A 981,951-nucleotide genomic window follows, 5' to 3' on the forward strand; every position below is an offset into this window, starting at 1 on the left:
AACTTATGACCTCAGGTGATCCGCCTGCCTCTGCCTCCCAAAGTGCTGGGATTATAAGCGTGAGCCACCACGCCTGGCCTGAGCATTTTTTCTAAATAATCTTGAAAGGCCTGGTGCTGGGTTAATAGCAGGAACTAGGCTAGTAGCGTAATTAAACATCCCCATATTGCAACACTTAAACATATGGGAATCCCAATGAGTTCCTAATGTATAATTCCTAAATTTAATCCTAAATTGTTCCAATGAATCCTTTTATATGACCTTGGCTAATTATGTAATATCTTAATCTCCAGTGGTAATGATAAATGTGAAAATGATGGCGTGAGTTGATTCATTTCTCCTTGCAGATATTCTATCAGGACCAATGATAAGGGCTTCTAGAAATAAAACCTCAGCAGACAGGAAACTGCCTTCAAACTTCAGCAATCAAGAATATTACTTACTTTAGTCCCTGGAATGCATGAGACAATGGAAATGCACTGAATTAGATTTTTACAAAATTTTTATCAGCTAGAACTTTGGTTCAGATCACTCCTATAATATTCAGGAAGACCATACAGACTTATCATGAAAATGAATAGTTCAGTTTACTTGGGGTATGATTAGTTAGGAAGGAATTAAGAAATCCGTAGCAGAAATATCCATACATTTAAAAGTTAATTCTGGCCAGGCACAGTGGCTCACACCTGTAGCCCCAGGACTTTGGCAGGCTGAGGTGAGTAGATCACCAGAGGTCAGGGGTTCAAGCCAGCTTGGCCAACATAGTGAAACCCGTCTCTACTAAAAATACAAAAAAAATTAGCCAGGCGTGGTGGCGTGTGCCTGTAGTCCCAGCTACTCAAGGGGCTGAGGTGGGAGAATAGCTTGAACCCGGGAGGTGGAGGTTGTAGTGAGCTGAGATCATGCCACTGCACTCCAGCCTGGGCAACAGAGCGAGACTCCATCTCAAAAAAAAACAACTTAATTATGTTACACAGAAAAGTTACAACTCTAATGCTGCATTTGCTTTGGAAATTATAAGCTACCAAGAAGAAAGAAAAGAAAAAAGACGGCTAGGTGGGTGCAGTGGCTCTGACCTCAGCACTTTGGGATGCCAGGGCAGGTGGATTGCTTGAGCCCAGTAGTTTAAGACCAGCCTGGGCAACAGGGCAAAACCCCATCTCTACAAAAAATACAAAAACTAGCAGGGCAGCGTGGTGTGTGCCTCTAGTCCCAGCTACGTGGGAGGCTGAGGGGGGAAGATGGCTTGAGCTCAGGAGGTGAAGAGGTTGCAATGAGCTATGATCATGCCACTGTACTCCAGCCTGGGTGAGAGAGTGAGATCCTGTCTAAAAAAAAAAAGATAAAAATAAAAAGATGTAATATAACACTCACGTGCCCAGCATTATAAATGTAATTCGGGATTTAATTTATGACATAAAGCTAATTGACTTCACAGCTTTGTATGCTGTCTTTTTTGAACTCCTGGCCTCAAGCGATCCCCCCACTTTGGCCTCCCAAAGTGCTGGGGTGACAGGCATGAGCCACTGATCCTGGCCTTTTTATGCTTTTAACAGTTCTATAGGGCCAGGTGCAGTGGCTCACGCCTGTAATCCCAGCACTTTGGGAGGCCGAGAGGGGAGGATCATTTGAGGTCAGGAGTTTAAGACCAGCCTGGCCAAAATGGTTAAACCCTGTCTCTACTAAAAATACAAAAAAAATGAGCCGGGCGTGGTGGCGCACACCTGTAATCCCAGCTACTCAGGAGGGTGAGGCAGGAGAATCACTTGAACCCAGGAGGTGGAGGTTGCAGTGAGCCGAGATTGTGTCACTGTGCTCCAGCTTGGGTGACAGAGTGAGACTTTATCTCAAAAAACAAACAAACAAAAAAACAACACAGACAGTTCTGTAATACTATATGGTTTTATAGGGCAAAACTATTTTGTAAAATATTATTATACTCCATCCATGAATTTCAAAGCAGTTGACAGAATCATTAGAGTCTTGGTGTATTCCTCTATGCTTTTAAAAAAATCCATTTAAGAAATAAAAAAGCCGGGCATGGTGGCTCACGCCTGTAATCCCAGCACTTTGGGAGGCCGAGGCATGTGGATCACAAGGTCAGGAGATTGAGACCATCATGGCTAACACGGTGAAACCCCATCTCTACTAAAAATACAAAACATTAGCTGGGCATGGTGGTGGGCGCCTGTAGTCCCAGCTACTCGGGAGGCTGAGGCAGGAGAATGGTGTGAACCCGGGAGGCGGAGCTTGCAGTGAGCCAAGATTGTGCCACTGCACTCCAGCCTGGGCGACAGAGCGAGACTCTGTCTCAAAAACAAAAAAAAGAAAAGAAGTAAAAAAAGCCGGGCGTGGTGGCTCATGCCTGTAATCCCAGCACTTTGGGAGGCCGAGGCGAGCAGATCACGAGGTCAGGAGTTTGAGACCAGCCTGGCCAAGATAGTGAAACCCCATCTCTACTAAAAATACAAAAAATTAGCTGGGCGTGGTGGGGGGCATCTGTAATCCCAGCTACTTGGGAGGCTGAGGCAGAAGAATCGTTTGAATCCGGGAGGTGGAGGTTGCAGTGAGCTGAGATCACGCCACTGCACTCCAGCGCTGGCGACAGTGCGAGACTCTGTCACAAAAAAAAAAAAAAGAAGTAAAAAAACTCAGTGGACTTTATCCTCATATTAACATAAACAGTTTAAATAGTATTTCTCAGATTATAAAGCACGTTTACATCTATTATCTGATTTGATTGAATGTTCAAAACAATCCTGTGGGGTAGATGTGTTATATATACTTAATAGATTTAATAAATTTCTAAAATTAACTCAATGAATATTTGTCGAGCAACTACTGTTTGCCAGGCACTAGTCTAGAAGATGACCATTCAGACAAAAAGAAAACACACCAAGACCCTACAAAAATGTTTATGTAACTTGCCCAAGAACACAGAAGGTGAATCCAATCATTTTGACTGGTGTATTCTATCATTTTTTCTATCTTAATTTGGAAAAATGAAGCATAGATTTTTTTTTTTTTTTTGAGACGGAGTCTCGCTCTGTCGCCAAGGCTGGACTGCAATGGCGTGATCTCGGCTTACTGCGACCTCCACCTCCCAGGTTCAAGCAATTCTCCTTCCTCAGCCTCCTGAGTAGCTGAGACTACAGGCATGCGCCACCACGCCCAGCTAATTTTTGTATTTTTTTTTTTTTTTTGGTAGAGATGGGGTTTCACCATGTTGGCCAGGCTGGTCTTGAACTCCTGACCTCAGGTGATCCACCTGCTTTGGCCTCCCAAAGTGTTGGGATTACAGGCGTGAACCATGGTGCCCAGCCAGCATAGATAATTATCTTGACTCTGTCTCTTGGTAAATTTGTGGCATTTCTGGCATGGACTTGCTCAACCACATTTGCTTGCCAGCATCTGCCCCCATACATTCCATCCTCCAGTCCTCTACTAGCTGAACTATCGAAAGCCAGTTCCTTTGCTTATGCAGCCCTTCCCTCCTACTTCAGGGCTCAGGTCATCCTGTCAATTCTTTCCACTCTCCAACCCACATCCATTCCCTACTCCCAGACTGGGCAACACAGTGAGACCCTGTCTCTACAAAAAATTTTAAAATTAGCCGGGGGTGGTGGCATGCTCTTGTATTCACAGACACCTGGGAGGCTGAGGCAGAGAGGGGAGGATCCCTTGTACCCAGGAGTTAAAAGCTGCAGTGAGCCATGATCACATCACTGCTGGGTGACAGAGCAAGACCCTGTCTCAAAAAAAAAAAAAAAAAAAACTGAAAACATCCAGCATATTTGTACACAGGGTTTCAATGTCCCCAATATAATGGATACTGTACTTACTTGTTTATCTTCTTTTGAAAGGAGAGAGAAATCTTTCTTAAGGCCAGACACAGTGACTCACGCCTATAATTCCAGCACTTTGGGAGGATGAGGTGGGCAGATCACTTGAGGCCAGGAGTTCGAGACCAGCCGGGCCAACATGGCGAAACCCTGTCTCTACTAAAAATACAAAAATTAGCCAGGCATCCTGGCATGTGCCTGTAGTCCCAGCTACTCGGGAGACTGAGGCAGGAGAGTCACTTGAAAGCAGGAGGCACGGGACACGGTGGCTCATGCCTGTAATCCCAGCACTTTGGGAGGCCGAGGCAGGTGGATCATGAGGTCAAGAGATCGAGACCATCCTGGACAACATGGTGAAACCCGTCTCTACTAAAAATACAAAAATTAGCTGGGCGTAGTGGTGTGCACTTGTAGTCCCAGCTACTTAGGAGGCTGAGGCAGGAGAATCGCTTGAACTTGGGAGGCGGAGGTTGCAGTGGACCAAGATCGTGCCACTGCACTCCAGCTTGGTGACAGAGGGAGACTCCATCTCAAAAAAAAAAAAAAGAAAGAAACTAGGAAGCAGAGGTTGAAGTGAGCTGAGATTGTGCCACTGCACTCCAGACTGAGCGACAGAGCGAGACTCCATCTCAAAAAAACCCCAAAACTAACTTTCTTTTTCTTTTTCTTTTTTCTGAGACAGAGTCTCGCTCTGGCGCCCAGGCTGGAGTGCAGTGGTGCGATCTCGGCTCACTGCAAGCTCCGCCTCCCGGGTTCACGCCATTCTCCCTCCTCAGCCTCCCGAGTAGCTGGGACTACAGGGGCCCGCCACCACGCCCAGCTAATTTTTTGTATTTTTAGTAGAGACGGGGTTTCACCATTCACAGAATGGTCTCAATCTCCTGACCTCGTGATCTGCCCACCTCGGCCTCCCAAAGTGCTGGGATTACAGGCGTGAGCCACCGCGCCCGGCCAAAACTTTCTTAAAATTTAATACTCTCCAGGAAGTAGAATTTTCATGACATATACTCTACATGTAACTAATGCATTAATACCATCAGAAATACATCTAAACTAGTTTGTTAAAGAAATGATCTTTTCCGGGCCGGGCGTGGTGGCTCACGCCTGTAATCCCAGCACTTTGGAAGGCCGAGGCGGGTGGATCACGAGGTCAGGAGATCGAGACTATCCTGGGTAACACGGTGAAACCCCGTCTCTACTAAAAATACAAAAAAATTAGCCGGGCCTAGTGGCGGGCGCCTGTAATCCCAGCTACTCCGGAGGCTGAGGCAGGAGAATGGCGTGGACCCGGGAGGCGGAGCTTGCAGTGAGCCGAGATCACACCACTGCACTCTGTGACCTGGGCGACAGAGCGAGACTCCGTCTCAAAAAAAAAAAAAGAAAAGAAATGATTTTTCCTCAGCTGTATTTTAAGTTCCACATCAGTGATTCTTAGGAGGAGTGAGAAAGGTCCCACGAAGTAGGTAATTCAAGGGATATCTCAGAATCCCTCGAAATCCTGATATTCCATTTCAGAAGACAGCTTTCCTCAACCACCCCCAATTTCTCCCTGTCCCCCAGGCTGGAGTGCAGTGGTGTGATCTTAGCTCACTGCAACATCTGCCTCCCAATGCCCCAAAATTGAATCCAATCCCTCAATCACTACCAGTATAAATCAATGTAAATGACAGAAGTATAGTGTGTGCTAGGACAAAGGAAAAACAGGTGAAGACCTTATTCTACATAAGCTGGAGAGCAACATTTCATAAATAATTAGAAAATGTACACTTAACCATATACTACTGCTAGGCTTCATCCAAAGTGACAAATATCAAAAAATAAAAAATTGTGGGCTGGGCGCAGTGGCTCACGCCAGTAATTCCAGCACTTTAGGAGGCCAAGGCGGGCAGATCACCTGAGGTCAGGAGTTCCAGACCAGCCTGGCCAACATGGTGAAACCCCACCTCTACCAAAAATACAAAAATTAGCTGGGTGTGGTGGCACATGCTTATAGTCCAAGCTACTTGGGAGGCTGAGGCAGGAGAATGGCTTGAACCCTAGAGGTTGAGGCTGCAGTGAGCCAAGATCACACCATCACCCTCCGGCCTGGGCGACAGAGTGACAAGACTCCATCTCAAAAAAAAAAAAAAAAAAAAAATTGTTGGCTGGGCACGGTGGCTCACATCTGTAATCCCTACACTTTGGGAGGCTGAGGCAGGGGGATCACCTGAGGTCAGGAGTTCGAGACCAGCCTGACCAACATGGAGAAACCCCATCTCTACTAAAAATACAAAATTAGCCCAGCGTGATGGCGCATGCCTGTAATCCCAGCTATTCAGGAAGCTGAGGCAGGAGAATTGCTTGAATCCTGGAGGTGGAGGTTTCAGTTAGCAGAGATCGTGCCATTGCACTCCTGCCTGGTCAACAAGAGTGAAACTCCATCTCAAAAAAAAAAAAAAAAAAAAAAGCTTCAATAGCTATTAGGCATAAATGTTGCAGGATAAAATATACATGATACTTTATATCTGTATTTAATCACATGTTCCAATAAAGAATGATAAAGTAATACATTGAAAATACAAATTGGCCAAGCACAGTGACTCACGCCTGTAATCCTAGCACTTTGGGAGGCCCAGGTGAGTGGATCATCTGATCTCAGAAGTTGGAGACCAGCCTGGGCAACATGGAGAAGCCCCATCTCTATCAAAAATACAAAATATTAGCCGGGTGTAGTGGCATCACCTGTAGTCCCAGCTACTCAGGAGGCTGAGCCGGATGATTAAAAAAAGAAAATACACATTTTGACTTGTTTTTTTTTTTTTTTTTTTTTTTGAGTGGGAGTTTCACTTTTGTTTTCCAAGCTGGAGTGCAATGGTGTGGTCTCTGTTCATTGCAACCTCTGCCTCCTGGGTTCAAGCAATTCTCCTGCCTTAGCCTCCGGAGCAGCTGGGATTACAGGGGCGTGCCACCATACCCAGGAAATTTTTTGTGTTTTTAGTAGAGATGGGGTTTCACTATGTTGGCCAGGCTGGCCCTGAACTCCTGACCTCAGGTTATCCACCTGCCTTGGCCTCCCAAAGTGCTGGGATTACAGGGGTAAGCCACCGAGCCTGGACTTGACTTTTGATTATATTTATCAGTACATAGAATTCTGAAGGTGAGCTGGGTTGGGTGGCTCATGCCTCTAATTCCAGCACTTTGGAAGCCCGAGGCAGGCAGATCACTGGAGGTCAGAAGCTCGAGACCAGCCTGGCCAACATGGCAAAACCCCTTCTCTACTAAAAAACACAAAAATGAGGCTGGACGCGGTGGCTCACGCCTATAATCCCAGCACTTTGGAGGCTGAGGTGGGCGGATCACGAGGTCAGGAGATAGAGACCATCTTGGCCGACATGGTGAAACCCTGTCTCTACTAAAAATACAAAAATTACTTGGGCGCAGTGGCACGTGCTGGTAATCCCAGCTACTCAGAAGACTGAGGCAGGAGAATCGCTTGAACCTGGGAGGTGGAGGTGGCAGTGGGCCGAGATCACGCCACTGCACTCCAGCCTGGTGACAGAGCTAGACTGTGTCTCAAAAAAAAAAAAAAAAAATTAGCCGCCTGTGGTGGCGCATGCCTGTAATCCCAGCTACTTGGGAGGCTGAGGCAGAAGATTGCTTGAACCTGGGAGGCTGCAGCTATAATAAGCCGAGATTGCACCACTGCACTCCAGCCTGGGTGACAGAGGAAGACTCCGTCTCAAAAAAAAAAAATTTATGAAATTCTGAAGGTGGAGCTTGACCCCAAAGTGATATATCTGTTTTCCTTTTTTTCTTTTTTTTTTGAGACGGAGTCTCACTCTGTCACCCAGGCTGGAGTGCAGTGGCACGATTTCAGCTCACTGCAACCTCCACCTCCTGGGTTCAAGTGATTCTCCTGCCTTAGCCCCACGAGTAGCTGGGATTACAGGCATGAGCTACCACGCCCAGCTAATTTTGTATTTTTAGTAGAGACGGGGTTTCTCCATGTTGGTCAGGCTAGTCTTGAATTCCAGACCTCAGGTGATCTGCCTGCCTCAGCCTCCCAAAGTGCTAGGATTACAGGCATGAGCCACCGCGACCAACCTTAATATTTGTATTTTATTAGAGATGGGGTTTCACCGGGTTGGCCAAGCTGGTCTTGAACTCCTGACCTCAGGCAATCCACCCATCTCGGCCTCCCAAAGTGCTGGGATTACAGGTGTGAGCCACCGTGCCCAACCCACGTTTTCAAATTAAGCACGTAGACAATCTTTTTATTTCACTGTTGTTCACTGGGATGTGGTAGAACTAGAGCAGGGTCCAATATGGGGGAAGAAAGTCTTTTAAAAAGAAAATTATGGCTGGGTGCGGTGGCTCACGCCTGTAATCCCAGCACTTTGGAAGGCCAAGGCAGGTGGGTCATGAGGTCAGGAATTCGAGACCAGCCTGGACAACATGGTGAAACCCCGTCTCTACTAAAAATACAACAATTAAGCGGGTGTGGTGGCACATGCCTGTAATCCCAGCTACTCAGGAGGCTGAGGCAGGGGAACCACTTGAACCTGGGAGGCAGAGGTTGCAGTGAGCAGAGATCAGGCCACTGCACTCCAGCCTGGGTGACAGAGCGTGACTCTGTCTCAAAAAAAAAAAAAAAAAGTAAAGAAAAATACAGCCGGGCACAGTGGCTCACGCCTGTAATCCTAGTACTTTGGGAGACAGAGGCAGCAGGATCTTTTGAGCTGGAGTTCTCCCAGCCAAGAAATAATTTATTATTCATGTTATCATGGAGCAGATATGAGGGTAGAAGGAGACCACATCCTGGGAGTGTAACAATTCCTCCAGAAGCCCTAAGGTTTTGAGTTCCCTCTTGCTGCACTGACCCAGGAACTTCCTAAAACAGAAGGTACTTTCCAACATCACAGTCTCTGGCATCTTCCCCTCTAAGCCTCACTGTCAGACTTTTCCAAAGGTCATACTTACTGTTTTTTTTTTTTTTTTCTTCAATCCATTCCAATCAAGCTTTTGCCTCCTACTCCACCCAGACAGCTTGTGTCAAGGTCACCCATGACTTCCACTTATTCATACAACACTCAATTTTCATGCCTCAGCTTAATCTCTCAGCAGCATTTCATAGTTGACCATTCCCTTCACTTTTTTTTTTTTTTTTTTTTGAGACCGAGTCTTACTCTGTCATCCAGGCTGGAGTGAAGTGGTGCGATCTCGGCTCACTGCAACCTCCGCCTCCCGGGTTCAAGCAATTCTCCTGCTTCAGCCTGTCGAGCCAGCATTCCTGTGCGTCACCATTCCCGGCTAATTTTTGTATTTTTACTAGAGACGGGGTTTCACTATGTTAGTCAGGCTGGTCTCGAACTCTTGACCTCGTGATCTGCCCGCCTCGGCCTCCCAAAGTGCTGGGATTACAGGCGTTAGCCACCGAGCCCTGCCCAAGCCGAGCTAATTTTTTTTTTTTTTTTTTTGAGATGGAGTTTCACTCTTGTTGCACAGGCTGGAGTGCAATGGCACAATCTCAGCTCACCGCAACCTCTGCCTTCCAGGTTCAAGCGATTCTCCTGCCTCAGCCTCCCAAGTAGCTGGGATTACAGGCATGCGCCACCACAACCAGCTAATTTTGTATTTTCAGTAGAGAGGGGTTTCTCCATGTTGGTCAGGCTGGTCTCGAACTCCCAGCCTCAGGTGATCTGCCCGCCTGAGCCTCCAAAAGTGCCGGGATTACAGGCATGAGCCATCACACCTGGCCAATTTTTGTGTTTTTTTAGTAGAGTTAGGGTTTCATCACATTGGCCAGCTGGTCTCGAACTCCTGACCTCAAGTGATATGCCTGCCTCGGCTTCCCACAGTGCTGGGATTACAGGTGTGAGCCACCCTGCCAGGCCACCTGCTCCACTTTCTTGACTTCCTGGACACCACCCTTTCCTGGTTATCCTCCGACCTAACTGGTTGTTCCTTCTCATCCTGCTTTGCAAACCTTCTTCTCAGACCTTTTAACAGTGGAGTGCTTCAGGGCTTCCTTTATCCTATTTCCTTCTATATTTATGTTAGTGATCTCATCCGGTTTGAGGCTTTTAAATGCTAGCTATATATAGGATAACTCTCTCACACACAAATATACATAATATACAAAAAGGGCATATATAAAAATATACATCTCCAGAACTTCCTCCTAAATCAAGACCCATATATCCAATAGCCCACCAGCGTCTCCCTTTGATATCTAATAAACACCTCAAATTGAACATGCCCAAACTGAACTTCTGCTCTTCCCCTGCAGAACTGCTCTATCCAGTCCTCCTTCATTACAACTCTTTTAGTTGCCCAGGTCAAAAAATGTTTTGGCTCATCCTTGCCTCCTCTTTTTATCAATCCCAGGTTCAACCTACCAGAAAGTCTGCTTGGATTTACTGTTAAAATATATCCAGGGCCCGGTGGCTCACACCTGTAATCCCAGCACTTTGGGAGGTCAGGAATTTGAGACCTGCTTGACCAACACGGTGAAACCCCATCTCTACTAAAAAATACAAAAAATTAGCCAGGCGTGGCGGCACATGCCTGTAATCACAGCTACTTGGGAGGCTGAGACAGGAGAATCGCTTGAACCCGGGAGGTGGAGGTTGCAGTGAGCCATGATGTCGCCCACACTGGGCGACAAGAGTGACACGCCATCTCAAAAAAAAAAAAATTAGCCAGGCAGTAGTAGCACACACCTGTTGTCCCAGCTACTCAGGAGGCTGAGGCACCTGGAAGGCGGAGGTTGCAGTGAGCCGAGATTGCACTACTGCACTCCAGTCTCGGCGACAGAGTGAGACCCTGTTTCAAACAAACAAACAAACAAAAAAAACGGCCAGGCGCGGTGGCTCATGCCTGTAATCCCTGTACTTTGGGAGGCTGAGACAGGCAGATCACGTGAGGTCAGGAGTTCGAGACCAGCCTGGCCAATATGGTGAAACCCCGTCTCTACTAAAAATACAAAAATTAGCTAGGCGTGGTGGTAGATGCCTGTAATCCCAGCTACTTGGGAGTCTGGGGCAGAATAGCTTGAACCTGGGAGGCGGAGGTTGCAGTGAGCCGAGATCGCACCACTGCACTCCAGCCTGGGCGACAGAGTGTGACTCCGTCTCAAACAAAAAAACAAAACAAAACAAACAAAAAAACACACTCACTCTAGTCCACGCCCGCAGCCATGCCGACCAAGGGCCCGCTGCAGTCGGTGCAGGTCTTCGGACGCAAGAAGACAGCCACAGCTGTGGCGCACTGCAAACGCGGCAATGGTCTCATCAAGGTGAACGGGTGGCCCCTGGAGATGATTGAGCTGCGCATGCTACAATACAAGCTGCTGGAGCCAGTTCTGCTTCTCGGCAAGGAGCGGTTTGCTGGTGTGGACATCTGTGTCCGTATGAAGGGTGGTGGTCACGTGGCCCAGATTTATGCTATCCATCAGTCCATCTCCAAAGCCCTGGTGGCCTACTACCAGAAATATGTGGATGAGGCTTCCAAGAAGGAGATCAAAGACATCCTCATCCAGTATGACCAGACCCTGCTGGTAGCTGATCCTCGTTGCCGGGAGTCCAAAAAGTTTGGAGGCCCTGGTGCCCATGCTCGCTACCAGAAATCCTACCGATAAGCCCATCATGACTATCAAAATTCACCTGTATAATAAACAGTTTTTGAGGGATTTTAAAGTTAAAAAACAAAACAAAACAAAAAACACAAAAATTAGCCAGGTGTGGTGGCATGTGCCTGTAATCCTAGTTACCCAGGAGGCTGAAGCAGGAGAATCGCTGGAACCCAGGAGGCAGAGGCTGCAGTGAGCCGAGATCATGCCACTGCACTCCAGCCTGGGTGACAGAGCAAGACTCCATCTGAAAAAAAAAAATCTCTCTCTCTCTCTATATGTATCTCCAGGATATATTTTGGTCATTAAAGCCACCCTCCCCTTCACTTGGATTACTGATATGGCCGATTCATTTGGCTCCTGCTTCTACCCTGGGCCTCTTTTTTTTTTTTTTTTTTTTTTGAGACGGACTTTCGCTCTGTTGCCCAGGCTGGAGTGCAATGGCGCAATCTCGGCTCATCGCAAGCTCTGCCTCCAGGGTTCACCCATTCTCCCACCTCAGCCTCCGGAGTAGCTGGGACTACAGGCCCCCTCCACCACGCCCGGCTAATTTTGTTTTTGTATTTTTAGTAGAGACGGGGTTTCACCCTGTTAGCCAGGAGGGTCTCGATCTCCTGACCTCGTGATCCGCCCACCTCGGCCTCTCAAAGTGTTGGTATTACAGGGCCCAGGGCCTCTTATTTTCAATACTTTGGGCAATCCTTCTAAAACCTGTCATATCATTAAAAGCCATAAAAACCTATTACAGTTTACCAGGTTCTACAGATCTGCCCCACACACTCCTCTGACTCTTTGACATTCATCCTATACCCCCGTCTTGACCATTCTATTTTTTTTGAGACAGGGTCTCACTGTCACCCAGGCTGGAGTGCAGTGGCTCAATCAAGGCTCACTGCAGCCTCGACTCACTTCCCAGGCTCAGGCAATTCTCCCACCCAAGTAGTTGGGACCACAGGTGCACGCCACCATGCCTGGATAACTTTTATATTTTTTGTAGAGACGAGGTTTCACCATGTTCCCAGGTGGGAGTGCAGTGGTGCAATCATAGCTCACTGTAACCTCAAACTCCCAGGCACAAGCAATCCTCCTGCCTCAGCATCCCAAGTAGCTGGGACTAAAGGCGCACAACACCACGCCCAGGTAATTGTAACATGCTGTAGAGACCAGTCTCGCTATGTTGCACAGGTTGACCTGGAACTCCTAGCCTCAAGCAATCTTCTCACCTCTGCCTCCCAAAGTGCTGGGATTACAGGCATGAGCCACCACGCCCAGCTATGACCATCCTATTTCAACCACACTGATTTCCTTCCTCTATTTCATATGTGCCAGTCATGCTTGCTCCTCCCTGAAGGTGTTTTCATTTACGATTCCCTTTGCAGTCTCTTCCCTAGATATCCACGATTTGCTCCCTTAGCTCCTGCAAATCTTCATTCATAAATTATCTCTTTGTTGGGGCGCCATGTCACACACCTGTAATCCTAGCACTTTGGGGAGATGAAGCGGGAAGATAACTTGAGCCAAAGAGTTAGAGGCTGCAGTGAACTAGCATTACACCACTGCATTTCAGTCTGGGTGACGGCGAGACCCTTTCTCTAAAAAAGTACAAATAAAAGTAAAACCATCTCCTTCTTGAGGCCTATCCTAACCACCTCATTTAAAATTGCAAGACTTGCTTCATCTCTATTATCCTTCACTGTATTTTCACTATAGCACTTGCCACTTTTATTATTTAATTTCCTTATTGTCTGTCTCCCTTCTCCTCCACCAGGGGTAAGCTCCATGAGAACAGGGATCTTTGCTTTGTTTTTATTCAGTGATGTACCTAAACACCGGTGACAGGCTCTGGCACATTGTTTGATGCTCAAAAATTGTTAAACAAGTAAATTAAAATCCTGAGTTTTCAGAGTCTTTTTGATATATTGTCTAACTAGGCCACTATACCATGATGCCAACATGATAAATCTACAGGTTTCATATAATCTGCACACTTGTCAGGATAGAATTTTGCTTTGGGGATGACCATTTTGTACTCTGGCAGGACAAACAAATGTTGGATGTCTCAGGGGCTTTGTTTACTTTTATAGATGTGTTTCTATTTTTCTTCTTCTTTTGAGACGGCGTCTCGCTCTGTCGCCCAGGCTGGAGTGCAGTGGCATCATCTTGGTTCACTGCAATCTCCGCCCTCCCTGGTTCAAGCGATTCTCCTGCCTCAGCCTCCGGGACTATAGGCGCGTGCCAGCACGCCTGACTAATTTTTATGTTTTTTAGTAGAGACGGGGTTTCACCATGTTGGTCAGACTGGTCTGGATTTCCTGACTTCGTGATCTGCCCGCCTCGGCCTCCCAAAGTGCCGGGATTACAGGCATGTGCCAGCGTGCCTGGCCATGTTTCTATTTTTCTAAGTATACTGTTGCTGCAAGGATTTGTTCCTTGAACTCCAATACTTCTGAAGTACAGGGAAGCATTTTATAACCAACTCTCTGAACGTTTTGCCTCAAAGGAGAAAAAATTATTACACCGTGTGGGAGTGCTAACTGCAGCCAAAAATATTTTGAAGGACTTCCCATATTACTAAAGTCTCTAAAGAACCTCATTTATCTTTACTAGGAAAAAGTTATTGCTGTTTTAAATTCTCTTCTATTCCAGAATTTGCCTTGAGAAGCTGTTCTTTCCTTGAACAATGGATTAAAAAAAAAAAAAAAAAGAACAAATCCAAAGGCATGGGCAAAAGGGGCCTAGTCCACACCATTTACTTTTTTTTTTTTTTTTTTTTTTGAGACAGAGTCTCGCTCTGTCGCCCAGGCTGGAGTGCAGTGGCACGATCTCGGCTCACTGCAAGCTCCGGCTCCCAGGTTCACGCCATTCTCCTGCCTTAGCCTCCCGAGTAGCTGGGACTACAGGCGCCCACCACCACACCCGGCTAATTTTTTTTTTTAATTTTTAGTAGAGACGGGGTTTCACCGTGTTAGCCAGGATGGTCTCGATCTCTGACCTCGAGATCTGCCTGCCTCGGCCTCCCAAAGTGCTGGGATTACAGGCGTTGAGCCACTGCACCCAGCCCAGCCCACACCATTTCTATACTGCCTTGACTGTCTTAAGAATCTGGGTGTAATCAAAGTTTTGGTTAACATCTACCCTCTTTTAGGGAACACAAATGTGGTACAAATTAATTCAGACACCTCAGTTTTAGAGTAAGAAAGAAAAACTACATGAACAATGAATTGGCAATTCTGGAATTCACTAGTCTGGTCTAGCTTGACAAACACAAATGAGATACAGGACTACATAAACAAAGGCCTTTTCACCTCTAGGGCAGATCATGAAATTGTGGTGATTCAAAATCTGTTTATTTGAACATGGTTCTCTGCATATTTAAAGTTCACTAGTTCCAACAGTGTTTGGGTTTTTTCGGTTTAGGAAGCTGGAAAAAGTCTTAAGGTCGATATGAGGATGGGGGAGGAGGTTAGCTCTGGATTTCTGTTTAACTGTTTTGCAAATGTACGCCATTGGTCATAAGGGAGATGTTAACTGTGCAAACACCACCCACTCTTTTTTTTTTTTTTTTTTTTGAGACAAGAGTTTCGCTCTTCTTGCCCAGACTGGAGTACAATGGCGCGACCTCGGCTTACCGCAACCTCTGCCTCCCAGGGTCAAGAAATTCTCCTGCCTCAGGCTCCGGAGTAGCTGGGATTACAGGCATGCACCACCACGCCTGGCTAATTTTCTATTTTTAGTAGAGACGGGTTTCTCCATGTTGAGGCTGGTCTCCAACTCCTGACCTCAGGTGATCCGCCTGCCTCGGCCTCCCAAAGTGCTGGGATTACAGTCGTGAGCCACCGCGCCCAGCCACCACCCACTCTTTAAGAAAATACAAATCAACGCCATTTTTTGTACAATAAAAGTATGTGCTTTCTGTGTTAAATGTAATGGTTAAAGGTATAAAGCATCTGTTTTGGGCTCTGTCGCCCAGGCTGGAGTGCAGTGGCACGATCTCGGCTCACTGCAAGCACCGCCTCCCGGGGTTCATGCCATTCTCCTGCCTCAGCCTCCCGAGTAGCTGGGACTACAGGCGCCCGCCCCCAAGCCCGGCTAATTTTTGTATTTTTTTTTTTAGTAGAGACAGGGTTTCACCGTGTTAGCCAGGATGGGCTCGATCTCCTGACCTCGTGATCCGCCCGCCTTGGCTTCCCAAAGGGCTGGGATTACAGGCGTGAGCCACTGCGCCTGGCCCAAAGTATGTGTTTTATAAATAAAAATGAACCCCAGGAATTAGGAGTGTTTAAACAGACCCTTCTAGTCTGTTCAAGTGCTGGGCAATCATTCTTCGAATCTAAACTGCCCAGCTAATTAGAGCCATAATAATTTACCTGAGTTATCAGGCTACTGTAACAGATTCCAAATTTCCACTAAAACTAATAGTTTTACACTATTTCATTTTCATTGTGCAGACAAAAAAGAAAAAAAACACAGCATTTAAAAAAAAATTCTGTAAGCTCTCACCGCCAAAAGGAAGGATAGGCCAGGCGCGGTGACTCACGCCTGTAAGCTCAACACTTTGAGAGGATCTCTTGAGCCTAGACGCTCAAGACCAGCCGGGGCAACATGGTGAAACCGTCACTACAAAAGGTTAACTTAGCCCAGCGCCAGGCACGGTGGCTTATGCCTGAAATCCCAGCACTTTGGGAGGTCGAGGCGGACGGATCACTTGGTCAGGAGATGGAGACCATGCTGGCCAACATGGTGAAACCCCATCTCTACTAAAAATACAAAAATTCGCCGGGCGTGCTGAGGCGTGCCTGTAGTCCCAGCTACTCCCCGAGGCGGAAGTTGCAGTGAGCCAAGATCCACTGCACTCAAGCCTGGGTGACAGAGCGAGCCTCCTTCAAAAAAAAAAAAAAAAAAAAAAAAAAAAGCCCAGCGTGGTGATTCGCGCCTATTCTCAGCTATTCAGGAGGCTGAGGTGGGAGGATAACCTGAGTCCAGGGAGGTCGAGGCTGCAGTGAGCTGTGATTTCGTTACTGCAAAAAACAGAGACCTTGTCTTAAAAAAAAAAAAAAAAAAAGGATAGTTGATGTCAAAAGATACGGTATAAAAATTTAAAGCTCTATGCAGTGCTTTTGGTCATAATGAAACTAAATTATTTGGAATCCAAAAGCCTCTTCTCAGATATTTCTTTCATCTGGAAGCCATCAAATCCTGATCGATTCCTTCAACAGATGTTCTTTTACCTTTTCATCCTATCATTATGAGCTTTACCTCCTGTTACTGAAATAACTCCCTATAATTATACATAGTAAGAATATAAAGGGCTGGCTCTTCTATGTACTCACGCTGTGAAGAAAAACTTAAAAAAAATTAAACAAAAAAACCTTGTACGAAAGCAAAGGAAGAAGACAAATTTAGCAGCAGTTCTCTTGAATTTCCTGGCTTTGTTGATTTCGAACCACAAGGTTAACATTAAAACACAAAGACTCACATTTAAATATTTCTTTTGAAATCAGAAAAACAATAGCTCTTTGAAATGACGCTGGAACGCACACAATAGATTCTACTGGGTCAATGTATTATTTATATACTCATCTGAACTTTCAAAAGAAGTTAAATGGGAGATATTCTCAACAGGCAAAAATAAGATATTCCAATCTATTGTTCAAGTTTATGGCTCCGATATAAATAATGGGCTATAAACCCGTATCTGGAAAACAGTTGCGCAGTGCGTGCTTAATGGCCAGCCAATGAAAACCAACGTCTCATTCTACTCCGTCTTTCAGCACGTCAAGGACATCCCACTCCGCCTTTTTTTTTTTTTCTTTTTAAAGAGGCCAACCGCTGGGGACACCTGGTTTTGGCACCTTTATGAGGCCTCCCAGCAGCACAGGAGCTCTAAGGGGCACGCTCTGCAGTTGAGCTATTTGCAGAGCTCCATGATCGCTCAAAGCCGAGCACGCGCACGGGTTTGCTACTGGCACCAGCACAAGGCTTTAGACAGGCACTTCCCACGGCTGAGTTCTAGGCATCCCCTTTTTGAAACGTGTTCTCTCCACCCTGCAAGGGTGGGGTGAGAAATCTCACTTTCGAAGGGCTTGCAAGGAGGAAGAGAGTCGGCGCCTTGCGGATTCCCCGGCCGCGCTTCAAGGTTCACACGCCGCGTGGCAGCTCGGATGCAGCCCGGTTCCGAGGCGGTCGGCGGTCGAGACTGGGGCCTCGAGCCGAGAAGCGAAGAACAAAGCGGCCGCGTTAGCCCGCCGCCCCGAGGGACAGCCCGGGCGCGCCCGCCGCTCCGCCCACACCCCGCCCCTCGGCCGCGCGAAATGGCGGCGGCCGCACCACAAAATGGCAGTCGCTCGGTCGCGGAGAAGCACCTGCTAAATCCCGTGACTCCCTCCCCCTGCCCTGCCCCGCTAGCGCCAACGTCGTTCTCCCCGCCCAGGCGCCCCGGTCTTCCCACGCCGCCCCGCCCAGGGGCAACAGGGTCCGGAGCCCGCCAACAACGCGGCGCCTTTGTGCGGGCGCACGCCACCTTTACTCAGCCACACGGGCCCCTCTCCGGGGGGCTTTTTCTTAAAGGGGCAACCGCTGGAAGAAACGGAGCACCGCCGCCCGGGACGCCCCTCAGGCCCGGGGTTACTACGGTTTCCCCAACTCGCAGCGTTAGCGTCAGGCCACCAAAGTGAAGATGGGTGGTGAAAGGACCACAGAGCCCGATAGAAGAGAAAACCTAGGAAAAATTAGTGAAAGACGCCCCCAACCAATGCTTTGGCGGCCACGCTGAGTCCTAACGTACTGAGCCCACTCGACGGGGCCCGTGCGCACAGGCGGCTCCAAAGGGCGGGTTTCGGCTTTCCTTCCACCTCGCAAAAGTCCAGTGAGCGCTCTAGGTTTCTCATGGCTACCCCCTGCCCTCTCCCCGTGCTGGGGAGTCTCGGGGGCTGAGCAGTGGCAGAGGGAGGAGCGGCTGCCGCGGTCCCTGTGCTTTTTCTCTGGCGTGAGGGTCTCAGTGGCCTTGGGCTCTGCTTGGGCCGTGGCTTGAAGGTTGGAGGTGTCGCGGTGCGCTTGGGTTTTTTCGCTTTCTTTCAAACGCTTGCTTCCTGGCGCTCCCCACCCCCCAGCGTCCCTTTGGCTCCATCTTTCCAGAAACTTCTCTGAGAAACTCAGCAAAAAGCATCCAATTTCGCCACTGCTTCCCCCTCCGCGCATGCGCGAGACGCCAAGCGGAAAGCCTTTGGCGCGCCGGAGTGTGAGAGTGGTGCGTGAGCGCGCGCGCGCTCGCCGTGCGGGGGCGGTTCTCTCTGACAATGAAGGGAAAGAATTCCCCCTCCCCTCAACATTCCGTCCTCGCGCAAGCGCGTCGGAGCCACTTCCTTGGCCTTTGAGGGAAGGGGGAGGGGTCGTCCCGAAGCGCGCTAGTCGTGTTTCCGCGCGCCTGCGCACGGGGCCGTTTTCGTCTCGCTGTGTTGTCCGCGAGTCTTTGCTGTGAAGTGCGTCTGAACAGCTCGCTTGTGCCCGACCTACTTTTTCCTTAAGGCCCACTCGCGGAAACTAGTTTCTTGTGGGGTTATCGATTCTGTACCCCGAGTTTCCTGGAGATTAGTCTCCCCTTTGTGCCCCGGGGATGAGGCTGGACGGCGTCGCGCTGGCTTGTCTTCCACCCCTTCCCGCGCCATGTTTGGAACGGCTGTTGACTGGATCCCGTGTGGAGTGTGATGGAGCCTTCTCGAAACGGGAAAACAGTCCTGGCCGAAGGCTTGGGTGGTGCCTGGGCCGGCTTATATTAGGCACTGCGTAGAATGTTTGCTCACTAAGCCCAAAGAAAGGTGTCTTTTTTTTTTTTTTTTTGAGACGGGAGTCTCTTGTCATCCAGGCTGTAGTGCAGTGGCGCAGTCTCGGCTCACTGCAACCTTCGCCTCCCGGGTTCAAGCGATTCTCCTGCCTCAGCCTCCCATGTAGCTGGGACTACAGGCGCCCGCCAATACGCTCGGGTAATTTTTGTATGTTTAGTAGAGATGGGTTTCACCATGTTGGTCAGGCTGGTCTCGAACTCCTGAGCTCAGGTGATCCGCCCACCTCGGCCTCCCAAAGTGCTGGAATTACAGGCGTGAGCCACCGAGCCCGGCTTTGCCCCCAGCCTGGGAACGGGGTCTTGCTGTGTTGCCCAACTGTTTTGGAAGTCCTGACGTCAAGAGATCCTTCCGCCAGGGCCTTCCAAAGTGCTGAGATTACAGGTGTGAGCCGCCACGCCCGGCCTTTAAAAAAAAAAAAAAAATCAAAATGGTTTTAAAAGGTGTCATTTTCATTGGAACGGGGTGGGGCTCCTAGTGCCCGCCACAGTCCTCCACTCAGGCCGGCGGGGCGGGCCCTGGCCTCGGCCTCGGTGCGTGGGTGCAGAGGGCCTAGGCCGCAGCTGCTTCTCCCTCTGCCGAATTGAGCTGGGCGGTGGTAACCATAGTGGACCGCACTTCCTCTTCGTTCAGTGCCTCCCCTCATTCTTGTCCTTTAGGGGTGTGGTGGAAATTATTACCAGGGTTATGGGTTCTTCAAAATACAAAAAGCCAAACCAAAACGAAAAAAAACCCTCTTGTGTAATGAACTTCCCCCGCGTGCAAAATTCGGGGAACCCGGGCGGCTTGCCTCTGCCTCCCGCCTGCGCGGTCTCCCTAGACGAATTGCCTCCCGCCTAGCCGCCTCCCTAGACGTATTGTCTTGTGACGCACCCCCGAGTCCCTGTAGGTGCAAGGCTTTAAAAAGGGAGCTTTTTCGAGAAGAAAGCACATCGGGGGCTCTTAGAGGCCAGCGTGGACGCCGCAATCGCGGGGTGAGCCGCGCGACGACCCTATGGCTCTCGGAAGGTGCTGACTTGGGGCGGGTGCGCGTGCACCACTGACCGCGCCAGCCCGGGGTCGGGCCGGGGCAGCGCGCTGGGCGGAGCCGCTCCGTGGCCCCTAACAAAGGGCGAGCTCATTGCCCGGTGGGAACTGTGAGTTGGTGTCAGAGTCCTCCTAGGAACTCAGTATATGAAACTTATCTAGAGGGTGTTGAAGTACCAGCAAGCAATAGAATTCTGACAAGGCTGTAATTTGAGGCTTGGAAATGACCAGGTTAACTGTCTCTTGAATTCGTAGAATTTGTTATAGATTCTGTCTTAACATAATTTATGCTTAATAGAGTCTTTAAAATCGGCGTTCCTACGGTAATGATACCACTGACTACTAAATAAGAGGAAGAAAATTTGTGGCGTGTATGTTTTATAATTTGAAATAGGCATATCAAAGTTCTTTTGTGCTGTCTAATAGGATCCTGGAGATGGATTTATTTATTTATTTATTTAGAGACAGAGTCTCTCTGTGTCGTCTAGGCTGGAGTACAGTGGCACGAACAGAACTCACTGTAGCCTCGACCTCCTGGGCTCAATGGATTCGCCCACCTGCAGGCGCACCGCCACACCCGGCTAATTTTTAAATTTTTTGTAGAGACAAGGGTCTTGCCTTGTTGTCCAAGCTGGTCTGGAACTCCTGGGCTCAAGTGATCCTCCCACCTCAGCCTCCCAAAGTGTTGGGGTTACAGGTGTGACCCACTGGTCCAGGCCTGTTTGAATTATTTACTTCAAACTACAGCTAGGTGTCTGAGAGGAGCAGCAGAAGAGCTTCAAACAAATCTGCTGAAAATTTCCATCCATATGTAAAAGCTACTAAACACAATTTATTTGGTATTGTTTTTGAGATTTCATCAAATGCAGTTTGATAGCCTTCTCTGAATTAATCAGAAGTCTTGGCCGGTTTTGGTGGCTCACGCCTGTAATCCCAGCACTTTGGGAGGCTGAGGCAGGGGATCACTTGAGGTCAGGAGTTTGAGACCAGCCTGGCCAACACGGTGAAAACCCGTCTCTGCTAAAAATACAAAATTTAGCCAGGCGTGGTGGCCGGTGCCTGTAATCCCAGCTACTCGGGAGGCTGAGGCACGAGAATTGGTTGAACCCAGGAGGGGGAGGTTGCAGGGAGCCGAGATCGCGACGCTGTACGCCAGACAGGGCGACGGGGGGGAGACTCCGTCAAAAAAAGAAAAAAGAAGTTTTGATTTGCGTTATTTACGTTCTGCTTGTGTCTTGATGTTACAGAAGTTACAATCTCCTAGGCCTGGGTGTTTTGGCTAATGTGATTATCACTTATGGTGAAACAGTTAAGCTTTTTAATAATGGAGATTACCAGTAGGGTCTTAAAAGGTTGAGTGAGGGCCTGGCACCATGGCATTCGCCTGTAGTCCGGTGGTTGGAGGGGGAGGATCCCTTGAGCCCAGGAGTTTGAGGTTGCAGTGAGCTATGATCCTACCCCTGCACTCTAGCAGGAGTGAAAGAATGACACTCTCTCAAAAAGAAAAAAAAAGTTAAATAAAATATCTGAGTTAACATAGAGAGTAATAACATTTTGTTCATGTGGGATTTGTTAATATATATGTAATTTAATGCAGTTAACTATCAACATTTCAGGGGAACCCTTAGCTAAAGTGACCCAGATGCTGACTTCCAAAAGTCATTTATTTTATTTTTTATTGTTTTGAGACGCAGTTTTGCTCTTCTTGCCTAGGCTAGAGTACAATGGTGCAATTTTGGCTCACTGCAATCTCTGCCTCCGAAGTTCAAGCGATTCTCCTGCCTCAGCCTACTGAGTAGCTGGGATTATAGGCATGCACCACTAGGCCTGGCTAATTTTATATTTTTAGTAGAGATGGAGTTTCTCCATGTTGGTCAGGCTGGTCTTGAACTCCCTACCTCAGGTGATCCACCTGCCTTCGCCTCCCAAAGTGCTAGGATTACAGGTGTGGGCCACCGAGAGCGGCCCAAGTCATTTTATTATAACTTTTTAATTTCAGATTATAAAAGCAATACCTGACAGGGCTTGGTGGCTCACTTCTATAATCCCAGCACTTTGGGAGGCTGAGTCTGGAGGATTGCTTGAGACCAGGAGTTTCAGACCAGCCTGGGCAATATGGTCAGACACCATCTCTTTTAAAAAAGACAAAAACTTAGGGGGCCGCACCCAGTGGCTCACGCCTGTAATCCCAGCACTTTGGGAGGCCGAGGCGGGAGGATCACAAGGTCAGGAGATTGAGACCATCCTGGCCAACATGGCGAAACCCCGTCTCTACTAAAAATACAAAAATTAGCTGGGTGTGGTGGTGTGCGCCTGTAGTCCCAGCTACTTAGGAGGCTGAGGCAGGAGAATCCCTTGAACCCAGGAGGCGGAGATTGCAGTGAGCCAAGATTGCACCACTGTACTCCAGCCTGGGTGACAGAGTGAGACCTGGTCTCAAAAAAAAAAAAGCCGGGTGTGGTGGCATGGGCCTGTGGTCCCAGCTACTCAGGAGGCTAAGGCTGGAGGATTGCTTAAGCCCAGGAGGTTGAGGCTGCAGTAAGGTGATCACACCACTGCACTCCAGCCTGGGAAACAGAGCAACCCGATCTCAAAGAATAATAAAATAAAAGTAATACCTGTTAACCAAAGAAAAACTTAGAAAATATAGAGGAATAATTTTTTTTTTGATGGAGTCTTACTCTTTTGCCCAGGCTGGAGTGCAGTAGCTTGATCTCGGCTCACTGCAACCTCTGCCTGCCGGGTTCAAGTGATTCTCCTGCCTTAGCCTCCCAAGTAGCTGTGATCACAGGTGGCCACCACCATGCCCGGCTAATTTTTTTTTTTGTTTGAGATGGAGTCTTACTCTGTTGCCCAGGCTGGAGTGCAGTGGCGCGATCTCGGCTCATGGCAACCTCCACCTCCCAGGTTCAAGCAATTCTCCTGCCTCACCCTCCTGAGTAGCTGAGACTACAGGAACTCGCCACCAAGCCCGGCTAATTTTTTGTATTTTTAGTAGAGACGGGGTTTCACCGTGTTAGCCAGGATGGTCTCTGTCTCCTGACCTCATGATCCGCTCGTCTCGGCCTCCCAAAGTGCTGGGATTACAGGTGTGAGCCACCGTGCCAGGCACTTGTATTCTTTTTTTTTTTCGAGATGGAGTCTTGCTCTGTCACCCAGGCTGGAGTGCAGTGGCATGATCTCAGCTCACTGCAACCTCTGCCTCCCGGGTTCAAGCGATTCTCCTGCCTAAGCCTCCCAAGTAGCTGGGATTAGAGGTACACGCCACCCTGCCCAGATAATTTTTTTTTTTTTTTAGAGACAGAGTCTTGCTCTGTTGCCCAGGCTGCAGTGCAGTGGTGTGATCTTGGCTCACTGCCACCTCTGCCTCCTGGGTTCAAGCAGTTCTCCTGCCTCAGCCGCCCGAGTAGCTGGGATTACAGGTGTGAATCACTGTGCCCGGCCTTAATTTTTGTATTCTTATTAGAGACGGGGTTTCCCCATATTGGCCAGGCTGGTCTCAAACTCTTGACCTTGTGTTCTATCCACCTTGGCCTCCCAAAGTGTTGGGATTACAGGCGTGAGCCACCGCGCCCGGCCCTAATTTTTGTATTTTTAGTAGAGACGGGGTTTCACCATGTTGGCCAGGCTGGTCTCGAACTCCTGACCTCAGGTGATCCACTGGCCTCAGCCTCCCAAAGTACTGTGATTACAGGCATGCGCCATTGCTCCCAGCCAGGAATAAAATTTTTTTAAAAAATTCAAATTCTACCACATAGGCATTAACCATGATTAACATTTGCAAATATCTTTCCAGTCTATTTTCCACTCAATTACACAAATATTGGTAAACTGCATTAGTAATTCTTAGTATTAAGTATATTGCCAGTATTTCCTCACAGGGGGAAAAATGTTACTTTTAGCAACTTTCCAGAAATAAACAATGGTAGAAACTTAAGAACTGATTTAAAAATATATCAGCCAGTATATTCATTTCTGAAAAACTAAAAATAACACGGAATAAATTATTTAGCTTTCTTAGAGGGTTGAACAGTAAAGTACCATATGAAGTGTTTTTTTTTTTTATCGGAGTCCACTCTGTTGCCCAGGCTCACTGCAACTTCTTCCTCCCAGGTTCAAGTGATTCTCCTGCCTAAGACTCCTGAGTAGCTGGGATTACAGGTGCATGCCACCATGCCCAGCTAATTTTTGTATTTTTAGTAGAGACGGGGTTTCACTATATTGGCCAGGCTAGTCTGGAACTCCTGACCTCAGGTGATCCACCTGTCTGGGCCTCCCAGAGTGCTGGGGTTACAGGCGTGAGCCAACCGTGCCTGGCTCTGTTATAAAGTATTAGCTTGCTTAAAGAATGGATCTGCGCTGGGTGCAGTGGCTCACACCTATAACCCCAGCACTTTGGGAGGCCAAGGCTGGCAGATCCCTTGAGTTCGGGAGTTCAAGACCAGCCTGGGCAATATGGAGACGCCTCTACAAAAAAATACCAAAAACAATTAACTGGGCCTGGTGGTGTGCGCCTGTAGACTCTGCTACTAGGTGGGAGGATGGCTTGAGCCTGGGAGGCAGAGGTTGCAGTGAGCTAAGATTGCACCACTATACTCCAGCCTGGGCGACAGAGGGAGACCCTGTCTCAAAAAAAAAAAAAAAAAAAAAAAAAAGAACTAGAGGACTAGCTAGCTAATATTTTCAATTCTTTGGAGTTCTGATAATTTATTTATTTATTTATTTATTTAGAGATGGAGTTTCGCTCGTTGCCCAGGCTGGAGTGCAATGGCGCGATCTTGGCTCACTGCCGAGATCAAACACCCTTTAATAATATTACAGTGGTGTTGCGTTTTATTTTCTGTTATTTTGGGGAAAAAATTTGGTTCTAATAGTACGAGTTTGTTGGTATTGTCAAATTCTCATGTGGTTGGGGCTTTGTTCATTTTATAGCTAGTTAATATTATATTATTTTATTTTATTTTATTTACTTATTTTTTGAGATGCAGTCTCACTGTCGTCCAGGCTGGAATGCACTGGCACGATCTTGGCTCACTGCAACCTCTGCCTCCTGGGTTCAAGCAATTGTCTGTCTCAGTCTCCCGAGTAGCTGGGATTCTAAGCGCCCGCCACCACACCTGGCTAATTTTTTTGTATGTTTAGTAGAGATGGGGTTTCACCATCTTGACCAAGCTGGTCTTGAACTCCTGACCTTGTGATCCACCCGCCTCGGCCTCCCAAAGTGCTAGGATTACAGACATGAGTCACTGTGCCTGGCCAGTTATATGATTTTATATGATGCCTTTTATATATTTTATATGATGCCTTTAAGAAGAAATACGCAGGTGGATCTCCTGTGGTCAGGAGTTCCAGACCAGCCTGGCCAACATGGTGAAATCCTGTGTCTACTAAAAATACAAAAATTAGCTGGGTGTGGTGGTGTGCACCTTAGTCCTAGCTACTAGGGAGTCTGAGGTGGGAGGATCGTGTGGACCTGGGAGGTGGAGGTTGCAGTGAGCTGAGGTGGCACCATTGTACTCCAGCCTGGGCGACAGAGCAAGACTCCATCTCAAAAGAAAAAAAGAAGAATTTTTTTTATATTTTATATATATTTTATTTTATTTTTATATTTTGGGCTGGGCGCAGTGGCTCACACTTGTAATCCCAGCACTTTGGAAGGCCTAGGCAGGTGGATCACTTGAGGTCAGTGTTTCGAGATCAGCCTGGCCAACATGGTGAAAACCCATCTCTACTAAAAACACAAAAATTAGCCGGGCGTGGTAGCAGGCACCTGTAGTCCCAGCTACTCAGGAGGCTGAAGCACAAGAATCTCTTGAACCTGGAAGGTGGAGGTTGTAGTGACCCCAGATCACGCCACTGCACTCCAGCCTGGGCAACAGAGCAAGACTGTCTCAAAATAAAAAAAGAAGAAATGCATATATATATATTTTTTTCTTTTTTTTTTTTTTGAGACAGAGTCTCGCTCTGTTGCCCAGGCTGGAGTGCAGTGGCGTGATCTGGGCTCACTGCAACCTCTGCTTCCCGGGTTCAAGCGATTCTCCTGCCTCAGCCTCCCGAGTAGCTGAGACTACAGGTGCATACCACCATGCCCGGCTAATTTTTTGTATTTTTAGTAGAGATGGGTTTTCACTGTGTTAGCCAGGATGGTCTTGATCTCCTGACCTTATGATCGGCCTCCCAGAGTGCTGGGATTACAGGCGTGAGCCACCAGGCCCGGCCAAAATGCTTATATTTTAAGTGCATGTTTTCTCCTGAAACAGCTTAATTTTAATAGCTTGGGACCTGACTTGTAACCAAATTCTTGTTAAAATCTGATAACTATCCTGTCCTGTTTAAATGGAGATATTATTTTACTACTCTACTGGCTGGGTTAGCATTCAAAGCCTGAGTTGGAGGCTCAGACGCTTTTTCCATCTGAGCTTTCATTACGCATGACTGAACTCTTTGAGCATGTCTAGCATGCTAAATACAGCAGCTCCTCACAGTGTGAAAATAAAACCTGATTAAAAACAAATCTATTTTAATTCCACTTTGCAAATGGCTCTGCTTTAATGTCAGCTTTCTGAATTATCTTTAGTAATCAAATGAGGAAATTCACTTCACCATCCGTTTATCATAGATAAATCACAACCTACTTTTTGATCTTTTTCAGTGAGCATCAATTATTGTTAAATAAAAAAACATCAGAGAATAACAGAGTGGGTTGCCTTTCTATTGAAAACATAACAAAGATACATGCTTTAAAGAAGTTCTGCCCCTGTAAAGCTTTGTAACAGGAATACAAATGGAGAAAAGCTTTTCTGGTGTTTTTTGATGCATTGTCAGCAAAAATGAAAAGCACTGAGAAAATCAAAAACTTGATTTGGGGCTGAGCAAAGGGCATGTACTTATCAGTTTTGTTATTAAGAGCTTTTGCAATAGAAACAGTCAACCAAAAAAAAAAAAAAGCAAGAAACTTCATACTTGACATGCAATCACTATATCCTGATTTGACTACAGGACCTGGCTATAATGGTGAAAATGGTTTTTTTTTTTTTTTTTTTTTTTTGAGACTGAGTCTCACTCTGTCGCTCAGGCTGGAGTGCAGTGGCACGATCTCGGCTCACTGTAACCTCTGCCTCCCGGGTTCAAGTGATTCTCCTGCCTCAGCCTCTCGAGTAGCTGGGATTACAGGTGAGCACCACCACGCCAGGCTAATTTTTGTATTTTTAGTAGAGGCCAGGTTTCACCACGTTGGCCAGGCTGGTCTTGATCCCCTGGCCTTAGGTGATCCGTCCATCTCAGCCTCCCAAAGTGCTGGGATTATAGGCGTGAGCCACCGCACCCGGCTCTTTTTTTTTTTTTTTTAAAATCATGATTTTAACAGAAGCCTCCATTCAAGGCGAGACATGCCTTTTATTTCTCTAATTGCGAGACACTTTTCTGAATCCTCTTGTCAGTTGCACCTTTTAATACAATTGAGGTGACACTGTTCTTCATGGTGACACTGGTCTTTCCCAAGAGGTTTCAGCTAATTCAGTCTATCAGATTTTACATCAGATTTTAAAATTTGCTTCAAACTTGGGTGCTTGTATTCAAATTCATGCTTCATAGAAAAATGCATATCAGTTCAACAGTTGACTAACTGCAGCCACGTTCACAGTACTGAATAGTTCATGAGTTTCGTTAGTAGGGTGTTAGCTTGACTTTCCTTATGTGATAATTGTGACAGAGAAATGGCCAGATGTAAATAGCCAATTTTACTTTTTTTTTTCTTTTTTTAAGAGAGGGGTTTCTCCTATGTTGCTGAGGCTGGAGTGCTGGGGCTTTTCAAGGCACAATCATAGTGCACTACAGCTTGGAACTCCTGGACTCAGATGATGCTTCTGCCTTAGCCTCTCCAGTAGCTGAGACTACAAAGAAACAATTTAGTTATGCATAGGTGACCTGAGATATTAGTGCCATTGGTTTTGGTGACAATATTTTCGAATTCAAATAGTGTCGTTTGTAAGTTAGTTTGTATTTAAGGAGATAATCGATGAGGCCAAGTATTTAAAATTGGCTGGGCTGGTGGTTCATGCCTGTAATACCAGCACTTTGGAAGGCTGAGGTGGGCAGATCACCAGGTCAAGAGATCGAAACCATCCTGGATAGCATGGTGAAACCCCGCCTCTACTAAACGTAAAAAAATTACCTGGGCGTGGTGGTTTGCGCCTGTAGTCCCAGCTACTTGGGAGGCTGAGGCAGGAGAATTGCTTGAACCCGGGAGACGGAGGATGCAGTAAGCAGAGATGGTACCACTTCACTCCAGCCTGGTGACAGAGTGAGACTGCGTCTCCAAAAAAAAAAAAAAAAAAAAAAAAAAAATCTGGCTTGCACCTGAAGCAGCACACCTCTGGTATTTCTGTGTATTTTTATTATAAATAATTTTATTTTTCTCTCGATATAGTTACCTTAATTTTATGGGTTTTCCTTGAATTTCTGTAAATTGGCCTTTATATAAAAGTTCAACTGGCCGGGCATGGTGGCTCACGCCTGTAATCCCAGCACTTTGGGAGGCCAAGGTGGGCAGATCACCTGAGGTCAGGAGTTCAAGACCAGCCTGGCCAACATGGTGAAACCCCGTCTTTACTAAGAATACAAAAAACTAGCCTGGTGTGGTGGTGCGCGCCTGTAATTCCAGCTACTCGGAAGGCTGACGCAGGAGAATCGCTTGAACCTGGGAGGCGGAGGTTGCAGTGAGCTGAGACAGCGCCATTGTGCCCCAGCTTGGCTAACAAGAGTGAAACTTGGTCTCAGGAAAAAAAAAAAAAAAGAGGCTGGGCGTGGTGGCTCAAGCCTGTAATCCCAGCACTTTGGGAGGCTTGAGGCGGGTGGATTACCTGAGGTTGTGAGTTCGAGGCCAGCTTGACCAACACAGAGAAACTGTCTCTACTAAAAATACAAAAATTAGCCGGGCATGGTGGCGCATGCCTGTAATCCCAGCTACTCAGGAGGCTGAAGCAGGAGAATCGCTTGAACCCAGGAGACAGAGGTTGCAGTAAGCCGAGAACACACCATTGCACTCCAGCCTGGGCAACAAAAGCAAAACTCCGTCTCAAAGGAAAAAAAAAAAAAAAGAAAGTTCAACTGTAGGTTTCAAAAGCTCTTAGGCCTGGAAAGGCCAGAGGTCTAATTCCTTTCTCTGTTTAAATATTAAATTATGGTCTGAGGGGAACAATATTGGATTCCTGTCTCATTTCCGTTTTATTCCTTCTATACCACAGCGATCAGCAAGGGTATCTTGCAAACGGTTTCGCAAGATTCTATATAAAAAAGTTGCTTAGGCCAGGTGCAGTGACTCCCGCCTGTACTCCCAGTACTTTAGGAGGCCGAGGCGGGCGGATCACCTGAGGTCAGGAGTTCAAGACCAGCCTGGCCTACATGGTGAAACCCTGTCTCTAATAAAAATACAAAAATTAGCCAGGTGTGGTTGCGGGTGCTTGTAATCCCAGCTACTTGGGAGGCTGAGGCAGGAGAATCGCTTGAGTCTGGGAGGCGGAGATTGCAGTGAGCCGAGACCGTGCCACTGCACTCCAGCAGCCTGGGCAACAGAGCGAGACCCCGTATTAAAAAAAAAAAAGTTGCTTCATGTTACAAGCCAGTGACTCTTGGATGGGATGCGTTTCTGAAGCCGTCGCTGTTCAGCAGAGCGGTGAGAAGGGCAACCTTTTTCTGATCGCTTTCCCAAGCAGGCAGGAATCTAAGTGTCCGGAAACGCCAGGAGCTGGCCGCCAGGTGAGCGGAGGACGAAGGGGTCCTGACTTCTAGGGGACAGGCCTTGGCAGCCGCTTTGACCCGTAGCCCTGTGGAAACCAATTGCATTTCTCTTCATATCTTCCACCAGGCCGGGGCCTGGGGTTGCCGCTGGAGGGGCTAAAGACCGCTCCTGCTTCCTCAGCCGCCCCTTGCCCGGCGCGGGAACCCGACCGAGAGCCCGCCAAGCAGCGGGACTCCACTAGCAGCTGCGCGCCTGCGCACCGGGGCCGAGCGCGCGAGCGTTCCTTCCCCGCCTGTAGTCCCTCACTTCGTCGCCCGGTCCGCGCGCCTGCGCGCCGGCTGGGAGGAACTCAGCTTCTCCGCCTTGGCAGGCGGGAGGACGCGCGCGCGCCCGCGGCGAGGGGGAGGCAGTGCGGCGGCGGGAGTCGGGCCGCGCGCGCCAGTGGGAAGCGTCCGGCTGCCACAGCGCCAGCTCCGTCGTAGTCGCTGCCGCCCGTGTCCCGCTCGCCCCTCCTCCCGCTCCCCCGCCCGCCCCTGCCCGGGCGCATGCGCTGCCGGAGCGCGAGGGTCGGCTTCGGGTGTGTGGTGGCGGCAGAGCTGAGCTGCGAGGCCCGAGAGTCAGAACCTGGGGGAGAGGGATGGTCTCTGCACGGGGGGGAGCCGGAGGAGCCGCCGCCGCTGCCGACGCCACCGCCGCAGCCGCCGCCGCCGCCGCCCCGGCACCCGCCTCCCGGCGCTGACGGTCTCGTACGAAGCCGGCGAGGGGGAGCCAGCAGCGGCGGTCGCCGGCACGCCGCCCAGCATGGTCCGGGAAACCAGGCATCTCTGGGTGGGCAACTTACCCGAGAACGTGCGGGAAGAGAAGATCATCGAGCATTTCAAACGGTGAGTGACACGAGGCCCGCGGCCGCGCTCGCTCCTCGGGCGCCGCTTCCCGCCCCGGCCCGTTGCCGGCCCCTCCCGGAGCGCGGAGCTGGTGAGGAGGACTCCGGCCCGGACCCACGGGCGCTGTGGGACCTCGTCAGCCGCTCGGCCCGCGTCGCGGCGTTGGGCCTCGGGTGTCGGCGGTGCGGGCGGCCAAGCCGCGCCGCCTTCGAAGAGCCCGCGGGGCCCCGGCGGCCGCGTCCGTGACGAGGGAGGTGACCGAGGCTCGGCCTCCACGCAGCCGGCGCCCCGGGGCTGCCCTCGCGTCAGCCCGGGAGTCGGTGGGAGATGCGCTGGGCGGCGGGGTCGCGTCCTTGCGCGCAGTGCCCGGCCCGGAGCAGCCGGGACCCGAGCCCGCCCGACAGCCGGGTCCGGCGCCGCCACTCCAAGCTGCTCTGCGGGCGCTCGGCAATGTCTGACTTCGGGAGGGTTCCGTGCGAAGGGAAAGGCGGTGCGAAAACAGAAGTCGCAGTAGGTACTGTGGTCGCGTCGCGGACCCGGAGAGACCATCTAGGACCTCTCCGGAGGATTTGCAGCCTTGAAACTCACTGGGAATGGCAAACGTTTCTCGTTTTTGCGGGGCTGGGTGGAGAGTGGTGTGAAATAAGTTGGTGCGCCCGTTTGGGCTTCCTCGTCCCCGGCGGAGGAGACCGCGTCTGACAGGAGGTTGCTAGCCCCGGCGCCCGTAGCCTCGGGTCGCACTCCCAGGCCGCCCTAAGACCCTGGTGCCCCCCACCCCTGAATTCCCGAATCAAACGGTAAAACATTCCAAACCTTTTACGATGAGAAGATGTAGCTTAAAAAAAAAACCTCCCCTGAATATTTTTGTGAATTATAAGAATAAATGTTGTCGTTGATACATCTTATTGAGTAGCGTGTAGTGCGTTTTCTTTGTGAAATGCCTGTGTACCGTAACAGATAGGCCTCCGCATAAAACACTTATTAAAATGACGATTGGCTTGGACTTGGTGCAGATTCAGAGGGACCATAGCAAATCTGTGGTTGTCCTCGAAAATGACAGTTTATTCCGATATTTAAGACCCTGGAAGGTTTTAAGTTTGGCTTTTAATTTCCCTTACTATGTAGTGAGTGAAGGAAATTATGGAGCGTCCTCATTAATGAGTCACCATGGGAAAAATAGATTGCGTCGCTCGCTTTGAGCCGCTTGGATAAGGAAATGGAAGCAGCGGCGGCGGAGCTCCTGTCTTTTAAATGGAGGATCATTGATTGTGTTGGTGGTTGCTGTTACTGGGGCATTAAACCCTCGCCGCTGGAGCGCGCGTCTGCGCGTGTCCGCGTGTGAAAAGGAGCCGGGAATCGTGGGGCCATTCATAACCTGCTTGAGCTGTCCTCGGCAGGCCGGGGGGAGGTGCGCGCTTCCAGGGACTCTCCCGGTGTTTACTACGTCGTGCCTGAGAAACCAGGCGGGGGCGGGGGGAGGCAGGGAGCAAAAATTCACCTCTGTGCCCTAGGATGAAGGGGAGACCACGGGCTGGATTGGGAAGCAGATGGGAACTTTCTCTTCCTGGCGCTGCTCCACCCCTTACCCGCCCCCCACCTCCTGGCTTCTCCTCGAGTATCGTCAGTGTTTTGATGGAAAAATCATTTAGGTGTACATTATTGGAGTGGAAAAACCACTTAGATGTGCTCACTTTAATCCCCTGTGGACTTTCTCTGTAGGTCTCTGCCTGGGAAATTCGTATGCACCGATGTACAAGCACGTGCATTGCAGCATTCGCTCGCTCCTCAGTGTTATGTGCCTAGACGTGTCATTTCTCATTATGCAGATTCCAGAGACATTGCATGCTTATGGCTGGGAGTTTGGCCCCTCTGCAAGATGAGGGGGCAGAGAGAAGAAAGAGGAAATCGTCCCAGGCAGCTTTGGAAGGGTTCTTAGTGGACGGTGCTGCGGTCTGGCTTGTGTGAATGACTTTCTAAAATGGCGGCCAGGACCCACTTTATGTGGGAATCAGCAGAGCCGATCTCAGAATGCACAGAGGGAGGAGGGGGCGGAGGATTCGAGCTGCCTTGGAAAGCGGCAGTCTGGAGGAACATTACTGTATTAAAAACGGCTTAGCTGGCAGTTTGCTCACGACTGCATTCAAAGGAGTATCTTACCTATTGCAGAGTAAAAGCAGATGCTACTGATAAAAGCAGGTTATTTTAAAACTAAGCAGATCATGTGTCCCTGAAATTCTTTTATTTTAAAGGTTTTTTTTTTTCATTTTTAAACAAATCTATTTAGTTGTTTAAATAGACAGTACATTTTTATGGGTTCAAAGCATGTGAAAGGTATACAGAGAAAAATCTCCACCCCTGACCCTGGAATTCCCAGTTGCCACACTTCCTCCCCTCACCCCCCAAAATCCAGGTAATGTCTATTTCTGGTTTCTTGTTTATCTTTCTGCATGTACAAGAAATGTTCCTGCTGATCCAGCTGTGGAGCTAAGTGGACCTTGTTTGGAGGAACTCAAGGCCTTTTATCCCTATTGTGGGATATATTTTGTAAAATGTGTGATTGCTACTAGGAGTAAAAGTGAAATCTGAATAATTTAAGTGAAAGGAATAAAAAGGTAGTTGTACCAGAACGATGGCTCTGCAAGAAAATGAAATGGTATTCACTTCTGGTGTCTTGTACAAATCAGAATGAGAAAAACCATGCAATACCTATATTAAAACTGAACTTTAAGTGCCTACTCTTATCCTTTTCCCTAGCTGATTACATTAATAACTGTTTTACAGGATTAAGAGGTGTACACTGGGAATACATTATATAAAACGTTTTCAAGATGAATGTTCTCTTAACAGTGATTAGGCTTTTGTAGTAAGTGTTTGCATTTTACAAAAAGATTAAACCAGACAGCTTTGGGGACAGCTTAGAGACATTTTAACAGAAAAAAGAGGTCAGTCAGTTCTTTAAAAATTTTTATATTTATTTTTAAATTTACATTCTGATTAGTTTTGTTTGTTTGTTTGTTTTTAAATGGACAGTAGATTGAGGGGTGGATGGCGATTTGGCTTTTTCCTCCCCAGTGCCAAAGAAAGACCAAATCCTTAAAACATAATCAGAACATTTACAAAAATTGGCTTTTCTTTTCTTGCAATAATAATAAATCTGTTGTTATTTTTACAGTTTTCAGTTTGCGGATTTAAAAAAATTAAATGAGAACTATTTCTGAATCGGGTTTTAGTTAACAAAGATTCATTACAGGGACACAATAGAGAAAGTCCTTTCCTTTGTATGTTAGCTGGGTTGAAGGGGGAAGGGAGGAGTTATACAATTGGTTCCTGTCTTTTAGTTATGAGAGGGAGAGAGGTGTCTGCAAAGGCGACTCCTTGAATTAGAATGAGCAAATGAATAAAACCCTTAAAATATTTAACATCTTTATCTTTTCAGATTTTAAGTAAGTTGCGAATTTAGTTCTTCCCATCCATCTCCAGTTTTAGAGACTAGGTTAAAGATTATGCGGAGGTAAACTGAGGTAGCCCCTCGTGTAAAAATATTGTTAAAGAGGCTGGGTGCGGTGGCTCACGCTTATAATCCCAGCACTTTGGGAGGCCGAGGCGGGCGGGTCACGAAGTCAAGAGTTCAAGACCAGCTTGGTGAACATGGTAAAACCCCGTCTCTACTAAAATACAAAAAATTAGCCAGGTGTGGTGGTGTGCATCTGTAGATCCAGCTACTTGGGAGGCTGAGGCAGGGGAATTGCTTGAACCTGGGAGGCGGAGGTTTCAGTGAGCTGAGATCGTGCCACTGCACTCTAGCCTGGGGGACAGAGCAAGACTCCGTCTGGGGAAAAAAAAAGAATGAGACCCATTTAAAAATGTAATTTGTTTTTGCTGATTTAAAATGTTTGATCACAGTGGTTTTCCTGAGTTAAATAGATGGAATAGCTATTACATTTTATGTATATTCAGATATCTTTACCTCTGGGACACAATATAAAATATTGAATTTCCTTTTCCTGACTACTAGGGATATTTTTAGACTTAAACAAATTTGACTCACTGTAGCCTGTATCATTGTTACGTCGCTTCTTCATTTGAGACCAGAAGGTTTCTATGAAACCACTTCTTGTCTATGGCCATACCACCCATACCACCCCCATCCCGTCTATGAAACCACCTCTGGTTTTGAATATTCTGATTTCCAATATCTATTTGCATGATAGGCTTTTGCACATTTTAAAAATAAAACAAAAAATTCAGAGTTATCTTAAAACATTAAAAATTACACAGAATAATTATAAAGCAATACAGAATAATACAGAAAAATTATACAGAATAATTATACAAAATAATAAAAAATAATAAAATGGGTTTTATTTCCCAAAAGGAACGCCCCTGGCAGATTGGAGGAAAATATAGGGCTCACTGCCAGGAAGAATGATAGTGTTTCGCTTGTGTGGAGGGCACCTTTTTCTAACTACCTTTGTTGCAGACTCGTGATTGCTGGGATTGTATTGTGTGGTATACTTATGAAGAGGTTTCAGGCTTGATTTATGGGACATTTTAAATCCTGTAAACACTAATCCTTTGGGAAAATTTATGTAGGAGGTTTTTCCAAATAGTCTTTCAAGTTTCCCTTTCCCCCTAGTTTGAAATTTTACTGAAATTTTTAAAAAATTGAAAATATTCCATGAAAACCAGCATATCCAATTGGAGACTATATATTTCTTTGCTTTTATTAATCGACTGACTGATTGATTGAGACAGAGTCACCCAAGATGGATCACGGCTCAATGCAGCCTTGACCTCCCAAGCTCAAGTGATCCTCCCACCTCAGCCTGCAAAGTAGCTAGAACCACAGGTATGTGCCACCACACTCGACTAATTTTTTATAGGGATGGAAGGTCTCCCTATGTTGCCCAGCCCTGGTCTTGAACTCCTGGGCTCAAGTGATCCTCCCACCTTGGCCTCCCAGAGTGCTGGGATTATAGGCATGAGCCAGCTTGCCCAGCCTTTGCTTTTATTTTTATTTTCATTATTTTTTTATTTTTATTTTTATTCATTTTTTTGAGATGGAGTCTCACTCTGTCACCCAGGCTAGAGTGCAGTGGCAGGATCCTGGCTCACTGCAACCTCCTCCTGGGTTCAAGCACTTCTTGTGCCATAGCCTCCTGAGTAGCTGGGACTACAGGCCCGTGCCACCATGCCTGGCTAATTTTTGTATTTTTAGTAGAGACAGGGTGTCACTGTGTTGGCCAGGCTGGTCTTGAACTCCTGACCTCAGGCGACCCACCTGCCTTAGCCTCCCAAAGTGCTGGGATTACAGGTGTGAGCCACTGTGCTGGCCTATTTTTATTTTTATTTTTATTTTTTGAGGTAGAGTCTTGCTCTGTCACCCAGGCTGGAGTGCAGTGGCTTGATCTCAGCTCACTGCAACCTCCTCCTCCTGGGTTCAAGCGATTCTCCTGCCTCAGCCTCCTGAATAGCTGGGATTATAGGCGCACACCACCATGTCTGGCTAATTTTTGTATTTTTTTTTTTTTGAGACGGAGTCTCACTCTGTCACCCAGGCTGGGCTGGAGTGCAGTGGCATGGTCTCAGCTCACTGCAACCTCTGCCTTCCCGGTTCAAGTGATTCTCCCGCTTTAGCCTCCCGAGTAGCTGGGATTACAGGCACTTGCCACCACACCAGGCTAATTTTTGTATTTTTAGTAGAGACGGGGTTTCACTATGTCGGCCAGGCTGGTCTCACTCCTGATCTCGTGATTTGTGCGCCTCGGCCTCCCAAAGTGCTGGGATTACAAGCATGAGGCACTGCGCCTGGCCTAATTTTTGTATTTTTATTAGAGTTGGGGTTTCACCATGTTGGCCAGGCTGGTCTTGAACTCCTGACCTCGAGTGATCTGCCTGCCTCTGCCTCCCAAAGTGCTGGGATTACAGGCGCCAGCCACCATGCCCGGCCTGCTTGCTTTTATTTTTAAAACATTTTTAGTGTTAGTTTGAGCTGTAGTTAACCATCCACAGTATTTAGAGTAAATAATGTAGTCTGAAAATACCTTGAGTGTATATATTCATTAAATTGGGCTCCTGAATTGTGTTATTAGATGATTTGAAATAAGTGCTGTTCAGCCCCTTGAAACACATATATTAGCCTGCTGAACAAGGAGACTAAATAAAGTACATTTATCTGTAGTTAAATTAACAATCTTCTTTACTATTTGGTTTAAATTTTTCTTTAAACTTATTATTTTTACTTGCCTTACAGCTACACATATTTTGAATGAAAATAGTGTACTCCTCTGTGGAAACCAATTAGAATGTTAATCATTTTATTAGAAAGCATGTAGTTTTTTTTTGTTTGTTTTTGAGACGGAGTTTCGCTCCTGTTGCCCAGGCTGGAGTGCAATGGTGCTATCTCGGCTCACCGCGACCTCTGCCTCCCAGGTTCAAGCAATTCTGCCTCAGCCTCCCAAGTAGCTGGGATTACAGGCATGCACCACCACACCCAGCTAATTTTGTGTTTTTAGTAGAGACGGGGTTTCTCTGTGTTGAGGCTGGTCTCGAACTCTTAACCTCAGGTGATCTGCCCACCTCGGCCTCCCAAAGTGCTGGGATTATAGGTGTGAGCCACCGCGACCGGCCAAAACCATGTAATTTTTATGTGATATCTAGCTGGTTTTTAGTGTGTGGAAATATGCTTTGCAGTGAGTGAAAAGATTTTTTGGATATAATTTTAAAGTATCTCAATATTCAGATTGTTCTCCCTACATGTATTCCTGTCTGCCAAGTTGAAGATTACAAGCATCTAAAAAAACCATAGTGGAATGGCTCTATAAAATCCTAACTTAAATTTAGTGAATTCTTGGATTTAATTACTTATGATTTCATTTTGAGTATAGAAATGAAATGAACTCTAGCATATTTAAAGATTTGTATTATATAGTTTAAGGAACTGCTCCAATCCTTAGAATTAAGGAAGATTTGTGGGAAAATTCAAATGAGAAACACTATTTCTTATCCTGTGTACCTGGTGCTAGATTTTTAGTCCAGCCTTAAATGCAAGGGTTGCATGTGCCTGTCTTTGTATTAGATGCTGTTTGGGTCACTAGGGAACATTGCCAAATGATATGAAGATTCTTTTAATTATACATTGTATTGACTTTGATTGTTATATTCCCATTATGTTACACATAACGTATGTACTTTTACATATAATACATTTATAGTTTCTTTGATTCTTAAAATTGACTAAAAGTGATTTTTTTTTTACACATCATTTATTTTTCCTTTGATTTAAAAACTGGGGCTTATGTACTCAAAAAACATTTTGCAGTTTACAAAACTATATTTAACATATAGCGATTTGTCTTTTACCAATCAAATTGGTAGGTAGAAGTATTTTGTCTGAACCAGTAATTTTTTTAAATTACACTGTTTGCAGCTGGGTGCGGTGGCTCATGCCTGTAATCCCAGCACTTTGGGAGGCTGAGGCGGGCGGGCGGATCATGAGGTCAGGAGTTTGAGACGAGCCTGGCCAACATGGTGAAACCCTATCTCTACTAAAAATACAAAAAATTAGCCTGGCATGGTGGCAAGCACCTATAATCCCAGCTACTCGGGAGGCTGAGGCAGGAGAATCGCTTGAACCCAGGAGGTGGAGGGTGCAGTGAGCCAAGATCATGCCATTGCACTCCAGCCTGGGTGACAGAGCAAGACTCTGTCTCGAGAAAAAAAAAAAATTATGCTGTTTGCAGTGAAGGCTCATTTGCATTCAAGATTATTTAAAAGTGTCCTTGGATTAAAAGATAAAAGAGTAATTTATTACTTTATTGTGTGAAAAGGATGCTAGAACTTTTTTTTTTTTTTTTTTTTGAGACGGAGTTTCTCTCTCTTGCCCAGGCTGGAGTGCAGTGGTGTGATCTCGGCTCACTGCAAGCTCCACCTCCTGGGTTCACACCATTCTGCGTCAGCCTCCCAAATAGCTGGGATTACAGGCACCTGCCACCACACCCGGCTAATTTTTTTGTATTTTTAGTAGAGACGGGGTTTCACCATGTTAGCCAGCATGGTCTCGATCTCCTGACCTCAGGATCCGCCCGCCTCGGCCTCCCAAAGTGCTGGGATTACAGGTGTGAGCCACCGTGCCCGGCCAGATGTTAGAATCTTTAATGAAGACCTCATCGATCAGAATTCAGGAGGAAGTACTAAACTTGGGTGGGAAAATACCTCTTTATTTTTAGTAACTTCTTACTGGGATCTAATATTTCCTTCAACTATAATATAGAGAAAACTAATAGTAGTTGTGATTTTCGTCACCAATACAAATCATATATATTTTCATATTTTATATTACAGTTTTTGCAAATACTTCATTATTGTCATCACAACTTGGAAATTACAGTGGCTGTTAGATCTGCTGCCAGATACTTTTTTTTTTTTTTTTTTTTGAGACAGAGTCTTGCTGTGTCACCCAGGCTGGAGTGCAATGGCATGATCTCGGCTCACTGCAACCTCTGCCTCCCAGGTTCCAGCAATTCTCCTGCCTCAGTTTCTCGAGTAACTGGAATTACAGGCGCCCACCACCATGCCCAGCTAATTTTTGTGTTTTTAATAGAGACGGGGTTTCACCATGTTGGCTAGGCTGGTCTTGAACTCCTGATCTTAGGTGATCCGCCCACCTCGACTTTACAATGTGCTGGGATTACAGTCATAAGCCACTGCGCCTGGCCTAGATACTTTTATTTGGTGTGTTAGTAAAGAAGCATATATATTACTATATGATCAATTTGTGTTATATATCTTAAAAATTCTATCTCAGGAATTTTGAACATACACAAAAGTGGACACAATAGTCAGTGAATCCCAAGTTCCTCTCGTTCATCTCCAACAACCATCAGTTATGGCCTATCTGCTTTTCTCCTTCCTGTATTTTTTTTTTTCTTGAGACAGGATCTCACTTTGTCACCCATGCTGGAGTGCAGTGGTGTGATCACTGCTTACTGTGTCCCTTCAACCTCCCGGGCTCAAGAGATCCTCCCATCTTAGCTTTCCAAGTAGCTAGGACTACAGGCGCACACCACCATACTCGGCTAATTTTTGTATTTTCTGTAGAGACAAGGTCTCACTCTGTTGCCCAGGCTGGTCTCGAACTCCTGGGCTCAAGTGATCTGTCTGCCTCGGCCTCTCAAAGTGCTGGGATTACAGGTGTGAGCCACTGCACCCAGCCTTTTTTTTTTGAGACGGAGTCTCGTTCTGTTGCCCAGGCTGGAGTGCAGTGGCGTGATCTCAGCTCACTGCAACCTCTGCCTCCCGGGTTCAAGCTATTCTTGTGCTTCAGCCTCCTGAGTAGCTGGGATTACAGGCGTGTGCTACCACGCCCAGCTAGTTTTTGTATTTTTAGTAGAGACAAGGTTTCACCATGTTGGCCAGGCTGGTCTTGAACTCCTGACCTCAAGTGATCTGCCTGCCTCAGCCTCCCAAAGTGCTGGTATTACAGGCGTGAGCCACCGTGCCCGGCCCCTATTTATTTATTTATTTTCATAAAAAAATTGTTTTTTTTCTACCCAGGTTGGAGTGTAATGGCATAATTATGGTTCACTGCAGCCTCGACCTCCTGGGCTTGAGGTATCCTCCCACCTTAGCCTTCTCAGTATCTGGGACTATAGGCATGAGCCATAATGTCCAGCTAATTAAAAAAATTTGTTTTAGAGACAAGGTCCAGTGGCTCACACCTGTAATCCCAGCACTTTGGGAGGCCGAGGTGGGTGGATCATGAGGTCAGGAGATCGAGACCATCCTGGCCAACATAGTGAAATCCTGTGTCTATTAAAAATACAAAAATTAGCTGGGTGTGGTGGCACATGCCTGTAATCCCAGCTACTTGGGAAGCTGAAGCAGGAGAATCACTTGAACCTTGTAGTTGGAGGTTGCAGTGAGCCGAGATCGTGCCACTGTACTCCAGCCTGGTGACAGAGCAAGACTCCGTCTCAAAAAGAAAGAGAAACAAGGTCTCACTATGTTGCCTAGGCTGGTCTTGAACTCCTGGGCTCAAGTGATCCTCCTGCCTTGTCCTACCAAAGTGCTGGGATTACAGGCATGAGTCACTGGGCCCAGCAAAAAAAAAAAAAGTTCAGGATCAGACTACACCTCCCACATCCCCTTTTCCCAAATTCACCAGTTAACATTTTGTCACATTTGCTCCATTACCCTCTGTTGTCTTTATGGCATGATGTCCTTCCACTCTAAATTCTCTAGTGTGTACCTCCCTGAAACAAGGACACTTTCCTGTATTGCCACCGTGTAGTCCTCCTAGTTAGGAAATCAGAATTGATACAACACTACCACCCAATGCATAGCCTAGGTGTATAGTAGGCTCTACCATTGAGGTTTGCATAAGTACGCCCTGTTGTTTTCACAATGATGAAATCACGTAAAGATGCATTTCTCAGAATGTATCCCTGTTCTTAAGTGATGCATGACTATATTTGGATGATCAGTTGGATTTTAAAAGAGCTTGGCCAGGTGCAGTGGCTCTTGCCTGTATTCCAGCACTTTGGAAGGCTGAGGCAGGTGGATCACCTGAGTTCAGGAGTTCCAGACCAGTCTGGGCAACATGGTAAAACCCAGGCTGTAAAAACAAAAACAAACAAACAAAAAAAACCCGGGCACGATGGCGCACACCAGTAGTCCCAGCTGTTCAGGAGGCTGAGGTGGGAGGATCACTTGGGCCCATGAGGCAGAGGCAGCAGTGAGCCGATACTGCGCTGCCGCACTCTACCCTGGGCAATAGAGAAAAACCCTGTCTCAAAAAACAAACAAACAAAAAACTTAATGTTTTGAAATAGTGTATAGCTATTATATGTGACATTGGTGTATCAGTTACTTTGAAATGAATCCTTCTGCTAACCAGCTATGTTCTTCAGTCAAACATATCTCTCCTTAATTAGTATTTTTAAAGTTTGAAATAGTTTTAAATTATATTGCAGTCGGTTTTCTTTTTTAGTTTTTTTTTTTTTTTTAATTAAGAGATGGGGTCTGACTATGTTGCCCAGGCTGCAGTGCAGTGGCTATACACAGGTGAGATCATAGCTCACTGCAGCCTCCAACTTTTGGCTTCAAGCAATATTTCCGCCTCAACCTGCCAAGTATGTAGGATTACAGGTATGTGCCACTGCACTCTATTTATAGTTCATTTTCTTTTTCTGTTTTCTTTTTCTTTTCTTTTTTTTTTTTTTTTTGAGAGGGAGTCTTGCTCTGTCGCCCAGGCTGGAGTGCAGTGGCGGGATCTCGGCTCACTGCAAGCTCCGCCTCCTGGGTTCACACCATTCTCCTGCCTCAGCCTCCCGAGTAGCTGGGACCACAGGTGCCCGCCACAGCCCCCGCCACCACGCCCGGCTAATTTTTTGTATTTTTAGTAGAGACAGGGTTTCACCGTGTTAGCCAGGATGGTCTCTATCTCCTGACCTTGTGATCCGCCCGCCTCGGCCTCCCAAAGTGCTGGGATTACAGGCTTGAGCCACTGTGCCCGGCCTGAAAAGGAACTTTCATCACAGCTTTGTGTCTCAAAGAGTTGTAGCATTTTATTTCCTGTATATTGGATTGATTTGAAATTTGTTTTAAAAATGATTTTCGAGAGGACTTTTCCTAAAAAGACTTCTTATTTCTGGAGAAAGCTTTTAGTTCTAGAGATGCTATAATTCAGAAGATTAAAATGTTGACTGGAGAGGCTCAGGTATTTAATAAGTATAAAGAATGATCAGTTAACATCTTTTTTTTTTTTTTTTTTTTTTTTGAGACGGAGTCTTGCTCTGTCACCCAGGCTGGAGTGCAGTGGTGCGATCTCAGCTCACTGCAAGCTCCACCTCCCGGGTTCATGCCATTCGCCTGCCTCAGCCTCCTGAGTAGCTGGGATTACAGGCGCCCGCCACCACACCCGGCTAATTTTTTGTATTTTTAGTAGAGACGGGGTTTCACTGTGTTAGCCAGGATGGTCTCGATCTCCTGACCTCGTGATCCGCCCGCCTCGGCCTCCCAAAGTGCTGGGATTACAGGCGTGAGCCACCGTGCCTGGCGTAGTTAACATCTTAAGGCATAGACTTCAGTGACTGTTTTTCTTTTTGAGACAGCCTTGTTCTGTTACCCAGGTTGGAGGGGAGTGGTATAATCCCAGCTCACTGCAGCCTCAACCTCCCAGGCTCATCAAGTGACCCTCTCATCTCAGCCTCCCAAGTAGCTTCAGAGGTGTGTGTGTGTGTGTGTGTGTGTGTGTGTGTGTGTGTGTATGTGTAGCTAAGGTCCCACTGTAGTGTGTGTGTGTGTGTGTGTGTGTGTGTGTGTGTAGATAAGGTCCCACTGTATTGCCCAGGATGGTCTCAAACTCCTGGTCTCAGGATATCCTCCCGCCTCAGCCTCCCGAAGTGCTGGGATTACAGGTGTGACCATTACAGGTGTGTGAGTCTGGCTATTAGTGACTTTTTTTTTTTTGAGATGGAGTCTTGCTCTGTCTCCAGGCTGGAGTGCAGTGGCACAATCTTGGCTCATTGCAACCTCCACCTCCCGGATTCAAGCGATTCCCCTGCCTCAGCCTCCTGAGTAGCTGGACTACAGGCACATGCCACGATGCCTGGCTAATTTTTTGTATTTTAGTAGAGACGGGGTTTCACCATGTTGGCCAGGATGGTCTCGATAACCTGACCTTGTCATCCGCCTGCCTCGGCCTCCCAAAGTGCCAGGATTACAGGAGTGAGCCACTGTGCCCGGACTTTTGTTTTGTTTTGTTTTGTTTCTGAGACAGTCTTACTCTGTGGCCCAGGCTGGAGAGCAGTGGCACGGTCTTGGCTCACTGCAATCTCTGCCTCCTGGGTTCAATTGATTCTGCCACCTCAGCCTCCCAAGTAGCTTGGACTACAGTTGCGTGCCACCATGTCCAGCTAATTTTTTTAAAAAATTGCTTTTTGGTAGAGATGGGGTTTCATCACATTGGTCAGGCTGAGTGACTTTTTTTTTTTTTTTTGAGACGGAATCTCACTCTGTCACCTAGGCTGGAGTGCAGATGGTGTGGTCTCGGCTCACTGCATTCCACCTCCCGGGTTCAAGCGATTCTCCCGCCTCAGCCTCCCAAGTACCTAGGACTATAGGCACATGCCACCACACCTGGCTAATTTTTGTATTTTTAGTAGTAACGGGGTTTCAGTATGTTGGCCAGGCTCGTCTCGAACTCCTGACCTCATGATCCACCTACCTCGGCTTCCCAAAATGCTGGGATTACAGGTGTGAGCCAGCGTGCCTGGCCCAGATACTTTTTTATGGAGTAAGGATAAAAGTCACTAGTTAAGTGAAATATTAGAAATATTTGTATATTTCCCATAGTTTTAAAAAATTATTATTTTACTGAAAAGTAAGTCCTAAGGATAGAAGCTGATTTCCTTCTCAGCAGTTGTACTGTAAATAACAGTATTAGTAAGCACCTTTTTAGAGTCCTTTCCATTCCCAGCAAGGACTCTCTTTTTTTTGTGGGGGGAGTAGTGACAGGGTCTTGCTGTGTTTCCAGGCTGGTCTCAAAACTCCTTGCTTTAAACATCCTCTCACCTTGGCCTCCCAGAATGCTGAAATAACAGGACTGGGCCGGGTGCGGTGGCTCACTCCTGTAATCCCAGCACTTTGGGAAACTGAAGCGGGTGGATCACAAGGTCAGGAGTTTGAGACCAGCCTGGTCAATATGGTGAAACCCCGTCTCTACTAAAAATATGAAAAAATTAGCTGGGCGTGGTAGCACATGCCTGTAATCACAGCTACTCAGGAGGCTGAGGCAGGAGAATCGCTTGAACCTGGGAGGCCGAGGTTGCAGTGAGCTGAGATTGCGCCACTTTACTCCAGCCTGGGTGACAGAGTGAGACTCCGTCTCAAAAAATAAAAAAACAAAAAACAAAAATTGCGGGAGTTAGCCACCATTCTTGGCCTTTTGAGGGACTCTTGATGTGGATTTTTGCTAATTTATGATTTAGTCTCTTGGCTTCTGCTAACTTCAGCTTTGTGTTTTGTAGCCTTCGTGTTTGGATCAGCTTGCCTTGCACCTTTTTTCTTAATCTAAGTGCTTTGTTTACTGTCATTACTTTAATAAATGTTTTATTTTGGTTATTAGCAGTTCTATTTACAATTATACTTCAGTTCTTCCTAGAAAAGTACTATGTAAATCAGATACATTTATGAAAGCTACTCATTAATTATTGTGAGAATAGTGTCCGAATGTTAGCTTAATGGTCATCGTGATTATTTATATTCCTGCACTTTACTTTTTGATTCTTGCAGTATAAACTCCTGTCTTGTTCTCTGGGGAGGAAGCACACTGTGAATTTTTTCCAAGATTGTCTAAAATATTCAGGCTTTTTATTTGCTCTAACCAGTAGAATCTAAAGATTACAGAAACTTTGGAATTTTTCTCCTCATAATTTGACAATCTTTTGAGAGGTTTGTCAGTTGAACACTGTCCCTTTGTTAAAAGTTAATTTTACTTAATAAATAATTTTTCATTAGATTGGAGTAAAATATAATGTGAGTATGTATGTGCATAAATAATTTTTTTTCGGTGAAGTGCGGGTAGCTCATGCCTGTAATCCCAGCACTTTCTGCTTTTTTTTTTTTTGAGACGGAGTCTCGCTCTGTCGCCCAGGCTAGAGTGCAGTGATGCAATCTCAGCTTACTGTAAGCTCCGCCTCCCAGGTTCACGCCATTCTCCTGCCTCAGCCTCCTGAGTAGCTGGGACTACAGGTGCCCACCACCATTCCTGGCTAACTTTTTGTATTTTTAGTAGAGATGGGGTTTCACTGTGTTAGCCAGGATGGCTTCGATCTCCTGACCTTGTGGTCTGCCTACCTCAGCCTCCCAAAGTGGTAGGATTACAGGTGTGAGCCACCGCTCCCGGCCGAATCCCAGCACTTTTCCCATTCTCAGTGGGTAATAAAAGGTAGTTGGGCATGGTGGTATGTACCTATAGTCCAGCTACTTGGAAGGCTTAGGCGGGCAGATCACTTGAACCTGGGAGGTTGAGGCTGCAGTGAGCCAAGATTGTGCCATTGGACTCCAGCCTGGGTGACAGTGACGCTGTCTCAGAAAAACAAAACAAAACTGCACATGCACACACACACAGACACATATAATTTTTTTCCTTACTGGAGTAATGAAGCCTGCAATAGTTCTGAAGAATGTCTGCATTCAGAGCTTTACTGGAAACAGATGCCTTTTCCCAGGAGTTGTAATTATCAAGTTTTCTATGTTCAGGAATCTAGGCACTCACCCTGGATTCAGTAAACAGATAGGGGTATAGTTTTATTGGTTGAATTAAGCTTATTCTTGGTCTTAACATTTTCTTAAAGCCTTTCTACTTAGAACCAATAAATAGTTTCTAATATAAAAAAGTAATCTGGCTGGGTGCAGTGGCTCATACCTGTAATCCCAGCACTTTGGGAGACCGAGACTAGAGGACTGCTTGAGTCCAGGAATTGGAGACCAGCCTAGGCAACATGTTGAGACCTCATCTCTATGGAAAACAAAAACATCAGCTGGGTGTGGTGGTGCCTGCCTGTAGTCCCAGCTGCTTAGGAGGCTGAGATAGGAGGATTGCTTGAGCCTGGGAGGTTGAGGCTGCAGTGAGCCATGATTGCACCACTGCACTCCAGCCTGGGCAACAGAGCAAACCCTTGTCTTAGAACAAAACAAACAAAAAAACTAATCTATTATGTTTTCAGCAATACTATTCACAATAGCCAAAAGGTGAATGCATCTCTAATGTCGATGACCAATGAATAGATAAACAGAATGCACTTATCAGATGTGTAATAAACAGAATTCATACAGTGGAGTATTCAGCCTTAGAAAGGAAGTTTTGACACATGCTACAACATTTGAAGACACTATGTAAGTGAAATAAGCCAGTTAACAAAAGAAGGAAAAGTGGACTGTATGATATACATATATGAGGTACCTAGCTACGGTAGTCAACTCCATAAAGACAGCAAGTAGAATAGTGGTTGCTTTTTTTTTTTTTTTTTTTGAAACAATGTCTCACTCTGTTGCCCAGGCTGGAGTGCAGTGGCTCGATCTTGGCTCACTGCAACCTCCTCTTCTTGGGTTCAAGTGATTCTCGTGTCTCAGCCTCCCAAGCAGCTGGGACTACAGGCGCTTGCCACCACGCCTGGCTAAGTTTTGTACTTTTAGTAAAGGTGGTGGTTTTGCCATGTTGGCAAGGCTGTTCTCAAACTCCTGACCTCAAGTGATCTGCCTGCCTTGGCTTCCCAAAGTGTTGGGATTATAGGCGTGAGCCTCTGTGCCGGCCGGTTTTTTTTTTTTTTTTTTTAATATTGTAAGCAGTGTTGTAGTAAGCAATTTTGTACTCTTGCAGACAAGTGCAGTTATACATGTATGATAAATTTTTGTGAATGGAATTTCTAGGTGTGTGAACTTAGGTTTGTGGGTTTTTTTTTTTTTTTTTTTTTGAGACAAGGTCTCGCTCTGTCACCCAGTCTGGAGTTCAGTGGTGTGATCATGCCCACTGCAGCCTGGAACTACTGGGCTCGAGCTCCCGTCTCAGCCTACCGAGTAGCTAGGGCTCAAGCTCCCGTCTCAGCCTACCGAGTAGCTAGGACTCAAACTCCCATCTTAACCTCTTGAGTAGCTAGGACTACTACTAAGTGCCAACACACCTGGCTAATGTTTTTATTTTTAGTAGAGAAGGGGGTAGGGTGGGGAGGTGGGGAGGGGTCTTGCTTTGTTCCCCAGGTTGGTCTTGATGTCCTGACCTCAAATCGTCCTCGCGCCTTGGCTTCCCAAAGTGGTGGGATTATAGATGTTAGCCATCATTCCTGCCCATTTTTAAGATTTTGAGTGAAATTGAGCAGCTTTGAGTGTGTTTTTAATCTTAATTTTAATTTTTTTTTGAGATGGAGTCTCACTCTGTCGCCCGGGCTGGAGTGCAGTGGTGAGATCTCAGCTTACCGCAACCTCCGCCTCCTGGGTTCAAGCAATTCTCTTGCCTCAGCCTCCCGAGTAGCTGGGACTACAGGCGCACGCTGCCATGCCTGGCTAAATTTTGTATTTTAGTAGAGACGGGATTTCACCGTCTTGCTCCCAGACTGGTCTCAAACTCCTGACCTCAGGTGATCTGCCGGCCTCGGCCTCCCAGAGTGCTAGGATTACAGGTGTGAGCCACCACGCCTGGCGAGTGTGTTTGTTTTAATTACCATTTGTGAGTGTGTTTTAGAAAATCTTCCTATGCAGGTATATGCCTGTTTTTTTTTTTTTTTTTTTCTGAGACGGTGTCTCACTCTGTTGCCAGGCTGGAGTGCAGTGTCTGGATCTCAGCTCACTGCAGCCTCCACCTCCTGGGTTCAAACGATTCTCCTGCCTCAACCTCCTGAGTAGCTGGGACTACAGGCACGCACCGCCACATCCGGCTAATTTTTTTGTATTTTAGTAGAGACGGGGTTTCACCGTATTGCCCCCAGGCTGGTCTCAAACTCCTCACCTCAGGTGATCCACCCATTTTGTCCTCCCAAAGTGCTGGGATTACAGGTGTGAGCCACCGCACCCAGCCACATTTGCCTGTTTTTTGTTGGGGCGTCTCTTTCCCTTGATTTCTAATAACTCTGTATAGTTAGGAAATCATTTATTTCTCAAGTGTTGCAAGTATTTTTTTTCTCCATTTGTCTTTTGACTTTATATCTTGCTATATAGGAGTTGTAATTTTTTTTTTTTTTTGGAGATGGAATCTCACTCTTGCCCAAACTGTAGTGCAGTGGCATGATCTCAGCTCACTGCAGCCTCAGCCTCCTGAGTTCAAGTGATTCAGGAGTTGTAATTTTTATGTGGTTTGATTTATGTAGTCTTTTCCTTTATGGTTTAGGGATTTTATATCATGCCAGTTCCAAAATTATATGACAGCTCAATTATTATTATTATTTTTGGCATAAGCTAATACATATCTTCAAACTATGAAAAATCTTGCTCACCTCTTTTTCCTTCCCTCCTCCCATCCCTCCTAGTAGAGAAATACTTCAGGGTATGAGCTTTTTCTAAAAATGAAATTAGGGCTTTGTAGTTAACTTTCTTTTGCTGGCTTTAGGGATTCTCCGTATCTTTTGCCATCTTTAGTAATTATTTGTTACTAAATATTTGTTACTGAAAAGAGTGATTAAAGGAGGAATACATTAGTTTTTTTGTTTTGTTTTGTTTTGTTTTTTGAGACACAGTCTCACTCTGTTTCCCAGGCTGGAGTGCAGTGGTGCGATCTTGGCTCACTGCAAGCTCTGCCTCCCGGGTTCACGCCATTCTCCTGCCTCAGCCTCCCAAGTAGCTGGGACTACAGGCGCCTGCCACCACACCTGACTAATTTTTTGTATTTTTAGTAGAGACGGGGTTTCACTATGTTAGCCAGGATAGTCTCGATCTACTGACCTCGTGATCTGCCTGCCTGGGCCTCCCAAAGTGGTGGGATTACAGGCGTGAGCCACCGCGCCCGGCTGGAATACATTAGTTATTTAAGAACAGCTCATATATCCATTATATATATAAAATCATTTCATAATAAATTTCTTGAAAGAGTTCTGTATTACCATGAAATGAAGCTAGCAGATTTTGACTATCATCAGCACCTCATCATATATAACGTTCCTAGTTAGGCGTGCTTGAAATAGAAAAATGCCTTCCATGGTTGCCTATTTATAGTAGGATGTGGCATACAGTTGATTTATAGTGAGATAACATAGAAACTTGTGACTAAAGGAGATATAAAATCTTTTGTGTTGAAGGACAGGGACAGGTATTTTTTGTATTTTTGAAAGATAACAGTTTTATTAAGCTGTAACTCATAAACCATAAAATTTACCCATTTAAAGTATACAATTCAGCTGTTTTTAATATATTCACAGAGTTGCGCAACCATTATCACTATCTAATTGTAGAATAGTTTCATCACCCCAGAATGAAACCCACATCCATTAGCAGTCATTCTCCATTCTCCTTTGTCTTCAGCCCCTGGCAATCTCTAATTTACTTTCTGTTTGCATGGATTTGCCTATTTTGGACCTTTTGTGTATTATGGAATCATACAGTATGTGACTGGCTTCTTTCATTATGCATGTTCTCAAGGTTCATCCATATTTTAGAATATATCAGAACATCATTCTTTTTTGTTGCTGAACAATATTCCATTGAATGGGCATGCCCTCCCCCCTTTTATTTTTATTTTTAAGAGACAGGGTTTCACCATGTTGCGCAGGCTGGTCTCCAATTCCTGAGCTCAAGCAATCTGCCCACCTTGGCTTCCTACAGTGCTGGGGTTATAGGCCTGAGCCACCACGCCTGGCTCATGCCACGTTTTTTATCCATTCATCAGTTGATGGCCATTTAGATTGTTTCTCATTTTTGGCTGTTATGAAAAATGCTGCTATGAAAATATCTGTATATTTGTTGTTGTTTTTTGAGGCAGGGTCTTGCTCTTTCACCCAGGCTGGGTGGCTATCTCACCAGCAATGTATGAGGGTTCAGATTTCTCTTCATCCTCATTATTAGTTGTCATTGCCTTTTTTTTTTTTTTAGCTGCCCTAGTGGGTATGAAATGGTATATAATTGTGATTTTGATTTTGATTTCCCTAATGACTAATGATGACTAAATTTACCATCTTTTCATGTGTTTATTGGCCATTTATGTATCTCTCTCTGTATCCGTATATGTGCTCTGCCACCCAGGCTGGTGTGCAATGGCGTGATCTCAGCCCACCGCAACTTCCGCCTCCTGGGATCAAGCAATCCTCCTGCTTCAGCCTCCTGAGTAGCTGGGACTACAGGCATGTGCCACCACACTTAGCTAATTTTTGTGTATTTTGTAGAGTTGGGATTTTGCCACGTTGCCCAGGCTGGTCTCAAACTCCCAGGCTAAAATGATCCACCTCCCTTGGTCTCCCAAAGCGTTGGGATTCAGGAGTGAGCCACTGCATCCGGCCCCAGCTAATTAAAAAAAAAATTATATATATTTATTTATTTATATACATATATATTTATAGAGATGAGGTCTTGCTGTGTTGTGTAGGTGGGTCTGGAACTCATGGTTTCAAGTGATCCTCCCACCTGGCCTCCCAAAGCTTTGGGATTACAGACTTGAGCCACTGTGTCCAGTCTCATTTTAGAAAATTGGATTGTGCTTTTCATTGAGTTTTAGGAGTTCCCTATCAGAGATATAATCTGTAATTATTTTCTCCTATTCCATAGGTTTATGTATATTTTTGATATGTCTTTAGATAGAATAAAACTTTTTTTTTTTTTTGAGATGGAGTCTTGCTCTGTTGCCCAGGCTGGAGTGCAGTGGTGCGATCTTGGCTCACTGCAAGCTCCGCCTCCCGGGTTCACGCCATTCTCCTGCCTCAGCCTCCCAAGTAGCTGGGACTACAGGTGCCCGCCACCATGCCCAGCTAATTTTTTGTATTTTTAGTAGAGATGGGGTTTCACCATGTTAGCCAGGATGGTCTCGATCTCCTGACCTCGTGATCCGCCTGCCTTGGCCTCCCAAAGTGCTGGGATTACAGGCGTGAGCCACCGTGCCCAGCCAGAATTAAACTATTAACTGTTTTAATTTGTCATTGTCATTTAGCTATTTAGATTTATCATTGACTTGCTGGATATTTGTTAAGTTTTACTTTGGTTTTAATTTATTTTAACTGACATGAGGTATATGACATATTACAAATTTTACTGTCTTACTTGGTTATGTTCAAATTGTAGGAGTCTTGTAATCTGAGTATATGATTTCAAGTTACATGCTACATTTAGTGTGTTGAAATATGGGGATATCAGTAATTGTGAATGGAGTAGTCTTAATATCTACTTCAGTTATGTTGATGACAAGTAACAGCTTTTATTAAATTAATTATTTATTAATTTATTTTCGAGATGGAGTTTTGGCTCTTGTTGCCTAGGCTGGAGTGCAGTGGCGCGATCTCGGCTCACTGTAGTCTCTGCCTCCCAGGTTCAAGCGATTCCCCTGCCTCAGCCTCCTGAGTGGCTGGGACTGCAGGCGGGCACCACCACACTCGGCTAATTTTTTGCGTTTTAGTAGAGATGAGGTTTTACCATGTTGGCCAGGATGGTCTCCATCTCCTGACCTGGTCATCTGCCTGCCTTGGCCCTCCCAAAGTGCTGGGATTACAGGTGTGAGCCACCGTGCCCGGCCCTTTTGGTCTAAATATAAACTCACGTGGGTTGAATTATAAATTAGTAATTCATTTATAAAATTTTGTTACAAAAAAGGTAATATAAGTATTAATGTTACTACATTAGTGCCCATAATTTGGTGGTTGTAATGGATACATTTATGATTTAACTGAGTTCAAAAGAGGAATGATTTTAATCTTTTTATAATGTAAAAAACCAGCACAAACATTTATTGTCTCTACTGTATTTATTTATTTATTTATTTATTTATTTATTTATGAGACAGGGTCTTGCTCTATTGCCCAGGCTGGAGGTGAGTGGCATGGCCATGACTCACTCATGGCCATTTTCACTGATGCTCCTGCCTCAACCTCCCAAATTACTGGGATTACAGGTGTGTGCCACCACGTGGCGTGTTGTCTCTACTGTTACAGGTAGCCTAGCCAAACTTGAATATATTCATCTCTCATGACTTTTTCTTATCCCTTATGGTGTGTTTATTTGCTCTTTGCTTTTTGTCTGTCTATAGTTATTGATTTTTTTTTTTTGGGACAGAGTCTCACTCTGTTGCCCAGGCTGGAGTGCAGTGGCGTGGTCTTGTCTCACTGCAACCTCACTGCCTTCTGGGTTCAAGCGATTCTCCCGCTTTAGCCTCCTGAGTAGCTGGGATTACAGGCGGGCACCACCATGCCTGGCTAATTTTTGTATTTTTAGTAGAGACGGGGTTTCACCATGTTGGTCAGGCTGGGTCTTGAACACATGACCTCAGGTGATCCACCTGCCTCGGCCTCCCAAAGTGCTGCGATTACAGGTGTGAGCCACCATGCCCAGCCGATCATTTGCTTTTGAATAAGGCACAGCTGTGGTGATGATGGGATGGAAAGGTGGAAAAGTAGGCAGTACACAAAGCCATGGGTAGTTTGATAAAAATGTGATCTTTTGGAAGTTATATATTGGGTTTTAGTTGGGTGGGTGGCTATGTAATTTGCCTGCATCTTCAAAAGGCTTGACACTCGTCCTCATTTACAATTCTATAATAACTTTTTCTCCCATAGCAGGATTTCAAAACTTTGAGAGCTAGTAAAGATGGGATCTCATTCCCTGGAAATAGAACAGTAATGTTAATGATCATAAAACGACTCAGATGTGATTTTTTAGCTCTAGAAATTAACTGGGCAAAGAGGGATTAGATGCAAAATTTGAATGTGTTATTTTCATTGGTGTTCTGTTGTCTTGCTTCAAGAATGACTCAGAGAGAATTGTTTTCTATAGTAGCATGACTTGTGTGAGAATGAAGTGTGTGGCAGTTCTTTCCTATTGCTTATTAGGTCAGTTGCAAAAGCTAAGATTAAAATTAATCATTGCATTCCTATTGATAGCCTAGCCAATAAAGGTTGAATGTAGTCACTTCTAGAAAGGAGTATTGAGAGAATTCCTTGGATTTTAGCATACTAAGGATTTTAAAGCTTTGTGTAATTGATGCTTTGGAAGTTATGGAGTGAGTTTCTTATGCAGTTGATGAAAACAATTTTAGAATGGGAGGGGTCTTCTTTTCACATACCAACGAACTGAAAATTGTAAATAAATGTCATGAGGCTAGGGATCTATGTTTTGTTCCCAGGATGTGTTAAGCTCCTAGAACAATGCCTTTTTTTCTTTTTTGAGATGGAGTCTGACTCTGTTGCCCAGGGTGGATCTCGGCCCACTGCGTCCTCACCGCCTCCTGGGTTCAAGTGATTCTCCTGCCTCAGCCTCCTGAGTAGCTGGGATTATAGGCGTGTGCCACCACACCTTGCTAATTTTTGTATTTTTAGTAGAGGTGGGGTTTCACCATGTTGGTCAGGCTGGGTCTCAAAATCCTGACCTCATGGTCTGCCTGCCTCAGCCTCCCAAAGTGCTGGGATTTCAGGCTTGAGCCACCACGCCTGGCCTCAACAGTGCCTTTTAAAACCATATAGTTAATAACCTAATCGGGATTAGAACCCTAGTCACTTTTCTCATGTATTTTCTATTTTCTTTTTTGAGACTGAGTCTCGCTCTGTCACCCAGGCTGGAGTGCAGTGGCACGATCTTGGCACACTGCAATCTCCACCTCCTGAGCTCAAGCAATTCTCATGCCTTAGCCTCCCAAGTAGCTGGGATTACAGATGTGTACTACCATGCCCAGCTAATTTTTTTGGATTTTTAGTAGAGGTGATCCACCTGCCTGGGCCTCCCAAAGTGCTGGGATTACAGGTGTGAGCCACTGCACCCAGCCTGTATAAATAATTTTAATTGTACCTATATTATAAAGTTTAACAGTTTTAACTCCCTGGAGAAAGAAAATTAAGTAGCAAAAAAATTACATTAAAAAAATTAGACTGTCACTTGCAAATGGACACAAAAATATTTGGATTTACTTTTGCCTTTAAGTAAGGAGTGTTTGAGTACTTCAGTTTTCCAGTACGATTGTCACTTAATGAATTAAGTTAAAATGAAATCTGTAAAATAGCTATGTATAGTTTTTATTTTAATATAAGTTTTACAGATTTTTAAATTACTTTGATTCTATCTTAGGTTCAGTAGTCGTTTTTAGACTATAAATATTTGTAAAAACTTCTGAGAAGTGTATTTCAAGGCCGGGTGCTGTGGCTCATACCTGTAATCCCAGCACTTTGGGAAGCCAAGGCAGGCAGATCACCTGAGGTCAGGAGTGCAAGACCAGCCTGGGCAACATGGCGAAACCCCATCTCTACTAAAAATACAAAAAACATTAGTTGGGTGTGGTGGCATATGCCTGTAATCCCGGCTTCTTGGGAGGCTGAGACACGAGAATCACTTGAACCTGGGAGTTGGAGGTTACAGTAAGTGCACTCCAGTCTGGGTGACAGAGTGAGACTCTGTCTCAAAAAAAAAAAAAAAAAAAAAAGTGCATTTCAGCTAAGGGTTCTAGAAAGGTGAAGGGGAGTTTTGTAAATATTATATTTAAGGAATGGGCCGGGCGCGGTGGCTCATGCCTGTAATCCCAGCACTTTGGGAGGCTAAGGCGGGCGGATCACGAGGTCAGGAGATCGAGACCATCCTGGCTAACACGGTGAAACCCCGTCTCTACTAAAAATACAAAAATACAAAAAATTAGCCTGTCGTTGTGGCAGGTGCCTGTAGTCCCAGCTACTCGGGAGGCTGAGGCAGGAGAATGGCGTGAACCCCAGAGGTGGAGCTTGCAGTGAGCTGAGATTGTGCCACTGCACTCCAGCCTGGGCAACAGAGCGAGACTCCATCTCAAAAAAAAAAAAAAAAGAAATGAGAGTAATGTAATAATGCGATACAGATATTTTCCCCAGAGAGAAAAACGTTAAGTGTAAAAGAGAGCCATTTAAAAAGTCATTTTGCAGGTCGTCCCTCCTACATACATAACGCAAATTGTCCAAAAAAAATCTAAAAACTCATTTTGGAAAATTATTGATATGCAGCAATAACGTTGACTTTATTTTTTCCAGATATGGCCGCGTGGAAAGTGTCAAAATTCTTCCCAAGAGGGGATCTGAAGGAGGAGTGGCTGCCTTTGTGGATTTTGTGGACATCAAAAGTGCACAGAAAGCTCACAACTCGGTCAACAAAATGGGTGACAGAGACCTACGCACGGATTATAATGAACCAGGCACCATCCCGAGTGCTGCTCGGGGATTGGATGATACAGTTTCCATAGCATCTCGTAGTAGAGAGGTTTCTGGGTTCAGAGGAGGTGGTGGAGGGCCTGCTTATGGTCCCCCACCGTCACTTCATGCACGAGAAGGACGTTATGAGCGGAGACTTGATGGGTAAGTTCCAAGGTTTCTGTAGGCAGGTATTTTGTATTTGATATGGTGAGAAACAGAAACTCATATTTAGGGGCCCCAGATGGATTTAAAGTTTTGGGCATTCTCAATGTTTCCTATTTTGGGTTGGAAACGGAAGTGATTTATATCCCAATGGCTGGTATCTTATGGAATCGTAGAGGATATTTCCTGCAGCTGATTGGATATCTGTTCCTGAGATATAATGTGATGGAAGATTTCCTATGGAAGCTTCATTTTTGGAGTTACCTGTCTTCTAGAATTACTTATTCCTTCTCTTGGATAATGTTAAGTCCTTCCTTGGATATATCCCTTCTACCTGATGGAGCTATTTGGCTTTTGTGTTCATACTATATGGAATATTTCTGGAATATTAGAGCCTACAGATTCTTTTAGAAGTTGATATCTGCCTCTCCATTTTCACTACATAAAGTGTACAAACAAATTGGATTGTAACAAAAAATCTGGCAGACCATAATGATTCAACCACTTGGATTCTACAAACAATACTTTAACATGGAAATGTGTACTTGGATGAAGAAGAGAGAAGGCAATGCCTGATTTTTCCATTTTGGATCTACACAATTTCTGTATTGTTGGAATTACACTCTTTGATGGAATGGGGAAAAATTAAAATGATGGATGTTTCCTAAATCCTGGAATATAGCCATTCTTTTCTAATTGCTGGGATATATGGGATGTCTTGCTGTCAAGATTCCACTAGCCCAGGGAAAGAGGATTACTATATCATTTCTTAAGCAAGTTGCTGTCCAATCAAAGGTACTTTAGCTTTGAACACATGGTGATGATCAGTTGTGGATACAGCAATCAAAATTGACTGGGCTGGATGGCTACAAAAGTGAACTATTGGCGAGCAACTGTGCCTTCCTCATTCGTTGGAATTGTAGAGGATATTTCCTCTTCTGCCAGCTACCTGATTCATACTTAGGGCTGGAAATATTTATGAATGTGGATAAATTTCTAATTGTCTGCTATCTCAAGAAAGAAGTCTGGGGGTTTGAGAGTTACAGTTTGTCTGGGACTACTTGCTTCCAGTGGAATTATTTTGTCTGGTCACTAAGATTTTTTTTTTCTTGTGGTTCATCTAAATATCATTTGACACCCTTGCCCATTAAGAAGGTGGATTACCCCCATAAGAGGGGCCAAAATTGGGGAAGTTATGTTCACAATTCTCTCCCTAGATTTAATTGGGATTATAGGTCGTGTTTCCACACTTGGAAAAGGTTGGTATGTCCTGACCTGTGTATATTAGCCCCTCTCCTAACCCAAGTCAAACTCTCTTTTTTTCCCCACTAACTCTAGAAGTATTTAGTACTAATAGTGAATCAGAGAATAGCCATTAGATTTCAGCTCTGCTAGCTCTTGTGCCTGCCTTCTGTATCTTCTTAATGGATAAGAACTTTGCATATTTATAAAATAGCAGCTGTAGCAGTAATCGTCCTAGAACTTTTTTGCCTGTTGCTTCTGTTAAATCATTAATAATGGCTTTCACTGATTAACATTTGATAGGGTGCTAAAGTAATTATTTATGGCATTTTAAGTCTCAAAGGAAACCCTCTTATTTGTTAGACATTGAAATATAAAAATCTCAGAACTGTAGTAAATAAAAGAGAAACTCATTTAATACATTTAAGTAGGAAAGATATAGAATGTTTATCATGCCAGTTGTTTTTCACAATAGCAGCAAAAAAAGCTAAACTAAGCCTAGGAAGGTGGGGTTGCTACTAAGTGAAATGATGGGTGAAAAGAATATTAGTGGAGAGACCTGGAATCTAAGCATGTACTGGGGATCTGGTATTAATTGTTATAAGATTTTGCCAGATATTCTTCATTGGAGAGATTCTAATTCTTTATGTTTCATGATTCCTTAATCCCTTTTGATAGAAGATAGATCCAGAGATGGGTTGAAGAGAAACTCCAGTGAAATGGTCTTTTAGGAACTCAGGAGCTGAGTTCTAGTTCTCTACAAAAGTAGAGAACTTACGATTTCTTTATAGGATTATAACTAGTTTTTAATATTAACACATAATTGCATGTGTGTAATCGTACATGCAACGTGTTTTGTACTTTTTAGGTTGACAGGTATTCACATCCTACTAAATGATTGTTTAAGTTAAGCTATTTTGCTAATAGCGACCTTAGAATATCTTATAGTTCCTAATGTTACCTAATTTCATCACAGGCAATTTGAGTATAGCTAAAAGCCAAAAGAACATATTTCCTACAACCATTGAGTTTATACATTAAGAAATTGAATCATGGAATAGGCATTTTTAAAGTCATTTGGAATTTGATAGCACAGGAGTAAATAATTTTTATTTTTATTTAAATTCACATAGAGTAGCATGTGGTAACCCAATATTTTGATACTTGAAGTGGTTTTTTTTTGAGATTCTATTTTTATTATTAAATGTAATTGGGTACCGCTGTGCAGTCTATGTAGTCTAGTTTATGTAGTCCAGTAATTTTTTATAACTATCCAAGCAGTCAAAACTTAATGAAAAAAAGTTAAACTTAGAAAATTTTTTCTGGACTTCTTGAAAGTCCTTCCTATTGTTGAGACATGCGCTGCAGCAGGGCTTTCATGTCTAAGTTAAAACATAGCATGGAAATGTGGCCTAAAAGAAATTTGTGAGTAAATAAAATTTGGTATATACTTTAATCAGATGAAAGTGTAAAAACTTTCATATTATTAAAATAGTCTCTTGTTCCGTTAACATGAAAAGGAGATTGTATATTTATGTATGCAAGTCAGAAAATCTCTAATAAAGTAAGCAAGTGAGCTGCAGAACACTAGTCATGAAAGCCCAATATACAATGAAAACAATGATTGCTCAGCTGTGAAAATAATTTTTGGAGTCAAGTAAAATGTTAAGCTTGTTAGCGTTTGCTTATTAAGTAGGTTAATGCTGTTTAGAAAATGACCAGTTGCAAAGACAAAGACAATGCTGAAGTGAATGTTTGCATGACTTGCTTTTAGTTTTGCTTGCTCCTTTCTGATTAAATATTTTTCCCCCTCCTAAATGCAGGGCTTCAGATAACAGGGAGCGTGCTTATGAACATAGTGCCTATGGACACCATGAACGGGGGACGGGAGGATTTGATCGGACAAGACATTACGATCAGGATTACTATAGAGATCCTCGAGAGCGGACTTTACAACATGGGCTCTATTACGCTTCTCGGAGTCGAAGTCCAAATCGCTTTGATGCTCATGACCCCCGATATGAACCTAGGGCTCGCGAGCAGTTTACACTGCCCAGTGTGGTACACAGGGATATCTACAGGGATGATATTACCCGGGAGGTACGAGGCAGAAGGCCAGAGCGGAATTACCAGCACAGCAGGAGTCGGTCACCACATTCATCCCAGTCTAGAAATCAGTCTCCTCAGAGACTGGCTAGCCAAGCATCTAGACCCACAAGGTCCCCTAGCGGCAGCGGCTCTAGAAGTAGATCCTCCAGTAGTGATTCAATCAGCAGCAGCAGTAGTACCAGCAGTGACAGGTAGGTTAACAGCCTTTTGTTATAACAGATGAGCTAGCTTTAAACAAATTCTCAACAATCAGTGGGAATGGTTTCAGCATAGTATTATTTTTTAAAGTAATCTTGGATCATATATGTATGTAATCAGTAAAGAAACTGGCATGTGGCCATTGAATTAACTGTTCTAAGTACTCGAAGTTAAGTGATGATTTGCAAAGTTCTGTTTCATCCTCCAGATGCACAGTATTAAAATTAAATGATCAAAGTGGAAGGGAGGTGGTGACTCTAGCTGTGCAAGGCAAATCTTGTGACACTGAAAATATGGTATCTCTTTAACATTTTTAATTTTGTAGGTGTATAATACCAATTTATTTCTATTATTTTGATTGAAGATTTGTAAAAGCTGTTTGGTTAAATATGTATTGGTGAAATATAATATTGTTGACACATTTATTATCAATGACTAGATCAACTTATGAACAAATTTTAGCTAATTTTAACATCAGGGTGGTAGCCAATTTATAAACTCAAGTAGAAAAGCTTCCTTTGAATGCAGGTTGTAACTTTACTGTTCTGTAAACTGATCTCACTAGTTGAGAATTTCTTTCTACAAATATATATATATATTTTAAAGACAGTCTCACTGTGTCACCAAGGCTGGAGTGCAGTGGTGTAGCCTTGGCTCACGGCAACCTCTGCCTTCTGGGTTCCAGCAGTCCTCCTGCCTCAGCCTCCCAAGTAGCTGGGATTACAAACGTGCGCAACCACGCCTGGCTAATTTTGTATTTAGTAAAGATGAGGTTTTGCCATGTTGGCCAGGCTGTTCTTGAACTCCTGACCTCAAGTGATTTGCCCACCTCATCCTCCCAAATTGCTGGGATTACAGGCATGAGCCAGAGTGCCCAGCCAAAAAGTTTTATTTGAAAAGCGAAAATAGTAAGTTGAGGGTAATCTTAATAAGAAACTTAGCTTCAAACCTAGTTATATGGATTTTGAAATCACAGATCTGGGTATGTGGTATAGATTATCCTTTAAGTAATCTAGGATAAGTTATTTATGTTCTTCAGGTCTCAGCTTTCCCTTTTTTTTTTTTTTTTTTTTTTTGAGATGGAGTCTCGCTCTTGTCACCTAGGCTGGAGTGCAATGGCGTGATCTTGGCTCACAGCACCCTCCACCTCCTGGGTTCAAGTGAGTCTTCTGCCTCAGCTTCCCATGTAGCTGAGATTACAGGCACCCATCACCATGCCAGGCCAATTTTTGTATTTTTAGTAGAAACGGGGTTTTACCGTGTTGGCCAGGCTGGTCTCTAACTCCTGACCTCAGGTGATTCACCTGCCTTGGCCTCCCAGAGTGTTGGGATTACCAGTGTGAGCTACTGCGCCTGGCCAAGCTTTCTCATTTTTAATAAGGACCTTAATAAAGTTATTGTGAAAATTAAAATGAACACTTAATGTAAAATGCTTACTTTGATACCTAGTATATGTTAAAAAAAATGCTGCTATTCAATTTGTTAATCCCACATGTCCTGCTTTTCAATTTAGGTGGTATATATTTAAAATTTACAGTCAAATTCTTTGACCTGATTAAAAGGCTCAGATTACTTTTCTTTTGCCTGCTTAAAATTAATTTAAGCAAATGGTCATGTAGTTGAATGTCTGTTTTTAGGCTTCCTGAATTTTCTTATTCAAAATAATACATGAAAACATTTTGTTTATCCCTCTGCCTATCTAGATATAATTCAAACATTCTGGAAGATTTGCATATTAAAATGAAACAAGCACCTAGTTTAGAAAGTCATGAAAGTTACGTTCTATGCCCAGCTTTCAAGCCGTGTGACATGGATGAAAACTCTTAACTTCTTTTGATTTTATTTGGTGTGCTGTCTAGATAAATGATTGATGAAATTCATTTGAACCCTATAAACTAATTATAAAATCTTGTTCCACTTTTTTTTCTGCATAGAATTGTCTAAAATGCTCAAGTTTTAGTCATTTTCCATAAACCTACCTCATTAAAAAGCTGCATCTGCATTCCACTGGATCAAAACTTATTGAAAAGGTGTTGAGGCACTGGGCGTGTGGCTCACTCACGCCTGTAATCCCAGCACTTTGGGAGGCTGAGGCAGGTGGATCACCTGAGGCAAGGAGTTCGAGACCAGCCTGGCCAACATGGTGAAACCCTGTCTCTACTAAAAATACAAAAATTAGCCAGGCATGGTGGCACATGCCTGTAATCGCAGTTACTCAGGAGGCTGAGACAGGAGAATTGCTTGAATTCGGGAGGTGGAGGTTGCAGTGAGCAAGCCACTGCACTCCAGCCTGGGTGACAGATGATGAGACTCTGTCTCAAAAAAAAAAAAAAAAAAAAGAAAAGAAAAGAAAAAAAAGAAAAAGTGCTGAGGCTGGGCAAAGTGGCTCACACCTGTAATTCCAGCACACTATGAGGCTGAGGTGGGTAGATCACTTGAGGTCGGTCAGGAGTTCGAGACCAGCCTGGTCAATGGTGAAACCCTGTCTCTACTAAAAATACAAAAATTATCTGGAGGTGGTGGTGGGTGCTTGTAATTCCAGCTACTCAGGAGGCTGAGGCAGAAGAATAGCTTGAGCCCAGGAGGTGGAGGTTGCAGTGAGCTGAGATAGCTAGAGGAGAATGATGCCTTCAGAGTAGCATTATACTTTGATGGGAGTATAATGGATCCGCCCTCAGAACTGTAGGCTCAGAAGCTTGAACCTAGAGGTGATCTGATGAATTTGATGGAGCTTAGTCCCTGCTCATGTAATTAAAAAAAAATAAAAAGCAGCTGTATGCTTCTAAATGTTTGCACTCAGAAAGATAACTGCTAGAAGGGTAGGATGCACTTAGAAAATCTGCCTGGGGAGTAAATTACAATAAAAAAGTTAGTGAGAAAGAGGATTTTTGATGATTATTTTATCAAGTTAGGGTAGCTAGATGTATTCATTTATATACCAAAGGCTACAACCTAGAAGTCTGGAGGGTGACATCTGACCAGCAGACAAATTTTTTTTTTTTTGAGGCGGAGTCTCGCTCTGTCACCCAGGCTGGAATGCAGTGGCACGATCTCGGCTCACTGCAAGCTCCACCTCCCGGGTTCACGCCATTCTTCTGCCTCAGCCTCTCGAGTAGCTGGGACTACAGGCTCCCGCTACCACGCCCAGCTAATTTTTTGTATTTTTAGTAGAGATGGGGTTTCACCGTGTTAGCCAGGATGGTCTTGATCTCCTGACCTCGCCATCCGCCCGCCTCGACCTCCCAAAGTGCTGGGATTACAGGCGTGAGCCACCGCGCCTGGCCCAGCAGACAAATTTAATTCACCTTGTATAGTGTTTTAAATTTAAATTATTGCCAGTGTTTAAAAAATTGGAATTTCCACCTAAAAGGCCAGATTTGGGCTCTTGTATGTTTTTTTCCCTCTGATTTGCACTGTAGGACCATACCTGACAAGGAAGTAAGGCATACTGAAATCTGCTGGTTGAAGGCACCTTCTTACCGTGGGCTTGGGGAAGAATCACTGAGAGATTCTTGCTCTGTTACCACTGTCTTATGTCTGTGTAGATTCTTCCTTTTTATAAATCACTATTTTTTTTTCCCTTCTGAGAGGTTATAGAGCATTTACTTAGGTTATTGGTTTCATTTCATATATAGTCATATTTTCTAGAGCTAACAGATTTCAACCCTATATTTACATGTTGCTTTTAGTGAGTTACTTGAACCTCATTCATTAACTTATTGATTCCTTCTAGTTTCACTGATGTGACAAATTTTATGTAATTATAGCTTTTTTTTTTTTTTTTTTTTTTGAGACAGGGTCTCACTCTCGCCCAGGCTGGAGTGCGGTGGCGCAATCTTGGCTCACTGCAACCTCTGCCTCTCGGGTTCAAGCGATTCTCTTGACTCAGCCTCCTGAGGAGCTGGGATTACAGGCACTGCCACCATGCCCGGCTAATTTTTGTATTTTTTAGTAGAGACAGGGGTTTCACTACATTGGCTAGGCTGGTCTCGAACTCCTGACCTCAAGTGATCCACCCACCTCAGCCTCCCAGAGTGCTGGGATTACAGGCATGAGCCACTGTGCCCGGCCAATGATAGCTTTTGTATCTATACATAAAAAGAACAGTGAGATAAATCTTTTGACTGCTGGGAAGACCTGATAGGTAGCATTTGGTTAGGCTATGAAGGATATGCAGGACTTCAACAAGAAGAGAGGAGGTTTAGGCTAGACAGGGAACACTGTGGGCAGAAGGAACAACCTGAGGTGGAAGGATGTTTTGAGCATAGCAGATAATTTAGAATGATTTAACTGTGGTAATGATTTTTTTTTTATTTTGAAGAGACAGAATCCTGCTCTGTTGCCCAGGCTGCTGGAGTGCAGTGGTCATAGCTCCTGGGCTCAAACCATCCTCCTGTTTCAGTCTCCTGAGTAGCTGGGATTATAGGTGCACATCACTTACACCTTGCTAATTTTTAAATTTTTCGTAGAGACAAAGTCTCACTTTGTTGTCCAGGCTGGTCTTGAGCTCCTGGCTTCAAGCGATCTTCCCTCCTCTGCCTCCCAAGTGCTAGGATTACAGGTGTGAGCCATCACGCCCAACTTTTGGGTTTTATTCTGTATGCAGAGAGGGCCATTAAAAGATTTAAGAAAGGAGATAGCTTGTTGAGATCTCTGCTTTAGAAAGGCAACTGGTGACTTATCCATAATCTCTGTTTTTCCTACTCTTGGTACCTCAGAGAAGGAAAATTTGGAACAGGTGGGAGAGACATTGTATTAAGAATCAGATTATCCTGATGTGTAAAAAGCAGAATGAACTTTCTGGTGATATGAAAGAACAAGACTGAGTGGCCTGAATGCATATCACAGAACCTAGTATATTGCCTTTCTCAGAATACATGTCCAATAAGTAGTTGAAATACTTAGATACAGTTCTTAGTTAACATGAAGGATAAAGCAAAATTGATGTAGATAGCTAAAAGTTTTTGTCATTTAAATTGTGATTGAAGCAAGTGTACAGAAATAATCCTCTGGTGTTCAGTTTACATTATTCCCTTTTATCAGATGTTCTCTTTTCCTCTTTAATTATATTGAATTCAAAGTGTAATATTTTGAGATGTTATGAAATTCAGAATGTTCAGTTTTCCTTTTGGAAGAAATAAGTTATTTCTTGTGATCTTTACAACTTGTGAAACTGTGACATTCCTGAAAGTCCTTTAAAGATGTTTAAAGTTAGCACTCGTATAGTGGACAAAATATAGCTTGGTTTTACCTATGGAAACAAGTTTGTCTTCTGTCTCCATGACTGATGGGGAAATTAATCACCCTCCATCCTTATTAATAGTTACACTTTTGATGAAGAGATTGCTAGTGGGGTATTTCAGATGAGTAAACATGGGATTAATGGCAGTCTAGTTGTGAAGTCCTTATAAATAACACATCTATTGTTTCTGCAAAACCATTTACAGTATTTTACTGGTGAGAACTGGGCCTTCATGGCTCCATGTGCTGCTATGTACTGCTCGACGTCTTTTTGTTTCTCTGTCATGGCCGTTTATTGAGCCACATTTCCTTTCAACAGAACATTTTAAATGCGTAAATTCCACAGAAGCATTTATTTTAAAATCCCTTGATTGAAGTTGAACATACTTTATTTCTATAGTTCCCTATTATTGGATTCCCGCCCCCCCAATCAAGTTGTAAGAATTTCCTTTAGGCCAGGTGCAGTGGCTCACACCTGTAATCCCAGCACGTTGGGAGGTTGAGGCGGGTAGATCATGAGGTCAGGAATTCAAGATCAGCCTGGCCAAGATGGTGAAACCCCATCTCTACTAAAAATACAAAAATTAGCCAGGTGTAGTGGTGGGCGCCTGTAATCCCAGCTACTATGGTGGCTGAGGTGCGAGAATCGCTTGAACCTGGGAGATGGAGGTTGCAGTGAGCCAAGATCGTACCACTGCACTCCAGCCTGGGCAACAGAACAAGACTCCATTTCAAAAAAAGAAAATTCTTATTTGCCATGAGCCGAGGAATGCACAGGTACTAACTAGATGGTGTGGACAGCTGACGCAAACTGGGCATATACAATGGGACACACCTGTACTAGGATGAAAGGCACAGCCTAGAGGGCTGGCAGGTGTTGGGTAATGCTCAAGTTTCAGAGTGATGGCAGAAGAGTAGGTTGGTAGGCCCTCATGGCTCTGCTTGGCAGCATCACAGGCCACAGCCCCCCTGGGGCTCTTGGTTCCCCCAGGGTCCAACCAAGTCTGAGTCATGGGGCTAGGATGAAGTTTCCCTTCCCTCCTCAGCAGGAAACCCCCTTCTTCCCAGAAGAGAGAGGGGAAAGGAGGCAATGGGTGACAGGGTCACTGCACCCACCAGAGATTGGAATTTTAGAGCAAGCTTTCTTCTTAAATAGATTTTAAAAATTAGAATGAGCTGATTTTTAAAAAATGTATTTCTCACATTTTCATTATATAGTTGTTACATTATTAAAATTTACTTTGCATTGTCATAAGCTAGAAGATATAAGGGAGAAGCTTGGGAACAGGAATGGGGGAAAGAAAGACACACACACAGTTCCTGGGCGGGGAAGCAGACATGTGAAACCCTTTGTGGTGTTTGCTTAAAGTAACAAGGAAAGCATATAGAAGAACTTCAAGTAACCAAACTTTTCAGCTCTTCTGCCATGTTAAGATATGGAAAGTCTTATGTCTCTCTCTTCTCCAGTGTGTTAGCTTTGCATTAGAACGATGTACTTTTTTTCTTTTTTTTTGAGACAGAGTCTTGTGTTGTTGCCCAGGCTAGAGTGCAGTGGTGTGATCTCGCCTCACTGCAACCTCCACCTCCCGGGTGGAGCAACTCTCACGCCTCAGCCTCCTGAGTAGCTGGGACTATAGGCATGCGCCACCACATCTGGCTAATTTTTTGGCTAAATGGATTACATGTGTGAGCCACTGTGCCCGGCCTAAAACAATTTACTTTTTAATTGAAAGGGAAATGAAAGTATTTCTTATTACTGATGGTATTCTTTGCACAACCTGTCTGTATATTTTTTTTTAATTACATATGCTGAGTAAAGTATATCAAAAGTTATCTATAACCCTATTACTTTTTTTCCTAATGTTAGACAATTTAAGATTCTTTTTTTTTTTTTTTTTTTTGAGACAGAGTCTTGTTCTGTCGCCCAGGCTGGAGTGCAGTGGTGTGATCTCGACTCACTGCAAGCTCCGCCTCCTGGGTTCACGCCATTTTCTTGCCTCAGCCTCCCGAGTAGCTGGGCCTACAGGCGCCCGCCACCCCGCCCGGATAATTTTTTGTATTTTTAGTAGAGATGGGGGTTTCATCATGTTAGCCAGGATGGTCTCGATCTCCTGACCTTGTGATCTGCCCGCTTTGGCCTCCCAAAGTGCTGGGATTACAGGCATGAGCCACAGCGCTCGGCTTGTTTTATGGGTTAACAGTAATTAGAATATTTAATGAATTCTGGATTTTAACAACAGATATAAGGTAATAAAAAGGAATATGACCCTTTTAACTTAAAAAAGCATGAAAGTCTGCAGTCTAATAAGAAGCATTTTTTTTCTGTAAAGACCAAATCTGCAAATCATGAACAATTTAGATATTATAGTTTCTTTCCTAGAGGGGGAATTTTACTCACATATCCTTTTGTCTTTTCTTGAGGAGATTTTGCAGTTAACTTATTTTAGTTAGGAGAAATTATTTTCTTCCAAGTTCAAGTAGAAAATTTTTCAAAAATGCTGTCATTTTTGTAGTCTTGTGAAAGAATGTGGATGAGGCTATAAAGGTGAGGAAAACCATTAAGAATGGTGGCATTGTATGTATCAAAGTGACAATGTACCTTCCATTTCTCTCTCTCTTTTTTTAAAAACAGGTATGTGCATTCAGGTGTCAATTGGGAGAAGGAATGCTAATTTTATTACCTGGCTGTACAGTTTCTTATGATACGTGGCATGTGCTGGGAACTGCCAGACATAGCAGCAGTTTTAAAATATATATGAAGTAAAAGTCAATTCCTTTCCTTTTCCTTTTCCTTTTGTTTTTCTTTTTCTTTCTTTTTTTTTTTTAAAGGCAGAGTCTTACTTCGTCACCGGGCTAGAGTGCAGTGGTGCAATCTAAACTGACTGCAACCTCTGCCTCCCAGGTTCAAGCGATTCTCCTGCCTTAGCCTCCCTAGTAGGTGGATTACAGGTTGTGCCACCAGCTAATTTTTGTATTTTTTAATAAAGATGGGTTTTCGCCATGTTGACCACCCAGGCTAGTTTCAAATTCCTGGCCTCAAGTGATCCACCTGCCTCCGCCTCCCAAAGTGCTGGGATTTCAGGCATGAGCCACTGAGCCTGGCCTAAAAGTCAGTGTTTTAAAGTATTAAACAAATTAATAATTAGTGATCATTTTTCGGTGATGATCATAGAAACAAATTTGTCTGATTTATTATCCAAAGTTACCTATAATAATGAATAGGCAAATAATTTCTGGATTCAGTGGTAGATATAATTTTGTTTTGTAGCTTTGTGATTCTTTATTTTTTTTTTGAGATGGAGTCTCGCTCTGTTGCCCAGGCATGAGCCACCACGCCCAGCCCATTCTTTGATTTTAATTAGTTTGTTCTGCTTCGTTATTACTTTTTTAGATCGTCTAGAGGTTTCAAAAGGGAGAATTTCTTGCTGAAAATTAGTGTTATGATTAAAACATATTCATTGCTTTGGACCTTTCCAACTGTTACATGAAGTTTCTTTTTAAGCATACAAGAGGAAGTGTACGTGGAGTTTCTATCTTGACGTTTATAATTATTCTTTGTGATGGACTCCTGTAAGAGCCAATTAATGGTTTTATTGACTGTGTATGATTAAGTATGCTCTTTCCTTAAAATATGTGTATCTAAATTCTTTAAAAAGTTACCTACTTGGAAGGGTTAGGGAAGAAAAAGAACAGCAGGCATATTAGTGTCTGTAATACTTGAGAAACATTAGGTCGTGCCTCATTTTGAGCGGCTCTCTTAAATACTTTACAAAAGAATAAGCATTTGCTTGTTCCCTGCTTAATGCTATTTTGGTACTGTTTAGCAGCATGGAATAAATGTTCAGCAGTGTGTGCTTTGGACAAGAAATACACCAAAAAAACCCTTTTTTTCCCATCAGTGGCAGACAAACTGCAGAGGTCACTGAAGAGCCCACAGTTTGGAAACACATTATTTTTTTTGGCTCCTGTATTGCTTGCATCGTTTGTTATTGTGCAATAAGCAACACACAACCTTCTGTTTTAGGGGGTCATATTAGCCAACCAAGCCTTTTTTGTGCTAAATATGGAAATGGAAGAGTACTTACTTAATTGTTCTGGTAGGCATAGCTCTCATAATGGATACCTGTAAATAGGTCTGTTTCCTTTCTGGATTTCCTTTTTTGGTCAAATACAGCATTTTAGTAAAGTTTTGTTTTTTTGTTTTTGTTTTAGATGTGTAGGTGTTGTCAGCTGCAGGGTCTTGTACAGAATAGGCATTCCATTTTGGAAACAAGTACTGGGCTGACCCATATTGCTGAAGTGGGAACCTTGCTTTTAGTTAGGATGCTCGACTGCAGAGGAATGAGAACCAGGTAGCCTTAGCTCTGGAAGCAGATGAGAAGCGCTCATCTGGGCAGCCCCTGCGTCTGAATATTGTGGGGGAAAATAGGAACTGTTGTTTGTGACTCGAACCAGCCTAAACTGGAACCATCCAGTTTGAGTTGGCTGCTTGCCACCTCCCGGAGGCTTCCTTGTTTTGCCAGAGTTTCTCCACAGCCCTCAGTCCAGGGGCGGGGCGCAGGGACCCGGCTGCTGCGTGGTGACTGGGCCAGGCGGTGGGAGGGGCAGGACGGCTGTGCCTTAGTGTTCCTGGAGAGGAGGATTTCAGATCTAGCCAGGGTGAACGCCCGACTGCAAGCTGGTACAAACTCTATTTTTAATACATCTTTCTGTTATTAACCCTTGCTTTAATGGTAACTTTTAGTCTTCTACCTTTTAGAAGCTACGGCTTCTGTAAAACTGCTTCTGCACTGCCAGTGCTTGGCCACATCACAACATGGTCAGCATTTGGTGACAAGGAGTTTATTACCAAAGTCCCCAGGAGCGTTGCTTTTAGTTAGGTTAGTCCATTTGAAATAAAGAACTGTCCCTCTCACCCCTTCTCATTCTTACCAATTAGGTTGTACTGAGGTTTTTTATTTTGGTTTCTTAGGTGGAAGGAATTAAAATAGGTTTTGGTGGCAAAGTTGTGACATGACATGATGTCTTGTGGGTTTTAATTTACTCTGGATGATTGATTGGTTGATTTTTGAGATAGGTTCTTGCTCTGTCGCCCAGGCTGGAGTGCAGTGGTAATTTGCACATTTGCAGCCTTGACTTCCTGGGCTCAAGCTATCATTGCACCTGAGCCTCCCAAGTAGCTGGGATTACAGCCACACACCACCACGCTGGGCTAATTTTTGTATTTTTTGTAGAGATGGAGTCTCACTGTGTTGTCCAGGCTGGTCTTGAACTCCTAGGCTCAAGCTATCCGCTTGCCTTTGCCTCCCAAAGTGCTGGGATTACAGGTGTGAGCTGTGCCTGGCCTGAATTTTTTTTTTTTTTTTTTTTTTGAGACGGAGTCTTGCTCTGTCACCCAGGCTGGAGTGCAGTGGCACGATCTCAGCTCACTGCAAGCTCCGCCTCCCGGGTTCACGCCATTGTCCTGCCTCAGTCTCCCGAGTAGCTTGGGACCACAAGCGCCCGCCACCACGCCCAGCTAATTTTTTGTATTTTTAGTAGAGACTGGGTTTCACCATGTTAGCCAGGATGGTCTCGATCTTCTGGTCTTGATCTCCTGACCTCATGATCTGCCTGCCTCAGCCTCCCAAAGTGCTGGGATTACAGGCGTGAGCCACTGTGCCTGGCCGAAAAAAATTTTTAATGTTGCTAAAAATCAGAAAGTCAAGCCTGGTCTGATGGTATGTTCCTGTAGCTTCTCTGGAAGTTGATGTGGGAGGCCTGGTGTTTGAGACATAGCAAGACCTCATCTCTTAAAAAAAAAAAAACAAGTCCTTCAGGTACGGTGGCTCACACCTGTAATCCCAGCAGTTTGGGAGGCTGAGGCGGGTGGATCACTTGAGGTCAGGAGTTCGAGACCAACCTGGCCAACATGGTGAAACCAGTCTCTACGAAAAAAATACAAAAATTAACTGGGCATGGTGGTATGGTGGACGCCTATAATCCCAGCTGCTCGGGAGGCGGAGGCAGGAGAATCGCTTGAGCCCTGGAGGCAGAGGTTGCAGTGAGCCAAGATTGCACCACTGCACTCCAGCTTGGGTGACCGAGGGACACTCCGTCTCAATAAAAACCCCAAAATTAAAAATAATAACAAGTAATTACGCAGATTAAAGTTTTAAATAACAAATTTTATTTTATTTTATTTATTTGTCTTTTTTTTTGAGACGGGGTCTCACTCTGTCACCCAGGCTGGAGTGCAGTGGTGCTGTCTCAGCTCACTGCAACCTCCACCTCCTGGGTTCAAGCGATTCTCTTGTCTCAGCCTCCTGAAAACAACAAATTTAAAAATAAAAACTGCCATGTCAAATTGTATTTGTTTGACTTGGAAGCAAACTATGTAAACTCTTTTTTTTTTTTAATTTTATTATTTTTTTTGAGGCAAGAGTCTTGCTCTGTTGCCCAGGCGGAAGTGCAGTAGCATGATCTCGGTTCACTGCAGCCTCCACCTCCCAGGTTCAAGTGGTTCTCCTGCCTTAGCCTCCCTAGTAGCTGGGATTACAGGCACACGTCACCACGCCTGGCTAATTTTTGTATTTTTAGTAGAGACAGGGTTTCGCCATATTGGTCAGGCTGGTCTCGAACTCCTGACCTCAGGTGATCCGCCCAGCTTTGCCTCCCAAAGTGCTGGGATTATAGGCATGAGCTACCACACCCAGCCAAAGTATGTAAACTCTTTTTTTTTTTGAGACAGTGTTTTGCTCTTGCTGCCCAGGCTGGAGTACAATGGCGCGATCTCGGCTCACCGCGACCTCCACCTTCTGGGTTCAAGTGATTCTCCTGCCTCAGTCTTCGGAATAGCTGGATTACAGACATGCGCCACCATGCCCAGCTAATTTTGTATTTTTAGTAGAGACAGGGTTTTGCCATGTTGGTTGGCTGGTCTTGAACTCCTGACCTTAGGTGATCCACCTGCCTCGGCCTCCCAAAGTGCTGGGATTACAGGCATGAACCACTGCGCCCGGCCAATCATTTTTACTTATGGTAAAACTTTACTCATTGCAGTTTAGGTGATCTTGTTCTTTCCTTATATCTCTTTTGGGGTGTTTGTACTTGGAAGTTCTCTATGGTCATTCTTAGAAGCCAAGGCACAAATTTACCTTGCCCCAAACAAGGAATCATGCGTGTCCAGAAATTAAGGAAAATGTAGGAATTCTCATTTTAAAATAAACATTAGCATTTTCTTTCTTTCTTTTCTTTTCTTTTTTTTTTTTTTTTGAGACGGGGTTTTTTGCTTTTATCACGCAGGCTGGAGTGCAATGGCTTGATTTCGCCTTGCTGCAACCTCCGCCTCCCAGGTTCAAGCAGTTCTCCTGCCTCAGCCTCCTGAGTAGCTGGGATTGCAGGCATGTGCCACCACGCCCAACTAATTTTAGTATTTTTAGTAGAGATGGGGTTTCACCATGTTGGTCAGACCGGTGTCAAACTCCTGACCTCCAGTGATCTGCCCACCTCAACCTCCCAAAGTGCTGGGATTACAGGCATGAGCCACCGTGCCTGGCCAACATTAGCATTTCCTGGAGTTCAGAATTAGCTGAGGTTTTATTCTTTATACAAGCACCCCTCTATCAATCTGTGTCTTAGAGTACAAACTGAATTGGCTTCAAAGGGTAGTCTTGCTGTCCATTCCTGTGTGAGAAAATGGAAAGAGCACTCTCTGGTCATTTACTTACTTATTAGTTATTCATTAAGTTATATGCTACTGGAGTTTACTGGTGCTAGAAATTATGATATCTCTATAGAACACCTTTTTTTTTTCCCCATTATTTGAGATGGAGTCTCACTCTGTTGCCCAGGCTGAAGAGCAATGGCGCCATCTTGGCTCACTACAATCTCCATCTCCCGGGTTCAAGTGATTCTTCTGCCTCAGTTTCCCAAGTAGCTGGGATTACACGTGCCTGCCACCATGCCCAGCTAATTTCTGTATTTTTCAGTAGAGTTGGGGTTTCACCATGCTGGCCAGGCTGGTCTCGAACTCCCAACCTCAGGTGATCCACCCGCCTCGGCCTCCCAAAGTGCTGGGATTACAGGCATGAGCCACCGCACCCGGCCTATAGAACATCTTTCCAAATCCACTTTGTACTATAAATAAACTTCCTATGTCCAGGTAGACAAAACAGTAAGTGAAATAGCTTTAAAAATGTCTTTGCAGAGTTCGTTTCTAAGAATTTCACTCATCCTCTAAAAACTTTCATTTGGTATGGAAGAGAGATGTAGATTAGAAATATATGCTAAGATGAGGGCAGTAAAACATTTTCTTACAAATAGGTGGGAACACATTATATACAGTTCAATAACATCAGGTTGACATTTTTATTTTTATTTTTCATGTGATCTAGGCTCACTGCAACCTCTGCCTCCCGGGTTCAAGCGATTTTCCTGCCTCAGCCTCCCGAGTAGCTGGGATTACAGGCACGCACCACCACACCCAGCTAATTTTTGTATTCTTAGTAGAGACTGAGTTTCACCATGTTGGCCAGGCTGGTCTCGAACTCTTGACCTTATGATCCGCCCACCCCGACCTCCCAAAGTGCTGGGATTATAGGCATGAGCCACCGTGCCCGGCCTGGTTGATATTTTTAGATTTTGACTCAGGTTTTTTTTTTTTTTTTTTTTTTAAGACTGGGTCTTGCTCTGCTTCCCAGGCTGGAGTGCAATCTCTGCTCACTGCAACTTCCACTGTAAAATTCACCCATTTAAGTGGACAGTTAATGCTTTTTAATACATTTACAGCATTTTGCAACCATCACCATAATGAAACTAGTGCATTTTCATGACCCCGAAAAGAAACCTCATACCCGTTAGCAGTTGCTCTCCATTCTTTTTCTCCCCCAGCCCAAGGCAACTGCTAATCTATCTCTATAGCCTATTCTGGCCATTTAATAGAAGGAAAATCATACCATATTGCGGTCTTTTGTGACTGGTTTCTTTCACTTAATATGTTTTTGCAGTTCATCCGTGTTATAGCATTGATCAGTACTGGTGCACTGAATAGCCACATTTCAAGTGCTCAATAGCCACATGTGACTAGTGGCTGCAGTACTGGATATCCTAGCTAGAAACAAAAACCTCCCTAATAAACCAGCATATCATCCTTCAGGAGAAAATGGTAGGCCTTTGTAATGCTTAAGCGTAGCCCAGAAATATATGTGTGTGGGTTTTAACAAAGAAATTCCGTTTACAGGAGCTAACACTTAGAGGTTTAGCACATTTGGAAATAATTGCTATGAAAAAAATTTTTTTTTAGAGGCAGTCTTGCTCTGTCACCCTGGCTGGAGTGGTGGTGCAATCATGGCTCACTGCAACCTTGAACTCCTGGGCTCAAGGGATCCCCTCACCTCAGCCTCCTAAGTAGCCGAGACTATAGACATGCCACCACACTTAGCTAAATTTTTTTTTTTTTTTTTGAGATGGAGTCTGGCTCTGTCGCCCAGGCTGGAGTGTAATGGCACCATCTCGGCTCAGTGCAAGGTCCGCCTCCTGGGTTCACGCCATTCTCCTGCCTCAGCCTCCCGAGTAGCTGGGACTACAGGCACCCGCCACCACGCCCGGCTAATTTTTGTATTTTTGGTAGAGATGGGGTTTCACCATGTTAGCCAGGATGGTCTTGATCTCCTGACCTCGTGATCTGCCCACCTCAGCCTCCCAAAGTGCTGGGATTACAGGCTTGAGCCACCGCGCCCGGCCTTGTTTTTTGTTTTTTGTTTTTAAGCGATAGGGTCTCGCTATGTTGCCCAGGCTGGTCTAGGTCTCATGACCTCAAGTGATCCTCCTGCCTTGGACTCCCAAAGCACTGGGATTACATGCATGAGCCGCTGTACCTGGGCTAATATAAAAACCATTAAGAAAAACTAATGTCATGGTGTCATGTTAATAAATTCACATATATCTCAGTAGAACTGTTTAAAAATATACACATCAAGTTCTGGAGACCTGGTTTTTTTAAAAAAAAAAAACTTATTTATGTTGGCTACATGTTCAAATGATATTTTGAATATATTAGGTTAAATAAAGCATATTACTACATTAATTACATCTGTTTCTTTTTACTTTTTTTTTTTTTTTTTTTTTTTTTGGAGATGGAGTCTCGCTCTGTCGCCCAGGCTGGAGTGCAGTGGCGTAATCTTGGCTCACTGTAAGCTCCGCCTCCCCGGTTCACGTCATTCTCCTGCCTCAGCCTCCCGAGTAGCTGGGACTATAGGCACCTTCCACCATGCCTGGCTAATTTTCTTTTTGTATTTTTAGTAGAGATGGGGTTTCACCTTGTTAGCCAGGGTGGTCTCGATCTCCTGACCTCGTGATCCGCCCACCTCTGCCTCTCAGAGTGCTGGGATTACAGGCGTGAGCCACTGCTCCCAGCTCTTCGTTTTACTTTTTAAAATATGACTATTTGAAAATTAAAATTTTGTGGCTTATATTTCTACTGGACAGTGCTCTTCTAGAAGCAAGCTCTATTAAGCTGTAATGTCACAAAATAATTTGTGTATCAATTTAGTGCTTTTCATTTTGTTTAAAGACAAATAGAGTTTGTTATTTTTCTTTTTTTAAATTCCCTAAACCCTTCTATTCTCTTGGAAATGATGGGTTAATAGAAAAGCCTCTTGGGACTGTTATGCCTAAAATATAAACTGAACTACTTCCAGATTCCATCTTCAACACTTCAAGTGTTGGTCAGGCTAAAATGCCTGTTTCCAGGGTGGCTGAGGGAATGGCTCAACCGAAATATTTATTTCAAAGTCCAGGTTCCAGGCTTAGAAATATGTTAATATCAAAGCCCCTAAATAAATTAATTTCCCAAGGAGAAAATCAAATAACCAGAGTAAATTTATTTTTAAAATTTAAAAAACAACTTTGGGCGGGGCACGGTGGCTCACGTCTGTAATCCCAGCACTTTAGGAGGCTGAGGCAGGCAGATCACCTGAGGTCAGGAGTTCAAGACCAGGCTGGTCAGCATGGCAAAACCCCATCTCTATTAAAAATACAAAATTAGCTGGGCGTGGTGGCATGCACCTGTAATCCCAGCTAATCAGGAGGCTGAGGCAGGAGAATCGTTTGAACCCAGGAGGTGGAGGTTGCAGTGAGCTGAGATTGCGCCATTGCACTCCAGCCTGGGCAACAAGAGTGAAACTCTGTCTCAAACAACAACAACAACAACAAAAACACTTTCATCTGATGATCATTTTTAAGTGATGGCTAGTACTTTTGATAGAGGTTTAAAATATGTCTGTTTACATACTGGTGCTAATAGACTGGAATTCAGTTGTTGGAATTAGAAGACAGAAATAATACACATCTGTGTTGCTTCTAGGCATCATTTGTATAACCCAAACTGGAGGAGTTCTGTGATTCTTTATATGTTATTTTCGATGGTGGTAGGGAGGGGCAGATTAGCTTCCTGAATATGCTGTGTCATGGTGTGTGGAGCCATCTTGGACTGTAGCTTTGTATCTGTCACTGGAAGAAACTGCAGAGAAGTAATTATATTTAAGCAGAAGAATTTTAGCCTGAGGTTTCTTACTGAGTAATTCGTAGTCATTTATAAATAAACAAAAAAGTATACCAAATAGCGGATGGCTTAGGCTTTCTGGTAGGGAGTTAGGTGCCTTTCTAACTCCTTGTCCCTGCAACTGCCCTAATGGAGAGTTCAGAAGCAGGAAAGAGCAAACTTCTTTTTCATTCTGGATAGAGAGGAGATGTCATTAGTATCAAAGTTAAATTGAAAAAAGGCCAGTACACTCAAGCCTGGGCAACAGAGCGAGACCCTGTCTCTTAAAAAAAAACAAAAAAAAGCAAGCCAATTGCAGTGGCTCCCGCCGTAATCCCAGCACTTTGGGGGAGGCTAAGGCTTGAGGATCACTTGAGGCCAGGAGTTTGAGATCAGCCTTGGTCAACATGGCAAAACCCTGTCTCTACTAAAAATACAAAAATTAGCCGGGTGTGGTGGCGTGTGCCTGTAATCCTAGCTACTTGTGGCTGAAGCTTAAGAATCACTTGAACCCAGGAAATGGAGGTTGCAATGAGCCAAGATTGCACTACTGCACTCCAGCCTGGGCGACAGAAAAGGCAAAAACCTCAAACTTCAAATTTGCTTATGGGTTTGGTAAGGCTACATCAGTTGTATGTGACCACTTGGAATTAAAACACACACACACTCACTTGATCTGTGTGCTTTCTTGGCCTGTGCCTTCTGAAACATTTTAGTTTTTTCATACAAGAAATATCAGATTCTATATACCGTGTGACTAAGGGAATGAGAAAATCCCATTGTATTTGACAGTTTAAATTTTCTCATCTTTTTTGTCTCTTAAATAAAGACTGCTGCCACGTTGGAAGGATTTCTTGTTCTTAGGCAGACATGTTACATCTGCTTACTGCTTTCAGGGAGCATGCATGTTTGATGCTTTTTGCTTTGAGTTACTTGAGTACAAGGTTTTCTGAGTGTGAAGGGTCCAGTAAAGCCCACCCAAAAAGAAGTCACATGATTCTTAATAATAGATTAACAAAAACGTAGCCTCTTTCCATTTTTGCTACTGTTATTAGGACAGTAGATCCTAAAACTACCATATTATGGTTGTTTTTTTTTTTTTTTTTTTTTTTGAGACGGAGTCTCGCTCTTTCGCCAGGCTGGAGTGCAGTGATGTGACCCTGGCTCACTGCAACCTCCGCCTCCTGGGTTCAAATGATTCTCGTGCCTCAGCCTCCAGAATAGCTGGGATTACAGACACGCGCCACCACACCAGCTAATTTTTGTATTTTTAGTAGAGACGGGGTTTCACCATGTTGGCCAGGTTGGGCTCGATCTGACCTCCTGATCTGCCTGCCTTGGCCTCCCAAATGCTGGATTACAAGCGTGAGCCACCGCGCCCGGCCCATATTGTATTTTTAATGCCAAAGCTTATAAGTCTTCAAAAAAGTTTTTTTAAATTGTAGTAAAATATACACAGCATAATATTTACCTTTTTATTTTTATTTTTATTGAGACAGAGTTTCGCTCTTGTTGCCCAGGCTGGAGTGCAGTGGCGCGATCTTGGCTCACCGCAAACTCTGCCTCCCGGGTTCAAGCAATTCTCCTGTCTCAGCCTCCTGAGTAGCTGGGAATATAGGTATGTGCCACCACGCCTGGCTAATTTTGTATTTTTAGTAGAGACAGGGTTTCTCCATGTTGGTCAGGCTGATCTCGAGCTCCCGACCTCAGGTGATCCGCCCGCCTCGGCCTCCCAAAGTGCTGGGATTACAGGTGTGAACCACCCATTCCTGGCCTCATTTTAACCATTTTTAAGTGTATAGTTCTGTGCCATTAAGTACATTAATATTGTGTGACCATCACCACTATCCATTATCATTAAACAATAACTCCCATTCCTCCCTCTCTTAGCCTCTGCTGACTACTGTTCTGCTTTCTGTCCTCATGAATTCTTGACAGCTCTAGGTACCCATATATGTGGAACCACACAGCATTTGTCCTTTTGTGTCTGGCTTATTTCACTTAGCATAATATTTTCAAGGCTCATCTGTCTTGTCACATGTATCATAATTTCATTCCTTTATAAAGGTGAATAATATTCCTTTATTCTTTTTGGGTAAGCTTTAATTATCTACCAGATACCCTGTTGATCAACATAATCCTTTTGCTTAACTCTACCAAAAGATAGTAGTAAACTTTAAAACATTAACTACTGCTGTAATTGGATCCCAAATAATTACTTATACTTAACCTTTTTTTTTTTTTTTTTTTGGAGACAGAATATCACTCTGTTGCCCAGGGTGGAGTGCAGTGGCATGATCTCGGCTCACTGCAACCTCTGCCTCCCAGGTTCAAGCGATTCTCCCACTCAGTCTCCTGAGTAGCTGGGACTACAGGCATGCGCCACTGTGCCCAGCTAATTTTTTTTTATATTTTTATTAGAGTTGGGGTTTCTCCATGTTGGCCAGGCTAGTCTTGAACTCCTGACCTCAGGTGATCCACCTGTCTCGGCCTCCCAAAGTGCTGGGATTACAGGCGTGAGCCACCATGCCCGGCCTATACTTAATCTTTTGTGAGCATGCTAACCACATAAAGCATATTTAAACACAATTTTAAACAGCATTTTCTGCCAAAATAAGGCACTTTTATAAAATGCAGTATTTTAATGATTTTTTTCCTCTCATTTATGTAAACTATTGGACTTGAGAATAGATGAGGAATAATAAAACTGATTAATTATTGTGTTTGATTTTACCATCACTTTTTTTTTTTTTTTTTTTTTTTTTTTTGAGACAGTCTCACTCTGTCACCCAGGCTGGAGTGCAGTGGCGGGATCTTGGCTCACTGCAATCTCCGCCTCCCAGATTCAAGCAATTCTCCTGTCTCAGCCTCCCACGTAGCTGGGACTGCAGGCGTGTGCCACCACTCTTGGCAAATTTTTGTATTATTTGTAGAGACGTGGTTTCACTATATTGGTCAGGCTGGTCTCAAACTCCTGACCTCAGGTTATCCACCCTCCTCGGCCTCCCAAAGTGCTGGGGTTACAGGATTGAGCCACTATGCCCAGCCTTTACCATCACTTTAGTGACCATCAACACTAAATCTAGTTAAGCCTAAATCTTACCTATTGATTAATTTATTACTTAAGTGGAGCCAGTACCTGCCTAAGGTTTAGATTTGTTTGATGTTTATAAATATTCAGAGGTGAAGTCTAGATGGATAGTAGGAGAGCTTTAAGAAGTTAATTTCTGAGGTCCAGATTTTGTACTAAGTAATCTTTAGGAAGTGTTATTAGTTGTTTATATCAGCAATAAAGGGTCATTGTAATCAGAGGAAAAATTACTAGCTTGGGCAACATAGTGAGATCCTGTCTCTACAAGTAATTTTAAGTGTTAGCCTGGTGTGGTGGCGCATGCCTGTTGTCCTAGCTACTTAGGAGGCTGAGGTGGGAGGATTGCTTGAGCCCAGGAGGTTGAGGCTGCAGTGAGCCATGAGTGCACCTCTGCACTCCAGCCTGGATGACAGAGCGAGACCTTGTCGTGAAAGAAAAGAAACATTAGTGTTGGTGGTTGGTTATGGTTCTCTTTCCACCTCCAGCTTTGTCTAGTAAGAGAAAGCTTTCTTCCTTTGTCAGTTTCACTCTACTAATTCAGTTAATCATTATCATATCAGCTCTTTTCCCGTTAGAAATCTTTGTAGTTTCTGATGACCGGAGAAATCTGATAGACCAAACAAAGTTGAAATTAAAATATTGGTTACATAATAAAAACTTTGTTTTTTGGAGATGGAGTCTCGCTTTGTCGCCCAGGCTGGAGTGCAGTGGTTCAATCTCGGCTCACTGCAACCTCCACTTCTGGGTTCAAGCGATTCTCCTGTCTCAGCCACCCGAGTAGCTGGGACTACAGGCGTACGCCATCATGCCTGGCTAATTTTTCTTTCTTTTTTTTTTTTTTGAGACGGAGTTTCGCTCTTGTTGCCCAGGGTGGAGTGCAGTGGCGTAGTCTCGGCTAACCGCAACCTCCGCCTTCTGGGTTCAAGCGATTCTCCTGCTTGTAATCCTGAGTAGCTGGGATTATAGGCACCAGCCACCACACCCAGCTAATATTGTATTTTTAGTAGAGGCGGAGTTTCTCCAAGTTGGTCAGGCTGGTCTTCAAACTTCCAACCTCAGGTGATCCCCCCGCCTCGGCCTCTCAAAGTGCTGGGATTACAGGCGTGGGCCACCACGCCTGGCCTAATTTTTGTATTTTTTAGTAGAGATGGAGTTTCACCATATTGGTCAGGATGGTCTCAAACTCCTGACCTTAGGTGATCCACCTGCCTCGGCCTCCCAAAGTGCTGGGATTACAGGCTTGAGCCACTGCACCTGGCCGCATTTTTGCTTTTTAATGTATCAACACAGCATTTTCTTAATACTATCCTAAATTTAAAGAGTTTAGATCGCTTTTCAATAACTTTGGCTCTAAAGGGCTTCATTGATGATTTATACAGTTGAGTCCTGCAATGCTTTCCCCGTTTCTTTTGTAATAGTTGCACAGTCACCAGTTAGGTCTGACTCATTGCCCTGATGTCATCTCTGAGGAAGTTTACCTGGGAAAGACAGGCTGTGAGACCCCTTGATTGAGCAGAGCATTGTGGGCAAAAAGCAGCAGGTAGCTTACTTTGACTGGTTTGGAATCGCTTATCTTTTTCTAAGGAACAAAGGAGAGTGACCACTAACTTTGTATTTTACTTCTTAATTTATCTTTGTGTGTGTGTGTGTGTGTGTGTGTGTGTGTGTGTGTAAAATAAAATTTACCATTTTAACGACTTTTAAGTGTTCAGTTCAGTGGCACTTAAATACATTGACATTATTTTGCAACCATCACCACCATCTATCTCCAGAACTTTTTCATCTTCCTCAACTGAAACTCTATACCCATTAAATAATAACTCCCAATTCTCCCTTTCCCCCAGCCCCTGGCAACCACCATTCTACTTTCTGCCTTTATGAAGTTGACTACTCCAGGTACCTCCTATAAATGGAATCATACAATCTTTTTTGGGTATGGCTGGTTTATTTCATTTAGCATAATATCTTCAAGGTTCATTCATGATGTAGCATTTGTCAAAATTTTTTTTTTCTTTTTTTCTTTTTTTTTTTTTTTGTTTGAGACAGAGTCTCACTCTGTTGCCCAGGCTAGAGTGCAGTGTCTCAGTCTTGGCTCACTGCAACCTCCACCTCCCAGGCTCAAGCGATTCTCCTGCCTCAGCCTCCCGAGTAGCTGGGATTACAGGCATGTGCAACTACCGCCTGGCTAATTTTTTTGTGTTTTTAGTAGAGATGGGGTTTCACCATGTTGGCCACGCTGGTCTTGAATTCCTGATCTCAGGTGATCCGTCCACCTTGGCTTCCCAAAGTGCTGGGGTTACAGGCGTGAGCCACTGCACCCAGCCAAAATTTCCTTTCTTTAAAAGGCTGAATAATATTCTATTTTGTGTGTATACCATATTTTGTTGACTCACTCATCTGTCGATAGACACTTGGGTTGCTTCCACCTTTTGGGTGTTGAACATGCTATGAATGTGAGTGTACAAATATCTAGTTGAGTTCCCGTCTTCATTTCTCTTGGGTATATAACCATAGTGGAATCGCTGGTTCAGTGGTAAGTTAGCGTTTGGGGAACCCCATGGCTGTACCATTTTACTTTCCCGTCAGTAATGCACAAGGGTTCCAATTTCTTCACATCCTTGCATTTGTTATTTTGTTTGCTTGTTTTTTTGAGACAGGATCTCACTTTGTCATCTAGGCTGCAGTGTAGTGGTGCGATTTTGGCCCACTGCAACCTTGACTTCCCAGGTTCAAGCCATCTTCCTGACTCAGCACCCCCGCCAAGTAGCTGGGACTACAGGCACATACCACCATGCCTGGCTAATCGTTTTTGGTAATTTTTTGTAGAGACGGGGTTTCGCCATGTTGGCCAGGCTGGTCTTGAACTCCTGAGCTCAAGTGATCTGCCTGCCTCGCCCTTCCAAAGTGCTAGGATTACAGGCGTGAGCCACTGCGCTCGGCAGTTTGTTTTTAATAATAGCCATCCTAGTGGGTGTGAAGTGATGTATCATGTGGCAGAGTTTTTTTTTTTTTTTTTTTTTTTTTTAAGATCCTGTGTTGTTTATGCTGAACTCGAACTCCTGGGCTCATGCTGTCCTTCTGCCTCAGGCTCCCAAGTAGTGTCAACTACAAGTATGAGCCCAGTTTCACATGGTTATGATTTGCGTTTCCCTAATTATTAGATGTTGCGCATTTTTTCTTGTGCTTATTTGCCATTTATATATCTTTGGAGAAATGTCTTTGAAGTCTTTGACCAGTTTTGAATCAGGTTGCTTTTTGTTGTTGAGTTGTAGTGTGGTTTCTATGGTTGTTGTTTTATTTTTTTATTTTATTTATTTATTTATTTTTGAGAGAGAGTGTCACTGTCACCCAGGCTGGAGTGTAATGGCGCTATCTCGGCTCACTGCAACCTCTGCCTCCCAGGTTCAAGCAGTTCTCCTGCCTCAGCCTCCTGAGTAGCTGGGACTACAGCTGCATGCCACCATGCCTGGCTAATTTTTGTATTGTTAGTAGAGACTGGGTTTCAGCATATTGGTCAGGGTGGTCTTGAACTCCTGACCTCAGGCGGTCCACCGTCCTCGGCCTACCAAAGTGCTGGGATTACAGGCATGAGCCACCACCACTGGCCTGTAGTGTGCTTTTTAAACGAAATTAAAAATGTCTTAAAATTATAAAGCAAAATACCCTATTAACCTTATTGTGTAAAATAGACCTTTTTCTAATTTCTTCTGAGCATTGTACTTTGGTGAGGAAAAATCTAATTGTGATATTAAACTACCACCTTCAGGCCCTAGGTTGACGGTAAGGAAAGCTGTTGCGGTAAAAACCATTTCAATATGAATGGAATCGTTTTCATTGATGTAAACCTTACACTAGAGTATGAGTAAGCAATATTGTATATATTTTACTTACTACTTGTTTAAAAATTATAAAATGGTTTTGTCTATAAAGTAGTGACCTTGGTTTTGAATGGTGAAGTTAATATTGTAAAAAAGTTGTTTATACTTTACCTTTTTATCAGGTTGTCCAAAATCAAGTGACACCAGAGTGTTTTAGATCTCAGCTTCTTCTTGAGGAAGTTTGATTTTCAGAAGTTTACATTTTTTTCTTACAATTCAAAGATTTTTATGAAATGATACATTAGTAATGAGGAAGAATAATCAATGTTAAGGATCCTGCGTTTGGATTGCAGCTTGAAATTAGCATGTTGGTTTTTCAAAAGATGGGAAAGCAGTCCAAGAAATAATACAGGCCAGGGTTTCTCAGTCTTGGCACTATTCACATTTGAGACCAGAGAACTCTTTGTTGGGACTTTCCTGTGCACTGTAGGGTACTTGGTAGATGCCAGTAACCCTACCCCACCCCACCCCCACTGTGACAACAAAAATGTTGTAGAACCCTGCTAAAACTAGTAGGGTCCTTGAAAGATCATGAGGTCTGCTAACCGCTAGGGAAATTCAAGTTAAGAGAGGCAAAATGAAGTGTCTTGGCAGGTCACTCAGTTGATTATTTCCTTGTTATTTTTTGGAGTAAAAAAAAAATAGAGGCTTGAGTCAGGTGTGGTGGTGTATGCATGTAGTTCCAGCTTCTTCTAGGGTGACTGAGACGGGAGGACGTTTGAGCCCAGGAGTTTGAGGCCAGCCTGGGCAACATAGTAATACCTCGTCCCTTAAAAAAAAAAAAGGTGTAGGGGCGGCTGAGGCAGCAGAATTGCTAGAACCTGGGAGGCAGGGGTTTCAGTGAGCCAAGATTGCGCCGCTGTACTCCAGCCTGAGCGAAAGAGTAGAGACTCTGTCTGGTAAAAAAAAATAAAAAAATAAAAAATAAAAATAAAAAAAAAATAGGCTGGGCGTGGTGGCTCATGCCTGTAATGAGCCAGGAGGCCGAGGTCAGCAGATTGCTTGAGCTCAGAAGTTCGAGACCACCCTAGACAACATGGCAAGACCCTGTCTCTACTAAAAATGCAAACAAAAAAAATAGCTGGGCGTGGTGGTTCATACGTGTGGTCTGTGGTCCCAGCTACCCAGAAGGCTGAGTTGGGGGGATCATTTGAACCTGGGGATCGGAAGTTGCAGTGAGCCGAGATCACGCCACTGCACTCCAGCCTGGGTGACAAAGTGAGACTCCATCTCAAAAAAAAAAAAAAAAAAAACACCAACAAAAGAGGCTTAAATTCAGATTACATCAGAAGTGGTGGAGTTGAAAATGGTAATGGTGTCACATCAGACTGCTGAACTGTTTTTAAAACTTTCTAGGCTTGACTTTACATTTTAAAATTATTGGGCTTTCATTTATTGTGGACAGTATCTATTGACATTTGCCGTATTGAAATTTAAACTTTAAAATTTTTATTTTAGTGAGAATGACGTTTTATTTTTTGAAAACCTTTTATTTTTTACTTATTTATTTAGTTTTTTTTTTTTTTTTTTTTGAGACAGTCTTACTCTGTCACCCAGGCTAGAATGCAGTGGCATGATTTCGGCTCGCTGCAACCTCCACTTCCCAGGTTCAAACGATTCTCATGCCTTAGCCTCCCAAGTAGCTGGGACTACAGGCATGTGCCACCACGCCCCGCTAATATTTGTATTTTTAGCAGAGTTAGGGTTTCGCCATGTTGGCCAGGCTGATCTCAAACTCCTGACCTCAAGTGATCTTCCTGCCTCAGCCTCCCAAAGTGCTGGGATTACAGGCGTGAGCCACTGTGCCCGGCCTGAAAATCTTTTAAACGTCTGGTTTAGTAAGATAGTTAGATTCTCATAACCAATTCTGTATTCAAACTGTGATTATAAGGTTTTTTGGGTGAAGTATATGAAGAAAATTTGGCCTCACACAGATACACAGTTGAAATAGGGAAGGTCTCACAGATCTCCTAAAAGGATTTTGGGTCCTCACAGGTCCTCTTACACTTAGATAACTGCTGCACTAGAAAGATACAATTTGGACTTATAAAAAAAATGAGATGTGGAAGTATTATTACTTGCTGTGGTGATGCATTCTGTTTAAGAGATTATGGGCCAGGAATGGTGGCTCACGCCTATAATCTGCACTTTTGGAGGCCGAGGTGGGAAGGTCGTTTGAGCCCAGGAATTGGAGATCAGCCTGGGCAACAAAGTAAGACCCCGTCTCTACAAAAAATAAAATAAATAAAAGTTAAAATAAAATAGATGATTATTCTAATAGAAATTAGATAAGGACCAGTGGGCACCCAAACCTGATTGAAAATCTTTTCTTTTGACCCCAAATTATATATTGATTATATGGAGAGAAAAATTATTAGCTACCTGATGGTTAGGGAGATACCTGGTTATGACAAATGGGCCCTCTAACTATGTTAGTTGCAGTGTTTTCTAATTGCCCTAATCGCTCCTTTCTGAAAATATTGGTTTATGCCAGAGTTTTGTTTCTCAACTTAATTTGGTTAAATGTCTTTTAGTCTTCCAGCTTTAAAAAAAAAACCAGTATAGATGCATATTTGCCGTAAGTGAATGTTTACAAATAATAGAGGGATACAGAAGTCAGTAACTGGATGTCACTCTTGTACGTTAACAAATATATCCCTGAGTCATCTTATAAATAGCATACTCAGTGCCTTGGCATTTTCAGTGGTAAGAGTCAAATGCTCATGTAGTTCTGTTTGTAAAATGGCTGCAGGAATAGGATTAGTTGATGGCATGATATCATTATTTGGTTTATGAGAATCCTAGCATCCTATATTCTGTTCGTTTATTAAGAATTGTTATGTAACCAGTTGCCTACTCTTATATTTCTTCATAAGGAAATACTGGTCAGATCTGGTTCTTCATTTTTTCAATAATCTTAATTACAAATTATAAGAAATAATTTGTCCTTAATTGTCTTTGGAAATGTGGTTAGGAAAAGTGGAACTAGGTTTCTTTTAAATTGTGTTCCAGCCCAGGCTGGAGTGCAGTGGCACCATCACACCTCACTACGCCTCAACCTCCTGGGCTTAGATAATCCTCCCACCTTAGACTCCTAGGGAGCTGGGACCACAGGCGCATGCCACCATGCCTAATTTTTTGTAGAGATGGGGTTTTGTCCTGTTGCGCAGGCTGGTCTCAAACTCCTGGGCTCAAGTGATCTGCCTGCCTTGGCCTCCCAAAGTATTGTGCCTGGCCTCAAATTGTTGTTGTTTATGAAAAGACTGGGGTCTTGCCATGTCATGTGCATGCTGGTCTCAAACTCCTGAGCTCAAGGGATCCTCCTGCCTCAGCCTCCAGAGTAGCTGGGACTATGCACTGTGCCCGGCTTCCAATTCTTTATTTAGAATGATACTTTTAATTGATATTGAACATGTAATATTGTTGTGCTTGGGTAAATTCCACTTTCTTAAAACAATTAGTCAATATACCATTATTACTACTTCTTTAAGACAACTTAGATTAGCTTCTGATGAACTATTTTTGGCTTTTAAGAAACAACTGAATACTATATCATGCATTTTGATGAACTGTTGTGATTCTTTAGCTCTAACAAAATTGAGAACATAAAAAATTTTTAAAAATTAAAATGGACAAGAATTCCAGGCATTTGGGCCTTCTGTCAATTTAGTAAGACTGAAAGTATTTAGGGGCCTACATTCATGCCCTCATTTTGATTCAAGATCTTGAAATCCATGGTACATTGTAGTTTAGGTTAGCATATCACAATGTGAACTCGAGGCCGAGCGCGGTGGCTTATGCCTGTAATCCCAGCACTTTGGGAGGCCAAGGCGGGTGGATTACTTGAGGTCAGGAGTTCGAGACCAGCCTCACCAACATGGTGAAACCCTGTCTCTACTAAAAATACAAAATCACCTGGGCCTGGCGGCCAACAAACTACTTGGGAGGCTGAGGCAGGAGAATCACTTGAACCTGGAAGGTGGAGGTTGCAGTGAGCAGCACTCCAGCCTGGGCAATAAGAGCGAAACTCCATCTCAAAAAAAAAAAAAAAAAAAAAAAAAGTGAACTAAAAACTTGTACCATTTTTATTGTTTCATAATTAATTTTAAAACCAGTCTCCCCTTCTAGTTGCCACTTCACATTATTCAGCAGATGATTCTGAAAGTTAAATTCTATATCTTGTTTCAGAATTGGTGTGGTAGCAGGGGATTCACCCAAAAAGAGTGTGATAATTTTTTTTTTTTTTTTGAGGTCTCAAACTTCTGAGCTCAGGTGATTCACCTGACTCGGCCTCCCAAAGTGCTGGGATTACAGGCATGAGCCACCGTGCCTGTAATAATGTTTATAATAATGGCCTGTGATAATGTTTATAATAAATCTGTTTAAATGTTTACAATAAATCTGATTTCTGCCATTATTTTTATACTTTATTTTAAAGGCATTATCACCATTGATTGATTATCTTTGTCTCTCTCTTTTTTTTTTTTTTGAGACGGAGTTTCGCCCTTATTGCCCAGGCTGGAGTGCAATGGCGCAACCTTGGCTCACTGCGACCTCTGCCTCTTGGGTTCAAGTGATTCTCCTGCTTCAGCCTCCGGAGTAGCTGGGATTACACACACACACCACCACACCTGGCTAATTTTCTATTTTTAGTACAGATGGTATTTCACCATGTTGGCCAGGCTGGTCTCAGACTCCTGACCTCAGGTAATCTACCTGCTTCAGCCTCCCAAAGTGCTGGGCTTACAGGTGTGAGCCACTGCGTCCAGCCATCTCCATTTTTATTTTTATTTTTATTTTTATTTTATTTTATTTATTTTTCAAGATGGAGTTTTGCTGTTGTTGCCCAGGCTGGAGTGCAATGGCATGATCTCGGCTCACTGCAACCTCCGCCTCCCGGGTTCAAGCGATTCTCCTGCCTCAGCCTCCTGAGTAGCTGGGATTACAGGCATGAGCTGCCACGCCCAGCTAACTTTTGTATTTTTAGCAGAGATGGGGTTTCACCATGTTGGCCAGGCTGGTCTCAAACTCCTGACCTCAGGTGATCCATCTGCCTTGGCCTCCCAAAGTGCTGGGATTACAGGTGTTAGCTACCATGCCTGGCCTTCATTTTTATAATACAAACTTGTGTAGAACTTTTTGTTGCCTTATTAATGATTTCTTTTTTCTTTTTTTGAGATGGAGTCTTGCTCTGTCCCCAGGCTGGAGTGGAGTAGTGCAATCTTGGCTCACTGCAACCTCCACCTCCCGGGTTCAAGCAGTTCTCCTGCCTCAGCCTCCCGAGTAGCTGGGACTACAGACGCACGCCACCATGCCCAGCCAATTTTTTTGTATTTTTAGTAGAGACCGGGTTTCACCATGTTGGCCAGGATGGTCTTGATCTCTTGACCTCGTGATCTGCCTGCCTCAGCCTCCCAAAGTGCTGGGATTACAGGCATGAGCTACCGTGCTCGGCCCTTGTTAATGATTTCAATAGCCGTAAATTTTGCTTTTGCTCGTGATTGTTTACTTCTGTAACCACTGTTGCTAAGGAAATTTGGTGTATATAATATTGGTAGTATTGTAATTAAAATATTTTCCTTAATGTTTACTTTATGATTATTGCCATTGACTAAGTTGATAAGTCACATAACATATTCTATACTGTCATCTGGTGGCCTTGTGAATAATCTTGTATTAATATTACTTGGAGTATTTAACATGTATAACAAGTATCTTTTTCCTTCTGTGCTAAAAACAGAAGATTGATTTCATTAAACCCTAATGTCAATGACAATATCGTATTCAGGATAGTATTTACTTAATACTTGTAACACTGCTTTTGCTGGATGATCAGCAAACATTTTTTCTTCTTATAGATGGGAAAGCTAAACCTAATTCATTGATAAGGGGCCTAGCAATGACAGCTTATGATTTTATCTCAAGGCCTTTATCCTTAGTAGTTTGCACTGACAGAGGTTTATTTTCCTACATTTCAAACCACTATCAGAAAGTGCTGATAACCTTATTAAGCTTTCTTTTTCTTTTCTTTCTTTCCTTTTTTTTTTTTTTTTTTTTTTTTTGAGACAGTCTCGCTCTGTTGTCCAGGCTGGAGTGCAGTGGTGTGATCAGAGTTTAATGCAGCTTCTGCCTCCCTGGTTCAAGTGATTCTCATGCCTCAGCTTCCAGAGTAGCTTGGATTACAGGCACGTCATGTGCCACCAAGCCTGGCTAATTTTTGTATTTCTAGTAGAGATGAGGTTTCACCATGTTGGCCAGGCTAGCCTCGAACTCCTGGCCGCAAGTGATTCACCTGCCTTGGCCTCCCAGAGTGCTGGGATTACGGTCGTGAGCCACTGCACTCGGCATGTTTTCATCTTTTTTTTTTTTTTTTTTTTTGAGACAGAGTCTCTCTCTGTTGCCTAGGCTGGAGTGTAGTGGTATGACCATGGCTCACTGCAACCTCAAACTCCTAGGCTCGTGATCCTCTGCCTCAGCCTCCCCAGTAGCTGGGATTACAGGTACGTGCCACCATGCCCAGCTAATTTTTTAATTTTTCTTTTGTAGGGGATGGGGTGTTGCTATGTTGACCAGGCTGGTTTTGAACTCCTGGCCTCAAGCAGTCCTCCTGCCTCAAAGTAGTGGGATTACAGGAACTAAGCCACTGCACCCAGTCAAGTTTTCATCTATTGCTTTAACATGTGAGAGCTAAAAATGGTGTGTAAATTATTAGTTTTCTAGAAACATCTTTAGTTTTCTATAAGAAAACATAGAACTTATTTAGTTTTAAAAAAATGCTGTAGCGGCTGGATGTGTTGGCTCATGCCTGTATTCCCAGCACATTGGGAGGCTGAGGTGGGCGGATCACTTGAGGTCAGGAGTTTGAGACCAACCTGGGCAACATGGTGAAACCCTGTCTCCACTAAAAATATAAAAAATAGCTGGGCATGGTGGTGCGTGCCTGTAATCCCAGCTACTCGGGAGGCACGAGAATCACTTGAACCCAAGAGGTGGAGGTTGCAGTGAGCCACGATCGCACCACTGCACTCCAGCCTGGACAACAGAGCGAGACTGTGTCTCAAAAGAAAAAAAAAGGTCTGTAGCAAATTTTTTTCAACCTAAACTTGGACTCATTTGTCTGAATGGATTAGTGATTGTCCTGAATATGAGAGCTGTAGTTCTAGTGCAAAGACAGAAACTACCCTGGGTCTTTTCCTGTAGCTAGTGTGCTTAAGATGGATTCACCACTCAAAATGATTTGCTTGAAAAGTGAGGCCTCTATAACATGGGGGAGAATATGAAGCAAAATTTCAGAAAGATAGCAAAATCTGTAAATAACTTTTTATTAACCTATTTGAGAATGCCATAAAAGCAAGCCACAAAAGTCTTGCATGTCCAGTACTGAAAAGAGAATTTTATGTTTCTCACATAGTTCTTAGGCATAATAAAGTTTTTTTCTATGAACTTGCATAGAGAAGTAAGGCATAATAAACTTATTTAAATGTATTTTTTTCTTAATTTGACTGTGTAAGTAGCATTTCCTTCTTGTCCTTCAGTTGACTCTCTTTCTGTTTGAGGATTTTATTAAACTGAAGAGATTAGTTTCATTAACTCTCACCTTTCCATGTTATCACAGTGAAGAAAGCCTAAAGTAACATGATCTAGTAACTTACATAATATTTATTCATTAGTCCTTCAGTAATTTAAAAATTGCACCTACCTGGAAAATTATTTTGGGTATTGTTTTCCTAAAAATTACCCATGAGGTAGTAGTGCTACTACTACTACTACTAACAGTAACTGAGCAGTGCTGCTTCATTTATTTATTTATTTGTTTGTTTTGTTTGTTTTAAAGACAAGGCCTGACTCTGTTACCCAGGCTGGTCTCAAACTCCTGGCTTCGAGCGATCCTGCCACTTCTGCCTCCCAAAGTGCTGGGATTATAGGTGTGAGCCACCACACCCGGCCCTGTTTTATTTATTGGATACCTGTCATATTCCAAACTCTCTAAACTTTTGCGTTTCTTTAATTCTTTTTTTTTTTCTAAGATGGAGTCTTGCTCTGTCACCCAGGCGGGAGTGCAGTGATGCGATCTTGGCTCACTGCAACGTCTGCCTCCCAGGTTCACGCCATTCTCCTGCCTCAGCCTCCCGAGTGGCTGGGACTGCAGGCGCACGCCACCACACCCAGCTAATTTTTATATTTTTAGTAGAGACGGGTTTTCACCATGTTGGCCAGGATGATCTCAGTTTCTTGACCTCACCCGCCTTGGCCTCCTAAAGTGCTGGCATTACAGGCGTGAGCCACTGAGCCCCATCTGTTTTATTTAATTCTTAACCCTGTGATATAGGTACTATTATAATTATTTTCATTTTACACACTTGATATTGGGGGAAATTGGGTATGATGCAATTTTAGAAATACTATTTTCATTTAGTTTCATTATGTTGGCTGATAGTCCTGTGTTCCATGTGGTAACTTTAGGCATAAAATTATGATAGGAAACCCATTTCAAAGGTGTTAAGTGATTTGTCCACGGACATGTGCTATATGTCTGATCCAAGATTTGAATCTAGACCTCTGAATCCCAAACCCATATACGCACTATTATTATTATTACACTAAGTGAATTGAATTCACTAGTCTTACTTCATTTGAAAAAAAAAAGTTCAAGTTATTAATAGAATGCAACACTTGCATTGGTGGTATGTGGTGGTAAATGAAGATTATACTTTTGTGCTCCTGCATATTTATTGTCTTCTGCCACCTCTGAAGGTAGAGTACGAGATAGATGTGTAGAATGCAGGGCCTCCAGAAATTCCAGTCTGAAAATTTAGACCTATTAGTTATTTTAAGAAGTTTTCTAATGCTGCTCATTTTCTGTTTGTCTTTTCACTAAAGTTTGTTGTTGTTGCCTTTTTGCAGCAGTGATTCCAGCAGTAGTTCAAGTGATGATTCTCCAGCTCGATCAGTTCAGTCTGCAGCAGTCCCTGCACCCACTTCCCAGTTGCTTTCATCTCTGGAAAAAGATGAGCCCCGTAAAAGTTTTGGCATCAAGGTCCAGAATCTTCCAGTACGCTCTACAGGTAAAATTTTGTGTGAATGTCCTTTCCTCTGTGCTACTACTGAGGAATGAGGTATGATACTGCATTACATTGAAATAACTTTGGGCATAAAATTATAATGGAAAACCCATTTCGAAATATTAACGTTTTAAATGAGGAAAGCCATGAATAATGGAAAAGTCTGCTTAAGCTATTCTGTGGTCTCTACTGGTAATATTTTTAATTGACAGCTGACCGTAATATACTGTTACTCCTACATTGGTCATGTTGAGCATGTAAACAAGTTAAAACTATTAGTAGATAGTCATGCCAACAAAGACCAAATTAAGTATTTTTTAGCTAAGTGTATTTCAGTGATTGCTTAAATTATTTACTAAAATAGGGGCCAGGCGCGGTGGCTCATGCCTGTAATCCCAGCACTTTGGGAGGCCGAGGCGGGCGGATCACGAGGTCAGGAGATCGAGACCATCCTGGCTAACATGGTGAAACCCCGTCTCTACTAAAAATACAAAAATTAGCTGGGCGTGGTGGCGGGCGTCTGTAGTCCCAGCTACTCGGGAGGCTGAGGCAGGAGAATGGCGTGAACCCAGGAGGCGGAGTTTGCAGTGAGCTGAGGTCAGGCCACTGCACTCCAGCCTGGGCGACAGAGCGAGACTCTGTCTCTAAAAAAAAAAAAAAAAAAAAAAAAAAATTATTTACTAAAATAGCCTAAAAACTTATGTATCAGGTTTGTGAATAGAGTTATTGAGATACTAATGTTGATGAGCTTTTGATTTAGAGTACTTGGTAATTTAGAAATGGACAAGGGAGTAAAATTGGCTTGCCTTTCTATACACCTTTTATATTTCTAATAAAGCAAATTAACACAAGACCCCCAGATGGTATGATTCATCTGTAAAGGATACTAAAATTGTTTAGCATGCTACATGACACTTCTCACACAATTTTATCATTGAGATGATCCTTGGAAAGATAGACGATGCCTTTCCATTTCAAGTCTTTAACACTTTATAAACAGACATGTAAAAGTTTTATTATGAAACCTACCCCAAAGTAGAAGGAATAGCAAAATGAACTCCCCTTATATAATATCCAAGATTCAGAAATCATCATTTTGCATTTTTGCTTTATCTGTTTCCTGTCTTCCTGCTTTCCTACTGTTTTTTGTTTTTTTTTTTACCTTTAAGGTGAATCCTTGATGTTGTTTTATTTCATACCTATTTACACACGTATATTTATGTATATATCTATAATATATAAGGGCATTTTTCTGGATAACCACAGTATCATTCTTACCTAACAAAATAACCAATACTATCATCTAACAGTTTATTTTCAGAATTGTACAATAATCTCGAAACCGTGTTTTTAGAGCTTTTTTGTTTGAAAAAGTAATGTTTTAATGACAATAAAATTTAAGTCAAATCTCAAGCTAGATCCTTTTGTGGTTCATAAGCATGATGATTGGGTTTTCATGCTGTGTGAGGTGTGCCTCCCTCAGACCTTGTTATGACATTAGTATATTACCTGTCTGACATGAACAAAAAAATGAGAAAATCAGGCTAAAGATTTAGTAGGTTGCTTATTTAGTTATAATTAAATTAGAAGAATTAATAACTTGGTTTTTTTTGGGAATTTAGATACAAGCCTTAAAGATGGCCTTTTCCATGAATTTAAGAAATTTGGAAAAGTAACTTCAGTGCAGATACATGGAACTTCAGAAGAGAGGTATGGTCTGGTATTCTTTCGGCAGCAAGAGGACCAAGAAAAAGCCTTGACTGCATCAAAAGGAAAACTTTTCTTTGGCATGCAGATTGAAGTAACAGCATGGATAGGTCCAGGTAAGACACAAGCAAGCTGAGTTTGAGTTACTCATCACACACACTGTTTGTGTTGCAGTGTATGAGAGGGCAGCATATGATCCTGAATGAGGACACTATTCTGGCTTTATTTATTGACATATTTCCATTGTCTTCTGTTTTAAAAGATGGTTCTATTTATTGTTCAACTTAATAAAAAACATTGTTTTGGTTAGGGAGGATAGATTTTTCTGTTGCTGTAATGGAGCCTTGCTGACTGTTAAGAGTCTGAAAGGCAGAACTGTGTAGACCCTTATTGAGTCCAGCCTTCCCAAAAGGATTGAATTTATCAAAACTAGGAGGTAGCTCCTAGGAGTGTGACAACAGAATTACCTTGAATTGGAAAGGAAACTACTTCTGGTTGGGCGCAGTGGCTCATGCCTGTAATCCCAGCACTTTGGGAGGCTGAGGTGGGTGGATCATCTGAGGTCAGGAGTTCAAGACCAGCCTGGCCAACATGGTGAAACCCTGTTTCTACTAGAAATACAAAAATTAGCTGGGCGTGGTGGCGCACGCCTGTAATCCCAGCTACTTGGGAGGCTGAGGCGGGAGAATCGTGTGAACCCGGGAGGTCAAGGTTGTAGTGAGCTGAGATTGCACCACTGCACTCCAGCCTGGGCAACAGAGCAAGACTGCATCTCAATAAATAAATAAAAAGAAAAAAGAAACAAATTACTTAATATTGATGTGGGGGACTTGTTAGACCAGTTTTATTTCTATTATGTCCAATACAAGTTGGGTCTGTTTTTCCAGCTTGCATGACCTTGAAGACAGAGTAACAGGAATAAGCCTTATGGGTGCAACCCACTGAGAATTTCCAGGGAACATTTATTATCTTGAACCTACCTGTGGAACCTGTTATAAGGCAGGAAATCTTCTCACACGTGGCTTGCATTGGCATTTCTCCTGTTTCAGGACCGCCTGCAGTACTTGTTTAAAAATGCAGGCTCTTTAACCCTGCCCCAGCTTACTGATTCAGAGTTTATACACTTAAGTTTGGGAACCCCTGATTTAACAGAACTTGTGAATAAATTTGTAAAGGAATCAATAGAAACATTAAAAATTTATAGTCACTTTATGAAGCTGAGACACTTGAACTTTAAGACTTTAAGTGGAATTTATAGGGTAAACATGGCCTGTTATAGGATAAATATGAATATTCTTGTAATATTCATTTATTAGATAATTAAAAAGAAAAAAATGTAGTTCCCCTGGTGAGGATGCACAAATATGTTATTTGTATGGTAAAACTGGCACGGAATTGTTAGGGTGACCACTGCAAAATGGTCACTCTGTGATGTTACAATGAAACATAACAATTCAAAGGAATATTATCTTTTCAAAGGATAATAGGTTAAGCCTTCACAGTCCTTCTTCCATCAAGTTTGAGATGGATTGCCCTAAATTTTACTAAGCTAAGAGCAACTCCAGGAGTTCTTTAAAATTTAACACATTTGGAACAGGTCAGAACGGCTTGAGAAACATTTAGAATGTCATATATGTTTCTAGAGCCAATTATAATTATTAAGTAAGGAGGATCTCATCCAGGGGCATTCAGTATGTAACTTTTATCTCTAGATGGTAGGGCTAGCTTGAGATTTTTACTGTAAAAAGCTTTTAACCTAGTTATTTAGCACCTAGGAAATAGGCTTTACCTACTTGCCAGTGAAAATTTTGAGAAGTTTGGTTGGTTCAAGTATAGAAAAGCTAACTACTTTTCCCAGATAGGACAACATTAAAACCAGTTAAATGGGATATGTGAAAGCAGTTGAATTTTGAGTATGGAGACTAGGTTGGAATTATGCTCTCAGATGGTTAAATCATTAATGTTATATTGAAATGTATTGAGCTGATTGCTTAGGTCAAGGATTATTTTCAAAGATCCAAATCCAAGAAACCTAACTTTGCATATAGACCCATTGGTGGCTTCTAAGATTTCTTTTCCCATACATTGCATTACAATCCCCTAAACATGAAATTACAAGTTCAAGAAGTTTTTTCCCAAAGGTGTGTAGGCATTAAGACTTTGACTGGTTGTGAAGGTTAAGTGGACTACACGTGGAAAACTTTTTTTTTTGCTAACTGAATTTCCGATCTTGAAAATTTACTGCTGAGCGTGGTGGCTCACACCTTGATTGATTGATTGATTGATTGGAGACAGGGTCTCACTCTGTTGCCACCCAGGCTAGAGTGTAGTGTCATAATCATGGCTCACCAAAACCTCGACCTCCTGGGCTCAAGCGATCCTCCTGCCTTGGCCTCCCAAAGTGCTAGGATTATAGGCATGAGCCACCATGCCTGACCAAGCTCATGCCTGTAAACAGTTTGGGAGGCTGAGGCAGGAGGATCGCTTGAGCCCAGGAGTTTGAGATGTGCCTGGGCAACAAAGGGAGACCCCATCTCTACAAAAAATAAAAAATCAGCCAGGTAGCCAGGCTGAGGTGGGAGGATTGCTTAAGCCCAGGAGTTTGAGGCTGCAGTAAGCTATGATCCCACCACTGCACTCCAGCCTGGGCAACAGAGCAAGACCCTGTCTCCAAGGGGGAGAAAAAAAGAAAGAAAGAAAATGCACCAGGCAGGCCATTTGGTGGGAATGAAGCCGTTACAGATTTTAATAGTTGCAAATCATGCTTTCTTCTTGTGTTTCTGCCTTTCGGAGCACAAACCTCAATATTCTATCTGAATTTTTTGAAATATTATTAAATGTCTGTGCACATTTAAATTAAGACCAAATTGAGCTTAAAATGAGATATGTTCCTTTGAGATATGCAGAATATATGGAGACAGCTATTATGAGTCCTGGGTAGTTTCTGAGTCCACCTGAGTTTCATGTGAAAGTACATCATAGTCTGATTGATCGAAAGGGGTAACATTAGTTGAGCTACCATTGGAGCCATCAGTCTGGACTCAGAAGTGAGATGTATTCTGACTTAACTCAAGGTCCCTGAAATTGAGTTTTTAAAAATACCAGTGTTGTTGACATTATCAGTAATGTTCAATGGCTGGCTCTAAATGCTTCATTTCAGTAAAGTTGATTAAATATTAATTTTTTGGATGGCTTTGTTTTACATTAAGAAAAAAGAACACACAGTAGTTTCCTATAATTGTTATCAACAAAACCTTGAGCGTTCCTGCCCTAGACCAAGTTTATAAATGGAGCTTCAGAGAAAGGCTATGATAAATTAGAAATTAAGCCATTGCTTTTGACCATAAAAAATAGAGGCTGGACGTCGTGGCTCACACCTGTAATCTCAGCACTTTGGGAGGTTGAGGCGGGCGGATCACCTGAGGTCAGGAGTTCGAGAGTAGCCTGCCCAACATGGCGAAACCCCGTCTCTACTAAAAATACAAAAATTTGGCCAGGCATGATGGCGGGCACCTGTAATCCCAGCCACTTGGGAGGCTGAGGCAGGAGAATTGCTTGAACCCAGGAGGCAGAGGTTGCAGTGAGCCGAGATTGCTCCGCTGCACTCCAGCCTGGGTGACAAGAGTGAAACTCCATCTCAAAGAAAAAAAAGAAGAAGAAGAAGCCGTAACAATCATTTCTGTTTGTCACTGGGGACCATGCAATATCAAAAGATAATTTAAAACATATTGCTTTAATCTGTTTTCATAGTTACTCTTATATCTAAAATTTCCGTATTTAGACAGTTGATTTATTGTGTTAGTATGAGAGGGGCGAAATGCTAAATATCTTATAAAATGTTGAAAAGTAAATGAAATTAAACAATGAAGGTGGACTATTTTCAGCTGAGTTTTTATGTCTATTTCAGAGTATAGTTTTATACGCCAAATTGAGAGCCTGCTACGTAATTTTGGAAACTAGGATTAGGCTCAAATAATTAATTACCATTTTTGCTGGGGTTTAAAATCTATTTCTGTGTCAGTGATTATTTTTAAAACAAATCAGGCCAAGTGCAGTGGCTCACGCCTGTCATCCCAGCACTTTGGGAGGCTGAGGCAGGAGGATTGCTTGAGCCCAGAGACCAGCCTGGGCAACAGGCTGGGGGGGTGGAAAAACTAGCTAGGCATGGTGGCATGCACTGGTGGTCCCAGCTACTTAGGAGGCTGAGGTTGGAGGATTGCTTGAGCCTGGGAGGTTGAGGCTCCAGTGAGCCATGATCCTGCCAGTACACTCCAGTCTGGGTGGCAGAGCGAGACTCTGTCCCAAAAACAACAGATCACCTTAGCAAAGATATCTATCTATTTTATTTTTTCTATTTTATTTTTGAGACAGGTTCTCTCACTGCCATCACCCAGCCTGGAGTGCAGTGGCGTGATCACAGTTCACTGCAGCCTCAACTTCCCATTCTCATGCTATTCTCCCACCTCCGCTTCCCAAATAGCTGAGAATACAGGCGTGCGCCACCATACTTGGCTAATTTTTTGTATTTTTTTTGGTAGAGATGGGGTTTCAACATGTTGCCCAGGCTAGTCTCAAACTCTGGGGCTCCAGCGATCCTCCCACCTTGACATCTTAAAGTGCTGGAATTACAGGCATGAGCCACCCTTCCCAGCTAATTTAGCAGATTTAAATCAGTTTATTTTTAATTTTAAAGGTTAAACAAAGTGTTACTTTAGCCTTAATTTTTTTTTGAAACGTTTATTTAGCCTTTGTATTCCTTTTTTGCTTTAGAGTTAATAAGGGGTGGCTATTTCTGAAGGTGTTTATGATATTTCAGTTTATGTGAGTATTCAAGCCCATTATTTCAGACATTTTGTTTTTTAAATGTAGATTTTTCCATGATATATAAATATGCATTAAAATACTGTCTTCTCTTTTTACTCGGCCCCCATTCCACTTACAGAAACAGAAAGTGAAAATGAATTTCGCCCCTTGGATGAAAGGATAGATGAATTTCACCCCAAAGCAACAAGAACTCTCTTTATTGGCAACCTTGAAAAAACCACTACTTACCATGACCTTCGCAACATCTTCCAGCGCTTTGGAGAAATTGTGGTATGTTGCTTTTACTATGTAAACAATTTTAGGTCTTTGTCATAACACATAAAGCATAGTACAGATTATATTTGGAAAGGTGATATTTAATGGTGTAATGAATGAACATTGTTGTGTGCTTTTAGCTCTTGCTAAAAGATAATCCAGAGAATCCCATTGGGTATGGTTCTATATACGTGTGTAAAAATGTAATATATGTCCTTTGTTTACACATATATATTTTCTTACCTCTTTTTTTTTTTTTTTTTTGAGACAGAGTATCACTCTGTCTCCGAGCCTGGAGTGCAGTGTCATGATCACGACTCACTGCAGCCTCAACCTCCTGGGCTCAAGTGATCCTCCCATCTCTCAGTCTCCTGAGTAGCTGGGACTGCAGACATGTCCCACCACGCCCAGCTAACTCTTGTGTTTTTTGTAGAGGTGGTGTTTTGCCATGTTGCCCAGGCTGGCTCTTACCCATTTTTATCTTTCTTTGTTCATTGGGTTCTGTTTTAATGCCATCTCTAGTCCTGTGGATTGAAAGGAAAATCTGGAAGAGAAAAATGTTTGTAAAAATGAAGCAGCAGGCTGAGCATGGTGGCTCACACCTATAATCTCAGCACTTTGGGAGGGTGAGGTGGGCAGATCACTTTGAGCTCAGAAGTTTAAGCCCAGCCTGGGCAACATGGTGAAACCCTGTCTCTATAAAAATACAAAAATTAGCTGGGCGTTGGTGGCTTGCTCCAGTAGTCCCAGCTACTCAGGCGGCTGAGGCTGGAGAACCACTTGAGCCCAGGAAGCAGAGGCTGCGGTGAGCCGAGATCACGCCACTGTACTCCAGCGTGGGTGACAGAGTGAGACCCTGTCTCCAAAAATAGAAGCAGCAAATTAGTGTATGATTGTTTTGTGATCACAGTGCACATCAGAAATACCTTGGGGATTACTAGAATATGGATGTCGTCTGCTAGCAGTTTAATTCTATTAGGAAGTCTTAATTTGAATCACTTTTTATATTATGCAAGTCATTGTTAGATTAAGGGGTACAAGAAGTTTTCTGTTCCTTTATGACTTAAAATTAGAGTCAGTTTAAAAATGAAAATATTTTGGTCACAGCTTTGTAATCTTGGGATATACTATTATTATTTTTTTAGACAGAGTTTCACTCTTGTCACCCAGGCTGGAGTGCAGTGGTGCGATCTTGGCTCACTGCAGCCTCCGCCTCCTGGGTTCAAGCGATTCTCCTGCCTCAGTCTCCTGAGTAGCTGGGATTACAGGCGCCCGCCACCATGCCCAGCTAATTTTGTATTTTTTAGTAGAGGCGGGGTTTCACCGTGTTGGCCAGGCTGGTCTTAAACTCCTGACCTCAGGTGATCTACCTGCCGTGGCCTCCTAAAGTGGTGGGATTACATGTGTGAGCCACCATGCCCAGGCTGGGAGATAACATTTTGTAAGATATCAGCCTTTCTCATCTCCTCAAAATCTTTCATAGAATCGTAACTTCTGTAGAAATCTGCACATGCCTTCTTTCTTGGTTCAGCCACAGCAAACTTATAGAGAACCACAACCCCCAATTAATGCTCCAGCAATATGATATTACAGATTCTTGGCCAGAAAGTCACACATCTGAGGTTTCATCAAAGCACTGGAAGCCCTGGTAGTTAGTTATTGTCCTTGATAGGTATGACAGCCCCACCCCAATGTCCTTCCTTGCTGATGGAGAAATGGATGACCTCATTTTCAATTATTTTGATTTGTCAAATTATTTTGGTTTTGTGGGAGTAGCATATACTCTAATTGCAGTTCTACTGCCTACCTAGATGGGTGGTATGGAATTCAGTAACCTATCTGGGCTCCAGCTTCTTTTGTCTTTAGACAGTTATCTGTTATTTATTTATTTATTTATTGATCTTTTAATTTTAAAGGTTAAAGAACAAAGATTTATTAATCTTCTCAGATATCATATTTTATTTTATTTATTTATTTTTAAGACGGAGTTTCACTTTTGTCACCTGCGCAATGGCGCGATCTTGGCTTACCGCAACCTCTGCCTCCCGGGTTCAAGCGATTCTCTTGCCTCAGCCTTCAGAATAACTAGGATTACAGGCATGTGCCGCCATGCCTGGCTAATTTTTGTATTTTTAGTAGAGACAGGTTTTCACCGTGTTGGCCAGGCTGGTGTCGAACTCCTGACCTCAAGTGATCCGCCCGCCTCCACCTCCCAAAGTGCTAGGATTACAGGCGTGAGCCACGGTGCGCAGCCAGATATCATATTTTAAATGGCCTGGCCCCTAATAACGATTTTAGATATTGCAGAAGGGAATTATTTCTTAGGATTTCATTAAATAGCCTGCCTTTTCTTTATTATCGTTAAGTTTCTCTTAATGCTGTTAGTATGGATTTTAAATTTTGAATTTTGAATTGCAATGCTGTTGCTCCTCTGCAGAGAGCTTCACATGAGAAGGATTTCATGGTTTGTGACAATAAATGCTATATGTTTTATAGCAAACTAGTAACTTACCATTGTATTAAGGTGTACAGTTTTTTTAACTAAGTAAATGATGATTGAGAACATGACTTTTTTGAGAAATAAATACCCTATATGGACTTGGTTCATTCTAATTTATTTTCTTGGGCATATTGCTAAGTTGTATTCATTGGTTTTTTCAGGATATTGACATTAAGAAAGTAAATGGAGTTCCTCAGTATGCGTTTCTGCAATACTGTGATATTGCTAGCGTTTGTAAAGCTATTAAGAAGATGGATGGGGAATATCTTGGAAATAATCGCCTCAAGGTAAATGAATTTGCATAAATTATTGTGCTGTTATGATTTGCTTTGTTTTTTAAGACTTGAAGGGTTTTTTTTTTGCATATGCCTTATTATTTAAGATCCTACTAAGACAGATAACCATAAAAGTGATATACTTCTTTGCATTCCTATCCTATTATATACTGTAATCTGATTAATATTCGATTAGCCAGGCAGGATTTTTTTTGTATATTCCTATTTAATTTTAACCAGATGTTTCCCACTTGAGATGTTGATTTGATAAGATTACTATAGAAAACCAGTTTTCTGAGAATTCTGTTGTAGTTGAATAGTAATTGTGAACTTTACTAATAGAAATTTTGCCTTTTATATTCAGCTGGGTTTTGGAAAGAGCATGCCTACAAACTGCGTGTGGCTAGATGGGCTTTCTTCGAATGTGTCAGATCAGTATTTAACACGACATTTCTGCCGATATGGGCCTGTGGTAAAGGTAGGCGGGAGGTTTTGGTATGTGGTTCAGACTTCTGACTCACTCGTCTTGGTATTCTCTCCTTTCAGTCTCAGTTGGCTAGCATTGCCTATTTCTTTAATAACGAGCACATTAAAATTATGTTTGCTAAGATTTGGTCAATAAGGGCATTTGCATCTGTTGCCTTAAGTTATGAGTATTTTGAAGAAACTATTTTGAACTAGCCAAGGTGATTAATTTTGAAACTATTCTCATAGTATAAATAGAATGAAATAGAAATGTTGCTTAGGGATTTTTATAATTTTATCTTACATTAAAATTAGATAGTCTGACTATATAGTTATTCACATTTACACTAAATATGTAATTAGACTTTTTTAAATGAGGGGAAGTTCACACAACAGAATATTCATCTAACCAATGATTTTTATGTAATACATCCATAAGCAACAGGAAAAGGGTCTCCAGACCCAATTCAGTGTGTGAAGGTAAAGCTTTGGTTCCTTAAAACTATGTTTACTCTGTGGTAGGTATATTGTATACCCTTGACAATGCTTTTTTTTTTTTAAATTTATTTATTTATTTTTAATTGAGACAGAGTCTCACTCTGTCACCCAGGCTGGAGTGCAGCGGCGGGATCTCAGCTCACTGCAACCTCCGCCTCCCAGGTTCAAGCGATTCTCTAGCCTCAGCCTCTTGAATAGCTGGGATTACAGGTGTGTGCCACCACGCCTGGCTAGTTTTGTATTTTTAGTACAGATGGGGTTTTGCCATGTTGGCCAGGCTGGTCTCAAACTCCTGACCTCAAGTGATCCACCTGCCTCGGCCTCCTAAAGTGCTGAGATTACAGGCACTGCGCCTGGCAGACAATACTTTAAATGTAGCTTTTGTTGTTTAGAGAAATACACATCTTAAAGATTGCCTGTATAAAAAAATCCACAGCCTTAAGACAGTTATGCTACTTGTAGCCAAAGTTCACAGAAATTCTTTGTTGTTCTTAATTTTTCCTTCCTTTCAAGGGTGTTTTTTGCTGTTGTTGGTTTTGCTTTTTTGTTTTGAGCCAAAACAAGACGAATACTTTACTGAAATACAATATAGTGGTCAGTAAACATGGAAAACAAAGTAAAATACAGAAGAACAAAATAAAGGCATAATATCTCAAGCCATAATGTCTATGATTCTAAACAGTCCCTGCACATTTTCATTTTATTGTGTTCACTACAGTGTGCATCACACTTTTTTTTTTAATAGAATAAAATATATAAAAATATATTTTTTCTCATCCGTGTCCTTGTGGCTTAGGATTTTGTTGGGACTGACACTAAGTCCAGTGGATGAGGCTCTTACTTGTTTTTTGTTTGTTTGTTTTACAGGTGGTGTTTGACCGCTTAAAAGGCATGGCCCTGGTTCTCTACAATGAAATTGAATATGCACAAGCAGCTGTAAAAGAGACCAAAGGGAGGAAAATCGGTGGGAATAAAATTAAGGTGTGCAGAATGACTTTAAACAGAAGCAAAACAAAGTCCTATTCAAATCTCACCCTCTTGGGCTGGGCGTGGTGGCTCACGCCTGTAATCCCAGCACTTTGGGAGGCCAAGGCAGGTGGATCACCTGAGGTCAGGAGTTCGAGACCAGCCTGATGAACATGGTGAAACCACGTCTCTACTAAAAATACAAGAAAAATTAGCCGGGCTTGGTGGCGCGTGCCTGTTAATCCCAGCTACTTGGGAGGCTGAGGCAGGAGAATTGCTTGAACCCAGGAGGCGGAGGTTGCAGTGTGCTGAGATCATGCCGTTGCACTCCAGCCTGGGTGACAGAGTAAGACTCCATCTCCAAAAAAAAGAAATCACCCCGTTAATAACTAGCATTTTGTAGGCTGCCAGCCAGGGGAGTGGTTTACAAGACACGTATGCTGTATCATTAGTGTTTAAGGGGAATATTACAATTTTATGCTCAGCTACTTGTGGGCACAGCATCTTTAAACCATTAGCCACAGATCCTTCCCTAAAAATCTTCTCATTCAAAGAAGTGTGCTTCTCAGTGTTCGGGTGCTGATGCTCACACAGACACTCTCATCGCAGGCTTGACCACAGTTATGGGTATCTGACACCCAGGGCCTCATAGTATCAGTCCAGCATCCTGAATGATATGTCTTTCTTTCCTTTCCTACTCTCCTGAAGAGTGGGTAGCCACTTAAAGCATAACTTTATGTCCAGTGTATGTTTTTAAAAACTTGTATTCATGGTAGTTTGAAGGAATTTATGCACTTAACTATGAAATAACTATGATTGTTAGGTTGAAAAAAGTATTTTAAAAATAAGATGATAAGCTATTTGATAGCTGATGAGCATCATATGCTTTAGTAACTTTGAGGCCCAGCTGTGAATAAAGTTTAAAATGTTCATCCATATTTTGTTTTATATTCTAACTGTAGTTTTGGCAACAGAGATTGCTGGATTTAGTTGATCTGATTACTTAATTGCCATTTCAGTTTTCCATTTTGCTTTTTTCACTCCTTCACAATTGGGTTTGAAACTTTATAAATTTCATTCTTTTATCACGGTTTATACAGAATTTGAGAGATTTCAGGTTAATATAGTTTCAGTGATGAGGACTGTTTTACTTGAGATACATTGCTGTTTCCTGAAATTTTCTCAGAAGGGCTATGTTGTGAAGAATTTACAAATCTGATAACATTTTTCCATCATTAAAATTTGAAACTTGCATCAAACACCTCTTTTTTTTTTTAAAGGTGGATTTTGCAAATCGGGAAAGTCAGCTGGCTTTTTATCACTGCATGGAGAAATCTGGTCAAGACATCAGAGACTTTTATGAAATGTTAGCCGAAAGAAGGTATGTATTTTAAACTTACCAGTGTAGCTTGAGTTTTAATAGTTTTAATACAGAAACTTAAGATGGCATTAAATTTTATTTTTCACTCTTTACCCCTACTTTCATCTTCTAGAATAGAGAATGCTTCTCTTTTATCACTTCATATGGAAACACAGGTTTATTTTTTTGAATCTAGTTTCCAGGTAATTCCTATGGGTTTGGAGCAACCTGTCTGGATTTCTCACTGAATGCTCCTAGAACTTGAAAGAGTTACTGTTTTGCCAGGTGATAACTTTATGTACTTTTTTTTTTGAGACAGGGTCTCACTCTGTCACCCAGACTGGAGTGCAGTGGCATGATCATGGCTCACTGCAGTCTCTGCCTTATAGGCTCAAGTGATCCTCACACATCATCTTCTTGATTAGCTGGGACTACAGACACTTGCCACCACGCTGGAGTAATTTTTGTAAAGATGGGTTTTCTCCATGTTGTCTAGGCTGGTCTTGAACTCCTGGGCTCAAGCATTCTGCCCGCTTTGGCCTCCCAAAGCGCTGGGATTACAGGTGTGAGCCACCACACCTGGTCTGCTTTATGTACCATTAATCATAAATACAAATCATCTTGCTTACAGTTACTTCTTAAAGTAAATGTATTAATATATGTTAGAGTGCATTATAAACTTTTAAATGGCTACATATTTAGTAATGACAACAACCAGGTTGTATGTGCTCATACATTTAACTTAAAAAATAAATAAATAAATAAAAACTTCCAAAAGAATATCAAGAGCTTTATTTTAAAGTTGAATCTCTTAAATAGTCAAAGTGAATCAATAAGCCAAAGCATATGTAAACTGGCAACTTTGGCAATGTGCAGGGCAAACCTGATTTCCTCTTGTTAATACTTTCAGTCATGGTTATGTAGTATTTAATATTTTTTCTGCTGAACAGACCGAAATATAGTAAAACATCTTAAGATAATGCCACCAGATTCTTCAATAGCTGATTACTTTTGAAAATGGAAATTTGGTCCATATTATCAAGCTGTTTTTCCAGACATACCTCTGATTAAGTTTCCTGGAATGTTCCCACTAGGTCTCCACCCCTATATGTGTTAGACAAAAGGTTTGTGTGAAAAACGCCTTTAGACACTTGAGTTCAAAGTATGAAAAGGGCTCCATGGCAAGATGAGCCAAGTCAGGGTTGTGCTGCCACAAGCCCTGTTGAATGCATTCCCTTTCTACTGCCTCTTCTTGCCAATTCATTTTTGTTTAAATGATAGCAAGTATTAATATATATTAATTTCTTAGTGGAATATTGTACAACAGTCGTTGAATACTTTGTGCTTTTTTTTTTTTTTGAGATGAAGTCTTGCTCTGTGGTCTAGGCTAGAGTGCAGTGATGCGATATTGGCTTACTGCAACCTCTGCCTTGCTGGTTCAAGCGATTCTCCTGCCTCAGCCTCCCGAGTAGCTGGGACTACAGGCGCATGCCACCATGCCCGGCTAATTTTTGTATTTTTAGTAGAGACGGGGTTTCACCATATTGGTCAGGCTGGTCTTGAACTCCTGACCTCGTGATCCGCCCGCCTTGGCCTCTCAAAGTGCTGGGATTACAGGCGTGAGCCACCGCACCCGGCCTACCTGGTGTTTTTAAATGAAAAATGCTCCCTACGGCCAAATTCTCAAAAGCTCAAACTTGTCAGGTTTTGATGGTTTCTCACCAGATCAGAATCCAAATCACAAAGCTTCAAAGATCAATACTCCTTTAGCTAGAAAGTCAGGCTCGATAGACTGTTTTCTCAGTTGTGTGAGTGTAAGAGAGTGAAAGTGAGCGTAAAATTATGTGGCCACATGCAGGAGAATGTGTGTGTCTCATGTCAAGAGAGAAAAAAATTCTCTATCCTGGCTTCCCAAGTAGCAGTTTGAAGTCATTGTTAATACAGTAAATGCTTACAAGGAATTCTTATCTATATGTGAGTGGAAAGTGTCCCGGAGGCCTACTTGCACCTAAAACATACAAAATCCATTAAAATCCTCTGTGTACATTAAATATTTTAAAACAGCAGTTTTGTGTGAGGGTTGAATAATGTAATGTGGGTGTTACTTTTTGTATATTACTACTTAAAATCTATTTTTTTTTTGTTTTTTGAGACAGAGTTTCCCTTTCGTTGCCCAGGCTGGAGTGCAATGGTGCAATCTTGGCTTACCGCAACCTCTGCCTCCTGGGTTCAAGCGATTCTCCTGCCTCGGGCTCCAGAGTAGCTGGAATTACAGGCACGCACCACCAGGCCTGGCTAATTTTGCATTTTTAGTGGAGACAGGGTTTCTCCATGTTGGTCAGGCTGGTCTCAAATTCCTGACCTCAGGTGATCCGCCTGCCTCGGCCTCCCAAAGTGCTGGGATTACAGATGTGAGCCACCACGCTTGGCCAAAAGTCATTGTTTGTTTTAGTGATGAACTAACTGGCTTTGGGTTTGTTCTGTGTTTTTTCTCATGGTTATTTATCCCTCTCAAATGGCAGTTATCTCCTCATGAGGACGCAGGAGGGTGTGGGACTTCACTGTGACCCAGGTTTGCCCCATGTGGTTTCAGTTGGCAGTGCTTATGGAATGCATTCCTTGCAGTAGACCTTGAGGATCTTTGCCTCTTCCATAGAATGGAAGTTATCTCACTGAATAGTTGATGCATGAATGAAAAAAAATGCTTTAATGCTAATGATAAGCTCAGGAATGCAAATGACAACTCTATTTGCACAGGGCTTTCCCATTTTCCAATAGTATTTCATTTGATCCCTCTAATACTCTGTCAGGTAACCCTTTTTATGGAAGGAACTTTTGCTAATAAGATCACAGGCCACTAAGGGGCTGGGCTGGGGATAAACCTAGGGTTCCTACCTGCTAGTGCATTGAGCTTACCCTTTACCGGAGTGGTTCTCGAGATGAATTTACAGGGTCACATTGTGATTCAGATGACATCTACTTATGGCACTTTGGATACTCTGTGGTTTTGTGAACAGAGTTCTCTCCGAACCTGACTTTCTGCAGTTCCTCAGAGTCCCCGTACATGGTCCAAGTGCCAGTTGTGTTGTCCCTGCTTAAATTGTTGAATTCTTTGAGGGCAGAACTGCTTATTTCTTTTGTTGTCATGGGGCCCAGCAAAATAAGTATTTGTTAAGCTGAACAGTGCTCCAGCATGAATGCTTATACATATATTTCTGCCTTCCAAAACTTTTTTTAATATTACTACTTAATAAATTTTTATTAAATTTTTTTTTTTTTTTGTAGAGATGGGGTCTTGCTGTGTTGATCCTGCCAGTCTTGAACTCCTGGCCTCAAGCAGGCCTCCCAAAGTGCTAGGATTACAAGCCTAAGCTACCATGCCCAGCTCGTATTTTTAGATATAGTTTTAGTTTGCTTAATTAAAAAGATACCTTGATACTGTGTTTTTAAATATGACTCAAGCCTACCATTAATATGGGCAGTAAACTAATGACCATTCTAGGTGTCTTACTCACTTTATAATATTAGAAGGTATATAATGTGTTCACCTTCATGTGGAAAATACATCCTCAAAGTATGTATTTATGGTGGTAATGAGTTAAATTAGCCTAATTCCATGCCTAGTAACAGTTATTTATGAGCTGCCTCGTCACTATTTAGACAAGGAATCTGATTTCCATGGAGCTATGGAAGGATCATCTTGAATCCAATTAAACCAAATATCATAGATACACAATAAAATATTTTCTTTGAACTGAGGAAGTTCAATATAAGTACATATAATAGGCCAGGCACAGTGGCTCATGCCTGTAATCCCAGAACTTTGAGAGACTGAGGCGGGCAGATCACCAGAGGTCAGGAGTTTGAGTTCGGCCTGGCCAACACAGTGAAACCTGTCTCTACTAAAAATACAAAAAAATTGGCCAAGCGTGGTGGCGCATGCCTGTATTCCCAGCTACTTGTGGTGGTGGTGAGGTAGGAGAATCGCTTGAACCCCAGAGGTGGAGAGCAGTGAGCCGAGATTGTGCCACTGCACTCCAGCTCAGATATATACATACACACACACACACACACACACACACACATTTATAAATATATTTACAAAATATACATATTTATAAATATGTATATTTATAAAATAATGTGTTATCGATGCTTCCAGTGTTGGAATGTTCAGTCTAGATGCTTCGTTTGCTGTTCAAAGGAGTTGGAACATCATTTAGTAGCAGCTTTGATATATTTTTCTAAAGTTCATTCTTTCAACAAATAGTTGAGTGCTATGAGCCAAGTGCTGTTGTAAGAGCTAGAGAAATTTTGGCCAAGAAGACAAAGCCTGTGCCTTTATGGGGCTTAAGTTCTAGTGTTCTTTTTTTTTTTTTTTTGAGATGGAGTCTCGCTGTGTCGCCCAAGCTGGAGTGCAGCGGCACAATCTTGACTCACTGCAAGCTCCGCCTCCCAGGTTCATGCCATTCTCCTTCCTCAGCCTCCCGAGTACCTGGGACTACAGGCGCCTGCCACCATGCCCGCCTAATTTTTTCTATTTTTAGTAGAGATGGGGTTTCACCATGTTAGCCAGGATGGTCTTGATCTCCTAACCTCGTGATCCGCCTGCCTTGGCCTCCCAAAGTGCTGGGATTACAGGCATGAGCCACCGTGTCCGGCCAAGTTCTAGTGTTCTTTCAGCGAGCTACTAATGGCAGTGTTACCTAGAATGAGCCAGGTGTATCTACATGAGAGAACAAACATTGCGGAGAATGAATGAGTGAAGGAAGTAATTGGTCTCTGTTACAGGTGTATTTAATTTCATATAATATATGTTCTTGTGTGTAAATTTAATCCTATTTTGAATGCACCAGACAGGTCCCTGTGGGAGAAAACCTGTGGTGAGTTCCTTAAAACTGGAGGAGTTCTCTCATGGTGCTTGCAGTCATCCCTGGTTTGTTAGTTGGCAGCCTGGGGGAAAGTGACAACATTTACTGAGGCCAAGTACCTGCCTAGGATTATGTAGGAAAGTTTTTACAGATATTATCTTAATCTTTTTAACAGCTTTATGAGGAAAAGCTGCCATTTTATGAGTGAGGAGACTGAGTTCAGAGAGTTTAACCAGGTTCCAGTATTTTTTAAAAATTGTGAATTAGATAGAAGTGTTACCAGTATCATACAGGTCATATAGATGGCAAAATTTTAGTTAAAATTTTTATCTGTTTTTCTAAACAGTGGATTTATTTCCCAAGTTGTAAGAATATCTTTTTATAGAATAGTAATTTTGTGGGAGACTTAGGTAGGAGTGTGGGGATATTGTCCAGTAACTAGTGTCTGCTTTGTCACAACGCCGGAGTTACCAGAAACATTAAAAAAGGGTTGAATCACCACTGCCCAATAGAAGCATAATGTAAGTTATATAAATTCTGTATATGTAATTTTAAATTTTCTAGTAGCCACATTAAAAAGACAAAGTGAAATTTTCTTTAATATATCTAAAACGTTGTTTCAACATATAATCAGTCTAAATTGTTGTTTTTCTATAAACTAGGTCTACAAAATTGGCTGTGTATTTTACACATCTCAATTTAGCTAGATTTCAAGTGCCTAGTAGCTACTTGAAGCTATAGTGGATAGCTACTACAAACTAATCATTTCACAAATGATTAAATAATGTCAAAAGATTTTTTAGAAGCAGGAATTTCTGATTTCATATGTATGATTTTATGCATAAGTGATGAGGAAACAAAAGAACTAATATCTTTGTTATTTTTTGGCAGAGAGGAACGAAGGGCATCCTACGACTATAACCAAGATCGTACATATTATGAGAGTGTTCGAACTCCAGGCACTTATCCTGAGGATTCCAGGCGGGACTATCCAGCTCGAGGGAGAGAGTTTTATTCAGAATGGGAAACTTACCAAGGAGACTACTATGAATCACGATACTACGATGATCCTCGGGAATACAGGGATTACAGGAATGATCCTTATGAACAAGATATTAGGGAATATAGTTACAGGCAAAGGGAACGAGAAAGAGAACGTGAAAGATTTGAGTCTGACCGGGACAGAGACCATGAGAGGAGGCCGATTGAACGAAGTCAAAGTCCTGTTCACTTGCGACGTCCACAGAGTCCTGGAGCGTCTCCCTCTCAGGCAGAGAGGTTGCCGAGTGATTCTGAGAGGAGGCTTTACAGCCGATCCTCAGACCGGAGTGGAAGCTGTAGCTCACTCTCCCCTCCAAGATATGAGAAACTGGACAAGTCTCGTTTGGAGCGCTATACAAAAAATGAAAAGACAGATAAAGAACGAACTTTTGATCCGGAGAGAGTGGAGAGAGAGAGACGCTTAATACGGAAGGAAAAAGTGGAAAAGGACAAAACTGACAAGCAGAAACGCAAAGGAAAGGTTCACTCCCCTAGTTCTCAGTCTTCAGAAACGGACCAAGAAAATGAGCGAGAGCAAAGCCCTGAAAAGCCCAGGAGTTGTAATAAACTGAGCAGAGAGAAAGCTGACAAAGAGGGAATAGCGAAAAACCGCCTGGAACTCATGCCTTGCGTGGTTTTGACTCGAGTGAAAGAGAAAGAGGGAAAGGTCATTGACCACACTCCTGTGGAAAAGTTGAAAGCCAAGCTTGATAATGACACTGTCAAATCTTCTGCCCTGGACCAGAAACTTCAGGTCTCTCAGACGGAGCCTGCAAAATCTGACTTGTCTAAACTGGAATCAGTTAGAATGAAAGTACCAAAGGAAAAGGGGCTTTCAAGCCATGTTGAAGTGGTGGAGAAGGAAGGCAGGCTTAAAGCCAGGAAGCACCTCAAGCCTGAGCAGCCTGCAGATGGGGTAAGTGCTGTGGATCTGGAGAAGCTGGAAGCCAGGAAAAGGCGCTTTGCAGATTCCAATTTAAAAGCAGAAAAGCAAAAACCAGAGGTCAAGAAAAGCAGTCCAGAGATGGAGGATGCTCGCGTGCTTTCAAAAAAGCAGCCTGACGTGTCCTCTAGAGAGGTCATTCTGCTGAGGGAAGGAGAGGCTGAAAGAAAGCCTGTGAGGAAAGAAATTCTTAAAAGAGAATCTAAAAAAATCAAACTGGACAGACTTAATACTGTTGCCAGCCCCAAAGACTGTCAGGAGCTTGCCAGTATTTCTGTTGGGTCTGGCTCAAGGCCCAGCTCAGACCTACAAGCAAGACTGGGAGAACTAGCAGGTGAATCTGTGGAAAATCAAGAAGTCCAATCAAAAAAGCCCATTCCCTCAAAACCACAGCTCAAACAGCTGCAGGTATTAGATGATCAAGGACCAGAGAGAGAAGACGTTAGGAAAAACTATTGCAGTCTTCGTGATGAAACACCTGAACGTAAATCAGGCCAAGAGAAATCACATTCAGTAAATACTGAAGAAAAAATTGGCATTGACATCGATCACACGCAGAGTTACCGAAAACAAATGGAACAGAGTCGTAGGAAACAGCAGATGGAAATGGAAATAGCCAAGTCTGAGAAGTTTGGCAGTCCTAAAAAAGATGTAGATGAATATGAAAGACGTAGCCTCGTTCACGAGGTAGGCAAACCCCCTCAAGATGTCACTGATGACTCTCCTCCTAGCAAAAAGAAAAGGATGGATCATGTCGATTTTGATATCTGCACCAAGCGAGAACGGAATTACAGAAGTTCACGCCAAATCAGCGAAGATTCTGAAAGGACTGGTGGTTCTCCCAGTGTCCGACATGGTTCCTTCCATGAAGATGAGGATCCCATAGGCTCCCCTAGGCTACTGTCAGTAAAAGGGTCTCCTAAAGTAGATGAAAAAGTCCTCCCCTATTCTAACATAACAGTCAGGGAAGAGTCTTTAAAATTTAATCCTTATGATTCTAGCAGGAGAGAACAGATGGCAGATATGGCCAAAATAAAACTATCTGTCTTGAATTCTGAAGATGAACTAAATCGTTGGGACTCTCAGATGAAACAGGATGCTGGCAGATTTGATGTGAGTTTCCCAAACAGCATAATTAAGAGAGATAGCCTTCGAAAAAGGTCTGTACGAGATCTGGAACCTGGTGAGGTGCCTTCTGATTCTGACGAAGATGGTGAACACAAATCCCACTCACCCAGAGCCTCTGCATTATATGAAAGTTCTCGATTGTCTTTTTTATTGAGGGACAGAGAAGACAAGCTACGTGAGCGAGATGAAAGACTCTCTAGTTCTTTAGAAAGGAACAAATTTTACTCTTTTGCATTGGATAAGACAATCACACCAGACACTAAAGCTTTGCTTGAAAGAGCTAAATCCCTCTCTTCATCTCGTGAAGAAAATTGGTCTTTTCTTGATTGGGACTCCCGATTTGCAAATTTTCGAAACAACAAAGATAAAGAAAAGGTTGACTCTGCTCCAAGACCTATTCCATCCTGGTACATGAAAAAGAAGAAAATTAGGACTGATTCAGAAGGGAAAATGGATGATAAGAAAGAGGACCATAAAGAAGAAGAGCAAGAGAGGCAGGAATTGTTTGCTTCTCGTTTTTTACACAGCTCAATCTTTGAACAAGATTCCAAGCGATTGCAGCATCTAGAGAGAAAAGAGGAAGATTCTGACTTCATTTCTGGTAGGATCTATGGGAAGCAGACATCTGAGGGAGCAAACAGCACAACTGATTCCATTCAAGAACCAGTAGTTCTGTTCCATAGCAGATTTATGGAGCTCACACGGATGCAACAGAAAGAAAAAGAAAAAGACCAGAAACCCAAAGAGGTTGAGAAACAGGAAGATACAGAGAATCATCCCAAGACCCCAGAATCTGCTCCTGAGAATAAAGATTCAGAACTGAAAACTCCACCTTCCGTTGGGCCTCCAAGTGTCACAGTCGTAACTCTAGAATCAGCCCCATCAGCACTAGAGAAGACCACTGGTGACAAAACGGTAGAGGCGCCTTTGGTAACAGAAGAGAAGACTGTGGAGCCAGCTACCGTCTCAGAAGAAGCAAAGCCTGCATCTGAACCTGCTCCTGCCCCTGTGGAACAGCTGGAACAAGTAGACCTGCCCCCAGGAGCAGACCCCGATAAAGAAGCTGCCATGATGCCTGCGGGTGTTGAGGAAGGTTCATCAGGTGACCAGCCGCCTTATCTGGATGCCAAGCCTCCAACTCCCGGGGCCTCGTTTTCCCAGGCAGAGAGCAACGTAGATCCAGAGCCTGACAGTACCCAGCCACTTTCAAAACCAGCTCAGAAGTCTGAGGAAGCCAATGAGCCAAAGGCCGAAAAGCCAGACGCCACTGCAGATGCTGAGCCTGATGCAAACCAGAAAGCCGAAGCTGCTCCTGAGTCTCAGCCCCCAGCTTCTGAAGATTTAGAGGTTGATCCTCCAGTTGCTGCAAAGGATAAAAAGCCAAACAAAAGCAAGCGTTCAAAGACCCCTGTTCAGGCAGCTGCAGTGAGTATCGTGGAGAAGCCCGTCACAAGGAAGAGTGAGAGGATAGACCGGGAAAAACTCAAGCGGTCCAATTCTCCTCGGGGAGAAGCACAGAAGCTTTTGGAATTGAAGATGGAGGCAGAGAAGATTACAAGGACTGCTTCTAAAAACTCTGCTGCAGACCTTGAACATCCCGAACCAAGTTTGCCTCTCAGCCGAACAAGGCGCCGGAATGTAAGGAGCGTCTATGCAACCATGGGTGACCATGAAAACCGCTCTCCTGTCAAAGAGCCCGTTGAGCAACCAAGAGTGACCAGAAAGAGATTGGAGCGAGAGCTTCAGGAGGCTGCAGCGGTTCCCACCACCCCTCGGAGGGGAAGGCCTCCAAAGACACGCCGGCGAGCCGATGAAGAGGAGGAGAACGAGGCCAAGGAACCTGCAGAAACACTCAAGCCACCTGAGGGATGGCGGTCGCCAAGGTCCCAGAAAACTGCAGCTGGTGGTGGACCCCAAGGGAAAAAGGGAAAAAATGAACCGAAGGTGGATGCTACACGTCCTGAGGCCACCACTGAGGTGGGCCCCCAAATAGGCGTGAAAGAGAGCTCCATGGAACCCAAGGCTGCTGAGGAGGAGGCAGGGAGTGAACAGAAACGTGACAGAAAAGATGCTGGCACAGACAAAAACCCCCCTGAAACCGCCCCTGTTGAAGTTGTAGAGAAAAAACCGGCCCCTGAAAAAAACTCCAAATCAAAGAGAGGAAGATCTCGAAACTCCAGGTTAGCAGTGGACAAATCTGCAAGTCTGAAAAATGTGGATGCTGCTGTCAGTCCCAGGGGGGCTGCAGCACAGGCAGGGGAGAGGGAATCTGGGGTGGTGGCAGTCTCCCCTGAGAAAAGTGAGAGTCCCCAAAAGGAGGATGGTTTATCATCCCAGTTGAAAAGTGATCCAGTTGATCCAGACAAGGAACCAGAGAAAGAAGACGTGTCTGCCTCTGGGCCGTCCCCAGAAGCCACCCAGTTAGCCAAGCAGATGGAGCTGGAGCAGGCCGTGGAACACATCGCAAAGCTCGCTGAGGCCTCTGCCTCTGCTGCCTATAAGGCAGATGCACCAGAGGGCCTTGCCCCAGAGGACAGGGACAAGCCTGCACACCAAGCAAGTGAAACAGAGCTGGCTGCGGCCATCGGCTCCATCATCAATGACATTTCTGGGGAGCCAGAAAACTTCCCAGCACCTCCACCTTATCCTGGAGAATCCCAGACAGATCTGCAACCCCCCGCAGGTGCACAGGCGCTGCAGCCTTCTGAGGAAGGAATGGAGACAGATGAGGCTGTATCTGGCATCCTGGAAACTGAGGCTGCTACAGAATCTTCTAGGCCTCCAGTCAATGCTCCTGACCCCTCAGCCGGCCCAACAGATACCAAGGAAGCCAGAGGAAATAGCAGTGAAACCTCACACTCAGTGCCAGAAGCCAAAGGGTCTAAAGAAGTGGAAGTCACTCTTGTTCGGAAAGACAAAGGGCGCCAGAAAACAACCCGATCACGCCGCAAGCGAAACACAAACAAGAAAGTGGTGGCTCCTGTAGAGAGCCATGTCCCTGAATCCAACCAAGCTCAAGGTGAGAGTCCTGCTGCAAATGAGGGGACAACAGTACAGCACCCCGAAGCCCCACAGGAAGAAAAGCAGAGTGAGAAACCCCATTCCACTCCTCCTCAGTCATGTACTTCTGACCTAAGCAAGATTCCCTCCACAGAGAATTCGTCCCAAGAAATCAGTGTTGAGGAAAGGACTCCAACCAAAGCATCTGTGCCCCCAGACCTTCCCCCACCTCCCCAGCCAGCACCGGTGGATGAGGAGCCTCAAGCCAGGTTCAGGGTGCATTCCATCATTGAAAGTGACCCGGTGACCCCACCCAGCGATCCAAGCATCCCCATACCCACACTGCCTTCTGTAACTGCAGCAAAGCTCTCACCTCCTGTCGCCTCTGGGGGGATCCCACACCAGAGCCCCCCTACTAAGGTGACAGAGTGGATCACAAGGCAGGAGGAGCCACGGGCTCAGTCTACTCCATCTCCAGCTCTTCCCCCAGACACAAAGGCCTCTGATGTTGACACCAGCTCCAGCACCCTGAGGAAGATTCTCATGGACCCCAAGTATGTGTCTGCCACAAGTGTCACTTCCACAAGTGTCACCACAGCCATTGCAGAGCCTGTCAGTGCTGCCCCTTGCCTACATGAGGCCCCGCCCCCGCCAGTTGACTCTAAAAAGCCTTTAGAAGAAAAAACAGCACCTCCAGTGACAAACAACTCTGAGATACAAGCCTCGGAGGTGCTGGTAGCTGCTGACAAGGAAAAGGTGGCTCCAGTCATTGCTCCCAAAATTACCTCTGTTATTAGCCGGATGCCTGTCAGCATTGACCTGGAAAATTCACAGAAGATAACCTTGGCAAAACCAGCTCCTCAAACCCTCACTGGTCTGGTGAGCGCACTCACTGGCCTGGTGAACGTCTCCCTGGTCCCGGTGAATGCCCTGAAAGGCCCCGTGAAGGGCTCAGTGACCACACTGAAAAGTTTGGTGAGCACCCCTGCTGGGCCCGTGAACGTCCTGAAAGGGCCTGTGAATGTTCTTACGGGGCCAGTGAATGTTCTCACCACTCCAGTGAACGCCACGGTGGGCACAGTGAATGCCGCCCCAGGCACAGTCAATGCCGCTGCGAGTGCAGTGAATGCCACAGCAAGTGCAGTGACCGTCACAGCGGGTGCGGTTACTGCTGCATCTGGTGGTGTAACGGCCACAACAGGCACGGTGACAATGGCAGGGGCAGTGATTGCGCCGTCAACAAAGTGCAAACAGAGAGCGAGTGCTAATGAAAACAGTCGGTTCCACCCAGGGTCCATGCCTGTGATCGACGATCGTCCGGCAGACGCGGGCTCAGGGGCGGGGCTGCGTGTGAACACTTCTGAAGGGGTTGTGCTCCTGAGTTACTCAGGGCAGAAGACCGAAGGCCCACAGCGGATCAGCGCCAAGATCAGCCAGATCCCCCCGGCCAGTGCAATGGACATTGAATTTCAGCAGTCAGTGTCCAAGTCCCAGGTCAAACCTGATTCTGTCACAGCATCGCAGCCTCCATCCAAAGGCCCTCAAGCTCCTGCAGGCTATGCGAACGTGGCCACCCATTCCACGTTGGTACTGACCGCCCAGACATATAATGCCTCTCCTGTGATTTCGTCTGTGAAGGCCGATAGGCCATCCTTGGAGAAGCCCGAGCCCATTCACCTCTCGGTGTCCACGCCTGTCACCCAGGGAGGCACAGTGAAGGTTCTCACCCAGGGGATCAACACACCCCCTGTGCTGGTTCACAACCAGCTGGTCCTCACCCCAAGCATTGTCACCACAAACAAGAAGCTTGCTGACCCCGTCACCCTTAAAATCGAGACCAAGGTCCTTCAGCCGGCCAACCTGGGGTCCACGCTCACGCCCCACCACCCTCCTGCTCTGCCCAGCAAACTGCCTACAGAAGTCAACCATGTCCCCTCGGGGCCCAGCATCCCAGCAGATCGAACTGTCTCCCATTTGGCAGCTGCAAAGCTAGATGCTCATTCTCCTCGACCAAGTGGACCCGGGCCATCCTCATTCCCAAGGGCAAGCCACCCCAGCAGTACTGCATCTACGGCGCTCTCCACCAACGCCACAGTCATGCTGGCTGCAGGCATCCCAGTGCCCCAGTTCATCTCCAGCATCCACCCAGAGCAGTCTGTCATCATGCCACCCCACAGCATCACCCAGACTGTGTCCCTGAGCCACCTCTCCCAGGGCGAGGTGAGAATGAACACTCCCACGCTGCCCAGTATCACCTACAGCATCCGGCCAGAAGCGCTTCACTCTCCTCGGGCTCCGCTGCAGCCCCAGCAAATAGAGGTCAGGGCCCCACAGCGTGCCAGCACCCCGCAGCCAGCCCCAGCTGGTGTGCCTGCACTGGCCTCCCAGCACCCTCCCGAGGAGGAAGTGCATTATCACCTTCCTGTCGCTCGAGCCACAGCCCCTGTGCAGTCAGAGGTACTAGTCATGCAGTCTGAGTACCGACTGCACCCCTATACTGTGCCACGGGATGTGAGGATCATGGTGCATCCACATGTGACGGCAGTCAGCGAGCAGCCCAGGGCCGCGGATGGGGTGGTGAAGGTGCCACCAGCCAGCAAGGCCCCTCAGCAGCCAGGGAAGGAAGCTGCCAAGACACCAGATGCCAAAGCTGCCCCCACCCCCACCCCTGCCCCCGTCCCTGTCCCTGTCCCCCTTCCTGCCCCTGCTCCTGCCCCTCATGGTGAGGCCCGTATCCTCACAGTTACCCCCAGTAACCAACTCCAGGGGCTGCCTCTGACCCCTCCTGTGGTGGTGACCCATGGGGTGCAGATTGTGCACTCCAGCGGGGAGCTGTTTCAAGAGTACCGGTACGGCGACATCCGCACCTACCACCCCCCGGCCCAGCTCACACACACTCAGTTTCCCGCCGCTTCCTCTGTTGGCCTGCCTTCCCGGACCAAGACAGCTGCTCAGGTGAGCCAGCCAGGTATCTCCCCACTGTCTGTTGGGCATGTGCTTGTGGGGCTCAGCAGGCTTTTAAGCCAAGATGTGTGAAAGAAATCAGGGGCCAGGTGTGGTGGCTTATGCCTGTAATCCCAGCACTGTGGGAGGCCCAGATGGGAGGACTGCTTAAGCCCGGGAGTTCGAGACCAGCCTGGGCAACATGGCAAAACCCCATCTCGTACAAAAAAAAAAAATTACAAAAATTAGCCAGGTGTGGTGGCACACACCTGTGGTTTCAGCTACCTGGGAGGCTGAGGTGGGAAAATTGCTTGAGCCCTGGAGGCAGAGGTTGCATTGAACCAAGGTCGTGCCACTAGGCTCCAGTGACAGAGCGAGACCCAGTCTCAAAAAAAAAAAAAGCCGGGCATAGTGGCTCACGCCTGTAATCCCAACACTTTGGGAGGCCAGGGCTGGCAGATCACTTGAGGTCAGGAGTTCAAGACCAGCTTGGCCAACATGGTGAAACTCTGTCCCTACTTAAAGAAAAAGAAATCCGCCTTTTGGTAAAGATAGTGGTTGAGTACAAGTGAACTGGTCAGCTAGTCCCTAAAGATGTTGATCTTTTCATGAGTTTAAAGAGCTTTCTTAGTTCTGAGATGAAAGTATTAGATCACATCATGGGGAGTTCTGCATATGGGGAGGGAGCTCTTGCTGGGTAGCATCAGCAGGAGGCAGGTAATAGGGGATCTCTCCTTACCTGGAACCCCGAAAGCAGCTCCGTTGATTCAGGCTCCTTCTGTGGGCCTGACTTAACGGGAGATGCCACATCTTATCCTTTCCCTGTGGCCCTTTGGGTCATTTGTTGGTCTCAGGGGCTTGTGCACAACAGACTGACTCTGTCCCTTTGCCTTCCTTCCCTACACCAGGGCCCTCCTCCTGAAGGTGAGCCCCTGCAGCCTCCTCAGCCTGTGCAGTCCACACAGCCTGCCCAGCCTGCACCACCCTGCCCGCCCTCCCAGCTCGGTCAGCCCGGCCAGCCACCAAGCAGCAAGATGCCTCAAGTGTCCCAGGAGGCAAAGGGGACCCAGACGGGAGTAGAGCAGCCTCGCCTCCCAGCTGGACCTGCAAACAGGCCACCTGAGCCTCACACCCAGGTTCAGAGGGCACAAGCAGAAACAGGCCCGACTTCCTTCCCCTCCCCTGTGTCTGTCTCCATGAAGCCTGACCTTCCAGTCTCTCTTCCCACTCAGACTGCCCCAAAACAGCCGTTGTTTGTCCCAACAACCTCTGGCCCCAGCACCCCACCAGGACTGGTTCTGCCACACACTGAATTCCAGCCAGCCCCCAAACAAGATTCCTCTCCACACCTGACTTCCCAGAGACCCGTGGATATGGTTCAACTTCTGAAGGTAAGCATGAGCAGGGGCTGCCCTTCCTGGCCCCCAAGTTTTATGCCATGTCAAATGTCCTAAGATTCCCTAGTTAACAGACCCACAAGCTACAGCCTCTGGCTGTGTCCAGCATGGCTCAGCGAGGGGCCATGAGCTCACTTCCTGTTTGTTTCCCTGTGAGCAGAAGTACCCCATCGTGTGGCAGGGCCTGCTGGCCCTCAAGAATGACACAGCTGCTGTGCAGCTCCACTTCGTCTCTGGCAACAACGTCCTGGCCCATCGGTCCCTGCCCCTTTCTGAAGGAGGGCCCCCACTAAGGATCGCCCAGAGGATGCGGCTGGAGGCAACGCAGCTGGAAGGGGTTGCCCGAAGGATGACGGTAAGACTCTCAGGCCCAGGTGAGCAACTGCCCCACCTACAGGGAGGAAGACGTAGGTAGTCCCTGCCAGCCCATCTCCCTGGCCTGTCATGGAAGCATTAACTGTATTCTTGTTGTTGTTGAAACAGTCTCTGTCGCCTGGGCTGGAGTGCAGCGGTGCGATCTCTGTTCATTATAGCCTCTGCCTCCCGGGTTCAAGCCATTCTCTTGCCTCAGCCTCCTGAGTAGCTGGGATTATAGGCACGCACCACCATGGCACCACCATGCCCAGCTAATTTTTTGTATTTTTAGTAGAGATGGGGTTTCACCATGTTGGCCAGGCCAGCCTTGAACTCCTGACCTCAAGTGATCTGGCTGCCTTGGCCTCCCAAAGTGCTGGGATTACAGGCCTGAGCCACTGTGCCTGGCCAGTAACGGTATTCTTGAAGTGAGCAATGAAGGGTCCACTATGCTTCTACTTGGTGGGGGGATGTAAAGTACCTCTAGACCCAGAAACAAGGCTTTACAGTTTTTAAAAATTATTATTTTTTAAATCAGCTTTCTCAGGTTGAAAAAAAGCTTTTTTTTTTTTTTTTTTTCATTCAAATATCAGGGTAGCCTTTAAAGTCATCTCAGAGGTGGGGGTTTTTGTGGACCTGATACTGTGGGTTGGATGTGGGCTGCTGTTTGACTAGGAGGCCCCTGCTCACTGGCAGCTGGCCTCTGCCTCAGGTGGAGACAGATTACTGTCTGCTGCTGGCTCTGCCCTGTGGCCGTGACCAAGAGGATGTTGTGAGCCAGACCGAGTCCCTCAAGGCTGCCTTCATCACTTACCTGCAGGCCAAGCAGGCGGCAGGGATCATCAACGTTCCCAACCCTGGCTCCAATCAGGTCGGTTGTCCTGTGTCCTTCCTTCACATGTACACCCACAGGTGGGGCTGATCAGGGTAGGTGGGCCTACTCATCTGGTGCCCACTAGATCTGGCCCCAGAGGTGGGCAAAGGGGCATTTTGGACAGAAGTCAGTAGAGCACATGGGGCGGGGCGCCATCACCCATCCTGAAGAGAACCCAGGGAACCGCTGAGAACACAGGTTTTCCATGAGTTTAAAGATAGGGCCCCAGGGGGTTCCTGTTTATAGTTTTCTGACACCTGCTAGGTCTTCCAGTAGACATAGTCCTGGCACATTTGCTGGTTGGGGACTGATTTGGCCTGGCTCTTAGCATTGGGCCTCTTCAGGGCTCCCCAATGGAAGTGGAGTTGTGGGGGTGAAGACAGACGGTCCCACTTTGCTCTCTATCCTGTCTCCAGCCTGCCTACGTGCTGCAGATCTTCCCGCCCTGTGAGTTCTCTGAGAGTCACCTGTCCCGCCTGGCCCCTGACCTCCTTGCCAGCATCTCCAACATCTCTCCCCACCTCATGATTGTCATTGCCTCCGTGTGAGCCACTGAGTGGTTATCACCTCAGTGAATCTTCCCAGGGCTCTGCAGTAAAAACAAAGGACAACCCAGCCAAGCAGAGGAAGAAGCTGCCGAAGGGGACAGACTCCACTGCCAGACGGCCAGCCGTTTGCTGTCCTGCCGCCCGGCTCAGTCGGCCAGACTTCCTCTAGGAGTGGTGCTGCTACCTTGTATGTTTACATAATGCTTTAGCCCAAGGACACATCACCAACCCATGGACTCGCAGACACCGGGGCTGGGTTTCTCTTTCCTCTTTTTGGAGAAAAGGAACAGGGCAGTGGAATGAAAATTTTTTGTTTGTTTGTTTTTAAGAAACAAGAAAACAGAACTGCCTTTGCACTAAATTAGTGACTTGGACTTTTGCCCAGTGAAGACAGGCTGTGACACTCTGGATGTCTTGGTGTGTGTAGACACACATTGCAGACTCTTAACGCAGGAAGGACTTCAAACTTCTGCTGAGACCTTGGGGTCAAGGAACATTTCATTGGTTTTTTTTGTCCACCCCCATCTCCCTTGCTCATTTGGATGCGTCACCTTAATTCTCCTGCTGCCACCGTCTTTGATTCACCGGGATGTACAGTTTACAGTTGAAGAGCAAACAGAAAGGTTTTCTCTTGGTGGGATATGCAGAACTTGGGATGTGTGTATATATAAATATATAATATATATAAATATATATAATACTGACTTAAAAAATCAAATCCCCCGACATACGTTTTTTTTAATCTGTGCCAAAAATGTGTTTTCAGAGGAAATCTTATTTTCATATTCAGACTTTGTATTGCCCACTCATTTGTATAAGTGCGCTTCGGTACAGCACGGGTCCTGCTCCCGCGATGTGGAAGTGTCACACGGCACCTGTACAAAAAGACTGGCTAACCCCTCTTCCTATTACCTTGATCTCTTCCCCCAACTTCCTAACACTTATTAATTTATGAAACTGTTTTTCTCAGCGCAGTTTTGTTTTGTGTGTCCATTGGATTACAAACTTTATTAAAAAATATAAAACACACCAAGTGTGAGTGTGATTGTCACTTGGGTGGGAGGACGAACCATGGGTCCTTGGCTTATGGGAACAGTCAGCCCTCATCCCGCTTTTGATCCCCATGCCAAGTCTGTACATGGGAACTGTTTCCCTTCTGCCTCCTAGTCAGTCAGTCCTCCTCCCCAAGGATAATTTTATCTTGTACAAAGGAGATTTTTGTCACGGACACTGAACTTAACCATTTCTCACTCTTGTGGTGTCTTCAGAGTCCTAACTGGTTCTTAGGTAATGTGGAAGGAAGGCACTTCCAATTTTGATACAGAATATAACCACACCCCATGCCATCTCAGAAACATTTTAGCAAGCTTTGGTTTCTTGTCTCTCTCTTGCCCCCTCTTCCCTTCTCCCAGTGTGAAGCAGGCTGACTCCTGCAGAGGCAGTGGCCTCCTGGGGCCCCTGGGGGCTCATTTGATCCCGTCTCTGCCTCCAGACAGGAGAATGGGAGTTGGGGACAGGCTTCCCCTGCAGCTGGATTCTCTAGAAGCTGTGGAGTTGGGACAGGGACATGGGGACTATAAAGTTGGTGGTCTCACTTGGAATACCAATGGGCTCCTACAAATGGGCCTGTCCTGGTGTGAGAAGATAGCATCCCCCTCTGAACGGTGGGCCATAGATGCCGGGGCCACTGTGGGGGGACGAGATGGTACCTCCTGACTCCTTGCTGACAGGAGTGAGAAAGCTGTTCCACCAGCTCCCTACCTCCCCATCAAAGCCCCTGGCTGCTCCTTCCTGTCCCTCTGGGCCCCCAGCCTGGTGGCAGAGATGCCATCTTTTGAACCTTCCCAAAAGATGATGGCACCGGCTTGGCCTTAGTCCTCGGGCCAGGTAACCCTGAAGCAAGTGTGGCTTCCATCTGCTCCCTTAGGCCCATCAGAGCCAGGGCAGTGGCCTGGGCCTGGCACTCTCCTTGGCCTACCTTGCCACTCTGGCTGGAAGGACCCCTGAGCCAGGCCTGGCAGCAGTGGCCTGTGAGCCAGGCTCGCTCTGGGTTGCCTGTACCCTGGTAAGCAGTTGGTGGCCGCCCCTGCTGGTCCCTTCCCCAACTTCCCAACCTCTCCCCAACCTGGGCCGAGGGGGAGCAGGGTCATAGCTGTGGGGCGAGGGGAGGCCAGGCCCTAAAGATGAACAGGTGAGAAGCCTCCAAACAAGATGGGATGAGGGCATGGGGCACGTGGTGCCGAGGTCTCTCCAGCCTGAGTGTACTGCCCACTCCTCAACTTGGGGCAAAGCAGCCAGCCTGGCTCTGATTCTAGTCGCATTCAGCAAGAGGGACGGGCTGACCTTCCCAGGAAGGCTGGTTCCTGGGTGGTACAGCCTTTCTGTGGCATCAGTTGTAGCTGCCAGCTCCCCACCCACCCCACAGGGACCTATAGGCAGCATTAGAAAATAATCCAATTTATTCTCTCTAGGGAACAGGCCACCCTTCCCGGTTCCAGGGTGCCATCCATCCTTAAATAAACAGTCAGAAGGGCCGCCAGCTCACTCGGCAGGCGGGGGACATTCAGGAGCTGTAGGGGAGGTCTCTGCCAGTGCGGGCTGGCCCTCAGCCCCGTCGCGAGGGCGGAAGACCAGCTCCCCAGCCTGCAGCACCTGCCCGGCAGGCCACGTGCCACCTGGCCCATACTGCTGATAGAAGTCCGCGTCTGTCTGGAACATGACCAGTGCCTGGGCTGTGTGGATTCGCACATGCTGAGCCAGGCTGTTGGCATCCAGAAACTTGTCCCCACAGGAGTCACAGGCGTAGAGGATGTGAGTGTTGGGGTCTGTGGAGGTGGGGCAGCAGTCAGAGTGGGAAGGACCCCGGGCTCTGCCCACATTCACACCCGGGTGGCCCCCCTCACCTTCTTCCTGCACTTGCTTCACAGCTTTGCTGATCTCGGCCTTCAGGACTTCCGTCTCATCGGCTGTCACTGCAGCTCCCACCGGCACCACTGCGGGCAGAGTCGCAGGGCCTAAGGTGAAGGCACGGGCACTGCCCCATCATCGCCACCCTGGCAGCAAGCTGCCTGTGACTTCCCTCTGCTGCCCACAGCCCGCACCTGTGAGCTGAGTGACGGCTGTCGCTGCCAGTGCCTCGGTAGCCAGCGTGACCATGTCATCCACAGTGACCACGCTGACCTCACTGCCCTCCTCGGGCTCCAGGATCTTGATGCCTGCCTTGCCCTGGTGCACGGTCTTCACGTGGGAGCGCAGGTTGTCTACCCGGTTGAAGCCACGCCCACACTTATCACACAGGTAAGGCTTCTCTCCTGGGGGAGCAAGGTTCTCTCTTGCCTTTGTGGGAAGGGGCCGCAGGGATGGGGTGGGAGGCCCTCAATGACTCGTTTGCCCAGCAACCCTGTCTTTTACAGCAGGAGGTGCTCTGGGGTGGCTGCACGGGTGCCTCTGGTGACACTGGCACCTCTGGAAGCTCTAGGAAAATGGGGTCCTCATTTGAACAGAACTGCCTTCAAGGCCACCTGCAGCAAGAGCTAGCACCCGAGGCTGGGGTCTGGGGGGTCCCTTCCTTCCCCCTGCTCCCCACCTGGCAGCAGGGCCTGGGAAGGAACAGGCATGGTAGGGGCCACAGCTCACCAGTGTGAATGATGATGTGCTTGGACAGGTCCCCCACGTTCACGAAGGCCTTGCTGCACACGCTGCACTTGTGTGGGCGGATGTTGTCGTGGTGGCGAATATGATTGGCCAACTGGCTGGACTGGACGAATCTGTGGGGCCACAGGAAGGGACTCGCATGGAACTGCCCCAACCTGGGCCTCCTGCCTCACCCTCTAGACTGAAAAGGACCCCTAGGACCAGAGCCTGGGGCGTGGGCAGCAGTCAGCTCAGTCCCCAGCCAAGCCCCCAGTTTGTCTTCTGAGCCCCCTCACTGTGGGGTGTCTGGCCAGTGGGTGTGGGGGAGGGGGCAGGACCTCTTGCCGCAGCGCTCGCAGACGTAGGGCTTCTCCCCGGTGTGCTGGCGCACGTGGGCGATGAGGGAGCTGGCCTGGGTGAAGGCCTTACCGCACATCACACACTGGCATGGCTTCTCACCTGGGGACCGGGCAGAAGGTGTTGGTGCCTGCTCCTCTCCGTGCCCTCCCAGTCCTGGGCATGGCCGCTCACCACCCACCTGTGTGAATGCGGACGTGCCGCTGCAGAGCGCCGGGGTCTGCAAACTGTCGCTGGCAGTGGATGCACACGTAGGGCTTCTCCCCGCTGTGGATCCGAAGGTGCCGCTTCAGGTTCCCTGTGGCGAGACCGAGGGCGAACCTGGCGTGGGGCACCACCGGTGGCCGAGGAGCAGGGGTGTGAGGGCAGCCAGGGCAGCCCTGGCCCTACCTGAGGTGGTGAACTGCTTCCCACACTCTCGGCACTTGAGGGGCCCGTCAGCGATGTGGATCTTCAGGTGGGCCTTCAGGTTCCCTACCTGTGCCCAGGGAGGGGTCAGGGGGGCCACCCCACAGAGCTCGGCCCCGGGCCCCCTCACCTGCCCCTCCCACAAAGGAACAATTGACTCTCAGGCTTGCCAGGGTCCGTGAAGGGCTCTATCTCTCCTGGGTCAGGAGAGGTCCCAGGTCCCAGCGGTGAGAGGTAAGCCGCCCCACCCCATTTTTTCAGGACCAAACCCCGCCCTGAGTCGGCCTGCCCTCCGCAGAGCAACCGGGAGCTCCCCCGCGGAAGTGGCTCTCGCTGCGCCTGTTTCCTGGGTGAACAAGCTGATGAGCTCCTGGAGGCCGGGGCTGTGCTCCCCGCCCGCCCCACCACGTGGCATGCATGCGGCTGCGGCCACCGGCGGCTGCCAGGCGCTGGTTCCGGGAGGGGTCCGCACACCTGGTTGAACTTCTTGTCGCAGTGTGGGCACTTGTGCTCCTTGTCCGTGTCGTGGGTCTCCAGGTGGCGCATCTTGGAAGTGGGGTCGGAGAAGGAGCGGCCGCAGTAGTCGCACTGGTAGGGCTTCTCGCCGCTGTGCACCAGCTGGTGGCGCTTGAGGTTGCCCGAGGTGGTGAAGAGCTTGCCGCAGTCCTCGCAGCGGTAGCGCGCCTCGCCCGAGTGCCGCTTCTTGTGCAGGTTCAGCAGGCTGATGAGGCGGTAGCTCTTCCCGCACTCCTCGCAGCCGTAGGGCTTCAGAGGGCTGCAGGGCCAGAAGGCGACAGGAGGCAGGGCTCGCTGGGGCGTGAAAGGCCGGGCCTGGCAGGGGCCGGGGTAGGAGGCCGGCTTGGGGCAGTACCTGTGCGTCTTCTCATGGGCCTTGCACGCGGCCGGGTCGGAAAAGGCCTTGCTGCACTCCCGGCACGAGAAGGGCTTCTCCCCCGTGTGGATGCGGATGTGCCGCTTGAAGTTCCCCGTGTGCGTGAACTCCTTCCCACAGTCCTGTGGGTGCAGCGGGGAAGCGGGGTGTGAGGAGCAGCCGGTGGGAGGCCGGAGGGGAGGGACGCTGGCTGGGAGGGCTGGCCATAGTCTCCCTCACCTCGCACTTGTGGATGACGGAGCCGTAGGCCTTGGACTCCGTGCGGTCGCCGTAGGTGCCTGAGCGCAGGCCCCGGGCCTCGGAGCCGAGCTCCTGCCCCGAGTCTGTGCCCGCTGACTCCTCATTCTCGTTCTCCTCGGGGGCCTCTCCGTTCTCCAGCTGGGAACCCTCCTCCTTGACCTCAGCTGGCCCTGCGCCCTCCTCCTCTTGCTCCTCTTGCTCCTTTTGCTCCTCTTCCCCTTTCCGGGCGGGCTCCACCTCCATTTCTGCGGAGAAAAGGGCAAGCATGGAGGCGGCAGCCCTCTCTGCCTGAGCGCACGTGAGGGGCGCCGGCAACATGTGGAAGGGACAGTAAATGGCCCCAGCACTGGCCAAGGAAAGCCCCCGGGGGGGCCTGTGAACTGGGTATTTGCTGCTTGCGGGATGCAGGTAGGGGGCTTAGCCAGCTGGGGTGGGCGCTGTCGGCCAGCAGGCACTGGAGGGTTGCCGTGGGTGGCAAGGCACCCCTGCACGGTGCTGAAAGCCGGGAAGCAGCAGAAGCTCCAGGGCTTTGAAGGACGTGCCTGTGCTCACAGACACACGGCTAGCATGGTCAACCAAGGAACGACCTCGAGACTCAAGAACATGCGAAGACCAAGGTGTCCCAAAGCTGAAGTGCATGGTGACTCCAGGTGGGACTAGCTGGAGGCAGGAGGAGAGGGAGGCCCCAGTGCGCAGTGGAGGCAGGGCCCTGGGAGGATGCACCAGGTAGGGCCTGGTCCTGGCTGGGCGGGGCTACCTTGCTCCGAGCTCTCGGACAAAGCGGCCTCAGCTTCTGCAGCAGCCATGCCACTCGTGGGGTCTGGCTTGAGCTCCACAGGCGGCGGCTCCCGGGGCGCATCGGCTTTCTCTGTCTGCTCTGCACCTGGGTGGGGGAAGCACCGGAGGCTGGATTGCTACCCTCTGCCCAGGGGTCGGATACCTCTCCTGGACCAGCGCGCTGGTGGTGGCTGCGTGTGACCCAGGAGGGGAGGCCCCAGCACACCCCTAGCCAAGGCTGTTGTGTCTGCTCTGGTTGAAACAGACCCCCTGGAACACACAATAGGTCATTCTGGGTAACACAGGCTCAAGAGGTGCAGGTGCCCGTGCTACCTGCCCCAAGGCAGCCCTCACTACCCTGTGCCCAGGCTGCTGGGAGGTGACAGGACAGCCGGCTGGGTCCTTGGCATCTGACTCACCGCTGGCCGCACTCTGGGCCTGACCGCCGCGCTCCTCCTTGAGGTCCCTGCTGGGGCCTATGGGTGTGCTGCGTCCTGCCTGCTCCAGCCTGCTCAGCGTGCTGGTGGCCACCTTCTCCTCTTTGGCTCTCTTGTCCCCTCCTGGAGATGGAACAGGGCAGACCTGCCGTTTCCCATCAAGTGCCCGCCATCTGGAGGTGTGAGGTGGCCCAGAACTTGCTAGGTCTTCCTCGTCCTCCCTAGGGTACCTCTAAGTAGTGGTTTGCTGATTTGTTCATTCACCAAATTATTCACAGGGCACCCACTCCATGCCAGGCTGATGGCTGGGCACTGGGAATACAACAGTGATGGTTCCTGCTTGTGTGGGACATGCAGACCCCATGTGTGCACTAAGGGAGCTGATCAGAGGTCAGCACTAGGAAAGGGAGGAACGCAGCCTCTGGAAGTCTACAGCAAGGCACCTGGCCCATAGTGGGCATCTGAGGGCTTTTATCTTAGCAGCTAAGGGAAGTGGAAGGAGGGGCTCAGGAGAACAGACCCGCAGGAGGGTTTAGGAGCCTGCCCGTGTGCAAAGGCACTGAACCAGGCACGGCTCCCGGGTGCTCTGTAGGGGAAAGGCAGGCAGAGAGGCCACCCTCAGACCTGAGGCTAACCCTTGCCAGCACCCACAACCGAGGCAGGGCCAGATGAGGAAACTGAGACCCAGAAAGTCAGAGGCAGAGCCCACATCAAAAGCCAAGGTCTCTGGCCATCTGCTTGGGAGCAGCTGCCAATAACCTACCTTCTGTGGCCAAGGCCTCCGCATTTCCCCCAGGGCTGGTAGCCGGCTCAGCAAGTGACTTGAGGGCATGGCAGGCCGTGATGATGTCCTGCATTTGGAGGAAAGTGGCCACGGCCAGCACATCATCCACGTTCTCAGGGCTCAGGCTCAGCTTGGCCGTGTACATAAACTCCAGCACCTGCCCCAGGCCTACCAAGGACAGGACAGCTGTCACAGACCCACCTCAAGATCCGGCACCGGCAGCCTGCCCCACCACTCCACTCAGCAGCAGGACGCAGGGATTTAGGAACAGCTGAGTGGCAAGCCTGCATCGCCCCATCTCCTCTGTGGAGAGGAGGCAGGTAACCTGGGGGATCTCAGCACTACCAACAGCCCTTGAAAAGAAGTGCTCGCTGAGGGTCTGAATGCCTGCCCTGCACAGAGAACAAAAGGTGTGAACGCCCACCCTGCACAGAGGACAGGAGGTGTGAATGCCCACACTGCACAGGGAACAGAAGGTGCAACTGTCCGCCCTGCATGGAGGAGGATGGGCTGTGAATGCCGCCCATGCATGGAGAAAAGGAGGTGTGAATATGCACCCTGCACAGAGGACGGGGGTATAAATGCCCATCCTGCAGGGAGGACAGAGTGTGAATGCCTGCCCTGGATGAGGACAGAGGTGTGAATGCCCACCCTGCATTGAGGACGGATGTTGTGAACACCTGCCCTCCACACCCTCTTATTTGGCCGCTACACTTCACCAGTGGAGGACACTCCAACCTGACTTTCATCAGGGCTCTGCTACCAACTCTCTATCTGACTGACCTCCAGGCCAGTCACTGACCTCTTTGGGTCTCAGTTTCCACATCTATAAAATGGGAGAATAATACCTTCTCATGGCATGTCACGTCAGTCTGGGTTGGGAGTCTGAATCCAGGACCAGTTCCTTCCACAACCCCAAGGTCTTCCTGACACTGCTCCCAGCCCCTAGGCCTTCCCCATCACCTCTCCCCACGCTTCTAGTTAGCACTGGGGTAGATGCTTCAGGACTGACTCTGCCACGGAAAGGGGCCAGAGGGCATAGAGCCTGCCTACTCTCTGCCCCTCCCAATGAGGCCTTTCCTGTGTTCACTGCGGCCTAGAGCTCATCATGAGCCCTTCCTGCCCGTTCTCCCCTTACCACTCCACTACCAATCAAAACAGGCCCCCAAAAGGTGGGAGGAACTTAGTACTGAATTGCTCATGGCCTGAAGCCTGTGCGGGAGGCCTGTTGCATCCCACAGCCTGCAGGTGCTGCCCCTGGAGGGCCTAGCATGGCACAGGGCCGGCCATAGCTTCTGGCTATCAGCAAGCTCAGCCCCAGCCCTGACGGGGTACCTGCCGCGTTACTGATGTCCAGGTGCACCACGTCCTTCTGGTCCACGAAGAGCATCTTGAAGTACTCGCTGCAGGCCGCCAGCACTGCTTTATGAGCCTTAAAGTGAACACCGTCCACCACAAAGGTGCAGTCACAGAGAAGCCCCAGCTGCCGCTGCTGGTTCAGCTGTTCCAAGACATGCTGGCTGTGCTGGGGAAAGTCCATGGCTGAAGAAAGCCAAAGGGCGTTGGGGTTAGCACGGAGAAAGGACGTCAGACACGCTCAACAGTCACTCCTAAAGTCCCAGGCGAGCACCATGGAGAAGACAGAATTAAAACAAGTGAGGGCATTTCTGCCACAAAAGGGCAGTTCAGTCCAGATACCCCCTGCAAGCCAAACTCAACCAACTGGTGGCTCCTGTATTCCTGGGTTTACTGTCCAGGAAAAGTGGCCCAAACCAAAAAGCACTGGGGCACCAACACGAGGCAGCCGCCTCCGTATTCAGCCTGATAATAACATGAAAAAGCCAAAAAAGGGAACAAATACAGAACACTGAAATGTGTCATCATTTCAAAAATGAAACGACATGGTCACTTTAACATTTGTTACAAAAAGAATGCATGACAATCTCAGAATAAAGGACAGATGTTTCAATTGGACATGTTGGTCTTTAAGAAAACTTTCCTATTTTCTCATTCTCTCATGGACAGGTGAAGACAAGACGGTGTTTCATCAGCCAGTGTTGCAGAACTCGGCCCCTCTCAGGCTCTGCACGTACCCCATCCCCCGACAAAGCCTAGCTCTCCCTCTCTTTCTGATTCATGGGAACTACCTAGAGTTGCGGAGTCTTCTGACTCCAGAAACCTGTGTCCTGGTGGCCATCCCAGGAGAAACAACTTTGATCCTGACCCCAAGAGCTGCTGACCTGGCCACAACTTCTCTGTCAAGGGCCTCACTTAATGCCTGGAAATCCCACAAGTGAAAATGCTCAGGAAAATTCCATGGCCCAGTGCCGAGCAGTCTTGAACCGCACAAGCCGTGACTAAGTAACTATCTAAAACAGCTCTCCCTCCCGCCCCAACACCACCCAGAGTGGGCGTCAACATCAGCAATTGTCTAGGGAAAATAAGCGGGCCCTCTTTTCTAGAAAGAACCCATTTCAGAATGTTTGAAGAGAAAAATCAACACCCACTGTCTGGGGCCACATTAGACAGATTCAACTGGGCACGGCTGTCACGCCCTGGCCCAGGATCTGCTAAGGGGTAGTGAGTTCTCTGCCTACTCCTCCTCTTCTCTGAGGCCTGAGTCTGCACGGGGCTGGCTCCCCGGCTTCTGGGCAGGTGAGAGGGACACTTTGGGGCTCTCCGCCCCCAGTTTCGGCAGCTCTGCCCCGGCTCAGGCACTCCCCTGTGACATCAGCATCTTGGGGGGTGAATCACTGCCGCAGCTCTGAAGCTGCTGTGGCCATGCATGGCTGTCGGGCTGTGATGAGTCCGGAGGAAGCCACGCCCCTCACACCAGCACAGGTCGGCCTTGAAGGGCGCCAAGGCCTCCCACCACGTGATGTCTGGAAACTTTTCACAAGTGGGGGTATCTGCTGAGCGGGGGGAAGTGACGCAACAAATAACGGGGAGCATGGCAGTGGCAACAGGCATGAGCCACAGCGCACCAGCCTCCGAGCCACAAGTTCAGCGTTGCTGCTGCTGCCAGAGGCCCAGAAACAGCTGTTCCCTCCCCCTACACATCCCCGCGCAGGCTTTGGCTCTCTCAATGACATTCCTAAATGGCTGTGGCTAGAGCCCTAAGTGTAAGCACTGGAGAGCCAGGGCCAGCCCCGAAATCAGGAGGTAAGGCCCTGGGGCAGCTGGCCCCGCACCAAGTGCACCAAGTGGCTGGCAGCAGCACACGGCCACCTGGAGCAAAGCACAGAGGCCTTTCTCTCCTGTCCTCAGTCCCTGGAAGCAGCAGGTTCCTATCTGTGACCTGAAGGAACGCAAGGGAGAATCGTGGCTGCGCTGCTCCTATGCACTGGACATGGGGAGGCACCAATGTCCAGCTTGTGGATCAAGACCTGAAGGGCACAAAGGGCAAGGTGGGTGCAGAAGGAACCAAAGGCAGGGGCGAGGTGGGCCCAGGCCACGGCAACCCTAGAGCTGTCTTCTCCTGGCTGTGGAAAAGGTCACGTGAGCACACAGGTGTGTGGGTGGCAAGCCCTGGGCCTCAATTGCTAGTCACCCCCTACATACCCAGGAGCCCCAAGTGCAGAAGAGGGGAATACCAGGGCCCACACAGGGCAAAATCCTCAACTGGCTTCAGAAGCAGCCCATCTGGAACTTGCAAGTGAGGCCCAACCCTTCTCTCCAGGCTGTGTGCCTGGCTTCCTCACCTTCCCCAGGAGCCAACCCGAAACTTGAGCCACCCAGGTGCTAAAACAACCTGGGGAGCATCAGCTGAACCCCCAGAGGTACAAAGAACCCTCTAGCAGGAAAACCATCTGACTTGCCGGGAAGAGACATGTGAGGAGACTCCTAGCCAAGGGGAGGGACAGGATCAATCCCCTTGTGTGGGCCCAAGGCTGGGATGAGCCTCCCTGTGGCCATGTGCCCTGGGGCTTCCTGGCAAGCGCAGCCCCGCCCAGCCATACAGCTGTCCTGGGACTGGATGGATGGATGGATGGGTAAGCTAGATAGATTAGATAAGACACATTCGCTAGATAATAAAATAGTAAAGGCCCCAAGGACAGGGTGGGTGGTGGCCCAGCCCCCCACATACCACCACCCGCCAAGAGAGCAGCTGTGTGCCCATGAGCAACATTTTCCACCGTGCTGACTGCACTTTTCCAATGCAAGATGCCCGCCCAGAAGTGGGCTCCTCCCACACACGGGTGTTAGGAGGAGAAACAGAGGCGTCTATAATCCTCTGAGGCTGCCCCAGCAGAGAAACGCACCAAAAGGGAAGAAAACAGGAGAAATGATAAGAAGGGGGGAGGAAGAAGTGAAGATGGGCAAAGTAAGGGAAGGAAAGGAGAGAGAAGAAGGAAGGAAGGAAGGGAGAGAGGGAGGGAGGGAGGGGCCCTGTACCCACAGAGAGATCAGCAGCAGCTGAAATGCGCTTACCAGTACAATCTGGGACTGGCCTCCCAGGGGTGCAAGAGCAGCTCGAGGGGGCCAGGAGGGGGCGGACTAAGTGCTAAATGGTGTTACCCGCAGAACTGTGTCACTGTGGACTTTACAACCGAAGCCCCACCCTCACAGGGCAAGTGGAGCTCAGGGTCCCCCAGGCTGTTCCCCAGCCGGGAAGCTTTAACAGCCCCTCTCTCAAGGCCCGTGGCGAGACGGAGGCATGGCCGGCTGGGTCCTTCCCTCTGAGGGGCTGAGCTAGAACTAGGCAGTCCCCCACCTCCAACCCACGTGAACTGCTCTGGAGGGATCACCAGCCTGTATCCTAGTTCCCCTCTTATCTATTCCTCAGCGACAGGAACCCAGCAGGACGGCCAGGCTTGGAGGGACATAGGAAAAGGGTTTGGGAGCGAAGGGGTGTGCAGGTCCTAGGAACATATCCCCTCCTAAGTACGTGCTAGGAGGTGCTGTCTGGGGAGACGTTAACCACAGTAATCAGATCAACAGCCAGCTGCTCCCCATCGCCCCCAGATGTGCGGGAACACAGGGTGAAGAAATACTGTTCCCACCAGGCAGCCTGCCCCACCCCACCCTTGGAATACGGTGCCCATCGCTCAAGCACAAGTGTCAAGGTCTGTGGTCTTGTCTTCACCTTGCGTGATGGGCGATAAATATGTGCACTAGTTAAAGCAACTTCTAAGGAAGATCCTAAAACCTTAGAACCATAGAAAATGCCAACAGAACGAGACCACAGAGCCCAGCAGCCCAGAGTCCTCATTTTAGATGCAGACTGACCTGACCCCCACTCACAAAGTCTTAGCTGCAATCGGGCACCTTTTCCCAACACCTCTAGTCACTCAGTTTTTCTCCCTCACCTCAGGTGTCAGAGCTGGGATGCTGTCCTGATGACCAAAAGCTTAGGTGGACACAGAGCCCTGGGCTCCCTCACGAGGAATTCACTGGGGAACAAAAAAGTGAGGCACTGAGGACACCTGCAGTGTGAGTCCGGACAGGCACACTGACACAGCGGAACAGACGCGGCAGAACCGACACGGCGGAACGGACGCGGATGATGCAGAGCCCCTCTCAGGATGGCCAGCCATTCCTCCCCTGCCAGGGCCCACCACGCCTCCCATGGAGAGACGGTGTCTGTTTCCCTCCTGTCGGAATCTGGATGGCCCAGAGACGACTCTGACATCAGGATGCTGGGACTGTGCCAATTCCAGACCTAAACCTAAAGAAGCCTGGAAGATTCTGCTGTGGCTCCTGGGAATCCAGTCACCGAGCTGGAGGAAAGTCCAAGCTCCCGTGTGAGTGGGAGACACATGGAGGGGCTCTGGGGAGAGGGCACATGGAGAAGAGCAGAGAGGCCACTGACAGCACCAATGCTCTGTGGCGAGGGACACACTTTCCTGGACCTCCCAGCCCAGCTGTGCGCTGCTGCACGCACGGCCTCAACCAACACCTCGGGGAGCAAGCGACTGCCTGTCCACCCATCCAACTAAGAAAGACTGACTCACCGATGACTTATGCCACTGGGTTTTGGGGTGCTGTGCTGTGCAGCAGGAGATAACTGAGACGGACGGTAAAACCAGGAAGAAAAGGAAGTGATTCAGCCAAAGGTTCAGGATGACGGTTCTCTCTGGATGGGGGAGGGTAAGCAGGGGACTTCTGAGATCCTAGAAGAGTTCTCTTTCTTTACTTGGAGTCCCCTGGATTTATTACTTAAACTAAATGTGTATATTTCATATACATTTACATGAAAACATTCCAATTATTTAAAAAAATGTATTTTTTTTTTTTTGTAGAAGCAGGATTTCACCATGTTGCCCAGGCTGGTCTCAAACTCCTGGGCTCAAGCAATCTGCCTACCTTGGCCTTCTAAAGTGCTGGGATTACAGGCGTGTGCTACTGCACCCAGCCATTTTTCAAAAATTTTAATAAGAAAAAAGTGAGGTTCAGTTGCCAGACTTGATCCAGTCATGGCACAGAGTGTGCTGGCCAAGGCTGGGTTGCTCCCAACCACACTCCCGGCCATGCTCACCAGGGCTGCCTTGAGGCCCAGCGTGGCAGCGAGGGTCAGAGGAGCTAAGAGAGCCGCCAAGGCTCCTGCGGGTGGGATTTGGAAGGGCTGGCCCCAGAAAGCACAACCCATTGCATCTGTCTTGCAGTCCCAAAGCACCACAGACTGCTGAGTAAGCCAGGTTTCTGTTTGGGCCGTGAAATCCACTCTGGTGCCAAGTTCCATACTGCTGCCTCCACGACGCAGGGATTCCAGTGGCGGCTGAGCCCCATGGAAGCAGCAGAGCCTCCCGGGACAGGCCAAGCAGGACCTGGATCTGGGTTCCACCAGCCACCCGCAGGTGATCTCCAGCAAAGCTTCTCCAATGGCCAACAGGGCTAATGGTATGACTTCCTTTGTGACAGGATTAAATTAAGTAACATAGGTCAAGACCCTGTACAGAGCCTGGCATATCGTGAGCATGCAACAAACTACTGTTGCCAGGAAGCAGAGATGCAGATGATAGTTTCATTTTTTTAGGCCAAAGTCTTTATCAGATGGTTTCTATATACCCCTTTGCACTGGGCACATGGGGTACTTGACCTTGTTAAGAGGTGTAATCATAACCCATCACTCCTAAATGCAATCTGGAAGAATTCCAGAGCACAATTAGCATGAAGACAGGGAGGAAGTGATGGGAGGGGCACTGAGTGGAGAGACATCTAGAGCTATTGTCTCTGCCAGGAGGCACTTTATATTGAACAACTGTTCTGTTAAACCCCAAGAGTGCTCCCAGACAAAGGCTGGAGTGCATGCCCAGAGTGCTAAGTGGCCCCAGAGAGCACAGCTCCATGTCAGAGTCAAATGGGCACCTGTCAAACATGAAATGTTACCCAGGTTATTAGTATGCACTAAACTACCTGCAGGGTTTCCAAACTGCCACAAAGGGAAGCCATTAAGCCAGGAAGCAACTGGCCTACCATAGGGAGACACTGATCTTTACAAACAACAGTCCCCGGCTCCCAGAACAAGCTGCTCCCAGCTCTGAGCCTTGACATGAGCCATCTTGTGTCCAGGTGCTTGAGGAACCTAAGGGCAGGTGAGAAGGATCACCATTTGGCTTCCAGTTGCTCAGCATTCTTGATTTTCTAGAAATACAGGTGGATCAACATAAACTTCCAAAGGAGCCAGGCACGGTGGCTCACACCTGTAATCCCAGCACTTTAGGAGGCCGAGGCAGGACTGTGGGAGGTCTGAGACAAGCCTAGGCAACATGGTGAAACCCTGTCTCTACAAAAGAAATTTTAAAATTACCTGAGTGTGGTGGCACACACCTGTGGTTCCAGCCACTCGGGAGGCTGAGACAGGAGGACAGATTAAGCCAGGAGGTCGAGGCTGCAGTTAGCTGTGATTGTGCCACTGCACTCCAGCCTGGGCAATGGAGCAAGACCCTATCTCAAAAAAACAAATAAAAAACTTCTGGCCAGGTGCGGTGGCTCACGCCTATAATCCCAGCACTTTGGGAGGCCGAGGCTGGCGGATCACTTGAGGTCAGGAGTTTGAGGCCAGCCTGGCCAACATGGCAAAGCCCATTTCTACTAAAAATACAAAAATTAGCTGGGTGTGGTGGTGCGCACCTGTAGTCCCGGCTACTCGGGAGGCTGAGGCAGGAGAATCACTTGAACCCGGGAGGCGGAGGTAACAGTGAGCCAAGATCACACCACTGCACTCCAGCCTGGGCCACAGAGTGAGACTCTGTCTCCAAAAACAAACAAACAAACAAACAAATGAAAACTTCCAAGGAAATGGAAGTTCACACCAGGCCAGGCTTGTGAGCATGAAACCTACCTGCCCAACCCCACCAACCACCCCAGTTTGACAACATATCCCTTTGAGTGCAAGACATGGCAGAGAAGCAAAAATGAACAAAACCAACCCTGCTGGCACTTTCCTCCTCACCCAGCAAACACTCTTCTTGTATTAAGATTGGATTTCTCAAACTTTTAAAATCACTTTCTCCTTTAGATAAACATATAAATCTTGGCTCCTCCCGACAACCTGATTCTGATATTTCCACTGGAGAGTACCCATTCCCAGCATAAGAATCACTGCTATCTCTACACAGTCCCACCAGCCAAGGTTCAGCAGTATTTTCGGAAGTTTGTATTATAAAAAAACAGATTTTTTTAAATCTTAAAAATGTCTAAATATAAAATGCAGTTATGATGCTGACTTTGCTTTTCAAACTATACAACTACCGCTATCTTTCAGATTTAGGCCAAGTGCAATGGCTCACACCTGTAATCCTAGTACTTTGGGAGGCCAAGGCTGGAGGATCACTTTAAAGAGGCCAGAAACTTGAGACCAGCCTGGGCAACATAGTGAGACCCCATGTCTACAAAATAAAAATTAGAATATTAGCTGGGCGTGAGCTATGACTGCACCACTGCACTCCAGCCTAGGTGACAGAGGGAGACCCTATCAACATCCACAACTAAAGTTTAGCCACACTTTTGAGGGGGCAGACACCCCTCTGCCTGATCCCTGATGGACCCCACTGCTCTAGGACTATGCACAAAAGGGAAGGCTGGCAGGCCCTGAAAAAGAGCTGTCCAGGATTCCAGCAGCCCAGGCCAGCTTAGAATCCACTGTGCTAGTACGCATACCAGGGACTTGTAAAGCTCAACACAGGGTAAATTAAGGGGCCTTCCTGCCAAAAAGACAAAATCACGACATCTGGGACTTGGGCAGTACCTGATCATTCCCCAAGGCACACACACCCATCAGCCACAAATACTTCCCAAGTGTCAAGCAATGGCACTGACACCACCTTAAATGACACAGTGTGTCACCTCCTCTCTCCTACCAGTTTAATAAACTCACTGCAAGGTGGGGCTACTTCTTATTTCTTCCTTACAGCTGTTTATAGCACATTACCCAGAACCCTGCTTTCAAGTGGTTACAGATCAAGTAGGGAACAGGCCTGTTGAGAGCAGAGATCCCTGGCTTTTTTGAGAATGACTAACACAATGTCAAAGTATTTCCTAGACCCTTATGAAATGACAGTTGTACTTCTGGTGCTTGTTAACTGATAAAATAATAGAAAAAAGCCACTATGAAAAAGTGAATGTCCATTCCATTAATCACAAAGGCATTTAAGCAACAATTCTATGTACATGGATGAGAAATTTCCCCAATATAGAGAAAATCAGTGGGGTGATACAGCTGCTCATCTACTCATAATTATTGCATTGCCCTTTAGGGGTGCTCAGCCTATAAATTAGGAAACAGATACATAGAGAGAGAGGACTAATGAATTTCACAAATGTCTAATGAGAGTCTACCTTGTGTTTGTCCTAGGTACTATGTTAGAACTTCAAACTGAGTGGGGAAGACAGGTAATAAATGGGTATAATAAACAATGGCAGCTACCAAGTGCTGTGGAGAAACTAAAGCAAGCTGAGCAGATCGAGAGGCAGGGGCTATTTACTATTTAAGAAAGGAGGCGGCCGGGCACAGTGGCTCACGCCTGTAATCCCAGCACTTTGGGACGCTGAGGCGGGTGGATCACGAGGTCAGGAGTTCAAGACCAGCCTGGCCGACATAGTGAAACCCCATCTCTACTAAAAATATAAAAAATTAGCCGGGCATGGTGGTGGGTGCCTGTAATCCCAGCTACTCAAGAGGCTGAGGCAGGAGAATGCTTGAACCTGGGAGGCAGAGGTTGCAGTGAGCCAAGATCGTGCCACTGCACTCCAGCCTGGGTGACAGTGAGAGACTCCATCTCAAAAAAAAAAAAAAAAAGTAAAAATAAAGGAGGCAAGGGGGACCTCAGAGGAGGTGGCATTTAAGCAAAGACCTGAATGAGGTTTAAGAGGGAGCTAGGCCACTGTATGCCCAGGGACCATCACAGACATGAGAAGAGCAGATGCAAAAACCCTGAGGCGGGCATGACTTTGGCACAGGGGCCGGTGTGTGTGGAGAGGAGGAGGTGTGTGGCACAGGGGCCGGTGTGTGTGGAGAGGAGGAGGTGTGTGGCACAGGGGCCGGTGTATCTGGAGAGGAGCAGGTGTGCATGAGAATGACAGCAGCAGGGGCTGAGCTCGCCCAGGGTCTCAGGGACACAGCGGACTTTGGATTTCTTCTAAGTGCACTGGGATGCCTTGGGAGTGACGAAGAGTGACAGAAAAGAGCAGAAGAGTGAGGTTCCTAAAAGGCCCCTCTGACTGCAGTGCAAAGACAGACCGCAAGGAGGCTTAGTAGGGGCCCCAGTTAGGCTACTACAGTAGAGAAGAGACAGCAGTGGCCTCACCAAGGAGGTAGAAAACAGGCGAGAAGAGGTTATATTAGGAATATGTTTTGGCAGAGCCAACACCATTAGCTGATCAAGCAGATGTGCGTTGTGACAGAAGGAAAGGAGTCAAGGATGACACTAAGATCTGTGCCCGGAGACACTGGCCCAGTGGCGGTGCCGCTTCCTGAGAGGAGGAGGAGTGGCAGGAGGAGACTCCGTGGGGGGAATCAGAGTTCTGTTCTGGCCAATTACAGCTGAGATGTCTGCTTGTAGAGACGGTAATTAAAGCCACAAGGTGGAACAAGATATCCATGGAAGCAGGTATTGGATAAACAAGAGAAGAAACCAATGGACTCAGAATCCCAGCTCCAAACTTAACACAGTGACCTCAGGCAAGCATCTCTGAGTTTTAGATTGCTCACCTGTAAAATAGGAAAACCACCATAAATACGAGTGTGCAATGAGACAACTAGCAGATAGGAAGTGTTGCCCAAATATTGGCAAAAGTAGAACTAGATATTACTTCTCTAACACAGCTCTGTGACTGAAACACAGTTAAAACAAAAGGGAAATGATGAACTAATAAAACAAAAACAAACCAGATGATCCCAAGTGACCTCCCTGCACCAGGGGAGCACAGGGCCCCTGTCAAACAGGACAGCAGCTGGCCAAAGCCTTGGGAAGGCGGCTGACGGAAGCTAACAGAGCCACAGCCTGGTCCAATACGACCAAAAAAAAAAAAAAAAAAACACACAGGTGTTGCTTCTCTCTGGCTGCAGCCTTCCACCGTCAGGCCTTTGTTATGGAGCAACTCAGGGCAGAAGGCCTGGGAACTCAATTTCAATATAGAGGGATTCGGGGGTCCAATCTCCATAACTGGTGGGCTGAGGGGATGGTGGAGTGGAGGTTTACTTCAAAGTCCACTGCAAAGTGCCAGGGGCCCTGGGATAAGGCTGGGTCTGAGCCCCAGCCCCTTGACCTTCACTGGGGCAGAAGGACAGTGTGATGAGTGCTGAATGGGGGCTGCCGAAGCGCCAGCCTGGGACGACGTGACCACACCTAAAGACAGACGAAGGCAAGAAAGACCTTTGGGCAGGGGACAGCATAAGCAATGATGGCTGAGGGGCCAGGTGGAGAAGGGGGATCATGCCCCAGCACACAGGAGGGAGGGGACAAAGTGATGGGAAACACAGCTGGAGGGCCAGGCTGGGGCTAGGCACTTGGGCTGGGACCACCACACCAGGCCTCAGTGACAACCTTGGCAGTCAGGAGTCACACTGGGACTTGAAAGGGGGAGATGAAGTCCCACTGGGCTGGACCCTTGGGATAGGAAAAATGGGATGATGTCACCCCCAGGTGGCCCTAGAAGGGTTTAGCTGGTGCCAAGAATCCAACACACACTTACATGATTCTTTCTGGCAGCCTGAACCAGTGGCCTTCCCACTAAATACTATTAAATCCTCTAAAAGTTTTAAGCACCTCTTCTTGGAGTAGCTCAAAGTCTCTTAAAATTTAGTACCTGACCCTTCCCAGTGGAAGGTGGGCCATGCCATTTGTCCAAAACTATGAGCCCAGGCTAAGAATGTACACATTTTACTTATTTTTAAAAGACAACGTCCACATTTCTGTAGGGTATACACAAAACTGGTAAAGAGAAGCCCCTCAGGGGAGCAGGGGAAGTGGGGAAGGAGCTCAACTTTTCACTATATATCCTTTCTGTGCTGTTTCACCACTTGTAAACACTATCTATTAAAAAATTAAAACTGAGAAAGCTAAAGAACAATGGAGAGAAAAAGAGGAGGGAAGGGAAGGAAGAGGGAGGAGAGGGAGGGAGGGAGGGAGGGAGGAAGGGAGGGAGGAGAGGGAGGGAGGAAAGGAGGAAGCAACAGGGAAGAGAAGGAGGAGAGGGAGAGAGTAGACAGAGGGAAGGAGGGAGGAGAGGGAGGAGAGGAAGGGAGGGAGGGAGGTCCCAGCTATCTGGGAGGCTGAGGTGGGAGGATCACTTAAGCCCAGGAGTTTTGAGGCTGCAGCAAGCTATGATCACACCACTGCACTCCAGCATAGGCAACAGAGCAAAACTCTGTCAAAAAATAAAAATAAAAAAGACAGAAAAGAAAGAAAGAAAATAAATGCCTGCAAAGTCAGAGACCTAAGTCCTTTATTTCTATCTATCATAAAATCTTTAAGACATTTTCTACAAGACCTAGTGACTGAAAACTTCTCAAAGGAAAAAATTTCTCATGAGGGAAATGGAAAATTGTGGTAATGTGCACAGAGAATCAATGTATCACTCAGGAAAACAATATGAGCAGAAATTCCTTGAGGGGACGCCCCGAGCACCACAGCTGGTGTCCTCGTGCTCAAACAGAGGAAGCCCCCTGACACTGCGACGACACTGAAGTCCTTCTCCCAGGGACACATGCACACGCAATTCAACACGCAACTGTGGGGGGCTTGCTGCTCCCAGGACCCAGTTAAAACACTCCTACCTCCAAATCCAGCCGAAGCTAGTTAAGTGCCTCAGGCAGGCACTTAACTCTGCACAATCTCTGCAGGCACAATCTCTGCACCTCAATTCCTCTTCTGTAAAATGGAGATGATGACAAAAGTTTCTTCTTCATAAAGCTACTGCTGGCCATCATCATTCTATCATTACATATAAACCCAAGCCAGCAAGGCTGATAAATTATAGAAAACATTTGGCTTGAACTTGTTCTTAATTTTTTAAAAAAGAAAAAAACTATATAGAAAGAAGAGAGCCCAATGCTGTCATCCTTATCCTATCTTCTGAAAACGGATGTAAAAATCTCATCAGTAATCAGGGCACCCATCAAGTTTCAACCTGAAAAAAGACCAGGAAAAGGCCCCCCACACTGCAGTGCTTACTCCACTCGACAGGAATCAGAATCAAAGGCATAAATGCTTAATACTTGATGGTAACCGCCACCTTCTTTCTACAAAGGACACAAGGACTGCAGGAGCAAAGAGGCTCTCACTGAGGAAGAAGAACAATCACAAAGGAAGGGCCGGATGGCCCATGATGCTCTTGAAGATCAAGAATTCAAGCCAAAAGAAAAAAGCAGGTTAAGTAAGAACTGGAAATGGATGTAGCTGGACTTCCATGTGTGCACAGGCTCTTCAAGTGTGACTGACTTTTTCTGGGTTTGTATCCTCATTAGGATTAGGTAACTGCCAAGGTCCCTTGTAGTGTTAAGATGTAATACATGCTCCAGCCTGGGCAACATGGTGAGACCCCATCTCCAGAAAAAAATACAAAAATTAGCCAGGCGTGCTGGTGCATGCCTGTGGTCCCAGCTACTTGGGAGGCAGAGGCGGGAGGATCACTTAAGCCCACAAGGTCAACGCTGCAGTGAGCAGTGATTGCACCACTGCACTCCAGCCTGGGCAACAGAGTGAGACCCCGTCTCAAAAAAAGAAAAAAGATTTAAGAAATGTTGAATAAATGAATGAATGATTTCATTAATGAGGCTGCCATGCATTCGAAGTATAACAGATACAGTGTGACAATTAAAATGAGGCATTTACCTAGCAGTTAGCAGACTTTTTTCCATTTAAAACTTTCCCTACAGTATTATCTTTAAGATTTCCAACTATGAACATTAACTGTATAGGATATAAACACCAACTATGAAATACATATGGCAGAAGCCAACATCAGATTTTATATTTCCTATTCCAAATAGGATTAAGCTAAGATTCTGTAAAACTTCACTGGGAAAAAACTAAACGAGTAAGAATATTTTAGAGTAATATTTTGGGGATCCTGAAGCTGTAAGTTGGGCCTGGATAATCAGTGGTCAAGACTCAATGTCTCAGTTTCCAGTGAGTTTTAAAAACGGATGCGGAAGTGCTGTCCTACAGCAGAGTTTTTAGAAGCAGCCCAGTGAGGATTAGGAGAGGCTCAGGGGCCCAGGGCTCGCCCTTCAACAAACAGCGCTGCTGACCTCCAGCCCCTCAAATCCCTACCACCTGCGGCAGCGATCAATCAGCAAAGCTGCTCCCACCCGCCAGCCGCTTTGAAGTGCAAACTTCTGAGAGAAACCTGGAGACCACCCCCAAGTGTGACCTGGCTCCTGGTCCTAGTAAGACCAGGGAGGTGGGGGGAATGGGATGGAGACGGAGGCACAGCTAGTGACGACATGGGGTGACGACATGGGGTGGGGGTCCCAGTGGAGAAGTATATTTTACGATGTTAATATATATGCTTTATCAGTAAACCGGGAGAGGTGGCGCGTGCCTGTAATCTCAGCACTTTGGGAGACTGAGGCAGGAGGATTGCCTAAGTTCAGGAGTTGGAGACCAGCCTGGGCAACATGGTGAGATCCCGTCTCTACAAAAAATCCAAAATAATTTAGCCGGGTGTGGTGGCAGGTGTCTATGGTCCCAGCCACTCGGGAGGCTGAGGTGGAAGGATCACTTGAGCCTGGGAGGTTGAGGCTGCAGTGAGCTGAGATTGTGGCACTGCTGCTCCAGCTCGGGTGACAGTGCGAGACCTTATCTTGAATAAAATAAAAAATAAAATAAAATGAAATAAAAATTGTGATTCCTGATAAGGGACTGTGGGTGGAACTGTGCCCTGTGCAGAGAGGAAACTCAGCCTTGCTACTAACAGCTCCATCTGCTGAGACTCCAGAGGAGGTTACTGGCAAGAGAAACTCACGGGCTGGTTGCTTCCCTTGCAAATAGACCATAACCCACAGCAGCCATGAAGGGAGTCAGGGCCAGAGCTGCTGTGGTGCCGCACGCACAGTGTTTCATGCCGCCTCACCAGTGCTCACAATGATCCTGGGAGGGGGGACTAATACAGTCACCCCCATTGAGCAGATGAGCAAATCACAGTTTAAGAAGTTGTTGCTGACCTAGGTTGCACAGCCCTGCCCACATTCAAGGCCAAATCCATCACACTCTAAAAACTGTGCCCTTTCCGCTATAGAAAAGGACAAAACTTCTGTGGACAAACAGAATACCGGGTTCAACAGATCCTGAGCCTGTACCAAATGGACAAATTCTCTGTCATCACAGGCACATAACAATCTCTCTTCCTTATACTAATGAGTGCGATAAAACATCGTATAAAACCCAGCAGTGGTTGGCTACGGTGGCACATGACTGTAGTCCCAGCTACTCGAAAGGCTGAAGCAGGAGGATCACTTGAGGCCGGGAGTTCAAGGCTGTAGTGAGCTTTGATTGCACCTATGAGTAACCACTGCACTCCAGCCTGAGCAACAGCGAGACCCTGTTTCTAAAAAAAATAAAAAAATAAAGCAAATCCAAGGCTGGGCACAGTGGCTCACACTTGTAATCCCAACACTGTGGGAGGCCAAGGCAGGCAGATTGCTTGAGCCCCAGAGTTTGAGACTACCCTGGGCAAGATAGTGAGAACCCATCTCTAAAGAATATATAAATTAATTAATTTTAAAAGACTCACACAATCCAGAAGTGAACATTACTAAGCATTAATATATTCACAGTTTGCTGCTGCCAGATGAACTGCAAAATGAAAACTATGAAACAACTCCATTTCTGGCAAAGGTGCCCTGGCCAATTCTCCCACCGCAAACAGCCACAAATGCTGACTAAAAATGATAAGACATCTTTTAAAATGCATTAAAGATTGGGAATGATAGTAAGAGGAGTTAAAAATAAAATAAAATGTATCAAAGAACTGATAGGTCAGTAAGTAATACTGAGAGGTCAAAACACATCTAAACAAGGGTTGAAATCCAGAGAGCAAGTGGAGCTTTGAAACCAGGTTTCAAGAAAAGACATTTGCAGAACTGGGCAAGCTTGAGCCCCACCCTCCACCCCATCCCCAGAGGGAGGTCTCACTGAACCTTGGTGGAAAGAAGACAATACAGAAACTGCCTATATCAAATCTTGGTGCTGAACAGAGGAGGGAAAAATCTTCCCTGAGAATGTATAATGATTAGCAGTCCCCCAAAAGGACTACAGCCCAAATTTACACCTTATGAAACACATATTTCAGGCAGATGAAAGTGATCCCAGAAAGAAAAGTATTAAATGCAAGAAGGAAGGAAGAACAATGAAAGTAGTATATATATAAGTGAGCAAACCTAAACAAATGCTGAACTAATGATGCTCATAAAAGTTGTAAAAGGACTGGCACAGTGGCTCACACCTCTAATCCTAGCACTTTGGGAGGCCAAAGCAGGAGGAGTGCTTGAGCCCAGGAGTTCAAGACCAGCCTGTCTTTACCAAAAGAGACCCTGTCTTTACCAAAAAAAAAAAAGTAAAAAGTAAAAATTAGCAGGGTGTGGTGGCGAGTGCCTGTGATCCCAGCTACTCGAGAAGCTGAGGCAGGAGGATTGCATAATCCTAGAAGGTCCAGGCTGCAGTAAGCTGCGATTGTGCCACGGCACTCCAGCCTGGACAACAGCGAGACCCTGTCTCTAGAGAGAAAAAAAAAAAAAGGTTTAAAAAGAACTAAAATGCACACCCACAGAATAAAAGTGGAAGAGAAAGTGATAGCAATTAAAGTGTTCTCAGGTCCTCACTGTTTGAGAGTAAGGTATAAAGACACTGACTAAATTTAGACTTTGATAAGTTATGTAAATTGAAAGCTATACCACATTTATGGATCAGATGACTCAACATCATAAAAATGTCAGCTCTACCCAAATTTATATATTATAAACTCAATGCAAATTCTAATAAAACATACCAACAATTTTTATGGCATTTGACAAATGTAATCTAACATGACAATGGGGCCAGGCAAGATGGCTCACGCCTGTAATCCCAACACGTTGGGAGGCTGAGGTGGGAGGATTGCTTGAGCCCAGGAATTCAAGACTAGCTTGGGCTACATGGTGAAACCCTGTCTCTACAAAAAAGACAAAAATAGCTGAGCGTGGTGGCGTGTGCCTCTAGTCTCAGCTACTTGGGAGGCTGAGGCGGAAGGATAGCTTAAGCCTGGGAGGTCAAGGCTGTAGTGAGCCAAGATCACACCACTGCACTACAGCCTGGGTGACAGAGCGAGACCCTGTCTCAGAAAAAAATAAAATGAAAATGGAAGAGCAATGGGCCAAGGATTTACTAGACACCAGTTCACCAGTTTTCTAAAATGATGTATTTTACAAGTCAGTGTGGTATTTAAACAGAGAACAGGCCGGGCACGGTGGCTCACGCCTATAATCCCAGCACTTTGGGAGGCCGAGATGGGTGGATCATGAGGTCAGGAGTTCAAGACCAGCCTGGCCAAGATGCTGAAACCCCGTCTACTAAAAATAAAAAAAAATTAGCCAGGCGTGGTGGCACGCATCTGTAATCCCAGCTACTCAGGAGGCTGAGGCAGGAGAATCGCTTGAACCTGGGAGGCGGAGTTTGCAGTGAGCTGAGATCGCGCCACTGCACTCCAGCCGGGGCAACAGAGTGAGACTCCGTATCAAAAAAAAAAAAAAAAGAATTTCTGCTCATCAAAAACAAAAAACAATATCCTACAGTGAAAAGACAAGCCACAAACTGGAAGTAGGTAGTTATAACACATATAACTGACAAAGAATTAGTATCCAAAATAAGAAATAAAAAACAAAAAACTAACAAAATGTCTACAAACCACCCAATAGAAAAATGAGCAAGACAATCTGTTGTTTCCGAGAAGATGAAATCTGAATGATCAGTAAGCAACGAAAAGATGCCCAACTCAGAACCAGGAAAATGCAAATCAAAACCACATGAGATGTCATTGTACGCCCACCAGATTAGTAAAAATGTTGAAGTCTGAAAATACCATTGTTGAGAGGATATGAGGCAAACGGAATTGTTGAAGGGTAAACTGGGGAAACAGTTTTGGCAACAACTTGGCATTATTTGTTAAGTTGAAGACGCACATACCCTGTGACTCCACTCCCAGCTGCAGTCCCTGGAGAGGCTGTGCATACATGTCCCGGGAATGTGAACAGTGGCACTGTTTGTCTCAGCAAAATACTGGAAACAACCCAAATGTCCACCAGTAATAGAAAGGATAAATAAATTCTCATACAATGGAACATTATTCATCTGTGAAAATGAAATACCACTCTATGCAACGTGGATTAATGTCAAGGCACTGAAGAAAACAATATGATTATATTAAGTTCAAAAACCTGCAGAATTAAACGGTACATTGTTTAGCAATACAAACACATGGTAAAACTATAAAGAAAAGCAAGAGTGATAAAAGCAAAACTCAGGGATGACTTGGGCCGGGTGAGATCAGGGAGGGGACACAGGGGACTCCAAAGGTAACAGTAAGTTCTTTTTGGAAACTGGGTAATGGGTACATGGAAGATGTTTCTTGTATCCTTATTCTTTACACTGAACACATTCTTTTGTATGGAGTCAACATTTAACAAAAACGATTTACAAAATTAAACAAGTTCTTTCTTACTTTAAATCATTTGCCAAGCATTAATTTGGGCTGCTGACTGAGTCACAGTAACGGGGGAAAATCCCTGAGGGGCCCACATGGCCCCGAGACTACAGAAATGAGAAGTGCTTTGCTCTCTGAGCTCTGGTGATACAGCTTCCCATGGGGCAGGCTGGCGAAATTCGAGTGGAGCCTGCCACTCGGGACAGGAAAGTGACTGCTTAGGTTAATAAGTTCCAGTATAGGAAGTGGTGCGGCTGGGGTGGGGAGAACAGATTCTACTGCCAGACCTTTCAAGACCAGAAGCTGAGTAGATTTTTGATGTTACAATGAACCCACTAAGCCTGCTTTCTGGCCCGCTCTCCACTCGCAGCGGGAATTCCCACCTCTGAGCCTCTGTCCACACTGCTGTTTAGATATGAGTGAACAACTCTCAGTTCTAACCATGCCCTTTGCTTCCTTCCTTTGAAGCCCAGCCCTACGAACCATCTCTCTTCAATTCATAACAAGCACGTTTGAATCCAAGAGCCTAAGCCCCAGTTTTCTACACGTATCTGTGCTGACTGCATTACTGAGGTCAACCTTAATCACCCTGGGACTGTCAAACTATTGATGTCCATAAGGATTCTCTGTGCTGGCATTCCACACACACGCAGCAAGGTTCAATGAGCCACAGTACTTACTCTCTGACCTCTATTATTTCAACCATTTAAAAATTGTGGCCACGGGAGGCTGAGGTGGGAGGATCGCTTGAGCCCTGGAGGTCGAGGCTGCAGTGAGCTATAATCCCAGCACTGCACTCCAACCTGGGCGAAAGAGCGAGACCCTGTCTCAAAAATTAAATTAATTAATTAATTAATTAAAAAACAAAAAAAAAAGCCGTGGCCAGCAAAAGAAGTAGATTATGATCTCCAGGACAATATGTTTTGTACATAAAATGTATTTGGAGTTTTTTGTTTTCATTAAAGTTGAGGTCCCTCCCTACTGTGATGTCAAACCCAACAATGGGTCACCCCACAGGACACCACCCCTGCTCGCACCTGTAATCCCAGTCCTTTGGGATGGCGCAGGTAGGTGGATCACTTGAGCCCAGGAGTTCAAGACCAGCCTGGGCAACGTGGCGAAACCCTATCTCCACAAAAAACAGAAAAATTAGCTAGGTGTGGTGGTGTGTGCTAGTAGTCCCAGCTACTTGGGGGGCTGAGTCAGGAAGATCGCTTGAGCCAGGGAGGTCGAGGCTGCAGTGAGCTATGACAGCTCCACTGCTCTCTAGCCTTGGCCACAGAGCAAGGCCCTAATTAAAAAAAAAAAGTGTTATATGAGGCTGGGTTTGGTGGTTCAAGCCTATAATACCAGCACTTTGGAAGGCTGAGATAGATGGATTGCTTGCGCCCAGGAGTTTGGGACCAGCCTGGGCAACACGGCGAGATTCTGTCTCTACCAAAAAAAAAAAAAGTTTCCTGGGAGGAGAGGGGGGTAACTTACTTTCCACAGGTACACGCTTGAGAACCTTCTGATTTTTCTACCTTGTGCATGCATTCCCATAGTAAATGTTGTTTTCTTCCTAAACTCTGCATATTTTCTTTTTTGACCCTCAAGAGTCTTCTATCAAATAACAGTAATTATGGAGCCAGGGACTCGACTAAGCACTTTACATGCATGACCTTATTAATAATTCCACCCAATAAAGTTATATTCAAGGTAACTATTATCCACATTTTACAACTGAGGAAACTGAGGGTTAGAAAGGTCAAGTACTTTGCCCAAGGGCATACAGCTAGTAATTATAAGAAGCAAACATAAGCCCACATACGCCTGGCTTAGGAGTTTGTGTTCCTAACTGCTACCCTATACTGCAGGGGTTTCTTAACTGGGGGTGATTTTGTGCCAGGAGATATTTGGCAATATCTGGAGACATTCTGGGGTGTCACCACTGGAGAAGAGTTACCACTGGCATCTATGGGGAGAGGCCAGAGACGCTACAGAAACCCACCCCCCACAACAAAGACTTATCTGGCCCCAAATGTCAGAAGTGTCAAGGTTGAGAAACCCTGCTATACTGGAACAAGACAAAAAGACAGAGAAACCATCTTCTGACCAAAACTCTCACAGTTAAGGTCAGAGTTCACCATGTCTATTTCCCATATGACAGCCAAATGCCCAATAAACAAGAAGCATGCTCAGCCCTCAATTACATGGAGTTTTCTCCAGCCCCAAATGCCAGTTCCTCCTCAGCCAATCAAGGCTGATCATCCACTCATCCGACACTTGCTGAGCGCCAGCTGTGTGCCAGGAAACAAGCTACACAGTGGCAGTACCAGGATAAATAAGACCCTGTCCTGCATCCAAGATGCTGGCGGTCTCATGGGAAGGCAGGCAAGGAAGCCTCGGATCATAATTGAGGTGAAAATGTGTTAATAGAGATCAAAAACAGGATGCTAAGAAGTCGCAGGGGAGGGGCTCCAAACTCACTTGGGTTGGGGGAACTGGGAATGGCTCAGAAAAGGCTTCCCAGAAGCATCTGAACTTGAAGGAATTAAACAGGCAGAGAGAATCCTCAAAACACCCCTTACCAGATCTCTCAGGATATGGTCTCTGAGTAGCCAAGGTTTGATGACTTTAATTAGAAAGCTTGGGGGAACTCTCCCAGAAAACAGAAGGGGCACAGAGTAGTCCTTGACTGTCCATGCACAACCTGGATAGCCCCTGCCACAGGGCAGGATGGCAACCTGGCGTCCCCACAGGTTTGGGCCTTCCTCAACTTCAAACCTGACTGGCCTCCAGCTTCCAACCAGCCTGTACCTTGCAGCAGGAGGTAAGTAACATTTCATAAATGTCCACTATACCAGGGGTTCCCAACCCCTGGGCCACAAACCACTGCTGGTCCGTGGCCTGTTAGGAAGTGGGCTACATGGCAGGTGAGTGGCGGGCGAGTGAGCACGCAAGTGAGCGAAGCTTCAACCTGTATTTACAGCCGCTCCCCATCACTTGCCATTACCACCTAAGCTCCGCTTCCTGTCAGATCAGCAGCAGCATTAGATACTCACAGGAGCTCAATCCCTATTGTGAGCTGCACATGTGAAGGATCTAGGTTGTGAGCTTCTCATGAAAATCTAATGCCTGATGATCTGTCACTGTCTTCCATCAACCCCAGATGGGATCGTCTAGTTGCAGGAAAAGCAGCTCAGGACTCCCACTGACTCTACATGATGGTGAGTTGTACAATTATTTCATTATATATTACAATGTAATAGTAATAGAAATAAAGTACATAATAAATGTAAGGTGTTTAAGTCAACCTGAAACCACCTCCCACCCCCCACCCCTCAGCCCCCTTTCTGTGATAAAATTGTCTCCTACAAAACCGGTCCCTGGTGCCAAAAAGGTTGGGGGCTGCGGGCCATGCCACGGCTGGTGGTCCTAGGTGCACGGGGGCCGAGGGGGCACGAGGCAGTAGTGTGGGGACTCCAGGTCCCAGAGGCCGCTCATGGGGTGGGAAGTGTGAGGCCGCTGCCTGCCTGGGCCTCGGAGGGTGGGGGGAGCAGGGCAGGGAGATGATAAATTGACCATTATCTCAGGATGTCTCTTTCTGACTGCCAATATCTTCGCCATCGCCAGCATCACCAACCCAGACTGGCTCAACACCAGGGAGTCTGTGGGAGCACTCACTGTGGGCCTCATGGGACAGTGTCAAACAATGCGTGGACGAGAGGGGATGTGCATCCCTCCCCAGCTTCCCCTGGAGTGGGTCACCATGCTGTTTTTTATCATCATGGGAATCATTTCATTGACTGTAAAATTCCCCTTAGACAGACGGAGGCAGCTAGGACTCTGGAGTCAGGTGTGAATCTGCCCTCCCATTGATTGTCACATGTGGTTTGCTGGTGGCTTCCCACTGGGGAAGAGAAGCTACAAAATATGTTCGATGGATAGCATTCACTGGGATGATGCTTTTCTGTATGGCTGCCGTCATATTTCCAATAGGATTTTACATCAATGAAGTCAGAGGTCAACCTTATAAATTACCCAACACCACAGTAGTTGGGTCATCATATGTACCTTTTGTCTTATCAATTTCTTTACAATAGTAGGACTTCTATTTGCTGCCAAGTTTATTTGCCAAGCTGATAAATGTCTAAATTGCTTGACTCTCACTTATTTTTGAAGGGTGAGGAGGACAAAGGCGAGACATCTGAGCAGCCCTCATGGGAAGATGCTCACATGAAACTGATGCTGAGAAGGAAAAATAAAAAAAGTTTTGATTTGCTCTCACTATGCACTTTGGACTTAAAGAAGAAAAAAAAAAAAAAGGAAGAGCCTTTTTGTTTTATTTTTGAGACAGAGTCTCACTCTGTCACCTAAGCTAGAATGCAGTGGCGTGATCTCAGCTCACTGCAACCTCCGCCTCCCGGGTTCTCCTGCCTCAGCCTCCCGAGTAGCTGGGACTACAGGCACCCACCACCACACCCAGCTAATTTTTTTTTTTTCTCTTGAGATGGAGTCTCGTTCTGTCACCCAGGCTGGAGTGCAGTGGCGTGATCTCGGCTCACTGCAACCTCCGCTTCCCAGGTTCAAGTGATTCTCTTGCCTCAGACTCCTGAGTAGCTGGGATTACAGGCGCCTGCCACTGCGCCCAGCTAATTTTTGTATTTTTAGTAGAGACGGAGTTTCACCATGTTAGCCAGGATGGTCTCGATCTCCTGACCTCGTGATCCACCCACCTCAGCCTCCCAAAGTGCTGGGATTACAGGCGTAAGCCACCGCGCCCAGCCAGGAGAGCCTTTTCCATAACCAAATACAGACAATACTGACTAAATCTCCTGAGCATATTCAGGCAGTCAGGTCTGCACTGTGATAGCAACCTAGAGAAGGAGAATGCTTTCTACTGAAAAGCATGTGGCCCTTTGTGACTCTGTTGTTCCATTTTTAATATCTAATGATTCAATAGAGGGAAAAAAAAAGTCTAAGTAGTTATGTATCATGGTGGACCAGAGGGATGCAAGAGAAGTTCATGTGGGGCTGGCCTCACCTCCTGAGAAATCAGTGTTCACAACTTCCTTGTAATAGTATGAGCCTTTGGCACCATTACTGCACCAAGAAGCCAATAGATCAAAACTTGTTTGCTAAAATGTATGTAAAAATTCTGAAATTCCCTATTCTGTGTGTATGAAAAAAAAAAATCAAACACTAAGACACATGTTTTGGGTAGGTAGGTGGGTGGGTGGGGGAAATCTCTCTCTCTCTCTGTATGTGTGTATGTATATATATATATGTACATACACACACAATATATATATATACACACACTATATATATATACACACTATATATATACACACACACTATATATATATACACACACACTATATATATACACACACACTATATATACACACACACTATATATATACACACACTATATATATATACACACACACTATATATATACACACACACTATATATATACACACACACTATATATATACACACACACTATATATATATACACACACACTATATATATACACTATATATATAAAATATATATTTTGCTGACAGAAAAAAAAAAACGAAAAGGTTGGGGAGTGCTGCACTATGCAGCAAACCCTGTGAATTACCTGCCTGACCTCATGTAATTCTCCAGACAATTCTGTGAATTACCTGCCTGTCCTCATGTAATTCTCCAAACAATTCTGTCATCCCTATTTTACAGATGAGGAAACTGAGGCTCAGCAATGAAACTGAGTAAAAGGCTTGCTGTCTGATGTGTCAGAAGACAATCTTGTGATTAGGAAAATTAATAGTCATTACTTTTTTTTTTTTTAACTCTTTGGGACACAGTTTCAGAAGGAACTGACTGTCAGGACACAGAGCCACTCAACGGGAGGGCAGATTCACACCTGACCCCAGAGTCCTAGCTGCCTCTACCTGTCCAAGGGGAATTTTACAGTGATCAGTCCAAAATGCGCGGTTTGCAACATCTTCACCCCCTCAGGAAAGCCTTCCAGCGCCAGTGCATCCTCCCTGTGTGCGCACACCCTCCACCAGCCCTCCAAGGTATTTCCTGCATTGCATTGTGAGGATACACATGGCTGGGAGCACCTGCTCCCGGGATTCAGTCTTACTTGTGCCAGCATCCCTAGCACCCAGCACAATGCCTGACACATGTTGGGCACAGAAACAATGAATGGATAAACAAGCCTGGCCTCCCTGGGCCCAAGCCCTGTAAACCTACCCAAAGCCAGAGCAGCCTGCCTTGGGGACTCAGTGGACCTCCCCTCAGGCTGGGATCACACCCCCAAGAGAGTAATCCAGACAGACTGAGGACAGAGCAGGTTCTCTCAGCCAGCTTTTTCTCCAGCACTGAAACAGTCACAATCTGTTCTTTAGCTGTGCACCAGATGCAGGAACTGGCTTATGTTTGGGAACCATGTTGCACAAAAATCCCACCTTAAACATTAGAACTTTAAAAGGAATGAGTGTGTGCTCGCTGCTCTGTGTCCCTTTTTGCCCTAGGGAGATCATACATGATGGCAGGAGCTACAGCAGCCAGCTTGGACCATGAGATGGAAGCCTAAGTTTGAGCAAGAAAAGCCACATTATCAAAGGAATCCTGCTCCCAGATGATCTCACAGAACACAGCAAGCTGTGCTACCAGCTCTGGACTGTGTACTTCCAGAATGTTAAGGAGCAAGGAATAAACTTCTGTTTCCACCACTGTAGATTTCACCTAACTAAAGGCGTGAGCATTGCCCAGTGATCATCCACTCTGGCCTCTCTCTGCAGGTAAAACAATAATAGTAAGATCAACAATTTCCCAACCAAACTGTAACTGGGATTTTGTCATTACTATATAATTTTGAAGAAAAGGCTATCAGGAAAGAATCATTTGAATCATGTTGAACCTAGAGAAAAAGGACAAACTGATCTGATTTGTTTCATCCTTGAGTATTACAGACATACCTCAGATTTCCAGACAGCCCAGGCTACTCTTTTCTGACAGTTTGCCTGTGTAAACTCCAGCTTGGCTCCCCTCGTCCGGCTCATTACCTGAATCAATGACACACAAGTGGAAAATCTGATGAGAACCTAAAGGGTACCTGCTCCCTCAGAGCTGCCTTTTCATGCATCCATCAAACATAGACAAATACAGAGTGCTTAGCACAGAGCCTGGCCCAAGGAAGTGCTGAATAAATGGCCTGCTCTGTGCCAGATAGCATGCTGACACTGGGACACAAAGATGCACAGACTCAGCCTCAGGCCCTGCTCTCAAGAACTCCAGCTCAATAAGAGACAGGACACAATGTTAAGAAGGAAAAACGACAAGGTTTGTATCCAAGCATTACTGCAGCATTGGCACTGCTCTGGGATATCCTGGACACTTTGTTTCTCATTGCATACCCTACCCTAGGTGAGCTCATCCCCTCCCATGACTTCAGTGACCTTTGATGGTGATAACTACTAGCTGAACAGGTGCACTTGAATGTTTTACAGGCATCCAACTCCAACATGTTCAAAACTAAACATATCTGCCCTCCCCCAGATCTGCTCCCCGTACTGCTCCCTATCACATGGAGCAGCATCCAACACCCATCAGTCAAAAACTGGGGTGATCCTGACTCCTCCCTGCCCCTAACTCTCATCAAACTAATCACCAAATTGTGTCAATTCTATCGCTAAAACCATCTCTCCTCACTCTCTGCCTTTAACTCACACCTTTATTTCTCACTTGGATTATTCTAGCAGGCTCTTAATTGGCCTACAGGCCCACTCCCTTTGATACATTCTTCACTTAGCCAGAGTGATCTTCCTAATCCACAAATCTGATTCGTGGCCAGGCATGGTTGCACATGCCTATAATCCCAGTACTTTGGGAGGCTGAGGCGGGAGGATCATTTGAGGCCAAGAGTTCGAGACCAGTCTGGGCAACATAGTGAGACCCCATCTCTACTAAAAATTTAAAAAATTAGCCAGGTGTTATGGTGCACGCCTGTAGTCCCAGCTAGTTGGGAGGCTGAGGCAGAAGGATCACTTGAGTTCAGATCAAGGCTGCAGTGAACTATGATTATGCTGCCACTGCACTCCAGCCTGGGTGACAGAGCAAGACGTAGTCTCAAAAAAAAAAAACAAAAACAAAAACAAAAAAAACCTGATTCTTTTATTTCAGGCTGGAAATAAAAGAATCCTCCCACCTCAGCCTTCCAAGAAGCTGGGACCACCAGAGGTGTACTCCACCATGCCCGGCTATTTTTTTTTTCCTTTTTTTTTTTTTTTCTTTTAATAAAGATGGGGTCTTGCCATGTTGCCCAGGCTTGTCTCAAACTCCTGGGCTCAAATGATCATCCCACGTTGGCCTCCCAAAGTGCTAGAATTACAGAGTAAGCCACCGCACCTGGCCACAGATCTGATTCTTAAATGGCTTCCCATTAACCTAAAGTTTAAAGTCCTTAACTAGGTTTACAACGTCCCCTAAGACCAGACCACAGCTTGCTGCTGCTTTTTTTTTTTTTCTTTTTTGAGACGGAATCTCGCTCTGTCGCCCAGGCTGGAGTGCAGTGGCGCCGTTTCGGCTCACTGCAACCTCCGCCTCCTGCGTTCGAGCGATTCTCATACCTCAGCCTCCTGAGCAGCTGGGACTACAGGCGCGCGCAAGCACGACCGGCTAATTTTTGTATTTTTAGTAGAGACGGGGGTTTCACCATATTGGCCAGGCTGGTCTCGAACTCCTGACCTCAAGTGATCTGCCCGCCTGGGCCTCCCAAAGTGCTGAGATTACAAGCGTGAGACAACGAGCCCGGCCCAGTCTGCTTCTTTATTTAGCCTGATCTCTCTCTCCTCTCTCTACGAAGATGAGTTTTCTCACAAACTACACCCTTAACTGGGAATACCCGTTTTCCTGCCTCACTCCGCTGAGCTTCCCTTAGATCTTAGCTTTCTGGGGGACAGAAGCCTCCCGGGATTCCCCCTAGGCTGAGTGATGTGTCTCTACTCCGTGCTTCAGAGGAAGGAGGGCTTTCTGCCCTCGCAGCAGTATCAGAATTGCTGATTTACCTGTATGTCTCCCACATGGGTCTCTGAGCTCTGGGTGACAATGGTGATACAATTAATAACAGCAACAAACACACAGCATTTACTTTGTACCCATAAGTGTTCTAGGAGCCTCATTTCCCCTTTATTACAATCTTAGGAGGCTGATTTTATTATCATCTCTGCTTAAAGGATGAATAAACCCAGGCAGAGAGAAAAAGCCAAAAGTGCCTAAGGTCACAGCAGGGAATGGGGATTCAAACCCCGCTGCTGGGCTCCACGGTTCACACTCCTAACTCCAGGATCGAGGATCCTGGAGGATCGAGTCCGCCCGCATCACTCGCTCTAGCTTCACCATCTATCAGGTGCTGAACCACCGTCCGCAGTACGAATGAATGAATGAAATGCTTTTATACAGGGACAGCGTCGGCCTCCTCTGTCAGCTCCTCCTAGGCCCGGGCAGCCCCGCTCCCTCCCGCCCCGGCCGGCCGACAGGAGCTGCCCCGGCACTGCGCTCCCTCGCGGCCGCAGAACGCCCACCCTCGACAGCGCGCGGGGTCAAGGGGCGGTGACAGCCGTGCGGCGGGGGCGGAGATGCTACCAGCTGGGGTGTCATCCAGCCCGGGAGGTGACACGCGCCCCCTCGCCCGGGCGGTCGCCTGGCCGCCCACTCCCCGCCAGCACGCCCGGCGACGCCCCCCGCCCCGCCACCCCACAATCTCCCGCCCAGCGGTGTCCCCTCAGCCCCGGTTGGCGTCCCATTCCACTTCCCTCCCCTCCCCCACACAACCGTCACCGGCGTCCCACCGCGCCCCATCCTCCGCCGCCTCCGCCCCGGCTCCCGGGACTTCCCCGGCCCCGGGCGATTGTTGACACTCACCTGCCATGTCCCGGACCCCACCGCAGAGGGAGGTGCATCACGGCCGCGAGAAGGCCGGGGACGGCACTCCAGAGCAGACAAAGGGCGCCGCCATGTTAGAGTCGGGCGGAACCGACCTCGCAGGCTTCCCGGCTGCAACTTCCGGCGCATGCGCAGCGTCCTCGCTAGGAGAGCGCCCATAGACAGACGCATGCGCCTAGCTATCCAAAAGTTCCACCTTACAGTACTTCGGCGCTCAGAGTTGTCCTCATTGTACCCCTGCCTTGGTTTCTCTTCCAAATATAACAGTAACATCATGTGTTCAGCTCTTACTGTGTGCCAGGCACTGTGTTAAGCGCTTTACATGCATTATCTCTTTAAATCCTCACACCAATTATAAGATAGTATTATTCTCCTAATTTTAAAAAAGGGAAAACAGACTCAAAAAGTGTAAATCAATGTCCATGGTCACATATCTTGTAAGTGGTGGACCGGAGATATGAATCTACTTGTGGCTTCAAAGCTGCAGATCCCAGTTGTGTTTTTCTACCTTCTAAACCGAACATTATCCCCTTCCCTGATTGTCTTGGACGTGAATAAAGGTGTCTGAAAACAAAAGTGTCTGCAGACTTGCATGGCCCCTCCGTGGCCCCTCTTCTACCTTTTTGGTAGCTCTAGGCCACTGACTTCTCCACTTTCTCACAGTCTGAGGGCTTTCTCCTTTGTTTACTTCTAGGCCTGCATATTTTCCATAATCTATAATTTTAACAACACTCTTGCCACTACTGTAAGCTCTTTTGCCCCCTTGCCTTTTTGTCACATGGATTTGGTAAGAATACCAACGCTGTGTGAATCCAAATGCACCTTTTCTCTTTGTTAGCTCCCAAACAGCCAAGCACAGCTGAAGAAAGTATGCAGTGGGGAGACTGTTCCCTAGAGATTCATGTCCACTAGCCTTCAGTGGGATGCAACATATGCCAATCTGGCAACTCACTCCTGTCTTCACAATGGCTAGAGAAACAAAAAAGCCCAGCAGTTGACTTCACCCCTTCTTGTCTTTAGGTTTTTTTTTTTTTTTTGGAGACAGAGTCTCACTCTGTCTTCCAGGCTGGAGTGCAGTGGCGCTGTCTCGGTTCACTGCAAGCTCCGCCTCCCGGGTTCACGCCATTCTCCTGTCTCAGCCTCCAGAGTAGCTGGGACTACAGGCGCCCGCCACAACACCTGGCTAATTTTTTGTATTTTTAGTAGAGACGGGGTTTCACCATGTTAGCCAGGATGGTCTCGATCTTCTGACCTCGTGATCCACCTGCCTCAGCCTCCCAAAGTGCTGGGATTACAGGCGTGAGCCGCCGTGCCCGGCCGTCTTTCTTTTCTTTCTTTTTTTTTTTTTTAGATGGGGTCTCGCTATGTTGCCCGGCTGGACTGAAACCCCTAGGCTTAAGCATCCCATTTCAACCTCCCCAGTAGCTGAGACTACAGGCATGTGCACCCACAACTGGCTAACTTCACCCGTTCTTTTTAACTATATTTTTAATTTTTATTTCAGTAGTTTTTGGGGAACACATGGTGTTTGGTTACATGGATAAGTTCTTTAGTGATGATTTCTGTGATTTTGGGGGACCCATGACCTGAACAGTGTACATTCTACCCAAGGTGTAGTCTTTTTTTTTTTTTTTTTTTTTTTTTGAGATGGAGTCTTGCTCTGTTGCCCAGGCTGGAGTGCAGTGGCGCCATCTGGGCTCACTGCAAGTTCCGCCTCCCAGGTTCACGCCATTCTCCTGACTCAGCCTCCCGAGTAGCTGGGACTACAGGCGCCCGCCACCATGCCCGGCTAATTTTTTGTATTTTTAGTAGAGACGGGGTTTCACCGTGTTAGCCAGGATGGTCTGGATGTCCTGACCTCGTGATCCGCCCGCCTCGGCCTCCCAAAGTGCTGGGATTGCAGGCGTGAGCCACTGCGCCCAGCCAACCCAAAGTGTAGTCTTTTATCCCTCACCCCTCCCACCTTTCCCCCTGAGTTCCCAAAGTCCATTGTGTCATTCTTATGCCTTTGCGTCCTCATAGCTTAGCTCCCACCTAAAAGTGAGAGCATATGATATTTGGTTTTCCATTCCTGAGTTACTTCATTTAGAATAATGGTCTCTAGCTCCATCCATGTTGCTGCAAATGCCATTATTTCATTCCTTTTTATGGCTGAGTAGTATTCCATGTTATATATATATACCACATTTTCTTTATCCACTCGTGCATTGATGGGCATTTGAGATGGTTCTATATGTTTGCAATTGTGAACTGTGCTGCTACAAACATGCGTGTGGAAGTGTATTTTTCATATAATGACTTATTTTCCTCTCTGTAGATACCCGCTAGTGGGATTGCTGGATCTAATGGCAGATTTACTTTTAGTTCTTTAAGGAACATCCATATTGTTTTCCATAGTGGTTGTGCTAGTTTACATTCCCACCAGCAGTGCAAAAGTGTTCCCTTTTCACCACAACCATGTCAACATCTATCATTTTTTCATTTTTGATTGTGGCCATTCATGCAGGAGTAGGTATGGCATTATGGTTTTGATTTGCATTTGCCTGATGATTAGTGATATTGAGCATTTTTTCACGTTTGTTGGCCATTTGTGTATCTTCTTTTAAGAACTGTCGGGCCGGGCGCGGTGGCTCACGCCTGTAATCCCAGCACTTTGGGAGGCCGAAGTGGGCAGATAGCCTGAGGTCAGGAGTTCGAGACCAGCCTGGTCAACATGGCGAAACCTCGTCTCTACTAAAAAATCAAAAAAATAAAAATAAAAAAAATAGCCAGCATCGTGGTGGGCACCTGTAGTACCAAGCTACTCAAGAGGCTGAGGCAGGGAGAATTGCTTGATCCTGAGGCTGCAGTGAGCTAAGATTGTGCCACTGCACTCCAGCCTGGGCGACAGTGTGAGACTCTGTCTCAAAAAAAAAAAAATAAGAATTGTCTGTTCATGTCCTTAGCATGTGACTTTTTAATAGGATTATTTGCTTTTTTCTTGCTGATTTGTTTGAGTTCCTTGTAGATTCTGGGTATTAGTTCTTTGTTGGATGCATAGTTTGTGAAAATTTTCTCCCACTCTGTGGGTTGTCTGTTTACTCTGCTGATTATTTATTTTGCTGTGCAGAAACTTTTTAGTTTAATTAGGTCCCATTTATTTATATTCATTTTTGTTGCATTTGCTTTTGGGTTCTTAGTCATAAAGTCTTCGCCTAAGCCAATGTCCAGAAGAGTTTTTCCAATGTTGTCTTCTAGAATTTTTGTGGTTTCAGGTCTTAGATTTCAGTCTTTGATCTATCTTGAGTTGATATTTGTATAAGGTGAGAGATGAGGATACAGTTTCATTCTTCTACGTGTGGCTTGCCAATTATCCCAGTACCATTTACTGAATAGGGTGCCCCTCCCCCCTTTATATTTTTGTTTGCTTTGTTGAAGATCCATTGGATATAAGTATTTGGCTTTATTTCTGGGTTCTCTATTCTGTTCGTTTGGTCTATGTACCTATTTTATTCCAGTACCGTGCTGTTTTGGGGACTATAGCCTTGTAGTATAGTTTGAAGTTGGGTAATGTGATGCTCCCAGATTTGTTCTTTTTGCTTAGTTTTGCTTTGGATATGCAGGCCCCTTTTTGGTTCCATACTTCCCCATTTCTTAAAAAAATTTTTTTTAAATCATAGTAAGAAAACTTAATATGAGAGCTGTCCTCTTAAGAATTTGTTCTTTCTCTTCAACTTTTATTTTAAGTTCAAAGGTACATGTGCAGGAGGTGCAGGTTTGTTACATAGGTGGTAATATATGACCCATGTTTACTTTAGGTTGAACTAATGTTTGGACTTAACATTTAAATGTATTACAGGCCAGGTGTGGTGGCTCATGCCTGTAATCCCAGCACTTTGGGAGGCCAAGGCAGGAGGATCGCTTGAGACTGGGAATTGGAGACAAGCCTGGGCAACATAATGAGACTCCCCCTCATCTCTACTAAAAATAAAAGCTTAGCTGGGTATAGTAATGCATACCTGTAATCCCAGCTACTTGGGAGGCTGAGGCAGGAGGATCACTTCAGCCCAGGAGTTCGGGGCTGCAGTGAGCTATGATTGTGCCACTGCATTCCAGCCTGGGTGACAAACCAAGACCCTGTCTCTAAAAAAAATTTTAAATAAATGTATTACAATTAGGCCCTATATGTCAAAAGGTCTTTTCAGGGCACAAAAGCATTCAAGTGCACAGCCTCTGTAAACTGTCCAGGACCAGTCCCTGGTTGGTGGTCTTCTTAGCTGGAGAAAGTTATCGAAATCACCTTCTTTGTCCAAAGCTGTAGTTACGGCTGGTGGAACAGGAGTTCCAGTTGGCCTCTGTGAGCTGAATGAGTCGTAATTGTCTTAATACTGTTTATCTCGAGGCAAGTAGTCGTTTAGCTGCTAGAGAAAAAGAAAAACCTTGTGGCAATTGAACATAGTTTATTTTTTAAGGTAGGAGTGCACGGCTGAACCCTTGCGTGGCACAGCCTTAGGTCCTGTCTATAATTTGGGATGTTATTGCCACAGTCTGTTCTGTCAGTCTTATTGTCTCTATTTTAACTTTAATGCTCATCAGTTGTTATGTCTAAAATACAAATAGGGCCGGGCATGGTGGCTCACACATGTAATCCCAGCACTTTGGGAGGCTGAGGCGGATGGATCGCTTGAGGTCAGGAGTTCGAGATCAGCCTGGCCAACATGGTGAAACTCTGTCTCTACTAAAAATACAAAAATTAGCTGGGCGTGGTGGTGTGTGTCTGTAATCCCAGCTACTCGGGAGGCTGAGGCAGGAGAATCTCTTGAACCCGGGAGGTGGAGGTTGCAGTGAGCCAAGATTGCGGCACTGCACTTCAGCCTGGGCGACAGAGCAAGATGCTGTCTCAAAATAAATAAATAAATAAATAAATAAATAAATAAATAAATAAATAGATAGATAGATAGATAAAAGTAATAAGTATATCAAGGTGTGTTGTTTTAGTCTGTTCTCACGCTGCTAATAAAGGCATACCCAAGACTGGGTAATGTGTAAAGGAAAGAGGTTTAGTTGACTCACAATTCAGCATGACTGGGGAGGCCTCAGGCAACTTCCAATCATGGTGGAAGGGGAAGCAAACACATCCTTCTTCACATGGCAGCAGCAAGAAGGAGAATGAGCAAAAGGAGGAAAAGCCCCTTATAAAACCATCAGAAAGGCTGGGAGTTGTGGTTCATGCCTGTAATCCCAGAAATTTGGGAGGCCAAAGCAGGTGGATCACTTGAGGTCAGGAGTTCCAGGCCAACATACTGAAACTCCATCTCTAGTAAAAATAGTGAGTCTCCGTCTAAAACAAAAACAAAAACAAAACAAAACATCAGATATCCTGAGAACTTACTCTCACTCACTATCCTGAGAACAGCAGCATGGGGGTAATCACCCCCATGATTCAATCACCTCCCACCGGGTCCCTCCCACAACACGTGGGGTTTATGGAAACTACAATTCAAGATGAGATTTGGGTGGGGACACAACCAAATCATATCACGTGTCTAACCTCCCACCCTGTTGTAGCTGGGAACTCAGTCTCTAAGGTTTTTCTGGGGTCCCCTTAGCCAAAAGGAGGTCCGTTCAGTCGGTGGGGGACTTGGGATTTTATTTTTAGTTTACAGTGGAATCATGCTGGATTTGTCCTTCTGTACTGGCTTATTTCACATAGCACAATGTCCTTAAGGTTTATCACTGTTGTCAAATTTTGCAGAATTTCTTTTTTAAAGGCTGAATAATATTCTATCTTATGTATATACCGTATTTGGTTTAACCATTTGTCTGTCAGTGGACCCTTGGTTGGGTTGTTTCCACATTTTGGCTATTGTGAATAAATGCTACAATGAACAGTGGAGCACGAATATCTCTCCAAGGTCCTGATTTCAATTCTTTAGATAAAGACCCAGAAGTGGGATTTCTGGATCCTATGGTGGTTCTATTTTTAATTTTTTGAGGAATCCCCATATACCGTTCTTCATAGTGGCTGCACCATTTTGCATTCCACCAACAGTACACAAAGGTTCCAATTTTTCCACATCCTTACCAACACTTGTATTTCACCTCTTCTTTTACAGGGAGAATAATAGCAGATCTGTTAGGAACCTTCTTGTCTTCCCAATATTAAGCATACAAATCTATCCCCGGGTCTATCTGTGTTAGATGTGATCAATCAGGACTCAGCATCCATTCTTTCCAGAATCTAAAACGCTAAAAATGTATTTCCGCCTGGCGTGGTGGCTCACGCCTGTAATCCCAGCACTTTGGGAGGCCGAGGCAGGTGGATCACCTGAGGTCGGGAGTTTGAGACCAGCCTGACCAACATGGAGAAACACTGTCTCTACTAAAAATTAAAAATTAGCTGAGTGTGGTGGCGCATGCCTGTAATCCTAGCTACTCAGGAGGCTGAGGCAGGAGAATCGCTTGAACCCGGGAGGCGGAGGTTGCAGTGAGCCAAGATTGTGCCATTGCACTACAGCCTGGGTAACAAGAGTGAAACTCCATCTCAAAAAAAAAAATGTATTTCCCAGACTCAGCTGCAATTAGAATCCCACATATGGATGGGTTCTGCCAGTTAGTGGGATTTGGAAGAAGGAAGTGAGGCTGTAGCCATAGTCCTGCTGCTTTTGGCTGATATCTGCTGGCAAACAAGGTCATGGCTGTTTATAATTGCACCATAGAGCTTCAAATAAGAAAAGATTTGGGGTTTAAATTCTTGGCTCAAGGCAGGGTCAGATAACCTGGGGTCATTCCTGACTACTGCAATAGATGTATCATCTCTTATAGCCATGGGGCTTATGTAGCCAAAAATTGAAGAGAGTTCATCCCATGGGTTGCTGATTTGTAATGTAATTGTTATGTATGCTGTATTCACAGCCTGACCAGGTGCATGGAACAGGAAAAAGTGGCTCTCAGGAACTGAAATAGGGATGTTTGGGTGGATGCAGATGATTTTGTGTTCCCTGACTACCCATATCCAAAGTCCAGTGAGATTCCTTTGCTGATAGAAGCAGCCCCTCCTTCCATCTGACCAGGCTGATTCTGCTTTCTCTGGGGAGTGTGTAATGACCTCACCCGGGGAAGTTATTTTGCAAGAGGAATCTAATTCTCGTGAACACTCCACTGCCCATTGTTTGTTTCCAGATCTATAATGAAAGCCAGATTCCAGGATGAGCCAGGAGACAGGCACAGAGTCTGACCAAGGAGGATATGGCTTCTACAACAAAATAAAACAATCAAACAAACAAACAAGCCTTAGCTAAGTAAGTGAGCTGAAGCCTAGGGAATATGGGTGCTACCTCAGAAAGGAAAGAATATAACATTTGGCTGAATTTATCAACATAATATGTTACAGAGATTTGGGGTTTTAAAGTTCCAGCTGGAAATGGTTCTAACAAGTCAACTGGTTGATTAAACTCTGGATCAACAGTGGCCTTTATAAAACGAAGTTGAGTGGAGATGCCAGAAACTGCTTAGAATATTACAGAAGAGGAATCCAAGAATTTGCACTTGATGGCTGAGACAGGACAGGAGTTAAGTATACATGTGTTGATTGAGTGAGTGAATGATTACAACTTGCCTGGTTTCTCATTAGGTGCCACTGATTCAATTATATGACTAACCAGGTCCCTCAACCCCAAGCTTCTCCCCTCCAATATTCTTGCCCCACCCCACCCTCAGTCAGTCGCCAAAGTGACACACAGCACCCCTCACCATCTCCAGAGTCTCCAGCCTAAACCTCATCCACTTTCTACTCTAACGCCCCCTCAAAGCTCAGTTACTATTCACATGTGGGCAACCCTGCATTTTCCCTATAAGGATAACTTTTTAAGCAGTTGGCCACCCTGTAGACATAAACTTGAAGAAGTGTAGATAAACCTTGTAGACTTAAACTTGAAGAGCTGTTGATAGACGAATGGCTGTTTATACAATTTAATTTACCAACTTGATTGCACAAATCTTAAAAATCACAAATTATATAACACGGCAGCGTACTAATTCATAAATATTGCTTTTCTTCCTCTGTTTACTTGTCATGAAATGATTTTCTTAACTCTTCCCAGAAATCCTTGGCATATACTTTTTAGTTCCCATCCATTTTGAAAATGTTATAAATTACACAAAAGTGAAAGTAATAAGACATTTTCTCTATTTCCATCATCCAGATTCAATAGTTAAGTTTTGCTACACATTCTTAATATATTCTTCCTTTCTTTCTTCCTTTTTTTTTTTTTTTTGAGATGGAGTCTCACTCTGTTGCCCAGGCTGGAGTGCAGTGGTGTGATCTCGGCTCACTGCAATCTCCACCTCCCACGTTCAAGTGATTCTCCTGCCTCAGCCTCCTGAGTACCTGGGACCACAGGCATGTGCCACCATGCCTGGCTAGTTTTTGTATTTTTAGTAGAGACAGTGTTTTGCCATGTTGGCCAGGCTGGTCTCAAACTCTTGACCTCAGGTGATCTGCCCGCTTCAGCCTTCCAAAGTGCTGGGATTACAGGCGTGAGCCATTGCGCCCAGCCTGAAGAAGTACTTTAAAGCAAATCCCAGATCCTGTCATTCCACCGTGCATGATGATGATACCTCAGTGTGCAACTGTAAAAAAAATTCCACAATGCCCTGATCAGGCCTAACAATAAGAAGAATTATTCTTTGGAATAATTTAATATTCAGCCATAATCAAATTTTGCTAATTGTCTCCAAGTGTCTTTTTATGATTGCTTTGTTCAAATCAGGATCCATACAAAGTCCTCCCAACCACAGTCACAATTGTGTGGTGGTGTTTTTAAAATTGTCTTTTGAGTCACTTTTATTCCAAAGTCATTCCTTTCCTTGTTTTTTGTTTGTTCCCTCTTGTTGCCTTGATGCAGAAATAGGGACTGTTGTCCCACAGAATTCCCACATTCTGGAATTCTGTTTGCTTCTTTATACTGTCATTTAACTAGCTTCTCTGTCTCCCTGTTTCCTGTAAATAAGCCCTCAAGGCCTGAGTAGATTCAGGTCTAACTTTTTATTATTTATTTGAGACAGAGTCTCACTCTGTCACCCAGGCTGGAGTGCAGTGGTGCAATCTTCTCTCACTGCAACCTGCGCCTCCCAAGTGCAAGCGATTCTCATGCCCCAGCCTCCTGAGTAGCTGGATTACAGGCACGCGCTACCACGCCCGACTAATTTTTGTATTTTTAGTAGAGGTGGGGCTTCACCATGTTGGCCAGGCTAGTCTTGAACTTCTGACCTCAAGTGATCCATCTGCCTTGGCCTCCCAAAGTGCTGGGATTATGGGCATGAACCACCACACCCAGGCCTGGGTCTAATTTTTTAAAATTTATTATTGTTATTATTATTTTTTAGAGGCAGGATCCCATTCTGTCACCCAGGCTGGAGTGTGGTGGTGTGATCATGGCTCACTGCAGCCTCAAACTCCTGGGCTCAAGCAATCCTCCTGCCTCAGCCTCCCAGGTAGTTGGAACTACAGGTATGCACCACCGTGCCTGGCTAATTTTTTAATTATTTTTTTTATAGAGACATGTCTTGCTATGTTGCCCAGGCTGAGCACGAACTCCTGGGCTCAAGCAGTCCTTGAACTTTGGCCTCCTAAAATGCTGGGATTCTAGGCATGAGCCATCAGGTCCGGCCCAGATCCAACTTTTTTTGGTAGAAGCATTTCACAGGTTTTGCTGAGTGCTTCCGGGAAGTCACATCATGGGCCCCCTTGGTGGGTCTGCGTGGCAGCAATCTGACTTTCCCTTTGGGAATTTCCCCATCAACCTTCCAAGCAATGGGTTTTTCTTTTGAAGATCTCTGAGTCATTGATTTCATTAGGGGTTGTAAAATAATGCATTTCTATCGTTCTTTCCACATCTATGAGCTGGAATTCTTCTGTAAACAGGAATTTCCCCACATCAATCAGGGTTACCTGGTTACCTGAAAACATAGTTCATTGAGGAAAGGCAGGATACAGCTTATTTCCTTTCTTAAAATACAACAACTTTATTGAGATATAATTCACATACATACAATTAATTCTTATAGAGTGTACAGATCAGTGGTTTTTGGTATATTCAGAGTTGTGCAACCATCACCACTAATTTCAGAACAGTTTCATTACCCCCAGAAGCATCTCCATGCCCATTAACAGACACTTCCCATTCCTTCCTCCCCTCTCAGCTCCTGACAACCACTGATCTGCTTTATCTCTATGAATTTGCCTATTCTAGGAACTTCCTATAAATGGAATCATACAACATGTGGTCTTTTGTGACTCGACTCCTCTCCCCTCCCTTCCCTTCCCCTCCCCTCCCCTCCCCTCTCTTCCCTTCCCTTCTCTTTTGAGACAGGGTCTCACTCTATCCCCCAGGCAGGAGTGCCACTGGCACGATCTCAGCTCACTGCAACCTCCCCATCCTGTGTTCAAGCAATTCTCCTACCTCAGCCTCCCGAGTAGCTGGGATTACAGGTGCACGCCATCACACCCGGCTAATTTTTGTATTTTTAGTAGAGATGGAGTTCACCATGTTGACTGGGCTGGACTCGAACTCCTAACCTTAAGTGATCCACCAGCCTCGGCCTCCCAAAGTGCTGGGATTCCAGGTGTGAGGCACTGCTCCCGGCCACTTGATTTTCAAGGTTCATTCACGCTGTGGCATGCGTCAGTACTTCAGCATTTTTTTATTGTCAAATATATTCTAATGTATGAATACACCACAGTTGATTTTTCAGCTGATGAACATTTGGGTTCTTTTCACTTTTGCTGTTATTAAAAATGCTCCAATGAACATTCATATAAAGGTTTTGATTTTGTTTTGTTTTTGAAACAGGGTCTCACTCTGCCACCCAGGCTGGAGTGCAGTGGCGCAATCTCGGCTCACTGCCACCTCTGCCCCCTGGGTTCAAGCAATTCTTGTGCCTCAGCCTCCTGAGTAGCTGAGACCACAGGCATGCACTGCCACAGCCCAGCTAACGTTTTGTATTTTTAGTAGAGTCGGGGTTTCTCCATGTTGGTCAGGCTGGTCTGGAACTCCTGACCTCAGGTGATCCGCCCACCTCGGCCTCCCAAAGTGCTAGGATTACAGGCGTGAACCACCGCGCCCAGCCAGGAAATATGTTTTTACATATACAAGTTTATCTATTATTTCTTTCACTTTGCCAGATAAATCATACTATACATTCTGATGTTCACCCTGCTTTTTGTAGTTTATAAAGTATCAAGCAATCTTTCCATATTAGCAAATAGAAATCTACATCATTCCTTTTAATAGCTGAATAGAATATTAGCTTATGACTATCACAATTTTATAAATTCCCTACTGATAAACACTTTAGTTGCTTTCTTTTTTTGCTATTAAAAATATTGTAATAAGCATTAATATATACAGGCATCTGCCACTACACCAGGCTAATTTTTGTATTTTTAGCAGAGACAGGGTTTTGCCATGTTGGCCAGGCTGGTCTCAAACTCCTGACCTCAAGTGATCCGCCCATCTCCGCCTCCCAAAGTACTGGGTTTACAGGAGTGAGCCACCGCACCCTGCCACCCATATACCCTGATGGAAGACAAGTGAATTCAAATTCCAGGAGACATGTGAGTATCCACTACAAGAACTAACTTTGTCTTGAAGTCATATACTTAATCTTAAAAACCCAGGCCGAGCACAGTGGCTCACGCATATAATCCCAGCACTTTGGGAGGCTGAGGCGGGTGGACCACTTGAGGTTGGGAGTTCAAGACCAGCCTGGCCAACATGGTAAAAACCCCATCTCTATTAAAAATACAATAATTAGCCAGGTGTGGTGGTGGGCGCCTGTAATCCCAGGTACTCGGGAGGCTGAGGCAGGAGAATCACTCAAATCCAGGAGGCGGAGGTTGCAGTGAGCTGAGATCACACCACTGCACTCCAGCCTGGGCAATGGGGAGAGACTCCATCTCAAAAAGAAAAAAATATTAAAAAAAAAACTGTTCATATTTTGTAGTATATCCATGTCTGTTCTTTGTTAATCAATGTATTAAAAAATAATAAATTACTCAACATTAAAATTTCATCTCTTTAGGAAGATGCGCCACATTTATCCCAACGATCCACACATTCTGTACGTACCTGTTTTCCCAGGGCTTGGGTACCCCAGCTAAAGGAGTGTGGTTCTGATCTATCTCCTTTATTATAGGTATAATCCAGTTACTGAGAATGTGACTATCAAGAGCGAAGGCGCTATTCAGTTCAACTTCACGCTTGTTTGATCCTCAAAAGATTCAAACAATGAATCAAAGAAAGGAAAGGGAGCTAGCATCAGCACCGATGATGCCAGTGATCCAACTACTAAAGAGTTTAAAACTTTAATTTAAAAACTTTTAGCTGAGAATGGTTTGGAAAGCCTCATGTTACACTCCTTCTCAAATCTGGCTCTTTATCGATACCATTCCTACAAAGAGACATCATCATGGTTTATCAGAAGACACAACCAAAATCCAGTGAGGAAGGGCAGCCGTCAAAGGTTTTATTCATCCGGGCATGGTAGCTCACTCCTAATCCCAGCACTTTGGGAGGCCGAGGTGGGTGGATCACCTGAGGCCAGGAGTTCGAGACCAGCCTGGCCAACATGATGAAACCTCTCTCTACTAAAAATACAAAAACTAGCTGGGCGCGGTGGCAGGCGCCTGTAATCCCAGCTACTCGGGAGGCTGAGGCAGGAGAATCGCTTGAGCCTGGGAGGCGGAGCTTTCAGTGAGCCAAGATCTCACCACTGCACTCCACCCTGGGCAACAGAGCGAGACTCTGTCTCAAAAAAAAAAAAAAAAAAAAGATTTTATTCTCCAGGAGAAGGGGTTCTTGGGGGCTATAAGCAGCAGGCAGAAGACTTTATTGCATGTGTGGTTAGGTGATAGCAACCTAAGTTTGCATTGGGAACTGGCATCAAGAGTGACCCGAACTCCTACTCATGAACCTCTCTCTCCCTGTCTCTCTCTTTGCCTTTTGTGTCTCTCTCTCCCTCGTCCTCTCAGCCTCCTCTGTCTCTGTCCCCATCTCTCTTCCTCTCTCTCGATCTCACTCCCTTCTTCCCATCTCTCTTTCTCTCTCCTTCTTCTCCACTTCTCTCTCCCTCCTTTTCTCCCTCCCTGCCACTGTTCAGGCTTCTGGGCCCCCCTGGACAGGTGCACACAGGACTCCTAGACCACCTTTCAGGACACATGCACAGGGCTGCAGGACCTTGGTCCCCCACCTCCCTGTGCCCTCAAGGTCAGGGGTGTGGGGTGTGCCTGGGCTTTCCTGGGCGGGTGCCCCACGCTCCATGAAGTAGAAGTTGTAGGTCACCATTGGCTCGAGTGGTGCACCCACCGGGCTGCTGGCTTCCTCCTTGTGATCTGCTGAGGCCAAAGCAGAGGACACCTTCCCAGGCCCGACCCTGCGCCAGGGTGGGGTAGGGGTGGGTTTGGAGGTCAGCATGGGGATGGGAGCAGTCACTGCAAACGGGTCCCTGGCTGGCTTCCTGCCCTGCACTATGCCATGCAAGGCCTCCTCTCCCGCCCTTCCCCCTACCCCACCGCCTCCACCTCTAGAAAGCCCCAGGCACAGGCTCCATAAGTCTCTGTGGATCCAGGAACTAAGGGCATCCACTGGGCTCCAAAGCTTGGCAGTGTCGCACACAGGACAAGTGCTCTCAGGAGACATTTTGGACAAATTGCTGAAATGCCTGATGGACATGGCTCTTGTCACAAAATGAATTTGCATCCTGAGGAAGCCTCTTCTTCAAAGGAAGTTTCCCCAGTCACCTCTGCCCTCTCCGATGACATGAATCGTCCCAGGTGACCTCAGCCCTCCCAGGTGATGTCTTTCCACCATAACTCTGGCTCTCTCAGGAGGTAGACTACTGCAGGGACCTGAGCCACGTCGCCGCCTTGTTCCTCCTTTATCTGCCTGAGGAGGACATATTCTGGGCACTGGCCCAGATGCTGGCTGGTGAGAGGCACTCCCTGCAGGGTGGGTGGACAGCTGCCCCCAGGGCCTCATGCAGCCAGACCCGGGGACGGCCACCCTGGGCAGGTGATCTCAACTTTCCGTGAAGGCACCTTCCTTGTGTTGCCAGCTTGTTTGGAGCCTTTAGGATGTCTCTGTTGAGGGTCCTGGGGCTGAACCGGGACCCCCAGATCCTGAGTCAGATGCCTCTCACCCCCATCAGCAGAGGGCATCTCATCATCCCCGTGGCCACCCTCTGTGTCCTGGAGCAACGCCCTCTGGCTCTGAATGCTGTACAGTTGACTCTCCCCTCCCTGAGGGTCCTGCCCTCCAGCTGCCCTTGGTACCCACAGATGGGCCGAAAAAGCCCTGATGGCAACATCTCCCCATCCCGTGTCCCCTGGCCCGACCCCACTTCTAGGAGACCACCATGAAGCCCAGCACCCGCCCTCTGTCGTGGCCTCAAAGTCAGGCTTGCCCTCCCAGCACCCTGGCCCAGGAGGCCTCCAGGAGCACCTCCAGCCAGGCTCCAGGGGATATTCCCACCCCTCCTCCCCAGGGCCAAGGCCGCATGGTGGGGTCCCCAGATGAGAGGGTGGGAGACCTCAGGGTTCAGGGGCCTCTGCAGCTGTCCAGCTCTTCCAGCTGATGGTCCCACATCTTGGGAGCAGGCTGATTTCATGATGGGCTGGGGGCTTCTCAGGATTCCACAGCCCAAATAGCGCAAGGGTCCAGGGCCTCCAAGACCACCAGGAGCATGTGGCACCCAGGCCATACCCCAAGACCATGAGGCACGCAGTGAGTTTATGGTCCCCCCAGCTCTTCCCCAGTGGCCCTGCATCCTGTGGGGCCGGAGGAGCCAGGGGCTGCCAGACCCTCATGGGGCTGGTGAGAGGGTGAGTTCTAGCCAGGGCCTGACCTGGGACGTGGGGTTCTCCATGGATTTGGAGTTGGGTTTCCTTTCCTGCCCTGGAGGAGACAGAGGCACAGGGACTGGGGCCAGTTCCCACAGAGCAGGGCTAAGGACAGTGTGTCCACCAGGAGTGCAGGGAGGGGAAGGTGTAAGGAGCCCTGGACACCGCCCAGTGTTCTGCACTTGGGGAAGGGTCTTCAGAGGGCCCTGGAAGAGGGAGGTTTTTAGGGCAGCCCAGAGGGACCTGAGCACCTCTGTTCCTCCCATCAGGACAAGGAAGGGCTATGCATTCAGGGTTCCTCATTAGGTTGGTTGCTTTGGAGCTTGATCAATGGGGTAAGGAGGCACAGGGAGACCCTGGCTCAGGGACCCTCCTTGCCCTACAGGGCCCTGCTCTTCGCCCAGGGGTCCGGTTCACCCCCAGCACATAGGAGGCACAGGCAGATATCTGCAGGACACACAAGCAAAGCCCTCTGCCCAAGAGGGGTCATCCCACGGCAGAGGCTGGGACTCAGGCCCAGCCTCATGGGCAGACTGGGCCAGGACCCACTTGGGAGGGCTCAAGGAAGCCTCAAGTCCTGGGGAAGCCCCTCTCTCCAGAAGCCACATCCCCACTGAAATGAGTGCTCCCCCATGAGGAGCTGCAAGACCTTGTCTGACCCAGCCTCCTGAAGGGGTCTGATGACCCTCATGGGAAGGGTCAGTGACTGGGGGACTGAAGCCCCAGTGGGCCCGGCTCGAGCCACCAGCCCCCAGCCTGGAAGGGCCAGGTCCTCCCACACCTGCTGTCCCCACAGATCTCTCTCGGGCTCACCCTGAGCCTTTGGGACGTGTATTTGCTAGAAGGGGAACAGGTGTTGACGCCAATGGCACGCACTGCCTTTAAGGTTCAGAGGAGTAAGTCCACGTGTGCCCAATGGGGACTGGGGAGCACAGGGGTCAGACCCTGACTGGCCCGGTGGCAGCTTCCTCACACTGTCCCCATGATCCTCTTCTCTGGCCCAGAGGGAGGTCTGGCTGGGTAGGCTGGGCAGGGAACAGTGACATACCCCCTCCTGTGGGAGCCCATCCCCTACATGACCCAGATGAAAGTCAGGAGTGTGGTGAGCACTTCCCTGCTCAGGCTGCCCCCTAGCCACAGCCTCCTGTGCACATCTGGACCCCTGGGGTGGCCACAAAGGGATCCGGCACTCCCCAGTGGGAGATGCTGAGGTAGTAACGGGGTATGGGCTCTGACCCCTCCCAGGGAACACTCCTAGCCTGATGCCTACCCTGTCCCTAGAGCACCTCGTGAAGATATCCAGGTGTGGCCGTGGGCATGTTTTCAGGACCAGTTTTCCCATACCTGGGCCCTGGATGATGATGCAGTTCTCAGACACCCTTGGGCCTCTATGAGGAAACAAGGAAGCCTGGGGACCTGCCACCCCCAGGTGGCCTGCAGCACCAGGTACCCTCCCGAGTCACCCCCTGGGGCAGTCAGTAGTTGGGGAGTGCCCAGGACCTCCAACACTACTACTTGGGCCTTCCTCTTCGCCTTTTCTTCCTCCTCTTCCTCCGGACTCTAAGAAAGTACAATAGGCCCCCAGGTCCTCAGGGCAGGTGGTCAGTTTGTGTGTACCGGACGTGCTGTGCAAGCAGGAGGGGGATGTGCGCAAGACTCTCCAACAAGCCCCCTCCCACTTTCCACCATGTCCCACTCTCCCCTTCAAAGGGCCCTCAGGGTCATTGGAGGAACCAGATCCATCTATGGGACTCCCCACCCCTCCCTGCGAGCACTGACAGCCTCAGAGAGCAGCAGAGGCTCCTCACTCCTGAACACCCCTCCAAGGGTGCCAGGACAACAAGCCTTGAGCCAGAGAGACAAGGGAATCTATGTCCCTGATCCCCGACCAGGGCGTTTAGTGGGTGGGCACAGGGGGGACCCCTGGCCCAGAGCCAGAGCCAAGAGTTCAGCCAGGTGTGGGAACGGTCAGTCCTGGCATGGACTGGGCAGCCCAGGAGGGCAGAGGGGGCTCTGTATCTGGGCTCTCTCACCCACCGTGGAAACAGGTCTCCATGTGAGGTGGCGAGGGGACTGGGTGACAGCCAAGGCCCCTCCCACCTGAGTTCTGACTGGAGGCTGTATCCCAGGCTCAACAGTCCTGGGATGACGGCATGGGGCAGGAAGCCCCCAGCCAGCCTGAACTCTGGGGGAGGGCAGTCCCAGGAGCCACCTGCTGCACCCCGACAGCTTCCCACCACAGGAGGCACAGACCCCTCCGTCTGCGATCAGCAGCCTGCAGGTGTGTCCTCAGTGTCAGACCACAGGGGCTACACAGAGACCCTGAGGACTCCAGAGACCCAGGCAGGTGGAGCCCGGCCAAGAAAGGACTGCGTGGGCTCACTGGAGATGCTGACCACGTCTGTTTCTTTCAGCCAAACCTGAGCAAGGGTCCTTGGCACCCAGGCCTGGGCTGGCTTCACCTGGCAGGAAGACCCTCTGGCAGGGGGACAGGCAGGCCCCTCCTGGCCCAACAACTCGGTTCCAGTGGCCCATTTGGCCAGCTTCCCCGCCATGGGTGGCCCGTTTGGTCAGCTTCCCCTCCATGGGTGCCTCGTCCTTTCATACCCTGTCCTGATGGGACTATCTGTGAGGCCAAGGCCCAGTGGCACGAGGGGGCTTCCATGGAACCTAGGGCAGCAGGCCATTCTCTGGGGGCACCGGGGACTGAGGGTGTGCCCAGCCTGGCCCTGGCTCAGGGGGAACCTCAGGTTTCCTGGAGGTTCCTCCAGTGGAACTCCATGCCACGGCTCCATCCCTATGAACCTGGATGTGGGGGGCCCTCGTTGCCCCCCGTTATGATTTTGAACAGAGCTGCTGGGTCCAAGTCCCTTCCAAATGTGTCCTGGACAGCCCCAGGACCATGGGACAGCCTAGCCCAGGAAGCCCATGGGGACCCCGAAACCAGGCCCTGCCCAGGCCCATCAGGACTAAAAGGGAGGTCGGGAGATACCCCGACTGCAGCGTGGCACCTGTGTCTGGCCCGCTCGGTGGTCAGTGACTGGCAAGTCTGGAAGGGGTCAGGGTGGCACCCCGCAAGCTGCACCACAGCCCCAGACACCTCGGAAAATCCCGTTCAATGGGGAAGCCAGTCCCATCAAGGCCACGAGAGAGAAAGGTGAGCATGGCATCCCCGCAGCCCCGGCCAGCCAGCAGCATGCCTGGGGCCTCTGTCCCAACCTGTGGGACAGTGTCCCCCTCCCAAGGCACAATTCCCAAGCCAAGAGGGGTCTGGACTAGACCCCAGCCCTGGGAAGTGAGGGGCACCAGGGGTGTGGTGGGCTCCCAGCTGCAGTGAGCATGACCATGCAGGGGACCCTGGCACTGCGGAGCTCTGCACTGTCACAATTCACCTCGCAGAAGCTGGGTGAGATCCCGAAGCCTCGCAGCCACTGCTGGAGCCACAGCAGGCGCCCCCACCACGTGCCTTCCAGCTGCTGGTGCAGGCTTTCCTGACAGCAGGGCGCCCTGCAGCCCTCGCCTCAGCAGCTCAGACTTGGAAGGTATCTGTGGCTCAAGTTCCCAGTGCTCCCACCGAAGAGAATTACTACGGAGGATGCTCTGGGTCCTGAGTCGAGCAAAATGGCACGCCCTATGGATGCAGCCTGCTTCTTTCCCGGCCACCACGCCTGCTGGATGCGCCCACCGAGCAAGTGGTCTTGAGACGGTCATGGGGACGGAAGAGGTTCAGCATCCTGCACGGGCCCTTACCAAGGCTCACTAGGCTGACACCATGGCTGAGCGCCCTCTCTATTGACAAGAGACTTGCACCCAGTCCCTGGGATGGACCAGCTGGCCACCTGCTGGCAGGCTGGTCACACTGCGGAGGGGGCTGAGATTGGCTTTCACTGCACTGACCCATAATGTGGACATGGACCTGCTGGCCCTGCAGGGCACACAGCACTGCTTCCGACTAGGGGACCCCATTCACAGCTAGAGACATGCAGCAGTGTGTTCCCACCTCAGGGCCTTGGCTCTGCCACCTCTACTTGGAATGTTCTCAGTTCCCTCCAGGCTTCTAGAAGCATCTAGGCCAGGGCTCATGACTGGATAAACAACCGAATCCCCACAACCCAAACAAGCTTTTCATTCTCATTTTATTTGGTGTTAAACTTAAGAAAATGTATTAAGACATGACTTACATCCCTGGTAAGTGTGCAGCTCGAAAGACATTCACAGATGGAACACACCAGCCCCCAGATCACAAAGCCAACCATGGCCAGCCCCTCCAGCGCCCCCGGCCCCACAACCAGTGTCCTGACTTCCGTTGACACCATGAGCCTGTCTTTTGTACTTTACACTCATGGAAGGATAAACACTTTCACGTTTTAAAATAAATGTTTACTTTTGAAATGATTCTAGATACACAGAAAAATTGAAAAGACACTGTAGTGTACTCTACACCTTATACCCAGCTGCCCCTAGTAATGACATTTTGCATTACCATGGCACATTTGTCCAAACTAAGAAATGTGGGCTGGCTGTAGTGGCTCACACCTGTAATCCCAGCAATTTGAGAGGTTGAGGCAGGTTCACTTGAGCCCAGGAGTTTGAGACCAGCCTGCGCAACACAGGTAGGCCTTGCCTCTAGAGAAAAGTAAAAAAAAATAGCCAGGCATGATGGCGTGTGCCTATAGTCCCACCTAATCAGGAGGCTGAGGCAGGAGGATTGCTCGAGCCCAAGAGTTCCAGGAAGCAGTGAGCTATGATCGCACCACTGCACTCCAGCCTAGGTGACAGAATGAGAATTTATCTCTTTAAAAAAATTAATTTATCTTGGGTGCAATCCTGTTAACTAAATAATAATGTTAACTATTATCTAAAGTTATTAACGCAGTAATTATATTAACATAGTGAAATTTTTTCAGATTTCATCCTCTTTTGCCTAACTTCTTGTACCTGTCCTGGGATCCCACCTCAGACTCACCCTCTGCCTTTAGGTCACTTCTCCTTAGCTTCCTCCAGAGGCTACAGCCAAACACACACCTGGGCTGAATAGTAGAGCTGGTTGCTGCTGGGTTCCAAACCTCTGCAACATGTTACTGTACTAAGTACTATAGGCAATGGTAACATAATGGCGGCTATTTGTGGGCCGGGCATGGTGGCTCATGCCTGTAATCCCAGCACTTTGGGAGGCCGAGGCGGCTGGATCACCTGAGGTTAAGAGATTGAGACCAGCCTGGCCAACGCGGTGAAACCCCGTCTCTACTAAAAATACAAAAAATGGCTGCCCAGATATCTGCTGGGCATGGTGACGGGCACCTGTAATCCCAAATACTCAGGAGGCTGAGGCAGGAGAATCGCTTGAACCTGGGAGGCGGAGATTGCAGTGAGCTGAGATCGCATCATTGCACTCCAACCTGGGCAACAAGAGTGAAACTCTGTCTCAAACAAACAAGCAAACAAACAAAAACAATGGTGGCTATTTGTGTATTTAAACACAGAAAAGGATCATAAAAATACAGTATAAATGATAAAAAATGGTACACCTGGCCAAGTATGGTGGTTCATACCTACAATCCCAGCACTTTGGGAGGCCATGCTGGGAGGATCACTTGAGCCCAGGACTTCTAGACTAGTCTGGGCAATATAAAAAGACCCCATCTCTTTTGAGATATCAATTTTTAGAGATGGTGCACCTGTATAGGGCAGTTCCATTATAATCTTATGGGACCACCATCCTATGTGCATTCTGGCATGGACTGAAATATCATTATCTGACATGTGATTGCATAAGTAATCTAGAGATGATTTAAAGTCTACGGGAAGATGTACTTAGGCTATATGCAAATACTGCACCATTTTATATCAGGACTTGAACATCTGTGGATTTTGGTATTTGTGGAAGGTGGTGAAACTGATTCCCCTACACACACCGAGGGACAACTGTAAATCTTCCGGGCCCCATAGAAGGCTCAATTCCCTGCACCCCCACCCCCAGATAAGCATTCTAAAGTGTTTGTTCACTTTACCTGCTCATCCGTGAGCCAGAGGGTTCCATCAACAGCTTGGGCTGTCTCAGAGAGACCTGGATTCAATCCCATTCAGCCACTTAGTGTGTCACTTTGGACAAACCATGTAACTTCTCTGAGCCTCAGTGTCCTCATCTGTAAACTGGGTTGATCATGGTCCTTACCTCACAGGGCCACTGTGAGATGAAAGCTGACACCGCGAGTGACACCACTTCTCTCTCCCTCAGACTCAACAGGAAGATGCCTTTGCTGCCCAATGCGAAGGTTATGGGGAGGACGCGAGGCCCCAAGGTTCCCCTGTCCCAGGAGCATAAACCCTGGATTTTTGCTTCCAGAAACAACCACCTCTAGGATGAGGATGGCTCTCAACTCCCCAAAGCCTGTGCTACCACCCCACAAAGGCAGCGTCTTCAGCAGTGGGGAAGGGGCTGCACTGCGCCAGCCTCACCCTGGCCACTGTCTGCCCTCATGAGTCAGAGCCCAGCTAGGTCCTCAAGCAGAGCAGTGCAGAGTCCGGCCCCAGTCCCAGGCTCCAGGCATCCCTGCCACCCCCACCTGCCCCCACCAGCTGCCTCCATCCCTTAGCCCCTGCTTCCCTCCTTCCCAGCTCAGGATGTCTTAGCTCCTTACATGTCCCCATCATCTGTCTCCTCAAGGGGAGTGCAGCACAAGGGCAGGGAACTCGGCCAGTCTATGGCTGAGTCTCCGGTGTCTGGGAGAGATTAGAAGCTCAACACATACTTGCCCAGTGTCTGTGTGCATTTCATCAAGCAGAAGACAGCTTTGGAAATGAGAAGAGACCCTCCTGAGGCGACAGTCCTTAGCTGCCATTTCTCAAGTATTCTTGGCGTGCCACGCACTAAGCTGGACCATGGACATGCGAGCTCTGGAACCCGTGAGGTGCTGTCACTCATGCACAGGTGGGTTGGCTCAGCCCTGGTGCAGTCACATAGCTCCCTGCTAGCTGAGCTGAAATTGGAACCCATTCAGTTTGGCTCTTGCACTGCACAATGGCTCCCCAGCTCCTCTGAGTGAGAACTAAAGCCTTGCAATGCCCTCAGGTCATTGAACCTGGGACTTCTCTTCCTGAGCTGCCTGCCGCTCTTCCCTGCTCACACCAGGTCAGATGCAGACCTCCCCTCTGGGCCTGAAGCATATCAATCATGCTCCTGCCTCAGGGCCTTTGCACAAGCCATTCCCACTGCCCGGAATGCTCCCTGCCCAGATATCTGCTTGGCTGACCCATCACCTCCTACAAACCTTGCTCAGATCTTGCCTCATCAATGAGGACAACCCTGGCCATGCGTCTAGAGGGCGTCCAGCACAGAGTATGTGCTCAATACACAGGTGAAGAAGGAAGAAGGAAGGGATGGAGAAGAGAGAGGTGAAGGAAGGGCAGAATGCCTATGGCCATTTTTATTCCAGTGATAACTAGTTGCAGTGAATACCTAAGGGCAATGCAGACAGGGCAGAAACAAAGTTCACAAAAGGCCAACATGAGCAGGGTGGAAAAATGCAGCTCTACTCATCTGTCCTGGTGCAGATTTGAAGACTCCAGATGTGTCACATCTGGGCAGTCCCTTCTCTGCCCCCTCCCCTCTGAGCTCTCCTTCTACCTCCAAGCCTGGCCCATCTTCTAGGGATCCAGGACAACACAGGAAACAGCTGTGCATCTCCCAGGACACTGGGAAAGACTGCCAGTGGGGAAGATGCTCAGTGGCCCTTAAAACTCATCTCGGTTTTGCTCCAACTGTGCAGCCCATCCACTCCTGTGAACAGGAAGAGCACTCAAATGAGAGCCCAGACACTAGACCCTATTCCTCTTGACATCTGAACATCTTCCCCATCCCCAGCATTTCCCAGGGTCCTGGGAGAGGGACAGCTGTCTCGTGGATTGTCCTTCTTCACCTGTGTATTGAGCACATACTCTGTGCTGGACGCCCTCTAGATGCATGGCCAAGAGACAAGAGCGACAAGAGCAAAACTCTGTCTCAAAGAAAAAAGAAAAAAAAATGTGGGCCAGGCACAGTGGCTCATACCTATAATCTCAGCACTTTGAGAGGTCGAGACGGGAGGATCACTTGAAGCCAAGAGTTCAAGGCAAGGTCTGAGCAAGGTTTGTAGGAGGTGATGGGTCAGCCAAGCAGCTATCTGGCCAGAGAGCATTCCGGGCAGCGGGAATGGCTCGTGCAAAGGCCCTGAGGCAGGAGCGTGATCGGTACGCTTGAGACCCAGAGAAGAAGTTTGCATCCAGCCTGGTGTGAGCAGGGGAGAGCAGCAGGCAGTTCAGGGAGAGAAGTCCCAGCTTCAAAGGCCTGCGGCTGCTGCAAAGCTCTAGCTATTACTCAGAGCAGCTGGGGAGCCAGCAGAGGGTCCTGGGCAGAGAAGGGTTCAGCTGTGGCTCGGGCGTTAATAGGCCACATCACACCTTTGGGGAGAAGAGGGGGACCAGTTGGTTAGTCCAGGTAAGTGATGAAGGGTGCTCAAACTAGGTGGGAGAAGGCAGGTGGTGAGAAGTGTCACCTCAGGATCATTGTGAAGGTGCCACCTGCATGATTTGCTCGTGGACTGAATTTGCTCAGATGGGGGTGTGGAGGGAAAAGGAGAGTCCAGTCCACAGGCCCGATGAGCCACGCAGGAGTCAGACTGAATGGGTTTTATTTATTTATTTATTTATTTTTGAACAGAGTTTTGCTCTTGTTGCCCAGGCTGGAGTGCAATTGTGCGATCTTGGCTCACTGCAACCTGTGCCTCCCGGGTTCAAGTGATTCTCCTGCCTCAGCCTCCCGAGTAGCTGGGATTACAGGCATGTGCCACCACACCCGGCTAATTTTGTATTTTTAGTAGAGACGGGGTTTCTCCATGTTGGTCAGGCTGGTCTCGAACTCCTGACCTCAGGTGATCCACCTGGCTTGGCCTCCCAAAGTGTTGGGATTACAGGTATGAGCCACTGCGCCCTGCCCTGAATGGGTTTTAATTTCAGCTCAGCTAGCAGGGACCTATGTGACTGCACCAGGGCCAAGCCACTCAGTCTTTGTGAAGACTGGGTCTTGCCATGTTGCCCAGGCTGGCAAGGAACTTCTGACTTCAAGTGCTCCTCCTGCCTCGGCCTCCCAATGTGCTGGGACTGCAGGCATGAGCCACTATGTGCAGTTTAAAAAATAATTTTTGACTGGGTGCGATGGCTCATGCCTGTAATCCCAGCACTTTGGGAGGCAAAGGCAGACTAAGCACAAGGTCAGGAGTTCGAGACCAGCCTGACCAACATGGTGAAACCCTGTCTCTACTAAAAATAAACAAAAATTAGTCAGGCGTAGTGGCGTGCGCCCATAATCCCAGCTACTGAGGAGGCTGAGGCAGGAGAATCGCTTGAACCCAGGAGGCAGAGGTTGCAGTGAGCCGAGATTGCGCCACTGCACTCCAGCCTGGGTGAGAGAGTGTGACTCCATCTCAAAAAATAATAATAATAATAATAATTTTTAAGCCGGGGCAACATAGTGAGACCCTATCTCTACAAAAACTTTTAAAATTAGCTGGACATAGTTGCATGAACCTGTATTCCTAGCTACTTGGGAGGCTGAGGCAGGAGGATGGCTTGAGCTCAGGAGTTTGAGGCTCCAGTGAGCTATGGCTGTGCGCTGTGCACTGTGGCACGCACCACCAAGCCTGGCTAATTTTTGTATGTTTAGTAGAGATGGAGTTTCACCATGTTGCCCAGGCTCACCTAGAACTCCTGGGCTCAAGTGACCCACCTGCCTCGGCCTCCCAAAGTGCTGGGATTACAGGCGTGAACTACCGTGCCTGGCCAATAATAATTTGTAAATTTTAGAACAATTTCCAATGTATTGAAAAGCTGCAACGGTTGTACAGAGCTGTATACACCACATCCAATTTCCCCTATTGTCAACACGTTACATGACCATAGAATGTTTGTCGAAACTAAGAAAGCAACATCAGTACATTATTAGCGTCTAAACTCCAGGCTTTATTCAGATTTCACCAGTATTTCTGCAGTGCCCTTTTCAAGATGCAATTCAGGATACCTCCACTGTAGCAAGTTTTCATGTCTGTTTAGTCTCTTCTGGTCTGTGACAGTTTTTGTCTCCCATTGTTTTTCATGATCTTGAGAGTTTGGGGATTGTACATGTATTTTATGGAATGTTCCTCAGTTTGGATTTATCCAATGTTTTTCTCATATTTAGACTGGCGTTAGGAATTTTGGGGTAGGAGACCACAGACATAAAGTACCCTTCTTGTCCTATGGTATCAGAGGTGCCTGCTATCACGCGTGTCCAGTTACTTCTTTAAAAAAATTGTGGGGCCAGGCTCAGCGGCTTACGCCTGTAATTCCAGCACTTTGGGAGGTCAAGGCAGGAGTATCTCCTGAAGTCAGGAGTTGGAGACCAGCCTGGCCGGCATGGTGAAACTCCATCTCTACTAAACATACAAAAATTAGCTGGGCGTGGTGGCAGGCACCTGTAATCCCAGCTACTCGGGAGGCTGAGTCAGGAGAATCGCTTGAACCTGGGAATCGGAGGTTGCAGGTTGGAGTGAGCCGAGATTGCACCATTGCACTCCAGCCTGAGCGACAAGAGCAAAACTCCGTCTCAAAGAAAAAAAAAAACTGTAGGCCAGGCATGGTGGCTCACACCTATAATCTCAGCACTTTGAGAGGCCGAGATGGGAGGATTGCTTGAAGCCAAGAGTTCGAGACCAGCCTGGGCAGCACAGTGAGACCCTCCATCTCTACAAAAGGTTTTTTAAAAAATTAACCAGGTGAGGTGGCATGAGCCTGTAGTCCCAGCTAATCAGGAGGCTGAGGTGGGAGGATTGCATGAGGCCGGGAGGTCGAGGCTGCAATGAGCCATGACTGTGCCACTGTACTCCAGCCTGGGCAACAGTGAGACCCTGAAGGAAGCAAGACATTGTAGTAAGATATAAATAACCCAGTTACTTTTTAAGTCATGTAACACAGGCAACAAAATTTAGCTAAAATTTAATTTTTAAAATTTTCTTTGTTATTTGCATAGTGTATTAGTATTTTATTGATACTAAATAAATTATCAGAATTTAGGAGTTTAAAGCAACACAAATTTTTTCTCTATAGGTCAGAAGTTCAACGTGGGTCTCACTGCGTTAAAATCAAGGTGTTGGCAGGAAGGTTTCTTCTTGGAATTTCCAGGGAAGGATCCCTTTCTTTGCCTTTCGCAGCTTCTAGAGGCTACTGGCATACCTTGGCTCAGGACCCCGTCCTCCGCCTCCAAAGCCAGCAAGGGAGGGTTGAGTCCTCACTTCATATCTCTCTGGCCTTCTTCCGTTATCACATCTCTCTAATCCAGCCAGAAAAGGTTCTCCGATTTTTTTTTTTTTTTTTGAGATGGAGTCTCGCTCCCATCACACAGGCTGGAGTGCAGGGGTGCAATCTTGGCTCATTGCAACATCCACCTCCCAGGTTCAAGCGATTCTCCTTCCTCAGCCTCCTGAGTAGCTGGGATTACAGGCGTGTGCCGCCACGCCCAGCTAATTTTTGTATTTTTAGTAGAGACGGGGTTTTGCCATGTTGGCCAGGCTGGTCTCGAACTCCTGACCTCAGGTGATCCACCCTCCTCGGCCTCCCAAAGTGCTAGGATTACAGGCGTGAGCCACCACGCCCGGCGAGGTTCTCCGATTTTAAGGACTCATGTGATTAGATTGAGCTCACCCACGTAATCCAGAATAATTTCCTTTTCTCAAAATTCAAACTCTTAATCACATCTGCAAAGTCCCTTTTGCCAAATAAGGTAATATATTCACAGGCTTTGGGGATTAAGGCGTGGACATCTTTGGCGGCCAACTTGGCTACCAGGCATAGGTACCTCTTATTTCTGGAAGTGATACTGTTTCTATTTAATATAGCAATACCAAATTTCCTTTTAAAGTGCATTTCTTTCATCTGGGCCAGTAGCAGATATAAAATAAAATAGGTTAGGTGCGGAGGCTCACACCTGTAATCCCAGTACTTTGAGAGGGTGAGGCAAGCAGATCACTTGAGGTCAGGAGTTTGAGACCAGCCTGGCCAACATGATGAAACCTTATCTCTACTAAAAAAAAAAAAAAAAAAAAAAAAATACAAAAATTAGCCAGGTGTGGTGGCACACGCCTGTAGTTCCAGCTACTTAGGTGGTTTACACAGGAGAATCACTGGAACCCAGGAGGCAGAGGTTGCAGTGAGCTGAGATCACACCACTGCGCTTCAGCCTGGGCAACAGAGCAAGACTCCATCTCAAAATATAATAATAATAATAAAATTAAAATAAAGTGCACTTCTGGCCAGGCGCAGTGGCTCACACCTGTAATCCCAGCACTTTGGGAGGCCAAGGCAAGCAGATCACCTGAGGTCAGGAGTTCGAGACCAGCCTGACCAACACGGAGAAACCCTGTGTCTATTAAAAATACAAAATTAGCCGGGTGTGGTGGTGCATGCCTGTAATCCCAGCTACTCGGGAGGTTGAGGCAGGAGAATCACTTGAACCTGGGAGGTGGAGGTTTCAGTGAGCTGAGATTGTGCCATTGCACTCCAGCCTGGGCAAGAAGAGCGAAACTCAGTCTCAAAATAAATAAACAAATAAATAAATAAAGTGCACTTCTCTCTCTCTCTTTCTTTCTTTCTTTTTTTTTCTTTTTTCTTTTGAGATGGAATCTCGTTCTGTCACTCAGGCTGGAGTGCAGTGGCGCAAACTCGGCTCACTGCAAGCTCCACCTCCCGTGTTCACGCCATTCTCCTGCCTCAACCTCCGGAGTAGCTGGGAGTACAGGTGCCCGCCACCTCGCCCGGCTAATTTTTTGTATTTTTAGTAGAGACGGGGTTTCACCGTGTTAGCCAGGATGGTCTTGATCTTCTGACCTTGTGATCCACCCGTCTTGGCATCCCAAAGTGCTGGGATTACAGGCATGAGCCACCGCGCCCGGCCAAGTGCACTTCTTTTTCAGTAAAAACAGTTGGCTGACTTCAAGGACATGTGAATTAAGTAGCATTACGTATAGTTCCTAGACAGGGGAAAAAGCCAAACTGGTGGAACCACTGGATAATGACTGAGGTTTGGGAAACTGAGGCTGGATGAGAAGGTTCCAGAGGCCTACCCTAAATCAGGAAGCAGCTGCGCTTGGTAGAAATAGTGTCTGTTTGGTCTGTTTGGTAGGAGGCCTGCCTCCCATTGAGCCAACAATAATCCTGTTGACATAACCCTGTTGATCAAAGCGATCCCCTGACTGCTCTGGGCCAGTTCCTTTGGCTCCTGGTGGAATGCACTCAGAGAATCCGGATCCGGTCAGTATAAAAGGTCTGGTCCCGCAGTGGGGGAGCCACATCCTGGAAGAGTGGCCTAGGACAGCTCCTCTCCTGCCAGAGCTAGGCAGGCGCCGAAGTAGCCGCATGGCCCCGTCAGAAGACCCCAGGGACTGGAGAGCCAACCTCAAAGGCACCATCCGTGAGACAGGCCTGGAGACCAGCTCCGGTAAGAGGCGGCAAAGGGACCCCAGCCCCACAGAAACACCAGCTGGGGGCCAGGTGCGGTGCCTCATGCCTGTAATCCCAGCACTTTGGGAGGCCGAAGCGGGCAGATCATGAGGTCAGGAGTTCGAGACCAGCTTGGCCAACATAGTGAAACCCCATATCTGCTAAAAATACAAAAAATTAGCTGGGTGTGGTGGCGGGTGCCTATAATCCCAGCTACTCAGGAGGTTGAGGCAGGAGAATCGCTTGAACCCAGGAGGCGGAGGTTGCAGTGAGCTGAGATCGCACCACTGCACTCCAGCCTGAGCAACAGTGTGAGACTCCATCTCAAAAAAAAAAAAAAAAAAAAAAAAGCAAGACCAGCTGGGGGTGGGTGGGGGTCTGATGGCAAACATGCTACCTCCCTTGGGTTGCTGGGATTCTCCAGCCAAGGGCGGGCTCGTTTTATTTCCTGTGCTAGCCAACCTACTAGAACATAAGCTTCCTTCTGAGCCCACGTCGTGTTTCACAGCACGTAGCTAAGAGAATGGATGTGTATGTTATTTGGGTAACTCAAAAAGTTACCTTTTTAAGAGCACAGGCTTTGGATTCAGATACAATTGCTCAGACACCTGCTTCATTGATAAGTCTATTGGCTGGTTTGTCCATCCCTCTACCCTGTGCTGGGCTCTGAGCGGGGGGATTGCCAGGGCAAATGCCACCAGGTACTGATGGGATTCTCTGAGGCTGTGGACAAGATTATCTGGGGAGGGGGAGAGTAGCAAGATGCTCCCTGAGACCCACCAACACTTGTGCAGGCTGAGCCTCAGTTTCCTCACCTGGAAAGATGGCCAGGGCTTTCCTCTCTGGGGTTGAGGACTGTGCTTTTCATAATATGGTCCATGGACCAGCAGAATTGGCATCCCCTGGGGACTTGTTAGAAACGCGAGTCTCAGGCCCCACCCCAGCCCCACTGCACCAGACTCTGCATTTTAACAAGCTCCCCAGGCAGCTCATGGGAACAGCAAAGTTGGGAGGCACTGACATGTTGGACTCTGTGTTCCTGGAAGGCAGATGGATGGATGGTAAGTGGAGACTTGAACTCAGGTCTCTCTGATGCTGAAGTCCATACACTTAAACCCTGACTGTCCTCCTCTGTTGGTGTATCAACCAATCCAGTTGAACCCTATCGAATGAATAAACAAATGAATTCAGGAAACCATGTCCCAGTCGGGTGCAGTGGCTCACGCCTGCAATTCCAGTACTGATTGGGCTGAGGCAGAAGGATTTCTTGAGTCCAGGAGTTTGAGACCAGCCTGGGCAACATAGGGAAACCTCATCTCTACAAAAAATTTTAAAATTCACCAGGCATGGTGGCATGAGCCTGTAGTCCCAGCTACTTAGGGGGCTGAGATGGGAGGATTGGTTGAGCCCCCTGAGGCTGAGGCTGCAGTGAGCCATGACCTCCAGCCTGGGCGACAGAGTGAGACCCTGTCTCAGGGGAAAAGAAAAGTCCCCTGCTTGTGCTAACTTTTGGTCTTTTCCTCTCTTCTAGGTGGGAAGCTGGCTGGCCATCAGAAGACCGTCCCCACGGCTCACCTGACTTTTGTTATTGACTGCACCCACGGGAAGCAGCTCTCCCTGGCAGCAACCGCATCACCACCCCAAGCCCCCAGTCCCAATCGAGGGCTTGTCACCCCACCAATGAAGACCTACATCGTGTTCTGTGGGGAAAACTGGCCCCATCTGACTCGGGTGACCCCCATGGGTGGGGGATGCCTTGCCCAGGCCAGGGCCACCCTGCCGCTCTGCAGAGGGTCTGTGGCCTCAGCTTCCTTCCCAGTCAGCCCGCTCTGCCCCCAGGAGGTTCCCGAGGCTAAGGGGAAACCCGTGAAGGCTGCGCCTGTGAGGTCTTCAACTTGGGGAACAGTCAAGGACTCACTGAAAGCCCTCTCCTCTTGTGTCTGTGGGCAGGCCGATTAGCTGGAAGGGCCGGGCTCTGATGCCCAGAGGCTGCAATTCCCAGGGCCTGGCCCTGCTTCCCCAGCTAAGCAGGAGTCTTTTGTGCTTGAGCCAAGGAAACATCATTAGATCCGCTAAGGGGCATCTGAAACATCCGTCGAGTGGCAGAGGCAGGATAAGTCACCTGCACATGAAGAGACTCATTCATTCATACAGCAAATATTACTGGTACATCTTCCACATGCCAGGCCCTGCAAAGTGCTGGGGAGATACCATGGTTTTCCTGGAGCTGGTATTTTTGGGGTGGAGGGAACCCACCCTGAATAAATAAAGTAACCCAATAAATAAAGAAGATGATTTTGAACAGCGATGAATGCTCTGCAGGAACTGAAACAGGATGCTAGAGGGAGAGTGATTGGGGTGAAGACCTTTCCTGATGCAGTGCTTGGTAAGGGCCTCTCTGCGCAGGCAACAAAGTGTGATCTAAAAGATGAGAAGGGGCCAGCCCTGAGAAAATCCACCCTCCCCAGGGCCACCTGCTGTCATCTTACCCCAGGGCAGGCCAGAGCAGTGGTCAGAATGCCCCAGCATGACGGGGAGGGGCAACGGGTTTCTTGCTGCCATCTTGGCTCAGAGGCGAGTGTGTAGGTCACTGCAAAGGCAGGGGATACCACGTGGGGAGACTCGAGGGCCATGCCAGTTGGGGCTGGGAGGCTCAGGGAAGTTGGCTCCAGGAGACTCCATCCCATAAGGCAGCCCAGGTGGGACCTGGGGATCTGAGATGGGAAATAAGGGGATCTGGCTTCTCAAAAGGGAGGGAGGTACTCAAAAATAGAGTATCATGTTTGAACGAATGAAAACAAGACATGTTATTTATTGAGCATCTACTGCATACCAGGCTCATGCTGCCCTCTAGGGATAGCAAAAAAAAAAAAAAAAGGTGGGGGGAGGAGGTTCACCCCTCAGGGCAATCGTGTTCCCTGAGCAGGAGGTGGAGTTACTGGTGTGGGTGTGAAGGTGTCTGTGAGTCTAAGGCATGCACAGCACTGTGAGAAACCCTAAAGCAACCTATTTAAGGAAGTCAGTCTCAAAGCTCCCAGATAAAAATCACTGGGTTTTTCTGTATTTATTTTAGAGACAGAGTCTCACTCTATCACCCAGGCTGGAGTGCAGTGGAACAATCACAGCTCACTGCAGCCTCAAACTCCTGGGCTCAAGTGATCCTCCTGCCTCAGCCTCCCGAGTAGCTGAGACTATAGGTGCACCACTACGCCCAGCTTGACTTCTTTTAGTAGAGAAGAGGTCTCACTGTGCTGCCCAGGCTGGTCTTGAACTCCTGGCCTCAAGCTATCCTCCCGCTTCAGCTTCCCTAAGTGCTTGGATTATAGGTGTGAGCCACCGTATCTGGTCATTAATTTATTCAATGACTATTTTACTAGGTTCCTACAAATACTAGCTGCTAACATTTAACATGTAATTGACCATTTACTCTGTGTCAGAGAAACAACATGGGCACTGTATTTGTGACCATTTTATAGATTAGAGAGCTGAGGCACAGAGAGGTTGAAGAATGGACTCAAAGTTCCATAGACTGGTACCATTGAGATTAGAACTCAGGCAAGTCTGGTGCCCATATTCTTGCTTGTAACTGTAAGGTATATACCCTCTCATCCTGGTAGCGTCTCTTCTAGGCAGAGGGGACACACAGAGGATAAATGTAACCCTGTCCTCAAGGAGCTCACAGCCAGGTGGGGGAGGCCAGAAAGAAAGCACACAATTGCCATAGCTTCTGAGAAGTGCAACAGTAAGGGCAACACAGAATGATGCTGGAGGACAACCAGCCCACTCTAGAGAGAGGAGATCAGGGAGGACTTCCTGCAGGAAGTGATGCCGAAAATGAGATCTGACCGGTGACTAAGCTATACAAAAGGGTGGGGTGGGGGAGCAAGTGGGGAGTGCTCTGGGCAGAAGGACCAGTCGTTCAGTCTGGCTAGGGTAATTGTCATTCATTCATTTATTCACCAAGTATTTATTGGGCATCCACTGAATGCCAGGCTTTGGGCTAAACCATGAGATGGAGCAATGAATAAGACAATGAGGCCCAGCCACAAAATAGTTTATCCTCTAGTTGGGGGAGACAGGCAATGCACACACACAAAACAAACAGATCAGAAAGGTGGCAGGAGGCCAGGCGCGGTGGCTCATGCCTGTAATCCCAGCACTTTGGGAGGCCAAGGAGGGGGAGGCGGGGGGAGATCACCTGAGGTCAGGAGTTCGAGACCAGCCTGGCCAACTTGGCGAAAACCCGTCTCTACTAAAAATATAAAAATTAGCTGGGCGTGGTGGTGGGCACCTATAATCCCAGCTACTTGGGAAGCTGAGGTGAGAGAATTGCTTGAACCTAGAAGGCAGAGGTTGCAGTGAGCCGAGATCTCGCCACTGCACTCCGGCCTGGGTGACAGAGCAAGAGCAAGACTGTCTCAAAAAAAAACCAAAAAAGTAAAAAGAAAAGAAAAGTGGCAGAAGCTGCATCAGGTGAGGCCTGGCAGGCTGCAACAAGACCTTTAGATCTTAGATCTTATTCCCAGATGGCAGCACTGGAAATTGTGAGCAGACAGCGTCATGGCCAGACGTACCTTTGGAAAGGATCCCTCCGGGCCTTCTGACTGCAGGGAGGAGGCACCGGAGGCTGAGTCTTAATCCTGAGAAAGGAGAGCAATGGTTTGGACTAGAGAGGAGGACGCAGTACAATCTGGTCGACATATGCCCATTCTACTCTCCTGAAGGCCCCAAGGACAAGGCTGCAGAGGGAGTTTGAGACCCTCAAGGAGAAAGGAGACCTGTGGCTGCACATCCGGCTTTTCACCAGCAGGTGTCGCCCTCTCATCAGACTAGAGGACACTGGGTCCAGGCCTGGACAGGGAAGGTGTGGACCTGCTGGGTCTGGGACTAAAGCCTTGGGGCCAGCCAACCAGTGGGTCTGTTTTTCAGAAGCCAGACTCATTCTAACCAATACTCCTTTCATCCAGAATAATGAATGTTTACTTTATGCCAGGCACCCAGCAAAGTGACATTTCAGAATTGAACCCTGGGGGGTCTTGGTGAGGATTCAGAGGAACCAGGCACTTATACCACTTATACTTGCTCCGTAAAGGGAGCTGTCATCATTACTATTGATGTCGTCAGTTACTATAGCTGTCGTCATTACGGGGCAATTGAATATACACCCCACACCCCATCAGTTCACCTGACCCCAGTCATGTGAGGTCGGCATGATTTCTCTTGCCATTTTACAGAGGAAACTGAGGCACAGAAAGGTCGAATACTTTGCCCAAGGTCACTAACTGGAAACCGGTAGAGCCCAAATCCAAACCTCAGGCAATGTGACTGCGCACTGCGCTTGCAGCCCCATACTGTGCTGTGAACACACTGGTCACAGCGGTTCAATAAGTGAGTGAAGAATGATCCAGCCTGGCACCCGGCAGCATGTGGGGAGTGTCCGGAGACTGAATGGGTGGTAGGGCCCTCGCTGAGATGGAGCACACAGGCGGAGTAGCCAGTGGGGACATGGGGAGATGACAGGTTCAGGAGGCGGATGTCGTGTGAGGGACTGTGGGACATGCCGGAGGGGATGTGGGCAGGTGGTGACCCATTCCCCATTGGAGCTCTGGTCAGAGGTTGAGGCTGGCAATGGGGCTGCATTGGTATATAGGTTGGTGATGAAGTTGCTCTGGGAAGGTGAGGTGTGAGACCAGGTCATCAGGCCTGTGAGAAACCAACTTACCTGTCCAAACCCAAAGAATGGGCTCAGAGGCACATAGAACAGTGGAAGAGAGACTTTTAATGATGGTCTTACGAGATCGGGTGTCTGGTGGGCAGGCACACCCAGCACAGTTACAACAAGCAATTTATCCCCTAGTGCGCAGGTCCCTCCCCTGGTTCCTCATAGGCTGAGTACTGTAGGATCACAATCTTCCTGGATGTCGCCTATTGGTTGTTGGGTAGGAGCTTTTAGGTGTTTTCTTTAGGATTTTCTTGTTGCATTTTGTTGCAGCCCACAATACATTGCAATCATAGCCAGCTTAGGGTTTTCTTAAGTATCTGACTTATGACCTAGGTAGTCAGGCAAGCTGATAAGAATAGACAAAGCGAGCTATTTTGCAGGCTAGTGAACTTTCATTCTAGACTCAACTTTTTTGGTTTGGGTGAGGGCAACTAAGCGGGCCCCGACAAGCAGGCGCCGGCTATCAAAGCAGGGGCCTAGTATATTCTGTTCTTCTGTAGTTTGCGGACTCAAACCTATTCAAGCCACTTTGTTTTGGAAATGGACCACTGTATACATTATTTCCTTTAGGCCCAAGGTGACAGAGGTGTGAAAAACTTGGAATATGCAAAAAAGATCACAAAACATATCCAATACCATCTACGCATCGTCTGATTCTCAAGGGGGTGAGCATTTTTCTTTGCCTTTGAGCTATTTTACAACTCTGTCTATTGTAAGTAGCCCGTAGGAATGCAACATACTTCTTGTCTACAGACAAGCAGATTCTGTCCTGTCCTGTTCAAGTCCAGTGGACTCTCCTTCCCAACTGTGGAAGAAGCCAGTGTTACCTCTGTGCACATTCATTTCAATATTCCCTGACCTACAGATATCATCTGTTCTTTGCCTCCTTCTTTGAACTGCTTGTGACATCTTACTGGTTCCTTCATTAACCATGAATTAAGTAAAATCATCAGTGAGAATGTAAAATGGTACAGCCACTTTGGGAAACAGTCTGGCAGTTCCTCAAACAAACATGGAGCTTTCAGAGGACCCAGCAATTCTGCTCCTAGATATATACTCAAGAGAAGTGAAAACATTCGTCCATGTGAAAATCTGCACAAATGGCCAGGCGTGCAGTGGCCGGTGTAATCCCAGCACTTTGGGAGGCCAAGGTGGGTGGATCACCTGAGGTCAGGAGTTCCAGACCAGCCTGGCCAACATGGTGAAACCCCGTCTCTACTAAAAATATAAAATTAGCCAGGCATGGTGGTGCACGCCTGTAATCCCATCTACTCAGGAGGCTAAGGCAGGAGAATCGCTTGAACCCAGGAGACGGAGGTTGTAGTGAGCCGAGATCGCGCCATTGCACTCCAGCCTGGGTGACAAGAGTGAAACTCTGTCTCAAAAAGAAAAAAAAGAAAATCTGCACGAGTGCACAGAGCAGCACTAGTCACCAAAACCAAAGGGTGGAACCAAACCCAAGCATCCATCAACTGATGAAAAGGTAAGCAAATTGTGACCTAGCCATGCAACAGAATATGTTTCAGCCTTAAAAAGGAAAAGATTATTGGTCCATGCTACAATATAGATGAATCTCGAAAACATTATGCGAGGTGAAAGATGTCAAATACAAAAGGTCACTTTTTTTTTCTTTTTCTTTTTTTTTTGAGACAGGTTCTCACTCTATTGCCCAGGCTGAAGTGTAGTGGCTCAAACATGGCTCACTGCAGCCTCAACCACCAGTGCTCAAGCAAGTCCTCCAGCCTCAACCCCCAAGTAGCTGGAACTACAGGCATGTGCTACCATACCCTGTTAATTTTTGCATTTTTTGTGGAGATGCAGTTTTGCCATGTTGTCCAGGCTGATTTCAAATAAATACTTTGTATTTATTGAGCTCAGGCAATCCACCCTCTTCAGCCTCCCAAAGTGCTGGGAATGCAGGAGTGAGCCACCACACCCGGTCATTTTTTATTTTATTTGAGTCAGGGTCTCACTGTGTCACCCAAGATAGAGTGCGGTGGTGCGATCACGGCTCGCTGAAGCCTCCATCTCCTGGACTCCAGCCATCCTCCCACTTCAGCCTCCCGACTAGCTGGGACCACAGGTGCACGTCACCATACCAGCTAATTTTCGTATTTTGTGTAGAGACGGGTTCTTGCCATGTTGCCCAGGCTGGTCTCTAAACCTTGGGCTCAAGAGATCCTCTCACCTCAGGCTCCTGAGCATGCGCTACTTCCATCTGACTTTGAAGACAGGGTTTGGGAAGGGGCTCTGAACATCTGCCTGGGCTCTTTGTGCTCTGGCTCTGGAGGGCTTCCTGGAGGAGGAGGCCTTTGGCCTCTGCTAGGCCTTCAAAGTGAGGAAACCTTCTAGGTCCTCTCTGCCCCTCCCAGTCTCTGGTACTACCTGACCTGGACTTTCTCACAGGTCTCCAGCCCCAGAGAGCTGCGTCTTTTCAATTTCCCCTACCTGCTGCCCAGGCCCACCCCCAAAGCTACAAGACGCGAGAGCCCCCTTTCCCTGTGGGGGCTGCCAGGGTGGGAGGAGGGAAGCTGCCTCAGCCCATTGGTGGTGGCGACTGATCCAGGTTGACCCAGCAGATGGCCTTCCAGAGCCATAGCAAGGATTCACATCCCAACCGTGCCACTTCCAGGCTGGGTGACCTTGGGCCAGTTGCCTGACCTCGCTGATCCTCCGTGTCCTTCTAGGCACACCGTTAATCATAGTACCTGCTTTGCAGGACTCTTGTGGGAATCAGCGGCGCGCCTGGCACACACTAGTTGCTCAATGAATGGGGCGGCTATAATTACTCTTCCGGGTGGGGGCGGGGCGCAGGGCCTGCAGCCAGGCCTATATTTAGCCTGGAAGGGGGTTGGGGGCGCTGGGAGACAAAGCGCCGCGGCCAGTCTGGGCGCCCAGGGGGCGGAGCCGGCGAAAGCCCCGCGGCCGACCCGCCCTCCCCTACCGCAGGGTCACCTTGGCCGGGCTGGCGGCCAAGGGCTCCTTCAGACCCGACGTGCCCCAGCGGCCCAGCGGCCGCTTGGTCCCCTGAGCAGTCCTCATCCTCGCAAACTGCTGTCTGGGGAGGGGGCTGCTGGGGGCTGGGGGTGGTTTTCGGCCCCACTGACCACTTGGGAAGCTGCCCCCTTTCCCAGCACCGGCCGGCCGAGGGAGGGCTCGCTGAGATCCGTACGCCAAGGTGAGCCTGACCCCGGGTGGGGGGCGTGGGAGGGGGAGCCAGGCTGGCTCCTCCCCCAACCTCGCGCCAATGAGTGTCGGGGCTGCAAATAGCCCAGTGGAATCAGTGAGTCATGGAGGCTGGAAATACCGCGCCCCCTCTGATCCCCTCCCCTCCTCCTGACCGCAGCCGGTGGAGCTGCACTGGGGAGCAAGCCTGGGGGTGTGAGGGGTGGGGGACCCCTCCGGAGAGCTCCCCTCCCCAGGCTCCCTGAACCAACCCGGACACCCCCGCCCCCAAGTTCCAGCTGGCTTTGCCTCTGGGGCTGTGTGACCCTGGGCCAGTCACTCAGACTCTCTGGGCCGCAGAATCCCCATTAGGTACAAGAAGGGCTTCAAGAGGGCAGGCGACCCGGTGCAGCCTGCCCACCTTTGCGTCCCTGCGCCTGGGACTGAAACAGTGCCCGCCACATAGCAGGACAGTAAATATCTCTGGAAGGAAAGAAATAATAAAAAGGGAAGGGCAGGCAGTTGGACGAGAAGGTGTTGCAAGGGTTTTCCAGAAACAATCCTGGGGTTCCTGCCCAGGGGGGTCTGGGGAGCCCACGGAGGAGGCCGAGGAACGCCCACATTTTGTGAGGTCTTCAGCTTTAACTTGAGCTACAACCCCCATCCCCAAATCTCAAAGAAGGTGTGTCTGTTTCTCTCAGGGTTTCCAGCCCTGCCCTAAGTTTGAGAACTCCAGGCAGGCGGCCTCCAGAAGTCTGTGAGACTGTCCTTTATTGTGTATACAGGTTCCAGCGTCAGGGCTCTCCCACGGCCCCCTCCCCAGTCCTCCCCCAAGGGGCCCAGAGTGGTGGGAGTGAGAGGCCACCCTAAGGCACACTGACCAGAGAGGCATGGAGGGAGGAGGCTGACTTGCCCTGGGGACCCCTGCTAACTGAGACCCACCCTTCCCCTCCACCCTGCTTCTGTATGTGGGAGACGAAACCAAGAGTCATTGGGGGCAGCAGGCATTTCCCAGGGTTAAGGCTGATGGAAGGTCCCTATCCCAGATGGGAGATGGGGGCTTTTCCTATGACTCCCCCCCATCCCCCAGCTGGAAGACGTGGGGAGGGTTGCATAGCCTTAGAGAGGTAGAATGAGGGGAAATACTCCTCAGTGCCCAGAGGTGGGGAGTTGAGAGCAGCAGTTGACACCCTGGGTTCAGATCTAACCTTCAGTGACAAAGCACAGCACTCAGTGGCTCGGGGATGTTTCCCCGTTAATGAAAATGGAGATTGTAAATCTGATTTGAGAAAGCTCTGAATTTGGCCTCAACCAATGGTAATGCTGAGTATTTGAAGGACAACGATAGGGGTGTGTGTGTTACACACACCGAGCCTATAGATTCATAGATTAAAGAGGGGGATGGATGGAGAGCTGACTGCCCGGAGGGGAAGGTGGCAAGAAGCTGGGGTCCAACCTCGAGGACCCAAAGCCCCATCCATGCCCTGGCTTCCATCTCTGTTAGGTGATCCTGTCTGCATGGGAGCAGCCCCAAGAACACAGGCCTGTGGGAGGGAGAAGGACCAGCCCCACCCCCAACCCCACTTGGCCTTGCCTGGAGGCCCCAGCAGGCGCAGGACGGCAGGAGTTTCATGCAGTTTATCACGAACCAGCTGTATTGGAAAAACCCCATCTATATACAGATGTGGCATGGCTCTGCCCTGGCACAGCCAGCTGGCTGGGGGCACGGGGTGGGCAGGCAGCCTGCTCGCTGGCGTGGGGCTTGGAGGCTGGTAGAGGGGAAGTTTACCGTCACGGCTGTCTCCTCTTGGCCTTGCTGAGCCCTCGGGCAATTAGTTCCACTTAGATAGGCACCCTTGCCTGTGACCTTCCCTCTGTCCCTCCCACTCCCCTTGGCCAAGAGGGTTCCAGGTCCCTGGTCCCCTTGCCCTGCAGAGACTTCATAGATCAGAGGGTTTGTCTGTCTGTCTGTCCTGCAGAGCTTGCCCATATGTCCTGCTGGTCCCATTCCCCTGACCCACAGTGGGTTCTTTAGATCTTCCTTCCCTGACCCCAGCCCCTGTACTCTGGATTAAGTGACGGAGGCCAAATCTGAAATCTGGGCATCATGTGTCAGGCCAGGGAGTCCCTGGCCTGCCCTGGATAGAGTGGAGGGCCCTAGTTTGGGAGGATGGTCCACCTGGGGTCTGGGGTGCGTGGGGGCTAGAACCTGGGCTGAGATGTCCTGGAGCTGTTGTAATGGGGTTAGCGAGGCTTTGCTGGCAGGCGTGGGGCGGGGGGACAGGGAAAGGGAAGGGAGAGGCACTCAGATTTTGATCTCCGTCCGGAAGGTCTGCTGGACGTGTTCTGTATGCGGGTGACGCCGTGCCCGGATAGTGAGGCTGCCGTCCTCCCGCAGAGCCGAGGTCACCGACGTCGGGTCCACGTCCTCCGGCAGCTGGCACTTGTGAGCGAAGGTGTTCATGACAGTGCCGTCAGCCGCCAGCTGGGGAAGGGGTGACCCGTCAGGCAGGCTGCCCCGACCCCTGTCCTGCTTGTGACAAGCCAGAGCCCTCTTCTCCCCATTCTAACCCCAGCCAGACCCCACATGCCGAGGGGCTCTGCCCTCAGGTGCCGAGGGGCTGCCCAGGGTGGTGATGGCCACAGGCCAAAGGCTCTGCAGGGACAGCGCAGGGGTGCTTCGCAGAGCTCCAGTAGCTCCAAGGAACAGGCCAGGGACATGGGGAAGAGGTGGGGCTTGGAGAGAGAGGAGGCTCCGTGGCAGTGGCTCCGAATCTGGGGCTCCTGGGGAACGTGGAGGTGACAGAGGAGAGCCGTGCCTTCCTGGATCCCCGGGCACATTGGGCATCTGCCCGCCAGGGCTGAGCGCCGGCCCCTCCCCCGCAACTCAGCCAGCACATAGTGTCCAGGGGAGTTTGGGGCGGCTGAGTCACTGTTGGGGGTGGCAGGGCTGGCACATGCTGCCTGTGGGTTTTGGTGCCCCCAGTCCATGGCATCCCTGGCAGGGACGCCCAGAAATCCACCCTTGAATGTGGAGGGGAAGAAGCCAGTCCTTGGGGGCTTAGGAGGAGGCTTGGGTCAGGTCCTCTCCTCTCTCCTGGCAGCCGTGGCTGTCCCTGGGCAACGCCCCTGTTCAGGCCTGGCCATACCCTCTCCAGGGTGGAGGCCCCAGTGCCTCCTAGAAGTTCGGACTCAGACACGCTAGAGACCCAGTGACCCTGAGACCTGTGGGCGGGCGCTGTGTGTGGTTTGGAGTGTGTGTGACCCGAAACTGCAGGGCCCCTGCCCAGCCTCGGGCCTAATTTAGGGGTCCCAAGATGGGGGATGGGTCTCCAGCTGTGGGAGGGAAGAGGGCTTGAGGTGGGTCACATGGAGAAACCCCTCCCCCCACTGCCCAGGTGAGTTCCCCACCTACCCGCATCCGCCCCCCTATAGCTACCAGAGGAGCTGTCCTCACTCTGCCATCACCATCTCACACCTGTCATCTCCCACCCTCAAGCCCCACCCCCTCAGGCTCCCTCTGCCCACATCCCTCCATCCCTCTCCCATTCCTCGGAGGCTCCCTCAGCTGCTCAGGCCCTGGAAGAAAGGATCTGGGAACCTCGGTGCAAAGAGAGGCAGTGAGGGGGCCCCATGGCCATGGGTTGCAGGGACAAGGCCTTCAGTTAGCCCTGGGGGAGTTTGGGTGGGGAAGGGACACTGGCCAGGGTCTGGGGTCCCAGGATGGTAAGGGGGAGTAGGAGACATTGGAGGCAGGAGCAGAATTTGGGATGCGGTGAGTAGGGGGTGGGGGGCTCACCTTCTCAGCCCGCACCTCGATGTGGTTGTTGGAGGTGGTGACAATGATGTCTTCAGGTGAGAAGTCTCTCACGTCCACCGCAAACTCATAGGCGTCTCCTAGGGTCTTGATGTTGCCTGCCCCACCGGGGCGGGCTGTGGGATGGGCTGCTGTGAGCGAGGCATGGAGCAGGCCTTGCATGCAGATCCGGGGGTTCTGGCTCCTTCTCTTGGGGCAAGGGGCGGCTCCCCCAGGCCCTACCTCCCCCCTAGCTGTTTCTCCCTAAGCTCCTCCTCATTCCTACAGCCCACCTTTTCTGGGGTGGGGGTGGGGCCTCACCCAGCACAGTGTGTGTGTATATGAGGCTAGGTCTGTAACAACCCCACCCCAGGCCTGGAGCCTGGGGGCTGCCCCCCACCGCTCACCCATCCAGCCCTCCAGGGCTCCAGCTGGGATTGGCTGTGGTTACAGAGCATGGGTGGCCATGGAACCATGTCCAACCCCCAGGGCCACAACTGTTCCTTAGAGGCCCACCTGTTTTCATGGCCACATCTGTCCCTGTGGCCACATCTGTCTTGGTGGCCACACATGGCTGCAGGCTGTGCAGCACCTGTTCCAGGCCGACCGGCAGCCACAGCGCCTTCGGTGGCGCCCTGGAGCAGACGTCCCCTCCCTGTGCACCTCCCCTCCCCTCAGGGCCCGGATCACTTGCCTGGGAAGGCCAGGGGCTCCGAGTGGGGCCGCATGAAGCTGCCAAAGTCATCGGAAAACATGCTCAGGGCCTTCTCCATGGGCGGGTCCTGGGCCGGGAGAGCACGGGAGGCCGAGGAGGAGGTGGAAGAGGAGGAGGAAGAGGAAGAGGAATGGAAACTTCTCTCCGCTCGGAAGGTGGAAGAGGTTCTGTGGCTCATCCACGGACGGCGCCGGGCCCTGCCCAGGCGGGCGAGGGCTGGACAGGAGAGGGTGTGGGCGCAGGCCTCTGGGCGAGCGTGCCAGGCTCCGACTGCGGCCGCTTTATAAGGCCGACTGTCCCTGGGCTTGGGGCCAGCCCCTTGTCTACTAGCTAAATTTAGGCCTCTCCATGGCCCAGAGGGGGCTGGAAATCTTCTCCCGTGCGCCGGCCCTGCTGACAGCCCGACACGCAGGCCGAGAGGGCTGAGCTCACAGCCTGACATTCCAGGCTGATCACAGCAGCCCCAGGGGCCTCCTCACCACTGCACAGGGCTGGATCCTGTCTCCTTGCCACTCGGACCTCGGTGCCTGCCCCAGAACCTTGCAAGTTTGGGGTTTATTGTGTGTTTTGTTTCCCCCGTCAGCCTGGGGGCTCCTGAGGACTGTGCCTCCCCTCCAGACTCTGGTTCTCCTCCACGGCTGTACCTCCTCCATCAGTGTGCAGGCTCCTTGGGGACAGGGTAGGTGGAAGCACCACCGCTCTGTGACGTCAGGAGCTCCTTCCCTCAAGGCAGACAACCTTCACAGCCCATCTCTAAGGAAAGGTTGAGCCCTGCCAGGGGGTGTAAAATGTGCAGCTGTCCCCTGCCAGCCCCCATGGGGACCTGGATTCTGTGCCTGCACTCCCTCTGACTCTCAGAACATTCAGCAGCCCCAAGAGGACAAAGTTGGCAGCTTTCTCCTTAAAGGTCTAGAAGGTTGTGTTCCCGGCAACTGTCTGCTCCATCTCTGTGTCAGAGGTGATGCCTGCGAGCGCCTTAGGTGGGATTTCAGTCAGAGGTAAAAGAGAATTCCGGAAGACAATTATTCTAGCCCTGAGTTCTAGAATGCCTTCTGGGCATGGGCTCCTGGCTGCAAGCTGTCCAGCACGGCCCCGTTTGATCCCCACACAGCTGGGAGGGTGGAGGGGCTCTTCCCATGTTACGGACGGGGAAGCGAAGCCTCTTGGAAAGGGCGGGGCTCGCAGTTGCGTAAGTGGCAGAGCTGGGATTCGAACCTAGATGTGTTGGACCCAAAGCCCTTCAGAGGCCGAGGTGGTTTGAACATGTGCCTATGGAGACAGGCTGGCCCGGAAGAGCCAGAGAAGCCCCTCCCTACCCACCTGCTTGCTCAGCAAAGCTGGGACTGACCTTGCCCTGGGCCAGGGTGGAGGCCATTCTGAGAGGCGGCCAGGCCCTCTGCTCTGCCCAGGTTGCAGTTAAGGGCCTCTGCTGTCCTCTCCAAATCCGTCCCTTCCGTCCCAGATCAGCTCCAATGCCTCCTCCCCCAGGGAGGCCTCTCTGACTGCTCCTGCTCACATGGGCCCACACCCAGTCCAGATGCCCCCAGCACTGACTGTCTTTGTCCTCCCACAGCACCTGGCAGTGTGACATAGTCTTCCTGTGTGCTGTGACTCTCTGCTGTGTCCCTTCTTCCCTATCCAACTGGCAGTTCCCACGGGGGCGAGGGTTCACCTGTCTCCCCATTAGATTGAAGGTTCTTGAAGACGGGCAGTTTCTCTTTTGTCTGAGCCCCCTACAACCCAGTCTGGAGCTTCATCCTGGAGAGCTCCTTCTACAGGGGTATTAGCGGTGCTGGTGGTATGTGGAGTGGAAGCAGAGCAGGGCACAGGGCACAGCGGCGGGCCAGGCTGTTGCCTGGAGCAACAGGGCCTGTTGCCTCTGGCAGAGTTTCCTGCCCGTGTCGGGGCCTGTGACACCCAGCCTGGCTGAGGGGTTTCTAGGGCAGCTGGGAAGCCACCAGCACTGAGGTGAGATGGAGAGAGGGTGGGGCGGGGTGGGGGGCCCAGAGCCTGCCGCTCGCCAGGGAAACAGGAGCCGGTGGCTAAATGCAGACACACTGTCATGGTGCTGAGGGCCTGAGTCACTGCCCCTGGATGTCAGATCCCGTTACCCACCCCCGCCCACCATTCCTCCTCCCCTTTTTCCCCCTTCCCGAGGCATCACCCACACAAATACTGGATCCTCTGGCTTCACTGACCCAGAGGGACCTCAAAAGGTCATCAAGGACATTCCCCTGCCTCTACCTTCAGATCACAGAGACAGAAGGAGCTACAAAGATGATGCAGTCCTTTGAATCCCAGTCACCCAGGAGAGCTTTTCACAAACACAGACCCTTTCCTTGGACCCCAGGATTTTGATTTGGGATCTGGGGAAGGGACCTCACATCTCTTCCCATCAGCTCCCCACACAGCCAGCTCATAGGCCAGTGATGAAGCCCTCATCACTCAGTAGGTATTCATTGAAACCTTGCTATAAATAGGTGCTGGGCACTGTTCTAGGCTCTGAAGGACTCAGAGATGAATAAGGCAGAGACAGGCCCCTGCTTCCAGGCTCACCTCATCATACAGAAGAGGAAACTGAGGCTCTAGTTGATGAAAGAGTTAGGGTCAGCAGAGCTGTGCTGGCTTCAAACCGGTCATCCTGCTGAGCCACCCTGGCTGCCCTCTTCTCAGCCTCCTGGTGCACACAGGGCTGGGGGGTGAGGGTAGATGTGGACGTGCAGTGCTGGCTGTGGGACAGTAGCCAGCAGCTGCCCCAGACCAGACACTGGAAATCGGGATGTTGACAGGGCAGCCAGTTCTGGTGCTGTGCAGAGTCAACAGGTCGGGGTGGCCAAGGTGAAGGTGGGCTCGAGTCCATACAGAGCGGCAACTCCCATCCCACCTCCCACAACACACATCTTTGATTTTGATTTGACTTGCCTGGCATCTAGGGGCAAAGGGTGGCCCAGGGTCCCAGATTTTAACAATCATCCAAGGGCTATCATAAGCTTCAGAGGGTGGCTTTGTCTGGGTGGGAGTGGAGGCAATTGTCCCCAACCTCTTGCCCAAAAGTGGCATCAGACACAACTCTTCTGTTCTGTGCCCAAACCATTGCCCTGGTTCAGCCTCAGGAGCTGGAGGAGCTTTGGGCAGGGGAAGAGCTGCACAGTGTGGGGCTGGGTTCAGCCTCTGCTGTGTGACCTTGGATGAGTGACTCACCTCTCTGACCATCTACAAAATGGCGAGGCTCTCCCCATTCACAGGGTGTGGGAAGGAGGACTTGAGCTGCAGATGTGACGCTCCTGACACGTCGCAGGCACACGGCAGGTGCTTGTTCCTCGCCATGTCCCCTCACACCTGTGCTGCCATCCTCTGTTGGGGTGGGACAAACTCTGTGGAATTACCCAGAAGTCCCCACCAGAGCCGCTGGCCCTTGGACGTGTGCTTTGAGAAGCATTTCCTGAGCCTGGAGGGTCTGGACACAGGATCAAGTCCGAGTTCCTGACCCCAATTCACTGCCTTGCCCCAGGTGTCGGCCTCCTCGCCAGCCCTGGACAAGATGGGTCATCAGGATGGGACCGTGTGGCACAGCCTGCGGGCTTTGGAGCCAGGCAAACCTGGGCTGGGAATCCTGGCTCTGCCTCGGCCTCCGTGATCTTAGACAGGCAGCCCCAGCTCCCTGAGACACCATTTCTCTACAACGGGATCACGCTGCCTGCCTCGTGGGATTTCCGTGGGCACTCAGGGTAATTAATCTGGGAGAAGGCTGACTCTCTACCTGACACACAGGGAGGCTGTGGTCATGCTGGCCCCACTCACCATTGCCCCCCTGCCTTCTCCTTCCCTTCCCAGCCTCCTCCCCTCTCCCTCTGTGCTTTTTCAAACCTTCCATGTCCAGCTCTGAGACCCCTGGACCCTGAGTCTCAGCCTTGGCAGATGACCCCTCTCTGTCCTGCTGTGTGCATGAGCTCCCCCTTCCCAGCCCTCGTCCAGCAGCACCCAGGAGCCTGAGTACAGCTGGGCACCACCCTCTGTGCAGCTGTGATGGGTGGGGAGGCTCCTGCTCCCCTTCTCTCTTGGCAGTTCTGCCCTGCACAGCTCTGGCCTCCACAGTTCTGGTTGGTTTGTCAAGGACGTTTTTAATCTCCATGGTAAACCCCGGCCGGCGGGGAAGGGGGGTGGCAGGGAGAGAGTGATGATTGGTAGAGCATATACCTGTCCAGGTGCACTGGAGCTGGGAGCAAAGGAGGCTCTGTGAGAGGAGGGCCAGTTCAGCCGCAGCAGGAGGACTGACAGGTGAGGGGTCTCTGGGCGTGGACTGGAGTATGAACCTGGAAGGGCCAGGCAGGCAGGGCATAGGGGATGGTAGGGGCAGTAGCCAGCACCTCACTTTGGCTTTGCAGAGGCCTTCTGGTCCTGGGGTTTTCCTGCCTCTGTGACCTGAGCTGTCGGGGAGAAAGGAGGGTGCTCCGAGATTGGCAGGGAGAGTCGGAGCCATCCATGGGACTCTGCAGTGAGAGAGTCACAGCCCTGGGCAGAGACTGCTCCCAGTAGTGGAAGCACCAAGCGACCCAGGAGGGTGGGAGCGGTGTCCACAGTCTGCTGCTGGACACAGGGGGACACCTAGGAATCCCACCCTCATCCCACAAAATGACACACACAGGCACACACCCTCAGTGACGGAACCTCAGGGATGAGGGCACACACAGACCTAGTGTGATAACACACACACACACGCACAATCCTTCCTCTTCATTTGGGTGGGGAGAGCACTGGAAGGGCCCAGAGGCAGCGCGAGGACGTGCAGCAGCTCACCCGGGTCCTTCCCTCCATCTGCTTCTCCAGGGGCCTGATGGAGGAGTTGGTGGGGCTGCGTGAGGGCTTCTCAGGGGACCCTGTGACTCTGCAGGAGCTGTGGGGCCCCTGTCCCCACATCCGCCGAGCCATCCAAGGTGAGAGCCAGGTCCTCTTCCCTACCCGCGGGGGACCACTCAGGACATCATTCCTGCCTGGCTCCCACCCCACCTCTCTGCCCAGGAACCACCCTCCTGTCATTTGTCCAGGACATGACTGCCCAAAGTCTCCTGGGTGGCAGGGAGGGAAGGGGTCTGTCTGTCCAGCTGTCTGTGGGTCAGATGGGCCAGGCATCTGCCCTCTGCCTTTCAGGAGATACAGCCCAAGGCCTGGTCACTGTGCCTATCTTCCACCCAGGCCTCTCCCTCACCTACCTGTGCCAATGAGGGGACGTGGGGGTTAGCTGCTGGGACAGCTGGGGGCACAGCAAGGGGCTGGGGCAGCCTGCACTTGGCACCCTTCCTTGGAGCCCCATGTGCCTTGTTCACTTTGAGACCTGACTGTCCCCTCAGCTACGGGGCAGAGCAAGTAGGGACCACAGAAGGAGACTAAGTGCAGTGCCAGTGGCTGGTGCCCACAGCCAGTGAGGGCCAGCTCCCAGGCTGGGCTGCAGCCAGCGGGCCAGGGGCATTGCTGGGGACCCAGAGGATACCTGGCGCCACAGGCCCTGGGACACGCAGAAGTCTGCTAGACCCTGGTGCTCTCTAAGCTATGGATCCTGCAGGGATACAGGTGAAAGCTATAGCTGCCAGCCCCCTTCACACTCCCTGTCCCCCAGGAACCTCCCAGTACAGGCACGGGTGGGGAGAGTGGACAGGTCAAAGGCCTTCTGGCAGGGGCAGCAGTCCTGGCATCCACTGTGCCACCACTGTCACCTGCCACAAATCCTGCCCAGCCCCCAGTGTGAGGCAAGCCAGCAGAGGGTAGCTCCAGGCTCACTCAGTGGTGGCCTGAGGTTCTGTTCAGGGCTCCTCCATCCTGACACAGCCATCTGCCAGTCCCAGTGCGAGGAACGTGGACAACTTGCATTCCTCTCTGACTCAGGCGGGGCCCCCTCAGGACTACCCCAGACTCAACTACCAGGGTCCTCCCTGCCTGGAGCCAAGCAGACCTCCAGGGAAGGGGCTGTCTGTGCCCCTTGCCCCAACATAAGCTGGGACTCCGATACCCTGCCCCAGGTGGCCTGGAGTGGCTAAAGCAGAAGGTGTTCCGCCTGGGAGAAGACTGGTACTTCCTGATGACCCTCGGGGTGCTCATGGCCCTGGTCAGCTATGCCATGAACTTTGCCATCGGGTGTGTGGTCCGAGGTAACTCTTCCCTGGCAGGTGCTGCTCTGGGCCAAGGGATTCTAGGCACGCTCTGGGGATACCAGATGGGCCACCAAGTGCAGCGGTGCAGGGACGGACCTGGGTGCGGGGAGGGCTCTGGCTCTACTCCTGATTTGCTCTGTGATCCTGGGCAGGCTCCTGCCCCTCTCTGGGCCTCAGTCTCCTCAGCCGCACAAGGAAGAGAGACCTGAATATTCCCAAGAGCCCTTCCTCCTCTGAGCTCTCTGGCTCCTCTTCCAGCCACCCCGTTCCTTCTCCTTCCCTCCTCCGTGCCTTGGGGCAGGAGTGGGGACACTTGCCTAGATCACCAAACTTGGAGTCTTCCCCCTGCTCCCTCAGCAGCCTGCCTCCACCCTGAGGCCTCCCTGGAAGAGGGGGTGTGGGCAGGAAGGGTCTAAGACACTTTCTCTGGAGACCCTCAGCTGCCAGAAGCAGCACCTACTATGGTGTTACGGTGTTTGGTGCTTCACACCTGTGTCATGTAGTTCTCAGTGGCCCTTTAGTCTTTAATGTCTTTAGTCTTCAATGAGCCTGTGAGGAAGAGCCAATCACTAGCCCACTTGGCAGATGGGGAAACTGAGGCTCAGAGAGGCTGAGTGGCTTGCCCAAGGTCACTCAGCTAGGCAGTGGTAAACCTGGGATATGGACCCAGGGTCGTACTCCTGCCTTTTCTTGGGGGTCTGCACCTCACTCTGTGGCCTGGTCCTCCCCTCTTCGTGACTCCATTTCCTGGTCAGTAAGTGGGCACCACAGTGTCTGGCCCTGAGGGCTGCAGAGGCTGTGGGTGCCTCCCTGATACGCGGCTGTCCCCAGCACACCAGTGGCTGTACAGGGAGATTGGGGACAGCCACCTGCTCCGGTATCTTTCCTGGACTGTGTACCCTGTGGCCCTCGTCTCTTTCTCCTCAGGCTTCTCCCAGAGCATCACGCCCTCCTCTGGAGGTGAGTCCACGGTCGCCATGCCAGTCCCCAGTGCCAAAACCTTCTCAGATCCCAGGGGGCTTCTGATGGGGGGAATCGGGAAGCTGCAGCCTCATTTCTCAAGCCCAGAAGAGTTATGTGGCTTGCCTGAAGGCACACAGCAAGAAGGCCAGATCTTGACTCTTGGGTCACTGCTGGCCCTACTCGCTTTCCAAGGGCTCCTTGGAAGGAGATTGCCCTGTGGGGCCTGTGCTGGTGCCAGGAAGGGGCCCATGGAGGAGGTGCCGCTCCCTCAGGCCACTCAGCCCTTCCTCCAGCTCCAGGCCAGCAGAGGGGAGCTCCAGGCTCACTCAGTGGTGGCCTGAGGTTCTGTTCAGAGCTCCCCCATCCTGACACAGCCATCTGCCAGTCCCAGTGGGAGGAACGTGGACAACTCGCATTCCTCTCTGACTCTAGCATCCAAATCTGCAAAATGAGTTTATGCATCCTAACCTCTGAGGGTTCTGCGTGATCATAATAGGACTAGGTGCAGTGACTCAGTCTATAATCCCAGCACTTTGGGAGGTGGGTGGATCACTTGATCCCAGGTGTTCAAGAGCAGCTTGGACAACATGGTGAAACCCCATCTCTACAAAAAATAAAAAACAACCACCACAACAAAAAGTTAGCCAGGTGTGGTGGTGCCTGCCTGTAGTCCCAGCTACTTGGAAGGCTGAGGTGGGAGGATCACTTTTGAGCCTGAGGAAGTCGGGGTTATAATGAGCCGAGATCGAACCACTGCATTCCAGCCTGGACAATAGGGTGATACCCTGTCTCAAAGGAAAAAAAAAAATCATAATGTGAAAACACCGTGCGGGTAGAGTTATGAGAGTTTTTTTTGTTTGTTTGTTCGTTTGTTTTTGAGATGGAGTTTCACTCTTGTTGCCCAAGGTGGAGTGCAATGGCACAATCTTGGCTCACTGCAACCTCTGCCTCCCAGGTTCAAGCAATTCTCCTGCCTCAGCCTCCCAAGTAGCTGGGACTGCAGGCACCCGCCACCATGCCCGGCTAATTTTTTGTATCTTTAGTAGAGATGGGGTTTCACCATGTTGGCAAGGCTGGTCTCGAACTCCTGACCTCGCGATCCGCCTGCCTCGGCCTCCCAAAGTGCTGGGATTACAGGCGTGAGCCACTGCGCCTGGCAGAGAGTTTTAATCTAGAGATTGTCCCCTGCTTGTTCCTGTCCTGTCTGGCTAAGGTTCTGGAATCCCGGAGCTGAAGACCATGTTGGCGGGTGTGATCTTGGAGGACTACCTGGATATCAAGAACTTTGGGGCCAAGGTGGTGGGCCTCTCCTGCACCCTGGCCACCGGCAGCACCCTGTTCCTGGGCAAAGTGGTATGGTCAGGTGTGAGGGCACCCCAGCCACCCCGCCCACCCTACCCTGCCCCAGCTCTCCCCCATACCCCACCAAAGCTGGGTCAGAGCAGACTCAGGCCAGTGCCTGCCTTCAGGGAGCTCAGTCTTAGGGGAAGAGCCAGGCCAGGTCCCCAGTGTGACAAAAGCTACCTGAGGACAGCCCTGGGGGTTGGGGAGATGGAGGAGGGGGTGTGGTGGGGAAGCCGTGCTGCCTCGGGGTGAGACTGTCTCTGCTGCCCTCACCTGGGCCCACCCTTCCCTCTGCAGGGCCCTTTCGTGCACCTGTCTGTAATGATCGCTGCCTACCTGGGCCGTGTGCGCACCACGACCATCGGGGAGCCTGAGGTTAGGGACTCGGGGGCTTCCTTGGAGAAATGGGAGTGGGGAGGGAGGGGGCTGACTCTGAGCCCTGGACTCGGATCCCCCAGAACAAGAGCAAGCAAAACGAAATGCTGGTGGCAGCGGCGGCAGTGGGCGTGGCCACAGTCTTTGCAGCTCCCTTCAGCGGTGAGACCCCCCTCATGCCCCGCCCCCTGGGTCCCTCAAGCTCCTCCCCTCACACCCTGGGCTCCCTCGGCCCAGCTGAGAGCCTGGAGGAGGGGATGGGGCTCATTCTTGTTCTCACTTCAGCCCCGCTTTGGGTATAGCCACCCCCCGGGGGCGGCGGGGCGGGGCGGGTGGTTGGGGGCGTGGTTGGGCGGTGCTGAGAGGCTTCAGGATAACATTACACAGACTTGGGTTTGAAATCCACTGGCCCCTTGGCCTCTCTGAGCGCAGCTTCCTCCTCTGTAAAATGGGGATCAAACCGTTCCCACCCGATAGGGAGAGGGCGCACACCTGCATTCCAGGCTGGATGGATCCCTGGGCAGCGGGGTCCTCCCCGCCCAGGGCGCAAGCCCTGCCCTCCCCTTCTGTCTGTCCCTGTCCGGGCTGTAGGACAGCAGGACAGATGGCTCAGGGAGGAGGCGAGATGGGGGAGGGGGCCCTACAGCCACAGGTGGGTGGGGGTGGGGGCCCACCTGACATCAGTGTCGCCCCCAGGCGTCCTGTTCAGCATCGAGGTCATGTCTTCCCACTTCTCTGTCCGGGATTACTGGAGGGGCTTCTTTGCGGCCACCTGCGGGGCCTTCATATTCCGGCTCCTGGCAGTCTTCAACAGCGAGCAGGGTGAGCCCCCTGGGCTGCCTGACCCTGGCCCTGCCTGGGGGCCGGGGCGAGGGAGACCTCCCTTCTCCTCTGTGTACATCTCTTGCTCTTCCCTTCCCTCTCTCTCCCTCTTTTCCCTCCTCCGTGTTCCCACCTCCTTCAGGGAGGATGGAAGGGGCTGACCTGTGTTGAGCCCCTGACCTGTGTTGAGGGGCAAGGGGCCCTGAGGGTAGAAGGGATGAGGCTGGGCAGGGAGGCAAGAGCCTGGTTGTGGGGGCCTGGAATGCCAGGACACAGATTCCGAGTCAGGACCTGGCACCCCCTCCACCCTGGGCTGTTAGTCTGGGACTTGAGTTTGGGTCGGGTGGGAGCGCCATCTTGGCTCCCCACTGCCCTCCTTCCCCAGAGACCATCACCTCCCTCTACAAGACCAGTTTCCGGGTGGACGTTCCCTTCGACCTGCCTGAGATCTTCTTTTTTGTGGCGCTGGGGTGAGTGGGTGCCTTGGGCCCCTGAGAGTCCAAAAGGCATTCCCCCCAAGGCCTGGACTGCGGCCCCTGGTACTGGGGTCAGGCTCTGGTCTTACCTCCCTTCACCCCGCAGTGGCATCTGCGGCGTCCTGAGCTGTGCTTACCTCTTCTGTCAGCGAACCTTCCTCAGCTTCATCAAGACCAATCGGTACAGCTCCAAACTGCTGGCTACTAGGTAGGCTCTGGGCTAGGGGCTGGGGACATCTCAGTGAGTCCCTTGTGGACTCCAGACCTTATGTAGAAAGCCCCACCCCCATCCTCCCACTGAGCCCCTAAATCCCTCCCTAGCCCGTGGAGCATCTAACAACCCTCTCCAAGTCCCCACAGTCACTGTCCCCCCTTCCTTACTGGGCTACGAACCCCACATTGAACCCCCATCCCTCCTTCATTCTACAATCTCTCAGCGAAACCCCACCCCCTCACTGAGCCTCAAACCCTGTGCCCCTTCAAACCTTGTGTGGCCCCTGGCGTTGGCCTTGGCATTGGCCAGCCCTCCTGCCCCGGAGATGCACATGGCCCGCCCCGGCCCGGCCCACTGTCTCCTCCCTCCTAGCCTGCCTCTGCCCCAATTCTCCTCTCAATCTCCTGCGTGATTCCTCTGCCCTCAGTCATACCCAGTTGAGGGGCTCACCCCACGGGTTCTACCCGCTGGAGGGGGCCATGTTCCCTGCTCCCGCCCTTCCTCCTCACCAGTCCTTGCCTCGGTATCAGCCCCCAGGTGGGGAGCTCTGCTGCTGCCTGGACCAGGTCCTACTTCCCTCTCCTCGGGATGTAGGAAAGGGAGGGCCAGCCCTAGAGCTCACCCACCCCCCACAGCAAGCCTGTGTACTCCGCTCTGGCCACCTTGCTTCTCGCCTCCATCACCTACCCGCCTGGTGTGGGCCACTTCCTAGCTTCTCGGGTAAGGGGTCCTGAGCGGGGGTGGCAGGAGTGGGAACCCCCATTTGTTTTCCCCTTTGCATGTGTCTCACGTAATACCCTCAGCACCCCACCAGGGTGACACCTGGGCATCATTCTGCAGATAAGGAGACCATGGCTCTGGGAGGTCAGAGCCCTGCCCAAGGCCCCCCGCTGGGAAGTGGCAGGGGAGGATTCCAGGCGGGGTCAGGCGGTGCGGGGGAGGCTGGGGTCTGCCGCTGGGGGGGGCCCCTCATGTCCAGTTCCCACCTGCCCCGCCACAGCTGTCCATGAAGCAGCATCTGGACTCGCTGTTCGACAACCACTCCTGGGCGCTGATGACCCAGAACTCCAGCCCACCCTGGCCCGAGGAGCTCGACCCCCAGCACCTTTGGTGGGAATGGTACCACCCGCGGTTCACCATCTTTGGGACCCTTGCCTTCTTCCTGGTTATGAAGGTGGGCCCCCTGACCCCCAGGTGTGCACAGAGCCAGGACCAGCTCTGGTGGGGAGGGGCGGGGGTGCCTCCCTGCACCTGGTGGCATGGAGCCCAGGCCTCTCACCCACACTTCCTTCTGTGCCCCCTGCCCACTGCATGGTCCTGGATAAGTGGCTTCAGGTCTCTGGACCTCAGTCTTCCCATCTTTAAAATGGGGTGGTTACTGGGAAGGCAGAGAAGGAAGAAAGGAATGTACCTGGCACAGTGCCAGGCATACAGTGGGCATTTCTCAGGGTGAGGACCCTCCCCTAATGCCAGACTCTGGCAGTGGGTGCATGGCTGGCACCCTCTTTCTATCTAGGACACTCCCCTGTCCCCTGTCCTGTCTTCTCTTGTCCACACCTTGCCCAGCGGCCTCTAACCTCTGCCCTGGGCTCCCCCTTCCTGCAGTTCTGGATGCTGATTCTGGCCACCACCATCCCCATGCCTGCCGGGTACTTCATGCCCATCTTTATCCTTGGTGAGTCTGGGGTCCTGAGGTTCTGAGAGTTTTGGGGTTCTTGGGGCAGGGCCATGCATCCTGGTTCACCCTCTTCCCGGGTGGTACTAAGGATGGTCCTCAGGGATGGAGGGCTGTGGGGGCCGGGTCAGCCTGGCTCCCCCTCACCCTAAGTCTGTGGCCAGGAGCTGCCATCGGGCGCCTCTTGGGAGAGGCTCTTGCCGTCGCCTTCCCTGAGGGCATTGTGACTGGAGGGGTTACCAATCCCATCATGCCCGGGGGGTATGCTCTGGCAGGTGAGTGGGTCACGGCCCTGCTGGGTGGGCAATGTCGTGGGGCTGGGCTGGACCTGGAGAATTGGCTGGTGGTTCCCCAGGGCACGGAGCAGTCACTGAGTCCTCCAGTGAACCCCCTACCCCTCATGGGGGTCTGTCCCTCCTGAGCCCCACCATTCCCCGGGGCCCATCACTTCCTCGTGGCTCCTGTCCCCAGCCCTGCGGCCTCCCTTATCCCTCTCCTCTCACCAAGCCCAGGCCTTGGGGCACTTCCCACAGTGCCCAGGCTGTGGCCTCTTACAATTCCCACCCTAGCCCCCGGCAGCAGCCAGGCTAGTTATTCCCTCACATCAGGCTGGCCCCTGCCTCCTGGCCTGAGCCGACCTGTGTGGCTCTGCCCCGGCAGGGGCTGCAGCCTTCTCAGGGGCTGTGACCCACACCATCTCCACGGCGCTGCTGGCCTTTGAGCTGACCGGCCAGATAGTGCATGCACTGCCCGTGCTGATGGCGGTGCTGGCAGCCAACGCCATTGCACAGAGCTGCCAGCCCTCCTTCTATGATGGCACCATCATTGTCAAGAAGCTGCCATACCTGCCACGGATTCTGGGCCGCAACATCGGGTGAGTGGTGCCCACCTCAGGCTGACTGAAGGGGGTCACAGTGTTTGGGCTTGGCTGGGGGTGGAGGGCACCTCCAAAAAGAAACACCACCGCAGCTGACCTCCGACATGGGGGCTGGGAGGGGCTGACACACAGCTGTGCTCTCATCTCCACTCTCCCCAGTGCCCTGGGTGACCTTGGGCAAGTCCTTGGCCTTGAGGCCTCAGTGTCTGTCTAGGGGTCAGCTGGGCTTCACAGCAGGAGGATGAGTATTGCCCCGTGTACAGATTGAGGAAACCAGAGCTCAGAGAGGTGCCGTGTCTTGCTCCAGGTGACACAGAGAGTCAGCACCAGATCCGAGAGGTCTCCTCCCCTCTCCCCACTCCTGCTGTCCTTGCTGGGACTTTGGGAGCAGGAGGTGGAACGAGAATGGAAATGGGCTTTGAAGTCCTCACTCAACCAGATAGGACCAGAGCAGCTTCTGGCGCCAGAAAAGCAGACCAAAGAGGCTCTGAGAGTCCGAATCGGAGGCCCCGCTCCAAACACAAACAAGCTGCTGCCTTGCTCTGAACCTGTTTCCCCATCGGGAAAATGGGGCTGTTTATACCAGTGATTTTCAACCTTCCAAGTTTTTCCTTGGGGGTGACATACACTTTTATAATCAAATGGAATTATCCAGGGAAGGCTGCTGGGTCTGTACTCCAATCTCATTATTCATTAATGGATGGCCAGTCACTGACCACCTGGCAGATACTGGTTTTCCGTCATCTCACACTCAGCTCTGTCCAAGGTGGGACAAGACCCAAGTGAAGCTGGTCTGGGGGACATGGGGGACCAGGGGGTTGGGGATTTGGAACTGGGCCATCAGTAATGTGGTCCCCAGGTTTCCTCCCACTGTGGGTTCTAGGAGTCCCTCATTCCAGGAACCTCTCCAGCCCTGCTCACACTCCAGAGCCGTGGGTCCCTGGTTCAAGCAAAGCTCCCCTCAGATCCCCTTGCTGGCCTGGGTCTGACATCCCCGACTCCGGGACCTGATGGGAGCCCCTCTGCCTGCAGCTCCCACCATGTGAGGGTGGAGCACTTCATGAACCACAGCATCACCACACTGGCCAAGGACACGCCGCTGGAGGAGGTGGTCAAGGTTGTGACCTCCACAGACGTGACCGAGTATCCCCTGGTGGAGAGCACAGGTGCCCAGCTGGAAGGGAGGAGGAAGTCGGGGGTAGGGGATGCCCTCTGCCTCCTTCTTGAACCTGTCAGGCAGACAGGATCTGCATCCAGGCTCTGTGACTTAGCAACCAACCGTGTGACCTTGAGCAAGTCACTTCACCTGAGCCTCAGTTTCCTCATCAGCAAAATGGAAATCATGGCTACCCTCCCTTGGGGTGGTTGACATGTCTAAAGAGAGTCGGCTGGGTGCTTGTAAGGCAGTCCCTGGGCAGCTGCTGGGGTAGGAGCATGGGGACACCACCAAGGTCTTCCGGAAGCTTGGCCCTCAGGCCTGTTTCTTCATAATGCACCTCCCTCCCTCTCCCTCTCTACTTGCCAGAGTCCCAGATCCTGGTAGGCATCGTGCAGAGGGCCCAGCTGGTGCAGGCCCTCCAGGCTGAGCCTCCTTCCAGGGCTCCAGGACACCAGGTGGTTACTCCTGAGGGGCGTGGGGATGGGGCGGGGGTGGGTCAGCAGGGATGGGAGGGGAGGGACCCGCTGATCTCCTGAGGGAGAGGTGGTCTGAGAGAGGCATCCTGGGGAGGCCGGCCCTGCACCCATAACTCTTCCCCACTCCCAGCAGTGTCTCCAGGACATCTTGGCCAGGGGCTGCCCCACGGAACCAGTGACCCTGACGCTATTCTCAGAGACCACCTTGCACCAGGTAACAAGTATTGGGGAGTGTGACACACGCAGCCCCCGGGGCAGGGCAAGAGCTGATGAGGAGCTCAGGCTCCAGCCTCCCGTCCCAACCCCGCCCCGCCCATCTTATCCTGCTTCCTGCTCCTCCTGGGCCTGGACAGGGCAGCTCCTGCCGTCGCCCCTCACTGCCAGGGTTGCGGGGATGATGCAGAGAGATGAGGGAATTGGGGGGCTTGGCAAATGGAAGTCTCTGGGTGGAGAAAGACAGTGGAGTTGCACCAAGGCACACGTGCGTTTCAATTTCAGGTCCACCCCATTTTGCCTGTGTGATCTTGGACAAATTATGTAGCCAGTTGAGACAGAGCCTGACACAAGGATGGGGCAAGGGCGGAGGCTGACAGGGGACCTGGAGATGGCCCCGCCCCCTCTGTGCTGCTGGAGGGTGCTGGATGTTGGGTCCTGTCCACTTGCAGCCCCGCCCAGACCCTTGAGTGGCCTCTGGCATCCCCCAGTGGCCCACACTGGACATTGCAGGCCTGGGTCTGTTGCCTCCCACACATATCAGGCCCCGCCCCTCTTCCTGGCTCAGAGGCGTGGCAGAGTGGGCCAGAGGGTGGGCTGGGCGCCATCTACCCTCCAGTGTTTCCTAACAATCCCCCATCCAGGCACAAAACCTCTTTAAGCTGTTGAACCTTCAGTCCCTCTTCGTGACATCGCGGGGCAGAGCTGTGGGCTGCGTGTCCTGGGTGGAGGTACCAGGGTCCCGGGGGCAGAGCAAAGCAGGGGACCCATGCCTGAGAAGGCTGGGGAGATGGGGAGGTGGGGGGACACCAGCATGCTCCCATCCAAACCTGGGGGGATTCAGAGGATACTTATGAGTCCCTCTTTCTGGCCCAGATTGGCCACTGGGCCTGGCTCCCCTACCTTGTTTTCTGGCCAGTGGCCAGCCTGCCCTTCTCGGCCTCAGTGATCCCATCTGTGCAATGGGGTGGCACAGGCTCTACTATTCAGCCTGGAAATGAACCTTAGGGGACTAAAAATGCTGGAGCCCCCCTCACAACCTCCTCTACATCCCCCCCCACCTCCACCCCCTTTCTCTGTTCTAGATGAAGAAAGCAATTTCCAACCTGACAAATCCGCCAGCTCCAAAGTGAGCCGGCCCAGCAAGATGAAACAGGGCACCCCAGCTGACCTGGTACTGAGGTTGGGCTGAGACCCTGCTTCTCTTCCCCCATCACCACCTGCCCCTCCCTCCAGCCCAGCTCCATTCTTTGGCATAACAGGCAACTCTAACCTAGCCCAGAAGAGGATGGCTCATCCTGGGTGGGACGATGGCTCCTGCCTTGAAAGACAAAAATCCCACCTTGGGCAGAGCTGAGTGTGAGAAGATGGAAAACCAGTATCTGCCAGGTGCTCAGTGACTGGCCATCACATTAATGAATGACGAGATTGGAGTACACTGTCACCAAGGGCAGGCAAAGATGCCCTCTGGGGTTGTCTGGTTCCCAGTGAGAGGCTCCTGAGAAAAATAAAGCTGGTTCCCAGAGCTGCTGTCCATCCCTCATCTCAGCTGCAAGGTTGCTGGTCTGGGACTGGAGCTCCTTACCTGCGCTGGCCCAGAGTGAGTTTCCCGTGGTCACGTGGGCACTGCAGGCTCGGGCCCCTGGGCTCCTCCTCATGCTCCATTTCTTGGCAGGGAGATGATAGGGAGAGAGGTTCTCCCACCAGGTCTATGATGCTTGTCCTCATGAATAAGTGGGATACTGTGTCACTCAAACCCTAGTCTCCTGCTTGGCTGGGCCACAGCTCATAAAGCCAGGACCGAAGTGTGGCTCCTTCTGGAGTCCACAGAGCCCTGGGCATCCTCCATGAGCCTTCTATGCCTGGGTGGCCCAGGTTGACCGGCTGTGTATGTGTTGGGGTTAAGGATCCCCCCTGACTCCCTCCGGACTCTGTCCAGGGGCCCAAGGTCACATCTTCCCCAGCAGAGACCAGGCCAAGGTCATCCAGGGTGAATCCACCACTTTAATGTCCTCAAAGAAACTTGAGTGAGATGGGAGGGAGCTGCAAGGAGGGGGAGTGGGCTCCCAGGGGTGAGGAGCAGGGGACACGGAGGAAGCAGGTTCAGAGAGGGAGGGACAGACAGACAGACACTCCAGAGAGACAGATGTCCTGGGTGAAGAGAGCCGGGGAGCAGGTGCTTAGCTACCAGAAGTGGTCACCCCACCTTTGCTGGGGGGCAGATACACAGAGAGAGTGGGGAGGGACTGAACCCCAGGTAAAGGCAGGGTTCCCAGACCCCACTGTAAGTGGGTCTCAATTCTCTCCATGGCTGTCCTCCTGGGGGCCTGGCTGTTGCTCCTCTGGGCCAGGCTGCCCTGGTGTCTCTGAGAGTCCTTGAGTTCCCTGAGGGCAGACACCCTGCAGGGGAAGGTGCCCACCTGAGTGAAGTAATGAAGGGGGAGGGGGTTATGGCTCCCACTGCTGGGGCAGGTCCACCGAGGCACAGAGAGGCCACCATGAGCACTGGCCCCATCCCTGCCGCACCTACCCTGTGCCTACCCGAAGGGTCAAGAGATGCCCTCCCCTGGACCCCGGGGTCCAGATATGCCTGGGCTGCCCACCAGGCGAGGTCATGGTGAGAGCAGGTGCTGGACCAGCACAGCCCCCACCTCAGTTATAGAACACCTCGTCCTCCTCCCAGAGGGAGCCGCTGTCCATGGAGGGGAGGGAGCCCAGGGGGTGGGTTCCACCCTCGGGTCCTTGGGCCCCGGGCAGCCGCCGCCGATGCTGCAGCTCTGGGCTGGGGGGCTGCGGGATGCCAGCGGTGCTGGGGGGCTCCTCAGGTGAGGGACAGCTGTCAGGGGAGGGGCTGAGCGAGGAGAAGGCCTGAAGGCTGTCATCCTGTGAGGGGCCGCTGGGAAGGCTGTCCTGAAGGTAGATGCTCTCCAGATCTGGAAAAGCAAGGGGGTGATGGGGGAATGGCGTCCCGGATCCAGCTCCTCGCCCTCCCTCTCTGGGGGTGTGAGAAAGGGCAAGGGGCAGAAGACCTGCCTCCAAATCCAGCTGTGTGACTGCCGAGCCTTGTGACCTTGGTCAAGTCACCAAAACTCTCTGAGTCCCAGGTTCCTCCTCCAGGCAGTAAACGGAGGAGTTAAGAGTGGGCTTGGAGCCAGCCTGTGCTCTCTGAGAACTGGGACAGCCAGTGCTGCTCTGGGCCTCTGTCCCCTCCCCGTCCCTCTTGGGGCAGGAGGACTAAGTGCAGGCTTCCCCCAGGGCCAAGGCTCCTTGAAGCCCTCAGTAGTAACCTGGGCTTCTAGAAAGGTGGTTGCTCGTGCCTGGTGCTAAGTTTCAGATCCGGCTCTGACGCTTCTAGCTGTCATTTGGAGTAAGTTTCTGAACGTCTGAGTGCCTCTGTTTCCTTATTTGTAAAATGGGGACAACAGGACCCACTCCCTAGGGCTGCTGTGAGGATTCTGTGAGGTGCTCGTGCACAGCCCTCGGTGTGGTAAGCGCTCGATTCCCGCCCCCACTGTGCTCACTCTCTCCTTCCTGCTCCTGCCACTGCCGGGCAATGGGCAAGGCAAGGATCACTGCCCCATTTTGCAGATGAAGAAACTCGGGCTGAGAAAAGGAAGGGGCTTGGCCGAGGTCACACTGCATTTGGTGATGGACAGGCATCTAGCGTCACCTCCACTCTGCCCCCTCCCCCCGGACCCCCTGGGCTGTACCTTGGAGCTGGACGATGCCCTGGGGGCTGTTCTCGGGGTGCAGCTCCTCTTCGTCCAGCGAGGACCAAGCGCTCAGTGTGGCCTCTGTGATGGCAAACTGCTCGGCGACCCCTGGGGGAACAGCGAGATCCAGCTCAGGGGGGCATGGGTGGGGACGGCCTCAGTGCCTGATGGAGCTGCTCCAGGACAGGCGGGAGGGTGGCCACCTCTCTGGGCTGCCAATCCACACCCCAGTGGTCAAGAGTGCTCACTTAATACCCACCCACCCTATGCCATTATTTTTTCCTGCCCAGACAATGCCCATGCAGTGACCTGGGCCCCCCAAGGACCCAGCTTCACCCCCACAGAGCCCTGGCCAGTCCCCCTCCTCGCTGACCTGCAGCAAAGCGGGCCTCACTGAGCTTATCCGGAGGCAGCAGTAATGCTCGTCCTCAGCTGGGGACAGCTCCCAGCCTGCCCGCTGGGCACTCCAGCCCTTCCACTCGATGAGGTGGGCCACGCGGCCTCGGGCCATGGCCGTGGGCTTTGTGATGTGGTCCTTGATGCTCTGCACCACCCCTGGGGCATGGAGGGCATCTGGGTGACTGTCCTGACACAAGGCTCAGCGCAGGGCCTGGCCCCCATGCCTCAGGCCCACCCAGTGGCCTGTACCCCACATTCCCTCAGTGCACCATGATCTCCATCAGTGCCCCACACCTCCCCAGGGGCCTGTACCCATCTAACTCCTCACACCTTCCAAAGCCTCCTGCTCACTCCTGCCCTGAGCCCTCTGAGCTCTGTGGCCCCCTCCCCTCAATGCCCCCACCCACTGGCATCCGCATTTCCTCCCAGCATCCTACTCCCAGTCCATGTTCCCGCCCACTGGGTGCTTCTTCCCCAGATCGGCCACACCCCTCACTCCCTTTCTGACCAAGTTCAGACCCTTCCATCCAAGGAGAGCCACCCAAGGACCACTCATGAGCCCCCAGCTTTCTCCATGATCCATTAAACACATTCTGAGAGAGCATCTCTGTGGCTGTGCCAGCTCTGCTGGAGGTGAGATCTGGGTGGGTGGAGCAGGCAGGGAAGGCTTCTGGAAGAGGGGACCTGGGATTGGAATTTGAAGGTGGGTTGGGTTTGGACAGATAGAGGCAAGACTGGAGGTTTCATTTCAAAGATGAGAAGAGGATGAAGGCATGGAAGAATCTGGCATGAGTCCAGGATTAGCTGGGATGAGACATGGGGTCCACACTAGGACTGGGAGACAGGAGAAGCTGGGAGCAGATCAGGGCCAGAGCATGGTTGGAGAGAACCAGGTGGGGGGCTCAGATGTTCTCCTTGCGCAGTGGGGAGCCCCAGCAGGGTAATGAGCAAGAGAGTGACCAATTGGCACAGCTGTTTAGGAAGAGTGCCCCAATTGGAAGATTTGGGGTTACTGCAGGGACCCAGCAACAGACAAGGCAAGGGCTGGGCAGACAGAGAGGAGAGGTCGGGGGCTTTGGGAGGAGAGGAGTTGGATGTGGAAGATGGAGGGGCTGTCAGCAATGGTTCAGGATTGTCATTAGCCAAGTCTGCCAACACAGATCTGGGAGTCACCCTAGTCTCCGAAGCCATGATGTGAGGAATGGCGATATTTAAGAAAGACAAGTCTGGGTGTGGTAACTCACGCCTGTAATCCCAGCACTTTGGGAAGCCAAGGCAGGAAGATCACTTGAGGTCAGGAGTTTGAGACCAGCCTGGCCAACGTGGTGAAATCCTGTCATCCTGTCTCTATTAAACACACACACACACACACACACACACACACACACACACACACACACACACACACACACACACACACACTAGCTGGGCATGGTGGCCTGTAATCCCAGCTGCTTAGGAGGCTGAGGCAGGAGAATCGCTTGATCCCGGGAGGCGAAGGTTGCAGTGAGCCAAGATCGCACCACTGTACTCCAGCCTGGGTGACAGAATGAGAAGAAAGACGAGGTATCCACAAAGGAAATTAGAGAGCTGGGAAAATGGGAAAGATGGGTGTGTGGAAGAAAGGGGAGAATCTCGCTCCCAACCACTAAAGCGGGGGGTGTTGGGTATCTAAGAAGGTGTTTTGGAGGAGGTGGGTGTTCAAGTGGCCCTTGAAAGGTAGGTGCAGCGGAGGAAGGTGCTGTGGGTGGAAGAAAGGCACAGGCCAATGTGGGGAGGGAGGGCCCCAGGGGTCCCGGGGGAGCTGGGTGGGCTGTAGTGAAGTGGAGCCTGCAGGGCATGGAGCAGAGCTGGGTATGCACAGACAGGTGAAGGCCGTCCTGGGGCCACCTGATGCCGTGGGGGGCCACCTGATGCTGTGGTGATCACCAGCACCTCCTGTACTGTGCTACGAGCCCATCCCCATCTGCTTCAGGTGCTGCTACTGTGAGCTCACACCTATATCCATATCTGCAGAACCGCCCTGAGCCAATGGGAGCCGCCTCACCCAGAGATGCCCAGGAGGCTGCAAATTCCTCCCCCGGGGCAGCCAGTGAGTCAGCAATGGGGGAGTATAAAGTCCAGCCCCTGGCCGGGCACTGTGGCTCAGGCCTATAATCCCAGCCCTTTGGGAGCCTGAAGCAGGCAGATCACCTGAGGTCAGGAGTTCAAGACCAGTCTGGTCAACATGGTAAAACCCTGTCTCTACTAAGAATACAAAAATTAGCTGGGTGTAGTGGCACACACCTGTAATCCCAGCTACTTGGGCAGCTGAGGCAGGAGAATTGCTTGATCCCGGGAGGCGGAGGTTGCGATGAGCCGAGATCGTGCCACTGCACTCCAGCCTGGGTGACAGAGTGACACCATCTCTCAGAAATAAACAAATAAAATAAAATAAAATTTAAAAAGTCCAGCCTGTCACCATAGTGTGCCATAATTCTGGGGTACTATTCATGCTCCCAAGCTGTGGTGGGACCAGCTTGGTGAAGCTAGACTCCTGCAGAGCCCCTTCCGAAGGCCCCTCTGCCTCCCCCGCTGCCTGCTGGCTTCTCTTGAGGGCCATTCCCCAGGGAATCACCTGCACAGTCATGCCCATGTCAGGCTCTGCTTCCAGGGAACCTGAACTAAGGTGATGGGACTGGCAGAGAGGCAGGGAGACCATGCCAGACAGACATCTGAAAAACTCTGCCCCACCCCCTCAGAGCTTCTTGAGAACCCAGCAGTTTAACCTGTGGAAGCAGAACCCTGAGCCACTGGTCCCCCCGTGACCCGCATAACCCAGCATGGACTCTGGCATTTAGAACATGGAGAATCCAACAGGGCTGCCATCCTCCCACCTGCAACTCAGCCATGCCCTTCCCACAGCCAGGGTCTAGGGTGGGACCGTGCATTCTCCACCGGCAGGAGAGTTGTGGCCAGAACCTACCCACAAGGAACGAGGTGGCCAGGGCTGCCACGTTGTAGTTGCCGGGGCAGGACCTGGAGTCGGACAGGTGGCCGTTGGTGGTCTGGAAGCACCTCTGGAGGAAGTGGCAGGAGGATTGAGCAGGGTGGGCCAGGCTTCCGGCCGACATCCCTCCAGCACCACCACCCATCCCCGTCTCCCAGCTCACCAAGTCCTCTGGCCAGTGGGCAGGGACAGGGCAGCTAAAGCCAGGGAGATCCTACTAACTCCCACGGGACAACCCCCACCCACTGTTTCATCAGATTCTGGTCTTAGGGCTAGTGGGACTGTGTGCCTGAGCTGGGCACAGGGGAGAGAGGGGTGGTGGTGTCAGCTGGGGCCGGCTAGAATGGGGACACACAAGTGCACTGACCTGCCAAGGATCCCAACAGAAATCCATCTGTTTGTCCTAAAACAAGAGGAGAGAGAGGATCAGGCAGGGCCTGGCACGCTGTGCCGGCAGATGGCCCGAGTCCTGGGGCCCTGGGTGAGGGTGGGGGTCAGCCTTCTGGTGCTCCGTGAGGTCGGGGTCTGCCCTCTCATGGGTCATGCTCTGGTGTCCCCCGGCATGCAGAGGAAGAAGGTGGGGGCAACAGTGGTGCTGGGAGGAGAGGCAGCAGGTGCCGCTTATAGAGCAGGCTTGGGTGTGGGCTCTGACTTTGCCATTTCCCAGCTGGTGTCCCTAGACTATTCCTAACAGCTCCGAACACGTCTCTTCCTCTGCAAAATGGCGACAATGTCATTCACCTCACGAGTTGTGGTGAGGACTAAATAACATAACGGAGGCTGAGAAGAGCTGAGTGCAGTGCTTAGCAGGAGGGGTGTGCCACTGGAGAGAAGGTAATTATATCATCCAGTGGGTTCATGCCACAGACCCTGGAGCAAGGGCGGAAATTATGCACCAGAATTTGGGGCCTCTAGTGACCCTGAGTGACATCTTCCAAATCTATCTAGACTGAGAATTCTTTTTTTCTTTTTTCAATTCTTTCCACCCCAAATCACCACCCTGCCTGAGCCTTTGCTCACATCACCTCCTTCTCCAACAAAGAGCTTTTCCTGCTGCACTTAAGACCTTCTCGCCCGTCCATCCCGGACTGGCTCCCATCCCTGCCCTCCCCCGGGGGGCCTTGCTCTCTCTGCTGCGGCATGACCGTGCCATCTCTGCTCCATCAGCCCGGAAGCATCCCGCCAGCATCGCACGTACTGCCATGTCTCTTGGGCTCGGGACTTTGTCCTGCAGTGTCTCCCCTCTGTCCCCTTACCACTGGGTCGGGCCGTCAGCACCCCAGCAGCCCAAGCATCTTCTTTTTTTTTTTTTATCTTTTTGTTTTGTTCTTTTTTTGAGACAGAATCACACCCAGGCTGGAGTACAGTGGCACGATCTCAGCTCACTGCAACCTCTGCCTCCCGGGTTCAAGCGATTCTCCTGCCTCAGTCTCCCAAGTAGCTGGGATTACAGGTGTGCGCCACCTTACCCAGCTAATTTTTGTATTTATGGTAGAGACAGGGCTTCGCCAAGTTGGCCAGGCTGGTCTCGAGCTCCTGGCCTCAGGTGATCTGCTGGCCTGGGCCTCCCAAAGCGCTGGGATTACAGGCACTGTGCCTGGCTCCGCATCTCCTGTCTTTTCAGATCCTTGTCATGACCACTGTTTCCCTCCAGCGTTCCTCTGCTCCCTTCTCATTGGATGTGCAGAAGTCTGTGTCAGCCCCAGCCTCTCGGGATGACCTTAGCAGGCGTCTCTTCCTCCCCGACCTCTGTCCCGTGCTTGGTGGGTCCTCAGCCCACAGGCCAGTACACCTAGGCTGGCACCCCAAGGCACCCGGCATGGAGTGGCCAAGTGAAGGGGAAGGGACCTGGTCACTGAGGAAACACTCAGATCCCCTCCACCTGGAGCTGGGCCCAGCCAGAGACTGCCTAGAACCTTTGGGGTTTCTGGAGCCACCCTCAGACTCTGGGAGCCTGGTGTTCCTAAGGAACCCCCAGCACTCCTCACTCTTCAAACTCCCTTCCCCTCTCACTGAAGACAGTGGGACCAGGTAAGGCATGGGAAGGGGCTGTGGGGGTGAGCTGGTAAGGCCTCTGTCTTGGGAAGGGGTGGGAGATGGGGGGTCTGCTAGCTCCCCAGCTGTCCCCACAGTTCCTCTGGGAAGCCAGGAATAACCAGAGCCTCCCTCCCCTCCTAGGCACCTGGCAGTGGGGGTGTAACCATTGGAATAAAAGCAGGGCAGGGGACCCTGCTTCATGTCACCTGCCAGGATGCAAAGTAGTGTGGGGACTCAGTGACCTCTGAATGTGGGTTCTCTGTACCGCCCCGCTCCCACCCATACCTGCCCTGTCTCTTTCAGCGTGCCCTGTCCCCCATCCCGTCCTCAGCTGCTCTGAGGCGAGGGGGCTGTGCAGGTCCTGGGCACCCGACCCCCACTGTCATGAGACAGAGACCCAGGTCTCAGGCTCAGCTCATTTGACAGAGGAGGAAAACAGAGGCTCCGGATGGTGATGGTGTTAGGGTCACAGAGCCGCCCTGGGTTCTCCCCTGCTGTCTCTCTACTGAGCCCCCGCTACTGCTGCCAGGCGACTAATATGGAAGGGGAGAAATTAGGGCTGATGTGGAGGCAGTGGGTTTGGGAGGGACCTGCATTGGGTCCTGCGCCCCCTGGCTGCCCTCTTCTCAGCCTCCTGGGGCACACAGGGCTGGGGGGTGAGGGTGGATGTGGACATGCAGTGCCGGCTGTGGGACAGTAGCCAGCAGCTGCCCCAGACCAGACACTGGGGATCCGGATGTTGACAGGGCAGCCAGTTCTGGTGCTGTGCAGAGTCAACAGGTCAGGGTGGCCAAGATGAAGGTGGGCTCGGGTTCATGCAGAGCGGCAACCCCCATCCCACCTCCCACAACACACACCTTCAATTTTGATTTGACTTGCCTGGCATCTAGGGGCAAAGGGTGGCCCAGGGTCCCAGATTTTAACAATCATCCAAGGGCCATCATGTTATTCAGAGAGTGGCTTTGTCTGGGTAGGACTGGAGGCAATTGCCCCCAACATCTTGCCCCAAAGTGGCATCAGACACAACTCTTCTGTTCTGTGCCCAAACCATTGCCCTGGTTCAGCCTCAGGAGCTGGAGGAGCTTTGGGCAGGGGAAGAGCTGCACAGTGTGGGGCTGGGTTCAGCCTCTGCTGTGTGACCTTGGATGAGTGACTCACCTCTCTGACCATCTACAAAATGGCGAGGCTCTCCCCATTCACAGGGTGTGGGGAGGAGGACTTGAGCTGCGGATGTGACGCTTCTGACACGTTGCAGGCACACGGCACGTGCTTGTTCCTCGCCATGTCCCCTCACACCTGTGCTGCCATCCTCTGTTGGGGTGGGACAAACTCTGTGGAATTACCCAGAAGTCCCCACCAGAGCCGCTGGCCCTTGGACGTGTGCTTTGAGAGGCATTTCCTGAGCCTGGAGGGTCTGGACACAGGATCAAGTCTGAGTTCCTGACCCCAATTCACTGCCTTGCCCCAGGTGTCGGCCTCCTCGCCAGCCCTGGACAAGATGGGTCATCAGGATGGGACCGTGTGGCACAGCCTGCGGGCTTTGGAGCCAGGCAAACCTGGGCTGGGAATCCTGGCGCTGCCTCGGCCTCCGTGATCTTAGACGGGCAGCCCCACCTCCCTGAGACACCATTTCTCTACAACGGGATCACGCTGCCTGCCTCGTGGGATTTCCGTGGGCACTCAGGGTAATTAATCTAGGGGAAGGCTGACTCTCTACCTGGCACACAGGGAGGCTGTGGTCATGCTGGCCCCACTCACCTTTGCCGGCCTGCTTTCTCCTTCTCTGCCCAGCCTCCTCCCCTCTCCCTCTGTGCTTTTCCAAACCTTCCATGTCCAGCTCTGAGACCCCTGGACCCTGAGCCTCAGCCTTGGCAGATGACCCCTCTCTGTCCTGCTGTGTGCGTGAGCTCCCCCTTCCCAGCCCCCGTCCAGCAGCACCCAGGAGCCTGAGTACAGCTGGGCACCACCCTCTGTGCAGCTATGGTGGGTGGGGAGGCTCCTGTTCCCCTCCCTGTTGGCAGCTCTGCTCTGCTCTGCTCCGGCCTGGGCAGTTCTGATCGGTTTTCAAGGACATTCTAAGTGTTCGCCATAAACCCTGGGCCCAGGCGGGAAAGGGGGGAGGATGTTGATTGTTGGAACACACACCTGTCCAGGTGCAGGGGAGCTGGAGGCTCTGTGAGAGGAGGGCCAGCTCAGCCACAGCAGGAGGACTGACAGGTGAGGGGTCGCTGCAAGATGCTGGGGCCTGCCAGGGCCAGACAGGCAGGGCGGGGGGGGGGGGGTGGTAAGGGCAGGAGCCAGCACCTCACTTTGGCCCTGGTGGGATCTTCTTCTGGGCCTGGGGTTTTGCTGCCTCTGTGGCCTGAGCTGGGGTCAGGGGTGCTCATAGGTGGACAGGGAGAGTCAGAGCCATCCATGGGACTCTGCAGTGAGAGTGTCACAGCCCTGGGCAGAGACTGCTCCCAGCAGTGGAAGCGCCAAGTGACCCAGGAGGGTGGGAGCGGCTGCCACCGAAGGGGAAGGGGCTCTGAGCAGGGCTTGGGCTCCGGCCTGTGCCCAGTCTGCTGCTGGACACAGGGGGACACCTAGGAATCCCACCCCCATCCCACACAATGACACACACAGGCACACACCCTCAGTGACGGAAACTCAGGGATGAAGGCACACACAGACCTAGTGTGATAACTTCACATACACACACACACACACACACACGCACAATCTTTCCTCTTCATGGGTGGGGAGAGCACTGGAAGGGCCTAGAGGCAGTGCGAGGACGTGCAGCAGCTCACCGCGGTCCCTCCCTCTATCCGCTTCTCCAGGGGCCTGATGGAGGAGTTTGTGGGGCTGCGTGAAGGCTCCTCAGGGAACCCTGTGACTCTGCAGGAGCTGTGGGGCCCCTGTCCCCGCATCCGCCGAGGCATCCGAGGTGAGAGCCAGGTCCTCTTCCCTTCCCCCTGGAGGACCACTCAGGACATCATTCCTGCCCAGCTCCCACCCCACCTCCCTGCCCAGGAACCACCCTCCTCCTGGCATTTGTCCAGGACATGACTGCCCAAAGTCTCCTGGGTGGCAGGGAGGGAAGGGGTCTGTCTGTCCAGCTGTCTGTGGGTCAGATGGGCCGGGCATCTGCCCTCTGCCTTTCGGGAGATACAGCCCAAGGCCTGGTCACTGTGCCCATCTTCCACCCAGGCCTCTCCCTCACCTACCTGTGCCAATGAGGGGACGTGGGGGTTAGCTGCTGGGACAGCTGGGGCCACAGCAAGGGGCTGGGGCAGCCTACACTTGGCACCTTTCCTTGGAGCCCCATGTGCTTTGTTCACTTTGAGACCTGACTGTCCCCTCAGCTACGGGGCAGAGCAAGTAGGGACCACAGAAGGAGGCTGACTGCAACCCCAGGGGCTGGTGCCCACAGCCAGTGAGGGCCAGCTCCCAGGCTGGGCTAGCAGCCAGTGGGCCAGGAGCATTGCTGGGGACCCAGAGGATACCTGGCGCCACAGGTCCTGGGACACGCAGGAGTCTGCTAGATCCTGGTGCTCTCTAAGCTATGGACTCTGCGGGGATGCAGGTGAAAGCTGTAGCTGCCAGCCCCCTCCATACTCCCTGTCCCCCAGGAACCTCCCAGTACAGGCAGGGATGCGGAGGGTCGGCAGGTCAACGGCTTTCTGGTAGGGGCAGCAGTCCTGGCACCCACTGTGTCACCACTGTCACCTCCCACAAATCCTGCCCGGCCACTTATGTGAGGCAGGGCCCCCTCGGGACTACCCCAGAGTATACCACCAAGCTCCATCCCCCTGCCCCAGCCTCTCTGCCTGAAGCCCAGCAGGCCTCCAAGGATGGGACTGTCTGTGCCTCCTGCCCCACCCTGTGCCGTGACCCCATGCCCTGCCCCAGGTGGCCTGGAGTGGCTGAAGCAGAAGCTCTTCCGCCTGGGCGAGGACTGGTACTTCCTGATGACCCTCGGGGTGCTCATGGCCCTGGTCAGCTGTGCCATGGACTTGGCTGTTGAGAGTGTGGTCCGAGGTAACCCCTCCATGGCAGGTGCTGCTCTGGGCCAAGGGATTCTGAGCTCTCTCTGGGGATGCCAGGTGGATGTCGCCAGGTGCAGCGGAGGTTGGGGGGGGTGCTCTGGGTGGGGATCTGGTCCTGGCTTTACTCCTGACTTGCTCTGTGATCCTGGGCAGGCTCCTGCCCCTCTCTGGGCCTCAGTCATCTCATTTGCACAAGGGAGAGAGGCCTGAATGTTCCCAAGAGCTCTTCCTCCTCTGAGCTCTCTGCCTCCTCTTCCAGCCACCCTGTTTCTTCTCCTTCCCTCCTCCATGCCCTGGGGCAGAGTGGGGGCACTTCCCTATAACACTAAGCTTGGTGCTTCCTCCCCATCCCACCCCATCCCTCAGCAGCCTGCCTCCACCCTGAGGCCTCCCTGGAAGAGGGGGTGTGGGCAGGAAGGGTCTAAGACACTTTCTCTGGAGACCCTCAGCTGCCAGAAGCAGCACCTACTATGGTGTTACGGTGTTTGGTGCTTCACACCTGTGTCATGTAGTTCTCAGTGGCCCTTTAGTCTTTAACGTCTTTAGTCTTCAATGAGCCTGTGAGGAAGAGCCCATCACGAGCCCACTTGGCAGATGGGGAAACTGAGGCTCAGAGAGGCTGAGTGGCTTGCCCAAGGTCACTCAGCTAGGCAGTGGTAAACCTGGGATATGGACCCAGGGTCGTACTCCTGCCTCTTCTTGGGGGTCTGCACCTCACTGTGTGGCCTGGTCCTCCCCTCTTCGTGACTCCATTTCCTGGTCAGTAAGTGGGCACCACAGCGTCTGGCCCCGAGGGCTGCAGAGGCTGTGGGTGCCTCCCTGATACCCGGCTGTCCCCAGCGCACCAGTGGCTGTACAGGGAGATTGGGGACAGCCACCTGCTCCGGTATCTCTCCTGGACTGTGTACCCTGTGGCCCTCGTCTCTTTCTCTTCAGGCTTCTCTCAGAGCATCACACCCTCCTCTGGAGGTGAGTCCACAGTCGCTACGCCAGTCCCCACTGGCCAAAACCTTCTCAGATCCCAGGGGGGAGTCGGGAAGGGGCAGCCTCATTTCACAGACAAAGGCCCAGGAAGAGTCATGTGGCTTGCCCAAAGGGACACAGCAAGAAGGCCAGATCTTGACTTTTGGGTCACTGCTGGCCCTACCTGCTTTCCAGGGGCTCCGCTGGGACTTGATGGGAGGCCTGGTGGGAGGATCTTCTGCGAAGCCTGTTCCAGTGGCCAGTGCCAGGGAGGGGCCAGTGGAGGAGGCACAGCTCCCCCAGGCCGCTCAGCCCTGCCTCCTGCTCCAGGCCAGCAGAGGGGAGCTCAAAGCTCACTCAGTGGTGGCCTGAGATTTCATCCGGGCTTCCCCTATCCTGCCACAGCCTTCTGCCAGGCCTGGCGGGAGGAACGTGAACAACTCACATTCCCTCTGTGATGCTCGGTGTCCAAATCTGCTAAATGAGTTTAAGGACCTTACCCTAGGCTGGGTGCAGTGACTCATGCCTGTAATCCCAGCACTTTAGGAGGCTGAGGCAGGAGGATCACTTGTGCCTAGAGTTTGAGACCAGCCTGGGCAACACAGGGAGACCCTGTCTCTACAACAAATAGAAAAAAATCAGCTGGGCATGATTGCATGTGCCCGTGGTCCGAGCTACTCAGGAGGCTGAGGCGGGAGGACTGCTTGACCTGGGGAATTTGATCCTGCACTGAGCAGTGTTTGCACCACTGTACTCCAGTCTGGGGGATAGAGTGAGACCCCTGTCTGAAACAAACAAACAAACAAACAAACAAACAAACAAAGGAATCCTAACCCAGCTGGGCACACTGGCTCATACCTATAATCCCAGCACTTTGGGAGGCGGAAGTGGACAGATCGTTTGAGGTCAGGAGTTCTAGAGCAGCCCGGGCAACATAGCTAGACTCCATCTCTTTAGAAAAATAAGGTGGGCGAAGTGGTCTCCACCTATAGTCCCAGCTATTCAGGAGGCTGACGCAGGAGGATAACTTGAGCCCTGGCAACTGAGGCTGCTGTAAGCTATGATCCTACCACTGTACTCCAGCCTGGCCAACAGAGCAAGATCTTGTCCCCAAAGGAAAATAATCCTAACTTCAGAGGGTTCTGCTGATCTGGCGAGATCGTAATGTGAAAACATCACACAGGTAGAGTGTTGAGATTTTTAACCTAGAGATTGTCCCCCTCCTGGCCCTGCCCACCCCCGCCAAGGTTCTGGAATCCCGGAGGTGAAGACCATGTTGGCGGGTGTGGTCTTGGAGGACTACCTGGATATCAAGAACTTTGGGGCCAAAGTGGTGGGCCTCTCCTGCACCCTGGCCTGTGGCAGCACCCTCTTCCTCGGGAAAGTGGTATGGGCAGGGGTGAGGGCATCCCAACCACCCTACCCACCCCAGCCACCCCAGTCTCACCCCCATCACCCCACGAAAGCTGCGTCAGAGGGGACTTGGGCTGGTCCCTGCCTTCCAGGAACTCAGTCTTGGGGGAAGAGGCAGGCCAGGTCCCCGGAGTGTGACAAAAGCCATCTGAGGACGGCCGTGGGGGCTTGGGAGATGGAGGAGGGGGTGTTGGGGGGAAGCCGTGCTGACTCTGGGTGAGACCGTCTCTGCTGCCCTCACCTGGGCCCTGGGCCCACCCTTCTCTCTGCAGGGCCCTTTCGTGCACCTGTCTGTGATGATGGCTGCCTACCTGGGCCGTGTGCGCACCACGACCATCGGGGAGCCTGAGGTTAGGGACTCGGGGGCTTCCTTGGAGAAATGGGAGTGGGGAGGGAGGGGGCTGACTCTGAGCCCTGGACTCGGATCCCCCAGAACAAGAGCAAGCAAAACGAAATGCTGGTGGCAGCGGCGGCAGTGGGCGTGGCCACAGTCTTTGCAGCTCCCTTCAGCGGTGAGACCCCTTCATGCCCCGCCCCCTGGGTCCCTCAAGCTCCTCCCCTCACACCCTGGGCTCCTTCGGCCCAGCTGAGAGCCTGGAGGAGGGGGTGGGGCTCATTCTAGTTCTCACTTCAGCCCCGCCTTGGGCACAGCCACCGCCCCCCACCGGGGGGAGGGGGGGCGGGTGACTTGATTGGCGGTGCTAAGAGGCTTCAGTGTAACATTATACAGACTTGGGTTTGAAATCCACGTATGACCCTGGCCCGTTGGCCTCTCTGAGCCCGGCTTCCTCCTCTACAAAATGGAGATCGCAACCGTCCCCACCCGATAGCGAGAGGGCGCACACCCGCATTCCAGGCTGGACGGGTCTCTGGGCAGCGGGCTCCTCCCCGCCCAGGGCGCATGCCCTGCCCTCCCCTCCTGTCTGTCCCTGTCCGGGCTGCAGGAGAGCAGGACAGATGGGTCAGGGAGGAGGTGACATGGGGAGGGGGTCCTACAGTCACAGGTGGGTGGGGGTGGAGGGCCCACCTGAGATCAGTGTCGCCCCCAGGCGTCCTGTTCAGCATCGAGGTCATGTCTTCCCACTTCTCTGTCTGGGATTACTGGAGGGGCTTCTTTGCGGCCACCTGCGGGGCCTTCATGTTCCGGCTCCTGGCGGTCTTCAACAGCGAGCAGGGTGAGCCCCCTGGGCTGCCTGACCCTGGCCCTGCCTGGGGGCCGGGGCGAGGGGGCCCTCCCTTCTCCCCTGTGTACACCCCTTGCTCTTCCTTTCCCTCTCTCTCCCTCTTTTTCCTCTTCCTTGTTCCCACCTCCTTCTGGGAGGATGGAGGGGGCTGACCTGTGTTGAGCAAGAAGGGCAGGGGCCCTGAGGGTAGAAGGGATGAGGCTGGGCAGGGAGGCAGGAGCCTGGTTGTGGGGGCCTGGAATGCCAGGACACAGATTCCGAGTCAGGACCTGGCACCCCCTCCACCCTGGGCTGTTAGTCTGGGACTTGAGTTTGGGTCGGGTGGGAGCGCCATCTTGGCTCCCCACTGCCCTCCTTCCCCAGAGACCATCACCTCCCTCTACAAGACCAGTTTCCGGGTGGACGTTCCCTTCGACCTGCCTGAGATCTTCTTTTTTGTGGCGCTGGGGTGAGTGGGTGCCTTGGGCCCCTGAGAGTCCAAAAGGCATTCCCCCCAAGGCCTGGACTGCGGCCCCTGGTACTGGGGTCGGGCTCTGGGCTCATGTCTCCATGCTCCCCAGGGGTCTCTGTGGCATCCTGGGCAGCGCTTACCTCTTCTGTCAGCGAATCTTCTTTGGCTTCATCAGGAACAATAGGTTCAGCTCCAAACTGCTGGCCACCAGGTAGGCTCCGGGCTAAGGGCTGGGGACCTCTCAGCGAGCTCCCCCCTCACCGTACTCCCAACCTTATGTAGAAAGCTCTACCCGCCACCTGAGCCCCTAAAGCCCATCCTAGCCCATGCCCCACATGTGGAGCCCCTAACACCACCTACAAGTCCCCACAGTCACTGCCCGACTACCTTACTGGCCTCAAACCTCCCCATTTAACCCCCATATCTCCTGGAGTCTATACCCCCTCAGTGAACCCCAACCCCCTCACTGACCTTTAACCCCCTGTTGGTCCCTCTCTCCCTTTAAACCATGTGTGCCCATGGCATTGGCCAAGCCCTCCTGCCCCAGGTGCATGAGCCCTGCCCTAGCCTGGCCCCACTCTGTCCTCCCTCCCAGCCTGCCTGTGCCCCAATTCTCCTATCAGCCTCTACCCCTAAAAATACCCAGGAGTGTGGGGCTGACCCCACAGGTTCTGTCCCCTGGAGCTGGCCCAGTCCATGTCCCCCATTCCTGCTCTTCCTCCCCAGTCCTTGCCTTGCTAGGCCCTGCTTCCCTCTCCTTGGGATGTGGGAAAGGGAGGGCCAGCCCTAGAGCCCACCCATCCCCCACAGCAAGCCTGTGTACTCCGCTCTGGCCACCTTGGTTCTCGCCTCCATCACCTACCCACCCAGCGCCGGCCGCTTCCTAGCTTCTCGGGTAAGGGGCCTTGAGTGGGGTGGCAGGAGTGGGGAAGCCCTATTTGTTGCCTCCTTTGCGTGTATCTCACTTAATCCCCCCAATACCCCATAAGGGAGATGCCTCAGCATTATTTTATAGATGATACTACAGCTTCGGGAGGTCAGAGCCCTGCCCAAGGCCCCCCGCTGGGAAGTGGCAGAGGAGGATTCCAGGCGGGGTCAGGCGGTGCGGGGGAGGCTGGGGTCTGCCGCTGGGGGCCCCTCATGTCCAGTTCCCACCTGCCCCGCCACAGCTGTCCATGAAGCAGCATCTGGACTCGCTGTTCGACAACCACTCCTGGGCGCTGATGACCCAGAACTCCAGCCCACCCTGGCCCGAGGAGCTCGACCCCCAGCACCTGTGGTGGGAATGGTACCACCCGCGGTTCACCATCTTTGGGACCCTTGCCTTCTTCCTGGTTATGAAGGTGGGCCCCCTGGTCCCCAGGTGTGCACAGAGCTGGGACCAGCTCTGGTGGTGGTGGGGGGTACCTCATCGCAGCTGGTGGCATGGAGCCCAGGCCTTCCACCCACATTTCCTGATGTGCCCCCTGCCCATTGCATGGTCCTGGACAAGTGGCTTCAGCTCTCTGGGCCTCAGTCTTCTCATCTTTAAAATGGGGTGTTTACTGGGAAGGCTAAGGAGGAAGAAAGGAATGTACCTGGCACAGTGCCAGGGCATACAGTGGGCATTTCTCAGGGTGAGGACCCTCCCCTAATGCCAGACTCTGGCAGTGGGTGCATGGCCGGCACCCTCTTTCTCTCTAGGACACTCCCCTGTCCCATGTCCTGTCCTCCCTTGTCCACGCCTTGCCCAGCAGCCTCTAACCTCTGCCCTGGGCTCCCCACTCCCACAGTTCTGGATGCTGATTCTGGCCACCACCATCCCCATGCCTGCCGGGTACTTCATGCCCATCTTTGTCTATGGTGAGTCTGGGGTCCTGAGGTTCTGAGAGTTTCGGGGTTCTTGGGGCAGGACCATGGCTCCTGGTTCACCCTCCCCAGGTTGTACTGAGGACGGTCCTCAGGGATGGAGGGCTGTGGGGGCCGGGTCAGCCTGGCTCCCCCTCACCCTAAGTCTGTGGCCAGGAGCTGCTATCGGGCGCCTCTTTGGGGAGACTCTCTCTTTTATCTTCCCTGAGGGCATCGTGGCTGGAGGGATCACCAATCCCATCATGCCAGGGGGGTATGCTCTGGCAGGTGAGTGGGTCAGGGGCCTGCTGCGTGGGCAATGTCGTGCGGCTGGGCTGGACCTGGAGAATTGGCTGGTGGTTCCCCAGGGCACGGAGCAGTCACTGAGTCCTCCAGTGAACCCCCTACCCCTCATGGGGGTCTGTCCCTCCTGAGCCCCACCATTCCCCGGGGCCCATCACTCCCTCGTGGCTCCTGTCCCCAGCCCTGCGGCCTCCCTTATCCCTCTCCTCTCACCAAGCCCAGGCACTGGGCACTTCCCACAGTGCCCAGGCTGTGGCCTCTTACAAATCACACCTTAGCCCCTGGTCGCAGCCGTGCCAGCCTTGCCCTAACATGAGGCTGGCCCCTGGCCTGAGCTGCCCTGCCTGACTCTGCCCTTGCAGGGGCTGCAGCCTTCTCAGGGGCTGTGACCCACACCATCTCCACGGCGCTGCTGGCCTTCGAGGTGACCGGCCAGATAGTGCATGCACTGCCCGTGCTGATGGCGGTGCTGGCAGCCAACGCCATTGCACAGAGCTGCCAGCCCTCCTTCTATGATGGCACCGTCATTGTCAAGAAGCTGCCATACCTGCCACGGATTCTGGGCCGCAACATCGGGTGAGTGGTGCCCACCTCAGGCTGACTGAAGGGGGTCACAGTGTTTGGGAAGGGCTGGGGTGAAGGGCACCTCGAAAAAGAAACGCCACCGTAGCTGACCTCGGACATGGGGGCTGACACACAGCTGTGCTCTGTTCTCCACTCTCCCCAGTGCCCCGGGTGACCTTGGGCAAGTCCTTGGCCTTGAGGCCTCAGTGTCTGTCTAGGGGTCAGCTGGGCTTCACAGCAGGAGGATGAGTATTGCCCCGTGTACAGATTGAGGAAACCGGGGCTCAGAGAGGTGCCGTGTCTTGCTCCAGGTGACACAGAGAGTCAGCACCAGATCCGAGAGGTCTCCTCCCCTCTCCCCACTCCTGCTGTCCTTGCTGGGACTTTGGGAGCAGGAGGTGGAACGAGAATGGAAATGGGCTTTGAGGTCTTCACTCAACCAGATAGGACCAGAGCAGCTTCTGGCACCAGAAAAGCAGACCAAAGAGGCTCTGAGAGTCCCTGGGTCTGAGGCCCCGCTGAAAACACAAGCAAGCTGCTGCCTTGCTCTGAACCCGTTTCCCTATCTGGAAAATGGGGCTGCTTACCCCAGTGGTTTCCAGACTTTCAAGTTTTTTTCCCTGGGGGAGGCATATACTTTTTTTTTTTTGAGATGGAATCTCACTCTGTTTCACAGGCTGGAGTGCAGTGGCACAATCTCAGTCACTGCAACCTCAACCTCCCAGGTTCAAGCAATTCTTCTGCCTCAGCCTCCCAAGTAGCTCAGACCAGGCATGTGCCACCATGCCCAGATTATTTTTGTAATTTTAGTGGAGACGGGGTTTCACCACGTCAGCCAGGCTAGTCTTGAATTCCTGGCATCAAGTGATCCACCTGGCTTGGCCTCCCAAAGTGCTGGGATTACAGGCGTGAGCCACCGTGCCCAGCCGCATATACTTTTTACTCAAATTAAATCCTCCAGGGAAGGCTGCTGGGTAAAACAGGCTAAAGTGGAGCTGGTCTGGGGGACACGGGGGTCCAGGGGGCTGGGAATTCGCAACTGGGTCATCGGCGATGTGGTCCCCAGGTTTCCTCTCACCGTGGGTTCTAGGAGTCCCTCATTCCAGGAACCTCTCCGGCCCTGCCCACACTCCAGAGCCGTGGGTCCCCGGTTCAAGCAAAGCTCCCCACAGATCCCCCTGCCAGCCTGGGTCTCACATCCCTGACTGTGGGGCCTGATGGGAGCCCCTCTGCCTGCAGTTCCCACCGCGTGAGGGTGGAGCACTTCATGAACCACAGCATCACCACACTGGCCAAGGACATGCCACTGGAGGAGGTGGTCAAGGTTGTGACCTCCACAGACGTGGCCAAGTATCCCCTGGTGGAGAGCACAGGTGCCCAGCCGGAAGGGAGGAGGAAGTCGGGGGTAGGGGATGCCCTCTGCCTCCTTCTTGAACCTGTCAGGCAGACAGGATCTGCATCCAGGCTCTGTGACTTAGCAACCAACCGTGTGACCTTGGGCAAGTCACATCACCTGAGCCTCAGTTTCCTCATCAGTAAAATGGAAATCATGGCCACCCTCCCTTGGGGTGGTTGACATGTCTAAAGAGAGTCGGCCGGGTGCTTGTAAGGCAGTCCCTGGGCAGCTGCTGGGGTAGGAGCATGGGGACACCACCAGGGTCTTCCGGAAGCTTCCCTTCAGGCCTCCCTTTAAGCATTCCCCAGATGAGTCCCCTCCTCCAAATCCTTGTTGCCACAAGGAAAACATCTCTTTAGAGACAAAAGCATGGTGGCTCTTGTTAAAAGGCATGGAACTCACTTCTTGCAGAAACCTTAACTAGAGCGTCATTTCCTGTGGGTACAAGTCCAGTATCTGCATTTAGAAGATAAGGCGGGGTTGGGGGGTAACCCTGCTCACTCAAGGCTGCTGTCAGCCCATGTGTCCCCCTGTGCAAGTGAGACAAGCTGCACACCTGGCAAGCACACCACAGCTGGATTTTGGTCTCCACTTGCACTTTGGGCAGGCACCTTGTGCAGTGAGCAACCTGTACAACCATATGGGTCACCCCTATGCCCACCCCAAGAGGGATAAGGCCATTTATGAGCTAAAGAACTGTGAGTATACCACTTAAGCTCTATGTACTGCATTTTCATCATCTTGAAAGTAGGGATCAAGAGAGTATAGGATTGCCAGACGTTCTCACTCCAAATGCTAGGCCCTTCTTTCCCCCACTAACTGGAAGACCGTTAGCATTATGCTGTGGAATATGCCAAATATCTCATCTGAAAATGTTTGCATTCGGATGACCCCACCAAGAGCCTTCACTTCCTGGATCAAAGAAAGAACTAGCCTCAAAGACAAAGACAAAGTCCTCTTTTACCCTCAGAGCCACAGCAAAGTGCTCCAACCAACACAGGCCCAGGCTGTGGGACCCCACTGCTCACCCAAGAAATAGCCTTCAGTGTTCATTTAAAAGGGAAGGGGGACATTTATATGTCTAGGTGTCAAGTTTTTATTCCACTCAACAGAAAGCAAAAACACCAAGCTGGGCCCTCAAAACTAAATATCCGACAATGCCATTGATGCCCCAGGGCCAGAGTGAAGTTGCCAAGGCCCCAGCACACAGTAGGACCTCAGAACACAGTGTCCTCCTGGGTTCACACCTTCACTGTGCTGCGCCAAATGTGAAGCCTCTTGGGAAATGAAGGAGAAAGCCCAGCCCTGACACACAGACTTCATCGTGCTGGCGTCCCTAGCTTGCTCCTGTCTTGAGGCCTTGCAATGTGGGGGATCTCAGTGGTGGCCAGGGTCCCTCCTGGCTCCCTGGCAGCCTCACTCAGCCATCCTCAGCTACCACACCTGAATGACCTTGGGCAAGACAATTAGCCTCTCTGTGCCTCTGAGCCAAAGTTTCCTGTCCTTTATAATGGGTGACAATAGTCACAATAGCCCCATAGGAACACCAGAACAGTTCTTGGCTAAGTAGGTGCTAAGTAAATGTGAGTCCCTGTTTCCTCCTAATGTGCCTCCCTCTGGCTGTCTCTCCACTTGCCAGAGTCCCAGATCCTGGTGGGCATAGTGCGAAGGGCCCAGCTGGTGCAGGCCCTGAAGGCTGAGCCTCCTTCCTGGGCTCCTGGACACCAGGTGGGTACTCCTGAGGGGCATGGGGATGGGGCGGGGGTGGGTCAGCAGGAATGGGAGGAGAGGGGCCCGCTGATATCCTGAGGGAGAGGTGGTCAGAGAGAGGCATCCTGGGGAGGCCAGCCCTGCACCTGTAACCCTTCCCCACCCCCAGCAGTGTCTCCAGGACATCTTGGCTGCAGGCTGCCCCACAGAACCAGTGACCCTGAAGCTGTCCCCAGAGACTTCCCTGCATGAGGTAACGGGGAGAACTGGGGAGTGTGACACATGAGGCCTCTGGGTGGGGGAAGAGCTGATGAGGAGCTCACGCTCCAGCCTCCCCTCCCAACCCCGCCCTGCCCGTCTTATGCTGCTTCCTGCTCCTCCTGGGCCAGTGTCCTCATCAGCAGACTGGGCAAAGAAGCTCCTGCCCTGTTGCCCCTCACTGCCAGGGTTGTGGGGATGATGCAGAGAGATGAGGGAAGTGGGAGAGTGGCAAATGTAAATCTCTGGGTGGAGAAAGACAGTGGAGTTGCACCAAGGCACACGTGCGCTTCAATTTCAGGTCCACCGCATTCTCCCTGTGTGATCTTGGACAAACGACTTAACCACTCAGGACAGAGCCTGGCACACGGGTTGGGGAGGGGCAGAGGCTGACAGGGGACCTGGAGATGGCCCCGCCCCCTCTGTGCTGCTGGAGGGTGCTGGATATTAGGTCCTGTTTACCTGCGGCCCCGCCCAGACCCTTGCATGGACTCTGGCATCCCCCAGTGGCCACATTGGACATTGCAGGCCTGGGTCTCTTGTCTCCCACACACATCAGGCCCCGCCCCTCTTCCTGGCTCAGAGGCGTGGTGGAGTGGGCTAGAGGGTGGGCTGGGCACCTTCTACCCTCCAGTGTTTCCTAACATCCCCCATCCAGGCACACAACCTCTTTGAGCTGTTGAACCTTCATTCCCTCTTTGTGACGTCGCGGGGCAGAGCTGTGGGCTGCGTGTCCTGGGTGGAGGTACCAGGGTCCCGGGGGCAGAGCAAAGCAGGGAACCTATGCCTGAGAAGACTGGGGAGGTGGGGAGGTGGGGTGGGGGGGACACCAGCATGCTCCCATCCAAACCTGGGGGGATTCAGAGGATACTGATGAGTCCCTCTTCTTGGCCCAGATTGGCCACTGGGCCTGGCTCCCCTACCTTGTTTTCTGGCCAGTGGCCAGCCTGCCCCTCTCGGCCTCAGTGATCCCATCTGTGCAATGGGGTGGCACAGGCTCTACTATTTACCCAGAAACCACCCTTAGGGGAACCAAAAATGCTGGAGCCCCCCTCACAACCTCCTCTACATCCCCCCGCACCTCCACCCCCTTTCTCTGTTCTAGATGAAGAAAGCAATTTCCAACCTGACAAATCCGCCAGCCCCAAAGTGAGCCGGCCCAGCAAGATGAAACAGGGCACCCCAGCTGACCTGGTACTGAGGTTGGGCTGAGACCCTGCTTCTCTTCCCCCATCACCACCTGCCCCTCCCTCCAGCCCAGCTCCATTCTTTGGCATAACAGGCAACTTTAACCTAGCCCAGAAGAGGATGGCTCATCCTGGGTGGGACGATGGCTCCTGCCTTGAAAGACAAAAATCCCACCTTGGGCAGAGCTGAGTGTGAGAAGATGGAAAACCAGTATCTGCCAGTTGCTCAGTGACTGGCCATCACATTAATGAATGATGAGATTGGAGTACACTGTCACCAAGGGCAGGCACAGATGCCTTCTGGGGTTGTCTGGTTCCCAGTGAGAGGCTCCTGAGAAAAATAAAGCTGGTTCCCAGAGCTGGTGTCCATCCCTCATCTCAGCTGCAAGGTTGCTGGTCTGGGACTGGAGCTCCTTACCTGCGCTGGCCCAGAGTGAGTTTCCCGTGGTCACGTGGGCACTGCAGGCTCGGGCCCCTGGGCTCCTCCTCATGCTCCATTTCTTGGCAGGGAGATGCCAGGGAGAGAGGGTCTCCCACCAGGTCTATGATGCTTGTCCTCATGGATAAGCAGGACCCTGTGTTGCTCAAGCCCTAGTCTCCTGCTTGGCTGGGCCACAGCTCATAAAGCCAGGACCCAAGTGTGGCTCCTTGGGGAGTCCACAGAGCCTTAGGCATCCTCCATGGGCCCTCTCTGGCTGGGTGGGAGCAGGTTGACCAGCTGTGTGAGCATTGGCAGTAGGGACCTTCCCTGACTCCCTCCGGACTCTGTCCAGGGGCCCAAGGTCACATCTTCCCCAGCAGAGACCAGGCCAAGGTCATCCAGGGTGAATCCACCACTTTAATGTCCTCAGAGAACCTTGAGTGAGATGGGAGGGAGCCGCAAGGAGGGGGAGTGGGCTCCCAGGGGTGAGGAGCAGGGGACACGGAGGAAGCAGGTTCAGAGAGGGAGGGACAGACAGACAGACACTCCAGAGAGACAGATGTCCTGGGTGAAGAGAGCCGGGGAGCAGGTGCTTAGCTACCAGAAGTGGTCACCCCACCTTTGCTGGGGGGCAGACACAAGGAGGGAGTTGGGAGGGACTGAACCCCAGGTACAGGCAGGGTTCCCAGACCCCACTGTAAGTGGGTCTCAGTTCTCTCCATGGCTGTCCTCCTGGGGGCCTGGCTGTTGCTCCTCTGGGCCAGGCTGCCCTGGTGTCTCTGAGAGTCCGTGAGTTCCCTGAGGGCAGACACCCTGCAGGGGAAGGTGCCCACCTGAGTGAAGTAATGAAGGGGGAGGGGGTTATGGCTCCCACTGCTGGGGCAGGTCCACCGAGGCACAGAGAGGCCACCATGAGCACTGGCCCCATCCCTGCCGCACCTACCCTGTGCCTACCCGAGGGGTCAAGGGATGCCCTGCCCTGGACCCCGGGGTCCAGATATGCCTGGGCTGCCCACCAGGCGAGGTCATGGTGAGAGCAGGTGCTGGACCAGCACAGCCCCCACCTCAGTTATAGAACACCTCGTCCTCCTCCCAGAGGGAGCCGCTGTCCATGGAGGGGAGGGAGCCCGGGGGGTGGGTCCCACCCTCGGGTCCTTGGGCCCCGGGCAGCCGCCGCCGATGCTGCAGCTCTGGGCTGGGGGGCTGCGGGATGCCAGCGGTGCTGGGGGGCTCCTCAGGTGAGGGACAGCTGTCAGGGGAGGGGCTGGGCGAGGAGAAGGCCTGAAGGCTGTCATCCTGTGAGGGGCCGCTGGGAAGGCTGTCCTGAAGGTAGATGCTCTCCAGATCTGGAAAAGCAAGGGGGTGATGGGGGAATGGCGTCCCAGATCCAGCTCCTCGCCCTCTCTGGGGGTGTGAGAAAGGGCAAGGGGCAGAAGACCTGCCTCCAAATCCAGCTATGTGACGGCCGAGCCTTGTGACCTTGGTCAAGTCACCAAAACTCTGAGCCCCAGCTTTCTCCTCCAGGCAGTAAACGGAGGAGTTAAGAGTGGGCTTGGAGCCAGCCTGTGCTCTCTGAGAACTGGGACAACCAGTGCTCCTCTGGGCCTCTGTCCCCTCCCCGTCCCTCTTGGGGCAGGAGGACTAAGTGCAGGCTTCCCCCAGGGCCAAGGCTCCTTGAAGCCCTCAGTAGTAACCTGGGCTTCTAGAAAGGTGGTTGCTCGTGCCTGGTGCTAAGTTTCAGATCCGGCTCTGACGCTTCTAGCTGTCATTTGGAGTAAGTTTCTGAACGTCTGAGTGCCTCTGTTTCCTTATTTGTAAAATGGGGACAACAAGACCCACTCCCTAGGGCTGCTGTGAGGATTCTGTGAGGTGCCTCGTGCACAGCCCTCGGTGTGGTAAGCGCTCGATTCCCGCCCCCACTGTGCTCACTCTCTCCTTCCTGCTCCTGGCACTGCCGGGCAATGGGCAAGGCAAGGATCACTGCCCCATTTTGCAGATGAAGAAACTTAGGCTGAGAAAAGGAAGGGGCTTGGCCGAGGTCACACTGCCTTTGGTGATGGGCAGCCATCCAGAATCAGCTCCACTCTGCCCACCCCCGCCCCCTGGACCCTCTGGGCTGTACCTTGGAGCTGGACGATGCCTTGGGGGCTGTTCTCGGGGTGCAGCTCCTCTTCGTCCAGCGAGGACCAAGCGCTCAGTGTGGCCTCTGTGATGGCAAACTGCTCGGCGACCCCTGGGGGAACAGCGAGATCCAGCTCAGGGGGGCATGGGTGGGGACGGCCTCAGTGCCTGATGGAGCTGCTCCAGGACAGGCGGGAGGGTGGCCACCTCTCTGGGCTGCCAATCCACACCCCAGTGGTCAAGAGTGCTCACTTAATACTCACCCACCCTATGCCATTATTTTTTCCTGCCCAGACAATGCCCATGCAGTGATCTGGGCCCCCAAGGACCCAGCTTCACCCCCACAGAGCCCTGGCCAGTCCCCCTCCTCGCTGACCTGCAGCAAAGCGGGCCTCACGCAGCTCATCCGGGAGGCAGCAGTAATGCTCGTCCTCAGCTGGGGACAGCTCCCAGCCTGCCGGCTGGGCACTCCAGCCCTTCCACTCGATGAGGTGGGCCACGCGGCCTCGGGCCATGGCCGTGGGCTTTGTGATGTGGTCCTTGATGCTCTGCACCACCCCTGGGGCATGGAGGGCATCTGGGTGACTGTCCTGACACAAGGCTCAGCGCAGGGCCTGGCCCCCATGCCTCAGGCCCACCCAGTGGCCTGTACCCCACATTCCCTCAGTGCACCATGATCTCCATCAGTGCCCCCACACCTCCCCAGGGGCCTGTACCCATCTAACTCCTCACGCCCTCCAAAGCCTTCTGCTCACTCCTGCCCTGAGCCCTCCGAGCTCTGTGGCCCCCTTCCCTTAATGCCCCCACCCACTGGCATCCACATTTCCTCCCAGCATCCTACTCCCAGTCCATGTTCCCGCCCACTGGATGCTTCTTCCCCAGATCGGCCACACCCCTCACTCCCTTTCTGACCAAGTTCAGACCCTTCCATCCAAGGAGAGCCACCCAAGGACCACTCATGAGCCCCCAGCTTTCTCCATGATCCATTAAACACATTCTGAGAGAGCATCTCTGTGGCCTGCCAGCTCTGCTGGAGGTGAGACCTGGGTGGGTGGAGCAGGCAGGGAAGGCTTCCTGGAAGAGGGGACCTGGGATTGGAATTTGAAGGTGGGTTGGGTTTGAACAGACAGAGGCAAGACTGGAGGTTTCATTTCAAAGATGAGAAGAGGATGAAGGCATGGTAGTGTCTGGCGTGAGTCCAGGATTAGCTGGGGTGAAACATGGGGTCCACTCTAGGACTGGGCGGCAGGAGAAGCTGGGAGCTGATCAGGGACAGAACAGGGTTGGGGAGAACCAGGTGGAGGGCTCAGATGTTCCTGTGCAATGGGGAGCCCCAGCAGGGTAATGAGCAAGAGAGTGACCAGTTAGAACAGCTGTTTAGGAAGAGCAACCCAGTTGGAGGATTAGGGGTTACCGCAGGGACCCAGCAACAGACAAGGCAAGGGCTGGGCAGACAGAGAGGAGGGGTCGGGGGCTTTGGGAGTAGAGCTGTTGTATGCGGAAGATGGAGAGGGGGCTGCCAGGAATGGTTCAGCATCACCATTAACCAAGGCTGAGAATAGATCTGGGAGTCACCCGGGTCCCCGAAGCCATAATGTGAGGAATGGCAATATTTAAGTAGGAGGAAATATCCACAAAGGTAATTAGAGAGTGGGGAAAATGGGAAAGATGGGGGTACGGAAGAAAGGGGAGACTCTCCCTCCCACCCACTAAGTTGGGGAGTGTTGGCAATTGGAGAGGGTGTTTTGTAGGAAGTAGGGGTTCAAGTGGCCCTTGAAGGGCAGGTGAGGTGGAGGAAGGCACTGGAGATGGAGGAAAGGCACAGGCCAATGTGGGGAGGGAGGGCCCCAGGGGCCTCAGGGGAGCTGGGTGGGATTTAGTGCTGGGGCCACCTGATGCTGTGGTGGCCACCGAAACCTGCTCTACAGGCCTGGGAGCCCATGCCCAGCTGCTTCAGGTGCTGCTGCTGTCAGCTCACACCCTTATCTGGAGAACCGCCCTGAGCTCCTGGGCACCTAGAGAGGCCGGGAGGCTACCTAGTCCTCCCCAGGGGCAGCCAGTGAGTCAGCAATGGGGGAATATAAAGTCCAGCCCCCTTGCCTTGGGGTGTCATCAATTCTGGGGTGCTATTTGTGCTCCCAAGCTCCCAGTGGGACCAGGTGGGCAGGGCTAGACTCCTGCAGAGCCCCTTCCGAAGGCCCCTCTGCCTCCCCCGCTGCCTGCTGGCTTCTCTTGAGGGCCATTCCCCAGGGAATCACCTGCACAGTCATGCCCATGTCAGGCTCTGCTTCCAGGGAACCTGAACTAAGGTGATGGGACTGGCAGAGAGGCAGGGAGACCATGCCAGACAGACATCTGAAAAACTCTGCCCCACCCCCTCAGAGCTTCTTGAGAACCCAGCAGTTTAACCTGTGGAAGCAGAACCCTGAGCCACTGGTCCCCCCGTGACCCGCATAACCCAGCATGGACTCTGGCATTTAGAACATGGAGAATCCAATAGGGCTGCCATCCTCCCACCTGCAACTCAGCCATGCCCTTCCCACAGCCAGGGTCTAGGGTGGGACCGTGCATTCTCCACCGGCAGGAGAGTTGCGGCCAGAACCTACCCACAAGGGACGAGGTGGCCAGGGCTGCCACGTTGTAGTTGCCGGGGCGGGATCTGGAGTCGGACAGGTAGCCGTTGGTGGTCTGGAAGCACCTCTGGAGGAAGTGGCAGGAGGAGTGAGCAGGGTGGGCCAGGCTGCCGGCCGACATCCCTCCAGCACCACCACCCATCCCCGTCTCCCAGCTCACCAGGTCCTCTGGCCAGTGGGCAGGGACAGGGCAGCTAAAGCCAGGGAGATCCTACTAACTCCCACGGGACAACCCCCACCCACTGTTTCATCAGGCCCCCCCCCCCCCCGCCCCAGGGCCAGCAGGACTGTGTGCCTGGGCTGGGCACAAAGGATGGAGGGGCCGTGGTGTCAGCTGGGGCCGGCTAGAATGGGGACACACAAGTGCACTGACCTGCCAAGGATCCCAACAGAAATCCATCTGTTTGTCCTAAAACAAGAGGAGAGAGAGGATCAGGCAGGGCCTGGCACGCTGTGCCAGCAGATGGCCCGAGTCCTGGGGCCCTGGGTGGGGGTGGGGGTCAGCCTTCTTCTGGTGCTGTGTGAGGTTGGGGTCTGCCCTCTCATGGGTCATGCTCTGGTGTCCCCCGGCATGCAGAGGAAGAAGGAGGGGGCAACAGTGGTGCTGGGAGGACAGGCCTCGGGTGCCGCTTATAGAGCAGGCTTGGGTGTGGGCTCTGACTTTGCCATTTCCCAGCTGGTGTCCCTAGACTATTCCTAACAGCTCCGAACACGTCTCTTCCTCTGCAAAATGGTGACAATTTCATTCACCTCATGAGTTGTGGTGAGGCCTAAATAACATAACGGAGGCTGAGAAGAGCTGAGTGCAGTGCTTCGCAGGAGGGGTGTGCCGCTGGGGAGAAGGTAATTATATCATCCAGTGGGTTCATGCCACAGACCCTGGAGCAAGGGCGGAAATTATGCACCAGAATTTGGGGTCCCTTGTGACCCTTAGTGACATCTTCTAAATCCATCTGGACTGAGAAACATATATAAAATTTTAATATATATAATATATAAATTATATTCATATAAATTATATATAATATATATAAGTTATATATTATATATTTATATACAAATTATATGTATAACATAACATATATAAAATTTGTGAGGCTGCTCAGGAGTAGCGGGCTGGTAGCGGCATGTGTTGTCTGCAAGGCAGAGTTAATTTGCGCAGGAAGACCTTCAGGGTGGTTGGTCTTCTAAACAAGCCTGGTCCAGTCCCTGGATGCTCAGTCCAGTCCAGCCCCTCATGCTGCTGAATACCAGGCCTTAGGGCCCCTGGTCCCACAGGGAGAAGCGGGTTTGGCAGGGAAGGAAGGAGACTGGAATGGATTCTGCTCCCTGCGGGGAGGAGACAGGCCGGGAACCGGGGCGCAGGTAGCACAGGGATGAGGAGCAGCCAGTTACCTTGCCAATGACACAGTCTGGAGCCACGGTGGGAGTGCGGCCCGAGGGCAGATCTGGGTTCAAGGGGTCCGCACCCTGGGGCATGGGGCAGTTCTTGTGGGCACTTGTGAACAGGTCTGGAAATAAGAGCAAGAGGAGGAACTCAGCAAAGCCCAGCCCTCTCTTGCTTACAAAGCATGTTCAAGGCCCCCCCGTAAGGTGAGTATGGCCTTGTTTTTATCCAACAACATCGTAGAGAAAGCAGACTCAAGTCCACAGCAGGGAAGGGGTCCAGCCAGATGCCCTCCTGCCTGTGCCCCTCAGCGGGAATTACTGGCCTCATCTTCTTTTTACTCCCTTTTCTCAGTTTCTAGCACCCACACTCCAGCATGATTTTGGCCTCGTGGAGATCTTTAATCCATTTACCCTCATATTTCCAGACTAGATCCTCCCGTCCTCTTTTGCTCCTGGCCCGGCTGACACCCTGGCATGGCCTCTGAGCTCTCTCTCACAGACGCCCTTACCTCTCACCCCGGTTTGGGTCTGACCCTCCTGCCCTGTGCCTGGATCTGAGGAGCTGAATGTTGCTGGAGAAAGTGACCGCTGCATGCGAGATTGTAGCCCCAGCCTCCCGTGGGACGCTGCCCGGATCCTTCTCTGTTTCTGCATTTCCTGCTGTCTTTGTTTCCTGCCAGGTTGACAGCTTCACCCCATCCTTCCTTCTCAGACATGAAACACACCCCCTCCCCTACCCCACACACTGCTGGGGGCTTCTGCCCCTCCCTCACTGGGTCCAGGATCCTTGGAAAGGTGTCACCTGGATCTTTCCACCCAAATCACCAGAGCCTGCCTGCACCTTTGCCCACATCATCGCCTTTCCCTCCTGCAACAAAGGAAGAGCTGTTCCTGCTGCACCCAAGACCTTCTGGCCCATCCACCCAGGGCTGGGTCCTGCCCCTGCCCTCCCCCCAGAGGCTCTGCTCTCCCTCCTGCGGTGTCACTGTGCCCTCTCCACTCTGTCCACTTTGAAGCATTCAGCCGGGATCTCATATGCTGCGATGTGTCTTGGGCTCTGGACCTTCTCCTGCATTCTCACTCCTCTGTCCCCTTTACCACTGGGTGGGGCCGTCAGCATCCTGGCAACCCAAGCATCTCCTGTCTTCTCAGAAGCTTGTGACCACTGTTTCCTTCCAGCGACTTGGCCGTTCCTCTGCTCCCTTCTCGCTGGACGTGCAGAGAGCTGTGTCCCACATCTACTTCCTCGTCCTCCACTTCTCCTCCACCCATTCCAAGCAGGCTTTCATGAGGCAGCCCTTGCCAAGCTGCCAGGAAAATCCGTGGGGCCAACTCCAATGGGGGCTGCTCCAGCCTCTTCTTGGAGCTGGAGCTGTGCAGCCTTCCTGCCCTCTTGAGCCTCGCTCTTATCCTGGCCTCTGGCCTCTCTGGCTGCTGTCCTGGGTCCCCTCTTTGGCTCCTCCCTGGCTCACCCCTGCCCGTTGGCTGGCACACTTCTGTCCTGGCCCTTCTCCACCCTCTCTCCCCAGGAGGTCTCACCTTCCTGTTTCCGCTGCCCGCTGCCCATGTGCACACCTCCAGCCCTGACTCCTCACTTGAGCTCCCAACTGAGTTTCCAGCTCTCCACATGGATGCCCAAGGGGCACCCCAAGCACACCTGGGCAAAAGAGGATTCCCAATTCCAGGTCCACCTTCCCCCCATCCCCCACTGCACCAACTACAACCCTGGGAGTTTCTCAGGGTCCTGCCTTCCCCCACTCTCCCCGGGGCCACGCAGTCAACCGGCAAATCCTGTTAGCCCTCTCTTAGGTCTATTCCAGGTCTCCCGGCTCCCTTCTCCCAGGGCTCCCCTGCTGCAGGCATCCTCCCTCCCTGGAAGACAATGGTCCCTGCGCTCACTCTCTGCCCGCCAGCGGAGGGACTTAATGCTCTAGGCCAGATTGTGTCACTGGGGTTAGGGGACCATGTGGGTGCTGCCCCCAATTCCCCTGGATTCCTTTCTCCTGTTTTTGCCCTGGCGCCCTGCATGGCTTCTAAGAGGCACCACCTGTGGCTCTTTCTACAGGGGCTGCCCTAGGTAAATTTCTGTTGGCCCCACCCAGAGTGGCCCCAAGCCAATGACTACCAGGTGCAGAACCCCAGCTCTTTTGTCTGGGATCCGAAAATTCCCCTTCACTTACCCTCCGGAGTACCCTGCAGGACCAGGCTGAGGCCAGGCCTGAGACCACCCCACTGCCTGGCTGGCCTCCTCCATCCTCCTCTCGCTCCATTCCCTACTGGCTTCCTCTGGAAGGTTCACCTCATATCAGTTGTACCCAAATCCTCATTTCAGGGGCAGCTGGCAGGGGGAAGGTAAGCATTCAGTTGGAGGTGAGATTAAGGTTTTCTTTTCTTTTTTTTTTGGAGACAGAATCTCGCTCTGTCACCCAGGCTGGAGTACAGTGGCGTGATCTCGACTCACTCTAACCTCCGCCTCCCAGATTCAAGCGATTCTCCTGCCTCAGCCTCCTGAGTAGCTGGGATTATGGGCACCTGCTCATTTTTATATTTCCAGTAGAGACAGGGTTTCACCATGTTGGCCAGGCTGGTCTCAAACACCTGACCTCAGGCGATCCGCCTGCCTCGGCCTTCCAAAGTGCTGGGATTACAGGCATGAGCCACCACGCCCAGCCTGAGATTCAAGTTTTCATCCCAACTGGATTAGACTTAGTTTGCAGAAGAGACCGTAGGTTTCTGGGATCCACCCAAAGGTAAGCAGGTGGGCTAGTCAAGGAGGCTGGAGGCAGAGACTGGAGCCAAGGAAAGATCTTATTGACCACCCCACCCATGACCCAGGCAGGCCTAAGGAGGTGAGAGCACCTGGGGCAGCACGGGATCCTGTGGACTGAGCCGTGCGCCTGCACACCATAGCACTCAGCTCATCTTGTTCTTTTTCCTGAGTCCCTGCTGTGTGACCCTGAGCTAGTCCTGCCCCTCTCTGGGCTCCAAGGCCTCCATTTCCACAAAGGCCATGTTGTCCAGGCCCTTCAAAGGCAATGTTCAAACTGGGGGTGCATATTTCAGTGGGTCATGCAGCCGTTTATTAATTAGGTCTTATTTTAATGAAATAGAATGGAATAGAATGGAAAATATCAGAGCCCACTGCAAGTCAGGTTAAGTATTACTTTATGAAGCTTCTGTTTATGCAAACACAAGTCTGTGCAGATGTGTGTGCACAACACACACAGAGTAAAAATTTTCTCTGTGTGTATTCTGGGTCATGATGCAAAATATATTATTCCTATGGGTCCAGTCAAAAAAGTTTGCAAGTTGCCAATCCTGAGGTTCTGGAAATTCTGCATGTCCTGTACAAGCCAGGGCCCGCCAAGGTGCAGACAGGTGGCTCTGGCCATAGGCTGACCCTAGGAACTTGAGAGGTGTTAGGGTATTTCTAGGACCCCTGGCCATCCCCTGAAGCTTTTTTACAACTCTCCAGCCACAGACCAGGGAGCGAGGTTGATGGGGAGGGGAGCCGGGCACAGAGGAGGCTGGTGGTGATGCCAAAGCCTGGCAGAGGCATGACTTGAACAAGGTCATTTGTTGAGACGGTGGTGGGCTTGGAGGACTCCTGGCTCCCACCCCCTCCCCAGCCCGCCTGGCTCCCCACCTCAGTTGGGGTTCAGGTGCCTCCACCAAAGCTGCCTGCTCCCCCTGAGGACTTTGGCCCCATGATGTCACAGGCTGGTTGCCATGGGGACGTCAGGTAATGAACCAGCCCAGGGTGAAATCACAGGCTGTTCTTCGCCCAGCTGGGACTGGTGGTCACGTCACCACTGGCAACTGGAAAAACACAGAGTGTCATGTGGGGTGGGGGCTGGGAGGCAGCCCGAAGGGACCGCTAGCACCTGCTCCTGTGGCTCCCTCTCCCAGAAGGACACCCCCTTTCTTTCAGTCCACACCCTAGTCTCCTGACCTCAAGGTCAGAATTCCCTTCTCAGACCTGCTCCCTCCCCCACCTCCTCTGTCCACAAGAGTGACAGGCTTCTGGCTGCCATGGCAACCTGGAGAGGGCCATCTTGATTCTTCAAGGAGAGGGTGTCAACCAGATGTCTCCTCCATCCCTCTGTCTTCAACCAGAGCTTCTCCTCTGCATCTTGAGGGTGCTTCCTGCCTTCCTATGCCAGCTCCTCTTCAATCTGCTTTAGAGTCTAACCTCCCAGACAGTTCCTCCTGATGTCTAGCCTAAACCCCTCTTGTTGCAGTTCCCATACTGGTTGGTCTTCTCTACTTGATCCTTGGGTGAGTCTGCAGCACAACCCCTCAGGCTCCTCTCGTCTGCTTCAGGGCCTTCCAACTCCTTTAAGCTGTTCTCTGGGGCTCCGTGTCCCAACCCATTAGTCACCATGGTTGCCATCTACCCCAAGAGTGCCTCCCAGGGCTCTGCACCCCAGAGGGCAGAGAGGGACCGTGTTTGACTCTGCAGCAGCCCAGGGAGGGTAAATATCCTCTCAAAACCACACAGAAACTGAGCAGCAGCCTGGGGTCAAAGCGTCCCCTCATGCTCCTCCCCGGCCAGCCTCGGGCTTCTCTGCTCAGCTTCTCAGGGCACCTGCAGCCGATGCGGCCCCTCTAGCCAACCATTGCCCGGGTGTGTACTGCCCAGCTGTGATGTGCCGGGCTCTGCCCTTGGCTCTGAAGAGAACGTAAGCGGCCAAGGCATTCCTCTTACGGTCCCTGAGCTGGGTTTAAGTCCCCGCTTCTCACTTTCCGCTGCAGGGGGTGGGCATGGGACTTAGCCCCTGTGAGCCTTGGATTCTCATCTGTGAAATAATACCAGCCCAGAAAGGGCTGCAGCAAGGAGGAAGCACCTGCCACAGCAAGCAGTCCGTAAGCAGCAGCCGCTCCACCCCTCTCCCCTCAGTGTCTCTCTCTGGACAATGGGACACATCTTGGTCAGCCACTCCTCTGGTCCTGTCCCCAGGGCTGGAGCTGGCTCTGGAGGCTCCGCAGAGGGAAGCCCTTGAGGGTGAGTCCTTGGCCGCTCTGCCTGTTGAGTCACTGCCAGGGGAGCAGGCCACAGAGCTTGGCAGAGGCCAGGCCTCGAGTGGACTGAGTGTCCCCTCCTCCCCAGGACATTTGTTTACAGGTCACCTGAGCCGTGACAATAGCTCATCTGTGGGTTGGCTCAGCTCAGAGCTATCCAAGGGGGTCCCTTTCTCTCCCCGTGCAAGGATGGAGAGAGAAAATGGGCTCCTCCCCAGGACTTCCACACACCCCAGCTCCTCCCCACTTCCTTCCCCAGGCTCCCTCCCATCCTGTGACCTGGCCTCTGGGAACATCTTGCTCCAGCCTCACCTCCCACAAGCAACCTGCCCAGATTGGCCTCTGCTGGATTAGGTACCTCACCTGTGGTCCTAATGGCCAAAGTCTGGCCTGCAGTGATTTGCCGCCACTGTTTACTGAGCAGGTGTGACAGTACTGTGTCAGGTACTGTCTGTCCTAGGCCTGTTCACCCATGATCTCTCATTTAACCCACACAACAATCCTGCAAAGTACATGTTATGCCCATTTTACAGATAGGGAAACGGAGGCTCAGAGAGGATAAATCACTTATGCAAGGTCACCTGCTAATAAGCAGCAGAGATGAGGGTCACACTTCGGCCCTTGTGAAACTCCAAAGCTTGTGCCCCAACCACTAAACAGTGCTGATCTCCAGACAGGGTCCTCGGGGCATCCTTCCAAGGGTTCATGCATACTGCCTCCCCCATTAGGCTACTCCACGGGCAAAGCTGTACCTCTCTCATCAGACTGTGAGCTCCCGAAGGGCAAGGTCCCACCTACCCTTTCCTCAGTGCCTGGTGTAGGACTGCTCAGGACTTGGAAACTATGGGTGGCTCTGGTCGGCCCCCTTAGAGCTTGTGCCTTCACCCAGACATGATCAGATGTCTGAGTTTCCAGAAGAAAATTCTCGGTCTCTAATTTCTACTCTCACCCCCGACCCCACCGGCCCCCAGTGCATTGGATACCCCCAAGGTGGGGCCAGGAGGCTGATCAGTTGGCCTGGAGGAGAGGGCTGGGGCATGAGTGAGGAGGCAGAGTGGTTATGGCACCAAGGGCATGGAGCGGGTACTGAGCCCCTGGAACTGGAGAGAAGGGGGGCAAATATTCCTCTCTGTTCCATACAGACTGCCATTGGTTGCAGAGCCCCCAACAAATAGGGACCATTCAAGTGTTCCAAGAGGTTGTTTTTCTAAGCACTGGCCATATACTTAGCACCTCTTTTTGTTTTTGAGACAGGGTCTTTGTTGCCCAGGCTAGAGTGCGGTGGAGTAATCACAGCTCACTGCAGCTTCGACCTCCTGGGTTCAAGCCATCCTCCTGCCTCAGCCTCCCAAATAGCTGGGACTACCAGCACACACCACCACAGCTAGGTAATTTTTAAAAAGTTTTTTGTAGAGATGGGGTCTCACTATGTTGCACAGGCTGGTCTTGAACTCGTGGGCTCAAGCGATCCTCCCGCCTCAGCCTCCCAGTATTTAGATTATAAGCGTGAGCCATAGCACCTCTCTCTCTATAGGGACGTAAGAAAGCAAAGGACGGGGTTTCCACACTCAGGCTCTGGGGTCACATTGACCTGGATTCAAGTCCTGCCTCTCCATGCCCTGGCCATGTGACCTGAGGGAAGACCCTCCCGTTCTCTGAGCCCCACATCCCTTGTCACAGGGTTGAATGAGAACTAACTAGGTCAGGAGAGCAAAGGCTCAGCCTAGCTCAGGATAAGCGCTCAACAAACGGTAGCTTAAAAATAGATAATGAATGCAAAATAGCTCCTGGAAACAGCATTTGTTGCCTTAATCTGGTCCCAATCACTTTCTCAATGTCCTCAGCACCTCGAGTGCCTGCCACCCGCTGCCTTTCCCATGAGGCAGGATGTGGCTTAAAACCTCTGTAGGTTTCCCCTTCCAGCCATGAAGGCCCACATTAGCTGTCTGCACAGACAGGTAATAAAAATTAAAGGCCGGGTGCAGTGGCTCACACCTGTAATCCCAGCACTTTGGGAGGCCGAGGTGGGAGGGTGGCTTGAGGCCAGGAGTTCGAGATAAGCCTGGGCAACATAGTGAGAGCCTGTCTCTATTATAATATATACAATATTAAAATTAAAAGTAAAAATGAGAGCAATAGCTAATATGTACGAGTGCTTACTATGTGTTGGGTACTGGTCTGAATGCCTTACATGAATTAAGCCATTTAGTCCGCCCAGCAACCCTATGACATCAATACTATTATAATTCCCATTTTAGAGATGGGAACACTGAGATACACACACAAGGTCAAGTCACTTGCTGAGGTCACAGAGCTAGTAAATGGTGGAGCCCTGCTTCGTATTCTGCACTCCTAGCCTCTCTACCAACTAGGCAGACGCTAACTGCTGCCGATGCTGGGATGGGGTGATTTTCCCAGGTGTGGCCTGACCTAGGTTTTGGGGTTTGGCTGGGTGGCCCCAGCTGGGTGCAAGCTCTGGGCTCAGTATGGGCATCAGCCTGAGGCCTGCAATCCTTGGCCTTGGCCAAGGGTGGACGCACTCCCTCCACCCTTCCTTCTGTAGCAGTGCCTACCTGGCCTAGGAGGCACTGAGCGCTCAGAGGCTATGATTAGCAATCGATTGCTGGTGCAGGGGCCAGGTGGGGGGCTCAGGAGCCCACAGCAGCCTGCAGCTCCAGGAGAGTAGACAGGTGCAGGCACCAGGGCCGAGGGCTGGCTGTGAGTGCAGAGACTGAGGCCCTAGGCTGTGGAGTCAGCATGCCATGGTTTAAATCTTGGCTTATACTATCCTAGCTGTGTGGCCCTGGACAAGTCACTCCACTGCCCTCTGCCTCAGTTTTCCCACTTGTAAGATAGGGACTGTGTTCATATATAACCCAAACTAGCTTTATCTGCCTAAAACTTTCAGACTAGTATGCACTCGGAGAGCATCAGTGATAAGGAGAGGGCAGGGTGGGTCAGTGATGCAGCCACCCAGAGTCTCTGGGACCCTGGCTGTCCCCTGCCCACATGGCTCCCCATATTCCTTTCACCTCAACCCAACTTTCCTGGATGCATGTTGAGACTGCCAGGGGCCCCGTCCTCTCAGGAGGGGGACAAGGCTGGACTATACAATTAGATCTGGGGGGCGCTGAGGAAGCCCAGGCTGCAGAAGGAAGGGTGGAGAGAGCGTATCTTGGCTGCTGTGGCCCCAAAGAGCCCTGGCAGAGGGGGCGGTGGAGGGAGCCCCAGGTGTGGGGTCAGAGGACCTGGGCCCCAGCCTCTCAGGGTGACCTTAGCAGGCGTCTCTTCCTCCCCGGCCTCTGTCCCATGCTCAGTGGGTTCTCAGCTCAAAGGCCAGTCCTTCTGGGCTGGGACCCCAAGGTGCCTGATATGGGGTGGCCAAGTGAAGGGGAAGGGACACTGAGGAAACACTCAGATCCCCTCCACCTGGAGCTGGCCCCAGCCAGAGACTGCCTAGAACCTTTGGGGTTTCTGGAGCCTGGTGCTCCTAAAGAACCCTCAGCACTCCTCACTCTTCAAACTTCCTTCCCCTCCCGCTAGGCTGCAGGCCTCCCGTACCAGGTGCTGTGCTGGGTTCCTTGCTGCTGGATGCCCAGCATGCACACGGTGCCTGGCACACGGCAGCTATCATGTTAATATCAGCTTAATGCATGGATAAGTAAAGGAACCCCACACAGCCTGACCCTGTACCTTCCCCTTCCCCAGCCGGGATTCCACCCCGATACCTCCCAGAGACATCCTGAGCCACTTACCTGAATGCCCACAGGAACTCCTGAGCAGAAGCCCTTCGAGTCCAGAGGATGGGGGAAGGTCATTGTGCTCCTTGCTCAATACCCCCAGGACAAGGTCCCCTCTATTCTGGGTAAGCTACTAGGGGTGATGGGTGTGGTGGTGGTCAGTGGGTTTGGCCTCAGCCTGCAGAGCCTGAACCAAGGCCAAAGCCACCCCCACTCCCAGTCACACCCCCCTGATCCCACTGTGGGGTGAACAGACCAAGGTGGGAGAAGGGCTCAGCCCAATCGCTTGTCTAAAATGTTGCCCAACAGCCTGTTGGAAAGCTGGTGGTGATGGGTGGGGGTGGAGGTAGGGGGCTCCAAAGACCAAACTGCCCATCCCCCAATCTCTGTGCAAGACTGTGTGTCCCCTCCTCACAGATAGAAGAGGCTGGGGCCTGCCCTGGGCCCCCAGGCAAGGGCAGGTCCCCTCCACCTCCTTGGGTACCACGTGGGGGAGAGTGGAGGGTGACAGGTCAGACACAGAGAGAAAGGCCCAGGGGTAACTGGGAACATCAGCTGTGCTCTGGCCCTTCTGTCCCCTGTCCAAGGATGGGGGTGGGGAGGAGGATTAGGGGGCAGGGGAACCTTCTTTATAACCTGTGCCCCACCATTAACCCTTTCCTGCCAACAGGGTTCAGGGGCTCTGCAGATGGGGGCACCCGGTAAGACGTGGGAAGGGGCTGTGGGGGTGAGCTGGTAAGACCTGTGTCTTGGGGAGGGGTGGGAAAGGGAGGGTCTGCTAGTTCTCCCGGTGCCCGCAGTTCCTCCGGGAAGCCAGGAAGAACCAGAGCTGGTTCCCAGGCACCCGGCAGGGGGTGTGTGGCTGTAGGGATGAGAGCGCGGCACGGCACGGGACCCTGCTTCGTGTCACCTGCGGGGCTGCAAACTGGGGCGGGGATGCGGTGACCTCTGCACGTGCGCTCTCTGCGCTGCCCCCGCCCCCTACCGTCCCTAGCTCTGTCCCCCTCAGGACGCCGCGTCCCCAGGGGTGCGGCGGGGCCGTGAAGGGCGGGTCGCCAGCCCCATCCCCCAGGTCTCCGAGCGGCGAGGGGACTGCGCGGGTCCCCGGCACCCGATCCCCCCGCCCCCGGCCGGGCCCCCTCACCTCGCGACACGCAGGAGCCCATCACGGGGCCGCGGGGCCGGGCCGCTGCGCCCGGGGTGCGTGGGGCCGCGGGGCGTTCATGTCTCCGCGGGCCCGGGGCTGAGCGCTGCGGAGCCAGAGGACGGGCGGGGCGGGGGGCTCGGGCGCCCTCAGCTCGGCCTCAGCTCCAGCCTGGGTCGTCCCTGCTGCCGCCGCGCCCGGCTCGCCTCGCGCCGCCGCCTCCCGCGCAGTGCCCGCCGCTGCCAGGGGAGGGCGACACCGCGGGGCGCGGCGGGCGGGGCCCGGGGGAGCGCAGCCGGGAGGCTCGGGCACACCTGTGGCCGCAGCGCGCGGGAGGGCCATCTCTGTCCCTTCGGGGCTCCCCCACCTCCTGGGGTTGCCCGGGCTGAAGGTCAGGGAAGGGGACAGAGGGGGCGGGGAGACTCCTGGCATTTGGGGCACAAAGTAAACAACATGAATTTAACCACACCAACGACGACTGGGCACGAAGGCTTGGGAGCGAGGAGGGGTGCGCGCAAGAACAACAGTTCCATTGGGCCTATTTTTAGAGGATGAAAGTGAGGCTCGCAGAAGTTAGAGGCCTTGCCTGAGAGCCCTAAGCTGTGAGTTCAGCGACTTTTGACTGTCAGCGCCTCATTCAGAGCTATTGAAATTAACATATGCAAAATAATATATGCCCAGAGGTGGGGTAGAGAGAGTGCGGGTAGATAGTGCGCTGGTGGCCTGGCGGCGGGATGAAGGGTCTCCAGCGATGGTTGAAGAGGGGGGCAAGGCTGCCTCTCAGGGCTTGTCTAGGGCAGAGTAAACTGAGGCACAGGTTTTTTTCCCCAGCCCTGGACGGCCTCTGTAGTCATTCACACTTACTCGCACGTACCTACACACACACTCTCCCATGTGTACATACCCCTCATTCACACACTGATGGTCATACACACACATATATATGCACACTTGCATTTACATACACGCACACACACTCACATACCTACACATGAATACACAGTCTCCCATGTGTACATACCCACTCACACCCACACAATGACAGTTATACACTCACATTGAAGCACGCTTGCATTTACACACACACACACACACACACATCCCAGCTCCTGAGGTGTGAAGATCCTTTAGCAAAATTTCCCATGCACACAGCACTCAATGTCAGTGTCTGAGACCCTCACTCACACATAGCATCTCGCTCTCTCCTTCATGCCCACCTGTGCATCAGGCAGGGCAGGCACTCTTGTGTCTGTTTTCCAGTTGAGGCAGCCAGGTTCACTGGTGGCAGCAGAGAAATGTTTTGAAGAATGAATAAGGAGGGGCCAGGCGCGGTGGCCCACGCCTGTAATCCCAGCACTTTGGGAGGCCAAGGCAGGCAGATCACTTGAGGTCAGGAGTTCGAGACCAGCCTGGCCAATATGGTGAAACTCCGTCTCTACCAAAAATATAAAAAATTAGCTGGGTGTGGGCTTGGCACAGTAGTTCATGCCTGTAATCACACCACTTTGGGAGGCCGAGGTGGGCGGATCACCTGAGGTCAGGAGTTTGAGACCAGCCTAGCCAACATGGTGAAACCCCGTCTCTACTAAAAATACAAAAATTAGCCAGGCATGGTGGTGGTGGGCGCCTGTAATCCCAGCTACTCAGGAGGCTGAGGCAGGAGAGTTGCTTGAACCCAGGGTACAGTGAGCCAAGACCATGCCACTGCACTCCAGCCTGGGCTACAAGAGAGAAACTCCATCTCAAAATAAATAAATAAATAAAAAGCTAGGTGTGGTGGCACAAGCCTGTAATCCCAGCTACTCGGGAGGCTGAGGCAGGAGAATTGCTTGAACCCGGGAAAGTGGAGGTTGCAGTGAGCCGAAATCGTGCCACTACACTCCAGCCTGGTCGGCAGAGTGAGACTCTGTTTCAAAAAAAAAAAAAAAAAAAAAAAAGAATGAATAAGGTTTGAGGCAGCAGCGTGGGATAGGGCTGGAGGCCTCTCAAGGGGCAGGATCTGGGCCAGGGCGCACTGCCAGAGCAGCTGAGCCAGGGAGTGGGTGCTGACTTCTTTCTCTTTCTCTAAGCTAGGTGCTCTCTGCCCAGTAAAGTCCGGGTGGAGAGCGGTTCTGTGCCTGGCCCTGGTGTCAGCAGACCTGGGTGAATGAGGGCTTAGCTCACACAAGCTGTGCGACCTTGGGTAAGTTGCTTCGCCTCTCTGAGTCTCAGATTTTTCATCTGTTAACTTAGGGTAAAAATCCCACCTCGTGGGATTGCTGTGAGGGCTGATGAAATTAATATATGCAAAATCACTGGCACGTAGTAGGTACTCAACTTAGGACTAAAAATAAATAATAGTGATAGTGAACACAAACAGGTATGATGTGTTATTACTCCACCACAGCTTCCCGACAGCCACAGGGAAGTCTGAGAACTTCCGTTCAACAGATGCATATAAAGCACCTACTGTGTGCCAGTGTGAACAAGACAAATGTGCCAATCCTTGAGTCAGCGCTGTATTCAGTCACAGTTGCTCAGAGCCCCCCTAACTGTACCCTCCAGGTCTGGCCTTGGAGAGGGTGGCTCAGAAAGGACAGCCTGCTATCACCTTGGATGCCCTGGTGCCAGGTGTGTGCCTGCCCTTGTGTGGAGAAGGAAAGGCGGATCTGCCTGTGCCAGGCTCTGGGGTCCCGTCCTGTGTGGCCTGGGCTTGTAAAGGCAGTGGTGTCCTTCTCTTCTTCCTGTCACGGAGTGACTGGATCTGGCTTGGAAGGAGGGCTCTGACTCACTATGACGCAGGATGCTCCGTCATGGCAGCTGATGCTCCCTGCTGGCAGCCTGACAGCTTTGGGGGTAGATGGGACAGGGAGAGGGACACTTGAGAAGACGACAGGGCAGCTCACAGGGGAGAGGATGCCTGGTCACCCCACTGTGCCCCATTTAGCCTAAGCCAGGGACAGGAGGGCAGGGCAAGGCAGTGGCCCCACCTAGGGTCCCTTGCTGACCCACTCAGAGATGTGGCTGGGCTGGAGATCTGGCTCTCCAGCCTCTGGTGTTCATGCTGGTCAGTTCCACATTGACTCAATCCTCTCCTTGTACACATTGGCACTCAGAGAGGGGCAGGGGCTTGCCCAAGGTCACACAGCAAATCAGTGGTAGAGCGGGGACTAGAACCCAGGTCTCCTGCCTCTCAGCCCAGCCCTGGCACCAGCCTGAGACCAGGCCACGCAGGGCCGGTGGCTCTCCTTGCACGCTCACATTCACCTTGGAATTCTGCTGAAGTAGACGATGTCCAGACAGCTCTGAGCTGTGTGGTTGTCCTCCCCGGGGCCACACTGTCCTTTCCCAGTTCACCCCATAGCCCATCTGCCCTGTGACCTTCCACTGCCCGCCCCCAGGGCCCTCTTTGCCATGCCGCTGCTGGGCTAGAGTGGAGAGGAGAGAGTGTCCAGGCTGTGCCCTTCACACCTAGCAGCCCATTCTCTTGCCATGATTTCGGGGATCCAGGCAGAACCCCCACTCCGGTGGCCTTGCTCCGAGCATGCATCAGCCCTGAGTGCCTGGCCCTGATTGGCTGGGCACTGGAGCGTGAAGAGGAGCTGCTGCAGGGTTTGATCAGAGAAAGATTAATCAAGGCCAACCATTACAGCGATGAATCAGACCAGGCCCTGCCCTGGCAGCCCTGGGGGTGGGGCGGGGACGCTGCAGGAGCCACGTGCATAAATAGCGCAGGGTCAGGGTGGACAGTGCTGCATCTCCATGCCAGCCAAGTGTGTGACAGGAGAGTCACTTCTGCCAAGGGCTATGGGGATGGCTTTCAGGCGATCGTGACCCTAGAAGCGGATTTTGAAGGTCGAGTGGGCTGTTGGTGGTAGAAGGCTCTGTGTGCACAAATGTTTGGAGGCAGGGGGCCACAGCAGACTGGCATATATGACATCCAGGGACCAGTGGGAGAGGGTGGGGCTGGACCCCTTCCCCAGGCCCCAAACATCGCAAGAAGGGCAGAGCTTGAAAAGCAGAAAGAGAACAGCATCAGAAGCCAGTCAGATCTGGGTTTGAATCCTGTGCCAAAACCAACATGCAGTAGATCCATGCTCAATAAGTATTTGCTGAATGAATGCGAGAAAGTGAGACTTGCCCAAGGTCCCATATCTAGAACGTGGGACTGGTTCAATCAGCCAGGACTGATTCAACCTTTCATTCATCCAGCAATTGCTCACTGAGCACCTGCTGTGTGACAAGCGCAGTCTGTGCCGAGATTACGACATGAATGAGACGGACAAGGGCCCCGCTCATTGGAGCTTATGGTTCTGGTGGGGGAGGCAGGTGTTAATTCAATAATGACCCAGATACATTTAGAATCACGGCCCTGGAAGCGCTCAGAAAGGAGCCCTTGAGAGTGAAGAAGAGGACTTCATCTGGTCCCAGGCATGAAAGGCACATCCAGAGAAATGACAATGACAGAGCCCACAGCTGATGGATGGGTGGGATTTAGCTAGGTAGAGAGAGGGGAGGGCCTCCAAGGCAGAGGGGCTGGGCAGAGAGGCTAGGCCATGGCCACGGTCCGGAGGTGGGAGGGAGGGACCAGGTCCTGGGAGGAGGATAGAGGTGGCAGCTCCTGCAGGGCCTCACAGTGGAATCTGGTCTTTGTCCAAAGCACATCTCTTGTTTCCTCATCTGTGAACCAAATCCCCCCTCCATTCATTCTCGGTGAGATGGAGGTGCACATGAGTTTCCAGGAGAATTCCCTGCTTTCTCTGGAGGTTTGGCCCTGCCTGGGGGGTTCCAGGGGCCAGGACTTGGGGCCTTTTGGTGGAGGCTGAGAAAGAAGGCCACAGGCTGACCTCAGAATGGGCCCACTTTCAGCTCCAGGCTCAGGACTGGGGGCTGCTGGCTGGAGTTGGGTGTCAGGTCATCTCCCTGCCTCACCCCCAGGCAACCAGCTGGACTAGGGAAAGAGAGAGAAGGGTAAACTCTCAGTCTGATGGGGGAGACAGAGCCCTCAGGGAGCTCCAAGTCTGACAGAAGAGACACGGCAACTGTGCTGGGCATGGGGACACTGAGGTGAGACCAGCCCCCTCCCTGGGAGCTTTCAGTCTGATGGGTAAAGAGGTGTTCTGGGCTGGGCACGGTGGCTCATGCCTGTAATCCCAGCACTTTAGGAGGCCGAGGCGGGTGGATCACCTGAGGTCAGGAGTTCGAGACCAGCCTGGCCAACATGGGAAAACTCAGTCTCTACTAAAGATACAAAAAAAAAAAAAAAAAAAAAAAAAAAAAGCCAGCGTGGTGACATGCACCTGTAATCCCAGCTACTCTGGGGGCTGAGACAAGAGAATCGCTTGAACCCAGGAGGCGGAGGTTGCAGTGAGCCAAGATCACGCCACTGCACTCCAGCCTGGGTGACAGAGAGGGACTCTGTCTCAAAAAAAAAAAAAAAAAAAAAAAAAAGAGGCGCCCTGAGTTCATCTCTAAAATGCCCGGCCCTGTCCTGGCCCATGGTGGCTGCTATGTGACAGGGTCCCTTCCTCAAGGTTCAGAGGGCTGGTACTCCAATTCCTAGATCTCAGGATCTCTGCAGGTAGAAGGAAGCCCCCCTGCTAGAACTGTTGCTTTTCCAGAGCTGTGAGTGTGAGGCAGCCGCTGGCCATCAGGGGGCAGCCTGAGACAGCATCATTCTCTGTTGCTTTCCTTTTCCTTCCTCCCGCCGTCTGCTGACCCAGAAAGTACCCTGCTGGTAACTCAGCCCCAGCCATGGCTCTGGGTGGTGCATGCTGCACCCTGCACAGAGGAGCCTGGCTGAGTGGGAGGGGACCAAAACCTGCCCGTGCTCTGGTCCCAAAGCCCTGAGCTCTACCGTTGTGTAGAGCTCTGTGTCTGCCCCAGGACAGGGAGGTTTTTTCCTAGCACAAAGGTGTCACTTCCTCTAAGCTGTGCACTCACAGGGTGCATCTACCCAGAGGGAAGGCCTTTTACAATTTTGCACAAAGTCTCTGTATAGCCTAGCCAGGCTCCTGAAGTCAGACAACACGTGGTCCTGACCCCCATTGTACAGATGCGGAGACTGAACCCCAGGAAAGGAACCAAGGCCAGTTAGGAGCACAGCTGGGACTGGAACACCACAGCCAGCAGGACCCGCTGCTCCAGTCTGGAGGAGTCAGGTGCTAGGTGTCACTTCTGGTGTCCTGGCCCCGCCTGGGGTTTCCCCGGGGCTAGGACTTGGGGCCTTTCTGGGGAGCCTGAGAAAGTCACAGGCCGTTCTCGGAATATGCCTACTCTCACTTCCAGGCTCCGACTGGAATTGGATGTTAGGTCAGAGCCCTCCCCAGGAAAGCAGGCTGGACTAGGTGGGATAGGCCGAGACAGAAAGTTGAGCCCCTAGTCTGATGGGGGAGACAGAGCCCTTAGGGAATTCCAAGTCTGATGCAGGAGACACAGCCATGCTGCCAGGCCCTGTCCTGAGCACTGGGAACACGGATGAATCCAGTCCCTGTGCCGGGGAAGCTCCTAGCCTGGTGAGTAAACAGGTGTTTACTCCCAGCCCCAGTGCGGCGAGAGCCCTGCTGACCAGGTCAAGCCATTAGTGGGAGCTTGAGGGGCAGTTTCAGGTGTCTGGGTTATTAACAGTGCCAATAATCGGCAGGGTGAGGTGGCTCATGCCTGTAATCCCAGCACTTTGGGAGGCTGAGGCGGGTGGATCACCTCAGGTTGGGAGTTCAAGACCAGCCTGACCAACATGGAGAAACCCCGTCTCTACTAAAAATACAAAATTAGCCGGGCACGGTGGCACATGCCTGTAGTCCCAGCTATTCGGGAGGCTGAGTCAGGAGAATCGCTTGAACTCGGGAGGCAGAGGTTGCGGTGAGCCGAGATCGCGGCATTGCACTCCAGCCTGGGCAACAAGAACGAAACTCCGTCTCAAAAAAAAAACAAACAAAATAAAACAAAACAAAACAAACAAACTAAAGAAAAACAGTACCAATAATCATCATGGCAGCTGAGGCCTTTCTGCGTGTCAGGAGCTGTCTGGAGACCCTTACCCTCCTGTCCTGTTTCACCCTCCCAGTAACTCTAGGAGGGGGAGAAGGTGGTCCAAGCCATCATCATGCTGGGGCAGCCCTTAAACTCTTGGCAGTCCCCTCTATCTTGACCTTCAGGGCGATTCTGAGCCTGGAAACCCCTGGGGCCTGAGCATCTCCCCCATTCCTGCCTCTGGACATTTGCACAAGCTGCACACCCTGTCACAATCAGTCCATACCTCACACATCCTTCGAGTCCCACAGAGGTCTTGCCTGTTTTACTCTCTGTTCACACCTTTATTCATCAAATATTGATTGAAGCAGCACCTACAATGGGTTATAGCTGACAGTGAACAGCCATGCTTGGCCTCCAAGGCAGAGGGAACAGCTCAGGCGGCAGCCATGGTCTGGAAGTGATCCAGCTGTCCTGGAGATAAGAGCAGGGGCCAGCAAACTATGGCCCATTGGCTAGATATGGCCAACAGTCTGTTTTTGTAAGCAAGGTTTTGTTTTATTTTATTTATTTATTTATTTATTTATTTATTTATTTATTTATCTGAAACAGAGTCTTATTTTGTCACCCAGCCTGGAGTGCAGAGGTACAATCTCAGCTCACTGCAACCCCTGCCTCCCTCATTCAAGCAATTCTGCCTCGGCCTCCTGAGTAACTGGACTACAGGCATGTGCCACCAATCCCGGCTAATTTTTGTATTTTTAGTAGAGATGGGGGTTTCGCCATGTTGGCCAGGCTGGTCTTGGAACTCCTTACCTCAGGTGATCCGTCCACCTCAGCATCCCAAAGTGCTGGGATTGCAGGCATGAGCCACCGCCCCCGGCCTAAACAAAGATTTATTGAAACATATCTACACCCATTTGTTTACCTATTGTCTCTGGCTGCCTCACACTCCCCCGACAGAGTGGTGTAGACAGAGATGACAGGGCCCTCAAAGCTGAAAATAGGCTGGACCTGGTGGCTCACGCCTCTAATCCCAGCACTTTGGGAGGTCAAAATGGGAGGATCACTTAAGCCCAGGAGTTCGAGACCAACCTGGGCAATATAGTGAGTACTTGTCGCTACAAAAAAAAAAAAATTTTTAATTAGCCACACATGGTGGCACGCGCCTGTAGTCCCAGCTACTCTGGAGGCGGAAGTGGGAGTATCACTAGAACCCAGAAGGTTGAGGCTGCAGTGAGCTCTGATGCTTAGAGTGTGGCAGAGGAGACAACATTAACAAGTCCCCGGAATAAATAATAAGTTGACAAATCCGAAGTGCCGGGAGGGGCACAACAGGGGGCAGGAACTGGCGCTCAGGGTCACACTGCTTAAGCATTTATTTTCACCTTTGGTCCCCCACCAGGTCAGCCAGGGCAGGGTGGGCTAGCAGACAGCATGCTGGCCCCTCTGAAAGCAAAGCTTTGGGTGGGGGCCTCCTCCTGGGTCGGTGTTTATGCCAGGCAGGGGTGAGGGTCCCGCCCAAATCTGCAGTAGGGGCCAATGTTCTGATCGCCACCTCACCTGGCCTCATCTGGCCTCACCTGGCCTCGTGGCCTTCACAGCGGTTCAGGAGCACTTCCCTGTCAGTCATCCCCTGGGAGGAAGGCAAGAGCAGGAAGTACAACTGGACAATACAGGCTCCTTATGTTCGATGACTTGGCCAAGGCCTTACTCCTTGCCTCTGTAGACAGAGATCTTGATGTCGTGGGAAAGCCCTGGATGGCATTTAGGACACCAGGGTTCTAGCCCAGGACTCATCCGGGCAAGTCTGTTCCCCTCTGAGCCTCAGTATGTTCATCTGTACCCTAGAGGGCTGGATGAATGGACCTGTAAGTTCTTTTCTGCAGCTGCCAGCAGCACGCTGGGGCTCGTCCCATCACTCTCCAGGCTTTGGTTCGTCTCTGTAAAATGGGGAGATGAATACTGGGCCCTCCCACACTTCTGAGGCGGGTCCCAGGCCAGAGAGATCACAGATGGGAAAGTGCTTTGAGCTCGGTGGGAGAAAGGAGCTCTATAAACCCAGGGGTTTATTAGATGATCCAGGATCAAGGAGGGCTGGTGGCCTGGAGGCCTTGGGTCAGTGTCTGGTCTGACCAGCAGAGGGCACTCTGGGGAAGCTGGGGCTGGTTCTAGGACTGGAATCCACTTTGTTCCTCTGAGAATACATGCTGAGGCCCTACTGTGTACCACGTCTGCTGTGCTGGGCATGGGGACGTGGCCATGAATGAATGGGACCCAAGGGGGTGGGGTGGGGTCATGGAGCAACCAGGCCTAATGCAGAGTGAGATGGGAGCTATGGTGGGGGCTAGGCAGGGATGGTGCCCGGGGCACCTCTGCCACCATAGCTCCCATCTCTCCTTAGTTGGGAGAGCCCAGGTCAGAGGTCTAGGCTGGAGAGCCAGAGGGGCAACCTGGAGAAGCAAGTGTGTGGGCTCTGGGGCCAGGCTGCCTGGGTTTGAATAGGGCTCTGCCACCTATGGTCAATTTCGTCCCCTCTCTGGGCCTCAGCTTCCTCACCTGCAAAGCAAGGATAAGAAGAGTACTCACCTCCCAGAGCTGCTGTGAGGACTGAGCAGCTAATCTTGGGTGACACCTTTTAGAACAGAGCGTGGCCCATGCAAACTCTTGAAATGGCATGGTTATGGCCTGGTGCCAGTGGTTTGGATGTTGCCGCCAGGGGCTTGTGCCCACCCTGGGGGAGACTGATGAGGACAAAGCTGAGGATGGAGCTGCCTGGAGAAGAAAGAGCGAGAGGCACAGCCTGGGAGATTTGGGGAAGGAAACACGACTTCGGGGGGAGGGTGCAACGAGGGGACAGAGGGAGTTTGAAGGAGGAGAGGGTAGCCAAGCACCCAGTGCAACCCCAAAATAAGCCCTCCTCCTGAGCCACCCCCTGCCAGCCCCTTCCTCAGCTTTCACTGAGTATATCACTGGGCCTCCCTGAACCTCAGTCTCCTCCTCTGTAAAATAGGAAAGTAGCACCCGTGTCACTGGGCTTCAAATGTTCCCTAAGACGACATGGCCCTGGGGGGACTCTAAATGCCCCCCTCCCACATAATCTTCTGTTGGAACCCCCTTGGCCCCAGGAGGGGCTGGGGCTGGCTCCGTCTCCACAACCATCCAGGCCTTTTGTTTAGAGAACCAGTCTAAGAGGAAAACCCCAAAAACAAACACAGCCCAGCTGGTGTCCCCTGCCCAGCCCTGCCCAGCCCTGCCCAGCCCTGCCCAGCCCACTCCTGCCCTTCCCACTCCGAGAAGCGGCTGGGCGGGGGGGTGGAGAAACTCACATTGTGGGAAAGTGTTTTTCCCAGCAGAGGTATGGAGGGGGCACAAGTCCAGGTCAGGGTGGTGCCAGCTGAGGGGTGGGCCCCAGGCCTCACCTGCCTTCGAGATGTTCCTTCCTAGGGGAAGAGCAGTGGGCAGAAGCCCCCCAGCAAGCTCACTGAATGTGTGGATTCTACAGTCCTGCCACCCCCACTCCTTGCCACCAGGTCCTGGTTCCCTGAGTTGGTAGGAACTTTGAGCTCCCTGCCGGGATGGGAGATAAGGGACTGATGTAGGAGGTCCCCAAATGGGGCTTTTTTCCCTTCTTGTAAAAAAATTCCGGCCGGGAGTGGTGGCTCATGCCTGTAATCCCAGCACTTTGGGAGGCTGAGGCGGGCAGATCACTTGAGCCTAGGAGTTTGAGACCAGCCTGGCCAACATGATAAAACTCCGTCTCCACAAAAATACAAAAATTAGCAGGGCCTGATGGCGCACACCTGTAGTCCCAGCTACTCGGGAGGCTGAGGCAGGAGAATCTCTTGAACCCAGGAGGCAGAGGTTGCAGTGAGCCAAGATCACACCACTGCACTCCAGCCTGGGCGACAGAGCAAGACTCTGTCTCAAAAAAAAAATTCTTCCCCAACTTTCCACTTTTTTTAAAGACAGGTCTTGCTTTGTCTCCCAGTCTAGAGTCCAGTGGCACAATCATAGCTCACTGCAGGCCCGAACTCCTGGCCCCAGCAATCCTCCTGCCTCAGCCTCCCAAGTAGCTGGGACTACAGGCACCCGCCGCCACACCCGGCTCCCTGAACTGGGCCTTAAGACCTGCTGGGAAGGGCAGAAGCCTCCAGGTGGGGAATGGTGAGAGGAAACAGGCTCCAGGACACGCTTTGTCAGGAAAGGGGAACTTCCACAGACTTAGAGGCCAAAGAGGAGGCAACAGTGGAAATTAGAAAGCCAGATGTGCGGGAGAGAAGAGGATGGGTGGGAGACACAGAGGGCGAGCGAGACAATTAGAAATAAACATTCCTGGCCAGGCACGGTGGCTCACACCTGTAATCCCAGCACTTTGGGAGGCCGAGGAGGGTGGATCACCTGAGGTCAGGAGTTCGAGACCAGCCTGGCCAATGTGGTGAAACCCCCCCCCATCTCTACTAAGAATACAATAATTAGGCTGTGCACAGTGGCTCATGTCTATAATCCCAGCCCTCTGGGAGGCCAAGGCAGGTGGATCACCTGAGGTCAGGAGGTTGAGACCAGCCTGACAAACATGGAGAAACCCCGTCTCTACTAAAAATACAGCATTAGCCGGGCATGGTGGCACATGCCTGTAGTCCCAGCTACTTGGGAGGCTGAGGCAGGAGAATCGCTTGAACCTGGGAGGTGGAGGTTGCGATGAGCCGAGATTGTGTCATGGCACTCCAGCCTGGGCAACAAGAGCAAAACTCCATCAAAAAAAAAAAATTAGACAGGTGTGGTGGCACAGGCCTGTAATCCCAGCTATGTGGGAGGCTGAGGGAGGACAATTGCTTGAACCTGGGAGGTGGAGGTTGCAGTGGGCCAAGATGGTGCCATTGCATTCCAGCCTGGATAGCAAGAGTGAAAGTCCATCTCAGAAAAAAAAAAAAAGAAAAAGAAAAGAAAAAAGAAATAAACATTCATATGATTCTGTACCTGCTGGGTGAGGCTCCTCATGAACATTGTCCCTTTTCGTCCTCACGACCAGCTGAGGAAGTGGGATTATTTAGAGGATGGTTGTGCGGATAAGGAAACTGAGGCTCTAAGAGGCAAGTGCTAGGATTCCAAATTCCATCGCCTGAGAGGGCATCCAGAGCACAGGTCTCCATATCTCGAGGTGGAGATAGGAGGGGAGGAGGAGAGCGTGGGTCAGCTGGGCTGGGGCTGCTCCCTCTGTGGACCCTGGGCTTCAGGGTTGAATTGCTGCTGACACTTCCAGGGCCTGGCTGGGCCAGGATGGAGTTCAGGGCTGAGTGAAGGCAAGGTCAAGCCTTCTGATCCTGGAGGGCTGGGGGTCGTGGGCTTCAGGAGTGTTTGCCAGGCCTCGGACTGAGGAGGGGAGAGATGTGGCTCTGGGGACGGTAGTCACTTCCTCTTCCCTTCAAGGGAGCCTCCCAGGCCCTGCCAAGGAAGGACTGCTCCTCCCCATGTCCCTGGTTCTCACCAGAAACCTCAGCAGTGCTCTTAGGAAGTCCCGCTTTGGGGACCCACTTTTCTGGGGACACACCATGGCACTGTCAGGTGGAGAGTCTGGGCTGTGCCTTTTTTTTTTTTTTTTTTTGAGATGGAGTCTCTCTCTGTCACCCAGGCTGGAGTGCAGTGGCACAGTCTCAGCTCACTGCAAACTCCACCTCCAGGGTTCAAGCAGTTCTGCCTCAGCCTCCCAAGTAGCTGGGACTACAGGAGTGTGCTACCATGCCTGGCGAATTTTTGTATTTTTAGTAGAGATGGGGTTTCACCATGTTGGTCAGGCTGATCTCGAACTCCTGACCTCAAGTGATCCACCAACCTTGGCCTCCCAATGTACTGGGATTAGAGGCATGAGCCACGCCCGGCCACTTTTTTTTTTTTAAATAGAGACAGGGTCTTACTATATTGCCCAGGCTGAACTACTGGACTCCAGCCATTCTCCCACCTTAGCTTCCCAAAGTGTGCTGGGATTACAGGTGCGAGCCACCATGCCTGGCCTTGCTTTTTTTTTTTTTTGGCTTGACCTCAGCTCACTGCAGCCTTAACCTCCCATGCTCAAACAAGCCTTCTACCTCAGCCTCCTGAGTAGTAATGCCACCACGCCCGGCTAATTTTTTAAGTTTTTTGTAGAGATGGGGCTCGCTATATTGCCCAGGCTGGTCTTGAACTCCTGAGCTCAAGCGGTCTTCCCACCTTAACTTCCCAAAGTACTGGGATTACAAGCCTAAGCGATTGTGCCTGGCACCTTGCTCTTTTTTTTTTTTTTTTTCCTTAAGCAACAAGAACCTGTTTTATTTTTTCCAAATACAAATACAGAAGTTTGCATGTTCTGCAAATATTGCTTCAAAGCAACATTTCTATTTAGGGTGCCTTCTGTTCGAATAGCACGTGGACGTAGAAATGCATCCACGGTGCAAGGTTGGCTCGCCCAGGACCCACACTGCATACACTTACCGCTTAAAGAAACAAAATGGGAGGCCGGGCACAGTGGCTCATGCCTGTAATCCCAGCACTTTGGGAGGCCGAGGTGGGTGGGTCACCTGAGATCAGGAGTTCGAGACCAGCCTGGCCAACGTGGTAAAACCCCATCTCTACTAAAAATACAAAATTAGCCAGGCATGGTGGCGCATGCCTGTAATCCCAGCTACTGAGGAGGCTGAGGCAGGGAGAATCGCTTGAACCCGGGAGGCGGAGGTTGTAGTGAGCCAAGATCGCGCCACTGCACTCCAGCCTGGGCAAAAAGAGCAAAACTCAGTCTCAAAAAAAAAAAAAAAAAGAAACAAAATGGTCCAGGTACAGTGGCTCACACCTGTAATCCCAGCACTTTGGGAGACCGAGGTGGGTGGGTCACCTGAGGCCAGGAGTTTGAGACCAGCCTGGCCAACGTAGTGAAACCCTGTCTCTACAAAAAATACAAAAAAAAAAAAAAAAACTAGCCAGGCCTGGTGTCCGGTGCCAGTAATCACAGCTACTCAGGAGGCTGAGGCAGAAGAATCACTTGAACCTGGGAGGTAGAGGCTGCAGTGAGCTGAGATCGTGCCACTGCACTCCAGCCTGGGCAACAAGAATGAGACTCCATCTCAAAAGAAAAAAAAAAAAGAAACAAAATGATCAGTCAAACCAGAATTGTTTTTGTCAAGGTAGTTTTTTATAGGTGGATAGTTTTCTCTAAAGACAAAAGAGGTTGTGCACGTATTTCTAAATGGTAACAATAATATTTGCAAATAACAGTTTTCCAGTGCTCCAACTTGGGGTTAATTCAGCTTGACCCAGGACTTGGGAATGGAGCCCATCAACATGGCTTTAAATTGGGGAGGCACAATGAGGTCGTGAGAACTTGGGGAGTCCTCTCTGCCTAGGGCCGCTCGTTGATATGTCCTGGGGCGGTGTCACTGTGGGGAGGGTAGCCCTCCTCCTCACCATTGAGAGGCCCTGGGTCCCAGGCTTTAGATGGAAGAGAAGTAAGAGGTTGTTGGGGCTGAGGGCGGAAGCAGGAGGGTGAGGAGGCAGGAACAGAACCCTGCAGGGCCACTGACTCTCAGCCTCTGAACCTCCCCAGTCCCTCTCCCTCCTCCCTGTGCCTCCCCACACAGTCTCTCTCCCCGCAGCTCCCAAACCTTCTCCTTCCTGCCAGCCAGCTGGGGCGGGCAGACCAGGACCACCTTGGTCCAGGTGCCCCCTGATCTAATTTGTACTTTCTAACACTTCCTCCCATTTCCCCACCCCAGCCCGGGCTGGGCACCTCCTGGGAGGAAGAGGGGGAGGTAGGGCAGGGGTGGGGACAGGGAGAGCAGATTCCTAAACAGGAGACAGGAAGAAGCTCTGAGATGTTGGACAGAAAAAGGAGGTTCGGCTGTGACCAAATGAATAAACCTCACTCTGTCCCAGCCCCGCAGGCTGGCGGTGAGGACATGGGGATTGTGGGCCTGGCGTAGGTTTGGTGCTCAGGGAAAGATGGCTGTTACTACTGGAGAGTGGCCTCCCATGACCTCGCCTCACCTCCTCACTTCTCTGTAGGGAAACCAAGGCTCAGAGAGGGCGTGGGCCCAGTCCTGGGTCACACAGCGCTCACAGCCCGCTGGGGTGGCGCCTCCCCTGGGTGGCTCCCTTGGGGTGGGCTCCATTGTGCTCTCCCCAGCAGGAAACCGCTGTGCTCAGCAGCCTGGGCAGTAGGAGAAGAGGAACGAGTTTGGCTACGTGACCGGCAGGCCCTGGAGGCTGAGCCAGGCCCAGCCGGGAAAACAACCTGCTGGAGGCCGCCTGGGCAGGGCCAGGAGGGTGGGCACCAGGGTGGAGACCTCACTGCCCAGAGAGGGGGAAGTGGGCCGAGCTGTGGGCTTCCCCTGGGACAGAGTTGGGAGGAGTCCTTGGGGACCTGTGCCCCGAACCTGCCTGTGAGGGGTAGCTGGGCTCGTTACTTCCCTGATACGCATGGCCCCGGGGAGCAGCAGGTGGGCAGGTGGGCAGCGGGGCCAATGGGCACACACAGCACTGAGGGTGATTTGCACAGAATGCCACCCACTCTTCACCTCTGATTTATGAGGATTCGAGAAGCCAACAGGGCAGGAGGAGGGTTCAGCCTTACCCATGGGCCACTTGGCTCCCAGGGGCCCAGTGCCTGCAGGGGCAAGACCCAGGGGAAAGGGGCAGGGCCTCTGCTGAGCTTCCCCACCATAGGACTTGGAGCATGGGACTTGAGGCCCCTCTCGGGGCCTCAGTTCCCCTCAGCGACTCGTGCAACCGTTGCCTCCCTCACCTCCACACACAGGGCTGACTCAGCGCCTGGACACTGGCTATCAGGGGAAGGCCCCGCAGGCCCACGTACTTCACCGCTTGGCCAGTTTCCGCAGGGCAGGCACTGAATGCCAGAGCCACTAGTCAGGACTGCATCAGGAAGCAAAGGGGAGCTGTTGAAGGATTCAGCACTGGGGCAGGAGGTGATCAGATGAGAGTGCAGGAAGGGGCCAGGCTGGAGGCTAGAGGGAGGTGGGTAGAGTCCAGGTGAAAGGAGGAGGCCACAGCTTGGACCTCAGTGAAATGATAGAAGAGGGGTGACAGAATAAGGTTTAATGGATGCCTGTGAAAGATGGCAGGGGAAAGAAAAAGAAAGAAATTGGAGGCCGGACACAGTGGCTCACACCTGTCATCCCAGCACTTTGGGAGGCCAAGGCACAAGACTCGCTTGAACCCAGGAGGTGGAGGCTGCAGTAAGCCGAGATCGCACCACTGCACTCCAGCCTGGGTGACAAAGCAAGACTCTGTCTCAAAAAATAAAAAAGAAAGGGAAGGGGAGGGGAAGGGAGGGGGAGGGGGTGGTGGCTCCCAGCACGTTGGGAAGCTGAGGCACAAGAATCTCTTGAACCCAGGAGGCAGAGGTTGCGGTGAGCCAAGATCGCACCACTGCACTCCAGCCTGGGTAACAAAGCAAGACTCTGTCAAAGAAAGAAAGAAGGAAAGAAGGAAAGAAAGAAAGGAAGGAGGAAGGAAGGAAGGAAGTAAGTAAGTAAGTAAGTAAGGAAGGAAGGAAGGAAGGGAGGAGGGAGGGAGGGAGGGAGGTTGGAGGTGCAGGCACTGGGGTCAGGCAGCCGGTCCTCTTCCTGATGGCATGGCCCACTGTGTACCTGATGGTGTGTGAAGTCCATCCCTCTTGTCTTTTGAACATAACAAAAGTAAGGTTGGAACTGAGGCAGAACAAAGAAAGCCTCCTGTCTCTCTCTCTGGACACCATAGCACAAAACACCCTGGGCCACAGATGCCCAGAACCCAGAAACAGATGCAAGGAAGCAGGAACGGGGACCTGCTTGCCAGTGCTCTCACATCCTTATTAGGGGAGACCAACTCTGCAGCTGTGACGCATTGCTTCAAGAAATGAAACTCTGGAAGGTGACCAGGAGAGAACACCCTGCCTAGATTACAAGAACCCCCTGAGCCAGAGCCAGTGCAAGCCCAAGCTGAGCCGTCAGCCTCTCCTGCATGCCACAATCCAAGACCCTGCCTCACTTGCCTGCTCTCTGGGAGAGGAAAGGGACCCATAGGATGGACATCTCCTGCCCTACCCAGTGCCCTACCCCAATCTCCTTATCTGTAAAATGGGCCTATAATGGTGCCTGCCTCAGAAGAAGAAGCCAAGGGCACTGTGTACAAGGGTGTGTGGCACATATGATGTGCCTGGTACACTGTGAGTGGCACATATGATGTACCTGGTACACTGTGCATGGCGCATACGAAGTGCCTGGTACACAGTTTGGTCTCACCCAGGCCCTGAGAGTCAAATACATGCTGCCCATCATACAGAAGAGGAAAACTGAGGCTCAGAGAAGTTAAAGGAACTGGCTCATGATCTCCCTACAATTCTAACTGTGCAACTCCTAGGCCTGGGTTCCCTTGGCTGGCAATGTGGAGGGAAATGGGTGTGGGTAGGTGGGTGCAGGCTCCACATGCTCTTCACTTGGCAAGAGGGAGAGGGGACCTACCCCCTTCCTCCATCTGTCCTGGCCTCTCTTCCACCTCCCAACCCCACCAAAGGCAGGTCCTGCAAGGAAGCATCCCTTTCTGACTCCAGAACTCCTCCGTGGGCTGCAATGACTCTCTTGGGTCTAACCTGAGTCCTTCCTACTTTGGGTACAGACTGCTTCCTCTCCACCTGCCTGCTGGGCTGGCAGATGGCAGCCACCTCTATCAAGACCCCCAACGCTTCAGTGATGTGGAAAAGAGGGGTCACCAACCCCTCTTGCAGGGCATCATCCTTTCTGGGCCAGGGGTGCCCTAAATCTCTGCCAGCCTCCCCTGCAAAAGGAACTGCAGCTCCTCACACTCCAGGGCTGCTGTGGGCACGTGAGGGAAATCAGGCAGAGAGGAAATCAGACATCGGGTTCTAAGCAAAGACCTGCAGTCGTCCTCTTCTGGTCACCCCTTCAGTCTCGTGCCCTGTCCCAGCGGAGCCAGAACCTTGAATGCCAACTGGGCCAGGCAGGAACAGCCAGCCTCTCCTGGCACACCTGGCCAGGTGAGCAGGTGATGAAGCCAAGAGCCAGCTCATCACTTGGGTGTAAACAACTGCCCAGTGGGAGGTTGGCAGCCACCTCCTCTGCTCTATCCCCAGTCCCTGCCCCGTGAGCCCCGCCTACCCAGAGAAAGAGGGTGTCCCAACTTGTTGGAGGAGTTTCCATCCCACATCGGTGCCTGGTGCCTGTACTGGGTGTGTGTGGGGGACTCTGATGGGGGCCCACAACGGATCTTTGTCCTCCAGACCTGCGCCCCTCACTGTCCGGGAGGTGCCCAGCTCTTTGGAATGCCAAGGCCCCTGTCTCACCCACCCACCCCAGATGGCTTTGCCATTCCCTCCCAGGGCCCTCGCCAGCACAACAGAGCAAGGGCCGTCTGGGAACTAGGTCGTGCCTTAAGCGGAGGGAGCTTGGCTCTCTCTACCCACCAGCTGAGAGCTGTGTCCCTTGGAAGAAGGCGTGCAGTTCCAGGTTTCCAGAAGGAGGACGAAAACAGACCTCCACTGAGCACTTGGCCCCGATGCCCTGCATTTGACAGATGTTGCCTGGAAGACAGATACTGCCACCCTCACTTTAAAGATGGAGAAACTGAGGCAAGACCACCAATTCCATGAAGGCTGGGACCTTCTCTGCCTTGTTTGCTCCCGGCACACAGCAAGATCTCAAGGTGTACTTGTGGAAGGGATGAATGGGGTTCGGAGAGGGCAAGTGACGTGGCCAAGGTCACACAGCCAGAAAGGAGCTCAACTGGGGATAATTCAGGCCGGTTTGAACCCTAAACTCAGGCTGCTTCTGAGACCCACCCACCGAGGTGGAGGCATCACACCTGCCCACATGAACGTGCACCCACCCCGCTGTCAGAGTCCTGCTCACACACATATACACATCTACACCTGTGTGGGTCCACCCAGGCACACAGCCCCCACCCACACCACTCAAGCCCATGCAAAGGGCCCTCCCACCATCACCTCCCAGTCACCCTCTTAGACACCCCTCCCTTTCCTGAGGTGTGCGTCTTCCTTCGTATCAATGAGCAGTAAATCCAGCTTTGTCCAGGTGTGTTTCTGGTGGTCTTTGGAAGTCTGTGGGTACACAGACTTCCTTCTGTGCTGTTCTCACACCCTCCTTGTCACCACCCCCTCCTCCACACCTGAGAGGCAGGATGGTACATGCCCTCTTCCACCCCCACAGCCCTGGTGCCTTCTCTGCCTCTCCAGGCCTAGCAGTTGCACTGGCACCACCGCTGTTCCGGAGAAGGCTAGAGAGTCACAGAACGTCACTTCTGGAAGGGCATCCCCCCAGCATATAGAGGGTCAGTCTCAAGCCCAAAGAACGCAGCACCCTGCCTGCGGCGATGGAGCTGACACCTGGGCAGCATTGGGGGAGCAAGGGGCTGGGCTGCCTGCAAGGTGATCCCATGGTGCAGGACCGGCTCGCTACTGTGTCACGTGGTCCAGCCTCCGGAGCAGCTGAAAGTGTAGACCGGAGAGGGAGGCCCAAACCCCAGGATCTCCTCCTCCTGCTTTGTGCACTCCCAGATCTGCCTGGGGACCAGCTGGGGTCTCAGCTCCCTGGGCTGTGGGGCGGGGGCCTTGTTCTCCAGAGCGGGCTGAACCTGGAATGGGCCCTGGTTCTCTACTAATAAAGGGCCCACTAGGCAGAGGTGGTTAAGGAGGCCCAGAGGACCCCTAGGAGGTCCAGGTGGCATGTACTGGACTCTGTGCCTGAGCCTGTACACTGAGTTTTCCATTTGACCTCACGGCAACCCTGGGAGTAAGGCATTAATTTGTTTTACGTACCAGCAATAGTCTTATTTTCTTTCTTTTTTCTGTTTTTTGTTTGTTTTGTTTTGATTTTTGTTTTGTGTGTGTGTGTGTGTGTGTGTGTGTGTGTGTTTTGTTTTGTTTTGTTTGAGATAAGGTCTCACTCTGTGGCCCGGGCTGGAGGGCAGTGGCGCGATCACAGCTCCCTACAGCCTTGACCTCCTAGGCTTAGGCAATCCTCCCACCTTAGCCTCCTGAGTAGCTGGGACCACAGGCATGCGCCACCACGCCTGGCTAATTTTTTTTATTTTTATTTTTGTAGAGACAGGGTCTTGCTTTATTGTCCAGGCTGGAATAGTCTCATTTTCTAGAGGGATAAACTGAGTCCCAGGGAGTTAAGGCACTGGCCCAAGGTCCCCAAAACCTGGCATACAGTGGCTGTTCACTAAGTATTTCTTCAGAGAATGAAGTTGCAAAGGGGAAAGCGACTTGCAAAGTGACCAAAAGCGTGAGCAGTCAAGATTAGGATCCATCTGATGCCAAAGGCTCTTCAGCTTCCTGAACTCGGCAGAGCCTCCTCTGCAGCCTGAGGGCTCGCAAATGACACATGGCTGACATTTGCCCCGCATGAGCACCCTGTGCGATGCGGCCAGCTTTCCAGGGCTCCATGCTGTTCGCTTTCAAATGAAGAAAGAGGGAAGCAGCCCCTGACAACCTGGAGCTGCCTGGCCCTCCCAGCTAGCCCTTGGTGTGATCCTGTTAGAGAGAATCCATTTCACACATCACCAGCATTACACAAGGCCACCCTATGACCGTGATGATCAAGACAAAAAACAAGACCACTTCACAATTATATCCGAACATAGACAAAAAAAAAAAGGTGACCCAAATCACAAAAATGATCAAAAGTCCCTCTCTCCTGGCTAAGCAAATGACAATGGCTTCTTTGCCTATTATAGCTTTGGTTTCAGTTCACTCCTCTCACTCTGCAGATAAAAATTCCTAAGATCTCCAATCACAGAATGACCTCCCCCTTCGTGACAGCATACAATTCAGAGCAAACTCCACTTCCCTGAACCCTCCTCAAAAGCATCCAACACAAGCCCGAATCCTCTAAGTCCTTCCTGCACCCTCTTAGACACCCCTAGCTTTCCTGAGGTGTGTGTCTTCCTTCGTATCAATGAGCAGTAAACTCAGCTTTGTCCAGGTGTGTTTCTGGTGGTCTTTGGCTAGAAGGCATTAACAAGGTCTTAGAACAACTGAACGAGACGTGTTTTGTTCAGCCCATTTTGTTGATGCCTCTGGAGCCAGGGGCCAGGAAAATGTCAGCCTCCAGTGAAGTATGACAAGGTGAGAAAGGACCTTGTCATCTCCAGCTGTTCCCAGGAGGCCGCATTTCCAGGTTGTTGGGTGGAGAAGGTTAACTCCTTGCTGGCCCTGCAGCTCCATTCACCACAGCCCAAATGTAAGCCTTGACACACCCACCACCACCACCACCACCACTGTCACCACCACCACCGTCACCACCGTCACCACCACCGTCACCACCACCGTCACCACCATCACCACCGTCACCGCCACCGTCACCACCACCGTCACCACCGTCACCACCACCACCGTCACCACCGTCACCGTCACCATCACCACCATCACCACCACCACCACCATCACCACGACCACCATCATCACCACCATCAAGCGTCTGTGTGGAGAGGATGGCAGAAGGTGGCAAGCACTGGGCCAGGAGTCACGAGATCCTGGTTCAGTCTTGCCTTTGCCTCTCAGTTGTCATGTGACCGAGCCTCAGTTTATCCATCTGGACAATGGGGTGGGGTGGAGGCGAGTGGGATAACTGATTGAAGGGAACCCTTCTCCAATTGAAACTACTCGCTCAACTCCCTACTATTGGCCAGGTGCAGTGGCACATGCCTGTAATCTCAGCACTTTGGAAGGCTGAGGCGGGAGGATCATCTGAGGTCAGGAGTTCGAGACCAGCCTGGCCAATATGGTGAAACACCGTCTCTATTAAAATACAAAAAATAGCAGGACATGGTGGCATGTGCCTGTAATCCCAGCTACTTGGGAGGCTGAGGCAGGAGAATCACTTGAACCTGGGAGGCAGAAGTTGCAGTGAGCCGAGATCACGCCACTGCACTCCAGCCTGGGTGACAGAGTGAGACTCAGTCTCAAACAAACAAACAAAAACCTCCCTTCTATCAAACTTTGAGTGGTCAAGACAGGAATCTTCTAGTCTCCTCTATCAAGCCGTGGTTCCCTGAGGGTTAACCCAGCCTTTTTCCTCCAGGTTTGATGTTGGGGTGACCCGAAGAGCAGGTGAGGTCCAGGGATCCCATGTGTCCCCGGTCACTACACTGTTGGCCGGGTAGGAAGAAGTGTTGCTTGTGGCCATTTCCAAGGGTTCAAGGTCAGGGCTCCATGCCCTTCCATTCCCATCCCTCCTCGTTCCCTGGATCAGGGACCACATCCAAGTCAAACAGGATGGCCAGGACAGAGCCGGAGGTGCCACAGGAAGGTCCCGTCCCGGCAGAGCCTCAGGGCTTATAAGGAGGACACTGGCAGGCAGTTGAGGAAGACAGTCTCTGTACCTCCATTCAGCCCTAAATCCCACCTCTCTTGCGCCAAGGGGATGTGGCATCCTCCATTCTGCCCCGGGCAGAAAGAGAGGTGGCAGAAGCTGAGGACTGAAGTGTGCGCCAAGGGCAGTGACCTTTCCAAAAAGGGATCATTTCACACGGAAGACGCAGGGAGTTTGCTTTCCCTCAAGTGTGGGGTCCTCCAGGCTTCCAGCCCCATCTTTTGGAGGGGAAGAGGGAAAAGGGGAATTCATGCTGGGTGCGGTGGCTCATGCCTATAATCCCAGCACTTTGAGAGGCCGAGGCAGGAGGATGACTTGAGGTCAGGAGTTCGAGATGAGCCTGGCCGACATGGTGAAACCTTGTCTCTACTAAAAATACAAAAATTAGCCGGGCATGGTGTCGGGCGCCTGTAGTCCCAGCTGCTCAGGAGGCTGAGGCAGGAGAATCGCTTGAACCCGGGAGATGGAGGTTGCAGTGAGCCGAGATCGTGCCACTGCACTCCAGCCCGGGCAACAGAGCGAGACTCCATCACAAACAAACAAACAAAACAAACAAACAAACAAACAAACAAACAAAAAAAACCGAAAAAGGGAATTCATAAAGCCAGACAAGGATGCTGAATCCACCTCCTGCTTCACCCGTCAGTCCCCTCCTCCCTCACACTCCACTCTGATTCACTGCTACGCACCTTCACAGATGTCCTTCACTCTGCTTGGAACGTCCTTTGCTCCCACATTCCTGTTTGCCTGATAATTGCTACACATCCTTCAAGCCTCAGCTTATATATTACCTCCTCCACGAAGCCTCTCCTGGTTGGACTTCCTTGCAATACACCCCATGGCTCTATTTCTCCCTCCCGAACTTGATCACACTGGGTTGTTGCCTACTGTCATTCCCCTCCTCAAGGGTAAGAACCAGCCTCTGTCCTGTTCACAGCTGAATCCTCAGTGCCTGGGATGGGCCTGGCATATGTGGGTGCCACATAAATGTTGGATGATGAGTGACCACAGTGATGGAGATGTACACCCTAAGGACCAGAGTTGAGAGCAAGGGACCTTGACTTAGGGTGGCTTCTGGTGGCAAAGGTCTGTGCAGAGCTTTGAGATCAGGAGACAGGTAGAGAGAGGGTTCATGCTGGGCTAGGCACAGCCTGATGCCTGTGGGAAATTACAACTTTGCAGGGGCTTCCGCTTTGTGTCATGATGGGATCTGTAATTTGAACCAACACTCCTTCTGAGGACAACTAAATTCCCTTGATCCAATTTCTTAAAAATCATCTTCCGGCTGGGCTCACTGGCTCACACCTGTAATGCCAACATTTTAGGAAGCTGAGGCGGGAGGATCGTTTGAGGCCAGGAGTTCAAGACCAGCCTCGGCAACACAGTGAGAACCCCATCTCTACAAAAAGAAGTTTTCGTGTGTGTGTCTGCTTTTTTTTTTTCTTTTTTTTGCTTGTTGTTGTTTTAATTAACAAGGCAGTAAGAATCCCTTATCAGCCAGGCTAGGTGGCTCACACCTGTAATCCCAGCACTCTGGGAAGCCAAGGTGGGCAGATCACCTGAGCCCAGGAGTTCGAAACCAGCCTGGCCAACATACGGAGACCTCCATCTCTACAAAAAATACAAAAATTACCCGGGCATGGTGGCATGCACCTGTAGTCCCAGCTACTCTGGAGCTTGAGGGAGGGAGGATCATCTGAGCTCAGGTGGCTACAGTGATTGTGCCACTGCACTCTAGCCTGGATGACAGAGTGAGACCCTGTCTTAAAAAAAAGAAAAGAAAAAAGAAAGAATCCGTTATCAAAAATCTAGGAGAGGAGAAGGTAAGAATCCAGAGAAGAAAGCCCAGTGCAGAAAGCCACATTTTCCCTGAGGGCATTTGCCAATCTGGAAGAAACAGCTTTGAAACTGAGCTGTAGCTTTGATGGCCTCACGGGGGCTGAGAGGGGCAGGATAAAAGGCAAGCCCAGCCTTCTGTCTGAGGTGAGGAGTCTGATACCCCACAATACCTTTGAGACATCCTCAGAACAAGGATGAACCAGATGAAAACCAAATCTTGAGTGATTCAAGAAATGCAAGCCTTGAGACCGGGCACAATGACTCACGCCTGTAATCCCAGCACTTTGGGAGGCCAAGGTGGGAGTATCACTTGAGCCCAGGAAGTCGAGACCAGCCTGGGCAACATGGTGAAACCCCATCTCTGCAAAAAATTAAAAAATTAGCCAGGCCTAGTGGCATGTGCCTGCAGTCCTAGCTATTTGGGAGGCTGAGGTGGGAGGATCACTTGAGCCGGGGAGGTCAAGGCTGCAGTGAATTATGATGGTGTCACTGCAGTGCACTTGAGCAAGACCCTGTCTCAAAAAAAAAAAAGAAAAAAGAAAAGAATTATTAGATGAAAGCCTTGAACTTGAATTAAAGTGGCCTTGGATTCGTGGTAGTGTCCCTAAGTGCTTGGTAGAAGCAAACAAAAAACTTGTCTGAAGGGACAATTTGGGTGTCATCATCCTAGGCCTCAAATTATTCTCACAAATAATTTTCAAATACAATGAGCAGGTCAGTCAGAAATAACCAAGCAGGCTGGGCATGGTGGCTCACACCTGTAATCCCAAAGCTTTGGGAGGCTGAGGCAGGCGGATCACCTAAGGTCAGGAGTTTGAGACCAGCCTGGCCAACATGGTGAAACCCCATCTCTACTGAAAATACAAAAATCAGCCAGCGCCTGTAGTCCCAGCTACTTGGGAGGCTAAGGCAGAGAATTGCTTGAACCAGGGAGGCAGAGGTTTCAGTGAGCTGAGATCACACTACTGCACTCCAGTCTGGGTGACAGAGTGAGACTCGGTCTCAAAAAAAAAAAAAAAATTCAATGGGGAGGTGGTTTTCAAGAAATTATATTGGGAAAACTGGATTTTTGGAAAACTGGATTTTTTTTTGAGACGGAGTCTCGCTCTTTCACCCAGGCTGGAGTGCAATGGCACGATCTCGGCTCACTGCAACCTCTGCCTCCCGGGTTCAAGCGACTCTCCTGCCTCAGCCTCCTGAGTAGCTGGGATTACAGGCACACACCACCACACCTGGCTAATTTTTTTGTATTTTTAGTAGAGACAGGGTTTCATCATGTTGGCCAGCCAGACTGTTCTCAAACTCCTGACCTCAGGTAATCAGCCTGCCTCGCCCTTCCAAAGAGCTGGGATTACAGGAATGAGCCACCGCGCCTGGCCAGACTGTCTTTAAAAAGAGGAGAGGAGAAGGGAGAGGAGGAGAGGGGAGGAGGGGAAGAGAAGCAAAGGGCAAAGTGTGGGGGATGGGGCACGGAGCTTCCATGCCCTCCCTGGGTGCGCCCCCCTCCAGTAACCTCCACCTGTTCATCTGTCTGGAAGCTCTCCAGGTCTGGTCCTTTGGGTTTTTGTGGAGGCTTCGTTACGTAGGTATGATTTATTAAAACATTTGCCATCGATGAGCAATTTAACCTTCAGTCCCTCTCTCCTTCCCAGAGGTTGGGAGATCGGGCTGAAAGAACTAACCCCTTAATCATGGCTTGGTCTTTCTGGTGACCAGCCTTAGCCTAAAGCTACTGAGGAGCAGCTAGCCATTAGTCCACTTATTAAAATACACAAAGATCTCACTTTGGGGATCCTAAGCGTTTTAGGAGATGTGTGGTAGGAAATGGAGTTGGAGACCAAATACATGACATATAAATAAAAGCAAAGAAAAAATACATGAATTGCACTTCATCAAAATACAAATACATGTTTCACAGTATCATAGACTTAATGTTTGTGTCCCCCCTGCCAAATTCATAGGGTGAAATCCTAACTCCCAATATGATTGTGTTAGGAGATGAGGCCTTTGGGAGATGATTAGGTCATGAGGATGGAGCCCTCAGGAATGGGATTAGTGCCCTTAGAAGAAGATACACAGGAGCTTGCTCTCTCTGTCTCTCTTCCCTTTTTCTTTTATTTTCTTATTTATTTATTTATTTTGAGACAGGGTCTTGCTCTGTCACTCAGACTGCAGCACTGTGGCACGATCACAGCTCACTGCAGCCTCAACCTCCAAGGCTCAAGAGATCCTCCTACCTTAGCCTCCAGAATAGCTGGGACTACAGGCACATGCTAATATGCCCAGCTAATTTTTTATTTTTTGTAGAGATGGAGTTTTACCATGTTGGCCAGACTGGTCTTTAACTCCTGGGCTCAAGTGATCCTCCCGCCTCAGCCTCCCAAAGTGCTAGGATTACAGGTGTGAGCCACTGTGTCCAGCCTGCTCTCTGCTCTTCCTGCTGTCTGTCCTATTCTCTGCTGTCTGTCTTGTGAAGATACAGCAGGAAGTCATCTATGAAGCAGGCAGAGAGCCCTCCCCAGAACCTGACCATGCTGCACCTTGATCTCAGACTTCGTGAGGAATAGATTTCTGTTTAAGCCACCCAGTCTATGGTATTTTTGTTATAGTAGCCTGAACTAAGACAATATCATTAGCAATTAGGGAAATATAAATCAAAACCACAGTGAGACACTCCTTCACACACACCAAGATGGCTACAACCAAAGACAGACAATAACAAGCACTGTTGAGGATGCAGAGAAATTGGAACCCTTACATTGCTGCTGGGAATATAAAATGGTGCAGTCACTTTGGAAAACAGTTTGGCAGTTCCTCAAAAACCTAAACAAGGCCGGGCACAGTGGCTCAAGCCTGTAATCCCAGCACTTTGGGAGGCCGAGGTGGGCGGATCACGAGGTCAGGAGATTGAGACAATCCTGGTTAACATGGTGAAACCCTGTCTCTACTAAAAATACAAAAATTTAGCCAGGCGTGGTGGTGGGCTCCTGTAGTCCCAGCTACTCGGGATGCTGAGGCAGGAGAATTGCGTGAACCCAGGAGGCAGAGCTTGCAGTGAGCTGAGATCGTGTCACTGCACTCCAGCCTGGGTGACAGAGCGAGACTCCCTCTCAAAAAAAAAAAAACCTGAACGAGGCCAGGCACAGTGACTCACACCTGTAATCCCAGCACTTTGGGAGGCCAAGAGGGGTGGATCACCTGAGGTCAGGAGTTTGAGACCAGCCTGGCCAACATGGTGAAACCCCAACTCTCCTAAAACTACAAAAATTAACTGAATGTGGTGGCGTGCACCTGTAGTCCCAGCTACTCAGGAAGCTGAAGTGGGAGAATCGCTTGAATCGGGGAGGCAGAGGTTGCAGTGAGCCAAGATCATGCCACTGCACTCCAGCCTAGGTGACAGAGCAAAACATCATCTCAAAAACAAACGAACAAAAAAACCACCTAAATCAGTAGTTACCATATGGTCTAACAATGCCACTCCTAGGAATACCCCAGAGAAGGAAAAACAGAGGTGATGTTAACAACAGCAGTGTTCATGATAACCAAAAAGTGGGAGCAACCCCAAAGCCCATACAATGGTGAATGCTAAATAAAATATGGTCGGCTGGGCACGGTGGCTCTTGCCTGTAATCCGAGCACTTTGGGAGGCTGAGGCGGGTGAATCACCTGAGGTCAGGGGTTCAAGACCAGCCTGGCCAACATGGCAAAACCTCATCTCTACTGAAAATACAAAAGTTAGCTGGGCATGGTGGTGCATGCTTGTAATCCCAGATACTTGGGAGGTCGAGGCAGGAGAATCACTTCAACCCAGGAGGCAGAGGTTGCAGTGAGCCAAAACCATGCCACTGCACTCCAGCCTGGGTGATAGAGTGAGACTCCATCTCAAAATAAAATAAAATAAAATAAAATAAAATAAAATAAAATAAAATAAAATAAAATAAAGTCTATCCTCTCAGAAAAAGGACAATTCAAAAGAAAATGTTCATAGTGGCCCACGGTGGCTGCAGTCAGGCACGTGGGTAATAAAACCTAGACCTATCATATAAAGCTGACCTCTTAACTGCACGACTGGAGTTTGTGAAATATTTCACTGAAAGGTGCTGGCTATAAACCTGTTTATCAGATGCAGAAAAAAGTCAAGATGGAATCAGTTGCCCTCCACCAGACCCTCCTCCAGACCCTAAGACGCCTAACATTTCTCTCTACCCGCTCGACGGCATGTTTATCTGCTCTTACACAATAGCGTCACGGAACTGAGACCAGAATTGCAGGAATGCAGCCGTTGCTTCCCACTGCTTCTCCCACTTTTTGTGCTACGCATATCCCTCTGTTAGAAAATTATATACTGTGCCTCACAGAACCTACTTCTGGACACATTCTTGGTCTATACTGTCTATACTGAGTACCTATTATTTCACATTTTGATCAACAATCCATGCAGTGAACATTATTCAGTCATAAAAAGAAAGAATAAAATTCTGATCCATGCTACATGTGTGAACCTTGAAAACATTAGGCTAAGTGAAAGAAGCCAATCACAAAGGCTTTATTTTGAGACAGGGTCTTTCTCTGTCACCCAGACTGCAGCACTGTGGCATGATCACAGCTCACTGCAGCCTCAACTTCCAAGGCTCAAGAGATCCTCCCACCTTAGCCTCCAGAATAGCTGGTCTACAGGCACATGCCAATATGCCCAGCTAATACTGTATATTCCAATTTCGGGTTTTGTTTTGTTTTGCTTTGTTTTTGAGATGGAATCTCACTCTGTCACCCAGGCTGTAGTGCAGTGGCATGATCTTGGCTCACTGCAGCCTCCACCTCCCAGGCTCAAGCGATTCTCCTGCCTCAGCGTCCCAATTAACTGGGACTACAGGCGTGAGCCAGCACCACGCCTGGCTAATGTTAGTATTTTTAGTAGAGACGGGGCTTCACCATGTTGCCCAGGCTGGTCTTGAACTCATGAGCTCAAGTGATCTGCTCACCTCAGCCTCCCAAGGTGCTGCGATTACAGGCGTGAGCTACTGCACACAGCCTGTATATTCCATTTATATGAAATGTCCAGAATAGGCAAATCCTAGAGGCAGAAAATGGATTAATGGTTGCCAGGGTGGGGGACAGAGAATGGGGAGTAGCTTACAGGCTTCATTTTGGGGTGATGAAAATGTTCTGAAATGAGACCATGGTGATGGCTGTGCAACCTCGTGACTATAATAAAAACCACTGTTGTGCCGAGACCAGCTCAGTCAGGGAGAGCCTAACCCAGTGGCACTAGAGGAATTAAAGATACACACACACAGAAATATAGAGGTGTGAAGCGGGAAATCAGGGGTCTCACAGCCTTCAGAGCTGAGAGCCCCGAACGGAGATTTACCTATGTATTTATTAACTGCAAGCTAGCCATTAGCATTGTTTCTATAGATATTAAATTAACTAAAAGTATCCCTTATGGGAAACGAAGGGATGGGCCAAATTAAAGGAATAGGTTGGGCTAGTTAACTGCAGCAGGAGCATGTCCTTAAGCCACGGATCGCTCATGCTATTGTTTGTGGCTTAAGAATGCCTTTAAGTGGTTTTCTGCCCTGGGCGGGCCAGGTGTTCCTTGCCCTCATTCCGGTAAACCCACAACCTTCCAGCATGGGCTTTATGGCCATCATGAACATGTCACAGTGCTGCAGAGATTTTGTTTATGGCCAGTTTTGGGGCCAGTTTATGGCCAGATTTTGGGGGGCCTGCTCCCAACATGTCCCCATTCTTTGATTTGCAAATCGATAAACGCAAAGGCAGCTTTGTCACGGTGAGCTACTTCTCACAGGAATCAGGATCCGCAACTGCAGACTATACAAAGACAAATGACACAGATTAAAAGCACAATCATCATTGAAATCACAGAACTTCCAAGTGTTTGTATCCATTTTCAACTCCTTTAAGCACTCCAGTTCCTGGAATTAAGGTCAGGTGTGCCTGGGATGCTTTAAATATTTGTTCTTTTAATTTTAAAACCTTATGTTAAGCTCCTAGAGTGGGCCATATCATTTGAGGTTGAGGTGCCACTCTACTGCCATGGTTCCAGATAATAGGAACTTTTGCCATACTTCTTATCATTTCTACCATCTGACCATTTTGTTCAGATCATCTGAACATAGTGTGGCCATGGCACGCAGACTGAGAGGTGCAATTCAAGCTAAACATCCCCTTAGGGGACCAATTAATAATGATTCTACAGGAATCGTTGTGCAGCACCTCTGCCTGTTCTGCAATGCAATCTTCCTAAACAAGTAGGTTCATTTTTTCTATGTTTACAAATAGGTCCAATCCTGTTTATAAATAGGTTTTTGAGGGCAGTATGCCTCAATTATAGGAGCAGATTTATTATGGTAAATACTGAGACCAGAAAGCATGTGTAACTGTGTCATAGAGTGATTGCATCCAGGCATTATTGCCAGCCAAGATTGATAAATATACCCAATAAGTATAATTGTTCCCTGTGTCAGCCCTTATTGAAGGAATACTCACGGCAGTGGTGATAACCGCTATCATAGCTACCATTAAATTACTCGTTGTGACTGGTTGTCCCGCTTTCCTCAGGTTTTCTTCTGCCATCTGTGACAGCTTCTTGATCTGTCCTCAGGTGGGTGGCTGTGTTTGACGAGTGTTGCTTGTGACAGTTGGGGTCCTCCTCAGCATCAGTCTTGACATGGCTGCAACCGGGGGGTCCTCGGGATCCTCCCGGAATCTCTTCCTTGGCATCTGGCTCATGATAAGGTTTCAGGTGTCTTGATGGTATCCAAATGGGCTGTTGATTTTGGCCTGAGAAACACAAGCATAACCTCTACCCCAAGTTATTATTTTACCTATTTCCCAACTTTTTCTTATTGGATCTCTCCACCAAATCAGTTGTTCTGCTTCTATCTTTGCAGCTGGTTTCTGTAGATGCTGTTCAGCTACTGATAACATTTGGCCTTTGGGCAGGCTCAAAAAATTTAAAGTTAATAATGCTAGGTTCAATTGCATTTGTGGGGTTCCATACTCTCTGTCTCCCCTTCTGCTTTTGCAACTGCTGTTTTAGGGAGAGATTCATTCTTTCCACTATGGCTTGTCCTTGAGAATTGTATGGGATACCAGTAATGTGTTTAATATTCCACATAGAGAAAAATGTAGCTAGAGCTTGGCTAGTATAGCCTGGGGCATTATCTATTTTAATAGAAGCTGGAATGCCCATCACTGCAAAACACTGCAAAAGGTGACGTTTAACACAGGCAGAAGACTCTCCTGATTGGCATGCAGCCCAGACAAAATGAGAAAAGGTGTCCACACATACACGTACATAAGCTAGTCTCCCAAACGAGGGAACATGTGTGACACCCACTTGCCAAAGGGAGTTAGGTTCCAATCCTCAAGGATTAACTCTTCCTTTACTGTAAAAGATGAGGAATGTACCACTTGGCAAGTTGGGCATTGCTGGATAATAGCTTTAGCTTCTTTCCAGGTAATGCTGTATCTGCATTTAAGACCAGAGGCATTAACATGGGTTAAATTGTGAAAGTGTCTAGCATTAGATATTGCATTAGCGACTAGGCAATCAGCCATTTAACTTCCTTCAGTCAAAGGTCCTGGAAGAGGTGTATGAGCCCTAATGTGAGTGATGTAAAAAGGGTGCATTCTACTTCTAACTGCTGTTTTGCAATTGGGTAAATAAAGTCATCAGTTGTTTATTTGTATGAAATCGTAACTGAGGATTTTCAATTAACTGTGTGGAGTGAACCACGTATGAAGAATCAGAAATCACATTAATAGGCATATCAAAAGCAGTCAATACCTCAATTACAGCTACAAGCTCCACTTTTTGAGCTGAAGTATAGGGCATCTGCAAAACTTTATCTTTTGATCTAGAATAAGAAGCTTTACCATTACTGGACCCATCTGTAAAAACAATGGAAACACTTAGCAGGCCTGCAGGTTGTTTACTGCAGGAACTGTAAATGCAAACTGTTCACAGTCTTGCTCAGCTAAAGGGATAGTAAAGAAACAGTCTTTTAGATCTATGACTATTAAAGTCCAATTTTTTGGAATTATAATGGGATAAGGCAATCCTGGCTGTAATGCTCCCATAGGTTGTATAACTGAATTGATAGCTCTTAAGTCGTTAACATTCTCCATTTACCTGATTTTTTCTTAATTACGAAAACCGGAGAATTCCAAGGGGAAAATGTTGGAGCTATGTGCCCATTTTCTAATTGTTCAGTAACTAATTTCTCTAAAGCCTCCAGTTTTTCTTTACTTAGCGGCCATTGTTCTATACAAATTGGCTTATCTGTTAACCTTTTTAAAGGTATAGGTTCTGGAGACTTAACAATGGCCTCCATTAAAAATGACATCCTAATCTTTGGTGGGAACTTTGTCTTTCTGTTTGAAGTGGTTCTTGCAAACCTTGCAAATTTTTTTCTAGTCCCATACCAGGGACATACCCCATTTCATGCATCATATGTTGACTTTGAGGGCTATATAATTGTTCTGGAATTAGAACTTGTGCTCCCCATTATTGTAATAAATCTCTTCCCCATAAATTTATAGGTACGGAAGTTATAATTGGTTGAATAGTCCCAGGTTGTCCATCGGGCCCTTCACAATGCAAAATATAACTACTTTGATATACTTCAGGGGCTTTACCAACTCCAACTATGTTAAGTTGAGCGGGTTGAATTGGCCATGTGGATGGCCAGTGCTGTAGAGAAATGATTGAACTGTCCACTCCTGTATCTACCAAACCTTTAAATTTCTTTCCCTGAATAGTTATTTCATAGGTAGGATGTTTATCAGTAATTTGATTCACCGAGTAAGCTGCTTTGCCTTGTTTATTTCTGCTTCCAAATCCTCCTATTTGTTTAATTTCACTTTTTCCCATTCCCACATACGACACAATCAGGAGCTGTGCTATATGCTCTCCTGGCTCTGCTTTCCAGGGAACAGAAGTAGATATAACAATTTGAATTTCCCCAGTGTAATCTGAATCAATGACTCCTGTATGTATCTGTACCCCTTTTAAACCTAAACTAGACCTTCCTAAAAGTAATCCTATTGTCCCCACTGGCAAGGGTCCACGGACTCCTGTTGGGACCTTTTGCGAGGGTTCCCCAGGTAGAAGGCTCACAGCTTTTGTGCAGCATAAATCTACTGCAGCACTACCAGCTGTGGCAGGGGACAGACAGTGTACAGGGATGAGGGAGTGGCCTGAGCTGGAAATGCCCCAGTTTAGAATGGGGCCCGGGACAGGCCCCTCATGGCGTTTTCCGAAATCAGGTTCCTTTCTTTATCAAACTTAGAGTGACACTGATTAACCCAATGTTTTCCTTTTTTACATTTTGGGCATATTTCAGGATCAGCAGTTTTCTTTTTTCCCCTATCTCGCAGCCTGACTCGCTGATTTTTTCTACATTCTTTTTTAGTATGACCATGCTTCCCACAGTTAAAACAAGCTCCAGGAAATGGAGTATTTCCTTTATCCACTCTCAGTCCTGCCATTGCCTGTGCCAACAAAGTAGCTTTATGCAGATTACCTCCAATACCATCACAGGCCTTGATACAATCAACTAAATGTCCTTTCCCTCTGATAGGTTGCAGAGCAGCCTGGCAATTGGGATAGCATTGTCAAAAGCTAATAACTGCAGCACTGTATCCTGAGCAGCCGAATATGCAATCATCGTTTTAAGAGACTCCTGTAACCGAGCTATAAAATCAACGTATGGTTCTCTTGGTCCCTGTTTCATAGCACTAAAAGAAGGGTATTGTTCCCGACCTGAAGTGATTTTTTTCCCAAGCTCTAATGCACACTCCTCCAAGCTGTTCTATGGCATCATCCTGCATGACAAGTTGTACATCTAAACCAGCCCAGCCGCCAACCCCCAAAAGTTGGTCTGCAGTTATATTAATTTGAGGTTGGACCTGGGCATTGCAAGCAGCCTGAATGGAAGCTTCATCTGCCCACCAAGTTTTAAATTGTAAGAACTGAGCAGGAGTTAGACAAGCTCGAGTAAGAGTGTCCCAGTCAGTAGGAATCATCCGACTGGAAACAGCAACATTCTTTAACAGCCCCATTACAAAAGGAGAACCTGGTCCATACTGATTTACAGCTTGTTTAAGTTTTTTGAGTAATTTAAAAGGAAAAGGCTCAAATGTAGCTATAATATTTCCCTGTTGATCTGGGGGGTGTATTCTAACAGAGAACTGCCAAGCCTCTAAATCACCCTCTCGTCTAACTTGCTGAATTCCTGCCTGAATAGAACTAAGAGCAGTCACTTGAGGTGCTGCTCAAACAGTCACTGGGGCAACTACTTTTTGCCCAGTGTCCTCTGGAAAAGAAAGATCAGGAGGGTCTTTTTCTTCCAAATAATAAGGAGGGGGTGCAGAAGGGTAAGGATGAACCTCTCCTTCCTTTGCCGTTTAGCTTTAGCTGGTAAATAAACATGCTCTGTAACCTCTTCTGTTACTTCGCCATACTCTCCTTCCTCCTCATCATCAGTGTGAAAAAGTTCCAAGGTGGAACGAACCACACCCCACACTTGTACCACTGTTACCCTGATGCTTCCGAGCTCCCCTTCTTACTCACCACGGGGATTGCTTTAAGAGTACTCGGGTGTCCTCCAGTTAGTTTTCCATTTCAACCATCGCTCTGGTGACCCTTCGACCTGGATTCGAGCCCCATGTTGGGCACCACTTGCTGAGACCAGCTCGGTCCGGGAGAGCCTAACCCAGTGGCGCTAGAGGAATTAAAGACACACACACAGAAATATAGAGGTGTGAAGCGGGAAATCAGGGGTCTCACAGCCTTCAGAGCTGAAAGCCCCGAACAGAGATTTACCCATGTATTTATTAACTACAAGCCAGCCATTAGCATTGTTTCTATAGATACTAAATTAACTAAAAATATCCCTTATGGGAAAAGAAGGGATGGGCCAAATTAAAGGGATATATTGGGCTAGTTAACTGCAGCAGGAGCATGTCCTTAAGCCACAGATCGCTCATGCTATTGTTTGTGGCTTAAGAATGCCTTTAAGCGGTTTTCTGCCCTGGGCGGGCCAAGTGTTCCTTGCCCTCATTCCAGTAAACACACAACCTTCCAGCATGGGCTTTATGGCCATCATGAACATGTCACAGTGCTGCAGAGATTTTGTTTATGGCCAGTTTTGGGGCCAGTTTATGGCCAGATTTTGGGGGGCCTGCTCCCAACACTGTTGTGTATATTTTAAAAGGATGAATATTATGGAATGTGAATTATATCTCAATTTTATAAAAATCCTCAGAGATGATGCTAGCTAATAGGAATAATGGCTCACAGGCCGGGTGCAGTGGCTCACGCCTGTAATCCCAGCACTTTGGGAGGTCAAGGCAGGCAGATCACTTGAGGCCAGGAGTTTGAGACCAGCCTGGCCAATATGGTGGCCCCCAGTAAAGAACAGCAACCAAAATGGGGGAGGGGTCACAGTAGGGACATCAGGAAGTGCTCACCAGGAAGCTGTGGGTGCAAACTGGGCAGCCCTTTCTTTCTGAGATGGGGAGGAGCTTGGAAGTTGGCCCAGAGCTGTTTGCTGACCCCGTTCCCAGCCAGAAGGCCCCTGCCAGCCCAGAGCCCACAGACTATCCCCTTTCATCCCCTTCTGCCCCTCTGCCTGGCATTGGTATCTCCGTGACTCTCCCACCAGCTGCACGGTCCTGTCCCAGTCTCCCCAAAACTTTTTTTTTTTTTTTAGAGACAAGGTCTTGCTCTGTTGCCCAGGCTGGAGTGCAGTGGCATGGTCATAGCTCACTGCAGGCTTGAACTCCTGGCCTCAAGGGACAGCAAGACAAGGACAGGAAAAGAAGTTTTGGGGAGGCTACACATGGAGCCTCATACTTGTAATCCCAGTGCTTTGGGAGGCTGAGATGGGAGGATTGCTTGAGTCCAGGAGTTTGAGGCTAGCCTTGGGGAGAGTGGGGCCCTCCTTAGCTACTCCAGGTCCCCGTGCAGGACTTAGCACAGCCCTCAGACTCACTCCAGTGCTCAACCTACCCTGCTCCACCCAGGGGGCATGAGGAAGGGGCCTGCTTCTTTCCAGGCCTCTCCTGCTCAGCTCTGGGTCTGGAGGAGGGCAGGGCTGTCACAAGCTGCTGTATCCAGTGCCTGGGAGAGTCAGCAGTGACTCAGTGGTTGTAGCCCCACTGAGGTGACTAAGACCTGGGGCTCCCTCCCTACACCTGGATCCCCAAGTCTCCTCATTGTAGGGACCTGCCAACAAGAGCCTTAGCTCCCTGCTGATCTGGAGTGAAGAGGCCCCCCCTTCTTTCTGGAAGCCACAGCTCTGCTGAGAACAGAGCTTCAGGCCCAGAGTGGGGAGGCTTTTCCAGGGAGAGGGAGGGACAGGGGCCTGGGTTGCAGGACGTGCTTTCTGGTGGCGAGACATATATTCAACTCTCTGTGGTGGTTAGAGAGTGAACCTGGTGCTGTGTGGTGGTTAGGGAGTGAACCTGGAGTCAGCCCGCCTGGGCATAAATCCCACCTCAGGCATTGACTAGCTGTCACTTTGGGCAAATGACTTGCTGTCTCTGAACCTCAGTTTCCCCATCTGTGAAATGAGCACAACTACAGTGCATGCCTCACAGGACTGAAACTAGTTAACAAGCAAAGTCTCCTAAGCAAAGCTTCCTGGCTGTTCTAAGTGAGGTCTCAATCGTGTCACTCAATACTGTGTGTGCGGGTACTGCCGAGAGCCAAAGTCCCTGGCCATCATGGAGCTCAGAGCCAAGTGGAGGGTAGACAAACTGTAAATAAGGATCTAAATGAATTAACAAGATTCTCACGATGTGGGGATGAGTGCTGCAAAGGAAAGAACCAGAGGTTTGGGATAGAGAGTGCAGGCAGGCTGGGGGTATCAGGAAAACCGCTCTGAGGAGGGGATTTTGAGCAGATTCTCAAAAAATAGGAAGGAAGCAGCTGTGTGATGATCTGCGGGGAAGGGCATACCGGCCAAAGGTAACAGCAAGTGCAAAGGCCCTGAGGCAGAAATGAACATGCCATGCATGACACGTGCTAGGAACAAAAGAAAGGTGAGTGCGCCAGAAAATTCTCTGTTGCAGAACGATTATAGCTTCCTTGGCCTCTGCCCATCAGATACCAGCAGTGACATCCCTCCAACTGTAACAAAGAAAAGTGTCTCCAGATAGAGCCAAATGTCCCCTGGGTGGTTGGTGGGGTGGGTTATTGCCCCTGGCTGAAGACCACAGGGTTGGGGAGAGCATGGATAATAAGGTGGGCAGGTCATAGGGCCAGTGGGGCCTGGCAAGCTCCTTCCAGGGGTCAGAACATGGGAAGATCAAAGAGGGTCGGGGACGTGACTGAGGAGAAGGGGACACCTCACCCTTGCCCTAGCCCTGCCCAGATGGGGGCTCTGTACTGGCCTCCCCTCCACTGCAGCTCCTTTTGAAGGGCCCCCAGGGCTCCCTCCCCGATCCACTCCAAGCCTGGGGGGCCACCCAGGGGCCAACCCTGGCCCCCCCTGAGCCTTTGCTCCCTAGGTAGACCCCCGCTGGGATGCAGGTATCGGGGTCTCCAGAAACTGCCCTCAACCCGAAATAAAAATAACCATAAAGGGTCCTCCCTCCATCTCCCACTCAGGGTAGGGGAGTCGGGAAGCCCCTTCAACTGAACAGCTGCCCTCCCCTCTGGAGGCCCATCTTCCCTCTTCTCAGCTCTCTGGGTCTCTGGATCCCTCTTTCTCAAACTTTTTATTTTTTGAGACAGGGTCTCATTCTGAATCACAGCTCACTGCAGCCTGGAACTCCCAGGCTCAAGCAATCTTCCCACCTCAGCCTCCAGAGTAGCTGAGACTACAGGCACGTACTCTTTAAAACTATTTTTGGTAGAGACAGGGTCTTACTCTGTTACCCAGGCTGGTCTCGAACTCCTGTGCTCCAGTGATCCTCCCGCCTTAGCCTCCCAAAGTGCTGGGATTACAGGCATGAGCCACTGTGTCTGGCACCCCCTCTCTCAAACATGCTCTCTGTGGGCCTCTCTTGGGCCTCTCCTTGTCTCCCACCTTATCTGCCCCCTTATCCTCCATCATCCTGTCTGCCTGTCTGTCTGTCTGCTTCACCCCTACCTCGTCCCCTGCCCGGTCCTTGGCTGCATCTGTCCTCTCTGCCTTGATCTCTTTCCCTCCCTCAGCCTCAGTCTTGGTCTCTCCAGCCTCATCACCCACTGCCCCCCTTCCCGAGTCTGTCTCTCTCCCTCAGTGTCTCCAGTGGTTTGGACAAGCTCAGCTCCCTTCTGCCCAGATGACCTCATTCCCCACCACGTGCACACACACACACACACACACTCACTGTCACACACAAATCCACACAAAAGCACACACTCCCACAAAGACACAGTGACACATACACTCATATACATATGGAAACACACTTACAGGCGCACACGCCCAGGGACACCAACACACACTCTCATATGCTCAGACCCGTGCACAGGGGTCCCTGGCTGGGTTTCTCTGAATCTGACGTGGCCCTGCCCACGGTTGGCCTCCGTGCAGGCTTGGCGCATCTAGTCAGGTCCCAGGGAGGAGTGAGCAGAACCACAGCAGGCAGCCCAGGCAGGGCTTGCGGAAATCAAGCTCTCTGCTCAGACACACTCGGCCCACTCCCTCTTGCCAGCCTCCCTCCCATCTCCCCCTGGGGCTGGGGGTTACTCATGGCTCAGGGTCCCCTAACCCTGCCCCAGGTGGACGGGCCATCTCCTCTGCCCCCACAAGCTAGTCTGCCTTCTGCAAAGGCAGCCAGCCCTGGCCAGAGACCCAGAGACACGGGTCCAGCCAGCTCAGCCACCATCACTCTGGGAGACCTTGGGCACATGCCTCAGTTTCTTCCTCTGTCAACAGGAACCTTTACATCGGTTCTGCAGAATTGCTGGCACAAAGCGGGCACTGGACAGTGACAGGTATGAAGATTCTGTGGACAGCCTCCCACCCTCCTCTAGGCTCTTGGGCCTCCCTAGTCTCCCTCTGAGGTTGGCTCCTGCTGGCAGCCTGTCTCCAGGAGAACTTCCCGGCAGACTTGGGGGGTCAGAGGGAAGGGGGAGCCGACCTCCTGCCTTCTAATTTAGATTCCTGGGTTTATGGCAGGAAGCGCAGCAAGGCTGACACTGTAATTAAGGCGATTCCTGAGGCTGCGGGAGGAGGCAGGCAGAGGAGCCCACCACAGGGCTGGGCCCCCACTTCTTTCCTCCCTCTGCCAGAAGCCCCAACCTCAGAGCTTCAACAGGCTCCTCTGCCTTAGAGCCCAGGCTCTGGAACTCCACTTTGCATCCCAGGAAACCAGAGATGGGCAGCTGCATCCCAAGGGTCACACAGCACACGATGGCACGTGCCTGAGCCACCCCTGGGGGCCTCCCTCTGCCAACTGTGGTCCAGCTGGGGGTGCAGAGAGAGCCCAGATACATGGCTTCTTTGTTCCATCCACCCCGGATCCCAGGTCCCTCTTCTCTGAGTCCCCCTCCCCCTGCATTCCTGAGGTGTCTGGGCAGAGTCCGGCAGGGCTGTGGCAGGAGGGGCAGCTCCCCCACTCAGGGGTCAAGGCCAGGGCAGCAGCCGGGCCTGAGCACCGAGCAGTCTCCAGCTGAGGCCTGGGGCTGTGCTGGGTCTGTAGTGCCCAGGGGGAGACTTGGGGGCTCACTGTCCCCCTCCCTACCCATGGACTGGAGCTTTAATTCTCACTCTGCTCCTCTGGGTGACCCTGGGCCTCTCTTCTTGGAGTCTCAGTGTTCTCATCTATACAAAGGGTGCCACCATCACCGGGGAGGCCAGTTCTCCTTCCTGCCCTGGGCTGAGCTGGTGGTGCGGCCCCACCAGAGCACTTAGGTGGCCTTCACCAGCCTTCCCTGATTCTGGTCCGTGCCCAGTCAGGCTCTGTGGCCTTGGGCAACCCCTGCTCTCTGGGCCTCCACACCTTCTTTAGTAAAAATGAGGGGCTTGGACAGAGTCAGGGTCTCCCACTCCGGAGTTTCTCAAGCCAATACTGATCCAAAAAATCAGTGACAGGCTGGGTGCAGTGGCACACACCTGTAATCCCAGCACTTTGGGAGGCCGAGGTGGGCAGATCGCTTGAGGTCAGGAGTTCCAGACCATCCTCGCCAACACGGTGAAACCCCATCTCTACTAAAAGTACAAAAATTAGCCGGGCGTGGTGTTGCATGCCTGTAATCCCAGCTACTGGGGAGGCTGAGGCAGGAGAATTGCTTGAGGTGGAGGTTGCAGTGAGCTGAGATCGCGCCACTGCCCTCTAGCCTCGGTAATAGAGCGAGACTCGTCTCAAAAAAAAAAAAGATCTAGCCTAGGCCAGGTGCGTTTTCTCATGCCTATAATCCCAGCACTTTGGGAGGCCAGGGCAGGTGGATCACTTGAGGCCAGGAGTTTGAGACCAGCCTGGCCAACATGGTGAAACCCCATCTCTACTAAAAATACAAAAATTAACCGGATGTGGTGGTGCACGCCTATAGTCCCAGCTACTCTGGAGGCTGAGGCATGAGAATCACCTGAATCCAGGAGGTGAAGGTTGCAATGAGCCAAGGTGACAGAGTGAGATTCCATCTCAAGAAAAAAAAAAAAAGTAGGGCCAGGCGCGGTGGCTCACGCATGTAATCCCAGCACTTTGGGAGGCCAAGGCGGGTGGATCACGAGGTCAAGAGATGGAGACCATCCTGGCCAACTTGATGAAACCCCGTCTCTACTAAAAATACAAAAATTAGCCAGGCGTGGTGGCGGGCGCCTGTAATCCCAGCTACTCAGGAGGCTGAGTCAGGAGAATCGCTGGAATCCGGGAGGCAGAGGTTGCAGTGAGCCAAGATCACGCTACTGCACTCCAGCCTGGCAAAAGAGTGAGACTCCATCTCAAAAATAATAATAATAATAATAATAATCAGGGACAGGCGTAGGTGGGCACTGCCCACGTGGTTCTCCATGGGCCCCTCTCGGTTCCCAGCCAGCTGGGGACACCTTTGTCCTAGACTGCTTTGATTGTGACCAACCCAAGGGCCGGGCTGTTTGGGGAGCCAGGGCTGCATGCCTTCGCATGTGCATGTATGTAGTGGGGCATGTGAAGGTGGGGGAACAGTGCTGAGGAGGGTGGTGGTGCTCCCACCCCATAAAGGGCCATGGCTGCCTCTCGGGCTCTGCCTGGGCTCCACAGAGTGAACACTGGGGTCTGGGTCCTGACAGTAGATATGGAACAAGGCAGAGGCGGGAGGGGTGCCAGGCATTCCTCCAGCTGGGGAGAAAGGGGGCTTTGTTGCCCGAAACTGAGCCGCCCCCGGTCTCCTTGCATGCCCAGGCACTCGGCCAAAGATAGAGAAGCTCACACCATACAGGCGGGTGTGCCGAGGCCTCTCCTGAAACTTTGGCCTCCCCCGGCCCGGGCGCCCATGGTCAGTCGCTCTCTCCTCCCAGCCTAGGGCCCAGACAGGTCCATTAAAGGGTGCCGATGCCAGCCTGGAAGGGGGCTTGGCTGGGGACTGGAGTCCAAGGAGAGACAGAGGTTGGAGTGGTTGGAGTGTCAGGATTAGGGAAATACCTGCACCCCAGCTGAGCGTGGGGCGAGGTGTGAGTAGCATTCTGGATGCCCACACACTCTCATCCGGACTCCCCCACACCCCGTAAGGGAGGTACTGTCAGGCCCATTTTACAGACGAGTAAACAGAGGCTCAGCAAAGGGAGGACATGCAAGTTAGTGGCAGAGGAGGACCTGCAAATCAGTCCTCTGACCCCAAAGCTCCAACCTTGGAGACTCAGGGACACCTGGGAGAAGGAGGGGGCTGCCAAGTTGTCCCCAAGCTGTCCCCATGAGAGGCTTCCCTCTCTAAGTGCCTGTACAGAGCAGCCAGGCCTGGGGCTGGTGCCAGCCACTACCTTCCAGGGTTGTGAGATTAAATGACCCCCACACAGACCAGTGTAGCTCTCAGTAGATGTTTAATAAGTGCTCATTGGTGCCCTGGGTGACAAGTCCCTGTCTTTCTCTAGGCCTCTGTCCCCCACCTGTGCCCTGAGGTTGCTTCCCCCAGGCCTGTCTTTCAGGGATTGGGGTCTTCTTATCTTCCAGCAGACTTGTGGCCTCCTTCTCCTGGCCCCCTCCTCCTCCCGCTGGGAGGCCCCCCAGGGCTCTCCTCCTCACCCCACAGGTTCTGCTTGCAGCCTCCTCTGCCTGGGATCTGGCCCTAGATTTGACAGTGGCGCGGGCAGGAGGCAGGGGACCTGGAGCTCCTTTATCTCTGTGGTCTCCCTCGTGGGGGACTGGGGGGCAGGAGGGCTGGGGCATGGAGACAGCCACGGGGGTGGCAGCAGGGTCTCCAGTCTGACCTGGAGGCCCAGCTGGTGGGGGCGGGGGGAGGCGGCTCTGGAATGCACAACCTCTTGCCGTCCCCTCCCTCAGACATGGGTAAAACACAAAGCGCCTTCCTTTGTCCCCAGCCCGTGCTTAATAGGATTGGAGGCTGGGGGTGGGGAGCAGGCCTCTGGTGGGGGACACCCTCCTGCGCAGCCACAATGGGGCCCTGTGACATCACGCTGCCCCCTGCTGTGATGTCAGAGGCCGCCACAATGGACCTTCCCAGCCGCCCAGACTGCGGGTGGGACAGATGGCTGGGGCGGGGGTCGTGGGGGCAGGGCCAGGACACCTGCGTCCTCGGTGGCTCAGCCCCACCGGCCGTGGTTCTGAAGAGCAGGCCGGCAGGGCCAGGCAGCATTGGCTGCAATGCCACTAAGGACAGGCAAATAAATCGACTTTTCTTTGGTGTGAGTCAACACTTAGACCGTTTTTTTAAAAGAGGACAGCGCCGTTTTGAAAAAATTAAAAGTTGAGATATTCTTGCCTTTTATCCTGGCTCACCACCACCACCTGTCAGTTAAGGGGCATTGAGCGGCTTCCTGGTGCCCACCCTTAGGATAAAAATAAAATCCTCAGCACAGCAACAAGGCTCAGACCCTGCCCACCCCTCCAGTCTTGTCCCTACCTGCCACCCGGCCCCCTGCCCTCTGCCTTCAGCCACACTGGCCTTCCTTCAGCTTCTGAGCCAAACAGTTGCTGTTCCCTAGCCTTGGAATAACCTTCATTCTTCCCTACCGTTTCTTCCTTCAGATCTCAGCTTGGATACCGCCTCCTCCAGGAAGCCTTTCTGACTCTCCACAGGCTGAGCACGTTGTTCAGTTCCTGGGTCCCACAGCCCCCACGCCTGTCATATCACATTTATCTTTTGAATATTCTCTCCAGCGACTAGGAGTTCTGTGACGGTGCGGCCTGGGATCTCCCACCCCTTGCTGTCTCCCCAGCATGGAGCAGCATTCATTGAGTCCATTGATTCCTTCATCAAATATGTGGGGGTACCCACCGGGTGTCAGGTCTGGGGATCTAAGGGAAAAACAGGCCTGTCCCCACCCTCATGGAGCTGGCCACTGAGTGGGAGACAGGGGTCAGTGATAGAAAAGTATCTCACCACGTGGGACCACAGAAGCAAGGTCAAAAGCGGCACAGATGAAACATGCCTCTATGTGGTAGAGGTTGGATGCACCTTTAAGATGGGTGATGGGAGGCGGGACGCGGTGGCTCAAGCCTGTAATCCCAGCACTTTAGGAGGCCCAGGCAGGCGGATCACGAGGTCAGGAGTTCGAGGCCAGCCCAACCAACATGGTGAAACCCCGTCTCTACTAAAAAATACAAAAATTAGCTGGGCGTGGGGGCGCACGCCTATAATCCCTACTCAGGAGGCTGAGGCAGGAGAATCACTTGAACCCAGGAGGCAGAAGTTGCAGTGAGCCAAGATCGCGCCACTGCACTCTAGCCTGGCAATAGAGTGAGACTCCCTCTCAAAAAAAAAAAAAAAAAAATGAGTGATGGGGGCACCCTCTTCCAGGGTGTTACTCACGAGCTGGTAAGATCGTGCTGAGGATGTGGGGAAGAGCTCCAGGCAGTGGGTGGCATTCAGCAGACCTCAAGAATCTTGTGTAGAGACTGAGTCAGATGTGATAAAATGGAAAAAATAAAAAACAACAACAAAAAGAATCTTGTAAAATAAAAGGAGGGTCGAGAGAAAAGCACAAGGAGACCTAGGCTCACTCACTGGGAAATTCACCGATAGCTTAGAGCAAAGCCCTGTGGCAAGGGGCTGGGCTCGAACCTTGGCGCTGCCACTTGCTAGCTGTGGAGCTCTGGGCAAACCCTTCACTTCTCTGCGCTTCATGATAGGGTGACTGGATCAATTATTGTCCACTTAAAGACAGAAGGCGAAAGGGGGAGCTATTACAACCAATTATACCAGGACAACAGGCCAAAGCCAGGACTGTCCTGGACAGACGGGAGATATGGCCCCCAGCTTATGGGGCAGTAGTAGGACTAGGTCACAGAGTTTTTGGGAGGATTAAATGAGTTAATCCTTGGGAAACACTTTGAACAGTGGCAGCACATGCAATGCGCTTAATAATTATTAGCTATTGGCATTTTATTACATACGCGTGCACACACACACACACACACACACACAAGCTCAGAGGAGAGGGCCAGACAGACACACCTGAGTGTCATTCAAGCCCTCTGTGATCCACAGCCGGCCACGATAGGAGCCTGAGGGAGGCAGGGTTAATGTGTCCCCATTGCCTGGCAGCAGAGCGGGCTCTGCAAAAGTCTCTCTCTCTTTTTTTTGAAATGGAGACTCGCTCTTGTTGCCCAGGCTGGAGTGCAGTGACATGATCTTGGCTCACTGTAACCTCCACCTCCTGGGTTCAAGCGATTCTCCGATTCTCCTACCGCAGCCTCCTGAGTAGCTACAATTACAGGCATGCGCCTCCACGCCCAGCTAACTTTTGTATTTTTAGTGGAGACAATGTTTCACCATGTTGGCCAGGCTGGTCTCGAACTCCCCACCTCAGAAGATCCACCCACCTCGGCCTCCCAAAGTGCTGGGATTACAGACGTAACCCACCACACCTGGCCTGCAAAGGTCTCTTGGAAAATGGGTGATTTGATTTGAGCCTGGAAGGGTGGGTGTATTTTCCACAGACAGAAATAGGGAGGGATGTGTGCGGGGGTGGGCGAGGGCTCATGGGGAACTGAGGGCAGGTCCGGGAGTCTAGACCGCATTAGAGTACAGGGGAGGGGTGCAGAGTCTGGGGAAGTGTGTCCTGTGCCCAGATGCTGGGATTGGTTGGCCGGGCCCATGAGGCCTGGTCCTGGGGGAAAGGCCCCTCCGCCCAGCAGGAGACCTGATCATGCAGCCGCCTGCTCTGCCAGCCCAGTGTGGAAGCTGCATCCATCCATCCATCAGGCTGCTGAGGCCGTGGGGAATGTGATGAGGCTGCTGAAATGGGGCCCGGGCCCAGCAGGAGAAAGGGGGCCCCCACCCCAGGCAGGGGTGGGATGTGGCTGCAGCTTCCCAGAAACTGGGTCTGGTTCTGCCGACAGAGACTGGCTGACGGTTTGGACTGGAAAGCCAGACCCAGAGGGCTGGAGTGGGGCCTGCTGGCCGGGCTACCTGGGGCTGCCCAGGGCTGCCTGGGGAGAGGGTGCCAGGAGTGGGGAGGGGGCAACTCTGTGGTGGGGGCAGGGGCCCCTCATCTCAGCCAGGACAGACTTCCTGGAGCCTTCCTCACTACAGACGGACAAACTGAGCCCCCGTGACACAAGGGACATGCCCAGGAGTCCACAGCCAAGTCAATAGTAGGCGCCCAACAGAACCTCTGTCTTCCCTTCCCAGTCCAAGGGTCTTCCTGCCGTTTCCTGAAAAGAACCCCAAGGTCCCCAAATGTCACCGAGCAGCAGGCAGTGGGATGAGCTGACTCTTGTCTCCTATGCCGCTTTGTCACCTCCTAGCTGTGGGAACTTGGTCTGATTACTGTAACCTCGCTGAGCCCCAGGGTCCCCAAAATGGGGATAAATGTATGCCCCTCAGGGTCATTGTGACCCTTGCATAAGACGGTGTGGGTCTTGGGCTGGGCATGATCACTGGCATGGCACACTCACTGGCACCGTGGCAAGTTAAAACCGTGTCGCCAGGCACCAGCCTTAGATTTCCTAATTAATTAGCAACTCCTCTAGGAACAGGCAATGCTAGAGGAACGCCCACCACCTACAATGGTAGGTGTTCAGAAACATTCAACTGCTTCTCCTTACCAGCTTTTGTGGTCCCTCCCGGCCAGCCAGAGGGAGCCCAGGACCATTGCACAGCACTCACCACATTCCCAAAACCCATATCCAGCTCCACAGGGCTCTTGGATCTCAAAAGCCCAGTCCTTGTCCCCCACAGTTCATTTGTTTATTGAACAAATGTTTATTGAGGGCCTACTGGGTACCAGACATAGTTCCGGGGAGGGACGATGCAGGCGCGATGCACAGAATGGGCAAAGGCACAGAGGGCCGGAGCTAAGGACTCAAGCACTTCCCGTACACATTCATTTGCCCCCTGTTCTAGCAGCATCTATGGTGCCCAAGGCCCCATCCCAGGCCCTGGGCTGCAGCTGGAGCTGAGGGGGTGTGAATGGGGAGGCGAGCAGAGAGCTTGCCTGTCCCTCCAGAATTTGCTAATTAATTAGGAAATCTCGGGCTGGTGCCTGGCGACACGATTTTAACTTGCCATGCAGACTGGGAGCAGCAGAGAAAGCAGGCATCTCCCTACCCAATGCCCCAGTCACCACTGCCTTCACCTCCTTCAGGGCTTTGCTGGATGCATCAAAGGCCCACCAAGGTCCCTGCAGCTCAGAACCCAGAAAGGGCTGCAGGCCCACTTCTCAGCAGAGAAGGCTAAAATCAGAGATGAAGGTTCTGCTAGGGGTGGGAATGAGGGCAGGGCTGCTGTCCTACAGCTGCTCCTGACACAACAGCCAGGGGTTAGGGTGGCATAGCAGATGGAGGAATCTTGTCTTGGTCAAATGGGGCCCAGATGTTGGAGGGGAGACTCAAGCCCCACCCACAGAGGTCTGGAGTCAGAGCCAGGCTCTTCTGGGACACTTCTTCCTCCGCCTGGTGGACTCTCACTTGACCTCCACCTCAGCTTGGATGGCTCCTCCTCCAAGCAGCCTGCCTGGACTTTCTAGGCTGGGTCAAGTGCCCCTCCCCCATCCCTGCCCCAACCTCTGGCTCCTGTAACACCCAGCTCTGCCCCTTCTTAGCCTGGGTCCTACTCTATTACCATTGCTGCCCCCACCAGACTGAGTCCCATGAGGGCAGACAGGGCCCTTATCCATCTTTGTGACCTTGTGCCCAGCCTGGCATAGAGCAGGAACTGGCCACTGAGAGAAGGGACAGAGCAGCAAACTATCTAGATACCTGGGGTGTGGGATGTGGTGGCATTTGGAGACCATGGGCAGGTTATGTTGCCTCAGTTTCCCCAGAACCAGTGCTTCTCAGACCTTATCTAGGGAAGTGTCCATGATGGCAGAGAGGGGAGAGGGCGGCTCTGGCCAGTTATGTAACCTCCCTCCCCTCGGTGTTCAAATCTGTAAAATGGGATATTAATAGCATCTACCTTGAAGGACTGTTGGAAGAATGAAATAAGTAAACACAGGCTAAGTGCTTAGAACAGTGGGTGGTGCCCAGAAAGCCTTGTGTAAGTGTTTGCTGATACCTGATCTTCAATTCAAGCTCAATGTTGGTTTGTTTGTTTTTTCTCTGATGATATTAACTTTGATCACTTGGTTACGGTGGTGTTTGCCAGGTTTCTCCACTGTAAAGTTACTTTTTGTTTTCTTTCTTATTTTTTTTAACCCTTTCTATACCTCCCTACTGCCTTTCTTTGGAAGGGTGTCCAGTCCGCAGTCCAGGCAGTGGGGAAGTAAGCTTTACCCACTAGAGGGAAAAGAATCCACCCCTTTGAAATTCATCTGTAAGGAAGATTTGTCTAGGCTCCCTCCACTTATTTATTTATTCAAGCATTTTTTTTTTTTTATTTTTTGAGATGAGGTCTCACTCTGTTGCCCAGGCTGAAGTGCAGTGGCACAATCTCGGCTCACTGCAACCTCCACCTCCCAGGCTCAGGCGATCCTCCCGTTTCATCCTCCTGAGTAGCTGGGACCATAGGCACGTGCCACCATGCCTGGTTAATTTTTTGTATTTTTGATAGAGACGGGGTTTCGCCATCTTGGCCAGGCTGATCTCAAACTCCTGAGCTCAAGCGATCCACCCACCTCGGCCTCTCAAAGTTTTGGGATTACAGGCGTGAGCTACTGCACCCAGCCTTTAATCATTTATTTATCTCAGTATAGACTCGTGAATATTTATTTTTGACTTTGGATTTAATCTAATACCTCATCGTTTTGTTGCTCAGCTTGTTCTAGGTTTAGGCCCTGGGAGTTCTTTAGGGCTGGCTCCTGTGTGTCTCTGGCACAGCCCCACCTGTTTATTTTTGAGCACTTCTTTACTCTCTGATACTCCAAGATGCTCCCAGCTCATCTTGTATTTTCCCTGCTTCAGCCCCAGAATCAGCCATTTCTCTAAGGAGCCCTGGTCCCTTTCATTGGAGAATGGTTTTTAGGAAGCAAGATGTGCGGGCTGGGTGTTCTTATTGCTACAGGGGTGTTCCTGCATCTAGGCCCTCTAGGAGACAGATCTGGATTTGCTTTAATTTAAAAATAAAGTTTCCCCTCCTGCCAATTGCAGGGTCCATTGGAGACTGCAGACAGCTGCTCACTGGGTTTTGAGCATCGGACCTGTCCGTGGCCCACAGGTTTATGGGTTCTCACATGCCCTTGGAAGGGTCTTATGTCCAGGACTTCAAGGGAGAGAGCACACGAGGCCACCTCCCCCCATGCTGAGCCACTTCCTGAGTTCATTCCTGCTCATCAGCAGGGCCATGGCTGAGTTGCTTTGGGAATGGGACTCAGGCCTGGTCTTGATGTGCCCTCATAGCCCAGATTTTTGTGGATTTGCAAGCTGCAGGCTTATTCCCTGCTGGGCCAACAGCTTTGTCAGTGGTAGCAACAGTAGCCATAGCCCAGCCACAGAGCTACAGTGGCCACCTGGGTCAGGCCAGGCCAGGGTCAGGCACCAGGAAGGCCTGACTCAGCCATCATGCCCAGCACACTCAGGTGGCCCAACACTAATGGGAGGAAGGCCCAGCCAGGTGCTCCCTGCACTCCCATAGCTCACCAACCCCAGCCGCACCTGACACAGTCAGGTGTCTCATGGATGCCCAGTGGGCCAGGACCCAGAGGGTGGCAGCTCTCCTGCAGCAGCAGGGGCCAGGGCAGAGCATGCCAGCTTTGAGACCCCAGGGCAGGCCGAACACCCTCTCGACTTTTGCCAGCGCCTCTCCTGTATCTCCCCAAAGCTCCAGGCTGAGTCAGGAGCTCTGGGTTGCAGACCTGCCTCTACCAGTGACAACAATCATGCCACTCCCTGCTTGAAACCTTCAATGACTCCTTATTGCCCTCAACTTGAAATCCCCACTCCTGGGCCTGCTTTACAAGGCCCTAGAGACTTCTCCAGCACCTCACGTCATGCCTTAATAACACCAAATTGCTTGTGGTTCCCTTGCACAACCATGTGGTTTCACGCCCCCGCGCCTCACTCTGCATCACCCTCCCTTGGCTTCGCTGGTTAATTCCTAGTAGTCCCTGAGGTCTCAGCTCTGGGACCACCTCCTCCAGGAAGTCTTCCTCCTGGGCCTCAGATCATCTCTGCTCCCTGGTTACGTTCCTGGTGACCTGTGTTTGACACCTTCCTAACCCCCACTATGAACGACCTCTGACATGCAGGGCTGCAACCCGGTAGAGTGGAGAAGGCTCAGGTTTGAAATTAGAACTCTGGTGCTGGGCGCAGTGGCTCACGCCTGTAATCCCAGCACTTTTGGAGGCAGAGGTGGGCAGATCACAAGGTCAAGTGATCAACACCATCTTGGCCAACATGGTGAAATCCCATCTCTACTAAAAATACAAAAATTAGCTGAGTGTGGTGGTGCGCGCCTATAGTCCCAGCTACTCGGGAGGCTGAGACAGGAGAATCGCTTGAACCCGGGAGGCAGAGGTTGCAGTGAGCCAAGATCGTGCCACTGCACTCCAGCCTGGCGACAGAGTGAGACTCCGTCTCAAAAAAAAGAAGAAAAAAAAAAGAAATTAGAACTCTGGCTTTTCTTGAGACTGCTGTGTGACTTTGGGCAAGTCGCTGCATGTCTCTGAGCCTCCATCTCCTCATCTATGAGAAAAGCATCCCACTGAGATTTCTGACCTTGCTTTCAATTCTGGCCTCTGCCCCTAACTTGCTGTGTGGCCTTGAACAAACCCAGTTGCTGGGCTCCAGCTTGGTTTTCCTTTTCTGTAAAATGGGGCCGCCCACAAAACTCATAACAAAGTGTTGAGGTTCCGACAAGCCGAAACCTGTGAAAAGCTTGTGTAAACCTCAGAGCTGTACATGGATGGTTGAAGGATCTATTTCGACAGCTCCGGGGAGCCGTGGGAGGGAAGCTGACGGCGGCTCTTGCTGTTCTCCTACCTCCCAGCCCTCCCGAAGACTCTGAGCAGCCTGGAGATCAAAGGTGATTGGGGCCTGCTGGCATGGAGGCCGGGCTCGGCAGAACCTGCTTCCCGGCCCCCTGCCCACCTCCCACCCACCCCTGCTCCCAGGGTTAAGTGACGTGTCTGCCTTGTGCACGAATCTCTGTTTAAACACTAGGGGTTTGGGGGGAACCCTCAGCCCCTCAACTCCCACCCAGGAAGCTCTGGGACCCCACTGCTTTTCCCAAGACTGAAAGCCAAGATCGGTTTGAATCATCTGCAACTTTATTCCAGAGCAGAAATAAGTCATTTTCTAACAATAAATATAAAAAAAATAATAAATTAAGATTCGAAAAAAATGTCCAACAAAACAAAATCTTTAACACTGACAGAATAGAAACTTATCCAAAAGGATGAGAGATGGGGCCGACTGGGGCATGGGCAGGACACTCCTGCAGCACCGGTCCCTGAGTCCCCAGCTCACGAATGTTTGACACCCTCTGTCCCCAGCCCTGGCGGGGCCCCCTGCCACACACACACATTCTCTCCACAAAGTACAAAATATATATTTAAAAACCTCAACACAACCAAGCATCTTGCAAAGGCCCAGGAAAGCAAGGGTTTGGCCAGTCAGGGATGAGGATGGGGCCCGAGGGTCTAAAGAAGGCACTAGAGGGACAGGGACCGCTTTGGGTCTCACCCAGTCAAGTTCACAGTCTGCCCTCTTAGTGTGAGGAAATGGGGCTTGAGGTACCCTGTTTACTTGGCGCTGGGCCAAGCCCTCCATCTCCTGAGATGGCCTCATGTGGGAGAAGGCGGAGGGAAGGTCGGCTTGGGAATATCCCATATGTCTGTCCGAAGGCTGTGGCGGGGCTCCTGCTCCAGGGATGCTGGGACGTGGCGGTGCCTGCTAAGTGCTCAGCTGTGTGCGTCTCGCAGGGAAAGAGGGCCCAGCCCAGCATCCCTGGTCATCTCCTCAGTTCAGGCCAGGGTGTCATCCGAGACCCCTCAGCGGAAGTTGCAGGGGGAGGAAAGAACTAGAAATAAATAAAGTCCCCAGTGGCCCAGCATGGCACAGCAGGGAGGCCACTCTGTTTCTTCAAGTATTCTTGGCCGATGGGGCTCCAGGCCCTGTCGAGGCTCAGATGGGGATCCCCACAGTGTTCACCTGGTCCTTGAGTCCCAGCAGGCTGTAGGCGATGCGCTTCTGGTGGCCGGGCAGCCGCACCCCAATCCTCTTGATGTCGCTGTGGGCCGGGAGGGAGAGAGGGAGAGTTAGGGGCTGGAGCAGGGGAGGGGGCCGGGCTGGGTGGGGACAGGACTCGGTGGGCGGCTGGGGAGGGGAGTGGAGGGAGGCAGAGGAGGAGGGTGGAGAGGGTGCCTTGGGGACCTGTAGGGCAAGAGAGCTCTGGTTAGGTAGGCCTGGGAGAAGGAGCCACAGCCTAGAAGCTTGCCAAGGTGGCCCACCATCAACAAAGTTAGGAAAACGACAGAAGCCTCAACTCTGTACGATGCTTTAAAAAAATAAAAATAAATCAAATCTTCTGAATTATCTGTGAGGCAGGTGCTCTTTTTCATCCCCATTTTGCAGATTAGAGAACTGAGGTCAGAGAGGTAAAGTGACTTGCCTGAAGTCACACAGCTAGGAGGTGGAAGAGCTGGGAATCAAACCAGCTATGAACAAATGCCTTCCCTCCCCTCACCCCTAGTCTGTTCCCAGTGCCCCCAGCTCAGGCCTCCTTCCCAGGAACTCTCTAGGGATGTCGCTCAAAGCCTCTCTGCCCAAGGTCTCTTCCCACCTGCTGCCTCATTTCTCCCTCACTCCTTCCAAGTTCCCACTGCTGATCATGAAGGAAGGACTTGGGAAATACTTGAAGGGTTAAACTTTGCGAGTCTTCATGGGTGAGGCTTGCGGGTCACCAGATCCAGTGACTAGGAAGATGTCTTCCCTTGGGGAAACCTCAGTTTCCTCCCGTGTAAAATGGGAGCTACTGTCCATCTGGAGGGCGAGAGACCTCAAAACCAGCAGCCGAGGGGGAAGGCAGCATCAGTACCAGATGGACAGATGTGCCCAGGAGCCCACAGCCCTGCTTTCCCACCCCCACAGGGTACACGCTCTCCTGGGGCCCCCTTCCATGCCCCTCCGTCCCCTCATGAAATCACTTATGCTCCCAGGAACCTGTGAGGAGGGCATTTATTACTCACTTTGGGAGTTTTCTCCTCCACCGTCCTCACCCACTAGCCCAAACCCATGAAAACACCCAAGTTTTTATGGGCCGACTTTTGGCTGTAAAGGGAGCTAATTATATGATGCAAGATCCTAGTTGCAGTTCTGCAGACATGACTTTCCCACAGGCTCCGGGAGCCCCGGCACAGGCGCAGAGCAGGGAAGGGCAGACCCAGGTGAGTTGGGGGGACTCCAGGACCTCCCGCAGAGGCTGGTGCTCCCACAGCAGCAGGAAGGCCGAGACATTTGGGACATTTGGGAGAACTTCCTACGCTACCTGCACAGGACGTTTCTAACCTATACAGTTGGAGGTGCTGAAAAAGCAGCAGTTTCCCACACACTTGAAGGTCTCAAATTGTGGTCCCTGGAAAAGCGCTCAGACCACGGTGAAGGAGACAGGACCCCCGGCCTGACCCCAGATTCACTCGATTTGCAGTTCCGCAGGTGGGGCAAGGAGTCTGCATTTGGTTGAATCCCAGAAGAAACCTGACATCCGGTTTAAAAACCAGTGGGTTGTAAGCTCCAGGAGGACAAGTGCTGAGACCTTGTCATCTGGGCCCATCACCCCCACAGCACCTGCTCCCGCCCCCACCCCTGCCCAGGGTCCAGGATAGGCCTGGCACATAGTAGGTCCCTAGGAAGTGTCTGCTGCATGAATGCATGAGCGAATGAATGCTTTAGCGGAGGTTGGGCCGTTGCTGGGCCACCTCTGGTCCCTCTTGCAAATGGTAGTGGTTAATCTCACAGGATGGGAGCACAGTTTGCTTTGGAGGCCCTGCGTAGAAAACTCCAAGGCCATATACTCGGTGAGCTCCTACTGTGTTCTGGCCCTGGGTGCAGGGAGACGGGAGTAAGAAATGGCTCCTGGAGCCTCACGTGTCAGATCATTCATTCATTCAGCAAGCATTCCTTCAGTGCCAAGCCTATGCCAAGGGCACTGGAGACCCTAAGATCTACAGCCTGTGCCCTCGACCCCCACACAGGATGCAAATGCTGTAGTCCCAGCTCTAGACAGAGCCTGGGGTTGGGCTATTTTTCTGGGGTGCAACATCCACGCCTTTCGTCAGCTGCTCACAAAACATCTGGGACCACTAGTCTAGCTAGAAACCCAACTGACTCCAAAATAGCACAAATGGAGAAGAGACAGTGGCTGTGGGACCCCAGGGGACCAGGCAGCTGGTCCCCTGGGAGGGAGTCAAGAAGGCAGGAGGCTGAGAAGGGGAGGAGGTGGGACACTGAAGCCTAAATCCTGATCCCATTGGGAAAGGCACGCATTCCCCTGCTACCAGCTCCAAGTCTCCCGTTGGGACCCATGGCGTGTGTAGACCCAGGCTTCAGGTTTTAAAAAGTCCTTTGAGATCCCCATTTATTTGGAAAGAGGCAGAGGGGAAGGAGGAGGCATGCAGGCCCCAGCTCTGAGCACCAGTGGCTGGTGGGAGGAGCGGGTGGTGGGTGGTGGGGGGCGCCGAATGACTTCCTGCCTTTATCCAGGCCCTTTCACAACAACGCGCACTGCAGCGCACACACACACAGCCTCCATCCATCCAAGACTGCCCCGTCCCTGCTCGTGGGAAAGGAATTGGCGAGGAGCACCCTGGGCTATTTAGGGAAGCTTCTAAGAACATGTGTTTCCCATAAGCACTTCTCCGTGCCCTCAGCTCTGGTCCCCAGAAGAGAGGCTGTGTTGTCCTTGGTGGGAGCCCCTGGAGGAGCAAAGGGTCTGGTGGATGTTCCCAGGAAAAAGGAGAAAAGGAGGGGGCATTTGCACAGTGCTAGGGGAGGAAAGCAAGGGAGTGGAGGAAAAGAGGAGAGCAATGAGGATTTAGCACCCACTGTATACCAGTCGTGTCATCTGCGCTGCACCCATGCAATCCCATCAAACTTGATCAAGGTCACCCGCTAGGAAGTGGCAGATGCGGGACTTGAACCCAGGTATGTGTGCAGAGCCCAAGCCTGTGGCCCTGCTGGGCTGGCGGGCAGCAAAAGACATCCTGTGATCCATCTCCCCTCCCTACGTGTCCCCGCCTCCCCTCTGGTCGGCTCTGTTCCTGCCTGCTTCCCATCACCGACTGTCCCCTGAGGGAGGCTATGGCCTTGGCCAGCAGGTTGGGAGCCCAGCTGAGCAATTTCCAAAGGCCCTAGAGAATGTTCATGAACAGGCTCAAATCCCAGAACTTCTGTGACCTAGAACCATGGGAGGCCCAGGTCATCCCCTCCATACGGTTCCCAAAACCTCCCAGCCTCCCGGTCTGTTCCCGCCATGATCTTTGACCATGCACAAGCTGGGTTGTTGAAACTGGCCACTATTTTTAGAGGCACAAAAGGCTAAGAGGATAGGGTCTCCCCCTTCCTGGGACAGGAGGAGGTGTCTGTGCCAAGGCCATGCCGGGAAAAGTCTCAATGCTGGAGTTGGGAAGGGGAGAAGAGCTGCCAAGGGGCAGCTTGACAAAGGGGCAAACCCAGGGCCAGCAGAGAGTAAGTGGCACTTCTCACCAGGTGGGACTGCAGGCTGAGAGCCAACCAAGTGGAGAGAGGTGCCCGGGGTAGGCCAGGGGTTCTCTCTCCTGGGCAGCAGTCAGGGCATCTTGGAGAAGACTGCCCCAAACTGGCTGTGTGACCTCAGGCAAGCCGGTAACATCTCAGCCTGTTTCTCTACCAATGACCTCTCCGATCCCTGCGCTCTGGGATCCCGACTGACTGGGCCTGGAATCCTGCTCTCCCCCTCATGGCTGTGGGACCCTGGGCAGGTCACTGCACTTCTCTGCATCTGTTTCTCACCTGCACCTGTTTCTCACCTGTTAACAGGACTCACCCCGCTGGGTTCTCATTCAAAGTGCTCAAGCAGAGACGGCACATAGCCCTCAGTAAACAGTAGCTACTGTTATGATTACGGTTACTATTATTTCCCCACTCTGGTAAAGGATGTAGGAAGAGGAGAGAGCTGAGAGTGGGCACCCAGAGCTGCCAGCTGCTGGCGGAGTTCTGCCCTTCTCTTCCAAGGAGCCTCTTCCCAGAAGAGAAAGAACAAAGAGAGGAGCATTGAGGGGCAGGGAAGAGGGCTGGGGGGGGCATGGAGGCAGCCTCTGGAGTGGGAGGCGGGAGGCGAGGGGGGACGGAAAGGGGCCTGACTTACTCGTTGGTCATCTGCACCACCTTCTCGATGGCAGTGTAGCCGGCCGCCATGAAGTGCTCCGTATACTGCTGCATCTTGATGGACTCCAGCCACTCGGACACCGTGCGGAAGGGCACCCCCTCCGAGCCGCTCGTGCTGGGGAGCCGGATAGACACGCTGCAACAGGAAGCACTGCAGGTGAGGGGCTGCAGCACCCAGTCCACCCTGGGCCCTGCACCTGCTGCTCCCTAACCTGGATGATTGACTCGGCTGCCCCGTGCCTCCGTCTCCTTATCTGGGCAACAGGGAAGCCCAGTCAAGTAGGGTTCAATGAGACCTCCTGGCACGTTGGGAGCGCTCAGCATCTGTAACTACTGCTGCCCCTCCACTCCTACTAACAGGACCACCACCAATAACTACCACATCATAAAATGCTACGAGCAGAGATTCCAGATCCTGAGGTCACAATCCCAGCCTGACCACTTCCAGCCATGTAAGATATTCAATCGCCCTGTGTCTCAGTTTCTTCTTCTACAAAATGAGGATCACTGGAGGACTCATCTCGTAGGTTGTTTAAATGAATGAAAACATATTAAGTGCTCACGCAGTGCCCTGCACACAGACACATAAGCTGGTTGCTTCTATTAGGATTTCCTGGGCCATCGTGTCCAGTCTAAGTCAAGTCCACACATAACCTCTTAGCCCCCAGCACCCCCCCTACCAGCTTCACCTGGGTGGCCACTCTACCGAAGTGGTTCAAGAGTCTGCAGAAGGAAAATTGAGGTCATCATGGGCAGAGGGCATAGAACTCACCGGGGGTCAAAGTCAGCCAGGGTCTTGAGGGAGTCAGGGGCACGAATGAGCTTGTCCAGGATGCTGACGATGTCAGCGAACTTGGGGCGGCGGGCACGCTCCTGCTGCCAGCACTGCATCATGAGCTGGTAGATGGCGGAGGGGCAGTCCATGGGTGTGGGGAGCCGGAAGCCATCATTGATGGCTTTCATCACCTGGCGGGGCACGAAGGTCAGGGGCGCTGTTGCAGAAAGCCACTGAAACCCTCTGCAGCCTCCAGCCTATGGAGGTGGGCAGGGGAGGGGAGGGGAACAGGAACATCCCAGAAACAGACAGGAAGGGCCTTTCTTGAGCTGCCACCCAACCTTCAGAGCTGCCCAAAGGGCAAATGCCTAAGGGTCTGTGTCCAGAGTTCACTGGAAGGGACTTTTTTTTTTTTGACTGAGACAGGGTCTCAGTCTGTCACCCAGGCTAGAGTGCAGTGGCGCTATCACACCTCACGGCAGCCTCAACCTCCTGTGCTCAGGTGATCCTCCCACCTCCGCCTCCTGAGTAGCTGAGACTACAGGCACGTGCCAACACACTTGGCTAATTTTTTAATTTTTTGTAGAGATGGGGTTTCGTCATGTTGTCCAGGCTGGTCTCGAACTCCTGAGCTCAAGCGATACTCCTGCCTCAGCCTCCCAAAGTGCTAGGATTACAGGCATGCGCCATTGCTCCCAGCTAGAAGGGACCCTGCTCCCTCACAGGGCACCAGGCAGCAGCCACACTGTGTACCCTCAGCCCAGCCTCCCTCCCATCTCTCTTCCCCTCCCTCTCATCTGGCTGCCTTACAGTGCCCTTGGTCTTGGCAGAGATGTGACCTCTTCTGAGAAGCCTCCCAGGCCACCAGGCTGAGAGAGGCACCAAGCACACAGACACACACACACATGCATGCATGCACATGTGCACACATACGGATGCACACACATGCATGGACACACGGATACACACGTACACCCCACTCCTTTTTTCATCTCTGCACTCTCTGAATCAGCTCCTGGAACCCAGCACAAGGCCTGGCACGCAGTAGATCCTCAAGAAATATTTACGGGGCTGGGTGCGGTGGCTTACCCCTGTAATCCCAGCACTTTGGGAGGCTGAGGCATGTGGATCACCTGAAGCGAGGAGCTAGAGACCAGCCTGGCCAACATAGTGAAACCCCGTCTCTACTAAAAATACAAAAATTAGCTGGGTGTGGTGGCGCATGCCTGTAATCCCAGCTACTCGGGAGGCTGAGGCAGGAGAATTGCTTGAACCTGGGAGGTGGAGGTTGCAGTGAACTGAGATCATGCCAGTGAACTCCAGCCTGGGCAACAAGAGCAAAACTCCGTCTCCAAAAAAAAAAAATAAACATTTATGGAGCAAGCCTAAGAAGGTTCATCTAAACTGTCCTCTGCCCAGCCCCTGCAGTTTGAGATGAGTAAAGGGCTTGAGTTCAGGTCCGGACAGGCCTGGGGAGGGCAAGGGCACCCACCTCGTGGTTGGACAACTCCCAGTAGGGCCGCTCGCCATAGGTCATCACCTCCCACATGACAATGCCAAAGCTCCACACGTCGCTGGCAGAGGTGAACTTCCGGTAGGAAATGGCCTCCGGGGCGGTCCAGCGGATGGGGATCTTGCCGCCCTGCAGGGAACCCAGGCCCAGTCACCACTGTGCCCTCTGGCTGGCCCCAGGACCATTGCAGCCAAGCCCCACGACCCCTCCCTGGACTCCTACAGGTGTTCTGCCTCCTGAAGCACTGCCCAGGTGTGCAGGTGAGAGGACACCATGCAGGGCGAAGGCCGCTTCTCCCTTGAGGTCCCCTTCCCCAACTTACACTGGTGGTGTAGGTGGCCTCGGGGTCGTCCTCCAGCACGCGGGACAGGCCAAAGTCAGACACCTTGCAGACCAGGTTGCTGTTGACGAGGATGTTGCGGGCAGCCAGGTCACGGTGCACATAGTTCATGTTGGCCAGGTACTTCATGCCAGCTGCGATGCCCCGCAGCATGCCCACCAGCTGCAGCACGCTGAACTCGCCATCCTTCTCCTGCCGGAGCACAGGCGCTCAGCTGCAGGCCAGCCCTGAACCCGCCAGGCCAGCCCCGGGCTCAATGGCCAGGCATCCCCGCCCCCTACAACCCACATCCTTACCCGAAGGAACTTGTCCAGGGCCCCATTCTCCATGTACTCAGTGATGATCATCATGGGCTTGTCTGTAGGGGGGTGGGCACAGGTGAGAGGTAAGTGGGCCCAGGCATGTGGGAGAGGTGGGCACAGATATGGGGGAAGGTGGGCACAGGTGTAGGAGAGGTGGGCACAGGTGTGGGGAGAGGTGGAACAGGTGTGGGGAGGGTGGGTACAGGTATGGGGAGAGGTGTGGGGAAAGCTGGGCACAGGCGGAGGAGTGGGCAGAGGTATGGGGAGAGGTGGGTTCAGGTATTGGGGAGGAGGGCACAGGTATTGAGGACAGGTGGGCACAGGTGTAGAGGAGGTGGGTACAAGTATGGGGAGAGGTGGGCACGGGTGTAAGGAGGTGGGTACAGGTATCGGGGAGAGGTGGGCACAGGTGTAGAGGAGGTGGGTACAAGTATGGGGAGAGGTGGGCACGGGTGTAAGGAGGTGGGTGCAGGTATGGGGGGAAGGTGGGCACAGGTGTAAGGAGGTGGGTACAGGTATCGGGGAGAGGTGGGCACAGGTGTAGAGGAGGTGGGTACAAGTATGGGGAGAGGTGGGCACGGGTGTAAGGAGGTGGGTGCAGGTATGGGGGGAAGGTGGGCACAGGTGTTAGGAGGTGGGTACAGGTATTGGGGAGAAGTGGGCACAGTTGTAGAGGAGGTGGGTGCAGGTGTGGGGGGAAGGTGGGCACAGGTATAGGGGAGGTGGGCACAGTCACAGACAGAGCCCCTGCTAAGTGGCCCCTCTCCACCCAGTGTGGGCAGGCCCCAAGCCTCACATTTGGAGATGACGCCCTCTAGGCGGATGATGTTGTGGTGGCTGAACTGGCCCATGATGCCGGCCTCGCCGAGGAAGTCCACTCGCTGCTTCTCTGTGTAGCCGGCTTTCAGCGTCTTGATGGCCACCGGCACCTCCTTCTTCCCCGAGGATGTCTTCAGCATGCCCTTGTACACCTCCCCAAACTCTCCTGTGGGCAGACAGGGTCAGGGGAGTGCCCTGGTCAGCCCCGGCATGAGGGCTCCCACACTGTGTCACCACCGCTGCCTCCTCAGGGCCCCTTGGCAGGGGGCCAACCTCACCTGCTCCGATCACCTTCTGCCGAGTGACACAGGATGGATGGATCTCGGTAGTGAACTTCAACACAGCCTGGTTGGGGTCCTCATATGTGTGGGGGTCCACGTATGTCTTCAGGGGCTTCAGTTGTTCTGGAAGGAGAAGGGGTGGGGTCACAGGCAGCTCAGGAGGGGCCCCATGGGGGGTGCTCTGGAGTCAGAGGAGAAGGTCACGTGATCTTCAGAGACTTGGACCAGGCTGTGGGGGACGGACCCCTCAGAGCTGCCCACGGAAGCCTGTGGCCCCACCCCAGTGCCCTGGGAACACCCTGGCTGCCCCCACCTCCCCCACAGAGCTGGGGACGGTGCGGGCAGGGCTGGGCCTGGAGCGGGGGCTGCGTCTCACCTGACTTGGAGAAGTAAACGTCCTCCGGGGACTGGCGGGCACGCTGGTTCTTCCTCCTGAAAGAGCCCCACGGGGAACCAAATGCAGGGAGGTCAGTGAGGTCTGCTCCGGCCAGGGAAGCCTCCTGGCCCTACTTTGGTCCTAGGAGGACCTGGGGTGCTCAGAATGCGGCCCAGTCCCCGCTTTTGCTGCCCAAGCTCCACTCTCAGGGCCGAGGGTGCGGAGAAGGCGGGTGGAGGAACAGGGAGGAAGTGAGCGAGCCAGGACTCCCTCTCCAGGATCTAGGCCCCAGAATGGCCCCTTAAGCAGTCGTGACGAAGGCATTCCCATTAGAGCTACTCGGGGATTCCTGCCTGCGTGTCCAGAGGAAGTGTGGACACATCATTAATAACAACAAGAGCAGAGGTAATGACCCCCGTGTCCCGGCCCCGCCGCGTGCCAGGCACTTCGCTACACACTCTAACTCGTATATCCTCGCACCATCCGGAGGCAGGGATTAGACTCGACTAGCATCCTGTGGGCCCCATCGTTCAGATGAGGAAATGGAGGTTCCTGCCCCATTTTCCCACCCAAGCCCATGTGGAGCCAGGGTATGGGCTCTGACGAACCTGCGGTGGATAAAGAAGCCAACTCCTGCCAGCACCAGAAGCAGGACCACACCGACAGCCACGCCGCCAATCACCGCCAAGTTGCCAGATCCCTCCGGGGCTGGTGGAAGAAATCAGCTGATGACAAGGGAGTTCCCCCACAAATTACAGCAACACCCGCGCTGCACCCAAGACACCTGGGCCCCTACTGTGTGCTGGGTGCTTGCACTTGGGAAGGCTCCAGAGGGTACTTAGTCCCATTTCATAGACGGTCAAGCGGAGGCCTTCCCGAAGGTCTCACGGGAGGTATTGCAGGTATGTGGGGCTCAAAGCTCTGGCTTTTTCTGAGATGCGGATTTGAACTTCCTCACACCACTGTCGTGAATCCACATCCCGGCTCCTCCACCCCTCAGCCTTCCATGCTTCCCCCTCCCCAGGCTTGGGGGCAGTCCCCGAAGGGCTGTCCCAGGCCGCCGGTGACCGAGAAAGGGGCATTTCTAAGTTATTTGATTCACTTCCTTTCCCAAGATGTCTCAATTGCTTGGTTCTGGGCCCTGGCCTGGTCCATGCCCAGGGTCCCCCAACTCACACAGCGTCTGGAATTCGTGCACCTTGCTGCCGGCCCCCTGGCCCTCCTGCGTCAGTGCCTGCACCTGGACCAGGTAGGTGGTGTCTGGGGCCAGGTCGTCCAGGGTCACGGAGAAACCCTCGGTGCGGCGCACATTGTAGCTGTTGGAGTCTCCCTGTGGGTGGGTGGCCGGCGGAGGAGCAGGCAGTGAGGGCAGGGCAGGGGCCTCGGCTCAGCCCGCTGGAGACCACCCCAAGCTAGCAAGGTGGCTTGCCTTTGTTAGCAAACTTGAGGCTCTTCTTACAGAGGAGGAAACTGAGGCTCGGAATTAAGTGACTCACTCAAGGTCAGAACCACTAAATGCATGAGCCAGGACTCAAACTGAGTGTGTGGGGTCCCAAAATTCTGCCCCTGTCCTCACCCTGACTGCCTCTTCCAAGGACGCCATGTCTTCTCTCGTACAAATCTCTGCTGTGCTGCCTTGGGAGATGTAACCCCCTGGCAGACCCCAGGCCTCAGTTTCCCCATCTGCAGAAGGGTGCTTCTTCAGATGGCTGGGTGGTTTGGTGATCATCTATGTGACCAGCCTGTCCCCTGCTGTCGGCCCAGCTAGAGCCAGCCCCGCCCCTCTGGGAGTTACCTTCTTGCGGTAAGTGACCTCGTACTTCCACACTCGGCTCTGCTGCGGCGGGGGGATGCTCCAGGAGACGCTAAGCGAGGTGGTGCTGCGGCCCTCCAGCCTCACCTTGGGGGGCTCTGGGCAGGACAGGCAGTGGGGGAAGTGGGTAAGAAGCTGCCTACGAGCAGGCAGGGTTTGGGGGGACAAGTGGACGTGGAGCCACATCCTCCACAGCCCAGATTCTTTCATTTTTTTGAGACAGGATCTCGCTCTCTCACCCAGGCTCGAGTGCAGTGGCATGATCTCGGCCCACTACAGCTTTGAACTCCTGTGCTCAAGTGATCCTCCTGCCTCAGCTTCCTGAATAGCTGGGGCTACAGACACATGCTACTGTACCTGGCTAATTTTTGTATTTTTTGTAGAGATGGGGTCTCCCTATGTTGCCCATGCTGGTCTCAAATGCCTGAGCTCAAGCAATCCTCCTGCCTCAACCTCCCAAAATGCTGGGATTATGGGCGTGGTCACCACGCCCAGCTCCCAGGCTCTTTAGATCCCAACCTAGGATCCTAAACTTTCAGCTCCAGAGCACAGGGCCAGAGCCCCAGGCCTCCACCCTGGCCCCATCACAGGGGCTGGCACATCAGAGGTGCCCCATATTTACGAGTGCATAAATAATAATAATAATAATAATAATAATAATAAAAGGCCAGGTGTGGTGGTTCACCCCTGTAATCCCAGCACTTTGGGAGGCCGAGGCGGGAGGATTGCCTGAGGTTGGGAGTTCGAGACCAGCCTGACCAACATGGAGAAACCCCGTCTCTACTAAAAATACAAAATTAGCTGGGCATGGTGGCGCATGCCTGTAATCCCAGCTACTCAGGAGGCTGAGGCAGGAGAATCACTTGAATCCGGGATGCAGAGGTTGCGGTGAGCCAAGATTGTGCCATTGCACTCCAGCCTGGGCAACAAGAGCAAAACTCCGTCTCAAAAAAAAAGAAGAAGAAGAAGACAGAAGAAGAAAGAAGAAGAAAAGAAGAAAAGAAGAAGAAAGAAGAAGAGGAAGAAGAAGAAGAAGAAGAAAAGAAGAAGAAGAAGAAGAAGAAGAAGAAGAAGAAGAAGAAGAAGAAGAAGAAGAAGAAGAACTAACTTTTGCTGAATGCTTTCTTTTTTTTTTTTTCTTTTGAGACGGAGTTTCGCTCTTGTTGCCCAGGCTGGAGTGCAATGGTGCGATCTCGGCTCACCGCAACCTCCACCTCCTGGGTTCAAGCGATTCTCCTGCCTCAGCCTCCTGAGTAGCTGGGATTACAGGCATGCGCCACCACACCCAGCTAATTTTTTGTATTTTTAGTAGAGATGGGGTTTCTCCATGTTGGTCAGGCTGGTCTGGAACTCTCGACCTCAGGTGATCTGCCCACCTCAGCCTCCCAAAGTGCTGGGATTACAGGCATGAGCCACCGCGCCCAGTCTCAATTCTCAATTATTATCCCACTTTACAGGGGAGAACATTGAGGCCCAGAGAGGTTAAGTAACCTGCCCACAGTCACAGAGCTCAGAAGCGGCTCTGGAGCAGGAGTGTCCAATCTTTCAGCTTCTGTGGGCCATAATGGAAGAATGGTCTTGGGCCACAAATAAAATACAGCAACACTAACAACAGGTGATGAGCTAAAAAAAAAAAAAATTGCAGGCTGGGCGCAGTGGCTCACGCCTGTGATCTCAGCACTTTGGGAGGCCGAGGCGGGCGGATCGCAAGGTCAGGAGATCGAGACCAGCCTGGCCGACATAGTGAAACCCTGTCTCTCCTAAAAATACAAAAAATTAGCTGTGTGTGGTGGCACGTGCCTGTAATCCCAGCTACTCCAGAGGCTGAGGCAGGAGAATTGCTTGAACCCGGAAGGCAGAGGTTGCAGTGAGCCGAGATCAAGCCACTGCACTCCAGCCTGGGCAACAGAGCGAGACTCTGTCTCAAAAAAAAGGGAAAAATATTGCAAAAATAATATCATAATGTTTTAAGATAATTTACGAATTTGTGTTGGGCCGCATTCAATGTCGGCTGGGGCCACATGTGGCCCACGGGTTGGACAAGCTTGCTCTAGACACTGTGCCTTTAACCACTTGCTCTGCTGCCTCTCTCTAAACACACCCGAGCCCCAGATGGCCGTCCTCCTTAAGCCCCACCTGGGCAGGCCCCATAGGGCACAGCTGCCACCCCTGGACCTCACCTGTCTGGTTGATGCTGACACTGGCAGTACGGAAGCTGCGGCTGGTTACCAGGCCTGAGACGCCATTGCGGGCCTCCACGGTGAAGGTGTAGTTCATGTGGGGCTCCAGGTCGCTCACTGTCACACTGGTGCGGGTCAGTCCGTGAGGAGGCTCCGAGTAGCGCACACTGGCCTCACACGGCCCGCATTCCCCAGACTCGGGCCAGCACTGTTCGCAGGTGACGCTGTAGACAATGTCCTCGCGGCCCCCGCTGTCCTGAGGGGGCGTCCAGCGCAGCTCCACCTTGGCACCCATGCCCACGGCTGTGAGGTAGTGTGGGGCGGAGGGGGGTCCTGCACAGACAGGAGGAGTCAGTGCTGTGCTGGACCCAGGCGGACACGTCACCCTCAGTCACGCCACCCTGACCCACTGCAAGACTCACGTGTGCAAGGCATCGACGCTGGGTCCTGAGGTGCCCGGAAGAAGCCTTCCTCACACTCGCAGGAGGTGGCACCCTCAGGGGATGGCAGCGTGTGCTCAGGGCACTCCAAGCAGGGGCTCTCAGATGCCTCAAACTTAAAAAATCCAGGCGAGCAGGCTGGTGGACACAGGACAGACAGAGCACAAGGACATCAGTTCAATCTGCTTCCACCCCACGTGACTGTCTCATTCCCTCACCAGGGACCCCTGCCCTGCAAGCAGGTCAGTAAATCTCTATGGACCTGTTTTCTCATCGGCAAAATGTCTTGTGATGGAAAAATGCATGGCAAGGGCCTAGCATGTACCGGGCACCCAGGAAGTGCTTCACACACATGCTGCAAACCTTTGCTTCACTCCCCACTGGCTCCTGCAAGAAGCACCACGCCCCTGAGCCTGGCATTCAAGGCCATACCTCGCCTTTCAGCCAACCAAGAATCCCATCACAGCCTAGCTCAGCACTTGACCAAGCACGCTGCCCACCGGCCTCATCCCCTTTCCTCCATGCAGACTAGCCTGTCCGGTCCCCACCTGGGTAGCTGAGAGCTGCCCAGGGCAATGACTGCCTCTTCTTGACCATGTGTGTTTGTTGACTGTCACCACCACCCTGACTCACTGGCCAGCCTCATCAGTTCAGGATGCCATCCCTGCAGGTGTTACCTCCAGCCCAGGACCTGCCCTCCTTTCCATCCGGGGCTGACCAGGAAGCAGGAAAGGCCAAGCCCCCTGGCATTTTCTCTGGCTCTGCTTCCAGGACCGAGTCATATCCGCCACTCACAAGGACAGCCAGGAAGTGACTCTTCCTCCCCCAGTGGCCAGTCCTGTCCTGGCCCAGCAGGCTGGGGGCTCAGGCACCTGACTCCGGGGGCTTCTTCCTCCCACCGCCCTATCCTGTCTCATCCCGCCCCTGCCCTAAGCCCCTTCCTGGCCCTACAGGCAGGAAGCTGCCCAGACACAGGGCTCACGGTGCAGGGCTGTCCAGGGCTTGGGCAGCTGCTGAAGTGGCCAGGGTGGGTAGAGGTCACCCTAGGGAGCTCCTCCAACAACCCTACAATTATAATCCTTCAGATTGTTCTGATGAGAGGGTCCTGAGACACCTCCAACCTCAGCACCGTGTTCACCACACACACAATGATCCTCTGCTCTGTGCCTGGCCCACCCCCAGTGCTGGGTATGCACCAAGATGAAAACAAACTCCTGATCTCAGGGAGCAGAAGCACCTGACAAGGTCTGCAAGACAGAGGGAGGAAACAAGCTAACAGCTAAGGGGGTGGAGAAGGGGAAACAACCTTGGCCAGGAGTCTGAGAAGTCACAGAGGGGACATTTTGGCTGGGGTTCAGAGGCTGCATAGGAGTTCAGCAGGGGAATGATAGATGTTGGGAGAGGGAGTTAGGAGTGAGAAAGTGCATGACTAATACGGAAGGTATGAGTGGGTTTGTGGGCACAAATGTGGGGAGCAGCAAGCAATAAAACAGTTGAGAAAGGCCTTCAATGCCAGGCCAAGAAGCTGGGACTTTATCCTGGAGGCAATGGAAAGCCGCTGGAGGTCTGATGTGGAGAAGTCAGACCCCTGCCGTCAGGAAAAATCTGTGCCTGGAGGCAGCTTTTGTCCAAGACCCTGGGGACAACCTGGCCCCTAATGGCCTAAGGACAACCCCCTCCAGGGAAGCAATTTCAAGTGCCCTGACCCAAGCAAACCTGCTAACTCTCAGGGACAGAATCTGGAGCGAAGACTCTCGTCATCCAGTCCCCTGTGTGAGCAGAGGTGCAGAGGGGGACCAGGAGTCAGGGGAACAGGACTCAAAGGACACCCAGCTCTGTAAGGTGCCAGATAGTGACCTCCTGCTGATGACTCTGCTCTCAGAGCCAGGCTGCATCCCTGTCCCCTCCCAACCCTGGCCCAGGGACCACACAAACAGCCGCTCTCACCCCCTTGGTCCATCCTGCTTCTGCAGACCCTCAGCATTGGCCCTGCAAGAGCTCAGGCACATAGGGCAGGGAAGGGGGCTTGTCCCAGGTCATGCAGCAGGACAGAGGAGGCCCGGGACCCGACTCCTGCTCTGCACAGAGCCTGGAGTCCCAATGACAGTACCTACTATGCGCAGGGCTCGGGCTAAGCACTGTACCCTCATTTAGTCCTCGCAATAGACCTGCTATATACAGGCACTATTAGCGCTGGTTCCACTTTGGAGGTGAGGAGAGACAAAAAAGCTTGTCCAAGGTCACCAAGCTCCCAAGAAGGAAACCAGAACTCAAACTTAGGATGCCTGATTTTCAGCCTCTCTCCTCTCCCACTCCTTTTTCATTATTTATTTATTTTGTTTTTGAGATGGAGTCTCGCTCTGTTGCCCAGGCTGGAGTGAAGTGGTGGGATCTCAGCTCACTGCAACCTCCGCCTCCTGGGTTCAAGCAATTCTCCTGCCTCAGCCTCCTGAGTAGCTGGAACTACAGGCACCGGCCATCAAGCCTGGCTAACTTTTGTATTTTTAGTAGAGATGCAGCCTGGTCTCGAACTCCTGGCCTCAAGTGATCCACCCGTCTCGGCCTCCCAAAGTGCTGGGATTACAGGCGTGAGCCACCGCGTCCGGCCTATTTTATTTTTTAGAGACGGGGTGTGTCTTTGTTGCCCAGGCTGGTCTCTTGACCTCCTGGCCTCAAGTGATCCTCCCACCTCGACTTCCCACAATGCTGGGATTACAGGCGTGAGCCACCTCACCGGGCCTCCTTTCCCACTTCTGTTCTTAGGAACACTTCAATTTGGAGCAAAGATAAATCAACATTCTGAAACAAGCCTGAAGAGAGAGGAGATAAGGCCTGACCCACTTCAAAAGCCAGAAACTCCTGACGAATTTCAGAGCAGCTGTGGGTCTATGTGTTGTGGAGGAGGGGAGGGTATTCCCCACCACAGATCTTCTCAAACTGGGCACTTTTGTGTCTGTGAGCAGAAAAGTGTAGACTCCAGCCCAGGGGGGTTGGTTGGGGTGGCTGAAGTGGTCTCCTTCAAGCCCCGAATGTCTTCAAGTCTCCTATTGTATTTGGAAACCCATGAGTATATTGCATCCCTCCCCATAACATATCTGCATGATACAAAAATAGCTCTCTCCTCCACCAGATCTGTGAGTAAAACTGAGACTCCAGAAAGCTGGGCCATGTTTATCCTGGGGTCAGTTCCCCCAAATGCCCTGACTTGTCTGTGGAGGAGACTTCACCTGGCTCAGTGCTGGTTCAGGTGGTCCAGGGCCAGCTGACTTGGGAAGCTCGGGGGCGTTCCCAGCCCAGGCTCTCAGGCCAGGCAGGGGCCATAAACCCCCACAGCCCAGGCTCGGACCCACTGGAGGCTTTAGCCACCTGCAAACCCTCACAATGCCCCGACTCCCCACCGTGTGGCTGCTTCTATGCCAAGAGGAGGAAGTGGGGGAAGAGATGGGCTCTTTGGCCCCAGCGCCCGGGGGTGGCCTGCCTGCCTGCTGCCGCCAGGAAAGAGGGAATTTGGAGAGATTTCCGCTGCGGATGTGCCAGATAATACAGCAGAGAGGCAGCGTCAACAGGGCATGTGCCTGCCTGACGAGATGTGCTTCCCCTCCTCCAACCACAAAGCTACCAGGGGCTGTCTCCAGGGCCCCGCCAGAGTTTCCAAGTGCTCAGGGGTCCCAGAGTTCATGAGTAGGACACCAGCAAGCCCCTGTGTTCTTCCTGACTTTATCTAGTTGGATTTCCTGGCATTCTAGGCGGGCAAGTGGGGACAGGGGTCACACACACTCAAACACACCCACATACACCAGATACCTACTGTTCCTTAGCCAACCAGCAAACTCCTATGCATCCTTTAATACCCAGCTTAAGCTCCTCTACACAGCCCTCCCAGACTGCCCAATTCCTGGCCCCCCGGCCCCCATTAGGGCATCTATTAATCTTATGTTTACCAAATAGAAATGGGCACTTCATACGTGTCTGGCACAATGCTGGGTGCTAGGATGCGATGGTGAGACAGATAAACACTGTTTCAGCTCCAGGGGAATTCAAAACTTGGCTTTTATGCTCCATTTGAAATTATTCCTGCATGTATCAGGAGCTTCCGTGAGACCAGCAGCTCCTGAGGAGCAGGAATGGAGACCAATTTATCTGTGTCCCATGGCCCAGCGGTGCTCAGTTAATGTTTGCTGAATGGATGGACAGACAGATGGATGGATGGATAGATGGGTGAGTTGGTGGGTGGATGGGTAGATGAGTGTGTGGATGGATGGGTGGGTGGATGAATGGATGGATGGGTGGAGGGGGGTATGAGTGGGTGGATGAATGGACAGATGAATGGACAAATGGATGGGTGGGTTGGTGGGTGGACAGGTGGATGAGTGGATGGATGGATGAGGGATGGATGGGTGGGTGGGTGGAGTGGTGGTTGGATGGATGGATGTATGGATGGGTGGGGAGGATGGACAGATGAATGGACAAGTGGATGGGTGGGTTGGTGGGTGGACAGGTGGATGAGTGGATGGATGGATGCGGGATGGATAGGTGGATGGCTGGGTGGAGGGGTGGATAGATGGATGGATGGGGCGGAGGATGGACAGATGAATGGACAAGTGGATGGGTGGGTTGGTGGGTGGACGGATGGATGAGTAGATGGATGGATGAGGGATGGATAGGCAGGAGGGTGGGTGGGTGGAGGGATGAATGGATGGATGGATGGATGGATGGATGGATGGGTGGATAGGTGGGTGGTTGGGTGGAGGGGTGGGCAGATGGATGGGTGGAGGGGGGTATGAGTGGATGGATGGATGGATAGATGAATGGACAAGTGGATGGGTGGTTTGGTGGGTTGGCGGGTAGACGAGTGAATGGATGGATGATGGATGGATGGATGGATGGATGGATGGATGAATGGATGGATGGATGTAGGGGTGGATGGGTGGAGGGGTGGATGGATGGATGAGTGGATGGGTGGACAGGTGGATGGAAGAGTGAGTGGGAGAGAGAATGGGTGGCAAACCTACCATGTGCATGTGAAATATGCACTCCAGGGCCAGAGAAATGAGCAGTGTTTCAGCGCCCAGAGAGACACTGTGGAGAAGGTCCACCAGGATGCCTACCTGCCTTACACAAGAGCCTAACTTTGGCACACCTGTGGCACACCTGTGGAGAGCTGTTCTGGCCCCGGTTGTCTGGCAGGCCTGGGCTACTCCGAGCAGGGGAACTGGGGCACAGTGGCTGCACCTCCGGCTATACCCTGGTTTTTCCAGTTCCTGATGCCCGCCCCTCAGGTGGCAGCATGAGGTGACTCAGGGACAGACGCCCTTATCGTGACGCAAGTCCAGCCCCCAGTGGAGCCCCTCCTCCCAAGGCACAGCCACCTCCCAGGCTGGCAATGGCAAGGTTGTGAGGTCAAGAGGTCATGGTGGCAATTCACCTAGGGCCAGTCACCGCCCAAGCCAGGCCCAGCAGGTGACCGCAGGAACCACCTTGGCCCAGGGATGTGGAGCTTGGACTTTGTCTCTGGGCCCTGACAGACGGCAAATGGCGACCTATGGGTTACTGACCCAGCAAATGAGGGAGCTGACAACCTCAGGCCCTGGTGGCTTCTTGCTCCCAGCAGGCCCTGTCGTCTCTGCAGAAGGGGGGCTGCCCCCAGGGCCTGACGGCTGCCAGCACCCTGTCCCTTTCACACACACCCTAGGGAGCTATCTGCAGGCACATTCCTCCACCATTGATAAGCACCACTCCCCACCTCAGCCCCCGCCTACCGCTCCTGTCCTGCCTCCAGCCTTTCATCTTCTGTTTGCTTTCCCTCGCCTCCTTCCTTCCGTTCTGGGGACCCACTTACCTCCAGGAGGGAGAGAGGGAGGGAGGGAGAAGCCGGTGCCCGCCCAGCGGAGATGCCAGCGCCTAGCTTTGCCCCCAGTGTGAGCTGAGGGTGGGGCAGACAGGGCACAGAGGTGAGAGCCACCATGGGGGGCTGGGGGTGCTGCCACCGTGGTCCCACCTCTGTAGGCCAGAAGAAACATCACAGAAATAAGGCCTGGTGGGACTTCCCAGCAGGGGACAAAGCCTGCGAGCCACAGCCAGCAGCTCCCAGAGTCTTCCACCTGGGGGACCAACTGTGATCTGATGAAACAGGAATCCTGCCAGCAGCCCCTGCCATGGCCCGAGACCACCCTGTCTAAAGACCACCTTAACCACAGACATACCCTGGCCAGGGGACTCCTCCCTGTCAGCTATGGACTTTAGGCCACTGGGGCTGTAAGCAGTGGGACCCCTCCTCACCACACTTGTGTCACACAGTCAACAGCTTCCCCGGTGTTCAGACTGAGCCCCAGTGGGAAACCACAGGAGGGAAGCTCGGATCACCAGGTTGACAGCGTCCTTCAGGGCCACAGGTCCAGCCCACTCATTTTACAGATGGGGGTGGGACCCCAAGGGGACCTGCTAAGGTCATACAGCCTGTGGGTGGAAGGACACACACCAGGGGCAACTGCCTTCCTGTGCCAGGCCCCCGTTCTTTTGGTCACTGTTCACTGCTTCCTCTCCGGACCTCAGTTTCCTCATCTGTAAAATGGGGATCAAGTCCTCATCCTCTCTGGGTTGTGTGTGAAGATGGAAGAAAGCCCTGCTTATGAGATGTCCAGCATGGTGCCTGGAATGCGGTGTCCCTATGAACTAGGGGATCATGAAACTACAGTAGGGAGGGGACCTCCCCAAGGGGCTGGGCCCCTTGAGGGAGCAGGAGCCTCTCAGGAGGGAATCTCCAACTCCCCACAACCCCAGCTCTGGCCTCCCAGCTGTTCAGCTGAGCCACTGGCCAAGGCTGCTGGCCACCTGCTCACCTGACCAGCGGTCCCCAGGGCTGAGGCGCCAGCAGGGGCCCCGCCAGCTGCTGAGGCCAGCACAGGAAGCGGAGACATGGAGACAAAGCAGCCCCCGGGGGACAGCGGTCAGCCCGAGCGACTCCACTGTCCCCGCAGGCAGGGCCGGGGGCAGGGCGGGGGAACCAAGGGAAGCTGGCTCATTCCTGACATAGTTCATGGGAGCGCTCCGGGCAGCGTGCCCACCTGCCGCACACAGCACCTGGGAGGTGCCTCCCTTCCTCTGCCCACTTAACTCTTTCCTGAGCTCTGGGCTTCCTGGGGAAAGAACCCTGAGGAGAAACGGACAAACTGGGAATAACCTAGACAAGGTGCCAGGTGACCTCAGGGTGCCCCGCCTCGCTCTGGGTCTGGTTTGTCACCAGCAGGAGCCCCAGTGAAAGAATCTGGGTCTCCAGGCCTGGGGAGGGTCCGGCAGGGAGGGCAGACCCTGTGCCTCCCTCTGGTTCTCCCTCAATGTACCCAGCAGTGCCCTCTCCAGGACCCCTGCCTCCAACAGAGCCCCCAAGCCCCTGCAACAGACCCTGCCATCCCCAGGGCTGGCCAGAGAGCCTACCCCAGGGCCAGGAGCTGAGTCAGGGATTCCAAAGGAACTGGTCACTTCCCGCCCCATTTCCTGACCCATCCTGCAGCCTGGGCGCCGCTGCACCGCCTGGATTCAGATCCTGATGCAGCCACATCCTAGCTGTGTGACTTCAGGCAAGCCTCTTTAGCTCTCTGAACCTCAGTTTCCTGGTCTATCAAATGGGATTGATCACAGTCCCTGCCACGCAGAAAGGCGGTGTGGATTCCGCTCGCATGTCTGATAAAGCGCTTGCTTGGCTCAGCGCCTGCCCCTCGGACGACACCCGTCTACGGTAGCGACTGTCATCACTTCCAGCAGCAGCATGGCCAGGGGCTGCTGAGAGAAGTCTAGAGGTATAAAGAGGAGCCAGCCGGGCGTTCCTGGCATCTCGCGCACCGGCACCCAGCCACACTGAAAGGAATTTTGGTGGGAGGATCCCGAGGAGGAACAATCCGGCAGTAGGTGACTAGCGATTGACAGGGTTCCACGAACTAAGTCGGAAATTTCGCTCTTGGAAACTTGTCCTCCTGCTGGGCTGATCTTCCCAACAGGGGGCTGCTCGGCTCTCTGCAAACAAAATCTGCCAGAACCCTGACCCCCCACCTCTAGAGGAGGGAAGGCTGCCCCGCTTCCTGGAGAGACACCCCCACCCCAACCGTCCACTTATCTCTGCGGGGCCTGCCTCACCAGCCTGTGGAAAGTTTTCAGCTGCCCCTCACCCCCACCCCCGCATTCTTGTGCGAGGATGTCATGTGGGAGGAGCCTGCTCGCCCCACTGGGCTGCCTCGTCCCGGCCCCCTCAACCGCACTCATTGTCTGAAACTGAGAGTATGCATTCGAGGTCACCTAAAGCAGGGGCCGCCTGGGGAAGGGGGGCTCGCTCAGCAGAGGGGAGCTGGGAAGACAAGGGGGCGATGGCATGGGCCGGAGCAGAGCCTACACCACAGGCTTATGGCCAGAAAGCTCGTAGGGAACTTCTCATCGGGGGGTTTACAGACCGTGTTAAGTAAGGTTCTGAGGACTTGCTTTAGGAGGCAAGTAGGGCCCATCACAAAGGGCTTCAGTGTCCTCCAACCCTTCAACCCCCTCCAGGGGCTGCAGGATCCATGGCTAGAAAACAAGCATAAAGTCTGCTGGTGCTGTTGAACTTTCTCATTTTACTCAAAGGAAACCCAAGACCAGAGATGAGGGGGGAGTTAGCCAAGGTGTGTGCAACGCAGCCACTAAACCTCCAATTCCTTAACGTCCCGCTTATCTCAGCAAAGAAGCTGCCAGAGAGAGGGAATGAGCCAGCCCTCCAAAGGTTGGCCTGCATTCCACAAATGCTCTGCCTCATGGCCATTTCCAGAAAAAGTCACCCATTGAAAATCCACATTGCTGTGGAGATTTCCGCTGTCACAGGCCCTGGCCACACCACGCCACGGCTTCCTCCATGTGAACTCACTAATGCCCAAGCCTCATTCCCCAAGGAGAGTCTGAATGAATTGGCCCTTTTCTGGGCCCAGTGTGTCATCTATAGAGGCCCCAGTGGAAAATCAATAGAGGTCCCAATGGGAAATTTGTGGCCCTGGGGACATTCAGACAAGAAAGGCAGACCCTTGGCCCCCCTCCAACCTCTCCCTCAACAGAAGCATTTCCCAAAAGCTCCGCGGGTGATCCTGATATGCAGCCAGGGGATGTGCACCCCGGGTCCAACTCAGTCACTTCTATGTACGAAAGAGGAGTTTGAGGCCCAGGGAGTTTAAGTATCTTGCCTAAGGCCACATAGTGAGCTGATAACAGACATGGAACTTGCTCCTGGTACTCCACCGTGGGACCACAGTGCCGCTGTACCAGAGCTACTCAGTATACATTCGTGGGATGAATCAAAAATAACAGCCACATTTAAAAGTACTCATGTGGCAGGCACTGACCTAAGCACTTTACTATTAAGTCATTTGATTATCACAGCCACCCTACGAGATAGACGCTATGATCCTCTCCATTTTACAGATGAGGAAACCCAGGCACAGAGAGGTCAAGGAAATGGCCTAAAGCCACACAGCTAAAAATGTAGACCTGGGATTTGAACACAGGCATTCTTGTTTCAGAGTCATCAATCATAAACTCCACATTCTGCTGTTTCTCAATTCATTCATTCTTTTTTTTTTTTTCAGACAAGCATCTCCTCTGTCACCCCAGGCTGGAGTACAGTGGTGCGATCTCAGCTTACTGCATCCTCCACCTCCCGGGTTCAAGCAATTGATTCTCGTGCTTCAGCCTCCCAAGTAGCTGGGATTACAGGTGCATGCCACCACACCCAGCTAATTTTTGTGTTTTTGGTAGAGACGGCGTTTCATTATGTTGCCCAGGCTGGTCTCAAACTCCTGGGCTCAAGTGATCCACCCACCTCAGCCTCCCAAAGTGCTGGGATTACAGGCATGAGCCACCGTGCCCAGCCACAATTCATTCATTCTTAATGAATGAGTTAGTCCAGCCTTAATAAGGAAACTGATGTCTGGGAAGGATCTATAATTTCCACTAACAGAACTAATGTGTGTCAAAGCAGGGATGAGCTTACCAAGATTCCATGATTCCAAAGCTAAAGACCAGAACCTGGGAATGCAGAACCCCCTTCCCTGCAACCCAGAACCGTCACTCACCCTGGCAGGCATCCTCCACCTTCTCGTAGCCTGCCTGGCACAGGCACTGCCCAATGGGCACCAGCCACTCGCCATCCACTGCACAGTGCATACGGGGCTCTTCACCCCCCGGTGGCACCACGGCATGGTCCACACAGGTGCCGGCCACAGTGGCCAGGGAAGGTGCATCAGAGCCGGCGATGGTCTCAGGGAAGTGGGCCAGGCCCTGCAGCAGCTCGGGGCACTTCTTGTAGTAGACACGGACGGAGAGCAGCGCCACACAGGCACCGATATCCTGGAAGGCCAGGTAGAAGCCTTTGCGGGTGAGCGGCCCCACGGAGCGCTCCTCCACGTTCAGCTTCACGTGGCGTGCCTCGAAGTCGCTGCTGACGGTGATCTCATCGGGCGCAATGGTGTCAATCTTGGTGAACAGGCGCTTCTGGAAGTTGGTGCCGTAGTCCAGGTCCGACTCGGCATAGTAGAGGTTGAAAGTCTCCTTGCAGGAGCTGGCGCCACCAGGGAAGCTGTTGCAGTCACGTACAGTAAACTTGAGCTCAATGAAGATACGCTCAGCCTCTCCTCGGTACACCCAGTTGGTGCGGAGCCAGTTGTCCTGGTCGCCAGACATCACGTTGCACACGGAGTACATGTAGATCGGCATGTCATTCATGATGTTCTGCATCAGGTCCCACTGTGGGGGGAAGATACAGGTTAGTGTGGGCAGGTGCCTGGGGAAACTGAGGCCCAGGTGGCAGAGTAGGGCACTAGGAAGATGCTTTCCAGTTCGTGCTCTCCGGGTTCTACGGTGAAGGAAACTGAGGCCTGAGGCGGGTGGGGGCTGCATCCATAAGTGGCTGAGCTGGAATCTGGCCCCTGGTCTTTCTGGCACATGTCTGGAAGCCAAACCTCTCTATTAGGTTGTGAGCCTGCAGGTGGAGTCCGGGACTCCATGTGACCTCAGGTGGGTTATGCTCTCTAAGCCGCAATTTCCTCATCTGTACAATGGGAGCAAGACCCCCTACCTCACAGAATTGCTGTGAGGATAAAGGACAGAATGTCTACACTGGCTGAACACAGTGCTTGGCACAAGGTAACAGGCATACGGGCAGCCAGTATGATTATTGTTACTCTTGGTATTATTCACCATGCACCCATGTGTGTTGGCAAACGCAGGAGTGGCATTAAGTCAAAAACAACGGATGATGCTCTCCGTCATTTAGAATTTGGCTTTGCAGCAGATGAACATGTTCCTCCCTCCCTGGATCATAACTCAGCCTTCTCCAGAAAGAATTCCCAGGTTAGGCTACAGTTGGGCCAGGTGCCCCCCGCCACCCAACTCCCAAAGTTGCCATGTTCCCTTTACCCTGTACCCCTTGCCATTTACCAAAGTGCACTTGGCACGGCACATGGGGACACCCACATCTGGGCTCCCACATGAGATTCTGAGCTCCTCAGCCAGAGTCTGCATCTAATTCACCTGTGTCCTGTGTCCCGAGAGCCGGCCTGAGACAGAGTAGGTGCTCAGGGAAGCGTTTGTTGAATGAATAAACAAAAGAATGAATGAAAGCACAGGGGAGGAGGACAGAGGCCCGGGCTATACTGTGTGGCGTTGGCCAAGGCCCTACATGCCCTTGGGCCTCAGTTTCCCACTCTGTATAAAGACTGGGTTGTATTAGGTGACCCGTGTTCCCTCCCAGCTAGACTTCCAGGATCCTAGAAACCTGCTCAGGGCTACACCCCAGCCAAGCCTGCCCAGAGCTAGGGTGACCGGGGACAAGAACTCGACTCATGCAGATCTGGCCAGCTCTGGGAACTATTCCAAGTAGCCCCTGGGAGACAGCCCCCTTTCTCAGCTCAGGGTCCCAGGACAAACTCAGCAAGGGCCCATTGTATAGAGAGGGAAACTGAGGCCCCGAGAGCCACATCTTCCCCAAGATCACACAGCAGACACACACAGCCAGGGGAAGAACCCCCAGCCCCTGCCCCCATTCCTGGTCACATCAGGACGGCATAGAGGGGAAGACCTGGGTGAGAATGAGGCAGAGAAATGCAGCCCCCCACAGGAAGGGGAAGCAACAGCTAGAGGTGGGAAAGGGGCGGGCAGGAAGGAACTTGATCAGGTTTTCCTGTTCCCTGTCTCTTCTTCACCCCTCACCTCCTGGGCTGAGACCTCAAGACAGGGGGCATCTTTAACCCCTTCCCTCCCAAGAGGTGGATGGGTGGTGCCAGAGATCCCTCTGACTGTCAGCCCTTCTGGAACATGGAAGGCCCAGCTCCGCTAGGGCCTTCTCTGTCTCCCCAGTTCCCCCCACCTCTCAGGCTTACACCCACACCCTCGTACCTTCCCACGCCCATCCAGCCCTGGCCTGGGCCGGCTGACTCTGAGCCTGGTGTGAGAAGCTGGACCCTGAGCCTGAGACCTGGCTGAGCTGCTGAATTGAAGCCAGGCCCCACGCTCCCTGGGCCTCAGTTTCTCCATCTCTACAGGGGACCAGCAGCCCCATTCTCACACCTCTCCCCACCCCGAAGGCTTACATACCCCTTTGCCATACGGGTGTGTGAGCCAGCCGAGCTCCCCTCCAGCTGCAGCAAAGTCCAGCAGTACCACTGAAAGGGAGAAGGGAGAGGGGGTGAGCCTGGGGGTGTCTTCAGGAGTCAGACCATGGCAGGAAAGGTGAGGATCCCTCCAGGAACCCCAACTCTCAGACAGAGCGAGAGGGACCCCACCACACAGGGTCACCATATCCAAGAAAATCATCCCTCGACTCATGAGGGAAACAGGCCCAGAAAAAGGATGGAACCCAGCTGAAGGCACACAGCAGGCTGGGGTCAGGACTGGGCCTCCAGTCTCCCAGGCCAGGATTCCAGCCATCCTGTCCCCCTCCGTTAGTCCCCAGCTGGGCAGAGCAGGCCAGGGAGCTCAGCCCGGCAGGAGAACAGCAGCTGGGCAGAGAGCTGGGCTGAGCAGGGTATTAAGTGACACCACACCGCCCCCTCTGCTTCCTTGAACAAGGCCCTTTGGCAGCACTTCACGTGCATGTGGGCCTTAGGGACACTGGTGTCTGCTTCTGCCACATTCCCCCCAGCAGGAAACACACCAACCCCACTCAGGTCATGTAGCACACACATATGCACCTATATGTACACGTGCATCTTGCGGTACTCCAAGAAGAGAGTGCTGTGAACAGGTGGGAACAGCTCCAGGGTGGAGGAGGGAAGAGGGTATCTGGAAACCGATCTTCTCACCACAAAAGCCACAGAGCAGGCAGGATAAAGCCCTGGACCCATAGGGCCCCTAAGAGGGGCCCAAAGATACACACAGCTGGTGAGGTCCCCTCCCTGGGAAAGTCACTCCCACCACCCCTGCCCCTCACATCCTGACCACTGCCCTGCCAGGGGTGCCAGAGGTTCCTGGGGGATCAGGAATAAAAGCCCTTGTAGGGGACATTCTAGGCCCAGAGACCAGGTGTCAGGACCATCCTGTTCCCAGAGAGGCAACTGGAGCCTGGCGGAGGGATACACTCCCGGGGTCTTCCCTAGACCTAGTCCTGCCATTGGGCACCTCCCACTGATCCACCCCAGGTTCTCTGCCAGGCTCAGAGGCCATAGACAAAACCTAAGACCCTAGGTACTGTCCCCACTCTATTTCCAAGTAAAGTCCAGGTAGCTGCCAATAAGTGCTACCCTCCCTAGAGGGTAAGGAGATAGGAGAAACCGGGGCATAGAACCTATGCAAGATGGATTCAGAGGGTAAAGCCCTAAGGTGGGGGTAAAGAAACCAAGTCAATGCTTCCTTTGGGCCCTGGAGCATGAGGGATCTGCCTCAGAAGCCCCATTCCTCAAGGCCAGGACCGGAGAAGGACTCAAAGGGTGGACAGAGCTCCAGGCAGGCTGGGAGCAGGGATGGCCTGGTTTGTGGAGATGGGAGCTGGGCTCTGAGGGTGGTCTTGAAGACCGCCTCCTGAAGTGACATGGCCCTCCTACCTGGGCTGAAGGCCCCCAGGCTGGGGCGTGAAATGCTGCCACCCCCACTACTGACCGGGGCCAAACCTCTCTAGGAAGGGTCAGGCAGCCCAGACAGGCAAGAGGAAATCCAATGTGACACCGGCCCCATGACAGAGGCTGTGGGGATAGGGGAGGGTGGCTGGGGGCAGCGGGGTGGGCAGGGGCAGGGATTTGTTCAGACATGCCCAGGGCCGGGGCTTTGAAACTCACTAACCCCACTAGCAAATGGAATGTTCCAGCTACACAGGAAGGAATCTGGAGGCTCCTGATTTCAGCTGGGTGGGTAGAAGGACAAAGGTTCCTCACAGTCCTGCAGCCCCCCCTTAGATTGACAGGAGGCTGAGGTCTGTGCCCAAGTGAGAGGGCTCACCGCTACCAGGCTTCTGAAGGGTTAACCTGGCATGGAGGGCCCTCCCTTTCCAGCCTAGGCCTGGCTCTAGAAGTAGCACAGGGCTCAATCGGAGAAGAAAAGAAGCCCTCACACAGGAAGGAGCCCCCCCTGCAGGGGTTTCCAACCCCGGCCCCCTCCCAGGGAAATTCCCTCGAACCAACCACCAGGAACAGGAGGCGCCCAGCGCTGGGTCCCTCCGCCCTGACGCGGGCGCGGCTCTTTCCCCAGGTTCTTCCAGGGACAGAGGCTCCCGCTTCTCTGGAAAGGGTGGGAGCCTGGGAGCCCCTCGGCTGACCCAGACGGCTTCCTGGAGAGGCTTAGGCTAAGCAGGGCTTATCCATGAGCTCTCTATCCCCTTACCTTCCCATTTCTGGGGGGAAAAAAAAAAAGCAAAAAACACCTCCTTCTTTGCCATGAGTTCCACCGTAAGTGCCATCTTTGTGGGTCCACATTGCTCCACAGCTTCTTCCACAAATGCAGGACTGCCACCCACTCCCGGTCTCCGGTCCTTCTCCGCAGCCTCCGAGGCTGTGGTTCCCTCCCCGCTTCCCCCATTCCTCTCTAACCAAGACTAGCTAATCCCTAAAGGAAGCAGGGAGGTGGGGACTCTGGGGAAAACATGAAAGAAAAGGGAAAGGGGACAGAGGGCAGACTTGGCCCCGGTAGAACCAGAAACCAAGGACTTCCTGGCACTCTCCAGCCCTCTTCCCATCAGCAGCACCCCAGCTCAGCACCCCCTGCCACCCGCCCAGGCCCCTGCCCAGCTATGCCTGCTTCCCAGGAAAATCTACCATGACACCAACCACAAAGCAGGCAGGGCCTTGGCTCTGGCAGCCAAGAAGCGGGATGCTCAGGTCTGGTCCTCTGTCCAGAAGGCCCTGGTTGGCAAGGGCTCGGGCCTCCCTCAGTTTCCCCATTTGTAAAAATGAGGGCAGATTCAGTGGCTGTTGATGACCTAACAGGAGCCACGTGGGCAACCAAGTATAGCCTAGGGGTGAGGGGGCAAGAAAGAAGTCTGAAGCAGCCTGGGGGTAGGTGAAAAAGGCACCTGTGTCCTCCTGCCTGCCCCCTAAGCCACCCCCAGGCAGACCCACCACATACAGCCTGATTCCCAGGAACTGAAACCAGCAGCTGCCAGCTAGGCCATCATGCCCACCCCCACCTAGGCACACTTCTCTAGGGACTCTTTCACGGGGACTCAGAGTCGAAGCAAAAATGTACCCCCACCCCAGTGCAATACACAAGCCTTTCCCCCTGCATCCCATGGGGTGTGGGGGTGGGGTTTAATCACACAGGCTGGGGAGAGGTGGACACAGGGGACAAGGACAAGGCAGCTCCAGGCTTCCAGGCCAGCTTGGGGACTGCAGCAGCAAAGCACCCGCCTAATCCCCCACCCCCCCATGGGCAGCCGAGGAGAAAGGCCTATAGTGATTCCAGCTGTCTCTCCCCTTCTCTCCAACCACAGTCCCCCAGGAAGGGGGAGGACCAAACGTTGGTGGGGCGGATATTGAGGGTGGCAGAAATCCTTGCCATGAGCTCCTGCAACCAGAAGTCCCGGTTGAGACCCCAACCCGGGCCCTGTCACTCCAGAGACTGAGACAGGATGCCACCCCCAACACCTGCCACTGCCCAACGGCTCCAGATCCGGCCTCTTTTCCTCCCAACACAGAACAGCAAAACCTCCAAACCCAGTTTGGGAGGCAGAAAAAGAAGGAAACAGGCCGGGGGTGGTGGCTCATGCCTGTAATCGCAGCACTTTGGGAGGCCGCGGCGGGTGGATCACCTGAGGTCAGGAGTTCAGAATCAGCCTGGCCAACATGGTGAAACCTCGTCTCCACTAAAAGATGCAAAAATTAGACGCGCCTGGTGGCGGGCACCTGTAATCCCAGCTACTAGGGAGGCTTGAGACAGGAGAATAGCTTGAACCCGGGAGGCAGAGGTTGCAGTGAGCCGAGATTGCGCCATTGCACTCCAGTCTGGGCAACAAGTGCGAAACTCCGTCTCAAAAAAAAAAAAAAAAAAAAAAAAGAAGGAAACTTCTCACCGGCCCAAGTTTCCTCCCGGCTTCCCCCTTGTGGAGCCTGCGGAAACCTCGCTCTGCCCAGGCAGGAGGGGAAGCCTTGCCCTCACTGTTGGAAATTGAAGCTGGCCTGGGCTGGGTGGACAGGAAGGTCTTCGGCCAGGGCAGGAGCCCCCATCCTCGCCCTGACCCTAGCGGAGGGACAACACCCCCACCACGCACCCGCTGCGCCATGAGCAAAGTCTGCGGCCCCTCACTCGGCGCGGCTCCGGGAACACTGGGGCGGGGGTGGGTGATTCAGTCCCCCACCCCCGGGTGTCCTGACTCCCTGGTGGCCCTGGGCTGACAGCTCCACACCTTGGGAGGCCGCACCCCCACCTGCCGCATTTCCTCGTTCTGAGTCACCCTTGCTCAGAACGCTTGACTTTGGGACTTCCTGTCCGCACTCGCGGCCCCTAACCTGCCCCGGGAGCCCGGGAGTGCGGCTTGGGAAGGAGGGAAAGGAGTGTGTGAGCAGGGATTGGCCCGAACCTATCTCCACGCTCTCCCCCGGGACTGGAGGTGAAGGGGGGCGTGGAGAAAATCTCAGGGAACAGGGGCTTCGACAGGGGGCTCCCGCCCGCCCGAGCCCCCTCCCCAAAATGCGAGGCCTGCACAGTATGCCTTCTCCGCAAAACCTCGGCAAGCGGGTTAGTGAATTCAGGTCACTAAGAAGCTGAGCCCGCGGAAAGCTGCCCAAACACCCCCTTCTCTAGGGGACTCCCCACGCCCCCCGCCGGGACGCGTTCCCGAAGTCGCCGCCTGGACTGCAACCGCGTGGCCTGCGCCGCGTCCTCTTCTCCGCAGCCTCCGAGGCCCGTGCGACCAAGCTGAAACCGCTTATTCTCCGGAGCCCCTATGACCCCGGGTGGGGGCCAGGGCTCGCCTCGATCGCAGCCCGTGCGCCCTCCGGACTCCAGTTCGCCGGGACTGGGCGACACCAGGTAGGTTCCAAAGTTGCGCGCGTCAAGGAGCGCCGGGCTCTAGGGGGCACTGGGGCCCGGGGGCCAGGGGTCCAGACGCCGCGCGCACTCACCTTCCTTGCCCTGCGCCGCCGCGGCCGCGGCCAGCGCACAGCCCCACAGCAGGGCGAAGCAGGCGCGGGCTGCCTGGAGCTCCATGCCGCGCTTCTCGCTCTCGGTCCGATCCCCCCGAGCCCGGCTCCCGCACACCCGCACGCCTGCACGCCGGCCTCGGTGTCCGCTCCCGCCCGCCGGCCTGCGCGCAACTTCTGCCCCTCCTGCCCCGAGTCCTTAATGGAAGTTGGGTGAGAACCGACTCCTGTTCATTCATGCCCTGCGTGACGTCACCAACGCCCGCCCTCAGGAATGTCTTTAAAGGGGCCGGGCTGGCACCCGGAGGAGAGGGAGGGGAAGTCCGGAGGGGTTTGGAGGAGGACCTTGGGGCCCTCTGGACTCGCGGGCTCCCCGCAGGCCTTCCAAAGTTTGAGCGTCTCAAAGCGCCAGCGCCCCTACGGATTAGCCCCCAGGGATCTCTGAGCCTGGTATCCTCGGTGGAAACGTTTAATGGTTTTGCGCTGAGCCATACCCATTCTGCCCTTCACCTCTGAGACTGAGCTCAATGCGACTGAGCTCAACGCTGGCCTGAAGGTCTGAGCTGAAATGGATTGGGGGTCCAATAAGCAGTTGCCTCCTAAGCAGCAGGCCTGAGAGAGTGGCCCAGAAATAGACCTGGATGCCCTCCTTCCTAAAACCCTTGAAGAGTATATCAAGCTGCTGATGGTCAAAAAGAGTATCTCTGTTCAGAAGCCTATAAGCCTACTATGATCTGAGAATAGGTTCATTTCCTCTGGGAATGGATCAGACATGCACTATCTTATTTATTAATAATTCTCATCTGGGAGGCAGGGGTCATCATCCCCATGTTACAGAAGAGGAGACTGAGGCTCCAAGAGCAGAAACAACATGCCCAAAGGGTGCACAGCTCACGGGTAGTAGAAGCAGGATTTGAATCCTGGTGGTCTCTGCTTGAACCACTGCTTCTTTTTGGGGAAGGGGGCAAGGGGCACCCCTGGCCCCCGACCCTGGCATGGGTTGATAGGTTTTGACAGTTTGGAGGACACCTGCCTACCACCTGCCCCTTGATAAGGCCTCTTCACAAAACTTCCTCAGACATGAGCTCATCTCCCTTCCTGACAGAAGCGGCTAGTGTGAGTGAAACAAACGGGAAATTTGCTCTGGCCCGCCTGCCCAGCCACCCACGGCTGCCTGTTGGCCAATCACCATTTGACCAGTCCAGGAAGAGCAACTGTGGCAGGCCTGATTTCCTGGGAGGCCCCAGACTCCCTTTGCCTACCTCTTCCTCTCTGACCCCATCCTCGCTTTGATGCCCGGGACCTGCTACCCAGGTACGTGGGTCTTCTCTGCCGGATGTGGACATCTTGGCCTCTCGCCTTGGTGCCTACTCTTGGGAAGCGGGTCCAGACATCTCTCCTGCAGGAAGAGAGGAAGGGTTAATTACAGGCGTTGGGGATAATTAAAGCCTTTGACCAAGAGGATGGGAGGAGAGCCTTGGTCCTCTGAGAGCCTGTGAGTGTGCAAGTGCCTGTGAGAATAAGTGCATGTGTATGAGGGTGTGAGATTTTGTTGAATGTGCATTCGTGTGTATAGACATGAGAGTGTTGATGTATGTATGACTGTGTGTGAGTGTGTGTATGGACATAAGTGTTGTATGTGACTGGGCAGGGTGGCTCAGGCCTGTAATTCCAGCACTTTGGGAGGCCGAGGCAGGCAGATCATTTGAGGTCAGGAGCTCCAGACATGCCTGGCCAACATGGTGAAACCCCGTCTCTACTAAAAATACAAAAAAATTAGCTGGGCGTGGTGCCACTCACCTGTAATCCCATCTACTAAGGAGGCTAAGGCAGGAGAATCACTTGAACCCCAGAGGCAGAGATTGCAGTGAGCCGAGATTGCGCCACTCACTGCACTCCAGCCTGGGCCAGCAAGACTCTGTCTCAAAAAAAAAAAGAAAAAAGTGTTGGTATATGTGTGTATAAGTGTGTGTGCATGGGCATGAGAGGATTTGGGTATGAGTGTGTGTCTGTGTGTGTTTTTGTGGATTGTGTGGATGTGTCTAGATGTGTGTATGAGTGTGCATGTGGGTGTGAGAGATTTGTGTATGAGTGCATGTGAGTGTGGATTTGTGTATGCATGTATTTGTGAGTGTGCCATACTTCACAGTAGATGTGGAGTCAGCCCATGAGTTTCTGAACAAGTTATTTCACTTTTCTGAGCCTCAGTTTGCTCCTGGAAAGATGTAAAGCCTATTTAGGAGAGTTACTGTAAAGATCAAATAAAGTCATGCATGTAAACCACAGGGGCCAGGACTACAGAAAGCACGCATGAAATCTCAGCTGTTACTGGGTTACATGCGGTTCAGCAACAGGAAGCCACATCCGTGGAGAGCAGGGCATGTGTTGTGCCCAGGGCTCTGTGGACAGGCACATGGGGTGTGTGGATGAGTGTGAGCATGTGTGTAGTACGTGGTTTGGATAAGTGTTTTGCATGTTGTATTGGAGCCTCTGGGCTAGGGACACTGGCGTGTGTAAGACTCCATGTGAGTTGTGTGGAAGCCACTGCTTGTACATGTGTGTTACATGCCACTTGCAGGCTCCATCTGTCAGATGTGTCACTAGAGGACACACTGCAGGAGGACAGGGATGTTTGTAGAAAACAGACAGTGCCTGGGCCAGGCGCGGTGGCTCACGCCTGTAATCCCAGCACTTTGGGAGGCCGAGGCAGATAGATCACTTGAGGTCAGGAGTTTGAGACCAAGCTTGTCATCATGGTGAAACCCCGTCTCTACTAAAAATACAAAAATTAGCCGGGCGTGGTGGCGCATGCCCGTAATCCCAGCTGCTCGAGTTGGAGGCAGGAAAGTCGCTTGAACCCAGGAGGTGGAGGTTGCAGTGAGCCGAGACCGCGGCACTGCACTCCAGCCTGGGTGACAGAGCGAGAGCCAAAAACAAAAAAAGAAAACAGACAGTGCCTGATACATACTAGATATTCAGCAAGCCTCCGCTGAATGAATGAACTAATGAGTGAATGACAGTGTTGCGAGTTCTGTGTTGCGTGAAAGTCTCTGTGTGTAGTGTTGGTTGGTCCTTCTGGTGGCAAGTGTGGGTTTCCATGTGTGGCCTCAAAAGGTTGAATCCAAGCACACACACGGCAGGGGTGCAGGCAGGCCCTGATGGCTGTGGGGCGTGTGCCCAGCAGTATGTGCACAAGTTGGGGGCTGAGAGCATAGGGCAGGGTGTTGCTCATCTGCAGCATGTGACGTGAACAGAGGCCTATGGAAAGGAGTGGTATGTCAGGTGGTGGCAAGAGGGTGTTCCACCTGGCTTTTCCCTGGCTTTTAGTCACCCATTTAATGACACACCCTTCCCTCTTTTCCTGTCCGACTCAGAGTCTTTCCCGCTCTAGGTGACTGGGTGCTAAGGAGGAAAGTTCTTCAGTGAGTCTTATAAAGCGGCACCAAAACGCGGTATTTATAGTGACATAATCAGCCCTAATGGAGATGGAATTACCCCATAAAGGCCCCAAGGAGCCCTCAGGGCCTCAGCGCCACTGCAGCAGACAAGGCTCCTGTACAGGCAGGTGGAGCCCGAGTGAGTGTGTGTTTGTGTGTGACTGCCTCTCCTGCCAATCCCTGCCTCCGGCCCACCAGCCTGCTTAGGGGCCCACCTTTGCTAGGACTTAGCTGGGGCTGGGTACTGGGGGCAAGGAGATGACAAAGGTGAATGCTGAAGCCATGGCCTCACTTACCCCACCTTTGATCTGTGCCTGCCTTTGGCCAAGAGCATCAGAAAAAAAATAATGCGGCCTGGGCAATACAGTGAGACCCCATCTCTACAAAAGAAAAAAGAAAAAAAATTAGCTGGGCATGGTGGTGAGCACCCGTGGCCTCAGCTACTCGGGCGGCTGAGGAAGGAGGATTGCTTGAGCCTAGGAGGTCAAGGCTGCAATGAGCCGTGATTGCACCACTGCACTCCAGCCTAGGCAACCAAGTGAGACCCTGTTTCAAAACAAAATTTTTTTAAAAAAAGAAAAGCAAAGAAAAAAACTGTAGCCAATACTTATGAAGCACTACTATGTGCCGGGCCCAGTTCTAGGCACTTATCTGTACTGATCCACTTAGTTCTCATGACACCTTCAGGGAGGTGGCCACTGCTCCTGCCCACATTTTGCAGAAGAGCAAATTTGGAAGTAAAATTTGGAGCTGGCATTCTGGCCCAGACAGGCTAGATCCAGCGCGCACTCTCATGGGTACCTGCCTCAACCATTGCCTCTGAATTCCACTGAACCTGGAGAGCAGTGCCCCGTCCTGGAATGTGCCAACTCTCCGCAGCTGGGATCTTTAAGGTCAGTCTAATTACTACCTCTTGGGTGAAACCCCCAGGGATCAGGCCCCCCCTAGAGCCCCAGGGGCCTCCATGCTACATGCCTACCAGCACCCTGCTCTCAACCAACTGAACTCTTTTTTGTTTTTCAAAGCCTCTGAACTATCTTCTCAACTAGACTGTAAATCCCTCAGAGGCAGGGTATGAATCCAGCAACAGGTAGAACAGTTCCCCACACATTCTGCTCAATAGATGCTAATTTTTTTTTTTTTTTTTTTTTTGAGACAGAGTCTTGCTCTGTCCCCCAGGCTGGAGTGCAGTGGCGCAATCTCAGCTCACTGCAACCTCCACCTCCCGGGTTCAAGTGATTCTCCTGCCTCAGCCTCCTGAGTATCTGGGATTACAGGTGCACGCCACCACACCTGGCTAATTTTTGTATTTTTAGTAGAGACAGGGTTTCACCATGTTGGTCAGGCTGGTCTTGAACTCCTGACCTCATGATCCGCCCTCCTCGGCCTCCTAAAGTGCTGGGATTACAGGCGTAAGCCACTGTGCTTGGCCTTAGATGCTCACATTTGATGGTGACATTCTAAATTAGTTTCCTCCATTCATTTCCTTTTTTTTTAGACGGAGTCTTGCTCTGTCACCGAGGCTGGAATGCAGTGGCGCAACCTCGGCTCACTGCAACCTCCACCTCCCGGGTTCAAGGGATTCTCCTGCCTCAGCTTCCCTAGTTGCTGGGATTACAGGCACACACCACCATGCACAGTTCATTTTTGTATTTTTTAGTGGAGATGGGGTTTCACCACGTTGGCCAGGCTGGTCTTGAACCTCTGACCTCAAGTGATCCTCCCACCTCGGCCTCCCAAAGTGCTGGGATTACAGGCGTGAGCCAGCACGCCCAGCCCCCTCCATTCATTTCTTTTTTTTATTTTTTATTTATTTATTTTTTAGACAGAGTCTCCTTCTGTTGCCAGGCTGGAGTGCAGAGGTTCGATCTCGGCTCACTGCAACCTCCACCTCCTGGGTTCAAGTGATTCTCCTGCCTCAGCCTCCCGAGTAGCTGGGACTACAGGCACGCGGCACCACGCCCAGATTTTTGTATTTTTAGTAGAGACGGGGTTTCAGCATGTTAGCCAGGATGGTCTCCATCACCCTCCCAAAGTGCTGGGATTACAGGCGTGAGCCACCACACCCAGACCCCTCTGTTCATTTCAATCCACATTTCTTGAAGGCCTGCTCTATGCCAGGCCACTTCACCTCTGTAAACTCATTTAATCCTCTCTAGCCCTGGAAGGAAAAGCTAATATTGCCTCCATTTTTGCAGAAACAACGTGAGGCTCAGAGAGAAGAAATGACTAAAATTACACAGCTGGTACATGGCAGAGGTGGAACTAAAAAGTTAAGTGTGTCTACCCCAGAGCCGAGTAGACCTGCTCTTTTTTGAACACTTCCTGGACTTTCATGCCTTTGTCCCAGCTGTGCCCTCTCCCTGGATGCCCCTTCCATCTGGGCAGCTCCTACTAGACCTGCCTTGGCATACATAACACAGGAGAACGGATTGCCAAAGGGTAGGAGAGTGCCTGGTCTATAGTGTGCGCCCAACACAGATTTGGTGAATGAATGAACACTGGGTCCAGCAGACCTGGATTCTTCCATGTAACCCACTGTGTGGCCTTGGTGGAGCCATGCGGGTGCAATAATCCTGGTTTCCACCCTTCAGGGCTGCTGCTGGGACTCAGTGAGATCATCATGTATCTAATGCCCTTTGCTCAGTGCTGGGCACACAGTCAATGCGCATTGAATCTTAGCTATTGCTACCTTTACAATCAATCAAAAGTCACTTCTGAAGAATAGACAGGGCTCCCCCAGGCCAAATAAATAATTCCTCCCGGGACAAACCCCAGCTCTCACTCCCTCCTCTTTAGGCAGGGGGCTCCCTGAAGGACAGAGACCCGGTTTTATTCCATCTTGCCGTCCCCCATGGTGCCGGGCATACAGTGGTGCCCAGTAAACGTGTGTGTTGCACAAACATGCGGTAACTAGGGCCCCATCTTTTTCAAAAGAACACACTCCCCAGGTGCAGCCGCAAAGAGAGACTGTTCAGCTGTTCAGGTGAGGTTTTGGGGTGAAACTCGTCTGAATAATAGTTTTACTGAACACAGCCTCACCCCCAACAAGGAGGCAATTTGAGGTGGGGGTGGGGAGACTTAAATGTGGGCTCCCGGGTTTTAAAGGGGGTAGCGCGGGAGGAAGCCCCCCAATAATTGCGGGGCTTCCCCCACCCCCAGAGCTGGATTAGAGGCTGCGCCACTTCCTTTGGGGCTCGCTCGCGCTTCCTGGGAGCCTTTGATGTGGGTTCTTGGTAGATCCTGCCCGCGGGGCCTGGATGCGGGCGGAGCCTCCGGGCAGGGCGGGGCCTCAGCCTGGGTCCGCACTGGGGAGGCGGCCACCCGGTAGCTTGGGCGGGTTCCGCCCACCTCCCGCCTGTATTTACAGCCCCCTTCCAACATCCCCGACTCCCTGAGGGCGCCCCTCATTCTGCTCGGCCTTGCCTTCCCCATTCGGCCACATCCTCCTCTCTCCCAACTCAGCTTCGACCCCCAAAGCCTTTCCCTAACCATCGGAACCACAGGCTTTTCTCCGGCCTCTGAGTGCCAGTCTTCAACTAGGTGTCTTTTAAAAAATCAAAAAGCATCTCATCCTACGGGATGTGTGTGAAAAAATAAAAATAAAATAAAGAAAAAGGGGGCCGGGCGCGGGAGCTCACGCCTGTAATCCCAGCACTTTGGGAGGCCTAGGCGGGCGGATCACCTGCAGTCAGGAGTTCGAGACCAGCTTGACCAAACTAGAGAAACTCCGTCTCTACTGAAAATACGAAATTAGCCGCGCATGGTGGCGCATGTCTGTAATCCTAGCTACTCTGGAGGCTGAGGCAGGGGAATCTCTTGAACCTGGGAGGTGGAGGTTGCAGTGAGCCGAGATAGCGTCATTGCACTCTTGCCTGGGCAATAACAAGAGCGAAGCTCCATCTCCAAAAAAAAAAAAAGAAGAAAGAAAAAAAGAAAAAGATAGCCCATCGCTCCTCCATTGCAGACCCAAAGGCTGTCAGCTGAATGGAAGGTGCTTCCTCACGACCTTTGGGATAAGTAAATTTGAAGTAATAGAAATAGCCAGCTGGGCGCGGTGGCTCATGCCTGTAATCCCAGCACTTTGGGAGGCTGAGGGGGGCAGATCACCTGAAGTTAGGAGCTCGAGACCAGTCTGGCCAACATGGTGAAACCCCGTCTCTACTAAAAATAATTAGCCAGGCGAGGTGGCGTGCACCTGTAATCCCAGCTACTCAAGGAGGCTGAGGCAGGAGAATAGCTTGAACCCGGGAGGCAGAGTTTGCAGTGAGCTGAGATCGCGCCATTGCACTCCAGTGAGCCGAGATCGCACCATTGCACTCCAGCCTGGGCAACAAGAGCGAAACTCCATCTCAAAAAAAAAATTTTTTTTGAAAAATAGGCCAGGCCTGCCTCAGTGCTCTTACACGTACTGTCCCCTCTGCCTGGATCAGTTTGTGCCCCTGCCCCCAAATTTTCAGGGCTGGCTCCCTCGCCTCCTTCAGATCTCTGTTTGAAGTTCAGCTCATGTCTGCCACATGTCCTAACCACCGTATTTAAAATAGCAGCCTCAGGCCAGGTGCGGTGGCTCACGTCTGTAATCCCAGCACTTTGGGAGGCCAAAGCAGGCAGATCACCTGAGGTTGGGAGTTCGAGACCAGCCTGACCAACGTGGAGAAACCACATCTCTACTAAAAATACAAAATTAGCCGGGCGTGGTGGAGCATGCCTGTAATCCCAGCGACTCTGTCTCAAAATAAAATAAAATAAAATAAATAAAATAAAATAAAATAAAATAAAATAAAATATAAAATAAAATAAAATAAAATAAAATATAGCAGCCTCTCACCCCACTCCACCTCTGGACTCCCTGTCCCCCTTCCTTGCTGTATTTTTCTCCATAGCAATTACCACCACCAGCTGCCACACTCCAGAGATTACCGTTCGTTTGTCTATTGTCTGTCTCCCCCTGCTCACACCACCCCCATTCGTGTGTGAGCTCCAGGAGAAGGGCCGGGGTTGCTGCTGCTCTGTGAGTCATGAACCGTCCCCACCCCCTAGTCTGTCCTACAAATTTGTTAAATGAATGAGCAAATAAACATAGTGGCTTCCCAGCTGACCAGTGATGAAAGCTTACACTGCGTGATCTAGGCTAGTCACTGCTGTCTTTCCCTCCCTCTCCTCATCAGTGCATTGAGAGATGACAGTAGCTCGGCCTCTTAGAGCAGTATGACGATGGCACAAGTTACTATTTGCCAAGCACAGAGCATGACGTCATGCCCAGAAGCCCAGGATACAATCCAGAGACAATGACAAATGGGGGATTCCCGCTTCTGCAGAAGGTGGGGCGACTGGTGCCCAGGGGCCCCCAGGAAGTGCCCTTACCTGACTCCCAGGATCCTCCTCTGTGACCCTGGGGCCTTCCAACCTGCCAGGTACTTTTCCTGTATTATCTTATTTTATCCTCCCAATAGCCTCTGTGAGCAGCACACTCCCCATTTCACAGACAAGGAAACTGAGGCTTACACAAGTGAAGTGACCTGCTCGACGTTGCACAAGGAAGTGGCAAAGTCAGCCTCTGAATCCAAGCCGTTGGGCTCTAAAGGCCCTGATGCCACTCAGCTAACCATGTGGCCTCTGGACATCACTGCCATCTTTTCTCTTACCCTCCTCTCCTCCTTGCACTGTGTTCTGAGGGTCAGCCTGACAACCCGTGTCCCCTGGGCAGATGTGCAGAGGAAGATCAAGTTGTTGTTCGCCAGGGGCCGAGGGCAAATTTCTGGCTTCCCACGGCCACCACTTACTGGGAGTTTCGGATGAGGTGCTTCACTGCCCTGAGCTCTTCTTCCGGGTCAAGTGGGGATAAAAATAAAACAATACCCACCTTGTGGGAAGACATGGGATCCTGAAAAACCTGGCAACGTGCCTGGCACATGGCAAGTACTCCGTAAATGTCAGCTAGGATTATTTTTATCATTGACACCATATTTGGGGGCCCCAGGCTGGCAGAGTACCTGCCAGGTGTCACCCCCTTCCTGAGTCCTGACAGTTTGGCTGCAGGCCTGCGTGGAGGCTTGGAAGGAAGAAGGGAGGAAAGGAGGAAAGGAGGAAAGGAGGAAGGGGTCAGGGAAGCCCCTCTGTTTGTTTTCTGTCTCTGAGAACTTCCCAGTCTGACTCTAGCCCCTTCCCCTCCCTGCAGGCACTAACACACAAGTCCCCCATTCACCAGAAATCTGTCCCAGGCTCCCTGGCTGCCATGCTCCCTGGATAAACCCACCAGGATGCCCTCAGCCCCTGAGGGAAGAGGAGAGAGCTTACACTCCTCCGGGCCCCTATTTCCACGCCCATCACCAGGCCTGGGCCCTCACAAGGCTACACACACACCAGGAAGTGCCAGGAACACAGCCACGCCAGAGCTCTCACAGATGCCTGTGCACACACACACACACACACACACACCTTTCCAGGCAAACTTGCATACACTTTCCTAATGGCCAGGTCTCAGGGGCTCTGTAGGGACCACCTCGGGACAGGACATGGTCTTCCCTCCCCCATTCCCATTCCCCTTCCTGCCCTGTTTCCCTCTGTCTGTCCATCCATCTTCATCAACCAGTCCCAGTGGGCCCCTGCTCACTCCCTCCGTTCCCCCTCCATCCGTCCGTCCACACATGGGTCCATCTGTCTGTCGCCTGCCTGTAGCTAGCCCTGCAGTGAGCAGTCTATCCCTACCCAGCCCTGCCCATCACTTCTGCCACAACACCCCTGCAAGATCCTGTCCCTGTCCTCAGCAGGGTCTCTCATCATTTCTCTAGAACCCACCCATCTATCCCCCCACCCCTTCAGCTGTGTCCTTCATCTGTCAATCTGTCCATCCATCCAGCCATCCATCCATCCATCCATCCATCCATCCATCCATCCAGCCATCCATCCATCCATCCAGCCATCCATCCATCCATCCAGCCATCCATCCTTCCTTCCTTCCTTCTTCCTTCCTTCCCACCTTGGCCCAGCCCCTCTCAGCCCCCTCTGCATCCCATCCATCACTTCTCAGACAGGCCTCCCCAGCCAGGTAGTCACCTCCTAGCGGCTCCATCTGTCTGTCTGTCTACCAACCCATCCATCCATCTGTCTGCCAGCCCATCCATCATGCCACAGGCCACTTGTCCATTCTTGCCACCTTTCACATGTTCCCTAGTTAGGCCCCTGTGGTATCCCCCAGCCAGCGCAGTGTAGGTGGGGGGCGTGTGTTCATGTCAGTAGATATGTCTGTGGCCGCCAGCATGCCTTGTGCTGAGCAGAGGGCAAGGGACCTGGATGAGGAGCTGGGGAGGGGTTGGGGACAGGAAGACTGGGAACCTCTTGGTGGGGGGCACAGCAGCTTCCCTGTGTATTCTCCCTGTGGTCTGTTGCACCATAGGCATCAATGGCCTGCTCAAAAATAAATACACGACTGGAAAACTCTCCCACCTCCATTCTTTTTCCTTTTTGGGGGGGTGGTGGGGACAGAGTCTTGCTTTGTCCTCCAGGCTGGAGTGCAGTGGCACGATCTCAGCCCACTGCAACCTCCACCTCCTGAGTTCAAGCAGTTCTCCTGTCTCAGCCTCCCAAGTTGCTGGGATTACAGGCCTGCGCCACCACGCCTGGCTAATTTTTGTTTTTTGGTTTTGTTTTTTCTTTTCCGGGATGGAGTCTTGCTCTGTCACCCAGGCTGGAGTGCAATGGCCGGATCTTGGCTCACTACAACCTCCGCCTCCCGGATTCAAGTGATTCTCCTGCCTCAGCCTCCCAAGTAGCTGGTATTACAGGCACGCGCCACCACGCCTGGTTAATTTTTGTATTTTTAGCAGAGATGGGGTTTCACCATTTTGGCCAGGCTGGTCTCGAACTCCTGACCTCAGGTGATCCACCTGCCTCTGCCTCCCAAAATGCTGGGATTACCGGCATGAGCCACTGTGCCCGGCTTCCGTTCTTCCTGATTACTTAAGAGGGGCCTGACTAATGCCCAGCATGGTTGGGGACCCAGGCCCCTCAAGCCCTGGAAGTCCCTTGCCTGGGGTCATCCAGTCTCCTCCCTCAAAGGGCTCTCACTCCCCACCGCCGCTCCCTCTCCTCTTCCTGCTGCTGAGAGACGAGAGACCAGCAGAAAGAGACTTGGAGAGACGGAGACACAGAGGCAGATGGAGAATGCTGGGCGCCCGGGAAAGCCCAGGAAGGAGCCCGGGCCACGTGGAGGAGAGGCAGGTGGGAGGAGGCAGGAGAGAGCAAGGCTGCCCAGGACAATGGAGCGGGACCGGAGGAGACGCGGGGAGGGACGCGGGCCAGGGGTGCGGTGGGGGGCACGGGGTGGAACTCCGGGTCCCGTAGGGCGGGGTGGGGGAGTGGGTGGGGGGATGGCCCACCTGCCGTGGGAGCGGGTCCGGAGGAAGCTAGGGTCTCGGGGTGGGAAGTGCTGTGTAGAAGCGAGCGCAAGAGGCGAGAGGAAGCGCGGCGGGGCGGCCCCTGTCCCAGCCTCACCCCCATCCCCCCAAGTCTCGCACCCCGGTCCGCCCCAGCTTCCGGCTCCGCAGGTGCCGCCTTTGAGGGCCGCCGCTCGCAGTTTACCGCGGAGCCGGAGCCAGAGCCCCTTCCCCGCGGCGAGGAACTGCCTCTGCGTCTCGTAAAAGGGGTCTGGGCCTGGGGGGCGGCGGCCTCCGTCGCCATGGAAACCGGGGCGGGGAGGCGGCGGCCCGGAGAGCCCCATGCACTTTGCATACCATTGCAGGTTCCTCCCCTTGGGCCCCGCCAGCCTCGCTGGGCCCGCCTCTCTCTCCGCCCCTCCTCCCCAAACCCATCACCCTTGCCTTTATTTGTCTTAAATTTATTTTAAAATGTATTTATTTATTTTTTTCAAACAGGATCTCGCTCTGTCACCCAGGCCAGAGTGCAGTGGTGCGATCATGACTCTCTACAGCCTTCCATCTCCCCAGGCTCAGGTGATCCTCCCACCCCAGTTTCCCAATAGCTGGGACCACCACGCCTGGCTAATTTTGTGTGTGTGTGTGGTGATGTCGCCCTCTGTCACCCAGGCTGGAGTGCCGTGGCCAGATCTTGGCCCACTGCAACCTCCGCCTCCCAGGTTCAAGCAATTCTCCTGCCTTAGCCTCCTGAGTAGCTGGGATTACAGGCGCGTGCCATCACACCCGGCTAATTTTTTTGGTATTTTTAGTAGAGACGGGGTTTCACCACGTTGACCAGGCTGATCTCAAACTCCTGACCTCGTGATCTGCCTGCCTCAGCCTCCCAAAGTGCTGAGATTACAGGCGTGAGCCACCGTGCCTGGCAATGCCCGGCAATTTTTGTATTATAGAGACAGGGTCTTGCCATGTTGCCCAGGCTGGTGTTAAACTCCTGGACTCAAACAACCTGCCCACCTCCGCCTCCCAAAGTGTTAGGATTACAGGCATGAGCCACTGCACTCGGCCACCCCTGCCTTTAAAAGTCACCTCCTCCAGGAAGCTTTCAGCCACCACCACCACGCCCGGTGGCACCACTGACACTTCATAACAATAATAATTCATCATCACTGTGATCGTGGCTAGGCTTGGCTGAGCTTTGTCTCTGTGCTTCCTTCACCCCCATCTTCTTCTGTCCTCATACCAACCCTGTATGGAGAGGCCACTTTTGTCGATATTTACAAATGAGAAAACTAAAGCTGGTAGGGGGTCTGCTCAAGGTCTCACACCTGGAAAATTCCCTCCTCATTCTAGTCTCAGTGTTCTCATTTGTAAAAAGGGAAGCTCGCACCAGGCGCTTGCCGAGTGACCACGCAAGGGTGGGAATGAGACCGCAGGTTTGTCTGAGCAGGGGCTGAGTGTGGCATTCTGACTCTGAAGGCCTGTAGTCAGGGTATGCATGCTCTAGTTCACCTCAGCCCGGCTGCGTCACACCCCCACTCTGTCCCCCAGTGCATCCCCACCCTTGGGACCCTAAGTGAATCTCTCCAGACCAAGCTCCTAGTGACTCAAGAGACATCTCTAAGGGGTCTTCCAGCTCTGCCATTCTGAAGTCTTAGCTTATTGAGAGGGTGACTCCTTGTGCTGTCTCCCTCCTCTGACTGGATGCTCCTGGGGGTGAGGGGCTGTGCCTCTCCTGTCAGACGGGACACTGCTAAGGGTTAGGACACCTCTGTCACTCCCCTAGGTCTGTGGTCACTAGAAATGCCCAAATCCAGGCTGAAGGCTGACCATGTCTCTCCAAGCACAAGCACACCCCAAGGTGCCCCAGTCCCTTGTCCTGATCCTGAGATCTGAGGTCTACAGGACTGGGTTCTTGGTGGGGAAACCTCCAGCTCTGCCATAAAAAGAAAGCCTCATCCCAGACCTTCAGACCCGTTCCAGCACAGGCTCAGAAGAGGAGAAATGGGCCCAGAGACAACTTCCAGGGCAGCAACACCACAATCATCATCCCTTCTATTTAGTGATCTTGGCTATGTGCCCAAAACCTTTTTTTTTGAGACAGAGTGTCACTCTGTCGCCCAGGCTAGCGTGCAGTGGCATGATCTCAGCCCACTGCAACCTTCATCTCCTGGGTTCAAGTGATTCTCCTGCCTCAGCCTCCTGAGTAGCTGAGATTACAGGCATGCGCCACCATGCCCAGCTGATTTTTGTATTTTTAGTAGAGATGAGTTTTCGCCATTTTGGCCAGGCTGGTCTCGAACTCCTGACCCCAAATGATCTGCCCGCCTCGGCCTCCCAAAGTGCTGGGATTTCAAGCATGAGCCACTATGCCGGGCCATGTGCCCAAAACCTCGTGAATGTGAACAACAGTGCAGGGAGGTGGTTATTTCACGCCCATTACATGGAGAGGGAAACCGAGGCTTAAAGAAGGAAAGTCACTTGACAAGATTACCCCCTGACGAGTGGCAACCCTATTCTTTGACCCGTGCCCTCCTGCCTTTCTGTGTCTCCCAACATATTTCACGCTGACTTGAAACTGGTTGTTGACAAGTTTCCAGTATTGGGCAAGCATCTTCAGGGAAGGGATGGAGCAGGCCTTGGTTTGCTTTTGCTTTGTTTTTGATCTGAGGACCAGTACTCAGCTCAGGCCCTGGGACATAACAAATTTGTTGAAGACACCTGGTAACTATCTGTTTTCTTCCACACTCCAGAGAGGTCCTGCCTTCCCAAGTCAATCCAAGCAGCATTTAGTGAGCACTTACTATTTCCTAGGCACTTTATAAGCAACACACTTGACATAGGTCGTCTCACGGAGTCCACCCCTACCCGCTGCCTCATGATCTCCCAAAGACTATTCATCTCCACATTTTACAAATGAGGAAACTGAGACTCAGGGGCAGAGTTGGGATTTGAAGCCAGATCTATGTGGCTCTCACATGCTTGTACTCCCCTTGTTAACCTGGCATTTCCCCGGGAGAGGGGGCAAGGAAGGGGCACTGAGCCTGTAGATGTGGGAGGCTGCCCCAGAGATAGAATGCTGCTGGTGGAGGGGGTATGAGAGCTCCCTTTGGGGTCCTGCGGTCTTTGCCCCAATCCTCCACCCTTTTTTTTTTTTTTCCTTTGGAGACATAGTCTCACTCTGTTGCCCAGGTTAGAGTGCAGTGGCTCCATCACAGCTCACTGCAGCCTTGAACTCCCGGGTTCAAGCGAACCTCCCACCTCAGTCTCCCGAGTAGTTTGGACCATAGATGTGCACCACCACACCCAGCTCATCTTAAAAATGTTTCTGTGGAGACAGGGTCTCCCTGTATTGCCCAGGCTGGTCTCGAAATCCTGGGCTCAAACAATCCTTCTGCCTCGGCATCTCTAAGTGGTGGGATGACAGGCAGGAGCCGCCACCCCCAGCCCCTCTAACTTCTTATACAGGTGTGTGTGCACTTGGGTGAAGGCGTGCAAGCCAGGACATGGGTGCACATTGCATGTGAGTTCCCAGGTGAATGTTCAGGGTCGTATATGTGTCCACGTCTGACAGTGTGTATGTCCTGAGCAATGGAACTGGGTAGGGGACGGAGGCCCTGGCATACACAGGTGTCACGTGTCCAGGCAAGCCCGTGTTATTATCCTCCTTTTACAGATGAAGAAACTGAGGCATGGGGAAGTGAAGGGATTCGTTGAAAATCATGCAACTAGTGAGTCTGCCCATGGGGGTGTGTGTGTGCAGGTGTGTGTGCATGGTGGGTGGGGTGGAGTGAAGGGGGGGGGGCTGCCTGCAGCTCCAACCCTGTAATAGACCCTCCCTGTCTCGCCAGCGACGGGCGGTAATAACTGTTTTGCCCAGCAGAACTGCCTCATGCCATAGCTTGAGAATGTGCCTCGGGGCCCGTCTGCAGAGACCACCCCCCAGTCAGGGCAGCCGGGCCAGACCTCGCCCAAGCCTGACCCTAGGCTGATCCCTGGGAGGAGTAGGGATCTCTGGGCCCTGCCCTGCCCTGCCTTCCTCACCTCCAAGTTGGCCTCAGCAGGCCCAGCAGGTGAAGGGCCCAGGCCCTGGGCAGCCCTGCGAGTCAGTGCTACGTCTGCCCGCCTCTGCCTTCAGATCACAAACTTCCCGAAGATAAGAGGTGGTGACTCCTCTAGCAGACTGGAGGGCTCTTCCGGAAATGGAGTATATGTCCCCTCCTCAGAGGGCAGAGGCTGTGGCTTCCCCATGAGAGTGGAGGCTTCAGCAGGACAGAGGCCAGGCCTCTGCTATCAGACTAGGAGCTCCCTGAGGGCAGAGGCTGTGGGATATTCCCGGGGCAGAGGTGACCTTCCCCCATCAGACTGGGACCTCAGCTCAGTCCAGCAGCTCTACGGTGAATGTCTCCGAGGGAGGGGCATTAGCACAACAGACACTGCCTCTCAGCCCCGAGTCCCCAGATCCATGTCATCTATTGGAGTCTCCCCCACTGTAAACCTGCAAGGGCAGCCACGGCCGGGAGCAGCTGGTCCTGAGACTTGGGCAGAGGCCCTGGACAGTGGGGCAGAAGCGCTTGGCTGGCCAGGAATTGGATCACTGCCCCCTCCCACCCCACCCCATTCAGCCCTGTCTCCCACGGACTCTGACCACCCCTTGGTTCTCTTATCAAAAACCGCCAAAACCCGCCATCGAAACTCCCAGCCTCCTGACCCCCATGCCCCACCCGGCTCCACCCGTCTTCCCAACCTGGCATCCAGTGCCCCAAACCTGCCTATTCCGTTCCTGGGAAGACCCAGAAGGGAGCAGAGCTGGCACCAGGAGGCCAACAACCCAGGCCCCCTCCGTCCCTAGCCCCTCCTGGCCCTGGGCCCTCCACCCTACTGTTTCTCCTGGGGTGTGCCTTTCTTTGCCTTATGCCTCGGCATCTCTAAGTGGCAGGGGATGGAGTGGAGTGAGGGCGGCAGGCCAAGGGCATGGCCCATAATGAAAAAGGAATCTGGTTGGGCATGGTGGCTCACCCTTGTAATCTCAGCACTTTGGGAGGCCAAGGCAGGCAGATCATGAGGTCAGGAGATCGAGAGCAGCCTAGCCAACATGGTGAAACCCCGTCTCTACTAAAAACACAAAAATTAGCTGGACGTGGTGGTGGGCGCCTGTAATCCCAGCTACTCGGGAGGCTGAGGCAGGAGAATTGCTGGAACCCGGGAGGTGGAGGTTGCAGTGAGCCAGGATCACGCCATTGCACTCCAGCTGGGGCCAACAACAGCAAGACTCCATCTCAAAAAAAAAAAAAAAAAAAAAGAAAAAGGAATCTGAGCATGGAGGCACCCTCCACCTTCGGATTGCTAGGAGATCAATGTCTGGCCCCGAGTGGGTGAGGCCAGCCGAGGTCACTTGAAGGGTATCAGCCCTGAGGAGGAGTTCACGGGGCCTCTTCCTCTCGGCCAACCCCAGCAGAGCTTGGAAACTGAGGCCCAGAGCAGGAGTCCAGGCTCATAGAGCCGGCCTGGCAGAGGAGGGGTGGGGGAGTTGCGTCCCCACCATTCCCACTGGGGCATACAGCGCCTTTCTGAGCGTCACAGGCCTGTCTGTGTCCTTCTTTTGCGGAAGAACTAACCACACCTCAGGTTCCCCTTATGAAAGACAGAGGCTGAGGAGAGTGAGTCAGTTTTATTATATGAGATAAGGCGGCTGGACAAAGCAGCGACACAGGGACTGGCACACAGACAGTGCTCAGCGAAGCAGTCGCCTTCCTTCAGGTCTGAAATCCTCACTCAGCTCCCCAGCTTCTCTGGGGGATCTCCCTTCCCCTCTCTGGACCCCTGGGCCTGACTTCCCCCACTACTCCCAGCCTTTGTCCCACTCCTGCCCCAGGCACCCCTCCCTCCTTCATGGGAAATGGAGCTTCCTCCTCTGGTCCTGCCACCACCTTCCTGGTGAGGGTCGGGCTCTGCTGGGAGTGCCAGAGCTGCCCAGCCTGCTGACTCAGCGCCTGGGGATAGGGCTTGCTTTAGGAACAGCCCAGGCCTCGGGCAAACAGAGCCACGGCAACCACACCCCTGCCACAGGAATGCAGCAACATTCCTGGGGGGTGCCGTGGCACCGTGCCTGTGACTGGGGGGCAGGTGGGGGGCAGGTAGACACCTGCCTCTGTTACCTTGCCACAGGTAGAAGGGAGCCAGGAGTCAGGGCCCAGTGTCCTGGGGCAGGGGGATGGAGTGAGGTCATGAGGCTTTGAAATCTGTACCAGCCATGTGACTTGAACAAGGCCTCTCTGAGCCTCAGTTTCCTCACCTGTAAGGTGAAGGGAGAATAGCGGTAGCCTTCTGGTGGGCTTATGGGGAGGACTGAACGAGAGTGCGCCCGTCTGGGGCTCAGCATCAGCCTGCCTCACCGTGAGGATTCCGTGAAGCAGACCCTCACCCCTGTAATAGAATCAGGGGGTCTTCTGGCTCTGGGCCCTAGAATGGGGCTGAAGCCCAGAGAGGCAGTTGCACCTCCCCTAGGCCACACAGCAGGTATAGGCCCCAGGGGCTGAGTGCCCATCATGCCTGCCCTCCTCTCCATCCACCCAGAGCCTCACTAGCCAGACCCGCACTCTCCCATCCCCTGGGCAAGTCTGCACCCCAGGTCGGTGAGGACTCCCAGATTCTACTCCCACCAGCCAGGGCCAGACCTGGTGCAGGAGGCTCCACAGTTCTCCTGCTCGGGGCTCCGTCTCCCCACTTCCTGGAGCTCCATCCAAGTGGGGAACCCTGCCCGTCCTCTGCCCCTCAAGCCAACCAGGCATTTACGGGGGATGGGGCAGGGAGGGAGGCCAGGACCTGCATCCTTCCAGCCCTGGCCCTCAGCAACCCCATCAGGCAGTCAGGGGAGGAGCCTCCCCCAGGGAATCCTCCCTCCCTCTGTGTTGGCCTGGCCAGGTTCTCCTCTCTCTGTCTGCCTTTGTCTTTTTCTCTCTGTCTCTTCATCCCAGGAAGAGGCCACAGGACAGGGGTGTCCCAAGCACAGAAGAAACTTGTCTGATGAAAACAGGCCTTGGCTGGGAGCAGGGCCATCTGGATTTGCACCCTGATTCTGTCTGACTTGCTGTGTGACCTTGGGCGAGTCCCCTCCCCTCTCTGGTCTTTCCCATTATTATCTACCCAGCACATAGTAGGTTCTCGGAAAAGGGGAGTCACATATGCGTGCCCCCAGCTCTCAGCCCCTCACTGCCTCCTTTAATCCCCACAGATCTGCCAGCCTTTGATACTCCTGTGGGTGGCCGAGCCGGGGTTCTGAATAGGAAGCTGAGGGCTCATGGGCTGCGGGGAAGCAGGCAGGGGCTGAGCCTGCCAGGCCTGCCCGAGGGAGGGGGCTGTGGGCCCCTCGCCATTCACTGCTAAGCCTGGATCCGGGCGCCTTTGTGCCAAGAACAAAACCCGGGGGATCAGCTGTTCTCAGGCCTGCCTCTCTCAGCTCCGGAAGGGACGGAAGCCTGGGCCTGAGGGGTGGGCCGCACTCCCTCCATGGGCCCTGGGGTGCCGGGGCTGGCCCCATACCCCAGAAGCTCCCCACTACCTCCGGGTGTGGAGCTATGGTGGGCGAGCAAACCTGGGTTCAGATCCCACCTTCTACTCATCATGAGACTTGGGCAAGTGTTTTAAGCCCTCGGAGCCTCAGTTTCATGATCTGTAAAGTGGACATTAGAGTCGCTCGGGATGCGGGATGCTTGAATGAGATGATGCACTCAGCACGCGGCAGGCCCTGGGGCCCTGTGTGCTCTACAATTGCAGCTGCTATTAGACCAGCTTCTTTCTTGCCTGGGTATGTGGGGCTTAGGCCAGAACAAATCTTGGGACTGAGTGTAAAATATATGTGAGGGGGTGGGAGGGGGTGGGATGGGGCTCGGTGCGGGCCTGGCAGGTGTGCTGGGAGGCAAGGCCTATGACTCCTGTGGGCCTGCTCTTCCTCCCATCCCACCCTCCACAGTCCCCACCTCAGGGGCCCTGGGCCTGGGGCAGCAGGGGCCGGGATGTGTCTCTCCAGAGCAGGAACGGAGGGGCCTCCGCAACTGGTTGGGGAGGGGGGGTGGATGCCAGCCCCCGCTGATTAGGTCTCAAATTAAAGCCGAGCTTGCTCCTGTCGCTGCTCAGGCAGGCCCTCCTCCTGGCCACAGTTCCCTGCCTGGCCCTCTGCTTCGGGCCTCATGGTGGCTGGTTGCTCCCAGCCTAGAATTGCTAAAAGGCTCCCGTAGTGGGTAGGAGCCTCAGGGGACCTGGGAGAGGCTTCAGGGGCCCTGCCTGTGCGGGGGTCTCTCCTGTGACCCTCAGACCTGAGCCAGTGTCTGGGGACAAGTCACCGTGTCAGAGGCTGCGGAGAGCAAAGCCCAGGCGGTGATGACTTGAGTTTCCAGGCCGGGTGCCAGGAGGCCCGCGGTCACACTCCGCCTGGGGCCTGGGCTCCGGCCAACTGTCAGCAGCAGAGATTGTTGGGTTGGTTTTATTTTAAACAAAAAAGAACTTTGAGTGGAAACATGTGTTTCTTTTTTCTCCCCCTTCCCTCTCTCCCTATCTCTCTCCATCTCATCATGGAATATTTCTCTTTTTTGTACCTCCCTTTCTCTGTTTTTCTCTCTGTCTTCCTCTATTTGTCCCTGCCTCTGTCTCTCTCTCTCTCTCTCTCATTCTTTCTTTGTTTTCCTATCTCTTGATTTCTCTGTCTCTTTCTCTATTTCTTTTTCCGCAGCTTTCAGGAGTCAGGAGAGGTACCAGACTTCCTCCCTCGGGGTGTGGCCTGGGCCCCTGCCATAAAATCCCCAGGCGTGCCACGGCCCTATGTCGGGGGTCTGCCGCTCCAGGGGAGGGAGGGGGTGTCTAGCAGCGGAGGCTCCAGGACCCAAATGCTCCATCCTCCTCCATCCTCCTCCTCCAAGCTCCCACTGCCCCTGCATCTGCCCTTCCTGTGTCTGTTTTCTCTACTAAGCATCTAGAAAATAATTCTGCAGCTTGAGACAAGTTTTAAAACACTGGTCTGGCCCAAACCACCCATCTACAGCCAGAGACTGGCGCCGAGGAGGGGACCATGGCCTGCTCAACACCGCACGGAGGGTTAGGGGCAAAGCCAGGCCGACCCAGGTCCCCCACTCCCAAGTGACATTACTGACACCCCCAAACCCACAGTCACCACACTTCTCAGGTCCCTGCGTCTTTCAGAGGGGTGGTCTGCTTCCTAGGAAGTGATGTGCCCTCCCCTAAGGTGGTCACCCAGCACAAGGGTCCCCCTGGAAAATGTCCTGCCTTGGCTGGTCACCCCTCCCCCAGGACAGACAAGCTTTTGGGCCCCCACCTTTCAGCCCCTTCTGCCAGGCAGTAGAGAAGAGAGAAGAGAGACTCGCAGGCACAGTGGCTCATGCCTGTAATCCTAGCACTTTGGGAGGCCGAGGTGGGCAGATCACAAGGTCAGGAGATACAGAAGAGAGACTGGCCACCCATGCACTGGGCCCAGGTCCTAGCTCGACGTCTGAGTCCTTGTGTGACTGTGAATATGACTTTTCCACTGGCTGGCCTCAGTTTCCCCATCTTTGTAACAGAAGCCTTGCCTTTGCCGCGGATCCCCTCTCTGCTCTAATATGTTATGGTGTTCTCCTCTCCTTCCATGGAGAGGAATTCTGGAACATCAGACCAGGAGTGCCATCTCCTCTCCCAAAGTGAGAGGGACTGTCCTCAGTGTGGCCTCAATAGGTCAACTCCCCTTCACTTCAGGTTCCTTGTCCCCTGTGTGCAAGGGCCCCAGATGCCACCACCAAGGGGAGAGGTGCCACCATGACCTGGTGCACCATTGTCAAAGGTGCACTTTCTTGGGTGTCCGGGGTCATGCCAGGATTCATGCAGGGATAGGAGGGGCTGCCTGCGTGTCAGGGGCCCATTCCACCCCTGTCTCCCACAGCCCCAGGAGTAAAGTCAGGGTAAGTGTGCGGGATTAGTAAGGTGGGGACACGGGAGACTGTCTTTCCAGATTTGGGCAAACTCTGTCACCAGCACCTGGCTACTCCGACCTCCCCACTGCCTGGCTTCTGAAAGTGGCCCAAAGAGAAGGGCAGGGAGCCACATGGTCACCTCTGCTGGTAGGGAAAGAAAGACATGCTCCCAGGAGCCTATGAAGGGTGAGGCACCAGCCCTATTTCTGCCATCCCCTGACACACCTCCAAGGGCTGCAAAATGTGACCTTCTCCTGTCCTCACCAGTCCCTGAAGATCCTGCCACCTCTAGTTTGGAACATGGAAATGACTCCTTATAAGAGCCTTGAAGGTAGCAGCCATTACCACCCACTTTACAGATAGGGAAAATGAGGCACAGAAAGAGGAAGCATTTGCCTGAGTTTACACTGAGTGGTGTGCTCGCCCAGTTGGCTCTTGCAGGCTCAGGGAGAGTAGATTGTTCCATTTTCATGCATTTTGCAAGCCAAGTTTCATTGGTTGCTTGAAGTCAACTGTAGTGGGAGTATTTACACCACAGCAATCAGCAGTGACACTCTTCTTTTTCCTTTTTTTTTTTTTTTTTTTTGAGACAGAGTCTCACTCTGTCGCCCAGGCTGGAGTGCAGTGGTTCAATCTCGGCTCACTGCAACCTCAGCCTCCCGGGTTCAAGCAATTCTCATGCCTCAGCCTCCCAAGTACCTGGGATTACAGGTGCCCACCACCATGCCTGACTGATTTTTTTTATTTTTAGTAGAGACGGGGTTACACCATGTTGGCCAGTCTGGTCTCGAACTCCTGACCTCAAGTGATCCACCTGCCTCAGCCTCCCAAAGTGCTGGGATTACAGGCGTGAGCCACCACACCTGGCCTTCTTTTTACCCTTTTCATTTTTTTTTCTCTTTTCCTTTTAGAAAGCAGGTTGTTAAACATTTACCAGCTCACCACTGGCTGGAGGCCACAGCATTTATAGCGTCTCAGAAGGGTCTGGAGCTTAGAAAGTTTAAGAGCTTAGCAAGACTCCTCCTGTGTCTCAGGACCTGTGATGGATCTGAGCCTGTCTGACACCAAAGCCAAAGAAATGCCTTCCTTCCCTCACGAGGCCAAGAGTTAGCGTCTCTTTCTACCCCATCATGACAACTTCCTGTCCAGGGCAAGAAACTGTCCTGATTGTCCCTTGGGGGCAGGGATTAAAGGTACTACAGGTTCAGAGCCCCTGGCTAGCGTGCCCTGCCCTCTGACCACGTATGATCAATTCCATAAATATTTACCCAGCGCCTCACTTAACCTCCCTGAGCCTGTTTCTTCAAAGCTGCAAAATGGGGCCCTTCAGCCTGACTACTTTAATTCATCCATCCACCCATTCCTTCAGTTAGCGGCTCCCCTGTGCTGGGTGGTGTTTTTGAAGGATACTGGAGTCGGGATGCCTGCTTTGAGTCCTGGCTCTGGCACTGGCTTCCTCGGTACCATGGGCCTCAGCGTTCCCATCTGTACAATGGCACCCACATAAGGGTTCCTTCCAACTCCTTTCCCCATCTCAGGGGGTTGTTGCGGGATATCGGGGCTGGGGAACCTTGGCTAGCTGAGGAACTAGGCTAGCTGACACACAAAGGACCAGCAACAGTTCACGCCCTGGAGACAGAACGCGCCCACGTGATTCACACCGGCAGCAGCGGACTCTGTTTCTGTTGCCTTGAATGAGGTGCGCTCTAGTCTTGCAGAGTTTAGAAAACAAGGAGGTGTGGAATGTTCAGGGAAGACTTCCTGATGAGGTAATAATAACACAGGAACAGCTAATATTTGATGAGCACTTGCTGTGTGCCAGGGCTTGTGCTAAACACATGCTTCATCTTATTTAATCCTTGCAAAGAACTTGCCGGGTGGGAACGCATGTGCTACCCGTTTTGTAAATGAAGAACCTGAAGCCCAGAAGCCCAGAGAGTGGAAGTGATTTGACCAAGGTTTTTTTTTTATTATTATTATTATTATTATTTTATTTTTTTAGACAGAGTCTCACTCTTGTCGCCCAGGCTGGGGTGCAGTGGTGCAATCTTGGCTCACTGCAACCTCCACCTTCTGAGTTCAAGTGATTCTCCTGCCTCAGCCTCCTGAGTAGCTGGGATTACAGGCGCCCACCACCACGCCTGGCTAATTTTTGTACTTTTTTTTAATAGAGACAAGGTTTCAACATGTTGGCCTGGCTGGTCTCAAACTCGTGACTTCAGGTGATCCGCCCTCCTCGGCCTCCCAAAGTGCTGTGATTACAGGCGTAAGCCCCGCGCCCAGCCAAGGTTATTCATTTGTTCAGAAAACATTGATTGATGGGGAACTTTTGTTGAGTAGAGTTTCAGTTTGGGATGATGAAAAAGTTCTGCAGATGGACGGTGGCGAAAAGTTGCACAGCAATGTGAATGCACTTAATGCCACCGACCTGTACACTTCCAAACGCTTAACATGGTCGATTTTATGTTACATATATGTTACCACCATAAAAACACAAATGAAAAAGATTTACTGGGCCGGACATGGTGGCTCACACCTATAATCCCAGCACTTTGGGAGGCTGAGGCAGGCAGATCACTTGAGGTCAGGAGTTCGAGACCAGCCTGGCCAACATGGTGAAACCCCGTCTCTACTAAAAATACAAAAATTAGTCAGGCGTGGTGCTGCACACCGTGGTGCAGCTACTCGGGAGGGTAAGGCAGGAGAATCACTTGAGCCCGGGAGGTGGAGGTTGCAGTGAGCCGAGATTGTGCCATTGCACTCTAGACTGGGTGGGTGACAGAGTGAGACTCCATCTCAAAAAAAAAAAAAAAAAAGATTTACTGGTCCCCTGTTGTGTTTTAGGCATGAGTCAGATGCTGTGGATATAGCAATGAACACAGCAGACAAAGGTCTCTGCCTCTGTGAAACTGACATTGGAGAACAGCAGTCTAGAAGAACTTGCTGTGGATGGAATGATGAATGGATAGAAACGTTTTACATCTGCTCCGCACTGGCCGCACGCGGCTACTGAGCACTTGAGATGCGTCTGGTGCACCTGAAGAGCTGACTTTAATTTTATTTCATTTTAATTAATTTAAATTAATTATTTGTTTATTTGAGACAGAGTCTCGCTCTGTCACTCAGGCTGGAGTACGGTGGCGCAATCACAGCTCACTGCAACCTCTGCCTTCTGGGCTCAAGCCAGCCTCCTACCTCAGCCTCCTGAGTAGCCAGGACTACAGGTGTACACCACCACACCCAGCTAATTTTTTGCGTGCTTTTTGTAGAGATGGGGTTTCACCATGTTGCCTAGTCTGGTCTCGAACTCCTGACCTCAAGAGATCCACCCACCTTGGATCCCAAAATGCTGGGATTACAGGCATGAGCTACTGCGCCCGGCCTCTAGATTTAAATAGTACCTACCGAACTGGCCAGTGCAGCTCTAAAAGGTCAGCAGCATGTGAGTGGGAGAGCTGGGCCTGGCTGTGTGTTATTCACGTTCTTGAGTGTTGGCTTTCCACAGTTTGGGCCTCTGGCAGCAGAATCACCTGGGAAGCCAAAACTTCAGATCCCTGGGATCCCAGACCCACTGAATCAGAATCTCCGAGGCCAGGGCTTGGGCGTCTGCCCGTTCACCACACACCCCAGCTGATTCTGATGCACATGAGGTCAAGTTTGAAACCCACCCCACTGCCCTAGTTGTTCAAGACTCCCAGCGCTGGCTGGATGCAAAGTCTTATGCCTGTAATCCCAGCTCTTTTGGGAGGCCAAGGCGGGCAGATCACTTGAGGTCAGGAGTTCGAGACCAGCCGGGCCTACAGAGTGAAACCCCGTCTCTACTAAAAATACAAAAATTAGCTAGGTGTGGTGGTGGGCGCCTGTAATCCCAGGAGGTGGAGGTTGCAGTGAGCCGAGATCGCGCCGCTGCACTGCATCCTGGGCAACAGAGCGGGACTCCGTCTCAAAAAAAAAAAAAGACTCCCGGCCAGGAAGAGAGCTTGAATGAAGTCTGACCTGCACCAGGCCTTCTGGGCCCAGACCAGGCCTGCTTAGGGGCATGTGCCCTGCTCAGAACTTCCCCATCCCAGCTAACCCAGAAGATAGCTGGGATGAAGATAGCTACTTCCGGCTACCAGCCCATGATTCTTTGCCAGCCTGCACTGTTCCCTGAAGAGCAAAAAGACTTGGAATTTCCCTGCTCTATCCAGAGGGGCTGGGATGAGGGGTCCTGAGTTCCCTTATCCCATGTCCTACCAACCTCTGGAGCTCTCCAGTCAGCCAGCTCGAGGCTCTGGCCCTAGCTGGTGGGCAATGGGAGGGAGAGGCTTGGCCCAGCACCCCACCCCACAGATCAGCCTGGTCCGGCAAGGGGAGGAAGGAAGCAGAGGCAGCCTGGGCCAGCGGACACAGGGTTGGGGGTGACACAGGCCTCAGGAATTTGAAAACAAACACTTCGCCAGGGAAGGAAGAGGCTGCTGTTGGCTGCTGAGCCCGGGCGGGCCCAGGTCCCTCCCTTTCAGGGCAGGGGTGAATCCCAGTGCTGCTGACCATGGCCCCCGGCTGGACCCAGTGCTCGGGGAGTTTCCACTCCGCTGGTGGGATGGGAAGGTCATGGGAGGTGTGGGGGGATCCAGGCTCTGTCCAGATACGGGAGCATCCTGGCTGGGGTGAGGACAGGAAGGGACAAAGAGCTGGGAAAGCCACGAGACCCCAGGAGAAGGCTCAGCAGCAACAGGATGCCGCCTCAAGCATTTATTGAGCACCCATGGTATTCCAAAAACTGAGAATATAAGCACTGCCTAGCTGGGGAGATCAGGGGAAGCCTAGAGCCCTGTGGCCTTCCTGGAGGAGGTGGCATTGAACTGAGCCCTGAAAGGTAAACTAGGACCGGGGAGGACAGAATCTTACAAGTCTCCCCCCTTCACACTCCCAGAGCCGGCGCTCAGTGAGTGCATGAGTGAGTAAGCGGCTGACCAGCGACTATGCAGCATGAATGAATGACAGACTGAATGACATGAAGCCTGGAGTCTCAAGGCCGAGACTGCAAAAGAAGAGTCCATCCTCCTATCCCCTCTGCTCTGAACTCTCTTCATGATCCTGAAGGTGCTTGGTACCTGGAGACTACGGAGCCAGCCTGCCGGGGTTCTAGTCTGAACTCAGTCACTTCCCAGCTGTGTAACTTTGGACAAGTTACTTAACCTCTCTGTGCCTCTGGTCCCTTCTCTGTAAAGTGTAGTCATCGGCCGGGCGTGGTGGCTCACGCCTGTAATCCCAGCACTTTGGGAGGCCAAGGCAGACGAATCACTTGAGGTCAGGAGTTCAAGACCAGCCTGCCCAACATGGTGAAACCCTGTCTCTACTAAAAACACAAAAATCAGCCGGGTGTCGGGGGCAGGCACCTGTAATCCCAGCTACTCGGGAGGCTAAGGCACGAGAATTGCTTGAACCCGGGAGGCGGAGGTTGCAGTGAGCTGACATCTCGCCACTGCACTCCAGCCTGGGCAACAGAGTGAGACTCAAAAAAAAAAAAAAAAAATACAGAGGTAATCATAGTGCCTCCTTCACAGGGTTTTTGAGAGGACTGAATGAGTTTTACAAGTGAAGTGCTTAGAACGACGTTGCACATGTAGTGAGAACTACATGAGTGTTGGCCAATGCTATTACTGAGGTTCCAGCTTACGCGTTCATTGAGTCACTCACTCACTCACTGTTCATTCACTGATTCGCTCCTACATGCCATCCGCCACTTACACACCCCTCCCTCTTCACCGTCATCTGTTAAGCAATCCCCGTGTGCCCGGCTCTCTCCTCTCGGTCCTCCCAGCCCCCCTTTGCCAGTCTTGGATGGTGCCCGCCGTGCTGCCAATTACCCTAACAATTTCATTAATTCCTCTCAAGCCCAAAACAAACAAGAAGGACCTATCTGGAGCAGGGGTCACGTGCTAAGACCAGAAGCAGGTGTGGGACAAACCCTCTAGGACGAGTTCTTTGACCAGAGTTCATCACCGGAGCTGCTCCAGAGATGGCCAGGCCTCCCCACCTGCAGGTGCCCGGCCAGTGCCCCCCACCCCGGGCAGCCTCACCCACTCCCCTCTTTGAGTAAAGGTAAAGGGACTTGCCCAAGGCTGGGTTCTCCCACATCCCGACTGCACCTGTCCACATTTCAGGCTTCATTCATGCCAGGAGCCCCAGACCTGCTCCATGCACCAGCTCCGCCCAAGCCTGGAGCCCCGGGCTGGCTGAGGTGAGAGCCCCAAAGCTCGAGCCCATTTCAGCAGCTAACAATTAGAGCTGGTGTGAACATGATGACTGCATGCTGATTAATGTAAGATGGCTGAGCAGAAGATCCCGCCATTTCCTTCCCCACAGGCCCTGGGAGAACAGGTCCCGCTGGGGAAGACTCTGTCGTGTTCTGCAAAAGCCATTTCTTGAGCACGTCCTGCAGGCCGGGCACTGCGCTGGGCACTTGATTCCTTTCAACAGCATGACATGGTGGGAGGACAACTTGCCTCTCATTGATGAAGAAACGGAGGCTCAGAGAGGTAAAGGAACTTGCCCAAGGCCACACAGCCAGTCAGTGTGGTCCTGGAATTCCAATCCAGGTCTTCTCTTGCTGATTCCTACCCCCAGGGATGAGCCAGTTTGACATTTGTGGAACTGGAGAGAGGCTGGGTTTGGGCATAAGGTAATGTTTAGGCCAGAGGGTGGAGAAGGAGAGGACAGCCAGAGAGGCAGAGCCAAGCGCCAGGCAGGAACAATGGTACAGGGCAGGTAACGGGAGCCCGGCCAGCTCTGGGACTCCTGGGCAGGCCCTGCTGGGCCCTGCGAGCAACAGGCTCACCCTGTGGAGCTGCCAGGGTGACAGCAGCCTCGATCTGCTGACTCAACGAGTGCATCGGCCTTTTCCTGGAAAACAGTAGACGCAGTGTGGGTGTCGGAGGGAGGCACCTGTTTGGGAAAAGGGTGTGTGGGAACCCTGTCCTGCCCTGCAGCTCCCCACAGCCAGTGTACAGGTACTTAGCTCCAGGTGCCCCCCGAACCTCCCACCACCTGCCCAGACCCCAGAAGCCACCGGATCCAGGAGTCCGAGCCAGCTGTGGGCTGAGTCCATGGTGCCACCAAGGCTCTGCATGACCAGTGCTGCCAGCCACCACCTCAGCCAAGCAGCACAGCCTCTCAGGGCATGTCCCCACTTGCTGTCTGCAGAGCCTTGTTTTGCCCCACCCTGAAGGGGCAGGTGTAGACGAGCATTGAGGCAGGTCTATGTGACACCACTTGCTGTCACTCTTCTTTGGGAGGTATCAGGGCCACTCTGCCACGGGGCACAGCTTAGGGCCTCCATGGAATCTGGTCTGAAGGATCCCGCTGCCCAGAGGGGGGTCAAGAATACGGAATGGGTTCAGGAGCACCCCCTGTCTTCAGGATCCAGTTGGGGGAGGTCCCAGCAGGGCCAGTCACAGACACTTGTCACACCCTGGAGGGGATAATAGGATCTGGGGCTCAGCCTCCACCAATTTCATCACCACACACCACACCCAGGCAAGGGAGAGCAGAGGCATCAGCAGGGCCTGGCTGAGGGGCTGAAGCCTGGTGGGGAAGCAGGGAGGGCCCCTGGGCCTCTCGGTCCTATCTCTTCCCAATCCAGGCCTCAGCGGACTCCAGGGCAGGGGTGCGGGAGCTGATTTCCAGGTGCAATATTCACTGTCACCATGGCCGCTTCCAGCACCCAGCCTGAATTTCCTAGTGCAATGCTGGGAAGAACTAGTCTTTTTCTTTTTTTTTCTTTTTTTCTTTTTTTTTTTTTTTGAGACAAACTCCTGCACTGTCGCCCAGACTGGAGTGCAGTGGCACGATCTCAGCTTGCTGCAACCTTCGACTCCCAGGTTCAAGCGATTCTCTTACCTCGGCCTCCCAAGTAGCTGGGATTACCAGTGCCCCACCACCACGCCTGGCTAATATTTTTTTTTTTTTTTTTTTTGAGACGGAGTCTTGCTCTGTCACTGAGGCTGGAGTGCAGTGGCGCGATCTCAGCTCACTGCAAGCTCCGCCTCCCGGGTTCACGCCATTTTCCTGCCTCAGCCTCCCAAGTAGCTGGGACTACAGGCGCCCGCCACCACGCCCGGCTAAGTTTTTGTATTTTTAGTAGAGACGGGGTTTCACTGTGGTCTCAATCTCCTGACCTCGTGATCCACCTGCCTCGGCCTCCCAAAGTGCTGGGATTACAGGCGTGAGCCACCGTGCCTGGCCAATTTTTTTGTATTTTTAGTAGAGATGGGGTTTCGCCATGTTGACTGTGGCTGGTCTCGAACTCCTGACCTTATGATCCCCCTGCCTTTGCCTCCCAAAGTGCTGGGATTACAGGTGTGAGCCACCGTGCCTGGCCTCTTTTTCTTTTTCTTTTGAGATAGGGTCTCACTCTGTCACTCAGGCTGGAGTACAGTGGAGTGATCATGGCTCACTGCAGCCTCTACCTCCCAAGCTCAAGTGATCCTCCCACCTCAGCCTCCTGAGTAGCTAGGATACAGGCACTCACCACCACACCTGGCTAATTAAAAAAAAATTTTTTTTTTTGAGACAGAGTCTCGCTCTGTCGCCCAGGCTGGGGGGCAATGGCGCGATCTCGGCTCACTGCAAGCTCCACCTCCTGGGTTCACGCCGTTCTCCCACCTCAGCCTCCTGAGTAGCTGGGACTACAGGCGCCCACCACCACGCCCAGCTAACTTTTTGTATTTTTAGTAGAGACAGAGTTTCACCTTGTTAGCCAGGATGGTCTTGATCTCCTGACCTCATGATCTGCCCGCCTCGGCCTGCCAAAGTGCTGGGATTACAGGCATGAGCCACCATACCCTGTCAAAAAAAATTTTTTTAGAGATGATGTCTCACTATGTTGCCCAGGCTAGTCTCAAACTCCTGAGCTCAAGTGATCCTTCTGCCTCAGCCTCCCAAAGTGCTGGGATGACAGGTGTGAGCCACTGTGCCCGGCCTGGGCAGAGCTCCTCCTGAGAGCCCGTCTGAGTGGGCTCGGGTACAGCACTGGCACATCCTCCGTGTCTTCACTTCCAGCCTCTCAAGCTGTTGTGAGAATCCTGGGGGCTGGGGAACATGCTTACACTTTGAGCTGGAATCGCTGCAGAGCTAGGGTCGGGGAAGTTGTGATAGTCAAGGGCTTCGGGGAGTAGGCCTAGGTCTGGTGGGTCTGGTTTCAAAGAAGCTCTGCCTTTTACTTGCTGTGTGACTTCAGGCAAGTCACTTCTCCTCTCTGAGCTTCCCTTTCCTTCTTAGTAAAGTTTGGCTGAGTTGAACAGAACCTGCTCCTAGCAGAGTTACAAGGATTAAAGGGCATAATTGGTGCCAATGGAGTGGTAAACAACACTCAGTGCACAGTGGCGGTGATTTTTATTGTCCCCTTATTCAGTCAAGAACTTGGCATATCCGGGGCAGTGGCTCACGCCTGTAATCCCAGCACTTTGGAATGCCGAGGTGGGTAGATCACCTGAGGTCAGGAGTACGAGACCAGCCTGGCCAACATGGCAAAAACCCATCTCTGCTAAAAATACAAAAATTAGCCTGGCATGGTGGTGCATGCCTGTAATCCCAGCTACTCAGGAGGCTGAGGAAAGAGAATCGCTTGAGCCTGGGAGGCGGAAGTTGCAGTGAGCTGAGATTGTGCCACTGCACTCCAGCCTGGGTGACAGAGCGAGACTCTTAAAAAAAAAAAAAAAAAAAGGGAGGCATGGGGGGCTAGGGAAGGGATAGCATTAGGAGAAATACCTAATGTAAATAGCGGGTTGATGGGTGCAGCAAACCACCATGGCACGTGTATACCTATGTAACAAACCTCCATGTTCAACACATGTATCCCAGAAATTAAAGTATAAAAAAAATTACACCAATATAAAGAATGGATACATTATGTGAGTTACTGTGCCATGTGATAATGAAGTTCAAATTGTAAATACAACCACTAACTATTTCTGTGATTCATATTTTTATATAAGAAAAATAAAAAGAAGAAGAAGAACTTGACATGAAGGACTGGGACATCATAGGACCAAGGGGGTGGTCTCTGGAGCCTCTGAGCATGTTTCAGACTTAGGAACCCTCACAGCTGAGGCCAGGACTGGCCATGTGCTCCTGTCTCCAGGGCTCTATGCCCTCCCTTCCCTCTACCCAGCCCACTGCCCCTGCCCCTACTCCCTACCCCTGCCCCACAGACACAGCCAAGCCTCAGGAGGACTCAACCCACAGGAATGTGGGCAATGAGCAGGCTGCGCTCGGAGGACCCCGCTATCCCAGCCCTGGGCTCTGCCGCCCTCTGGTGGCTGGGCTGGGAAGGATGCTGCTCCCATTACTGCCGTTGTAGAACCGCAATTGCCCTAAAAAAATAAAATGCTGTTGCTGCTACTCATGATGATGACGATGATGGCGATGACGATGATGATGATATTCATTGCTTTATGGTTTGCCAAGTACCTTCTCCGTCAATCATAGGCTGCACCAAACAGAGTGCAGGGTTCTGGACTGAAATCAGATGGGAATGTAAGTCCCTAGTCAAGTTCCAACTGATTATGTGACCTTGGGCAAGTCATGTCACTTCCTTGAGCCTCAGACTCCTCATCTGTGGAACGGGGTGACAAAAATAGGGTTGTTATAAGGATTAAAAGACCTAACACCTGGCCGGGCGTGGTGACTCATGCCTGTAACACCAGCACTTTGGGAGGCCGAGGTAGGAGGACTGCTTGAGCTCAGGAGTTTGAGACCAGCCCGGGCAAATGGTGAAACCCCACCTCCACTAAAAATACAAAAAATAGCCAAGCATGTTGGCACATGCCTGTAATTCCAGCTACTCAGGAGGCCGAGACTTGAGAATCGCTTGAACCCAGGAGGTGGAGATTGCAGTGAGCCTAGATCACACCACTGCACTCCAGCCTGGGCGACAGAATGAGACTCTGTCAAAAACAAAACAAACAACAACAACAACAACAAACCATCTATTGAACTAAATTGGCCTCCAAAATATACCCTTCTGGAATTTAGGTGGCTATTAAAAGACCTAACACCTGGCACTTGGGTTGGAGAGAATAACATGGCTGTCGTTATATACTAATCCTTGGCCAGTCTGTCCTGGGAGATCAACTCCCCTTTGCATAGGGCTTTTTCGAAGTCCTTTTCCAAGGCATCACCTTCTTGTAGCTGCATTATCATGCCCGTTTACCAGATGAGGAAACTGAGGCTCAGAGAGGGGAAGCAGCTTGCCTAGAGCATCGTGGCTTATAAGTTAAAGCAAGACTCAAGCCAGGTCCACCTGCCTCCAAACCCGGTGCTGGACTTTCCCACACCCTGCTTTGGAAACTCTAAGGAACCTTCCAATCCCCCAAATCCTATTGCCTCATTTAAGTAAAGCAGGCCTGGTTTCTGCCTCCTTCAGTGCCCCTCTTCTCCTCCCACACCCTTCCAGCAGCCGAAACGCTAGACCCAATAGCTTACCCCTTCCTCCTTCCTGACCAGCTCCCAACCCTCAGGGCAGCTCATGAGCCAAGAGCTTGAGAGTGGCTTCCAAAGGTCATCCTCTCCACCCCGCTGTGCCCCACCCAAGCAGATGACTGTTCATCCTGTTCTTCACGCTGCTCAGGGGAAGAAATTCCCCAGCTTCACTCCCTCCACTCGCCCAGGTGTCTGAGACAGTTCCCACAGTTGGCAAACTCTGCCTTAAGTCCCACCAGAGTCCCTCCTGCTACAACGTCAGCCCATTTATTTTAGTTCTTTCTCCCAGTAGCATCAGAAATACAATCTGGGGGGAGACAAACGCCGGGAGAGTGGGATCCTGGGAAGGGGAAGGCACACTTGGGGACAGGAAGTGAGAGCAAACCCAGGTTCAAATCCCGGTCAGGGTGACAAGAGTGGCCAAGCGAGGCCAGGCGCAGTGGTTCACACCTGTAATCTTAGCACTCTGGGAGGCTGAGGGGGGCAGATCACTTGAGGTCAGAAGTTCGAGACCAGCCTGACCAACATGGTGAAACTCCGTGTCTACTAAAAATATAAAACTTAGCTGGGCGCTGTGGTGGGCGCCTGTAATCCCAGCTACTCAGGAGGCTGAGGCAGGAGAATCGCTTGAACCCAGGAGGCAGAGGTTGCAGTGACCCAGAATGGTGCCACTGCACTCTAGTCTGGGCGACAGAGTGAGACTTCATCTAAAAAAAAAAAAAAAAAGAGCGGCCCAGTGGGTCTCCTGGTGTCCAGGGCAGTCTCAGCCCAGATGGGGCAGCCCCGCCCACAGCCCGAGGGCATCCAGACCCTCCACCCCACCATACTGGCACCAAGTAGCTCAAATGAGGGAAGAGAGCTGGGGTGGGACTTGGAAGCAGAGCGGGTCTGAGGGGCAATTATGAGCTCGGGCTCAGGGTTCATGCAGAGCCGGGCTCAGACCCAGCAACAAATATTCACTGAGCTGCTCCTGGGTTCCAGGCATGGCAGTTGGCAATGAGGCCACAGCACTGGGAAGACAGCCAGAGGCCCTTTCTTCATGGATTTCACGGTCCAGTGGGGGAGACAACAGAAAACAGGTCACCACATGGATCAACAAGGAATCCCAGAGTGGCCACTCGGCTCTGCACTGTCCCCCTCCTGTCACCTCCATTTCAGCTCTCAGGATGCAGCTTCAGTGGCACCACCTCCAGGAAGCCCACCCTGACTGCCAGTGAGGACAGGCTGCTCCCTTATTTGTGCCCCCACAGCCCCACAGTTTGCACTGTGTAAGCTTTCAGCTGAAATTTAACTCCCATGCAGAAAAGCACACAGATCTTAGGCGCCCAGCCTGATGGACTGGTCCCAAAGTGCACAGCCCTGTGGAAGCAACATCAGCAGTCCCTCCCTAAGCAGTCACTACTTCAGCTGCAGGCGCTCCCCACCCTGACCTCGATCCATCAATTAGTCTGCCTGGTTTTGTACTTTATGCAAATCAACTAATTTGTTTTGTTGTTGTTTTTTTTTTTTTTTGGCGTCTGGCTTCTCTCACGTTCAGTCTAGATTCGCCTATGCAGACACAGACAGTACTTGTAGTTGTAGACAGTTTAGTCTCGTGACTGTGTAGTGTTCCACTGTGTGAATATACCAGGATTTTCATTTTACTATTGATGAGCATTTGGGTAGTTTCTAGCATTTTGGCTATTAATGGATAATACTGCTAAAAACATGCTAATTCAGGTCTTTTTGGGCACATATGTACCCATTTCTGTTGGGTGTATACCCAAAGAAAGCAGTGGAATGTCTGGGTCATAGCATAGGCAAGTTCAGCTTTTGCAGATGCAGCCAAGCTGTTTTCCAAAGTAGCTGTGCCAATTCACACCCCACCAACAGTGTAGAATTCCTGCTGCCCCACATCCTGACAACACTCTGTGTGGGGCCCTGCACTTCACCTGTTTACTTGTCTGTCTCACCATTAGGGAGTGTCACCAAGGATGGGGATGCTGCTGATGTCCTTTGGTCCATAGGTGACACAATCAGAGAGGAGAATGAAGGGGATTGGAAAGATGGAAAGAGAGCTGGGCGTAGTAGTGTACGCCTGTAGTCCCAGCTACTCGGTAGGCTAGGACAAGAATCACTTGAACCCAGGAGGTGGAGGTTGCAGTGAACTGAGATCGTGCCACTGCGTTCCAGCCTGGGCGACAGAGCAAGAAAAAAGAAGGGAAGGAAGGGAGGGAGGGAGGGAGGAAGGAGAAGGAAGGAGAAGGAAGGAAGAAATGAAGGAAGGAAGAAGGAAGAAAGGAAGGAAGGAAGAAAGGAAGGAAGGAAAGAAGAAAGGAAGGGAGGGATGGAGGGAGGGAGGGAGGGAGGGAGGACATCAACAAAGAAGCAAGCCACACTGTCTGCCCCAGAGCTGAAGTGCCTGCTGGGCTGAAGCCAGGGCTCACTGGTTCTTATGAAACCTCAGTGTGCCCTGAAAATGAACAATCAAATAAGTTTCTTTCTCAACAGTTTCATTTCAGGACAAAATCTTCTAAACAATAGGCTCAGAGTTTGGGGACCAGGAGGAATGAGGAGGGGTAGCAGGGTCCCTACAGTCTCTGCAGAGCAGGATCGCTGCAGAGAAGGGCATGGGCACTGGGTGGGGAGGAGCTCCTGAAGGACTGGAGACTGGCTGGGCAGACAGCCTCAGGGGCCAAAACTCCCACCCCAGACGCCATCTCCAGGTCCTGTCCTGCAGATACCACCCCCCAGCTTCCTCCTCCTTCTGCGGCAAGCAGGAGCAGGGCCCTGGGTCCTTGGCCAAAGCCCTACCAGGGCAGGGCATGATGGGCAGAGGCAGGCACCACTGAGAGAGGGGCTCCCCTGAGATGCCTGGCCCAGATCTACCCCCTGGGCAGGTGGGCAGGGAGCAGGTGAGGAATGAGGGAAGTGGGCCAGGTGAGCAGCCCTGGCCTCCTTGCCTGAAGCACAGCCCCAAAGCCAGCCCCCTGGCCCCCAGCAGTCTAACCCAGACTCAGGTGTCAGCCAGATTCCAGATGTGCCAGGGCAGGCTGAATGCAGGAGAGCCTGTTTCCTCTGCTCTGCCAAGCTGCTGCCAAGTTGGGCGCTCTTCAGGCAGACTCAGCACTGGAAGAAACACACAGGCCCCTTGGTCTCTACTCAGTACAGGAATCCCATTCCCAGACTGCCTGAGTTCCTTCAATCCTCAGGGGACGGGGGCCTCCCCACCTCGCAAGGGCCCCCATGCTCTGGCTGTGCAGCTCTGACACAATAAAAGCCACCACTTCTCTTGACTAATTATGGGCCAGACACTGTGTCAACCACTTACATACTTCATTTCATGGTGGCTCCATGAGGCAGGAAACGTTATCACCGTCCCCATTTTGCAGATGGGGCTTGGAGCCTTAAAGAGGCTGTAAAGAGAGTTGGTGTCTTGCCTAAAAATCACATGGTGCGTATATACACACACGTATATATTATATATGTATACATACATTATATATGTAAGTATATATTATATATTAACATATATGTATACATGTGTATTTATGTATACATGTGTATTTATATATACATATATTTATATATGTGTATACATAGAGACACACATATATGTATATACATATAGACATATATGTGTATCTATATGTATACACATATATAAATATATGTATATATATGTGTGCGTGTGTGTGTGTATATATCTATCTATCTATCTATATATATATTTCCCACCTCTGTCTGATGAGAGGGCCTAGAAGCAGTGACGCCTCAGCAGCAATAAGCACACCCTGTCTCTAAAATAAAAGGATCAGACTCCTTGGAGAAATGGCTGATTCTAGCACTGAGGCAGGAAAAAATGCAAGGTGATTCCAGAGCATCTTGCTCTGGAATGCAGCGCAAGAAAGCAAGGAAATGCTCAAAAAACAGAAAGATGGGGGCATGTCAAACAGACACAGGAGCTCATCTGAAAGAGCTCCTAATGGCCAAAGCCGGAACCATCTGAAAAATAAAATAACAGTCTGGGCATGGTGCCTCATGCCTGTGATCCCAGCACTTTGGGGGGCAGAGGCGGGTGGATCACCTGAGGTCAGGAGTTCGAGACCAGCCTGGCCAACATGGTGAAAGCCCATTTCTACTAAAAATACAAAAATTAGTCAGGCGTGATGGTGCACTCCTGTAATCTCACCTACTCTCGGGGCCAAGGCAGAAGAATCACTTGAACCTGGGAGGCGGAGGTTGCAGTGAGCTGAGATCACGCCACTGTACTCCAGCCTGGGTGACAGAGTGAGACTCTGTCTCAAAAAATAAAATAAAATAAAATTAAATTAAATTAAAATAAAATAAAATAAAATAATAAATGCAGAGGTCCATGCTGATAGAAATGCAGTCATATGCTGCATAGTGACATTCTACATTGCCAGTCAACAATGGACCGCATAGATGATGGTGGTTCCATAAAGTTACAGCGGAGCTGAAGAATTCCTATTGCCTAGTGATCTGTGTTACAGTACAGTAACGTGCCTACGGTGTTCGGTACAGTAACATGCAGCACAGGTTACCAGGAGCTGTAGGCTACACCACATAGCCTAAGTGTGTAGCAGGCTCCTCCATCTAGGTGCGTGTAACAGCCCTCTATGATGGTCTCACAATGACCAAATTGCCTAACAGTGCTTTCTTTGAATGTATCCACCATTAAGCAATGCATGACTGTAAATGACTTCCCAAATAAATGGAAGGAAAGGAATAAAACTTCCTTACAGAAGAATTCCAAATAATTGGCCCCAAGTATATCCGCCCCCGCCAACTTGAATGTGGGCTCAAATTGCTTCCAAAGAACAGAATTTGAAAAGGGGGCTGGGCATGGTGGCTCATCTCAACCTCATGGGAAGCTGGGGTTAGTAGATCGCTTGAGCCCAGGAGTTCAAGACCAGCCTGGGCAACACAGTGACACCCCGTCTCTACAAAAAATAAAAATAAAATAGTTGGCCAGGCATGGTGGCTTATGTCTGAAATCCCAACACTTTGGTTTTTTTTTTTGTTTTGGTTTTGTTTTGAGACAGAGTCTCACTATGTTGCCCAGGCTGACACAGGTGATCCGCCCGCCTCAACCTCCCAAAGTGCTGGGATTACTGGCATGAGCCACCACACCTGGCCAATCTCAGCACTTTGGGAGGCTGAGGAGGGTGAATTGTTTGAGACCAGGAGTTCAAGACCAGCCTGAGCAACATAACAAGACCTCTTCTCTACAAAAAATTAAAATTAAAAAAATTGACTCACACATGTAATCCTATCACTTTGGAGGCCAAGGCAGGCAGATCACTTGAGCCCAGGAGTTCAAGATGAGCTTGGGGAACATGGCAAAACCCCATCTCTACAAAAAAAAAAAAAAAAAAAAAATTTAGCCAGGTGTGGTGACATGTGCCTCTGGTCCCAGCTACTCGGGAGGCTGAGGTGGGAGGATGGCTTGAGGCTGGGAGGCAGAGGTTGTAGTGAGCCACGATTGTACCACTGGACTCCAGCCTAGGCAATAGAGCCAGACTCTGTCTCAAAAAGAAAGCAAGAGAAAGAGAGAAAGAGAGGCAGGAAAGGAGGGAGGAAGGGAAGAAAGAAAGAAAGAAAGAAAGAAAGAAAGAAAGAAAGAAGGGAAGAAAAAGAAAGAGAGAGAGAAAGAGAGAAAGGGAGAAAGAAAGGGAAAGGGAAAAGGAGAGAGAAAGGGAGAAAGAAAAGAAGAAAGGAAAGAAAGAAAGAAGGGGAAGGAAGGAAGGAAGCTGGACGCGGTGGCTCCCGCCTGTAATCCCAGCACTTTGGGAGGCCAAGGCGGGCGGATCACGAGGTCAGGAGATCGAGACCATCCTGGCTAACACAGTGAAACCCCATCTCTACTAAAAATACAAAAAATTAGTCGGGCGTGGTGGCGGGCACCTGTAGTCCCAGCTACTTGGGAGGCTGAGGCAGGAGAATGGCGTGAACCTGGGAGGCAGGGCTTGCAGTGAGCTGAGATCGTGCCACTGCACTCCAGCCTGGGCGATAGAGCAAGACTCCATCAAAAAAAAAAAAAAAAAAGAAGAAGAAAGAAAGTAAGAGAAGAGAGAGGAAAAAGAGTAACTTCATAAAAGAAAAACCTGGCAGACACCACCTTCACCAAGTCATCAAGGCTAGCATTGCCAGAGACGAGTCACGTGGACATCGCGTGCCTCCTGGCATCACGTGATGAGAAGCGCACTTTATTTACCTCTGTGGTATTCCTCCCCCAAACCCATAACTCCTGGCTAGTCATGAGAAAAACATCAGATAAACCCAAATTGAGGGATAGTCCACAGACCAGAACTTCTGAAATTGTCAAGGTCATGAAAACCAAGGAGACACTGAGAAACTGTCACAGACCACAGAAGACTAAGACACGGCAACTAAACGCAATGTGGGATCCTGGATTGGATCCTGGAACAGAAAAGGACATTAGTGGGAAAACTGGTGAAATCCGAATCAAGTCTGGAGTTGAGTTAATAGCAGTGTACCAGTGTTGGTTTCTTAGTTTTGACTACTGTACCGTAGTCACGTAAGACGCTAACAATGGGGGAAGTTGTGAAAGGGGTGGATGGAACTTTCTGTACCATTGTTGCAACTGTTCTATAAACCTAAAAGTATTCCAAAACAAAAAGTTCATTTCTTAAAATCACATGGGATATAGATGTCAGAAGCAGAATTCAAATTCAAGGCTGGAGGCTGGGCGCAGTGGCTCACGCCTGTAATCTCAGCACTTTGGGAGGCTAAGGTGGGTGGATCACCTGAGGTCAGGAGTTCGAGACCAGCTTGGCTAACATGGTGAAACCCTGTCTTTACTAACAATACAAAAAGTAGCCAGGTACGGTGGCACACACCTGTAATCCCCACTACTCGGGAGGCTGAGGCAGGAGAATCACTTGAACCTGGGAGGCAGGGGTTGCAGTGAGCTGAGATTGCACCACTGCACTACAGCCTGGGTGACAGAGCAAGACTCCGTCTCGAGAAAAAAAAAATCAAAAAAACAAAAAACAAAAAACAAAAAAATTCAAGGCTGGGCATGATGGCTCACACCTGTTTTCCCAGCACTTTGGGAGGCTGAGGCAGGAGGATCACTTGAACCCATGAGTTCAAGACCAGCCTGGGCAACACATGGCAAAATTTCAACTTAAAAAAAATTTAATTAGCTGGGCAGGGCGGTGCACACCTGTAGTTCCCGCTACTCAGGAGGCTGAGGCGGGAGGATTGCTTGAGCCTGGGAGGCTGCAGTGAGCCATGATCACACTACTGCACTCCAGCCTGGGCAACAGAGCAAGACCCTGTCTAAAAAATAAAAAAATAATAAAAAAATTTAAAAAATTCCAATGTGTCTGCTTCCTAAGCCCACATGCTCCTTCGTCCCTATACTACACCATGATAGAAAGTCATTCCCAGAGACTTCCTCATGGATCTGAGCTTCTCCCCACCTGTCCCACGTTTGCCCTCTGGATCACCCTGACTCACCTGTTTTCTTTGCCCCATGACCTCCCTTGGAGGGTTGAAGGATGCTCCCAGCCCCACAGGTGTTCACATCTCCAAGTTCATTATTCCCAGGCCCTTCCACTCTTTTGGGTGATGTAATAAGCATTGGCCTCTCTAGCACCCACCCCTCCTTTGCAGCAGCCACCACGTTCCACTTGGGGATCCACGGGATTCCAGGGAAGACAACTCCCCAGCCTGGCTCCAGGGATAGAGCACAGGACTTAGGCTAGGCCCATCCGCACCGCCATGATCAGCCCAGAGGTAGCCATGTGAGCCAAGCTGATCCAACCAGAGAGAATCCCAGGACTCTGGGAAGGCTGAGACAAGGACAATTCTCTTATTCCATGTTTGATGTGAATGAAGAAGCCCCTGGAAGCCTTAGGATAAAGCCAACACCAAGGACAACAGAGTAGAAAAATGGAAAGATCTGGGTCCTCAGTGACATCATTGAGCCACTGGATCAAGCCTTGCCTGAAGCCTGCATTGGTTCTATACTTCTCAGTGACAAAAACTGTGGGAGGGGCTGGGCATGGTGGTTCATGCCTATAATCCCAGAACTTTGGGAGGCCGAGGCAGGTGGATCACTTGAGGCCAGGAGTTCAAGACCAGCCTAGCCAACATAGTGAAACCCCTTATCTACTAAAAATATAAAAATTAGCCGGGCATCGTGGCAGACACCTGTAATCCCAGCTACTCAGGTGGCTGAGGCAGGAGAATCACTTGAACCAGGGAGGTGGAGGTTGCAGTGAGCCAAGATTGCACCACTGCACTCCAGCTTGGGCTGAAAAATGGCCCCCAAAAGATATCCATGCCCTAGTCCTTGGAACCCGTGAATGTTACCTCATATGACAAAAAAGTGGGGGGCGGGGGCGCAGAGGGTTTTTGCAGATGTGATTTAAATTAAGGATTATGAGATGGGAAGATTATCTGGGTGGGCCTGAAATGCAATCACTTGTTTATCAGAGGGAGGCAGAGGGAAATTTGGTATAGACACACAGAGAAGGCAGTGTGACCACGGAGGCAGAGATCAGAGTGATACGGCTGCAAGTCAAGGAACACGGCAGCCACCAGCAGCGAGAAGAGGTGAGGAACCACTCTCCCCTCGAGCCCCGGGAGGGGGTACAGCCCCTGGGTGTGGGCCCAGTGCTGCTGATTTTGGACTCGGCCTCCAGAACTGTGAGAGAAGAAAATATTGTTTTAAGTCACTCAGTTTGAAGTAATTTTGTTATAGAAGCCACAGGAAACAAATAAAGAACTAATCAAATCTCTTTAATGTTTAAGCCTATTTGTATCTGATATTTTGTTACTTGCAGCCAAAAGCAGCCTAGCTGATACACAATCGTCCCCCTGCCCCCTGGTCACCCTTACAGCTCAGAGATGAACTCTAGAGAAATGCAAAGCCCCAGTTGGGAGCCAGCCGGAGACTCTCCTGGTCTTTAGCTGGGAAAATAGGACTGTGGGGGTGGGGGCAGCATCAGATGGATCACAGACTCCAAGCAAAGGCATGATAGGAGTTTATTTACAGACAAGACACAGCAACCAGCACCCACTCAGGCTCTGACCAGGGGAGGTGGTAGACAAGACCCCAGATATATATAAATATACATATAGGTCCCAGCACCATCAGCACCAGAACGTTCCCCAGCCAGGTCCCTGCCAGAAGGACCAAGAGTCAGGCAGGATTGAGGACATAGAAAGGAGAGGGCCCCAGTCTTTGCCAGGTATCAGTGATCACCTGTTATGGTCCCCATGTCAGAGGAAGAAACTATCCTTGGCCTTGAAGTGTGGACACTGAGGAGCATGAGGACGGAGAGACCCTCTGGAGGCGCCCCCATTCCTGTGTCCAGCCTGTGCCCTCAATGCCAAGGCCACAGAAGCGAAGTGCCAGCAGGAGCAGCTTGGGGAATGGAGACACTGCAGGCCCCTCCAGGACCATCCAGGAGCCAGGCATGGAGGTGGGGTCCTAGGCCATGGCTGCCCATCACACAGGAGCCTCCCCCAGTTTGCTGGTGGCACTTGTGACTCGCTTATTCTCCCGGAGGTTTCGGAGGCGGGCGCTGAGGCTGCTGATCTCTTCCACATAGGCCTGGGGCACCCACCCCTTCTCACCATCTGCCAGGCGGACCCCTTCCAGCCAGCCTAGGGACACATAGGCCAAGAACAACAGCATCAAAGGGGTACCAGGGCCAGGCCTGGAAGGGAACACCACAGCCCTGATGCAAGCTTTGTCTGCACCCTTGGGGCCAAGGTGACATCATCTCAGCATCTCTCAGCTCCAGGAAGGACCCTGTCTTGAGCTGTCTTGCAGATGAACTTCTGACCTGTTTTTCCTGATATCCTCTGAAAGGGTATTTCCCACTCTCCCCCATCACTCTCCATCCTATATCTTTACAAGCAGGAAGTTCCTCCTCTCATCTAACCTGATTCCCACATGCTGTGGCAGATCAACACTTGCAGAACCTTTCCCTGTGATATCTTAGTCATCTAGCCACCTCCTGCCCACCCAAGCCCCATCAGGGACACTTTCCCAGGAGGCCCCCTCACCGTCACTGGTCCAGGTCCTCACTGACAGGATGTCAGTCTTCTCCAAGGTCAGCTCATCTGGGTGCAGTGCCTTGTATGTCCTAACACACTGAACCTGGGGGCAATCTGACAGCCCAAGGGAGGCTCAGGGAGTCCCAAGGGCAGGATGGCAGGGGGAGGAGCATGGGTAGGGCAGGGAGGGGCAGTAGGAGGAAGTAAGGGGGTGGGAAGGTGGCCATTGAGGCTTCTATTCCTCTGCCACTGCCATGCCACAGGCCCACGTTCAAGCAGGCATACCCTCTGCCCACCCTGGCCTATCTCCTCTCCTACCCTAAACACAAGTGCAGGATTAATCCAGTCCCTCCCAGCTTCAGTTTCTGCCTCTATACCAAGGGCTGTCCCCTCCCCAGCTCAAGCCAACACCTTGCTTGTGACCTTCAGACCCCAACGTCCAACTGCCCCCAGATACCCCACAGAAAACAGTAACGGCCCTGCAATGTGCCCCTAACATCACTCTGGTGCTCCCTTTGGCCCATCCTTCCCAACTGGGATTCAAGCTGCATCGCTCCCGTTTAAAGCCCTCCAGGGCTTCCCAGTCCTCTTAGAATAAAATCCAAAGTCCTCCCTAGGCCCTACAAGGCCCTTCATGGTCTGGCATCGCCCCCTGCTATCCTCGTCTTCTCCCCTCCACTTTCCCTCCCTACTCTCCCCTCCACTTTCCCTCCCTACTTTCCCCTCCACTTTCCCTCCCTACTCGCTCACAAAGCTCCAGCCACACCAGCCTCCCTGCTGTTCCTCACTCTAAGCTCCCTCCTGCCCCAGGGCCTTTGTGCTGGCTCTTCCTTCTGCCAGATGCTCTTCCCCAGATCTTTTCGTGACAACCTCTCCTCATCCTTCAGGGGTCAGATGTTAATTGCCAGGGACCTCCCCTGACCACCTGGGAATAGAGAGCTTACCCCCACCCAGGTGGGACTCCTAGCTCAAGCCAGAGCATCTACCCCCTTCCTGGTCCTCAGCTCTTTTCATTAGACCAGGTGGGCTGGTAGCATCCAAAGCCACAGACTGAGGGGCCAGACCTCGCTTGAATCCCAGTTCTGCCGCTTACTGGCTGTGTGACCAATTTACTTCACCTTCTAAGCCTGAGTTTTCTCAGATATGAAAAATGTCTACCTAGTAGGGTTGCCATGAGGATTAAATTAGATTTAATGCAAATACAAGGCCCCTAGCCCTGGGCCTGGCCTATGGCAGGCGCTCAGTGGGCATGAGTGCCCTTTCTTTCCCTTTACTACCTAAAGCTCAGCCCTAACTCCTCTGCTCAAAAGCCTCCATTAAGGCTGGGTGCAGTGGCTCACACCTGTAATCCCAGCACTTTGGGAGGCTGAGGCAGGTGAATCACTTGAGGCCAGGAGTTCGAGACCAGCCATGGTCAACATGGCAAAACCCTGCCTCTACCAAAAATACAAAAATTAGCTGGGCATGGTGGCAGGCGCCTATAATCCCAGCTACTTGGGAGGCTGAGGCAGGAGAATTGTTTGAACCTGGGAGGTGGAGGTTGCAGTGAGCCAAGATTGTGCCATTGCACTCCAGCCTGGATGGCAGGGTGAGACTCTGTCTCAAAAAAAAAAAGCCAGGCGTGGTGGCAAGTGCCTGTAATCCCAGCTACTCGCAAGGCTAAGGCATAAGAATCACTTGAACCCAGGAGGTGGAGGTTGCAATGAGCAGAGATTGTGCCACTGCACTCCAGCCTGGGGTACAGAGTAAAACTGTGTCTCCAAAAAAATAAATAAATAAAGGCCTCCAATAAGCCAGGCACAATGGCTCATGCCTATAATCCCAGCACTTTGGGAGGCTGAAGGGAAAGGATTGCTTGAGTCCAGGAGTTTGAGGCCAGGCTGGGCAACATAGCAATACCCTATCTCTACAAAAAATAAAAATAGAGGTGTGGTATCCAGGTGTGGTAGTGCATATCTGTGGTCCCAACTACTCAAAAGGCTAAGGCAGGAGGATCACTTGAGCCCAGGAGGTTGAGACTACAGTGATCCATGATCATGCCACTGCACTCCAGCCTGGGCAATACAGCAAGACCCTGTCTCAAAAAAACCCCAAACAAACCTTCAATAGCTCCCTAGGGACACTATAGGAAGGCTCTCTATGATTAGGTCGCACCCTGGCTTACCAGCCTCACTTCACACCCAAAGGAAAAACCTTTATTCCAGCTGAGCAGATGCCTCACCTGCCACCACTACCCCCACCACCCCTCATACCCTGGCTCTGGCTGCTTCTTGTCTTGTTTGCAACTGACGCAAAGATGGAGACAGACCTGGGCTCTGGTCTCGGCTCTGCTACTTACTGGCTGGGTGAACTTACACAAGTCCATTTATCTCTGAACCTCTCTTCTAACTTGTAAAACAGGGGTGAAATGGGAGGCTACGAAGGCTTTATGATCTCCAGGATGCTGCCTGTGGACACAGAGTCCACCTGTGCTATGTAAGTTCTGCCCAGCCTTCAAGGTTCCTCAGAGCTACCCCTGACTGCCCCAGAAGTTGGTCTCTCTCCCCATAGCCCTGCCAGCAACACAGCACCCAGGATGGGAGGGGAGGAGAGCGGGCGAGGGTCCAGCCCAGGGATGTAAGCAGCAGGGATGAGCTACTACCTTCCCCCTCACTGATGACCTCCTTGTCCTCCTGGGGGCTGGAGGGGCACAAGGCTGAGATCCATCGCTGCTTCTCACTTCTAGGGAAGGGGGAGGCTAAGTTGTCACAATATGCAAAGTGCAGTTGCCCAGGGCAGGGTGCTGAAACCAAGGCTGGGGGAGCCAGACATGATGTCCAGGCCTAGGACCCAGGCCTACCCTAGGGACCCATGTCTGCCCCACCCCAGGGCCCACCCCACAACCCGGTTCCCAAGCCTGTGCCCCACCCAGCTCTGAGCATAACAGGCCCAGAACCCCCTGGATGCCAGCCCTACCCCCATCCTGCCTAATGCCACAGTCCTGAAGCCAGAGATAGCAGGGTGTGGAGGTTTACATCCAAGAGATGCCCAGAGGCTGAGGAGGAGGTGGCAGCCCCCTGACACCACCTGTGGGGCAGGCACCCCTACTCTGGCCTCCAGCCCTGCCCTCTGCCCCTGTGTCCTGCCCAAGTCAGGGAAGAGTTGAGCACTTGGGGAGGAACAAGGCCAGGATGTCCCAGGGGTGCCCGCCATGGGGACGGGGTGCCCATCATGGGGACGGGGTGCCTGTCATGGGGAGGGGGAGCCTCCTCTCTCCCATATCCAGGCCCACTCACTCCGTCCGGGCCCGCAGCAGGAACTGGTGCTTCATGTGCTGCCCGTGGAGGAGCTGGAGGAGGAACACGTGGCCGGGGATGCCCTGCAGCTTCAGGCTCAGGTCCCGCACCTGCAGCTCAGCCATCTTGGCATGGACGAAAACGGCAAACTTCCCTAGCCTGGAGGACCGGGGGAGGGGAGGTCAGCCTGGCCTGGGCCCTGGCTCTAGGCACCCACCCTCGGGATCAGGTGGGTTCTGACTGGAAGTGGGGAGAAGGGGTTGCCTGCCCTGCCAGCGTTCTCACAGGGTCCTGCTTCTGGATAGGGCACTGCTAGTCCCCACAAGGAACCAAGAGCTCCTTCCCCGCTGGCTTGCTGGTGGAGGCTGGAGGTGATGGAGACCAGTCCCTGAGCCCCAAGCACACTTTTGACCTTTCTCTCTCTCTTTTTTTTGTTTTTTTATTTGTTAGTTTTTTGGCTTTTTGTTTTGTTTTGTTTTAAGACAGAGTCTCGCTCTGTCTCCCAGGCTGGAGTGCAGTGGCATGATCTCGGCTCACCACAACCTCCGCCTTCCAGGTTCAAGCGATTCATGACCTCTCTCTGAACCTCTCTGCCAAGCGTCTGTTCCAAAGAGCCAACTGGACAGCTCCCCTGAGGAGTGTCTAACTCTCTTCCAGTATATAAGCCCCACGAAGGCTGAGCCTCGTCTCTTTGCCACTGTATCTCAGTGTCTGATGATACTGCCTGACCCACAATTTGGGCTCAGTAAGTACTTGTAGGCAGGATGGGTGGAGGGTGTTCCACAGACGTCAACTCATTCAACAAAACTCGGCATCAGAAAAAACTCAGCTTCTCCCACTCCAAGCCAGATCCCCTTTACTGTTCTCCATTCCAGTGAAAGACCCCACCAGTTTGCCCAAGAGGAAACTCAGACGTCATGCTCACCTCTTCCCTTTCCATCCCCCCTACACCCATCTGGTAGCTATGTCCTGTCTTTCCTCCTTATTGTCCCTTGAATCCACTTATCCTGAAGTACCCTGCCACTTCTGGAGCATCTACCCTCTCCTGAGCAACTGCAAGACCCTCTGGCCTCTCCCCTTCCAGTTCATCCTCCAAATTGGCCAGGAGCAAAATATCATCCCTCTGCTTAACTCTCCACGCTCCCTGCTGCCTCAGAAAAAGTCCAACCTCTCTATCATGACCTTCAACATCCCAACTTCCCTCTGCTGCCTTTCTCCTTTACAAATCCAGCCACATTAGGCTTCATGATTCCCAAACACACATTCCGCTCTTCTACCCTACCATGACTCTGCTGTACTCCTGCACTCAAACTACCTGTCTACCTGGAAAACTCCTACTCATCCTTCAAAACCCAGCTCAAATGTCCTGTCCTCTATGAAGCTTTATTGATTCTCACTCCACACCAGGAAATACCGCAGTACACCCTTATATCAAAACCCTGATGATATGGTTGTCAGAATGTATTTTCACTGTCTGAGAGCTTCTGTGAGCAGAAAACAAGTCTCATTCATATTTATGTCCCTAGCACTGGCCTGCTACAGAACAGAGATTCAGTGACTGTTTACTAAATGAACAAACAAATCAGGAATGAATTCTTCTTATAGCATAACATGTCCATCCTTTTTTGTTTTAAGAGATGGGGTCTCACTATGTTGCCCAGGCTAGTCTTGAACTCCTAGACTCAAGTGATCCTCCTACCTTGGCCTCCCAAAGTGCTGGGATTACAGGTGTGAGCCACCGTGCCCAGCCCACATGTCCATCCTTTATCCCATTCACCTTATCCAGGTAGTCTTCTACCTCACTCTTCCTAACAATCCCAGCTAATACTGAACAAGTGTTCACTGTGAGTCAGGCATGGTGCTGCCATCAGACAGAGCTGGCATCCTCCTGGCTCCCCCACCTACTAGCTCCATGATCTGAGAGTAACAGAGAAGCCTATTTCCCAGGGAGGTATTTGGAGGATTAAAGGGAATAATCCACGTAGCATGCCTTGCACAGAGTAGGTACTGAGTAAATGTTGGCTTCTGGCATAGCTGTGACTCAGGGCAGAGTTGGGACTCTAGGGCTATGCTCTTAGTCTCTGCTCTTACTGGCTGAAGCTCACAGCATCTCCAAGTCCTCGGCATACAGTCTAGCCCTTGATTCTCCCTTCTGGAACATGGACTTGTCTCACATCTCTGCCTTTGCTTCAGGAGCCTCCAAATCTCAGGGTGCCCTGGCAGCATACCCTGGCACAGGCAGGGACTCCCAGGCCCAGGGATGGACTGGTCATAAGCCCAGTGGTGGGGAGGAAGAGAGCCTGGCTCCACTTTACCTACCCACCCCTGACTGCCCCGACTCACTCCTTCCGCCGAGAGAGCAGCAAGCAGTCATTGAAGAGGTGGAGGTAGACTGCCTTGCTGGACAGCTTCAGCTTGGCAGGGGGTGCTGCAGGCAGTGGTGCCAGCTCTACCAACTCTCCATGCCGAACCAGCCAGCGGGCCTGAGAGATCAGCGGGAAAATCTAGAGGGATGGAGAAGGATGGGTCAGGCCCAGGGGCACCAGGCAGAGAGCACAAGATGGTAGATGGGAGGGTGTGGGCAGCGATTAACTGGCCTGAAGCCCCCAGGGCAAGGAAGAAACAAGAGCTGCCCCTTGGGGTCCCCATCCCGCTGGCTGCAGACACACACCTTGCCCTCAAAGTGGATCTTCTTGCTCAGGTGGATGAGTTCCTCTGTCCTCTTCATGGACTGTACACTAGCATTGCACTCCTGCACCAGCTGGGGGAGCCGTGGGGAGGTCACCTGCAGCCCCTCAGCTCCGGCTCCCAGAGCCCAGCCTCAGACTCTTGCCTGGGGACCGGAGACTCTGACAGCTGGGGGCTGTTTTAGAGACGTGCTGGGGGTCCAGGGGGGGCCTCAGGAGCCAAGCAGCCCCTGCCCTGCCCAGCTCACCTCCTTGAGCGCATTGAAGGCCTTGGTGGCCATGTCTTCGTCTTCAGAGCCCTGTGCTGTCCGCTTCAGGATGTTCTGGAAGGTGGGATCAGCACAATGAGGCAGTCCTCATACTCCCGAGACCCGGCCCGCCCACAGGTGTATCTCCCTCGCCCAGCCCTCACTGTGGCCTGTCCCCTCGAGGTACCTCCACCAACATCTTGAGGCGGGTGATCCTCTGGAAGGGCAGGATAAGGAAGGAGGTAAGGGGCAGACGCTGGCACACAGGAGACTCCTCCAGGCGAGCCAGGATGCCAGGGAACCTGGGGTTCTCCAGGCTGGAAAATGGGGAGGACTCTGGAATCACAGGTAGGCCTGAATTCCTGGGATCCACAACCCTGGCCATCCACGGGGTCCTCAGGGGGCTTCTCAGCACATCCTTACTGCCCTTTGGGGTTGCATCTCACCTTATCCTGGTCACAGAGACCTTTTCAGGGACCCCTCCCCTCCCAGAGTCACCTTACGTCACCCAGCCCTCAGTGCCTACACCTGCCTGAGACTCCCTCCACGCCCCCGCCCCTTTCAGAGCCCCCAGCCCTACAGCAGGCGCTGGTAGGTGCGCTCCTGGTAGGCCTGGTTGGTGACATAGGGCAGGTAGACTCTGCGGAAGGCCGGGCAGTGGTCCAGCACCACGTCGCACACGCTGAAGCGCAGCACATCTGCCTCCAGCCGCTGCTCCAGGTCCTGCAGGAACCTGAGGAGTCAGAGCCAGGATGGAGACCCCAGATCTGGGAGCTGGCCAACCACTGGCTCCGTCCCCACCCCGGGCCAGGCCAGACCACTTCTTCACCTCTCGCTGGTGCTCTTGACCTCGGGCAGTTTGGAAAACAGCCACTGCTTGTCCTGCGCCCCCAGACACTCGCTCAGCTCGGCAGAGCCTAAGAAGTGGCCCACAGCCACCGACAGGCTGTGGATGTAGGAGGCCTCGGAGGTGATCAGCTCAAACTTGGCCTGAGGGAGGGCACACACGGGGTCGAAAGGGCAGGACCAGTTCACCTCGGAGGCCCTGGCCTCACATCCCCAGACCCCAGGACGCCACACCTCGCGTCCTCGCCCCTTCTCTAGCCCCACTCCTAATCTGGCGCCGGGCGGGCCCGGCGACCCACGTCCCGCCGCGGGAAATTGTGCAAGCCTTTCCTGTCCTCGATCCCGCCCCTCTCCTAAGCCCCGCCCCGACGCGTTCTTCCCAGAGCCCCGCCCACCCCCCAGGTCCCGCCCCTGATCCTGGCCCCGCCTTGTTCCGCGCCCACCAGGCGTTTGCTCTTCCAATGGTTCCGCTCCTCATCCGGCCCTGTCCTATCCTAGGTTTCGTCCCGCTGGCTCCGCCCCCTACCCGCACCCAAGCCCGGCTCCCCTCGCCTCTCGCTCAGCGGCTTGCTGTCCTCGCTTCCAGACGGCCTCGTGTAGTCAGGTCCTAGAGCCAACCTTCCGCGCGGACAGTCGCGCCAGCAACCCCCTTTGTGTGTCCCCCTCCCTCTATGGCCCGGTTCCCGCTAAGTCCCCGGACCGCGTACTCCCCGGCCCGCCCCCGCCCCGCCGGGTCCCCGCGCGCGCCCACCTCCTGCAGCTTGCAGTCCCGCAGGCTCAGCGTGGCCAGGACGCCGCTGCCGCGTACGTCGGGGATATCCTGCCACAGCGAGAAGGTGGAGCCTCGCGCCGAGCGCTGCGCCCGGAAGGAGCTGCTGGGGGAGAGGTTGGCCCGCGGCGGCCCCGGCCCCTCCTCTGCGCCCTCGGCCTCGTCCCCCGGGCCCTCCTCCTCGCGCTGCTGCCGCCGCAGTTCGCGGGCGCTGGCCACGTCGCTGTATTCCTGATAGAGGACGGCTGGGGGAAAGACGGGCGGGGGAGAGCGTGGGGCGCCCGCCAGCCCCTGCCCGGCTTTTCCTCGGTTCCCTCAAGAGCCCGCGTCACTTAACCTTTGCCGCGGTTCGGATATCTGGACACAGTGAATTCATTCATTCATTCATTCATTCCATAAACAAATTGAGCACCTACTGAGTGCTAGATACCGACAGTTCCATTCTCCGTTTCTCACTCGATCCCTACCTCTCAACTCTCCAAACCCTCTTTTCCCCGTTTCCACACCGCAGCCCCTTCCTCCGTTACCTCCTCCCAGGGACCCCCCTCCCACGTACAGTTAAGGAGGAATCGAGACTGGCGCCGCTCGTTGGTGCTCCTGGACCCCAAAGGCGGCTCTTCCTGTGTGTCTAGCCTAGGAAAGAGAGAGCGTCACGGCCCTAGTTCGCCTGCACCCTGTCTCGGACCCAAGCCCAAACGGGAGGTGGTACCTGGGCTCGGACCAATCGCCCTCTCGTGAGTCACCAGGGGCTGGCCGCGACACCCGGTCCCCGCTCATCTCTACACTTCGAGCCTCCATTCCAGATGCTTTCCCTGGAGAGGGCGAGAACTGAGGGTGGGGGGTCCAGAGAGTGGGCCTGGGGCCTGGGCCCCGGCCCAGGCACCCTGACGGCCTCAGGCGGCCGGTGAGTGGGCATCGCCCACCCCCACCCCCACCCGGCATCTGGCTGCCCTCAGGGCCCATGGGAGGAGCTGGTACCTTCCCGGGCTGCTCCGGTGCCTGACCCAGAGATGAGTGCCCGGGCTGCTGAATTCCGCCCCAGGCGCAGAGAAGAGTGCAGCCGGGTCATCAGCTCCGATGCCGAGAAGCGCCTCCGCTCAGGACCTTCGAGGCTCACTCGGGTGGACCCAGACAACTCCACCCTGGGCTCCTCTGTGCTCAGGGCCTGCTCTTGCACTACCTGGCCAGGCTCTAGGAAGACAGCGTGGGCCTCGGGGCAGCCGGGGACCTCTTCACGCTGGTACACCCGCATCTTGCGCCCTAGGGTTGGGGGCAAGGAGTGAGAGCACGGGCTGGGGTCTCCCCCAACCTCCTCCCTGCTGCTGCCCCTGGCCCTGAGCACCTGGGGAGGTTCAGGCACCATGCCCAAGGGAAGGGCCTGTGTTTCTGCTAGCATCTGGTCCCCAGAGCCCTGGGGTCCACGAGAGGGGTAAGGAGAGCACAGGGCCTGGCTGCAGTAGACAGAGGGATCAGGCTGCCCAGAATGGTGACTCACTCACTGCATAACCTTGGACAAGTCACTTGCCTTCCCTGAGCCCCACTAGTTTCCTTATCACTAATCTACCACTTGTCCTGACTTTTGGGGGAACCTTGGGACATAAAGGTTAAGGAGCTGCCCAGCCCCTCCCCTATCCCCCTGCCATGGCACCCACACCCGCCTTCCCCAGGGTGACTCACAGGCAGACTTCTTCTCCGAGCCGTGGCTGGCCCGGCGCTGTGGCTGTGTGTGTCGGGGACTCCAGGGTCCCTCCAGAGCTGGGGGCTGGGCACCAGGACAGTGTGGCCAGCTGCCAGCCCTGCTGGGCCGCATCCCCCCGCTGGTGATCTCTGTATCTGAGCCTCCTGGGGATAATGGCCATAGCAACCCTTGGAGAGGGGCAGGGGTCCCCAGGGACCAGCGGCTGCCAGGAGCCCGAAGCTCCTCTGGGGCAACAGGGAAAAGGTCCAGACACACTGGGCTCGGGGGCTTCAGGGCGGGCAGCTCTGCAAAGGACAGACTCTCCTGCTGGCACACTGCTACAGGGTGGTGGGCAGTGCCAGGTGGCCCAGTCAGGTGGGGCTGGAGGGTAGCAGGTGGCCCACAGTCCATTCCTCTTTTGCTCTGCCACCCACCTGGCCCTGCAGAAGAGAAGATATCAGACCTAGACAGAGGACAGTGGGGCTGGCCAGTAAGCCACCACCCCTGGAGGCCTGGACAAACCCCTGTGTACACTTGTGTACACACATCTCCACAAACACACTCACATGTCTAATTATATAGAAATAGCTGATACTTGCTTGGCATTGCCTGAATGATAGGCCAAGTACTTTACACATACTATCTCATTTAATCCTCACAACAACGCTGTGAGTTGATGCTCTTATTATCCCCATTTTATAGGTGAGGAAACTGAGGCACAGAGAGGTTATTTGGTAAATGGTGGAGCCAGGATTCTAACCTGGCCGTTCTAGCTTTGAAATCGATGATTTTAACCACCTTGTACTTCTCTAAAACACACTGACATGTCACCAGACATGCAAATACATACATTGTCACACAAATCCATTTCCCAACATATACATCCACACTACATTTTCTCCCAAGTATAGAATGACATGTACACTTTCATAGATACAGACATTTCAAACTCAGGCTCACACAGTCACAGACACACACATTTTTACACAACCGCATACATTCACAGACAACTCCTCACAAACACGCTGACCCGTCCGATATTTACACAGGCACCCAAGATTTCTCACCCTCCTGTTCCCTTCACATGCACACAGACACACACCAGCCCACAGGTCCTTGCTCTGATGTTTCTCCCCCCATCTCCCCGACCCTTGCCCAGAGTTGCGGCCTTCAGTGCTGAGTGGTGCCCACACCCATGCCAAGTTGGCTGGGAGGGTCATGGACTGGCAGGCGGGCCACCACCCAGATCAGGCAGGGGCCTTCTCGAAGTTCAAAGAGGTGCCCCAGCACCCCCGGCTTGGAGTGAAAGAGGGGCTGTCCCCCACCCCAGCTTCCAGCCCCTGGGTGGGCCAGGCTGGATGGGTCCTTTCTGGGCAGGAAGTTATCCCTGGGGAGCCAGCCCTCCGATCGGGGCAGGCCTGATGATCTGAGAGGCCCAAGCCCCCACAGCTCTTGCCCTGTGGCCCTCTGCCAGCCTCCCTCCTGCAGCCCCTCACCTCTCTGGGCCCAGGCCCGCTGCTGATGCTGTTTGGCTGTTCCGGCAGGGGAAGCCCTCTCTCTGCCCAGCTGGCTGGGGGAGATCCCACCCAGACAAAGAGTTTGATTCATCAAACCCTGTGGTGAGGCAAGCAGGGAGGGAGGGAGGGAGCAGGCAGCGGGCTGGGCGGGGGCCTACCCTAGCCTGGCCTCGCTGTGGGCAGGCCGGGCAGCCAGGACCCCCCAGAGGCCCCCTCAGGCCAAAGGGGCAGTGCCCAGCCTGGCAGGACCAGGAGAGCCAGGAAATGAAGACTGAGAGAGACCCAGAGAAACAGAGACCACTTAGCCAGTAACTGAGAAACCAAGACCCCAAGACGTTCAAAAACAGAAAAACCACAGATGCTGAGACATTCAGGGACCCAGAGATGGAGACAGAGACACTGACAATTTCAGGCCAACCAGATCCTCAGAGACACAGATGAAGCCCAGAAAACCCAGGGAGACAGATGGACAAACATTTCATGCCCGTGGGCTGCCAGTCTAGTGGGAGAGCCAAAAATGAAAACAGTTACAATCCAGGTTGGCAAGAGCCAAGCCAGAGGAACCATCAGAGGAGGGTGCTCGGCTCAACTCAACCTGGGTATTCCAGGAAGACTTCCTGGAGGAGGTGATAGTTAACTGCTCCACGGCTGAAATACATAGTGCACTTAGAGGGAAAGCCTTGGCCTGAACAGTGACAGTGTCAGTCACTATTGGAGACAGGGAGGGAGAAGAGGACCCAGCGAGAGATGGCTGGGTCTATGGCAGGCCCCAGTCTCTCTGCACAGCTTCTCAACTGCTTCCCCCTGCTCCCTTCACCCTGCTGTCTGGGAGGGTGGGAAGAAGGGGACTGGCTGCTCCAAAGGGGTCCTCTCTACGGTGGCCACTCTGGCTTGTACCATCAGCCTCTGTCCCTCTAGCCTGAAAAGTACCCATCTGAGCGAGTCTCCCTAAGCCTCGGTCTCCTCATCCGGCAAATAGGATAGTATTTTTATTATCATCAGTCTTTCTCTAGACAGAAGGCAGCTCAGGCCTTCACACAGATGGGGAAGATGAAGGAGTGAGGCTGAGACACACATTATATCGCAGGAGTGTGCACAAGGAGGCCCCTGCCCACAGACGGGTCTCTTTCTCTGCAGGAATCAGAAGTCCTCGACACAGAAGTCCCACTTGCTTCTGGGGGCACACATGTGCAGGCATGTACACATGCCCCCTGCCCCTTTGTATGCTGGGAGATTCTAGCACTTGGGTTCTGGAAGCTCCTGGAGGGCAGGGAGGGACCCTCTCTCCCATGGCTCACAGGGATAAGTAGGCAAAACATTGAGGCTTTGCAGCAGGAGCACCCCCAGTTAAGGCTGCAGAGGAGAAGGCTAGGTGAATGTGGGGAGAGGGGACATAGAAGGCTTCCCGGGGAGATGAAGCTGGAGGCAGGTCCCTAGCAGGGAAGAAGTCAGGAGTGTGTCAGCCTCCACCTATGCTCAAGCCAAGGGGTAATAAGAATGACCCATCTAGCTGGGATGCCAGCCCTGTGGCCCTCCAGGGGTTTGGCCCACCCAACCTCAATGCTGGGGAGCTAAGAGGGACAAGCTGTGTTCATATTGTGTGTAGCTCATCTCTGTTAGAAAAAAACAAACAAAAACCTCAGAAAGAGAACTGGCCCCAGACAGCAGGGACATTACCTTCCCAAGGCACGATCACAGGATAGAGACTCTTGTGTCTACTAGGCAAGGGCCACTCTGGAGCCCAAAAAGAATAACCTCCGCCCAAGCTTTGAGGCCCAGTGTTGACACTGACCAGCTGTGTGGCCTTAGGCAATTCACAGCCCATCCCTTGGCCTCAGTATTCCCATCTGTAAAGTGGCTCCTAAGGGACCGCACCACCGCCCAATGCCCTCTCTAAGAAACATGTCTCATCATAAATGTCTCTGGGCCAAGAAGGATGGGCAGGGGCCGAGGAAAGTACCCTTGGTGGGTGCTGCTAATTACAGAAGACGATGGGCCCACTTAGCAAGGCTGCCAGAGAGTCCCTGGACACTACCATGATCAGAAAAAGTGTTTCTGGCCTCCTGTACCTAGCTTTTCCCTGCCCCCTCCCGGGTGCCCCTTGCCTTGCTGCCCAGGAGAGCTGGTACCCTGCCAGAGCCTCTCTGCCCTTTAAGGAATAAAGCCAGGTGGGAAGTCATGGCTGGAAAGTGGATCCAGGCCAAGTGGTTCACAGAGCCCCAGAAGGCCATAGTGGGTCAGAGCCAGGATCAGAGACCAGGCGGGCAGCACAAAGGGCTCACTCAGCGGGGAAAACTGGCGGGAAGAGAATGGGACTGCTGGCACCCAGGTGGGGCCCTACCTCAGCCAGGGAGCTCCGTCCAGCTGCCAGCACGGTCCAGGGCTCCGGGACACCCTGGGGGCTCTGGGGTTGCAGCCAAGTCCTCAGGGGGCGATGTCAGCATGTCAGCATGGCCCCAGAGCCGAGCAAGGCAAGCTCCTGGGTATTGTGTGGGGCAGGGAGGGGGAGGTGAAGGAGGAGGGAACCTTGCAGAGAGAGGCAGGCGGCTGTCTCAACGTGCCTGCTCCCCGCCCCCCTTCCCCAGAACCGGTTTGGCTAGTCTGGGGTACAAGAGGGGGGCTGGAACAATGGGAGTCCTATGCCCAAGTGAGGCTCTGAAGGACCCTACACCCAGGTCCTAAAGACGGGGGAGGCAGTGCTTCTGCTCCTAGGAGACAGGTCACCACTCTTCTGGAGCTTCCCAAACATGAGCATGCTCAGGGGACTTCTTGGAGCTGGGGAGCATCCTGGGAGCTTCACAGAGAGCCTCCCAAGCCCTGCACTCCTTAGGGACCCTGAGAACCCTGATGACCCTCTCTGATCCTATTACTACATCTATCAAATTGGAACACTCATCCCTATGATTGGGAGACAGAAATCAGTCCTGAAAGTTGATGATGTGACATGTGGCATCATCCTGGACAGCCTCTCCTCATCTAGTACAGCCACTGCTTGCAAATCCCCATCCTTTCCCACGGCCTGGAATGACCTGCCCCACCATCTCCAGTGGCCGCCTCCACCATGAAGCCTTCCCAGACTATACCAATTGAGCCCTCAATAAACCAAGCCAAATAGCCAAGTCAAACTGCCTCCAATAAGAAGGGCATGCTCTATGCCCGGCATGCAATCTTCCCAACCCTGTGGAATGGGAAGCTGCATTTTCCCCTAATTCTACCTGCCATCTGTTTGAGCTACCAGCAATTGCCAGGCACCTAATATTAATATGCAGATGTGTACACAGACTAATAGTCATGAAGCTAACTTATTGTTCACCTACTAGGTGCCAGGCACTGTCCTGAGCACTTCACATGTATTTACTCATTTAATCTCCACCATGACCCTGTCAGGTAGATACTGCTACCACTTATCAGGTGAGTACAGTTGTCCCTTGGTACCCAGAATCTGTGGGGAATTGGTTCTAGAACCCTCCCATACGAAAATCCATGGCTGCTCCAGTCCCTTATACAAAATGTCATAGTGTTTGCTATAACCTTTGTACATCCTCCAGTAAATTTTATTTTATTTTATTTTATTTATTTATTTATTTATTTATTTATTTATTTATTTATTTATTTTTAAGATGGAGTCTTGCTCTGTCACCCAGGCTGGAGCAAGTGGTGGGATCTCAGCTCACCGCAACCTTTGCCTCCCAGGTTCAAGCAATTCTTCTGCCTCAGCCTCCCCAGTAGCTGGGATTACAGGCGCATGCCACCACACCCTACTAATTTTTTTTGTTTCTAGTCAAGACAGGGTTTCACCATGTTGGCCAGGCTGGTTTTTGAACTCCTGACCTTAAGTGATCCACCCGCCTCAACCTCCCGAAGTGCTGGGATTATAGACGTGAGCCACCGCACCCAGTCTATTTTATGTATTTATTGTCAAAAAATAAAATAAAATGTCCTCAAGTGAGAGGGTCTCACTCTGTCATCCAGGCTGGAGTACAGTGGTGCAATTACAGGGCTCACTTGCAGTCTCGTCGACCTCCTGGGCTCAGGTGATTCTCCCACCTAAGCCTCCTGAGTAACTGGGACCACTGGTGTGCACCCCCACACCTGACTAATTTTTGTATTTTTTGTAGAGATGGGATCTCACCAGGTTGCCCAGCCTAGTCTCAAACTCCTGGGCTCAGGCGATCCACCAGCCTTGGCCTCCCAAAGTACTGGATTTATAGACATGAGCCACCACGCCCGGCACTCCAGTACAGTTTAAATCAATTCTAGATTACTTATAACACGTTAATACAGTGTAAGTGCTATGTAAATAGTTGTTATCCTGTAATGTTTTTTATTTGCATTATTTTTTATTGTCATTATTTTTGTTATTTTTTGTTTTTATTTTCATTTTCCATGCATTGTTGGTTGAACCCAAGGATGCAGAACCTGAGGATATGGGGGGCCAACTTAACAAGTTAAGTCATGAGCATTATCCCTTTGAAATCTCTCATCAGTTCTATGAAGTCCCTATTTTACAGATGACATTAAGGTTTGAGAGATTAAATAACTTGTCACACAGCTAATAAGGGGCAGGACTAGTATTGAAACCCAGGTCTGGCCGGGCGTGGTGGCTCACGCCTGTAATCCCAGCACTTTGGGAGGCCAAAGTAGGTGGATCCCCTGAGGTCAGGAGTTCTAGACCAGCCTGGCTAACATGGTGAAACCTGTCTCTACTAAAAACACAAAAATAGTCTGGGCACAGGGGCTCACACCTGTAATCCCAACACTTTGGGAGTCTGAGGCCAGCGGATCACGAGGTCAGGAGTTTGAGACCAGCCTGGCCAACATGGTGAAACTCTGTCTCTACTAAAAATACAAAAATTAGCCGAGCGTGGTGGCGCACACCTGTAATCCCAGCTACTCAGAAGGCTGAGGCAGGAGAATTGCTTGAACCACGGAGGTGGGGAGGCAGAGGTTGCAGTGAGTTGAGGTCACAACACTGCACTCCCGCCTGGGTGACAGAGCGAGACTCCATCTCAAAAAAAAAAAAAAAAAAAGAAAAGAAACCCAGGTCTGTCTGACCCCACCACCAACCTGAGTCCTTCACCACTGCCTGGTACTGCCTCACCAGGCTTTTAGGAGGGTCTCGTGGTGAAAAGTGTGTGAAAGTGTAATCCGGGGTGTCTCGGCTGACCTAACTAAACTCTTATTGGTCTTATTATTCTTACACTACAGGCTCGGAATACACAGCAGAGGTTTCATGGCCCATGCCCTAGTCCCCCAAAGTATTTATTTATTTATTTATTTATTTATTTATTTATTTATTTATGAGATGGAGTTTTGCTCTTGTTGCCCAGGCTGGAGTGCAATGGCGCAATCTCGGCTCACCGTAACCTCCGCCTCCCGGGTTCAAGCAATTCTCTTGCCTCAGCCTCCCGAGTAGCTGGGATTATAGGCATGCGCCACCACGCCCGGCTAGTTTTGTATTTTTAGTAGAGACGGGGTTTCTCCATGTTGGTTTGGCTGGTCTCGAACTCCTGACCTCAGGTGATCCACCCTCTTCGGCCTCCCAAAGTGCTGGGATTACAGGCGTGAGCCACCGCGCCCGGCCCCAAAGTATTTTCCTTAGCTGCCAACCGACAGCCATTAAGTTCAGAGTCATTAGGGTCCCTCTGCTCCCCCATGTTCACTTTGGCTCCCTAGAGCATTGCCACATAGTGAGGAGACACTGCACCGTGTGGGTGGGGACCAGGTGGCCGTGGAGAGGTGGCAGTCTGGGACGCAGAGACAGGTTTATTGTCAGCATTGCACAGAGGCCAGGAGGCAAGAACACGGAAGGGTAGCAGTGCAGGTCTGGAGGTCTCCAGGGAACTCCAATCCTCTCATCCAACTCCCGGACCGGCCTTGGGACACTGCCCAGATGCGTAACTGGAAGCCAGAGGACCCCAATAGGAGGAGCATCCTGGGGAACCTAGGGTCCTGGAAGGGCAGCCCTGCCTCACTCGCCCCTGCGTCCTGGACGCCCCTGCGTCCCTTGTGCGGACATAGAGCACAGCTTGGTCAGGCTGAGCAGGCTGGCACTCCAGAGCAGAGCCCCCAACCCCAGCTTGCAGATAAAGTAGAAAAGGGGGCTTGGCGGGGGCGGAGCTTAATGATGGGCGGGAACAGGCGGAAACTACAGGGAGTCCAGCCAATCCCTCCAATGGATGAGGCCAAATAAGGGGGCGGGGCTAGAGAGTGCTGAACTAGAGAGGGCTGAGCTGAAGCTTGAGGGCAGGCCAAGGGGCGTGGTCATTATGGTCATTATGTTGCGGGTGGGGCCGGGGTCCGCCTGCCTTGCTGACTGAAACAGCGTCTCCCGGTTGTCTGCCACCGCCTGCTTGGCCAGGTAGCGCTCGCGCAGTTATCTTGGTAGCCAGGGCTGGCACATCGGGCACGAGCCGGTCGTTGGGGCACAGGAAGAAGAACACTACATTCTGGGGAGAAGGGGGCCAAAAAGAGAGAATGATTGCCTTAGCGATCTTAACTCATGGAGCGCTTACCCTGAGCCAAACCCTAACCTGAAGGTTTTCCGGATATGAATTCATTTAATCCTCACAACAACTCTATGAGCTGGGGGTAATTTCTACTCCACAAGCGAAGAAACAGAAGCAGAAAGGGGTTGCCATTTGCCCAAAGACATAGAGGTATGATTCGAACCCCTTAACACTAGGAACCACGTCAGGGCAGGGCTTGTAAAAGAGCAAAGCTGGTGGGAGAGTGCTTCCTCTCGTTTCTCCTTTCTCTTGCCAAGAGATAATGTTATTATTATTTGTGATATTAATTCATTGAGCACCTACAACATGCCAGGCACAGTGCAAATGCTTGACACCGAACCTTCATAACGACCCTATGAAGTAGATCCTATTATATAATATATCCCAATTTCCAGCCGGTCGGCGGCAGAGCCTGAACTTGGAACCAAGTCTGTCCAAGACAGATGGCTGAGCCTACCTCGAAGGCGATAATGAAACCCAGATGCACATGCACAGCCAGCAGCTTCCAGTAGAAGAGGGCGAGGTTCACCCCCACGTCGCGAGAGGCCTTGTATCTGGGTTGCGGGGTCTGGAGAGGCTCTCGGATCTCGACTCCGAACCCCGCATTTCCTCCCCTCCTTCTCCCTAGAATCTGGCCCTGCCCGTTCAGCCAGTACCCTAGCCGGCTCCGCGCATTTGTCCGGGGCAGAATCAGCTCACTGCACCCCAGCCAGGCACCACCCCACCCGTCCAGTTTCGGCTCCCGGCTTCCCAGCTAGGCCCCGCCCCTCCCTCCTCAGCACCTGCCCCTCCCAGACAGGCCCCGCCCACCAAAGCTTAGCACCCGCCCTCTCCCAGGCCGGCCTCCCTCACCAAGGCTCAGCGCCGTGCTTCCCAGACAGCCCTGCCCCTCCCGCCTCAGCGTCCCGCCAACCAAGGCTCAGCGCCACGCCCTTCCCAGGAAGGCCTCGCCCACCAAAGCTCAGGGCCCCGCCCCTCCCGCCGCGCCCCTCCTCCCCAGCCTGAAGGGCAGAGTGTGTTTGCTCTGGGCCAGGTGGGCATGGGGCGCGGGTGCCCGCGTGAAATTCACAAATCCGTGCAGCTGGGTGTGGTGTTCGTACTGTTACGGGATATGCGGCAGAAGTCCGAGATGAAGGCGAGACGAAAGCCTGCAGAGCCAGAGGGCCTTCAGGGCCCAACCCCCTAACTCACCCCAACTCGGATCCAGACCCCCTCCCGTGGCAGGATGAGCCTTTGGCCCGGGATCCTAGCCTCCTCTCCCCTATTTCCCAAACTCTGACCCGGATTTCCTTCTCCAGCCCTGTATTTCCCTATTCCTGAACCCCCTTCCCCAGTCTCTGAGCTCCATCTCCCCCGCCCCCTGCCCCTGTATTCCCTTCATCTACCTCACTCCCATTCACGGTGACCTCAAGGTGTACCATGGCCTCCAGCAGGAGCAGTCAGATCCAGATGTCCAGCCGCGCCCAGCCATTGGTCGCTGGTACTTGCACAGGAACTTGTGGGCGTCCAGTCCAATCTCTACCCGGTTGTTGAGCAGAGTGAACAGGGGTGCCAGCAGGAAGGCTCCCACAAAGATGGTGATGAACCCAAACTGCAGCTCTGGCAGGCAGGGAGTGTCAGGCCCGGGGCCACCTCCCCTGTTGTGCCAGGCCCCCAGGGGCCCCACTCATGCCCAGGGCACACGCTGCTGAGCGACTGCTCCTCCATCCCTGGGTATTCATCAAACAGGCCCTGACACTTGATGAGCTCATAGTCCTTCCTTCTCCCAGTGCTGCAGCTCCTGCCCGATCTGGGTGTCCCTCTGCCCTGCCAGCTGCCACTTCTGCCACCAAGCCTTCCGTTTCCTGGAGGCAGGGCAACCAGATAATGGTCATAACAGGGCCTTGTGCTAGGAACTGCCACTTCTATCACCAGCACCCCTTAGAGGCAGGCACCATGATGATTTCCACTGTATTGATGAGGAAACACACCTGGAGAATTTGGCCCAGGCTCCCCAAATTGTAAGTGGTGGAGCCAGTGTTCAAATCCAATCTGTTAGACTCGAGTCCAGTGCTCTCAACTCTGCACTTCCCACATAGTCATTCTTGGTCTCTGAAATATCACTGCCCCCTGAAAAAAATAGTAATAGAAAGCCCTCCATTTGCAAAGCTGTTTCCTGTTGAACGCCTCATAATCCCCTCAACTCTCATGGAGAGGTATTATTGTCTCCATTGTACAGATGACGAAACTGAGGCCCAGAGAGACACAAAGCCACGCAGCTTACAAGAAGCAGGGCTAGGACTTGTGCCCGTATCTTCTGTCCCAGTAAAGGGTTTTTCTGCTCTGCTCTTATAAAAGCCCTCCAAATGGCCTGATTAGGCCCAGCCTTGTCCCCCGTTCTTCCCCCAACACTCACAGCCCAACAAATTCTTCCATGTGGTTGAGCAGCTGTTTGCCCACCATGATGATGATGAGCTGCTGGGTGACCTGAATGTGGCAGCCACCAGGACCGCACTGTTGTTGGCAGACACAGAGCACCTTACTCAGGGCTTTGGGGCTGCATAGGGGTTACCCCACCTCCCTGCTGGTGCAGAGAGTTGGCCACCTGCTCCTCCTACCCACTTTGGAGGCCCCAGAGGCAGATCCTACCCCTGCCAGACCTGAGGTTGTGATGACTACCCCCTAACCCCCCAGAATCAGCAACCCAGGGGTACATAATCACATCCTCACTCGGCATGCTGAGCAAATGTGCCATACTGACCGGGGTATCCCACAAACCTGAGGGCCCCCTGCATCTGTGGGTAATTTGCTCTCCCTCTCTGGAGCCAGGCTGCAGCTAAACTCCATGCTGAGGCTGACCCCCTCTCCCCACTGCTCCTGGTCCTCTGGCCACCCCCTGAATTGACAGCTAACCCTGCTGACAGAGCTGATGGGAGGCCTTGCCTACCCTACTAGGCCCCAGAAGTCTGCTGGGACCATGGCCTGAATCTATGTACTGCTCAACCCATGATCAGCCAATGTGGCATTTATGGCCCAGGAAGATGGGGTCATTGTGCTGGGGAGTGGGCTCTTTTGGTGACCATCCCTCCCATCCCATCAAATGACAATGGCAATTACACAATAACAGCACCTCCTGAGAGTCCAGCATTTTATGACTCCTAACCAGATCTCATTAAAGACTCAATGCTTCTAGGAAAAAGGACCAGCTCTGATTCATTTCTGTGTCCCTAGCATCCAACCAAGGGTGCACAGCAGGAAGGCCCCCAAAAGATGGTGATAAACTCAAACTGCAGCATTGGGAGGTGGCATTGTCAGGCCTGGGGCCACCCAGTGAGGGCTGTAGGACAGACTGAATGCAGGTGTTAGATTTTACAGCTGTGCAATGGTGTACCCATAAATTACAGTTGCTAAGACTTTCGCCCAGGGAAATCAAGAACCAGCTTCAAGGTCCATAGCAAGACCTGGCTAGGAACAAATCTGGAGCCCAAAGGGTGCTGCTGCTTTGCTGGGCTGCTTCCTTGGGAGGCGACAGCCCTAAGGCTGGGGTTTGGGGAGTGGTCCTTACCTGCCTTTGAAGAATGCCATGTAGAAGGGAGAAGAATAGAAATTGACAAACTGAAAATGAAAGTGAAGGCATTTTCATGGAGGCATCTCTGGACAAAGGGCAGAGCTGGTCAGAATTCTATTGGGCGCAAGGGGGCAGGCATAGCCCATCAGGTCAGCCCCTATGCTCCTGTCCTTAACCTACCAACCCCTAATGCCAGCCATGTGTCCCTGGCCACTCTCGCTTGAGGGTGACTGGAGACACCAGACTCCCAGTTCCCAGATGACACAAAGATAGCCTTGCAACACATTACCTGGTTTTAGAGGAAGAACAGGCCAGGCACGGTGGCTCACACCTGTAATCCCAGCACTTTGGGAGGCTGAGATGGGTGGATCACTTGAGGTCAGGAGTTTGAGACCAGCCTGACCAACATGGTGAAACCCCATTTCTACTAAAAATACAAAAATTAGGCGGGTGTGGTGGGCCATTACCGGGAGCCCATCCATTGGTGGGATGAAAAAAACCTGAAGATGCCCACATTAGGCCTGGAGCCTGGAACAGTGCTCTCACCCTCCATTGCCCCAAAGGACATTCGCTTGGGTCATGAGCACAGAGTTGCCAGTGTGGAACATTGCAATGCTGATGATGCCATGGTAAATTATGACAGATACCAGGAAAATCATCACCACACAGAGCTGGGGGCCAGGAGAGAGGGCTGTCAGAGCTGGAGAGTGGACTGCCAGGGTTCCAGTGCACCCACCCTGGAGGAGCCAGTCCTTCCAGAGCAAAGGCCCAGTGTCCCCTCACCACAGTGAGGATGGCTGCAGAGCTGGTGAGTAGGTGGGAAAGGCAGCTGTGCGGTTGGAAGTAGGGCTCCTTCAAGCCTGTCACTGGGTTCTGGGTCATCTGCAGGGCCAGGGCAGCAAACTGTAGATGTGGGCACTCCTATCACAGGGGGCAACAGAAATGTGCATCCTAGGGCCAAGAGGCTGGTGCCATGATCCTAGGCTAGGGGAAGCCCCCCACCTTTTCCTGACTGCAGAGGGAGCTCTGGAAGTGCAGCAATGGGTTCTAATTCATTTTTGGTTTTGCAGGACCTTTTTCCCCAGGGCATGGTTAAAAGCATGTGGATGGATGGCTAGATGGATGGTGGGTAGACGGAGAAGTAAACAGCAAATGAGTGGACATGTGGAAAAGGGATAGATAGACAGATGAGTGAGCAGGCAGTAGGCCGACAAATGGGCAGGTAAACTAGGCAAGCAATCAGTAAATTTCTATAGTTTATTCACAAGTAAGTGAGTAGACAGGCAGGTGGGTGGAGGGATGGATGGATGGCCAGGTGGGTGAGCAGATAAAAGTCTAGTGGGATGGTTGATGGACATGAGGATGGATGGATGGATGGATGGATGGATGATGGTTAGGTGAGTGAGCAGATGAAAGTCTGGTTGGATGGTTGATGGACATGAGGATGGATGGATAGATGGATGGATGGATGAATGGGGGGATGGATGGATGAATGGAGGATAGACAGATAGCTAGGTGGGTGAGCGATGAAAGTCTGGTTGGATGGTTGAGGATTGATGAATGGATGGATGAATGGAGGATGGCTGGATGATTAGGTGGGTGAGCAGATGAAAGTTTGGTGGGATGGCTGATGGACATGAGGATGGATGGATGGATGGTTAGGTGGATGAGCAGATGAAAGTCTGTTTGAATGGTTGATGAACATGGGGATATTTGGATGAATGGATGAGTGGGATGGGTGCATGGATGGATAAATGGATAAATTTATTAGTTTAGTCAATAGCTATTAACCATGTACCACTCTGCAATAGATACTGAATATGCCATAGTGAACAAACTGGAGAAGATCCATGCCCTAATGAAGTTTACAAACTAGTTTGTGAGACAGGTTAAATGAATGAACAGAGACATATATATATGTCCTATGAAGGAAAACTTTTTCATGGATGGTCTGAAGAAATGACACTTTAGCTATGACCCAAAAGGTGAAAAGGTGCTAAAGGGACAGTGGAGAGAAGCTTTCTGGGGAGGGAACAGTGGGTGCAAAGGCAGGGCCACTCTTTTTTTTTTTCTTTTTCTTTTTTTTTTTTTTTTTTGAGACAGTTTCACTCTGTCCCCCAGGCTGGAGTGCAGTGGCACGATCTTGGCACATTACAACCTCCTCCTCCCAGATTCAAACAATTCTCGTGCCTCAGCCTCTCGAGTAGCTGGGATTACAGGTGTGCACTACCACACCCAGATAATTTTTGTATTTTTAGTAGACATGGGGTTTCCCTATGTTGGCCAAGCTGGTCTTGAACTCCTGACCTCAAATGATCCACCCTCCTCAGCCTCTCAAAGTTCTGGAATTACAGGCATGAGCCACTGTGCCTGGCACTAAGTTTTGTATTTTTAGTAGAGATGGGGTTTTGCCATGTTGGCCAGGGTGGTCTCGAACTCCTGCCCTCAAGTGATCTGCCTGCCTCAGCCTCCCAAAGTGCTGGGATTACAGGAATAAACTACTGTGCCCAGCCCGCTCTTTTTAAATTAAATTAAATTAATTATTTTTTTTGAGACAGAGTCTCACTCTGTTGCCCAGGCTGGAGTGCAATGGCACGATCTCGGCTCACTGCAATCTCCGCCTCCTGGGTTTAAGCGATTCTCATGTCTCAGCCTCCCAAGTAGCTAGGATTACAGGCACATGCCACAATGCTGGGCTTATTTATTTATTTATTTATTTATTTATTTATTTATTTATTTTGAGACGGAGCCTCGCTCTGTCACCAGGCTGGGCTCACTGCAACCTTCGCCTCCCGGGTTCAAGCAATTCTCCTGCCTGAGTCTCTCGAGTAGCTGGGACCAGAGGCGCGTGCCACCACGCCCAGCTAATTTTTGTATTTTTAGTTGAGACGGGGTTTCAGCACATTAGCCAGATGGTCTCAATCTCTTGACCTTGTGATCCACCCACCTTGGCCTCCCAAAGTGCTAGGATTACAGATGTGAACCACCGCGCCCAGCCGGGGCTAATTTTTGTATTTTTAGTCGAGATGGAGTTTTGCCATGTTGGTCAGGCTGGTCTTAAACTCTTGGCCTCAAGTGATCCGCTTGCTTCAGCCTCTCAAAGTGCTGGGATTATAGGCATCAGCCACCGTGCATGGCCAATTTCAATTTTAATTTAATTCTTAATATATTTTTTAGCGACAAGGTCTTGTTCTGTCACCCAGGCTGGAGTGCAGTGGCACAATCATAGCTCACAGCAGCCCCAAACTCCTGGCCCCAAGTGATTCTCCTGCCTCAGCCTACTGAGTAGCTGGGACTACAGATACATGCCACTGCACCCAGCTAATTTTTTATTTTTTAGTAGAGAGAAAGTCTCACTATGTTGCTGAGGCTGATCTTGAATTCCTGGGCTCAAGTGATCCTCCTGCCTCAGCCACCCAAAGGGCTGGGATTACAGGTGTGAGCCACTGTGCCCGGGCCAGGGCCACTCTTTAAAGTTACCTGAGTTATGTACTGCACTATCCAAAGGGTACCACTGACATTTACTTCGTTGCCTCAGTGTTCCCTTTCTGCTTTTTCAGTCCCCCAGCACCTGTTTAACCAATACCTTATATATTAAATTATCTCTGTTAAAATATCTTGTTTGGTTTTCTATCTTCCTATAACCCTGTTGAATGGATAAAGTGATGGATGGCTGGACAAATGGGTAGGCAGAAGATAGATTATTCACAGATTCACTCAACAAACATTTATGGAGCATCTTCTATGTGCTAGAGACTATTCTGGGCACTGGGGTACAGCAGCCAACATCACACATAAGGTCTCTGCTCTCATGGAGCTCACACGCCAGTGGGAGAAGACAGATAATAAACAAACAAACCATAAAATACAGTGATGAATGCTGCAATTAAATTAAAACAGTGACAGGGCACCTCTCTGGATTAGTGATCAGGGAAGACCTCTCTAGGAAGGAGATATTTGAGACTTGAATGACAAGGAGTAGGCCACATAAGATCTGAAGGGGCTGGGCGTGGTCGCTCATGTCTGTCTGTAATCCCAGCACTTTGGGAGGCCAAGGCAGGCAGATCACCTGAGGTCAGGAGTTCGAGACCAGCCTGGCCAACATGGTGAAACCCCATCTCTACTAAAAATATAAAAAATTAGCTGGGTGTGGTGGCACACACCTGTCATCCCAGCTACTTGGGAGGCTGAGGCAGGAGAATAATTTGAACCTGGGAGGTAGAGGCTGCAGTCAACTGAGATTGCACTACTGCACTCCAGCCTGGGCAACAGGGCGAGACTCCATCTCAAAAAAAAAAAAAAAAGTTGAAGGAAGAGGATTCTGGCAGAGCATAGCCAATATAGCCAATGCCAAGGCTCCAGGATGGAAATGAACTTGACCTATTCAAGGATCTGGTGGAGCCAGTTGGGCAGAACTAGACACAGGCCAGATGGCACAGGGCCTTGCAGGCCACTGTGAGGGGTCTGGATAGTTTCCCAGGTACGTCTCAAATGAGACTGCCCTGGAAGGCTTTGAGGAAGGTAACACAGATGTCACTGTCCTGGCAGCTGAGAATGAATTAAGTGGGGCAAGGAGATCTGTTGCGAGGTCACTGCAGTGGTCCAGGAAAGAGGAAATGGTGACTTGGACTGGAGTGGGGAGAGCTGGGGTGTGGCAGAGGAGGTAGGGAGAAGCGAACAGACTTAGGATCAATGATAAGATGTTTGGATAGACAGGTAGGTAGCTGGATGGGTGGGTGGGTAGGTGGAATGTTTTCTCCTTCTCTGTTCTTGGGAGGGTCTCTTTCCAAGGCCCGGCTTATTATATAAATACTCTCAGTGTTTCACCTCGCCAAGCCTGTATCATCCTGATGTCAGGGGAGGGTGGAAAGTGACCCAGGAAAAGTGTGAGGAGAAGCCAGATTTGGATCCCAGGATGTTGGACTCCAAAGTCTGACCTCTTCCCAGCACACTTTAAGGCCTCTGAGAACTCTGGGAAGTGGGGTTGTGGCCTGGAGGGCTGAACTGGGCATCACCTCCTGGTCCTGGAAGTCGCTGCAGTCCCAGTGGTGGAGGGCTGAACTGGGCATCACCTCCTGGTCCTGGAAGTCGCTGCAGTCCCAGTGGTGGGGGGCTGAACTGGGCATTGCCTCCTGGTCCTGGAAGTCACTGCAGTCCCAGTGGTGGGCCAAGGTGGCACTCCCTGCTTCCAGTGCTCCAGGAAGGCCATGGCCCCAGAAGGACATGAAGATGCTGAAGAACACGGTTCCTGGGTGGTCAAAGAGGCAGCTCAGCTGTGAGGAGGGGAGAGAGGGCACAAGGTAGGGCCAGCATCCAGGCCCAGGTTGGGTCCAAAATACCTACCTGGTTTTTTTGCCCCTTTCCTTGGCTCACCTTGGCCATGGGGCAGATCCCAGAAATATTCCACGTGGCACAGGTATCACAGAGTGGCACCCCCACTGGCACAGATCTCCTGTCTGTGAGCAGAGGGTGCCTATCCTGGGAGGGCCTATCCTCAACCAGGCAGACAACCTAGCCCACCCAGCCCATCCCCCAACCCTTCCACAGCCACCCACACTAGTGTGTTGGTCCCCACGGTGACAAGGCTAGAGATAAAGAGCAGGGTGCCCACCAGGGTCACAGGCAGCAGACAGGCCATGTAGAAACCTGAAGGGTGAGAGAAAGCTCATGAACCCCCATCTCTGCACTCAAGCCCCACTCCCAGTCCCCACCCCAGCGCCAGACTCATCTAGCCAGGCAAAGTGGATGACCACCTTCACCCCAAAGTACTCTCATACTTTGTCCAAAGGCTGGTCCAGGGGCTGGTACTTGTGCCAGTATCCCCAGCAAGCCCAGTATGGGTACAGCAATTGGCAAGAGTTGAGATCTGAACCGGGTACCTGGTACCCAGGCAGTTCAAAGAGGCCCTAGGAGGACAAAAGGAGGGAGAGCTGCAGGGAGGTTTGAGAGTGCTCTCCGGATGCCCCAGCCACTGCTGCTATGCTGTCAGGCCTGGGAGAGATCTGAGCTTGGGACATCTCTTCCTCACGCAGTGGGAAGGCCGCAGTGTAGACTCCCTCTACCAGCAGGTGGGCGATGCCCATCTCTGTATGTTTCTTCTTCCTGGAGATTGTGCGGTCCAGGATTTCTGCCACTTGCCAGAGGAGTCCTCGTGTCAACTGCCCGCTTAAGGTCCCAGCTGGACTCACCCCAAGCAGCCATCTCACCACTCAGTGCATCCACATGTAAGAGAAGTAGGAGCCATGGGAATCTCTGCCCAGGAATCTGTGAGAGGAACAGGGGTCAGAAGCCCAGCCCTCTGCCCGATCTGAAACCTAATACCAGTCCAGAGCCTCTCCGTTGGAGACAGGCAGGTGAGACATGCCAGCTGCCACTGCCAGAGAGCCCTTCTGGCCACAGAGCGCAGCCTGGGCTGGGTGTGCTCCAGTCAGGTGTGCATCAGAGCGGATTGAACAGGTGGGAATCAGAGATGGTGGGCAGGGCTGGGGCCCCAGTTTGCGGAAAGGACAGGGTCAGAGACCTAAAGCGAGTGAGGCGGGAATTGCCTCTGAGGCACGCCGAGGAAGGGCAAATCAGCCTTGGCTGGGCTAAGGCTTCTGCTGGCTCCAGCCCCTCCGCGGACAGACCCTGCCCACCCAAGGGGCCGCCTGGTCTCACTTGTCCGGCTCCGAGCTGCGGAAGGCGCACGAATCCTACGGCCGGCTGGGCACCTACTGCTGCAGAGGGTTGCGCAGGCGCAGGCGTCGCCGTGGCTCCGCCGAGCCCTCAGAGTCGGGGTTGGGCCGGGCCTGGGGTCAAGGGCAGGGTTACGGCCCCCTAGGGAGACTCCGCCCCTGGCGGACCCCGCCCCACCCCTCCACATGAGACGGCGCGCGCAGGCTCAGTTCCTCGGCGTAGCACAGCGGCTCCCAGGCGCGCTCAGCTCGGCGAAGGGTGCGGCGCTATGCCGGGGTACTCTCCTGGGCTGCTCTCCCAGGAGGAGAGGGAAGGACCCCTAAGCCCCTCCCCTCACGATCTCGGCCGGGAGGTGACAGATCCCTTTTTTTGTTGTTGTTTTGTTTTTTTGAGACAACATCTCGCTGTTGCTGGAGTGCAGTGGCGCGATCTTGGCTCACCACAACTTCCGCCTCCCGGATTCAAGCGATTTTCCTGCCTCAGCCTCCCGAGTAGCTGGGACTACAGGCGTGCGCCACCACGCCCCGCTAATTTTTGTATTTTTAGTAGAGACAGGGTTTCACCATATTGGCCAGGCTGGTCTCGAACTCCTGGGCTCAGGTGATTCGTCCGCCTCGGCCTCCCAAAGTGCTGGGATTACAGGCGTGAGCCACCGCGCCCGGCCAGATCCCATTTTTCGCGTCGGTCCTTTCCGCCTTCAAAAGCGCTTTGACATGCCTTTCCTCGTTTAAATTTCAAATGAGGAAAACGAACACCTTCGTTTTTCAAACGCGGAGACAGACGCCGGGTGGGCCGCGTCGTATAGCGACTGATCTTGCTCCTTTCTTGGGCACCTCCAATGTGCCAGGTCCTGGGCTGAGCGCTTTACACCCTGCGTCCGTGTAATCGTCACAGCCCCTGCCTGGGGCTGACACTACGGCCAAATCCATTTGACAGATGAGCTGCTGAAGGCTCTTGTGCGGGTCTCAGAGCTGGCTAGGGGCGTCTGCGCTCGGCCTCGGGTCTCGCAGCCCGCCGGCTCCGTGCTCACCTCCTCCAGGTTCCGCTGAAAATTCTCGCGCCAGCGCCGCTGCCGGAGTCGCCTCTCTCCCGCCGCCGCGGGGGTCGCAGCTTCTCCTCCCAGGCGAGCACGAAGTCTAACCCATCGCGGGGTCAGGGGGACAGTTAGGAGCGGTCTGACCCCGCTCTGTCCCACTTTTATCTGGGTGGAAAAGGGGATCTGAGTCCATCAGTCCCACTAAGGCCAAAATTAAAGGAAATTTGAGTTGTAGCAAAAGGTATTAGGGTTAGTTCGAGGAAGGAACTGCCCATTGCAAGAAAATGACAAGAGACGCTGCGGGATTCCTCGGGGAGGGGAGAGGGGGTTTAAGGGAGAGCCTGTGGCCTGGCCACTCGGGCCTTCTGGGTGAGGTGGGACAAGAGTATGGGTGAGTCTGACCCAAGTCTCACCAATGCAGGTTTTCCCGTCTCAGAAAATGTACCCCTAGAGTCCGGCACATAAATGCCGCCGCAGGGCGCGAGACACAGTCGTCGTCCTGTCGGTGGCGTCATCGCCGTCTTGGTGCAGCAGGCATGGGGTGAAGGTGAGGGGACAGGGCGCAGTTGCAGGTGCCAGAAGCTTCTCAATTGGCCCAGTTGGGCTGCCCCTCCCTCCCCGCACCCCTGACTAAATTTGAAGTGTAACAGTAGAGGCGCTCTCAGCGCGATCTGAGAGGCTTCTTCCTCCCCTCCACCTGCTCTCTGACCAGAACCGCCGCTGCTACTGTAATAACAAGGACGATGATAACAGCCAACATTTACTGGGCTCTTAACTTGGTGCCCGGCACACGCTAAACATTTCACATGCATTTACTTCTCACAACTCAAAGAAGTGGGTGCTGCTATCTCCATTTTACAGATGTGTCAGCTAAGCATAAGATAATTACAAAGAACATCCAAGGTCACACAGTTCCCCTTCAACCTCCTTCCCGACCACCTGTAACTAGGCCTCAGTCCCACCCTTGCCTCTCAGGATCCACCCCTTCTTTGTAGAATATAGCTGAACACCAGCTCCCCTGCTTCTCCCCACCCACCAGAGGCGGAAGGGCCTACAACCCGCTCCTCCAGCCCATTTTTTGTTGTTTGTTTTGTTTTGTTTTTGAGATAGAGTCTCACTCTGTTGCCCAGGCTGGAGTGCAGTAGTGTAATCTTGGCTCACTGCAACCTCCGCCTCCTGGGTTTAAGCGATTCTCGTGCCTCAGCCTCCTGAGTAGCTGGGATTACAGGCGCTTGCCACCACACCCAGCTAATTTTTGTATTTTTAGTAGAGACGGGGTTTCACCATGTTTGCCAGGCTGGTCTCGAACTCCTGACCTCAGGTGATCTGCCCACCTTGGCCTCCTAAAGTGCTGGGATTACAGGCATGAGCCACTGCACCCAGTGGAGCCCAGGAATTTGAGACCAGCTTGGTCTCTCAAAAAGTTTTAAAATTAGCTGGGTATGGTGGGAGCTACTTCCGGGGCTGGGGAGAAACGGGGAGGATCACTTGAGCCCAGGAGTTCGAGGCTACAGTGAATGATGATTGTGCCACTGCACTCCAGCCTGGGCGACAGAGCAAGACCCTGTCTCTAAAAAAATAAGAAGGGCATCAGCAAGAGGGCAACAGCAGAGCATTAAACCAGGTGTGGGGCTCCTTGGAGTTTGAGACCCTGTGTGACTGGACGGGTCACAGTCCCATGCCATCAGCCTGAACACGTGCATGTAAGAACACACTCTCCTCTCACTCACTCTCCACAGGGCTGCCCAGAGACCTCCCAGGAGGCACAGGCGTCGACTATTCAAAGCATTGTGGCTTCCAGTTCTGCACTGTGGTGATGGAGGTCCCGGGGGTGGCCTACTAAATACTAAAGTGGCACCGGTGCTGCGCTGGGAGGAGCTGAGAAGGCAGCCCTGGATGGCTGGTGGAGGGGCTCTAAGCCCCAGCCCTGTTGCCCTCCCCACTTTGTCCTCACCCAGGGAGACACCTCTTGTTTGGGGTAAAGGTGGATGAAGGATCAATTCTATGACCAGAGCAGTGCCAGCCAGGAGAAGACTGCCCTGCCTCGCCGTGGGGGGGTCAGGTTATGCTCCAGAGCAGCTTTCTGGCTTTTGGCTGAGCTGGTGCCCAAGAGGGACAGGAAGCCTCCTTTCTGGGGGGTGGGGGTTTATGCCCAGAGATGACCGGCTGGGATGTGGGGTAGCTGGTGCCCAAACACAAACGCCTGTAGCTGGAGGCCCACAGTCAGGCCTGGGGCTGCCTTCAGGGCCCTTCCCCCAACTCCATTGCTGTCCACGTGAGCCAAGGTCTCCTGGAGTTAAGGACAGAGGGGGACGTGGACAGGCCCACCTGGAAGCAGGGCTGAGGGCTGCAGGAGTGGGAGCCGGCCTGCAGGCTCTGAGGTGGGGGTCCCGCCCAGGGACATTCCTTCTTGGGGTGTGGGATAAGTGCAGGGCCTGAGCTCTAAGCCTTAGTCAGGGGTGAGAAGGTGCTGGAATCAATTCTTCCTCTGGCCCAGACCCTGGAAGGGTTGACAAATGTAGGTGGCAGTACCCAGGGTGAATAGGCTGGCAGTGTGCATGGGCATGTGAGCAGTGTGCTTGGGCGCGGGCATCAGGACAGGTGAGTCTGGGCCTCCTGTGTGCCAGCCGGCAGGAGTGGAAAGTGCTTTCGTCCTAGCACAGGTGTGTGAGCACAGGTCATACTGTGTGAGTGGGGCCTGGTTACAGCTGCAGAGTTCTGAGAGTCAGCTGGCTTTGGGGACACTCTGCTTTGAGCCAGACGCACGCCAGGCCTCAGCCCAGGGGTTCATCTATGGGGCCCAGCAGGGGCTCATTGGAGGGGATCGTATAAAGGTCCCTTTCCCTGGGGACTTCCCCTCATCCTCCTTAGCCTACTTCCACCAGTCTCTGGCTTATGGGGCAGGGCCAAGACACAAGGCTGGGCCTACTCACTCCTCTCCCAGCTCCTGTCCTCAATGGCCTCCCACGGGGCAGAGCTGCCTCTCAGGCCAGCTCACGCCCTGACCCCCACTGGGATGGTCGTTGGCCCTGCATGGTGCTGCTTTCGGGTGCCCCTGGGCTGCCAAGACTCCTATCCTAAGCCTGGCCTGACAACTCCATGATCAAGAAAGGCATTGCAGGCCGGGCGCAGTGGCTCGTGCCTGTAATCCCAGCATTTTCGGAGGCTGTGGCGAGCGGATTATTTGAGGTCAGGCGTTCGAGACCAGCCTGGCCAACATAGTGAGACCCCCATCTCTACTAACAATACAAAAATTAGCCAGGCATGGTGGTTGGCATCTGTAATCCCAGCTACTTGGGAGGCTGTGGCAGGAGAATCGCTTGAACCCAGGAGGTGTAGGTTGCAGTGAGCTGAGAGTGCACCACTGTACTCCAACCTGTGCCACAGAGCAAGACTCTGGAAAAAAAAAAAAAAAAAAAAAAAAGGGCCCTGCAGCGCGACGGGCTTAACTCCTGGACTCACAGGTGGACTCCATGTCCCAGCCTCCCCCACAGCGCCACATGACCACATGACTGCTGGGTGCTGGCCTCTGGAATGTGGGCAGAATGAGGTGCCACCCTGGGCCTGGTCCACAGAAAGCGGGGGGACACCTCCTGCCTGCACTCACTCCCTGGCTGCTGACTGGGTGCTGACACCCTAGGGCAACTGGGCAGGGTAGGGTCTCTGGGGCTGGGTCTCTGCAGGAGCGCCTGGAGCAGAGCCCCACGCCCACTGTCACCTCCTCCCGAGCTGAGGCCTACGTGAGAACGAACACGTCTCTGGAGTTCAGCACTGGGATTTCGGGGTTTATCTGTTACAACAGATGGTGTCACCTCAACCAATACAGGTTCTTGATTGAAGTAACTTGAGAGGCACCCCCTCTCCCAGTCATCCTCCATCGGTGCTGCCAAAGGGGGAAAGGCCACGGGAGATGTTCGAGCTCAGGGCCTTGGTCCCCACCTCCCTGCCATGAATTCTGCAAGGAAAGCGCTGCTCGCGGGTGGGCCTTCTCTGGCCACATCCTCCCTGATCAGGCCATGCTGGCCAGTCCTCCAGATAGGATCCATGTTCCTGCCCCAGCCTCCAGCCCTATGTCGAGACCTGAGGGTTGGGGGTGGGATCACAGGCAACCACTCGTGACTCATTCAGGAGCACTCTCTGGGGGGTTGGGAAGCAGGCCAGCCGCCACCTGGTCCTGGTGCCACAGCTGCTCAGCAAGGCCATTGAGTATGTGGGCAACGTCGGCCAGCCCAGCCCGCCCGTCCAGTGTGCGCCCATCAGCCAGCCGCCGCCCCGGCACACTCTTCACCCGTAGCAGGGGCAGCTCCCAGGCCTGCCGGAAGGCTGTGAGGTCCCGCTCGGGCACGTCCGTGTGCATGTACTGGTCAAATCTGGAGGAGGGTCAAGGAGCCTAACTGGGTGCCTCTGCACAGCCCCCCATCAGACCCTGCCTCTCCCTCCTCCCTGGAGCCCACACCCAGGAGCTGGGGTAGCCATGCTGTACCCTTTAAGTAAAAGCCCAGGTGCTGAATTCCATGCCTGGGCAGAGGCTGGGCCCCTGACCCCCTGGCTCCGTGACTTGCCAAGGATATCCAAAGGATACTTGGAGCCGATGACCATCCTGACGACACCAGGGGCCTCACCTGCTATGCGGGCCAGCTGTCCAGGGAGGTCTTCAAAGGAGGCACGGTCAGTGAAGGAGAAGAGGAAGAGGAAGGCATCTGTGTTCTCCATGCAAGCCTGGTGATGGAGAGGCATATAACCATGTCACCCCCCATCAGCTGCAGGGCCCTCAGAAGAATCAGGAATAATCCCTCCTTTCACAGATTGGGAAACTGAGGCCCAGAGCAAGGAGCGGCTGGTCCTAGGACAAGCATGGGCTGGGACTGTCTCCAGTGCCAGCTCAGGTCTCTGAGCAGTGCCTTGAGCTCATTAATACCCAATCGGCCCCTGGCAGAACCCACCCAGGCCCACATGCCTGCTCACCAGCAGCATATGATCGAACTTTTTGAGTGCAGACTCTCCACAGTCCCAGAACTCAAAACGAAACATGACGACACGGCTGCTGGCCTGCAGCTTGGCTGGCCAAAATACCACGGTGGTCTGGATGCCTGAGGGGGAGCCAGGGTCAGCCACTCACCATGGGAGAGGTGGAGATGGGAGGAATAGGGGACCAGGAAGGAATAGGAAGAAGAGATACATCCCTGCCCTGATGGGTCCCTAGTTTGATGAGGGAGGCACAGTCCTTGACCCGGGATAATTCTCAGTCTGATGGGAGAAACAGAAACTGGCCCTGGAGGAGACTCTGGTACACCAGGAAGATGCAGCCCTAGCTATGGCAAAGCAAGTTTCGTTTGTATGTCCAGGGAGACCCAAAGGGCCCAGGACGCTGGGAGATGTTTCAACATGGTGGAACAATCAGCATCCAGTGGTGAGAAACAACAAAGCAAGATTAGCATTTCCTGAGCATTTACCTTGAGCGTAGCTTGATGCTAGGCATGTTACCACCACCACCACCTCTAGTGGCAACCACACAACAACCCTGTGGTACTATTATCCCCTTGGGACCAAGGAGCCCATGTAGGCTCAGAGACGTGAAGTGACTTTCCAAGGCTACAGAGTAAGAGGTGGTCCAGGGCCAGGTTCTTGCCTCCACCCCCAAGGAGGGCCTCCCAGGATGGGCAAAGGATAGAGGTCCCACTCACCGGTGGTCTCGTGGTGCACCACAGGCACCTCCAGGCCAGCCAGCTTGGCCACCAGCGCCGTCTTGCCCACACCACTCTTCCCGGACACAAAGATCTTGTAGCTGGCAGTGTCAATGGACACAGGCGGCAGCAGCACTGGCCGCTCAAGCAGCCCTAGGGCAAAGAGAGAGCCAGGCAGGGTCAAGGGGTGCTGTGGTTTGAAGGTGTCCCCCAGAGTTCATGTGTTGGAAACTTAATCGCCAATGCACCAGTGTTAGGAAGTGGGGCCTAACACAAGGTGATCAGCTGCCCTCATAAATGGATTAATGTTGTTATTGAGGGAGTGGGTTTGTTATAAAAGCCAGTTTGGGCGCCTCTTGCTGTCTTGCTGTTGCCCTTCTGCCTTCTGCCACGGGATGACACAGCATGAAGGCCCTTTCCAGATGCTGCTGCCATGTTCTTAGACTTCCCAGCCTCCAGAACCATGAGCCAAATAAGCTTCTGTTCATTATAAATTACACAGAGGAGGCCTGGTGCGGTGGCTTACACCTGTAATCCCAGCACTTTGGGAGGCCAAGGCGGGCAGATCACCTGAGGTCAGGAGTTCGAGACCAGCCTGGCCAACATGGTGAAACTCCATCTCTACAAAAAAAAATACCAAAAATCAGCTGGGTGTGGTGGTGGGTGCCTATAATCCCAGCTTCTTGGGAGGCTGAGGCAGGAGAACTGCTTGAACCTGGGAGGTGGAAGTTGCTAAGCCGAGATCACACCACTGCACTCCAGCCTGGGCGACAGAGCGAGACTTTGTCTCAAAAAATAAATAAATAAATAACTTAGAGTGTGGTATTCTGTTGTAGCAGCATAAAATGGACTAAGACGCGGGTAAATCCTGCACTTGCCCCATCAGATCCTGGGCTGGACAGTCTCACTTATTTATTTTTACTTTTTTTCTTTACCTTCTATTTTTAATACGGATGGGGTCTCACTATGTTGCTCAGGCTGGTCTTGAGCTCCTGGGCTCAAGCAATCCTCCCACCTTGGCCTCCGAAAGTGCTGGGACTACAAGGCATGAGCCACCACATACAGCCAAGGACAACCTCATTTCTAATGGCTTCTTCAGGGCTAACCAACCATCTGTGGTTCTTTTTTGTTTTTTTTTGAGACGGAGTTTCGCTTTTGTTGCCCAGGCTGGAGTGCAATGGTGTGATCTCACTGCAACTTCCGCCTCCCGGGTTCAAGTGATTCTCCTGCCTCAGCCTCCCGAGTAGCTGGGATTATAGGCATGCGCCACCATGCCTGGCTAATTTTGTATTTTTAGAGATGGGGTTTCTCCATGTTGGTCAGGCTGGTCTCGAACTCCCAACCTCAGGTGATCTGCCTGCCTCAGCCTCCCAAAGTGCTGGGATTACAGGCGTGAGCCACCGTGCCCGGCCTCATCTGTGGCTCTTAATACTCAACCTAATTTTACAGAAGTCTGGGATACAAAGAGACTAGCCTAAGCATTATAGTCAGTCTGTTGATATTTATTTACTAGCTGCTCTCAGCGTTTGTTGTGGGGCCTGCATGACAACCACTGAATGATACATTCAGGTGCATAAACCCAGCTGTTAAAAAAAAACCCAAATGTCTGCAGTTAAAGTAAAAACACAAAAATTAAAAGCCATCACTGCCATTCCTCTAAGTTATGGCTGCTTAATCCTATCTGTGGCATAGATAATATGGTCAGTGGATTCTATGATGTTCCCAGAAAATCAGCTCAACCTTCACTCAATTCTCTTCCACTCAACACAACTAAATGCAAAATAAATACAATAACAGCCAACCTTCAGTGAACACCCACTGCATGCCAGAACCTGCTTGGTATGTTACAAACACCCTCCTTATTAATTTCCCCAGTAACTCTATGGGGTAAATACTGTGATTATCCCCATTTTACAGAGGTGGGACTTGAGGCTAGAGTTCACTTATTCCCAGCCATACAGCTAGCAGTGGTGGAGCCTGGGTCACTTGCCTGGGTATGTGTGACCCCAAATACAGTGTTGCCAGCCATCATGGGATTAGAGGGACAGTGGCCATATTAGAGGGTCTTTTTTTTTTTTTTTTTTTTGAGACGGAGTTTCACTCTTGTCACCCAGGATGGAATGCAATGGCTCGATCTAGGGTTGCTGCAACCTCTGCCTTCTGTGTTCAAGCGATTCTCCTGCCTCAGCCTCCCAAGTAGCTGGGATTACAGGTGCCCGCCACCACGTCCGGCTAATTTTTGTATTTTTAGTAAAGATGGGGTTTCGCCATGTTGGCCAGGCTGGTCTTGAACTCCTGACCTCAGGTGATTTGCCCACCTCGGCCTCCCAAAGTGCTGGGATTACAGGCCACTGCGCCCAGCCTTCTAGAGGGTCATTTTTTGAATTTAATATAATTTCTTTTAAAAAAACAAACAAACAGTTGACTTATTCACAAATTTTGGTTCTAGCTATCTCACTCTCTGGTCTTAAGTCTTCTGGCACCTTGCTTCTCCTGGCCAGAGCTGGGCTCCACAGCTGATTCCAGGCACCTCTGCCGGCCTGACAGCTGGGCCCTGCCTGGGTGAGTCAGTTTCACCATGGGGAACACCAGCGTCTCATCCCAGAGACAGCAGGACATGGAAGAGGCTCACCTCTATTTATTGGGGTGTGATCTTAGCCAAGTCTGTACCATGTGCTGTTGAGAGGTTAAATGGGCGTGCACTGTGTAACGTGCCCAACAGAGGGCCTGGCACCAGGGGAGTGCTCAATCAACTGCATCTCTGGTGACAGTGGTTGCTGGCAAGGTTTCTGCTGTTTCCATGTTCCTGGCTCTGACGATGGAATTAGCTCTAAGGAGATTTAGGTGTGGGGGTCCCAGAGCTAGGGCTTTCAGTCCCCCAGGCTGAAGACTGCTGAAGACTGCAGTGGAGCAGGCCCTCACTGCCCTGCCTCTCTGCTCTCCTCAGGGAGCAACAGGTGACACTCTTCTCCCCAGGGAAAGACAAGTGGCGGGCTAGAGGAAAGGGGGAGGCACTTACCAAACACCCGCCGGCGGTTCTTGCGCAGAATGCAAGCCAGGTACTCCTTGCCCTCGGCACTCTCGTGCCAGTTTGGGACAACCACCGAACCGGGCACGGGAGGTCTGGCCATGGCTGGGCACCGCGACGGGGTAGGGAGGTGACAGAATGCTGAGAGCAGGGAGTGGGAAGGGGAGTGACAGTACCAAGCCGGGCCTGTGATCCCTCTTAACTGCCCTCTGACTCTCCCGGGGGGCCCCAGAAAGTGCAGTCCCTCAGCCGCCTCTCTCCTTCGCAATGCTCCCTGGGGATAGTCATCCCATTACTGCCCATGGAGGGTATTCACACAGCCCCTCTCCCCTTGTCACCTCCGGGGGTCAGACAGCCCCGCTTCTCCTCTACCTTCTAGATCCCGACTCCCAGGGCTACCTAGCCCTCCCCGTCAGCAGTCCCGGCGGCGAACCGACCTGGGTGCCGAAGGCCCCTTTAAACGCCCACCCGCACTCCCGCCGCCCCAGCCCGCCGGGCCCACTTCCGCCCCGCCTGCGTCCGCCTTCTGCGCGTGCTGGCAGCTCCGGCGCAGGTGCGCGCGGCGCATGTGCGGAGGTTGTTGCCATGGAGACGCCGGAGGTTGGGTTGGGCGGGTTCCGGGAGGCGTTCGTCCCTCCTACAACGTCCGCAGCCTGCGCCGCGCGGTGGCTCTGGACTAGGCCTTTTCCTCTGGGTTGTGGATCCTCTTCTCTATGACTCCGTCCGATCCCTAGTCTTTCTTCCAAAACATCATGAAACCCCCCCTCCAGGAGCCTTTCATGCTTCTCTGTGTCTCAGTTTCCTCTTCTATAACGTGGACGTAACATGTTATTCCCTCCATAGCAGTGCTCCATATGTTTAGTTATGATTGTTGCTATTATTAATATTATTGCTCTATTAATCCTGCTTGGCAGGACCTCTAGATGACTTAAACATCTCTGGCTTCACTGATGGGGACACACACCAGCTCAGAGAGGTCAAGGGACTTGGCTCAAGTTTTAAAAAATGAGTCAGAGGCCCGCTGGATTGTATTTTTCATTCATTCATTCATTCAACAAATACTGAGCACCTAGCTGGGAATACAGTGGCCAACAAGAAGTCCCTGCTCTCCTGGAGCTGACTTTTCAGCTCTGAAACTCTGAGCTCCTCTCCACCGTTCCAGCACTGGACACCAGGCCTGTTACCCAGAAGGTGGGTGCTCAGTAAATGCCCACTGGTTGGAAAGAGTGCAGGTGGGTCATTACTGAGAGTTTGTCTATTACATTTAATTTTTACCATTATCTTTCCGCAATGCCTTCAAGTAGGGCAAATCACTGTTTTGAAAGGAATAATTTAGGAGTTAAGCTTTACCTAAGGCCACCCAAGTGCCAGACAGTGGGGACTTTACAGGGGTCACCTGATTTAATTCTATAAACAAACCTGTGTAAATAGTATTACCCTCTTGTACTGACGAAGACTCTCAGAAACATAACGTGACTTGTCTGAGGTCACACCGCACAGCTAGTCAGTGTGAAACCGACTCAGAACCCACAGCTGGCTGGGTGTGGTGGCTCACGCCTGTAATCCCAGCACTTTGGGAAGCTGAGGCGGGCAGATTGCTTAAGCTCAGGAGTTTGAGACCAACCTGGGCAACATAGTAAGACCCTGCCTCTACAAAAAAAAAAATACAAAAATTAGCCGGGCACAGTAGTGCACGCCTGTAGTCCCAGCTACTTGGAGGCTGAGATGAGAGGATTGCTTGAGCCCGGGAAATGGAGGTTGCAGTGAGCCGAGATCATGCCACTGCACTTCAGCCTGAGTGACAGAGCTAGGCCCTGTCAAAAAAAAAAAAAAAAAAAAAAAAAGAACCCACACTTACCTGACTCTAAAGTACTTATCTGTTCTGCCAGTTTGGGTTTTGTGTTTTTAAAACTTTGCCCCTAGCCACTAGGAGGGCTGTTCCTAGGGAAGCAGAAAGCAGCCAGAGGACTACGAACTCACAGATTTTTAAGGCCCATTATGTCTAAGAGAGGGGATGAGGATGTGTAAGACAAGGTGCTTTCTCTCAACTTGCTCACGCTGTGGCTAGGCAGAAAAACCAGATGAATAACCATTCCTACAGGATTCTGCAGGTGGAATCCTTTGCCCATACTCCCAGGTCACATGGTTCCCATTCCTGCAGCTGTCACATCTGCCCAGTCAGGGAGATTCACAGCTGTCCAGAGCTCTCTCCATGGGCCAGGAGTCACTCAGTGGCAGGGCTCTGATCTGAATTATTTCTGGATTTCCAGACTTCACATCCACCCATCTTTGGCTCGTGGAGGGCTCAGTGAGCGTGTGAGAAAATGAAGCAACTTGGCAGAATGAACGTGCCTGTTAATCTGCAACCCAGAGAAGATGTAAAGTCCTCTTGGGGCCATGTGCGGTGGCTCACGCCTGTAATCCCAGCACTTTGGGAGGCTGAAGCTGGTGGACCACTTGAGGTCAGGAGTTTGAGACCAGCCTGGGTAACATGGCAAAACCTTATCCCTAAAAATATACAAAAAAATGGCTGGGCGCGGTGGCTCACGCCTGTAATCCCAGCACTTTGGGAGGCTGAGGCGGGCAAATCACCCGAGGTCAGGAGTTCAAGACCAGCCTGGCCAACATGGTGAACCCTGTCTCTACTAAAAATACAAAAATTATCTGGCTGTGATGGCAGGCGCCTGTAATCCCAGCTACTCTGGAGGTTGAGGCAGAAGAATCGCTTGAACCTGGGAGGTGGAGGTTGCAGTGAGCAGAATCATATCACTGCACTCCAGCCTGGGTGACAGAGCTGAATAAATAAAATTATGTATTCAGTGGAAGGCTGATCAAGGACTCAAAAGAATGCAATCTTTTGTCTCCTATCTACTTTTTTTTTTTTTGAGACAGAGTCTCACTCTGTCGCCCAGGCTGGAGTGCAGTGGCACAATCTCGGCTCACTGCAACCTCTGCCTCTGAGGTTCAAGTGATTCCCCTGCCTCAGCCTCCCAGGTAGCTGGGACTATAGGCATGCCCCACCATGTCCGGCTAATTTTTGTTGTTGTTGTATTTTAGTAGAGACGGGGTTTCACCATGTTGGCCAGGATGGTCTGGATCTCCTGACCTCATGATCCGCCCACCTCAGCCTTCCAAAGTGCTGGGATTATAGGCATGAGCCACTGCACCTGGCCTTGTCTCTTATGTATTTCTAACCTGGAAGCCCCTGCTTCAAGCTGTCCTGTCTTACCAGACCAAACCAATGTACATCTTACACATATTGATTGAGGTCTCATGTCTCCCTAAAACTTAAATGCAAACTGTACCCCTGACCACCTTGGGTATATGTCTCAGGATTTCCTGAGGCTGTCACGGGCACATCCTTAACCTTGGCAAAATAAACTTTCTAAATTGACTGTGACCTGTCTCAGATATTTGGGGTTCACACATCCAACCCCGACATTCTGTGTCAGGGGCTGGGTAGGTCTGTGAGCCTGCAGATTTGACAAAAGCACTAGGCAGTTCTGAAGTTGGGGTCTATATGAGTCAGCCCAGGCTGCTGTAACAAAAATACCACAGTCTGGGTACTCTAAACAACAGAAATTTATTTTCTCATAGTTCTAGAGGCTGGAAGTCCAAGATCAAGGTGCCAGCAGAGTTGGTTTCTGGGTGGGGCCTCTCTTCCTGGCTTACAGATGGCCTCTTCTCTGTGCTTATACATGTCTGGTGTCTCTTCCTCTGTTACAAATAGGACATTAGTCCTACTGGATTAGGGCTCCATGCTTATGGTCTCATTTAACCTTGATTACCTTTTTCTTTTATTTTTTGAGACAGGGCCTCACTCTGTCACCCAGGCTAGAGGGCAGTGGTGTGATCTCAGCTCACTGCAGCCACGACCTCCTCAGGCTCAAGCAATCCTCCTGCCTCAGCCCCGAGGGGAGCTAGGACTACAGGTGCATATCAGCACGCCTGGCTAATTTTTTTTTTTTTTGTATTTTTGTTTGTTTGTTTGAGACAAAGTCTCGCTCTTGTGCCCCAGGCTGGAGTGCAATGGCGCGATCTTTGCTCACTGCAACCTCCATCTCCCAGGTTCAAGTGATTCTCCTGCCTCAGCCTCCCAAGTAGCTGGGATTACAGGCGCCTGCCACCACACCCAGCTAATTTTTGTATTTTTAGTAGAGACGGGGTTCTACCATGTTGGCCAGGCTGGTCTTGAACTCCTGACCTCGGGTGATCCGCCCGCCTTGGCCTCCCAAAGTGCTGGGATTACAGGCATTAGCCACCATGCCCGGACTTTTTCTTTTGTATTTTTTTAGAGGTACGGTTTTGCCTTGTTGCCCAGGCTTGTCTCAAACTCCTGGCCTCAAGTGATCTGCCTGCCTTGGCCTCTGAAAGTGCTGGGATTACAGTCATCAGTCACCATGCTCACCCTTCATTACCTTTTTTTTTTTTTTTTTTTTTAGTCTAGATGAATTTATTGCCATTCACATATTTCATAGAAAAAAAGATGTAGCAAATGGGTCAGGGTTGTACCAAAAAAATCCAGGTTTATAAGGTTGCTCTATTTACATCTGAGAGCAGGGCTGTCCTGGCATCAGGCACAGCAGCTGCAGTTGTCCGACGTCCCTTTGCAGATGCAGCCCTGGGCACACTTGGCACAGCCCACAGGGCAGCAGGAGCAGCAGCTCTTCTTGCAGGAGGTGCATGTGCACTCTTTTCATTTGCAGGAGCCGGCACAGGCGCAGGAACCATCAGGCGAGCAGGAGCAGTTGGGGTCCATTTAGAGGCAGGGAGAAGCAGGAGTTCCTGATCAAGAGGCAAACACTCAGCGGGACAGATGAAAAGCGTGCCTTAATTACCTCTTTAAAGGACCTATTTCCAAATATGGTCACATTGGGGGCTAGGGCTTCAATGTATGGATTTGGGTGGAGCAGGGCATAATTCAGTCCATAACAGGGTCCACAGACCTCATGTAAACACTGCTGCTGGGCAAAGGAGGCCAGCTGACTGTTGGGACCTGAAAGTGACATGGTTAGAACTGCGTTTCAGAAGGACGCTTGTGGACCGTGTTGGTCTATGAGTTCTGCTCTCCTGTGCCCCTCTGACCACTAAACTATGTGTCCCCCTAAGCCAGCTGCTTCTCCTTTCAGGGCCTCAAGCAAAACATGTAGAACATCTCCCTAAGGACTCTTCTAGTCTAGAGCCCTCTGATTTTTTTTTTTTTTTTTTTTGAGACAGAGCCTTGCTCTGTCGCCAGGCTGGAGTGCAGTGGCATGATCTTGGCTCACCGCAACTTCCACCTCCCAGGTTCAAGCAGGTCTCCTGCCTCAGCCTCCCAAGTAGCTGGGACTACAGGCGCATGCCACCACGCCTAGCTAATTTTTGTATTTTTAGTAGAGACAAGGTTTCACCATGTTGGCCAGGACGGTCTCAATCTCCTGACCTCGTGATCTGCCCGCCTCGGCCTCCCAAAGTGCTGGGATTACAGGCATGAGCCACTGTGCCCGGCCTAGAGCCCTGTGATTAATCCACTCATTTCTTCTTGGTTTGGTCTCCCCACAAATATTTATTAAAAACCTCTTGGACAAGGTCCCCACAAGACCTTGAGAGGACTCCACAAGGCAGGGACACAGTCACCAACTTGACAGAGTGGATGGGAGGCCCAGGTGGGCAGACACACAGGCCGAGCTGGGGTGAGAATGAGGCATGGAGAGCCCTGCCTGAGGATCCTGGGTAGGTGTGGGGCGGGAGGTCAGCTAGGACACCAGGCTTAAAATCCTCTTGGCTCCTAGAATAACACCCACCCCTCCCTCAGCATGGCCTGGCACCAGGAGTGCTCCACTCCCACCTGGAATGCTTGCTCTGCCTCCTAGCAGTCCTTCCACCAGGCTCACTGGCTTTAGGGATTCTCCAAGCTGGAGCCACAGCCAGTTAATCAAGTCAGGTCAAGGGCACCAGCCTCGCCACCAAGCTCAGTGGTCAATTCTCCATCCTCAGATCACCTGACCCTGGGATCATTCCCAGGTGACTGGATGGATGGTGGTGCCCCTAACTGTGGGGGAAGCATGGAGGAAGCGCACAGGGTCAGAGGAGGAGCCCCTGGGGAGTGAGGGAGGGTGGGGGGCTGCCCAGAGAGGACACACTCACAGCAGATGTTGGAATGTAAAGCGCAGGTGAGCGGCCTGAGTGAAGCTGGACATTACTGACGGCGGAGGGACCAAGCCTGAAGCAATGGGTGTAGACAGATGAGAGGTCCGGATGCTGTGGACAGACAGCAGAGCCTTGGATGCCACCTGGGCAATGACAACGACGAGGTCAGACCCAGGAGAGGCAGAAGAACCGGAAACCCCCTCCTCCAGCCCGCCCTGAGGCTCATGTTTGGTGTGCAGGGAGGCTTGCCCAAATCCCAGGGAAGCATGGCTGGGGAGCGATGCTACTCCTTGGACGCCATCTCTTGTGGGCCTTCTGCTGCAGAGAGCACTCTGCTCTGTGCCTCTGCCGTGGCCCCAGCCATGCGGTCCTAAGTGTTGTCTTCCCACTACGGATTCCACTCGGGAGCTCCTTTCCCATTACATCTGAGGGGATGACCTCTGGCCATCAAGTCCACATGGGTCACCCTCCATTGTCCTCAGCCCTGACCACTGGCTGCTGCGGCTTATAGGCTTATCAAGACCCTGCATTACTGACTGCCAGAAGCGAGGCCTAGACCCCACCCATCTGGGATGCCCCAGATAGGTTCTATCCTCATCTGCCCCCCTGCCACAGGTTAGCAGGACGAGGCCAAGTGCCATGATCTGAACGTCCTGCCAGATTCACATGTTGAAGTTTAATCACCACTGTGACAGTATTAACAGGTGGGGCCTTCAGGGAATGACTAAGTCATGAGGGCAGAGCCCTCACGATGGGATTAGTGATGTTATGGAAAGGCGTGAGGGGCCAGTTCATCCCATCCACGGTGTGAAGACACAGCCTTCACGATGGAGCAGCAACAAGGCAATGTCTTGGAAGTGGAGACTGGGCCCTCACCAGACACCAAGCTTGATGGTGCCTTGAGCTTGGACTTCTAAGCCTCCAGAAATGTGGGAAATACATTTCTGTTGCTTATAAATCACTCAGTCTGTGGTATGGTATATAGCAGCACAAGGGAACTAAGACACCAAAGCAAAGAGAAGGCTAACTTCTTGGCTTCTGGCTTCCCGAACAACTGTCCCAGCCCTGGGTGGCTGCACTGGTTGCAGATGGTTCTACTGACTCCATCCTCTTTGGTATCTTTTTAGTATGATACCTGGATTGTCTTTTGACCTTAGAATCTCAGGATTTGTCATTTTTGTTTAGCCCATGTGACACCTCCCTGGTTTGTGATTAGGCTGTAAGCTCCTTCATGGGTGGGCCTCTTTTGTGTCTTGTGTGTGTCCCAGTGCCTCGGGGGTCACAGATGCTCAGGGAATGCTTGCTGAGAGTGAATAGTCTCCCAGTCAGTTCCAGGTGTTCTAGGCCTTGTCAACGGGCCACAGCCCATGTCCTCGGGCAGGAGCATCCTCCCTCTCCCCAGGCTTCTGCTGGAAAGGAGCCCTCCTTCTCTTCCTTGCAGTAGGTGGGCAGACAGGCTCCCTGGTGGGTGCAGAACACACTCTGCTAGGACTTTTTGGCATTTACTTAAGACATGGGCTTGGCTTTGTGCATTCCGACAGGCTCTGGACCCAGAGCCCAGCCCCATGAGAAAGATGGTAATTTTCCCACAGCTGAGGGCTGGGGAAGGAAAGGCAGGTAGGCCAGCTGGAGGATGGTACTTGAAACAAGGCAGGGGCCAGGGACGGGTGCCCCCCAGGCTTAACTGACAGAGGGAGGGGAGAAACAGGCAAGCATTTTCTTACTCCTGCCCATCTGCTTTCTTTCTCAAGACTGCCTCCGACAGATCGCCCAAGCACACTTGAAGCCTTTCACAGGGTGCCCTCAGGTGGCCTTTTGGGGAATCACACCCATCCAATGGATTAAACGATTCTTGGCTGGTTCCAGCTAAGTTGCTAACCTGTGAGGCTGGCTGCCATCATTGCCATTTTACTGATAAAATTGAGGCTCAGTGAGGCAGGATGACTTGCTCCAGCTCAAAGTGACAGTCAGCTCCTGAACCTAGGTCTGCCCTGTCCTACTGCCTCTAAGTCCCTTCTGAGTCCACAGAACTACGTCTCAAAAAATTGAAATGGCATCAAGCGTTTCCTTGGTTCCAATCTTGATCTGATGCATCTCTGTTATTTCCTCCCATGCAGGTGGTCAGACCCTGTTTGAACACTTCCAGCCGTGGGCAAATCATCACCTCACACAGCATCCACTGACATGCTGGCAGTGTTTGTGGGAAGAGAAGTAGTAAAGCCACTGAGACCAGAAGGTGGAACTTAGCTGGGAGTCTCTCCTTGGCCTGGGGGAGGTGAAAAGGCACAGAGCACTAAGACCCAGTCATGTGCGGCAGCACCACGCAGAGGCCAGCCTGCAGGATTTTCACGGGCAAAATTTTGGTGGATGCTTCCTCTCCTGCCTGGACGTGGGGGTGCTCAAAGCCTACCACTTCTAGGAACCTTTCTCAGGCCTCACGGGAGGAGTAATGAAGGCAAAACCTTGGGCTGAGGTGCTGATTCCTGCACTGTCTCCCCTTCCCCAGGCAGATTTTCAATTTACACCCGAATGTGCATAGGCCTCTGGCCCTTTATTTATTTGTTGGGAGATGGAGTCTCGCTTTGTTGCCCAGGCTGGAGTGCAGTGGTGCAATCTTGGCTCAATGCAGCCTCCACCTGGGTTCAAGTGATTCTCCTGCCTCAGCCTCCTGAGTAGCTAGGATTACAGGCGTGCACCACCATGCCTGGCTAATTTTTGTATCTGTAGTAGAGAAGGGGTTTTGCCATGTTGGTCAGGCTGGTCTTGAACTCCTGACCTCAAGGGATCCACCTGCCTTGGGCTCCCAAAGTATTGGGATTACGGGCGTGAGCCACCATGCCCAGCCCACTGACCCTTTAGTATCCAGAAAAGCAAGAACCCTGGCTGGGGAGTGCTGTGCTGGCCCTGCAGTGGAAGGCAGTAGCTGCCAACTTACTATGTGCTGGGCGTTGTGCTGGCGCTTTTCACATACAACTTCAATTAACCCACAGGCTCCTATAAGGTAGAAGCAACTACATTTACAGATGAGGAAGCTTGTATCCAAGGTTAAGTAGTAAGTAGGGAAAAGCAGGATTAAGCCATAGGCCTTCGGAGCTTCGGGACTGCGTTCCAAACCATCATCTGCTGTGCCTCTTCATGCCCCTGGGGCCCTGTGTCTTCATCTTTGCTTAGGGGGCCAGGGAAGATGCAAATGTCGTCCTGGCCCCTGGGCCTCTGCTCCAAGCTCATGACCACTCTTGGATGTCCATTGCAGGCTGGTACTGAGGCTCTGAAACACCAAGCCCTTCAAGCGTGATGGAGGGAGCTGGTTTATTATTAAATGGCATTGTCCCCAAGGAGTGGCAACTCTCCACCTCTCCATGAAAACACAACCTCCTAGAGAAGGTATCTCTTTCCAACTACTGTGCCTTCAATCTCCAACCTCAATTGTTTCCCATCAAGACAATTTTTTTTTTTTTTGTAACAGGGTCTTACTTTGTCGCCCAGGCTGGCATGCAGTGGCACAATCATGGCTCACTGCAGTCTTGACCTCCCTAGCTCAAGTGTGATCTTCCCATTCAGCCTCCTGAGTAGTTGGGACCACAAGCATACACCACCATGCTTGGGTAAATTTTTTTTTTTTTAGAGATGGGGTCTCACTATATTGCCCAGGCTGGTCTCAAACTCCTGGTCTAAGTGATCCTCCTGCCTCAGCCTCCCAAAGTGGTGGGATTACAGACATGAGCCACTGTGATTGACCTCTTTTTTTTTTTTTTGAGACAGTCTAACTCTGTTGCCCAGGCTGGAGTGCAGTGACACAAACTTGGCTCACTGCAACCTCTGCCTCCTGGGTTGGAGCAATTCTCCTGCCTCAGCCTCCCAAGTAGTTGGGATTACAGGTGCCTGCCACCATGCCCGGCTAATTTTTGTATTTTTAGTAGAGACAGGGTTTCACTATGTTGGCCAGGCTGGTATCAAACTCCTGACCTTGTGATCCGCCTGCCTCGGCCTCCCAAAGTGCTGGGATTACAAGCGTGAGCCACTGCGCCCGGCCAGACCTCTTTTCTTTTTCTTTTTTTGCTAATAAAACAGTTAAGACAATTGTCCATTTTATTTGTTAAATTGCTAAAAAGTCATCAGGGGAAAACATTAACAAAAAATGAAATTGACAGATTTAAATATCAATGAAATCCATGTTTCATTCCTACACTGTTATGTGCCCAAAATGACTATCTCAGGGTAAGCCACCTGGCATCCCTGAGTTGTATGGGAAACATCACTCACAGCACCAGCTTCGCCAGGGCACATGGGGTGTGCACTGACATGAACCCTGGTTGGAGGGAGGGGAGCAGAGCAAGTAGAGTGTACAATGGAGCCAACACCTAAAGTTTGCTCTCATTTGACAATGAACACGGTGAGAGGGAGCCACTTACTGGTAACCATGCAGAACATGCCTTCTGCAGTTCATGGAGAGGCTACATGGGACGCAGGCCTGGAAATTCAGCTTCCTCACCACCAGGCGTGGTTAGATCCTCCCCACTGACTTGTGCGCTGGTAAGAGACCATGGATAATGCAAAGTGGAGCATATCACCATGCCAGGATCACCACAAGGACAAGGACAGACAGACAGACCAACCAGGAATACCACTTTTAAGGGGGAAGGAAAGAGTGAAGCAGAAGGAAACCCAGAATGACAAGGTGAAAGAAAGGAAAGGGAAACATCTCTTTGTTCTCCATTGGCTGGTGGCTTTCTGTCCTCCAAAGTCAAGGCTTCTTAAGTTGGTTTTCTTTCTTCCTCCTCCTCCTCCTCTTTTCTTTATTTTAAAGAGTTCCAACACAGTTCCTAGAATAGTTCATGGTTTTCAGCTGTTGCTGTAAAACTCGAACATTAAAATCAAATCAATCCACAGACAGCTGGGAGGAGAGTAAGCCCAGTATGCCCTAAAATGAAATTTAAGCTTGTTTCAACACCAAATTTGTGCTCCCAAAGTGTAGGGTAGGGTGAGGTTGTGGAGTCCACCAACCAAATGAAGGGTGGAAATAGGAATGAAAACACAAAACCCGCTCTGCTGTATAACCTGTGAAATAAGAGAACAGGAAGCTCTGTCCAAGAGGGTAGGGAGAGACTAAAATTCTTAAGTAAGATGGACAAGGTGACCAGTGAAGTCACTAGGCCATGGGAGCTCTCAAAAGGCACACTTGCAGGAATGGAAGGGGTTAAAGCTTCAAGTAGAAACAAAATGAATTTTCAATAAATACGGATAAATATTTGCTTCAGGTGCTCCTGAGGGTTAAAAAAAATTTAGTCTCATTTTTCTCAGTGAATTTTAAGACAAAATTGGTATCATGTGAAAAATGGGGTCATGGTTCAATCTGGCCTGACTGCAGCATCCACGGCATTGTGGAAATGCTCGCCTTGGCCGAGACACGTGAAGTCCCACCGCACAGGTGGCTTCAGGAGGCCTGAGGAGACAATCACCTTCACTGTGTTGAATCACTTTCCCATGGTACACGCCCACAGTGCCCAGGAGCTACCAAGACCAACCATAATGGGGGCAGACAAGGCAGATTTTTCTTAAAAAGCTGTAAGCAAACAGTCTGGTTCCAGGCAGTATGCGTCAAACTGGAATTCAATGGAGTTCAGAGGAACCAGATTACTTTCTAAGACAATCAACATATCTGTTGCCTGCCTACTTGGGGGAAGTGGAAGGAATCAACACGTTAACAGCTGGCTTAGGAAGGCCACAGGACTAAGGGAAAGACTGTAAGGTTGAGATTCTGTACTTTCAGGTTTCTAATATACTTTATATTTAGATAGGAACTACTGAGTTTGGAGGCACAGTCCATGCACAAACACAATGTCCTAACACAAGGTACAGCAATAGCGGTAACACCTGAATTGCTAGCCTTCTGGCCCAGCTTTCCCTTGTAAATAAGGACCCCACATGATCGAACAGTCTTTGCCAAGCAAGGATTGGCAACAGCACCAGAGCCTGAGTCGCGAAAGGGAAGTGTGGAGCTCCAAGCAGTTGGATGCCACATAAGTAGACACATGTTGTTTCCTCATTGAAGGGAACACAAAGAGCAGTTTCTGGAACACATACCCCTCCCCACAAGCTAGGCTTGGCACCAGGGTGGCTTTCCTACGAAGACCACATCATAAAAGCTAATGGCTAAGGGAAAGGATTCAGCATGATGTAACAGGAGAAAACACACTTATCAGTACACTTAGGCTGCCAGATGCTGGCTGAAAGCCAGGACCCAGGGCCAGCTGCAGCAGGCTTTGTGCCTGAGAAACGCTAATAATAAAAAGAGGAGTGTCAGGGTGGCAAGGTGATGTTTTGAAATTAGGATTTAAATTTCAAAACAAAACAAAGGCAAAACAAAAATCCTCTTTCCACTGATGAGAAATCACCAAAAATCCCTATTTAAATGGTGCCATTTGAAATAAACTTATTTTGACATCTCCTATGCCCAGGCCATGGTTGAGACTAGTAACTTTCTGTATCAAGCAAAGAAATGCTCTACTTGGTTACACCTTAATCTCAGAAATGAAGTGAAAGTAAAAACCCAAGCCCTATTTGGGTGACACATGAAGAAGACAAGTGCAAAGGATGGAGCTGTTTCTGAGGTCAGCCATGCGTCAAGAAGTCAAGTACATGATTCTCAACTCCATCACCTGCCAATAGCCAGGAAGAGGAATATATGTCACCACAAGGAAAAAAACATTTCTAAAAAGAACTGTTATTGGAATTCCCTTCCAGAATCAATTTCCACATTCTACAAATATGGGATGAGTGTGCTCAATGTGCTTTGGAAGTAAAAAGAAGCCCATAGGGAAAAAACAGTATCTTTTGATGCTTGCTTCAAAGATTTCTCACAATATTGGCATCTTAGAATTCCCTACTGGCCCCCTAGTGACACCAGGGAAAGGGTTCCACAAGTATTTCTAAGCAGCTTCTGATTTCTGTAGGCACCTGAGCTTTGTAAAAGAAACAGAAAGTCAGACAGGTTTTAGGACTTCACCACATATGAAAAAAAAAAAAGAAAAGAAAAAAGGTAGAAGAAAAAAGCAGCCTGTAAGTGAATGGAAAAGGCAGTTTCCAAGTACCATGTTCTAAGGGAAGAAAGAGGAGAATAAATATGTTTTTTGGCAACTTGCCACCAAATATGATTGATTGTCAGAAATTTCCACAATCAGACACAAAATGTTTTCTGAGACACACAAGAAGCACTCCAAAGACCAATGGACACTACTAGGCGGTCAGATGTTGGCTGCATAAACATTATTTCACAATGACCCGGCACACAAATGTGGAATAAAATCCTTTGTTGGGTAACTTTCCTCAGCCATAAAAGGCAAGAGGGGGCCAGGCACTGGCATTTCTGCAGAGCTGTCACAGGTCCTCTGTGGTTTTAAGAGAAGGGGAAAAACAGTTACTTTTACCCCGACAGCACCTGAAGCATGAGAGTCTAAAACCCTCCACCTTTGCAACTTACATATGCCCTTTCATTTTTTAACTCCAAGAAGGCCACATAAAGATTTACAGGGGGCTCTTCAGTTTCTTTTGGGAAGTTACTGATGTTAGTCTATTCTCTAACTTCTTGGTCTAGTTACCAGCAAGGTAGAAAAAGGCAGCCCAGCCCCTGTTAAAACACAGCAACAACTTTATCTGAACCAGGATGGAAATCTCTCCCTTTTTTTGTCAACAGAGTTGGCTATATAATATATATATATATATTTATATATAATTTTTTTTCTTAATGGAGATTTGATCCCAGCCTGGAGTGACTTCGGTTGGGAATTAAAGAGTTTTGGCTTCTGGGAGTAATTTTGTTTTCCCAATTCTCAGTCCAAATGCTTACACACTGGAAAATTCCAAATTAAAAGCCACAGAAAAGGAAAGGGGTTTAGAACACATTATCTCTTTGCTCGTACAAAGTACAAGGCGTTTGTTTTTGGATAGTACTTCACATTCTGTTTCTTGTCCATGAGTCCTCCAAATATGATGAGTTCACCCCTGCCTTGTACCACGGTATGCAGGCTGGTTTCAGGAGGTCCAACCACAGAACTGCTATTAAATACTTTCCATTTGACCCGCCCCTTCTCCTTGGTGTCTTTAATGTCCAGCACGTACATCTGCATGGGCTTGCAGTTCATACTCTGGTATAGGGGTTTGCCAACATTTAGGGACTGTGGAGGGTGGTGGCCCAGGCGGCGAGCAATGGGAGGTAAGGAATGTCCATCTCCTTGGGCAGGCCCTGGGCGAGGGATGGGCACTGTTTCTCCACTGCTCAAACTCTGGCTCCCAGGAGAGCCTGGAGAAGACCCAAGAGGAGGACTTAGTGCTGCAGAGGCCGAGGGGCCTTTGGAGGACATCGCTTTGATGGCTTCCAGACTCCGACGCAGGGCACCTGGGGAGACGGCCCCTGCAAGGGCACTGGCCACGTGAGGTGGGGTATGCACACCATTTGTCTGTTCAGGAGGGTGTCTCATACTTCCCCCAACTGTCCTATTGTCCATGCCATCCATGGGATTACTACTGGAAGCGGGTTTCAGATCCCAATTCAGATCTATGGATCCTAATCTCAGATCTTTCTGATCTGGTAGTGATCCTCGTCGGGGGGCCAAAGAAAGTCCTATTTTCAGGTCGTATCCTTCAGGAGCAGATGGAGTACTTGGAGATATGGCCTGTACAGGACTGTCCAAAGAAGAGCCACCCACAGCTGCCGTTCCTGGAGACAAACTCCCACCATTGAGGATAGGAGAGCCGTCTCCTCTGGCTGGGGAAAGGCTCCCTTCCCGGGAACCTGAAGGAGTCTGCCTTTGAGCCCTGGGTCTCAGTGTTCCCCAGCGGCCGTTAACACAAGGAGCTTCATCCATGCTTCTTACTGGAGACTGAGAGCGGTACTCTCGGGTTTCAGGAACGAGAGCTGGAGGAGTGGCACTGATAGGTGATGGGCGAGAGTTCAAACTGGGGCTGAGTGGGGCTCTCCCACTAGGAGCCTGGCTGAAGACCACCACACACTGTCCCACCTGGAAGACAAAGGACCAGTGCTCACACTCTTCTATGATTCTGATTGTTCATTCAACTGTCAAACATTTTATCATGAGCATCTGTCATGTGCCAGACATTTTGTAGGTACCTGAGATATGAAGATGAAAATGATGTAGTCTGCCCTCTAGGCTAGAAGTCAGACATGGGAACAATCGCTGCTTTGTGTGACATATGCTATCATTAGAGATATGTATACAGAAGGGGTGGGGAGAAGGGAACAATCAATTTTTGTTAGAAGGAGAAGGGAAAGTTTCACAGACAAACAGATGCTTAAAGTTGGGACTTACTGAATGAGTAGGGCCCCTGTAAGTTTTCCCATTTAGTGAGAAATGCCAAAGGAGCTATGGCTAATGTTCACCTCTTTTGTGACACCAAGGTGTTTTCTATTTTTGTACAAATTTCTTTGTAACCTGACAAAGTAATGTGGTTTTCCACAATTTAGGACCTGTCCTCCTGCTAGCCTGTCAGCTCCCTGCTTACCCGGCAAGCTGGATGGCACCACAGTTCTGGGGCCCCATGCTCTTCATTTTCTACCTTGAGTGGCTGCCAGGCCCAAGGACCAGAATGCATGTGCAACAACCAAGCATCCTTGAATAGCTGTAAGAGAAAAAACCAATAACAAGACTCAGGTGTGATATGCGTTCCAAAACACACACACACAGAGTTGCAGTCTCAAAGCTCTCCTGTCTGGTCTTGAAAGGATGTGGACTCTTCAGAAGGATAGCAAAATCCTCAGTTAATTATTCAGTTGTGCATGCATCCACTTACGCTTTCATTCATTCATATATTACCACTGGCTTAGCACATGGAATTGTGCTTGTGACCCATGAATCAACTGAGTGGTTTTGACACTTGCCCATAATTTTATGTGTATGTATTGGGGATTGAAGGAGAGGATAAATAATACATATCCACAACTTTCTGAATCTGCTTTCTTAAATACTGTGTGAACTCTGACAGTTATCAACCTGCTTTTTTGTTCCACTGCCCTCTCCCCTTTGAAAATATGATAGCAGTAAACTTTATAGCCTAAAAAGGAAATAGGAATGGGAAGAATATAGATATGAATATTCAAGAGACAAATATCTATGATTAAAAGGATCCCCCCACAACCCTAAAAAAAAGCAGAAACAAAGGCCAGAAAATACAAAGGCTATACCCAAAAAGCATTCCTTAAATTAAAATGCCATGGAAATAGTCTTGTATACTCCTAGAAAAGAAGACAGGGGAAACAGGTTTTGAACACTTAGTAGCATGCACATGGGAATGCCACAGAAGCAATACTCACAGCATTGGGACCGCCACACCCTCCGAGGATTAAGATAGTTGCATCATCTATGACAATCTGAGGAGGGGAAGACATTGAAAATAAACCTACAAAGACACAGGTTTCTGACTTTCTATGCTTCACTGGTATATGAGAATAGCCTACCTAGCTCCCAAATGGGAATATTCTAGTTACCATAACCTCTCCATTCTCCTAAAAACATATCAATTCTGATCCCTGTGAATAAATTACTGATAATTCACCTGAAAGGATACATTCTTTGTTGATCAAATATTAACATGAATGTCAACCACATAAAATGCAGGATTCTCTTGAGAAATGACACAGCAAAGTAAATGCTTTGGGGAGGAGCATAATATAAAACCACTATAAATAATATGACCCATTAGAAGTTGAAAAATAAATACCAGTAAAAAAGAATGATACATTTTCTTTGGCTTAGTGCATATTGGCATCTTACCTGACTCCCTCCTCCCTCTCCCGTCCTAACTGAAAGACGCTACAGTGTTTGCTGAATAGTTATTTTAATTCCTGAGCACCTGAGATTGGCCACCTCGAGGATGAGGACTGGGGCCAGAGATGTTCGGCTTGGACCACGCCCACTGCTCAAGGTCAAGGACCCAGACATCATTGCTCCTGTGAATTAAGGACAGAAGGATAAAGGTAGTTAGGAGCTCCCAGGGACCATAATGGTGGCTGGGGAGTTCCACATGCCTGTGGCCCATCTGGCAAACTTGCACCATTTTCACTTTCACAGACTGTGTGGGCTGGAGCAGGTTTTAGAGATGCCCTACTCAGAGTTCAGGGGCTTCTGAACCAGAAAGAGACCATGTTGCTGAATCCCAGCTCTGTAGCCTGAACAAGTCACTTAATTTTCTCTAACTCTGACTTTATCTCTAAAATGAAAATACTGTTACTACTGTCTGAGGAGCTGATATAAAATGAAGGGACCTTTATAAAGATGCGCAGCAAAGTGTTATGCTCCTACTTAGCACTTAGGCTGTATCTTTCTTCCCCTACTTTCCCTAGAAGTCATCCTGAGACCCTCCCTCTGCTCTTTCCACGAGGCCTCATCTGAGCCACGTCTGCGGCCAGACACTAGTGCCTAATGAGATTATTTTTTTAACCATCTATTAACTGAAGTAAAAGCAGATGATTAAAAAATAGTTAATTGGTGACAGCAGGAAATAGACACTGGTTAAGCTACAGTTTTCAAAAGCAAAAACCACAAAGAAGAGAAAAAACGATTCAAAAGGCAGCTTCATCATTGTCCAGGAGTTAAAAGCTTTATCGATTCTGGCTACAAAAAGTAATTGCACAATGACTAATGAAAGCTGCAGTTTTATCAAGGACAGACTGGCATCTCTAACCCTCAAGGGACCAACATGACGAGGACAGACTCCTGGATGGCAGTCTCTCTTTCATGGTCACTTAAGGTCATTGATTCACCCACAAAAATACAGGAATAATAGTTCCAATATCTGAAATCCTAAACTCTCTCATTGGGAGAGTAGCTCCTATAATCTCTCTCCATAACTGTTTTAAAATATGAAGATGGAAATGCCCTAAGGGAGGACAGGTGTGGGATGGTCTTGCTGCTGACAGCTCATCAACTTCCACTTCAGAGCACAGGGGGAATGACCACAACTGCTGCTACCGCTGAATCAGACAGTGATACAGATGGAATGCTCTGGCTCCTGACTATGGCTTGAGCTGTCCAGTATGGCCAGAAGTGGACAGGACAGGAGGTAGGGACAATGACCTCACAGAAATGTCATGCCTGACACAGTTTTCCTGTTCCTACCCATTCCACAACCCATCCCATTTGTTTTTTTCTTTTCTTTCCTTCTTTCTTTCTTTTCATGCCCTTTACATGTGGCTCAACCAACCTATCACATTTGGAGGGCCCACCATTTCCACTTGTCCTGTCAATCTCCCCCTCTTCTCCTCTAAAGCCCAAAAGGGCAAGAGCTGGGTAATAAAGTAGAATAAGTAAAAGCATTCTGTTCTCGAAAGTTGGCCTTCTGCAGGCACAGCACAGCAGGCAAGGTGGAGGTTCCATCAGAATTTGATCCTACTGAATAGAACCATATGTCAAAGAGATTCTATATAACTATGATTTTATAGAGCAAATTTTTCAATTTATTGGTCTGTGATTAAGGGATTAAAGAACAGAATGCTAGGATGAGATAACTAATTGGATTAATTAGAGCCATGCTCAGGAATACTGACCCTAACTTACTTTTTTTTTTTTTTTCCTTAAGAGTCTCGATCTGTTGCCCAGGCTGGAATGCAATGGGGTGATCTTGGCTCACTGCAATCGCCACTTCCCAGGTTCAAGCGATTCTCCTGCCTTAGTCTCCCAAGTAACTGGGACTACAGGTGTGTGCCACCATGCCCGGCTAATTTTTGTATTTTTAGTAGAGATGGGGCTTCGCCATGTTCGCCATGCTGGTCACAAACTCCTGACCTCAGGTGATCCACCCACCTTGGCCTCCCAAAATGCTGGGATTACAGGTGTGAATTAGGCACCTGGTCCCTAATTCACTTTTAAACCTGTTATTCCCAGGAGTATTTACCTTCAGGCTCATATGGAGCAAACCAAATGTACTTACATTTGCCGGGATCCTAAAGAGCCACCAAAGACAATCATTTTATCATCTATCACACAGGAGGAGTGGCCAGCCATGGGAGGTGGCCCATGGGTTGTCACAATGCAGTTCCACCTAATGTAAAAAGACAGGAGGAAGTCAAGAAGTCAGCACCACACACTTTATGTAAAAATAGTAAGTAGGCATCCATTTAAAATGATAATCCTATCACTTTCAGCAGAGATTTGTTGGGATAATAAGTAGAGGATGGCATAATGTATTTATGCCTTTCCTACAAGTTTGCTTAAAGTTATCTTCTTTCAAGTTCTGAATGTAAACGGTCTGGAGGGAGAGAGATGAGAAAACGATGACAAGAGACAAGATCATGGCTTCTTTGGCCTGGTTTGCTGACAAAGCACCACCTGCCACCTGCTACCTTTCCCTATGGTCCTGATCAGTAACAGCTAACAAGCGCCACGTACTAAGTCTTCCATTACAAGAAACGGCGGTTGCTGTCATTAAGAGATATATGTTTGAAAAACAATTCAGAGTAAGTCTTGGAGACACAGTTAGGAGTAAGGAATCATCTGGATCTACAACACTCCTGGAGTGTTAGCAGCCAAAGCTGAAGAGCTCGCTGTTCTTCAACTGGCTCATTCATTTTTCTTGAAAGAGGAATAAATCTCTTCTATTTTTTCTCTTTAGAATAAGGATTCTAAATGCAGGGTTCTAAGAGAGTCCTGTAAACTCTCTGAAACTGTTGGTAAAATCTGTGAATATGTGCATTTTTCCCCTCCTGGGAAAAGAGTCCACAGCTTTCCATCTAATTCTCAAAGGGACTCTTGACACAAAAAAACAAAGAATCCACTGATTTAAGGCCTTTTCTTCCAGATTTAAAGAGTTTATCTTTGTGACTTACCAATTTTTAGAGGGTGAGTAAGTGTGTATTTCATCAAAGAATCTCTCTGGCTGGTGTAGGGGATAAGGGCTTGGCCGCGTCCAGCCACCAAACAGCACTAGCAAGTCCTTGTACACGACCAGAGTTGCTCCAGCTTTGGGGGAAGGATAGGACCCTAGGGAAAGTCAGTAACACCATGGTTAGCATTCAGGATCTCACAACAATCCGTAGTTAGGCTATCCATAGATCACCTTTCCCTGGAAGAGCAACAAAAGGGGAACTAATACTACAAAGTGTAGAGGAAAGGTGGAAAGAAAACTGGGTTTGAGTCTGAGAGAAAATCATCACTAATTCACACGTCTTTTATTATTAACAGAGAAATATGAGTTAGAGAAAAGTTACTTAGCCTCTCTCATGTTTATAATTTGCTCACCTAAAATTAGGGATGAGAGTACCTATCTCATAAGGCTGTTTTGAGTATTAAATAGTATATTCAAAGCACCTAACATAATGCCTGGCACATAGAAAGTGCTCAACAAATGAGCACCCCTTCCCATCCCTTTAACAAACTTAACAGAGGTCACAAAGAAAAGAAAGAATGTAGAGGACCAGGGAGAAGTATACATAGAGGCTGGATGTCTGGATGCAACTTAAAAATAACTCGTTACAAAACACAGGTAAGAAAAGGAGGCAGGAGGCAGTTCTTATTTGTCCCGTGAGTCAAATTTTAACATAGGGACCTCCAGGCCCCTAGCTATGGGCTTCACATAACCAGATAGCCTCAGCCTAGCACAAATGGGGCAGACCTTCAAGGATTGGTGTGAAGGAATTCCAGTGAAACCATAAGTCTTACACCAAACACCATCTAGACTGGACCTCTGGGCTACACTGACCAAATTCTGAAAAAAAACACTTTGGCTTATGCTGGAAAACTTTAGAGATAACAAATGTCTTACAGGAGCATAATTTTTCAAAATCTATTGTCTTTGAAATAACAATTGCTATTTTTCCCCATCCCTCACTCTACATGTCACCTTTAGTTTCCTCAAGACCAAAGTAACTTGTCCCAATATCCAGGTGTCAGTAAATACCAGAATACTTTTTTTTTCCTTTGGAGGTGGAGTCTCGCTTTGTCACCCAGGCTGGAGTGCAATGATGCAATCTCGGCTCACTGCAACCTCCACCTCCTGGGTTCAAGTGATTTTCCTGCCTTAGCCTCCTGAGTAGCTGGGATTACAGGCATCTGCCATCATGCCCAGCTAATTGTTGCATTTTTAGTTGAGATGGGGTTTCACCATGTTGGCCAGGCTGGTCTCAAACTCCTGACCTCAGGTGATCTACCCGCTTTGGCCTCCCAAAGTGCTGGGATTACAGGCGTGAGCCACCATGCCTCGCTGAGAATACTTTTTTTTTTAAAATCTTTTTTTTTTCTTTTTGGTTAAAGCTGCAGGACTCATTTTTCAAAGGATATCTTAAGCAGAAGAAATCCCAACACTACATTAACCTGACAGCAGTCGAGATGCTCCAATCTAGGTGGAGAGCTTTGCTTCCTCTTTCAGTAGCACATTACAGAACACTGTTTGAAAAGCCCTGCTCAGACTGCTTTAATGGTGTCACTTACAAAGTCTCAAGGTTGAGAAGGTAGAGCAGAGGACTGTCTTTCTTGTGATCTCACTTAGGGGAACAATACGATTTACTGAGAAGGCATCAGTCCTGAAGAGTACAGGGTGAGCATCTAAGAACACCATGTGGCATCAGCTATTTTTCATTTCTTCTTCCTTTTTTTTTTTTTGAGACAGGGTCTTGCTGTTGCCCAGGCTGGAGTGCAGTGGCACAATTACGGCTCACTGCAGCCTCAACCTCCTGGGCTCAAGGGATCCTCCCACTTTAACCTCCCAAATAGCTAGGAATACAGGCAAGCACCACCATGCCCGACTAATTTTTAAATTTTTTGTAGTGATGGGGACTCCCTGCATTGCCCAGACTGGTCTCGAACTCATGGGTTCAAGCAATCCTGCCGCCTTGGCCTTTCGAAGTGTTAGGATTACAGGTGTAAGCCACTGTGCCTGTCCGTGTCAACTATTTTGAATACTTTCATAAATAAAACCAACACTAATCCAGACCACAGGAACTGACTGTAGAAATGAGTCTTTATTTATTTATTAATCTTGAGACAGGGTCTAGCTTTGTCACCCAGGCTAGAGTGCAGTGATGCGATCATGGCTCACTGCAGCCTCGACTTCCTCAGGCTGAAGCAATCCTCTTGCTTCAGCCTCTCGAGTAGCAGAGGCTACAGGCATGTAATACCATATCCAGCTAATTTTTAAAATTTTTTTGTTGTGATCAGGTCTTGCTATGTTGCTCAGGCTGGCCACGAACTCCTGGCCTCAAGCGATCCTCCCGCCTCAGCCTCCCAAAGTGCTGGGATTATAGGCATTACCCACCTCACCCAGTCAGAAATCTTCTCTAGGAAGAGTTATCACATCAATCTGAAGTGCTGAGGTATTCTCTACCCTCAAATCCCACAAGAATAGTGATTAAAGAGGCTGTTGTCTTTCATATAGCCTTACTGTTCCTGGTCAAAAACATTTACCTCCCCAAGGGGATCTATCTCCTAGCCCAATTAGAAAGCCTAAGTAATATAATGGTCTAGTTAAAACACAACTATTGCTCTAAAATAATTTAATTTGTGAAATACCAGACAAAGCTTCCAAGTTCTTGCCTCTAACTTGGAAATCATCAGTACTATGAAACAGTTAGAAAAAAGAAAAAACAAATAAACACATCACAGACTTCAGCAAAATAGTAATGTAAACTCTCTAGACTAGAATGTGGATTTGGATTTGAGATACTGGGCTTAAAGAAATTATAAATGCAGTATAAGAATATATACCTCTTGCCAGGCGCAGTGGCTCACACCTGTAATCCCAGCACTTTGGGAAGCCAAGGCAGGCAGATCACTTAAGGTCAGGAGTTTCAGACCAGTCTGGCCAACATGGTGAGATCCTGTCTCTATTAAAAATATTAAAAAATTAGCCAGGCATGGTAGCCCACGCCTGTAATTCCAGCTACTCAGGAGGCTGAGGCACAAGAATTGCTTGAAACTAGGAGGTGGAGGTTGCAGTGAGCCGAGATTGAGCCACTGCACTCTGGCCTGAGTGAAAGAGCAAGACTCTGTCTCAAAAAAAAAAAAAAAGAAAGAAAGAAAAAAAAGAAAGAAAGAATATATACCTTTTAAGGTGGGACATATTCATAGAATTTTTAAAAGTATTCATAAAACATGGCATACATAATGTAAGTAGAGGAAAGACTACACTTTAGATCTGTACTGCCCAACAAAGTCACCACTGGCCACATGTTGCCCGTGGTTATCAAACTGAAGAGCACAGATGTAGGACATTTCTATCATTGCAGAAAGTTCTATTTAATAGCGGTATTTTAGAAAAAGGTTTTAACTTTGTCAACAGTGTGCCTATGCTTGGGGATTACGGGAAAGTAGCAGGGATAGATGAATAACTTAACTCCAAGAGAAATGACAATTATTGTTACTATAACTCTTACTACTGCTACTGATGGTAATGACTAATATTTATTGAGCATCTACATCTATTATGTACTATGCAGCTTTTTTTTTTTTTTTTTGAGACAGAATCTCACTCTGTCACCCAGGCTGGAGTGTAATGGCACGATCTCGGCTCACTGCAACCTCTGCCTCCCAGGTTCAAATTATTCTCCTGTCTCAGCCTCCCAAGTAGCTGGGATTACAGGCGTATACTGCCACGCCCGGCTAATTTTTTGTATTTTAGTAGAGACGGGGTTTCACCATGTTGCCCAGGCTGGTCTCAAACTCCTGAGCTCAGGCAATCCACTGGCCTCAGCCTCCCAAAGTGCTAGGATTACAGGTGTGAGCCACCGCGCCTGGCCCAATTACTATGCAGCTTTTTAAGTGCTTTGCATGTATTAATTAATTTAATCCTTCTAAAATTCCTAGTTTTATTCCTATTTTACAGATAAGAAACCTGAGGGCACAACTCTTTAAATAACTTGTCCAAGGTCGTAGAACTAATAAGTGAAGAGCCAGGATTCTAATCCATTTATTCTGGATTTTAATTTTTAATTTTATTTTTTTGAGATGAGGTCTCACTCTGGCACCCAGGCTGGAGTGCAGTGGTGTGACTGATCATGGCTCACTGCACTTCTGACCTCCTGGGTGCAAGGGATCTTTCTACCTCAGCCTCCTAAGCAGCTAGGACTACAGTCACAGGCCACTACATCCAGCTAATTTTTTTCTTTTTTTGGGTAGAGATGGGGGTCTCTCTGTGTTGCCCAGACTGGTCTTAAACTCCTGGCCTCAAGTGATTCTCCCACCTCTGCCACCTCCCAAAGTGCTGGAATTACAGGCATGAGCCACCTCACCTTAAAAGAATGAGCTTTAAAGTCAGAATATATCATGCTGCACTTCATGCATACAGATACATTCCTTCTGAATAGTTGCCACAAACAAGTCTGATGCCTTAAAAGGTCTAGTGTTTCAAAGCTGAAGAAGTTCTTTCTTCAATCTTAATCCGGTAAAGCCAAAGACCTAGTCAGAGAGAAGTAAATTAAACAGAAGGCTATTCTTAGAACCTCTTTTTCTCTACAAGGCTCTGGGACACACTCCACCTCTAATATAGGACCATTTACTTATTCTCCGAACTCTCCAAGGAAAGGTAAGCTGAGGCCAGTGATAATGATAAATCAATATAAGAGATCCTCTAGGATTATCTTAGGTAAGGGCTTTCCAAAACGACGTCTCAGATATCTTGACCTTTTAGAAAGGCAAAATCTTTCCCTCTACTTTTTATCTCATGAAGTTGGAGAACTCCTCCATCTAGAATTTATCTCCATGGCCTATTTTATGTCACAAAGTAGGAGCATCTTAAATAGCTCAACTTAATTTCAGCATCTTAATTATCTCAACTAAGTAGGGGAAAGTTAAATCAATTGTATACCCCCACCTCAATTTGTGGGTGAACTGGAAAAAAACTTACCATACAAGAACAAATGAGGTGGCAGAGATCAACATACAGCTTTTATACAGTGAGTTCAGCAACCAGAAGTCAAGGATACAGGTATATCAATTTTTTTTTTTTGTTTTTGAGACGCGTCTCACTCTGTCGCTCAGGCTGGAGTGCAGTGGCGCGATCTCGGCTCACTGCAAGCTCCACCTCCCAGGTTCAAGGGATTCTCCTGCCTCAACCTCCTGAGTAGCTGGGACTACAGGCACCCCCCGCCATGCTCAAGCTAATTTTTTTTATTGTTGTATTTTTAGTAGAGGCAGGGTTTCACTGTGTTAGCCAGGATGGTCTCGATCTCCTGACCTTGTGATCCACCCGCCTTGGTCTCCCAAACTGCTGGGATTACAGGCGTGAGCCACCGCGCCTGGCCCAGGTATATCAAATTTTATGTGACCCTGAGTGCCCATATAATATTTGGCATATTTATTGCAAATTGGATACTTTTAAATTATTGCTACTTTAAGAATTGATATTGTGAAGCCTTTATAAAGAACTCCTACTTCCATTATTTCTAAAAATCTACATATTTCATATATATGTGTGTGTGTATATGTATATATATTTTAAGATGGGGTCTTGCTATGCTGCCCAGTCTGGTCTTTAACTCCTGAGCTCAAGCATTCCTCTTGCCTCAGCCTCCTGAGTAGCTTGGACTACAGGAGTATACCAAAATGCCTGGCTCATATTTCATACTTTGAATTTGTTTAAAGCAGATGGTCCTTAATTCCCTCTCGATGATCTTAAAGCAAAATCTATAAATCAAATGAATTTATGGTGAGATCACATGGGGTGTGGTGGCTCAAGCCTGTAATCCTAGCACTTTGGGAGGTCAAGGCGGGTGGATCACTTGAGGCCAGGCGTTTGAAACCAGCCTGGGCAACATGGCAAAACCATGTCTCTACTAAAAATACAAAAATTAGCCAGGTGTGGTGGCATGTGCCTGTGGTCCCAGGTTCAAGAATCGCTTGAACCTGGGAGGTGGAGGTTGCAGTGAGCCCAGACCGTGCACCAGTACACATGGGGTGGTCAGAGATTACGCGGATCCATCAATTTTGGCAATTTCTTTTTCTTTTTGAGACAGGGTCTCACTCCGGTTGCCCAGGCTAGAGTCTGGAGTGCAGTGGCGTAATCGATCTCAGCTCACTGCAACTCCGACTTCTCAAGCTCAGGTGATTCTCACACCTCAGCCTCCCAAGTAGCTGGGACTACAGGCACGTGCCACCACGGCAGGCTAGTTTTTTGTAATTTTAGTAGAGACAGCATTTCACCATGTTGTGTAGGCTCGTCTCAAACTCCTGGATTCAAGCAATCTGCCCGCCTCGGCCTCCCAAAGTGCTAGGATTACAGGCGTGAGCCACAACTTTGGTAATTTCTATATCAAAGAATAACATTCTCTTTAGCCAAAGTGGAGTTCTGGAAAACAAACAATAAGTCTCTACTAGAATTTCAAGAAAAACAAGAAAAGCCATATTCAAATTACATAACTTTATTCATTTTTTTTTAAGTTCCAGGAAAAGCAAGCCATTTAAAGAGTGCCTAAGCCAGGCGCGGTGGCTCATCCCTGTAATCCCAGCACTTTGGGAGGCTGAGGCGGGCGGATCACGAGGTCAGGAGATCGAGACCATCCTGGCTAACATGGTGAAAAATACAAAAAATTAGCTTGGGTGTGGTGGCAGGTGCCTTGTAGTCCCAGCTACTCAGGAGGCTGAGGCAGGAGAATGGCGTGAACCCGCCAAGCTTGCATTGAGCCAAGATCACGTCACTGCACTCCAGCCTGGGTGGCAGAGCGAGACTCCATCAGAAAAAAGAGTACCTACAAACTTTCTTTAAAAGCACACGGCCGGCCAGGCGTGGTGGATCACCTGAGGTCAGAAGTTCGAGACCAGCCTGACCAACATGGTGAAGCCCCGTCTCTACTAAAAATACAAAAAATTAGCCCGGCATGGTGGTGCACACCTGTAATCCCAGCTTCTTGTGAGGCTGAGGCAGGAGAAACGCTTGAACCCGGGAGGCAGAGGTTGCAGTGAGCCAAGATCGCACCGTTGCACTCCAGCCTGGGCAACAAGAGCGAAACTCCGTCTCAAGGAAAAAAACAAAAAAAAACCGAAAAACCAAAAAACAAAACAAAACAAAACAAAAACAAAAAACCCACGGCCATACATTAACTTTTTTTTTTTTTTTTTTTGGAGGCAGAGTTTCACTCTTTTCGCCCAGGCTGGAGTGCGATGGCACAATCTTGGCTCGCTGCAACTTCCACCTCCCAGGTTCAAGCGATTCTCCTGGCTCAGCCTCCCGAGTAGCTGGGATTAGAGGTGTGTGCTACCACACTTGGCTAATTTTTGTATTATTAGTAGAGACGAGGTTTCACCATGTTGGCCAGGCTGGTCTCGAACTCCTGGCCTCAGGTGATCCACCTGCCTCAGCCTCCCAAAGTGCAGGGATTACAGGCATGAGCCACCATGCCAGGCCAACAATAATTTTTATATGGAGTAGCCGTAGATAAAATGTCAAGTAATGACTTTGAAGAACTGCCCGAATGTGCATGTAATTCATTCCAAACAGCAGCTACAGTTATAGCACATAGGTTTAATACATTTTTATTAAAACACACATATCTTCCACACTAGCACCTGAGTAACTGGAAATCTTGAACAACATGGAGTACTCTCGGAATAGCTGATATTCGATAGTTAAAAAGGCACATAACCACTATGGTGACATATGATGAAATAAATACTGCTCCTGCAAGAACACTTATAAAATGAAGGTTTTATACTCATTAGGACATTTCCTGGCCTGCCTTCAAAATAACAAAGCCACTGGGCTTCTAAATTCAGTCTAAGTGCCATTACTGCACAAAAGTGAAGAAAGGAAGGGTGTCATTCCCATTGAGTTCCCATCAAGCACGACAGGACCAAATGTGCCCACATCAAGCGTAGATGAACATGTTACTTGAGCCTCTTCCCCTAGAGCCCTCTTCCCCTAGAGCCAGGAGTCACCCTCATGGGCTTCATTCCCCAAACACATCAAAGGCCTCCTAAATCGCACAGCAGATATGATCAATGGAACAAATTTCAAAACAAGGCACAAGCCCAAAAGGCAGCTGTGGCAAACTGAATAATCAGATAGACACCCTATACAACAGAACTAACATTCCCTAAAACTGCTAATAGGTTCAGCTGTTTCCCAAGGTTCCTATGAAATCAGAATAAAATTTCACATATGATGGTGGTATAATTACACGGCATTCTTGTTTACGTTTGCAAAGAAGCTGGTTAAACAGTGAAGCAGTTCCAAATCCTAGTTTGATTTCTATGCCACTTTCCCACAATTGTAGTGTCTATTTACACAGAACCCAGGACTACATAGAGCAGCTCAACTATTTGATAACAAGATAAAACAATCACCTGTTTTAATTGGGGATGCCTGTATTTTATGCACGATTTAAAAATGTATGTATATATTTTTTGAGACGGAGTTTCGCTCTTGTTGCCCAGGCTGGAGTGAAATGGCGCAATCTCGGCTCACCGCAGCCTCTGCCTCCCAGTTTCAACGGATTCTCCTGCCTCAGCCTCCCGAGTAGCTGGGATTACAGGCATGCACCACCAAGTGGCTAATTTTGTATTTTTAGTAAAGATGGGGTTTCTCCATGTTGGTCAGGCTGGTCTCGAACTCCCAACCTCAGGTGGTCCTCCCGTCTTGGCCCCCCAAAGTGCTGGGATTACAGGCATGAGCTACCGTGCCCGGCCTAAAAAATATTTTTATATCTCCATGCTATTATCATTTTTTAGTATTAGTTTATTGTTAAGGAGTTATAAATAATACTGTTTGATGGCCTATTATGTGCTAACTACTGAGTGCTACAAATTTTATATTTATTATCTAATTTAATCATTATAACCTTAAAATGCAGGTATTACTAGCCTCATTTTACAGATGAATAATGGTAGGTGAAGCTAATGCATAATGCTTACACTGAGCTAGACACTGTTCTAGGTACCTCTTGAAAACTAAAAAAGAAAAAAAAAAAGGCAAATTCCATGTTCTGAGTAATCAAGAAATCCAACCTAAAGGGTTATTTAATGAAAGAAGAGTTAATCCCTTGTCCTTGGAAGTTTAGGTTCAGATAAGTCCCTATTAAAAAAAAAAAAAAAGACATTTCAAGGCCTCCTAAAGGAGCTCTATATGGCTCACAAAGCCTTTTGGTCCCTGATCTGCATACTACACAGTTGGCTCTGAGTACAGGTGTCTTAGGCAATAATAGCCAAATGTCACAAGATGAGAAGCAGGTATATAATCCTACCATTTTCTCAATATCACTTACATTCTCAACAAATAGAACTGTTACTCTAGTCTTACACACTTCAGACTTTTGGGGAGAAACTGACTTATTTATTTTTATTTCCTTAAGAAAATGAAAGTGCTTTAAAACACTTTCAAATAAAATAATCAAACAAGATAGAACTTTTGAAAGAAAAAGTCAGAACCCTTTCTACCCCACGGAAAATGGCTATTTTCATGGCTGTTTTCAAAGTATAGTTTTTTTTAAAAAAAATAGAAACATCTCTTTCATACATATATAGAGTAAACATGTGTTAGGATATATTTAACTTATTAATAAGGGAGCAAGCAGGAAGTAATGCTAATTCAAAGGAGAATTTGAGGAAAAGAGCCATGCTAAAATAAGTTTGCTAACAGCTAGGCACAGTGGCATGTACCTGTAGTCCCCAGCTACTCAGGAGACTGAGGCGGGAGGATGGCTTAACCTCCTGCCTTAAGATAGGTTAAGTCTCCCCATCTTAACCACTCTGTGCAGACTCGCTTTCTCAGAGTGGGTCCAATATAAAGCATTCACTTCCAACTCCAGCTCCACAGGCAGTATACCAGTCCTTCACACACAAAACTGGCCTTGAGGGCAAAGTAATGCCAGATAGACCAGTTAACTAAAACCCTACCCCACAGATGCTGTTTTTTGTTTTGTTTTGTGGTAGTGAGGAGCCTCAAACTGGCGTGTGTATGGGGGGTGGGAAGGATGGATTTTGCTGATAAAACCAAAGCTGGGTCTTGGAAAGCTCTGACTAAGCATCTGGCTTGATAAAGCTGTCATCATGGTATTGTGTGAAGTGACTGACCTCAACAGCAGGAGTTCAGAGATCAGGATAATTTGGACAGATATTTCCCAGAATACCATATTACCATCATAATCAGAAAACCTAGAGGGCACTGGAGGATAGCGTGGCACATATAACTTTGAAGGAAACAGATTCCTTAAAGAAAAACTGCTGGTGTTATAATTTAACTGCTTACTCAAAACTATTTTGATTTTACAGGCAATACTTCGTAAGGGCAACAACAAAAGCATGTTTCATGGTTCTGTGGTGTGAGGAGGTAGGGATAAAAGGATAATTGAGAAAAACACTTCAAAATTCATGAGTATAAAGTCTGTCTTGACCATAAACACCTTGAAGACAACTATTTGGAATGGTCTCCAAAATACTGCAGCCCAAGGACCAAGGGGTTTCTATCTGGAACAGATACTAGTTTCTCTTCTGGTAATAAAAATATTTCCAACTTAACATCAATGTGGCCAATAATAATTACAAGTCATTGCATTTATATAAATGCCCATGAAGATACAAGTACATAATGCTTTAAAGAAAGAAATAGGAAGTAAATACAAAGTTACAGAACCTCTAAACTCCTGCTTCCTAAGACTTGGTTCTACCCAGGAGTGCTCTTTAATTGCAGTTCTAATCAGGGGTGTTGAAATTATCCATTTAGATTCTCCCCAGTAAGACTACACTATCCTAGAAGACAGGGACTATTTCTTATGAAAATGTTTGTTGAATTGAAGCCATCCACGGAAGCCAAATGGTTATAGATCTCTCAGGAGCTGAGATCAGGGTCGGCTCCAGCTACTTATAACATACCCTAGAGGCATCAGCCCACCTTTGGGTGGGGTTAAAGCCAAACATTTTTTTGGGTCTCCCCCTCTACCCACTCCATTTTTTTCTTCCTATTTTACTCCTCAATTGTAAAAAGGCCAGAAAAGTTACTGATTGACATCAACATTCACTGGTATTAGACAAAACTTGTCTGGATCTCAGGATTCAGGGTATACATTATTATTACAACTATATCCACATCTTTAAAAACATCATTCTATGGGTCATTTATGAAATATCCAAATAACAGGAACTTTTGTAATGGGCATGAGAAACTTTTAGATCTTATCTAACTATGCCACAGGCATGAACTAAAGGAAATTCTCTATTGGCATTGTTTTCACTTCTTAACAAAACCATATGAAAGACCACTTGATGAATAGGGCAGCACTTATCAGCTAAAAATGAACAATACAAAAGCCAGTAATAGTTCCTTGTTACCATTTCAAGTAGTCTTTTGATTCAATTTCTGAGGGAGGAGAGGAGGTCCAAAGTCTCAGTTTAATCTGATAATTTGTTAATTGCAGTTCTAATGGGGGTGGGGGGCATAGGGGGTACTCTTTCAAGTAGGGACTTTAAGAAGTGAAAACAATGTTACCAGTCATAAAGTTTCTAGCCTGGTGTCAAAACAGAAAAATCCTTGTCAGCCCTGAGAGTGAGCCAAACTGAAATATGGTAAAATCTTACTTATTCTCTCCCTGGGAGGACTAAAAGTTACCCAGATCTGTCCTATACAAATTTTCCCACTCTTCTCTTTAGCAGGAGGTAATGTGTATACACCTTAGAAAAGCATGTATTCTGGAAAAATCCCAGGGTCTGAACTTTCTAAATAAACAAGAAGGATTTCTTCCTTTTCTAAGGGAACCTACTGGCTCTGCTTTCATTCACATGTCCTGAGACCATCACAGGTCCAGGTTGTTACAGGACTGCAAAGGGCTACAGGAAACAAGGAAGAACCACCACCTCATGAAGAAGGTTAACCAGGAATAGGTCCATGGGTCAGGGAGGAGCTAATATAATAACTTAAAATATTCCCTTAAATAACATCTTAACTCCTTCTTAATCAAAAGCACATCACTTTAATAAGAACAAAGAGGCCGGGCACAGCAGCTCACGCCTGTAATCCCAGCACTTTGGGAGGTCGAGGCAGGCAGATGACCTGAGGTCGAGAGTTCAAGATCAGCCTGACCAACATGGAGAAACCCCGTCTCTACTAAAAACGAACAAACAAACGAACAAAAAAACAAAATGAGCTGGGTGTGGTGGCACATGCCTGTAATCCCAGCTACTCGGGAGGCTGAGACAGGAGAATTACTTGAACCCGGGATTCTCCGGTCTCAGCCTCCCGAGTAGCTGGGACTACAGACACGCATCACCACACCCAGTTAATTTTTGTATTTTAGCAGAGATGGGAGTGTTTCACCATGTTGGCCAGGCTGGTCTCGAACTCCTGACCTCGTGATCCACCCACCTCGGCCTTCCAAAGTACTGGGATTACAGGCGTGAGCCACCGCACCTGGCTTTTTTTTTTTTTGTGACAGAGTCTCTGTCTCTGTCACCCAGACTGGAGTGCAGTGGTGCAATTTCAGCTCCTGGGTTCAAGCGATTCTCCTGCCTCAGCCTCCTAAGTAGCTGGGACTACAGGCACATGATATCATACCCGCCTAATTTTCTATATTTTTAGTAGAGATGAGGTTTTGTCATGCTGGCCAGGCTGGTCTCAAACTCTTGACCGTGGGTGATCTGCCTGCCTCGGCCTCCCAAAGTGCTGGGATTACAGGTATAAACCACCGAACCCAGACTTTTTTTTTTTTTTAAGAGAGTATCACTCTGTTCCCCAGGCCGGAGTGCAGTGGCACTATCTCAGTTCAAGCCATTCTCGTGCCTCAGCTTCCTGAGTAGCTGAAATTATACATGTGCCACCACATCTGGCTACTCATAATTTTTTGTTTATTTGAGACAGAGTTTCGCTCTTGTTGCCCAGGCTGGAGTGCAATGGCGTGATCTCGGCTCACTGTAACCTCCGCCTCCCAGGTTCAAGCGATTTTCCTGCCTCAGCCTCCCGAGTAGCTGGGATTACAGGCATGAGCCACCATGTCCAGCTAATTTTGTATTTTTAGTGGAGACGGGGTTTCTCCATGTTGGTCAGGCTGGTCTCAAACTCCCAATCTCAGGTGATCCGCCTACCTCGGCCTCCCAAAGTGCTGGTATTACAGGCATGAGCCACCATGCCTGGCCTATTCTTTATGTTTTCTTTGTTTTTTCTGTTTTGTTTTGTTTTGTTTTGTTTTTGAGATGGAGTTTCACTCTGTCACCCAAGCTGGAGTGCAGTGGCTCAATCTCACTGCAACCTCCGCCTCCCAGGCTCAAGTGATCTTCCCACATCAGCCTTCCAAGTAGATGGGACCACAGACATGCAAACCACAGCTGGCTAATTTTTTGTATTTTTGGTATAGACAGGGTTTCATCATGTTGCTTAGGTTCATCTGGAACTCCTGAGCTCAAGTGATCAGCCTGCCAAGGCCTCCCAAGGTGCTGGGATTACAGGTGTGAGCCACCACGCCCAGCCACTTTCTCTTCTTATAAAGCCACCAGTCCCCACTCCCAGTCTAACCCATTAATCCAGGAACGAATTAATCCATTCTGCTGTCATGACCCAAACACCTCTTAAAGACCCCACCTCTCAATACTGCTACACTGGGGATTAACTTTCAACACATGTTTCAGAGGGAACAAACATTCAAACCATGGCAAGCCCCATCACTTCCAGTGTCTCTGCTAGATGGAGTTAGGCAGCAGTAAATGGAGAAAACAATTTAATTAGGCCTAACAACTGGACGCTGAAGTACTTAGGATTTGTCCAGAAAATAATTCCCAAGGGAAGATTGGGGATGAATTCATAAATATAATCATGTCCCTTTCTTTTCATCATCCTTCACTTATTCACCAGAGCCTTCAAGATAAAGGCCAGGCCAGGTGCAGTGGCTCACGCCTGTAATCCCAGCACTTTGTGAGGCTGAGGTGGGAAGATTACTTGAGGCCAGGAATTCAAGACCAGCCTGAGCAATACAGAGAGACTCTGTCTCTCAAAAAAAAAAAAAAAAAAAAAAGAAAAGAAAAGAAAGAAGAAAAGATAAATTCCAAATCCCTTACTTACCATGAGATACACACACACACACACACACACACACACACACACACACACATATAAAATTCCATTCTTTGAGCAACTACTATGTGCCAGGTACTAGAGTCAGCAGTGACTAAAACAGACAAAAAGCCCTCAGCCCCAGGAAGCGTATAGCTTGCTGAGGGGAAGAAAGACAGTGTGACATATGGTGATAAGTGCCAAGGGGGGAAAAAAAAAACAAAACAAGAGGAAAAGGAGTCAGGGAAGTTGTCCTTTCAAACTGTAGTTAGGGAATGCCTCACAGAGGGAGACATATGAATAAAGACCTGTGAAGCAGGTAAAGGAGAGAGTCACAAGGACATGCAGGAAGAGTGTTCCAGGCAGAAATAGCAAGAGCAGAGGCCCAGGTGTGAGGCTAAAATACAGTGAGGGACAGGAATGCAGCAGGCAATGAGGTCAGAGAGATGAGGGGACAGGATGACTGTGCAGGACCTTGTTTGGCCATACTTTGATCCCTAACTACTGTGTGCGTGTGTGTGTTGGTGTGTGTGTGTGTGTGTGTGTGTGTGTGTGTGTGTGTGTGTGTTGGCATCTAACTCTGTTGCCCAGGCTGGAGTGCAGTGGCATGATCTCAGCTCACTGCAACCTTCGCCTCCTAGGTTCAAGCCACTCTCCTGCCTCAGCCTCCCAAGTAGCTGGGATTACAGGCGCCTGCCACCACACCTGGCTAATTTTTGTATTTTAAGTAGAGATGGGGTTTCACCATGTTGGCCAGGCTGGTCTCGAACTCCTGAACTCAGATGATCTGCCCACCTCAGCTTCCCAAAGTGCTGGGATTACATGCATGAGCCACCGCACCTGGCCCCTAACTACCTTTCTAATACCCACTTGTACCACTCTCCCCTCACATATCCTGGCTCAGGAACACCCAACCTATTTGTAAGTCCATGAACATGCCAAACTCTCTTACCTCCATCCACAGCCTTTTTTCAATGGCTATCCATAGCCCTCTTCATTTACCACATAAGTGTTTGGTTTTCTTCTGCTAGATGGAGAACCTCTTAGGATTAGGAACTCCTGTTACTTAGTACTATACCTGCATACCTAGCATAGTCATTGGATGCTCAATAGTCCTCTGTAGGCTGGGCGCAGTGGCTCACACTTGTAATCTCAGCCCTCTGGGAGGCTGAGGCGGGTGGATCACCTGAGGTCAGGAGTTCGAGACCAGCCTAGCCAACATGGTGAAACCCCGTTTCTACCAAAAAAAAAAAAAAGAAAACAATACAAAAATAGCTGGGCGTGGTGGTGCATGCCCATAGTCCCAGCTACTCGAGAGGCTAAGGCAGGAGAATTGCATGAATCTGGGAGGCGGAGGTTGCAGTGAGCCAAGATTGTGCCACTGCACTCCAGCCTGGGGGACAGAGCAAGACTCCGTCCCAAAAAAAAAAAAAAAAAAAAAGTCCTCTGTAGACTGAAATGATTAATGTCTAACAGCATGAAGTCTGGCCAGATGTCCACAGAGACGCAAACTATAAGGCTCACTGCAACTCTCTTTTTTTTGAGACAGAGTTTCGCTCTTGTTACCCAGGCTGGAGTGCAATGGCACGATCTTGGCTCACCGCAACTCCCGCCTCCCGGGTTCAAGCGATTCTTCTGCCTCAGCCTCCCGAGTAGCTGGGATTACAGGCATGCACCACCACGCCCAGCTAATTTTGTATTTTAAGTAGAGACCGGGTTTCACCATGTTAGTCAGGCTGGTTTCGAACTCCTGACCTCAAGTGATCCACCCGCCTTGGCCTCCCAAAGTGCTGGGATTACAGGCGTGAGCCACCGTGCCCGGTGGGTCACTGCAACTCTCTAATAGGTAAAGGCTTGGCTGAAGGAACAAGAGTATGCACAAAGGTAGAGGTGGAGAGAAGGGAAGATTATGCAGGATCTTGTCAGCCACACTTTGATCCCTAACTACCTTTCCTATCCCTGAGACCCAAGGTGGCAGCAAGTAGGATACTTTGGGTAAAAGGACATGTTAGTCATCGAAATTTGTGTACATAAAAATCCATAGCTTTTCCTGATGTTATAACTTCTAGCCTTTACACGAACAATGGCTAGCATTTGATGAATTCTTAGGAATATTTCATTTTCATGAAAGTATCAACCAGGGTCCCCAGAACAGGCAACTGCAAAAATAATCCTGTTGAATGGATGTAAAGTTCTTGTCTCGATTCTTTTTGTTTCTTTCAGATTCCCTAGAGACAAAGCCAGTTTGCCTGACCTCTCAACCAAAGAACCCTGACAACTTACTCCTTAGCTAGTATCTCCGTATATATAAAGATGTCAACTTCATCATCAGTTCCCAGAAACCCTCTCCAACTGAGTACTGTATTGTATGTAATATGAACAAAAACTATGAAAGGTAGGTATTACCATCTCTACCCTAAAGGTAAGGCAACTGGGGTTAAACAACCGGTAACCAGCAAGTGACAGGGCTCAAATGAAAAAGTATGCCTCCTGGCACAAAACCCATCATTTTTATGGTATTACTAACGAGCCTCCTTCCCTCCTACAATATCTTCCTCACATTACTTTAGGTCATTAGCCCCTAATAATTAGTATCTTTTATTATTAGCCAAGTGGTCTTTCCTCCCCAAACTTCTGTAATACTTAGTTATATCATCAGATCTTTCAGATGGAGCAGGACTAAGGAAATGGAGAGCTCTCTGGGATGCTTGCTATGTCTAAAATATCTCTTAAAGTTGACAAGTAGGAAATGAGTGCATATATCCACTGAAAAGTACAAACAATGTTGATGGCAGCTATATTCAAAGTAGAAACAGCCCAAGTATCCATCAACAGGAGAACAACTTAAAAAAAAAAAAAATGAGGGCCGGGCATGGTGGCTTATGCCTGTAATCGTAGCACTTTGGAGGCTGAGGTGGGCAGATCTCTTGAGCCTAGGAGTTCAAGACCAGCCTGGGCAACATGATGAAACCCTGTCTCAACAAAAATACAAAAATTAACCGGGTGTGGTGATGCACATCTGTAGTCCCAGCTACTTGGGAGGCTGAGGTGGGAGGATCACTTGAGCCCAAGAGGTAGAGGCTGCAGTGAGCCAAGATTGTGCCACTGCACACTCCAGCCTAGGCAACAGAACGAGACTCTGTCTCAAACAAGAAAAAAAGTGGGATATTCATATTAAGAAGCACTCATGGTAATGGAAGGGAATAAACTACTGACAGATGCAACCACATAGATGAATCTCAAAAACGTGTTCAAAGAAAGAAGCCAGACATAAAATACTACCTATCACAGACGTCCATTTACACGAAGTTCAAGAACACAGAACTATACTTTGGGAATCTGAGGCAGGAGGATTGTTTGAGACCAGGCATTCAAGACCAGGCTGGGAGACATAGCAGTACCCCATCTCTACAAAAACTAAATTAGTCAGGCATGGTGGTGTGCATCTGCAATCCCAGCTACTTGGGAGGCTGAGGCAGGAGGATTGCTTGAGCCCAAGAGCTGGAGCTGCGGTGAGCTATGATAATCATGCCATTGCACTGCTGCCTGGGTGACAGAATGAAACTTTGTCTCAAAAAACACAAAAAAAAAAGAAAAGAAAAGAAAAAAAGAACAGAACAAAGCCACAGTGTTAGAAGTCAGAATAGGAGCTGACCTCTATGGGGGTTGTACAGACAGGAAAGGGGCATGAGGGGGCTTTTTTGAGGTGAAGAAAGTTTTCGTATCTTGATCTAGGTAATGATCACATGACTGTATACATATGTAAAAAACAAAATCTCTGAGTTGTGCACTTAAGATTTGCTCATTTAACTATAAGTAATGTATATCCCCCCCCCATACAAATTATGCCCCCGTTTTTTTTTTTTTTTTTTTTTTGAGACGAAGTCTTGCTCTGTTGCCAGGCTAGAGTGCAGTGGCGTGAACTTGGCTCACTGCAACCTCCGCCTCCTGGGTTCAAACGATTCTCCTGCCTCAGCCTCGCAAGTAGCTGGGACTACAGGCACCCACCACCATGCCCAGCTAATTTTTTGTATTTCAGTAGAGACAGGGTTTCATCACGTTGGCCAGGATTCTCTCGATCTCCTGATCTCGTAATCTGCCCGCCTCAGCCTCCCACAGTGCTGGGATTACAGGCGTGAGCCACCATGCCCAGCTATCAAATTATGTCTTAATAGAATAATATTGTTTTTAAAAAAAGAATCGCTAATGTAAAAGCTGGCAGTAAACTGTAAACCATGTTCATACTGGTGTCACATGGTACCACCAACTACTTTAGCCAGTAAGCAGAAATATCAGCAATCCATTATTAGAATTAAAATTCATTATATGAGGTCTTTAAGAACCCATTCATCACATAAAATGCAACTACCCTGTAACTCACATATGTAAATTCAATAGCAAGAAACATTCTGAGATTCAGCAGTGGGATTTCAGAAAGCTTACTAAAATGGGAGAGAAGACAAAAAAGGGACACAACATAAAAGCCAACAAATCAAATATAAAACCCACAACCCATCATCACTTCTAGAGAGAACTACAGAAAAGAGGAAATTATCAGGGGCACAATTTATTTGAAAAGTAGAATCAATTAATGCATAGTACATCAGGTGCGATGGCTCATGTCTGTAATCTCGGTACTTCGAGAGGCCAAGGCAGGGGGATCACTTGAGGCTAGGAGTGCAAGACCAGTCTGGGCATTACAGTGAGACGCTGTCTCTACAAATAATAAAATAAAATAGCTGGGCATAGTGGTTCATGCCTGTAGTCCTTGCTACTTGGGAGGCTGAAGCAGGAGGATCGCTTGAGCCCAGGAATTTGAGGCTGCAGTGAGCTATGATGATGCCACTGTATTCCACTCAGGGACAAAAAGCTAGACCCTGTCTCTTACCCAAAAACAGAAAAGGAAGAATAAAAATAAAAAGCCATAGTTCAAGAGTTCATCTCCTCAAGGGGGAATGAGAAATAGCTTCTGAGTTTTAAAAGGACAAAGGAGGCCAGGAGTGGTTGCTCATGCCTGTAATCCCAGCGCTTTAGGACGCTGAGGTGGGTGAATCACCTAAGGTCAGGAGTTGGAGACCAGCCTGGCCAACATGGCAAAACCCCGTCTCTACTAAAAAAATTAGCCAGGCGTGGTGGTGGTACGTGCTTGTAATCCCAGCTACTCGGGAGGCTGAGGGAGGAGAATTGTTGCCAAGAACAGCCTTGGCAACAGAGTGAGACCCCGTCTCAAAATAAATAAACAAAAAAGGGCAAAGGAGCCTCCTAGAATTCAAGGTGATATTTATAAGTCAATAAACGACCCATCACAGCTCTTACCCACCTAGGAACAGCACATCTCCTCACAGTTATGAAAACTGGAAAACTTGGCAGGGTGCGGTGGCTCACGCCTGTAATCCCAGCACTTTGGGAGGCCGAGGTGGGTGGATCACGAGGTCAGGAGATCGAGACCATCCTGGCTAACACGGTGAAACCCCGTTCTACTAAAAATACAAAAAATTAGCCGGGCATGGTGGCATGCACCTGTAGTCCCAGCTATTCGGGAGGCTGAGGCAGGAGAATGGCGTGAACCCAGGAGGCAGAGCTTGCAGTAAGCCGAGATCACACCACTGCACACCAGCCCGGGCGACAGACCGACACTCTGTCTCAAAAAAAAAAAAAAAAAGAAAAGAAAAGAAAAGAAAACTGGAGAACTTGAGAAACTGGCCTGATCCTAATTACATAGAAACTAAACAGCCAAACATTGAGCACGAGCCATGAATTGGTCCATGGCACTACCAAGTGTCCTTGAAACCAAGAGGGTCATTCCTGGGAAGCAGAAGTTAGAAATGACTCAGGGATAGTATCTTGCGTTCCTCTCCCATTTAGAATTAGCCTCTTATAACTACATTTAGGACATAAAGTTAATCTATATAGCATTGGAGATATACAAGGATAAGGCATCATATGAAATGAAATTTATTGTGGTAATAAAACATGAAGTACTGTTAGGAGATTACATGGATACCTGAGAATAAGAGAAACAATGCTAGATGATTTGAGACTTTTACTCCATGGGGGAACCCAAGAGTAAACAAAAACTGTCCAGATGGTAGGCAGACAGGATCACAGCATGTAGATTTGAAAGCTGAGAATTCTAAGAAATGTCACTGCTTATTTTCACTGACACTACTAAAATAAGAAGGTTTTATTTTAGATGGTTTTAAGAAAGAATAGAAAAGTCTCATGAGTTTGACCCAATGACTACAAGTTAAAGGAGGCAGGATTTTCAACATGGAGGAGAAATAGCTAAGGACAGATATTAATACATTTTGGTAATAAATACATTTGGTAATCAAGGAAAGATCTGTGAGTAGAACTGGATTGTCTCATTCACAAACAAAATACTAAAACAATGAGATCAATCACTCGTTTTTAAGACAGAATAGAAGCTAGGAGTATATTTGAAAGGCACGTGTGTCCTCTTGTTATACTGTCTGATATTCAGCAGTTAATCATCATCCACTTCTTCCCCATTGCCACAAGATTTGGCATTCTCCTAACACATTTGCATATTATAATTTTAAAAATGTATAAAGTGCTTAGTGCAAAACAATATTAAAAAGCAGAATCGAATAGTGACAAGCACATTAATACATCATTCTTTTTTTTTCTTTTTTTCTCCTCCCTGCCCCCACTACTAATATATTATTTTTAAAAATTCCATATCCAGGCTGGGCATGGTGGCTAATGCTTGTAATCCCAGCATTTTGGGGGGCCGAGGCAAGCGGATCACTTGAGCTCAGAAGTTTGAGACCAGCCTGGCCAACACGGTGAAACCCTATCTCTACTAAAAATACAAAAACTAGCCGGGCGTGGTGGTATGCACCTGTAATCCCAGCTACTCAGGAGGCTGAGGCAGAAGAATTGCTTGAATCCAGGAGGCGGAGGTTGCAATGAGCCGAAATTCGCCACTGCACTCCAGGCCGGGTGACAGAGCGAGATTCTGTCTCAAAAAAAAAAAAAAAATTAAAAAATTCCACATCCAGGCTGGGCGTGGTGGCTCAGGCCTGTAATCCCAGCACTTTCGGAGGATGAGGCAGGAGGATCACTTGAGCCTAGAAGTTTGAGACCAGCCTGGGCAACAGGGCAAGACCCTGTCTCAACAAAAAATTTAAAAAATTAGCTGGGCTTGGTGGCATATGTCTATAGTCCCAGCTACTAGGGAGGCTGAGGCAGGAGGATCACTTGAGCCCAAGAGGTCGAGGCTGCAGTAAACCATGTTCGTGCCACTGTACTCCAGCCTGGGTGATGGAGTGACACCCTGTATCAAAAAATAAATAATTTTTAAAAATCCACATCCAGGCCAGGCGTGGTGGCTCATGCCTGTAATCCCAGCACTTTGGGAGGCCGAGGCGGGCGGATCACCTGAGGCTGGGAGTTTGAGACCACCCTGACCAACATGGAGAAACTCCATCTCAACTAAAAATACAAAATTAGCTGGGTATGGTGGCACATGCCTGTAATCCCAGCTACTCGGGAGGCTGAGGCAGGAGAATCGCTTGAACCCGGGAGGCGGAGGTTGCAGTGAGCCGGAGATCACGCCATTGCACTCCAGCCTGGGCAACAAGAGCGAAACTCCATCTCAAAAAAAAAAACAAAAAACAAAACAAAAAAAACCACATCCAGCTGTTTCAATGTTAGCACCGACGTTTGGGACCTGAGCCAAAGGATGGACTGGGAAATCTTTTCCCAGAATAGACTACTGTCTTTTTTATTTTTATTTTGTTTTGTTTTTTGTTAGAATAGACTCTACTGTCAGCTGCTTTAGTTATACCTGGTACCAGGTATCAGTCCCAGACTCCCTTGTTTAGACATTTCCTGGTGATATTACCACAGGCTCAGGGAAGATAACCTAAGATTAAGCTTTTCCACTAGACACATGACAGTAAGCTTCATTAACGGGACTGACAGCCCCATATGTAACCTTTTTAAGGTATCATTTACACTGTAAAAGAAACAGTAATATTCTGGACAGTTATTTCTAGACAGTTATTTCTCTTTTTTTCTTTTTTTTTGAGACGGAGTTTCGCTCTTGTTGCCGAGGCTGGAGGCTGGAATGTAATGGCGCAATCTTGGCTCACCACAACCTCCGCCTTCTGGGTTCAACCGATTCTCCTGCCTCAGCCTCCCGAGCAGCTGGGACTACAGGCATGTGCCACCATGCCTGGCTAATTTTGTATTTTTAGTACACGGGGTTTCTCCATGTTGGTCAGGCTGGTCTCGAACTCCCGACCTCAGGTGATCTGCCTGGGTCGGCCTCCCAAAGTGCTGGGATTACAGGCATGAGCCACCGCGCCCAGCCTAGACGGTTATTTCTGAACAGTTCTAGCACTGGTCGTGCTCCCTATCCAATTTTTAAGGATATCCTGTGGTCTTCCTACTGACATGTGATATGACCAATACTTTTTCCTGCCCCCACCTCCGAAAGTAAATTAGCTTTTCTGCAAGATTACTCAGTGATTTTGGAAGATATTGTTCTTTTAGAGAATAGCCCTAAAAAAACAAAATTATTTCCAACGGAGCTTCTAACTCTGGATAGCTTGAAAGAAGGGAGGCTGAGGCAGGATGACTGCTTGAGTCTAGGAGTTTGAGGCTGCAGTGAACTAGGACCTATGACTGAGTCACTACACTCCAGCCTGGGCAACAGAGTGAGACCCCATCTCTTGAAAAGCAAACAAACAGGAAGAGATATCTTGTCTACATCTTGTCTAGCATCCTGCTCCTCACCAAAAAAATTTTAAAAGCAAATCATGTTGATATCTAAAAATTCTCTAAGCTGTGAAAAAGTTTCTTCAAATGATATACCCTCTTCTCATTATCCTTTCCTGACTCTAATGATAAACATAATAGTCAAATAGCTTAGTTATTCCCCTAAAATTCAATGGAACATCGAGAACCAAGGGCAATTACAAATGGGTAAAAGAGAATAACAGGAAAAGAAAGCAATAGACTATAAAAAAGAATTACAAGGCAGAGAAAAGAGTAACTCTACAGTGGAAAATCAAATGTATACTATTTCAACCAGGTGATCCTGGTTAATAGAAACAGTGAAAAATCATGTTGACAATGGTTTTTTTTTTCTTTTTTTTTTGAGACAGAGTCTTGCTTTGTTGCCCAGGCTGGAGGGCAGTGGTGCAATCTTGGCTCACTGCAACCTCTGCCTCCCTGGCTCAACTGATTCTTGTGCCTCAGCCTCCTGGGTAGCTGGGATTACAGGCCTGTGTCACCACACCTAGCTAATTTTTGTATTTTTTAGTAAAGACAGGGTTTCTCTATGTTGGCCAGGCTGGTCTTGAACTCCTGGCCTCGAATGATCCACCTGCCTTGACCTCCCAAAGTGCTGGGATTATAGGCGTGAGCCACCACACCAGCCAACAATATGTACTCTTGATCTGATGTGATGAGAATGGCATTATATCTCCACGGTCTTCTTCCCAAAAGCCATAACTCCAGTCTAACCATAAGATAAACATCCAAGTTGAAGAGTGGTCTATAAGATACCTGACCAGTATTCCTCAAAACTGTCAAGATAATCAAAAACAAGTTAACTCTTAGAAACTGTCACAGCCAAAAGGAGCCTAAGGAGACAAAAAGCCTAAATGTAATGTATCAAGGATGGGATCTTAGAACAGAAAAAGGATGTTATGTTAAAGAAAGAAATCAGAAAATCTGAATAGTGTATGCATTTTAGTTAATAATAACGTACCAATATTGGTTTATCATTATTCAATGGCAAAAACCGCAATTACTTTTGCACCAACCTAATAATTGTCACAGTGTGCTATACTAATACAAGATGCTAACATTAGGGAAACTGGGTGTCAGATATATGGAAACTCTCTCTGTTCTATTCTAAAATAAAACACTATGTTAGCACCTGAAGTCCCAGCTTCTTGGGGGCTGAGGAAAGAGGATCACCTGAACCCCGGAGGTCAAGGCTGCAGTGAGCCAACATCCGCCACTGCACTCCAGCTTGGGAGAGAGAGTGAAACCCAGTCTCCAGAAAAAAAAACAAAAGAAAAGAAGAACGAAAACTACTCACAGCATGGCTTAGTAGAAAGAACACAAACTTTAGAGACAAAATCTTGGGTTTCAATCCTTGCTCCATCACTTACTGGCTATGTGATTTTAGGTAAATTACCAGGTGATTGTGAGCTTTGGTTTCCTCACTTGTTGTGTGTGTGTTTGTTTTTGTTTTTGTTTTTGAGACAGAGTTTCACTGTTGTTGCCCAGGCTGGAGTGCAATGACACGATTCTCAGCTCACCGCAACCTCTGCCTCCCAGATTCAAGCAATTCTCCTGCCTCAGCCTCCCGAGTAGCTGGGATTACAGGCATGCACCATCACACCTGGCTAATTTTGTATTTTTAGTAGAGACGGGGTTTCTCCATGTTGGTCAGGCTGGTCTCGAACTCCTGACCTCAGGTGATCCGCCCGCCTCGGCCTCCCAAAGTGCTGGGATTACAGGCGTGAGCCGCAATGCCCTGCCTCGGTTTCCTCATTTGTAACATGGAGATAATTATAGTATCATCCTATTGAGTTGATATGAAGGTTAGATAATATGCATAAAGAATCTGGGCGAACCAGCACCTCATCCCTAACAACCTCTCAAGGTCCACGTACATCTCCTGGGACAGTATGCCACTCATGACTAACTGGGTTTGTAAAAGGTGGCTATTTCTTTTCTTTTTCTTTTTTTGTTTTTTTTTTTTTTTGAGATGGAGTCTCGCTCTGTCACCCAGGATGTAGTGCAGTGACAGAACATGGTTCACTGTGACCTCTGCCTCCCAGGTTCAAGCAATTCTTGTGCCTCGGACTCTTGAGTAGCTTGGACTACAGGTATGGATCACCATGCCTGGCTAATTTTCTTTTTTTCTTTTTCTTTTTCTTTCTTTTTTTTTTTTGAGACGGAGTCTCACTCTGCTGCCCAGGCTGGAGTGCAGTGGCAATCTTGGCTCACTGTAACCTCCACCTCCCGGGTTCAAGCGATTCTCCTGCCTCAGCCTCCTGAGAAGCTGGGATTACAGGCGCACATCACCACATTCAGCTGATTTTTGTATTTTTTATTAGAGACAGGGTTTCACATGCTGGCCAGGCTGTTCTCAAACTCTTGACCTCAAGTGATCCTCCTGACCTCAAGTGATCCACCAAGTGAAGTCACTTGACCTCAAGTGATCCTCGACTCCCAAAGTGCTGGGATTACAGGTGTGAGCCACCATGCCTGGCCAAAGGTAGCTATTTCTACAAAGCAGCCACTGAGAGCACAGAGTGGCTATGTTGCTTCCTAATGATAGCTGAGGAATCCAGTTTAGCACATCACATACTCACCTAATTTACTGTAATAACACTGAGAGAGCTCACATATTATACAGTAAGACTGCAAGAAGATATCATAGGGCTCCAGGATTTCAAAATTTAGCTATGTTTAGAATCAACTGAGACATTTTCTTTTTTTTTTTTTTCTTTTTTTTGAGACAGAGTCTCACTCTGTCCCCCAGGCTGGAGTGCAGTGGCGCGATCTCGGCTCACTGCAACTTCTGCCTCCTGAGTTCAAGTAATTCTCCTGCCTCAGCCTCCCAAGTAACTGGGATTACAGGCGCCCACCACCATGCCCAGCTAATTTTTGTATTTTTAGCAGAGACGGGGTTTTGCCACGTTGGCCAGGGTGGTCTCGAACTCCTGATCTCAGGTGATCCACCCGCCTCGGCCTCCCAAAGTGCTGTGATTACAGGTGTGAGCCACTGTGCCCGGCCATTTTCTCTTTTAAAAAAAAAAAAAATGCTGATCCATGACCAGGTGCAGTGGCTCATGCCTAAAATCCTAGCAGTTTGGGAGGCCAAGGTAGGAGGACAGCTTGAGGCCAGGAGTTCAAGACCAACCTGGGCAACACAGTAAGACCCCATTTCCATTTTTAAAAATGCTGATCGGCTGAGTGCAGTGGCTCATGCCTGTAATCCCAGCACTTTGGGAGGCCAAGGCGGGCAGATCACCTGAGGTCAGGAGTTCGAGACCACCCTGGCCAACATGGTGAAACCCCGTCTCTACTAAAAATACAAAAATTAGCCGGGCGTGGTGGTGGGTGCCTGTAATCCCAGCTACTCAGGAAGCTGAGGCAGGAGAACTGCTTGAACCCAGGAGGCAGAGGATGCAGTGAGCTGAGATCACACCACTGCAGGCCAGCCTGGGTGACAGAGTGAGACTCCGTCTCAAAAAAAAAAAAAAAATGCTGATCCACCATCTTATCCCCAACTCCTGAGATTAGGTGAGTCTGCTATGGGGCCAAGGAACCCACAGTTTAGGTAAGCTTCTCAGGTGATCTGAATAAAGGTGATCTGTTATCCAATTTTTATGAACAGTAATTTTGTCTCTTCTTCTTTTTACAGGAAAGAAAATTGAGGCCCAGAGAATGCAAAAAATGATTAAATTCAGAGGCAAATAACTGAGAAGTAGCAAGGCCAAGAACAGGCATCTAGGTTACACATCTCTATCTTCGAGTGCATTTTTCTAAAACAAAGGGCTTGGACCCACAAACCATCACCTGGAATTGCATGTGTGACTGAAAGGGAGGAAACTGCAAAGAAAAAGAAAATCCTTGGGAAAGACAATTCTGTGGGGAGAATGTGGTGGGAAAATCAACTGTGCTCCAGTACCAGTTAGTGAAAATGACAGACTGAGCTTTAAATCTTTACCTGGCATTTATAGACTCTTCTAACTGTGGCAAGTTTTTTTTTTTTTTTTTTTTTTTGAGACAGTCTCGCTCTGTCGCCCAGGCTGGAGTGCAGTGGCACAATCTTGGCTCACTGCAACCTCCACCTCCCGGGTTCAAGCAATTCCCTGCCTCAGCCTCCCGAGTAGCTGGGATTACAGGCACCCACCACCATGCCCAGCTACTTTTTGTATTTTTAGTAGACACGGGATTTCACTATCTTGACCAGGCTGGTCTTGAACTCCTGACCTAGTGATCCACCTGCCTTGGCCTCCCAAAGTGCTGGGATTACAGGTGTGAGCCACCGTGCCTGGCCTGTGGCAAGTTTTAAAACTGAAATTTGTTCCCTTTTTGCAAATGGGTTTGGGTTAATCTCTAAGCAGTTTTGAAAATCAGAATACTCCAGTTTTAATTTAAATGTAAAATTTCTACTTGAAAACTTCTATCTTGATTTAAAGTAACCGAAAAAGGCAGTATGACTTACGTTGACTCTGTATTAAACAGATGCCAAAATCAGTCTGAGTTTGAATAAAGGGTAATTTATTTCAGAAACAGTGGTTTAAACATTAGTCTTTCAAAGCACCTGTCCCAAGAACTGCTCATTTGTTTTGGGAATTGAACAAAGGCTAAGTCATACAAATCTGATTAAGAATTAAGGTGTTACCTTCAGACAATACTAGAAGGTGAAACATTCAACTTTCTAGAACCATTTGGCAAAGACTACAATGTACATAATTATACATTCACAATTACTGGCCAGGATTTCCAATGGTTTCTGTTCTACCCTCAATTATTTTACCTGAGTCATAAAGCGATCAATAGAGAACTTCCACCAGGATCCACTGCATCTACCCACTCACCAGCACCTGCAATCACATATTCCCTTTTGTTCATACAGATACACAATGTTCTTATCTCAGGCCAATGTCTCCATTTGATTCAGTGTTTCTCACTACTTGAAGATATTGCTCTAACAATTCTCCCCCTCTATCCACATCAACTTCTCCCCTCAGGAAGATCATTCCCATCAGCATACATGTATGCTATAAAATCTGTCATCTTAAAAAAACGAGCTGGGCGTGGCAGCTCATGCCCATAATCCCAGCACTTTGGGAGGCCAAGATGGGCAGATCACAAGGTCAGGAGTTCAAGACCAGCCTGGCCAAGATAGTGAAACCCCATCTCTACTAAAAATACAAAAAAATTAGGCCAGGCGCAGGGACTCATGCCTGTAATTCCAGCACTTTGGGAGGCCAAGGCAGGAGGATCATCTGAGGTCGGGAGTTTGAGACCAGCCTGACCAACATGGAGAAACCCTGTCTCTACTAAAAAATACAAAATTAGCTGGGTGTGGTGGTACATGCCTGTAATCCCAGCTACTTGGGAGGCTGAGGCGGGAGAATCGCTTGAACCCGGGAGGTGGAGGTTGCGGTGAGCCAGAGATTGCACCACTGAACTCCAGCCTGGGCAACAAGAGCAAAACTCTGTCTCAAAAAACAAAACAAAACAAAAATAAAGTTAGCCGGGCGTGGTGGCACGTGCCTGTAATCCCAGCTACTCAGGAGGCTGAGGCAGGAGAACTGCTTGAACCTAGTTGGCGGAGGCTGCAGTGAGCCGAGATCGCACCCCTGTACTCCAGCCCCGCGACACTGCAAGACTCATCTCAAAAACAAACAAACAAACAAAAAACACAACGAACATCTCAATTCTACATCTACCTCCACTTAGCACCTCAGCTCCTTGCTCTCCTTTAGCAAAATTCCTCAAAAGAAAAAAAAAATCAATGTATTGTTTATACTTAATGCCTTTAACTTCTGTCTTCCCATGCTCTGTTGCCCAGGCTGGAGTGCAATGGTGCAATCTCGGCTCACTGCAACCTCCGCCTCCTGGGTTCAAGTGATTCTCCTGCCTCAGCCTCCTGAGTAGCTGGGATTATAGGCAGGCGCCACCATGCCCAGCTAATTTTTGTATTTTTAGTAGAGACGGGGTTTCACCATGTTGGTCAGGTTGGTCTCGAACTTCTGACCTCCTGATCTGCCTGCCTTGGCCTCCCAAAGTACTGGGATTACAGGCATGAGACACCATGCCCATCCTGTCTTCCCATTTTCTAAAATGTATTACAAACTGGCTTCCATCTTTATCACTCACCCCACAAGCTTTCTTTACTAAATTTAAGGGTAATTCTCAGTCTTTACATGACTTGACCTCTTCGCTGCATTTGATGCAGCTGATTATTTCCTCCTTTCCTGGAAACGCTTTCCTCATATGCTGGCTTCCCAGATGCCACATTCTCCGATGTTCTCCTTCCTTACTGGGTGCTCCTTTTCGAGTCCCCTGATTTCCAAATGCTGGAGTCTCCCAGACTCAATCCTTACACCATTCTCTTTTTTGTTTTTGTTGTTCTTTTTGAGATAGGACTTGCTTCGTCACCCAGACTGCAGTGCAGTAGCGCAAACATGGGTCACTGCAGCCTCAACCTCCTGGACTCAGGTGATCCTCTCCCCTCACCCCTGCCCGCCTGCATCAGCCTTCCGAGCAGCTGGGACTATAGGTTCACACCACGCCCAGCTAATTTTTTTTTTAATTTTTTGAGGAGATGGCCAGGCTGGTCTCAAACCCTTAGGCTGAAGCAATTCTGCCTCAGCCTCCCAAAGTGCTGATTTTACAGGCGTGAGCCACCATGCCTGGCCTTTATACCATCCTCTGTCTTCACTCAGTCCCTTGGTAATCTCATGCAGTCTCATAGCTTTAAATCCATCTGGATTAGTCTATTCTCACAGTGCTATGAAGAAATACCCAAGACTGAGTAATTTATAAAGGAAAGAGGTTTAATTGACTCACAGTTCCGCATTGCTGGGAGGCCTCAGGAAAATTACAATCATGGCAGAAGCCAAAGGAGAAACAGGCACCTTCTTCCCAGGGCAGCAGGACGGAATGAGTGCAAGCAGGGGAAATGCCAGACAATTATATAACCATCAATAACTCACTCACTATCATGAGAACAGCATGGGCGAACCACCCCCATGATCCAATTACCTCCACCTGGTCCTGCCCTTGACACATGGGGATTATGAGGATTACAATTTGAGGTGAGATTTGGGTGGGGACACAGGGCCAAACTATATTACTAACTAATAGGCTAATGAGCCCTACATGGCTACCTCCAGCCTGTGTGTCTCCCCTGAACTCCATATACATATATCTCCACCTGGATGTCCTAATAAGCGTCTCAAACTCAATACGTTTCAAGTGGAATTTCTCATCTCTCCTGCCCCTTGCCAACCTTGATCACCCAGTCTTCCCCATCTCAGTTAATGAAAATTCCACCCTTTCAAATGCCCAGGATAAAAACCTGAAGAGTCATCTTGATTGCTTTCTTTCTCTTTCCTACTCTACATCCAAAATATGAGCAAATCCCTTTGGCTCTATCAAATCCACCCAGTTCTTACCTTTTGTGAATACTTTACTCCAAGTGCCTATCATTTTCAGCCTAGATTATGCTACCACCTTTTAACTGGTCTCCTTGCTTCCATACTTGCCCTCTTCTCAGAAACCTACACAACTAGCCATTCTATTCAGTGAATATGACAATGTCCTTACAACAGCCAGAAAGCCACACATATGTGATACATCCCTTTCATTTTCTGTCCAACCTCCTCTCCTTTGTTCACTCTGCTCCAGTCACAATGGATTCCTCAGTATCCCTTGACTATATCAAGCACACTCCCAACTCTGGGTCTTTGCACTGATTATTCTCTGTTTGAAACATTCGTTTCTCAGATACCCACATGGCTCACTTCTTGTACCCATCAAGTCCTTGTTCTAATGTCGCCTTCTCTCTGATTCTCCTAGTTATAATCCTCCTAGCCATACTGTAGTTTCTCAATAGCACTTTCCATCCTCTAACATACTGTTATATATTTGTCATTTTTAGTATCTGTCTTCCTTCATTTGAATGTAGTCTCATTAGGGCTGAGATGTTTGTCAGTTATTGACTCATGTGTCCCTGGCATATAGAACAATACCAGGGGGGCAATCCATGAATATTTGTTACATGAACAAGTGAAGGATGAGAGAAGAATTTAACTGAACAGAAGGACTGTAGAGTCATTTATTTTTTATTATTTTTGTAGAGATGGGCTCTTGCTATGTTGCTCAGGCTGGTCTTGAACTCAAGCCATCCTGGCCTCAGAGTGGCCTGGCCTCAAGCCATCCTCCCACTCAGCCTCCTGAAGTGCTAGGATTACAGGTGTGAGCCACTGTGCCTGGCCTGTGCTGTCATTTAAGGGAAGTCAGGCCCTTTGTTTTCAGTGTCAAACTCTCGGCCAGGCACAGTGGCTCATGCCTGTAATCCCAGCACTTTGGGAAGCCGGGGCGGGTGGATCGCCTGAGGTCAGGATTAACCTCAGGTGATGAAACCCTGTCTCTACTAAAAATACAACGTGATGAAACCCTGTCTCTATTAAAAATAGCCTGGCCAACGTGATGAAACCCTGTCTCTACTAAAAATACAAAAAATTAGCTGGGTGTGGTGGTGGGCGCCTGTAATCTCAGCTACTTGGGAGGCTGAAGCAGGAGAACCACTTGAACCCAGGAGATGGAGTGAGCCGAGATCATGCCATTGCACTCCAGCCTGGGAAACAAGAGTGAAACTCTGTCTCAAACAAACAATAATAATAGGCCGGGTGCAGTGGCTCAAGCGTGTAATCCCAGGAGGCCGAGGCAGACGGATCACGAGGTCAAGAGATCGAGACCATTCTGGCCAACATGGTGAAACCCCATCTCTACCAAAAATACAAAAATTAGCTGGGCATGGTGGCACATGCCTGTAACCCCAGCTACTGGGGAGGCTGAGGCAGAAGAATCACTTGAACCCGGGAGGTGGAGGTTGCAATGAGCCCAGATCGCACCACTGCACTCCAGCCTGGTGACAGAGCGAGACTCCATCTCAAAAAAAATAAAAATAAAAATAAAAATAATAATAATAATAATAAACAAATGTCAAACTCTCATAACAATGAATTACTAGATACTACTACTTAAACATTTAATAGGAACCAAAAACTAACCTCTCCCAAATATTTATTTTCCACTTCAGCAAATGGCCCCACCATCAACGTAGCTGTATAAACCTGAAACATAAGTCACCCTTGATTGGCCTTCTCATGCTCCTAAATCTAATTCATTAAGAAGTCTTGGCCGGGCGCAGTGGCTCATGCCTGTAATCCCAGCACTTTGGGAGGCCAAGGTGGGCGGATCACTTGAGGTCAAGGGTTCCAGACCAGCCTGGGCAGTATGGTGAAACTCCACCTCTACTAAATATACAAAAATTAGCCTGGTGTGGTGGCACACTGCTGTAATCCCAGCTGCCTGGGAGGCTGAAACACAAGAATTGCTTGAACCCGGGAGGCAGAGGCTGTAGTGAGCTGAGATTGCACCATCATACTCCAGCCTGGGTGATAGAGTGAGACTATGTCTCAAAAAAAAAAAAAAAAAGTTTTGTCAGTTTCTTACTGATATATGCTCATCTGAGTCTTGTCAATATTGATGGCCTTCTGTCTAGTCTGGTTTACTTTCTTGCCTTCCTTCATTTCCTAAATAGAAGCAAAATGTGCTCTAAAATGTAAATTGAGGCAGGGAAGGGCAGTGGCTCATGCCTGTAATCCAGCACTTTGGGAGGCCAAGGCAGGAGGATCATTTGAGGCTAGGAGTTGAAGACCAGCCCAGGCAACATAGTGACACCCTAGTTCTACAAAAAAAAAAGAAAGAAAAGAAAATGTCCCGATGTGGGGGTGCAAACCTGTGGCTCCAGCTATGCAGGAGGCCGAGGTGGGAGGATCACTTGAACCCAGGGGTTTGAGGCTATAGTCAATTAATTATGATTGTGCCACTGCACTCCAGCTTTGGCAAGGGAGCAAGATTGTCTCTTTAAAAAAAAAAAAAAAAGTAATCCAGATGATGACATTCCTCTCATTAAAATCTCAAAGGTTTCTGAGTCCCCACCTTAGTCTGTGAATAAGCTTGCTCCTGTCTTTATCTCAACTCCCCCTGTGCCACTCTCTCCCCTGCTCCTTAGGCTACATCCACAAAGGTCTGCTTTAAGCTCCTCTAACATGTCCTTTTCTTTGCTGCACCAGGCACATGCCATTCTCACTTCCCTCCACTATCATTCTTTAGGTCTCAGCCAAAAACAAACAAACAACAACAACAAAAACAAACAAACAAAAAGTCTCCTGTTTAAAGTAGGTCTCCCCTAACAGCATGGGCAACATAGTGAGACCCCATCTCTACAAAACAATACAAAAATTAGCCAGGCATGGTGGTGCACGTTTGTATTCGCAGCTACTCAGGAGGCTAAGGCAGGAGGTCGAGGCTACAGGGAGCTGTGACTGTGCCATTGCACTCCAGCCTGGATGACAGAGTAAGACCTTGTCTCAAAAAAAGGAGCTCTCCCCTTATTCTATACTTCATTCCGTTTGTTTCCTTCATAATTTATAACAATTTGCTTACTTGCTTCTTGTTTCTTTCCCGTTACAATATAAGCTCCATGAGGGCAGGGGCCACAAAAGCAGGTGTAAATGGGAGGAGGTGTTACCTTGTTGGAAATGTCTGAGAAGTACTAGCTGTGGGTCTCTTTTAGTGTAAGATCTGTCATCCCAACACTCGTCACCACTCTACCTCCAATACCACTCTTCCTCCAGATGGAGCACTTCTATCATTTTGAAAGGAACTAAAGACAAGATTTCACTGGGAAATTACATTAATTCCAACTGGTATAGATGGAATTGTGTCCTCCACCAAATCCATATGGTGAAGCCCTAACGCCAAGGTGATGCTATGGTGGAGATGAAGCCTTTGGAAGACAATGAGGTTTAGATGAGGTCATGAGGGTAGCCCTCATAAGATGAATCCCCTTATAAGAAGCACAAGAAGCTGGGCACAGTGGCTCATGCCTGTAATCTCAGCACTCTGGGAGGCTGAGGTGGGTGGATCACCTGAGGTCAGGAGTTCAAGACCAGCCTGGCCAACATGGTGAAACTCCGTCTCTACTAAAAATACAAAAATTAGCCAGGCATGGTGGCACACACCTATAATTCCAGCTACTCGGGAGGCTGAGGCAGGAGAATTGCTCCAACCCAGGAGGCAGAGGTTGCAGTGAACCAAGATCGCACCACTGCACTCCAACCTGGGTGACAGAGTGACAAAAAAAAAAAAAGAAGCACAAGAGATGCCAGAGCTCACTCTCTGCTACATGAAAACACACTGAGAAGGTGGCAGTCTGCAAACCAGGAGCTGGGAAGAGAATCCTCACTAGAAGCCAACGATGCCAGATTCTCATCTTGAATTTCCAGCCTCTAGAACTGTGAGAAATACATTTCTGCTGTTTAAGCTACCCAGTCTATGGTATTTTGTATGGCACCCTGAGCTGACTAAGACACCAACCAATAGGAGAATGCTCTAATCTCATAACCACATAACCAAATACACATGTAAAAAGACATCTGATGCAGCAGTATTCTCTATCAAGACTCTCCACTCCCAACCAAAAGTGTTCCACTCCTTGCTTGATGCTCTTACTTCTCCAACAGCTACACTTTTGAAGTCTGAACACTGTTAAAGCAACTATTACCTTCCTGTACATACTCTGTTAGAAGACAACCTCACAACTGACAGTGCCCTCCCCTCAGTCACCCTCCAATCTACCTACCTCGATGCACTAAAATGAGTGAGTCAGGTACACCAAGACTTATAAACAACTATGTTTTATTCAGAAGGACTAATTGACATTTCAGTTAGGAAGTGATTTTGATTAGGACTCATGATAGCATACAGAAACATTGTCTTAGGGCATCTTACATGGGGTTTCTGCCTAAATGAGAATCTCATGGGACTTTTTTTTTTTTAATTTATTATTTTATTTTGAGACAGTCTCACTCCGCCACCCAGGCTGGGGTGCTGTGGCGCAATCTTGGCTCACTGCAACCTCTGCCTCCTGGGCTCAAGTGATTCTCATGCTTCAACCTCCTGAGTAGCTGAGGTTACAGGCACATGCCACCATGCCCTGCTAATTTTTTGTCTTTTTAGTAGAGATGGGGTTTCGCTATGTTGGCCAGGCTCGTCTGGAACTCCTGGCCTCAAGTGATCCTCTCACCTCAGCCTCTCGAAGTGCCAGGATTGTAAGCGAGAGCCACCAAGCCCAGGCTATTTTTTGAGACAGGGTCTCCCTCTTTCACTCAGGCTAGAGTGCAGTGGAGCAATCATCACTCACTGTAGCCTTGAACTCCTGGGCTCAAGCAATCCTCCCACCTCAACCTCTCAAGTAGCTAGGACTACAGGCACATGCCATCATGCCCGGCTCATTTTTAATTGTTTTGTAGAGACAGGGTCTCACTATGTTACCCAGGCTGGTCTCAAATTCCTGGCCTCAAGAGATCCTCCTGTCTCAGCCTCCTAAAGTGCTGGGATTAGAGGAGTGAGCCACTGTGCCCAGCCAGGACTCTTTATTAAACAATTGTTTTTTATAAGTAGACATTTCAAAAAGCTCAGGTTTTCCTCCTTCTAAAACTAGCCTCTAATTGCAGATTAGGATGAGGGAGTAACTAGATTCTTTGAGACATTTTGTTAGAAAATTACTTTAAACATTCAGGAGTTTGTATGTTTTGTCAAAGGGAATATTCCAAATGCTCTATTTTTAAAAATTCATATTCCATAGAGAATGTAAATGATTGAAGCAGTTATTTCTCCAATATTTCTACTTTGGGAATTTCAAAGCATAACCTTTTCTTTGGCTTCCCTCCCTCCCTTCCTGCCTTCCTCTTTTCTTCCCTTCCTCTCTTTCTCTTTCTTTGTTTCTTTTTTTGAGACACAGTCTCACTCTCGCCTAGGCGTCTGGGCTTATATCTGTGGGCTCAAGCAATCCTCCTGTCTCACCCTCCCAAGTATCTGGGACTATGGAGGCATGCCACCATGCCTGGCTAATTTTTTGTTTTTATTTTTTGTAGAGATGGGGGTCTCACCATGTTGCCCAGGTGAGTCTCAAACTCCTGGCCTCAAGGGATCCTTCTGCCTTGGCCTCCTAAAGTGCTGGGGTTATAGGCGTGAGCCACTTCGCCTAGCCACAAAGCAGTCTTTAAACTTGATGGTTTAAAAAAAAAAAGTCTTACTCCATATTACAGGGAGAAATAAGCACAGTAGTTGGCAGAGGCTATGAAGGTCCCCAAACCAGAGCTCCATTTTAACAAGAAAGAGCACCACCCATGCTAAATTATCAAAGGCATAAAGCTTGTTTACAAAATAAAGACAGTAATAGTATTTTGTGACTGAAACTATCAAAGCTCCTCTGAAATAAGACCTGTACAAGATCCCAAGCATGGTGGCAATAGGATGCTTAAGCTGAGAAGATCTTCTATATTTTAGAATCCATAACTCAGCTGAGACTGCAGTAAGCTGTGACTGTGCTACTGTACTCCAGCCTGGGTGACAAAGCAAGATCTTGTCTCAAAAAACAATACAAAACAAAACAGAAGCTGTAACTCCAAATATTAATCAATTTGCACTAAGTGCAATATGGTATAAAGGGCTAGAAAAGGTTATTCTCCAAAGTACAAAATTCTCAGGGCCCTGAAATAGTTCTAGCTATCAAACTTTTTATATGATTACCATTTCTTTATTATTCCAATAGTTTTTGTGGAGACTTGCTCTGTTGCCCAGGATGGAGTGCAACCTCCACCTCCTGGGTTCATGAGATTCTCCTGCCTCAGCCTCCCAAGTAGGTGGGATTACAGGTACCCATCACCATGCCCAGCTAATTTTTGTATTTTTAGGAGAGACAGGGTTTCATCATGTTGGCCAGGCTGGTCTCGAACTCCTGACCTCAGGTGATCCGCCCGCCTTGGCCTCCCAAAGTGCTGGGATTACAGGCGTGAGCCAGTGGGCCTGGCTTGTAGGTTTGTTTTTGTTTTTGTTTTTTATGAATGGCACAAACGGCCTTTATTGGTTGTGACAGGAAGTGGAAGAGAAGGGGATATAATAGCTCCTCCTCCTGGTGTGGCCATCTGCAGACTGGACCACCACCCTCCTACCCTCCAAATGCCAATAATTTTAATAAAGAACTTCATCTACACAAAGCCCAGCTCCACCCATGGTATCCACTCAGTAGGCTCCTCCTATATTTGCCTAATGTAGGTGGAAAGAACAGGAACTTAAGTTTTAGGGAAGCAAAATGCAGCTTCTTCTCATAAACAGGTTTAAGTCCCTGGCCTAGACATTCACAGTAGCGGTTATAGAAAGGGAAACATAAACTAGCCTTTTTAGCCCATTTAAAAATAGTCATTTAGTACTACTCCACATTTCTCCCAGAGAAGTGCAATAACTTATTTATAGTTACATGGAGAATTGGTGACTATGCCAGGAAATGAAACTCATGTCCCCTCACTCTTAGTCCAGTGCCCTTTCTAATATACAATGATGCCTCCTATCTGGTAATCAAAGTAGTAAGGCAAGGCCTAAATAAATAAGGAACTTGCCCAATGGAAACCCAAATGTCCTTAGTCCTAAGACTGAGTCCTAATACTAAAAAGCCAAATGAATGTTTTGGGAAAAGCTTGCCAAAAAATCTAGCAGAATACTTTATACTCAGTGGACACTATTTCTCCATCACACCAACCCCTCCAATCTATGCCTCCTCAAATTGCCCTGCCTCATGAGTGCAAAAACCATTGTTTTTATTTTTTCCCCCAGGAGAGGTTAGGTCAAAAATAAGAAAATAATCTAGTTTCTTTCTGCCAGATTTCTGGCATAGTGGGACTGGGTAGGAATGTACCTACTGTAGAATCTTCCCACACCCCTGGGTTGTTAAGAGTAACTAGCAGAGGCACGTCCCATACACTCCCCAAATATCTGAGCTGGCAACAACAACAGATATTCAGAGACCTTAGCCCTAGGACAATAGCTTCTGTCAGTCAACTACAGTTCTCACGACTCTGTGTTTCTGTTCTTACTTCAACCTCCTACCAAATGATGTATCACACCTGTATGAGTATACTTGAGAAAACCATGCAAATGAATTCACACAGCAGTACAGCAATTTTGGCAGGGCACCATTACTAATGATAAAGTATAATTTAACAAAAAACAAAGACTTACACAAGCATATTACTATTATCATTTACATGGCACATTAAACTTAAGGACCTGAGTCCCAGTAACCCATCCTTGAGACCAACACCAAAAATGATCAGGTAGAGTTTCCATGCCAAGGGAGTCACCTGGTAAGGAGGCAAAGATCAGCATTTCATCTCTTACCTGAAGCCAAAGGTCGGATCCACTCTTTGCTGTTTAGGTCAAGTCTCCAGAGGTCATTGAAAGCAGCATTGCAGCTGCTCTGGGTACAGCCTCCAAACACATACATAGACTGATTAGCATCATAATAGCATGCACCTAGAAAGAAAATACACAAATAACTGCTGTGAAAATTCTGAGGCCCTTCCAACATTTTAACCATAACATATATTTTTCAAAGCTTATTTCACACATTCAGCAATTTTGTTACCAAGTACCAAATTTCTATTACCAGCCTCTTGTCTCCAAGTGGATCAATATATTACCCTTTAAAACAAGGTCCAGAGGAAAGCTATGAAAATTTTATTTCTGAGCACACTAAGCAAGTTGACAATGATGTAACAGTGTAAGTCCAGCAAGAACACATAATAATTCACATTAAAGGTGCTCAAATGAGGGAAATTTCAGCACAGCTACATAATTGATCTAAATCTGCATCATTATCCTCTAGAGCTAAGCAAAGGTATGCCAACACATGTACTCTGTCCTCCCATTCCTTTCCTCCAATTCTCCTATTGTTTTTGTTTTCAAATTAAACCTGAAGCACAAATCAATAAATGAATCTTTTTTTTTTCTTTCTTTCTTTTTTTGAGATGGAGTCTCCCTCTGTCAGCCAGGCTGGAGTGCAGTGGCATGATCTCGGCTCACTGCAACATCTGCCTCCCAGGTGCAAGCGATTCTCCTGCCTCAGCCTCCCAAGTAGCTGGGATTACAGGTGTGCACCACCACACCCAGCTAATTTTTTTGTATTTTTAGTAGAGATGGAGTTTCACCATGTTGGCCAGGCTAATCTCGAACTCCTGACCTCAGGTGATCCACCCGCCTCGGCCTCTCAAAGTGCTGGGATTACAGGCATGAGCCACCATGCCCGGCCAATAAATGAATCTTTATATGACACACAATGAAATGATTTTAATCAATACTATGAAGTAACCACACATAAAGTCCAATGTGATTGAAGAAATACAGTTTTTATTAATTCCAAAGGCCAGTGGGGGAAACTCAATAGTAGTATGGTCTTGGACTAGTCCCAAAGCAACAGATTGAAAAAGCATGGAAATCATTAAGTCCCAATATGTATCCAAGAGCTACCAAGGCATGCTGGTTGGAGCCGACTAGAAAACAGAACGGTAACATTTAAAAAACACCAGGATCTCTAAAAAAAGCCTTCTTTGATTAGATGATTGTATACACATCACCAGGCATTCCTAAGAAAAAGAGGCAATGACTATCAGAAGGGCTGTTACCCAAAAACTACAAAGACCAAAGCCAGAGTCTAGAAAAGATGCATGAGTGCTAAGTTCTGCCCCTTGCGGTCTCTATCCTTTGGAAATGACGATCACATTCCTTACAGTCTTGCATTTGCCATCTTGGATTTCAGGAAGAGGCCCAAGCAAAGCTTTCCTTGCCATCCATTTCATGCACGCAGGAGGTAAAAATAAAATAAAATAAAATTAAGTAAACAAAAAAGACTTCTCAATGTTCATGTGAAACTAACGGTTCAGTGTCATATAAAAGGAAGGGGAAAGGAAAAAGAAATTCACAGATTCAGGCCAGGTGCAGTGGCTCATGCCTGTAATCCCAACACTTTGGGAGGCTGAGGCAGGCGGATCATGAGGTCAGGAGTTCGAGACCAGCCTGGCCAACATGGCAAAACCCCGTCTCTACTAAAAATAAAAAAATTAGCCAGGCGTGGTGGCGCATGCCTGTAATCCCAGCTACTCAGGAGGCTGAGGCAGGAGAATCGCTTGAACCCGGGAGGCGGAGGTTGCAGTGAGCCAAGATTGCGCCACTGCACTCCAGCCTGGACGACAGAGCAAGACTCCATCTCAAAAAAAAAAAAAAAAAAACAAAAACAAAAAACACCAACAAGAAATTCACAGATTCATTGCCCTGTGCATGGCTTTAATGATCATCTAGCATATTTGTAGGTCTAATTCAGTTTAGCACACCAATATTTTTAAGGTCTCTTCTGAACTCTGGCACTAGTTACCCGAGTTCAGAAAAAGGGAAATGCTACTACTGTTGACTCATCCAATGCCACTACTATAATCACCTCTGTGATACACACTATACTAGCTCTGGGAATAAACTCCCCCCTCCCCCGCACCCCCCACCCCCCGCTTTTTGTTTTTTTTGAGACAGAGTCTTGCTGTGTGGCCGAGGCTGGAGTCCAGTGCCACAATCTTGGCTCACTGCAACCTCCACCTGCCAGCTTCAAGCAATTCTTCTGCCTCAGTCTCCCGAGTAGGTGTAACTGGGATTACAAGCACACACCACCACACCCAGTTAATTTTTGTATTTTAGTGAAGACAGGGTTTCACCGTGTTGGCCAAGCTGGTCTCGAACTCCTGACCTCAGGTGATCCACCCGCCTCAGCCTCCCAAAGTGTTGGGATTATAGGTGAGAGCCAATGCGCCCAGCCCCCCACCTTCTTTTATTTTCCCTTAATTCAGCCCTCCTGTTAGACCCCTGGGACTCTCTACGGTAAGAAGGCCAAGTCAGAAAACTGAGCAAGTTAAGAGGTAATGAAAGCAGTATGTTTAGTGCCTTAAACCCCATAATCTCAGTCAGTGGAAGGGTTAAATCCAAATTATCTGACCTCTGACACTGTGGAATAATGGAGCTGCAGGCTTTTAAAATTACCAAAGAAATTAGACAAAACAGATCTGAAGAAATAAAATACCATCTAGCCATCAATAGGCTCACACCTGCAAAATATTTATGGTATCCCCAGAACTCTACTAAGAAGTCAAGTCCAGGCCGGGCGTGGTGGCTCACGCCAGTAATCCCAGCACTTTGGGAGGCCGAGGCAGGCAGATCATGAAGTCAGCAGATCGAGACCATCCTGGCTAACACAGTGGAAACCCCATCTCTACTAAACATACAAAAAAAAAAATTAGCCGGGCGTGGTGGCAGGCGCCTGTAGTTCCAGTTACTCAGGAGGCTGAGGCAAGAGACTGGCATGAACCCGGGAGGCGGAGCTTGCAGTGAGCCAAGATCCCGCCACCGCACTCCAGCCTGGGCGACAGAGTGAGACTCCATCTCAAAAAAAAAAAAAAAAAAAGTCAAGTCCAATGAATCCATGGCTCACATGTCAGATCTGTTAAGAACTACAAATAACAGGCTGGGCACAGTGGCTCATGCCTGTAATCCCAGCACTTTGGGAGGCTGAGGCGGGTGGATCACTTGAGGTCAGGAGTTCGAGTCCAGCCTGGCAAACATGGTGAAACCCCTCTCTACTAAAAATACAAAAATTGGTCTGGCATGGTGGCATGCACCTGTAACTCCCAGCTACTGGGGAGGCTGAGGCAGTAGAATCGCTCGAACCCGGGAGGTGGAGGTTGCAGCGAGCTGAGATTGCGCCACTGCACCCCAGCCTGGGCGATAGAGCAAGACTCTGTCTCAAAAAACAAAAACAAAAACACCAAAGAACTACAAATAACAAAGGATCAAGTTAGAAGACATTAGACAAACAAAAGGACAATTACTGGAGCCACATTTTAATCTCCACTAAAGGAGCTCAACTCCAGATATCCTGGTCCTCTTAGACATATCTTGACCTAGTAATCCTAAAAAATGGGGCAATTTTGAAATGAGCCAACTGGTACCAGGTTGGCTCAGTAAAAGCACATTCTTCTCCTCTTGATATTCCAGACCTCCAGAAAAAGAAATTAGCAATGTCCTATGAGTTATTTATTTATTTTCTGAGATGGAGTCTCACTCTGTCACCCAGGCTGGAGTGCAGTGGCACAATCTTGGCTCACTGCAACCTCCGCCTCCTAGGTTCAAGTGATTCTCCTGCCTCAGCCTCCCAAGTAGCTGGAATTACAGGCGCCCACCACCACGCCCAGCTAGTTTTTGTATTTTTAGTAGATATGGGGTTCCACTATGTTGGCCAGGCTGGTCTCGAATTCCTGACCTCAGGTGATCCGCTCGCCTCGGCCTCCCAAAGTGCTGAGATTATAGGCGTGAGCCACCGCGCCCGGCCAATGTCCTATGACTTCTGAAACCTTAACTAGTGTCCATTATAACATTGCTTAATAAAACAAATCCATGATTTCATAACTAAAAGAGTCAAGGGTTTGTTACGTCTCCCAGTTCCTCACAGATAACTTCTTGGCAGCTGCTTCCTTAGTGTAGCAAAAGAACACAGTGCCTGTATTTTTCAAAAAGGTAACAAACATTTTTCCTTTTTAATTTTTTTTCCTCGAGACAGAGTCTTGCTCTGTCACCCAGGCTGGAGTGAAATGGTACAATCTTGGCTCACTGCAACCTCTGCCTCCTAGGTTCAAGCAATTCTCCTCCTCAGCCTCCCGAGTAGCTGGGATTACAGGCATGTGCCACCATGCCTGGCTAATTTTTTGTATTTTTAGTAGAGACGGGGTTTCACCATGTTGGCCAGGCTGGTCTCGATCTCCTGACCTCGTGATCCGCCCGCCTCGGCCTCCCAAAGTGCTGGGATTACAGGCACGAGCCACCGCACCCAGCCCACATTTTTCTTCTCTATTTGGACTGAAAACCCAGCCAACAGCGGGGCCCTGAGGTCCTTACCACATGTATTTTAATCCCACACTAAAATAGGGCAATTGGCATTTTCCTGCTTCTCTTGAGCAAACAAAGGTTTCTGGAAGAGGAAGGCACAGCCCAAAGTATGCAAAGCTAATGGCACTAAAATGGCAAGTTTCACACACTACTGTATTTTCAGTGACCAGCAGTCAATTATCAACAAAGTTGGGAGAGGAAGGGAGTCAGTTTAGGCAGCTATATTTAGAACTCAGATATAATGGAATGAGAAAATAACTATCAATAATACGCTTAATTATTATTATTATTATTTTTTTGAGATGGAGTCTCGCTCTGTCACCCAGGCTGGAGTGCAGTGGCACGATCTCGGCTCACTGCAACCTCCGCCTCCTGGGTTCAAGCGATTTTCCTGCCTCAGCCTCCCGAGTAGTTTGGACCACAGGCACGCGCTACCATGCCCAGCTAATATTTGTATTTTTGGTAGAGATGGAGTTTCACCATGTTGGCCAGGATGGTCTCAATCTCTTGATCTCGTGATTCACCTGCCTTGGCCTCCCAAAGTGCTGGGATTACAGGCGTGAGCCACCATGCCCGGCCACACTCAACTATTTTAAGCACCCTAGCCTACTGAACTTTACTTATTGCCTATTTTTTATTTAAGACACCTATAGATTGATCTGAGAGGGGCAGGGGCAGGGAGGAAGACCCAACAAGTTCAAATGAACCTTTTAGGAAAAAGAATTTGAGCAACTCCCAGTGCTCCAGTAGTAATTTCCCTTTTCACAAGTTCTCAACCTAAATAGAAAATTTTCCTTTCAGAACATCTAGACCACTAGAATGTGCTATACAGTTACAGCTCACAGTACAGTATGAATACTGGGCTAACAAATAATACTGAGAGTGTCTATTCCAACTGGTAAATCTCTTCAAGTTTTCTGAAATGGGCTTAGTTTACGACACATACTAATCATCCCTATTAAAATACAAGTCAAATAGTCACAATTTAATTACACACAGAGCAAGCAAACAGTTCTTCACAGTTCTGAATACTTCTCCACTATTCTATAATCATCTCAAGTGCAAGATCTTCCAGTAGTTTCATCTTTTCCATGGTGTATGGAGCATTCAATAAATGCTCACTAAATGAATGATATGCTTTTGCATTTTCAGACGTCAAATTCTCTTTTGTTTCTTCACCTGTCTCCAGGGAAAGATCCTGAGGCATTTATCCCATGCTTAAAGAGACTATGCTGTCATGTGTCTCACACCTACAAGCCAGAACATATTTGATAAGGTCTCTAATTACGTAACTATGAAGAAGCAAGGGCGGTTATCCAGTCTGGGCCTGCTGGCTCCTGCAGGAGCATGATGAGCATTGTGTATGAAACTACCTGACTATATGTGACACCTACAACACTGAAACATTTTTCAATGCATGATGTTGGGGACTCAGGAGACCCCCTACATCAATCTGAAAAGGACATTCTACATTAATTAAAGCTTGCATGATTAGCTATGCACACATTCACCAAAAAGCTAGAATTGGCCTTTTTTTTTTTTTTTTTTTTTTTGAGACAGAGTGTTGTTCTGTCACCCAGGCTAGAGTGCAGTGGCATAATCTTGGCTCACTGCAACCTCTGCCTCCCAGGTTCAAGCGATTCTCCTGCCTCAGCCTCCCGAGTAGCTGGATTACAGGCGTGCGCCCACCACGCCCAGCTAATTTTTGTATGTTTAGTGGAGATAGGGTTTCACGATGTTGGCCAGGCTGGTCTCCAACTCCTGGCCTGAAGTGATCCACCTGCCTTGGCCTCCCAAAGTGTTGGGATTACAGGGGTGAGCCTCTGCACCTGGCCCTAGAATTGGCCTTTTTACTTCACCTGACTTTTTTGTCCCAGACTTTTCCATAGGAAAGATACTATACTGTGCATACCTTTGTTGCACTTAAGTCCACAAAAATTATTAGGTATCAAAATATATTGATACCAAATTTATTAGATATCAACTATGAACAAGGTGTTGTGAAACAGTACAAGAAGGCTGGGTGCGGTGGCTCACACCTGCAATCCCAGCACTTTGGGAGGCTGAGATGGGCAGATTTCTTGAGCCCAGGAGTTTGAGACCAGACTGGGCAATAGGGCGAAACCCCGTCTCTACTAAAACTACAAAAATTAGCTGCGCGTGGTGGCAGGCACCTGTAATCCCAGCTACTTGGGAGGCTGAGGCAAGAGAATAGCTTAAATCTGGGAGGCAGAGGCTGCAGTGAGCCAAGACCGCGCCACTGCACTCCAGCCTGGGTGCTTGGGTGACAGAGTGAGACCCCATCTCAAAAAAAAAAAAACAACAAAAAAAAAAGAAACGGTACAAGAATGTCTAAGACATGGAGCCTGTCTATCTTCAAGTAGACGACAATCTTGTGGGGGAGACATCATCATCATCCTACTTTTTTACAGCTTAAAATATATACATATATTTTAATTTTAAATAGAGATGTTGCCCAAATTGGTCTCAAACACCTGGGCTCAAGTCATTCTCCTGCCTCGACTTTAAAACATATTTTTACAAGTGTTTTCTTAAATGCATTTCTCAGCAATCTATGGCACAAACAGAATTTGTCATATCCATTTTTCAGACAAAGAAACTGTGGGTCAGACAAGCCAAGAAACTTGCTTCCCACATCCAAAGGCCTTTCCTTTTTAGCATGCAGCCTCTCTCACACAGATAATAATGGCAAAAGACAGATGGTAATAAATAATGGAGGAAGGTATGAATAGTATATTAGGGAAGCAGAGAGGAAGAAAAGAGCTTAATATCTACGGCGAGGAATCTGAGAGAAGTTGGTAAAAAATGTGGCTTTTGATTTTATCTTTGAGATGACTTTTAGAGAACAGGACACTTTCAGTCCATTAAGAAGGGCAGGCCGGGTGCGGTAGCTCAACGCCTGTAATCTAGGCACTTAGCAAGACTGAGGTAGTGTATTAGTCCATTTTCACACTGCTATAAAGAACTATCCAAGACTGGGTAATTTATAAAGGAAAGAGGTTTAACTGACTCACAGTTCCACATGGCTGGAGAGGCCTCAGGAAACTTACATTTATGGTAGAAGGCAAAGGAGAATCAAGCAACTTCTTACAAAGCAGCAGGAGAAAGAGCACAGGGGAAACTGCCACCTTTTTTTCTTTTTTGAAACGGAGTCTCGCTCTGTTGCCCAGGCTGTAGTGCAGTGGTGCAATCTCAGCTCACTGCAACCTGCACCACAGGGGTTCAAGCAACTCTCCTGCCTCAGCCTCCCAAGTAGCTGGGACTATAGGCACCCGCCACCAGGCCCGGCTAATTTTTGTATTTTTAGTAGAGACGGGGTTTCACCATGTTGGCCAGGCTGGTTTCAAACTCCTGACCTCAAGTGATCCGCCCTCCTCAGCCTCCCAAAGTGCTGGGATTACAGGCGTAAGCCACTGCGGCCAGCCGAAACCGCCACTTTTAAACCATCAGATCTCATGAAAATTCTTTCACTATAACAAGAACAGCATGGAGGAAACCGCCCCCATGATCCAGTCTCCTCCCACCAGGTCACTCCCTTGACACATGGGGATTACCACTGGAGGAGATGAGATTTGGGTGGGGACACAGAGCCAAACCATATCTGGCGGGCACACTGCTTGAGCTCAGGGGTTCGAGACCAGTCTGGACAACATGGCAAAACACAATTAAAAATTTCAAAAACTAATTCAAAAAAGAAAAAAAGGGAAGGGCAAATAAGGAAGTTTAAGACATAACAAGGAGGTTCATGTGGCTGAAGTCTGGCTACCTAAGGATGCAGCAGTGAGTCAGGCTGAAAAGGCAAGCCAGGTCCTTGAAAGGCAGGCAGAATGAAAACTCCTACATGCAGCACACTAACGCTGAAGCTTGCTGACGGAAGAATGCAAGGCTAGTTGCATGTTTCAGACTTGCAGTATTTCCCAACAGGAGCTCTTATCATTTGGGGCAGGATAATCTTTTTATCTGTAGGACTGTCCTATGCACTGCAGGATGCTGCACATCCCTGCCCCTTGCCTACTTCATGTTTATACTGCTTTTCAGTGATGACAGTAAGCAATGACTTTACAGATTTCTTACAGATTTCCGAATGTCAGAGGAGGAGGAGATACTGTCCCCAGTTTTAGAGGTGGTTATTAATGGTCTTTAGTCCAGGTTCACATGAAGAGAGAAGAAAGGCAAGAAGATAATTTTTTTTTTTTTTTTGAGACAGAGTTTCGCTCTTGTTGCCTAGGCTGGAGTACAGTGGCATGATCTCGACTCACTGCAACCTCCGCCTCCCGGGTTCAAGTGATTCTCCTGCCTCAGCCTCCTGAGTAGCTGGGATTACAGGTGCCTGCCACCATACCTGGCTAATTGTTTATATTTTTATTTTATTTATTTTTGAGACGGAGTCTCACTCTGTCACCGAGGCTAGAGTGCAGTGGCGTGATCTCGGCTCACTGCCAGCTCCACCCCCTGGATTCACGCCATTCTCCTGCTTCAGCCTCCCCAGTAGCTGCGACTACAGGCGCCCGCCACCATGCCCGGGTAATTTTTTATATATATATTTTTTTAAGAGACGGGGTTTCACCGTGTTAGCCAAGATGGAATTGTTCATATTTTTAGCAGAGACGGGGTTGTACCATGTTGGCTATGCTGTTCTCAAACTCCTGACCTCAGGTGATCCGCCCGCCTTGGCCTCCCAAAGTGCTGGGATTAGAGGCGTGAGCCACAGCACCCAGCCAAATTTGTATTTTTTTTTTTTTTTTTTCTGAGATGGAGTTTCACTCTTGTTGCCCAGGCTGGAGTGCAATGGTGCAATCTCGGCTCACTGCAACCTCCGCCTCCCAGGTTCAAGCAGTTCTCCTGTCTCAGCCTCCCAAATAGCTGGGATTACTGGCATGTGCCACCATGGCTGGTTAATTTTTTTTTCTATTTTTAGTGGACAGGGTTTCACCATGTTGGCCAGGCTGGTCTCAAACTCCTGACCTCAGGTGATCAGCCAACTTCAGCCTCCCAAAGTGCTGGGATTACAAGCGTGAGCCACTGAACCCAGCCCAAATTTGAATTTTATAATCGACACTTGTCACATTCAAAATTTTTGTAGGAGTCCATTTAAATTTTGTGTTTGCTGAACATGTATTATGTTAAATAGCCATTATATGACCTAGTACTAAAATCTGACTACTCCCTAAGCAAAATCTTAGAAATACCCTCATGTACAGCTTTCCTTTGTTTTCCTCTTAGATAATGTCAGATGTTTAAAACGCTAAGCATAACACCTTGACCACTCTGGAGTAGAGAAAAATCCAATGAAAAAGCAGAGGGCTGGGCGCGGTGGCTCACACCTGTAATCCCAGCACTTTGGGAGGCCGAGGTGGGTGGATCACCTGAGGTCAGGAGTTCGAGACCAGCCTGGCCAACATGGCGAAACCCTATCTCTACTAAAAATACAAAAATTAGCCAGGTGTGGTGGCACACACCAGTAGTCCCAGCTACTCAGGAGGCTGAGGCAGGAGAATCATTTGAACCCAAGAGGTGGAGGTTGCGGTGAGCCAAGATTGCACCACTGCAATCCACCCTGGGCAACAGAGACTCTGTCTCAAAAAAAAGAAAAAGCAGAATATAAAATTCTTAACAAACTGCCTACAATATATTTAGGCTGACACTTTTCCCTAATTCTGGTTATAAAATTAATATAAACTCTCATTTTACATTCTCTTCATTAAAAAGTCAGATAATGGCCAGGCACAGTGGCTCACACTTGTAATCCCAACATTTTGGAAGGCCAAGGTGGGAGGATCGCTTGAGCCCAGGAGTTGAAGACAAGCCTGGGCAATACAGTGAGACCCCATCTCTACAAATAATTTTTTAAAAATTAGCCAGGCGTGGTGGCATGCACCTGTGGGCCCAGCTACTCGGGAGGCTGAGGCAGAAGGACTGCCTGAGCCGAGGAGGTCGAGGCTGCAGTGACCCATGATCACACCACCATATCACAGCCTGGGTGACAGAGTGAGACTCCATTTCAAAATAAATAAATAAATAATTAAAAGTCGGATAAAATACATGCCTTGGCTGGGTGTCGTGGCTCACGTTATGTAATCCCAGCACTCTGGGAGGCCAAGGCAGGCCTATTGCTTGAGCTCAGTTCAAGACTAGACTGGGCAACATGGTGAAACCCCATCTCTACAAAAAATACAAAAGTTAACCAGGTGTGATGGGGCACGCCTGTAGTCCTCATACTCAGGAGGCTGAGGTGGGAGGATCACCTGAGCCTGGGGAGGTGGAGGCTGTAGTAAGCTGTGATTATGCCACTGCACTCCAGCTTGGGTGATAGAGTGAGACCTTGTCTCAAAAACAAACAAAAAAACATGCCACCAAACAAGTTTCTGGAAATATGACCACAGGCAGGGTGGAATCTGCTTTCACAGTAAATACTTACTGTGCGAGAAGCGCTGAGTGATTGGGGTTCCAGGATAAGGATAGGTACGGCTCTCCCACTGAATGTTTCCTTCCTGGACAGCCTTCATGAAACCATGATAACACTGATGGGCTACACCTAAGACAGAAAGAGCAAACCCTTCAGTCCAGACACTTAACTTATCCATCAAATTATTAAAACTGTGTCTATTACCTGTTTTTATCATTTTTATACAAGTTTCTTTTTTTTTTCTTTTTTTGAGATGGAGTCTCACTCTGTCGCCCAGGTTGGAGTGCAGTGGCACGATCTCGGCCACTGCAACCTCTGCCTCCTGGGTTCAAGTGATTCTCCTGCTTCAGCCTCCCGAGTAGCTGGGATTACAGGTACCTGCCACCATGCCCAGCTAATTTTATTTTTAGTAGAGATGGGGTTTCACCATCTTGGCCAGGCTGGTCTTGAACTCCTGACCTCGTGATCCACCTGCCTCGGCCTTCCAAAGTGCTGAGATTACAGGCATGAGCCACCGCGCCCAGCCTATAAGACAAGTTTCTTTGAGGAATTCCAAATTTATCTGATTTTCATTCAAAGAAAGGAAATACAATTTTAAAACTGAAAGGCAATCCTTCCATTTTATCAAAGTTCATGGAGGTTAGGTGACATTAAAAATTACAAAATTAGCTCACACTGTAACTCTAGTCCCTTTTATTTTATCTCATAAGGCAACATATCAAGATCATTGATATTATTTACTCCAAAGCAAAGGTGTTGGGGGATAATTTAGCCTTATGAAAGAGTATGATAAAACAATGTCTAGAACATAACAGGTGTTCAGTAAATATCTATAGTTGGAAACTATAATAAAGCATTCTCTGTCTTAAATATGGAGATAATAATTAGTTTACAATTGATTATGTTTTGTTTATTTATTTTTTTCTTTAGACAGGGTCTCGCTCTGCTACCCAGGCTGCAGTGGCATGCATGACTTTAGCTCACTGCAATCTCTGCCTCCCAGGCTCAAGCAATACTCCTACCTCTGCCTCCTGGGTAGCAGGCACTACAGGCAAACACCACCATGCCTGGCTAAAATGGATTATGAAATACATAACTCAGGAAAGTTTGTTTTCTTTTTTTTTCTTTTTGAGACAGAGTCTCGCTCTGTTGCCTAGGCTGGAGTGTAGTGGCTCACTGCAACCTCTGCCTCCCAGGTTCAAGTGATTCTCCTGCCTCAGCCTCCTCAGTAGCTGGGATTACAGACATGCATCACCATGCCCAGCTAATTTTTGTATTTTTAGTAGAGACAGGGTTTCACCACAGTGGCCAGGCTGGTCTCGAACTCCCCACCTCAGGCGATCCACCCGCCTAAGCCTCCCAAAATGTTGGGACTACAGGTATGAGCTACCATGCCCAACCAGGAAAAGTTTTCTAAAAGATGAGAGGCCAGGCGCAGTGGCTCACACCTGTAATCCCAGTGCTTTAGGAAGCCAAAGCAGAAGGATAGCTTGAAGCCAGGAGTTTGAGACCAGCCCGGGCAACATAGCAAGACCCCATTTCTCTGCAAAAAAATTAAAAATTAGCCAGGCATGGTGGTCTGCACTTGTAGTCCTAGCTACTTGGGAGGCAGAGGAGGGAGGATCACCTGTGCCCAGGAGTTCAAGGCAGCAGTGATCATGCCTATGATCATGCCATGCCACTGCACTCCAGCCTGGGCAAGACAGTGAGACCCTGTCTCTTAAAAAACAAGCAAAAAAAAAAAAGACGAACATATAACAATGGAGAGGAATTGATTATGGAATCATAACCTGTCTTGGTCCTAGAGCTAATAAGCAAGATTGCAGGATACAAGGTTAGCATACAACAATGAACAAGTAGAATTTGAAATTAAAACACATAATTTGAAATTAAAACACATATACATTCGCACCAAAAAATGAAATACTTAGATATAACAAAATACATACAAAATCTATATGAGGAAACCCATAAAACTATGATGAAAGAAATCAAAGAACTAAATAAAGAGATAGTCCATGTTCATGGATAGGATAAGAAGACTCAATATTGTCAAGATGTCAGTTCTTCCCAACTTGATCAACAGATTCAATGCAATCCTAGTCAAAACCCCAGCAAATTATTTTGTGAATATCGACAAACTGTTTCCACAGTTTATGTGGAGAAGCACAAGACCCAGAATAGCCAAGAAAACATGGAAGGAGGAGAACAAAGTCAGAAGATTGATACCACCTGACTTCAAGACTTACTATAAAAGCTACAGTAATCAAGACAGTGTGGTATTTGCAAATAATAAACAAATAAATCAATGGAACAGAATAGAGAGCCAAGAAATAGACCCATACAAATACAGTCCATTCATTTTTTTTTAATAGAGGTGGGGTCTCACTATATTGTCCAGACTGGTCTCAAACTCCTGAGCTCAAGTGTTCCTCCCATCTCAGCCTCTCAAAGTGTTGGAATTACAGGCGTGAGCCACTGTGTCCAGCCTTTACTGATCTTTGACAAAGAAGCAAAAGTAATGCAATGCAGAAAAGACAGCCTTTTGCCAGGCTCAGTGGTGTATGCCTGTGGTCCTAGCTACATGAGAAGCAAGGCAGGAGGATCGCTTGAGCCCAGGAGTTCGAGGCTGTAGTGCACAATGATCCCACTTGTGAACAGCCATTGAATTTCAGCCTGGGAAACACAGTGAGACCCATCTCTCTTTTTTTTTTTTTTTTTTTCCTTTAGACTGAGTCTCACTCTGTCACCTAGGATGGAGTGCAGTGGCACGATCCCCGTTCACCACAATCTCTGCCTCCTGAGCACAAGGGATCCTTCCACCTCAGCCTCCAAGTAGCTGGGACTACAGGCACACACCACTGCACTCAGCTAATTTCTGTTTTTTTGTTTGTTTGTTTCATAGAGATGGAGGTTGACCATGTTCTCAGGCTGGGAGACCCCATCTCTGTTTTTTTTTTTTTTTTTTTTTTGAGAAGGAGTCTCACTCTGCTGCCCAGGCTGGAGTGCGTGGTGCAATGTCAGCTGACTGCAACCTCCACCTCCCAGGTTCAAATGATTTCCCTGCCTCAGGTTCCCAAGTAGCTGAGATTACAGGCATGTGCCACCATGCCTAGCTAATTTTGCATTTTTAGTAGAGACGGGGTTTCACCATGTTGGCCAAGCTGGTCTCAAACTCCTGATCTCAAGTGATCCGCCCACCTCGGCCTCCCAAAATGCTGGGATTACAGGCGTGAGCCACCATGCCAGGCCGGGAGACCCCATCTCTTTTTTTTTTTTTTTTTTTTTTTTTTTTGAGACAGAGTGTCACTCTGTCACCTAGGCTGGAGTGCTGTGGCGCGATCTTGGCTTACTGCAACCTCCAACTCCCAGATTCAAGCGATTCTCCTGCCTCAGACTTCCAAGTAGCTGGGATTACAGGCACGCGCCACCATACCCAGCTAATTTTTTTTTTCTTTTTGTATTTTTAGTAGAGATGGGGTTTCACCACGTTGGCCAGGATGGTCTCAATCTCTTGACCTCATGATCCACCCACCTTGGCCTCCCAAAGTGCTGGGATTATAGGCATGAGCCACCGCGCCTGGCCAACCCCATCTCTTAAAGAAAAAAACCTTTTCCAAAAATGATGCTGAAATAAATTAAAATCTACATGCAAGAAAATGAATCTAGACATCTTCCATGAAAATGAACTAAAAATGAATCACAATCCTAAATGTAAAACATAAAACTCCTCGAAGATAACAGGAGAAAATCTAGAAGACCTTGACTTTGGGGATGACTTTTTATACACAGTACCAAAGGCATGATCCATGAAAGAAAGAATGGCCAGGCATGGTAGCTCACGCCTGTAATCCCAACACTTTGGGAGGCCAAGGTGGGAGGATAACTTGAGCCCAGGAGTTCAAGACCAGCCTGGGCAACACAAGGAGACCCTGTCTCGACAAAGTATTTTTTAAAACATTAGCCGGGTGTGGCCGGGTGCAGTGGCTCACACCTGTAATCCGAGCATTTTGGGAGGCCGAGGTGGGTGATCACTTGAAGTCAGGAGTTTGAGACCAGCCTGGTCAACATGGTAAAACCTACTCTACTAAAAAAGGTTTTGTTCTTACTAAAAACAAAAATTGGCCGAGCGCAGTGGCTCACGCCTGTAATCCCAGCACTTTGGGAGGCCAAGGCAGGCAGATCACAAGGTCAGGAGATCGAGACCATCCTGGCTAACACAGTGAAACCCCGTCTCTACTAAAAATAGAAAAAATTAGCCGGGTGTGGTGGTGGATGCCTGTAGTCCCAGCTACTCGGGAGGCTGAGGCAGGAGAATGGCGTGAACCCGGGAGAGGAGCTTGCAGTGAGCCGAGATCACACCACTGCACTCCAGCCTGGGCAACAGAGCAAGACTCCATCTCAAAAAAAAAAAAAAAAAATTAGCCGGGCGTAGTAGCATGCACCTGTAATCCCAGCTACTTGGGAGGTGGAAGCAGGAGAATTCCTTGAACCCAGGAGGTGGAGGTTGCAATGAGCTGAGACTGCGCCACTGAACTCCAGCCTGGGTGATGGAGTGAGGTTCCATCTGAAAAAAAAAAAGAAAAACAAATTAGCTGGGTATGGTGGCATGTGCTTGTAGTGCCAGCTATTTGGGAAGCTGAATTTGGAGGATTGCTTGAGCCTGGGAGGTTGAGTCTGCAGTGAGCCCTGATCACGCCACTAGACTCCAGCGTGGGTGACAAAGCAAGACCTTATCCCCTCCCCAAAATAACTGATAAGCCAGAATTCATTAAAACTAAAAGTTTCTGCTCTGTGAAAAATACTGTCAAGGGAATGAGAAGATAAGCCACAGACTGAGAGAAAGTATTTGCAAAAGACATATCTGATAAAAGACAGTTATATAGAATATCCAAAGAACTCTTAAAACTCAACAATATTAGGGCCAGGCGCGGTGGCTCACGTCTGTAATCCTAGCACTTTGGGCAGGTGCTCAAATAAATTAAATATTATTTATTTATTTATTTGGTGGATCACTTGACATCAGGAGTTCAAGACCAGCCTGGCCAACACAGTGAAACCCTGTCTCTGCTAAAAATACAAAAATTGCCAGGAAATTGCTTGAACCCAGAAGGTGGAGGTTGCAGTGAGCCAATATTGTGCCACTGCACTCCAGCCTGGGCAACAGAGCCGGACTCCATCTCAAAACAAACAAACAAACAAACAAAAAAACTCAACATTAATAAACAAACAACCCAATTAAAAAATGGGTCAACGCCGGGCACGGTGGCTCACGCCTGTAATCCCAACACTTTGGGGAATGGCATGAACCCAGGAGGCGGAGCTTGCAATAAGCCGAGATCGCGCCCCTGCACTCCAGCCTGGGCGACAGAGTGAGACTCCGTCTCAAAAAAAAAAAAAGGGGGTCAAAGGCCTGGCATGGTGGCTCATAATCCCAGGACTTTAGCAGGCCCAGGTGGTAAGATTGCTTGAGCCCAAGAGTTCAGGACCAGCATGAGCAACACAGTGAGACCCCATCTCTACAAAAATAAATAAATAAATACAAAAATTAGCTGGGTGTGGTGGTACACACTTGTAGTCCCAGCCACTTGGGAGGCTGAGGCGAGAGGATTGCTTGAGTCCAGGAAGTCAAGGCCGCAATGAGCTATGACCATGCCACTGTGCTCCAACATGGGTGACAGAGCAAGATCTTGTCTCAAAAAAAAAAAAAAAAATATATATATATATATATATATATACATATGTATATATAAAATAAAAAATGGGTCAAAGACCTGAAACAGACACTTCACCAAAGAAGGTATGTGGGTAACACATAAGCGCATGAAAATACGCTCCATATCATTTGTCATCAGGGAAATGCAAATTAAAATGAGATACCACTACACATCTATGAGAATGATGAAAATTCCAACTACTACTACAAATGCTGGTGAGAATGTGGAGCAAAAGGAACTCTCATTCACTGCTAGTGGGAGTACAAAATGGTTCAGCCACTTAAAACAGTTTGGCAGTTCCTTACAAAACTAACGATGCTCTTACCATATGATCCAGCAATTGTGCATCTTGGTATTTATTTACCCAAAGGAGCTGAAAACTTATGTCCACAGAAACACCTGCACATGGATGCTTACACCAGCTTTATTAATAATTGTAAAATCTTGGAAGCAACTAAGATGCCCTTTCAGTAAGTGAATGGGTAAACAAACTGTGGTGCATCTAGACATGAAATATTACTCAGCACTAACAAAAAAAAAGCTAAGAAATCATGAAAAGAAATGGAGGAAGCCGGGCACGGTGGCTCACACCTGTAATCCCAGCATTTTTGGAAGCTGAGGCAGGAAAATCATTTGAGCTTAGGAGTTTCACACCAGTCTAGGTAACAGCAAGATCCTGTCTCTATAAACATTTTTTTAAAAAAATTACACAGGCATGGTGGTGCACACCTGTGGTCCCAGCTATTCTGGTGGCTGAGGAGGGAAGATGACTTGAGCCCGGGAGACGGAGGTTGCAGTGAGCCAAAATCGCACCAATGCACTCCAGCCTGGGCAACAGAGCATGACTCTGTCTCAAAAAATAAGGAGGAAACTTAAATGCAAATATTACTAAGTGAAAGAAACCAATCGGAAAAGGCTGTATACTGTATGATTCCAACTATATGACCTTCTAGAAAAGGCAAAACTATGGAGACAGTAAAAAAATCAGTGATTGCCAGTGGTTGGTGGAAGGAAAGGATAAACAGGGAGAGTATACAGGATTTTTAGGGCAGTGAAGCTATTATGATATTATAACAGTGGATATGTGTCATTATACATTCATCCAAACCCATAGAATGCACAACACCAAGCATGAACATTAATGTAAACTATGGAATTTGGGTTTATGGAATGTTTCAGTATAGGTTCATCAATTTTAACACATGTACCACTCTGGTGGGGGATGTTGATAATGGGAGAGGCTATACATGTGTCAGGGTAGGGGATATATGAGAAATCGGTTTTGTTTTGCTTTTTTTTTTTTTTGAGACAGAATCTCTGTCTGTCATCCAGACTCGAGTGCAGTGGCTCGATCTTGGCACACTGCAACCTCTGCCTCCCAGGTTTGAACGTTTCTCCTGCCTCAGCCTCCCGAGTAGCTAGGACTACAGGCACCCACCACCATGCCTCACTAATTTTTGTATTTTTAGTAGAGATGAGGTTTCACCATGTTGACCAGGCTGGTCTTGAACTCTTGATCTCAGGCGATCCGCCCACGTTGGCCTCCCAAAGTGCTGGGATTACAGGCGTGTTCCACTGTGTCCGCTCAGAGGAATTTGTTTCTCCTACTCAATTTTGCTGTGAACCTAAAAGTGCTCTTTAAAAAAAAAGTCTACTAAAATTAAAAACAAACAAACAAAACTATCTTGTCAGTGACTTCTGCCAGAAAGATCGATCTAAGATTGTGAGTACTAGGGTAGGGTTCTTCTCTAAATAAAAATAAAAAAAAAAGAAAGAAAAGAAGAAAGAGAGAGAAAGAAAGAAAGAGAAAAGAAAACAAAGAAAGAAAGAAAGAAAGAAAGAAAGAAAGAAAGAAAGAAAGAAAGAGAAAAGAAAGAAAACCAAAATAAGACTGCCAAAGAAAACCTAAGGATAAATTCATATATTTGATTAAATCACAGTCCCTTACCTGTGGTTTTCCTCCCTTTATTTGAGAAGTGAAACCATGTATTTCCACATTGCAGGGAGCCAATCTCTCCTGAAGAGCCCATCAACTCAGAATATAGAAGCAGGCTGTGTGTGCCAGTATTGGCAGTTATAATCAAATGAGCACAGGGCCAACAGAGCAGTTTCAATACAGCTGGTTCTTAGCCCTCTAGGTGGACTTTGGGAGTTGACAAGGACTCCATGAGAACCACCTTGATGCAAGGAAAACATTTTAAAACTGATTGATTTTGATCTAAAGATTGTTCTCTGTTATATCTCTGGCTGCCTTGTTCCCCCAGGAAAGAACACATTGAGACAACCCTCGCTTGATAAAAAATGACTCCACTTGATTGATCATCTTCAAACAAAAAATGGGCCCTTTCCACTTAAGATGCAATGAAGCCACTAACTGCTTTCTGCTAATTAAAAATACAGCATGTCTAGCACCTAAACATTTAGCAAAAAGTTGAAATCTTGATTAGGAAAAGGATGAAAAAAAGGACCAGAGTCTTGCTCTGTCGCCCAGGCTGGAGTCCAGTGGCGTGATCTTGGCTCACTGCAACCTCTGCCTCCTGGGTTCAAGCAATTCTCTTGCCTCAGCCTCCCGAGTAGCTGGGATTAGGTGCCCACCACCACACCTGGCTTATTTTTGTATTTTTAGTAGAGACAGGGTTTCACCATGTTGGCCAGGCTGGTCTCGAACTTGACCTCAGGTGACCCACCTGCCTTGGCCTCGCAAAGTGCTGGGATTACTGGTGTGAGCCACCACACCCGGCCAAGAAACATATTTTAAAAAGTAAAAGATGTATATAGGGTCTTTGCTGTTTAGAGATAAAATCAAGTGACAAATGTTTTCAAGAAAGCAGTTGCTAAAAGTAGCTACTCAGAGACAATCTGTAGCCTTAATAAGAGCATGGACTTTAAAGCCAGATCGCCTGAACGTGAATCTTTAATCCTGCATTTACTATCCGTGTAAATAAGTTAACTGTGTTTCACTCAGTTCTGTCATCTATAAAATGCAGGATCTTCTAGTCAGAGTTTGCTGTGAGAATGTAAAGCAGTTACAATAGTGCTTGACACGTGATAAAAGCTATGTTCACATTGGCTATTACTATTATCCCATATCCATTTCTATTTTGCCCATTCAAGAACAATACAATTAATCCATTTGGGACGCTGAGGCGGGCGGATCACGAGGTCAGGAGATTGAGACTATTCTGGCTAACACAGTGAAACCCCGTCTCTAGTAAAAATACAAAAAATCAGCCGGGCGTGGTGGCAGGCGCCTGTAGTCCCAGCTACTCTGGAGGCTGAGGCAGGTGAATAACATGACCCCGGGAGGCAGAGCTTGCAGTGAGCCGAGATTGCGCCACTGCACTCCAGCCTGGGCGACAGAGTGAGACTCCGTCTGAAAAAAAAAAAAAGAAAAGAACAATACAATTAACCAGATCAACTCTAAGAATATGAAGCTTTTAAAAACAATCCTCATTTTAAAATGCAAATGGGATTAGATACTTCAGTATTCAAGCTGTTCATTAAACTAACCAGGGTAAGAAAGAAAACCGGGTAGTATCGTCTAATGCTAGATTTTATAACCATAATACATTTAAGGGAGGAAAAAAACTAAATTTGGAGTCTAAAAATAAATCAGTGAAATTTGAAATCAATAAATAAACCTTTCTCCTATCCACAGTACCTTTGATAAGTCGATACCACTGTTTGCAGACAAGGGCCGCAGTTTTGTGTTCCTGATACGGTGAGAGAAAGGACAGGATATACTCCAAAACCTCTTCTGGCAGCTCCGACATGGACCTATTATGTCTAGTCTCCTCAGCCTCCAATACTGGGTGGGGCTCCTCATCTTGATCCATTGTCCCTTCCAGCACAGTTTCTTCCTGGTCCACAGCCATGAAACTGTCATCTTCACTGTCCGAGGAGCTGGCCATGACATTCCACTCAACAGCTGTAATAGGTAAAACATAAATATCAGTATTCCACTGAAAGCAGCTCAAAAACAATTCAGGCATGTACATCCAAGCTCTTTGTAATTTCGTTTCCACTCTCAGTGTGAAATCTGCTCTTCAGCACTTTCCAATACCACTTGTGAGCCACCTTAATTCGACAGGTACAGCTCAAATACCAAGCCCATCCCCAAAGGCTTTTGATTACATTTTTTCTCTTCACTGAAAACCAGAGTGGCAGCCAAGTTCTGGTATAATCGTAAACCAGAAAACTTGTTCTCCAACAATTCTTCTAACTCAAGGATCTGACTGACCGACAGCAAAGGGAAGAGCAACTAGCCTCCTTGGCCAGTAACAATGATCTAAGACCTCAAATTTTGAAGGAAAAACTAACTCTGGGTCTTGCAAAAAGTAATAACATTCTGAGAATATGGGTTAAGAAATAACCGTTTTTCGACCAGGCATGGTGGCTCAAACCTGTAATCCCAGCACTTTGGGAGACCGAGGCGGGCAGATCACCTGAAGTTGGGAGTTTGAGACCAGCCTGACAAACATGGAGAAACCCCGTCTCTACTAAAAATTGAAAATTAGCTGGGCATGGTGGCACATGCCTGTAATCCCAGCTACTCGGGAGGCTGAGGCAGGAGAATCACTTGAACCTGGGAGGCAGAGTTGCAGTGAGCCGAGATCATGCCACTGCACTCCAGCCTGGGCAACAAGAGCAAACCTCCATCTCAAAAAAAAAAAAAAAAAAGAAAGAAAGAAAAGAAAGAACAGTTTTTCTAAACTTTTATGCAAGACGATTCACTTAACCTTTTTCCTGTTTGCCCGGAGAATACTTGCCAGCGGTGCCTGCAACTGTGGTGTTTACCCCGAGATAACTTTGCCACAAAATATCTCTTTTGTTACTGTTTTCACATCGCTCTAGTACATCAACTTTAGAAACAAAAGACATCATTCTATTTATAGCATTCTGTTTTTAATAGTGGTTATTTCCACTTACAAAATATAGTAGTTCTTGGTTGGGTGCAGTGGCTCACACCTGTAGTCCCAGCACTTTGGGATTCTGAGGCCGGCAGATCACCTTAGGTCAGGAGTTCGAGACCAGCGTGGGCAACATGGCGAAATCCCATCTCTACTAAAATACAAAAATTAGCCAGGTGTAGTGGCGCGTGCCTGTAATCCCAGCTACTCAGGAGGCTGAGGCAGGAGAACTGCTTGAACCTGGGAGACAGAGGTTGCAGTGAGTCGAGATCATGCCACTGCACTCCAGCCTGGGACACAGAGAAAGACTCTCAAAAAAAAAAAAAAAAAAAAAAAAGATAGTAAATGTTCCAAGAATAGACTTCACTTGCTAAAATACCAAATACAAGGCAGTATTTACAATAGAAAATATGAATCATTAAGAGATCCAGGCAGTAAAAAACTAGAACAACATGAATGTCTATCAACAACAGAGCAAATAAATTGTGGTACATTCGCCATGAAATATAGAGCAAAGAACCACAGGTTATATACATATAAATAAATCTCTCAAACATAATGTTAAGCAAAAGAAGATAGAAGGCCGGATGCAGTGGCTCACGCCTGTAATCCCAACACTTTGGGAGGCTGAGGCGGGCGGATCACCTGAGGTCAGGAGTTCAAAACCAGCCTGACCAACATGGTGAAACTCCGTCTCTACTAAAAAATACAAAAATTAGGCCGGGCGCAGTGGCTCACACCCGTAATCCCAGCACTTTGGGAGGCTAAGGTAGGCAGATCATCTGAGGTCAGGAGTTCAAGACCAGCCTGGCCAACACAGTGAAACTCCATCTCTACTAAAAATGCAAAAATTAGCTGGGCGTGGTAGCGTATGCCTGCAGTCCCAGCTACTAGGGAGGTTAAGGCATGAAAATCACTTGAACCCAGGAGGTGGAGGTTGCAGTGAGCAGAGATCACTCCGCACTCCAGCCTGGGCAATAGAGTGAGATCGTCTCAACAAACAAACAAACAAACAAAAATCCAAAACTTAGCCAGGCTTGGTGATGCATGTGCCTGTAATCCCAGTTACTTGGGAGGATGAGGCAGGAGAATCACTTGAACCTGGGATGCAGAGGTTGCAGTTAGCCAAGACTGGCCACTGCACTCCAGCCTAGACAATACAGCAAGACTCCATCTCAAACAAGCAAACAAACAAACAAACAAACAAACAGAAGACAGAAGAATGGGCAGGCACAGTGGCTCATGCCTATAATCCCAACACTTTAGTAAGCCAAAACAGGAGGATCATTTGAGGTCAGGAATTTGAGACCAGCCTGGGCAACAAAGTGAGACACCATCTCTACAAAAAAATAATTAACCGGGTGTGCTGGCACACATCTGTGGTCCCAGCTACCCAGGAGGCTGAGCAGGAGGATCACTTGAGCCCAAGAGTTTGAGGCTACAGGAAGCCATGACCACACCACTGGACTCCAGCCTGGGCAACCGAGTTAGACCATGTCTCGAAGAAAAAAAAAAAAAGAAGAAGAAGAATATATACTATACGATTACAATTATATCAAGTTCAAAACGAGGCAAAATTTATGCTGTTACAAGTGAGGTATCTGAGGTACTAGTAAAGTTCTGTTTCCTGATTGGGTACTGGTTACACAGATGTTTTTTGTTTGTAAAAAATTTACTGAGCTGAATACTCACGCACTTCTCTAAAGTTTGTCAAAATACTGGCCGGGTGCAGTGGCTCATGCTGTAATCCCAGAACTTTGGGAGGCCTAGGCGGGTGGATCACCTGAGGTCAAGAGTTCGAGACCAGCATGGCCAGCATGGTGAAACCCGTCTCTACTAAAAACACAAAAATTAGTTGGGTGTGGTGGCACACACCTGTAATCCCAGCTACTCGGGAGGCTGAGGCAGGAGAATCGCTTGAACCCAGGAGGCAGACGTTGCAGTGAGCTGAGGTCGCTCCACTGCACTCCAGCCTGGGCGACAGAGCAAGACTCCGTCTTAAATAAATAAATAAAGTTGCCAAAATAAGCCATTATCAGCAGTTACTTCTAGTGGGAATATTATTAATAATTTTAAAAATGTCTTGCTTCTGCTTATCTGTATTTCCTAAATTTTCTACAAAGAAAGCATACACATAGAGGCAGGCATCTCATTTATACTCCTATGACATTATACACAAAGTCTGAGGTAAAACCAGTAAAATGAAGGAAATAGGGTGTTTTATGTAAGAACTGTGTTGCAGATTAGATTCTCCAGGAAGCAGATGCTAGACAGAATTCAGAATGGAAAAAGTTTAATGGGAAGTAACTTCTGGAAGAAGTGCAGAAGCAGCAGGATTGGGCAAGAGGAGCCATCAGACCACAATGCAGACCTGACAAAGCCTGTCCAACAGAGAGCTCGGGAGCAAAGACGGCCACTCAGGGGAATCTAGTACTGGGCAGAAAGGGCAAGGCTCTAAATCACTGCTTCGCTCAACCACTGGCAGAAGGCTCCAAAGCTGAGGCAGACCCTAAAGGAGCTAACAGCTTCAGCCAGCCTCCTTACAGATGGACAGTAAGTCCTTTTGAAGGGATAATTTTATTATTTTTTAATACATTTATTTCTCTTGCTCCACACACTCTACCCAGACCATTTACTATGCCACCCCACTTTACAAATTTCCAGCATTCCCTCTAGCACTGATGAAAGGAAGAATAAGAAGGGTCTTCCCAAAATTGGGAAAAGCTGGATTTGGCGGGGGGTGGGGAAGGAAACGAAGAGTAATCTCGAAATATACTTTGGGGCTTTGAGAAAGATCTGAAATGTTCCAAAAAGTGACAGACCGGGGAGAGCAGAGAACAGAAACCTCCTACCTCATCTCTACCACTGCAGTAATTCATGCACTAATTATGTGTAACATCTTTTAAAACTGGAAGAATCACATTAAGGAAAATGAAAACATGAACTCATAAAATTGCTTCCCAGATAATTTATCTACCAAACTGGCTGAAAGCTTATGATACTACAAATGTTTCCTAGCAAAGTGGCTATTAGAATCTTAGTGATAATCAGCAAATTGGTGGCTACTTGGAAGGACTGGAGTGGCTTAAGTCCACCTGGTGGTATGGGGGAAAGGCACTGACAGTGAGAAAGGAGCAATTCCCTTCATTCCCCAAAAGCAGAGAAGAGTATTATAATGGGTTTCCTGAAAACTGTATTAGAAAAAGGATCCTAGGCCAGGTGTGGTGGCTCACGCCTGTAATCCCAGCACTTTGGGAAGCTTAGGCAGGCGGATCACGAGCTCGGGAGTTCGAGACCAGCCTGGCCAATATGGTGAAACTCCGTCTCTACTAAAAATACAAAAATTAGCCGGGCATGGTGCCGTGCACCTGTAGTCCCAGCTACTCGGGAGGCTAAGGCAGGAGAATCACTTGAACCTGGGAGGCAGAGGTTGCAGTGAGCCGAGATTGCGCCACTGCCCTCTAGCCTGGGCAACAGAGTGAGACTCCATCTTAAAAAAAAAAAGAAAAAGAAAAAGAAAAAGGATCCTAGATAGTTATGCCTCTTTCCATGCTCACGTGGGTAAGGTGTTTTTCAACATGACTGACTCGCTAGAGGGAGGCCTTTCAAACAACAGAGACCTCCATTTCCAGCCCAAATTCCTATCCTAAAACGTACAGTCGCCGAGCATGGTGGCTCACGCGTGTAATCCCAGCACTCTGGAAGGCCAAGGCAGGCAGATCACCTGAGGTCAGGAGTTCAAGACCAGCCTGGCTAACATGGTGAAACCCCGTCTCTACTAAAAATACAAAAAACTAGCTGGGCGTGGTGGCACATGCCTGTAATCCCAGCTACTCGGGAGGCTGAGGCAGGAGAATCACTTGAACTGGAGAGGTGGAAGTTGCAGTAAGCCGAGATCATGCCACCGCACTCTAGCCTGGGCAACAAGAGCAAACTCCATGTCAAAAAAAAAAAAAAAAAAATCAAACCATGCCTTTTATTACTGGAAAAAATATCACTTCCCATAGTCCCTCTTACTTGTTCCCTTATATATTATCATTTCCTACTGGCTAACTTCACTGATTTATTAACTTTCATATATATTTTTTGTTTTATTATTTTTTTGAGATAGGGTCTCACTCTGTCACCCAGGCTGGAGTGAAGTGGCACGATCTGAGCTCACTGCAACCTCTGCCTCCCAGGTTCAAGTGATTCTCCCACCTCAGCCTCCCAAGTAGCTGGCGCACATCACTATGCCCAGCTAATTTTTTTTTTTTTTGAGATGGGAGTCTCGCTCTGTGCCCCAGACTGGAGTGCAGTGGCATGATCAAATTTTTGTATTTTTGGTAGAAACAGGGTTTCACCATGTTAGCCAGGCTGGTCTCAAACTCCCGACCTCAAGTAATCCACCGTGCCCAGCCTAACTTTCTTATATTTTTAACCTCCACTCAGCTCTAAATTCACCAAGGAAAAGAGCCCAAAGAAATGGATTCCTTGACTTTGGCTGCATGGTTGACATTTAAATTAAATAGTTGCTCCCTTGCACAACATTTTGACAGACTATAAGCCTAAGGTCTGTTGCAGAACAAAATGAATCAATGGAGGCTGCAAAAGTTTATTTACATTACTATTTTTCCCAATCAGAATAAATTTGATTCAATAAAACAACTCATTCTCTTTCCAAATTGTCTTAAAATACAATAGCAAGCCAACATAAAGAGACTCATACTGCTGTAATAGCCAATGTCAAGCAATTTCCACCATTCAACTGTTACACCCTCCACAAAAACATCAAACCCCATACCTTTGAGGGCATGTTTGCTAACTTGGCCCTAGCCACAGATGCCAAGGAGAACACACATGGGTGAGCTCAGATGCAATTCCTCTGTAATTACATGCCCAACACCAATTTGCATAGCCCTTCTTTTTCACTTCCATGATTAGGTAATAAAATCATCACTCATATTCCCCCAAGGATATAGAGGCATTTTGAAACTCTGAGTTTTTCTTGTTTTCATGCCAAAAGAAGCCCTACAAACTTTTCACACGTAAGCATACTAACTCAATGAATGTAATTTTCATGAAACTGTTTAAAAGAAGTCCTTCTCACCCTTCACATTTGTGTTACACCTTCTCAGCTTCCCCAACGTGACTGAATGAATGTACTGGAATCTGAACTCCCTGGAGGCAGGACCATTGGCCTAGGCATCTTTGTCTTCTTAGTACTAGGCATTCAAATGAGTGTAAGGTTTATTGACATGTCTACTCAGAACACCTTTGTGCTGAGCTCGCAAGGGTTTTTTTTTTTTTTTTAAAGATAGGGTTCTGCTCTGTCGCCCAGGCTAGAGTGCAGTGGCACAATTATAGTTCACTGCAGCCTTGAACTCCTAGGCTCAAGTGATCCTCCTGTCCCAATGTTCCAAAGTGCTGGGAATACAGGTATAAGTCACTGTGCCCAGTAGTTATTTTATAATAGAAATTACATCATTAGGCCAGGCGTGGTGGCTCACGCCTGTAATCCCAGCAATTTGGGAGTCCGAGGTGGGTGGATCACCTGAGGACGGGAGCTCAAGACCAGCCTAGCCAACATGGCGAAACCCTGTCTCTACTAAAAACACCAAAAATTAGTCAGGCGTGGTGGCAGGCGCCTGTAATCCCAGCTACCTGGGACATGTAAAAAAAATTACATCATTAGTATATCCAGAAAATGGTAGATCCTACCTTTATATGTTACTAGATGTTGTCAAAATATTTTATTGGTCAGAATTAATACAAATCTCTGGTTTATGGAATTTTGTACCTTTTAAGGTATATATACTGGCCTGAGAGTCTGCTGCCAGAGAGGAAACTATTTATTTGGCCCAGTAGTATCTTTTTCTTCCGAAAAACTACTATACTAGGCCAGGCGTGATGGCTCACACCTGTAATCCCAGCACTTTGGGAGGCTGAGGTGGGTGGATCATGAGGTCAGGAGTTCAAGACCAGCCTGACCAACATGGGGAAACCCCGTCTCTACTAAAAATACAAAAATTAGCTGGGCGTGCAGGCGCATGCCTGTAATCCCAGCTACTCAGGAGGCTGAGGCAGGAGAATTGCTTGAACCTGGGAGGCGGAGGTTGCAGTGAGCTGAGATCGCACCACTGTACTCCAGCCTGGGCAACAGAGCGAGACTCTGTCTCAAAATACAAAAAAAATTTTAAAAACTAAAAAAAAAACTATGCTACATATAACTAAACACAAATCAGTTTCTAAAGTCTGAATGCCTTACCCTTCTGAGGTATAAATTAAGGTTAAGATTTTGAGACTGGAAGATGTGGCCACTGTTTCTAGCTTTAATGCTGTGAAACCTAGCATAAGTCACACAGAGTAAGAAACAAAAACCTCCCTAAGTAATGAAAGTTCCCCACTTACTTCAGGAAGATTTTGTAAAGATAGTAGATATCAAGAAACTACTCTGAATTCATTGGAGAAAATCCGTAACCTAGAAAGAATCAACTCAAAAGAATTTCAACATGGGAATGAAACTGCTATGCATTTAAAAGCCATTGCCAGATTTGAGGGCAATATTTGATTAGTTTTTTGCCTTTGGTTTCTATTCAACTAGACATCTGACAATCCTCTTGTGGTAAACACATCTTTATTAAAGTTGGAATACACTTCATTTACCTAAAAGGAAGCTGAACATTTAAAATGCAATCAAACGTATTTGTCACAAATTCAAAAGGTTAAAAAATGTAATTGGCCAGGCACAGTGGCTCACGCCTGTAATCCCAGCACTTTGGGAGGCCAAGGCGGAGGAATCACAAGGTCAGGAGTTTGAGACCAGCCTGGCCAACATGGTGAAACCCCATCTCTACTAAAAATACAAAAAATTAGCTGGGCGTGGTGGTGGGCACCTGTAATCCCAGCTACTCGGGAGGCTGAGGCCAGAGAATCGCTTGAACCTGGGAGGCAGAGGTTGCAGTAAGCCAAGATCGTGCCACTGTACTCCAGCCCAGGTGACAGTGCGAGACTCCGTCTCAAAAACAAACAAACAAACAAAAAAAGTAATTAAGGGAACTTCTTACCGATAGATAATAAAATAAAGGACTGAGACCTAACTAAAGAATAAGGGACAGGGCCGGGCGCAGTGGCTCACGCCTGTAATCCCAGCACTTTGGGAGGCTGAGGTGCGCGGATCTTTTGAGGTCAGGAGTTCGAGACCAGCCTGGCCAATATGGTGAGACCCCTACTAAAAACAAAAATTAGCCAGGCGTGGTGGTGTGCACCTGTAATCCCAGCTACTTAGGAGGCTGAGGCAGGAGAATCCCTTGAACCCAGGAGGCGGAGATTGCAGTGAGCCGAGATCGTACCACTGCACTCCAAGGTGGGTGAGGTGACAAAGCAAGACTCTGTCTCAAAAAAAAAAAAAAAAAAAAAAAAGAATAAGGGACAAGAAGGAGGAGCAGAGAAAAATAAAAAGAAGAAGGGACTGGACTGAATGGAGGAACCCACAGTCATCCCACAGCATGAGGGCTTCTGAGGCTTTAGGGACAAAGCAGCAACCCTGAACAGATGTCATTATGAACTCATAAAGTGAACCACTTCAGCAGCACTAATGTAGGCTAAGTACTAAATGCTACTCTTGAAAATATACTGTTGAATGAGAGATTTAAAGAAGATCATAAAGTGATTCAATCTAAGACAATAAGCCTTCTTATGAATATACCACGGTTATCATTTTATCAACTCAAATGAAAAAGTTATAGAAAGTAGAAAAAGGATAAAATAAAAAATTCTACCTTACTCCGTGCATTCAACAAATATCAATGAAACATTTGCTATATGTAAAAATACCGTGCTTATTGCAAGCTTGACTGCTATCAAATATTAAAAACACAAAAAGAAAAAATATATTATGCTTAGATCCCACACAGGGTACAAAAAGAAGATATGTCACTATTTGCTGTCAAACAGATGGACCCACTAAGGGCCAAGGACACATAAATTAATAATACCAACACAGAACATTATATAATAAATGACCTATGAGACAAAACAAGAAGCCTTAACAGTTCAAGAAAGAAAGAGATGGCTTCTAACTAGTATAAGGAAGGTTCACAGACAAGCATTTCAGCTGAGCTCTAAAGACTAGGTAGAAGCCAAGTGTGGTGACTCATGCCTGTAATCCAAGCACTTTGGGAAGCCAAAGCAGGCAGAAAACTTGAGTCCAGGAATTTGAGACCAGCCTGGGCAACATGACAAAACCCTTCTCTACAAAAAATACAAAAATTAGTTGGCCATGGTGGCGCACACCTGTAGTCCCAGCTACAGGGGGTCTGAGGTGCGAGCATCGCTTGAGCCCAGGAGTTAGATGCTGCAGTGAGCCAAGATCGCGCAACTACACTCTAGCCTGGGTGACACAGCAAGACTCCGTTTCAAAAAATCAAAAAACAACAACAAAAATAAAGAAGAGGTAGAATTTCAGAGAATAAAATTGGGGAAGGTGAAGGGATTAAACATTGTCAAATTATTGTAACTTAAACTGATATCCTTTGCCACTTACAGAATTACCTTTAGAGCTGGGTGCAGTGGCTCACACCAGTAAACCCAACACTTTGAGAGGCCAAAACAGGCAGATTGCTTGAGCCCAGGAGTTCGTGACCAGCCAAAGCAACAAAGTGAGACCCTGTCTCTATAAAAAATACACAAGTTAGCCAGGCATGGTAGTGCAAACCTGTTGTCCCAGCTACTTGGGAGGCTGAGGTGGGAGGATCTCTTGAGCCCGAGAGGTGGAGGCTGCAGTGAGCCAATATCATGCCACTGCACTCCAGCTTGGGCAACAGAGCAAGACTCTGTCCCAAAACAACAACAACAAAACAGAATTACCTTTAAGACAAAACAAAACTAAACTAAAAAACACATTTTTTACCCAATTGTTTTTAAGTACACAGTTTAATATTTTAAATTCTACATTAACGAAGCATATAATCTAGAGACTCCTTATTATTGACAGTCTATGTTTTGACCAAAAAAAAAGCCTAGAAATAGAATAATTTGGCATAACCATTGTTGCTATTAGCAAACTGTGAGCTATTATGACAAATTCAGGAAGCTATTTTATAAAGCATACCAAATTTCATAACAGATACCAGCTGCAGTTTTTAAAAATGGTGAACTCATTAGTGTGCTACCCAATTAAGATTCCCTTAATAAAACAGAAAAAATTTAAAAATGGAAAAATAAAGTATTCCACAAACTACCCATCAATATACTTTCTTTTTTTTGTTGTTTTGTTTTTGAGAGAGTCTGGCTTTGTCACCTAGGCTGGAGTGCAGTGAACTCACTCGAGCGATTCTCCTACCTCAGCCTCCAGAGTAGCTGGGATTATAGGCATGCGTCACCACGCCCAACTAATTTTTGTATTTTTAGTAAAGACAGGGTTTCACCATGCTGGCCAGGGTGGTCTCAAACTCCTGACCTCAGGTGATCTGCCCACCTCGGTCTCCTAGAGTGCTGGGATTACAGGCGTGAGCCACCACACCTGGCCGAAAATTTCATATGGAGAACCATACGTTTTAAATTCAGCAAAATGCTTTATTTGGTAGAAAGGTAAAATGGAACTTCAGTGCCCAAATTTGTGTGTGTGTGTGTGTGTGTGTGTGTGTGTGTGTCTGTGTGTGTCTGTGTGTGTTTTGAGATGGAATTTCGCTCTTGTTGCCCAGGCTGGAGTGCAATGGCACGATCTCGGCTCACTGCAACCTCCACCTCCTGAGTTCAAGCGATTCTCCTGCCTCAGCCTCCCAAGTAGCTGGGATTACAGGCATGCACCAGCATGCCCGGCTAATTTTGTATTTTTTCGCAAAGACGGGGTTTCTCCATGTTGGTCAGGCTGGTCTCGAACTCCCGACCTCAGGTGATCCATCTGCCTGGGCCTCCCAAAGTGCTGGGATTACAGGCATGAGCCACCGTGCCCAGCCTCTTTATTGTTAATACAACTACTCGAGTTTTAAAATTTCTTCTTGAGGCCAGGTGCAGTAGTTCATGCCTGTAATCCCAGCACTTTGGGAGGCCAAGGCAAGTGGATCACTTGAGTTCAGGAGTTCAAGACCAGCCTGGGCAACATGGTCAAACTCCATCTCTACAAAAAATACAAAAATTAGTGGGGTGTGGTGGTGCACACTTGTAGTCTCAGCTACTCAGGAGGCCGAAGTGGGAGGATCACTTGAGCCCAGGAGGTAGAGGTTGCAGTGAGCCAAGATCACACCACTGTATTGCAACCTGGGCAACAGAACCAAACCCTGTCTCAAAAAAAAAAAAAAAAAGAAAAAAATTATTCTTGAGTTAATTCTGATAGGTGATGTTTTTTCTAGGATTTATAAGTCATCTAAAACACGTAAGCCAGAATCAACTACACCTTTCATTACTCACATAATTTAAACAAACAACTAATAAAACATGGAGATGAGCTACATAAATGTCATCTAAGTAATGGCTAAAGGCCCTTAAACAAGATAGGTCTGCTCTGAAAACATTCAGTTTACTATGAACCATTTAATCTTCCTAATCCCAAAAGGTGTCAACCAGGAAGCCTGCTCACTTACACAGCACCATCTCTCTCTCACCATCTCTCTCTATGACCCACTTCTAAATGTCATTTTAACTTCCTTTTTTCCCCATTAGAGTGTACACTACTTGAGAGCAGAGACTAAGCCATATTATCTTTGTACATCTGGCACATTAGTAGACACCTTAACAATATCGGTACTTTTTTGATGAAGATCATAAAGTACCTTACTGACGAGGGATGTTAATGACTCACTTACGGTTGCAAAGTATACTCTTGAGGTGTTCAGTGTTGAAAGACTTCACTGAACCGTACTTTCACATGGCCTTGCTTATGACCAAAAGCACAAAGCCATCTGTAAGACAGTTCATCTTAGTTGGGAGTAGAGCATAAAATGTATTTTTCTTCACTGACGAATTAACTGAAATAAAAACAAATCTTAAGCAAAGGCATAATTACACTTTTATGTAAATGTGCAATACTGTCAGAAGCCTAGCTGAAAAACCAAAAAGTAAAACAAAACAAAAATGCTAACTTTTAATCGTGGTAAGTCCCAGAAGAAAAACATTAAAAGGAGTTCAAAATTAGAAAGATAAATAGATTCAGAGTTAAAGATAGAGCCTAAACTATTTTGCCCAAACCATTCAATTCTTTAAAGCATTTTAAAATCCAAGTAACACAGAAAAGTGACCATCCTAAGAGTAGAGCTTGATGAATTACTGCAAAGTAAACACAATCTCATTTATTTTAAGATGGGAAAGTTTTTGTTTTGTTTTTTAAGACGGAGTCTCGCTCTGTTGCCCAGGCTGGAGTGCAATGGTGCAATCTCTGCTCACTGCAACCTCTGCCTCCAGGTTCAAGCGATTCTCTCACCTCTGCCTCCCAAGTAGCTGGGACTACAGGCACACACCACCACACCCAGCTAATTTTCGTATTTTAGTAGAGACTGGGTTTCACCATGTTGGCCAGGCTGGTCTCAAACTCCTGACCTCAAGTGATCCGCCCACCTTGGTCTCCCAAAGTGCTGGGATTACGTGTGTGACCCACTTTGCCCAGCCAGGACAGTCTGAAACAATCAAAATGATAGACATATCCAAGTCACGCAGCTTATACTGACAAGTGCCACTGTGAGAAATTCCAAGGTTTTCTATAAAACTGGTAAGACTCAAAGCTCACAACCCACATTTGTCAAAACCCACAGCATCAAAGAGTGAAATTTAATACATGTAAATTTTTAAAAAAAACCACTTACTCAGGAGGCTGGGGGATCCTAGATTATGATAAAACAATCCAACTATATTACAAATATATGAGACCACCTTGGGTGGAGGAAAAGGTGTAACCTAAGTAACTTTGGAAATAAGGGGCATCTATAAAACTAAAGGCAAAAGAAACTTCATATAAGCACTAGTCTCTACTTGACAAAGTTGTTTCTCACAAAAGCAGAGGCTAACAATACTAATCTAGCTATACATGTATATTGGCATTGAACGATTAAGTAAATAGTTGGCAGATGGCTAGACCAAATTTTCTTATTGGAGTGGGAATTTACAAATAGTCAAGGAAGGAAGATAGAATGATCCTGTGATAATGGATTAGAGTGGGAGACAGGATGAACTCATGTTTAAATAGATACAGATGGTTACATATAAATATTTACAATTGGTGCATAATATACACACACACACATATATACATGTGTTAGTATACACTCATCTACCACCTTGTTCTGTTAACTGCAAGGGCCTACAAGTAATAAGCATACCTAGCACCCAGAAGTTCTTTCTAATACCGTTCTCCAATAAAAGAAACCAGGGCTCCTTGGTGAAACGGCAGAATCTAGGAGGACAGGAAATATATAAGATGAGCCTGGAGAATCCAGTACTGCCACAAAGTAAGGAAGTGCCCTAAAAACAAAACAAAAGAAAATTGATGGGATTGGCCGGGTGCGGTGGCTCACGCCTGTAATCCCAGCACTTTGGGAGGCTGAGGCGGGTGAATCACAAGGTCAGGGGTTCGAGACAAGCCTGACCAACATGGTGAAACCCCATCTCTACTAAAAATACAAAAATTAGCTGGCCATGGTGGCGGGTGCCTGTAATCCCAGCTACTCAGGAGGCTGAGGCACGAGAATTGCTTGAACCCAGGAGGCGGAGGTTGCAGTGAGCTGAGATTGTGCCACTGCACTCCAGCCTGGGCAACAGAGTGAGACTCTGTCTCAAAAAAAAAAAAAAAAAAAAGAAAATTGATGGGATTGTGTAAAAGGGGCAAAGGAGGCAGATGAAAGAGCTCCTGATGGTCAAAACTGAAACAACTGGGCCATAAAATAAATTGGTATTGGATCAAAACCCCAAGTACAGGCCAGGTGCTGTGGTTCATGCCTGTAATCCTAGCACTTTGGGAGACTGAGGCGGGTGGAGTGCCTGAACTCAGGAGTTCGAGATCAGCCTGGGCAACAGGGTGAAACCCCGTTTCTACTAAAATACAAAAAATTAGCCAGGCGTGGCGGTGTGCGCCTGTAGTCCCAGCTACTTGGGAGGCTGAGGCAAGAGAACTGCTAGAACCAAAGAGGCAGAGGTTGCAGTGAGCCAAGATCGCACCACTGCACTCCAGCCTGGGAGACAGAGAGAGACTCCATCTATAAATCAATCAATCAATCAATCCCAAAGTACAAAATGAATATCCACAAATTCATATTGATATAACTGATTAAGAAAAAAAAAAAGGCTGGGTGCGGTGGCTTATGCCTGTAAACCCAGCATTTTGGGAGACCGAGGCAGGCAGATCACGAGGTCAGGAGTTTGAGACCAGCCTGGCCAACATAGTGAAACCCCATCTCTACTAAAAATACAAAAAATTAGCTGGGCATGGTGGTGCGCACCTGTAAGCCCAGCTACTCGGGAGGCTGAGGCAGGAGAATTACTTGAACCAAGGAGGCAGAGGTTGGAGTGAGCCAAGATCTTGCCATTGCACTCCAGCCTGGGAAACAGAGCAAGATACCATCTCAGGGCGGGGGAAACAAAAAGGGGGGAATCTCCCCTGCAGATTTCCAAATAATTCGTGTATGTACGTTTTCCTCTCACAGTAGTAGAGCATAATTTCCCCTACCTTCCTAACTTGTCTCCACCTAGGTGAAGTTATTATATTATTATCACACAATGTAGCTAGACACTAAGCTAGTTTTACAATGGACAGAAAGTAATTTCATTCCTGCATACCTTGGGCAAATAAAACTTTCTGTGTATCTATGTCAGAAAATTCATAATGGGGAAATGAAGATTAAAAAATTTAAAGTAGGCAGGGTGCAGGGGCTCATGCCTGTAATCCCAGCACTTTGAGACGCCAAGATGAGAGGATCACTTGAGCCCAGGAGTTCAAGACCAGCTGGGGCAACACAGACTAGGCCCTGTTTCCACAAAAAAAATTTAAAAATTAGCTGGGTGTGGTGGCAGCTACTTGGGGGCTGGGGTGGAAGGATGGCTTGAGCCCAAGAGGTGGAGGCTGCAGGGAGCTATGGTCTTACCACTGCACTCCAGCCTGTGTGACAGAGTGAGATCCTGTCCCCCACAAAAATTAATTTATTTGGCCAGGCACAGTGGTTCATACCTGTAATCCCAGCACTTTGGGAGGTTGAGGCAGGCAGATCACAAGGTCAACAGATTGAGACCATCCTGGCCAACATGGTGAAACCCTGTCTCTACTAAAAATACAAAAATTGGCCAGGTGCGGTGGCTCACGCCTGTAATCTCAGCACTTTGGGAGACCGAGGAGGTGAATCACCTGAGGTCAGGAGTTTGAGACCAGCCCGGCCAACACTGTGAAACCCCGTCTCTATTAAAGATACAAAAAATTAGCTGGGCATGGTGGTGGGCACCTGTAATCCCAGCTACTCAGGAGGCTGAGGCAGGAGAATCACTTTAACTCAAGAGGCGGAGGTTGCAGTGAGCCGAGATCCTGCCATTGCACTCCAGCCTGAGCAACAAGAGCAAGACTCTGTCTCAAAAATAAAATAAAATAAAAATACAAAAATTAGCTGGGCATGGTGGCGCGTGCCTGTAGTCCCAACTACTGGGGAGGCTGAGGCAGGAGAATCGCTTGAACCAGGAGGCGGAGGTTGCAGTGAGCCAAGACAGCGCCACTGTACTCTGGCCTAGTGACGGAGTGAAACTCCATCTCAAAAATAATAATAGGCTGGGCATGGTGGCTCACGCCTGTAATCCCAGCACTTTGGGAGGCCGAGGTGGGCGGATCACGAGGTCAGGAGTTCAAGACCATCCTGGCTAACACGGTGAAACCCCGTCTCTACTAAAAATACAAAAAATTAGCCGGGCATGGTGGCGGGCGCCTGTAGTCCCAGCTACTCAGGAGGCTGAGGCAGGAGAATGGCGTGAACCCGGGGGAGGCAGAGCTTGCAGTGAGCCGAGATCGTGCCACTGCACTCCAGCCTGGGCGACAGAGCGAGACTCTGTCTCAAAAAGAAAATAATAATAATAATAATAATAATAATAATTTAATTAAAAAGTAAAAACCGGCTTGGTGCGGTGGCTCATGCCTGTAATCCCAGCAATTTGGGAGGCCAAGGTGGGTGGATCACCTGAGCTCAGGGGTTCGAGACCAGCCTGGCCAACATGGTGAAACCCTGTCTCTGCTAAAAATACAAAAATTAGCCCAGCCTGGTGGTGGGCACCTATAATCCCAGCTATTCAGAGGCTGAGGCAGGATTTTCACTTGAACTAGGGAGGCGGAGGTTTCAGTGAGCCGAGATCGCACTACTGGGCAACAGAGCAAGACTCAGTCTCAAAATAAATAAATAAATAAATAAATGCAGCCAGGCGCGGTGGCTCATGCCTGTAATCCCAGCACTTTGGGAGGCTGAGGCGCGCAGATCACCTGAGGTCAGGAGTTCGAGACCAGCCTGACCAACATGGAGAAACCCTGTCTCTACTAAAAATACAAAATTAGCCAGGCATGGTGATACACGCCTGTAATCCCAGCACTCGGGAAGCTGAGGCAGGAGAATCGCTTGAACCTGTGAGGTGAAGGTTGTGTTGAGCCGAGATCGTGCCATTGCACTCCAGTCTGGGCAACAAGAGCAAAACTCCATCTCCAAAAAAAAAAAGAAAAAGAAAAAGTATATGATATCAGTTGCTGGTTATATCTCATTAGCTTTAATAGTTAGTCACTTCTGATACAGCATATGTTTTGTTCATTCTGGGATAACAGATTTAGGACAGGGAAAAACAAGTGAAATAAAAATGTAATCCCCTCTTTGCCACCTTTGATAAATTTAATCACATACACTGAGAGCTTTGCTTGCACTTAAAAATGACAGTAAATTTATAGGTTAAAATTTTAAAATTGTTCCAACAATGGGAGGCACATTGTTATTATTACCATTGCTATAGTTGAATGAAGGAAGATTAAATATATCTATTATTCTCCAAAAAAAATGCTTATGGAATTGATTAAAAGATTTAATAAATGACATTGCTATATTGTGATTTAGTAAGCAAATAAAGTTATCCTCCTGGAGGTTGGAAAATAAATCTTACTTGGTTTAACTACTCCTATTAACAATGTTTCAACTAATGAATTTCTTTTCCTTTTTTTTTTTTTTGAGACGGAGTTGTTCTGTCACTCAGGGCTGGAGTGCAGTGGCACAACCTCAGCTCACTGCAACCCCCGTCTCCAGAGTTCAAGTGATTCTCCTGCCTCAAGCTGCTGAACAGCTGGGATTACAGACATGTGCCACCATGCCCAGCTAATTTTTGTATTTTTAGTAGAGATACAGTTTCACCATGTTGGTCAGGCTGGTCTTGAACTCCCGACCTCAAGTCATATGCCTGCCTCGGCCTCCCAAAGTGCTGGGATTACAAGTGTGAGCCACTGCGCCTGGCCTCGACTAATGAATATTTTTGATAAAATGAATAAAATTATCAGGCAATAGTGACCAAAGCATGTCATGAATTTAACAATGAGAAGAGTAGTGGCTTTTTCCAACAGATTTCAATTCAGTCATCTGAAGTACTTGTTTGTGAAATACCTTAAACTCCTTTCTCATTTCTAGTCTCTGCTCTTGCTGGCCATCCCCTCTTGCAGAAATACCGTACTCCTACTTGCCAGTAGGACAAATTCCTACTCTGCCACGTAAGAGTTACCTCTTCTTGAGGTTCTATCCCCTCCAGCCAATTAAGTATTCCTCTGACCTTCTATTCATTTTGTACAGTATCTTCATTATCTCAAAGTTATATAAATATTTGTTGAGAGAGGTGGCCTACAAGACGTAAGCCAACATTAGATAAATACTAGAGATAGTTTCTACTTTTCACCACTTCATAAGTTACAATTTTGCTTATTAACCACTTGCCTAATTAAAACCCACATTAAGAGCCAGGAGTGGTGGCTTATGCCTATAATCACAGCAACTCAGGAGACTGCCACCAGAGGATCGCTTGAGGCCAGGAGTTCGAGACCAGCCTGGGCAAATAGTGAGACCCCCCCCCCCCATTTCCAAGAAGAAAAAAAAAATGCTAGGTATGGTGGTGTGCACCTGTAGTCCCAGCTATGTGGGAGGCTGAGGTGGGAAGATCACCTGATGATTGCACCACTGCACTCCAGCCTGTGACAGTGCAAGACGATCTCTTAAAAAATTAATTAAAATATGAAAAAATAAAATCCACATTTTACTTCTCATTGCTATGGCTTCCAATAAAGTCAAGACAAGGCAAGAGCACTAAAGCAATCAAGATGCAAAAATGCACAGCCACGAGTTTGCTTTAAGGAAAATATGCCTTAAGATGTGGTGTCCAGAAATGTGAAAATTGCCAATACCAATTGTCTTTTTATGTGTGTTGAATCATACTGTATTTCAGATGGGTAGTGTTATGGCTGAAAACTGTTAATACTAGTTCAATTTTAACAGTCAGCATTTAAAGGGATGGAATCCAGAAAACTAATTTCCATCTCTGACCTTCTATAAATTTGCTATGATCTCAGGAAAATTGATTTTGCATACTGTATCAACTGTACGGTAAAAATAATAATCCATCAGAAACTTCAAAAGGCTATATTCTGTACCATTTCTATGAAAATAAGTGATGACTGTGCAGAATACAAATATATTCAAAGATAGCTTATAATATGAAATTCAGCTACCAGACAGAAATATGGGGAGGACAGAAGTGTTCACTTCATTTAAGACTGATTCTAGGCCGGGCCCGGTGGCTCACGCCTGTAATCCCAGCACTTTGGGAGGCCAAGGCGGGCAGATCATGAGGTCAGGAGATCGAGACCATCCTGGTTAACACGGTGAAACCCCGTCTCTACTAAAAATACAAAAAATTAGCCAGGTGTGGTGGCGGGTGCCTGTAGTCCCAGCTACTCGGGAGGCTGAGGCAGGAGAATGGCGTGAACCCGGGAGGCGGAGCTTGCAGTGAGCGGAGATCGAGCCTGGGCGACAGAGTGAGACTCCGCCTCAAAAAAAAAAAAAAAAAAAAAACAGACTGATTCTACAGATAAGACTAATGACCTGAGAACACCTCCCTGGCACTTGGAGCAAAAGGCCAGTGATATGGTCTATGTTAAACAGTCCACTTTTCAATAATGTTTAAAATAACCCACAACTAACAACATAATTTCACTGCTTCATGTTTACTATTCTGTATCAGTTTACAAACTAAAATTAAACTGACACACACTTAACAGAATTCCCGACAACACAATAACATTACCATACAAAAGATAATACCAAGGTTGTTATGAGTTATCTAGTTCTCTGTTACTTCCTTAATGCTGTAAACTACAAATCAGAACCCCAAATAGGAGAAATGCTAAATAGAAAGTACATAAAGATGACTCATACAGGCAAACAGGTATGCAAAAACATTCAAAGTTCTCTCATTCTTAAACACTGAAATTCCTTAAAGCAAATACAAATTAAATGGAGTTCTAGAAGGGTAAACAGTGATCCTTAGTATCAGGAAGAAAAAACTATTTTAATAATGGCCACGCGCAGTGGTTCACACCCGTAATCCCAGCACTGTGGGAAGCCAAGGTGGGCGAATAGCTTGAGCCCAAGAGTTCAACACCAGCCCTGGCAACACAGCAAAACCTCGTCTGTACAAAAAAAAAAAAAAAAAAAAAAAAAAAATTAGCCAGGCTTGGTGGCTCTGTCTCAAAAAAAAGAGAAAAGAAAATAAATAAAATTACCAACATGGTGGCTTGTGTCTGTATCCCAGCGACTCAGGAGTCTGAGGTGGGAGGACTGTTTGAGGCCAGGAGTCCAGCTGGGGCAACATGGTGATTCTCCTGCCTCAACTTCCCAAGAAGCTGGGACTCCAGGTGCACACCATCAAGACCAGCTAATTTTTTTATTTTGTAGAGCCAGGATTTCGCCACATCGCCCAGGCTGGTCTCAAACTCCTGGGTTCAAGTGATCCTCCTGTATTGGCATCCAAAAGTGCTGGAATTACAGGTGTGAGACACCATGCCCCCGGCTCATATCACTTCCTAACTAATCTGCCACAATTAGAGAGAATTAGCTGGTTTCCCACTTCCTTCCTTCTTCCTTCTTCAATCTATTCTTTATTTCGCTGTAGTATTAAACTTCATGATGCAAATCTGGATCAAAAACTTTTGACTGGGCCAGGCACAGTGGCTCATACCTGTAATCCTACCACTTTGGGAGGCCGAGGCGGGTGGATCACCAGAGGTCAGGAGTTCGAGACCAGCCTGGCCAGCATGGTGAAACACCATCTCTACTAAAAATACAAAACATTAGCTGGGCGTGGTCGTGGGCACCTGTAATCCCAGCTACTAAGGAGGCTGAGGCAGGAGAATCGCTTGAACCTGAGAGGCAGAGGTTGCAGTGAGCTGAGATCACGCCATTGCATTCCAGCCTGGGTGACAGTGCGAGACTCCATCGCGCCAAAAAAAAAAAAAAAACCTTTTGACTGTTTTAAGGCCTATTCTTTAAAATTCAAGGTTTTTAAATTTTGTTTTGTTTTTGAGATGGAGTTTCGCTCTTGTTGCCCAGGCTGGAGTACAATGGCGCAATCTCGGCTCATTGCAACCTCACTGAACACCTCCTGGGTTCAAGCGATTCTCCTGCCTCAGCCTCCTAAGTTGCTGGGATTACAGGCGCCTGCCACCATGCCCGGCTAATTTTTCTGTTTTTAGTAGAGATGGGGTTTCACCATGTTGCCCAGGCTGATCTTGAACTCCTGACCTCAGGTGACCTGCCTACCTCAGCCTCCCGAAGTGTTGGGATTACAGGCATGAGCCACCGCGTCTGGCCTAATCTTACTTTTTGTGTGCCTCTCCTCACTCTGGTCTATTCCTCTCTCCTTCAGCCAAATGATCGTAATATTCTCTCTTCCCACCTCTATGATCCTTTATTCTTGCTGCCCTTTTTTGTTTGTTTTTGTTTTTTTTTTGAGATGTAGTCTAGCTCTGTCACCCAGGCTGGGGAGCAGTGGCGTGATCTTGGCTCATTGCAACCTCCACCTCCTGGGTTAAAGCAGCTCTTTGCCTCAGCCTCCTGAGTAGCTGGGATTACAGGCAGACACCATCACGCCTGGCTAAGTTTTGTATTTTTAGGGGAGAGGGGTTTCACCATGTTGGCCAGGCTGGTCTTGAACTCCTGACCTCAAGCAATCCACCTGCCTCGGCCTCCCAAAGTGCTGGGATTACAGGCATGAGCCACTGTCCCTAGCTGGGCCAAGGTTTAATTTGGACATATTCATAGAAGAAGGATGTCTGGGCTGGGTGCGGTGGCTCACGCCTATAATCCCAACACTTTGGGAGGCTAAGGCAGGTGAATCACCTAAGGTCAGGAGTTCAAGACCAGCCTGGCAAACATGGTGAAACCCCGTCTCTACTAAAAAATACAAAAAATAGCTGGGTGTGGTGGCAAACGCCCGTAATTCTAGCTACTTGGGAGGCTGAGGCAGGAGAATCACTTGAACCCGGGAGGTGGAGGTTGTGGTAAGCAGAGATCATGCCATTGCACTCTAGCCTGGGCAATAAGAGCGAAACTCTGTCTCAAAAATAATAATATAAACATTTCTGCAATTGGACTGTCTTTCCAAACACAAGTGCACATATTTTATCTAAAATAGTTTCAGCTAAGAGTGCACAGCAAAAACAACTGTCCAAAGATAAAAGAACAACCAAATCATTAGGTACTCAGAGGAAATCTCATTCAATATCTCCTAAGGTTCCAATGCTTCTCAAATTTTAATGTGAATCTAGTTTATAGATTCAGATTCAGTAAGCCTCGGGTGGAACTTGACACTGTATTCTCACCTTGATGATGCCAGCACTGCCAGTTTGGGGACCTTGAGTATCAAGGTCTTCAGTAACCATTAAAATGTAGCTGGTATCAACACTAGATGAGAAAATGGAATCAACAGGTATTGAGAACATGTGCCAGGTGCCTTATCTCATTTAATCTTTACGTCAACTCTGTGAGGAACATATTATCAATTCTAAGATGAGGATAAGATGAGGAAAATTGAGGCTGAGATAAATTAACTTGCCCATGATTACACAGAACCAGATTTGAACCCAATCATAGGACTCCATTTATTCTTTTTAAGAGATACTATAAATTGTCATTGAAATTAACTTCAAACCATCCTCAAAAGAATAATAGGCCAGGCCAGGCACAGTGGCTCACGCCTGTAATCCTAGCACTTTGGGAGGCCAAGGTGGGCGGATCACCTGAGGTCAGGAGTTCAAGACCAGCCTGCCCAACATGGTGAAACCCCCGCCTCTACAAAAAATACAAAAATTAGCTGGGCACGGCGACAGGCACCTGTAATTTCAGCTACTCGGGAGGCTGAGGCAGAAGAATTGCTTGAACCCAGGAGGCAGAGGTTGCAGTGAGTGGAGATCGCGCCACTGTACTCCAGCCTGGGAGAAAGAGCGAGACTCCGTCTCAAAAAAAAAAAAAAAAAAAAAAAAAAAAAAAAAGAATAATAGGCCAAACACAGTGGCTCACGCCTACACTTTGGGAGGCCAAGGAGGGAGGATTGGCCGGGCGCGGTGGCTCACACCTGTAATCCCAGCACTTTGGGAGGCCGAGGCAGGTGGATCATGAGGTCAGGAGATCAAGACCATCCTGGCTAACACAGTGAAACCCCGTCTCCACTAAAAATACAAAAAATTAGCCAGGTGTGGTGGCAGGCGCCTGTAGTCCCAGCTACTCGGGAGGCTGAGGCAGGAGAATGGTGTGAACCTGGGAGGCAGAGCTTGCAGTGAGCTGAGATCATGCTCCACTGCACTCCAGCCTGGACAACAGAGCGAGACTCCATCTCAAAAAAAAAGAGGGAGGATCGCTTGAGCACTGAAGTTGAGGCTGCAGTGAGCCTCTGCACTGTAGCCTGAGGAACAGAGTATGGCCCTATCTCCAAAAAAAAAAAAAAAAAAAAAAGAATAACAATGTTGCATGACATCTTGTCTTGGATACAGACTTTCACTTTCCTCTATTACCTGTTTCTTCAAAACGTCCTACCTTTTATTGTTATCCCCCTGCTTTGATGCTGGGCATTGTCATCCACACTTGAACCAAAATAGTAGACACCTACCTAACTGTTCTGACTCTAGCCTTTTGCCTCATCAATCTAGAGATTATTCTGCAGTCTCCAGGAATTTACTAAATGTGAGCAGACCAGTAGCATGGTAAAAACAGTGTTTCAAGAGGAATTCAAAGTACTTTACAATCCCACAATGCTCCTATCAAATCTCTCGGGTGGCATATAAACCTAGCTTCCCCACTGATAAACAAAAATATTCTGCAAAGAACATAATACATTTTAACAAGATGCTGTGATGGAATGGAACATTTTATTTCCATTTGTCTTTTTTTTTTTTTTTTTTTTTTTTGAGACGGTGTTTCGCCCTTTTCCCCAGGCTGGAGTGCAGTGGCACAATCGCGGCTCACTGCAACCTCCGCCTCCCAAATTCAAGCAATTCTCCTGCCTCAGCCTCCTGAGTAGCTGGGATTACAGGTGCACATCATCACCCCCGGCTAATTTCTGTATTTTTAGTAGAGATGGGGTTTCACCATGTTGGCCAGGTGGTCTCAAATTCCCAACCTCAAGCGATCCACCCATCTCAGCCTACCAAAGTGCTGGGATTACAGGCGTAAGCCACCCTGCCCAGCGGTCATTTATCTTTTTTCTAGTGGTGGTCAGGGCAAAGGAATGCCTTCCTGCTTCTGCCTCCTACTCACTTCTCTAGAGCAGAGGAGAGGACCTCCTTCCATCACAAGTCATTTCCTACTCCATTCCACATTAATCATTTCCAGAAGTCCATCTATACCATTACTTATCGACACAATGTCACACTATTTCATATTGTTATAGTTTTTTTGTTTTTGTTTTTTTGAGATGAAGTCTCACTGTGTTGCCAGGCTGGAATGCAGTGGCATGTTCTTGGCTCACTGCAACCTCCGCCACCTGGGTTCAAGTGATTCTCCTGCCTCAGCCTCCCGAGTAGCTGGGACTACAGGTGCGTGCCACCACGCCCAGCTAATTTTTGTATTTTCAGTAGAGACAGAGTTTCACCATGTTGGCCAGGATGGTCTTGATGTCTTGACCTCATGATCAGCCCGCCTCAGCCATCCAAAGTGCTGGGATTACAGGCATGAGCCACCACACCCAGCCATAGTTATGTTCTTATGTAAATTTTCTCAATAACCAGATTACACATTTTTGGTTAATACTTGCACAGCTGAACAGATTATGAATTTATGAAAGGTAGATAATGTCTTGATTACATCTTATCCCCAGGAAACCTAAAGGACAGTGGTGTATATGCACATGAAGTAAATCTTTGCTTCACCTGATCATAAAAATCACCTGGCCAAGCACGGTGGCTCACACCTGTAGTCCCAGCTACTTGTGAGTCTGAGGTAGAGGATCACTTAGCCTGGGAAATCCAGGCTGCAGTGAGCCATGATTGTACCACTGCGCTCCAGCCTGGGTGATAAAGCAAGACCCTGTCTCAAGAAAAAATTTAAAAAGTAAATTACCATCCTGGCTAACACAGTGAAACCCTGTCTCTACTAAAAATACAAAAAATTAGCCAGGCGTGGTGGCAGGCGCCTATAGTCCCAGCTCTTGGGAGGCTGAGGCAGAAGAATGGCGTGAACCCGGGATGCGGAGCTTGCAATGAGCCGTGATCGTGCCACTGCACTCCAGTCTGGGCGACAGAGCAAGACTCCAGTCTCAAAAAAAAAAAAGTAAATTAAAAAAATTAAAAATCACCTAGCAGGTAGATTTCCTGGAGACTGTTTCAGAAAAATAGGCATGAAAGCAGAAATCTTAATTCTATCAACAAGCACCACAGATCCAAATCCAGAAAACCTTTGGTAGTACTTTTTTTTTTTGAGACGGAGTTTCACTCTTGTTGCCTAGGCTAGAGTGAAATAGTGCCATCTCGGCTCACTGCAGCCTCCGCCTCTCCCAGGTTCATGCAATTCTCCTGCCTCAGCCTCCCGAGTAGCTGGAATTAAAGGCGCCCACCCCGCCCAGCTAATTTTTTGTATTTTTAGTAGAGACGGGGTTTCACCATGTTGGCCAGGCTGGTCTCAAACTCCTGACCTCAAGTGATCCACCCACCTTGGCCTCCCAAAGTGCTGGGATTACAGGCGTGAGCCACTGCGCCCGGCCAACCCTCTACTGAGGGTTAGGGTTTTGCCATGCCAAGGTTAAGTTACTTCTAAAACTTAACCTTATGTTCTCATTTATAATTTTCTTACAATGCTTTATACACTTTACTGAGCAATAGGCTTAAAATACGGTTAATAAAACTTGCAGAAAAATACAAAATAGTATAAGCAGGAGTAGATATTATAGAACAACTGAACCCTTATTTCACAAATGAGGAAAGTGAGGTCAGAAAACCTAAGTGGCTTTAAGGTCATACAGCCAATGAGTAGCAAAAATAGAAACTGTATCTTTTGTCTTTCAGCCCAGCACTTCTTCTATTGTACCATACCAAAATTTATTTATAAAAAATCAGCAGTAAAGCATTATTTACTAATGTCCATCAAAAACAGACCAGTTGAACAAACTCTGGTGCATCCTCACTGTGTAGGTGTGGAAATGAATAAGGACTACCTCTGTTCCAATATGGAATGATCTCCAAAATATACTAGGTGAAAAGACCAAGAGGCTGAGCAGCGTATATAGTAGGAAAACCTTTTGCATAAGAGAAAAAAAGAATATATGCAGATATTTGCTTATTATTGCAAAATCCAACATTTAAAGGATAAACCAAAACCAAATAAATATTAGAATGGTTCAAGCACCAACCATGAGACAACCCTTGGCAATTCCTCCTCAAAGTCCCAGCTATAAAAGTGGTAGTAGGCTGGAAGCCGTGGCTCATGCCTGTAATCCCAACACTTTGGGAGGCCGAGGCGGGCAGATCATGAGGTCAGGAGTTCGAGACCAGCCTGACCAACATGGTAAAACACCGTCTCTACTGAAAATGCAAAAATTATTTGGGAGTGGTGGTGCACGCCTGTAATCCCAGCTACTCAGGAGGCTGAGGCAGGAGAATCGCTTGAACCTGGGAGGTGGGGAGGCAGAGGTTGCAGTGAGCCAAGATTGCACCCCTGCACTCCAGCCTGGGCAACCAAGTGAGACTGCGTCTTTTAAAAAAAAAAAAAAAAAAAAAAAAAGTGGCAGTAAGTTTGAGTGGTGGTCCCTACTATTTGATATTCTTAAAAGTTCTGGGCCGGGTGCGGTGGCTCATGCCTGTAATCCCAGCGCTTTGGTAGGCCAAGGCGGGCGGATCACCTGAGGTCAGGAGTTCGAGACCAACCTGACCAACATGGAGAAAACCCCGTCTCTACTAAAAATACAAAATTAGCCAGGCATAGTGGCGTCTGCCTGTAATCCCAGCTACTCAGGAGGCTGAGGAAGGAGAATCGCTTGAACCTGGGAGGCGGAGGTCGCGATGAGCCAAGATCGCGTCATTGTACTCAAGCCTGGGCAACAAGAGAGAAATTCCGTCTCCAAAAAAAAAAAAAAAAGTTCTGGGCCAGGCGCAGTGGCTCATGTCTGTAATCCCAGCACTTTGGGAGTCTGAGGTGGGTGGATCACCTGAGCCCAGGGGTTCAGGACCACCCTGGACAACATGGCAAAACCCTAACTCTACAGGCCAGGTGCAGTGGCTCACGCCTGTAATCCCAGCACTTTGGGAGGCCAAGACGGGCGGATCACTTGAAGCTGGGAGTTCAAGACCAGCTTGACCAACATGGAGAAACCCCGTCTCTACTAAAAATACAAAATTAGCCGGGTGTGGTGGCACATGCCTGTAATCCCAGCTACTCAGGAGGCTGAGGCAGGAGAATTGCTTGAACCTGGGAGGCGGAGGTTGCGGTGAGCCGAGATCACGCCATTGCACTCCAGCCTGGGCAAGAAGAGCGAAACTCTGTCTCAAAAAAAAAAAAAAAAAAAAACCCTAACTCTACAGAAACAATGGACACGGTGGCACCTGCTTGTAGTCTCTGCTACTAGGGAGGCTGGGGTAGGAGGGTCACCTGAGCCTGGGGAGGTCAATGCTGGAGTAAACCGTGATCGCCCACTGCACTCCAGTCTGGGAGGCAGATTGAGATCCTGTCTCAAAAAAAAAAAAAAAAAGTTATAGTAATACCATCTCCTCCCTTTTGTTCCCCTGACCCTTAATAGTTTCACCCTACAGTAATTAATTTCTAAGTTACCTACTGCTATGGTTTAGATAAGGTTTGTCGCCACCAAAACTCATGTGGAAATTTGATCCCCAATGTGGTGGTGTTAGGAGGTGGGGCCTACTGGGTGGTGTTTAGGTAATGGGGGCAGATCTCTCATGAGTGACTTGGTGCTGTTCTCCTGGTAGTGAGTGAGTTCTGGCTCTCCGAAACTAGATTAGTTCCTGGGAGAGTAGGTTGTTATAAATCAGGCCATCCCCAACGTTTCCCCTATTCACATGTCAACTTCCCCTTTGACCTTTCCTGCCACACTGTGATACAGCTGGAAAGCCCTGCCAGAAGCCAGGGCCATGGACTTGAACTTCCTAGCCTGTAGAACCATGAGCTAAATAAACCTCTTTTCTTTATATAATAAATTACTTAATCTCAGGTATTCTTTACAGAAACACAAAATGGACTAAGACACCTACTCTACCATCTTTTGCCCTTCTGGTGTTATAACACATATGTAACCAATTCCCTATATTAAATTTCCTCTTTGAAATATTTAGTATATTTTCCAGTTTTTGGCTGGATCCTGATGGATAAAAAATTCTAAGGATTTAGAAGAACTGCAGGCTAGGCGCAGTGGCTCACGCCTGCAATGCCAACACTTTAGGTCAAGGCAGGTGGAGGATTGCTTGAAGACACGAATTCCAGACCAGCGTGGGCAACATGGCAAAACTCCATCTCTACAAAAAACACAAAAAAATTAGCCTGGCATGGTGGCATGTGACTGTAGTCCCAGCTACTCAGGAGGCTGAGATGGGACAGTAACTTGAGCCTGGGAGGGAGAGGTTGTAGTAAGCAGAGATTGCACCACTGCACTCCAGCCCAGGTGACAGAGCCAGACCCTGTGTCTAAAAAAATAAAAATCAAAAAAATTCCCAGCACTTTGGGAGGCCGAGGCAGGTACATCACGAGGTCAGGAGTTCAAGACCAGCCTCGCCAAGATGGTGAAACCCCATCTCTACTAAAAATACAAAAAATTAGCCAGGCGTGGTGGTGGGTGCCTATAATCCCAGCTACTTGGGAGGCTGAGGCAGGAGAATCGCTTGAACCCAGGAGGTGGAGGTTGCAGTGAGCCCAGATCGTGCCATTGTACTTCAGCCTGGGTGACAGAGACTACGTCTCAAAAAAAAATATTGGCCAGGTGTAGTGGTGCCCACCTGTAGTTCTAGCTACTCGGGAGGCTGAGGCAGGAGGATCGCTTGAGCCAGGAGATTGGGGCTGCATTGAGCCATAATCACACCACACTTTAGCATGGCAAAAAAAAAAAAAACAACAACAAAAAAAGAAAACTGCAAAGGGATCTTTTTTTTATTTTTTTGAAACAGAGTTTCACTCATGTTGCCAAGGCTGGAGTGCAATGGCGCAATCTTGGCTCACCGCAACCTCCACCTCCCAGGTTTAAGCGATTCTCCTGCCTCAGCCTCCCAAGTAGCTGGAATTACAGGCATGTGCCACCACACCCAGCTAATTTTGTATTTTTAGTAGAGATGGGGTTTCCCCATTGTTGGTCAGGCTGGTCTCGAACTCCTGACCTCAAGTGATCCACCCGTCTCAGCCTCCCAAAGTGCTGGGATTACTTTAAGTTAGCTTCAGGTATTTTATTAGTAGTAATATGGAATATATATAATTTTTTTTTTTTTTTTTGAGACAGAGACTCTACCGCCCAGGCTGGAGTACAGTGGCTTGATCTCAGCTCACTGCAACCTCGGCCTCCCAGGTACAAGTGATTCTCCTACCACAGCTTCCCAAGTAGCTGAGATTACAGGCACATACCACCACACCCAGCTAACTTTTTTTTTTTTTTTTTTTTGTATTTTTTAGTAGAGACGGGGTTTCCCCATGTTGGCCAGGCTGGTGTCAAACTCCCAACCTCAGGTGATCTGCCCACCTCAGCCTCCCAAAGTGCTGGGATTACAGGCGTGAGCCACAGCACCCATCCAGTTGTTACATTTTTAAACCTTCTTATACATACATAGGATAAAGCAAATAAATGTTAATATTATTAAAACCAAATATTTCAGTATGAGACAAATATAAAATCAAAAGAAAAAATCCCATAAATGTGTTAAATTCAGTTGTAAATATCAATATAAAGTTCTGATTTCTAATAATATTTTCTGGGCCGGGCGTGGTGGCTCACACCTGTTATCCCAACACTTTGGGAGGCCAAGGTGAGTGGATCATCTGAGGTCAGGAGTTTGAGACCAGCCTGGCCAACCTGGTGAAACCCCATCTCTACTAAAAATACAAATATTAGCTGGGTGTGGTGGTGGGCACCTGTAATCCTAGCTACTCCGGAGGCTGAGGCAGGAGAATCACTTGAACCTGGGAGGCGGAGGTTATAGTGACCCAAGATTATGCCATTGTACTCCAGCCTGAGAGACAGAGTGAGACTCCGTCTCAAAAAAACGACAACAACAAAAAAACATATATATATATTTTCTGAGCCAGGCGCGGCAGCTCACGCCTGTAATCCCAGCACTTTGGGAGACCAAGGCAGGCGGATCACGAGGCCAGGAGTTCGAGACCAGCCTGGCCAACATGGTGATACCCCATCTCTACTAAAAATACAAAAAATTAGCTGGGCGTGGTGGAGGACACCTGTAATCCCAGCTATTTGGGAGGCTGAGGCAGGAGAATTGCTTGAACCCAGGAGGCGGAGGTTGCAGTGAGCTGAGATCCTGCCACTGAACTCCAGCCTGGGTGATGGAGCGAGACTCTGTCTTAAAAATAAAATAGAATAAAATAAAATAAAATTTTCTAGTTGTGACTACTGAAAGGACCTAGAAACAATGAAGACCCTGTAGCAATGAGCATCCCTAGCACACAGATCCTGGTTTCTACTGGCATTCCCTGTAAAAGACACTGAGTCGCCAGGCGCGGTGGCTCACGCCTGTAATCCCAGCACTTTGGGAGGCCGAGGCAGGCGGATCACAAGGTCAGGAGATCGAGACCATCCTGGCTAACAAGGTGAAACCCTGTCTCTACTAAAAATATAAAAATTAGCTGGGCATGGTGGCGGGCGCCTGTAGTCCCAGCTACTCGGGAGGCTGAGGCAGGAGAATGGCATGAACCGGGGAGGCAGAGCTTGCAGTGAGCCGAGATCAAGCCACTGCACTCCCGCCTGGGCGACAGAGCGAGACTCCGTCTCAAAAAAAAAAAAAAAAAAGACACCAGGTCTTCTTAGAAAAACGACTAATTTCACTTCAATGACAGGTAGATACAAGGTGAATCCGGGATAGCTTGTTGTGACAAAAAATAAGGAAGCACTCCAAGACCAAAGGTGACATATCAGAAGGACACACTACCAACTTAAGGAGGCTTATGCTGGCCAAATTTCAGGGTCAGAACGACTAATGGTGAGAACGAAGTGTAAAATAATGAATAAATTAAAATCCATGTACAATATAGTGATACAGAAAGTAGCAAGGAAACTTATTTGCTACCACTGAGGTGACCACTTCACCAATTCTTTACGAAGAAATTTATAATGAAAAGCAAAAAAGTAAACACCCTACCTTATTAGAGATCAATAAAGGAAACATTTGAAAGTGCGTTTACCCCCATACTAGTGAATTCCTTAAAACAACTGAAAGTATCCTAAATAGAAAATATTCTAAGGGAACATTACCAGCTAAAACCAAAACACGCTTGCCTTTATAGAAATTAAATGAACTACTTCAAATCTATTTATTACTAGAAAATAAGAGAGCGAGGCGTAGTGGCTCACACCTGTAATCACAGCACTTTGGGAGTCCGAGGCGGGCGGATCATGAGGTCAGGAGATCGAGACCATCCTGGCTAACACAGTGAAACCCCGTCTCCACCAAAAATACAAAAAATTAGCTGGGCGTGGTGGTGGGCGCATGTAGTCCCAGCTACTGAGGAGGCTGAGGCAGGAGAATGGTGTGAACCCGGGAAGCAGAGCTTGCAGTGAGCCGAGATTGCGCCACTGCACTCCAGCCTGGGCGACAGAGCTAGACTCCGTCTCGGGGAAAAAAAAAAAAAAACAAGAGAAAATAAGTTACTAAGCTAAATTACTGTACTGAACAGTACATTTTTTTTTTTTTTTTTCTGAGACAGAGTCTCACTCTGTCGCCCAGGCTGGAGGGCAGTGGAGGGACATCAACTCACTGCAACCTCTGCCTCCTGGGTTCAAGTGATTCTCCTGGCTCAGCCTCCTAGGTAACTGGGATTACAGGCACACACTAATTTTTGTATTTTTAGTAGTAGAGATGGGGTTTCACCATGTTGGCCAAGCTGGTCTTGAACTCCTGACCTCAAGTGATCCACCCACCTCAGCCTCCCACAGTGCTGGGATTATAGGCATGAGCCACCGCACCCGGCCTGTCAGAATAGTACAATTTTAAAAGTGACTATTGCCATATATAATAACTATACATTTATCAGATTTATATAGTGTACATATATAAATACACTTATCTGTGTGTGTGTGTGCGCATCAAAGCATCACAAGATACATCCACCTTTGAAGCAAAACACTGGAAAAAATTAAAAACTCAGAAAAAAACTTTACAGGCCAGCACAGTAGCTCATGCCTGTAATCCTAGCACTTTGGGAGGCTGAGGCAGGTGGATCACTTGAAGACAGGAGTTCGAGAGTAGCCTGGCCAACATGGTGAAACCCCGTGTCTACTAAAAATACAAAATTAGCCAGGCATGGTGGTGTGCACCTGTAATACCAGTTACTCAGGAGGCTGAGGCAGGAGAATCACTTGAACCCAGAAGCAAAGGTTGCAGTGAGCCAAGATGGCGCCACTGCCCTCCAGCCTAGGCAACAGAGAGAGACTTCCTCTCAAAACAAACAAACAAACAAACAAACAAACAACTTTACAAATTAAAAAGTAGAAATTTCAGGCAGGGCACTGTGGCTCACGCCTGTAATCCCAGCACTTTGGGAGGCCAAGGCCAGCGGATCACCTGAGATCAGGAGCTCCAGACCAGCTTGGCCAACATGTTGAAACCCCATCTTTACTAAAAATACAAAAATTAGGCAGGCACAGTGGCTCACGCCTGTAATCCCCACACTTTGGGAGGCCGAGGCGGGCAGATCACGAGGTCTGGAAATCGAGACAATCCTGGCTAACACAGTGAAACCCTGTCTTTACTAAAAATACAAAAAATTAGCCAGCTGTGGTAGTGGGCGCCTGTAGTCTCAGCTACTCGGGAGGCTGAGGCAGGAGAATGGCGTGAACCTGGGAGGTGGAGCTTGCAGTGAGCCGAGATCGCGCCACTGCACTCTATCTAGCCTGGCGACAGACCCGAGACTCCGTCTCAAAAAAAAAAAAAAAAAGAAAAAAAGAAAAGAAAGACTTGCCTATAAGTCATAAGCTATATTATAAGCTTAATGCTGGACAATTTTTAAATGACTTGTCTGTAAGTCATATCCTTGTACATGTAGCAAGCTGTCACATTATAGAAAACTGAACACATCACCTTCACTTTTCCATCAGCCGCAACTTTAGATCACTCATTTTCAGTTAAGATACAGATGGTATATGTTCAATAATACAGTGCCACATAAAAATTTCACTCAATCCAAAAATTCGAAGTTTTTGCAATATAGGCAACAACACGCTAAATTAATTGTACAACAACTACAGCACTAAGGTAAATAACTTGTACTGGGATACAGAAGTTCAATATCAAAGCTACTAGCAACACCAATCCACATAGATTCTATAAAAGTTTAGTGTAATTCGTCGGGAGCGGTGGCTGAAGCCTGTAATCCCAGCACTTTGGGAGGCAAAGGTGGGCGGATCACATGGTCAGGAGTTCGAGACCAGCCTGGCCAATATGGTGAAATCCCACCTCTACTAAAAAAAAACTACAAAAATTAGCCGGGCGTGGGGCGGGTGCCTGTACTCCCAGCTACTCGGGAGGCTGAGGCAGGAGAATCGCTGGAACCCGGGAGGTAGAGGTTACAGTGAGCAGAGATTGCGCCACTGCACTCCAGCCTAGGCGATAGAGCAAGACTTGGTCTCAAAAAAATAAAAAAGAAAAAGAAAGTTTAGTGTAATTCTCACTTAAGCGGTCAGCTTCAATCAAAAAGGAATTAAGATCTTCTCATTTTATTTATTGTTGGGAAAAAGGAGACAGTACTAATAACCACCTATAATCAACATTGTAAGGAATAACAATTAAATATTTACTGTATTAATTGTCATCAAATTAAAAACACAGTGCCTCTTGTACTAGTTTACAAAACAAAAACAAAAAAGCATCATCACTCTAAAGTTGTCACCACTTAGTAATCTGAGATATTTTAATTGCAGCTGCAATGTTTGTGTTTGTTGCCTGTGTATATGACTCATATAGAAAGGTTTTCCCAAGACTGCTGGATTTTTGAGAATGCAGAAGCCATAACTGGGGCATACTGTGTGGGAACTGTCATGACAGTGAATGAATAAAAGGGGAAAAGAACCCATGACAGAATTTTTTTTCAAGTTTTTATAAAAAGCAAGTCACTCACTAAAGGCAGACTCTGCAGAATAATAGGAAAGGTTGGGGAAAAGCCATCCCTGCTCCAAGAAGCCTTCCTTGACTCTCTTGGTTGGATTCAGTGCACTTCTTAACACTACATAGCACTTAACGGGTTTCCTTGTCTGGCTCCCCAGCCATACTATATGCAACTTCAGACCAAAAGCTGTCTTAAATTAGTACCTACTTCCCAAAACACCCGCCATATGGAGGGCCCTCAGTAGGTGGTTCATAAATAGGAATAATCAATTTTACATTTACCTTTTATTTTACATTTTACAAAGCACTTTCACGAACACTATCTTTTCTGATCCACATTAACAATCGTGGGAAGGGCTTTATTTAATCAAATGGCTTCTGGTTTTATAAAGAGTTAATTCAGGGCCGGGCGCAGTGGCTCAAGCCTGTAATCCCAGCACTTTGGGAGGCCAAGGCAGGTGGATCGCCTGCGGTCAGGAGTTCAAGACCAGCCTGGCCAACATAGTGAAACCTTGTCTCTACTAAAAATACAAAAAATTAGCTGGGCATGATGGCAGGCACCTGCAATCCCAGTTACTCAGGAAGCTGAGGCAGGAGAATCGCCTGAACCGGAGAGGTGGAGGTTGCAGTGAGCCGAGATCATTGCACTCCAGCCTGGGAAACAAGAGCAAAACTATGTCTCAAAAAACAAACAAAAAGAGTTAATTCATTGACTAAAACAATTCTGAAATCACAAAGATAATTACGTATTTGTTCATCTTTGAGATAGCTTCTCCCTGGGACCTCAGTGTTCTCATAAAACTCAGACGTTTTGTTAGCATTTTCTTTGCTTGCTCTCCATAATAGGTAGGACTCACCCTGCTCTGAATCTTACTCAGGGTTTAAACCACATAAAGCTGTTATTAAAGACCCCTCTAGAAATCAGACAAGAAGAAGCATCCTAAGCTATTTTTTTTCTGATCCTGTTCTTTTTGTAACTAAGGTAAGGAATTGCAAAGGTCAAAATCTGGAGAGCAAATGATGTCATGGATGTCATGAAGTTGCATCAATACCTGATGATGATTTAGCATAACAGTGCAACATATTATGCCAAGAAGCATAATGATGAGCCACCAGGATGTTTTACTGCATTAATTTCATGACTCTTTATTAGCAAATTGATATGCAAAGTAGCTCTCCAATTTTCTACCACAGAGAAGCTGCTGGTTCAGATTTACATCTTTAGCAAAGACACTAAGAAAATCGACAAATTTCTATGGAAAAGTCTTTGATTTAAAAATAGAAAAGGAGGCTGGGCACGGTGGCTCAAGCCTGGGGTGGGGCAGGGTATCGCTTGAGACCAGGAGTTTGAGATCAGCCTGGGCAACATCGGTGAAACCCCGTCTCTACTAAAATTACAAAAAAAAAAAAAAAAAAAAAAAAATTAGCGGGCGTGGTGGCGCACACCTGTAATCCCAGCTACTCAGGAAGCTGAGGCAGGAGAATCGCTTAAACCCAGGGGATGGAGATTGCAGAGAGCCGAGACTGTGCTACTGCACTCCAGCCTGGATGACAGAGTGAGAAACTGCAAAAAAAAAAAAAAAAAGAAAGAAAGAAAGAAAGAAAGAAAGAAAGAAAGAAAATGGTCAAATAATAACCTAAACAGTTGTCATTTTAACAATGAAAAGCTTTTTAAGATACGCAACATGCCTATGGATCAATGTAGATTGAATCATCTATTTATACTGGCTTGTCAAAAGCAAACAGTTACTGGGTATAAAATGACAACATACAATAGAAAAGACACCCAATCAGATTACACACGTGAATACACTCAAAGTTAGCAATTTAACACAGCATCACTAATGGCCATAAGATATACAGACTTAATTCTAAATATTCAATTCTAAATGATGGTACTTCCCCCAAATTTTCCTTGCCTCTTTAAATCCATGATGTCATCATTCTTAAGCAGAAGTAAAGCCAATTTGTTACAAAAGATATTTTGGTGTGTCCAAGCAAAAGCAATCGCCTCAACAATTCTGCATAGCACAAGTTCAGTGAAGCCATCATTCCTCAAGAAAGAGACCACAAGGCTTCAAACCGACTTCCCTACATGACAGAAACACAATCGAAGTCTCCCAATTAGCATTTAAACAGCAATAAAAGTTGTTCTCAAAAAGGAACAACATAGTTTCAACGTCGGGGCCAGCAACTGCCAGCAAGTAAAACTGGTAATGTGTCAGAATCTTCATCTAGATCGATCAGAATCCCACCACAGAAAAATCCAGACTCTGGCAATTAAGAAATGAGGCTTTTATTTTCCTAACAGAAATCGGGAGATTTAACAGACAAAGCAATTGGTTATTCTGAATCTTAACAAACCGAAGGTTTCAAACGAACTCAGCGCTGAAGTTACTCTGCAGCGACCATCAAGATCTCACAATCGTTTTCTCTTCGCTTACAAATTCGTTCCCACCCTCCACCGTTCCCTTTGCACACACAATTCTCGCCAAGAGAAGCCTTCCACAGTCACAGCATGGATTGCTGTCTCAAGCAAGGAGATCCGCAGTTCCCATTTCTCTAAGGGAACACTCAACAAGCTAGGGGATAGGAAAGGCCTTTTGTGTTTTATTTAACGTAAACCAATTCCAAAATTATCCCTTTGCAGCTGCAGGTTCAGAGATGCTAGCCCCCAGCCGCAGCCCCAATTTTGATGGGCACCCGACCCCCGACTCCTCTCTCGCAAAGGAGTGAAATGTTCGGAGGAGCGATGAAAGATTACCTGACACCCTAAAGCCATCCTTGCCCGGGCCACACACCCCTTCACTGCCCGGGTGAGGGGACGAGAACCACCCTGCTGAGGAGAGGGGGTGGGTTCGCTCCCAACCCAAGGGCTGGCTGGAAAGGAGCTGTCCTCCTCCTCGCCTCACTCGAGGACGGCGATAGCAAGTCACCCTGCCCAACCAGGACCGACCCCCGCGTGGGATACGGGGCCTGCGTCAGACCCCGGGCGCCCGCTGCCCCTTGCCAGTCCCGGGCATAAAGGGCAGAAGGCGCCGGCTCCCCTCTGCGGCCCGGGGAGGAGGAGAGGCCTCACCTGGCCCAGCCCGCTCCACGCTCTCGGGTTCGCTCCGCTGGCGACGGTAATGAGGGAGCCAGGGACAGGGCCAGAGCAGAGGCGCTCTGCCTCAGGCCGCGACAGCCGTGCTCGGGGCTCCTCACAGCTGGCGGGACCCCGAGCCGCCCGGAGCCGCCATCTTCCTCCACTCAAACGCCGCCGCCGCCGCAGCTGCTGCTGCTCAGGCCGGGAGAAGACAGCGCAGAGCGCGCATGCGCCGGGGCGGGCGCGGCGGACGCGCGCGCACTCACGTCAGCGCGGCGGGATGGCGAGGGGCGGCCAGGGGGCGGCGCAGTGTTGAGAAAGGCCGTGGTCACAGGCCGAGGTTCTGTGGAGGGTGGAATGCGCTCGGGGGAGCTAGGCCTCCGCACCCGCCTTCGCCGCGTCTCTAGCGTCGACCTGATAGCCGCACCCACCCTCCGCTGCACTGTCTGGGGCAACTGGGTGGTTTTCCCGGTGGTTTGAGACTAACATTTAGCCAGGAATTAACTCACTTCTACCCCGAGGGCCCGATGAGCAGAGAGGGCTGTGGCGGATGTGAGTGCTCTTGGATATCGCCAAGGGGAGGGAAACTGTGCTTGAGGTGTGCAGGAGAAGTCTTCCCTTAACCGTAGCCTCGTAGCAACCACTGTGAGTTCTTACTAGCTCCACTTTTCAGATGAGGAAACTGAGGCACAGAAAACGATCACTTATTTGCCCGGAGTCACACACCTATCAGTGGAGGTGGGGCGGCGCGGGAAAGAGGATTTAAACTCAGGCTTGTCTGGTTCCCAAGCTCCTTTACTTCCTACTAGCTAGGTTATAGGATCCAGCAAAGTCCCCCTTCTCAAGGGAGCAACCTGGTGTGTAGGTGAGAACCTTCATGAGCCCAGCCCTACAGCATGTGGTCTAAGGAAATGCCAGATACAGAGTCAAAGGCTTCAGTCTAAACTCTGTAAGCCAAAAAAACAAAACAAAACAAAACAAAAAACTAAGCCCCCACCCCCCCCCCAACACCAAACCATCTGAACGGACTTCCTCCTAGGCCAGGGCAGTCTAAAATGTAACCAACCTGAGAGACTGGTTCAGGCCATGACGGGAAGCAGGACATGAGACATGCCTCATTACATCCTTCAGCATTGACATCAACACAACAGACCTTAAGACTGGTAAGAAACATTTACAATCTGTTCTCTCTGGAGCCCACCTGCCACTTGGAGGCTTCACGTGCGTGATAAAACTTTGGTGTCCACAATCCCTTATCATAACCCAGACATTCATTTCTATTGATAATAACTTTTTTTTTTTTGAGACAGGGTCTAACTCTGTTGCCCAGGCTGGAGTCCAGTGATGAGTTCTTGGTTCGCTGCAACCTCTGTCTTTCAGGCTCAAGCTATCCTCCTACCTTAGCCTCCTGAGTAACTGGGACTACAGGCGGGCACCACCATGCCTGGCTAATTTTTCCATTTTTTTTGTAGACACAGGGTTTCGCCATGTTGTCCACTCTCATCTCAAACTCCTGAGCTCAAGTAATCCACTTGCCTCGGCCTCCCAAAATGCTTGGATTACAGGCGTGTGCCACCGCACCAGGCCTATTGATAATAACTATTTCAACTCATTGCCAATCAGAAAATGTTTAAATCTGCCTATAATGTGGAAGCCCCCACTTCAAGTTTCCGGTCTTTCTGCACCGAACCAATGTAGTTTTTATTTATTTATTTACTTATTTTTATTTATTTGTTTATTTTTTTGAGACTGAGTCTTGCTCTGTCGCCCAGACTAGAGTGCAGTGGCACCATCTCCGCTCACTGCAACTTCCGCCTCCTGGGTTCAACCGATTCTCCTGCCTCAGCCTCCCGAGTAGCTGGGATTACAGGCGCCCGCCACCGTGCCCAGCTAATTTTTGTATTTTCAGTAGAAAATACAAAATTCAGTAGAAAATACGGGGTTTCACCATCTTGGACAGGCTGGTCTCAAACTCCTGAACTCGTGATCCACTCACCTCGGCCTTCCAAAGTTCTGGGATTACAGGTGTGAGCCACGGCGCCTGGCCTTTTTATGTATTTATTGAGACAGGGTCTCACTCTTCGCCCAGGCTGGAGTGCAGTGGTGTGATCTCCACTCACTGCAACCTCTGCCTCCCAGGTCCAAACGATTCTCGTGCCTCAACCTCCTGAGTAGCTGGGATTACAGACATGTGCCACCACACCCAGCTAATTTTTGTATTTTTAGTAAAGACGGGGTTTCACCATGTTGGCCAGGCTGGTCTCGAACTCTTGCCTCAGTTGATCCACCCGCCTCGGCCTCCCAAAGTGCTGGGATTACAGGCATACGCCCCTGCACCTGGCCCTGTATTAATATATCTTAAATGTATTTGATTGATGTCTCATGTCTCTCTAAAATGTATAAAACCAAGCTGCTTCCCAACCACCTTGGGCACATGTTCTCAGGATCTCCCAAGGGCTGTGTCATGGGCCATGGTCACTCATATTTGGCTTAGAATAAATCTCTTCAAATATTTTACAAAGTTTCCTCCTAGGAAATCTCATGGGGCATAGGGCTGGGCCAGAAGCCAAGTTCCCCTCAAGTTGGAGGGCAAGGCCTCTTTGAGCAGACTTGGGTCACCCTTACCCATAGAGAGCTGTATGAGCCAGAGGCGGTGGTGCATACTTGTCAGCCCAGCACTTTGGGAAGCCAAGAGGGGAGGATCGCTTGAGCTCAGGAATGCAAAACCATCCTGGGCACCATAGCAAGACCCCATCCCTACAAAAAGTTGAAAAATTAGCTGGACATGGTGGCATGTGTACCTGTAGTTCTAGCTACTTGGGAGACAGAGGCAGAGGGTTGCTTGAGCTCAGGAGTTGGAGGTTGCAGTGAGCTATCATCACCTCACTGCACGCCAGCCTGGGTGATAGAGGGAACCCATCTCAAATAAATAAATAGAAAGCAGTATATTCTTACGTTCTTCAAACCTGAATAATGCAAAGTCCCCTAGGGATACACTCAGGGAATCCCAGTGGGAGAAACATTGATTTAAGAAAATCATGTTTTGGCCAGGCGCGGCGGCTCACGCCTATAATCCCAGCACTTTGGGAGGACGAGGCAGGCGGATCACCTGAGGTCGGGAGTTCGAGACCAGCCTGACCAACATTGAGAAACCCTATCACTACTAAAAAAAAAAATACAAAATTAACCAGGCGTGGTGGCACATGCCTGTAATCCCAGCTACTCGGGAGGCTAAGGCAGGAGAATTGCTTGAACCCGGGAGGTGGAGGTTGTGGTGAGCCGAGATCGCATCATTGCACTCCAGCCTGGGCAACAAGAGCGATACTCCCTCTCAAAAAAAAAAAAAGAAAGAAAAGAAAAGATAAAGAAAATCAAGTCTTTCAACTAGGAAATTTTACTGCAAAAGAGAAATTGGGCAATTATAACTGGTAAAGGAAATATTTTTAAATCTGGTTTTTAAATCTAGTTTTTAAATCATGTCATTAAAAACCTCAAGCTTAAAAATTACTAGAACTGAGCCGGGTACGGTGGCTCACACCTGTAATCTTAGCACTTTGGGAGGCCGAGGCAGGCAGATTGTCTGAGCTCAGGAGTTCGAGACCACCATGGGAACAACATGCTGAAACCCTGTCTCTACTAAAGTACAAAAAATTAGCCAGGCTTGGTGGTACACACCTGTAATCCCAGCTACTCGGGAGGTGGAGGCAGGAGAATTGCTTGAACCCAGGAGGTGAAGGTTGCAGTGAGCTGAGATTGTGCCACTGCACTCCAGCCTGGGCCACGGAGCGAGACTGTCTCAAAAAAAAAAAAAAAAAATTACTAGAACTTGTGACCAACTCCACTCTTCCCCCTCCAAATATCCTGTAGAGCTCAATATTGGAAACACTGGACCAGCTATTAAATGCTACTTTTTTTTTTTTTTTGAGGAAGGAAGTTTCCAACCGGGCTCAATCAATTCTTCCACCTCAGCCTCCAGAGTAGCTTGCATAGTCCCAGATACTTGGGAGGCTGAGGTAGGAGGATTGATTGAGCCAGGGTGTTTGAGGTTGCAGTGAGCTATAATCACTCCACTCCAGCCTGGTGTGACAGAGCGAGACTCTGTCTCAAAAAAAAAGTAAAAGTAACAAAAAAAAGTAAAAAAAAAATCCTAGCACTTTCGTAGGCCAAGACAGGTGGATCACTTGAGGTCAGGCGTTCAAGACCAGCCTGGCCAACATGGTAAGACCCCGTCTCTACTAAAAATACAAAAATTAGCCAGGAATGGTGGCATGTGCCTGTAATCCCAGCTACTCGGGAGGCTGAGGCACAAGAATCACTTGAAACTGGAAGGTGGAGGTTGCAGTGAGCTGAGATCATGCCACTGCACTCCAGCGTGGGTGACAGAGTGAGACTCTGTCTCCAAAAAAAAAAAAATAAGTAAAAGTAAAAATGCAGGTTCCATGGCCAGTTGCAGTGTTGCACGCTGGTAATCCCAACCCTTTCAGTGGCTGACATGGGAGGCTGACTTGAGGCCAGGAGTTGAGATCAACCTGAGCGAGATAGCAAGACCCCATCTCTACAAAAATAAATTAAAATGCAGGTTCCAGGGCCCACCTCAAACAATGGCCTCAGACTTTTCTGAAAGCTCCTCAGGGATTCTGTTGAGCAGTCAGGGTTGGAACTGCTGGACCATGTTAGAATACGTTCAAATACAGAATCACTTCACCCTGAATCTTCTTACTCAAGGACAGCAGGGATTTTTGTCTGTTTTCCACCAGCACCTGACATAGAGATGCACATAGTAGGGACTCACTAAATATTTGTTGAATGAATGAACTTGGAATTTGGCAACTAAGAGGGCATTTGGGAAACAAATATTTAGTGAGCACCTACTATGTGCCAGACCATGTGATACGTATGGTCATATATATATACAATATTAATATATATATTTATAAATATATACAAATTTTTTTTTTTTGAGACGGAGTCTCACTGTGTCTCCCAGGCTGGAGTGCAGTGGCATGATCTCGGCTCACTGCAAGCTCCGCCTCTGGGGTTCACGCCATTCTCCTGCCTCAGCCTCCCGAGTAGCTGGGACTACAGGTGCCTGCCACCACGCCCAGCTAATTTTTTGTATTTTTAGTAGAGACATGGTTTAACCGTGTTAGCCAGGATGGTCTCGATCTCCTGACCTCATGATCCACCCACCTTGGCCTCCCAAAGTGCTGGGATTACAGGCATGAGCCACTGCACCTGGCCATAATTTTTTTTTTTTTTTTTTTGAGGCAGAGTCTTGCTTCTGTTGCCTAGGCTAGAGTGCAGTGGCACAATCTCTGCTCACTGCAACCTCCGCTTCCTGGGTTCAAGTGATTCTCGTGCCTCAGCCTCTTGCGTAGCTGGAATTACTGGTGCGTGCCACCATACCCAGCTAATTTTTGTATTTTTAGTAGAGATGGGGTTTTGCCATGTTGCCCTGGCTGGTCTTGAACTCCTGACCTCAGGTGATCCACCCACTTCGGCCTCTCAAAGTGCTGGGATTACAGGCATGAGCCACTGTGCCCGGCCATGGTCATATATATTTTTTAATGAAACATAAGGTCTCTGCCCTTGTGGAGGGCCCTACTATCTACTGAGAGAGATAACCAATACACAAAGACTGTAGACAAGATAGAAGTATAAATTGTGATAAGGACAAAAGTATTAAACTCTAATAATAATCACAATTGCTATTTATTGTTTACATTTATTATGTACCGAACTCTGCTAAGTAGGCGTCATTATTGTGCCTATTTTAAAGATGACGAAACTGAGCTACATAGTGGCTGGAATATCGGGGGAAGACTGGAGATTACATTATAGGTCATGAAGAACTGGGAACGGGGAGGTTATACTCTATAATTAAAATGGTTTTTCAGAATAGTCTCTCTGCAGTGTGAAGGCTGATTGGGACATGATTAAAGACAGGGGATAAGGCTAGAATGAAAGGGGTGGTTGGAGTCTCTCTAATACGTTTAAATAAGGTACTTTCCTCCAGAGTCTGTCCCAATAATCAATCACAGTCACGCACCACATAACAGTGGTCAATGGCAAACCACATGTACAATGGTGGTCACATAAGATTATAATACCATATTTTTACCGTACCTTTTCTATCTATATGTTTTGTTTTGTTTTTCTCAAGACAGAGTCTTGCTCTGTCGCCATGCTGGAGTGCTATGGCGTGATCTCGGCTCACTGCAACCTCCCCCTCCCGGGTTCAAGCGATTCTCCTGCCTCAGCCTCCCAAGTAGCTGGGATTACAGGTGTGTGCCACCACGCCCAGCTAATTTTTTGTATTTTTTGGTTTTTTATTTTATTTATTTATTTATTTATTTATTTATTTATTTATTTATTTATCTGAGACAGAGTCTTGCCCTATCAGCCAGGCTGGAGTGCAATGGCACAATCTCGGCTCACTGCAACCTCTGCCTCCTGGGTTCAAGCGATTCTACTGCCTTAGCCTCCCAAGTAGCTGGGGTTACAGGCACGCATCACCATGCCCAGCTAATGTTTTGTGTCTTTAGTAGAGACAGGGTTTCACCACGTTGGTCAGGCTGATCTCCAACTTCTGACCTCAGGTGATCCACCCGCCTCAGCCTCCCAAAGTGCTGGGATTACAGGCGTGAGCCACTGCGCCCAGCCAATTACTGTATTTTTAGTAGAGACAGGATTTCTCCATGTTGGCCAGGCTGGTCTTGAACTCCTGACCTCAGGTGATCCGCCCACCTTGCCTTGGCCTCCCAAGGTGCTGAAATTGTGCTGGGATTACAGGTGTGAGCCACTGTGTACAGCCCAGAACATAATTTATTCTTTTGTTTTCTTTTTTTTTTTGAGATGGAGTCTCCCTCTGTCGCCCAGGCTGGAGTGCAGTGGCACAATCTCGGCTCACTGCAAGCTCCACCTCCTGGGTTCATGCCATTCTCCTGCCTCAGCCTCCTGAGGGACTACAGGTGCGTGCCACCACGACTGGCTGTTTTTGTATTTTGAGTAGAGATGGGGTTTCACCATGTTAGCCAGGATGGTCTCGATCTCCTGACCTCGTGATCCGCCCGCCTCAGCCTCCCAAAGTGCTAGGATTACAGACATGAGCCACCACGCCCGGCCCAATTTATTGTTTTTTTGAGACAGAGTCTCGCTCTGTCTTTCAGGCTGGAGTGCAGTGGCATGATCTCGGCTCACTGCAACCTCAGCCTCCCAGGTTCCGGCCATTCTCCTACCTCAGCCTCCAAGTAGCTGGGATTTACAGGTATGCGCCACCACGCCTGGCTAATTTTTGTATTTTTAGTAGAGACAGGGTTTCACGGCGTTGGCCAGGCTGGTCTCGAACTCTTGACATCAGGTGATCTGCCTGCCTCGGCCTCCCAGAGTGGTGGGATTAAAGGCATGAGCCACCACACCTGGCCAGAACATAGTTTATTCTTAAAGGGTTGGGGTGCATGACTTAACCCTTGCTTGGTATGACCTTATGTCCTGTTTATAATTGGCATCTTGGTCGCACGCGGTGGCTCACGTCTGTAATCCCAGCATTTTGGGAGGTTGAGGCAGGAGGATCACTAGCTCAGGAGTTTGAGACCAGCATGGCCAACATGGTGAAACCCCATCTCTACTCAAAATACAAAAATTAGCCGGGCGTGGTGTTGCCAGCCTGTAATCCCAACTACTCAGGAGGCTGAGGCAGGAGCATCTCTTGAACCTGGGAAGTGGAGGTTGCAGTGAGCCGAGATCGAGCCACTGCACTCCAGCCTGGGCAACAGAGAGAGACTGTGTCTCAAAAAAAAAAAAAAAAAAGCATCTTATTACCACAAAGCATTTGTTGTGTCAGTCTTATGATCTCTATTTTAGCATTAATGCTGGTCAATTGTTGTGTCTAAACTGTGAAAGGGATAGGGTATAACCAAGTGTGTCTGACTTCCTGTTCCATCATGGCTTCTCTGGGGTCCCCTGTACCAAAAGGGTGTCCATTTAGTCCGTTGGAAGGTTTAGGATTTTATTTTTAGTTCTCATGTGAGATCACTCAGTATCAGTGCATTTAGGACAATATAAATGTTATTAACAGTTGCATTCTATTCTTTTATAGGAATGTACCATAGTCTTTTAAAACAAATTCTCTAGCGATGAACATTTAATTTGTTTCCAGTCTTTTTTGATTATAGACAAAATAGCAATGGATATCCTTAGGTATGCACATTTTCTTTTTGTTTGTTTGTTTGTTTGTTTTGAGACTGAGTCTGGCTCTATCACCCGGGCTGGAGTTCAGTGGCATGATCTCGGCTCACTGCAACCTCTGTCTCCAGGCTTTATGCGATTCTCCTGCCTCGGCCTCCTGTGTACCTGGGATTACAGGTGCGTGCCACCACGCCCAGCTAATTTTTGTATTTTTATTTTTATTTATTTATTTATTTTTGAGATGGTGTTTCGCTCTTGTTGCCCAGGCTGGAGTGCAATGGAGCGATCTTGGCTCACTGCAACCTCCATCTCCAGGGTTCAAGCAATTCTCCTGCCCCAGCCTCCCGAGTAGCTGGGGTTACAGGCGCCTGCTGCCACGCCCAGCTAATTTTATGTATTTTTAGTAGAGATAGGGTTTCACTATGTTGGCCAGGCTGGTCACCAACTCCTGGCCTCAGGCAATCCACCCGCCTTGGCCTCCCAAAGTGCTGGGATTACAGGCATGAGCCACCGTGCCCGGCCTTATTTTTATTTTTTTATTTTTTATTTTTTTTATTTTTATTTTTTGAGATGGAGTCTGTTACCCAGGCTAGCGCAGTGGCTTTATCTTGGCTCACTGCAACCTCCACCTGCCAGGTTCAAGCAGTTCTCCTGCCTCAGCCTCCTGAGTAGCTGGGATTACAGGTGCGCATCACCATGCCCGGCTAACTTTTTGTATTTTTAGTAGAGATGAGGTTTCACCATGCTGGCCAGGCTGATCTTGAACTCCTGACCTCATGATCTGCCTGCCTCAGCCTTCCAAAGTGCTGGGATTACAGACATGAGCCACTGCACCAGACCTAATTTTTGTATTTTTAGTAGGGGTGGGATTTCACCATGTTGGCCAGGCTGGTCTCGAACTCTTGACCTCAGGTGATCCACCTGCCTTGGCCTCCCAAAGTGCCGGGATTACAGGTGTGAGCCACCATGCCCAGCCTGCACATTTTCAATATTGGTAAGTTGCCATTTACTCATCACAACTATCTACCTAGCTTCAGCTTGTGCGTCAGATAGAAAGTTATCTCGGCCGGGCGAGGTGGCTCACGCCTGTAATCCCAGCACTTTGGGAGGCCGAGGCGGGCAGATCACCTGAGGTCGGGAGTTCGAGACCAGCCTGACCAACATGGAGAAACTCCATTTCTACTAAAAATACAAAATTAGCCGGGTATGGTGGCGCATGCCTGTAATCCCAGCTACTCGGGAGGCTGAGGCAGGAGAATCGCTTGAACCCGCGAGGCGGAGGTTGTGGTGAGCTGAGATCATGCCATTGCACTCCAACCTGGGCAACAAGAGCGAAAATTTGTCAAAAAAAAAAAAAAAAAAAAAAAAGCTGGGCGCAGTGGCTCATGGCTGTAATCCTAGCACTTTGGGAGGCTGACGCGGGCAGATCACAAGGTCAGGACTTTGAGACCAGCCTGGCCAATATGGTGAAATCCCGTCTTTACTAAAAATACAAAAATTAGCCAGGCGTGGTGGCACGTGCCTGTAGTCCCAGCTACTCAGGAGGCTGAGGCAGAAGAATTGCTTGAACCTGGGAGGCAGAGGTTGCAGTGAGCTGAGATCACGCCATTGCACTCCAGCGTGGGCAACAGAGCAAGACAAGACACCGTCTCAAAAAAAAAAAAAAAAAAAAAGTGGACTCTCTGTCTCAGGAAAAAAAAAAGTCACCTGAGGTCAGGAGTTTGAGACCAGCCTGGCCAAGATGGAGAAACTGTCTCCACTAATAATACAATACACCGGGCTGGGCACGGTGGCTCAAACCTGTAATCCCAGCACTTCGGGAGGCCGAGGCGGGTGGATCACCTGAGGTTAGGAATTTGAGACCAGCCTGGCCAGCATGGTGATACCCGGTCTCTACTAAAAATACAAAAATTAGCCAGGCTTGGTGGCAGGCGCCTGTAATCCTAGCTACTTGGGAAGCTGAGGCAGGAGAATCGCTTGAACCCGGGAGGCAGAGCTTGTGGTGAGCCGAGATCACACCATTGCACTCCAGCCTGGGCAACAAAGCAAGATTCTGTCAAAAAAAAAAAATTAGCTGGGTATGGTGGCCCAGGCCTCTAATCTCAGCTACTCAGAAGGCTGAGGCAGGAGAATCGCTTGAATCCGGAGGATACAGTGAGCCAAGATCACGCCATTGCACTCCAACCTGGGTGACAAGAGAGAATCTCCATCTCCAAAAAAAAAAAAAAAATGCAAAAACTTAGCTGGGTGTGGTGGCACACACCTATAGTCCCAGCTACTCAGTACTCAGGAGGCTGAAGCAGGAGGGTCACTTGTGCTTGGAAGGTGGAGGTTGCAGTGAGCCATGATTGTGCCACTGTACTCCAGCCTGGTGACCGAGTGAGAGCAGAAAGAGTGAGAGAGAGAGAGAAAGACTCATGCTTTAGGGCCTCTGACAATACCTGTGTATTGTGTGCCTCAACTTTTTTTTTTTTTTTGAGACAAAGTCTCACCCTATCGGCCAGGGTGGAGTGCAATGGCATGATCTCAGCTCACTGCAACCTCCGCCTCCCAGGTTCAAGCGATTCTCCTGCCTCAGCCTCCCTAGTAGCTGAGACTACAGGCGCGTGCCATCACGCCCAGCTAATTTTTGAATTTTTAGTAGAGAAGGGGTTTCACCACGTTCAGGATGGTCTTGATCTTTTGACCTCATCTTCCACCTGCCTCGGCCTCTCAAAGTGCTGGGATTACAGGCGTGAGTCACGGTGCCAGGCCGCCACTGCCTCAACTTTTTGGGCTTATCCCTGGAAGAAGAAACTGCCACTACTTTTTCAATTTTAGAGCTAATTTGGTTCCATCCCTGATTTTACAGATGAGGAATCAGACTGAGAGAGAAGAGACTTGCCCAAGGTCACAAGGGGTCTATGTGATTAACTAAGACTGACCTCCTGGTTACCCATTTTGTGGAACAAAAACTATTTCATTTGCAGCATTTTCAGATGATTTCCAAGGTCTCCATCTTTCTTGTCTCCTTGAAAATGCAGTCCCAGAAATGCACAACTAATGCTTTTGTTAAGGGTCGTTGCCCAATATGCTAAATTGTAAGAAACCATCTCCCTCTGCTGGTAATATGGCATAACGACAAAGCTTAAATATAGGAGTCACTTGCATTTAGGAAAAACTATTGCTCCAGAACGAGGTTATGTCTGACAGTTTCTGTATACTTTTTTTTTTTTTAGACGGACTCTTGCTCTGTCGCCCAGGCTGGAGTGCAGTGGTGCGATCTCGGCTCACTGCAAGCTCTGCCTCCCAGGTTCACACCATTCTCCTGCCTCAGCCTCCCGAGTAGCTGGGACTACAGGCGCCCACCACCACACACGGCTAATTTTTTTTTTTTTTTGTATTTTTAGTAGAGACGGGGTTTCACCGTGTTAGCCAGGATGGTCTCAATCTCCTGACCTCGTGATCTGCCCGCCTTGGCCTCCCAAAGTGCTGGGATTTACAGGCGTGAGCCACCGCGCCCAGCCCCGTCTGACAGTTTCAACCACTTTGCTGTTGCCAAGACTCAGTCAGGATAATTTACTTCAACGAATGGGTTCACAGTAGAATGTATTCCAAGTAAATATAATCTCACAGAGTGAATAAGCCAAAAATCCATGAAATTGGTGAACTCAACAGAATTACTGAGTTTTTGTGTGGTTTTTTTTTTTGGTTTTTGTTTGTTTGTTTGTTTTTTGAGATGGAATCTCACTGTCACCCAGGCTGGAGTGCAGTGGCATGATCTCGGCTCACTGGAACCTCCACCTCCCGGGTTCAAGCGATTCTCCTGCCTCTGCCTCCTGAGTAGCTGGGATTACAGGCATGCGCCACCACGCCTGGCTAATTTTTGTATTTTTAGTAGAGACGGGGTTTCACCATGTTGGTCGGGCTGGTCTACGAACTCCTGACCTCGTGATCCGCCTGCCTTGGCCTCCCAAAGTGCTGGGATTACAGGCGTGAGCCACTGCGCTCGGCCGAGAATTACTTGAGTTTTAGAGACTTAAAAGCTGCTAGTGGAATATCCATGTGGAGATGGCAATAAGAAGCCTAGCTGTAAAAATCAGAATCAGAAACACCAGGTCAGTTCACAGCTAGAAGTCAACTTTGGCAGTCTTCAGCATACAGTGGGTGGCTTATACCATGAACATCTAGGTAAGAACAGTGGACTGAGGACAGACCCTGGAAATGAACAATATTTCAGAGTCAGGAAGTTGTGAAACCAGAGAATTAGTAAGCATATCACTTAAGCTTCTAAATAAAGACCAGTAACATTTAACACATGGTTGCAGTTTATGATGATAATCATTAAGAATACAAATAACAGGACGGGCAGAGTGGTTCACACCTGTAATCCCAACACTTTGGGAGATTGAGGCAGGCAGATCATCTGAGGTTAGGGGTTCCAGACCAGTCTGGCCAACATGGTGAAACCTGGCCTCTACTAAAAATACAAAAATTAGCTGGGCATAGTGGCAAGCACCTATAGTCTCAGCTACTCGGGAGGCTGAGGCAGGAGAATCACATGAACCCAGGAGGCAGAGGCTGCAATGAGCCAAGATTGCGCCACTGCACTCCAGCCTGGGCGACAGTGAGACTATGTCTAAAAAAAAAAAAAAAAGAATACAAATTATGAAATTTCACAGCAGGAAGGTTTTACTTCAGAAAGATTAATGGCATACTAAAAATACAAGAAAAAACACATTCCAAGTCAGATAACTTGGTTATAGCAGCCAAATGCAACACTACTGAATGACATGTATTTAAAACTGAGAGAAAAACAGGAACATGTCAGTAAGAATATAAACACATGGTGTTTGCTTATCTCCCTGCCTTTTTTTTTTTTTTTGAGACAGAGTCTCGCTTTGTTGCCCAGGCTGGAGTGCAATGGCGCAATCTTGGCTCACTGCAACCTCTGCCTCCTGGGTTCAAGCAACTCTCCTGCCTCAGCTTCCCAAGTAGCTGGGATTACAGGTGCTTGCCACCACATCCGGCTAATTTTTGTATCTTTAGTAGAGATGGGGTTTCACCATGTTGACCAGGCTAGTCTTGAACTCCTGACCTCAACTGATTCGCCCACCTCAGCCTCCCACAGTGTTGGGATTATAGGCGTGAGCCACCGCGCCTGGCATCTCCCTGTCCTTATATTTTAAGAAAGGATGATTACAGAAGTGACAATTATAAATCTTCCTCGGGCAGACAAGACACTCCCATAATGATAATAGCTAACCCTTAGGACTCTTACTATGGGTCAGGCACTGTTCTAGGCATTTCAGCATAGTAACTGGTTAAATTCTTACAATCTACTTTTGAAGTAGCTATCTCTAATGTATACACTTGGGGAACTGAGACATAGAATCCTTATGTAACTTGCGTTAAGATCACACAGCTTTTTTTTTTTTTTTTAGTAGAGATGGGCTTTTGCCTCGTTGCCCAGGCTGGTCTCAAACTGCAGGGCTCAAGCGATCCCCCCGCCTCACCCTTCCAAAGTGCTGGGATTATAGGCGTGAGCCACCATGCCCGGCCACATAAATAACTTTTTTTTGAGATAGAGTTTTGCTCTTGTTGTCCAGGCTGGAGTGCAATGGCGCAATCTTGGCTCACTGCAACCTCCGCCTCCCAGGCTCAAGCGATCTTCCCGCCTCAGCCTCCCGAGTAGGTGGGATTACAGGCATGTGCCACCATGCCCAGCTAATTTTGCATTTTAAGTAGAGACGGGGTTTCTCCGTGTTGGTCAGGCTGGTCTCGAACTCTTGACCTCAGGTGATCTGCCCACCTTGGCCTCCCAAAGTGGGATTACAGGTGTGAGCCACTACGCCTGCCCTGACATAAATAATTTTTTTTTTTTTTGAGACAGAGCCTCACTCTGTCGGCCAGGCTGGAGTGCAGTGGCATGATCTCGGCTCACTGCAACCTCCACCTCCCTGGCTCAAGCAGTTCTCCTGCCTCAGCCTCCGGAGTAGCTGGGATTATAGGCGTGTGCCACCATGCCCAGCTAATTTTTGTATTTGTAGTAGAGACGGGGTTTCACCATGTTGGCCAGGCTGGTCTTGAACTCCTGACCTCAGGTAATCCGCCTGTCTCGGCCTCCCAAAGTGCTGGGATTACAGGCGTGAGCCACCGCGCCTGGCCAGTAATTTTTAGAGGTAATACTAACGTATTTATCTACCATTAAAGACCCAGGAGAACTTAGTAGCTGGGAATCCCACTGGTTCTCCCAACTGAGGTGCAATATTATCTTTACCGTCTTTACCTTACGGTAGCGGATATAGTGTTAATAAATGATTAGAATACTGCTTTATGAGCAGGAAATACTGTAATGATTTTCACCCTATCAGAAATAATAAAATGTTTTCTGCATCAGCAGATATTTTTCATCATTTGTTGGTGTTTAAAAATGTTTTCAGAATTCTGAAGATACCATTATCTGTAGTTTAGGAAAACTACGACTCACTTTAAAAGAAAAAAAGTTTTCTTTAATTGCCTGCCCTTAGAAAAGATGGTTCCACAGAACACACTTCCGGTACTCGAGATGAGGACTTCCCTTGAACGCCCATTCTGTAAGACAGATAACGCGTTGGCCCTTAAGAAAGATGGCATCTTTCCGCCTTCTCTGCCCCCTTCCAAGATGGCTGCCCTAATGTACACTTGGGACCTTGCCTGGCGCCTCTTCCGGGCTTGGCAGCGGGCGGGGTCCATTGAGTAAAGCCTTGCGTGCCTGCGCCCGCGACGGAGGCGCGCTTCAAAGCGCAGGCGCGGGGAGGGGGTGGGGGAGGAGGGAAAGCGGCGAGTAAGATGGAAGATGAGGAGGTCGCTGAGAGCTGGGAAGAGGCGGCAGACAGCGGGGTAAGGAGGAGCCGCCGTCCCATGGCAGGGCCGGGCGAGACCTGGCGTGAGGGGAGCCTCCGGGGAGCGGGTCTGGAGATAGTTCTCCCCAAGGAAGGGCCCCATACGCCGGGCTGGGGGTGGTGGAGAGGCCCCCAGTTCCTGAGCGCCGTGAAGGCCTCTTAAAGGGGCCGCGATCCATTTCTCTCCTTTCCTTTGCCTGGTGCGCCTCCCTCCGCCCACTAACGCGCGCGTCACCCGGGGCGCCCCACCCGCCACCCGGGGCCTCCTTTCCTGACCCCCCGCGCCCACTTGCTGGCCGTGGGCCTCTGTGACTCTTTCCGATGAGCCTTGTGGCCCGAGGCACCATTTTAAAGTTCTTGTGCTCTGACCGGGACGGACACACCATGTGGGTGGTGGTGGGGCTTGCGCGGACCAAGGAGGCATGTCCGGCTTCGCAGGAAAGCGGGAGGAGGCAGCCGAGGGCGGGGGGAAATTGAATCCTCTTTGGGCTACTCAACTCTGCTAAAATCCCCCACCATCCGTCACGGTGGACGAGTCGGGTTTTTTTTCTCTTTCACTTTTACTCCAAGAAGAGTTTGTGGGCAGGCAGGCAGGTCTCACGGGGACTCTGCCAAAGCAACCGAAAGCTCTGCGGGGCAGCTCCTCTGCCACTCAGCGATCCGAGGCCCCGGGAAGGTCTAGGAGTTCGCTTGTCGGAGTCCAGGGTGTGATATGTAAAACAGCCACATTCTTGGGAGAGGAGTGGGGAGATGGACCGTTCGACTTGTTTTTGGAGTTTTTGTTTGCCTCCAGAAACTGTAGGAAAATAGTTTATCTCAAAGAGGATCTGTCAATTCTCTTAGATTTGTGAATAATTTGGTCTTTTCAGAGTTTGTCTGTGGTGACCCTTGTGAATATGGGGAGATGCTTTTTTTGTCTCCCCGTGTTCGCGTCTGTTCAATGCTGGCTGCACTGACATCCACCTTAAAGGTTTACGTGTGCGAGGAGTCGAGCGTACCAGGGTAGAGTAGGCGCTGGGTTTTTTTTCCTAAGCGCTTTTTGGGGGTGCTTATGAGCTCTGGAAGAGGCCGGGAAATTGACCCTGGCAGCAGTCAGTGGGTGTATCTAGCTCTACGGGAATGTTGAAACTTGGCTTTGAAGTTTTTTCCGCTGGTTCAGCATTTCTCTCAACGGTTGTTTATGTTTTTCCATTTAGCATAATTGAGAATTTGAAGGATTCGTTCGTTCAGAGGATATTTAGTAGAGTTCTTAATGTGACAACCATCTTTCTTGAGTTTTGGCTTAAGAAAGTTAAAGATTTTATAGGGAGTAACAGGTGTCAGTTGGCTCCTTGTTCATTCAACCAGCATTTTTGAGTGTCTGCTATATGCTAGGCAGTGTGCTTATCAGTGACTTTGTGCCAGAAAATGCAACATTTTCGGTACAGGCGTTTATTGCCTACCACTAATCTGAGTGAATCATCCAGACATCCCTATAAAAAAGCTTGGCTTACAACTTTAATATCATGCAAATGATACGTTTCTTGGGCATCTTGGCCTTTCTTTGGTTTTCCTCACCTGTTTCAAAGGGTCATAAATCCCTCATGTTAGAGAAGTTGGAGGCAAATGAACAAAAATGAATAGGATTCAGCAGAAATTGGGGCTTACTTTAGTTTTTCAGAATGGGTAAGTCAATTAGAAATAGCTAGTACAGTCCCCCATTTAACAGCTGAATAAGCCTAGAGATGTGAGATTTAGAGACTTAGGTCTTTCTGACGCTTGTCGCGTGTTCTTTCTTTTTTCTTTTGGTTCCCAAGTTTTATTGAAAAACTTATACAAAATATTCCAGATAAATGAAATTTAATCCTCATCTTCCTCCTCTTTGTCCTGGTTAATCTGGAAGTAACATAATTTGTAGCTATCTTTGCTGTTAGTAACTAGGAGCAACCAATCACGTAAATTATTCTTCATATATGTTTTGGTGAGATATTTGAAATACCTTTTGGAGAAAGGCACCTCGGATGTCACGTTGATCTTGCTCTTACTCCTTTCAATGGTCGCCATCCCTCCACCAAGGTTCTCAGCTTTTCCGTTCACTTTGATCCTTTCTTGCAAAAACTGCTCAAAATTGGCAGCATCCATGATTCCATCTTCTACGGGGTGAGTGCATTCAAGAGTGAACTTCAGAACCTGCTTCTTTTTTTTGCCCCCCTTCACCACAGGCTTTTTCACAGAAGCCATGGCAGCAGCGGAGGCAGAAAGCCAGAGTTCTTTCTGCTATCCCTTACTTTAGTAATATCCTTTAAAAATGTACCGCGGCCAGGTGCTGTGGCTCACGCCTGTAATCCCAGCACTGTGGGAGGCTGAGGTGGGTGGATAACCTGAGGTTAGGAGTTCCAGACCAGCCTGGCCAACATGGTGAAACCCCATCTCTACTAAAAATACAAAAATTAGCTGGACCCTATGGTACATACCTGTAATCCTAGCTACTTGGGAGGCTGAGCCAGGAGAATTGCTTGAACCTAGGAGGCGGAGGTTGCAGTGAGCCGAGATCATGCCATTGCACTCCAGCCTGGGCAACAAGAGTGAAACTCCATCAAAAAAAAAAACAAAAAAAAAAAACTACAGAGGTGGAACACAAACCTTGCCTTATTGACATCATGAACACTTCTGCCAAAATGCAGGTTCTCTAATATATTTTATTTAATTGAATCCTTGAAACAACCTGTTGAGGCATTGTCCCCCTTTTATAGACAAGGAAACGGAGGTTTCGAGAGTAACCTGTTTTGCGCAAGATCACACAGCTGGGGGAAGCTGGGATTTGATCCCAAGCATGTCTGACTTCAAGGCTGGGCTTTTTTTCTCTAGCATTTTGCTGCTACCTCTCTACCTGGGGACATGTGGAAAATTTGGGAATTGGGTGTTCTTTCTTTTCCTTTTTTTTTTTTTTGTTTGAGAGAAGGTCTTACTCCATTGCCCAGGCTGGAGTGCAGTGGCTCAATCTCATCTCACTGCAACCTCTACCTCCCAGGTTCAAGCGATTCTCGTGCCTCAGCCTCCCGAGTAGCTGGGATTACAAGGCGCATGCTACCACGCCCAGCTAATTTTTGTATTTTTAGTAGAGACGGGGTTTCACCATGTTGGCCACGCTGATCTCGAACTCCTGGCCTCAAGTGATCCTCCTGCCTTAGGCTCCCAAAGTGCTGGGATTACAGGCATGAGCCGCTGCACCTGGCCTTTTTTTTTTTAATTTTTTTTTTATTTTTTGAGATGAGATTGCCCAGGCTGGGCCTCCCAGTAGATTATAGGCATGTGCCACTATGCCTGGCAGCTTTCATTAAAAAAAAAAATATTTATTTATTTTAGATACAGGGTCTCATTTGGTTTCCCAGGCTGAAGTGCAGTGGCATAATCATAGCTTACTGCAACCTTGAATTCTTGGGCTCTAGCAGTCCTCCTGCCTCAGCCTCCCAGAGTTCTGGGATTATAGGCATGAGCCACTGCCCTCAGCCAGCTTTCATTTTTAATAGTTTGTCTGGGCTTATATTTGAACGCTGTCTTGAATTTGATTCCCTTTTCAAATTTCACAAAGGTTCTTGTAAATATGCACTTTTGAAAGAGGGGAGCCAGGGAGATGTTATGTCCACATCACTGGGAAACCAATGGACTGCAGGCTATACATGTCTTTCATATATAGGCAATTGCGTAAAAGTCTTGGCTTCAGGTTATCCCCTCTTCCTACTGGTAATGAGCTTTGAATACCCTACTCCAAAACAGCAAAAACTGGGTGAAGACTAATAACCTAAATGGGAAAATTGAAACTACACAAAAATCCAGCGGCAGTTCTAATCCTTGGAAGTAAAGGATTTTGGAGATCCCTGCCCTCCAACACCACAAGAAAATTTTTGTCTTTTTTCTTTGAGACAGGGTCTTGCTCTGTTGCCCAGGCTGGGGTGCAGTGGGGAACACTCACTGCAGTCTCAGGCAATTTCTGTCTCAGGCAATCTCCACCCGCCTCAGCCTCCCAAGGTGCTGGGATTACAGGCATGAGCCATCATGCCCAGCCAAAAATTTTTTGACATCATGTAGAATTTCTCCCCTCCCCTCCCCTCCCTCTGCTCCCATCCCTCTGCTCCCCCCTCTCCCTTCCTTTTTTTTCCTTTTTTTTTTTCCCCTTTTTTTTTTTTCCCGAGATGGAGTCTTGCTCTGTCGCCCAGGCTGGAGTGCAGTGGCGCAATCTCGGCTCATTGCAAGCTCCGCCTCCCGGGTTCACACCATTCTCCTGCCTCAGCCTCCCGAGTAGCTGGGACTACAGGCACCCACCACCACGCCTGGCTAATTTTTTGTATTTTTAGTAGAGATGGGGTTTCACTGTGTTAGCCAGGATGGTCTCGATCTCCTGACCTCGTGATCCGCCCGCCTCGGCCTCCCAAAGTGCTGGGATTACAGGCGTGAGCTGCTGCGCCTGGCCCCTTTCTTAAGACAGAAGGGTCTTGCTCTGTTGCCAAGGTTGGAGTGCAGTGGTCGGAATACAGCTCACTGCAGCCTCAGCCTCCTGAGTAGCTGGGCCCACAGGCGTGTACCACTATGTGCCTGGCTAATTTAAAAAGAAAATTTTTTTGTAGAGACAGGGTCTTGCCATATTGCCCAGACTGGAAGAATTTTTGTGTGTGTGAGTCATCTGAGGTCATTGTTTCCTGTATAGCTTCCGAATTCTTAGTATCAAGTCCTATTGTGTCATTTGGAGAAAGACTGACTTTGAGAAGTCCCTCACATATTCTGTGAATAGACTTTTTGCTTTTAGTTAGTATGGCAAACACTTTTTTCTTTTTCTTTTTCTTTTTTTTTTGAGACAGGGTTTCGTCCTATATCCCCAATTGTTTAAGACAATCAATAAAATATGCCAGGCGTGGTGGCTCACGCCTGTAATCCCAACACTTTGGGAGGCTGAGGCGGGCAGATCACCTGAGGTCACGAGTTCAAGACCAGCGTGGCCAACATGGTGAAACCCCGTCTCTATTAAAAATACAAAAATGAGCTTGGCATGGTGGCAGGTGCCTGTAATCCCAGCTACTCCGGAGGCTGAGGCAGGAGAATCTCTTGAACCTGGGAGGCAGAGGTTGCAGTGAGCAGAGATCGCACCACTGCATTCCAGCCTGGGTGACAGAGTGAGACTCTGTCTCAAAAAAAAAGAGTTCATAGTGTTGGTAATGAGCTAACCCAGCTAGGGGAAGGCAGCAGATGATATAAAAATGTAATTGGACCAGTGGTTATTATAAAGCACTGACAACCTCTCTGATTTCCCTGTATCTTGCAAGTTTCCTTTTATTCTTTTTCTCCAGGTCAAGGCATGCAGCTAGTGGGAAGAAAATGCATCTTGAATAAGTTAAAGGATGACTGGTGTTCTGGATTAAGAATTGAAATTTATGTTTACTTTCTACCCCCATGAGCCAGTTATCCAAACATTGCCCCATCAGTGATGCTGGATGGTGTATGAGTCCATAGGAAGGTGTCATTAAACATTAAATAACTATTGCATACCAGGCATGGAGGCCCTGTTTAGTGGGGGAGTCAGACAGGTCCGGCAGCACCTTCAGGAAGAGGCATAAGTGGGGTACCATGGCTGGATCAGAGAAAGTCTTGTAAAGAAGACGATGCCTAAGTTAAGATTTGAAAGATCAGTTGAATTAAGCAGTGGTAAGTCTGGGAGAGGCAGGTAGAGTGTAGGGCCAAAGCAGGCATGGATGAGGAGGCCGAGAGACAAATACACAGCATTGGGAGGGCTACAAGTATTTCCTTCTGGCTGAAGGGGAGAGGGTTGGCAGGGTTGAGTGGAAAGAGATGAGACCACAGAGGTATGTAGGGGCCAGATTGGGAAAGGCTTCCTTGTACTTGGTTCTGGAAGCTTGAACTTTGTCCTGAAAGTGCAAGGAGCTTTGAAGTTTTTTTTTTTTTTTTAAGCAGAAGAGTGATATAGCTAGATTTATTTATTTATGTTTTAAATTTTTTGCCGGACACGATGGCTCATGCCTGTAATGCCAGCACTTTGGGAGGCTGAGGCAGGTGGATCACCTGAGGTCAGGAGTTCGAGACCAGCTTGACCAACATGGAGAAACCCTGTCTCTACTAAAAATACAAAATTAGCCAGGTGTGGTGGTGCCTGCTTGTAATCCCAGCTACTCGGGAGGCCAAGGCAGGAGAATCGCTTGAACCTGGGAGGTGGAGGTTGCGGTGAGCCGAGATTGCACCATTGCACTCCAGCCTGGGCAACAAGAGTGGAACTCCGTCTCAAAAAAAAAAAAAAAACAAAACACGTTTTTTTTTTTTGAGACAGGGTCTCACTCTGTCACCCAGGCTGAGCGCAGTGGTGCAATGATGACTTACTGCTGTCTCGACCTCCCAGGCTCAAGTGATCCTCCCACTTCAGCCTCAACCTCCCGAGTAGCTGGGACTACAGGCATGCGCCACCACACCTGACTATTTTTGATTTTTTTGTAGAGACAGGGTCTCACCATGTTGCCCATGTTGGTCTCGAATGCCTGAACATAAGTGATCCTCCCGTTTCAGCCTCCCGGAGTGCTGGGATTGCAGGCGTGAGCCACCACACCCGGCCCATAGTTAGATTAAATTCAGGAGATCAGAACTTTGATTTTCTTCTCTTTCTTTGGAGAAGAGGCCATTCTCCCCAAAGTGTGACTGCCGCTTCACTCTGGGGTCCCCAATGCTTTGTGTAGCTGCTGTCATTTTGGAACATGTACAACAAAACAACAAAAAAAGGCTATGGGTAGTGGGAAAAAAGAGATCAATTAGTTTGGGGCTATCTGGTGCTGATTTCTTTATGTCTGTCCCTGCAGTAAAAAGAAGGCATTTAAGATTTGTGGTATCACAGAAAGCACAGTTCCAGATACACCATGCCTAAAGGGGCCACCTCTCAGTTGGTGCTAGTCTTTCTGGAAAGGTTGAGCCTTATGGACTGTGATGTCCTCAGAAGGGGCTTTCTGTGAAGCAGTTGGGCAGTTTAGGCATGATTCTGCTGAGCAGTCTGTCCCTGGGACTCTGGAAAAAGGTTGGTTTCACTGTGGCTTCAAAGAAAGGAGGATAATGAGCTTTTCACTAGTAACTTCTCAGCCCTTTTTTCATTGGCTGCATGGGAGGGCCTGTTCCCAGCGTGCTCTGGGTATCAAGAGAGCTGCCATGGTTGCCGTGGGCTAGAAATTCCAGCAATCACAGGCCTTCTTGTTTTTACTTCTATGACAGGAGAGGATTTAGTGCGTCTTTCTAAAACTGTTGGTGCAGTCCTGCAGAGAAAAGTCACAGTTGTCTAGGTCTGATGACTGAAAACATTCCAGGGGCCAGCCCTTTCCAGTTTCCACCTCTCCACTGCTGTTGGCCCCGACAGCTAGCATCAGTTTCTGGCTGTATCAGGTAGCTAGCCTCTACAAGGTGTGTTCTGTCAGGAAAACTACTGACCTGTTGGTTTCCTAGGAGAAGGTTGAGTTTAGCTACTTAAATCTGTGGCCAAAGTATAAAATAAAATAAAAAAATTTTAATGTAGTATCCATAGAGATTTCTCTTCTTGAGTGTTTTTGTTTTGTTTTGTTTTTTTGAGACGGAGTCTAGCTCTGTCGCCGAGGCTGGAGTGCAGTGGCGCAATCTCAGCTCGCTGCAACCTCTGCCTCCCGGGTTCGAGCGATTCTCCTGCCTCAGCCTCCCAAGTAGCTGGGATTACAGGTGCTCGCCACTACACCCAGCCAATTTTTGTATTTTTAGTAGAGATGGGGTTTCACTGTGTTGGCTAGGCCGGTCTCAAACTCGTGACCTCGTGATCCGCCCGCCTCGGCCTCCCAAAATGCTGGGATTACAAGCGTGAGCCACCACGCCTGGCCTTTGAGTGTTTTTCTTAAAACCGTTTGCTCCTACCAAGCATCCTTCTCTTTAACATCTAGCTCTGTGCAGGATATTAAGGTAAAACCATGCCCCACAGAAATTAGCAACAAACCCCAATAGTCTGTATGGAGACAGATAATTTTTTTTTCTTTTTTTTGAGAAGGAGTTTCTCTCTGTCACCCAGGCTAGAGTGCAGTGGCGCAATTTCTGCTCACTGAACCTCTGCCTTCCGGGTTCAAGCAATTCTCATGCCTCACCCTCCCAAGTAGCTGGGACTACAGGCTCATGTCACCATGCCCGACTCATGTTTTGTATTTTAGTAGAGACGGGTTCACCATGTTGCCCAAGCTGGTCTGGAACTCCTGAGCTCAGGCAGTCTGCCCACATCGGCCTCCCAAAGTGTTAGGATTACAGGCGTGAGCCACCGCGCCCGGTCCGAGACAGAGAATCTTGTCCTTGACGGTGAGACATTTCAAAATGCCCATCACAGTAAGCCAGCCCCTCCCCCCAACAAACTCGTTCCCTTATAAAAGGAACACAGGAAATAACAGTCATTCCTTTCTAAAAGGAATAATAAATATGTACAGCTAAAATTGCATTCTTCAGGGGCCATGGCGATTAGATGAGATTGTATAGAAGGAAAGTATGACTTGAGTCTGGAAAGGTCAGGACTGTCACCACTCTTCACTGACCTTGAGAACAATTCCCAGCCCAGCCCTTCCTAGCTTATAAAAACATTTGTGACCTTCCATATGTCAGTAGTGTTTCTGCTATCTAGTTGTTCATCTCACTGGCGAACAAGCGCGCAGCCTGTGGGAAGCTCCCAAGTTCCTCGGGCCCTTTTTGGAAGAGCTTCTAAGATATATGTTGTATGGCTGCCTACAGCCCAGGGGGAGTGCATTTTTACAATCATTAGCAGTGACCTTGTGAGGTGTAGGTGCTATTATTCCTGGTCCGGGGAGGAAATCATGTGGTCGGTCCAGCCCTGGCTGTTAGGCCTGAGCCCACACTCTGAGGGACCTTTTTTGGAGCAATTTGTTTACATTTGCTTCTCACCAGATAATTAACTAGTTAAGTGCTTTAGGATGCTTAGTTACTAGCTCCTTTGAAGCATTTCATTTGTTTTCACCTGGGATTGACCTCCTGCCTCTGTAGCCTGCATGAGCTCATAAACTGCATCTGAGAAATTTGAACTCAGTGCTGAAGAGCCAAGCGATAATCCTGCTCTCAGTTATAATGCTAAGAACAGTGACTACAAGTGAGATGCTGGTCGAAATCTTGATCATAAATGAGAAATAACTTTTTAACATTTGGCCAAGTGGAAAAAGATAACATAAATAATTATTGGGCAGGGCGCATTGGGTCACGCCTGTAATCCCAGCACTTTGGGGGGCCGAGGCAGGCGGATCACTTGAGGTCAGGAGTTCCAGATCAGCCTGGCCAACATGGTGAAACCTTGTCTCTACTGAAAATACAAAAATTAGCCAGGTGTGGTGGCAGGTGCCTGTAACCCAAGCTACCTGGGAGGCTGAGGCAGGAGAATCGCTTGAACTTGGGAGGCAGAGGTTGCAATGAGCTGAGATTGTGTCACTGCACTCCAGCCTGGGCGACACAGCGAGACTCTGTCTCAAAAAAAAAAAAAAAAAAACGTTGCTCAGGATTTTTAAATGGAGGGGGCGGTGGTCTTGCCTTGTTACCCAGACTGATCTGAACTCAGATCGCTTCAAGTGATACTCCCACCTCAGCCTCCTCCTGAGTAGCTCAGAGTACAGGTGCGTGAGCCACTGCACCTAGCCGGCAGGATTTTTAAATATTGAACTTGAATGCCTTTACCGGCTGTTGGCTGCTCTCTGCTGTCCTCTCCTCTGCTCTCCCCTGCAATCCTCCTTTACCTGTTGTTACCTCTTGTGTTCCATTCTGCCTGCTTTAGCCATTTGGGCTTGGAGGCATTGTGTTTGCCACCCCTGCTGAGTGCTGGCGATTCTAACTGGGATTTGATGAGGGCACCCTTGGGTGTTAAAGTGAAATCTGGTGGATGAGGGTTAATAGTGTCTTTGTTTCATCCTCCAAAGTCAGTAATGCCTGGTATTTCCTTTGGGAGAGGAGCCTTGCAGTCATTATAAAAGGTAGCAAGAGTGGCTTACACCTGTAATCCCAGCACTTTGGGAAGTCAAGGCGGGTGGATTGCCTGAGGTCAAGAGTTCAAGACCAGTCTGGCCAACATGGTGAAACCCTGTCACTACTAAAAATACAAAAAAATGAGCGGGACGTGGTCGTGTGCACCTGTAATCCCAGCTACTCAGGAGGCTGAGGCAGGGGAATTGCTTGAACTAGGGAGGTGGAGGTTGCAGTTAGCCAAGATCATGACAGAGACAGACTCTGTCTCAAAAAAAAAAAAAAAAAAAGCAAGAAAGGATAGGTTCTCTCTGCCAGTTAACGGCCTACTTTTCTCCATTAATGGCAATAGGTCAGAAGACTGGGATTTAAATGCCTGGTCTGATTTTTGGACAAATCACTACCTACCCTTCTGTCCACATCAATCTCTTAATTTGTAAAACTGAATTAATAGAATTTGCCTTGCCTGGTAGTGAGAGTTAAAACACTTAGTAAAGCGTCATTCACAGGTGGATGTGGGAGCCGAGAGTGCCATTGCTCTGAGTGTGAAGGCATTGTTCCCGGCTCTCCAGCCACTCACAGTGTAGCCTCTATCTGGTTTGGGTTCAGGATTCCTAAGACTGGCTGAAGGGTCACTTTCTTGCTGCCCCTGAGGACTAATATACTCTCCTCCGAGAATTGTATTGCTTAGTGTTGTACGAAAATCAACAGGGAGAAGCAGTTACAGAAACACAGAGAAAGCAGGAGCCCCATTAGATTCGACCCCATTTTATTTCCAGGGCAAGACTCTTCACCATTACATCTGCCTATCCCGTTACTTTCAGGTATAGGGCTGAGTGTATCCCTCCGGCATGGAGACCCTTTGAGGAGGCACTCAAAACAATACATTGTCTCAAGATGGCATCTACAAAGTTTTTGAGGCTTTCTAGCCTGGGATACATCTAAACTGCTAGGCCTGGTTGCTGCTGAAGAATTATTTCTGTTTGGCAACTTCTTTTTTTTTTTTTTTTTTGAGATGGAGTCTTGCTCTGTCGCCCAGGCTGGAGTGCAGTGGTGTGATCAGCTCACTGCAACCTCCGCCTCCCAGGTTTGAGCAAATTCTCCTGCCTCAGCCTCCCGAGTAGCTGGAATTACAGGCACCTGCCACCGTGACACCTGGCTAATTTTTGTATTTTTATTAGAGACAGGGTTTCACCATGTTGGCCGGTCTGGTCTTGAACTCTTGACCTCAGGTGATCCACCCACATCGGCCTCGCAAAGTGTTGGGATTACAGGTTTGAGCCACCGTGCTTTTGGCAACTTATTTATAGCTTTAAGATCGGGGCCTTGGGAGTCAGCTGTTTTTGTCTGTTACTGCTATAGGCCTTAGGAAACCTGGGCTTGCACTGACCTGGCCTGAGGTGTAGCAGCAGGCTGGGATGTTGTTATCTGTCAGCCCTTATCCTACTTTATTTATTTATTTTGAGACGGAGTCTTGCAGGCTGGAGTGCAGTGGTGCAGTCTCGGCTCATTACAACCTCCACCCTCTGGGTTCAAGTGATTCTCCTGCCTGAGCCTCCCGAGTAGCTGGGATTACAGGCACGTGCCACCACGCCCGGCTAATTTTTGTATTTTTGGTGGAGAGGAGGTTTTGCCATTTTGACCAGGCTGGTCTCGAGCTCCTGACCTCAGGGGATCCACCCGCCTCGGCCTCCCAAAGTGCTGGGGTTACAGGTGTGAGCCACTGTGCCCGACCTCCTTATATCCTACTTTATTAGCTCCTGATGCCACCTGCCTGCCAGTGTCCTGAACATTTTTGCTTCCCCTTCTTGAGATTTAGGGTTCAGTTGTGTTTTGTTTTGTTTTTGAGATGGAGTCTCGCTCTGTCGCCCAGGCTGGAGTGCAGTGGCACGATCTTGGCTCACTGCAAGCTCCGCCTCTGGGATTCACGCCATTCTCCTGCCTCAGCCTCCCAAGTAGCTGGGACTACATGTGCCTGCCACCACGCCCGGCTAATTTTTTGTTTTTAGTAGAGACGGGGTTTTACCATGTTAGCCAGAATGGCCTCGTGATCCGCCCGCCTCGTCCTCCCAAAGTGCTGGGATTACAGGCGTGAGCCACTACGCCCTGCCTTAGGGTTCAGTTCTGTCACTTACTAGTTGTGCATAGTTGTGCAGTCAGAGGCAAATCACTTAACTTCCGGGTATGCAGCAAGGCTGCTGGACGCTCCACAGGTTGTAGCGAAGATAAGAGGTGGTAAAGGGAGGACGTAATACCTGTTTTTTGCCAAGAAATGCCTAAGGCAGCCTGAGCTCTTATTTTGAATATGGATAGTGTCATTTGTCAACTGGATCCAGATAGATCCAGTTCAAATTCTGGCTCCACTTCATACTAGCTGTGGAACCATGGTCAAATTATATAACCTATCTGAATTGATTCCTCTTCATTTGTAAAATCAAGATATATCTATAAAATCCTGTTGATTTGGGGTTTTTTTTTTTTTTTTTTGAGACGAAGTCTCGCTCTGTTGCCCAGGCTGGAGTGCAGTGGCGCAGTCTTGGCTCACTGCAACCTTTGCCTCTCGGGTTCAAGCAATTCTCCTGCCTCAGCCTCCCAAGTAGGTGGGATTACAGGCGCCAGCCACCACACCCCGCTAATTTTTTGTATTTTTAGTAGAGACAGGGCTTCACCATGTTGGCCAGGCTGGTGATTGTTCTTTAATTCGTGTGTTGGGTACTATTTTAGACATTGGACAAATGCAGTGAATGAAGTTTCTGCTCTCATAAGGCTTACTTTCTACTGGGGAAAGATGGACAATAAACAGTAAGTGTTTTATATACCACTCAGTAAAGAAAAGTAAAACAGATTAAGGGTTTTAGAAAGTGACTGTGGTGGAATTGCCATCTTACAAAAAATGGTCAGAGGCAGGCAAGGTGGTGCGCGGCTGTATTCCCATCTACTTGGGAGGCTGAGGCAGGAGGATCGCTTGAGGGCAGGAGTTTGAGACCAGCCTGAGCAACATAGAGAGACGCTCGTCTCTTTATTTATTTTTGAGCTGGAGTCTCACCCTGTCTCCCAGGCTGGAGTGCAGTGGCATGATCTCAGCTCACTGCTGAGATCCTCCCAGGTTCAAGCAATCCTCCTGCCTCAGCCTCCCAAGCAGCTGGAATTACAAGCATGTGCCACCATGCCTGGCTTTTATTTTTTTTTTTGAGATGGAGTTTCTCTCTTGCTGCCCAGGCTACTGGAGTGCAGTGGCGTGATCGCGGTTCACCACAGCCTCCACCTCCCGGGTTCAAGCGATTCTCCCACCTCAGCCTCCCGAGTAGCTGGAATTACAGGCATGTGCCATCACGCCTGGCTAATTTTGTATTTTCCGTAGAGACGGGGTTTCTCCATGTTGGTCAGGCTGGTCTCAAACTCCTGACCTCAGGTGATCTGCCTGCCTCGGGCTCCCAAAGTGCTGGGATTACAGACGTGAGCCACCGTGCGTGGCCACCTGATAATTTTTGTATTTGTAGAGATGGGATTTTGCCATTTTGGCCAGGCTGGTCTCGAACTCCTGAGCTCAAGCAATCCACTTGCCTTGGCCTTCCAAAGTGCTGAGATTACAGATGTGAGCCACTGCACCCAGCCCCTCATCTTTTTTTTTTTTTTAAAGAAAAAAATAGCTGGGCATAGTGGCATGTGCTTGTAATCCCAGCTGCTCAGGAGGCTGAGGCAGATCGCTTGAGTCCAGGAAATCAAGGCTACAGTGAGCTATGATTGCATCACTGCACTCCAGCCTGGGCAACAGAGCAAGACCCTGGCTCGTTAAAAAAAAAAAAAAAAAAACTAGCCAGGTGTGGTGGCACATGCCTATAATCCCAGCTGCTCAGGAGGCCGAGGCCGAAGGATCACTTGAGTCCAGGAGTGTGAGGCTGCAGTGAGCTGTGATTGTACCATTGCACTGTAGTTTGAACAACAGAGCAAGAACTTGTTTCTTAAAAAAATAAATAAAAAATAATGTTGGGCATGGTGGCTCACACCTGTAATCCCAGCACTTTGGAAGGCCGAGGTGGGTGGATCACTTGAAGTCAGGAGTTTGACAGCCTGGCCAGCATGGTGAAACCCCATCTCTGTAGAAATACAAAAAAATTAGCCAGGTGTGGTGGCACACGCCTGTAATCCCAGCTACTTGGGAGGCTGAGACAGGAGAATCGCTTGAACCCCTGAGGTGGAGGTTGCAGTGAGCTGAGATCGTGCCATTGCACTCCAGCCTGGGCGACAGCGAGACTTCATCTCAAAAAAAAAAAAAAAAAGATCAGAGAAGGTCTCTTAAAGATAGGTAGAGAGATTTAAAAGAAGTGCAGCAACAAGCTGCTTAGAAGCTCGTTGAAGGCCGAGTGCGGTGGCTCACCCATGTAATCTCAGCACTTTGGGAGGCTGAAGCAGGCGGATCACCTAAGGTCAGGAGTTCAAGACCAGCCTGGGCAACATGGTGAAGCTCTGTCTCTACTAAAAATACAAAAATTAGCCGGGTGTGGTGGCAGGCGCCTGTAATCCCAGCTACTCAGAAGGTTGAGGCAGGTTTGAACCCAGGAGGTGGAGGTTGCAGTGAGCTGAGATCGTGCCACTGCACTCCAGCCTGGGCGACAGAGCAAGACTCCATTGCAAAACAAAACCAAAAAGAAAGAAGCTGGTTGAAGTGCGTTCTAGGCAGAGGGAACAGCAAATGCTAAGGCCCAGAGGCTGGAGCATGATTGTTTTGTCTTGAACAGTGGGGCCAATGTGGTGGCCATGCTTGATAGGGGAGAGTGGTAGGAGATGAGGTCAGAGGTAGTGGACAGCCAGATTTAGTAGAGACCCGTAGGCCAAGATGGATATCACCTCAAAATAGCACCAGGAGAGGGTGCTGAGCAGGGGCTAGCATGGGTGGGTTTTTTTTTTCTTTTTTGAGATGGAGTCTTGTCTGTCGCCCAGGCTGGAGTGCAGTGGCCCGATCTCAGCTCACTGCAGCCTCCGCCTCCCGGGTTCAAGCGATTCTCCTGCCTCAGCCTCCTGAGTAGCTGGGACTACAGGTGCACGCCACTGTGCCCAGCTGATTTTTATGTTTTTAGTAGAAATAGGGTTTCACCATGTTGGCCAGGCTGGTCTGGAACTCCTGATCTCAGGTGATCCGCCCACTTCGGCCTCCCAAAATGCTGGGATTACAGGCATGAACCACTGCGCCTGGCCACATGGTTTTTTTTTTTGTTTTTTTTTAATGGAGTCTCACTCTGTCACCCAGGCTGGAGTGCAGTGACACAATCTCAGCTCACCGCAACCTCCCCCTCCCGAGTTCAAGCGATTCTCCTGCCTCAGTCTCCCGAGCAGCTGGGATTACAGGCATGCGCCATCACACCTGGCTAATTTTTGCACTTTTGGTGGAGACAGGGTTTCACCATGTTGGCTATGCTGGTCTTAAACTCCTGACCTCAGGTGATCCGCCAGCCTCGGCACTCCCAGAGTTCTGGGATTACAGGCGTGAGCCACTGTGCCGAGTCGGGACCCATCTTCTAAGGTTAGACTCTAAAGCAGTGTTGTCCAACAGAAGGTACAATGTGAGCCACATGGATAATTTTTTTTTTTTTTGAGACGGAGTCTCACTCTCTCCCCCCTGCTAGAGTACAATGGTGCAATCTCAGCTTACTGCAACCTCCGCCTCCCGGGTTCTAGCGATTCTCCTGCCTCAGCCTCCTGAGTAGCTGGAATTACAGGTGCCCGCCACCACGTCCGGCTAATTTTTGTATTTTTAGAAGGGACAGGGTTTCACCATATTGCTCAGGCTGGTCTGGAACTCCTGACCTCAGGTGATGCACCCACCTCGGCCTCCCAAAGACACATGGGTAATTTTATATTTTCTTTTTCTTTTCTTTCTTTCTTTCTCTCCTTCCTTCCTTCCTTCCTTCTTGCTTGCTTCTTTCCTTTTTTTTTTCTTTTCTTTCGAGGTGGGGCCCCACTCTGTCATGCACCTGGAGTGCAATGGCACAATCATAGCTCACTGCTGCCTCAAACTCTTGGACTTAAGCAATCCTCCCACTTCAGCAGCCTCCCAAGTAGCTGGGACTACAGGTGTGTGCCACCATGCCCAGCTAATTTTTTATTTTTTGTAGAGTTGAGGTCTTACTTTCTTGTCCAGGCTGGTCTTGAACTCCTGGTTTCAAGCAATTCTCCTCTTTCAGCCTCCCAAAGTGTTGGGATTACAGGCATGAGCCACTGCCTCAGCCTTAATTTTATATTTTCTAGAAGCAACATTTTAAAAGTACAAAGAAACAGATGAAATTAATTTTAATTTTTTTCTTTTTTTTTCTTTTCTTTCTTTCTTTTTTTCCTTTTTTTTTTTTTTTAGACAGAGTCTTGCTCTGTTGCCCAGGCTGGAGTGCAGTGGTGCAATCTCAGCTCACTGCAACCTCTGCCTCCTGGGTTCAAGCGATTCTCCTGCCTCAGCCTCCTGAGTAGCTGGGATTACAGGCATGCGCCACCACGCCTGGCTAATTTTTGTATTTTTAGTAGAGATAGGGTTTCACCATGTTGGCCAGGCTGGTCTGGAACTCCTGACCTCGTGATCCGCCCGCCTGGGCCTCTCAAAGTGCTGGGATTACAGGCGTGAGCCACCGCGGCTGGCCAGTTTTAATATTTTTAATTTAACTCAGTATGTCCAAAATAGTATAATTGTAACATGATTATTATTTTAAAATACGTGAATTGTTTAAAAATATGTGAAGCATCCCTGTAAAATCAAACCTGGGGTGATAGGACTTGGGGTGTGTCCCTCTCTGGGATTAGTCAGGGGAAGTAGAATAATTACAGGAGCATTGGAGGTGGCCAGTCCTAGTCATACCAGGCCAGGACACTGTCACTGCTATGCTACTGATGGAAACAAGGCAGAGACGAAACAGAATTAAATCAACATGGAGGTTGTTTGGAGAAGTCCATGGATTGTACATCTGAACTTGAAATGGCCAGTGGCCAGGCACAGTGGCTCACACATAATCCCAGTACTTTGGGAGAGTGAGGTGGGAGGATCACTTGAGCCCACAGTTCAAGAGCAGCCTGGAGAACATAGCAAGACCCCGTCTCCACCAAAAAAAAAAAAAAAAGGGAAAAAGAAATGGCTAATGATGCGGGAGACATTTTTATCTGATAGTTTTAGACCAGATTTTGCTGTTGTAGATTGCTTCTACCTGTGAATTCTTTGACTGTATTCCCAAGTGAAATTGGGAATTCTGATTCCCAAGGAATCAGAATCCCATCCATATTTGTGGTATGGGAAACAAGACCCCTTGCAGGGGAGACTGGTCCACCAGGAGACCCTGTAGCCCAGGGACCTGGGCGCCAGTGTCCCTCCCAAGGCCTGAAGACATAAGGCTAGCATGGGCCGTGGCTGGCTGTGTGGGAGTTCAGGGCCGGAACAGGTTGGAAGGTAGTCTCGCCTGCTATCCCTTATTTCTTCTCTTTGCTTTTTTCTTTGCCCTTTGCTTTTTGTGTTACTCAGGGCCTGTGGGACCCTGATTCTGGGAGAAATCTGTTGTGCTCTCCAGGTTCCTGTCTCTTCTTCAGATCTCCCCGGGTCCACTTGTAGACTTGTGCACCCTGATTCAGGATGAGACCAGAGGACCCTGTGGGGCAGCGATTCATAGGGAGCTCAAGGCCAGTTGTTATTCTTTGAATTTGAGAGAAACATTGGAAATGTCATCTTCTGAAATGAAAACTAACAGAGAAAGGCAAATCATTTGGGAAAAGTTACTTAAATGGTAACCTTGTTGCCAATAAAAGAGTATTTTCTAATTCAAAGTCCAAAGCAAGGGTCCCTCTTAGATCTCTGTTCAATATAAGATTGCTCTATTTCTTGGGAGTCGTGTTGGTGACACTGGAGACCAGAGGATTCCGGTTCTCAGAGAGAGGGATGCTGTGATGGAGTAGGACAGTACAGTCTTTTGGCTTGTATACTGAGGCACAGAGTGGGGAGGCCTGCTGTCCTTGGGGAGTGGGTAGCAGCAGATCAGGCACCAGAAAGGGTGAGACACCCCCTCTGACCCTTGTAGTGTAACAGGTGTGAGTTTGTTCACTTTGTCTCTTGTGAGCTTGGCTAGTTCGAATCAGTCCCCCAGGGCATCATCACCCCAGGCTGTTGTGTAAACATTCGTACCTGAGAAGGTACAACTGTAATGGTGCTTATACTTGCTGTGCTTTACACTAAGACCCAGAATAGCCTATTTCTTCCTCTCCTCTGCCTTTCTCACCTTTCTTTTTTCCTTGTCATCGACCTCTTAACGTTACAGGAGTAAACCTACCACTGTAATCTGCTTCACCTTACAGACACATCCCTATCTTTTGTCACCTTTGTTCCTTTTGTAGCTTGTGACAGTAACAAACTGGGTTGTTTGAGGTGACCCCTTCCCTGCTCTCCTCCTTGGGAATGATCTTATCCGCATTGTACTCCTAGGTCCCATACCCTAACTTTTCAGCCAGAGGCACATTTATAGCAAGGTTAAGGGCATCAGCAGCCAGTGAAGCTGAGCTTCCTCCTCTGGTGAGTTAAAATTGCAAATGTTGACATCTGATCCCATTCACCTTGTGGTTGTGGCTCTCCTTTACCTCCCATAAAGGACCAGCCCTGTCGAGAACCACCTTCCTCCCCACTGTGCTTCTTCATGATTTCCTGCCTCCGCTCTTTCCTTCTGGCTTTGCTTGTTCTCTGAGACCGAGAAGCTTGTGTCCCATTTCTGTAGATGTGTAGCCTCATAGGACAAGTGATGTCAAGGTTTGGCAACAGTAGATCTTTTGCTTAGGATTTGGACCCGGAACACAGAATGTCACCTTCTGTGGGCTGCTTGGTGCTACTTGGCTGAAGAGCCTTTCCAGGAGCAGGAGCCATAGGAGATCACTTTCCTGGCCACCGCCCTGTGTGGTATGCTTGTGCCCTAGCACTTGCCTTGTGCCCACTCACAGCAGTCACAGCGATGGTTTTCTTTGACTAGCGATGGAGGTCAGGCCTCTAACACAGGAGCCTAGACCTTGGGCAGGACTCTGCATCCTTGTCTAAAGAGAGGGTTCCCTTAGGTAGTACGATTCCTTATTTCAGGCCTGCATCTAGATGCTTCCCCACACAAGTTCTGAGGCCTGTTTAATTCCATTGGGCTATTGCATCTCTGGGGGAGATGCACATTTTCCTTGTAATACACCCTGTAGGAAAGTTTTGACTTGGTCCAGCTTTTCAGAGCATGAGTCTGAGAGCAGATTGATTGCAAGGCCTTGTCTGAGAAGAGAATAGACTGACTCATGATACCTGGACAGACTCCAGAGGGAGATGCGATGCCCTCTCCAGCTGCTGGCAGAGCATTCCTTCTCCTGCTTGGGCGCCTCTGAGCATGCTGGCGTCCAGCTGGCCATCTAAAGATGACCAGGATCCACTTTCCACCAAAGCTGCTTGGGTTTCCATCCCATTCTGTAATCTTATGGAAGAATCCCTCTCCAGCTCTGATAAAGCTCTTCTGCCTTTCACAGTGGAGTTGGATGAGAGTTGTAGTTCTTGGCATGCCAGGGAGCAGTGTGGAATTGGGGGAGATGACCAATATCTAATGGTTTATACTGGCATTTCCAGGGGATTTGAGCAATTGTCGGGGGAGGGTGGTATGTCAGCATAGGGGCCTCAAAAGGCGAATTCTAGGGCTGTCTCTGTGGTTTACTACCTTGTGACCTTGGGTAAGTTCCCTAACCCTCATCTGACAGAAGGATAAAAGCTACTTTGTCTGCCAAACAGGGCTGGTGTGAGCAGAAAATGAATGTCTGGGGAAGAATGTTGACAGCCATAATACATTATATCGATATAAGGTATTATTTTAAAAGCTATTAGTATTATATTACATGCCAAGTATGTTAATCATGTTCTAGTTTGGGGACAGAGGCGCATTTACTCAGACATGGCCTACGATGTCCTCTTGAAGCGCTTTTCTTCCACCCAGGCTCCTTGTGCTGGAACTGGGCAGATGGTCCATCTTCCTTAAACCCTAGAGGAAGAAGGAAGCAGTTTGCTTTCCTCAGAGGAGACCTGGATGGGACTTCTCAAATTCACTCTAATGTGTGAGGCCCATTTCTCTCTCTGTCTTATTTGGCTCTCGCAGCGATATGAAAGTGAAAGTTCACATAGTGAAGTTGGAAAATTCAGTGCATTGCCATAAAAATACTGATTTGGTTTCTTCTGCGCTAGATCTGGCCCTGTCTGCCAAAGCTTGTTGGCCGTCATTAGGCAGGGCAAGTGCTCTTTGGTGCCCTGCAGCCCCTTCACTTCCCCAGGTATGCTCCGTGCGAGTGGAGTTTGGCTGCTTGCCTGGTCTATGAAGGCATTTGGTCTCAACCCTCAAAGGCTTCTAAATTCTACAGCTGTCAAGGCTCTGTTTATGATGGAGAAACTCGAATAGGCAGTCTTGTATTTAGAGTGGAGCGAAATGATACAGTATGAAACTTTAAAACAAGAAGTTACTTGTGAGAAGCCCTTAAAAGGTAATAGGCAATAGACTAATATGAGCTGTAGTACTTACTCAGGTAATAACACTGGTATTAATAGAATTAATACAATTCCATCAATACAGTCATTTTCAGGACAGAGTACGTAGTGGACATAGATTCTGTGTGAGTGTCTGTGTTTGTCAGTTCACAGAAAACATCCAGGTCGTTCTCTTATTATTGGTGTACCTTTTCCATTCAGTCATTCAGCATTCTTTGGCACCAACTGTGTTCCAAGCTGGAGCGAGAGGTTTCCATTTTAGTGCCTTTCTGGCCCCTCCAGAGATTTGATGGTGCCTCAGAATACAATAAATTACATATATATATATATTTTGAGACAGAGTCATGCTCTATTGCCCAGGCAGGAGTGCAGTGGCATAATCTCGGCTCACTGCAACCTCCGTCTCCCAGGTTCAAGAGATTCTCCTGCCTCAGCCTCCTGAGTAGCTGGGATACCACGCCCAGCTAATTTTTGTATTTTTAGTAGAGACGGGGTTTCACCTTGTTGACCAGGCTGGTCTTGAACTCCTGACCTCAAGTGATTCACCCACCTCGGCCTCCCAAAGTCAAAGTGCTAGGATTGTAGGCGTGAGCTACCATGCCCAGCCAAATATATAAATATATTTTAAACACAAGTTAGTACCAATCAGGATAGGTGTCAGTGTTAGACTAGATTTAAATCTAGTTTCATATGGTTAATCTAGTTCATACTGTTTACAAGAGATGCAAATAAGGACATGGAAAGGTGAGAAAAACTATGTTCTAGGAAATACTGACCAAAAGAAAGCTGGCCAACTTTATTAATATGAAACAATACATTATAAGGCAAAAAAGATCACATCATAATGATACACTGTTTAACTTACTAGAAAGAATAAGTCTTTTTTTTTTTTTTTTTTTTTTTTTGAGACAGAGTCTTGCCCTGTCGCCCAGGCTGGAGTGCAGTGGTGTGATCTCCACTCACTGCAGCCTCCCTAGTAGCTGGGATTACATGTGCGCACCACCACGCCTGGATAATTGTTGAATTTTTAAATAGAAACAGGTTTTCACCCTGTTGCCAAACTGGTCACAAACTCCTGACCCCAAGTGATCCGCCTGCCTCAGCCTCCCAAAATGTTGGGATTACAGGCATAAGCCACTGTCACTGTGCCTGGCCAATAATTCTTAATTCTTTACCTGGTCAGTAGATCAAATGAGTCAGTAAGAATTTACAAGATTAGAACAATATAGCTAACCAGCTTGAACTTTGAACTGCACCCATCAACTGGAGAATAGTTATTTCCTTTTTTTTTTTTTTTTTTTTTGAGACAGAGTCTCGCTCTGTCGCCCAGGCTGGAGTGCAGTGGCACGATCTCAGCTCACTGCAAGCTCCACCTCCCAGGTTCACGCCATCCTCCTGCCTCAGCCTCCCGAGTAGCTGGGACTACAGGCACCCACCACCACGCCCGGCTAATTTTTTGTATTTTTTTGAGGGGGGGTGGGGGGGGGGCAGAGTCTTGCTCTGTCGCCCAGGCTGGAGTGCAGTGGCGCCATCTCGGCTCACTGCAAGCTTCGCCTCCCGGGTTCACGCCATTCTCCTGCCTCAGCCTTCTGAGTAGCTGGGACTACAGGCGTCCTGCCTCAGCCTTCTGAGTAGCTGGGACTACAGGCGCCCGCCACAACGCCTGGCTAATTTTTTTTTTTTTTGTATGTTTAGTAGAGATGGGGTTTCCACTGTGTTAGCCAGGATGGTCTCGATCTCCTGACCTCGTGATCCGCCCACCTCGGCCTCCCAAAGTGCTGGCATTGCAGGCGTGAGCCACCGTGCCTGGCCAATTTTTTGTATTTTTATTAGAGACGGGGTTTCACCGCGTTAGCCAGGATGGTCTCAATCTCCTGCCCTCGTGATCCGCCCGCCTCGGCCTCCCAAAGTGCTGGGATTATAGGCGTGAGCCACCGCGCTGGGCTGAGAATAGTTATTTTCAGAACATACAGAGCACTTACGAAAATGGCCTACATGCTGAGCCATGGGGCAGATCTCACCAAATTTCAAAGTCTCCACACTACGGCTGTGGTTCTTCACATTTTGCAAGTGATGGACTTCTTTGAAAATCCCAGTCTAATAAATTAAGGTTGCCCAGACTTAGCACTGTTGACTTTTGGGGTTAAATAGTTCTTTGTGTGGGGCTGTCCTGTACACTGTAGGACATTTAGCATTTCCCCAATAGTGGCAACCAAAAATGGCTTGACATTGTCCAGTGTCCCCTGAGGGACAGAATCTTATCTGGTTGAGAACCACCATTAGAGATCTTGTCTCTAGAAAAACACAGAATTTTGCATACAGTTTCTTCCATCTCCATTAGAGCTAGTTGATCTTGTCCTCACTGAGGATGGCTGAGGGAGTGGGACTTTTTCTAAGAAAGGCCGTAGGGCAGCCAAGCAGCCTGGGGGTTTGGTCTTTGTTCTGTGCACGGCCTCTCCCCACACCCCTGTCCTGGATATAGATGCTCACACGCGTGTGTGGAGGTGTCATAGGCATGCTGGTGCTGATGGGCTGAGGGCTCAGACTGCCATGAGCCCAATGTCCTGCTCAGGGCTTGAAGAGATGAGGCCAGGGCGTGTTGGAAGGCAGTCCTGCCTGCTCCTCCTTCTCAGCCTCTTTCTTCTCTCTGCTTTTCTCTAAAATGGTGGTGTTGTTTTAATCAAGACCTGTCAGGCTCTGGTTCTGAGAGAAATACTTGCTGCACTCTCAGGTGTCTTGTCTCTTCCTCAGGTTCCCCATGTTCACTTGTAGACCATGGACCTCCAAAGCCACAAACATAAGGCATAGGTTTTACTCTAAGCCTTTCGGTAGGTGCCAGTCACAGAGAGTTCAAGTCCGTAACAGTAAAAAATACATTATTAAAATATTAGATATGACCATAAAGGAATGTAAAAGGGAGAGTTTATTCTGAGGACCAGGTGATGCACCATGCTGGTGGGATCAGAGGAGACTTTATAAAGGAGAGGTAGACATCCAGGCTGGGTTGTGCAGGATCAATGGGAGTTTGCAAGGGGAGGGGACATTGCAGGCAGGTGGAACAGCATGCTGAGTTCTGGGGGCTAGTGATAGCAAAACAGAGACAGAAGGTAAAAGAAGGTATGGGTGAGGCATGCTCAGAAGCTTTGACTAGGTCTGCAAGCAGTTGAAGGGTTTAAAGTAGGGAAGTGACATGATCAGATTTATGTTTAATTTTTTTTCCAACTCTTTATTTCATAAAATAGAGTAAGTGTTCCTAAGTTTAGGTTTAGAAGTTGATATGAGTGGCTCTGTGAAAGACAGATTACAGGTCAGAAAACTGGTTGGAGGCTATGCAAAGAACCCAGCTGAACAATGAGGTTTAGAACTGTCATGGCGGCCATGGGGCTAGAAGGGAGATGGACCTGCAGAGGGTATCAGGTCCCCAAACCCCAAAATCTAGTCCACATTTGTTATGTTGAAGGACACAGTCATGTCCCTGGCTAGAGAAAGGACACTGCCCTTAGCTCCAAAAATAAAGACTAAGTTTTTATTTGAGAGAGATTTTTTCCTCTTTTTATATACATTTTTTTCCTCTAGGAAATAGACAGACGGTTGGAAAAAAAACTGAAGATCACACAAAAAGAGAGGTAAGGCTGCTGTCTGGTCTGAGGGCTCATGCTCTCTGTGGTTTGAGAGCCGGGCAGTCAGTGGTGTTCTCCAGCTGGCCATTAGGATTAGCAGGTCCTAGCAGGTCAGGCTCTGGGGCAGCAAACCCTTCCCTCCAAATTGGAGACCAGGACGTGGTGGCTTGAGGCTTTAGGGTTGAGGCTGGGGTGTTGCACCTGCCTCTGACCTTCGTGGGCTCCCTGTGTGAGGTCATCTGATGCAATGTGAGGAAGTGACAAGTTGGAAGACTTGAGTTTTAGGCCTGGCAGTGCCCCAGTTGCTCTGAGGTCTGGGGCAAGTCATTTCCCAGATCTGGACATCAGTTTCTTTCTCTGTGGCATGAGGAGTGTGGGCAGATGATTTCTCTGGGTCCCCAGTGACTTGGTGGTCTAGGGTATTATGAGGGTATCCTGGAAGAAAACATTCTAGGAAATTCTTGAAAAAACCTTTAAAAATAGCTTTGTTTTCCACCTAGACGACAGAGGAGGGTGTTTCCAGAGTAGGTGAAAGTTGACTTCGGCTTTCTGCTTTTGGGCTTAGGGAACCTGTTGGTTTTCCATAGGTACAAGGGACAGGAAGGAGGATAGGGCCCCTCTGGATTTGCTCACGGGGCTGCACAGTCATTCCCCAGGAAACTCTGGGTGCTCTGCCCGCCCGCTAGTTTTCCTGGCTCCCTGCCTCTTTGATCAGATTGCTGGCTCCTTGTCTGTCTGCTCATCTCAGCAACCACGCTAACCCTGGGTTACAGTCCTCGTTCCATACCATTTGTGTCCTACCCGAGACTTGTTTCCATCCACCCTGGCTCAGTTCCTCCAATCCCGACTCCTCCTGACAGCCAAGGCTCTGGAAGCAGGCTTGTTTGGTTCTGAAGAGAAGCTGGTTGACTGCTCTGGGTAGGGTCCTGGTGGCTGTTGTCGGGTGGTCATTCCTGCCTGGGTTCCTGTCTCCTCCTGTGGCTTTTGTTTCTTTCCCTTCCTGTGTTGTTGTCCCTCTTTGTTTTTTGTCATTCCACCTCTCCCTGTGGACACATCGCCTTGATGTACGCGTCCACCAGCCTTGGACAATGCTTTTCTTTTGAGCATTGCCAAGCACTGTTTCTAGGAGCATCCTTCACTCCAGCCCCGCCGCTGTCCAAAAGACCAGGGAGCCCTGGCAAGGGAGGTTTCTCTGTTCAGAAGCTTTTTGAAGAGGATTCAGTTGTCTGGTGTAGCTTGTCTCTGGGAGGCACAGGTCACTCTCACTAGAAGGTGGCTTGGTAAATCTTGATGCCAGGCAGGGATGGCGTAGTGGGCTCCTTTGTAGTGTTTGTCTGGTTTGAGCATGTGATGGAAGATTTGGCTGAGTGAACACTGCTGACCCCCAAGTTCAAAGGCTCCCACCCCACCAGCCAGTCCTACTCTGATCTGCGTAGAGAAGCTGGGATCTTAACTGACGTCATTCAATTCTGGACATAAACTGTTTTGCTGCAGGGCCAAATAGTGGTTGATGTGGCTGTGGTGAACATGGGGATAGAAGTGCCAGAATGAGGTGGCGTTCCAGCCCCTGTGGCCAGGGGTTAGGGCTGAGGAGCAGTTCCTGTGGCCTGTCAGAGCTGGTCGCAAGCTTACTTTTTTGGGACACCCTTCTTGAGGAGTGGAAATTTTGCTGTCTGGTCAGAGGCCAGAGAATCATGCATGGGTAGAATTAGGGAGGGAGAGGAAAGTGATGAGAGGTGGGTGTGGGACATGGACAGGGCCTCCTTAGTCAGGAGCATGATTTGTGAAGCTGTGTTTGCTCTTTGTCAGCAGGAAATCCAAATCTCCTCCCAAAGTGCCCATTGTGATTCAGGACGATAGCCTTCCCGCGGGGCCCCCTCCACAGATCCGCATCCTCAAGAGGCCCACCAGCAACGGTGTGGTCAGCAGCCCCAACTCCACCAGCAGGCCCACCCTTCCAGTCAAGTCCCTAGCACAGCGAGAGGCCGAGTACGCCGAGGCCCGGAAGCGGATCCTGGGCAGCGCCAGCCCCGAGGAGGAGCAGGAGAAACCCATCCTCGACAGGTGAGTGTGGCTGGCAGGGCCGGCCAGTGATGGCTGTCCCAGTCCACCCGGGAAGAGGAGAGCATCCTGGCTGCGTGTAGAGTAGTGAGAAGCAAGCAGAGTCAGGGTAGGAACCATGCAGCTCCACTTGCTGATCCCAGCCTGCTGGCACTAGTTCACTGTGCCGCATTGGCTGGAGAGGGCTCTGAAAGCCTTGCCAGGGAGGAGGTGGCAGTTTGCTGGCATGCTCCCTCTGCGGTTGGTAGTCACCGGGGGCACTGTTGTGTAGAGAGTGAAGGCACAGATGAGCTTGTGTCAAAATCTGCCTCTTACCTCTTCTTTAGAACGACTTGACCTCTCTGGGCCTTAGTTTTCTCATCTGAAAAAATGGGATAATAATAGTACCAACCTTATCAAGGTGTTGTGCAATTCAGTGAGTAAATGAGCATAGGATGTGGAGAGCCTGGGCTGGCAGAGTGGAAAGTACCCCAGATAAGTGCTTTGATGATATTTTCTGGGTCTCCAGTATGCCCACTGTGATGTTTTTGTGAATTTTCTAAATTCCTTTTTACTCTTAACATTTTTTTCTCTGCAGTATTAAAGGTTGCATCATATAAGTTTATCACTTTCGAATCAAACAGTATTCATTAAGATGGCCTCCTTCTAACTTTGAGGGGCTGCTATGGTTTGGTATTCTGGGACTTGAAGAAAAAATCTGCGTACCTTCTTTCTAGCTCTTCATAATTTTGAAGAGATACCTGTTCTTTTTGTTGTTTCTCCTCTAAGTCTTCACCTTTCCAGGGTGGAAAAATAGTCATATGAGTCAACCGTTAACCGCAGAGTTTGGAGAGGAGTGGGAGGGAAGAATTGGGGGGCGGGGGATGTGTCCCTCTGCTGAGCTCTTGATTCCAGTTCTTTACTTTGGCCTAACACTCTGGAGATTCCAAATGGTTCTGCGGAGCATGTGCTATCCATGGTCACTGCCTCTGGGCAGAGTGGGCCCTCAAGCACTCCCCCTGCCTACAAGTGCATGATGGCAGCTGAGCAGGGGGAAAGGATGCTGTAGCTGCTAGAGGTGAATGTGCACCACCGACCCTGCCTGCTCACAGGGGCCTCTCAACTTGGAGGTGCCCTGAGTCAGCTTCCCAAAGAAGCAGGCTTGCGGAGCCAGAGTGACGTGGGCCCAGCTATATGGACAGTTGATTTTAAGATGGGGGACATCTAGGCCAGGTGCAGTAATCCCAGTACTTTGAGAGGCCGAGGTGGACGGATCACTTGAGGTCAGGAGTTCAAGACCAGCCTGGCCGACATGGTGAAACCCCATCTCTACTAAAATTACAAAAATTAGCTGGGTGTGGTAGCATATGCCTGTAGTCCCAGCTACTCGGTAGGCTGAGGTAGGAGGATCACTTGAACTCAGGAGGTGGGGGTTGCAGTGAGCGGAGATCGTGCCACTGCACTCCAATCTAGGTGACAGAATGAGACTCCGTCTCAAAAATAAATAAAAAATAAAGAAATGATGGGGGACATCTATTATATCCTTCTTCAGGCCTTCCTCTGCTTTTCTTCCTTTCAGGCCAACCAGGATCTCCCAACCCGAAGACAGCAGGCAGCCCAATAATGTGATCAGACAGCCTTTGGGTCCTGATGGGTCTCAAGGCTTCAAACAGCGCAGATAAATGCAGGCAAGAAAAGATGCCGCCGTTGCTGCCGTCACCGCCTCCTGGGTCGTCCGCCACGGGTTGCACTGCCGTGGCAGACAGCTGGACTTGAGCAGAGGGAACGACCTGACTTACTTGCACTGTGATCCCCCTTGCTCCGCCCACTGTGACCTTGAACCCCATGCACTGTGACCTCCCCCCTTCTCCCCCTTCCCACTGTGATTGGCACATCGACAAGGGCTGTCCCAAGTCAATGGAAAGGGAAAGGGTGGGGGTTAGGGGAAGGTTGGGGGGACCCAGCAAGGACTCAGAGAGTCAGACAGTGCCACTTGGCCACTTGGGGTAAAGCCAGTGCCAGCAATAACAGTTTATCATGCTCATTAATTTGGGATTTCAAAACACAAATGAAAACTCACACCCACCCACCCCCAAGTGCATGTCTCCATCACTTAAAAAGTAAGTTCCATTTGAAAATATCCTTTCTTTTTTTTTTCTTCCTATTTTTGTTTGTTTATACAAATATCTGATTTGCAAGAAAAAGTGCATGGGAGGGGTTTTAGTGGTTTAATGAATTTTTAATTAAGAAAGGGTAGTTTGGTAGTCTACTTAAAAATGTTTCTGGGAAATTCACTAGAAACATTAACCAATAGGATTTTGGTGAGCTTAGCTTCTGTATTCCTACTGCCGCCCAGAAAAGGGGCAGGGCTCTGCAGCCGCCAGGACAGACGAGCACCCCATGCCTATACCTCCCTCCCCGAGCTAAGTCCCAGGGCATCTGGGCCTTGCCTGGAGACTGGGCTAGCTCTGTAGGCTCGGAGAGCCTGGGGAGGGTGCCAACCCCACCTCTAGTATTTTGGGAGATAGGGAAAGTGAACCGACTTCCCCTTCCCATACCCCTCAGGGTGGTTCCCTACCAGCCAGGCTTACTACTTCTAGAAGAAAGCAGAGTGCCAGGGAGTGAGATTGCATCCCTGGGCTTAGAAGTGACGGAGAGAAGACTTGTTTAGTATTTTGCCATCAGCACAAGGAAAACCAGGAGAGAGTCTGCCTCCAGGACTCTGAGCCTTCTGCCTCGTATGTTCAGAAGGTGGATAGGTCTTCCCACTCCAGCATGGCTTGAACTCTTAGGGGTCTGCAGTGCTCCATCTCCATTGGTGGCCCCAGCTCAGTAACTATACCTGGTACATTTCCTGTGTGCAATCAGTACCTTGAAGGCAGAACATTCTGAATAAAGTTGGAAAAAGAACAGCTTTGCTTTGCAAAGATTGATGACAGACTGGTTCCTCAGAGGCCTAGGCTACCCGTCACCCCTTTTTCCAGAGCGAGGGCCTGGAATGAAGGCAGTTTATCCTCTGTCCCTGGAGCCTGGGGTTTGCTTTGGCTCCTTGAGGTGGAAGAGACTAAGAGGGCAGCTGCCCAGAGCAGCTGTGTGTACCTGGCTCCTCTCAGGCTTCCTGATCCCTTCCGTTGCACTGCGCCTTATCCCTCAGCCAGCCAGACAGCCTCCCTGCTCCTGACCAGCAGATACGTTTCGGAGTGGTTGGTGTGGTTTTTGTGATGAGGGCAGCACGTGGTGGCCAAGGTGGCAAGCTGAGTCTCACAGGCTCACTCCCTCGTTGGTTCCCTGTGGGAATGGTAGGCCAGGCCCAGTAAGCCATGCCCCAACACGTCCTCTCCTCCGGAGGAAGGGCCAGCTGCCAGCTGAGTCAGCAGCTAGTCCATAGCACAGCCTTATAACTGTAAAGCCAGGCATTGCCCATGAGCAGAGCTGGAACCAGAGCTTCAGTCAGTAAGAGGGAGGATTACCTTCAGGAGAAGGCAAGGAAGAAAACTGGCTGCTATCTTTATAGTTCCACTGCCCTAACCAAGTGTCCACATTCTAAATGTGTAGTGTCCATCCCTTATGTAATAGTGGTTTCCCGCCCAAAGTGAGACTTTCCTTTTAATTGGAGAAGGGTATAGAGGTAGTCCAGGTGGGAACGCCAGAAGTGCTGATTGCCCAGCCATTGGGACCACCTGTTCTTGCCCCACTACCCTCTAGTGGGAGGCCAAAGTAAAGGCTGGCTGGTGGGTGTCTGTGGATTGAGGATGTGGCAGGGACTGGTCCTCCCACCTCCCTCTGGCCAAAGATGGGCTTTGCCCGCTGTGTGCCTGTCACCACCCACCAGCAGTCATGCCCTGGGCTTCCCAAATGGAGAGGTAGCAGGCAACGTTTTTAAAAAGAAAGAAAACAGGAAACTGTATTGTGTCGGGGGAGGCGGGAGGGAGATGAGGAAACGGTTTGGATTTTGTGTGTGGGAGGGTATTTTTTGGGGGTAGTTGTCTGTAACTTTCCTAAGTGCTTTTTTTCCTTTTCTTTTTTAAAGTAAGTTGCAGGCTTTGGCTTGGAAAACCCCAGGGGGATGGGGGGCAGAAACCTGAGGCTGCTGCCCCTTTATCTGCCTTCACGGTACTGTCCCCTTCCCCCAGCTCCTCCCTGACCCCATGGGCCAGGCCTCAGACCTTCCAGCTAACCGCTTCCCATGAGCCACTACTCTGATGTCAGCCTATAACCAAAGGAGCTGGGGGGTCCAGGCCTGGTGACCAACCTTTCTCAGCCCACTCAATCAGGGTGCTCCCCACCTGCAGGCAGGAGGCAACACCCTATCTGCTACCATCAGCCCCTTCCAGAGCCCATCTGCCCCGCCCAGCCCTGCCCTGCCCAGCCATACCCTGCTCTGCCCCATCTGGGGGTGCCCTGCTCAGGGATGGGCTGGCAGGGCTGTACCCAGCCTCCCTGGTAAGCAGAGACTCAAGAAACCTCTGGGGTCCTGTTTTCTGGTCGTGTGATCCCAGGGGTGCACATGGGCCCCTTGGGTGTCTGAACAGAAGGGCATGGGAGGGAGGGCTGCACCCCTGCAGTCTTACTCTGCTGGTGTAGCGGGCAGCTGCCCACTCCCACCCCACCCTGCACCGCGGGCTCCTGAGTCGGCAGATTAAGCATTTTATAAATTGTATTTTAAATACATGTTTTAAACTTGTCAGATCTTTGTCCTCATTTCAGTCCCTGCCCTCTACCTCTTGCTGTGGCCGCTTATTTAACCCTGGGGGATTTCCCTCTGCCCAGTCCCAGGGAAAGACTGTCTTTGGTAAAACACGAGGCCGGGTGGTATGTGGGTTGAGGGGAAAGGACCCACCCCTCTTGGGGCTCCCAGAGAATGAGAGCCCTGGGTCCTGGGGCTCTGTCGGGGGAGCATGCAGAGGCCACCTCCTGCTCTTCCACAGGGCCTGTCTTAGAGCCAGTGGAGAGAGAGAATGGCTGCTTTTGTGGGGCTCCCAGTCCAGAGGGGGATGTGCTCACCTGAGGAGAGGCCTAGCCCTGTGCTTTGAGAAGGCACAGAAGGTCAAGACTGCACGCAGGGGCACCTGTAGCAGAAATCCCAACCCCGCGCAGGGCTTTGAGGTGGAACCCTGCACTCTGAGAGCCCAGTGGTGGCTGGGTGACAACTTGAGGGCCTTTCTTGGCAAGAGGCACAGAGGCTGAAGTTATTGGTGTTTATTAGCTCACCAGGCCACAAAAGCAAATCCCAGCAGCAGCTCCTGCCTGGTGGCCCATCTGTCTACAGGCCTTGAGCAGCTGCCTAGAGTCAGGCCTCCAGAGGGTCAGTGGGTTCGAGCTGGCACAGAGCTGAGCCACTTTCTGCTGTCAGAGTTGTGTTCCCTGGGGAGAGGAGTAGGGCAGAAGGGTGGGAGACATGTGGCCCTTTCCCTATCTGCCAGTATATGAGCCATCTGTGCGTGCCCAAGTGAGGAGAGAGAGGAGGCCTCCCCTCAGAAATGGTGGAACCAGCAGTTGTGCTTAGGGGCCTGATTCCAAGTCCAGAGCTCCCTTCCCCAGCGGCCTGGAGGGGGACTGCTGCAGGAGACGTTCCCCTCTGCCCAGGTGCACAGTCTGCTAGTCCTAATATGGAACCATAGGGAACTCAGAGTACTCAGTTAGGTGCCACTGAGTCCTGGACACAGGAAAGCAGAAGCACTCTGGCTTCAGTGGAACAATCTGCTGGGTACACAGGCCCTCAACAAAGGTTTGTCTTCTTCGCCTTTTACCCTTTCTCCTCCCTGGAGCAAGCAGCCTCTCAGGTATGATCTCTTAGAAAGATGGATTCCCAGGCATTAGGCCAGGGGCCTCTTAAGGAAGAATCTGGAAGGGCCTGGGCTGGGACCCTTTCTCTGGGCACCCACCTGTTTCCTTGAGATCCTGACTGGAAGAAGGGGCTGCGGATGTCAGGATCCAGGCCAGGGGGTGTGCACTGGTCTAGTGCATAGTGGTTGCTCGGCTGCCTACGGACCATCTTCTTGTCCAGCTGTGGGCAGAGCAGGATGCAGGGCACCTGGGCATAGGGGCTCTGCAGGTTGGGAGCTGGTGAAGAAGGAGGCAGAAGGAGGAATGCTTCACAGCATGCCCAGCCTTGGGAAGCAGGCAGATTCAAGTGAAATCCTGGCGTTGCTACATAATGACCTGAGTGGTTTGGGGCAAGTCACTTAACCTCTCTAAGCTTCTGAGCTGGAGGTGATAGTGGTACCCACCTCACAAAAGTTGATGATGAGGATTAAAGGAGAAATATATGCAAAGCACTCAGCTCAGTGCTGCACACAGAATAAGAGCTGGTAACAGCTTAACAAGGAGCAGAGGACTTTGTGATGGGTGTTGGCAAAGTCTAGTAGGCATGCTCTAGAAAGACTGCAAAGCTCCTATCCTGTTACTTGGCACATAGTAGGAGTCTAATAAATGGTACCTGGGGGAAGGGAGGCAGGCTTGCCCAGTGGAAAGAGCATAGATTTTGGGGTCAGACCTGGATATAAACTCCCCTTTCCAAAACACTAGTTAGGGGCATTGGGCAAATTGCTGAACTTTATCAGTTTCATTTTTGTTTTTTTTTTTGAGACAGAGTTTTGCTCTTGTCCCCCAGGCTGGAGTGCAATGGCGTGATCTCGGCTCACTGCAACCTCCATCTCCCGGGTTCAAGCGATTCTCCAGCCTCAGCCTCCAGAGTAGCTGGGATTACCGGTGCTCGCCACCACACCTGGCTAATTTTTTAGAGATGGGGTTTCACCATGTTGGCCAGGATGGTCTCGAACTTCTGACCTCAGGTGATCCGCCCACCTCGGCCTCCCAAAGTGCTGGGATTACAGATGTGAGCCACTGTGCCTGGGTCAGTTTCATTTTTCTAATCTGTAAAATGGGGTAAATACATGATTATGAGTATTAAATTCTAGAGCATCTGCAAAGGGCCTAGCACAGTGGGCACTCAATAAACAGTGAGCTGGGATTGCTAATCTCTACAGCTGTTCTTTCTCAGTCCTGGCTCATGGGACCAACCTGTGCTCAGGCTAAGGCAGGAGGGGAGGAGTCCAACGCAGGAGGCCATTGTCATAGGCCTGGATGGAAAATAGTGATTATCAGCCTGTTTTCTGATGTACACAGTTAAGCCCGAAGTGGGAAACTGGCCTCTCAGCTCCCTTGGCCTGGCTGCCTGAGGGTCCAAGGAAAGGAGACCAGATGGGCAAGAGAGCAAAGCCCCAACCCTAGCCCATCCCACCCTGCCCAGGGCCCTCACCATAGTTCTGCTGCTTCAGCCGGCTCAGGATACTGAGGACCTTTCGTTCTGGAACTTCTGAGCTCTCTTCTTGCTGGGGGTTGTAGGGAAGCTTCTGCAACCGCAGCCGGCCTACGGCCGCTTCCATCTCCTGGGCCTTGCAGGTGCCTTCCTTCAGCTTTTTCTGGTAGTAGCTGGGGAGGCAGTGCCCACCCATCTCAGCCTGGCTGTGTTTAATTCACCCTTCTCCTCCTCAGCCCCTATCTCTCTGGCCAGCTCTGGAGCAGGAACACAAGCCTAGGAGTCAGGAAACCTGGCTTCTAGTCTCAGCTCAGCCCTTTCTGTGACCATGAGCAAGTCACTGCCCTGCTCTGGGCCTCAGTCACCCTGTGTAAAATGGAGGGAAGGGGTTCTCTCTACCCTGTCAATGCAAGTGACTTGACTTCTCTGAGCTTCAAGTTTCCGTTGGGTAAAACAGATCAGACAGTTCACATGCCGTAGGATTAAATAACAAGGATGAATTAACAAGGCCCATCAAGCACGCAGCATGGTGTCTGGCACACGGAAAATGCTTTGTACATGTTACCTATTATTTTGGGGAGGGGCGTGGCGGGGAGACAGAGTCTCACTCTGTTACCCAGGCAGGAGTGCAGTGGCGTGAACATGGCCTCACTACAGCCTTAAACTCCTGGGCTCAACTGATCGTCCTGCCCTAGCCTCTTGAGTAGTTGGGACCATAGGCACCAACCACCACACCCAGCTGATTTTTTTATTTTGTGTAGAGACGTGGTCTCGCTGTGTTGCCCAGGCTGGTCACAAACTCCTTGCCTCAAGCAATCCTTACACCTTGGCCTCCCAAAGTGTTGGGATTACAGGCGTGAGCCACTGCATTACCTATGATTACCTATGATTTTATCACTGATACATTTACTTAGATGTGCAAGTACTTATCTGTGCAATTAACTCCTGCTCATCTTCCAGATTTCAAGTTAAGGACTCTGCTCCAGAAAATCTTCTCTGTCCTATCCCCACCCCTACCCTACAGAGTAGCTAGGCTCCCGCTGGAGGCCCCCTGCAACCTGTAGTTACCCAATTATAGCCCGCAACCCACTTGATTTTCTTAACTCACTGCTTGCCTTTTCCCCCGCTAGACTACAACATCATTCATTTAGTAAGTATTCACTGAATGTTCACTGTGTCCTGGCCACTCTTCTAAGTGATTGGAAAAGAGTAGTGAAAGAGACATCCACACAGGGTCCCTGTATCATAGCCTCAGCCGCACCTCTTACTCCAGCCGTCTACTAACACCGTGGGCCAAGGGTGCCGCAGTGGCCACTTTCACACAGGCTTCAACTAGCTTTGCACAGGGACAACCCTACGGGTCTCACCTCAGGCCTGAGCCTCTTGCTTCCTGCCCCAGGGATTCTCTGACACACGTGCAACCCAGAAGTGTCGGGGAGTTAAGCACCTGTGGGGCACCCTTGCCAAAGGTGTTAGTAGATGAGCTATACAGGCTTTTCCCTTTCTTCTGGCAGTTCTGAGCTGCCATTCTTTTTTTTTTTTTTTTTTTTTTTTTTTTTGAGATGGAGTTTCGCTCTTGTTGCCCAGGCTGGAGTGCAGTGGTGGCATCTCAGCTCACTGCAACCTCCGCCTCCTGGGTTCACGTCATTCTCCTGCCTCAGCCTCCCGAGTAGCTGGGATTACAGGCACCCGCCACCACGCCCAGCTAATTTTTTGTATTTTCAGTAGAGACGAGGTTTCACCATGTTAGCCAGGATGCTCTCGATCTCCTGACCTTGTGATCCGCCCACCGCGGCCTCCCAAAGTGCTGGGATTACAGGCATGAGCCACCATGCCTGGCTTTTCTTTTTTTTAAGAGATGGACTTTCGTTCTGTCACCAAGGCTGGAGTGCAGTGGTGCCATCATGGCTCACTGCAGCCTCGAACTCCCGGGCTCAAGCAGCCCTTCCCCTTGAGCCTCCTGAGTAGCTAGACTACAGGCACACACCATCTTGCCCAGCAACAAAGTGCCTTTTGGCTGGATGTGGTGGCTCATGCCTGTAATCCCAGCACTTTGGGAAGCCGGGCATGGTGGCACGCGCCTGTAATCCCAGCTACTCGGGAAACTGAGGTGGGAGGATTGATTGAGCCCAGGAGGTCAAGGCTGCAGTGAGTCGTAATTGTATCACTACACTTCAGCCTGGGCGACAGAGCGAGACCCGGCCACCTCTCCTGAAAGCTAGCATTTATTGAGCAACAAGCATTAAAATATGTTCATTTCAAAGACAGGAAATGGAGGCTCGGGCTCCTCTGAGGCATGAGGGCCTGAAATTGCTATTTGAAGGTCAGCTGGACTGTTCTGCCTTCGCCTTTGCTTCTAGCCCTGGAATGTTCATGTTGTTTCACCTATGGCTATCTCTTCCTTAGATGAACCACTACCTACCCACCCACCTGCCCTGGAGACACGTGGAGGCTTTTGTGTCTTCTGACCCAGATAGGGTCCATCGAATTCCTTTCCTGGGACTGCTCAGTGCATGCTGCAGGAAAGAATTCCTCTTGCTGCACTAGGAGGGTGTAAGCATGGGGCCGCCAGCTACCATCCCTCCCTCTGTAGGGAGAGCCTAGCTGAGCTCAAAGCCAGTGCGCACAGACATGGATAGGTGGAGAGAGAAAGCCTTACTGGTATCATTTGGTCTCTGGGATCCCACTAGACCTGAGGACCCAACCAGTGATTTGAGCCATACATTCCCCTTTTGCTTAAGCTAGTTTTATTCTAGTTTTTTTCTTTTTTTTCTTTTTTTTTTTTTTGAGACAGAGTCTCACTCTGTCACCCAGGCTGGAGTGCAGTGGCTCAATCTCAGCTCACTGCAACCTCCACCTCCTGGGTTCAAGCGATTCTCGTGCCTCAGCCTCCAGTTTCTTTCACTTGTGACTAAAAGTCGTAACTACCAAAAGTTCTCAGTGCCAAAATGCTAGATGCCACCTCTGTGTCCACAACCCTTCACCCCCAACAACCGGCCCCACTCACTTTGTGATTTCCTCTAAGACTGCCTCTGGTAAGGCCAGCATCTCTACCAGCAGGGACAGGATCTCAAAGAGTAGAGTGTGGGGGTTGTGGGGAGCCATGTCCGACAGGGCGTTCTGTTCTGGAGACATGGGATAGTGGCTGCCGTTACCACTGGGCAGTCCTGAATGCCCTCTTCTCTCCCCGCAACCAACCTCCCAGCCCCTCCTCCAGTTCTGACTACGCTGGGCTCATCCCTGCTCACCCACAGAGCAGAAGAAGCGCCTGGTGTCTGTCATCACAGCCAAGAAGTCTTTGAAGTCCACACGACCATCTCCTGTGGAGGCCAGAGGAGTAGGGTGGGCAGGGACCTTCGGAGCAGGTCCATGCCTTGCAGCCCAGGCGTGGTTATTAGAAGTCACTGTCTGGGTCTGATTATCAAGCAGTGCATACTCAATGCAGAAAACATGGGGCACACAGGAAAGTACAAGCTGAAAGTGCTCAGACCTGTAATCCCAGCACTTTGGGAGGCCGAGGTGCGTGGATCACCTGAGGTCAGGAGTTCGAGACCTACATGGCCAACATGGTGAAATCCCGTCTCTACTAAAAATACAAAAATTAGCTAGGAGTGTTGGCACACACCTGTAATCCCAGCTACTTGGGAGGCTGAGGCAGGAGAATCGCTTGAACCTGGGACGTGGAGGTTGCAGTGAGCCAAGATCGTGCCACTGCCCTCCAGCCTGGGCGACAGAGCAAGACTCTGTTGCAAAAACAAACAAAAAAACAAAACCAAAAAAAGGAAAAAAAGAAAAATTGTTAAGAATTTCTATGATGTTGGGTGCGGTGGCTCACGCCTGTGATCCCAGCACTTTGAGAGGCTGAGGCAGGCAGATTCCTTGAGTCCAGGAGTTTGAGACCAGCCCGGGCAACAAAGACTCCATCTCTACAAAAAATAAAAAGTTAGCTGGGCATGGTAGTGCGCCTATAGCCCCAATTACTCAGGAGGCTGAGGTGGCAGGATTGCTTGAGCCTAGGAGGTCGAGGCTGTGGTGAGCAGGGATCACAGCATTATACTCAGTCTGAGCAACAGAACCAGACCTCGTCTCAAACAACAAGAACAACAAAGGCATTTCTAGACTGTGACAGTAGAGCATTAAACCAAGCACAGGATCCTTTAGGTGCAGAGCCTCATGCAACTGCACAGGTTTCAAGCCAGTGAAGCAGGCCCTGCCTGGGATGCAGAGTGGAGCCCTCTGCCACTCACCATTGACATCAGCACTCATCAGGGCGTCCTCCACCTGGGCCAGCGTCACAGAGAAGCCCATTAGGAGCAGGATATTCTTCAGGCTCTGTGCATCCACCTCACCAGGACCATTGAAGATCTCAAAGTAGCTGCGGAAGGCTGTGGGGAGGGCAGGGTTATGTGGAGTGGGGGCATTTCTTGTTTCTGTCATTCATCCCATTACCCCAACCACCCTCCTGCCAGCCTCCTCCACCATCAAAAGTGAAAATAAAATTGCTGGGTGCGTTGGCTCACACCTGTAATCCCAACATTTTGGGAGGCTGAGGCAGGCAGATCACCTGAGGCCAGGAGTTCAAGACCAGCCTGGCCAACATGGTGAAACCCTATCTCTACTAAAGATACAAAACTTAGCTGGGCGTGGCGGTGCATGACTGTTGTCCCAGCTACAACACTCAGCTAGGCTGAGATAGGAGGATTGCTTGAGCCTGGGATTTCAAGACCAGCCACGGCAACACAGGGAGACCCCATCTCTAATAAAAATAAAAATGAAAAAAAAAAAAAAAAAAAAAACTGGGCATGGTGGTGTGCACCTGTAGTCCCAGCTACTGGGGAGGCTCAGACAGTAGGATCCCTTGAGCCCAGGAGATCCAGGAAGCAGTGAGCCATGATCACACCACTGCACTCCAGCTGGATCAACAGAGTAAGACCCTCTATTGACTCCAACCCAGATTTTGCAATGGGGCTGAGAAACCTGACACCACACAGTCTGACTAGTACACGGCCTTTGTATCGGTGCTGCTCTGGGACGTTCTCAGACCCTTCCCATCCTCTGCTCTGGTCCACACAATGCAGCGATCCTTGCAACCTTGTCCATCCAGATAGGTGACCAAGATCTAGGGACAGACTTAGTCAGAAAAACTGTCCAGTCATCTAACCTCTGAGCCTCAGTTTCCCCATTGTTACAACAGGAATAAGCATTCTACTCTTTTGAGAACATGGCTGTAAAGAGCCTAGTCCAGTGTCTGGCACATAGTAGGGTGCCCTAAAGTGGGTGGGCTACTGGCACTGAGTGGAGGCTACTAATTAGCTGAGCTGTTGGCACTCAAACCAAACCCTTGGCCTGGATATGGAATAGACAGCAGAGTGAGTCAAGGGGACCACAGCCCTTTTTTCTTTTCTTTTTTTTTTTGGTGAGATGGAGTTTCACTCTGTCACCCAGGCTGGAGTACAGTGGTGCAATCTTGGCACACTGCAACCTCCGCCTCCCGGGTTCATGTGATTCTCCTGCCTCAGCCTCCCAAAGTGCTGGAGTTACAGGCATGAGCCGCTGCGCCCGGCCTGGCTCTGCCATTTAATGAGCCGGATTGCTCTTATGTTGAAGCCCTAACTCCAGTACTTCCAAATGTGCCTGTGTTTGAAGATAGGGCCTTTAAAGAGGTGAGAAAGTTAAAAAGAGGCCTTTAGGGTGGGCCCTAATCCAATCCAACTGGAGTCCTCATACAAAAAGAAAATTTGGGCTAGGTGCGATGGCTTACACCATCTACCCAGCACTTTGGGAAGCTGAGGCAGTAGAATCACTTGAGTCTGGGAGTCCGAGAACAGCCTGGGCAACATAAGAGACTCCATCTCTACAAAAAATTTTAGAAATTAGCCAGCCACAGTGGCACATGCCTGTAGTCCCAGCTACTCAGGAGGCTGAGGTGGAAGGATTACTTGATCCCCGAAGGTGGAGGCTGCAGTGAGGTAGGATCATATGACTGCATTCCAGCCTGGGTGACAGAACAAGGCCCTGTCTCAAATAAATAAATAAATAATAAACGCAAATTTGGACACACACAGAGATACCAGGGTTGCCCATTCACAGATGAAAGACCATATGAGGACAGTGAGAAGACAGCTGTCTGCAGGCCAAGCAGGGAGGCCACAGAAGAAAGCAACCTGCCGACCCCCTGATCTTGGACTTCCAGCCTGTGACAAAAGAAATGTCTGCTGTTTCAACCATCCAGTCTGTGGTCCTTTGTTAAGGCAGCCCGTGCTGACTGGGACGGTGGGCATGGGCAGGCTGCTGCATTCATGTGAGCCTCTATATCCATATCTGTACGATGGCCATGACAACAGGGCACCCTCTTGGAAGTATTCTATGAACTCAGTGCTGGCACACAATAGCCTCTGTTAGCCTGGAAGTCTCTGACAAACAGCGCTGAATGGTAGGGAAGAGGTGGGGCTAGGATTGGTGTTGGGGCACGTGGTGACCTGTCGTGCGCAGGCACACCACAGAAGGAAAAACCAGAGCAACTCTCAGAAGCAGGTGTGATCGCTCAGAATGCCTGGTGGTTTGAGCCACTGGAGCAGGGCAGTCGGCCCTTCAATTACCAGACAGGGATTGGGAGCTGTGGGACCTTGAGTCTCTGAGTCAAAGTGGCATGTTGTTCATGAACTGCTCAAGGAGGTGGGGCAGGGAGAGCTGCACTTAGGAAGGTGGCTAGGGAGTTGTATATCATTATTATTATTACTATTACTATTATTATTTTTGAGACGGAGTCTCTCTCTGTCACCCAGGCTGGAGTGCAGTAGCGCGATCTTGGCTCACTGCAACCTCCACTTCCCAGGTTCAAGCGATTCTTGTGCCTCAGCCCCCTGAGTAGCTGGGATTTCAGGTGCCCACCACCACACCGGGCTAATTTTTGTATTTTTAGTAGAGACAGGGTTTCACCATGTTGGTCAGGCTGGTCTCGAACTCCTGACCTCGTGATCCACCCGCCTAAGCCTCCCAAAGTGCTGGGATTACAGGTGTGAACCACTGCTCCCGGTTGGAGTTGTATATTATTTTATTTTTAAGAGACAGGGTCTTGCTCTGTCGCCCAGGCTGGAGTGTAGTGGCATAATTGTAGCCCACCATAACCTCGAACTCCTGAGCTCAAGTGATCCTCCCACCTCAGCCTCCTGGGTAGCTGGGACTACAGGCTTATGCTACCATGTCCGGCTAATTTTTAAAGTTTTTGTAGATGTGGGGGTCTTACTATGTTGCTTAGGCTAGTCTTGAACTCCTGGCCTCAAGCGATCCTCCTGCCTCAGGCTCCCAAAGTGCTGGGATTATAGGCATGAGCCACTGTGCCCAGCCCTGGTAGAGGGTTTTAATACTAGAAGGGGTGAACTTCAAGGATGGGGTCACAGGGAGCTAGTGAGAGCATCCAGCGAAGACAGAGGAAGGGGCCGCTGTGGCCAAGAGGGTTGCAGGCTTTGGAGAGGAGTAGGGGATGGAAGGAGGATGTACATCCATTCTTCTAGGGCCAGGGTGATGGGGGAGTGGGGTCACAGGGCCCCTTCCTGAGGACAATAGAGAGCAGGGTAGGTGTTCAGAACTTTTTAACTTTTTGGTGCAGGTGAGATGCAGTGGGAATGGGGTACATGTTTAGGCTGGTGGCCTTGTTTAATGGTGAGGGACCATCTAGGATGGGCAGGGTTCCTGGGGCCCTGTCTCCCATCCAGGGTGCTCTGAAGAGGACCAATAGAGCAGGCTTGGGTTAAGGGAAGAAGAAACTATTCCAAAACCTAAAGCACTGTGCAGGGCATCTGTCATTCTCTCAGAGAGGCAGCTCTGGCACAGGGAGAGCGCTGGACTTCGAGTCAGAAGACCTAGCACGAGGCTGGGCGCGGTGGCTCACGCCTGTAATTCCAGACTTTGGGAGGCTGAGGTGGGTGGATCACTTGAGTTCAGGAGTTCGAGACCAGCCTGGCCAACATGGTGAAACTGTCTCTACTAAAAATACAAAAATTAGCCGGGCGTGGTGTCACACATCTGTAATCTTAGCTATTCAGGAGGTTGAGGTAGGAGAATCGCTTGAACCCTGGAGGCAGATGTTGCAGTGAGCTGAGATCGCACCACTGCACTCCAGCCTGGGTGACAGAGCGAGACTCTGTCTCAAAAAAAAAAAAAAAAAAAAGACCCAGCATGAGTTCTGGCCCCCCCAACCCAGCAGCTTTGTGAGCTGGAGCCAATCCCCTACCCTGCCCTGCCCCATAGGCCAAGTGCAGAAAACCCCTGCTGGGTCTGCTACACATGGCGGCAGCCATGTGATCTGGAAAGCACCCCAGTCCGCCCTGCGCCTATAAACCCCCAAGGACCAAGGGTCCTGCCTGTGCTGGGACCTCCCTGACCTCCCTGCCCTCACCTTCCTCTTGCTTCAGGGTCAGTTGCTCCTCGGACTTCTCCCGGTTTTGATAAAGCTTTTGGAGGCTCTGCTCTTCCGGCTCCTGCCTGCAGAGGACAGAACCCCGACCCAGGGCAACATCCGGCCGCCCACCCTGCTGATAGCTAGGGGAGGGGTTGGGGGAGCCTGCAGGAGGAGGTCGTGGGGGAGGCTTTGGGGAGCCCGGAGAGATCAAGAATGGCAGGAAAAAGGAGATCCAGAGGAGAAGTGGGACAGAGGAGAGGGGACTAGAGGGAGACCCCTTCGGGGGAGTTAGAAAAGGGGTCAGAAGTGGGAGAGGAGGCAGAGACATGGGAGATGCGGAGAGGAGACACATGAGGAGAAATGGAGAGAGGGGGACACACGAGGGAACAGGCAGGTGCAGGGACAGGGACCTGCATCCGGGACAAGGCTCTGATCTTGGGGCCTTTCAGGAGCGGGCGGGTGAGCAGCGGGGGCTCCTACCGCGCCTTGGCGTAGCTCAGGGTTCTCTCGCTGCTCTGGTGCAAGAGTTCCATCCTTCTCCAGCCCAGGTCCAGGGCAGGGCCCAGCAGGACAGGGCAAGGCATGGAGGTGGGGACCGGGGCTCCCATGGGGGCAGGTTCTGGCCCAGGAGCTGGCAGCCGGGCCCACGATGGGCCGCTGGCAGGGACCGAGGCAGGGGTCTGAGGCAGGCTTGGAGCTGAGGTGGGCACCGGGGTCAGGGTCCTGGGCGACTTCTGGGCTGTCTGGGACCGGGCCTTCGAGGCTCTCCGATGGGAGGCCTCCATTTTCTCCACCTCCAGCAAGCACTTCATGAAGCCCTGCCGGAAGTTCCCGAGGCTCTGTGTCCCTGCAGCCACCGCGGGCTTCTGAGGCTGCTGCTGCGCACGGTCTGGCTCCCGCCTCTCTCCAATGTCCCTCACCTCCTGGGGACAGGGGAGGGGATCCAGGAGGCCTCTAGTGGGCCAGAGTGTCCCACAAATCTCCTCCCTGCCATCCCCTCTCCAGAGATCCTCAGACTGCCCCTTACTCTCTGAGCCTTTGGAGGATGTACCCCAAATCTCACATGCACCCCACTGTGCTCCTGCCCCACGTCCTCCCCAACACTTGACTTGCCACATCCAAGTGAGCTGTATTTTCTTTTTTGAGACAGGGTTTTACTCTGTCACTCAGGCTGGAGTGCAGTGGTGTGATCTCAGCTCATTGCAGCCTTGACCTTCCAGGCTCGAGTGATCCTCCCACCTCAGCCTCCAGAGAAGCTGGGACTACAGCCGCGCACTACAACGCCCAGCTAATCTTTTTTTTTTTTTTGAGACGAAGCCTTGCTCTGTTGCCCAGGCTGGAGTGCAGTGGTGTGATCTTGGCTCACAGCAACCTCCACCTCCCAGGTTCAAGCGATTCTCCTGTCTCAGCCTCCTAAGTGGCTGGGACTGCAGGTGTGCACCACCATGCCCAGCTAATTTTTATATTTTTAGCAGAGATGGGGTTTTGCCACGTTGGCCAGGCTGGTCTCCAACTCCTGACCTCACATGATTTGCCTGCCTCAGCCTCCCAAAGTGCTGGGATTACAGGCATGAGCCACTGCGCCCGGCCTAATCTTTGTATTTTTTGTAGAGACAGGGTTTCACCATGTTGCCCAGGCTGGTCTGGAACTCCTGACCTCAAGTGATCCTCCGCCTTGGCCTCCCAAAGTGCTGGGATGACAAGCGTGTTCCACCGCGCCCGGCTGAGCCATGGTCTTGAGTGAGTTACTCCTGGTCCCACCACTTGGCTTTGTTCATGCCTGTTGTCTGCCCTCCTGACCAGAAGGTAAGCATTATGAGGGCAGGATCTTGGCTGCCTCTTTTATTCCTGTACACCCACTTCTCATTCACTCAGCAACCCCAGTCTCTCTTGCACCTGTTCCCTCCCCTCAGAGGGACTGGCTATCCCCATTCTGCCTCTTGCCAGGCCAGGCTTTTCTCCCAATCAAAGACACTGTGCTTACCACACACTCTCTCTTCCTAAGTTATCAACTTCGCTTTCCCCACCAGATTACTCCTATCAGCATGTAAATATATTATCATCTTCCCTCTTTTATTTTGAAAGAAATAGGGTCTCGTTTTGTTGCCCAGGCTGGAAGGCAGTGACACGATCTCAGCTCACTGCCACCTTGAATTCCTGGGCTCAAGAGATAATCCCACCTCAGCCTCCCAAGTAGCTGGGACTACAGGTGCTCACCACCAGGCCTGGCTAATATTTTAATTTTTTGTAGAGACAGGGTCTTGTCTTGCCCAGGCTGGTCTCAAAACCCTTGGCCCAAATGATCCTCCTACCTCAGCCTCCCAAAGTGCTGGGATTGCAGATGTGTGCCACCAAAACCGCTAATCTTCCTTCTTTAAGAACAAAACAGGCCAGGCAAGGTGGCTCACGCCTGTAATCCCAGCACTTTGGGAGGGCGAGGCAGGCGGATCACAAGGTCAGGAGATCGAGACCATCTTGACTAACATAGTGAAACCCCGTCTCTACTAAAAATACAAAAAATTCGCCGGGTGTGGTGGCAGGTGCCTGTAGTTCCAGCTACTAAGGAGGCTGAGGCAGGAGAATGGCATGAACCCAGGAGGCAGAGGTTGCAGTGAGCCGAGACCGCGCCATTGCACTCCAGCCTGGGTGACAGAGCAAGACTCTGTCTCAAAAAAAAAAAAAAAAAAACAAAACAAAACAAAGTCTCCTGATACCACCCCACCCCTGATCATCCCAGTTCTCTGCTCCCCTTCTATTGCAAAATTCCTTGAAAGCGTTGGCTGTCCTGACTCCCCACTTCCATCTCCAATCAGGCTCTGCCCAGCACTCCCCAAAGCTGCTCTCGCCATGCCACAGTCAGATCTCTGCCCTCATCTGAGTTGACCCCTTGGCAGCATTAGACACAGATGCCCATTCACTCTGTCCTTCTGGAAATGCTCCCTTCTCTAGACACCCGCCCCTCACTGGCTGCTCTGCCCCTGCCTCCGGTGCTGGCTCCCCCTCACTTGTGCTCCATTTCTCAGTGTTGCAGAGACCCAGGGATTTGTCCTCAGTCCTTCCCCTGCTCTGGACTCCCTCCCTCCCTAAAAGTCATCCTGCTGCCCATGACTCCATTTTCCTCACATTTCTTTGTCCTTCCGAATACCAGATGTCCTCCTTGACATCTCTTCTTGGGTGTCTAGAACAGGACCAAAGCAGAGACCCCAGGTTCCTCTCATCTGCTGCTACCCAGGCTCGTGTCTCACTTCATGACACCACTGGTGGCTCAGGCCCCAGACCTAGAGTCCTTTTATTCTTTTCCAACTTTTTTTTTCTGTGATAACATACACGTAACATTTACCATCTTTGTTTGTTTGTTTTGAGACAGAGTCTCACTCTGTTGCCCAGGCTGGAGGGTAGTGGCACGATCTTGGCTCACTGCAACCGCTGCCTCCCGTGTTCAAGCAATTCTCCTGCCTCAGCCTCCCAAGTAGCTGGGATCACAGGTGTGTACCACCATGCCCGGCTAATTTTTGTATTTTTAGTAGAGACAGCATTTTACCATGTTGGCCAAACTGGTCTCGAACTCCTGACCTCAGGTGATCTGCCTGCCTCGGCCTCCCAAAGTGCTGGGATTACAGGCATGAGCCATCATATCCAGCCACATTTACCAACTTAACGATTTTCTTTCTTTCTTTCTTTCTTTTTTTAGATAAAGTCTTGCTCTGTCGCCAGGCTGGAGTGTGGTGGCGTGATCTTGGCTCACTGCAACCTCCAGGGTTTGAGCAATTCCCCTGCTTCAGCCTCCTGAGTAGCTGGGACTACAGGTGTGCACTACCATACCCGGCTAGTTTTTTGTATTTTAGTAGAGACAAGGTTTCACCATGTTGGCCAGGATGGCCTGGATCTCCTGACCTCTTGATCCGCCCGCCTTGGCCTCCCAAAGTGCTGGGATTATAGGCGTGAGCCACCACGCCCGGCCAACGATTTTTTTTTTAGAGACAGTGTCCTGCTATGTTGCCCAGGCTGGTCTTTTCATCTTGTAGAACAGAAACTCCATATCCATTAAATAATAACCTCCCATCACCACTCCCCCGGGCCCTGGCAACTACCATTTCCACCTCCTGTCTCTACAGATTTGACTAAGAATCTCATATAAGCAGAATTGCTTTGTCTTTTTGTGACTGGCTTATTTCACTTAGCATAACATCCTCAAAGCTCATCCATGTGGCAGCATGTGTCAGAATTTCCTCCCTTTTTAAGGCTGAATAATAGTCTATTGTACGTACAGACCACATTTGGCATATCCATTAATCTGTCAATGGACACTTGAGTTGCTTTCATCTGTTATCCGTTGTGAATAATACTGCTATGAACATGGGTGTACAAAGATCTCCTTGAGATCCTGCTTTCAGTTCTCTGGGGTATATACCCAGAAATGGAGTTTCAGCATCATATAGTAATTCTATCTTTAATTTTCTGAGGAACTACCATCTTTCTCTTCTCTTCTTTTTCTTTTCTTTTCTTTTTTGAGACAGAGTTTCACTCTTGTTGCCCAGGCTGGAGTACAATGGCGTGATCTTGGCTCACCGAACCTCCACCTCCCAGGTTCAAGCGATTCTCCTGCCTCAGCCTCTGGAGTAGCTGGGACTACAGGTGCGTGCCACCATGCCTGGCTAATTTTTGTATTTTTAGTAGAGAGAGGGTTTCGCTATATTGGCCGGGCTGGTCTTGAACTCCTGACCTCAAGCGATCTGCCTGCCTCGGCCTCCCAAAGTGCTGGGATTACAGGTGTGAGCCACCATGCCCAGCCTATCATACTGTTTACCACAGTAGCTGTACCATTTTACATTCCCACCAGCAGTACACAGATGTTCCAGTTTCTCCACATCCTTGTCAACACTTGTTATTTTCTGTTTTTTTTCTTGTTTATAGCAGTCGTCCTGATGAGTGTGAGCCTAGAGTTCTTTTTTTTTATTTTTTTGGGACAGAGTCTCGCTCTGTTGCCCAGGCTGGAGTGCAGTGGTGCAATCTTGGCTCACTGCAACCTCCGCCTCCCGGGTTCAAGTGATTCTCGTGCCTCAGCCTCCCGAGTAGGTGGGATCACAGATGTGCGCCACCACAGCCTGGCTAATTTTTTTGTATTTTTAGTAGAGACAGGGTTTTACCATGTTGCCTAGGCTGGTCTTGAATTCCTGGCCTCAAGGGATCTGCCCACCTCAGCCACTCAAAGTGTTGGGATTACAGGCGTGAGCCACCGCACCCAGCCTAAACTGTATTTATTTATTTACATGTTAATGGTCTAGACTTTCTGCCAACTAGGTCACAAGCTCCATTCACCATGAAATCCCCAGTTTCACAACTGTTTTTGGTATGTTGTCCTCAATATGTATGTTAACTAAACACTGATTATTTCAGTTTTCTCAGTGATGTCTGAGAAGCAAGATAATGTAAATAATGCACTTGGACAGAGTAAACGCTCAACAAACAGTACGGTTGAAATAATCATAGCTGGACGGGCGCGGTGGCTCACGCCTGTAATCCCAGCACTCTGGGAGGCTGAGGCAGGCAGATCACCTGAGGTTGGGAGTTCGAGACCAGCCTGACCAACATGGAGAAGCCCCGTCTCTGCTAAAAATACAAAATTAGCTGGGGTTGTTCGCATGCCTGTAATCCCAGCTACTCGGGAAGGCTGAGGCAGGAGAATCGCTTAAACCTGGGAGGTGGAGGTTGAGGTGAGCCGAGATCACACCATTGCACTTTAGCCTGGGCAACAAGAGCGAAACCTCATCTCAAAAAAAAAAAAAAAAAAAGATTCTAGTTGAGTATTCTGACAGCCTAGAAAAGAGACCCATTTTCCCATGTCGAAGACTCCTTTAATTGTTTTCCTGAATTAAGGGCAAATGCTCAATTTCTGTCAAGCCTAAAACAAACTAGCAATTAAAAGCAGTTCTGGGCCAGGCGCAGTGGCTCATGCCTGTAATCCTAACACTTTCGGATGCTGAGGCAGGTGGATCGCTTGAGCTCAGGAGTTCGAGAAGAGCCTGGGCAACATGGTGGGACCCTGTCTCTACAGAAAATACAAAAATTAGCCAGGCATGATGGCTCGCGCCTGTACTATCAGCTACTTGAAGGGGCTAAGGTGGGAGGATCACTTGAGCCCAGGAGGCGGAGGTTGCAGTGAGCCAAGATTGTGCCACTGCACTCTAGCACTCTGGGTGGCAGAATGTGACCCTCAAAAAAAAAATCAGTTCTGGGGCTCCTGCTCCATTGTGATATTGGGGCCCAAGATGGTGGCCATGAATCCAGCCTCACTGTCATCATGGCCCTCCGGGGACTCCCCATGGCCCTCTGGGGACTACAGGGCTTCCAAAGTCCGGGGCCTCTGCCCCTGTTGCAGATACAGACTCTGAGCCCCAAGGTGGGTAGAAGTCTGTCTCAGAATGTCTCCTATTATTATTATTATTATTCTTTTTTAGAGACGGAGTCTCGCTCTGTCACCCAGGCTGGAGTGTGTTGGTGTGATCTCGGCTCACTGCAAGCTCCACCTCCCGGGTTCACGCCATTCTCCTGCCTCAGCCTCCCGAGTAGCTGGGACTACAGGCGCCCGCCACCATGCCTGGCTAATTTTTGTATTTTTAGTAGAGACGGGGTTTCACCATGTTAGCCAGGATGGTCTCGATCTCCTGACCTTGTGATCCGCCCACCTCGGCCTCCCAAAGTGCTGGGATTACAGGCGTGAGCCACCACACCCGGCCAAATGTCTCCTATTATTTCAGGATCCAGCACCAAGTTTTGCTCCCAGCAGGCGCTCAGCCTGTGGGTGAACGATGGTGCCAAGGCCCTGACATCTTTCCCTCCAGCTTCTCCAACCCTCACACACCTGGATTCCTCCTTCTGCCTTCTCTGAGCCCCTTCCACCTGGCACCAGGTGTCCTGAACAGGCCACTGCATTGACCTCTGTGCAGCTCTTCTGTCACTGCTCTGCTACCCCCGAGCCTGCAGGGGCTCCCTGTGACTGTCACACCCATCCCTTCATCCATCTGTGCCACAAGTGCAGTCACGTGGGTACAGGGGTGCCTAGTGCCCAGCCTCGGGGTGCTCTAGTCTAGTATTTCTTCCTAGGCCCAGCTTTTTGCAAGGTGTTAAGAGTGTCATTGAAGTGCTAAGGCCAAATGCTTCACTCCACGACTGTGCAGGATGGGTCTCTGGTGCAGGTGGGCCTTGGACCCACCCAGTTCTCTCTCATTTCTCACTTGTAGTTCTGAAGATTACACAGTTAAAGAATGTGGTGGGGGCCGGGCACGGTGGCTCATGCCTGTAATCCCAGCACTTTGGGAAGCTGAGGCGGGTGGATCATTTGAGGTCAGGAGTTCAAGACCAGCCTGGCCAACATGGCGAAACTCTGTCTCTATTAAAAATACAAAAATTAGCCACACGTGGTGGTATATGCCTGTAATCTCAGCTACTTGGGAGGCTGAGGCGGGAGAATTGCTTGAACCCGGGAGGTGGAGGTTGCAGTGAGCTGAGATCACACCACTACAGCACTCCAGCCTGGGCGACAGAGAGAGACTCCATCTCAAAAAAAAAAAAAAAGAATGTGGTGGGAATGCAATATCCTAAGATAGGGAGGGACTGGCTGGAACACCCCAGGATCTGTTCCACTCCCCTGAGCCCCAGAAATAGGATGGCCTTCAAGGCTTTAGCCCAGCAAATCATGTCACCTTGATGTATAAAACCCAGGGTGTGCTGCTTTCTGCGGTCCCTCAGCAAGTGCGGCACACGCAGACAGGACTCCCTCTGTCCCAGACAGCTTTCCTGAGCCTTGGGGCCCAGGCTCACAGTGGATCCTAGGCTTCTATTGTCCTTTGTTGCCCATCTTTAGTAATAAACTCACTTTTATAACATGTATGCATGGGTATTCTGCCTCACTGGACTCAAGACAAGTTGGTAACCAGTACACGGTGAGCCTGCCTCACATCCTGGAGGCTTCATATCACAGCCAGTCTAGCTTTTCAGCCGCTCTGTCCATTGTATCCAATATGCTTGTCCCACGAGGCCCAGATGATGGCCCTCTCCATCGTCACTTTTCATTCACCTTCCTTCCCATCTCTGTAACTTTCCTTGTGATGGGTCTGCTGCCTGGCTGCCCTTTCTTTTCTTTGCCTTTTTTCTTTTGAGACGGAGTTTCACTCACTGCCTAGGCTAGAGTGCAATGGCAAGATCTTGGCTCACTGCAGCCTCTGCCTCCTGGGTTCAAATGATTCTCCTGCCTCAGCCTCCCAAGTAGCCGGGACTACAGGTGCCTGCCACCATGCCCAGCTAATTTTTTTGTGGGCTTTTTTTTTTTTTTTTTGAGACAAAGTCTCGCTCTTGTTCCCCAGGCTGGAGTGCGATGGCACGATCTTGGCTCACTGCAACCTCTGCCTCCCAGGTTCAAGCGATTCTCTCTTGAATAGCTGGGATTACAGGCACCTGCCACCACGCCTGGCTAATTTTTTTGTATTTTTAGTAGAGACGGGGTTTTTTTTCCCCATGTTGGCCAAGCTGGTCTCGAACTCCTGACCTCAGGTGATCCGCCCACCTCGGCCTCCCAAAGTGCTGGGATTACAGGCATGAGTCACCGTGCCCGGCCATTTTTTGTGTTTTTAATAGAGATGGGGTTTCACCATGTTGACCTGGTTGGTCTTGAACTACTGACCTCAGGTGATCCGCCCACCTCAGCCTCCTAAAGTGTTGGGATTACAGGCGTGAGCCACTCACTGCACCTGGCCCTGGGCGCCCTTTCTACTCCCTGGCTCTGTCTGTATTCCATTCCCTCTGTATGGCCTAATATCAGTCCTCCCTCTCCAGAAAGCTACCTGCTGGCCCCAGGGCTCCTCTGAGTGCCTGCAGGACTTCCTGTCCAGGACCTCTCATCTCTTGTGGTGCCACCAGCTCAGCTGCATCCTCCAGAGCAGGGAGCAGGGGCCCTCCCCGGCTTTCCTTGTCCTTTCTCTCCAAGCACTGGGCCTGGTATGCCACAGACACTCAGTATGTACTTGCAGAGCTAAATTGTGCCCTCTCCTCTTCTCCCCCACAGTATCCAGCCCACGCTTTGCATGGGGTAGGGATGGGGTAAAAGGCAGAAACACACAGGCAAGGAATAGTTCTTATTTCTCTCTCTCTTTTTTTTATTTTTATTTTTTTTGAGATGGAGTCTCGCTCTGTCGCCCAGGCCGGAGTGCAGTGGCGTGATCTCGGCTCACTGGAAGCTCTGCCTCCTGGGTTCATGCCATTCTCCTGCCTCAGCCTCCCAAGTAGCTGGGACTACAGGTGCCCGCCACCATGCCCAGCTAATTTTTTTGTATTTTTAGTAGAGAAGCGGTTTCACCTTGTTAGCCAGGATGGTCTCGATCTCCTGACCTCATGATCCTCCCGCCTCAGCCTCCCAAAGTGCTGGGATTACAAGCATGAGCCACCATACCCTCTCTTTTTTTTTTTTCCAAGACAGAGGCTTGCTCTGTTTCTCAGGCTGAAGTGCAGTGCCGCTATCTTGGCTCACTGCATCCTCTGCCTCACGGGTTCAAGTGACTCTCCTGCCTCAGCCTCCAAAGTAGCTGGGACAACAGGTGCACGCCACCATGCCCCACTAATTTTTGTATTTTGGCCAGGCTGGTCTTGAACCCCTGACCTCAGGTGATCCACTTGCCTCGGCCTCCCAAAGTGCTTGGATTACAGGGATAAGCCACTGCATCCGGCCTAGTTCTTATTTCTCATCTGACTTCTCACTAGTCTGGAGAGGTACCTCATCTTATTCCCATCCATTCATTTATTCAACACATTCCTGTTGAGTACCTACCACGTGCTGGGCATTGTTTGAGGCACAAAGCATAGAGGAGTAAGTCAACTAGCAAGGCTGCCCTCAGGGAGCTTGCGTTCTAGATAATGAATAGGTTGACAACTTAAAGATAATGTCGGAGGGAGAAAGTACTACAAAGACAATAAAACAGGACAATGTGATAGGCTGAGTGTGGCTGACAGGCTCCTTGAGATGGCTGGCCAGGGAAGGCCTTGTGGAAAAACTGATGTCGAAATTGAAAGTGAATGACTCAAGAGAGCCGTAAGACTGTCTATGAAGAGGAGTTCAGGCACAGGAACATTCAAAGGCCCTGGGGTGAGACTAGGCTTAGCATATCCAAGGGCTGGAGGTTAGACCAGAGTGGCTAGACATAGGGCTTTATGGCTCTTGGTGAAGATTTTGGATCTTATTCTAAGAAGATGAGGCTTGGACTAGGGTAATGAAAGAGGGAGTGGAAGGAAGGGACGGATTCAGGATTTATTTTGTAGGTAGCACTAAACAGGGCTTGTTGACACGTGAAAGGATTATAGAGGGAAAAGGAGGAATCAGAGGTGATTTTGAGCTGGGTTGCATGAGCCCCTTGGGTGAGAAAGGCAGTGTCATTTGCTGGGCTGAAGAAGACTGCTGTGGTCATGTTTGAGAAGTGAATTAGCCAGCCAGAGGGAATTCAAGTAGGCCATTGGATATATGAACATGGAATTTAAAGGCAAGGTCTATGGCTGGGCATGGTGGCTCACGCCTGTGATCCCAGCAGTTTGGGAGGCTGAGGCGGGCGGATCACCGGAGGTAAGGAGTTCGAGAGCAGCCTGACCAATATGGTGAAACCCCATCTTTACTAAAAATACAAAAATTAACCGGGTGAGGTGGTGCTTGCCTGTAATCCCACCTACTCGGGAGGCTGAGGCAAGAGAATTGCTTGAACCTCAGAGACAGAGGTTGCAGTGAGCTGAGATTGCGCCACTGCACTTCAGCCTGGGCAACAGAGACTCTGTCAATTCAAAAAAAGAAAAAGGCAAAGTCTCGCCTGAAGATATGGATTTGGGAATCATCAGAGGGACTGAATGAGATCATCCAGGGAGAGAATGGAGATGGGAGACCAGAGGGTGGAGCCCCGAGGGTGGAGAAGATGAGGAGGAACTAGGGAGGGAGACTGGGAAGGAGTTGCTAGTGACATGGGAGGAGAACCAAGGTAGGGCTGTCATGGAGCCTGGAGAAGGCAGCATTGAGGAGAGAGGGAGCCACTGTGTCTTCTGCTGTTGCGAGGTGGGCTCTGTAAGGACAGAGCTCTTCCATTTGATAAGCCAGATGGAGATTATGGAGACCCCGATAAAAGCTCTCATATGGGGATGTGTTGAGAAAAGACAAGCGGAGGAGGTGAGGGGGACAATTATTGAGGGATGGGGCTGCAAAGGGGAGCAAGGAAAGACGGCTTTTGACGCCAGGTATGTTTGTACACGCCTGTAGTCCCAGCTACTCAGGAGGCTGAGACTAGCTTGAACCCGGGAGGTGGAGGTTGCAGTGAGCCGTGATCACACCACTGCACTCCAGCCTGGGCAACAGAGACTCTGTCTCAAAAAAAAGGAAAGAAAGAAAGAAAGGCAGCTTTTGATATTGTGGAGGCTGAGCCATGTTTGTATGCTGATGGAATCGTCCTGTAGTAACGCAGAGAGGGATCATGTGGTGGGGGGAGGGGACGAGAGCTAATGAATAAATGGGGAGACAGCCATGGGAGCAGGGGCCCATCTTCACAGCTCCCATTGCAGCCAAATCAAGGCAGGGAGGGTGGTGGGTTTGGGGATGCTTCTTCTCATCTGATGCTTCTGTTTGTCAGTGACACATGAGTGAGATGAGGGGCGTGGGGGATGCTGTTGTGAAATGATGACCTGGAGCGGAGGGAGGGCGGTGTGGCCAAGGAAAAGTGAGACTTGCAGGCAGCATCTGACATGAGTGGTTAATGCTTGAAAGTGAAACCCATCAATAAGACAGGATGTTCTCCAACCGCATTAAGCTGCTCAACATGGGTACAAGGCTGAGTGAGTTTAGCCAGGGTGGGGTTTTGCCAATGAACAGAACAGGATGAGACAGGGCAGATGCTGGCAGGGCATGCATGCTAGTGACTGTGTATTTGCAGGTTGCCTGGTCAGGTCAAAGAACTAGGAAGTGGCAGAGCTTGGGGAGGGAAGGATGGCTGGGAGGGGTCGGGGAAGCCTCCCAGGTGTTCAGGGATGCTTTGGATTGTGTGGCTGTGGCCGAGGGCAAATGGGTGGAAGAAATCCATGCTGATGTGGAACAAGCCACCACCTGGGATGAACCCAAGGGCTCCAGAGTGTAAGAGCATTCTTGATGCCCACCCAGAATACACACACATGCATACACACAGGCACAGGCACACACACACACGTGTGCACATCCATGTGCACTTTAACACACAGCCACACACACCTTCCTTGGTTTGACTCCAAATAGGGGTTTGACGTGCCACATCCGCTTCTGCCCTCTTCCTCCTCCTGATCCCCCCTGCCTTTCTCCTACACAGCTCGTCCCCGTTCCCCCTATGGCCCTACTTACTGGTGGAGGAAGAGGCCCCGGTGCTGGGTGGGTCTCCACAGCCTCACCCCTGAATAGAAGAGAAACCCCCAGGTGGGGGAAGCGCTCAGCTGAAGGTTTGCCCCCCTGCCCTCCCCTCTCAGCCCCCAGGACACTCAGTTCCACCCCAGCCTCATCCCCTTGGCCTTCTCATCTCAGGGGGCTCCTTATGTCCCCACATCCTCATATATACAGGCTCACGGAACCAAGAATTCTGGTATTCCAGCCATTACACAGATGGGGAAATTGAGACCCAGCGGAGCATGACTTGCCCAAGGTCCTCTACCAGGTCAGGAGCAGTCTGGACTAGAATTCACCCCACCTGAAACTCAGCAGAAGAGCATCCTTGTTGGGGGCAGGGGATGGCACTGGATGATGACTTACCCTCCTTTTGCTTTTTTAGGTCCAGGCGTGGATGGCAGGAAGGGGTTGACTGTCTTTTCCTCTGGAGCCACGACGGACATTGGGGGCATTGCTTCCTGAGAGCTGTCCCCATGTCCCCCTGGGCTGGGCTCTGGCGGAGCCTCCTGTGGCCTGATGTGTGGGACACCTGCCTCCTTGGGGTGCTTGCCTCCCAGTGGCTGGCCATGGCTGGCCAAGCGGCAGCAAGGCTCTGCTGGCTGCACCATGTCTGCCTGGTGACTGGGGGTGGATTGATATCCGGAGCCCTGTCAAGGACAAGGACACCACGGCTGGGGAGCTCCATCCTCGTTCCCAGGTGAACCTCAATGCTCCAGGCGAACTGGAGACCAGTTATTACACACTTACTAGGGTCCCAGCACTTCAGGCATCATCTTACTTAATTCTCCTAGTGCCCCTAGAAGGTAGCACAGGTACTCCCACATTTTGAAGGGTGAGGAAATTGAAGCCCAGAGAAGGCGTGGCCTACCCAAAGAACCACACTTCCCTATGGGAGTGGAATGAGAGCCTGGAAAATTGAGAAGATCCCCTTTAAATAGGGTTTTCCTTTGTGTGTGTGTGTATTTTTTTTTTTTTTTGAGACAAGTCTCACTCTGTCACCCAGGCTGGAGTGCAGTGGCAAGAACACAGCTCATTGTAGCCTTGACCTCCTGAGCTCAAGGGATCCCCCTGCTTCAGCCTCCCAAGTAGCTGGGACTACAAATACCTGTCACCACGCCTGGCTGATATTTTTTAATTTTTGGTAGAGATGAGGTCTCACTATGTTGCTCAGGCTGGTCTTGAACTCCTGGGCTCAAGCATTCCTCCTGCCTCAGCCTCCCAAAGTGCTGGGATTACAGGCATCAGTCACCATGCTCAGCCTTAATGGGATTTTCCAAGGGATACTTCAAAGAACAAGAATCCTTCATGAGCCTCCTTAAAAAGAGGAGGTTTTGGCCAGGTGTGGTGGTTCACACCTGCAATCCCAGAATTTTGGGAGGCTGAGGGGCAGGTGGATCACTTGAAGTCAGGAATTCATGACCAGCCTGGCCAACATGGAGAAATTCTGTCTCTACACAAAATTAGCTACGCATGGTGGCTCATGTCTGTAATCCCAGCTATTTGGGAGGTTGAGGGACGAGAATCACTTGAACCCAGGAGGTGGAGGTTGCAGTAAGCCATGATCACACCACTGCACTCCAGCCTGGGCGACAGAGTGAGACTCTGTCTCTTGAAAAAAAATAATAAAGGCCTAAGTGGGTGGATCACACGAGATTAGGAGTTCAGGACCAGCCTGGCCAACATGGTGAAACCCTGTCTCTACTAAAAACACAAAAATTAGCTGGGCGTGGTGGTACGTGCCTGTAATCCCAGCCACTCAGGAGGCTGAGGTGGGAGGATCACTTGAACCCAGGAGGTGGAGGTTGCAGTGACCCAAGATCACACCCCTGCACTCCAGCCTGGGCAACAGGGTGAGACTCCATGTCAAAAAAAAAAAAAAAAAAAAAGTGGTATATTATGGTATATCCATAGAATGGAAATATTACTGAGCAACCAAAAGAACAACATGTTGATACACACAATACATGAATTTCTTTCTCTTTCTCTCTCTCCTTTTTTTTTTTTTTTTTTTTTGGAGACAGAGTCTCACTCTGTTCTCCAGGCTGGAGTGCACTGGCATGATCTCAGCTCACTGCAACCTCCGCCTCCCAGGTTCAAGTGATTCTCCTGCCTCAGCCTCCCGAGTAGCTGGGACTACAGGCACCTGCCACCATGCCCAGCTAATGTTTATATTTTTAGTAGAGACGGGGTTTCACCAGGTTGGCCAAGCTGGTCTTGAACTCCTGACCTCAGGTGATTCACCCGCCTCAGCCTCCCAGAGTGCTGGGATTACAGGCTGAGCCACCGCACCCGACCTAGATGAATCTCAAATAGTCATGTGGAGTGAACGAAGCCAGACAGAAAGAATGTACACTGTACAATTTCATTTGTGTAAAATTCCACGAAATACAAACAAATCTATAGTGATAGTTGGTAGTCGCCTGGGGATAGACTAGTGGGAGGGGGGATGAGAAAGGGCATGAGGAAATGGTTGGGGTGATGGCTATGTTTGCTTTCTTGATTGTGGGGATGGTTTTGTGGGTGTGTACATATGTCAAAATATTAAATTGTACACTTAAAGTATGTGCAAGTGAATGCCAATTATACCTTACTGAAGCTGTTAAAAATAAATCTTACCAGGCTGGGTGCGGTGGCTCACACCTGTAATCCCAGCACTTTGGGAGGCTGAGGCAGGAGAATGGCATGAACCTGGGAGGCAGAGCTTGCAGTGAGCCGAGATTGCGCCACTGCACTCCAGCCTGGGCGACAGAGCAAGACTGTCTCAAAAAAAAAAAAAATCTTACAGATAAATAAAAAAAGATCTTGTGGTCAAATAAGTTTGGGAAAGGCAATATACTCTAACCATATCTTTTTAAAATTTTTTATTTATTTTTTTATTTTTATTTTTTTTGAGACAGGGTTTCACTCTGTCACCCAGGCTGGAGCACAGTGGTGTGATCTTGGCTCACTGCAGCCTGGACCCCAGGCTCAGGGGATCCTCCCATCTCAGTATCTGGAGTAGCTGGGGCCACAGACATGTGCCACCACATCCAGCTAACTTTGGTATTTTTTGTAGGAACGGGGTTTCACCATGTTGCCCTGATCTCAAACTCCTGGGCTCAAGCAATCCTCCCACCTCAGCCTCCCAAAGTGCTGGGATTACAAGCACGAGCCACGGCGCCTGGCCTCTAATCATATCTTGCAAAATCTTACAAAGGCTCAGCAGCTAGTAAACTGCTTCCAGGATATCCTAGCATACAGAAACCTGTTTCAGCTTTGTTAAACTCAGCATGTCCCAATATTATCTGTATACAGAACCTGGCACCTCCTCCCTCCCCCCTGCACCCATTGACATACCGTGGGGCCACTCTGGAAACAAGACTTATTTTTATTTTATTTTTATTTTTTTGAGACGGAGTTTTGCTCTCATTGCCCTGGTTGGAGTGCAATGGCGCGATCTCAGCTCACTGCAACCTCCACCTCCCGTGTTCAAGCAATTCTCCTGCCTCGGCCTCTTGAGTAGCTGGGATTACAGGCATGTGCCACCACACCCGGCTAATTTTATATTTTTTAGTAGAGACAGGGTTTTACCATGTTGGCCAGGCTGGTCTTGACCTCAGGTGATCTGCCTCCTTCGGCCTCCAGAAGTGCTGGGATTAACAGGCGTGAGCCACCATGCCCGGCCTGGAAACAAGACTTAAATGCTTGTGATGTAGGCTGGGGGAATAGCCCAGTGACCCACAGACTGAGTGCTTGACATCTTCAGGGCACAGAGGTGAGCAAACATTCTGTCACCCAGGCTGGAGTGCAGTGGCCTGAACATAGCTCATTGTAGCCTTGACCTCCTGGGCTCAAGGGATCACCCCTGCCTCAGCCTCCCAAGTAGCTGGGACTACAGATACATGCACCAGAATGGGGGGCATGATAGGAGGGGGGCTCTTTCACCTCCTCTGTGGTAGGTCATTCCATACCCTTCTCCCCAGATCTCCTAGGTTACCTGGCAGCTCTCAGGAGGCTGATCCTCCCCGATTCCCCGGTTCCGTTGCCTCCCCTGCTGGCCCTTGATCTCCTTTCCGGAGCCCAGCTGCTGCAGCCCTTCAGGTACTTCAGGAACCCAGGAAGGCAGCAACCCCAGCTCACTCTGATCCTGGCCTGCTTGCAGCTCCTGGGACCCTTCCTGGGGGACCCAAGAGGGCTGTTTCTTCCTGGGGAAAATAGACAAAGTGACACTTTAGCTCCCAGACTGGGGCACTGTTTTATATATTTTTACAGGGCTAGGCATACCATAGGTGCATAGCTAACGCCTGGAAGGACCAATGAAGGACTCACAGGAATTCCCCAAATCATAGACACTTTGATGTCAATGTTTGGGGGAGTTAAAATTTAAACTTTCACAATTATTTGTAGAGACAAGGTCTCTCTGTGTTGCCCAGGCTGGTCTTGAACTCCTGGGCTCAAGCAATCTTCGACCTCGGCCTCCCAAAGTGCTGGGATTAGAGGTACGTGCCATTGCATCCAGCCTAGAATTTAAGTTTTATAGTATTTTTAAACTGTTTTTCAGAAAAAAATGAAACAAAAATCAGAACTGGGATGCAGAGAGGACAAGAGATTTGAGCCTAAGGTCATAAAGCTAAAGATAACTGTTCAAAATTTGAAGCTGTGTCTATCCGATCTCACTTTAGTATTCTGGAGTATTTCCTCCAAGCTTCTTCCTATGCGTATGCATACTTATTTATTTATTTATTTATTTGAGACAGAGTCTTGCTCTGTCACCCAGGTTCGAGTGTAGTGGCATGATCTCAGCTCACTGCAACCTCCACTTCCTGGGCTCAAGCAATCCTCCCGCCTTAGCCTCCCAAGTAGCTGGGACTACAGGCATATGCCACCATGCCTGGCCAATCTTCATATTTTTTGTAGAGATGGGGTTTCACCATGTTGTCCAGGTTGGTCTTGAACTCCTGGGCTTAAGTGATCCGCCAACCTCAACTTCCCAAAGTGTTGAGATTACAGGCGTGAACCATGGTGCCCGGCTATATATATATATATATATATATTTTTTTTTTTTTTTTTTGAGACAGAATTTTGCTCTTGTTGCCCAGGCTGGAGTGCAGTGGAGTGATCTTGGCTCACTGCAACCTCTGCCTCCTGGGTTCAAGTGATTCTCCTGCCTCAGCCTCCCAAGTAGCTGGGATTACAGGCATGTGCCACCATGCCCAGCTAGTTTTATATTTTTAGTAGAGATGGGGTTTTGCCATGTTGGCCAGACTGGTTTTAAACCCCTGACCTCAGGTAATCCACCTGCCTTGGCCTCCCAAAGTGCTGGGATTACAGGTGTGAGCCACTGTGCCCGGCCTAATGTACTTTTTTCAATTAACATCATAGCCTGTGTTTTTCGCATGCTAAAAATCCTTCAGAAACATGCTTTATATGTTTTCTTATGTTCATTAAATGTATAAAATTCCATATTTTAAAGATAACCATCATTAACCATTTCCCTATTGTGTGGGCGCTTAAGGGGTTTCTAATTTTTTAGTATTTAAGATAATGTGACAGTGAAAGTCTTTGTGCATAAAACTGCTTGAATCACCAATTATTTCCTCATGGCCTATTTCCAGAAATGGGTGAGGATAAAGGGAGTTTCAAGGCAGTTTAAACAAATTGCCACGTTGATGAAACAGGTATGCTTAAATGGTTTCTATTTCCACCGGCATGGTATGCAGTAGTTGTCTCAGTGGGCCTCGGACCTGGCTTGAGTTGTCTCTCCTAACTTTTCTTGTAGAGGAGGCTATTTAGGAGCTTCTGGTTATAGTCAAATCCAACTAAGCCAGCTAGTCTTTACTATTTCTATTATCCCAGCCTTTCACTTTGCCTCTATCTGGCTCGCTCTTGATTTTCTCTTTTTGAATACATTCTTGCTGTAGAAAAGTTTTAAAAAAACACAAAATTTAGAAAACAATTACGTGTACATCTTTACATGTTCCTGTGTCTCCTAACCTTTTTTTGTTCATTATTCTATTAATTCAGTGAATCAATATTTATCGAACATTTACTATGTGTCAGGCATAGTACTAGGCATGAGGGCTTTGAGGTTGAACCAGGTATATGATGCTCCTCAAACAAGACACATAAAAGATGTTTGTGGTCTCGTTGGGGGAGTTCAGACAAAAGGTTAACATGAACTCTTTAGTGCAACTGGTGCAATGAAAGAGAAGGACAAGGTGCTGTCGTGGGTGGAGCTGCCTTGGCCTGGGAGTTCTCCATTCTCTCTCTCTCCCCCGCGGGTGGGCTACAGGGGGTTCTCTCTTGGACCTGTTCTCTCGAGAGCCCCTCAGCTCACCCTGGTCTTGCTGGAGGCCCCTGCTCCTGGATTCTGAGCTCTGAAGGCCCCTTCTCAAATGCATCTCTGAGTCTGGGCCCCTTCTCTGGCCCTCGTGAAGCTGATGAGAGGTGCTTCTTGCTGCCCACTTCCGAAGCATCCGGAAACATGACCTGGACAGAGATATCCATGGCAGTGGCTTGAGGGCTGGCATTGAGTACCCGTTCTGGAGTGATCCCTCCCACTCCTCCCTGGGTACTCTTCTGGCCTCAAGGACAGGGAGATCCTGTGCCTGATTGGGGAAGCTGTTGGAGAGGGGTGAGCAGGAGCTGAGAGGCAGGGATGCAGGGCCCGGCCCTGCTGTTGCTGTTGCTTAGCACGTAAGGCTCTGGTATGAACTGGAGTCCAGATTAGTACCCGAGACAAGGGGATTGCCTTAAGGACAGCTTGAAAGAGCACCCTGGGGGACCCCAAGACTCTCACAAGGTCCAAGAGACGCCTTCAACAATTCCCATGCCTTCAAAACGCAGGCTCTAGTTTGAACTGAGTTTTTATTTCATTTTTTGAGAGAGAGTTTCCCTCCTTTGCCCAGGCTGGAGTGCAGTGGCACAGTCTCGGCTCACTGCAACTTCCACCTGCTGGGTTCAAGCGATTCTTGTGCCTCAGCTTCCCGAGTAGGTGGGATTACAGGTGTGCGCCACCATGCCCAACTAATTTTTTTTTTTTATTTTTTTTGTAGGCCAGGCTGGTCTCGAACTTCTGACCTCAAGTGATCCGTCTGCCTCAGCCTCCCAAAGTGCTGGGATTACAGGCATGAGGCACCGCACCTGGCCTGAACTGGGTTTTGATCACTATCATGGTCTGTCACTCTCCAACTGGGTGACCTGGAGCCAGTGACTGAGACCCCGCTCCAAGCATCACCGGAGTCAGCAAACTCCAAACAAATGGACTTAATTAACTCATTGACATTGATATAATACAAGATTCTGATGTGAGCTAATACTAACAGGCACCTACTATGAGACAGGGCCTGTGCTAGGTGCCTTAGTCAACACCGTAAAACAAATGAGGCTGCAAGGGGTGCAGTGACAGGCCCAACATCACACAGCTGGGTAAGTGGTGGGACTGGGACCCCATGACGGTGCTTGTTGAAAAAATAAATGGGTGGATGAAGGAAGCCCTGAATGTTCACCTCTAGCCTCTCTCCTAGCCTCCTCCCCTCCAGGCCCTCTCCCTGCCCCAGGGGAAGTGAGGATTTATAACAGAGGCTACAGGGAACATACCCAAGGGCATGTTGACTTTTTATTTTTTTTTTTGGCTTTTTTTTTCTTTTCCTTTTTGTGGAGAACGGGGTCTCGCTATATTGCCCAGGCAGGCCTCGAACTCCTGGACTCAAGCTCTCCTCCCGCCTCTGCCTCCCTAAGAGCTGGGATCACAGGCGTGAGCCACCGCGCCTGGCTTTGTTTTTTTTTTGAGACGGGGTCTCACGATGTTGCCCAGGCTGGTCTTTAACTCCTGGGATCAAGCAATCCACCTATCTCTGCCTCCCAAAGTATTGGGAGCAGGCGTGAGCCATGGCACCTGGCTGACTTTTTATTTTATTGTATTGTATTTTATTTATTTGTTTGTTTGTTTGTTTATTTATTTTTGAGATGGAGTTTCACTCTTGTTGCCCAGGCTGGAGTGCAATGGTGCAATCTCCGCTCACCGCAACCTCCACCTCCCAGGTTCAAGCGATTCTCCTGCCTCAGCCTCCCAAGTTGCTGGGATTACAGGCATGCACCACCATGCCAGGCTAATTTTGTATTTTTAGTAGAGACTGGGTTTCTCCATGTTGGTCAGGCTGGTCTTGAACTCCCGACCTCAGGTGATCCACCCGCCTCGGCCTCCCAAAGTGCTGGGATTACAGGCGTGAGCCACCGCGCCCGGCTGGCTGACTTTTTAAATGGTGATATCTTTGGCCCTGAGGAAACTGGATGGTGAGGAGGGTCTTCTTTATGCTCTTCAGTTCATGCTACTTGGCACATTCAAAAAGAGGCCAGTGGGGCGCAGTGGCTCACGCCTGTAATCCTAACATTTTGGGAGGCCGAGGTGGGCGGATCACTTGGGGTCAGGAGTTCAAGACCAGCCTGTCCAACATGGTGAAATCCCATCTCTTCTAAAAATACAAAAAAAATTAGACGGAAATCATTTGAACCCAGGAGGCAGAGGTTGCAGTGAGCCATGATCACACCATTGCACTCCAGCCTGGGTGACAGCAAGACTCTATCTCAAAAAAAAAAAAAAAAAAAAAAAAAAGAAGATGCCGGACACGGAGGCTTATGCCTGTAATCCCAACACTTTGGGAGGCTGAGGCAGACAGATCACTTGAGCCCATGAGTTCAAGACCAGCCTGGGCAACATGATAAAGCCTTGTCTCTACAAAAAATTAAAAAAATAGTTGGGTATGGTGGCACAAGCCACGCCTATAGTTCCAGCTACTCAGGAGGCTGAGGCAGGAGGATCGCTTAAGCCTGGGAGTTCGAGGCTGCAGTGAGTCGTGATCGCACCACTGCACTCCAGTCTGGGTGAGAGAGTGAGAGCCTGTCTCAAAAATAAACAAACAAACAAACTAATAAACATATTTGATGGAAAGAGGCTGAGAGGTGTGATGGAAGCTTAGGATGCAGGCTGGGCTCTGGGGAGGGGCATGGAGGGAAGCCCTGAGTAGCTCTCAGGAGAATAAAGCTGGGCTGGAGGCTGTGAGGGGAGTTTGGAGGCCATGCAAGGCACCTAGAAGAGCGAGTAGGCAATTCTGGGTTTGCTCACCCTGCAGCTCTTTCCGTTACAGAAGCCAGCATTGTTTTTGGGAAGCTTCTCTTCTCCATTCAGCCCATGGGGCTCAGTGGAGCCACCTATCACCTCTGTCTCCATTGTATCAAGAGATCCAGACCACTCCCCACTGCCATGGTGATTGGTTCAAGGATGAGCATCTGACCACAATCTGGGCCAATGACAGTGATGCTAGAGACTTGTTTCAACTATTGCAAAGAGGCTCACTTCCTGTTGGAATGCTAAACCAGAGGGTGTAAGATGGGAAGATGTAATCCTGGAGTGGCCAGGGCAATCCCTGCCATCTTGCAGGGAGAGCTTGCCTGAGAATGAATCCAACACGGAGGAACATAGAGCCAAGAGATACTCATTTAGCACATTGATCTAGCCATACCTGAAGTCTATGAAGGCATGTGTCAGTTACCCAAACTGATATATTCTCTTTTCTGCTTAATCCAGTTTGAATTGGGTTTTGTGTCCATTTTTAACAGAGTCTTAATTAAAGCAGCTGGGGAGGAAGCCTGGGCAGGGGAAGGGAAAGGTGCCAGCTAGGAGTGAATGGATCAGAACATGGGGTGCAGGTCCCTACCTTGCTGACTCCTGGTATGATGGGCTCAACACCAGCCCTCTTTATGGTGATCCTCAGGCCAGGACTTGGCTGCGTCCCTGGAGCCTTGGTTCTACCCTCCGTGTACATCTGGGTGTTTCTATTGTCCATGATGCCAGCGCCAACACGGGTGCCAAGTGAGGGGCATCACCTAGTGTGCTCCTACAGGAGAAATCCAATCAAGCGTCCCACCAAGCCCATCACCTAACTGCTGCTTCAGGAGCCCACTTGGAGCCTATAATGTAGACAGCCTGGCTCGAGGGAAGAGGCGGGGCCAGGCCTTGCAAGGAGAGGCACGCAGCAAAACCAGAGAGCTAGCCACATGCCATTTACCCATACGCTTTTCCTAGTTCTCACTATGACCCTGAGGAAAAGGGGCTCTGGAAGGCACAAGACTTGCCCAAGATCTAACACCTGCTAGGTCGCAGACGAGGATTTGAACCATGGCCTGTTGAATCCCAAAACCCAGGCGCTTTCCCCGACGGCGACATTTCCTACAGGGTATTCTTTGGCATACTGGTCCCTTCAGATGCTCCAAGGGGTTCCAAGGCTAAATGCCTTTGGAAAGTGCTGTGATGAGCGAAATGATACAGGCTCTTTCCTGTACAACTTCTCAGAGCCTTTAAAATACTAATGTGCCTTTTAAAGAGAGTCCAAGAATGTCACAGCTGCTCCTGCTATAGATGAAAACTCCATGTTCTTAGATGGGGCTAAGGAACAAGAACTAGGGACATCTGTCCATCTGTCTCAGGGCCCCAAAGTCTCCAGCGGCAATCTGCAGTTCACCAAAGCACCCACACCCTGCCCTGGACACATCCTTTCTTTTTCTTTTTCTTTTCTTCTTCTTCTTCTTCTTTTTTTTTTTTTTTTGTTTGTTTTGAGACAGAGTCTCGCTCTGTTGCCCAGGCTGGAGTGCAGTGCTGCAATCTTGGCTCACTGCAACCTCTGCCTCCTGGGCTCAAGCAATTCTCCTGCCTCAGCCTCCCTACTAGCTGGGATTTTAGGCGGCCGCCACCATGCCCGGCTAATTTTTGTATTTTTAGTAGAGATGGGGTTTCACCAGGTTGGCCACGCTGGTCTTGAACTCCTGACCTCAAGTGATCCGCCCGCCTCGGCCTCCCAAAGTGTTGGGATTACAGGTGTGAGCCACTGCACCTGGCCATTTCTGAAGCCTTTCATCTCTCCTCCACCTCTTTCATCCAACCTCATGTTCAGCTGTGCCACCACCCCCTACACAAACTTTCTGTTTTAATCCAGGCAGGCTCCTGCAATCCTAGTCCCACAGACCCCAGCCTCTGTGCCCACCTCCCATTTTTTCTATCTTTCCGATAGCCCCCAACCCATCCTTCAAGCTCCTCCCTCTTCTCCAAGTTTCCAACCATCTCAGCTCTCTCTCCAGCCACTGAATTCCTTTGAGGCAACATCAGCACCATTTCTATGGGTACATGGACCCCCTTTCACTGTTAACTAGTTTCCAGGAGTAAATCCTAACCCCCATGCCCCTTCCTCCTGTAGTGAGACCATATGACCTTGAAGATCTTGATGGTGCTTCTTCCACTTTAAATCATGGCAGGCCCGCCAGCATCCACGGAGGAACCTTCCATGTGCTGGAAACCTTTGTAAACAGTATTCTCCTAACAGCCCTGTGAAGTCTGGGTTCAGCCCTGTTTTAAAGATAGGGAAATTAAGGCTCTGAGCAATGTTTTGTCCGATACCACATGGCCAGTCTGCAGAGGAACTGGATTCAAACCCAGGCCTGTCTGACTCCCATGGCCACTCATCTCATCATATCATTTTGCCTACAAAGAAGCTTAAGTCATTCATTCATTTCCTTGTGCAATCGATAACTGTTTAATGACACGTGCCCGTGCTAGGGACAACGTCAGGCCTTAGGGGATACACTGGGTGTCCTGACGGTTCCCACAGTTTACCAGGGACACAGAGGAGGCGCACTTAATAGCTGCTGACCCAAGTTCGCACTTCCTTTTCCTGCCCTCCAGGCCCTTCCTGCAGTTACAGCTGCACCCCTGCCATGCAAAGCAGACCTCAGCTGGTTTGGTGGGGTGACCTCCCACCCCTGGTGCAGCTCTGGCCTCACGAAGGACCAGGCTGTCACCTGGAGCGGAAAAGTCAGGGCTGTGGCCAAGTCCTTCTCTCTTGCCTTGGAGTTCCTTGCCCCTCCCCAGCCTCTTTCTCATTAGGGTTCCCCTAGCCATTCCCGCTTCCTCTGAGTCTTCCTGTCTCAGGGGTGGATGAACCACCTAGGGAAAATCTCCCCCTACGCCCCTCAAACACACCCCCTATTGTCCACTGTCTCTGCCTGAGAATGTGCAGGCTCAGCCTTGGAATTGTCAGGCCCCAGTATTCCACAAACTGAAGTTTTACGGAGGCAGAAGCCCCAGAGGGGCTCCAGCCCCTATCTGTCCACATCTGGAGCTTGCTAACTCTGAGAATCTAGACAAGGAGGGGAAGCCCCAGCCCTAGCAGAGGGGCTTGGAATCCAAGGGTAGAACTGGGAGAGAAGTTGACAAATATCGACTATGTCACCCTTTCAGATCACTTGGGACCCTTTTTTGTTTACAGCTTTATTGAAATTTAACTCACATACCATACAGTTCACCCATTTAAAGTGTACAATTCAACGGCTTTTAGGATATTCACAGAGTTGTACCACCCTCGCCCTAATTCTAGAATATTTTTATCACCCCAAAAAGAAACCCCACACCCCTTGGGCATCATCCCCAATCTTCCCACCCCAAACCCAGCCCTAGGTAACCACTAATCTACTTTCTGTCTTAGTGGATTTGTCTATTCCGAACATTCCATATAAATGGAATCATACAATATATGGTCCTTGGTGAGTAGCTTCTTTCACTTAACGTCATGTTTTCAAGGTTCATCCATGTTGTAGCACACATCAGAATTTCATTCCTTTTTATGGCTGAGTAATATTTCACTGTATGGCTAGACCCCATTTTGTTTATCCATTCATCAGTAGATAGAAATTGAGGTTGTTTCTTTTTTCTTTCTTTTTTTTTTTTTTGAGACAGAGTTTTGCTCTGTCACTCAGGCTGGAGTGCAGCAGTGCGATCGTAGCTTACTATAGCCTCAAACTCCTGGGCTCAAGGGATCCTCTCCCCTCAGCCTCTGAGTGGCTGGCTGGGACTACAGACGCATGCCACCATGCCTGGTTCGTCTTAAAAATTTTTTAATTTTAAATAGAGGCGAGGTCTCATTAGGTTGCCCAGGCTGCTCAAAGTCCTGAGCTTAAGTGATCCTCCCACCTTGGCCTCCCAAAGTGCTGAGATTACAGGTGTGAGCCACCATGCCTGGCCCGTTTCCACATTTTACCTATTATGAATAACACTGCTATGAACATTCATGTACAAGTTTTTATATGAACATACATTTGCATTTCTCTTGGTTATGTATATAGGAACGGAATTGCTGAATCACATGTCAACTCTATTTTTAGCTTTTGAGTAATTGCCAGACTTTCTCAAAGTGGCTGTATCATTTTACCTTCTTACCAGCAGCATATGACTGCTCCAATTTTTCTGCATCCTCTCCAACACTTGTTATTATCTGTCTTATTTATTTATTTATTTATTTTTTGAGACAGGGTCTTCCTTTATCACCCAGGATGGAGTGCAGTGGTATGACCATAGCTCACTGCAACCTCCAACTCTGGGGTTCAAGGGATCCTCCCACCTTAGCCTCCTGAGTAGCTGAGACTACAAGTGCACACCACCACACCTGGCTAATTTTCAAATATTTTGTAGATGGGAATCTCACTATGTTGTCCAGGCTGGTCTTGAACTCCTCAGCTCAAGGGATCCTCCCGCCTCAGCCTCCCAGTGTTTTGGGATTACAGGTGTGAGCCACTGTACCGCCTTACTTGTCTTTTTTATCATAGCTATCCTAGTGGATGTGAGTGTAAAGTGTTATCTCATTCTGATTTTGATTTGCATTTCCCCAATGGCCGATAATGTTGGACATCTTCATGTGCTTATTGGCCATTTGTCTATCTTCTTTGGAAAAATGTTTATTCAGAGCCTTCGTCCTTTTTTTTTTGAGATGGAGTCTCGCTCTGTCACCCAGGGTGGAGTGCAGTGGCCTAGTTCCAGCTCACTGCAACCTCCGTCTCCCGTGTCCATGCAATTCTCCTGCTTCAGCCTCCCTAGTAGCTGGGATTACAGGTGTGTGCCACCACACCAGACTAATTTTTGTATTTTTAGTAGAGACGCGGTTTTGCCATCTTGACCAGGCTGGTCTCAAACCCCTGACCTCAGGTGATCTGCCCACCTCAGCCTTCCAAAGTACTGGGATTACAGGTGTGAGCCACCATGCCCGGCCCCCCCCTTTTTTTTTTTTCAGACAGGGTCTTACTCTGTCCACAGGCTGGACTGCAGTGGCATGAACGTGGCTCACTATAGCCTTGACCTCTTGGGCTCAGGTGATCCTCCCATTTCAGCCTCCCAAAATGCTGGGATTACATGCATGAGTCACAGCACCCAGCCTGCCTCTGTCCATTTATACTGGGTTGTCTTTTTATTATTGCACGGTAAATGTTCTTTATAAATTCTAGATACATGTCCTGAATCATATATATGATCTGCAAAAATTTTCTCCCATTATGTGGATTACATTTTCACCTTTTTGTCTTTTGAAGCACAGAAGTTTTAAATTTTTGTAAAAGTCCCATTTATCGGCCTGGTGCGGTGGCTCACACCTGTAATCCCAGCACTCTGGGAGGCTGAGGCGGGCGGATCATGAGGTCAGGAGTTTGAGACCAGCCTGGCCAGCAAGGTGAAACCCCATCTCTACTAAAGATACAAAAAATTAGCTGAGTGTGGTGGTGCGTGCCTGTAATCCCAGCACTTTGGGAGGCCGAGGCGGGCAGATCACCTGAGGTTGGGAGTTTGAGACCAGCCTGACCAACATGGAGAAACCCCGTCTCTACTAAAAGTACAGAATTAGCCGGGCATGGTGGCACATGCCTGTAATCCCAGCTAGTCAGGAGGCTGAGGCAGGAGAATTGCTTGAACCTGGCAGGTGGAGGGTTGCAGTGAGCCGAGATCGCACCATTGCACTCCAGCCTAGATGACAGGGTGAGACTCTGTCTCAAAAAAAAAAAAAAAAAATACAGATAGGGTGCAGTGTATACTGCTCAGGTGATGGGTGGACCAAAATCTTACAAATCACCACTAAAGAACCTACTCATGCAGGGCAAGGTGGCTCACGCCTGTAATCCCAGAACTTTGGGATGCCAAGGGGGGCAGATCACTCGAGGTCAGGAGTTTGAGATCACCCTGGCTAACATGGTGAAATCCTGTTTCTACTAAAAATACAAAAATTAGCTGGGCATGGTGGTGCCTGCCTGTAATCCTAGGTACTTGGGAGGCTGAGGCAGGAGAATCGCTTGAACCTGGGAGATGGAGGTTGCAGTGAGCAGAGACTGCACCACTACACGCCAGCCTGGGCAACAGAGCAAGACTCCGTCTCAAAAAAAATTACTAATGTAAACAAAAAAAAAACACCAAAAAACAAAAACCTTAGTCATGTAGCCAAATACCACCTGTACCCCAATAACCTATGGAAAAACAAATAAATAAATAAATAAATAAAAAGTTTTGAAATCAGGAAGTGTGAGTCCTCCAACTTTGTTCTTTTTCAAAATTCTTTGGGTATTGAGTGCCCCTTTTATAAGTGGTTTCCTCATCTGAAAAATGGGAGAATTTCTCTTGGAAATATCTATGATGGCAGGAAAATACAGCAGATAAAGATAAGTGGCATATCATATATATGTCTGGAGGCCGTCAGGGAAAGCTTGTTCACCTTACACCCCACCTTGGCCCTGCACCTACCAGAAATCAGCTGGATGAGTCACAGTGAGATTTTCCACCCCTGCTCACCGCCTTGCACATAGGATGGGCTCTGTCTGAGCCTATACTTTGCCTGTTGGCTTGAATTGGATTTGTTTGGTATACAGGGCAGTTAAACTGGGAATAGATGGCAGGTCCAATTATTCTCAGCAGCAGAGGTTTAGGAATGCATTTCAGGAATATCCAGCCATGTGGTTAGGGTTTGAGAATAAGGCAAGGGGCTGTGTGACCTCCAACTACTGGACAGTGTCATTTCCCCCAGCTTGTCACTGGTTCAGTGGCCCCCATTACACAATGAAGATAACAATCGTTGCCTTGCCAACCTCACAGTGATTATTGGGCCAGGGTACTCTCTCCCAGAAAGCCTTCCCTGACTCTCCCCAGACTGTGTGGGGTTTCTTCTCTTTGCTCCCACAGGCCCCTGTGAATTTGCTTCATTACAGTACCTTTCATTCTGCTTTGCCAATGACTGCTTTTCTCTCTGTCTCCTCCAGTCTGCGAGCTCCAGGATGGTAGGAGCTGGATTGGCCACATCCCAGTGACCCCAGTACTCAGCACCTGGCATAGGGTATGTGCTCGATGCCTGTCTTTGTTAGACTGAACAGAACTGAAAGTGCTCTGAATGGCTGGGTGCGGTGGCTCACACCTGTAATCCCAGCACTTTGGGAGGCCGAGGTGGGTGGATCACTTGAGGTCGAGTTATAGACCAGCCTGGCCAACATGGTGAAACCCCGTCTCTACTAAAAATACAAAAATTAGCCAGGCATGGTGGCGCATGCCTGTAATCCCAGCTACTTAGGAGGCTGAGGCACGAGAATCACTTGAACCTGGGAGGCAGAAGTTGCAGTGAGCTGAGATCATGCCACTGTCTTCCAGCCTGGGTGGTAGAGTGAGACTTAGTCTCAAAAAAAAAAAAATTGGAAAATAAGGCCAGGTATGGTGGCTCATGCCTATAATCCTAGCACTTTGGAAGGCTGAGGCAGGAGGATCTCTTGAAGACAGGAATTCAAGACCAGCCTGGGCAACATAGCAAGACCCCCGTCTCTACAAAAAGTAAGAAAAATAGCAGGGTAGGGTGGTGTGTGCCTGTAGGCCCAGCTACTCAAAAGGTTGAGGCAGGAGGATCCCTTGAGCCCGGGAATTTGAGGCTGCAGTGAGTGATGATCGCACCATTGCACTCCAGTGTGGGGTGACAGAGAGAGAAAGAAAGAGAGAGACCCTGTCTAAAAAAAAAAAAAAAAAGAAAAGAAAAAGAAAAGAAAAGAAAAGAAAAATAACCAATATTTGCAAAAATGTGAAGAAATTGAAACCCTTGTGAACGTAAATGGTGCTGCTGCTGTGGAAGACAGTTTGGAGGCTCCTCAAAAAGGTGAGCAAGGCCGGACATGGTGGTTCACACCTGTAGTCCCAGCTACTTGGGAGGCTGAGTTGGGAGGATCACTTGAGCCTGGGAGGTTGAGGCTGCAGTGAGCCATGATCATGCCAGTGCTTTCCAGCCTGGGCAACAGAGTGAGATGCTGTTTCAAACAAAACAAAACAAAACAAAACCACTAAACATAGCATTATTGTATAACTCAGCAGTTTCACTCCTATGTATACACTCAAGAAAATGGAAAACAGGACTAGAACAAGTGTTTGAACACCAATGCTCATAGTAGCCCGATTCCCAATACCAAAAGGTGATAACATCCCAATTGTTGACAGATGAATGGATAAACAAAATATGGTATATACATGCAATGGAATATTATCCCTCCATTAAAAGGAATGAAATTCTGATCCATGCTACATGAAAGAACCTTGAAAACTTGATGCTAAGTGAAATAAGAAACACAAAAGCCCAATATTGTATGATTCCACTTATAAGAGGTATCTAGAAAAGGCAAATTCATAGAGACAGAAAGTAAAACAGAGGTTACTAAGGGATGGAGCAGAAGGAAATGGGAAGTTATTGCTAATGGGTGTGGAGTTTCTGTTTGGGATGATGAAAAGTTCTGGAAAGCATGATATAGTTGCACAATATTGTGAATGTACTTAATTTCACAGCATTGTACACTTAAAATGGTAAATTTTATGTTATGTATATTTTACAATAAAAATGTAAGTGGTTAGATCAATCCTATAATAAAAAGCTTATAAAAAATGAGTAGAAATGGCCAGTCGTGGTGGCTCACGCCTGTAATCCCAGCACTTGGGAGGCCGAAGTGGGCGGATCACTTGAGGTCAGGAGTTCAAGATCAGCTTGGCCAACCAGATGAAACCCCCGTCTCTACCAAAAAAATACAAAAACTAGCCAGGCTTGGTGGTGGGTGCCTGTAATCCCAGCTACTCGGGAGGCTGAGGCAGGAGAATCGCTTGAACCCGGGAGGTGGAGGTTGCAGTGAGCCGAGATTGCACCACTGCACTCCAGCCTGGGCGGCAGAGTGAGACTTTGTCTGAAGAAAAAAAAAAAAAAAAGTAAAAAGGAGAAGGAGAGTGAGAGAGAAAAGGAAAGAAGGGGTGGGGAAAGTTTGGGGTATTCAGTGAATCAGAAGTTTGGGATCAGCTTCACCCCCACATAGGGGCTGGCACATTGCAGGCACTCAACTCAATGAGAGAATGGTAGGGAAGGAGGGATTTTGAGAATTTGGCTAGGGTAGACATTGTATCTCCCAGAATATTCTGGGAGAAATCGAAGTTAAGACTGGAATTCTTCTTCTTCTTTTTTTTTTTTTTTGAGACAGAGTCCCGCTCTGTCACCCAGGCTGAGGTGCAGTGGCACAATTTCAGCTCACTGCAACTTCCGCATTCCGGGTTCAAGCGATTCTAGTGCCTCAGTCTCCCAACTAGCTAGGACTACAGACACACGCCACCAAGCCCGGCTAATTTTTGTATTTTTAGTAGAGACGGGGTTTCACCATGTTGGCCAGGCTGGTCTCGAACTCCTGACCTCAGGTGATCCGCCCGCCTCAGCCTCCCAAAGTGCTGGGATTACAGGCGTGAGCTACCAAGCCCGGCCTGGAATTCTTCTTAAATTACTTGTGTTACTAAACTTTACTTCTTTGAATACAACTCGTTGTTGAGGTTTGGCCACACGGGGCCCTGAGCATATAAGTGGGTTCCCCTAGGGGAAGCATGGAGGGTGGTAGGGTAATGGCATCTATTTAGTCTGGTGGGTCAGGTGCCAGCTGAGCCTTACAGTCAGGAGAGGGAAGGATATTCAGGCAGAGGAGGCGCCGAGGCAAAGGCTGGAGGACAGAGATACTGCAGGGTGGGCTACAGCTTTGCCTCTCGGTCAACTGGGCCCCAGGCCTAAGAAACTGAAGCGATGGGGATGATCCACACCCAGACCACGGGTTACAGAGGGGTCTGTCCATGGCGGGCGCAGGGCGCTTTCTTTGCGTCGGAGGGTGTCTGGAGGGAAGGAGAAGCCTCTGGAGGGAGGGAGAAGCCTCCGGAGGTCGCCCGCCACGTGTCTTGAGCCGGGTTTCCAGCAGAGGGCGCACAAACGAGGCGGTGCTGAGGCCCGCGAGCTGCCGCTCTAGCCGAAACCTGGTCAGAGAGTCGCACCGCTTCCGTCCGTCGGACAGAGGAACGGTGGAAGTCGCCGGAAGTTCGGTGGGCTCCAGGCGTCGCGATGGAGGAGAGCGGGTACGAGTCGGTGCTCTGTGTCAAGCCTGACGTCCACGTCTACCGCATCCCTCCGCGGGCTACCAACCGTGGCTACAGGTGACTACCCACCGCCAGACCAGGCTAGCTCCAATTTAACCCTTTCTCCGCCACCCGGACACACCCACTGCGGGAACCGAGGACAGCCCTGGCCAGTTTTGGGGCGAGGGGGAGCTAATGCTGCTGCTTCTTCCAGTTCCAGGCCCGAGCAGGGAGGTGGATCCAGAGTTTCGCCCGTCTCAGTTCGACGCACGGGACTCCTGGCGGCGGGGAGGGCGTTAAAGCCGTATCTAGCGCTTAGGGACCCCGGTGGGCTGCCGGGTACCCTAAACTTGGTCGGGGGTGGTGATGTCACAGACGCTTCTCTTTCAGCGCTAACCGGTGGCCTTGAAGGGATCCTCGAAAAGCCTTAAGCGGGGAGGTGCCCTATCACAGACGGAAATCCCCGAGAGGAGGGGAGGGAGCCCAGAGCCGGCTGAAAGGACCGGTCCCGGGGAGCTTTAAGGTGACGGTCGAAGCCCAGGGACCCCTTCCTACCCAGATCCCTTCGCACGAATTTCACCCTTGATCACAGCCTGGAGCAGTTGGGAGGACCCCTTCTATATTTCTCTGGTCTCTACCTGAGACGAATAAACACACACGCTTGTAAACATACTGAGTATCTCTGCAAAGGAACACAGGAAACTGCCCTAGGGGAGGGGAACCGCCCTTGGAAGGAAACTTCCTTTCCCTTTTGTGCTGTTTGCGTTTTACTACTCTTTGTATGCGTTATCTATCAAAACGACGAAAAATATTAAAAGAAAAAAGATACACTTCATACAGACAACCTGGCCTATGGCTATTTTGTGCCACTGAGTGGTGGTGGGGAGTGCTCGTATTTGCGGGGGCCTGGGTGGCTCTTGAAGGCGATGGTTGTCCAAGTTTTTCGGAAATACAGGATTGGTCTGCACCCCAAGAATGATGGAACGTCCACATTTCCTCTTGTTACTTTCCAGTTGTGTTACCGTGGGCTCATAGCTGATCTTATGGTGAAAAGATGCGTTAGTGAACATTACATTCATGACATATTTTAAAATAGTATAAAAACAAAAACAACAATAACCAAAATACATTTGTTTTCTGTCATCAAACTGTGGTTGGACCATCAAACCATTGATGGTCGTCTAGCCCCATCTCCTGTTGGGTCTTTTTTTTTTTTTTTTGAGACAGAGTTTCCCTCTTGTTGTCCAGGCTAGAGTGCAATGGTGCGATCTCGGCTCACTGCAACCTCCGCCTCCCGGATTCAAGCGATTCTCCTGCCTCAGCCTCCCGAGTAGCTGGGATTACAGCCATACACCACCACACCCGACTAATTTTGTGTTTTTAGTAGAGATGAGATTTCTCCATGTTGGTCAGGCTGGTCTCGAACTCCCTACCTCAGGTGGTCCACTCGCCTCGGCCTCCCAAAGTGCTGGGATTACAGGCAGGATCCACCGCGCCCGGCCCCCTATTGGGTCTTTAGTAGGATGGATTTGGTTCCTCTTGGTGCCCCAGAGAGCGAGGTTATGAATTGTCAGGGCTGGCTGGTTTAGCTTAGAGGAAACTACCAGTGCCTGCACTTAAGTCTTGGAGCTCTCCTTAGCCTGAATCTCAGGCCTGGTAAGAGGAACAGGAACTGAGTCTGCTGATTTGTGAATTGAGAATCTGCATTTGTGCAGCCCTCAAGACAGCCGCGTCCAGGGTTCTTGAGAACTGGCATAGGGACTTCTAAGAAAAGCCTCCTGGAAACACCTGCGGTTCTTGCTATTTGGGGATTTAACTGACCTTTTCTTAGAACTAAAATGTGAAGTTAATGCTTTAAAAGAGTCAAAACAGCTGGCTGTGGTGGCTCACGCCTGTAATCCCAACACTTTGGGAAGCCTCGGTGGAAGGATCCCTTGAGCCCAAGACTTCAGGACCAGCCTGGGCAACATAGACCCTATCTCTATAATTTTTTTTAATTGGCCTGGTGTGTTGGTACACACCTGTAGTCCCAGCTACTCAGGAGGCTGAGGTGGGAGGATCTCTTGAGCTCAGGAGGTTGAGGCTTCAGTGAGCCGTAGTTGCGCCACTGCACTTCAGCCCGGGTGACAGAGTGAGACCCCGTCTCAAACAAATTAGAGCCAAAAGAGGCATTGCTGTAGGTTCATGGTTTCCTGGGTTTCTTCCTAAGGACCCATTCACTTTTCTCACATGTACTGTTGTTCTCCTTTTCTCTTCTGGTGATTGTTCCATGCTGTCTTTTTCTTTCAAGATAGTCTCACTGGTCTCAAATGGTCGCTCTGACTGCTGCAGTCAAGCAGTGTCAGAAACAGAATCAGGCCCCTGCAGCTGCTGCTTCTATAGAAAGGAAACTGGAAGGAAGTCCTACGTGGAGGAGGACACTGTGGTCTAGAGAGGGGGTCACCAAGTGACAACCCAGTGTGTTTTTGTATGGTTCACACCTAAGAATAGTTTTTACATTTTTTAAATGGTTTGGAAAATTTTTAAAGGAGAGTATTTCATACTGGGAACATTACATGAATTTCAGATTTCAGTGTCTACACTTTGATTGAAATACAGCTGTGCTCAGTAGAAAATAGTTAAGATACCTAAAGCATCACCACGTGCATGTTCTATACTGATTTTACCCTACAGCAGCCGAGCTGCCTTGTTGTGACAGGCTGTGTGGCCTGTAGAGCCAAAGATATTTACTGTCTGACTCTTTACAGAAAATGTTTGCCAACTCTTGGGCTAGAATAAGCAGCCCTTTCCATTCCCAGCATTGGGGTCACACAGCAGGAGCCTCTGGCAGAGATTCAGTGGTGTTTGTCCCCTTAGGGCTGCGGAGTGGCAGCTGGACCAGCCATCATGGAGTGGCCGGCTGAGGATCACTGCAAAGGGACAGATGGCCTACATCAAGCTGGAGGACAGGACGTCAGGTAACCGGAAGGGAGGCTGCATCAAGCTGAGGGGCCGCACCCCACTTTATGAAGGGAGAGGTGGCCTGGTCTGGCCAGGCTGCTCAGGGGTCATGGGAACCTGTCCTGAAAAATCAGAGACGTGTGTGTACCTTTAAGCTGTACCATTCCCCCACCTTAGTTGTAGAAAGTACCGTCTCCAGGTGTAAAAATGAGTATTTCATGTCAAACACTAGTTCCTTTTAGGAGTCCTCAGGAAAATGTGGGGGCCAAGGAGAGGAGACCGCAGCTTGGTCCTGGTAGGAAGTAGGAAGCCCTGGAAGTGGCCTTGAAGACAGGCGGGTGAGGATGCACAGCCCTCTGCCGCTGGGCTCTGCTTCCTACTGAGGAATTGTTTATCAATGCAGCGGTAACTCCCAGAGCTGACCACACCCATTAACCGAAGAAGCTGGAAACTGTCCTACTCAGCTCTTTCTGTAGTGAGAGGACGAGCTGAGCTGGGTTGTGTTGGGGTCAGCTGGCAGAGATCGTCTTGGGGGAAACTTCACAAGTCCTGGGCCACCTGTGCCTCTGGGTGAGCTGTGGAGGGCAGTGCACCTGGAATCCCCCAGCCGAGACCCCTAGTGGGGTCGGACACAGTGTCTGCTCAGTCAGGTGCCACAACATTCGGTCATTTATTTTTTCTAATATGTAGAGATTTTCCTTTGTAGAGCAGAAGAGAAAGTGCAAAAGTTTAGAGAGAGAACTGGCTGCCTCTTCTCAGAACTATGTTCTGCCTGAGCTGCTGGATGTGGGGTGAGCCACATGACCTCTGGGGCCTTGGCCTCCTCCTTGTTGAAATGGGGATCATATTAGTTCCTCCTTCATAAGATTGTTGGAGAATAGGAAGTGAGCAGATATTTCTGTAATGCTTTACGGACTGCGAGGCAACCCAAAGCATTGATGTGTTCTTCGGGAACTTGGGTACTGGCGGCAGAGGAGTTTGGAGAGGCAGCTGCCATGGCCAGACCAGAGACTTTAAGCTGGAGAATTGCTGGGACACCCCAGGTAGTGTCATAAGAGAATGGTAACACCTCGTTCTCTGAGGAATTTGGTAACTGCGACTTTATTTTAAAAAATCATTTGTTTTTAGATGGAGTCTTGCTCTGTCACCCAGGCTGGAGTGCAGTGGCACGATCTCAGCTCACCACAACCTCTGCCTCACAGGTTCAAGCAATTCTCTGCCTCAGCCTCTCGGGTAGCTGGGATTACAGGCGCCCCCCCACCACGCCCAGCTAATTTTTTTTGTACTTTTAGTAGAGACGGGGTTTCACCATATTGGCCAGGCTGTTCTTGAACTCCTGACCTCGTGATCCGCCCACCTCGGCCTCCCAAAGTGTTGGGATTACAGGTGTGAGCCACTGTGCCCAGCCAGCTGTGACTTTAACATGACTCCCTAACGTAACAGGCACTGCCTAGGGCTGAGCCTCCCCTGTGGGACCCACCCCAAGGTGCTCTTAGCTCAAGGTCATGCCTGGGTCATGTTAGACTCTTACTTTCCCATGAGGTAATGAGCATATCACTCTAGGCCAGGCTTTCTCAGCTTCAGCACTGTTGACACCTGGGGCCAGATGAGTCTTTGTTTTGGAGAGCTGTGGAGCCCAGTGAGGACATTTCACAGCATTCTTGGCCTATGTCTAGCAGATGCCAGTAGCACCCCCCAAGTTGTGACAATCAAAATTATCTCTAGACATTGCCAGATGTCCTCTTGGGGACAGGGGAGCAAAATCACCCCTGATTGAGAACTACTGCTGTAGGCTGAAGGAATCTTGGTGAGGTTGGAACACAAGGCAGATAAATTGACAAGAAACCACAGACTCTAGGGCTGTTGGTTTTGAATCAGTTCAGCCTTGATTACAAAATTACCTCTTGCCTGGGCATGGTAGCTCATGCCTGTAATCCTAGCACTTTAGGAGGCCAAGACAGGTGGATCGCTTGAGCCCAGGAATTCCAGAGCAGCCTGGGCAATATGGCAAAACCCTGTCTCTAATAAAAATACAAAAATTAGCCAGGCGTGGTGGTGCACACCTGTGATCCCAGCTACTTGGGAGGCTGAGGCACAAGAATCACTTGAACCGAGGAGGTAGAGATTGCAGTGAGCCGAGATTGCGCCACTGCACTCCAGCCTGGGTGACAGAGCAAGACTGTCTCAAAAAGAAAAGAAAACAAAAAAAAGGCCGGGCACGGTGGCTCACCGCCTGTAATCCCAGCACTTTGGGAGGCCAGTGCAGGCAGATCACCTGAGGTCGGGAGTTTGAGACCAGCCTGACCAACACGGAGAAACCTTGCCTCTACTAAAAATACAAAATTAGCCGGGCGTGGTGGTGCATGCCTGTAAACCCGGCTATTCGGGAGGTTGAGGCAGGAGAATCGCTTGAACCTGGGAGGTGGAGGTCGCAGTGAGCCGAGATCGTGCCGTTGCACTTCAGCCTGGGCAACAAGAGTGAAACTCCGTCTTGGAAAAAACAAAAAACAAAGTTATCTCTAAACCACAGGATTCAGTAGAAGATATATGGTTAAATACTTAAAGCACCAGCCAGGTGTGGTGACTCACGCTTATAATCCCAGGGCTTTGGGAGGCCAAGGTGGGAGGATCACTTAAGACCAGGAGTTAGAGACCAGCCTGGGCAACATATCAAGACCCTATCTCTAACAAAAATTGAGTGGGCATGGTGGCATGTGCCTGTATTCCCAGCTACGTGAGAGGCTGAAGCGGGAAGATTACTTGAGCCCAGGAGTTCGAGGCTGCAGTGAGCTATGGTGCACTGCACACTGCACTTCAATCTGGGCAACAGAGCATGACCCTGTTTCTTTCTTTTTTTTTTTTCTTGTCATGTTGGCTGGAGTGGAGTGGCACAATCTCAGCTCACTGCAGCCTCCAACTCCTGGGGTCAGGGATCCTCCTGCCTCAGCCTCCCAGGGAGCTGGAACTAAATGTGCATGCCACCATGCCTGGCTTATTTTTGGATTTTTTGTAGAGACCAGGTTTCACCATCTTGCTCATGCTAGTCTCAAATTCCTGGGCTGGGCTGGGTGCAGTGGCTCACGCCTGTAATCCCAGCACTTTGGGAGGCTGAGGCAGGCAGATCACCTGAGGTCAGGCATTCAAGACCAGCCTGGCCAACATGGTGAAACACTGTCTCTACTAAAAATACAAAAATTAGTGGGGCGTGGTGGTGCATGCCTGTAATCCCAGCTACTTGGGAGGCTGAGGCAGGAGAATCACTTGAACCTGGGAGGCGGAGGTTGCAGTGAGCCGAGATTGCGCCGCTGCACTCCAGCCTGGGTGACAGAGGGAGACTCCATCTCAGGAAAAAAAAAAAAAAAAGGTATAAATCAAATTCCTGGGCTCAAGCAACGCACCCCACTTCAGCCTCCCAAAGTGCTGGGACCATACCCACTCCATGACCCTGTTTCTAAAAAACAAAACAAAAAATACTAAAAGCAACAACAGACGTCAGCACATGGGAAAAACTGATGCCAGTCATAAATGCTTGTGGAAATTTTATGTTGTGCCGCACTGTCGAGTGCTGTAGTTGACAAGGTGATGTGTTTCACAAGGGCTTTTAAAGCTAGTCACGCTTGCCCTGTCTCAGATTGAATTAAATCAGCCTGCTTCAGATTCCCTATGGGTATGAAAACTTCCTCCCTTCTTTCCTCGGGGCTCACTGGCCCCTCTTATAGTCCTGCCTCAGGTACTAGCCTCTTCAGCAGGTGTGATTACCTAGGCCAGGGTTCACCTGTTCTAGGACACTCAGGGTTCAGGTAATATAAGTGGGTAAAGCAGATGGAATGGATGGGCTAGCAGCTCCAACTTATTCTCAGGTGGGCTTGGAGGCTCAGCATTAATAAAGCTTAATTTTAAGAGAGGCCAGGCAGAATACCAAACTGTGAGCTAAATTTGACCTGTAAGCTCTCTGACTTAAGCCTTTCCTTGATTATATTTTCTGTGTCTTCCCTTTAGCAAGAATGGATTCGATTTGAATCCCACAGTAAGGTTTGCCGATCTGTCTCAGCTGGTTAGAGATGCCTTGCGGGCAAAAGGCCCAGTAGTGTGGTAGAAAACCTTGGCTGGAAGGGGGCTCAGGGCTCAGCGCTCAGCCTAACCTGTGCTTTCAGGGGAGCTCTTTGCTCAGGCCCCGGTGGATCAGTTTCCTGGCACAGCTGTGGAGAGTGTGACGGATTCCAGCAGGTACTTCGTGATCCGCATCGAAGATGGAAATGGTAGGCATGGGTCCTGGTGCTTCCTCCTCTTGGGAAAGGTTTTCTCTGCCTTTGGAAGGTGGGTTGATCATGTGTTGTTCCCCAGGGCGACGGGCGTTTATTGGAATTGGCTTCGGGGACCGAGGTGATGCCTTTGACTTCAATGTTGCATTGCAGGACCATTTCAAGTGAGTGGGTCTGGGAGACACACGCTCATGCCCCTCCCTTCTTTCCCTGGACAGAATGATCTCCCAGGTTAGGATACCCAAGTGTTTGTGTGTGATTTGTCTGGCAGCAGAGACTCAGGAGAACCCAGGACAAGCCACCTCTCTTCTCTGCCAATGTTCATCTCTGCTGTAAAGCCTTCTCTTTTACCTGAGGCTCATCTCTACCATCCCAGCCTTCGGGCCTGCCACCTGTCTCCCCTTACCAGTCCCCTGAGCAGCCAGAGTCCTCATCAGGCTCCTGTGGCCTTTCTGGGCCTGCTCCTCCATGTAATCAATGGCGCTTGGATTCCCAGGGCACCCAGCAGATGCCCTGATGTCCTTTTCTGAAGCTAAGAGACAGGGCAGGAAGTCCTCCTCCACCATCTGCAGGGCTCGAACTCAGGCTGCCAGTGAGTGGGCTGTGCCCGGCCACTCACATGGGCGCCTCTGGCTCTTCCCTTACCGGTGCTGCTGGGTGGTGTGGTATGGAGGGTGGGGGACTTTTGTGTTGCCCTCTACTTTTGGGTATCTGTCTTGTCCCCCCGTCTGCCTTCTGAGTGTTTGAGGGTGTGTAGAGACCGCATCTTAGTTCTCATGTCATATACTGTAGAGGGAAGGGCAGGCTCTCACGTGTCCTAGAGATAGTGTTAGGACCCTCTACGTAAGTGATCTCGCTGCATTCGTAGCCATCTTGAAAACCTATAGAATTGTGGGCATATTTTGCTGATGAGGAAACCAATGTGCATGCCGCTACTTAAGTGTCAGATTGGGATTTGAATTCAGGCCTCACTCCCAAGCCTGCACTCTTTCCAGCACCCCGTCTCACTACGAGGCTCAGCCTGGACTGATAGCAGGCAGTAGTGAAGTGAGCCAGTGATTGCAGGGCAGCTGGTCTCTTCCTTCCTCACCTTTTTCCTCATGTTCTCTCCCCAGGTGGGTGAAACAGCAGTGTGAATTTGCAAAACAAGCCCAGAACCCAGACCAAGGCCCTAAACTGGACCTGGGCTTCAAGGAGGGCCAGACCATCAAGCTCAACATCGCAGTGAGTTCTACCCTTGCTTGGCTGTGGTGACGTGATACTTGTGGCCACCCAGCCCCAGAGCCCATTGCTCTTCTTACAGTTCAGCTCCTTCAGTTCAGCAGATGTTTAGTGAGCATCTGCCTTGTGCCAGGTCCTGCATCGGGGTGAACAAGAGACCTCTGTTCTCATGGAGCTCAGAGTTGAGCTGAGACAGGCAGGTAAAAATGTGATAACAACATGGCAGGAAAGGTTCCATGACTAAGGGATGCCCTGGGTGCCGTGGGCTCCTAGAGGAAGGGTGTGCAGCCCATAGTTGTGGGAACCAAGGAAGGCTTCCTGGAAGAAGGGACCTGTAGGCAAGGGAAGAGTGATCAAAGAGTGGTTCACACAGAGGAACAGCAGGTGCAAAGCCTCTGAACTGAGAAGGAGCATCAGTCATTTGCTGCCAGAGGTGGTGTTTCTGTCCTAGCTATTAGAGTGCATCAGGAGGGACCTGTGTGCTCATCCCAGGCTGTGTCTTGAATAAGGAAGATTTGGGAGAGTTCTGGCAGGAGGGCGTTGAGGTGGGCGCTGGGAGTCCTGGGCAGCTTGTGCTGATGGTGTTGTCCTGGCTCCTGTGTCTTCGTTCTGAGCTGCTCTGCCTCTGGCTTCCCTCCCGTCAGCTCCTGTTCATAGGAACAGGTTGGGCTGGGCTGGGCTGGGCTGGGTTGCCTAAAGTTGGCCTTTACCTGGCTGCAAGGGTGGAGAGGGGAGATGAGGTCAGAGTCATGATTGCGGGGACCCAAGGACCAAGTGGATTGGTTTTTGTTTTTGCTAGGAATACTGTGTTGAGATGGATTTGTTTTTTCAAGAAGCTTTGTAACTCTAAAATAATGCTTTTCCTCTTTACTTACTCTTTCTCCTCTTTTCTGCTTCGTGCTGGTGATGATTTGGGATCCTTGAAGTTGGCCAGCTGGCCCTTAAGAGAGAAATGCAAGTCCAATCCAGTGGACTGGTTGGGATGTGATTCTTTCTCTCGCTTGGAGGAAACTAACATTTAATGAGCATCAGCTGAGGGCCAGGTAGTGGTTTTTTTTTGTTTTGTTTTGTTTTTTGTTTTGTTTTGTTGTTTTTTTTTTTTAGGCATTTCTCATGTGAATTAAACATCCTCTCCCTTTCCTCCATGAGATGAGGAAATGGAGGCTTAGGGAGGGTTGGGGACTTGCCCAGGGTCACAGAGCTAGAAATAACTGGCACAGCTGTGCTCACACTGAGGTCTTTGAGGTCTTTTGACTTCAGGGCTGGACTTACGATTTTATTAAGCTGCTGCTTTCCTTACAAGTAGGGAACACATTATCTTCATCTGTGTAACTTGTGCTGCTTTCTGGCTCATGCTTGGTGCTCAGTTTTTTTTTTAAAGCATTTTCTTGAAGTATAATGTGCATGTAAAAAAGTGTACAAATCATAAATGCAGAACTCTGTGAAATTTAAAAAATCTAATCTATAGGCTGGGAGTGGTGGCTCACGCCTGTAATCCCAGCACTTTGGGAGGCTGAGGTGGGCGGATCACCTGAGGTCGGGAGTCCGAGACCAGCCTGACCAACATGGACAAACCCTGTCTCTACTAAAAATACAAAATTAGCCGGGCATGGTGGTCCATGGCTGTAATCCCAGCTACTCCGGGGGCTGAGGCAGGAGAATTGGCTTGAACCTGGGAGGTGGAGGTTGCAGTGAGCTGAGATCGAGCCATTCATTGCACTCCAGCCTGGACAACAAGAGCGAAACTCTGGCTCAAAAAACAAAACAAAACAAAACACCCAATTTATAAACTTGCACCTTGCTCAAGATGCAAAAGATTGTCAGCACTCTGGAAACACCTCTCCTGGCCCCTCCCAGTAACTGCCCTGAGTAACCCCATCCTGACTTCACATACCCTAGATTTTGTTTGTTCTTAACTTTCATGAATTGAATCATACACCTAATCTTGATTTGGAATGATTTCTTTCTTTTACTCAATGTAATTTTTGTGAGAGTCATCCATGGTGTTGCGTGTAGTTTGTTCATTCTCATTGTTGTGGCATGTACCATTGTGAGAATTCACCCGATTTATTTATGTTTTACTGATGATGGACATTTGGGTAGTTTCCAGTTTGGGGCGATTACAAATAATGCTGCTGTAGATGTTTGAGTTCATGTTTTTGGTGCATATATGTATGATTTCTGTTGGTTTATATCTAGGAGTGGAACTGCGGAGTCATAAGTTTAAGTTCCTATGTTGAGCTTTATAATCCTTTCAAATAATTTTTCAAAGTAGTTTTACCAGTTTACACTTAAGCCAGCAGCGCGTGAATGGTTACTTCATATCGTAGTCAATACTTGATAATCTACATTTTAGCCATTCTGGTGAGCGTGTAATGGTATATCATTATAGCTTTGATCTGCATTTCCCTGATGAATGAAGTGGGGGTGCTGGGTTTTAAAATGGACCTTATTTGTGAGAGATTCAGAATGATGATGCACTAAGTATAGCTCATAGCAATGGAGGTGCTAGGTAGGACCATCTTTTGGTTACACAGATGTTGGGGGTCTGGGGTCACCTTGGCCCTCCTTGTGGGGTTTTCTGGTAGCATTGGGACTCCAGCAGAACGGGCTGATTTGCATTCCTCTTCCCTCTTTAGAACATGAAGAAGAAGGAAGGAGCAGCTGGGAATCCCCGAGTCCGGCCTGCCAGCACAGGAGGGCTGAGCCTGCTTCCCCCTCCCCCAGGGGGGAAAACCTCCACCCTGATCCCTCCCCCTGGGGAGCAGTTGGCTGTGGGGGGATCCCTCGTCCAGCCAGCAGTTGCTCCCAGTTCAGGTTAGTGCTCAGTGGGTGACTGCTGCATCAGTACCTGCCGGCTCCTCTTCTCCCTGGCAGCCAGGCCCCATGGTTTCCCCCCCGTTACACACATGGATTGGTCATGTAGTACCTGTCCGTGTCAAAGAAGGCGGGCACCCAAAGCTCATTCTGCACACGCTGGGTAAGGGGCTCCTCCTACTTGGCCTTTAGGGCGTCTGCCCTCCCCTGAGAGGCCAGGGCTGCGACTTGTTAGTTACTGTGAAATCATCAACATGTCGGTTCCTGGTTCCCAGTGTCTGCTCAGTGGGTATTGAGTGAGTGGGTAATGGAGACACAGTCTCTGCTCACGTGTAGTGAGAGAGATGAGTCACAGCACAGAGACCAAATGTGTAGGGCCTAGACCCACCATCAGCTGCTGTGATCTGGAGAGGTTTCATGAAAGAGGTGACATTGATCTGGACCTTGAAGGAAGGAGATAGAGTGGGAGTGGTTGGCATTCCAGGCAGAGAGAAGAACACGAATGAGGCCCAGACTTTTAGACACCTGGTGTATTTAGGGAGATGGGTACAGCATAAGGTGTGCCAAGGTGAGTGGTGGGAAATGAGATTTCGTTTGGAGTGAGCACCTCGGGTGTGGGAATCTGAGAGCATTTGCCCTGGCAGTTTGTGCTGAGGAGCCCTTAGGAGACCCTGGGATTCCGGAAGCGAGTGTCTAGTGTCAGCTTCTGACCACGCTGGGGTGCCAGCCCTTTTCCTCTACCTCCCCGCGCGCCCCCCCCGCCCGCCGCCCCGCCCAGCCCAGCTTGATGCTCCTGGCCTTCCCCAGGCTGGGCGATTGTCACCAGCGTGCCTTCTGCACACAGCTCTCCCCAGCTTGCAGGCAGGAAGCCTTCCTGCTTTACTGATTCCTAAGCCTCCCCAACATTGGCTGCCCTATCTGGAGGTCAAGCTTCAGACTTCAGTCCTGTGGGGAGAGTGGCAGGAGGGGCAGTCAGAGAGCCCCGGCCCGGTACCAGGAACTGTTCTTTAAGTGCTATTTCTCAGAGTGGGGTCATAGGACCACTTGCTTTGGCATCGCTGGGGGATGGGGGCAAGAATCTGCATTCTTGTGTCTTTTTTTTTTTTTTGAAATGGAGTTTTTTTGCTCTTGTTGCCTAGGCTGCAGTGTAATGGTGTGATCTCGGCTCACTGCAACCTCTGCCTCCTGGGTTCAAGTGATTCTCCTGCCTCAGCCTCCTGAGTAGCTGGGATTACAGGCATGTGCCTCCACACCCAGCTAATTTTGTAATTTTAGTAGAGACAGGGTTTCTCCATGTTGGTCAGGCTGGTCTTGAACTCCCAACCTCAGGTGATCCGCCCGCCTCAGCCTCCCAAAGTGCTAGGACTACAGGCGTGAGCTACTGCACCCGGCCCTTATGTTTGTTCTTGTTTGTGTGTTGACTAAAGTCTGAGAGCTACTACCTTAGGCCTTCCTAAGCAACCAAGGTTGCTGATGGATATTTATTTATTTAAGATGGAGTCTTGCTCTGTCACCCAGGCTGGAGAGCAGTGGCATGTTCTCGGCTCACCGCAACCTCCACCTCCTGGGTTCAAGTGATTCTTCTGCTTCAGCCTCCTGAGTAGCTGAGATTACAGGCACGCACCACCACGCCCAGCTAAGTTTTGTATTTTTAGTAGAGACAGGGTTTCACTGTGTTGGCCAGGATGGTCTCGATCTCCTGACCTCGTGATCTGCCCGCCTCAGCCTCCCAAAGTGCTGGGATTACAGGCATGAGCCACCGTGCCTGGCCTTGCTGATGCATTTTTAACAGCATTTTAATTTTAATATGGTGCACTTGCTGTGTGCCAGGTAGAGTTCTAGGCACTGGTACGTATAGCATCCAGTTTCAGCTCTCAAGGGCTTGTTTTCTGGTGTCTGAGACAGGCAGTTAGCATGTCAACAAACAAAATGGTGTCAGATAATAAGTCATGAATATCAACATTTATGAAGCACTTACTATATGAACAATATGGTTGGGTTCAAATTTCAGCTTACTAGCTTTGTGATATTTATTTATTTATTTTTATTTTTTATTTTTGAGATGGAGTTTTTTGCTCTTGTTGCCCAGGCTGGAGTGTGATGGCGCAATCTCGGCTTACCACAACCTCTGCTTCCTGGGTTCAAGCGACTCTCCTGCCTCAGCCTCCCAAGTAGCTGGGATTACAGGCATGCGCCACCTCACGTGGCTAATTTTGTATTTTTAGTGGAGACGGGGTTTCTCCATGTTGGTCAGGCTGGTCTTGAACTCCTGACCTCAGGTGATCCTCCCGCCTTGACCTCCCAAAGTGCTGGGATTACAGGCATGAGCCACCGCACCTCGCCTACTTATTTATTTTTAAGAAGGAGTCTCACTCTGTTGCCCAGGCTGGAGTGCAGTGGCATGATCTCAGCTTACTGCAACCTCCGCTTCCTGGGTTCAAGCAATTCTCCTGCCTCAGCCTCCCAAGTAGCTGGCATTACAGGCATGCACCACCATACCTGGCTAATTTTTGTAATTTTAGTAGAGACAGAGGTTTCACCACGTTGGCCAGGCTGGTCTCGAACTCCTGACCTCAGGTGATCCACCTGCTTCAGCCACCCAAAGTGCTGGGATTACAGGCTGAGCCACTGTGCCCAGCCCAGTTTTGTGATCTTTAGAAAATCACTTCTCCATGCCTCATTTTTCTCATCTGTAGGATAGGGGAAGTAATGATACTTAAAATATAAGTTTCTTGTGAGGATCAAATAAGCTGATTTATGTATAGCACTTAGAACAATTTTTGGAACATTCTAAGTGCTCACTGAATGTTAGATCTCATTTTATTAATATCGTTATTGCCACTATATGCTGGACCTGTTCTAAGCATTCTGTGGATATTTAATCTTCACACCAGTCCTATGGAGTAGTTCCTGTTATTTTCAGCATTTTAGAGGTAAGAGAATGGAAACTGAAATGACCTGCACAGTCACGTGGCTCATCCCAATCTGTCTTTCCCTAGGGGCTGGGGTGAGGTTCACAGAAGATAATGTGCCTTGAGCACTTGGTGAACTGTAAAACTCTAAACCATTGAGGGCCCTAGTTTTATCTGTTCTCCTGGCCCAGAGCAGATTAGAAATAGCAACTTAGTGCCAAGGTGGAGGGTGGCAAACACAGGCCCTTCAGAAGGGCAGTTGGCAGCACTGGGGGAGGTGCCTGAAAAGCACAAAAGCAGGCATTGCAGCCCCATGGCGTCGCCTACCTTGGTGGAGAGATAGGATTGAGCTTCTGTGTGAGCTCTTTGGAATGCTCTTCCTGACCCCTAACCAGTTTGGGGCCTGGGACTTGGCACGTGGCTGGCACGTAGTGTTCTCAGCCAGTTCATCCAGACATGGTAGTGCAGGCTTGATATGAAGATGATCTTGCGGTTTTGGTGGACATTCTCCGTTCAAGAAGCTAAGACGGGTTATAGTAAATTTTAAATAGATTTCAACATAAATGGTTGATAACAAAGTCAGCTTCAGGTATGCATGTTAGATGACGTGAGACTAACCACCCATCCCGCGGGCACCCCTCGTTCCACCTTGTATGTGGCTTTCTGCGTTTTCTCCAGAGCGCACAAGGGCTGGTGAGAAGATGCTGGAAGTGTGGCAACTCAGGGTGTTTGGTTGCCCAAAAGCATGTCTGGTGTGGCTTTCCCAGCTACCTGGTGTCATGAGACTGATCACTGAGTCTCATGATTTGGTCATTGAAACAACCAGAAAGGTCTCTGACTTCTCTGTCCCCTCTTCTCTTCCTACGGGTCGGACTCGGGAACATCAATAGGAGGTGCTCCTGTACCCTGGCCACAGCCCAATCCTGCCACTGCTGACATCTGGGGAGACTTTACCAAATCTACAGGGTAAGGAGGGCCATGTTCTGCGGAGGGGCTGGGGCCAGGGCCGTTGCTCTACAAACCTGGTATTGTTCCACATGCCTGCCTTCTGGTGTTAGGATTAGGAGTAACAGTTTTAATTTGGATGTTTTCTTTTCTTTTTTTTTTTTTTTTGAGAGGGAGTTTTGCTCTTGTTGCCCAGGCTGGAGTGCAATGGCATGATCTTGGCTCGCTGCAACCTCTGCCTCCCAGGTTCAAGCTATTCTCCTGCCTCAGCCTCCTGAGTAGCTGGGATTACAGGCACCTGCCACCACGCCTGGCTAATTTTTTATATTTTTAGTAGAGATGGGGTTTTACCATGTTCGTCAGGGTTGTCTTGAACTCCTGACCTCAGGCGATCCACCTGCCTCGTCCTCCCAAAGTACTGGGATTACAGGCATGAGCCACCGCGCCTGGCCTGATTTGGATGTTTTCAAGCTAGCCAGAGGACAGAGCCCCAGCGTGCCTGCTTTGGGTGGCACACGTCTTTCCGTGGAGGTTTTGCTGCTTTCCAGTGCTATATAGCCTGGGGCAACCCTTTGCAAATCTGGGCCTTTAAACCGCCTTCCCAAGTGCTTTGGCTTGTCCCCAGTACCTCCTTCTTCTATACCCCATCCCCCACCTTCCCCAAAATAGTGGACTGAGAGTTCAGACCCAGGCTCCAGCCTCAGCCCATCCTCATAGAACGCCTGAGGCTAGGTGGCTTGTCTTCTCTGATTCCATAAGATCTCAAGACTTTACTTGGGGCCAGGGTGAAAAGATACTAAATTCCTACTGCACTATTATTTACATGGACAGATTCTAGGACAGGGGTCAGCACACATTTTCTTTTTCTTTTCATGTTTTGAGACAGGGTCTCTCTCTGTCACCCAGGCTGGAGTGCAGTGGCACTATCACGGCTTACTGCAACCACATTCTCCCATGTTGCTGGCTCTACAGGTGCACATCACCATGCCAGCTATTTTTTGTATTTTTTCATAGATACGGGGTTTTGCCATGTTGCGCAGGCTGGCCTTGAACTCCTGGGCTCAAGCGATCTGCCTGCCTCGGCCTCCCAGAGTGCTGGGATTATAGGCACGAGCCAGTGTGCCCAGCCACATTTTCTGTAAAGGACTAGATAGCAAATAGTTTAGACTATTCAGGCCGTGTGGTCTTCGTTCTAGCTACTCAGTTCTGCTCTTGTTGCACAAAAGCAGCCACAGACAATATGTAAATAAATCAGCATGGCTGTGTGCCAGTAAAATTTTATTTACAAAAATAGAGGCATGGGCTGGGCGCGGTGGCTCATGCCTGTAATCCCAGCACTTTGGGATTCCCAGGCAGGCGGATCACCTGAGGTCAGGAGTTCAAGACCAGCCTGGCCAACATGGTCAAACCCCATCTCTACTAAATACACAAAAATTAGTTGGGCGTGGTGGGGTGGTGCCTGTAATCCCAGCTACTTGGGAGGCTGAGGCACGAGAATTGCTTGAACCCGGGAGATTGCAGTCAGCTGACATCATGCCACTCTAGTCCAGCCTGGGTCACAAGAGCAAGACTCCATCTCAAAAAACAAATAAACAAACAAAAAAAACAGAGGCGTGAAATGAGGACTGTAACCCTTTTCCTGTTTGCCCTGAGAAAACTTGCCAGTGGCACTTCAGACTGCAGCGTTGACCCTGAGATAACTTTGCCACAAAATGTATTGCTTTTATATTATTTTTGCATCGCTCTAGTATATCAGCTTTGGAACAAAAGACATTCTATTTATAGCATTCTGTTTTTAATAGTGGTATTTCCATTTACAAAATATAGTAATTCTGTTTTTTTTTTTTTTTTTTTTTTGAGACAAGGTTTCACTCTGGTTGCCTAGGCTGGAGTGCAGTGGCGTGATGTCGGCTCACTGCATCCTTGACCTTCCAGGCTCAGGTGATTATCCCTTAGCCTCCTGAGTAGCTGGGACTACAGGCAATTGCCACCACACCCGGCTAATTTTTTGTATTTTTAGTAGAGGCGGGGTTTTGCTATGTTGCCCAGGCTGGTCTGGAACTCCTGGAATCCAGCAGTCCGCCTACCTCAGCCTCCCAGAGTGCTGGGATTACAGGCGTGAACTACCATGCCTGGCCCAAAATATAGTAATTATTGATTACTGAAAAAGTCAAATCCTAGAAAACGCAGCATTCTTACATGTGATGTTAACATCGTTCTTGAACAGTTTTTAGCCTAAGATTCATTTGAGGAGTCTGATTTTTCCAAAATAGTTCTGATTATTCAGATGATTCTGAAATAACTCCAAGAACAGTTTTTATATTTTATTTTCACGTTGAAAATCAGTCAGATTTGCTTCAGCCTCAAAGAGCATGTTTATGTAAAATTAAATGAGGGCTGGCAGTGAGCTATATTTTTTCTACATGGGAAAGGGGTTAAGACTCTTCGGCCAGGCATGTTGGCTCACGCCTGTAATCCCAGCACTTTGGGAGGCCAAAGCAGGCAGATCACTTGAGGCCAGGAGTTCGAGACCAGCCTGGGCAACATGGCAAAACCCTGTGTCTACTAAAAGAAATACAAAAATTAACCGGTCATGTAGTTCCAGCTACTAGGGAGGCTGAGGTAGGAGGATCGCTTGAGCTCAAGAGGTTGAGGCTATAGTTGGCCTTGAGTGTGCCACTGCATTCCAGCCTGGGCGACAGTGAGACCCTGTCTCAAAAAAAAAACAAAACAAAAAACAAAACCACAAACAAAAAACTTTGGTAAATACAGTTACATTAACTATTTAAAAAAAAAAAACCATCGAGGGCCAGATTTGGTCTCTGTGCCAGAGTTTGCTGACTGCTGCTCTAGAACATTTAGGAACTGGCTTCTTAGAGCTTTTTCTGTCCAGAGAGAAACCAACTTTTATCTGCTTTGTATTTTCAAAGATCTGAACTCCCCCACCCTTCCCTGTCTTCTCTTTACAGATCAACTTCCAGCCAGACCCAGCCAGGCACAGGCTGGGTCCAGTTCTGACCTGAGCACGGTTTTTCCTCATGTGACTTCTGGGAAGGCGCTCCCTCATCTGGGCCAAAGGAAGGAGGACGAAGCCCTCCTCAGCTGGCCTGTGTTTGGGGCATGAATCTCTCCTCTCCTCCTTGTCTGGCTCTGTTGACAAACCGGGCATGTTTGGCAGTAAATTGGCACCGTGTCACACTGTTTCCTGGGATTCAAGTATGCAACCAGAACACAGGAGAAGAAAAGCTCCAGGATCCCTGTCCCCATCTGTCCTCTTGATGTGAGAGAGACTCTGAGACTTCTTCCATCGCAATGACCTGTATTAAACACAAGCCCCCCAAGCAAAAGAAGAGGTTGAGTTTGCTGCCAGGATTCAGATCAGCCCTTCCCAGGGTCTGCAGGTGTCACATGATCACAGTTCAGCGGGAGGCTTTCCGTACCCACACTGGCTGTAGCCACTTCAGTCCATCTGCCCTCCAGAGGAGGGGTTTCTTCCTGATTTTTAGCAGGTTTAGAGGCTGCAGCTTGAGCTACAATCAGGAGGGAAATTGGAAGGATTAGCAGCTTTTAAAAATGTTTAAATATTTTGCTTTGCTAATGTGCTGATCCGCACTAACTCATCTTTGCAAAAGGAACTGCTCCCTCGGCGTGCCCCAGCTGGGGCCTCTGAAGGGATTCCTCACTGTGGGCAGCTGCCCTGAGCTTCAGGCAGCAGTGTTTATCTCTGGCCAGTTGTCTGGTTTCCATGTATTCTAGGCCAGGTAGGCAACACAGAGCCAAGGCGGGTGCTGGAAGCCAGACGGAACAGTGTTGGGGCAGGAAGGTGGATGCTGTTGTCATGGAGCTGTGGGAGTTGGCACTCTGTCTGCTGGTGGCCCTCTCGGCTCACATGTTCACAGTGCAGCTCCTGGCAGACTTGGGTTTTCTCTTTGGTGGTTTCTAAAGTGCCTTATCTGCAAACAACTTCTTTTCTCCTTCAGGAACTGTGAATGGCTAGAAGAAGGAGCTCAGTAAACTAGAAGTCCAGGGTTGCTTGGTTTACTGGTTTATAAGAAATCTGAAAGCACCTCTGACATTCCTTTTATTAACTCACCTCTCAGTTGAAAGATTTCTTCTTTGAAAGGTCAAGACCGTGAACTGAAAAAAGTGTTGGCCTTTTTGCGGGACCAGATTTTTAAGATAAAATAAATATTTTTACTTCTGTCATTGTATGTGAAAGATGAATGTGTTTCTGGCCGCGTGGCTGTTAAACTCTTCAGGGTGCCACAGCTAGACTCACGGCCACTTCTCTCACCACTGACCAAGTGTCCAGATTGAAAGTTCAGGGCTGGGGTGTGAGGCTGGCCAAAGTGAGGAAATGCAACCTTGTTGTCTAAGGCAATCGGTACCTTCTCTCCTGTGTTCTCTAGGATAGTACAGTCTTTTCATCATCCTTTGGTTGATGTGAAAGTAGTTGCTTGAATCACTTTGTGTGGGGCTTAATTCTCTTGTGGCGTCTCATGATACAGGCCGTTCTAGAGAGCCTGGCCCCTTGCTTTCCGTCTTCCACCAAACCTACCGGCAGAGCATCTCCCTAAGTAGTAAAGGGGTGCAGATACCCAGAGGTCAAAAGTAAAATTAAGAGGCCGGGTGCAGTGGCTCACGCCTGTAATCCCAGCACTTTGAGAGGCCAAGACGGGAGGATCATTTGAGGCTGGGAGTTTGGGACCAGCCTGGGCAACATAGTAAGATGCATTTCTTTCCTTTTTTTTGAGACACAGTCTCAGTCTGTTGCCCTGGCTGGAGTGCAGTGGAGCAATCTTGGTCACTACAACCTCCGCCTCCCAGGTTAAAGTGATTCTCCTACCTCAACCTTTCCAGTAGCTGAGATTACAGGCACCTACCACACCGAGCTAATTTTTGTATTTTTTCAGTAGAGATGGGGTTTCACCATGCTGGCCAGGCTGGTCTCAAACTCCTGACCTCAAGTTATCTGCCCGCCTTGGCCTCCCAAAGTGCTGGGATTATAGGCGTGAGCCACGGCACCCGGCTGTTAGACCCCATTTCTTAAAAAAAAAAAAAAAAAAAAAAATTAGTGTGGTGGTGGTGCATGCTTGGAATCCTAACTACTTGCGAGGCTGAGGTGGGAGAATTGCTTGAGCCCAGGAGTTTGAGGCTGCAGTGAGCTATGATCACGGCCTCGCACTCCAGTCTAGGCAGCAGTGAGACCCTAGAGAATTCTCTAAAAGAATTAAAAATGAAAAAAAGCCACAACACTTCTTTTGCCTGAGGATTCTGTAAGAAGCAGTTTTTATTGTTATGGAAATAGCCACTCTGATTAAGAAACTGTAGAGAGGAGAAAGAAAATGAAAATTGAAGATTCTCTTGCCCATTGAATTAAGGGTAAGGAGATTGCATTAAAGGATCTTCGGGAGCAGTAACTTTTTTATGTCGATTTCACATAGCATTACTTCACATCGAGTCAGTTTTAAGTACTTGGAGGGTGGAAATCAGAAAGCTTAGATGTAGAGGAAGCTTTATTAGAAGTGTGTACCATGGCTGGGTGTGGTGGCTCATGCCCACAATCCCAGCACTTTGGGAGGCCGAAGTGGGTGGCTTACTTGAGGTTAGGAGTTCGAGACCAGCCTGGCGAACATGGTGAAACCCCGTCTACTAAAAATACAACAATTAGCCAGGCATGGTGGCGCACGCCTGTAATCCCAGCTACTTGAGAAGCTGAGGCATGAGAATTGCCTCCAGGAAGTGGAGGTTGCAGTGAGCTGAGATCATGCCACTGTACTCTAGCCTGGGCAACAGAGCAAGACTGTCTCAAAAGGAAAAAAAAAAAAAGTATGTACCATTGAAGATCAGCACTTGGATTGTGGAGACAGACCTGGCCTTAGGATCTAGGCTATCCCCTGGTTAGACGTGTGGCCACAGGCTGTTCCTTCACCTGAGCGTCACTCGGATGAGGCACTAGCAGATGCACATTGCATTGTTTGACCTTAATGACCTTTCTCTGGAGTCAGGTAAGTACCCAGAACAGTTCATCATGGTAGGGAGGAGGAGGTGGCACAGCTGATGACACAGCCCTCAGGAATCTAGCCTGAAAAGCACCTTGTGGGGTCTGGGGCCAGGAGCAAGGGACAGCTTGATGCTGTCCATCACTAACTGGAATCCCAGCTGGAAAAAACTCATTACAGGACCAGAATCTCCAGGAAAACTCAATCCCAAACCAGGCATCACTTCAATTACACCCCTGACTGGAGTTTACAAACTGGTGGGTGGATGGTAGAAGATGGCTGCTTTCTTGGGGGGTATGCTAGACCTCACTTGCCCTCTGCACAACAGAATTTGGATGCACTGGGAGGTGTGGCAGATAGACTCCCAGGTGGTCACTGTGATCCCCACCTGCTGTTCACAGCCTTATGTACTCCCTGCCCCTTGAGATGGCCTAGACCTGTGACTGCTAACCAGTAGAGTGCCACAAAGGTGACAAGATGTTATTTTCATGGTTGCCTTATGTAAGACTGCAACATCTGCCTTGCTGAGAAATTCTCTTGCTGGCTTTGAAGAAGGAAGCTGTCATGTTGTGTGAGCTGCCCTTGGGAGAGGGTCAGGTGGCTAGGAACTGAGGTAGCCTCTGACAGCCAACAAGAAACTGAAGCTCAGTCCAGCAGTCTGCAAGAAAGCAAATGCTGCCAGCAACCACACAAGCTTGGAGGCTGATCACTCCCAGGTAAGCCTTCAGGTGAGACCCCAGGCCTGACCAACACTGACTGCAGCCTTGCAGAGGACCAGCTAAGCTGTGCCCAGACTGTCCCATAGGAACAGATGGTAAATGTATTGTGTTAAGTCGCTAAGTTTCTGGTAAGGTTATGCAGCAATAGATAACCAACACAAAGGTTAGCAAAGTGTGTTTGAGGTGGGAATCAGTGTGGAAAAGAGAGAATCTGGATAGACTTAATAGCTGTAGGGCCTTGGGAGGTCCCTTATGATGCTCCTTTGGGCCTTCCTGTTGCCTTTAAGTAATGCTTATTGTTTATTGCTAAAGTAATGCTTAACTCTCTGCTAGGCACTATTCTATGCACTTATAAAACTCATTGCATCATCTCTACAACCCCATGAGGTAAGGACTTGTTTTTTTTGTGTTTTGAGACAGTCTCGCTCTGTGGCCCAGGCTGGAATGCAGTGGCATGATCTCAGCTCACTGCAACCTCTGCCTCCTGCGTTCAAGCAGTTCTTCTGCCTCAGCCTCCGAGTAGTTGTGATTACAGACGTGTGCCAGTACTTCCGGCTAATTTTTTTGATTTTTAGTAGAGACGGGGTTTCATCATGTTGGCCAGGCTGGTCTCAAATTCCTGACCTCAAGTGATCAGCCTGCCTTGGCCTCCTAAAATGCTGGGATTACAAGTGTGAGCCACCGCACCTGGCCAGTAAGTACTTGTTTTAGTCTATTTGGGACTATGACAGAATAACATAGCCTGGGTAGTTTATAAACAAAAGAAATTTTTTGCTCACAGTTCTGGAGGCTGGGAAGTCCAAGGCACCAGCAGATTCGGTGTCTGGTGAGGCCGTCTTTTTGCTGTAACCTCACATGGTAGAAGGGGCAATAGAGTACTCTGGGGACTTTTTTTTTTTTTTTTTTTTTTTTTTAAGAGATGGAGTCTTGCTATATTGACCAGGCTGATCTCAAACTCCTGGCCTCAAGTGATCCTCCTGCTTTGGCCGCCCAAAGTGCTGGGCTTAAAGGCATGAGCCACCACATGGGAATGGCACTGCCTTTTTTTTTTTTAAAGATAGTTTTGCTCTTATTGCCCAGGCTGGAGTGTGATCTTGGCTCACTATAACCTCTGCCTGTTGGGTTCAAGCAATTCTCCTGCCTTAGCCTCCCAAGTAGCTGGGACTACAGGCACATGCCACCACGCCCAGCTAATTTTTGTATTTTTAGTCAAGATGGTGTTTTGCCTTATTGGCCAGGCTGGTCTCAAACTCCTGACCTCATGATCCACCTGCCTCAGCCTCCCAAAGTGCTGGGATTATAGGCGTGAGCCACCACACCTGGCTGGGGCTTCCTTATAAGGGCAATACTGTTTGTGAGGGCTCTACGCTTATGACATAATTACCTTCCAAAGAACTCACCTCCAAATACCATCATACTAGGGGTTAGGTTTCAGTATGAATTTGGAGGTGGGGGTGGACACAAATGTTTATAGCAGTACTCATCCCTGTTTCGAAAATGAGAAATGCAGAGAAATTATATAATTTGTTCAAAGTCACATGGTTGGTAAGTGGCAGAGCTGGGATTTGAACCCAGGCAGTCTGGCTCCAGCATCCATGCTTTTAGTCAGGGTGGCTACTTCTTTGGAGCAGTGCTCCCTGCAAAGCCTGGCACATAAGACCCCCTTAATATATGAAAAGTCCCATTCCCTCCACATGGCTTACGAAAGCCGTGGCAAGTAGGAATGACAGGCGAAGGGTGGGGCTTTATTCCATTGGTGATTGAAAGCTACTGAAATGCATCATGGGCACACAGTAGGTGCTTAATAGTTGTCGATTTCTATGAGCTGGGAGTGAGAAAGATACCATGCTCTGTGGACTGAGTGGACTGGAGTAGGGAAAAGACCAATTTTTCCTCACCGCAGCTTGAATGTAGACAGATACTGTTTTTTTTTTTTTTTCTTTTTTTTTTTTTTTTTTTTTTAGCCAACCATACAAAGCCTGTAAGTAGGTACTTTATTTATTTGTATTTTTATTTTTTTTTGAGACAGATTTTCACTCTTGTTGCCCAGGCTAGAGTGCAATGGTGCAATCTTAGCTCACTGCAACCTCCACCTCCCAGGTTTAAGCGATTCTCCTGCCTCAGCCTCCCAAGTAGCTGGGATTACAGGCTTCCGCCACCATGCCTGGCTAATTTTTGTATTTTTAGTAGAGACAAGGTTTCATCCTGTTGGCCAGGCTGGTCTCAAACTCCTGACCTCAGGTGATCCGCCTACCTCAGCCTCCCAAAGTGCTGGGATTACAGGCATGAGCCACCACACCCGCCCAAAATGACCTGCATTTGTCATCTCCGCTTCTGTGGTCAGGAATCTGGTGCAGCTCAGCTGGGTCACAGGCCTCTCACAGGCTGCAGTCAAGGTGTCAGTCGAGGCCGCACTGTCATCTTAAGGCCCAGCAGGGAAAGCGTTTGCTTCCAAGCTCGCTCACGTGGTTTTGGGCATGATTCTGTTCCTCGTGGCTGTTGGACAGAGGTCACTCTCATTTTCTTTCCACGTAGGCCTCTGCATAGTTCACATCTTTGCAGTTGCTTCATTGAAGCCAGCAAACGTGATTGTGGCAAGATAGCAGTCATAGTTTTAATTCCAGAAATGATCCCATCCCTTGGCTGGGTCTTCAGAGTAGAAGTCACAAGTCCTGTCCGCACTAAGTGGAGGGTGTGGATACCAGGAGGCAAGGATCATTGAGAGCCATCTTAGAAGTCTACCTGGCCGGGGTGCAGTGGCTCACGCCTGTAATCCCAGCACTCTGAGAGGCTGAGGTGGGCCGATCACGAGGCCAACAGATGAAGACCATCCGGGCCAACAAGGTGAAACCCCGCCTCTTCTAAAAATTAGCTGGGCGTGGTGGAATGCGCCTGTAGTCCCAGCTACTCGGGGGGCTGAGGCAGGAGAATCACTTGAACCCAGGAGGCAGAGGTTGCAGTGAGCCGAGATTGTGCCACTGCACTCCAGCCTGGCAACAAAGCAAGACTTCGTCTCAAAACAAGTCTACCTGTGTATTAGCTTGCTAGGGCTGCTGTAACAAGTGACCACACACTGGGTGCTTTAAACCACCTGAATGTATTTATTCTCTCCCAGTTCTAGAGGCTGGACATCTGAAATCAAGATGCCAGTAGGGCCATGCTCCTTCCAGAGGGTCTAGGCCAGAATCCTTGCCACTTCAGGCTTCTGGTGGCCCCGAGCATTCCTTGGTGTGTGGCAGCATCACGCCAATCTCTGCCTCCTCCCTGTGTTTCCATGTGTGTCCTCTCCTTTCCTTATTAGGATGCCCATCATTGGATTTAGGCCCCACCCTAAATCCAGGAGGATATTATCTGCAAATGCCCTATTTCCAAATAAGATCACATTCACAGGTGTCGGGGGTTAGGACTTGAACATACTTTTTTGGGAGACACAGTTCACCCACTATGTCTACCTGCTACAAGGCCCATCAGTAAGGGATGGATTATATAAATTTAGGCATATCTGGTGGAATACTAGATCTCTGGGGAAAACAATGAAAAAGAAGCTCTTTATATATTGATAAGGGATAAGGGATGGTCCCCAAACTATCAAGGACAGGTAGCAAGGTACAGAACAAAGTGTATATATAATATGTTCTCTTTGGCATTAAAAAAATGGGAAGGGAGGCCGGGTGTGGTGGCACACGCCTGTAGTCCTAGCTACTAGAGAGGCTGAGGCAGGAGAATCGCTTGAACTTGGGAGGCTGAGGTTGCAGTGAGCTGAGATTGTGCCACTGCACTCCCGCAAGGGTGACAGAGCAAGATTCCATCTCAAAAAATAAATAAATAAAAAGGCCGAGTATGGAGGTCACACCTGTAATCCCAGCACTTTGGGAGGCTGAGGCAGGCAGATGACCTGAGGTCAGGAGTTCTAGACCAGTCTGGCCAACATGGTGAAACCCCATCTCTACTAAAAATACAAAAATTAGCCAGGCATGATGGTGGGCACCTGTAATCATAGCTATCTGGGAGGCTGAGGCAGGAGAATTACTTGAACTTGAGAGGTGGAGGTTGCAGTAAGCCAAGATCATGCCATTGCACTCCAGCCTGGGCGACAAGAGGAAGACTTGATCTAAAATATCCCTGGAAGGAGTCACGGGAACAGCATCCCACAGATTGCCTACAGGGTGAGATTGGGAGACAGGAATATAAGAGATGCCTATTTTAACTTTATAATTTTCTGTACTATTTGAATTTTTTTTTTTTTTTTTTTTTTTAAAGTAGAGACAGGGCTCTCTTTTGCCCAGGCTGGTCTCGAACTCCAGGGCTCACGCCTGGCCCTATCTGAATTTTGAACCATGTAAATGTACCATCTTTTCAGAGAAAAATAAAATCTGGCTGGGCATAGTGGCTCACACCTGTGATTCCAGCACTTTGGGAGGCTGGGGTGGGCGGATTGCTTGAGCCCAGGGGTTCAAGACCAGCCTGGCCAACATGGCGAAACCCCATCTCTACCAAAAAAATGCAAAAGTTATCCGAACGTGTTGACACCCGCCTGTAGTTCCAGCTCTTTGAAAGGCTGAGGTAGGAGGAGCGCTTGAACTCAGGAGGTGAACTGATTGCTCTATCAAATGTGAACAGTGTGGAATCAGTCATCCTCATGGTGAGCCTCACCATTGTTTGTGAAAACAGCATTTCTTCCTCAGTTTGTGCGTGATTTATTTAACCCTTTTCAAGATGTTTTTGAAATAAGGTGGGTTTCATGGTTTTAGGATTATAACTGATGCTGCAATCTCTACCATAGTTGTACACATATCTTTGGTCACTCCTGCAGATATTTCTGTAGTGTAGAGAATGGGATGTGCCATTTTAAATTACAGCATTTATTTAATGCTTCTAATTTGAGTATATTCTGCAAATTTATCTTCCATGGGAACGGTAACAGATCATATTCCAATTTGTTTCCTAATTCTATCAATGTCCCTTTTGTCATTTACTTGCCAGCACAACAAACTTTCTACACATTGATGTATGATATTCCACTGAGGGGAGAGGCACCCTCCTGGCTTAACTGAAGGGGTGTACCACAGAAGGACATGGTGGACATCACACACAGATTCTGTGGCATAGGATGAACTGCTAAACTAGGATATTTTAAAGTCCTCCAACATCTGTAATTGTTTTCCGTGGTGAACAAGTGTCGTGTGTCTCAAGAAGACAGGCCACAGTGACCTCTTTGAAAGCTTTCTGTCAAGTCTCTTATCCAAGGGGAGCAAAATCACAAAGGTCCCAGGCGATTTTTTTTCCTCTTTCCTCTTTTCTTCATAAATCTTGGTTTTGCTTTTATTTGACGAAAACAATCTGATGCCTGTTCTCCCTTCTATACAATGGTAAATTAGCATGCAAGTAGCTATCCCTTTATTATTGTTTGATAGATTTTTGCAGCGGCTATGTCCGTAAAAATTAGCCCACCTGAGATATATCACTGGAGCCAACAGAACCCTGCACCCAACAGGCACCTTGTGCAGACCTGGACCCTTACAGCTGTTGGCTCATGTTCCTTTGGTTCTTCTAATGAATATCATGAGTAGAAACTGAGCTCTTTGGCTTTTACCCACTACCATGACTCTAGTACATTTTCTCTCTCTCGTTTCTCTCATTTTTGTATCATGATTTTCTGCCATCAGGGGCATCAGTGTGGGTTCCTGGTTTTGATGGTATGGAGTGAACTTCTGGGATCGTTTTATGACTGTATAACAGTTGGTATTCTTCTGTTGATGAAGATTTGTGTTGTACCCAGTTTTTCCTTAGTATAAAAAGGAGGTTAATAAGAACATTTTTGCTAGAAGCCTTGTTGGATGTATTGTTCATTTTACGGGGGTAATCAATAAATGTAAGCGTGCTTCTTTATCAGGTAGGCTTAACTCGATGAGAAACTGCCAATTACTAGAACAGCTGTTGGGCTAAGTTGCAGTCTAACATCACACAGCAATATCATACACACTCTGTATGAAGAAGCAGGAGAGGCAACAACTTTCATAATCAGTTTTTCTGTTTCCCTTCATTTTCTTGTGAACCCTTAATGGCATCTTTGAAGGTGACTGGTCACACCAAGTGTCACCACCAGCCTATTCGAGTCTTGCTGCAGAGCCATGGAGTTATATACCAGGACAGCCCTGCCAAGTCTCAGGCTCATAAACACCAGGCAGGAATAGATGCCTATGAAATGAGAAGGGTCAGGTGACCCCTCCCTCTCCTGCCATGTCTGTGCCTCTCTTTGCAGCTGCCGTGTCTCTAAAAACAATCATTCACACTTATTTTGTCAAAGATATATCAGACATTAGTCAAATCGATGAAAACCAATTTTATTCAGTAACTACTGACCGTAGAGGAAGGGGCTGGTTCTGTTCGCATTTGTGCAGAGGTGATGGCATTCTAATGGGAGAGAGAGGCAGGGGAGAGGGCAGGGGGCAGGGCACAAGTGAAACATTACAAAAGATTGGTCATTTTAAATGTCTGCCTCATCAGGACAGCTGTGTCTGCCAGCTGGCAATATTAGAAGTTAGGATTCTAACCTCCCACAGAGACTGGAAGACAGAGGCTCAGTCCTTCCTGAGAACTACACCTCAAAAGTATTGCCTTTCAGATCCTGGGCAAAGATACATTGAAGTCCCTAGGAGATACACACATATATCAAAGGGATGGAGGAAGGATTCCCTTCTTAGTAAGTGCTATAAGAAAGAAAGATCCTGAAACTGCCATCATCAAGTATTGGCTAGACTAAAGTAAGTTCCCCTGGCAGCCTTGAGCTTTCTTAGGTAGGCATTGTCATGGGAGCCTAGGGTCATTCGTGAGACATGGTCTCATGCTACTAGAAGCCATGATAGACTCTGATCATCTCTTAGCACAGAGGTTTAAACTCAGTCGTTTTGTGCTGAGTTTGGTGGTTCTCACTTTCTCTCTCCCCATTCCATTGTCAGGATTTTACTGGACTCTGTTAGATGGACAAGGCCATGGGCCATTTTCAATGGTTTTTAAGCAGCTGAGGCATATCTATTGAGAACTAAATTAAAATAAAACCATGAGATTGAGAGTGGGCCCCACAATAGGTATCCATTACCCATATTCAAGGAGATGGAGAAAAATATTTCTAGACTTTGTCAAAATGGAAAGTGACTTATGCAGCCAGGATGAAATTCAAACTTACATTACTGAAGTATAGAGCTTATTGATATTTTTTAAAAGAAAGTCATGGCAAAATGACAATCCACAAGTGGCAATGGTAGATAGGGGTAGGGAGAAACTCTGTAAGGTCAAAATTATCCTCACTTTAAATGAAACTCCTACATGTTGCTACTATAAGGGAACGGAAGCCAATGTTACGCTCGACTATACTAATTGTCATGGGATAAACAGGCAGGACATGATGCCACATTTATTAGTCACTTCTATTGATAGTATTTGTGAAAATTAATTTTTGTGTCAATTTGCCTGGGTCGGGGGTGCCCAGACATTTGGTTAGACATTATTTCTCACTGTGTCTTTGAGGGTGTTTCTGGAAGAGATTGACATTTGAATCAGTAAACTGAGTGAAGCAGATTGCCCTCCCGAGTGTGGGTGGGCCTCATCCAACCCATGGACGGCTTGAATAAGATGATGGGTTAAGAAAGGTTTCTGCTCCACTGTCTTTGAGCTGGGACATCAGTCTTCTGCCTTAAGCCTTGGACTTGGTCTTGAACTATATTCGACTCTCCTAGGTATAGAGCTTACTCAGAGTAGAACTTGGGCTTCTCTGCGTGCGTGCATGCGTGTGTGTGTGTGTGTGTGTGTGTGTGTGTGTGTGTGTATCTTGTCCTCTGGATAACTCAGACTAATACAGTATTATATGCCAGTTGCCGGGTTTTGTCTCTATGCTTTTGAAAGGTGTAAAATAAATAAATAAAATCCTGGAGGGTTCTCAAAGAAGAACAGTAAGGATTAGTAGAAGTTTTAAACTTCTAGGAAAACCCCTAAGCACAGCTTTTGTTAAAACTATCTTCAAGAAAATAAAGGGTTTTGGAAAATTATTGTTGCCTTAATGTTTTCTAAGCAAAGGCATGATCACTCAAGGAGAAATACACTTAGCTTTCTTAAAGTTAATTTTTACGTTTTAATAATTCACATACAATCTTAACTCAGAAAAAGAGAGGTCCCTTGTACGCCTTACTCCGTTTCCTCCAATGGTAACATCTTGGTAATATTTCCAAAATGGTAATATTTGCAAATAGTGGCCGGGCGTGGTGGCTCACACCTGTAATCCCAGCACTTTGGGAAGCTGAAGTGGGTGGATCATGAGGTCAGGAGATCGAGACCATCCTGGCTAACACAGTGAAACCCCGTCTCTACTAAAAATATAAAAAATTAGCTGGGTATGGTGGTGGGCACCTCTAGTCCCAGCTACTCAGGAGGCTGAGGCAGGAGAATGGTGCGAACCCAGGAGACGGAGGTTGCAGTGAGCCAAGATCGCGCCACTGCACTCCAGTCTGGGCGACAGAGGAAGACTCCGTCTCAGAAAAATGAATGAATGAATAAATAAATAAAATTTGCAAATATTGCAAATGCCACAGTACCAGGAGATTGACATTTATACAAGCAAGGTACAGAACATTTCCGTCAACACCGGGATTCATCATGTTGCCTTTTTATAGTTATGACCCCTTCTATTCAGTGCTGCTCCTCCTTCCCTCCTTAACCCCTGGCAACTACTAATCTATTCCCCACTCTTATAATTTATTCATTTCAAGAATGTTACTTAAATGGAATTCTACATGTAACCTTTGGGATTACCCTTCGTCCACTCACCATAATTCTGTGGAGATTCGTCCAGGTTATTGTGGGTATCAATCATTTGTTGTTTTTTTAAAAAAAATTACTGAGGACTATTTGATGCTGTGGATATATACCACAGTTTAACCATTCATCTCACAAAAGTCGTGTATACATTGTTTCCCCAGTTTTGGCTATTAAAAACAAGGCTGCTATAAACTTGAAGTACATGGGTTTTGTGTGAACATAAGATTCTATTTCTCTGTGATAAATGCAGGGAATGTAATTCCGAGGTGGTATGGTAGTTGCACATAGAGTTTTAAAAGTAAAAATTATACAGATATTCTCCAGAGTGGGCTGTAATCTTTTACATCCCCACCAGCAATGTATGAGTGATCCAGCTTTCTCTGAATCCTTGACAGCACTTGATGTGGTCACACTTTTATGTTGGCCATTCTGATAGGTACGTAGCAATTTCTCATTGTTTTAATTAGTAAATCACTAGTGGCTAATAATGTTCTGATTTCAACATATGAATTTGGGGGGGCTGGGCACAATGCATCCCATAACAATGTGTATTCTGGTGTGGTTGGGTGTTCTAAAATTGCCAATTTAAGTCCCGCTGGTTGATCGTGTTGTTGGGTTCTTCTGTATTCTTGCTGATTTTCTATCTGGTTGTTGTATAAATTGTTGAGAAAGGGGGACATTGAAGCATACAGCTGTATTTGTGGATTTGTCTAGTTCTCTGTTAAGTACTTTCAGTTGTTCTTGCGTAGACATTTATGAATTTGTCAGGCGAGGAGTTGGTGGATTGGTCCTTTGCACATTATATAGTCTCCCTCTCTGTCTCTGATTAGTTTATTTGTTCTGAAATATACTATATCTGGCATTAATATAGCCAGTCTTGCTTTCCTTTGGCTAAGGTTTGCATGATATATCTTTTCCCACCCTTTTCATTTCAACTTGCCTGTATCATCATATTTGAAGTTAGTCTCTTTGTAGCCAGTATGTAGTTGGTTCGTGTCCATTGACCTACTCTGCCAGCCTGTGTCTTGCAACTGGTATACTTAGGCCATTGATATTTAATGATATTGACATGGTAGGGCTTAAATCTGCCATTTTATTTTTCCTTTTCTGTTTGTTCTCCCTGGTTTCGTTTTCTGGATATGCTTTCTTTTTCTTACCTTCCTGTCATGACTTGAACATCTTTGAGAATGGTGTTTTGCCTTATCCATAGTGCTTTTGAGTATGTCTGTTTGTATAGCCCTCTTGGTTTTTCCAGACATTCGTATATCTGTGCATCTATATCTTAACCACACGGTATACTGGTGTCATTGTTTTACCAATTTGAGTGAATGATAGACGAGTTACCTCCCTTGTAGGTCTCTTTACCCTCCCAGTTTATAACCATTTCAAACATTTTCTTTATGGAGAGTTAGAACCACATTGAATGGTGCTATGATTTTTTTCTGAAACCGTCAAGCATAGTTTAGAAAACTCAAGAGGAGAAGGAAGGCCTATTTTGCTGTTTTCTTTCTTTCCGATGTCCCAAGGTTCCTTCTTTAATCATTTCCTTTCCGTCTAGAGAACTCCCCTTAGCCCTTCTTTTAGGGTAGAACTGCTGGTCAGAGATGTCCTTAGCTTTTCTTAATCTGAAACTGTTTTGATCTTCTCCTTAATCCCTGAAAGATGTTTCTGCTGGAGAGAGGAGTCTGGGCTGACAATTTTCTTCTGCGGCTTGAAAAGCACTGCACAACTTCTTTCTGCCTCCGTGGTTTCTGATGAGAAAGCCATCATCGTCGGAATTGTTTTTCCTTTCTAGGTAAGGTGTCACCTTTCTCTGTTGCTTTCAATATATTTTCTTTGTCTTTAGTTTCCAACATTTTATTTTTTCACGTGTCTTGCCATAGACCTCTTTGGGTTTTATCCTATTTGGGGTCCTCACAGCTTCTTAAGCATATAGGTTTATGTCTCTTGCCAACTCTGGGAAGCTTTTAGCCATTTACTTCTTTATGTTTTCAGGCTTGTCCTCTTCCTCTTCCCCTTCCAGACATAGATGACAACATGAAAGTGAGACCTTTTGAGGTAGTTTCACAGGTGCCTGAGGTTCTATTCACTTTCTCCCCGAGTCTATTTTTTCCCTGCTAAGATTGTGTAATTTCTACTTTTTCATTGGCAGTGGATGGATTTCCTTGCTCTGCACCATCCATTCTGCTGTTGAGCCTATGTGCCAGACTTTTTATTTTGGTGGTTGTATTTTTCCACTTCTAATACTTCATTTGGTTCTCCCTTAAGTCTTGTATTTATTTGCTAAGACTTTCTACTTGTCCATTTATTTCAAGTGTGCTCATAATTACTCGCTAAATCATTTTCATCAGGCTTGCTTGCTTTAAAATGTTTGTCAGACAATCCCAGCGCTTCTCTCATTTTATTGCCAGTGTGTGCTTGCTGCCTATTTTCATTCAGTATGAGATTTTCCTGGTTCTTGGTATGATGAATGATTTTCAATGGAAACTTGGACTTTTGGGTATTATGTTATCAGACTGTCGATTTTATTGAAACCTTCTGTTTTAACTACCTTTTTCTGAGTCTGCTTCTGCAGGGGAGGGGAGTGGTGCCATCTCATTGTAGCCAGGTGTGTGTAGAAATCCAGGTTTCTCATCTGATCCACCTCTGTTGACACCCTGAGTGGAGGGCCTGAGAGGAAAGAGCCTGCTGATCAGGCCCCTCGACTTGAGTGAAGGGCAGGCAGGGAGGGTCCTATGGCTCCTGGGAGGAGCCGAAGGGTGGATCGCCTGTCAAAGCCAAGAGCCCTGATGGCGGGCGCCAGGGAAAAGGCCCTGAGGCGGGGTCACAGCCCTGGAGGGGCAGCGTCCACACTCCTGCACAGTGCAGGGCACCTGGGACTCTCAAAACCCGCCGGCTGCTGCACCTTCTGGGACCGGGAGAGTGTCAGCTGGGTGAATCCCGCACACGGGCGCGGGGGCGCGGCGCGTAGTTGTGGAACCGGATACCCCGCGGGCTGCTGGCTCCAGCGCCTCCACCTGCCACTGGGCCAACCCCCTGGGCCTCCTCCAGCTTCTGCTCCCGCCAGCTCAGCTGCTGGGAGAGCTGGCCCCCACCCAGAGACTCAGCAGAACTCCCAGCATCCCCCAGCTTGTTGATCGTGCAGCACCCCAACTCTGGGCCTAACCCAGTCCTGGCAGAAAGCCTGGGTTCGAGCCCAGGGTCTGCCCTGATGTGCTATATGTGCTTGGGCAAGTCATGACCTTCTCTAGCTCTGCAATGCACGTGTGTACAAAAACCAGGGCCCGGCCGGACACGGTGGTGCACGCCTATAATCCCAGCACTTTGGCAGGTGGATCACTTGAGGTCAAGAGTTCAAGACCAGCCTGGCCAAGGTGGTGAAACCCTGTCTCTACTAAAAATACAAAAATTAGCCGGGCATGGTGGTGCACGCCTGTAGTCCCTGCTACTTGGGACGCTGAGGCAGGCGAACAGCTTAAACCCCGGAGGCGGAGGTTGCAGTGAGCCCAGATCATGCCACTGCACTCCAGCCTGGGCAACAGAGCAAGACTCTGTCTCAAACAAAACAAAACAAAACAAAAACCAACAACAAAAAAGAGGGCCCTCACTCAGCTTTGGGAGTAACAGAACCCTTGTATTACTCTAAGAAGAGAAGCTGAATATATAAAACAGACCCAAGTGCAGCTGCTCAGCAGGCCTCAAGGTGGAGACCTGCACCCTGCTTCTTGCACCCCCTACCCCATCCTCTAGAGGCCCCTCCCAGAAACCCAGGCACTCCAGGATAGACCTTGCATGAAGGTCCCTGGATCCCTGAAAATGAGACATTAAGGTCTCTTCCAGATGTGATGTTCCCAAAAGTCTAAGATTCCAATTCTAAAAAGTCTCGACCTATTATTAATCTGTATCATTATTATTATTATTATTATTATTATTATTATTATTTGAGACAGAGTCTCGTTCTGTTGCCCAGGCTGGAGTGCAGTGGCACGATCTCGGCTCACTGCAACCTCTGCCTCCTGGGTTCAAGCGATTCTCCTGCCTCAGCCTCCTGAGTAGCTGGGACTACAGGCGCGTGCCACCACACCCAGCTAATTTTTTGTAGAGATAGGGTTTCACCGTGTTAGCCAGGATGGTCTTGATCTCCCGACCTCAGGTGATCCACCCGCCTCGGCCTCCCAAAGTGCTGGGATTATAGGCGTGAGCCACTGCACCCAGCTAGCCCCATGCTATAGATGGGGCAACTGAGGTATGGGGAGGTTGGGCAGCTTGTCCAAGGTCCCCAGCTAGCAGAAGTGGGGCTGGATTTAACCAAGAAGCAGGCTCCAGTGCCTGTGACTTAACCCAGGACTGGATGCAGGGGGCTGGGAGCCCAGCCTGCCCCACATGCTCTCCACACCACCCCACACACAGCTTGGCCCACCTGCGCTAGCTGCTCCTGCAGCCGGCTGCACTCATGATGCAGCGTGGGGAGCTGCTGCTCCACTGCCTCCTGGGCCTGCTCCGCCGCTCATAGGGAGCCCTCCAGGCCCTGCCGCGCCACCTCCTGTTCCAACCGCAGCGCCTCCAGCCGCTCCTGCTCTTCCCGTGCCACTGTGGCCTCCTGCTTCGCCTGCCGCTGCCGGCCCTGCAGGGCGCACTTTTCTTCCTCCAGCTGTGGCCTGGGTAGGAGTGGGGCCTCGTGAGCAGGGCATCCCTCCCAGGACCAGGACGCCTCCTCCACCCACCCACCAGCCACAATAGCCCAGGGGAGGCTCCCAGGCAATGAGGGACAGGGCCCTTGGGTGTGTGGGACACTGGGGAGGGAGAGATGAGGAGGGCCCATGGAGCTTCTGTGCTTTGATGCCTAGAGAGGATAGACAGACAGAGACAGACAGAGAACCAGAGACAGAAAGGGAGGCAGGGGCCAAGACAGGTACAGGGCTGGGCCCGGGGTGCCTTACTGAGTGGGGAGGACGGGTGGGCAAGGCAGGTGGGCCCGCAGGTGCACAGCGTACCTGGGTGACAAGGCGGTTCAGATCCAACTTGTCCTGAGCAAGGCTCTCGTTGAGGGCGCTCAGCTTGGACAGGGAGTCCTGCAGGGAGGCCTCCTCTGCCCTCAGCCTGGAGGGCAGGGCCAGAGTTCAGAGGATCCCCTGAGTAAGGTCTAGGGATAGCACTGCTCAGAGCCCAGGCTGCAGCGGACAGCGCAGGCCCCCCCGCCAAGGACCCTCTGCGCTGTGGCCACAACTCTCAGACCCCAGGAGCTGAATCTCAGGATGACCCTGAGCTATAGGCACTGCCCCCAGGAGCATCCAGAACAGCAGGGATACGGCCATAAAGAGAGGTCAGTCCACTTATGGCTGGGACCAGAGGTCCAGAGGTCTGTGGTCTGTGACAAAGATCAGCCTGTATCCAGAAGGAAGGGGTCAGTCTGTGACCAGGCTCAGAGGTCTGCCTGACACTGGGACCAGTTTGTGCCAGAGTGAGAAGGCTTGGGGCTGGGGGTCAGATGTAGGTTTGTGGTTGTGCAGCCAACAGGGACCCACCTTGGTCAGCGCCTCGGCCACCTCGGCCTTCTCGGCCTGCAGCATGTCCCGTTGCAGTGTGGCGCGGCTCAGCGCCTCCCTCACCTCCACCAGCTCCTTGGCCAGGACTGAGCGCTTCCCTTCCAGCTGCTCCAGTTGTCTATGGCTGCAGGACAGAGGGCAGGTGGGTGGCCCATGTCACTTTCCTGCCCCGAATCTCCCACAGCCAGCGAGATGCTTGGCTGTGGACCAGGCCTGAGGCAGGAGTTTGGAGAGAAACAGCCTGAGCCACAGGGCAACCAAGCCCACTACTGCTTAGCTCCATGACCCTGGGCCTCCGTTTCCACATCTGCAAAATGAGGTAACACCTACCTTGTCACATAGTTTCTTTGTTTTCTTTGAGACAGAGTCTCGCTCTGTCGCTCAGGCTGGAGTACAGTGGTGAGATCTCAGCTCACTGCAACCTCCGCCTCCTGGGTTCAAGCCATTCTCCTGCCTCAGTCTCCCGAGTAGCTGGGATTACAGGCATGCACCACCACGCCTGGCTAATTTTTGTAGTTTTAGTACAGACAGGGTTTCCCCATGTTGACCAGGCTGGTCTCGAACTCCTGACCTCAGGCGATTCGCCTGCCTCGGCCTCCCAAAGTGCTGGGATTACAGGCGTGAGCCACCGTGCCCAGCCTGTTTTAAGGCTACAAACTTCACATGTGCTTAAAATAGTGCCTGACACATCTCCCCAAGGACCTTCAGAAACAAGAATAACATGCTCCACCACAGTCTACTAAACATCATCAGCGATCACGTCCCTGAGAGGTAAGCAGCGCAGTGGTGAAGAGGTTAACTCTAAAGGCAGAATGTCTGGGTTCAAATCCTGGCTCTTCTAACTAGCTGTGTGACCTGGGGCAAGTGACATGGCTTCTCTGTGCCTCAGTTTACCGTCCATAAAATGAAGATAACAGCTTCTATGTCACAGTTATCATAGGTTAAATGAGAGAACTGAATTGCTTAAAATGGTATCTGGCACTTAGTGAAATCAGTAAGGATATTATTATGATCATAACTTAATTTAAAAAATACTATCGTTAATATTACTACTGTTATTTTAATTATTCTTGTTATTATCATCCAAGTTCTACCTTTTAACTAGTTCTCTGACCCCAGGTAAGTGAGTACACCTCCCTGAGCCCCAATTTCCTGCAATGGGTCTGGTTAGAAAACCCGACATCAGAGGGGTCCAGATGGTAGGAGGCCCAGGACCCAGTGGGTGCTCCCTAACCCCCGGGGCACTGTCAGGGGACCTGAGGCACATTTGAAGGGCCCTGGCAGGGTGGCGAGATGCTGTTCACCTGTGCTCAAGCTCCCGGCGCACCCGCACACCATCCTGCACTGCGTCCTCCTGCTCTTCCCCCAGCCAGTACCGCTGGCGCCGCAGCTCCTCCTGGGCAGCCTGCAGCTTCTTCCGCTCCTGCCGCAGCTCCTTGGCCTGCTGCTGGGCCACCTGCAGGCTGTGGGCCAGGTTGCTCTTCTCCCTTCAGGACAAGCAGAGGGGATGCTGGGGCTGCTCTCTGCAGGGAAGGTGGCTGGCTGCTCCTCTAGCCATGAGCTATAATCTCCCGTTTTCCAAGGAACCTGCCTCCAGGAAGCCTTCCCTGACCCTGCCCGTAGCTGACTCATTTCACTCACATCCTCCAGCAGAAGAACCTGGCTTTCCTTCTCCCCAACCCATCCACTTGGAGTGGATGGAGGTGCTGGCTTTATCTCCAAGCACCCTACCAGGTAGAAGAGGCCAGGTTAGGCTCCTGGGATACATGGGCAATTGTGCCACCAACCCTGCTAGGCCACGTGACCAGGAAATGTCCCCTATAACAACCCATGCCCCTCAATTCTGGGAAGCCTGATAGAGCTGAGTCTGCAGATCCCATGGCTTCCTGCTACACAGTCACATGGTGGCCACGGCAGGGGAGGGAGGAGAAGGGAACAACTGGGACCCCAAAGACTTGCCGTGAGCTGCCACGTTCCCCACTGGCGGTAGGTGCGAAAAACTTTCCCGATGTGATTTTCTTTTTTTTTTTTTGAGACGGAGTCTTGCTCTGTCACCCAGGCGTGATCTCGGCTTACTGCATGCTCTGCCTCCCAGGTTCATGCCATTCTCCTGCCTCAGCCTCCTGAGTAGCTGGGACTATAGGCGCCTGCCACCACACCCGGCTAATTTTTTGTATTATTAGTAGAGACGGGTTTTCACCATGTTAGCCGGATGGTCTTGATCTCCTGACCTCGTGATCTGCCCGCCTCGGCCTCCCAAAGTGCTGGGATTACAGGTGTGAGCCACCACGTCCAGCAATTTTTTTTTTTTTTTTTTTTTTTAGACAGAGTCTCACTTTGTCACCCAGGCTGGAGTGCAGTGACACAATCTCAGCTTGCTGCAACCTCCACTTCCAGAGTTCAAGCAATTCTCCTGCCTCAGCCTCCTGAGTAGCTGGGATTACAGGCACCTATCACCACGCCCAGCTAATTTTTGCATTTTTAGTTAGAAGTGGGGTTTCACCATATTGGCCAGGCTGGTCTCAAACTCCTGACCTCAAGTGATCTGCCCGCCTCGGTATCCCAAAATACTAATTTTGGGCTAAAATTGGGCTAAAAGGGCACACCCAGCCCTAATTTTTTTATTTTTATTTTTTTATTTTGTACTTTTATTTATTTATTTTTTTGACACTCTTGTTGCCCAGGCTGGAGTGCAATAGTGTGATCTCGGTTCACCGCAAACTCTGCCTCCCATGTTCAAGCGATTCTCCTGCCTCAGCCTCCCAAGTAGCTGGGATTACAAGCATGCACCACCACGGACAGCCAATTTTGTATTTTTAGTAGAGACAGGGTTTCTCCATGTTGGTCAGGCTGGTCTCAAACTCCTGAACTCAGGTGGTCCTCCCGCCTCGGCCTCCCAAAGTGCTGGGATTACAGGCGTGAGCCACTATGCCGGGCCAATTTTTAAAATTTTTAGTACAGATGGGGTTTTGCCATGTTGGCCAGGCTGGGCTCAAACTCTTGACCTCAAGTGATCCACCCGCCTTAGTCTCCCAAAGTGCTGGGATTACAGGCGTGAGCCACTGTGCCCAGTTGACAACGTGCTGTTCAGTAAAACACACTCAGCCTGAATTTTCACTTTTTAAAATTTTTAATTAAATTTTAATAGAGCCAGACACAGTGGCTTATGCCTGTAATCCCAGCAATTTGGGAGGCTGAGGTGGGAGGAGTGTTTGAAGCTAGGAGTTCAAGACCAGCGTGGGCAACATAGTGAGACCCCCATCTCCACATTTCACAGAATGCAAAATGGGATGTTTGCTGTGAACACAACTACTTAAAAAGACCTTCTCCTTTCCAGGCATGGAAAGCCTGGGTTTACTCTCCCATGGACCTGAATTCCAATTCCCACCCTGCCACCCCAGCCACACATGCTGTATGAGTCTGAGCGAGCCTCTCAAGCTTACAACAAAAGAGTTCTGAATTGCATAAGTTTGACAGGAAGACTAAATCACAGAGTATGTATAAAACACTCAGCCAAGAGCCTGGCACACAGTAGGTGTGAAGGAAACGTTTGCTATCTCACTGCCAGGCAACACAGTGGGAAGGAAAACCAGTGCCCTACATGAGTTAGGATGGGCAGATGAGGCTGTGAGAAGGCGAGGTCTTTTTATTTCTATTATTTTTCAAACTTTTCATTAGATGGTTACATTTATGAAGAGAAAAACCAAACAACAAAATATCAAAAACAACCTGGCAGCTAAGTGGATAATTTCTTGTCTTAAAAATCTTCAAGGTGCAAAGAACGGTGGCTCATGCCTGTAATGTAGCACTTTGGGAGGCCGAGGTGGGCGAATCACCTGAGGTCAGGAGTTCGACACCAGCCTAGCCAACATGGTGGAACCCCATCTCTACTAAAAATATAAAAATTAGCCAGGCATGCTGGCAGGCATCTGTAATCCCAGCTACCAGGGAGGCTGAGGCAATTGCTTGAACCTGGGAGGCGGAGGTTGCAGTAAGCCAAGATCGTGTCATGGGCAACAAGACTGCGGAAAAAAAAAAAAAGTGGATAATTTCTTGTCTTAAAAATCTTCAAGGTGCCGGGTGTGATGGCTCACACCTATAATCCCAGTACTTTGGGAAGCCAAGATGGGTGATCATTTGAGCTCAGGAGTTAGAGATCAGCCTGGGTAACATGGCAAAACCCCATCTCTACAAAAAACAGAAAAATTAGGCAGGCGTGGTGGTGTGTGCCTGTAGTCCCAGCTACTCAGGAGGCTGAGGTGGGAGGATCACTTAAGCCTAGGAGGTGGAGGTTGCAGTGAACTGAGATCGCACCACTGTACTCCAGCCTGGGTGACAGAACGAGACCCTGTCTCAAATTAAAAGAAAAAAACAATCTTCAAGGCTAGGCATGGTGGCTTATGCCTGTAATCTCAGCATTTTGGGAGGCCGAGGCAGGGGAATCGCTTGAGGCCAGGAGTTTGAGACCATCCTGAGCAACACAGCAAGACCCCATCTCTGAAAACAAACAAACAAACAAAAAACTCCAAGAAATACGGTCCAGAATAGCGCTGTCAATAGAACTCTCTGAGATGACAGAAACATTCTATGGCCATGTGTGGTTGATGAGTGCTTGAAATGTGCCTAGGGCAACTAAAGAACTGAATTTTCTTTTTCTTTTTTCTTTTTCTTTTTTTTTTTTTTGAGATGGAGTCTCGATCTGTCACCCAGGCAGGAGTACAATGGCGCAATCTTGGCTCACTGCAAGCTTCGCCTCCCAGGTTCACACCATTGTCCCGCCTCAGCCTCCCGAGTAGCTGGAACTACAGGCACCCGCCACCACACCCAGCTAATTTTGTTTTTGTATTTTTAGTAGAGATGGGGTTTCACCGTGTTAGCCAGGATGGTCTCGATCTCCTGACCTCGTGATCCGCCCACCTCGGCCTCCCCAAGTGCTGGGATTACAGGTGTGAGCCACCGCATCTTTTTTGTTTGTTTGTTTTTGAGATGGAGTCTCACTACGTCTCCCAGCCTGGAGTGCAGTGGTGTTATCCTTGCTCATTGCAATCTCTGCCTCCGGGGTTCAAGTGATTCTCCCACCTCAGCCTCCCGAGTAGCTGGCATTACAGGAGCATGCCACCATGCCTGGTTAATTTTTGTATTTTTAGTAGAAACCGGGTTTCACCATGTTGGCCAGCCAGCTGGGTTGTGAGCCACCACACCCAGCCTGAATTTTCACTTTTTCAAATTTTTAATTAAATTTTAATAGCGCCAGGTACAGTGGCTTGTGCCTGTAATCCCAGCAATTTGGGAGGCTGAGGTGGGAAGAGTGTTTGAAGCTAGGAGTTCAAGACCAGCATGGGCAACATAGTGAGACCCCCATCTCTACAAAAAATTTAGAAATGTTGGGGGCTTGTCTAGTATCCTTGGGGCTGAGATCAGAGTTGCCCAGGAACCCAGGGAGGTGAGGGCTCAGAGGGTGATGAGGGCACAGAGGAAGGGAGTGGAAACCTAACTCTCAGGCTTCGGTCCCATATCCTTCCCCAGGCCAGGCCCAGGCCCTGGCCCCCAACTAGGGGCAGTTGGGAAGTAGAGGTGGGAGGACCGCTTGAGTCTGGGAGTTCCACGCTACAGTGAGCTGTGAGGGACCAATTGTGCCCCGGCCTGGGAAACAGAGCAAGAGCGTGACTCAAAACGAAGCAAAACAAAACAAAACAAAACAAAACTGAATACTAAAAAATAAATGTTGGGCGGGTGCGGTGGCTCATGCCTGTAATCCCAGCACTTTGAGAGACGGAAGCGGGTGGATCAGGAGGTCAGGAGTTCAAGATCAGCCTGGCCAAGATGGTGAAACCCCGCCTCTACTAAAAATACAAAAAATTAGCTGGGAGTGGTGGTGGGCACCTGTAATCCCAGCTACTTGGGAGGTTGAGGTGAGAAATGCTTAAAACTCGGAGGCGGAGGATGCAGTGAGCTGAAATCGCGTCACTGTACTCCAGCCTGGGTGACAGAGTGAAACTCCGTCTCAAAAAAAAAAAAAAAAAAAAAATTAGCCGGCCGTGGTGGCGGGCGCCTATAGTCCCAGCTACTACGGAGGCTGAGGCGGGAGAATGGCGTGAACCTGGGAGGCGGAGCTTGCAGTGAGCCCAGATCGCGCCACTGCACTCCACCCTGGGTGACACAGCGAGACTCCATCTTAAAAATAAATAAATAAATAAATAAATACCTAAACGTTAATAGGCACATGCAGCTAGTGGCGACCATATTAGTGCAGAGCCACACGCATAAGGCTCCACTGATGTTATGCCCAGCCGCCGACTTATTCTTCAGCACCCCCAGCTCAGACCTCCCCGGCACCTTCTCAGGAGCTCTTTGGCGCTCCGCAGCCGCTGCACCTCGCGCTGGGCGTCCTCGTGGGCCTGCATGGTGCTGTCGGTCTTGTCCCGCAGGCGCTGCAGCTGTTCCTCTAGGGCCCGCCGCTCACTCTCGCTGTCGCTAAGCTGCTTCCGCAGGGTGCCCAGCAGGTCCTGGCTTGCCTCATAGCGCCCACGCATGTCCTGGGGCGCGGGGATCACAGAGTCTAGCGGGGGTCCTTTGAGGCCTCCAGAGCCCACCTACTCTCTTCTGGTTCCAGGGATACACACTAGCCTACGCTAGGCGGGGTCCAGGGCCTGGACCTGGCCTGGGGCAGGATAGGGGCCTAGGCCTGAGAGCCAGGCTCCCGCTCCCCTCCTATGTGCCCTCACCACCCTCTGAGCCCTCACCTCCCTGGGGTCCCGGACAACTCCTATCAAAGCCCCCCGGATGCCAGACAAACCCCCAGGCACACTCGTCTCCTGGGTTCTGACCCCACCCCCAGGGCTCCCAGGCTCCTCCTCCTTGCATCCTGGTTCCACTCTCAGACTCCTCCCTACCCTGGCTCTGCCCCTAGTTCCCAAGCTCTGATTCCCCTTGCTAGACCTTTTCCCAGGGTCCTGGCTCTGTAGACCAGGGACCTGTCTCCCTCTCTACCAGGACCCTAACACTGCCGCAGCCTCCTCCCTCCACCTGCCCAAGCGCCCACCCCCAGCTGCCCAAGCACCCCTACTTCTGGGCTGGCTTCACCGCAGAGCTCTCGGCCACCTCCTTCGGGATCCTGACACCCTCAGACACTTTCTCAGAGCTCTGGCTGCACCCCAAGGCGCTCGGACTCCTCCCCCGGACCCTGGCCCCGGACCTGCCCCCGCCCCGCCCCTACCCGGAGGGCGCCAGACGCTCCCTCCAGGCCTCTGGCTGAGCCCAGAACGCTCAAGCCCCTTCCTACCTGGACCTGCAGCTCGTGCTTGTGTAAGGTGGAGTGGATCAGGGCGAGCGTGGAGGAGTCTGAGCAGGCCGGGGAGGGGCCTCGGCGGGGTGAACGGCCTCGGCCGGGCGAGGAGCGCCGCGGTGGGGACGGGGTCTGCTGGGCCGAGAGCCCCCGCAGGCTGCCGAAGGAGTCATCCGCGGTGCGCTCGGAGCCGCTCAGCTGGACGCCGCTCTGTGTCCGACAGGACGGACTGAGGGTAGGGGAGGCAGGCAGAAGAAGGCCTCAGAGTTAGGAACCGCAGTGTTAGCTGGCAAAGACGCCCAGGTGAGGCTGGGGGCCGCCTCATCCCAAATGCTCCCTCTTACAAGAATCCTTCCTGATTTCACCTCCTCCGCTAGCTCAGTCCTCAGCTCACAGGTGGCCTCCAAAAGGGCCGTGCCTCCCCTCTGAGACTGGGGGCTCCCCAGGGCCGGGGGTGCTGAGCAGCTACAGCCTGGGTCCCAGGCCCCCACCCATTTGCAGTTCAGTCCCAGGCCACCAAAAGTCGTGGCGGGGGAGCCCAGGACTGCCTGGCAGTGCCCTGTCTTCCCACCTCTTTGGGCTCACACCTGTGCCAGGTCCCTTAGGCTCTGCTGTAGCCCCTCTCCGTCCTCTGTCTCCAGGGCCACCTGCTCCTGTAGCCGCAGGGATTCCTGGAGTGTAGTTAGGGAGACAAAGGGTGGTCCTGGTTCTGTCTTATCTGAAACCTCCCATTCCCCTCCCTTCCTGGTCCACCACTGACCAGGTGGCCTCTGAAGCTATGTCCATAGGCCAGACATCTGGTAGACCCCACAGCAGGCCCGAGGCCCTCAATGAACAGACCAGGCGCAGAGAACAGCTGTGTCCTGCCCCAGGTCACACAGTCGATTGGAGGAGAGCCGGACCTAGAACCCAGGCCAGGCCCCACACAGAGGGGTGACCAAACCAGGCTGTACCCTGGGGGAGTGAGTGTCCCACTAGTGGGGATGGGCAGCTGGGATTCCAGAGGCAGCATCTGGACCTGGAGAGCACGGATGGGAGTTCAAGTCCCGACTCTCCAGCTTACTGGCTCTGAGACTGGACAAGCATTTCCCCTCTTGGGCCTCAGTTTCCCCATCTGTGTCATGAGGATTATGCTACAGGGCTGCTGGGAGGAAGAAATGGGATGGAGGAGGTGAATGTTCTTACCACAAAGCCTGCACACCTGTGAGGGCTGAACCTGAGTGTGAGTGGGATGCTGGGGGTGGTCCAGGCAGCCCAGCCCTAAGCCTGCGTCCATGGATCTGGCCGGTACCCCATCCCACCCTGCCCCATCTCAGGGGCAGCTGCAGCTCACCAGGGCCTCAAGCTTCTCAGTGAGGTCCGTGTTGACCTGATCCTTCTCCGGATTCTGCTTCTGAAGACGCTTCACTGCCAGGCCCAGCTCTGTCACTCTGGAGTTGGGGGAGCAACAGAGGTGAATACGGGACCACCCCAGCCTCTCAAATCCACTAGCTCTGTGTCCACCATGCTTCTCCAAACCCGAGGGAGGGACCCTAACATCCACCTCCCTGGCTGTGTGACCTTAAACAAGTTGTGGCTCCTCTCCAGACCTCACACTTCTCATCTGTGAAATGGGAATGAGGTTCCCACCAGCTTTATCTCATGGGAAAACACTGGAGGACTTGTCCAGGTAGCAGGAGTAAGGGGCACAAGTTGTTTTTTTGTGGTTTTCTTTTGAGACAGAGTTTCGCTGTGTCATCCAGGCCGGAATACAGCGATGTGATCTTGGCTCACTGCAACCTCCACATCCTGGGTTCAAGCGATTCTCCTGTCTCAGCCTCCCTCGTAGCTGGGATTAGAGGCACACACCACCACACCCGGCTAAGTTTTGTATTTTTAGTAGAGACAGGGTTTCGCCTGTTAGGCAGGCTGGTCTTGAGCTCCTGACCTCAGGTAATGCCCCACCTTGGCCTCCCAAAGTGCTGGGATTACAGGTGTGATCCCGGCCACAAGTTCTGTCATAAGAGGCTAAGCTGTTTATGATATACACTGGGCAAGTGCCTCAGAAACTCAGTTGGGTGCCTGGGAAGACTGGCTGAGCTCACAGAGGAAGGCCCTGCTCCTAGTGAACAGATGCTCCCTTCTCCCCAACTCTCCAGTTTTACCTTCTGCAAGGACGCCTGCCCCATGTGGCACCCACCAGGGACCCACCTGGCACTGAGGTCAGCCTTGTCCAGGTCACTTTGCATCTGCTGCTGGGCCAGGTCCTTCTAGTGGAGCACCTTGTCCCGCAGCTGCTCCTCCAGCTGGGCCTGCAGCAGGGCCTGCTTCTCCAGGGCTGCCTTGGCCCGGCTCTCTGCCAGCCACAGGCCCGTGCTCAGTCCCAGGCCCGCCTCCTGGACAGCTCGTGATGTCCGGGCCAGCTCCCCTCCCAGCTGCAGCAGGTCCTTTGGGAGAGAGCACAGGATGGGGATGGGATGGGGCTCGCTCCCAACTACAAATTAAAACTACGCTGAGGCCAGGCGTGGTGGCTCACACCTATAATCCCAGCATTTTGGGAGGCCGAGGCGGGCAGATCACCTGAGGTCAGGCATTTGAGACCAGCCTGGGCAACATGGTGAAACCCCGTCTCTACTAAAAATACAAAAAATTAGCCAGGCGTGGTGGCGCACTCCTGTAGTCCCAGCTACTTGGGTGGCTGAGGTGGGAGGATCACTTGAGCCTGGGAGTTCAAGCCTAAGTGAGTTGTGATTGTGCCACTGCACTCCAGCCTGGGCAACAGAGAGAGACTGTCTCAAAAAAAAAAGAAAGAAAAAGTATTTTAAGTCCATAATACAGGTTAAATCCTTTCCTTTCCTGAATGAACTGTACCACTGGTTATCCAATAGTAAGGAGGGAAAGTGCCTCATTCCAGAATTCTAATTAATATACACAGGAGTGACTAAATGAGAAGCTCACAGTTTTGCAGCCTCTGATGAGTGGGTTGGATCTTGAAAAGAAAGACAGCTGGCATAGGGGCATCCTGCTGGAAGAACACATTCTACTTATGGAGTCTTGATCAAACAAAAAAGCAAGCAGAAGAACCTGAATCTGACCTAGCTTTAGATCCAACATCCAATTTACAGGAAATACATGGGATAAAGAAACATGTTAATTGACACCATAAGGATGCAACCAGCAAAATCCAGACCATGAGAATCTCCAAGGACAATTGGCCCAGTTTCCTGAACAAATAAGTTAAAAGGGACTTCAAAGACAAAGCATGGGCCGGCCACAGTGGCTCACTCTTGTAATCCCAGCACTTTGGGAGACCAAGGTAGGTGGATCACCTGAGGTCAAGACCAGCCTGGCCAACATGGTGAAGCCCCCATCTCTACTAAAAACACAAAAGTTAGCTGGGCGTGGTGTCGCACTCCTGTAATCCCAGCTACTCAGAAGGCTGAAGCCATAGAATTGCTGAACCCAGGAGGGAGAGGTTGTAGTGAGCCAAGATCCTGCCACTGCACTGCAGCCTGGGCAACAAAGCGAGACTCCATCTTGGAAAAAAAAAAAAAAGAGACAAAGCAACCATTTATATTTTGTGAATGTCTATGGATCCAGATTCAAACAAATTGTAAAGAAAAAACTAAAGCAAGACTATCTGTGACTTTTGTTTTTGAGACAGAGTTTCACTCCGTCACCCAGGCTGGAGTGCAGTGGTGTGATGTCGACTCACTGAAACCTCCACCTCCTGGGTTCAAGCGAGTCTGGTGCCTCAGCCTCCCCAGTAGCTGGGATTACAGGCATGTGTCACCACACCTGGATAATTTTTGTATTTTTAGTAGAGATGGGGGTTTCACCATGTTGGCCAGGCTGGTCTCGAACTCCTGACCTCAGATGATCCACCTGCCTCGGCCTCCCGAAGTACTGGGATTATAGGTGTGAGCACCTGGCCTATCTGTGACATTTATGAGACATATGGAAAATTTAGACACTGGCTATTCGATGATATTAAGAAAAGATTATTAAACCAGTTGTGGTTGCTGTAATCCCACACTTTGCCTGTAATCCCAGCACTTTGGGAGGTCAAGGCAGGGGGATCACTTGGGCTCAGGAGTTCAAGACCAGCCTGGGCAACAAAGTGAGACCTCGACTCTACAAGAAATAAAAAAATCAGCAAGCCTGGTGGCATGCACCTGTGGTCCCAATTGCACAGGATGTGAGGTAGGAGGATTGCTTCAGACCAGGAGGCCGAGGCTGTAGTGAGCCATAAAGAAAAGAAAAGATTACTAACTAAAATGTTCTCAACGCACTAAATGAAATACCTTGGCCTCCTGCCTTGGGGCTCTCTCCGCAGCCTCCCCGACACTACTGTTGAGCTGACTGCTCACACCAATCAGACACCCCTGCTCAAAGATCAGGCAGGCCCAAGCTCCCCCGCTGAGGCAGGCTCTCCTTTCCCTGTACCAGCTCTTCCTTGCAACCCCCTGGCTGTCATGGGCTCCCACCTCCATGCCTTTGCTCATGCCTTGCTCCTGCTTGGAGCGCCTGCTGCTCTGCTTCAACCCTACCCATCCCTTGATGCTCTGAGCAAATTCCATCTCCACAAATTGGTTTTTCTGACCTCCCCACCCCTCCCATCCTTCTGAGCCTCCAGGACATTCCTTCTGTCCCACGTACATATCACTGACCACTCGCTTCCTCAGTCTAGAATTTTGGGGATCTACATCTTTTCATCACAAGAGGCTGTGAGGTCCTTGGTAGCAAAGCTGAATATTCTAGCGGATTAAAATCAGGAACTTCAGCCTGGCATGGTGGCTCAGCTATAATCCCATGGTGGCCTATAATCCCAGCACTTTGGGAGGCTAAGGCTCCGCCTGAGCTCAGGAGTTCGAGACCAGCCTGGGCAACATGGTGAAACCCCGTCTCTACTAAACTACAAAAAAAGTTAGCCAGTCGTGGCGGCATGTGCCTGTTATCCCAGCAACTTGGGAGGCTGAGGCAGGAGAATTGATTGAACCAAGGAGGTGGAGGTTGCAGTGATCCAAGATCGTGCCACTGCACTCCAGTCTGGTGACAGAGTGAGACTCCATCTCAAAATAAATAAATAAATAAATAAATAAATAAATCAGGAACTTCAAACTCTGACTCAGCCACTTATGTACTACTGTGCCACCTCAGGAAGATCACTCAACCTCTCTGTACCTCAATGTCCTCATCTATAAAATGGGAATGAACACAGTTCCTACCTCACAGGGAAGCTATGAATATTAGTTGAAATGAAATATACAAAGAGCCTAGCCCAGAGTAAACATCTAATAAATGCTGACTGCCACGACTGTGGTAATGGTTATTACAAGTTGCCTCTGTGTCCTCACAGGCCCTTGTGCACAGCAGGTGCATTGAGTTGAACTGAAATTCAACTGAGTTGAGTTGGATGTAAAGAGCAGGGCTGGCTCTCAGCTGCTGCCCATCCCTGGCCAGGCCTCACCTCTCGGTGAACATCTTCACCTCGCTGACCAGCCGCCGGAACCCCACCACCTGCCTCCATAGCAGGAGCAGGTGATTGTGCTTCTTGCTGAAGTAGGCATTGAAAGACTGGAGGGAAGACATGCCGAGGGAAGGGTTGGGGTGAGAGCGGGTTTACTCCCTCCCACTGCTTCCCTCATCTCCGACCATCCTGGGAGGCACCGTCGTTCAGGGATTGGGTCTTCCTGTGGGTCTGTGCACAGAGCTGTGTCGCAGCAGCCACGCTCAGCCTCCCAAGCCTCATGGCTCCCTCCTGCACAGGGACCTGGGTTTCAAGTCCCCTTTTGGCTGCAAGAGGCAGCAAGGAAGGGCAAAAATGCAAGTGACCTAGCTTTGCATCCCAGCTGCCAGTTGCATGACTGTGGGCAGGTTACTTAATCTCTCTTTATTTATTTATTTTGAGACAGAGTCTTGCTCTGTTGCCCAGGATGGAGTGCAGTGGCATGATCTCTCAGCCTCCCAAATAGCTAGGATGACAGGCGTGCACCATCACGCCCAGCTAATTTTTGTATTTTTAGTAGAGACGGGGTTTCACCATGTTGGCCAGACTGGTCTCGAACTCCTGACCTCAAGTGATCCGCCTGCCTCAGCCTCCCAAAGTGCTGGGATTACAGGCGTGAGCCACTGCGACCGGCCTTAACCTGTCTTTAAAATCAGGAGGATGATAGCACCTACCACATGCAGTTATCACCAGGAATAAAGGTCAACGCACACCGTGCACGTGGTACATGCTACGCATTGATAAAGACCAGCTATTGTGATGATGGCTATTTACTTCTGCTAACAGGCTCCCTTGGACAGTGCTCCCTCTCCCTCTCCAGGCTTCTGAGTCCTCCCTCCTCTGCAGTGCCCCTCCCCTTGGGTCAGGCTGGCCTCCCTGCACCCCCATGCCCACCTCCTCCTCGCGCCTCCATGCCGCCTCCCGCTGCTCCAGCTCCTTGCGGCTGCGTGTCCAGTCATTGGTCACCTTTTGTATGTCCTCACTCAGAGCCTGGTTGGCCGAGCCTGCCTGGTCCAGATGTTCTCGGAGCATGGCTTTCACCTGGGCCAGGCTGGCACTCCTGAATAGGGCAAAGGGGATCAGTAGGCGCTTGCCCAGGGGGCCATGCTGCCAGCCCTGGCCCTCCCTGTTGTGCCCCCACCTCTGCGGCTCCTCCTCCAGCCGGATGAGGGCACTCTGCAGGTCTTGGCTGTGCTCTGTGTCCTGGGTGGGAGAGAGGTTAAAGCATCAGGCAGGGCAGGTGGAGGGCAGGGGCAGGCCTGCCCCTGCCCCACCCTGGCACCCACCCTTAGCCGCTGCTGCTCCAGCTCTCCGGATCTCTCCAGCAGCTGCTGCTCCAGCTCCGAGTACCTCTTCTTGTACTGGAGAATGTGGGGATGGGGAGCTGATGGTGACCCCCATGGGTGGGGGCAGGGCAAAATGAACATGTGGGAGGGCAGGAGCAGGAGTGGGTGGCCCTGACCTTGCCCTGCAGCCGCTGCACACAAGCTGGGCCTGCCGCTGCTGGCCCTCCAGGTAGGCCTGCAGCTTGCGCTGGTAGGAGGCCTGCTCCTCCTGTAGCTGCCTCTGCAACTCCAGGCTCTGGGGTGGGGGCTGAGGAGGGAGGGGATGGAAAAGGACAGGAGAGGAGGGAAGCAGAGGTGGGGAGCCAAAGGAAGAGGAAGGATGAAGAGAGGGGAGGAGAAGGGAGAGAAAGGGAGGGAGGAGAGAGAAGAGGGAATGGGGGGAGGAAAGGAGGGGAGGCAGCTGGAGGTCAGGACCTCACACACTCTTCACCCTCCGCAGGTTGTTGGGTCCTAGAGCCCTCCAAGCCCAGGGGGTGGGGTCAGTAGCCACGTAGTGCGAAAGGCCAGAGTCCTAAGTATTTGGGATCATCTTTGCTGGCCCAGAACGGGGGTCACAAGGTTAGCTAAGAATGAGAGGATTTACGTTTTCCCACAACAGGTGTAGGGCAAAGAATGCAGGCTGTGAGATCAGCCAGGCCAGGCTTGGCACTTAGTTGGGCATGAGCGGTCCAGCCTGGACTGATGAGCATTTATGCAACACCTGCAGCATTCCTAGGTCTGACCTAGACAGAGTGGTAGAGCCTCGAACTACAAATGCCCTAGCCTTGCCCTTCAGGCACTTATTGGGAAGCTTCTGGCCCCTTCACACCCACCCCAGCCCCTACTAGCTGGGTGCACCAGGGACAGTGACTCTGCCTCTCTCTGAGACTCAGTGTCCTCTTACGTAAGATGTGAATAATATTGGTACTCACCTCACAGAGCTGTCCGGGGATGAAACAGAATATCGTGTGTGCATAACCAGCACATGACACGGTGCCGGGGGGACACACGGTCAACACTCAAGAAATACTCATTTCCTTCATTTGAAAATGCAAAAGGCACAGTCCTGCCAGGCATGGGCACTCACACCTGTAATCTCAGCATTTTGGGAGGCCAAGGCAGGCGGATCACCTGAGGTCAGGAGTTCGAGACCAGCCTGATCAATATGGCGAAACCCCATCTCCACCAAAAATACAAAAATTAGCCGGGTGTGGTGGCACATGCCTGTAATCCCAGCTACTTGGGAGGCTGAGGCAGGAGAATCAATTGAACCTGGGAGGCGGAGGTTGCAGTGAGCTGAGATCATGCCATTGCACTCCAGCCTGGGCAACAAGAGCGAAACTTTGTCTCAAAAAAAAAAAAAAAAAAAAGGCACAGTCCCTATATCCCAGGGCCCTGAGACCCAGAGGTCACCCACAACCTCCCATTGTTCTTTCCCTGGGGCAAGGAGGCTATGTGCTCTAGTGCTTAGGCGCACAGCTCTGGAGTCAGTATCAGGTCTGAGGTTGCATCTGAGACCCAGCTCTGTCACTTGCAACTATGGTCTTCAAGACAGTTCATGACCTTGAACAGGTTACCTCCCTGAGCCTCAGTTTTCTCATCTCTAAAAGGAGACTAGACCAGGCCAGGCGCAGTGGCTCAAGCCTGTAATTCCAGCACTTTGGGAGGCTGAGGCGGGCAGATCACTTGAGGTCAGGAGTTCGAGACCAGCCTGGCCAACATAGTGAAACTCCATCTCTACTAAAAATACAAAAATTAGTCTGTAATCCCAGCACTTTGGGAGGCCAAAGTGGGCAGATCACGAGGTCAAGAGATTGAGACCATCCTGGCCAACATGGTGAAACCCCGTCTCTACTAAAAATACAAAAATTAGCTGGGCATGTTGGTGCATGCCTGTAGTCCCAGCTACTTGTGAGGCTGAGTCAGGAGAATCGCTTGAACCTTGAAGCTGACTGTGGCATTAAAGACATCAGTTAGCTTGTCTGTTGTTCCCAGAATACCAGCCCAGTAGTGGGAGGGCCTACCTTGTTCACCTCCCTATCACTCGCATTTTGAGTGTCACCAACCCATGCCCACAGTTCCCTGGAAGATCGCTATGGTTACCGAGCAGAGGCACGGAGGAAGCCCCAAGAGGCCACACTGCAATGAGCGGAGATCACACCACTGCACTCCAGCCTGGCAACAGAGTAAGACTCTGTCTCAAAAAATAAATAAATAAATAAATAAATAAATAAATAAATAAATAAATAAATTAGCTGGGGCGTGGTGGCATGTGCATATAATCCCAGCTACTCAGGAGGCTGAGGCAGGGGAATCACTTGAACCCAGGAGGAGGAGGTTGCAGTGAGCCAAGATTGTGCCACAGTACTCCAGCCTGGGTTACAGAGCAAGACTCTGTCTCAAAAAAATAAAATAAAATAAAATAAAATGATACTAGACTGGGTGTGGTGGTTCAGGTCTGTAACCCCAGCACTTTGGGAGGCCAAAATGGGAGAATCGCTTGAGCCCAGGAGTTTGAGACCAGCCTGGGCAACATAGCGAGACTCTGTCCTACCAAAAACAACAAAAAAATGCGACTGATAGTACCTACCACACCTGGCAGGTGGTGAGCTATTAGCCAATGGTGGCTGCTGTTCCTATTGTCATTAGCATCACGTGTCTGGCCTCCTGCCCTTAGAGTTGTAAGCCCTGAAAAAGGACAGGAATTGCTCACTCGAGGAGCTCGGCTTTTAAGACACAAGTCTCCTGAAGTTCCCGGCCGAATAAAGCTCCTTCCTTCTTTAACCTGGTGACTGAGGAGTTTTGCCTGCGGCTCGTCCTGCTACACTGCTATGCCTCAGCCCTTGACCTCTGGGTGCCCGCTGCTCCATGCTGTGCCCCAAAGGGGGCATATTCACATTATCTCATTAAATCCTTACTTCAACCCATTTCCAGATGAGAAAACTGAGGCTCAGAGAGATTGGGCTCTCACCTATTCAAGGCGACATGCTTCAGGGAAGTGGTGAGCCCAAAGCTCATTCCACTTAGACCAGCAGCCTCCCAATGAGTGACTGAAGGGCAAGGCCGAGGCATTTGTGCTTTGAGGCTCTACTTCTGTATCCAGGTCAGACCCAGAATGCCACGGTGCTGTATAAATGCTCATCAGTCCAGGCTGGACCGCTCATGCCCAACTAAGGAACCTGCCCTGCAAATGGAAAACCAAGAAACAGGGCCAAAAAGATAAATGTTGCCAAGTTGCAATGGCAAGCAAGCCAGATTTGGGCAAAACCAAACCAGCCACTGGCCAGGTGCGGTGGCTCATGCCTGTAATCCCAACACTGGGAGGCCAAGGCAGGTGGATCGCTTGAGGTCAGGAATTCTAGACCAGCCTGGCCAATGTGGTGAAACCCCGTCTCTACTAAAAATACAGAAATTAGCTGGGCATGGTGGTGGGTGCCTGTAGTCCCAACTACTCGGGAAGCTGAGGCACAAGAACCACTTGAAACTGGGAGGTAGAGGTTTTGGTGAGCTGAGATCGCACCACTGCACTCCAGCCTGGGTGACAGAGAGAGACTCTGTCTCAAAAAAAAAAAAAAAAAAGAAAACTAATCCAGCCAGCAGCATAGAGCTGCCACTACAAACCCCAGGGACGCCCACTCTTCTACCTCTAGGCAGCCTCCAAAAATCCCCTCTACAGGTTGCACACCTGCCCACCAGAGCAGGGGGGAAGCCACAAATACCCCTGGACCAGCATGTCCAGCCCTGCATGCCTAGCTCAGCAGAGGGGGCCCCAGATGTCCTTGAGGGACTGAACTCAATTATTCTGTGCCTTCTCCTGACCACAGTCCTAAGGGTTGGGGGAAGGAGACAGGATGTCAGCCCCTGGCACCAGGTGACACCCACCCTTGGCTCCATCCCCAAAGTTCTCCCCCAGAGTCCTGCTGGGTTCTGTGGGTCCCAGGAAGTCATATCTGAACCCCGTGTATATGTCCACTGCTTCCACCCAATTCTCCAAAAAAAAAAAAAAAAAAATGACTGAATTCCTCTTAGAAATCTGGATGCTAACAGCTTCAGCATCTGGCCACCTGGACTCCAATCTTGGCTCACCAGCCCCTCACCAGCTGTGTGACCCTGCACCAGTGTCTTCACTTCTCTGAGCTTCAGTTTCCTCATCTGCAAAATGGGATAATAATGGTGCCTGTTTCTAGCATGAGCATTAAATAAAATACTCCGTGCTAAGCTATATGCCTGGATATGGTGTGGCAGAAACTGCAATGTGCTCACCACAAAGCATTTCCGATTCCTCTTAGGAATATGGCTAAAAGCCATTTCCCAGACTCCCTTGCAGTCAGATACGGCCATGTGGTCAAGTTCTGGTCCATAGAATTAAGACAGAAAGACAGCGTGCCACTTTAGGCTTGGTCCATAAAATTATTTCTCTCCTTCCTGGTCCATCAGCTAGAAGGAAATAACTCCAAGGTCCTAGGGGATGCCGCAACCACAAGACAGAAGGGATCTCGGTCCCTGGGTCGCCACATAGAAAGCCACCTGCCAAACACCCAACAGGGCTTTTCATGAATGAGAAATAAACTTCTATTGCGCTAAGCCTCTGAGAATTCAGGGTTTCACTATCACATTAGCTAGTGTTACCTTAATTACTACCTGCAGTTCAACAGCGGGTAAGTGTTGGCTATTACTACTGTTATCATTACTATCATGAGTATTATTGGCTCTTTCTAGTCCCCAAGCTAGAACCCTGTGCCTTGTTCTAGATGCTGAGACATTATTTGGTGACCAAATACAGAGGAGACACCCTTTGTACCCTTCCCTCCCCACTACCACCCTCCAAACTTGCCTTTTGCCAGGGCTAGCGGCAGGAACTAGCCAAAAAGCCCCTCAAAGATTACTCGTTTCAAACATAGCAGCTGCTCTTATCCGCTTACCCCTTCATTATCCTCCTGCTGCTGACTAGAAATTATGACAAAAATATTGAACCAACCACGAGCCAGGCCCTGTGCCCAAAACGTTACATCTGTCCCTTACCTGCTTTAACACTCCTGGCACCACCCTACTCACTTTACAGATGACAGCGTGAAGTCTCAGTGAAGTTAAATAATTGGCTCCAATGCACCCAGCCACAAAGAGCTCAAGTCACAGCCGCGACCTAGGTGTGCCTGATTCCAAAGGGTTTTTGTTTTTTGTTTGTTTGTTTTGTTTTGTTTTGTTTTTGAGATGGAGTCTCACTCTGTCACCCAGTCTGGAGTGCAATGGCACAATCTCGGCTCACTGCAACCTCCGCCTCCTGGGCTCAAGCAATTCTCCTACCTCAGCCTCCTGAGTAGCTGGGATTACAGGTATGCGCCACCGCGCCCAGCTAATTTTTGTATTTTTAGTAGAGACAGGGTTTCACCATGTTGGCCAGGCTGGTCTCAAACTCCTGACCTCAAGTGATCTACCCGCCTCGGCCTCTCAAAGTGCTGGGATTATAGGCATGAGCCACTGCGCCCAGCCCAGAGTTTTAAATAATAACAGCAAGCCGGGTGCAGTGACTCACACCTGTGGTCCCAACACTTTGGGAGGCTGAGGTAGGAGGATTGCTTGAGCCCAGGAGTTTGAGACCAGCCCTGGCAACATAGTGAGAATCCATCTCTACCAAAAAAAAAATACAAAAAATTGGCCTGGCATGGTGGCATGCACCTCCTGTAGTCCCAGTTCCTTGAGAGGCTGAGGCAGGAGGATTGCTTGAGCCTGGAAGGTTGAGGCTGCAATGAGCCATGGTTGTGTCACTGCACTCTAGCCTGGGTGATAGAGCAAGACCCTGTCTCAAATAAACAAAACCAGTAACGGCAATGACTTCCATCCTGCAGCGCCTGCTGTGTACCTGGCACCACCCCAGGACGCCGATGTGTATTATATAAGCCACTGCCTGGACTGCTGAGATGGCTCCCCGAGGGTCTCTATGCTTCCTGCTCATCCCCTCACCCACTCAAGTTTCACACAGTAAAGGTCATATCCCTCCCCTACCCAAGGCCCTCTACTAGCCCTTACCGCACCTAAAATGAAGTTCAAAGTCCTTCCATGGCCCACAGGGCCCACCAGATCTGGTCCCACTCCACTTCTCCCACCTCATCTCCTTTTTTTTTTTCTTTTTTTTTTTTTTTTGAGGCAGAGTCTTGCTCTGTTGCCCACGCTGGAGCTAGAGTGCAGTAATGCACGATCTCTGCTCACTGCAACCTCTGCCTCCTGGGTTCAAGCAATTCTCCTACCTCAGCCTCCCGAGTAGCTGGGATTATAGGCATGAACCACCATGCCCAGCTAATTTTTGCATTTTTAGTAGAGATGAGGTTTCACTGTATTGGCCAGGCTGGTCTTAAACTCCTGACCTCAAGTGATCCACCCACCTTGGCCTCCCAAAGTGCTGGGATTACAGGTGTGAGCCACCACACCCGGCTGCTCATGGCCTTCTTGATTCCTCAAACACCAGGCATGCACCCACCTCTGGGCCTTTGCACTGCCACTTTCTCTGCCTGGGACGCTCTTCCCTCTTCCTTTGCACAGCTGACTCCCCCGCTTGTCGGCCAGATTTTTGCTCAAAAGTATCACCTTCTGAGGGACCTACCCCTGACTCTCAGCTAAAGAGGTCCCTCCAGTGGCTGTTCCGTTTTCTCCAACATGTATGTTGTCTGTCTCCTCCTTTTTTTTTTCTTTGAGACAGGGTCTTGCTCTGTTGTCCAGGCTGGAGTGCAGTGGCAAAATCATGGCTCACTGCAGCCTTGACCTCCTGGGCTTAAGGGAGGCCCAGGAGGGGGGGCCTTTGGGAGGCCACCTCAGCCTCCTGAGTAGCTGGGACCACAGGTGCATGCCACCATGCCTGGCTAATTTTTTACTTGTTGTAGAGATGAGATGTTGCCCAGGCTAGTCTCCAACTCCTGGGCTCAAGCCGTTCTCCCACCTCAGCCTCCCAAAGTGCCAGGTTGGCTTAGTTCACTGCCACTTCCACAGTGCATGGGCTAAGGCCAAAGCTCCATGAAGAGCTGCTGAATGAATTAATGAATGCTAAGAGCCAAGGACACCAGCGAACACATATCCAGCATCTGCCGCATCCCAGAAGTTCAGGGTGAAAACCAGGGAGTGACCCCCACAGGGGCCACCTGGGTGGAAAGGGGGCCTCCCCTCCTAGGGCTGAAAGACTGGGGAGGGGAGGGTTAAGTCAGGGAAATGTGCGCGGGTGGGGAGCCTCCGAGATCCAGGGGTTGACTCCTGGAGTCGTGCCTGAACCTCGCTGTCCTCTGCTCCCGCCACAAGATCTGTTTATTAAGCACCTGCTGTGAGCCCAGCGAAAGAAAACAGAAATCTCTGTTTTCTGGCGTAAACAGACAGATGGCACCCTGAAGGCCCCCTCCCCAGGGTCCCCATTCCCCAGTCAATCGTCTTCCCAAGGGAGCTGTGACCTGGTCACCAGAGGGGCAGACATCCGCCCCAGCACGGTCGTCAGGCTTAAGTCTGTGTGAAAATCAGGAGGGAGCTCGTTCAAAATGCCCACTCCAGAGACGCTGCCGGGCACAGGGGCCTGAGGCCCCATGGTGAGAGGCGCAAGGGGTGCAGGGCCCCATCCCCGCACAGCATCCGGCGGCCCTGCCTCCGTGGCCAGCCCAACCGCGCGCTCTGGGCCTCAGTTTACCCATCCGCACAATGGAGATGCTTCCGACTCGGCAGGGTTGCAATGAAGACGAAACCGCGTCCCACACTAGGAGGGCAGTGCAGGGCGGGGCCCGCACGCAGGAGCTGCAGAGGGCATCTGCGAGGGGTAGCGGCCGTCGCGAGGGCCTCCCACGGCCGCCCGCGGAGCGAGGGGACCCCGACCGGCGGAGGGACGGCTGCGCCCTGCAGGCCGCTGCGCCCAGGCAGGCCTCTGCGCCCGGGCAGGCCTCGGCCTCCTGTCGCGCCCCCGGCCCGCGACAATCCGGGCAGGATGGGCGGCAGGACGCGGAGGGGCATCTGCGGAGCCCGTCGGGAACGCCCTCTTGGCTTCCGGTGCCGGGCAGCGGCGGGCGCGGCGCCCACAGCGCCCCTAGCCCCGGGACATGGCTCCAGCCCGCCCCCAGGCGAGCGGCCTCCTTCGCCCGGAGCGCGTCGGTCCAGCCCCCGCGCACGCGCGCACCCCCAGCCTCCTACCTTCGCTCGCCTTCTCCGCAGCCGCTGCCGCCGAGGCCGAGGGGCCGCACCGGGTGCGGCGGGGCGGGGCGTCCCTTCCACTAGGCGGGGAGAACCGGGGGCGGAGCCTGCGCCGCGCGAGAGAGGCTCAGGCCGGGGCGGAGGCGAGGCCGGGGCCGAGGCGGGGGCGGGGGCGGGGCCGGGCGCCAGGGGCCGCGGGTCTGCGGCGCTTACAGGGACCACCCTGGGCGGAAACGCCTGGTGAGCCCTCCCGCTTGCAGCCTCGCACCGCCGGGCAAGCTAGGCTCCTCCTGCACGCACGAAGGAGGATTCCACAGGAACGAACCACGACCCCCAAGGTTTCGCAGTTGTAAGACCGCAGCGCAGGATCGAAACCCCGACCCGGCTGCAGAGTCCCCCTGCGGTTTGGCCGGGCCTCAAAGGCCTGAAACTCCTGACCCATCGCCCAGCCAGAACGAGGGGACGTTTCATGCCAGCCCTGTCACAGCCCCCAACGACGATCCCGAAGCTTCGGTGATTTGACCGGTCAGAGAGAATGCCTTTGTTTTCCTGACTGACGTGCAATCCTGGGGAAGGCACTCTGGCCTCATTTTGTTCGCGAGACTCAACCCGGCGGCGCGCCTGTCTCGTGTCCTTTCTACTGTAACAATATGTTCGTTTCAACCCCCGACTGGGCTTCGACCTCCTTCTGTTATTGAAGGCATGGGATGAAATCATTCTTCTTTTTTTTTTTTTTTTTGAGGGAGTCTCACTCTATTGCCCAGGCAGTGGTGTAATCTCGGCTAAATGCAACCTCCGCCTCCCGGATTCAAGAGATTCTCCTGCCTCAGCCTCCTGAGTAGCTGGGACTACAGGCGCCCGCTGCCACGCCCGGCTGATTTTTTTTTTTTTTTTTTTTTTTTTGAGACGGAGTCACCCAGGCTGGACTGCAGTGGCGCGATCTCGGCTCACTGCAAGCTCCGACTTCCCGTTTCCCGCCATTCTCCTGCCTCAGCCTCTCTGAGTAGCTGGGACTACAGGTGCCCGCCACCACGCCGGGCTAATTTTTTGTATTTTTAGTAGAGACAGGGTTTCACCGTGGTCTCGATCTCCTGACCTCATGATCTGCCCGCCTCGGCCTCCCAAAGTGCTGGGATTACAAGCGTGAGCCACTGTGCCCGGCCAAATTTTTGTATTTTTAGTAGAGACGGGGTTTCACCATATTGGCCAAGCTTGTCTCGAACTCCTGACCTCGCGATCCACTCGTCTTGGCTTCCCAAAGTACTGGGATTACAGGCGTGAGCCACCGCACCCGGCCGAGATCATTCATTTTCAAAGGGAGAGGCAGCTCTGAATCTCTAGGGCTAAGAGAGGGATGTGTTTGGTTTGAAAAAGCATGTTTAATTTAATGATTTTGTGTTTTTTCCAAACACAGTACCCAGAGAGAACGGCCAGCAGGCCCGCGGCTGATGGTTGCTTCTGTGTTTCCTGCGTGGTAGGAGGGAAGCAGTGGAAGTTCCATCTTTGTCAAAGAGGAACCTGTCTGTGACATCTGAAACACTGCACTAAAGGCTGCCAGTGTGCCCTTCGGGCTCTGAAACCCGGCCCAGTGCAAGCAAGACTGTGGCCTGGACCAGGGCTGAGAGCTGTTTGTCAGGAGAGATTCGGGCCATTCCCTGGGGTTTGGGTTGGAAGGGTGATGTTACCAAGATTGGAAGGAAGGTCACAGTTTCCCTGAGGTGTCCCTGGCCCAACTGCAGGAGGGCTGACTGACATCTGCCAGTATGCACAGCCAGTCCCTGGATGCCCAGCATGGCCCAGGTCTGTGTGACCCTGTCTGGAGTCCCCAGACTTGCTATGTCCCTACCCAGGCCCTGGTGGGCTCATGACCTCCCCAGTCCAGTTCTGATGCTGCCTGTCCCTGTGAAGCCCACTCCAGTGTTCATATCACCAGGGCTGGGCTCAGGCCTGTGTCCTTGCCCCTCTCTCCAGGGCATCTTGGGTCTCCCTTGGTGACAGTACCTGCACCCTGCGGGCAGCCTGCGCTGGCTGTGAACCACACTGCCGCCTACTTCCTCTTCTATGTTCCCGCTCTGTCCACAGTCCCCTCTGAACACTCCCGTGAAGCAGGTTCTAGGATCATCTCCATTTTATAGAAGGGGAGATTGAGGATCAGAGACATGCAGTCATTTGCCCAAGGACACACGCAGGAAGTTCAATGGCTTCCAATCCCATGCTCTTTCCTCTACACCGTGCTGACTCACTTGAGGTTTTAACAGGGGGCGGCAAACACAGCTCCTCTCCCCTTGACCCTCTCACTCCCAAAGCCCATAGGACCCTGCCGCAGGGTGGCACATACTTAACCTCCTTGGGGGGGCCTCCAGCTCCCCTCTCTGTGTAGAGCCTACGTTCCCTGCTGTGCTGAGTCCTTGGCTCTGCTCAGCTCAGCCTGACCGGGCTGCGGTCATTTGAATCCCCAGTGCTGCCGCCCACCGGTCACCCTGTCCTGTCACCAGGTGGTGACTGGCCCAGTGACCCCCAAGACAACCCGCCAGAAAAGAATCATGCCAGGTGCTCACCTGCTCACTGCAGAGGGCTCTAAATCTGCAACTCAGGTAACAGGGAAACAACTGATTGGAGTTACCACCCTCAGGTTGCTAAGGCCAAGTGCCTGCCAAATCCAGCGGCTCGGCTGGGGTGGACTCTGCCCACCATCAGCAAAACGACATTCACCAGGAGGCTTAGAGGTAATTGCTCTGGTTAACTGGATTTGCTGGGCATCTGAAGGCTAACTTGCAGAGTCTTTCTATCATGCCAGACTTTAATAGCAAAAAGTTAGAAAGACCTAAACATTCAGCAGTAGGGGACTTGTATAATAAACCATGGGTTATTCATATAATGGCACACTATGATGTCATTCCAAATGTTATAGAAGAATGTTCAATGACTGGACAGATGGTTACGATATATTAAGTGAAAGTTTCAGAAAAGTAATACAGAATAAGCCCATATTGTAAAAAAAAAAAAAAAAGATTTCCTTTTTTTTTTTGAGACGGAGTTTCGCTCTTGTCACCCAGGCTGAAGTACACTGGCGCAATCTCGGCTCACTGCAACCTCTGCCTCCTGGGTTCAAGCAATTCTCCTGCCTCAGCCTCCCAAGTAACTGGGATTACAGGCGCCTGCCACCACACCCAGCTAATTTTTGTATTTTTAGTAGAGGTGGGGTTTCAGTGTGTTGGCCAGACTAGTCTTGAATTCCTAACTTCAAGTGATCCACCCACCTCGGCCTCCCGAAGTGCTGGGATTACAGACATCATCCACCAGCCCAACAATTCACTCCTGACCCAATGATTAAAAAAAAAAAACTTGTAGGCCGGTTGTGGTGGCTCACAATGTACTACATTTGTAGACATTTTGGTGCCTTAATGTGAGCAAGGGTTGCACAAGTTTTGATAGGCATGTATTCCAGAGATGTATAGAAATTCTAGTTACTGGCTGGGCACGGTGGCTCATGCCTGTAATCCCAGCACTTTGGGAGGCCAAGGCGGTGGATCACGAGGTCAGGAGTTCAGGACCAGCCGGGCCAAGATGGTGAAACCTTGTCTCTACTAAAAATACGAAAATTAGCTGGGTATGGTGGCGGGCACCTGTAATTCCAGCTACTTGGGAGGCTGAGGCAGAGAATTGCTTGAACCCAGGAGATGGAGGTAGCAGTGAGCCGAGATTGTGCCACTGCACGCCAGCCTGGGAAACAGAGCAAGACTCTGTCTCAAAAAAAAAAAAAAAAAAAGCAGACATTCTAGTTACTTATAAATTTTTGGGAAAGAAGCCTGGAACTAGATTCTTGCTTTAGATAGTAAGGAACTCTAATTGCCTCTAAATTCCTCAGATAAGGAGTTTTGCCTCTGGATGGTCTGCTTTATGGCCACCAGGTGATTTTTGCTAGCCTTGGTGACCTTTTACGTGTAGGATTTTTTTTTTTTTGGATACGGAGTCTCGCTCTGTTGCCCAGGCTGGAGTGCAGTGGCGCAACCTCGGCTCACTGCAATCTCCCCTACTAGGGTTCTAGCGATTCTCCTACCTCAGCCTCCCAAGTACCTGGGATTACAGGCACCCGCCACCATGCCTGGCTCATTTTTTTGTATTTTAATAGAGATGGGGTTTCGCCATATTGGCCAGGCTGGTCTTGAACTTCTGACCTCAGGTGATCAACCCGAGGTTGGCCTCCCCAAGTGCTAGGATTACAGGCATGAGCCACCCTGCCCAGCCCTAACGGTGGGCTTTTTTTTTTTGAGGCAGGGTTTCACTGTCTCCCAGGCTGGAGTGCATGGAGAGCAGTTGTTCCAGCATAGTGATTACATGGTTTTTATATCATTCCATTTTCTTTCCTTTGTTGGCTTATTAGGTATAACTCTTTCTTTCTTCTGGTCCACCACTCCCTGACTTCTTTCCCTCCTTTTGCTTTTTCAGTGAAGGCTTCAGGGTTTCCAGAATACATCTTTATCAGTGCCATCTAGTGACATTATACCTCCCCTTCTGGCCATTATGCTAGTGTTGTCATGTAATTTGATTTTAGACATGTTATAAAACCCAGAATCCATTATTATTGCCTTTGTTTAATCGGTCAAATTATTTTAAAAGATTTAAATAATAAGAACATGTATATTTAACTGTGTACATACCGATTTCCAGTAGTCTCCATTTCTTTGTGTAGATGCAGATTTCTGTCTGGTATCCTTGTAGTGTGGGTTGCTGAATTCTTTCATTTTTTTGTATGTCTTTAAATGTCCTTATTTCAGTCACATTCTTGAAAGATTTTTCACTTTGACATGGAATTCTAGGAAAACTTTATTTCTTTCAGTACTTTAGGATGTTGCCACTTTGTTTTTGTAAAACTGGCATAAAGTTGGCTTCCTGTACTTATATAATTTTTGGAATGTGTATTTAAGTTAAAAACATTAAAATGGGCTGGACCAGGTGGTGCATGCCTGTAGTCCCAGCACTTTGGGAGGAGGAGACAGGAGGATCGCTTGAGGACCAGAGTTGGAGACCAGTATGGGCAAGATTGCAAGACCCTGTCTCTCTGTCTCTCATACACACACACACACACACACATCATGAATGTCTTAGATTCATTGTAAGTTCCACCGACAGTGCGCTTAAAGTAAAATGTGCCCAACCTGAGGGTCAAACCTACCTGCTGACATGTAGTTTGTGCTTGTGAGACATTCTCAACAGCATTTCCTTTCCCTAGCATAGTGGTTTTCGTGTTTTCCTCACACCTGAATGTCTTAAGTGCAAAACCTGTCAGTCAGAAATCATTTCCTTTGCCAAAAGATTCTAAAATACTTTTTTTTTTTTTTTTTAGGCCAGGTGTGGTGGCTCACGCCTGTAATTCCAGCACTTTGGGAGGCCAAGGTGGACGGATCATGAGGTCAGGAGATCGAGACCATCCTGGCTAACATGGTGAAACCCTGACTCTACTAAAAATACAAAAACAAAATTAGCTGGGTGTGGTGGTGGGCGCCTGTAGTCCCAGCTACTCCGGAGGCTGAGGTGGGAGAATGGCGTGAACCCAGGAGGCGGAGCCTGCAGTGAGCTGAGATGGTGCCACTGCACTGCAGCCTGGGCAACAGAGCGAGACCCCGTCTCTAAATAAATAAATAAATAAATAAATAAATAAAATAAAGTGAAATAAATTTTTTTTGACATCAGCTCACTGCAACTTCCACTTCCCATGTTCACAGGATTCTCCCGCCTCAGCCTCATGAGTAGCTGAGACTACAGGCCTGCACCAACACACCCAGCTAATTTTTGTATTTTTAGTAGAGACAGAGTTTCACCATGTTGGCCAGGCTGGTCTCAAACTCCTGACCTCAAGTAATCTGCCCACCTCTGCCTCCCAAGGTGTTGGGATTACAGGCGTGAGCCACTGCGCCTGGCCAAAAATACTCTTACTTCAAGGAAAAGTGCTTTAAAAATAAACTTCTCAGTTGCATCCCTGGAATCCATAGAAAGCCCAGGAGAGACAATCAAGTACTACAGGATCAAGCATTAAACAGGGGAAGACAAAGCCTGGCTTCCTAACTAGGAGTCAGGACAAAGTTATCTGCTTTGGTTTCCTATGGAGACCAGAACTCGGTTCACCTGCAAAGGGAGGATGCAGCCCAGAGGAGGCAGACTTTCTCTTCATGGTGCCTTCAGATAGGAAATCTCCTAGGATTTCTTTCTTTCACTTTGATCTACTCCCAATGCTCCCTTTCTGTTTCTTCAAGACCTTTCTTGGATCCCTAATGTGCAGGACCTAAGGGGCTGGTGCCCTTCCCTACCCTTCCTGCCTGGGTGTCTTCAGCACCGGAGCTCACACAGAATGTTACTGCCTGCCAGAGACAGTGAGAGGACCAAGGAGGGCGATGGGTGCAGTGGGAACTACTGAGTCACCATGTACCTGTGCCTCATGGGCTCCTAGCAAATTGAATAAACACTCCCTGAAGCATGGCACCAGTTCCAAGTACAATTACTACTTGGCTCTATGAGCTGAGTGCACGTTCCCCCCAGCACGGAAATCCTAGAAACTCCCATGGATGCTATAGTGAAAAGCAGGGGCTGGCCAGGTATGATGGATCACACCTGTAATCCCAGTGCTTTAGAAGGCTGAGGTAGGGCGGATCATTTGAGTCCAGGAGTTGGAGACCAACCTGGGCAACATGGAGAAACTTCAACTCTTAAAAAACAAAACAACCACCACAACAACAAAAACAACAGAAATTAGCTGGCTGTGGTGACTCGTGCCTCTGCTACTCCAGAGGCTGTGGTAGGAGGATCACTTGAACCAAGATGCCACCAGATACAGTGAGACTCTGTCTCAGGGAAAAAGTCAAACAAACAAAAAAAGAGGCTGTGTAAGAGGTGATTCTGGGGACAGCGGAAAAACACTAAGGTTTTCAAGTGGTGTTAAAAGCCAGTAGGCCTTGGGGACCATTGAGCAATCTACAAAGCAGGGAAGCCTAGATCCCTGAGCTCTGCCTGCCAAGTACCACCACAGCTAACATGGGAGACCTCCCCCACAGAGACTGAAATTTGCCTCCCAAGGAAACAAGTGACTACAGACATCTGTCCCAGGACAGTAAACAAGAAAACAAGGTGTCACAAAAACAAAAACAGCTGACCACAGCATACAATCACTGAGACTGAGCCTGCGACTATAGGCAAAAAAAAAAAAAAAAAAAAAAAATGCCGTCTATTATTCATACCATGAAAGACCAGGGGAAAGTGTGAACGCAGTCCCCTACTACTGTTGTGGGAATCAGGAGAACAGAGAGACCGATAGGTGGAACAGGAGGATTTATTGACTGCACTCAGGCACAGTGGATTAAAATCCAAAAGCTGAGCCATGAACAAAGACAGGGCTTGACTTTATAGACACTTCTGAAAGGGGGTTGGCTAGTTTGAATGGCGCGGCGGGAATTTGATGGCACGAAACTCGTGGGGCAGGCAAGAGGGCTTACAGAAGCAGAAGAAAGGCAGCTAATCAAACTGTCACAGGTCTTGCAATGCAAGTATGGCTGGTGACCTTGCAGCTGCACTGAAGGGAAATCGGGAACTTAACAAAACTTGAATAATTAGAAATGGAAAGGGGGAAAGAGAAGGTAGTAAAGGCATTTGTTGTTTTTTCCTCTTATCTTTGCTAGGGGCTGTGTTGAGAGAGTCTCCGGAACGCATTCCTCGGGGCTCTGACTTTTCAGATCGTGTTACCGAGGATCTGCTAGGGCTCTATCTATGGCAGGTCTTGGAGTCAGCCAAGTACAGGGAAACCTGTCTTTTCCTTTTAACTTCTGCCTGATTACTACAAGTTGTACAGCACACCATGCCTGGTTTTCATCAGCAATGTTTCCTGAGGTTACAGAAAGATTTCTAATCCTGGGAGGAAACACTCCCTTGAAGCAAAAGTGTTCTCCCCCAAAAAATGCAAGGAGCTATCTTCTTGATAGCCAGGCAGATAATTCTCAGGTTTTGCCCCACAGAATCTCGATCTAAAATAGAGCAGTGGTCATGCCTAGTGAAAAGTTTGAGGGAACTCACCCAACGTTGGGTTTCTTCAGAGCCATATATATAGATATAACCAAATATCCTAAAAGACACTGCCCTTCATCATTCCATGCTGTTAGACATTTATAGGACCATGGATGGTGATCTCCTCCAGACAAAAATAAATGCTGGTGCAGAACAGGTAAGTGTATTATAATTTGAGTACATCAGCTTTTGGGCATTTTAAACCATGGGTCAGACATGTTAAAGAAAGAGCCAGGTTGATAGTAAAAGGGAGTGTTTTTCTATTAATTTTCCAATAGCAAAGTGATGTTTGCCACTGTCATTTCAGAGTGAGGGGACAATTTGTTGTTGTTTGGTTTTGTGGGTTTTTGTTTGTTTGTTTGTTTGTTTGTTTTTGAGACAAGGTCTCACTGTCACCCAGGCTGGAGTGCAGTGGCATGATCAGGGTTTACTTCTGCCTTGACCTCATGAATTCAAGCAAACCTCCTTACTAATCCTCCCAAGTAGCTGGGACTACAGGCACGTGGCCCCACACCCTGGGGTGTGAACTGGGATTTGATGTTTTCAGTTGGCTCTCTAATGGAATAGGTTCCCTTACTCTTGTAGAATCAGATTGTCTTCATGATTATCATTCTTGTGTGCATTATATTTCTACTACCCTGCTGTTTTTTTTTCTATTTTTCTTTTTATTTTTTTCTTTGTGAGACAGAGTCTCGCTCTGTCTCCCAGGCTGTATTGCAGTGGCAGGATCTCAGCTCACTGCAACCTCCACCTCCTGGGTTCAAGCAATTCTTTTGCTTCAGCCTCCTGAGTAGCCACCTGGCTAATTTTTGTATTTTTAGTGGAGACAGGGTTTCACCATGTTGGCAGGCTGGTCTCGAACTCCTGACCTCAAGTGATTCACCCGCCTCAGCCTCCCAAAGTGCTGGGATTACAGGCATGAACTACCACACCTGGCTCTCAAACCATTTTAGTTAAGCAAAGACAGATTTGTCTGGCTTTTTAGTACAATGCTGAATTATCCTCCAATCTATATTTTTAGGAAGGACCTGGGGAATGGCAACTTGGAGATATTTGGTGAAAATGTGAACCTTTCATGTTCTGCTTCAGTCTCTTTTTGAAAATCCTTCCAATTTACCTTTTGCAACCAGTTAGTGGCCTTCCCTTCTTCACCAGCATGTGAATTAATTGATAAAGATCAGAATATTTGGGCTCAAAGGTTTCAACAGTTAAGTCAAATTTTCTGCCAAAGCCTACAGGATCTTGGAGCCTGCTTTAGAAACAGAAGAGTGAAATGTATTTAAGTTTAGATCAGGGAAGTCCTTTATAATATTCTTAATTCACGTTTTGGTGAAGTGGTATACACAACGGTAGGCTCCCCTCTTCCTGTGGGTTTGGGTTTTACCTTGAAAGGGGCTGTCAGAACAGAAGTTTCAGGGAGGGGTCCAGACCCCTGGGGACTTTCCTTAGGTGATGGTGATGGAAGAAGAGGCAAGGCAGGACAGGAAGGCTCAGGTAAGAAAGACTATGCAGGTGCAGGGGCAGGAGGAGAAGGAGCAGCTGGAAGTGAAAGAGACAAAGCCTCCTCAATATTTCTCAATTCAGAAAACATGACAGTTTACCTCCTTCAGCTTACTTCCTGGATGGAGGCAATTTTCTCAGTTCTTTTAGAAATTTTAGAAATTTAGACATTTCTAGGTCTCATTAGAAGTAAGTCTCCCATTTAATTTGTCTGATTCTAAAACCAAATTTCTCTCTCTCTCTTTTTTTTTTTTTTTGAGACAGGGTCACCTAGACTGGAGTGCAGTGGTGTGATCTCCGCTTACTGCACTCACCGCTTGCTGCATGACAGCCAAGATGTCGAGGGTTGAGGTGTAGGGGCAGGGAAGGTGACTTTATTCCAGAGAGCCACCAAACTGAACAGATGGTGAAGTAACATCCTGAAGAACCATCTTAAATTAATACGATTTTCCGGCTCCTTGTACGTTAGGGAAGGGAGGAAGAAGGAGGCGCTTGAGGTGAAGAGGTCTGACAATGACAGACATGGGCTGCAGTGGGAGCCCAAGGGGATGGTGAAAATTGTTCGTCCTTTGTCAGGTCACACTGCTCTTATAAATCTTCAGCATAACACTGTTACTTGTGTATACAACCTCTCTATCTTCTCAGGAGTTAGTTTGGGGAAGGGATTATTATCATCTGTGCTTTAAAGTTAAACTGTAAGCTAAATCCCTCCCATAGATAGCTTGGCCTATGTGCAGAAATAAGAAAAAGCAGTTAGCCTGGAAGATGTCACCACAGGGTAGGAAGGGTTAGGAGCAAAATGCAGTCAGTCATGCTAGGCCTCATTTTCATTGCCATATATTTAATGTATTTGAACACATAATTTTAATTTTTTATATTTATTTTTATTAATTTATTAGTTTTTTGAGACAGAGTCTCACTCTGTTGCCCCCCCAGGCTGGAGTGCAATGGCGTGATCTTGGCTCACTGCGACCTCTGCCTCCTGAGTTCAAGCAATTCTCCTGCCTCAGCCTTCTGAGTAGCTGGGATTACAGGAGCCCCCCACCATGCCCGGCTAATGTTTGTATTTTTAGTAGAGACAGGGTTTCACCATGTTGGCCAGGCTGGTCTCAAACTCCTGACCTCGGGCTCCCAAAGTGCTTGGACTACAGGCATGAGCCACCATGCCCAGCCTAACCAAGATTATTAAACCATTCTAATTTGTCAAAAGAGTCACACTGATTTTTAAAAAATAATGTAATGGGCCAGGTGCAGTGGCTCATGCCTGTAACCCCAGCACTTTGGGAAGCCATAGCAGGAGGATCATGAGGTCAGGAGTTCAAGACAGCCTGACCAACGTGGTGAAACCCCGTGTCTACTAAAAATACAAAAATTAGCCAGGTGTGGTGGTGTGTGCCTGTAATCCCAGCTACTCAGGAGGCTGAGACAGGAGAATTGCTTGAACCCGGGAAGCAGAGGTTGCAGTGAGCCGAGATTGCACCACTGCACTCTAGCTTAGGCGACAGAGTGAGACTACATCTCAAAATAAATAAATAAATAAATAAATAAATAAAATAATAATGTAATGAACTTTTTCATGTCTTTATATAATAAATATTACATTATTTAAATTGTTCAAAAGCATCAAAGATTCCTCTCTGCTATCAATTTCATTTCATTTATTTTATTGTACCAAACTACCAGGACCATTAATTTAATCTACAGCTAAATCTATTATTCTTTCATGTTAGAAATTCAACAAGAAAATTTTTCCCTAATGAAACCTCACATTTCAAGCATAAGGAGCCTGGGCGAGTTGGCTCACACCTGTAATCCCAGCACTTTGGGAGGCCGAGACAGGTGCATCACTTGAGGTCAGGAGTTAGAGACTAGCCTGGCAAACATGATGAAACCCTGTCTCTACTAAAAATATAAAAATTAGCTGGGCGTGGTGGCATGTGCCTGTAATCCCAGCTACTCTGGAGGCTGAGGCAGGGAAATAGCTTCAACCTGGGAAGCAGAGCTTGCAGTGAGCTGAGATGGCACCACTGCACTCTAGCCTGGGCTACAGAGCAAGACTCTGTCTCAAAAATAAATAAATAGATAAATAAGCATAAGTAGTAAAAAAATAACATAAATTTAAAAATAAGGCACAGGGTCTTGCTCTGTTATCCAGGCTAGAGTGCAGCGGGGCAATCATAGCTGACCAACTTGGAACTTCTGGGCTCAGGCAATCCTCCTGGCTCAGCTTGCCTTGTATTTTTTTAGAGACGAGGTCTTGCCCTGTTCCCCAGGCTGGTCTCCAACCGCTGGCCTAAAGCAATCCTTCCCCCTCAGCCTGTTGAGTTGCTGGGAGTACAGGTGCAAGACATGCAGCCTAGCATTGTAGTAAAACAATTTTCAACAAATTCTTAATTTTCTTTCCTTTTTTTTTTTTTTTTGAGTTGGGAGTCTCATTCTGTCACTCAGGCTGGAGGGCAGTGGCACAATCATAGTTCACTGCAGCCTGAGATTACAGTCATGCATTATCATGCCCGGCCAGCTTTAAAAAAATTAGCTAATACTTAAAAATTTGTAGAGACAGGGGTTTCACTGTGTTGCCCAGGCTGGTCTCCAACTCTTAAAGTGCTGGGACTGTAGCTATGAGCCACCATACCTGGCTTAATTTTCTTATTTTAATTTTATATAAATGATTATTATTGTTCCTAAGATAATTGGGGCAGTGACTCCTTTACAATTGTAGAGATCTAATTTGTCTATTCACTTCACTGAAAGAGTATGCCAATTTGTTTCATGAGAAAATATCCTATATTTATAAAGCAGGAAAATTCCTTCCACCAAACTAGGGTGCATTCTAAAGAAATGAATTGTGCTAAGTAACATCACTTAAAGTGAAAACAGAGGCAATGGTATCTATTAACAATGTTTATCAGTGAAGGAAATAAACTGAAAAGATGAACATCATTAGATCCTTGGAGGGCCTTCATTGCTGAAAATCTGAGTAACAGTGTGATACTCTTTTGAGTCTGGCAGGACATTCTCTTTCCAGGGCATGCAACAGTGGGTGAATAATTTCTTTTCATTCATTTCCATTAAGGGCTGAACTTCCTTAATGTTCTGGAGATTATTAAATTTGATTTGTATAGTTGTGAAAAGTACTCATATTGCTGATTCCATTGCTTATATGTGATCATATAAATCTTTTCTCTTTTGGTAGTGTGGTTTAAACTTAATCCTTAAAGGGCATGTATTTGAATTTTTCAGCTGGTTAGAAACCTGAATATACCAATCAAATAAAACTGCTCCTTACATGCTACAGATTTAGTTTTCTTCCTGTACTAAGATGTCTTTTAGATACAGTAAATTTGTTAAAGCCAAGAGCCCCTATGAAACGAAGTTGGGTGGGAGGGGGGACATTGAGTAGTAAGATCACTCTTGTAACAGAGATGCCACTCTTGCAGATATTGACAACAATTGGGCCTATAAAATTTTTACCAAACATTGGAAAGACAAGATCTGAACAACTTATCATTGCTGCAGTCTCAAATATCAGGAAATATCATTATTCTCAGGACAATAAATAGACAATAAAGAAGACTCACAGACCAGATTAGCTGCCATGTATCACCAAACAGGGACTGGATCCTTGTCAACACGACCCAACAGAGATTGTCCCCAGAAATTCACTTCATAACCTCAAAACCAAAAACCCACACTGATGGCAAAAAACAATGATGCAAAGAATGAGAGAGAGAGAGAGAGAGAGAGAGAGAGGGAGAGTGAGAGACCTGTCCTATAGCCATACTCAGTGGGTAAAAGCCAAAGAGCTCAATTTCTGCTCATGATACTTAATAGAACATAGGGAACATGAGCCAATAGCTCAATGGGTTCAGATCTGCACCAAGTGCCTGTTGGACGCAGGATTCTACTGTCTCCAATAATATGTCTCAGATGCACTATTTTTTTTTCTTTTTTTGAGACAGAGTCTTACTCTGTTGCCCAGGCTGCGGTGCAATGGCGCGATCTCGGCTCACAGTAACCTCCACCTCCCGGGTTCAAGTGATTCTCCTGCCTCAGCCTCCCGAGTAGTTGGGATTACAGACAGACACCACTGCACCAGGCAATTATTATTATTATCATTATTATTATTATTGTGCGTGTGTATGTGTTTTTAGTAGAGATGGAGTTTTGCCATGTTGGACAGGCTGGTCTTGAACTCCTGACCTCAGCTGATCAAAAGTAGGTGAGGTCAGAAAACATACCCTGGGAGAGGCTGGCACAATGCCCAGAACCGCCATCGCTAGGCCTGGGGTTTTCCTCTGTAGTGGAATACTAGTATTCATGTAGTGCAGGGACAAAACCAATTAGATAGTTCTGGGAGTTAAAAAGAGGTGATTTACAGTGCTATTTGAGAAGGGGTATTAAGGAATTTGCCAGGGCACTGACGCGTGTCAGGTGTAAACCTCAGGTTGAGAGAGAGCTAAGTATTTTCTGTCCATGAAGGTGATAAGCGAGGGCCTGAAGAAAGAGGGACTGGGGAGGACACTGGCACCAGAAATAGGAAAGGGCTTCTTGGGGGTGGGAAGGATGGGTCACGGTGCTATCTATAAAGTTGGCTGGCAGTGGATGTAGGATGTGGGAGTGAGACATCAAACATGAAGCAGTCGCTTAAAGTCTGAAGAAAGACTAGATATATAAACGGCAGGAGATAGTAGGGAAACTGGACCGGCTCCTCATAAAACTTCCCGCCTTCTATCTCCGGGAGGATCGCAGGGCATTTCCGCCAAGACAGGTGAGACTGCGGTTCTGACCTGCGGGCCTCCGTGCATATGCGCTAGGGCACCTGGGGGCCGGCAGAGCCGTTCCCCTACGCAAAGTAAGCGTGTTATGTCTACAACCCAACGGGGACACTGAGAGCCCCAAAGGCCCTGCTTTCTTCCCAGAGAACTGCCCATCTGCATAATTTCTACCTGGCTCTATGAGGTGAGAACACATTCCCCGCTAGCACAGAAATCCTACAAACTCCTGTGGGGGCTGCGCTTGGAAGCAGAGGCTGTGTAAGAGGTGACTGGGGGGTAGGGAAAAACACGAAGATTTTCACACAGGGTGAGAACCCAAGAGACTGGAGACCACGGACCAATCCCTGCAAAAAGCAGCCAGGGTAGAAAGGGAAGAGCTGAGCGGACTTCACGATAGCTAATTTGTGTTACAAAGCCGATACGGCTGATGCTCGCTTTTTCTCCTATGACATGCAGGCGACATGTTACTTCCTATTCCCATAAACCCTCCACTGTAGGATTAACACCTAAGACACCAACCAAGACACAAACCAATACAAAAAAAGATATGACCCTTGGCGTACAGTCTGTTTTTGAAACTCCAGAAAGTCAGGGGAAAGCGCGAACGCAGTCCCCCACTACCACAAATTATGCAGTCGAGTTTCCCACATTTGGGGAAATCGCAGGGGTCAGCACATCCGGAGTGCAATGGATAAGCCTCGCCCTGGGAAAACCACCTTCGTGATCATGGTATCTCCCCTGCCAGGTAAGTATGAAACGTTGTGCCTCTGCCCCGACACAGCCTCATACGCCTCACTCTTTACACACACGGTCACTTGCCCCGCGCACTCCCGAGCCCTTTCCAGCCCTGACACACAGCTGGGATTCTCACTTCCGATCAGCGGTCCTGAACCCGCTCCCAGGGCACGGGAACTCCCTTCGTGGCGAAGCAGCAAGTGGCGAAGCAGCAGCCTCTGCGCTGCCTCATCTACATAGAAGTCGCCCTGTCCGTGATGTCACCGACAGTGCCTTGCCCAGTCCCCGTCTGCCTTTCTGCCACTCAACCGACCAATCTGCTGCCAGAGTCGCCAAGAGGAAGTGACGTCTGCCTCTCCCTTTTTCCCTCCCGCCCCTGCGTCTGTTCTCTCCCAAAGAAGCTGGTCCTTAGCCTGTGTTAAGGAGCAATCTTTCGGTGGCCAGATGGAGCCGGGGCATCCTTCTTCAAATAATGGCTTTTAATTCGCAGACTAGAATGTTTCGGATTACAAAAGAAACCGGTTCTCTTCACATCCTTATCCTTGTGATGCAGCATTCCGCTTGCATTTGGAAGCCGTTTAATATCAGAGAGAAGCCATATTTATGAAAGTAAAGAGGCTGCTCAGATGACTGCAAACCAGCCTTCCTTACTGGTTTTATCACTGGTAATGTTATAAAGACAGTTGTCCAGTTTCATGAATCTTGTAGGTTTTTTTTTTTTGATGTTGTTTTTTTTTCAAAAATCCGTATTGTAGAAAAATATGCTGTCCCAGAAGAGATGATTGGACACTCTCAAGCGTGGTGCTGGACTTTGTCATCTCTTGCACAGCCATCTCCACACCTTAGTGCTTACCTCATGTTAGTTTTTTATATTCTGCAAAGACGAAACCAAAATAATCCAAATTTGACACAAATACCTGGGCTACATCTTATTTGAGATGTTTAACAAATGTCTGGATCATCTTTTCTTATATATTACGCAGGAAACACTGTGAAGTAAGCAAAGTTGGAATGCCCAAGTGAAAGACCATTTGAATATTTACAAGTAGATTTCAGACAGGAATACTACAGGGTGGTCACAGGATAACAAATTCTAGGCAGCAGATTTACATGACTTGAGGCTGTGGGCTGTTAAGACGCTGAAAAACCAGGGTGTGGACCAAGCTGGCTAAGGCTGAGTGGACCCAACGTGGTGCTGGATTGGATGGAGGTTTTACCTAGGCCCTCATTATATGCTCATTAACATACTAAATCACACACCCGCCAGTGCCATGACAGTTCTGAGACCAGTGTTTGATGTAAAAATGGCACCACAGTTCCAAGAAATCTCCACCTTTACCCAGGAATTTTCGTGAACATTCCACTCCTTGGTTAAAGAAACCCATCAAGATGAAACCCCAGAACCCATTATTCTCTCTTGGGTATGCCCAAGCTCCCCTTTCTTGAGAGTGTACTTTTTGCTTTGCAATAAATCTCTTCTTTCACTATCTGCTGACTCATCTTTGACTTTGTTCTCGCGATGGTGTCAAGAGCCTGGACACCACGGCTGGGGTCGAGATCCCACCAGTGTCCAGGGACCTCCCCCAGCCCACCAGTATCAGATTCTATTCCATTGCTCAAATCACAAAACATCGAGTGGAGAGTTCTCTTTGGAGACCGTAAAGTAAAGATTCTGTGGCATGGTGGCCAGTTAGGCCACTGGAAGCATGGCAAAATATTGAAAATGAGGGATTGGGTGACAGTGTAGTAACTGCTGAATACTAAATACTTGATCCAGGCCCCATTCCCTGGAGATTGACAGGGAGACACATTGTCCAGGTAGTAGTGGAGAAATGCTTTCTGGGTATCTGACCAGCCTTTGTGGAAAGAACTGGCACCATCCTGCAGATGTAACCACCTGATGGGTTCTTCCTGACCAATGTACACAAAAATTCAATTCATGGAGACCATGGCACTGCAGGAAAGAGTTTCATTGACACAGGCCAGCCACGACATGTGGGAGACAGAGTTATTACTCAAAGCAATCTCACTGAAGGCTTGGAGGTAAGGGGTTTTTCAAAGATAGTTTGGTGGGGAGGGGGCTAGGGCTTGCGTGGTGCTGATTGTTGGGGATGAAATCACAGGGGTGTGGAAAATGGCCCTCCTGCATGGAGTCAGCTTCTGGGTGGGGGCTAAGGGACTGGTTGATTTTCGGGCCAGATGGTGCCTTCCAGCAGTCAGAAATGCAAAAGCCTGAAAAGACATCTCAAGAGGCCAATCTTAGGTTCTACAATAGTGATGTTCTTCACAGCAGTAATTGGGGAAGCTGCCAATCTTGTGACTTCTGGAATAATGGCTGGTAATTATTTAACGAGGCATACATCTTAGTAGAAATCAGGCCCCTTTCATCCTTCTAACTTGGTGGCCTTTCATTCATTTTACAGGGGTAATTTAGTTTTGGGGAAGGTTATCATTTAAAGCAGCCTTTTTGGCTGTCCTCAACCTTTTTGTCACCAGGGACTGGTTTCATGGAAGACAATTTTTCCATGGAAGGGGGTGGTGGATGGTTTCCAGATGAAACTGTTCCACCTCAGGTCATCAGGCATCAGTTACAGTCTCATAAGGAGTGCGCAATCTGGATCACTCACATGAGCAGTTCCCAATAGGGTCCGAGCTCTGACGAGCAGCTAATGCTCATGCTGATCTGACAAGAGGCAGAGCTCAGGTGGTAATGCTCGAAAGCCTGCAGCTCACCTCCTGCTGTTCAGCTGGGTTCCTAACAGGCCATGGACCAGTACCTGTCTTATGGCCCTGGGGATTGGGGAGTCCTGATTTAAACTATAAACTCTATTTTTCCCAAAGATAGCTTGGGAGAAATTGCACAGGAATGAGCAAAGACAGCAAGCCTGTGAGGCTAGAACCAAGATGGAGTCAGCCATGTCAGCTTTCTCTTGTTGTCATAATTTTGCAAAGGTAGTTTCTGAGGGGCTGCACTGGACACTTCTTAAAAACATGAGACAGATGTTATTGTATTTACTACAGTAGGCAAGAGAGACCAGCAGAGAACTGGGCTCAACCTCGAATACAGCAGGAGGAGTTGAAGATTATAGCCAATTGGCAAGATAAGAAAGTCAGTGGATGGAAAATTACTAAGAGGAACTTGATTAGCTATCAAAGGTGGTTGCGAGGACTCTTGCTAAACTAGACTCAACAGTATTCTTTCCTAAAACTGGACTTGGCAGGCAAAGAAATAACAGAGAAAAGGGCTCAGAGGAAACTACTAAGGTTTGGTCAAAGACTAGAGTCCTTGTCAACTCTACATTGAAGCTTCTGCAAATAAACAAAGACCAACCAAATGAAAAAAAGCAAAAGCTATTTATTCTGAGCTTGCTATAGCAGGGAGTCAGTCACTGTTATTTGTGTTTTGGCAGAGACTTGAAGGCAGTCATAAAGGTGGGAAAGCTTTTTAAAAAGAAAGGCTTCAGGGGCCGGGCACGGTGGCTCACACACATAATCTCAGCACTTCGGGAGGCCCAGGTGGGTGGTCACGAGGTCAGGAGATCAAACCATCCTGACTAACATGGTGAAACCCCATCTCTACTAAAAAATTTACAAACAATTAGCCAGGTGTGGTGGCAGGCACCAGTAGTCCCAGCTACTCTGGAGGCTGAGGCAGGAGAATGGCATGAACCTGGGAGGCGAATCTTGCAGTGAGCCAAGATTACACCACTGCACTCTAGCCTGGGTGACAGAGCGAGACTGTGTCTCAAACAAACACACAAACAAACAAACAAACAAAAAAACAAAGAAAAGCTTCAGGTATGCTTGGATTGGAGGCTGTCAGCATGGTGAAGCTGTTGATAGATGAAGAAAATCAAAGTATTTTACCCCAGAATATATTTCTTTGGCATATTTTAAGATGGCTGTCAGAGAGCCAGCAAACAGAAGGAACTCTGCAAAACTGTCTTTTGTAGGGGAAATTTACACCTGCAGAGAATCTGCATTAATCCAGCTTTATCTTGTCAGGTTTGAGAAATAAAAATAAGCCCTAGGCCCTACAACCAACTGAATGGACTCCCTCTTGGCTGACAGGACCACAGAGAAACTTCGAAAGCAGTTTCTGGATGTGGCAGGCTAGGAGGTTGGACATGCCACCTCAAAACCCTCCCCTCACTAACTGCCATTATGATGCAGGAGAACAGCAGAGGGAATTGGAAGTTGGATAAAAGGCAGAGTGAGTGAAAGCAGAGAAAGAAGCAAGGTGATGGGGTGGGAGAGCAAGAAGCAAGATATAAGGCAGAAGTTGAGCAGCCAAAACAAAAAGTAAGATTTAAAAAAGCAAGCAAGGCTGGGCACGGTGGCTCATGCCTGTAATCCCAGCACTTTGGGAGGCCAAGGCAGGCAGATCACCTGAGGTCAGGAGTTTGAGACCAGCCTGGCCAACATGGCGAAACCCCATCTCTACTAAAAATACAAAAAATTAGCTGGGCGTGGTGGTGCACTCCTGTACTCCCAGCTACTTGGGAGGCTGAGACAGGAGCATCGCTTGAACCCGGGAGGCAGAGGTTGCAGTGAGCCGAGATTGCACCACTACACTCCAGACTGTGCAACAGAGCGAGACTCTGTCTCAAAAAAAAAAAAAAAAAAGAAAAGCAAGCCAGGACCCCATGGCCGGTGAGATCCAAACCAGTAAAGGGGCAGCTCCTCAGAGATAGGCATGTGCATTAGAGAAAAAAAGTATCCTTAACATGACTCCATATGATAATCAGCTCATTAAAACTCATGCATATGGACTGCACATCATGCATGTACTTAAAATTATGGGATGGAGGCAATGTGCAAGCACACAAGGGCCAAAGTAACTAAGCAACCCACCTATCAATCAAAAGGCAAACACTGGCTAACGATTAGGCATCCTTGGGAAGAGAAGAGAAAGAAACACACATAAAAAGACCCAACGTACACCAAACTAATACTGATCTCACATCCCAGAGATCAGCCCACTCTCCCCACTCTGAGACTGTTACTGTGCTTAATAAATTTTGCTTTGCTTTGCTGCTTTGTGTGTGTCATGTACAGTTCTTTGTTTGGGACACCAAGAGCCTGGAAATGCACGGCACCATCTGGCAAGAATTAGGATTTTTTTTCCTAAGGGTTAACAATCCAAGCCTTTGGAGAGACTTGCTTCACTGCTGTTATCAACCAACAGCCTGATGCTTTCCCTCCCTTTTGTGGTTTTGACAAAACAAGCAAGCAGCATTCCCTCCTGATAAGAGACCACCGACCTAGGAATCATTCTGGCCAGACTACAGAGGATGTACAGTGAGGGTTTTCATGTCCATTGCCTCAGATTTTGACGTCAGAGGGCCACAAACTCCACTCTCAGATGATTGCTAACGCCACCATTTTATGAACATGAGCCCCATGGAGAGGCACGCAGCTCAACTGCACATCTGCACATTTTTCCTCTTATAAACATTCATATTGGAATATTATTTGGTACTGCTCCCGTGAAAGATACATTTGCAGAATGGACTCAGATTAGAAGCATTATACAAGCACTATAATGTAGCAATGGCACATCCAGCTCTCTACACTATAGAAATGTCTGCAGGGTAAACATTTCCACAATGACCAAAGATATCTGTACAGGACTGGTGACTGCAGCATTCTTTGTAATCCTAAAACTATGAAACTAAAGTCATCTCAAAAACATTTTGTTTTTTTGAGATGGAGTCTCGCTCTGATACCCAGGCAGTGCAGCGGTGTGATCTCAGCTCACTGCAGCCTCCACCTCCCAAGTTCAAACGATTTTCCTGCCTCAGCCTCCCGAGTAGCTGGGATTACAGGTGCATGCCACCATACCTGGCTAACAAAAACATTTTGAAAAGGGTTAAATAAATCATGCATAAACTGAGGAAAAATACTATTTTCAAAAATGATGGAGAGAATCACTTTCATGATGAATGATTCCACTGGTCACATTATTGATAGAGCAATCAGGAAACCCAGGCACATCCTGGAGGTAATACTGGACTCCTATTACTAAAATATGAAAAAATGGAGACACGTAAATACTCGTTTAAGCGTATAACGGACTGAATTAGAATTTTATCACATCAGAAGTGGGTTCCTAGGTCTCTGTTTCAGGATTCCTTAGTGACACAGGTGTAAACCCGGCATTTCAGGAGATAGCCGGCTAAGAATCTGGTCGGGGAGGTGGGCGGCCCTTGACATGGATCTGTCATAAATTAGTGGCTTGAGACTTTGGGAAGATAAAATCTTCCCCATTTATCTAGTGATTGACATTGCGTGAATGCTTCAAAAGTTCCAATAAGCGTCCCTGGGTGGGCTCGAACCACCAACCTTTCAGTTAACAGCCGAACGCGCTAACCGATTGCGCCACAGAGACAAGCGCTTCCAACTCTACTGGGCATCTAGGAAGGGCGCACTCACTGAACTTCCTCCGTTCCGTCTATTCTCAGGGCCCACCGGGCAGGACCACTGAGCAAGGCCTTGGAAAACCAGAGAGATTAGAGCGGTGAGTCGCGCCGGTCACGTTGGACGCCTGCGTGTTAGGAGATTCTGGAGCCAGAAGAACAGCAGAATTGCCTTCGCCCGCCCTGCCCCTCGCCTGCTGCAGAAGCTTCCAGAAACTCCCTGGTGGGCGACCCAGCCCGAGCTGCCTGGGGCCCCAAGGGAAGCTGAACGCCCTGTGGGCTCCTGGGATGGTTCTTCCCGTTCTTTGCGCCGCCTTCACCCATTGAAGGAGCCTGTGCCCACCCTGCCCAGTCGCTTTCCGGGCCGCTGAGGAGCTTCCGCTGCCATCTTCGGATCCTGTGTTCCGCACGGGGGCTCCACCAGGGCAGGGATGGTGGTGAGGGTCGCTCGTGGGTCCCCTCGCGGGGAGCAGGGTCTGGTACTCACCAGGGCGCACGACTAGGACTTGTGGAATGAATTCATCGTCGCCTTTAGCTTTTAGTCCTTTGAAGAGCCCTGAGAGTGGAAATCAAGAGATTTTTTCCACGGGGAAGTTCTTTTTACAAAGCGTTGATTTCTCGGCACCCGGCAGGGAGGGCAACTGGCAGGGTCTCTGGCGCACCTTCTGCGCGGTGGAGCCACGGGGGCTCAGCTGGGCGGTGGTGCGGCCGTGGGGTGGTAGGTCAAGAGCTGGGAAAGGAAAAAGCAAAAGCTGGGAAAGAAGCCGGGGAGCGGTGGACCAGACATCCAGACCTCCTGAAAGGCTCATGAAGGGGCACAGGCAGGATCTTCTGGAAGTGAGAATTGTTTTGTTTGTTTGTTTGTTTATTGTAGTAGAATGGGGAAATGGAGAGAGAACCTGAAAGAGCCCCAAACTCGAGGACCTATTGCTCCCCAAGAATAACATCTTCCAGAAGAACTAGACAGAAAACTAGGCGTCTGGGAACTCTGAAATCCTTGGAGGAGTAGCATCATCATGACCCTCTGTGTTCCTTTTGGCAAAGGACTTGCTCCCATTGTTTGCTTGTTCAATTGTCTGTCCGTTAAATAAATAAAACCCTTTTCCTATATCTTTAAAATTACGTTGGTTTTATCATTTTATGATTACAAGTAATGCTGCAGTCATCATTCTTGTACACTCTCATTGGCCACTGGTGTATTTCTATAGGGTGGAGGCCTGGAGAGTAGTTGTTCCAGCATAGTGTTTACATAGCTTTTATTTCATTCCGTTTTCTTTCCTTTGTTGCTTTATTAGCTATAACCGTTTTCTTATTTCAGAGGCTGCTTTAGGGTTTCCGGAATACATCTTTAATTTATCATAGTCTGCTTTCTAGTGTCATTATGCCTCCCTTTCTGGCCTTTATCCTAGTGTTATGTATCTTTACTTTATGCACTATAACCTTTGTGATTCATTATTATTACTTTTATTTGTTACGTCAAATATTTTTTGAAAGATTTAAATTATAAGAAAACGTGTAGTACATGCTTTCTAAATGCCATTTCCAATATTCGTTTCTTTGTGTAGGACCACATTTTTATCTGGTATCCTTTTGCTTCTGCCTGGAGGACGCAAGATTTCTTGTAGCGTGGGTTGGTGAATTCTTTTAGCTTCCGTATGTTTTTCAATGTTCTTATTTCACTCACAGTTTTGAAATTTTATTTTTGCATAGAATTCTAGGTTAACTTTTTTTCTCTAGGTACTTTAAAAATGTTGCCATTTATGAAGCATTGTCATTTAAAATATCATCTTTCTTTCCTATGTTTGTAAATATGGCGTAAAGCCGGTTTCTTGTGCTGGTTATACAATTTTCAGAATGTGTATTTAAATTTAAAATATTAAATTGTACTAAAAAACTAAAAATATTAATCATGAATGTCCTAGATTCATCTTAAGTTCCAACAGTGCACTTAAAATGTGCCCAACCTGAGGGTCAAACCTACCTGCTGATGTGGAATTTGTGTTTGTGAGACATTCTCAACAGCATTTGCTTTCCCCAGCCTAGTGATTTTCCTCACATCTGAATGTCTTCATTGCAAAAGGAAACGTTTTTCTTTGCAAAAATACTTTAAAATATTCTTACTTCAAGTAGGTGTACTAAAAACAAATTTCTCAGTTGCATCCCTGAAATCCATCGAAAGCCCGGGAGAGACAATCAAGTGCTTCAGGACCAAGAGTGAAACAGGAGAGGACAAAGCAGGGCTTCTTCACTAGGAGTCAAGCCAAAGTCAACTGATTTGGTCTCCAATGGAGAACGGAACTCGGTTCACCAGCAACGTGAGGACGTGGCCCAGAGGAGACGGAGTTTCCCTTCATGGTGCCTTCAGATAGGAAATCTAGGATTTTCTTTCTTTCCCTTTGATCTACTTCCAACTCTCCCTTTCTGTTTCTTCAAGATCTTTTTCGGATCCCTGGGTGCGAAGGACATAAGGGGCCAGTGGCCTTCCCTACTGGTCCCTCCTTGACTGGGTGTCTTTGGAGCCCAAGCTCACCCGGAACATTACTGCCCGCTGCAGACAGTGAGAGGACAAAGGAGGGCGGTGGGTGCAGTGGGAACCACAGAGTCACCGTGCACCTGCGCCCGTGGGCTCCTAGCAAATTGAATAAATGCCCCCTGAAGCTTCTCTGCAGGTCAGAGGGAAGGGGAGGGTGGCTGCCGACCTGGCGGGAGAAGCTTCAAGAAACATCGGGAGGACTTGGCCCTGCCCCTGGGCCTTGAAGACAGGCCTGGCCAGGCTGATTTTGATGGGTAGGCCCAAAGAAAAGGTTCGAGGGCAGCCCAAACCCCGACCCTGAGATTAAGGCTCTTAAGTGTCTGACAGTTTTGAGAATCGTCAGTAGAATCGATCCTGCCTGTATCAGGAGACTTCTTTGCCAAAATTCAGAGACCAAGAAAGAGAAAGATTGGGCAGATCAAAATCTGTCATTAACCAAACAGGAAACATAAGTTTTCTGACAAATTGAATGTGTGCTGTGAGAAAAAGACTAGCCTCAAGGAGAACCTGGTTTTTTGGCTTGAGTGTAGGGAAGAATGGAGTTGCCACCAACAATGGTGCGTTGAAACGGCAGGTGCATCAGGCTGTAGATGTGAAGGAATTAAAAATATTTTACCCCAAACTACATTTCTTTGACATATTTTGAGATGTCTGTTCAGAAAGCCAGCTGCAGAAGTAGCCCTGCAAAGTTGTCTTTTGTTGGGGAGATTTGCATCTGTAGGGAATCTGCATTGATACAGCCAAGTCTTTCCTTGTCCAGATCTAGGAAAGATGAACTGAGAGTCTGACACCTGTAAAGGTCTGAAAGAAACTTTTAGGGTTTATTCTCTCTGAGAGCTGCTACCTGTAAGGTTTCATTTACATATTAAGACCACCTTTGCTAGCCGAGCCTCATTTTCTCTCCCTGCCATCACTTATCTTGTCCACAATAAATGGATATACCTCTGACTCTGATTGCACCTGGTTTTGGCCATGCTTTGAGCCCTCATTCATTCTGTTATCTCGAGATGGTATATAAGCTTCTGCATCCCATTGTGGGTAGGGGAGGGTAATCACTCTGTGACTCTCCCCATGCACATGTTAGTACATTTTATGCCTTTTCTCCAATTAATCTGCCTTTTGTGACTTGATTTTTGAGTGAAACTTCAGAGAGTTAAGAGGGAGGGTTTCCATTGGCCCCTACAGTTTTGGAGCTGTAAACAGGATAGGAAAGCTCTGCTCTTCTGGAAGCTGCAGTGAAGAACCCAGGATATGATCAGCTATCATAAGGGTAAGAATTTTTTTACCAGCCAGGCTCCTGGCCTCCTTCTCTGTGTGGAATCTCATCAAGTGGATGGTAAAAATCACTGTTTCTTTCTTTTCCCTCTCCAAAATCTTGATTAATTGGAGAAAAGGATTTGTGTGACTAGTCTTGGGTGTAGTGACTCTGGTGTGCTTTTTGGTACTTTGTGGTACCAATTCCTATTGTTTAATCCCTTTCTTCCCAGAAATTGTCTGTTCCTTTGTCTTTGTCTCTATGTGTTATTCTGTCATAAAAGGGGGTACTGGTTGAGGTTCCTTCTCATCTTATTTTATGTCCTTGAGAGCTTGACTTGTGACCAAGTGGAAGCGCTTTCTCTTGGTTTCCACTATCTGGAAAGAGGCGGTAACTTTCAGGTCATACTAGGTGGCCTGTCTGAAAATGGCTGGGAACCCCAGCACACTTTTTGTTCTGACCATGACAAGCTCTTGGGGTTTGTCTTAAGAAGTCCCATCCCTTTGAGGCTTTTGTCATCTCAATTCTTGTTGCCTGGTTAGTTCTAGGAAAGCTCAATCCCAAGATGGCCTACCTGGTATCATGGATTCACAGGTCTGTGACTGGAAGTCCCCATAAATTTGTGGGTTGCTGGAGGCAAACATCATCCTTACCCATCTGTGGTCTACTCTACTAAAAATACAAAAATTAGCCAGGTGTGATGGCATGCGCCTATAGGCCCAGCTACTCGGGAGGCTGAGGCAGGAGAGTCATTTGAACCCAGGAGGCGGAGGTTGCAGTGAGCCAAGATTGTGCCACTGCACACTAGCCTGGGTGACAGAGCAAGACTCTATCTCAAAAAAAAAAAAAAAAGAAAGAAAGAAAAGATTTAAGAGAACAATTATTTTAATTGAATACATTTTGTCAAGATTAACTCAACTTTCCCCTAGAGTAGTGAAAGAATAAGCAATCGTAATTTAGATTCTAAGTTACTGGTCTTTGAGAAAGTGTGAAAACCAAAAAGGTGCCATAAGTCAAAAAGAGCAAAAGTCCTAATTTTCAAACTGATGAAAATAAAGTACTAAAAAATTGAAATCATCATAGTTCATCTTGGTCCTTGGCAAAATACAAATGTATTGATTCAAATTATAATATCTTAGCTACCCTATTGTGCGTAGCTCTTACCACTGAGGAGAAAAACCAAACCCAAACAAAAGTGTGTTCAAGTTGGCAACAATGTTTACAAACCTGCAAAATCTCTTCAGCCTATCCCTTAAACTCCAGACTTGGTATTTACTAAGCTCTGTGGTGTACAATACCCACCTTAATATCCATTCTTGCACAAGTTCTGTTAGGTATAAGCCAAGATGACATGAGATTTTTTTTTTTTTTTTTTTTTTTTTACCCTCTCATGCCTATGTTTGCTTTTGCTTCCACAGACCCTTCTGAGTAAGGACTATCCTCAGACTACTGGAGGCACTTAGTCACAAGCTTGCCTGAGGCTCAGAGCTGGCAATACCTGGGAGTTTATGTCAATCCCACAGCACCCAGCAACCCTGCCTGCAAAATATTTACCCATGATTGACAGGTGCAGGTGTATGAAAGCCCAGCTCCTTGACTTGAGGGGCACCTTTGTGGTGAATTAGGTTTGGCAAAAGGGAATCCAGAGGCCAACTTTGTAAAAATGCAGATAGATAAATAGAAAGAAATCTTTGCCTTGGAAGTCCAGTTGAGAAAGAGAGTGATTTACTTGAGACTCTGAAAACAGAGACTAAAATCTGTACTTTTTCATGGGAAAGAAGCCTATGGTGAAAGAGAAACAAAGAGAAAGGTAGGAAATAGGGTGGGTCTACTCCGTAGCTTTAAACCACTCTGTCATATTATAAAGCCCGGTGAGGTTTTAACTAACACAAGTGTCTGGACTCTACACATAGAGATTCTGATTTAAACGCTTCCAGGTGGGTGGAAGCCACTAGTAGTCTTAAAACACTCCCAAGTAATTTTACCATGTGGCTAGAGATGAAAAGGACAATCTATCTACTAGAATCTCAAGTAACCATTATTGAAGTGCCCCAAATGTGCAGCTACCTCATAGAAAAGGCTTAACACCACCCTTTGATGGAATTTCCCTTCCTCTCTCCATGGTCTTGTCTGCATAGCATGGAAAATAGAGAAGAGATAAAGAGGTAGATGGAGAGGTTGAACCTGTAATTTGCCTATGTAGAGCAGTTTCTCAAACTTTTCTGACCACAAGATGCAGTGAGAAATATACAATTCTTTGTGATCAGTTTTTTTTTTTTTTTTTTTTTTTTTTGAGATGGAGTCTTGCTCCGTTGCCCAGGCTGGAGTGCATTGGAATGATCTCGGCTCACTACAAGCCCCACCCTCCTGGGTTCACACCATTCTCCTGCCTTAGCGTCCTGAGTAGGTGGGACTACAGGCACCCACCACCATGCCCAGCTAATTTTTTTTTTTTTTTGTATTTTTATTAGAGACGGGGTTTCACCGTGTTAGCCAGGATGGTCTCAATCTCCTGACCTCGTGATCCACCCGCCTCGGCCTCCCAAAGTGCTGGGATTACAGGCGTGAGCCACTGCGCCTGGCCTGTGATCAGTTTTTAAAAAATCTTTTACTATGTGTAATCCACCCTACCTAGAATTTAAATAAAGCCTGCAGTAGTAAGCAGTCGACTATATTGATTTCACAACCCCTAAGTGGTTCAGAATTGCAATTAGAAAATTTTTCCTTTTGGCCAGGTGTGGTGGCTGGAGCCTGTAATCCCAGCACTTTGGGAGGATCACTTGAGGTCGGGAGTTTGAGACCAGCCTGACCAAGATGGAGGAACCCCGTCTCTACTAAAAAAAAAAAAAAAAAAAAATTAGCTGGGCGTGGTGGTGCATGCCTGTAATCACACCTACTTGGGAGGCTGAGGCAGGAGAATTGCTTGAACCCCAGGGGCTGGAGGTTGTGGTGAGCTGAGATTGCACCATTGCACTCCAGCCTGGGAAACAAGAGTGAAACTGTCTAAAAAAAAAAAAGAAAATAAATAAATTTTTACTTTTGCTCTGCCTTTTTATCAAGCAAAATCCCAAAAGAACATTTACTATAAACATCTTTCTGTGAATCCTTATTTCTGTCCCAGCCACCATGACCCAATAATCTCTAGAGCCTGTTAGTGTTCTCCAGATTGAAGCCTTCCCTCTAACTGCTCCTAAACTCTGTGATGTAGTGGAAAAGTTTTGAGGCCTCGATTCTCATCCCAGGTTTTTCACCTACAGATCATACGGCCTTAGCCTCTTGACACCATTGTCTCCTTATGGCCAAAGATGGAACTGTACTTGGGTGGTATCTGAGCACCCTGTTGGCTTTGACATTCTAGGGCTCTTCCCTTGGCACCACTCTCTTATTTAAAAGGAACAGGATGTGGACTTAGGAGGGTTATTTCTCTGCAAACTATCCTCTCTTTCTTATGACAAGCTATTTCTGAATGTGCACATTTGAGGCTAAGCAAATTCCTTCCTGGGAGGTTGAAAGACCCTTATTTCTCTCCAGAGGAGTATTATGGAGAGTCAATTGATGCTGAGGAGGTGGTAGAGACCTAGTGAACTCATCTGCAGTGGCTTTGAGCAAGGCTTTTAGAATCATAAGGTGGGTGGGGTCCTGTGTCCTACACCACAGGCCAGCTAGTTCATTTCAGGAGACTTTTTTTTCAATCTATTATTACTATCTTCTTCTAGACTGTAGTTCACTACTGGAGATTATCCACTTAGTTACACTCAGTTTGCACCTGGCCTGTATCACCAGTCAGCTCTCACTCCAGCCTCAGGTATCAGCAAGACCTCACCAAAGATTATTGTTTAATTTTGTGTGTGTGTGTTTTTGTTTGTTTCGGGTAACAACTAATGTTGGAACTATGAAAAGCTCTTCTCTACTTTTAACAAAGCTTAGTCACAAACAGTTCCCCAGTTGATGAGAAAAACTAAAACAACAGAACAATTGAAAGTCCAAATCTGCAAGCTCATCTCTGAGAACCGAATTCTACAGCCACTCCAGATTTGTACTCCAAATGGATAGTTTGATTGTAGAAATCACATCCCTTCAGTCTGCCAATGTGATAAGGGCCCAAGAGACAGTGATGCCTAGATTCATAGATAATCCCCTTTCCCCCATCCTATATATAACTGGAGTCAACAGCAGCTGGAGGAAAATGGCAAGAACTTGGAATCAAGATTAGGTTAGAATAACACTGCTGTAGACAGTTTATCAGCTCTTCAGCATACGTCCGTTTTCCTTGAAGGATGAGCCTGTAGAAACCTCTGACAATAAAGTTTATTTTACACCCATTCCCTTGCCTATGATTTTTTCATACAAATCACAATTATAAAACTTTCTTGCTCCAGCTAAAAGCAGGAAACTCAATCATGAATGTGTTCACTAAATATATACCACAGAATGATAACAACCAGTCTGATTGCATCACTTGATTCCAAAATTAAATGTTAGCCCTCAGGGGTGCAACTACATGTATCTCCAACTCTGGAAGCCACAGGCAACATATTCCTGTTTCCTTGCAGGGAAACAGATCTATAAGCAGGGCGGCAGTCTGACACATGTACATTCCTGGGAAACCCAAGGAAACAATGATAGTGACGCAGGGCAGGCAAGCCCCCAAACTGAAAGAGTTTTGCTAATGTCGCGATTGGCTTTCTATGTTATTTGAAGACTGAGATCTCCATGAGGAGTGAAGATAGGTAATGCCTAAGGCTGAGGCATGACCTCACTGGGTCACCTTAGCTGTAAAGTGAGGTCAGTTGTCACCTTGCAAACCTTTTGGTAATCCAAATCTTGGAATGATTTCTTTAAGAATTTAGACACTTCCAATACTTTTCCTGTCCTTGTGGGGAAAGCTTCTATCCACCTGGTGAAAGTGTCTATAAATACTAGCAAATCTTGTAGTCCCCTGTAAGGTGGCATCTGGTTTAAGTCTGTCTGCCAGTCTTCACCATGGTATGTTCCTTGGTGTTGTACAGGTTTAAGCAGGGATCGGGGTATGGGGTGGCTTCCTGAGTGGTAACCCTTTTTATAGTTTGGAACAGTCCCTTCCGCAAGAATATTTAGGAAACTAATTTAAATGGAAAATCCTGTCCCAAATGTGAGGAATCATGAAAATGTTTAATTATTTCCCATCTGTCAGCCTCAGGAATAGAGTTTGTTCTTTTCTAGCAACCATCCAGATGGGTCTCCCTGGAAGCCTTTTACTCAGTCCCTTTAATTTCCTTAGGGGTATATTATGGTGTCACTGACACGGATGGAGTACCTGGTAGTAGCGCAGCAGCCTGAAATACCAGGGTTTCCTTAGCTGTGGCCTTAGCTGCTCTTTCCACCAGGGAATTTCCTCTAATAATAAAAGTGTCTCCCTTCTGGTGTCCCCTGCGGTGAGTAATTGTTATTTCTTTGGGAGTTGGACAGCATCTAAAAGTTCCAAGATCTGAGTAAAGTTGTGTGGGGGATCCCTTGGCTCTTGATAGTCCCCTTTCCTTCCCTATGGCTGCATGAGCATGGAGCACCAGGAACCCATATTTAGAGTCAGTCAACACATTGACTCTTGAGGTTTTGTTCTTTTTTTTTCTTTTTTTGAAACGGAGTCTTGCTGTGTCGCCCAGGCTGGAGTGCAGTGGCATGATCTCAGCTCACTGCAATCTCAGCTCACTGCAAACTCAGGGATTCTCATGCCCCAGCCTCCCAAGTAGCTGGGATTACAGGCGACCCCCACCACACCCAGCTAATTTTTGTATTTTTAGTAGAGACGGGGTTTCGCCATGTTGGCTAGGCCGGTATAGAACTCCCAACCTCAGGTGATCCACCCACCTTGGCCTCCCAAAGTGCTGGGATTACAGGCGTGAGCCACCGTGTCCAGCTTAAGTCTTTTCATGGTTGGAAGGCCCTAATTAGAGCAGCTAATTCTGCTTTTTGAACAGAAGTCTGAGAAGGTAAACCCTTGGCCTCAAAAACTTCTTGTTGGCTAAGCTTCCTTTCTTACTCCCTCATGAATATAGCTATTTCCATCTCTAAACCACTCAACATTTGGGTTAGACAAGAGCTTGTCTTCAAGGTTGGGCCTTCTAGAGTAGAGCTCTTCCGTGGTTTCCACACAGGAGTCAATGAGTTTGGGATCTGTTTCTTGAGACGTGAGGTGCAGCAACAGAGTAGCAGGGTTTAAAAATCAGGACACTTTCAGGGTAACATCTGGGGTGTCAAGCAGAAGGGTCTGATATTTAAGTAACTGGCCCCCTGTTAGCCATTGGTGTACTTTTGCCTCTAGGACCCTCTGTACTGTACTTCATGGGGTGGCAGGGGGTGGGGGTGGGGGTGGGGTGGTATGGCATGTAATTGTTGTCCCAAGGTAAACTTACTGGTTTCGTCTAACGATAGAGTGATGGTAGTCACAGATCTCAAGCTTCTTGGTCACCTAGCTGCCACCTGGTCTAGCTGTTTAGAGAAATAAGCCACTGGTCCAAAGCAATTCCTCAGCCTTTGAGTTAGAACATTCGAAGCTGTCCCTTGTTATTCATCCACATAGAGGGTGAAAGGTTTTTCTAAGTTCGAGAGTCCTGAGGCAAGGGATGTCCCTGGCTTTTCTTTTAAGGCTAAGAATGCCTTTTGACAGGTTCCAAGCTCCGCCTCCTGGGTTCACACCATTCTTCCGCCTCAGCCTCCTGAGTAGCTGGGACTACAGGCGCCCGCCACCACAGCCAGCTAATTTTTTTGTATTTTTAGTAGAGACGGGGTTTCACCGTGTTAGCCAGGATGGTCTCTATCTCCTGACCTCCTGATCTACCCACCTCGGCCTCCCAAAGTGCTGGGATTACAGGCGTGAGCCACCGCACCCGGCCAACAAGTTTTTTTTTTTAAATGAACAGAGCATCAGTGAATGATAGTGCAAGTTTAAGACACCTAATAGACAAGTTAAAGGAGTCCTCCAGGCAGAAGGAAACTGACACCAGATGAAAATGTGGATGAAAAAAAAAAAGACACTAGAAATGACATCTACATAGGCAAATATATAATTTTAACATCTGACTGTTTAGCTGGGCACGATGGCTCACGCCTGGAATCCCGGCACTTTGGGAGGCCAAGGAAGGCGGATCACTTGAGGTCAGGAGTTCGAGACCAGCCTGGCCAATATGGTGAACCTTCCTCTCTACGAAAAATTCAAAAATTAGTCATATATGGTGGCGCAAGCCTGTAATCTCTGCTACTCAGGAGTCTGAGTCAGGAGAATCGCTCGAACCCGGAAAGCAGAGGTTGCAGTGAGCCAAGACTGTGCCACTGCACTCCAGCCTGTCCGATAGAGTAAGACTCGTCTTAAAAACACCACCACCAGCAACAAAAAAGCAAAAACAAACAAACAAACAAACAAACAAACAAACAAAAACACATCTGACTCTTGAAACAAAAGTAATAGAGATGGATTGTAAGGTTTATAACAGGTGTAAAGTAAAATGCATGACAATAGCATAAAGGCAGGGGGAGGAGTCATGTGAAGAGGTATGATGCCACTTGAAGGCAGACTGTGATGGGTTAATTTTTGTGGAAAGCAAGGCAGAATTTTTGAAGTTTGTTTCTTCAAATACTTTCTGTTTCCCGTACATACAAGCTAGTTTGTTCTGCAGAGATCTCATTTTCTAGGAGGCTCGGAGGGGGACCTTCTGCTGTCTGTCCTCATGGGATGCACAAGACACAAGGGAACAGTCTTTCACTTTTAAATACATTGATGGGTCTGAGGAGATAGATACAACTGCATTTTTTTTTTAAATGAGGTGGGATTCTCATTGGTCTTGAACTTCTGAGCTCAGTGGAGGCTTCCCCTACTTCAGCCTTTCAAAGCGTTGGGATTAATAGGCATGAGGCACTGCGCCTGGTCACAACCAACGTTTAAAATCACGTCCCTGGGTGGTCTGTAACCACCAACCTTATGGTTAACAGCCGAACGCGCTAACCGATTGCACCACAGAGACAACCTCAATCGCTTGCTTTCATCTCTATATAGATTAAGCAATCACTAAACCCTAGGAGTTGCCATTTGCTTTCTGCGGGACAACTGTGCAGACTACAAAGCTTCAGAAAACCGGAGAGGCTGAGTCGACTAATCGTGTTGTTGCACGTTAGAAACGCGTGCATTGCGTGACTCTGAAGCCAGAAGGGCGGCCGAATGGCCTTCACCCTGCGTTCACCCTCGCCTGCTTCAGAAGCCAGTGCCTCTGGAAATGCCTGGATCTGCGACCCCAGCCTGAGCCAAGTAGGGCCCAAGGGAAGCTGAACTCCCCGACGTCTCTCATGGTAGCTCTTTCTGTTCTTTTGCGCCGCCTTCAGGCAATCATCTGTTCCGCTTGCTCTCCCTTCACTCAACTCGGCTTCAGTAGATGGGGTCGGTGGGGCGGGAGCGGGAAAGAGGCAGGGGAGTCAAAAGGGAAAACGTGAAAAGGAGGAGGGAGAAGCAGGGGAGACCAGGACTAGACAATGGGACAGCCCAGGATGCCCGTGCAGAGGGCACCGGCTGGATGCAGAGAAGATGGGACATGTATCAGATCGGAGAGGAGGAAATGGGGAGAAGATGTGAGAGAAAATCACAAGAACCTGTAGCTGCCCAAGAATAAAGAAGTAAAAATCGCATAATGTTTTTACATTAATAAAAAAAATCGGGGGACCAGGGGCGGTGGCTCACGCCTGTAATCCCAGCACTTTGGGAGGCCGAGGTGGGTGGATCACTCACTTGAAGTCAGGAGTTCGAGACCAGCCGGGCCAACATGGTGTAAGCTCGTCTCTACCACAAATACAAAAATTAGCTGGGCGTGGTGGTGCACGTTTGTAGTCTCAGCTACTTAGGAGGCTGAGGCAGGAGAATCGCTTGAACCTAAGAGGCGGAGGTAGCAGTGAGCCGAGATCGTGCCGCTGCCCTCCAGCCTGGGCGACAAAGCGAAATTCTGTCTCTCAAAAAAATATATAAATAAATAATAGAGGGGTGGGGAAGCAAAACGACGGGCAGTAGGTGTGGGGCGCCTTGGGATTCTCTAGTGGTTAGTAGTCTGCGTTGTGCCTGCAGCAACCTCTGTTCTAATCCGAATCCTGGTACAGTCAGACTCTATCTTGGACCCACTGGGGCGAACCCACGTGTCTTTTGGTTTGCTTTTGATTCCTGCACCAGCTGAGGCCTTTATCTGCAGCCAGAAAGCCGGAAAGCAGGGTTTACCCCTGGCCCCACAGCGCCATACTGTCTGGGGAAAAGAAGGAAACCCAAGAGTACACAAACAGTGGCCCAAAGAGAAACCTTCCAAGTGCTCTATGCCTCACCGTTTAGCAGAAAATATCAAGCAACTCTCAATCTAGCTGGTCTGTACCTTCCACGAATGAAATAATGTATTTATTGCAGTCTTTCTGGTTGAGATATTTCAAATATTTGGTGGAGCTTTTAATGAGAGAGACACTCTCGAGTGTGGAAGAAAAAAAAGAGGGGATGTGAAGATAAGGCGACTTTAGGACAGAAAAAAAAAAAGAGACAAGGAAGCCATGTAAACGTTTTTGGATGGGCGTGAGGCGTTGTCAGTCTTGAACCCCGTTATGTCAGGTAAAGAGCGCAGCCTCTTCTACCACAAACACCATTTCCCACATGGAGGAAATCACAGGGATCAGCAACTCTAGAGTGAGATGAAGAAGCTTCACTCTGGGAGAACCCCCTTCGTGACCACGGTCTCTCCCCTGCCAGGTAAAGTGGAAATGAGCACATGGCTTGCAGGGACAGCACAGCCTCCTCGCCCTGGCCGGTCGCTCAGGGTCACCACCCTCCCCACTGCCGCCCCTCGCCATTCTTCCAAACCACTCTCCACCAAAGATTCCACCGACAGTCACCCCACAAGACAACCCAGGCCGCCTCTCAGCAGCGGCTCCCGCCCCGCAGCCACCGCGCCCTCTCACCCCCGCGCGGTTCTGCCCGCCGCCTCTGCCGAGTCTGCGCACTTCACCTCCCTGGCTCCCGCTCTCCCCTGAGCTTACAGTGGACTCGGGGTTCTTCCGAACCCCTCTTGGGAGTACTGAATGGAAAAGGGGGAGCGTGCGCAAGTGCTTGGTAGAGTGTAGACGTCGTGGGATTTGACTGTGGTACAATCGCTTCGACGTCCTAGTGCTGATTTTTCCACCTGCCTTCTGCTTAGGGCACCGGCAGCAGTTTTCCGTCTGTGCCTACTCCACCTGCTGTCCTTGTTGGGTCAGCGAACATCGCCTCCCTCTACCGCTCAATCAGCAAACGGGACCGCCCTCGAGGACCTCACCCGCCGCTTACCCCCCTAACAAATTCGCGGGCATCGCCTCCGGTCGCCTCTTCCCAAGGCCTAACGAGCGCCTTCGCTGGCAACGGAGGTGAGGAGGCTCCGCTGACTGGCTGGTGCCCGTGTCCGGGGCTGCCACAAACGCCACGACTTGGCTTGGCCTCTCTCTTAGTTATTCGCAGCTCAGCCCGATGGGCGTCTCCGGGGTGGCGACGGGAAAGAAGGTGGGCTTATTGGGTGCAGCTCCACGGGGGCTGGCATCTCTGCCGGGCTGTGTACACCTGAGCGAGAAGCTCAGTCGCTCTCTAAAGCTGCTCCCGCGGATGACGGACACGGAGACAAATAGGAACGGTGTGTCGTGAGAGGTGGTCCACAAGCACTTGCCCTCCTTCGCCCGGCTTTAACCCCGCTGCGGAGACTGTTCTGCTTCTGGCCCTTGGAGCAGGCCGGCTGACAGCGTAGTGAAGGAAGATTCCTGCGGGAGGGCGGCCAGTGTAAAACAATTCCCTGACCGGGAATCGAACCCGGGCCGCGGCGGTGAAAGCGCCGAATCCTAGCCACTAGACCACCAGGGACACACAGGAGGGAGCTTTCTCTCCCTTCTTCTGTCAGAAGCGACAGCTTCCCTGAGCTCTGGGAGGACTTGGGCCTTGTGAGGGTCGCTCTTTGCTCCTGGAGTCTCTCACAAGGCCATTCCCTCCCTGCTTTCTTCAAAAAAAGAGCCTGCAAGCGACACACCGAGGGCTCCGCGAGGGACACCGAGGCCACGAGTCCGAAGGCCTGGAGCGAGTTGCAGCGACCCGGCCGCAGCTCACCACTGGACTAGAGATGCGCCTTTGCGAGGTGGCAGCAAGTGACCAGTCGGTCGTGCGTCGCCAGGTCCGGAGCCGCGCACCAGGTTGCCAGGAGGAGGCGGGAGCGCGGAGGCGCCCGGGGTGAGACGGGGGCACCCTCTGCATCATAAAGGACCCAGACGCCAGCACCCTCAACGTCATAAGGAATCAGACGGATGCGGAAACCGAGACGGGCTGGATGGGAAACTCTTTCCAGGAAGGCTCCGGGGCCCTCAGCTGGTCTCCGACCTTCCCCTGCAACCTGTGACACCTGCCATTTTCCCATCTTAGGCGATGGCAACGCCACCCTTCCGTTTGCTCCGGGCAAAACTTCGAGAGTTCCCTCTGACTCTGGAGTTTTTTCCTCAGATCCAAGAGCCAACTGGTCATCAATTCGTAATTTCCCATCGGCTAAGTGCGTGGGCATTGAGCTACACGCGAGTCTCTCCACCTCTGCGGAATGGCTACTTCGGGGTAGGGGAGGGGCCCTCCCGTGGATTGTAAGGTGTTTAGCAGCAGCCGTCGCCTCCGCTGACTAGATACATGCCAGGGGGTTAGCATTCTCCCTCCCCGCTTCCCCCATTCGTGACCTAGTGTCCCAGCGTGGAGGTGAGAGGCGTGTAAGGGCAAAGTTGCCCCCTCTTGAGAACCACTGATGCGCGTTGTCCTGCTGTCTGAGCTTGTGCAGAGGACTCTCCAGATGAAGGCTCAGGGGTCGATCCAGCTTGAGACCCCCTCGCTCCCCCGCACAGTCAGACCTTAGGATTGGAGGCTTTTAACATCTCTACATCATGAGATTCGAAACCTTTAGGTCTTTTCTTCCGTTCTGTCCTCCAAATCGGCCTCTTCCGAGCCTGTTGACCAGGGCCAGCCAGGCAGACGGCTGGGTTCGCTCAACGAGGCTCCTCTCGGCCCTCCTGGAGCTTCAGGCCTCTTTCGGTTGCAGAGAAACTTTATGGGCCACTTCCTTCGGCATCCCCGGGGGCAGGTGCGCGGTGCCCGGGGAAGAAGAGGGTTTGACTGCGGTTCTCGACCCCCGGCGACCAACCTCCACCCCGGTGGGCGCGCTTTTCCAGGCTCCTGCTGGTCCCACTGGCCGGGAGTTAGGTCTCGGGTCAGCCTGAGCTCCAGAGATGCCCAGGCCCGGAAGGACACTTAGGGGAAACCAGCTGCTCACTTTGGTCTTGTCCGCAACGGACCTCTTGCTGCCAGGAAAGAAAGGCGTCGAGTCCTGTCCTGTTGGGTAGGCGGAAGAGAGATCAAAGGGAAGACAAGAAAAATCCTGGGAGGTTTCAGGATCTAAAGTTACCATGAAGTCGACCTAACCTCCTCTGGAGGTCCTCCCAGTCCTCCCGTGGCTGGCGATGGTGAATCGAGTTTCCGTCTCCAGTTTGCCAAGGCGGACAAAGCCGACACAATGGGCCTGTCCACTATCTTCTTTCATATACACAAAATGTCAGCTTTTCCTGTTTCTAACTGGCAACATCCCGCCTGATGACCAGCTTAGCAAATTAGAGACTCTCCATGGGATTCCATCTGTGTCTTAGTTCGGGCTTCTCTAACACCGTACCATACATAAACTGGGTGGCTGATTCACAACAGAAATTGATTTCTCACAGTTCCGGAGGTTGGAAGTCCGAGATCAAGGTGCCGACATGGTAGGTTTATGGTGAGGGCCTTTTGTTCTGGTTGTAGACTGCCACCTCCTCATTGTATCCTCAGGGGGCAGAAAGAGGGCGAGAGAGCTCCCCGAGGTCCCTTTTATAAGGGCATTAGTCCCATTCAGACTAATGGGACTAAATCCAGACTCTGTGCTGAGTGTTGTGGATTTTTTGCATGTTCATCCTCCCCGCAGGCAACTGGAGATGTATTGTCCCCAGAGGGTACAATAGAGAATCTTCCGTCACAAGTCAGCAACCAGCATATGTGAGTGACAGCATGTGTTCCACTCAGAAATGAGAGTGTATTAGTCCGTTTTCACGCCGCTGACAAATACATAACATAGTCCAGGACGAAAAAGAGGTTTAATTGGACTTACATTTCCATATGACTGGGGAGGCCTCAGAATCATGGCGGGAGGCAAAAGGCACTTCTTACAAGGCAGCAGCAAGAGAAAATGAGGAAGAAGCCAAAGCAGAAACCCCTGATAAACCCAGCAGATAGTGAGACTTATTCACTGTCAGGAGAATAGCACAGGAAAGACCCACCCCCATGATTCAATTACCTCCTCCTAGGTCCCTCCCACAACACATGGGAATTCTGGGAGATACAATTCAAGTTGAGATTTGGGTGAGGGCACGGCCAAACCATGTCAGAAAGGGATGAAGTGACAGCATATCCTGATGTGTGTGATGGTTTTATGAGTTATTACCTATTTCAAAAATTATTGCAATGTGTAAAAAAGAACAAGGACTTGTACTATCTGACTTTAAGGCTTACTATAAGCTATTACAGACAAGGCATCAGGAGTGACAAATAGATAAACAGACTGAGTTAAGAGACTTGAAACTGATCCACAGCTATACGGTCAATAAATGGGTTTTCAATAAAAGCAGTTCAATAAAAGAAAATAAATCATTTCAATTAATGGACTTTTATATGGATGTGGGGAGACCAACAATGTTATTCTCCCTCACACTACACACAAAAGTAATTTCAGCCGCATTACACACCAAAACTTAAAAGTTAAAGATATAAAGCATTTCAAGGATAGTTTGTGACTTGTTGGTAGGCAAAGATCACCCTACCAACAAGCAGGACACAAAAAATACATATATAAGAAAGACATGATAAATGAGACTTCATCAACATTAGCCACACCTTCTCATCAAAAGATACCACTAAGAAAGTGAAAAGGCAAGCAAGTCACAGACAGAGAGAAAATAGCCACAAAACGTGTCTGACCTCCACACCCTGCAGTTATAATTATAGTGGTCTGGTACACTGCGCCCAGTTTCTGCTGGATGGAGTATTTTCTGGGTGTCTCTAATGAGTAAGAGAGGGCCCCATGGGATATTCCTTCAGTTCCCAGGTGAACAGTGGGAAAGACTCCACATTGACCAACCTCGGGGGCCTAAAAATCCAGGTCCTATAGGAGGGTAGAGTATACCTGGACCCTGACCCAGACCCCTGGATGGGTTGTGCCAAGAGACCCAGCAAGGGAAAGGATTTCCTCCTGCCTCAGGTTCTCTGTCCTTCTGTGGTTAGACGACCTGAACCCAACTCCCTCCCCAAGCACTGGAGATGGGGCTTTTCCAAGGGCTGGGGATCTTGCTGTCCTGAGAACAGCTGAGCAAGGGGGTCGAGGAGGAGCTTGGGTGGTGGAGGAGAGGAAACCGGGTAAGATGCATGAAGCCGTTGGCTATACCAGGCACAGAGAGGACCCACTGGGACCCAATGGCCTGCATGTGAAGCCAGGCCTTGGGCCACCTCGTTCCTCAAAGGGGTGCTGACTTCCATGGGGTGTTCAAAGGGACTGTGGAAAGAGAGGCCTTCAGCCCACACCTCTGAATGCTTTTCGACCACAGCATGCCCTGTGGCCTTTATCCTGCTGGTGTGGAACAGTCAGAGCCCTGCAGGGCTGCAGAGCTTCTGTACTGGGCGGCATCCCAGCCTGAGTGTCAGAGCTCAGAGAGCAGGCACCGGAGCAAGTAGAGAGGAGGGCACCTTTTGGACAGAATGTGTGGGACAAGAGCGACGGCTCATCCATTCAGGTTCCTCAGAAAATGAGAGTCAGGAAGATGAGGGCGCAGACCTGATTCCCTACACAGGGCTGAAAGCAGACAACCGGAGGAAGAGCAGCACCTGGGCCAACGAGGTAGAAGACAGAAGACCACAGTCTACTCCTGCCCTCAATCTCACCCCTTCCCACCCACATCCTCCACGCCCCCTGATCACCTTCCTCAGAAGTGTAATAGGAATCCAGATTCCCCCTGGCCTGGTTGCTGCGGGAGGCACAGTGGCCTGATGGAGCCTGAGGCAGGTGTGGGAAGATGTGGATTGTCTAACTGGAGGTTGGGAGTTCAGGGTGAGGAAGGAGAAGCTTGGAGTGCAGGATTTGGTGGTATGTATGTGGCTGTAGGCAAAAGAAAGAGACAACTAAGCCACTTGAAATACCATGAGAATTCAAATTTAGAAAATTCCCAGGGAAGTATGCATGCAGGCACTCATGAGATCCAAAAAACAGCTGCTGCTTAACTGCGTGTTGCAAGCAAGCCCTAAATTGCTGATTTTGAAACAGCCTGATGGGTTCACAAAGACAATTTCTGAATAGTCTTAAGAGCAGAGGTGCACTAAAGCCACTGTGCCCCGCAGCTCAGGATCCCAGAAAGTTCTTTAAGGAGTAAGTCTTACTTCCATTTATGGAAGATTTTTGGAGTTGTCCTTAGTCACCCCCAAAAATGTTTTGGTTAGGAGTAGAATTTTAGATGTCATCAATTTAAAAATTAAAACTGAAACGCTGGAACTCATAGAGAGATAAAATTAAGAGAATCCATTCACATCCTGAGTAGAAAGATTTTTATAGAACATGACGGGCTTTAAAAATAAAGAAAAAATATGGCAAAATTTCATCAAATTAAATGCTTTCAGAACTAAGATTAAAATCTGAAGCCACCCAACTAGCTGGACAGATGGCTTCTTTGCCAAGGAGACCCCAGAGAAGTCTTAAATACTGAGTTCCTGGCCAGTACTTGGAAGCTCAGACACCTCTCCTTATACTCTCTCCCTTTGTGGTTTAGACACAACTGACCAGCATTATTGTTAAAATAGAGATCCTAAGACTGACAGAACAGAGTCCTTACAGTAGTAAGATACCATATTATAAACAAGACCTAAGGCCATGCCAGGCAAGGTTAAGTCATGCACCCCTCAACTTAAAGAATAAACTATGTTCTAATTGCCACAGGTTTTTTTCTTCTTCCTTTTTTTCCTCTAGCTAAACAAGCACTGGCCTTGAGATAAGCAATGCTGAAGCACTTGCAGCTCACCCATTAGCATAAACTGACTGAGCCCTCCCTACACAAGCCATAACTACAGCTTTGATTGGACAAGAGACTGATTTCAGTAACTTCCCCTTGATAAGAGAGCACTGGCTGTGGACGGGTTCTGGACGGTTTACAGAGGCTGTGCACTTGACTGCCTTTGTGTCCCTACTTCCCCTTTTGAAGCATAGGGCCTAATTATAATGTATTTAAATGTCATCTCCACCCCAAAGTGAACATGGGTTGCATGTAACAGGCTTGTTTACTCAGCATGCATGCAGCAGGATCCCTTCATGAATATTCAGAGCTCCTCCTATTCCCTGTTGAATATGCATATGTGGCCCACCACATCAACATAAATCCCTGTTCCCCCCTCCCCTCCCTGGAAACCTACTTTTCGGTTTCAGCAGGAGGGTATGCCTCCCAGTCTGTGGGAATGGCCACCTTGCAGGCTGTAACCATTTATAAAAAATAAAATCTCCCTTCTAAATTTATAAATTGTGTGATTTTTCAGTTGACAGCTTTCAGTCAGACTTTTCACTGACTGGGAAAAGTCATTTGCAATATATTTATTTTAAAAATGACTCCTCAGGATACAAAATTCTTGTGCAAAGATCACAAGCATTCTTATACACCAATAACAGACAAACAGAGAGCCAAATCATGAGGGAACTCCCATTCACAATTGCTTCAAAGAGAATAAAATACCTAGGAATCCAACTTACAAGGGATGTGAAGGACCTCTTCAAGGAGAACTACAAAACACTGCTCAACAAAATAAAAGAGGATACAAACAAATGGAAGAACATTCCATGCTCATGGGTAGGAAGAATCAATATCGTGAAAATGGTCATACTGCCCAAGGTAATTTGTAGATTCCATGCCATCCCCATCAAGCTACCAATGACTTTCTTCACAGAATTGGAAAAAACTACTTTAAAGTTCATATGGAACCAAAAGAGAGCCCGCATCACCAAGTCAATCCTAAGCCAAAAGAACAAAGCTGGAGGCATCACGCTACCTGACTTCAAATGATACTACAAGTCTACAGTAACCAAAACAGCATGGTACTGGTACCAAAACAGAGATATAGACCAATGGAGGAGAACAGAGCCCTCAGAAATAATGCCACACATCTACAACTATCTGATCTTTGACAAACCTGACAAAAACAAGAAATGGGGAAAGGATTCCCTATTTAATAAATGGTGCTGGGAAAACTAGCTAGCCATATGTTGAAAGCTGAAACTGGATCCCTTCATTACACCTTATACAAAAATTAATTCAAGATGGATTAAAGACTTAAATGTCAGACCTAAAACCATAAAAAGCCTAGAAGAAAACCTAGGCAATACCATTCAGGACATAGGCATGGGCAAGGACTTCATGTCTAAAACAGCAAAAGCAATGGCAACAAAAGCCAAAATTGACAAATGGGATCTAATTAAACTTAAGAGCTTCTGTGCAGCAAAAGAAACTATCATCACAGTGAACAGGCAACCTACAGAATGGGAGAAAATTTTTGCAATCTACTCATCTGTAGATTCATCAGAATCTACAAAGAACACAAACAAATTTGCAAGAAAACAACAAAGAACCCCATCAACAAGTGGGCGAAGGATATGAACAGACACTTCTCAGAAGACATTTATGCAGCCAAAAGACACATGAAAAAATCCTCATCATCAGCGGCCATCAGGGAAATGCAAATCAAAACCACAATGAGATACCATCTCACACCAGTTAGAATGGCGATCATCAAAAAGTCAGGAAGCAACAGGTGCTGGAGAGGATGTGGAGAAATAGGAACACTTTTACACTGTTGGTGGGACTGTAAACTAGTTCAACCGTTGTGGAAGTCAGTATGGTGATTCCTCAGGGATCTAGAACTAGAAATACCATTTGACGCAGCCATCCCATTACTGGGTATATAAATCATGCTGCTAAAAGCCAAATGATTATAAATAAATTATATATTTATTTGATTTATATGATTATAAATAAATGATTATTATAAATGATTATAAATGCCAAAGGATTATAAATCATGCTGCTATAAAGACACATGCACACGTATGTTTATTGCGGCACTATTCACAATAGCATAGACTTGGAACCAACCCAAATGTCCAACAATGATAGACTAGATGAAGAAAATGTGGCACATATACACCATGGAATACTATGCAGCCATAAAAATTGATGAGTTCATGTCCTTTGTAGGGACACGGATGAAGCTGGAAACCATCGTTCTCAGCAAACTATCGCAAGGACGAAAAACCAAGAACTGCATGTTCTCACTCATAGGTGGGAATTGAACAATGAGAACACTTGGACACAGGAAGGGGAACATCACACACCAGGGCCTGTTGTGGGGTGGGGGGAGGGGGAGGGATAGCATTAGGAGATATACCTAATGTAAATGACGAGTTAATGGGTGCAGCACACCAACATGGCACATGTATACATATGTAACAAACCTGCATGTTGTGCACATGTACCCTAAAACTTAAAGTATAATAAAAAAAGTCAAAAAAAAGACTCAATTCTTGAATATACAAGAGAACTTTTGTAAATCAGTAATATAGAGCTAAGCCAAATAAAATAGGGCAAAATATTTGAATAGTCCTTTGCAAAGGAGAGTTTCTTATATGCTGGAAGCCACAAGAAAGTATGCTTCATAGGATTGCTCATTAGGCAAATACAAATTAATTCCACACTGAGATAGCACTAACTACTCACCAGTGTATGGCTACTTTTTTTTTTTTTTTTCTGAGACAGGGTCTCATTCTGTCACCCAAGCTGGAGTGCAATGGTGCGATCTTGACTCACCGCAACATCCCCCTCTGGAGTAGCTGGGACTACAGGTGCATGCCACCATGCCCGGCTAATTTTTGTATTTTGAGTAGAGACAGGGTTTCGCCATGTTGGCCAGATTGGTCTGAGAGCATAGCTACATTTAACAAAGTTAGTACACCAAATGCTGACAAGAATTTGGTGCCACTTCAACTGTCATCGCTGGTGAAAAACATTCTAGAAGACTGGCAATTTATACTGATGTTAAACTTATACTCAGGTCATGACCCAGCAATTGAAGGACTTCCATGAATCTCAAGTGCACACAAAGACTGTTATAAGAATATTCAGCACAAGAATTCAATAACCCCAAAATTGAGAAGTGATCTATGAAACTACATGGATATATCTCATGAGTATAATGAATGTAACTGCAGAAAAAAGGCCAGACACAAAACATATGTACATTCATTCATGTGAACTTTAAGAACAGGCAATTGTAACCTGTGGGAATAGACATCAGAATAGTGATAACTAAGAGGACACAGGGTGGGAATCACCTGGACAGGGGCTCTAACAGGCCTTTCTCAGATGATGGCAATTTTCTATAACTTGAGCTGGGTGGTGATAACATTGATCAAAACTAAACAAATTGCACTAAAGATTTGTGCACTTTATGTGAACTGTAGCTTCTTTACTGTTCTCATTGCTTGAACCTGGGAGACACAGGTTGCAGTGAGCCGAGATTGAGCCACGGCACTCCAGCCTGGGTGACAGAACAAGACTACGTCTCAAAAACAATAATAATAGTAATAATTTACTGTTCTCATAAAAATTAGCAGATGGGGAATGGAGGCAAGCCTGTGCAGACCATGACAACTAGTTTAGATTTTATTGTCAGCTCATTAAAAACTCGTCCTCGTTTTGTGTTTTTAAAAAATTCCACTGATACAGCCGTTTTCTCTACCAGAAAAGACTATAACCGCATTATTTCATCAGTGGAAGCTACAGACAAAGGGCCCTTGAGAGGCGGCATCTTCACCTACGGGAATTTTTCCTGCTCAATTGTGAGACAAAGAGCATGTCCAAGTTTTCCTATCGGCCAGGCCGCCCCCTAGTTTCTGCGCTGTGGGCTAAACTCCAGAAGCTGGCGCCCTTCAGGGCCAGAGGTTTACTCTGCTCTCTGGAGGCTGCTAGGATTAAAGGCAAAGCAAACGACAGGTCTATTAGCCACAGTTGCAGGTTAGAAAACACTACTGTGACTCAGATTAGAACCCAGGTTGTGGCAACCACAACTACAAGTATTAACTACTACACGACCACAAAGCCTGCTGACAAGCATTGCACTTCTATGTTTTGAATGTAAAAACACTCACACTATTTTATCTGCTTTATTGTTGGACGTCCGCAGATTTTCGTGCTTTTCTGTCTTTCGTGCGCTTCTCCCTTTCTCTCCCCATTCTGCTACATAATTAAAAAAAAAATCTCATCTCTCAGGATCCGACCACTGCCTCTACAACAAGCCTCCTGGGAGGTCTCTTTGTCCCATTGACATCTCTGCCTTCTTTCGCTGCTTTTTTTTTTTCTTTCTTTTTTGACGGAGTCTCGCTCTGTCGCCCAGGCTGGACTGCAGTAGCGCGATCTTGGCTCACTGCAACCTCCGCCTCCTGAGTTCAAGCGATTCTCCTGCCTCAGCCTCCCAAGTAGCCGGAATAGCAGGTGCATGCCACCACATTTGGCTAATTTTTGTATTTTTAGTAGAGACGGGATTTTCCCATGTTAGCCAGGCTGGTCTTGAACTCTTGACCTCAAGCGATCCATCCGCCTCGGCCTCACAAAGTGCTGGGATTACAGGCGTGAGCCACCGTGCCCGGCCAAATTTCAGGCCAACACCTGTTGACACACATTGCCAGACACACGGAATCTCTCGGGGAACACCGATGGGCCCACAAAACACGCGGAGGCCGCGGTCGCTGACGATGTGAGCAAATTCGGTTCACGGTGTCTGGGGTACAGCCCTGAGGGTCTACTGGCCGCCTCTGCGCAAGGACCAGTCTCCGCCGCTCCCCTCATCTCCACGCAGATTCTTGCCCACACACCACCCCTTTCTTTGGGCCGCTGACGCCTCTTGGACCTCTGAGGTGACTGTCCTGCCCGCAGCTTCTCTCCTTCCAAGAGCGTCATTTCTTGATCCTCTCCATAGTGGCTCAACGGTAAGCCCAAGGTCCAGCACGCGAATCAGGAACCTGATGGTTCTTCGGGTTTGCAGGGATCCTTCCAGTGAATAGATGAAAGTCACAGGTACCAGTATGAAAACTGCAGTGACTCACCGGAAACACTTCATGCTTGTCAGCTTGCTAAGCTGTTTGAGTCCAACAACTGCATGGGGTCCTGAGTTAGTCTCCTGAATGTCTCCTGCCGCTACTTTCGTGAGTGTTGTCGTCACTTTACCTTGTGGTGGCCAAGCCCCTAAATGCACTATTAGGTTATGCAGTATGATTTTCAGCGTAAAAGACAGATAAAGAGCAACAGCGGGGTGAAAAAGACCCTCTTGCATTGGCCGGGAATTGAACCCGGGTCTCCCGCGTGGGAGGCGAGAATTCTACCACTGAACCACCAATGCCTCTGCGTAACAACCGCCTGCAGGATAACAGAAAACAGTATCCACAAAGACTTAGAAACCGTTCCAAGCGGTTTTTTCAAGTGTCGACTAAAAGCTAACAAAGACATCCAAACCAAATGTGTTTTTACAGGAAACTTTTACTAGACAACGTTATAAATATCAAAATAGCTCATTTGTCGGATCAAACTCTTAACTCTGAAAAAGGTCTTTCTTTCTACCTGCATTACAAACCCCTATAATAAAACATCAGAAATTCATTCACGTTTCTTTTTTCTAATCCTAAATCTTCCATCGTCAACCTCAAACTGCTGCCTTAGAGGTTCTAAGAAGGTAACCTAACTGGTAGTTTAGGTAAGTAAAGTTCAAATCCAGGGAGGAAATCAGTAGCAGAAGCAGAATTAGAAGAAAGAGGAAATAAAAGGACAGAACCAAGGTAGAGATAATGAAGAAACAAAGGTTGGTCCACTAAGTTAGTCTTTTGTCGCTGGTTTTTTTGGCAAAAGAGTAATGATCAGTCTCGTAATCATTATAATACTATTATTTGTCTGCTTGAAGATGTATAAAGCATTTGAAGGAAATGTGATATGAAAAGATGAAGAACGCTCGCTGTCAATGTTTCCTTGTTTGGGAGAATCCCATTTCCTAAGTTAATATGCTTTGATGTATTAGCTATGTAAGCAGTAGACTAGTTTAAGGAAATATTGACGGTCAAATATTAGCATATTAGTCTTTTGATGAAGTTCAAATAGTAGAGAGATTTCTTTCCTCAATTTTCTCTGGAAACATTCAACTGAAGAGACAAATCCAGAGTTTTCTCCATATGTTGGGTCTGGGAGTCATTATGACTTTTTCAAAGACAGGAGCTGTGACATGGAATCATGCTTCTTCTCTAGCTGAGAAGCCAAGCTAGGTCCAGGCTGCGTCATAAACTTGAGCCCACCAAGGAAATCACCCTTCACATTGACCTCGCAGAGTTTTGGCTGTTCTCTGTTCTTTGCCCAACACCCAAGACACACACCAGCTCTGGCCAACAAACCTTAACATATGATCTATATCCACCAGAGCTATATTTATTCCCAAATCTCCTTCTAAAATACAAACCTGTACTTTCTACTCTCAACTTCTAAATTTACAAAGGCCTCATATGCATCTCAGAGTCACAGATGCTAAAACTTAACCGGTTTTCTGAGGATTATTTGGGGAAGGGGTATGCATGCAAATGTATATACATAATTCATGTGATTTAGGAATATTGACTCTATGACTTCCAGATGCAGATTTAGAACCTTTTTAAAAAATATTTTGTTTTTGTTGTCTTGCAAATCAGCCAGATCTGCAACTTACCAGAGTAAAGCGAAGCCAAGCGGGACCCTTAGGAAATGCACTAAGATGTCATCCACTTTCAGTGTCAGCCTGTGAAAATACAGGCGATAGAAGAGAATGAAGAGAACCTGAAGGAATTTCTGGAACCAAAGCTAATATTAAGCAGGCCTCTTGCTGGCAGACCAGTGGAAACTGTAGCCTGGTCAACGATCTCTCTAGATTGAGGAGGTCTAAAGTGTAGCCACAGGTTCAACTACTTTTCTGTTTGTTTCCCAACCTCGATTAAACTCACTAAATTTAGGGACAAAAAAACAAAACAAAACAAAACACGATGTTCCCACGCAGTCTCGAACCAGAGACCTTTCATATGTGAAGCGAACATAATAACCACTACACCACAGAAACTGCATATGCACCAAAAAAGGCAAAATATCATCATGAAAATCTTAGGTCAGCCATTTCTATTATCGTTTCCAAAGTAAGAAATTCAACTGCATTTCGAAATTCGACTGAAAAAAGCCCAATAAGCACCAGCCATCAAGAAGACTATGGCTCCCAATAGGCCCAGGCTTAGCGTTCCGCGCCCACCCCCAACACGAAAACCATGGGGACCCACACCCGGGCTTCGGGGACACATACCCGGGCTTCGGGCTCCCGCATCCTCCCCTGGGTATGCAGTTCCAGAACTAAGCGCCGTGTGCGGGATCCTCCCGGCTGACACTCTTCGGCTCCCAGAAGCTGCAGGAGCCGGCGGGCTTTGAGCGTCCGAGCCCTGGGCGCCCCGTGCCTCTCAGGAGTGTGGACGCCGCCCTTCCAGGGATGCGGACCCCGCCTCGGGGCCTTTTCCCCGGCGCCGGCCGTCGGGGCTCTTGGCTCTTCTCGTCCTCCCAGGAACCGTAGGACTCTCCTTGCCCTCCCTCCCGTAGGCCGAGGGGCGCGAGCTGCGCCTGTTTCCTCACGGACCCTTTGGCCTCAGCGCCTCGACGTCTTGCAATTCTTAGCTCACGGCTCTTCCTCCTATAACAAGGCCCTTCCATGTCATGTCCCCTACTCCCTCTTAGCACCAGAGAGATGTCTCCCCTGCCCCACAGGTCACATTCCATGAGTGGTGAAGTTTCTAGAGTTGTAACCATGGCATCTCCAGCCCTGTGTGTTCCTCTCCATGCTCCCCATTGAGCAGTCTTGATCCTATATTAGCCCCAGGAAATGAAATAGAAACAGGACCCTACGTTAAAAAGTTGCAGTGGAGATGTGGTGGCCACCAGGGGCTGGAACTGTGGGGTGACTGAGAGTATCCAAAGCCCTGTGGCCAACCTACTGGTGCTGAGTGTGCTGGTGAGCCTCTCTGTCAGCTGGCTTCCCCGGGCCAGTTGCTCCCGGAAGCTCTGTCCCAGGTAGTAGTCAATGTCATTGCTCCTTAGGAGATCCTCAAAAGATTTTACTGTATCTTTTGCATGCTGGGTGAGAAGATAACAAACACCTCTCCCTTCTCGTATTTTTTGCCGTAGGTAAGACAGTTCCCGGGCCTGATCCTGAATCAGGGAATCATATTTCCTAATGCAGGACAGAAGAGGAAAGGGTGGATGATAAGTTATGGGGGCTTCTGTAGAGATTTCTATGAGAACATCTCTAAGGAACTCCCCCAAACTGAATTCTGGCACGTAAGCCATAGGAGGTATTTAAGAGTAAATTCTACCCTGATAAAGTATTGCACTGAAAAATTTAGTATGGGCCGAGCATGGTGACTCACGCCTGTAATCCCAGCACTTTGGGAGGCTGAGGCAGGCAGATCACAAGGTCAGGAGTTTGAGACCAGCCTGGCCAATATGGTGAAACCCCTCCTCTACTAAAAACACACAAAAAAACTAGCTGGGCATGGTGGCACATGCCTGTAATCCCAGCTACTTGGGAGGCTGAGGCAGGAGAATTGCTTGAACCTGGGAGGGAGAGGTTGCAGTGAGCCGAGATGGCACCACTGCACTCCAGCCTGGGTGACAGAGTGAGACTCTGTATCAAAACAAAACAAAACAAAAAATTTACCATGCCACTGTTCTTCAACTGTTCTATATATGTTAATTATATGTCCCTAGATAAATCGTAAGGTCTGTGAGAATGAAGATAGTTCTGCGTTTCACATCCCTTACAGCACCAGCATCACAGAGATTCACAGCAGATACTCAATGAATAATTAGACTCATCTCATCCTAAGTCTAGATAGGACCTTTCATGTCTTCTGTTTTAACCACCACCTGATGTCTGAATTTCTTCTGTGTTGTGATACTGTGGCTGACTGTATTTTGCAATCATGGCCATCACATAAACTCTCATGCCATCAACTGATGAGACCCAAAACAAGAGACCCTAAGTGAGAGCCACCCAGCTGAGCCCAGTCAAACCACAGAACCGTGAAGCATAATAAAGTACTGTTTGAAGTCACTAAGTTTTAGAGTGGTTCTTACTTAGCAGTAGATAACCAGGACACATACCAAGATGAATGTCTGTGTTTTCAACACAAAGTGTCAATAACACTGATAACTATGGCAAATAGCATTGAGAGCTTAATGTATGCTGGGCACCATTCTAAGCACTTGTACTAATTTTTTTTTTTTTTTTTTTTGAGACAGAGTCTTGCTCTGTCACCCAGGCTGGGGTGCAGTGGTACCATCTCGGCTCACTGCATCCTCCACTTCCCAGGTTCAAGCGATTCTCCTGCCTCAGCCTCCTGAGTAGCTGGGATTACAGGGGTGCACCACCATGCCCACCTAATTTTTATATTTTTAGTAGAGACAGGGTTTCACCATGTTGGGTAGCCTGGTCTTGAACTCCTGACCTCAGGTGTTCTGCCCACCTCAGCCTCCCAAAGTGTTGGGATTACAGGCATGAGCCACCACACCTGGCCAGCACTTGTATTAATTCATGTAAACCTAATATCCACCCTTTGAGATGGGTTCTGTTATCATCCTCACTTAATAGGTAATGACAAAGGCTCAGAAAGGTTAAGAAGGTTGCATGGGTAGTAAGCATCAGAGCTAGGCAGTCTGATTCCAGTATTACCACTATACTATACTATACTATACTATACTATACTATACTATACTATACTATACCATACCATATGTACTATTACTTTACTGATATATCCCTAAGAGGAAATCCCTGAGATCTGGTATCTCCCAGATACTGGGACATCATCCTATGCCCTCCTGCTTGCCTACCTGTCTTTTCCACAGACCTATATCTACCATTTAAATCAGTGTCCTTGTGAATACCCAGACATGTTGTTTCTTCCAACTGCCTGAGCTACCCTACACCAAGCACAAACTTACACATTTTCAATCCAGAAAGTGCCCAGACAGTGCCATCCTTACCCAGGCCACGAGGCTGATCTCAGCTCCTCAGCCAGCTTCCCTTCTAGTCAATTTTTTGGGAGCTGGGCCTCCAGCTGGGATACTCTCTGGATGAGACTCTTCAGGTCCTTTTTGGCCTGAAGTCCTGGAGAGTAGAAAGCCCCAGTGCCATCAGACAGCCACACCTCATCCTCATCAGTGACACTATGAGGTGAAGACCCCTCCAGGGTGTCAAGAGCTCTCAGCTTCCAGGGTCTTTCCAGACTAGATGAATAATCACTTGTAACTGAGAGGGACTGGACCCGGCTCTTGAAGTTTTGAATGACCTTGTTGGCATTCTGCAGCTGGGCCTTCAGATCTTTGATGTCCTTTCATAGGACCCAGATGTTTTCTGACTTTCCATATACCCAGAACTCTTCCTGCCTCCCTAGTTCATTCTCCAAGGGCTTCCTCTCAGAGGAACTAGCCAGCGTTCAGCCCCGGCGCCCCTGCTCAGAGCACAGCCCCTCCACCAGGACCATTTCCTTGCGGCTGCTGTGCTCCTCATGCTCTGAAAAAAGACAAAGATGTCTTCCTAAATAAAAGTTGGATGTGCTGTTGTGGCCACTGCCTTTGAGAGGAGGCAGGTTTGGTCATGAGGACAATAATTACTAGGGAATAAGGTGAAGTCGTACTTTATTCAACCCTGACACTGTACTAGGCATTCAAATACAGTATTTCTTATCCTCCTTATACCCACAAGTTAGGTTTCACCACTTTCTATTTTACTGACTGGGGAAACCAAAACTTAAAGAGAGGTGGTAAACCAGCTTGTTCTAGATCACTCAAACTAGCACATGGCAGAGCCTGAATTCAAATCCTCCAACGTCCTGTGTTCATTCCACACACACTGATGTTTCTCAAGCCATTAACATGGCCTTATCTAGTTAGGATAGCCACAAGAACGCAGGACAAGCTATTTCTGCATGCTGCAAGTTTAATGCTCTCTAAAGTTTACTATAATTTAAAAGTTTATTGGGTTACAACTGTGTGAAAAATAGGCAAAGGAAAATAAGACTTTGAATAAATATATCAGCATGTTAACATCAGTGTATTGGGGCAGTGGTAGTCAGAATGAGAACTAATCCACAGCATTTTACCCGATGCCAGACACTGTTCTAAAGCATTTTATAAGAATTTACTCATTTAATTGACATTAGTACCTGATGGGGTAGGTAGTTCCTTTATTACTATTTTAACATTTGAAGAAACTGAGGCATAGGAAAGTTTACAAATTGGGATTTGAAGCAACAAGTCTGGCCCCAGGATCTTTTCTCTTAACTGCCACACTACACTTCCTCAAGAATGAGAGAGACTGTGTTTTTCTTCTCTTCTCGTTTTGAATGTGGTGGGTGGCCCTATAGTTGTAGTCCTTTTATAATGCAAACCAAAATTATTTTTAACTTATGGTTTGCATGTTTCCAAAACCTCATGTGGTCTCTAAGTAGGCCTTAGTATTTCTATAATAATCAGTTGGATAGAACTTCATATGATTATTATTATTATTAGCAGTATGCCACAAACTCATTGTAGAAATTCAAACTTATACTCAGCCTCATTTTGGGTAAGAGTTCTCCTATTAACCTCCTGTCCTCCTCTTCCCCACTACTTGTCAGGTGTGGAATTGGCCAACAGCACCCAAATGTGACAGCTGACTCCAGGGAGGGAAGGTGAGCCCCACACCCTGTGCTCTTACCGGGACTGGTGGATTCCTCCTGTTCAGCCTCATTCTTGCTTTGACCACAAGTCTCATAGCCCAGGTCCTGGAGGTCCACCTGGACCTGCTTGCTGTCCTGCTTCAGCAAGGGTTCACCTGCGTGGGAAGAGACAGCAGGTGTTACAGAATGTCTGAATTTCCCACATATGCCCTGAGCCTCAATGGCACATACCCTAACCTTGTGGGGCAGGGAGGGCAGATCCACAGTGCAAGAGAAGCTTCTTTGAACTGGTGGGAGAAGAGACCACCAGCTCCAGGAAGCAGAATTTCTTTCCACAGGAGGAGCCTGCATTTGCCATTGATAATCTCCCCTTCAGATAACCTAGGCCTTAGTTGGGACAAGGTATCTGTAAGTCAGGGATTGTGTACTCTCATCTCTAGCAGCCCCACTGAAGCTGGCAAGTGCTTTATCAGCAGGGGTTCAATAAATGTTGAATGTAAAACATGGCTGATTACTTTTTATTTTCAATCCAACAAATCTCCATTTCTGGTGAGAAAATCTTGCCAAAACCAACCAAGCAAATGCATAAAAGTATATCAAAAAGAAAATGAAAGCTTCCCTGCCTCCCAATCCCACTTGCTTGGTTTCAGCTATTATTTATTACATGGAGGAAGGGGGCTAGGCACCCAGGAAGTCCCAAGTCCTGTTCTGACAATCATCTGGCCTCCCTGGGCAAAGGGAAAAGAGGGAAGGCAAAAAGAATATAACATTACTGTTTGCAGAAATTTCCCCTTGGTACAGGAAACTCTGGTAAACTGAGAGAGTATGTTTTCCATGAGGGAGGCCTCAAGGGCTCTTCTCTGGCCCTAAGCCCAAACTGGATTTTGCCTCATTTTCTAAGATGCAAAGGAAATGGTAAAAGTTGATCAAAGGAGAGGGCAGAGAAAGAAAGAGGACGACTCCTCCATCTCAGGTCCACCTTCCTCGGTGTTGCTTGAGGGATCAGAGGAAATGCATGAACAGAGGTGCGTGGGAACTACGGCTGCTCTGTGAACTCAGTGCCCTCCAGTTACGAGCTATTGTGAGGTTCCATGATGTAATGGCGAGCGCTTTGGACTCTGAGTACGGTGATCAGCGTTCAAGTCTCAGTGGGACCTTTCTGTATAATGCCAATGATATTCCTATTGCTCCCTAAGCGGAATGGGGGAAATTGCCCCAGTCATGGTCACCCACCGTCCAGGCCACTGGCTGTGTGCAATTGGAGTCCTAGACCCAGCGACCCAGCAAGACCCCTCCCCTCTCAGGGTGACCCTGGGCCTCCAGGTGACAGGTCTCCTCCACTGAAAAGGCTGCGTCCCCTCAATCCTAGACCCTGAGTTTTCTTTTATACATGTCATTGGGCCATTGCCCTGTGTCTCTTTGGAAGAAATGACCTATATGAAAAACTTTACTTCCGGGATTCCCTAATTCCTTCATCCCTTAGGACGGCGCAGTTTTTCAGCTCCTGGTCTTGGCTCCAGTTCTAATGCACACGTTTCATTTTATTGTCATGGGATCCCCTCCAACAGGCTACCACTGGATTCCTGTCCTTGGGGTCTCTGTGGATGGCAACCAGATGCTGCTCTTGTCCCAGATCCTGACACCTCTCTCCAGGGAATTGCCTCCCTTAGCCTCCTAAATCAGCCAATATTTAGATTTGGGCCTGGGATCGCAGCAACTGTGGAGAACAGAGGTTCCCGATCCCTGGCCAGCCTCCCGCAGTGAAGGGGAGAGGAGCACAGCAGCTGGGAGGGGCAAGTCTGGGGCCCTGGGCAACCCCCTTCTTCCTGCCCAGACTCTGCTCCAAGGAGCAGTTGCCTTAGGACCAGATCAGATGGAAACTCTTTTGTTCTCTTCTCATCAGCAGAAAAATTTAGGCAAGAGCTCTGGAGGACGTTCCTAGCTCCTAAAAATGGTGTGGCCAAATCTCTCCAGTTTTGGAAATGCCCAAGGTTACCAAGTATTTTGAGGGCTCACTTTGGAGCCTCTGAAAAGGAGGGGTGAGGGCCCATGGAAGGTACCTGAGGGATGCAGGGGAGAGAGGGGAAAGAGCAGACAGGAGGGAGGAGAGAAGGAAGGAAGGGGAGAAAGGGCGTGTGAGGGCCAGGAGCCAGGATTCACCCTGACAGTTCAGTGACTGCTCCCTTCCAACAAGCTTCCCACTGTGGCACCTTCTAGCAGGTGGTTTCCATCTCTTATTGATGTCCTAAGACCTTGGCTCTATGGAACGGTTCTGTTCTATTTGTCTGGCATGAGTCCTGGCAAAGTTTCTTTTTCACCATTTGGGGGATGAGATGGGGGTATATAGGTTTGCAAGTGACTAGGAGCTAAGTCAGGAACTTGTGGAGCCACTCAGAGTCAACTGTCAAGTAGCCTCCTTCTCCCATTCCCCTGCAGGACGATTGCCTGCAAGACAGGGCCTGGAGAAGGCCAGGGCACCCAAGGCCACAGAAATGCCCAGGGATGAGTCCCGGCTGGAGATGCCTTGGCTGAACTCACTGTGTACTTCCAGGGTGCACAGGGCAGGTACTCTGGGGGTCTGGCCGGGAGACTGAGCAAGGGGACCAGGGAGGTTATGCAGAAGACTTCTGCACAGCAAGGCAGACATTCTTCTTGGAGCCCCCAACCCAAATCAGGTCTTCCACCTCCTCTTCCTAAAGACCCTTTACTGCAGTCATTCTTTTACTAGAACTGCAAGTTTATAGAACATAGATTTCAGTGTGCTCATCTGGCCAACCATCTTCAGTGGCCAATGCCCAAGGTAACCTCCCTCCCTACCAAGACCTGAACTCAGAGCCTTACCTAAGGAGAAGATGTCCTGTTCTTTCTTTCCCACCAGAACTGCCCTGGCCCAGACCCCATTTCTGTCTGGTGACCAGGACAGTCCCCTCACCAGTCTCCCAGGTTGGGGAGGGCAGATTCTCCTCAGCTCCCTGCCCCTGAGAGACCCCAACAGCCTTGCGTGGCTCCAGCCCACAGAGGGCTATCCATGGCCCATATCTCTCAAAACTCTCCCCTCCCACTCTGAATCCACCCTCTACTGCATGCTCCCCTCACAGAACAGACATGGGTTTTTTTTTGTGTCCTCGTTTTGCCTACCCATACCCCAGATTGACTTTTCTGTCTCAGAACTACCTGTCCCTCTTTGGACAGTGTCTTCTTGGTACTACACATGAAGATGTCCTGCTCTCCCCTGCTCAAGGAGAGAGTGCCTGACCTGAGCTGGGCCCATCAGATCCAGTACTTACCCGGAATAGGAAAAAGATGGAGAGGGTGACCAAAGATTACAAAAATCTCTGAAGCTTATCCACTTGAGAGAGAGTCCCTGAAGATACTGGCCTTTCATTTCCTGCTATGTATATCCAGTGTGACTGAACTCTGAATAACATATACAAGTTATAATAATGTAGTAGTTGGCCCTCAAACTAGGACACAAACATGTTAGAGGGTAAGGTAGTGAGAGGCATGTTTGGGGGTGGTGGTGATGAGCAAGTATGTGAAGGAGAGATAGTGCCTACGCTTGAAAATCAAAAAGGAATAATATCTATTTAGACATAAGGAGATAAATAACTAAATACTTGCTTCTATGTGATGAAACTCTGGGAGTACACAAGGGGACTGCTGTTTTACTAAACAAATTTTCCAGTCTATATAACTTTGATAAGGTATCCAAATAAAAAAATTCCTTTCCCATATATGTATGTGTATATATATGTATTTGTATACACATATATGTTTGCATTTTTGTATTTTGAATATAAATTTTTATAGAGTCCTGTGAACCCCTCTTTTCAATTAGGATTTGAGTTTGATGTCATGCATGCAATGTGATCCCACTGTGTGACTACAGAAATGTTGGCAAAAGTAAGTTCAGAGGAAATGGTAGGCAAGTACTTCCCAGTTTTGGCCAGAAGATGGAGAAAAAAAGAATTCTCATAAAATATTAAAAGTATGACTTGTTACAGCTTCTTTTCATAGTAATTTGGATAGAAATTAGCAAAATCAGAAATGTATAAATACTTTGGTCTGACAATTCCATCTCCAGGTATCTACGGAGAAATAGACAAGTGATGCACGACAGATACATGTGTCAGTCTGGTCTCTGCAGTTGTATTTGTAATAATACACATTGGAACAATGTCATGGCCATCGGTTAGAGAATGTTTGAAGAATGACCCATTCATATCAGGAAGGACGTTTCAAAGATCAAAGCCTGATGGAAATGCTGGAGGCCGTGACGCTGATAGGAGCTCATGCGTGTTGACCAATTGCTACGTGACAGGCATTGGCTCCACGCTTTTCCTGCACTGCTCGTTTAAACATTGGACAAATTAAGTGTTCTGATTTAGCCCATTAGACAGATAGAAATGGAAGCACAGAAAATTAATGGGTTTATCTTTAAACGCGAGCAGATTAGGTTTTTCACCCAGGGCCTGTGGCTTCACCATAGGTGTGATTCAGGTTCTGTTGTTCTCCACTTTAGGAATTCCCAGTATTCCAAATATGAGAAGCTGAGAAAACAAACAAACTCAAAACTCTAAAAACCGGGATAAGTAAGGGTAGATGTTTGCTGGGTGTGGATTAATAATGAACTTTTTTTGCCTCAAGCAACAAAGAGGCACCTTGGAAAATAGACAAGAGACAAGAAGAGGAGAAGCTTGAAGATATATTTGGTCCAAGGAAGAGACTCTTCAGAGGGAAGATCACATCAGCTAGAAACATTAATGCGACTGGATGGGCTCAAACCACCGACTTTTCAGTCAACTTCCGACAGCACTAACCTAGTGTTCCAGAGACCCTGCTTGTTAAACAGTGAAAGCTGTTGCTCAATTGTGTCATCCATAATTGTCAAATATTGTCATTTAGTAGCACAAGGAAGTATTCTCTGTTGCCAAGCTAGAGTACCCATAACTCTTCTGTTTTGTTGAACATTCTTCCCCACCACAAACCCTCTTTAGAAGACTGGTGGCTCCTAAAACATTGAGGCCAACAGACCTGTCCTTGTGCATGTTTGGGCATTGATCCAGGGCCAAATCAGTGGGAGACTCCTCCACGCACATGCCAGGTCCCCAGGTGACAACTGCAGTCTCTGGATCTGAGGTCATCCACTTTCCCATTCCTAGCTCACCTCACCCATCATGAAGCCTGGTTAGTATTGCCAGAGACCCGAGTGGGCAGGTGCCCGCACTAAAGACAGAACCTGCTGTGTGCCCACTTTGCTGATCCCTCCATCTTTCTAGACAAGGCTTTGTGAGCCAAGGACTTTGGGTTTGCTCACAAGGCAGCCCCTCACCTAGTAGGCATTAGTTCATTATGTATAGTATACGTATATGTGTATGTATATGTATATGTATATGTATATGTATATGTATATGTATATGTGTATGTGTATGTGTATGTGTATGTGTATGTGTATGTGTATGTATGTGTATGTGTATGTGTATATGTATATGTATATGTAGTCCTCAGGTTGTATTCCTTAAATATATATAATATATGTAATTCCTTAAATATATAATTTTAATACAAAATTTTTAAAAGATTCCTTTCATAAACATTTACAATAACACCAAGAAATATAAACTACATAGCAAAGATGTGAAAGCCAGCCAGGCGCAGCTTCAAATCCTAGCGCTTAGGAAGGCCGTGGCAGGAGGGTCGCTTGAGCTCAGAAGCTTGAAACTAGCTTAGGCAACATAGTGAGACCTCATCTCTACTGAAAATCAGAAAAATTATCCGGCTGTGGTGGTGTGAGCCTGTAGTCCCAGGTACTCAGTGGATGAGGCCCTAGGATGTCATCGGCCTGAGAATTCCATGCTGCAGTGAGCTGTGTGATCTTGCCACTGTACTCCAGCCTGAGTGAAAGAGTGAGATCGTGTCTAGAAACAAAAGAAGAAAAAAAAAAAGGTGTGAAAGCCTATATATTGAAGATTACCATGTATTACTGAGAGCAGTTAAAGACCTTTGGAATAGAGAACGTTCCTTCTTGCATTTCAAGATTGCTTTTGTTTTGGGGGGACACTTGCTGTTTTTTAGGAACATGAAGTTCTTCTCAGGCATTCCTGTAAAAAAAGCCACTTTTTGATAGGATTGTATTGAGTCTGTGGATTGCTTTGAGTTGTATTTTTATCTTAACCATGTTACAACTTCCAACCCATGGACACAAGATGTCTTTCCATTGATTTAGGTCTTCCTTAGTCTCCTCGAGCAATGTTCTGTAGTTGTCTGTGTACAAGTACTGCACCTTCTTGAACAAATTTATTCCCAGGCATATTATCCTTACAGGTGCTATTATAAATGAAATCATTGTGTCAGTTTACTTCTCAGATAGCTCATTGCCATCACAATGGATTGTTTGCTGAAAGTTTGCTGAATTCACTTATTAACTCTGATAGTGTGTGTGTGTGTGTGTGTGTGTGTGTGTGTGTGTCTGGTGTCTGTGTGCATGTATGTGTGTTTGCCTTTGTATGTATTGTTTGGGATTTTCTATGCATAGGATCACACCATCTGCAAATTGAGATCATTTTGTTTTCTGTTCAAAAATATTTTTTCTCATGTTTATTTTTGAAAGATAATTTGGCCAGGTGTAGACTTGTAGGTGACAGTTTTTCTTTTTTTAAGTACTTTATTGCAAACTTCTTGTTTGTAAAATTTCCTATGAGAAATCTTATGCCATCCTTATATTTAGTGCTCTGTATGTAACATGTTCTTTTCCCTTTTATTACTTTTAGGATTTCCTTTTTATCACTGGTTTTGATGGATTTGATTAAGGTGTTCCTTGGTGAAGTTTTCTGCATGTTTCTTGTTCTTGGGATAATCATATTTCTGTAATATTTGAAGTTTATGATTTCTATGGAGCTTCTAAATCTTTCATCCAGTATGTTTTAAATATCTTTTTCTCTCTTCTCCACTACCTGCCCTTCAGGGATTCCATTTAGCCCTATACTGGGGGGTTTAAAGTTTTGATGCTGATGGTCTTTATATGTTTTCAAGTCATTTGTTAATGTGTGTTTCATTTATGTTAGTTTCAACTTCTATTCCTTCTAGTTTAATAATCTTCTCTTCTGCAATATTTAATCCAGTGCCTTCTTCCATTTCACACTGTAAATCATAGTTTTTATCTACAGAATTTGATATTTAAAAAATCTTCAACCTCTCCATTTAATTAAAATACAATTATACTAATTGCGGTAACGTCCTTTTCTTCTATTTCCAACGTGTGTGTCAATTTCAACCAGATTATTAGATTCTTCAGTATGTGTCATGTTTTCCTGCTTCTTTGACTGCTTGATATTCTTTTATTTTTATTTATTTGTTTTTGGGGGGATGGAGTTTCACTCTCGTTGCCCAGTCTGGAGTGCAATTGTGTGATCTCAGCTCACTGCAACCTCTGCCTCCCAGGTACTCAAGCGATTCTCCTGTCTCCGCCTCCCAAGTAGCTCAGATTACAGGCATGCACCATCATGCCCAGCTAAACTTTTTGTGTTTAGTAGAGACAGGGCTTCACCATGCTAGTCAGGCTGGTCGTGAACTCCTGACCTCAGGTGATCCACCCGGCTGCTTGATATTCTAAGATTTGATGCTGGAGCTTTGGTGTCAATGCTCAAAAGTGCCCAAAGACACCACTCAACCTCAGTGTCTATGCACACCCAAGCTTTTGCAACAGGAGAGGTAGAGACAGCAGAGATGAATGTGCTACAACATGCTGGTAGAAGGTACCCCAATTGTGCTTGGGGCTTCCTATGCCTCATAGAATAATGTGCCTTCCTTAATTTTTCCCATAAGAACCACCCTACTTCATGCCCTGTCTCTCTGTCCAAACACCAGGACAGCCCTCAGACCAGTCTCAACCACCCAATGGATTGACAAAGGTCCAAATATGATTCAGTGGAGAAGGCATTCTCTTGTCAACAAATTGTGTAGAAACAACTGGACATGCATATCCCCAAAGGAAAAAGATTCACCTGAACCTCAATACTGACTCAAAAACTAACTCAAAATGGATTATGCAACTAAATATAAACTATAAAAGTAGAAAAAGTATAGCAGGAAATATAAGACAAAATCTTCACGACGCAGTTAGGCAAAGTGTTCTTTGTTATCAAGAAACACAAACCATTAAAGAAAACATTGATAAATTCAACTTTATAAAAAGTAAAAGTTTTTGCTCAACACGAGACAGTATTAAGAGAACAAATATAAGCTGCAGATTGGGAGAAAAACAGGGGAAATGACAAATGTGACAAAGGACAAGTGTGATAGTTACTTGCACGTGTCACTGTGACTGAGCACCAGGGTGCCGGGACATTCGGCCAAATGTGATTCTGGTTGTGTTCCAGAGAGTGTTTCACATATGATTAACATCGGGATGGGCAGACTAAGTGAAGCAGATTGCCCCCCTTAACGGGGGTGGGACTCATGCAATCAATCAAAGGTCAGGAGAGAATTAAGAGGCCTAATGGGAAACAAATGCTTTCCTGGGTATCCAGCTTTCCTTCCATCTTGGGAATTTCAGCCTCCATAATCTCAGAAACAAATTCACATATGTATACACACACATATACATTTCATAGGTATGTGGCTAAGATTGTATTTTTAAAAGTTCAGCCATGAGATGATTGGTGAAGCCAGCCAATGAATAAGGGTGTGTTCTATTATATGACTCAGTCTTCTTTTGTACACGATTGAAGTTCTGCATTTGAAGTAGGAGGACAGGAGAGAGCAAGTCCACCTAGGATGATAACAGCTGAATTTCTCAACAGACACTTCAAAGCCCTAGGCGTTAACTTAGAGAGTCAAAAATCCCACCCATAACCCTGCCCCTAAACGCCAGGGCTAGGGAACACTGTGGCCCTCAGGTGATTTTGTTTCACTTGGTCTGGGAGCCACACAAGGGCAGAGGGAGCAGGAAACACTAAGCAAATCGAGGCCAGGACAGCAGGGAGGGCCTGTTCATGACAGAACACAGGTAAAACTATCCTCAGAAAGAGCATGTGGAGAAACACAGATCATGCCTGAGACCTGGTGGATTAGAGCACTGGCTACTGGGGAATTGAAAGGAAGGGGCTTCACCATGCAGAGGACCAGAGGTGCCAGTCTTGGAAACGCAGAATTGCTGGGAGATGGGGAGGCATGGACAAAGGAAGCATCCTCTGGAGACTCATGGTGAAGAGAACAAATGAAGTAACTGGCAGAAATTATAGGTCCTGGTAGAACAAAATAGAATCCCACAATGAGAACATACAGCATGTATGTCCCGCAAGGAAGACAATAGCTCCTAAAAATGCAAGAAAAATCATTTTGGGCAAACACCTTATATCCAGTAATGCGATCCATGTATCAAGACCACGAGGAAGATTATTAAACATGCTAAACTCAGCGAGACCTGATTCCCTCATGAGGACTCTGTTAAGGATGAGTACCACTCAGCAAGTGATGACTGTGACATTCACTTTTGAACAGCTCATGAGCATTAATATATTTAATTGTGGATCTAAACCAAAAACCAAGGTGTGGGCAAGATGACAACCACAGAATGTCACTGGCATATGTTTAGGTTCAAATACCATTATGAGAAGTGGCAGGTAAAGGAGGTAGGAAAAAGAAAACACATCATGTAACTGACTGTCATATGGAAATATTTGACGTTGAAAGTCATAATTTAAAATGTATAAACCAAATATTAGAAGTGTGTCTAGTTCAAAGGGGGGAAAACTATGAAACATTTTTAATCAATATCAAACATGAGCTACACAACCCTTCCTAAATGCCAGAGGCACACACAGACACACACACACACACTCTCACAAAGAATATAAATATCTAGAACCAAGAAATGGAGTAAATGCATTCTGCTACATATGGTAAACATAGCCTACAAGGTGGAAGAGATTAGAAAATAAACAGGGAAATGGAAATGTTTTTATTAATTCACATCAGTACCCACCAAAACCAATCAGCATAACAAAAGATTATAACACTGAATGTAAAAAACAATCCAACAGTCCAGAGTGATAGGCAAAAGCTTTTAATTGTATAGATTAAAATAACTTTGGACAAAAATTAAAACTCAGGCAGAGAATGTTTTTTTTTTCAACAACACACACTAGCAAAAACAAAGGCACAGTAAACATTGAGGCAGAAAGTTTCCAGCGTAGAGATATGAATATAATAATAGACACAGGCAGGGATGATTAATAAATGATAAAATGTTTACAGGATGATCATTGGAATACAGGACATTTCTAATTTTGAAAACCACCCTCCCAAATACTTCATTATAAGTAAGGTGTCTCTAAAAGGGACAGATCTCCTAGACCCCTCCTTAACCAAGTAACCAGTCCTGATATCATGATAATGCTGATGGACAAACTAGACCTTCTCTGCCCGCAGATGGGCTAAGGTTGGAAACTCACAGCATTGTCTCTGCAGTGTTCCCGGCAAAACGTTTAGGCTGAATTTAATCATGAAGACATTTTCAGACAACTTCAGAATGTAGATCATTGAGCCAGAGAGCTGACCTGTCCTCTATAAACAAGTCCATGTCACCACCATCAATGACAACAACAAAAAGATGAGGAAATATTTGGGGTTCAAAATAACTAAAGAAATGCAGCTATATTATCTTTTTACTTTTTTTGAACCCAAAATATCTCTTCTCCTTTTTGTTGTGTGATTTGTGGTGATATGGACTATGTGAAGGAGACAGGTCAGTTGTCCTGCTCAGTGTTCTACATTCTGCAGTTGTCTGGTAATTACCTCCTATGAAACTCAGGCTAAGCGTTTTCTGCAAGAACATGGCGTTGTTCATATTCTGCACCGGCAGAGTCCTGGGTGACATGCTGTCTCCTGCCAGCGGCTCCTGACTCCTGTTCTCTACAGGATGGAATCGAGAGGAGCAGGGCTAAGGCCTCCCAATGCTGTTTGTCCATCTAGCTGTGGTCTTCCTAAGTACTGACACCAATTGGAGGCTGAAGGACTGTGGCTTCTCTAACCAAAGGAGCCTAGCGGGTTAACAATTGTCAAGAGCAGTTGGTGGTTCTGAAATACAATCCTCAGCCAAGGATCCCTCCTGTGTTAAAGATGGATCAGCTAAAACAATTCAACACTGAAGATACAAAGAATGAGGTTAGGTTCATTGAAACCAGGGTAACACCTTTGGATGAGCTAAACACAAAGATGACACTGACCTTGAGCAGGTATAGAAGCTCAGAGACATGACTGCAAAATGAAATCCCTGAGGAACTTTGTAGCTACCCAGAGATAAGTGGTTCAAATTAAAATGTCTGACTGATCACTCCCGGCATGTGCTGCACAGTTATGTGAACGTGTCACACCTAACTTGGGTCCATTGTCTTCAGACTGAGCACAGGGTGCCACTGGCATGGTCTGAGAATAGGAATAGAGCCATGCCCACTGACCCATCCTATGTCTGGGCTTCCAAATGGAACTATAGTTTCATTCAAATCTTCACGTGCCTATAGGTCCTGCCTGCAGGAATGACATCTCTCGGCTTAGTAAGGGCTGCTTACTGTGGGAATATGACTCCCATCTGGAAGACCAGGTGGAGACTTGTTCCCATCAAAGTAAGAAACCTATTGTCCACGTCAAGGGCGAAGCTGATGTGCTGTTCCTCAAATGAGTAAAACACACTTCTGTAGTGCTGGAATGAGTCAGGTAGTTCAAAGTACATTGACGGAGTCGAATAACATCTATCCAGTGAGTCCTGCAAGACTTCAGGCTCTTCCACTTCCATCAGCATGCCGCTGAGCCTGGAAAAGCAGACAAAACTAAAGAAGCAGCCAGGGAAAATCAGACACCACAGAGCCCCACTAGATTTCAGAAGTAACGTAAGGAAGTGGTAAGAAAAGAAAAGGATAGATCCATTAGATCCATTAATGAGGTAAAAAAAAAAAATTATTGCCTTTATGTTGGGATAGAAAAGGGCCAGGTAGAAAACAATGAAAGAGAAAGACAGAGAGACAGAGACAGAGACAGAGACAGAGAGAAAGTGAGCTAGTGAATTGGCCAGGTGACATACTGGTAAGGGAGTAAAAGGACACTCTGAGTTAGTGCCCTCATGACACACAGCACACTGCGATCATGAAAAGAGTGAGCTCAATAGTTTTCCATAAAATATGCTCAAAATTCGATGCAGTGGCCATGAGAGTACAGCTTTTGAAGTATGGTCATCCTATGGTACGTTAGTAAATGATAAGGGGAGGAAGAAATGGAAACCTAAACATCTACTGCAATGAAAACCAACAGCAATGACAGTAGGAGTAATTCAGCCTTCGTTGAAAACATGAAATCAAACACACTCTGGTTTCCCTCAATCTGTTGCCTCCAGGTGTTAACACAGAATTAAGCATCCACAATTGCTGAAAGTTACCTGGGGCATGGTGGGTTTTGATCTTCTTCCCCTTCTTTTCTTCCCCTTCTCCTTCTTTTCTTCGTTGATCTTCTTCCCCTTCTTTTCTTCCCCTTCCCCTTCTTTTCAATTTCTGCAATAAATTCAGACATGGACAGACACATTAAGCTGATTCCCCTACACACATAACAATCCACTGTCTAACCCTCACACAGGGACCTCAGGCTCCTCAGCATAAGAATAGGAGACTGTGAGAGATATATTTCAGGAGGCCTGAAGGCTGGTCATGATAGAAATTCCTCGGTTTTTCTCCCAGAAACTGTGGGTAAAATGTCCCTATTCTAGTAGATCGTTATCCCAATATCATTTGTCCCGAGTTTGTGCAAACAGTTATGCCATATTTTTCCAATCAATTTAAAGCAAATACCCTCAAATGATTTCTAGGAGAAAAACTGCAATATTTAGCCCTGTCTCATCAAATACTCAGATTGTTCATGGTTGTGAGGACTTTAGACACTGAAATTAGAGTGAAAAAGGAAATCTACAAACCCTTGAGTCAAAATCATAGTTCTCTGAATTTGTCACATCTGCCCAGGTCCAATGTCATGAGAGTAGAATCAGAGTGCCACAGGCATGGCCTGAGACTAGGAAGAGAGCCATGCTCACTGACCCATCCCATGTCTGGGCTTCCAGTTAGAACTAGAGTTTCATTCAACCTACATGTGCCTATAGGTCCTCACTGCAGCAATGACATCTCTCAGCTCAGTAATGGCCACTTGGAGCAGGAATATGATCTTTATATGGAAGACTCAGTGGATCCTTATCACCTTCATAGAAAGGTACTCACCTCCCACGTCAAGAGAAAAGCCAACATGTTTTTCCTCCAATGCATAAAAGGAACTTCCATAGGGCAGGCAGGAGTCAGGCTGTTCAAGACAACTGGAAGGAGTTGAATAACATCTATCCAGTGAGTCCTGCAAGACTTCAGGCTCTACTGCCTCCAGCAGCTCCCTGCTGAGCCTGGAAAAGTAGGAAAAAGTAAAGAATAAGCCAGGGGGAATCAGAAACCACACAGCCCCAGCTACATTTCATGGCTAACATAAGGAACTGTTTAAACAGAAAAAGGACAGATCCATTAATGAGGTAATGAATTATTGCCTTTATGTTGGGATAGACCAGGGCCAGGTAGAAAAGAATGAAAGAGAAAGACAGGGAGAGGGAGAGGGAGAGAGAGACAGAGGAGAAAGTGAGCTCAGCGAATTGGCCGGGTGACACACTGACGAAGGGGTCAAAGGACACTCTGAGTTAGTGCCCTCGGGACACACAGAGAACAGTGATCATGAAAAGAGTGGGCTCAATAATTTTCCATAAACTTGCTTAAGATTCCATGCAGTTGCCATACAGCCTTTGAGGTATGGTCAACCTACAGTAAGTTAGTAAATGATAAGGGGAGGAAGAAATGGAAACCTAAACATCTACTGCAAGGAAAACCAACAGCAATGTCAGTAGGAGTAATTCAACCTTCGTTGAAAACATGAAATTGAACATACTCTTGTTTTCCCTGGACCTGGCATCTCCAGGTGTCAACACAGAATTAAGCATCCATAATTGCTCAAAGTTACCTGGGGCATGATGGGTCTTGGTCTTCTTCCACTTCTTGGTACTTTTCAATTTCTGCAATAAGTTCAGACATGGACAGACATATTAAGCTGGTTCTCCTACACACATAACAATCCACTGTCTAATCCTCACGCAGGGACTTCAGGCTCCTCAGCATGAGAATAGGACACTGTGAGAGATCTTCTTCAGGAGGCCTGAAGGCTGATCATGATAGAGATTCCTGGGTTTTTGTCCCAGAAACTGTGGGTAAAATTCCCTATTCTGGTAGATCGTTATCCCAAGATCATTTGTCCCAAGTTTGTGCAAATGGTTATGCCATATTTTTCCAATCGATTTAAAGCAAATGCCCCCAAATGGTTGCTGGGAGAAAAACTGCAATATTCAGCCCTGTCTCATCAAATACTCAGATTCTTCATGGTAGCGAGGATTTTAGATGCTGAAATTAGAGTGAAGGATGAAATCTACAAGATCTACAAAATTGAGACAAAATCAGAGTTGTGTGAATTTGTCACATCTGCCCAGATCCAACATCTTGAGAGTGGGATTAGGGTGCCACAGGCATGGCCTGAGACTAGGAAGAGAGCCCTGCTCACTGACCCATCCCTTGCCTGGGCTTCCAAGTGGAACTAGAGTTTCATTCAACCTACATGTGCCTATAGGTCCTCCCTGTGGCAATGACATCTCTCAGCTCAGTAAGGGCCATTTGCAGTAGGAATATGACCCTAACCAGAAGACTCAGTGGATCCTTATCACCTTCATAGAAAGGTACTCACCATCCATGTCAAGAGCCCAGCCAACACGCTGTTGCTCCAATATGTAAAAGGCACTTCTGTAGGGCTGGCATGAGTCAGTCAGTTCAAGATAACCTGAAGGAGTTGAATAACATCTATCCAGTGAGTCCTGCAAGACTTCAGGCCCTTTCTCATCCAGCAGCTCCCTGCTGAGCCTGGAACAGTGGGAAAAAGTAAAGAATAAGCCAGGGGGAATCAGAAACCACACAGCCCCAGCTAGATTTCATGGCTAACATAAGGAAGAGTTTGAAAAGAAAAAGGACAGATCCATTAATGAGGTAACAAATTATTGCCTTTATATTGGGATAGACTAGGGCCAGGTAGAAAAGGATGAAAGAGAAAGACACACACACACACACACACACACACACACACACACACACACACACAGAGTGAGCTCAGTGAATTGGCCAGGTGACACACTGATGAGGGAGTCAACGGTCATTCTCTATTTGTGCTCTCAGGACACACAGTGAACAGTGATCATGAAAAGCATGGCCTCAATAATTTTGCATAAAATGTGCTCAAGTTTCCCTGCAGCCACCATGAGAATACAGCTTTTGAGGTATGGTCAACCTTCACTAGGTTAGTAAATGATAAGGGTAGGAAGAAATGGAAACCTAAACATTTACTCTAATGAGAACCAAAAAGCAATGTAGTAGGCATAATTTAGACTTGTCTGACAAGACAAAATCATTATTTTCAGCATGTACTGTTTTCCCTGGACTTGGCATCTCCAGGTGTCAACATCAAATTAACTGTCCACAATTTCTCAGACTCACCTGGGACCTGTTGCCTCTTGGTCCTCCTTTTTCACTTGATCCCACCGATGTCCTGCAAATAAATTCAGATGGGGCCTCTTACATTAAGCAGTTCTTCCTTGCACACAGAAACATTCCTCTGTCCAATCCTAACACAGGTACATCAGTCTGGTCAGTGTGAGAACAGGAGACTTTGAGAGAAATATTCCAGCAGGCCTGAGGTCAAGTCTTGAGAAAACTGGCTTGGGTTCTTTCATGAGCCTTGGGCAAAATTACCCTGTTTTGGAATGTTATCTTCCCTATGTGCTCTGTCCTAGGTTTGTGTACACAAATGAGCAACTTTTTCCCCAATAAATTGTAGGCAAATAGTTCTAACACCTCATAGGAGAGATACTTCAATATTAAGCTTTCTCTCATCAAATACCCAGAATTTGATAGTTTATGAGATTGTGGACACAGAGATTTGATGAAGGGGTGCAATGTACCAGCTCTTGAGTCAAAATGAAACTTGGTTCTACACAGAAGCATCAGCTATTATGGCTTTTGTGGGTGAAAAGTCAGCCATTTATCTAGAAAACATACCAGGAACATGACGGACAGATGAGCTAAAGCAAGCGAACTTAGAAGACACAGAAAATGGGAATAAATTCAGTGAAACCTGGGCCACATCTTTCACTGAGAGGTAGACAAGGGTGACACTTGCCTTGGGCAGGTAAAGAACCACACAGACATGCTTTGGGAACAAAACTCATAAGGAATTTTGTAGCTGGCAAGAGACATTTAATTCAGATGAGCTGATCTGACAGACAACTCCTGGTCATGTGCTGCATAGTTTGGTGTGAGCTTGCCACACCTGCCTTGAGTTCAATGTCGTGACAGTCAGTCCAGGTTGGCACGGGCATGGCCTGAGACTAGGAAGAGAGCAAAGCTCACTCACCCACCCCATGCCTGTGCTTCAGACTCGACTCCAGAGTGATTGAAATCTACATTGATATATAGGTTCAGCCCACAGTGATGGCAAATCTCAGCCCAACAAGGGGCACAAGGCCCAAAGATTATGGGGTCTACCTGGGCCATGAACTGGAGCTTTATCACCTTCACAATGGAGTACTCACCGCCTATGTCAACAGCCATGCAGACTTGCTGTTCCTCTAATGAGTGAAATGTGCCGCTGTAAGACTTGTACGAGGCCAACATTTCAGGAGGAATTGAGAGAGTCGAATAACCTTCATCCCAGGACTCCTGGGGGACTTCCTCCTCTTCAGACTCCTGCAGATTCCTGATGAGCCAGGCAGGACAGGGATGATAGAAGATTTAACCAACAGACATTAGACAACAAAACCTCCCAGATGATCTGATGGGAGACAGAATGGAGTGGTCACAGAAACCAAAGGCATTTTTCCTTCAAGAGAAATAAAACTAGCCTTCTAAATACAGGGTGGAGGGTGACTGCTCTGGGGACAGAGCAAAAATGGGCAGCATGTGCTCAGTACATTTGCCACAGATGAGCCAACTCAGGGCACCCAGACTCTCCCTGTAAACTACCATCATGACTTGCAGCACAGAGAACTGACACAGGGCTTCAACTACTTTGCATAAATTGGGTTGAATTTTACATGCAGCATTCAAGTGAAGAGAGTTCTTGACACAGTGCAGACACAGATCTTGTGTATTAAGGGCCCCATTTTCCCAATATTTTGATATAATATATTTACCTTTTCAATTTCTTTTCTTGCAAAAATACTAGCCAACATACTACCAACAGATAGGAAGAAAGCATATATACATCTCTCCCTGGATTTAAACACATGGGAGAGAATAGGCAACACCAAGAAATCCCTGTTTGAGGGTCTGGAGTGGACTTCCAGCAAACTCCAACAGACCTGAAGCTGAGGGACCTGATTGTTAGAAGGAAAACTAACACACAGAAAGGAATAGCATCAACATCAACAAAAAAGACATCCATCCCAAAACCCCATCTGTAGGTCGCCATCATCAAAGACCAAGGGTAGATAAAACCACAAAGGTGGGGAGAAACCAGAGCACAAAAGCTGAAAATTCCAAAAACCTGACATCCCTTCTCCTCCAAAGGATCACAGCTCCTCGCCAGCAATGGAACAAAGCAGGATGGAGAATGACTTTGATGAGCTGACAGAAGTAGGCTTCAGAAAGTCGGTAATAACAAACTTCTCTGAGCTAAAGGAGGATGTGCGAACTCATCGCAAGGAAGCTAAAAACCTTGAAAAAAGATTAGACGAATGGCCAACCAGAATGAACAGTGTAGAGAAGACCTTAAATGACCTGATGGAGCTGAAAACCATGGCACGAGAACTACGTGATGCATGCACAAGCTTCAGTAGTCAATTCGATCAAGTGCAAGAAACGGTATCAGTGATTCAAGATCAAATTAGTGAAATGAAGCGAGAAGAGAAGTTTAGAGAAAAAAGAGTAAAAAGAAATGAACAAGCCTCCAATAAATATGGGACTATGTGGAAAGACCAAATCTACGTTTGATTGGTGCACTGAAAGTGACGGGGAGAATGGAACCAAGCTGGGAAACATTCTTCAGGATATTATCCAGGAGGACTTCCCCAACCTAGCAAGGAAGGCCAACATTCAAATTCAGGAAACACAGAGAACACCATAAAGATACTCCTCGAGAAGAGCAACCCCAAAACACATAATTGTCAGATTCACCAAGGTTGAAATGAAGGAAAAAATGCTAAGTGCAGCCAGAGAGAAAGGTCGGATTACCCACAAAGGGAAGCCCATCAGACTAGCAGCAGATCTCTTGGCACAAACCCTACAAGCCAGAAGAGAGTGGGAGCAATATTCAACATTCTTTTTTTTTTCCATATGTATAGTTTTCCTTTATTATTTTTTGTGTGTATGTATATATATGTATATATATTTTTCAATACTTTAAGTCTTAGGGTACATGTGCACAACGTGCAGGTTAGTTACATATGTATACATGTCCACATTGGTGTGCTTCACCCATTAACTCATCATTTAACATTAGGTATATCTCCTAATGCTACCCCTCCTCCCTCCCCCCACCCTACAACAGGCCCCAGTGTGTGATGTTCCCCTTCCTGTGTCCATGTGTTCTCATTGTTCAATTCCCACCTGTGAGTAAGAACATGCGGTATTTCGTTTTTTGTCCTTGCGATAGTTTGCTGAGAATGATGGTTTCCAGCTTCATCCATGCCCCTACAAAGGACATGAACTCATCATTTTTTATAGCTGCATAGTATTCCATGTTGTATATGTGCCACATTTTCTTAATCCAGTCTATCATTGCTGGATATTTGGCTTGGTTCCAAGTCTTTGCTATTGTGAATAGTGCCACAATAAACATATGTGTGCATGTGTCTTTACAACAGCATGATTTATAATCCTTTGGGTATACACCCAGTAATGGGATGGCTGGGTCAAATGGTATTTCTAGTTCTAGATCCCTGAGGAATTGCCACACTGTCTTCCACAATCGTTGAACTAGTTTACACTCCCACCAACAGTGTAAAAGTGTTCCTATTTCTCCACATCCTCTCCAGCATCTTCAACATTCTTAAAGAAAAGAATTTTCAACCCAGAATTTCATATCCAGCCAAACAAAGCTTCATAAGTGAAGGAGAAATAAATCCTTTACAGAGAAGCAAATGCTGAGAGATTTTGTCACCACCAGGCCTGCCTTACAAGAGCTCCTAAAGGAAGCACTAAACATGGAAAGGAACAACCGGTACCAGCCACTGCAAAAACATGCCAAACTGTAAAGACCATTGACGCTAGGAAGAAACTGCATCAACTAACGGGCGAAATAACCAGCTAACATCATAACGACAGGCTCAAATTCACACATAACAATATTAACCTTAAATGTAAATGGGCTAAATGCCCCAGTTAAAAAACACAGAATGGCAAATTGGACAAAGAGTCAAGACCCATCAGTGTGCTGTACTCAGGAAACCCATCTCACATGCAGAGACACACATAGGCTCAAAATAAAGGGATGGAGGAAGATCTACCAAGCAAATGGAAAGCAAAAAAATGCAGGGGTTGCAATCCTAGTCTCTGATAAAACAGACTTTAAACCAACAAAGATCAAAAGAGACAAAGAAGGCCACTACATAATGGTAAAGGGATCAATTCAACAAGAAGAGTTAACTATCCTAAATATATATGCACCCTATACGGGAGCACCCAGATTCATAAAGCAAGTCCTGAGAGACCTACAAAGAGATTTAGACTCCACACAATCATAATGGGAGACTTTAACACCCCACTGTCAATATTAGACAGATCAATGAGACAGAAGCTTTACAAGGATATCCAGGACTTGAACTCAGCTCTCCACCAAGCAGACCTAAAAGACATCTACAGAACTCTCCACCCCAAATCAACAGAATATACATTCTTCTCAGCACCACATCACACTTATTCCAAAATTGACCACATAGTTGGAGGTAAAGCACTCGTCAGCAAATGTAAAAGAATGGAAACCACAACAAACTGTCAGACCACAGTGCAATCAAATTAGAACTCAGGATTAAGAAACTCACTCAAAACCGCACAACTACATGGAAACTGAACAACCTGCTCCTGAATGACTACTGGGAAAATAACAAAATGAAGGCAGAAATAAAGATGTTCTTTGAAACCAATGAGAACAAAGACACAACATACCAGAATCTCTGGGACACATTTAAAGCAATGTGTAGAGGGAAAATTATAGCACTAAATGCCCACAAGAGAAAGCAGAAAAGATCTAAAATTGACACCCTAACATCACAATTAAAATAACTAGAGAAGCAAAGCAAACAAATTCAAAAGCTAGCAGAAGACAAGAAGTAACTAAGATCAGAGCAGAACTAAAGGAGATAGACACACAAAAAACCCTTCAAAAAATCAATGAATCCAGGGCTGGTTTTTTGAAAAGATCAACAAGAAAACCCTGTTTGGCTAGTTCACCTGGCTCATCTGATGGCAAGTTCCTATCTTGAGAGGACTATGAAATTAAAACCAATACAAGTGCCACAAATAACATACAACATTGTAAATCAGCACAATTTGTAGCTGGGTGAATGGAAGAAATAGTTCTATTCATCACTTCCTCATTTTCCCTAAATCTACAATCTCCAGATGTCACTACTGAATTAACAGCCAACAATTCCACAACATTACCTGGGAGACACTGGCCCTTTTTCTTCCTCTTCCTCATCATCACTTTCATTTTCTGTAAATAAATTCAGAGAAGCAGGTCACATTAAGCAATTCATACTTCACATATGACCAAATCACTGTCCAGTCATAGCACAAGGACATAACTATTCTCAGTGCAAGAATAAGGATTCTGACAGGAATATTCTAGGGTGCCCTAGATTAACTTTGGTGAGAATTAGATGACCCTGCTTTCCAGACCCACAGGCCAAAATCTCCCTCTACGTGTAGACCATAATGCCATATTCCCTGCCTGAGTCAAAGTTAAACAAAATTTTTTCCCCAAAAAAATCTCCAAAAATTGGTCCATTTTCTAAGAGTGTTGCTGCAATACGGACTTATATCACCAGATAACATGGACATTAAATGTTTAGAGGCATCTATACATGAAACACACATGATAGATAAATTTGAACAACTCTTGCTTTAAAAAGAATCTGTGATTTGGGAGGCCAAGACAGGTGAATCATTTGAGGTCATGAGTTCAGGACTACCCTGGCCAATATGGGGAAACCCTGTCTCTACTAAAAATACAAAAATTAGCCAGATGTGATGTTGTGCACCTGTGGTCCCAGCAACTCAGGAGGCTGAGGCAGGAGAATCACTTGAATCTGGGAGGCAGAGGTTGCACCAAGCCAAGATGGTGCAACTGCACTCTAGCCTGGGTGACAGAGCAAGACTCCATCGCAAAAAAAAAAAAAAAAAAAAAAAAAAAAAAAATCCACGATGCTACAAAGAAACATTGGATCAGCCATTGCATTGACAGGGTGGAGAACCAGGGTCCAGCCTTGCTTTATGGAAATATATCAGCAAAGTAAAGAAGAAAAGTTTCCGTCCTGATTTCAGGGTGACTGTGCAGCTAAGCAAGCTGACTTAAAGGAGATCCGGATGAAAGCTGAGAGCAGTGAAGCCTGGGGAACAATATTTCCAAATACAAAGGCAAGGCTGCCAGCTTCCTGAAACAGGCATAGAAACTCCATGGACATTGTTCAGGGACAGATGACTTAATCACAGATGACAAGAGATACTGAATCGAAGCTAGGAGGCCTGACAGATACTGCCTGTGCACCTCCTGCACTCAGGTGACTATGAGATTGTCACACTTGCCTGGGGTCGAGTAACTTGATACTGGGGACTGGCAGACAAAGGCATGACATTAGCTGAGAAGGACAAAAAAACTCCCTGATATCTGTTTAGAAACCCATCATAGTTTTTTATTCAAATGAATTTGTGTTTATAGAGCCTGTCTTCAGAGTTTATCTTCCTCAGCCTAGAGAGAGGTATGAGACACAAGGAAAACAGAGGCTACCTGGGATAATGTGTACAGCATCCTCCCATTCAACATGAGAGGATGAGCCAATGAGAGTTGAGTCGACTTTGTCTTCCTCAAATGTGATTTTGGTTTTCCTATGTGGCTGGTTGGAGTCATAAGGGCCATGGCTATTTGAACAAGTGATGGCACATTCCTCCAGTGAGTCCTCAGGGACTTCCTTTTCTTCAGCCTTCGGCATCTCCCTGATGAGCCAGGTGGGACAGAGATGACAGAAGATTAAACACAGAGGGATTGGACCCCAGGGAGTCCTAGCTGGTTTTGACAGGCGGCATTAAGAGAGTGGTCCCAGAAAGCAAAATGGAGGTTCCCTTTAAGGGGGAACATGCAATCCTGTTCTCTCTGCAACAGAGCATGGCTGCCATGGGAACCAGAGAGGAAGAGAGCAGCTGGTGTTCATTGCAGTGGACAGATAGGAGCTGAGGAGGATGAAGACTCAGCTATCCCTGTATGGTGCAGACATGACACTCGGCACACATAGAGAAACATGACAGCTGCCGCACCCTGTGTCTAAGCTGGGTTATATTTCACATACTGTGGCCAAGCAAATGCGGGTTTTTGGCCCATCATAGATGCCAGAGAGGGTGTACCTCCTAGATATTCTTCATATGTTACCATCCATTACTTGTTCCTGAGTATTCAGTGTTACCTGGGGGCAGACGATTTCTGCACTTTCTCAGCCACCTCAACTTGAACATCTTCATCGTCATCGTTGTCATTTTCTGTAAATACAGAAGTGTTCGTTCAGATATTTCCCACTTCACAGTCTGCAAGCACAGTCAGCCCAATGTGCAACAGAGACATGAACATCTAGGCATGGGTCACCGTTCAACTGAAAACTCTCATGTTTTATCTTTAACAGAATGCCCTGGCATGGTTTCCTGATCCATCAGGCAATGCATTTCTGATCTGGAGGGCCACCATCAAGATGTGGCCAAATATTGAAAAGACCTTTTGCTTCCCATATCACTGGAGGCTTGTGCAGCCTCTCTCTGGACTTTGGCAGCTGTCGCCCCCATCCTGCCAGATCTGATTCCCAGGCACAGGCTTGGTGTCCTGTCACAGTTTGCATTTCAAACCTAATTCTTTCTCTTAGAAGCAGACAAACTTATCCCACAGTCCTCTATGCATCAGAAGATTTCAAGCCTCCAAGTGGCTTCTGCTGTGTTATTCAGGGACATTCTATCCATGGGGAGTGCTCCAGTCTGAAGCACTTCCTACCACGAAACGCCACCACATAAAGTGCCTTCTCCAACATCACACGGCGAGGGGCTTCATCTCATTTTGGAAAGCAGTTTTAAGTGTTCCCACATTTGAATGCTTCAGACCCTTGCAAGAGACAATTTGCCATGGAGAGAGAGAAACTCAGGAAAGACAAGTCATTCAGTCACTGACAGTTACTAAGAACATTGCCGAAAAGACACCCTGGGAACCTTCATTCTTAGTCCAGAGCTCTTTTCACTCTAACAAGCCTGCTCCTATCGCAGCCTCCTTCCTGTCCTTTAAAACTAGATAGATGCTGCCTCTTACTCCAAAGACAACCTTCCATCAAGGGAGGAGGGACAATTGCAATACTGTGACCTCCAACCCCATGGGTTTCCCAACTCCGTTCTTACCCAGGAAGTCCTGGTCATGTCATGGCCACATAAGCTTAGTGGCAAAAAACACCATTGATACAACTGTCATTGTGAAAGTATGGAGGTCTGGAGTCTCTCATAAGCCTGGGGTTTTGGGTCATCAGGGCCTATGGCCACCTTACCTGGGCTGAGCTTTTGGACAAGGTGCTGTGCCAGTCTACACCCCTCAGCCAGCTGTTCTTGGAGGTCCTGCCCCTGGGACTTGTCTGGCTCATCCGGAGTGAGGAGGGCCTGGAGATGCTGATTCAATGAGCAGGAGGCATCTCTCCCTTCCCGTAACTTCTCCCTTAACTGGGTCAGCTCTCGTTCCTGAGAGTGAACCAGGACTTTATATTGCCTAAGGTGAGACGGTAGAGAAAATTTAAGAGTGGAAAGGGTTGAGTGATCCGCTCAAATATTGCAACAGAGATTTCTGAGACAATGTCCTCAAGGAGACCTCCAAGCAGAAGGTCAGCACATGTTGGAAGGAATGTCTGTGGCTAAGAGAAAGAATAGAAAATGGTTTACAGGTTTCCTCTGTATCAGAGAGGGCTCCTGCAAGATCCTCGATGATGTTCCATTCATCTTTCCCTTCTGTAAACAAAAGTAGGTGTCTTCCTAATTCCATTTCAAAAAGACATCCTTTCAGTCCCTCACTCTGGCCATGGACATTTCCATGTGAAAATACACATAGTGCATCTTGCGGCCACTAGATACAAAGCCATGTACAGAAATGAGGCCAGGTGCAGATGGGGCGAATTGAAAAGATGAAAGAAGAAAAGAATGACAGGGTCGAGAAGGCAACATTGATTGAGTGAAAGAATGAGAAGACGCAGTCAGTCAGAAGGTGATTCTCACTAAGGGTAAGTGGGGTGGTGATGGCACACCATTTTGAGTATACTGAATGCTGCTGTGTGGTTCACACTCCTTTGGTTAATTTTGTGTTATGTAAATTTCACATCAACAATTACTTGTTTGAAAAAGAGAAAACAAGGCTCTGAGAAACAACTGCAACCCATAAATTTTTATTATCCTTCTTCTCTGCTTGATAAATACTTGTGTGTTGCGAGCCTGCCATGGCAATTCCTGCCCTTCCCCTGGCCCAGCTTAGTTCTTAAGTCTCCCCACTGAGCTGCTGTACTTCAGAGATTTACACACCTGCCCCCCTGCCTGCCCCCATGGGGTCCCCTCACCTGAGCTCCTCAGCTTGCTTGAGCTGCTCTGCAAGCTTCTCCTCCTTGAACTGTCGCTCATTCCTCAGCATAGATTTTATGAGGTCTTTGCACTCTTCATTTTCTGAGAAAAGACAGACACGCCTGCCTCAGTGGAAGGCTGGACATGCTGCTGTGGTCATTGCCTACAGGGCAGGAGCCAGGTCCATCCCAAGGACAAAACTCTCCCCAGTACCAGGGTCTAGACAGGGATTTCCACATCTTTACTCTTCAGTCTCCTGACTTTCTGGCATCTGATCCTCCAAAATTTAGAGATGAAGAGAACCTCAATGGCACATCAAGGAAGTTGACAAGATGATTCAACCACAACGAAGTGGAGTCAGAATTCACAGCCCCTGAGGTCTGACTCTGAATGCAGGGCCACTTTCCCAAGACTTGCAGCCTCTCCTCTAAAACACTGCACTGGGGCATGAAGTAGTGATTTCTTGTACAGTCGGGAAGGCCCCTAGGACTATGGGACTGATGGTTTCCCTTTTACTGGGAATTTCAAGGACAAGTATGCAAAAGATTTTAAAAATCTTTGATTTTTAAATCATATCTTCAGTTATGATTTTAAGAATCATATCTGAAGCATAAAGTGTGACACATAACACCATAAGGCCATGAAGGAAATATGCCCAAATGTTAATAAAGTTTGTGTTAATTTAGAAACAGCAGAATGAAGAACTAATAGATAGTGTTTACTGTGTGCTAATAAATGTTCTAGGAGATTGACAAGAAATAGCTCATGTAATTCACTGCAGCAATTTACAGAGGTAGGTATTATTGTAGTACCCTCTGAACAGGTGAGGAAACAGGGACAGAAAAGACAAGCAACTTGGATGGAGCCCAGGAGACAGGCCCACGGTCTCTGCTCTGTACACTGCACTGCTATCTCCACACATTCTCGGGTGCGATCTTTCTTCCTCTTTAGGAACAAGACTCTGTGCCCCAGGAAGCAGGACTTCACTCTCACCAAGCTACATTCTGCTTCTTATTCTTATTTTTATTTATCATTATTAGTATTATTTTTTTAACAGTCTTGCCCTGTCGCCCAGGCTGGAGTGCAATGGCAAAATCTTGGCTCACTGCAACCTCAGCCTCCTGGGTTCAAAGGATTCTCCTGCCTCAGCCTCCTGAGCAGGGGTGATTACAGTCACCTGCCACCATGCCCATCTACTTTTTGTATTTTTAGTGGAGATGGGGTTTCTCCATGTTTCCCAGGCTGGTCTCAAACTCCTGACCTCGTGCTCTACCCGCCTCAGCCTCCCAAAGGGCTGGGATTACAGGAGTGAGCCACCATGCACAGCCCCTACTCCCTGCTCTTGATGCTGTCACTTATAGATAGCACAGGTTCTATTAGGAGCAGACTCCTCTTGAAGCCCCTCAGAGCAGGTACTGGCTACTATCACCAAGTTTCCCTCAGAGTCACTAGAACAGAGCTTTGCATATTGGGCCTCAACAGAAACTTGAACTGAATAAAAGTTCACTAGTCTCAGACATTTAGAACAACAGACTAGATGTTATTTGTCTGCAGGATCTTACATGGTACAGAGAGGATTCTTGAAAACATGATTGAGCCTCTTGGAGAAAACAGGTCATTCTGTGCCTGTGTCAGAAATCAATAAATGGCAGTTTAACTCTAGTCCCACCCCCACCTGATTGCAAACATGGAAAGTTGCTAAATATTTTGGGACCTCTGTCTTCCAACTTTAACAAAATGTTAAAATACCCATTTCTGTTTTCCTAGAAGTATGGGGAGGATGACATTATTTTAGATGGAGAGAGCACTTAGTTTCTCAGAGAGAAGACAGGACTTCGTTCATCACTTTCGTGATGGTGAGCCTATAGATCTTACTGTATTTGTTCTGCTGGTTGGCCAGGAAGCAGGCCAGTTGAGTTACAAAACATTTCTCTTTGAGGTTTCTGAACTGCTGTTTCTTCTCTGCCAGCTGGGGATGCAATTTCTCGTTGATTTCTAGAATGTTCATCTCTGCCTTCTCGCTGGACAAAGGGCCGGCTGATACCACCATGCTGACGTTTGTGGCAGAAGAGGTGGGGCCAGGGACTGGGGAGAAGAAAGGCAAACACATGATGGGTTAAAAACTGGTGAAATCAAATAGGTTTAATCACACTGAGGGATGTCAGCGGCAGCCTTGTCTACTTATTTGAAGATGATGTTTCCCTGGTTTCACTCTTGTCATCTCCAGTCTTGATCTCCTTTAAGTCAACTTATCTTAGCTATGCAGTCACCTTGAAACCAGGACATAAACACTTCTACACTTTTCTTGCTTATAAGTTTCTATAAAGCAAGGCTTGGCCCTGAGATTTTTACCCCATGAGTGGCCAATGTTTCTGTGTAGCACAAAAGGTTTCATTTTGCCTTTTTAATTTTTTTCTTTTTTGGTTTTTTGTTTTTTGTTTGAGACGGAGTCTCACTCTGTCACGCAGGCTGCAGTGCAGAGGCACAATCTCAGCTCACTGCCACCTCTGCCTCCCGGGTTCAAGCGATTCTCATCCCTCAGCCTGCCAAACATCTGGGATTACAAGCGCCAAGTAACATGCCAGCTAATTTTTGTATTTTTAGTAGAGATGGGGTTTCGCCATCTTGGACAGGCTGGTTTCGAACTCCTGACCTCAGGTGTTCCGCCCACCTTGGCCTCCCAAAGTGCTGGGATTAAGATGTGAGCCAGCACCCCCGGTCAGAGACTTTTTTTTTTTTTTTTGAGATGGAGTCTCGCTCTGTCTCCCAGGCTGGAGTGCAGTGGCACAATCTAGGCTCACTGCAAACTCCGGTTCCTGGGTTCATGCCATTCTCCTGCCACAGCCTCCCGAGTAGCTGGGACTACAGGTGCCCAACACCGTGCCCAGCTAATTTTTTTTTTTTGTATTTTTAGTAACGACGGGGTTTCACCGTGTTAGCCAGGATGGTCTCGATCTCCTGACCTCGTGATCCACCCGCCCCAGCCTCCGAAAGTTCTGGGATTACATGTGTGAGCCACCGCGCCCGGCCGAGACTTCTTATTAATAGCTAAGACAAGCCAATGAAAAGGAGAGAGAGTCTAGCCTGAGAGGAGTGAACCAGGGTGGGAGGATCGTCTCAGCCGATCCTCCCACCTAAGTCTCCTGAGCAGTTGGGACTAGAGGCACGCAGCACCATGCCTGCCTAATTTTTTGTATTCTTTGTAAAGATGGGTTTCACCATATTGTCCAGGCTGGTCTTCAACTCCTGAACTCAAGTCATCCTCCCACTTGGGCCTTCCAAAGTGCTGTGATTATATGTGTGAGTCACAGAACCTAGCTCCATCCTAGTTTCTGACTAAAACAATATGTGCGTATACAGCCTGTCCTCAGAATTGATCTTCCATAGCCTAGACAGAGGTATGAGACACAAGGAAAATAGAGGCTACCTGGGAGAATGTTTACAGCATCCTGACATTCATCATGAGAGGATTCTCTGTCTACAACCAGAGCTGAGTTGACTTTGTCTTCCTCAAAGGTGATGTTGATGTTCTTGTGAGGCTGGTTGGAGTCACAAGGGCCGTGGCTATTTGAACAAGTGATGGCACATTCCTCCAGTGAGTCCTCAGGGACTTTGCTTTCTTCAGCCTTCTGCACCTCCCTGATGAGCCAGGTGGGACAGAGATGACAGAAGATTAAACACAGAGGGATTGGACCCCAGGGAGTCCTAGCTGGTTTTGACAGGCGGCATTAAGACAGTGGTCCCAGAAAGCAAAATGGAGGTTCCCTTTAAGGGGGAACAGGCAATCCTCTTCTCTCTGCAACAGAGCATGGCTGCCATGGGAGCCAGAGAGGAAGAGAGCAGCTGGTGTTCAGTGCACTGGACAGATAGGAGCTGAGGAGGATGAAGACTCAGCTATCCCTGTATGGTACAGACATGACACTTGGCACACATAGAGAAACACGACAGCTGCCACACCCTGTGTCTAAGCTGGGTTGAATTTCACATACTGTGGCCAAGCGAATGCGGGCTTTTGGCCCATCATAGATGCCAGAGAGGGTGTGCCTCCTAGACATTTTCATATGTTACCACCCATTACTTGCTCCTGAGTATTCAGTGTTACCTGGGGGCAGATGATTCCAGTACTTTCTCAGCCTCCTCAACTTGAACATCTTCATCCTCATCTTCGTCATTTTCTGTAAATACAAAATGTTCGTTCAGATATTTCCCACTTCCCATTCTCCAAGCACAGTCAGCCCAATGTGCACAGAGACATGAACATCTATGTGTGGTTCAGCATTGTACTGAAAACTGTCATGTTTTATCTTTCACAAAATGCCCTGGCATGGTTTCCTGGTCCATCGGGCAATGCATTTCTGATCTGGAGGGCCACCATCAAGATGTGGCCAAATATTGAAAAGACCTTTTGCTTCCCATATCACTGGAGGCTTGTGCAGCCTCTCTCTGGACTTTGGCAGCTGTCTCCCCCATCCTGCCACAGATCTGATTCCCAGGAACAGGTTTGGTGTCCTGTCACAGTTCGCATTTCAAACCTCATTCTTTCTCTTAGGAGAGGACAAACTTGTCCCACAGTCCTCTATGTGTCATGAGACTGCACAGGCCCTCCATGTGGCTTCTGCTGTGTTATTCAGGGACATTCTATCCATGGGGAGTGCTCCAGTCTGAAGCACTTCCTACCACCAAATGCCCCCACATCAAGTGCCTTCTCCAACACCAAACGGAGAGGGGCTGCATCTCATTTTAAAAAGCATTCGTAAGTGTTCCCATATTTGGATGCTTCAGACCCTTGCAAGAGACAATTTGTTTGCCTTTGCAGATGGAGAGAGAGAAACTCTGGAAAGATAAATCACTCACTCACCGACAGTTACTAAGAACATTGCCAAAAAGACAGCCTGGGAACCTTCATTCTTAGCCCAGAGCTCTTTTCACTCCAACAAGCGCCCTCCCATCACAGCCTCCTTCCTGTCCTTTAAAACTAGACAGATGCTGCCTCTTGCTCCAAAGACCACCTTCCATCAAGGAAGGAGGGACACTTGCAATACTGTGACCTCCAACCCCATGGGTTTCCCATCTCTGTTCTTACCCAGGAAGTCCTGGTCATGTCATGGCCACATATGTGTAGCAGAAAATAACCCCACTGATACAACTGTCATTGTGAAAGTATGGAGGTCTGGAGCCTCTCATAAGCCTGGGGTTTTGGGTCATCAGGGCCTATGGCCACCTTACCTGGGCTGAGCTTCTGGAAAAGTTGCTGTGCCAGTCTACACCCCTCAGCCAGCTGTTCTTGGAGGTCCTGCCCCTGGGACTTGTCTGGCTTATCCGGAGTGAGGAGGGCCTGGAGATGCTGATTCAATGAGCGGGAGGCATCTCTCCCTTCCCGTAACTTCTCCCTTAACTGGGTCAGCTCTCGTTCCTGAGAGTGAACCAGGACTTTATATTGCCTAAGGTGAGACGGTAGAGAAAATTTAAGAGTGGAAAGGGTTGAGTGATCCGTTCAAATATTGCAACAGAGATTTCTGAGACAATGTCCTCAAGGAGACCTCCAAGCAGAAGGTCAGCACATGTTGAAAGGAATGACTGTGGCCAAGAGAAATAATAGAAAATGGTTTACAGGCTTCCTCTGTATCAGAGAGGGCTCCTGCAAGATCCTCGATGATGTTCCATTCATCTTTCCCTTCTGTAAACAAAAGTAGGTGTCTTCCTAATTCCGTTTCAAAAAGACATCCTTTCAGTTCCTCACTCTGGCCATGGACATTTCCATGTGAAAATACACATAGTGCAACTTGCAGCCACTAGATACAAAGCCATGTACAGAAATGAGGCCAGGTGCAGATGGGGCGAATTGAAAAGACGAAAGAAGAAAAGAATGACAGGGTCAAGAAGGCAACATTGATTGAGTGAAAGAATGAGAAGACGCAGTCAGTCAGAAGGTGGTTCTCACTAAGGGTAAGTGGGGTGGTGATGGCACACCATTTTGAGTATACTGAGTGCTGCTGTGTGGTTCACACTCCTTTGGTTAATTTTGTGTTATGTAAATTTCACATCAACAATTACTTGTTTGAAAAAGAGAAAACAAGGCTCTAAGAAACAACTGCAACCCATAAATTTTTATTATCCTTCTTCTCTGCTTGATAAATACTTGTGTGTTGCGAGCCTGCCATGGCAATTCCTGCCCTTCCCCTGGCCCAGCTTAGCTCTTACGTCTCCCCACCGAGCTGCTGTACTTCAGAGATTTACACAGCTGCTCCCCCACCTGCCCCCATGGGGTCCCCTCACCTGAGCTCCTCAGCTTGCTTGAGCTGCTCTGCAAGCTTCTCCTCCTTGAACTGTCGCTCATTCCTCAGCATAGATTTTATGAGGTCTTTGCACTCTTCATATTCTGAGAAAAGACAGACACGCCTGCCTCAGTGGAAGGCTGGACATGCTGCTGTGGTCATTGCCTACAGGGCAGGAGCCAGGTCCATCCCAAGGACAAAACTCTCCCCAGTACCAGGGTCTAGACAGGGATTTCCACATCTTTACTCTTCAGTCTCCTGACTTTCTGGCATCTGATCCTCCAAAATTTAGAGATGAAGAAAGGGAACCTCAAGGGCACATCAAGGAAGTTGACAAGATGATTCAACCACAACGAAGTGGAGTCAGAATTCACAGCCCCTGAGGTCTGACTCTGAATGCAGGGCCACTTTCCCAAGACTTGCAGCCTCTCCTCTAAAACACTGCACTGGGGCATGAAGTAGTGATTTCTTGTACAGTCGGGAAGGCCCCTAGGACTATGGGACTGACGGTTTCCCTTTTACTGGGAATTTCAAAGACAAGTATGCGAAAGATTTTAAAAATCTTTGATTTTTAAATCATATCTTCAGTTATGATTTTAAGAATCATATCTGAAGCATAAAGTGTGACACATAACACCATAAGGTCATGAAGGAAATATGCCCAAATGCTAATAAAGTTTGTGTTAATTTAGAAACAGCAGAATGAAGAACTAATAGATAGTGTTTACTGTGTGCCAATAAATGTTCTAGGAGATTGACAAGAAATAGCTCATGTAATTCACTGCAGCAATTTACAGAGGTAGGTATTATTGTAGTACCCTCTGAACAGGTGAGGAAACTGAGGGACAGACAAGACAAGCAACTTGGATGGAGCCCAGGAGACAGGCCCACGGTCTCTGCTCTGTACACTGCACTGCTACCTCCACACATTCTCAGGTGCGATCTTTCTTCCTCTTTAGGAACAAGACTCTGTGCCCCAGGAAGCAGGACTTCACTCTCACCAAGCTACACTCTGCTTCTTATTCTTATTTTTATTTATCATTATTATTATTATTATTATTATTATTATTTTTACCAGTCTTGCCCTGTCACCCAGAGTGGAGTGCAATGGCAAAATCTTGGCTCACTGCAACCTCAGCCTCCTGGGTTCAAAGGATTCTCCTGCCTCAGCCTCCTGAGCAGGGGTGATTACAGTCACCTGCCACCATGCCCATCTACTTTTTGTATTTTTAGTGGAGATGGGGTTTCTCCATGTTGCCCAGGCTGGTCTCAAACTCCTGACCTTGTGATCTGCCCGCCTCAGCCTCCCAAAGGGCTGGGATTACAGGAGTGAGCCACCATGCACAGCCCCTACTCCCTGCTCTTGATGCTGTCACTTATAGATAGCACAGGTTCTATTAGGAGCAGACTCCTCTTGAAGCCCCTCAGAGCGGGTACTGGCTACTATCACCAAGTTTCCCTCAGAGTCACTAGAACAGAGCTGTGCCTGTTGGGCCTCAACAGAAACTTGAACTGAATAAAAGTTCACTAGTCTCAGACATTTAGAACAACAGACTAGATGTTATTTGTCTGCAGGATCTTACATGGTACAGAGAGGATTCTTGGAAACATGATTGAGCCTCTTGGAGAAAACAGGTCATTCTGTGCCTGTGTCAGAAATCAATAAATGGCAGTTTAACTCTAGTCCCACCCCCACCTGATTGCAAACATGGAAAGTTGCTAAATACTTTGGTACCTCTCTCTTCCAACTTTAACAAAATGTTAAAATACCCATTTCTGTTTTCCTAGAAGTATGGGGAGGATGACATTATTTTAGATGGAGAGAGCACTTAGTTTCTCAGAGAGAAGACAGGACTTCGTTCATCACTTTCGTGATGGTGAGCCTATAGATCTTACTGTATTTGTTCTGCTGGTTGGCCAGGAAGCAGGCCAGTTGAGTTACAAAACATTTCTCTTTGAGGTTTCTGAACTGCTGTTTCTTCTCTGCCAGCTGGGGATGCAATTTCTCGTTGATTTCTAGAATGTTCATCTCTGCCTTCTCGCTGGACAAAGGGCCGGCTGATACCACCATGCTGACGTTTGTGGCAGAAGAGGTGGGGCCAGGGACTGGGGAGAAGAAAGGCAAACACATGATGGGTTAAAAACTGGTGAAATCAAATAGGTTTAATCACACTGAGGGATGTCAGTGGCAGCCTTGTCTACTTATTTGAAAATGTTGTTTCCCTGGTTTCACTCTTGTCATCTCCAGTCTTGATCTCCTTTAAGTCAACTTGTCTTAGCTATGCAGTCACCTTGAAACCAGGACATAAACACTTCTACACTTTTCTTGCTTATAAGTTTCTATAAAGCAAGGCTGGGCCCTGAGATTTTTACCCCATGAGTGGCCAATGTTTCTGTGTAGCACAAAAGATTGCATTTTCCTTTTTCGATATTTTTCTCTTTTGGTTTTTTGTTTTTTGTTTGAGACGGAGTCTCACTCTGTCACGCAGGCTGCAGTGCAGTGGCGCAATCTCAGCTCACTGCCACCTCTGCCTCCCGGGTTCAAGTGATTCTCATCCCTCAGCCTGCCAAACATCTGGGATTACAAGCGCCAAGTAACATGCCAGCTAATTTTTGCATTTTTAGTAGAGATTGGGTTTCGCCATCTTGGACAGGCTGGTTTCGAACTCCTGACCTCAGGTGTTCCGCCCACCTTGGCCTCCCAAAGTGCTGGGATTAAGATGTGAGCCAGCACCCCCGGTCAGAGACTTTTTTTTTTTTTTTTTTTGAGATGGAGTCTCGCTCTGTCTCCCAGGCTGGAGTGCAGTGGCACAATCTAGGCTCACTGCAAGCTCCGGTTCCTGGGTTCATGCCATTCTCCTGCCACAGCCTCCCGAGTAGCTGGGACTACAGGCGCCCAACACCGTGCCCAGCTAATTTTTTTTTTTTGTATTTTTAGTAACGACGGGGTTTCACCGTGTTAGCCAGGATGGTCTCGATCTCCTGACCTCGTGATCCACCCGCCCCGGCCTCCCAAAGTGCTGGGATTACATGTGTGAGCCACCGCGCCCGGCCGAGACTTCTTATTAATAGCTAAGACAAGCCAATGAAAAGGAGAGAGAGTCTAGCCTGAGAGGAGTGAACCAGGGTGGGAGGATCGTCTCAGCCGATCCTCCCACCTAAGTCTCCTGAGCAGTTGGGACTAGAGGCACGCAGCACCATGCCTGCCTAATTTTTTGTATTCTTTGTAAAGATGGGTTTCACCATATTGTCCAGGCTGGTCTTCAACTCCTGAACTCAAGTCATCCTCCCACTTGGGCCTTCCAAAGTGCTGTGATTATATGTGTGAGTCACAGAACCTAGCTCCATCCTAGTTTCTGACTAAAAGAATAACAATATGTGTATATACAGCCTGTCCTCAGAATTGATCTTCCATAGCCTAGACAGAGGTATGAGACACAAGGAAAATAGAGGCTACCTGGGAGAATGTTTACAGCATCCTGACATTCATCATGAGAGGATTCTCTGTCTACAACCAGAGTTGAGTTGACTTTGTCTTCCTCAAAGGTGATGTTGATGTTCTTGTGAGGCTGGTTGGAGTCACAAGGGCTGTGGCTATTTGAACAAGTGATGGCACATTCCTCCAGTGAGTCCTCAGGGACTTTGCTTTCTTCAGCCTTCTGCACCTCCCTGATGAGCCAGGTGGGACAGAGATGACAGAAGATTAAACACAGAGGGATTGGACCCCAGGGAGTCCTAGCTGGTTTTGACAGGCGGCATTAAGACAGTGGTCCCAGAAAGCAAAATGGAGGTTCCCTTTAAGGGGGAACAGGCAATCCTCTTCTCTCTGCAACAGAGCATGGCTGCCATGGGAGCCAGAGAGGAAGAGAGCAGCTGGTGTTCAGTGCACTGGACAGATAGGAGCTGAGGAGGATGAAGACTCAGCTATCCCTGTATGGTACAGACATGACACTTGGCACACATAGAGAAACACGACAGCTGCCGCACCCTGTGTCTAAGCTGGGTTGAATTTCACATACTGTGGCCAAGCGAATGCGGGCTTTTGGCCCATCATAGATGCCAGAGAGGGTGTGCCTCCTACACATTTTCATATGTTACCACCCATTACTTGCTCCCGAGTATTCAGTGTTACCTGGGGGCAGATGATTCCAGTACTTTCTCAGCCTCCTCAACTTGAACATCTTCATCCTCATCTTCGTCATTTTCTGTAAATACAAAATGTTCGTTCAGATATTTCCCACTTCACATTCTGCAAGCACAGTCAGCCCAATGTGCACAGAGACATGAACATCTATGTATGGTTCAGCACTGTACTGAAAACTGTCATATTTTATCTTTCACAAAATGCCCTGGCATGGTTTCCTGGTCCATCGGGCAATGCATTTCTGATCTGGAGGGCCACCATCAAGATGTGGTCAAATATTGAAAAGACCTTTTGCTTCCCATATCACTGGAGGCTTGTGCAGCCTCTCTCTGGACTTTGGCAGCTGTCGCCCCCATCCTGCCACATATCTGATTCCCAGGAACAGGCTTGGTGTCCTGTCACAGTTCGCATTTCAAACCTCATTCTTTCTCTTAGGAGAGGACAAACTTGTCCCACAGTCCTCTATGCATCATGAGACTGCACAGGCCCTCCATGTGGCTTCTGCTGTGTTATTCAGGGACATTCTATCCACGGGGAGTGCTCCAGTCTGAAGCACTTCCTACCACCAAATGCCCCTACACCAAGTGCCTTCTCCAACACCAAACGGAGAGGGGCTTCATCTCATTTTAAAAAGCATTCGTAAGTGTTCCCATATTTGGATGCTTCAGACCCTTGCAAGAGACAATTTGTTTGCCTTTGCAGATGGAGAGAGAGAAACTCTGGAAAGATAAATCACTCACTCACCGACAGTTACTAAGAACATTGTCAAAAAGACAGCCTGGGAACCTTCATTCTTAGCCCAGAGCTCTTTTCACTCCAACAAGCGCCCTCCCATCACAGCCTCCTTCCTGTCCTTTAAAACTAGACAGATGCTGCCTCTTGCTCCAAAGACCACCTTCCATCAAGGAAGGAGGGACACTTGCAATACTGTGACCTCCAACCCCATGGGTTTCCCATCTCTGTTCTTACCCAGGAAGTCCTGGTCATGTCATGGCCACATATGTATAGCAGAAAAAAACCCCACTGATACAACTGTCATTGTGAAAGTATGGAGGTCTGGAGCCTCTCATAAGCCTGGGGTTTTGGGTCATCAGGGCCTATGGCCACCTTACCTGGGCTGAGCTTCTGGAAAAGTTGCTGTGCCAGTCTACACCCCTCAGCCAGCTGTTCTTGGAGGTCCTGCCCCTGGGACTTGTCTGGCTTATCCGGAGTGAGGAGGGCCTGGAGATGCTGATTCAATGAGCGGGAGGCATCTCTCCCTTCCCGTAACTTCTCCCTTAACTGGGTCAGCTCTCGTTCCTGAGAGTGAACCAGGACTTTATATTGCCTAAGGTGAGACGGTAGAGAAAATTTAAGAGTGGAAAGGGTTGAGTGATCCGTTCAAATATTGCAACAGAGATTTCTGAGACAATGTCCTCAAGGAGACCTCCAAGCAGAAGGTCAGCACATGTTGAAAGGAATGACTGTGGCCAAGAGAAAGAATAGAAAATGGTTTACAGGCTTCCTCTGTATCAGAGAGGGCTCCTGCAAGATCCTCGATGATGTTCCATTCATCTTTCCCTTCTGTAAACAAAAGTAGGTGTCTTCCTAATTCCGTTTCAAAAAGACATCCTTTCAGTTCCTCACTCTGGCCATGGACATTTCCATGTGAAAATACACATAGTGCATCTTGCGGCCACTAGATACAAAGCCATGTACAGAAATGAGGCCAGGTGCAGATGGGGCGAATTGAAAAGACGAAAGAAGAAAAGAATGACAGGGTCGAGAAGGCAACATTGATTGAGTGAAAGAATGAGAAGACGCAGTCAGTCAGAAGGTGATTCTCACTAAGGGTAAGTGGGGTGGCGATGGCACACCATTTTGAGTATACTGAATGCTGCTGTGTGGTTCACACTCCTTTGGTTAATTTTGTGTTATGTAAATTTCACATCAACAATTACTTGTTTGAAAAAGAGAAAACAAGGCTCTAAGAAACAACTGCAACCCATAAATTTTTATTATCCTTCTTCTCTGCTTGATAAATACTTGTGTGTTGCGAGCCTGCCATGGCAATTCCTGCCCTTCCCCTGGCCCAGCTTAGCTCTTACGTCTCCCCACCGAGCTGCTGTACTTCAGAGATTTACACAGCTGCTCCCCTGCCTGCCCCCATGGGGTCCCCTCACCTGAGCTCCTCAGCTTGCTTGAGCTGCTCTGCAAGCTTCTCCTCCTTGAACTGTCGCTCATTCCTCAGCATAAATTTTATGAGGTCTTTACACTCTTCATACTCTGAGAAAAGACAGACACGCCTGCCTCAGTGGAAGGCTGGACATGCTGCTGTGGTCACTGCCTACAGGGCAGAAGCCAGGTCCATCCCAAGGACAAAACTGTCCCCCGTACCAGGCTCTAGGCAGGGATTTCCACATCTTTACTCTTCAGTCTCCTGACTTTCTGGCATCTTATCCTCCAAAATTTAAAGACGAAGAAAGAGAAATTCAAGGCACATCAAGGAAGTTGACAAGATGATTCAACCACAACGAAGTGGAGTCAGAACTCACAGCCCCTGAGGTCTGACTCTGAATGCGGGGCCACTTTCCCAAGACTTGCAGCCTCTCCTCTGAAACACTGCACTGGGGCATGAAGTAGTGATTTCTTGTACAGTTGGGAAGGCCCCTAGGACTATGGGACTGACGGTTTCCCTTTTACTGGGAATTTCAAAGACAAGTATGCGAAAGATTTTAAAAATCTTTGATTTTTAAATCATATCTTCAGTTATGATTTTAAGAATCATATCTGAAGCATAAAGTGTGACACATAACACCATAAGGCCATGAAGGAAATATGCCCAAATATTTTATTAGTATGACAGGCAGCATCAAGATTTAGATTAGTTGTGTTAATTTAGAAACAGCATAAGATTAGTTTGTGTTAATTTAGAAACATCAGAATGAAGAACTAATAGATAGTGTTTACACTGTGCCAATTAATGTTCAAGGAGATTGACAGGAAATACCTCATGTAATTCATTGCAGCAATTTACAGAGGTAGGTATTATTGTAGTACCCTCTGAACAGATGAGGAAACTGAGGGACAGACAAGACAAGCAACTTGGATGGAGCCCAGGAGACAGGCTGAGGGTCCCTGCTTTGCACACTGCACTGCTGCTTCCACACATTCTCGGGTGTGATCTTTCTTCCTCTTTAGGAACAAGAGCCTGTGCACCAGGAAGCAGGACTTCACTCTCACCAAGGTACTCTCTGCTTTTTATTTTTATTTTTGTTTTATTTATCTTTTTGTTTGTTTGTTTTTTGATGAGTCTTGCCCTGTCACCCATGCTGGAGTGCAATAGTGCAATCTTGGCTCACTGCAACATCTGCCTGCTGGGTTCAAAGGATTCTTCTGCCTCAGCCTCCCGATTAGTGGTGATTACAGTTGCCCGCCACGACGCCCATCTACTTTTTGTATTTTTAGTGGAGATGGGGTTTCTCCATGTTGCCCAGGCTAGTCTCAAACTCCTCACCTCGTGCTCTGCCCGCCTCAGCCTCCCAAAGTGCTGAGATTACAGGAGTGAGCCACGTTGCACGGCCCCTACTCCCTGCTCTTGATGCTGTCACTTATAGATAGCACAGGTTCTATTAGGAGCAGACTCCTCTTGAAGCCCCTCAGAGCAGGTACTGGCTACTATCACCAAGTTTCCCTCAGAGTCACTAGAACAGAGCCTTGCCTGTTGGGCCTCAACAGAAACTTGAACTGAATAAAAGTTCACTAGTCTCAGACATTTAGAACAACAGACTAGATGTTATTTGTCTGCAGGATCTTATATGGTACAGAGAGGATTCTTGAAAACATGATTGAGCCTCTTGGAGAAAACAGGTCGTTCTGTGTCTGTGTTAGAAATCAATAACTGTGAGTTTAACTCTAGTCCCACCCCCACCTGATTGCAAACATGGAAAGTTGCTAAATACTTTGGTACCTCTGTCTTCCAACTTTAACAAAATGTTAAAATACCCATTTCTGTTTTCCTAGAAGTACAGGAAGGATGAAATTATTTTTGATGGAGAGAGCATTTAGTGTCTCAGAGAGAAGACAGGACATCATTCATCACTTTCATGATGGTGAGCCTATAGATCTTACTGTATTTCTTCTGTCGGTTGGCCAGGAAGCCGGCCAGTTGAGTTACAAAACATTTCTCTTTGAGGTTTCTGAACTGCTGTTTGTTCTCTGCCAGCTGGGGGCGCAATTTCTCGTTGATTTCTAAAATGTTCGTCTCTGCCTTCTCGCTGGACCAAGGGCCAGCTGATACCACCATGCTGACGTTTGTGGCAGAAGAGGTGGAGCCAGGGACTGGGGAGAAGAAACCCAAACATATGATGGGTTAAAAACTGGTGAAATCAAATAGGTTTAATCAGGACTGAGGGATGTCAGTAACTGAAATTCTTAACTTACTGTTGTGAAAAATGTGATCACTCCCCACAGCACTTTAGGATCCTTCACCACAAAAACAAGGTTCGAGGTGCCTGAACTCAGAGCTGAAAGCACTGCCAGTAGCTCAGACTCTGATAAGAGTGAGGTAGACTGTGGCCAGCGTGCCAGGTAACCGTCTGCAGTTGCAATAACAGAATTAGAAGGTGGGGGTGTCATGGAATCTTAGGAGCCCTGCATTCCAATTGCCCAGGCTTTCCTGAAACACAGGCACCCTAGTCTCACCTGAGGGTCACCACCAATGGGGATCATTCCTTCAGCATTCACTCTCAGTATTCGTGTACCCTTGTGATGATGCCACAGACCCGTGTCTTTCCCAATACATCTAAGCATATTCCTCACTGTTTATCTCTTGTCTGTACAACATCATCAAGGCAGAAACAGTTTCCCAACAGGTTGTATTTTCTTAATGGTAGTCATGAAGTCACCCCACCTGCTCTCAGTTAAAACAGAGCTTAAGGCCTTTCCACAGGTGTAAGATATCAAACTTTTAGCCTGCCCTGATTTCCTCTGGGTCTTCTGCAGTTTTGTCTGTATCCACTAGAAAGTGAATGAATAATTCATTTGTAAAAAATGTTGTCTTTCCTGTCTCAGTATTCTTCTTGCTGTTTCCCATTGTTATGTTGATTTCTTTTTTCTCACTGGGGCACCATCTTTGCTTTTCATTACACTCTAGACCAGTTTGACATCCCTATGTCCAGAGCTCTTCCTCTATGTGGGTTGATTTGGTTTTTGATGTCACTGAGCGCTACATTTTATACTTGTCACTTATGGATGTCATTCTAGTGTCACAAGAGCTCTTTTCAAGGTATCAAGTGATCAAAATCATTTATATAGAGATCTCCTGAAAACATGTGTGACCATCTATCTTGGGAAGTTTCATAAACCTGATGCTATTTTGTTGTTTCCATTTTGTTTTCCCATATACTGAAAAGAACAGGGCCATGAGCGGTTCTTATGCAATATGGTTTGATATATATTTTGTTGAGATGACCTAACACCATTGATTTTGGGTTGCATTCCACTAACAGAACATGGCAAGATCAAGGTTATGGTCACGGTTGGTTGGTGATCCTCAGTGTTGCAGTAGAAGGTGAGTTTGAGATGAGAGGAATGAGTAGGAAAGAGTGATCCCCTGAACCACCTCCTCGCTTTCTCAGCTTTCACCCCACCTAGGTTTTGTGAGCCTGGAACTTGGGAGACTGTTCTGTAGCCCAGGTCTCCTAAGATTGGCTGCTGGACTTGCCTGAGTTGAGGGTGCGGTGGGTTGACCCTGGGCTGCCCAGCATTCATGTGGTAGTGAAGGAAGGAGGACTGGATCAATCCCATTTCAAAGCATGTCTCTCTGCACTCCACACTGTCCTCCAATGACACTGTAAGGAAACCGCTTTAAGACGTATCAACGGCTTTAAGTAAATGTATTTTCTGGCATCTGGGAGACCTGACATTCTGTGTCATAATGAAAATCTGTCATGTTTCTTTATTTTAAAAATGATAAAACTGCAGGTTCACAGAGTTACATGGCTTACTTGAGGTCACACGGGGATGAGTTTTCAGCACTGCCAATAAAAGCAATCACATGAATTATTCAGTAATTATTCATAGGATCCATATAATTCAGTAAATATTCACATAATTATTTACTAGTTGTTCATTGACCAATTCGTACAAGGCATTTTGCTCAAAACTGTGTTTATATTTGGACATTGTATCTTCATCATAATCCTGTGGTAATGCTGTTATCCGTAAGTAACAGGTAAGAAACCTGAAGAGGAGGGATAGCAAATCATGTATTTGGACATATTTCCTTTTTTTTTTTTTGGTTTTTGTGATGCTGGAAGAATGACCAGAATGAGTCATAGGAAGAGTATACATTCCTGTAGTATTTTCCAGGACAGAGGTGTGACCTCCTAGAGTACTGGGACCAAAATTCCCAAGTGTCTGCAACCTTGCTTTAACAGTATGGGAGATCACCTCTATCACCTGGAATTCCCCTGGAACTCTGGAATATACAAGAGAAGTATGAGACTTGGGTCTTCCCTTGGCTGTGTTTAATTCACTCTTCTATGGAATACCAATGATTCTCACTAAGACTGGCCTTTTCATAAGCACAATGTGCATTTTATGGAGAAGATTTTACACTTTGCTCTATTTAGAAAGAATAAATATGAGCAGTGGTTTAGGTTTTATGCCCTGGACTTAATATGTTTCTGATTCCTGTTTTGAGATTAAATTCTCATGTAAATAGAAAAATACTTATTATTTCTCATAAGGCCAAGTTTGTTATTAGTTTGAGTTTTTGAAGATGAAGCACAAACTTTTGATTTTATCTTTGTCTGTCTCTGTCAGCGCCACTCGTTGTCTCTCAGTATGACCTGGACTTGCCCCTGCACTTACCCTTGTCCTGCTGAACCATCTCCATGCACTGTCCAATTCCATCAGTGATTCGGGCTCCTTCCAAGGCTCCCTGAAAAGGGCACAGAGATCAGGACATTAGGCACATTCCGGACACAAAGGCAACCCATACTGTAGAGTGGGCAGCTGTGTTTCCACTTCCCTAATATTCCAGTGATGTCCTCAAACTGAAAGGAACACTTTCCCTTTTTAGGGGTCTGTTCTTCATGTCTCAGTGCCTCTGATCTAGTCAACACAACTGTCCTGAATGTGAAAGAACTTGCTAAATTTCTAGTTTCTTGTTAGGTGGCTAAAATAGATTTATAAGACTTCCTTACTTACCCATGACTGCTGAAGTTTGAATTCTTAGCAGTACGATTCGTTTTCTTGTAAGGTGAGCAGCTTAGGAAAGATTGGCCATCTTCCTGTGCAAAAAGAGGCAAACTTAATTTCTACTCAAAGCATGCTTGAATTTGGAATCAGGGCTTCCACTCTTCCGAAGTTGGAGTGTCACTGCGACAGGCATGTGTCCCGAAGGGCTCGTGTCTCTGCTATACTCAAAGTTTAAATGGAGCCCAGCAAGCCAGATGTCCTTTACTTCTAGGTTCCCTCAACAGTTTCTCCTCCGCTTTAGAGACCGCATTGAAAATATTCTTGTTCTGCTGTTGTGTTTTGGCTTTGGAATGATGTGATGCAGCTCAATGGGTCCCACCCCCAACTTGATCAAAGTAAGAAACAGCTGGGAAAGTCAGTGCAAATACAAGTTCATTGTCCTCCTTGCAGGGATTCTGATTCAGAGGGCTCAGGTGGGGCCTGGAATGTTTGTTAACATGACTCAGATGTGCAGTCAATTTGGGGACTCACTGACAGCATTGACCTTACAGTTTATGGGATGATTCTTTCTGTTTGGTGATGAAGAAACTGAGGCACACAGAGTCTGTAACTTGCCCAAGTTCCCCTTGTTGTAAGTCCTGGAGCCAGATCTCAGGTGGACCAGTGCTTCTCTCCCCTATACCTCATTTCTGAGAAAAGGAAATCTTCTGCAATTTGACTTCTTTCATCTAACACATTTCCTCACAACATGCAGCCAGCATCATATTTTGGCCACTTACTATTAAAGTGAGATGCTTTTTTTTTTTTTTTTTTGAGACAGGGTCTTATTCTGTCACCCAGGGTGGAGTGCACTGGTGATTATAGATCACGGCAATCTTGAACTTCTGGGCTCAAGCGATCCTCCTGCCTCAGCTTTCCAAGTAGTTGGAACTATAGGCACACATCACCATTTCTGGCTAATTTTATATTTTTCATAGAGACAAGGTCTTGCTATGTTGCTCAGGCTGGTTTTGAACTTCTGGCCTCAAGCGATCCTCCCACCTAGGCCTCCAAAAGTGCTGGGATTACAGAAGTTAGCCACTGAACCTGGCCCTGAAATGCTTTTATTTCTTTCTTTTTTTTAATGAAAATACTGGACATGGAGATGTGGAAAGACACCTTGCTTTATTACTTTTGTTGTTATTATTATTTCTACAGTAGAATTTATACATCACAAAATTCACCATTTTTAAGCATACATTTCAGTGTCTTTTACCATATTCCAAAACTTTCGCAACCATCGCCACTACCTAATTCCAGAATATTTTCATAATGCCAAAAAGCATGCCTGTACCTATGGGCAGACACTCTCCAATTCCCCCCTTCTTGCGCTCTCTGACAACCACTAATCTACCTTCTCTATATATTGATGTACTTGTTCTGGGCACTTCCTCTATATGGAATAACAAAGTGTGGTATTTTCTATCTGCTTCTTAGAATATTGTTCTCAAGTTTCATCCTTTCTAGCCTGCGTCAGTACTTCAACTTTTTATGGCCAGATAATATTCCACTATATGGTTATACCACATTTTGTTTATTCATCAACTCATGGTGGTTTAAGATGTTTCCACTTTTTAACTATTAGGAATAATGCTGCTGTGAACAGCTTTGTACAGGTTTTTGAGTGAACATCTGTTTTTCATTTTCTTGGTTATAAACCTAGGAGTGCAATTGCTGCATCATATGTCACTTTATGTTTCACTTTTTGAGGAACTCACACACTGTTTACTAACTTCAGTAGCTATATCATTTTAGATTCCCAATAGTAATATATGAGAATTCCATATTCTCCATCACTTTTGAAACATGTGTTGTCTTTATTTTTTTCTTAAGTCATACTGCTGGGTGTGAAGTGGTATCTCATTTTGGTTTAAATTTACATTTTCCTAATGACGAAAAACATTGAACATCTTTGCATGTGCTTCTTGGCCATTTGTGTGTTTCCTTTAGAGAAACCTCTACTCACAGCTTTTTTTCCCCATTGTTAAATGTGGTTGTCGTTTATTGCTCAGTTATATGAATTCCTTATACACTCTAGGTACTAGACCTGTGTCAAACATACAATTTGGAAATAGTTCTCCCATTATGTGGATTATCTTTTCACTTCCTTGACAGTGTCCTTTGAAGCATACAAGTTTTTTATTTTAATGAAGTCCATTTATCTATTTTTCGGTTGTTTGTGCCTACTTAAAAAATGTCTAATCCAAAATCACAAAGATTTGTACCTAGGTTTCCTTCAAGACATCGTCTTTTGAATGAGAACTTTCCTGGGTTTTAGAGGAGGGTGGACATTGTTTATTGATGCCTCCTGTCCATTACCGATGTTTCTCTTGATTGTTATTCATATGCTCACCACCCCTCCATGGAGCATCCATGGCCTGTGACAGAGCTCTGGGGACTGATATCCTTCCACTGACTTTGGCGCTGGTGAGAGCCCTGGTCATGTGATTCAGCTTGGCCTTAACCCGACCCAGTTGCACATATTCCTCAGGCCCTTTAGAGTTGAAGTCGAGACCTCTCTGAGAACGCTTGCCAGCCCATGCTCTTCTAAGGCTGGAGCAAACTTCCTCCATCTATTCCAGACAGAGGGGACTGCAGGGGTTGGACTCACTCAAGATATCTCTGGTGTTAGAAAGAAGACCTGTTTCAGGCTTTGGGGAAGATTGTTCAATATGAACTAGGTCCTCTCTAATTATTTTTACCGTATGTGTGACTTCTTTCTAGAAACAAGGGAAGAATATTTATGTTAGAACATTTTGTCTATTCTTTGTCAATTGTTGTTTATCTACAATTTTAACATGGATAAAGGAGAGTTCAGTGTCAATATATTCTTAACAACTAATTACGGCTCATGTCCACCGCCATGCGATCATATTTAAATCTGTCAACTATCCTGTTACTTAGGTATTATCCTGTTCCTGATGAGAAAACAAACTCAGAAAGATTGCAAAATTTCCCTAGGTCACAAAACTAGTGAGGAGAGGAGTAAGAATTAGATATCCGTTCCTTTTGGCCTTCAAAGCTAACCTTGTACCATTAGATCAAACTGATTTACATACTTTTGCTGGAATTAGTCTCAGACTTGTGGTTCTCACTTGATTTTCCCAAGGAAACAGTGTGCCACTTTAATATCATTTCAAACTTTGAAATTTAAAACTCTTTTTATTATACTTTTTTGTCTTTGTTCTATTCCGTTGCTTTTGGTTTCTTCTCAACGGATCCCTCTTATTTATATGCTAAATATTTGTTACCTATTTTCTGTCAATTTTCACCTTTTTGAGTGTTTGTTATCTGTCTGTTGTATGCTAACAGTTTTTCACTGAGGTAAAATTTGCGTAGAGTATACTGCAAAAAAACCTAAAGGCACAGCTTAATAAATTTTAATATAATTATAATTGTAAAGTAACACCCAGTTAAAGACAGAGAACATTTTCCCCCATGCCACAAAGTTCTGATGTGGTCCTTGCCAGTCAATACTCATCCCCCAAATGAAGAATATATTCTGAATGTTGTCACTGCCTTAGCCCCTTTGTGTTGCTGGAAAGGAATACCAGAGGCTGGGTAAGTTATCAAGACAAGAGGTGCCTTTTGCTCATAGTTCTGCAGGCTGTACAAGAAGCATGGCCCCCGCATCTGCTCCTAATGAGGGCCTGAGGCTGCTTCCACTTGCAGCAGAAGGTGAAAAGGAACCAGGGTGTGCAGAGATCATATGGCGAGAGAGGAAGCAAAAGAGAGCAAGGAAAGGTGAGAGGCACTTTTTAATAACCAGCTCCTACAGGAACTAAGAGAGTGAGAATTCACTCACTACCTTCTCCCAGGGTGGGGATTCATCTATTCATGAGGGATCCACTCCCATGACCCAAACACCTCCCATTTACCCCCACCTCCAACACTGGGGACCACATTTGAACATGTGATTTGGAGGGGACCAATATTTAAACTTAGCAGCCACCATAGATTCATTTTGCTTGATCATGTGCTTCATAAAAATGGAATCATTTTGGCTGGGCCTGGTGGCTCATGCCTGTAATCCCAAGACTTTGCAAGGCTGAGGCGGGCAGATCACCTGAGGTCAGGCGTTCAAGACCAGCCTGGCCAACATGGTAAAACCCTGCCTCTACTGAAAATACAAAAAATTAGCCAGGCATGGTGGCCGGTGCCTGTAATCCCAGGCACCAGATATGTACTGGTATCTCATATGTACAGGACATGTACTGGTATCTCATTGTTGTATTGATTGATGTTCCTGATGGCTAAACTGTAGAGCATCTTTTCCTATGCTAATTGACCATTCATGTATCTTCTTTTCTTAAGTACCTATTCAAGTCTTTTGAGAAATTGTTTCATTGTGCTGTTTATCTTATTAAACTTATATATATATACATACATATATATACAAATACACTCTAAAAAACCCCTTTGTTGGAAATAAATATATCTCCTATATTGTGGTTTCTTTTAATGTTCTCTTAATGTTCCCTGTTTGGAGATAACGATAGATAATCTTCAAAAAGGTGAATATACACACCCACACCCACCCACACACATACACACACACACACACACACACACACACACACACGTGAGCCACCGGATCCAGCCTGTTGAATTTATTTCTAAGCACAACATGTATTTAGATGTTACTTGAAATGAAATTGTATTTTTATTTCATTTTCCAAATGCTCATTGCTAATACACAGAAATACAAAAGACTACTTCTATTGAGCTTATATTCTGCAACATTACCAAACTCACTAATTACTTTTGGCAGATTTTTATAGATTTCTAGGATTATTAACATACACAGTCATTATCTGTGAATAAAGACAGCTTCAATTCTTTCTTTTCAATCTTTTCAATACTTTTATTTTTCTTACTTTATTGCATTGATTTAGATCTCTAGTATAATGCTGAATTGAAAGAATAACAACAGATATTCTACTTTTTTCTCTGATTTAATAGAAAAGCATTCAATCCTATGCCATTTAATATAATGTTACCTCTGAGTTTTTTTCAAATCTACCCTTAATAGGGTTGAAAGTGTTGCCTTCTCTTCTTATCATGCTGAGAGTTTTCTGGGGTTTGTTTTTATAAATCATGAAAAAAGTTTTCAATTGTGCCAAATGCTTTTACTGTGTATGACAAGGTAATCATATGGTTTTTCTCTTTTGCCCTGATAATACATAACATTACATTTTCTTAAATATAAAAAAGATTTCTTGAATCAAGCTAGGACAGTTTTTTTAATTATAAACTTTTAACAAATATATTGAAATATAACTTACATGCAATTGAGATGCATGAAAGTGTATAATCATTAAAGTGTATAATTTTAAGAGTTTGAGCACACTATACACGAGTCAAAGAGAAAGGACAGAAAATACTAACGATGGCTCAGCACATGTGGTCTATCTTGCTGAATGCTCTATGTGAGTTTGAGAAGAGTTATTTGTTAGCTGTTCTTAGATGTATTTTGCTTAAATATCGACCTGGCTAACATGTGTCATTGATTGTGTGAATTAATTTTGTTCTAGTGGGCAGTAAAATTACTGTCTGATCACTTTGGACTTATGTGGACTGGTTCATGTTTTATTACAACGGATTCATGGAAAGCCCACAGCATTTCCCAAGACCCTCTAATTTGGCAGGACTCAATCACCAATCCACCCCTTTGTGAATTTGTCAGGGTTTGCTTTTAGGCTTTAGCAGGTTGGTCTACAATAGGCCTTATTGAAAAGTGTGACACTTATTCCTAAAGCACATCCATTCTAGTGTCTCAGTTGGATACCTGGGTGCTAATGAGGTGTGCATGAGTTCTTCCCACCATGGATGGCAGAAACTCCATCATACATTCCCCAACCCTCCTCCACCTCAAGTACCTCTGGTCCAAACTCAATTTCATAGCAGCCACCCCTCTGTTAAATCTGTTAGTCTTTTCCTTGTGCAGGTAGAGTCCACTCCTTGATAAGTATGCACATGGAACCCCACATAGACTTTGAGAGCTGCACCTTTGATCAGCTGTCTCCTCACTGGTGCCCTGCCCTGCAGATTGCAGTTGCTTCAGCCGTCTTGAACTCTGATCTCTGCCTTCTCAGCTCAGTGAGCTGCCCTGCCCTGAGTGGACTCTAGCTCACTATGCAGCTGCTGAGAAATTCTCCCCAAACAACTAGGAAATCATGGGGCTTCCCCCTTAAGTTTTCTCTTGGACTGCCTGTTGTACACTGCTGAAAACAATTTTACGTTTGTTTATGGAGGCAGGGTTAGTCTGATATGATTTATTCTAACAGACAGAAGCAGAAATCTGTTATACTCTTTTAATTACTGTGTCTTTATAATATTATGGTAGACAGAATCCTAAGATGACCCCCAGTGATCTTTGCTCTTATATAATCACTTCCTCCTGAGTGTAGACAAAGCTACTGAGGAGATGTCACTCCTGTGATTGTGTTACAATTTATGGCAAAAACAAGTTAACAGATGTAATCGAGATCCCAAATCGGTCCAATTTAAGATAGACAGATTATCTGATGAGCTTGACCTAGTGAACGTGAGTTCCTTGGAGGGACTGAGGACTTCCTGGAGAGATGTGAAGTGCAGGAGGGTTTCCATGCAGGGCGATCCTCCTCTGCTGGCTGGAGGAAGCATGCAGTGGGAACATGGGAGGCCTCTAGGAGCAGCGAGAGGCCCCTGGCTGACAGCCAGCAAGAAAACAGAGATCTCAGTCCTACAGTCACAAGGAACTGAACTCAGCTGACAACCTGAGGAAACTTGAGAGGAAGTTCTTCCCCAGAACCTCCAGAAAGAAACCCAGCCTAATTTCAGCCTGTGAGGCCCTGAGAAGAAGACCCAGAGAATCCAGGCCTGAACTTCTGATCTGTGGACACTGCAAGAAAATAAATCATTCTTATTTTACGCCGCTAATGCTTGCAGTAATTTAGTATGCAGCAATAGAAAATTAATACAAATAAAATGGAGAAGGCTTTGGAGTGGGGACAAGAAGGAAACGGTGGGAGAGGGATGCCTGTATGCTGATATGGTTGATGCCTGTATGGTTGAATTGGGTCTACCGTTCCTCATCTAATTAGCTATGGTCTATTAAGGTGCATAGCTACACACAAATATTGGTACTACGTTCAATTCAGAGGAATAAGATATTGCATTCTTGACAGTAGACAAGAACACCCTGAATTTGGGGTCACTGTATCATAAGTCATGTTATCAGGTCCCTCTAGGAAGGCTTAGAGGAAGATTTCCAGGATACACTTGTGACAACATTGAAGGCTTCTTTTTTCCCCAAAGGGACCCGATCTCCCCTCAGTCGAGAAGCTCCAAGTCTCTGAACTGGATGCCAGGTTATAAATTCCCCCTATACTGACTCCATCAGGCTTCTGTCCTCAGAACTAGAGTTTATCAGTAAAAGATAGACTCATGGGAGTCTAGGCATTTATTCTCTTATTTTATATAAATCAGTTAATGTGCAGGAACAAAACAGACTTTGAAGAAAGACACTCACAGTTGCCACAGGAAAACACCTTCAACATCCTCATGAGTCATCATGGGTGTTCTGTTGGGAGGACTTGATAGGAGGCTTTCCTCCTCACGGGCTAGTGCAGATCCAGGGGAAATGTCATCAAGTCCTCCATTCGGAGGGTAGCAGCTGAGGCTGCTGATTCGTTAGGCCTCCTGCAGCTGGAGATGCAAGTAGTGCATTTTCATGGCCACCGCAGGGCCCTCAGTTTAGCATTCTTCAGAGCCAGCATCCAACAAGCCACAGAAGCTCTGAGTATTTCCCTTTCTTCAGTCACCCACATAAATGGCTTCAGGGCCTTCTGGGGAAGGCCTGAAGGAAGATTTACAGCATACACTTGTGGCAGCATTGAAGGCTTCACTCTTCCTCAAGGGATCCAATCTCCCCTCAGTCAAGAAGCTCCAGGTATCTGAACTGGATGCCAGGTCATAAATTCCCACTATGGTGACTCCATCAGGTCTCTGTCCTCAGAACTAGAGCTTTTCTAAGTGTAACGTAAGTTGATTTCTTAGTAGATGTCCCATCCATTACATTCCCAGACACCTCACAATGATTCGAATGATTAGTAACCACCACATATCCCTGCCTCTCAGGGAAATCCCTCCCGCCTTGTCTCTAGATGGCCAAGTCCCACGGCCTGTCCTCTACTCTTCCAGAACCCTGTTGTTCTCACTGACAGCAGGGAGGGCAAATCCATGCAGCAGCTCCCGCCATGACCTCCAGCCTGCAGAGGATGGGCGCCACAGGACTTTTAAACGCATGCCGCTGTTCCCCTCACCTGTGCATTTCTTAACGCCTTGGTGAGGAGAATGTCTCTGGATCTTCCTTGATGGGAGCTAAAGGAACAAAGGTAAATAATGCTATGGGACCCACTGAGAACTGGGGCTGTGGAAGAGTGGCCACTGAAGTAATAGACAGATGCAGCTATTGCCAGATACTCAGTGCCAGAGCAGGGAGGGACAGGGAAGAAATACGGACCTCACCTTCCTCTCACTTCCAGGATCCATCGGGGGCCCTCCATTGCTAAACCTAACTAGAAGTGTGCACGCACGGGAGCCAGGGATGCATTCTAGGAGGGACGAGCCCCGAGTGGCATGAGACAGGATGGAAATGAGTGGACAGTGGATCTGTGGGAAGAAGGAGGGGATGTTATGGGAAAACAAAAGGAGAATACTAGCTAAGAACGCTAGGTGACATTAATATTCCGAAGTCTGTGCTCATATTCAGCAAAGAAAGTTCAGCATAAAGCACTAAATAAGGAGTCAAGATATTGTACTTCCAACTGTTGTTCCAACAGCTGTATTATGAAGGGCCACTTTATTTCATGCCTTTCTAATTTGACCTAAAGTGCCAGGTGGCACTGGGGCTGGCACAGCCTTGCTCAATTATGTGTTGCAGAGTACACAGAGACTGCCAGGCTGAGGGAAGATGCAAGAGAATAGAAGAGATGCTCTCAGGGAACAAGAGACCACATGGCCCCAGAGTCAGGGGCAGCATCAGCCACTGTCAGCTGCTCATTTTCCCAGACAGAGCCCACAAGCCTCAGCCATGCTTTGCTTCTGCAAGACGCTTCTTCACCTTTTCAATAAACCTGCCTGAATTTAAGCTGACAGGGTTTATTTCTCCTTCATCATAAATGAAATTCTTCACCACAACAATCTCCAATGAATTTTGGGCACAGCAGGCAGGCCCATTTCTGCTTCTGTTCCACTATCTCTCCTGTAGGTTGAAAAGGAGGAGGTACTGAATTACCTCCAAATGTTCCTCTGGCTCTGATATTCTGTTATTCTGGTTCCTTTTTGGCTACTTTGTTTTTGGTAGCGTGTATCCTAAGGCGTCCAGTTGAACAACTTTTGTCTACTGTGTCCAGGCATTCCTGGTGGTATTTCAGATAAGACTCTCTTGGGTTGCTGAACTCACAACCACTGAACCAATTCTATGACCATCTGTTTCATGGCCACATGTTTGCTCATTTTATATGTACATAAAGGGAGGGGACAGACAGCAAACTTGCGTGTTACAAATTGTATCATCTTAAAAAGGAAACAAGGCAACACTTTGCAATAAAACCTTAAGATGCATGAAATTTGAGCCTAATGCAATAAAGGATGCCCATAAAATTCTTATCTAAAGAATGTTTCGAAAATTGTTGTACAAGGACATCATCATTTAAAGTGATATGAAGAAACCTTCTCAGCTAAGCATATGGGCTAGATTAGAGAGAAAAATAAAGGACCCATCTCTGCCCTGGAAAAACTGCTGGTAGCATCTTTCAAAAAGCTCTCTGTGTTTGAGTACGCACCTTGATCCATAGGCTCACATTTGATCCCAACTGGCAGCTGCTTCTTGGCATTAACATTGGATTCCCAACTAGTAAATCTTACCAAGATCTGACTTTCTGCAGATATAATATTATTTTGTTTGACCATCCTTATCTTCAAGGGCTACCAAGAAGGAACCAAGAATTTATTTACCTCCCCAAGGGAAAAGGTTTTACCAATGAGACCCTTTCTCACCATGACCCCAGGACCCCATATGCCCTGTTCACTTGAGTGCCCTGTGTGGCCTGATAGAAGCTCATGCTGGTCACAGGATTCCTTATATGACTAGCCTCCTTCCTGAATCCCAATTTCATGGTGGTGGTCATGACAGGTGTCCTGTATCCCATGCTCATGTCCCTGAAGTCACCAGCCTATCTCCAGTTAGAAAAAATTACATGTATATAGAGAGGCCTCTTTGGAAGGAGCAAAAGCTTTCTCACCTTCGTACACTAATGGTTGGAAGGTACAACAGCATATGCACTTTGGGAAAAAATATCTGGCATATTCTTACAGAAACAAACAACTACCTATTCTATGACTCAGTAATTCCTAAGCATTTATCCAAGAGAAACTAAAACCTATGTCCAGAAAATGACTTATACAAGAATGTTCATAGCAGTTTTATTCATAATACAAAAAACTGGAAACATTCAAGTATCTGTCAATACAAGAATGGATCAATAAACTGTGATACACTCATTCCATGGAATGGCTAAAGGAACAAACTGGTGACACACAGAACAACATGGATGAATCTCAAAAACATTTGGAGTGCGATAGAAGCCATACCCAAAAAAGTGTGAGAAAAAAAGATAAATAATAATGGTTCCAAGAAATGCACAGCAGACAGCCCAGAGGCAAAGACCCACAGGACGGCGGGCCGGTCCCAGGCTGTCGATCCTAATTAAGAAACTTCTGCTGGATTTTGCCCAGCTCCATTTCCAAACTATTTTGGGTCAGTGACTTCTTTATCCCTTCCATGTTGCCTCATTTTGAACTAGAATCACTGTAAGTGTTATTCTATGTCTGTCACATCATTCCACAGTAGGGGCAGATAAGCTGTTTAGAATGGCTAAAATTCAAAAAGGTGAACACACCAAATGCTGTCAAAGATGAGGAGCAACCAGAACTTTCCATCGCTAGTGGAAATCAAAAGGGTACAGTCACTTTGGAAAACTTAAGTTCACTCAAAATCCTGCACAGAAGTACTTACAGCAATTTTATTCATCATCGCCAAAACTTGGAAGTGCCCAAGATGTCTTTCACCAAGCGAAAGAATAAACAAACTGTTGTAGCCATACAAGGAAATCTGATTCACTGATTTTAAAAAACAAGTTATCAAGCCATGAAAAGACATGAAGGAACTTAAAGTACATAATGCTAGAAAGAAGCCAGTCTGGAAACCCACATACTGTACCACTCCAACTCTAGGACATTCTTGGAAAGTCAAAAAGATAGAAGTAGTAAAATGGTGAGTGGTTGTCAGGGGTGGAGGAGAGGAGGACGCGTGAAATGGTGAAGCACAGGGAATTTTCAGCAGTGAAACTCTTTCGCATGATGCTGTATTGGGGATTTAGGACATTATGTAATTGCCAAAACCCATAATCTGTGAAACTCAAAGAATGACCTCTAATGTAAACTATGGACTTTAGTTGATAATGACGTATCAACAGTGGTTCATCAATTGTAATGAATGGACCACACTAATACAACATACTAGTAGGGAAAATTGTGTGCTGGAGGACAGGGGAGCCTAGGAGAACTCTCTGTATTATCCACTCAAGTTTTCTGTAAACCTAGAACTGTTCTAAAAAATAATGTCTATTAACTGTTTTTTTAATTAGGATGCAGCAGCCCCATATCAAGGTTTTGGTGGCATCCTGTAATTGTGTGGTTAGTACTTGGCATTGAAGTGCACCAACCTGGAGTCAGAGCAGTTGGAGATTTCAAGGCCTGTGCCATTTACCTCTAACCCTGGGGTGCCCCTGGAATACAGATAGCAGATCGGTTAAGGAGAAGCAGCCTCAGCAATCTAGACAGTGCAGGTTTCTGGTGAGGACAGGTAAAAACCATCTGGGTGGGCAGAACTTGGTGAAGACCAGAAACCACTGAGACTCAGCAGCTGCCGCAGTGGCACCCACAAATCAAAGGAGGGGGCTGGGAAGAGCTAAGGGCTACTGGATGAGCTCTCTGCCTGCAAGACAGAAGCAGATCCAGAGATTTTGGAAAATAATGTAGGTTTCAGTACAGTGTGATCTCTTCAAAAAAGTAGAGAGAATGAAAAGGAAAGAAAAAGAGAGAGCATGAGAGAGAAAGAAGAAGAAAAGAAGAAAGGAAGAAAGGAAAGAAGGGAGGGAAGGAGGGAAGGAGGAAGGAAGGGAGGGATGGAGGGCGGGTGGGAAGGAGGGAAAGAATAAAAAGAGAGAGAAAGAGAGTTGGAGGGAAGTAGGGAAGGAAGGAAGGAAGGAAGGAAATGAACAAATTTACATGAAGATGAGAACAGTGGGGAAACTTACACCACCAATATTTTCCATTAACAGGAACACGCTAAGTAGTTATTAGAGAAAGACACGCTACTGTAAAACAATATACTGTTTCCATGGGGTACAACAACCCCTTCCTCCTCCTCTGAAACACATTCTATCTCTGGCTCACTGTTGCCAGAGACACTGAGTCTTGTCTTTGGATACGTTCTGGTGCCCACAAGAATGAGATGAGACAGTGGATCCCAGAACACCAGGCCACGAACTTCCCTGTTGCTCCTTGTCCACTCCAGAAGCTACCCAGCTGCAGTTGGGGACCTCAGCCCCTGGGTCTGATGTCATCCATTTGCCTTTCTCAATGGACTTCTCTCCTTGCACTGGCTCCTACTCCCCCAGGACCTGTGGGTGACCACATGAGAAGAACACAAACAGGCCATGCCCCTTTCTTTCTCCCCCTCTCAATGCCTGCAGTAGTGGGTTCCATGGGGTAGTGACCTGAGATTTACTCATTGTGGGGCCTCTAGCCCAGAGCAGGGCCTACTACCTCACAGTCACCCCATGAATGCTCAGTGAAAGAAGACGTCCACCACAAGGTCCTGGGGAACCAAGAATTCCACTGTGGCCCATAAATTCTAAGTCTACAGGATTCTGGAATGGGAGATGGGAAAGGCCTTCAAAAGTGGCCACTTTTAACCCATTATACTGGCAACTGAGCCATGTTTCCCCATCCTGGACACATCCAGAGGGCACTGCCTAAAACCAGACACATCTCCCCACCCAGGACAGTGTAGGAGCCTTAGCCTGGGGGATGCAGGTGGACAGGGAGGGGGTGAGCCACCAAAGCTGAAGAGCAGAAAGCAGGTGAAAGGGGACAGCAGGGTGGAAACAGAGAGAAATGGGGGCAGAGAATGGGGGGTGAGAGGGGAAGAGTGAGGAGAGGGATGCAGATCTAGCTAGTAAGGAAAAGTCCTGGAGAGAACACTGTCCTCTCCTGAAGTAAAATCACTTCTACCTGACCACGGCACTGCAGCTCATGGGCAGCACATGCTGTGGATATTTGTTCATTCATTTAACAAATATTTATTTAATATCTGTTGCATGCCAAGCAAGGCCCTGCAATGTTTAGGGACCTTGACATCTTCCCTTCACATCTGAGTCATAATACAAAGAGGACTCTCTGACCCCACTGAGCTGGCAATGCCTCGGGATTTTTACCTGTTGGATCTGGCAGCTCTTGATGTCAGCCCACACCATGTGAGGCTGCTCTTGGTGCACCCAATGGGGAAGTTTCTACATCAGGGCCTCGGAGAATCCACTGGAAGCCCTGGACAGTGGGAGTCAGCGGCATCCCCAGTGTGGAGGCCAAGAGCACACAGTGCTTAAGCTCCAGGCACCCTCAGGAGGACGGCAAGGGACAATTGGCTGGTGAGAGCCCGGGTCACCGGGAACCTTCGCCTGGGTCTAAACAGGATTTGCCTTCAGATTGCCTGTGAGATAAAAGAGAGAAATCAAGGTTAACGTTGAGATTTAGGGCTTCGGTAACTTGAAGGATGGAGCTGCCATTTACGGAGACTGGGAAGACCCAGGGAAGAGCAGATTGAAAGGTGGTGGGAACTAGAGGTGGTTGGGTTTCTGTCATATGTAATCAACAGTCCTGACCAGCCTGGGCAACATAGTAAGACCCCGTCTGGGAAAAGAAAAAAGGAAAAATAAGCTGAGCATGGTGGTGCACACTTGTAGTCTCAGCTACTTGGGAGGCTGAGGCAGGAGGATTCCTTGAGCCTTCAGTTAGCGGTTAGTGAGCTATGATGGCACCACTGTACTCCAGCCTGGGGGGAAAAAAATAAAGAGTCCTGACTAAATACTAGAGTAGCCAGGGAAGTTTTCACAAAGTAAGTAATATTTGAGGCAGATCTTAGTGAACAAGAATTCCATTATTTCTGTTAGGGAATTAAGAGAGTGTGGGTGTCGTTAGTTAATGCTTATTAAAGTAGCTTTGGAATCTCATCTACTGGTCTAGCTGGTCTATCTGTACACGTATATTGTATATGCTGTCTCTCTGAGCTTTCGCTAGGTTATGCTACGGTAACAAAAGCCCCAAAATCTTAGCAGCTACACATACGAAGGTTTATTTTTCATTGACATGTCCTTTTATGGCAGGTTGACTGTGACTCTACTCTATACAAGCTACTTTATTTGTTAGATGGTGAAAACTGTGATACTCGGAGGTTGTTGAATATGGTATTAGTATGTTCATTCATTCATTCATTTAAGAAATATTTATTCAATATCTGTTTCATGCCAGGCAAGGTCAAGTACTGAGAATACACTGGTGAATCAAAGAGACAAAATCTCTAATTGCCAGGAGCTTATATTGAAAATCAGATTAAACACATACAAAATCATCATAATAACAACAATGAATACTATATTCATAAATAATAGCTGTAAGAGATTTTAGTACATCTTTTAAATTAGAAAAATATAAAAATTATTAAAACTAAAATGGCCAGGTGTGATGGCTCATGCCTGTGATCCCAACACTTTGGGATGCCAAGGTGGGAGGATCATTTCAGCCCAGGAGTTTGAAACCAGTCTGGGCACTACAGGAAAACCCTGTCTACAAAAAGGAGAAAATTAGCCGGGCACAGTGGTGCATGCCTGTAGACCCAGCTACTAAGGAGGCTGAGGTGGGAGGAGTGCTTGAGCCTGAGAGATCAAGGCTGCAGAGAGCCATGATCATACCACTGCACTCCAGCCTGGGCGACAGAGCGAGACACTGTCTCAAGAAAAAAAAAAAAATTATTTGATGTAGTCCTAAAACTATTATGTAGAATACTATTGTTTATATCACAGCACGTGAGCCCCTTAAATGGCTTAACACTTATTTAGGTATGATCCATAAAGCTTTTCTGGTAATTAAGTATACTTAAGAACAATTAAGTATAAAAGAGTTACTGCCTTGACAGGAAGATTGTAAAAATTTTAAAAAGACAAATAAATAAAAGAGTAAAAACTGTAGCTCTGTGAGGCTCAAATAACATCTAATTCAAGTCACAATGAACATCTAGCAATCATTCTGAACACCATATAATTCACTTAATACGTTTTGCCTGAACACCCAACACATCTGAATTACCAACACCCATATGTAGCCAAGAAACTGGCAATCATTTATAAATTATCACCTATGACTCCATCTGCTCTACGCACTTATTTTTTAAATTTTATTCATTTATTTATTATTTTTATTTGTTGTAGAGATGGGATCTCACTATGTTACCCAAGTTGGTCCAGAAACAGAAACAGACCCACACTAATTTCATAAATCAGATGACCATACAGTCATTCGATTTATGAAAAAAAGTGCCACATGGTGCGGAAGGAAAAGGATGGTCTTTTCAATAAATGGTGCTGGATCAAGCAGACACATCCATGTAGTAAAAAGTGAATCATAGCCAGGTGGGGTGGCTCACACCTGTAATTCCAGCACTCTGGGAGGCTGAAGCGGGCAGATTACTTGAGCCCAGGAGTTCGAGACCAACCTGGGAAACATGTTGAATCCCCATCTCTACAAAAAATATGAAAATTAGCCAGGCATGGTGGCACATGCCTATAGTCGCAGCTACTCAGGAGGCTGAGGTGGGAGGATCACTTGAGCCAGGAGATGGAGGTTGAGTGAGCTGAGATCCTGCCACCACACTCTAGCCTGGGCAATAATAGACTGAGGCCCTGTCTGAAAAAAAAAAAAAGCAAAAACTAAAATAAAATCGTTATAAGGTTAACACAGAAAAATGTGTTCATACTCTTAGGTTAGGCATTGATTTCTTAAACAGGACACAAAAAACAGTAACCATAAAGGAAAAGATTAATAAAGTATAATTTCATTAAAATGAAGAATCTCAGGCTGGGTGCAGTGGCTCATGCCTGTAATCCCAACCCTTTGGGAGGCCGAGGCAGGTGTATCACTTGAGCCTAGGAATTCCAGACCAGCCTATGCAACGTGGCAAAACCCATCTCTACTAAAAATACAGAAAACAGCTGAGTGTGGTGGTACTCCCCTGTAGGTCCCAGCTACTTGGGGGCTGAGGCAGGGGGATCACCTGAGCCTTGTGAGGTCAAGGTTGCAGTGAGCTGTGATTGTGCCACTGCACTCCAGCCTGGGCGATGGAGTGAGATCCTGTCTCAAAAAGAAAAAAAAAAAAAGAGAATCTCCCTTCATGAAAAAACACCATAAAAGAGTGAAAACGCAAGCTACAGATTGAAAAAAGGGAAATGCAATACATATAAATCCTAGAAAGGAGGCATATCCAGAATAAAGTATTACAAATCAACAGGAAAACAAGCATATCAATGAAAACTGGATAAAAAGATTTAACAGGCACGTCACAAAAGAGGACATATAAATGGCAATAAAAGATACTCAATCTCAATGAAACCACACTGATATATTACTGCACCCCTACTAGAATGGCAAAATAATTTTTAACTGACAGGTATCAGCGAAGATGTGGGGTAACCAGCATATCCCTGCTAAATGGTACAACTACTTTGGGAAAATGTTCAACAATATGTAATACTAAAGTTTTATCATTCATATACCTCTAAAACCAACAATGCCACCCCTACAAATATACCCCAGACTAGTAATGTTCAATTTCTTGATCTGTGGTGGTTCACTTGGTAAAAATTCATTACTTTTTTTTTTTTTTTTTTGAGACAGGGTCTCACTCTGCCATCCAGGTCGGAGTGCACTGCCATGATCACGGCTCACTGCAATCTCAACCTCCCGGGCTCTGGTGATCCTCCCAACTCAGCCTACCGGGTAGCTGGGACTACAGGCACACGCCACCACACACAGCTAACTTCTGTATTTTTAGTAGAGAAAGGGTTTTGCCACATTGCCCAGGCTGGTCTGGAAATCCTGGGCTCAAGTGATCTACCCACCTTGGCGTCCCAAAGTGCTGGGATTACAGGTGTGATCACTGCGCCCGGGCCACCTGCACATGTAAAATTGTGAACTTCTGTATACTTCAGTAACTTTTCCAAGATTTCTTTGACGCAAAGTTCTCAGAAATCTTAAAGCTAGCATTTCAGAATAGAAAAAGTAGCTTCTGGTTCACTAGTGAAATTTTACCAATAGAATTTAAAAACAAAAAGCTACTAACGCATATCAGCTCAGAACACTACCAGCAGATCTTTTCTTTAACTTCCTGAAGCACTGGGATTCATTCTTTTGGCAAAGAAAGGATGAACAACACTGTAACCCAAAGAAAAGATACCACTGCCAGAAAAGACTTCTTTTCGAAAGCAGCTCTAAGCAAAAGATAGGAGGAAAACAAGGAAGCCAGGCCAAACGTCTTGGTTAACTCTCCGCTGAAAGGACGCCACATGAGATGATCTAAGAAGCCAGCCAGCCAGCCAGACGCAGGGAAATCACAGCAACTCTTTGGAGTGCAAACAGCAACCCCACAATCCAATCTACCCGAAATCCTGCGGTTCATTTGAGGCTTGCCCCGCTAGTCAGGAGGTGATTCAGTGATGGCTACAAATGCTGCTCATGTGCATCCTGGAGCTGGCACACCTGGCTTGCCCATCACCAGCCTGGAGACACCGCCAGGAGCAGAAGCCCGGAGGCCAGTAAAGACCCCAACTTTGCAAGTCAGGGGCGCGAGCGCGCTCGCCTCTCAGGTCCGCAGAGGGAACGGATTTCTGGCCTGGAGGGTGGGGTGCGGGGTCAGTGTCCTCTACAGGATATAGGAGGACGTGCCCCCGAAGCTGCTCCGTCCCTCCACCCCCTGGGATGCCACAGAACACCCGCCAGCGAGTTTCTTCCCCAGCGCCCACGAGAGTTGGGCTGCGGGCGGCAGCGGCAGGCGAAGAATCCAGCGCGGGGAACTCAGGCCCCGGCGGTGCACGACCCCCCACAGCCCCCACCCGCCCCCGCGCTCGCGCAACAAAACTTGCCACGGCCGCGCCTCGACCCAGCTGTGCGCCCGCGGGTCCCGGATTCACCGCCCGCCCAGCCTGGCGCGGCGCCCTCACCTCAGAAACGCTGGGTGGACTTCGCGTAACTTCCCATTCACAGGGCAGCCGGCAGCCGCGCCGCCGCGCCTCGGCCCAGCTCCTGGCGCCGCAGATCGCCCGTCCCGCGTTCCCAAAAGCACCGCGCTCGCTCAGAAGCTCGGGCAGCCTCGCGACCCTCACCTACGCCTCCCAGTACCGCCGCTGTCTCAACCGCCACCCAGCCCCTCGCCTGCGCCTGCGCCTGCAGCCCACTGGCTCCTCAGGATCCCGATGGGCGTGTCAGGATAACCCAAGGCGCAGGCGCGGCGGGGCCTTAAAGGGACCCGGCGGCCTCTTCTGCACAACGGGTTCGAGCAGGTTAGGGGCCGCGCAGGCGGAGGAAAGGAGTAACCCAGGGGAAGGACCGAGTGCAGCGGGGACGGGGAAATCCCTCTCTCCCCTCCGCCTGTCTTTCAAAGCACCAGCCCTCGACCCTCCAAATCGCTGGTTTCCCCGGCCACTTGAACAGCCCCTGCCAGGTTGAAGAGGCAGGAGACACACCCCCTCTGGGGCTGGAGCGACCCCGCGCTTAGGACTGCAGGCCTCGCGCTGCCGCACCGCCCCGAATCTGACTTCCAGGCACGGGCACGCGGTGCAGTCGGGCAGGCTTCAGAAGAGCCCCCAGCTCTCCCAGAGGTGGCCTTAGGTCACTCTCAAAAAGAATAACCAATGTGTCAATGGCACTTGTAGTTATTTTCTAATTTAAATTTATTAACAGATTTTGCAGATGGGCTTCCACTGAAATAAGCCTTTGAGAAAAAGAAAAACTTTTTTTTTCAACAGGATTAGAATACCAAGAAATAGGAAGTAAAGCCATGCCGTCCACCCAGCTAAAAACTTTGAAAACTTGATATTTTATCTAAGGCAAATGTTTGCATAACTTTAGGTCATGCCATTATTTAAAGTCAATTTCAGTTAACAATTTCATTGCAACTGAATCTATCTTGTATAAGAAAACTAAGATACATCCCTGATAATCTACCTCTCCCCTCCTATACTCCATCCGTCAGCAAATCCTACTGGTTTTTACCTTCCAAATTTTCCTTGAATCTGTCCTCTTCTATCTCCTCCGTCACCACCCTAGTCTAGGCTGCCTTCACCTGGGGAGTGAGGGTCGAGGGACTACTGACCTAGTCTTCTTGTGGTTTACCCATATCCCCTTTATCGCCTCTCTAATCTCAACACAACAGGCAGAGTGGCTTTTCCAAAATATAATGTGACCGTGTCACTTCCCAGCCTAAAGCACTTAAACACCTTCCCATTCTCTTAGACAAAACCTCCTAACTAACCAAGCCCCGAATGGCCAGGCGCCTTGCCCACTTCTTCATCTCTTCTCACTACTCAGACCAATTCTGTTCTGCTCTCTCTGCTCCAGCCAAACTGGCCTCTTTTATTCCCTATTTACCAGCTTCCTGGCCTCCACAGAGCTTTTGCTCATGCTTTGCTCTGTGCCTGGAAAGTTCTTCTAACCCCTATTCTTCTGAGAACAGCTGTAGTCTCCACCTCTGAAAAGCACCTTCTGACCTCCCTATGGTGGTCCCTTACTCCTATCACATTGCATGAAACTGTAATCGGGTGGTTATTTTGGTGAATTTTTTACTATCGGCTACGTAAGCCCAGGGTTTGGTTTTGTTTGCTTCATGATTTGTATTTCCACATTTGTTAAATACATATTTGTTCATAAATGAGAATGATGGATGCTAGAAGTTGAAGTAAATTTGGCATAAAGTCAGAGAAAGAGAAAATGTCACAATCTGACAGTTGGAGTCAGAATGTAGAAACTTCAGTTATATTAAAACTGATTTTATATCGTTTTAGGCTGAGTTGTCTTAGGATGCTTTGGGTAACCTTTAAAACTGAGTTCTCAAAGAGCCTTGTATAAACACCTGAATTAATAATGATAAGCCATGGGGTGGCCCACATAAAACTAATAACATTGGTTGCTTTAAGAGAGGAAGACTGAGCCAGGCACAGTGGCTCATACCTGTAATCCAAGCACTTTGGGAGGCCAAGGCCCGCAGATCATTTGAGCTCAGGAGTTTGAGACTAACCTGGGCAACTTGGTGAGACCCTGTCTCTACATAAAATACAAGCAAAATTAGCCAGGCGTGGTGGCGGGCACCTGTACTCCCAGCTATTTGGGAGGCTGAGGTGGGAGGATTGCTTGAGCTCAGGAGGTTGAGGCTGCAGTGAGCCATGATCATGCCACTGCATTCCAGCCTGGATGACAGAGCAAGATCTTGTCTCAAAGAGAGAGAGAGAGAGAGAGAGAAATGAAGACTGGTGACTGGTGGCTACTGGTGGGAAGGAGATTTTTACTAAATGCCCAAAAGGTTTAAAATTGTAACTTTTTTATTTCAAAGTCTGTGAAGATAAATGACACAAAAGAGCACATACCTTCCCATTTATTTGAAATTCTAGAAAGGGGAAAATTAATCTGTGGTGAAAAAATCATAGCAGTGGTTCCCTCTGGCAGGGGATTGACTGGGAAGTTACATGAGAGAAATTTCTGGGTGGTAAAAATGGTCTCTGTCTTGATAGGGATATGAGTTATATAAGTGTATTCATTTGTCAAAAAACATACAGTTAACATTTCAATGAATGTAAATTTTACCTTAAAAACTATACGAATAAATGCAAATTTAAAATCTGCTAGCTAACACCTAGTTGAGTACTCAGTGTCTATGGGCATTGGCCGAGGCTATACATACACGATTTTCTTTAGTCCTCATACCGTCCTCATGGGGTAGGTATTATTATCATAACCCCCTTGCATATGAAGAAGCCAAAATGCAGTAAATACCAAATAACTTGCCTCGATTTATACCCCTGGAAAATGCGGGAAGAGCTTTAAACACCATCAGTCAAATGCCAGAAGTTGTTAAACATTAGACTCTATAGCACTTCTCTGAAATTATAGTATTTTTGGTATATGTATATATATATATATATATATCATCTACTAGATCAAGAGCTTCACAATGATTGAAATCATAGTTTGTCTTTTTGTTTGAGGTTTATGTTTTTATTTTACTTCATTATTTTAAAGACTGAGTCTCGGCCGGGCACGGTGGCTCATGCCTGTAATCCCAACACTTTGGGAGGCCAAGGTGGGTGGATCACTTGAGGTCAGGAGTTCGAGACCAGCCTGGCCAACATGGTGAAACCCCATCTCTACTAAAAATACAAAATTAGCCAGGTGTGGTGGCACGTGCCTGTAATCCCAGTTACTCAGGAGGCTAAGGCAGGAGAATCGCTTGAACCTGGGAGGTGGAGGTTGCAGTGAGCCAAAATTGTGCCACTGCACTCCAGCCTGGCCGACAGAGTGAGACTCCATCTCAGAGAAAAAAAAAAAAAAGACTGAGTCTCACTATGCTGCCCAGGCTGGACTTGGACTCCTTCATTCAAGCCATCCTCCTGCCTAGGCTTCACCTGGGACTACAGGCCCAATATTTTTGTCTTAAGTTTCTAAGCAGTCCCAAGACTTTGCACAGTAGCTGTTCAATGTATTTTGAGTGAATGATTAAAAACAAGCTTGATGTCGATTTTATTGGTACAATTTATATTTACATATGTAATATTTATATGCTTTTATATATTTATGTGTGCATGTATATAATTGGTACTAACTTAGCACTGCTGTGCCTAAGTGCCTGAGATGCATCTCAAATGAATAGGCCTGAGGAGAGAAGCTTGTGTCATTAGCTCTGACCCTGCAGCACTAATCCTGGTTTACCCCTTTCTTTCAGTCTCCCTGAGCACAATTTATTTGCTGAAAGGCCACATCTCACTATGGAGTGAGGATCAAGAAGTAAAGGTCTGAAAGAGAGAAGCTGCGGGGCTGGGGAGACTGTTGGTCGGAGAGGCGTCGGGGGCCCAAGGAAAAGGGAGGATTGTGGGGAGGAATCGGCGTAGAGATGAGAGGAGCAGCAGAGACAGAGTCTCACGCAGAGGTGTGCCCAGACACCCTGAACCAAGTTACTTAACCTCGTCCACCACCGTGGCACCCGTGGGGTCCGTGGGCCCGTCGGTCTTCCAGGAGGGATTCTGTGTCCCTGTTATTGTGTGTCAACATGTGTTAGCCTGATATTTATATTTTTAATGAGAGAAAACGAACTCTGGAATTTGCGAACTGTTTTTTCGTTTTGCTTTATACCTCTTGGACACTCCTTCCGAAGGATTGGGTCTCAAGGGCAGTGGGGTGTGACTACGGTAGACAGGGCTGATTAATTTTCATCCAAAACTCTTTGGCGGATTCCCCTGCTCTCCGCTTCTCCGGTCTAACAGTAGTTTAAAATAGAAGATCAGCAACATTTGGAGAGTTTTTTTCTTTGCATTTTAATGATAAACTTGATTTATTCCATTCCAAAAGTTTTCTTATTCTGAGGTTGTCTTTCTATATTTTGAGTATAAAACAATGGCCATACTATGTTGGAACCACCAAGGTTCTTCTCTTCACTTGTTCATTTGTAATGTCTCTTTATAATCTGAGAATTTCCTGAGCAAACTGGGAACTGTTATACATAATTCCTTGTTTTTCAACATTCTTTGTAAACAGGAATCAGGATTGGGGATGGGGAGGGAGGGAGGAGTAGGAGTCCTGATTTGTGGAACAGAAAATCATGGATTACTTATGTGATGGAGCAAAGGGTTTAAAAACTCTTAGCATCCCCAGATTTCCCCTTTTACTGTTTGCTGAAGAAAATTCTGTCTTTGACTCCCTTCCTTACCCTCTCCGGGCCTGTGAGAAGCTTCCTCCCTATCCAGTTTATTTCCTCCTCTGCTCCCCGACCCACCCCCCACAGCCCCCTCCTCTTTTTCAGTGAAGCCGCTGGAGGAAAGTCGGGTTTGGGAGAAGACCCACACAGGCAAGGACAGCAGGAGAACACTGACATAGTTACACTCTTGTCACCAGCACTTTTATTAAGACGTGAAAAGACAAAGACAACAGAGGAGAGCAGAGAATAATATCTCTGTTTCAGCTATTCCAGGATGTTATGCCAATTATCCAGAGTCCTTGATCTGATGTAGTAAAGAGCTAGGGACATTTTCCCTGAAGGCTTTGATTGCTGGCAAAATCTCATTAAACGTGTATACATTCATAGGTTGGCCATAGGATGGATAAAAGAAGAGCCTCTGGCCTACATCTGCCACGATACATGTGCAAAAATGCTCTCTGCAGCATTATTTTTCATTGTAAAATAGCAGAACAAATTTATTATTCAATAATTATAAAATGGTCAAATGTATGTGACTATATTTGGACAATGAAAAATGCAGCTGTTAAAAGCAGACAATACTGATGATTCAGATGATGTTACTGATGAAAATAATAACAGATGACAATTATTGAGCATTTATGGCATTCTTACAGGCATTACCTTATTTAAAGTTCAGAACTACCAAGGAAAAGAGTAACTTGTGGCAGGCGTGAGAGGTTCCGAGGCACAAAAGGAAGATAGGCATTCAAGGAACACCAGGATAGAAGACCCAGAGTAGGAGAAGAGAGAGGAAGAGGAGTCCGCCAGATGGGATGCTGGAAACCGCGGGATAGCTCGGTGGAGAGAGGGCGCTCCTGCTCCGCAAGCCTCCCTACGACGGCAGGCCTACCCGGTCCTGCTCCTGCCGGCTCTGGGCATCTGGTTTCTGCCGCTCCATCTCCAGGGAGATGGTGGCCAGGCTGTGCCGTGTACCCATCAACTTCTCTGACAGCGCCATCTTCTCAGACTCCTTCAGAGACAAGGCCTGGGCAGAGGCAGGGGACAAAGGGCTTGGGGGATGGGCTGGTCCTGGGGGCATGCTCAGGCTTCTTGCTGCCTAGGAAATGTGCCCACTGGGGGCTTAGAGGCCTGAGTGTGCCACTGCAGGTGGACCCAGGGCAGACATGCAGCCCTGGAAAAGGGCACAACGGCAGTCACAAGAATCCCGGACGTGGATACCACTCATAGAGCTCACTAACCCGCCACAGCACCCTGACTGCAGAGTCTTTCTTTCTACCCATCTTACAGATGAGGAAACTGAGGCTCAAGGAGGTAAAGTGACTCGCCCAGGTACACAGCTGGTGAGGAGAGGAGATGGGCACAGTCTGCCCTGTCTCCGTTACATTATAGGAAAGTTAGGGATTTGTTATTTGGGGGGACACGTCAGCTGATGCCTGTGGGCATCGTGGGGACTGCTCAGAAGGCAGCCATGAGGATCCATGCCCAGCGTGGGGTGGGACGAGGCATGGGAGAATATGGAACAGCTTTCCTGGTGTCACGACTGTCACTGTCACTCAGTAAGTGCTCACTGTGTGCCAGGCATGGAGCACAGCAAAGCCTCACGAACCCCCTTCTAATCCTCCCCTCCTGCAGGTAAGGAAACTGAGGCCCCCAAGAGGGCAGTGGCCTGCCCCAGGGCTCCTAGCTGCCAAGTGGCAGAGCAGGGCCCGGCCCCAGAACTGGAGCAGCTCAGAGAGCAGCAGAGGCCACGCCAGGGCTCACGAACCTGCTGCTTCTCGCTCTCGGCCAGGAGGAGGCCCTCGTCATGCTCCTGCTGCAGGGCAGCAATCTCCTCACTCAGCTGTTCCTTCTCAGCCTTCCGCCGGGCCAGCAGCTCCTCCTGCTCACGCTGCAGCTGACTCTGCAGCTGGGCCCGCTCGGCCTCCAGCTCCCGCCATGCTGCCTCCTAGGGGGCCAGGACTGGACGCGTGTGACACACCAGGAGGGGCCCAGGCAGACCCCCCAAAACATCAGGGCAGCAAGAGCCATCTGGCCCCCATACCCTCAGAGATGGAGGGTGACCAGGTAAATACAAGGGACTGATAAGGGCTATGACGGGGACACGCCAGGGCCGTGAAAGTGCCAAGGAGCAGCAGTGGGCTGGCCTGGGGGTCCGAACATGATCCCCTGCGGAGAGACAAGTAACTGTCAGCCAGGTAAGGAGAGAAAAGACCACCCCAGGCCAAGAGCACAGCCCCTGGAAAGGACTACAGGATGCAGGGTGCAGAGGGAAACAGGGCACGGTGAGTCACAGGGCCAGAGCCCCAGGCAGTGGCTGGGCCAGGACAGGCCGTGTGGGCCATGGGGATTCTAAGGACAGTGAGGGGAGTGGGAGAGAGGACTCGAGCCAAGGTGACAAGGAGCAATCTGATTTTTAGCTTAGGGGATGTTCCGACAGCTGTGGAAGAGGGATTGGGGTTGGGATGGAGGAGAGTTAGGACTGGCTGTGAGGAATGAAGGGGGTCAGGGGTTGCCAGAGGAGCTGGAGAGAAGAACACAGATTTGGGGACATTAATGAGGCCAAGCCAGGCAATGCAAAGGGCAAGAAGAGCAAGGGGGAGGTCACAGTTCAGATCCCTGGGGACTGGACAGGCGGGCAGGCAGAGCCCACAGGCAAATAGCAGCCCACCCGGGGAGCCCGAGGGCAGGTGCCTGCCTCAGCAGTTGTCCCTAGCAACTCTGTGAGAAGCAGACAGAGCTGCCACTTCTTTTTTTTTTTTTTTTTTAGACAGAGTCTCGCTCTGTCACCCAGGCTGGAGTGCAGTGGCGTGATTTTGGCTCACTGCAACCTCTGCCTCCCAGGTTGAAGCGATTCTTCTGCCTTACCCTCCCAAGTATCTGGGACTACAGGCGCGTGCCACCATGCCCAGCTAATTTTTTGTGATTTTAGGAGAGATAGGGTTTCACTGTGTTAGCTAGGATGGTCTCGATCTCCTGACCTCGTGATCCGCCCACCTCAGCCTCCCAAAGTGCTGGGATTACAGGCATGAGTCAGCACGCCCGGCCAAGCCACCCCTTCTTTAAGAGCTTCACCATAGCTCATGCCTGGAATCCCAGCACTTTCGGAAAGAGCTTTACCGCCCCCTGATGGAGAAGCGTGATAACCACCACCCAAGGCCATGGGGACTGCAGGGTGAGTGGCATGCCCTGGAGCCATGTAGTCATAGCCTGCACCTCTGTCAGAGGAAGCCCTGTCTAGGATTTGGTGGCTGAGGGCCCCTGTTCTGAGGGCCACTCTGGAGAGCATGCCAGTGCCAGCAATCATAACTCATGGAGCATTTGCTAAGTACCAGTCACTATGTTAAGCCCTCTATGCAGATGGTCTCAGCTCATCCTCAATACCTTCCACTATCCTATCCCTATTTCTACAGGTGGGGAAATGAAGGCACAGACACCTTGGGTAGCATCACCAGTAAGCGACCAAGATTAGATTCAAACCCAGGCAATATAACCCCAGAGTCAGTGTTCTAGTAACTTCCCTGGCCCCTTGCCTTTCTACATGCTCAGGTCTGCGTGGCCCTTCATATGGAAACTTCTTAGCAAATGAAAGTGCTTTCCTGCTGTGCATTAGGTCAACATTTCCCAAATGTGGTTGTGGACCCTCTGCATCAGGATTACCAGGGCTGGACCAGATTTGGGACCTGGGTATCTGAATGTCTAATAAGGACCACAACCTCCCCACCACCCCTCCAGTCCTCCCAGCTGTCCCCAGGGCCTCCACAACAGAGAGGGAGTCCCATTTCACAGATGTACAGACCGAGGCAGAGCAAGAACGATGATGAAACACTGGCTCAGACTTCTGCCCACCCCTCCCCAGCTGCCTGAACCTTTTCACGCTGGAGTCACTGTAAGTCCTCCTCCTGGGCTGCCCACTGCTCCCGCAGAGAGGCCTGGGCCTCCCGCTCAGCCTGCACCAGCTTCTGGGCCATCAGCTCCTTGTCTAGACTGGCTTTCTCCTGCGTAGCTATTATTTGCTGCCGCAGGCCCGCCAACTCCCCTGCACGAGAGGAATGGGGGAAAGGGCAGGGTTGGGTTGAAATTTTTCCTTGGGCCAGCAGACTTAGGCCAGTTGAGCCATATGGGCAAAATCCCAGAGGCAGAGGGCCTGCCTGGCATCCAGTTTGGGTCCTCTTGAAGAAGTGGCTTGTCCTCTCTGGGCCTCAGTTTCCCTATCTGCTACATGGGCCCACTGGCCCTGACCCCTTTCCTGCCTACCTAGAATGGCATTAAAGGCATAAAATGACTGATGAGAAGGCCTCCCAAATGGGACGGATGTCAAACATATAACAACCCTAGGCCAGGTGCCATGGCTCACTCCTGTAATCCCAGCACTTTGGGAAGCTGGGGCAGGTGGATCACCTTAGGTAAGGAGTTCAAGACCAGCCTGGCCAACACGGTGAAACCCTGTCTCTACTAAAAATACAACAATTAGCTGGGCATGGTGGCGGACGTATGTAGTCCTAGCTACTTGGGAGGCTGAGGCAGGAGAATCGCTTGAACCCAAGAGGCAGAAGTTGCAGTGAGCTCAGATCGCACCACTGCACTCCAACCTGGGCGACAAGAGTGAGACTCTGTCTCAAAAAATCAAACAGGCTGGGCGCGGTGGCTCATGCCTGTAATCCCAGCACTTTGGGAGGCCGAAGTGGGCAGATCACCTGAGGTCGAGAGTTCGAGACCAGCTTGACCAACATGGTGAAACCCCGTCTCTACTAAAAATACAAAATTAGCCAGGCATGGTGGCGCGTGCCTGTAATCCCAGCTACTTGGAAGGCTGAGGCAGGAGAATCGCTTGAACCTGGGAGGCGGAGGTTGAGGTGAGCCAAAATCGCGCCATTGCACTCCAGCCTGGGCAACAAGAGTGAAACTCCATCTCAAAACAAACAAACAAAAACAAACAAACAAACAAAAACCCTATTACTGACTCAGCACTTACTATGCGTCAAGCACCCAGCTAAGTATTTTAGACATAACCTCATTTTGTCTTCATAACATGCCTATGTAGTTTATCCTCATCCCCGTTTAACAGATGATGAAATGGAGGATCAGAGGAGATCAGCAGCAACTTCCCACAGCTGCACAGCTACACATAAAGCATCTCCTTTAATGACTGACATGAACATACCTGTCAAGCATTAACTATCAGCATTAATGGAAACGACTACAGGGAATGGAAATGGTATAGCCATCATCTAAAAACCATCTCCCGGGTTGGAAACCCACCAGCATTTCCCTTCCTGGTTCTGTCTGGCTCAGGTGTACATGGACAGGAAAATTAATTTCCATGACCCAAGTAGGTGCTTAGTTAATGTTAGATGAGCAGAAAGAAGCCCTGAGTTCAGAGATTCGATGGGGAACGGTGCAGGGAAGTGGGGCTCGGATTCTGGGGCCAAGAGAGTCATCTGAAAACCACAGAGAACTCAGACTAACAGGCCTGATGACCGATGAACAGCAGTTACTGTTGACTCAGCCAGGCACCGTGCCACGGCCTTACACGCTTTTCCCATGTCATCCTGGCAACAGGCTTAGAAGGTGGGCATTGCCACCTCCAATCATCAGCTGAGGAATCTGCAGCCCAGAGAGGAAAGGGGCTTGCTCAAGGGAAGGTGAGATCTAAGTGGTGGCACAGGACTGGAACCCAGGCCAGCCAGACTCCTACTCCAGTGCTCCCAACTTCTGTGAGACTACAGACATTGGGAGGTTGCAGTCTGGGCTGGAACCTGGTGTTCCCCCCAAGTCCCCAGCCACTCGTACCAGTCAGGGTCTCCTTGGCCAGCAGCAGGGCCTGCCCCTCGGCTTCCAGCTGCTCCCGGCGGGCCTCAAGCTGGGCCAGCTGCCATTGCACCTCAAACAGGCTGCCCTCCAGGGCTTCCTTCTCCAAGCTGCAGCACATACAGTGCGTGAGGCCCTGGGACTCAGCCTCCCTGGCCCCAGGAAACTGTGGATCTCAGGGAGTGGCCAGGCATGGGCCAAGTGCCAATCTACCTGCCTGGCCAGGCCCACACTCCCTGGGGAAGCCTGAGCCCACAGCTAGGACGAGTTGGCAAGCCAGACTCCTTAGTAACTGCCCCTGGGGGCCCGTGCCTGGGTGAGGCTGTTCATGGCGTGGCCCCAGGAGGACCGCCCAGGGCGGGTTGGGCAGAGCCCAAGGCCTTACTGCAGGTGTGTGGCCTCCTCTGACACGGTCCTGCCTTCACGCTCCGCAGGCCGCCAGCTGCACAGCCAGGCCAGCGTGCTCCTTGGCTAGCGCCTCCTTCTCCCGGGCCACTTGCCCCAGCGTCTCCACCTGTCACTGGGCCTCCCACCGGGCCTGCTCCAGCTCCTGCTCCCGCCTGCTCAGCTGCCAGGAGAGCTGGCTCCCACCCAGAGACTGAGTAGCACTCCCAGCATCCCCCAGCTTGTTCATCGTGCAGTACCCCAACTCTGGGCCTAACCCAGTCCTGGCAGAAGGCCTGGGTTCGAGCCCAGGGTCTGCCCTGATGTGCTATATGTACTTGGGCAAGTCATGACCTTCTCTAGATCTGCAATGCACGTGTGTACAAAAACCAGGGCCCGGCCGGACACGGTGGCTCACGCCTATAATCCCAGCACTTTGGCAGGTGGATCACTTGAGGTCAAGAGTTCAAGACCAGCCTGGCCAACGTGGTGAAACCCTGTCTCTACTAAAAATACAAAAATTAGCCGGGCATGGTGGTGCACGCCTGTAGTCCCTGCTACTTGGGACGCTGAGGCAGGCGAACAGCTTAAACCCCGGAGGCAGAGGTTGCAGTGAGCCCAGATCGTGCCACTGCACTCCAGCCTGGGCAACAGAGCAAGACTGTCAAAAAAAAAAAAAAAAAAAAAAAAAAAGAAAAGAAAAATGAGGGTCCTCACTCAGCTTTGGAAGTAACAGAACCCTTGTATTACTCTAAGCAGAGAAGCTGAATATATAAACCAGACCCAAATGCAGCTGCTCAGCAGGCCTCAAGGTGGAGACTTGCACCCTGCTTCCTGCACTCCCTACCCCATCCTCTAGAGGCACCTCCCAGAAACCCAGGCCCTCCAGGATGGACCTTGCATGAAGGTCCCTGGATCCCTGAAACATTAAGGTCTCTTCGAGATGTGAAGTTCCCAAAAGTCTAAGATTCCAATTCTAAAAAGTCTCCACCTATTATTAATCTGTATCATTATTATTATTATTATTGAGACGGAGTCTTGCTCTGTTGCCCAGGCTGCAGTGCAGTGGCACGATCTTGGCTCACTGCAACCTCTGCCTCCTGGGTTCAAGCGATTCTCCTGCCTCAGCCTCCTGAGTAGCTGGGACTACAGGCGCGTGCCACCACACCCAGCTAATTTTTTGTAGAGATAGGGTTTCACCGTGTTAGCCAGGATGGTCTTGATCTCCGGACCTCAGGTGATCCACCCGCCTCGGCTTCCCCAACTGCTGGGATTATAGGCGTGAGCCACTGCACCCGGCTAGCCCCATGTTATAAATGGGGCAACTGAGGTATGGGAGGTTGGGCAGCTTGTCCAAGGTCCCCAGCTAGGAGAAGTGGGACTGGATTTAACCCAGAAGCAGGCTCCAGTGCCTGTGACTTAACCCAGGACTGGATGCAGGAGGCTGCGAGCCTGGCCTGCCCCACATGCTCTCCAGACCACCCCACACACAGTTTGGCCTACCTGTGCTAGCTGCTCCTGCAGCCAACTGAGCTCATGGTGCAGTGTGGGGAGCTGTTGCTCCAGCGCCTCCTGGGCCTGCTCCGCCACTCATAGGGAGCCCTCCAGGCCCTGCCGTGCCACCTCCTGCTCCAACCACAGCTCCTCCAGCCACTCCTGCTCTGCCGGCGCCACTGTGGCCTCCTGCTCCGCCTGCCGCTGCCGGCCCTGCAGCATGGCCTTTTCTTCCTCCAGCTGTGGGCCGGAAAGGAGTGGGGCCTCATGAGCAGGGCGTCCCTCCCAGGACCAGGACGCCTCCTCCACCCACCCACCAGCCACGATAGCCCAGGGGAGGCTCCCAGGGAATGAGGGACAGTGCCCTTGGGTGTGTGGGACACTGGGGAGGGGGAGATGAGGAGGGCCCATGGAGCGTCGGTGCTTTGACTCCTAGAGAGGACAGACAGACAGACGGAGATAGACAGAGAACCAGAGACAGAAAGGGAGGCAGGGGCCAAGACAGGTGCAGGGCCGGGCCCAGGGTGCCTCACTGAGTGGGGAGGACGGGTGGGCAAGGTAGGTGGGCCCGCAGGTGCACAGTGTACCTGGGTGACAAGGCAGTTCAGATCCAACTTGTCCTGAGCAAGGCTCTCGTTGAGGGCGCTCAGCTTGGACAGGGAGTCCTGCAGGGAGGCCTCCTCTGCCCTCAGCTTGGTCACGGAGAGCTCGAGCTCCATGCGGCCAGCCTCACCCTGCAGGGTCAGGCCCCAAGAGATGAGGAAGGGCAGAAAGGTCGGGAGGAGGTGAGGAGAGACAAGAAGAGACCCAGAGAGATGGACCCTCGGAGACAGGGGAGGGGAGACAAGGAGGGGATACGGCGTGAGATGGAAAAAAAAATCACCGCAGAAAGCCTGCTGCTTATGGAGCCATTTAAAAGCCATGCACCGCAAAGCTGTGCAAAAATAGCTCAAGCTGCAGGGCAGGGCCAGAGTTCAGAGGATCCCCTGAGTAAGGTCTAGGGATAGCACTGCTCAGAGCCCAGGCTGCAGCGGACAGCGCAGGCCCCCCCGCCAAGGACCCTCTGCGCTGTGGCCACAACTCTCAGACTCCAGGAGCTGAATCTCAGGATGACCCTGAGCTATAGGCACTGCCCCCAGGAGCATCCAGAACAGCAGGGATACGGCCATAAAGAGAGGTCAGTCCACTTATGGCTGGGACCAGAGGTCCAGAGGTCTGTGGCCTGTGACAAAGATCAGCCTGTATCCAGAAGGAAGGGGTCAGTCTGTGACCAGGCTCAGAGGTCTGCCTGACACTGGGACCAGTCTGTGCCAGAGTGACAAGGCTTGGGGCTGGGGGTCAGAGGTAGGTTTGTGGTTGTGCAGCAGACAGGGACCCACCTTGGTCAGCGCCTCGGCCACCTCGGTCTTCTCGGCCTGCAGCATGTCCCGTTGCAGCGTGGCGCGGCTCAGCGCCTCCCTCACCTCCACCAGCTCCTTGGCCAGGACTGAGCGCTTCCCTTCCAGCTGCTCTAGTTGTCTATGGCTGTGGGACAAAGGGTGGGTGGGTGGCCCATGTCACTTTCCTGCCCGAACCTCCTGTAGCCAGCAAGATGCTGGGCCGGGGACCAGGCCTGAGGCACGAGTTTGGAGAGAAACAGCCTGAGCCACAGGGCAACCAAGCCCACTACCGCTTAGCTCCATGACCCTGGGCCTCCGTTTTCACATCTGCAAAATGAGGTAACACTTGCCTCGTGACATTGTTTGTTTTTTTGAGACAGAGTCTTGCTCTGTCGCCCAGTCTGGAGTACAGTGGTGCGATCCTGGCTGACTGCAACCTCTGCCTCCCAGGTTCAAGCAATTCTCCTGCCTCAGCCTCCCTAGTAGCTGGGATTACAGGTGCTCACCACCACACCTGACTAATTTTTGTAGTTTTAGTAGAGACGGGGTTTCCCCATGTTGGTCAGGCTGGTCTTGAACTCCTGACCTCAGGCGATTCGCCTGCCTCGGCCTCCCAAAGTGCTGGGATTACAGGCGTGAGCCACCGTGCCCAGCCTGTTTTAAGGATACAAACTTCACATGTGCTTAAAATAGTGCCTGACACATCTCCCCAAGGACCTTCAGAAACAAGAATAACATGCTCCACCACAGTCTACTAAACATCATCAGCGATCACGTCCCTGAGAGGTAAGCAGCGCAGTGGTGAAGAGGTTAACTCTGAAGGCAGAATGTCTGGGTTCAAATCCTGGCTCTTCTGCTAACTGTGTGACCTGGGGCAAGTGACATGGCTTCTCTGTGCCTCAGTTTACCATCCACAAAATGGAGATAACAGCTTCTATGTCACAGAGTTATCATGGAGTTAAATGAGAGAACTGAATTGCTTAAAATGGTATCTGGCACTTAGTGAAATTAGTAAGGATATTATTATTCTTCTAACTAAATTTTTAAAATACTACTACTAATATTACTAGTGTTATTTTAATTATTCTTGTTATTATCATCCAAGTTCTACCTTTTAACTAGTTCTCTGACTCCAGGTAAGTGACTATACCTCCCTGAGCCCCAGTTTCCTGAAATGGGTCTGGTTAGAAAACCCGACATCAGAGGGGTCCAGACGGTAGGAGGCCCAGGACCCAGTGGGTGTCACCTAACCCCATGGGGGCACTGTCAGGGGACCCGAGGCACATTTGAAGGGTCCTGGCAGGGAGGTGAGATGCTGCTAACCTGCGCTCAAGCTCCCGGCGAACCCGTGCGCCATTCTGCACCGCCTCTTCCTGCTCTTCCTCCAGCCGGTCCCGCTGGCGCTGCAGCTCCTCCTGGGCAACCTGCAGCTTCTCCCGCTCCTGCGGCAGCTCCTCGGCCTGCTGCTGGGCCACCTGCAGGCTGTGGACCAGGTTGCTCTTCTCCCTTCAGGACAAGGGGAGCGGGAGCAGAGGGGATGCTGGGGCTGCTCTCTCCAGGGAAGGTGGCTGGCTGCTCCTCTAGCCATGAGCTACATCCTCCCGTCTTCCAAGGCACCTGCCTCCAGGAAGCCTTCCCTGACCCTGCCCATAGCAGACTCATTTCACTCACACACTCCAGCAGAAGAACCTGGCTTTCCTTCTCCCCAGCCCGCCCACTTAGAGTGGATGGAGGTGCTGGCGTGATCTCTAAGCACTCTACCACGTAGAAGAGGCCAGGCTAGGCTCCTGGGACACACAGGCAATTGTGCCACCAGTTCTGCTAGGCCATGTGACCAGGAAATGTCCCCTAGAACACCCCATGCCCCTCAATTCTGGGAAGCCTGATAGAGCTGAGTCTGCAGATCCCACAGCTTCCTGCTACACAGGCACATGGTGGCCACGGCAGGGGAGGGAGGAGAAGGGAACAACTAGGACCCCAAAGACTTGCTGTGAGCTGCCACTTTCCCCACTGGTGGTAGGTGCAAAAAACTTCAAGACGTGATTTTTTTTTTTTTTTTTTTTTGAGATGGAGTCTCGCTCTGTTGCCCAGGCTGGAGTGCAGTGGCACGATCTCTCCTCACTGCAAGCTCCGCCTTCTGGGTTCACGCCATTCTCTTGCCTCAGCCTCCCGAGTATCTGGGAATACAGGCGCCCGCCACCACGCCTGGCTAATTTTTTTTTTTTTTTTTGAGACGGAGTCTCGCTTTGTCACGCAGGCTGGAGTGCAGTGGTGCCATCTCGGCTCACTGCAACCTCTGCCTCCCGAGTTCATGCCATTCTCCTGCCTCAGCCTCCCGAGTAGCCGGAACTACAGGCACTCGCCACGATGCCCGGCTAATTTTTTATATTTTTAGTACAGATGGGGTTTCACCGTGTTAGCCAGGTTGGTCTCAATCTCCTGACCTCGTGATCCACCCGCCTCGGCCTCCCAAAGTGTTGGGATTACAGGCGTGGGCCACCGCGTCCAGCAATTTTTTTGTTTTTACACACAGTCTCACTCTTGCCTAGGCTGGAGTGCAGTGACACAATCTCACTGCACTCCACACAGCTTGCTGCAATCTCCACCTCCAGAGTTCAAGCGATTCTCCTGCCTCAGCCTCCCGAGTAGCTGGGATTACAAGCGCCTATCACCACGCCCAGCTAATTTTTGCATTTTTATTTAGAAGTGGGGTTTCACCATGTTGGCCAGGCTGGTCTCAAATTCCTGACCTCAAGTGATCTGCACGCCTCGGCCTCCCAAAGTGCTGGGATTACAGGCGTTAGCCACTGTGCCTGGGCAATTTTTTAAATTTTTAGTAGAGATGGGGTTTCGCCATGTTGGCCAGTGCCTGCGGGACAAGACCGACGGCGCCACGCAGGTGTTCCTCTAGGGCCCGCCGCTCACTCTCGCTGTCGCTAAGCTGCTTCCGCAGGGTGCCCAGCAGGTCCTGGCTTGCCTCATAGCGCCCACGCATGTTCTGGGGCGTGGGGATCACAGAGTCTAGCGGGGGTCCTTTGAGGCCTCCAGAGCCCACCTACTCTCTTCTGGTTCCAGGGATACACACTAGCCTACGCTAGGCGGGGTCCAGGGCCTGGACCTGCCCTGGGGCAGGATAGGGGCCTAGGCCTGAGAGCCAGGCTTCCACTCCCCTCCTATGTGCCCTCACCACCCTCTGAACCCTCATCTCCCTGGGGTCCCGGACAACTCCTATCAAAGCCCCCGGGATGCCAGACAAACTCCCAGGCACACTCGTCTCCTGGGTTCTGATCCCACCCCCAGGGCTCCCAGGCTCCTCCCCCTTGCATCCTGGTTCCACTCTCACACTCCTCCCTACCCTGGCTCTGCCCCTAGTTCCCAAGCTCTCATCCTAGGCTGTGATTTCCCTTGCTAGACCTTTTCCCAGGGTCCTGGCTCTGTATGACCAGGGACCTGTCTCCCTCTCTACCAGGACCCTAACACTGTCGCAGCCTCCTCCCTCCACCGGCTGCCCAAGCACCCACCCCCAGCTGCCCAAGCACCCCCACTTCTGGGCTGGCTTCAGCGCAGAGCCCTCGACCACCTCCTTGGGGGTCCTGACACCCTCAGACACTATTTCTCAGGGCTCTGGCTGCACCCCAGGGCGCTCAGACTCCTCCCCCAGACACGCCCCCACCCCCACCTGGAGGGCGCGAGCCCCTCCCCCTGGGCCTCTGGCTGCGCCCAGAAAACTCAAGCCCCTTCCTACCTGGACCTTCAGCTGGCAAAAGTGCAGGGCGGAGAGAATCAGGGCAAGCGAGCGTGGAGTCTTCTGAGCAGGCCGGGGAGGGGCCTCTGCGGGGCGAACGGCCTCGGCCCGGCGAGGAGCGCCGCGGTGGAGACGGGGTCCGCTGGCCCGAGAGCCCCCGCAGGCTGCGGTCGGACGCTGTTGGACGCAGGCTGCCGCTCTCAGCGTCAGACAGGACGGCCTGAGGGTAAGGGAGGGAAGCAGGAGGCCGCAGAGTTAGGAACTTCGGGGTTAGCTGGCAAAAACGACCAGGGGAGGCTGGGGGCCGCCTCATCCCAAATGCTCCCGCTTACAAGAAGCCTTCTGATTTCACCTCCTCCACTAGCTCAGTCCTCAGCTCGCCGCTGAGGCATCCCATTTATTGCGAAGACATCATTTGGCATTGCTCACAGGTGGGCTCCGAGAGGGCCGTGCCTCCCCTCTGAGACTGGGGGCTCCCCAGGGCAGAGGCCGGGTGAGCTAGCAGGGGTGCTGAGCAGCTACAGCCTGGGTCCCAGGGCCCCACCCATCTGCAGTTCAATCCGAAGCCACCGAAAGGCGAGGCGGGGGAGCCCAGGACCGCCTGGCAGGGCCCTGTCTTCCCGCCTTTCTGGGCTCACACCTGTGCCAGGTCCCTTAGGCTCCGCTGTAGCCCCTCTCCATCCTCTGTCTCCAGGGCCGCCTGCTCCTGTAGCCGCAGGGATTCCTGGAGTGCGGTGAGGGAGACAAAGAGTGGTCGGGGTTCTGTCTTACCTGAAACCTCCCCTTTCCCTCCCTCCCTGGCCCACCACTGATCAGGTGGCCTCTGAAGCCATGTCCATAGGCCAGCCACCTGGTAGACCCCACAGCAGGCCCGAGGCCCTCAATGAACAGACCAGGCCCAGAGAAGAGCTGGGTTCTGCCCCAGGTCACACAGTCGATTGCAGGAGAGCTGGACCTAGAACCCAGGCCAGGCCCCACACAGAGGGGTGACTAAACCAGGCTGGACCCTGGGGGAGTGAGTGTCCCACTGGTGGGGGTGGACAGTTGGGATTCCAAAGGCAGCATCTGGACCTGGAGAGCGTGGATGGGAGTTCAAGTCCCAACTCTCCTGCTTACTGGCTCTGAGACTGGACAAGCATTTCCCCTCTTGGGCCTCAGTTTCCCATCCGTGTCATTAGGATTACTCTACAGGGCTGCTGGGAGGGAGAAATGGGATGGAGGAAGTGAGTGTGCTTCCCACAAAGCCTGCACACCTGTGTGGGCTGAACCTGAGTGTGAGTGGGATGCTGGGGGTGGCCCAGGCAGCCCAGCCCTAAGCCTGTGTCCATGGATCTGGCCGGTACCCCATCCCACCCTGCCCCATCTCAGGGGCAGCTGAAGCTCACCAGGGCCTCAAGCTTCTCGGTGAGGTCCTTGTCGACCTGATCCTTCTCCAGATTCTGCTTCTGTAGACGCTTCACTGCCAGGCCCAGCTCTGTCACTCTGGAGTTGGGGGAGCAACAGAGGTGAATACGGGACCACCCCAGCCTCTCAAATCCACTAGCTCTGTGTCCACCATGCTTCTCCAAACCCGAGGCAGGGACCCTAACATCCACCTCCCTGGCTGTGTGACCTTAAACAAGTTGTGGCTCCTCTCCAGACCTCACACTTCTCATCTGTGAAATGGGAATGAGGTTCCCACCAGCTTTATCTCATGGGAAAGCACTGGAGGACTTACCCAGGTGGCAGGAGTAAGGGGCACAAGTTGTTTTTTTGTGGTTTTCTTTTGAGACAGAGTTTCGCTGTGTCGTCCAGGCCGGAATACAGTGATGTGATCTTGGCTCACTGCAACCTCCACATCCTGGGTTCAAGCGATTCTCCTGTCTCAGCCTCCCTCGTAGCTGGGATTAGAGGCACACACCACCACACCCGACTAAGTTTTGTATTTTTAGTAGAGACAGGGTTTCGCCTATTGGGCAGGCTGGTCTTGAGCTCCTGACCTCAGGTAATCTCCCACCTTGGCCTCCCAAAGTGCTGGGATTACAGGTGTGAGCCACAGCACCCGGCCACAAGTTCTGTCATAGGAGGCTAAGCTGTTTATGATAAACACTGGGCAACTGCCTTCGGAACCTCAGTGGGGTGCCTGGGAAGGCTGGCTGAGCTCACAGAGGAAGGCCCTGCTCCTAGTGAACAGATGCTCCCTTCTCCCCAACTCTCCAGTTTTACCTTCTGCAGTGACGCCTGCCTCATGCAGCACCCACCAGGGACCCTCCTGGCACTGAGGTCAGCCTTGTCCAGGTCGCTTTGCATCTGCTGCTGGGACAGGTCCTTCTCGTGGAGCACCTTGTCCCGCAGCTGCTCCTCCAGCTGGGCCTGCTTCTCCAGGGCTGGCTCGACCCGGCTCTCTGCCAGCCGCAGGCCTGTGCTCATTCCCAGGCCGGCCTCCTGGACAGCTCCCCTCCCAGCTGCAGCGGGTCCCTTGGGAAGAGAACACAGGATGGGGATGGGATGGGGCTCACTCCCAACTACAAATTAAAACTAGTCTGGGGCTGGGTATGGCGGCCCACACCTATAATCCCAGCACTTTGGGAGGCCGAGGCGGGCAGATCACCTGAGGTCAGGAGTTCGAGACCAGCCTGGCCAACATGGTGAAACCCCATCTCTACCAAAAATACAAAAAATTAGCCAGGTGTGGTGGTGCACTCCTGTATTCCCAGCTACTTGGGAGGCTGAGGCAGGAGAATTGCTTGAACCTAGGAGGAGGAGGTTGCAGTAAGCTGAGATCATGCCACTGCACTCCAGTCTGGGCGACACAGCCAGACTGCGTCTCAAAAAAATAAATAAATAAAAAATAAATAAAACTACACTGGGCTGGGTGCGGTGGCATGCACCTGCAGTCCCAGCTATGCGGGAAGCTGAGGCAGGATTGCTTGAGCCCAGGAATTTGAGGCCAGCATGGGAAACATAGTGAGACTCCATCTCAAAAACTAAAGAGGAAGAAGAAAAAAACAACAACCCTACACTGGGATGCCATTTGTCCACTATCAGATTGGGAAAAAAAAAAAGGGACACATAATACACAAAGAGAGGCTCTGGGGCAACAGGCCTTCCCCTACACAGCTGGTGGGAGGGTGAGTACAATCACAATGGAGGGCACTGAGGGAGATCTTCGAAAACTATGCAGGCATAGGACCTTCCCCACCGGCTCCTCCTCTAAGAATGGATCCTACAGATATACCCCAGCACAGAGGAGATGGCTTGTGGACAAGGAGGTTCACTGCAGCATTGCTCATGTAAGATATCCTGGTGACAACCTAAATGTCTATCAAAAGGGGACTGCTACTAAGTACATGATGGTACATCCTTTAAGTGGAGAACTGTGGCCAAGAAAAACCAGTGGAGAAGTTCTTCCTGGCCTGATCCAGAGCCACCTCCCAGTTATAACTAGTAGGTGAAAAAAGCATCTTCAAGAACTGTGAAGATGAAATTTTACCAGGCGTATATACAAAAAAGTGTGTGTGTGTGTGTGTGTGTGTGTGTGTGTGTGTGCGCGTGTGTGATCTCATTTGCTCATATAAAATAACCCTGGAAGGTCACTTAAGAAACTGATAGGCCAGGCACGGTGGCTCATGCCTGTAATCCCAGCACTGTGGGAGACCGAGGCGGGAGGGTCACCTGAGGTCAGGAGTTCAAGACCAGCCTGGCCAATATGGCGAAATCCCGCCTCTATTAAAAATACAAAAATTAGCCAGGTGTGGTGGCTCATTCCTGTAATCCCAGCTACTTGGGAGGCGGAGGTGGGAGAATCACTTGAACCCGGGAGGCAGAGGTTGCAGTGAGCCAAGATCGTGCCACTGCACTCCAGCCTGGAGACTCGCAGCACAGCGAGACTCCATCTCAAAAAAAAAAAAAAGAAAAAAGAAAAAGAAACTGACAATGCTTCTTACGGTAACTTGGTGGCCAAAAAAAAAAAAAAAGAAAGAAAATAATTGTATATATAAAAAGAAAAAGAAGCTGATGATGCTGCTTGCCTCCAAGGAAGGAATGGGAATATCTGGGGTCAGAGGTGGGAGGGAGCCATTTTACTGTGTACCCTTTTGAAATGTGAATAGGTGACTTCATCAAAAGTAAAATATAAAAATTTGAAAGGCTACTTACAAAATTTTTTTTTCTTTTTGTTTCTTTTTCAGATGGAGTCTCGCTCTGTTGCCCAGGCTGGAGTGCACTGGTTTGACCTCGGCTCACTGCAACGTCCGCCTCTCCGGTTCAAGCGATTCTCCTGCCTCAGCCTCCCGAGTAACTGGAATTACAGATGTACGTCACAACACCCAGCTAATTTTTGTATTTTTAGAAGAGACGGGGATTCACCATGCTGGCCAGGTTGGTCTTGAACTCCTGACCTCAGGTGATCCACCCGCCTCAGCCTCCCAAAGTGCTGGGATTACAGGCATGAGCCATGACGCCTGGCCTTAAAATACATTAAAAATTATTTGTATTTTAAAAAATTAAAATGTATTTTAAGGCCAGGCGTGGTGGCCCATTTCTTGAGACATAGCAAGACCCTGTCTCAAAAAAAAAAAAAAAAATTAGCTGGGTATAGTGGTGAACACTTATAGTCCCAGCTATTTGGGAGGCTGAGGTGGGAGGATCACTTGAGCCTGGGAGGTCAAGCCTAACATGAGTTGTGATTGTGCCACTGCACTCCAGCCTGGGCGACAGAGAGAGACTGGCTCAAAAAAAAAGTATTTTAAGTCCATAATACAGGTTAAATCCTTTCCTTTCCTTTCCTGAATGACCTGTACCACTGGTTATCCAATAGTAAGGAGGGAAAGTGCCTCATTATAGAATTCTAATTAATATACACAGGAGTGACTAAATGAGAAGCTCACAGTTTTGCAGCCTCTAATGAGTGGGTTGGATCTTGAAAAGAGAGACAGCTGGCATAGGGACATCCTGATGGAAGAACACATTCTACTTATGGAGTCTTGATCAAACGAAAAAGCAAGCAGAAGAGCCTGAATCTGACCTAGCTTTACATCCAACATCCAATTTACAGGAAATACATGGGATAAAGAAATATGTTAATTGACACCATAAGGATGCAACCAGCAAAATCCAGACCATGAGAATCTCCAAGGACAACTAGCCCAGTTTCCTGAACAAATAAGTTAAAAAGGACTTCAAAGACAAAGCATGGGCCGGGCACGGTGGCTCACTCTTGTAATCCCAGCACTTTGGGAGACCAAGGTAGGTGGATCACCTGAGGTCAAGACCAGCCTGGCCAACATGGTGAAGCTCCCATGTCTACTAAAAATACAAAAGTTAGCTGGGCGTGGTGGCGCACTCCTGTAATCCCAGCTACTCAAGAGGCTGAAGCCATAGAATTGCTGAACCCAGGAGGCAGAGGTTGTAGTGAGCCAAGATCCTGCCACTGCACTCCAGCCTGGGCAACAAAGCGAGACTCCATCTCAAACAAACAAACAAACAAACAACCAAACAAACAAACAAAACAAAGCAACCATTCGCACTTTGTGAATGTCTATGGATCCGGATTCAAACAAATTGTAAAGAAAAAACTAAAGCAAGACTATCTGTGACTTTTTATTTATTTATTTATTTTGAGACAGAGTTTCACTCTGTCACCCAGGCTGGAGTGCAGTGGTGTGATCTCGACTCACTGAAACCTCCGCCTCCTGGGTTCAAGCGAGTCTGGTGCCTCAGCCTCCCCAGTAGCTGGGATTACAGGCATGTGTCACCACACCTGGATAATTTTTGTATTTTTAGTAGAGATGGGGGTTTCACCATGTTGGCCAGGCTGGTCCCGAACTCCAGACCTCAGATGATCTGCCCGCCTTGGCCTCCCGAAGTATTGGGATTATAGGTGTGAGCCACTGCACCTGGCCTATCTGTGGCATTTATGAGACATATGGAAAATTTAGACGCTGGCTATTTGATGATATTAAGAAAAGATTATTAAACCAGGTGCAGTTTCTCATGCCTGTAATCCCAGCACCTTGGGAGGCCAAGGCAGGAGGATCACTGGGGCACAGGAATTCTAGACCCGTCTGGGCAACAAAGTGAGAACTCGACTCTACGAGAAATAAAAAAATCAGCAAGCCTGGTGGCATGGACCCGTGGTCCCAACTGCACAGGACCTGAGGTAGGAGGATTGCTTCAGACCAGGAGGCCAAGGCTGCAGTGAGCCATAAAGAAAAGAAAAGATTACTAACTAAAAGTAAGTCCTTGATATCAGCCAGATGACACTAAATCCCATCCATTCCCCTGAGCTCACAGGGGGGCTGCCTAGACTCCAGAAAAAAGGCTGTGCCTAGTCCTAGACTCTGGCATGCAGGAGGTCAGAAGGCTGAATTCTCCACTAAACTCAAAAGTATAACCAGTCCAGACTGGGTGTGGTGGCCCGTGCCTGTAATCCCAGCACTTTGGGAGGCCGAGGCGGGCAGATCACCTGAGGTCAGGAGTTCGGGACGAGCCTGGCCACATGGTGAAACCCCATCCCTACTAAAAACACAAAAATTAGCTGGGCGTGGTGGCACATTCGTATAATCCCCGCTACTCGGGAGGCAGAGGCAGGAGAATCGCTTGAACCTTGGTGGGGCAGAGGTTGTAGTAAGCCGAGATCGTGTCATTGTACTTCAGCCCGGGCAACAAGAGTAAGACTCTGTCTCAAAAAAAAAAAAAAAAAAAAAGTATGTGGCCGGGTGCGGTGGCTCACGCCTGTAATCCCAGCACTTTGGGAGGCTGAGGCGGGCAGATCATGAGGTCAGTAGTTCAAGACCAGCCTGGCCAACATGGTGAAATTGCGACTCTACTAAAAATACAAAAAGTAGCTGGGCGTGGTGGCATGTGCCTGTAATACCAGCTACTTGGGAGGCGGAGGCAGGAGAATTGCTTGAACCTGGGAGGCGGAGGTTGCAGTGAGCCATGATCGCACCACTGCACTCTAGTCTGGGTGACAGAGCAAGACTCCGTCTCAAAAAAAAAAAAAAAAAAAAAAAGTAGCCCTCTCTAAGTCTTAATTCCTTCATCTGTAAAAACAGAATAATGACTTATGTTAGAGATGCTGTGAAGAGCCCAGGGAATAACAAGTGCTGTCTGCATACCACATAACCTGTCCGCTCTCAAAGGTGGCTGGGCTGATGATGTCTGGAAGAAGAAGGCTGGGAGAAATGCTGGTTCCCAAAGTGGTCAGTACCAAGGCCACCTAGTCCAACCCTTGCCCCTAGGCCTGTGGTTCCTTTGGGGCAGATTCCAGTCTCGCCACCACCCAGCCAGGGGAGTCTGTGTTGAATGGGCCATGTCCTGGAAGTATGAAAGGCTCAGCCCTCTGAGCTGCTGGATGGCTCTGTCCTGTACCCGCCAGTCCATAAATGGTCAGCAGAGCACATGGCCCACCTACCCGAGCCAAAGGAGTTGGGAAAAATCTGTCTGGGTGGCCCCCTCATCCTCTCAACACACAGGCCTAGAGGGAAAAGGGTACTGTCTAATGCCAGTCAGTGCTGTCCTGAGCTCAGCTGCTAAGAATAGCAGGGAGTGAGGTGGTGGTAACCAGCAGGACTCAGGCAGAACAGAGGCCCATTACACACCTGGCTGCCCACAGGCTGCCACCACCTGCTCTTCCACCTTTCATGCCAGTTCCTACCCTACTCATCCACACAGACAGAAAGCTCTGGAAGGGGACGAAGGTGGCACAAAGCACCCTGACAAAGTAGCCACTACCCAGGCTCAGGGATCACATATTCCCCCAGTGTAAGCCACTCCCAGCCCTGAGCTGTAGGAGCAGAGATGCACAAAGGCCCCTCCCCACTGCTGCTCTGTCCCAGGCCAAGGCCAGGTGGTGGCTATGCAGTCGGGGTGCTCAGCTAGTAGCATAGAAGGCTAAAGCCAACCCCATCTCTGAATACCCCAGTGGACCAAGGATAAAGGAGCCTTTCTCAAAAGCAGTTACAGGCCAAGCATGGTGGCTCACACCTGTAGTCTCAGCACTTTGGGAGGCTGAGGTGGGAGAATCACTTGAGCCCAGGGGTTTGAGACCAGCCTGGGTGCCACAGTAAGACCCTGCCTCTTAAAAAAAAAAAAAAATTTAGCTGGGTGCTGTGGCATGTGCTTGTGGTCCCAGCTATGTGGGAGGCTGAGGTGGGAGGATTCCTTGAGCCTGGAACTTTGAGGTTGCAGTGAGCTATGACTGGGACATAGCGAGACCCTGCCTCAAAAGAAAACAGTTCTTAACAAGCCCACACTTGGAGTGGCTACTCTTGTACCTGACCCCCAAAGTCGTGTGCCTGATCCTGAGAGCAGACTGCACATATCTGTGGGCAGTCGGCCTGAGACAGCCACCACTGAGTGCCTACAGCACGGCCCATTTGGCCAAGACCAGCAACTTCCCTGACCTTTTTGGATCTCCTAGGTCCCAGTTCAGGGCCCTGAATCCCCACAACCACTGACTGACGGCCCTACCACCTGCTGTCTCTCCTGGCGGCCACAGCAGCAGCAGCAGCAGCAGGACCATCTCTGGTATCACATGAGGTAGGGATCAGATGGCTCTGAGAACAGGCCAGGACTGAGTATGGGGTGGGGGTGGGCAGGAACTCTCTGCAAGCAGGCACTTTCTGACCACCACAATTGCTTAAATAGAACAGGTAATGATGCTGCCTTTTGGACCTGCCTAAAGAGCAGAAGTCGTAAAAGACAGAACAGCTAAGGCTGATAAGGGGGTGAGAGACAGGGACAACCGTGCCTCACTGCAGGGACGGAGAACCTACTTGATCCTTTGAAGAAGTAATCTGGCAACAGTCTTAAAAGTGACTGCAGTTCAAACACTCTAGCCACACGACTCCAGCCCTGGGCATCCTCACAGCATTGTTTACAAAGGCAAAAGTCCTTCCAAACTAGGGCACTTGTATGGGCCACAGCAGACCCCCTGGCCCTAAAGATGCTCAGTAAGATACATTGATAATGTGGAAAAATACTCACGGGATAACATTTGATAATAAAAATAGGATGCAAACTTCTGGAAGTGAGGGACATGTCCATTACCTTGATGGTACTGATGGTTTCACGGGTTTTATCTATATGTTAACACTTATCAAATTGTACACTTTAAGTGTGTGTAGTTTATTGTATATTAATCATAGCTCAATAAAAATGTTTTAAGAAAAGAACTGAAGGTGACAAATTTTTTTAAAGTTTTCTATACAGCATAATCTGAACTACATACATTATAAGATAAACAGACATGAAGTTAAAAAGCTTCTGCATAGCAAAGTAAACGATCAACAAAGTGAAGAGACAGCCCACAAATGGGAGAAAATATTTGTAAACTACCCATCTGACAAGGGATTAATAACCAGAATATATAAAGAACGCAAACAACTATATAGGAAAAATACTAATAGTTCCATCAAAAGATGGGCAAAAGATACGAACAGACATTTCTCAAAAGAAGACATACAAATAGCAAACAGGCATATGGAAAGGTATTCAACGTCACTGGTCATCAGAGAAATGCAAATCAAAACTACAATGAGATATCATCTCACCCCAGTTAAAATGGCTTTTATCCAAAAGACAGGCAACAACAAATGCTGGCGAGGTTGTGGAACCCCTGTACGCTGTTAGTGGAAATGTAAATTATAATAGTGCAATCACTATCGAGAACAGTTTGGAGGTTCCTGAAAAAACTAAAAATTGATCAGGTGTGGTGGCTCATGCCTGTAATCTCAGCACTTTGGGACGTCGAGGTGGGAGGATGACCTGAGGCTAGGAGTTCGAGACCAGCCTGGCCAACACAGCGAAACCCCATCTGTACTAAAAATACCAAAATTAACTGGGCGTGGTGGTGTGTGCCTATAATCCCAGCTACACGGGAGGCTGAGGCAGGAGAATTGCTAGAACTCGGGAGGCAGAGGTTGCAGTGAGCCAAGATCATGCCACTGCACTCCAGCCTGGGCAACAAGAGCAAAACTCCTTCTCAAAAAAAAAAAAAAAAAAAAAAAAAAAAGGCCAGGCACACTGGCTCACGCCTGTAATCCCAGCACTTTGGGAGGCCGAGGCGGGTGGATCACGAGCTCAGGAGATCAAGACCATCCTTGCTAACACGGTGAAACCCCGTCTCTACTAAAAAGACAAAAAATTAGCTGGACCTGGTGGCGGGCGCCTGTAGTCCCAGCTACTTGGGAGGCTGAGGCCCAAGAATTGCGTGAACCTGGGAGGCGGAGCTTGCAGTGAGCTGAGATTGCGCCCCTGCGCTCCAGCCTGTGCAACAGAGCAAGACTCTGTCTCAAAAAAAAAAAAATTTTTTCAAAAAGAAAAAACTAAACTAAAAATTGAGCTACCATATGATCCAGCAATCCCACTGCTGGGTATATACCTGAAAGAAGGGAAATCAGTATATCGAAGAGATATATACCTCAAAGAAGGGAAATCAGTATATCGAAGAGATATCTGCATTCCCATGTTTGTTGCAGCACTGTTCACAATAGCCAAGATTTGGAAGCAATCTAAGTGTCCATCAACAGATGAATAAATAAAGAAAACACGGTACAGATACACAACAGAGTACTATTCAGCCATAAAAAAGAATGAGATCCTGTAATTTGCAACAACATGGATGGAACTGGAGGTCATTATGTTAAGTGAAATGAGCCAGGCAGAAAAAGACAAACACTGCATGTTATCACTTATTTGTGAGAGCTAAAAATTAAAACAATTGAACTCATAGAGGCAAAGTACTGGATGGTTACCACAGGCTTGGAACGGTAGTGTAGGGCTTGTGGGGAGATGGGGATGGCTAATGCGTACAAAAAAATCGAATTAATAAGACCTGTCTGGTAGCAGAACAGAGTGACTGTAGTAAATAATAATTGTACATTTAAAAATAACTAAAAGAGTATAACTAGATTGTTTATAACACAAAAGATAAATGCTTGAGGGGATGGATACCCCATTTACCATGATGTGATTATTACGCATTGCATGCCTGTGTCAAAGTATCTCATATACCCTATAAATACATATACCTGCTACATACCCACAAAAATTAAAAATTAAAAATGTAACACAAAGAAAGAAAACAGAAAAGAATCGCATTTGAATAGTCATGTTAAAATAACAAGATAGCAGGTGCTTTTCCTTCTTTTTTTAGAGACAGGGTCTTGCTCTGTCACCCAGGCTAGAGTGCAGTGGCATGCAGAGGCCAGCTCACTGCAGCCTCAACCTCCTAGGCTCAAGTGATCCTCCCACATCAGCCTCCCTAACAGCTGGGACTACAGGTGCACACCACCATGCCCAGGTAATTTCTGTATTTTATTGTAGAGATGGGGTCTGGCCATGTTGCTCAGGCTGGTCTTGAACTCCTGGACTCAAGCAATCTACCCACCTTGGCCTCCCAAAGTGCTGCGATTACAGGTGTGAACCACTGTGCCTGGCCCTCTAAGTTTCTGCTAAAATGTACTTGTAACTTTTACACTGACTACACTCAAAAGTATTAAACTTGTAAAGAAAAGGCCCTGGAGGAGTTTGTTCTTTACAAGGTCAGTCAGAAGCTACAAGGGGCCAGGCTGGGGCCAAGGTGAGGGCAGGTACATGCAGGGGCAGATGCTGGGTGTGGAGTAGGTGCCAGGTGCTAGCTGGGCATGAATGTGCACCCGCTCCCTGACCTCTGCTCCCTGACTCTCACAAGGAACTAGCACTGCCTGGAGACAGGAAGAAGCAGCGTACGGAAGGCAGACTCTCTGGCCAGAGATCTCGCAGCCAGGAGCACAGTGAGAACAGAGCCTAAGCCTATCTGTCCAGAGCCCAGGCTCCCTTTCCCTACAACTGCAGCCTCCTTATTCTGCTCTGGCCCAGCAGAGTGAGGAGGGGCCGCCCACCCAGCCATACCTGCCGGTGGCTGCTGGGGGTGCATGGTCAGAAGAGGAAAGATGCGGTTCAGGTAGTCATTCAGCAGCTTCTCCTGCACAATGCCTGAGCCACAAGTCAGAAGGGAGAAAAGGGCCACACGATGAGTGCAGCTCCTGGCCCCTGCTGGCCCCAGAGACTTCTGGTCCTAGGCCAGCCACAGGTGCAGCAAGGCCTGAGGCCTTTGTCCCTTCCTTCTCCTCCCAACAAGAGGAGCCTCCTTCCTTCTCTGCCAGCCCTTACCTGTGACCCTGGATTTCTCAGCATCTGAGGTCAGCCTACAGCTCTTGCGGGAGAAAGACACGCCGGCCCCCTTGGATGCCATCCTTCGTCTCTCATGGGCAGCCAGTGGTCCTGGAGGCTGAGGCAGACACAGAGCCTGTCTACTCAGGGCCAGCCAGGGGCCCCCACACCTGACCTCAGTCCTGCCATGGCAGGAAGTCTTGGGAGCAGGTGAGGCCAGGGGCATGCACACTAACACATAGGACAGGGGAATGCAGGGGCTCCCAGCTTCCTACACAGGCAGGGTAGCCAGGGTCTAGGCCCATGTAACAGGGACCACTTCTTGTTCTCCAGTGTCCCTGTGCCCAGCACAGGGCTGGGCAGAGAGCAGGTACCAGATATATTTTTGCCAAACCATAACAAAATGTCTCAGCTCTGTGGAAATCAGACCAAAATGTCCAAAGTGAGGTGTCCTAGGGGCAGAGCCCCTGTATTCATCTCGGTTGTAAGCCATACTGAGTCCAGCTCACAACCAGAAGCGACAATCCTACACATTCCCCCAAGTGCAGACCACCACTGGTCTGGTCATCTCTAGCCATAAGTCCCACTTACTCCCCACAAGGCTGGAGCCTCTTTCCTCAGCCCTGGGTTCCTCCCTTCTTTTATCCATGGTCCTGATAGTTTCACTGTTCCCACTCACACATGTGGCCTCCCACCTCATCCAAGCACCACCCTTGCCCAGCCCTCATGGCAAACTCCATTGGTCCTCCTAGTGCATCTATCCCTCACATCATGTTGCTGCTGCAGCTGCTCCAAAACCTGCACTGAGTCCCTGGTGCTGGCCTCACTGATGTGTAGCTGTGCTGTCCAACACAGCAGCCGTCATCCACGTGAGGTTACTTAAATTTAAAGTTTTAAAAATTAACAATTCGATTTCTCAGTTGCCTCAGCCACATTTCAAGAGTTCAATGACCACATGTGGCTAACGGTTACTCTATTGGACAGCACAAAGGTAGAACATTCCCACCATCATATAAAGTTCTATTAGACAGCGCAGGTCTAGAGTTTCGCTCTGCAGCACTGCCTTAGCCAGCACTCCCTACTCTGCCGTTCAGTCTCTTATCTCGCCCCAAACAGACCCTCTACTCCCGCCACAAACCCCTGTGGGTCTGCACCACGCCTGCTCCTCGGGAAGGTGATTTTCCCGACCTCGGGCCCTCGGTGGGCCTCCATGATCGGTGCCCCTTCACTACCACAGTAGTTGAAGATCTGATTAAATGCAGTCATTCATTTGATGAGCAGACCTTCCAGACACCCACTCCGGGTGTCAGTTGCTGAGGACCCAGGTGAGAGGCGGACCTTGTCCCCGCCCGGGGACTCCCTGTCACGGCTATCCCGTCCAACCTCGCCGGGGTATCCGGGCTCAGAACTGAACCTACTCCGTCTGGGAGCCCAAGGATGGCTCCCCCAAGTCGCCCCCGCCTGGCCCCAAGCTCCAGAGGACCTGCCAGACCAGCTTCCGCTCGGAGTTTCGCACTCAGATCCCGGCGCTGCAGGTGCCCTCGCAGTGGACTAAACTGGACCGCGAAGGGAATAGCCGGAACCCGCCAGGCTCAGAGCCCTGCCGCCCCTCACTCACCCCGAGCCTCGGCCGCCGCGACCCGGTTCACAACATCCGCCCAACCTCTCGGCTACGGCGTCCGTTCAGGGCCAAATCACGCGCACGCTCGCGCGCTGAGCCTCCAGCCGCGCACGCGCACCGGCCCGCGCCCAGCCTCCGCTAGGGGACCCCCTCCGTGGCTTCCCACCGGGTTGTTCCAGGCCTCAGCTTCGCCGAAAGGCCTCACCACCTCCGACCTCCGCCTGCCCCGGGGATGCTCCCAGCCCTGCTGCGGCAGAACGCGACGTGCTAACCGGAATCCCTAGGCCGCCTGTCTCCTACCCATACTTGGAGGCCCCGCTCAGACGGTCCTGAAAACGTCTGAAAGGCGGTTCCTGCCAGAGTCCCTGCTACCTGTTACCTCCACCCCTATTTAGTCCTAGTGGACAGCTTCGCTCACCTTCCCTGGGATGACACTTCTGGCGGCTGAGATGAGCGAGCCTCTCTGGGCTCTGCCGCCGGGCGTGGGCTGACCTGCCTACAGCTGGGGCCTGATAAGGCAGCAGCAAAAGGGTGGAGGGGAGGCAGTGTTGAAGCTGGGGCAAGTAATTTTCCCCAATTTACAGGGAAAAACCGAAATTCAGAAAAGTTTAATGTCAGCCAGGGGCTGGAACCCAGACCTCTGGCAGCTGTCACTTTCACAATGCCCTTGGGCTGACTAGGCTGCAGAGGGGTTTCACCCCAACCCCAGGGCACCTCAAGTGGCCCCACCAAACCTTCCTAACACCTGACCACTAAGTAGGGAGGCCTCTCAGGGGGCTAGCTGTGCTAGGCCCTTGCAACTGACCTGTGGGACCTGAGGCCTGGCCCCTCATGGCTCCTGTCACCAGGTCTCAGGTCAGGGTCCAGCAGGCCCTGAGCTGACGTGCGGAGCCAGAGCCACCCAATCCCGTAGGGACAGGTTTCACAACTTCCCGGATGGGGCTGTGGTGGGTCACAGTGCAGCCTCCAGCCAGAAGGATGGGGTGGCTCCCACTCCTGCTGCTTCTGACTCAATGCTTAGGGGTCCCTGGTGAGTGCCCCCAACCTTGATCCCCATCTGCCTTCAGGAGGGGCTTGGCCCCATTCTCCTATTCTGGGATGAGAAAAAAGTCAGGGAGCCAGAGGCTCAGTGGGCATGGGGCAGTGACCTTGGCCTCTTGAGCACAGCTGGGAAGCCCTAGGAACACATAGACATGGCCCACTTAGGCCTCTATTAGCACGTCTGCTCTAGCACTGAAGCAGTGTTAGGACCACACAGATGCACGCACACAGCAGGCAGTGACCCCTCCTGAGCCTGATCTACCCCTCTAACCTAGCGTATGCCTTTGTGCAGGTGAGAGCCCAGCTTTGGAGTCTGAATGCCTAGCCAGGGCCCCTGGCTGGGTAATGTGATGGCTCTGAGCCTTAGCATTCTCATTTGAGAGATGAGATGGGGCAAGCTCCATCACCCACTGCTCTCACAGAGCGTGTGTGTTAGATCTGAGCCCGGTGCCTGGGCCACTACACAGAGGCACCGGTGATAACTACCAAGTCTGGGCCTGCTTCCCAGGGGAAATTTTTTGACAAGTATCTGTGCAGGGGGGCTAGACTGGCCCTTGAAAGTGCATACAGGGTCCATCCCAGAAGCCTTGTAGCTTTGATCCCCTGAATGAACAAACTGTGGACATGCCAATACACATTACTGACATGTATGCCCACCTGACCTGCACCCACTCTGCAGGGCAGCGCTCGCCATTGAATGACTTCTAGGTGCTCCGGGGCACAGAGCTACAGCGCCGCTACAAGCGGTGGTGCCCGGGCCTTGGCAGGAGGATGTGGCAGATGCTGAAGAGTGTGCTGGTCGCTGTGGGCCCTTAATGGACTGCCGGTGAGTGGCCACTGGGCATAGATAAGACTGGGGGCAGGGGAGCCTGGGCCGTGGCGTTACCTTGTGCCTTCTTCTCTCCAGGGCGTTCCACTACAATGTGAGCAGCCATGGTTGCCAACTGCTGCCATGGACTCAACACTCACCCCACACGAGGCTGCGGCATTCTGGGCGCTGTGACCTCTTCCAGGAGAAAGGCGAGTGGGGGTGGAGAGGGGCAGGGTGGGAGACAGGGGACCTCAGCCCAAGTTGATCTTCTGTCTCTTGCTCCCAGACTACATACGGACCTGCATCATGAACAATGGGGTTGGGTACCGGGGCACCATGGCCACGACCGTGGGTGGCCTGTCCTGCCAGGCTTGGAGCCACAAGTTCCCGAACGATCACCAGTGGGACAAACACCTTCCCTCCGTCCCGGCCTGGGACCTTCCCCCAGCACACACTATAGTGATGCTCTGGGCCCTCAGGTACATGCCCACGCTCCGGAATGGCCTGGAAGAGAACTTCTGCCGTAACCCTGATGGCGACCCCGGAGGTCCTTGGTGCCACACAACAGACCCTGCCGTGCGCTTCCAGAGCTGCGGCATCAAATCCTGCCGGGTGGGTAAGCGGCGCCGGGTCAAGCTGGGAGAGTGGAGGGACAAGCCCACGCCCATCCACGAACCCACTGGCTCTTTGTCTCCAGCCGCGTGTGTCTGGTGCAATGGCGAGGAATACCGCGGCGCGGTAGACCGCACCGAGTCAGGGCGCGAGTGCCAGCGCTGGGATCTTCAGCACCCGCACCAGCACCCCTTCGAGCCGGGCAAGTACGCGTAGGCGGTATCGGCGCCCTGGGGGCCGGGCTAGGGAAGGTCCAGGACTCCAGGGGCAGGGCTCCGTGTAGGGCAACTGGGCGGGGCCAGATAAGCCAGAGTCCCAGGGTCTTCTTCACGCCCCATTACCGCCCCCAGGTTCCTCGACCAAGGTCTGGACGACAACTATTGCCGGAATCCTGACGGCTCCGAGCGGCCATGGTGCTACACTACGGATCCGCAGATCGAGCGAGAATTCTGTGACCTCCCCCGCTGCGGTAGGCGGCGGGGACCAGGCCTGGGAGGGTACCTGGGAACCTTGGGGAGGGGCGTGGCTTGGCCGGGGAGGTCAGAGGGGCTGGGCGTGACCTGAGAGCATATCCCGTGGAGTACCGTACACCTGGGAAAGGCGGGTTTGGTCCCAGCCCCAGAGGGATCTCAGCTGTCGCTCGGGGCCGGACCTATCTCGGTCCATCTAAGGGTCCGAGGCACAGCCCCGCCAAGAGGCCACAAGTGTCAGCTGCTTCCGCGGGAAGGGTGAGGGCTACCGGGGCACAGCCAATACCACCACCGCGGGCGTACCTTGCCAGCGTTGGGACGCGCAAATCCCGCATCAGCACCGATTTACGCCAGAAAAATACGCGTGCAAGTGAGGTGGGGGGGCGGGCGTTGGGACGTGCTGCTGCGGGTGAGACGGGAGGAGGGTAGTCACGGGCTTAGGGCTGGAGGCTGGCGGGCTAGGGCTGAGTGCAGCGCCTGCTTAGAGACCTTCGGGAGAACTTCTGCCGGAACCCCGACGGCTCAGAGGCGCCCTGGTGCTTCACACTGCGGCCCGGCATGCGCGTGGGCTTTTGCTACCAGATCCGGCGTTGTACAGACGACGTGCGGCCCCAGGGTGAGGCCCAAGCTTGGGGGCTACAGAGCCGGGGCTGGAAGCCTGGAACCGGAGGGCCGGGGCGGGGTCTCGGCCTGATGGCTGCCCGCACCGGCCGCAGACTGCTACCACGGCGCGGGGGAGCAGTACCGCGGCACGGTCAGCAAGACCCGCAAGGGTGTCCAGTGCCAGCGCGGGTCCGCTGAGACGCCGCACAAGCCGCAGTGAATCCCTGGTGCTCCCGGCCCCGCCAGGGCCCTAACCCTGGGGCGGCATGCTTTGATGTCTGGGACCAGAGCCTGGAAATGGTTGAGACTACCCTGCCACGACTTCGCTCCCGCTCCCGCCTCGGTTCACGTTTACCTCCGAACCGCATGCACAACTGGAGGAGAACTTCTGCCAGACCCAGATGGGGATAGCCATGGGCCCTGGTGCTACACGATGGACCCAAGGACCCCATTCGACTACTGTGCCCTGCGACGCTGCGGTGAGCACTAGTGACGCTTGCCCCATGACCCTGCCTCAGCCCTCACCACCAAAGGCTGGCTCCCTTAACCGCAGTGAACTTTGTCTTTCAGCTGATGACCAGCCGCCATCAATCCTGGACCCCCCCAGGTTAGGAGTTGGGCCAGTTATGGGTCAGGCCCTTTAGCCCACGACATCCACACAGTCTGGGTTTCATCCAGCCCACCCCATCCTACAGACCAGGTGCAGTTTGAGAAGTGTGGCAAGAGGGTGGATCGGCTGGATCAGCGTTGTTCCAAGCTGCGCGTGGCTGGGGGCCATCCGGGCAACTCACCCTGGACAGTCAGCTTGCGGAATTGGTGAGGCACAACTGCCTGTCTCCCACAGAGAGGAGCTGAGGTTGTGTCCTCTGTGGTTATGCCACTGGGGGCTGGGAATCTATCCCTGCCCCCAGAGGTCCTAGCCAGAAGATGGCAGGTCTAGCATCTGTCCCAGGAGTCTGTTCCCTGTCCTAATTCCCCACTCCTCTAGGCAGGGCCAGCATTTCTGCGGGGGGTCTCTAGTGAAGGAGCAGTGGATACTGACTGCCCGGCAGTGCTTCTCCTCCTGGTGAGCCTCCCTTGTGTTTGGGGACCCAGTCTCATCCCACCTTCCCCTTTCCCCAGGCAAGCTAACAAGTGAGCCTTGGGGCAACGGACTGAGAGTCACAAATGACCTAGCAGAGCTTCTCTCCCAGCCATATGCCTCTCACGGGCTATGAGGTATGGTTGGGCACCCTGTTCCAGAACCCACAACATGGAGAGCCAGGCCTACAGCGGGTCCCAGTAGCCAAGATGCTGTGTGGGCCCTCAGGCTCTCAGCTTGTCCTGCTCAAGCTGGAGAGGTATGTGGACAACCTGGGAGGGTGTGAGGTGGGGCTGAGCCTTGTGGCCTCAGACCCTGAGTGCCCCCATTCTTGCTAAAGATCTGTGACCCTGAACCAGCGTGTGGCCCTGATCTGCCTGCCGCCTGAATGATATGTGGTGCCTCCAGGGACCAAGTGTGAGATTGCAGGCCGGGGTGAGACCAAAGGTAAGAGCATAGTGCACAGGACTGCTGGTGGCCAGGAGGCCCAGCCCTGGATCTTCCTCCAGGACCGTCTCCTTCTCCCCATTCCCCTCACTGCAGGTACGGGTAATGACACAGTCCTAAATGTGGCCTTGCTGAATGTCATCTCCAACCAGGAGTGTAACATCAAGCACCGAGGACATGTGCGGGAGAGCGAGATGTGCACTGAGGGACTGTTGGCCCCTGTGGGGGCCTGTGAGGTTGGTGGCAGGGCCCTGGGCCAGCCCTGGAAGGGTATGGGGGGCTAGAAATGAACTATTTTATCATGAAGCAGGCTAGTCATGGCTGTGGCCCAGGGCCCTCATCAGTTCTCCTACCTGCCAGGGTGACTACGGGGGCCCACTTGCCTGCTTTACCCACAACTGCTGGGTCCTGAAAGGAATTAGAATCCCCAACCGAGTATGCGCAAGGTCGCGCTGGCCAGCCGTCTTCACGCGTGTCTCTGTGTTTGTGGACTGGATTCACAAGGTCATGAGACTGGGTTAGGCCCAGCCTTGACGCCATATGCTTTGGGGAGGACAAAACTTGTAAGTACAGTCAAGGACAAGACTTGTACTCAAGGCTGAGATTTAATAAAATTCATATTTTTACTACTTCACCAAGGACTTTCTTAAATGAAAATGGTTTTTCCCCCTACAAGTAAACAGTAATAAAGAAGAGAATTATTCCTAGTGCAGTTTGTTTTCATGGTCTTAATTTTTGCTAAGACTCCACTGCTTTTGCCTTATCAATACAAGTGCCAACACAGTGAAAAGGCAAATATCATCTTAGTATTACTCTGAAAATAGTTCTGAGCTAATGGCCTACTGAAAGGAAAAGAGTGGCTCCTGCTATTCTATTAGACTTATTACAATTATCTTAAGTATTCTTTCTACCCTCCTTTAATTGAATGGAAACAGGGATGGATTGGAGGAGCTGTTTTTCTCCTTTCTTTCCCCCGGCAATATTTACTATTTAATGCCACTTACTAACACTCAAAGAAACAAAACCAAACTTCTCAATTGACAGTGCAGTGACCCAACAAAGACACGGGTTCTTGAATTCAAAGTGGAGCAGGAGAGACGGTAAATACACATTTACTTTAATATATATATATTTATTATTTATGTGTTTAAAGCACAAATTAGTTTGGTAAAAAACATCTCATGTCTGTTTTATTTCCACATCCCTGAGACTGACAAGGGGATGCCTATCAATTAATTCATTTAGAGAGCCATACACCCCAAGAAATAAATTATTTGTCCTCTGGAGCTTGTCACAGGGGGATTTTTAAAAAAACATTAAACAGAAAGACAACTGTGCATCTTAGAAAGATAAAAGGCCAATTCTTCCTCTCCGGCTGATAGGTTCTTAATAATAGTGATATCTACTAATAAGATGTTTTACATAGTGTAAAGCATGTTCACATACAAATTACTTAGCCTCTTTGAGCCTCAGTTTTCTTATATGTAAAGCTGGATTAATAGTACATTTTGTGTTTAAAAAGATGATGTATATGAAGTGTTTACCATTTTTCTTGGCATCTAGTTCAGTTCTCAGTAACTGATGTGGTGGTGGTGGTGGTCATAGTAGCAGTAAGATCCGTAGTAATAGTAGCAGCAGTTGTTTTAGAAATTAGTAACTGAGGCCTGGCAAAGTTAAAGGCTCTTTCATTAACACCCAGAGGGGAAGAAATGAAGCTGGTCTTCAGAGGCAGGCTATTTTCACTCTGTGTCCCAAATTTTCCCCCCTAGACCGTTTTTATACTTCTGGGGCTCTCAGAAAATATTCTCAGCTATTCTGTTAGCTTGATCTCCTACCATCTGAGAGTGGGCTTCCTTCAAACAACCAAATTTCCAGGTATTTCTAAACTGCCCTTCCCCTACACCATTCTTTGATTCAGTATTTCAAGACCCCTAAGAGAAATGGTACATTTACGTGTAAGCACAGGATAGTGAAGTATTTACAACAAGTGCTTTGGAGCCAGCAAATATGGATCAGAATGCAGCTTTCCTTTCCTACATACATGACATTGGGCAGCTAATTTCTAAGATTTTACTTCTTTGTCTATGAAAGTGGAGTACTAGTACTTGCTTTGTGCAACTCTGATGGTTGTTACATGAGGTAGCATCTAGAAACAGCTTGCACATTGCCAGACACCCAGTGGAAGGTCAATGAATGACTATTTGAGGACTAACTATTACAGAAATGTTTACTCTTCTGAGTCCTGATTTCTAGTCTCCTGGACTAAATAGGTTCACTGTTTTCCTCCCGGTTCAGTTTCCAGACACATCACAGAATTATAAGAATATTAAAAACTCAGGCTTATACCTACGCAGGATTTTCTATAACCCTCTTTCTGCTTTGAGCTCCTAAAGGTATTTCATAGAAAAATGACCTTATTTTTAAATAGAGGGGGCAGTTGAAAATCAGTGAACGGACCTACCCCCTAATGATTTTTTTCTCAGACATAATTATAATAATTAGCATTATAAAGTGCTAATTATCTTTGGACACAGAGGACCTGCACACCAGAGACAGAGGTCCGCATTAAGTAAAGTGAATTTCACTTTCTTCAGTTGTGAGATTTCTCTTTTTTCTTCTTTGTAATGATGCAAAGATATATCATCCACCAAGCCTCATTTAAAAGCTTTTTCCAGTTAAGGAAACTATCTCTTGGCCATCCACAGCCAGACTCCATATTGAGATTATGGATATTCAAAGAAATTGTCTTTCCCTTGTATATTGTCATAACTTTTTGTGAAATGTTCGTTTTATAGTTCCAGGCCAGCACCTAGAACCTTGCTAGAATAAAAAACTGCAGAAATCATGAGTTTCTAGTTTGGATGAAAGAGCACACCTATTAACAAATGATAGACGGCTATCCTACTGTGAGTCCTGAAAACTGGTGGTGTGATTGTTGAATGGGTTAGGGGTATAGCAGAGAAACTCAGTGTGGGCTACATACAATTTCAGCTTGAATCACACTTAACAGATCCTCTGTTCCAACCATTTAAATTTACAAAGAAGAAACTAAGGCACAGAACTACTTGAGAAGAGAAGCAGAATTGAAAACTAGAGCTCCTGATTGTTCTCAAAATAATTTTTATCATACTGCATCGGGTTCTAAGTGAGAGGGCTTCTTATTTAGTAATGCCAAGGTCATGTGTTAACATGTAAAAAAATTAGACGAGGAATGGGGCATTGGTGTAAGATTATACAGAGTGTAAAGTTGGGCTTTCTCTTATCATCTGTTGTCAACAACAGGATGATTGTTACTGTTACCCACTCCTTACCATCATTCACACAGAGACATTGGATATTGAGGAGAGACTTTAAAACAGAATATTAGTAATGCAGAGCTATAAAGAGCCACGATCATATTAATACAATCCTCCATACACATAGTGACCTGTCTGCAGCTCCAGCCTAGAGAAACCCAGTTATTCATTTGTAGTGGGCAGCCCCATTATCAGAAAGCGCTATTCAATTGGAAGTGCTCATCTGTGTTAGGTCAAAAACGACTTCCTCTAAATATCCATTCTGTGTATTGAAGTATAAATGAGTCCCACTTAAGAAAAAACAAAACAAACCAACTTCCAATGATTTAAAAATACTAACGTGACCCTCTTACGTTTACCTAAAGCTAGTGTTTCTCAAACATCAGCTGTATCAGAATCCCTGAAGGACTTGTTAAAACAAATTGCTGGTCTCTACTCTGAGCTTCTGATTCATTAAATGTGGGATGGTACCTGAGAATCTGCATTTCTAACACGTTCCCAGGTGACCCTGATGCTGTTGCTCTGAGAACCACTTTGAGATCCACATCTCTAAGCTCATCAGTCTGTCCGTTACACCTTACAAGACATACTTTCCTAATCTGACACCCTTCTATTTGTCTTTTTTTGGAATGCTTTAGAAATTTAGCAGTTATCTTTTTTATGTATTTTACATTTGTTACAGCTTTCCTTGGTGGACAGATATGAGTTTTCTACTTGAAAATAAACACGTTTTTCTTTAAAATATCATTAAATAAGAGTGTAATTAGTGATATAAAGCAAGATGACTAAAAAGAATCTCTCATTATTATGTTTGCACAGCCTGTATAGAAATTATTTGAACTAGAAAGGATTTGCTAAGTAAATTATTTCTATTTCCCTCACTTAATAGTGAATATTATGGTGATTAGGGGAAAAAATAAGCTTTCTTTTTTCTTTTGAGATGGAGTCTCACTCTGTCACCCAGGCTGGAGTGCAGTGGCGCGATGTCGGCTCACTCTGTCACCCAGGCTGGAGTGCAGTGGCGCCATCTCGGATCACTAAGCCATCTCGGCCTCCCCAGCTCAAGTGATTCTACTGCCTCAGACTCCCAAGTAGCTGGAATTACAGGTGTCCGCCACCATGCCCAGCTAATTTTTGTATTTTTAGTAGAGATCACCATGTTGGCCAGGCTGGTCTCGAACTCCCGACCTCAAGTGATCCGCCTGTCTTGGCCTCCCAATGTGCTGCGATTACAGGCATGAGCCACCACGCCCAGCTAAAAGAAGCTTTTCTGATAGTAACTTTGTTTTCCCATTCTGGAGTTTATGGCAGTATGAAAAAGACTGAATTTATAAGCAGAAGATCTGTTTTTGAAATCCGGGGACCTGTATTTCACAATGGCTTTGATGTGTTTTGATTGTGCACCTTTAGACAACTTATCAGTTTCCTCATTTTTATACAGCAATAAAATAGTAACAGCTACCCATTAAATTCTGTACAGAAGCTAGGGACAGACGCAATAACACTTGCATATCTATAAAGGCTTTGTAAATGTGGGTATTATATCTAATGTTTATGCACATGCTGTTTGATTATTTTCATTTGGAATTCCACTCCATTAAAGGAAAAGTAACATACGAATTCAGATTCTTGTAAGTCTTCAGGCATGAGGCCTCCATTGACTAAGTACATTGCCTACATAATTTCTCCTAACCCAAATGAATCTCCAGTTAAACCAAGCTGGTGGTTATGTACTGTCTCCAGAGGATGCCAAGCATAAAGTCCTTGAGTATATTCATCTTGGATCCTCTGATTGGACAACTGCGGTATTGAGACTTCAAGTTCCCCCTTGAAGGCCCCAGACGGTACCTGTAATTTTACTCAAGTTTTAAATGTATGCTCTTTGTTAAGAAAGAGTGACAATGATTTGATTTATTTTCCGTGACTGGGGTTAGGGATGGGGGAGACTCTAGGAATGTGACTTACCAGTGAGGTTCTAGTTTTATAAATCATAGGACAAGTTTTGATAGGCAAATGTTGGACTATAGGGCTGAGGTTGTTTTCCACCACAACATATAGACTTCTACTAGCCCTTGAAGGAAAAAACACGAGAAAATCAGTTGGGTCAGCTGAGTATTCCTTTACGAGTATGGAACAGACTTACATAACAATTCTGCAGGTAATGGCTCTGGAAAGGTCAACCACTTAGTTTTGGACAACTCTTTTCTATTCTGTATAACCACTTTTTCACCAAAATGATACTAAATAAATATGCTATAGGAAGCTATATTTTGACATGACTGTTTTAGGCAAAGATACACTCACCAACTTACTCCACAAGAGTTTCTAATCAGAGAATATCATATGGATCTATTTGAATTGCTCCCATGCTTGGCTGAGCCCAAAATAATTTACTGTGCATATGTACACCAAGTGAGAAGGTTGAGGAGGTGTCACTTGTACATCTCTTTATTCTTTTTTTTTTGTATGTGTGTGTTATTTTCATGTGTTTTGAAAGGCTCTCTTGCTTAGCTTTTATTTTGCCATTAAAGATTTTTTTCTGTGCTATAACTGTATTTTTAAGTCTGGTTTGAGTTCAAGAAATCCACAAATTCACAAAAGATTAGGAATAATTTGTGAACAAAATGATGCAGAAATAAAAAATGCATTTTCCAAATAACTCCCTTGCAGTCCTTCTCGCCCAACTACCACTTTCTATTAAGTTTCTTCTTCCTACTCTATGAAGTGCCATGAGCTTTCAATTCATTGTATTTTAAGTATAAGCTATACTTACTAACCTTCACGTTATTCTTTGCTACTTAAATAAGCTTGCTTTCATAGTTCAATTGACGTATTGTTTAACTGATATTTTTAATTGGTATATTTTGATATATATTGATAATTGATAGATACATAATTCATTTGAGATATTTTGGGTATGGAGGGTTGGAAGGAATCCTTTCATAATTTTTCTACTTAAAAGAAATCTTTTTTCATTTAACAGCTTTTCCCATGGGGATAGAGTTTTCATGAATAAAGCAAAGTCATTAAATGAGGTATATGGTACATCTTTTAAGAGTCACAGAAAGAAGCAACAACAATTTACCCAGGCAGAGGGTATAAGTTTAGACCTTGGTTGCCTGATTTGTGGGACAAGTTCTTTAATTTTTTTTCTTTATATTTTGACTTTTTTTTGGACTCTCTCCTCCCCTTCCAGGCTCCAGGTCAAATACTTGACACCTGAATGATGTTCAATTATTTAAAAGATGGATTGGCCAGCTCAGCTCCTGTCTCAGACAGACTGTCTTTAAATGTATTTTCAACATGTCTTCAGACAGTTATTTTTCCTCTGTTCAATTTTGTTCATCTTCTTACTTAACCGTTCAAGTGCTCCTATTTCCTTTTTAAATGTAGTATTGAGAAGTGCAAACATTATTGGAAAAGAGAGTCTCACTAGCATAATTGTGCATTATCTTCCTCTTATATCGCCGGCCTCCCTGCACCCCCATGCCCACCTCCTCCTCGCGCCTCCATGCCGCCTCCCACTGCTCCAGCTCCTTGCAGCTGCGAGTCCAGTCACTGGTCACCTTTCGTATCTCCTCACTCAGAGCCTGGTTGGCCAAACCTGCCTGGTCCAGCTGTTCTCAGAGCATGGCATTCACCTGGGCCAGGCTGGCACTCCTGAATGGGGCACAGGGGATCAGTAGGCGCTCGCCCAGGGGGCCATGCTGCCAGCCCTGGCCCTCCCTGCTGCTCCTCCTCCAGCCAGATGAGGGCACTCTCCAGGTCTTGGCTGTGCTCTGCGTCCTGGGTGGCACAGAGGTTAAAGCATCAGGCTGGGCAGGTGGAGGGCAGGGCCTGCCTCTGCCCCACCCTGGCACCCACCCTCAGCTGCTGCTGCTCCAGCTCTCCGGATCTCTCCAACAGCTGCTCCAGCTCCGAGAACCTCTTCTTGTACTGGAGAATCTGGGGATTGGGAGCTGATGGTGAGCCCCAGGGGTGGGGGCAGGGCAAAGTGAACACGTGGGAGGGAAAGAGCAGGAATGGGTGGCCCTGACCTTGCCCTGCAGCCGCTGCACAAGCTGGGCCTGCCGCTGCTGGCCCTCCAGGTAGGCCTGCAGCTTGCGCCACTAGGAGGCCTGCTCCTCCTGCAGCTGCCTCCGCAACTCCACGCTCTGGAGTACCAGCCCCCTGGGCTCTTGCGTCTCCAGCTCACCAGATTGCAGCCACAGAGCCTGCTCCAGCTGCAGGGAAGGGCCCTGGGTGAGAGTCCTGGGCCTCCTGGGAAGGCAGGCTCAGGCCTCTGTAGGGGGTGGCAGGCTGGGCCCAGACCCACAATGCCTTGTAGGCTGATAGCCTGGCGCCCTGGGGAGCAGCACATGTGGGCAAGCCCAGGGGCAGTGCACGTGTGCATGGGGTGATGCAGCCATGCACGGGCACGCAGATGGGGCATGCATGGACACATGCAGGTGAGCCCACAAACCCAAACCATGCAGGCAAAGCTCAAAGGTGCACCTGGGGTCTACGTCAGGGGCCTCAGTACACCATGCGCCTCTCCTCCAGAACACTTAGCCCTGTCGTGGTTTCTGTTTATTACATTGATGCCTGTGTCTTCCCACCATGCCCCCACCCCAGTGTGAGCTCAGAAAGCCTGGATTTTTTGTTCCTCATTGTATCTTAGTGCTATAATGGTGTCTGTGGAATGGCATGGCTCACGCTCAGTAAATATTTCTTGTGATGGTGAATTAATGGCATGAGCTCATGGGAATACATTCAAACAGAGGTGTCAATCCGCCTATGCATATCTGAGCTTAAAAATATGCACACACATAACACATACAGGCAACCTCAAACATCCCCAGGGGGACACGAAGGACTCCCCTCATATACACAGCATTAAGATTTGTAAGAGGTGCACACAGATGTTGCCCTATACGGCGCCTGCATATTAATGCCCACTTCTGGCTGGGTGCAGTGGCTCATGCCTGTAATCCCAGCACTTTGGGAGGTCAAGGCGGGTGGATCACTTGAAGTCAGGGGTTCGAGACCAGCCTGGCCAACGTGATGAAATCCCGTCTCTACTAAAAATCGAAAAATTAGCCGGGTGTGGTGGCATGCACCTGTAATCCCAGTTACTCAGGAGGCTGAGGCAGGAGAATCACTTGAACCTGGGAGGCAGAGGTTGAAGTGAGCCGAGATCGCACCACTGCACTCCACCCTGGGCGACAGAGCAAGACTCCATCTTTTATTTATTTATTTATTTATGTATTCATTTATTTGTCTCATGGGCTGAGCGAGGGGACCCCGGCTGGTGGAGGGACAGCTGCGCCCTGCAGGCCGCTGCGTCCGGGCAGACCCCGGCCTCTTGTCGTGCCCCCGGCCCGCGACAACCCGGGCAGGATGGGCAGCAGGACGCGGCGGGGCATCCGCGGAGCCCGTCGGGAACGCTCTCTTGGCCTCCGGTGCCGGGCAGCGGTGGGTGCGGCACCCACAGTGCCCACAGCGCCCCCAGCCCTGGGACGTGGCTCCAGCCCGCCCCCAGGCAGGCGGCCTCCTTCGCCGGGAGCACGTCGCCTGGGCAACATGGAGAAACTTCAACTCTTAAAAAAACAAGACAGCCACCACAACAACAAAAAGAACAGATATAAGCCGGCTGTGGTGACTCGTGCCTCTGCTACTCCAGAGGCTGAGGTGGGAGGATCGATTCAACCAAGATACAGTGAGACTGTCTCTCAGAGAAAAAGTCAAACAAACAAAAAAAGAGGCTGTGTAAGAGGTGACTCTGGGGACAGTGGAAAAACACTAAGGTTTTCAAGTGGTGTTAAAAGCCACTAGGCCTTGGGGACCATTGAGCAATCTACAAAGCACGGAAGCCTAGATCCCTGAGCTCTGCCTGCCAAGTACCACCACAGCTAACATGGGAGACCTCCCCGACAGAGACTGAAATTTGCCTCCCGAGGAAACAAGTGACTACAGACATCTGTCCCAGGACAGTAAACAAGAAAGCAAGGTCTCACAAAAACAAAAACAGCTGACCACAGCATACAATCACTGAGACCGAGCCTGCGACTATAGGTGAAAAAAAAAAATGCTGTCCATTATTCATACCATGAAAGACCAGGGGAAAGTGGGAACGCAGTCCCCTACTACTGTTGTGGGAATCAGGAGAACAGAGAGACCAATGGGTGGAACAGGAGGATTTATTGACTGCACTGAGGCCCAGCAGATGAAAATCCAAAGGCTGAGCCCCGAACAAAGACAGGGCTTAACTTTATAGACACTTCTGAAAGGGGGTCGGCTAGTTTGAATGGCGCGGCGGGAATTTGATGGCATGAAACTCGGGGGCAGGCAAGAGGGCTTATAGAAGCAGAACAAAGGCAGCTAATCAAACTGTCACAGGTCTTGCAATGCAAGTATAGCTGGTGACCTTGCAGCTGCACTGAAGGGAAATCAAGAACTTAACAAAACTTGAATAATTAGAAATGGGAAGGGGGAAAGAGAAGGTAGTAAAGGCATTTGTTGTTTTTTCCTCTTATCTTTGTTGGGGCTTACTGTGTTGAGAGAGTCTCCGGAACTCACTCCTCGCGGCTCTGACTTTTCAGATCGTGTTACCGAGGATCTACTAGGGCTCTATCTATGGCAGGTCTTGGAGTCAGCCAAGTACAGGGAACCTGTCTTTTCCTTTTAACTTCTGCCTTATTACTACAAGTTGTACAGCACACCATGCCTGGTTTTCATCAGCAATGTTTCCTGAGGTTACAGAAAGATTTCTAATCCTGGGAGGAAACACTCCCTTGAAGCAAAAGTGTTCTCCCCCAAAAAATGCAAGGAGCTATCTTCTAGATAGCCAGGCAGATAATTCTCAGGTTTTGCCCCACAGAATCTCTATCTAAAATACAGCAGTGGTCATGCCTAGTGAAAAGTTTGAGGGAACTCGCCCAGTGTTGGGTTTCTTCAGAGCCATATATATAGATATAACCAAATATCCTAAAAGACACTGCCCTTCATCATTCCATGCTGTTAGACATTTACAGGACCATGGATGGTGATCTCCTCCAGACAAAAATAAATGCTGGTGCAGAATAGGTAAGTGTATTATAATTTGAGGACATCAGCTTTTGGGCATTTTAAACCATGGGTCAGACATGTTAGAGCAAGAGGCCAGGTTGATAGCAAGAGGGAGTGTTTTTCTTTTAATTTGTCAATAGCAAAGTGATGTTTGCCACTGTGATTTCAGAGTGAGGTGGCAATTTGTTGTTGTTTGGTTTTGTGGGTTTTTGTTTGTTTGTTTGTTTGTTTGTTTTTGAGACAAGGTCTCACTGTCACCCAGGCTGGAGTGCAGTGGCATGATCAGGGTTTACTCCTGCCTTGACCTCATGAATTCAAGCAAACCTCCTTACTAATCCTCCCGAGTAGCTGGGATTACAGGCACGTGACCCCACACCCTGGGGTGTGAACTGGGATTTGATGTTTTCAGTTGGCTCTCTAATGGAATAGGTTCCCTTACTCTTGTAGAATCAGATTGTCTTCATGATTATCATTCTTGTGTGCATTATATTTCTACTACCCTGCTATTTTTTTTTCTATTTTTCTTTTTTCTTTTTATTTTTTTCTTTGTGAGACAGAGTCTCGCTCTGTCTCCCAGGCTGTATTGCAGTAGCAGGATCTCAGCTCACTGCAACCTCCACCTCCTGGGTTCAAGCAATTCTTTTGCTTCAGCCTCCTGAGTAGCCACCTGGCTAATTTTTGTATTTTTAGTGGAGACAGGGTTTCACCATGTTGGCAGGCTGGTCTCAATCTCCTGACCTCAAGTGATTCACCCGCCTCAGCCTCCCAAAGTGCTGGGATTACAGGCATGAACTACCACACCTGGCTCTCAAACCATTTTAGTTAAGCAAAGACAGATTTGTCTGGCTTTTTAGTACAATGCTGAATTATCCTCCAATCTATATTTTTAGGAAGGACCTCGGGAATGGCAACTTGGAGATATTTGGTGAAAATGTGAACCTTTCATGTTCTGCTTCAGTCCCTTTTTGAAAATCCTTCCAATTTACCTTTTGCAACCAGTTAGTGGCCTTCCCTTCTTCACCAGCATGTGAGTTAATTGATAAAGATCAGAATATTTGGGCTCAAAGGTTTCAACAGTTAAGTCAAATTTTCTGCCAAAGCCTACAGGATCTTGGAGCCTGCTTTAGAAACAGAAGAGTGAAATGTATTTAAGTTTAGATCAGGGAAGTCCTTTATAATATTCTTAATTCACGTTTTGGTGAAGTGGTATACACAACGGTAGGCTCCCCTCTTCCTGTGGGTTTGGGTTTTACCTTGAAAGGGGCTGTCAGAACAGAAGTTTCAGGGAAGGGACCAGATCCCTGGGGACTTTCCTTAGGTGATGGTGATGGAAGAAGAGGCAAGGCAGGACAGGAAGGCTCAGGTAAGAAAGACTATGCAGGTGCAGGGGCAGGAGGAGAAGGAGCAGTTGGAGGTGAAAGAGACAAAGCCTCCTCAATATTTCTCAAATCAGAAAACATGACAGTCTACCTCCTTCAGCTTACTTCCTCAATGGAGGCAATTTTCTCAGTTCTTTTAGAAATTTTAGAAATTTAGACATTTCTAGGTCTCATTGGAATTAAGTCTCCTATTTAATTTGTCTGGTTCAAAAACCAAATTTCTCTCTCTCTCTCTGTTTTTTTTTTTTTTTTTTTGAGACAGGGTCACCCAGACTGGAGTGCAGTGGTGTGATCTCGGCTTACTGCACTCACCACTTGCTGCATGACAGCCAATAAGTCGAGAGTTGAGGTGTAGGGGCAGGGAAGGTGACTTTATTCCAGAGAGCCACCAAACTGAACAGATGGTGAAGTAACATCCTGAAGAACCATCTTAAATTAATACTATTTTCCGGCTCCTTGTACATTAGGGAAGGGAGGAAGAAGGAGGCGATTGAGGTGAAGAGGTCTGACAATGACAGACATGGGCTGCAGTGAGAGCCCAAGGGGATGGTGAAAATTGTTGGTCCTTTGTCAGGTCACACTTCTCTTATAAATCTTCAGCATAACACTGTTACTTGTGTATACAACCTCTCTATCTTCTCAGGAGTTAGTTTGGGGAAGGGATTATTATCATCTGTGCTTTAAAGTTAAACTGTAAGCTAAATCCCTCCCATAGATAGCTTGGCCTATGTGCAGAAATAAGAAAAAGCAGTTAGCCTGGAAGATGTCACCACACGGTAGGAAGGGTTAGGAGCAAAATGCAGTCAGTCATGCTAGGCCTCCTTTTCATTGCCATATATTTAATGTATTTGAACACGTAAGTTTAATTTTTTATACTTTATTTTTATTTATTTATGATTTTTTTGAGACAGAGTCTCACTCTGTTGCCCCCCCAGGCTGGAGTGCAATGGCGTGATCTTGGCTCACTGCGACCTCTGCCTCCTGAGTTCAAGCAATTCTCCTGCCTCAGCCTTCTGAGTAGCTGGGATTACAGGAGCCCCCCACCATGCCCGGCTAATTTTTGTATTTTTAGTAGAGACAGGGTTTCACCATGTTGGCCAGGCTGGTCTCAAACTCCTGACCTCGGGCTCCCAAAGTGCTTGGACTACAGGCATGAGCCACCATGCCCAGCCTAACCAAGATTATTAAACCATTCTAATTTGTCAAAAGAGTCACACTGATTTTTAAAAAATAATGTAATGGGCCAGGTGCAGTGGCCTATGCCTGTAACCCCAGCGCTTTGGGAAGCCATAGCAGGAGGATCATGAGGTCAGGAGTTCAAGACAGCCTGACCAACATGGTGAAACCCCGTGTCTACTAAAAATACAAAAATTAGCCAAGTGTGGTGGTGTGTGCCTGTAATCCCAGCTACTCAGGAGGCTGAGACAGGAGAATTGCTTGAACCCGGGAAGCAGTGGTTGCAGTGAGCCGAGATTGCACCACTGCACTCTAGCTTAGGCGACAGAGTGAGACTACATCTCAAAATAAATAAATAAATAAATAAATATAATAATAATGTAATGAACTTTTTCATGTCTTTATATAAAAAATATTACATTATTTAAATTGTTCAAAAGCATCAAAGATTCCTCTCTGCTATCAACTTCATTTATTTTATTGTACCAAACTACCAGGACCATTAATTTAATCTACAGCTAAATCTATTATTTTTTCATGTTAGAAATTCAACAAGAAAATTTTTCCCTAATGAAACCTCACATTTCAAGCATAAGGAGCCTGGGCGAGTTGGCTCACACCTGTAATCCCAGCACTTTGGGAGGCCGAGACAGGTGTATCACTTGAGGTCAGGAGTTTGAGACTAGCCTGGCAAACATGATGAAACCCTGTCTCTACTAAACATATAAAAATTAGCTGGGCGTGGTGGCGTGTGCCTATAATCCCAGCTACTCTGGAGGCTGAGGCAGGGAAATAGCTTCAACCTGGGAGGCAGAGCTTGCAGTGAGCTGAGATGGCACCACTGCACTCTAGCCTGGGCTACAGAGCAAGACTCTGTCTCAAAAATAAATAAATAGATAAATAAGCATAAGTAGTAAAAAAATAACATAAATTTAAAAATAAGGCACAGGGTCTTGCTCTGTTATCCAGGCTAGAGTGCAGTGGGGCAATCATAGCTGACCAACTTGGAACTTCTGGGCTCAGGCAATCCTCCTGGCTCAGCTTGCCTTGTATTTTTTTAGAGATGATGTCATGCCCTGTTCCCCAGGCTGGTCTCCAACTGCTGGCCTAAAGCAATCCTTCCGCCTCAGCCTGTTGAGTTGCTGGGAGTACAGGTGCAAGACATGCAGCCTAGCATTGTAGTAAAACAATTTTCAACAAATTCTTAATTTTCTTTCCTTTTTTTTTTTTTTTTGAGTTGGGAGTCTCATTCTGTCACTCAGGCTGGAGGGCAGTGGCACAATCATAGTTCACTGCAGCCTGAGATTACAGTCATGCATTATCATGCCCGGCCAACTTTAAAAAATTAGCTAATACTTAAAAATTTGTAGAGACAGGGGTTTCACTGTGTTGCCCAGGCTGGTCTCCAACTCTTAAAGTGCTGGGACTGTAGCTATGAGCCACCATACCTGGCTTAATTTTCTTATTTTAATTTTATATAAGTGAGTATTATTGTTCCTAAGATAATTGGGGCAGTGACTCCTTTACAATTTTAGAGATCTAATTTGTCTATTCACTTCACTGAAAGAGTATGCCAATTTGTTTCATGAGAAAATATCCTATATTTGAAAAGAAGGAAAATTCCTTCCACCAAACTAGGGTGCATTCTAAAGAAACGAATTGTTCTAAGTAACATCACTTAAAGTGCAAACAGAGGCAATGGTATCTATTAACAATGTTTATCAGTGAAGGAAATAAACTGAAAATATGAACATCATTAGATCCTCGGAGGGCCTTCATTGCTGAAAATCTGAGTAATATTGTGATACTCTTTTGAGTCTGGCAGGACATTCTCTTTCCAGGGCATGTAACAGTGGGTGAATAATTTCTTTTCATTCATTTCCATTAAGGGCTGAACTTCCTTAATGTTCTGGAGATTATTAAATTTGATTTGTATAGTTGTGAAAAGTACTCATATTGCTGATTCCATTGCTTATATGTGATCATATAAATCTTTTCTCTTTCTGTAGTGTGGTTTAAACTTAATCCTTAAAGGGCATGTATTTGAATTTTTCAGCTGGTTAGAAACCTGAATATACCAATCAAATAAAACTGCTCCTTACATGCTACAGATTTAGTTTTCTTCCTGTACTAAGATGTCTTTTAGATACAGTAAATTCGTTAAAGCCAAGAGCCCCTAGGAAATGAAGTTGGGTGGGAGGGGGGACATCGAGTAGTAAGATCACTCTTGTAACAGAGATGCCACTCTTGCAGATATTGACAAAAATTGGGCCTATAAAATGTTTACCAAACATTGGAAAGACAAGATCTGAACAACTTATCATTGCTGCAGTCTCAAATATCAGGAAATGCCATTATTCTCAGGACAATAAATAGACAATAAAGAAGACTCACAGACCAGATTAGCTGTCATGTATCACCAAACAGGGACTGGATCCTTGTTAACACGACCCAACAGAGATTGTCCCCAGAAATTCACTTCATAACCTCAAAACCAAAAACCCACACTGATGGCAAAAAATAATGATGCAAAGAATGAGAGAGAAAGAGAGAGAGAGAGAGAGAGAGAGAGAGAGAGAGAGACCTGTCCTATAGCCATACTCAGTGGGTAAAAGCCAAAGAGCTCAATTTCTGCTCATGATACTTAATAGAACATAGGGAACATGAGCCAATAGCTCAATGGGTTCAGATCTGCACCAAGTGCCTGTTGGACGCAGGATTCTACTGTCTCCAATAATATGTCTCAGATGCACTAATTTTTTTTCTCTTTTTGAGACAGAGTCTTACTCTGTTGCCCAGGCTGCGGTGCAATGGCGCGATCTCGGCTCACAGTAACCTCCACCTCCCGGGTTCAAGCGATTCTCCTGCCTCAGCCTCCCGAGTAGTTGGGATTACAGACACACACCACTGCGCCCGGCAATTATTATTATTATCATTATTATTATTATTGTGCGTGTGTATGTGTTTTTAGTAGAGACGGAGTTTTGCCATGTTGGTCAGGCTGGTCTTGAACTCCTGACCTCAGCTGATCAAAAGTAGGTGAGGTCAGAAAACATACCCTGGGAGAGGCTGGCACAATGCCCAGAACCGCTATCGCTAGGCCTGGGGTTTTCCTCTGTAGTGGAATACTAGTGTTCATGTAGTGCAGGGACAAAACCAATTAGATAGTTCTGGGAGTTAAAAAGAGATGATTTACAGTGCCATTTGAGAAGGGGTATTAAGGAATTTGCCAGGGCACTGATGCGTGTCAGGTGTAAACCTCAGGTTGAGAGAGAGCTAAGTATTTTCTGTCCATGAAGGTGATAAGCGAGGGCCTGAAGAAAGAGGGACTGGGGAGGACACTGGCACCAGAAATAGGAAAGGGCTTCTTGGGGGTGGGAAGGATGGGTCACGGTGCTATCTATAAAGTTGGCTGGCAGTGGATGTAGGATGTGGGAGTGAGACATCAAACATGAAGCAGTCGCTTAAAGTCTAAAGAAACACTAGATATATGAACTGCAGGAGATAGTAGGGAAACTGGACCGGCTCCTCATAAAACTTCCCGCCTTCTATCTCCGGGAGGATCGCAGGGCATTTCCGCCAAGACAGGTGAGACTGCGGTTCTGACCTGCGGGCCTCCATGCATATGCGCTAGGGCACCTGGGGGCCGGCAGAGCCGTTCCCCTACGCAAAGTAAGAGTGTTATGTCTACAACCCAACGGGGACACTGAGAGCCCCAAAGGCCCTGCTTTCTTCCCAGAGAACAGCGCCCATCTGCATAATTTCTACCTGGCTCTATGAGGTGAGAACACACTCCCCGCTAGCACAGAAATCCTACAAACTCCTGTGGGGGCTGCGCTTGGAAGCAGAGGCTGTGTAAGAGGTGACTTGGGGGGTAGGGAAAAACACGAAGATTTTCACACAGGGTGAGAACCCAAGAGACTGGAGACCACGGACCAATCCCTGCAAAAAGCAGCCAGGGTAGAAATGGAAGAGCTGAGCGGACTTCACGATAGCTAATTTGTGTTACAAAGCCGATACGGCTGATGCTCGCTTTTTCTCCTATGGCGTGCAGGCCACATGTTACTTCTTATTCCCCAGGCCTCCACTGTAGGATTAACAACTAAGACACAAACCAATACGAAAAAAGACATGACCCTTGGCGTACGGTCTGTTTTTGAAACTCCAGAAAGTCAGGGGAAAGCGCGAACGCAGTCCCCCACTACCACAAATTATGCAGTCGAGTTTCCCACATTTGGGGAAATCGCAGGGGTCAGCACATCCGGAGTGCAATGGATAAGCCTCGCCCTGGGAAAACCACCTTCGTGATCATGGTATCTCCCCTGCCAGGTAAGTATGAGATCTTCGGGCTCTGCCCCGACACAGCCTCATACGCCTCACTCTTTACACACACGGTCACTTGCCCCGCGCACTCCCGAGCCCTTTCCAGCCCTGACACACAGCTGGGATTCTCACTTCCGATCCGCGGTCCTGAACCCGCTCCCAGGGCACGGGAACTCCTTCGTGGCGAAGCAGCAAGTGGCGAAGCAGCAGCCTCTGCGCTGCCTCATCTACATAGAAGTCGCCCTGTCCGTGATGTCACCGACAGTGCCTTGCCCAGTCCCCGTCTGCCTTTCTGCCACTCAACCGACCAATCTGCTGCCAGAGCCGCCAAGGGGAAGTGACGTCTGCCTCTCCCTTTTTCCCTCCCGCCCCTGCGTCTGTTCTCTCCCAAAGAAGCTGGTCCTTAGCCTGTGTTAAGGAGCAACCTTTCGGTGGCCAGATGGAGCCGGGGCATCCTTCTTCAAATAATGGCTTTTAATTCGCAGACTAGAATGTTTCGGATTACAAAAGAAACCGGTTCTCTTCACATCCTTATCCTTGTGATGCAGCATTCCGCTTGCAATTGGAAGCCGTTTAATATCAGAGAGAAACCATATTTATGAAAGTAAAGAGGCTGCTTAGATGACTGCAAACCAGCCGTCCTTACTGGTTTTATCACTGGTAATGTTATAAAGACAGTTGTCCAGTTTCATGAATCTTGTAGGTTTTTTTTTTTTTGATGTTGTTTTTTTTTTCAAAAATCCGTATTGTAGAAAAATATGCTGTCCCAGAAGAGATGATTGGACACTCTCAAGCGTGGTGCTGGACTTTGTCATCTCTTGCACAGCCATCTCCACACCTTAGTGCTTACCTCATGTTAGTTTTTTATATTCTGCAAAGACGAAACCAAAATAATCCAAATTTGACACAAATACCTGGGCTACATCTTATTTGAGATGTTTAACAAATGTCTGGATCATCTTTTCTTATATATTACGCAGGAAACACTGTGAAGTAAGCAAAGTTGGAATGCCCAAGTGAAAGACCATTTGAATATTTACAAGTAGATTTCAGACAGGAATACTACAGGGTGGTCACAGGATAACAAATTCTAGGCAGCAGATTTACATGACTTGAGGCTGTGGGCTGTTAAGACGCTGAAAAACCAGGGTGTGGACCAAGCTGGCTAAGGCTGAGTGGACCCAACGTGGTGCTGGATTGGATGGAGGTTTTACCTAGGCCCTCATTATATGCTCATTAACATACTAAATCACACACCCGCCAGTGCCATGACAGTTCTGAGACCAGTGTTTGATGTAAAAATGGCACCACAGTTCCAAGAAATCTCCACCTTTACCCAGGAATTTTCGTGAATATTCCAATTCTTGGTTAAAGAAACCCATCAAGATGAAACCCCAGAACCCATTATTCTCTCTTGGGTATGCCCAAGCTCCCCTTTCTTGAGTGTGTACTTTTTGCTTTGCAATAAATCTCTTCTTTCACTATCTGCTGACTCATCTTTGACTTTGTTCTCACGATGGTGTCAAGAGCCTGGACACCACGGCTGGGGTCGAGATCCCACCAGTGTCCAGGGACCTCCCCCAGCCCACCAGTATCAGATTCTATTCCATTGCTCAAATCACAAAACATCGAGTGGAGAGTTCTCCTTGGAGATCATAAAGTAAAGATTCTGTGGCATGGTGGCCAGTTAGGCCACTGGAAGCATGGCAAAATATTGAAAATGAGGGATTAGGTGACAGTGTAGTAACTGCTGAATACTAAATACTTGATCCAGGCCCCATTCCCTGGAGATTGACAGGGAGACACATTGTCCAGGTAGTAGTGGAGAAATGTTTTCTGGGTATCTGACCAGCCTTTGTGGAAAGAACTGGCACCATCCTGCAGATGTAACCGCCTGATGGGTTCTTCCTGACCAATGTACACAAAAACTCAATTCATGGAGACCATGGCACTGCAGGAAACGGTTTCATTGACACAGGCCAGCCACGACATGTGGGAGACAGAGTTATTACTCAAAGCAATCTCACTGAAGGCTTGGAGGTAAGGGGTTTTTCAAAGATAGTTTGGTGGGGAGGGGGCTAGGGCTTGCGTGGTGCTGATTGTTGGGGATGAAATCACAGGGGCGTGGAAAATGGCCCTCCTGCATGGAGTCAGCTTCTGGGTGGGGGCTAAGGGACTGGTTGATTTTCGGGCCAGATGGTGCCTTCCAGCAGTCAGAAATGCAAAAGCCTGAAAAGACATCTCAAGAGGCCAATCTTAGGTTCTACAATAGTGATGTTCTTCACAGCAGTAATTGGGGAAGCTGCCAATCTTGTGACTTCTGGAATAATGGCTGGTAATTATTTAACGAGGCATACATCTTAGTAGAAATCAGGCCCCTTTCATCCTTCTAACTTGGTGGCCTTTCATTCATTTTACAGGGGTAATTTAGTTTTGGGGAAGGTTATCATTTAAAGCAGCCTTTTTGGCTGTCCTCAACCTTTTTGTCACCAGGGACTGGTTTCATGGAAGACAATTTTTCCATGGAAGGGGGTGGTGGATGTTTTCCATATGAAACTGTTCCACTTCAGGTCATCAGGCATCAGTTACAGTCTCATAAGGAGTGCGCAATCTGGATCACGCACATGAGCTGTATCACCACTCAGCTCTCACTCCAGCCTCAGGTATCAGCAAGACCTCACCAAAGATTACTGTTTAATTGTCTCTGTGTGTGTTTTTGTTTGTTTCAGGTAACAACTAATGTTGGAATTATGAAAAGCTCTTCTCTACTTTTAACAAAGCTTAGTCACAAACAGTTCCCCAGTTGATGAGAAAAACTAAAACAACAGAACAATTGAAAGTCCGAATCTGCAAGTTCATCTCTGAGAACCGAATTTTACAGCCACTCCAGATTTGTACTCCAAATGGATAGTTTGATTGTAGAAATCACTTCCCTTCAGTCTGCCAATGTGATAACTGCCCAAGAGAAAGTGATGCCTACATTCGTAGATAATCCCCTTTCCCCCATCCTATATATAACTGGAGTCAACAGTAGCTGGAGGAAAATGGCAAGAACTTGGAATCAAGATTAGGTTAGAATAACACTGCTGTAGACAGTTTATCAGCTCTTCAGCATATGTCCATTTTCCTTGAAGGATGAGCCTTTAGAAACCTCTGACAATAAAGTTTATTTTACATCCATTCCCTTGCCTATGATTTTTTCATACAAATCACAATTATAAAACTTTCTTGCTCCAGCTAAAAGCAAGAAACTCAATCATGAATGTGTTCACTAAATATATACCACAGAATGATAGCAACCAGTCTGAATGCATCACTTGATTCCAAAATTAAATGTTAGCCCTCAGTGGTGCAACTACATGTATCTCCAACTCTGGAAGCCACAGGCAACATATTCCTGTTTCCTTGCAGGGAAACAGATCTATAAGCAGGGCGGCAGTCTCACACATGTACATTCCTGGGAAACCCAAGGAAACAATGATAGTGACGCAGGGCAGGCAAGCCCCCAAACTGAAAGAGTTTTGCTAATGTCGCGATTGGCTTTCTATGTTATTTGAAGACTGAGATCTCCATGAGGAATGAAGACAGGTAATGCCTAAGGCTGAGGCATGACCTCACTGGGTCACCTTAGCTGTGAAGTGAGGTCAGTTGTCACCTTGCAAACCTTTTGGTAATCCAAATCTTGGAATGATTTCTTTAAGAATTTAGACACTTCCAGTACTTTTCCTGTCCTTGTGGGGAAAGCTTCTATCCACCTGGTGAAAGTGTCTATAAATACTAGCAAATCTTGTAGTTCCCTGTAAGGTGGCATCTGGGTTAAGTCTGTCTGCCAGTCTTCACCATGGTATGTTCCTTGGTGTTGTACAGGTTTAAGCAGGGATCGGGGTATGGGGTGGCTTCCTGAGTGGTAACCCTTTTTATAGTTTAGAACAGTCCCTTCCCGAAGAATATTTAGGAAACTAATTTGAATGGAAAATCCCGTCCCAAATGTGAGGAATCATGAAAATGTTTAATTATTTCCCATCTGTCAGCCTCAGGAATAGAGTTTGTTCTTTTGTAGCAACCATCCAGAGGGGTCTCCCTGGAAGCCTTTTACTCAGTCCCTTTAATTTCCTTAGGGGTATAGTATGGTGTCACTGACACGGATGCAGTACCTGGTAGTAGCGCAGCAGCTTGAAATACCAGGGTTTCCTTAGTTGTGGCCTTAGCTGCTCTTTCCACCAGGGAATTTCCTCTAATAATAAAAGTGTCTCCCTTCTGGTGTCCCCTGCAGTGAGTAATTGTTATTTCTTTGGGAGTTGGACAGCATCTAAAAGTTCCAAGATCTGAGTAAAGTCGTATGGGGGATCCCTTGGCTCTTGATAGTCCCCTTTCCTTCCCTATGGCTGCATGAGCATGGAGCACCAGGAACCCATATTTAGAGTCAGTCAACACATTGACTCTTGAGGGTTCATCCTCCCCGCAGGCAACTGGAGATGTATTGTCCCCAGAGGGTACAATAGAGAATCTTCCGTCACAAGTCAGCAACCAGCATATGTGAGTGACAGCATGTGTCCCACTCAGAAATGAGAGTGTATTAGTCCGTTTTCATGCTGCTGACAAATACATAACAGAGTCCAGGACCAAAAAGAGGTTTAATTGGACTTACATTTCCATATGACTGGGGAGGCCTCAGAATCATGGCGGGAGGCAAAAGGCACTTCTTACAAGGCAGCAGCAAGAGAAAATGAGGAAGAAGCCAAAGCAGAAACCCCTGAGAAACCCATCAGATAGTGAGACTTACTGGCTATCAGGAGAATAGCACAGGAAAGACCCGCCCCCATGATTCAATTACCTCCTCCTAAGTCCCTCCCACAACACATGGGAATTCTGGGAGATACAATTCAAGTTGAGATTTGGGTGAGGGCACGGCCAAACCATGTCAGAAAGGGATGAAGTGACAGCATATCCTGATGTGTGTGATGGTTTCATGAGTTATTATCTATTTCAAAATTTATTGCAATGTGTGGAAAAGAACAAGGACTTGTACTATCTGACTTTAAGGTTTACTATAAGCTATCAGACACAAGGCATCAAGAGTGACAAACGGATAAACAGCCTGAGTTAGAAAACCTGAAATTGATCCACAGCTATACGGTCAATAAATGGGTTTTCAGTAAAAGCAGTTCAATAAAAGAAAATAAATCATTTCAATTAATGAACTTCTATATGGATGTGGGGAGACCAACAATGTTATTCTCCCTCACGTTACACACAAAAGTAATTTCAGCCGCATTACACACCAAAACTTAAAAGTTAAAGATATAAAGCATTTCAAGGATACTTTGTGACTTGTTGGCAGGCAAAGATTAGCCTACCAACAAGCAGGACACAGAAAAAATACATATATAAGAAAGACATGATAAATGAGACTTCATCAACATTAGCCACACCTTCTCATCAAAAGATACCACTAAGAAAGCGAAAAGGCAAGCAAGCCACAGACAGAGAGAAAATACCCACAAAACGTATCTGACCTCCACATCCTGCAATTATAATTATAGTGGTCTGGTACACTGCACCCAGTTTCTGCTGGATGGAGTATTTTCTGGGTGTCTCTAATGAGTAAGAGAGGGCCCCATGGGATATTCCTTCAGTTCCCAGATGAACAGTGGGAAAGACTCCACATTGACCAACCTCGGGGGCCTGAAAACCCAGGTCCTCAAGGAGGGTAGAGTATACCTGGACCCTGACCCAGACCCCTGGATGGGCTGTGCCAAGAGACCCAGCAAGGGAAGGGATTTCCTCCTGCCTCAGGTTCTCTGTTCTTCTGTGGTTAGACCACCTGAACCCAACTCCCTCCCCAAGCACTAGAGATGGGCTTTTCCAAGGGCTGGGGATCTTGCTGTCCTGAGGACAGCTGAGCAAGGGGGTCGAGGAGGAGCTTGGGTTGTGGAGGAGAGGAAACCGGGTAAGATGCGTGAAGCAGTTGGCTATACCAGGCACAGAGAGGACCCGCTGGGACCCAAGAGCCTGCATGTGAAGCCAGGCCTTGGGCCACCTTGTCTGTCAAGGGGGTGCCTACTTCCATGGTGTCTTCAAAGGGACTGTGGAAAGAGAGGCCTTCAGCCCACACCTCTGAATGCTTTTCCACCACAGCATGCCCTGTGGCCTTTATCCTGCTGGTGTGGAACAGTCAGACCCCTGCAGGGCTGCAGAGCCTCTGTACTGGGCGGCATCCCAGCCTGAGTGCCAGAGCTCAGAGGGCAGGCCCCCGAGCAAGCAGAGAGGAGGGCACCTTTTGGACAGAACGTGTGGGACAAGAGCGATGGCTCATCCGTTCAGGTTCCTCACAAAATGAGAGTCAGGAAGATCAGGGCGCCGGCCTGATTTCCCAGGCAGGGCTGAAAGCAGACAACCGGAGGGAGAGCAGCACCTGGGCCAATGAGGTAGAAGACAGAAGACCACAGTGTACTCCTGCCCTCAACCTCACCCCCTCCCACCCACATCCTCCACACTCCCTGACCACCTTCCTCAGAAGTGTAATAGGAATCCAGATTCCCCCTGGCCTGGTTGCTGCAGGAGGCACAGTAGCCTGATGGAGCCTGAGGCAGGTGTGGGAAGATGTGGATTGTCTAACTGGAGGTTGGGAGTCCAGGGTGTAGAAGCAGCTTGGAGTGCAGGATTTGGTGGTACGTGTGTGGCAGTAGGCAAAAGAAAGAGACAACTGGCCGGGCGCGGTGGCTCACGCCTGTAATCCCAACACTTTGGGAGACCGAGGCGGGCGGATCACGAGGTCAGATGAAGACCACGGTAAAACCTCGTCTCTACTAAAAATACAAAAAAGTAGCCGGGCGTGGTGGCGGGTGCCTGTAGTCCCAGCTACTGGGGAGGCAGAGGCAGGAGAATGGCGTGAACCCGGGAGGCGGAGCTTGCAGTGATCTGAGATCGCGCCACTGCACTCCAGCCACTGCACTCCAGCCTGGGTGACAGAGCAAGACTCTGACTCAAAAAAAAAAAAAGAAAAGAAAAGAAAAGAAAAGAAAAGAAAGAGACAACTGAGCCACTTGAAATACCAAGAGAATTCAAATTTAGAAAATTCCCAGGGAACTATGCGTGCAGGCACTCACCAGATCCACAAAACAGCTGCTGCATAACTGCATGTTGCAAGCAAGCCCTAAATTGCTGATTTTGAAACAGCCTGATGGGTTCACAAAGACAATTTCTGAATAGTCGTAAGAGCAGAGGTGCACTAAAGCCACTGTGCCCCGCAGGCCCGGATCCCAGTAAGTTCTTTAAGGAGTAAGTCTTACTTCCATTTATGGAAGATTTTTGGAGTTGTCCTTGGTCACCCCCAGGAATGTTTTGGTTAGGAGTAGAATTTTAGATGTCATCAATTTAAAAATTAAAACTAAAACGCTGGAACTCATAGAGAGATAAAATTAAGAGAATACATTCACTATCCTGAGTAGAAAGATTTCTTATAGAACATAACAGGCTTTAAAAATAAAGAAAAAAGGCCGGGCGCGGTGGCTCACGCCTGTAATCCCAGCACTTTGGGAGGCCGAGGCGGGTGGATCCTGAGGTCAGGAGATCGAGACCATCCTGGCTAACAAGGTGAAACCCCGTCTCTACTAAAAATACAAAAAATTAGCCGGGCGCGGTGGCGGGCGCCTGTAGTCCCAGCTACTCGGGAGGCTGAGGCAGGAGAATGGCGTGAACCCGGGAGGCGGAGCTTGCAGTGAGCCGAGATTGCGCCACTGCAGTCCGCAGTCCGGCCTGGGCGACAGAGCGAGACTCCGTCTCAAAAAAAAAAAAAAAAGAAAAAATATGGCAAAATTTCATCTAATTAAATGCTTTGAGAACTAAAATTAAAATCCAAAGCCACTGGACAGACTGCTTCTTGGCCAAGGAGACCCCAGAGAAGTCTTAAATACTGAGTTCCTGCCCAGTAGTTGGAATCTCAGACACCTCTCCTTATACTCTCTCCCTTTGTGGTTTAGACACAACTGACCAGCATTATTGTTAAAATAGAGATCCTAAGACTGACAGAACAGACTCCTTGCAGTAGGAAGATACGGTATGATAAACGAGACCTAAGGCCACGCCAGGCAAGGTGGAGTCATGCGCCCCTCAACTTAAAGAATAAACTATGTTCTAATTGCCACAGGTCTTTTTCTTCTTCCTTTTTTTCTCTAGCTAAACAAGCACTGGCCTTGAGATAAGCAATGCTGAAGCACTTGCAGCTCACCCATTACCATAAACTGACTGAGCCCTCCCTACACAAGCCATAACTACAGCTTTGATTGGACAAGAGACTGATTTCAGTAACTTCCCCTTGATAAGAGAGCACTGGCTGTGGACGGGTTCTGGACGGTTTACAGAGGCTGTGCACTTGACTGCCTTTGTGTCCCTGCTTCCCCTTTTGAAGCATAGGGCCTAATTATAATGTATTTAAATGTTGTCTCCACCCCAAAGTGAACATGGGTTGCATGTAACAGGCATGTTTACTCAGCATGCATGCAGCAGGATCCCTTCATGAATATTCAGAGCTCCTCCTATTCCCTGTTGAATATGTATATGTGGCCCACCACATCAACATAAATCCCTGTTCCCCCCTCCCCTCCCTGGAAACGTACTTTTCAGGTTTCAGCAGCAAGAGGGTATGCCTCCCTGTCTGTCAGAATGGCCACCTTGCAGGCTGTAACCCTTTATAAAAAATAAAATCTCCCTTCTAAATTTATAAATTGTGTGATTTTTCAGTTGACAGCTTTCAGTCAGACTTTTCACTGACTGGGAAAAGTCATTTGCAATATATTTATTTTAAAAATGACTCCTCAGGATACAAAATTCTTGTGCAAAAATCACAAGCATTCTTATACACCAATAACAGACAAACAGAGAGCCAAATCATTAGTGAACTCCCATTCACAATTGCTTCAAAGAGAATAAAATACCTAGGAATCCAACTTACAAGGGATGTGAAGGACCTCTTCAAGGAGAACTACAAAACACTGCTCAACAAAATAAAAGAGGATACAAACAAATGGAAGAACATTCCACGCTCATGGGTAGGAAGAATCACTATCGTGAAAATGGTCATACTGCCCAAGGTAATTTATAGATTCCCTGCCATCCCCATCAAGCTACCAATGACTTTCTTCACAGAATTGGAAAAAACTACTTTAAAGTTCATATGGAACCAAAAGAGAGCCCGCATCGCCATGTCAATCCTAAGCCAAAAGAACAAAGCTGGAGGCATCACGCTACCTGACTTCAAATGATACTACAAGGCTACAGTAACCAAAACAGCATGGTACTGGTACCAAAACAGAGATATAGACCAATGGAGGAGAACAGAGCCCTCAGAAATAATGCCACACATCTACAACTATCTGATCTTTGACAAACCTGACAAAAACAAGAAATGGGGAAAGGATTCCTTATTTAATAAATGGTGCTGGGAAAACTGGCTAGCCATATGTTGAAAGCTGAAACTGGATCCCTGTTCTCATTGCTTGCACCTGGGAGACACAGGTTGCAGTGAACTGAGATTGAGCCATGGCACTCCAGCCTGGGTGACAGAACGAGACTACATCTCAATAATAATAATAATAGTAATAATTTACTGTTCTCATAAAAATTAGCGGATGGGGAATGGAGGCAAGCCGGTGCAAACCATGACAACTAGTTTAGATTTTATTGTCAACTCATGAAAAACTCGTTCTCATTTTGTGTTTTTAAAAAATTCCACTGATACAGCCGTTTTCTCTACCGAAAAAGACTATAACCGCATTATTTCATCACTGGAAGCTACAGACAGAGGGCCCTTGAGAGGCGGCATCTTCACCTACGGGAATGTTTCCTGCTCAATTGTGAGACAAAGAGCATGTCCAAGTTTTCCTATAGGCCAGGCCGCCCCCTAGTTTCTGCGCTGTGGGCTAAACTCCAGAAGCTGGCGCCCTTCAGGGCCAGAGGTTTCCTGTGCTCTCTGGAGGCTGCTAGGATTAAAGGCAAAGCAAACGACAGGTCTATTAGCCACAGTTGCAGGATAGAAAACACTACTGTGACTCAGATTAGAACAGAGGTTGTGGCAACCACAACTACAAGTATTAACCACTACACGACCACAAAGTCTGCTGACAACCATTGCACTTCTTCTATTTTTTTAATGTAAAAACACTCACACTATTTTATCTGGTTTATTCTAGGACGTCCGCAGATTTTTGTGCTTTTCTGTCTTTCATGTGCTTCTCCCTTTCTCTCCCCATTCTGCTACATAATTTAAAAAAAATCTCTTCTCTCAGGATCCAGCCACTGCCTCTACAACAAGCCTCCTGGGAGGTCTCTTTGTCCCATTGACATCTCTGCCTTCTTTCGCTGCTTTTTTTTTTTTTTTTTTTTTTGACGGAGTCTCGCTCTGTCGCCCAGGTGGAGTGCAGTAGCGCGATCTTGGCTCACTGCAACCTTTGCCTCCTGGGTTCAAGCGATTCTCCTGCCTCAGCGTCCCAAGTATAGCGTCCCAAGAATAGCAGGTGCATGCCACCACATTCGGCTAATTTTTGTATTTTTAGTAGAGATGGGATTTTTCCATGTTAGCCAGGCTGGTCTTGAACTCTTGACCTCAAGCGATCCATCCGCCTTGGCCTCACAAAATGCTGGGATTACAGGCGTGTGCCAACGTGCCCGGCCAAATTTCAGGCCAACACCTGTTGACACACATTGCCAGACACACGGAATCCCTCGCGGAACACCGATGGGCCCACAAAACACGCGGGGGCTGCGGTCGCTGATGATGTGAGCAAATTCGATTCACGGTGTCTGGGGTACAGCCCTGAGGGTTCACTGGCCACCTCTGCGCAAGGACCAGTCTCCGCCGCTCCCCTCATCTCCACGCAGATTCTTGCCCACACACCTCCCCTTTCTTTGGGCCGATGACAACTCTTGGACCTCTGAGGTGACTGTCCTGCCCGCAGCTTCTCTCCTTCCAAGAGTGTCATTTCTTGATCCTCTCCATAGTGGCTCAACGGTAAGCCCAAGGTCCAGCACGCGAATCAGGAAACTGATGGTTCTTTGGGTTTGCAGGGATCCTTCCAGTGAATAAATGAAAGTAACAGGTACCAGTATCAAAACTGCAGTGACTCACCAGAGACACTTCATGCTTGCCAGCTTGCTAAGCTGTTTGAGTCCAACAACTGCATGGGGTCCTGGGTTAGTCTCCTGCCGCTACTTTGGTGAGTGTTGTTGTCACTTTACCTTGTGGTGGCCAAGCCCCTAAATGCACTCTTGGGTTATGCAGTATAATTTTCAGCGTAAAAGACAAGTAAAGAGCCATAGCGAAGTGAAAAACAACCACGTGCAGTGGCCGGGAATTGAACCCGGGTCTCCCGCATGGGAGGCGAGAATTCTACCACTAAACCACCAACGCCTCTCTGGAACTACCCCCTGGAGGATAACAGAAAAGAGTAACCACAAAGATTTAGAAACTGTTCTAAGCGGTTTTTTCAAGTGTCGACTAAAAGCTAACAAAGACATCCAAACCAAATGTGTTTTTATAGGAAACTTTTATTAGACAACGTTATAAATATCAAAATAGCTCATTTGTCGGATCAAACTCTTAACTCTGAAAAAGGTCTTTCTACCTGCATTACAAACCCCTATAATAAAACATCAGAAATTCATTCATGTTTCTTTTTTCTAATCCTAAATCTTCCATCATCAACCTCAAACTGCTGCCTTAGAGGTTCTGAGAAGGTAACCTAACTGGTAGTTTAGGTAAGTAAAGTTCAAATCCAGGGAGGAAATAAGAAGCAGAAGCAGAATTAGAAGAAAGACGAAATAAAAGGACAGAACCACGGTAGAGATAATGAAGAAACAAAGGTTGGTCCACTAAGTTAGTCTTTTGTCGTTGGTTTTTTTTGGCAAAAGAGTAATGATCGGTCTCGTAATCATTATAATACTATTATTTGTCTGCTTGAAGATGTATAAAGCATTTGAAGGAAATGTGATGTGAAAAGATGAAGAACGCTTGCCGTCAATGTTTCATTGTTTGGGAGAATCCCATTTCCTAAGTTAATATGCTTTGATGTGTTAGCTATGTAAGCAGTAGACTAGTTTAAGGAAATATTGACGGTCAAATATTAACATATTAGTCTTTTGATGAAGTTCAAATATTAGAGAGATTTCTTTCCTCAATTTTCAATGGAGACATTCAACTGAAGAGACAAATCCAGAGTTTTCTCCACATGTTGGGTCTGGGAGTCATTATGACTTTTTCAAAGACAGGAGCTGTGACATGGAATCATGCTTCTTCTCAAGCTGAGAAGCCAAGCTAGGTCCAGGCTGAGTCATAAACTTGAGCCCACCAAGGAAATCATCCTTCACATTGACCTCGCAGAGCTTTGGCTGTTCTCTGTTCTTTGCCCAACACCCAAGACACACACCAGCTCTGGCCAACAAACCTTAACATATGATCTATATCAACCAAAGCTACATTTATTCCCAAATCTCCTTCTAAAATACAAACCTGTACTTTCTACTCTCAACTTCTAAATCTACCAAGGCCTCATATGCATCTGAGTCACAGATGCTAAAACTTAACCGGTTTTCTGAGGATTATTTGAGGAAGGGGTATGCATGCAAATGTATATACATAATTCATGTGATTTAGGAATATGGACTCTATGACTTCCAGATGCAGATTTAGAACCTTTTTAAAAAATATTTTGTTTTTGTTGTCTTGCAAATCAGCCAGATCTGCAACTTACCAGAGTAAAGCCAAACCAAGCGGGACCCTTAGGAAATGCGCTAAGATGTCATCCACTTTCAGTGTCAGCCTGTGAAAATTCAGGCGACAGAAGAGAATAAAGAGAATCTTAAGGAATTTCTGGAACCAAAGCTAATATTAAGCAGGCCTCTTGCTGGCAGACCAGTGGAAATTGTACCTGGTCAACAATCTGTCTAGATTGAGGAGGTCTAAAATGTAGCCACAGGTTCAAATACTTTTCTGTTTGTTTCCCAACCTCGATTAAACTCACAAAATTTAGGGACCAAAAAAACAAACAAACAAACAAAAAAAAAAACAAACCACGACGTTCCCACCCAGTCTCGAATCAGGGACTTTTCTCGTGTGAGGCGAACATGATAACCACTACACCACAGAAACTGCATATGCACCAAAAAAGGCAAAATATCATCATGAAAATCTTAGATCAGCCATTTCTATTATCGTTTCCAAAGTAAGAAATTCAACTGCATTTCGAAATTCGACTGAAAAAAGCCCAATAAGCACCAGCCATCAAGAAGACTATGGCTCCCAATAGGCCCAGGCTTAGCGTTCCGCGCCCACCCCCAACACGAAAACCATGGGGACCCACACCCGGGCTTCGGGGACACATACCCGGGCTTCGGGCTCCCGCATCCTCCCCTGGGTATGCAGTTCCAGAACTAAGCGCCGTGTGCGGGATCCTCCCGGCTGACACTCTTCGGCTCCCAGAAGCTGCAGGAGCCGGCGGGCTTTGAGCCTCCGAGCCCTGGGCGCCCCGTGCCTCTCAGGAGGGTGGACGCCGCCCTTCCAGGGATGCGGACCCCGCCTCGGGGCCTTTTCCCCGGCGCCGGCCGTCGGGGCTCTTGGCTCTTCTCGTCCTCCCAGGAACCGTAGAACCCTCCTTGCCCTCCCTCCCGTAGGCCGAGGGGCGTGAGCTGCGCCTGTTTCCTCACGGACCCTTTGGCCTCAGCGCCTCGATGTCTTGCAATTCTTAGCTCACGGCTCTTCCTCCTATAACAAGGCCCTTCCATGTCATGTCCCCTACTCCCTCTTAGCACCAGAGAGATGTCTCCCCTGCCCCACAGGTCACATTCCATGAGTGGTGAAGTTTCTAGAGTTGTAACCATGGCATCTCCAGCCCTGTGTGTTCCTCTCCATGCTCCCCATTGAGCAGTCTTGATCCTATATTAGCCCCAGGAAATGAAATAGAAACAGGACCCTACGTTAAAAAGTTGCAGTGGAGATGTGGTGGCCACCAGGGGCTGGAACTGTGGGGTGACTGAGAGTATCCAAAGCCCTGTGGCCAACTTACTGGTGCTGAGTGTGCTGGTGAGCCTCTCTGTCAGCTGGCTTCCCCGGGCCAGTTGCTCCCGGAAGCTCTGTCCCAGGTAGTAGTCAATGTCATTGCTCCTTAGGAGATCCTCAAAAGATTTTACTGTATCTTTTGCATGCTGGGTGAGAAGATAACAAACACCTCTCCCTTCTCGTATTTTTTGCCGTAGGTAAGACAGTTCCCGGGCCTGATCCTGAATCAGGGAATCATATTTCCTAATGCAGGACAGAAGAGGAAAGGGTGGATGATAAGTTATGGGGGCTTCTGTAGAGATTTCTATGAGAACATCTCTAAGGAACTCCCCCAAACTGAATTCTGGCACATAAGCCATAGGAGGCATTTAACAGCAAATTCTACCCTGATAAAGTATCGCACTAAAAATTTTAGTATGGGCCGGGCGTGGTGGCTCATGCCTGTAATCCCAGCACTTTGGGAGGCTGAGGCAGGCAGATCATAGGTCAAGAGTTCGTGACAAGCCTGGCCAATATGGTGAAACCCCTCCTCTACTAAAAACACACACAAAAATTAGCTGGGCATGGTGGCACATGCCTGTAATCCCAGCTACTTGGGAGGCTGAGGGAGGAGAATTGCTTGAACCTGGGAGGTAGAGGTTGCAGTGAGCCGAGATGGCACCACTGCACTCCAGCCTGGGTGACAGAGTGAGACTCTGTATCAAAACAAAACAAAACAAAAATTTACCATGCCACTGTTCTTCAACTGTTATATATATGTTAATTATATGTCCCTAGATAAATTTTTTGGGAGCTGGGCCTCCAGCTGGGATACTCTCTGGAGGAGACTCTTCAGGTCCTTTTTGGCCTGAAGTCCTGGAGAGTAGAAAGCCCCAGTGCCATCAGACAGCCACAACTCATCCTCATCAGTGACACTATGAGGTGAAGACCCCTCCAGGGTGTCAGGAGCTCTCAGCTTCCAGGGTCTTTCCAGACTAGATGAATAATCACTTGTAACCAAGAGGGACTGGACCCGGTTCTTGAGGTTTTGAATGACCTTGTTGGCATTCTGCAGCTGGGCCTTCAGATCTTTGATGTCCTTTCATAGGACCCAGATGTTTTCTGACTTTCCATATACCCAGAACTCTTCCTGCCTCCCTAGTTCATTCTCCAAGGGCTTCCTCTCAGAGGAACTAGCCAGCGTTCAGCCCCGGCGCCCCTGCTCAGAGCACAGCCCCTCCACCAGGACCATTTCCTTGCGGCTGCTGTGCTCCTCATGCTCTGAAAAAAGACAAAGATGTCTTCCTAAATAAAAGTTGGATGTGCTGTTGTGGCCACTGCCTTTGAGAGGAGGCAGGTTTGGTCATGAGGACAATAATTACTAGGGAATAAGGTGAAGTCGTACTTTATTCAACCCTGACACTGTACTAGGCATTCAAATACAGTATTTCTTATCCTCCTTATACCCACAAGTTAGGTTTCACCACTTTCTATTTTACTGACTGGGGAAACCAAAACTTAAAGAGAGGTGGTAAACCAGCTTGTTCTAGATCACTCAAACTAGCACATGGCAGAGCCTGAATTCAAATCCTCCAACGTCCTGTGTTCATTCCACACACACTGATGTTTCTCAAGCCATTAACATGGCCTTATCTAGTTAGGATAGCCACAAGAACGCAGGACAAGCTATTTCTGCATGCTGCAAGTTTAATGCTCTCTAAAGTTTACTATAATTTAAAAGTTTATTGGGTTACCACTGTGTGAAAAATAGGCATAGGAAAATAAGACTTCGAATAAATATATCAGCATGTTAACATCAGTGTATTGGGGCAGTGGTAGTCAGAATGAGAACTAATCCACAGCATTTTACCTGATGCCAGACACTGTTCTAAAGCATTTTATAAGAATTTACTCATTTAATTCACATTAGTATCTGATGGGGTAGGTAGTTCCTTTATTACTATTTTAACATATGAAGAAACTGGGGCATAGGAAAGTTTACAAATTGGGATTTGAAGCAACAAGTCTGGCCCCAGGATCTTTTCTCTTAACTGCCACACTACACTTCCTCAAGAATGAGAGAGACTGTGTTTTTCTTCTCTTCTGGTTTTCTTTTTTTTTTTTTTTAGTTTGTAAGCAAACATTTATAGCCATGATTCCACAGATGTGGTAAGTAAACCAACAGCCATTCCTAAATAAAATACAAGAATTTCCATCATGCATAGTTTACAGGCTTGGTAAGAAGCAGTCTCTTTAGGGGCTAGATGCTTAAGAAATATTCAACAAACAATGAAATCTTGGCTTTTTTTTTTTTTTTTACACAAATGTTTGGTTATTTAGCCACATTAGTGATAAAACATATTCATATTCTAACTGCAAGTGGAATAAACATTGCAACAAAAATGCAACCCAATCAAAATCATTAGTAATAACTATTACTCCCTCTTAGCAGTAAGAACCATTATTCTTGGATTTCAAACATTTTATTTTCTGTGCATAGCTTATAGCACTGTATTATAGGAATCAGAGTGTATAAGCAAAAAAATGAAATAAAACTTCTTGAAGACCATTTCCATTATTTATGATTAAATCAATGAAACTATACAATTTCCACATTAAATACAAATTAGTAAAAGAATTCCTCCAAGTAGTATTGCATATAAGCTACAACTTTACCCCAACTATTTTAATCACTATGATTCGAGATTTCCTAGGATTTAACAGCCCAAGATTGGGCTGTTACTACCTCAGCAAGAACAATCACCAGTAAATACATGAACTGGGGTTATAGCTGAATTTTTAGAAACTCTCCAGACAAACCACGTGTTAGAGGAGGTAAGTAGAAAAACTAATGTTTGAGCTGTGCTATTCCTACCAGGAACTATGTCAAATATGCAAAGTTCAAACATTCTTAGTAAAATAATATGAAAGGATCTATATATACTGTAAATTTAGCAAAAACACTTTTATGTACAGAAGCCTAAATATCTTAGGAGGTTTAGAATACCAATGAAGAGAATTGTTAATTCTTCAAGGCTGGTTTCTTATGAGGATTAAAAACCAGCCCTTAGTCTCAGATGCATTCCACCTAGATGTGTTCACGAACTCCATAGAGTAAGAAATATAAACCATGAATATGTACTCTTAATTTCCATTCTTCAACTTAATGTTCTATAGTACTTCAGATTTTTAAATCCAGAGTTTGGTGTACACTTAGGAAATTATAGTAAGAGTAGATTAGAGAAGATTTGCTTGTTTTCCTTTTGAAGCCATGTGAAGGTTTATTACCCTGTGTATTTTCATCACTGAAAAGTTCCCCGGTGACTAATAAAATAAAAGTGTCACAAGCTACATGATGGATCTCTTCTTTTAATGTTGCATACAGTTTCAGTTTGGCTAGTGAGGGCTAACTAGCTCAGCCCTAGTTTCATTTTATTAGAGTTGACCACTAAAAACTAAATAAGGAAGTTACCAGTAAAGCTAATTCCCAATACAAGCAAAAAACAAAAACAAAAAACAAAAACAAAACCATTCGCATAATAAAATATATCCTTAACACAAAATAAGGGTATAACATATTCTGCAGCATGACATTTTATTTTATTTCTCAGCTGTAGCTTTTTCATTCAGAAATTGGAGACCATCTTTTCACTGAGTTGTTATTCCTTCCTCTTCCCTTAGCTTAGGGATATGTTGAAAAAGGCTTTTCAACAAGTATTTTATTTTTTACAAGTTGCTATGAAATTAAAATTTATATATATATCTTAAGTGTTTATAAAGCACTCAAAATTGTAGCTTACATGTATATGACTTCTGAAAATAAAAATCACACTTCTAACATAATCTTTCTGCTCTGCAAAAATATTCTACATACATGCATATGATCAAAACAATCTTTTCATGTTTGGGGTATTTCTTACACATAGTAAAAGAAAAGTCAACAATTATATCAGTACTTCCCCTGTTAAGATAACTGAGTGCCACCTAGTGTTCAATTTCTGCAACTACTAAGCTTACAAATTCAATACTGCTATTAAAACCCAGGTTCTGAAAACGGCATTTTGGAAATCTTTTTTTTTTTTTTTTATGTTTACGGTGGCAAAATACGACTATGAAAAGAACATGATATCAAAATCAGTATAAAAATAGCCACAGGCTACTTAAATATGACAAACAGACTTATTTTTTTTCTTCAAATGCAGACTTCTGCCTCCCTCAAATTGTATCAAAATCTCAAGGGAATATCTAGGTAACTGGAATATACACAATGACTCTATACAATCAAGAGGCCAGGGCTTAATCAGATTCCGTGAGGACAAGGCAAATGATTTCTTCAAAACACCCATTTTCTTACTGGAAGTGGTAGGAAAAGCAGCAATGCATGGTTTTTTTTTTTTTTTTTTTTGTAATTAGTAGACATGGTCTTCTACCCATAAGCTCCATTACATTAAAAGAACAAAGTGGGCTTAACATCTCACTTAAGATAATTCAGCATTATTATCAGTTTTAAAAAAACCAAAAATATCTTAGAAACAAATCAGTCTGCTTTAACAAATTGCATTCATGCTAATGAAATTTTAATCTTCTTTGTCATGATCAAAATCCAAATTGTAGGACAATCTTCAGAAAAGATGGAATGTAAAATGTTGAGTTCAATTTAGATGTCATCAATATCTTCATCATCATCTCCAATGTCATCAAACTGAATTTCATCATCATCTCCAGGACCAAATGTATCAGTTTCATTGATTTTAGCATGCTCTGGAAGCTCGCCGTATGCCTGCAGACTTCTAGCTTCGTCTGCATTGTATTTTAAAATTACATCAGCTTTGTTATCCTGGTAGTCTCGGAGACCAACCAAAATAATGTCCGAGGTATTTATCCAAACCTTTTTTCTCAATTTTCCTCTGATGTGACATAACCTCTTTACACCATCGAAACACATTGCTTCTAGCCGTCCATTTCCCAACATTTTGATTACCTGAGCATACTCCTGACCATCCTCTTTGAATACCAGTTCTCTTTTTTCAGATTCATTCTCATTCTTACCCCTGCGTCTATTTTTACCTCCTTTACCTTTATTCTTGGGCATGGCGGTGGCGGCGACCTCGCGGCGTCTCTGACTTCTTTCCGGGTAGCGGCGACCGCGGCGGCTGCTGCTCCGAGGGGCGACACGAGGGAGCGCGCGGGACCAAGTAGGTGCTGGAGGCCAGGCAACGTGCGCGGGAGAGGCTGGCGACCCAGCTCTTCGGAGATCCGCCTGCGTCCACGCTCGGCGGCAGCAAAATGCTCTTCTGGTTTTCAATGTGGTGGGTGGCCCTATGGTTGTAGTCCTTTTATAATGCAAAACAAAATTATTTTTAACTTACGGTTTGCATGTTTCCAAAACCTCATGTGGTCTCTAAGTAGGCCTTAGTATTTCTATAATAATCAGTTGGCTAGAACTTTATATTATTATTATTATTATTATTATTATTATTATTATTAGCAGTGTGCCACAAACTAATTGTAGAAATTCAAACTTATACGCAGCCTCATTTTGGGTAAGAGTTCTCCTATTAACCTCCTGTCCTCCTCTTCCCCACTACTTGTCAGGTGTGGAATTGGCCAACAGCACCCAAATGTGATAGCTGACTCCAGGGAGGGAAGGTGAGCCCCACACCCTGTGCTCTTACCGGGACTGGTGGTTTCCTCCTGTTCAGCCTCATTCTTGCTTTGGCCACAAGTCTCATAGCCCAGGTCCTGGAGGTCCACCTGGACCTGTTTACTGTCCTGCTTCAGCAAGGGTTCACCTGCGTGGGAAGAGACAGCAGGTGTTACAGAATGTCTGAATTTCCCACATATGCCCTCAGCCTCAATGGCACATACCCTAACCTTGTGGGGCAGGGAGGGCAGATCCACAGTGCGAGAGAAGCTTCTTTGAACTGGTGGGAGAAGAGACCACCAGCTCCAGGAAGCAGAATTTCTTTCCACAGGAGGAGCCTGCATTTGCCATTGATAATCTCCCCTTCAGATAACCTAGGCCTTAGTTGGGACAAGGTATCTGTAAGTCAGGGATTGTGTACTCTCATCTCTAGCAGCCCCATTGAAGCTGGCAAGTGCTTTATCAGCAGGGGTTCAATAAATGTTGAATGGAGCTGAACTAATTTAGAGTCCCAAGACACCTAGACCTGCACTGTCCAATAAGGTAGTTAGTAGCCACATATGGCCACTTTATACTAAATTAACTAAAATTAAATAAAACCAAATGTCCAAGTTGCACTAGCCACACTTCATGTGCTCAATAACCACGTTATGTCTGTATAGAACATACAGAGCTTATAAGACGTACAGGCTAGTTCTTTACTAGTAAGTCATAGTTACCTACTAAGTATAACTCTGTATTTCTCCAGCTCGTTCGCCTGAGCAAAGACAGTGGCTTCTGATAGCAGCAGCTTCTCCTGGAGATCTTGATAGCGTTGTTTGCATTGTGACAGCTGGGAGCGCAGGTGCTGGGTGGACCCTGGTGGGCTAAACGCTGATTGGGCCCAGTGTCACAAGGCTGGGACTGGTTCTCCAACTGTGAAAGGGGCCAAGACAAGGATCAGGACAGTCCGAGGCCACCCCCATGCAGTGATGACCACGGCCCGTTGTGAACCCCGTGGACTTTACTCAAGTCTGTCACAGCACTTCTCATGCCATTTGGCAGTGACTTGCTTTCCAGATGGAGCTCCTGGAGTGCTGGGATAATGTTTTCTTCATATCTGTATCCACAGCACACAGCACAGCGCCAATCAAGTCTACAGAGGAGCTCTTAGGAAACGTTTTCTCAGTGGTCAAAAAGAGAAGGGGTGGAACCCTCCACTCATCTCCCCTCACATTCTGTGCCATCGATTCTCTCAGAATCCCCTGTATTCCCCATTTTACTGAATCTTCAGCATGGCTCCTCCCCTAAACAGGATCCCAATAACCCATCTGAGGTCCAGGAACAGACACCTGTGATGAGCTGTGACCAAAAAAAAAAAAAAAAATGGCATTGATAAGGAAGGGATGTCATTACATACTACTTGTCTGGGCTGCCTCATAACCTGATGCATCCCTATGTTACAGCAGTTACCCCCTCCTATTAAAATTACCTGTTTATGTGCCATCTTTCCTTACCATATTAAGTATCTCAAGGGCAGCCATTGGTTTTATTGCCCCATGCCAATGCCTAGTGTGTTATCTGAAAAATTAAGTACTCAAGAAATATTTATATTGTAAAAGGCTTTCTAAAGGCTGAATGTAGGCTGAATATTATTACTGTTGTTTGTGGTACAAAGAGACCTTTCTCTTGGTACCTCTTGATTCACATGGGAGAACGTTTTAAAGTAAACACTGTCATCTCGAGCCCTTCTCCAGTGGTTTTTCATTCCATCTAAGCCTACATTGACTTGGTGGGCATCCACTGTGAAGGTAGCCCCAAGGTCAAGGCTCTGGGGTCTGGGGCAAGGCCTCACAGTCACATTCCCCTCCTCTTGGTGTTGGTGCTTCCCAGGAGAACCAACCAGTTCTGTGTTTATTCTGTCGATGGTGCTGGTCAGATGCACAAGGAGCTCTGGAGTAAGTTTACTATTCCCTTCTTTGCTACTCAGCACAAGTTGTTCTTGAGGAGGTTGATGATATTGTGGGCATTCTTCAGTTTTCCCTGGAGCTTTCTGAACTCAGCCTGAAGACTACTCTCACTCAGACCCTCTTTGGCAACCACAGTCTCAACCACCACCTTGCCCTTCTCCTTGTCTTCCTCAATCTCCCATCCCTCAGACATTTCTGCTCTTTCAGCTCTGCATTCTCAAGGCAAAGATGGGTTCTGGGTCTCCACAGTTGCCAGACTTTTCTCCAAAGCCACCTTGAGGAACTAAAAGAAAATCATGCTTTGAAGAAGTTAGGCCATTAAAGAGGGCCCAAGAGAAACATGAGATTGCAAAGGTAGTTTTTGATGAGAACAAAAACAAACAAAAAAAGCAGATCTAAAATGAACTCCCTACCCAGAACCTCCTTAGTCAGGCAATAAGAGCAATAAGATCTCAAGACTAAGTTTTATTATTATTATTATTATTATTATTATTATTATTATTATTATTTGAGACAGGGTCTCGCTCTGTTGCCGGGGTGGAGCGCAGTGGTGAGATCATGGCTCACTGCAGCCACGACCTCCTGGGCTCACGTAATCCTCCCACCTCAGCCTCCCAAGTAGCTGGAACCACAGGTGTGTGCCACTACACCCAGCTAATTTTTTTTTTTTTAATCGAGACGGAGTCTCGCTCTGTCACCCAGGCTGGAGTGCAGTGGCACGATCTCGGCTCACTGCAACCTCTGCCTCCCAGGTTCAAGCGATTTTCCTGCCTCAGCCTTCTGAGTAGCTGGGATTATAGGAGCGTGCCACCATGCCCAGCTAATTTTTGTATTTTTAGTAGAGACGGGGTTTCACCATGTTGGTCAGGCTGGTCTTGAACTCCTGACCTCAGGTGATCATTCTGCCTCAGCCTCCCAAAGTGCTGGGATTACAGGCGTGAGCCACTGAGCCCGGCCCACCCAGCTAATTTTTTTTTTTTTGAAATGGAGTCTCACTCTGTTGCCCAGGCTGGAGTACAAAATGGCGTGATCCCGGCTAACTGCAACCTCCGCTTCCCAGATTCAAGTGATTCTCCTGCCTCAGCCTCCCGAGTAGCTGGGATTACAGGCATGTGCCATCACACCCACCTAATTTTTATATTTTTAGTAGAGACGGGGTTTCACCATGTTGGCCAGGCTGGTCTTGAACTCCTGACCTCAGGTGATCTACGCGCTTCAGCCTCCCAAAGTGCTGGGATTACAGGTATGATCCACTGTGTGCAGCCCCGTGCAGCTAATTAAAAAAAATTTTTTTTCGTAGGCCTGGTGTGAAGGCTCATGCCTGTAATCCCAGCACTTTGGGAGGCTGAGGCGGGTGGATCACCTGAGGTCAGGAGTTCGAGACCAGCATGACCAACATGGCAAAACCCGGCCTCTACTAAAAATACAAAAATTAGCCAGGCGTGGTGGCAGGCGCCTGTAATCCCAACTACCTGGGAGGCTGAGGCAGGAGAATCACTTGAACCCAGGAGGTAGAGGTTGCAGTGAGCCAAGATTGTGCCATTGCACTCCAGCCTGGGCAACAAGAGCAAAACTCTGTCTCAAAAAAAAAAAAAAAAAGGCCAGGCTTGATGGCTCATGCCTATAATCCCACAACTTTGGGAGGCCGAGGCGGGTGGATCACTTCAGGTCAGGAGTTTGAGACCAGTTTGGCCAACATGGTGAAACCCATCTCTACTAAAAATACAAAATTAGCTGGGTGCGGTGGCACATGCTTGTAATCCCAGCTACTTGGGAGGCTGAGGCAGGAGAATCACTTGAACCCAGGAGGCAGAGGTTGCATGAGCCCAGATCGCCACTGCACTCCAGACTGGGTGACAAGAGTGAAACCCCATCTCAAAAAAAGAAAAAAAAAATTTTTTTTTTTTTTCAGAATGAGGTCTCACTGCATTGCCCAGGCTGGTCTCAAACTTCTGGACTCAAGTGGTCCCCCTGCCTTGGCCTCTCAAAGTGCTGGGATTACATGTGTAAGCCACCATGCCTGGCCAAAGACTTACTTTTACAGGAGGAGTATAAAACATCTCATTAGTAATTTTCATAATTGATTATGTGTCGAAATAATATTTTTGATATTTTGTGTCAAGTAACACTACTAAAATTAAGCTCACCTATATCCTTCTACATTTTCACTGTGGCTACTAGAAAATTTTAAATTACATCTGTGGCTCTCATTACATTTCTATTGGACAGCACTGGGCTGGGTGAGATGACTAGGGGCAGAAAGTACATTCTGAGGGCCAGACAATCAAGGTGATTGATACTGGGGTTAGGTTAACTGAAGGGTAGAAAAGGCCAGGTTAATAGGAGGCAGGGACTGAGTAACCGGGAACAAAGTTATCAGAGCATGAGAGAGAGATTCTGGGGGTCAGCCGTCTGGGATATTATAGGGAGGAAGGAGGCTGTGCTACAAGGGCCAAGAGACAGGAGGATGCACTCAAGTTGGCCTGGATGAAGGGACGACCCTCTGCGACTTGGGTGGGGGTAAGGGTGGCAGGCTGGGGCCAGCCCTGCACTCACCGCTTCTGCTTCCTAGAAGGAGAAACAGTGTCACTTGGTACCTCCACCTCAGGGGCGCAGTCAAGACCCGCTGCCAGGCCAGCCTCTGCCTGACCGCCGGCTCACCTCTCTTCTTCCAGCTTCTTCCGCAGGAGGTCCCACCTCCAGGCGGGCATGCTGGCCAGCCGGGCCTCCTCCTCCTCCTGAAACACAACCACAAAGCTTCAGAGCCTGCAGGGGCTGGGAGATAGGGGGCACCCTCAACCTGGGGACCTGAAGGAGTCAGGGTCACAGGAAGTGACCCTTTGGATGCATTTCTGTGGGACAAGTGGATGGAGGTGCCTGGTCACACCCCCTCAGAGCTGGCCTCCTTTCTCCTAGTAACCCAGACCCTTGTGTCCTACAGGAGGCACCAGAGAGATCAGAGCTGAGTGGGACAGAAGCAGAGAAAAAGTAGCCGGGACCCAGAGGTCCTGAGCCTGATTCCCCACAGGGGCAGGTGGCCAATGGCCACAGGTCCAAGATCTCTGGGCAGACGCAGATGCGGGCCCCCACCCAGCCTCTTGGCTCAGGGAGATTCAGGCTGCCCCTGGCTCCCCTGAGAAGGACCTTCAGCCCATGGTTGCCCTCTTCCCAACAGAGTGGATACGTGCTCTACAATCGTGGGGCTGCAATGACATCAGGGGCAGGTGTGGTGTCCAACATAGGCAGTTTACAGCAAACAGTTTTATTTCCTGAATATTACAGAGGAGAAAGGGTCTGTACACCGCACACTTCACACAGAACACTGCACACGTGGCTCCCTTGACCTCAGCCAAGGAGGTAGCTGTGAACTCCAGTGGAAAACCAGAGAGCAGGCCACACTGCCCCAGGGAGGAGCCGCAGCCCCTCACTCAGAGGGGCTTCTTCTGCTGCCTGGCTCCACACAGAGCTCAGCAAGACCACGGGGCCAGAGGGGGACACCTGGTTTGTTCTGTGCCTGCCCTGCCTATCCGACCAACGCCCCACACAACCTGCTCACGATGGGACCTCAGAGGCTGAGGCAGCCTGGTCCTGGGCCCTCCGGGCTGCTCAAGGCCACAGTCCTGGGTTCTTCCCGCTGCTTCACGCCTCTGGAGGGCGTCAGACAGGCGTCCAGGCCCACGTTAAGACGCTCGAGGGTGAACTGCGAATTCCGAATTCCGCTGCTCAGATGTCAAACAGCTCTGCCTCCTTCTCCTTCCAGAAGGAGAAGCTGCGGTCGATGTAGCGGCAGATGTCCTCGTTGCTGAATTCGCCCATCTCAGACACTAGTTCCAAAGGGTCTTCGGCGGGGGCTTCGGAACCCGGAGAGTCTGAGATCCGGGGAGGCGCGGCGGGGAGGCGCGGCGGGCCGGCGGGCGGGCGGGCGGTGGCGGCGGCTGCGGCACAGGGGCCAGGGCCTCGCGCTGCCCCTTGGGCGGGTCCCCCTTCTGAACCGGAGCGGCCTCTTCGGTCCGCTCCTGTTCTTTCCCCTTCTCTTCCTTTTTCTTCGCCTGTTCTTCGGGGGCCGGCCCAGCCTCCAGGCCGTTTCCGAAGAACCTGTGCCTGAGGTCCTCGAAGCCGTCGCTCCAGCCGCGCCGGCCGGCCTCCACCTCCTCCAGCACCACGCGGTGGAAGAGGCGGATGCGCTCCCACGGGTGGCTGTCCAGCCGGTGGAACATCTCGTAGCACAGTAGGTGGCGGAACTTGCGATCCTCGCGGCTCAGGCCCATCTCCGGTAGCTGGAAGTAGCCGAGCATGAAGAGGTCGAGCGTGAGGCTTTCGTAGCGCGGGGGTGCGCCGCCGTCTAGGGGCGACAGGAAGTGCTGGGGCCAGTACACGCCGTGCGCCAGGCCCGGGCTTGGCGGCACGTGCCGCCGCAGGCTCCGCCAGTGGTGCAGCAGCTTGCCCACTGCCTGCCGCTGCCTCAGCAGCTGCCGCAGCCGTTCGTTGGGGCTGTGGGCCTCGCCCTTGCTCACCGGCAGCCGGGGGGCGTCCGTGGCCTCCAGCTCCGGCCAGCACGGGCGGCCGTCACGCCAGGGAGCAGTCTGCCTAGGCGCGCCTGGTCCGCGGAAGGCCCGGTCCGAGGAAGGCCCAGAGGCGCCAGTGCTCCAGGAAGAGGTAAACGATGCGCTCCTTGCGCAGGTCGAGGTAGTCCTGGACGCCGCGCAGTTCCGTGCAGAGGGGCGGCCGGCGCGCCAGCTGCTCGGGCTCAAGTAGCGCCGCCTGGCAATCCTGTGCCTCAGGCGGGCCCAGGGTGTCCAGGGGCTCCCAGTCGGCCAGCGGGCCGTGGGCGGCGGCGGCGCTGGGCTGGCCAGAGCCGGCCGCCACGTAGTCCTCCTACAGGATGGGCTCGCGGACCGGGGCGCCAGCGGACTGCGGGGGCTTGCGGCGCGGACAGCGCGGGGGCGCCGCGTCCAGTGCGCGCAGCTCGTAGGTGGCGCGGTGATGCTGCACGGAGACGCCGCACTCGAGGATCTCGCGCGCCACAGCCTCGCGGCACCAGTTGAGCCAGTGCGAGCGGCCCAGGCAAAGCGGCCCCGGCAGTCAGGGCGCCTCAGGCAGCGGCGCCAGCGGCTGGCCCGTGTCAGCGGTCGGCAGCTCCGCCAGGTGCGCAGGCCGGCCGCCCAGCGCGGCTAGCAGCGTGGCCATGCTCTTGAGCAGCGTGGAGATCTTGCTGCACCAGGCGGGCAGGCTGGCGGCGCGGCCATGCATTCGGCGCGGGTCGACGGTGAAGCGCGGCTCCACAGGGCGACGGAGATGGGCAGCAGCTGCTCAGCTCCAGTTGCTCCAGGCGCGCCTCCAGCTTCTGCGCCTTGTGCAGCACCTGCAGGTTCTCGATTGCTGCTCGATGCGGAGGATGTCGGCCTCGGTCATGAGCTCGCCAAAGGGCCAGAGGATGGCGTTGTGCTCGCGGGAGTACCTCCAGCCCTCGCGGGGGTACCTCCAGCCCTCGCGGGGGTAGCAGCACGAGCTGGCGGCCGTCAGCTAAGGCGGGGAAGACAAGAGAGGGGAGGGAGGCGCGTCTCCCTCTGGCCCAGCTCCCGCCGTGGCGCCAGGAACCTTTTGCATGTCCTGGGTGGTGTAATGGCTCCGCGGGGCTGCGTCTGCAGGGAGGGACCGCGTCTGGCCGGCGGGGGGTGACGCTGGGGTGAGGCTTCGGCCTGAGCCGCCGCTCCAGGCTCTGGGCAGTGTCCACTTTGGTCGCTGGCGGGGGGCACGGCCGGTTGCTGCTCGCTGCTGCGGCGGCAAGAACAGGCCAGCAGACGGGGTCTCCATGCCTGGCTTGTTCGCTCATTACACCACCCAAGGAACTTGCCAAAGGCCTTGAAGCTGAGAGGCGCGGTGGCCCGCCCCAACCCATCCGAGGGCGGCTATTGTGAGGCCTCTCCTCCCAGACTCATGACCCCTTCTCCAGCTCCCCTGTGGCCCAAGCCTTCCGCTCCCTGTGGTCAATGTTTTATGTGCAGAATGAGAGGCCACTCCTCTCTTAAAGAGGCTGCAGCTGCAGCTTCCACTGAGCTGCCCACCCTTCCCCTCCCTTCGTCGTGCTGGACAGCTGGGCACCGTAATATTCTCATTTGCTCACTTTTCTCCACCTCTGATGTCCAGTTTTCCCCCCTGGGCCTGCCATCGCCTCCACAGAGGTCCCTGATTCATCTTGGCCCTATGGGATCCACTCCCCACATACAAATAGGAAGCAGCCTCTTCCCTGCTTAACACTCCCCGCACCCGGCTCCCCAGTGCTCCAGGAGAAAGTCCGTTCTCTTCTGGGCCTCTGGCCAGGTCTTGGTAACCTGGCCCCCACTGAGGTCTCTCCAGCTCAGCGACCCCCTTCCTCCAGGACAGTCAGGGCCACATCCACTCTCACTTCCAGACTGCCCTGTCCCACCTGCGGCTCTTCAGCCCCCTCTCTGCCTGGCCACCCCTCACTCGTCTTCCAAGTGTTACCTTAGACATCACCTCCTCCTTCCCTAACACACCCCCCAGCCCACGTATAAGGTGGCCGGTTAGGGCTGCCCCAGTCCCCTGCGTTCCCCATTGCAGCTGGCTGTGTTGCATCAGCCCAGGTACTTCTCTCCACTGCCACCCACTCTCTCACACTGCCCCATTTTGTGTGCTTGGTGACTCGCACACATGTCCGCAGCCACCTTAGAGCAGGCCTTGATATGTTCACCATGAATCCCCAGAGGCTACAAGCGTGTGGGGCACATAAATGGCACTCGGGGGCCAGGCGTGGTGGCTCACGCCTGTAATCCCAGCACTTTGGGAGGCCGAGGCGGGCAGATCACTTGAGGCCAGGAGTTCAAGACCAGCCTGGCCAACATGGTGAAACCCCATCTCTACTAAGAATACAAAAATTAGCCGGGCATGGTTGGCGGGCATCTGTAGTCCCAGCTACTCGGGAGGCTGAGGCGGGAGAATCACTTGAACCCAGGAGGTGGAGGTTGCAGTGAGTCAAGATCGCACCACTGTACTCCAGCCTCAGTGACAGAGTGAGACCCTGTCTCAAAAAAATAAAAAATAATAAAAATAAATGGCATTCGGGGAATAGTTTTTGGATGAATGGAAAGCAACTCATCCTGCCAGCTGGTGCTGATCAGCTCACCTTACAGAGAAGGAAACTGAGGCTGGATGAGGCTCAGTATCGGCAGCTGGAAGGCGGCAGCGCAGCAATGGAGACCAGGTCCCTAAGACTGAGACCAAAGCTCTCTTGGCTACTCAGTGTGGTCCTTGGACCAGTGTCATCAGCAGCCTCACCCAGGAGCTGGCTAGAAATGCAGAACCTCAGCCCTGCCCAGACCTCCTGAATCCGAACAGGCCTTTTAACCAGATCCCAGGTGCTGGGCAGGTGAAGGAGAGTCTGAGAAAGGCTGCTGTCTCACTCCAAGGACAAGCTGCTGGGGGTGTGTGTGGAGACTGGGACAAGCCCCAAACGGGGTCGTGCCACCCTGATTTCCCTAAAGAAGATGGCCGGGCACAGTGGCTCATGCCTGTAATCCCAGCCCTGGCCAACATGGTGAAACCCCGTCTCTAATAAAAATACAAAAAAATTAGCTGGGCGTGGTGGCATGCGCCTGTAATCCCAGCTACCTGAGAGGCTGAGGCAGGAGAATCATTTGAACCCAGGAGACAAAGGTTGCAGTGAGCCGAGATCGCGCCACTGCACTCCAGCCTGGGCGACAGAGCAAGCCTCTGTCTCACGAAAAAGAAAAAAAGAAAAAGAAAGAAAGAAAGAAAATAGGAGGTCCCGAGGTTGGTGTTGGGGGTGGCGTGGGGGATGGGCTGTGCATCCAGATGCAGACCCCAGGGCTCCCTGGGCACCCCGCCCCACCCACTTTCCACCTCTGCTCCTCCTCCTCCTCCATCTTCAGCTGCATCTTGCCCACCATCACCTGGCGCTTCCACTCGGGCTTGGGACGGCCCTGCTCATCGTGCGTGGGGATGAGCGCCTCCACGTCCAGCTGCACCCCCGGCGCAGGAGTAGTGGGCGGCACCGGAACCAAGCTTCCGTTGAGCAGCGGCTGAAACCCCGCAGCTGGCGGTGTGGGGCTCCGGACTGGTAACAGTGCAGGTGACACAGACGGCAGCGGCCAATCGGGCTGCAGGGAGAAGCGGTGGGGCTGAGCGCCTGGTGGCCTAGGGCCAGGGAAGCCGGGTCGCAGGCTCCTGCTGGGCCCGCCTACCTGGAAGGCCGGCTGCCTGCTGCCTGAGAACACTGTGGTCAGCCCCTTGCTCTGTGGCGTCGGCTTCAGGCTCTTGCCTGCCTTAATCTCAGCCAGTAGCTCCGAGTTGTCGCCCATCGGGAACATCACGTTGAAAGACTTGGTGCCTATGCAGAGGCAGGAGATGAGGCACTGGCCAGGGTGGGGCTGCATCCCTGCCACCCCTCACCCGCCCCTCTGCAGCCCCCTTCCCAACTCCAGATTGGATGGGTGCCCATCCTCGGGGCCAGCGGGCAGCTCTCCAGATCCCAGGTCCTGCAGGCAGCTTTCAGGGCCCCCAGAGGCAGGCCCTTGGTTCCCCGACTGTGGCAACCCCACCATCCTCCCCCACCCTACTCACGGGATGGAGGGCCCCTGCCTGGAGACCCCTGGGAGTTCATGGTGGCTCTTGGGCATATATTCCTGCCCAGCCACTGACTGCCCAGCCCCAAAACACTACCTGGAATCAGCCACCGGACCTTTGTCCCAGGTTTCCTGGCTCAGCCCGGCTGGGTGGAGCCTCCCTCTGGCCCTCTCCCTACATCAGCAAAGCCTCAGTGACCCTTGAGCTGAGTCAATTGGGGCCTCCATGGACATGCAGAGTCCAGACCCCAGAGTGCCAGTACCACCTGCTCCCCTCCCTCGCCACCACACCCACAGACAGACGCACAAGCAGACACATTGGTTGCAAGCCGGGAGCACATTTATGGCAAAGCACGGCTCAGCTCTAGGGGAAAGCAGAGCCCTTACTAAGGCCACAGGAGGCACCCAGGAAGAAGGGCAGCAGGTAATATGCAAACACCCAGGGCAGAGGGTGCATTTTCTGGCTTAGCCGGAGGAGGCGAATGGAGATTTGGAGAGATAGGTCTCTTGAGTCCCGATGAAGGGGTCAGGTCTGGGAGGGAGGAATAAAATGGGCCGACAGCTCTTGGATTCCCAGGCTGGGGATCCCAGAGTGCAGTCACCGGGAGGAGAAGAGTAGGAGAAAGGGAAAATCGGTGTGGCTTACTCATTTATTTAGGCAAAACCATCAGCCAGGCGCAGAATGCTTGGGTGCATATGTGGGTATGAGGGTAGGTATGAGGTGCAAGGCCCCACCCATGCATCGAGGTTCTCTCGCCTGCCAGCCCCTGCCCCTGCCCTTTCCTCAAGGCTGGGCCCCTCCTCCCGTGCTTTTCCTGCCTCTTCCCCCCACCCCGCGCCTCAGCCTCAGCCAGGAGCCGCGCACGCAGCTACTCACTCTTCCTGTGCCTCAGGACTCTCACTTCTAGGGACCAAGAGGAGAGAAGTGACAGCGGAGTTAGGAGGGAAAGGGGGCCAGGATGAGACTGGGATAGCAGGGGACAGGGAGCGGGCCAGGGAGAGCAGGAGGGGGGAAGTGGAGAAGAGAGGAGGAGCATTTCTGCCCATCTGACCCTGGCTCAGGCTGCTCTGGGGCCCCATGAGGGTGGTCCATCGAGTTCCTGGTTTGGCTGGTGCCCCTGAGGGCTGGGCAGGGCAGGGCCACCAGTGGCTCTAGCCCCCAGCAAGGGCCTCCACCTTGGCACTGGGTTGGGGTAGGGCACCCAGCCCTGGCTGTGCTGGGTGGGGGTGTCTGGGGAAGCCCAGAGTATATTTTTCTCTGCCCTTAGCTTCAGCCCTGCTGCAGACTGTGGAGGGAAGGAGAAGGAGGCTCGGCAGGTGCTGGACATGCTTCCATGGGCTCTGGTCTGCAGGGGCTGGGGCTCCATAGGAACCATAGGGGGACAAGCTCTGCTCTGCACTCCTAGTCAGGGAGATGAAGCTTTGAGGGGTGCCACTAAGCATGATCTCTGCCCTGAGTGGCTGGGTGATGAAGGCACCCCAGCCAGGCTGGGATGGGAGCACCACATCTAGGCACCCTGTCCTGGGCCTTCTAGGTGTCCTGGCAGGGGGACACTGTCCCACCCTACAGAAAAGAAGCCCAGGAATCCTGCGCCAGTCTAGCTCTTAAAAAGGATGCCTAGGGAAGTCACCGGGGAGGGAGGGGGAAACATGGTGGGTCACAGCTTTGCCCCCATAGCCAGGCTCTGGCTGGCCCAGGGCCCCTGGCAGGAACTGGCTAGGAAGAGTTCCTGGCATATCTAAGAAGGCTTCAGGTCTGTGCTGCTTGGAAAGACAAGAGAAAGACGTGGAGAGAGGAAGAGAGGCTCAGGATAGACAGGGGCAGGGGGAAGGGTGGCCAGCTGCGGGGCCTCTCTGAAGCTGGTTCGACTTCAAGTGTCCCTCCAGTACCAGCTCATCAGAAACACCAGCACCAGCTCATGGGAAACACCAGCGCCAGAGCTGGAAGGCCCTTTCTAGCCCGTGGGAGGCAGGCCCAGAGAGGGGAGGGGACTTGTCCAGGCCACACAGCTAGAGGGTGGGAGGCAGGCCCAGACTGGGGAAGGGACTTGCCCCAGGCTGTGCAGCCCGGTCCTGCTTTGGCAGGACCTCAAGCAACCCAGAGCCCTCTCTTAGGGTCAAGTACTCAATGCGGTAGGGGTGGCCGGAAGACCATGTAGAAGAGGAAGGACCCGGGCAGTGACAGCTGGGGAGGGGGTGGTGTCTAGATTTCCCTCCCCTTTCAGGGCTAGCGCCGCCCCCCACCCCTCAACCTGCCCCTACTCACTGCCGGTGGGCGAGGAGGAGCGGCGCTGCCCGCAGCCAGGGCCAGCGCCCTCGAGGGGCAGAGGCGGGACCGGCGGCGGCGAACTCGCGGCCTCGGGCAGGGGCGGCGGCGGCGGCGGCGGCGGCAGCTGCTGCTCCCTGGACGCCTTGGGGTCCGCGGCGCAGCCGTTAGGCACGTGGTTCCCAGGGAGTTCCGCCTGCGGGGATGAAGGTGGGGGCTCACCTCCCAGCTTAGGGAGAGGCTGAGGGGTCTGGGTCACATCTGGCCGGGGGCGCGTGCAGAGCCGCGGTCAGGTGTGGCAGAGCAGTTGGGGCCCACGTAGCATCCGCGACGGCTGCGCCGCCTGCGGGGGAGCGGAGGGGCCTTCGAGCGAGCCGCGGGCGGCAGGGCCGAGGCGCGGGCAGCCGGCGGGCGCGGGCTGGCGGGCACGCACCTCCTCGCGGTGCGCCATGCCCGGGCGTGCGACCAGCGTCTCGCCGGGGCAGCGGCCCAGCTGCCGGTAGTAGTCCCCCGTGCTGGGCTGCTTGCTGAAAGCGCGGGGCTTGCGGCTGGAGTCCTGCCTCCGTAGCCCGTCGTGGCCGTCGCAGGAGCTCGGCTGCGGGAAGACAGTGACCGGTGGGGCTCGGGCAAGTGCCCGGTAGGCGCCCCCCACGCCTCCCCACCCAGCTCTTCACCTCCTGGGAACTCGCGGCCAGCGGCCGTCGGGGGGTGCAGCAGCCGACTTCCTAGACCCCCTGTTCTCACGGTGGGCAGCGGGCGAGGTTCATGGGGGCCTCGGTGGAAGGGCAGGCTCCGCCCGCCTTACAGGGAGGGGTTCTGGGCACCGGCCAAGGGGCACAGGGTCCCCCACTGAGGCCAGAAGGGGCGGGCCCAGGGGCGGGCCGGCCCAGCCCCGACGCCAGGGGGAGCTAGAGAAGGGGCACCTCCCAGCTTAGCCTTCACTAGGCCCTCGGCCGCACTCCGCTCTCGGCTGTCAGAAGGACTGCGGGTCCCCAGGGCTCCGCGGAGCCCTGTCTTTCGGGGGTCCCGGGCCGGAGGGAGCCCCCTCCAGAGCCTGTGCTCTCCGAGGCTCCGGCTTGCCCCGGACCCCGCTTGTCCGTCTAGGGGCTGCTCCAACCTGCCACGGTGCTGGTGGTCCTGCTGTGCACCTGGCGGCGGGGGCGGCAGGACCCGACACCTGCTTTACGTGATACTTCCTCTCAGGTTACAGACGCCCGCGCACGGCCAGCCTATGGGCTCCGACGGCCTGACATCACCCGGGGCCCGCCAATCCCAGGCCGAACCCCCCCCAGCCGTCGCGGATGCCACGGGGGCGCCAACTACTCTGCCACACCTGGCCGCGGCTCTGCACCCGCCCCGGGCCAGATGTGACCCCGCCCCCTGCGCCTCTCCCTAAGCTGGGAGCTGAGCCCCCACCTTCATCCCCGCCCGAGAGGAGAGAGGGCTGACCGTGGGCAGAGGGGGCCTCTCATATTTGGCTGCCGGCTCCGGGTCGCGTCCCCACCGTTTCCCTCCTGCATCTGGAAACCATCGCCATCCACGAAAGCGACACCGACACCCGCGCTCAAGCCTCGGATTTCAGGGGCCGTAAGGCGGGGTCGGGTGACAGCGCGGCTTCCCGCCCCGTCGCAGCTGCCCCCAACTAGGCCCAGCTCAGTGAGGGAGAGTGAGGCGGCCGGGCCAAAGACTGAGTGACCGGGTGGGGGCTGTCCCCTGCCCCACTCTCCAGCCCATGCGTCCCTGCGGTGGCCTCAGACCCTTCACCCCGCCCGACCTGGCTCACGTTGCAGGAAACGCGACACCGCAGGATTCGTTTTCTGGGCCAGCCCGCCGGCTCCGCGCCCCCTGCAGCCCGGAGGCTCCGACGCCACGACCCTGCTCCCACCTGCGGTCAGGCACCCGCGCGGGAGGCGCCGCGGCGACACAAAGAGCCCTTTGTAGAGCTTCCCGGCCCGGGCCCTGGCGTCTGCGGCCCAGCACGCACACAGCCGGGAGGGACGCACACAGCCGGGAGGGGGCTCGCACAGCCAGGAGGTGACCTCACAGACCTGGCACTTGGGCTCAGCGGTGGAGAGGGGGCACTGGCTGGGCCACCTGTCCTGTGGATTTGGGCGGGGCCCACAGTCTGCGCCGGGAGCTCAACGATTCCAGGGCCCCTGCAGCCCTACCCGCCCGGCCCCCTCTGCCTCCCAGAGATGAAAGGGGAAAGCCACTGTGGGAGCTTGGTCTAAGGTGGCGTGAAGAGGGCAGCTACTGGAGCTGGCCTGCAGGTTTGGTGTCCCTCCCATGCCTCCCTTGCCCACTGGCCTTGTGACCTGAGTCACCTTGTATGAATTGGCCCTGGGGTGGCTTTGCCTTGGGCTTAAGAGAGAACTGCAAGGTCCCAGGCTCCAGCAGGACCCCAGGGAGCTGCCACACCACATCTGGCCACCTGTGACCTCAGGCTGTCCCCTCACCTCTTAGACCATCCTTGCTCTGTTCCTGTGGCCAGAACGCCAGTGTTCCCCAGGGCACCCTGCCGAGGATACCCGCAATTGCTCAGACCAGACCTCTGCCCCAATCCCTGCTCCAGAGCCTCAGCCAGGCGCCTGCAGGCCCCAGACATCCCTAGGCACCTCACACTTCACCTACCCACCCTGCCCTCATCCTCTCCACACAGGCTCGCTTCCCTCCAGGGCTCCCAGCTCAGGCCTGGCCCTTTCCCCCAGGAGCTCAAGCCCTAAACTGGAACCAGCCACAGCTTCACTTCCTCCCAGCCCCTACTGCCGGTGGGCGCCCAGCCCTGCTAGTGCCTGCTCACCTTCCTCCCTCCCTCCTTCCAGCCCTTACCTCTACAGCCATGCCACTGGCACCTTCCACCTGGCAGCCACCTCCCTTGGGTGACACTCTCCGACTGAGCCTGGGGCTGTGGGGGTGGGGGGGCATGCTTGGGGAGGGGCAGTCTCCATGCATTCTCTGTCAACTCCATGACAACCCGGCCACTCCTGTGCAAGAGGTGGCACAGGCCCAGTTCCTGGTGAGGAACAGCTGTCTGGACCTGCGTCCTTCACCCCCCAGCTCCCATGGAGGGCAGTGACCTGCTCTTACTCTCCTCCCAGTCCAGTGTCCAGCCCTGACCCCTCGTGGGACTCGCCAGGAGCTTTGACTCTTGAATATGCCATGGACCCAGGGACCCCCACCCTGTGCCCACTAGTGAGGCCAGGCCTTTGGCCTGACTGGCCCCCATCAGCCCAGTACCCCTGCTGGGAGGCAGGCAGTGGGTGAGGGCTCACTACCTCCTTCTTGAGGGCCTCTGTCTCCACGTGGCGGAGTTTGTTCTTGGTCTGCATGTAGATGTCAGCTGCCTGTGGTCCCACAGGAGGCTTGGGAGATGGGTAGCTAGGTGGGGGTGGGGGCAGTTGGGTGCCTGGGGGCGGGGGTGGCGGGGGGAAGCTGGGTGGGGGTGGTGGGGGTATGGGCTTCCCAATCGTGCCCCAAGGCAGGCCCAGCTCTGGGTTCAGCATGTCCATGTAGCTCTGTATGTCTGCAGCTCTAGTGCTGGAAAGCCCTGGGGAGGCAGAAGGAAGGGCCAGATTTGGAAGCATGCAGACAGCCTTTCCCCCAAGAATGAGACTCTCCACCACCTGGAAACAACTTGCCGAGGGCCAAGGTGGGCTCCGGGCACCACTTGGTACACCTGTTGTGGCCCCTGGCGTTGCTGGGCTTCCTCTCCCTGGCCCTGCCCTGCCCCAGCCCAGCACTTATTGGGGGAAGACCAGGCACTCCGGTTTGGAGGGGAAGCACTGGAGGCTTTGGTGTGTCTAGAGGGCAGGGTCACCTGGAAGGGGAGGGTCTACTCCTTGGGAGTACAGATGGCCACATCCAATCTTTGCAGGGCACCCTGCCAGGTCTGGAGGCCACCATCTGGTGGCGTGAAGCAGGCATTGCAAGTGGATGGACGCCCATGCTCAGGGCACGGTCAGGGTGTGTGTACACACAAGCCTGCAGTCTGCCGAGGCGATTGTGAATTTGTGTATGTTTGAGTGTGTACGCATTTGTGCACATGCTTCTTTGTATTGATGAATGTGTGTGCATTGCTCTGTGGACATGGTGTGTGTGTGTGTGCATATCTGTAGTATGGAAATAGAGCATTGTGTGCTTGTGTGTAAGGTGGGTGTGTGCAGATATTAGCATGGCTCTGTATGTGTGTTCATATCTGTATGCTGTGTGTACACATGTACAAGTGTGTGCTTTTGTGTGTGAGTAGCTAAGAATAATGAATGGTGGGTGGCACACGTGGATTTTGTGGGTGGGGAGAGTACATGTGGATGTACATGTATGTCTGTGATGAGCACACACAAGTATGAGTGACATCTGTCTCTCACCAGAAAGGGTGTCGCCTCCCCATGTTTAAAAGCAAGTGATAAGAGTAGTCTCCGATATTGGCTGTGGCAGGCTGGCCCAAGGCCAACCCTCACAGCCCAGCAGTCTGGCTTCAGTCTGCTCTCCCTCCCCCTCTTCCTCCTGGGCACACTCACCACGTGGAGGGTGCTGGCCCTTGATGCTGGAGTGGCTGGAGGAGCAGGAGTCGTAGTTGGAGAGGGTGCTGGTGGGCGAGCTGAGGTCAAAGTTCAGAGGCTGGACCGACACCGTGGTGTTGGGTGAGGACATGCCTGAATCCGGCTGCTTCGCCTCCAGCTCCACGGATGGATCCCGGGAGAGCACGCAGTGCTCCATGCTCTGAAGGGGAGGCAGGGAGGCCATGAAGGCAACTGCACCCCAAGATGCGTTGCTCTCCAGGCCAGGGTCCTACTCAGCCATGCCTTTGCCGTGGGATCTTGGCCAAGCCACACCCCTCTCTGGGGTCTCTTCCCCATCGCTAGAGGGTCTTTCAGGTTCCTCCGGGTTAAGATTCAAGCCCAGCCCCGCCAGGCAGAGGACCCAGGTTCCTGGGAAACTCCCTCCCCTGGCTCCTCCCTGATTAGGAGGGTGGAGAGATCGACGAGGAGGGGGCCTTGAGCTGCACCCCAGGGGGAGAACTGCCAGGAGATCGGCCTTCTCCCTCACAGATCGGCACAGGCTCCATGGGGAAGGGCACAGCACAGGCCCATCCCTAGTGACCTGGCTGGCAAGCCAGCTCTCCTTGCCAGACCTGGGACCTGGAGCAGACTCCCAACACCAGCCCGGCCTGTCTCCTGATGGGGCCCTTGGGGTAAGGGTAGGGCCTGGATGGCCAGCTGAGCAGTGATGGGCAGCCAGAGCTCAGGCTGCCAGGCCTGCCATTCCCCCGCCCTGCCCGGTCTGTGCGTCTGACCACAGGCCTGTCCCCTCCCGGTGCAGAGGGGGCTGTGGTAGGGGCCCTGCTTACATTGCCCATGCTGCCCCTGCTGCCGGCAAGCCCGCTTGCTCCGCTGCCTCCTGCCCAGGCCTGCTCCTCCTTGCCCCGTGCCCCCTCCCTACCTAAGAAGTGTCACAGGCACCCTGGGAGAGAGAGGCAGGCCTGGCACCAGGTAACGGCTCAGCGGCCGCGCTCATTGGCCCCGTAATTAGGGGCTCTGCTGGAGTGTTTGCCTTTTCTGGGCCAGCGTCTTCTGTGGCTTGGGTCTGTCCCTGCCTCAGCTGGGCCTGCTTGAGTGAGGGGACCAGGGCACACACACCCCACCCATTCCAGGGGACCAGGCCCTGTTACCTACCGCAGGAGTCAGGGGAGCCATAGGAGGTGGCATGGGCAGCACCCAAAGGTGCTCTTTACCTGGGCAACAGCAGTGGGTGCTGAGGGCACCAAGCCCTGACCCCTGTAGGCAGCAGATAAGAGGCTGGGCCACAGCAGGTGTACTGCGCCTGGCCTGAGCCACCCAGCTCTGCAGTCTGGGACTGTGGCTTCAAACTTTCCCTCCCCGACTTACTAGCTATTTCAGGCGAGTCACCTGTGCTTTTTGTGCCTATGTTTCTTTATCTGCAAATGGGGGTAACAGCACTACTTGCTCTGCTGAGCTCCAGGACATGGCGCCCAGTAAATGCCATACTGTCAAATTTTTTTTTTTTTTTTTTTAGACGGAGTTTTGTTCTTGTTGCCCAGGCTGGAGTACAGTGGCGCGGTCTTGGCTCAGTGCAACCTCCACCTCCTGAGTTCAAGCAATTCTCCTGCCTCAGCCTCCCAAGTAGTTGGAATTAAAGGCACCCGCCACCACACCCAGCTAATTTTTGTATATTTAGTAGAGATGGGGTTTCATCATGTTGACCAGGCTGGTCTCGAACCCTGACTTCAGGTGATCCACCCGCCTCAGCTTCTCAAAGTGCAGGCATGAGCCACCACACCCGGCCTGTCAACTTTTTTATTTTATTTTATTTTATTTTTAGACGGAGTCTTGCTCTGTCACCAGGCTGGAGTGCAGTGGCGCGGTCTTGGCTTACTGCAACCTCCGCCTCCTGGGTTCAAGCGATTCTCCTGCCTCAGCCTCCCGAGTAGCTGGGACTACAGGCGTGTGCTACCACACCTGACTAATTTTTTTTTTTTTTTGTAGTTTTAGTAGATACGGGGTTTCACCATGTTGGCCAGGATGGTCTTGATCTACTGACCTCGTGATCTGCCCGCCTCGGCCTCCCAAAGTGCTGGGATTACAGGCATGAGCCACCGCGCCTGGCCTGAGCCACTGCACCCAGCCAACTATTTTTTTAATGTACTGTGAAGAGTAACTGAGATTACACCTTTAAGGCACTCGGCAGGGTACCTGCCTAAGTCAGAATCCAATGAATAGTGTTTGCTGTCCTATGACCACTAGCAGCTGCATCCAGACAGGCCCTCAGGTGCCCTGGGCTCTGGTGCCACCCCCCATGGTCCCTCGACAGAGTCACAGGCTCTCTTAACTGATGGGGACCCACCACTGATGCAGAAATGTCCTTCCCTGTGTCCATCCCGGCTTATATACCCTAGTGACAGAGTGCTGACTACCTGCTGGGCCATTCATTCTCTTCCAGAGACTCTTTCTCGGGGGGAAGTTCACCCTCAGGCCCACCTGCAGCCTCTGGCCTCTGGGCCTTGCTGTGTTCTGCAGCCCCCAGAGCCAGGACCATCCCCCTGTGCTGGCAGGGACGACAGATGGACAGACGGTGCTCAGGGCACAGACCATCTGCCTTCTTCCCTCCGGGCCTCATTTCACAGCCACTCCATGGCCAGGCTGCCCCATGGAGTTGGTCCGCATCCTTTTGGGGTTGGCTGTGAGGCCCACTCTCTTCCCTGCCTATTGCCTCAAAGCAGGCATTGTACCAGATGGTGCAGAGCCCTCACTTGGAGACATCCACAGCTGAGTTCAAGTCCCAGTAGGTCACTTCGTGGCTGTCTCACCATAAAAACATAATTTAAAAAGAGTAGCATGGGTTTCCAGTTATGACCCAGCCATGAAGTCAGCTAATATATGGTGCAGGGGCAGAGAGGTGGCTCCTGGTCAGGCCATCAAGGTAGGTTCTCCACTCTACCACTTACTGGTGATGCGATCCTGGTGCCCCGCAGACTCCCTTTACCCATATGTGGAACGGGACACTTACACTCTCTTCTGCAGAGGGTGGCTGTGAGTTATACCCAAGCTAATGTCTATGGGTAGGTGAATGAGCCTGCCTGTTCCCAATGGGGCCTGTCTTGTGATTTCTCCAGCCTTACCCCTTGGGGTGACCCTGTTCTTCCCTGTCCTCTTTCCGTTAACCTTTGTGCCTCTACTCCCTCAGTCCCCAGCAGGCAGTGGTTCTGGGCTGACAGGTCGTGTGGGGTAGCGGGCTTCACGTCTCTGAACCTCAGCTTCCTCCTTGGTAAAAGGGGTGACGACACCCACCACTGGGGTGGAGGGGCGAGAAGAGAGAATGCAACAGGAGCAGCGCAGGGATCGTACCAGGTTCTCCACCGTGCGCAGGCAGTGGGTGCAGTGGCTGTGGCCGTTGAAGTCCGACAGGTCAGCGGCCGCGTACCCGTCGCGGTCGCGGACTTCCAGCTCCGCGCCGTTCACTACCAGGATCTGGCAGCACTGTGGGGGCACGCAGTGAGGACCCGGCCGCGGCCACGAGCTGGGACCCCCGCGCCCGGGCAGGGCCGTGCGGAGAGCGCGGTGCCAGCAGAGGGCGCGCGCCCCCACCCCGGGCCCGCGCTGACCTCTAGCTCCCCGTTCTCGGCGGCGTCGTACAGCGCGGTCCCGCCCCACAGGTCAGCCGAGATCTCCCCGCCGTGCAGCAGCAGCCAGCTGAGCACCTTGCTGTGGCCGCGGCTCGCCGCGAAGTGCGTGGCGGTGGCGCCGTCTTTGTCCTGCTCCGACAGGCTCACGTCGGTGCAGCTCACCTGGGCGGGAGGGGCGGGGAGAGAGGGCCGGGGGATGGGGGCCAGGCCCCTGCAGGCCCCGCCCACGGTCCTCCGCCCCACTCCTGATGGCCCCGCTCCCTCCACTCCCCGCCCTGCCGGCTCCGCCCCGTCTCCCCTCCGCACCGCCCGGGCCCGGAGCTCACCAACCACACGATGACCGGGCTGTGGCCCATCTGCGCCGCGGCGTGCAGTGGGGTCATGCCGTCGTGGGCGCGCGCGTGCGGGTCCGCGCCGCATTCCTGCACCAGGTACTGCGTCACCTCCAGGTGGCCCTCCTGGCACGCCAGGTACAGGGGCGTGGCACCGTTCTTGGTTTGGGCATTCACTCCCCTGCGGAGACACAGCGCCCACCGTGGGCTTTCAGCGCCTCACCCCCTCCGAGGCCTCCTTACCCGCCCCCCTCCCCTCCCGGGGAGCCCTGGACGGCAGGGAGAGTGGGCGGGAGAGGGCCCTGTCACCGGCCCGCTGCCGCCCGGGGGGCTCCGCCTGGACTGAGTCCTGAGCCACCCTCCCTCAGAGGCCCCTGAGGGCGTCCCACCCAGCACTGCCCTGCCCTCAGTCCCACTTTTTTTTTTTTTTTTTTTTTTTTGAGAAGAAGTCTAGCTCTGTCGCCCAGGCTGGAGTGCAGTGGCTGGATCTTGGCTCACTGCAATCTCTGCCTCCCGGGTTCAAGCGATTCTTCTGCTTCAGCCTCCTGAGTAGCTGGGATTACAGGCATGCGCCACCACGCCCCGCTAATCTTTTGTATTTTTAGTAGAGACGGGGTTTCACCATGTTGACCAGGCTGGTCTCGAACTTCTGACCTTGTGATCCGCCCGCCTCGGCCTCCCAAAGTGCTGGGATTACAGAGCCACCGCGCCCAGCCTCAGTCCCACTTTTTAACCGAGGTCTACAAAGATGTGGTGAGCTGGCCTTTCCTCCCCTCTCGCCCACTGTCACCATGAGTCCCCACAACTGCTGTGTCTGACCTCTATCCCTTTCATCGTGTGCCCCCTCCATCTGGAATGTCCTTCCATCCTCCTCCCTCTTGAAGACTCAGTACCCATCCCTCCTCCATGAGGGCCACCCTGATTTATTTCCCCCTTGCTGGCCTCCGCCCCACACTGCCCAGGGCCACTATGAGCATGACCTGTCATGCTTGGTTGACCATAACTGATTTTGACCTTTGCCTCCCCCAGAAGACTGAGTTCCCAGCGGGCAGGGTGGTAAGGGTTGCCAGACAAAATGCAGTTCACACAGTTCAACCGGAATTTCGGATGAACGGATAATGCTTTAGTATTCTATATCCCAAATATTGCATGGGACATACTTATACTAAAATACAACTTTTTTATCTGAGATTCAAAGCTAGTCAAACATCCCGGGTTTTGTTGTTGCTGTTTTTGTTAATCTGGCAGCCCTCGGGATGTCCACTATGTACTGAATGCTTCTGCTGTGCTAGCTCTGGGCTACGGCACTGGCAAGCAGGTTCTTCTTTTTTTATTTTTATTTTTGAGACGGAGTCTTTCTCTGTCATCCAGGCTGGAATGCAATGGCGCAATCTCAGCTCACTGCACCCTCTGCCTCCTGGGTTCAAGCCATTCTCCTGCCTGAGCCTCCCAAACAGCTGGGACTACAGGCATGTGCCACCACGCCTGGCTAATTTTCGTATTTTTAGCAGAAACCCAGTTTTGCCATCTTGGCCAGGCTGGTCTCAAACTCCTGAGCTCAAGTGATCCGCCTGTCTCGGCCTCCCAAAGTGCTGGGATTACAGGTGTGAGCCACTGCGCCCGGCCATCAACTATTACTGTGACCATCAACTGAGATTACACCGGTAAGGCACCTAGCAGGGGACCTGCCAGAATCAGAATTCAGTCAATGGTGCAGCTACAGCTGGGGAGGCTCACAGGTGGGGCTGGGACTCTGTGCCATCACCCATAGTCCCACAACAGAGGCACAGACTCAGCTCTCTCCTCGGTCACACAGTTGGTAAGTGGCACTTGAACACCCATCTGTCTGTGCATGCAGGGCCTGGCTGGCAATATGGGCATGCAGGGAGTGAAGAGATGGAATGTGTCTCAGGGGCTCCTCCTAGGGCCTAGTTTTCGGCTGTCACTGTCCCTTATCCTTGCTCTGCCAGCCCAGAGGGGGCCTACCTAGGGAACAGCAGGGCTGTCCTGGCTGCTGGGCTGTTGGGTGTGAACAGCCCAGGGTGCAGTTGCCACCAAAGGACACTAGGTGGAGCCACAACCTACCCCCAGACCCAGGAGAAGTTCCAGGTTGGGGGCCACGACCTATTGGGTTCCAGTTCACCTTTTGTGCCTAGGAGGCCAATTCCTCACAGGACTTGACATCCTGCCCATCTACCTCCCCCAGTCTTTCACCCCGTAGATCAACCACATGCTCCACCCTGCATTCATCCCTCGTTCACCCATCCAACTGCCCATCCACTTGTTGCCTGCCCATCAACGTGCACCAGGCTACCCCCCTTTGCCCACCCACCCTCTTGTTCCCAACACGACTCAGCCCCTCTTCTGACCCCTGTCACGTGTGCCCTCTCCCTCCCTCTCACACACATCCTGAGCCCCTCCCAGCTGGCATCTCCCTGTCCCTAAAGCCCTGGTTCTCTGTCCACTTCCCTGACTCCTGAGACCCCAAGGCTGACTCTGACTGAGACCCCTGACTCTGCAGCCCCCATGGACCCCCACTCACTGATTTCTCCTCCCTCCCCACTCCCTAGACACAGGGCTGCCATTTGCTGGGGCTGATGCTGAGCCGGGCACTTCATGATGGTGCGGGGAGCAGGCACCATGCCTGGTGATCCAGAGGGGGTCCCGTCAACACAGATGAGGGAGACAGAAGACCCAGCTACGTATCTATCTTCAGAAACATGCTGGCTCGTGGCTGCCAGCCTCCACACCCCAGCGCCAGCGTCACCCCCACACACACTCACATACTGCTGCATCAGAACAGGCTGTTGAATATTTCATGACCGACGCTCAGCGGCCTAAATTATTCACCCCGTAACCAAGGCACAGTGAGTGCCGGGGTCTTTGGGATCAGGGGCTGGTGGGGGCCCACTGGGTTCTTTCTGCAGAGGCCCACGGCGGTGTACACAGCGGGTGGGGGGCCAGACCTGCAGTGAGCTCTGCTCTCTCAGCACTCCCTACTTGGCAGAGATCCATGACCCAGGGGTGCCCAGCCAGCCAGAGAAGGTCTGAGAAGCTGGCATCAAGCAGGATCTGAGCAGCAGGGGGAAGTGGTACCCACGGCCTCCTGCAGGGCCGCTGGCTGGCACTCCCAGCCCAAGTTCCTGGCACGGAATGAGCCCTCAGTAAGTGCTGGAGCTCATCACCATTCTCATTAGTATTCCACCATCTGCACTCATGCGCCCCATTATGGAGTCAGAGCCTCCAGCTTGGAATACCCCAGAACATGAGGCAGATATGCTGTTGGGCTGGGTGGGAAGGGGTCCTGGCTCAACATCCCCTTCCACCTTGGCCTGAGGACAAGAAGAACAATGGGCACTCTCACAGTCACTGGGGAGTATTACAAAGATATGGATGAGCATAAGGACCAAAATGAAATTCCCATCACACACCTGGAATCCAAGCACCTCGGGAGGCCAAAGCAGGAGGACTGCCTGAGCCTAGGAGTTCGAGACCAGCCTGGGCAACATAGAGAGACCTCCGTCTCTACAAACAATACAAAAATGAGCCAGGTGTGTTGGTGCACACCTGTAGTCCCAGCCACTCAGGAGGCTGAGGAGGGAGGATCACTTGAGTCCAAGAAGTTGAGGCTGCAGGGAACTATGATCATACCGCTGCACTCCAGCCTGGGTGTCAGAGCAAGAGCCTATCTCTAAAATAAATAAATAAATGAGAAAATAAACAAAATTCCCATCACTAGAGAGAGGAATTAATAAAAGTAATAATAGTAAATAATAATAATAGTGATAGCAGCCACCATTTACTGAATGATTACTCTGTCTCAAGCACTGTGATGAGTACAACACACACGTTCTCTCAGCTGGTCTTTGTAACAACCCCACAGGACAGGTGTTAGCATTGTTCTTCTGGTACAGATGAGGAAACTGAGGCACAGAGAGCTAAGATCACTCTGTGAGAAAGAGGCAGAGCCCCGATTTGAGGCTGTGTCTGATGCAGAGCCTGCTTCTGACTCCAAATGTGCCACGTCTACACCCCTTCTGCTCTTGGTCGGTCTGTCCCTCTGCCTCCCTCCCTCCCTCCCACTGCACAGACCACTGCCCTTCCCCACAGACCTCACTGCTGGGAACTCAGGAACACTCTTTGACAGCTGCTGGGGCACAGCCCCGCAGGAGGACCTGGCTCGAGTCCCGTGCCTTTGAGCTGTGCCACAGTCTTGCTTCTTGTCTCTTTGTGTTCCCAAACCCATCCATGAAATGGGGGCAACAGTTGTCATCCTGACCTCGTGCAGAGTGCCTGAGAAGTGCCTGCAGAGCCCTGAGCACAGGCCTGGTGCCTGGCGCACAGCCATTGCTGAACTTTAGGATCCTTCCCTGTGCCTGGGAGGACCAGCCACCAGGGGGGTCTATGGCTGGCCTGGCCTGTCCGGGTCCTGCCAAGTACGGGCCAGGCTGGGCATCATTTCTGCTGTGGGGAACACTACCTAGAGGGGAGAGGATGGGTCTTGGGGGAGACCTCTGACTCCCAGACCCTTGCCAGCTCTAGCCCTGACCACAGTGACAGCTGCAGAAAAGTGCTCCCAGACCAAGCCCTTGCCCTTTGCCCCGGCTTTGACCCAAACCCTCTTTGTAGGTCAGAGGCGCCCTGGCGATGATCGTATAAATCATGATTTGTTTTCTTTCTCCTGGGAACAAAGATGCTATGGATGAACTGTAACTATTCATCAAGTCACCTCTGATTACACAAAAGAAACATGGGTCCCCCGTGTGGGCTGTGGGAATCTCTGGCGGAGACTGGTGCCAGCTGACTGCCAGCACCGCCGCAGGGAGTGAGCTGCCCATGGAGCCAGAGTCGGGCTGCAGAATGATTCCCGCAGCCCGCCCCACTGCCAGTCACGCCTCCCCAGAGGGAGGCCAGGAAGAGGCTGTCCCTCCGAGGATCAGTCTGGTTGTGGCCCGTGACTGCTTTCAATTGAAATTCACGGAGCCTTTGGTGGATCTACGGCTCTCGGTGTCCTCCAGTCAAACTTCCCGGCCTATGTTAAAAGATTCCCAAGTAGGCCTGGCCCAGGGAAGAAATGCAGCCCCGATTTGAGAAAGGTTCTACACCCCAGCCCATCAGCTAGCATGGAATAGTTCCAGAAGCCTACAGTTGCCTGCAACTCTCCCAGCCTCCCAGGTCTTCCTCCTGGCCCGTAATTAGGCCAAATTTGACCCCCCCTGAGGCCTCTACACCTCCCCACATCACTGCCAGTTCCACCATGGCAGGGCTGCGAGGCCGACCCTCTTTTCATTAGGTTCTCAGCTCTCCTCCCCTCAAAGATGCCTGGCTTCCCTGACCCCTCAACTTAAAGAACCATCCCCATCGCTTCCTACCAAACTCCTCATTTCACTATATAGCACTTGCCACTCCTGAATTATCTTGTTCTCCTATTCCTCAGACCCATACATGCGTGGATAGAAGAATGTGTGGCTGACGTGATGACAGGCCGGGCAGTTGAGTGCACCCACTTGCTGTTTGTTGAATGAATAAATATGAGAAGGGACATCCAGGCCAGGAGTAGGGGATGTCTCTTCACTCATGGCCGCAGCCTGGTAGAGCAGGTTAGATCCACTTGCCAGATAGGCTCGGAAATGCCCAGAGGGGAGTTTTGTCTAGGGTCACATGCAATGAGCTGTAGGCAGAGTGGACAAGTCCCTGGGATTCCATGCCCCACTCATTCAGCAGATGTTTACTGGAGTCAGGCTCTGGGCATACAGAGCCGGGAAGACAAAGCCCCTGGCCTTATTAGTCACGGACAGACGGGATGAAAACACACATCTGTCTGTGTGATGCAGGGCCCAGCCAGAAATCCGGGCATGCAGGGAGTGAAGAGATGGAATGTGTCTCAGGGGCTTCTCCTAGGGGTTAGCTTCCGGCTGTCACGCAGGATGCACACAGAACGCAAAGCCAGGCAACCATAGGGCGGCTGGGAGGCCAGGTGCAGTGGCTCATGCCTGTAATCCCAGCACTTTGGGAGGCCGAGGTGGGCGGATCACCTGAGTTCAGGAGTTCGAGACCAGCCTGGCCAACATGGTGAAACCCCATCTCTACTAATAATACAAAAATTAGCCAGGTGTGGTGCCATATGCACCTATAATCCTGGCTACTCAGGAGGCTAAGGCAGGAGAATCACCTGAACCTGGGAGGTGGAGGTTACAGAGAGCTGTGCCACTGCACTCAAGCCTGGGCAATAGAGCAAGAGTCGAGTCTCAAGGAAAAGGGCAGCAGGGAACAAGGTCAGCGGGAAAGTGAGTGGGCATCATGGGCGCGGGTGACAATTTCAGCGAGGCTCAGGGTTGGCCTTGCTGAGGTGAGGTCTGGGCAAAGACTTGCAGGAAGGCAGGGAGCAGGCGGGGATCTCTGATCCCTGCAGAGGGATCAGCCTCTGTGAAGGCAGGGGTGCTGGCCTGTTGGAGGGGACCACAGCCCGGAGGAGGGACAGCCTCTGGGCCATTGTAAGGAAGTGAGCAGCATTCCCTGTCAGTGGCCAGAAGCCTGTGACGGGAGGTGCTCTTTTTTTTTTGTGAAACGGAGTCTTGCTCTGTTGCCCAGGCTGGAATGCAGTGGCACAATCTCAGCTCACTGTAACCGCTGCCTCCCAGGTTCAAGTGATTCTTATGCCTCAGCCTCCCAAGCAGCTGGGACTACAGGCGGGAGCCACCACACCCGGCTAACTATTTTTCCCCCTGAGATGGAGTCTTGCTCTGTCGCCCAGGCTTGAGTGCAGTGGCGCAATCTTGGTTCACTGCAACCTCCGCCTTCCGGGTTCAAGCAATTCTCCTGCCTCAGCCTCCTGAGTAGCGGGATTACAGACACCCACCACCATGCCCAGCTAATTTTTGTATTTTTTAGTAGAGACGGGGTTTCACCGTATTGGCCAAGCTGGTCTCAAGTTCCTGACCTTGTGATCCGCCCGCCTCAGCTTCCCAAAGTGCTGGGATTACAGGCATGAACCACTGCACCAGACCAGGACTTGCATTGTCTTTTCTTTTCTTTTCTTTTTCTTTTTTGAGACGGAGTCTTGCTCTGTCGCCCAGGCTGGAGTACAGTGGCTCGATCTTGGCTCACTGCAAGCTCCGCCTCCCGGGTTCCAGCAATTCTCCTGCCTCAGCCTCCCGAGTTGCTGGGACTACAGGCACGTGCCACCACACCCGGCTAATTTTTGTATTTTTTAGTAGAGACGGGGTTTCTCCATGTTGGCCAGGCTGGTCTCGAACTCCTGACCTCGTGTTCCGCCCGCCTCAGCCTCCCAAAGTGCTGGGATTACAGGTGTGAGCCACCACACCCAGCAGGACTTGTGTTTTCAAAGGCTGCGGGTGGACATGGACGGGTGAAGGCCAGGGCCTTTCAGGCTTACTGAGGACTTCCCCTTTTCCGTTCTGTAGTGCACAGCCTCACAGAGCCTTGGGCCCAGCTGAGCCCAAGGGGTTCAGGTAGCCCCCACGTGAGGCAGAAAGGGGGTTTCTCAGAAGCCCTGGGATGCCCCAGCAGCGTGCTGCTTACAGAGCCCCAGGGTCCAAGGCTCAGCTCTCCCCCTTAGAAGGGTAGGGCAGGAGCACTAGCCCCGGTTAGATGACAGCTGGGACCAGGAGCTGCTGGTGGAGACACGAGATGGTCTCCTGCTGTGAGGGGCTTCCCCGGACTCCACCAGGCCCTTCCTTTCCCAGAGCCTCCACGTGGGTCAGGGAGTCAAGGACGGCAGCCACCTCCTCAGTGTGGACACAGGCCCCGCCCCCACGCCCTGCAGCCAGGTGAACTGACAGACACCAGGGGTAGATCTGGGGCTGCTGATAAAAAGGAATGAGCCCCCACGGCCTGTGGCAGAATCAGGGACCACCCCAGGCAGAGCCTCCAGCCTTCTAAGGGGGAGAGTTGAGCCCTGGGCCCTGGGGCTCTCTAAGCTGAGAGTTGCTAGGGGCTTCCCAACAAACTCCCTTTCTGTCCCAGGTGGGGGCTGCCTGAACCCCTGGGCCGTGGGAGCAGCCAGACTCCGTGAAGCTTTGCACAAAGGAAGGGAAAAGGGGAAGTCTGCAGTGGACTTGAAAGGCCCTGAGTGATTAGGACCTGGACCAGGAGTGGGAGAGAGACCCAGAGAGGAGGTACAGCCTGCTCAAGGCCACACAGCAAGCCAGTGATGACCACAGCTGGTGAATCAGCCTCTCTAAAACACCATTTCTGTACCTGTCAGCTCCACCAGGCAGGGACGCTTGTCTGGTTCACCAGCATATCACTGGCATTTAGAATATTGCCTGGCACATAGAAGATGCTCAATAAACATTAGTTGAATGAGTCCATCTGTAAAATGGGCTGATTACATAGCTACTGCTCGGGGTGGTTGTGTGACTCAGATGACACTGGGTGGTGCCAGACCCCTAGAAGATACTCAGCACCAGGTTCTTTTTTTCTTTCCTTTCTTTTCTTTCCTTCCTTTCTTTCATTCGTTCCTTTTTTTTTTTTTTTTTTTTTTGGACAGAGTCTTGCTCTGTTGCCCAGGCTGGAATGCAATAGCATGATCTGGGCTCACTGCAACCTCCGCCTCCCTGGTTCAAGCGATTCTCCTGCCTCAGCCTCCCTAGTAGCTGGGATTACAAGCATGTGCCACCTGTACAGGCATAGCCCAGCCACACACCCAGCTAATTTTTGTATTTTTGGTAGAGACGGGGTTTCACCATGTTGGTCAGGCTGGTCTTGAACTCTTGACCTCAGGTGATCCACCTGCCTCAGCCTCCCAAAGTGCTGGGATTACAGGCGTGAGCCACCATACCCAGCCCCAGGTACTTTCCAATCCCATTCCAGTCTAGTCTGGTCAGGGGTAGGGGAGGCTTTGGGGGAAGGAGGCACCTGCTGAAGTTGATAACATCTCTGGGCTAACTGGTTTTCCAGCTTGCTGTGACTGGCAGCACCCACGAGCCCAGGGGAAGAGACTGGAGCCTCCTCACTCCCCAGCCTGGAAGCTCAAGCCTCAGGGTCCCAGCTGATCCCCAGCTCCCCGACCCACACAGCCCTGTCCAGCTGCTCAGGCCCTGGGACAGCCAGAAGCAGGTGTGAGGGGGGCAGAGTGAGCTCCTGGGCCCCAGGACCCTCCTGGGAGGGTGGCCACTGGCCTTGGGGCCACCTGCTCTTCGCCCCTCCTCACTCTGCCCTGAATGGGGGTCTGGACCCCTTGTTCCCCTCCATCAGCCACTGGAGCTCCTGCTGGGAGGGCCAACCCTCCCAACTCAATCTCCCTGAGACCCAGAGCCTGGGACTTGCCCAGCCCAGCTCCTGCCAGCCCCGTACCTCCCAACTGAGAGGTCCTTTTTCTTTTTCTTTTTTTTCCCCACCTGGAGATGGAGTTTCACTCTTGTTGCCCAGGTTGTAGTGCAATGGCGCGATCTTGGCTCACTGCAACCTCCGTCTGCCGGGTTCAAGCGATTCTCCTGCCTCAGCCTCCTGAGTGGCTGGGATTACAGGCACGCGCCACCACACCCGGCTAATTTTGTATGAGAGATCCCTTTTCTACAAGGGCTCAGAGGGAGGGTCCCACGTGGCAGCAGCCCCGAGGTCACTGTGACAAGTCCTCTGCTTCTGGGAAGACTTGGCCCCATGAACGGGATAGACAGGGAGGTGTGGGGGATGTGCAGGACATTCCTGCAATCTCAAGCACTTTCTATTATAACACCCCAAGGTGTAGCCCTGGAATTAGCTGAGCCTCCCCGAGGCTGTCCAGCCTTCCAGCTCCTCTGCAGCGTGTCACTTCCATGTCTCATGGCCACCCACAGCCCCTCCCTGGGCAGGATCGAGTTTCCCACCAGCAGGTCCGGGAGCCCTTCCTCCCTCAGCACTCACCCACGCGCCAGCGAGAGAGCTGAGCCTTGTGAATAATTCACAGCAATTCACAGCAGGCCCCAGAGGCTCGCAAGATCATGAAGCTGGGCCACCTGGGTGCCCTGATTGGGCCCTGTGGCCTGGGGCAGCTCAAGCCTCTGCCCTACCCAGCTCCCAGCCTTCATATCCACAGCCTCGGTGAGCAGGAATCCCTACCCGCAAGATAGGAGGTTAAGTGGGTACCCCAGCCCCCAACCCCAATTCCCAGCTGCTCTTCCTGCATAAGCCCAGCCTGGCAACCACAGAAAGACACCTTCTTATCAGTCGAGTCACATGCTGCTGTGGGGAACGGAGCCCAAGCCCTCTGTCCACCTCCCTGAGATTCATGGTGACTCCTGGGGGGCTGGCAGCTCATCAGTCCAGGCCATCTGGCCACTGGGTCGGCACCAGCGCCCAATCACACACAGCACCTGGCATGGCCTGGGAGGGGGTCAGGGTTCCCCAGCCCCGGAGCCCTGGAGGGCGTTCCACAGCACAGCCAGTCTTCCTAACACCTGGGATCCAGCCCACGGAGGGATCGTGGCTTCTCAGTGAGGAAGGCTTAGGGGCCGGCGGTCCCCACCAGCACTTGCATAAGGCGGGCTCAGCGTCTTCCAGTTCACACTTGGGCCATATTGGTCCCGCCATCAGGGGCACCTGCCCCTCTCAAGACCTGTCCTTCTCCTCTGCTTGAAGTGAGGGGGTGGGACAGGTGCATCAGAATCACCGCCATGAGGGTGGGGACATGTCCCAGGTGTGGCTCCCAGGCCCCAACCTGGAGAGTCTAACTCAGGAATCTGGGACAGCCTCCAAGAGGTGTTGACAGGAGCCAGTTGGAACCCTCTACTCAAGGGTCCCTGGGTCCCTCCTAGTCTAAATCCCACTGACTTTGACATGATCCAAACCCTAGTTTGTTTGGAAGTAGTGAATTCATACCAAAGCAGCCACCAAGAAGGCCTGGCAGGGCTGGTTGTGAAGCACCCCTTCCTCCGGGTGCTGCCTGTTGGGTCTCCCACTAACCAAACCAGGGAGCCCCTTCTTAGCAAGGATGGAACCAGGCCCAGCTCCCTTGTCCTGGGCTGAGGGGACCACTGGAGCCCGGCCTGGTGGGTCCTAGGGCCACCCTACATCCACGCCAGTGTGCCTGGGCCCAAGAGGCTGCAGCTGTGGCTACCTTGCCACATGGCCATATGGCCAGAACTGGCCTCCAGCTTGCTCCCTGGTGGCCAGGGGCCCTGCAGGCACACCCAGAAACTGACCAGTGGTGGGGACAGGCCAGACCCTCTCACCTCGTAGCTGCTCTCGTCCTGAGGCTGGGTCCACATTCACATTTCCATCTCAGGCTCCCACTTAGACTAACGAGGGTCACCCATCAGAGTAACCCACTCCCCGCTCAGACCCCTGTGGCATCTGGCACCCTACCCTCTCAGACAGGGCCTGGGCAGCTTTTCCCAGGATCCCTGCCTCCCCAGGCGCACCTAAGACCTGAGTCTCTTCCTCCCTCCCCAAGACTCACACATGCCACCTGCTCTGTTCGACCCCCCACCCCACCCGGGGGAGCTCCCAGACCACTCCCCAGGAGGTTTGGGATCCCCATGCTTCCCTTGATAGTGGGAATGGGCTGAGGGGCCACAGGAGATAACAAGTTGCTTTCTGGATGGCCTCCAGCCAGGGGCTCTGGGGTCAGGAGGTGGGGTGGGGGTTGGGGAGGGGCCTTTCTCCCTTAACTGCTTGGTAACTAATGGGGTTCCCTTTCTGCCTGTTTGACTAGGGCCTAGGAGGCGCTCCTGCCCTTGCTGCCCCCAACTCCATTCTGAACAGTCTTGCAAATGAGCACAGCCTGAGCCAGAGAGAGCCCCTGCGGCAGAAGCAGCCCAAGGGGAACAGGTGACCTTGGCCTGTGTGCCCAGCCTCCCAGGTCCAGCTGCGTGCGGCCGGGCAGCTGAGGATGTTGGGAGCACCTGCTTGCAGGGCTCTGGGGGCAGCCCCAGAAGGGGTTTTCCAGGAGGGGAAGATTTCATGTTGAGTGGGAGCCATTTCTCTGGCCTGGCCCTCTGGCCCCAGGATGGCTACTGGAGGGATCATTGCCCTGGAGTGCCAGAGAAGTGTGGAAAATCCCAGGCATCCCCCAAAGCCCTGGCCCGGCCCACCCAGAGGACCCCTTAAGAGGAGTGATCTTACTCAGGGTAGTGCCTGACGAGAAGCCTCAGGGAGGGGAAGTCTCCTTTGGCTGCAGCGTAGTGGATAGGCAGGGCGCCCATGTCTGTGGCCGCGGTGGGATCCCCACCGCCATGATGCAAGAGCCAGTTCACCACCTTGGGGTGGCCAAAGCGGGCAGTCAGATGCAAGACTGTGGGACCAGAATTGTCTTTGTCCTGTGGGAGGAGAGCGGGTTCAAGTCCTAAAGCCTGTTGCTGCCCCGCCCCTGGCTTGGGCCGCTCCCAGACTCCCACAGGCCTGGAAGGTAGCTCTGTGCTCTCTGTCTTCCCTGGAAGAATTGGCCAGGCCTCACTCAGCAGTGGTTTTTTTGGGTCAAGCGGATCCTGGGTTTGAATCCTGCTTCTGTCCTTGGGCAACTAATTGGCCCTCTCTGAACCGTACGTAGCCAATAGGCAGCACCGTGCAGGGTTTTCAGAGGCTGCAGGTCCTGACTGCGAGCTGCCTACACGACAGGCACCTGGTTGTCATGGCAGGAGACTGGCTCCAGGCCCAGGGCCACAGCCCTGACTCCCAGGGGCTCAGGGAATGCCTGAAGGAGTGACACAGGGTTACTGGGCTGAGCAGGGCCAGGAAGGGTGGCTGTGGGGCTGTACCAAGCTAGCATCAGGATTGGGGGGCAGCCCCTGCATCCAACACTTGCCCCCTCTCTCTCCACCCTTCCTAGGTGTCACGTGGGAACAGAGACCTCCACCTTGGTGCGCCTCCAGCAACCCAACCTCAGTGCCTTAGTCAGGCAATAAGGGCCCTGGGGACTGGTTTGGGTAGGAAGGACACACCAAATGAGCAGGAGGAATTTCCCCATAGAGGCGAAGAGAATCCAGAGATGGTGAGGGAGAAAAGCACATAAGAAATTAAAAACAAATGCAAACAAACAAGGTTGAAACAGGGCTGGAGGGTGTGAATGTGGTGATTCTTCTCTTCCTGAGGAGACAGGGTCCTGCGAGTTTTGTCACAAGTCAGGAAGCTCCATCAGCTCTGCAACACCTGAGTCCTGGATGGCGGGAGATGATGGCTTAAGATATCTGGGCGCAAAGCCTGAGGCCCTGCCTGTAACTCCGACTCCCTCAAGGGCAGCTGAGAGGGAGGACTCAGGGCACTGGGGAAAGTCAGCAGACCCAGTCACAGAATTAGAATAAGGTGGAGCTACGCAGGGAAGACAACACCAACTATTTCCTTTTTCTTATTTTATTTTATTTTATTTATTTATTTTTTTTGAGATGGAGTCTCGCTCTGTCGCCCAGGCTGGAGTGAAGTGGTGCGATCTCGGCTCACTGCAAGCTCCACCTCCTGGGTTCACGCCTTTCTCCTGCCTCAGCCTCCCGAGTGGCTGGGACTACAGGCACCTGCCACCGCGCCTGGATAATTTTTTTATTTTTGTATTTTTAGTAGAGACGGGGTTTCACCATGTTAGCCAGGATGGTCTCGATCTCCTGACCTCATGATCTGCCCACCTCAGCCTCCCAAAGTGCTGAGATCACAGGCGTGAGCCACCGTGCCCTGCCAACACCAACTATTTCATTGGCAGTAGAAGAATCACACTCTGCAGCTACTGAGAGGTGGAGGTGAAGCCACCCTGCCGAGCAGCCAACCTCACTTTTTGGTTATTATCCTTGTGCCGATGCTGCCGGACAAACTCTCTCTACAAATCTCAGCATGTGGAAGAAACAGAGGCAGGAACAATTGCCCAGCACCTTTCTATTTCTCGAGGACACTCTTGAAGTTATTCATCAATGTTTTAATTAAAGCAGATCTTATCGCTTTTCCTCAAATGGGAACTTGTTCACTTTTAGACTTTGTTATTGTTCATTTTGGGCTTATCTTTGGTCTTTTCCTGTGCTCTTAAAAGGGTGCAAATCAAAATCTGAGTTATGATAATCCACTTATCATATGACTAATTACTTCAGTACAAGGAGTTCCTGCCTGTCTGTCCAATATGAATCTTACTACGTCCCAATGTCACATTGGCTTCTTTTCCTTCTCGGTGGCAGCATTTGGAGCTTTTACTTAACTTAGGGTCAATTTCGACCTCTGAATTTTCCACCCCTCCCCCACAGCTGTTGCTGGGTCATGCTGTTTTCTTTTATCTCTATAAATATTGTGACTTGTAATTGTCACTTATAAATTCATTCTGGCTATACTGAATCATTCCCCCATTATCCAAGTCATCCAAATATTCGATGTGCATTTCCACAAATCATGTAGTGGCCCCCTGATTGGGGATGATTTGTAGAATTAATTATATGCTTTAGATCTCCATTCAGGTCTTCAGGTCACCAATACATTAAGCAGAGCAGGGCCCTGAACAGCTTATATGGATCAACGATTGACAGAGCTGTCGGGGTTGCTGCAAAGCCACTGACTTTTTGCTGTTCCCCGTAACAAAGTATGTTCAAATCTAGGTCACAGGTTTGTGGTAGGGTCGATTCACAGTATACATGTGCAACGGCGTTCAGTAGCATAGCAGTTGAGGTTGTGAAGACATGTGCACCCAGGTCAAAGAAGAAAGATCCTTAGACAAAGCCGCTCAATTCCCAGGCACCCAATCTTCCTTGGGCTTTGTGAACCTGAGATTTGACAGGCTCTTGGGAATGTCTGTCTCTAAGACTCTGTTGGCAGGCTTAATCAGGCTGGTGGCCATCTCCATATGTGCCCCCCCAGCATTTGTGACAAAATAAGGGAAGGGGGACCCAATAAAGCTACTTCTGAAAGCTTATGATCCCACCCCTCATTTAAACTATGTGATGTTGTCATTCTATATAAACTCTTTCCAAGTAACTTAACTAAAACACACTTTGCCATTAGTCTTGAGTGTGGGCACAGCATTATTCTTTTCTAGGCCTTAAGGGTTCCTTCTGCTTAAAAATAATGTCTAACTTTCATGAAGTTTACCCATGATTAAAGTGCCTTCTGAATATATATTATCTTGTTCTATTGGTTTCAATATACCTATTTTCTTTAAAAAGAAAAAAATGATGAACCATGAGTGTTAACACCAGAAAAACCTTAAGGTACATCTGATCTAATTTCCCACTTTAAAGTGAGAAAATCAAACAGTGCCTAGGGGTTTGATTTTTCCCCAGGCTAATTCGGGTTTTCATATTTCCATCTCAAAGTGGACTTTCTTTGGCTAACTTTAAGTTTTAAACGTAAAGGCCTGAAAAGTAACTCAGGATCTAGCTTTTTCATTAGTTTTGATCGTGTATGAAAGCAAATATTTCTTTCCCCCAAATGAAACCCCAGGGCTTCCAGTATTTGTAGTGATAGTGTGAATCCATTAGGTCTATTTTTAATTATATCTCTCTTATTGGTTATTTTTTTCACATTTCCTAACTCATTTGTGATATTGCTTCCATATAATTCAACTTTTTGTGCGCTGGGTTCCCATTTGCCCCACAAAGGCCTATGTGCAAATCTGATATCCTGTTTGAATGACATTGTTTTGTTTTTACCTTATTGCTTCCTATCTTTCACAACAATGTTGTCAGTTCTCAACATTAAGGCATTAAAAATTAGCTTTTCTCAAATGCTCAGCATCATTAATCATTAGGGAAATGCAAATTAAAACCATAATGAATATCATCTCACACCTGTTAGAGTGGCATTTGTCAAAAAGGTGAATGATGTGTTAGACATAATGCAGAGAAAAGGGAACACACACATTGTGAATAGGTATGTAAATTAGTACAGCTGGTGTGGAAAACAGTATGGAGTTTCCTCAAAAAACTAAAAATAGAATCTACCCTATGATCCAGGAACCCTATTTCTGGGTACATATCCAAGAGAAGCTTCAGAGAGTGCTTTGTTGGGTTTTCTGGAACCCGGCAGGGCTCAGGTGTGTGGGGATGCGCTCTGTGAGCCTGTGTTTCCTCCGCCGTGAGGGCTCCTCCCGCTCCTGTAGGAAAAGGCAGTGCCCATTTTGTCTTGTCCATGTGGGACTCCAAAGGGTCCAGACGCGACAGAAAGGCGGCGAATCCTCTCAGAGTGGGCAGGGGAGGAGATGATAGAATATGGGGAGGAGATAGAATATGGGAATGGGGCAGTAGAGGGGTGGGATTTCATGAAATTTCCTGATTCAAGGCTATCATGAAGTAGGCCTCTTTGGGAGCTCGGCCCTCCAGTCGCTGGTGAGGGTAACATCCCACCAGTCTCTGGTGAGGTCCAGTCGCCTCCGCCGACTGCATTGAAAGCCAAAAGCAGAACTAGGCCAGCACCGCGGCCTGGCGTCCAGTGACCCAGCGGTCTGCATATTCCCCAGGGTGGAAGCACTCGGACTTCAGGTTTGAAGGCAATGCGGTCACCACTGCAATAAGAAAAGCAACTAGGGAAAATGGCACCTTCTTCTCCAAACTTTTGAGACACTCTTGCTCTGTCGTCCAGGCTGGAGTGCAGTGGCACGATCTCGGCTCACTGCGACCTCTGCCTCCCGGGTTCAAGCGATTCTCCTGCCTCGGCCTCCCAAGAAGCTAATTTTTGGCATAGAGAGAGAGAGGGGGGAAGGGGGGGGGAGAGAGATTGATTTTAATGTCTTCAAGCAAAAAGAGACTCTTTCTGCCTGTTGGCCATCTGCTGCCAGGTGAACGTGAAAATCCATCGAGACGCTTTCTGTGAAAACCGCCTTTATCTCTTTGTCCCTCTTAGGTTAAAATCCGCACTCCAAAACCTTATTGAACAGAAAAATTACAAAAAGCACATATAAGACGTTTCAGTTTTGTAAAGGGTAAAATGAAACTGCCCTTCAGGAAGAATCAGAAGACCGACGAGGGAGAGAGGAGCGATCGTGAAATCTAAGTGGGCTGCCCCCGGGTCTTCCAGGGTTTTGTACTCGGTGGCTTGGCCTGAGTTGATGTGCCCATATTTTCAAACAGCCAAGTGCCCTGAGACACAGCCTTTGCTACGGTACCTGCTGAAATCTGGAAGTGTGATTAACTATTACTTAAATTGAGTGGGGCAGACTAAGAGACAGCAGCAGTGAAGGATGCCCTTTGGGAGAAAGACGTCGAGGCGCTGAGGCCAAAGGGTCCGTGAGGAAAGAGCCCGCAGCTCGCGCCCCTCGGCCTGCGGAAGGGAGGGCAAGGAGGGTCCTACGGTTCCTGGGAGGACGCGAAGAGCCAAGAGCTCTGACAGCTGGCGCCGGGGAAAAGGCCCCGAGGCGGGGTCCGCATCCCTGGAAGGGCGGCGTCCACACTCCTGCGAGGCACGGGGCGCCCGGGGCTCGGAAGCTCAAAGCCCGCCGGCTTCTGCAGCTTCTGGAGCTTCTGGGAGCCAAGAGTGTCAGCCGGAAGGATCCCGCACACGGCGCTTAGTTCTGGAACTGGATACCCGGGGGAGGATGCGGGATCCCGAAGCCCGGGTGTGGGTCCCCGTGGTCTTCGTGTTGGGGGTAGGTGCGGAACGCTAAGCCTGGGCCTACTGGGAGCCATAGTCTTCTTGATGGCTGGTGCTTATTGGGCTTTTTTCAGTCGAATTTCAAAATGCAGTTGAATTTCTTACTTTGGAAACGATAATAGAAATGGCTGACCTCAGATTTTCATGATTATGTTTTGCCTTTTCCAGTGTATGTGCAGTTTCTGTAGTATAGTGGTTATCATGTTTGCCTCACATGTGAAAGACCCTTGGCTCGAGACTGGAGGGAAACATGGTTTTTTGGTTTTTCTTTTTGTCCCTAAATTTAGTGAGTTTAATCGAGGTTGGGAAACAAACAGAAAAGTAGTTGAACCTGTGGCTACACTTTAGACCTCCTCAATCTAGACAGATTGTTGACCAGGCTACAGTTTCCACTGGTCTGCCAGCAAGAGGCCTGCTTAATGTTAGCTTTGGTTCCAGAAATTCCTTAAGATTCTCTTCATTCTCTTCTGTCGCCTGAATTTTCATAGGCTGACACTGAAAGTGGATGACATCTTAATGCATTTCCTAAGTGTCCCGCTGGGCTTCGCTTTACTCTGATAAGTTGCAGATCTGGCTGATTTGCGAGACAAAAACAAAATATTTTTTTAAAAGATTCTAAATCTGCATCTGGAACTTGTAGAGTCAATAATCTGAAACCACACGAATTATCTACATACAAAAGATTTTGAATGCATACCCCTTCCCCAAATAATCCTCAGAAAACCGGTTAAGTTTTAGCATCTATGACTCTGAGATGCATATGAGGCCTTTGTAAATTTAGAAGTTGAGAGTAGAAAGTACAGGTTTGTATTTTAGAAGGAGATTTGGGAATAAATATAGCTCTGGTGGATATAGATCATATGTTAAGGTTTGTTGGCCAGAGCTGGTGTGTGTCTTGGGTGTTGGGCAAAGAACAGAGAACAGCCAAAGCTCTGCGAGGTCAATGTGAAGGGTGATTTCCTTGGTGGGCTCAAGTTTATGACGCAGCCTGGACCTAGCTTGGCTTCTCAGCTAGAGAAGAAGCATGATTCCATGTCACAGCTCCTGTCTTTGAAAAAGTCATAATGACTCCCAGACCCAACATGTGGGGAAAACTCTGGATTTGTCTCTTCAGTTGAATGTCTCCGTTGAAAATTGAGGAAAGAAATCTCTCTACTATTTGAACTTCATCAAAAGACTAATATGTTAATATTTTGACCGTCAATATTTCCTTAAACTAGTCTACTCCTTTCATAGCTAATACATCAAAGCATATTAACTTAGGAAATGGGATTCTCCCAAACAAGGAAACATTGACGGCAAGGGTTCTTAATCTTTTCACACCACATTTCCTTCAAATGCTTTATACATCTTCAAGCAGACAAATAATAGTATTATAATGATTACGAGACCGATCATTACTCTTTTGCCAAAAAAACCAGCGACAAAAGACTAACTTAGTGGACCAACCTTTGTTTCTTCATTATCTGTACATTGATTCTGTCCTTTTATTTCGTCTTTCTTCTAATTCTGCTTCTGCTTCTTGTTTCCTCCCTGGATTTGAACTTTATTTACCTAAACTACCAGTTAGGTTACCTTCTCAGAACCTCTAAGGCAGCAGTTTGAGATTGACAATGGAAGATTTAAGATTAGAAAAAAGAAACATGAATGAATTTCTGATGTTTTATTATAGGGGTTTATAATGCAGGTAGAAAGACCTTTTTCAGACTTAAGAGTTTGATCCACCAAATGAGCTATTTTGATATTTATAACTTTGTCTAGTAAAAGTTTCCTATAAAAACATTTGGTTTGGATATGTTTGTTAGCTTTTAGTCGACACTTGAAAAAGGCGGTTGGAAGGTTCTAAGTCTTTTTGGATACTCTTTTCTCTTATCCCCCAGGCCGTGGGTGTGTAGAGGCCTTGGTGGTGCAGTGGTAGAATTCTCGCCTCCCACGTGGGAGACCCGGGTTCAATTCCCGGCCAATGCAGCAGGTACTTCTTCATTTCATTATGGCCTTTTACCCGTCTTTTACGCTGCAAAATTATACTGCATAACCTAATAGTGCATTTAGGGGCTTGGCCACCACAAGGTAAAGTGACAACATTACTCACGAGAGTAGCGGCAAGAGACATTCAGGACACTAACCCAGGACCCATGCAATTGTTGGACTCAAACAGCTTAGCAAAGTGGCAAGCACGAAGTCTTTCCGGTGAGTCACTGCAGTTTTGATATTGGTACCTGTTACTTTCATCTATTCACGGGGCGGATCCCTGCAAACCCGAAGAATCATCAGGTTCCTGATTCGCGTGCTGGACCTTGGGCTTACTGCTGAGCCACTGTAGAGAGGATCAAGAAATGACGCTCTTGGAAGGAGAGAAGCTGCGGGCAGGACAGTCACGTCAGAGGTCCAAGAGGCTTCAGCGGCCCAAAGAAAGGGAAGGTGTGTGGGGAAGAATCTGCGTGGAGATGAGGGGAGCGGCGGGGACTGGTCCTTGCGCAGAGGTGGCCAGTGGACCCTCAGGGCTGTACCCCAGACACCGTGAACCGAATTTGCTCACATCGTCAGCGGCCGCGGCCTCCGCGTGCTTTGTGGGCCCATCGGTGTTCTGCGAGGGATTCCGTGTGTCTGGCAATGTCTGTCAACAGGTGTTGGCCTGAAATTTGGCCGGGCACGTTGGCTCATGCCTGTAATCCCAGCACTGTGTGAGGCCGAGGCGGATGGATCGCTTGAGGTCAAGAGTTCAAGACCAGCCTGGCTAACATGGAAAAATCCCGTCTCTACTAAAAATACAAAAATTAGCCGAATGTGGTGGCATGCACCTGCTATTCCGGCTACTTGGGAGGCTGAGGCAGGAGAATCGCTTGAACCCAGGAGGCAGAGGTTGCAGTGAGCCAAGATTGCGCTACTGCACTCCACCTGGGCGACAGAGCGAGACTGCGTCAAAAAAAAAAAAAAAAAGCAGCGAAAGAAGGCAGAGATGTCAATGGGACAAAGAGACCTCCCAGGAGGCTTGTTGTAGAGGCAGTGGGTGGATCCTGGGAGATGAGATTTTTTTAAAATTATGTAGCAGAATGGGGAGAGAAACGGAGAAGCGCATGAAAGAGAGAAAAGCACGAAAATCGGCGGCGTCCAAGAATAAAGCAGATAAAATAGTGTGAGTGTTTTTACATTCAAAAAATAGAAGAAGTGCAATGCTTGTCAGCAGGCTTTGTGGTCGTGTAGTGGTTAATACTTGTAGTTGTGGTTGCCACAACCTGGGTTCTAATCTGAGTCACAGTAGTGTTTTCTAGCCTGCGATTGTGGCTAATAGACCTGTCGTTTGCTTTGCCTTTAATCCTAGCAGCCTCCAGAGAGCAGAGTAAACCTCTGGCCCCGAAGGGCGCCAGCTTCTGGAGTTTAGCCCACAGCGCAGAAACTAGGGGGCGGCCTGGCCGATAGGAAAACTTGGACATGCTCTTTGTCTCACAATTGAGCAGGAAAAATTCCCGTAGGTGAAGATGCCGCCTCTCAAGGGCCCTTTGTCTGTAGCTTCCACTGGTGAAATAATGCGGTTATAGTCTTTTTCGGTAGAGAAAACGGCTGTATCAGTGGAATTTTTTAAAAACACAAAACGAGAACGAGTTTTTAATGAGCTGACAATAAAATCTAAACTAGTTGTCATGGTCTGCACAGGCTTGCCTCCATTCCCCATCTGCTAATTTTTATGAGAACAGTAAATTATTACTATTATCATTATTTTTGAGACGTAGTCTTGTTCTGTCACCCAGGCTGGAGTGCCGTGGCTCAATCTCGGCTCACTGCAACCTGTGTCTCCGAGGTTCAAGCAATGAGAACAGTAAAGAAGCTACAGTTCACATAAAGTGCACAAATCTTTAGTGCAATTTGTTTAGTTTTGATCAATGTTATCACCACCCAGCTCAAGTTATAGAAAATTGCCATCATCTGAGAAAGGCCTGTTAGAGCCCCTGTCCAGGTGATTCCCACCCTGTGTCCTCTTAGTTATCACTATTCTGATGTCTATTCCCACAGGTTACAATTGCCTGTTCTTAAAGTTCACATGAGTGAATGTACATATGTTTTGTGTCTGGCCTTTTTCTCCAGTTACATTCATTATACTCATGAGATATATCCACGTAGTTTCATAGATCACTTCTCAATTTTGGGGTTATTGATTTCTTGTGCTGAATATTCTTATAACAGTCTTTGTGTGCACTTGAGATTCATGGAAGTCCTTCAATTGCTGGGTCATGACCTGAGTATAAGTTTAACATCAGTATAAATTGCCAGTCTTCTAGAATGCTTTTTCGCCAGCGATGACAGTTGAAGTGGCACCAAATTCTTGTCAGCATTTGGTGTACTAACTTTGTTAAATGTAGCTATGCTCTCAGACCAGGCTGGCCAACATGGCAAAACCCTGTCTCTACTCAAAATACAAAAATTAGCTGGGCATGGTGGCATGCACCTGTAGTCCCAGCTACTCCGGAGGGGGATGTTGCAGTGAGTCAAGATCGCACCATTGCACTCCAGCTTGCGTGACAGAATGAGACCCTGTCTCAGAAAAAAAAAAAAAGTAGCCATACACTGGTGAGTGGTTAGTGCTATCTCAGTGTGGAATTAATTTGTATTTGCCTAATGAGCAATCCTATGAAGCATATTTTCTTATGGCTTCCAGCATATAAGAAACTCTCCTTTGCAAAGGCCTATTCGAATATTTTGCCCTATTTTATTTGGCTTAGCTCTATATTACTGACTTACAAAAGTTCTCTTATATATTCAAGAATTGAGTCTTGTTTTGACGTTTTTTAAATTATACTTTAAGTTTTAAGGTACATGTGCACAACGTGCAGGTTTGTTACATATGTATACATGTGCCATGTTGGTGTGCTGCACCCATTAACTCGTCATTTACATTAGGTATATCTCCTGATGCTATCCCTCCCCCTCCCCCCACCCCACAACAGTCCCCGGTGTGTGATGTTCCCCTTCCTGTGTCCAAGTGTTCTCATTGTTGAATTCCCACCTATGAGTGAGAACATGCGGTGTTTGGTTTTTTGTCCTTGCGATAGTTTGCTGAGAATGATGGTTTCCAGCTTCATCCCTGTCCCTACAAAGGACATGAACTCATCATTTTTTATGGTTGCATAGTATTCCATGGTGTATATGTGCCACATTTTCTTAATCCAGTCTATCATTGTGGGACATTTGGGTTGGTTCCAAGTCTATGCTATTGTGAATAGTGCCGCAATAAACATACGTGTGCATGTGTCTTTATAGCAGCCTGATTTATAATCCTTTGAGTATATACCCAGTAATGGGATGGCTGGGTCAAATGGTATTTCTAGTTCTAGATCCCTGAGGAATCACCATACTGACTTCCACAATGGTTGAACTAGTTTACAGTCCCACCAACAGTGTAAAAGTGTTCCTATTTCTCCACATCCTCCCCAACACCTGTTGCTTCCTGACTTTTTAATGATCACCATTCTAACAGGTGTGAGATGGTATCTCACTGTGGTTTTGATTTGCATTTCCCTGATGGCCACTGATGATGAGGATTTTTTCATGTATCTTTTGGCTGCATAAATGTCTTCTTTTGAGAAGTGTCTGTTCATACCCTTCGCCCACTTGTTGATGGGGTTGTTTGTTCTTTTCTTGTAAATTTGTTTGAGTTCTTTGTAGATTCTGATGAAACTACAGATGAGTAGATTGCAAAAATTTTCTCCCATTCTGTAGGTTGCCTGTTCACTCTAATGACAGTTTCTTTTGCTGTGCAGAAGCCCTTAAGTTTAATTAGATCCCATTTGTCAATTTTGGCTTTTGTTGCCATTGCTTTCGGTGTTTTAGACATGAAGTACTTGCCCATGCCTATGTCCTGAATGGTATTGCCTAGGTTTTCTTCTAGGCTTTTTATGGTTTTAGGTCTGACATTTAAGTCTTTAATCCATCTTGAATTAATTTTTGTATAAGGTGTAAGGAAAGGATCCAGTTTCAGCTTTCAACATATGGCTAGCCAGTTTTCCCAGCACCATTTATTAAATAGGGAATCCTTTCCCCATTTCTTGTTTTTGTCAGGTTTGTCAAAGATCAGATAGTTGTAGATGTGTGGCATTATTTCTGAGGGCTCTGTTCTCCTCCATTGGTCTATATCTCTGTTTTGGTACCAGTACCATGCTGTTTTGGTTACTGTAGCCTTGTAGTATAGTTTGAAGTCAGGTAGCGTGATGCCTCCAGCTTTGTTCTTTTGGCTTAGGATTGACATGGCAATGCGGGCTCTTTTTTGGTTCCATATGAACTTTAAAGTAGTTTTTTCCAATTCTGTGAAGAAAGTCATTGGTAGCTTGATGGGGATGGCATGGAATCTATAAATTACCTTGGGCAGTATGACCATTTTCCCGATAGTGATTCTTCCTACCCATGAGCGTGGAATGTTCTTCCATTTGTTTGTATCCTGTTTTATTTTGTTGAGCAGTGTTTTGTAGTTCTCCTTGAAGAGGTCCTTCACATCCCTTGTAAGTTGGATTCCTAGGTATTTTATTCTCTTTGAAGCAATTGTGAATGGGAGTTCCCTCATGATTTGGCTCTCTGTTTGTCTGTTATTGGTGTATAAGAATGCTTGTGATCTTTGCACAAGAATTCTGTATGCTGAGGAGTCATTTTTAAAATAAATATATTGCAAATGACTTTTCCCAGTCAGTGAAAAGTCTGACTGAAAGCTGTCAACTGAAAAATCACACAATTTATAAATTTAGAAGGGAGATTTTATTTTTTATAAATGGTTACAGCCTGCAAGGTGGCCATTCTGACAGACAGGGAGGCATACCCTCTTGCTGCTGAAACCTGAAAAGTACGTTTCCAGGGAGGGGAGGGGGGAACAGGGATTTATGTTGATGTGGTGGGCCACATATACATATTCAACAGGGAATAGGAGGAGCTCTGAATATTCATGAAGGGATCCTGCTGCATGCATGCTGAGTAAACATGCCTGTTACATGCAACCCATGTTCATTTTGGGGTGGAGACAACATTTAAATACATTATAATTAGGCCCTATGCTTCAAAAGGGGAAGCAGGGACACAAAGGCAGTCAAGTGCACAGCCTCTGTAAACCGTCCAGAACCCGTCCACAGCCAGTGCTCTCTTATCAAGGGGAAGTTACTGAAATCAGTCTCTTGTCCAATCAAAGCTGTAGTTATGGCTTGTGTAGGGAGGGCTCAGTCAGTTTATGGTAATGGGTGAGCTGCAAGTGCTTCAGCATTGCTTATCTCAAGGCCAGTGCTTGTTTAGCTAGAGAAAAAAAGGAAGAAGAAAAAAACCTGTGGCAATTGGAACATAGTTTATTCTTTAAGTTGAGGGGCGCATGACTCCACCTTGCCTGGCGTGGCCTTAGGTCTCGTTTATCATACCATATCTTACTACTGCAAGGAGTCTGTTCTGTCAGTCTTAGGATCTCTATTTTAACAATAATGCTGGTCAGTTGTGTCTAAACCACAAAGGGAGAGAGTATAAGGAGAGGTGTCTGAGATTCCAACTACTGGGCAGGAACTCAGTAGTTAAGACTTCTCTGGGGTCTCCTTGGCCAAGAAACAGTCTGTCCAGTTGGTTGAGTGGCTTTGGATTTTAATTTTAGTTCTCAAAGCATTTAATTTGATGAAATTTTGCCATATTTTTTCTTTATTTTTAAAGCCTGTTATGTTCTATAAGAAATCTTTCTACTCAGGATAGTGAATGTATTCTCTTAATTTTATCTCTCTATGAGTTCCAGCGTTTTAGTTTTAATTTTTAAATTGATGACATCTAAAATTCTACTCCTAACCAAAACATTCCTGGGGGTGACCAAGGACAACTCCAAAAATCTTCCATAAATGGAAGTAAGACTTACTCCTTGAAGAACTTACTGGGATCTGGGCCTGCAGGGCACAGTGGCTTTAGTGCACCTCTGCTCTTACGACTATTCAGAAATTGTCTTTGTGAACCCATCAGGCTGTTTCAAAATCAGCAATTTAGGGCTTGCTTGCAACATGCAGTTATGCAGCAGCTGTTTTGTGGATCTGGTGAGTGCCTGCACGCATAGTTCCCCGGGAATTTTCTGAATTTGAATTCTCATGGTATTTCAAGTGGCTCAGTTGTCTCTTTCTTTTCTTTTCTTTTCTTTTCTTTTCTTTTTTTTTTTTTGAGTCAGAGTCTTGCTCTGTCACCCAGGCTGGAGTGCAGTGGCTGGAGTGCAGTGGCGCGATCTCAGATCACTGCAAGCTCCGCCTCCCGGGTTCACGCCATTCTCCTGCCTCTGCCTCCCCAGTAGCTGGGACTACAGGCACCCGCCACCACGCCCGGCTACTTTTTTGTATTTTTAGTAGAGACGAGGTTTTACCGTGGTCTTCATCTGACCTCGTGATCCGCCCGCCTCGGTCTCCCAAAGTGTTGGGATTACAGGCGTGAGCCACCGCGCCCGGCCAGTTGTCTCTTTCTTTTGCCTACTGCCACACACGTACCACCAAATCCTGCACTCCAAGCTGCTTCTACACCCTGGACTCCCAACCTCCAGTTAGACAATCCACATCTTCCCACACCTGCCTCAGGCTCCATCAGGCTACTGTGCCTCCTGCAGCAACCAGGCCAGGGGGAATCTGGATTCCTATTACACTTCTGAGGAAGGTGGTCAGGGAGTGTGGAGGATGTGGGTGGGAGGGGGTGAGGTTGAGGGCAGGAGTACACTGTGGTCTTCTGTCTTCTACCTCATTGGCCCAGGTGCTGCTCTCCCTCCGGTTGTCTGCTTTCAGCCCTGCCTGGGAAATCAGGCCGGCGCCCTGATCTTCCTGACTCTCATTTTGTGAGGAACCTGAACGGATGAGCCATCGCTCTTGTCCCACACGTTCTGTCCAAAAGGTGCCCTCCTCTCTGCTTGCTCGGGGGCCTGCCCTCTGAGCTCTGGCACTCAGGCTGGGATGCCGCCCAGTACAGAGGCTCTGCAGCCCTGCAGGGGTCTGACTGTTCCACACCAGCAGGATAAAGGCCACAGGGCATGCTGTGGTGGAAAAGCATTCAGAGGTGTGGGCTGAAGGCCTCTCTTTCCACAGTCCCTTTGAAGACACCATGGAAGTAGGCACCCCCTTGACAGACAAGGTGGCCCAAGGCCTGGCTTCACATGCAGGCTCTTGGGTCCCAGCGGGTCCTCTCTGTGCCTGGTATAGCCAACTGCTTCACGCATCTTACCCGGTTTCCTCTCCTCCACAACCCAAGCTCCTCCTCGACCCCCTTGCTCAGCTGTCCTCAGGACAGCAAGATCCCCAGCCCTTGGAAAAGCCCATCTCTAGTGCTTGGGGAGGGAGTTGGGTTCAGGTGGTCTAACCACAGAAGAACAGAGAACCTGAGGCAGGAGGAAATCCCTTCCCTTGCTGGGTCTCTTGGCACAGCCCATCCAGGGGTCTGGGTCAGGGTCCAGGTATACTCTACCCTCCTTGAGGACCTGGGTTTTCAGGCCCCCGAGGTTGGTCAATGTGGAGTCTTTCCCACTGTTCATCTGGGAACTGAAGGAATATCCCATGGGGCCCTCTCTTACTCATTAGAGACACCCAGAAAATACTCCATCCAGCAGAAACTGGGTGCAGTGTACCAGACCACTATAATTATAATTGCAGGATGTGGAGGTCAGATACGTTTTGTGGGTATTTTCTCTCTGTCTGTGGCTTGCTTGCCTTTTCGCTTTCTTAGTGGTATCTTTTGATGAGAAGGTGTGGCTAATGTTGATGAAGTCTCATTTATCATGTCTTTCTTATATATGTATTTTTTCTGTGTCCTGCTTGTTGGTAGGCTAATCTTTGCCTGCCAACAAGTCACAAAGTATCCTTGAAATGCTTTATATCTTTAACTTTTAAGTTTTGGTGTGTAATGCGGCTGAAATTACTTTTGTGTGTAACGTGAGGGAGAATAACATTGTTGGTCTCCCCACATCCATATAGAAGTTCATTAATTGAAATGATTTATTTTCTTTTATTGAACTGCTTTTACTGAAAACCCATTTATTGACCGTATAGCTGTGGATCAATTTCAGGTTTTCTAACTCAGGCTGTTTATCCGTTTGTCACTCTTGATGCCTTGTGTCTAATAGCTTATAGTAAACCTTAAAGTCAGATAGTACAAGTCCTTGTTCTTTTCCACACATTGCAATAAATTTTGAAATAGATAATAACTCATGAAACCATCACACACATCAGGATATGCTGTCACTTCATCCCTTTCTGACATGGTTTGGCCGTGCCCTCACCCAAATCTCAACTTGAATTGTATCTCCCAGAATTCCCATGTGTTGTGGGAGGGACTTAGGAGGAGGTAATTGAATCATGGGGGCGGGTCTTTCCTGTGCTATTCTCCTGATAGCCAGTAAGTCTCACTATCTGATGGGTTTCTCAGGGGTTTCTGCTTTGGCTTCTTCCTCATTTTCTCTTGCTGCTGCCTTGTAAGAAGTGCCTTTTGCCTCCCGCCATGATTCTGAGGCCTCCCCAGTCATATGGAAATGTAAGTCCAATTAAACCTCTTTTTGGTCCTGGACTCTGTTATGTATTTGTCAGCAGCATGAAAACGGACTAATACACTCTCATTTCTGAGTGGGACACATGCTGTCACTCACATATGCTGGTTGCTGACTTGTGACGGAAGATTCTCTATTGTACCCTCTGGGGACAATACATCTCCAGTTGCCTGCGGGGAGGATGAACCCTCAAGAGTCAATGTGTTGACTGACTCTAAATATGGGTTCCTGGTGCTCCATGCTCATGCAGCCATAGGGAAGGAAAGGGGACTATCAAGAGCCAAGGGATCCCCCATACGACTTTACTCAGATCTTGGAACTTTTAGATGCTGTCCAACTCCCAAAGAAATAACAATTACTCACTGCAGGGGACACCAGAAGGGAGACACTTTTATTATTAGAGGAAATTCCCTGGTGGAAAGAGCAGCTAAGGCCACAACTAAGGAAACCCTGGTATTTCAAGCTGCTGCGCTACTACCAGGTACTGCATCCGTGTCAGTGACACCATACTATACCCCTAAGGAAATTAAAGGGACTGAGTAAAAGGCTTCCAGGGAGACCCCTCTGGATGGTTGCTACAAAAGAACAAACTCTATTCCTGAGGCTGACAGATGGGAAATAATTAAACATTTTCATGATTCCTCACATTTGGGACGGGATTTTCCATTCAAATTAGTTTCCTAAATATTCTTCGGGAAGGGACTGTTCTAAACTATAAAAAGGGTTACCACTCAGGAAGCCACCCCATACCCCGATCCCTGCTTAAACCTGTACAACACCAAGGAACATACCATGGTGAAGACTGGCAGACAGACTTAACCCAGATGCCACCTTACAGGGAACTACAAGATTTGCTAGTATTTATAGACACTTTCACCAGGTGGATAGAAGCTTTCCCCACAAGGACAGGAAAAGTACTGGAAGTGTCTAAATTCTTAAAGAAATCATTCCAAGATTTGGATTACCAAAAGGTTTGCAAGGTGACAACTGACCTCACTTCACAGCTAAGGTGACCCAGTGAGGTCATGCCTCAGCCTTAGGCATTACCTGTCTTCATTCCTCATGGAGATCTCAGTCTTCAAATAACATAGAAAGCCAATCGCGACATTAGCAAAACTCTTTCAGTTTGGGGGCTTGCCTGCCCTGCGTCACTATCATTGTTTCCTTGGGTTTCCCAGGAATGTACATGTGTGAGACTGCCGCCCTGCTTATAGATCTGTTTCCCTGCAAGGAAACAGGAATATGTTGCCTGTGGCTTCCAGAGTTGGAGATACATGTAGTTGCACCACTGAGGGCTAACATTTAATTTTGGAATCAAGTGATGCATTCAGACTGGTTGCTATCATTCTGTGGTATATATTTAGTGAACACATTCATGATTGAGTTTCTTGCTTTTAGCTGGAGCAAGAAAGTTTTATAATTGTGATTTGTATGAAAAAATCATAGGCAAGGGAATGGATGTAAAATAAACTTTATTGTCAGAGGTTTCTAAAGGCTCATCCTTCAAGGAAAATGGACATATGCTGAAGAGCTGATAAACTGTCTACAGCAGTGTTATTCTAACCTAATCTTGATTCCAAGTTCTTGCCATTTTCCTCCAGCTACTGTTGACTCCAGTTATATATAGGATGGGGGAAAGGGGATTATCTACGAATGTAGGCATCACTTTCTCTTGGGCAGTTATCACATTGGCAGACTGAAGGGAAGTGATTTCTACAATCAAACTATCCATTTGGAGTACAAATCTGGAGTGGCTGTAAAATTCGGTTCTCAGAGATGAACTTGCAGATTCGGACTTTCAATTGTTCTGTTGTTTTAGTTTTTCTCATCAACTGGGGAACTGTTTGTGACTAAGCTTTGTTAAAAGTAGAGAAGAGCTTTTCATAATTCCAACATTAGTTGTTACCTGAAACAAACAAAAACACACACAGAGACAATTAAACAGTAATCTTTGGTGAGGTCTTGCTGATACCTGAGGCTGGAGTGAGAGCTGAGTGGTGATACAGCTCATGTGCGTGATCCAGATTGCGCACTCCTTATGAGACTGTAACTGATGCCTGATGACCTGAAGTGGAACAGTTTCATATGGAAAACATCCACCACCCCCTTCCATGGAAAAATTGTCTTCCATGAAACCAGTCCCTGGTGACAAAAAGGTTGAGGACAGCCAAAAAGGCTGCTTTAAATGATAACCTTCCCCAAAACTAAATTACCCCTGTAAAATGAATGAAAGGCCACCAAGTTAGAAGGATGAAAGGGGCCTGATTTCTACTAAGATGTATGCCTCGTTAAATAATTACCAGCCATTATTCCAGAAGTCACAAGATTGGCAGCTTCCCCAATTACTGCTGTGAAGAACATCACTATTGTAGAACCTAAGATTGGCCTCTTGAGATGTCTTTTCAGGCTTTTGCATTTCTGACTGCTGGAAGGCACCATCTGGCCCGAAAATCAACCAGTCCCTTAGCCCCCACCCAGAAGCTGACTCCATGCAGGAGGGCCATTTTCCACGCCCCTGTGATTTCATCCCCAACAATCAGCACCACGCAAGCCCTAGCCCCCTCCCCACCAAACTATCTTTGAAAAACCCCTTACCTCCAAGCCTTCAGTGAGATTGCTTTGAGTAATAACTCTGTCTCCCACATGTCGTGGCTGGCCTGTGTCAATGAAACCGTTTCCTGCAGTGCCATGGTCTCCATGAATTGAGTTTTTGTGTACATTGGTCAGGAAGAACCCATCAGGCGGTTACATCTGCAGGATGGTGCCAGTTCTTTCCACAAAGGCTGGTCAGATACCCAGAAAACATTTCTCCACTACTACCTGGACAATGTGTCTCCCTGTCAATCTCCAGGGAATGGGGCCTGGATCAAGTATTTAGTATTCAGCAGTTACTACACTGTCACCTAATCCCTCATTTTCAATATTTTGCCATGCTTCCAGTGGCCTAACTGGCCACCATGCCACAGAATCTTTACTTTATGATCTCCAAGGAGAACTCTCCACTCGATGTTTTGTGATTTGAGCAATGGAATAGAATCTGATACTGGTGGGCTGGGGGAGGTCCCTGGACACTGGTGGGATCTCGACCCCAGCCGTGGTGTCCAGGCTCTTGACACCATCGTGAGAACAAAGTCAAAGATGAGTCAGCAGATAGTGAAAGAAGAGATTTATTGCAAAGCAAAAAGTACACACTCAAGAAAGGGGAGCTTGGGCATACCCAAGAGAGAATAATGGGTTCTGGGGTTTCATCTTGATGGGTTTCTTTAACCAAGAATTGGAATATTCACGAAAATTCCTGGGTAAAGGTGGAGATTTCTTGGAACTGTGGTGCCATTTTTACATCAAACACTGGTCTCAGAACTGTCATGGCACTGGCGGGTGTGTGATTTAGTATGTTAATGAGCATATAATGAGGGCCTAGGTAAAACCTCCATCCAATCCAGCACCACGTTGGGTCCACTCAGCCTTAGCCAGCTTGGTCCACACCCTGGTTTTTCAGCGTCTTAACAGCCCACAGCCTCAAGTCATGTAAATCTGCTGCCTAGAATTTGTTATCCTGTGACCACCCTGTAGTATTCCTGTCTGAAATCTACTTGTAAATATTCAAATGGTCTTTCACTTGGGCATTCCAACTTTGCTTACTTCACAGTGTTTCCTGCGTAATATATAAGAAAAGATGATCCAGACATTTGTTAAACATCTCAAATAAGATGTAGCCCAGGTATTTGTGTCAAATTTGGATTATTTTGGTTTCGTCTTTGCAGAATATAAAAAACTAACATGAGGTAAGCACTAAGGTGTGGAGATGGCTGTGCAAGAGATGACAAAGTCCAGCACCACGCTTGAGAGTGTCCAATCATCTCTTCTGGGACAGCATATTTTTCTACAATACGGATTTTTGAAAAAAAAAACAACATCAAAAAAAAAAAAACCTACAAGATTCATGAAACTGGACAACTGTCTTTATAACATTACCAGTGATAAAACCAGTAAGGACGGCTGGTTTGCAGTCATCTAAGCAGCCTCTTTACTTTCATAAATATGGTTTCTCTCTGATATTAAACGGCTTCCAATTGCAAGCGGAATGCTGCATCACAAGGATAAGGATGTGAAGAGAACCGGTTTCTTTTGTAATCCGAAACATTCTAGTCTGCGAATTAAAAGCCATTATTTGAAGAAGGATGCCCCGGCTCCATCTGGCCACCGAAAGGTTGCTCCTTAACACAGGCTAAGGACCAGCTTCTTTGGGAGAGAACAGACGCAGGGGCGGGAGGGAAAAAGGGAGAGGCAGACGTCACTTCCCCTTGGCGGCTCTGGCAGCAGATTGGTCGGTTGAGTGGCAGAAAGGCAGACGGGGACTGGGCAAGGCACTGTCGGTGACATCACGGACAGGGCGACTTCTATGTAGATGAGGCAGCGCAGAGGCTGCTGCTTCGCCACTTGCTGCTTCGCCACGAAGGAGTTCCCGTGCCCTGGGAGCGGGTTCAGGACCGCGGATCGGAAGTGAGAATCCCAGCTGTGTGTCAGGGCTGGAAAGGGCTCGGGAGTGCGCGGGGCAAGTGACCGTGTGTGTAAAGAGTGAGGCGTATGAGGCTGTGTCGGGGCAGAGCCCGAAGATCTCATACTTACCTGGCAGGGGAGATACCATGATCACGAAGGTGGTTTTCCCAGGGCGAGGCTTATCCATTGCACTCCGGATGTGCTGACCCCTGCGATTTCCCCAAATGTGGGAAACTCGACTGCATAATTTGTGGTAGTGGGGGACTGCGTTCGCGCTTTCCCCTGACTTTCTGGAGTTTCAAAAACAGACCGTACGCCAAGGGTCATGTCTTTTTTCGTATTGGTTTGTGTCTTAGTTGTTAATCCTACAGTGGAGGCCTGGGGAATAAGAAGTAACATGTGGCCTGCACGCCATAGGAGAAAAAGCGAGCATCAGCCGTATCGGCTTTGTAACACAAATTAGCTATCGTGAAGTCCGCTCAGCTCTTCCATTTCTACCCTGGCTGCTTTTTGCAGGGATTGGTCCGTGGTCTCCAGTCTCTTGGGTTCTCACCCTGTGTGAAAATCTTCGTGTTTTTCCCTACCCCCCAAGTCACCTCTTACACAGCCTCTGCTTCCAAGCGCAGCCCCCACAGGAGTTTGTAGGATTTCTGTGCTAGCGGGGAGTGTGTTCTCACCTCATAGAGCCAGGTAGAAATTATGCAGATGGGCGCTGTTCTCTGGGAAGAAAGCAGGGCCTTTGGGGCTCTCAGTGTCCCCGTTGGGTTGTAGACATAACACTCTTACTTTGCGTAGGGGAACGGCTCTGCCGGCCCCCAGGTGCCCTAGCGCATATGCATGGAGGCCCGCAGGTCAGAACCGCAGTCTCACCTGTCTTGGCGGAAATGCCCTGCGATCCTCCCGGAGATAGAAGGCGGGAAGTTTTATGAGGAGCCGGTCCAGTTTCCCTACTATCTCCTGCAGTTCATATATCTAGTGTTTCTTTAGACTTTAAGCGACTGCTTCATGTTTGATGTCTCACTCCCACATCCTACATCCACTGCCAGCCAACTTTATAGATAGCACCGTGACCCATCCTTCCCACCCCCAAGAAGCCCTTTCCTATTTCTGGTGCCAGTGTCCTCCCCAGTCCCTCTTTCTTCAGGCCCTCGCTTATCACCTTCATGGACAGAAAATACTTAGCTCTCTCTCAACCTGAGGTTTACACCTGACACGCATCAGTGCCCTGGCAAATTCCTTAATACCCCTTCTCAAATGGCACTGTAAATCATCTCTTTTTAACTCCCAGAACTATCTAATTGGTTTTGTCCCTGCACTACATGAACACTAGTATTCCACTACAGAGGAAAACCCCAGGCCTAGCGATAGCGGTTCTGGGCATTGTGCCAGCCTCTCCCAGGGTATGTTTTCTGACCTCACCTACTTTTGATCAGCTGAGGTCAGGAGTTCAAGACCAGCCTGACCAACATGGCAAAACTCCGTCTCTACTAAAAACACATACACACGCACAATAATAATAATAATGATAATAATAATAATTGCCGGGCGCAGTGGTGTGTGTCTGTAATCCCAACTACTCGGGAGGCTGAGGCAGGAGAATCGCTTGAACCCGGGAGGTGGAGGTTACTGTGAGCCGAGATCGCGCCATTGCACCGCAGCCTGGGCAACAGAGTAAGACTCTGTCTCAAAAAGAGAAAAAAAATTAGTGCATCTGAGACATATTATTGGAGACAGTAGAATCCTGCGTCCAACAGGCACTTGGTGCAGATCTGAACCCATTGAGCTATTGGCTCATGTTCCCTATGTTCTATTAAGTATCATGAGCAGAAATTGAGCTCTTTGGCTTTTACCCACTGAGTATGGCTATAGGACAGGTCTCTCTCTCTCTCTCTCTCTCTCTCTCTCTCTCTCTTTCTCTCTCATTCTTTGCATCATTATTTTTTGCCATCAGTGTGGGTTTTTGGTTTTGAGGTTATGAAGTGAATTTCTGGGGACAATCTCTGTTGGGTCGTGTTAACAAGGATCCAGTCCCTGTTTGGTGATACATGACAGCTAATCTGGTCTGTGAGTCTTCTTTATTGTCTATTTATTGTCCTGAGAATAATGGCATTTCCTGATATTTGAGACTGCAGCAATGATAAGTTGTTCAGATCTTGTCTTTCCAATGTTTGGTAAACATTTTATAGGCCCAATTTTTGTCAATATCTGCAAGAGTGGCATCTCTGTTACAAGAGTGATCTTACTACTCGATGTCCCCCCTCCCACCCAACTTCATTTCCTAGGGGCTCTTGGCTTTAACGAATTTACTGTATCTAAAAGACATCTTAGTACAGGAAGAAAACTAAATCTGTAGCATGTAAGGAGCAGTTTTATTTGATTGGTATATTCAGGTTTCTAACCAGCTGAAAAATTCAAATACATGCCCTTTAAGGATTAAGTTTAAACCACACTACAGAAAGAGAAAAGATTTATATGATCACATATAAGCAATGGAATCAGCAATATGAGTACTTTTCACAACTATACAAATCAAATTTAATAATCTCCAGAACATTAAGGAAGTTCAGCCCTTAATGGAAATGAATGAAAAGAAATTATTCACCCACTGTTACATGCCCTGGAAAGAGAATGTCCTGCCAGACTCAAAAGAGTATCACAATATTACTCAGATTTTCAGCAATGAAGGCCCTCCGAGGATCTAATGATGTTCATATTTTCAGTTTATTTCCTTCACTGATAAACATTGTTAATAGATACCATTGCCTCTGTTTGCACTTTAAGTGATGTTACTTAGAACAATTCGTTTCTTTAGCATGCACCCTAGTTTGGTGGAAGGAATTTTCCTTCTTTTCAAATATAGGATATTTTCTCATGAAACAAATTGGCATACTCTTTCAGTGAAGTGAATAGACAAATTAGATCTCTACAATTGTAAAGGAGTCACTGCCCCAATTATCTTAGGAACAATAATAATCACTTATATAAAATTAAAATAAGAAAATTAAGCCAGGTATGGTGGCTCATAGCTACAGTCCCAGCACTTTAAGAGTTGGAGACCAGCCTGGGCAACACAGTGAAACCCCTGTCTCTACAAATTTTTAAGTATTAGCTAATTTTTTAAAGTTGGCCGGGCATGATAATGCATGACTGTAATCTCAGGCTGCAGTGAACTATGATTGTGCCACTGCCCTCCAGCCTGAGTGACAGAATGAGACTCCCAACTCAAAAAAAAAAAAAAGGAAAGAAAATTAAGAATTTGTTGAAAATTGTTTTACTACAATGCTAGGCTGCATGTCTTGCACCTGTACTCCCAGCAACTCAACAGGCTGAGGCGGAAGGATTGCTTTAGGCCAGCAGTTGGAGACCAGCCTGGGGAACAGGGCATGACATCATCTCTAAAAAAATACAAGGCAAGCTGAGCCAGGAGGATTGCCTGAGCCCAGAAGTTCCAAGTTGGTCAGCTATGATTGCCCCACTGCACTCTAGCCTGGATAACAGAGCAAGACCCTGTGCCTTATTTTTAAATTTATGTTATTTTTTTACTACTTATGCTTATTTATCTATTTATTTATTTTTGAGACAGAGTCTTGCTCTGTAGCCCAGGCTAGAGTGCAGTGGTGCCATCTCAGCTCACTGCAAGCTCTGCCTCCCAGGTTGAAGCTATTTCCCTGCCTCAGCCTCCAGAGTAGCTGGGATTATAGGCACACGCCACCACGCCCAGCTAATTTTTATATGTTTAGTAGAGACAGGGTTTCATCATGTTTGCCAGGCTAGTCTCAAACTCCTGACCTCAAGTGATACACCTGTCTCGGCCTCCCAAAGTGCTGGGATTACAGGTGTGAGCCAACTCGCCCAGGCTCCTTATGCTTGAAATGTGAGGTTTCATTAGGGAAAAATTTTCTTGTTGAATTTCTAACATGAAAAAATAATAGATTTAGCTGTAGATTAAATTAATGGTCCTGGTAGTTTGGTACAATAAAATAAATGAAGTTGATAGCAGAGAGGAATCTTTGATGCTTTTGAACAATTTAAATAATGTAATATTTTTTATATAAAGACATGAAAAAGTTCATTACATTATTATTATATTTATTTATTTATTTATTTATTTTGAGATGTAGTCTCACTCTGTCGCCTAAGCTAGAGTGCAGTGGTGCAATCTCGGCTCACTGCAACCACTGCTTCCCGGGTTCAAGCAATTCTCCTGTCTCAGCCTCCTGAGTAGCTGGGATTACAGGCACACACCACCACACTTGGCTAATTTTTGTATTTTTAGTAGACACGGGGTTTCACCATGTTGGTCAGGCTGTCTTGAACTCCTGACCTCATGATCCTCCTGCTATGGCTTCCCAAAGCGCTGGGGTTACAGGCATAGGCCACTGCACCTGGCCCATTACATTATTTTTTAAAAATCAGTGTGACTCTTTTGACAAATTAGAATGGTTTAATAATCTTGGTTAGGCTGGGCATGGTGGCTCATGCCTGTAGTCCAAGCACTTTGGGAGCCCGAGGTCAGGAGTTTGAGACCAGCCTGGCCAACATGGTGAAACCCTGTCTCTACTAAAAATACAAAAATTAGCCGGGCATGGTGGGGGGCTCCTGTAATCCCAGCTACTCAGAAGGCTGAGGCAGGAGAATTGCTTGAACTCAGGAGGCAGAGGTCGCAGTGAGCCAAGATCACGCCATTGCACTCCAGCCTGGGGGGGCAACAGAGTGAGACTCTGTCTCAAAAAAATCATAAATAAATAAAAATAAAGTATAAAAAATTAAAATTACGTGTTCAAATACATTAAATATATGGCAATGAAAAGGAGGCCTAGCATGACTGACTGCATTTTGCTCCTAACCCTTCCTACCGTGTGGTGACATCTTCCAGGCTAACTGCTTTTTCTTATTTCTGCACATAGGCCAAGCTATCTATGGGAGGGATTTAGCTTACAGTTTAACTTTAAAGCACAGATGATAATAATCCCTTCCCCAAACTAACTCCTGAGAAGATAGAGAGGTTGTATACACAAGTAACAGTGTTATGCTGAAGATTTATAAGAGAAGTGTGACCTGACAAAGGACCAACAATTTTCACCATCCCCTTGGGCTCTCACTGCAGCCCATGTCTGTCATTGTCAGACCTCTTCACCTCAATCGCCTCCTTCTTCCTCCCTTCCCTAATGTACAAGGAGCCGGAAAATAGTATTAATTTAAGATGGTTCTTCAGGATGTTACTTCACCATCTGTTCAGTTTGGTGGCTCTCTGGAATAAAGTCACCTTCCCTGCCCCTACACCTCAACTCTCGACTTATTGGCTGTCATGCAGCAAGTGGTGAGTGCAGTAAGCCGAGATCACACCACTGCACTCCAGTCTGGGTGACCCTGTCTCAAAAAAAAAAAAAAAAAAAAAACAGAGAGAGAGAGAGAAATTTGGTTTTTGAACCAGACAAATTAAATAGGAGACTTAATTCCAATGAGACCTAGAAATGTCTAAATTTCTAAAATTTCTAAAAGAACTGAGAAAATTGCCTCCATTGAGGAAGTAAGCTGAAGGAGGTAGACTGTCATGTTTTCTGATTTGAGAAATATTGAGGAGGCTTTGTCTCTTTCACCTCCAACTGCTCCTTCTCCTCCTGCCCCTGCACCTGCATAGTCTTTCTTACCTGAGCCTTCCTGTCCTGCCTTGCCTCTTCTTCCATCACCATCACCTAAGGAAAGTCCCCAGGGATCTGGTCCCTTCCCTGAAACTTCTGTTCTGACAGCCCCTTTCAAGGTAAAACCCAAACCCACAGGAAGAGGGGAGCCTACCGTTGTGTATACCACTTCACCAAAACGTGAATTAAGAATATTATAAAGGACTTCCCTGATCTAAACTTAAATACATTTCACTCTTCTGTTTCTAAAGCAGGCTCCAAGATCCTGTAGGCTTTGGCAGAAAATTTGACTTAACTGTTGAAACCTTTGAGCCCAAATATTCTGATCTTTATCAATTAACTCACATGCTGGTGAAGAAGGGAAGGCCACTAACTGGTTGCAAAAGGTAAATTGGAAGGATTTTCAAAAAGGGACTGAAGCAGAACATGAAAGGTTCACATTTTCACCAAATATCTCCAAGTTGCCATTCCCCAGGTCCTTCCTAAAAATATAGATTGGAGGATAATTCAGCATTGTACTAAAAAGCCAGACAAATCTGTCTTTGCTTAACTAAAATGGTTTGAGAGCCAGGTGTGGTAGTTCATGCCTGTAATCCCAGCACTTTGGGAGGCTGAGGCGGGTGAATCACTTGAGGTCAGGAGATTGAGACCAGCCTGCCAACATGGTGAAACCCTGTCTCCACTAAAAATACAAAAATTAGCCAGGTGGCTACTCAGGAGGCTGAAGCAAAAGAATTGCTTGAACCCAGGAGGTGGAGGTTGCAGTGAGCTGAGATCCTGCTACTGCAATACAGCCTGGGAGACAGAGCGAGACTCTGTCTCACAAAGAAAAAAATAAAAAGAAAAAAGAAAAATAGAAAAAAAAATAGCAGGGTAGTAGAAATATAATGCACACAAGAATGATAATCATGAAGACAATCTGATTCTACAAGAGTAAGGGAACCTATTCCATTAGAGAGCCAACTGAAAACATCAAATCCCAGTTCACACCCCAGGGTGTGGGGTCACGTGCCTGTAATCCCAGCTACTCGGGAGGATTAGTAAGGAGGTTTGCTTGAATTCATGAGGTCAAGGCAGGAGTAAACCCTGATCATGCCACTGCACTCCAGCCTGGGTGACAGTGAGACCTTGTCTCAAAAACAAACAAACAAACAAACAAACAAAAACCCACAAAACCAAACAACAACAAATTGCCACCTCACTCTGAAATCACAGTGGCAAACATCACTTTGCTATTGACAAATTAAAAGAAAAACACTCCCTCTTGCTATCAACCTGGCCTCTTGCTCTAACATGTCTGACCCATGGTTTAAAATGCCCAAAAGCTGATGTCCTCAAATTATAATACACTTACCTATTCTGCACCAGCATTTATTTTTGTCTGGAGGAGATCACCATCCATGGTCCTGTAAATGTCTAACAGCATGGAATGATGAAGGGCAGTGTCTTTTAGGATATTTGGTTATATCTATATATATGGCTCTGAAGAAACCCAACACTGGGCGAGTTCCCTCAAACTTTTCACTAGGCATGACCACTGCTGTATTTTAGATAGAGATTCTGTGGGGCAAAACCTGAGAATTATCTGCCTGGCTATCTAGAAGATAGCTCCTTGCATTTTTTGGGGGAGAACACTTTTGCTTCAAGGGAGTGTTTCCTCCCAGGATTAGAAATCTTTCTGTAACCTCAGGAAACATTGCTGATGAAAACCAGGCATGGTGTGCTGTACAACTTGTAGTAATAAGGCAGAAGTTAAAAGGAAAAGACAGGTTCCCTGTACTTGGCTGACTCCAAGACCTGCCATAGATAGAGCCCTAGCAGATCCTCGGTAACACGATCTGAAAAGTCAGAGCCGCGAGGAGTGAGTTCCGGAGACTCTCTCAACACAGTAAGCCCCAACAAAGATAAGAGGAAAAAACAACAAATGCCTTTACTACCTTCTCTTTCCCCCTTCCCATTTCTAATTATTCAAGTTTTGTTAAGTTCTTGATTTCCCTTCAGTGCAGCTGCAAGGTCACCAGCTATACTTGCATTGCAAGACCTGTGACAGTTTGATTAGCTGCCTTTGTTCTGCTTCTATAAGCCCTCTTGCCTGCCCCCGAGTTTCATGCCATCAAATTCCCGCCGCGCCATTCAAACTAGCCGACCCCCTTTCAGAAGTGTCTATAAAGTTAAGCCCTGTCTTTGTTCGGGGCTCAGCCTTTGGATTTTCATCTGCTGGGCCTCAGTGCAGTCAATAAATCCTCCTGTTCCACCCATTGGTCTCTCTGTTCTCCTGATTCCCACAACAGTAGTAGGGGACTGCGTTCCCACTTTCCCCTGGTCTTTCATGGTATGAATAATGGACAGCATTTTTTTTTTTCACCTATAGTCGCAGGCTCGGTCTCAGTGATTGTATGCTGTGGTCAGCTGTTTTTGTTTTTGTGAGACCTTGCTTTCTTGTTTACTGTCCTGGGACAGATGTCTGTAGTCACTTGTTTCCTCGGGAGGCAAATTTCAGTCTCTGTGGGGGAGGTCTCCCATGTTAGCTGTGGTGGTACTTGGCAGGCAGAGCTCAGGGATCTAGGCTTCCGTGCTTTGTAGATTGCTCAATGGTCCCCAAGGCCTAGTGGCTTTTAACACCACTTGAAAACCTTAGTGTTTTTCCACTGTCCCCAGAGTCACCTCTTACACAGCCTCTTTTTTTGTTTGTTTGACTTTTTCTCTGAGAGACAGTCTCACTGTATCTTGGTTGAATCGATCCTCCCACCTCAGCCTCTGGAGTAGCAGAGGCACGAGTCACCACAGCCGGCTTATATCTGTTCTTGTTTTTGTTGTTGTGGTGGCTGTCTTGTTTTTTTAAGAGTTGAAGTTTCTCCATGTTGCCCAGGCGACGTGCTCCCGGCGAAGGAGGCCGCCTGCCTGGGGGCGGGCTGGAGCCACGTCCCAGGGCTGGGGGCGCTGTGGGCACTGTGGGTGCCGCACCCACCGCTGCCCGGCACTGGAGGCCAAGAGAGCGTTCCCGACGGGCTCCGCGGATGCCCCGCCGCGTCCTGCTGCCCATCCTGCCCGGGTTGTCGCGGGCCGGGGGCACGACAAGAGGCCGGGGTCTGCCCGGACGCAGCGGCCTGCAGGGCGCAGCTGTCCCTCCACCAGCCGGGGTCCCCTCGCTCAGCCCATGAGACAAATAAATGAATACATAAATAAATAAATAAATAAAAGATGGAGTCTTGCTCTGTCGCCCAGGGTGGAGTGCAGTGGTGCGATCTCGGCTCACTTCAACCTCTGCCTCCCAGGTTCAAGTGATTCTCCTGCCTCAGCCTCCTGAGTAACTGGGATTACAGGTGCATGCCACCACACCCGGCTAATTTTTCGATTTTTAGTAGAGACGGGATTTCATCACGTTGGCCAGGCTGGTCTCGAACCCCTGACTTCAAGTGATCCACCCGCCTTGACCTCCCGAAGTGCTGGGATTACAGGCATGAGCCACTGCACCCAGCCAGAAGTGGGCATTAATATGCAGGCGCCGTATAGGGCAACATCTGTGTGCACCTCTTACAAATCTTAATGCTGTGTATATGAGGGGAGTCCTTCGTGTCCCCCTGGGGATGTTTGAGGTTGCCTGTATGTGTTATGTGTGTGCATATTTTTAAGCTCAGATATGCATAGGCGGATTGACACCTCTGTTTGAATGTATTCCCATGAGCTCATGCCATTAATTCACCATCACAAGAAATATTTACTGAGCGTGAGCCATGCCATTCCACAGACACCATTATAGCACTAAGATACAATGAGGAACAAAAAATCCAGGCTTTCTGAGCTCACACTGGGGTGGGGGCATGGTGGGAAGACACAGGCATCAATGTAATAAACAGAAACCACGACAGGGCTAAGTGTTCTGGAGGAGAGGCGCATGGTGTACTGAGGCCCCTGACGTAGACCCCAGGTGCACCTTTGAGCTTTGCTTGCATGGTTTGGGTTTGTGGGCTCACCTGCATGTGTCCATGCATGCCCCATCTGCGTGCCCGTGCATGGCTGCATCACCCCATGCACACGTGCACTGCCCCTGGGCTTGCCCACATGTGCTGCTCCCCAGGGCGCCAGGCTATCAGCCTACAAGGCATTGTGGGTCTGGGCCCAGCCTGCCACCCCCTACAGAGGCCTGAGCCTGCCTTCCCAGGAGGCCCAGGACTCTCACCCAGGGCCCTTCCCTGCAGCTGGAGCAGGCTCTGTGGCTGCAATCTGGTGAGCTGGAGACGCAAGAGCCCAGGGGGCTGGTACTCCAGAGCGTGGAGTTGCGGAGGCAGCTGCAGGAGGAGCAGGCCTCCTAGTGGCGCAAGCTGCAGGCCTACCTGGAGGGCCAGCAGCGGCAGGCCCAGCTTGTGCAGCGGCTGCAGGGCAAGGTCAGGGCCACCCATTCCTGCTCTTTCCCTCCCACGTGTTCACTTTGCCCTGCCCCCACCCCTGGGGCTCACCATCAGCTCCCAATCCCCAGATTCTCCAGTACAAGAAGAGGTTCTCGGAGCTGGAGCAGCTGTTGGAGAGATCCGGAGAGCTGGAGCAGCAGCAGCTGAGGGTGGGTGCCAGGGTGGGGCAGAGGCAGGCCCTGCCCTCCACCTGCCCAGCCTGATGCTTTAACCTCTCTGCCACCCAGGACGCAGAGCACAGCCAAGACCTGGAGAGTGCCCTCATCTGGCTGGAGGAGGAGCAGCAGGGAGGGCCAGGGCTGGCAGCATGGCCCCCTGGGCGAGCGCCTACTGATCCCCTGTGCCCCATTCAGGAGTGCCAGCCTGGCCCAGGTGAATGCCATGCTCTGAGAACAGCTGGACCAGGCAGGTTTGGCCAACCAGGCTCTGAGTGAGGAGATACGAAAGGTGACCAGTGACTGGACTCGCAGCTGCAAGGAGCTGGAGCAGTGGGAGGCGGCATGGAGGCGCGAGGAGGAGGTGGGCATGGGGGTGCAGGGAGGCCGGCGATATAAGAGGAAGATAATGCACAATTATGCTAGTGAGACTCTCTTTTCCAATAATGTTTGCACTTCTCAATACTACATTTAAAAAGGAAATAGGAGCACTTGAACGGTTAAGTAAGAAGATGAACAAAATTGAACAGAGGAAAAATAACTGTCTGAAGACATGTTGAAAATACATTTAAAGACAGTCTGTCTGAGACAGGAGCTGAGCTGGCCAATCCATCTTTTAAATCATTGAACATCATTCAGGTGTCAAGTATTTGACCTGGAGCCTGGAAGGGGAGGAGAGAGTCCAAAAAAAAGTCAAAATATAAAGAAAAAAAATTAAAGAACTTGTCCCACAAATCAGGCAACCAAGGTCTAAACTTATACCCTCTGCCTGGGTAAATTGTTGTTGCTTCTTTCTGTGACTCTTAAAAGATGTACCATATACCTCATTTAATGACTTTGCTTTATTCATGAAAACTCTATCCCCATGGGAAAAGCTGTTAAATGAAAAAAGATTTCTTTTAAGTAGAAAAATTATGAAAGGATTCCTTCCAACCCTCCATACCCAAAATATCTCAAATGAATTATGTATCTATCAATTATCAATATATATCAAAATATACCAATTAAAAATATCAGTTAAACAATACGTCAATTGAACTATGAAAGCAAGCTTATTTAAGTAGCAAAGAATAACGTGAAGGTTAGTAAGTATAGCTTATACTTAAAATACAATGAATTGAAAGCTCATGGCACTTCATAGAGTAGGAAGAAGAAACTTAATAGAAAGTGGTAGTTGGGCGAGAAGGACTGCAAGGGAGTTATTTGGAAAATGCATTTTTTATTTCTGCATCATTTTGTTCACAAATTATTCCTAATCTTTTGTGAATTTGTGGATTTCTTGAACTCAAACCAGACTTAAAAATACAGTTATAGCACAGAAAAAAATCTTTAATGGCAAAATAAAAGCTAAGCAAGAGAGCCTTTCAAAACACATGAAAATAACACACACATACAAAAAAAAAAGAATAAAGAGATGTACAAGTGACACCTCCTCAACCTTCTCACTTGGTGTACATATGCACAGTAAATTATTTTGGGCTCAGCCAAGCATGGGAGCAATTCAAATAGATCCATATGATATTCTCTGATTAGAAACTCTTGTGGAGTAAGTTGGTGAGTGTATCTTTGCCTAAAACAGTCATGTCAAAATATAGCTTCCTATAGCATATTTATTTAGTATCATTTTGGTGAAAAAGTGGTTATACAGAATAGAAAAGAGTTGTCCAAAACTAAGTGGTTGACCTTTCCAGAGCCATTACCTGCAGAATTGTTATGTAAGTCTGTTCCATACTCATAAAGGAATACTCAGCTGACCCAACTGATTTTCTCGTGTTTTTTCCTTCAAGGGCTAGTAGAAGTCTATATGTTGTGGTGGAAAACAACCTCAGCCCTATAGTCCAACATTTGCCTATCAAAACTTGTCCTATGATTTATAAAACTAGAACCTCACTGGTAAGTCACATTCCTAGAGTCTCCCCCATCCCTAACCCCAGTCACGGAAAATAAATCAAATCATTGTCACTCTTTCTTAACAAAGAGCATACATTTAAAACTTGAGTAAAATTACAGGTACCGTCTGGGTCCTTCAAGGGGGAACTTGAAGTCTCAATACCGCAGTTGTCCAATCAGAGGATCCAAGATGAATATACTCAAGGACTTTATGCTTGGCATCCTCTGGAGACAGTACATAACCACCAGCTTGGTTTAACTGGAGATTCATTTGGGTTAGGAGAAATTATGTAGGCAATGTACTTAGTCAATGGAGGCCTCATCCCTGAAGACTTACAAGAATCTGAATTCGTATGTTACTTTTCCTTTAATGGAGTGGAATTCCAAATGAAAATAATCAAACAGCATGTGCATAAACATTAGATATAATACCCACATTTACAAAGCCTTTATAGATATGCAAGTGTTATTGCGTCTGTCCCTAGCTTCTGTACAGAATTTAATGGGTAGCTGTTACTATTTTATTGCTGTATAAAAATGAGGAAACTGATAAGTTGTCTAAAGGTGCACAATCAAAACACATCAAAGCCATTGTGAAATACAGGTCCCCGGATTTCAAAAACAGATCTTCTGCTTATAAATTCAGTCTTTTTCATACTGCCATAAACTCCAGAATGGGAAAACAAAGTTACTATCAGAAAAGCTTCTTTTAGCTGGGCGTGGTGGCTCATGCCTGTAATCGCAGCATATTGGGAGGCCAAGACAGGCGGATCACTTGAGGTCGGGAGTTCGAGACCAGCCTGGCCAACATGGTGATCTCTACTAAAAATACAAAAATTAGCTGGGCATGGTGGCGGACACCTGTAATTCCAGCTACTTGGGAGGCTGAGGCAGTAGAATCGCTTGAGCTGGGGAGGCCGAGATGGCGTAGTGATCCGAGATGGCGCCACTGCACTCCAGCCTGGGTGACAGAGTGAGCCGACATCGCGCCACTGCACTCCAGCCTGGGTGACAGAGTGAGACTCCATCTCAAAAGAAAAAAGAAAGCTTATTTTTTCCCCTAATCACCATAATATTCACTATTAAGTGAGGGAAATAGAAATAATTTATTTAGCAAATCCTTTCTAGTTCAAATAATTTGTATACAGGCTGTGCAAACATAATAATGAGATTCTTTTTAGTCATCTTGCTTTATATCACTAATTACACTCTTATTTAATGATATTTTAAAGAAAAACGTGTTTATTTTCAAGTAGAAAACTCATATCTGTCCACCAAGGAAAGCTGTAACAAATGTAAAATACATAAAAAAGATAACTGCTAAATTTCTAAAGCATTCCAGAAAAAGACAAATAGAAGGGTGTCAGATTAGGAAAGTATGTCTTGTAAGGTGTAACGGACAGACTGATGAGCTTAGAGATGTGGATCTCAAAGTGGTTCTCAGAGCAACAGCATCAGGGTCACCTGGGAACGTGTTAGAAATGCAGATTCTCAGGTACCATCCCACATTTAATGAATCAGAAGCTCAGAGTAGAGACCAGCAATTTGTTTTAACAAGTCCTTCAGGGATTCTGATACAGCTGATGTTTGAGAAACACTAGCTTTAGGTAAACGTAAGAGGGTCACGTTAGTATTTTTAAATCATTGGAAGTTGGTTTGTTTTGTTTTTTCTTAAGTGGGACTCATTTATACTTCAATACACAGAATGGATATTTAGAGGAAGTCGTTTTTGACCTAACACGGATGAGCATTTCCAATTGAATAGCGCTTTCTGATAATGGGGCTGCCCACTACAAGTGAATAACTGGGTTTCTCTAGGCTGGAGCTGCAGACAGGTCACTATGTGTATGGAGGATTGTATTAATATGATCGTGGCTCTTTATAGCTCTGCATTACTAATATTCTGTTTTAAAGTCTCTCCTCAATATCCAATGTCTCTGTGTGAATGATGGTAAGGAGTGGGTAACAGTAACAATCATCCTGTTGTTGACAACAGATGATAAGAGAAAGCCCAACTTTACACTCTGTATAACCTTACACCAATGCCCCATTCCTCGTCTAATTTTTTTTACATGTTAACACATGACCTTGGCATTACTAAATAAGAAGCCCTCTCACTTAGAACCCGATGCAGTATGATAAAAATTATTTTGAGAACAATCAGGAGCTCTAGTTTTCAATTCTGCTTCTCTTCTCAAGTAGTTCTGTGCCTTAGTTTCTTCTTTGTAAATTTAAATGGTTGGAACAGAGGATCTGTTAAGTGTGATTCAAGCTGAAATTGTATGTAGCCCACACTGAGTTTCTCTGCTATACCCCTAACCCATTCAACAATCACACCACCAGTTTTCAGGACTCACAGTAGGATAGCCGTCTATCATTTGTTAATAGGTGTGCTCTTTCATCCAAACAAGAAACTCATGATTTCTGCAGTTTTTTATTCTAGCCAGGTTCTAGGTGCTGGCCTGGAACTATAAAACGAACATTTCACAAAAAGTTATGACAATATACAAAGGAAAGACAATTTCTTTGAATATCCATAATCTCAATATGCAGTCTGGCTGTGGATGGCCAAGAGATAGTTTCCTTAACTGGAAAAAGCTTTTAAATGAGGCTTGGTGGAAGATATATCTTTGCATCATTACAAAGAAGAAAAAAGAGAAATCTCACAACTGAAGAAAGTGAAATCCACTTTACTTAATGCGGACCTCTGTCTCTGGTGTGCAGGTCCTCTGTGTCCAAAGATAATTAGCACTTTATAATGCTAATTATTATAATTAGGTCTGAGAAAAAAATCATTAGGGGGTAGGCCCGTTCACTGATTTTCAACTGCCCCCTCTATTTAAAAATAAGGTCATTTTTCTATGAAATACCTTTAGGAGCTCAAAGCAGAAAGAGGGTTATAGAAAATCCTGTGTAGGTATAAGCCTGAGTTTTTAATATTCTTATAATTCTGTGATGTGTCTGGAAACTGAACCGGGAGGAAAACAGTGAACCTATTTAGTCCAGGAGACTAGAAATCAGGACTCAGAAGAGTAAACATTTCTGTAATAGTTAGTCCTCAAATAGTCATTCATTGACCTTCCACTGGGTGTCTGGCAATGTGCAAGCTGCTTCTAGATGCTACCTCATGTAACAACCATCACAGTTGCACAGAGCAAGTACTAGTACTCCACTTTCATAGATAAAGAAGTAAAATCTTAGAAATTAGCTGCCCAATGTCATGTATGTAGGAAAGGAAAGCTGGATTCTGATTCATATTTGCTGGCTCCAAAGCACTTGTTGTAAATACTTCACTATCCTGTGCTTACATGTAAATGTACCATTTCTCTTAGGGGTCTTGAAATACTGAACCAAAGAATGGTGTAGGGGAAGGGCAGTTTAGAAATACCTGGAAATTTGGTTGTTTGAAGGAAGCCCACTCTCAGATGGTAGGAGATCAAGCTAACAGAATAGCTGAGAATATTTTCTGAGGCCCCAGAAGTATAAAAACGGTCTAGGGGGGAAAATTTGGGACACAGAGTGAAAATAGCCTGCCTCTGAAGACCAGCTTCATTTCTTCCCCTCTGGGTGTTAATGAAAGAGCCTTTAACTTTGCCAGGCCTCAGTTACTAATTTCTAAAACAACTGCTGCTACTATTACTACGGATCTTACTGCTACTATGACCACCACCACCACCACATCAGTTACTGAGAACTGAACTAGATGCCAAGCAAAAATGGTAAACACTTCATATACATTATCTTTTTAAACACAAAATGTACTATTAATCCAGTTTTACATATAAGAAAACTGAGGCTCAAAGAGGCTAAGTAATTTGTATGTGAACATGCTTTACACTATGTAAAACACCTTATTAGTAGATATCACTATTATTAAGAACCTATCAGCCGGAGAGGAAGAATTGGCCTTTTATCTTTCTAAGATGCACAGTTGTCTTTCTGTTTAATGGTTTTTTAAAAATCCCCCTGTGACAAGCTCCAGAGGACAAATAATTTGTTTCTTGTGGTGTATGGCTCTCTAAATGAATTAATTGATAGGCATCCCATTGTCAGTCTCAGGGATGTGGAAATAAAACAGACATGAGATGTTTTTTACCAAACTAATTTGTGCTTTAAACACATAAATAATAAATATATATATATTAAAGTAAATGTGTATTTACCGTCTCTCCTGCTCCACTTTGAATTCAAGAACCCGTGTCTTTGTTGGGTCACTGCACTGTCAATTGAGAAGTTTGGTTTTGTTTCTTTGAGTGTTAGTAAGTGGCATTAAATGGTAAATATTGCCGGGGGAAAGAAAGGAGAAAAACAGCTCTTCCAATCCATCCCTGTTTCCATTCAATTAAAGGAGGGTAGAAAGAATACTTAAGATAATTGTAATAAGTCTAATAGAATAGCAGGAGCCACTCTTTTCCTTTCAGTAGGCCATTAGCTCAGAACTATTTTCAGAGTAATACTAAGATGATATTTGCCTTTTCACTGTGTTGGCACTTGTATTGATAAGGCAAAAACAGTGGAGTCTTAGCAAAAATTAAGACCATGAAAACAAACTGCACTAGGAATAATTCTCTTCTTCATTACTGTTTACTTGCAGGGGGAAAAACCATTTTCGTTTAAGAAAGTCCTTGGTGAAGTAGTAAAAATATTAATTTTATTAAATCTCAACCTTGAGTACAAGTCTTGTCCTTGACTGTACTTACAAGTTTTGTCCTCCCCAAAGCATATGGCGTCAAGGCTGGGCCTAACCCAGTCTCATGACCTTGTGAATCCAGTCCACAAACACAGAGACACGCGTGAAGACGGCTGGCCAGCGCGACCTTGTGCATACTCGGTTGGGGATTCTAATTCCTTTCAGGACCCAGCAGTTGTGGGTAAAGCAGGCAAGTGGGCCCCCGTAGTCACCCTGGCAGGTAGGAGAACTGATGAGGGCCCCGGGCCACAGCAATGACTAGCCTGCTTCATGATAAAATAGTTCATTTCTAGCCCCCCATACCCTTCCAGGGCTGGCCCAGGGCCCTGCCACCAACCTCACAGGCCCCCACAGGGGCCAACAGTCCCTCAGTGCACATCTCGCTCTCCCGCACATGTCCTCGGTGCTTGATGTTACACTCCTGGTTGGAGATGACGTTCAGCAAGGCCACATTTAGGACTGTGTCATTACCCGTACCTGCAGTGAGGGGAATGGGGAGAAGGAGACGGTCCTGGAGGAAGATCCAGGGCTGGGCCTCCTGGCCACCAGCAGTCCTGTGCACTATGCTCTTACCTTTGGTCTCACCCCAGCCTGCAATCTCACACTTGGTCCCTGGAGGCACCACATACCATTCAGGCGGCAGGCAGATCAGGGCCACACGCTGGTTCAGGGTCACAGATCTTTAACAAGAATGGGGGCACTCAGGGTCTGAGGCCACAAGGCTCAGCCCCACCTCACATCCTCCCAGGTTGTCCACATACCTCTCCAGCTTGAGCAGGACAAGCTGGGAGCCTGAGGGCCCACACAGCATCTTGGCTACTGGGACCCGCTGTAGGCCTGGCTCTCCATGTTGTGGGTTCTGGAACAGGGTGCCCAACCATACCTCATAGCCCGTGAGAGGCATATGGCTGGGAGAGAAGCTCTGCTAGGTCATTTGTGACTCTCAGTCCGTTGCCCCAAGGCTCACTTGTTAGCTTGCCTGGGGAAAGGGGAAAGTGGGATGAGACTGGGTCCCCAAACACAAGGGAGGCTCACCAGGAGGAGAAGCACTGCCGGGCAGTCAGTATCCACTGCTCCTTTACTAGAGACCCCGCGCAGAAATGCTGGCCCTGCCTAGAGGAGTGGGGAATTAGGACAGGGAACAGACTCCTGGGACAGATGCTAGACCTGCCATCTTCTGGCTAGGACCTCTGGGGGCAGGGATAGATTCCCAGCCCCCAGTGGCATAACCACAGAGGACACAACCTCAGCTCCTCTCTGTGGGAGACAGGCAGTTGTGCCTCACCGATTCCGCAAGCTGACTGTCCAGGGTGAGTTGCCCGGATGGCCCCCAGCCACGCGCAGCTTGGAACGACGCTGATCCAGCCGATCCACCCTCTTGCCACACTTCTCAAACTGCACCTGGTCTGTAGGATGGGGTGGGCTGGATGAAACCCAGACTGTGTGGATGTCGTGGGCTAAAGGGCCTGACCCATAACTGGCCCAACTCGTAACCTGGGGGGGTCCAGGATTGATGGCGGCTGGTCATCAGCTGAAAGACAAAGTTCACTGGGGTTAAGGGAGCCAGCCTTTGGTGGTGAGGGCTGAGGTAAGGTCATGGGGCAAGCGTCACTAGTGCTCACCGCAGCGTCGCAGGGCACAGTAGTCGAATGGGGTCCTTGGGTCCATCGTGTAGCACCAGGGCCCATGGCTATCCCCATCTGGGTCTGGCAGAAGTTCTCCTCCAGTTGTGCATGCGGTTCGGAGGTAAATGTGAACCGAGGCGGGAGCGGGAGCAAAATCGTGGCAGGGTAGTCTCAACCATTTCCAGGCTCTGGTCCCAGACATCAAAGCATGCCGCCCCAGGGTTAGGGCCCTGGCGGGGCCGGGAGCACCAGGGACTCACTGCAGCTTGTGCGGCGTCTCAGCGGACCAGCGCTGGCACTGGACACCCTTGCGGGTCTTGCTGACCGTGCCGCGGTACTGCTCCCCCGCGCCGTGGTAGCAGTCTGCGGCCGGTGCGGGCAGCCATCAGGCCGAGACCTCGCCCCGGCCCTCCGGTTCCAGGCTTCCAGCCCCGGCTCTGTAGCCCCCAAGCTTGGGCCTCACCCTGGGGCCGCACGTCGTCTGTACAACGCCGGATCTGGTAGCAAAAGCCCACGCGCGTGCCGGGCCGCAGGGTGAAGCACCAGGGCGCCTCTGAGCCGTCGAGGTTCCAGCAGAAGTTCTCCCGAAGGTCTCTAAGCAGGCGCTCCACTCAGCCCTAGCCCGCCAGCCTCCAGCCCTAAGCCCGTGACTACCCTCCTCCCGTCTCACCCGCAGCAGCACGTCCCAACGCCCGCCCCCCCGCCCACCTCACTTGCACGCGTATTTTTCTGGCGTAAATCGGTGCTGATGTGGGATTTGCGCGTCCCAACGCTGGCAAGGTACGCCGCGGTGGTGGTATTGGCTGTGCCCCGGTAGCCCTCACCCTTCCCGCGGAAGCAGCTGACACTTGTGGCCTCTTGGCGGGGCTGTGCCTCGGACCCTTAGATGGACCGAGATAGGTCGGGCCCCGAGCGACAGCTGAGATCCCTCTGGGGCTGGGACCAAACCCGCCTTTCCCAGGTGTACGGTACTCCACGGGATATGCTCTCAGGTCACGCCCAGCCCCTCTGACCTCCCCGGCCAAGCCACGCCCCTCCCCAAGGTTCCCAGGTACCCTCCCAGGCCTGGTCCCCGCCGCCTACCGCAGCGGGGGAGGTCACAGAACTCTCGCTCGATCTGCGGATCCGTAGTGTAGCACCATGGCCGCTCGGAGCCGTCAGGATTCCGGCAATAGTTGTCGTCCAGACCTTGGTCGAGGAACCTGGGGGCGGTAATGGGGCGTGAAGAAGACCCTGGTACTCTGGCTTATCTGGCCCCGCCCAGTTGCCCTACACGGAGCCCTGCCCCTGGAGTCCTGGACCTTCCCTAGCCCGGCCCCCAGGGCGCCGATACCGCCTACGCGTACTTGCCCGGCTCGAAGGGGTGCTGGTGCGGGTGCTGAAGATCCCAGCGCTGGCACTCGCGCCCTGACTCGGTGCGGTCTACCGCGCCGCGGTATTCCTCGCCATTGCACCAGACACACGCGGCTGGAGACAAAGAGCCAGTGGGTTCGTGGATGGGCGTGGGCTTGCCCCTCCACTCTCCCAGCTTGACCCGGCGCCGCTTACCCACCCGGCAGGATTTGATGCTGCAGCTCTGGAAGCGCACGGCAGGGTCTGTTGTGTGGCACCAAGGACCTCCGGGGTCGCCATCAGGGTTACGGCAGAAGTTCTCTTCCAGGCCATTCCGGAGCGTGGGCATGTACCTGAGGGCCCAGAGCATCACTATAGTGTGTGCTGGGGGAAGGTCCCAGGCCGGGACGGAGGGAAGGTGTTTGTCTCACTTGTGATCGTTCGGGAACTTGTGGCTCCAAGCCTGGCAGGACAGGCCACCCACGGTCGTGGCCATGGTGCCCCGGTACCCAACCCCATTGTTCATGATGCAGGTCCGTATGTAGTCTGGGAGCAAGAGACAGAAGATCAACTTGGGCTGAGGTCCCCTGTCTCCCACCCTGCCCCTCTCCACCCCCACTCGCCTTTCTCCTGGAAGAGGTCACAGCGCCCAGAATGCCACAGCCTTGAGTGGGGCGAGTGTTGAGTCCATGGCAGCAGTTGGCAACCATGGCTGCTCACATTGTAGTGGAACGCCCTGGAGAGAAGAAGGCACAGGGTAACGCCACGGCCCAGGCTCCCCTGCCCCCAGTCTTATCTAGGCCCAGTGGCCACTCACCAGCAGTCCATTAAGGGCCCACAGCGACCAGCACACTCTTCAGCATCTGCCACATCCTCCTGCCAAGGCCCGGGCACCACCGCATGTAGCAGGTGCTGTAGCTCTGTGCCCCGGAGCACCTGGAAGTCATTCGATGGCGAGCGCTGCCCTGCAGAGTGGGCATGAGTGGGTGCAGGTCAGGTGGGCATACATGTCAGTAATGTGTATTGGCATGTCCACACTTTGTTCATTCAGGGGATCAAAGCTACAAGGCTTCTGGGATGGACCCTGTATGCACTTTCAAGGGCCAGTCTAGCCCCCCTGCACAGATACTTGTCAAAAAAATTTCCCCTGGGAAGCAGGCCCAGACTTGGTAGTTATCACCGGTGCCTCTGTGTAGTGGCCCAGGCACTGGGCTCAGATCTAACACATACGCTCTGTGAGAGCAGTGGGTGATGGAGCTTGCCCCATCTCATCTCTCAAATGAGAATGCTAAGGCTCAGAGCCATCACATTACCCAGCCAGGGGCCCTGGCTAGGCATTCAGACTCCAAATCTGGGCTCTCACCTGCACAAAGGCATACGCTAGGTTAGAGGGGTAGATCAGGCTCAGGAGGGGTCATTTCCTGCTGTGTGCGTGCATCTGTGTGGTCCTAACACTGCTTCAGTGCTAGAGCAGACGTGCTAATAGAGGCCTAAGTGGGCCGTGTCTGTGTGTTCCTAGGGCTTCCCAGCTGTGCTCAAGAGGCCAAGGTCACTGCCCCATGCCCACTGAGCCTCTGGCTCCCCGACTTTTTTCTCATCCCAGAATAGGAGAATAGGGCCAACCCCCTCCTGAAGGCAGATGGGGATCAGGGTTGGGGGCACTCACCAGGGACCCCTAAGTATTGAGTCAGAAGCAGCAGGAGTGGGAGCCACTCCTCCAGGATGACTTCATCTTAACTAATTATATGACTATGTTGACTGCAACATATGTATGAAGTTTCATATACTCAATTCCTTTACTGCTTCCTTGAGCCTATGAACCCCCTCCTGCATCTCCTAGTCTTCACTGAACATTATGTCAATTCTCAGCCTCAGCTCTAAATGCTCATGGTTTCCAAAAACATATTTACAACCCACCATAGGTCCTGAGCACCAAAGCCTGATGTCCAGTTGCCCAGTGGACAGACATCTCCACTGGGACATCTCATAAGCACTAAAAATCTCAATGTACTGAAACCTGAATTTATATTTCTCTCCCCAAATGTGCTCCATTTCCATCTTCCCTTTCTCAACATCCATCCAGTGGAAATGTTGCTCAAACCCAAGTCCAGAGCCACCCTTGGCACGCTCATCTTCCTGAGCCCCCCACTTCCATCGGCCACCCAGGTGCTTGTCAGTTTGCCCACTTTCTCCCTCTCCACAGCCCTTTTCCTAGTTCAGACCTTCTGTCTCCCTTGTTGGGATCATGTCAACCTCTTCCTCACTCGCCTCTGGCTCTGGGCTTGTGCCTTCAACCGACTCTTCAAACCGTAGCAAGAGGGATGCCTCGAATCACAGATCAGATCCCTCTCTCCTTAAAGCCCTGCAGCAGCTTCCTGTGGCTCTCAGGATAGAATTCAAACACTTCCAGGATCTGGGCATCTCCTGCCCCTCCACAGCCCTGCCTCGCCCTGCATTCCAGCCCCACCAAACCACAGTCAGTCCCTTCCATGGTTTTGGATCTCTTGTCTGGGAACTTTGCACCTGCTGTTCTCTCTGCTTAAACTCTCGCTTTCACCCATGCGACCTGGTTCACTCCTCATTCTCCTGCATGTCTCAGCTTGGAAGTCACCTCTTCCAGAAAGCCTTCCCTGACCCTCAGGTCCAGGTTAGATCCCCCACCTGGATTCCCACAGCACCGTGTTTTTCCCCTACCACAACCCTAGTCATGCCCTTTAGCGAACAGCCAACAGTTACTAAGCACCTGCTGTGTTAGGCTGTTTCTTAGGACTTTATAAGAAAGATCACATTTAATCCTACGAAGTAGGTACTGCTATTATCCTATTTTTTAGATGAACAAACTGAGGCAAGAGCAGTCACACACACATAGAGTCAGTAAGTGGTAAAGTTGGGATAGAAACCAAGACAATCTGACTCATGGATGTTACACCGTGTGTTAGAACTAGCCTTGAAAAAAAGACACAAGCTTGTGCCCTGTGCCAAGAAAGTTTCTGATAATGGTGGCGGTGGTGGTGGTGGTGGGATTTAATCAGTTGGCAGAAGTCTGTATTTCTAACAATCTCTGATTCAAATGGGCAGGACCCATGTCCATTTCTCTTTATTGCAATTGTACTATGTTTCTTACCTTCACTCTGCAACAAGCTTGGTGAAGACAGAGAACATGTATCTGAGGCCCTTCATCTCCCCTCAGTTCCTAGACCAGCACTAGCCCATAGTCAACCCTCCATCAAAGTAGAGGGAGAAAGTAAGTGGCTTTTACCCTGTGCTTTCTGAACTCCTGGGATGCTAGGAAGAGCCAGAAAACCTTGTCCACCGAACCCACAAATTCACTCTCTTCATCCCTTCCTCACTCCACTTCCTTCCCAGTAGTTGTTGGAGTTTTTGAATTTTCCCTCTGTGAGCCCTTGCCCTCCCCTGCCATGTTCTCAGCAAAGGCCCTGGCCTCCAGGTCCATGAGAACAGGATTCCCTGTAGTAAGAGCTCTTCCCTAGCCTCCTCCACTTCCAAAGGGGCTGGAATCTTCACCCCTTGATCCCTTCCCTTTTTAGAGCACAGAGGAAGCGGAGCCCTCCTCCTGCCCTGGGCTCCCATGCCCCACATGTTCCTGGAGAGCACCCTTGGGCCACTGTTGTAACTACATGGTGACTTGCTTGCTCTCATCCTTCATGACCCCCCCTCCTCCCATGCCCCACTTTGTTAATTTCACTCTCCTCTCAAAACTCCCCACAGTGCCAGTGATGGGGTATAAATGCAGCTGGGCAACGAGGCTCCCACAGACAGACCCAAACCTATCTTCCAAGTGTTAATTTCTTTTCTCTCCTCTTCTTCAAATAGGTCTCTTCCTTACACATTTCTGCCATTCCTTTCTCTCTCTGCCTTGCCTCTCCCTTTTCTCCCGGCCACAGCCTTATCCAACCTCCCAGCCCAGCTTGGACTCAGCTTTCCTAGGAGGCTCCCAGACAATCCAGTGGGCTCTCATTTTTTTGAGTGTATTCAGCAGTTGGCTGATGCTGCATCTCCAGCACTTGCCCTAGGTTGTTTTATCTCCCTAATGGCCTGTAAACCCCTTGAGGGCAGGATCTGGCCTTTGTACTCTAAAAAGGTCTTCCTACTAGAGAATGCTCCACACATGTGTGATGCTTCGGGGAGTCCCAACCTTCATCAGAGATTCCCACTGGTGCCAGCTCATAGCTCATCATGACGTGTCCCAGATGGTGACTGGGAGTAGCCTATGCCAAGCAGGAGTTTTTCCCCGAAGTCTTCCTGTTTATTGCACCGGGCTGGCTGCAAGACATTGAGGATGCTGCCCCAGGGGCCAGCAGGGTGACTGGGGCAGGCGCCATGATGGCTGTGCCTGGGTGCTGGCCAGTGTGGCCCCAAGAAGAGGCCGGGAGCCAGAGCTGCATGCCCTCTGTCAGCACCAGCCTCCTAAAAACACTCTCGACTTTCTCCAAGCATGGATTGCCTGAGCTCCCCTCCTGCTCCCCAAAGAGGCCGGGGAACAAGTCAGACAGGGGATAAGTCAGACAGGCTCAGCTGTGGGAGGCTGGAGGAAAAAGACCAATAAAACTGACTTTATTTGTAATGTTCCCATGTTTGTGATTTTGTTATTTCTACTCTGTTTCCTCAGAGCAATGAAACAAGGAAACGGAACAAAAAATAACAAAACCCAGCTCTAAGTATACGTGAACTGTAAGGCCTCCCTCTGGCCTCCTCTCTTCCTCCTTCCTCACCAGGTTTGCCTGGCTGACCCTTCCAGCCAGTGAATTCCTTTCCCAGGTTGAGTGTTTTCCATTTTAATTTTTGTGGCATTTCCCTGGATTAATGGTTAACGCATTCATTTTCTCCCCTCCAGCCTCCATTATCAAAGAGTGCTTTGAATAACCATTAACTCTCTGGTTAAGCGAAAGAAACACGTTAATCATCTACAAGTCCTGGGGCAGGAAAATTATTCTTGGTAACCTTCTCCCAATGGCAAGAAAACCACTGTCCCTGAGCAGCTCAACTTCAGCCACACCTGGGTCTACAAGCTTGCAAAACCCCTCCGGTAACCTTGTTACAAGGACTTGGTAAACTGAGGTCATAAACTGCTGAATGGCTAAGCGCTGTGCTTTTCAACCCAGCCACCACCGGTTCTCTAGGACCCTATAAAGAGACAAGGCTGGGCTGCTGCTTCTCCCTTTACTTTTAAAAATTGTTTTGCCAGTAAAGTCTCATCTATTGTACATTCCTTGTTACGGGGAAACTCAAGTGGCTGTACAGGCTGTTCTTGGAGCCACAGTTAAAAGCGCTTTGACTCAAACACACATGTGGCGTCATCCTGAGCTCCGTTTGCGTGGGGCCGGAACACCGGACTAGGAAACCTCTCCCTGCTTTAGCAACTGAGTGTGGCTAGATTGAGGGACCACAGGGGGTGGCTCTGGATGCAGCAATCCAAGTCCCCTTTTCAGGGAGGGTGACCTCTTTCCGAAGTTCAGTGGATGGCCCCCTTCCAGGGTTAGGGAGACAGGAGGAGGAGGAAGAAGAAAAGGAGGAGGAAAGCTCTCAACAGCCCCCCACCCCCAACCCATCCAGGAGAGAAGGACTGCAGTCCCCGAGACCAGCTGGAGGAGTGGCGTGTGCATGGTGTGCCCTCAGGGTAGAGCGCGCCATCTTGGAGAGATGCCTCTTTCATTCACAAAGCGGATCTGTTGCAGAGCCCAGAGCCCCGGGGAGAGCAGGGCGGCGTCCAAGTGCTTGCTGGGTTTGGCTTGCACTCCCTCTCCCTTAAAGAAGACAGAGGCGGAAGGGAGAGGCTGTTCTTCGGAGGCGAGCCTCAGGCACTGCTAGACTTAGTAGGAAAGATATTGCTGGGGTCTTGGCAAGCCGTAGGTGCAGCGCTCCCCATCGTCATTCCGGTGCGGCTGGTTACTGTCACCCTGCCTCCTCCCCGCCGGCCTGAGAGCCTCTCTGTTCCAGATCCAAACATTTCCACATTAGGCAGCCTGCATGTGCATTTCCCTGGCAGTGGAGGGAAAGGCACCCCTGTGACCTGGGATGACCGACGACGGGGACTTGCCCTCCTCCCCCACAGGTGCACTTGCTCTTTTCTGGGCCAGCCTTGTGATCTGGTGTCCGGGCACTTGGCAGCATTTAGCAAATGTTCCTCAGTGCTCTGTTTGGTAGTTAATGCTGTTGACACGGACACCTTTGGGAGCACGTGGGAGAAGCTGCTGCCTCCGTTTCCCCCGGGTTACAGCGCCTGGCGCAGTCTGTTGTCCCCTCAGAAGTGGTGGGCGACATTATCTCCTTTTTCATCCCTAGCCCTCTCCCTTGAAGCTGTCCTGATCTCTCTTTTGGACCCAGGAACGTGAGCAGAGGTTACTACTCACTATATATACACACTGCATCTAGACTCATGCATGCCTTCTTGGTGTCAAGGACACCTCACATTTCAAAGACTTCATGAAAAAGAACGTGAGGTATCTCACACGGTGACATGATAAAGCTTTGGACAACGTGGGTTAAGCTAAAAACAGGTCATTACAATTAATTGTATCTCTGTCTTTTGACCCTTCAGTGGCTCCTGAAATCCATCACACATGTGGCTTGCAAGTATTTTGGTCGGACAACGCTGCCGTAGATTGTCCCACTCTGAAATGGTTCCCTCTGGGCTTACGGGACTGCTATAGAAGGGTCCTAAGGTCCTGTGCCTCCCTGCTTTTCAAGTGGCTGCAAACTTCTGTGCCTACCGCTTCCTCCACTGGATGTTTCCTTCCTGCCCTCCTCCCTGAGGACCTCCTAGTCCCTCTTCAGGATGCAGAGCTGGAGCCTCCACTCCAGGAAAGCCACTCATGTTGTTGCCAACACAACCCCCTGCACACATGCAGTATTAGGCATTGGTCTGCCTGGCTGTCCCTGGGCTGTGCTGTCCTTGAGGGCAGTTTTTGTGTCTAATTCCCAGAGAGTGCAAGAACACAAGCATGCTCATCCAGACGTTAGTAAGCTGCCCTAAGGGGTGGAGCAGTCAGATTCCGGTTTTATTTATTTTTCCCCTGCAAGGAGCAATCAATTATTAACCGAAGTCACGATACTTTGGTTGCTGTTATCAGCACATGAAAATATCAGTCAAGGCTGGGTTTCAGACCCGCCTGGCACTATTCAAAGGAAATTTTTTAGTAATTCTTATTTTATTAAGAGCACTAGTATATTCAGATCAAGTAAAACTTCACATATAACAGGTTCACTCTTCTATATGAAATGTTTGTGGGAAATCTATCATGCATCAGGTGCTCTCAAAAGGTGGTGAGGTGTAAATGTCAGCCTCAAAGGCTGCAGTGTCCAACATGGCACACAGCTTGTGTGGCTCTTAGCACCTGAAGCATGCCTCGTCCACAGTGAGATGTGCCGAAAATGTAATATACATCCAGATTTTGAAGACTTGGTAAAATATCTCACCAGCAATTTTTTATATTGATTACATGAGGAAGTGATAATGTTTTGGGTTGGTTAAGTTAAACGTATTATTAAAATTCATCTCACCTGTTTCTTTTTAAAAGTGGCTTCTAGAGAATTTTAAATAACATGTAGTTCACATTATATTTCTATGAGACAGTGCTGCTCTAAGGCGATTATGCTTTGTTTGTTTTGAGACACTCACAGGTGTATGTGAGCATTTCAACCGGGTTTATAACAGCTTAGGAAACTGGGAACTTTGACTTGGAACTTTCCCGCCAAGTGACAAAACATCCGTCCAGTGATAGAAGTTTTAATTCTACTTCCTCCAGCTAGATCTTGCCTGGAGGACCCACGTTGACTTACTCTCTCCAGAAACGGCCCCACTGGCTCTCTGGGGGAACTCCTGGGTTCTGCAGGGACTTGCTAGGTAGTAATTACAGGTGTGTAGAGACCCTCCTGCTTCATACGCTCAGTCATCATTATTTACTTTTACCAGGCACCAGGGGCGTGATGAGAGCTTAGCTGAAAGGAGAGAAGACTCAGCAAGCACATCACCTTGAAGCTGACCTGTCAGCCAGATTTCGCAGCACCTGCCTGTTCCAGCCTGAGGGGCTGCGATTCATTCCTTGGGAAAGAGAGCTGCAAATTCCCTCTCTAGGCCACAGTCCAAATCCTTGCTCTTCTCTCTCAGGTTCTGGAAGACAGAATGGAGGCATCTACAGAGCAAGGACATGTTTTCTACCTGAATTAGCTTTTCTGACACCTTGAAACCATCTCTAAGAAATTGATTTTTTAACATACACATATACAGGTAAACATTTAAATCTGTGCCATAATGTATTTGCACTTCGAGTCCCCCTGAAGTCCTAAGTCACATGCTTCTCTTCCTAGGGGTTCTGTCTGAAGCAGAGACCCCTGGATTGGAGCAGTGGGAAGAATCCTGATGAATCAGGTGTTCCTGCCTGTTTACATTAACTGGGCACCCTGCCTGCCCACCCCACATGCTGAATACTGCTGGGGAGAAGAGAAGAAACATTTATTAAAGGCAAGGAAAAATTAGAGCCTTTTCATTGAGGTCAGAAGATTTTTGAGGTTGGATCGGCTGGCCAGGTGCATGACCAATTTTCTTGGCTCCTTAGAAGCAGCAAAGTATTTGAAAAATAATGGAGCCCTTCGTCCTACAAGTAAAAGCCCATTTATATTGGGAATTTTTTAAAAAGTGCTGGCGATGGAAAATTTCCGATGAGATGCATTTCTTCCTGCCTGAATGTCTTGAATGCCTGCTGGATTTGTCTCCCTGCTAAGACACTCACACTTGCAAATCTGTGCTTTTCAAGGTGGGGAGATGAAAATAAAAAGTCTGTGACATGTATTTCTGGGAGGCCTGAAAACAGGAAGCAAATTGGAACCACAGCATGTGGGGCACGGATGCTGGATTCTGGGGGATATTTGCTTATTTGGAAAGGCTGCAAACATTCCATCCTACCCACTGCTAGGAGCTCTGCACTTTGCTAACGTCCCATGGAAACCAAGGTTCTCTTTAGGACTCGACAGGACTGGGTTATTTTTCTCAGCTTAAATTGTTTTTATATGGTTATCCTCAGTACTCTTTTCTGTTTTGGGATATTTTCATACTTTTTATTTTTTAAAAACCCCAGAATATCTTGATTTTGAAAAGGTACATTCACCCAAATAAAGTGCCCAGCGCATAGACAAGGCTGCCTCAATATTTCACGTGTCAACAGCCAATGCCCCCGGTACGTGCAGAAAAGCCTGAGAACAAGGAAGGAAGAAAAGGGTCTGGTCCTTGCTCTGCGGGTATTTAAGCATTTCTCAGCCCCCTCCTCTGACTTCTCAACTATGTTCACCTATATGGCCTCAAATGGAGAGAACTGGGGTTATAAAAGAGGATATTAGCTATGCCTGCTATAGAATGAGGAAGGCATTTCAGGATGTGCTTGGGGAGGAGATGGAATGAATGGCAAAGGGGATGTTTGTCCGTGAGGGTGGTCTGTGATCTGTGGGTGGGGGATGTCTGTGCAGCTCCCTTCATGGCCTCTCATGGCCCACACAGTAGGCAGTGTTTGCCACACACAGACCCTGGACAAAGTCACAGAGTGGTGTTGGTACCATTTCATAGGAGGGGTCCTAGGGGACATTCTAGGAAGTTCTTCATCAGCTTAGGAAGGTGCAGCCTCTGCAGTCATTAAACACAGTCTACCAGCCAGAGAAGCCCAAAAGCTGCTGCTCCTGCTGTTCTGCGTGGTGTGGGAAACTACGGCATTGGCACAACTTTGGGAGCTCTCTTTGATCTCTTGTTTGTCTGCATTTCCCATACTCTTCCAGTCACCAAGTGTCATCATTCTTCCCCAGGTTGTCTCTGTCTCCCTTCCTTTTCTGTCCCCATGACTCTTACCTGTATCCAAAACTATGGCGTTTAAGGTGAAAGAGCCAGTCTGTAGGAGCTGCTTCGAGGAAAGTCTTGCAAGACTGCCTTCTTGAACTTGGTGCTCAAACTCCCCTCTGGCTTCACAACCTGCATAGTTGCCTGGGTCAGAAACAGGTTCCTCAGGCAACTTGGTGTTGCATTAACCAAGTGACACTGATTGTCACTTGGAAGACACTCAGTGACTGACTATTAGAGATCATCTGCCTCTCATTTTGGGGATGTGAAGGTTGAGACTCAGAGAGGTCAGGCAACATGTCTGAGGTCATTGAGCCAACTAGCAGCAGCCCCAGAGTTGTCACCCAGATTTCCCGACTCCCCATTCATTCCAGAAAACCTACCCATGGGGAATGTTCTGCCAGGCTGTTCTACATCACCAGTAGAGAGAAGTTGCCTTGAGTATTCGGTTTGGTTTTGAAGTTAACCTATTCAGACACACTTGAGCATGCAGTGAGTCACTGACTGGATTCATTCCCAGACCTATGGACTCAGCACATCAGCTCACCAAGCCTCCTGCATACTCTGCTTCTACGCTGGACAACTGTGCATTTTGAGAAGCTGGAGGAAATTGTTTGGCATACTGTTCTAGGCCAGCAGTCATGCGATACTGAGCTAGGCCTGGCTCCTATAGGCTGGTGAAAGCCAAGTGTTAACTGTTCAGGATTTTTTTGAGTTGGTTAACTATTGATAGCTTCAAAGTCGCCATGGCAGGGGTATTTATACCATAGAAATTGGTACATGTTACAAATTAGGGTTTCATTTTTCACCATCCAGAGATCTGATTTACTAACTCACTACTGATTCTGAGGTAGGACCCCAGCTTAGGAAGGCACTTTCAGGCAAGACTGTTCTGCGGTAATTAGAAAATGGAGAGTGGCCCTGTCAGATGCAAAGGAGAATATCAAATTTGGAAAAAAGTACTGCCTATTGCACAAGAGGTAAGAGTCACTGAGACATCTTGCACCAGACCCAAGTGAGGGATGGAAGGGGCCCTGATGGTCATCTTGGGACAGCTTCTTAGGGTCACCCAGGAGCCCAGGAGCCAGGTATGCCACTCCGTGGTGGGACAGAAACCCCTGTAAAGAGCAAGCAGACACTCAGTCACCCAGGACCCTCCCCAACACTCCCATTCCCTGCAATCTATCAGCGCATCCTATCAATCCCGTCTGGAGTAGATATCTGATCATGCCTTCTCTCCCTTGTGACTGCCATCACCCAAGTCCAGGTTCCTGCTACATCCTTCCTAAAAGGCCTTCCCCTGCAAGCTTGCCTACCTCACATCGACTTTCCCCACATAGCTGCAAAAGTGGACGTCTGAGAAGAAGGGGGAGGAAGAGGAGAAGAAGGAAGAGATGAAGAAGGCGAAGATGAAGAAAAAGAAGAAGAGGAGGAAGAAGAAGAAGGAGGAAGAGGGGGAAAAGAGGAGGAGATGATGTTATGTCATCCCTTCACCCTTCCCCTGCACACACACACACACACACACACACACACACACACACACAGACACACACACACACACACACACACCACGAAAACCCTTCAAGAGCTTCCCATTGTACTTAGAATAAAATCCACGCTTGAGTAAAGCTCTGCATGATTTGGCCCCTGCAAACCTCTCCAGCCTCCTCTTGCTTGGGAGCCTCTGTGCTCACAACTCTCCTGTCACCCTGGTCTTCTTCCAGGTCCTTGAATGCCGGCTAAGCTCTTTGCTGCCCCAGGACCTTCGCACCTGGTCTTCTACTGGCAGGAATACTGTTTCCTGAGTCTTCCCCTGACTGGCTCCTTCATTTCCTTTAGGTCTCAGCTTGAGTGTAACCTCACAGGGCCATTTCCTGCTCACCTGGTGAAAAGTCAGGCCTCGTCTGTTCTCTGTTTTAGCTCCTAAGTTTCTTTATGACAATTATTTCAGCCCACAGTTCTTTTATTTACTTGTCTGCTTACATTTTGTTTTAATCTTTTCTTTACTTCCCCCCACTTCAACAGATGCTCCATGGAGAAATGGGTTAACCACTGCATTGCCAGAGCCTGGCATATAGGGGTGCTCAAATAAAGACTTGATGAGTGGGCTGGGTGTGGTGGCTCACACCTGTAATCTCAGCACTTTGGGAGGCAAAGGCGGGCAGATCACCTGAGGTCAGGAGTTCGAGACCAGCCTGGACAACATGGTGAAACCCTGTCTCTACTAAAAATACAAAAGTTAGCTGGGTGTGGTGGTGAGTGCCTGTAATCCCAGCTACTCTGGGAGGCTGAGGCAGGAGAATCGCTTGAACCTGGGAGACAGGGATTGCAGTGAGCTGAGACCGCACCACTGCACTCCAGCCTGGGAGACAGAGCGAGACTCCATCTCAAAAAAAAAAAAAGTTGATGAGTGGTTCATTCTACTGCCACCACCTATGGGAAGACAGGTCAGGAATGTTGAAATGAAAGAAGTGCTTGGCTTCCTCTGAGCCCCAGCTGGACACAGGCATCTGTGATGCATCCAGATTCAGGCTGCTCATGGACTCTGAGGACTCAACGCTCCCGGAGGGCTAGCAGGGAGCTTTGCACACATACAACCAGTTCTCACCAAGCAACTGGGGATTAATAGTGCAAGGGGTTAAATGGGTTCAAACTGTTCCTCTTAAGCTCCCCAAGATGGTGAACCGCACTTCAAAGCTGCTTGAAAATTCTTACTTGGTGAGCATGCTGTTCTGTGTCCCTTTTGGGCAGAGGATTGGGAAGGCAGCCACCAAGGCCGCCTGCCGAGTGAACAGGGGGAGGGGGCACTCCAGGTGACGTGTGTGCAGAGACCCGCTCATGCCTGACCCACAGTTAGTGCACGCTCACAGTGGTTCCAGTCTTGTCCCAGCGACCCGACTGGCCTGCTTTGTTATTGGAACTAGAGCTGATGATTCACTTTAAATAGATCCTTAACCTCACAATTTGTTTTTCTTGAAACGGTCCTGAGAGGTGCTTTCCAAGAAACAAGGAAAAAACTGACTGCACAGTGGTGACTTTGAGTCTGTCTGCAGAAAGCAGTGTGAGTGGATGGTTCATTCCCATGGCAAAGCCTTTCCCTGTCACCCGGTGTCAGGGACAGTGAAAAAAACGGGCCGTAGCTTGGGAAACAGGGGTGCTCTGCAGTTGCCGTAGCAGGTCTTCAGGGAGAGCTTACGGGAACCCACGGTGTAGGGGCGGGGGAGGGGGACTGGGTGTGTTCATTTCCCGGGGATGCTGTAACAAATTACCACAAACTGGGGGCCTTAAAACAACAGAAATGTATTGTCTCACATTTCTGGAGGCTGGAAGTCTGAAATCAATGTGTCGCAGGACCACACTTCTTCCTTGCCGCTTTCTGGCTTCTGGCGCTTGCCAGCAGTCCTTGGCAGTTCTCGGCCGGCGGTTGCATCTCTCCAGTCTCTGCCTTTGCTGTCGTGTGGCCATCTTCCCTCTGTCTCTGTCTCTGTCTCCGTATTCAAATCTTTTTCTCTTTGTGAGAACACCAGTCATTGGATTTAGGGCTTGCCCTAATCCAGTAGGATCTTATTTTAACTTGATTACATCTGCAATTATATCCTATTTTCTAATAGGGTCATATTCACAGGCATCAGAGTTAGGACATCAGCATATCTTTTGGGGCTGGGGACTCAATTCAACCCACCACAGGAGAGGTCCCCTTGCTACTAGGCGGGTAGTCATATCACACGCACATGTCGTAAACATGCTGAGCAGACGAGAACCCAAAATCTCTGATTTGGGTAAGATGTGATTCCAAAATGTAGAGTGCAGAATTTACTAAAACGTTTTGAGGCTTAGAGTAAGAGACTGCTGCAGTTTAGGAAGACTTCCTCATTAAAAGATTCCAAAAGACATATTCCATGAGTCACCAGGGTAGACTGAATAATGAGCGCTCAAAGATGTCCGTGCTGTAATCCCGGGAGCCTGTGACTATGTTACCTTGCATGACAAAAGGGACTTTACAGATGTGTTTAAATTCAGGATTTGAGATGAGATGATCCTGGATTCTCTGAATGGATCTTCTAAGAATCACAAGGGTCCTTACAGGAGGGAGGCAGGAGGGTCAGAGTTAGAGAAGGAGACGTGATGGCTGAAGCAGAGATCAGAGCGCGAGGGGTTGGAGGATGGAGGGAGGATCTAGAAGAGGAAAGCAGGCAGCTTCTAGAAACTGGAACAGGCAAGGAAATAGATTTTCCCTTCAGAGCCTCTGGAAGGAGCTGACCCTGCTGGACGCTTCAATCCTAGCCCGGTGAGACTGATTTTTTTCTTCATGACAAGTCAGTTGATGTTGTTTTAAGCTCCTAAATTTGATAATTGGTTACAGCAGCAATAGGAAGCATTGCAGTCACATAGCCCAGTTTGGCATCTTGTATTATTTTAACAAACTCTCCATCAATCCACCTGTGTATCATTTTAGTCTGCTAACACCAAGAACAATATGTTGCATGTGGAAGACCTTAATAACTACTTGTTGGATGCATACTCTGAGAGCTTATTATACACTCGGTAGTATGCTAAACCCTTTGGATACATCCCTGTCCTCCTATCTATCAGTGTGGAGGAGAATTGGACATTGAACAAATAATTTTACAAATAAAACAGACATTGATTTATGTGACAAGTGCTGTCACAGAAAAACCACAGGGAGACATGACAGGGTAGAGTCGGGGAAACCTAACTTCAACGTGGGGTCAGGCAGAGCCTTCCAGGACACTCCCAGCTGAAGCCAGGACTGGACATACCCTCGCTTGGTTCCAGTTTTAAAGACAAGACACTTTGCCCAAGGAGGTGACCCGAGTTGAGCACTCGGAGCGTCCACCATCTTTTCTGAATGGTGCGAGGTTGTCTGTTGTTCATGGAGCTCGTGTGGGGTAGGCCAATCCCTGGTCTGAACTTGAGGCGGTGACACATTTTCATCTTGGTTCTGCCGTAGGTTTAGCGGGTGACCTTTGACATATCGTCTGCCCTTCCTGCATGTCGTTTGTGCTCTGGCTGACAAACAACGATCTCACCAGCCATCAGCGCTCCACAGGAATGAAAAGAGTGAGTGACCAGGACAGGGAGGGAGGAAAGAAGAAGTTGCCTTGTTGCCACGGCCTTCCTCAGATGTGCCTCCGTGCCTTGGGTCACCCCTGGGGCTACTGGCACCTTCTGAGACAGAGCCGGGGCTGAGGGCTAGATTGTCGTTCACTGGGCACCTCTGCACCGGGGAAGGGGACGGGAGCTGAGGAGGGGGCACTGAGCAAGGCAGAATCCTTATCCCCAAGCAGTTGCTGACAGGTGGAGAGACAAATGCAAACACTCAGAATGCAAACACACAGTGTCCAAAGCAGAAGCAGCAGGAGGGGCGTGGGCTCTGCCCCAGGAATTCAGGTGCACAGAAGGAGCTGGGCCTGCAGGGATACTTTGGGGTTTGGTAAATGAAGGCGGGGTCGTGCACTCTGCGGTGGACAACAAGAGAGAAGCCTCCCCACACATCAGGGTTACACGTGGCTTGGGGTATGGCTTGCCACCTTCTCCCGTTTCTCCCCACATGAGCAAGGGCGGTGTCCATTATCTCTCAAGCAATTCCTACCTCCCTGGCACTGGTAGATGCTGGACACATGGTACCTCCTCCAGCCTCACAACAACACTGTCACATCGTCACCTCCATTTCTCAGATGAAACTCAAAGAGGTGACACTTGTCCAGTGTCAGGTGGCTGTGAAGATCCCAGCACAGTCTCCTTGCATCCAAGGCCCTAGCTCTTACCACATTGTTGATCCTGGGTTGATGGTGAAGGTGTAAGCTGGGGTTCCTCCCCAGCCCCTACCTGTCGTGTGCACACCTGGCCTTCTCTGGGGGTGCATTTCCCAGCTGAGGAGACTGTCTGCGTGTGTGGCTCCGAAGGAAGCCTAGCTGGTGAGTTCAGAACAGGCCCTGTGTGTGATGTGGTGACCTGAGGTCATAGGATACAGACTGCGTCCCAGGAGCACCTGCCATTTTAGGGGTGGCTCAGGAAAGCCTCTGAGCTCCCTGGAGGAAGTTGTCCCCTCTCCACTGCTGCAAAGGAGAGTTGGTCATGGGGCCAGGCAGACACTCTCTGGACATGCTCGTGGAAGAGCTCTTTGGGAGAAAAGACACTCGAGCATGCCAACAAGGGGACTTAGGGGCCAGAATGTTCTGCCACTTGCCACTCGCCAACCTGAAATCTGCACCTCCTAATCACCTCCTCTCAGCCCTGCCTCATCAAGTGGGGTCTTGCAGGAACTGCTGGCAGCTCGGCCACCATCGGGGAAAACACCCCAGTCAAACACAGGCTCTCCTGTGCCTTGGCATAGAGGGAAGAGCCAGCCCTGCCCCCGCCCCTGCCCACTATGGTCTCAGGATTCACTCCTTGCTGAAGCCTTTACAGGGGAGCCAAATGCCCTCTCACCCAAGGCCCTTCCAAGGCCCTCCCACATCCTTTGGGTGAATCTGTTTCAGGAGCACCCATTTGAGGGAAAACTTCGTCCCCAGGAGAAATGGCAACGGAGAGGTGAAGGGGTGGAGGTACGCTTTGGAGCAGGGCCAAGGCACATGGGGGTGGGCTCCAGCCTCGAGCCTGTCCTTCTCCATGATCCTGAACATGACTCTTCTGGAACCTGGCCGGAAGTTGCCCCTCAGGAGACAGCGGGGGAAGGAAGTTGTGGTCCAGAAACTCCAGAATGCAGGGTGCCCTTCCCATTCAATCACGGAGGCTGGTCCAGGCCAAGAGCATCCTCGGCCTTTGTTTAAGCTCCCGTGAGTTCTTGGTTGACCTGGAGAGGCTGAGAGAGGCCCACAGGACCTCTTTCCTTCTGACCCTTCATTGCCTTTGGATCCAGCTCACCTCAGTGCAAGCCTGTGGCCTGCAGGGGAGGCCCTGAGGTAGAGGCACTCAGCCCTGATACCGTGAGGGACCCTTGAAAGTTTGTGCTCTTGTTTATGGTCTCAAAGACAAGAGGCCAAATTCCTCAGCTGACATTTTTACTGTCAGGACGTGCCAATGTTGTTCACTTTTTGTTTTGCTTTGCTTATGATTGTCTGGCACCTTGAGATGATGCTGAGTATGCCAGGCTATAGGATGGAGATGTGGGTGGGAGCAGGCAACAGACTGGCCCTGATCTTCCAGAGCTGATCACATTCTCTGACGTCAGCTCTCTCTGTTCATGTCCTTTGAAGGGCAATGGACTCCGTGAGGGGAGACCCGAAGTCTGTGAATGCCCAGCTTCTGAGATACCGTCAATACTGTTGACTGCATGAATGGATGAATTGCAAGTGAGTTGTTGAACACAGTGGCAAGGAGGCTCCTTACTAGCTTGGAACCCCCTCCTCCGGCAGGGAAAGTGATTACCAACCTGGAGGTCAGCCAGGCCAAGAGGGCTTTGAGATCTACAACACCATCTCCATCTACTGGGTTTGGGTTACGTGTTTTAAGTGGCTCAACCTTCCTCTGAAATCATAGCAATAGCAATGAATGATGTCCCATCAGGCACTGCCCTGGTTTTTTTGCACACACTATCTTTCATCCCTATAAGGACGATGTGGGATGGCCATTGTCATGTTCCTTTCACAGAGGTGAAAATTAACACTCAGAGAGAGTAGGCATCTTGCTCAAGGCTAGAATGGGGTAAAGCCATTCATTTAATTTATTTATTCAACAAATATTCATTGCCAACCTGCTATAGGCCAAGCCCCTGGCACTATTCCAGGTATCGGGAAAATAGCAGTGAGCAAAATGGACGAGAATTCCTGCTCTCCGGGAGCTTCACTTCTAATGGGGGAAGCAGAGCAACACACAAGATAAAATACACAGCATGCCAGAGGTTGTTAAGTGCCAAGGAGGAAAAGTGGAGAAGGTGGAGGGGAAGGGAAGGGCTGGTGGGCAGAGGGATATGCCTACTGCTGAGGAAGCTCCCACCATGAAGGTGACATTTGCAAACAAACCTGAAGGAGGTGGAAGACTGGCCAAGCAGAGACCTCCGGGAAGAGGGGCTAGGCCCAGACCCAAGCATGAGGGTGGCCAGAGTGTTCTGGGAACACGAAGACCAGCGCTGCTGCAGGTGGGAGGGGATGTGGGGAAGATAAGATGAGACAGAGTAAGGGTGTGTTGGGGGGTGACAGATTATGGAGGGCCCCAGAGGCCATCCTGAGGATACGGGAGCCATTCTCTGAGCAGAGAAGTGACATAATCCAATTTCAGTTTCTGCAGGGTCCTTCTGGGCTCTAGGCTGAGAGTGGACTGAGGGATGAGGGTGGAGTCAGGGGCATGGATTAGGAGGCTATGGCTAGTCCAGGCAAGGGGGATGGCAGTCTAAATCAGGGCAGCAGCAGAGTCAGGTTTTGGAAATGTTTTGAAAATAGAGCCAGTAGGATTTGCCAACATTGGCAAAGATTGGATGTGAGGTGCCAGACCAAGTGTTGTCCTCAGCAACTGGGAAAAAAGAGTTAACGTTCTGCATTAGGCTGTTCCAGCATTGCCATAAAGAAATACCAGAGACTGGGAAGTCTATAAAGAACAGAGGTTTAATTGGCTCACGGTTCTGCAGGCTGTACAGGAAGCATGGTGCTGGCATCTGCTTTCCTTCTGGGGAGGCCTCAGGAAGCTTCCAATCATGGTGGAAGGCAGAGGGAGAGTGGGCATGTCACATGGCCAGAGCAGGAGCAAGACAGCAAGGGGGGAGGTGCCACACACTTTTAAACAACCAGATCTCATGAGAACTCTCTCTCTATCTGCAGGATGGCACCAAGAGAGATGGTGCTAAACCATTCATGAGAAATCTGCCCCCATGATACAATCGCCTCCCACCAGGCCCCACCTCCAACATTGGGGATTACAGTGAACATGAGGTCTGAGTGGGGACACAGATACAAACCATATCATGTTCCCTGAGATAGGATGGCTGGGGGTTGGGGGTGAACAGTATTTGGGAGGGAAAATCAGGGACTCTGTTTTGGACACAATCCATTGGAGTTGCAGGTAGACGTTCCAGTGGAGAAGACAAGTGGCTGGCTGGCTCTCTGAGCCTGGAGTTGAGGGGGTGATGTGGGCTGGAGATTGGACTTTGGCATCATCAGTGTTGGTGAGGCAGCTACAATCATGACTCTGGATGAGCTCATTGATGGGGGCAGCAAGTGTGGACAGAGAAGCAGGAGGTCTGAAGACTGAGGTCTGAGGTGTTTGGGGAGAAGAGGAGGAACCTGCAAAGGAGATAGGGAGCAAGCAAGGAGGCAGGAGGAGAGCCGGGCAGGTGGGCTGCAGCCAAGCAAGGAGAGGGGGAGGAGGAAGGGGGGAAGGGGAAAGGCGGGGAGTGGGAAGAGGGTAGGAGGGGGAGGAGGAGAGGGGGAAGAGGAGAGCAGGGGGAGTAGGGGTAGGAGGAGAAGGGGAGGAAGGGGAGGAGGAGGGGGGGAAGGGGGTGAGGGAGAGGAAGGGGAGGAAAGGAGGGGTAAGGGGGGAGGAGGAGAGGGGAAGAGGGGAGAAGGAGTGAAATATACCTGTCGTGGGATTTGACCTATATTAGAGAATCACTGTGCAGTGCACCAAGTGGCACTGGAGAAGTCATCCCCGAAATAAATTGGATTGTGTGACAAGAGATGGGTTCAGCAGATGCAACAGACAGGGAGGAGGGAAACTGGACCAGCCTTGGCTGTGGATTGGCTGCGCGATCTTGGACAAATCACCCATCATGTTTTCCTTCCGTGTTACGTGGAAATGTCTCTGATATCTACTGCCCTTACCTCACAGAGTAAAGACCCAAAGGAGATGTCATGAAAGCATTTTGAAATGCTGCTGAACACTCAGCACAGTGGCTGGCACAGAGTGGGTAGAACTCAATGGTTGGAAAATGTACTTGGCTGTTATTGTGCCTTTTTCATGAAAATATGAAAAGCTAAATAAACCTGAAACATGTTGGGGACTGAGTGAGGGGAGATGAGCACGTTCTGAGAGTCCTAGGACCATGCACTCTCAGAGTGCCTTTGCTATTGTTTCGCCTCCCGTCCTACAGAGGAAGGGCTTAGGTTTGCTGTGAATTTCCCCCTTGCCTACCAGCATTGCGCCAATTAAGGTTTCTACTTCACCGCACGTTTCAGCCAAGGATGTCAAGGGAATCCACTGCTGCTCCAGTGAGACAAATAACATATCCAGCATCAACACTGCCATCATCATTAGCATCATTGTGGCCATTAGGATGGTTGGCAAGGCAATAGGTTGGCACTACTGATGGGCAGCACCATTAGTCTTCTTAGTGATTTTTCAAAATGGACAGTCTGGAGCTAAAAGCGTGAGCCCTGGAGGAGCTCATTTCATCAGACCTGCTGCAGGCAAACACTCTTCTCTTCATACCTTTCCCGCCTGTACGTGTGGGGTGATGCCTGTCTTGGGAGGAAATATAGATGCAGTGCCTAGATATTCCAAAGCCCAGGTTCGGAATCTGTGTTCCCTTTGTTTTTTGATATTTCCCCTCCTTTCCTCCTGCCCTTTAGATCTTGTGCATTTGTGGGTTTTTCCCTTTCTGCTCAGCTCTGATCACTTATTTGCTTTTGTTTTTGGAGAGCTGCGTCCTCTCTTTACTCACCCACCTGCTTCATTAGAGATTGCTACTCACCTGCAGTATCCATGCTCACCTTCTTCCACGATAATTGAAAGAGTGTCCGGCACACGGCTGTCTACTTAAAAACTGCTTTCTCTAGTATCCCTTGCAGCCTGGTGTGGTCATGGGACTGATTTCTGCAAGAAGAGTTTGAGCTTCAGTGTGGTGTGACCTCTGGACCTTTGAAAAGAGGGGTTTATTCCTTCCATTCTCCCACCTTTCTCTTCCTTCCTCCTTGTTGGAGTGTGGCTATCATGGTGATGGTGAACCATCTTGGACCACATGGATGAGGGCCACACACTCAGGATGCTGGAGCAACAAGGTGGAAGGTACCTGGGTCTCGACTGCCCACCCTTGTGAAAGGTAAATGCAGTTCCATCTTATCTGAACCCTAGTATTTTGAGGTTCTGTTAGAATTGCTGCACCTGTATTCTAACTAATACCTTCTTTAGGCTCTTTGACCCACTTGCCAGATTGCAGGTTGCAGGAAGACAGAACATGGTTTTGCTCACCATTAGGTCATCAGGGCTGGCACAGATTGCTCAACACATAATAAATACTTGTTGGAAGTGTTAATGAGTTATGGTTTTACTCTGGTATCTGGACTTCTGCTTTCCAAAGGATGAGTGGCCCTTGACGCATTGTTCCCTTGGGCAACTGCAGCCTCTGTCATGGGCCAAGTATGGAATGTCCCTGGGAAATAAAATCTCAGAGGAAGAGAGCTCCTGCCCAGCCGAAATTCTCCCTGGAATTGTGAGCCTCCAATTAGGCTAGAAGATACAGTCTTCCCATCTGTTGTAGAAACAGAAAGTTATTTAGAGTATAAAACAATCTCCCGGCTTCATGTGTGAAGCCTATTTGAGAGTCAGAGGGTTCCAGCAGAGGGAGGAGGAACATCAGCTACACCTGGAGCTCTGGGGATGAAAGAACCCATGAGGGCCTCATAGATTATAGGGCTCTGACTCCTCCAGGGAAAGATGATCCAGTGTTCTGGCCTATCTTGGCCTGTGGTTCTTTGTGATCCATGGAGTGAGAGTGTCCACAATCGCCTGCTGTGTGGTATTTCCCTGACTTGAGCCTTTGCTCATAACCAGCATAGCCCACAAACACCAGCCGTATCCCTCAATTCCTGACTTCTGCTTTCCTGTCTTTACAGAAGAACCCCAGCTGTGCTAATGGTCCTGTAACCTCTCAGCTCAGGGCCATGAGACCTTCTCTCTGCATGAATCTCGCCTCCTCTGCACCCCACACTTCCACACCACTTCCTCATATAACGTGTTATCTGACTACACAACCCTGGAAATGATGTTCCTCCTGATGTGTTCCCAAGCATTCTTGCTATTCTGCTTCCTCTAGAAGCCAGGGAACTTTAGCTGACCAGGTCTGTGTCTTGGGCACCTGCCTTGGTGAGCGACCTCTGAGAATTTCTCACTAAACATTTGTTGAATGAACTAGGAGATATATAAGGGAATGCCTCTTCTGCCTACCATGAGCATGGCCTTAAGTGTTATCTTTGTTGCTTGGCCAAGTCATGGCCTTGAGTCCCAAGTGAGGTGCCCAGCCCTTATTCCTGATCAATAAATACTTTTAGACTCCTGATTATTCTCTTGCTTGCTTGCTTGCTTGCTAATCTCTAATAGATTAGATCTATTCCCTAATCTAATTCTCTGATCTTCCTCCTGAAACTTGGCTCCATATTGAGTTCCTTGCCCTATATCCGTACTTGCACGGCCGCTATTTGCCACCCAGAGTCCCTGTGCTGGCAAATTCAACACCCGGAGCATTATCATTTTGGTGCAATTCCTGAGCACAGCTTGCTGACTCTTCAGTACTTATTGTTTCTATCTGGAATACAAGAGGGAGTATATTATGAGGATGATGGTAAACCCAGATCATGGTGCTCAGAGCAGATCTGAAACTCTGGCAGCGTAACACCTCTCTCCAGCATGGACAGATAAGGGTGATTATTATTTAATTGGACTTTTCATTTTGAGAGAAATTGTAGGTTCACATGCAAATGTAAGAAATGATGTGGAGACCTATGTACCTTTTATACAGTTTCTCCCAAAGGTAATACCTTCAAAACTATTGTATGATTTCACAAACAGGACACTGACATTGATAGAGTCCAGATTCAGAACATGTCCGTCATCACCAAGGTCCCTCATGTTGCCCTTTTGTGGCCGCACCTGCGTCCTCTTACTCTCCCCATCTCTGCCCCATCTTTAACTCCTGACAACTACTAAACTGTTCTTTGTATAACTACTAAACTGTTCTTTGTATAACTACTAAACTGTTCTTTGTATAACTAAAGTTATAATTTTGTCATGTCAAGAATTTCATATGAATGGAATTACACAGCATGCAACCTTGACTTTTCTTACTCAGCACAACCGTCTGGAGGTTCACCCAGGTTGTGGCATGTGTCAATAGTTTTCTCTTTTGTTGCTGAGTAGTATTCCATAATAGAGATGTACTGCAGTTTGTTTAACCACTCACCTTCCACCTGAAGGGCAGCTGGTTTTTTCCACTTTGGGGGGATTACAAACAAAGCTGCTGCAGACATTCACATGTGGGTTTTTGTGGGAACCTAAGTTTTTTGTGTTTTTTTTTTTTTTTTTCCTGGGATGAATGCTCAGGAGTGCATGCCAGGTTGCACAGACCTTGCATGTTTAGTTTTATAAGAAACTGTCAGACTGTTTTCTAGAGTGATTGCACCATTTTACATTCTCACCAACAATGTATGAGGGATCCAGTTTCTCCACATCCTTGCCAGCATTTGTGGTTGTCACTCTTTTAGCCATTCAATAGTCATGTAATGATATCTCATTGTGGTTGTAATTTGTATTTTCCTAATGGCTAATGATTTTAAATTACCTCTTCATATGCTTATTTGCCACCTGTATATTTTCCTCTTCAGTTAAATATCTCTTCATGTCTTTTCTCATTTCTTCAAATTTAAAAATTCTTATTTATTTATTTTTTATTTTTTTTACTGTGGAGTTTTGAGAGTTCTTTCTATATTCTACATACTAGTCCTTTGTCAGATAGGCAGTTTGCAAGTATTTTCTCCCAGTCTGTAGCTTGACTTTTCATCCTCTTAACAGGGTCTTTCATAGAGCAAATGTTTAACTTTGATGAAGTCTAATTTAACCATTTTTCCTCTTATGGCTCATGCTTTTGGCATCAAGTCTAAGAATTCCTTGCCTGGCCCTAGCTTTCAAATATTTTCTCTTTTTTTCTCTATAAGTTTTATCGTTTTATGTTTTACATGTAAATCCATGATCAATTTGGAGTTAATTTCTGCATGAAGCGTGAGACTAGATTGAGGTTTATTTATTTATTTTTTGCTTATGAATATCGATTGCTTCCATACCATTTGTTGAAAAGGGTATCTTTCCTCCATTGAATTGCCTTTGTACCCTTATCTAAAGTCAGTTGGAAATTTTGCGTGGGCCTATTTCTATTAACTTCCACTGGTCTGTGTATCTATCCCTTCACTAATAGCATGTAGCCTTGATCACTGTAGCTATACAGTAAATCTTGACATTAGGTAGACTAATCTATCCCATTTCATTTTTCTTTTTCAAAATTGTTTTAGCTATTCTAGTTTCTCTGCCATTTTATATACATTTAGGATAATCTTGTCTAGATCTATGCAATAATATTGCTGGGATTTTGTTTGCAGTTATATTGACCCATATATCAAGATGGGGAGAATTGACATCTTTACTGTTGAGTCTTCTGATTCATGAATTTGTAATGCTTCTTCATGTATTTTAGCTCTTATTTGGTTTCTTTTGTAGGAATTTTAAGCACACAAGTACTGCACATATTTTGTTAGATTTACACCTACGTATTTCATTTCTCTTGAGTGACTGCAAATGGCATTGCATTTGTAATTTTGGTGTCCACTTGTTCATTGCAGTATACAGAAATAGAATTGAGTTCATGTGTTTATCTCTTATTCTGTAACATTGCTGAACTCATTAGTTCTAGGGTTTTTTTTTTGGTTTGTTTTATAGATTCTTTGGGATTGTCTATGTTCACAATCATAGGGATGGTTTTATTTCTTCCTTTCCAAACTATCTGCTTTTATTTTATTTTCTTATTTTATTGCACTGGCAGAACTTCCAGTAGGAAGTTGAATAGGAGTGGTAGAGTGGTCATTCTTGCCTCTCCTTGATCTTATGTGGAAAGCATTCAGCCTTTCATCATCAAGTATAATGTTAGCTATAGGGTTTTATAGATGCTTTTTAGTAAGTTGAGGAAGTCCCCCTCTATTCCTATTTTTCTGAGAGGTTTTCTAATGAATGGGTGTTGAATTTTGTCAAATGGGGCAAGAGGGTGGTAATTCTTCATTATTCCTTACTGTAATTAGTCTGTCAATGTTAATGAGCATGCTATTATTAAGCACCTATTGGATGTTCAGTGTTGTGCTAGGCCCTGTGAGACATATAGGAACCTAAAAATTTGAGCCTTGCCCTCAAGCACTAAGGAAACACACTTTCTAAACCACAATTTAGCATATACCATAAGTGCTGCAGAAGGCCCCAGGCAGCGGAGGCCAGTGTTGCCCTGGCTAGAAGGTGTCACTTAGGTTGGCCTTTGGGCTGGAGTAGAACCTAGATACACAAGAGAGGGGAGTGAATTAGAGAAAATTCAACGGCCTAAAATTCTATTTTCTAACAAGGACAATGGTAAGTTGATAATTAGTAGGATAGAGATAGCTTTTGATTAATGAAGTTGGATTATCTCTATTCTGTGGATTATCCCTGACAAATGCTTAATCCTGAACTTCCTCCCTTTTTGAGCATTTGGGCTCTCTTTTCTGCCATCCGTCAACATGTTCAGGGGAATGCAAACTAATATTACTATTAGCTAAAGAAAAACATAATTAAGGAGGGCAATCTGCTGTCCCTAAATTGTATCATCTTTTCCAAACTAAATATGAGTGATATTGGTACTATCTTTTGTTTGGAGAGATCCACACCACTTCTCTCCCTCTTAAGGCTCAAGAAGAATTGACTGTGACCATGATATACACAATACATTTATTAAGCTGTCTCTCTAACAAGGTAGCTAAACACTTGGGAAGTAAGAGTAATGCCTTAGAGAATTTGGAACCCATGACATCTGATTCATTGGTATTGTCCATATTTGTACATGTTTACTCTAATATAAAGTAATAATATAATAGTGCTGTCATTTGCAAAATTAAAAATCCTGGCACATTACTCATGGGTCATGCTTTGGGTTGTCATTCTAACGGGTTTGGTGGATTTGTATAGATCTGGTCCTCTATCTCACTTTGTCCTGCTGGTGACCAGTGGCTCCTCTTGGAGGCAGACGGCCAGGGTTAAGGGTGGAATCTGAGGCCGTGAGGGAGAGTGAAATTAACTGCTCCCTTCACAAGGGAATTGAACCCCTGACCTTCACCTCATTAGCACAGCACTCCAATGCAGCAATTCCTAACCTCAATTTTATATCACCCCAGGGTGTCTCCACTTATCTCAAGCGGGAGCTGCAGAATTCCTCCAACAAAATTAATTTTAATTCACCTTAATTTAAACATTAAATACGGACTATGAGGCAGCAACTTGCAGGAGTGGGGAAGAATGGCTGTTGTTAATAAATCCCACCACCACAATGCACTGTTATCCAAACACCCCAAAACACCCTCTCGAACCCACTGAGCCAAACAGTGTGGGGAGGAAGAAGTCTATAAGTAAGCAGCAGGCATGGAAGGCTTTTAAATTGCGGGGGAAGCAACACCCAACCCTACCAAACATCTGCATTTCATAGAGACTGTTTCATGTGGTCAGCTGGGGTGCACTCTGACATTCACTGGGCCAGATGGACATATTTCAGCTCCCGTCCAGCCAGCCCATCCCTTTTTCCTCCTAGGGACTGTGATGCTTTGCATAGTCCCAGGAGTTTGCTGCAGGAACATTTTGTGATTTACTAAGAAAATAAATTGGTCTTTGTTGCTGGGGCTTTCTCCTGGGTCAATACAAAAGATTTATCACCTCCATGCCGGCCCACGGAGAGGTTGGCTCAAAGGATTCTCTGGCCACTGGCTTATTCTGGAGACAAGCAGAGTCCCAGCAGAACCTTTGCAGGGCAGGCCAGCAGCCTGAGTGTAAGGCAGGGGAAGTAACCGTAGGAATCAGTTATTGATGAACATCCTTAAAACTCTGTTTGTTTGTTTGTTTGTTTGTTTTGAGATGGAGTCTCACTCTGTCGCCCAGGCTGGAGTGCAGTGACGCGATCTCGGCTCACTGCAAGCTCCTCCTTCCAGGTTCACACCATTCTGCCACCTCAGCCTCCCGAGTAGCTGGGACTACAGGCGCCCGCCACCATGGCCAGCTAATTCTTTTTTGTGTTTTTAGTAGAGACTGGGTTTCACCGTGTTAGCCAGGATGGTCTTGATCTCCTGACCTCATGATCCACCGGCCTTGGCCTCCCAAAGTGCTGGGATTACAGGCGTGGGCCACCGCGCCCGGCCGAACATCCTTAAAACTCTTCATGGTCTTTTACTGATAACAACATCCACATGCATTTTTTAAAGGAGAATAAGCATAGTTCCTTACCCTGGCAGTGCACTTTATATAATTTGTCAAAGAGTTTCACATGCATTGTATCTCAATTGTTTTCTACCTACCCAGAATTACCAACTTCATTTTATTGAAGAGCAAATAGACTTGGAAAAGTTAAATGCCTTGCCCAAGGTCGCATAGCTAGTAAATCATGGTTGTAGCACCAGATCCCATGTCTTCTCATATACTGCACTCTTTTCTCTATACTAATCTTATCTTGGTTTATTATCAACATCCATTTGCTTTTGGCAGGGAAGGGTCCAGAATCTTCATTTTACAGAACAACGAATTGAGGTAAGTAAGCGTTTTGGGTCCTGCCTCTTTTTCTGCTGGCACCATGTGCCTTTCTTGCTGAAGGGCAAGGAGTTCTTTTGCAGGCACACTCATTTCTGCTCTCAGAGGCCAGGCTCTCAACCATCATCATCAGTGCCATCCTGCTCATTGGGCCCCACCCTGCCCTCTGTGTCCAGTGGGGGCTTACATCTGTGATTTCTGGGCAGTGAGGGGGTCATACGTGAACAGTTCCTTCGCATCCTCTTAAAATTGCTCTTTCAGCTCCATAAGTTTCAACTAGTCAAAACACTCTCCTTCACACTTCTTCAAAGATGAGCATTTGTTCTACATATTTTTTTGTAGTCATATTCTGCGAGTGCACACTTTCCCTCTTGGGTCCTTAGACACACCCTTTTCCAGGCATGATTCACTTCCTCAAGCTCCGTTCTGGACACATACATCTGGTGCCACCTGGAAGAGGGCTTATCAGGTCCTCCCACCTGGAATACAGCTTAACCAGAGTTGATTTCTAAGGCATGCAACCAAGAAACCAGACTGATATAAATGGGATATTATTGATTTTATCTGCCTAACCGAGTCTATAAATTTCTGAAAGCCATGGAAGGAACTCTATTTTGTTGCATTCCTCATAACATCTAGAACGGTGCTTTGCATATACTGAGTGCTCAAGGCATATTTGCAGATGGTGACGAGGATGATTTGATGTCGTTTTAAAGGCCGGACATCCAAGAGGAGGTCTGTTCTCTACATGTGCATGCACGTACACTTACACACACTCTCTGACTTGTAAGATGCCCTTTGCAAGAGTCCATTTGGGAAATGCAGTGGGCCCACTGGAAGAAATTCAAGGCCATGGGCCAGCTACACCACGGAAGCCCTACACCCAGCCAAACGTGCTCACTGGCAAGTCAAACCCAAAAACTGTCATCAAATTCTGCTTCCTGGCAGCCCGGATCCAACAATACTCTGAAAGACAAAAGAAGCAGAAACTCAAGTGAAGATCACCAACGTGTCTTTTTGGGCAACTAGCAGATTGAGCAGAGGGTCAGCACAGACACCAGCAGAGAAGAACATTCTCCTGGCAGGACTCTGCCTCCAAATTCGGCACCACTTCACAGGATCTCAGCCTCACACCTTATGGGATTTATTTTTTTAAAAAAGATCCAACATTTGTTCCTAATTATTCTTAGTAAAACTGCCTTTCTTGATGTGGCACCCATTACCTCATTCATTCAGTCACTCATTCATTCATTCAATGAAACCCCTGTCATCCACGCTCTGGGCTCTTTCTACAGCCCCACGAGATGATCAAGAACTCTGGAAAACAGGTAAGCCATTATCATCAGTGTATATGAAATTATCATCAGTGTATACGAAATATGAAGAAACCCAATTAGATGGAGATATCTCCTACCACACATTGAAATCAGAACTCAGACAAGACTCAGATGTTCTAACTCCAAATTCTGAGCAGTGGCCCCTGGATAAAGGATTATGGAGAAATACTGACCAGAAAAAATACTCTTAAATGGCATATTGTGGTGTTTTAAGGCAAGGTTATTGGTAGTGCTTGTAACTCTCAAAATACTGTTTTGGAAGTTTGTAGTGATTTTGCAGAACGGCTTTGAGTTACCTCTGGGTGTTATCAATCATTGGATAGTTTTCAGAAGAAATCCACCTTAATTTGAGTTAAATAATATGTCATTTAGCCAGATTTCCTCCTGCCCCCAATCCCCATAGGAGTGAGAAGCCATGGCTTGGGGCATTATCTCAGCATCATGGGAATTGCAGAGAGGGTACCACAGCTTTAGAGTTTGAGGTGTTGAGCCTGAACAAAAGGAAAGGGTAAGAAACTTGGGGTGGATAGAACGTGGAACTACTATGAAGAGCTTATTGCATAGAAAAAGAGAAATTTGAGTTTAAAAAAAAAATGGAAGAAAGTAAAGGGAGCCCAAATGGGAACAGTTACCAGAGGAGATTCCCTGGAATTTGAAGGAACCAGGTTGAAGGATGGTTTCCCAATTTGAATAATTATAAGAATCACCTGGTACTCTTTTTAAAACTATAAGTTCCTAGAGCCCCAGTCTTAGACATTGCATTTAGTGTGTCTGGGTTGAGGCCCAGAAATCTGTATTTTTAACAGAAACCCAGGTGATTTTTATAATCAGGAAAGATTTGGGCAATGTCTGCATTTGAAGATGCTGTCTCTCAAAATGAAGAAATACCTGGACAAAGCCAAGTCCAAGACAGGGGCTCTAAGTCAAAAAGGCAAGAGCAAAAACAACATGAGCCTTTACAAAATGTGAATTGGCAAAAAAGCAGCTGTAGCTCATATTTAATAACCTCCCATGGCTTCCAAAGAAGCAGCTGGGTCTGCAGAGTCCTGTTTGTGCACAGGATGAATGGAGTCTGTGTGCCACTCGGGATGCCCCCACAATACCCACATTATCACTGAGGTGCTCCAGCGAGGCATTCATTATGCACTCCCCTGCCACCCAAAGCCTCAGGTCAGGTTTGCCTTGGACACTCTCCCTTCTCCCTTCTCTGAGGCTGAGGGGCTGCAGGGGCGGGTGCCTGAACTCCCTCCCTCTCTCAGGGATGCCTCAGCTCTATGGGACTTCCTCTGGTTCACATGATTGCATTTTCCTGCCTTGGGGCACCCTAAAGGCCTGCCTCTGGGAAGCAGGGTCTAGAGGCATGAGCTTGTCTGGACAACAGAAGCTCAATCTCAGCATCCTAAAGGCCTACCTCTGGGAAGGGGGGGGTCACAGAGGCATGAACTTGTCTGGACAACAGAAGCTCAATCTCCATCTCCAAGCAGTTCGATCCCCCAACACTCTTGGTATTAGGAGGGGAGCCTCTGCAAGTGTGAGGACCGGGGGCCTCTAAACAGGGTTTTTTTCTTTTTCTTTTTTTCTTGAGATGGAGTCTTGCTCTGTTGTCCAAGCTGGAGTGCAGTGGTACCATCTCCACTCACTGCAACCTCTGCCTCCTGGGTTCAAGAGATTTCTGGCTAATTTTTGTATTTTTAGTAGAGACGGGGTTTCACCATGTTGGCCAGGCTGGTCTCAAACTCCTGACCTCAAGTGATCTGCCCACCTCGGTCTCCCAAAGTGCTAGTATTAAAGGCGTGAGCCACCACACCAAGCCCTAAACACAGCCTGAGGCTGGTATCCCAGGAGGCCTTGAAAAATCTCAGGTTTGCTGCTGACAGGTGTGCCAGGAAGAGACCTGGCTGCTGTCTGCAAGTGGCCAAACCCTGATAATCCCGGAAATAAACAATAAAATAAACTCCTCAATGGTGATTATAAAGTACTATTGTTTATCAGCCAGGACCTGTGCTAAGCTTTTCACCTACATTATTTCATTTATATTTCAGAGCAGTCCTTTGAAGCAGTCATGTTTATATCAGTTTTATGGATGAGGTCAGAGACTTCTGCTGGTTAAGTACCTTGCCACTATCACACAGCTAGCTAGTAAATAAACTTTAAAAAATTGAAGTATTATGTACATAAAGACAGGCATAGTGTACAACTAAGTGGGTTATCATAAAAGTGAACATACCTGTGTAACCATCCACCCAAATCAAGAGCTAGACTATTACCAGCCTCAGAAAAATCCCAGACCCTCTCCAATAACCTCCTCTTCCCCAATGGTGACCATTTTTGTCACCGAGTATTAGATGGCTAGTTTGTGAATTTTATAAAAACAGAATTCTACATTATATGTTCTTTTTGTCTGACTTTTTTCTCCACTCAGTATGACATCTGTAATGCTGATCTAATGTCATTCATGTACAAGTAGTTTGGTCATTTTTAATGCTATAAAGATGTTCATAGTATGAATGTATCACAATTTATTTATACATTTTTCATTTTGCTGGTTATTTGAGTAGATTTTAATTTTGCCCCATGACAAATAATGCTACTTGGAATGTTCTTGGATAGTTGACCCTTGAACAATGAGGGTCGGAGCAGTAAAAAATTCATGTATAACTTTTGGCTCTCCCAAACTTAACTAGTAATAGCTTACTATTGACCAGAACCCTTACTGATGACATAAATAATTGATTAACACATATTTTGAATGTATATACTGTATTCTTACAGTAAAGTGAGCTAGAAAATAGAAAATACTTTTAAGAAAATTATAAGAATGAGAAAATATATTTACTATTCATTAAGTAAAAGTGAATCATCATAAAGGTCTTCATCCTCACCGTCTTCACATTGAGTAGGCTGACGAGGAGGAGGAAGAGGAGGGGTTGGTCTTGTCTCAGGGATGGCAGAGGTGGAGGAAAATCTGTGTATAAGTGGACCCACGCAGTTCAAACCCATGTTGCTCAAGGGTCACCTGTACATGTGTCTTGGTGTACATATTTCGGCATAGGATATACCAAGAAATGTAATTGATGGGTCATAAGGTGTGTGGATTTTCAGCTTTAGTAGATACTGTTTACATAGTTTTGCAAAGTGGCTGTACCAGTTCACTTTCAGCTATGAGAGTCCTGGGGGATCCACATCCTCACCAACACTTGATACTGTTGGTCTCTTTTTACTTTTGCCATCCTGATGAATGTGTTTCAGTTTGCATTTCCCTGATGACTAATGAAATTGAGCAGCTTTTCAAATGCTATTGGCCATTTGGATATCTACTGGCTTATTCAGGTCTCTTGCCTGTTTTTCTACTGGGTTTTCTGTCTTTCCAGGTGATTTGTAGGAGTTCTTTATATTTTCCGGTTATGAATCATTTGTCATTTATATGGATTGTAAACGTCTTCTCTATGGCTTTTCTTTTCATTCTTAATAGTATCTTTTGGTGAAAAGAAGACTCAAATTTTAATGTAGTCCAATTTTTCAATGTTTTCTTTTTTGATTCTGTTTTTGTTTCTGTTATATATAAGTACAACTGACTTTGTATATTGATATTTCAATCCAAGAACCTTGCTGAATTTACTTATTAATTCTGTTAGTTTTTCTATAAATTATTTTGTATTTTCTGCATATGCAGTGATATAGTCTGTCAATAATGGCAGTTTTTTTTCTTTCTATTTCTTAAAATTTTATTTGTTTTCTTGCTTTACTGCAAAGGCTAGGACCTCCAAAACAATAATGAATAGAAGTGGTGATAGATAGGAAGCATCTTTCTTTTATTCTCAGTATTAGGGGAAAAGTATCAATATTTGAACATTTATATGATATTTGCTGGAGGGTTTTTTTGTAGATACTCTATCATGTTAAGGCATTTCCCTTTTAGTCGTACTTTCCTAAATACTTCTTTTTTCCTTTTACTATCGCCAGGGGTTGAATTTTATCAAATGCCTTTTCTGAATCTATTGAGCTGATCAACGATTTTCTTCTTTATTCTGTTACTGTGGTAAATTACATAGACTGATTTCCGAACACTGAAATAATCTTGCATTTCTGGAAAAAAATATCATCTTGTTTGTGATGTATTGTCCTGTTTATATATTGCTGAATTCAGTTTGATAACATTTTGTTTAGGATTAGCATCCATGTTCAGGAGAAAGAAATCACCATTTTCTTTCCTTGTCAGGTATTAAGGTTATAAAGCTCTCAAAAATGAGTCAAGAAGTCATTTTTATTTTCTAGAAGAGCTTTTGTAAAGACTGATGTTATTTCATCTTTAAAGGTTTTGAAGAATTCACTGATGAAGCCATCTGGGCCTGGAGGTTTGTTTTTGTTTTTGTTTTGGTGGAAAGGTTTTTCATTATGGATTTTATTTCTTTAATAGGTACAAGGCTATTATATCAGATATTCTTTTTTTATTTGGGTCAGTTTTAATAAGTTGTGTTTTCCAAAGAATTTGTCTATTTCACCTAGATTTAAACATTTATCATCATAAATTGGTTCTGAACAGCTTTTTGTCTTATTTAGGAGCCACAGATTCTATTGTTAGGGCTTCCTTTCCATTCCTGATAATATTTGGGACTCTTCTTAAAAAAAATTAATCTTATGGGCTTATCGGTTGTATTAATCTCTTTTGTTGTTTGTTTGTTTGTTTGAGATGGAGTTTCGCTCTTGTTGCCCAGGCTGGAGTGCAATGGCGTGATCTTGGTTCACTGCAACCTCAGCCTCCCAGGTTCAAGCGATTCTCCTGCCTCAGCCTCCCAGGTAGCTGGGATTACAGGCGCCTGCCACCATGCCTGGCTACTTTTTTGTTTTTTTAGCAGATTTCTCCATGTCGGTCAGGCTGGTCTCAAACTCCTGACCTCAGGTGATCCGCCCCACCTTGGCCTCCCAAAGTGCTGGGATTACAGGCATGAGCCACAGCACCTGTCCCTGTATTTGTCTTTTTTAAAGACTTGTTTTTATTTTTATTTTTTCACTTTGTTGGTTTTCTTTGTTGTATTATTGTTTTCTACTTTATTAATTCCTGCTATTTATTATTTCCATTCTTATGCTATCTTAGGATTTAATATGCTGTTTTTTTATTAAAATCTTGAGATGGAAACTTAGTTCATTGTTTCTTCATCTTTTCTTCTTTTCTTGTAAAGCATTCAAGGTTTTAAATTTCTCTTAAGCATTCTTTGGCTGCATCCCTTACATTTTGATATGTTTTAGTTTTATTACCTTTTTATTGAAATATTTCCTAATTTCCACGGTAATTCTTATTTTGACTCATGGGTTGTTTAGATATGTATTAGTTCATTTTACATCACCTTAATCCGACCAAGAACTGAGCTCTTTAAAGATGGTTCAGGCTTTCTGCAGGCTGAGTTCTTCCTGGATCACCCCTTTGTGGGGAGTCTCAACAGAAGACCAGTGGTATTTAACCCAGCTCTTCCTCCTTGCTGGGCTCTGAATTCCTTTCTGTGCCTCAGCCCCATGAGAGTCCTGGCAACTCTGCTCAACTTCTCAGTTTCCGAGCCACTGCTGGGGAATCCATGCACGCCAAGGAGAAAAGTGGCTGGCACCTCTCCGCTCACGCCTTGTTTCTGGGATCTTAGTGCCTTAGTTTCTCATTGCGTTAGTAGTTTTTTTTTTTTTAAATTCTTATTCATTTATTTAGGAGACAGAGGTCTTGCTATGTTGCTCAGGCTGGCCTCAAACTCCTGGGCTCAAGTGACCCTCCCACCTCAGCCTCCTGAGTAGCAGGGACTACAGGCTACTATTAGCTGGTGGTTTTTGATGCCTTCAAATAGATTTGAAAAAGATGTTTTGTCCACATTATCCAGTGTTCTTGGCACGAAGGGCGTCTGATAAGCCAATCTATCCTTACCACCAGGGGACATCCCCTGGAACCAGGATTTAGGCACAGGTCTGTGCACACCCAGACTCCAGAGCCCACACCGCTGCGTGGCAGGGGGAGTTGCCATGTTGGAGTACAGGCCGCCAAATGCGGAGTAGAAAAGGAATGTGAAGCCCTCTTGCTCTCCAGCTCTCTTCTTCATCATCTTCATTATTCTGGATCTAGTCAAGCATTGCCATTTATCTAATCTCAGTTCTAAAATGTGTTGAACACAAATTTTCTAGTTTCTTAGTAAAATTAATCTTTTAAATCACTTACTTTCTAACGGTTGTTCACAGGGCATCTGGGACCTCTTTTTCAAGTTCACCTTCTCCTGGTCTGAAACCAAAATGAAAACAAATAGAATCCAAGTGTGCTGTAGCTCCTGACATCCCTCCGTGGGCTCCGCCAGCCCCTGCATGGAAGCCTCCACATGGGTTCACCAGGCTGTTCTTCGGGCTCTCCCAAAGTGGCTGCTTTTCCGTCAATATGAATGGCATGACTGGCCACATCTCCCTTTTTTCTTCGGGTGCCAGGAAGCCTGGACTGTTGAGCTAACTTTACGGTCCAACCATAGCAACTATGTCAGTGTGCAGATAACTGAAGGTGCCTTTCCCTCCCTGGCTTGGCTTCTCCCTCTTACTTCTCTTCCCAAGCTCTCAATTTGCTTTATTTTTGTATATTTTACCACGATATTGTCTCTCTGTGTGTCTTTATATAAAACTTGAGTTATTCCAGTTCTGCCAATCTGTGTAATCACTTGGCATTTTTATTTGTGTTCATAATTTTCAGCCATGGAGACATTTGAAAGACAACAAAATCGATCCTGGAGAAACAGAGATGTGGGCACTATTGCAATTTATAGAATTTATTGTAAAATTGGACTTTGATGAATCTTTGCCATACATATTCTGTTGCTTAAGATTTTTTGTAACAATTTATGTGTCTATTGCTTTATGTGAAAGACGCTTTTCAAAATTAAAATCAGTAAACAGTGTTCTGTGATTAACCAGGAACAAAAGTAGATGGACAACTGCTCAATGAACATGAAACGATGAAGATCAATTTTTCTTCTAGGTCATGGACAAATTAAAGTAGTTAAGTGTTAAAAACAGAGACCATGATGTCATTCCTCATGACTACAATAGACCAATATTTAACTCTAAGCGTATTTCCTTTAAAAAAAAAAAAAGTTAACTACAAAAATGTAGTTAAAGGTGCTAATCTACTACTTTTTTGGTACTGTAATATTTACTGTATTATTTATTTTTCTATTTTATGGGCATAACCATCCACAGAAGGGTCAGTAAGAGAGAAATATCACTGCTTTCCTCTTCTATCCATTATTTTTGTTGTTTCGTTTCATGGCTACTACTAAAAATAATGTTGTCACAGAGAAGCAAGGTGATAAAAGGATTCTCTCTGGGGGTCAATCCATGAAGAAAGCTGGAGAAATATCTGCTGAACAGAGTTCATGGCTTCATGTTCTATCTGAGCAAGTCTCATCCTGCAGTCAGCTCTCTTGAGGCTGAGCCAGGTCTTTGCACACCTTTCCTCTGGCTGATGCTTTTAAATTCCCTCTGTCTTCGTCTCTGCTATTGAGTTCGGTCTCCTCCGTGAGTCCCCCACGGGGCCTGGTGAGGACAGGCTCTGTGGGAGCAGCTTTCTGTTTTGAGCCTGTGATGTCTGGCCAAGGAGCGCCTGTCAGCTGCTTGGGCTCCATCTCAGCCCAGAGACGTCGTGCTGTGTGGTCTTAAAGCAGGTCACTTCACCTCTCGGTATCTCTCTCTGTAAAACCCAGATAATAATACTTCCCAAATAAAGAAAGGGTTTTCTTTAAGCCCTTTGAGCTCCTCAGATGGAGCGCACCACAGAAATGCCAAATGCGGCATTGTGATCCGCGCTGCCTCCATGTGATTAGGTAATGTGAGATTGTGGTTCATTATGCTTTGTCTGGAATGAATGCGAGCCCTGCCACAAAGCACTGGGAACTCTCAGTTACACAGAAACCCCATGGTAAGCTTGGATTGGCTTACACTTAAATAAAGCACACCAGAAAAGAGCAGTAGTTTTGACGAACCCAGCTCTGAATTAACACTCATTTGATTTCTTCTGCTGAGTGCGGGCGATAAGTAAGAGATGACCCAGTTACAGGTGCGGGGGGCACAACCAACACTGAGGTGACTGAGTCGGGGGAAGGGCAGCCCCTCTGCAAAATGCTTCAGGCTCCCAAGGAGGCAGGCCCAGAGTGGGCAGGTCTGGACTTACTGCTGTACAGACAAGGGGGAAATTCAATAGCTACCATTTATTGAGTTTCTGCTAGGTGCCAGGAACTCTGCAATGTATGCCATTCTTCTAAACCCTCCAGACAACGGTATTAAACCATATTAATATTCTGAAAACCAAAACAAACACCCACTACACTTGACACATTTTTTTTTGTACCATAATGAAAGCCTATGTGTTTGGGCCCACAGTTTCAGCCAGGATTTTGACCTGGGGCCTCCTCACTGATCCTGAGGCTTTAAGACCACACAGCATGGGTCTGCGAATTGCAAATGGGAGGCTTACTTTTCCCATTCTTATCCAAGCCTCCAGAAGTGGCTCTGGAGCTGGATCCAGCCTCCTTTCTTACGAAGCCTTGGATACATCCCACTTAGCTTGACAAACTTTTACCGGAATTCTCTGATCCCATTTCACAGCTGTTGCAAAGGTAGGGTCTTGGTTGTGTCTTCCTTCAAGCTGCTTATGAACCAGGGGTGGAGACTAGGAAGTAAGGAACCCTGGAATCAGAGAAGTCAGGAGCAAGCATCTTGTTGGCTTGAGGTTCTCCAGGCACCATAAACCAAGTAGTGCGCATACTAAGAAAACAAGCTGGACAACAAGAGGAGAGCAGGAGGGTCCTTAGGATTGGCTGCTTGTACCATGGCCCCCAGTGGCTCAGTAGAGACAAGGGGAATCCCAGGTAAGTAGACTCCTTCGCTCCCCAGAGAGGAATCTATTGTGTCAATTGCTGGGAAACACGCTCAGTTGAACTGACCCTCTATAGCCGTATGTGCATGTGGAATCCATTGTTAGGGAAACCATGGTGAGAAGGGAAGTGAGATGCTCTGGATGGGTGCTGAGCTGAGTGCTGATGGAACAGACCTTCCAGAAAAGGTTGCATATTATCCAAGGAAATATCATTGCCTGGAGAGTCCTAGGCTGACTTGCTCTCTTGGGAGCTGATGTTTAGGGAATGGGAGAAGCAGCTGGTTTAAAGCATCAAACAATGAAATGAACTTCAGAATCTGCCAAATCCTAAACATTTCTTGCTAAGCACCATTTTTTCTGTATTGTGAACCCATCTGTGCTTCAAAAGCAATTTTGTTTAAATGGCTTCTTCCCCTTACTCCTAATCCTTGGGAAGCTGTAATACACAGGTGGTAAAGGGGACTCCCCAAGAGATGCTCACTAGGACTGCTGTGAGCCAGATACTGGGCTAACACTGCATAGCACCGAGGGTGTGGGAGATCAGAAGTCAGGAGCCTGCATTCTCAGGGGAGGGACTGGATCCCTGCAAGGAAACAAAGTGTGGTGTGTGTGGCTTCATGATCCACTGGCCTAGGTCTAATAGCGGATCTTTTTGCAAATTTATTTATTTTTCTTTTCTTTTCTTTTCTTTTCTTTTTTCTTTTCTTTTCTTTTCTTTTCTTTTCTTTTCTTTTCTTTTCTTTTCTTTCTTCCTTCCTTCCTTCTTTCCTTCCTTCCCTTCTTTTTTCTTTCTTTCTTTCCTTGCTTTTTTTTTTTTTTGATGGAGTTTTGGTCTTGTCACCCAGGCTGGAGTGCAGTGGTGTGATCTTGGCTCACTGCAACCTCTGCCTCCCAGGTTCAAGCGATTCTCCTGTCTCAGTCTCCTGAGTAGTGGGGACTACAGGCAGGCAACACCAAGCCTGGCTAATTTTGTATATTTGGTAGAGACAGGGTTTCACCATGTTGGCCAGGCTAGTCTCAAACTCCTGACTTCAGGTGATCCTGACCTTGGCTTCCCAAAGTGCTAGGATTCCAGGCGTGAGCCACCGCACCTGGCTTGCAAATTTCTATTTCTAATTGAGCCAGTATTTCTTCCCAAAGGTTCACTGGAAAATCACTGACATGAAGAAGATTGATTAATAGGAAAAAAGGCATACACATTTATTTAACGTGTATACACAGGAGCCTTCAGAATGAAGACCCAAAGATAGAGGGGAAATTGTCCACTTTTACACTTAGGTTCAAGACAGTATGGATAGTCACATAGAAATATGACTGGACAAAAAGGGTCTGATGGAATGCTAGACTAGACTGAGTGGAAAGCGCAGCAAGGCCTGTCTGCCTAGATTCTTCCAGGCATCCATGCAGCATTCCTTCCTTCTGGGTATGGGACAGGATC

At 49.1% G+C, this 981,951-nt stretch overlaps 17 protein-coding genes, 7 long non-coding RNA genes, 9 other non-coding genes and 18 pseudogenes across 156 annotated transcripts, besides 193 other annotated features; 21 read left to right on the plus strand and 30 right to left on the minus strand.

Moving 5' to 3' along the window:
- RPS16P1 (ribosomal protein S16 pseudogene 1) lies at positions 11,000–11,521 on the plus strand (annotated as a pseudogene).
- SPEN-AS1 (SPEN antisense RNA 1) lies at positions 17,003–30,935 on the minus strand. The gene is made up of 2 exons (NR_024279.1): positions 30,896–30,935; positions 17,003–19,694 (listed from the first exon to the last, which is right to left on the minus strand). It is a non-coding gene; the product is annotated as an SPEN antisense RNA 1 (long non-coding RNA).
- Positions 17,657–17,886: a silencer, noted in NCBI's record as "silent region_313". NCBI's record gives its function as "represses an Ori minimal core promoter by ATAC-STARR-seq in GM12878 lymphoblastoid cells {active_cell/tissue: GM12878}" and the evidence as "EXISTENCE:reporter gene assay evidence [ECO:0000049][PMID:35858748]".
- Positions 17,657–18,761: a biological region, named in NCBI's record as "NANOG-H3K27ac-H3K4me1 hESC enhancer GRCh37_chr1:16161483-16162468".
- Positions 17,776–18,761: an enhancer, noted in NCBI's record as "NANOG-H3K27ac-H3K4me1 hESC enhancer chr1:16161483-16162468 (GRCh37/hg19 assembly coordinates)". NCBI's record gives its function as "activates a minimal SCP1, AML or CMV promoter by ChIP-STARR-seq in naive and primed H9 embryonic stem cells {active_cell/tissue: H9 hESC(naive and primed)}" and the evidence as "EXISTENCE:reporter gene assay evidence [ECO:0000049][PMID:30033119]".
- Positions 18,327–18,436: an enhancer, noted in NCBI's record as "active region_246". NCBI's record gives its function as "activates an Ori minimal core promoter by ATAC-STARR-seq in GM12878 lymphoblastoid cells {active_cell/tissue: GM12878}" and the evidence as "EXISTENCE:reporter gene assay evidence [ECO:0000049][PMID:35858748]".
- Positions 18,627–18,676: an enhancer, noted in NCBI's record as "active region_247". NCBI's record gives its function as "activates an Ori minimal core promoter by ATAC-STARR-seq in GM12878 lymphoblastoid cells {active_cell/tissue: GM12878}" and the evidence as "EXISTENCE:reporter gene assay evidence [ECO:0000049][PMID:35858748]".
- Positions 18,907–18,956: an enhancer, noted in NCBI's record as "active region_248". NCBI's record gives its function as "activates an Ori minimal core promoter by ATAC-STARR-seq in GM12878 lymphoblastoid cells {active_cell/tissue: GM12878}" and the evidence as "EXISTENCE:reporter gene assay evidence [ECO:0000049][PMID:35858748]".
- Positions 20,042–20,336: a silencer, noted in NCBI's record as "tiled region #11658; HepG2 Repressive DNase matched - State 18:Pol2, and K562 Repressive non-DNase unmatched - State 6:EnhF". NCBI's record gives its function as "represses a minimal TATA promoter and a strong SV40 promoter by Sharpr-MPRA in HepG2 and K562 cells {active_cell/tissue: HepG2 | K562}" and the evidence as "EXISTENCE:reporter gene assay evidence [ECO:0000049][PMID:27701403]".
- Positions 20,357–20,426: a silencer, noted in NCBI's record as "silent region_314". NCBI's record gives its function as "represses an Ori minimal core promoter by ATAC-STARR-seq in GM12878 lymphoblastoid cells {active_cell/tissue: GM12878}" and the evidence as "EXISTENCE:reporter gene assay evidence [ECO:0000049][PMID:35858748]".
- Positions 27,346–27,415: a silencer, noted in NCBI's record as "silent region_315". NCBI's record gives its function as "represses an Ori minimal core promoter by ATAC-STARR-seq in GM12878 lymphoblastoid cells {active_cell/tissue: GM12878}" and the evidence as "EXISTENCE:reporter gene assay evidence [ECO:0000049][PMID:35858748]".
- Positions 27,646–27,745: an enhancer, noted in NCBI's record as "active region_249". NCBI's record gives its function as "activates an Ori minimal core promoter by ATAC-STARR-seq in GM12878 lymphoblastoid cells {active_cell/tissue: GM12878}" and the evidence as "EXISTENCE:reporter gene assay evidence [ECO:0000049][PMID:35858748]".
- Positions 29,625–30,137: an enhancer, noted in NCBI's record as "H3K27ac hESC enhancer chr1:16173332-16173844 (GRCh37/hg19 assembly coordinates)". NCBI's record gives its function as "activates a minimal SCP1, AML or CMV promoter by ChIP-STARR-seq in naive H9 embryonic stem cells {active_cell/tissue: H9 hESC(naive)}" and the evidence as "EXISTENCE:reporter gene assay evidence [ECO:0000049][PMID:30033119]".
- Positions 30,138–30,649: an enhancer, noted in NCBI's record as "H3K27ac hESC enhancer chr1:16173845-16174356 (GRCh37/hg19 assembly coordinates)". NCBI's record gives its function as "activates a minimal SCP1, AML or CMV promoter by ChIP-STARR-seq in naive H9 embryonic stem cells {active_cell/tissue: H9 hESC(naive)}" and the evidence as "EXISTENCE:reporter gene assay evidence [ECO:0000049][PMID:30033119]".
- Positions 30,138–30,801: a biological region, named in NCBI's record as "H3K27ac hESC enhancer GRCh37_chr1:16173845-16174356".
- Positions 30,232–30,801: a silencer, noted in NCBI's record as "silent region_316". NCBI's record gives its function as "represses an Ori minimal core promoter by ATAC-STARR-seq in GM12878 lymphoblastoid cells {active_cell/tissue: GM12878}" and the evidence as "EXISTENCE:reporter gene assay evidence [ECO:0000049][PMID:35858748]".
- Positions 30,495–123,244, plus strand: SPEN (spen family transcriptional repressor). The gene is made up of 15 exons (NM_015001.3): positions 30,495–30,938; positions 55,604–55,924; positions 58,990–59,466; positions 92,109–92,269; positions 93,889–94,089; positions 98,916–99,067; positions 101,714–101,839; positions 102,192–102,305; positions 103,658–103,771; positions 105,037–105,137; positions 110,879–119,054; positions 119,951–120,433; positions 120,600–120,794; positions 121,506–121,664; positions 122,084–123,244. The coding sequence occupies exons 1-15, from the start codon at positions 30,856–30,858 to the stop codon at positions 122,213–122,215; spliced, it is 10,995 nt and encodes a 3,664-aa protein (NP_055816.2). The 5' UTR covers positions 30,495–30,855; the 3' UTR covers positions 122,216–123,244.
- Positions 30,982–31,401: a silencer, noted in NCBI's record as "silent region_317". NCBI's record gives its function as "represses an Ori minimal core promoter by ATAC-STARR-seq in GM12878 lymphoblastoid cells {active_cell/tissue: GM12878}" and the evidence as "EXISTENCE:reporter gene assay evidence [ECO:0000049][PMID:35858748]".
- Positions 32,073–32,667: an enhancer, noted in NCBI's record as "H3K27ac hESC enhancer chr1:16175780-16176374 (GRCh37/hg19 assembly coordinates)". NCBI's record gives its function as "activates a minimal SCP1, AML or CMV promoter by ChIP-STARR-seq in naive H9 embryonic stem cells {active_cell/tissue: H9 hESC(naive)}" and the evidence as "EXISTENCE:reporter gene assay evidence [ECO:0000049][PMID:30033119]".
- Positions 35,047–35,116: an enhancer, noted in NCBI's record as "active region_250". NCBI's record gives its function as "activates an Ori minimal core promoter by ATAC-STARR-seq in GM12878 lymphoblastoid cells {active_cell/tissue: GM12878}" and the evidence as "EXISTENCE:reporter gene assay evidence [ECO:0000049][PMID:35858748]".
- Positions 48,048–48,548: an enhancer, noted in NCBI's record as "H3K4me1 hESC enhancer chr1:16191755-16192255 (GRCh37/hg19 assembly coordinates)". NCBI's record gives its function as "activates a minimal SCP1, AML or CMV promoter by ChIP-STARR-seq in primed H9 embryonic stem cells {active_cell/tissue: H9 hESC(primed)}" and the evidence as "EXISTENCE:reporter gene assay evidence [ECO:0000049][PMID:30033119]".
- Positions 76,086–76,230: an enhancer, noted in NCBI's record as "145 bp enhancer 216 fragment used in the MPRA reporter construct; PK_construct_3899". NCBI's record gives its function as "activates an SV40 promoter by MPRA in HepG2 cells {active_cell/tissue: HepG2}" and the evidence as "EXISTENCE:reporter gene assay evidence [ECO:0000049][PMID:23512712]".
- Positions 76,153–76,163: a transcriptional cis regulatory region, noted in NCBI's record as "NFE2L2 motif; enhancer activity is reduced when this motif is scrambled". NCBI's record gives its function as "necessary for full MPRA enhancer 216 activity {active_cell/tissue: HepG2}" and the evidence as "EXISTENCE:site-directed mutagenesis evidence [ECO:0005528][PMID:23512712]".
- Positions 76,160–76,219: an enhancer, noted in NCBI's record as "active region_251". NCBI's record gives its function as "activates an Ori minimal core promoter by ATAC-STARR-seq in GM12878 lymphoblastoid cells {active_cell/tissue: GM12878}" and the evidence as "EXISTENCE:reporter gene assay evidence [ECO:0000049][PMID:35858748]".
- Positions 90,368–90,568: a silencer, noted in NCBI's record as "peak83 fragment used in MPRA reporter construct". NCBI's record gives its function as "represses an SCP1 promoter by STARR-seq MPRAs in K562 erythroleukemia cells {active_cell/tissue: K562}" and the evidence as "EXISTENCE:reporter gene assay evidence [ECO:0000049][PMID:32103011]".
- LOC124904815 (small nucleolar RNA U13) lies at positions 93,685–93,785 on the plus strand. Its single transcript, XR_007067411.1, has one exon. It is a non-coding gene; the product is annotated as a small nucleolar RNA U13 (small nucleolar RNA).
- Positions 94,788–94,988: a silencer, noted in NCBI's record as "peak84 fragment used in MPRA reporter construct". NCBI's record gives its function as "represses an SCP1 promoter by STARR-seq MPRAs in K562 erythroleukemia cells {active_cell/tissue: K562}" and the evidence as "EXISTENCE:reporter gene assay evidence [ECO:0000049][PMID:32103011]".
- Positions 117,668–118,169: an enhancer, noted in NCBI's record as "H3K4me1 hESC enhancer chr1:16261375-16261876 (GRCh37/hg19 assembly coordinates)". NCBI's record gives its function as "activates a minimal SCP1, AML or CMV promoter by ChIP-STARR-seq in primed H9 embryonic stem cells {active_cell/tissue: H9 hESC(primed)}" and the evidence as "EXISTENCE:reporter gene assay evidence [ECO:0000049][PMID:30033119]".
- On the minus strand, positions 124,657–158,889 carry ZBTB17 (zinc finger and BTB domain containing 17). Of its 10 annotated transcripts, none has more exons than NM_001287604.2 (16): positions 158,771–158,889; positions 155,827–155,913; positions 131,083–131,285; positions 129,723–129,911; positions 128,942–129,082; positions 128,503–128,628; positions 127,725–127,990; positions 127,485–127,627; positions 127,088–127,388; positions 126,596–126,683; positions 126,387–126,503; positions 126,187–126,307; positions 125,852–125,982; positions 125,317–125,526; positions 125,119–125,208; positions 124,657–125,040 (listed from the first exon to the last, which is right to left on the minus strand). In NM_001287604.2, the coding sequence occupies exons 4-16, from the start codon at positions 129,886–129,888 to the stop codon at positions 124,757–124,759; spliced, it is 2,184 nt and encodes a 727-aa protein (NP_001274533.1). In that variant the 5' UTR covers positions 129,889–129,911; positions 131,083–131,285; positions 155,827–155,913; positions 158,771–158,889; the 3' UTR covers positions 124,657–124,756. The 10 variants fall into 10 exon arrangements, with proteins under 10 accessions (NP_001274533.1, NP_003434.2, NP_001274532.1 ...); NM_003443.3 differs by having other exon boundaries at positions 131,079–131,285; NM_001287603.2 differs by having other exon boundaries at positions 125,119–125,229; positions 131,079–131,285.
- Positions 124,912–126,111: an enhancer, noted in NCBI's record as "CDK7 strongly-dependent group 2 enhancer chr1:16268619-16269818 (GRCh37/hg19 assembly coordinates)". NCBI's record gives its function as "activates an origin of replication core promoter dependent on BRD2, BRD4, P300/CBP, MED14 and CDK7 cofactors, with strong dependence on CDK7, by STARR-seq in HCT116 cells {active_cell/tissue: HCT116}" and the evidence as "EXISTENCE:reporter gene assay evidence [ECO:0000049][PMID:35650434]".
- Positions 131,313–131,422: an enhancer, noted in NCBI's record as "active region_252". NCBI's record gives its function as "activates an Ori minimal core promoter by ATAC-STARR-seq in GM12878 lymphoblastoid cells {active_cell/tissue: GM12878}" and the evidence as "EXISTENCE:reporter gene assay evidence [ECO:0000049][PMID:35858748]".
- Positions 132,023–132,192: an enhancer, noted in NCBI's record as "active region_253". NCBI's record gives its function as "activates an Ori minimal core promoter by ATAC-STARR-seq in GM12878 lymphoblastoid cells {active_cell/tissue: GM12878}" and the evidence as "EXISTENCE:reporter gene assay evidence [ECO:0000049][PMID:35858748]".
- Positions 132,684–133,471: an enhancer, noted in NCBI's record as "H3K27ac-H3K4me1 hESC enhancer chr1:16276391-16277178 (GRCh37/hg19 assembly coordinates)". NCBI's record gives its function as "activates a minimal SCP1, AML or CMV promoter by ChIP-STARR-seq in primed H9 embryonic stem cells {active_cell/tissue: H9 hESC(primed)}" and the evidence as "EXISTENCE:reporter gene assay evidence [ECO:0000049][PMID:30033119]".
- Positions 132,719–150,431, plus strand: LOC124903855 (uncharacterized). 2 transcript variants are annotated; one of them, XR_007065486.1, is made up of 3 exons: positions 132,719–133,150; positions 135,058–135,833; positions 136,349–150,431. It is a non-coding gene; the product is annotated as an uncharacterized LOC124903855 (long non-coding RNA). The 2 variants fall into 2 exon arrangements; XR_007065484.1 differs by having other exon boundaries at positions 135,058–150,431.
- Positions 133,891–133,940: an enhancer, noted in NCBI's record as "active region_254". NCBI's record gives its function as "activates an Ori minimal core promoter by ATAC-STARR-seq in GM12878 lymphoblastoid cells {active_cell/tissue: GM12878}" and the evidence as "EXISTENCE:reporter gene assay evidence [ECO:0000049][PMID:35858748]".
- Positions 135,184–136,383: an enhancer, noted in NCBI's record as "CDK7 strongly-dependent group 2 enhancer chr1:16278891-16280090 (GRCh37/hg19 assembly coordinates)". NCBI's record gives its function as "activates an origin of replication core promoter dependent on BRD2, BRD4, P300/CBP, MED14 and CDK7 cofactors, with strong dependence on CDK7, by STARR-seq in HCT116 cells {active_cell/tissue: HCT116}" and the evidence as "EXISTENCE:reporter gene assay evidence [ECO:0000049][PMID:35650434]".
- Positions 143,952–144,825: an enhancer, noted in NCBI's record as "OCT4-NANOG-H3K4me1 hESC enhancer chr1:16287659-16288532 (GRCh37/hg19 assembly coordinates)". NCBI's record gives its function as "activates a minimal SCP1, AML or CMV promoter by ChIP-STARR-seq in naive and primed H9 embryonic stem cells {active_cell/tissue: H9 hESC(naive and primed)}" and the evidence as "EXISTENCE:reporter gene assay evidence [ECO:0000049][PMID:30033119]".
- Positions 148,269–148,438: an enhancer, noted in NCBI's record as "active region_255". NCBI's record gives its function as "activates an Ori minimal core promoter by ATAC-STARR-seq in GM12878 lymphoblastoid cells {active_cell/tissue: GM12878}" and the evidence as "EXISTENCE:reporter gene assay evidence [ECO:0000049][PMID:35858748]".
- Positions 148,721–148,910: an enhancer, noted in NCBI's record as "active region_256". NCBI's record gives its function as "activates an Ori minimal core promoter by ATAC-STARR-seq in GM12878 lymphoblastoid cells {active_cell/tissue: GM12878}" and the evidence as "EXISTENCE:reporter gene assay evidence [ECO:0000049][PMID:35858748]".
- Positions 157,753–157,862: an enhancer, noted in NCBI's record as "active region_257". NCBI's record gives its function as "activates an Ori minimal core promoter by ATAC-STARR-seq in GM12878 lymphoblastoid cells {active_cell/tissue: GM12878}" and the evidence as "EXISTENCE:reporter gene assay evidence [ECO:0000049][PMID:35858748]".
- Positions 158,283–158,612: a silencer, noted in NCBI's record as "silent region_318". NCBI's record gives its function as "represses an Ori minimal core promoter by ATAC-STARR-seq in GM12878 lymphoblastoid cells {active_cell/tissue: GM12878}" and the evidence as "EXISTENCE:reporter gene assay evidence [ECO:0000049][PMID:35858748]".
- Positions 158,653–158,752: a silencer, noted in NCBI's record as "silent region_319". NCBI's record gives its function as "represses an Ori minimal core promoter by ATAC-STARR-seq in GM12878 lymphoblastoid cells {active_cell/tissue: GM12878}" and the evidence as "EXISTENCE:reporter gene assay evidence [ECO:0000049][PMID:35858748]".
- Positions 158,754–159,253: an enhancer, noted in NCBI's record as "H3K27ac hESC enhancer chr1:16302461-16302960 (GRCh37/hg19 assembly coordinates)". NCBI's record gives its function as "activates a minimal SCP1, AML or CMV promoter by ChIP-STARR-seq in primed H9 embryonic stem cells {active_cell/tissue: H9 hESC(primed)}" and the evidence as "EXISTENCE:reporter gene assay evidence [ECO:0000049][PMID:30033119]".
- Positions 176,684–177,524: an enhancer, noted in NCBI's record as "H3K4me1 hESC enhancer chr1:16320391-16321231 (GRCh37/hg19 assembly coordinates)". NCBI's record gives its function as "activates a minimal SCP1, AML or CMV promoter by ChIP-STARR-seq in naive H9 embryonic stem cells {active_cell/tissue: H9 hESC(naive)}" and the evidence as "EXISTENCE:reporter gene assay evidence [ECO:0000049][PMID:30033119]".
- Positions 176,684–177,580: a biological region, named in NCBI's record as "H3K4me1 hESC enhancer GRCh37_chr1:16320391-16321231".
- Positions 177,431–177,580: a silencer, noted in NCBI's record as "silent region_320". NCBI's record gives its function as "represses an Ori minimal core promoter by ATAC-STARR-seq in GM12878 lymphoblastoid cells {active_cell/tissue: GM12878}" and the evidence as "EXISTENCE:reporter gene assay evidence [ECO:0000049][PMID:35858748]".
- On the plus strand, positions 177,602–178,064 carry TBC1D3P6 (TBC1 domain family member 3 pseudogene 6; annotated as a pseudogene).
- Positions 186,844–187,709: an enhancer, noted in NCBI's record as "NANOG-H3K4me1 hESC enhancer chr1:16330551-16331416 (GRCh37/hg19 assembly coordinates)". NCBI's record gives its function as "activates a minimal SCP1, AML or CMV promoter by ChIP-STARR-seq in primed H9 embryonic stem cells {active_cell/tissue: H9 hESC(primed)}" and the evidence as "EXISTENCE:reporter gene assay evidence [ECO:0000049][PMID:30033119]".
- SRARP (steroid receptor associated and regulated protein) lies at positions 187,024–191,595 on the plus strand. The gene is made up of 2 exons (NM_178840.4): positions 187,024–187,173; positions 188,707–191,595. Exons 1-2 carry the CDS (start codon positions 187,092–187,094, stop codon positions 189,132–189,134), a joined length of 510 nt encoding a protein of 169 aa, NP_849162.1. The 5' UTR covers positions 187,024–187,091; the 3' UTR covers positions 189,135–191,595.
- Positions 195,677–195,886: a silencer, noted in NCBI's record as "silent region_321". NCBI's record gives its function as "represses an Ori minimal core promoter by ATAC-STARR-seq in GM12878 lymphoblastoid cells {active_cell/tissue: GM12878}" and the evidence as "EXISTENCE:reporter gene assay evidence [ECO:0000049][PMID:35858748]".
- Positions 196,037–196,296: a silencer, noted in NCBI's record as "silent region_322". NCBI's record gives its function as "represses an Ori minimal core promoter by ATAC-STARR-seq in GM12878 lymphoblastoid cells {active_cell/tissue: GM12878}" and the evidence as "EXISTENCE:reporter gene assay evidence [ECO:0000049][PMID:35858748]".
- HSPB7 (heat shock protein family B (small) member 7) lies at positions 196,817–202,382 on the minus strand. 8 transcript variants are annotated; one of them, NM_001349682.2, is made up of 4 exons: positions 201,922–202,382; positions 200,553–200,640; positions 199,862–199,995; positions 196,817–198,547 (listed from the first exon to the last, which is right to left on the minus strand). In NM_001349682.2, the coding sequence occupies exons 1-4, from the start codon at positions 202,255–202,257 to the stop codon at positions 198,368–198,370; spliced, it is 738 nt and encodes a 245-aa protein (NP_001336611.1). In that variant the 5' UTR covers positions 202,258–202,382; the 3' UTR covers positions 196,817–198,367. The 8 variants fall into 8 exon arrangements, with proteins under 8 accessions (NP_001336611.1, NP_001336614.1, NP_001336616.1 ...); NM_001349685.2 differs by lacking the exon at positions 201,922–202,382 and having other exon boundaries at positions 199,862–199,977; positions 200,553–200,831; NM_001349687.2 differs by lacking the exon at positions 201,922–202,382 and having other exon boundaries at positions 199,877–199,995; positions 200,553–200,831.
- Positions 199,633–200,379: an enhancer, noted in NCBI's record as "H3K27ac-H3K4me1 hESC enhancer chr1:16343340-16344086 (GRCh37/hg19 assembly coordinates)". NCBI's record gives its function as "activates a minimal SCP1, AML or CMV promoter by ChIP-STARR-seq in naive H9 embryonic stem cells {active_cell/tissue: H9 hESC(naive)}" and the evidence as "EXISTENCE:reporter gene assay evidence [ECO:0000049][PMID:30033119]".
- Positions 200,380–201,124: an enhancer, noted in NCBI's record as "H3K27ac-H3K4me1 hESC enhancer chr1:16344087-16344831 (GRCh37/hg19 assembly coordinates)". NCBI's record gives its function as "activates a minimal SCP1, AML or CMV promoter by ChIP-STARR-seq in primed H9 embryonic stem cells {active_cell/tissue: H9 hESC(primed)}" and the evidence as "EXISTENCE:reporter gene assay evidence [ECO:0000049][PMID:30033119]".
- On the plus strand, positions 204,824–216,838 carry CLCNKA (chloride voltage-gated channel Ka). Of its 3 annotated transcripts, none has more exons than NM_004070.4 (20): positions 204,824–204,851; positions 205,401–205,507; positions 206,588–206,716; positions 207,551–207,679; positions 208,896–209,035; positions 209,324–209,401; positions 209,485–209,563; positions 210,098–210,223; positions 210,609–210,693; positions 210,806–210,907; positions 211,549–211,633; positions 211,914–212,087; positions 212,519–212,588; positions 212,753–212,863; positions 213,249–213,462; positions 214,498–214,631; positions 214,991–215,079; positions 215,231–215,314; positions 215,958–216,044; positions 216,399–216,838. In NM_004070.4, exons 2-20 carry the CDS (start codon positions 205,408–205,410, stop codon positions 216,444–216,446), a joined length of 2,064 nt encoding a protein of 687 aa, NP_004061.3. In that variant the 5' UTR covers positions 204,824–204,851; positions 205,401–205,407; the 3' UTR covers positions 216,447–216,838. The 3 variants fall into 3 exon arrangements, with proteins under 3 accessions (NP_004061.3, NP_001036169.1, NP_001244068.1); NM_001042704.2 differs by having other exon boundaries at positions 215,234–215,314; NM_001257139.2 differs by lacking the exon at positions 207,551–207,679.
- Positions 206,717–207,550: a non allelic homologous recombination region, noted in NCBI's record as "sub-region a, recombines with sub-region a' within the CLCNKB recombination region". NCBI's record gives the evidence for it as "EXISTENCE:nucleotide sequencing assay evidence [ECO:0000219][PMID:9326936]".
- Positions 206,717–218,993: a biological region, named in NCBI's record as "CLCNKA recombination region". NCBI's record gives its function as "recombination_partner: LOC106501713".
- Positions 208,830–209,738: an enhancer, noted in NCBI's record as "H3K4me1 hESC enhancer chr1:16352537-16353445 (GRCh37/hg19 assembly coordinates)". NCBI's record gives its function as "activates a minimal SCP1, AML or CMV promoter by ChIP-STARR-seq in naive H9 embryonic stem cells {active_cell/tissue: H9 hESC(naive)}" and the evidence as "EXISTENCE:reporter gene assay evidence [ECO:0000049][PMID:30033119]".
- Positions 212,589–212,752: a non allelic homologous recombination region, noted in NCBI's record as "sub-region b, recombines with sub-region b' within the CLCNKB recombination region". NCBI's record gives the evidence for it as "EXISTENCE:nucleotide sequencing assay evidence [ECO:0000219][PMID:10906158]".
- Positions 213,216–213,715: an enhancer, noted in NCBI's record as "H3K4me1 hESC enhancer chr1:16356923-16357422 (GRCh37/hg19 assembly coordinates)". NCBI's record gives its function as "activates a minimal SCP1, AML or CMV promoter by ChIP-STARR-seq in naive and primed H9 embryonic stem cells {active_cell/tissue: H9 hESC(naive and primed)}" and the evidence as "EXISTENCE:reporter gene assay evidence [ECO:0000049][PMID:30033119]".
- Positions 214,953–215,760: an enhancer, noted in NCBI's record as "H3K4me1 hESC enhancer chr1:16358660-16359467 (GRCh37/hg19 assembly coordinates)". NCBI's record gives its function as "activates a minimal SCP1, AML or CMV promoter by ChIP-STARR-seq in primed H9 embryonic stem cells {active_cell/tissue: H9 hESC(primed)}" and the evidence as "EXISTENCE:reporter gene assay evidence [ECO:0000049][PMID:30033119]".
- Positions 215,761–216,567: an enhancer, noted in NCBI's record as "H3K4me1 hESC enhancer chr1:16359468-16360274 (GRCh37/hg19 assembly coordinates)". NCBI's record gives its function as "activates a minimal SCP1, AML or CMV promoter by ChIP-STARR-seq in naive and primed H9 embryonic stem cells {active_cell/tissue: H9 hESC(naive and primed)}" and the evidence as "EXISTENCE:reporter gene assay evidence [ECO:0000049][PMID:30033119]".
- Positions 215,867–215,936: an enhancer, noted in NCBI's record as "active region_258". NCBI's record gives its function as "activates an Ori minimal core promoter by ATAC-STARR-seq in GM12878 lymphoblastoid cells {active_cell/tissue: GM12878}" and the evidence as "EXISTENCE:reporter gene assay evidence [ECO:0000049][PMID:35858748]".
- Positions 216,839–218,993: a non allelic homologous recombination region, noted in NCBI's record as "sub-region c, recombines with sub-region c' within the CLCNKB recombination region". NCBI's record gives the evidence for it as "EXISTENCE:polymerase chain reaction evidence [ECO:0000082][PMID:15044642]".
- FAM131C2P (family with sequence similarity 131 member C2, pseudogene) lies at positions 217,298–222,819 on the minus strand (annotated as a pseudogene).
- Positions 221,414–221,914: an enhancer, noted in NCBI's record as "H3K4me1 hESC enhancer chr1:16365121-16365621 (GRCh37/hg19 assembly coordinates)". NCBI's record gives its function as "activates a minimal SCP1, AML or CMV promoter by ChIP-STARR-seq in naive H9 embryonic stem cells {active_cell/tissue: H9 hESC(naive)}" and the evidence as "EXISTENCE:reporter gene assay evidence [ECO:0000049][PMID:30033119]".
- CLCNKB (chloride voltage-gated channel Kb) lies at positions 226,570–240,114 on the plus strand. Of its 2 annotated transcripts, NM_000085.5 has the most exons (20): positions 226,570–226,668; positions 227,274–227,380; positions 228,346–228,474; positions 229,323–229,451; positions 230,693–230,832; positions 231,131–231,208; positions 231,292–231,370; positions 231,908–232,033; positions 232,406–232,490; positions 232,603–232,704; positions 233,304–233,388; positions 233,663–233,836; positions 234,266–234,335; positions 234,498–234,608; positions 234,986–235,199; positions 236,427–236,560; positions 238,223–238,311; positions 238,463–238,546; positions 239,210–239,296; positions 239,657–240,096. In NM_000085.5, the coding sequence occupies exons 2-20, from the start codon at positions 227,281–227,283 to the stop codon at positions 239,702–239,704; spliced, it is 2,064 nt and encodes a 687-aa protein (NP_000076.2). In that variant the 5' UTR covers positions 226,570–226,668; positions 227,274–227,280; the 3' UTR covers positions 239,705–240,096.
- Positions 227,381–228,345: a non allelic homologous recombination region, noted in NCBI's record as "sub-region a', recombines with sub-region a within the CLCNKA recombination region". NCBI's record gives the evidence for it as "EXISTENCE:nucleotide sequencing assay evidence [ECO:0000219][PMID:9326936]".
- Positions 227,381–242,247: a biological region, named in NCBI's record as "CLCNKB recombination region". NCBI's record gives its function as "recombination_partner: LOC106501712".
- Positions 230,529–231,432: an enhancer, noted in NCBI's record as "H3K4me1 hESC enhancer chr1:16374236-16375139 (GRCh37/hg19 assembly coordinates)". NCBI's record gives its function as "activates a minimal SCP1, AML or CMV promoter by ChIP-STARR-seq in naive and primed H9 embryonic stem cells {active_cell/tissue: H9 hESC(naive and primed)}" and the evidence as "EXISTENCE:reporter gene assay evidence [ECO:0000049][PMID:30033119]".
- Positions 231,433–232,335: an enhancer, noted in NCBI's record as "H3K4me1 hESC enhancer chr1:16375140-16376042 (GRCh37/hg19 assembly coordinates)". NCBI's record gives its function as "activates a minimal SCP1, AML or CMV promoter by ChIP-STARR-seq in primed H9 embryonic stem cells {active_cell/tissue: H9 hESC(primed)}" and the evidence as "EXISTENCE:reporter gene assay evidence [ECO:0000049][PMID:30033119]".
- Positions 232,336–233,239: an enhancer, noted in NCBI's record as "H3K4me1 hESC enhancer chr1:16376043-16376946 (GRCh37/hg19 assembly coordinates)". NCBI's record gives its function as "activates a minimal SCP1, AML or CMV promoter by ChIP-STARR-seq in naive H9 embryonic stem cells {active_cell/tissue: H9 hESC(naive)}" and the evidence as "EXISTENCE:reporter gene assay evidence [ECO:0000049][PMID:30033119]".
- Positions 233,240–234,141: an enhancer, noted in NCBI's record as "H3K4me1 hESC enhancer chr1:16376947-16377848 (GRCh37/hg19 assembly coordinates)". NCBI's record gives its function as "activates a minimal SCP1, AML or CMV promoter by ChIP-STARR-seq in primed H9 embryonic stem cells {active_cell/tissue: H9 hESC(primed)}" and the evidence as "EXISTENCE:reporter gene assay evidence [ECO:0000049][PMID:30033119]".
- Positions 234,164–236,853: a meiotic recombination region, noted in NCBI's record as "this region was identified as a recombination hotspot within the HapMap YRI population". NCBI's record gives the evidence for it as "EXISTENCE:nucleotide sequencing assay evidence [ECO:0000219][PMID:20981099]".
- Positions 234,288–234,308: a nucleotide motif, noted in NCBI's record as "nucleotide motif; similarity to the predicted 16-mer PRDM9 C-type binding motif, CCNCNNTNNNCNTNNC".
- Positions 234,336–234,497: a non allelic homologous recombination region, noted in NCBI's record as "sub-region b', recombines with sub-region b within the CLCNKA recombination region". NCBI's record gives the evidence for it as "EXISTENCE:nucleotide sequencing assay evidence [ECO:0000219][PMID:10906158]".
- Positions 235,302–236,853: a meiotic recombination region, noted in NCBI's record as "this region was identified as a recombination hotspot within the HapMap CEU population". NCBI's record gives the evidence for it as "EXISTENCE:nucleotide sequencing assay evidence [ECO:0000219][PMID:20981099]".
- Positions 236,191–236,203: a nucleotide motif, noted in NCBI's record as "nucleotide motif; similarity to the predicted 13-mer PRDM9 A binding motif (LD hotspot motif), CCNCCNTNNCCNC".
- Positions 240,097–242,247: a non allelic homologous recombination region, noted in NCBI's record as "sub-region c', recombines with sub-region c within the CLCNKA recombination region". NCBI's record gives the evidence for it as "EXISTENCE:polymerase chain reaction evidence [ECO:0000082][PMID:15044642]".
- Positions 240,557–256,439, minus strand: FAM131C (family with sequence similarity 131 member C). The gene is made up of 7 exons (NM_182623.3): positions 256,209–256,439; positions 246,309–246,424; positions 245,287–245,322; positions 244,887–244,980; positions 242,657–242,839; positions 242,282–242,392; positions 240,557–241,505 (listed from the first exon to the last, which is right to left on the minus strand). Exons 1-7 carry the CDS (start codon positions 256,228–256,230, stop codon positions 241,225–241,227), a joined length of 843 nt encoding a protein of 280 aa, NP_872429.2. The 5' UTR covers positions 256,231–256,439; the 3' UTR covers positions 240,557–241,224.
- Positions 243,294–243,484: a silencer, noted in NCBI's record as "fragment chr1:16387001-16387191 (GRCh37/hg19 assembly coordinates)". NCBI's record gives its function as "represses an EF-1alpha promoter that drives an FKBP-Casp9 reporter gene in an ReSE screen in K562 erythroleukemia cells {active_cell/tissue: K562}" and the evidence as "EXISTENCE:reporter gene assay evidence [ECO:0000049][PMID:32094911]".
- Positions 256,334–256,493: a silencer, noted in NCBI's record as "silent region_323". NCBI's record gives its function as "represses an Ori minimal core promoter by ATAC-STARR-seq in GM12878 lymphoblastoid cells {active_cell/tissue: GM12878}" and the evidence as "EXISTENCE:reporter gene assay evidence [ECO:0000049][PMID:35858748]".
- Positions 256,702–257,201: an enhancer, noted in NCBI's record as "H3K4me1 hESC enhancer chr1:16400409-16400908 (GRCh37/hg19 assembly coordinates)". NCBI's record gives its function as "activates a minimal SCP1, AML or CMV promoter by ChIP-STARR-seq in naive H9 embryonic stem cells {active_cell/tissue: H9 hESC(naive)}" and the evidence as "EXISTENCE:reporter gene assay evidence [ECO:0000049][PMID:30033119]".
- Positions 264,650–265,149: an enhancer, noted in NCBI's record as "H3K4me1 hESC enhancer chr1:16408357-16408856 (GRCh37/hg19 assembly coordinates)". NCBI's record gives its function as "activates a minimal SCP1, AML or CMV promoter by ChIP-STARR-seq in naive H9 embryonic stem cells {active_cell/tissue: H9 hESC(naive)}" and the evidence as "EXISTENCE:reporter gene assay evidence [ECO:0000049][PMID:30033119]".
- Positions 265,199–266,131: an enhancer, noted in NCBI's record as "H3K4me1 hESC enhancer chr1:16408906-16409838 (GRCh37/hg19 assembly coordinates)". NCBI's record gives its function as "activates a minimal SCP1, AML or CMV promoter by ChIP-STARR-seq in naive H9 embryonic stem cells {active_cell/tissue: H9 hESC(naive)}" and the evidence as "EXISTENCE:reporter gene assay evidence [ECO:0000049][PMID:30033119]".
- Positions 297,087–297,929: an enhancer, noted in NCBI's record as "H3K27ac-H3K4me1 hESC enhancer chr1:16440794-16441636 (GRCh37/hg19 assembly coordinates)". NCBI's record gives its function as "activates a minimal SCP1, AML or CMV promoter by ChIP-STARR-seq in primed H9 embryonic stem cells {active_cell/tissue: H9 hESC(primed)}" and the evidence as "EXISTENCE:reporter gene assay evidence [ECO:0000049][PMID:30033119]".
- Positions 298,771–299,612: an enhancer, noted in NCBI's record as "H3K27ac-H3K4me1 hESC enhancer chr1:16442478-16443319 (GRCh37/hg19 assembly coordinates)". NCBI's record gives its function as "activates a minimal SCP1, AML or CMV promoter by ChIP-STARR-seq in primed H9 embryonic stem cells {active_cell/tissue: H9 hESC(primed)}" and the evidence as "EXISTENCE:reporter gene assay evidence [ECO:0000049][PMID:30033119]".
- Positions 300,948–301,621: an enhancer, noted in NCBI's record as "H3K4me1 hESC enhancer chr1:16444655-16445328 (GRCh37/hg19 assembly coordinates)". NCBI's record gives its function as "activates a minimal SCP1, AML or CMV promoter by ChIP-STARR-seq in primed H9 embryonic stem cells {active_cell/tissue: H9 hESC(primed)}" and the evidence as "EXISTENCE:reporter gene assay evidence [ECO:0000049][PMID:30033119]".
- Positions 302,893–303,449: an enhancer, noted in NCBI's record as "H3K4me1 hESC enhancer chr1:16446600-16447156 (GRCh37/hg19 assembly coordinates)". NCBI's record gives its function as "activates a minimal SCP1, AML or CMV promoter by ChIP-STARR-seq in primed H9 embryonic stem cells {active_cell/tissue: H9 hESC(primed)}" and the evidence as "EXISTENCE:reporter gene assay evidence [ECO:0000049][PMID:30033119]".
- Positions 305,384–306,063: an enhancer, noted in NCBI's record as "H3K27ac-H3K4me1 hESC enhancer chr1:16449091-16449770 (GRCh37/hg19 assembly coordinates)". NCBI's record gives its function as "activates a minimal SCP1, AML or CMV promoter by ChIP-STARR-seq in naive H9 embryonic stem cells {active_cell/tissue: H9 hESC(naive)}" and the evidence as "EXISTENCE:reporter gene assay evidence [ECO:0000049][PMID:30033119]".
- Positions 307,125–338,857, minus strand: EPHA2 (EPH receptor A2). 6 transcript variants are annotated; one of them, NM_004431.5, is made up of 17 exons: positions 338,636–338,857; positions 333,684–333,751; positions 331,166–331,835; positions 321,063–321,218; positions 320,641–320,973; positions 318,443–318,558; positions 317,824–317,977; positions 317,256–317,355; positions 316,648–316,703; positions 316,269–316,394; positions 315,968–316,156; positions 315,166–315,227; positions 314,852–315,061; positions 314,509–314,658; positions 313,014–313,207; positions 312,222–312,377; positions 307,125–308,108 (listed from the first exon to the last, which is right to left on the minus strand). In NM_004431.5, exons 1-17 carry the CDS (start codon positions 338,718–338,720, stop codon positions 308,003–308,005), a joined length of 2,931 nt encoding a protein of 976 aa, NP_004422.2. In that variant the 5' UTR covers positions 338,721–338,857; the 3' UTR covers positions 307,125–308,002. The 6 variants fall into 6 exon arrangements, with proteins under 6 accessions (NP_004422.2, XP_047304228.1, XP_047304223.1 ...); XM_047448272.1 differs by lacking the exon at positions 338,636–338,857 and adding an exon at positions 337,783–337,839; XM_047448267.1 differs by lacking the exon at positions 338,636–338,857 and adding an exon at positions 335,941–337,839.
- Positions 313,505–313,706: a silencer, noted in NCBI's record as "fragment chr1:16457212-16457413 (GRCh37/hg19 assembly coordinates)". NCBI's record gives its function as "represses an EF-1alpha promoter that drives an FKBP-Casp9 reporter gene in an ReSE screen in K562 erythroleukemia cells {active_cell/tissue: K562}" and the evidence as "EXISTENCE:reporter gene assay evidence [ECO:0000049][PMID:32094911]".
- Positions 324,159–325,126: an enhancer, noted in NCBI's record as "H3K4me1 hESC enhancer chr1:16467866-16468833 (GRCh37/hg19 assembly coordinates)". NCBI's record gives its function as "activates a minimal SCP1, AML or CMV promoter by ChIP-STARR-seq in naive H9 embryonic stem cells {active_cell/tissue: H9 hESC(naive)}" and the evidence as "EXISTENCE:reporter gene assay evidence [ECO:0000049][PMID:30033119]".
- Positions 324,460–324,509: an enhancer, noted in NCBI's record as "active region_259". NCBI's record gives its function as "activates an Ori minimal core promoter by ATAC-STARR-seq in GM12878 lymphoblastoid cells {active_cell/tissue: GM12878}" and the evidence as "EXISTENCE:reporter gene assay evidence [ECO:0000049][PMID:35858748]".
- Positions 326,638–327,165: an enhancer, noted in NCBI's record as "H3K27ac-H3K4me1 hESC enhancer chr1:16470345-16470872 (GRCh37/hg19 assembly coordinates)". NCBI's record gives its function as "activates a minimal SCP1, AML or CMV promoter by ChIP-STARR-seq in naive H9 embryonic stem cells {active_cell/tissue: H9 hESC(naive)}" and the evidence as "EXISTENCE:reporter gene assay evidence [ECO:0000049][PMID:30033119]".
- Positions 327,166–327,694: an enhancer, noted in NCBI's record as "H3K27ac-H3K4me1 hESC enhancer chr1:16470873-16471401 (GRCh37/hg19 assembly coordinates)". NCBI's record gives its function as "activates a minimal SCP1, AML or CMV promoter by ChIP-STARR-seq in naive H9 embryonic stem cells {active_cell/tissue: H9 hESC(naive)}" and the evidence as "EXISTENCE:reporter gene assay evidence [ECO:0000049][PMID:30033119]".
- Positions 329,280–329,808: an enhancer, noted in NCBI's record as "H3K27ac-H3K4me1 hESC enhancer chr1:16472987-16473515 (GRCh37/hg19 assembly coordinates)". NCBI's record gives its function as "activates a minimal SCP1, AML or CMV promoter by ChIP-STARR-seq in primed H9 embryonic stem cells {active_cell/tissue: H9 hESC(primed)}" and the evidence as "EXISTENCE:reporter gene assay evidence [ECO:0000049][PMID:30033119]".
- Positions 333,034–333,669: an enhancer, noted in NCBI's record as "H3K27ac-H3K4me1 hESC enhancer chr1:16476741-16477376 (GRCh37/hg19 assembly coordinates)". NCBI's record gives its function as "activates a minimal SCP1, AML or CMV promoter by ChIP-STARR-seq in primed H9 embryonic stem cells {active_cell/tissue: H9 hESC(primed)}" and the evidence as "EXISTENCE:reporter gene assay evidence [ECO:0000049][PMID:30033119]".
- Positions 333,670–334,305: an enhancer, noted in NCBI's record as "H3K27ac-H3K4me1 hESC enhancer chr1:16477377-16478012 (GRCh37/hg19 assembly coordinates)". NCBI's record gives its function as "activates a minimal SCP1, AML or CMV promoter by ChIP-STARR-seq in naive H9 embryonic stem cells {active_cell/tissue: H9 hESC(naive)}" and the evidence as "EXISTENCE:reporter gene assay evidence [ECO:0000049][PMID:30033119]".
- On the plus strand, positions 338,003–349,530 carry EPHA2-AS1 (EPHA2 antisense RNA 1). 5 transcript variants are annotated; one of them, NR_187273.1, is made up of 3 exons: positions 338,003–338,543; positions 339,759–339,967; positions 347,259–349,530. It is a non-coding gene; the product is annotated as an EPHA2 antisense RNA 1 (long non-coding RNA). The 5 variants fall into 5 exon arrangements; NR_187275.1 differs by having other exon boundaries at positions 347,544–349,530; NR_187272.1 differs by lacking the exon at positions 347,259–349,530 and adding an exon at positions 344,289–345,681.
- Positions 344,833–345,361: an enhancer, noted in NCBI's record as "H3K4me1 hESC enhancer chr1:16488540-16489068 (GRCh37/hg19 assembly coordinates)". NCBI's record gives its function as "activates a minimal SCP1, AML or CMV promoter by ChIP-STARR-seq in naive H9 embryonic stem cells {active_cell/tissue: H9 hESC(naive)}" and the evidence as "EXISTENCE:reporter gene assay evidence [ECO:0000049][PMID:30033119]".
- Positions 344,833–345,889: a biological region, named in NCBI's record as "hESC enhancers GRCh37_chr1:16488540-16489068 and GRCh37_chr1:16489069-16489596".
- Positions 345,214–345,283: an enhancer, noted in NCBI's record as "active region_260". NCBI's record gives its function as "activates an Ori minimal core promoter by ATAC-STARR-seq in GM12878 lymphoblastoid cells {active_cell/tissue: GM12878}" and the evidence as "EXISTENCE:reporter gene assay evidence [ECO:0000049][PMID:35858748]".
- Positions 345,222–345,516: an enhancer, noted in NCBI's record as "tiled region #8013; K562 Activating DNase unmatched - State 5:Enh, and HepG2 Activating non-DNase unmatched - State 9:DNaseU". NCBI's record gives its function as "activates a minimal TATA promoter and a strong SV40 promoter by Sharpr-MPRA in K562 cells, with weaker activity in HepG2 cells {active_cell/tissue: K562 | HepG2}" and the evidence as "EXISTENCE:reporter gene assay evidence [ECO:0000049][PMID:27701403]".
- Positions 345,362–345,889: an enhancer, noted in NCBI's record as "H3K27ac-H3K4me1 hESC enhancer chr1:16489069-16489596 (GRCh37/hg19 assembly coordinates)". NCBI's record gives its function as "activates a minimal SCP1, AML or CMV promoter by ChIP-STARR-seq in naive H9 embryonic stem cells {active_cell/tissue: H9 hESC(naive)}" and the evidence as "EXISTENCE:reporter gene assay evidence [ECO:0000049][PMID:30033119]".
- Positions 345,890–346,417: an enhancer, noted in NCBI's record as "H3K27ac-H3K4me1 hESC enhancer chr1:16489597-16490124 (GRCh37/hg19 assembly coordinates)". NCBI's record gives its function as "activates a minimal SCP1, AML or CMV promoter by ChIP-STARR-seq in primed H9 embryonic stem cells {active_cell/tissue: H9 hESC(primed)}" and the evidence as "EXISTENCE:reporter gene assay evidence [ECO:0000049][PMID:30033119]".
- Positions 346,418–346,945: an enhancer, noted in NCBI's record as "H3K27ac-H3K4me1 hESC enhancer chr1:16490125-16490652 (GRCh37/hg19 assembly coordinates)". NCBI's record gives its function as "activates a minimal SCP1, AML or CMV promoter by ChIP-STARR-seq in primed H9 embryonic stem cells {active_cell/tissue: H9 hESC(primed)}" and the evidence as "EXISTENCE:reporter gene assay evidence [ECO:0000049][PMID:30033119]".
- Positions 347,898–348,838: an enhancer, noted in NCBI's record as "H3K27ac-H3K4me1 hESC enhancer chr1:16491605-16492545 (GRCh37/hg19 assembly coordinates)". NCBI's record gives its function as "activates a minimal SCP1, AML or CMV promoter by ChIP-STARR-seq in naive H9 embryonic stem cells {active_cell/tissue: H9 hESC(naive)}" and the evidence as "EXISTENCE:reporter gene assay evidence [ECO:0000049][PMID:30033119]".
- Positions 350,538–350,937: a silencer, noted in NCBI's record as "silent region_324". NCBI's record gives its function as "represses an Ori minimal core promoter by ATAC-STARR-seq in GM12878 lymphoblastoid cells {active_cell/tissue: GM12878}" and the evidence as "EXISTENCE:reporter gene assay evidence [ECO:0000049][PMID:35858748]".
- Positions 351,126–351,771: an enhancer, noted in NCBI's record as "H3K27ac-H3K4me1 hESC enhancer chr1:16494833-16495478 (GRCh37/hg19 assembly coordinates)". NCBI's record gives its function as "activates a minimal SCP1, AML or CMV promoter by ChIP-STARR-seq in naive and primed H9 embryonic stem cells {active_cell/tissue: H9 hESC(naive and primed)}" and the evidence as "EXISTENCE:reporter gene assay evidence [ECO:0000049][PMID:30033119]".
- Positions 358,722–359,016: a silencer, noted in NCBI's record as "tiled region #6356; HepG2 Repressive DNase unmatched - State 4:PromP, and K562 Repressive DNase unmatched - State 8:EnhW". NCBI's record gives its function as "represses a minimal TATA promoter and a strong SV40 promoter by Sharpr-MPRA in HepG2 and K562 cells {active_cell/tissue: HepG2 | K562}" and the evidence as "EXISTENCE:reporter gene assay evidence [ECO:0000049][PMID:27701403]".
- Positions 364,680–365,660: an enhancer, noted in NCBI's record as "H3K27ac-H3K4me1 hESC enhancer chr1:16508387-16509367 (GRCh37/hg19 assembly coordinates)". NCBI's record gives its function as "activates a minimal SCP1, AML or CMV promoter by ChIP-STARR-seq in primed H9 embryonic stem cells {active_cell/tissue: H9 hESC(primed)}" and the evidence as "EXISTENCE:reporter gene assay evidence [ECO:0000049][PMID:30033119]".
- Positions 366,488–366,987: an enhancer, noted in NCBI's record as "H3K4me1 hESC enhancer chr1:16510195-16510694 (GRCh37/hg19 assembly coordinates)". NCBI's record gives its function as "activates a minimal SCP1, AML or CMV promoter by ChIP-STARR-seq in naive H9 embryonic stem cells {active_cell/tissue: H9 hESC(naive)}" and the evidence as "EXISTENCE:reporter gene assay evidence [ECO:0000049][PMID:30033119]".
- Positions 367,078–367,579: an enhancer, noted in NCBI's record as "H3K4me1 hESC enhancer chr1:16510785-16511286 (GRCh37/hg19 assembly coordinates)". NCBI's record gives its function as "activates a minimal SCP1, AML or CMV promoter by ChIP-STARR-seq in naive H9 embryonic stem cells {active_cell/tissue: H9 hESC(naive)}" and the evidence as "EXISTENCE:reporter gene assay evidence [ECO:0000049][PMID:30033119]".
- Positions 367,580–368,079: an enhancer, noted in NCBI's record as "H3K4me1 hESC enhancer chr1:16511287-16511786 (GRCh37/hg19 assembly coordinates)". NCBI's record gives its function as "activates a minimal SCP1, AML or CMV promoter by ChIP-STARR-seq in naive H9 embryonic stem cells {active_cell/tissue: H9 hESC(naive)}" and the evidence as "EXISTENCE:reporter gene assay evidence [ECO:0000049][PMID:30033119]".
- On the minus strand, positions 380,642–395,440 carry ARHGEF19 (Rho guanine nucleotide exchange factor 19). Of its 3 annotated transcripts, XM_011540706.4 has the most exons (17): positions 395,290–395,440; positions 392,928–393,001; positions 391,431–391,871; positions 390,732–391,013; positions 390,463–390,565; positions 390,310–390,386; positions 389,736–389,998; positions 388,968–389,128; positions 388,719–388,871; positions 388,326–388,455; positions 388,139–388,213; positions 387,875–387,964; positions 387,547–387,707; positions 385,204–385,362; positions 384,570–384,649; positions 381,938–382,042; positions 380,642–381,532 (listed from the first exon to the last, which is right to left on the minus strand). In XM_011540706.4, exons 3-17 carry the CDS (start codon positions 391,840–391,842, stop codon positions 381,375–381,377), a joined length of 2,409 nt encoding a protein of 802 aa, XP_011539008.1. In that variant the 5' UTR covers positions 391,843–391,871; positions 392,928–393,001; positions 395,290–395,440; the 3' UTR covers positions 380,642–381,374. The 3 variants fall into 3 exon arrangements, 2 of the variants coding, with proteins under 2 accessions (XP_011539008.1, NP_694945.2); NM_153213.5 differs by lacking the exon at positions 392,928–393,001; XR_946544.2 differs by lacking the exons at positions 380,642–381,532; positions 381,938–382,042; positions 384,570–384,649; ... (2 more) ...; positions 388,326–388,455; positions 392,928–393,001 and having other exon boundaries at positions 387,940–387,964.
- Positions 389,314–389,383: a silencer, noted in NCBI's record as "silent region_325". NCBI's record gives its function as "represses an Ori minimal core promoter by ATAC-STARR-seq in GM12878 lymphoblastoid cells {active_cell/tissue: GM12878}" and the evidence as "EXISTENCE:reporter gene assay evidence [ECO:0000049][PMID:35858748]".
- Positions 389,584–390,033: a silencer, noted in NCBI's record as "silent region_326". NCBI's record gives its function as "represses an Ori minimal core promoter by ATAC-STARR-seq in GM12878 lymphoblastoid cells {active_cell/tissue: GM12878}" and the evidence as "EXISTENCE:reporter gene assay evidence [ECO:0000049][PMID:35858748]".
- Positions 390,080–391,053: an enhancer, noted in NCBI's record as "H3K27ac-H3K4me1 hESC enhancer chr1:16533787-16534760 (GRCh37/hg19 assembly coordinates)". NCBI's record gives its function as "activates a minimal SCP1, AML or CMV promoter by ChIP-STARR-seq in naive H9 embryonic stem cells {active_cell/tissue: H9 hESC(naive)}" and the evidence as "EXISTENCE:reporter gene assay evidence [ECO:0000049][PMID:30033119]".
- Positions 391,054–392,026: an enhancer, noted in NCBI's record as "H3K27ac-H3K4me1 hESC enhancer chr1:16534761-16535733 (GRCh37/hg19 assembly coordinates)". NCBI's record gives its function as "activates a minimal SCP1, AML or CMV promoter by ChIP-STARR-seq in naive H9 embryonic stem cells {active_cell/tissue: H9 hESC(naive)}" and the evidence as "EXISTENCE:reporter gene assay evidence [ECO:0000049][PMID:30033119]".
- Positions 395,244–395,942: an enhancer, noted in NCBI's record as "H3K27ac-H3K4me1 hESC enhancer chr1:16538951-16539649 (GRCh37/hg19 assembly coordinates)". NCBI's record gives its function as "activates a minimal SCP1, AML or CMV promoter by ChIP-STARR-seq in primed H9 embryonic stem cells {active_cell/tissue: H9 hESC(primed)}" and the evidence as "EXISTENCE:reporter gene assay evidence [ECO:0000049][PMID:30033119]".
- On the minus strand, positions 398,695–409,719 carry ANO7L1 (anoctamin 7 like 1 (pseudogene); annotated as a pseudogene). 11 transcript variants are annotated; one of them, XR_007065494.1, is made up of 9 exons: positions 409,662–409,719; positions 408,782–409,268; positions 408,616–408,650; positions 408,020–408,277; positions 403,002–403,051; positions 401,428–401,566; positions 400,843–401,301; positions 399,915–400,605; positions 398,695–399,397 (listed from the first exon to the last, which is right to left on the minus strand). The product of XR_007065494.1 is annotated as an anoctamin 7 like 1 (pseudogene), transcript variant X7 (transcript). The 11 variants fall into 11 exon arrangements; XR_007065492.1 differs by having other exon boundaries at positions 408,020–408,460; XR_007065491.1 differs by having other exon boundaries at positions 408,020–408,650.
- Positions 399,002–399,051: a silencer, noted in NCBI's record as "silent region_327". NCBI's record gives its function as "represses an Ori minimal core promoter by ATAC-STARR-seq in GM12878 lymphoblastoid cells {active_cell/tissue: GM12878}" and the evidence as "EXISTENCE:reporter gene assay evidence [ECO:0000049][PMID:35858748]".
- Positions 399,130–399,826: an enhancer, noted in NCBI's record as "H3K4me1 hESC enhancer chr1:16542837-16543533 (GRCh37/hg19 assembly coordinates)". NCBI's record gives its function as "activates a minimal SCP1, AML or CMV promoter by ChIP-STARR-seq in primed H9 embryonic stem cells {active_cell/tissue: H9 hESC(primed)}" and the evidence as "EXISTENCE:reporter gene assay evidence [ECO:0000049][PMID:30033119]".
- Positions 400,169–400,278: a silencer, noted in NCBI's record as "silent region_328". NCBI's record gives its function as "represses an Ori minimal core promoter by ATAC-STARR-seq in GM12878 lymphoblastoid cells {active_cell/tissue: GM12878}" and the evidence as "EXISTENCE:reporter gene assay evidence [ECO:0000049][PMID:35858748]".
- Positions 400,419–400,518: a silencer, noted in NCBI's record as "silent region_329". NCBI's record gives its function as "represses an Ori minimal core promoter by ATAC-STARR-seq in GM12878 lymphoblastoid cells {active_cell/tissue: GM12878}" and the evidence as "EXISTENCE:reporter gene assay evidence [ECO:0000049][PMID:35858748]".
- Positions 413,827–414,655: an enhancer, noted in NCBI's record as "H3K4me1 hESC enhancer chr1:16557534-16558362 (GRCh37/hg19 assembly coordinates)". NCBI's record gives its function as "activates a minimal SCP1, AML or CMV promoter by ChIP-STARR-seq in naive H9 embryonic stem cells {active_cell/tissue: H9 hESC(naive)}" and the evidence as "EXISTENCE:reporter gene assay evidence [ECO:0000049][PMID:30033119]".
- Positions 414,480–419,971, minus strand: CPLANE2 (ciliogenesis and planar polarity effector complex subunit 2). Of its 2 annotated transcripts, none has more exons than NM_030907.4 (5): positions 419,419–419,971; positions 416,400–416,552; positions 415,681–415,805; positions 415,298–415,434; positions 414,480–415,085 (listed from the first exon to the last, which is right to left on the minus strand). In NM_030907.4, exons 1-5 carry the CDS (start codon positions 419,528–419,530, stop codon positions 414,836–414,838), a joined length of 777 nt encoding a protein of 258 aa, NP_112169.2. In that variant the 5' UTR covers positions 419,531–419,971; the 3' UTR covers positions 414,480–414,835. The 2 variants fall into 2 exon arrangements, with proteins under 2 accessions (NP_112169.2, XP_011540428.1); XM_011542126.4 differs by having other exon boundaries at positions 415,287–415,434.
- Positions 419,464–420,008: an enhancer, noted in NCBI's record as "H3K4me1 hESC enhancer chr1:16563171-16563715 (GRCh37/hg19 assembly coordinates)". NCBI's record gives its function as "activates a minimal SCP1, AML or CMV promoter by ChIP-STARR-seq in primed H9 embryonic stem cells {active_cell/tissue: H9 hESC(primed)}" and the evidence as "EXISTENCE:reporter gene assay evidence [ECO:0000049][PMID:30033119]".
- Positions 419,464–420,028: a biological region, named in NCBI's record as "H3K4me1 hESC enhancer GRCh37_chr1:16563171-16563715".
- Positions 419,849–420,028: a silencer, noted in NCBI's record as "silent region_330". NCBI's record gives its function as "represses an Ori minimal core promoter by ATAC-STARR-seq in GM12878 lymphoblastoid cells {active_cell/tissue: GM12878}" and the evidence as "EXISTENCE:reporter gene assay evidence [ECO:0000049][PMID:35858748]".
- MT1XP1 (metallothionein 1X pseudogene 1) lies at positions 423,868–424,228 on the minus strand (annotated as a pseudogene).
- Positions 429,628–535,268, minus strand: FBXO42 (F-box protein 42). 5 transcript variants are annotated; one of them, XM_047422747.1, is made up of 12 exons: positions 535,043–535,268; positions 511,496–511,569; positions 499,225–499,359; positions 497,957–498,223; positions 488,591–488,707; positions 477,571–477,705; positions 439,394–439,547; positions 438,499–438,609; positions 436,423–436,519; positions 435,884–435,940; positions 435,076–435,192; positions 429,628–434,573 (listed from the first exon to the last, which is right to left on the minus strand). In XM_047422747.1, exons 4-12 carry the CDS (start codon positions 498,204–498,206, stop codon positions 433,458–433,460), a joined length of 2,154 nt encoding a protein of 717 aa, XP_047278703.1. In that variant the 5' UTR covers positions 498,207–498,223; positions 499,225–499,359; positions 511,496–511,569; positions 535,043–535,268; the 3' UTR covers positions 429,628–433,457. The 5 variants fall into 5 exon arrangements, with proteins under 5 accessions (XP_047278703.1, XP_047278706.1, XP_047278707.1 ...); XM_047422750.1 differs by having other exon boundaries at positions 511,496–511,637; XM_047422751.1 differs by having other exon boundaries at positions 499,225–499,515; positions 511,496–511,637.
- Positions 534,533–535,307: an enhancer, noted in NCBI's record as "H3K27ac hESC enhancer chr1:16678240-16679014 (GRCh37/hg19 assembly coordinates)". NCBI's record gives its function as "activates a minimal SCP1, AML or CMV promoter by ChIP-STARR-seq in primed H9 embryonic stem cells {active_cell/tissue: H9 hESC(primed)}" and the evidence as "EXISTENCE:reporter gene assay evidence [ECO:0000049][PMID:30033119]".
- Positions 543,251–543,467: a silencer, noted in NCBI's record as "fragment chr1:16686958-16687174 (GRCh37/hg19 assembly coordinates)". NCBI's record gives its function as "represses an EF-1alpha promoter that drives an FKBP-Casp9 reporter gene in an ReSE screen in K562 erythroleukemia cells {active_cell/tissue: K562}" and the evidence as "EXISTENCE:reporter gene assay evidence [ECO:0000049][PMID:32094911]".
- Positions 546,247–546,296: an enhancer, noted in NCBI's record as "active region_261". NCBI's record gives its function as "activates an Ori minimal core promoter by ATAC-STARR-seq in GM12878 lymphoblastoid cells {active_cell/tissue: GM12878}" and the evidence as "EXISTENCE:reporter gene assay evidence [ECO:0000049][PMID:35858748]".
- Positions 546,367–546,516: an enhancer, noted in NCBI's record as "active region_262". NCBI's record gives its function as "activates an Ori minimal core promoter by ATAC-STARR-seq in GM12878 lymphoblastoid cells {active_cell/tissue: GM12878}" and the evidence as "EXISTENCE:reporter gene assay evidence [ECO:0000049][PMID:35858748]".
- Positions 549,727–549,786: an enhancer, noted in NCBI's record as "active region_263". NCBI's record gives its function as "activates an Ori minimal core promoter by ATAC-STARR-seq in GM12878 lymphoblastoid cells {active_cell/tissue: GM12878}" and the evidence as "EXISTENCE:reporter gene assay evidence [ECO:0000049][PMID:35858748]".
- On the plus strand, positions 550,030–580,933 carry SZRD1 (SUZ RNA binding domain containing 1). Of its 6 annotated transcripts, NR_073501.2 has the most exons (5): positions 550,030–550,096; positions 569,843–569,913; positions 574,163–574,212; positions 576,016–576,270; positions 577,826–580,933. NR_073501.2 is itself a non-coding variant. In NM_001114600.3 (4 exons), exons 1-4 carry the CDS (start codon positions 550,046–550,048, stop codon positions 577,926–577,928), a joined length of 459 nt encoding a protein of 152 aa, NP_001108072.1. In that variant the 5' UTR covers positions 550,030–550,045; the 3' UTR covers positions 577,929–580,933. The 6 variants fall into 6 exon arrangements, 2 of the variants coding, with proteins under 2 accessions (NP_001108072.1, NP_001258798.1); NM_001114600.3 differs by lacking the exon at positions 569,843–569,913; NM_001271869.2 differs by lacking the exon at positions 569,843–569,913 and having other exon boundaries at positions 576,019–576,270.
- Positions 550,537–550,826: an enhancer, noted in NCBI's record as "active region_264". NCBI's record gives its function as "activates an Ori minimal core promoter by ATAC-STARR-seq in GM12878 lymphoblastoid cells {active_cell/tissue: GM12878}" and the evidence as "EXISTENCE:reporter gene assay evidence [ECO:0000049][PMID:35858748]".
- RPL22P3 (ribosomal protein L22 pseudogene 3) lies at positions 551,881–552,339 on the minus strand (annotated as a pseudogene).
- Positions 562,810–563,311: an enhancer, noted in NCBI's record as "H3K4me1 hESC enhancer chr1:16706517-16707018 (GRCh37/hg19 assembly coordinates)". NCBI's record gives its function as "activates a minimal SCP1, AML or CMV promoter by ChIP-STARR-seq in primed H9 embryonic stem cells {active_cell/tissue: H9 hESC(primed)}" and the evidence as "EXISTENCE:reporter gene assay evidence [ECO:0000049][PMID:30033119]".
- Positions 563,312–563,811: an enhancer, noted in NCBI's record as "H3K4me1 hESC enhancer chr1:16707019-16707518 (GRCh37/hg19 assembly coordinates)". NCBI's record gives its function as "activates a minimal SCP1, AML or CMV promoter by ChIP-STARR-seq in primed H9 embryonic stem cells {active_cell/tissue: H9 hESC(primed)}" and the evidence as "EXISTENCE:reporter gene assay evidence [ECO:0000049][PMID:30033119]".
- Positions 568,369–568,869: an enhancer, noted in NCBI's record as "H3K4me1 hESC enhancer chr1:16712076-16712576 (GRCh37/hg19 assembly coordinates)". NCBI's record gives its function as "activates a minimal SCP1, AML or CMV promoter by ChIP-STARR-seq in naive H9 embryonic stem cells {active_cell/tissue: H9 hESC(naive)}" and the evidence as "EXISTENCE:reporter gene assay evidence [ECO:0000049][PMID:30033119]".
- Positions 568,870–569,370: an enhancer, noted in NCBI's record as "H3K4me1 hESC enhancer chr1:16712577-16713077 (GRCh37/hg19 assembly coordinates)". NCBI's record gives its function as "activates a minimal SCP1, AML or CMV promoter by ChIP-STARR-seq in naive H9 embryonic stem cells {active_cell/tissue: H9 hESC(naive)}" and the evidence as "EXISTENCE:reporter gene assay evidence [ECO:0000049][PMID:30033119]".
- Positions 575,806–576,712: an enhancer, noted in NCBI's record as "H3K4me1 hESC enhancer chr1:16719513-16720419 (GRCh37/hg19 assembly coordinates)". NCBI's record gives its function as "activates a minimal SCP1, AML or CMV promoter by ChIP-STARR-seq in naive H9 embryonic stem cells {active_cell/tissue: H9 hESC(naive)}" and the evidence as "EXISTENCE:reporter gene assay evidence [ECO:0000049][PMID:30033119]".
- SPATA21 (spermatogenesis associated 21) lies at positions 578,465–620,630 on the minus strand. 10 transcript variants are annotated; one of them, NR_148413.2, is made up of 16 exons: positions 619,916–620,212; positions 614,031–614,210; positions 610,652–610,803; positions 608,312–608,519; positions 604,699–604,982; positions 593,566–593,703; positions 592,389–592,831; positions 591,906–591,991; positions 587,755–587,892; positions 586,756–586,827; positions 586,515–586,632; positions 583,508–583,680; positions 583,270–583,423; positions 582,132–582,309; positions 579,346–579,534; positions 578,465–579,100 (listed from the first exon to the last, which is right to left on the minus strand). NR_148413.2 is itself a non-coding variant. In XM_011541407.4 (14 exons), exons 2-14 carry the CDS (start codon positions 614,157–614,159, stop codon positions 581,553–581,555), a joined length of 2,088 nt encoding a protein of 695 aa, XP_011539709.1. In that variant the 5' UTR covers positions 614,160–614,210; positions 619,916–620,630; the 3' UTR covers positions 581,431–581,552. The 10 variants fall into 10 exon arrangements, 6 of the variants coding, with proteins under 6 accessions (XP_011539709.1, NP_940948.1, NP_001340278.1 ...); XM_011541407.4 differs by lacking the exons at positions 578,465–579,100; positions 579,346–579,534; positions 583,270–583,423; positions 593,566–593,703 and adding exons at positions 581,431–581,610; positions 604,297–604,345 and having other exon boundaries at positions 619,916–620,630; XR_946645.2 differs by lacking the exons at positions 578,465–579,100; positions 579,346–579,534; positions 593,566–593,703 and adding an exon at positions 604,297–604,345 and having other exon boundaries at positions 583,270–583,328; positions 619,916–620,523.
- Positions 584,203–584,378: a silencer, noted in NCBI's record as "fragment chr1:16727910-16728085 (GRCh37/hg19 assembly coordinates)". NCBI's record gives its function as "represses an EF-1alpha promoter that drives an FKBP-Casp9 reporter gene in an ReSE screen in K562 erythroleukemia cells {active_cell/tissue: K562}" and the evidence as "EXISTENCE:reporter gene assay evidence [ECO:0000049][PMID:32094911]".
- Positions 620,942–621,112: a silencer, noted in NCBI's record as "fragment chr1:16764649-16764819 (GRCh37/hg19 assembly coordinates)". NCBI's record gives its function as "represses an EF-1alpha promoter that drives an FKBP-Casp9 reporter gene in an ReSE screen in phorbol 12-myristate 13-acetate-treated (for megakaryocytic differentiation) K562 erythroleukemia cells {active_cell/tissue: K562(+PMA)}" and the evidence as "EXISTENCE:reporter gene assay evidence [ECO:0000049][PMID:32094911]".
- Positions 623,512–642,866, plus strand: NECAP2 (NECAP endocytosis associated 2). 5 transcript variants are annotated; one of them, NM_018090.5, is made up of 8 exons: positions 623,512–623,641; positions 626,420–626,520; positions 630,658–630,762; positions 630,848–630,929; positions 631,881–631,989; positions 634,626–634,803; positions 638,606–638,681; positions 641,630–642,866. In NM_018090.5, the coding sequence occupies exons 1-8, from the start codon at positions 623,550–623,552 to the stop codon at positions 641,676–641,678; spliced, it is 792 nt and encodes a 263-aa protein (NP_060560.1). In that variant the 5' UTR covers positions 623,512–623,549; the 3' UTR covers positions 641,679–642,866. The 5 variants fall into 5 exon arrangements, with proteins under 5 accessions (NP_060560.1, NP_001138750.1, NP_001138749.1 ...); NM_001145278.2 differs by having other exon boundaries at positions 623,512–623,563; NM_001145277.2 differs by lacking the exon at positions 638,606–638,681.
- Positions 634,586–634,665: an enhancer, noted in NCBI's record as "active region_265". NCBI's record gives its function as "activates an Ori minimal core promoter by ATAC-STARR-seq in GM12878 lymphoblastoid cells {active_cell/tissue: GM12878}" and the evidence as "EXISTENCE:reporter gene assay evidence [ECO:0000049][PMID:35858748]".
- LINC01772 (long intergenic non-protein coding RNA 1772) lies at positions 643,736–651,269 on the plus strand. Of its 2 annotated transcripts, none has more exons than NR_147210.1 (2): positions 643,736–646,075; positions 650,365–651,269. It is a non-coding gene; the product is annotated as a long intergenic non-protein coding RNA 1772 (long non-coding RNA). The 2 variants fall into 2 exon arrangements; NR_147211.1 differs by having other exon boundaries at positions 644,595–645,378.
- Positions 650,224–675,489, minus strand: CROCCP3 (CROCC pseudogene 3; annotated as a pseudogene). The gene is made up of 15 exons (NR_023386.1): positions 674,769–675,489; positions 673,974–674,104; positions 673,798–673,872; positions 673,653–673,714; positions 673,406–673,571; positions 669,214–669,449; positions 668,357–668,453; positions 667,611–667,694; positions 667,021–667,252; positions 666,075–666,274; positions 661,043–661,225; positions 659,718–659,862; positions 659,187–659,292; positions 658,613–658,850; positions 650,224–652,915 (listed from the first exon to the last, which is right to left on the minus strand). The product of NR_023386.1 is annotated as a CROCC pseudogene 3 (transcript).
- Positions 673,214–673,858: an enhancer, noted in NCBI's record as "H3K4me1 hESC enhancer chr1:16816921-16817565 (GRCh37/hg19 assembly coordinates)". NCBI's record gives its function as "activates a minimal SCP1, AML or CMV promoter by ChIP-STARR-seq in naive H9 embryonic stem cells {active_cell/tissue: H9 hESC(naive)}" and the evidence as "EXISTENCE:reporter gene assay evidence [ECO:0000049][PMID:30033119]".
- Positions 673,859–674,502: an enhancer, noted in NCBI's record as "H3K4me1 hESC enhancer chr1:16817566-16818209 (GRCh37/hg19 assembly coordinates)". NCBI's record gives its function as "activates a minimal SCP1, AML or CMV promoter by ChIP-STARR-seq in naive H9 embryonic stem cells {active_cell/tissue: H9 hESC(naive)}" and the evidence as "EXISTENCE:reporter gene assay evidence [ECO:0000049][PMID:30033119]".
- Positions 681,626–682,215: a silencer, noted in NCBI's record as "silent region_331". NCBI's record gives its function as "represses an Ori minimal core promoter by ATAC-STARR-seq in GM12878 lymphoblastoid cells {active_cell/tissue: GM12878}" and the evidence as "EXISTENCE:reporter gene assay evidence [ECO:0000049][PMID:35858748]".
- Positions 682,316–682,375: a silencer, noted in NCBI's record as "silent region_332". NCBI's record gives its function as "represses an Ori minimal core promoter by ATAC-STARR-seq in GM12878 lymphoblastoid cells {active_cell/tissue: GM12878}" and the evidence as "EXISTENCE:reporter gene assay evidence [ECO:0000049][PMID:35858748]".
- Positions 696,206–696,711: an enhancer, noted in NCBI's record as "OCT4-NANOG-H3K27ac-H3K4me1 hESC enhancer chr1:16839913-16840418 (GRCh37/hg19 assembly coordinates)". NCBI's record gives its function as "activates a minimal SCP1, AML or CMV promoter by ChIP-STARR-seq in naive and primed H9 embryonic stem cells {active_cell/tissue: H9 hESC(naive and primed)}" and the evidence as "EXISTENCE:reporter gene assay evidence [ECO:0000049][PMID:30033119]".
- Positions 696,712–697,217: an enhancer, noted in NCBI's record as "OCT4-NANOG-H3K27ac-H3K4me1 hESC enhancer chr1:16840419-16840924 (GRCh37/hg19 assembly coordinates)". NCBI's record gives its function as "activates a minimal SCP1, AML or CMV promoter by ChIP-STARR-seq in naive and primed H9 embryonic stem cells {active_cell/tissue: H9 hESC(naive and primed)}" and the evidence as "EXISTENCE:reporter gene assay evidence [ECO:0000049][PMID:30033119]".
- RNU1-1 (RNA, U1 small nuclear 1) lies at positions 696,910–697,073 on the minus strand. Its single transcript, NR_004430.4, has one exon. It is a non-coding gene; the product is annotated as an RNA, U1 small nuclear 1 (small nuclear RNA).
- Positions 696,962–697,071: a silencer, noted in NCBI's record as "silent region_333". NCBI's record gives its function as "represses an Ori minimal core promoter by ATAC-STARR-seq in GM12878 lymphoblastoid cells {active_cell/tissue: GM12878}" and the evidence as "EXISTENCE:reporter gene assay evidence [ECO:0000049][PMID:35858748]".
- Positions 697,218–697,723: an enhancer, noted in NCBI's record as "NANOG-H3K27ac-H3K4me1 hESC enhancer chr1:16840925-16841430 (GRCh37/hg19 assembly coordinates)". NCBI's record gives its function as "activates a minimal SCP1, AML or CMV promoter by ChIP-STARR-seq in primed H9 embryonic stem cells {active_cell/tissue: H9 hESC(primed)}" and the evidence as "EXISTENCE:reporter gene assay evidence [ECO:0000049][PMID:30033119]".
- Positions 697,292–697,581: an enhancer, noted in NCBI's record as "active region_266". NCBI's record gives its function as "activates an Ori minimal core promoter by ATAC-STARR-seq in GM12878 lymphoblastoid cells {active_cell/tissue: GM12878}" and the evidence as "EXISTENCE:reporter gene assay evidence [ECO:0000049][PMID:35858748]".
- Positions 703,373–703,446, minus strand: TRN-GTT5-1 (tRNA-Asn (anticodon GTT) 5-1). Its single transcript has one exon. It is a non-coding gene; the product is annotated as a tRNA-Asn (tRNA).
- Positions 715,042–715,567: an enhancer, noted in NCBI's record as "H3K27ac-H3K4me1 hESC enhancer chr1:16858749-16859274 (GRCh37/hg19 assembly coordinates)". NCBI's record gives its function as "activates a minimal SCP1, AML or CMV promoter by ChIP-STARR-seq in primed H9 embryonic stem cells {active_cell/tissue: H9 hESC(primed)}" and the evidence as "EXISTENCE:reporter gene assay evidence [ECO:0000049][PMID:30033119]".
- Positions 715,568–716,093: an enhancer, noted in NCBI's record as "H3K27ac-H3K4me1 hESC enhancer chr1:16859275-16859800 (GRCh37/hg19 assembly coordinates)". NCBI's record gives its function as "activates a minimal SCP1, AML or CMV promoter by ChIP-STARR-seq in primed H9 embryonic stem cells {active_cell/tissue: H9 hESC(primed)}" and the evidence as "EXISTENCE:reporter gene assay evidence [ECO:0000049][PMID:30033119]".
- Positions 716,653–717,410: an enhancer, noted in NCBI's record as "H3K4me1 hESC enhancer chr1:16860360-16861117 (GRCh37/hg19 assembly coordinates)". NCBI's record gives its function as "activates a minimal SCP1, AML or CMV promoter by ChIP-STARR-seq in naive H9 embryonic stem cells {active_cell/tissue: H9 hESC(naive)}" and the evidence as "EXISTENCE:reporter gene assay evidence [ECO:0000049][PMID:30033119]".
- On the minus strand, positions 716,679–718,440 carry LINC01783 (long intergenic non-protein coding RNA 1783). The gene is made up of 2 exons (NR_135764.1): positions 717,214–718,440; positions 716,679–716,997 (listed from the first exon to the last, which is right to left on the minus strand). It is a non-coding gene; the product is annotated as a long intergenic non-protein coding RNA 1783 (long non-coding RNA).
- RNU1-6P (RNA, U1 small nuclear 6, pseudogene) lies at positions 716,869–717,012 on the minus strand (annotated as a pseudogene).
- Positions 717,411–718,167: an enhancer, noted in NCBI's record as "H3K4me1 hESC enhancer chr1:16861118-16861874 (GRCh37/hg19 assembly coordinates)". NCBI's record gives its function as "activates a minimal SCP1, AML or CMV promoter by ChIP-STARR-seq in naive H9 embryonic stem cells {active_cell/tissue: H9 hESC(naive)}" and the evidence as "EXISTENCE:reporter gene assay evidence [ECO:0000049][PMID:30033119]".
- Positions 717,666–717,715: an enhancer, noted in NCBI's record as "active region_267". NCBI's record gives its function as "activates an Ori minimal core promoter by ATAC-STARR-seq in GM12878 lymphoblastoid cells {active_cell/tissue: GM12878}" and the evidence as "EXISTENCE:reporter gene assay evidence [ECO:0000049][PMID:35858748]".
- Positions 718,067–718,138, minus strand: TRE-TTC4-1 (tRNA-Glu (anticodon TTC) 4-1). Its single transcript has one exon. It is a non-coding gene; the product is annotated as a tRNA-Glu (tRNA).
- Positions 719,082–719,928: an enhancer, noted in NCBI's record as "H3K27ac-H3K4me1 hESC enhancer chr1:16862789-16863635 (GRCh37/hg19 assembly coordinates)". NCBI's record gives its function as "activates a minimal SCP1, AML or CMV promoter by ChIP-STARR-seq in naive H9 embryonic stem cells {active_cell/tissue: H9 hESC(naive)}" and the evidence as "EXISTENCE:reporter gene assay evidence [ECO:0000049][PMID:30033119]".
- On the plus strand, positions 721,774–722,451 carry LOC124903856 (putative protein FAM231BP). Its single transcript, XM_047436898.1, has one exon. It carries the CDS (start codon positions 721,854–721,856, stop codon positions 722,361–722,363), a length of 510 nt encoding a protein of 169 aa, XP_047292854.1. The 5' UTR covers positions 721,774–721,853; the 3' UTR covers positions 722,364–722,451.
- A 6,275-nt stretch (positions 722,452–728,726) lies between these two features.
- TRG-CCC1-1 (tRNA-Gly (anticodon CCC) 1-1) lies at positions 728,727–728,797 on the minus strand. Its single transcript has one exon. It is a non-coding gene; the product is annotated as a tRNA-Gly (tRNA).
- On the minus strand, positions 730,453–730,525 carry TRV-CAC11-1 (tRNA-Val (anticodon CAC) 11-1; annotated as a pseudogene).
- PDE4DIPP8 (PDE4DIP pseudogene 8) lies at positions 731,439–734,018 on the minus strand (annotated as a pseudogene).
- LOC101056699 (tRNA-Lys (CTT) 7-1) lies at positions 736,250–736,321 on the plus strand (annotated as a pseudogene).
- Positions 737,690–738,190: an enhancer, noted in NCBI's record as "H3K4me1 hESC enhancer chr1:16881397-16881897 (GRCh37/hg19 assembly coordinates)". NCBI's record gives its function as "activates a minimal SCP1, AML or CMV promoter by ChIP-STARR-seq in naive H9 embryonic stem cells {active_cell/tissue: H9 hESC(naive)}" and the evidence as "EXISTENCE:reporter gene assay evidence [ECO:0000049][PMID:30033119]".
- NBPF1 (NBPF member 1) lies at positions 745,211–796,352 on the minus strand (the record flags this gene model as incomplete). 33 transcript variants are annotated; one of them, NM_001405682.2, is given in 30 exon segments in its annotated part: positions 745,211–746,974; positions 747,595–747,706; positions 748,421–748,595; positions 749,968–750,139; positions 750,767–750,818; positions 751,861–752,024; positions 753,875–753,958; positions 755,930–755,981; positions 757,275–757,480; positions 757,945–758,017; positions 759,055–759,269; positions 760,105–760,207; positions 761,981–762,190; positions 763,533–763,744; positions 764,208–764,280; positions 765,332–765,546; positions 766,382–766,484; positions 768,277–768,486; positions 769,838–770,049; positions 770,513–770,585; positions 771,637–771,851; positions 772,687–772,789; positions 774,635–774,844; positions 774,947–775,101; positions 776,229–776,355; positions 776,512–776,541; positions 777,380–777,449; positions 777,719–777,801; positions 791,296–791,567; positions 796,126–796,352. In NM_001405682.2, coding segments are annotated over 23 exon segments (3,453 nt in total), but the record flags the coding sequence as incomplete, so codon positions are not given.
- Positions 747,064–747,941: an enhancer, noted in NCBI's record as "OCT4-NANOG-H3K27ac-H3K4me1 hESC enhancer chr1:16890771-16891648 (GRCh37/hg19 assembly coordinates)". NCBI's record gives its function as "activates a minimal SCP1, AML or CMV promoter by ChIP-STARR-seq in naive H9 embryonic stem cells {active_cell/tissue: H9 hESC(naive)}" and the evidence as "EXISTENCE:reporter gene assay evidence [ECO:0000049][PMID:30033119]".
- Positions 748,820–749,697: an enhancer, noted in NCBI's record as "OCT4-NANOG-H3K27ac-H3K4me1 hESC enhancer chr1:16892527-16893404 (GRCh37/hg19 assembly coordinates)". NCBI's record gives its function as "activates a minimal SCP1, AML or CMV promoter by ChIP-STARR-seq in naive H9 embryonic stem cells {active_cell/tissue: H9 hESC(naive)}" and the evidence as "EXISTENCE:reporter gene assay evidence [ECO:0000049][PMID:30033119]".
- Positions 749,698–750,575: an enhancer, noted in NCBI's record as "OCT4-H3K27ac hESC enhancer chr1:16893405-16894282 (GRCh37/hg19 assembly coordinates)". NCBI's record gives its function as "activates a minimal SCP1, AML or CMV promoter by ChIP-STARR-seq in primed H9 embryonic stem cells {active_cell/tissue: H9 hESC(primed)}" and the evidence as "EXISTENCE:reporter gene assay evidence [ECO:0000049][PMID:30033119]".
- Positions 759,062–759,562: an enhancer, noted in NCBI's record as "H3K27ac hESC enhancer chr1:16902769-16903269 (GRCh37/hg19 assembly coordinates)". NCBI's record gives its function as "activates a minimal SCP1, AML or CMV promoter by ChIP-STARR-seq in naive H9 embryonic stem cells {active_cell/tissue: H9 hESC(naive)}" and the evidence as "EXISTENCE:reporter gene assay evidence [ECO:0000049][PMID:30033119]".
- Positions 772,844–773,343: an enhancer, noted in NCBI's record as "H3K27ac hESC enhancer chr1:16916551-16917050 (GRCh37/hg19 assembly coordinates)". NCBI's record gives its function as "activates a minimal SCP1, AML or CMV promoter by ChIP-STARR-seq in primed H9 embryonic stem cells {active_cell/tissue: H9 hESC(primed)}" and the evidence as "EXISTENCE:reporter gene assay evidence [ECO:0000049][PMID:30033119]".
- Positions 774,671–774,860: a silencer, noted in NCBI's record as "fragment chr1:16918378-16918567 (GRCh37/hg19 assembly coordinates)". NCBI's record gives its function as "represses an EF-1alpha promoter that drives an FKBP-Casp9 reporter gene in an ReSE screen in K562 erythroleukemia cells {active_cell/tissue: K562}" and the evidence as "EXISTENCE:reporter gene assay evidence [ECO:0000049][PMID:32094911]".
- Positions 786,108–786,608: an enhancer, noted in NCBI's record as "H3K27ac hESC enhancer chr1:16929815-16930315 (GRCh37/hg19 assembly coordinates)". NCBI's record gives its function as "activates a minimal SCP1, AML or CMV promoter by ChIP-STARR-seq in primed H9 embryonic stem cells {active_cell/tissue: H9 hESC(primed)}" and the evidence as "EXISTENCE:reporter gene assay evidence [ECO:0000049][PMID:30033119]".
- Positions 790,058–790,559: an enhancer, noted in NCBI's record as "H3K27ac hESC enhancer chr1:16933765-16934266 (GRCh37/hg19 assembly coordinates)". NCBI's record gives its function as "activates a minimal SCP1, AML or CMV promoter by ChIP-STARR-seq in naive and primed H9 embryonic stem cells {active_cell/tissue: H9 hESC(naive and primed)}" and the evidence as "EXISTENCE:reporter gene assay evidence [ECO:0000049][PMID:30033119]".
- Positions 790,560–791,059: an enhancer, noted in NCBI's record as "H3K27ac hESC enhancer chr1:16934267-16934766 (GRCh37/hg19 assembly coordinates)". NCBI's record gives its function as "activates a minimal SCP1, AML or CMV promoter by ChIP-STARR-seq in naive and primed H9 embryonic stem cells {active_cell/tissue: H9 hESC(naive and primed)}" and the evidence as "EXISTENCE:reporter gene assay evidence [ECO:0000049][PMID:30033119]".
- Positions 796,196–797,153: an enhancer, noted in NCBI's record as "H3K4me1 hESC enhancer chr1:16939903-16940860 (GRCh37/hg19 assembly coordinates)". NCBI's record gives its function as "activates a minimal SCP1, AML or CMV promoter by ChIP-STARR-seq in naive and primed H9 embryonic stem cells {active_cell/tissue: H9 hESC(naive and primed)}" and the evidence as "EXISTENCE:reporter gene assay evidence [ECO:0000049][PMID:30033119]".
- On the minus strand, positions 801,044–828,259 carry CROCCP2 (CROCC pseudogene 2; annotated as a pseudogene). 19 transcript variants are annotated; one of them, NR_197604.1, is made up of 15 exons: positions 827,434–827,483; positions 825,816–825,933; positions 817,815–817,956; positions 815,883–816,134; positions 815,395–815,557; positions 815,063–815,159; positions 814,318–814,401; positions 813,678–813,897; positions 811,256–811,438; positions 809,933–810,077; positions 809,141–809,287; positions 808,563–808,793; positions 806,658–806,785; positions 802,633–803,033; positions 801,044–801,891 (listed from the first exon to the last, which is right to left on the minus strand). The product of NR_197604.1 is annotated as a CROCC pseudogene 2, transcript variant 5 (transcript). The 19 variants fall into 19 exon arrangements; NR_197617.1 differs by lacking the exons at positions 806,658–806,785; positions 815,395–815,557; positions 827,434–827,483 and adding exons at positions 825,555–825,638; positions 828,242–828,259 and having other exon boundaries at positions 802,633–802,812; NR_197610.1 differs by lacking the exons at positions 806,658–806,785; positions 815,395–815,557; positions 827,434–827,483 and adding exons at positions 825,555–825,638; positions 827,855–828,259 and having other exon boundaries at positions 802,633–802,812.
- Positions 801,341–802,009: an enhancer, noted in NCBI's record as "H3K27ac-H3K4me1 hESC enhancer chr1:16945048-16945716 (GRCh37/hg19 assembly coordinates)". NCBI's record gives its function as "activates a minimal SCP1, AML or CMV promoter by ChIP-STARR-seq in naive H9 embryonic stem cells {active_cell/tissue: H9 hESC(naive)}" and the evidence as "EXISTENCE:reporter gene assay evidence [ECO:0000049][PMID:30033119]".
- Positions 802,010–802,677: an enhancer, noted in NCBI's record as "H3K27ac-H3K4me1 hESC enhancer chr1:16945717-16946384 (GRCh37/hg19 assembly coordinates)". NCBI's record gives its function as "activates a minimal SCP1, AML or CMV promoter by ChIP-STARR-seq in primed H9 embryonic stem cells {active_cell/tissue: H9 hESC(primed)}" and the evidence as "EXISTENCE:reporter gene assay evidence [ECO:0000049][PMID:30033119]".
- Positions 802,678–803,346: an enhancer, noted in NCBI's record as "H3K27ac-H3K4me1 hESC enhancer chr1:16946385-16947053 (GRCh37/hg19 assembly coordinates)". NCBI's record gives its function as "activates a minimal SCP1, AML or CMV promoter by ChIP-STARR-seq in primed H9 embryonic stem cells {active_cell/tissue: H9 hESC(primed)}" and the evidence as "EXISTENCE:reporter gene assay evidence [ECO:0000049][PMID:30033119]".
- Positions 806,619–807,129: an enhancer, noted in NCBI's record as "H3K27ac-H3K4me1 hESC enhancer chr1:16950326-16950836 (GRCh37/hg19 assembly coordinates)". NCBI's record gives its function as "activates a minimal SCP1, AML or CMV promoter by ChIP-STARR-seq in naive and primed H9 embryonic stem cells {active_cell/tissue: H9 hESC(naive and primed)}" and the evidence as "EXISTENCE:reporter gene assay evidence [ECO:0000049][PMID:30033119]".
- Positions 807,810–807,879: a silencer, noted in NCBI's record as "silent region_334". NCBI's record gives its function as "represses an Ori minimal core promoter by ATAC-STARR-seq in GM12878 lymphoblastoid cells {active_cell/tissue: GM12878}" and the evidence as "EXISTENCE:reporter gene assay evidence [ECO:0000049][PMID:35858748]".
- Positions 819,351–819,851: an enhancer, noted in NCBI's record as "H3K27ac hESC enhancer chr1:16963058-16963558 (GRCh37/hg19 assembly coordinates)". NCBI's record gives its function as "activates a minimal SCP1, AML or CMV promoter by ChIP-STARR-seq in naive H9 embryonic stem cells {active_cell/tissue: H9 hESC(naive)}" and the evidence as "EXISTENCE:reporter gene assay evidence [ECO:0000049][PMID:30033119]".
- Positions 820,826–821,717: an enhancer, noted in NCBI's record as "H3K27ac-H3K4me1 hESC enhancer chr1:16964533-16965424 (GRCh37/hg19 assembly coordinates)". NCBI's record gives its function as "activates a minimal SCP1, AML or CMV promoter by ChIP-STARR-seq in naive H9 embryonic stem cells {active_cell/tissue: H9 hESC(naive)}" and the evidence as "EXISTENCE:reporter gene assay evidence [ECO:0000049][PMID:30033119]".
- Positions 827,172–827,962: an enhancer, noted in NCBI's record as "OCT4-H3K4me1 hESC enhancer chr1:16970879-16971669 (GRCh37/hg19 assembly coordinates)". NCBI's record gives its function as "activates a minimal SCP1, AML or CMV promoter by ChIP-STARR-seq in naive and primed H9 embryonic stem cells {active_cell/tissue: H9 hESC(naive and primed)}" and the evidence as "EXISTENCE:reporter gene assay evidence [ECO:0000049][PMID:30033119]".
- Positions 827,393–827,512: an enhancer, noted in NCBI's record as "active region_268". NCBI's record gives its function as "activates an Ori minimal core promoter by ATAC-STARR-seq in GM12878 lymphoblastoid cells {active_cell/tissue: GM12878}" and the evidence as "EXISTENCE:reporter gene assay evidence [ECO:0000049][PMID:35858748]".
- Positions 827,603–827,702: an enhancer, noted in NCBI's record as "active region_269". NCBI's record gives its function as "activates an Ori minimal core promoter by ATAC-STARR-seq in GM12878 lymphoblastoid cells {active_cell/tissue: GM12878}" and the evidence as "EXISTENCE:reporter gene assay evidence [ECO:0000049][PMID:35858748]".
- Positions 827,963–828,752: an enhancer, noted in NCBI's record as "H3K4me1 hESC enhancer chr1:16971670-16972459 (GRCh37/hg19 assembly coordinates)". NCBI's record gives its function as "activates a minimal SCP1, AML or CMV promoter by ChIP-STARR-seq in primed H9 embryonic stem cells {active_cell/tissue: H9 hESC(primed)}" and the evidence as "EXISTENCE:reporter gene assay evidence [ECO:0000049][PMID:30033119]".
- Positions 828,362–833,208, plus strand: MST1P2 (macrophage stimulating 1 pseudogene 2; annotated as a pseudogene). Its single transcript, NR_027504.1, has 14 exons — positions 828,362–828,466; positions 829,157–829,303; positions 829,385–829,497; positions 829,768–829,904; positions 829,986–830,102; positions 830,251–830,369; positions 830,572–831,452; positions 831,544–831,580; positions 831,669–831,829; positions 831,962–832,039; positions 832,167–832,313; positions 832,395–832,501; positions 832,598–832,737; positions 832,862–833,208. The product of NR_027504.1 is annotated as a macrophage stimulating 1 pseudogene 2 (transcript).
- Positions 829,464–830,083: an enhancer, noted in NCBI's record as "H3K27ac-H3K4me1 hESC enhancer chr1:16973171-16973790 (GRCh37/hg19 assembly coordinates)". NCBI's record gives its function as "activates a minimal SCP1, AML or CMV promoter by ChIP-STARR-seq in naive H9 embryonic stem cells {active_cell/tissue: H9 hESC(naive)}" and the evidence as "EXISTENCE:reporter gene assay evidence [ECO:0000049][PMID:30033119]".
- Positions 830,704–831,323: an enhancer, noted in NCBI's record as "H3K27ac-H3K4me1 hESC enhancer chr1:16974411-16975030 (GRCh37/hg19 assembly coordinates)". NCBI's record gives its function as "activates a minimal SCP1, AML or CMV promoter by ChIP-STARR-seq in naive H9 embryonic stem cells {active_cell/tissue: H9 hESC(naive)}" and the evidence as "EXISTENCE:reporter gene assay evidence [ECO:0000049][PMID:30033119]".
- Positions 831,324–831,941: an enhancer, noted in NCBI's record as "H3K4me1 hESC enhancer chr1:16975031-16975648 (GRCh37/hg19 assembly coordinates)". NCBI's record gives its function as "activates a minimal SCP1, AML or CMV promoter by ChIP-STARR-seq in naive H9 embryonic stem cells {active_cell/tissue: H9 hESC(naive)}" and the evidence as "EXISTENCE:reporter gene assay evidence [ECO:0000049][PMID:30033119]".
- Positions 832,604–833,104: an enhancer, noted in NCBI's record as "H3K4me1 hESC enhancer chr1:16976311-16976811 (GRCh37/hg19 assembly coordinates)". NCBI's record gives its function as "activates a minimal SCP1, AML or CMV promoter by ChIP-STARR-seq in naive H9 embryonic stem cells {active_cell/tissue: H9 hESC(naive)}" and the evidence as "EXISTENCE:reporter gene assay evidence [ECO:0000049][PMID:30033119]".
- Positions 839,710–840,518: an enhancer, noted in NCBI's record as "H3K27ac-H3K4me1 hESC enhancer chr1:16983417-16984225 (GRCh37/hg19 assembly coordinates)". NCBI's record gives its function as "activates a minimal SCP1, AML or CMV promoter by ChIP-STARR-seq in naive H9 embryonic stem cells {active_cell/tissue: H9 hESC(naive)}" and the evidence as "EXISTENCE:reporter gene assay evidence [ECO:0000049][PMID:30033119]".
- Positions 848,525–849,491: an enhancer, noted in NCBI's record as "NANOG-H3K27ac-H3K4me1 hESC enhancer chr1:16992232-16993198 (GRCh37/hg19 assembly coordinates)". NCBI's record gives its function as "activates a minimal SCP1, AML or CMV promoter by ChIP-STARR-seq in naive H9 embryonic stem cells {active_cell/tissue: H9 hESC(naive)}" and the evidence as "EXISTENCE:reporter gene assay evidence [ECO:0000049][PMID:30033119]".
- Positions 849,573–849,736, minus strand: RNU1-3 (RNA, U1 small nuclear 3). Its single transcript, NR_004408.1, has one exon. It is a non-coding gene; the product is annotated as an RNA, U1 small nuclear 3 (small nuclear RNA).
- A 5,557-nt stretch (positions 849,737–855,293) lies between these two features.
- LOC124903857 (FAM231A/C-like protein LOC102723383) lies at positions 855,294–856,300 on the plus strand. Its single transcript, XM_047436909.1, has one exon. The coding sequence runs from the start codon at positions 855,791–855,793 to the stop codon at positions 856,298–856,300; it is 510 nt and encodes a 169-aa protein (XP_047292865.1). The 5' UTR covers positions 855,294–855,790.
- Positions 859,638–859,687: an enhancer, noted in NCBI's record as "active region_270". NCBI's record gives its function as "activates an Ori minimal core promoter by ATAC-STARR-seq in GM12878 lymphoblastoid cells {active_cell/tissue: GM12878}" and the evidence as "EXISTENCE:reporter gene assay evidence [ECO:0000049][PMID:35858748]".
- Positions 859,718–859,867: a silencer, noted in NCBI's record as "silent region_335". NCBI's record gives its function as "represses an Ori minimal core promoter by ATAC-STARR-seq in GM12878 lymphoblastoid cells {active_cell/tissue: GM12878}" and the evidence as "EXISTENCE:reporter gene assay evidence [ECO:0000049][PMID:35858748]".
- On the minus strand, positions 861,059–861,129 carry TRG-CCC4-1 (tRNA-Gly (CCC) 4-1). Its single transcript has one exon. It is a non-coding gene; the product is annotated as a tRNA-Gly (tRNA).
- EIF1AXP1 (EIF1AX pseudogene 1) lies at positions 865,879–869,037 on the minus strand (annotated as a pseudogene).
- ESPNP (espin pseudogene) lies at positions 874,006–902,945 on the minus strand (annotated as a pseudogene). The gene is made up of 11 exons (NR_026567.1): positions 902,752–902,945; positions 890,680–890,866; positions 890,333–890,515; positions 890,076–890,207; positions 886,731–886,932; positions 885,489–885,760; positions 882,647–882,808; positions 882,214–882,409; positions 879,567–879,712; positions 879,219–879,482; positions 874,006–874,082 (listed from the first exon to the last, which is right to left on the minus strand). The product of NR_026567.1 is annotated as an espin pseudogene (transcript).
- Positions 875,912–876,738: an enhancer, noted in NCBI's record as "H3K27ac-H3K4me1 hESC enhancer chr1:17019619-17020445 (GRCh37/hg19 assembly coordinates)". NCBI's record gives its function as "activates a minimal SCP1, AML or CMV promoter by ChIP-STARR-seq in naive H9 embryonic stem cells {active_cell/tissue: H9 hESC(naive)}" and the evidence as "EXISTENCE:reporter gene assay evidence [ECO:0000049][PMID:30033119]".
- Positions 876,739–877,566: an enhancer, noted in NCBI's record as "NANOG-H3K27ac-H3K4me1 hESC enhancer chr1:17020446-17021273 (GRCh37/hg19 assembly coordinates)". NCBI's record gives its function as "activates a minimal SCP1, AML or CMV promoter by ChIP-STARR-seq in naive H9 embryonic stem cells {active_cell/tissue: H9 hESC(naive)}" and the evidence as "EXISTENCE:reporter gene assay evidence [ECO:0000049][PMID:30033119]".
- Positions 877,567–878,393: an enhancer, noted in NCBI's record as "NANOG-H3K4me1 hESC enhancer chr1:17021274-17022100 (GRCh37/hg19 assembly coordinates)". NCBI's record gives its function as "activates a minimal SCP1, AML or CMV promoter by ChIP-STARR-seq in naive and primed H9 embryonic stem cells {active_cell/tissue: H9 hESC(naive and primed)}" and the evidence as "EXISTENCE:reporter gene assay evidence [ECO:0000049][PMID:30033119]".
- Positions 882,785–888,243, plus strand: LOC124903858 (uncharacterized). 3 transcript variants are annotated; one of them, XR_007065500.1, is made up of 3 exons: positions 882,785–882,850; positions 883,417–884,483; positions 885,743–888,243. It is a non-coding gene; the product is annotated as an uncharacterized LOC124903858 (long non-coding RNA). The 3 variants fall into 3 exon arrangements; XR_007065501.1 differs by lacking the exon at positions 882,785–882,850 and adding an exon at positions 882,898–882,958; XR_007065499.1 differs by lacking the exon at positions 882,785–882,850 and having other exon boundaries at positions 884,396–884,483; positions 885,743–885,862; positions 886,088–888,243.
- Positions 883,786–884,471: an enhancer, noted in NCBI's record as "H3K4me1 hESC enhancer chr1:17027493-17028178 (GRCh37/hg19 assembly coordinates)". NCBI's record gives its function as "activates a minimal SCP1, AML or CMV promoter by ChIP-STARR-seq in primed H9 embryonic stem cells {active_cell/tissue: H9 hESC(primed)}" and the evidence as "EXISTENCE:reporter gene assay evidence [ECO:0000049][PMID:30033119]".
- Positions 890,381–890,920: an enhancer, noted in NCBI's record as "H3K27ac-H3K4me1 hESC enhancer chr1:17034088-17034627 (GRCh37/hg19 assembly coordinates)". NCBI's record gives its function as "activates a minimal SCP1, AML or CMV promoter by ChIP-STARR-seq in naive H9 embryonic stem cells {active_cell/tissue: H9 hESC(naive)}" and the evidence as "EXISTENCE:reporter gene assay evidence [ECO:0000049][PMID:30033119]".
- Positions 890,921–891,459: an enhancer, noted in NCBI's record as "H3K27ac-H3K4me1 hESC enhancer chr1:17034628-17035166 (GRCh37/hg19 assembly coordinates)". NCBI's record gives its function as "activates a minimal SCP1, AML or CMV promoter by ChIP-STARR-seq in primed H9 embryonic stem cells {active_cell/tissue: H9 hESC(primed)}" and the evidence as "EXISTENCE:reporter gene assay evidence [ECO:0000049][PMID:30033119]".
- Positions 900,038–900,591: an enhancer, noted in NCBI's record as "H3K4me1 hESC enhancer chr1:17043745-17044298 (GRCh37/hg19 assembly coordinates)". NCBI's record gives its function as "activates a minimal SCP1, AML or CMV promoter by ChIP-STARR-seq in naive H9 embryonic stem cells {active_cell/tissue: H9 hESC(naive)}" and the evidence as "EXISTENCE:reporter gene assay evidence [ECO:0000049][PMID:30033119]".
- Positions 901,146–901,699: an enhancer, noted in NCBI's record as "H3K4me1 hESC enhancer chr1:17044853-17045406 (GRCh37/hg19 assembly coordinates)". NCBI's record gives its function as "activates a minimal SCP1, AML or CMV promoter by ChIP-STARR-seq in naive H9 embryonic stem cells {active_cell/tissue: H9 hESC(naive)}" and the evidence as "EXISTENCE:reporter gene assay evidence [ECO:0000049][PMID:30033119]".
- Positions 901,700–902,252: an enhancer, noted in NCBI's record as "H3K4me1 hESC enhancer chr1:17045407-17045959 (GRCh37/hg19 assembly coordinates)". NCBI's record gives its function as "activates a minimal SCP1, AML or CMV promoter by ChIP-STARR-seq in naive H9 embryonic stem cells {active_cell/tissue: H9 hESC(naive)}" and the evidence as "EXISTENCE:reporter gene assay evidence [ECO:0000049][PMID:30033119]".
- On the plus strand, positions 908,354–908,426 carry TRV-CAC13-1 (tRNA-Val (CAC) 13-1; annotated as a pseudogene).
- Positions 910,073–910,143, plus strand: TRG-CCC5-1 (tRNA-Gly (CCC) 5-1). The gene has a single exon. It is a non-coding gene; the product is annotated as a tRNA-Gly (tRNA).
- Positions 910,074–910,685: an enhancer, noted in NCBI's record as "H3K27ac-H3K4me1 hESC enhancer chr1:17053781-17054392 (GRCh37/hg19 assembly coordinates)". NCBI's record gives its function as "activates a minimal SCP1, AML or CMV promoter by ChIP-STARR-seq in naive H9 embryonic stem cells {active_cell/tissue: H9 hESC(naive)}" and the evidence as "EXISTENCE:reporter gene assay evidence [ECO:0000049][PMID:30033119]".
- Positions 910,686–911,295: an enhancer, noted in NCBI's record as "H3K27ac-H3K4me1 hESC enhancer chr1:17054393-17055002 (GRCh37/hg19 assembly coordinates)". NCBI's record gives its function as "activates a minimal SCP1, AML or CMV promoter by ChIP-STARR-seq in naive H9 embryonic stem cells {active_cell/tissue: H9 hESC(naive)}" and the evidence as "EXISTENCE:reporter gene assay evidence [ECO:0000049][PMID:30033119]".
- On the minus strand, positions 920,138–923,273 carry LOC124903859 (uncharacterized). Its single transcript, XR_007065503.1, has 2 exons — positions 921,278–923,273; positions 920,138–920,588 (listed from the first exon to the last, which is right to left on the minus strand). It is a non-coding gene; the product is annotated as an uncharacterized LOC124903859 (long non-coding RNA).
- Positions 921,260–921,760: an enhancer, noted in NCBI's record as "H3K27ac hESC enhancer chr1:17064967-17065467 (GRCh37/hg19 assembly coordinates)". NCBI's record gives its function as "activates a minimal SCP1, AML or CMV promoter by ChIP-STARR-seq in primed H9 embryonic stem cells {active_cell/tissue: H9 hESC(primed)}" and the evidence as "EXISTENCE:reporter gene assay evidence [ECO:0000049][PMID:30033119]".
- Positions 922,658–923,579: an enhancer, noted in NCBI's record as "OCT4-NANOG-H3K27ac-H3K4me1 hESC enhancer chr1:17066365-17067286 (GRCh37/hg19 assembly coordinates)". NCBI's record gives its function as "activates a minimal SCP1, AML or CMV promoter by ChIP-STARR-seq in naive H9 embryonic stem cells {active_cell/tissue: H9 hESC(naive)}" and the evidence as "EXISTENCE:reporter gene assay evidence [ECO:0000049][PMID:30033119]".
- On the plus strand, positions 923,304–923,467 carry RNU1-4 (RNA, U1 small nuclear 4). Its single transcript, NR_004421.1, has one exon. It is a non-coding gene; the product is annotated as an RNA, U1 small nuclear 4 (small nuclear RNA).
- Positions 924,531–925,031: an enhancer, noted in NCBI's record as "H3K4me1 hESC enhancer chr1:17068238-17068738 (GRCh37/hg19 assembly coordinates)". NCBI's record gives its function as "activates a minimal SCP1, AML or CMV promoter by ChIP-STARR-seq in naive H9 embryonic stem cells {active_cell/tissue: H9 hESC(naive)}" and the evidence as "EXISTENCE:reporter gene assay evidence [ECO:0000049][PMID:30033119]".
- Positions 931,279–931,779: an enhancer, noted in NCBI's record as "H3K27ac-H3K4me1 hESC enhancer chr1:17074986-17075486 (GRCh37/hg19 assembly coordinates)". NCBI's record gives its function as "activates a minimal SCP1, AML or CMV promoter by ChIP-STARR-seq in primed H9 embryonic stem cells {active_cell/tissue: H9 hESC(primed)}" and the evidence as "EXISTENCE:reporter gene assay evidence [ECO:0000049][PMID:30033119]".
- Positions 932,500–933,331: an enhancer, noted in NCBI's record as "H3K27ac-H3K4me1 hESC enhancer chr1:17076207-17077038 (GRCh37/hg19 assembly coordinates)". NCBI's record gives its function as "activates a minimal SCP1, AML or CMV promoter by ChIP-STARR-seq in naive H9 embryonic stem cells {active_cell/tissue: H9 hESC(naive)}" and the evidence as "EXISTENCE:reporter gene assay evidence [ECO:0000049][PMID:30033119]".
- On the plus strand, positions 933,023–933,752 carry CROCCP4 (CROCC pseudogene 4; annotated as a pseudogene).
- Positions 939,908–947,268, minus strand: MST1L (macrophage stimulating 1 like (pseudogene); annotated as a pseudogene). Its single transcript, NR_171546.1, has 15 exons — positions 947,202–947,268; positions 943,743–943,890; positions 943,539–943,661; positions 943,142–943,278; positions 942,940–943,060; positions 942,677–942,795; positions 942,264–942,474; positions 942,057–942,187; positions 941,854–941,956; positions 941,591–941,823; positions 941,254–941,374; positions 940,730–940,876; positions 940,542–940,648; positions 940,306–940,445; positions 939,908–940,181 (listed from the first exon to the last, which is right to left on the minus strand). The product of NR_171546.1 is annotated as a macrophage stimulating 1 like (pseudogene) (transcript).
- Positions 941,025–941,833: an enhancer, noted in NCBI's record as "H3K27ac-H3K4me1 hESC enhancer chr1:17084732-17085540 (GRCh37/hg19 assembly coordinates)". NCBI's record gives its function as "activates a minimal SCP1, AML or CMV promoter by ChIP-STARR-seq in naive and primed H9 embryonic stem cells {active_cell/tissue: H9 hESC(naive and primed)}" and the evidence as "EXISTENCE:reporter gene assay evidence [ECO:0000049][PMID:30033119]".
- Positions 948,227–948,727: an enhancer, noted in NCBI's record as "H3K4me1 hESC enhancer chr1:17091934-17092434 (GRCh37/hg19 assembly coordinates)". NCBI's record gives its function as "activates a minimal SCP1, AML or CMV promoter by ChIP-STARR-seq in primed H9 embryonic stem cells {active_cell/tissue: H9 hESC(primed)}" and the evidence as "EXISTENCE:reporter gene assay evidence [ECO:0000049][PMID:30033119]".
- Positions 955,032–956,021: an enhancer, noted in NCBI's record as "H3K27ac-H3K4me1 hESC enhancer chr1:17098739-17099728 (GRCh37/hg19 assembly coordinates)". NCBI's record gives its function as "activates a minimal SCP1, AML or CMV promoter by ChIP-STARR-seq in primed H9 embryonic stem cells {active_cell/tissue: H9 hESC(primed)}" and the evidence as "EXISTENCE:reporter gene assay evidence [ECO:0000049][PMID:30033119]".
- Positions 957,988–958,487: an enhancer, noted in NCBI's record as "H3K4me1 hESC enhancer chr1:17101695-17102194 (GRCh37/hg19 assembly coordinates)". NCBI's record gives its function as "activates a minimal SCP1, AML or CMV promoter by ChIP-STARR-seq in primed H9 embryonic stem cells {active_cell/tissue: H9 hESC(primed)}" and the evidence as "EXISTENCE:reporter gene assay evidence [ECO:0000049][PMID:30033119]".
- Positions 959,171–959,671: an enhancer, noted in NCBI's record as "H3K27ac-H3K4me1 hESC enhancer chr1:17102878-17103378 (GRCh37/hg19 assembly coordinates)". NCBI's record gives its function as "activates a minimal SCP1, AML or CMV promoter by ChIP-STARR-seq in primed H9 embryonic stem cells {active_cell/tissue: H9 hESC(primed)}" and the evidence as "EXISTENCE:reporter gene assay evidence [ECO:0000049][PMID:30033119]".

The sequence above is a fragment of the Homo sapiens genome, chromosome 1, assembly GCF_000001405.40.
Source record: "Homo sapiens chromosome 1, GRCh38.p14 Primary Assembly".
NCBI lineage: Eukaryota > Metazoa > Chordata > Mammalia > Primates > Hominidae > Homo > Homo sapiens.

Coding starts and splice junctions, on each gene's coding strand:
- SPEN (NM_015001.3), top strand. CDS start 30,856: ATGGTCCGGGAAACCAGGCATCTCTGGGTGGGCAACTTACCCGAGAAC. Junction 30,939..55,603: donor ATCATCGAGCATTTCAAACG/GTGAGTGACACG, acceptor TATTTTTTCCAG/ATATGGCCGCGTGGAAAGTG. Junction 121,665..122,083: donor CCAACCCTGGCTCCAATCAG/GTCGGTTGTCCT, acceptor TCCTGTCTCCAG/CCTGCCTACGTGCTGCAGAT.
- ZBTB17 (NM_001287603.2), bottom strand. CDS start 131,283: ATGGACTTTCCCCAGCACAGCCAGCATGTCTTGGAACAGCTGAACCAG. Junction 127,389..127,484: donor GCCCATGAGAAGACGCACAG/GTACTGCCCCAA, acceptor CTGGCCCTGCAG/CCCTCTGAAGCCCTACGGCT. Junction 125,230..125,316: donor AGCCGTCACTCAGCTCACAG/GTGCGGGCTGTG, acceptor CCTTCACCTTAG/GCCCTGCGACTCTGCCCGCA.
- SRARP (NM_178840.4), top strand. CDS start 187,092: ATGGCCCCGTCAGAAGACCCCAGGGACTGGAGAGCCAACCTCAAAGGC. Junction 187,174..188,706: donor AGGCCTGGAGACCAGCTCCG/GTAAGAGGCGGC, acceptor CCTCTCTTCTAG/GTGGGAAGCTGGCTGGCCAT.
- HSPB7 (NM_001349682.2), bottom strand. CDS start 202,257: ATGGGGAGACAGGTGAACCCTCGCCCCCGTGGGAACTGCCAGTTGGAT. Junction 199,996..200,552: donor GGAGCCCCTGGCCTTCCCAG/GCAAGTGATCCG, acceptor CCCATCCCACAG/CCCGCCCCGGTGGGGCAGGC. Junction 198,548..199,861: donor TCGAGGTGCGGGCTGAGAAG/GTGAGCCCCCCA, acceptor CCCCTTCCCCAG/CTGGCGGCTGACGGCACTGT.
- CLCNKA (NM_004070.4), top strand. CDS start 205,408: ATGGAGGAGTTGGTGGGGCTGCGTGAGGGCTTCTCAGGGGACCCTGTG. Junction 206,717..207,550: donor CATCGGGTGTGTGGTCCGAG/GTAACTCTTCCC, acceptor GGCTGTCCCCAG/CACACCAGTGGCTGTACAGG. Junction 210,694..210,805: donor TTCTTTTTTGTGGCGCTGGG/GTGAGTGGGTGC, acceptor TTCACCCCGCAG/TGGCATCTGCGGCGTCCTGA.
- CLCNKB (NM_000085.5), top strand. CDS start 227,281: ATGGAGGAGTTTGTGGGGCTGCGTGAAGGCTCCTCAGGGAACCCTGTG. Junction 233,389..233,662: donor GCCGCTTCCTAGCTTCTCGG/GTAAGGGGCCTT, acceptor GCCCCGCCACAG/CTGTCCATGAAGCAGCATCT. Junction 235,200..236,426: donor ATTCTGGGCCGCAACATCGG/GTGAGTGGTGCC, acceptor CTCTGCCTGCAG/TTCCCACCGCGTGAGGGTGG.
- FAM131C (NM_182623.3), bottom strand. CDS start 256,230: ATGGGCTCCTGCGTGTCGCGAG. Junction 246,425..256,208: donor GGGCTCCTGCGTGTCGCGAG/GTGAGGGGGCCC, acceptor TCTTATTTCCAG/ACCTGTTCACAAGTGCCCAC. Junction 242,393..242,656: donor TGAGGCCCGCTTTGCTGCAG/GTCAGCGAGGAG, acceptor CTGTTCCCCCAG/GGGTCGCCGAGCAGTTTGCC.
- EPHA2 (NM_004431.5), bottom strand. CDS start 338,720: ATGGAGCTCCAGGCAGCCCGCGCCTGCTTCGCCCTGCTGTGGGGCTGT. Junction 333,752..338,635: donor GGCGGCGCAGGGCAAGGAAG/GTGAGTGCGCGC, acceptor TCTCCCTTTCAG/TGGTACTGCTGGACTTTGCT. Junction 331,836..333,683: donor CACACCCGTATGGCAAAGGG/GTATGTAAGCCT, acceptor TTCCCCCCACAG/TGGGACCTGATGCAGAACAT.
- ARHGEF19 (NM_153213.5), bottom strand. CDS start 391,842: ATGGACTGTGGGCCACCTGCTACCCTCCAGCCCCACCTGACTGGGCCA. Junction 390,387..390,462: donor GGCGATTGGTCCGAGCCCAG/GTACCACCTCCC, acceptor TCTCTTTCCTAG/GCTAGACACACAGGAAGAGC. Junction 387,965..388,138: donor CCTTCAATGCGCTCAAGGAG/GTGAGCTGGGCA, acceptor CGGCTCCCCCAG/CTGGTGCAGGAGTGCAATGC.
- CPLANE2 (NM_030907.4), bottom strand. CDS start 419,530: ATGGCCAGACCTCCCGTGCCCGGTTCGGTGGTTGTCCCAAACTGGCAC. Junction 415,435..415,680: donor AGTTCGATCATATGCTGCTG/GTGAGCAGGCAT, acceptor CTCCATCACCAG/GCTTGCATGGAGAACACAGA. Junction 415,086..415,297: donor AGGATGGTCATCGGCTCCAA/GTATCCTTTGGA, acceptor ACCCTCCTCCAG/ATTTGACCAGTACATGCACA.
- FBXO42 (NM_018994.3), bottom strand. CDS start 498,206: ATGGCCAGCTCCTCGGACAGTGAAGATGACAGTTTCATGGCTGTGGAC. Junction 435,941..436,422: donor CTCGAGGTGGCCAATCTCAG/GTGCTCAGGAAT, acceptor TCCCCTCCTCAG/ATTGTCATAGATGATGCAAC. Junction 434,574..435,075: donor GGTGCCATCCAGCTTGCCGG/GTAAGCAGGGAG, acceptor TTTGTCTTCCAG/GTGGGACAGTGTGTGGTGGT.
- SZRD1 (NM_001114600.3), top strand. CDS start 550,046: ATGGAAGATGAGGAGGTCGCTGAGAGCTGGGAAGAGGCGGCAGACAGC. Junction 574,213..576,015: donor AAGATCACACAAAAAGAGAG/GTAAGGCTGCTG, acceptor GCTCTTTGTCAG/CAGGAAATCCAAATCTCCTC. Junction 576,271..577,825: donor GAGAAACCCATCCTCGACAG/GTGAGTGTGGCT, acceptor TCTTCCTTTCAG/GCCAACCAGGATCTCCCAAC.
- SPATA21 (XM_011541407.4), bottom strand. CDS start 614,159: ATGGACAATAGAAACACCCAGATGTACACGGAGGGTAGAACCAAGGCT. Junction 586,633..586,755: donor GCGCTTCTTCTGCTCTGTGG/GTGAGCAGGGAT, acceptor CCATGTCTCCAG/AACAGAACGCCCTGTCGGAC. Junction 583,681..586,514: donor GTCTTAGAGGAAATCACAAA/GTGAGTGGGGCC, acceptor CTGCCTCCCCAG/CTACTACCAGAAAAAGCTGA.
- NECAP2 (NM_001145277.2), top strand. CDS start 623,550: ATGGAGGAGAGCGGGTACGAGTCGGTGCTCTGTGTCAAGCCTGACGTC. Junction 631,990..634,625: donor CCATCAAGCTCAACATCGCA/GTGAGTTCTACC, acceptor TTCCCTCTTTAG/AACATGAAGAAGAAGGAAGG. Junction 634,804..641,629: donor AGCAGTTGCTCCCAGTTCAG/GTTAGTGCTCAG, acceptor TTCTCTTTACAG/ATCAACTTCCAGCCAGACCC.
- LOC124903856 (XM_047436898.1), top strand. CDS start 721,854: ATGGGGTGTTCAAAGGGACTGTGGAAAGAGAGGCCTTCAGCCCACACC.
- LOC124903857 (XM_047436909.1), top strand. CDS start 855,791: ATGGTGTCTTCAAAGGGACTGTGGAAAGAGAGGCCTTCAGCCCACACC.